Source organism: Talpa europaea, assembly GCF_964194135.1.
Source record: "Talpa europaea genome assembly, chromosome: 11".
NCBI classification, from domain to species: domain Eukaryota; kingdom Metazoa; phylum Chordata; class Mammalia; order Eulipotyphla; family Talpidae; genus Talpa; species Talpa europaea.
The window spans coordinates 65,364,537-66,517,969 of record NC_140078.1 but is presented as its reverse complement, the minus strand read 5'-3'; the positions used below and the strand labels follow the sequence as shown (position 1 = coordinate 66,517,969).

Sequence of the window (1,153,433 nt, the reverse complement as noted above, 5' to 3'; positions counted from 1 at the left end):
TTGAATCCCGCTCCCCTGCCTGGGCGCCTTGTTCCTGCTCACTCAGGGAGGGCCTCAGCCGTCTCCCCGCAAGCCTAGGTCGCAGGCGCGGGGACCTGGGCAGCTGCGATCCGGTCCGGATCCGCGCCACTTTCCGCGCAAGCTTACCAGGCAGCCGGGGCTGTGTGCTGGTGCTGGTCTCCTCCTGGGGGGCGGGGCTCTCTTTAATGGCGCCTGGAGCTCACCTCCGCGGCGGATCCTGCAGGGTTCGCCTCTGCTCCCGTTCACGGGGTGTGGTGGCTGAAATAGTTCCTTTCCACTCACAGTCCCACTTGCTGTGTCCGTTTTTCTTGTTGGCCGTTTTGGTTAGTTGTTTCCCTCCTCTCTGCCAGTCGGAGAGTGCCGACTTTGTGGGAGGGGGAGGGGAGCAGGGTTCTGTGCTTCCCTCCCTTCTAGTCCTCTTTTATGGCAACTTTCTTCTTCGGGCAGTTTGCTGGAGTCGTCCGTTTATCTTCCGTGTCCCAGTTCTCACTGGGACCTGCCGCTTTTCCTCCCTATTAACTTTTTTTAATGGGAGATCTTACTCGCAGCGTCTCCTCGCCGCCATGTTGCTCCGCCCCCGCATAAATAAATCTTTAAAAAAAAAAGATGCAAGCCTGACCTGAGGTGAAAAGGTTAAGAGGTTCTTAAGGTTCATAGTGCTGTGGTTTACACAAGCCTGTGCCCCAGTGAAAATTCTATTGCAAAAGCCAATGTACATTCTAGAAAGCATTCAATAAAGATGCGGCATCAATAAACCTTCTCTAGGTGGAGCAGGGAGATTTACAAGTGTGAACCCTCTGAAAAAGAGCAGGTGTCAAGGCTACTTTAGGAAGTGAGAAATACTAAGAAATCTACAGAATCAGAAGAAAAACAGATTCCAGACACAGGAAGATATGGATTTTCACATTAGAATGATCTAGGACTGAAAGACAGTGATTAAAGTTTCTACTCATTGATAGACTTACTATAATTTGAATAACAACAGAGTGACATTTACTTAGCATTTATTAATTACTTGGTGCTAGGTGCCATGTGAAAGGTTTTAAACACATGAAATTATTCAATGCTCATGTCAATCCTTGAGGGGAAGCAGTACGATCTTCATGATTCTTCTAGAAGAGAACTGACTTCCAGATACTTTGAGTAACTCTCCCAAGATCATACAGCTACTACCTAGCACAGACACATACAAATCCAGGCTACCTGGGTATGGAGTTGCAGTAGAACAGGGATCTGATGATAATTTATATGGCATTATCTATCCAAAGGGATAACTTATCGATCCAAAGGGATAACTTATCCATCCAAAGGGATCTGATGATAACTTATACAGCATTAGTACAGGGCTGAATGGACTGGGGACTCCCAAGACCTGCCAGACATAGAGACTCAAAAATCTGTGTGTGGAGTCTAGAGATTTACATTTCAAAAGCTCCTTGGAGATTTTCTAAACATACTCTAGTCAAAGAATCAGCAATGAGGAGATTGGTTGGTTGAAACACAGGGAGGTTAGTGGCTCCTAAGAATCTAGGAGATTGAAGCAGAACATTAAAAAAAAGAAAGAAGTCAACACTTCTGGAAGATACCCACTGTTGGAGAGTACTTGGAGTAAAGGATTTCATTTATGCAACAATGCTATTGGCTGCTTATCTGGATAGTGAACAAAGATTTTCTCTCCCTACCTCCCATGGAGATCAGGATGGGCCCCTGGAGTCAGGAGGGAGGACTGGAATGGATTGGGTTTGTGTACAGATGAATGCAGAAGACTAGGACTTCTCAGAACAAAGGTCCCAAACTCAACAGTTTAGCTTCAGGGATAAAGAGCTGGAGGAATTAGACCAGGCCAGGGACCTGGAGTAGTGGAGGGAGAACTCCAAAGGCTGCCCCTGGCCCTGTTATATTCCACCACAACTGCTGAGGGTGAAATCCATCATATGATTGAAATAGCAGCTTTATCTGTCAGGGAGAGAGGCCCAAATGTTCTTCCTGGTTTCTGGAAGTTTTTATTTTGTTATTCCCAGGCTCTCATGGCAGAAGGGTCTTGGTCCTGAATCTGCTTCTGTGAGTCCCATACAATGTCCTTTGTGCCACTGGCTTCATCAAAGAACCAAACGTCCACATTCTAGCTGTAGTGTGGAGGCAAGAGGTGCAGTTGGGGTGACAAGGGAGTGTACTTTCATCTTCCCACAGAGAGGCCGCCTTTGCTCTGCCTCCACTTGCCCCTGTGGGGGCTTTGGATGGAATAGTGGGCCATTGTGGGAGAAGGCGCACCAACACCCAGCCCCCAGAGACCTTGGGCCCTTAGACGCCAGACCTTGGACACTTCAGGGTCAGTGAACAAGCCCCCGGGCCACAGCCTTTGAAGCCCCCCTCCCTTGCCCCAGGAGGTAGAGGAACCAGCTGAAGGTGGCCAGCAAGCTGCCTATCTGGAGGAGGAGGAGGAGGAAACAGGACCTGACACTTTGCTCAGTTGCCTGAGAACACTGGGGCTCTTTTCCCTGTCTCACCAAACTGGGAGGGAAATTCTCAGTTTAAAGGAGAGACATTTTGTAGGTGTGATGAAATGTAAACTTTTATACCTGGCTGTGGTAAAACTTACCATATTGCTGAGCTGTTCCTGCCTGACCACTCCCATTCCACAGGGACACATGGACACGTGCACCCCAGGGTGCTCACACACCCTGTGCTCGGGGGTACACCATACAACCCCAACCAGCTGTGCCCAGGACAAGCAGCCTCACCAATGAGACTCAAGACATGTGGGTATGGTGAAGTGTGCCCACGGTCACTCAGCAGGCCCCAAGCCTTGTTGCAGCCATGGGTGGAGCCACAGTTTAAGGAGCAAAAAGACTGTCCCCAAGGAGATACCAGTTCTGGGGCGGCTTCATGCTACCTGCCATGCACCATCTGAGGAGAATCTCAGAGCTCTCCCAGCCACTCTGCCAGAACACCTCAGCCCGTAACTGAGCACAACTGTTTGCCCACTTGGACTCAGTTATAACTATTTTCTAGTACAGCAGAGGGTCCAGCAGACTCTTCAGCTGTGGCCTCTTCATTGTACAGCATGTTTTTCTTATCTCCCCAGGGAGCTGAAAACTGTCTTTAAAAATAGGAGTGTGTGTGTGTGTGCGCGCGCGTGTGTGTGTGTGTGTGTGTGCATGTGCACATGTGACAGGGGCTAGAAGAAGTGGCAGGGATGGAAAGAGAGGCCTGGAGACACACTGAAGGATGGCGCTCACCACCCTCACCTCTTCAGATGCCCAACCCCAACAAACCCAGCACAGCAATCAGAGCAGATGCAGGCGTTGCCAAGGAGAGCGGCACATGTGGTCACCACAGAAACGAGGCTGCACACAGCAGTTAATCCTTGACTGCAACACACCTGCAACTTTTCCACAGCATGTGTTATTTGGCTTTGACTCCCACCCCCAATGAGCATTTGAACTAATATAAACATTTCTTAGCTGGTCCTTATGGCAACAGCAGCAATATGGTGGGAGGGGCCTACTCCGACGAAGATTGGCATAATGCCTTCTTTGTGTCATCTTTCCCAAGGGAAGAGGGACGGCAAGACTATCCAAGAGGGTTCTGGGGTGGTCCACCAGTTCATCAGTGGCCTGGATTTGTATAAGGCTGGGGCAAGGACTGGGGTGTGTTTGATGAGTGTGACTGTAACATGCAAACGAGCCTCCAGTGATGGAATCATGAGGATGGCCAGAGGAGCAGTGTTACTGCCAAAAGTGATGCATTCACAGAAAAGCAGGAAAGGCAGCCAGGAGGGAGGCTGGGGGGCACATGGGTGCTGGGGAGTTGGTGTGGGAGAGCAGAAAAGCAAAAAATCCAGCGGGCAGGAATGGGGAGGTAAACTCATCCTCCAAAAATACAAGCCCAGTGATAACCACCTGACGAGATTTTGCTATGGCTTATAAGGAAAAACAACATCCCTGCAGAGGTGGGAAGCAGGAGAGATAAGACCAAAGAACTGAAATGTGTGTCTGGGATGTTGAAGATGACTGAGTCCACTGTCCAGCTGGAACCCGCCCCTTCTACCCATCTATTACCTGTGGGTCACCGAAGGTGCTAGGGGTACACAATAAATAAAACAGACATGTAATCTATGATGTCCCTTCTTTCTTTTTTCTTTTGATGATAAAAGAGATTATTCATGCATGCTTATATTTCAAAGGGAAAGAAAGCAAAAAAGGCAAGTAACAGCCCAGGAACCCAATTCATGCCTTCCCTTGCTCTACTCAGTCAAGTAAACTTTTACTTGAAAATATTCCTCAATTCAGTTTATAATAGAAAGCACATAGTTTATCCCCATCCAGGGGCTTTATGGGAACGTCCAGGTAGCCAATTAGTGGTGTTAGAGGAAAATTTCTCTTGAGTAGAAACTTCATACACAAATTTGTATGGACACACTTATAAGAATAAAAAGGTCAGGAAAGGGACCACAGTCAAATAGTATGGTGGGCAAGACTTGTAGCAATTTTAGTGAAAGGTACAGCAGAATTGGAACATGGGTAGGGTGCATTTTCACCCGCAAAGGTATTTGAGAGGGTGGTAACCTGTCAAGCCATCCCATAGGCCATGTGATGTAGCATAGTCCTAAAGGATGAGTTAATTCTACCCAGTGAAGAGGCAAGGATGGGGAGGGAGGAAAAGTTTTGACATGGAAAGAAGCTGTTCTAGGTAGAAGGGAATTATATTTTCCCCAACTGCCGCGGACCAGCACAGCAGTAGACGATGAGGCCACCTCAGGGTTGAGAGAAGCGCCCAGGGTGGTCAGGGCTTCAGCGAAAGAAATGACAAACAGACACACTTCAAGAGTGAAAATCTCAGTGTAATTTTCTTTGAGTTTGTGACCAGTATATATATGTTTTCCAAAAGCACAGGAATGAATATCAATGAAATTAGCTTGCCCACGGGCTCAGTCTATCACCATCAGGGAGGTGATCTACATAACAAACAATGACCATTATTGAAGAAAGAAGGAAGTTTAGAAAGACAGATAAGGGATTAAAGTTCATAGTTCTAGAAAGAACTAGATAAGATTTTTAGCATTCTTGTAGTGGTTCTTGGTGGTTGTTATTTTTTGATAAGCTTCTGCCTTTTCAGGGAACTTCTGCTGAACTTCCTCTGCTTCAGGGTGTAATGCTGTTCTCCCCCCCGCGGGCTGGTTGCCCAGCCGGACCTAGGGACCCTGGCAAAAGCCATTCCTAAAGATCACTGCGGGGGGGGGGGGGGGGGGGGGGGGGGGGAGGTGCAGCAGGTAGGGTTTTGCTGTTCTCCCCCTGCGCTGGTTGCCCAGCAGGACCCTAGAGCCGGTTAACCCTAAAGGTCACTGCAGGGGGAGGTGCAGCACCCAACCTCTGATCCTTTATTTGTATATTGATGGAACTAGAAGAAGTTGTACAGAAGGGAGCTTTGCTGTGGTGCTGTCATCCTAAGGTGTTTGAACTAGTATTTTGAGAAGGAAACTGCTTTTCTAACCTTACTGGTTGGACAGAGACTGGGTATGTTTCAACTGAGTTACATAAAGTCAACTGAGTTGACTTTGTAGAGGAAGTTGGAATTATCTAAAATCATAATCTCTTCTACTCTTTCTATACCAAGTATTAGAAACTTCAGATCAAAGAGAAACAGACAATTTTGCCTGAAGGACTGTTAGGCCCCTATTTCATTTTTGGTAGCAACGTGGGAGAAGGAAAAGTTTCATGCTATCAGGAAGAACCATTTACTTATTTTAGAGTTGCCTGGCATTCTACTGAGGAGCACAGATACATTTTGCCTAAATGCAAACCTATGGTTTCAGGCAGGATGAGGTTAGGTCATGCTGCAGTAACAAATAACCTAGTGGTTTATAATAGTTGATAGTAAACACTATAGTAGACAGCCACAAGAGATTGTGACATTTTGCCAGCCTGCTCTCTAAAAATGTTTACCTATTTACAATCCCAAATGGCAATGTAGAAAATCACCTCCCACTCTAATATCCTTGAGGATAGAACAGCATAAGAACAGGTTAATAAAAATCAGGGCCTTGGCAACAGAATCATTTAATGCATGCCACTTCTTCCTTACCCTCAGCTTCGTGTCCTATCTTTTACCCCCTCAAAGAACCCGAGATGTTCTCTAAAGAAAGCCTTTTAGGCAGACAATGATACGCTTGTTCATTGTACTGTGCCACGTTGGTTCCAAACCCTTGGATTCAAGATGAATGATTCCAGAAGGGCTGTCTTCCTGGAGGAATGCAGACTACTCGACTCATCCACCCTGCCACACAAATATGTGTGGCACAAGACTTTTATTCTCATGACTTTGTCATTAGCTCTGTGCAAAACTATGAGTGTGGAGATGAAGAAGAGAAGATGATGACAGAGCGACCATTCTTCAGAAGTTACGTCCTTCTTATTCTGAAGTTTTAACCAATACTTATGTCTTTTATCTTGAAAAAAGCTGCTTTTTTTTTTTTCCAAAAAGAGATGTTTCCAGCTTCATTTGACCCATACAGGGCCAGGAGATAAGACCAAGTGCAGACCCAAAACTACTGAACACTTAGAAGAAAACCACTTCCCTAGCTGATAGCATTTGTCCACGCCAATGCTAGGGAGGTCTCAGCCTCAGTGAGATTTTTCAAGGAAACAGACAGACACAGGCCCCTGTTTTCCAGTGGTTGTGGCAACGGGTGGTTCTCCACAATGTTGCTTCCTACCACTGCCAAAGCTCCCCTTGCTGGACTGGCAGGAAGCCCATTACATATAACCTGCCTCCCTCTACCCTTCCTCAAGATCACTTTCAACAACCCCTTTAGTCACAGAGCATAGATTTATCAAGAACTAAGGAGCAAGGACCCAGAGAAAGCAGAGTTCCAACCTCAGCTGTTCTACTTCCTAGTGGTGAACTCAGAGTTATTCTTTCTGTATCACACGCTGTAAAATACAGATGACAGTATGTCTCCTATTGAGTTGTAATGCAGATTTAATGAGGTTATGATGTAAAAGTCAGCACCTGAGGGCCTCCCCTGGTGGCGCAGCAGTTGAGCGCTGGGCTGCAAGGCTGCCTGCAGCCTCTGCAGCGCGGGTTCGTTCCCCGGCCACCAGCGAGGATCCCCCCTCAAAAAAAAAAAAAAAAAAAGGTCAGCACCTGGTACATAGGAAAGCACTGAATAATTGATCGTAATCACAATGTCTTACTCTTTATATCCACTATTCTAGCCTGACCTTATCTGTTTATCCTCAAACTAGTAAAACAAGTATAATTGACAACTTTTGGTTTCTCCTAATCCATTCTCATCTCTTGACTCCAACAACAAATGTCCAGTGGAAAGATACATCATTCATTCATTCATATATTCAGTTTTGTTCTATGCAAGCCAATCTAAACTACCAGCTAGTTTTGGCATCTGACAGACCTAGTTTGGTATTCTGAACCTGTCGGTTATCCTTGTGTGATCTTAGAGAAGTTACTGAAACTCCCCAGCTTCAGTTTCTTCACTTATAACATAGGAATAATAAGACCTACTCCATCAGGAAGTAGTTCTAAAGTTTGAATTAATTAAAATTGATCTGAGGAGGCTATTTAAATGAAGATTTCTCAGGGAGATCTGAGGTAGGACCTAGATGACCTTATTTATAATCAACCCTTCATGTAATGCACCTATCATGTTTTGATAAGCCTGCTATAAGATGGAATTAGATACTTCCTGTCAAGGTCATAGGCCAGTGCCTAGCACACAGTAGGTACTTTTATTATTAGCTGTTGCATTCAACAGATCTTTGGATTAGTTAAAAAATGTTTTCAGCCCTCCTATTTTTTTTTTTTACTGTCAAAAATGGCAAGATTTTTTAATCTTTTTTTAATAATAAATTTTATTTTTATATTCCGTTATCCAACACATCAACAAAAAGAAATATAAAAACCATATGATAATATCAATAGATGCTGAGAAAGCTTTCGACAAAGTACAACACCCATTCATGAAAAAAGCCCTTGAAATTCTTGGGATACAAGGAACATACCTCAACATCATAAAGGCCATCTATGACAAGCCAACAGCCAGTATCATTCTCAATGGTGAAAAGCTGAAAGCAATTCCATTAAGATCTGGAACAAGACAAGGATGTCCACTCTCACCACTGCTTTTCAATATAATACTGGAAGTCCTAGTCAGAGCAATAAGACAAGAGAAAGACATACAAGGAAACCAAATAGGAAAAGAAGAAGCTCTCCTATATTTTAAGCACTGTAGTAGATATCCGAATACATCAATAATTCCAACAGGGCAAGCAAACATTGAACAAATACTCTAAGCGTTATGAAAAAAAGAAGCACAGGGAACACTAGATCTTTGGAAAATGGTTTCAGACATTTTTCTCTCCATATCAACTCCTACCCCACCATTTTAAGTTTCACTTCCTGAACCATGCAGGGAGTGGTATGTTGGGATCGGCTCATACCAGCCAAAGAGAATTGACTGTTACATTTTGAAGAATTTTGTGAGCCTATGTGAGGCATATTTATATCATGGAAATCCACATTCACCACACATCAGGGCTCTCCTCCCAACACCAAGAATCAACTGTCAAACATTTACCAGCACTCCACTGTACACAGGACAGCTTACCACCCCTCCACCAGTTTTGCCTTCTTCCCACAGTACTTGTACTGGTTTGACCCTACCCCACCTCCAGACCCAGCGGACAGTCTCGGAACCACCCAGATAAAATCTCATGCAATGTTTAGATTGCTGCCCTGGGAGAGTGGTTGAATGCCAGGTCACCAATCCCACTGGCAAGAAAGCTCATCATCATAATGAATTCCACCTGCTGGGCATAACTCATGCTGCTTGGAGAATAAAGGAGGGACACTTCCCCTCAAGTAACAATGACATCTAATGGAATTTTTCTCCTCATTGCTCCAAAACTACACTCCCTCCCCTCCCCGCCTCCACCACTGTGTCGCTCTTTTGGGTCACAGTGGTGGAACTGACTGTTCTAAGAGTCCCTTCCATAGGATGAGGGCATTCAGGTGATATCACCAGTCAGGTATCTCCCTTTTCACTGAGAGGGAAGAGGGGTTAACCCTGGCAGGCCACTGCAGGGGGTCCCCTAATCAGACCATTAGCTCACCCCACTGTGGGAAATTCTTTTCTCTTACACAGAACATTCCCTTCTCCTCAGATTCCCTCTGATAGAAACTCAAAAGGAGAAATGCCAGGGCACAGAATTTAAACAGAAGGGCCTTAGACAATTTATCTCACACTTCAGCAACTTTGCAGTTTATATTTGTAAACCTCACTTATTTACTTGTCCTGTTTTTGTTAAAGTAAACTCATTTGGAGCCACCACATTAAAGGGTTTTGTTTACATGGCCTCTGCTTTCAGTTTAGATTCCTGGTTTCGTCTATTAAAATGAGCCGTATTTTATCCTCCCAAAGAATAAGAAAACTCTAAATAATGTTCTGAGCCTCCCAGACATGGGTAACAGGCCCAAAATTTTGTACAAAAAGCTCAGAGCGTGGCAAGAGAAGGGTGGGGAGGCAGAGAAGGAATTTGTGGGAGGCCCAGGCCTGGAGTCTTCACAAATCAGGCTTGCCGGGTACCAGAGTTTGGGATTTGGGGCTTGCCAAAGCTTTCTGGCCTGGAAACATTGACAGAGTTCCTTCAGGATAGAACGAAGGGCTCATAACTCATGTTGGCTCAGTGGGGCTTCCAGGGGGTTCCCAGGGTTCTATTTCTAGTACCTTCTACCCAAGGCCCTTCAGAATCAGTACCATATCATGAGCTGTGGGTCAACTTTGCAACTACTCATTGCATAGGAGATGTCCTACAAAGAAGGCAACAGAAGGCTGATTCTGCTATTTGCTCGAATGTTCCTTGGGTTGTGTGTGTGTGTGTGTGCATACATGTGTGTGCATGTGTATAGAGAGAAATCACTGCCATGAGATTTACCTACTGACAAGAGTAGGCAAGTAGGCAATTGGAAAGACACTCGTAATTTTTTCCCTCCTCTCTAACTTCATTCATGTTTCTGGGTAGTGGGAAGACAAGTCACCACCCAGCACAGAAGAACTTGTTGATGTGCCTTCCTTAAAGATCTGAGGCTCCCCAGGGGACTCTTTGGGGATAACTCTCCCCAAGAATATTCCTTGTGCTTTTCAGGCCATGTCTAAGCCTAATGCACAGATCAGGGCCTCCGTGTGAAGGAGTTTGGGAAAGATGTCACCTTGAATGTGGGCCCATGAAGGAAGGGGCAAGAGCTCACAGAAACAAGGACTAGGGGAATTATGATGGAATTATCCTGTGGACTATGTCAGGACAGAAAGAGTTAGCTACATCTGAATATCCTGAAAAAATGGGTTTGGGGCACATAGTTCAGTTAAAAATCATACGTGCTATACAGTATCATTTATGTTTTATAAAAAGCCTCAATTTCATGGACATTAGACTAAATTAAAAAACATATCTCAAAGGGTCAAATACTGTATAATTCTATTTACATAACATTCTCAAAATGACAGAATTATACAGATGGAAAAAAGATTAGTGGTTGGCAAGGATTAGAGAACTGTGGGGGATTAAAAAAAGGTATGACAGCGAAGGTGTAGGTGATGGAATAACTAGAATAATTTATTGATGGATCCAGTTATACCTGTGTCTTGATTGTGGTGATAATGATATAATTCTGGACATGCAAAGTGACATTGAATTATATACATGTATTACCAAAGTAATTTCCTGGTTTTGATATTGTAGTATAGTTATACAAGATATAACCACTACAGGAAACTGGGTAAATAGCACGAGGCTCAAAACTACCATATATTTCCACAGATATTATTTGTAAGTAAAGGAAAGCAAGCATGGTGAAAACTAAATGAATATATGCCATGGTGATTGCTGTGGTAACTTTGGCAAATGGGGAGTATTTGGGACTAGGGATTGATCAGAGAATGCTTAGCTTCCTATGTAATGTTAGAATATTTTTCAAGAGATAGGCATTTGTGTATTTTTATGAAATTTTAAAGAGCATTATTAACTTTGTAGAGTTAGCCAAAATCAACAAGTATTCACTGAACATTTACTATGTGCCAGATACTATGGTTGCCACAGTGAAAGATTAGATACAGTTCTGTCCTCATGGGAAGATGATCCAGTCTTAACAGATGGTCACACATATGATTACACATATGGTTAAACATATGTGTTTCAGATCTTCAACTTTAGTACCGACCACCAGGCCAGGAATTAGCCAATACTCAAGAGTTCATTAGGTGAAAAGCGAAAACACAGCTAGGACAGCAGCTATTTCCCTGATTCCTTCTGGTGCCTTCAAACCGTGCCTTGTGTTTCTCTTCCAGGAGATAGTATCCCATTCTTTATTTTTCCTTAGAGGATGGGGGGACATAGATCTCCTCCAAGACCCCAATGTAGATGTTACCCACCTTGGGTTGTTGGCAAAGCACTGCAGGAAGTCTATGCCTGGGGGGAACTCCCACCTGAGCCAGCTGGTGACACAGGATGGGCACCTTAGGGCAGTACACACCTAGCTAACCACTTTATCTTAACTGCCACCAGGCACCTTACTGTTCTAAACCCTGTGCTTGCTATTTGGAATGCAAGACAGACACTCCCTTCTACCCATCAGGCCTGGCACTGCCAATGTCCCTGCCTTTCCGTCATTAAACCCTTTTAGGTTAATATGATTTTAAAATTTTATGTAATTTTTACCTCCCATGTTGGCCTATCCAGTCTTAACAGATGGTCACACATGTGATTACACGTATGATTACACATGTTATCACACATATGATCACACATATGATTACGCAACCTCCCATGCTCGCCCATAAAAGTAATAAGGACTCGAGTTGAAATGGCGTTTGGTCATGTCTGTTAACTGGACTCTAACATGAAGAGTGCCCTTCTGGAGTTACGTGCTTTAATAGTGCTTCACTTAGGCCCTGGATCCCATTGAGTGCTCTCCATCCTGTTTCAGTCCCCCCCACCACTACCCCCTTCCCCACCTCTCGAAGCCCTCTGAGGGATTCCCCAGGGCTCCATGTGGGACTATTCCTTTTTGACTTCTCAGCATCTCCCTCCTCATACCCTAGATTTAGCTCTTTAGCTGTTCTTGGGGAAATCACCACTTCCTTTCAGTTTCACATGACTTAATGTAGACAGACTTCCAATGAAGTCTCTAGCAGTAGGATCAAGACAGCTGTAGAGTCAGCTGGAAAGCTTTTGTGAAGATTGGTAAAAAGAGACATTGTTTCCACAGGAATTTCCTGAAGGGTGATCTAAACCCTAAGAGTTTCCAAGCAGAGCAGAGAGAAAGGAGAAAGTCAGATGTCCTAAAGACATCTTTGAGCACCTAGATCCAGTTATACCTGAAAGTCAGAAGCTATAAATGCCTCTAATTTTCAGTTACATGAGTCAGTAAATTCTCCTTTTGGGCTTATGCCAGTTTGAGTTGGGTCTCTACACAGTTTCAAAACTGCTAGTCATTGGAAAGACCCTCGAATCACAGAACGGTATTACATTGTAGGCATAATTTTTTCATCTGGTCGCTTCACCAATGGACACTTATTTTATACTCTTGCTACCTTGTTTGGTAGATTATGTCTATGAAAACAAAAATTAAGACTTGACATTGTTCATCAGTAAGAGTATCATTTTCCATAGATAACTGCACACGCTTGGTTGAAAAGGATGATCCTCCCCAGAACAGACTGGCCAATCTTGGTTAAAGGTATAAGAGTAAATGTGCTCTCCTACTAGAACCTCCAAACAAGCTCTCAAGGAAATAAAAGCAAGAAAAATCTGTTTCAGAAACTTCCTGAGCCTCAGTTTCATCGTCAGTAAATCGGTGATAAGATATTAGAGCTGGATTCAAGGAAACAATGTTTATAAAGTGGCAAGCAATGCAGGAAGTGTGCAATAAAGTGGTATGTGGGGAGTTTCTCTAATTATTGATCCAAATATGGTCAGGACAGGGGCCTCCCAGGTGGCGCAGCGGTTGAGCTCCGGGCTGCAAAGCTGCCCGCAGCCTTTGCAGCACCGGTTCAATCCCCGGCTGCAGGGCGAGGGTCCCACATGGCGCACAGACCTCTCCTGCCACCCGCTGCTCCCCTCAGCAATATACTTCGTCAGTCTGCCTATTCTGTTCCCCACTCTGGCTCTGGTGAATTCTCTCAGCCTCCTGCACTTCTGACTGTACCCAGTGCTTGTATAAATAATAAACAAACAAACAAATAAATAAATAAAGCTTTAAAAAAAATATATGGTCAAGACATAGCTCCCAGACAGTCTGTTCCCATTTGAGAGGAGTCTAGGACTCCAAATATAATTTAAAACAGGTCCAAAATCTCCACTTTAATGGAATTAGAAGCTAGACTTCCAAAGTTCTCAGAACTACCCTCCCTCAAAAAAATCCAGATCTCTGGTTGGGCCTAAGTGAAGCATCCGGTTGTACAATCCTGCCTCACTCCTCAGATATCTCAGCTGTCATGTCATTTGGGGGCAATTTATGGAGAAAACCTTACTGAGGCTCCGGAGGTGCTGAGGAAACACTACTCACAAATCACGGGTTGAGATGGACAACTAGAGCACAGCCATCAGCACCTCATCCCCCACCACTTCCCCCACACTCATGCCCCATCAGCTTATACAATCCATCCCTTCCTCCAGTGTTTTCAATACATTTGGGCCTAAAATAATGCAGGTACTCCAGATAGCCAGCCCATCTCCCGATTTACCCTGCACACTTTGTTTTGTTATTATTACTTAAACACAGACCTGAACTAACCATTCTCATGTTCAGAACCTTCCAAGACTCCCGATTTCAAAGGCAATAAAATCCCAACTCCCCAAATGAGCAGGTTTGTCCCACTGGATGCCTTCTCACATCCTTCACTCACCCACACTACACTAATCTCCCCTTCATGAAGCACCTCCTGCCCACTCCCACTGCAAACCTTTGCTAGAGTTGTTGTCTCTGCCCAGGGCATTTTCTTCCTCTCCCATAGTCCACCTTTTTGCCCATTTTCCTGTGTGCACCCCCCACTATGCTTTCTTAGAGACCAGATGTCATGCAAGGTACCTATGACTGTCTCTTTCCAAGGAGACCAATGGAGAAGCGTGACCACAATGTATTTACATCTGATTTCCTTGCACACTCAGCAAGGAGGTGAGCATTTAATTCCAATCCCAGAGAAGCATGATAAATCAGTAACATCTGAGTTATGGTGATAAAACCCCATGCTCTTTGGTACCCTTTTCCTTGCCTTCAGGGCTCAGTGTGTTTTTCATTAGTCAAGGCCATGGTGGAGGCATATAGGGTGGGTAATCCCGCTTGCACTTAAAATGTTGTTCCATTTATTTTTTCCCAGTAGAAAAATGAAAGACAACATGTCCCATCAGCTGTCATATGGGGAGTGACAGCTAGCCAGAGAGAGGGCAATTAGAAGACTCAGAAGGCCCTTGAATAGAGATCAGAGAACCCCTTATTCTTTCAGATAAGCAGGAGCTCTGATAATGAACTTTATTAGCCACCACTGAACTTCATCCCCTCTTGCCATGATCACCCTCTTGCTTGCTACTGTAGGACAAGTGGCTGGCAGTTAGCAGCAGTACAAGTGGCAACTTCTCCCTGCTTACACCCATGTAAGCAGTGTGGCTCTCACACTGGATCCTTTTAAAATTTACATACCTCTCTTCACCCCCCATTTCTGCCTTTCAGAATCTCCAAAGTAAAACAAATAGAGACTATTAAGCTGAAACATCATAACTAATCAATACCTGCTTTGTGGGCTTTCTTTTAAAGCTAGCCATTCCTTGGTGTCACTTAGAATATTCCACTTGATGGAATATATAGAAACCAAACAAAGGGTCAAATAAAGATAAGCTATAAAAGAAATCCTTGAAAACTGAGCATAGATCTGAAGCATCCAAGAGGGGAAGGAGAGAGGGAGGGACAAAAAGAGGGGTGAGAACAGGAAGAGGGGAGAGAGGCACAGTGGACTATGGTAGAGGACTAGGGGTGCTTTATGGTGGGAGAGCTACGATGACCACACCTAAGGGGAGAAGTCCCATATTGTCAAAATATTAAGAAAAATGAAAAACAATGGTATTTCACTAAAACGGTAAGCAAAAAAATAGAATAAATTTCTAAACCTTTAAAATTAAAAATAAAGGTAACCATCCTTATTCATGCCTCCTCAGAACAAAATTACCAATAATAATACATGAAAAATGATTACAATTGAATCCTAAAGAAGAGACACCTGGGATACCCACTAGTATAGTGTGTGACTGACTAGTATAGTGTGTGACTGAAGTTTACGAAACACACTGCGAGGAGAAATCTGCAATGCCCCCAGTCTTATCCCTGGCAGGTAACGTGTGTGCACACGTGTCTGTGTCTACAGTCTGGCTTGGCAGTTCAGCTCTTCTAAAGGAAAATAAATCTATTCAAATGTCAGCCTCCAAATGGTTCCCTTCTTTTTTTTGCTCTTTTTTGGATCTTGATGGAGGTCAGGGGGAGGTCTTTGGAGAGTGTGTGTTTTCGTTTTCTGAACGTAAAGTGTTTTGGATGAGGCAGAAGATGACTCCAGTGGAAAGGCACTGCTTTGCTCATGACTTGTTTTTGATCTGGAGTGGAGCAGAGAAGTGGTGTTTACCGCAGGCTGGCCGGGAAGCTGCCTCTAATCACAAACCCCTGCTTGACTCGCAGACGCCCGGGAAGGCTGACATTCCTCCTGTCAGCATGTCCTGATGGGTTCATACCTCCATACTCTCACAGTTTACCTGGGAGACCTTGGATTCGAGGCCGCCCGGGGGGCCTGGGTTCCAGCTCCTTCAAGGCAGAGTGCCATTAATTCCAGGCTCCTCTGCCCTCCCAGGGACATGTCTCTGCTGGGGATGAGTGCAGGGGTCATCCTGCTGTTGGAGAGGGTTGTGGTCATGCAGAAACTATGTGTTCATGGCCTGGAGAGGTCCTGGGCGGCAGAGAAGGGAAACAATTCTCGGTGTGTTTGACAGACATCAAGAATTGCGGCCAACTGGCGAATTCTCCACATTAACATTATCCTAATGAGAAGACCCTGCCAACACCACCACCAAACCAAGTTCAGAGAAGAAGAGAACAAAGAGAGCAAGATGCCTCCCCCAGATGTTGGCAAGATGAGCAGCATGAGGGTCCTGAAGCTTTCAGCCTAATTCACAAGAATGGTCAGGTTTATTTTAAGACTTTAATGTAGACTTGAAGGTTTGCATCAGTGCCTGGCTATGTCCCTCAAGAGGCGCCATCTCCCTGATCTTTGTTACTGTGGCTGCTTTTGCAGTCACAGCTTCCATGGGAAGAGACTATCTCCCAGTCACTTACACATGGCGATGACACCAGAGCTGTGGATCAATGGTCCTTCGTGTCTGTGTGGTCGCCCTTGACACAGTTTCTAACATCTAATGTGTACTAATGGCCTTGTCCTGGGTTGGAAGTGTCAGGGAAGAGCCATACTTGTCCCCTGTTCAAGACATGAACTCTAACCCTATCAAGGCAAAGGAGGGACTACCACTCTGTAGGCAGAGCAGTGGGTCTCAAGCTTTGGCTGAATTAAAATCATCTGAGGGTTGTTCCAACACACCAGCCCTACCTCTGGTGTTCTGATTCAGTAGTGTTAGGGGGTGGGGTGCTGAAAATGTACATCTGTAAGAAATTCCTCAATGATGTCAAAGCCGCTGGACCAAGGCTCATACTAAGAGCCACTATACACACAAAGCAGGTAATGCACACAGGTAAAGAAAGCACTAAGCCCCGCAGGAGCCAATAATGGGTCCAACATCACAGTAATTAATGAGTGAAGCAGTAGTTAATGTAAAGAACATCACAGGTTCAAAGGTGGGATCCATCAAAGCTGTGAGACACCTACTCAAACTATGAGAAGTCAATATTTTTTAGTGCCTTGCCTCAGTTCAGTTAGGGCCTGCTTGGTGCTAATTTGTATATCAGGTTTCACACCTGGCATGAAACATCCCCAAATATGCCCTAATTTAAAAAGTATAAATTAGACAATATATATACTGTGTGCCAAGCATTTTTATGCATTATTTTATTTAGTTTCTCAAGACAATCCTATGTGGTAGTAACAGTAATGTCTAATAATTAAATAGCACTTACTGCTAGAAATTGTGCCAAATGCTTTAGATCAGGGGTCTGCAAGCTACTACCCCTAGACAAAATCTGGTCTGCCACCTGTTTTGATAAAGTTTTATTGGAATAAAGTCATGTGCATCTGTATATGTATTACATATGAGAGCTTTTCTGCCAAAACAGAAAAATTTAATAGTTGTGACAACTTTATGCCCTCTAAAATATTTACTCTTTTCTTTCACAGTAAAAGTTTGCTTTACAATTGTTTTCAATCTATTAATTTAGATATGAAATCAGAGATTAAATATATGTATATATGAAATTATACAACAGATTATATCTAAATTTGGGTAATTTAGACAATTCTCACATTAATGTCACGGGTTAAGTGCTATTTCTTTCATTATGCTGTATATATATATAATTTATCATTTTAGCCACTTTCAAGTGGCATTAAATACATTCACATTGATATCTAATCATCACCATCATTCTCCAGAACTATCTTTATCTCCCCAAACTGAAATTGTCTGCTCAATAAATAAGCACCATTATACCTTTTAACTATGAATTGGACAACTCTTCTTCCTACAAGTGTAATTATACAGTGTTTGTTCTTTTATGTCTGACATTTTACTATGTATGATGACTTCAAGGTTTGTCCACAGTGTGACATGTCACAATTTCATTCCTTTTAAAGGCTTAATAATATTCTACCCTATGTCTATACCACTATTTGATTATTCACTTATCTGATGATGGACAAGGGTTTTTTCCACATTTTGACTTTTGTGAATAATGTTGCTACAAACACGGGGGTGAACATATCTATCAAGTTCCTAATTTTGATTCTTTGGGGTATATAGCAGAGGTGGACTTATTGGCTCATATGGCAATTTTATGTTTAATTCCTTGAAGCACCACATTGCTTTTCCATAGCAGCTACACTATTTTGCATCCCTATCAGCAATGCACCATGGTTTCAATTTTTGCAAATGTTATTTTGTTATTGGATTTTTTTTAAATACTAGCCAACCTGATTTGTGTAAAGTTGTGTAAAGTGTGTATTTCCCTAATGATTTGATTTAATGATTAGTGATGCTAAGTGTCTTTTCAAATGCTTATTAGTCATGCAAATATAGACATATATACATATTTATATATGCATGTATATTTGTATGTATGTATAAAATCTTCTTAGGAGAAATGTCTATTCAGACCCTTTACCTATTTTTTAAATCAGGTTGATATTTTCTTGTTTTGATTTTTAGGAGTTTTTAATGTATTTCAATATCAATTCTTTATCAGTGCACTCTTTTCAAACATCTTCTATTCCATAAAGTGACTTTTCACTCTGTTGATAGTAGTATCCTTTGATGCACAGAAGCTTTTAATTTTGATGAACTCCAATTTATCTACTTTTGGGGTCAAATCCAAGTAATCACTGTTAAATACAATAACATGAAGTTTTTCTTTTGTTTTCTTTGAAGAGTTTTATAGTTTTAGCTTCCATGTTTGAGTCTTTGATCCCCTTGGAGTTAATTTTTCTATGTGGAGTAAGGATCTAATTTAATTCTTTTACATGTGGATATTCAGTTTTCCTCACTGCTTTTGTTGAAAAAATATTTCCATTCCCCATTAAATGATCTTGGTGCTCTTGCTTAAAATCATTTGGATCATTTATGTAAGAGATTTGGGACTCTATCCTGTTCCATTGGTCCCCTTGCATATCTTTACACCACTATGAATTAATTACACACCCTGTAAATTTACTGTAAGTTTTGAAATCAAGAAGCATGAGACTTCCAACTTTCTTCATCATTTTTTGAGATTGTTTTGACTGTACAGAGTTCTTTCAGTTTACATATGAATTTTATGATGAACTTTTTTATCTTTGCAACAAATATCATTGGGATTTTGACACGTTTACATTGGGTCTATAGATAATTTAGGGTAGTTTTGATATCTTAACATCTGGTCTTCCACTCCATGAACACAGTATATCTTTTCATTTCTTTGTGTCTTCCTTGACTTATTTCAACAAATTTTGTAGTTTATAAGGTACAGGTCTTTGTTCTTAAGTTTATTCTTGGTATTGTATTCTTTTTGATGCTTTTATAAATGGAATTGTTTTCTCAGTATCCTTTGCAGATTGTTCATTGTTAATATATAGAAATGCAGCTGATTTTTGTGTGTTGACTTTGTATCCTGCAACTTTGCTGAAGTGCTATTTTTATCTCCATTTTACTGATGGGAAAACTGTAGCATGATGAAGTTAAGCAGTTTACATAAGCCACTGGGGTTCCAACCCAGCTGTTTTGTTTCTAAAGCCCCTGCTTCTCACTATTACTCTCAACTGCCTCTTCTGAAAGAGAAATTAATATATTGACCAAGATCTCATTGACCAAGTGGTAACTCAGAAGTCAGCCTCGGGTCTAACTCTACAACTTTGCTTTTAACTACAATAGCATTCTCATAGCCCTAAGACATCCCAGTCACAAATCCATCAATTAAATACCTTGGCTCTCCAGTGAAGAGGTTATTTAAACTTTTGTTTATTTGTAATAAATTGGGCCATATGAAAGAAGTAAATTAATTCAGCCAAAGGGTAGCCTGACTGGCACAATGGAGCTGGGTGATCCCCTTCCTGATTTTCCCCTAGATAGTCTCACATGATACATATGATAATAAGATGTATTTTATAATAACCCTAAGTATAGACTGAATTGGTTAGGTATCCTGAATTTGTTAGGCTTCTACATTGAATTTAAAAGGCAAGAAGAGAACCTAAAAATCTGATCAAATTTCCCCTGAATTCTCCCAGTGCATTTTACAGCCTCTCTTCTTTAAAGAGCCATGTGGATCTGGCTGTTTAATGAGCAAAGTCCCACTCTGAGCTACAAGTTTCCAAATCCTGAGAGAAGCCCAGGGATGACTTTCAACTTTAAGTAACCAAATGAAATGACACCAAGTGGCTTCATTTGAATCTGTGGAACTTCCAAGGTGCCCAAGAGGCAGTCATTGTACCTTACAAAGGAGTTTCATGGACCCATCCCAAGGGTCTTGGGCACCGATTCCAAAAGGCAATGAACTTGAATTAAACAAGTCTCTTCATTGGCTATCACTGTTGATGTTGTAAAAGATTCTGCCCAATGGCTTTGGGCCTGAGTAAATGTTGGCTTGGCTAACCTAGTAAAATGAAATGAATTGGGCATGACTAAGGGGCATGGATGCCAGCCCTTCCATTAACAGGGAAAGCATGCAAAAGCAGTAGACAGGATGAGCATACCGAGGATGCAAACAAACATTCTTTTCCAGTGCATAAATTATAGAGAGGGGGAGAGGAAAGAGGAGAAGCAGACCTTAATATCATTGGGAGGGATGGGATGATCAACAAATCCATCTTTGTGACTGCAGTGTAGCCCATAGCAAGAACATATGATGCCACTGTGCAATGTGGGCACACGGATATACAAGAGCTGGGTGGGCTCACAATTTTCCCCAAAGGATCCCCCCTCCCCATTTCCACCTTTTAGTTTCTTCAGTATTTCAGTTTTTCAATTCCAATGAAATAGTTAAGGTTTAGAAAACCTGTCCTCACCTACCTATGACATCCATGAGTCTCAGCCTTCTTCTCTGTCAAACAAAGTTCACACTATACTTTTCTCCTAGTAATTACAAAGAATTGCTGTGAAAAGCAAATGACAGGAGATAAGAGTAGAAGAAGAAAAAAACTTTGTGTAGTTAGATACCCTATAGGAGTATAATATATCTTTTCATAGCACAGGTCCAGGTGACAGGGCTTAAGATGGGAGTGAGACTCAATGGGGACTTTCGTTTTAAATATAATGCTTTCAACATGGCTGGATCTGGAAGGGATCATGCTCAGCGAAATAAGCCAAAAAGAAAAAGAAAAATACCGGAAGGTCTCACTCATAGCAGGAATCTAGAAAACTTAATAAGGGACCAGGAAAAAGAATAACTATAAGAAAGAAAAAAATCAAAATCTATAAGCAACTATGAACCAGAGACACACTTTGGGGGGGCCGGGGGGTGGGGAAAGGAGGGATTGGGGTCAAAATCAGGGGGTTGCAATTGTATGGGGAATATAAAAATAAAAAATATATAAAAATAATAAAAAATAAATATCATGCTTTCATTTTGAGGGGTGAAGAATTCATATATAGTTTCTGTAATTTTAAAGGTATGTACATATGTATTAGATGTGCATGCATGTCATATAAGTTGGTATATTCATAAAGAGCTGCAGCTCAATTAGATGTCAAAACACAACTCTATTATTTTTTTTTTCCATTTGCCCACTCAAAACCACTGTGTGGGTCCAATTCCTTCCCACCTGCTGGACAAACTCTAGTGACAATCCCATAAGTGTTCTGTTCTATGTGAGACCACAAATTATCCTCTTGTCACAAAGTCTTAGAAATTGTGTCATTTTGATAAATAATGCACAGTTCCAGATAATAGTCAATATCCATGTGATTATTTTTCAGAAGAGAAGTTAAAATTTCACCCCTCCCAGCTATCTCAGGCAGAGCTCTCTACTACAGAAGAAGCATGAAGTCCTTCCTTCATATCCTGGCTTCCTCATATATTCCCGCCCCCAGTCTCTAGTTTCTGACTGCTCCAGGTCTCTGTGGTAGCAAGAAGAGATAAAACACAAGAAAGGTCCTTCTGGATCAACACAGTGTAACCTGTGCTGACCTCAAACAAAAGCAATCAGTTATTCCAATCTCAAAGGGGTTTGTTCTGAAATAAGACAGAAGAGAGGGCAGATGGAATTTATGGAGAAATCCACATTCACATCCCAGCTAACAACCTGAGAGACCCAAGACACTTGGTCCCTGTAGTTCGCTGATGGACACAACACTTTTCTAGCCTCCGACCTCATTTAAGTAGGGCTCTAATTATTAATGTTCACACCTGACATTGGTTTTCTCAGGCCCTAACAGATGTTTATAGTCCCTTTGGGAGGCTTGGGGGTCTGGTTTGTTTGGTGTTTCTTCTAACACTGAAAAGTTCTCCTCTCTAGATCTTCTTCGAGGCCCCACCCTCAAGGCCAGCTGTTCCACAGTTCTCTTTCAGCCCTTGGTGGGGCTCACCCCACACATTCTCTCTGCTGGAATCCCAACATCCCAGGGTGGGGACTATTCCAGTATGGCCTCTGATCCAAAGGAAACACATTTTGGGAGTGTAGGCTGTGCCTGTGCAGTCACCTCTCTTCTTCTTGTAAGATTACCAGTCTGTCACACCCACTGCTGTCTACACTCCATGTCCCAAGTTCCCAGGGATCTAGGAAAGTTCTTGGGGTGGTCACATTCATTTGCCTTGGGGTTAAGTAAGGGAAGCACCTCCTCCATCCACCATCGATGTGGTGTAAGGACTGGGGTTAAGGTGAGAATCACAGCATGCTCGCAATTTTCCCCAAAGGATTCATCACTCCCCATTTCCACCTTTTAGTTTCTTCAGTGTTTCAGCTTTTCAATTTTCTAACTCTTTTATACCCTCCAATGAAAGGGTTAAGGTTTAGAAAACCTTTCCTCACCCACCTAACTTGCATCCTGCCTAGATGACGTGCAGAATCTGTTCTCAATATTATATGATAATAAAGTACAACGCCTTCTGTCTATGGTGGCAACCAACAACAGGCATTAAGTGCCATCAAAGACTGCTACAGGAAAGAGAAAAGGGTTCTCATAACATTCTATTATAGGAAAAATACCAGAAGCAGATATGCTTCATGTCAATAGCAGTGAATTTCAAAGGCTGAAAGTATATGTAATTTTTTTAAAATTAACTGAAAAGGTATTCTTAGTAAAACATGACAAAATTCTAGAAAATGGAGAAAAAAGTGAAGATCTAAAAGAAGAAAAGAGAGAAGTGAGAGAACAGTAGCCAGAAAGAACAGTATAAAAGATGGAAAGAATAAAATCATGGCTTTAACTACATGACAGAAACAGAGATCATCATTTTCTTTAAAAGTGTGTTTTGAGAAGAGTTGTCAGTCTGAAGCATAAAATCGTGCATCAATTTAAAACTAGAATTACAAATATCTACTTCTTTGTAAAGGATAAGAAATCTTGGTAGAAGACACTCTAGCTGTGTTTGGGTGAACAGACTGATTCTGCACCCAACGACAGGTCAGCTCTATTGATGGAAAGCCACTCAGAATCAGTGTCATCTAGAGGAACTGGCATGACATTTGCATTTTGCACGTGCACAGGCCACAATGGAGGAGATGTGGGGAAGTTAAGAGAAAATACATAAACAAGACGGCAGAGACCACCTACAAGCCCTTTAAATAACATGAATTTAATAGCATCCATTTGAACAATGTGTTAATCTCAGAAAATCTCATAAAAGTAGGTCCCAGCATCAACTCCTTCCTCTTGCTAGGAAAAGTGAGAAAATGAGTCTTTCCTTTTATTCTAACACTTTGACTTCTCACCACTTGAGAGAGGATGGTTGGCATCAGGTCTCTGCAAAATGGGGCCACTGGAAAGGTTTTAAGCGGAGACACTGAGTGGGTGTGTCCTCCAGATCCAATCTCTACCTTCTTCATCCTGCTCCATGCCCAGGACGTGACATCTACAAAGTTTATCCCCTGGGCCTTCCTGCTGTCCTCATTTGAGTTGAGTTGATTCAGAAGGATTTGGAAACAAGAGAAGAGAGAGATTGGGGTATTTACTCATCATTCACATATTCTACTGAAGGCCAAAGTACTATTTAGGTCTCCTTTCTTGATAACTGCCCTGTCTGCTTGACCCTGCCTATGACACTGGCTGCAAAAGCCAGTGTGCTCAGGGAGGCCAAGAGCAGATTGCAGTCCTCTTAAAATTCTTTGAGGACTCATCTGTGTCCAGGAGGGAGCTGGTAATAGTCTGATCTTGAGAGTTAGTAATGGTGTAGATGGAGAGAAAGTAGATAATTCTGAAAATAATAAGGACATAAACTATCCTACCCATGGTGATGGATTGGAAATGAGCGTGAAGAAGACGTGTAGGATGTAGGTCTGAGGAATCTGATGAATGATGGGCATTTGCAGTGATAAGAGCCATTTGGATTCTATAAAATCTCTCATGGAAACTCACTTTGTGAGCTCCTCCACTGGGAGCAGAGGTTGGGGAAGATCCTAATGCTCTTTTCCATTTACTGTAAGATGACAGAGGAAATGGCACCCTTCAGGAGGAGAGCATTTTAGGGGATATGCCTCAATGTGGCTGAAAAGGCCATTTCCTTATCTTGCGTGTGAATAGCACACAAGTTCTTTTCTAAAATTCTAATTTACATCTGCAGAAAAGTCCTATATGTTTTCCTTAAACACCTAATGAAGACAGATTAGGCAAAGCAACTTAAAAACTTTACTTCTAACTCTGTAAGTACCAGAAAAATTGAATGTTACATTTATAATTGCTGTGTGTTTTGTTTGAGAGAGAAAGAAAAAACTTATACGCAAAGAACATTTTCATAAATCACGTCTATGATTTAAAAAATGTGGTTTGAACAGACACAACTGTGCTTTACCCTGCATCTGTTTCACATACACAAATGTGTCAGGTTTACATAAACCACTCTGATACAGATGAAAAATAAGGGAAGAACAAGATAAAAATAGCTCTTACGATATCAGTAACACATCTTTTATTATTATAATATATGACACCATTGCAATCAATCACGCTCTTATAGTGCATGGGCTAGTGACCTCAAACCTGATGAAGGAAGAGCTCGCCAACATCCAGGAATCGATTCTTTCAGCTTTGAAAAAATATTCAGTATCATATGTTTGGATATCTGGTGACAATTTCAATGATAGAGAAAGGCAAGACTCCCTTCCCCCAGTGATGTCCAGGTCCTGATTTCAGATGTGTTCCTTTTACAAGATACTCCCCCAGGGCAAGAGTGGTGAAGGGACTGACAGTCTGCCCCTTTTCTGATGCTGCTATAGACAGATCATCTATAAAGGTAACTGCCCAACCAGTCACTAGTAGCTTCCCAGGCCTGAAAGATAAGACTGCTGATTTGAGCTTTTATCAATCCCCTCTCCTACTGTCCTAGACTGGCTGAGAGGACATGCAGCTGGAAAACTCAAGTCATTTTTTACCCCTCAACATTTAGCCTTTATACTACAATTATAAAGATTGCTAAAGTCTCGAGAGAGGATTTTTTGAATGCATGTAAACTTGATCCTCGTAAGTAAAAATCTGCTTTCTTGTTCATTGACTACAGCACACTCTTTTATATAAACTTGGGTTAAGTTTCTCTTAATGTTTGATTTTTTTTTTTTTTTGGTACCCTCATCAGCACTCATCTGGAAGTCTATTGGTCTATAAGCAGACATCTTACTGCTCTATCAGACAGCTCTATTTCAGGATAGGGAATTGTTCCATGATGCAAATGTTTGCCTCAGATATATTTTACCAATTTGAATTTTCAAACCTTGAGGTTGCCTAAAATTCTACTTTCACCTTGATATTCCCCTTAAAAGGATTCAACATTCTGTACATATGTATCTTAAAATCAGTATTTCCTTTTCTCAATAGTGGCCAAGTGTAAATATGCATAGGTGGTCTTTTGTAATGTCTTTCTGTTTTAGATATTACATTTAGCCTTTGAAGCTTTTATTTGTCAATTACCCATCGCATTCTTCTGTCAGCTTTGTGAAGTCTTCTAAGCAAGAAAGGGTGCATGTTTGAACTCCTTTGCTCCTGAATGGTCCATGCCATTACCTCTGACCTTATCATGTGTACTAGGTAAAGTCCAATAAGAAATGGGAACAATTCCATTGAGAAATGTGTGGGAAGAAAACTAGAAATTTCCTTCTGGTGAATGCTCTTCCCTGCTTCTGTCATTCCATAGCCTCATAGGGGATGCCCTTATCCCCTCTAAGAACTGACTCAAAAGACAGTTACTGCAGGGCCTCCCCGGTGGCGCAGCAGTTGAGCGCTGGGTTGCGAAGCTGCCCGCAGCCTCTGCAGCGCTGATTCAATCCCCGGCTGCTCCCCGGCCACCAGAGGAAGGTCCCGCATGGCGCACAGACCTCTCCTGCCGCCCACTGCTCCCCTCAGCACTGTACTTCAGTCCCTCTGCCTGCTCTGCTCCCTGCTCTGGCTCTGGTGAATTCTCTCACCCTCTTCCACTTCTGACTGTACCCAGTGCTTGTATAAATAAATAAACAAATAAATCTTTAAAAAAAAATAAAAAAAAGACAGTTACTGCAAAGAAAAATTCCTTCTGACCCATCTGCCCTGACCTCCTATCAGTGCTTAAGTACTCCTCCCATTTTGCATTTGTAAATCATAAATGTTAGATGACAAGTTAGATGACAAGTTCCTGGAGCCAGGGGTTCTATCTTCTTCGTTAAAACTCCTGCCTCATGATTGAACAAACATTTGGTGGTTAACTGGCAGAGTTTTTCCCCTTGGTATTTTTCCTTTTTAATACTTGCTCCTCCATGGACAATATGAATAATAAATGCAAATCTCACCTCCCACTGGTGGCTATTAACATAGTGGTATATTTTGTTCCCGTCTTTTTCAATGCTTTTGGTGCTGTATTATTTTAACATAGCTGTGATTATATTCCATGAACTATCTTAACATCTTCAGTTCTCTTATCAAGAGTATTTTCACACAAAAGCATACAACAAAATATTTTTGCCACTGGACCATGCGATATAGGTGGATATTTAGAAGGTAACTAATTCAAATTCAGAGCTATACTTTCTGGTTCAGTGCCAAGGAGAATTCTCTATCCACACTGATTTAAGACAGACCAATAAATAGATAAGGAGTTAAACCAACCTCTCCTACTTGGATTATCTGCCACTGCCCCAATGCTCCCCTGGAAAGACAGAGAAGTCTTCAGTTTCAGAAGATAAAGAATTTCTTTCCATTTTCCCAACATACAATATTCCTAATTCATAGCTTGTAGGATTTTGCACATTCTATTCCTTGGTTAGAAATGTTCTTCTCCTTCTTGGTCTTCCCACCTACATCCCATCCCAAAAGAACCTGGAAATGTCCTGCTCAACAATTAGACCTCAAATGAGTTACCTGTTGCTCCAAGATAGCTAATTTCTTAGCACCATATACTTCCCACATCAGCAGTTTACGGACTGATTATAGCAGCCTATATTCCAGTCTTCCCTGTCAGGTTAAAACGCCTAAGAAAGCAACGACCCTATTTTTCTTACCCACCATTTGATTTGTAGCATGGGGCCTCTACCTGATGGATAGTCAATAAAGTTGCTCAATGATCTAACAAAAGCATATAAGGAAATGCATATTGGAAATGCATATTGGTAAAATGCATTTTACCAATGTAAAAGGGAAATTGAAATATTTTCAAAATCTTCTTGCTTCCCCAACAGGATATAAGGTTTTTCATTGACTTAAACATCATCTACCCATTCTACCTTCTTCCTGACACAGCACCCCAATTTTCCATTTATGAAATCGCTCTTCACCTAATCCAGGACATTGGACTAAATAAGAATGAGTCTATTCCTTACCTCCATGAACAGAAAGAAGACCCGAGAAGGTTACACCCTGCAATTTTTGTAATTTTTTTTTTTTTGCAATTTTTGCTGGGATTTATCTTTCTGTTGTAATTTCTGGTTGGTTGAATGAGACCCAGAGGGTTGATACCTACTTCCTTCAATAAGGGAAGAGTCTACCCCAAAATTAAGATACACACAGAAAGGCAGAGCCAAGTGTTAGAGAAAGATAGATACTTAATGACTCTGTTTGAGCATGTTGATCCAGCTTTGTCCAAAGCAATAATATTACACTTGAACTTTTCAATTACTTTCATAGATTTCAGTCATAAAACTCCAATATTTTTTAAAGATTTATTTATTTATGCATACAAGAACTGGGGTACAGACCAGAGGTGGGGTGGGGGAGGATTCACCAGAGACAGAGTGGGGAACAGAACAGGCAGATTGACTGAAATACACTGCTGAGGGGAGCAGCGGGCAAGACAGGAGAGGTCTGCTACACTATGCAGATAGCTCCCTGGCCAGTCGGAGATCGAACTCGTGCTGCAGAGGCTGCAGATAGCTTCATAGTGTTGTGCTTAACCCCTTGCACCACCAGGGAGGCCCAAAACTCCAATCTTTTTAACTAAGTTTGACTTAGATTTTTATCATTTGGAATTGACTCTCACCTCTCTTTGTTACATTCTATGCAGTATGTGTGTGGGGGTCAGGGACAGGAACCCAATCAAGGGATTTCCTAGTCTCCTTGCCAATCATCCCTCCTCCCCAGGAAATCAGGTGGGAATTTATCATGAAGATCCACTCCCTGACATTTTACCATCCAATGGCCTCTCCCCTCATGACACCAAGGCTTCAGAGATACGGAAAATATGAATTCACCCAAAATAAAAGGGTCATTCTCTCAGAACTCAAGACTACATATCAAGATAATGATCAACTCTGCTATGAAGAAGTGTTTACAGGCGGCCCCTTCAAACTCACAAAATCTACTTTGCCAGACATTCCTGGTAAGGGAGGGAACCGGAGAATCTCTTTCCTACAGGACGTTCACATTCTTTCAGTTCTGAAATACAATGCTTACAAAATTTTAATTTCATCCCCAAATTCCTAAATCTCTGTGATGCAGGCCCATTAGGTTGACACCTCATGACCCATGCTAAGCCCTGCTAAGCACTGCGGCACCTCCAGGTAGGGTTGCTGCCTCCATTAAAACCATGGATGTTGTACTTGGATGTGAAGCTCTGGGAAGAGATTATAAAACTCAGTTAGGAAACTCACGCCACTAATTCCATAGACCCACAATGATCCACTTGGCAGAAGGACACCTACATGAGGAACTAGAGGAAGAAAATGTTTCAATAGTCCACTAACCTAATAAAAACCTAGCTCAATCCACAAGGGTCCCATAAATATGGTGACACACTTTTGTACACACACACACACACATACACACACATGCTGGCTCAAGGAACAGAAAATGGCAAAATGAGTTTCTCTGGTCTCAGAAATTTTACAAAGGTTTTACAAAGGTGCAAAAGCTAAATCTCATTCAGTTACACTCATGAGGACTTCCCTTACTAAGAAGAAAATTATATGAAATTGGAACTTTCCCAGAAACTCTGGAATATGTGGGTGATTATTATTCCTGAGCATCGCATCCGATGTGAAAAGTGAGAAAGGCATAAAAATGAAGCCTAGACACTAGCCACTTAGAGAGAAAATACAAATATCCCCCTTAGGTTGCTACCTTCCTGTCATTCATTAATGCTCACTCACCTATCCCACAAAAACGACTTGACCTTCTCTATGATGAGTGGAAAAGTTAATGTCTACTACTTAACTAACTTTAATCCCAGGAAAAGGATTGACTTTTAATCCCAGGAAAAGGATTGACTGAATATTTGTGTCCCCACCAAAGGTCATATAGAAGCCTAATGCCCAGTAGCTGTAATTGGTAATTGAAACTGTAAGGAAGTAATTAAATTTAAGAGGCCATAAGGGTAGGGCACTGACCTGATAGGATTGGTGTCCTTATAAGAAGAGACACGGAGTGCCCAAGCATTCTTTGTTTCCATGCACACACAGAGGAAAGGCCTTGTGAGGATGTCAGTGGTCTGCCAGGAAATCTGCATCAGAAACTAAGTTTATCAGCATCTTGGTCATGGACTCCTACCATGTAGAACTGTTAGGAAATAAATTACTGTTCTCTTAAACCACCCAGTCTGGTATTTTGTTAAGGCAGCTCAAGCAGATAATACAAGGAAAAACATCACTGAAATTGATGACCCCACATATAACTCCCTCCTCCTCCTTCCATAAAGCCCATATGGTCATGTGTGTAATTAGCCACGCTCCTCCATTCCCAGGAGCTCTTATAATGACAGTATTGCTGACTGCTTAGAAGCCTAGACCCTGGAATAAACAGACTTGAATCCCAACTCTAGCATTTATTTCCTGTGTGATGTTTATGAAGTCACATAACTTCCTCGGGCACCTGTGTATTAGGATTTCTGATAAAGTTAAATGAGATAATGTCTATAGAACACTACAAGTATCACTCAGCTTCTAAATGGTAGCTTTGTTGAGAAGGACCTTCTGGGAATGGATATCCTTGTGGACACTGGGGAGAATAAGTTTGTTTAGCCACCTGATGTTCTTTCCACATTTACAAGCTATAACACTTCCAGGCAGAAGATGTGGTAACATTTTCATCGGGCTGAAGTGTAGTATACCTGAACATGGTTTCTTTGAAGATGACAAACCAGGAACAAAAAGAGACATTGAAAAGAGTTCTAAGCCAGCAAGGCTGTTCTCAATGGGCCATAATCTCTGTGAGGATCAGGGCCAGATCTGATTTGCTCACTACTGTTTATACGGCACCTACCAGAGTGCCCATCACAAATGGGGATTGAGCAAGATTTGTTGAGCAAAGAGGAAAAGAGACCAAGAAAGTGATCACTGACAGTGTGAATTGACAGGTTCTTGACAGGGCTACATCATGGGTCGTCCTGGCGATGCCACCAACAAACAAAGGCAAGTTGAATGTTGCCTTGTCTCAGCACCACAGGTTGACATTGATGACAATGAGTGACATTTTAATTAAAGCCCCAATCTGTCCTGATTGGATTTGTGAATAACAAAGCAGGACGTTAACAGTAAACTCACTCCAAGTGTCAAAACTGACCATGACCTAGCATATTGTCACTCCTTGTGTGTTTTCATTTGTAATCATTCCCACTGATTAATGCCTGAATCAAGGAGAACAAGTATCCAGCACCCAAGTATTTTCTGAGGATATAGCAGATATATCTAATCAATCATGACACTTAGTTTTTCCTTGGCTCAGTCTCAGACTGTTTCTCATCATGATATTCCATAGAGCCACTAACAATCAATAAGAGTCAGCCTTCAAGTTGAAAACATTCTGACATCTCTGCTTTACACAGGTTTCCTTTTACACCATTGCAATAGTTATCAGTTATTTCTTTTTCTCACTTCCCACGATAAAATCCTAATTTTCATCTGAGGACCCACTTCTTTCCTACGCCTAATTTATTGGCAGCCAGTGACAGTGATGGCCTCCCTGGTGGAGCACATGACCAGTTGGCTCATTCCATTCCTCTCGCCATTAGTTCAGATTAGTTCAGGGGTGGTAGAAGTCAAGCCAATCAGAGCCAAAGTCCTTGAACTTTTTTGAGTTGGTGAGAAAGCCAACACTCACTCTGGACTTGTTGTAACCAGGAAAGCTTAGCGTAGCTGGGAAAATATTGAGGAGACTGAGAGTGAACCTAACCTGACAGCAGGCAGAGCAGAGAGACATGAATAAGCTAATTCCTAGTGATAGCATTGAAATCCCTGGATCTAATCATACCTGAAGCCAGAAATTCCTGGACTTAATGGAACAAGTAAAAATTTCTTTTCTTTCTTTCTTTTTTTTTTTTCTTTTTTTTGGATATTGGTTTGAGGTGGATATTCTGCTTCTTGCAACCAAGATAACAAGACTTGAAACAATAGCTAATCTGTGCCTATCTCCAACTCTACAGTGGTATGGCTCTCAAGAAAAGAACCTGCAGTCCCACCACCTTGCCAGCCTTGCCTTGGCTTGTTTGGAGAAACATACAGAGAGACCATCTATTTTCTGGAACTAGGGAAAGCACCAGTTAATGCCAGAGAAGTTCTGGTACCACAGAGGTGGATGGGACCTTAAAATGCCCAGAGAACCACATGGGCATCTAGAGTGTGAACTGTCTCTCCATCCTCCCTGGCATGTGAATATTTCCAATGATGGCCTCTTGCCATATTCAAAAAATATCTTTTCTAAATCTGACAGCTTTGGTTATTCAAAATTCTTCAGTAACTAAAACTTTTGAGGAGAGAATAGATTGTTAAACCTGAATTCTACATTCTGAGCTGTGCCCTTCAGCAAGCATGATCACCCACTCCCTTGTTTGTTCTCACATTCTCCATATGTTCAGTAAAAAAATTTCAGTAGCTTTCATGCAACCAGCACTGGTCTAAATATCTGAGAGACATGAGTAAATAAAATTGGTAAAGTTCCTAACTCATGGAGCTTACACTCTAAAGCCAGAAGACAGGCAATCAGCAACAAACATCACTGTAATTTATTTATGTGTAGCATTAAATGAACACCAGGGGGGAAAATAGAGCAGGTTAAGATTGTAAACAGAGTGGTGAGGGGAGGTGTCTACCTGGTGATGGGACATATGAGGAGTGACCCATGCAGAAAGTTAGGGGTACTGTGACCAGTTTATTAAAACTTGTTTCCCAAGTTCTTGAACTTCTGAACTACTTACTATTTCCATACACCGGTATTTGTTGTTGCAGCTCAAGGCTGTATCTATACACAAACTAGTTCAACTGAATTTCTTTCATTCTTTTTTTTTTTTTTTTTTTTTTATGCTTTTGGTTTACGTGTGTAGGGTGGTGAAGGGTGGGGAGGTGCTCAGCCTTTGGCAGGGAGAACCTGAACAGTGATGGTGGTGGGAAGCATGCCGACCTCACAGTGTGTCTGAACACCGCCCTTCTGGGGCCTGGAGTCCATAAGTGTCTAGGAAACTGAGTCAGCACTAAAGGATTGACAGGTGAGTGAGCTGCGGGAACTCCTGACAGGGATATAATATTTATATTTTTTTAAGGCAACTGGAGATGTCGCCTCTGTCAAAGCCAGACACCAGCTGACTCAGGAGTCCTGGGCCTGGGGAGTGGCCACCGGGAGGCAGCCTCCTTGGCCTTGGGCTGCCCCTGAGTGGGGTTATGTGAATCAGCTGCCCTTCCCCTGTGCATTTGGGCTTTCTCGTTCCTGACCTGTCCTCCCACCCATCCTCCTACTTGACTGAAATTTATGTGCCAGCGTCATGCTCACCCTGGATTCTTTGAGGGAAAACATAAAACAAATCCAGAGGATTTGGTAGGGAGAGGCCAGTCATCAGTTACTGTGAGGAAAGTCAGAGGCAGCTGCACACGGTTCAAGGCTCATCTTGAGACTGGAGTCCAAGTACCTTCCCTGCCAAAGCCGACCGGGCGGCCAGCCTGAGCTCGTCCCAGAGGTGGTTTTGCAAAGCTTCCCAGGAAGGTTAACTGCACCCCTCCCCCAAGCGAGCATTCTGTGTGTCCAGTGTGAGTCCAGACTGCACTGCAGCCGGGGTCAGTCACAGCTGGATCTCTGGCCTCTGAGTTCCCCAAGTTAGAACCATCCTCCGTCCTACTCATGTCACCCTGGACAAGTTTCTAACTCCTGTCTTCTCTGTAAATGGCATAATGGCTGCCCCAAGCTTTACTAGTTATAGAGAGAACTACATGATCTACAGCTTATAAAGTTCTTTGTATAATTTTTGACATATAAATGGCACAAAAAAATGTCAGCTGCCAATACTATAGCTGATATTATTGATATAAACACACACATACAGACACACACACACACAGAGCCCACTTATGCCTGGAACCTGTAAGCACTCTTCAGCTCTGAAAATTTTTCTCTGAGAGCAGTCCCCCTGGAAATATTATGACTAAAATCCTCCATTTTATGACTTTATCCTTATGCTATGATGTCACTGGGGTGATGTGACTGCACAACTAGTGCTGACTGCCACCGGATAGCTAACCTGTCTGTTTATGGAGAATATAAACCATGAACACTGGCACCAGCCCAAAGGCAGCAAGAAATCAGGCCATGAAAACAAAGTCTTTCAAAGGCAATATTCCTCATGTTCCTAAAATTACAACTTGGTCCTCATCAACACTAAAAACACAAAGATTCTTTACCCATGACTATAGGAAGCATCTATCTGTTCCATCAAGAGGTAAATCAGGAAGGGCCATGATTGGTTCCATGTTGATACAACGTACACACACACACATAAATGTACACATACACAGACATACACATGCACACATAGACACACACACACACAAAGACACACCAACCAGGAAATGTCCTTGCCCTAGAGTCCCCCATAAGCTATTGGAACAGGAGATGAAGCAGAGAGGGTGAAATGTCTAGTTTTGATAGCAGGCATACTAACTTCTTAAAATAAATTAAGAAATGTTTTCTCCTCTTCTATTTTCTAAAAGTCTCTGTAAAACTGATACTAACTTTTTAAGAGTTTGGTAGAACTCTCCAGAAAAACCATCTGAACCACAATATTTCTTTGGGAGGACATTTTAATTAAAAGTTGAATTTCTTTGATACTTATGAGCTATTCAGTTTATCTAATTTATCTTGGCTGGCTTTCTAGATATTGATCCAATGAAATTAAACAGCAACACAAGATAACTTAGGTGGGAATAACTAGGATTTGAACTCAGTTCTGCCCTTTTTCAATGCATGACACAGCCTTTTATAAATATTTAGCACAGATCATTCTGGCTTCCTATCACAATCATTATTAGTTGCCAACACAGTCCTGGTATGCAGTCTAGTTTCAGAAGGATAACAAAGGCAGGAGAACAGCATGTGGAGCAGTGATTGTCAACTGGGGTTGATTTTGCCCACTAGGGGAGACTTGGTGATTTCTGGAGTTATCTTAGGTTTATCACAACTAAGGCCAGGGATGCTATTGGCATCTAGTGAATGAAAGCCAGGGATTGCATCTTACAAATGCATCGAACTGAGAATTAATCCATCATTAGCGCTAAGGCTGAAAACTTGAGTTAGCAGAAGACCCATCCTTTTACAGCTTAGATCCATGAGCTCTTCTATGCAACTCCTAACAGGGTTCCACTTACAGTCTGTCTCTTGTTAACAAGCAAATGTCCCCTTTGTTCTCAGTGTGTGGCATTCTCCATCAATTCAAAAATCCATATGATTTTCATATCCTTTGTTAAGAACCATCTTCTAAGTAATTAATAGCTTTCTCTTATTTAAGGTAAAGTTAGAGTCTTAGCTGAAGTGAGTGGATTTATGGGACTATCATGGAGTATGCTTATCCTAAAATGTTTTGACTGTCTACCAGAAAGAGTACTTTAATATTGACCAAGAATAACAGCAGTAGTGGAACATAAACCACCATCTCATCTCTTGCTACTCAAAATGTACCCTTTGTTTTTTGTTTGTTTGAACCATTTCCTCCAACTAATTTACAATAACAGGATACACTCAAAATAGGTCAAGGGACCATCTCCCAACCAGGACAATGTTTGAGTAACCACATTAAGTCTTAGATATCTAAAGCTAATACTATTATTAGAAAAGTTAATCAGGGTTCTCCAAGACCACAGAACCAATCGGATGGATGGACGGAAAGGTGGGTAGGTAGGCAGGTAGGTAGGTAGGTAAGTAGATAGATAGGAATTGACTTACATAATGCTGAAGGGTTCCAAGATCTGTGGCCTGTCAGCAGAATAGGAGAGCTGGTATTGCAATTCAGCCCAAATCCAAAGGTCAGAGAATTAGGAGCTGATCATAAAAGTCCTAGTCTATCTAATGTTTTGAGAAACAGGAGTACAGAAACCCAATGACAGAAAGAAATGGGTGCTCTAGATTAAGTAAAAATTTGTCTTTCCTCTGCCTTTTTGTTCGATTTAGGCCCACAATTTTTTCGATAATGCCCACCTGCATTAGTGAGGGTGATCTTTATTCAGTCTACGGATTCAAATGCTAATCTCCTCTGGAAACAACTACACAGACATATCCAGAAAATAATGTTTTATCAATTTTCTGGGCATCCTTAGCAGGATTAAGTTAACATATAAAATTAACCTTGCATCAATAAATCTCTGAATAAGAACTAAATTCCTAAGTCTCTTGATTACAATCTAGGGATTTCTAAGCCATGGTCTGATTTAGTTGTAATGTTAGAAAGACCCAAAGAGGGATGACTTCAGGCATGGCTGGATCCATGTGCTCAGAAAACATCACCAGAACTGGTTCTCTCTCAATTTATCTGTCCTCCTTCCTCTGTGTTGGCCCCCTTCTCATAAAGACTTAACCATCAAGATAACAAGTTAGCCATTTCAAAACCTTGTAGATTCTAGTCCAGTGGGGAAGAGAATGCATCTTTTTTCTGACATTCCCCACACAGGTCTCAATCAGTGTCCTTCTAATGGAACAATATACCCACTCATTAGCCAGTCACCATGGCCACAGGAAAATGACACTACACTTGCCTAAGTGCATCAGTGCTATTATGTGGGTGATGGGGAAATAAAAGTGAATCATGCCGGTCAGAACCACAGGGATCATTTAAGAGCAAGCTCTAACCTGCCCATTCAATGAAGGCTTAAGCCAGAACAATCAAGCACATAATAGGAGTCCTTACTGGAAATGATAATCCTAGTCCTGTCTTGCTGAGTGACCTTGAGCAAGGCACCTGTCTTCCTTTAAGACCTCCAAAGTCATATCCAATTCAGAATGCTTTCTCCTATGGATGCCTTCAACAGTTGCTTCAGAATGTCTACTCCAAGCCTGCTTCTTAGCTAGAAACCAAATGTTCCATCAAAAACTGCAAATGAAGAAAGATGAGATGAGAGTCAGTAGAACTTTACTGCTATATCTTTTCTGGCAGTTAGAAAACAAACCAGCAAATCACTTAGGATAATCTACTTGGTTTACAAATTTCATGGTAGCACAAACCACTTGTTTGAGTAGGTTTTGATTAATACCCCTTAACACCAAAAGGGTCCTGTGCCAAGGAGAGCAGCCTGAAGAAGTTCTTCAGCAACTGACAAAGATGGACGGAGAGAAGGAATGGAGCCTAGCATGCTTACTGGGTGAGACAGACTTGTCTTTTCCCCATGGGGGAAATCATTTTCTGGTGGTCAAATCGGGTGAAGTGTGGAACTGTTATCAATATTATGATAAAATTATATTCTTTGCTACAAGCATGAAGCCTGTAATTGTTGATTTCATCCTCTGATGTGGCCAATTACCGATACATATATTGGTAGTAACTCAGTTGGGTTCTTGGCAATACCTACCAAAGAGTTGGCTAGAAATACTCTAGTGTCTATTAGGAAAGTAGGAAAAGCATGAAGTGGTATGGCATGTGATCCATCGAGGTCGTAATTGTATTACCAAGCAGAGTCTATATTTCTCTCAGTAAATCTCTTGTCTCTAGATCTAAAAGGGAATCTTTATCTAGAGAATGGCAGGGATTTTGATGACAAGGCCTATGATTTCTTCAATGGAAACATATTATTCAATAATTAGAGGTGGCAACATGTAAACCAGAAGCTCCAAGCTAAAGAGGGAATTCACTGAAAGACAGGAAAGTACTTCAAATGTTGTCCAAAAAATGGAAGATCGACACAAGAGGTTCAGTAGCATAGAAGACAGAGCGAGAAGGCTTAACATAAACCTAATTCAAATTCTGTAAGGTGATAAAAGAAAAAATAGGGAAGAAGTGCTGCCAAAGAGAAAATGATACCAATTTTCAGATACAGGGTTTACCATAGATGTATCATATTGAAATTGTTGAAAGCCAAAGGTAATAAAACAATCTTCAAAGCAGGTGATGATAAAACACAGATTACCAACTGAAAGCACAGCCTTGGGTATTACTGCTGACTTCTCACCCAAAAGGGTTCCCAGAGGAGTGGACTATCTTCAGTGGGCTGAAGTAAATCATGATGGTAAAATAAAGACTCTCAAAAAATGAGAGTATTTAACCACAAAATAGGAACCTAAAAAATATCTTTGAAACTTAAATTCTAAAGTATGAATGTTAGATAGGAGAAAAATTATTCAGATGAAAATCTAATGCAGGTAGGAAATGTAAGCAAAGACACTGGTAAAGATGTGGGTTAATCTAATAATTATATAAAGTGATGATAAAAATAATCCCATACAGGGTGGGGCAAAGCAAAAAGAACAGCCCAAACAAGTACATTGGCTTGAAACAGAAGAACTACAGCTGGAATAAAAAATAATGGATAATAATAGTCAGAAGGTAGGTCATCTGGGACTGAAATTATCCTCAGTTTTGTGGATTGTTTAGGATGGGAAATGTGTTGACTGAATTTAGACTTTGTCAAGCTAAGCATGCTTATTAAAGTTGTTAGTTTAGCTACTGAAAAAAAAAAAAAAGCATGGAACATATATTCACCAAGGAGAAAAATGGAATAGGAAAAACAAATTCAAATGAAGACCTCAAAAGTGTCAGAAGTAGGACAAACCCAAAGCATATAACAAGATAGAAGAAATACATCAATATATCAGCATTCATGATAAATATAAATGGATTCATATCTAAAGATAAAAAACAAAAACTTCCAGGCAGAGCTGTAATCTTAAAAGTTTAGTTATAGGCTGTTATGTAAAAATGAAACTTAAAAGACCTACAAGAACTGGGTAAATCGACCATTATAACAGAACTCATCTTAGCACACCTCTCTCAATAATCAGATCAAGATTAATCAGACCAAAAAGTAATTAAAAATTGAAAACTAGAATTATAATCCTGATTTAAGGGCTTATATGAAACTGAGTCTGGCTATTTGGAAAAAAAAACAAAAACACCCTTTTCAAGTCACAAAAACGGGAACCTACTATTTCATAAACCCAGCCTCAGAAAGTCCAGAAATGCGGTTTCATCTGTACTACATTCTTTGACAATTTTCACTTAAATGAGGAAATGTGGGGAGGGAGGGAGAAGGATGACAAATTCAAAAACTGAATCTATTTGGAAATTAGAAAAAACAAACAAACTCATGTCAATAAAAAGCATCATGAAAATAAAAAACATGCAAGTAAAGATGTGAGAGGCAGCTAAAGTAGTGTTGCAAAGGAAGGATACTTACACTGTTACTCCAGAAAATAAGAACATCTCCAAATTAATGATCCAAGCATCCAACAGACATAATTAAGAGGGGAAACACCAGAATAAAAATAATTTTAAAAAGAAGGCAATTAATAAGAAAGCAAAATAAATAATACAGTTAAAGACAAAAACTAATACAATAGAGAACAAACACACAAAAGTAAAGACAAACCCAAAAGTTGATTCATTGAAAAGGTTAATACATAGAAAATTAGAATCAATATTAATGAATAAAAATACAAATAATATGCAATAAACAATATGAGGAGTGAAAGAGAAAGTGACAACAGGTATTGCAGAGATTAATAGTTCGTAACAGGTCGTTATGGAATTTATACCAAAAAATTATACATTTTGAAAAAAAATGGATAAATTCCTAGAAAAACACAACCTACCAAAATTGATTCTAAAATGAAAAGAAAGTACAAATAATCATATAGTTGTTTAAAAATTGTCAAAAGTTAAAAATGTCGTAAAAAGAAAATGCTGGATCCAGATGGTTTTATAGGTATGTTCTGCCAAACATATTGGAACAAATAATTCCAAATTCATAAAATCTCTTCCAAAAAATTATTTTTATTAGGCCAACCTAAGCTTGATTTCAAAGAAGTCAGGGAGAGTGTAACAGGTCAATTTCACTCATAAGTACATATGAAAAAAATGTAAATAAGTAATATTGGAAAATCAAATTCAGAAATACATAAAAACAATAAAACACCACTACCAATTTGGATTTGGGCAAGAAATGTAAGATTGAGTTCACATAAAAATAATACAATCCATCATATTAGCAAATTAGGGAGGAAGTCCCACATGATTATCCTAGTAAATTAAAAAAATATGAATTATATGTCTGTAAAATTCAACCCAATCAAGTGACCCTATGAAAAAAACACTGCAGGGCCTCCCTGGTGGTGCAGCGGGTTTAACACAGCGCTGTGAAGCTGTCTGCAGCCTCTGCAGCATGGGTTCGATTCCCGGCTGGCCAGGGAGATACCCACATGGAGCAGCAGACCTCTCCTGTTTCGCCCCCTTGTTCCCCTCAGCAGTGTATTTCAGTAGATCAGCCTGTTCTGCTCCCCACTCTGTCTCTGGTGAATCCTCTCACCCTCCTGCACCTCTGGCCTGTACCCCAGCTCTTGCATTTTAAAAAAGAAAAGAAAAAGAAAAAGAAAAAATCACTGCACATAAGATCTTTAGTAACAAAAGTTGAAATTATTCCATCTATTAATAGTTTTAGAAGTAAATACAGAATAACTTTTATTCTTCAATAATTTCCAAAATGACATAGCACAAACCATAGAAGAAAATTTTGATAATTTTAAAATTGTAAACCTTCATGAAAAACAACAAACTAGAAGATTTTTGTAACCAACAACCAATGGAGGATCAATATCAAAGATAAGCGATTGCTATAAATCAGTGATAAAAAGTAGAAAATAATCATAATGATGCATTAATAGGGAGGAAATTAACAGACCACATGCTTCCTAAAAGTTGACTAATCTCAAAAAGTAATTAGATTAATGTGACATAAAATCACTTTGACAGCAGTGCTAGATGAAGGTAAGGATGTTGAGTGAGGGGGATTCTCACTTAATGAAATATGGGCTGGTACATACACTTTGAAAACTATTTTGGCATTCTCAATGAACGTGACCATGGACAAGAATTCTTGTCATTTGGTAATAGCTATTCTGATCAATCTCATTGTGATTTTGATTTACATTTCTCTGATGATTCATGATGCCGAATTTTTTTTTTCATGTACCTGTTGACTATTTGCATGTCTTCTTAGGAAGAAATGTCTATTCAGATCCTCTGCCTATTTTTTAATTGGATTGTTTGCTTGTTGCTGTTCAATTGTATGAGTTTTATATATTTTGGGGGTATTAACTCTCAATCACATATATGACTTCCAAATACTTTTTTCCTTTCATAGACTGCCTTTTCATTCTGTTGGTTCCCTTTGATTTGCAGTTTTTTAGTTTGATTTATTCCCACTTGTTCATTTTTGGTTGTATTGCCTTTACTGTTAAGCTTTATGTCAAAAAAAAAAAAAATCATCACCAAGACAAATGTCCAGGAACTTAATGTTTGCTTTCTTCTAAGAGTTTTATGGTTTCAAGACTAATTTTTAAGTCTTTAATCATTGTGAGTTCATTTTCATATATGGTGTAAGATAGAGGTCTAGTTTATTCTTTCACATGTGACTGTTCAGTATTCTCAACAAAGTTTATTAAAAAAAACTATCCTTTCCTCACTGTATATTCTTGGCTCTTTTGTGATAAATTAATTGGTAATATAAGTGTTAGTTTATTTCTGTGTTCTCTATTCTGTTCCATTATTGTATGTGTCTGTTTTTATGTCAATGCCATATACCTTGAAATTAGGAAGTGATGCCTACAGTTTTATTCTTTCTCAAGATTGCTTTGGTTATTTGAGGTCTTTTGTGGTTCCATACAAATTTTTAGATTGTTTTATTTCTGTGAAAAATGTCATTGGAATTTTATAGGGATTAAATTGAATCTACAGGTTGCTTTAGGTTGTATTAATATTTTAACAATATTAATTCTTTCAGTGTTTAAGAATGGAAGTTTTCCATTTATTTGTGTCTTAGATATCATAAATATCTAAGATGTGTTTTAGATATCATAAATTAACCCACAAAGTGTTCTTTGAAGAAATGCTGCAATTCCCAATGAAATTAAGACAAAAAAGTTATATCACTACTATTATTTAACATTTTTAAATATAATCAAAGAAATTGGATAGTAACATTCCATAAAAATAAAATATTTAGAAAGCAATAGCATAAGTATTAGTTTTTGCAGTTTTTTTAACTTGGATAATGTTGGAATCAGTTTAGAAACAAAAAAAAAATCAATATTGTCAGAAATAGAATTGGATAAGTTATATGGAATCAAAATAAATAAAATTTTTATGCAATATTCTATTTTCAAAAAATGGGAAAATATCAACTACCAAAAAATGCCATTAAAATACAAGATACCTTGTAAAAACAAGACATATTCATGACTTAACTGAATACAACTATAAAATTATACCAGGGTACAAAATTAAAAAAAAATAATTTGTGACACATACCACAGATATGCTTGGATAGGAAGACATATCAATTTTCTTCAAAAATAGCCTATAAAATAAATGCCATCTCAAGACTTGACAAAATTGCCATAAAACTAATCTGTAGAATTATCAATGAAAACTTCTCGAGAACAACAGTTGTCAGAGAAAAATTGAATGATAGACAGAAAAATAGTGAGCAAAGAAAAACTGTAAGCCTAGAAATTTCCCAGCAATTAAATTACCGTTCAAGAGTCAAAGAAAAGGATAAAATAAATACAGTTCCACAAAAAGTCTGCAAGAATTTGCCACATAAAGTCCCTTGCTGAAAGAATTATCAAAGAATGGATCACAGAGAGAAAGAATCTGAACCTCATAGGAAAGTGGGCTGGGAGAAACAGTGGCAAGCAAATTGGGGAAACCTAAAGCAAGAGCTGCATGTATAAATAATAATTACTAATTTGGTAGGATAAAAATGGTGAGACAAAAACACGAGATTACAATAATATATAATTAAAGAGGGGGTAATGAGAGTTAAACATTGCATACACTTCCATTTTAACTTGAGCAACCTTGTTAAAAATGTTGTGTTGATGCTTTAAAAATTATAAAAGAAATGCACAACTTGCAAGGTGTTAAAGGGAAAAAAGAAAAATTGTGAAGGAAAGAAGTCAAACAATGCAACAAGGGAAAGGGGAAATAAACATAAGGAATAAATAAAATATTGCCCCTACATACATAACTTACTTGTATTTAAGCTGTAGAAGGATATGATGGACAATTTCTCTTGTGTTGACACAAGAAAATATGGACAAAGTAAAAAATATACTATTTTAAAGAACTAGTGGAGATCAACTAGAAACCTTACATGACCAAATTTCAGAGAGAAAAGAGGTCTCCATTAAGCGTAGAGTCTCAGCTTCGGAGTGGGCACAGCTGGACAGAGGAGCTGGCTTCCACCATAAACAAAGGTAATTTGTGCAGCTATGAAGAAATTAGCCAAACCTCAAATGAATGCAGGGATGGATAGGACAGAATCCAAATGCAAAAACAAATGATTCATCCTGACAAGTCTCACCCCTCTTCCACACCCTCATATTTTTCCAAGAAAGCATCTATAATAGGAGTGGAAGAAAACATGGTTCAAGGGTTCTGCTAAAGTTGAATTGAGAGATAAAACAAACATATTTGAAACTACAGCCTGACCTCCTCCCAGGCTGAAAACTAACAAAATCAAAAAGGAAATGGTTGCTGTAATGAAAAGGACACATTACCTCTGTGTCTTTTCCTACCCCAAATTCAGATTTAATCATGAGAAAAACAGCAAACAAATCCCAAATGGAGGTTATCATACAACATTCTGGACCAGTATTCCTCCAAATTGTCAGCATCATAAAGTCAAGGAAAGTCTGAGAAGCTGCCAGCAAGAAAAGACCAAGGAGACAGGATGATTAAATGTGATGTGGTATCTTGGATGGGCTCCGGGACTGAAAATGGACATCAGCGGAAAAACTGGTGACATCGGAATAAGGTTGAAAGTTTAGTTAATAGTAACATACCAAGGTTGGTTTCTTAGTTGTGACATGTGTATAAAATGCTATGTAAGATGTTAATAGATGAGAAAATTGGTTAAGGGGTGAATAGGAGATCTTTATATTAGTCTATCTAACTTTTCCATAAATCTAAAATCCTTCTAAACTAAAAGATTATTTTTCAGGAAGAAAAAAGAAATTTACAAAGTATAAAACATCTATGAAAACATTTCACAAAAGATAAGCAAATAGCATCCTGAATATGAGAAAGTACAGCTCAAAAGAAAAATCAGAAAACCTAATTAAATGGAGAGATATGTTATGTCTGTAGATTAAAAGTCTCAACATTGTTAGATATTATTTCTCTCCCAAATAAATCAACTGCTTCAATATAATCCCAATCTAAATCCCAGTATGCATTTTTGTGGAAATTGACAGATTTGTTCTAAAATTTAAAAGACTAGGCCAAACAACTTTGATAAAAAGGGACAAAGTTAGAGGACTTACATCATCTGATTTCAAATAAATGAAAGTCATCACAACTGTGTGATAATGGCATACATATATGGAAATGAACAGAAACAGACACACAGGTATATACAGTCAAATGATTTAGAACAAAAATGTAAAATTAAATAGTAAAGGGTATTCTTTTCTTCAAAAGAAACTGAAATATCTGGATCTGTATTTCAAAACATGAACATCAACCTTTAAATCATAGCAAAAGCAAAAATTAATTTTAGATGACTCAGATCTAAATGAAGGTGCTAGACACTATAAAACAATTTAGGAAACAATTTTTTATAAGTTTGGGGTAGTAAAGTTTTCTTAATTGGATAAAAGAAATCTGAATCATGGGAAAACTAATAAAATGGAGTTCATAAAGATTTTAAAGTCTACACTTTAAAAGTTATCAGTGAGAAAATAAAGTTAGACTACATACTCGGAGAAAGTATTTACAATACATATATATTAATTATTTGTATCCTAAACATAAAGAATACACAAAATTCAATGATAAAATTTATAAGCCAATAAAAATTTAAACATGTAATTCACAAAAGTAGATCTACAAATGGCCAGTTAGGACATAAATCAATATCCTTACTCATTAAAGAGAGTAAAATTAAATCTACTATGAGATACCACTACCTATTCCAGAATGGTAAAAATTTTGAAAATTGACAATACCCCCTATTGGCAATGATATGGAAAAAATGGAATTGCTGATGGCAACACAAGACGATGAAATTACTTTGGAAGACAGTTCGGTAGTTGCTCATGAAGATAAAATATTTACTTATTGAATGACCCCAAAATTCTACTGAATATGTTCACAAAAATGGTTTGTACAAATTCACATGGAGGCTTCATTCATAAAAGTAAAAATCTAGAAGTAACAACAAAAAGAATGAATAACTATTTTACACTCACATAATGAAATACTAAAGAAAGGATTTAACTAGTTCATGTAATGTATATATAGATTTCAAAAATACTTTTTTTTTTGCAGAAGAAGCATACATGAAAGTATACCTAATATAGGATTTGAAACTCAAGAACAGGTTACAGAAAAATTTGTAATAATATAAGGAATAATATAGGGATAATATAAGGAAAGACAATCTCTACTATTTATCTGGCAAATCCCTTAAGACTGGTAGAGAGCTCAAGGGCCAGATGGACTTTCTGATGAGAATGTTGGTTCCTCATGCTGGTGTGGACTTGCTGACAAAGGAACTGACTGCCTGCAGGTGTTACAGCTAATAGCACATTCTTAAAATCCCATTGCCTAACATGCACTATAAAATATAGGCAATCCCACCATCCGATCACCAAACCTGCTTTGCCTGTCTCCTCAGTCACTTGTCTGCCTCATTAAACACTGGTCAAACCTACTGTGATAGAGACCAGATATATTCTGCCCTGGGGAACTCAAAAATCTAGATCTTAGAAAGCAAATAAATATCATTTCTAATCACCAACCCACTGGTTGGGTTACTACACACTGGAGCCATGTGTAGTGTTATCTCAAGATTTTAGGCTCAGTCTGAAAATAAATTTAGGCTTGACAAATAGTGGCTGCCATGGCATGAAATGGAAAATGGTCACGCATACTTAGGAGCTGTTTCCACACTGGATATTTCATCATGAATGACAGCCTTACCAACATCCCCAGGTATTTAAAATAGTAAAGAAGACTAATTATAAAAGTGCACTACAAAAAAAAAAAAAAACTCTTTAAACACTACCAATTGGAGGCATCTATACTGCTAGAAGCAGCTGCCATCTCAAGGAGAGTTGCTCATCTGGAATTCAAGCATATGGGACTTGAAAAAGGAACTCAACATGCTGAGAAATTTTCCTAGTAACAACTTCCTATGAAGGGGAGTTAGTACATCCCCAAATGTGCCAGCCACGTTGCTTCTCTGAGAAACCAGGGAAAGATCTAGTGGCAAAAGCCCTGGCCTTGCTCACAATGCACCCCACTCTGCAGTTGCACTGATAGCACTGTGCACATGCAGGCGCTGGTCTGTATCAGCTCCCAGTGACACCTTCCCCCCAGCTTAAAGGCAGTCCTCCCTTGAGAACAGTTGCAATATTTTACAGGTAAGTGGCAAATAGCATCAGCTTTACTATAATACTGAGGTGTATTCCTAAAAATCACCAGGCAAAACCATACATTAAAACCACAGGGCTCATAGAAAAAGTGTTGGAGCACAACATTCAAAATTTGCATCAGTTATGCATTTTTAAGATAGGAACCTCATAAAAATGGTAGCACATTTTTACATGTGTTAAAAGATTGAAAATGACTTGAATTCTACAATAAATGTGGTAGTTTACTTTGGAAAAGACCTGGCATCTGCTTGCAGAAGTGAGCCTGGAGGAGGCTGCAGCCAGGGAAGCCAGGCTGCGGTGGAAGGAAGCTATCCCAAGTCAGACAGAAAGTGATAATGCCCTATGCGGAGGGTGTGACTGCAATTCTGCAGTGATCTGAGATGAATGGTGATGGGTTTTTTTTGGTAAGATTTATTTATTTATGCAAATAAGAACTGGGGCACAGGCCAGAGGTGGGGGGGGGCGGGGGGGGGTTTGAGAGGATTCACCAGAGACAGAGTGGGGAGCAGAACAGGCAGATCTACTGAAATACATTGCTGAGGGGAGCAGTGGGTAAGACAGGTGAGGTCTGCTGCACCATGTGGGTTAGCTCCCTGGCCAGGGATTGAACTAATCCTACAGTGGCTACTCTTAGCTTCATAGTGCTGAGACTTAACTCTTTGCGCCACCAGGGAGGCCCCTGAATGGTGAGTATTTGAAGGGCATGCACTTCGTATGATTCTACTTGTCTTTGTTGAGCAGGGCACAATTTCCATTCCCCCAAGGATTTCTCCTGTACAGAACTCAGCACATTCAGATGTAATATTTTTGTTAGACTCAAATTGCTCCCTAATATATCAATCTCAGTGGAAGAAATGTGGATTTATAAAACAGGCATCATGGCAGAACTGACCATGCAAAATTCTAACCTGGAGCACTAAGGGGCTAATTAATAGTAGCCATCATTTATTTTTAACTTAGTGAGCTCTTATGCAGTTTTTGTAAGTCTAGCAACACAATGAGCTAATAAAATTTAGTATTTATAAATGAGGAAACCCAAGCTCAGAAATTAAAATATCTGCTGCAAATATCACATGCTATAAATGGTAAAGATAAGATTTGAACCAAGTTGGCTAGAATGCAATGCCCATGTACTTCATCCTGTGCCTACTACCTCCCCAAAAGTTTATTACATGTGAGGGATAATTTGTCCACCCACTGATTCTTTCAGAGATAATGTACATCTCCATTTTATACCTCAACATGTCAACTATCATAAAATTATACTGGAGCTATCCTTCCCAAATGGCAGAGAGACAGATCAAATGCTGTCCAACTAAGAGCTAAGAATTGTGTCAAAGGAAGTTTGTTTAGGTGAGGATGTAACTGATGCCAGTATCTCCTGAGGACACCACAGCACTTGGATCTGGACCAGCAACAGCATAGGAGAATCTTAGACCACACAGGACTCATCTCCAACAGTGGCACCATGTGGTAGCAAAAAATAACTGCAAATGGGACTGTGCAGGACAAAAACTAGCATTTATAGAAAACTCACAGGTCGTCAGCTCTGGGCTGATCTGTTTCATGCTTCCTGCACAATCCTGCATGTCAGGATACTTAGTTGAAATCACACGCTGTGTAATACTGATGTGACTCAAAAAGGTCACCATCAAGTAGAGTTTCAGAGGAACTACAAAGCCCAGGCTTAAGTTATTAAGAGTATTTGGAAGGTATATCTGCATTTGTATCTTGGTTATCTCTCTTTAGAGCTGTGTTGCCTCAGGCAAATTACTTGGCCCTTCCAAGTGCTACTGCCACATCTGTAAAAGAAAGGTAACAGGGTAAGCCACTGGGGTGGTTGAGAGGATTAAAATAAATAATCAATGCCAAACTCAATATATCAAGCACTTATATTCATCATATTCATATTCATCACTGTCATTATCATCTCATCTTTAGCCAAAAATGCTGGATGCAATGAAAGGGGAATCCCAACCCAGCTTGTTTGAGATTATTGTCAGAACTTCCCATGCAATAAAAACCCCAGCAAAGCCTTTTCAAGCAGGAGGAAGAAGAAACTGGATAAGCCTTTCAAGGAAGAGGAAATAAGGAGAATTTCTTTGGTTAAAAATACTGGTTTAAAAATGCAGTCCAATCCTTTTCATGAGGGCTGACCTTCTGAAATCTCTGACTCTACTTCCTCAACTATGAAGAAACTAAGTGCCAACAGAACACAGAAAGCCAATTCCAGAATGACTCAAAGAACCAAGGAAATCAGAGAAAATAAGTTAGCTGCAGTCTTGAAAAACTGTAAAGCATCAATTATGGCCTGTTCAGTCATATCCTGTCCCTTGCATTTAAAAAAATAAAGTGCTTAGGGGACTAAGGGGGCTAGGGTTTGCCCTGAAGTAAATTTCAGTATTACTCATTTTAACCAAGATAACCACTCCCAATTGTACTTTTTTTTTTTTTTTAACATAAAAGGACACAGAATTTAACTTAGTATCTCCAAGGTACTTAACAGATTGCCCCATTTCATGTTGCTGTAAATCAAGGATCGAATTCAAGAAAATGAATTTAGACATAAATTCTGGTGAAGAACATCACCCTCTAGGGGAATCTGGCGCTCTTCTGCTACTGTCAGTGGTGGTTTCCATTTTCATTTGGGAACCTCATTCTCCCCCACCCCCCAATTCTTGTCAAGGGACTGTTACCTGAGACTGTTACCTCTTGTTACCTGGGCCATGGCCAGCCATATCTTACTTCCCAGACCGGAGTTACTGGCTCAGTACAAAATCCAGTCAAAGTCATGAGACCAGTAAGATCCTGGTGGGCATTTTTAGGACAGGGACCCGAAGTTTTTTCCCCTGCAAAGAACAAAGACATGCTTCGCAGCCATTTTGTCATAGAGAGGCAATCTCTTCTATAAACTGACTTTAATCAGAGAGCAGGGGACAAGACAAAGAGAAAACACTGGATCTTGGTGGCATCTTTATAATATGCAAATCTCTCTGTGCCTGAAGCCACTTATTCTCATTTACACTATTAAAGTTACTTCTTGCTGACACATAAACCCTTGACTGGGTGTAACTCCATCTGGTAGAGTTTCTGATCTCAAGTACCTTCATTATTCCTCACCCCCTGTCTAAACTCTAAGCATCCTTGAGAATGAGATCCCTCTTAGCAAAGTCTCTCCTGGCCACTCCCATCTTGACAACTGCTCCCTCCACTGGGCTGTCAAGCACTGGCTATTTAAGCAATTTCCCAAAAGATATGCAGAAGACATACCTTACTCAGGTTTCCCCCAGTATCTGAAAGAAAAGGATTCCTATGCATCCTTTTGTAAATTGAACTGGCATAAAGCAAAGAAGCACTTGTCATTCATTTATGTGGAAAAATGTTTGAGCAACCCCAGATCCAAAGAATAGCCTACCAAATTATACAAGATGACACATAAAACCTAAAATAGCACTAACATATAGTGAAAGCAGGAATGATACGATAAAGGCACAGCCTTGTATAAAAAAGTTCCCAGGGAAGGAGCTTGGCAGGGCCACAGGATAAACACAAGGGCAGGAGCTTGGCTGCCGGGGGTGAACACTGCCTCTCTTACAACTGCAACAAAACAAAGCTAAATGGTATTTTTGCTTTTCATTTTTTGTCCTAAAAGCAAAAAACCTCTTCAGATGTCTCTTGGTTAGTGAAAACATGTATTAATATAAGTCTTTTGTAAAAGCAAAGTGGTGTAGGGCCTCCCCGGTGGCGCAGCGGTTGAGCGCTGGGTTGCGAAGCTGCCCGCAGCCTCTGCAGCACTGGTTGGATCCCCGGCTGCTCCCCGGCCACCGGAGGAGGGCCCCACATGGCGCGCAGACCTCTCCTGCCACCCGCTGCTCCCCTCAGTGGTGTACTTCGGTCCTTCTGCCTGCTCTGCTCCCCGCTCTGGCTCTGGTGAATTCTCTCACCCTCCCGCGCTTCTGACTGTACCCAGTGCTTGTATGTATAAATCAATCAATCAATAAATCTTAAAAAAAAAAAAAAAAAGCAAAGTGATGTAACTGAAACTTTTGAAAATTGGGGGATGCCTGAGCTCATTATCCCCCAACTACATTGGAAACCTGTCTAGCCCCCACAGAGTCCCTTGCTCAGTTCTTTATATATAGGTATTCTCAGGAAGTATTTAAATATCTTGGGAAGGTGGTAAAAAGGAGCTTGCAGAATGCAGAATGTTGTTTAGTAAAAGGAATTTCTTCTTATCACACAAATTGAAAAGATCAGATCAACTAGCCTCTATTATAGATTCCACCCCTTCATAGTTTTGAACAAGCACCATCACAGCAATGCCAACTGCATATACGGGTAATATTTTTGGTGTGCTTTTAGTATGCAAGTCCTTTGCATAATATTTAATTTCATCTTCACCACAAGCTAATGACTTACCCTCATTATTAGCCCCATCTTATAAATGAAAAAACAGAGGCTTAGAGACATGTGTGAGGTCTAGAGGTTAACCCGCAGCAGAGCCAGGATCTGAACCCTGGCGGTCTGGCTCCAAGGAGCTTGCAATCACTGGGCTGCAGCAGTTTGCTAAATCACAGCTCTCCGCTAACGTGTGCTGTGACTGCATCCCTGGAAGTCACGGTCGATGTGCCTCACTAAAGCCTTTTCATGCACATAGTTTATAATTGCTAGTATTGACACCACATCATCTTCATCAGATGAAATTATCTTTTAAAACCCTCCAAATTATAGATTTAGACTTTTTAAAATTCTAGTAAAAGGCTGCATAAATAAATGTAATGATGATTCGGAAGTCAATGGCTATTTTACTAATGTAATATCTATCACTTTCACAAGTATTGCAACAGGAAGTATATAAATCCATGGTATAAATGATAGAGATGAGAAGTCTCCTTTATAACATAGTTGTCTTTTTAAATATAACAAAATAGATGTCTGATGAAATTGGACGTAATACTCTCCATAAAGATGAGACCTGAAAATGTGAGATTGTATACAAGAAACAAGGAGGTATGGGATGGAAATTGGTCCTGGGTAAGAGACAGCCATCAATGAGGCCAGTTTTGCAAGCTAATGCACCCCCACTGGCGTGGCCCACTCAGGCACACTCCCCTTCTTGTGGTTAGAGCCCTTAAGGCTGGAGGCTCTGAGTCTGAGTTTAGATTCAGATTTCCACATCTCCAAGCATAGCCCAGGGGAGCTACACACATAAACACTCAGTTTCAGAGACTCAAAGACAATTGCTCAGCAGAGCATGTTTTGTTTTGTTTTGCTTTCACCATTCCTTTTAAAACTAAAAGAAAAAAAAAGAGCTATTTCATAGTTACTGCCAGCATGCTGGTGTATATATGGCCTGGAGTGAGTGCATTACACTTGAGAGCATATAAAGGAGTAGGGCAGAGGTGGAAAGGGAGGGAATCACTGAAGTATTGAAGTGAGGATGAGTCTAATATTAAATGTCCATTTCATAAGAACTGGTCTCCAGAAGCAAGCCAAATACTCAGCCTGTCATGCAATGTACAACCAAAAAAAATGTCATCAGTTCAACACTGTGGGTAACCTAAAGAGCACCTCCTTTAGGACCTAACTTCTGTGTCAAATGTGACTCCCTTGGATGGAAAACATGTCCAAAATCCAGCAAAGAAGGGGTGGCTCCAGTGACAGCGCACTACCTTCTTGCTGCCAGTGTGCTCAGTACCTCAGCTCTTGACCATTCATCCTTATGCCATCAGAGTTATCCATCTGGTGGGAAGAGTCTTCAAACCAGGACATGGATCACCTTGAGTTCCCCATAACTGGAGATGGCTAACCTGATAACCACTTAGCCCACCAATTGAAGGAGTAGAGCTCTTGGGCAGATGGGACCATCTACCATTGACCCAGGGGACCCACCGAGCTGTACTCATGAGCCTAAGATCCAGTTCCTATGTAAATGTCTACTCTACCATAAGATTCTGGGTTATCCTCAAATTTCCACAAATAACTCCCTATGGTGACCCTAAAGCCTTTCCCACACATTGTTCTCCCTGATCATCTTCAAAGGCTTATGGGTGTTCACAAAAATCCTTTTACAGGAATGTACAAAACAATGCAAACCTCACCTACATGGAAAAGATAAGCACCTCCAAGTTAAGGGGTTGTGGATGATTTTTGTTTCCACTGATGATGACTTTCATTATTTTTCCCCTTAAACTATGGATTATTTTTATATTTTATATTTATATAACTTTTAAATTTAGTTCTTTGTTTCAGACATGTAATAACGATGATAAAACTTATTGTTAGAAATCAATATAGCAATACAATTAATCAGACCTTGAGTAATAATGGCACTGCTTAACTTTAAAGTAAATACATACTTAAATATGTTTATAAGCGGCAGGACATAAGATCTAAGGCAAAGGTGACCAGAAAGACCAGGGGTGGGGCCACTTGGGAATCCAGCAGCAGAAACCTCTTAAGACATCAGCTACTTTGTCTTTCAGCCTTGTGGCATAAGCATCAAATCCCAGGAAGGACAATTTTTTGGCCTATTTTAGCCACCTGCCCACTCCCTTCTCTGTTGATGAAAGAGAAGCAACTTCCCAAAGGAAAATCACGTATTATTAATAAAGTAAATGGTCATGGAGGCAAAGAAGTAAAAGCAACCATCATCTACCACCATGTAGACACTATTTGTTAAATAACTGTTATATGCTATATGTACAGGTATATACATGTTCAACATAGATTGCCCTATTTACTAGTAGGTAAATTCTGTGATTATTCCCATTTTATAGCTGAGAAAACTGACATTGAAAAAAAAAATATGCAGCTTGCTAATGTAACACAGGTGAGTGGGAAGGATAGTATTAACCCAAAGCCATGTGGCTGTAAATCTCACATTCTTGGGCTTATAACCTTCCAAAAGCTCCCCACCATTACCCTCTGATATATACATGTTATACATACATCCTTTAGGTTGGAAAGTCAAATATAATGGGCATGTCAAGTCAAACACCATCACACCATCATGAAAATGACTACCCATTGAAGATAGAGATGAATTCAGTATGGTAAGGGTTAAACAGAGCACTATTCAGAGAAATATATTGTGAAGACACAAAGTAATGGACTCGGCCACAATACCAGATTTCATCGTCTTTCTGTTATCAGGAAGAGAAGTAAGGTTGAGCTCTGTGAGTCTGGAGGCCATGGGGACCCTGAACATTTTTCCCTGAGTACTTCTCCTGGGTCTGGCCTGAGTGAAATTCATGGAAAGATGGTCTATCCATTTCTAATACATTTACATTTAACTTATTAAAATTATTTTAGCTAAGAGTTATTTGACTCCCCAAAGGGTGTTATAGATCTATTTTACAAGACTTTTTTAAAAAAATCTCTTCCACTGAACAGAGAAGTTCTATTTTGCCTCAGATGGTTTGATCAAATCTTCCAAAAAAGGAGTATTGCTTCAAAATTCAGAACCAAAGATGCTTAAACTCCATGAACCATCTTCTCTCAGGCAAACATACCCAGGCTGTCTAATCACAATGGAGGTCTACTGGACCCCTCAAATGTTGACCATCAAACAGAGCAGGCGATAACACAATGTAAAATGTGTGTGTGAAAGTGGTGGATTTAAAGCTAGAAGACACTCATTGTGTGGCCTCCACTGATCCATTTCTCTCTCTGGGTCTCAGATGTGGTTCATTTAAATAGAAATGGTGCTTATATTCTAAATCCACAGGGTGTCCAAAAATCAAGAGAGATCATCTATGTGAAGGCTTGACCAAGTATAAAGGATAATTTCCATTATTATCATCACTACTAATTCTATCATAGGAAAGGAAAAATAATCAAATTGGCATAGCCCACAACTTAACCTAATCAAGAAATATGAGTTTTCCCAGTTTAGCCAAACCAAAAAGATTTTCTCAAAGATCTTAGTTTACAGATGTCAGCAAAACCCAACTCTCTGGGTGCAGCCAATGGGCCCAAAACTATGGCAATGGGTTGAAGCAAAGTATGCATTTGTGTGTCCAAGTGTCTAAAATAGCCATAGCACAAATTGTGAACAAATGATCCAAATAAATCTGACTCCTGCCCCTCAAGCCCAGTAATAAATATCTGTGTTAGGCATGGTTTTCACAAAACCTTTCCTTGAATTTGATCATGATGTAATTTTTATTGCAGGCTCAAATAGGGAAGGTTAATGATAGAGCAAATGTGAAGGGAAAGAAGCTAATTTGGGTGAAACTTAACTTTTTCAACTTTCAGACCTCAGCAGAAAATATGACAGTTAATTTCATGTCTTTGTATGGGGTAATACAGAGAACTGCAATGTTTTCAAAATGAACTCACAAATGAAGAATTAAGTCTTTCAAATACTCAGAAACAATTTGTTCATTTTATTAAAAAATGTATAGCAACATATATTATTCATTGACTCTAGTGACATATTTTCCTGTCGGGAGAACCAAATTGTGAGAATTACATTTGTTTCCCAATGTATTCTATGGGACAATGCCAAAATGTAAGCTTCCAGGCAGGAAACTTCATAGCCATAGTAGATTTTCCACATGTCACTGCTAGTTGAAAGCAGCTCCCCAAAGAGGCACCTTCTGCTCCTGGGGATCACTAAGAGCAATAGTAATGTCAAGAGGATCTTTATTAGGGAGATTCTTCCTCATCAAACACTCTGAAGTTTTATCCTTTTCAGCTGACCTGGAACTGAGACCAGCTGGTGAGGGCAGAGCAGTGAAAGATACTTTATTCTGAAGAGCTGGAATGTGGATAAGCAAGGGTAAGCCCAGAATCCCTTCCTCCAGAAGCCTAAGAAAGCTGACCCAGGGCTCTAAACCAGAGTGAGTGAGCTTTTTCTTTTTCTTTTTTTTTTTTAAGCTTTATTTTTTCATGTATAAGAACTGGGGTAGAAGCCAGAAGTGGGGGGAAGGATTCACCAGAGACAGAGTGGGGAACAGAACAGCAAACTGACTGAAATACACTGCTGAGGGGAGCAGCGGGCAAGACAGGAGAGATCTGTTGCGCCATGTGGGTAGCTGCCTGGGCGGGGATCTGTAGGGTAAAGAAAATGTCAGGCTTTTCTACCCTCCCGACATCAGGATAGATGATGGATCCTTGCGGTCCTGAATGCATGCCTGATGGCAGGCACCTGGAATAGGGTGTGGGCATAGGTAGATGGGATTCAGCTGAGTTAAGACTGTGCTTTTTAAGGGCGGCGTCACGGGGGGATGCCAGCAGCCCCAGCCAGAAGCAGCAGCAGCAGCAGCAGCAGCAGCAGCACCTGAAGGAGAAGCCGAAGCAGAAGCAGAGAACGCCAGAGAGCCCAGATAGAGTGAAGACTTGCTGGGGGCTGGGGGGCCTGCCAGCCTCCCAGTCCCCCAGCCAGCACCCCTGCCTGCCATATGCCTGGTGAACCCCAAATAAAAAACCTGCAAAACCGCTGAGGACTCAGACTCCTCCTTTACCTGGTCTGCATGGGATCAGAAAACCTGCACTGTGCCCAGTTCTGCCCTTTACAATTGGTGTAAGTCGGCAAGATCCATGCAGACGGGTATTGGAGCCCTCCGAAGACCTGGAGGGACTAAGGAGAACAGACTGTTTGCCTGTGATGACGCTGGAGGCACCATGGCGGCACAGAAGGTGGATACGGTCCGGAGCTGTGGGACGAGACCTCACATGGAGGAGACGCCCGAGAGGACCAGGCAACGACACCGGAAAGGACCAGCCAACGACACTGGAAAGGACCAGCCAATCACACCGGAAAGGACCAGCCAATGACCCCTGAGGCAGCAGGCCGTTGCTGAAGCAGGGAGAGGCCAATGGACTTGGACTGATGGACTGACGGTCCCGCCAAAGGCGGAGGACATGCAGGTTGATATGTTTTGGGACCCTGGGGGTGGAACAGTTTTGTTTGTAAACCCCAGGAGATGGGAATCTAGGGGTGGCCAGTGGGCCTAGATGGCCAAAAGCAGCCTGTGCATGCCCAGCAGCCAGGTGGAGGAGAAAAGCCAACTGAGAAGGCAAAAGCTGGTACTGGTGCTAAGTTGAGAAGCCCTAAGCGGCTGTTAGGCAGCCTGAGTATGCTGAAGCCCTGTGAGTCTCGTAATCACCTGTGGGTGATGCCCTGCTCATTCTTGAGTGAGGGTGAGGAGCTGAGGAACCTGTCCTTGGGGGACGGGTGGGGAATGTGGCTTGGGGTGGAGCCCAAGCCAAATGTAGAGTTTTGGTCCCCAACCCACGTGCTTGTGCAGTGGGTTGGCTTGAGTGCAGGGGTCTGCGAGTCGCATGGGTGGCCATGAAGGCCGAGTGTTGGAGCGACTGCAGACAGAAACCCTGAGGATTGGCGATTACCCCCAACAAAATAAAACTGCCAATCCCAGAGCTAGTGCATCCTGGGGGTGGATGCTGTGTGTGCCTTGTAGCCGAGACTACAGCCAGAGAAGGCCAGGAAGCCTGACGGCTCCTGGTGTGATATAGTAGATGTGATTTCCCCTCCCTTGTATGAGCAGTGCCTTCGGCAGCAGATTTGGTGGCTTATCTGCTGGTACCAATAATTGTCTTTTGCACTTGGTTGGTGCCCTGCCTGGACTTATTTGTGTTCTGTTGTATTTTGTTATATTTGATGTATTTGCTTTTGTGGGCCATGGCTGCATTGTTTGTTTGCTTAGAAAATTGTATATATGTATATAGACTGTATGGCAGAAAACCCTGAGGGGGTGGACTGTAGGGTAAAGAAAATGTCAGGCTTTTCTGCCCTTCCGCCATCAGGATAGATGATGGATCCTTGTCCTGAATGCATGCCTGATGGCGGGCACCTGGAATAGGGTGTGGGCATAGGTAGATGGGATTCAGCTGAGTTAAGACTGTGCTTTTTAAGGGCGGCGTCACGGGGGGACGCCAGCAGCCCCAGCCCGAAGCAGCAGCAGCAGCAGCAGCAGAACCTGAAGGAGAAGCCGAAGCAGAAGCAGAGAACGCCAGAGAGCCCAGATAGAGTGAAGACTTGCTGGGGGCTGGGAGGCCTGCCAGCCTCCCAGTCCCCCAGCCAGCACCCCTGCCTGCCATATGCCTGGTGAACCCCAAATAAAAAACCTGCAAAACCGCTGAGGACTCAGACTCTTCCTTTACCTGGTCTGCATGGGATCAGAAAACCTGCACTGTGGCCAGGTCCTGCCCCTACAGGATCGAACTGGTGCTGCAGTGGCTGCGGCTAGCTTCATGGGTTGCATCTTAACCGCTTGAGCCACCAGGGAGGCCCGAGATTTTTCTTAGAAGGTTGGACAATTCAATTTGGAATGTATAGGCTGAGAAGCAAGTGGAAGATAATATGTAGTTACTACAGGACCGTCTTACATGCAACCATCTGAAATAGAAAAACCATTTTTAGTTTGTAGGTCATACAAAAATAGGCTAAATCTGGCTCAGGGGCCATTGTCACTCTTGTACCTGACCTCAACATGAGTCCACAGGCAAGCTGTGAGATCTAGACTTCTGAGGCAATTTGATGTGATAAGAGAATGTAAAATAATGTCTTATTCCTTTTTCTTCCCTCTCACTGCTCCTTTGGTTTTTTCTTCCATTCAAATAAGGTCACCCTGAGGACAAGGTAAGTCATTGGAGGAGAGAGAACAAGAATCTCATCTTGGCTTTTGAGATGTAAAAACCTTTGTATTTAGTTCTCCCTATTGTGGGGAGATGAGAGGGAAGAACTCCTGTTTAACAATAGGTGTGGAGAGAAGTTGATAGATCTGCCCAGACAGATCTAACTGCCTTAGGCAGGAGGTGGATGGCCTGACATGTTTATCAGGAAATTGTTTGCTAGGGACCCAGCACTGTTTCTCCCATCCCATCCCAGGCTTACCACCAGCACAGACCTCAGATTCCCTTCCCAGGCCATAAGGACATAGAATCAGCAGAAGGATCCCACATCCTTGGAGGGCAGCAAGGACACAGGGCCAGTGACTGAAGGAGAGAGCTGAATGTAAAAAGACCTCGCAAATGATGATGAGGGTAACTTGGCAGCAAGCTCTATGGATGCAGAGCAACAATCAGACAAGATGAGGGCAGCATATCTGGGAACCGGCGTGCCCGCAGAAGGGTAGTACTGAAGACCAGAGCAAGGGCAGAACCAGCGGATGTCAGCACAGAGACGTGACCACGGAGGGACCCTACAGGATTACCCAGGCCTTGACTTCCTGCCAGCTCCCAGAATTTGGCACAGATCCAAAGAGAAAAAACTGAGGCAGAATGGCTTGAGCATCATTGATGGTTGTTTACAGTTCTTCATCGCCCAAACCTGAGTTTGAGAAATGAGTTTCCTAATAACTAAAATGGATAGTTTAAAAAAAAAAAAAAAAAAAAGCAATGGTCTGGTACACCATCCGGAGCTGCCAGTAACTGTGTTTCTTTGATAAACCATGACGCTTTGATCCCTGGTTTTCTGATGTGTTAAAGAAGGAATTGTGCAGATAATGAATCGCAAATAAGTTTCTTCTCTGTGAGCCACATTCAATAAATCAGTAGCTGTTAAGTAGAACATTGAGTTGAAGAGGGTTCCGAGTTGCATTGGGATTCTTCAAGAAAGGATGCCATCATTGATTACTGATGCAGCTCCTGGATTTGGAGCGAACCAGAAAGGACAGCAGTAGATGCGATGTGTTTTCCTTCTCCCGGGCAGCTACATGATCTCTGTGGTCCCATTTAATTCGGAAAGTCAGCAGTTTTTCAAAATGCCTGGCACCCAGGGGTTGTTCCAGGAGCTTTTTATTGAGAAAAATTTTTAACATGATTCCATTTAGCAGTTTTGACAAAAATTGAGGTCAGAGAGGTGAATGGACTAGCCCTGATGTGGGGGAGGCCAAGCAGACCTGCACACCTGCCTCCCCATGCTAAAGGCTCCTAGTAAAGTGGGACCCCGCAGCATGGAGTCTACTATGCTGAAGCAGTGAGTCTCCTGGCCTCACTGTGCTTCTCTGACACTTAGTGCCTAAAACACAGCAAATGAAGAATGTACCCAGCATACAGCAGACACTCAATAATTGTCATTTCCCTCTTTCTTGCATCAGGGACAGCATTTGCCAACTCTCTGCAATCTGAAAATCATTTTTCCTTAGAACAACTCTTATTTTAGGCTTTCAAAGTACAAAAATTTCAAACATTTTTTTTTTAAGTTGGTTTTGACCTAACATCAGAATTGCAGAAGGAGCTTTCTAGAAAAACAGATTGCCAGAGTCTGCCTTAGGCCTAATGACTTAGAACCTCCAGAAGTGGAGGCTTGGGAGATTGTATGTTCTGGTGATTCTGACACCCACTAGCATTCAAAGCCACCAGTTTAGCAAGCACTTCTAATCTCTCCCTACAGCCCAAATCACAGGTTCATCTCCTTCACCTCTTTAGGAAGGCCTTTCCTAACCACCCTATTTAACATATCAGTCCTACCATCACCCAACTCTCCTTATCTCCCTCCCTCACTGTATTTTTTTCCATAATCCTTTCCGCTCACTTTGTGATCCTTATACTTAAATTATTTGTCTTTTCTTACCCCACCCAAGCCTTAATGTCAATTCCACAAGGGTAGCCTCATTGTTTTTTTCACAACCCAGTGCCTAGACCAGTGCCTGGTACACAGGGAAAACTTGGTGAACATCAGCATAGCAGTCTATTCTATATCCCATGCTCTCACTTGATCTCAGAAGGCCCCAAAAGGGTTGGATGGAGAAATGAGAAATTTCTTTATCCATGGAGGGCTGTACGGTTGTAAAAAGCACTAATGTAGAAATTTAAAGCACTGAGCCCCAATGAACTTTTAAGATAAGACGAAAGCAAATGATCCCTTCAAATGTCCTCCAATCTTGACAATTTTCTCAACTGAAAGGCTAACCTACAGCTTTGGTTTCAGCTGCTGGGTTGGGCAGGGGAAGTGACACAGCCATATCCCAAGCAGAGGGGAAGTCACCCACAGCATCCTCAGTGCCTCCTCACTCCTCAGCTCTGAGTTCCAGGACCAACTGCATTGCTCTGCCCATGGCCTGACAGTTGCCCTTAACAGCTAAGACCAAACTGGGCACCACCCTCCCTTGCCTCCAAAAAAAATGAGGGTGTGGTTCCAAGCATCTGGAGATGAGGGGGGAGGAGGCTGTTATTTAGCAAAAGAGACACATCATTATTTTCTTGCGCCAGGATCATGTTTCATTTAGCTGACTTGGCTCCACATTTAAACAGCATCCCCCAGGCAAATAATACAATTAAGCAAATGGAGAGGAGATTTAGTAACAATAAATTCCACAGAACTGGTCATTCTTTTGCATGCAATTTAAAAGGAGCTGTGCATTTAGAAGGATCAATCACCCTGAATCTCCTGGGCTCAAAAATTATATAGAAACTGCTAGTAAAGATTGATGGGACTTTGAAACTCTCTCTCTCTCTCTCTCTCTCTCTCTCTCTCTCTCTCTCTCTCTCTTCCTCTCTCTCATGGATTCAGCCTAGCCATACTTTATTTATTGCAATCCAATAAAATAAAGGACAATTACAAAAATAAGTTTATTTGGAATAAGAAATAAAAATAAGGTTATGTGGAAGAATTCAGGCCAAAATGAAAAATATAAGCTACAGAAATAAAAACTCTCTGAGACCCACTTACAGAGGGAGAAGAGCCCTAGACCCAAGCTCTACATTAGAGCATATAAAGGATTGAAAGGGGAATCTAGGGTCTCCCTGATGGCACAGGGTAAAGTCTCAGCACTATCAAGTTATCGCCAGCCACTGCATCATGAGTTCATACCCAGCTGTGGAACTAACCCACATGGCACAGCAGACCTCTCCTGACTCCCCTGCTGCTCCCCTCAGCAGTGTATTTCAGTAGGTCTACCTGTTCTGCTCCCCACTCTGTCTCTGGTGAATCCTCTCACCCCTGCACCTCTGGCCTGGACCCCAGTTCTTGTATGCATCAATATAAATCTTTTTTTTAAAGGGGAGGGGGGAACCAAGAGTTCCTGAATCATTATATCATCATATCAGTTCTACCAGCTATATGCTGTGTAATTTGGGGCAAAACAGTGACTTTTGTGGGTTTCTACTTTACTTAAAATAAGTTGTTTGAAACCCAAGCCCATCACCACCATTTTCACCATCTCCAAACACCTAGTGGTAAGCGATTTACTTACTGCTTTCATTTATTTCAACTCTTCATTATAGAACGTGATTTTACATGGGTAGCGGCGATGAATATTTATTGTACCATGTGTTGCACTTTACTACAATTTGTACATTTCTTATAATAAATACACTTACTTAGAAAGGAAACTATTTCACTAATACAAAAGGAAAGCTAGAATCACTGGTCTTAAAATAGAAGGTAATGACAAAAATAGGTAGGATGGACTCTTGCTTTGAGTCATGACAAATTAGTTTGATCCAGACCAACTCCTTTGCCAAGAAGAATTTAACAATCTGGATAAAATATATATCAAATGTAAACATAAAAAACAAAACTTCTGTTTGAAGACATTGGGAAGACACTAAGGCAGCTAGCATCTGAAATTCTAAGAGCCAAAAGAGAGGAATGCACGTTGTGATAATCCAGCATATAAAGTGCTGTTGCCCGCCAGACATTTGTTGATTTGGGAACTTTATACCACTAGAGGCTTGAAAGCCAACAGTCTCAACCAACACAATTAATAAATGGACAACAGACCTGAATAGACAATTCACCCAAGAGGACAAGACAGAAGGCAGTAGATACATGGGGAAAATGCCCATCATTAACCCCGTAAGAGAGATGCATGTTAAAACCACATTAAGATCATGCAAGAATGACTCCAAGTTATAGTAGACCATTGGAACAAAATAGAAAGCTCAGAAACAAACCTAGAAACATAGAGGCACATGATTCACAACAAAGATAACTCTGAAAAGCAGTAGGGGAAATGATGGTATTTTTTCAATTATTAATGCTGAATCAGCTATACATCCAATGGAGAAATAAACTTCAACCCCTACTTTATATGAAATGCTAGAATTTCAATAGATTATAGACTTGAATCTGAAAAGTAAAACAATAAAGCTTTCACAAAAGAGAAGAATATCTTTATAACATTAGGCTGGGCAATGATTACTTAAATAAGATTAAAACAAAGCACCAAACCCAAAAAAAAAAAAAAATTGAGCTCTGACATCAATAATCAAGCTTCAGAGTGAAATTATGCAATTACTAAAAGATATGTTTATCTCTTCTTACATGTCATTAAAAAAAAAACACACACACAAAACACCAGACTGATACCTCAATAGAAAAGTGGGGGGCCTCCCTGGTGGTGCAAGGGGTTAAGCACACAGTCCTATGAAGCTATCTGCAGCCTCTACAGCACAAGTTCAAGCCCCCGGCCAGCCAGGGAGCTACCAATGTGGAGCAGCAGACCTCTCCTGACTCCCTCGCTGCCCCCCTCAGCAGTGTATTTCAGTCTGTCTGCCTGTTCTGTTCCCCACTCTGTCTCTGGTGTATCTTCTCACCCCGCCCCCTCCCACCTCTGGCCTGTACCCCAGCTCTTGTATGCATAAATAAATAAATCTTAAAAAAAAAAAGACAAGTGTGCCAAAACTTTAACCAGGTATTTCAGAAAAAGCATATCCAAATGACCAATTAAAAAAGGGTAGGGTTCATGCATGAATTGGTGGTGGGAATTTTATGGGGATTACACCTGAGAGGGGAAATCAAACAATGTACAAAAATGAACAACGATGTAAAACACATACAAATAAAATAAAAATGGGTGGGGGGCACTCAATTCATTTAATCACCAGAGAAATAAAATAACACAGATTTTCAAAGGAATCTTCATAGCCATTTATCAACTACCAACTGAAAACTAGAAACAACATCCATCCATCCATAGGAGTAAACTGCGATGTTTTAATACAATAGAATACACATAGCAATTAACAAGAACGAATCAGTGTTACCTAGACAACACAGATGAAACTCTGAGATACAGCATAACCCAAAAGAAGCCAAACACAGAAGAATTCATGCTGAGTAAACTAGTTACCTACACTTCAAAATTGTCAAAGCTTATCTGTGGAGTTAAAAGTTAAGGGTCCTCACTGGTGATGCAGGGGTTAAAGACACAGCGCTATCAAGCTATCCCCAGCTGCCAGTTTAATCCCTGGCTGGCCAGGTTGCTGGCCCACATGATACAGCACACCTCTCCTGTCTTGCCTGCTGCTCCCCTCAGCAGTGTACTTCAGTAGATCCATCTGTTCTGCTTCCCACTTTCTCTGGAGAATCCTGTCACTCCCTGCACCTCTGGCTTACACCTCAGTTCTTGTAAGCATAAATAAATAAATAAATAAATAAATAAATAAATAAATAAATCTTTTTTAAAAAGTTAATTCAGTAGTTTGAGATGTGAACCAATGGTACTTCAATTAAAACAAGTTTAAAAATAGAGAAATTTCTTTTGTTGGGGAGTTGGATAGGACACATTAGTTTCAGAAAAGGGGACTTCTGAGATACTTTCAATTATTTATGCCCTAATCTGAGCTGTGGTACACACATGCATTCACTATGTGAAAAATCACCAATCTGTATAATTATGTGTGATTTTTGTATGAATGTATGACAATAAATACTTTCAAAAAAAATCAACAGCTGCAATCATCCTAATGTTTTCAGAAATTATTTCAATCAAATGTTAGATTCATTTGATGTACTACACTAATGAAGACAAAAGAAAAATAAATGTGAATCCACAAATAAATGTGTTTTTGGAAAAAATAGTGAACTTAAACCATGTTATTAAATTCTAGAGATCAGTTGTCTGATACAGCTCTGAGTCCAAAGCCTGATTTCTCTTTGCTAAAAAAAGGTAAATAAGGAAGTGTTCAAGAAGTGCTTAAGATTTATCACCAAGCTGAGAAAAAAGGATTGTAAAGGGAATTATTTTTTCAAATGTAATATGGTAACATCCATTCTGATATATCATCTGAAATCCCTTGGCTAAGCACCAGGATTTCCCGCACTGTGGGACACACTGGTTTATTTGATCTCTCAAAGTTCCTTCCCTGCTGGCCATCTGTGACTTGCTATTAGAAGGTTTCACACTCCATGAAAGCTACAAATAGTGCTGAACTTGGAAATGTTTTCCAAAAAGGAAAATTGAGTTGCGTCCATTGGTTCTAGGGTTTATTAAAAAGTGTAGGCATCTCTCTGTACCCCTGAAAGTGTCATGACCACCTTCTTTACATAATACAGGACTAACTGATGGAGGGAGCGCTATTCTAAAGGGGTACCCTCTCCTACCCCACATCTAAGCTATCAGCAAAGCTTTCAGATTTACTTTCAAAGAATCTCTGGAATCCATCTGCTTCTCACCACACCATTTTCCAATTCATTATCATCCTCACCTAATTGGGCTCTCTTCACTTTTACCTCTGTCCTTTAATCTGTGTAATTCTGCCAAACTCCACGTCCAGAACTTAGCACACCTCTACTCACACAAAACAAAAGTCCATACCGTCATCACAAGCACCAGGATCTCCATGACCCGACAGCCCAGTACCTCCCCAATGTCATCTCCCATTGCTCTTAACCAGCTCACACTGAGCAAGCCACAAGGGGCTCACCGATGATCTTCAGTGATGCCAAACATGCTCCTGTCACAGGCCAAGCCCAAAGGGGCATGGGATGACCTGGATGTGAGTCCTTACCCTCACACTTAAAAAAAAAAAAAAAAAACAGTTCAGAACAAGACCCAATGGCAAGCACACACAGAAAGTTTACGAAAAGGCTTATTTACAAGGGAAGTAAAAAGAGGGGTTGCACAGAGAGAAAGAGATACAGAGAAATTAATTGATCGGTATGCCTTACCGGTAAAGCTGCCAGAACTGGGACCCCCGTGCTTGCTGTAGGCTGGTAAAACCCAGTTCTCCAGGCCCACGAGTGTTTGGTTTTATACCAAGCATGGCTGCTTAACTCCACCCTTGGTTCCCAGCAATACACCCCACAAGAAGTCAAGAGTCATGGCAGACTCACAGCATGATGGGAGTTGTAGTCCTGGGTGCCTGGAACCTCTTTGGCCTGAAGGTGGGGGTGGAGTCCAGGAAATGTCAGAGGGTGGGGTTCATTCAGGGCATACTGTTCCCCCAAGGCTCTCACCTCTGACTTTTGGCAGTGGCTTCTCCCTCTACCCACAATGCTTTACATTAGATTCTCCTGGCTCACTCCCTCATCCACTTCATATCTTTGTTCAAAATTCACCTTATTACCGAATCCTTTTTCTGACCCTCTTCTGCAAAATTGCACTTGCCCTTGACACACCGAATCCCTGATCCCTGTTTTATTTTTTGCTTAATATTCATCACCATCTAATATTCTATGTATTTGTCTACTTGCCTTATTTAGAGCTTGCTTTCCTAACTCTTTACAGCAGGAGAATTTTCAATAAGGAAAACAGACTTTGGGGCTTGAAATTCAAGAGACAGTTAAGACACAAACTTGAAAAGCCACTAACCCCCTCGAGCTTTAGAGTGGTAGTTGTGCCAGTTAGTAATGGTACACTCAGGAAACAAAGCCCCTTTCTTTCATTCTTACTGGGTTTGATCAAGCCAGGATAGTCAAGCTGCTGACAGGAAGCTGGTGTTGATCCCTCAAAACCTGACATTCTGTCCAACTCCTCCCTTCCAGTCCCAGAGGACTCTGATTTACTGGAGGGAGAAGACCATTCTCTCACTCCCTTGGAGTGGGGAGTACAGTTGTTCACTTGGCAAATATTTATCAATTACTGCTTATGTGCCAATAAGCTACGTGCCAGTAACACAGAAGAATCCAGTACAGGCTTTGCCTGAGTGAAGCGCACAGTTCCGAGAGCAGAAGTGGTTCTCTCAGACCCTGATTGAACCACAGACGCATGACAAGCAACATCCTTCCGCTGCCAATAATGTGTAGGTAAGAAACTATTCAGATTTGCAATCACTTAGTCTTTATAGCTGAGAGTGGTTTGAAGTTTGTGCCTCTGGTATCACTTTTATGCTCTATACATCCCTTAACAGAAAGAGAATGGTGAATGGTATGGGGACTATAACCAAGATGAAAATGCATACATTGTGCAAAAATGAAAAATGATGTAAAAAAAAATATATATATATAAAAACCAGAGAGAGAATGAAGTACAAGAAATTAAAGATGAGCCTGGGAATGCCCATGGAGTGTGTGCTGTTCAGAAGGCCATCAGGGAGCAGCCTAGAAACAGGCTGAGAACCTGTTCTAAGAACTTCTTTCCCTCAGTTTCTACTTGGTTTAAATTCACAGGTGGTAATGATAAGGCAGCTCCTGCTGGGCAGCCGCAGTAACAGGCCCTGGGTTTAAGTTAGCTTACCTTTGCTACCATACAAGGTGTGGATAGATCTCCTTTCTGTTTTACTGAGATATAATTGACATACAGCACTGGACAAGTTCACGGTGTACAGTAAAATGGCTTGACTTACATATATTAAGAAATCATTACTCCAGTCAGTTTAGTTAACACCCATACTGAAAGAAAAAAACTTAGCTTTCATGCAATGAGAAATTTCAGAATCTACTCTCAGCTTTATTTATTTATTTATTATTTTATTTTTAACTGAGGTAACATTGGGACACCCCCATCAGGTACTGCCACCATAGTGCACCCACCCACCAACTCACCCATATTCCACCACCATACACCACTGTGCTTCCCTCCCTCTTTGTTCTTACCCCTCCTTGGGGCTTCACTGCTGTAGTCAGCTATCAAGGGTAAATTTTTCAACTTGCCTTTATCTGACTATTGTTTTACTTACTTTATGTTCCACATGTTAGTGACACCATCTGGTTCATCTTTCTCCTTCTGACTTATTTCACATACCATTATCCTTTCAAGCTCCATCCATGTTGCCTCAGATGACATGAATTTATCTTTTTTGATCACTGAGTAGTATTCTATTGTGGATATTTCCTCATCTTCTTGACCAAGTCATCTGTTCTTGGGCACTTAGATTGTTTCCATTGTTTAGCTATAGTCAATAGTGCTGCAATAAACGTGGGAGTGCAAGTTTCCTTTCCAATTAGTGTTTCTGAATTTGGGGGATAGATGCCTTGAAATGGAATTATTGGTTCATGGGGAGGTATCTCAAAGTATTAAACACGGGGCTTTTTTTTTTTTTTTAATATACGACACATACAGCAGTGTTTACTATCATTATCATGCTGTACATTATATCCCCAGTACTTATTTACCTTATAACTAGAAGTTTGTTCCTTTTCGCTACCTTTGCCTAATTTTCCCAATCCCTACTCGTTGCTACTAATCTGATCTCTTTTTCTGTGGGATTTTTAGTTTCCACAAATAATAAGATCATACAGTATTTGTCTTTTCCTATCTGATTTATCTCATTCAGCATAATGCACTGAGGGTCCATCCATGTTGTAGCAAATGGCAAGATTTCCTTCTTTTTTTTTTTTTTTTTCCAGTTAATATAAATTTTATTTAATTATATCATCAAAAATCTGCTCATATGGGTCGTGTACACACCATTTTTTATAGCTTGTTGCTCTTGTGGCAAGGCCATCTGCTCTCAGATTTTACAAACAGGAAGCAACAATAATTTCAGGTTAGAATTAGGAAAAATATTCTATAAAAGGAAAAGAAATACACAAAATTATAAAATTATTAGAACAAAAATTTCATCTTGAAAGTATATTCCATTTTTTTTTTATTTTATTTTATTTTATTTTTTTTATTTTATTTTTTTTTTTAAATAAATTTTATTGTTATATTCCCCATACAATTGCAGCCCCCCCATTCTGACCCCAATCCCTCCCCTCCCGCCCCCCTAAAAGTGTCTCTGGTTCATAGTTTTTTGTTGATTTTGATTTTCACTATCTTATAGTTATTCATTTTCCTGGTCCCTTATTTAAGTTTTCTAGATTCCTGCTATGAGTGAGACCATCCGGTATTTTTCTTTTTCTTTTTGGCTTATTTCGCTGAGCATGATCCCTTCCAGCGCCATCCATGTTGCTGCAAATTGCATGTGTTTATCTTTTTTGAATGCTGAGTAATATTCCATGGTATATATGTACCACATCTTCTTGATCCAGTCATCTATTTTTGGGCATTTGGGTTGTTTCCAAAGCTTAGCTATTGTAAACAGTGCTGCTATAAACATAGGGGTGCAGGTGTTCTTTGGAATTGATGTTTCTGTGTCCTTTGGGTAAATACCTAGGAGTGGAATTGCTGGATCATATGGAAGCTCTATGTTTAGTAGGTCCAGAAATCTCCACACAGCTTTCCACAGTGGTTGGACCAGTTTGCACTCCCACCAACAGTGCAGAAGAGTTCCTTTTTCTCCACACCCTCGCCAACATTTGTTGTTGCTAGTTTTTTTAATATGTGCCATTCTCACTGGTGTAAGATGGTATCTCATGGTAGTTTTGATTTGCATTTCCCTGATGACAAGTGATGTTGAACATTTTTTCATATGCCTGTTGGCCATTTGCATTTCCTCTTCAGAGAAGTTTCTTTTAAGCTCTTCTGCCCATTTTTTGACTGGATTATTTTCTTTGTTGTTGTTGAGTCTCATCAGCTCTTTGCAGATTTTTGTGATCAGTCCTTTATCATTAGTGTTGGGTGCAAAAATGTTCTCCCAGTTGGTGGGGTTTCTCTTTGTTTTTGTTATTGTCTCTTTTGCTGTGCAAAAGCTCTTTAATTTGATGTAGTCCCAGCTGTTTATCTTTGCCTTCACTATCACTGCTTTGGGTGATGTGTCTGTAAAGATGTCTTTGATGTGCAAATCACGTAGTGTTTCGCCTATATTTCCTTCTATATATTTTATGGTTTCAGGTCTTATGTCTAGTTCTTTAATCCATTTTGAGTTGATTTTTGTGTATGGTGTGAGGTGGTGGTCAAGCTTCATTCTTTTGCATGTAGCGACCCAGTTTTCCCAGCACCATTTATTGAACAAACTTTCTTTGCTCCAATGCATATTCTTTGCTCCTTTGTCAAAGATTAGTTGACCATAAATCTGTGGGTTTATTTCTGGATTTTCTATTCGATTCCATTGGTCTGTATGTCTGTTCTTGTTCCAATACCATGCAGTTTTGATGATTATGGCTTTGTAGTATAGTTTGAAGTCTGGGAGTCTGATGCCTCCATTCCCTTCTTTTTTTTTCAGGAGAGCTTTGGCTATTCGGGGTTTTTTGTGATTCCATATGAATTTCATCAATAATTGTTCTATTTCTTTGAAGAATGACATTGAAATTTTGATTGGAATAGCATTGAATCTGTATATTGCTTTTGGAAGGATGGCCATTTTAATAATGTTTATTCTTCCAATCCATGAGCAGGGGATGTCTCTCCATTTCTTTGTGTCTTCTTCTATTTCTTTTAACAGTGTTTTATAGTTTTCTTTGTATAGGTCCTTTACCTCTTTTGTTAGATTTATTCCCAAATATTTGATTTTTTTTGTTTCAATAACAAAAGGGATGGTCTTTTTGATTTCTTCTTCTTCAGATTTATTGTTTGTGTATAGGAAGGCTACTGACTTTTGCGTGTTGATTTTGTATCCTGCCACTTTACTGAACTGATTGATGAGTTGAATTAGCTTTTCTGTGGAGTTTTTGGGGTTCTCTATATATAATATCATATCGTCTGCAAATAGTGATAGTTTGACTTCTTCTTTTCCTATTTGGATTCCTTGGATGTCTTTCTCTTGTCTTATTGCCCTGGCTAGGACTTCCAGTATTATATTGAAAAGCAATGGTGAGAGTGGACATCCTTGTCTTGTTCCAGATCTTAATGGAATTGCTTTCAGCTTTTCACCATTGAGAATGATACTGGCTGTTGGCTTGTCATAGATGGCCTTTATGATGTTGAGGTATGTTCCTTGTATCCCAAGAACTTCAAGGGCTTTTATCATGAATGGGTGTTGCACTTTGTCGAAAGCTTTCTCAGCATCTATTGATATTATCATATGGTTTTTATATTTCTTTTTGTTGATGTGTTGGATAACGTTGATTGATTTTCGGATGTTAAACCATCCTTGTGCCCCTGGAATGAATCCAACTTGGTCGTGGTGAATTATCTTATGGATACATTGTTGGATTCTGATAGCTAAAATTTTATTGAGGATTTTTGCATCAGTGTTCATTAGGGAGATTGGCCTGTAGTTTTCCTTTTTTGTGTTGTCCTTGTTCGGTTTTGGTATTAGTGTAATGTTGGCTTCATAAAACGTGTTTGGTATTGTCCCTTCCTTCTCAATTTTTTGGAAGAGTTTGTGAAGGATAGGCACTAATTCGTCTCTGAATGTTTGGTAGAATTCATTTGTAAATCCATCAGGTCCTGGGCTTTTGTTTTTGGGGAGGTTTTTTATTACCATTTCAATTTCGCTAATTGTAATTGGTCTGTTTAGGTGTTCTATTTCTTCTTTATCTAGCTTTGGGTGATTGTAGAGTTGTAGGAATTTGTCCATCTCCTCTAGATTGTTGAACTTGTTTCCATATAACTGTTCATAGTAATTACTGATTATTCTTTTGATTTCTGCTGTGTCCGTTGTGATTTCTCCTCTTTCATTGATGATCCTGTTTATTTGTGCTTTCTCCCTTTTTTCCTTTGTGAGCCTGGCTAGGGGTTTGTCTATTTTATTGATTTTTTTCAAAGAACCAGCTCTTGGTTTCATTGATCTTTTGGATTGTTTTTTTAGTTTCAATTTCATTTATTTCTGCTTTGGTTTTTATTATTTCTTTTCTTCTACTGGTTTTGGGGTTTTTTTGTTGTTCTTTTTCTAGATCTTTGAGCTTCGAGATTAGGTTGTTTCTTTGCGTTCTTTCTTGTTTCTTGATGTGAGCTTCTATTGCTATATATTTTCCTCTTATTACTGCTTTTGCTGCATCCCATACATTTAGGATATTGGTGTCCTCCTTGTCGTTCAATTCAAAAAATTTTTTAATTTCTTCTTTGATCTCCTCATTAGTCCAATGGTCTTCCAGTAGTGTGGTTTTTAATCTCCATGAGGTAGGAAAGTTCCTTGCCTTCTTTTTATGGTTTATTTCTAGTTTGATGCCTTCATGGTCAGAAAAGATGGTTGATATGATTTCAATCTTGGTGTATCTGTTGATGTTTGTCTTGTGCCCCAGTATGTGATCGATCCTGGAGAATGATCCGTGTGCGCTTGAGAAAAATGTGTACTCCGTTTTTTTGGGGTTTAGTGTTCTATAGATGTCTGTTAAGCCCAATTGCTCTAGGTCCTTATTTAGAGCTTTAGTTTCTTTACTTATTTTTTGTCTTGTTGATCTATCCATTGTTGATAGTGGTGTGTTGAAGTCTCCCACAACGTATGTGTTTTCTCTGATGTCTGTTTTCAGAGAGGACAACAGTTGTCTGATATATTTTGGTGCTCCTTCGTTTGGTGAGTATATGTTAATGAGTGTTATTTCTTCTTGAAGTATTGTCCCCTTGATCATAATGTAGTGACCCTTGGGGTCTCTTTTTATCTTTTTGAGTTTGAAATCTGTTTTATCTGATATAAGTATAGCTGTTCCTGCTTTCTTTTTTGGTCCATTTGCTTGTAGGATTGTTTTCCATCCTTTAACTTTGAGCCTATTTTTATCTTTTGTAGCTAAATGTGTTTCCTGGAGACAGCAAAAGGTTGGGTTTTGTTTCTTAATCCAGGCTGCAACTCTGTGTCTTTTTATTGAAGAGTTTAGTCCATTTACATTCAGAGTTATTATTGATATGTTAACATCTGTATTTGCCATTGTGTTTGTCTTTCCTTTGATTTTATTTATTTATTCTTTTAATAACTTTTTTTTTTGGCCTTCTTTCATTGTTATTCGTCCCTCTGAGGTTCTGGCTTTAGGACTCCTTGTAGTATTTTTTGGAGTGGGGGTTTAGTTGCAATGAAATTCCGGAGTTTCTGTTTGTCTGGAAAGGTCCATATTCTTTCTTCAAAGAGGAAGGAGAGCTTTGCGGGATAGAGTATTCTTGGTTGGCATCTGTTTTCTTGGAGTCTGTTGACTATGTCCCTCCACTCTCTCCTTGCCCGTAGTGTTTCTTCAGAGAAGTCTGATGTCAGCCTGATTGGTTTTCCTTTGAATGTTATCTGTTTCTTCCCTCTTGCCAGCTTCATTATTTTTTCCTTGTCCTGGATTCTTGGGAGCTTTACTATTATGTGTCTTGCTGTATTTTTCCTTTCGTCGTGGAAGTTTGGTGTTCTTCTTGCTTCTTGTATATCAATTTTCAGCTCCTTCTTCACATTTGGGAAGTTCTCTTCAATTATCTCTTTGAATATTTTCTCTGTTCCTACATCTCTCTCCTCTCCTTCTGGTATTCCTATAACTCTTATATTTCCTTTCCTCATGGAGTCAGATAGTTCCCGAAGTCTTTCTTCGTTCTTTTTCCTTCGTACTTCTCTTTCCTTTTCTGTTTTGGTTCTTTTTATTTCTATGTCTTCAAGATTACTTATTCGTTCTTCCATTTCATCTATTCTGCTTTCATTGCTTTTCCCAGAATTCTTTAGTTCTTCCATTAATTCTTTGATCTCCTGCATTTCTTTTACTTCCCTCTTTAGGGACTCAATTTCTTTCTTCTGACCATTGTTTTCCCTCTCTAGGGACTCAATTGCATTCTTCTGATCGTTGATTATTTTTCCCTTATCATTGTTTTCCTTTATGACTTCTGTTAGTTTTTTAATCACGGCAATTTTAAATTCTCTTTCTGGAAGGCTCAGAAATTCTTCCAAGTTATTGTCTTTGCAATCTGGGGGCTGGCTTTCTTTTTGTGGTGTGCTTTTTCTCTGGAGAGTTGCTAGGTTGCGTGTGGTTCTTCTCTTCCCTACTGTCTGTTTTCCAATTTGCCGTATGCGTTGGGACAGTGTGTTGTTGGGACTGGCCGGCATCTTGGGTGGGCTTCTCTGTTCCCCTCTGGTTCTTCCAGGAGTCATCTGTCAGTTTCAAGCAGTCTTTACTGGAGAAAGGTCCCTGTTCTAAAATGCCGATGTAGGGACACACTCCCCTGTGCGCCTGGTCTGCCCCGGCGGTGGGTTCCTGCTCCCCTCTGGGCTTGGACTGCAGGCCAGAGGGGGTCTGGCGTGGGCGAACTTCCCCCGCTCACCTCTGGCTCCTGAGGAAGCCTTCTGCAGGTAGTCTTTACTGAAGAAATGTCCCTGTTCTAAAATGGTGATGTGGGACACACTCCCTGCGTGTCTGGTCTCAGGCACACTCTTCTGCGCACCTATCTGCCCCGGCTGTGGGTGCTCGCTCTCCCTGTGGGCTCAGTCTACTTGTTCGGAAGGGGCCCGGTGTGGGCAAACTCCCCAGCTGGCCACTAGCTCCTTCAGGAGCCTCTGCTGGCTTCAAGTCGCTAGGTGGTGCCAGAGATCTCTCCTAGAGCCCTTGGGGAGCTGATTTTCCACCCCGTGGGACAGGGAGCAGAGCAGGGATGGTAGGGTACACCTCAACGGCTTTGGGGTGCTCTGTCTGCCTTGTGCCCCACCGTCGTGGGGAACCCACGCCCCTAATTTCGTGCCCCGGGTCTCTGTTCCAAAGCCCTCAGTTCCAGGACGCGGGCTGTAGCCCAGATCAGTGGGGCGGGAATGGCGCCTTTTGAATCCTGCTCCCCTGCCTGGGCGCCTTGTTCCTGCTCACTCAGGATGGGCCTCCGCCGTCTCCCCCTAATTTCGTGCCCGGGTCTCAGTTCCAAAGCCCTCAGTTCCAGGATGCGGGCTGTAGCCCAGATCAGTGGCGTGGGAATGGCGCCTTTTGAGTCCAGCTCCCTTGCCTGGGCGCCTTGTTCCTGCTCACTCAGGGAGGGCCTCCGCAGTCTTCCCCTAATTTCGTGCCCCGGGTCTCAGTTCCAAAGCCCTCAGTTCCAGGACGCAGGCTGTAGCCCAGATCAGTGGCGCGGGAATGGCGCCTTTTGAATCCAGCTCCCTTGCCTGGGCGCCTTGTTCCTGCTCACTTAGGGAGGGCCTCCGCAGTCTCCCCCTAATTTCGTGCCCCGGGTCTCAGTTCCAAGGCCCTCAGTTCCAGGACGCGGGCTGTAGCCCAGATCAGTGGCGCGGGAATGGCGCCTTTTGAATCCCGCTCCCCTGCCTGGGCGCCTTGTTCCTGCTCACTCAGGGAGGGCCTCCGCCGTCTCCCCCTAATTTCGTGCCCCGGGTCTCAGTTCCAAGGCCCTCAGTTCCAGGACGCGGGCTGTAGCCCAGATCAGTGGCGCGGGAATGGCGCCTTTTGAATCCAGCTCCCTTGCCTGGGCGCCTTGTTCCTGCTCACTCAGGGAGGGCCTCCGCAGTCTCCCCCTAATTTCGTGCCCCGGGTCTCAGTTCCAAAGCCCTCAGTTCCAGGACGCAGGCTGTAGCCCAGATCAGTGGCGCGGGAATGGCGCCTTTTGAATCCCGCTCCCCTGCCTGGGCGCCTTGTTCCTGCTCACTCAGGGAGGGCCTCCGCCGTCTCCCCGCAAGCCTAGGTCGCAGGCGCGGGGACCTGGGCAGCTGCGATCCGGTCCAGATCCGCGCCGCTTTCCGCACGCAACCTTACCGGGCGGCCGGGGCTGTGTGCTGGTGCTGGTCTCCTCCTGGGGGGCGTGGCTCTCTTTAATGGCGAAGATTTCCTTCTTTTTATGGCTTAATAGTATTCCAAGGTGTAGGTATTATTTAACCTCACTTTTTTTTTTAAGATTTATTTATGTATTTATACAAGCACTGGGTACAGTCAGAAGTGTGGGAGGGTGAGAGAATTCACCAGAGCCAGAGCGGGGAACAGAACAGGCAGACTGATGAAATACACTGCTGAGGGGAGCAGCGGGCGTGGCAGGAGAGGTCTGTCATGCCATGTGGGACCCTCGCCCGGCGGCCAGGGATTGAACAGGCACCGCAGAGGCTGTGGGCAGCTTTGCAGCCCAGCGCTCCACCACTGCGTCCCCTAGGAGGCCCTAACCTCACTTTTTAGAAACATAAATTATCATTGGACCCAAGGTCATATGGATGGTAAGAGGGGAATTTGAAATTCAAGCCAAGATTTTCCTGATTCTATGCCCTTTGATTAAAATCTTTCTGGCATGCAGCTTAGATCAAGTTGAAGGTCTCTGGAATCAAACTTTCCTTAGAAGAGAGAAGTGACGCATTTAAGAACCAATTTGATGCAACAAAGGACTAAGTATAAAGCGGGTAGCCCTCACAGTAAGTGCCAGATACTGGATTCCTCTCCACAACCATTTGCTAACATTTACCCTTCTTTCCTTCCCTTCTTTTTTCCATCCTCCCTCTTTCCTCTTTTCTTCCTTCTTTCTGCCCCACCCTCCACACACACACATCTTCCTTTCTTCCTTTTCTTTCTTTTTGGTTTAAACCAATCATCTATTCTTGCTCATTAGTCTTCCTGTTCCCTGACCAGTTCCACTAAACTAGACTGGGCTCAGCAATCTGCACTGGCCAGGCTTACTGACATGCCAGCTGATGAGTTGGCTGGGGCCTGGCTGATCTAGGGTGGCCTTAATCACAGGTCTCGAGCTTCTCTGGGGTTTCTTCTGGGGTGACAACCATCAAGTTAACCAGACTTGTTCACATGGTGGCAGTAATGTCCTCAGAGAGTGAATGGAAGAAAGCAAGGACTCTCAAGGCCTAGGTTCAGAAATGGCACTCATCATTTCCAGTCCTATGCAAGTGATAACACAGCCCAGCTTCAAAAAATAGTGAATAGTCTACTATCTCTTCATAATGGGGGACTGCAAAGTCACTTTTCCAAGAATACATCACATTTGCTTTCATTCTGACAGTTCTCCCAGCAGACTAACAAACTCTCACAGACAAAAACACATTCCCTTATTCAACTGACTACTTTTTGTTAATCAATTGAGCAATTCAATTATCCTCTAATTTACACTGATAACTTTTTTTCCCTAAAAACAGGGGCCCAGGGGCTTCCCTGGTGGAGCAGGCAGGTGAGCGCAGCACAGGGAAGCTGTCCGCAGCCTCTGAAGTGCCAGTTCAATCCCTGCTGGCAATGCGCATGGCGGGTAGACCTCTCCTGTCTCGCCCGCTGCTCCCCTCAGCAGTGTATTTCGTCAGTCTGCCTGTTCTGTTCCCCGCTCTGGCTCTGGTGAATCCTCTCACCCTCCCGCACATCTGGACTATACCCCAGCTCTTGTATAAATAAATAGATCTTTAAAAAAAAAAAAAAAAAAAAACAGGTGCCTATTGGCAATCTTTTCCTAGTGGAGTTTTCATTGTTGCCATTTTATTTTTTAAGTTGTCATATTAAATAATTTTGAATATAATAGTTATAATAAGTAAGGCATTCAGAGCTCTTAAACAAATCAAATGTTCCCATTAAAAGAACTTCAGGGCCACGTGTTACCCAAATCTCATGACATGGATCCTCCATAAATCTGGCCAAAATCTACCTTTAGTAACCTTATCTCTTCTTGTTAACCTATCTGTACCTTTCTTTCTGAGCTCCATCTTGCAATACCTCCCTCAACCCACAAAAAAATTATATGTGTTCCTTACTTTTGTACATGCTGTCCCTACTACCTGGAATAAATATCCTACCCAGATTACATCTCATTTTCACGCATGCCATCACTTGACAAATATTTACTGACCTGTCAGGTCTAGGAAGTAATGTGGTTAAAAAAAGACTCAATTCCTTCTCCTCATGGACCTTGCTGTCACCCTTTTATGAAACCATTCAACTTCTAAATTCCTGCCTCTGCTCCATCCCACAGACATCTGTATGAGTGTTTATGCAGCAATGTATATGACTGAACATGTATATATATATATATACATATGCATACATGCATGTGTGCATAGACAAATACATGCATACTATTTGCACTGGATCTGATGATGATGAATTTTGTTCTTCCATTTGATTGTGAGCTCTTAGTACTCAAGAATCACAGTTCATTATTATGACTAGATCATTCAGTATTTTCTTTAGAGTAGAAATTCAAATAAATCTTTGTTGAAAAGACAAATGAATGAATGTCAGAAGGAAAAGGTGCTCTTGGAGAGTATTTAACTCCATTCCTTCGTTTTGCAAATAAGAAAACTAAAATCTGGGTGGATTATGCTGCTTTGACAGAAAGAGCAATATGGTCCCCAAACGTCAGGATCCAAGGGGGTGGGAATGTTTCACATTTTAAACAGTTTCTGGTTTAATGAAACATTACTTAGCATTTTTCTATTTTAGGGAAAAACTCAGTATATCAAAAGTGATTAAGAAATTGGGTTTTCTTGGGCCTCCCTGGTGGCACAAGGGTTAAGACACAACCTATGTAACTGTCAGCAGCTGCTGACAGTTCAATCTCCAGCCAGGCAGCTACCCACACGGCACAGCAGACCTCTGCTGACTTGCCAACTGCTCCCCTCAGCAGTGTATTTCAGTCAGTCTCCTGTTCTGTTCCCCACTCTGTCACTGGTGGGTCCTCTCCCCCTCACACCTCTGGCCTGTACCCTAGCTCTTATATGCATAAATAAATAAATCTTTAAAAAAAAAAAAAAGAAATTGGGTTTTCCAACCAGACAGATTTGGAATGAAATTCTATCACTTTTTGACCTTGGGCAAGTTATTTTCACCTCTAAGTTACATTCTCTTTACCTATAAATAAAGTTTCCCAACAGTACCTGTCCTGAACATGTTGAGAAGATTTAATAAGCTCTGGGCTTAATTCTTAGAAAATATGTAATACATGCAAGCTACTATTTTTATTGTCACTCTGTGGTTACTCTAAATGATATGTGGCAAACAGTATTCATGAAATGTTTAGAGGTTCAAGTCTAACCATATATTCACAGGGTCTCCACAATCGTTGCTCTTAAATTGGTTGCCCAAACCTCTCTAGAGTTAGAGAACTAAAACTCTCTAAAGTAATAAGCTGTGATTGTCTTTCTGTCAAAAATGTCAGCTGTAGGGCCTCCCCGGGTGGCACAGCAGTTGAGCGCTGGGCTGCAAAGCTGCCCACAGCCTCTGCAGCATCGGTTAGATCCCCGGCCACCCGCCAGGGTCCCACATGGCGCTCAGACCTCTCCTGCCGCGCCTGCTGCTCCCCTCAGTCTACCTGTTCTGTTCCCCACTCTGGCTCTGGTGAATTCTCTCACCTTCCCATGCTTCTGACTATACTCAGTGCTTGTATAAATAAATAAATAAATCTTTAAAAAAAATGTTAGCTGTAGTATTACCTTTTGCTACAGGATTTAGCTACAGGAATTAAAGCATTAGCAAGGTCCTGAGCATGAGATGAATGCATTCCAGTGTATGAATGCAAGTCCAGTATCACAGGGAGACAGATGCAGATCCCTTTACTCATCTAGGAGAACCTGCTTTTAATGGCCAGAAGATGTTCATTTCCTGAGCTTGGTTAGTATACTGAACAGTCCTTTTTTAAAGCCTAAAAATGGAAACGTAAAGGTTAGAACACTAATGTTAGGGAATGGTTTTAAACAATATTTTATGGCATCTAAAGTAACCCTTTTATCTTTTACATCTTCACTCTTTATTGTCTGGGCTTTTATGAGCTGTGTGCTTGAACTAGACCCAAATCCTGGGTGCCACACTCAAAATCATATGGTACATCTGTTTCTCTGACTGAGGACGTGGTGGGATTCTGCATATCAGAATCTTCTTCCCAGCCTGAAATCAACACACTCATATACAGCAGAAGAAAAGGAAAATAAGCATCCATGCTCCCTCTAAAAAATGACCTTCTTTCTCCTATTCCATGGAGTTATGGGCATAGCCAGAATCACCAAGAGGGCCCTTGACATCATATTTAGCCTCTAGAGCTTCCTTTATGGACAGGCATCTGCCCCCAAGGAAGCTTCAGTGATGTGAGCACCAGACCCTCAGATTAGCCGATGTCTCCATAGCACCTGTGTAGAATGTGAACTTAGTTGGCATTCTCTAGGCCAAAGGAAATGTCCTGTCATCATTTCAAAAGTCAAGTGAATGCCTTTTAGTCTTTTTCCAATTAAGGGATGGGTTTTTAAATGGTAACATTATTAATTATTTAAAATCAGTAGAAAGTTGAGAGAGACTTGTATGTTAAAGCAAGTACTACAGTACTAGGAAGCCTGCTATTATTTCAGGAATTTTTATAAATACAAAGGGATTTTGTATTTATATAAAAAAAAATGTGAGCCAAAAGTTAATTGAGAACCATCAACTGTGTCTCAAGCCTGCATTTTCAGTGATGTTGTCCAGAATTGACCAAAACCATATCATAATGGCTGAGTGAAATTCGAGAAATGAGAAGAAGTTGGGGAATGCAAATGGAACCACTGAGAACAGCGTAGCTGGCGTATCAGGCAAACTGAAAGATGTGGTTGGAATTATACTGAAAGGTATGTTAGGGTGAAACTATGAAAGGTTTTGAATATCAAGCTTTTAAAAGTCTAGAATTAACACTCTAAACAATAGAGGGCCATTGAATTTTTTGATGGATCAGTTTCTAGGGTTCACAAAGGCTAGCTAGGCTGCCCCGCTCCCTTCTAGCCTTTCTGAGGGCCCTCAGTCACCTGTAATTAGTAAGAGTAAGCATTGCCTCCATTTCATCTACTGTTCCTGGACTGACCTAGCACGTTGCAATGAACTCCTGTTAGATATCTGTGGGTTTCCCTGTTTTCAAGCCCATCAGACACCACGTTTCTACCCTCTGTTTTCAGCTATGTAGATGCTGATACCCTGTGGGTTTTGTGTCTTTTGGTGGTTTTTTCTTATTCCTTCCACTTGGAAGTCTGTAAAAGTATCTTGCTTTGGGGAAAGGGAGTGGGACGTGTGTTTGTTTAGTAACAGTCGATCAGGATCACTTGTTGACAGTCTTGCTGCCCAGCTGTCTGATTTGTATGTAGGAATTTGGAGTCATTTAAAGAGACACATTCACTGCCATTTTCCCAGAACCTAGAAATTGGGTTTGGCTTTATTTTTGGTGGAAATCACAGAAATGGGTCAACTCTCCTCCTCGTTCGATCTTGAACAGATTAGGATAATAAGAAAATTTGGATGGTGAAGCAAAACATTAAAAAATAATTTCACAGAAGGAGCTCAGGACTAGCAGTGACCATGAGAAGGACAGCCCCGAGAAAGAGCAGAGGTGAGCGTGAGGGCTTTCCTGAAAGACACGCTGGGGAGCTGCCGTCTGGTTTAGTCCTCACCAGGAGCTCTTGGCACATCATGGGTGATGAGTGGTGGGCTTGGCTCTTCCTGTCATAATGTCTCCTTGGGATGTCCCAAAACCTCCAGGTGAGAGTTCAGACTCAGCTCTGATGACCACTTCATAGGGAGACAGCCAAGGTGTGAAGACAAATGACATGCGAGTAGAAATGAAAAAATGGGAGCTGAAAAGGATTGGCCTCACTACTTGTGAAATGAATTCCACCAAATGATGATGGCATGTTGGAAGGACTGACGTGGGGATATAGAAAGGTGGCTATTTGCCTGTTGTTGTAGGAGGCAGTGTTCCCCTTCAGGGAAATGCCTGTCCTAATTTATGAGATTTATGTGAAGCGCCCCCATTCCTCCCCTGGTGTGCTGTGCCTGAAATGAAGCCTGGATGCCTCCAACACTTCGTGGCTGTCTGTGACAAAATTCTTTCTAGGACATAAGCTTAGGCCCTCTCTTTCCCTCATCCAGGGGAATTTGCAAAATCCGTGTGAGAGAAATCCTAAACTATGATGCCAGCTGTGCCAAGATGACTCCCTCCCACTTATGACCTTGACCTGTAAGACAATCACAGCTGGTAAAATGGCACCAACCAAGTCAGAACTCTGACTCCCAGGCAAGCCCCCCCGACCCCAAACACACACACCCATGCAGGCACACACACATGCACACACAGTTGCACACACAGGCACAGAGCAAGAGGGGGACACTCAGCACCTGCAGACATGGTCTGACACCTGATGATGAGGCACCCCGAGGTAAAGCAGCCTTGAGCTGGTGGGCTTTTCTCATAGTGAGACTTTTCCCAGGTCCCTTTCAGAGTATAGCCACCTTTGATCTTGGCAAAATCCATGTCCAGTATTTTTGCTGCCAAGTATTTTCACCCAATAGAGGATTGGCCGTAAGGCAATTTTGCTGTCAAAGAGGGAAAAAACTAAAGGGTTAACAGTTTGGTTCACTTCTCCATTGATGAAATAAGAAACCAATTCTGACAATTTGGGGTTTGTTGGTGTGTGTTTTTTTTTTTTTTTTAGTATAGTAGTGTGTGATCTGGCTTCACATTCTGATTTCACACTTCCACTTAGTTGGATCAATGAAAAACAACCAAAATTAGTATAATACTATGAATGAATAGAAGAACCAGAAGACAAAGTCCTAGCACTATCCACAAAAGAAAATTGGCTCTTAAAGCAATAATGTCCTGAATCTACACATACATGAAAAAACACTATTTAATTTTGTTACTAATTTTTCACATTTCCTGATGTTTAGAACTCTCTCTTGTTCTTTCATCTTATGTAGAAAAATTCCTTTCCAGGCTTTTAGTTATGTGGCAAACCTGCTTTTGGCAGTAAAACTACCTAGAAATCATAAGATCATTGGGTCAACAAAGTACCTTTGGGTTGTTTCTTGTTTTGCCCCATTCAAGGCCACACCCCTTGCTCTTTTTTACATCTCTTTCCTGCTGACTTCGTGAGTCCTCTGACCTTATGCCTAAGGGATAAAGAAGCATAGATCTTGCAACTATGGCCATGGCATTCGACATGGGTCTTAACTTCTCTGAGACTTTCTTCATCTCCAAGATGGGGAAGACACTTCATTTATCATAGTGACCAACTAATATCCATAAATAGGGAAACCATGGAAACTTGTTGATGCAATACTCTCCCAGTTCATGCCTTTTGCCCCGGCACCCCGAACAATCATCACCTCCTTTCACATCCCAGTTTGGATGATAAATTCTGTGGTCACCCCTCACATGAAACTCCAAATAGGAAACCTGGCAAAGGATAGGTAGCAGATCATTCTCAACAATTTTCCCACCCAAAAGTACTTCCAGGAACTTCAGGCACATTTGGAGTATAGACATATGATTATATTTATATTTTAGCTCTGCTAGAAATCTTAACCTAAGAAATAAATCTTTTGTGGCGGAATCTCAGGTATCAGTTTGGAGACTGGGAAGACATTGGAGGAAAGGTACTGGGGCCATCACACCTCCCTCCCATGCATAAGACTGACCCCCAGTGGCCATTCTGTGCCTGTGACTATCCTCAAGCCTTAACTGTGGACCCCAGCCCCAATCATCACAGATGGATCAATACCATCAGAAAAGAGGGGTCTGAGCCTAAAGATGAAGTCTCCCAGGCAAATACTTTTCCCTCGAGGCTTCTCTCTGAAAAGGGAGGTTAATGATTTCTCCACCCCGGGGACATTGGGATGACATACTACACCACACCCTGAAATCCACTGGAAGTGAATGTCTGACCTTGGAAACAAGGGGTTATTAGAGGTGAGTCATACTGTTAAAAAAAAAAAAAAACCTCATGATGCAAAAATAACACATTTGAAAGTATTAACAATGTGCTCCACAGCTATTTTAGTTTAATTATTAAACAAACATACAAAATCCTACCATGTGTTAGTCACTTGGGATGTGGTGATCCCTAACTGCTTAGCAAGATGATCAGGGTCATAAGGAGGAGGGGGGCCAAGAGGCTTCTGTGGGGACCGTCATTGTACTATGAGCTGAGAATATAATGTCTCCAATCTTTTGGTGCCTGATTTATTCATTTAAGAGATTATTTAAATGTGCTGGTAATGAAATTTCTTCTACAAACATGATTTGTAATATCAGAGCACACTGGCTGTGGATCTAAAATTATTTCATCCTCTGGGTGGACATGGAGGTTTTGTGTGTATATTTTTTGTTTCTTTACAGTTTGTTTATTTAACAATTCTTTGCAGAACAATGTCAGAGACTCTTCTGGGTTCTGATGATATGAAAAACAGGATAGAAAATGATCTCAGTTCACTTTAAGTGGATTTCTCTATATCCATGTTAGATTGCTTCCTCAGAACTTTGCACAAAGGGTCATACAGGTTTAATGTCTACTCTTTTAAGTGCAGCAGAGAAGTGCCTTTTCCTCTCACAAATAATGACTTTCTAACAGCTTCTGAGTTGGGGAGAAGAGCAATAATTGGTAGGAAGCCTGAACACAAAGCTCTAGGAAGTATGCACTACTTAAAATCTGTCAGGAATTAAGGAAAAAACTCATTACTCTTAAGGGAATAAAATAGATGATAGTACTAAGCACCCAAGGCCAAAGGCAGGTAACTATGTTTTTATTCTGGCTCTGCCACTCCCAAGGGAGTAACTTTCTGTGCCTCAGTTTCCTCATTTGCAAAGTGAGAATAACAGTAATACCCATTTCAAAGGGCTGCTGTGGTTAAAAACACCTGAAGCCCTTTGGTGTTCTAAGTGCCTGGTGTGTATCATGTGCTCATGTGATTTTTCAATACAGACTAAGATCTATAACTTTCTATAGCACAAAAAAAAACTACAAAGGATATCAAAAATGAGATTTGAGCCCTAATGAATTTTTATCTTCCACACATCACTTTCTATATAGCCCAGTTCTTTATGTTGGTCCCATAGCAGCATCACACTCTCCTTAGTCCCTTGACCACCGAACATTCTCCATCTCCTCAGTCAGAATGTGATTGTCTTTGCACTGGCACCAAGAATCGCAAAGATCCCTGGGAGTAATACTCTGTCAGGGCTTTTATTCTGAAGAAATGCTCTAAATTCAGTTCTCTAAAGCTCTCCATTCCGTTGTCTCACAGTAAAGGGCCAAAATCCAGAGAGACTGGGCATGTGAGTTATGCGACAAACTACCCACAGAAGGCAGATTTGGACAGGAACTATATCTGAATATGAATTCTGACGTTCGTTCATTGTGATTAATGACATCAGGGAAAATATGCCAGCAGGCACTGATGTTAAGAGAGAAAACTATTTTAAACATCCCTACTCTAATTAAATATTCCCCCTAATAGCCCTAGTGACCTAAAAATGGGTTCGATCTGTCCATTGGGGGTCACTTCAAGTTGACAGGAGAAATTTAATTAGATTGCCTCAAGCAGGCATGTTATTCTCCAAGGTTTTTAATACAGGCATTAATTCCAGGACTGCAGGCTAACTGACATGTGGACATGGAGCTTATTAAAGTGGAAGATAGCATTTTCTACAAAGTCCTGCTACCAGAGGAACATGGAAGTCCCTAACACACATTTACACTCAGCTTAGTGGGTCCTTAAAAATCCAGCAACTGGTGATATATTTACCCCTTTAACATACAAAGTGTTTCGTATGTTTAGACACCAATTCAATGTAGAAGCAGCGATAATGTATCTGGAGTGAATGCGCGATGGTATAGAAACTCCACCTACACTGCTTCCTCAAGGAGTCACTTTGACTGAATACCAATTTAGTCAGCCAACTAGTAGATAACTCATCAAATTACCAGTCATCAGGCAATCTAGATGCAGATATACCTAAGCAACAGCCACTGTTGAACATGGAGGATGTCTTGGACATGTTCCTACTCAAAACACTCTAACCTCTCTGGTCTGTATCACTTTGTATTCATTCAGTCACCCAGTCATTCAACCAGTTTTTATTAATAACCTGTTAGGAGCACCCAAACGATAACAAAATCAAATAGAAAACTCTCCAGTACTGTGAAAACCTCAATGTCTATAGGTAGGACTGTTTTGGGGGATAGGAAGTAAGTTTGGAGTTTGGGGTGCACGTGCCTCTGCTGACTCACCATGAGGCAACCTCACAGTCACTATCCTTTATGCTACCCGTTTGGCAGACAGAAAACAGTATCTCAGGGCTGTTTTGTGGTTTGTTTTGTTCCTAACAAGATTGAATGTTTTTTCAGACATGTTGTTGGATAGTTGAACTTCATTGTGAATCATCTGTTTATGTCCTTCATTCATTTTTCCATTAAAATCCTTATGTATACAACTCTGCAGAGTCTCTACATATTTTTCAATTGGGTTCCCCTCCACCCTCTCAATGATTAGATCATTTTACCATCACTAAGCATTAGGGAAATGCAAATCAAAACCACAATGAGCTATCACCTTGGGCCTGTTAGAATGGCTATTATCTAAAATACAAGAGATAACAAATGCTGGCAGCGATATGAAGAAAAGGGATATGTGTTTGTAAGCTAGTACAGCCACTATGGAAAATTGTAGAAGGATCCTCAAGAAATTAAAAAAGAACAATACTATGATCCAGCAATCCCACCTTGGGGAATATATCCAAAGGAAATGACTCACTATCTTGAATAGACAGTTGTACTTCCACATTCACTGAAGCAATATTTGCTATACAAAGATATGGAGACAGGCAAATGGATCAAGAAAATGTGGTGCATGTGTGTGCATGTGTGTTGAGAGTGACTTTATATATATGTATACAGCAAGTGATTATACATATATAATTATATGTATATGTGTATTTCATTGTGTATAACATTCCATTATGTGTCATCTTATAAAAGAAGAAATGCTGTCATTTGTGCTATAGATGAAACTTGAGGCCATTATGCTAAGTGAAAGACAAATATGGTGTGGTATCACTATGTGGAATCTAAAAAGCAAAGGTCAAACCCTTAGAAACAGAAAGTGGGAAAATGGGGTTGGAGGGCTGGAGCAGTGGGGAGGCATAAGAGAAAGCAGTAGAAGAGTAGACTCTGCCACTTATAAGATGAATAAGGCCTGAGGAGCAAACTTATAACATATAACTCTGTTTTGTATAATTAAAATGTATTAAGAGAGTAGAATGTTATTAAATTTGATGACAAATAAATGTCATTTAAAAAGGTAAATAAAGAGAACTTTTCAATAATAATCCTTTTGTCAGCAAATAATTATATAAAGTTATACCTCTCTTTAAGAGGTTTTTTTTTTTAGGGGGGTTGGGGGCTGAGTAGGTGAAGCTGTGCTGAAGATTTATTAATTTATGCAGTTGTTTTTATATTTATGTTTCTGTCTTCAGTTATATTTTTAGAGACATTTATATCCTAAAATTATGTTTTTTAAGTGTTCATCCATCTTTTCTCCTTATTTAAATCTTCAACTCATCCAGGATTTTGATATGAGGTGAGCGAGAGTCTAGTATTAATTTTCCCTCTAATATAATCAGTTGCCTGAGTTTTCTTTAAACTTTGCAAATGTTTCTACTGGTGTCTAGAGACACAGTCCAAATGGGGCCTCATTCAGCAGTCCAAAGCATCAAATGACCGCCAATGGAATGACCACAGGCAATAAACAGGTTCCATCAAAAATTATGGAGGAGAGAGCCAAATATTTTCCCTCTGAGAGTATTATTAAGAAAAGCATTTTGTCTCAAACTTATAGCAGGGGGGCGACAAATGCTATTAGAAAAAAATCCAAGAAGGATTTATTCTGAGTGAATGGTGAAGGTGCCAACTAAAAGAAATTATCAATAATACAAATAGCAGGTGGGATCCAAAGGTTGATCTCCTTTTTCAAGATCAATTCAGAATAACTTTCTTCATAAAACTCATAAATATTAATTTATTTGACTAGTAACACCCTGTGCCAGGACAAAAGGTCTATGACCTTCCTGTGGATTAGGGCTCTGATAACATGACTGACATAATTTGGGGGATTGTGCACAGGAAAGTTGTGGTTTCCTGCTGACTTAGAATCATCTCTGGGTCAAGAAATCCAGATTATGAGTGGTCAGTTGCTGTCCTGAAAAGAGACAGAAGGATGAACTTGATGTCCGGAGATTTTTGTTGACAAATCTTCAGATGCCCTTCTCTATGCTTGTCTTCCCTTTGTTTCTTGACCCTCTACTCCTGTTTTCAGAACATGATCATCCCATGTTGGAGACCTGTCCAATTAGCTTCAAACTGATTCCTTTACCTTCTTTCATTCCTCAGATATTGAGTATCTTGTTATACAGCAGAGATACTGCCACAGACGGGGCAGGCAGGCCCCTGGCCTCGTGGAACTTACATTCTACACCAGGGGCTGGGAGACTTCAGCCTGTGGGGCTGTCTGTGATCGTGCTTCATATTTCTGTAAGGCCCGAAAGCTAAGAAAAGTTCTTTGATTTTAAAGATTTAAAAAAAAAAAAAGACTATCTTGTGATGTAAAAATTAATTTCAAAAGTCAGTGGTCACAAAGTATTGGAACACAGCTACATCCATTTGCTCACGTGTTGTCTAGTTGTGTTCTTTCACACTCAAACAGCAGAATTGAATCATTGGGATGGAGACCGTATGGCCACAGAGCTTAAAATATTTCTATCTGGAAAGGTTTGCTGTTCTCTAAGGCAGACTAAACAGGAAAATAAGATGATTACAGACTGAAAAAGACACTCTGGAGGACGTCATCTGGGTGAGAGGCAGGGAGGTGCTGTTGAGGGGGAGGGTCAGGGAAAGGATCATTAGAGAAGTATGATTTGAACTGGGACCCCAAGAAGGACAACATTTAGCTAGTGAATGGCCATGTGGAAAACATTCCAGGCAGTAGAAACATCAAGTCCCTGAGGCCTGAAGATTCAGAAAGCAGCATGTGCTGAGTGGGACTGTGAGGTGGAAGCTAATAAGATGAAAGTTTGGAGCAAGAGTAGAGCCAGAAAGTAGCTGGTACTCTAGTATCCCATATGAGAGAAACGAAGGTTGCTATTACAGGCGTGGTGGTGTGCAAATGCAGATTTGGAGAGTCAAGATCTACCTTGGAGGTAGAATCCACAAAACAGCTCTGGATTAGATGTGGGCAAAGGGAAGGTGGAGGGTGGGGACTGACCATGAGGCTGAAATGAGGCAGCTGGTACCACTGCTGAGATGGGAGGTCTGGGTAGGGACAGTGTGCATGGGAGTCCGGGGCAGACGTCAAGGACCTTTCTTTCAGATTCCAGTTAAAGATGTCCAATAGAGGTTGCGCCTAGGGTTTGGAACTCAAAGGAAAGATCTGAGATGGAACTAGGAAGTGAAACAACCCCGCCCGCTGAGACTCTGAGTTTAAAAAGACTTACCCTAAAGATACTATTCGTGAATCTATTATTACCTCCCAGCACACAGATCATGGGATTCCTATAGCTGGTAGCAACCAGATGCTTTCGGGATGTTCCACCACTTCCAACTGGAGGAGCCCTCCGTGCACATCCATCTGGCCATCTGACAAATGTTTATGAGCATCTTTTTTTTTTTTTTTTTTTTTTTTTTTTTTTTTTAGAACTCTTTTTTTTTTCGTTTGTTTATTTATTTATACAAGCACTGGGTACAGTCAGAAGCGTGGGAGGGTGAGAGGATTCACCAGAGCCAGAGCAGGGAGCAGAGCAGGCAGAAGGACCGAAGTACACTGCTGAGGGGAGCAGCGGGCGGCAGGAGAGGTCTGCGCGCCATGTGGGACCCTCCTCCGGTGGCCGGGGAGCAGCCGGGGAATGAACCGGCGCCGCGGAGGCTGCGGGCAGCTTCGCAACCCAGCACTCAACCGCTGCGCCACCGGGGAGGCCCTATGAGCATCTTTTTAGTCCCATTATCTCTTCAAGTCACACATGCCAGTCACTGCCTCCTGTCCCTAGGCATGAGGGAGGGTTCCTGGAGGGAGGACGAGTTTTCATTACAAGAGGTCACCACGCCTCATTATACAGGGCTCATGAAAAATGTTTCCTGCTCAACTTGAAGCAGCTCTGGGCCTGTGAAAACCTACCTCCTGCTTTCAGCAAGAGAGCTTAGCTTGAAAATGCCAGGGTGCTTAGGTAGACTAGAAGGGCTCTGTAGACTTCTGTGAGCAGTTTGCCTAGTTTGGGTCACTGAAAAACTATTAGCAAGGTCACCTCTCAGGCAACACTGGCACCAACTCCCATCTCCTTGGCAAGCCCATCTTGTAAGTATGCAAGCATAAAATTACCCAATTTGTACCCCTAGAGAAACCCTCAGCATTCTTTCAGACTGTGAGGACCTCCCAAAGTCAGTTTTATAGACATGTTAAGCAACCCCCAAGGTCCAGTGCAGACCCCAAGGCATTAAATCCCCACCCCTACTCCATGGTGCTAAAGAAAGACATTCCATGTTTCAGGAAAACCTCCAGTGACTCTAGGTCTTAACAAACATTCAAGTCTTGAAAAAAATTCAAGGTTTCACATGCTGTCATGGAAACACCACTGGTGCAAAGCTAGAAGCTGGGGTTCCTGTACTGCTTCCTCAACCAGCTGACTGTTTGGGCACAGAGTATCTCCTCTGTGGGTCTCAGCCGCATCATCTATAAATAGAAGGTACGTGTTCCCATTTGATGAACATGGGCAGGTGGCTGTAGTAGGCCCTGGAAACACAGATATTGGTGGACAGGGGCCTGCCCTCCAGGGGACTGGAGTCTAATTTGGCGCTCTGGCCAGCAGTTTGTAAGCTCTACTTGGTATGTTCCATGCTAAGCATTTTTCATAAATGACCTCGTTTTGTTCAGCAATCCTATAAAGGAGGTACTTTTACTACCTCTGATTCAACATATGGGGAAACTGAGATTTAGAAAGACTAAGCAACTTACCCCAAGAGGTCCCATATACAGCAAGTAAAGGGAAATACCAGGACTCAGTCCCAGGCAGGCCGAATGTCAGTCCCCTCACTTGTAGAGCCTGTCGTCAGGTAAATGTTTCTGGAGATGGTTCACCCTGTGATTCCAGTGCCAACTTTCAGCAAGCCTATCCCTAGCGAGCCCTAACTGCCCTAACTGCCTTCAGGCTCTGCCACTTTTTCAGTGTGCCTGGGCCTCAGCTTCCACAGAAGCAGCTCAGCATGCCCAACATAAGAAGAGCCTCCGGAGTCGTCAAGGCAAATGCTCTCGTACTTACAGATGGGGAAACTGAAGCAGGAGCAGTGGAATGGCTGGGCCTAAGTCTCCACAGATGAACAGGGGAGCGTGACAGGACCTCAGTGGGAATCCAAGATCACAGTCTCATTCTTTGGCACTGCACCTCTCAGGCATTGTATCATCTTTTAAAGGAGGAGAAAATTGTGGTTCAGATGAAGGAACCAGCTTAATCAAGGTCGTCCGTTCAGAAAGCAGCAACATGAAGATTGAAAATCATTTGTTGCTGGAGGCCACAAGGAACCCCATTGAGAATAATGCTCTGGAAATAGGGGGAGCTGGGTGTGTGACCTTAGTCAACTGACTTGACAGCACAGATGGGAACAAATATTGTAGTGCCCTCATCAGGCTGTTGTGAAGATAAGTGAGACCCCACACAAAGGGTTGAACACACTACCTGGCTCAGGGCAACCCTGCCTGGCACACGGCAACCCTGGCAAACACGACTGAGCAGCTTTGTGTGCCAGGTGCATTTTCAAGTACTTTTATCTTTCTTAATAGCCTACTATGTAGGTTTTAGCCTATTTTTTCAGATGGCAAGGTGTAGTAAGTCACTTCGCTGCAATGGTCAGCTGAACCTGTGCAGTTGGCTCCAGATGCCCGGCTCTTTCTCACCACGCTCATCTCCTGTCTGCACCAGCTTTCAGTGACATGGTAAATCAGGCCTCAGGAGGACACACTAACATTTGTTCTACCACACAGCAAAGTTGTCCCTTGAATCAAAGCTGTGGGCTGAGCAGGGATAGACACCACAGATTGGGAAGGAGAAGGAGGAGGAGTATCATCCTGTGCAGGAGGGAACGCTCATTCCTGGAGTTGATGGGGCAGTGAATGTGTCCCCACCCAGGGGAAATCCCAACAGCCTGGAAGGTCAGTGAGAACAACCTGGATCTGTGTTCTCACTGTCCACCCTCAGGTGAACCCACTCAGGAAACAGCAAGTGGGTTGGCTTTTGTGCCATGGCCAATGTCTGCTTCTGAAAATCCTGTGGAAGCAAGTTCTACTGCACTGGAAGGGCTGTGACCCGCCCAGCTGTTCTCAGTCCAGCAGTGGGCAGAGTACGGAAGGAGGAGTCTGTCCACTTCAGCATGACAGCTTGTGTGATCCTGAGCTACAGGACCAGCGCTGTTTGTAACAACCACACTTGTCTACCTGCTTTGTAGTATTGCCCTCTTCTCTCTGCGGAGCCGAGTTCACTCCATTCTCATTGCTGAGCTGCTCCAGCTCCTGACTCATCTATGTGCTCCAGAAAGCTGATGGAGTAGAAAACTGGAGGAAGATCTTCTCTTTTTTGTGGAAACACACTTGCATCTTATTTCCATAAGGTGGAAGAAAGGGACACAGACGTTAGATTCACTCTTTTCTGACTTCATTTTTCCCTTCTGGTTTTCTTTGTGAGAGTGAAGAATAATCCACTGGGATAACTGTCCTCTTAACTCCAATTTCACCGTCATGCGGCAGGCCTGAGCACAGCCCAATCACCATTTGTCAGGGATGTGCAGGGAAGGCAGAGGGCAGCTGAATCACACAGAAACCAGATAAACAGGATCAAGGCCGGCCTCTGCTGAGATGTTAATGCTTCCCACAGAATCATCAGAAGTCAACAGGATGGGATGAACATCCCCATTGTGTGTAAGGAATTTGTCAATAAGAATAGTTAATAAGAATAGTTAAGCCCTATGACTTTGAATACACTTTATTGAATCCATATAACCATTGCAGTATTATTCCTATAACAAATATGAGGTCACAGAAAAACTGCTCCAAAGTCATACAGGTAGTTTATAGCAGAGCTGGGGTCTGGGTCCAGATCAACTTCCACAATGTGTGATCTTAAACTAAGCAGTGCAGCCTCTCTCAGGTGATCCAAAAAGATGAAATAACCTTCCCACAAAGTAAAAAGTCATGGCTTAGAATCCACCCTTTGAACTTAACTTCAGACCACAGTGGATTTAGAGTTCAGAGTCAAGTGCACTGGATGGCCAATGCCTTTCCCAGCCTCCCCAATTTTTCATATGTACCTTTCGCATTTCCACCAAAGCCCAAGTAGTTCCTCGCTCTCAGACTGCCTGTCTTTCAGCCTGGCTTGCAGACCATCCGCTGTGTCAAGATCACCACTACTCACTCATCGAGACTGAACTTAAACCCCTATGTCATCTTGATTTCCCAAAGTTGATATCTGTGTCCCTCCACATGCCCACATAGCAAACCCACCTCCCCATCTCTGTACATATCACAGTAATGCTGGATGGGAGAGGCATAAGCTGTCGCCTTCCAGATTGTCAGCTCCCGGGGAGAAGAGATGAGCTCTATATATGGCAAGTCACAGTATCTCAATAATGTTAGTGACCAGAATTTAAGAGGAGTGTGGAATTTGTGGCTTTCCTAGGCAGAGGATTCATAAGATCTTCTTTCTTGAGTTCCTCTAAGGTATCATGCTCTCCTTCACTGGATCTTTGTGCACATTTTGCCAAATCTTGACCACTCCCTAACAGCCTTCTTTTTAATATAGTCTTTTGTTTCCAAAACCTGGATGGGTTGCCTTATTTTAATATCTCATAGTCCCCTGTAACACTGTAGTTCTCAGAGTATGATCCCTGAACCCCTGGGAGATCCCCAAGACCTTTGAGAGAGTCTGCAAGATCAAAGTTACTTTTGTAAGTCACTAATCATTAGGGAAATACAACCCAAATCATAGTAGGTGCTTAATAAATATTCAGAAGGCACATGAACCCAAGACCTCCAGATGGATCTGAGGGTCCATGTACATGACCCAGAAAACCCCAGGTCATCAAGGGCCACACTTGGGGAAGGTATGGAAGGCTCCACTTTGGGGAGAGAAAGGAGAGTGAAGTAGAGGCAACTCCTCCGCTGGGACATGGTGCCCATTGGACAAAATCTCTGGGCCCAACATGGTGCTATAAATGTGCAACTTCCCACTTGGCTCTGAGTTTTTCCAATTTCTTACAAATGCATCTGGAATGCATTAGAAAGGGGTCAGACTGGTTTGGAAATGTTTGGGTAACTCTGGGACATGGGCGGTGGAGCTGGAAACCTGTGGGGAAAGCGCAGCCCCTCGACAGAGTTCATGGTTATGGCCAGAGAGCTGCTGGTGTGCCAGCCCTGACAAGCTCCCTGGGGCTCTCCCAGCCTTGTCCCAGCTGTCTGGAGCCCTCTCGGCCACCTCCACCACTCAGAGATCCCCATTCAGATTTGTGTTGGTAAGGAGACATCCCTCCTCCCCTCTCTCTCTCCATCCTCCTTCTCCTATTGCCTTTCCTGACCCAAACCACAAACGCAAGGCAGACCCTGCTTCACCAATAATAATGGTAATGACAGTAATAAGAACCCAGACCTTACTTACCATTCCATGAGTCCTCAGGTCCAAGTAGGGTTTCATACACGTTCTCTCATTTTTATCCTTTGAATAAACACTCAAATCGTATATATTTATGTCCCACTTCACAGATAAGGAAAGTGAGGAACAGAGAAGTGACCCAACTACCCCATAAAGCTGAAACACAAAGCCTGAATTATCCAGCACTATCATTTGTTTAATAACCTTCACACCATGTCAGTGTGTGAGGAACAGAAAAGAATCAGTTTTGAAGTCAACTCCTGTTCTTCCGAATCAACAAGATCCAAAAACAGCTGAGAGAAGGAGCCTGAAGCAGAAGAACAGTTTCCCCCCATGCACTGGGTTTCCTGGAACACCCAGCTGCTGTCTTTTCAACTCAGACTCCTTTATCTGGGACTCCCAAATCAAATCCATTTTTTAAAGTAAATTTCCAGCTCTATCACCGAAAGTTAAGAGTTAGCTCATAAACCCACCTCCTCACCCTGTCCCCAGGAAGAGAGGTGTCCTTCACAATGGAAGTTAATATTCTAAAAACCACTTTCCTTGGGCTATCCCTAAAAATGCAGAGTTAATGTTTAACTCTGAGCACACAATGGAGACCAGCACAGGCCCCAGGCTCAGCCGAGAACAAAGAGGAGGGCCAGAGAGCATCCTGCTCACAGCTTCTGGTTAGAGAACAGGGCCTCCAGCTCTCCAGCGGCAGCCAGCGAAAAGGGGACAAAATGGAAACAGGGAAAGGACACAACCTCAATCAATTTCACACAGGCTGATCCTAGGTCTGGACCCGCACTGTCCAATCCAGCAGCAGCAAACCCCCTCCGGCCCCCGCGAGTTGGGATGGAGACATCCTGCTTGAGATACACCCCAGATTGTGAAGACTTAGCACAAGAAAAATATGTACTCTATAAAAAATGTTTATGTGGATGACATGTTGAAATAATAACTATTTTTTATATATTGGGTTAAATAAAACACATTAGCAGAATTCCACCTCTTTCTTTTTGCTGTTTTTATGTGCATTCAGACCCTTTTAAATCACATAGGTGGTTGGCATTGTATTTCTACTTGACAGCAGCACCCTGGAAAAAGGGCACAGTTACCCACAAAGTCCAGACCCTAGATACAGTCACATCTGGTGTTTCTTCCTCCTCCCTCAAACTCCTGCAGCTCAGTCACCAGCCACACCTTCCTCCCCTTTTAAGCCTGCTCCTCCCCTGCTCCAGAGCTCACCCAGGCTGCCCACTGCAGGTCACATCCACCCTAATCTGCTCTCTCTAGCTTTCCAGGCCATCTTGGTTGATTCACCAGCCCTGTCCTGACCTTAATAACCCTGGAAGTGTCTCCAGCCTCCTTTCATCCCTTCCACCTTCCTGGCAAGCCAGAGAAGCCTGAGGTAGAGAGCAATCCCTCTATGCCCTACTCTTCATAGTCTTTACCTTCAGAAGTTTGCATGTAATTGCTCCTTCCCCTCCTCTTTAATGAGCTCCTGGATCCCCGGGTGCAGGGAATATGGGCCCAGACCTGCCCTTGTCTGGAGCCAGTTGCTGCCTGGCCACACCTACCTCACCCTAATGCTAAATAAAGCCCAACAGGTGTGGGCTCACCAAGCCCAACCTCACACCCTGAGCTACACACCTGCCGGGACTGCCACCAGGGCACAACGATGGGGACTGGATGTTCTCTTCTCCAGGACCGTCTCCCGGGAGCTCCGATACTATCAATCATCTCTCTGCCTGCCCTTCCTCCAACAATTCAGACTCTGCCTTCCACAGAGGCCCTCTGTTTCCTCAGGCTTCCCATTTGTCAAATCAACCAAGATCACACTTTTACTCTTAGGAACCCCAAAAGCTCTTATCACTATGTCTGCATCTGCTTGATACTAAGTGTGGGCTCCTATGAGCTGGCTACTAGCTGGCCACTCGTGGGCAACTGTGACCTCTTTGCTATCTACAAATCACAGCAGAACATTCCTTGACTACCTACAGGGTATAGCTTATATCACGAGGCAGGCCTGGTGTAAGAATAGAGCATAGCAGCAGCCATTTTAAAGTACAGCCCCCATGTTAGTATAGCAGCTATTTTAAGAGCACAGCTGACAGTGAGGTTGCAATTCCTAGATTCGAAGAACCGGCGTCTGTAACCATTAGATTACCCTAACAGTCAGATTCCGAGAATCCACATCTGAAGCTGTCAGATTACCCTGAGGGACCCATTCTGTGTGCCTATTTAAACCGCCTAATTATGGTGTTCTGGGTCCAACCCTGTCTGGGCGCGGCCGCTGTGTCGGTTCCACTCTGGGGGTTCGGGCCCTAGCTCGAGCTAGCTAATAAAGGCCACCTTTGCTTTTGCATCAAACTTGGGTCTCGGTCGTTCCTGGACTCGGCACCGGAGTGCTTTAACACTGGGAACGCCCAGGCTGTTGCTGACCTGATTATGTGACTATCTCCACGGTGGTCTTGGATAACTCTGCCTTTAATAACATCAAATACTTTGTTGATGCAAATGTCTCTTGATATATGGTCATGTTGTCCCCTTCCCTGTCCCTCGTAAAACTTTGTCCCCCATTCCTATCCCACTCTCCAGTCATTATTCCTCCTACCATTGTCTCATGATCAGCTTTTACTAGACTGTATGCTTTCAATAAATACTCAAGTAGCAGAGTCTTGCCTTGCAAACCTACTCCACGACTGTTGTGTCCCTCATCATGTTCCTGCTGCAAAATGTCAACAAGTTCCTGTCTCAATAACTAAGCACAATCATCTGTAGCATTTAATCCTTACAGCAAATCACACCCCTTTATATAAAGGTGAAGAAACCAAGGCTCAGAGTGACGGGAACTTGCTTAGGACCAGGTGGCGGCGGGTTCTGAAGCCAAGCAGTCAGCCTCTAGACTTCCATGCTATTTAATGTTGCAAAAAAAACACAGATGGACTAAAGTTGATATTCAAGGTCTACGACTTTGTGAAAGTTGCTTAATCTCTCTGTGCCTCAGTTTCTCACCTGTAAAATGGCAGTGATTATCTCAGGTTTGTGAGGATTAAGTGAGTTGGTGCAGGATTTGCATTTAAAAGCATGCCTGTAGGTATAATAAGTGCTCAATAAACAGTGGCCATTGCTATGAATGAGCACCAGATCTATTCCCTGCCAGCCGTAAGCTCCCTGAGTATGAGCCATTGCCATGGGACATTGTCCAGCCTTCTGCTCTCATTCCCAATGCTATGATGCTGTGATGATGACAGTAAGACAGAAGGATCCAGGTGAAGATAGGTGCTGTAGATTAATATTTGTGTAGAGCCCAAATTCTATATTGAATCCCTAACCCCCAATATGATACTATTTGGAAATTGGGCCTTTGGGAAGTAATTAGGGTTAGATAAGTCTGAGAATGTGGGCCCCTCTTGATGGGATTAGTACCCTTACAAGAAGAAATACTAGAGGTCCTCTCCCCTGATGACGTGGGGTGTTTTCCCTGAAGCTTTACATATCACAAAATTCAGACCATGCTTTGAAAAGCATCTAAAATAACAGGAGATAAACAAAAGAAATAAAAAGTAAGGCAAATAGCTCAAAATATATCAATGACTTTAATCAAAATAATGAACTACACTTACCAGTTAAAAGACAAACATTGTCATACTAAAGAAATCCAACTGTAAAAGCTTAAAAGAAGCAATCAAATCCTAACAACACACAGCAGTGAATGAAAGGAATGAAAGAGACAAATATAAACCAAAAGAAGAGGCGAGCAGTCATATCAACGCCAAATCCAATAGACTAAGGTGCCAAGCATTACCTATAAAAATAGACACTATATACACGATTCCATTTGCTAGAAAGATAAGTGAAGACAGTGTGAAGAAATGAGTAAGATGCCATCAACTCATTTGCAACTTCAAGACATTGGGAAACCTTTACTTAGAAAGGGGCAGCTCTGAGGAAACCAAGGACAAATAGAAAGCTCAAAATATATCCAAGATGTTAATCATAAAAAAAATAAAACCTAGATAAGGGACCAGGAAAAATACTAATTAATATAAAGTAAAAATCAAAATCAACAAGCAACTATAAACCAGGGACACATTATGGGGGAGGTGGGGAGGGGAGAGGAAAGATTAGGGTCAAAATAAGGAGGGGTGCAATTTTATGGGGAATATAACCAAAATGAAGTTGCATACATTGTGCAAAAATGAAAAATGATGTAAGAATTATATAAAATAAAGTATTAAAAAATAAACAAATAAATAAAACCCTGTGGAAACCCCTTGGCTGAGCATGCACCACTACCAATAGGGCTGCGGGATCACCCTCTACCACCAGCCTCACACAGAAAGACCTCCCTGAGCTCAGCAGGCGTCAACTCCCTTGACTGCTGGCCAAATAGTCTGACTTCTGCTACTGTTTGGCACAGTTCCTCCAGCACCCCCTTTAATGACACAACAGCCTACCCATATGTCAGGGTCCCGTATTCTTCCAGACTCAGGTAAGAAACCGAGAGGGACCCAAATGCTCTGTATCAAATAACAATCTTCTGACTCTTTCTCTTCTCCCAAGTTTCACAGTGTGAGTCTGTTCCAAATTCTTCCTGCATTCATTCTTTCATTGACTCAATGCTTTTGCACACTTACTAGATGTTGGGCAGTGTCCAAGGTACACAGAAAAAGTTCTAGAGGGCCTGATCCTCAGGAACTACCTGGAAGATTCTGCTCCTGTCACCTCCTGGGGAGGGAGGTATGTGATCCCAATTGCCAAACTGCTGAGCACTCCTCCACCCTTGGAAAACTAAACTTCTCACAGCTTCCGGCATGAAGACAGCCCTCAGGTAACAGAGATCCTTTCTGACATTTTTCATGAGTGGTTATTACAAACATGTCAATCATCATTTCACTTCTCCATTTTTTATTTAAAAATGATTTTCATTGAAAGAATATTGTATTGAACACAGAAAATTTAGAATATGGATATTAATAAAATTAAAAACTGTTTCTACCACCTCAAGAGAATTGCTGTGAATGCCTTGGTACAATGTTGTTCAGACTTTTTTTGATATATACACATGAATATGTTTACCCATTCATTTCCACAGAACAACTTGTCTAAGGACAGAAAGGAGAAGACCCTTAGAAACGATCAAGTCAGATACTTGAACAAACTTTTAAAAATCACACGTTCACAGGACTAACTGTAAGTTTTCCATTGAAAAATTACAAATCAACAGTACATTAATAAGGGAAATTTTTTCTTCAAAAAGGAAAAAAAAATCTAGCTCTTTGTATTAGTTATCTATTACGGCATGACAAAGTGTCTCATCGCCTCCCAGACATAACAAAACAAAGTCTTAAAAACGGCCTTGCCCCTGCAGATGTGTCTGCGCTCTCTGAACACCTCATCAAAATTCTCTTCTCCCTCTTTTTTTAAATTGTGGTAAGAACAGTTATGAGATCTCCTCTCTTAACAAATTTGTGAGTGTACAATGCAGTATTGTTAACAATGGGTGCAGTGTTGTACAGCAGGTCTCTAGAATTTATTCGTCTTGCATGACTGAAACCTTATACCCATTCAACAGCAACTCCCTGTTGCCCCTATTCTCGCCCCCTGGCCTGGCAACCCCCTTTCTACTATCTGTTTCCTTGAGTTGACTACTTTGACTACTTTGGAGACCTCGTGTAAATGGAATTATACAGTATGTCTTTCTGCCACTGCTGATTTCACTTACCATAATATCCTCCTGTTTCCTCTGTGGTTGTAGTGCATGGAAAGATTTTCTTTTTCTTTTTTCTTTTATTTTTTTATTTTGAAGATGGTAGCTTCTACTGCCTCTTCTTTATGCATCCATCTGTTGATGGATAGTTAGGTCATTTCCATCTCTTGACTGTTGTAAAGGATGTGTCTATGAACACGAGGGTGCTGATCCTTTCAGATCCTGATTTCAATCTTTTTGGATATGTACTCAGAAGTGGGATTGCTGGCTCATATGGTAATTCTAAAAATGCATAGGTTATTCTAGAAATTTTGACTCCCAGAGTCAGGTATGAGCCACTAGATTTTGCTACACCCACCTCCTGATTGCACAATGGACAATGGGCAGAGACTTGGGCCGACATGATCTTCTGCCTCTGGAACAGGACACTCAATCTACGGCAACATTACTAGGAACACAGGTCCAGATTGCTGGAAGCAAGTTTCCAGATGGCTATTCAGTCTGTCTGAGGAGCTCAGAAAAATACACATTCCCAGGACGGGTTCCAAGCATACTGACTGCGAATATCCAAGGAAGGACCCTAGAATCTGTATTTTGTGAATCTCTTGGTCAGTTCTGGAACTCTGTCAAATTTGGAAAGAACAGAAAAGGGCAAATGTATGAATTTCTGACTTGAAGTCTCCCATCACCCCAAAGACTCCAGCGGTCCTTGGGTTCCAGGAGACATCTATCTTGACATCTTCTGATGAGTCTGCCTCCTGATGGCTGCAGCTGGTTTAATCCAGCTGGACTCCGATCTTCGGTTTCAGTTAAAAGAACATGAAAGTCTACCGCCCGGAACTGCTAACTTGCGACTGTCCTCCATTGTGCATTCTGCGATCTTGGCTGCTGCTGTGTTGCGGCCGCCTCTCTGCAGAGGATTTCCCATGTTTGGACATTGTACGTAGAAGAAAAGGAGTCCATAAGAACAAGAGAGCTGGCCTGTGAGTTTCCACTTCTAAATGCTGCAGGAATGTGTTCACTGTGAGAGGTATGACCGCAGGTCCTGGCGCCAGGTCAAGGTCTTGCAGGCCATCGGTCTCTCTAGGAGGCTCCCGGGGCAGCTAGTGGCTATGGGCCTATGGTTCCACAGAAGTTTCCACAATGCATGATGAAAAGTCCTACAGCTACTCTGTCATTTCACATATGTGATTTCGGAGCACTTGAAATGGGGCTAATGCAACTGAGGAACTGGATATTTTATTTTGATTAATTTAACTTTCAATAACCATATGTGGAAATGGCTAGAGTATTAGAGCGCCGTTTTGATACTTTACCTATTGCTTATGCAAGGCAGGAAACAGCAGCTTAGTTTTACTGATGAGAAAAATGATACTCAGAGAGGGGAAATGACATCTCTGAGGTCACAGAGTGGACAAGGTGAAAATTCAAACCCAAGTTCAATCCATGATTGAATAACTGCCCCCTTCCTCCCCCCACACACACACACTGTGTGTGAGATGTTGATAGGGAATAAAATTAAACTGAACATCCCATCTCTGAGGCATCAACTCTGTTTTAGTTACAAAGCCAAAACAAAAAGGAAAGCCACAAAGCAGGACACACACTATCAATTCCGCCTGGCCATGTAGACCGTCCAGCCCGCGGGCTTGGCTTTCTCCCCCAGGCGTCCTGGCTCTACACGGCCTTGTGGTGGAGTGTGTTTTATTGCATGCCGAAAACTCCAAGATAGCTTGGCCTCCAAGAACAAAAGCGACTGTGGGGTGAAGAGGGAAGGGGGCCAAGAGGCTGTCCCTCCATCTCCTGAGGTGGACATCCCATCACGCGCAATGCTGCATTCAGGCCTTTAACATAAGGCCAGATGCGCTGGGAAGCCACCCCCGCCGCCCCGCCTGCTCCCAGCGCCCAGAGAAAACTCCATTTCTAACAGTTACGGTCATCCATTTAAATCACATTACCCTGTAAGTGGATATACAAATTGTCAGCCCTAATGAAATTTAGGAGGAAGCAGTGGGAGAGGTGAAAACACTTAGAACTGGTTTCTTGGTTTTTGAGACCCAAATTCAAGCGGTTAAAGCTGCTCCTTGAAGACAGCCTTGGAGTGTGGTTCCCCGCCAGCCCATGGGGGTCCCCTGGGATGTCACAGTTGAGTGTTCAACCTCAGGCACCCTGGGATGGGCCTCGAGGTAGACTTCGGTGCAGACACAGTGCTCCTGGAGGCAGGACAGAGTCCCCCTCGTTTCTGCACCTCGAAAGAATCCTGGCACAGAGAGACATTAGGGAAATGTGGAATGAGAGAATAAAAGCACACGGCCCCCATGCACAGCCTGAATCAAGAAAGTCAGAAGAGGCCCCAGGAAGGGGAATTCACCTCGATGCCAGAAATCCCTCTGTAAAGATTTTTCTGCTGGGGGAGGAGGGAAGACAGTGAGAATTGCCCACTTGCACTCTGTTCTCTCAGAAAAAGCAGACTCCTGAGACAGAGTGCTGGGCAGCAGACTGGATTAACTAATGAATTATCTGCCACTAAATAATTTACTGGACTTCTTTCTCCAGGGCAGGACACGAGGGCTTTCGGATTAAGATAATAATATAATAGCTTCCATTTATGGAGTGGTTACCAGCTGCCTGTCACTGCACACTTTCCCTTGTTATCCTCACAAAACCCCTGCACAGTGGGTATGGTTGGCCCCTTTTACGGATGAGGAAATGAAAGCGCAGAAAGGTCCAGAAGCATACCCTGATTGCGCAGGTGTTTCTGATTCTCAAGCTCATAGTTTTCCTATCCTGGCCCCGCACCCGTGTTGGATGGAGCAGGATGTGGTGGGCATGCAGGAGTATACAATGATGCTGTCTCACATTTGCTATTGTGCGACCAAAGTCACGGGGGCTGGGTTCCCTTTACATGCCTTTTATTCCCAAATGTGAGCAGACCATGTGTAAGGGCAGGCATGGTCACTGAGCAGGTTTTCTGATCCAGCAGACTGGGTAAAGGAGGAATCAGAGTCCTCAGTGGTTTCTTGCAGGTCTTTTATTGGGATTACCAGGTACATGGCAGGCAGAGGCGCTGGGGGGCTGCCAGCCTCCCAGCCCCTAGCAAGTCTTTACTCTTTCTGGGTTCTCCAGCGTTCTCCCTGCTTCTCTGCTCTTGCCTTCTCTTTCAGCTTCTTTCTCTGCTTCTGCTGACGTCCCCGTGATGCCGCCCTTAAAAGCCCAGTCTCAGCCCAGGTGAATCCCATCTACCTATGCCCACACCCTACTCCAGGTGCCCGCCATCAGGCATGCATTCAGGACCGCAAGAATCCATCATCTATCCTGATGGCAGGAGGGCAGAAAAGCCTGATATTTTTCCTTACCCTACACCAAGGCTTACGGTCTTCTTACCACCTCAATATAGCATTGACTTCCTGGGACATAATATTGCTGAAGGAAAACAAATTCAGTCCTGTGAACCCTCCAAAGCATCATGCACTCATTAGGGTATGAGGCCCAGAGAAAGTTAGGGATTTTCCCAAAGTCACACGGCCACTAGGGAGCCAGCGTGAGACCAGAGTCTAGGCAGCGAAAGGTCTGTTGGGCCAGAAGTGCAGCCAGGACCACCATTCATCAAGCCCTGCCCCCAGCGCAGAGGGACCCTTGGTTCGACACTCCCTGGCATTCTCCAACAGCACAAACTTGAGAAGATCAAAGGAGGAACTCAGAAGTGGCCTCATCTCAAAAACTAGGACAAATGACCTCAGTCAGGAATGAAATGGAGGTTTCTAGTATTTCGAGTCTTCCCTTTTTCTTTCCCACAGCCCTGAGGCGTTCTCATCTCCTGGAGAAAAAGCAAGGTCTCTGTGATCAGAAAAACCTGGCTTTGCTTCTCACTAGCTCTGTGTAATTGGGGAAAGATACCCAATCTTCTAGGCCTTCTCTGTCTTCTGTAAAATGGGGAAAGTAGCCCTTTTTGTCAGAGGCTATGAGATCAAATAAAGTAGTATAATTAAAAATACCCCCCACAAACCCAACGAAATACTCATGTGTTTAATAAATGGGAGCAGTTCTAATAAATATGTTGTGAGTTGCATGGGGCTTACTTACTGTTTCAACCTTAGAGGTGAGGGGACTGAGGCCAGAGGGAGCTCAGTGATTTGCCCAAGGAGCACAGCTTGCTGTATCCACGAAAGTGATGTGGGGTATGGTGAAGGGGATGCCTAGGAGTCAGGGTCAGCTCTTTTCAACCCCAAATCATCCTCTGTAAAGAAAAGATAAGCACCCAGCTGGTTAGCCTCATCGGCCTCTCCTAAGCCTTGAAAAAGCATTTCATGGAATTTCCCAAGGACAAGGAGGAAGTGGCATGGTTGAGTCAAGTCCTGAGTCAAGTTCTGACTCCCCACCTCTGCTTGCCCAGCCTGAGCCTGATCAAGAAACTTCAGGAGCCCCCTCCCAGTGCCTCAAAGGCAGCCCCCTGCCTCAAAGGAACCAGGAAGGCCCGCGACTCACTGAAAGCTAGTGATGAGAATGTGGCTGTTTGCTCCCCATGCAGCGATCCCCACCATCACTGTCATTATCCCCACTACCTGCTGAGTGCTTGCTCTGCACACGACAGGCCAACCTCACCATTACCCATAACCTCAGCCTGACATTACATGTCCATACTGTAGCCTCACATTACGTGAGTGTAGTGGCAGGAAGGACCACAGTGCAGGTTTTCTGATCCAGCAGACCGGGTAAAGGAGGAGTCAGAGTCCTCGGTGGTTTTTGCAGGTCTTTTATTGGGATTTACCCGGTACACAGCAGGCAGGGGTGCTGGGGGGCCGGGAGGCTGGCAGGCCTCCCAGCCCCCAGCAAATCCTCACTCTATCTGGGCTCTCCTGCATTTTCTCGGCTTCTGCTTCTCTTGCTTCTCTCTCGGCTTCTCTTTCAGCTTCCGTTCGTTCTTGGCTTCTACTGGCGTCCCCGTGACGCCGCCCTTAAAAGCCCAGTCTCAGCCCAGGTGAATCCCATCTACCTATGCCCACACCCTGCTCCAGGTGTCCGCCATCAGGCATGCATTCAGGACCGCAAGGATCCATCATCTATCCTGATGGCGGGAGGGCAGAAAAGCCTGACATTTTTCCTTACCCTACAGTGACGATAGCGAAGGAGCTCGGAGAAGGTAAATAACTGACCAAAAGACACAGCTAATAAAAGCAAAGCTTCATGCTGGGCTTTCTTGACTACGACTTCTTTGTCAGAGGGTCTCCTTTCAGTATGTCTCACAGTCACACACTGGACCTTGACCCACAGAGAACACTGTTGGCAAAAATGCTGCAGCACTTCTCCCATCCTGTGCAGATCTCCTTTGCAAAGAGGCTTAGCTACTCCTGTTGTGGAGAAGTGGAGTTGTTTCTCCACCTTTTTGAATCTGGGCTGTCCTTGGCTTAACTTTGACGAGTTGAAAGCAGTGCAGTTTCCAACTTCAGGCTTCAAGAGGCCTAGAAGCTTCCATTCTCACCTTCATGGAATGGGGCACCATGATGTGGAAGAAGCTAGGTTGACCTCCCTAGAGATGAAAGATCCCATGGAAAGGAAGACCAGCTGGAATCAGCTGCTGCCTGGTCAGTGAGGCCATGTCAGCTCATCCAGCCCTAGTTAGACTGTCAGGCCCCACATACAAGCCACAGAGAAACCATCCAGTGACCCAGCCCAAACAGTTGACCCATAGCATCATAAGCAAAGATAATAGTTACTGTTTTAAGTCACTAAGCTTTGGTATGAGTATAATCTGTTATTCAGCCGCAGATAACTGCTAAGGTGAGTGCTAAATTCCTCTGAGCCTCGATTTCCTCATCTATAGAATGGGGGTAATATTCACACCTGTACCTGACAAGCTTATGATGGAGATTGAATGAGTTGAAGCCTGGAATGATCGAGCTCTGTGTCTGCCATGGAGTTCACAGCAGCAAGGGGGTTGCCATCAGTGCCAGCAGCTTTGGTTGGAGCTTCCAAGTTAAGTGACAGGAAGTGAGACTTCGGTGGGAAGGGGAAGTGTGTGTAGAGGGCATCCCTGGGCAAGAGTGTGGTAGAACTTATAGCAGATCACACTGGTGGAGCCGAGGTAGGCAAGTGTCTGCCTGCATATGTGTCAGTTACATGGATCTCAGGCCATCATGAGTTGGGCTGGGAGCCCAGGATTGCAGGGATTTGAGCCAAAGCAATGCAATACCAAAAAAAAAAAAAAATGTCCCTGAGATTATGGAGGCCTTGAGGGTCCAGGACCTAAGGAATGAAAGAGGCAAGTGTCTCCACAGGGTCATTAAATGTCAGTTCTGAGCATGTTCCCCCCTCTGTTGAATCTCCCCCCTGGGCTCCCCATCCTCCTAAGACAGGCTTCTGGGTCCTGCCTGACAGCAGCCTGGGCTGTTGTGCACCCTGGCCTCATCCCCCACCATTTTCCTCCACCTTCACATCCCAGCATACCTCTGGACTCATGAATCCTGGGATGGATCACCTCCCACCTCTGGCCCTTTGCACAAGCTGTGCCCTCTTTCTTGAATGACCTTAGGTGCTCTTCCCACACTTACCCTGGGCCATCCCTACTTGCCTTTAAAAACTTTTCTAGGATGTTACTTTTGCTGGAAAGCAGCCTTGATTTCCCAAGTCTGGGTTTGACTCTTTTCTCTGGGGCCCCTGTGGTACCTTAGCCTACCTTGATCCGCTGTCATTGTGCCTACTGGCTACTCTGGTAGAACAGGGTCCAAGTGTGCCTTGCTTACCTCTGCAACCCCATCAGTTAAGTCAGTGCGCAGAACACAGTAGTGTTTATTAAATGTTCCTTCAACCCCATCAGTTAAGTCGGTGCCCAGGACAAGTAGTGTTTATTAAATATCCCTTCCTAACATATAAGGGATAAAAGAATAGGGCCTCCCTGGTGGTGCAGGGGTTAAGTCTCAGCACTATCAAGCTATTGCCAACCATTGCAAGATGAGTTCAAGCCCCAGCCAGGGAGCTGACCCACATGGCACAGCAGACTTCTCCTCTCTCACCGGCTGCTCCCCTCAGCAGTGTATTTCAGTAGATCTACCTATTTTACTCTGCACCCGTCTCTGGTAAATCCTCTTGCCCCCCTGCACACCCTAGTTCTTGTATGTATAAATAAATAAAATAAATCTTTAAAATAAATAAATAAATAAAGGATAAAACGATAAATGAGTTGAATGGGCCCTTAGAGATAAAACAAGGACAAAAAAGGAAATCAGAGGCTCAGAGACTCGCCCCAAATTATACAGGAGTTATGTCAGAAGTGGGATAAAGGGCCTCCCCGGTGGCGCAAGGGGTTAAGACACAACCTATGAAGCTACCCATAGCCACTGCAGCATGAGTTCAATCCCTGGGCAGGGAGCTACCCACATGGCACAGCAGACCTCTCCTGCCTAGTCTTCTGCTCCCCTCAGCAGTGTATTTCAGTCAGTCTGCCTGTTCTGCTCCCCACTCTGTCTCTGGTGAATCCTCTCACCTCCCACACCTCTGGCCTGTACCCCTGCTCTTGTATGCATAAATAAATAAATCTTAAAAAAAATAAGTGGGAAAAAGCCTCACCTTTGCTGAATGAGGCCTACTTTCCTAGATGACTGGGAGCTAATCCAGTTGACGGAGGGAGGAGCCCTCTTCGATAATGAATGTGGATGAGTCAGGACACGTCAAAGCTAGGGATAGAGTTCTCCAGCTGAAACGGCATGCTTCCCTGGTGCCCGTGTCTCCTTGGGGTACAACGTGAAAATGCAAGAGACCTTGTCAGTTAAGGAATCTTCTGCTTAGAGGAACCCCCACTGTGCCCAGGGATCCAGTGTGTCCCTGCTCCTGACCAGGGGAGCATGGCGAGAACCAGGAGGGGCAAAGTGTTAGTGAGAACTAATTACTCTATCAAACTCCAGCACAACAGAGGCTTACTACAACAGAAATGCGTCATTTAGTCATATGACAGTTGAAAGAGTTTCTAGTCAGCTCCTTTCCTCCATTCGGTTTGTCAAGAACCCAGCCATTTCTGCACCATTTCTCCATCAACCCCTATCACACTAGAGTCTTCTGTTACCAGCTGGGAGGGGAAAGATGCAATGAAGAGCTCACTAGCTTCTCAGAAACCTGAGCTCCAAAATTAACACGCATCATTGCATTCACCTTCCACTGATAGAAACTAGCCTTTTGCCCATATCTGGATGCAAGTCTGGAAAACATATATAGTCTTTGATTAGGAAGACTTGTCCAGTGTCAACTCCACATTGCTACAGAGAGAAAAAACATAGGGTTCTGGGGTCATACTTCACCTCTCCAAAATTGCATTTCTTTATCCATGATACAACAGCAACAGTGTTATACTGAAGACTGCTGGAAATCTTACTTAAATGATTTAAGCAGCACTCTACCCCCTGTGCAGCCACAAAACTCTTGACCCCAGTGGACTGCATCTCCACTTGCCAGGGAGAGGGTGCTTAACACCAGTGCTCCCCAACCTACCTGGAGGAGAGGAGCAGGTGTCAGGTGAACAGAGTGCTGCCTTCCAAAGCTCTGGGCTCAGCAGCCAGCTGTTCTCCGCTGCTCTGTGATTGGTGCTGCCAATATGCTAATGGACACGGTCTTCTCTCCGCAGAGCAGAATCCATCATTCATCATTTCTCAAACGTGTTTGCTGTGAACCTTTATGCTGAGCATCTCCTGAGTTTGTGAGTGATGTAATGCTCTTTATACATTTCATCTCAATAACAAAGGTGGGAGAACAGAAAATGTTCATTTAGCTAGAGAGGGGCAGGCTGACTTTGTTTTTAATACTAATTTCCACTCTCACTAAGTGGTTACAAAATGTCAGACTTCGGAGGTGGCTTTTTGCAGGTTCTATCAGTCATTGAAACATCAAACCTAACTGGGTAGTTGCTTCTGTCCCATGTTCCAGCCGAGGTCAGTAAGAACAGAGCGAGAAGAAGAAGAGTAGCAAGGCTGAAATCTGGGATTGGATATGTTTTTCACTCACTCACTAAATATTTATCAATTTCCTATGGTGTTCCAGACATGTCTTTACACCAAGAAAGTCTTCTTTTTTGTTTCACTTCTTTATTTTAACCTCACTGCTAGTTTATAAATATAGATCTTTTCCTTTTAGACCCATGGTTTTTCCACTGTGGTGATTCTGCACCCCGCACCCCCCCACTCCCAAGGGATAATCAGCAATGTCTGGAGCATGTGGAGTGACAAACAGGAGGTGCTATGGGTGCTGAGAGGGCAGAGCCTGGGACACAGCTACCCACCCGACAGAGCACACGGCAGCCCCCCCACAACAAAGAATTATCTAGCTCAAAATGTCAAAATGGTGAGGTTGACAAACTCAGACTTGTGGGGGGAACCCTGTTAAAAGCCACCACAGAGCGTGAGCCTGTAGGGCAGCTAAGTGACATCACAGCAGGTTCCCATGGCCCTGCATGTCTCCTAGAGCAATGGCTGCTCCATGCAGTGAACTGTGCCTCCAGGGCCCTGTGGCACCAAGTGTCCAGGTAAGCAGCTCTTTCCATTTTTAAGCCACAAGTCCAAATTTGAATATAAAAAACACTCATCTTTTAATGTCTGCTGCTAATTTAAGTATTTTTAATGTTTTGCCTGTCAAGCAAAACACATTTGGGAATATAATATAGCTAGTGGGCAGCAGGTTTGCCACCTCCCCCAAACACTAAGGGGGTCTTCCTCACACTAAGCTAGGTGCTGATGAGTATATTAGATGATACCACCCAAGCTTCCAGGGTTTAGTGTTCAGATTTCTCTGTCTTTCCTAGCATGACATATAGTGAACATGACTATGTACTAGAAACTGCTCTCAGTCCAAACATTTTAACTCACTTTTACCTTTACAATAACCCTAAGATGTAGGTTGTAATGCTCTCTCTCATTTTAAAGACCAGGGCTCAGAGGCACAGAGAGGTTATGCAACTTCTCCAAGTTGGCACAGCAAATGGCAGTATCTGGGTTGGAAGATAGGCACTCTAGTTCCAGAGCCTGTATTATTAACTGCTAACCAGTGTTGACTATGGGAAGATGCTGCATCTCCATGCTCTATACCGGGAAATTTGCAAGGCACTTCTCTGACTCATTGGTAAGCTAGGTAAGCTAACAGTGGTTACAAGGCTCTGTCCCTCCATCTGACACAGCATTTCTCAACTGGAGCAGGGGTGGCAACTCTGCTCCCTAGGGAACATTCTGCAATGTCTGCAGACATTTTTTCAGTTGTCACAAATGGGGGAAGAATGCTCCTAAACATTTCACAGGATAAATTCCACAACAAAAAAAATTACCTATCTCCGAAGTCACTAGTACAGAGGCTGAGAACCCTGGAGGTAAACATCTGGCTTAGAGCCACTGCAATATGCAGTCAGTAGGATATTCCAGGAAATTCAATCTGACTACCTAGAACGTTATTTTATTACTCTCCTCCAATCATTCCACCTTCCTTCTCTTTTCCTGTAATTTCATCATGATCCTCTCTCGCTGTGCTAAATGTTTACGTGGAGTAATTATCTCCAAGCACAAATTTATACATCATTAGCAGTAGAACTAGTAAGAATTGTAAAGGTTAATACTAGCGAAAGAAATGAGCATTAAAATACAAAATAAATCCTTGAGATTTGATTATCACCTGCATGCCTGATATGTGAATGCTTATTTTTCTGGATGCCCTAAGCCATAATCATGCTCCATACTCACATCCCATCAATCCTCAGTCGCCATGGACATCTCTGCTAAACACACACGACTCCGCCGATTTCATAAAATGATTTTAATAGAAAAGTACAAGATATGAACAAAAATAAATAATCTTTATCTCATTTCTAGCCCAGCAAATTGTACACTGCATATAAAACTGGTCTAAGATGCGATTTTCCTCATTCCTTTTTTGCTTTTGAAATACCGAGACAGCATTTTACTGTTCTAGATGAGAAGTGACACATTTGTTTCAAAAATCATACCAATCTTTAATCATTCTACATCCATTTTTTAAAGTTGGCTAACAAGATGATGTTTCACTAGAATAAAATATCCAATCATCAGATTTCAGTGTAGTTTATATGAAGAGGTAAATTATAAGACTCCTTTACTAAGTTTTAAATTCCTACATTGCTGATCATTACCTGCATTAAAATCCATTTCATCGTCTTATTTTCAAAATGTGGCATCAGGTTTTCATCATTCCATAGAGCGAGGGGAGACTAAAAAAACACTTCTTTAAAAAAAATAAATATTTTTAAAGTATAGTTTACAGTGATAATGCAGTATTTCAGATCTATGCCTTGGTTCATATTTGCATTATATATATGCTTCAAGTTACAAGTACCCTCTCTGTCGATCTCTCTCCACGGCCGTTATGGACCACTCCGTGTCTGGGGACCGTTTTGGCTAACGATCTCTTGGAATCGGGCAGTACCAGTCTCTTACAGGAGTACTTGTCCTCCTAGACTGTCATATTTGATAACCAAGTGGCTTGAGTAATGTTGTGCAAAAACAAATTGAAAATTGGTATTGGCAAAATCACGAGAAAAGGCTTTGGGTCGGCTACTAAAACCTATACGCTGCCGGTCTCAGGGGGTCAGTAACTCCAAGAACTAAACAGATAAACAGGACTAACAACAGTCTTCCTTTTACTTGAGCCCATAATTACTATTTTGAACACAGCTCTGTTTACTGCTGCCTATATATAAATTTTTTGTTAATTTTCCTGTATTGGGAAGATCTTGAAAGCACTCCAGGATGAGAAGGAAAAAAATATGCTGACACTCCCAAATCAAGTATATGTTTTTGCAATAAAGAACACTGGTCAATATACAACTGAGGAAAAACTGAAACAGATGTGAGTCCTAGAACCACAAGCGTTTGAATTTGCCCAGAAATGCTATTTTAAACACTCTATATGTTGGTCTACTGTTTTTTTGTGGAATAATGCATTCTTGGCATCCTTAAAAGATTTCAATATGTTACAAGGTTATCCGGAAAGAAAAAAAGCAGAAGGTTAACATATCAATCTGCACAGGGTTGGCCAGATTTCGGTGTTCGCTTTCGGAAAGCACAAGAACTAGTATTAATTGCACTTAACACAACGGACCTTTAGTTTCCAAAGAGTTTTCATTCTCTGCAGACTGAGGCTTGCTTTTCATAAAAGTACTTTCAAAGGGGCATAGATACGCTCGATCCTTAGTAACTTCAACTAGAGAAGTGCAATAGTTGCGTGATAAACACAAATACACTTTTTTGGATTACAATTCTGGTCATGGATAAAAGCCTGGGTCTTTTTGGTTCTTCTCTGAGCTGTTACAATAGCAACACGCTCTAAAACAATTAAGTTACATGCATAATGCTAAAAGAATGTGAACAATCCTATAACCAGCTTTAAGCCATCTGCTTGATTTCTGGTTTTGAGGAACATATAGAGGAAAAGAGAATTCCCCTTTTGTTCCGTTACATATAGAAATCTTTTGAAGCTTCCAAATAGTTTGGTTTTGGTAAAGTTCTCCACTCTTCTATTATTCTGACATGTAGTTCCCCTAAACTATCCCTCATGGTTTCTCAAAAAAATCTCCACATGAAGTATCCAAAGGACAATTGAAACCACTTACCAATATACAAGTAATGTTTTATTTTATATTCTATCTTCCATTTGGCCTAAGCCTTTCAATGTTTGATTTTTTTTTAAACCAGTGAAATATACAAATCACAAAAGAACAGAAATATGTACATTAAAAGTACAGAATAAAGGCCATAGAAGATAGACATAATATCTGAATGACAAGTAGAATATTTTACATTAAATAGTTTCTTTTAAAAACTAGGATTGTTAAACTCAACTCTCTTCATAAACACGAATCACTAAAAAGAAACAAAATCTGGTTTAGCAAATAAAAAAATTACTTCATGGTTTTTGTATAATAAAAACCAAAAAAGTGACATTTTAAACGAATTAGTGCTTTTTAATTTCAAGATCTTTGCTTGCAATTCACTGCAACCAAGGGGAAGTGAACATCCTGTGCAATAAATTAAGAGCCACAGCTGCTGAGGTGACACGAAGGCCACCAAGCCGGTGAGGGTTGCAGGGGAGGTGCAGCTTTCCAAATACGAAAGCCATGGTGTCTGAGATAAGGACACACTTGACGGCACTTTTTGGAAAGAGGTGTCCATGTTCGAAAAAATGTTAAACTAGCTCCATCTGTCGTGGGCTGGATTTTCCTCGGGGACTCAACAGGTCTCATAGGCACTGGTTTCCACTCTGCAAAATGAACTGAGAGCCTGCCAATGTTTCTGAGTTGGAATATTTCTTCATCTCCACGTCTGTGTGGAACAAGGAATGCCCTCTCCGCAAAGTGTACAAAGTGAAGGTCAGAGAGAAGGGGGTAGGGGGAGGGAAAGGAAATCTTCAAACCAATACGCATATCAATGGGTGAGACCTTTCAGGCCCTCAGAAACACAGTGCTTCTTGGGGCTTCATGTCAGGACCACCGCCCAAGCTCAAGTAGGACACCTTTTGGAAAAATCCCCATTGGATGGCAGACCACACTGCGCTAGACCAAGAAATAACCCCACAGTAAAGTATAAATCTAAATCACTGGCTGCACTGAGATATAATTATATTTATATTATATATATATATGTATATATATATATATGTTATGTACAAAAAACTTTGAGATATCAGGCACCATTAAACCACATTTCCCCCCTTATAAATGCAACTGTTCAAGTATACTGGGAACAGTTTTAGGGTACACCTGCAGTATAATAGGGAAAGCTTGAGCGGATAGTCCAAACACAGGATCATAACAGTGATATCTGCAACACCTCTGTGAACTCCATTAGCCAAGTAATGTCATTAAAACATAGAAAACTATTGCTCCTCAAAATAACAATTTAGAAAAAATAAAGTCCCTAAGTAGCGAACTGTTTTGCAAGTGGCACTCCTAATGTTTCATTTCCTGTCCTACAATCAACCAAAGGGGACCCAATGGAGCTGCCCTTTTGGCAAAGGGGCCAGCATCCAGAGGGGCCTGGGGTCAAGTGGGAGGTGGATTTTACTTTTTCCCCTCAAAGAGGTGTTCTGCTCTGGTGCAGTGCTGACCTGCACACAATTACCTTGCTGTGTGGGCTGAGGATCTTTGAGCGGAATCCATGTATTATTTTCATTATTATCATTTATTAACCAAGTATCCCTAAGAAAATTACAGTCTATTTCCCTTTATTTTCAAGCCAACCACCCCGTCCCCTGGCCCCTCTCCAAACAAAAAGTCTAGCACCTAGAGTCATCTCGGGATCCTTTTCCAATCTGAAAACTTAATTCTTGTAACAACTTTAAATTGTTGTCTTAATAGAAGCATTTTTAAGTTCTTAAGAAGTTCTGGAGCCTTTTCTCCCTGCTCCCCAAGTATCAGTAGCTATTAGAATAGGATCATCTGCAGATGGAATGTTCCAGAAGAATGAGACACAGGATATACCTTCTACCTTCAGGGATATGAGGTTCCCACCCTTACATTTTTAAATGATATTCTGATATTTCAGGTTGGCAGCCCCTGGGAAAAGGAGTGGGGGGGGGGGAGGGCCTGTTTTTTCTTTTGTCTCTCAAGACCCTTCAACTTTCACCAGAATGTTTAAGATTCATTTCGGTCACAGAAGTTGAACTACATAGATCTGAACCCCCTCTTGCAGCTGGATGCTCCCTGTACCACGTGACGCCATAGTTCAGAAAAAGAAAACAAATCTCCTTTACCTTCTGGATGTGCACACAGCTAAGTTAGGGTATGGGTCAGGCTCCCCTCATCCTACACCATCAGAAGAAGTCTTGCCTTACCTTTTCAAAGATCCACAAAATAAATATTTTTCTTGGTTCCCGCCCCCCATTATTGCCAAATAATAATTATAATATTAATAATAAACCACAGAGTTCTTAGATGGGAACAGAAAAAAAAATTAAAGGTTCCGGTTGCAATTCTTGGGAGAAAATAAAACAATATTAAAAAAAAAAAAAAAAACAGAAGCACTGTACTTTCTATAAATAAGTGGGTCCTGGGAGTTGGGCTGGGGGACAGGCAGGCGGCAGGGCGCCCACTATTTGCACACGAACTGGTCCACGATCTCTGTGCACTTCTTGCACTTGACATAGCAGCACCAGTGGAATTTGCAGTGGCAGCGCTCGGTCTGAACGGTCTTGAACTGGTCGTAGCCACGGCCGCAGCACATGAGCTCGCAGCCATCCATGCCCTCGGACGTCTTGTTGCACAGGCGGCCCTGCGTGCCCAGCGAGCCCGTGCTCTCATTGCGCACACAGTAGTCAGGGCTGGGGTCGATGTAGACCAGGTCCTGTGTGGTGGGCGAGTTGAAGCGGCTGTTAACCTGCACCAGCTTGCCCCGGCTGTTGAGCCGCATGGCGGCAGCGCTGTCATACTTCTCCTTCAGGGCGTCCCCCACCTTGCGAAAGTCAGCCAGCTGCAGCCAGCACGTCTTGAGGCTACAGGAGCCAGACACCCCGTGGCACTTGCAGGCCACGTCGGCCAGGTTGTACACCGTCTGCAGGGAAACACAGCCAGTCAGCACACACGCTCACGGAGAGGCACAGGCAGGAGCTAGGGGAACACAGCTCTTCACTTTCCAGGTGGAGCCGAGGCCACCAGCTAAACGAGGGGCCAAGTTATTTCCTTCTCATCCTCCACGACCAGAAACCTGGTGGTGTCATCTTTAAAAAGTCTACACAAAAGATATATTCTTAGCCCCTCAGTATCATTACATCATCATTTAAAAAAACCAAAAATGGTTTTTGAATGGGAACAGGAACAAAACATCATTCCGGTGCTTCTTCCTTGCAGGAAAACACCAGCACTAGCGGCAACTAATATGGCATAGACTCATGTCAAAGGCTGCACAATTCCTTACCTGTATCACCAGGCCTCATCCCCATAACCGTTTATGAGAAGTGCCAGAACCATCCCCATTTCACAGAGAAGGAAAGTGAGGCCCAGAAAAGTGAGTTAATTCTCTAAAAGCTGGGAAGAAGTTGTGTCTGAATTTGAATGCAGGCAGTTGGGTACAGAGTTCATGTTCAGGAACCATTCCAGGGACACCCAGCCAGTAAGTGACAGGGCTGGAGGCATCTTGCCCAGGTGAGATGAGGGTTCAAATCTTCACTCATTAATTATTGCTATTATTATTGCTTTTAGCAGGCACTGCCATAAGAAACCTTATACTCTATTTAATCTTCCCAGCAATGTTACAATGGGCTAGATTAGGTGAGAGCAATGTCATACACAGAGGAGGGTAAGTGGCCTGCAAGGCCAAACAACTAAAATGCAGGGTAACTCAGGAGTAACTCCTGTACTGCCCCTCTCCCATACCACCAATGAAAGGACCCAGGCAGACATGGGTTCTGTCCTCACTCTGCCCCGACATTCAAGCTACTGACCTCACAGCTCTGAGCTTCCATTTTCCACCAGTGAGGGGGACTGTGATAGTACCAAGCTCATAGCATTGTTAAAGGGCAAAATGAGGGGACGCATGTGCAGAACGTGACAAGTAGGACACACTCAGTAATCTGGTCTTTCTCCAGGGTAATGAGGGCATGGCATATGGGCCTTGTTCCTGGGCCCTTGTCCAGTGACCTTGGCCTCCCGGTAGCAGTGCCCACAGGTCTGGCCCCACAGCACTGTGCCCAGCAGTATGGGAGGTGGCGGCTGCCTATTTATAGCCCTGACTGCCCACAGTTGCCATGCCAGTGACCCTCCAGTGTCGGCGTCATGCTGGTATGCTGTAGAGGGCCTGTCAAGAACCTGGAGGCTAGAGTGAGAAGGCTGCTTCCACCCAGAAGAGCTAGCTTCTTTCTCCAGAAATTACAAGGGGCTTTCTTAATAAGGAGGCCAAAATGTATTCCCTCAAAATAAAGAGTTTCAGGCACTCAGCTAGTTTGAGGAAGGGTTTTGCAAACGTATTTAACCTTTGCTTCTCCTTTGAAGAAAATAAAAAGCAAATGCCCCGAGGAGATTCTAATATAATTTCCTGGCATAGGGTCCAACTTCCCTCCCTACCCCCACTACCCTGGAGAAAAACTGTCATCTTCTATGTAACCTCATTCCTCAGGATCCAAGTTCACTACTCAAGTGGTAACAATGACCCTAAAAATCTCACTATTAAAAAATGCAGATGATCGGGCCTCCCTGGTGGCACAAGGGGTTAAACAACCGCACTGTGAAGCAATCCTCAGCCTCTGCCGACCAGAGAGAAACCCACATGGCGCAGCAGACCTCTCCTGTCTCACCCGCTGCTCCCTTCAGCAGTGTATTTCGTCAGTCTACCTGTTCTGTTCCCCACTCTCTGTCTCTGGTGAATCCTCTCACCCTCCCACACATCTGGACTGTACCCCGGCTCTTGTATAAATTAATAAATAAATCTTTACCAAAAAAAATGCAGATGATAAATGAATGTGTAATATTAAAAGTGGTTTTCCACCTCTCCAATTGGATATCTTTTGACCCTTTGGTCTGGGCTGCTATACCCATGATGATATCTCTATATGAAGGAAGTCCAAGAAATCCCCAAAGATGGATGCACCCAACATGGGTGTGATGGGGCCCAGAAGAGTCAGTCTCATTTCTTTTGTGGAGACTGAGATGCTGGGCACCCTGTGGGCACAAGTCCAATGAGGTGACCCTGATGAGAAAAGGAGGAAGGTTCTGTGGGCTCCAGAGAGAGAGAGGGAGCTGCCAGGGAGTTGACACACTTGTTACATGGCCTCAGTTGACCACAGAGGGGACAGAGCATGGGCCACACTGCAGGCACTGCAGCAATTGGGGGGGGGGGCTGCGAAGGAGAGACCACACTCCCTCTGGAGCAATCATCTGCCCCCTTAGGCAGCACAGGCAATATTCTGCAAAGTTTAGTCTAACCCTCAACACCCCCAAATGTTTCACATCAAATGTGAGAAGAAGCTAGGTTAGATGGAATTATCTAGATAATATTTTACTTCTTTATGTCCTTTGCTTCATAACATTTAGCAATCAAGTTAGCATTTATTAAATACTACTGACACTAAACAGACCTTTGATTGAACCATGTAAAATTATTGGTCAGAAATAGTCAAGCTTTGGTAATTTCCTATGCTACACTCGACTATACGAGCGCAGCCTCAAGTGATAGTTAATGTCATGATCATTTAACATAAGTCGAAACTGAGGCTCAGATCTAGGAAAGCACAGACAGAACTGGATTTTACCCTAGATTTCTATCATTCCAAAACCTACAGCCCTTCACCCTGCAGCTATGATGTAGGCAATTATTTAAGAAGTGCCTGGACTTCTATCTGAATCCATCACTTTTTGCCGGTGGCATGGAGTGAGGTCCTCCAGGCCTCAGTTTTCCAATCTTTAAAATGAGGTTGTGTGACCAGAGGGTTCTGAACCTCCTTCCAGTCCTCTGTATTTTGCTCTGTGATTATCTTTCCTTTTCCTCACCCCAAAATACAGAAGAGTGAAATCTCTGACCAGAAAGTTCCTGGCACCCACCTTGGATTCTGTGAAAAAATAATGGCCCTGGTTTTCAGTGCTGCCAAAGTTAAGAAAAGTTTTCACCCCTTCATTTTAAATCAGCCATAAAGTGCCATGTGTTTAACCACAGAAAAAAAAAAGGGTCTTTTTAACTATTGTGGAAAAGTTTTTCATATCCCCACCAGGAGAAAGAAAGTGTGGAAGAGAGAGGCGCAGGAGGGTTCCCAAAGCTTCTCCTCTCCCTGCACTTCCGAGTGGCTCTCTCTTCCTCCAGAGTTACCACCAATCGTCTGATGGTCATATAAAATTCCACATGACTAAAAGCGCTGGCGTTTTCCTAGAAAAGATCTTTTAAAAAACCCCAGAAACTTCAATCTTATAAGGCCTGCTGTCTAATGACATAAGGAAAGGCAAGGAGAAAGAAAGGCACAGGTAAGTCCTGCCTGAAAGCTGGGTCGCCCCTGGTGTCCTCATCTGAGCACCTGCTGGGATAAATAACTCTCTCCATGTCCTGGGAAGAGGGAGAATGTTATTAAACATTTTTTATTTCTGAGTCTGCCTGGGCAACTGCACTGAGGACAAATCTAAAAAGCGGAGGAAGGTCTTGCTCAGACAACTGCAGAAGCACCACCTGGGCTGCAGGGACTCAAGGGGGGCAGCCCAGAAGCCTCTCTGGACAGGAGAGGGGTGTGGAGAGAAACAGGGAGAGGCAGACACTGACAGAATGGCGGAGAGACAGGAACAGGAATGTACTGAGAGGGTGGCAGAGGGAGACACACAGAGCCCAGAGACCGGTGAGGGGGGTAAGAGGGAGGGGCTGACTGGGGGGTCTGCTGGGGCACTCACCCTGCGGCCGGCCTCGTTGTTGTGCAGGTTCATGAGGATGCGCGCGCTCTCATAGGAGCCCTTGGCGTGGATGCGCTCCCGCTCGCGAGCATCCACGAACTCCTTGGCGAAGCGGTAGCCATAGTCAATGTTGTCGCCGCAGCCGCCCCAGAGCCAGTCCCGCGGCAGGTCCTTGGGGCGCGCGGCGCGGCTGCAGCCACAAGTGGACAGCTCACCCTCGCGGCAGGCCCGGCTCATGGCGTTCACCACCCCAGCCGCGCTCACCGCGTACGTGAAGGCCGTCTCTCGGCTGCCTGCGGGCAAAGACGCGGGGTCACCGGGCTGCCTGCCCCCGCAGGCTTCAGAGAGGGGCAGGGAGATGCCGACACCTGGACCCCCAAGGAAAGCAGCCACCCCATGTGTTGCCCCTGGCAGCCCACTCCCCCAAGGGTATCCAGGAGTCCCCAGCCCCACCAACACCCCAGCCAGGGCCCACCCTGAGGACAAGCCAAGAGAAATGCCCCCAAACACACAAGAAGGAAGGAATGACAAGGGAATAGCAGGTCCTCCACCTCTCCATGCTGACATTTCAGAGCCTAAGGCAGGGGTGGTTAGCAGTGCTGGCTTGATATTTCTCCACCATGCTTTTGAAAATATTCAAAACTTGTTCCCAAAATGCACATGAAAGAGGTCATTGAAGGAAAACTCTGAGTTTAGGTAGATGTCCTTACACATATTTTGATATTTGGCATTATTTTCATTTTGAACTAGAGGTAGGGCAAGAGCATAGAATTTGCTAGGCTTAGAGTCTCTGGAAGTCTTAGGCTGGCAATGGACCCAGACACTACAACAGCCACCCTGGCGGTGGCCACACTAGCTTAAGCCTGGCTTCCCCTCCTCCTCCTTTGGCAGTTGTAGCCTCTCCATCCCATTCCATCATGCAGTATGAAATAGCTGTCTCAGAACAAGGTTCTGGACCTTCCAGGGGCCCTTTCTAAACTAGTTTCTAGAGTTAGAAATAAAACTTGCCTCTTCCTAAATTCTGGGCTGATTGACCTGATACTTCCCATTCAAGAAGATAAGTATCCACTTTTAAAACAGCCTGCTGTTCCTCCACACCACTTCTGCAACTCCCTGACAGCTTTACTTCCAAGTGTTAGAATAACAGCAAGAAGGGGGAAAGCAGACTGTAAGAGGAATAAAGCCTTGTTCTTCTGAACACTTAAAAAGAATATACAAACCTGAAGGTTAGGGGGTTGTGTTTCTCCTTCCCTAAAACTTGTAAAGAACACCTCACTGTAAAACTGTGAAATAGGAGGCCTACTTTTAAGGAGAAAAATTGGAGACAGTTACAGACTACCTTCACCTCCACTCGCCCTTGGAGATATTTCTACAGGTGATAAGAAGCCACTTCATAAAAAAACGTGGTATGTACTATGAAAGAGAAAGGGTTAACAGCAGGCCCAGCTGGGCAGGATGAGGGGATCTCACTTTCCTCAACTACAAAATAAGGGTATTGAAATAGGGATGCCTAGGGGGGAAAAGGCCCCTTCTTGCACTGAAATCCCTGGACTAGAACTGGTTTCTCCTCTACTAGAGGCCTTGCTAACAATCTCTATTTTGGGTGGGGTGAGGGCAGCACCAGAAGAGCTGGCCACAGGACTTGGTCCCAGCCAGAGGCTCATTCTGCAGGGGATGGCGGCGCCAGCTCCAGGGTCCAGCCACAGCCGCTCTTGGACATCTCCCCTCTTCAACGCCAGCCATTTGATTGCCTCTTGTGGCAATGGCAACGCTTGTGATTTATCACAGGCCTTCCCTCTCACGTTTAAAAAATGACTATCTTGAGAAGTGTGCTGGTGGTTGGCAGGAGGATCCAGAAAGTTCCCGTGGGGGTGTTATATCTATGAAGCTTGAATTAGAGACACAGAGAGCATCGGGGGAGTGGCGAGAAATGAGGAGAAGACAGATTCTAGGGAGTTACTAGAGGATTAACACTGATAATACAGAGAATGCCATGGCCCTGGATCCGAGACTTGTAGAATGAAGAGGCTGCAGCTAGAGGAATAGGAGATAAACAATTCTCTGGGGACAGAGGAAAACAAGACACTGTCCTTTGATTATACAAATCGTAAAAGGGCTTTTGTACAAGACACAATAATATTTCCTTTTTTTTAACAAGTATCTTTTGAGGATTTCCTTTTTTTGCTCCAGAATACAAACCTGGTAGAACTTGCTAAGCTAACTGGTCACTGCAGGGAAAACATCAGTTTGCAAAGTGCTCTTTGGCTAATCGCCTATGGATATAGTCATCCTGGATGGAACACTGCTGGTTCAGTTAGGGTTTCCCTCTCTGTGAAATCTGCTTCTATTCGGCTCCTCACACTCCTTAAAAATGGTGCCTTTCTAACATATCTTTTCACAGCGTGGAAACAAAGAAGAGACTAGACAAAAGCTGGAAGGAAAGGGTAGCATGATGAAAAATGAGAACGTTTCCAAAATGAAGAGAGGGCCCTTCATGAGGCGATCGTACACAGTGCTCCTCCAAGGCAATTGGCACCCTAGAAAAATGAGTTGAGGAGGGGTTGGAGGTGGCAGCCTGAGTTTCTCAGACACTAGCCCCATCTCAGGGTCAGATTCTCACGGACAAAAAAATTCTCTCAATATCTCTAGAGTACTAAGGGATTTGGGGTGGGTGTGCACGCACGCATACACCTTTTAGCATCAAAGGTATTTTAATTTTTCCCTTAGCTCATTCTTCTCAAATGAGAAAAAGGAAAGCTAAATAACTTAATGAGAAAAAGGAAAGCTAAATAACTCTCCCACTATTGGGGCAGGGTCCATGTTTTTCCTTCTCTTCAGCTCTTTTTAAAGTAAATAAGGAAGAGAAGAGCCCCTTTGGTGTCCCAGCAAAAGCAACCACAAAGCCACCCAGCAGCAGCTTTCTGCTCACATACCAGGCACCTGGGGAACTCTGGGAAAGGGAGATGCAATAGGTGCTGTCTTCTTCCTTGCACCTCAGATGACTGGCTGATAGTATCTTCAAGGGCTGCTGGTATCTCAGGAAAGCTGTCAAGAGGTTCCACTCCCACCCACTCTCCATCACCCCAGGCTGTGGTACCGCTCAGCAGAGGACCAGAGTATACTTGCAAGGGACAATTAAATATCGGCCTTTGGGCCAAGGGGTCTGTTTGTTTCCTGACAAAGCAGGCTCTTTGGATCCTGGACTCTATTTTAAATAAATCTCCAACAAAATTCAAACTTATCAAATGATGGCTTAGTTAGAATATTTTAGTCCCAAACCAGCTACGTGTGAAGAGAAGAGGAAGATTTTAAATCAAAGCTGTATTCAAGTGCCTATACAGATAAACAGTTCCAACTGCTCTTCCTAATTCGTGGTTCCCATCAGAGATATGTGATTTTGCTAACTCGTATACACATGAAGAACGTGGTCCTACAGTCTGAGGGGAAGGCAGTTAAGGGGAACACATAAGGCAAAGGTGAGGGAGGGAAACTGACAATGTATTATTTGGCCAAAAAAAGTTTGGCGTTTACTCACAAGATCAACATGCAGAATTAAATTTCCAGCACTCCCCCAGTTAACTACATAAGACAGCCATATTCAGGGAAAATGCCTGTATTCCTGAAGCCTGACGCCCTAGATTCAGATCCCAGTATATACATTAGCACATTTTAATCATTAACAGGAAGGACAAAGCCCTATGAAACTTTGCAGGCTGAGGCTGCAGAACTTTTTCCCATTCAATTAGAGGAACGGCTTCCAGTCCTGTATTATTTTAGTTTATGAAGCTGCTTGGCTGAAACATCCACTGACAACTCTTTTTTGTTCTCAATGAATGCACTTTTCAGGAGATTTTAAAAAGCATTTTATCCATCCGTGACGGATATTAAGCCAACTTTTTTATCTGCAGTCAGTATAAACAGTTAATTGCTTTGATAAATCGCTTCTTATTTTAAGAGTCACTGCAGTAATATTAATTATAAAGGCTTGTTTGCATGAAAATCAAGAGACCTAAAATATTCACACTAGAAAGCACACACAGGGCCACATCTGTCAGATAGTGTCCTCTGCTATTAAGTCAAACCAGAGACAAACTGATTTCCCAAATGCTTTGCCTTTAGCCCAGCTTTAATGTTACCTCCTCCCTGAATGGAATACCAAGTTCAACAACATACATGAAATAAAGAATTAAACTGTGAGTGATACATTTTTTTTATAAAGTTGAGATCTAAAGCATGTGCTTTTATACCAATTGCCAAAATCACAAATGTAAATTGGATCACTTCTAATTAAAATTCTTTCTGGGACTAAAAATAAAGCTTTTAACATATATATCTCTACTGCTCAGGAAATATCTACATTAGGAAAATTAAAACCTTATTCGCTTTCAACATATCCAGCATTCTGAAAGATGACAATTTTTAGTTTGATGCATGGTCCATTTGAATTGTGGCTTGAGTTAGGGAATGCCTACCAGTTAAAAGTTTTGAAGTTTAAAAGTATATAAAGGCTTCAACTTCCCTCATCTACCATTGAGAAACCAAAGTCACTGTTCTGCTGTTTTAAACAAAACGCTTTTTCAGAACAAAAAGAAAAGTGCAAGAAGAACAAAGGTGTCTTACATGTGCCTCTCTCGATTTGTTAAAGAAGTCTAAAACTTATAGTCAGGTGTGGGGTTAGGAAGCAACACAAGTAGCACCAATGACAAAATCCCCGAGTCATCACCTTGCTGGAGGTCCCCCCCCTTATCAAGCTTGTAAGTAAGCACTGAAGACTTTCTCTGGGAGAAAAGTTTATACACTTTTAAAGACACGCTAAATAGTTGCCTACCGATCTGCATAACCCTGCCAAAAACGGAGGTGTTATCCACGGTGCTGCAGTTCCATCTTCGATGGCGGAATTGATACTGGCATTCTTTGATGCCTGTCTTCGCACCTTCCCCGATGTACTGCATGTGGTCCTGATACAAGTGGCAGAGTTTCTTCTGTCCTTGAGAAAGTCCTGCCAGTTGGCTGCAGAGAGGCTGAGCTCCTATGATATATACTTCTGACATCTGAACAGGGTTATTCATACCTAGCGACCTAAAAAGGGAGGGGGGGAGATGTGCATTCAAGATTTACGTGAACTCTAGAGGTAGGCCCCATGAAAGCATGTCAGCAATACATAGTTTTAAGCAAACAGATGCTTTTTCTCTCCTGCTTGTCCTCATGACAAAGTATGAGAAGGGCTTCATAAAACTTCTCTGTTTAAACTCCACTCAGAAAACGGAGGTATTGTGTACTCCCCACCCCGCCATCTGGCTCCTCAGTTAGTTTTCACTCCCTTCCTCGCCCCTCTGCCATACATTTGAACCAACATTTCCGAAATCCAGTCAGAATTGGGGGAAATGGCGGTTTCGGGGACGGGCCTCTGACATTAGAGAAAGTGACTCACTTTGCCCCACAAATTGGACTGATCTGCCTTGAAAAAATATGAACGCTGCAAGTAGACACAATTCGACACGGGTAGGAGATAGCAGTTCCTTTTGACTGATGGAAGAACAGAGGGACAAGTATACAGACTGAAGAAAATTCACCATGTTCTGGACATTTTAAAAGGGCTCCTTATGTGATTGTAAAGGACCCAAGACAAGGTATCCAGTGAACAGAAGTCATGTTTGACAGTCAGAAAAACGCCGTTCATTTACAGGGAAAAAAATATCCAGAACCCGTCAAAAATAATCCTCTGGATATATTGCAGTCTATCTACAAGGCCCCTGCTAGAAAGAAACCCTCGTTTAGGGATATTTGACTACTTCAAGTCAACCTTCTTTTGATCAAATTTCAAGCCCATATTCTTCCCCACTGGAAGGTTAGCTGTCTTACTTTAGAACTCTGTCTACTTCAGACCCTGAAGGTAAATAACCTCAAGTGACAGAAAATAAAAGTTGGAACTCTCTTTTACTACCTAAAGGTAGCAAAAAAAAAGTAAATTTTTACTGATTAGGCTTACAATCATCAGACAAGTGAACTGAAGTTCCCTTTTATTACATGATATACTACAAGCATACATCTGAACAAGGACCTCACAGAAAAAAAAGTCTAGATTTATAGGTTCCAATTCCCTTTGGAGCTAAAGATAAGCTTTCCAATATTAGCAAATGAAAATAAAATTCTGATGGAAAGATATATATATATATATATATATATATATATATATAAATAAAATCTGTACTAGAAAAAAGCACCCAAACTCACGACTCGGTTTTAAATCCTGCAGCATCATACAAATTACTTTTTAAAATAAAAAAAAATACAAGAATATGCATAGAGAATGAACTTACCACCAAGAATTGGCTTCTATTACAACCTGGGCGAAGGAAAAAAATATGGCAAAAGCCATCAGGAAGAACTTGGAAGACATTGCACTTCTAGCCGTCCCCAAAGCAACTCCTGGGCTTAATATTCCAATCGACTTCTGGAGAGGGAAGAAAGGAGCAGATGTTTATTGCCTTCAGATAATTTTCAAGCATACAAGTTTAAACAACGGAAGCATCCGGGGTCTCTTAAGTTTACTGTTGATTGACTGCGCTTCTCTTCGGTGAGTTTTTTGATGGCAAGATATAGGCAGTTTCTTTTTCCAAATTAATCCACCCACGCAACCTCACCAGGAAATCTGATTTCGCTGGGATCCTGCGCGCGGGGCACGCCAGCGATTACAAACATGTCTCAATGCTGTTGAGTCAAAGCCCCGGTGCCAGGCGCTGCCTCCTTCCTGCTGGCGCGTCCCGCACCCCCTCGCGCCCCTCTAGTTCGCGCAGAGTCCGTCCCTCCTCGGGAATTCACTCGGGAACCCGCCGCCACCCTCGTCCTCTCCCCGACCTGAGCGGAGCAACAAGTGGAGCCAGAATTAATTCCATGGGCGAGAGGATGGCGAAGGCGACTGAGGCGCGCCGCCGGCGGCTGCCGAGGAGGCGGGGTGGCCCGCGAGGGGGTGGGGGTGGGGGCAGGCCGCGGGAGGGAAGGGCCAGGGGTGGGGGGCGAGGCCCCCGGGAGAGGCGCGCGCGCGAGTGCCCAGCTGGGCAATGCAGCTTCGAATTAACATCTTGTGCTTCACCATCAGTTTACGGGCCGCTTTGGGGGAGGCCACTTCTAGAGAGGGAAGGGCAGCCTGGGTTTCCTGGGTCGGCCCCTTGGCTGGGTTGGAGAGACCAAGGAGACAGCGGACGGACGCGGGGACTAAGGGGGGGGGGGGGAGATTTGCTCCCCCAACCCAGGATGGAGGAAAACAGTGCCCCCCTCTCCTGACCGCGGCCTCCTCCAACTCAGAGTACTTCGGGAAGGGCTGGCATCTTCAAGAAAGAAAGGGATCTGGGGGTCCCGTTGTCTCGAGAGAGGATCCCTTGCTGGTCCTCCCCACAAAACTCCCCTAAATCCTCATTTTTCACTCTCCCTCTGGCCCCCCACTCCTGGCAGCTGCCGCGGCGCGCGCGCGCGCGCAAGCACTCGGGGGACTCCGGTGTGTCCTTCGGTCCTAGTCTGGACGCGTCGGCCACTTGGCGCGCGCGGCATCCGGAGCCCGGCGCCGGGACGCGGCCACTCCACCCTCCAGCCCAAGTCACGCTCGGTTCGCTCCGTCCTGCGGGAGGGCGAGGCCATAGGCGGCGCGCGGGGTCCTGCGGCCGGGCCGAGACGCGCGGGGTCCCGCGCCCGTGCCGAGCTCCTGGGCTGCAGGGCTGAGGGCCCCGGCGGCGACAGTGCGTGCGGTGAAGAATTTCGGGGGGTAGGGGGTGGCCTTGCAAGCTTCCGCCGCCGTTCCTCGCCACTGGGGACTCCTCCACCTGTAGGCGGCGGCGGAGCGAGGCGGCGGAGGGCTCGGGTGGGAGGAGCGGGTTTCCAAATCCCCTTTCACATCTCTGATACGTGGGACTCGGCCGCGCCGCGCCGCCCGCAGTCCCGGAGGGAGCCCCTTCCGTGAGGAAGGAAAGGTGGGCCTCCACCAAACCCGGGGAGGGCCAGCGCCGTAAGGGACCTGAGGGGACCTCGGCTGTGGTGAAAAGGCACCGGGGCTCAGGAGAGTGCCCTGGGTTTCCCCGTCAACCGCCCGGGACTCCTGGGGGCTTCTCGGAGGCAGGGGAAGCGCTGCTGTGGTCCCTAGCGCCGGCCACCAGGGCTCTGCGCGGTGGCCCTGGCGTCCCCAAAACGCTTCCAAGCTGGGGGCGCAACCCGGAGAATGGAAACCTGGGGTTTCCCTGCCTGGGAGCGGAGGCTTGCTCTCCCTCCCCACCCCCGCCCGAAGTGTCAAGTTTCCTGCAGAAGGAGGGGGTGGGCAGCGGGGACTGCTTTCTCGCGGGGCCCTGGCTGCAAAGTGGACTCTCCCCGAGCGCGGAGAAGGCAGCGCGCGCGCACACACGCCTACGCACTCACATTCATGTGTGTTCACACACTCACACTCGTGCACAATACACGCGTCGGCGTGCTTCCGAGAGGGCCGCCGAGATTGCTGCTGGCCGCGCGCACTTTCCGAGCTTCCCGACGGGCGGGGCGCGCGGGGCGGGGCGCGGGCGGCGGAGAAATTGATAACAGATTTGGCGGATTACGGCGGATCTCTTTGTTAGAGGCGAAGCCACACAAACCGAACCTGCTCTCCCCCAGGACGACCATGGCGACAGCCCACCCTTTCCTAAAAGCGAGGCCAACCGGGAGTGGGTCTTTTCGCTCTGCTCCACTCGGGTCACCCGGGTGGCCGTAGGCCCGAGATGTCCCAAAGGGGATGCGGAGGGAGAGCCCCCTAAGTCGCGCCTCCACTTAACCCCGCAAGCTCGCCGGGAAACACCTTGGCCCTCTTCCTGCTGCAGTCCTCGTGCAACCCCGAAAAGGCCTCACAAGTTTGAAGGACTGAAAGAACCCACAGGGAACTCACTAATAAACATATCAAGTCTGTAGGGTACACATGCCGGCCTGTTTAAGAGATTTGGTTGAAAAGGAGAAATAAAAAAAAAGTACGAAGTGAAACTTCTGAGACTGACACCGGGGCGACAACAAAAGCTCCCGGTAAAAGCTGAATTTACCAAAGCGTGGGGTGAATGCTTGGGAACACTTTCGAGCCCCGGAAAGCCGACTTCGTAAAGAATCCTCGAAATCTATTGTAATGTAGTGTTCCCCAACATTCGGGCATTGCAGTGGTTCTGGAGGGGTGTGGTGCGGATTGTGTGTTCGGGCGTCTTTGCCTCCAGCCCCTCGTGCTCAACGTATTGGCTGCTTATTTTGTTTCTCCTCCCAAACCTTCGTATTGATTAAAGGGGTTCCTAGCTTTTTTTTTTTTTTTAATCAAATGGGATGCCGGTCATGGGTGATGAGAGGAGAGAGAGGTGAAAACACGCTGGTTAGAGGACTTTCAGGGGCCTCAGAAAGCACAAATGTGAGCACAAACCCCACAGCTCCCGAAGTCCTTAGCCTGCGGGCCCCTGTAGAGAAACTACACAAAGGCAGGGGGAAGACCCTGGAGCCCCCCATTACTGGTGCTATCTCCTGGGCATCCCCTTGGGTTCTTTGCATTCAGGTCCCCCTCAAGTTTCTGGAAACAGAAATGATAAGGGAGATGAATTCAGAGGAAGCCCATTTCACCTGGGCTTATGATGGTGAAGAGAGGATAGGTAAACGCCAAGAATCCCAGTTTTTGGTGGGAAATAAATTTGTTTTCCTCACTCCTCAACCAAGGAGTTGGAGATATTGGTGGGAGAAAAACTCAGCTGCAGCCAAAGCTGGGTCATCCTGCTCTGAGGGAAAACAGAGAAAAGTGGGAGATACTGAAGGATGAACTGGTGCAGCCGATAGGAGTTCCCCTTTGCAGACATAGACGAGTCTGTGTTCCCCTAGTGCCTCCAGCCTGGACCCAGGGAAACCAGGGCGGGCCCAAACTGCTGGTATGTGTCCACAGTGCTGGGGGGGAGTGCTGGAGATGGAGAAAGGTTGGAATGAGTCTTTGAGCCAAAATCAGTGCAAAGATAAGAGGAGCCGATGCCTGCCTAGGACTCAGAACAGATAGCAGGTCCAGGAGGCTCCTGGGGAAGATTGGACTGTCCTGTTCTGTTCCTCCCCTCATCCAGCCCCTGGGAAGGCGCTCTAGACCTCAAGACAACCCCCCTCCCCAAACACACACGAACATATCACTTACACCTTCTCACATAGGGTATCTAAGTCTCCTCTCTGCATAGGCTCTCAACTTTGTCCAAAGGAAGAGCTGAGTGTCCTTGAAATGAGAAAATAAATTAAAGATCCCCTGGATCGTCTCTTTAGAGGTCGTTTCAACCCCTTTAAAAGACAAAGAATCTGAAGCCCAGAGAGAGAAAGCAACACTTTTCTCAACCCTATCTGGAGAGACAGAAAGAGAAAGAGACAGAGAGACAGAAAGACAGTCACATTTGAGGCCTCCTAGGTTACAATCCAGTTGCTAAGACCTGCCTTAGAAAAGTATCAACCCTAAATGCACTCCTCATAGTCCCATTTGCTGAGTCGGATCCAAAATCCCTTCCGTACTGCGGTAGCCTCACAACACAGCTCGTCCTCCAGGGATGTCCCAGGGCCTCTACTCTGAGAGCAGGACCTGCTGCTGGTAGAGAAGGAAGAACAGATCCAGAGGTAGGAGGGAAAGGCTAGCGCGCCCGCCCCAAGGCTCCAAGGCGTCCTACCTCAAGGCAGCCAACAGGGGGCAGCCGGCACCGCACAGTGGAGAAGAAAAGGCAGCGGAAAGGACTAAGCTCTGAGCGCTCGGTGCTAACCCCTTGTGCACCGAAGCACCCAGACAGGGAATGCCAAGGCAAGGGACCCTTGGGCAGAGCATCCAGGCGAGAGTTCTCATTTGTGGGGCCGGGCAGGAAAAAGGCTAGTATGTCCCAGCTCCGAAAACAACTTAACCTCGGCCCCCTATCCCTCTCGGACCCACACGAGGACACGGGTCCACAATTCGGACACACACACACCAATTCCAGGGCTTCTCCATCGTCTGTGGCTCTCAGCGTTGCCCCCCTTGGAACTCCCCTGGCAGAGGCTCTCTAGAAACTAAACCTAGGCATCTGGCTGGCTGCAGCTGTGAATGTTGGCGGGGGCAGGGGCTGAGGAGGTGCGATCCCGCTGCAGGCTCCAAGTGACTTGCAAACAACGAGTTGTCCATTTAAAGAAAGTGAGCGAAGAGAAGGGGCCCCATGCCAGACTGGGATTGGGAAGTAAAACAAGGCCGCGGGATGCCCAGGTTTTGTTGTTGTTTTTTAACTTTTTTTTGGGGGGGGGGCGAGGGGCCTTGTTTGTGTTTCGAGAACATCTTCCAATTACAACTTTATTTTCTAGAAAACTAAAAATAGAAGAGGAAAATGGAAATAAGGATGGAACCTTGGAATAGAGAGAAAAGTTGTTTAGAAAAAGGCAAGTTAAATTGTAGGGAGAAATGTTAACTTTTCGTAAAAGTGAACTCTCGGTGACCCTCGGAGTGTGTGACTCGGCTTTAACATACAACTGACAATTAAAACAAACAAGAGTTCACAAACTGCCCCCCACCTCCAGCCCGTTCTCCCAACCCAGAGGCCCAAATGTTTCCAAAGGACAAGGCAGATTCCTTGCAGGGGGCCGGGGCGCACTCTTCCAGGGGACAGAATTACAGCCAGCATTCCCCACCCCCACCACCGCTGCAAAGTGCCTGAGCTCACCCAGTGGCGGCTAATAATGCTAATAACGCGACCCAGCTCCCCGCGCCGGGGTGCGCGCTGGCCCCCAGCCAGGCACTCTTAAAGGCACAAGGCCTTTCCCGGTCGACAGGAGTCTGTAACCTGGCCTCGGGCTGCAAAGGGCTGGGGGTGCACTCGTCTGGGGTTGTGGGCCTCTAGTTGCTTCTCCCAACCAATGAGTCCCCTTCCGCTCTCTGAGCCCGGGCCACACACCCTCTCCGTGCCCGTGCAGTGGGCGCTCGGTAAATATTTGTTGAATTGAATCATTATCCTGTTACTGAAATATACATAGTAAATTACACGCGGGGTTCTCGAGGTAAAGGGAAACTCGTCTGTGACCCACATTCAAGTCTTTCTGCCATAATTCTTCCCCATGTTTTCTCCAAAGTCGAAAAAGTTTGCAGAACGTTTGTTAGGACAAGAAGTGGTCTCCCGGGAGACACAAGCAGTGCGCCGTGGGCTGGAGGTCTAAGGGGTCAGGGTCCCTGCCAGCAGCAGGGGAGCTCCAGCCTCTCCAGGCGGCAGAAGAAATGGAGGGATAGGAAGAGGTGTGTGCCGGGGAGCCAGGAAAGGGGGGTGGTGGGGGGTTGCAGTGAACTTCCAAAAGGAAAAAAAAAAAAAAGTATAGAAAAAAAAGTGGCGAGCGTCGCTGGCGCACTGAACACCTACCTTCATGGCGAGGGGGAGGGGGCGCGGGAGGAAGTCGCCACCCGACTGAGGGCAGCCGAGGAATCCGAGCGGAGCGACCAGGTTAAGGCTGGGGGGGCGATTCGGCGCTGAGTTGAGGGCTCCTCTGGGGCGCGTTGGGCAGACGCAGGGAATGCAAGCTAAAGTGGTCACTGGCTCCCGAATCCGGGCACCAGGGCCACACTGGGATGCGCCGGGGACTCCAGGAGGCGCAGAAGCCAGCCCGCCCGCGGCAGCGACTGGGTCGGGCCGGGGCGCTAGGAGGGAGCCGCGGGTCCGGCGAGAGCGCGCAGGCGACTGTTCCGCGGCGAGGCGCTCCCTCTCCAACGTCCATCAGCGACGGCGGTAATTAGGGCTTTCCAACCCCAAATGTGGGCGTGATTGTGCAAAAGACTTTACAACAAATAATAAAAAAAATTCTTCACAAGAGGGTGAAAAAAATGCCCCACTACTCAACTCTGGCCCGGGGCAGGGAGCGGGGGGGGGGGCGATCCTTGCGCCCAGGTGCCCCCAGTTCATTCACACCACGGATTCTGCAAACTCCGGCGGCTCACGCCTCCCGGTCTCCAGCTCCTCCTCTCCAAGTCTGTGGCTGAAACGTCTGCTTCCAGGCGCTGGTCCTGTGGCCGCGAGTGAGTGTGTGGACGTCTGTGTACACACACAGGCAACACCCAAACACACACACACACACACACCCAAACACACACACACGCACGCACACTAGCTGTGGGGCCACAGAACAATCAGGCGTGCACGGCTTTTTCTCCGGGAGATGCCGCTGGAAACGCACAAGTCGCTCTCCGAGTTGCAAGAGGCAGCGCCAACTTTTGTCCTTTCATTTTAGGGTTTGGCAAAAGAGGGGCGCAGGACGGGTCAAAGTCGTTCCCGAGCGTTGTGCTGCGCGGTGGATTTAGGGGGCGAATGGCAGGGGAGCCACTAGCTCCCTTCTCCCGACCCCCTTCTTTCTCTCTTCGGGTTAATCCCCCTTGTCCCCGCCTTTCCAGGGCGCAGAGGCGCGAGGGCACCGCGGGCGAGGGGCCGGGCCGGGCGCGGGGCTTCGCGGAGGTCGTCGGGCTGCGGCGGTCCCCGGCGGGCACGGCTGCCCGGGCTGCCCGGTCCTCGCGGGGCGCCCGGGCCCGAGGGGCGGGAGCGCAAACAGGCGGGCGGCGGGCGGCCGGGGGCACCGTGGCGGCGGCCGGAGGAGCTCGCTCGGCCGCGGCCGCTCGGAACCGGACTCTGCGCGGCGGAGGCGGTGCCTGGGCGCTCCTGCAGCCTTCACGCGTCCTGCGCCCCGCGGACAGACCGCCCGGCCGGGGGACGCGTCCCCCACCCACCCCCGGCCCTCCTGGCCAGCTGCCTCACTGTCGCCCTCCCGCTCTCCGGGCTCCTCTGTCCCCGGGTGTTCTCATCGGGGGGAAAATTTTTTTTTTCAGTTGCAGAACCAAAGGCGACTGGAGAGAGAGAGGGAAGAGGAGGGGGCAGAGCGAAAAAACTCCACTTTGCCTGCGCGCATGCGTGGTGAGGCCGGCCTATGACAAACTCCGCAGGATTTTAAAGCCGTACCACGGGCTGGGGTGCAAGGGAGGCGGGATGCATTCCCTGCTCAAGCCCCCTTCGCTGGGCTCCCACCCCCTCCACCCCCGCAGGCATCTGCTGGAAAAGAGAGGGCCGCTCCGCAGCCGGCCGGCCGCCAGACTGTCTGCACTCCTTCCCAAACCGCTGACCCGCGGGAGGCTGAACCCCAACTTTTTCACCGATGGGCCCTTTGATCTGGCCTCTTCCAGGCCGCTCCCACTGGGGCTGCAAGGGGTGCTGCTGCTCGGGCACTGAGCACGGTCCAGACAGTCCCCCTATTCTTACCCCTGGGTGTGTGTGTGGGGGGAGGGGTCGCTAAGCTGGGATGCTGGAGAAAAGGGAAGGTGTAGGTGCATACACCCTGCAGTGCCCCCAGGGCAGTAGATTAGGGGACTAGGGCGCATGGTGGAGTATCTAGCTACCACCCAGCGTACCCAGGTGTGAGGCGCGGTCCTGTGGGGGCTGGATCTTGGCAGATGCCCTAGGTGAGAGAGAAGCCTGCGAAGTTTGGCAAAAAACGGGTTCCAGAGCACAACACACTTCCAGACACCTGTGGTTGGTGGAATCCTGGCAGGAGGATTTTGGTGCCCCCCACCCCAGGCACACCAGCGGGGCCACCGTCAAACTGTGCCTTACACTAGAGAGCAATTCTTGTTCTTAGTGCACAGCACTCTCCAGGCATAGGAGGTGGAAGGGGCGTGTGCGTGTACAGACACACACACACACACACACAATTCCGAATTCCATTTCCCTTCCATCTGGCATGGACTTGACCTCAAGCAGGAAAATCTATAACTTGGGTACTTCTGTCTCCTGGGCTGCAAGGTGTCCCATCCCAGATTTACTACTCCTAGGAGCTAAGAAGAGGCTCAGGAATGTTGTCCCTCTCTTTGCTGTCCCTTCCTCGTCCTACTTTTATGCTGGCTGACTGGACCCTCCTCAGCCCTAGCCTTCTATTGCCCGGTGCATCAAAATGGTTGTGCGGCATTCTCAAAACCTGCAAGAGATGCCCCTCTGGCCTGAGATCTGCTCTAGGGACAGTAGGGTCTAAACAAGAGGGCTTTCTGCCTGGCCAGATGCTGCCTGGGCAGCTTCCCACTGCCCTTCCTTCTCTCCCACAGTGGCTGCAGCCAGGGATTCCTCTGGGCAGGAACCCCAGTGTTGTCCCTCATGAGGATTCCAAGGGCAGACCTAGTTCTTCTGCAGCGGCACTGAAAAATGACGGGAAATGAGTTGGCTAAGAGTGGAGCTCCCAAAGGGTGCTGAAGCCACTCAGCACCTGAGTATCTGGAGGCAGTACACATAGATTATCTCATTCCTAGGAGAATGGCCTTACACGGTGAATAGACTCCACCCATACAGCCAATCCAGGTATACTTGTTTTTGGTTATCTTTGGCTACCCAGCCACAAACCTTTTTAAAGATGATATATTCGGAATGATCTGGATAATTGCCTGATTTTCTCCCACTTTCCTTTGCTTGTGTAGATATAGGCACGGCCGTTTTATTTGCCCCTTTATTTTCTTTCCTGGAGGGGAAGGTTTTTCGTGGTGGTGAAGATTGCCCACTTCACCTGCTTCTTTCTAGCAGTGAAATCTTGGACAAACCATTAGCTTCGCAGTGCCTCGGAATTCTCTTCAACACATATACTTCACAATATTGGGGAAAAAAGCAGAGAACCATCAAGAACACATGTGGCAGGGGCACAGTGAAAATGAAAGGGGTGACCTTGAAAATCAGAGAAGTGGGAAGAATGCCCAAAGATGGTCATGTGGTACTTGGCTGAGGTCAGGCACTTAATTGGTCCTCAAGAATGCTCTTCTACGAAAAGTACTTCTGAAGAGAGATTTCCAAATACTTTGGTTGGCAAAACTGGACCACACATGACAAGATCATCTATGGTTTTGATTTACCCCAGTTGGATTGACTATTCCTACTTTTCACTGAAGAAATATGAAAGACCTTGGGTTACTGGGTACTTCCCCAGACCTGACTGGCTCTGTTCGAAAATTAAATAATCATATGCTTCATTTTATCTTTCAAAAAAAATTCTAAAATTTCCAGCAAACCTATCAGACCCCAAGGGTTTCAGATAAAGGATGATGGATTTTATCTGATGGTACTGATATGGTGAGCTGAGACTATATCCCATGGGGGTGCAATACACTCCACGATAGTGGAGATGTAAAGCCAGTGCCCAGAATTCAGTAAGTTCTCGGCACTTAGTAGGTGCTCACTAGTATTTGTTGAACTAACACATGAATGAGTGAATGGATGAAAAGTTTCTTTCTAGAAGAAGATGTCAAGTGGAACCAACTGGAAAGCCCCTTTGAGCCTTCAATCACGGGGTGAATGCTGGCAAGTCAGGCTCTGTTCTAACATCCTGTCCCATTCTGAGTGTTGATTTCCTTCAGGTGAGAGACTACCAGGCAGAAAGGGGGAAAGTGGGTGCCTCTCCATCTCCATCTTCCAAGGTTCTCCTAAGACAGGCCTCCAATTTGTGGAAGTCCACTTTTCCCCTTGCAAACCGTCTGTGCAAACGTTTGGGTGTGTACACTCAAATTGAGTCATCTGCAAACACACTGGCAAGGCATCACCCTGCTTCACTCATTAAAAATGCTTTTGAGTCCGTGGAACAAATAAATCAATATTTTTGGCTGCTCTCCCAACAGGGTTATTTCACAAAACAGAGTGCAAGATAAAGAATTTATGAACGATCGCATCCTTGTGCCGCCTTCCCCAGTGGGAGAAAGCAGGGTCTGGGTTGTCATTCTGGGAAAATCTACCCTCCTTTTATGCCCAGCAAATAATATTTTATGGCCCTGAGTTTATGGCGGTGTTTTAATGATCCGCTGTAGAAAGCGGTTTTCTCTCCAGTCCCTAGAATTTGTCAAGAAGGGCTAGAGGCCATAAAAGAGGGATGGGCCCCAGGGACAAACAGGCTCCATCTTCTGAAATAAACTAATAAAGAGCCCCAAGATGTTTACTCCTCTACCTCAGAGTCAAGACCAGCCCCGCTGCCTGGCCTGGAGGGGCTGCGGATGGAGCATTAAACAGGACAAAGAGGCCGGAAGGGGTCGGGCCTGCTTAGCCACCACATGGCCATAGTCAAAGTAAACCCTCACTTAGCACTGCCCCTCCACTGGCCTGGGAGTGCAGAGGCTCCTTGAGGTCACAGGCTACTTTTGGACATGGGGCTCACTCAAGAGGCTCCGAGAGAGGCCCAAGCTTTCCTTGCACTGGTCCTAGTCACCATGCCTGCTCCTAGCTTACAGTCCCCTTCATTTTTAGGGTCAGCAGTGCTTGGCAGGTGGGGGCCTGAGTGGATTCTTTGGTTTTTTGAGTTTTTTGTTTTTAAAGGGACGTCAGGATCAAACAAACCTGAGTCTGAATCCCAGTCCTGCCTCTTGCTGACTGGACTATAGGAGTCACTTCCTCTTCAAATCCCCAGCTTACTCACCTGAAAGTGAAGATAACCAAATATTGTAGCGTCATTTTTTTTTAAGATTTATTTATTTATTTTATACAAGAACTAGGGTACAGGCCAGATGTGTAGGAGGGTGAGTGGATTCACCAGAGACAGAGTGGGGAACAAAACAGGCAGACTGACGAAATACACTGCTGAAGGGAGCAGCGGGTGAGACAGGAGAGGTCTGCTGTGCCATGTGGGACCCTCGCGGGCCCGGCCAGGATCAAACTGGCGCTGCAGAGACTTCGGACAGCGGACAGCTTCACAGCGTGGGGCTCCACCGCCTTCACCACCAGGGGAGATCCTATTGTAGCATCATTTTAACAACTGAGATAATGCACAAATGGCCTTGGTTGGGCCTCTGCCCTGGCAACAACATCTGCGATTATTTCAACACTGGGAATGTCTGTCCCTGGGTCAGCAGTTAAAATCCTGAGACAAATGAGGAGCCCAAGAGAGGGTTCGAGAAGAGGAGAGAAATGTGGGATGTAATTATATAATTGTCTGCCTTGTCTGCATGACAAAATTCAATAAGGATGAGGCTAATAAATGTTGAGATGACAAGTAATGAATAATAATTGCTGGTAACATTTATTGAGTTCTTACTATGTGTTACATGCCAGCTCCTGTCTGAACTCTTCATAGTCCTTGTGTGGTTTCGTCCTTACTACTTCACAAGACAGATGCTGTTATCATCTGCACTACATGGAGAAAAGGAAAGATTCAAAGAGTCACAATTTCTATAAAACCCAAGTCATTTTAGAACTCACGTTTATGAGTTTGAATCCTTGTAATTTGACTCTAAATAAGAGGCTTAACCACTATATTTCATATGCCCATAAATAAATATAAAACTATTTTTAATTAATTATTTTGACATCATTGTTAATTCTTGTACAGTATTTGATTTCCCCTCTCAGATGTAGTCCTTGTAGTTCTACCACCACCATAGCACCCATGATCCATCTCCCCCCAGGGAACACTCTTACGCTGCTGGTAGGAATGCAATGTTCATCGCAATTTTTTTTACATACCTTTGTTTTACATACTTGTTAATATTTTGACAATGTAGGCTTTCTCCCCTCAGTTGTGGTTACCACACATCCTACCACCAAAGCACCCAGAGCCCTCCACCATGGTCTATTGTCCTTCCCGCTCCCGTTCTAGTGCATCCCTCTCTCCTACTCCCTCCCCTCTTGGATACTTCAGATCTCTGTTCAGCTTTCAAGGACTGGTTATAAAGTTTATCTTTGTATGACCCTTTGTTTGGTTTCTCTATAGTCCACATATCTCTAAATTCTCTATATTCTGTTTGGCATTTATCTTTCTTCTTTTGGCTTATTTCACTTAGCATAATCCCTTACAGCTCCATTCATTTTGTTGCAAATGGCATGGATTTATCATTTTTGATTGCTGAGTAGTATTCCTCTGTGTGTGTGGGGTGTGTGTGTGTGTGTGTGTGTGTGTACCACATCTTATTGGTCCACTCATCTGTGACAAAACCATTTTAACAGGTGTACCCTGGTGCCCCAAATATGCCCACTCTTTCCCCTTTGGACTCTCCCACATGAGACTTACCTTCGATGGGAGAGTCCTTCCTGAAAGCATTTGATTCACTCCATTAAGTATCACATATGAATACCACAATGGGAAAGCCTACTTCAAATCCATTTCCGCGATTTGTCCTCATCTCTTTAATTTACTTACCATGGAAGCCATCCTTCCTGCTCTCACTCCACCACCACCAGGAGGAACCATAGCATCCATACTCAGCCATTCACCTTAAATTCTTACCTTGTCTGGACAGTGTCTTTTGAATTCCCTGCCTTCTGAAAAAAGAGTTTGATTTGCTGCTCCTTCCGGGTTACTGCTGAAGTGACGGATGAGAAGATGACGCTTCTTTCTCGTCAGCATAGCTCAGATTATATCACTCCTCTGTTTAAAATCAAGGACTCCCTAGTTTTCCACATAAAGTCTAAGCGAGTTAACCTGCCTGCAAGGCCCATAAGAATCATCCTTGGCATTTTCTGTCATCTCTGCCTGAAATGCTGTTCCTCTGATCCGAAGGTCTTCACCCCACTCAGGTCACAGGCTCAGTGTTCTTAGAACCGATTGGAGCTTCTGCTCCCAATCTCCTCATCCCCATGAATCTCTACCTCTTTACTCTGTATGGTTTTCTTCTTTTGTCCTGATCAAAAATAAACTTATTTCATTTACATTCATGTTTGTTTGTTTATTTTCTGCTCCCCTTCACTAGAACATGAATCCCGGAGTGCTGAGAACTCATCTGTTTGTTTAAAGCTGGAATGTCCAGGTACTGGCACAGTGAAAGTGCTCAGAAATGATGAACGCTAAGCAGGAGTTTGAGCCCTGATAATCTGACCTCAAATATCAGGGTCATACCCCCTCTACTCTACCTACCTATAAATAAAGGCAATACTATATTTAAAAGATGTCTCTGTGGTTCCCCAAATGTGCTTACTTACACTTTTTCCTCTGGCCTCTCCCACATGAGGCTTACTCTAAGTGAAAAGAGTCTGATAAGAAAAATAGTTTTACTTTGAAGAAAGACAGTGTTCCATGATTCTCCTCCTTCTGTCATATTTGTTTCCTCTGAAAAGTTGTTTTCTCTTAACTGGCTTTAAAAAATAATAATAATAATAGGCAGCTGACATGATCAGTCTTGTTCTCTCGTGTTCTTCCATGTTCTGTGTGGGCCAATTGGACATCTAGGTGCTGGTGTAGAACACAGATCAGTCATTTCCAGAGGAACAGGGGTCCCTTTCCTAACATGGAAAAAACTGACTGTCTTATCTGAGAGACAGGAGAAAATGCTGGAATTTTTACTTTGTCTTTATTTATTATTTGGAACTTTCAATATCACATGGCTAATTCTGTGCATTAAGATTTAGAAATATGGGGCCTCCCTGGTGGCACAAGGGGTTGAGACACAGCACTATGAAGCTATCCACAGCCACTGCAGCACTAGTTCGATCCCCGGCTGGCCAGGGAGGTGGCCCGCATGGTGCAGCAGACCTCTCCTATCTCACCTGCTGCTCCCCTCAGCAGTGTATTTCAGTAGATCCTCCTGTTCTGCTCCCTACTCTGTCTCTGGTGAATCCTCTCACCCCCCACACCTCTGGCCTGCACTCCAGATCTTGTATGCATAAATAAATAAATCTTTTTAAAAAATTTAGAAATATGATTTATTTATTCCCAATGACTGCTTTTGTTCCCAGACAACCCATGACACAGTCATGTTCTTGGGTGTGTAATAGCAGACTTTTGAATTCTTTAGTTAAGTTCCTTTTTCTGGAAGGAAAAACTAGAAAAATGTAATATTTTTGAAAGTTTTCAGACTTTGGCATGCTGTGAAATTGGCCGGCAGAAGATCTCACTTATTGCAATTGTATGGGGAATATAAAAATAAAATTTATTAATTAAAAAAAAATTTAAAAAAAGACAAAAAAAATAAATAAAGAGTTAATGAAGGTAAAAAAAAAAAAAACAAGTAGGCAAAGCTCAGAGTTTGTTCTAACTGTACTCTAACACAGATTACCTCCATCCCTTCCAGATAAGAAGTAATGAACAGCCCTCCTTTCTTGACCGCCTGGAAAGCCTGCCTGGCAACAAGTTTGGATGAGTGTTGAAATGGACTTTGCCTGAAGAAGAAAAGTGTATCCTGACACCTCAAGACTACTTAAAAATATAAGCATCTCTCCTGGTCAGTTTTAGTCATGTGACACTTAATTTTTAATGTCAAACCAAACCAATAATGGATAATTTTAAGATGAGACACACAAAATTTTAAAATCTCTGAATGGGAAGGACAGAGTGTAGCCATTTAGTCAGTGATCTGTCTTCCAGACACCAAAATGTGCACAAAACATCCAGGCAGCTGACTGCATTTATTAACTTTTCAAGGATGTTCTGATTTATCATAGGAATTTGACAGAATTTTCACTGGAGCCACTCAAATATGATTTTATTTTTTGTTAAATATTATCAACATTCTTACAAGGGATCTCAAATAATTATAGATAGCAGAATTAAATCTAAGTCTTTCAAAATTTATATATTTAGCCTCTATAATCATCAATGCCCAATAAAGTGATACTGTTATGACTTCCCAAATATGTCTCAATCAATGAACTCTGGATAAAAGTTTCTTTTCTCCACTCAGTTTAATCCTTGATTCAGTGATCTATAAGTGTCCATTGAGGTCAAGTGACAATTCATTGACTTTGAAAAGCATGAGAAACACTCCCAGAGCAAAAGATCCCAATGTCACTGAATGTATTTAAAGTAAGTGGTTTTGACTTAAGCAAAGATTTCTACTTAACCCAGAAGAAAAGCAGTCACTCTCTGGAAATACCACAGAATTCAGGAAAGTGAAATGAATGATGGCAGGGGATTACATTTACCTATTCCAGGCTGTACATATATCTACCGAGTATATACAGGAACACGATGGCTCCACTCACATGTCATTCATGGACAACCCTCTTCTTCTTAACCCAGAAGCATGAGCCTCTCAGTCATGCAGAGATGTCATAACAGAGATTAGCAGTTACATAAGAGCCATCTCTCCCTTGTTCTGCATGCTCAATTCAAGGATGTTTGAACATATCTCCTTGCTATTTGAAAATGAAATTCAATCCATATGATAGCATCATGTATCCCAAAATCCAACAACAACAAATAAAAACAAGTCAGACATTTTGTGTGTCAGCTTGTTGGAATTGAATTTCAGCTACTAAAAATAAACAGCAGTTTAACACATATGGAAAGTAACAGCCATGAATGTGATTGACAGGTCATTCATTCACTCATTCATTCATTCCAGTGTTTGCTCACTCAACAAATATTCATGGATTATCAAGGGTGGCTCATCTACCATTCATTTAACAAGCATTTCTGACACACCCAGTCATACGTGCATGGAGTTAGTGTTGTATATGCCAGATCATGTTGGTTTTCCTATTTTCGTCAACAGTTATTGAGCACTTACTAAGTGCTAGACATGAACAGACTCTAAAAGATAGTCCCAAATATATGGGTGGAATGACATTCCCCAAAAAATGTTTGTAAACATACCCTGGATGTTATTGCATGGGTAAGGTCATTGAGCTTGTGGCTTCTAAATTCAGAAGGTTTGGAATAGTGCTTAAAGGGCTTAAGAACCAAATTCAACATAAGGTATCCCTCCTTTTGCTGGCTGGCCACCCAAGAAGTCCTAAGTGGAGTCCATCAAGAAAGAGGGGCTGACTCCAGTCCAGTGAGTATCCATCAGAAGACAAACAATCTGCAGCCATTTCATCACTTTGGGGCTCCTGAGCACTGTTATCCCACAAAATGTTCTGCAAGCAGATACACACTGGACTCACTTGAGGAGGCTATTTTGAGTCTGGGATAACTTGTAACTGAAACAGTCTCAAACTTTACTACCCCATAGGAAATAAAAATTCTCTTACTTTTCCTAAAATCTCCCACTCTAGTCTGTGTTAAGCATTTTACATATATAATATCATGGACCTTGACTGAATAATACTAAGGGTTATTATTATTCTGACATTATGATTAAGGAAAGTAAAGGTAAGGTGAAATGACTTGCCCAAGGTCACAGAGTCAGGATTTAGATGCAAATCCTGCACATCAAGAGCCTTTATTCCTAAGAGTAAAAGCAGAGGCAGAGGTAGAAAAAGAGGCAGAAGGAGGGAGGAAGGCAGAGGAGAACAATGGAACAGAAGAACCAGCTGGGAAGAGGCAGGTGAGAAGGGTCAAAGAAAAGGATGGAAAAGCAAATTGGGGAGAAAGAAAGGTGGAGTCAATTCTCAAAGAAGAAAGACGAGAAACCAGTTACTCTACTCTTTGTCTATTGCTTGATCTCTTTGTCTTTGAGTAAACTGTAGGATAGCAAACATCTGTACTTATGTCAAAACTGGAATCAGTTGTGTGTTGCCCTATAGCTAATGAAGTGGTGACAAGATTAACATTAGATTTCTCGCTTTTTGTTTTGTTTTTAATCCAACTGTGCAATCTTAGGATGGTACACCCTTCAGAGTTTACTTCCAAACTCTTTGTTGGGGAGTTTTCACTCGACCAGTAAAACAATATCCATACATTTGAACTGTGTTCTCCAAACCTGGGGCTCGATTTTCAAACGGCTCACCTATTTCTTCCTTTCCCCCAATTAGCTATTTTGTACCAGGAACTATGTTAAACATTAAAGATGCAGAAATGAACAAGTCATGACTCCTGCCCTCAAGTACTCACAGTAAAACAAGACATTCAGGCAGGTGTGATGGTGACAAGGAGTGTCACTGATGCTACACAATGGGGAATGTGGGAGACACAGCAAAGGGAAAAGGCAGACGTGTTACTAAAGAAAGAAGAGAAAGGAGTATGTTAATTCTGGAGAGAGAGCACCTCATCTGGAAACAATGAGGTTTGGCCTGTCTCACATCAATCCCTCTACCTCAGGTAAGAGCACTTTGTTCTGAGGCCTCACCTACACTGTGCTTCCAGGCCAGGTTATGTTATGGGGCTGGTCTACTTCCTGACTCAAGATAAGGGCATGCCACTCAGTTTTGGCCCATCATGGGATACACATTAGAACAGCCAGAGCTAGTCTGGGGATTTTGTTTTGGCAATAGTGAGGGGATGGTTGGAGGGGGGCGTACTAATTTTCCTTTGAGGTTACTAAGCTGGTTGACTATGAATGCTGTTTCTGGGGGAGGGGTTTGGAAGCCCCATACTACATGTAAAATGAAGGTAACATAAAAATAAGTAGAGCCCAGAAATGGAGGGGAAAATATCTCCATGGACTTTCTTGAACTTTGTTGCAGTCCTTGTATCCAATTTTGCCTGAGACTATATTATCCGCCTCCCCTTTCTTTCCTGAGATCAGTTTGAGCTGGATTTTATTATTTGCAATTTAAAGAGATCTGACCTGAGGACACAATGTTTGATTGGTTTAGGCAAAAATTCCATTTAAGTTAAAAAGGTAAAGGCAGGTTTAGATTAAGGGCAGATACATAATACAGTCGATGACCCAAAGCTATATCCATTGTCATATGTCAATCCATATCTCAACCCATCCAATGACGTGTTTGAGACTATCAACGGGAAAGTCAGCAACTGTCTTGATTTCTGATTTCTGTGGCCTTTCTGGTGCTGTTCCATTTGGAAAGATAAATTAAATGGTTAAATAAATAACATCCATCAAGTGTTGATTTTGGGTCTTAAAATCAAATTTTCAGTGGAGAGAAAGAAGAATCTTGATCCCTTATGCCCATTAGGAATCACATTTGGGGCCTCCCTGGTGGCACAGGGGTTAAAGACAGTGCTGTTAGGCTGTCACCAGCCACTGCAGCATGAGTTAGATCCCCTGCCAGCCAGTGAGGTGACCTTATTGGCGCAGCAGACCTCTACTGTCTCACCTGCTCTCAAACCTCTATTATTTACTCTATCAAAGTAACTCTTTTATCAGACATATTTCTTGTTATTGTGGCGGCTGCTCCCCTCAGTAGTGTATTTCAGTGGATTTTCTGTTCTGCTCCCCACTCTGTCTCTGGTGAATCCTCTCACCTCCCACACCTCTGCTCTACAAACCCAGTTCTTGTATGTATAAATAAAATAATTCTTAAAAAATAAGGAGTCACATTTGATGTAATTAATTTCTTCATGTGGATTCATCAATTTATGCTGCAGAAATTGTCTCTCAAAAGCCTCCTGTGGGCCTGGCACTTTGGAACAGGCAGGACTACAGAGGTAGGCAAAACTTAGTTCTTGCCTTTTGAAGTTTATACTTTTTCCTGGCTTAAGATCTTCCTTTTCCATGGTAGTGAATATAGTCATTCATCCATCCATCCATTCATGCATCCATCCATCCATGCATGCATTGATTATTCATTTGTTCCAACTTGTAAAATACACATATTATATATTACAAGTTCACATTGCAGAATGTTTCAGGAAAGAGTTATTCCTTGAGGATAAATTAATCGATAAATTGAGAATGTAAAAATTAACATATAAAACTCCTGCTACATTTCCTTGTTAAACACGGAAACTCTATCAGATTCTTCTCCAGTAACCAGCCTGGTACACCTGGTTGGCAGTCTTCAAAGACTCAGGCCTGATGGCACAGAGGTTAGATCTGTACCTTGCACATGTGACCGTGAGCACCTGAGCTGAGATTAATCAAATGAGGATGGGCTAGGTATAAAATATCAACTGAATTTCAAAGCCTCAGTAGGAATAAAGAAAAAGATGATAAGAGGTCTCATTAATAATAATTCCAATATTATGTTAAAATGATATTTTATATATATTGGAATATAGAAAATGTGTGATTGAAATGAATTTTTCCTGCTTTGTTTTACATTTTTAAGAAATGTGACTCCTAGCAATATTAATATTACATATATGACTTGTTTTATGTTCTGCAGGACAGTGCAGGATCAGAACAGCATTCTGAGTCAGTGAGGATTGAAATTTGGCTTTTCTACTTAATAACTCTATAGTACTCAGTGACTTAACCTCACTAAACTTGGCTTCCGCCTCTATAAATACGGCTGCTAATAGTGCTGACTTCATCATGCTGCTGTGACAATCACATCGTATTTAACTTACAGTTGGGATGGTGTGCCTTCTTAGCAAATGTTAGCTCTTCAGAGCCATGCTGTGGGCCTGCACCTGCAAAGTCAGGAGATGGTGCTAGATTTGCAATGACAGAAAAATATGCTATGGGAATTTGCAGAAATCCCTGAAACCAAGTTATTTCCTTTTGATTTGCCATTTTCCTAATACTACAGTTATAAAATGAGAGTAATGCTAATGGATGGCTGTGGCTACCCAGATTCTGGCTAAGCACCAGCTTTGATGAATTAGATTTTGGTTGATTAAGGACTAGCATTCATTATAATCCTTCTTGGCCTGAGAATACATTTAGTTACTGTTACACATGCTATTAATAGAGGAAATATTTCTGAAAACCTACCATGTGTCAGATATTGTGCTAAGCATTTCACCTGAAGGTTGTGTTCCTAATGACCTGACACTTGGCAGGAGCAGGGGAAGTCGGGGTGGGAGGATGAGAGATTGGCCCTGAATCATCCCATAAGGAAAGAGACAGCACTTGAACCAAGTCTGTTGGACCCCAAAAGTCAATCCATGTATTACAGAAGCAGAAATACTCTGAGTAATTTCCTGTGGTGATGAGATCATGGTATCATCCTTGGAGTTCCATGGATTGTCTAGATAAAGTTTGGTTTACCACAGAAGTTCAGATTCTTGCAATTATAAAAGAGAACCAGAGATCTCACAGTCACTAAGTGTTTGCTATCAAAAGAAGTCCATTCCTTCATTACAAGGAAGCCGAGAACACCCACCAGCAAAAATGGCCCCATTCCATGCAGCCCCTCCCAACTATAGCTCTAAGATATTACCAGTCAGAATTGTAAAAGTAGCAGAATTCTCTCTTGAGAATTTATAGACATGACCCCATTAATCCACTCAGTACCTGGATGACATAGGTAGTTGGAAGTTATTATTATTCTTACTTTCAAGATAGAAAATTGGAAACTAAGCAAGATTAAGCAATTACTCTAAGGTCAAATGGTGAGCTAGAGATACACAACATAGAAATGAAACAATTATCTTCTCAAATTCCAATCAAATGCAGGAACTGATAGGCTAATTACCACCATTTGTAATGCTCTACTGGAGACCCTCAGTACAAAATGACTGACTTTTAAAAGAGATTTCTGTAGCTGCAGTTGACTGAATTTGTATGGATTGGCTTAACATCAATGTCCAAACTGACATCAAAATTTTCTGAAATGTTGACTGAAGGAAAATACAGCTCTTTATTCTGAGTGTGGTATCCATTTTACCTAGCTCTGTTACATTTAATGATAACTACAAGCACAGTTGTGCAGGATAAAGGAAGAATTGTTCTACAAAGAAGTTCTCCTTGTGTTCTTTTCTTCAAAGATAGTATGTAGCACATAAAAAAGTTTAGGGGCATCTTGAAGTTGGCTGACAGAAGAGGAGTATAAATTAACTATCTCTGAATCATACAAAATCTGAAAGGCAACTCCTCACCTTTAGGCTAACTAGTATGCTTCCTTTAGCCATCCTTTGCTTTTCAGCTGTATACTTTTGACAGTGAGTGAAGTAGTATGAACCAAAGTGTACGTTGGGAAAAGAGATGATTTCTGGGTGAGTCGGAAAAATCCATGCTTTCACTAATAATTCAAGGGCATATAGGCAGAACATCAGTATATCAGAGTAAGTGTTGTTAATGATCTCTCTTGTCCAACTTTGAAAAATGCCCGGCCCTTCCAAATACTTGGAGCAAATTTTTATTCCTTTCTGCCTACTTGAGTCTTTGGTAATGCAAGATCAACTTTGCTTCTTTTGAACCAGTATGAAATTTCAATGAAACCATTGTTGTCAGAAGGAAAATACGGCCCCATTTCATTAACTTGGGAAGAGGGCATCCATGCTTTTAGAAGTGGCCACGTGCCACGTTCTGAACTTTTCTTTAAGCATACTCTGTGGTGATCACTTTTGGACTTGTTGAATTTGTTCCTTTGACCAGGAAATCAGACTCCTGGAGAAGTTTTTCTCCCATGACTTTATAATTTCTGGAATTTTAGGAGATTTGGAACTGATCAGCTTCAGAAATTCCAACTCTGTTCCTTATCACTCTGCTGCTCAACCTGCTCAACCTTTTCTCAGAACCCCTGATCCTGTGCTGATGTGGACAGCTCCTTCTAGAAACACAAACTCAAACTCAGGCTACTGTGGGAATGCCATTTTGTTATAAGGAGCAGAAATGCAGGGGGGAGGCATGGAATAAAAATTTTCCTCTCCTCTTCCAAAAAACAAACACATTGGGGGAATCCAAAGGCAATGCATTTCCCTCCCTGCAACCGGTTTGAACACACTTTCTCATAAACTGAAAACATGATGTTCAAAAACCAAAGTATCAACTAGAATTTAGATCCCACATTCTAAATCTTGCAAAGGACTCTTTTGAACAACTCCGAATGGAATTATGATGTGTTAACATTTCTAAAATCCTATTATATTGCTGTTTTGAGTTATTTCCAGGAGCTCATTAAGCTACCTTCTTTGAAGGATATTGAACAGCATGGCATCATTTACAAAAAGCATGCCATACAATTGACTAAGAAAAGTTATTGTATTACCAAATGAATGCTAAAAACCAAGGTCATGGATGGATTTTGGCCACAGGTAAAAGCATTGATTCCCAGTCAACCCATGACAAACCCTAAAGTCTGAATTCTTCTTCCAGATGTGTGCAGCCTTTGGTAAGGAAAGGGTCCTATCCAGTGCAAATGCTTCCACTGATGTTCTGCCACATTGGGGTCAGTCCTTTTTTTCTGTTTTTTTTTTTTTTTCACCAGGTATATACTTTTTTTTTTTTTATCATACAAATTGGGCAGATCTTTCCTGCATTTAAAAAATCCAGTGTTTTTTGGTCCAAAAAACTATTGTCTATTTCTTGACTTGAATTAATGTGTTTTGTGGAAGTACAAGCGGTAATTATACAAGATTTCCTTCCCTGTCATTGGCAGCTATCACCAGGGAAATTTACAACCCCCAATATCCAGATCTGGAAACCGGTTATTTTTTAATTTATTTATTTGTTTATGCATACAAGAACTAGGCGGTAAGCCAGAGGTGCGGGGTTGAGAGGATTCACCAGAGACAGAGTGGGGAGCAAAATAGGCAGATGTACTGAAATACACTGCTGAGGGGAGCAACAGGGGAGGCAGGAGAGGTCTGCTGCCCCATGTGGGTCACCTCCCTGGCCAGCCTGGGATTAAACTCTGCTGCAGTGGCTGTGGATAGCTTGATAGCACTGTCTTTAATCCCTGCACCACCAGGGAGGTCCCTGGACACTGGTTATTAAACTTCATTAAGGAAAATCATGACAAGGCAAATGGGATCTGAACAAGGACCATCTCTGAAGCAATTTTTGTGAGAGAGTGGCCAGGAGTCAGCAACTGACCATCACTTTTATTTTGTTAAACATTTTTATTCCTTACGATCATATTACTACTAATTTGAGTTATAGCTCCCATTTATTCAGAATCTATCATATGGTTGGCATTATGTTAAGTGCATATTTGATCCTTAGGGGGAAAAAAGCCCTTCTAGAAATTGTTATAATTTTAGCATGAGAAAACAAACATAGTGAGGCTAAGTAATCAGTCCAAGATCACTTGTTTGGGATAGGGTGGTATCAGGATTTTGATAATTCCAGAGGTTGCAAATTAAAATATTTTCAGGGATCAGGCAGGTAACACACTAAGTAAAGTTAGCAGGTGTAGCATTTCAAATAGAAATGAGGACAATGGAGAAATGGGAAATATTTTCTAAAGTTTTCCAATTTCCCAGACTCCAAGCCTGCTACTACTGCCCTGTGAAAAAAATTCTAAGACATAGTGCTAGGCAGACAAAGAAGTATCCAAAGTCTTAATTCATCCCATGGGCTCTAGTTTTCCAAACTCTGTAATTTGAGCCTGGATTAATGTTTAATGATGTTAACTATTTTAGAATAACTTTTAGAAATGAGATATACAGACAAAAATGCACACAAATCATATCACTTGATGAATTTTCATAACCAACTTTAAGGTCAAGAGTCAGAATATTACCAACCTTGCCAGAAACTCTGCTCTGTGCTTTTATCAGTTACTAACACCAGAAAGGCTCACCACTGTTCTGCCTCCTAATTCCATAGATGGGTTTTGTCACTTCTTGAGCTTTATATAAATGGAATCATAGTGTATGTTCTCCTATGTCCATTGGTTTTCCCTAATATTTTGTGAGAGACATTGATGTTATGCTGTGTAGCAACAGTTCCTTCTTAAGTGCTTTTGTTTTTAAATTGATCACTTAATATATTCACCCAAATATTGTGTATCCAAGTAACTAAGTAAAAATTGAAATAAGTCACAGTAGGACTTTATGAGGTTTATGGAGAGAGTTTTGTTAAAATGTTTTCTTCCTGAATATTTTCTCAATGACTGGCTCATTCTTTCCTCTGTTACTCCATGCCAGGTCGGTAACATATGCATTGCTCCTATTGGTTAGATTCTGAAACAAAGGCACATGGCAGTTACACCATCACATGCTACCCTAAGAACAAGGATCACAAAATAGTCATCAAACTGAGAGTTTAGTTAAGATGTCTTGACGCTAATCTAATGCAGTGTCCCTCTGACTACTGATTTGAACAGGCAGTAGTGAAGATCAAACTTGCAACATGACAGCATGTTGTGTGGGTCCCAGTGGAGATGAACCCAAGTCTCATCTCCCACATTCTATCTAGAGGATCCTCTAAGAGAAGGGGGTTGCTAAGAGTTGGATTCAAAATCACATACCATCTGGGGAACCCTGGCAGAGGTATGTAAGCTTCGTATGTACCTGTCTCATGGGATTACCATCAGGATAACTGAGTTTTTGTCAGCAAAGCATTTAGCACAATGCTGGCATCAAGTCGGTGTTGTGTAAATGCACACTGTTACTCATCATCCCTCACTGTAAAATGTGGATCATGACAGTCTCTACCTCTTGGGACTATTGTCAGAATAAATATTAGTTCTGAGTTCCATGGCTTGGCTCCTAGAAAATGCTAATAATGTTCAATTACTTTTATTCAGGTTTAGTTAGTAATATGACTGTGATAAAGGATCAGCAATTCCAAGAATTAGGGCGTCTCTCCAATCTTTTGTAATAGTTGTTCACACATACTAGAGGCTGTCAGTGTTGATTTTGTTGATTTTTATGGTCAAAACCAGAGGTGGATTCAAATTATGTCTCCATGCATTAATGGAACCAAAGGTATGGACTGGCTTGCAGTTGAATCTAGAGCTGTGTGGGCTAGACCTTTCTTACCTAAACTACTGGTTTATGAGTAAAGAAGCAGAGGCTGCACCCGACCAAGTGGGTTTACATAATCCGACTTGCTGTTTTAGTAAGTCCTAATGAGATAAAGGAATTCTTGTCCAACAAGGATTCTTTTTCTACAAAAAGGCAACAAATGCAAAAGACAAATGACTTTGCAGGTTGTTCCAAATGTGCCTCACTATGAGAGAATCCCATACCTCCTGACTTCCTGTTCAGAAAGCATAGACACTAAATGATATTTTCCTTATGTTGTCAAGGGCCAAGTGGGGTGAGATTTTTGTCCCATTCTCTCCTGAGTCCTTATGGACACATATTCTTGTTTCAGGATCTTTGGGGCATGGTCTTAGATTGTGATGAATTCACCATGTATGTTTGGATCAGTCACTTCTGACTGGATCTGTTTCCTCTTCTGTAAAATGTGTTGGATTACATGATAATCTAACCTATTTTCTAGCTCTGATAATCAATGAACATCTAGATTTCAATAATGGTCAGAATTGGCAGTTTATTTCCTGGAATATAAGAGACACCTTTACAGAAACTAGAAGCTGCTTTGCTACCATGATCCAATTGTGGGCTGTGAAGGTTGGTGCAATTTTGTGTGCGTGTGTTTTTCTGGATGAATTTGCATATGTATCCAGGGCTGTTATCCCTGCCTGTCCAGATTTCTTATCCTTCTCTTCAAGAACAGAGACCATAATTTCCCTCTGGAAACTGCCCCCACCCTCATATCCAGTGAGGCTGTTAATCACTGACCTTACCCACCCAATGCACTTAAAAAAGCTAATCGGACTCAGAGTCCCTTTGGGGACAGTATGGGTGCTAGGAAAGGGAAGGTCTCTCCTCTCAAAGACAAGAATACTGCAAGTTGTTGGGCATTATCTTTGTCACCAAATGGAGAGAACCTACTAGGGACTTCATTCAATTCCAGGGAAACAGTGAAGAAAACAGGGAGAAAGGGAAGGGTGGAGGGAAAGAGAAGGGATTGAGAGAGAGAAAGAGAAAGGCAAAAAGGGAAGGCAAAGAGCAAGGGCAAGAAGACAGGCGACACCAACAGTGACTTAATTTCTTAATACAGACTTCTAGATCCAACTATGGATAAAGGGAAAGTCACACTTTGGCGGCTCTAGGAAAATGAGTCCATGGCTTCCCTTTTCTTTCAAGTCCACAGGCTCTTCAAATCAGGATCCCTGACCCCAAAAAAGATTAGAAACCTCTGGAATTAGAGTATTTATTAGAGATGGAATGAACTTACTTCAGAAAGAAACAAAGTTTATTTGATGAATATAAATAAGGCGATCAGCACAAAGTACTTCTCATACACATGATAACAAATTTATGAACTGTACATACCTGCATGTTGTACTTCTACTAGACACGAGGTTACAATGACTGGCTAATACATGCCCACTGGTAGTTTCTGAGGGTTCCTTAATTTTATTTATTTTTTTTCATATCGAAGTCCATAATCACATGGTCAATATCACAACCCACATGCCACTCACTTAAAGAAATATTACAAGAAGCACTATCAAACTAGGGTCTCAGGGAATTAGATACACTGACCCTTGGCAGCATTCAAACGCCACTCTACACAAAGAACATCTCAGATAGGGCTTATGTCAACACTTCGGAGGTCTCATCATAAACACTGTTTAAAAAGTAAATTGAAACCCATTTTCAAATGAAAGTTGACACGCTGTTAACGTGCATACTGAATACACAAAAGTTAGTAAATACAAAATCGAGACTGTACATCGAAATCAAATGGGGTATAAAGTACAAGCCTGCTTTTGCACAAAGTAAGAAGACCAACTTCTCCTAGACGTCAGCCTCGACTTTTTTTTCAACTTCTTTATGATTAGAGGGGAACCTGCTAAAGTTTGCACAAAGGAAATACCTCTCCAACATCACAGTGTTTGTTGTAAACCCAGAGACTATTTCAATATGTGAAAAAGGATTTTTTTTTGGTAACCTCCCCAACATCAGAGAATATTACATGGAATAGAAAAAGATTCTATGCTAGACAGAATTTAAGTTTTAAGAAGCAAAATGATATGTCCCCAATAAAGGTAAGATCAAGAATACTTTAAACCAACAAAATTGGGGCAAAAAAATTATCCCCTAAACAACAGCCGTGACAAAATTGGCACATACTTAGAAATAACTATCTCGACGTGGTTGTTGCTTTTCCTGTTTTCAGGACCCCCATTTCCCCTGGTGGATTTCTTATTTCAAGTATTCAGTTGCAGAGTTCAGTTCAGGACCTTTTTGTAGGTGACAGCGAGGACCATCTACTCAAGGACTCCCAAACTGTTCACGGGGATGCGTTTGTGGCCTGGGTTTTTCAGTGTGACATTATGTCAAAATGTGCTAAATATGCTTGCAAAGAACTTTGCTCATTTCCTCCAATCAAGACCTTGATTGCTTTGATAGTTAAAGGACAAACTTCTTAAACATGAATGTATTTGGATTGTTTATGCAACACGTAAGCTTCACATAGTTCGCTATACTTACTGACGACAAGAACAAAGCCAAAAGCAAGAAACCTGCTTGAATATGTTATACCCAATGCACCAACCAGGTGCCAATCAGGGACAGTTTCATCTTCCCCGACAAATAAGATGTCTGTCTTTTGAACATCTCTATGGCTCACGAGAGAGGTCCAGAGTTCATTGCACCAACATTTTAAAAATTAATCATAACAAGGAAATTCAATGCAAGACTTCAGGAACATATGTTTAGAATCCTTTCCACAGCAGCAAAGAAAGACAACTATATTTATTAAGGCCACTCATGCTTAAATTCACTGTTTGTCCTTTAAAAATGCAGATTTTTCATCTCCCACTTGCATACATGTGGAAGAGTATCTTCCATTGACAAGAAAATGGATCAATACAAGAGTTGCACATGTTTGCCAGACTTGGTCATGAGTTCTATGAAGTTCTAACAACTTAAAATTTGTTTTAATCTTCAGAGTAAGCAGTAGGAGTTTAATTCTCCTTAGTACCGTGTCACTGTATGTGAAAGACCTCAAAATTTGGTCTCCTTCCCTGGCATGTGCTTTAAATAATGACTCTGTACTCACAAACATGTTGTGTAGAGCTATATACAGGTACACAGCTTTTGTGATTATTCCTCATTCATCAATGTTTTTGAGTTTTATGCTGAAAAGGCTTTGGAATCCATGTTATAGACATTTTTAAAAAATGAGAAATGAACCTTCATTTACAGAAGATCTAAGCTTATACTGTTTGCACAGCATTTGGATCTTGAAATGAGAATGAGTCCCAGCTTCTTCATGGAGACCTGCATGTAAGGGAATGGAAAGAGTCTGAGGCTTGGCCACATCCCAGCTGTGGGGATGCATTCAATACACAGAGAGAAGTAGGCAGGTGCCTCAGGCTTTTGCCACTCTCCAGTACATAAACAGGGTAGATAAAATCATGAATGATTAATTTAGATGTGCCATGCATTGTCAGAGACACACACCATGTTCTCATAAGGCGATTTCTTGGCAAGTATTAGTGGTTTAAAAAATTGATTTCATTTCCAACCTGGCCCAGAGGTAACTACTGGTTACACCATCAAAATATGGTTCTTCAAACAGCAGATTAAAGAAATAGAGGAGGGTAAAGGCTCGCCGTTTTTGGTGTGTTGGTTTCTTTGTCAAACACTCCACGCATCTTGGTATACAAACACTGCCAACACCACTCACTCACAGAGAATTTACACTTTTTGATAATCTAATGCATTAGGAATGACCACTTCGACTGAACCAGCAGAAAAACTGGAGATGAAGCTAGTTGTCCAACAGAAGCTGAATCCACAGTTCAATCCCACGGAGCTCAAGTTTATCTGATGATGTCTAAACAACATAATTAAATGTTATCAGATAATGACATTCAGAAGAGATGATCACATGTTCAATGCCCAAATCCAGACCAAATATGGGGGATCTGTCATTTTTGTCTTCTCCACATTCTTCCTTTCCCATACATCTTAATCCATCAGAAAGGACATAGGATGATGAAGGAAATATCAAGTCAAACAGAAACATGCTCAATAATGAAAGTGAAAACTCCTCTTGAGTCCTGATGAGCCATTCCAGGTGGTGATGGACAGTGATGTGAGTCGCACTGCAATAGATTATCGGAATATTGCTGCAGAGCTGCGTTTTCTCTTTATTCAGCCCTTCTGATAGCTGCAAAAAGAAAGTACATGATTTAGCAGGGAAAGAAACTGGCACTGGTGTCTAAGATAACCCTGATAGCTTCTCTCTCCACCCTGCACCAGCCTCTCTACCATTTTTGGTTGGGGTTGGTTGGGGTTGGGGCTGGGAGTGAGTAGGCAATGGGGAGGACGCATGGAAGAAAGACAAAGTAAACAGAAAGTTAAATTGTTTCCTGCAAACACATCTGAGAAGAGGCCTCTGTCAAAATATGTCACATATAGATTTAGATATCTCTTAATATGCAAAAAGAAATCAAAAGAAAACATGCCAAAATGTCCAGTGGTTATTTCTATGTGGTCAGATTTTTTTTTTTCACACCACACTTTTCTACAATGACTATGCTTTTTCAATTATTTTTTAACTTGACCTTAGAGAGATTAGAGAAAGCCTGTCAAGACACCAGAGAACGTAATGTTCACTTACAAACCATGTAAGAGCAATAATTTAAGAGGCTATTGGATCTAGCAATCGACTTTTAGGTATATACCCAGAAAATGCAAAGCAGGGACTCAGCCAGCAATGTGTTCACAAATGTCCACAGCAGCATTACCCATAATAACCAAAAGGTAGAAACATCTCCCAAGTGTCTGTCGACAGATGATAAACAAAATGTGTTACATACAAAAATGGAATTTTATTATAATAAAATATTTAGTCCTAAAGAAATGACATTTTGATTCATGCTATAACATAGATAAACCCTGAAGAAATCATGTTCAGTTAAATATTCCAGACACAAAAGGACACTTACTGTGATTCCACTTCAACAGACTCTAGAAAATAGATTAGAGGCTACCATAGGCTTGGGGGTGAGGGCTGGGCTTGGGGGAGAAGGAATTGTGGAATTATTCCTTAATGGTTACAGTTTTTGTTTGGGGTAATGAAAATGTCCTAGAAATAGATAGTAGTGTTGGTTAGATACATTTAATGCCACTGATTTATACGCTTAAAATGGTTAAAACAGTAAATTTTGCTATGTATATTTTACCACAATAAAATTGTTTTAAGTATATTGATATGTTTTTAAATACAGCAGAATGAAATAGACCTGGCTTTTATTCCCACATCAAATGGTATGTGCTTCACACCAAACAGAAATACATCAATCTTCCATTTGCATATTTCATGCCTGCACAATAGGTACTCAGAAGTGTCCCAAGTTTTCTCACTGTCCCAGTACCCTGAAGCCTGGGAAGAAACAATAAGATGAGTAAGTCAGGAGAGGTTCACCCCACGTAGACCTTTCAAATCATGACTTTCTCCCCAGCTGATGCTTAATTTGGTATAACTGGGTTGTTATCACCAAGCCTTGGATACTTTGGAAGTTTCTAGGCATATGGCAATAGTCCAGCTGTCTGGGGAATATAGCAGATCAAACACACACACACGCACGCATGTACACATGCATGCACGCACACACTCATGTGAGTGATGTTTCATATATAGCCGGCACTGTCAGATTTGGTGTTTGCTATACAGTATTTCTCAATTTGCACTCACTATTAACTGCATCAAAGATTCAGTGTCTACACAGGTAGGCAGTGACTTCAAGCCATCTCTAAAGAGTGCAAGTGAAATATGTGGCTTGGATGAACTCTGCTAATTCATACTCTGAGGAGCTTGGTGTAACCCTTCTGGTGAAGAAACTTGAATCGGGGTAAAAAAAAATTACTTTTGCAGAGCCAGAAAGCGAGGGAGTTCCTAGAGCAGATCATATTACTCATTCTGGCACATAAAATCTCTGTAAACTTTGTATGAAAATTGTAAGTCAGAGCACGCTTTCTGCTTCATGAGCTGTGCATAGCTCTAATTCTTTTGTGCATTAAGCATTTCTTAATCATCCTTTTAAAGGGCTGACCAATATATTAAAAGGCTACATGATTAAAAGGTAAAGAGAAACCCAAAGTAGTACTGAAATGCACCAGTCATATTTTACAGATGGTGAAACGAGTGAAAAATAATTACAGCGAATGTCCGATGTCCTTGATGTTTTTCCAAGATAAAGTAGCAAAGAACAATCATTTATTCAGTAGAGAGAAAGATTTCCAGCTGGGTAGCAGGTCACAAGGCAGAATACGATGCCTTACCACTGCAGAGTGCTGCTCTTGGGTAAGGTTGATGCTGTAAGGTTATGCTGAGAAGAGAACTCTCAAAAAGCATTGCCTTTCCTTCCACCAGACAATCCATTCACTGGGAAGCCTAAATGGATTCGAGTTAAAAAAAACTCCCACGATATTATCAGCCATTGGAAATGCAAATGATCCCAGTTGAGGGGCAAGTAAGCACATAATTTAAAAAAGGAATTAAATTTAAAAAGGAATCTTGGCTTCCAGCAATGTTGCGACTGGAGAGTCACTCATTATGAGAGAATCTCTGGCCAGTCCACCCTCACCTGGATGGTCACAGCAGGTATGACCCGTCCCTGGGCGTCTGCCATCACAGCATCCCAGCGCTGCAATCTCCCCAGGTGCTGCCAACAGTGCAATTTCAATGAGGACATCTACTTCATGAGCATGCTTTGCAACCCTCCTTTATAATCCCCCTGCCCTCAGGATGGAGCGGGAATTCCTCATGATGCTGGCGAGACCCCATCTGGCCTCCCTCTCTCTTCAGTTCCACTCTTCATGTTCCACTAATGCTGAACTTGCTTTTGCAGTCCTAATGCTTTCTTTACTCCTCTTTGCACAAACTTGTCTGTCTCACATGAATTGATATCACCCCTTGAACAGATTGATTCCTATTTATTCTTCAGTATCAGTTTAGAAGCCATTTCTTCTCTGGAACCCTTTCCTGAACCTCCAGTGTGGGATGTAGCACACACCCTGTATGGTTCCCTTCTGGTAATTTCTAGACTTTTACTGTCCAGTATCATAGCCACTGGCACATGTGGCTACCAAGCATTTGAATATGGCTAGTCTGAGTTGAGATATGCCATGATTATAAAATATACACTGGATTGTGCTGATTTTTTTTATGAAAAAAAAAAAAAGAATGTAAACTAACCAAGTAATCATTTTTATATTGATTTCATGTTAAAATGATATTTTAGATATATTGGATCAAATAAAATGTGTTATTACAATTAATCCCTTCTGTTTCTTATTACTTTTTTAAAAAAGATTTATTTATTTATGCATACAAGAGCTGAGATACAGGCCAGAGATGCAGGGGGTGAGGGGATTTACCAGAGACAGAGTGGGGAACAGAACAGGCAGACTGAAATACACTGCTGAGAGGAGCAGCAGGTGAGACAGGAGAGGTCTACTGCGCCATGTGGGTTGCTCCCTGGCTGGCTGGGATCAAACTTGTGCTGCAGAGGCTGCGGATTGCTTCCTAGTGCGATGCTTAACCCCTTGTGCCACCAGGGAGGCCCCTGTTTCTTATTACTATTTTTTAAGTGACAACCAGGACACTCACGACTGCAGATGTGGCTAGCACTGTTTGTACTGAACAGCCCGGGTCTAGACTAGAAGCCCTCTGAGGGCAGGAGGTGGCGAGTCTTACTCACTTAGCATCCCCTGTGTCTGGCATCATTCATGAAACAAACTGATTCACTCATTCCTTCCACAGGTATTAGTGAGCACCTAGAGAAGGGACAATCTAAAGTCAACCTCACCCCGAAGATTTGCTGCTCTAATGCCTGGCATCAGGACCATGGATGTCTCCTGCCATGATTATGTCACCTTCCAATGTAATTCTCATCACTAATCAGTTGAATTTAAATTAAACAAAAGGGAAATTATCCTAGTAGATCTAATTTAATCACACAAGCCCTTTAGTGGCAGAGATTTTTTTCCTTGCTGGTAGCAGCAAAGAAGGTCAGGGAAATCTGAAATAGGAGATGGGTTTTGCTGTGTTGAGGTAGAGGAGGCCACAGGCAAAACCCTGAAAATGCCTTAGAGGATCAGAGCGTGGACCTGGTCACCAGTCAGCAAATAAACAGGGACTTCAGTCTGATAGCCAGTAGGAATTGAATCCTGCCAACACTTAGAATGAGCTTGGAGCTGGGCTCTACCGCAAAGGCTCCAAATTAAAGTTCAGGATGGCTGACACCTTGACTTAGGCCTATGAGACCCCAAAGAGAGAAGCTGATGGAGCCTGGGTGGCTTCTGTCCAGATGACTGTTTGTGATGCAGCAATCAAAAACCAATATAGCTCCTTTGTGTCAGGTAGTGTGCTTAATGACAGGGATGGAAAGGCAAAGCAGACAAAATCTTTGTTCTCACGGAGTCTATATTTTCAGGAGGAAGACAGACAAATAGATACACAAATGAATAAAGGAGTGAGACTTTTAAAAAATGGGTGCCACAAAGAAACTGAACTGGGGCCTGTGAAAGGGATGCATAAGATTGATTGGTTATATGACATTTTTGATGTTGATTTTTTTAATTGAAAAATGGCCACAATTTGTTAGTGAGACAAGTAGATTATAATGCTATTTGTATAGTTCGATCCCATTGGTGTACCAGCACACACGTAAGCACAAATGCTTGCCAGTGCACATACCAGAATTTATTTAATAAATTTCTCTGCATGGCATTTTAAATTTTTCTCCTTTAGAATTTTTGTTGGTTTTGCACTTTTTGAACTTTTTTTTTATTTAAATTTACTCCTTTATTTTAAAAAATATTCTATAATGTTTGTGCTATATGTGACATAGTATTTGCTCTTTCTCTAAAAAGATTTTTTCAGTTGAGGGTATGGTTTTATATACATTGTTTCTTTTTTAAAATTATTGTATATTCACGTATTTCTTTTTTTTTTAAATATTAAATTTTATTTTTATATTCCCCCATACAATTGCAAACGCCCCATTCTGACCCCAATCCTTCCCCTCCCGCCCCCCACCCCCCCAAAAGTGTCTCTGGTTCATAGTTTTTTGTTGATTTTGATTTTCACTTTCTTATATTCATTTTCCTGGTCCCTTATTTAAGTTTTCTAGATTCCTGCTATGAGTGAGACCATCCGGTATTTTTCTTTTTCTTTTTGGCTTATTTCGCTTTTTGAACTTTTTAAACCAAATAATGTGTAATTAGTATCCCTGTAGGAAAGAAAGCTGTTTCCATTGTGGAAAATCTTGACTTGGTTCTTCAGAAGGAAACTCTGCAGTTGGTGTGCAGGGGTGGGGGTACCGTGGAGTTGGGGGGGTGCGGGTAGGCCAAGCGCTGTAAGATTCCACCTCCGGACAAGGGTCCCCAGGAGAGCAGGCTATAAACGTGTGGTGTCTCACAAATATTCCTTCAGACTGTTTTTCTTTGGAATAAAGACACCTGCCCGATTATGGCTTTCTTCTCTTGCCCTTTCCGTAGTGATGTGCAGAAATGGGCTGGGAGAAGGCGGTCTTTGGTAAACACGGAGGGGTTAAAGGGGAAACTGTTTAATAACAGTAGTAAAACGCAGGCTATTTTTGACATCTGGGTTAATGTCCATTACGCTCCATGTGCTTTCCAAATGTGTGAGTGTGCCCCCAGGTACAAAAACAGACATCCATTCACCGCGGCGTTGGATGCCCCTGACATTGCACACGGTGCCCACATAAAAGCCAGGCCCTGATAGGCTAATTAACAATGGTCTGAAGGGACGAGCTGCTCTTTCTGGGGCCAGGGTGCCTGGAGGACCGCTCTCCTACACGCCTCTGCTCACAGGAAAACCCAACAGAGTCGTTTCTGCTCCCCTCCCCCCCAATTCTATAACTACATCTGTGTTATTACTTAACATCTTTTAAAATGGGGCGGAATGGGTTTCCCGTTTTCCTCATGAAGATTTATTTACATTGTTGTGATCAAAGTGGCAACAAATTATGTTAAATCATTTAATTTTCTTGATAGGAGCAACCACCTTGAAGCCATAATTCAAAAATATGAGTGGAGAGCAACATTCTACCTCGCCAGTGGCCTCCTACAGCTCCACGGGGCCATAAAATGTAACACTTCAGGGCCCAAAGGGCTGGGGGTGGGGCTGGGGCGGGCAAAGCAGCCCTCCGCTCAGAGTGGGAACCACTGGTAGGAGGGGTGTGGGGCAGACCCCAGATTCCATCTTCTGAGAGTTCGCTGGGTATACCTCACTCTGAGTGTTTTTAAATGAAGGTGATTAGAGCGATTCAAATGTGCACGTCCAAGCAGCAGCACACGCTGCTGTACCCTCTTAGGACTGATGCTTGTCGGGGCTGCTCTCAGAATGACCGACAGCCAGTGTTTGGTGCATGTTACCTGGCACCGTCCTCTGTGCTTTCACATGCACGATCTCAAATGAACTGGACAGTATCCTGTTACTCACCCAGCTGCCTACCCCAGAAGCAGATGCAGATATCGAAACTTAAAGGAACTGGAAGCTTTGGGTCCAATTCCCACCTTCCTGGGCCCTGATTTGAAGTGACAGCTTCTCCACTCCAGAGCCAACCATTCTCTTCCCCACCAGGTCAGGCCTTCCTAAACCTCAGTCTGTAGTGTTCTATCTCCCCAAATCTCTTCAGACTACTGTCATATTTAATTAATCATTTCTTTCAAAATATTTGCTGAAAAATAAATATTCTGAAGAAAGATTTTATTTTAATAGCATAGTGGAGCTAGTATTTGTCTATTATACATTATAATATTACGTAACTATTAAAATTAAGCACTTGCTGGCAAACACCTAAATAACTATCTCCTGGTGGACATGCAGTGCAGACTGCCCAGACCCTCCCTCAGAGGCCATTCCCACTGCCAGGTGGTAGCCACTCCCCGGACCTGGCACACATTGGCCACTTACACCCTCAGTCTTGGTGCCGTGTTACAGCATCCTTAGCAATATCCCCAGCCAATTCCTATTAAATGCCAGTAGCATTCCCTTCCCTCCCATGAAGACAATCAAAAATATCGCCAGCTATTGCCAAATATCTACCAGGGGGAAAACTCTCCCCAGTTGAGAACCACTGGCCTTGTTTCTTGTTTCTGTTGCTATGGGCTGACTGTGCTGTTTTAAATATGGCGCTTTGTCGGTAGCAACGTACAGGTAGACGCACACCCTCAAATCCACACAACATATGAACAACCTCGCCGAAATAAAGAACTATTTTCCACTGCCATCAAATTATTTCGGACAGGACTGCATAGATTTAAAAGTCCCGTGGAAATAGGTACAACCTAAGTCATAAAAATAATGAAAATGTACAACTATCTGACATAAAATAGAAATGCCACAATCCTGAGATAGCAGGACACCTAAGACACTTGCTGAGCTAAGTGAAAAGGTAAAATCTAGTTTAAATTTATAGCATTCCTTCAGTGTCCCTCTAGGAGTTTGGCATTTTGCCAGGGTTCCTTGTTAAAAATTTGTTAAACGTGTTTGGCATTAATGCAAACACAAAGTGGTCATTTGTTACAAATTCTATTGGAATGCATTCATTTAAGGCAATGAAGTAGTTACTAGAAAAGAAAAAAAATGTTCATTAAGTACATTTTAAAAATACAATGATGTATGCAGTGTGTAACTGTGGCGCCCTGGTGGCTATATAAATCACTGACAGAATAACCACACATTGTGTTTAGTTTGAAATTGGAATCTTTTAAACATAACTGATAGAACAAAAACTGGTTTTGTTTGTTGTCAAAACTGATGTTAGTCTTTCTTTTCTGAACTAGTTAAAATAACCCAAAGTTTGGCATACAAATTTCTAACATCTCAAATCAGCGAAATGTATAGGTTAAAATAATGCTTTGGGAATCTTTGGAGGCCCTGAGAATGACATTGGAGACGAAGGACTGATTCAACAAACAGAACACTCGCCCTGGGGAGAGGGAAAATGCCCTAGTCACTGCCGGAGAAGCCTGCTGGGGGCCAATGCCTCCCTCGTCATTGTCTGAGGCTATTAGGTTACCTGTGGAGGGAAAACCATCCACTCTTATGGTGGAGACAATGGAATCCAATGAGCAAATATCCTAAGCCTGTGTATAGAACTCACACCTTCCTGTCCCACCCTGAAATAGCCACACAAAAGCATTATCGCTGAGTAATTGTGACTCCTTAACTCTCTGAAGAAAGAGTTGTGGAGCTCAGCATCAGGAGAAAGGGACTGTTAGACAGGCCGTGGCCCTGGGCCTGCCACACAGCTTGCCAGGTGTGGCAGTGTGGGTGCCGGACTCAGGGCCCAGAGGTGCTAGCTCAAAGTCGATCCAACGCTGAATAGAAAACACGTCACCAGACTGTTCAGAAATTGCTCATAGCTTGCCTCCTCCCTCTCTCTGTCTCACTCCTACATACTAATGGCCATGGAAGAGTCCAGGTAATAGAAAGTACCTGGAGCTCAGGAGAGCCACAAGCCCTAATGTCTGGGGCTTTCCCGGAGGTGGGCTTCTTTTGCCATCAGTTTGGTGTTATCTGGGCTGCCCTTGAGGGGGCCGGACCAGAGGCTCTCAGTCCTAAGACCTCGAAACTCTCCTAGCTCATGAGTAAATTTTGACAAAACCTAGCATCCTGCACGTGGCCTGGAAGAGTTTCATCTCACGGGTGCCAACCGGGACCAAGAAGCAAGAAGTCTAAGAATAGGGAGAAAAGACTGCAGAAGCAAGGAGAACCACACACCTGGTTGTTACAGAGCCCACTGTGGTTTGACACCATTGTGTGGGCCTCTCTTAGAAAAAGAATGCACAAATAATTGATGGTTTCCAACTTGATGAAAGTATCTGACCATGGGAACACCTGGTTAGGACCCTCTCAAGGTCCTGAGAAGGTCTGTGAGCTTGAGGGTCTGAGTTAGCTTCAGAAGAACTCCTTTCTGCTGCAATTAAAGTTTATTGTTTGAAATGGCATTTCCAAATATGGAATGGGATTTTCACATTCAAGTGATAATAAAGCAAAACATCTTTTCAAATCCCTTACTGACAAGAGTTCAGTTTTCGGAGGAGCTTGCTGTCTAGTGGCAGGGAGGTATCTCCCTGGCTAGGTGCTGAGAAGCCTGACCCCCTCTTAGAAAAAGGAGCCAACAAGGCTTTTTGGGGAATTTGAAACATGAAGGAACAACTTGATATCTCAAGGTTGCCGACCAGAAGTGGCTTGGATGACAAGTGTTTACAACAGGATCTTCATAGAACCAATAATGGCAATTAGTCCCCAGGATTTGAAGGCGCCCTTCCCGCCTTGCTGAGGTGGAATGCCATTTACTCTTGGGCTGGCGACTAATTAGGGGTCTCTTTTGAAGATCAAGGTTTAGCGATCCCTGCTTCTTAATAACATGGTTTGCCTGTCCGCCACCTGGGTCCAGGCGAGACCTCCCTTCCCCCCTCCCCAAACAGCAGGCACTGCCTTAGGCCAGGAGCAAGTGTGGGCAGGAAAGCACAGATCCAGCTGGTTGAGCAATTTAACCTCTTCACCACCGAGGCCCTGAAACCCAGTGCTTGACTCAGCTGCTCATAAAGGGAGGCAGCCAACCTCTTTCCTCAGGCAGGCCTGAAGGCCTGAAAGGGATGGAGACACACACATCACCACCACCCAGAGTGCAAATGTCACACAGCATGCTTTCGTGTATGGGAAGAGGCAGAAGACTGGATTCTCTGATGAGTGGAAAATCAAGGTTGCCATTTCCAGAATGAATTTTTGCAGTGCCCAGCTAAAGAATGCTGGAGAAAGAGAAACAGTGTAGCCACATGTGCTCTCTTGAGCACTGATCTGACCTGCCAGGTCATGAGACCCAAAAGTTGGAGGTGCCTGCACCTGCAGAGGTCCTGCAGGGGTTTCCTTGCCTTGCTCTATGAGGTTGGCCTGGCTGTGATGCTCTTTATGACACCGTGGGGGAAAGGCCAAAACAGCAGGAAAAGTAAGCTGCAAAGAATTAAACTTGTAACAACTTGGGCAAAGCACAGAGAGGGAGGTTGGTCCTTTGGCTGTTGACACACTTTGGCCTGGGTGGGTTGTGGTCACTAAACCCATTAGTGTGCGATGTGGCAACAGCTAATGCAGCAAGTTCAATGTGTTTTTGTTTAATTTCTAAATGCTGGGTACAAGCGCTGGTTGAAGGAGGCAACTCTGCTGCCATAAACACAGTCAGCATTGTCAGCGATCTGAAATTCATTTTTTAAACTATTTATTTCTGGCAGATAGTAGCTGAATGGACTTTTGCATTAGATTAATTTGTGCTTTAATTTTAAACTTGCTTCAAACTTTTTTTTTTCTTCTAAGCAACCACCAAATCTGAGTTTTACTGCAACAAAAGAAAATAACTTTCTGGAGAGGGGGTTTTCCTTTGATAGGTGGGAATGGAAGAGGGAAATGTAGCAACATAAACCAGTACCTCCTTGAGTGGAGTCAGGCTTTTTAGAGAGTTGGGGTCTCTGAGTCCTCTGTGCCCCAATCAGCACCTCCCTCCGGTCTTTCTTCTCCTCACACTCCTTCCCACAATTTTTAAAGCAGGAACCATGCTAAGTGTCCAGGATATGTGACTAAACACCCACATACTGCCCTGACTTCGTGGACTGCATGTCTGGTGAGTGTGTGAGATATTACAGTCAACAAATAATTAAACTGAACATGGACTTAATTCATTAAAAATCACAAATATACCAAAAATCACAAAAATACCAAAAAGGAGAATGCTCCCCAATATTCACTGAGCACATGCTTGTTTTTTGGCATCTAGTTTTCCCCTCTGAGGGGCTGCTATTATTAATGCATTATACTGCTCCGAGACAGACACAGCAAAGAAAGTCACACACACTCCAGCCACACAGCTCCCGGTATACCAAAACATCACATCCACAGCTTCCAGAACATTGGGGCTCTGACCTGATCTGACAGGAAGGTTGCAATGACTTTCCAAGAAGTCACATCTATGCTGTACATACACATTCTTGAAGGAAATGTCTCCTACCTGCACTAATGAAAAAGTCTGAATTTCTAGGCACTACGAGGGTTTTGCCCAGAGTCTCTGCCCTTGCAAGTGAATTTTTAGTAGTTGTTTTTGTCTTCAGCACAAGATTACCTACGGCCTCCTTCAAAAGTCTCCACCTCAGAGTATCAGGCACGTGTATCCTCCTTCCTCCCCCAAGTTTTCATTATGACCTTCTAGCTTCATGGTATTTGAGATGATTAATCACTTTTAAATATGAAAAAAATTAACGTCTGCAGCATTCTTCTCCGCTGTCAAATGTTTTGCCTTAACGTAGATTCAGAATGTCTTCCTTTCCCAGCGATTCCAAAGCAATACATTTTCTGTTGGAAACTCAACTGCAGAAATCCCATCCAGAAGCCCCAAGCAATATATCTTAACATCTTAATTTCATTTAGGAGGAATGCAATGATTGATCATTTATCATTCTGAGATTGAGTGAACTATCTGGAGGATTCCAATCTATTGCTTCTATGCAACTGATGGAATATTCACATGTCTTCTGGCCACATGAGGGCTTTAGGGTCCAAGTTGTCTTTGAAGGAGTAGGATGCTAAAAAGATTATTGAGGGAGGGTCTGCCTTTACGACAAAGTATAACTCCATGATTTGACTTACTCCATATTAGAACCTCCCCCAGTGATGGCCAGGATGTCTGTTGCTGAGTTACTCCCTCTCCTCCAACACATGGAATCTTGCCTTCTTGCCCTTATCCTTTCATAGGTAACCTTGAAAGGCCTGGGAAAACCTTGACCTGAAATCCATTAGCATTGGTGGGGTCTGACTTCTCGTTCATAAGATTTCTCTTTAACCTCAAGCTGCTTTGCCAAAAAGGAATTTTCACTGTGGTATAAACAAACTGGCACCTCCCTGAGATGTCTGGGCCAGGTCATTGGCACAGTGGCTGCCATTCGGGTTCCTACACAGGACAATATTCTAGTCTCCTTACATAGGCTGGGGCAGCCTGGTCAGTGGGAAAATTGGCCAGAATTCTAGAGAGTGAGATTTTTGAAGTATTGGCAATACTACTGATTGTGTGCTACATGTGTATGTGGGATCATGCAACAAAAACCAGGTTCTCAAGTCCATGTACATGTCCCATTATGAAAGACAGCAACTGAGTACCTACTATGTGCTTTATTTACATGGTGTCAATTTTTTTTTAATATATCCAAAGGGGCAGGTTTATTATAAAGGGCAGAGAAGGGTAAAGAATGCTGGCACAGACACAAGTGGGCAGAGAAAGCTGCCCCAAGAGGCATCGGTTTGTTAAAAGGGAGGTGTGCATGGGCACAGGTGGGCAGAAGGGCTGCTGCCTATACAGAGTCAATTTTAAGGGACACTCACAGATCAAGGTGGCTCAAAATTGTAATCCATCTCCGCAAATATCTATACTCAGCGTGTTTGCTCAAGAAGTCCACTGCACAGTGGACTACCTTAAAGGGAAATAATGACATGCTCTCCAGAATGAGGAATTTGAGAAAAGCAGATTCAAGAGAACCACATTTGCAGTGTGAAAAAGCAGACATGCTCTCTAGTTTGAATTTGCATTTAAACTCCATGCCACAAAGTCTGCTGTTGTAGGTCTGCATGGCGCTCTAGGCTCATGGCTGCAGGCTTTAGCTTCAGCTCCAGCTCCTGCTAGGGCACATATGTGAGCTCAGTAATCCTTATAGGGTCGGATGGTCTCCAAGGATAACTGAGAGGGCATAGCAATGGGCCTGCCTTTCTTCCATGCTATGGGACTTCTATCACAAATGTTTTCAACTTAAATGAGAAGGTGCTCTACGAGGGAATTCCTGGCTGCTTTCGTTGCTGGTCACTTTTAAGATGAGAGGAAAAAGCACATTTTCTATAATACAAAAACTGGCTGGAAGTGTCGCTATTAAGTCGCAAGGTTTTGGCAGGCAGGGTGTGGATTTAACTCTTCCAAGCCAGGCTTGACATTTGGGATGGCGAGCTGGGAAATACCATGAGGCTGAATTGGTTCAGAGGTCAAGGAGCTGGAGCACGACACCAATAGCTTCTGGGGGCAGCCCTGGAGCCACTTCCAAATCTTCCAAATACAGCAGAACCCCAAAGTCCTCTGGCAGTTCCCACATCACTCAGGGACACATGTGATTGGCAGTAGCAAACTCTGCATCTGGATTCCTAGGCAGGAGGAGGCTCATCAATGGTCTTCCCTACTCCCTGCTCCCCAAGGCTTCTGCACTTGCATCTCCCTCTGCCTGGGGCACTTTCCTGTCTCCCTTCCCCCTGACTGCCTCTGTTTATCCTTGGTGTCAGTTTAAATGTCATTTCTTCAGGGGCAACCTTCTCTGCCTATTGTTTCTGGTCCAATCCTCTAGCTACACACCCCTTTAGCACTGTTGTCCACTTATTCCCGCTTCTGAGCAATTTGGCCCCGTGTATTTGTGTAGTATTTGATTAACGTCTGACTGTAGCCTCACTGCCTTCACGAGGACAGGTTGTGTACGTTTGGCTCACTGCAGTATTCTGATGTGCCTGCCACATAGTGGGTGCTCAATAAATATTTAAATGGATTAAGGAGAAAGCTGAACATAAATGATTACAAATGTTTATTGAAGGCTTACTACATGCCAGGAAGAGTCTTAAACACTTTACAGCCGAGGTTTTTAACTTTGGTATTATTGACATTTTATACCGGATGATTCTTTGTTGCGGGGGCTGCCCTGTACTTGGTGACAGATTAAACAGCATTCCTAGCCTGTACCCACTAGATGCCCATAGTACAGCCCTGCTTCCCCAAGTCATGACAACCAAAAATGTCTACAGATATTGCCAAATTCCTCCTGGGAATGCAAGCCCACTCCCTCCACACCCTGTTGAGAACCACTGTTGTATGCAGATTAACCCACCTAGTCTCCATAATCACCCTGTGAACTGGGCACTATTATTTCCCTCCCATTAGAGTTAAGAAAACTGACCAGTGAGATTAAGTTAGTTGCCCCAAGTAAGACCCCAAGGAGGAGACTCAACCAGGTCAGAAGCACTTTCTCCATTTGAAGAGGTGCAAGCATGAGAAAGGCTGGCAGCCGTCACCTAGGTTAGAGGAGGTCAGTGTGGGGCTGGGACCTGGCCTTCTTCACCTTGACCTCGTGAGCTTCTTGGCAATGGCCCTGGGCTGCATTTTCAGACTGTCCCCAAGCAGGATCCTGATGGGAAGGCTGCACATTTTCAAAGTTTGGAGGTAGTGGCACATCTTCTGTCCCCGACTGCTTTCCCTTCCTTGGTCAATGACCGGTGATGCCCAGGCCCTCCAGGAGCAAGGTGGTCAGCAAGATGAAGTCAAGGGCCCCTCACTCTTAGTGTGCAAGACTAGCTGGAACGTGAGAGGGAAGCCCCGGCCTACGGTGTAGTCTGTCTGGGTGGAAGTCCAGGTTTGGCAAACATCTCACCTTCTGCGCCTGCTCCCATGACTCCATTCACTGAAGTCAGTCCTTCATCCAAGCACAGAGGGGATCTGCCTACCTCAGACATCACACGAGCCAGGGCCTAACAGAAGCTCTGCACCTGTGAACTGCCCATATATCATTTCTTCCCCTTTCTGGTTTGAGTAACTTCCGGTAAGTCACTAAACCTCCCCAAGCCTCAGTTTTTTTCATGTACACAGTGAGGATAATAATTCTAACCTTCCCAGGTGGTTAAGAACATAAAATAAAATGAACTTTGCCTAAAAAGCCCCTCAACCAGTGCTTGACATGTAACAGGCATGTAACAGCACTTCTTGCTACTCTGCCCTCCCCACTAGCCCACACAGAGTGGAGATCAGCACCAGCTTGATCCAGGCTGCTTGTGCTTAGGTTACTCATGGGCTGGACCAGGGCCTGGTCGTCTTCATGAAAGGAAGCACGCAGGACAAAGAGGGGACACATTACAGGGGCCTGGAAGCCATGGTGGCAGAAGGAGCCCAAAGCTTCCCCCAAACTGCAAATTCCATGCATCCGACCCGCGGCACCCCTGGCAGCCAGCCACACTGGCGACCTCACTCTTGATCTTTGGGCTCTTCCTGTTGGCACAGCCCACCCGCTCTACAAAGCCTCTGGAGGGTTTTTTCACAGCTCCAGCTATTAGATAAACTTTCAAGGATATTTCTGTGGCAGGTACAAACCTGGACAGGAAGCTTTGGGAAGAAATCCTAAATTAATTATATGTCAACATTTAAGCCACAAGAAGGAGCAGTTGTCATAAATTTTTGGGAGGTTAGAATCCAATTTTAGTTGTAAATGCGAGCAAGCTCACTGACTCACTTGTGAACGGGTGCCAACAAAATGATATATTTTACATTCTTCACAGCTTGTTTTGGCTAAACACAATGAAAAAAAGGGGGGGAATTACAAATTCTATTCTTCAGTGGACTGAAATGTTCAATCATGCAAAAGAGCTATACCACACATATGTCAAAGCAGAAGAAATTAGCTCAGTCAATCCACTTCTTCTTTTGCCTTTAACCTTTACTGAGAAAGGAGTGAAATGGGACTTTACTGAGAATGGGACTGAAACTCCAAAGAAGATCACCAGCACCACTGTCACCTGCAGCACAGCCTCAGCGGGGACATTCCTGACAACAAGTCAAGACTCCCCCAGATTTGCCTTCCAGGTCTATCTTCAGTTCTGTTCAAATCCTGGCATGAGAATATCTCTGAAACATCATTTCTCTAAGCATCTGTACCTGGTTGGATTTGGTGGCATGTAATGATTGGCAGAAAGGCATAAAAATCTCCTTTAGTTTTCATAGAATTAGGAAGGCAACTGGGCTACTGTTGTTATTTTTGCTTTCTGTTTACTTGCTCATTCAATCAATCGATTATTCAAATCAAAAGCACTTATTTTCGTTGGCTGTGAGACTGGTGATTCAAAAGTAAGTAGGACATAGACCTGATCTTCAAGTCTTGAAGTCAAGTCAGGGGCACAGACAAGCGAGGAGACAATAGCAATATACTGTGAGGTGCCAGCTAATGGGGATGGGGAAGCACAGGGTGCCCACGGAACCCAGAAGGCCCCTGATATAGTGTCAGGGAGAGCTGGCAAAGACTCCCCAGAGGAGATGACTTCAGGATTGAGACAGGAGAAATAAAAAGTTGGAGTGAGCCAGACTAGGAAGGAAGAAAGGAGTTTCTGAGCAGAGGGCCAGACATGGGCCAGAGCAAGACCTACTCAGAGAACTGCAAGCGCCAAGGACAGGCAAACACAGAATGTGAAAGGGCAAGTCAAGTGGCAGGGCAGGGGAAAGCGAGGTCAAGTCACCCTGGATTTTGTGGCCACACCGAGGAGACTGCAGACCTCCCTGGGGGCAGCAGGGAAGCAGAGATGGGGAGGGAGGCTGTCAGGCTGTGATTAAGGAGGTTCCTTGTAGGGCAATGTGGGCGCTGGATGGAGGCAGCTGGTGTGGCCGTGGGGAGGGAAACCACCTTTCCTGAAAGGACAAACAACTCTGGTGGGGGGTGGTGTGGGTGAACAGCATCCCCTAAAAGGATATGTTCAAGACCTAAGCCCCAGTACCTGGAACCATATCTGGATATTTGTAGATGCAATCAAATTAAGATAAAATTAGACTAGACTAGGGAGGGTCTTAATCCAGGGATGGGTGTCCCTGGAAGAAAGGGATTTGGACACAGAGATGTAGAAAACATACAGGGAAAACACACGTGACAACGGGGCAGAGGCGGAGTGTTGCCTCCGCAAGTGAAGGCTTACCAGCCACCCCAGCAGCCAGCAAATGATGGGAAGGATCCTCCCCTGAGGCTTCAAAGACAGCTTGGCCCTGCTGACACTTGATTTGGGATGTCACTCCAGAGTGACAGGAGGGAGCAAGTTTCTGTTGTTTTAAGCCCTCTGATGGATGGTACTTTGGTGTCCCTCCACTGATCCCCCAGATACCTTAACTCTAAATTGCCATCAGCCGGCAATGCAGGGGTCCATTTGGATGAGGGTCATCCGCAATCCATGAAGCATCTCCCCCTCACCTCTGGCTCCCTTTGACCCGGTTGAGCAACCAGTGCTCTGTGGCCTGCGAGGAGCCTCTCCCAAGGGTGGCCATCTGTGAGAGAGTTAGCCCCAAAAGTCAATATTTGTCCACAGGCAACAGTTGTGTTTGTACTATGAAAGCCCCGGCAGGTTTTCTCAGAGATTTCAATCCATGTGGTCTTTAGGCCATGGAGCAACCTTGTCCTGAGGAAACCCCTGAAGATGAGCCAGGAGGAACGAAAGTCTCAAACAGTAGGCTCTGGCAGGCAGCGGCTCAGGAAGCATGAAGGGACCCTTTCAAGGGCCAGAGTCTTCAGGGGGGCTCAGCAGACAATTGCTGTGTTTGTGCTGCTGCCAGGCAGGACTTCAGCCTCCTGGGCCTTCCCTCAGCGCTGATCAGCTGTTCCCAGCTGGAAGCAGGAATGTCATCTGCTTCCCTGGGAAGGCAGCTGACACAGCTGATGGGACCACAGGCTTCCAGGAGCACACGCGAGTCCACATCTTTTGCAGGAAGAGATGTCCTGGGCCCTTGTTCTGGGTGGGGTGAGAGTCCTGCCTAGGGCAGAGCCTGGCTCTAGGAAGTGAGTGAGATTTTTATTCCCAATGAATGGAGTTTAATCCTGGCCCAGTCCATGGTCAGCTGTGTGACCCGGAGCAAGGAATTGTACTCTTCTTGGCCTTAACTGCCTCCCCTGTGAGATGGAGACACCAAAACCACCACAGGTGTTTAGAAGATTAAATGAGGTCACTCAGAGAAAGGCTTCATGGAGCGCCTGACAGTAGCAAGGGCTCCATGAACATTAGCCATCCCAATTGTCATTATTTTTCTCCCTGGAGTCAGGTGCCAATAGAATAAGAATATTAATTTTTGTCAGTGCTAGTCCTAGTGGAAGGGAAGACAAGAGAGGGTGGAGAATCCTCACAAGAATTTAATTTGTCTTGATCACAATGGGCTGTCGCGATTATTCTGGGACACATCTCAGAAGTGGTCTTGCCCACTTCTGATGAGAGAAGTTTGTGGCAGTTAAGTAATTCAGGCAAGTGCCTTCTGGTGGTAACAGGTGGTGCAAGACCCAAACCTGAAAGTTTTCCCGTGTCATCATGACAGAGCACAGAAGCATTCATTGACTCCCTCTGATGAATGAATGAATGAATGAATGAATGAATGAATGAGAGATCCATTTACAGGAATAGGTGGGGAACTAAGGGCTGGAAAAGATAAGATGGGAGCATCAGGAGACTGCCCAGGTACCACTTCCTCTGAGGATTTGGGCAGTCACTTCTCCGTCTCTCACCTCTGTCCCTATATCTCCCCCACTTCTCAAATCCAGCGAGTGGGTAACAAGGAGGAGACAGAAGCTATTCCCTAGCAGTCATCTAATTTCCTGGGCCTCAGTTTCCCACCCTGTCCAATGCAAATGAAAGTAACACCGCACAGGCTTGCTCGAACCCAGGAGGCTCGAGGTGTGATACGTACAAGAAAGGGCCTTGCAACTGCACTGACATTACAAGAGGATAAAGCCCAACACGATGGTAGAATGGAAAAGAGAATTGGAAGGAAATGGCCCAAGATAAAAATGCATTAATATTAACCAACAGGTTCCTTCAGAACAACAAAGCAATGAAACAATAATTTTAGAGAAACAAAACCCAGCCTCGGAAAAGTCTGCCAGCGGGAGCGGAAATGAAGGCACAACCAAGTGGCCCTTGGCTTACCTATCTGGAAAACACAAGATGAAAAAGATTCTTTGTAAACCAATATTTGTAAAAGTCCCACTGGGCTTTTTGCCTGCACAGACTGCCTGTTATCTTGGCAAAGGATGAAAACAAGTGAATTCTTATTTAAAATGAGCATGAAGCCAATCAGGTAAACTTATTGGCATCATTGTAAGCTACCATTTACTGAAGACCTACTATGTGCTGGGCACAGCGCCAGGAACTGTGCATAGATATTTTATTTGGTAAAATTTTTTAGTACTCTTACTAGGCAGGGATAATATTCAATCTTTCATATACTTTATTCTCTTCATTTTATTTATTCAACAGAAATTTCTTGAGTGTCCATTACATGACATATGTGGTAACTGCCTGGCACTGATACAGTGATGAGCAGGTCTAGACCCTGTAAGTCAAGGTTTCCTAGCCTCAGTTCTTTTGAGTTTTCGGTAGATAGTTCCTACTTTGACAATGCTTCATTGTGTGTAGGATGTTTGCAGCATCCTTGGCTGCTTCCCATGTGAGTGCTACTTGCACCCCAGTTTGAACAACTAAAAATTACTCCAGACCTTGCCAAATGTTCCCTGGGGCAAGAGCATGGGATTGCTCCCGGTTGGAAAACACTGCTCTAGGTAGAAGGATGAGAAAAGTGGCTCTCAGGCTACATTTGAGGCATACACCTACTAAGGGAATCCTAAGGAGCAGAAGCCAGAGGTGATCTTTGATGCTCATGTGACTTTGTTTCTGCAGGCTGAGATCCTGGACAGGGCTATTCAGATTCTGTGGCTTCCTGGCACTCTCTCTCTCTCTCTCTCTCTCTGTCTTCTCTCTCTCTCTCTCACTGCCAAATTACATCAGGCACACACATTTAATTCTTATAAGTTGGAGGTAACTCTAGGTAACTCATGTTCTCAACCCAAAGCATCTTTGTGCATTGTTACCAGTGGAAGTCGAATCTCCAATGAGCCCCCGGATGGCCCTTTGGAGCACAGCCCAAGTTTCAGCTCCATGAACAGTAACTCAGTGGGAGTTCACAGCAAATTTTAGTGGAAAGAGAATTGGGATTATTATATTCCCAAAATATCTTGGAAATTTTAAACTTCAAAGTTGTATTTCGGTTCCAAGAGTAGTCTAACCTTTGCAAAGGTTACTCTACAAATATATGCAAGATAAAGAATTCCCTGGGAGAATGTCTGCCAGTATCCTAAGCCTACATTCATATCTAATTTATAATCACTCTGAAAAAAAAAAGGGTTCCTTTTTCAAGGAGCTCACATTACCCCTTGGTCTGGCATTGTGCAGAGGAGTGACAGGTGCAATTTATGTGAATAATCACCACAATCAGCTGCATTTAAGAATGAACCAGGGCGTACTCTTCAGAGGAAGAAACTGCTGAGTCACACAGTTAACTATTGCTCCTGAAAATGGTGCCAAGACCACTGGTTGCTCTTGACCAAATTCAGAGGATACAACAGAGGTAATACAGTCATCTGTTGTGATCTGTTTCCCAGCCTGGGAGACCTAAGTTCTAATTCCAGTTTTGACATTAACTATTCATGTGACTAAGAATAAGACTTTCCCTCCACGGACCCTCAGTTTCTGCATCTGTAAAATAAGATTATTGGACCAGATAAGAATACAGGGTTAGTCCTTGCTTTAATAGTCAAGTCAGTGATTCTCTGAAAGCAGCCTCTTCTCCAGCCTGGGAAACCTCAGAGGAAGGGACTATGGAGATGATGTCGATAATAATATCTCGCAACGACTATTTCTTGAATAAACCAATCAGTGACTAAGTGTGGTTTTCCTACAAGCACTAAACTACTTTCAGCATCTTATTTGATTTCAAACTAGGGGTATATACACAGCATCTGAGGTCTCCAGGCTTATATTAGCCACAGTGTGGACCAGAGGATGACAAGATAGTAAAGGGATGGAGAGAAAGTACTTTAGGCTCTGTGGGTCTTGTGGCCTCCATCTGCAATTATGGCATGAAAACATGGACAGCCATAGACAGTATGGACATAAATGAATGGGGCTTTGATCCAATAAAATCAAAAGAGGTGGCAGGCTGGATTTGGCACGGGTTGTAGCTGGCTGGCTCCTGGTGAGGTCAAAGCCCCTGGTGAGGTCAAAGCCTCTGACATGTGTCCTCACCATCTCGATAGCCCCATGCTGCTCTGGGTCTGGACTATCTACATTAACAACAGCCCTACTCTCCCCTAAGCCCATCTTCCTACAGTCACAGTGTACAAAAATGTCCTTGCACGAGTCCAGCTGAGGAGCAAAGATCTTCAAGATGACTGACATCAAAAATCACACTGTGTCCCTGCGTTAAGCTGTGGCCTCAAGAGCAGGGGAATCAGCTGGAAGGGATGGATGTAAATGGAGCACCCATGCCCGGGAACTTGGCTTGTCTTCCCTGGAAAATCAAATCCAAGTGTTAAAAGAGTTACAATGCCCAATTATTGTAGGCAGTGGGTAGAGGTGGGGGTGGGCTTGGCTCCCACCAGAACACCTTTCCAGCTCACACATGAGCACAATTTGGATTCTAACAGGACGACAAAAGAATAGTTTGATCGTGAGGTCATCACATGGGACTCCAGAGCCGAACTGACCTTTTGAAGTCTGTTCAGGGAACCTCATTATGTTGCATTTCTAAGTCGATTCCTTCTCTGATTTTCTCCCAGTCCCTTTGCCCCTGCATTCCTTTGATTAGATTTTCGCCTCGATAGAGAGGCACAGACTGAGGAGAGGGAGGGCCATGAAGGGAAATAGGAGGAAAGACCTGATTATTAAGTGAATAATCCACCCCGGGGGCCTTGGCCTGCTACTCCTTGGGCTGGGCTTGCTGGTGAGGATGTCTTTAAGGAGCAGTAATTCTCCAGAAGGCAAGACTCCCATCGCTTACCAACACAATTTGGAATGAATTGATGCAACCCTCGAGTCACAAGCCGAAACCCTTGCCAAAGCAAGCACAGTTTCCCATCTTGTAAAGCAGTCTTTGGGAGCAGCTTCTAGAGAAAGACAGCTGATTCCTCCCCATGACAAGTCACCCCTCCCTTGCCCTCAGAGCATTAATGTGTTTGCTCAGCTCACTGTCTGCCCCTGATGTGCATTTGCATCCTGGCTGCCATTTTTCATGGTAATGACTCTGGACTTCCTGCGAGCAGAATGTCAGAGCGCAGAGAGGTCCCCAAAGATTCTCATTTCCCTTTAAAAAGATGATAAAGGGTGGCTTGGCGGTATAACCACATGCACAAATCACCCATACTCATGATCTAGTCAGGAAAGGAGTTAATTCTCCCCCTTGATTTCAACCTGCTGATGGGAAATCTCAGCCAGGCCCCGGCTCCCAGCTCAGCCTCAGTCCTTCCTGGCTGCCTTTCTTAGAAAGCTGGGCTTTGCCTGGACCTTCACCAGCAATGATGGGACACAACTCTCTTCTCTCTTTCCAGTTTCAATATATTTGTAGAGTTTCAGGGCATAACGCAAACTGAGGGGGTTCCTCTCACTTGTTTGAATGAAAGATCGGGAAATTTGGCAGTCATTAATCATGGTTGTAAAAAGGTTGGCAAATAAAACCCAGGGAAATGTTCTGGGCTTTAGTCTTTCCATGCCAATACTCCATACTTCAGGCTGCTTCACATCAAGACTCCAGGGCTGTATAAGATGTTTTGCTTCAGCCACTTCTTCTTTCCAGGGGAGTTCCTTTGTGGCTGAAAGCTAATGAGGGTCCTTTCAAAGAAGCTGTGACTAGAAGCCCCCAGTGAATGCAAGGACCACAGGGCTGATTCTGGTCATGCCTGAGCTGTGTCCTTGTCCTAGCTCCAACATGCACACATAGGGTGGCTTGGGTTAAGTTGGTCAACTTTGCAATGCTTCCATCAGGGACCTCCAGACTTACAGGTCTCTCCTTCCAACCGAAGAATCAATACAGTGTTATTACTTTTCCTTTTATCGTTACAAACATCACCAGCAAAGCAGCTCCTATTACATGTCAGGCATGAGTTGTACTAGGGTGCAAAACTCAGCAAGACCCATCCCAGCCCTCAAACAAATATGCAAACAAAATCTCTGTCTTCTATCTCAAGCGTGTAATGATGATGAAATTTACCGAGCACAACGCAGGTGTCAAGTGTAGCTTCTAAGGCTGTTTTTATGTATTAGCTCATTCAATTCTTTCCAAATCTTTTAAAGCAGATACTCTCTTCATTCTCGTTTGAGAGACGAGCACACCAAAGACCTAATGGGACGGGTCACCTAGGTATTAAGTGATGGAACCAGGGTCAAACTCAGCCCTCTCAAGGGCTTCACAAGCTGTACTCACCTCAAGATCAGAGGTGATGCCGCGTTCTCAGTAATCAGTTCCCTTTTTCTTTTATTCTAAAACATTTCAATGAACTCCTTTCAGGGGCTTAACCCAGTGCTTAGGTGCTAGGATGACAGAAGCAGCTAGAAAGATAGGGTCCCTGTGCTCACAGGTCTCACATTGGAGTAGGACAAACCCCTCCCCCGCCCAACTACCTAAAACCCTTCTCCACTGTCCAGGGGCCCTTGTCCCTAGAATTCTGGGGCATGAGTCCAAAAATGTCTCCCCAGCCAGTAAGACTGGGGAATTGCTAAGATGGAGTGGACACTGGGCGCAGCCCAGGGTTAGGCCCTGTTTCACACAAGTACAATTCTTGCCTAAGAGGGAGACTTTGTGCTGAGCAAAAGATGTGTGCATGAGGGATCGCAGATCTGGAAGGGGTGCCGCAATGGGAGTGGCCGGGCCGTGGCAGAGGCCTCCTGGACACAGGGGCTGAGTGTGAGAAGGCTGCAAGTTACTTCAGTAATTCTGCAGAGCCTTTGGCTATGAACCTAACAGATGCACATGGCTCTCCAGAGGTCCCCTCATCTCCAGCTCCACTTTGTGCTATTAATGATAAGGGCAATATTCATATTAATTGCATTATGAACCGTCTCTGTGGAGGGCCCTGTGCCAGCCATCAACAGGGCACGGGATGCGCAACTGGCAGCTAATACACACCACCACCCTGAATGGTGGGTGATAACACTCTCATGTCAGTCCTGATCCTACTGTCTGTCTGTCTTTCCAGGCAAGAGAAGGCCACAGGATAAAGAGTAGAGGATCACAAAGAAGGGAAGAAGAAATGAGAGGTGGTAAGAAAAGAAGTTGCTGGGAATGAGGGGAGTTAGATAGGACACCCACAGGCATTTTGTCCCACTTGGGCTGGCAGGGAGAGGTCAGAGTGACAGTGACAAAACAGCACACATTGTTGTGTGGCGGGCAGCTGCGAGGTTGAGGGTCCTACCCTCTCCCCGCAGCCCCCCCCCACACACACCCGTGCTTTGTCCTGGACAGCTCTGCATTTTCTCTCTTCTATATTTTGAGGTTCCTTGTAAGAAATCTGTGGACTAAAGGTGCCAAATACTGCTGAGGATGCAGAGTAAATGAAGCCGAGAGGGGCAGCTCACCCAGCTGGTGAGTGGCACACGAGCAGGCTAGGATGGCAGTCTCCACGATCCGAGGGTTCGGGTTTGAATGCCAGCTCTGCTGCCAACCAGCTGGGCAAGTGACATCATCTGTCAAAGCTCAGTTCCCCACTCGTGCTGTCAAAGGATGAGATTCATTCCTTGTTGTGTACACGGAAGGGTTTGCTGAGGACAAGTGTATTCAAAAGAACAGGTACCAGCATGGACTCTGACACAAAGTAATAGCTCAATAAATAGTAGCAAGTATTATTTATAATGTCATTCGAATTCTGACCTTAGAGTCAGGCTACAACCTGAAGTCAGCACCAAGCAAGGACATATCTCCCCATTCATTTCAGAACCAGGACCCAGGAAGAACCACAGGGTGCCCGTGGCTTTGGAAACAAATCAGTTTAGCCTCATGGTCAATAGAAGGTGACCGTGGTGGAAAGCACGGTGTGTCCAAAGAATCCAGCAATGGGACTCTAGCCCCTGAACAGTCTGGGGGCACGTGGGGCCTAAGTCACCCCTGGAGCATCCAGAACATACTATTTCATTAGCATTTCATTGCATGGGACTTTAGCATGATCGGGAGTTTTACTTCCTTGCAGGGTTTCCGAGTGGACCAACACGTTTCCTCTTTCTGCCTGACTTGTTATTTCATGAGGTTCCTCTTCTAAATGACAGGGGAAACTGCCTCTGGAATATTGGAAGGCAGAATACTACTTGACAAAAATAAATGGGCACCATAAGCCAACCTGCCAGAATTCCACTACCCCACCGCCTTCCCAGCTCAGCAGTGGCTTAGCGCATGTGTAAGTGCGAGCAGGCCGGGAAAGGGATGATTGGTTTAGAAAGAAAGACTGGGCTGGGGGAGGTTGAAGTGGAAGTGGATCCTAAGCCAAGGTTGAGGAGTCTCACGGGAACAAAAGTTTTACATGCAGGACACAAGAGCTTAGAAAAACCGAGCATCTGGGAACCGGTGTGAGCCAACGGCAGGTGATGGTGAAAAATGAGGGGCTAACATCGATGCACGGTTCACAAACATGAGTGGAACTGCCTGTGCTCTCTCCTTGCCCCATGGCCTGGGATGAGGGTTGGACCATCTCCCCCACCCCACATGAATCCCCTTTTACCACTTAAAATAAAACAAATCAATAAAATAATCACTAAAGCAAAACAATATTTTCAGGCCTCAAATTACAATCTATTGTATTCTGTGAAGTCAAAGTGAACTTTCTTCCCTCCTCCCACCTTTCCCTCCCTCCCTCTCTCTCTCTCTCTCTCTTTCTTTTTTTACTTAATGCATACACCAGAGTGAACTTGGTAAGATGGAAGCAAGAAGCCCCTCCCCTGCATAAGACCCTTTAGTAGATACCTGCAGATCCCAGGAGAAAACAATATGACCAGATATCTTCTTCCAGCATTTTCCATGGTCCTACTCTGACTTGCTTTGTTACCATGACAAACATACTCATCCTTCAGATCTCAGGTCAGGGAGTAGCAACTCTGGGAATGCTTCCCTGAGCCCCAGTACCTATTCGCCCTCAGTCTGGCACTTTCCACATATGGCTGCCTGGTCTTCCCAGTTAGACTGTGAGCACCAAGAAGACAGGAACCCTTTCGTTGCTGTCTCCTAGCACTGCTCCTGACACACAGGAGATGCCCGACAAATATTTGTTGGCCAAGTGTAGGGACTGGAGAAAGGTCTTACAGTATCTCGTTACCAATCTCTGTTGAAGGAGTTGAAGTCATCAATTGATAGTGTACTGTCTCTGGTGAATCCTCTCACCGTCCCCACTCCCCACACCTCTGACCTGTACCCCAGTTGTTGTATGCATAAATAAATCTTTAAAAAAATAAAGGTAAATTGATAGAGTGTAAAAAAATAAAATTGAACCTTATTTAAAATTTGTGCAGTAATGACTCTGAACTCCCCAACTCCCATAAATAAATCTTTAAAAAATAAAGGTAAATTGATAGAGTGTAAAAAAATAAAAATGAACCTTATTTAAAATTTGTGTAGTAATGACTCTGAACTCCCCAACTCCCATGGAAAGGCCACACTCAAGGGGTGTGGCAAGTGACTGAAGGGTGGGAGCCCCCTACTATCCAACTCAGCTATCAAAACATCCAGCTAGAAGTGGAGGCACACCCTCGATTGCTCTGGGTAGCCCACCTATGGCCTCCCAGCCCCCTCTGCCCAATGCTTCAACCCTGCCCTACAGGAAGGGACTGTGAAACCTCAAGCTTTTGCCTTGAAATTAGAGGCATCTAAACCTATAGCTTAAGAACTTTTGCCACATGTAATTATTGACCTGAGACATCAGTCACCTTCAAAATTTCTGCGCTGACAGAGGGCAAAAGAAAAGCGTCTAGAATATCAAAAGGTAAAGTGTCCAGATTAAAAAGGGAGATGCAAGGAGGGCTTTTCCCAAATTGTAGCCTTTAATTGACTCCAGTCTCTCCTGAGTACCTTGGCCCCCTTTGTCAGCACACTGGGAGTCAGGACGGGCTCCGCGGACACCAGTAACTTGCTGCAGACCAGTGGGGCCAAGCGGCCACATTCCCCCGAGGAATCTGGCCTTACTGCCACGCCAAGTGCCACAAGCAATCAGTGTCTAGGAATGACAAGTCTGCTGAAAGAACAGTCTTAGAAGGGTTTGGTGCATGGAGGTGGGAGATTGTACCCCCACTCCACACCCCAAAGTGACAGATTCCAAAAAAGCATATAGAATATCAAAGGGTGAGCTATCAGGCTCAAGACTTGACAAAGTCTGGGTCAGAGGGAGACTGCCCGGCTGGAGTTTTTAATTTGAAGGTCAGTTGAGTCAATTTCATAGCTCATTCCTTTGGGTCTTAAGCTTACCAATCTGTAAAGTGGTTCTAAAACAGTCCCAGCATCTCTATTGTGTCTACTCCCACTGTAAAGCAGAGGTGTATTTTTAACTAGTACGAGACACTTCTTCCCACAAAGGCTGCATGTTGTAAGTTTGGGTCAGCCCAGATTGGGAAGGAAAATAAAAAAAACACCACCACCACCACCAACAAAAAACCCAAACCACAGTAATTCCTAGAGAAAAATCTTAGAAACCTTAGTCCTGCTTCTTCTGCATGGAACACATAGGCAGCAGGGCACTTGTTTCAACATCTTTTTTCCCCTTCATTTCATTAGCATTTCACTTTTCTGCAAAGTCTCAAAAGAACCCAAGAGCTTTTGAACCACAAATGAAGACAAGCCCCACCATCCCAATCTGCTTGCCTGGTATGCATGTGGGAGGCAGCAGGGAGGAGAGGCTGAGCGTGATCAGCAGGTCACATCCTCCCGGTTCATTCAGTATAAAAACTGGCACCAATATGAATGTCAAGCAGAGAAATCCGAATAATTAAAACCGGTTCAGCAGTTATTGACAGACCATCATCTGCTTCTCCTTGGGTTTCTTCCCCTAGCTTTTTTCTTTCTCTCTTTCTCTTTTTCTTTTCCCTATCAACCCGTGGGACTTTATTGGGCAGAACGCAGCCCTCCTCTGGTTGCTGGGCTGCTTATTAAATGTGGATGAATGTCAATGTCACCCAGCTCATTAATAATTGATTTCCAGCCCTGTCTCTATTTGCAGAGCAGAAGCCACTTACAGAGTCTATTATTCCAACTCTGTGTGTGGGTCACAGGGCCAAAGAGATTCCACCAGGGGTAACCTTTGTTGACAGCGATCACCATGGCAACTCCACACATCTTCAGCCTCAACTCAGAGGTCCAAGAAGGTGCTGAGTCCTGCCCTGCACTGGGGGCTGACTGGGTTGGAGTTGGCTGAGCAGAAATGGCTGTATGAGCAACACTGCTGGCAGAAAGGAATTTTTCCGTTTTAATTTTTGGTCTTTGTTGAACGGCATCTTGTTCTTTAACGAACACTTTTGGAAACCATCACGGAAAAGGACCTTTTCAGATTTAAAAAACAAAACCCTGTTTTTCTTTCTATCTCCTCAGGCAAAAAATAAAGACAAAGTAAATCCCTCTCTGGCTGCTCTTAGGTCATTTTAAGTCAATGAAACCTATATAATCCCAGAATAACCAATTGTTTCTTTTCCACCGACCAAAGGCTGCAAGCTTAGACGGGAAGAATTACTGTTTTGCTTTTAACCACCTATTAATATTTTGTCCTACCAGCCACGCTTCCTCTATCCCTCTACCCCTTCTTTGAAGATTTCCCCCCACTAAATTAATGTTTAACAATTAAATGAAGCCAACGGAGAGTTTTGAAAGATCCACACAATTACGGATTGGGTGGGCGTGCAGAGCCTTTAATTTAAGTGGGAAATGTTTCCCAAATTATGGCCTGAGACCTCACAGCTAATTACATAATTTTCTGCATCTGAAAAAACATAAACTAAGAAAACGCAAACAGAATCACACTGATAATGAGAGAGAAAAACCTGGAAGTTGGTCTGGCTATTATTTTAGAAAATAGAGCTACTAGACATTATCAAGGAAGAGTGAGTGCAGAAAGGAAGCACAAGGTTAGAACTCCACGTGGTTAGAGAGATCATCTGTCCCATGTTTGTGAAGCTGAGGCAGGATGTTTGATTAAACAGGACCATTGTGGCCAAAAGTATTTGAGAGAGTGTGTATTTCACCCGTGCTTGGAGGTTTTCTATGGCACATTTTCATACTGCAGTCTCTACTAAATCCTGCAATGAAACAACATATTTAATTTTGTTTTAACTCAGATTTTTCTGAAAAGAATACTTATTTAAGTAATGTTTATTGAAACAAATTAAAGGTATTTAAAAACACCTATTTCAAATAAATAATACTGATTCAATACATCCTGTAGGGAATCTTTTTTCTTTTTTAAAAGTAATCATGATGGGCCTGTGAAACCTGTATTTCTCAGAATACACTTCAGGAAATGCTGATCGAATCCCATCACTTATAAACAAAGATAATGAGTCTCAGAAGAAGGATTAGGACTTGCTCAAGGCCTCAGGGGTGTCTTTGGGGATACTTGGGGGAAAAGCCCTAAGTATCGACTGGAAGGTCTTCAAGTCCATGATGGGGATAAGACAATGTGCTTTCCTGTGACTGTCAGAAGACTTGTGCTTCTGTGAGAAGACAGAATGTACTGGGTATCGGTGATGCGTGTGGGGGAGGCCAGGCACCAGTCTCTTCAGAAGAGGTGCCCCCTGATATCCATGTGATATTTCACACTTTGCTCTTGTACTCTGGCTGATGATAGCTTGGTGTAGTAAGAATGTTCCAGACTGTGAGTTAAAGGGTTAGGCTGGTGCTAGGTCAGGCTGATCCTTGCTATAAAGTATTGATGCTGAGCTGGGGGGCAGGGGTGGAGGGGAATAGGGCTAAGAGCTAGCCTATATTTACCTGGGAGAAGAAAACATAAGATTTAATGAACGCTTGGCCACTGACTTGCTGTTTGAACTCAGGGTTTGCCTTCTTATCTGAAGGCTTAGATTCCTCATTGATAAAATGAGAGAGGTGAACTCAGTGTCTTGAAGGTTCCTCCCAGCTTTAACATTCTTTCCCCTCCTCTCCCAGGAGCCACACTCAAAGCCACATTCACACAATGACTGTACCATGAATGGCTGCTTTTAAAGTCAAAATCCTCTTCTCTGGGAAAGAATCCTCTTTGTTTCTTTAAAGAGCAAGGTCAGTTCAGACCAGCACCCCACAGACCAATTGCTTATGCAAAGCTTATGCTTTTTCTGGGAGTCATCTAGGGCAGTCCTGTGAGGATTTGGCAATTCCCTACCCTCCCAGGGAGACCCTCAGATAACAGCTCCTCTTGTTATAGGCTGACTCTCCCACGATGTTTGAAGAAAGCGAGAGGTGCAGAGACCAACATAAAAATATCAAACATATATGTTAAAGCTTACATATATAAGTTTTCTTTGGAAGAGAATTTCAGAAACTCAAAAAAGTTAGGTCCCAAGTTCAGGTACAGCTGAGATCTTTGTCCCGATCAAAAATCCCTATTCCTGAAATACTGTCTGTGAAAAGCAACTTTATTCAGGACATCAAGCCGTGACGTCATCAAGTCTTGAAAAATATCAACCTCCCTGACCACCATCTGTTATGCAAACTACATGCAATGTACAAGGTTGCTAATTTTTTTTGGCCAGAACTTCAGATTCTATGCTTTTAAAAATTAGGATGACAAACAACCTACTTTTATAAAGACCTCGAGTCAGCCAAAAACAGTCCAGCTCCCACTTAGGTTCCAGCAAACTACAGCTCTGACGAAGTGTCTCAGGTTGTCAAGTCATGCCATTGGTGCTTGCCTTGGGTCCTGCACCCTAGCTGATAAGAGCGGGTGGTAGGGATCCTGGAAGAAAAGGCATTGACTTTCCATTGTCAATAAGCTAAGGATGGGGAATCCCACTCTTGGCTCTTATCTGGCTTGAGCAAGTGATTATCTCTGGTAAGGAAAGTTCATGGGACAGTTTAATGATTCATCCAGAGCAGCTTTCATAATCTTTATGCTGCCTTCTCCAACATAAAAGTTGCCCATTTCTCCACACAAACCATTTACAGACATCAAAAACTGCATGGCTAAGTGTCTACACAAAATGGGTTGTCTTGAAAGCCAGACAAGGGCTATCATTAGATTCCAGACCCAGATAATAATCCAAGCAGAAATGTTTTTGCCCTGGTTAGTTTCACAAATGTTGAAAATAGAAAAGTTAGTCTGCTCACACGCCAAGTCAGTGTTGTTTGATCAACTCAGTCCAAAACATACTAAGTCAAGTACATAGACTTGAAAGACTTTGCAATTTACTCAATTTTTATACCAACTTATGCTTTACTGAGCACCTACTATTTTCCAGGCACTGTGAAAAACAATGATATTTACCATTTTTAATCTTCACAGAAATCCTACACAGTATTTTAAAATCCTCTTGATAGTCGAGGCAATTAGAATTCAGAAAATGTAAGAATTTATCCAAGGCTAGTATATTGATACAGGGCTTGTGTATGATGAAGCCAGGATTTGAATTCAAGTCTGAAAAGTTAGGTTCTTTCCCCGATATTCTGCTGAAGATGTCAGTGCTGGTTCTTCTTAATACAGTAAGAACAATGATTATCACTCCTTTTGCTACTTTACCACCCAGACTCTGAGATCACAGAAGACTATCAAAAAGAGAACACTGCCCAAGATGGCAAATCTGTTTCATGTCCTACCGGGAGAGCTGTACCTGCCTTGCTCAGGGAAGAAAGCTGAGGTCTGGGATACTAGCCATGGCAGTGGGGAGGAATGGTGTCTGTATCATGTATTTTCTGACTCTGAGCTATAGGAAACTATTTAAAAAAATCCCCTCCCCTTATTTTACTCTATTCTTCCTCTCATGTCCTGAAAAAGCAACAGTCAGTGAGTGACTCTGTGACACATGTATCCAAACTTCACTTCCCTACGGACTTACTCTAACTATCTAAGAGCAGGATGTCCCTCTATGGAAGAGTGAAGAGCCCTTTGTGTCCCCCATTGAATGCTCCTTCTCATTGACAGGAGGTTGGGATCAACTATTTCATTTAAACGACCCACAGCTCACCTAATAGCAGACCAGAGAGCTTCGCCTGACACCAAAAGGAATGTTCAAAGGCTTCTCCCAGTCTTCTAAAGTGGTTTCCACTATGGTCCCTCACTGATCTTCCTTTTGCTTTCCTATTTCCACCCAGAAAGGCAACTGGTCTGCCTACATGATCATATGTAGTCAAGCTCAGCTTCCACCCCTTGGGGAAGGGACCCTTCCATAGGGAACCATCTGGGGGGGTCACTGGGGTGGTCGCCTCAATGTCCTTTTTGCTCAAAGCTTCTGTATTGCCAGGATTCCTCTTCTGGACTGAGAGGATTCTTTCTCCTGGCCTGCCTGCCTGACTTCCTGCACCCGCTGTGCTTAATCTGTCCTTCCATCTGTCCCTGAACTCCATCAGACCTCATCTCGGGGAGGAGTGGGGGAGCAAGGCTAAGAAAACAACAGGGGCTGTTGAGGAGTCGTTTGGGAGGGACAGCCGAGGGCTGTCCACGCGTAAGCAGTCAAACATCTGAACTCAGGGGGGCAGCTTCAGGGAGACAGGGTTGATATCAGCCAGTAATATCGAGGGCCAGAGCTCAGACTAATAGGAAGAAATACAAAATGGGAATGTTTCGGCTGGACATCAAGAAAAACATCCTGATGAAAAGGGAAGGTTCCCACATGGGGGATGTTCTCATAAAGATGAGTGGCCAGGTCACCGCTGAGCTCTCCCCCAGCTCGGCTCCAGTGCAGTTATAAACAGGGTATGCTGCCTGGGGCAGCGTGAAGCTGGCCTCCTTCCAACTTTCCTTCCCTTGGAGAAGACCCTGGAGGTGGGGTATGTTTATGATGCAACCTACAGTCAACCTTGATTATAAGAATCAAGGATTCACTGAAGCTAAACCAAGGAAACAGGAGAATTTGGGGGAAGGATTCTGCTATAGGATCTATAGGATCAGGAAGTATCAGGAACCAGGATGCATGGAACTCTTCTCTGCTCATAACTAGCTTGCATGACATGGGTCCCCAGCTTCTCTTGCCTTGTCATCCTCATAGCCTTACCACTCAAGGCTAATCACGTCTAACTCTCTCTACTCCTCAATTCAGACTCCAAGAATAAGAACCTGATGGGCTCATTTCACTGGTTCCTGGAAAGCCACATTCCAGGTGACCATGTAGGTGAAGAGGTCCTGCCAGTGGTTTAGATGTCCAACCCTTATCTGAACAGTCATGCTGAGGCCTGGCTGGGCAGCGGAGCCAACAAGTGGCCACCTGGGCAACAGAACCATGGAAGGGGGAGGTTTCTTTAGAAAGTGATGTGGGCTTTTAGACATCATGAGACCTGCCTGGGATGCTCCCTTCCCTCTTCTCAGCACATAATTCTAAGCCTTTCAAGTTCCATATTTCAATCTCCCCACTAGAGTTAGACCTCCTGAGCCCCAAGGCTCTCCTGCTAGAGTTGGGTGAATGTTCAGCAGATGGAAAACAGCCTACCTTCCCACTCACACATATGGTCTGGTGACTGACTACTGCGTTTATTGGGTCTCAACAACAGCCTTTTATCAGTGACTGATGTGCCATTTGTCCCCCACCTCCCCCAATTCAACCACATCCACCTTTTGCTTCTGGCTATGAAGAAACCAATCTTTCCCCACCTAGGATGCTGCCTACCTCCCCACCCCCATATCAATGGAGGAGAAGGAAGGGGCATCTTCTAAGAATCATTCCCTAGGGGGTTGCTTGCTTTCCTGTCATTTATCAGAGTCATTGAGGGTACATCCAACTTCCAAAATGCCAAATGCTGGTTCCTTGCTTGATACTACTTGGATTCATGAGAGACTTCATCTTAATATGGAACAGCTTAAAATCAAGGAGCCACTTCTGACATCTTGGGGCGGAGGTGAGGCAGAGAGACAAGAGACAATACAATGCTCACCATCATTCAAACGACAACAGACAAATCCTCATGGTGTGCCGAACACTGTGCTACGGCTGTTACCTCACCCGCCCCTCCACAGCCTGGGACTCATTATCATCTCCAATAAACAGATGAAGAAATAGACCTCAGAAAATTAAACCCCAACTTTGCCTGAGGTCTTGTCAGAGTCAACACGAAATGTGACATCCACTGTGGTCTTGACTGAAGGCAGGCACTCTGCGGTGTCATCGTCACACTACTGACACCTCATGAGAACGACTCCTGCTCTTCTCCTGTGTGGCATCGCACCTTCCTTGGTGTTGCTGGTTCTCGCCTTGATGACTCTCCTCTCCCATCTGATCAGTCACCAGGCCTCTGCTTTCATCTTCAGAATGGCTGGGCAGTGTCTCTCATCCTCACTGGCACAGCTGCCAGTCTCTCTCCTACCCCCTCAAACACCCCCACCCCCCCAGTTTCCTAATGGAGCTCCTGCCTCCACTGCCTCCAGTCTCAGCATCCATTTACACTCTAACTCTAAATGTCAGCTGGGGCCCCTTCTAGGAGGCAGATCCAGTTACGTGGCTCCACTAGACTGGGGTGGTGAGAAGCAGGGAGGCCGAAGGATGAGCAGCCACTGAAGTCCTTCTGGAAGTCTGCAGAGCTGCGGAGGCTGAGGCTGCCATAAGGGGGTGGGGAGGGTGGGTCAGAATGTGGGAAGATGGAGCCTGCTCAGAGATTTGCCCTCTCAGTGTGATTCCCAGGGACACGCTGCTCTAGCTGGCAACTTTCTTCCCCAAGGAGCCTGGGTACCAGCGAACTTCTGTCCTCCAGGGAAGAGTTTTCTGAATGTGTCTTATGGAGCAGGAACAGCATGAGGACTAGGACAGGAGGAGTCCAAAGAAGCAACAAGCAGAGGATGGCGGGATGCACTGTGCCTGCTGTGCGGAGCATGGCCCTGGTGTGGCTGCCCCCGTCTGCACTGTCCGAAGCACAGCCTGCAGGGCCCAGAGTGGCTCAGAGCGTGGCTGGGGCTGGGAGTCGCTGGTGCTCCTGGAGGAATCCAAGGGGCTGTGGAGTGAGAGCACCTGAGGAACCCTGAGTCTCTACCTATTTTCAGTGTCTCCTTTAGGTCTCTGAACATGAACTGGCTCACTCCCACAACTACTGCAGAAGACGGACAGAAGTAGAGCAGGGAGGGAGGCCCTAGCGGCCGCCGTCAGGCAGCATCACCATCCTTGCAAGTAAGGAGCAGGCTAGGAGAACCTTCAGATGGATGCTGGGAGTCTGGGCACCTGGCTTCATGGTTAATCTAATAGAAACAAGAATAAGGATGGGAACAACTGCTCTGTGAGCTTCACTATGGCCTCCACCCCAGCCCCTGGCCTCACCGCTGTTCCCTCAGGGACCAAGCTTGCTCCCACCGCAGGGCCTTTGCCCTCCCTGTGCCCCCTGCCAGGAGCACTCTTCCCTCACCTCTGTCAGCTTCTTTGCTCTAGATCACAGTCCCATGAGGCCCTCCTTGTCACCTTATTAAATCTGTTCTTTATCCCTTCCCCGACCCCGGCTTCTGGGCTGGTTCCTCTCCAAGGCACGGACTGCACCATGTCAGACACACCACATCATTCCCTCACTTACATCTATTGTCTGTCTCCTCTACTGGAATCCAGGCCCTAAGAGGGCAGGGAGTTTTAGTCTATTTTGTTTACTGCTCTATCTCCAGGGTCAAAACACAGGACCTGACACAAAGGAGTTTTCAATAAACAATGAGTTGACTGACTCTTACTTCACCATCACAGTGACACTAGTCAACACCAGGCGTGTGGGCCTTCCCATTTCATAGATGACAAAACTGAGGCTCAGGGAGGGTAGGGAGCCATCTCAGCCCAAACAGCCAGTAGGTGGAAGGAAAGGAAGGTGTGTGTGCTCAGGTCTCCCTAACACTTGAGAGCAGCTTCTTTCCCACCCCAACTTTCATTACTTCCAACTTAGGTAGAAAACAAGTTTGGGCTTATTCACCAGCGTTCATCCTCCTGACGTCTAAAAGCTGGGTAAGTTCATAACCATTTCCTCTTAGGAGAAGTTACTGGTGGTTTGCACCCTCTGTTGAGAATGAGTTTGGATCCTGTTTTTCCCACTCAGCACCAGGATCTTGGATACCTCTCAGCATCTCTGAGCCTCTGTTTGCTCTGCTGCAAAATGGGAATGATAACCACGCCTCCCCTGGGGGAGAAGGAGGCAGTGGGGATGCATGCTAAGGGCTCTCTGGGGGCTTGGCACAAAGCGAATACTAGCTTTTGTCACTGTGGCTATTCTGTGGACCCCCAGCACCGTTTCCCCACTCACTCCAGGCCTGCTTCTGTCCAGTTCCCCCAGCACGGAATCTCCAGCCCCGGCTCGCATTATCCCCTAGATCAGTCAGGTCCCGACGGTTCAGCCTTTGAGAGGCGGGGTAGGGCCCAGCGGACCGTGTTTGCAGCCCGGCAAATGTTCCTGGAGCCTTGTTTTTTGTTCTGTTGCTGGGCCATTTGTTTTTATAGCTTATCGTTTCTGCAGGGGGGCTTTGAAAGGCTGCCATTGCTCCAATGGATGTTTCCGGTTCGCCTCCATCAAGCCACATTTAATGAAAACCAGTTTAAGGTCTTCTTTCTCATAAAATGTCTCATTGTTGTTCCAGCAGCTTCTCTTTGGAAATAATGAAGACGAACGCTCCCTCCGTGGGGGTAGCACACAAAACACTCAGCCGCAGGAGAGTTTAGCTCAGTCCCCAAGAAGCTGCAGAGACCTGACCAGGAAAACAAGCCCGCAGCCTCTTCTAGAGAGGAGGAAAAGAGCAGAGGTCTTGGAATCCTGAGTGCTGGAATTGTCCTCCCCATCCAAGGAACTGGCAAACCAAAGAATTCTTGCTGCTGAAGGGGATATTCTTTTTTTTTTTTTTAACTTCACCTCCCTGAACAGGGTATTCTATAAGTCTCTCAATAAACACTTGAAGTTCAGAGAAGTGCAAGACAGCAACATAGCAGTGTTGGGCTGATTGAAGCAGAACTGAGAATGGAAGACAGTTACCCTGAGTCCCCATCCAGAGCACTTTCTGCTCTGGAAGTCTCCATGAGACTGGCCAGAGCACCCTCCCCCGGCTGCCAGGCCTAGGCCAGGGGCAGGGATGCCTGATAAAATTCTGATGGATTTGCAAGCAGCTCCGGATGGGTTGGCAGACAGCAGGAGAACTCTGAGTGCTGAACACAGGATTTTCGATGTGTGTCCTGAATGCCAGGCTGAACCACCTGTGGGCCAGGTGGTCAGTGTTTACCAGCTGACATGAACACCCATGGGTGAGATCTGGTTCTCCCCAATCACACCACACAGGAAAAATTGACAACAATGTTCTCCTGGAGATGCATCTGTCTTCTCCTTTCAGATTATCTCCATGGTAATAAATCATTTCAGAACTACTCCACCAATTGATCTTGTCAATTGTCACAGTAAAGAAAAGGGTTAAATATAGTGGATTGACTTGGGTTCTTTGCAAAAACAATGCAGACTTTCCTCCTCTGTGTCTATCCTTCTATCTTCCATGCTTGCTCTCACTTAAGTCCTTCTCTTCTGGGCTGGAAAATAGGAGCAGGAACAAATGGCCGTGCAGAAGCCTCTCTTGTAGACTTGACACATGCCTGTCAGGAAGGAGGTGATGGGGAGCTGAGATGGGATTGAAGGCCGTGAAATTCCAGGTTCCCACCCTCGGATTCAAAAGCTGTTTAGTTGGTAACTCAGCATTACTGGAGCTCTGTTTTCTCACTTCTAAATGTCGAAGTAGGTTTAAATTAGGGGTCGCAATGTGCAGTGTTTACTTGGGCACCAGGCAGGCACCATCCCCTGGGGGAAATGGAAGGGCCAGTGGTGAACTGAGCATTCCTGCACCAGGTCTTCATCCGGGCAATGTTGTATGTCAGAATTGGAGCTCCTCAGCAGTCAGATGATCCACTTCTCAAGAGAAACCCAAAACCCGGATTTTTATGTCAACCACCAAATTCTTAAATCTTGGCAACAAAATCAGACCCTTGAGATAGAGTGCATGCAGGTAAAAAAAAAATGTATTTATTGATCTCTAAAGGAACCCGCGTTAAGTCTATAACTCACACTTATTTATTACAGAAAATCAGTGTGTGTGTGAACCAGGGAACTAAACTTGGCTGCACAACACAGGAGCTGGTCTCCCCAGGACTCACCACTCACTCAAAGAATCTGTCATCTCCAGGGTTTGATCTGCTTTTCTGTGAAAAGGGACAACCCTACTTGTCCTGCCATTCTACCAAAGTAGAATGAGGATTAAATTTGGTCCCTTTTGCGAAAGGACATGCTGAAGGGTAAAGTGCCATGCCCTGGTTATTCTCATTATCTAGAAATACTTCCCATCACTGGGGACCCTGAGGCCTAAACCTGGAACTAAGTGGTTGTCTCTGAGGCTGCTCTCCCAAAGCAAAATGCCTGAAACAATATGGAAACCAGATGCGGAGCAAACACTGCCTTACCTTTTTTTTTTTCTCCCCAGTGCTTTTCAAAGTTGTTCCACATTCATGAGAGCTGATATCACTAAACTCACAGCTGCCCTGCAAGGCTGTCAGATCAGGTGCTATTTTATTCTAGATGGGGAAACTGAGGCTCAGTGAGAAGATTGACTGTGCCAAGGTCCCAGAGAAAGTAAGTAGGATGAGAGCGAGACCCCGGCCGTGATGGTATGCAAGACTTTCTGGGTGGCCAGGCGCTGGCAAATGATACACCTTTCTAAATACAGGCTTAATGCATAGAGTCCTGCCGTCAGCAAGTGTGAAGGCAGCTGAAGCCTCCTGGTAAATATTGTTTTCCAAGGCAGTAGTAACAGTAGTAAAAGCAGCAGCTACTTGTGGTCATTGGTGCCTCTTGCCTGGAGACCTGCTACAGCTGCCCACTTGGGCGCCTCGGCAGTCGGATCAACCCATTAAAAGCCATGAAGTCCAGAGTCATGTTCCCAAAGGACAATTAGACTTTTTCTGTTTCTCTCAAACACATGCATATAATCTTAATGAAAAAAACCTTTCCATGGCTTCCACTGTCCATCTGGTCTGGACCGTAATCTTCAGCCAGCCTCGCAGCCTGGTTCCTGTGCTCCTCTGTCCTCTGTCATCTTCCTTGACCTCATGCTTCCTTCCTCCCTAGGCCTTCTTGCCTCCTTGCTTTCTCTTTAGGGTCTTGCACTACCAGATTCCCCTCACCTCAAGCAACACTACCGCTAGGGCGCCCTCTCTGAGGCTGCCGCTGTCATATTCCTTTGCTCCAGATCCCTCACAGACTCACAGTCCTTGATTTCAAAGCCCTTCTGCTAGGGAGTAGGATGGTGTCATTTAGTTCCAGCTCCTCTGCTAAAACCTAAGCTGCCAAGGGCAGGGTCTCATTGCTTTGCATTCAACATCAGTATTCCTACAGCAGGGGTTGTGCAAAGTAAATATTCATCGGATCAGTGCATACATAAATCTAATAATCTAATAAATTAGGTTATGCCCACAATCTCATGTCAACCTCTCCAAATCCCATGAAGTAGATACTTTAAATTTTTTTTTAATAGAGGCATGTTTTATTTATTTATTTGTTTGTTTTTTGTTTATACAAGCACTGGGTACAGTCAGAAGCGCGGGAGGGTGAGAGAATTCACCAGAGCCAGAGCGGGGAGCAGAGCAGGCAGAAGGACCGAAGTACACTGCTGAGGGGAGCAGCGGGCGGCAGGAGAGGTCTGCGCGCCATGTGGGACCCTCCTCCGGTGGCCGGGTAGCAGCTGGGGATCGAACTGGCACCACAGAGGCCGCGGGCAGCTTCACAACCCAGCGCTCAACCGCTGCGCCACCGGGGAGGCCCAAGTAGATACTTTACATTGTCCCCTGCTGTAAGTAGACAAAGAGTCTGAGGCAGTGACTTGCCCACTTACACAGCAAGTAAGAGATAGAGAGGAGATGAGTCCTTGGGTTTGTCTGATTTACAATTTTTCAAACATATCTGATTTACAAAAGTAATATAGTGAATTTCTGTATTAGGGTTCTACAAAGAAAAAGAATCAACAGAAATATCTGTGTATGTGTGTGTGTGTGTGTAGAAGTAGGGAGCCGGGTAAATTAAAATCTGAAAATCTTATGGGAGACACATCAGCAGACTGAAGACCCAGGGAAGAGGCACAGTCTGCTGGCAGATTCCTTCTTGCTCAGTGGAGGTTAGTGTTTGTTCTATTACACCCCTCAACTGATTGGGTGAGGCCCACCAACTTTATAGAGGGTAATCTGCGGCATTCAAAGTCCACTGATTTAAATGTTATTCTCATCCAAAAAAAACCACCTTCACAGAAGCATCTAGAATAACATTTGAAAATGCTTGGGCACCATGGCTGAGTCACACTGACATGGAAAAGCACTTCTATGTACCCATCACTCAGATTCAACCTTTATCAAAAGTTTCTACATTTGCTTCAGCAACACTTCTTTTTTTTTTTTTTTCCATCGGTTAGTGAAGTATTTTGAGACACACCCGTGGTCCTGTATCATTATACCCCAACCTATTTTGAACTCAAGCCTACCCAACAACATGTGTGACCACAGTCCCCACCACCAACACAAAGACACCTGGCTTTTCAAAGTGCAGAGAGGAGGTGTCTGGTGCTTGGGGGCAAATCTCCTCTGCTTGGAAGGTGAGGTCTGATGGTAGACCAATTTCCAGGGTCACTATGACCTACCAAGTCTGCACATAATGGGCCTTGGTGGGGCTGGAGCTGGGGTGGGGGCAGGGATGAAGGCTTGCACCTCCCCCTCAGGAAAGTCACACTCGTTTTTTTTCCCCCACAGCCACCTATTGTTCTCATTTTCAAGTCATTCCCCCCTCCCTGCCTGCCTTGCCCGTTTATGACTTTCTCCTCCCTCCTACCCCCACCCCATTCTCCTTCTCTGGCTTTGAGGGGTCTGGACTTTTGAACACTAGAGAAAGAGACCCATTTAATCTACTGTATTTACAAGCTTCATAAACAAGGTACAGTGAGTGAATCATGGAAAAAATGCACTTTATGTGAAAAAGTTCATTATATGACTTTGTTCTATTAAAACTGTCTGGTGTAACTAACTTCACCCAGAAAATTTAAAAAGAGAGAGAGAAAGAAAAAAAAAAAAGGGCCCCTTGAAAATGTCTGTTGGCTCAGCTATCCCATAATTCCACACAGCATGCACATCATTTCTGTTGGTTTAAAAACACTTGAATGGCATTTTCTTCTAATAAGGAGACACAGGGACTTGTTTTATGTTGCTTTCTAGTAATCTTCTACTTAGAGGTTTTTTTTTTTTTTAATTGTCCAAGTGGATTTAGGAACTAGGGTCAAAAACCCAACAAGCAAATGAATTCTTTCCTTAAGTGGTTGAATGATTTGTAATCATTCTTCTATTTCAACGTCATTTTATTTGGCTTTTGTAACTTAATAATTTTGTGCTGTTATGATTGTGATGCTTCCAGATATTTCTTATGATGATGATAATAATGGTGAGTTATTAGAATGCACCAAGCACTGTGCTCAACGCCCTACATTAATAATTTTGTTCAATCCTCACCAGAGCCCCAGGAGGACAAGAGGCTTTGCAGGGTTAAGTAACTGACCCAGTCACAGCTAGGAAATGATAGTGCTGAGAATCAAACCTTTGCTTCATTTACAGTCTAATTTTCTAAGTAAAAAGGCCAACAGGAGACTAAGACTAAGACGGTAATGAAACTGTCTTTAGGAGGGAGGAATATGGGTGACTTAGTTTCTTCTTTGAACTTTATTAAAGTTTTGAATGTTTCTATAATGAATCATGGAGTAGTGCTTGCACAACTGTAGGGGAAATAATATAATCCTGCCTAGGTTTAGCTAGGGAAAACTGGATGTCTTTTACAAAGTGCCTCAATACCTCTGAGAGGAAGTTCCACAAAATTAACATGAATCTTTGTACACTGAGGTGGGACACAGAGGACCTGATGGTGCTAGGGGTGAGATGTCCACTTCCTCACCCCTGATTACGTGTGGGACCCCTCCCCTTCTCTGGGCCTCAGTTGTCTCATCTGTAAAATGAGACTGATCGATTGATGCTTCAAAGGACCGTCTGCCTATAAACGTCCATGACCCCTTTAATGGCTTATGAAATAACCTACAAAGTCTCTTTGAACCAACTATTCAAAGACACTGCTTTATGGGAGTTCATGATATCCTTAACAGGTAGAAAGGACTTGTAGGCATTTTCCATTCTTTTATTAAATCCTTTCATTCCTCACTGAGGAAGCGGGTCTGACAGAGGGCAACCCTTTCAACAATTTTGATATGACTGTGCGCGAGGACTCCAAGGTGTGACTGAGCCGTCTTTTTAACAATTTCAACATAACTGAGCAGACAGGCCCTGAGGGGATTAGTAGCCTGGCTGAAGCTGGCCTCTTAGGGTCTACAGCAGGAGACACAGGCCTATTCTGGGGAGATACCAAATGGATGATACACTTTCCTGGGGTGCGAGGGTCTCAGACAGTTATGATTGTTTCTTTCTTCTCCTGCTCCCACAGGGAAAGCCTTGTAATCTTCATCCGGGGCAAAACAAAGGTACTTGTAACGTGTAAGACTGATTTTTCTCTGCAGCTTCAGGGAGCTGGGTTTCCATGCATGTGCCCCAGGCTGCAGGTTGGCCTTGTTTCAAACCAAGTGTGGGCCCAGGGCTGTAGCCAGCCTCCTCTTGGAGGGCCTGGGTGTTTAGGACTGGGAAACAGCTCTCTGCCCAGGGCCCAAGAGAGGCAGCAGTTGCTTTGCAGGCTAAGCCCTTAGCTCATACTCGCCCCAGGAAAGGAAGGAAGGAGCCCTGGGCTGCATGTGAGGTGGGGCGCAACGCAGGCCCAGAGCCCTGGCTCCCAGACAGAAACTTCACCAGTGACTCTGTGGGTCCCTTTTCCCACCACCACACCCAGTCACCGGAGGGAGGTCAGAACCGGGATGAGGCAGAAAGTCAACATCAGGCACAAATAACAAGAATAATGCTAATAATCTAGGACTTGCCACCCTTGCTAACAGGACCATAAAGGGCATTTGTTTCTAATTAAACACCAAAACCCTAAACCTTTCAACTCTGCATCCACAACTACTGTAAATGTTTATGAAAAATGGGAAATTCTCGTTTAATTCAAACCATGCCAGAAACGCATTTTTGTTGTCTCGGCTGGCGGAGAAATCCTATCAGTCCCAGTTTGAGCTCATCTGCGCTTTAAATTAAGAAAGGCAAGAAGCCTGCAAGAAAAGCTAAGTTCTGGACAAGAACTATGAGGAAGCAGCATTTCCTCTTTACTGCCAGGAGCAAATGAGCCTGGATCAAAAAGCTCTTTCCTGAAAAAGAAATGGTGCCAGAAGTGCTAACATTTTGGGAGGGGGGAGGGCCAAAGACACCTCAGTAGTGGATTAGGTTGCCCTGCAAGATGGTTGCGAGTAGAAGTCCTGGAATCAGACCACTGGGTCAACTTCTTACCACCTGGGTGATCCTGGGCAAAGCAATGAAAAGTTGCCAAGTGTCAGAGTCTTCAAGGGGCATCGTGATCAGTGAGATGGGCCCATGGCATGCTCTCTGCCTTGGGGAAACTCATGGGCCAGGCAGAGAAGCAGCAGGAGTCAGATATTTTTGCCAGCTCTGGGGTACCCCCTTGCAGCAACTCTGTACTCCTGTCGGTAATAAATGCCCTTAGAGTTGCTGGTTGTTCCCTGTTCACTGAGGAAGCAGGTTTAAGACTGGGAAAGGTTTCTGCAGAGAGAGCATCCCTTTCAATAATTCCAATCTGGTCAGTCCCGAGGGCCCCTGAAACCTGCAATGCTTCTTTTTTTTTTTTTTTAAAGATTTATTTATTCATTTATACAAGAACCAGGGTACAGGCCAGATGCGTGGGAGGGTGAGCGGATTCACCAGAGACAGAGCAGGGAACAGAACAGGCAGACTGACGAAATACACTGCTGAGGGGAGCAGCGGGCGAGACAGGAGAGGTCTGCCACGCCATGTGGGACCCTCGCTGGCTCGCCAGGATCGAACTGATGCTGTAGAGGCTGAGGACAGCTTCACAACACGGCGCTCAATCACCTGCGCCCCCAGGGGAGGCCCTGAAACCTCCAGTGCTTCTTCTCCAAATCCCATGCCAGAATTCACAGCTCGTAGAGACTGTGACACCGATAACCACATGGGGCTGAGGAAATTCCCAGGATGGGAGATATTTCTGCCTTCTTAATCAGAGGATGGAAGTTCTCCCTTGGAAATAAACATTTTATTTTGGCTGAGAAAGACAGAGCAAGAAAGATGCCTCAGGGACTCATTTAACTGCATTTCCTAACTCTTCATCTAGCCTTAAAAAGTGGGGGAATTTCCTATGTAGGTCTTTGGGGGACAAGGTTAGGACCTAAAGTCTAGGGCGGAATCACCCTCCGACTTTCTGGATATTCCCACTCTAACAATGCCAACAGTGACCTCTCAAAAGCAGGTCCACCATCCCAGAACTCCAAATGGGGTCATGCCACTGCCCTGTATGTAGAGTAGAGGGGGCATGGGGCTTTCATTCCAAGTCCCTCACCTTTAGGAAGGTAGGTCACACGCCCACCTCCTTCATTTCTGTCTACATGTGCCATCACCAGCTTTCAGTGGAGAGCATATAACTCAGCTTAATCACTGGATCACAGTCCCTGGCTCACAAGGACTCATCTGGATCCAAGGAGATGAACTGAGAATTTTGCTGGATGACTGGAACTTTCACTTTGCCAATGAACCTAAATGCAGAAGGCTGGTGGCTGATAGCCATATTACTACCAAGTGGAGCCTGAGAAGGTTACTAAAACACAGGAAAGCACAAGCACAGGGTAGAGAGAAATCAGGTCCTGACTATAACATCTGAGTTCCTGGATCCCAACATGCCTGAAAGTGGCATCCGTCTTCCAATTTAAAAGGCCCATACATTTTCTCATCTTATATGATTTTGACTTGGCTTTCCTTTAACTCACAACTGAAAGAGTTGAAAAAAAGAAGAGCTGAATATGTGAGAGAGAAGAAGCAAAGTCAACTAGCAACATCCAACAAACATTCACTGAAAGCCTACTATGTGCTGGCACTGTGGTAGTTACACTATAGGACAGCAGGACAAATGCACCCACACACACAGACCTAGGACATACAGTGTTTTAGGAGAGATGAGACATGAGCTTGAATGTGTAATATAAAAAAAAAGCTGGCAAATGTTGCAAAGGAAAGAAAAAAATTCTGCTCTTACAATTCTGCTGACATACAAGGAATAAGAGCTTTATTCTGGCCAAGGCCAGGAGAATTCACTGAGATGGCATCTTAGCATCACCTGAAGATAACTGAAAATTGACACGCAGAATTTGCAGTAGAAAGTGGCAGATGACCTCTCTGGTAGAAGGGACAGGGTGAGCAAAGGTGAAGAGACATGTTCTGGAATGGCAGACATCCATATTGATCAACAAGCACCAGGGGAACTAAAGGGCAGACCATGGAATTCTGTGGGGCCGTGGCCAGGGTTCTGCCTTCCTGTCAGCACCTCTAGTATCTCTCTCTTCATCCTGAAGCCATTCTGGCTGAAATTCAGCCATCCTGAGGTGTTGAGGGCAAAGGTTTCTGTAACAGATCACAATCTGCACAGGATTTTAGCTTTTACTTATTCTGGCCACCTCTGGAGAGAATCCTTATGTATGGAGTAGTTACCATGTGAACTCTGCTAGCTTTGAATATTAAACATTCAAACATTAAAAGGTTTGGTTGGCACTCCCCAGGAAATTCATAAGGGATGAACCTAGGAGGAGCACTCCAGTCAGATCCTTGCATGATCCTCTGCCAACCTCTTCTTATTCCACCATCCCCTGTACTTTCTGTAATTCCGATGGCCTCCAGCCACAGGACCTTTGTACCTGCTGTTCTTTCTGCCTGGAACACTGTCTCTTTTCCCAATAACTCCAACTTATTCTTTTGGTCACGACTCAACTGCCACTTAATCATGCAAACCCTCCTACGACTCCACTCCTCCCAGTGTATGGGTTAAGGGTCAGGATCCCAGGGTAAGAATCCTGGGCTTGAATTCCAGTTTCAGTGCATGCCCTTACTTGGTGCGTGCCCTGTCCATGCCTCTGCCTTCTCACTGATAATATCAACATAATAATGGAGAGGCAATTGTGTTGGCACACCAAAACACTAAATAAACATAAGCCATCATCATATGACTTCAGAGTACCACATCCTTCTGCCATTCTGCCTCTTCACATATATAATCGACTGTATCATATGATCCTTTAATTGACATCTGCTTAGCCAATTAGCTGGAAACCCCAAGAGGCAGAGGTAATCTAGTGCTTAGTACAATGCCTGGTACTAGGTAGGGACATAATAAATATTTCAGGAATGCAGTTATGAGTAAAAGAAGTCAGGGGAGTAAAAAGGGAGACCTCAGCTATTCTTATCATTTGCAGAAAACCCATATCTCTAAGTGTCCCTTCAAGTAGCTCAGGAGCATAATCTTAAAGGTGCAAATATCTGTGGTTTTAAAGATGAAGAGAACAGGTTCCAGAAGAGGCCCCAGCCACTGAATTCCCCTCTAGCGATTCACTTACTCCTTAAAAAAGGATACAAGGCTCAGACTCAGAGCAAATGTGGCCAACCAGATGCAACACTTTGAAGTCAGCAGAAGTCTGTCTGAGGTGCCTCAAATGACTATAATTCCTCTTCTAGCATCTCTAACAATTCCAAGGGAGTTTCTGTGTTTGTGACCTTTGGCTCAGACTTTAAATAACATTGTGCTTTGTTCTGCAATACTATCATCTGAGGGTTTATATGTTTGGGATATGTCTGGAATATGTGCCCTAGAACAAATAATGAGCCAAATTCTCCTTTGACGTCCATGGTGGGTTTCTGAACTATAGAATACATTATAGATTGAGGGGTAAACTTTTGATCTAGGGTTATTCTATGGTCCTCCAGAAAGGGTGGTGTTGATGCCAATAACCAATAGTGGGAACAGCTTGCATTAGGGACATTAACCTTTCTCTCTGCAAAACTCACTGAAACAGTCTTACAGCCAGGCCTGGAGTGAAGGCTGAGCACCAACAGAAATGGAGGCAGGAGAGCCAGACCCTGGAGCTTCATCTTTGGAATGAGCAAGGCATGCAAATCTGCCTGCTCAGAGATTCCCCTGGAGCAGGGTTCCTGACCCACCTCCCTTGCCCGGCAGGCCTGAGCCAGCCCTCAGCTGCCTTTGCTCATTTCTCTGTTGGTCTGAGATGCTTTGTGGCTCAGATGCTTTCCCTCCCGAGCTATTCAGTCTTCTGAAAGTTTCTCTAGATTTTCTTCCTTCCCCAAAAGAAATGGCTAACTCTGAGATTCTGGTCCCAAGAAGCATCCGTGGAATGTAGTATTAAGTCAAGCTGCTCTGCTCACAACGGCTTCTTGGAAAGAAGGACGTACTGGAGGGCAAAGAAGTGCTTGCTTACCCCAACACTGTAAAATCTGCCCCCTCCTCCAAGCTGAACTCCCATCTGCATGCATCTTACCTCTTTACCTCTTTTGAAGCTCAATTAACTATCTGTTTAGCAACTAAGCTGTTGGAAGTTAATACTGAAATTAAATTAGTGACCTAAGAAAATACGTGCCCCTGGGAGACCTCCCTGATAACATGAGACTGGAAGGAAGTCCCCCCATGACGGGGCCTGAGCACCGCGGTGGGCAGAGTTTTCAGGGTGCAACCTAGATCCCTGCCAAAGCACCCAGAGAGGTCTCATAGGACAACATCCTCAGTCTATCCATCAATGTCCTCCTTGTCTTTGGCCTCCCTCCACTGGAGATGGTGAACAAAGAGAGAACAAGCGAGATTAATTTCTTTTTAATCCTTCCCTTCCAGCAAGGGCCTGACCCCAGGCTTTGGCCTGTTTCAGCTCCATCTTGGGCAAGGCCATATTTCATGCCAAATCATCAGTTTCCAGGGGAACAAGGCACCACTCCACAGTATGGATGGCCGCTCTATCTCATAGGAGCCCATGGGGGCTGCTCAGACATGATCTCATCCATCCCCACCCTCTGGAGCAACATGGGGGCAAGAGGCCTTATCTCCACTGAGCTGCTGAGGGAACTTGAGCCCAGGCCTCTCTCTCTGGAGTAGTGCGGTACCAGGAGCATTGCCCACGCCACCCCTCCTGGGCATCAGGCCAACACCCAGCTGCCCAGGAAGACAGTGTGGCAGTGACACCACAAATGCTGCTGTAGAAAAATGAGTGGGTGTGGCTGTGTTCCAATAAAACTTTATTTACAAAATCAGGCAGTGTTTGGCTTACAGGACCAAGTTTACCAATCTGCATCTTAGTGTAAGTTTTGATAGAGATAAAAACTATATTAGAATGTCATGTTGGAGCAAGGTTTTTCAACCTTAGCACTATTTATACTTGAAATCCGATAACCATTTGGGGTGGGGTAGGGGCAGTCCTCTGCATTGTTTAGCAGCATGATTGGCCTCTCACCATTACATGCAAATTGCATGTCCCCTTCAAGTCATGGCAATCAAAAGGGTCTGCAGACACTGCCAAATATCCCTCAGGGGACAAAATCATGAAAAGTTGAGAACACTGGGTAGGAAGGAATTTAGGGAGATCTTGACATTTGAGTGCCCTCAACTGCTGTTCCTGTCCAAAGTTACCCAGCCTCACCAGGCATTCCTGCAGGCACAGGGATACTTGACACCCAGTCTCACTTGGAACAAGCATTCCACCTAGAATCAGATTATAAAGGGGTGCCAGAGCCCCCATTTCTGTGCTGTATGTTTTACGTGTATCACCAAAAAAACCTACAAAGTGGGGTCTGCTTTACTCCCACATTAGAGCAAAGCTAGGTGGGCCTAAGATTATATAGCCAACAAGTGCAGAGGCCAGGATTCAAGTCCCCAGCCCATTCCCCCGAGGACCAGAAGGCTGTGTCCTTAGCCATCCGGTCATTCCAAAGTTGATGTCAGCCCTCTTTCTCTGCCTCCTTCATCCAGACTTTTTCTAACACTGTCTGGGACTAAGGCCAGTTCTTTGCAAGTGAAATCTGGCCTGTCTGCCCAGAATGGAGGCTTGTCCATTGCACAGGGCAATGCAGAGTCAAGGGCTGGACTCCTTCAGGTTCACACTTAGCTGCTTAGCTGTCTGACTCTGAAACAGTGCCCCATCTTCTTGTATGCAAGGCTCCTTGCCAGCCATGAGGGAACCATAATGTCAATGCCCTCAAAAAGCTACTGGAAGCCAGAAAGATAATATAGGTTAAAAACTTTGCAACACTTAAAGCTCTACAGAAACTCACTATCATCGCCGTTGGTCAGATTGATGGTCTCTTGGCCACCCTTTCTGGACTGACTTCCTCTTGGTTTCCTTCTAAGTCTGATTTTTCATTTTGGATCTGGGGACTCCTAAACTTTCATGAGGTTCTCCTAGGACCCTCTGGAGGATGAAAATTAGTCAGAACCCAAATGCCCTTGTGCCACTCCTTGCACTCAAAGCAGCTCTGCTTTCATCTCTTGTACATAGTGAGCCTTCACTTTAGATTCTTTTTGTAAAATAGGCTCAGATGCTAAAATTTACTCAAGTCAGCAATCAGCATCAATCTCACAAGGGAGATCCTCAGACTGTTGGTCCATTAAGCCCCTAATACCCTTTTTCTGTGTATACTGAACCTTGTCTTCCAAAAAGACTCCAGGTGCCAAGTGGGGAAGAACCCTCTAGATCTCCTCCCCATGGCTTAGGATGTGAACATGAAAGATGGGCTTATTAATGTATCAATGACCAAAGATAAGTATGGAGTCATAATTTTAGAGAGAAGATTTAGATGATATTGGCATGTTCCTAGTAGAAAGTTAGTTAAAGCATTGATTATTCTCTTCTTTAAAAAATGAGAGAAGTAAAGTTTTGGGCTAGAAATCAGATGCCCTGGATTTAGAACCAGATCTGTCACCTCAGAGAGTGACAAGTTTGAGAACTTAAGGAAACTCCTTTATATCCCTGGGTTTAAATTTTTCTATCTGTCCATTTGGCATTGTACAAACTCAGATATTTTCATGTATAGTTCTTGGAAATCCACAGAAGCTCCTCAGAGACTGGGTATATTTATGTGCGTTAGGAAGGAGGTAAGAGGGAGGAATCAGTAAGTTGGGGCCTGGGTCCTCCAACTTGACTTCAACCAAAAGAATTTACTGGCATTTGGCAGAATATTCAATTTGAAAATGAAAGCTAAAAACCTGTCTGAACTTAACCTGTCTTCATTTGGATCTCTCTAAAATCCTCATCTCTAAATTCTAGGCTTCTGATGTTGAAGGGGAATATATTGGTGTGCAATCTTTGCACTTAGTCCCCATGTTGACCTTTCAAAAAAGTAGGCATGGTGAGCTACTCTTCTTTCTCCCAGTTTCTATTTCCTCTTTCTTCTAATAATAGCACCCCGATTTTCCTGGAGAAGTCATTATTCTTCCACTATCAGTCTATACTCCATCTAAACGGGAGCACATGACCAGACTTGATCAGTCAAAAGCAGTGTCCTCTTGTCCATGACAAATTGTTCAGCATTGGATGGACAGGGGTCCCAAAACAGTCTAATGAAAGTATGTGAAACTGTTAGAAAACTGGCATATCTTCAGAGAGTGTAGGATGCCAGTCTGGAGTGGCAGCATACACCTTGTCACCTTCATGTGAAAGTTAGCCTAAGAAAGAATTCAACATAAAGGAGAAACAAATCCTAGAGATGAAGGTAGTATCTTGATGGCAACAGATGAGTTTCTGGATCCAGCTGAAGTCAACAGGACCTTGGATCTTCTAATTAGGCTGACATATTTTTCCTTGCTTCCTTCTCTTTAATTAATTCAATTTGATTAGTATAATTGTTACTTGACACCAAGAGTCTCAACTATCAGAACAAGAAAATGCAGATTGAGTCTGAGGATGTCATGAGAAAGACCCCAAGTGTTTTTGCATACTGCCTGTAGAGAAAGCAAGCTCCCTGCTTGGTGATCTGAGAGAGTGTGCAACACCAAAGAACACTAAGCCCACCCAGTCCAGTTGCCCTCCTTTCTTTTTCCCCCACTTCTTTCCAGCTTCACCTTCGCTTAAGGAGCTCATCTTTCTCCAGCCAAGACATCAAAATGACATGCTATTAGAAGACATTTCTGTCTATGTTAATACTTGTATTTAAATTTTTTTGTTGTGTTTTTTAAAAAAAAGATCATGATGTGATAGCAAATGAATGTTGGCAAATCACCAACTGACAGGCGTAAAATTTTATGAACATGCACATTCCAAAGGAATGTGGAAATAAGCCATTCACTGTAGTCCAGTTTGGCAGAAATATTACAAAAATATAAGTTTGGCATATATTGTAATTCATTTAAAGATGCTTAAAAACCCATCCATCAACCTTGTACAGGAGGTCAAAGAAACACATGAATCCCAAATAAACAGTAACTGATGTACAAGGAAAAGACCTGAACATCAGCCCCAGACACCAGAGAGAATACGCACATGTAAAGACGGTAGTGGTAAGGTTTATTTGGAAGACTTACTTTCTAAAACCATTACCAGTGTTTAAAAAGAAAGAATAACCACTTTTTAGCAATAAGTAAGGCTGACTGTTTCCCCCATACTGGTGTCTAAATTCAACTGCTCAGAGAAAATTTTGTTAACAGACTGATGATTATGCATCCTTAGGGTTTTTATATTTTTTATTTCAAGAGCCATGTCTGTAAAAAGAAAATACGAGATTGCTCTTGCATAACCAGAATCTGGACCCTCTCCACCTCGACATGAACTTGGAGGGGCTGACCCATTCCTTTCTAGTCCCACGATGGGCTCCTGACTAGGATTTGGCCAATCAGATTACTCAACCTTTGGCCACAATGACTGGCCACAATGGTTGGGGAAATGCTCCATCTGATGCTTCCATACGATCTGATAAGTGAACACACACACACACACACACACAGAGAGAGAGAGAGAGAGAGAGAGAGAGAGAGAGAGAGAGAGAGAACTACAGAGACCTAGTCTATAATTCTAGGATCCTAAGCAGAAAGGACCATGGGTGAGAGAAACTGCTACCTTTACCCCAGCCTTTTATAGAAGAAGGGAAGAGGCCAATGTACAGACAGAAAGAGAGGAGAGAGATAAATGTGATAGGGATTGAAAAGATGGAGAGATAGAGAAAGATACAGAGGCAGAGAGATCTCAGATCCAGCTGTGCCGGCAAACAGAACCACCCCTGCCTGGACTTCTCAGTAATGTTAGCCAATAAATATTCTTTTCAGCTTCGGCCAGTTTGAGCTGGGCTTCTGCCACTTGGAACTGAACTAATTTTAACTGATACAGTTACCCGCAATATTTGCAGCATGAACAAGACCGTAAAAGAAGTTGGACAAAGGAGAAAGATGACACGGTTCTTATTTCAAAGGAACTCAAAATCTAATTGTGTTCAGCTTGGTAATGGTTTGCTAAGCATCTATTCTATTCCAAGATCTGTGCAAGGTGCTGGGTGGGCGATCCTAAAATGACTAGGACACAGGTCTCATTCTAAGGAATCTCCTTGCCATATCAAGAGATGACTTTCTTCTTGAGGTTTTGATGATGAGGAGATCTGTGGCTATTTGGAACCAGGAAGGCAACAGTCTGCTCTTGAAGCAAAGTCAAGGAAAAGAAGGAAAGCTTAGATGCTATGAACTTGGAAGTCCAGTTACAGTGTTTTAGTATAGTGGAATGTTACTTATTTTTTTAAAAAAGAAAGGTGCTTCTTTGGTGTCTTTCAATCACCCAATTCTAAATGATCTCTTTCACATTTTAACCATTTGTGAAATTGGGGTGTGGCTTGCTTGTATGTTGCCAAAGTGCTTGAGAGAAAGCTTTTCTTATTACAATGTGGCAATAATGAGAACCGTTTTGTAGGATTCTCATGACAGAAATGCTGCTAGTCATTCACCCTACTTTTTGTTCACCATTCTTTTTTTTTTTTTTTTAAGATTTATTTATTTATACAAGCACTGGGTACAGTCAGAAGGGTGGGAGGGTGAGAGAATTCACCAGAGCCAGAGCGGAAAGCAGAACAGGCAGACTGACGAAGTACACTGCTGAGGGGAGCAGTGGGCGGCAGGAGAGGTCTACGCACCATGTAGGACCCTCACCTGGTGGCCGGGATTGAACTGGCGCTGCAGAGGTTGCAGGCAGCTTCGCAGCCCAGTGCTCAACTGCAGCGCCACCGGGGAGGCCCTTGTTCACCATTCTTAGTCATAGGGTCTGATGTGTAGATACACAAAGGGCTGTAGGATAATGACTACAAAGCCTGTAGCCTCCTTTGCAGCTGGGTCTGATTATTTGACAAAATTCTGACTGATAAAATATAAGAAGGGCTATAAGCAATCTCTAGAGAGGGTATACACAGGGAAAAGGAAGGTCCCATTTTATTTCTTCTTTATTTCTGTTGCCTAGAATACAGTTATGAAGGCTGGTGCTCAAGCAGCCATTTTGAAGCAGAAGGCAGAAGCCATGTCCTAGGACAGGGATTAGCAAATGTTTTCCTTTCAGGGTCAGGTAGTAAGCATTTTGAGTTCTGCAGACCATATGTTCTCCGTGGCAGCTACTCAACTCTGCTGTATTGGGAAAGCAGGCACAGATAATATGCAAACGAATGAGAATGTCTGTGATCCAATAACACTTTATTTACAAAAACAGGCAGTAGATTGCAGGCCATAGTGCAGACTGATCCCTACCCTAGGATAGAAGAGCGGAGAGTTTAAGGAGCCAGGGTCCCTGATGACATCACGCCGCTTCTTACTTGGCCGTGCACTGCCTCCTACCAGACTTTATATGAGAAAAAAAAAAAAATCTGACTTTTGCTTTAGAATTTCTGTTATTCTAAACCAAACCCAATTGTAAGTGAAATAGTTGTTTAAGGAATAAGTAAAATGATGCATGTAAAAAACCTGGAATAAACCTTAAAGTAGATTTTGAATTAAATAGGTATTCCATAATAACTAAATATCTGTATTCAAAAAGCTTAAGCCTGCCTCCAAGTTGAAGACTTAGTGGCCAACAGGCTTCCGAAGTCACAGGGTAGAGGGGGATGGAGTCTGGGCCTTGCACAAATCAGCCCTCTAGGGGCCTCCCCAGTGGCGCAGCAGGTTGATTACGGTGAAGTTTTCTGCAGCCTCTGCAGCGTGGGGTTTGATTCCTGGCCTCTGTAGCGTGGGTTCGATTCCAGGTGGGCTGGGGAGATACCACATGGCCCCTCTAGGCCCCTTGCCCTGCGCGCGGCTCTGCTGGGGCCTGGGAATCCACTCGCTGCCTCTGCATGGCCCTCTCTCCAGCCAGTCTGGTACTCCTTCCTGGCTCGCTGAGATGCTGCCATCAGGAGAACAATAAACCACTCAGAAAAGAAAAAGTGCTAAACTTTATTAAACGTAATAAAAAAGACGTGACTGCCTAGCCCAGTGTAAGTGCACTGGGGTTCGAGCGCCCAGGCGTGGCCGTAAGTCACCCTCTGGCAACAGAAACCACATGAAGCACAGTGTTGAAAACTTGCTAAATCATTTGTCACTCAAAGGCTTTTAAAATAAAATACTTTCAGAAATAATCATTTGATTTCAGACTCAGAACCGCTGGCTGCGCCGAGCTAGATGTAAATACTCTGTCTTCACAGGCACATTCAAGAGCAACTGAAATCAGGGCCAGTCAGAAGTCTTTTGCTGTCAAGTTTCAAATCCAAAAATACACTTCTCTCAAATTCAAAATTTCTTTTTACTTATGTCTCAAATGAAATTACTACCTCCGGTGGGGAGGCAGCAGTCTCGAGGCCTGAGGGAAAATGTCCTGGCTACTGTTTTCTGACTCAGGATTTAACTAGACTTGGCCTTCATCCTATGATATCCCATCATTGAATTTCCTATTATGTGTCAGGAACAACTGCTCTGTTCTGAATATGGGGGTTCAAAGTTGACTTCACCACTTACCAACTGTGGATTCTGGGATAACATGCTATTTCTCATTTTCTTTTTTTTTTTTTAAGATTTATTTATTTATACAAGAACTGGGGTACAGGTCAGGTGCACGGGAGGGTGAGAGGATTCACCAGAGATAGATGGGGAACAGAACAGGAAGACTGACGAAATACACTGCTGAGGGGAGCAGCGGGCGAGACAGGAGAGGTCTGCCTCGCCATGTAGGCATCTCCCCGGCTGGCGGGGATTGAACCGGCACTCAGAGGCTGCGGACAGCTTTACAGCGCTGTGCTCAACAACCTGCGTCATCATGGGAGGCCCTATTTCTCATTTTCAATACAGGTTACATGAGGAATTAAATTCATCCTGAAAAGAGTTTTTGAGCACCTACTCTGTTAGGTAAGTAGGAAACAAAGTAGACCAATACTATGCCTGTATTATGCCCATTACAAAGTAACTATGCAATTAATGTTTGTCATTATTATGCTAATCATTCATTCATCAAAAAATTATAAATGTGTGTATATTAGACCACATTCTAGGTGCTGGGAATCTAAAGGGAAACAAGAGAAGTCCTTCTTCTCATAGCACTTGCAACTCAGCACATACAGCCAGGGTCGTATGATGAATAATCTACAATGAGGTGGGCAGGAGTAGACAGGGAAGACTGCTTAAACCACCATGTGCAGATTTGGGAAAGAGCACTACAGGCAGGGGTATGGGTATGTGCAAAGGTCCTGAGGCCAGAAAGGGTTTAAAAAGTGTAAGGAACAGGGCCTCCCCGGTGGCGCAGCGGTTGAGCGCTGGGTTGCGAAGCTGCCCGCGGCGTCTGCGGCGCCGGTTCGATCCCCGGCTGCTCCCCGGCCACCGGAGGAGGGTCCCACATGGCGCGCAGACCTCTCCTGCTGCCCGCTGCTCCCCTCAGCAGTGTACTTCGGTCCTTCTGCCTGCTCTGCTCCCCGCTCTGGCTCTGGTGAATTCTCTCACCCTCCCGCGCTTCTGACTGTACCCAGTGCATGTATAAACCAAACCAAACAAAACAAAACAAAAAAACAAATAATAAATAAATAAATAAATAAGACATGCCTCTAGAAAATTGAAAAAAAAAAAGTGTAAGGAACAGATAGAAGATCAATTAAGAAAAGCCAAGGGTAGGGTGTAGCATAGTTGGAAGATAGGCAAGCCCTCCATTACATGGGACCTGGAAATCCTGATAAATTTTTTGGAATTTTATCCAAATGAAACAAGACTGGAGGGCTTTAAGGGAGAACGTAATCTAATTTTCATGTTAAAACCAGATCCTTATAAATGATTAACAACTAGGGTGGAACCAACATGAATGGCCGGAGGTTGCTGTGTTCTAGTGGGGAAATGATGGTGGCCTGGATTGGGTGGAAAATAAATTCTAGGTGCTGGGAATCTAAAGGGAAACAAGAGAAGTGGACGGTAGAGGGCCGGCATACGGGGTGCAGGGGGTGAGAGAGAGAGGGAAGAGATAACGATGATTCCAGGATTTTCCAGGAAAAGGATTAGATTTGGAATGAGGTTGAGAAGATGCTGAGATTTCCCAGTGGCAGTGGAAACAGGGGTCTGGAGGCCTGTTTCAGGCTTACGAGTCATCACCCATGCATGGAAGATGAGGCCAGGGGGATGAATGAGGTCACTCCGGTGATTAGTGAAGCCACAGACAGCAGCCTGGAAATTTTTCTTCCGGCCTTTCCCCTTACAACTGTTGTAGCGCAATCTGGCAAGTTTCACTCCTGGTGATGGCCTCCCTCTTCGGGCCCTTCTAATCTGTTTCCTTTTAGAAGGTGATTGTTTCCAATGGCTTTTCATTTTTTTCTCGGGACTAATTTTATTGCTCATAGCCTTCTCTTTAGCTGCCTTGGCAGAGAGATGCTGTGTATTAAAATGGTTATTATATTATTTTATAGCTCAGTGGAATCTATAGTCAGGTCATTACAAGTGTATGAGCACCACTAGCCAAGTGCATTTCATAATGGTGAGTTCGTACTGAAAGAGTAATTCATGTTCTCTTGGTATCTCCCAGAAGGCTGCCTGCTGACTGATGAGTCACACGTGGGGCATGAGAGATCTACTGTTTGGGTCAGTGCTAGTTAAACCACCATCCTGGTTCAACTTGGTAATGCTTATAAAGCAGAGTCGGGTAGTCTGAGTATACAGTGGCAAGGAGGTGAGAGAAGAATCACACTGCACCCAAAGGTTAGTAGCCATCTCAGAACTAACATCTCCCCAAACAAAGTCCTGATCATCATCTATTCATCCCTTCTTGGAACCTTCCCTATTCTAGATGGTGACAACTCTCCCCTTCTAGGTGTTCAGGCCAAACCTCAGAGCGCCATTTGACTTCTCTTTCTTTCATACCTCACATCCAACCTGTCAGCAAATTTTGGCCTTCTTCCTTTAAAATCCATCAAGACTCCAACAATTCCCTTCAGTTCCACTGTAACCACGTTGGTCCAAACTCAGTATCTCTTTTCTGGATTATTTTTAACAGGCTTTATATTCTCCTGCCTTACCTCCCCCACTTACCCCTGTCTATTTTCCACTCAGCCAGAGAAATTCCATCAAAATGAAATCAGATCCTGACAAACATCTGTCCCAAACCTTCCAATGACTTCCCTTCTCACAGCAAAAGCCAAAGTTCTAATGGTGGCCTACAAGGGGCCTGCATGGTCTTATTTTGTTCTTGCTTGACTCATCCCCTACTATTCTCCCAAGTCTCATGATACTCGTATCATGGGTTGCAAATATGTGCCAGTCACATCCCCACTGCAGGTTGCATTTACCATTCCCACCATTCCCTCTTTGCTCTCAGCAAGGCTCAATCCCTCACCTCCTCCAGGTCTTCCTTCAATATGACATTCTCAGTAAGACTTTATACCTTTCATAGCCTCTTCTCGTCTGACTCTATTTTTTTTTTTTAATTTTAAGATTTATTTATTTATGCATACAAGAGCTGGGGTACAAGCCAGAGGTGTGGGTGTGTGTGAAAGGATTCACCAGAGACAGAGTGGGAAACAGAATAGGCAGATTGACCGAAGTACACTGCTGAGGGGAGCAGTGGGCAAGACAGGAAAGGTCTGCTGCACCATGTGGGTTGCTCCCTGGCCAGGGATCGAACTTGTGCTGCAGTGGCTACAGATATCTTCATAGGTTGTGTCTTAACCCCTTGTGCCACCAGGGAGGTCCTGGCTCTATTAATGGTACTAAGCAGAAAACATTATAATTGACAAATATATTCGAAATTTATCTTTTTTAAGTCATCTCCCTCTTCAAGTAAGTATAAGCTCACTGAAGGCAAAGATTTCTGTTTGTATTGCTAATTTTTTCATCTTTGGTCCATTATCCAGGGTCTGACACAGAGTAGGTTCTCAACAAACATTTGTTGAATGAATTAATGAACAAATGAATGAAAAGACTCTTTAAAAATTCAAGTTTTGAATTGAATGTCATACCAATCTAAATAGCATTGGTCACATATTAGTTAGGATATGCCAGGTTATGTTGCAATAACAAACTAAAATCTTAGTGATTTTCCATAATCCCTTGGTCATGCTATATGTTGACTGTGGGTCAGCAAAAGGCCTTGCCAATTGTGGCTACCGGGGCCCCACCTCAGCACGTTTCCACAGTCAGAAAGCTGGGGAGGAAAGAGCAAGGTGAACCACACATGACTCTAGAAGTTTCTTTCCAGAGGTGGTACATAGTACCTCTATTTATATTTCATTAGCCAGAACAAGACTCAAGTTCATATCTAACATCAGGAGGGATGGAGGTACCCCAAGTGAGATTGGTGAAGGCACGAAATTACTACCCCTGTTCAGAAAAGCATGCGGTATACTGTGTCCACTTCCTTCATTCCTTGCAGTCTTCTCAGTTGCTCCCACTCCCTTGTCTCCCAAAGCTTCTCCAACATAAATTTCCTTTATTCTCCAAGGAATGCCTCTCTCCAGCCCAAACTCTTCCCCTGACATACATATATCTTTCCCCAGATTCTGCATCACAGAAGTCAAGGGCCTGGGTTCTCAGGGACCCCACTGTGGAGCGTGAGGTTGATGGGGGAAGTCAACTATCAAAGCAGAACCTTTTCAGCAGGCCAGTTGAAGGGAAAGGCAGGAAAAGCTTTGTCCAGTAGCACAGGAACAAGGCATCCTGCTGGCTAGCTGGAGCAAAGCTCTGGCTGATTACCACATTCCTGATATCAAGATCTTTAAGTGATCAGTGGAAGAGTCAGTCTTTTGCCATTCAATGCCTTAAAAAAAATCTCTTTAGGTTTATTTTTTATGGTTGGAATCTATGATGGATAATCATACTGTTTAGTTGACAGAAGTGCCCAATTTTTTTAATAGAGAAGTCTTTATGTCAATTAATTTTGCAAATACTTAAATCTTTATTTTAATGTCAACAAATTTTTGCTGAGTACAATGTGTTGGGCACATAGGGGACAAGACAAAGATCCTCGCCTTCAAGGAGATTGAATTCTATCAGGGTGGGAGACAGACAAGATAAATGAACAAGTGAACAAGATAAACGAACAGTTGTTAGAGTGTTGGACGGTGCAAAATGTTATGGAAAAGTGGAGGTGGAGCAGAGGACGGGGGCGCAGGAACATGGCTGGAGGTGGCTCTGCAGTCCAGACCATGCAAACACAATCACCACGCAGGAAGAGGATGCAAGCTGTCAGGTCACCATGGCCAGGCAAGCAGAATAAAAAGTGGGTGGCTCAGGGACACCGTGGGTGGCTCTCATCACCCATTTTCCCAGGGAGCACAGCTTCTCTTTATCCACTTCCTGTTAGAGTGATGAAAATGGAATAGGTTCTTCATTTTCCTCACCTTTCATTCATCTCTCTCTGGGGCCATTCCAGGAACTTCTGGGTAATGTAATTGAGGGAGAGGGGCTAAAAGTTGCCTCTGGACCCACTTCAAGGAAATGCCACCGAAACCCCAGAATTCATCTCACTTCAGTGAGCAGGTATCCTCGTCTCCAAGGAGCCAAGCAGGCAGCAACTTTCCAACATATCTGATTAAACAAATACACAAGAAGACCACATTTGGCGGCAACAAAGGATTAAAAATCCCTCCATGATTATCTTCAGCCAAATCTGAGAGAAGGAATCTTCCGATAACATGTTAAAGTTCAGTGGCTAAAAAAATTGCCGAGCAAGTTGGGTCCCGGTGCGGAAGGGGCAGGGAAGGAGCGTGAACACTCTGCCAATGGGGAGGGAAAAATTTAATGAGGGTAAGATAAGAGCCAGACGTGTGGAAATATTTCTCTTTGAGGATATTCTTTGTACCAATTACTCTTCAAAGATATCACGTTAGCATTTTTGGCACAACTTGACAATTAAATTAGACGAATGGTTTTCAATGTTTTTGCATCTGATGTGCCTGAAACTCTCCTTATGCTAACATTTTCAACCCGTCACACACATTTTTAAAACCTTGGCAAGTCATATAAACACTGATTTCAATTAAGTCAGGAATTTAAAAACATTTCACTATTCATCTTCTTTTAAAATGACATGACGAGCAATTAATTGGGCTTGATTATCATTTTGTGGTGCCCAAAGTTTGGGGATAGAAAGAAACACAAGTTGTACCTTTAGATGACACCTTCCAAGCTTCCTTGTATGTACTAATTCTCCTTTCCTCCCAAAGATGAATGGTGCTTTGAATCACCCCCCTTGCAAGTTCTTGTTCTAGAATGGTCTGCCCTGGTGCCTTTAGAGGAGAATGCCAGGCTATACACTGGAAAGGAGCAGGCTAACAGCATGGTCAGAATATGAACCTCAGCCAAAAAAGAAGCAAATTCCAAGTCTTATCTCTAGGGTGATAGTTTCCCACTTGCTGATGTGACAATGTAACTTGACGAGATAATGGCTTCCAGGTTGGTTCCAAATGGTCTGGGATTGGAAGGTGAGTGTGGATGGAGGGCCAGGAGCCAAATGACGCATGGATTGGAAGAGGTGGCTATTCTGCAGGACCCTCTCCCTGGAGTTCAAAGGGTTCTGGCAATAATCCTCTAATTCACCGCTAAAATACTGGGAGAATGAACAGATGGTCTATGGTCAGATTGGCCATCAAGACTGGAATGTGATAAAGATATTCAAGGAAAACTCCAAAATTTGCAGCTTCCCTTTTCTTCTTTGCCCTTCCCTCACTTCTGGCCTTCCCCCTTGGAAAATCATTATATTTCTTCTCATTTTTGACATGCTCTTATTCCTAGTCCATTTGTTCAATTTTGACCAACTAATCACTAGAAAAGATGCTTCCTTCTCCACACCCATTTTCCATGCAGAGGGCACTTTCAAGCCATCCGTGATATTTATTTATGATAAATTCCACAGAAGTCTGTTGTTTTCCTCTTTCTTCTCTTGATGCATTTTACAATGATCAATAAGCTGATGCCTTCTTTCTTGCTTGATGGAACAGTCTATGAGGACAGGGATCAGGTCTGCTTTGTGTTCTGTGTATGCCCTTGAGCCTTGTTGTATTACACATATTTATTTCTGTTCTTTTGACATTGGGAGTCTTTTGACCAAAAGGAGAGAGTTCACCCTAGAGCTAGTCAACTCCTAAAGATAATAAATGACTCATATACACAGCAACCAACCAAACCCACAGCCTCAATCACCTCTAATGGGTATCGCAGAATTCTTATACTCCAAGCTAATAGTCCCCTGTACTAATCATCTTAGGGATCAGTTGTCAGATACCTCCCCTATGCCCTAAAGTCTGCTGAAATTATTCATATTCGACAATCTTAAGCCTGTTTTACCTTCCTTGACTTTGGAAACCATAATGAAGGCTCTTGCCCACTGTTTCCCCCTTGCTTTTTCTGCCTCCTAATGGACCCTGATGCATCCCTGTGGGCTTTGTAAGCATGGCGATTTCCCCTTCGTGGACACTGTAATAAACTATCATTTTAATGGCAGTTGTCTCCTGATCTGTTGACCTCGCCATATCTAAATAATACTTAAATCTACATTTTAAAACACTAACAAAGCTCCTGCCACATAGCAAGTGCTCAATGAATTCTTACTGGGAATTGACAGACCAAGTGAATGACTCTTTCAATCCTTCCGATTAACTTAACAGTTCACAAAAATTCTCCATTTATCATATTATCAGACTTCTTCCTTCTTCACAAGATAATGTCAACACAAGGTCACACACATTGGCTAATATTCTGGTGGTTCCTGCCCTCCCAACCCAGGGAGGACTGGTTTTCCCGCCATCTATGAGGTTTATATGACTCAGGGAGGCAAACCTGATGGTGTCACTGAAAGAATATGGTATCTGGGCATTGAAGGGTCTTTTCCTGCCTGTCATTATGAGACATTCCAGCTAGCAAGAGAACAAAGACAGCAGCTAGGGAGCCTCACCTTTTACGGTTTCATCCTGGCAACCCTTCAGAAAAAGCCCAGAGAGTGGACTGGGGGGCAGGCAGGCTTTGTCACCCACTTATGTGCACCTCAGACATCAGTCCTGCAGCTAGAGAAACATTTGCTGCCACAAGAGGCACAGGGAACTGAAAGTGAGAATGTGTTGTTGTGGGGATATCATTCCTGGCAATTAGCTTTCCTTACACCACACGCAATCCCAATCATAGCCCATAAAAACGTGTGTGGCATCAGAAAAATAACTGAGGCAGAAAACCCTTTCCCTTAGCAAAGCAGCAGTGACTGCGCTCCTGCCCACCTGATTATGCAGGTGACTCTCTTTTTCTTTCTCCTTTTCCTAATAAACCTAGCCTTTTAAAAAGTTTAAAAAAAAAGAGAAAAAGAAAGGAAGGAAGGAAGGAAGGAAGGAAGGAAGGAAGGAAGGAAGGAAGGAAGGAAGGAAGGAAGGAAGGAAGGAAGGAAGGAAGGAAGGAAAGAAAGAAAGAAAGAAAGAAAGAAAGAAAGAAAGAAAGAAAGAAAGAAAGAAAGAAAGAAAGAAAAAGAATTGAAGCAATTCCATGCTTAAAGAGTACCAGTGACTTTCTTTTTTTTTTTTTGACTGTGGGGTGGTGTGGATATTTGGAATCTTCTAGAAAATAATAGGTATTATTTGCCTAGAAGTTACTATGTGCCGGGTATCATTCCAAGCACTTTGTATATGTGATAGCCAAAATAATCCTGCAAAGGGGTAGCACTCGCCTCATTTTCAGATGGGAGCATGGGGTTTGATTGGAAAAAGGGGCTTTCCCAAGGTCATATAGTAAGTACTGGGGCTAGGTTTAACCTGTCAATAAACTCAAATCTGGTTTTGAACTGTTTCCACTACTCCATGAGGTTTTTTTTCAAATAAATTCTGTTAACTGTCCAAAAACTTCAGCTGGGTGACCTCTCAGTGCCTCAGCTTCCCTCTCTTTGCTATGAAGCGATTGCCCCAAATGGCCAAACTAAGAATCTCTTTATATGTTTTTCTTTTGACTCAATAATGATCACTAGAGACTGGGCGCACAGGGGAGCGCATCCCCCACGTGGGCATTTTAGAACAGGGACCTTTCTTTAATAAAGACTACTTGAAACAGGCAGAAGGCTCCCAGAGGAGCCAGAGGTGAGCTGGGAGGCTCGCCCACACCAGGCCCCTTCTGGCCTGCAGTCTGAGCCCAGAGGGGAGCAGCACCCACTGCAGGGGCAGACTGGGCGCACAGGGGAGTGTGTCTCTGCATCGGCATTTTAGAACAGGGACCTTTCTTCAATAATGAACACTAAAAACTGTAGATTTTCCTCCGGGTGCTGAACAAACTGCAGGGTGTTGAAGCCGCCTTTATAGGCTGTGTGACCTTAAAGTAACTTTGACTCCCAAGCAGATTTGATTCCCAAGCCCTAAACTCTTTTCAAAATTTTTCAAAATGTTCAAAAACCTGTACCACCTTCTTCCCTCCCAGCATTCCCATCTCAAAGTAAATATTTCTGGAATGTTATGGAATTACAGGATGTGACACATAGAGGCATGGGTAAGATGTGGGCTGTTGATGTTAGACAGACTGAATCTCACCTCCACAATTTACTAGGAAATATTTAACTTTCTCTGTACCTTGACTGTCTCATCTGTAAAATGGCACTGACAATAGTCATCATTCCATAGAGTTACCTGAGAATGGCCTGAGAGGATATATTTTGTGTGCACTCAATAAATGTTAGCCATTAATATGATCATTGAACTTTATGATTTACTCTATTCTTTGCAAGCCTTTTACATCTGGAATGATGACATGAAGAGCAACAGATGTGAGGGAAGTCAGGATGGTGGGGTCCACAGCAGTCATCTGGTAGCAAGCTGGAAGACAGTGCCAAGAAGCAACATGATGGCCAGCTGGAGGCCAGCCATAAAAGGGAAGGTTGGGGTAGCTGGATGTGCCTTGGGCTATAAGCATGTGGTCCTTTGCAACTTAGGACTTCTTCCTCCATTTGCATAGCTAAAGCCTGACTGTCCTCTGTCTTTGCTTGCCAGTCCACTGCTTGGACCCTCCTGAGCCCACGTGCATCTCATCCTCCCCCTGCATGCACTTAGTTCAGGAATCAACACAGCCCACCACAGGCCATCAACCTAAGTGAGAGTGATTCTATCTACAAAGTTTTTTTTTTTTTTTTTTTTTTTTTTGAGGAGGAAGCACACATTTCCAGAGTCCTAAAACAATGACTTCCCTATCTTTAAGCTTTTCTGAAATGACAGTGTAGCTTACATTGATAAGTGCCCTTACACTGAGGCAGTGTTTCTCCTCATTTCCAAAGAACTATTGATTGGGGTATTTTAGAACTAAAAGAATACACACATTTATTCTTGCATGTGTGTTGGGGTTGATATAGTAATAATAATTGCTAATATGAGAACTTTGTGCTGAATTCTTATAAAGGCCCAAGACTTTCCATGTGCTATTTTTGATTCTTAGAAGTGCTCTGATGCATAGGCTCTGTTATTCCCATTTGGCCAAAGTGGAAGCTGAAGTACAGAGAGGAGTGAGCAATGACAGCTTCACAGCACCACAACCAAAGGGCCTGGATTTAAACCCAGATCCAGAGCCATCTGGCTCCCAAGTTCCTCTTGTTTATCTGTACCATTTGGTAGAGATCCGTTTCTCTCTCAAATCCGTGATGAATTCTTTGATAAGACCTTCTTTTGCTGAAGTCTGTCAAGGAAACATTCTAATAAAACAAATGTTTATCCCCCAAGTCATCTGGCCAGTGCTCCTAAATAAAAGGGCCATCCCACAAGTGACAGGCTTGCTTCCAGAGAACGCCTGAGGAGAATGCCCCATGACAGGGGATCCAGAAAAGGCCACCATGGTCTTGGCAAGCACTGGGGGTTCTGGTTGACACTCAAATCAGCTGAAAGGTGTGGGGAGAGCCCCTGTGCCTCTGGGAACCTGCACTGCCTCAGTATCCTGCACATGTACACGGGGGACCAGTGATTCATAGGGCCATCTGAGGATTCAAGATGTCCACAGGTTGACCCTCATTGGACAGCTCAATGGATGGTGGCTTGTTACCAGGACTGCAGAGGCTCAAGTTCACTACCAAGGCTGTCCCTTCCAATTCCAGAGTCCCATAACTTCTCTGCAGTGAGTCAGAGGCCAGATTAACTATCCCTTCCAGACACAGGTCAGAATGGGCCCTCTGCCTCCCTGGGACCAGTTCTCAGGCTCTCGCTAGTCCCAATGACACACAAGTACCCACTAGTCAGGGATAGAGAAATACCCACTAAAGGAATGGAGACTTTTGGGTCCCAATTCTGAACTTCTGACTCACAGAAGGGATCTAGCCCCTGCTCCTCTCTCTCCTGGCTTGGCTGACCCAGGGTGCTTCTGACTGATAGAGAATAGCAGGTAATTTGGGGTCCTGGGTTGCCTGGGTTCAAATCTCCATCATTTCACACTGACTAGCCCATATGATCCCTTGAAAATGATATAACCTCTCAGTTACCTTGGTGTAAAATGGGGATGAGAAAAACAAAATTACTGAGCAGGGTTATTACAAGAATTCTTTACAGAGGATGTACATGGACTAAGCAGCACACAGAAGTCAGTTATTCTGATGTTGTCAACCAGGATGCCAAGCCTGATTCCTGACTACACAGGTGGCCTTCACCAGCCAGCCATGATCCCTGTGGGCTGTTTTAGCTCAAGAGCTTTTGGAGGCCCTGCAGTGACTCAGTGACAGGCAAGAAGGAGAACGGCACCCCACAAAACACACAAGGCCTTCTGGCTGACACAGTATAGCTTTAGAATAAAATCAGAATAGCAAGAACAACCAAACGGTCCTGGAACTGTGTGCTAAACCCTGGGCTGTGCATTAGACATAACTGGATTTAATTCTTACCATGAATGATCATGTAGAAACTTTTACTATCCTCTTACAGAGGAGTAAGCTATGGCTCAGTTGCTGAGTGCTTTGCTTAGAGGTCATACAGGAAGTTCAATAATTAAGCTAAATTCAATCCCAGGTTTGTGGGCCTCCAAAGACCCCTATTCTTCACATCTATCAAATCTTATTCTAAGAGAGAGCCATTTATGAAGTCTCTTGCACCAGCAACAATCACTGGGGATTTATGCAGATCAGTATATGCACTGCTCAAAATAATCCCTCACGGGAGGCTTACATATGTATATATGTCATTTTACAGATGAAGAAACTGAGACTCAGAAAGGTGAAGAGACATGACATGTCCAAGGGCAAAGCCGCAGCATGACCTGGACCCAGCACTTGCTCTTAGCCCGAGGCTTCTCCCAATCTCCTGAGCAGGAGTGGCACCTTCCTTCCTACTTCAATGCTGAGCCAAGACAAGAGAGAGAGAACCAGCTTCAAAGGAAGCCTATTGCCTTCTCTTCCTGCTGCTGGCTAATGGCCGTCTCTCTCTTTATAACTGCAGCCGATGATCTCTTTCTGGTTCTTAGCCCTCAGTTTCCTGCCTGTTGGAAAACTGCAGCTCCAAAGGGTGACAAACACCAGACATTCAGTATCACTAGGTGGCTCAGGGGAAAATCATCTGGGAGAGGAGGTTAGACCCTCAGGGCCCCCCAGTCTTACCTGAGCCTAGTTCAGAGTTCTCGGACCCCGGCCCTGATCTCTCCACCTAGAAGGACTTGCCATGCCTGTCCTGGACAGGTTGGGCGATAAGAGATCAAAAGGCTGGCAAGGCATCTGGCTTGCCAACAGGCCATTGTCTGCCCTGTCCTACAGCAGCCTCCTAGGCCTCAGAGGCCTGCTAGCTGCCCCTCTCTGGCCGCCATCTTCTCTTTCACAACTGATTAAAAAAAAAAAAAACCCTCCTGCTCTTAATTGCATACTGTGTGTTCAGATTTCCTGAAGTTCATGAACTGCTGTGAAATTTAAGACAAGTCTGCATTCCCACTGCATTGCTACTTTTTAATTCTAAATTCCACCTACCTCCCTAGGAAAAGAGGAGAAAAAAAAGCTAAGCTGAGTCAAAGAAAATTTATGCCAGTTGAAAGAAAAAGGCCAGCCCCAAACAATTCTACTAATAAAAGGGCAGTGAGAGACAGGATAAAAATAATAAGGTTATATCCTCATAAAGTTCCTTTATTTGTGATTCCCAAGGCACTTGGGGAGTGTTGCTCATCAGGGCAGGGTCTCAAATGTAGCATCTGTTCCCAAAGTTTGCCTACATTGCTTAGGGTTCTCTGTAAACACTAGATCACAACAGTCATGGGCCTTTGAGGTGGGCTGGTGGGAAGTGAGAACCAGAAGGATTTTATGGCATAAGATAGAGGCGCCGGGAAGCCTGAAGACTCCCCCATGGTCACCTGATGAGTCAGGTTGAGCCCTAAACAGAGCCCAGTCACGCACTGCAGTCCAGGCCTGGGAGAGGAACCCACTGGGGGATGGCCACGAGCCATGAAAATACGCTTTGTAATAACAAAGGCCATGTCCTGGATTGCTTTATGGGGCCTCCACTGACTATGAAAAAGGAAGAGCTCCATCTCAAGCCACCGAGTGAAAGGGAAGGGAGGGGGCTGGGTAGGAGAGCAGAGCATGTATTAGGGATCAAAAATTTAGAGAAGAGTTTCCCTCAGGCAAGTGTTTCCTGAGGTCCTGTTGTGTGTGCGGCACTGGAGATGGAGAGACAAAGGCGACAGGCTCTCACCTCACTCAGGGTGCTCATCCTCTTACCTCACTCTGGGTGCTCACCCTCACCCTCACAGCTGGGGAGAGCAGCAGCCCCAGACAAGGAAGAATGTGGTGAGGGCAGCAGCAGGCCCATCCGAGCCTTCCTCATCTGGGTCACCAGCATCTCACATCTGCCTGGTGTGGTGATCCACTGACTAGCTTCCTGCAGCCACTTTGACCAGCACACCATGGCCAGGTAGTGAAAAAAAAAATACAATGTTGTTGCCCTGTGTCAGTGTCCTCCTTGGCTCCTCCAGTCATGTACCAGAATCCCGATTTCTCACTCAAGCTTCACAGGGCTGCACAGAGTATGGCTCCTGCCCCTCTCTCTCCGTCTCAGACCTTGTTCATTACTCCTCAGCCTTGCCTTGAGGCCATCACACATGCTCTCTCTGCCCCTGGGAAGCTTTTGCCTTAGCTCTTCCACAGTCAACATCAAATTATCATTCAGGTCTCAGCTCACCTGTCTCCTCCTCAGAAAGGCCGCCACTCACTTTCTTACAGGAAATAACCCTGTGCAAGTTCCTCTCCATCATGTGACCATGTTTTACTTCCTTCAAGGTAGTTGCCTTTCATTTGAATTCTCCCTTATGTTTACTTACATATCACCCACGCCCCAGTGTGAGCTGACCACTGCTGTGTAACTAAGCACACCGAAATGCAGTGGCTTAAAACAGCAACTGTGTACTACTGTTCATGAGTCTACAGGTCAACCGGATGATTAATCTGATCTTGGGTGGGCTCACTTGTGTGTCTGCAGTGGGTAATTAGGTGGCTCTGCTGATCTTGGCTGGACATTCTCATATGTAGATGGTTGGCTGTGATCTGGTTTAGGATAACTGTGGCTGGACAGTAGGCTAGAATGGGCAGGCAGAATTCTGACAGAAACAAACACACACACGCACACACACACACACACACACACACACACAGAGAGAGAGAGAGAGAGAGAGAGAGAGAGAGAGAGAGAGAGAGAAGGATTCTACAAGGTCTCCTAAAGCTCAGGCTCAGAACTGGATATTATCACTTCCACTGCATTTTGATGGCTGAAGAAAAGTCTCAAGACTAGTTCAGATTCAAAAGGAGGTGAACCAGAATTCCATCTCTTTAGGGGAGGTGCTGCAAAAGCACATTGCAAAGAATTGGGAATCTTTTTCTAATCTGTCTAATCCATTCTCCTTCTACACTGTAAGTTCCACAGGAGGAAGGACCTCAATGAGCACTTGCCATGCACTGTACACAGTCTTATTACTCTACCCAGTATATGTAATTCATGATCTGTGTCAATTTTTAAAAAATGGCACAAACCCCTCTATAACACAGGATTCTGGGATAATGTTGTTTTCCAGGTTAGACAAGTTGCAACAGGCGTCTGCAGTATGGAGTTGTTCTATGCTAGGAGACATATTTGCCCCATGGGATATCAAAATCCACGTAATAACAGGTCATGTTATAATGAGGTTTTGCTGCACATGCTTGCTCTCAATTTAGACAGCAGGCCCTGCCAGGTCTTCCTCCAGCTGCTGGCTTCAGACCTCTCTTTCCAGAAGGATAAGAACTACCTGTCAAAATGCAAAGCTCTAACAATGAAATATACAGCGCATGCTGTGGGAAAGCCCTCGGTTTACTTCCACAGGCTGCAGCTGGTGTGCATGGCTGAAATGATTCATTCCTCCACCCAGCAAAACAAGTCCGTTTACAGGGTCTCCTAAACAGAACACATCCTCAACCTTTCACATGCTCTGCATTCGGCTCATGATTTAACCTCCTTTGCGTTGAAGAGCAGCAGACATGGTGCTGGAAAAGGAGGCTCCTTCCTGCATTTCTCTCTGCTCCAAGGCAATATACTATTACATTTCTAGGAAATCAGAATGTCTTTTAAATCCTCCTTCAAGTATCTACACATTCCACACTAAGCTGCAATGCTTAATTTAATATCTCTATAGCACTGGTAAAAGTTTGAAACACTAGGACCTACAGATTCAGGGACACATAGGAAGAGAACTTAAAAGGTGATAGAATCTAGAAAACCTAAATAAGGGAGCAGGAAAAAGAATAACTATAGGAAAGAAAAAATCAGAATCAACAAACAAATATGAACCAGGGACACACTATGGGCAGAGGGGAGGAGGGATTAGGGTCAAAATAAGGGGGTTGCAATTGTATGGGGAATATAAAAATAAAATTTTTTTTAAAAGGTGATAGAATAGTTTGGGGATATTTGCACATGTGAGATGAGGCAAAAAGATCAAAAAGTAAGTTGAGTTTTTGTTTGGTTTTTACCAAAATTGCCAAAAGGGGATGTAAATGCCACTGATAGCAATAGCCAGAGCATCTTGATCCTTGGGGAAACTGAGTCATATAAGGTTCCTTGGGTAAGGGGAAGTGCTGCCATGGACAAAAGAATAAAAGCTTTCTCTTGGCTAAAAACCTGAGGGCAGGAATCCTATTTCACCCAAAATAGCAATGGCTTTTAATATCAGGAAAATTTGGAAGAAATAACAGAGGACAGAGACCCAGAAGGTTGATTCATTTCCTTGGACAATCACCGCATACATCAGGGGGTCCTCTCTGCTGAGAGGGTCCTGAGCCCATGAGAGTGTAGAAGTCATTTCTCCAAATCAGAAGTGTAATTGTTTTCATAAGAGTGCTGGCTAGAGAGAAACCCAGGAGCTTGGCAAGTGAGATATTCTCGTTTCTCTAGGCCTGAGTGATGCTTGAGCTTTGGAAGGTAAACCTCTTGATTGACTACATATATATTCTGATCCCTGAGATGGTTGTTTTCCTTAAAGCCATCCAGAAATATTAAATATATTGAATACCCTTAATATTCATGTGTGAATATAGGCACATCCTATACTGTGCACAGTGAACAAAATAGTCTACATGCTTGCCTGAATGAGGCATATAAACAAAATTAATTGTATGTTAGGTGTGAAAGGTACAAGATAAACCCGGGAAGGGGTGATCAAATTAGGCCTCCTTGAGTAGGTGACATCTGAACAAGAGGTGAGTAAGCTATGTGGTTATCCGGGGGAAGAAAATTGTAAGCCGTATAAAGGCCCTGGGGTAGCAGGTGCCTGGCTGCAGAGGTGGAAGGGAGTGATAGGAGTGGTGGAAAGGGGATACATTGGATAGGGGCCTTCTTTAATATCAATTTTAAGGATGTATTGCTTTAATTAGGCGGCAGTACTGGGTGATTCTTACAGGCCCATAAAGAAGTCAACTTTAGAATGAGCAGTGTAGGAGAAAGCCATTAATACTGTAACATCTTGCCATTTGCAAATACTTAAGCTAGTATTTGATGAGAATTTGAAGAGAAGCAGTTCTCCCACTGCTGCTTTCTCCTTTGAGGAAGAAAATAAATGGGAAAGAAAATGCTGTCTAAAAAATAAATAGACATGTGATAATATCATTTATTCCTTCCGTGGGAAGGGTCATCCATCAAGATGGGTTTATTGACTATATAACTTCTTCAAGGCACTGATTACATGAATGACTGATTCACCCAGTGCAGTTCCTTAGCAGTGGGGACTTGAGATGTGTAAGGGGAAGTCTGCACGTGCAGGAAAGAGTGACATGCATTAGACAGAGGGAATTCCGTGCTTGTTTCCAGCACTGTTTCCAAAGGGAAGTCCAAAGGTGAGAACAAAAACAGCTGCTCACCGGTGGCGCTTGCATCCCTTCTTTATGGGTGGGCTCCAGGAGATGCCTGAGAACTTGAAATGACATGCAATATCTGATATTTTCTGTGTGCTGTTTTCATGGGGAAAGGGTCCCTTCTCAAAACATTTTCAAGAACTCCTCCAAAATGAAGAACTATTGATTTGGCATAGAGCAACCTCTGTCCACACTTCTCTCCAGGGAAATGGGTGAGCAGATCTGATCCCTCCAGGAGAACTAAACCATCAGAAGTCTTCATTCAGAATCATTAGAGGGATCGTTTTTAACTGAATATTCCAAGAACTTTGAAATATGCATGCATGCTGCCCTCTCCCCACTTCTGTGGGAAGGCAAGGTGAGACATGCAGAGGGCATCCATCAAGATGAGTTTATTGACTATATAACTTCTTTAAGACACTGATTACATGAATGACCACATATATATCCAGTCCTCTATCTGTACAAAGGCTCTCTCACCTCCTGCCTCCACACATGCTGTTCCCATTGTTCGGAATACTCTTCCCTGCTTTTCATATAGCTCACTTACCAGTCATGTCTCAGCTAAAATGACCTCTTTTGTAGGAGGCAATTCCTGGTGACAAAGTTATGAATCACCCATGTTTCCCATATGATATCTCACCAGCATTTATTGAGCGGGTTCCATAAAAGTATTCCTTGCTAGAACACTTTACCTGTGAGGGTGCAACTGGGGCTTTCTTTCTTGGCACAAGGCCCTGGATTTAGTGGGCATCCAATACGTATTTCTAGACAGATGGATGAGTGGCTGTGCTAATCAATTAGTTTTCTCAGAGAGGCAGATTCTTCTGGACACCCATCTGTTCTCCCCAACCTGAGGCCAGGTTCTCCCATAGCCTAAACATGCCTGCTTTCATGGACTTGGGTTTTGAGCCACAGCACTAACTAGCAATCGTTTGTGGTGGAATATATATTTTTAATTGTTGATCAACTTCAAAAACTAAATTTTTCAGTTGATCAGTTCCCACTTGAAGTGAGCTTTATTTTTTAAAAAAAAGATTTATTTATTTATTTATTTATGCATACAAGAGCTGGGGTACAAGCCAGAGATGGGGGGTGGTGGTGAGAGGATCTACCAGACACAGAGTGGGGAACAGAACAGGCAGATTGACTGAAGTACACTGCTGAGGGGAGCAGTGGGCAAGACAGGAGAGGTCTGCTGCACCATGTGGGTTGCTCTCTGGCTGGCTGGGGATCAAACTTGTGCTGCAGAGGCTGAGGGCTGATTCATAGTACAGTGCTTAACCCCTTGTGCCACCAGCTAGGCCCCTGAAGTGAGCTTTTAAGCAATCCCAAACCAATGACTGCCTTTGTGCCACATCAATCTTCACAACTCCACTTAGAGATCCTCCTGCAGGGCTCTGCACTGACCTTTCTCTTGCCTTCAGGAACAGAGGCTGATCAGGAGTGGGTTTGTTAAGATAGACAGGATGACCTATGAAGCCTGTGTTCAAATTTGGAGTTTATTACAAACCAATTGAGATGCCACTTATCATCTCTGAACCTAGTTTCCTGGCCAGGAATCCAAGCTCTCAAAACCTCCTAGGCTAGAACGTTCAAGAGTTGGCCTTTAGTCTCTTCACATTACTAAATAGGAACCTAGAGAAATTACAGGTGAAGTCAGACATCTGTTAGTTATTGGCTAGTTCCCAGGTAGAAACATTCACTCATTCATCCACTCAGGGAAGAAGGCAAAGATGCGCTGGGTAATATCAGCTTCCCTGATAATTTACTGAGTAAAATTCTTTTATTTTTATTTGTTATTAATTTTTTTAATTCTTTACATCATTTTTCATTTTTAAACAATATTTGCTTCCTATTTCAGCAACTAAACCCAGAAAATATGGTTTGCTAGAAGCTGGGAGATCTGCTTGGCACAGATGATGGGACTAGTTACCTGTACGAGGGACAACTCCAGCTCTTCTAGGTATCCCAGGACTCCCTGAGATTCTCCCATTGTGGCCCCCAAAGGGCAGCACAGGGCCCAGGGGGAGCCCTGGCCATCAATCCAGCAACAGCCCCCATCCCAACATAGGCACAAAGGCCAGGAATCCAAGCTCTCAGGACCTCCTGGGCTAGAACTTTGGCTCCTCCACCAATTAGTTACAATTCGCTGAGCAAGTCACTCAACCTCCCTAAGTCTTAGTTTTCTTATGTGTGAAAGAGAAATAAGCACTGTATCAACCCAGGAGAGTTACTGCAAGGATTAAAGGCAATAACGCAGGGAAGGTGTTTCTTTAATAGTGCCTGGCATCAGGCAAGCACTCACTTGACAACAGTTATTATTATTATTAGCAGTAATGGGAAGCTCAAAAATCCCTCCTACTGGCTGGACTGCAGGTTAAGAGCTCAAGCTGGAGCTTGATGACCTACGTTTGAAGCCAGGGCCTGCCACTTCGGAATTAGGTGCCACTGGGCCAAGGCACTTAGCTTCTCACAGACTCAGCTTCTCCACCTGCAAAATGGGATCCACACCCACATCATGGAGTTGTCATGAGGAATGAATGAGTGAATGGGCATGAATCCCTCAGAGTTGTGCCTGCTTTGTCTCCATGTTCACTGGACAACAGCTGCTATTACTATTAGCTATTTGTGCCAGGAGTTCGGGGCACAGCGACTGGTTCTGCCCATGCTTTGCTAAGACTCAGAGGAAAGGCAATGCCATCTTCTTGTAGATGAGGTTTTAATACTGCACCCTCCTACCTTCCTACTCACTGTCATGCAGAGCCCTCGAGGTACGGGCACCTTCACAGAGATCACAGACCTGTCTGGAGAGTGGAGGCAGCCCTGGCGCACATCTCCCTGCTCAGCCTCCCTTTTTCTGGAGACCTCCAAAGTGGGATGGGGACAGAAGGGCAAGTGCAAGAAGGATAACATAAGACACAGAACAGCAATTCCTTACTGAAGTGGGAAGATTGACAGGGGAACTCTACCAACAGATTGGAATCACCCAAGTAGCACACTGGCATTTCCATCCGGAGAGGGAGGGTGACCAAAACGAATGGCTTGTCTCAAGCTGAGCAGAGGCCCTGATTTTATCTCTGAGTCAGTGGACAACGAGAACCAGACTTGCCTGCAAATGCCCGGGGAATTACAAATCCAAATACGGTCTTGTCTTTGCTGCTTCGGGAGCCTGATGTATGTCAGTCCATTGGGTGGATAGAAGGACAGGCAGAAACATGGCTTTTTGGAGCTGGCTGCTGCTTCTGCTGTGGGCCGAGACTCGGTCCCCCCACCACCACATTCTCCAGTTCAAAGATAAATAGCACCCAGCATGGCCTTCCCAGCTGCCTGTGCTGTCAGCTGGGCAGGAGAGGTTAACAGCTTCAGGGCTCAATTTCTAAAAGGGCTTCTGTCCTGTCTCCTGTTTCTCCTGGTTCAGGGTTCAGGGGTTTTGCACCAGTAACTGTCCTTAGAGTTCAAATGGCCTATTAAGTGGTTAGGCTTACCACCGCTGGGCCGGGGCTCCACTCACGCAAATGCTCCTCAACTAAACAACTCAACAACTGTGTCCTCAGATTGCTGTTGGGCCCTAATAAAGCAACTGAAGTTCCAGTACTTAAGATATGAAGGAAATTCCCAACATATGCTCCTGCCCCTTTGGAAACTGCTGGGGTTCTAGATTTTTAAATGAGATATTTATCACGGGGTATTACTCAGAAATAATAAGCAAGATGGAATTTCCTTGTTAGGCAGAGCCTTTGAGGGACTTCGCCCTAAAGATAACAAAACCTATACTGTATCAGTATGTTTAATTGTTATTCCCACTCATCCGGGCCAAGGGTAAGGCTACCGAGGGGCCTCTGTGGGTTTGAGGTTTTCTGACCCCAGTCCTTCCTCTGTGGCCATGTGAACCACCTTCTTGATTATTAAGAACACAGAGTGACCTAGAAAAATCCGCAGGTTTCATGGAAATGAAAGATCCACAAACAAACACAGCTGGTTTCAGCTTTGATGCTGATAAACAAAGCGAGGCAGAGCAGAACCGCAGAATGAAAATCAAAAACCAGACTGAAAACAAGAAAAGAAAATCCTTTTCCCCCTCAGTCTGTAGACGTGGGAGGGCGAGCTCAAGGAAACATTGGAAATGGCAGTGCTTGAGAGCAGGGTTTCCTGGAGAGGGGTCTGGGAGCCTTGGGCTTTGTCCCAGTTCTGGCCGAGGCCCCTGCTGCAGGACTGATGTCCGGGCACTGGACCAAACCTGAGGGTCCAGGGGCTGGAGACAGAACGTCAATTTAAGGGGGAAGGGCAGGACCGAAATGAAACCGAATGGGGATGGGTTGATGTTTCCAGAGAAAAGAGGACTGGGTGAACGGGACCATATTCCAAAAGATGTGAATGACATGATGTAGGAGGGGAAAGCAGACACCTGCAAGGACTCCTTAGATGCAAGAAGAGGGTCCTGGCATTTCAGTGCTCCAGAGAAGCCCTGGCAATGTAGACCAGTTCTTGGACTGTGGATCTTTCCCCACCTTTTCAAGCTAATTCCAAACCATGCTAGGCTAGCACAAAAAAAGGTACATTCTAGCCACACTTAGAGAGACACTTGCCATAGGTCCCATGTTACTCTGGGAAAGTTTTTTATAATTAAAGTGCAACATCTATCATTGTATTTGATCATTATAGCTAAAATTGCAACTATTACTAGAAGCATTTTCCGAGGAGATTTGCCCATTCTTCATTCACAAACATAGAAACACAACTGAGTTGGTGACCAAGTCAGTGACCTATTTAGCCTATTTTAAAGAAAAGTATGTTTAAAATAACTGCGGTTTCAAACTGTCATTTAGGAGAAAAGATTGTATATATTTTAACCAAATGGTTTTTTAACTCTTTAAAAAAATCTGCTAATGCTCCAAACTTTTTCCTACTTGTGCTGTAACACAAAGTTACTGTCTCTCTTTCTTTTTAATGTAAGAAGAGACACAAAAGCCTTGAAAGGAGTATTTTTATCCATTATTGTTCCTTCTTTTGCATAAGCAACTTACTTTTATTAAGCATTTTTATTGTGAAATATTTCAAACATGCAAAATTAAATTGAATATTAAAAACACATATACCCACTAATAAATAAATCTTAATGTTCTGCCATATTCTCTCAACTATTTTTTTTCAAGGAATGAAAAGTAGGCTATAATTTAAGCTACCTCATCTTAATTTCCTTTCCCTCCCTTCCCCAGTCCTAAAGCAAACACTAAACTAAAGTTGGTATTACTCTTACTCATGTTTGTTACACATTTAATGTTGCTGTCATTTATGTATTCATGAATTATTAAATGTGGTGCCAATATACAAGTTTAAAAATTTTTAACAAATGTTCGCATACTGCATTTATCATGATCGCACTTGCTCCTTTCATTCAACATGGTGATTTTACTACTTACCCACATTAATGCAGTTTGCCAAATGCATTGTAATGCTGTGAAATACCCGAATGCGGAAATATACCAGACCGTCTATTGATGAACATTTGGAGTAGAGTCAACTTTTTGCCATTACAAAGCTACAATGATGTTAGTGTCACATGTCCTCTTGCATATAGATCCCAGCATAGGGTATAAACCTAGAGGTAAAACTCCTTTGTCATAGTGCAGGTCAAATTTAAACTTCACCAGACATTACCAAGCTACACTCCGAAGTGGTTGTAAAATCCACACTAGCAGAGATAGGGCAATACATTTGTGGTGTGGAGTATGACTGACCTTGACTGCTAAGCTAGTGATGATATGATTCAGAGGTTTCTATGTGCTGGTCCGTGGGTTAAGCTATTTACACATAGTATCACATCAATTATCCCATTTAATCCTAGCACCGACCTTATAAAACAGGTCTTATCAATCCCATTTTGCAGATATGAATTAAAGGTCTGGAGAAGGGAAGCCATTTATACAGAGTCAACCTGACAGTAAATGGTGGGTTTGTAATAACAACCAGCTGTGTCTGGCTCCAGCACTCTTAACAAGTAAATATCATTGCCTTCAAAACTGCAGAAACATCCTTTTTCACTGACCAGCTTCATGATTTGAGCCACAGAGACAATAAGCTCACCCACATGACTAAAGTTGGTATACATCTCTAGGCTGAACCCAGCAATCCTGACTCCCTGCTCCCAAGTAGAGGCTGGCACAAACGTCAAGGTTGTTTCTTCCCTGGGTATCCTCAAGGAATGAGCAGAAGGCTCCAAGCTAGGTGGCATCAAGGGCAGACAGTCTTGCTTCAGGAGCCCATCTGTAGGCCCCTGGCTACAGGGATGGCGCATCAACCAGGACCTCCCCACCATCAATCAGGCTGCTGCGGAGTGAGTGCATCAGTCACACAAACCACCCGGAGCATTTTTCCAAGAGAGGGACACCATCATAAAGCCTCAGCAATTGAATCAGAACAAATGGGTCCTAAAGACTTTTTTCAACTTAGGCCCCAGTAAGCCAATGGAATGTTAAAAAGACACATGAACCTCAGAAGTGAAAGCAGAGAGGGAGAGGGAAATCCCCTCAGTCTGATGAATCAATTCCAGAAACACCCTCTCACCCAGTCCCCATCCATCAGCATCAGAGTCAGAAGATGGGAAATGTTGGCTCTCACTTTTAACACCTCCGTGTTACAGTTACCCGTACTCTGAGTGTGGTTAAAGAAAACCAATTCCGGGATAGAGACCAAGAAACCCTCAGCCGGAAGAGTGCACATTAAAAAAGTGGGGCTCCCCCTTCCCAGGAGATCCAGAGATGCTGACCTCCTGATGAGATGGCCGCAGGGGGGAGCTGAGCCCTAGTGTTTGGGGTTTAGGTCTCAGAAAGACACTGTTGGGTCACGAGGATCCCTTGGGTAGTTTCAAGTTCATCCTGGCTGTAACTGTACTGCCCATTGGCCACAGTGGCCCTTCTAGAACGTTGTAGGAAGAGAATGATGGATTGAACCTGGTGCTTGTATGATAATCATAGCTGGGGGGTACTGCAGAGGTCTCTTTGAGAGTAACTGGATCCCAATACGGAGGGAGGATAAGCATTAAACACAGGCCTTGGGATCAGCTGGACCTGAGTTTGAATTCACTTCTGAACTGTGGGACTTGAGCAAGCAACATAACCTCTCAGTTTTCTCAGGCTTGGCAAGGGAAGTAATTTCATCAACCTCAGCAGGTAACTGGAATGATTTAAAAAGCAACGTGTACAGTGTGCCTGGCATAGGGTTAACGCTGCTGCTCGCAATCATGATTCTGTATGAACTAGAGAAAAGGTACTTTCCGCAAGCCACCATCTGGCAGAAAGAACTCTACGAATCTGCAATGACTGTGCAGTGAATGGTGCGCCCTGGAGTTGTGCAGTGGAGAATCTGCACAACCACAAGCATTGGCCTCTCAAGTGGAAAGTGCTCAGTAGCATAACTAGTATTTTTGTTGTAAGAAAAAAAAAGGTAACAAAAAACCTACCATCTCCTAAGGGCTGCATGAGGAGTCTTTCAGCTGGCACTGAATTATGAGAAGAGGTTGTCAATGAGTTCCTGGGGCTCTAAGGAGCTTGCAGAGTTCATGAATATGGGGTTTAAGAGGGGCCACACAGTGAGGGCTGGAGGGCTACAGAATGTGGTGGTGATAACCCCAGCAGGAGGCAGAAGCAGAGGATTCTGAATTCTCAGGTCAAGCCTACGGGCAGTCTCATCAGTCAGGGGGGCAAGTTGAAGTTTCACAGTCTGGAGGCCATTGTGAGCTCAGCCCAATCCCCAGGACTGCACGGAGGAGCACACAGGGGCAATGATAAACATAGCAGAAGATTCCTGCGAGCTGCAGGGCACACTGAAGTTGTTACTGCTCCTTTTCTTACACCCCACTCCACACACCCCACTCCCTTGTCCTCCCAACAGCCTGGGGAAGTTTTGCATTTTCAAAATGCCTTTTCAAAATCACTTTTTGGTTTTTAATTCATTATAAAAGTTGGACCATATATATTTTTAAAAGACAAAATTTCACTCAAGAGTGTGTTAAGGATCAAACATCTTAAGACAAAATTGGCCAAAGAGAATAAGCAAAATCTAAGTAAAATAAAATCAAAGCAGCAAGATGATTTTCCACTTGTCAGAATGAGAAAAAAACAAGAAGACAGGGGATCTCTACCGCCAGTAAGTTTATGGGGAAACTGGCGCCTTCCTATCCTTTTAGTGGGTGCCTAAGGGACTTTCAAACACTGTAGAAACCAATTGAGACATCTTTTCTAAAATTTAAGGGGAGAACACCCTCTGACTCAGAAGTCAAACTCTTAGGAGTTGATTCCACGGCAATAGAGTCACCAGAAAACATAAGGAAATATAAATGTGTTTGCTGAGGCCTTCTTGGTACCAACAAAAAAAACTGCAATCTTTTGCCCACCAACAGGGTGTAGTTGAATAAATATGATTCCCGCCCCCCATAGAATGGAACAACACGCTGCATTAGAGACAAGGGGTAGTTTCAGATACTAGCCTGAAAGGATGAGCTTGATATGGTATCAAATAGACTGCAGTGACCCCAAAATGCAAACTGCAGGGCACAGTTCTGTAAAAATCCCACATATGTGCATGCACGCATATAAATAGGGAAATATGTTATAAGCCCCAGTGGAGAGCATGGGGAAGGAATTACCCCAAACTGTCAGCAGCATCTGGGAACATGATCCCACTGCTGAAAGGAGGGGCTACAGAACACTGGCTTTCTGTTTTATCTCTCTATAAATTTAAGGGGTAGAATTGCAGTTGACTTTCATTTGTGATTTTCAGACAATTTTTAAAAGCATATGCTTATTATTGAGCAGTTGGGAAATTCTGAGAAAAAAATTTTTTTTTCCATTTTGCTTTCAGTCTGTTCTCTTACTTAGCATTGCATTCTATCTCATATGACCTCATGTTTCCACCTGGGGGATCTGGACTGTGATCAGCACTGCGATCTGGAGGTGACCTGGAGGTGATCTGGAGGTGATTTGGAGGCAACATCTTGGAAGCAGAAAGTCTAGTGGAAAGTCCTCAGACATCAGGGCTGGAAGGGAACCCCAAAGCTGGTTCAAATTGAGTTCACACCCTTTGTTTTCCAGGTATTGAGACCAGGGAACTGGCAGGGCCTGGAAGCTATTGTCAGTTGTGCAGGCCAGGAACTATTTACAAAGAGAACCAACACTCAAGACATAAGAGTGTGTGTGGTTCTGATGGAAGAAGCAGCTGATGGAGGCCCAAACCAAACATCTACAGCAAGGATAAACAAGCAAAAGTCTTGAATGGCTCTTGGGTGTGGGGATCTCCAGCCAGGTTCACTGCCAGTCACTGAGCTCCTTCTCTGCCAGACCCTCTGACAAACACCTCATCTCTGTTAACCCCCAGTCTGATCAGACCCTATAAAGAGGGTAGAATTTACATCGTCTTTACCAAAGAGGAAACGGAGATTCAGAAAAGGTGACCAAGTTGCATAAGGTCACACAGCATATTAGTAACTGAGGTAGATTTTAAATCCAGTGATACCTTTCCAATGCTCTGACGCACAACTCCTATAGGAAAAGAAAAAATGACTCTCTTGTCTCAAAGGTCTTTTCTTAAGAAATATTTGTGGAAGAGAGCAGTGCTCAAAAAGATGCCAGCCAGCAGTATGTTCTGTGGGGATTGTCCAGTCACTCCAGGCTGTCTGCCAGTGGGTGGCTGGTGAGGCTTCCTTCCTTGGGCTGCTGTAATATGTGGGCAGAGCAGGAAGGTGAGATTCTAAGGGACCCAGAGGAATGAGCAGAGCAGCCCAGACTGATGCAACCTTCCCGGAACTCACTGAGGAGCCCTGCTTGTCCAAAGGCTGCCTCCAGGCCCGGGAGAACAAAGGCTGCTCTTGCTGACTCAGTTGCTTGGGCCACTGTAGGCATGTCCCCGAGCTTGGGCACAAATTTTGCTCATTCCATCTTTCTCATCTGTTGAAAGTACCTGATCAGTAAGCTTGTGTTTTGAAAATAAACACTCTCTTGGATTCCACACTCTCTAGGCCAATCCATTCAGCTTATATGGATGCTTTCCATCTTAGCCCTCTGCCCTCTCCTTCCGAAGAGAGTTTTATTCTTTTGGGACTTGGCTGACAATTGATTTCACCATGCTGGGGGAGTTATGAGGAAAGGTAGAGAAAGATCTGATTTAAGAGGGGAGAGGAGAGAGCATGTGTGAGAAGGAGGTTCTGCTTCTTTATCTGGAACCCATTTTCATCTCTTTGCATTGTAGGGGTATCATTTTTTTGTCTATAATGACATAGTCAGAAGACTCAACAGGAATGAAAAATGACTGAATCACCTTGGGCCAGATTACTGAAGACACAGAAACTACTCCATCTATAAACCAAACCAATAGCTCCAGATATCTAGTAGTTAAATTTGAGCAATTTTGGAAACCCCCACCAAGCTCTATGGAAAGTATTTCCTTTCACTTGCCCAGCAATGGAAGCTGACATTCTACTATCAGAGACTCATTCCTTCAACTGATATTGTGATATAGTTAAAATGCACATCAGAGTAATAGTCCATTATATTTGCATAGGATGACAGGAAGTTTGAAGATCTTTACTCTCCACTAACCCATTCAAATAAATACAGAGCACCTACTGTGTGCCAGGTGCTAGATAACACCTGGTACTGGTGTTACTGCTGGAACTGCAATGCAAGCAAAAAAGGCAAGACACCCCTGTGCCATAGGAGGGCACAATGCAGGCTAACCGAGTAGACCTTTAGCTGCACTCCGTGCCCATGATTCCTGATCCTATGCACTCTCATTCAACTACCTGCCATTCTAATGCTTGGGTGAGATAAGAAATCAGAGTGCAAACTGGTCCAACCACTATGGAGAGCTGTGTGGAGATTTCTGGACCTACTAAACATAGAGCTTCCATATGATCCAGCAATTCCACTCCTAGGTATTTACCCAAAGGACACAGAAACATCAATTCCAAAGAGCACCTGCACCCCTATGTTTATAGCAGCACTATTTACAATAGCTAAGCTTTGGAAACAACCCAAATGCCCAAAAATAGATGACTGGATCAAGAAGATGTGGTACATATACACCATGGAATATTACTCAGCATTCAAAAAAGATAAACACATGCAGTTTGCAGCAACATGGATGGAGCTGGAAGGGATCATGCTCAGTGAAATAAGCCAGAAAGAAAAAGAAAAATACCGGATGGTCTCACTCATAGCAGGAATCTAGAAAACTTAAATAAGGGACCAGGAAAAAGAATAACTATAAGAAAGAAAATATCAAAATCAACAAACAACTATGAACCAGAGACACTCTATGGGGGGTGGGGGGCAGGGAAAGGAGGGGTTGGGGTCAAAATAAGGGAGTTGTAATTGTATGGGGAACATAAAAATAAAATTTAAATAATAATAAAAAATTAAAAAAAAAAAGAAATCGGTCTTTGAAATCTTCTTCTCTTTGGTACTTATCAGTCCACTGGTTCATTTCTGAAAGCCAGGCAGGAGAGAGAGGGTCCCATGTGGGAAGTGGAAGCTCTGAGGGATTCCAGGGAGCTCATGGTGCACAGAAGATCCCGGAGGTAGAAACCAGCACACAAATAGTATGGGAAGATACAGAAACACACACCTCCTCTGCACAGGGCTCCTTGGCAAGTCTTTCACTGACAGCTGGCTGTCTTCCACTCCCATTTCTGATAGTGGTTCTTGTTAGACTCCCAAACTCCTTATGATTCCAAACATCTCTCCCATCAGAGACCTCACCCTCTTTTAAAAGAAAGTCAAGGTCATTCAGCATGATCCTCAGATTGTGTTTTTCCTTACCTAGTGATATCCCTGTCTGCTCACTTGGAATGTGGCAAGTGGGGACCAACAAATTCCTCTTTCTACCTCTCCCATTTCCTCCACCAAATATCTGAATCCTCTTGCTTTTGTACCTTCATACTTAATTTCCTCTGACTCCCTCCTGTGGGTCTACAATTAAGCACTGTTCTCTCCTATATGAAAAAAAAAAAAAAAGCTTTCTTTAATGTCTGTGGTTTCTACCATTCATCTCTCACGTAATCCTTCATTATTCTTCTTCTACCATCCCAATAATTTTGTGTTAGATGCCAATGCTAAACTTTCAGTGCCAAAATTAAAGATATTGCCCAACCTCCTTTATCCTCACTGTTTCTTTTACATTCACTATCTTTCCTCTTTCCCACAGAACTGTAATTCCACCTGTAGACTCCGTTCCAACCCTGCTGCTGACCCTTTCTTTCTCTTGCCTTCTATGAGTTCAACACTCAGGTATCTAAATGACTGAAGAAGAAGAAGTTGGCAAAGAGTTAAGAGAGAAATAATGAAGGAAATAGAAGAACTCCAAATGTCTAACATCACAGAAATCAAGGAGTGAGAAAATTTTAGAAGATGTGTCCCAACAGGATCAACAGACTCAAAGTAACGCTTGTTGGCTTTTTCTAGGAAAATTCAGGCCTGGGGCTTCCTCAGTGGTACAACGGTTGAGCACTGGGCTGCAAAGATGCCTGTAGCCTCTGCAGTGCTGGTTCGATCCCCGGCTGCTGGTGAGGGTCCCATATGGTGCGCAGACCTCTCCTGCTGCGCCCGCTGCTCCCCTCAGCAGTGTACTTCATCAGTCTGCCTGTTCTGCTCCCCGCTCTGGCTCTGGTGAATATTCTCACCCTCCTGCGCTTCTGACTGTACCCAGTGCTTGCATAAACAAACAAACAAATAAATAAATAAATAAATAAATCTTTAAAAAAATGCAAATTCAGGCCTGAAAACATAGTTGCATGAATAAAGTAGGATTTTTGTTTTGCTGTCTCTAACAGAATTTTTATTAAGAATGGACCTCCTAGTGATTAGGAGTGCCCCAGTAGAAGCTGGGAGACTATAGAACAAGTAGTAATAGAGAATTCTGCCTTTCCTCAGGTCTTTTAATTACATTCTCAATCCTTTTCAAAGAACTTCCTGTCATCCTTACCACCAACATCATCTTCATCACCATTGCCACCACCATTATGAACATCCTCATGATCACCACCATTATTGTCTTTAATTGCCATTATCTCCACCATCACTACTTTCATAAGTATCATCATCATCATCATCAAATGTCATTGGTTTCCTACTATGTACCAGGATTTGGGCTGATCACTTCACATGAATTATCTTTCTCAGTGTTCATTTCAACTCTAAAAAGTCAGTGTATGATTTCAGTTTTATAGATGAGAAAACCAAAGCTCAGAAGGATTTATTAGTCCATCTATGATTATACAGTGAGAATGTTCTAGAAACAGAATTCATATGCTGATCTGCCTTACTTAGAGACTTTGATTTCCTATTCCAGGCTGTCTCTGTTGAAACCTGCCAATGATAGATTCAACAAGTTAAAACAGAAAAGGATGTTCTTTTTAAAAATAAACAAGAAATGTGGCCATAAATTGCAACATGTTGATTCCAAAAAAAGTTAGTATTCTCAGCTCTTGTCATATTAAGACAAGCCTTCTCTTTGAGCTTACACATTTTCTGGCTTTTAAAATTGAGATGACTCTACATTTGTCATGATTTGGCATCTTCTTCAAAAATGGTGAAAATCTAATGCAATGATTGGAAGATAAAAATCTTCTCTCGCCTAATTTTCTTAGAAGGACCCAATAGTTTAGAATGTTTTCTTTACTAATATATACGAGAGAGTTTATTATTCCAAAGTCAAGATATCTGTTTAAATGTAGACCAAAGGATTGAGGTTGGAAAGACATAGATGTGATTTGCTTATCTTTAAAAGGATACATTGAAACTAAATAGTATTTTAATAGCATCTTTCCAATATTTTGTCTCCTAGTGGGTTTTGGAGGATAATTTTATGTTGAACTTTTTCCTGTGCAATACTGAAGTTCTTCACAGACTCTATTTCTATTCCTTACCCATTGGGAGATGGCAGTGAGAGGAGAAACGAGGTAGGAAAAAAACCCTTGCAAATCCTTTTCCAAAAATTTTTGGCTGAGCAACGACTTTCCCATTTAAGAGCAGGTGACAGTAAGAAGTCTCCCATAGGCAGCACATTAAGACTCTCTGCAGAAGTAAACAAATCCATTATGATGAAAGCCGGACATTCCTCAGGGCTGGGATCTAATGAAAATGTCAGTGTTTCATGCAGTTTAAAAACTGACAATTCAACAGTTTTACAGGAGCTATTTAATGTTTATCATCACTTATAAGAGCTCAAATGTAGACAAGGAGAGGGGCAACAGAAGACACCAAGAGGCCTCTTGCTTAAAGGCAGCTATGTTATCCATAACCCATGAGGGTTTTACGACTTGCCAGTTACCAGAACTCTCAGGCAACAGAGCACAGGTCTTGGCAAACACAGGTTGGAAATCCACACTCCAAGATACACTCGTCACAATGACTGTGCTGTGTACTTTCATTTATATCCCACCTTGGGAAAGACACAGCCCCTGGGGAGTCAGGATATTAGATAAAGTCAATGAACCAAAGTCAATGTAGTAAGAGTCTCCATATGTTTACCAAATTCTTCTTTAGATACTTTCCAAACCACCAAGAGAAGAGAAATAGAATATAGAACATATAAAATGGAAAGGGATCTGGAAGAGGGGAATATAAAAAAAAATAGAATAAATGAAGAAAAAACAAACAAGGCAATTAAGGAGCTCAGAGGAAGAAAAAAAACCCATGATAACAGAACATGAGAAATAAGAAGATATACTTAGGTAAATAGCTTAAATTCACCTATCAAAAGACAGAGATACCAGACTTTTATAAATTCAGCTATATGCTGCTTATAAATGGATCAGTGACACACGAAGGCTGAAAATAAAATGATGGAAAAGCATACACTCACACATATTAACCAAATGTATGATGCAGTAGCATTATTATCAGAATAAATTAAATTTATATGTAAAAACATTAATAAGGATAAGGGGGAATATTAATTAACAACAACAAGAACAACACACCAGAAGGCCATAACTTAGACAATAACATTTAATACAGTTAAAATTGGAGCCTCAAAATATTTAAAACAAAAATTGATAAAATTGCTGAAAGAAATGACCAAATCCATAATTATCATGAACATCTGGATGCTTATTTTCTCCAAATCTGAGCAGTTAACTAGCTAAAACATTTATATATATATATAAGATTCCAGTGCATAATTCACAAACTTCATCCAAAAAGAATATTCATTCAGAGTGAATGAATGTTTGCAAAAAGTCAAACATGTGCTTAACCATTAAGAAATCCCAACAGGGGACTCCCCGGTGGCGCAGCGGTTGAGTGCTGGGTTGCGAAGCTGCCTGCAGCCTCTGCAGCGCCGGTTCAATCCTCGGCCACCGGGTGAGGGTCCCACATGGTGTGCAGACCTCCCCTGCTGCCCGCTGCTCCCCTCAGCAGTGTACTTCATCAGTCTGCCTGCTCTGTTCTCCCCTCTGACTCTGGTGAATTCTCTCACCTTCCCGCACTTCTGACTGTACCCAGTGCTTGTATAAATAAATAAATAAATAAATAAATCATAAAAAAAAAAAAGAAATCCCAACAAATCCCAAGAAGTGACATTACCTACTTGACATCTAAACTTCTCTCTTGAAAGAATAATAAAATTTTAGAACCTTATGTATTAATGCTATACCATTCAGGTTCTTTACCTAGAAAATTGTTTTCATTTTTAGCTTTTCTTGCTCTTAGCTCCCCTGAGAAGCCTTCTCTGATTGATGACCTTAAGCAAATTAGCTCCTTCCACCCCCAATCACTATTATATTGTTCTACTGTATGTTCTTCATTCAATTAATCAGACTCTGCAATCATCTTAATTGTTTGCTTACTAGCTTATTGTCTCTCTCCATGCCCCTACTCCCAACTAAAATGGAATATATTTGCAATCTCTAGCTCTTGTTAAGAAGCCAGGAGTATAGTAGGTACTCAATAAATATTTGCTACTGTTGGTTTGTCTCAGCAGCCTCCAGTGCTCATGGCCCCTCACAGAGGTTAGAGACCTACTTCCTAGAAGAGATCAAATTACATTAGGATTATTTGTGTGACAGTCTCAGTAAGAGATTGTGAACTTGTCATCATATCTGCATATATAATGGATGCCAAGTAAATGATTGTTGAATAAACTATGACCTCCTCTTGGTCAGAAGGAACCTGACACCTTGAAAAGTCACATGACCTGCTTAAAACCACATCTTGTTAATGAAAGTGCTGGATTCCTGACTGTGATCCCCTCCAAATGGCCTCTGCATCACATCCCATCATGTGTGGGAGCTACCAGTGAGGAAAGAGGAGAAAACTTGGAAATGGCTTTTTAACTAAATTCAGTGTTTTGGTTATTATTATATAGATAACTACTTTTTGTCAAATCTATTAAAAATGGACTCAACTTGTTGTTTTTTATAATAACTGCATGTCTGCAAGAGAACTGAATTTTCTAGTTAAAGAAATAAGGGTTAGAACTTAAAATAATAGCTTTTGGACTCAAAATCAACAGTGTGATCATGTTATCAACTCAATGGTGAGAGAAGGAGGAATCACTCATTTAATGGCCTCAGTCTGTTTCCATGTCTATGAAATGGTCATAATGTCATGTTCACTCCTCAGGTTGCCACAAAGACAAATTAGGTTACTCCAGCAATGTATTGAATATAGTACGTATTCCAATGAGTTTGGTAAATGCCAGGAAGATTTCAGGCCCTTACATAGTCAAGTACTGTATGTTAGTTGTTTGCAAGTTTTGCTCAAGAAACTGGTTTTTAATAATCTTCTTTCCGGAGCTCTACCGGAGATGTAATACGTTTAAAGAATGAGTCTTAAGTTGCTTTGAATCTGATTAAATTCATTCCTTGCTGTTAGAACTGAACTTGAAAAATCCTGGCCGATGCCAGATGTAATTGTTGAACATCCTTTTTACTGAAAATTTCAGGAAGATGAGGCTGCTGGAGGGGCAGCCAAGATGACAACATTGATTAACAAAGGGGCATATTGTCTGGCACATTCTTCTCTAGCCTAGCCTTCCTCCTGCCTCAGTAGGAACTATTCTAGAATAGAGAGTTTACACCATAAACATCTGTTTGCCAGATCTGCCCAACACTGTAGCCATTAGTGAAAATCAGGCACTAAGAATTTTCCTTAGATTAGAAGCTACTTGACAAAGGGCACAACCCAAGTTCAAGTTTATCATGGAACACGGGGGCATCACAATTCTGAGACTCCTTTTAAAGATCAAAACTTTTTGCACTCCCCCACCTAAGAATTTTATTTTGCTTAACTTTTGATTCAGAAAAATACATGATGAACGAAATTACCAGAGATTCAGCATATTTTTATTTTTTTTTATTTTTTTTTTTTAGAGGCATGCTTTATTTACTTGTTTTACTGGTTTGTTTGTTTTGTTTTTTGTTTATACATGCACTGGGTACAGTCAGAAGTGCGGGAGGGTGAGAGAATTCACCAGAGCCAGAGCGGGGAGCAGAGCAGGCAGAAGGACCGAAGTACACTGCTGAGGGGAGCAGCGGGCTGCAGGAGAGGTCTGCGCGCCATGTGGGACCCTCCTCCGGTGGCCGGGGAGCTGCCGGGGATCGAACCGGCACCGCAGAGGCCGCGCGCAGCTTCGCAACCCAGCGCTCAACCGCTGCGCCACCGGGGAGCAGCATATTTTTAAATGAAGTCTTATTTTATAAGTCATACTAGTGTGTATACACATATCAGATAAATTGTCACAGAATGTATTTAAGATGCAGTCTACTCTGGTTCAGTAGTGTGTATGTGTGTGTATGTGTGTGTGTGTGTATTTGAGACCTCTTGAGAGACTTTAGTCCATAGGTAGAATATAGTTCATTGATGTAAGACATAGAATTTGTTCTCCTTAACTTGAGTTTTTAAATACCAGTACTATGATATTCCAGAATGGGTAATTCTTTGTTGCAGGGCCTCTCCTGCACATGTGGAGGTTTTGGATGGTCCCTGGCATGGTCACCAGATGCCAGTAGGATGCTCCTCACACATACCCTGAGTTGTTATAAGTAAAGTTACCTCTGGACATTGTGAAGTATCCCCTAAGGGGCAAAATTGGCCCCCACTTAAAACCACAGCTTTAAACTTCCTCCATGTTCTAGCCTCTCTTATGAAAGCAGATTACTGAGGCAAGCTAGGCTGAGGTAGAAAAGAGTGACTATGAAACAAGCAATTCCCAGTTGGAATAGTTATATACTAGGTGTGAGATTTTCAATAGGTTGATGACAATGATGACTTTATGTAGTTATTTATTTTGCATCTAATGGTTGATCTTACATGTGAAGTGTGGGGATAAAAAGGACCCTGCACTGAGACATGACCTGAGTTCCACTCCCACCAGGAGCCAACTAGGTGACCTTTGACATATCATACCCTCTCTGGACTCAATTTCACCATTAGTCTAAAAGCTCATATGGGACTTGGATACAGGGGAGTATAACTAGGACGGGAAACAGAAAGGTTTCTGGAAAGAAGTACTTGGATCAAATTACTACTTTGACTGTGGCACTATTTTCAAATAATTACACTTGACTTCAGAGTTATCACTTTAAAGAAAATAAAGTCAAAAGTATAAAAAAATGGAATTTCTATCATCTATTACCCACTGTAAAATGAATAAACAACTCCTAATTGGTATTAAAGGCAGCTAAGAATGCAATCACCATCACAGAAAATAGCATTCATTAATGAAATAAGGCCTAAACTTGCAAGGTTATCGCAGAACCTAGAGATGTAATCTACCAAGAATATGATGATAGAGTTGGATATTAAGTAGTGAAGAACCTGAGGATAACAGATGCTACAGAAGGCCCAATTAAGAAAAGAAGCAATAAAATTTATGTGACTAGAAAACTAGAGGTTTTAAGGGCCTAGTGGACATCAGAATAATTTAAAGGAGAAAGATACTAGATATAGTATGGCAAGATAATGTTTTGTGTACATCAAAAATTTCATAAGCATCTAGTTGGGAAATAACAGGCTGCCTCTCCTATCAGGTCAGCCTCAGAAACCAGCAGCCAGAAAAGAACCTTACTGCTTTCATGCATAAGACAAGGCAAGCGTTTGTATCTATCAAACGCAATTCCCCACCCAATTCTGGGATTTCAAACCAAAACATTTGTGTTTTTGACATTGTCCCTTTCCTTTCAGAGCAACTTTTATTGATGTATATGTCATTCTTGTGTATGGAATCTATGTTTATAAAGGTGGCTTGCAAAGCTCTGATTTAGGACAAGGACGGAGGCCTGGGAGAGTGCAGATAAGAACAGGATGCTTTTACAGAGAAGAGGTGAGCTGGCCTCACCAGAGCAGTGAGTCAGAATTCTTGCGGTCAGTCCTGGGTGAGTGTCCACTTGGTGCTTATGAACAGCTCAGGTGGTGATCCATGGACAGTGAATGTCCCTGCCATGTAGCATCTGGACAAGCTGATGGTGAAACAAATCAAGGCAACATTCATGCCACTTTTGACCACAGAAAACCCACCCCAAGGTTCTCGCTGCATGTCCTAACCAGTTTCATACACTGAGATTCTGGGATCCAGGGAGGTTTCTCAAGTGAGGGTTGCAAACATGGTGCAAGAAGACAGATATTAGTGCCTAGTAAACTGGAGGAGGCAGGCTGGGAGGAAGGGGCTTGCTGGGAATCTATGGGATTTGGCCTGGCCTAGCTGAGTCTTCTGATTCCCTGCGCCCCCAATCCAGAAAGTTAGACTCCACATGATATTTGCTGGTTTAGGGGACCTGTGTGTGTCAAACTGCCATGTGGGTAGAATTTGGGGTTCCTAGGCTCAACTTTTTCTAGAAGTGGTCCCTTTGTTTCAAAGAAATCCTGTCTCCTCAGAACAGGTGAGAAGGCCTTTTTCAGTGGGGACCGACGTGGTCCAAATGACTATCTTCCTTAATTTGTTAACTTTTTAAAAAGCCACTCAGATGGCCCTGAAGTTCAAGCACACCCTGTCATGTTGCATTCGCTCAGGCTTTGTGCAGACAACCATGAGCTGTCCTGACGCACGTTAAAAGGTCAGAGCTCACGCCTCAGCCCCTTCCTCCAGGGGAGTTCTGCCAGTCTGAAGAGAAGCAGGCCCGCTCAGAGCCAGGTGCTAGGACTGTCGCTCCTAAGTGATGGAGAGGGATGAATGGTGAGAGCTTCTGCAAAACTCAGTGGGACAGAAACACAAAGGGATTCAAAAGTCAGGGTTAGCTTCTTAGTCCTCTAATAAGCACTGACTGTGAGCTTAGCACGTGTGGGGCCTGTGCCTTGGCTGCACAGTTAGACACTTAGTCCTCAGCAGCTGCTTTTGGGTGGGTGGATGCAGAAATGAATACATTAGGTATAATTTTTATTTCACATTCCTGAAATCAAGCCTCAGCATCACAAGCACATGTGGATTTACAGATACCCTTCTTTCATTTGTCAACTATTTTGGAGGGTCAGATCTGTGCAAAGTCAGTGTGCAGGCACATGGAACCTGTCTTCAGACTCTCCTGGACAAGCATGGCAATGACTCGTGTCAAGAAGGCAGTGGGTGAAAGCAATTCCTCACTCCCAGGAGCTGCAGCCTGCACTTCAAAAGATTCTCTGTGGATGCTCAAAATACCTCCCTGAAAGCCATGTCAGAATCTTCCAGGGACAATCTTCTAATGTCCCTTTGCAAACAGCTTTGCTGTCTAAGAGGAGACCAGCAGATACTGCCCCCAAAAGGAGGGATCGCAGAGAGACTACCGGAAGAGGTGGAGGTACCAAGAAAAAGGAAGACAAGCTCTGAGCTGTGCACCCCTTGTCAGTGGACACTGAGAGATCTCGGTGGGAGAAGAGCCCTTGCCCTGAGGTTGATGCTGTAGCAAGCATTCAGGTGCTTCACCCATGTGGCTGTTCAGAAGACTCCCTGCTGTGACCTCCTCGGTGTGGAGCCAAAGTGTAGTTAGCACGAGAAGGTGGGAGCTCCCCTGGTGCACGTCCCCAGACTGTCCCAATATGCCACCAACCCAGGCACATGCCCCAATAAACATCTGGTCATCCTCAGGTCTCAGTTCTCATGTTCATAACAAGCCCTCCCCGCTGGCTCCTGAGGGAGCCCGTTTCTCTGTGTGTTTCTTCTCCTGAAGACAGCCTTTTGGAGAGTGAAAATGTGCCTTCATCATGTACTCTATTTCCTTTCTGAGTACTTCTGCAAGCAGGGGTTAGTCCTTTTGTTGTTCTCACAAAATAATAGAGCCTGTTACCGTGAAAATTAGCACTGTGGAAAGTCAAAACAAAAATAAGAGGAAAAAAAAGAAACCTTTGTCTCTGTTCTTGAATCTTTTGTGTTTTGCATTTTGCAGCATGGCGGTTCCTCAAAAGGCAGTTCCTGAAAGATTTAGAACTAGATCCAAGGATAGGGACAAAGGTTTTTCTTTATGACCCAACAATTCCACACCTAGGTATTTACCTAGAGAACATGAAAACACTAATTATAAAGGAAACCTGCACTCCCATGTTCATTGCAGCACTATTTACAAAACTTCAGCTATGGAAACAACCTAAATGCCCCCAAACAGATGAGTGGATCAAGAAGATGTGGAAAACTACACAGCAATCAAGAAGGACAAACTCATGCCATTTGTAGCAACATGGATGGAGCTAGAAGGGAATATGCTAAGTGAAATAAGCCAGAAGGAGAAAGACAAGTAGTGGCTGGTTTCATATATATGTGAAATATAAAGAATCCAAACAACGGATCAGACAAAGACACACTTTAAAACCAATCCTTAAAAGATGACCCCAGATGTGAGGCATCTAGGAGGTGAGGGGTAGAGGGAGGGAAACAGGGAGGTGTGAGAACATCTGAGGGGAGAAATCCTATACTGCCAAAAAATTAACAAGGATATAAAGCAATGGTACTTCATTAAAATTAATTATTAATTAATAAGATTCCCCAAAAGAAAACTTTTGCCTCAGACTCAATCCTCTAAAGCAAATTTTATCAAATTATATTAACTACAATTTAACATAATCATATAATTTAATGTTTTATGAAGATAATCCTGAGAGACAACTTTTTCACATTTAATAAAAATAAAAAATAAAAATCTAAACAGCTGCTTTTACCCCAAATTACATGGTACACTTAAGATCCCAAATATCGAAATTGTCATTCACAGAGAAGTTTTTTACAAAGATCACCATCTTCGCTACAATGAAGTCAAGCATGAATCATTCTTGGGCTCCGTCAGCCTGCTGCCTTACAGCAGGCTTGCCCCCTGACTCCTCAAGTCTCCGGCCTTCTTTCCTGGATTCCCAGTGTGTGGCTGAGCACTGAGCCTGCCAGGCCAGCTCTTAGAGAGAACCAGTTCCAACACATGACACCAAGGTTAACCCAAACCGCAATGAACAATTCCTTAATGAGGTGTCAAGTCCTTTCAGGCTACTATGCTGCAAGGGGCCACATATATTGATCATCACATAAATTAATTGTCATATATGTGACAGATATGATATCTAAATACAATAGAGTCAATGTATGAATCTACAGCCAGTGGGGACACGGCTTTAGAACTACTGCACTGTATGAAAAAAATACTTCAATGACCAAGCCTATTATTTAACCTGTGCAATTCTCTCTCTTCCTCACCCTTCCTCTACATTCCTGCCCACCACTCTCATAAGGCATGTTGGAAGGTCAGGACGAAGGCCAGAGTGGTGAGCCAGCATGCTAATGGAGGGACAGAACAGCACCAGATGAGGCTGGGCAGGTTAGGCAGGGGACAGAGCATGACAGGTCTTGTAAGCCTTAGTCAAGCATTTGTATTTATTCCAAGTTCAAAGGGAACTGCCCAGAGGGACTTAGGAAGTGAGTGCATGATGTAATTTACATTTTCTACAGATCATTCTGCCTGACTGTGTGAGGAATGTATGCATGCATCCTGCCCTTGATTGGATCACAAGCTCCGGAATAGCAGAGCTATAAGGCACTTTCCTCTTAATCACCTCATGCATTCACAGAAGTGTTAAACCAAAATTTCTCAAACTTTGGTCAGCAGCAGAATCACCAGGAGACTCATTCAAGCATTGCCTACTGGAGCCCACTGGCAGGGGTCCCAAGTCAGCAGGCCTGGGTGGGGACCTGGGGGTCAGCATTTCTAATAAGTTTGCAGGTAACATTGGGAAACAGGTTGCTGACCTAGGCACTGTACATAAGAGCTGGTGTTTCAAATTATTTGCTGAATCAATCAGTCAACGAAGGGATATGAAAATGTTTATTCAAACAAAGCAGAAGAAAAAAAAAAAAAAAGCAATGACTTTGAGTTGGACCTAAAATGGCAGTCACTTATTCTAGTTTTTCTTTTTTTAAAAAAATTATTCTCTCCACCATGCTATGTGATAATAAAAAAAGGACTAGGCCATAACAAAAGGAAATAGACCATTGTGATTAGAGAAGAAGAACACTTCAGAGATGGCATCACCACATTTAATATTACAGTAAATGTCATTTGAAGACTTTTTTTCCCCTGCAAAAGAGATTTATTTGTGTAGACAGTTATTACCTGCCTTGATCCAGAAAGACAATGGAGAGGTGAGGCATCTGTTGCTACTATGTCAACACTGACAATTAAAATCAACTTGGAATTCAGAGGCAAAGCTCACCATGGTTTGGTTCCAAGCAAAAAAATTGGTGAACACACCAACAATAAGAAGATTCAAACAGTCTGTCTTTAAGGAAGCCCCAAAGATTTCAATTAAGGTGCTTAGTAAGCCCAAGCAGAAATGCAACTCAAGAATGCAAAGTAAACTGAGATTGAGAGCCAGCAGAGAAAAGGCTTCAGACCTAGAAGAGCGGGGTATGGATCACGATGTAGGGAGCACCAGGGCCGCTGACCATTTACTCTGCCACCACACATAAGGCTGCATTTCCCTGTGCAGACATCCATTCACCCCAACCTGGCATTGCAGCCCAACCAACAATGGACAGCTCAAACGTAGGGGAGACTGGCACTTCAGGATTCCAGTAGAAGGTCCTCTTGCCCGAGGCTTATAAGGTCATAGATTCACTTTCTATATAGGGCAGGAGCTGCTTAGCTGGACCTAAGTGAAATCTTATATATTGGTAGTTACTCCAGTTCTCAAAGTCAAAGAGGTGGAATGGAAGGGGGGATTCATCACACATCAAATGCCAGAGAATCAAAACTGAAAGATCATTGAAAATCATAGGCCTTGCAAGATGATTAATAAATACGTCAGGAAATAGGGCTCAATGAACAGCACTCTCTGTCCATATAACCAGACACAAACAACATGAGGCTGGGGCAGTATTATGTCACATGGATGATGAAGCTGGATTCCTGTCCTTGTGATATGTTGGCGTTGATCACGGAACAGTCTATTTTGAATTAAAAACAAAACAAAAAAAAAAAACAAACTTTGCAACCCCTAAATTCTAGCAACAACAAAGTATATGTGTGCCCCCAAATTCACGGTCATTATGCAGTCAGTCCAAACCCAGCACCCCACAGCACTTGCAGTTACCCACCTCCAAAAGGGTAAAAGTAAACACTGGACCTGCTCTGGTGTTAAACTGCCACCGGATCCTCCCTGCTGTCTCCCTCCTCCTCTTCTTCTTTACAGACAGGTAAAGTTGGATCTCTTGAAGGAACTGGGGGCTCCCACTCTAGGCAAAGGTTGGACAGGTGATCAATGTACAGCATGAGATTTGACTGTGCCTCCGTGCCTCCGACAGAGCTGGATCATCTGGGGCAATGAAAATGATAAGCAACAAGAAAGCGGTATTAACAGCAAGGGCAGGGAATCTCAGGCACACGCAGCACGATTCCCTAGGACACCCGACAGCCATCCCTTTCCTCATTCAGGCATTCTGAACACACTCAGCAAGCATGATGCTAGGCTCCAGGGATACAGCAGCGACAAACAGAGATGCAGCCCTGCCCTCTGCACTCAGGGGCTATTTTAAGACAAGCAGTTACAGGACAATGGGCTAGGGAACCCAGAAGCTCCCCGGAGCACAAAGCAAAGGCAGCTGAGTCCGGAGGTGTGTGGTCAGGAAAGGTTCTCCCGGAGGGAATGACTTTTAACACTGAGTCTGGAAAAGCCCTGGAGTTAACCAGATAAGATTGGGGTGTGTTAGCACCACGTGCAAGATTCTGAGATAAGAGAGCATGCTTGGCCTAAGAGGTTGAAGCCTTTTGTAATCATCCATTCACCAGTTTAAATTCTACACCTAACCAGATCACCAAAATTGGGGTCTATTGTGCTCATCACAAGATGCTCCTTCAATTTCCACAGTCCAGTGGTGATCTAATCTCGTGGGATCTCAGAAAAGGAAAAGGAAAGAAGTTAGAAAACAGAGTTGTTTTTTTTTTTTTTTTCCCTATAAGAAGAAAACAAAACAAGAATGCAGAGCTGAACTACTACAGGATAAGCCCAATTGCAGTCATTTGGATTCTACACTCCAGCATCACAGATGAGATGTCAAGCTCAGTCAAGGTGGTCAGAACAGACAGACACCAGACCGTAGTGTGGCATCACCAGTGTGGGGCCCAGGTCTCTTTCCTTTGGCGCTCTCACTTTGCCCTTTGCTCTCCTCCAAGTCCCTGAGAAATTATAGAGGGGTGCTCTGCTCCTCTTACCCTGGGGATTTCTGGTGTCTAAAAGGTACCACAGGCACGATATCTTCGACTTGCTTTATGCAACTGAGGAAAACCAGATAGTTTATGAAATCAATCTTGTCAGGGGCATCCCTGCCGGAAAAACAAAATGAAACAAAGAAAAAACCTGTGACAGTCCCAGTAGCTTGAGGGTTCCAGCTGCCTTTGCATTATGAAAGAGACCATTGTAGGGCATAGGTTAAGACCAGGCAGTAAGCATGTGGTCATTTGACCAAAATGCACAGTTTAAACTAGTTTTCCTTTATGTTTTAATATTATCATATAATTCAAGTCCTGCAGACAACATCTCTGATTGAACACAGAAGGAAACAAAACCCTCACTTCTAAGAAGCAGAGGAGGCAGCTGTTTCATGGACAAAGAAAGGATGTCTTTTTAACCTATGACAACACAAATTTGTTTAGGTTTTCTCTCCACTAAGTAAGTAAGCAATTAGGTTTTTTCCAATAAAAATATCCCCGTGCATGTGCAAACACCAGAGGCAATCATGTAATTACCCTGCCCAATCAGATTCAATTGCTGACAGTTGAGTTCCCACTGCTCATTAACTTCAGATCACAATGAGGTCTTTACGGAAGCCCTTTCAGTCTCTTTACAAAAGTTCCTATGATGCCTTGAGCAGCCCAGCACTACTTCATGCAGGATAATCATCCCAAAATGGCCAGGGCCAAGGCCAGCCCTCTGAAAAAATAAAAGGGAAAATTTCAAGAAACACTGACTTGAACACTCTTGCTTCAATTGGGGATCTCACTTCTAAATATAATAGTAACCTTTCACCCCCACACTTTAAGTGCCATAATTATATAATTAAAACCAATTATGTCATTTAACAGAGACTTTTTCAAGATCCACGGCAAGCCAATTAACTCAATCATTGACCTCAGCAGATTTCCCACACTGACCTGCAACAATGAGGACTGGGATATATTTAGACACTGGCTTCCGAAGGCTGGCATGACTAGCTGGGTGGGTTGTAGCTGCTCTAGATTCTTCTAGACTCTAGACGTTGAACTGAATCTTTCTTGTATAACACCACCACCATCACTTATTTGCACAGCATTTTCAATATCCCAAGACACTTGCTTGATTTTCATAACCACCTGTGTTATTCCTACCATGTTGTGGATGAGAGTCAGGGGAAGTTAAAGAGTTATCTGAAGCTACACAAATGGCAAAGCCTGGTATTTAAAAGCAAAGATATACAAGTTTTCCACCCTAGAATCCAAAGTCTTAATTGCAAGGAGTGGTGTGTGTGTGTGTGTGTGTGTGTGTGTGTTCTCCTGGATTCTACTCTATTTCGATTATCTTACCCCAGTTTCATTTTGAATCAACACATCTGCCCCCCACCCAACCAACTGGTATCACACAAGTCTCGGCTGCAGCTCAGAATGTACTAGCTCGAGGGCTCAGCCAATCAACTCCTTGTAGTCCCAGAATGACAAAAATTGGTTGAGGGTTGAGCAAGTGACCCATTCAAAGTCAATGAAACACAACAAGACTCTGTTGAGGATCTTGGGAAAGAGTCTCGGTCTTCCTAACTGGACTTGTATGTGAGAGGAGGTAATGCTCAATCTGGTGGCTGAAAGGCCATCTTGCTGCCACAAAAGAATTGCGGGAGAATGGAACCAAGAGCTACATATAGAGTAAACAGTTCTAGGAAACTCTCCCTGAAGCCCTTCATGTTGACATTAGGGTCCTTAAAACATGGGGTAGCTCATCAGCATACTGCTGGGAATATGAAGGGTGCTGCTGCTGGCATACAGTGTGGGTAGGTTTGATTACAATGACAGAATTAATCGACCATGGCTCTGAACAGCAGTCCTGCCTCCTGCTCCCAACACATTTCAATGCCTCCTATTTTCGAGTTATTTAAAGAACCTACCATTTTATGGGCAGGAGGAAACACTTTAATCTGCAGAATGATTTTTATCACAAACTAAACATCCTTGTAACTTTTTGGTCCTTTGCTTTGGTCAACGTTGTCTCTTCTTGGAGTTAAGACAGCTGTTGGAGCTGAGAAGACCTGCCTCGGCCTTGCACTACGTCCTGCTCAGTGGTACCCTTCCTTATGCTCTCCAATTCCTGGGATGTAAAAACTCAGGACACTCGCACTCATCAAAATGGAGCATTTCCTTCCTTATTCCTTTTTCCCAGGCCTTGGGGGGAAAAAGAAAAGAGCAAGAATTCCTTAATACAGCATTTTCAACCTTGGCACTATTAAAGCTTGGAACCAATTAATTCTTTGTTGTTGGGACTGCCTTATGCATGGAAGGCAGAGCAGTCTGCTGGCCTCCACCCACTAAATGCCCGCAGTACCTCTTTCCCCAAGTGGGGCAATCAGAAATGTCTCTACAGATTATCAAATGGCTAGGGGTTGGGGCAAAGATCATTTCTGGTAGAGAATCATTGTTTTGAAAGAACATTTGAGGATTCATTAGATCTTCCTCATAGCATCTTTGAAAATAAGTGTCCTTGTATAGTAGCATCTTTAAAGTGTGAGAGAACCACTGTGCCCTTTAGAATCTGACAAGAGCCAAGAAAACTATCTTTGAGGAGAGCTAAACAAAAAGACCCAAGGATGGTCATACCACCTTCTCTCAGGGCTGTGAAGTCACATAAGACATACCCACCCATTACAGAGCTGAATGGGGAGAAATGTCTCAAAGAGAAACCACTTTACCTAAGACCAGAAGGAGGATGTTTAGGAAAATTAGAAATGAATATTAGGCATCTATAACATAAGTTTCAAAGTGGGTATTTAGCTTCTTATTTCCACAGGAAAGAAAATTAAACTGTAAGATGATGCTAGGTTTCCGGGGCTCAGGTTCAGCCAAAGAGGCTGGGCTCAGATGCAAAAGATCCCTCCGGCAAAGGCCTAAAACTCACTCTGCATAGAAAAAAATAAAAAATGGTAAAGCCTCCTGTATTTGGTAAAATGTGGGCAGACCCATTTGACACAAGCTGAACTCATGGATTTACAGTATATTTTCAAGGAAAACTATTTGTTTTCTTTTTAAAAAAAAATATTTTATATATATTTTACATCATTTTTCATTTTTGCACAATGTATGCATTTTCATCTTGGTTATAGTCCCCATACAATTCCCACCCCCCTTGTTTTGATCCTACTACCGCCTCCCTCCTGTAGTGTGTCTCTGGTTTATAGTTCCTTGTTGATTTTTATTTTTACTTTATTATAATTAGTCTTTTTCCTGGTCCCTTATTTAGATGAGGGACGTGCTCTGGTGAGGGCCTTCCTCCAGGGTTGACTTCCTCACAGACTGACTGGAATATGATATGACAGAGACTGGATTTGCATACACACTATTAAACTTTGGAGGTTGTGAAATGGCTTGTTATTTCCAAGAGCTGATTAGTTATATCTTCACATTGGCAGCGAACTGAGGCCAGCCCAGGAATTCCACAATAATGGTGTTCCAATGAGACTGCATCAAGGCACAGAATTCTGCACACTTCAAAGTAGGGACTTTTAATCCAGTTTGTCAGAAGAAGCAGTTTGGTTTGTGTGTGAAGACTGGGCTTCCTTGAGTAAAAATATTTGGATTCTGCCAGTTTCTCTCACTAGAAATTCTAATGCCTGGGTGCTGAGGCCTGCATAGGGGAGGCAAGATGACTAGACCTGGGACATTACTGTTTCTTTGGTCCCAGGCAGCCTCCCCTCCAGCTACCCCTCTGCTTCAGCAGTCCTCATCCTCCAACTGCCCTCACTTCTCTCCTGCAACCATAAACCTGCCTACTATAATGTGACCTTGTCTCAAATAGAAAAAGAACAAGAATAAAGGAGTTCTGAGGTGGGGCCTCCCTGGTGGTGCAAGGGATGAAGCTACTGCCAGCCTCTGCAGCATGAGTTCTATCCCCGGCTGGGCCAGGGAGCTACCCACATGGCGCAGCAGACCTCTCCTGTCTCACCCGCTGCTCCCCTCAGCAGTGTATTTCAGTGGATCCGCCTGTTCTGCTCCCTATTCTGTCTCTGGTGAATCCTCTCACCCTCCCATACCCCGCCTACACTGCAGCTCTTGTATGCATAAATAAATAATCTTTTTTAAAAAAATATTTATTTGTTTGTACAAGCACTGGGTACAGTCAGAAGTGCGGGAGGGTGAGAGAATTCACTAGAGCCAGAGCGGGGAACAAAACAGGCAGAAGTCTGTTGCGCCATGTGGGACCCTCGCTGGCGGCCAAGGATCAAACCCGCACTACAGAGGCTGCGGGCAGCTTCACAGCCCACCACTCAACCGCTGCGCCACCAGGGGAGGCCCACTTTTTTTTTAAAAAAAGATTTATTTATTTATTTATTTATTTATTTATTTATTTATTTATTTATTTATTTATACAAGCACTGGTACAGTCAGAAGCGCGGGAGGGTGAGAGAATTCACCAGAGCCAGAGAGGGGAATAGAATAGGCAGACTGACTAAATACACTGCTGAGGGGAGCAGAGGGCATGGCAGGAGAGGTCTGTCATGCCATGTGGGACCCTCGCTGGTGGCCAGGGATCAAACCGGTGCTGCAGAGGCTGTGGGCAGCTTCCAGTCCAGTGCTCAACCACTGTGCCACCACGGGAGCCCCCCCCATCGTTTTTTTTTTTTTTTTTAAAGAAAAAGAAGTCCCCAGGGCCCATGGCCCTCCTCCATTGTTCTTTTTCAGGCATTTTAAAATTTCGTTTTGTGAATAACTAATCTTTAGATGAAACAACAGAAGAATAGAAGGACTTGTCCAGAGATTCTATCAGAGATGCACAGTGCGGCATAAGCTGTACAGAGAACAGTCTTTTGTAGAATTCACTAACTGAATCATCATTTGCTAGTCATCATGATACACCCCACTCCACTGAAATCATTCATCCTCGTCTTCCTATGTTTCTTGGGATGTCTAGGCAGGTCAGAGCTAAAAGAGTAGAAAGCTCATTTCCCAAGTCCAGAGGACACAACCACGAGAGGAATGTTTGGATAGAGGTGTCGCTCTTGACTGAGCCTATACTCTCTCAGGTGAATACTTTGTTTGTGTTAAAAAAATCAGCAAGATGGGAACATGGGTCTGCTTGATCAGGTATGTGCTGCTGTTTCCAGAAAAAAAATCCCCAAGGCTCTATGAACACCTAACACAAGCCCGGCCCTCCCGGACCATTGAGCATGATGTGGAGGAGCAGCAGCCGGCTGGGGTGGCTCACAGTCAATGACTGAACAGGACTTTCCAAGAGCAGTGACTTCTTACATTTGCCAGGGGTAAGTCTTATTCTCAAGGTCTAGAAAAAGGAGTTCAAAATAGTGCAGAATCTGGATTAAGGTAGGAGTCAGCATTCAGTGATGAGCTTCAGTAGGACTAGAAATTTTATGCAAAATTTGGTGTAGCACTTTCATGCTTTATTCTGAGGAGTGACCTTATGGTTTTCATCATAGTCTCAAATTAGCCTCAAACACAGATTAAAAAATTAAGCAAGTGTTGTTATAAAGCTATACCTTAATTAAAAAAAATGTTTTCTGAGCTATAATTTACATACCATCAAGTTCATCCATTTTGAGTGTACAGTTCAAAGATTTTGAGTAAATTTATAGAGTAGTGGAACCATCGCCACAAGTCAATTTTAGAACATTTCCATCACCTCAAAGAAAGCCAATGCTTATTTATAGTGAATTTCCCTTAATTTTTGTAAAAAATACTTCTATGGTAGGAAGACATTCTTTGCATATCTGCAGAGCTGATCTACTTTCTTGCCCTTATTAAGAGTTCTACTAAAAAAAATATTTATTGTTTATCCAAAATTCAATCATAACTAGGTGACTTGTGTTTTTGTTTGTGAAATCTGGCAGCCCTCATGCAGGTCCAAAGCAGAATGAAGCAAGTAAATCAATGTCCACATCTAGAAATAAATGCACGTTTCTGGGGCTTGAATTTATCAACTTTCAACCATCTGCATTCAAAGATTGTAATGACCTATTTCTAGTTGGAATTCAGGCTGAGAATTAGAACTGCAGAAGTAACCTGAAGAATTCAGGACCCAACTGCTGTTTTACAAGCCAGTCTGGGGCCCCAGGCACTCCATGGGTTATATGCTACATTTGCCTTGAAAGAATTAAGACGAGATGTAATTGTTAACCTTGCCACTCACGATCAGAACCAGAAATGTGACTTTTAGGGGTACAAATTACAGAATCACTTTAACCCTTTTGAGGGGCACAAGCCCATTTGAGAGAATTTAGTAAGAGTTATGGAGCTTCTCAGTAGAAAAATGTATGTTTACACATTCACAACATTTTGAAGGGAATTAGGGAAGAAGAGTCTGTGGTGATGTTCATGGACCTTTAAAGGGTCTCGGGATGTAAAAAGCAGCGGGACAAAAGCCACCCTAAAGTCTCATGTCCTGCTTTTTTTCCTGTTCCATTTGTGTGGGAGGGGAAGTAGGGGTAATGGCACAGGAACTGGATAAGACAAGAAAACACGGCCTGGTTGCTCTCTGCTATCAGTGGTGACAACTGGAGTAACTTGCCTGATGTCCATGGATTTGAGGGGCTTTGTTTGCAAAATGGAGACCTGCCTGACTCTGTTTTCACATTTTATATCCAGGGCACCTCTGAAAGGTATTTGGGAAGAGCCCTGTTGGATCCTGGAATACTGCACAAGATTTTGTATTGAAAAAAAATTAAATCACTGGACTACATGGTCACTAGTCACAAAGGTTTTAAATAATCTGATGATCTGATCTGATTCTCCTCTCTACAGAGTAGAGGTCAGGAGACAGCTGGGGAATATCTAAGCAGTCTTTTTTTTTCCTTTAAGATGAGAGGAAAAGGTATTGGCTGGGGTGGGAGAGAAAGACATCTGGCCCTTACCACCCAGTTCTGTGATATCTTTCTCTGCCTCCCTCACATGGATAACTCAAAAACTGCCCAGAATATAAAAAAAAAAAACCTGCCCTCTCCCCAAATATTTTTCTTGATAATATGAACTGAATTTAATTAGTTCCTTTTGGATAACAAAGAATAATCTATTATATTATTATAGAATGTCACACTGACTATACCAACTGTAACTGTAGCCCAACGGGTAAAGAACATTAGAGACAGTATATTTTCTGTTCCTTCGAGCACCTTTAAAGTCAGTCCCAGTTTTATCATCCCATTTTCCAGAACAGAAAACTAAAGGAAGAAGTTAAATCACTCATTCAAATTCACCCAGTGAGCCAAAGACAAAAAGAGATTTCTAGTCTTCGTACCAACACTCAGTCACTATATCATGTTGAAGAGATTAATGATACACTCTAGGACCTAAAGATGTATACCAGGTTTTACTTACTTAATTTTTCTCAAGAGTAAATAATCTATCACTTTTAGAAAACTTATTATTGTACCCAGTAATAGAGACCATAAAACTATTTGTATGTTTATTTTATACTTATTGACATCTACTAAGCTGCTCTGCCATGTGCCTATTTATCACTTCAGAGGAAAATGCATTATTTAATTTTAGGACTTTATCTTATCCGTTCTTGGTCCTTGAAACAGTCCAAAAAATGTGTACACTCTGTTCTTACTTGTTGTCATAAGATCCCGGGGCCATGCTGGGAAGCATGCTGGGCAGTGATGTTGGGCACTTTGTGTTAAGACTTCTTTTTTAAACAGAGCTTGTGTAAATCACAGACAAAGTTGACAAATTTCACGGCTTAGTCATGGCTAACATATCAGATTTCATGGTTTGACAGAGATTAACAAGAAAATCATATTAGAGTTACAGCTATTAGTTGATTCTTAGATATTTGGTACAGAAACTCCCAGCTCTCGGAACTCTCTTGTCCACTGCTCACCTCTGGGTCCCAGAGACCCAGGTTCCCAACAGTCCAGGGAGAGCCTCTGGGAATCACAGGCAGCTCCTGGCTATTGCAGGCCTGAGCCAGGGCCTAATGGAATCCAGGGGAGGTTTAGCATCCGAGGACTAAAGCAGGGTTGAGCATTTATAACCCAATTCATAAAAGTGTAGGGGAAACAAACACACACACACCCCACCTTGTTTGCACAAAACACAGGCGTTTTGCCCTAACATTGCATGCATGTTAGGAAGAATGAATTATCACAGTTGTTGAAACTATTCTAGGTAAAAATGAAGTTTTCACATGTTTATGAGGAGGCAATTCAGCAGAGGCCTGGTTAAAAGTAGTGACTTGCAAGCAGAGACTTCAAAAAGCTTGCTGACTGGGGAGCCATTTGGCCTGAGGGGTCTGCATATCCTCTTTCTGGTAAGAGGCTGCCTTGCTTGTCAACTTTGCATAAAAGACAGCCAATTTGTCAGCCATTTGCTTTAATTCTCTTTCAGAGTCTTCCTAACGATAAACTCCTATACCTTCTGGTCTTCAATATCATATATCTGACTGGAGGATAGAAATTCACTTATGTCTCAGGCCGGTTTCCTTCCCAGGCGATCCTCCTGGGTCTTATAGGATGTCCTTAATCAGAACCACATTCCTCGGCTGGAGGAAGTCCTTGTGCAGACGCTGGCAAGACACTATGGCAAATTAGTTTCAGAACACGGAAGGTCAGATTGGGAATAAAAGCTGCAGTTATCTATTGTGTTTTCTTTAGTTGAGAAAATTAAGGCAGGGTGCCTAACTGAAGAAACCAAGATTTGGACAAGTAGCAGTCACTTAGGAAAAAAGTTCCTTTGATTGTGAAGCACAATAGTCAGTTGTGGAAACTGAAAGTCTTTGCATTCCAGGATATGGGACATGTATAAGGACTGTCTCACTTCATCCGGATAAATTTTTATATTTCAGTAGCATCCTGCATTGGTAAAACCAGAGACACACTACGGGGGTGGGGGCGAGGAGGAAGCAGGATCAAAACAAGGTGGGTGGGAATTGTATGGTGACTATAACCAAGATGAAAATGTATACATTGTGCAAAAATGAAAAATGATGCAAAATATATATATATAAAATAAAAGTTCTTATACACATTATAATATATATATATATATATATAATTGCTACTCAACTAAGCGAGTATTCATACATACATTATATGGAGTTAGGTTTGGAGCTACACATATTTTACATATATAAGTGGGTTTTAGATAAAGAAAGCATATTTTGGGCCTCCCCGGTGGCGCAGCGGTTGAGCGCTGGGTTGCGAAGCTGCCCGCAGCCTCTGCAGCGCCGGTTCGATCCCCGGCTGCTCCCCGGCCACCGGAGGAGGGTCCCACATGGCGCGCAGACCTCTCCTGCCGCCCGCTGCTCCCCTCAGCAGTGTACTTCGGTCCTTCTGCCTGCTCTGCTCCCTGCTCTGGCTCTGGTGAATTCTCTCACCCTCCTGTGCTTCTGACTGTACCCAGTGCATGTATAAACAAAACAAACAAACAAACAAATAAATAAATAACATGCCTCTATTAAAAAAAAAAAAAAAAAAAGAAAGCATATTTTAATAATAAAAACAATGCCAGTTCTAATTTATTATACTCTTGGTGACAAGCATGTTAAGGGCTTCCCATGCCTTATTTCATTTACTCTCTCAACAAACTAGCAAGGTAGCACTATCTTTGCTCCTATTTTATAGATGAAAAAGACACTAAGAATAGAACCAAAAGTCAGCCTTGGAGCCAGCAGTCAAAACCCGGGTGTTGGACTCCCGAGTCCGTGTTTTTAATCACTGCATTGTACTAAGTCCTGTTAATGCTCATCAGTTCCACTGAGATGAGTATTCAAGCAGACTCTGAAAAAAATATATAAATTTCTTGGGATGTGGAGGTGGGAGGGCAGATGACTTCACTAACATGTAGGTGTGAGTTTCCCCTGCAAGGCTTTGGACAGATGGAAAGAGGGGTGTGAGAAAAGGGAGAAGTTGTTGCAGAAACTCCAAACCCAACTCCTTTAAAATTTTGCCTGGGACTGGTCTGAGTCAGGAGACTCAGAGAACCAGAAGGAACAAGGGGATTAGTAGAAACCTTTCCCTGTCCGATTTCACACTGACAGCCCTCCCGCTCATGAATGGGCTAGCCTTAGAGATCTGGAGAGAGAAACACCACCAATGCACCTTTACCTCAACTAACACCACGGGGCAGCTCACAATTACAAAAGGAATGAAATTTTTCATCAAACGCCCTTCCATAAAACCATTTCCCAGGAAATGTAACACAGCATGGAGCTAGCCAACTGCAATTTTCCACCAACAATGAGGGTTGTGGGGGCACAGGTACTATATTTAAACGATTTTCCTCCAGTATTTGGCAAGGCTCTCTCTGAAGGAGGCTGAGAGTTGGGCTGAGGTCTCATCCCCCTGGGGCCAGCAGGATCGGAATGTTTAATATGGCCCTGTCTCTTCAACACCCATGTGTAAAACGCCAATAAACAAGCGAGCAAAGACCTGCAGGCCTAATTGCCTTTTAACTCCGTCAAGATGATAAACTCCCAGAGCAAGGAAGGAAAGACTCCCAGGGATTTAACAAGTTTATCTGCCTGCCACTTGAATATTTTCTGTCTGCCTACACTTGAGTGAATTCACCAATAAAAGGATAAAAGGGCCCCCAACCTCAGTCCCCTCAATAGCCAAGAAGCTCCAGATTCAAAATGTATAACTAGGAAAAATCAGCCCATTCACCAAACTTTGTTTCACATGTTTGTAAGGCCTGGAGTGAGGCCGTGGGACCACATCTAGTACCAGCCATTATTGATCAAGGCCTAAAATTCTTCACCTTCAATGAAGAGGACTGTTCCCACAAGGAAACTGGGACAGGCAAGCCATCCCCAAACTTCAAAAACTGAAGTCAGCGGACTGCACCCACGAGAGAGAAGTCACAGGGTCCTGGTGGCTGCAGAGCTGAGGACAGATGATGGTGATGAGCTCTGTTCATTTCTGCAAGGACATTTGTCATGGCTCCCTCCCTAAACTTTCAAGTTTAGCATTTTGATCGCTTTTGTTGCTTTCCTACTACCCAGAAGAAAAATTCGGAGAACTCTGTACCCACTGAAGTTATATTGGAATAACAAAATGAAAAGAAGTAAAACGAAAAGTAAAAATGAAAGACTTGTGGACAGTGTAGCAAGGAGATGGGGCTGAAGACACGAAAGTAGGGTGGACGGGCATAACCTCTCTGGGAAAACACTTCACAACACTCATCAGTGGAAATGTGCAATTTCCCTTTTAGGAATATATTTGAAAGGAATGATTGGACAAGTATATCTAAAACTAAAGCACAGAAACTACAGCATTCGAAGAGGAAATATTTAAAAAGAAGAAATTGTTCATTATTAAAGACTGGTTAAGTAATGCAAAATTCTATACTCTGCAGCTGTAAAAAAATGACGGTGTAGGGGCATATTTATTAGTGTGGAAAGGTGTCCAACATATAATGTTAAGTTGAAAAAGCAGATTATAAAAACTTCAATAATATGATCCCATTCTTTTTTTTTAAAAGAGGCTATATAGAGAAAAAAAGACTAGTAACACACATAGTTCACCAAAATGTTAGTCCTTCTGAACGGTGGAATTCTTCTGTGAAGACTTTTAAATTATGTGAAACTTTTAATATTACGACATTGCCTTTAATATCAGCGAAAGCACTACAGTTAAACCTTAAAACATTCCATCACCATCACTCCCCTGATCAACATCAAGGGAAATACATTTTAAATAATGCTATGGAAAGACCCAGGGAGACGAGACAAAAAGAACATTAAAGGGTTTGGTCTTGTTTTATCAGTACACATAATTGCTATCCGAGTGCCTTCTCCAGTGAGACGAGAATGAACGGTAAAATTACAAGTAGGTTCAAAATCCCAGAGTGTGTATTTCCCAGGTGGCCCAAATTTCTCTCTTCCCTAAAGTCAGTGCACAAATGCAGAGAGCCCTTCTGTTAAACTGACCCATTTTACTTAATAAAACAAGAGCAGCACTAGAGTAGGGTGGTTGCCAAATGAAAAATCTGAGGCTCTATTTTTCTATTAAAATCACGTCCATGTTTTTCTTATTGGAACCTGGAAACTGCACAAATTCTAAAGGAATCCAAAAGAATTCCTTTAGAAAAGAATTCTGTTAACACCAAAAGCTCCCCAAGCACTACACAAAGCAAATGCTAGGTTGCATTATGCTGAAATGTAAAAGCGAATTTCAAACCCAAAATGATGTGTCCTTCACACAGGCTTTGTGTGTATCAGGGCTGATGCATTTGTACACTTATCCCCATACATTTCTGCATCTCCCTGCTTCGTAATTTCATAATCAGTTCCAGATTTCCTATTTCTTCTACAATGTACGGCACAGAATTCTGGATTTGGGAGACGCAAGGATTAAGGGGATGGAAGTACAGCGGAAAGTATGACAAAAATAAAACCAAAGTTGAAGTTTTGCTTCATACTTGCTGAGAAGGAACATTTTGAGAGCACACCTCAGAACCCATGTGACCCCCAGAAATGGTTGGAGCATGGATGCATGTTTGAGAATTTCATGAGCAAAATCAACCTCTGGTTGGCACACTTCCTGACCGGTGAAAGCCAGGGGAAGCTGAAAGGCTTCCTACAAACTCCATCAGTGATAGGCATTCCTTTACTGCCAAGGCGCTATAATGCTACTCTCAAAATCCAGAACTCCATCCCTGGGTTATAAACCAAAGTAAACTGAAAGATCAGGTTAATCTAGGATAAACTTCATCTCTCTAGTTCAAAGACAACTGGCCTCTCTGTGGGTTTCAACTGGAGATTTCTTTGAAGGATTGTTCTCAAATTCATTAAAGAAATTTCAGGGACTTCACAGACTTTGGCATTAAATAAATAACCTGAGTTCTTCATTGCCTGCAAAATGACCGTTCATCTTTGTAGCTCTGCAAATTGGTACTAAGTTTGCTGTTAGCCTTTTACCTCAACGATGGCTCTGCTCCATTGATCACTGAGTCCCAGGGCAATCACCTGGCCGATTATTGATATTAAATTGATCTCAATAAAGCATCTCCTTTAAAACATACTTCCTTTCACTGGTTGGCTGTGCAAGGAATTTTGCTTTAGTTGTCATATTACTGCTTAATATTTATGCCCACCATCAAAAACGAAACCTCAGGAAATATATCAAGTTGAGGAAAATCTAAAATTAATTTCCAATGCACTTCAAAGACATGTGGGGGTTTTAGGTGGACACACTCATTTCTAAATTCTGCTTGAATTTCACCTATTCAGACGCCTGCCATGGAGACAGGCATCTCATCAGACCCTGGTTCTGATGGAGCAGCACCGGGAGCCTTTTGCAATGACTCTGCACATTCCTAAGCAGAGCTCTGGGTAAACACATACCCCAGCCTTCAGCTTTCACCCTCTCACCCCACCATCTGCTTCCTGCACACCCCATAATCTAAAACATCTCCTCTTCACAGGTATATGGTCTTGGATTTGTCACAGTGAACGCGAGACTTTACAAGGCCAATAAAATGACAGCTGCAGAGAGGGGACGGGTGGCTTTTACTGACTCTGAAACACCACTGCCTTTAACTCCCAGGGATCAGCAACTTGAAAGCACTCTGATTCACTTAGCTCTGTGTTTGTCATAAAATTCAAGCTAATCAGATTTCCCCCAACTTGGAGCCCTATCTTAAATCCCCAAGCTTCTCCTATGCAAACTTAACTGATGGAAGATGTGATTATACCTTCTCAGGTCATAAATTCTAGATATTTATAACATAACTGTTGTCATTTAGGTCAATTAAGATGCCTTTACTGGCTTGAAACAACTACCTATGGGGGTTGTCCAATACTCTGACAGCGGTTTATGACCCTTAGGTGACTTTATCTTCCCAGGATATGGAAGATGGTTGTATGTAAAAATGCTCAGGAGACTATTGACGCATTTTCTTCATATTATGGACATCCATACCCACTTCCATTCTGTCCTAGAAGCCCAAACCCCTGTCTTATCCATAAAAACCACTGTTTGACTCTTAAAACTTCCCTGAGAATTGGTCTCTTTGATCACCTTTTCTATTCCAAAGGCCTGAGAGGGGAGATAATACCAAATCCCAAGTGGTGACCTGACTGAACACTCAGCTGAGAAATGCCAGACTTTTCCATGTGCAGAACATGCCCCTAAAGCCAAGTGGGTTTTACCTTTCACATAGGACAAACTGCTCCCTGATGAAAGGCAGAATAGGATGACAATGAAAAGAAATGGAATTTATTTGGAGATTTCATAAGATAGGTTATAGATTTGCTTTTCCCTTGTGGAATATCACTTATCTACCAGTGTCTCCCTCCTGCTGTTTCTTCTTTCAGTAAGGCCCCTGGGTAACCAACAACCAACTATATTCCAGGCTTGGTGCTGGGTGGAGATACTGAGATCCAGGGACTCCCAGATGGGATGGAAACACAGGAACATTAATAACAGTAATGCAAAGTATTAATAGGCAACAAAAGAATCATTCACAGAAAATTCTGGAAGCACCAAAGCGATATTTCCACTTTTGGAGGGAAGGGAGAGTGGTAGGGGAGGGTTCCTTGGGAAGAACTCCTAGAGTTTAGAAAATGCGAGGAGACAGCTAGGCCAGCTGGAGGAGAAGAACATTGCCAGTAGGAAGGAAAAGAGCAAAGACATGCAGTCGCAGAGGGCATGGGATGTGTAGAGGATGCCAAGAGGGTTGGTGTCCAGAGCATCACATACCTGATGGGTGGTGGAGAGAGTTGAAATCGGAAAAGAAAGCCAGCACAAGGTACTGCAAGCTTTGTGTTCATGTGACAAAAACAATTATCTTGCTTGTTCAAAAAGGGTCCTGACATAATAGCACCCTTTCCACAAAACTAACTGGATGTAGTTGAGTAAGAACTATTTTTTCTTCTTCCCCAAATCTATGTATTCAGGTCTCTAGCAACAGCCCAACAGCTGGTATTATAAGCCAACCCCTCCCACTCACCTCAGTCTAACTTGACAAGCACTGTTAGAAACTCCTTTGTAGATAACACTTTGTTTTTGATTAACAAATCAACACTATTTGGAGAAGACAGCAAAACATACAAAATTGTACCTGGTAGACATATGCCAAATACTGAGTCAATTGGGGCACTGTCCTGGGCATGAGTCAGAAATGCAGCGGAGGAGGAGAGACCTCAGCAGGCAGGTTTTAAGGTGCATAGTGACATGTCCTGGATCTTAGAAATTAAAAGCCTTTTATTGGTTTGATTCTTTCGTGTATTTCTGAAGATAAGGGAATGGGGGAGGGGGCAGAACATCTAGTAAGTGAAAGGAGGGTATAAGGTACAAAATATCCTACAGCAACAGCAGCTGAAAGTCTTCAGTTTGGCAAAATGCCAGCTACCAGTAATTTCCCCAAACTAGCTGCTTAAATGTATTATAGAGATCCAGGGTCAGAAAGTGACAGCACTGACCCAGGCAGCCACAAGTTTCTACCACCAGTCAAATTGTAGCTCATTTTCTAGAGTCTTAATGGAAGTTTATGCTGTTGTTAAAAATTTTAAATACCCAACTTTATTTGTTTGTTTATATTCTACCTGGTTCTAAAACAAGGATTAAAGCATCGAGTACCAAATAGAAGAGGCTCATATTACTGAAGAGGGAAGTAGTGAGAGCTCCAGTTACATTTGCCCCGCAAAGATCAAGTTGGTTCCGAGTGGGAACTGGAAGGTGCTGATGAAACCCAGAGAGCTATTCTGAAACAGACTCTCCTAAGTTAGCACACAATTCTCCAGCTGCTGGCAGACAGGAGGTGCTGAGAACCCATTGTACTGGAAGTCTAGAAGCCATGCGCTTCGTCAGCTGCCTAAAAATCCCAGATAGAGATTTTTGCTCTCTCATTTGCTCTTCATGTCTAGATGTATATTTATATGTATTTGACCCCAAGGAAAATGGAAGGCGCTGCCCTGCACAGAAGGCACTGCCTGCTCTGCAGGTTTGTTATCCTTGAGCAAGCCACCTAGACTTTCAGTCCCACATATGCTGCATTTGAAAATGTAGCTTATAGCAGTATTCACCTCAGAGGATTATTGTGTAGATGACAAGAATTAATACATAAAAATGGTGTCTGGCACATATTAAGTGCTCAATAAAAGTTAGCTATGATTATTTTCTGGTCCTCTGTCAAGCACAGAGAGAACAACACAAGAACACTGCTTTGTCACAGGAAGTCATAGTCTACCAGGAGATAAGAATATTATAGAGGGAACCACGGTGACCAAGAGAAGGGAATTCTGGGGAAAACTGAGGTAGGACTTAAAAGTCTCAGCGTAAGTCTTAGGAGTTCAGGAGAGAGGAATATAATGTCATCTTTGTGGCCTCCTGAAAGTGCATATTTAGGCTGAATCCAACAGGTAAGCAGGATTTAGACAGATAGCAGGCATTTCAGGTAATGGTAATAAGGTTCATGAAGACACAAAAAGAAGAATGAACACGATGTACTTTTAAAAGAGGAAAAAATACCTCATAATGGGTGGAAAATTCATTAAACCTGCAAAGAGACCCATGTTGGAGGAATATGAGAACTGGGCTGAGGTAGTTGAATCAACTGTGGTTGGAAACAGGAGGCTCCGGTGAGCTACCCTCAGGGGAGGGACGCAGAGAAAGTGGTGTTTCAGGAAGGTAAGCCTGGCGGAGGCACACAGATTGGCTGGGTTGGGAAAGTTCTGAGTCAGGAAAACCAGCAAGAGGCCTTGGAGGGTGAGGTGATGGGGCCCACAATGAAGCACTAAGACAACAGACGAAAGTGGTGGGTGGGACACGGGCTGGTGACTAGATATTTGGACATGGGTCCGAAATGGGCATGATCTGGAGCCCTATAGGGTGGGTTTGAGGCCCAGCTCTGTGCCTCAGCAGCCTGGGGCACAAGACACTGACTCAGGGTATTCTCAGCTTCCTCCTTTGAAAATGAAACAGGAGTGCCGGCTTCATGTGGATGAAGAGCAATTAGCATGTTGCTGGATTATCCCAAAGTGGTCAAAAAAACGTAACTATTTCTTTGGCATTGGTGTGATAAAGAAGAAACTAAAAACGAGAGGCAAGTAAAGACTCTTCCCCTGGCCCCTAAGTCACTGACCAAGACATAATCCTGACCACTCCTTGGCTCCCACTTCAGGAGACCTCATTAACATTTAATATCAGTCATTTAAAGCCTCCTAGACAAATCAAGGTGTTGATATGAATGGAGACTTATTTATTGTATCCCCTTTATTCCATACCTAATTCATTTCCATCTCATCAAGAAAACCAAGTCTTTCCAAAATATCAGGCCAAAGGAACAAATAACTTTGCTTCATTTGAAAAAAAAAAAGCATAAGATTAAAAAAAAGGTAAGTACTTTGCACATTATTTCATAAGAAGAGGGAGGAAAAAAGATGACACATTGTACCAGTGATTACCTGCCCATTTTAAGCCCTGTCAGCAACACAAAGACTTAAACTAAAGTTAAATCCAGGCTGCATTATCCCTTTAAGCCCCCGTGTTAACTTAAGGGGACTGAAAGGCATGTCTGCATTTCTACAGGAGGTTCGTGGTGGGTTCAAAAAAGTTTTAAAGAAATACCCTATTATCCTAGGTAGGTGTGTACCAATGACTCTAAACTGAATGCACGTTTGTTTTCATTCCTAAAAACTGTTTCTCATCTACGTAAGTTTCCCAAAATCCATCTTGCACAATGGAAATTGCAGAGGTAAATCACACTTGACCTAGTAAATCTGGAATGAAAAACTAAGGAAGTAGGTAAATTCTTCATCAGCAATCCTCTTTGACCCTTCCAGAACTGACTGTCCTTGATGGCCCTGAGTGTGCAGGTCTTTGCCTCCTTGTTAAACTGTGAGGAATTGGGAGACAAGGTTTTGAGCAAAATCACAAAATGAAAGGTGATCAGGCAAAGTGATCTGTTGTTGACCAGTGCCAATACTCAGCCCTGAAAGTGACTGACAGTAGCCTTCAGATTATCAAGAAGCCAACAAGAGAGAAATGATGGAGAACTTCCCTAAGTCAGCTAAAGCACACTCATTAAAGAATGGCCCTCCAGTCAACATAGACTGCGAAATGCCTGAGCAATTACCATTTTTTCCCATCATTTACATATGCAACTAATATTATAACATAAATGAGTTTTTACTAGATAGCACTGCTCCCTTACTGAACACAGCCCAACCCAAAGATTGCTTTGATTACAGAAAGAAATATATGACTTCTCAAAGTCTGCTAGATAAGGTAGCATTGGAAAAGTAACCTCTAACAGATGCATGGTATAGAAGAAGTACTACTGTTCATCAAAGACATAAACCCAAAGAGAAACCCTTTTAGCCACCACTGAATTGCCACAAGCACACATTACTTATCATTGTGCATAAAACCATGGGTTGTAGAGTTTCTCATACCTGGAGCTCTGTTCAACACAAAAGAGGCATCTGACCTTAGGCAACTAATGACATCCCTGAGTCTCAGTGCCTAACTTTTAAAAAAGAGCTAGGGCCTCCCTGGTGGTGCAGGCAGTTAAGTGCCACACTGTGAAGCTGTCCGCAGCCTCTGAAGTGCGGGTTTGATCCTGGCCAGCCGGCCAGCAAGAATCCCACATGGCAAAGCAGACCTCTCCTGTCTCGCCCGCTGCTCCCCTCAGCAGTGTATTTCATCAGTCTGCCTGTTCTGTTCTCAGCTCTGTCTCTGGTGAATCCTCTCACCCTCCTGCACATCTGACCTATACTCCATTTCTTGTATAAATAAATCTTTAAAAAAATTAATAAATAAAATGGAGCTAATGTCTACGCAGCATATAGGACATTGTATAGTCAAAAAGACTAGGGCATATGTGAGACTCAGTCTATAAATATTAGCTATAGTTATTAAGGTAAAATCAAGGAAAATGCAAGCTCTACCCCACTGGACAATGTCTAGCCTGAAATACAGTTAGTTGTTGACAGTGTTGAAGCATCTCTACTTTCTCTTATTCAACCTGGATGAAGTTAGTACAGAAGAGACAGTACTTTCCACAACAATAGAAATCTTCAATTATTTGTATTATACCATATGGATAGACCTACACTGTCCAGTATTGTAGCCCTTGGCCCTTGAAATATTAGTGTGACTGAGGAACTGAATTTAAAATTTAATTTGATTTTATTTAAATATTCACCTGTGGTTGGTAGTTACCATGTTGGATAACACATGCCTCTATCTATCTCTCTTGCTAGATATCTAGCTTTCTATCATATTTTCAAAGATTCAAATTTTATTTTTGTGGATTATCATTTCTTTCTATTATTATGGATTTTTTAAATATATTTGACTCAATAAAATTTCTTCCTTTTCCTTCTTTATATTGACTCTGACTGTTTTTTATGAAGACACGTCATCAGTCAAAAAACAGAGTGGTGTGGGGTGCTATTGAAGCTTCAATCCCTTCTTCCTTGGATTCAAGTCCCAAAGGTTTAGTAGAAAAGGTTCGTTTAAAGGTGACTGAAGAGAGAAGATGAAAAGCTAAAGGCCTCCCAGATGAAAGCCAAGCCATAAACTTGGCTGTTAAGAATATTTTCTCTCCCTCAAAAAATGAATTAGTTGAATCCAGTGTGACACGGAAAGGAAAATCAAAATGCTTGAAGAGCAGGCTGTGGACTTGAACCCCATGTAACAAGATTCCTCCTTGGGACTTAGGGTTCTGACACCTGATACTTTGGAGAGAGGGTCTTGCTAGCTCTGCTGAAATTTGGACACTGTGGGCCTTTTTTATATGGGGAATTTTTTAATATAAATGGAGTTGAGAACCAGGAGTTTAACTATCTAGGGATTTCTGCCATTTGGGACTAAGCAGTAGGGATGGAAGCAAAAGGAAAAAGAAGCAGATGAACTACTGTAAAGGGACAGAAAGAAATCTCCCGCTTGGAGGGAGTCAGTTTCCAGGGTTGAAGACGAGAATCACCCTCCATAAAACAAGAATTCATTACACTTCCAGTCCCCCAAGTCTTGCTGCATTTGAGCCAACATGCAATATATATTGTAAGCTCAATATCAGAAAGGATGCCAGGGCAGTGGGGTGACGGGGAGGCCTCCACTGCAAGAGACTCTCAGAAGCCACTGAGCAATGAACTCTGGAAGGCTTAGGCTGCTTCTACTTTAAAGCCTGGGGTTGGGAGGTAGGGGAGAGGCTTATCCCAAAGGGACTCTAAAATGCCAGAAATAAAGGGAATGAACCTGAAACACATGGAAATTTATAGTGACTTGGAGAGCACTTCAGGTAAAGTCAGCTTATGATTTCAAGTTTTCTTGGTGAGTTTACCAGAGTAATTCAAGGTTTCGTATAATATTCCTTGCCTCTTGCTACTTTTGGATTACACTCCAAATAGCCAAAGAATCCTAAACATTTACATTACGTAGTTATGCCCAGAAATCTGTGGACTCAGGTTGTAGCCTGACAATTTATTTCATTAAACATACGATTTCAATGCCAGGCACTGTGCCAGAGGCTAGGCTTCCGGTGGTAAAAGAGATACATAAGGTACTTCTCGTGCATAAATATTCTACTGAAGGCAGGCAGACATCTTAACAAATAAAAAATCCACATGGTGATAAGTGTTATAAGAGAACAGAACAGCCCAATGCAATAGCAAGGGCCTGGGGGGCAGTGGGGAGACTTCAGAGGGTGTGGGCATGAAGGGTGACTTCCTGCAATCTCAGATATGCCTGAGACAATGAGGAGGAGCTAGTCTTGCAAAGATGGAGGGGCACGAGCTCCACGTGGAGGAGAAAGCAGGTTCAGAGGCCTAAGGTGGGGAAAGCTTAACATGTTGAGGGATGCAGAGAGAAAGGGAGGGTTCCAAGAAACTGGCGAACCAGGACATGGTGGCAGGAGAGGAGGTGGGGCACAGAGGCCAGACCAGGGGACCCTCATGATTCTGAGTGAGGACTTTGGATTAATTAAGAATTATTGAAATATTTGAGGACACATTCTAAAGTATATTGCTAGTGGAGACAGTTTTTATACTTCTTTGCTGATTCCCAACTCATAGTAGACCCTGGTCTGCAAATACATTGGTGATTTTTGCTCAATAAGTTGGGCAAGAAACCAAGTTCTTCGAAGCAGTCCTCCTGTGTCTCTGACCATCAAAGACACTACTAAAGGGGCTTCACAGCACACAGGGGCCTCCCTGGTGGGCGCACAGGCAATTTGGGTAGGCCCAAACCCTTTGGCAATCAGCCCTGCTTCCGCCTTTGGGTTTAACACAAAGATTTTTTTTTTTTTTCCTCTGCCACTGGGAAAAGTACATAAAAATAGGTGTGCCACTTGGAAATTAAACAGAGAGTAAATATCAGGGCAGCTGGGATGTGATCTAGATAACGCTGGAGAATCTAAGAGTGGGAAGTCACGTAACATAAAAATAAGAAAGAAAGAATCATGGCAGTAATGATCGGTTTGGAGGAAAAAAATAGATGGAAAGAATTTGGAAGGTAACAACTTCCAGATGGTCCTGGTGGTGAAGATAGCTATATATAGAGAAAGAGGGGCTAATTAGTTCCTGGGCTGAGGCCCCAGTTTCTGTTAAGTGAGTGATTGTCTCATAGTGGTTTAGTTCAATACTAGGGGACACACACCACATCTCGAGTAAATTAAGTATTTGGGTTTTTTTCCAAGCAATGGGAATTGCCCAACCTTAATACAATTAATTAAGACTCAATGAATGTTTAATTTAGTTCTGGTGCTTGTACCAGGGATACAATGGAATCTTTGTTTTGGCCAAAGCTCCTAAATATTGGAAAAAAGGAGACAAGCTGAGAGAGAGCAAGGGTGAGTAGTCAATAGCTTCCCCCAAATGCTCAGATGCACAAGTTGGTTTCCAAACGTAACAGCCAACCGTGGCCCTTCCAGGAGGAAAGGAAAAATATTGCCTCACACCTTTGGGTTGGCACTCAGAGTTACAAGCTAGTATTCAAACACCCTCTCCAAGATTCTAGCTCTGCCAACTAAATGGACCATCTTTACAAGGCATGCTCAACTAAACTCTCATTTGTTTTTTTCCTATTTTTGAATCAGAAGCTCTCAGCAGTGAAAAGAAGGATTGAGAGATTTAGGCAGTAGGAAGAGTGGCTGGAATGCTCCTTCCAGAATACTGTGATCAAATGGGCCACTTCCGGCCAGCTACTGACCGTCTCCTGGCAGCAGGCTGGACAAACGTGGGGATTTTTATCACAACCAAATCCACATTATTGTCTCCTGAAAGGATACCACAAAGAACAACACAAACAAAAATAAAAAGCACTTCCTTTTGCTGGATATCTACTCTGTGTCAGCCCTGTGTGTGGTGTTTCATATAGACTGTCTCATTCAACTTTCACAACAACATCAAGCCATCAGAACTCTTCTCTAATCACCCCCCAAGGACACATGCTGGAGCTGAAGTTTTATGATATTAAGTCCTTTGCCCAAGGCCTCACAGTCAGTAAATGGAGGAACTGGGATTTCACCAGGATGCTTGACCCCAAAGTCTACACTAATTCTTGCTCATGCCTCACACTATGCTGAGTTATTCTCTAAGTGAACTCCCCTTGGTGGATGAGTTGGAGGGATTGCTAAACAGTTGGCTCTTTATGCACACACCAGCACAGGAAGGCTTGACCTTCTAGCCAAGAGGAAATGTATGCTGTGTGCCCGCTTACATATCAACTTGCAGAGCTGGCAAGTGTTGAGAGCTACTGGTGGAGACACAGAACACTGGTCTCCCATCCCAGTCAGGTTGGACCCGAAAACTAATTGGTTAGAGGAGAGAAACAAGAAGGCCTGGGGAATGGATGACTGTGAGGCTTAAGTCATTTATTTTTGAATCTATTTCTATTTGCTGTTCCTCTACTGTTGGAAGCCTGTCAGGCTGGGGGAGACAGGGTTAGATAGAGGTAAGGAAGCAAGGACTATTGGCCAAAATCCCATCTCTCCATTCTCTTAAGTTTGGTTTCAGTGAAAGGCCCAAAGGCGGCCCAGAGACATCTGGGTTTTGGCCAAGGATTAACCATCCTTCCCCTTCACCTGATCCTATAGCACCACTACTAGCTCAAAGGGATTGCAGTTCTAATCTAGAACTTGAAGATTACTCAGAAGATGTAACTCATCTAAACAATCATTACATTATACAATTTAGAGCATTTAGGATTCTTGGGGTAATTTAGATTAATATTGTCTCCCTCTCAATCACCACCAACTTACAGCAAAGATCCTTGGTACCCTTCTATCCAGGAAAGGAAGAGGAAAAATGAAGTTGGTGGGTTAGTTTAAGTGACTTATAATGGGTCAGCAGAACCAGAACAAAAGTACCCAAAGCCCTCATATGTAGTCTTCCCATTATATCATTCTATGACCAATTTTTTTTTTCTCAGTCCATAGTCTAATAGTCCATCTCTTATTTGTCCCCCTGAATCAAGATGGTCCTTATTGCCTACTATCTGCTAAGCATTAGAAAATGCAAAGATAAGTAACTTCCTTCTTATATGGGTTTTTGCGGCCTCTGAGACAAGTAACCAATATCTAGTACTATTTCTGGCATTTTCTAAAGAGATGTGTGAAAGCACCCAGGTAACAAAACTGGAAACACCCCAACTAGAAAGGTATTTGGTGCAGAGAAGTCATTCCATTGTATTTGTTGAATGAAAGAATAAGTGAATGAAAAAATAGAAGCAAGTCCAAAATCTGTCCTGGGCAGAGGGTCTGTGGAGGGATGACTCCCTCATATAACCTTTTTGAGGGGGTCTTGTCTTAGCTCAACACCTAAGCCATCAGGACTTTGGAATCAGAAAGATCAATGTTAGAGTTCTGCCCTGCCACCTCTGCATCAAATGTCCTTGGGAAGTCAGTTTTTGTCCACTTCTTGCTTTGTAAGAGAGCAAAATGTTAGACTTCCTTTATTAGATTGCTGGGAAGGCTAAAAATTGATAAAGTAAAATGCTCAAGAATATAAGCAATTTCTACCAGGCATTCCTATCAGGATTAAAAAAAAATTCCATCCATCCATCCATCCATCCATCCATCCATCCATCCATCCATTCATCCATCCATCCTCCATCCATCCATCCTCCATCCATGCACTTTCTATTTACTAGGTTTTATCTTAGCACTTCAGCAATATTAACACACCCAATCTTCATAACAACTCTAAGTCAGGTACTACTATCTCCAATTTTTCATACATTGAAAATAAGGAAGGGAAGTGGCTGGGAAGTGGCTGAGCGTGCAGGTGACCTGGCTGTAGAGTCCAGGGGCTTGGTCATTATGCTATTATTGCTTACCCACTGAAGACATGTACATGCTTTTCACCATGATTGCACATGTTTCAAAACTTGGGGAAAATGCATTTCATGATACTAGTGCACGCACTTCACAAAAATGTAATTATCAAAATGGTCAAGTGGGGGGCCTATCCGGTGGCGCAGTGGTTGAGCACTGGGTTGCGAAGCTGCCCGTAGCCTCTGCAGCACCGGTTTGGTCCCCGGCTGCCAGGCAAGGGTCCCACATGGTGCGCAGACCTCTCCTGCCGCCCGCTGCTCCCCTCAGCAGTGTATTTTGTCAGTCTGCCTGTTCTGTTCTTCCCTCTGGCTCTGGTGAATTCTCTCACCCTCCCGTGCTTCTGACTGTACCCAGTGCTTGTATAAACAAATAAATAAATCTTAAAAAAAAATGGTCAAGTGGGTTTGAGGGCCTTGTGGTGCAAGGGGTTAAGCATCAACACTATGAAGCAATCCTCAGCTACTGCAGCACAAGTTTGATCCTCAGCCAGGGAGGTGACCCACCTGGCACAGTAGGCCTCTCCTTACCCACTGTTCCCCTCCGCAGTGTATTTCAGTCAGTCTGCCTGTTCTGCTCCCCACTCTGGTGAATCCTCTCATGCCCACGCACCTCTGGCCTGTACCCCAGTTCTTGTATGCATAAGTAAATAAATCTTTTTAAAATATGGTCAAGTGGGGCAAGGTGTGGTTCTAAACTCACTTGGCAGAGGAATGATGTGGCTGTTTGAAGCTAACAGCCCCAGGGCAGTGTTGACTGGGCCACCCACATCACCAACAGGTTGTGGCAATGTGGCATCTACATCCACAACACAGCTGGACTGGGCTGCAACCTCAACTTGATGCCAGGAAAAGTGCAAGATATAAGGACAACTCTAGTGGGGCTTTTTGCCATGGAAGTTCCAGCCTCATGTGTCACATCCCGCACTCTGCCATAGACTAATTCTTTATCATCATGATCACATTGAAACTAATAATAATAGTTTTTACATGTTATCTCAGTTTATGACAACTTCCTGAGTTAGATGTTGTGGTCCACATTTTGAAAATGTGTGCAGAGTTTTATCAATTTTCTATCTCCATCTGCCCAGCCCTATGTCATGCCAGACCTGTGTCAGGCACTGGGGCTTTGAAGACAAGCAATACCAACTTGCTCCTGCTCTCATGAAACTTAATCATCTAAATTCCGCAAACAATGGTAACTGACAAAGGAGACGAGGGACAGGAAGAAGAATCATGGTGCTTGAGAATAGAATGAGGAGAGCTGCCCTGGCTCTGTCCTGGGAAAATTTCCCTGGGGAAGCAGATTGGGCATGAGTCCAAGTTACATGGGCCAATCAGGTGGGGATAGCATGGCGTGGCATGATCCCAGCAACAGGAGGAGCATGTGTACAAACTTGGCAGTCAAAGGATGAAGAGATCTTCACTGGCTGGCCCTCCCTTGCCCATGGTTAACCCGCCCATGGTTAACCCGCTGGTCTTGCTGAGAGTATAGCACACACCCAGGCCACTCTTTCCACTACCACACTCTGCCTGCCTTTCAGATAGCTCCACGCCCTCGTAACAATTTTACTACTTGAATGTGTGGTAAATTACACAATGACAAAAAAGTACATTATTTTGTATTTTAACACCTATACCATACCAAATCTACATATACTAGGGCCAAAAAGTCAACTATACTACATTATTTATTTGTCAATGCGTTGCACAGACTGCTATCTTTGGGGATTTTATAAAGTAATTCCACATCCCTAGCTCATAAGATTTTGAAAATATGGAAATGGTTGGCTGGCATATGTGTCTCCCTGGACTAGGTGGTGAGCTTAAGAGCTGCTCCTTGATGTCAGTGTCTAGCATGTAACAGGTGTATAAGTGAACACACTTTGATATAACAGATCTATGCATACATTCTCAGTGGCCTTTCATTCATTCAACAAACATTTATGAATGTGTACTATTTCCAGGCACTGGTCTAGAAACTGGGGCTGCAGCAGTGAAGAAGTCTGCCCTTTTGGAAATTATATTCTATTCCAGGAAGAATTGATACATTTCTCACTGAAGCCTGCATGTAAAACCTAAATGAAACCTTAAAGGATTTTGTCCTTGATTGTTTTCAATCAATACAAAGATGATTCAGATGCATAGTCTGCTCACCGCCCCTGCTAGAGGCTCCAACACCAGGGAATTTGTCCTCCAACAGAGCCCTTCAGACATGACGAGTGTGTCTGCACTTATCAAATATAGCTGGGATCTCTGCATTAGGCCAGCACAAAAGGGTCTGGTTGCTTCTTCTTCCCAAATACATGGTTTTTACAGGGATCTGAAGAGGTGGTTAGGAATTCAGCTCATGGGATACCACAGTCATAAAGATGGTTTATAAAATATGCTCATAGGTAACAGACAAAAGTTGAGGTAATCTGTCTTCTTTGAGTATTATATTTTATGTAGCCATGCATTCTCCCAGGATATCCAATCTACAGACAGCCTTGAAGCTACTTGGGATGTATATACACCATCCATGCTCCTACTATTTATTGGGACCAGCTTGCTCCATTTCTACAATCCTGTCTGAATTCTACCTATTAAATATTGTCAGTCCCAGCTGTAACATAATCCTGGCTAAGATTCACATGCAAGATGTAATCTTGACAAGCCATTTGGAATCTCTTCTGAAAAAATGTAAAAGCCAGCATTCTTCCAGAGGAATGAATCAGTCTGATAAAAATGTCTACAGGGGAAGCCTAATCAGCTCATATGAGAACTTGTCAGTAGAACCTCTACTTGGACTGTAAGATTAAACCATCTTCATGAATTGCCTTTAGTAGGAAATGTTGTCCATTCAGCTAACCAGATCTTCTCTTATTTCCAGCTAGAAACTCTGATTTGCATATCCTGGATTGGAGGCAGTGGCAAAATCACATGTAGAATGAGTACCAAAAAGATAATGAAAACTCACTTTTGCTCACATGAACTAATAGTGGTTCATGTTTCACTTATTAAGGCAGAGTAATGGCACTTCATTCTCTCCTAGAAGTTTGGAAAGGTCTGAAAGGGAAAACCTGCCCCACTTTATTATTTCCTTTTTTTAAACATGGTTTTTCCCAACCTCTTATCCAGATAATCACCCACTGATTATTTTAAAGGTATGTTAATATTTAGACAAATCTTCGTAGATCTCACTCAGGTTGGAACAGGAAATGTTTTATGTCATTTTAATGTTTATCAACATTAGTGGTGAAATCACATCGTTGCTAGAGAAAACATTTTCAGATGATTTTTTGATATTGTCTAAAGCAATTAGTGTGTGACTTCAGGACAACTCACAATGAAGAATCATCTCAACAGAAGCTTTGCCAAATAAGTGGCAATTTCACTCAACCATCCATTTAAACAACAAAATTTTTTCATCGGAGATTTTTTAAAAAATTAGTTTCAACATTTTTATCTTTCTCCACTTCTCACAGTAACTCATATTAATGAGGTAGGATAAGGATAAATGTATACATGGGAATAAAATTGGTAGCATGGTATTTGGAGACTAACAGGCCTGATTTCAGTTCTAGTTCTGGGGCTTGCTGGCTGAATGAACTTGGGAAAGTCACTTAGCCTCCTTCATACTCCCTTTCACCACCTGCAAAGTGGGATAAAACTATTAAAGACTCACACGCCATTATAGCACTGAGCAGAGCTCCAGGGACACTCTGTGGGCCTAGCACAGAATATAGAGCACCTTTGATGATTGATAGTTATTGTTCAATGAATGGATTGATGAATGAATTGAGTCCTTCCAAAACTGTGATGTTCTGAATCAGAGATTGGCAAACTTCTGCAAAGGAAGTATTTTAGACTTTTCAGACCATATGGTCTCTGTCATAACTACCCAACTCTGCCTTGTAGCAAAAACCAGCCACAGACAATAAAGGAATGGGTGTGGCTGTGTGCCAATACAACTTTATTTGCAAAGACATGCAGAGGACTGGATTTGGCCTGCAGGCTGTAGTTTGCAGATCCATGTCTAAAGGTCTAGCCTGCTAATGACGAACCAGACCGACTCTCAAAATAAGTGTTCAGTCATAATTTATAAGTCCAGTGTTAGATTAGATCATTCAAAAGAAACCTAATAGGCAATAAGAAGTTAGTTCATCCCAGCTTTATTCCAACCATTTGATGTGCCCTGTCATTCTCATCCCCCACCATTGTCAACACCCATTGTTCTGAATAGGTGGGGCCCCACTGAGAACTCACCCATCCTCTAAACCAGCCTACATCCAATTCCTTCTCATGGTTAAGGCTGTGGTGAGAATTGGGTGGGCCAAAAGCCCTCCTGGAATGCATCCATTCTTGTCATACTCAAAGCAATGACAACTCTCTCTCTGTCCAAACTCCTTAAGAGATGGGGTAGAACTCTTGTCCACATTCAGGCAAAGAAATGGAAATGCAATTCCTTTTCATATTCCTTTTCATCTTGGGGGTTGGAATAATAACACAGAAGATGGAAAGAACTGCTCAAAGGTTTGGGGCTTTACTGAGGAAACATCTCTATGTGCTGAGCCCCTAATGTGTTTCATCCACTGTCAAGACATCCCTTCACCACACCCACACAGAGGAGCTCAAAAAGCCTGGAAGACTTGTCCAAAGAGCACAGCCTAGCACCCAAGCAGCTGGGTCAAGCACTGACTGACTTAAAAACCCAAGCTAAGAAAAACCACTACCTACCCCTGGTACAAACAGGAACTCTAATCCATTGTGTGCTCACTGGGGCCAAGCTTCTCAATTTAGAACAATCTGCACGCATTTTCCTCATCAGTATATTCACTTGTTTTTTGCCCTCACCCTCATTAAACTATACACTCCAAAGAAACTGATCTGTACATTTAGTATACAATGGAGGGATGTATTATGCATTTGTGGAATTAAAGATTAATAATTATGACATTAAGAAACAATAATAATGAGGCTATAATGAGTGGCTCTGGGTCAGGCTCTGGACTACGGATTTGACAGACATTAGCTCAATGATCCCTCTGACTCCATAGGTAAGTTTCTGTTATTTTTCCCATTTTATTGACGATAAAACTAAGGTTCTGAAAGGTTAACCTAAGGTCTGGCCCAAGGTCAGAAAGCTAACAAAATGCAGAAGCAAAATCTGAACCCAATTCTGTTAGATTCTTAACCCAGATTCCCCCTTCTTCTATTCAGGCTCTCCTACACAATGATTTCCCTTGTGCCAGCCTAGACAGCGGGTCCACTGGCCCAGGGCCCTGCTCCTTCCACAACAAAAAGTCATCTTTTCTCTTTCTCCCTGACCATGTTTATTTCCAGTGTCTGGAAATTGCCCTCACCTATAAAATCAGGATAATTTTCCATTGTCAACATATATCTCGACTTCCTCCATGGGGGTTTTGTGAGAATGAACTCCATTTGCAGCCATTAATTAAGTTGTTAAAAGTACAAGTAGCTTTTTCTCCACTTTTACATGGCTTCCCAAATGGTTAATGCTGATTTCTTTCTTGGTGCAAACACAGGAGCTCATAACTTTTCAATGGATTATGAAAGTTATTCCCCCAGGGACTCGGCAAGGCAGTCATCACTAGGCATAGCTTTGACATGACGTCAGTGAATTTGGTCCTTCCCACGCTAATGGTGGTTCTTAATAATATTATTGGAATTATTATTACCTTCAATTAAAAACTTGGTCATGAATGACTTATAACTTCAGAGAGATTCCCCAAAGAACCACGTTAGAGTTCGCCGTCTTTTTGCCAAGGGGCACTATAACAACAGGAACCAGAGTCTTTGCCCATCCCCCAGGTAAATACATTAATTAACAAATACACAGCATTCAAATATTTTATACTTTTGGCTGGTTACCAGATTTTAAATTGACTTCCTTAAAGGTGGATAGGGCTGGCTACTCACTGCCACTTTGTTTTAAAAAACTGAAAGGAAAGCAGGGAAACTTACAAATTTTTTCTGCATTTTTATTCACCATGCTCTCTACATTAGAATAGTATTAACAGCGTTGCTGCAGCCTTCACAAAATGACCCGCCCCTTATCTTGCTGGAGACTAGGTCGCATAGGGTTTAGTGTCAAAGAAAATACGCTGAATGGTCTCTGGTAAAAGCACCACCTATTATATTTCTTTTGACCATACCTGAGGACTGAAATGCTGGAGAAATCCTTCGAAGCCAGACAAACTGGACGCTGGGTTAGGGTTCAAGAACTAGCTGACTTTGCAAATGTGCTTAGAGCTAGAGGTAGTTAGCCAAGAAAAATGAGGAACACCATGTGGGTTGGCTCAAGCACTGTGCTCAGAATATGATGGTCAGACATCATGGAAATATGTCACCCACCTCCAGGGAGACTAGGTTCAGGCACCAGGACAGAAATACTACCTTCATCGTCAGCAGTGGTCCTAGTATGTCCTCTGACCAAATGGATAGAGAGGGGAACTATCTCAAGGGTAAGAGGACAAATTTTGGTACTCAGGTCCCAAGTAGAGGAATCTTTGATTCCAGGAAACAAAGTAAGTTCATATCCAGGAAGCCCACAATAATCACAGAAGGGAAAGAAAGGACAAGATAGGGTCAAAGTGGAAGATGCTGGGTTCTGGCATCATGGTCATAATGGTAAATATTTGTTAGATGAATGAACAAAAGAACGAATGATTGGTAGAGACCTTGCATCCTGCTTGGCCTGACAGCTCTGTCAACTTAAATTTACAATAGCCAAAAAAAATATGATCTGTTTGTAGCACCTGGGATAATTTTAACACATATTTTCAGGAAAACTCTCCCTTGCTTTTAACCCATTTAAACTCAACTCATTCAAATTGCATGAATTTTTAGTAATTTTGTCCCCAGGGTTTGTGTGTATGCTAAATCTTTATTTCTAATAAATATATTTCTTTAACCAACTGGGCTGCTTATGAGTATCAAGGACAGGAAGGTATTTTCACGCTAGGCTGAGAGAGAAGTGGTGAGGAGGCAGACACACAGAGGGTTGAAGCCCCAAAGAAAGCCATGTCAAACCAAGAGGGAACAACTTTAGGAGGACTGTGTGAAAAGTCCTTTGATGCCTGATACTAAAAAATGCCTGGGCCTCCCTGGTGGCGCAGGTGTTAAAAACAGGGCTATCAAGCTGTTGTCAGCCACTGCAGCATGAGTTCGATCCCCGGCCAGGGTGCTAGCCCAGATGGCACAGCAGACCTCTCCTCTCTCACCCGCTGCTCCCCTCAGCAGTGTATTTCAGTAGATCTGCCTGTTCTGTTCACCATTCTCTGGTAAATCCTCTCATCCCCGCCCCCTCACCTCTGGCTTACAACCTAGTTCATGTATGCATAAATAAACAAATCTTTTAAAAAATTGCCAGTATTCTAGGTCCTGGGGCTACATTTTATTTCTTCAAAAGAAGAAATCTGAGACCATTTTGGAGTAGTCAAGCCTTGGCCTTGAATCTCTGCTTCCTTGAAGACTAACTCAGCTTTCCTGCATCTTTGATAGTCCATTCCTTGTCCATCCACCTTTGTTAAGGAATGAAAATTCAGGTTTTTCAACAAAGGTCTGACTCCAGGAATGGACGTGCAGCCTGACTCTGGCCAAGTTTACATTCATTCTTGTCATATATTATTGCTTTCTTTCACAGATCTTTCTAGTGATCCTACTTATCCACAGGCCTCCCTGTGAGAAAACCCCCCACCTCCAGCTTGATGTGTCCTCACTTGCTAAAGTTAACAATATCAAGTGATGACTTCTGCTTGAGGCAAATATGTTTATAAGACTGGTCAGTGATCTACACCTTGTGGTCTAGTTCTAAGGTTGACTGATGAAGTTTTCCCCTATGGGTTGAGAAAGGATTTCAAGAGGCTAAGTCAGTCCATGATAAGATTGTGGGGACATGTAAGCTATGGCAAGAGTATAGTAAAGATAGATGAAGCCAGAGGAGGAGGAGCAAAGGACAGATGAGGAAATAGAAGGTAAATGTCTTGATTTTCGATTGTTTAGATCCAGTCCTCTGCAGCTCAGTTATACGTCTAGCTTTCAACCTTGTGACAACCCTCTATATGTTTTCAACAAATTGCTTAGAGCAGATGCTATTTTTGCCTGCTCATCATTACTACATCATTCACTTCTTTTTGTAGCAGTACTTTGATTTTTTCTTTGGGGAATCATATTCTCCCCCATTTTCAGACCCCTAGTGAAAGAACATGGCACAAGCCTAACTGATTAAAATATCCTACTTCTTAGCTACATGGTGATTGGTTCATGACTGAGAACATAGCAAACATTGCATAGCAAACGTTGATGAAACGAGTTTCATATGGCAACTTTTGCTGGAATTTAAGTTAGGCTTCCATGCTTCTATATTTTTATATATTTATATTATTATACAAAAATGTAGGCTTGCCAGGAATTGTTTTTCTATCATATGATGAATTTTTCAGTGGAATTCAGTTAAAGGATGAAATCTGTTCAATGAAAAGGAAAACCAAGAGATGAGAAACAGAGTCCTAAATGATATTTTTTAGGCTCTTGGACCAACTATACCTGAATTCACTTTACCTTGACTTTTCAGATATAGAAACAATATATTCCTTTTCTTCTTTTATAAAAAAAAATGGTCTGAATTGATGCAAGAGTCCTGACTACCACATATCCCTTTTGGGTTCAGAGAGCCTGGGTAAGTCACTGTTCTTTTCAGCATAGCAACCTTCCTCCCCAATCCCATCCCTCTTTTTCTTCTACTATTTACCTTGTCATGTAAAAGTGTCAAAAGAAGAGCAGAAATTCCCACCCTCAGCTATCTTAGTGCTTTTGTAAACTGCATACTCACCATCTAGCCATCTTTTCCACGTATCTTGCTATCTTGTTTACATTTTTGGTTTGATATAAGTAGATTTAAATTTAAGTTTAAAACTTTAAAGTTTTAATAGAACTTTCAAGTTTCTGCGAACTTAAGAGGATCATGAGGGCTATTTTATGGTGCAGAATAGAATGTGTCCTATCTCTTTTTACCCAAATCCCATTGGTCAGAATCCAGTTGCAAGGAGGAGAAATGAAGTCTTCCCTTATACTCCAGAATGAATAGTACTGAGGGTAGACACTCTGTTGCCCAAAGCAGGCACAATATATTTATTCAATAAATTAACAATGAGCAATATGTGGAGTTGGGGCTTATGGGTGACTCAAAGATTTTGCCTTAGAATATTAGGCAAAGCGAAAAATGCCTGTGACCCAACAAGTCAGGGTCCATTGCTGTCCATGTGAGCGCTTGCTCTTTTCTGAGAGCACCAGCTAAATTCTGTCTGGAAAGAGTCATTCAAAATTTGCTCTTTGCTCTCAGGACTTCTACAAAATTTAATTGATTAATTTTTCTTCCTGTCCTGATGTGTGCTCTTTATGTAATTATATCATACTTATGAATGCATAAGTCATCCTGAATATCCTTGCCAGGTGGGATGAAGCAGTAGGAGAAAAGGTAGCTTGTTAAATTCAAGTTGCATACAGATTTAGAAGTATTTTAATCTCAGGACTCAGTGGCTCAGAATTAGATAAGGATCAATATTTTCCTTGACTGGAAATAAATGACAATTTTACTCTGAAAGTCTCACACACACACACACACACACACACACACACACACACACACGCTCTATTTGTCTAAAGGAGAGCTCATTAGGAAATCTTGTTACTGTTTTTGACCTGGGTTTATATTTTCATGAAAAAATATGGCATTGAATTACTTTTAAAAGTTTTAGACAGAGTGGCTGCTGGCTTTGAGAAATTTTTTGCAGCACCTTTAACCTGTGCTGGTGGGTGAGACCCCATGAGTGTGTCCTCCTGACCCCACTCCAGTGAGTCGGGAAGTGTGCACAGAAAGCAAGGGGCTGCTTTAGTAAATGGTACATTGCACGCTATCCCCTGCCCCCATTCACACATGTCTTTTAGTTACAAATGAGGCCTTTAAGCCTTTTATTGTGATTTAATAATAATGCCTTCTTTGCCTAAGTAAGACTTATTTTAAAGGATTATCTTCAAAACTTCAAAGAGTTGAATTTTTAATTACTCCTTAAATTTTTATTAGCGCTACACAGGGATCAAAATTATACATCCATTTATACAACAAATTGTTTTTCACATAGGATCAAGGCATTTTCTTGAAAAGAGAACTATCAGAGGGACATCAGAAAAAGTATTATTATCAAGCGGCAAAATGTGATTAGCACTCACCAGAGACTTAGAATCCTTTTTTTTTTTTTAACATAAAACATCAGGGTAGCATGGCTCTGAATGATGATTCCTTGATGATTGAAAGGATTTTTTAAAATCTTATTATCTGCTTTGAGGTAATATTATGGTCATTAACTATTGTCATGTGTCTATAGCATTCTGGTAAATACAATGTTAGATAACAGAGAGCCTTTAATGCCTCTCTGGAGCAAGACCCTGTCTTCAGGTGACCTGGTACTACAACACTGAGTTGAATTTTACCAACCTGAAGGAATCTGCATGCACACCAATTCCTTATTAGTGCCACAATCTTGGGCAAGTGACTCAACCTCTATGCTTTAGTTTTTTCATCTGTAAAATGAGGATAATAATTCCTACTTCATAGGGTTGTTGTGAAGATTAAACAAGTTAATACACATAAAATACTTAATAGAGTAGCTGGCATGTACTTAACAGAGTACAGGGTCAACTTTAATGATGAACATTTCCCCATGGCTTTCTACCATATTCCTGGGAAAGTGCACCTTTGTAGAGGTTTGTGCTCCCTGTTTGTAGTAAAATCAGCCGTCATCAGTATCTGATGTTTAAGATAAAATTTTTAGAAAAAATATTAAGTTTTAAATAAAATAGAGACTGAATTATTGATGCAAACCAGTTTTGACTCTAAGTTTTAGGTCTCTAAATTTTAAGATATATGGAAAAAGTAAATGTTAAACTCACTTATGCCCTCTAGATACTGGGATACAAGGGTGGGCTGAGAAATGATCATGTAATGATGAAGGGGCCTCTGTGGACACGATGAAGAGCATCCAAGAGATGCAGAAAGTAGGGGAAGGTGTGAGAAGGTTGCACATCCCCACGTGCAGGTCCCAGGGCCCTGCCAGGCAACCCAAGTTGTAGTGAAAGTGCGCTGCCAACAGGTTGATTGATCTTGGCAAGTCATTGAAGTCCCAGTACCTCTATATTACCCTCTATAAAATGTGAATAATATTAATATCTGTTCTTTCTTCAATAAAATGGGAAAAAAGAGAATGGTAAGCACTTCAAAAGTTGAAATGTGGAAATTATTCTTCAATAAATGTGCATTTCTTGTATATTAAGATTTTCTAAAAGTAACATTTAAGAAAAATGTCTACCTAAAGGTACAGAAAAGGACTTAGGCCTAGGAAAAAAACCCAGTGTTTGAAATGTAAAACTATGCATTGACTAGATCTTGAGTAAGCTATCTAACTTTTCTCAAGATTCATTTTTCCCATCTGTAAAATTAGGACAATAGCACACACATAGAATCATTGTCAGAAAAAAAAATACATACATATCTACATATATATATGTGTGTGTGTGCTCTGATAGTATAAACTGGTGTGTGTGTGCATGTGTGTGTGTGTGTGCGTGTGTGTGGCGTGAGAGAGAGAGAGAGAGAGAGAGAGAGAGAGAGAGAGAGAGAGAGAAAGAGAGAGATAACTTGAGAGTTAGGGGTGTAAGCCAAAGCTTATTTATGTATGTCTATGATCTATGTATGTCTAGTATCTATGATCCATGGGTAGACATCAAGAAAAGGGGTGAATACCTTGACATTTGTGAAATACGTGAATTTACTTTGTGAATGCACATTTTTGATGTTCTCAATCCAAAGGGTCCATGACCTTGAAAAGATTAAGCATCACCAATGTAGACAGAGAGATAGACTGATGGATACTTTGCCTCCATGTGCCCACTGCCCCTAATCCAGAGTGCATAAACAATGGTCATCAAGAGCAAGAACATCCTCAATGAAATATACCCAGTTTCCCTCCTGGAGTAAAATTGACCTAAAAGGGTACATCCTTTTGGTAGGAACCAAATCTTCATAAGTCAATAGTGGGAAAGCTATTTGGGAATTTGTCTTTAAAAATAAGACTAAGACTAAAAGGGCCTCCCCTTGTGGGCAGGCAGTTGAGCGCAGCGCTGTTAAGCTGCCTGCAGCCTCTGCAGCGCTGGTTCAATCCTGGCTGACGAGGGTCCCACATGGCGCAGCAGACCTCTCCTGTCTCGCCCTCTGCTCCCCTCAGCAGTGTATTTCATCAGTCTGCCTGTTCTGTTCCCCACTCTGTCTCTGGTGAATCCTCTCACCCTCCCATGCATCTGGCCTGTACCCTGGATCTTGCATAAAATAAATAAATAAATCTTAAAAAAATGAGACTAAAATGTTTGGAAATGAATATATTTGTCATATTTTTGATAAAACGTAGGTTGCAATTTCAACAACTCACCAGTTCTTTTAAAGAAAAAAAGTGCGTATTAATTTATTTGGCACATTTTCTTCCTTTCGGGTTGTATGAGCATATGTTGTGATATCCTCGTCTTTCATCATTAAGGAGGTGACATTCGCAAAAATAATTGAGACTTTATCATTTTCCCAGGGATCTATAATAACTCTCTAACATCCATTCACTCAATTTAAAGTCCTTGGCTGTCATTGTGTTATCGACTTTTCCCTTTTTAACTAATAACATGTTATCTTCATCAGTTAATGAATTTGCATGTGACATAAATTTGGTTTCCAGCATCATTTTCATCAATTTGATAGAACCTTTCATTTTTGGAAAAATTTGCTACTTCATTTTGCAAGTGATATATGCTCTATTTTTCACTGTATTTCTGCATGTTGGCTAATCCAGAAAAAACAGATGCACAAATTGTTAACTCTCAATATACTGGGAGGCCCAACATTAAAGGGAGAAGATTTCTAAGTCAGGCTAATTTGAAAAGTGGTCAATTAATTCATGAATGTTTCAATGTTATGACTACCCTGGCTTTCCTACCACCTTTGAACAAGTAGCCTCAGATATTGAATTTTTGGATAAGAGCACCCCAAGGGAAACCCTTGCATAGTTAGTACAAACTGGTACCAGGTTGGTACAGAGACAAGACGGACCTTTCAGTGCATTCACCCATAAAAGCCACATTGGGCCTGGTGGTTGGTGAGGGAGAAAGAACAAATTTCAAGCAAGTGTATATTAAATAAGCCCTTGAGGAACAGCCCTACTCTAGGGGGAAATGAGGCCCACATTCCAATTGATTTCACAAGCCCCCCATCCCCTCTTTTCATAGCAACGTATTTTTATGTAGAGGGTTGCCTATTCTGCAACTCTGTAATAATGAATTTTTGCTTATTGTGTATCTGGATAACAAGGTGTGCCTGTGTTTCTTTCTTGCATATCAGTTTGCAGAAAGTAATTGCCCTGCAATTCTTAATCCAACCTCTTCACGCATTCCTTTCTGCATTGTTCCAGTTTGTCATGTCTGAACTGTCACCTGAGAGCTGATCTTCCTTTGCTGAAGTCCATTCAAGAAGCATCTTTATCCTTCAAGGTGTCTGGTACAAAGATGGACTGTTTTGACTGAGCTAGCTAAACATATAGAAAATCTTTTCCCAAAGTACTCCTATGTTACTTCCCACAGAAAAATCAGTTTGTAAAATAAAAGGTGGAATTCAGATTCATAACTTGGCTATTTTTTTTTGGGGGGGGTTGTTAACTTGTAAATATAACCTAAAAAAACTAATATTAATATTTCCTCTTTTAATCCAAATCTTACTAGCTGTCAGTCACATTTTTAATGCATAATCTACTCTAATCCTTATAGCTGCAAATTTTCCCCCAGTAGAATGGAAATTCCCTAAGGGCACGGATTTTTGTCCTTTTGTTTCTTGCTACATCATTGGTCTGGAATAGATAAGCACCCAACCAATATTTGTTGAATAATGAATGAATGCCCATTTTCAGATAGGGAAACTGAGGCAGAGAGCGGCCAATTGTAAGCAATTTGCCTAAGGTCACTTAGTATTAAGTGACAAATGACATTTCAAATGCATCAAATAGTAAGCCTACAGTCTTTACATATATGCTCCCGCTCCCATCCAATATAACACAGATACCTGCACGGTCACACACACCAACATACACTGACGCCCACCCACCTACAGACACAGAGGCTGCCTCGGCTCCTCTGCCTCCTCAGCTCACCACTAGCCAATTGTTGAAGGGCAAAAACCCACCTTCCCCACCCGAGCCTCCTTCTCCAACAAAATTCCTCCATGGGTTCTTCTGTTGGCAGTTTTCACTAGTATTTGTGACCTCCCTTTCCTGTTCTTTCTCATTCCCTGCGCCACACCCCCCACCCCCTGAAACTTGTTAATTATAACCACTGCAAAGTCTACACCCGTCCAGGAGATAGGCTGCTTGGCAGCAGCTGCGAAAGCTGAACTAAGTTATTTGGGGATTAATCCGCTGCTGAATGTAGTCTTACAAGTATGGCTTTGGGGAGAAAAAGATAAAAGGAGCTAATGCTGTTCGTATAAATGTGAACTTATATACAACACAGACGCAGGCACACCCACAAGTACGTTGACTAAAAGTTAAAATATGATTATCAAAGGATAAGAAGGACTTACAACTGTAATGTAAAACATTAAGAAATACGTCCCGGCTTTCTGTGTTCTGTAGGGAGACAGTGTGCTCTGAGCCAAGGACAGGAGGGGGAAAAAAGAGAGATAGCAAATTGAAATATCTTTAGGTAGACTTAAATATAGCTTCAGAGATTATAATTCAGATCAAGGCTAGAGCTCCATTTCAACATTCCTTAACTGCGAGTAATATAACAAAGGGCTGCAAATTGGGAGGTACGTCTGCTGGGGAGGGATGCTTATCTGATCTCAGCCCATCTTTCTTCATGTTTCAATCCCACAACAGCTGCCCTCCTCTTGGTGAGAAACTCAGCAGTGGCAGCATCAAACCCAACAGGCTGGAAGCTGGCTGACTGAGATCCAGCTGGGGCTGCCTCTCCGGGAGGGGTGTGTGCACCCCAGTGAGTAGAGCACATGTGGGCTGCCGGTGGGACATCCTAGGTGGCCTCTGGCAGGCAGCCACCTCCCCCACCCCGCCAACAAAGTGGTGCCCACTTGTACCCTGGCAGGAGAGGGTAGCAGCAGGATAGAGAAGAAACATGGCCTTTAAAGGAAGCTCAAAAGGAGTGTGCTGCTTCCCCCACAGCCACCTGGGGGTGAGGTAGGGGTGATCCTTCCCTCATGTGTTCATACATTCAGTCATTCACTCACCTTCCATTCATTCAAAGACCAATAGTGCAATTTGGTACAGTAATCAACTACACAGACTTGGGAGACAGACTTGAGTGGAAATTCCAGACTCCCTGCCCTACCTGTGAGACTTCTGGGGAGTTACTAAATCTGACTATGCTTCTGTGCCTCACCTGTACAGCAGGAATAACAACAGTGCCCACACCTCATAGGGCATAATGAGGTGGGTTGTGGATGGGCAGAAAAGGCTTACGCATGAGCATCATGACAAAATGTAAAAAGAGAAAACATCACCAAAGAGAGTTCCAGAGAAAGTCTCAAGGAAGAAGAGAGACTATTGAGCCTAGACCTTGTCAACCAAAGGAGGATTCCACTATCCCACTGCCTGGGTGTCAGAGATGGCTGCTGGGTCTGGACATGGGGCAGAGGAGTAGATTTTAAATCACTCACCACTGCTTCTGATTTCATATTTTTTAATAAGACAGTCTGCGGGTCACTGGAGGAAACCAGGAGGTAAAAACAGGGTTGGGTAGAGGGTGCTCAGCACTGAGACACTGGACAACCTGTTGCTCTGAGCTGTGAGCAAAACTGAGCAAGGACAAGAGCGGAGGCTTCCTGTCATCTCCCAGGACTCAGAACTGCAAACTCATCCCACAGTTTCCTAGAATGTCTTGAGGAACTCAAGATCTAGGAGGGATCCTGCCCAAAGCATCTAGGGCCCTATACATACCTACATCTGTGAGGGCAGGCACCTGATGGTATGTCTCCCTTGAAGTCTAGCCGTGCTCCCTAGCATATTCAAAACTCTGAGAAGTTCTGCAACAAATAATCTGTTTAACTTAGTTTGTTCAAAATTATTGAAGTTATTTTTTTATATCTAAATGCCAATTCTTTCATTTCATAGACAAAGGAATACAGGTCCAGAGGGAGGAAGAAAGGACTTACTCAAGGCCACACAGTCAGTTGGGGCAGAGCAGCACCTGGTTTGAGCTCTGGTGAACAGCTTTGCCTTCCTCCTCACTTCCCCATGAAGTCCGGGCACCCCAGCCCTGTGACGCTGTGACACCACTGGAGGAGGTGGTGACAGTGCTGACACTTCTGTCAAGCAGAATTCATTCAAGGTGACTGCCTTTTAACACACCACTAAAAACAAACTGTAAAAGCTGTTTCTCAAATAACTGATGGGGAACAGATTTTAAATTCAAGTCTCCGTAAGTCAAGTAGGTAGCTAAGGAGGCAGAAGAGGTAGGCAGGCGAGAAGCACAGGATCCAGCACTCCAGTCCCAGGACCTGGGGTCAGCCTTCCACGGCCCAAGTTTCCCCATGGTGAAAGGAAAAGACTGTGGCATTTTCCAGTGTGTGTGTCTCCTAAGGAAGAAAGATTTGTCTGGAACTGAGGTTGACTCCCTGGCATTCCGGGGGTATCCCAAATCCTGCAACTCCTAGCTCATCCCTAACATGGTGATTTTTGTTTCTCTGCCTTCTCACACATATATCTTCCCAAGGACCCCGAGTTCTCTAAGGAGAATATTCAGCCTAGTTACTCTAGCTTCAAGGACCTGTGCAAATTGGCTACCACCCAGCCCTCCAACTTCACCTCCCGCTGCCTCCTCCTCCTATCTCTTTAGAAGACCACCTGCCCTGAGTGGGGTAGGGCCCTTCCATTCTCAGCCTAGGCATCACATTCCCATGTCAGCCTTTCAGGTTCTTTTATCTGAGTCAGATTCCTCACCCTTGGATGTTTTCCCTCCTTATTTCCTTCTTGTACTTGTCACTATCTAAAAGCATCCTATTTATTCATTCATTACTTAGTTTCTGACTCTTTCCCAAGAACAGGTAAAATTCATGAGAACAGAATATTGTTTATTGCTTGCTGACCTAGCAAAAAGTAGGTGCTCAGCAAACTTCAATTAAATGAATGCATGCAAGTATGGATTTTCTGACAGGAAAAAGCCTGACTACCCCTTCAAATACTTCAAGTCAAATAAAGCTATTCTTGAATCATCTACACGACACAGAAAAGCCACCTTCACTGTATTCCCATAGTCCTTTGTGCCTGTCTCTGAGAAGGTATTGAATGGAGCTGTCACCATTGCTTTGAGGGCAGGGACCTGTGTGCTGTTCTATAAGTCCTAGACCTTCCCTGCAGGCTGGCCCTCTGCAGGTCCTCCTTGGTGTTTAGAAAATTAATGAATGGCTCTTCTAGAACTCAAACACTTCTGTGTTCACACAATCAGGCCTTTGCTTCCTCTCCAGGAAAGATCAGGCATAGGAGTTTTAAAGCTTACATTTAAATAGTTTACATCTTTGTGTGTTCATGTGCATGCCCAAGAGAAAGAACATCTGGAAATCGTGTGTTCTAGCAAAAGGAGCATTTAATGGAAGCTTCTTATCCTGGGTTCTAGGCAGGCCCACCTGAGGGATCCTGAGTTGGCCCTTGTGCCTCCCAAATCTTCATGGAAGGGGCTGGAGACCTGGACTCTCAGTTCCTTACATACTCTCTTAGCCCTTACTTGTTTTCACTGTGTGCCTCAGATCTCCATATTCTTCTGCCAGCAGCTCATAACAACAGTTTGATAAGGACTATTTCTAACAAATGTAGCCAAGCAAGTATTCTGTCAAAAAAATAAAGTCAAAAACTCATACTCAGAGAAATAGAAGCTCATCCGTGGCACTCTAATTGATGTTTTATCTCAGATTCAATCTGCCACGCGTGAGACTGTACCAAATGAGGGGATTTTCATATCTGTTAAAGGTACAGAATTTGTCACAGATTGCAAAGAAGTCGAAAATCACAAATGCTCCAAACCTGATTCCATTTCATTTTACCTAGCCTCGTAGATTAGCTTCAAAGCCTGCTTGGTCAGCAAACATTTCTACTGGCCTGGAAAAATTTTTCAGTTCTTCCCAATCAATCCCTACCAGGACTATGACATCACAGCTAGGATGAGCAGGATAAGCCATTTTCCATCCCTGCGAATATTTCAGAGCCTGAAGTCTGCCTTCTTTCAGATTCTGTGGGCCTTTGCTAATTTGTATGACAGCTTCAATGTAAATAGGACACATCTGCTTGGGTTAAAAAAATAATGTCTCTTTGTAAAGCGCAGTGTGCTATGTTTATTTACCATCTACAACTGGAAATCAGGTTCTGTCTCTGGGCTAGAATGGCTGATGGTTTTTGACAACCTCCAAGGTGTTTGGCAATAGTTTTAGTTGACTATTGACTAAAAAATTATTTTACATATATATTTTTTTCATGATTCTTTCTCAACTCCCTGGCCGGGAGGCGACAATGAACAGCTATCAAGGTGGGAATTTACAGGGTGTGTGTCTGGCATCTCATCGGGCACACACACCTGACAGATGTCAGCTGCCTGCTGGTAATCACACTCCTTTTTCTACTGATAATCTCTGTTTGCCAAGCAGATAGTTAGTGCCAGGTAAGGGCTCATAGACGGTCTCTTCTATGAGAGGACCTGTGCAAATTGGCTACCACCCAGCCCTCCAACTTCACCTCCCGCTGCCTCCTCCTATCTCTTTAGAAGACCACCTGTCCTGGGCAGGGTAGGGCCATTCCCTTCTCAGCCTAGCCATCACATTCCCACTTCAGCATTTCAGGTTCTTTTATCTGAGGAATCTGAGTCAGATTCCTCACCCTTGGATTTTTTTCCTCCTAGGAAGTGTGTGCTACCATTTTGCTTTGATAAATAAGGAAATTGAGGTACAGAGAGAGTTAAGCATGCTGACTAAGGCAGTGCAATGCAGAACATCAGAACAGGAGTCCAAGACTCTATTGTTAAGTGTCTCTAGCATCTTTCACTAGCCTCACACTCAGTGGCCAAACTGAGCTACCAGTCAAGGAATATACCCCAAGTCTGAGATTAAATCTTGGCAAATGAGTGAAGGAATAGCAACTCATGTACAGAAGTTCTAAGTGACATTGTAGTTTTATGCAGAGAGCCCAATTCTTTCTCTTTAATTTCATTATGTTTCACACACACGTGTGTATACAGATTCAAAATCACTATTCCTGTAGTGATTTCTTTTTTCACACATTTCTGCATTGTTCACCTTAGTTCTACTTAACTCCACAGGTAAGAAAATAAATGATTACTCCTGCCAGCAATAATGTTAATAACACCAGCTGGTAACATTTCTGGTTGCTTACTACATAGGCTGACTACATTTGGGAAGGGATCTGAGAAGCCACCCTGGAAACTGTAACAAATTATCACATTTTATCAAAAGAGCAACCATAGGCCACTGACAAAAATTATACTGATGTGGAAAGTAGTTCAAAATACATAAAATACAGAAGATGGAGTTTTAGAATAACTGATATAGTACAAGTTCCTTTCTTACAAATATGTGTGTGCACATGTGGGTTAAGTCTACAAGTATCCCTGGAAGGACAAAAAGGGGGTGGATCCGGGGATGTTGAAGAGGGAACTTTTACTTTTCATTTAATCTAGTCTATCTAACATGCATTTTAATTTTAAAAGCAATAAAAGATGTCATTTAAAAGTTCTCCCAGTCAGCCTGCACGGGCGACCCAGGTCACCATGAGGTCTATGTGGCGAGTCCCGCCATTGAGGCCATATGTGCTCTCCTGAGTCAAGTACCCACTCACCCCAGCTCTGTCTTGAAATGTCTGTTATGGCTCAGAGTCTCAGGGCTGGTTGACCAGCTCAAACACACTGAACACCTCTCGGAATGGTTTCAGCCACCCAGGGCTCCTTCTCTGCCTCCTCCTCGTGGATAAATACGCCCAAGAACTCACCCTCTACATGCAGTAAGGACAAGCTCCCTGGGAACTGTTTGCACCCCAGACAAGGATGCTAAACTTAACCCTCTTGATGAGGAAGGCTCACTTGCACTCCAAGAGTCAGGAGGAGATCAAAAGGAACACACAGACCTCAGCTTCTCAGATGAGGTGCTCTCTAAGCTCAGCCCCTCTCTGCTGCTGGCCTATTCAGACCACACGAAGCTCATACACTGAGTGGAAAACTCACATGCTCTGTTTCTCAGAAGGTGCCGCCCGACCTATCTGCAGGACACAAACAGCCGCTGGGTGGACACACCTGACAACCATACGGCTTTCCCATGTGAGCCCATTCCCTTGCGCTTGGAGAATTGGTTTCCAATCTGACTTTCATGTTTCACGGCTGAAGTTTCAAGGACGCATCTGGACAAAATATGCTTTCCATATAGGCTAACAATTTATTTATTTATTGCTTATGACATTGTACTTGGCAGCTAAGGAGATATAAAACAATTTGAACCACAGTTGCAGAGTTGCCACTGGAGACCCTGGTGCAAGATAATGGAGGAGAACAGAATCTCACAGATCTTTCTATAATTGACAGGCAGAGCCTTGAGAGGCAAGCACCGCGAACAGGCAGTCCTCTTAGGGGCTCATATCTTTTTCTAGACTCTGCTCCTGCTTTGGCACAAGCAGGAGACCAGAGGCACATCCTGGAAGCCTCATCGGACTGGACAGATGAAGCCAGTGTGAGGGCCTTCACATCCAGCCCTAAATACTGGAGAAGGTGGAACATTTAGAAGGGTCTCTTGAACACTGGCTAATATAGTGACTGGGGATACTCCATCTTTCCTCTTTTTCTGTCCCATCCACATTCAACTGCTTCCCTGACTCCAACTGCTGATCCTAGCGTGCCTTTACCTGAGGATTTCTTTGGCCCCCACAGTCCATCCTGCAAAGGCTTATGACAGGTGAGACATATGAAGGTGTTGATGCCACCTGGGAGCAGCCCGCAGTCATTGACCCACAGGATGGAGAGTACATACACCCCAGCTCCCTCCCCCTTCAGGCAGGCGACTCTGTGGCCAGTGTCCTGCACCAGTCCCCTGTGGTTCCCTACAGGATTAAGCTCCGGTCACATCACTGATAGGGTGGGCGCCTTTATTTGCTTCCTGTCCATCTCCTACTGTCTATGGATGTCTCCTGGGGCCCCTCCCAAATAAGTTGCTTGTACTGAGTCCTTGTTGCAGGATCTGCGCTGGAAGAATCCAAACTCAGATTTGCTACCCAAAATTCTCCCTGGCCCTGAAGGTAGAGAACACAAGTGAAAGCCCCAAGAAGGTTGCTATCACATGGCTGACAGTTTGGTCTGCAGTCATGAAAATAATTCAAATTACTTGCTGGCATGTAAAAATGGGCAATTCTTGGATTTTCTGGGGAAAAAAAGGTACAGAAAAGGCTATTCTGGGCCTCTTTTCCCATGACATAGGGGCTGGACCTGACTTGTATGTCACTTAGCCAAGCCTGACTCTCTAGGACCCATTTCCCTCCTTGACATATCCAGTCTGGGCCTGTGGGCAGCTGGGTTGGTCAGTTTATCTCTAAAGCCAGGTACTTCTCTAAGGCCAGGTGCTTCCTGCTTCCCTGAGAGCCCATGTCAGTGCTTTGGACACTCATGCCTGACCATACACAGAAAAGTATTCAAGTGTAGGCTCTGGTGGCGTAAGGATGTCTGTGAGAGAACGGCTTCTAACAACAGAGGAGGCAACCCTGTCGGGGGCCTGTTAGACCCTCTGCATTCTTTTTGATTTTATTTTAGCCCTTGATGTTGCTCTTATAAGGTAGATCCTGTTACTATCCTCAATGTTTACATGAGAAAACCAAGCCTTAGATAACTGGAAAATTTGTTTAGTTAATAGTGAAGTTGCGATTCAAGTTCTAGTTCATATAACTCCCATGTGCATGCTGTTCTGTCTGCTGAGTTCCTCTTGTCCAGGGCATAGGTGTGCATGGGAGAATGTGCTTTCAATGGCTAAATGCTATCATCCAGGCCTGACTTTGAGTCTGGAAGTTCTGAAACCCAGTACAAAGAAATGCACCTACAAAAGGCAGTTCCTAAAGCTGTCAGCTCTGGAAGTCCTTGCAATTATTTTCCATGTAGAACTCAAATGGACGGAGGAACTCAAAGACTTGCCAGCTTTCGACCAACCCACTCTTCTCAGAGGCAGAATCACCGGGTAGCTGAGAAAGACTCCAGACTCCCGTTGGTTCACTGACAATGACAGTGAGCCTTCACTGCAGAACCCAGCATGTCTGCGTGGCGAGCAGAGCCTGCTACAGAAGTCATTCTCTAGGGAAGCGCTTTTAAAAGGGTTTAAGAAGAGAATGGGTGGGAACATGAAGCAGAGGAGGGACATCCCCAGCACTGGGATGTTGGCTGAAGCAGTATTTAAAAGGGCATCATGCTGAAAGGTCAGTGTGCTAGTGCCCAGAGTGCAGTGAGTCTTCCTGGGAAGGGTGACTGATGCAGTCCTTGGCGGCCACCTCTTCATCTCCCCAGAGGGACAGAGGCGCCCTGGGTGTGGCTCCCATGTCCTGGCTAGAGGTAGGATGGGCATCACCCAGATTTCCCTTTTCACTCTGGTCCTTCTTAGCTTCAGTGACTGGCAGATCTTCTGATCACCCATTCCCTCCTTGCTATCAGGACATTCCGGTGTGACATGTAGTCTGACTAGAGCCATTTCGACTCTTCAGGACAACTTGACAAACCTCTGCTCTGATCCAGTCCATGTTGCTTCCAGGATGTGCAATGATTTCCCTTATTTCCAAGTCCTTGGGGGTGAGAGTGAGTAACTTCACCCCTCTGCAGTACTGAGTATGTTCCCTGTACGTCCCCTTGGCCAGAGTGTGAGCACCCAAAGAAGGAGGCAAGAAAGCAGTGGTGAGAAAGCTGACTTTGAAGTCATAGTAGACCAGAACTCATATCCCAGCCTTGTAACTATTTTCATTATTATTATTATCATCACCATTTTGTATATATTTTTTAACCTCTATGGGTCTAGGTTTCCCCTCTGTCAAATGCATGTAATTATTTCTAATTCAAAAACTCATTTGAATAATCAAATGAACTAATGTGTGTCAACTGTTGAGAAGTGTCTGATAACAGGAGAAATGTCCAATAAATGGAGCAATAATAATAATAATAATTCTGGAAATGCCTATATTGTGTCTCACGTGTTCCCTACGGCTCTGAGGTGTAACTCCCTCCTTAGAGCTCAACAAACACTCGCTAAACTAACATGAACTCAATACTGGATGTGATTTTTATTTATCAGGACTCAAACTGACTTACTGAAAAAGACATTTATTAGCTCTTAAATCATCTAAGATTAGGTTGGCTTTGGACACAGCTGAATTCAAGGACTAACACAATCTCCCTCTTCCTCTCCTTCCCCCTCCCACTCTTCCCCTTTTTTTCCCTCTTCTTTTTCACTTCCTTCTCTGGCAAGCCTCTATTTATGCTGTTACCCTGAAACCCCAAACTTCACCATCCCGGCTTTCAACTCCACAGGAGGAGTACATTTTTCTCCAACCAATGCTAATCCAGAGCCTCAGAACTGAGACTCAATAGGTCACATGCTCATCCCTGAACTAATAATCCCTGTGGCCTGAGGGCTGGCAACCTCTGAGTGAGTGGGTTGAAGACTCTAATTGGCTGGCTTGAGTCACAGCCCATCTTTAACCTAGTGCTGGGCAAAGAGTAACTCCTCAGAACTGCAGAAACTGAAAGAAATTCTCCCAAGAATTCCCGACATCAAAAGAGAGGAAGACAGATTATGGGCACAAGAAAACAGGAGATAACAGCTCTCTACCACTGCGGGGCACTGAATGCATTTCACACATTTGTTTAGGAAAACTCTCCCTCCCTTACTATAGAGTGACAGTAATAGGAAGAGGGCTGAAGGACCATGACAGTGTAAGTGGATCTGAGTAGCTTTGACTTGTCAGCATTTGATGGAGCTTAGCCATGGGGTCAAGGCAGCCACAGGTTTTTAATCAAGCAAGTGCAACCGAGCCCCAGGCCTGCAGGCTCTTCTTGGGCCCAATTCCAGCTGACTAGGAGCCCTGACATGACATACCAAGACCAAGCGTCAGGAAACCTGTCAAGGCATCACAGCACCATAGGACACAGGGGGTGGTCAGGTTAGAGCGGCACTGACCCTTGCCCAGGCCCACAGATCAGCCTCACCCACCACGTTGAACAGGAAAGGCATTCTTCTCCACAGAAAATAGGCACAGGAAAGAAAGCCAATGTTTGAAACTGTCTATCATTTCCTGTTTTGTTAAAGGATTGAGACTTTGTTTTCTTGAAAACGTTTGTTCTTCTGTCACCATACTCAAAACAACCAAGCAGAGTCACCTGCCCAAAGTTCTAAGATGGCCATCCACGCATGGAGGAAGCACCCTAGGATGCCCCATGCTGCAGAAGGAAGATGTGCTTCCTGGCTACTCCCCTTCACTTCAGGTCTGCCACAAATTACAAATTATAATCCCATCTTGTCTTTGCAGACCACAACTCTGGCCTGTCAGCCCAGAATGATATTTGGATGATGATTTAGCCAAGTCAGGACTGGCTGTCATCCTAGACTCCCGTTTCTCCCACCACCTTTCACTCAGATCTTGTTGACTCTCCTTCCCAGTATGTTGAAGTCTAGCTGCTTTTCTCCATCCCTAATCCCTCCTCTTATACATAACACACTTTTCTAGTTTCCCAGCAGTCTCCCTGCCTCCTCTCACTCTCCTCTATTCATTCTTGACTCTTCCACCAGAGGGATCCTTGTAAGGCACCCATCTCTGGCCATGTCACTGCTCAGCTTTTGCTTTCAATAGTTTCCAAGTTCCCCTGTAACACAGTTCAACCTTATAAAAAGTAGAAAACATTTGTGACCTCAACCCTCCTGATATCTTCAGCCTCCTTCTTTGCACCCTATACTCGAGATAAATTTATGGGCTTCTTTATGCCTCGGGGTCAGATCTACATTAGCACATTTCCTCAGTCTGGGACATTTTCCTTGATTACATAATTGCCTGGTTCACTCTGTTGTTCCTTTAGGTTCCAGCGGAGGGGGTCACTATTTCTGGCTCCTGACTCTGGGTGTGTATCTTTTCCTCATGGTATCCAGCACTTCTCTCATCACAGCATTTATTATATCAGCCTAAAATTGTGCATCCATTTTTCTTCCTGAAGTCTGGAAAATTTGTGAACATGGTATTCATCTTATTCATCACTGTATCCTGTATTCCAAAGCAAATTTTGATAGGATAGAAGTTCAGCTCATGCTTGGTGAATGAATGAAATGTAAGAAGGAGCATGTTGCATGCTCCAACTTTCCATTGGCTGAACTGGAGGTCACACTTTATGTACAGACAACTGAGATCAAATCAGCATGCTGGCACCCATCCCCCTCAGATAAGATGTCAGTTATAGACCACATTTGCTCCACTTGATACTCCATTTGGCTCCTGATGTTTATATGCAAGGTATAAAAATGTCTCCATCACAACTTTCACCTCTGGAATTGAGTGCCTGGTGTGGCAAAGAGAGCACAATCTTTGACACAATCTAGATCGAATGGGACCTCCAAGGATTTGAAGGGAAATATAAGAGTGTGCACTGTGCTTTGGCTTGAAGAGCCTGATGGGGGCAAGGAGTCTCCCGTTTCCTTGACTATCTTGCTTTAATTTTTTTTCCTCCTTGTTCAGTGGTGTTCTATTCCAAGGACAGTAAAATAAGGTCAACAGGCTTAATGGGGCGAGGGACAGTCTTGGATATGAATGCTTAGCAAGTTTAAACATCAGTGACTTTGCATATGGTAACACATTAGCCTCATCGCTAATTGGGGGTGGGGTGGTGCACTGAAATAGAGTGTGCCTGTGCCCAGGCTGAGGGGGGCTCGACACTGGGTCTCAGCTCAGTCAGTTATAAACCATGGGACTCCTGCTCAGGTATCTGCTTTCTCTGAGGCTCAGTCTCGCCTATAAAAGGGAAATCATAACAAAAGCACCAATCCTTGGCGTGAAGAATATGGTTGGGAATGCTCAACAGCATTGCACCTATCACAGGTGCACGTGTAGGAAATGTGAGCTCTCTTCTTCAGGCTATCATACTGGATTCAATTCTGTTTCAGATACTAGGCAGTAAGAAATGCACCGGCTGCCCTATGGGTCAGTTTCTGCTATGTCCCACACACAGATGTTGGTTCAACCCCTGTGTGCTAGTTTTCTGCTGCTCTCATGACAAATTACCACACATTGAGCAGCTAAGAAATAACACATTTATTATCTCCCTGCTCTGGTCTCCCAAGACCAAAATCAAGGTTTTGGCAGGCTGCTATCTTTTCTGGAGCTCTGGGGAGGAACACTTCCAAGCTCACTTAAGTCACTGGCAGGATTCAATTCGATGTGGTTGTTTAACTTTCCTCAGTGGATATAAGCTAGGAGTCCTCGGCTTTTAGAGGCTGCCTGAATCCCCTGGCTCACAGCCCCTTCCTCTACTTCAAAACCTCTCCTCTCACCTCTTTTTCTGCCTCGTCTTTTATCCCTCCTTCCTCTTCCATCACATCTCTCTGATACTTCTGCTTTCCTCTAATACTTTTAAGGGCCCATGCCATTGCCTGGGTTTCCCCCGGATAATCTAGGACACTGTCCCTATTTCAAGATGGGTTGATTTGTAAGCTTAATTCCATCTTCAAAATCTCTTCGGGTGGCACTGGATTAGTGTTTGATTGGATAATCAGGGATAGGAGTGTTAGGGACCCATCTTTAGAGATTTGCCTATTATATTCTGTGAGTTGCACTTCCAAATCTGCAACAAAATTCATGTCAACACAGTACACTTATTAAACGATTGGTTTTGGCTGTTATGTGGAGTTGGCTTAGCTCGGAAGAAAAACACGAAAACATTCTTTTCAAAAAGAATGGCCTACCTCCTTTCTGGACAGAGTAGAGCTCTGTTCCATATGGAATTTCTAATACATTTATCAGGGGAACTCCCTTTATTCTTCTTTTTCCCTCTTCTGCCTTAATAAAGCCCACACTTTTTTAAGGTATTTAAAAATTGTAACTCTTAAGATTTTTATCTATGCGGTATGACTCCAGCTTTCAAAATGCCAGCCAGCAATGTCCAAACATGGAAGACTCTCAAGCAATCCTGAACTATTTCAAACAGGACAGCATGGGCTCAGCCAGACACTCAGGTTGGAAAGTATTTGCCAGCTGGCAACCAGTTCTGTTCTCATCAGCTTATCAGGTCCATTTGATGTTGAAAATTAAAATTCTGGGTCTCTAGCCTACAGAAATACTTGTACAAGTCCAATAACATGTACACAAAATCATTTACTACAAATTTGTCATAACAAAAAAGGTTAACAATTAAATGCTCATCAACTGTGAGTGGTTAAATAAACCTCAGCAGGGGAATTCTAGGGAATACTTCTAGAGCTATTAGGACAGAATGAAGTAGATCCGTATGTACAAAATGGAAGACTTACCAAGACACACTACTAGGTGAACACCATAAATCCCAGAAGAATCTGTATAATACTATCCAATAATGCTATGAATAAAATATGTAAATGTACATGTATTTTTGTAATTATATCTGAAGAACACGTTTACTAATAAATCAGAGTATACTGCTTTTGGGGAGAAATGTGGAGCTGAAGAGGAGAGGGAAAAAGACATTCAGGTTTTAAGCAGTTTACTTCAATAGAGCTTAAACTTTCTACAGTGAGGCTCAAATCATGACTTAACTCCGGACTAAAAAATTGGGTGAAATATACCAGGTTGGACATACCACTGAGAGGTAGGAGGCATGCAGGAATTCTACAAATGGGACTTGAGAAGTAATCTTATTTGAAAGTGCTTCAGAAATTAAACTCTGCCAAAGTGCTAAAACAAATAACCTCTGAGTATTTCAGCTGAAAATTCCATGCTTATTCATTGTTGCAGTAGAGCCAAGCATTAAACAGAGTGGACGAGAGAGGACTATTTGTCTTACAATTTCTGGATGACTATGGCCTTTTGTAGACCTGGCACATGATAGGTGCTCAATAAATACTTGAATGAAATAAAAGGCACTATTCAATTTGGGATGCATGGTGCCTGCCTTCAATTAATTAAATCAAAGGTGCTAATAAACATCTTTCAAGAATAAATGAACAGAAGGGAAATGGTTTCCATTACAGAATACATTACAGAAAGAACTGGAATGCAGGCAATCAGCTGTAGTTAAAAATAGGACAAAACAAACCAAAAAATCCCCTGAAAAATTAGATTCTAAAAATCAGATTCTAACCTATGCACCTCTGGGATAAAGCCAGGCATGGTATGCATGCCAGAGTAGCCAGCAGAGAGAAAGGGGCTCAGAGGAGGAGGTGGAAGTTCTTCACAGCTCAAGGGCTGGAAGAAATGGTTGCTAAGCTGCCTTCCTCCACCAACCTTCAGGCATTCTGTTAGTGGCTACTCAGGTGGCCCGCAGCCTCAAAGGAGCTGGAATGGTTCTTAGCTTCAAAGGAATAGGGCCTTGGGTTTGCATGTCAAACATCAGAGTAAACCTAAGCCCAGGATGCCATCCCCTCTGCAGATCACCTGATGGGGCTGAACTGTAAGTCATGGTGGCCCCTTCATTTCCAAGGGCAGGTCGGGAAGCGCATCAGACAGTGCTACCCCACCAGGCCTCTGCATAAAACTCCGCATTGTTTTTAGTTCTTTAAAAGCCTTTCTCACTCTTATAGCCACAATTTCATTTTGGATTTACCAACATTACCAGCAGCAAATAAGTGAGCACCACACTCTCTTGGACTCTGAGCCTGGAAGTGCAGGGAACCTGATTTCTAGAAGATTGTGCCCTCGTTGTTGCTGTTGGTTTCATCTGCCAATAGGGAGCTACATTGTGGGATACGCGACCTTTTCAACCGTGAACTTGTTTCTAAATTGTGCCAGATGCTCTTCCACTAACTCAGCTTCATGTTTTCATAAAATTTTTATGTTTTGATGATGTACACCTTTGCCCATCAAACTGTGGTCCACAAACCAGCAGCGTTAACACAACCTGGGAGTCAGGTTCCCAGAAAAAATATGGAAAATTTAATTTAATTTAATTGCATATCCAGCTTTTTTTCCTCCTTCTAAATTTGACAGCCCTACCTAGGAGCCTGTGGGAAACCCAGAATCTCAGGTCCAGCGTGACCTATATTGAATAAGATTCTGGGATGCTGTAAAATACAAGAGGCACTAGTCTCCTCGGTTCCTGTCTTCTTAACCTTTTACATTTGGGTTTTGCTGGTGATCCCACATCTGCACCACATGCTGATGAAAAAGTCATCTGTCAACAAGGTAGGCTACCGTATCTCCATCATTGGGGAGTTCATAATGTATTCTATTTGCATATACAACCTGGGCACACAGGGCACCCACTTTCAACCACTCATCAGCCAGAGCTGGTCTTGTGTGCAGAATCCCTGTCACTCCCAAGAAGACGCCAGGCTGTGTTAATTGCTCGCTGGGTGGTGGGGAGGAGGGGCAGGGTTACCATCTTGCCTTTGATCAGGAGGGAGAAGTAATGGTTTTACTTACATCCTGCTTTGTCTCTGCATAGGCCCAGAGCCTGAGGATCCATTTCAGACCCGCTCTTTCTTCCTAGTATTCTGTTACTGCCTACATACCACGGCCCAGGGCTTCAGGGGGGGAAACCAAACGTTCTTTGTGGTACACCCACATGACAGGCTTCAAAATGGAAACAATATTTAAGTTAAACCTGGAAGATCAAGTTTGCTCAAATCTCCCAACACGGGGAGCTTTTGAAAACTTCAGCAGCAGGTCTACGTTTGATGGGGAGAGGCGAGCAATGATGGAGAAGAGAGGCCCCATTAACAGACACCAAATCCCATATAGGAACCAACATTCAACTTTATTATTTATAAATAATCAATATAGTAACAATGAAACCACCAGACAGAAACTTGAAAAGTTCAACCTGTTCTTACAGTCAAACTCTTCTTCAATATGCAGATTGACTTTGGGGGAGAGGGAGGGTGGGCGCAGATGAAGGCATTGAGGCAGTCATCTAGTCCCAATTGACATAGACACCACAACCAAGAAAACTAATTTTAAAAGTGAAAAAAAAAAAATCAAGTCACAGACATGTCCCTCAAGTGGAACATTTTCTAACTCCTAAAACCGTGCTCTCTCCACTATTCACTGACATGTATTTATTTGGTTGCTCTAAACTACTCAAAGCTCAAATCCTTTATGGCATTTCAGGAAGACCCCTGAAAAAGATTGATAACTCCTATAATGGGTTGAAAAATCCATATGGTGAAGACCTACCACTACCCAACCCCATACTTCAGGAGGTAACACTGTTCAAAAGAGGTTACTGTAGCTGTAAATAGTGGAAATAGGTTGTACATGAACCCTAATTCAACATGACCGCCATTCTTTAAAAAAAAAAGGGTAAAGAAGGGATCAGGAAAAAGACTAATTATAATAAAGTAAAAATCAAAATCAACAGGCAACTATAAACCAGAGACACACTTTGGGGGTGGAGGTGGGGAAAAGGGAGTAGGATCAAAACAAGGGGGGTGGGTGGGGATTTTATGTGGACCATAACCAAGATGAAAATGCATGCATTGTACAAAAATAAAAAATGATGTAAAATATATATAAAATAACAATTAAAAAAACACTAAAAAAAAGGGTAAATTTGGACAGAGACACCTGCACTCAGGGAGGAAGCCACTGAAGATAAAGACAGAGATCAAAGTGATGCACCTGCAAGCCAATGAGTATGCAGCTTTCCTGCAAGTCGTCAGAAGCTGGGGAGAGGCCTGGAACTGATTCTCTGCACAACCCGCAGAAGAAACCACTCCTACTGTTACCTTGGTTACTAACCCGTGGAACTGTGAGGCCATCAATTTCTGTTGTCCCTAAGCCACCCAGTTTGTGGTACTATGTTATCTCAGCCCTAGCAAATTAATACAAATCCAAAGGTGGGAAGTGCCCTGTTGGTGCTAATGCTGATGCCAGGCATGGAACCGGGGATCCTCACATGATTCTGTGTGGCCAAGGACTAGAGGGAAGGGCGCTGAGGCCCCTAGGCTGAGCTACTCAATAGAGATAACATAGCTTAGCTTGCACATGCCTGAGCTGGGTTGACACCTGAACAGTCTGCATCCAGATCTCTTGATCACGAAACACACAATCTCAGAGAGTGTGCTCAACTGACTATCATCTGTTGAGCCCCTTCTGCAAGTATGCCAAGTGCATATAGGACCTCACAAGACCACCAGGAGGTTGAAATGGACACTCTCTCTATTTTGCAGAGGAAGAACCAGAGGCAGGGAGGTTAAATGGCTGATGTCACACAGCTCATCAATGGTGGAGGGGGCACTTGAATCAATCTCTCAGGAGTCCAGAGAGATCAGATTCGCTGGGTTCTCAGAAGCATATGGATATTTTCAGAAAGTTTGATTCCCTTCCTTCCCTCTACAAGCAAGTTCTGCTTCCTCTAAGACATGCAGAAGGTAGCTTTCTGCCCATAAAGTCTGTGAAGTGCTTCAGTCTGTGGACCTAATTCTGATGATGCTTTAAGTTTTTAAGTCAGTTCCAGGAATGCCCCTGGGCCATTACAGCATATCTGGGCATAGAGCAGTGGTTCTCAACTGAGGGCAATTTTGTCCCCTGGGGGACATTCACAATCTCTGGAATCATTTTCCTTGTCACGAATTTGGGGTATAAGGATCTACTGGAACCTAGAAGGCAGAGGCCAGGGATGCTGCTGAACATCCCACAGTACACAGTTGCACAGCAAAGAAGCATCCAATCCCAAATGTCAGGACTGCTGAGGTTGAGAAATCCCCACATAGCATGCACCTGCAGAGGGGAAGTGCCTGCATACAAATTCCAGCTCCATTGCTCACTAGTCCCACAACCTGGGGCAATTTTCTTAATTTCTCTAGGGCCCAGCATTCTCACTTTCAAAATGAGACTAATATGTGTGTCTCATGAGTCTGCGTGGAGGAGGCGCAAAGAGTTACCACATGGCAAGACATTCAGTAAAATGACCAGCATAATACAGTGCTCAGGACAGTCACTGTATCTCCCATGCTGGAAGAAGGTGCCTGGCAGTAGGGCTTAAGTAACAGCTGTGAGGTTGTACCAATCTTCAATTTCAGCTGAGTGGACAATATCAGATATCTGAATGGTTGATGTAGGTATTTACCATGTTCACAAATGACAAGGTACAGTGCAGAGAGAAATTCTGATTTTGAAGTTAAATCAGGCAGAATAAATAATTTAGGCCATTCCTCCTTAAAGTCTTTAAAAGTACTCAGAAATTCCCTTTGGGATCTTTTCAAAGGTCTCCATTTATCTATGTAACATTTACATCTCTTTTACAACATTCCAGGCACTACATGGTTTAATGGATTTAATCCTCAAAACAACCTCATGAGATGGGAACTGCTTTCTTCCCTGTCTTTTTAAACAAAACCACTTTTCCTGAAGTCCTGAGATCAGTTGGTATCTTATTAAGTTTTCATTCAATATTAGTTTTTCCTACTACATTATGTCTATTATCTTCTACACAGCCCACTCCATACATGTAGGAATTTTAGCAATATGACACAAGCTTTTGCAGGTTATTCTGGGCAATTAACACACTCCTTAATATACACAATATTTATGTTATATATATGTCTATGCCTATGTATATATGTACACATGTACACATCAGCCATAAGTCCACTACCTTCTAACCTTTTGGAACTAATCACACTTGAGGAGAGACTTCAGTATGGGTTTAAGGAGTTGAGTCTGAAGTGACTGGGGGCAGCCACATAATATTGAAGAAAGAGTATAGGATGTGATGGTGAGTGGCAGAACTGGGTTCTAGGCTGGGGTCCCCACCTCTTAGCTATGAGACTTTAGTGGTATTATTTAACTTGTATAAAATGGGAAAACCTAAGACCTAAATGTTGGGTATATGGCTGGTCTCTGCCTCTGAACAGAACCTACTGATCATGACTTGTCCACAAAGCTTACGAGACTCCAGTGGGATCTGTTAACTGACCCCAAACCCAAATTTCAAAGTGGGCATATCACTTTTCTATCTTCCTTTAGTTCCTCTGTGTGTTATCGCTTTCTGCCTCCTCTCCACCTCTGACCCTGATGTTTAGCCCTCTGTGTTGGCCAAGGGAACTGCTCATGCTAATCTGTTACTATACAGAAACAATGGGAGTACAGATGATGCAAAGTTGCTATGTGCAAAACTGCAAAGTCCTTGAAATCTCCTTATACATTACCAGCTAATTAAGAATATACCTCATTTGGTTAAAATGACGTGGGCATAACAGAGACCTTATCTTTCTAGTTTCTGTAGGATTGCACATAGTAGGCACTCAATATTTGTTGAACTGATTGCTGAACAGGCGAGCATTAGCTAAGTGCTACATAATGTGGAATGTGGCGTTTTTCCTCCCAGTGTCTTCTTTCATTTCTTTTCAAATAATCTGAATAATTTGTAGGCAGGAGCACGAGAGCTTAGCTTTTAATCTCATCAACAAAGAACCCTCCAAAGAGGAGACATTCCTTTGGCCTTGGTTGTTGGCATTTCAGATGTAATTACATTTTTCACTCTAAAATTTCCCAATGAGATTAAGAGTTACACACAAAGTCTCCTTAACTCTCTGCTCAGAAGTTTGCACAAGGAGCTTTGCCCACTTTTCATGTGATTTCTGAAAGATGCCAGCTGCTGGCAACCATGAAACATGAAACACAAAGGACCCGTAATCTCCTGGAACATCCCCTGCTTGCACAATTCTTTGCAAGCCTCTCTAAGAATACACCAAAGTCTGCAAGTGTGTACATGCTTTTCTGCAGGCAAAGAAGATGCAGCATTGCCTTTCTCGACAAGCTGATTCCAATATTTCCTTTATCTATTTTGGATCAGCGAAGATAAGAGAATACAAATATCTAGGAAAAAAGGCAGCTTTAGCATTTTCTTTGTAACTTTACTTGCTTTATGGTCTCTGTAGAGTTTTTCCTGACTTCAAATCATGGTGATATTTCTTGTAACAACTGAAAACTTTTAAACTTCCCTGTGTACCTAATTCTAATTGGCTATTGGCTGTGTTACTTACTGGAATTACATATTGAAGGGGTCTGAAATTGCAGACATATTTTTGGCTGCCTCAACCATTTACTCAACCCTAGAAAGACTGTGTCCAGTTCATTCCAGGCGGAGAGGGCTTTTAGTTCAAAGCATAACCCCCCCAGGGAGAATGGCTCCACCTCTTCCTTTGGTGATGAGTGCCCATGCAAAGCACCAGTGGTCAGTGTGGTGCCCAGTGCCCACTTTATTAGGGAGACCTCCATCAATTAAACACTTAGAGCTACATATCACATAGTAACAGCTGATAAATAATTACAGACATACTGATGCTGCATGATGGTAAGAGGTGGGAAGTGAGAAGAGGTCAGAAGGGGTGGTGCTGGGGCAGGAAGTAAAGACAACAAGGACTCCTATTTGTTGAGTGCTTACTATATACCAGCACTGGGCTGGTGTTTATATCACTACCTCACTGGATCTTTGCATGAACTCCACAAGGAGGAGAAATAAAACAGTATTTCCACCATTTTCTGATAAGGTCACTGAGAGATGAAATAATGTGCTCAATGTTACAAGCTATTAAGAGATGGATCCAGTCATGCTCTGCGAAATAAGCCAGAAAGAAAAAGAAAAATACTGGATGGTCTCACTCATAGTAGGAGTTTAGAAAACCTAAATAAGGGACCAGGAAAAAGACTAATTGCAATAAAGTAAAAATCAAAATCAACAAGCAACTATAGACCAGAGACACACTACAGTGGGGGGCGGTGGGAGGAGAAGAGGGATTAGGGTCAGAAAAAGGGGATGGATATTGTATGGGAGTATGGCCAAAATGAAAACACATACATTATGCAAAAATGAAAAATGATGTAGGAATTATATAAAATAAAATAATTCATTTAAAAAAAAGAGATGGATCCAGGATGCAGATCTCCCACCTGATCCAATTCCTGGATATCACTCTGACATTCAGGATGGACATTTTATTCATGAAAAGAGCAAGAGGCAGAGGAGAGAAGAGGTGAAAGGAGGTGTGATGAGAAAGAAAGGGAGAAGTGGTCGATGGAGGAAACCGCAACATGGAAGGAGGAAGATGATGGATCTCCTTTTTTTTAAGATTTATTTATTTATACAAGCACTGGGTACAGTCAGAGGCACGGGAGGCTGAGAGGATTCACCAGAGCCAGAGTGGGGAGCAGAACAGGCAGCCTGACCGAAGACACTGCTGAGGGGAGCAGCAGGTGAGACAGGAGAGGTCTACCCTGCCATGTGGGATTCTCGCTGGCTGGCCAGGATCAAACCCGCGCTGCAGAGGCTGCGGGCAGCTTCAGAGCATGGCGCTCAACCTGCTGCACCAACAGGGAGTCCCTGCTGGATCTCTTATTGGCTATCATCATGATTCTCAGAAAAACAAGCCTCTCTTACCTCCCCAGTGAGAGGGACTGGGAGGGGAGTTGAAGACTGCAGCAGAGATCTGGTGAGATCACCTTGGGGATAGGACTCAATCCAATAGAGACAATCCAGAATCCTGGAGAGAGTCTTTGAAATCAGACAGAGCAGGGTTCGAAATTCAATTCTGCCTTTCCTGAGCTGTGTGACTTTGGACTGGAAAATTACCTTCTCTGTGCCTTAAGTTTTCTCATCTGGGAAACAGGATAATAGTAGTACCTGCTACACAGAGGTGGAGTAGTTGTGGTGAGCCCTGACCGGGACAAGCTGTCAGTGAAAGCACATCGGCGTTCATAGCCCACTGGGTCACCTTCAGGTTTTTGTGTGGCCTGAGAGCTAAAAATGGTTTTCACCTTATAAAACAGTTGAAGAAAGTCAAAAGAATATTTGGTGACACATGAAAATGATAGGGAATTCAATTAAGGTTTATTCTGAAATACAGCAATGCCATTAATTTCGCTGCTTGTGCATCACAGCATGTGGCTCTGCATGGCTTTGCACTGCTTCTCAGCCGACTACACAGGGCAGCAGGGCAGTCAGAACCTGACAGCGCTCTGCGTGTTGAACATTTTCAAAGATGAAAGACAGAAAATACATTACAGATCTATACATTATAGATCAGCATTAACAGATGAACATTTGCAATAGATTTTGATAACCGAGAATATTAACTTTGAACCCCTATTAAGTAAAGTGTTATTTTTCTTGCTTGCTATATAAATACTTATAAAATAATCTTGATATTTACTTTTGGCTCACAAAACCTAAAATATTTACTATCTGGTTTTTACAGAAAAAAACTTGAGCTTTGATTTGGGCAGTGACGGGCATGTATTAGTGGAACAGGAAGGGAAATCCTAGCTCTCATCTTTACTGACATCAGGGATCCTACACTGTTTCCATCATGAAGTCATCTTGGCTAAAGGTCCCATGTTCCTCTTTTATGGCTTATTGGATGCTGGTATCAGTCAAGTTCCAGGTGAAGTACTAAGAAAACAAGGTTGACTGACAGAGAAAGGAAATAAAAGCTTGGGGGTGGTTACCTGTGTTCTCTTTTTCAGGCCTTTCTTCCTTTTTGGCATATGTTCTGTGGGTTCCTAGTTTTAACTACCTCAAACAGTGGTGGTAGCTCCCTCTGCTAGGGCATGTAGACCACCTTGTAGACCAAAGACCAAAGGGAAGGCAGGTTGAGAAAAGTTCTCTCCCAATATATTCCAGGGACGTGAATTCCAGTGAAGGCCCAGGAAGGAAAGGACTCGTGAGCAATAAGCTTAGCAAGCCAGGCCAACCCTTTCTCTCTGAAGATGACAACTTCAGAGAGAAGGTAAAAATGGTAAGAAAAATACTGGATGGTCTCACTCATAGCAGAAATTTAGAAAACCTAAATAAGGGACCAGGAAAAAGTCTAAATATAATAAAGAAAAAATCAAAATCAACAAGCAACTATAAACCAGAGACACACTGGGGCGGGGGACCGGAGGACGATTAGGGTCAAAATAAGGGGGGGTGGGAATCGTATGGGGAATATAACCAAAATGAAAATGCATACATTGTGCAAAAATGAAAAATGATGTAAAAATTATATAAAATAAAATGTATTAAATAAAAAAAATGGTGTCTCTTAATAGCCAGTACTATTAGTGTGTAGAGGAACAGCATTAGGGAATTACTACTACAGGGCAAGGAACATCTGAGCAAAAGTCAACTTTCTTTGTAAAATAGATATGGCTCTCTCTGCTTGCCACACTCATAGAACTGATGAGAATTGGAAATAGACGTGGGATATTTCCTCTAACCTGGCGAGCGAGCTGTGGGGGAAAGCTATAAATGGGAGAGGCACTGTCAGCTTGGAAGACATTTGCAGGGATGGGTGGACGAGGCACAGGGTAGAAGTCTACCCCTTAGCTCATGCTCAGTATTTTTTGGGACAGCAGTGACCTGCCAATGGGGAGATGGTGAGAGCCCACCTTTCCTAGTCCCTGGCCTCTGCTCAAGGTAAGAGAGAGGACCAGGGAGACAACTGGTCCCATAGAGCTCCCTGGAGGCCTCCATGGGCAGGAGACTCCAGGTCCCAACCAGGTGCTCTCACTCACCCACGAAGTGTGGAGACAGCTTAACAGTCTGGCCCTGCAAACATGTTAGTGCATTCATAATTTTAAAAAATAATAACATGGGGAAAATTCATCTGGCGCGTCTCAGCTTGCACCCTCACACACAGTCACCATCTTATCTGACATATCGGATTTCGCCAAGTCCCAAGCCTGTTGTGTAAGGAGGGACAAAGATTGCTCTTTGGCTCTGGAACACTTCCTCATTCTCCTTTTCTCGTTTCCACATTCCTTGAAAGGGAAGGACAATTCTTTTCTGCAGCCAATTGTGCTGAGCAGCCCGGAGGCTGAATGGCGTTTCGGATCAGATTGGCCACAGAGATGCTGTTAGGTGGGCAAGCCTTCCTCTCTCAGAAGAAAACAGGCCGTGCTTTCATTTCCTAGCGTGTCACCTGCTTCACACAAAGAGGAGACAAAGAATTTCCTCCAATGTGATTTCATCATGCTCCTAGTCAGGGAACACAAGTACAGTAAATTAAAAAAAAAAAAAAACAACCAAAAAAACCCCTAAAAACAGTAATGTAGGCAGCAAAATGCCTACATGCAGAATCTAGTTACAAACCAATGCAGTGGGGCAATGGAGAGATTTGCTTTTTAATAATGGGGGGCCTTTTTTTTTTTTTTTTTTTTTTTGCTAGAGGGATTTGTACAGAAACTCCTCTCAAATAATAGTTACATCAGAGATCAAGGTGCGCTGAAGAAGAATGGATGCTAGGGGATGTGAGGGCTGCTAATTCGACCACATGCTGACTCAGGGAGCCACAGATATCCGGGTTCCCTCACTGACACCTGAGTGCAGAACACCAAGGTCTCATGCTGCTGCCAAGAACAAGCCCAGGGATGGTGAGTCCCACCCCTCGCCCGGAAGGCTGTCCAGGCTGCCCTGGCTCCCCCGTGCAATCAGTGTGCCTACATGAAAATACAGTCATGTGCCGGGGGATAAATATCAACAATCACAGCCTGAGCTAGCGCTGCAGGTTGAGGGCAGTGCTGCCCAGTGTGAGCTGGGCCTGTGTGATTCCAGAGTCTAGGTGCTTATTTGGCACCAAAGCCTGTGCAAAGTCATTTACATCCTCACCAAGTATATAGTTACATGACCATCGGAATAAAGTGGCTAAACCATGGTACTTTCTCTGAATGAGGATTTTAAGAAATATTACTCTCCCGATTCTTCATTAAGCTTTCTAAGTCTTCTACAATGAACATAAAAATAATAAATGGGGGAAATGAAGCGGTGGCTGTAAGAAGCTCAGGTTTCCCAGTGAAAATGATCTTTGTGATATTTATTTCAGAGAATATTTACTTCATCCTCTGTTTCCCTATGATAGACAAAGGTACAATGTATACAGAGGGGTTTTTAGCCCCATATGAGCATTTGTCTTTTCATGCTGGGTCTAACAGGTTTCACTGAGAAATAATCTTCTCTCAAAAAGATTATAACAACTTTCTTCCACATCCTCCCAGAAGCTCTGTTTCCACTGCTCTGCATTTACACTGGGACTGAGGCATGGAAGAGATGCCTGGGGATGGGCAGAATTTTAGCCACCCATCCCCATGACCACCAACATGGACAAAACAGGAGGGGCACTTATTATTAGGGTACACAGTGGGATTGGAAACGAGCCAGGCTGGGACAAGCTCCTCAAGACTGAAAGAAACGGCAGGCTCCTCTGTATGTAGACTCAGCATCTCAGGGATATTGTCCCCACGGGAACAGCCTGTGTGATGGAAGGCACAGGTGGCCCAGTGTTTACAGTGGGATCCACACAGGAGAAATGGTGGCAGCTGAGGTGCTGGCTGGTTGAAAATACATTCTCCATCACTGCATGCTGTTATTTGTAGCATCTGCATTCTATTTTATGCAAGAAAAAGTAAGAGGAAATGTACATTTCTATCCCAAAGTCTCTGATGGACACACTCCCATGTGACCACTAAAGTTTCATGAGACCGTCTGGTAGCCAGAGGGGGCAGTATTCTCTAGGGAACTTCCCAGTTACTCTAGGGAAGGCATGCATGGGGGAGATGGGGGGTGGTAAGTTCCTTCTGGGCATTGTCAAGAGCCTCCAGTCAACTGACACCTCAATGGCAGAAAAGAATATAGGAATATAGTCATTCTGGATAGTACACTCGGGGTGACCATAATTAAAAGCCCTTGTTTGGGATGATTTTTTTTTTTCAACTGTTGGGGCTATGGAGAAAGTTGGAAAGAAATGAGGCTAGTTTTTATTCTTAAGCACCATGAAAATTCTAGCCCAGCTTGTTAACGTTGCACACCACTTGGATAGCTCCCCAAAGCAGGCCTCTGAGAAGTGCCTCTTTTGGGCCTCCGAGTCTAGGAATGATACCTCTGAATTTTCTCAAGCTCACATTTACATATTCAAGAAGAATCTCTGATGTTTTTCTGGCTATATGTTTGATTGGTGACTCTTATTGGATGTTTTGGACATTAATGGCTGCCCTGATCTCAGTTAGAAGTTGCTTTCTTTAATAAACCTTTCCATCTTCCTAATAACTTGTGTGATCCTCTGGAAAAGAGTGTATACATCGTGACGTGACGTCCCAAGTGTGAGACACAATTTATGGATAGGAAGTTCACAAGCAGTGATGGCTGGCCCTCTGGCACCTGCTAGCACCCAGTCAGAGCTGACTCCCATTGGCACCTCCTTCTGCTCTCACCCATCATGACTCTCAGGCTGGAACTGCTAATGTCCACCCAGCCTATTATTTTTCTTTTAGTACTCAGTTTTCCATACCCCGCCCACCCATTGATATCGGTCTTCCAGATTAATTTCCAACAGATGTGAGTGTCTGAAGTTCTCCAAGATTTGTTACTTTACTTCCATGTTCCTAACCTTCTTTGGGCTATTTGTGTGATTTCTCTGACCTTGCTAGTGTTTCCAGCACCTCCCAAATTAGTGTCATCTGCGACTTTCCTTCACATGCTCTTTTCTCCCCTTTACAGATCATTAATAAAGAGGTTAAACAAGACCAGACCAGCACCGCACTCTAGAGTAAATGACAAAGGGGTGGGTAGGCGCAGCCCTGGACAGGAGGATGGAATGCAATGCAGCAGCACTCCGCTAGGGGCCTCCAGCCACACCCAGTCATTTATCACCACTGCTTGTTTATGATTTCTCAGCCAGATTTCATGTCCTGAGAGCGTGGTCCCATCCAAGGCAACATGTAGTTCTTTGCCAGGTAGCCCTTACGAGCTCCAGAAAAATCCATAAGAACCTATTTACTGCAACTGATTCTGCTTAAAATATTCTACCCCAAGTGCTAACTCCATCAGACTTGAGAGCAGAAAGAGGTGGACTGAGACATTTTACCCATTTTTCTCTTCCAATTCATCAGCTCACAGTTGTTTGTTAAAATATTTGTTGGCTTTTCACATTAATCAGTGGATTTTTCTTTGAGCTGAAGGAAACCCTCTTCTAGAATTATGGACTAATTCAGTCTCTGGCAATCAAACCTTCCTTTGCTCTACCCAGGTGTCATTAAAATCAAAGGTAACTGAAGAAGGTGTGTTTCTAGGGTAGACATGCTTTAAGACCTGCTAGAAAACGTGTAGCTGGCTTGTGTAGCTATGTTCACAGGAACCTATTTCCCCTTTTGATTTTCCTTTTCCGTTCTTTTCTCTCACCTCCCAAATTCACCAGCCGCACAGTATCAACTACCTTCCTTGGTTGCCAAATAGTGTCCATTCTCTTGAGTCCAGTAGGGACATGAATAATGACCCTATAGCGGGAATTGAGCCCTCACCAAGCACCAGACACAGGCGTCCCATTTCCCTGAATCCCCTTCATCTCCACCACAGCAGCGAGGTGCATGGCCTTCTGTGAATGAGGAAACAGAGGGCCAGAGAGGGAAGAACTTACCCAAGGCCACCCAGCCAAGTAGTGCGTGAGGCAGAGCCCAAACCCAGGCCTATCTGAATCCAAAGCCACACTATGAACCACCCCATTGTACTGTCACGCAGTCTCCTGAGCCACTATGAGTATCTTTTGTGGATTTCAGATCCCCTCTCTCCTTGGGGGATGTGCACATACCCACATCAAAGTCTTAATCACATCAAGGGACCTGCAGATCCCCAGGGGTTCATGGACACCTGTTTAAGAATCTGTGTGCTATTCTAATTTCCTCCAGGGCGCGAAATGACCTTTGCTCACTGCTTAGACCCCAGGACTAAGTTGAAGAAATCTTTTTGGTATGACTTTCTGATTGTAAGGACTTTGGGTAGGACATTCAAGCTGTAGCTGTGAACAATATTATTCCAAGCCCGAAAAATATATATAAATATACAGATATTTTCCAGAGATGCAGAGAAGCAAATAAAGAAGGTGGTAGGGGAACAGATGGAACACAAACATTTCATTTTGCCCACAATCAGTTCTGCAATTGGGAGCAGGCAAATATTTATCATAATAATACTTAAACATCTCATAACATTTCCTTCTGGCTACTTCTCATTGGAAGTCCTGAGAACAGATTATTAAATAGTTCTGTTGCAGAAAATAATAAACTCAGAATTTCAAGATGAGAAGCCAATTATCATGGGCAGCTTAAATATGATGAAGTACCTCTTAATTGACAAAATTCTTGAGGTTAGGGACATTAAGGATGAGAAATGAAATGGGGCTTTGTCCTCTCTATAGCTCCTTTTCAATCTTCAATCTCTGTAGATCCTTTCAATCCTTTTCAGTCTTATAACTTCAGAAACCTGCTTTTTCTGTAGACCATTATTTCACACATCTCTCTATTCTGTGTCTACTGATTTCTCTTTGCAATTTTTGATATTCAAGTTCTCTTCTTTGAGAATTAAGTAGCCACATACTCTAGAAGGTGGAATTTAGCTATACTTTAAATTGGACAACCTGCATGTCACTGCAATGACAGGTCAAAGATCACCCTGCTGAGATCAAGAAAAATTGGAATAGAGGGCAGGTCAAAAGCTTGCCTTCCCCTTGACCAGACCACACATCTGGGGAAAACAGAACACTGGGTTCCTACTTAGTCCCCTGCTCTCCAACAGTGGCCTGCCCCTGCTTTGATACCCAGGGAAGTAACCTGGAGAAATTCTCAATTTAATGCCTTCCTTTACCTCCCCAGTCCTATTGGTCTCACTTCCAAGTTGCATCTCCAGTATACTCACTTTCTCTATCTCCCCCAGTGCTCCCCTGGATCAGCACCACTGATTCTCTCACAAATGAAGGTACAGCCCCTATTTCTGCCCTCCCTGCCATGACACTTCATTGTCTACACTGCCATGAGGACTGTTTGATGATATATATCAAACTGTGTCATGTCTCTGCTTAGGATCTAATTTCCTCTTTATCTTTTTATTTTTCTAAGCTAAAACCCACACTCTTAACCTTGGCTTAAGAGGTTCTATAGATCTGCACCCCCCTTTTTTCATTTTCATCTCACAGTCTTATTCTTTTTTTAATTATAAATTTTATTTTTATATTCCCCTTACAATTGTGACCCCCTTATTTTGACCCCAATCCCTCCCCTCCCCGCCCCTCACCCCCCATAGAGTGTCTCTGGTTCATAGTTGTTTGTTGATTTTGATTTTTACTTTCTTATAGTTATTCTTTTTCCTGCACCCCTATGTTTATAGCCGCACTGTTTACAATAGCTAAGCTTTGGAAACAACCCAAATGCCCAAAAATAGATGACTGGATCAAGAAGATGTGGTACATATACACCATGGAATATTACTCAGCATTCAAAAAAGATAAACACATGCAATTTGCAGCAACATGGATGGCACTAGAAGGGATCATGCTCAGTGAAATAAGCCAGAAAGAAAAAGAAAAATACCGGATGGTCTCACGCATAGCAGGAATCACAGTCTTATTCTTTACCCAGAGTTGTGGTCTTCAAACTCTTTAAGCCCATAAAGCTCCTTCAGACCATTAAACTCTTTCCCACCTTTATATGCCTTCCTGAAATCACTTCCCGAACACATCTCTTCACATGGATATTTCCCAACTCCCCTTTCAATGCTTGGTGTCAAACTCACTTCTTCAGAGAGATGCTCACTGGATATCCTTTATGAAGTAGATTAACAGGTAGAGTCCTCTTGTTAAAGTTGATATCTTCCTGGTTTCCATCAAAGCAATGATCAAAATATATAAGGTTTCTATGCATATGTTTAATTATTTATGGTCTATTTCCTTTAACTAGATTATAAGATCCACAGTGTAGAAACTATGTCTTTCTTACTCATGATTATTTTTTCAGCCTCCAACCAAGATTTTAATTATTTGATGAAAACGTGGAGAGTAACTGAGTGACTAGATAAGCGAATGAATGAAAGAAAAATCTTAATAGGCAATTAACAAGGAATACAAAAGATCCCCAGTCATAAGAGATATGGGTTGAATTAAAAATATAGTTGGTATCCTTGTACAGAAGAAGTAAAAGAAAACCTCCACTTAATAGAGAAATGAGGACATGGGTTGTGGAGACTGAACTCAGGATTCCTTCCATGCTTTCTTTCCCAACCACTGGATTTCTCTTGCTCTGGGATACATGCTGCCCTAGTGTCTAGATTCTATTAAAAGAAAGCAAGAAAGGTCTAAATTAACCAGGCATAATAAAACATCTCCTTCTTCATTCTTCCTGAGCAGAGGCATGCCAGGGAGTTCCACTGGCTTCTGAGCATGGCTTCCATGTGCCAAAACCCCTTCCTCAAGTCTGAGTGCTCGGCAATTCATACTTGCACTCACTGTGACACTGTCCATGTGTGGGTGGCATCCAGCTACAATTTTTCATTTTGAACAGGATGCATCCACTAGCATCACAGCCCCACACCCAAACTTGTTAATGCCCACATCTGTATTTTTATGAATCAGGTCCTAAACATTTGCATATGTTTTCAATCTAAAAAGACTTATTCCTTTCTAGTGGTTCAAGAATAAAAAAGATCTTGTGTTCCTTGCCCGCTCAATTGCCAGAGTTCACAGTAAAAGCTCAAGCATTTGAATGTCAAGACAGATGTGGCACTAGATCTCATAAGATGCCCTGATTTGGTCCTCCCTGCTTCCACCTCATTGAATGTTCACAAACCTTGGACCTCACATTGGGGGCCCAGGGAAAGTACCCCATTCAATGGAAATTAAGAGTTATTCAGTGACATAAACAATTGTCACATCAAGTGGACTTTCCCAAAAGAATAATGGTGAATTTAGCAGTTGCTTTTCCAGTATTTTGTAAAACAAGTTAGAAAATATAATGAGGTATCCTGGGGCAGAGGCGTATTTTCTCAATCAGAAGTAGGGGTTTCAGAGGACTGTGGTTGAATATTCAGGACAGGTGTGCCCCAAGAGGGCACCAACTTCCTGAAAATGTGATGCCAAGCAGTCCTGTGTGAAAATCAGAATAAGGTAGGTCATAGGCCTATGAAAATCGGAGTAGAATGATTCATTTGGAGGGAAACTAGAGAGAAACTGGAGAGAGAATATAGGAATATACGATGGATATAAGCAGCACTGACTACAGAAATTTTTGGGGGGCCAGTACAAAATGAAATTGTGGGTCCACATGCTTAAGAATTTCAAGAGAGTGGCAGCAGAGCATTAAATGAAGAATGCAGCCCTTCTAAGTGCAGGGGTCTGTGGACTAGACACATCACACATAAATAATGCCAGTTTGGGTGAGGCTTCAGGGGGAACAGTAACCGTAGGGGGTGTCAAAGCTCTTTAGAAAAGCAAACTTTCCCCAGTCTGCTTTGCTCTCAGAAAACACCACCCTTGAATGATCACAGTGAGACAAATAAATCATGCCTGGGCTAATAACTAGAAGTGGTAACAAAGGGAGGAGCTGTCAGGGTTGTTAAGTTAATTCCAATTTGTAGCAACTTTTCCCAAATTATGATTCATTTCAGCATCAAAACAGCAGATTTAAGCCAGGCCCTTCTGATGCTATTATGAGCATATTACTGATGCCTAGTAAAATAACTTCTTGTAATGTTTCTTTTATAAGCATCATAAATCCAAATATTCAAACAGTTAATTTTTAATGCACCACTATTATCCATCCTTAGTTATAAATTGAATGTCTCCTTAGGTCCTACAGATTATAATGTGAGTCAAAACAGGCGATGCTATTCAAAATAGAAAGTTCCCCCAATATTTCATTATTTCAATCCTTAAGATATGGCCTTAAGAGCCTGAGGATATTTGAGCAAACTTGTTTAAAGGAGTCATAAAGAAAGATAAGTAGTTTTCCTCTAAAGCCTATAAAATGTATTACAACATATTAAAATAGGATTACATATTGACTAATTTTCAGAAATCACTGGATTTCCAGAGCTACAGGGTTTGAGGAAATTCATGAAGGAAGAAAGGAACTTGGCACCAATTCCACCTTGAGGATGACAAAAAAGTTCCTGTCTTGTGGGATGACTCCGTGGAGATCATGAATCTTATGAAAAAGCAATAAAAATCCTTATTATTCAGGAGAGGACGCACATGCTGCCTGTTGTAAGATGGCAGAGGAAGCAGAGCCCCCCAGGGAGGACCTACATTTCTAAAGACAGCCCCTCCCATTTGTAGAATCTCCTTTGTCTACTGACTATGCACGTTTGCTTTTTAACATTATGAACATTTACTTCTCATTTAATATTATTTTAACTCAGTTTATACTTTTATTAGCTTTTCTGGGCAAGTTCACTGTTTTTCTTCAATTTTTCCCAGGTAAGTTGAGGGTTTCTCAGACAAAACTTTGAGAGTTTCTCTGGCCCCCTTCTCCTCATACTGACACCACTCCGCATTTGGAAGAGTTAATTCCAGTGCTATTTCCCTTCACCCAGGAAAAGGAGAATAGATATTCCGATGTAACAAGAAAGAGATTGTACCAAGTAGATCCAGGATGTGTTATTTCTTTATAGCATGGAAAATGCTATATCTGAAAATGAACAACCCAGTCTTCCCGCCCTGGAGCCAAAGAAAGCCTCTGGCAAGGTGTGCAACAGGGTCAACCAAATAGAGAAACACACCACTGAAAAGGTCACCCCGGGGCAAAACACATAGTTATTATTTTAAATGCACCAGAAGCACCGTTGTCATGGATTATGAAGGTGAGACTTGGAGAAGGACACACTTGCTACACCAAAGGATTGCCTCTGTAGTCACATACCCGATGCCGCTCTAGCACTGTGACATATCATGTTTTCCCAGAAAAAGACTTGCATATTGAGTGCTGTTTGAATATAAAAAATCAACATGACACACAATCTACTGTATTTCATGTTCCGAGCAGAATGTGCTATGCAATGTCCTCGATAGCAACAGGATATTGCAAGTCACCATAGGTATATTCAACTCCAAGGACTTTGAGCCTTGACGCTAAAGGTAAACAGCTGCAAGTATCCCGGAAAAGGGTAATTTCCAGCAGCAAAAGTCACTAGAATTCAATGTTTCATTTATAACCAGATGGCAAATTACATGCACCATGATTTAGTTATAATGCAGACAGCACAGAATTAAAAGGTGGGTTCTTAGTAGCTAAAAATCAACCTTTAAATGAGCAAAATCCTCTGAAAAAATGCAATGTGTGGTATTTATAATACAAACTTCATAGAAGCACAATTGTAAAAAAGCAACAGCTATAATGCCACTGATGAGACCTGCCAATATTAATTTTCTCTTCTAATTCATTTAAAAAGTTGCAGTTACCCATTCACCATTCCTATGCCTTGATCCTTGTGTTTTCTTCAGAGCTGCCATAGAAGAATAGAACAATCCATTAAACGGACTTCTTATAGATGAGAGGTTCAGCTCCATGAAGATATATAGTTTCATTTTCCTTAATCCTTTCCAAACATTTGACACAACCAGAAAGACGTGAGAGTCACACCACACTGGCATATCTGGTAAGAGCAAGCAGTCGGCTGAAAAACCACGACCAGAGAATTGTGACAGTTTCTGAGTCCACAATCATGCCTTTAAAAGTGCGTAGAAATCCTAGCAAGGGCAGAGTTTACATCTTAAATAACTGAAACATTTGAATCTTGCTCAACCCAGCCCCAACAAGGCAGAGCAATGATGTGGTTGCAGGGGTGGGGGAAGCAAGGATGGGGCTCTTGGGGATGATCACAAGACAGAAGCAAACACAGGCACAGTCACAAACATCAGCCAACACAACTGAACACGCACACAACACTAGAATTGAAGTTTTAAAGGAAAAATGATATAAAAGATGGTTTCTCACCCCTCAAAACAAAACTGGAACTTTGGTTTACAGGCCCGGCTATGCCCATATGCCCTCCTCGTCATCCTGTGGTCAGCGCGGGGTAAGGAGGTACACGGAGAGGAGGGGAGCACCGGAATGAAAGAAGAGAAGGTTAGTTACACCGTGATGCCCTGGAAAGGCACAGTGATCATCACTATGTTTTTTAATCTTACAGAACAAGGGAAAAAAAATCCATAGTAACTTAAGTTCCACATCATCAACTTGTCAAATACTTTACTGAGTTTTGTATCTATGGCAACCCCCACATAAAAACATTCCATCCACCCAGCTCTGACTTTATGTCAAGATTGGATTAGAAGATTAAAATTAGTCTACATTAGCAGATGATTATTTTTTTGGAAAGTATGCAATCTGAATTGCATATGTCTAAGGAGTAGATTAGACCTCTTAAGCAAGCAAGCAGAGAAGTAATTATAGTAATCAAACACCCTTAATTTCTCTTAAGCTTAAAGTATCAATAAAGTCTGAAGAAGAAGAACACACACACACACACACACCCCCCAACCTCCAGCCTCTTGGGTGGAATGAACTTTGGTAGCATGCAGCAATTTATATTGATTATTTCACAAAGGCTTGACATAACTGTGATCTTCCCCGTTTGTCAGATTCTACTTTGCTTTCAGGGTAAGAGAGGGTATGCATGCCATGGGACAATCACGCATTTTCAATCAAATAAGTTTCAAAAAGAACTTAGAAAAGAGAGTAAGCTTTCAATTCAACAGAATGTTTGTAGAGCGGAAGCTTTGTTTAACTTAAAATTGCGTTCAAATGCAGATAAACTGAAATTTATTTGGTCTAAAATCTTGTTGTTGAAACTTATCCAGCATGTCCCTGGCCACTTTCCTCACAAGGCAAAGCAGCCCTCAGACATGGAATTTAAATCTTTGAAGACAGACATATATTCACTAGCACATAACCCTGATTTGAACCAGAATTTGACTATTTACTGCTAGGATGGAAACAAAGTTTTGGACTGAGTGGTTGCTATCCTGATCTTACACATCATTTGAAGCTGTGTTCTTTAATAAATCCCCCTACCCCAACCAGGTTTCAGTGTCATGTGCTTCTTTGTTTTGAAAACCAAGGATAGGGAAAAAGAAACTTTGAATATTTTATCATTATTTGGATCCTTTTTGCATAAGTTCAAATATTAGGTTAAATTATATGAATAAGTCAATATTTGACCATTTTCAATCTAGAAAAAATAGCAATTTCAATTAATCTTGTCAATAGGCCAAAGTAGTTTCATCTACTCAAGGATTTAAGTCTGTGGTCTTTGAGTTTTCATATAATTTGTTTCCTTTGTATTTATATTTTATTTTATGCATTTAGAAATATTATTCCAAAGTTCCAAAGCATTTACCAGACTGTCAAAGAGCCAAAATTCCTTGATTGACACCATTCAATCTCTGCAGTCTGAACTGGACAACTCATTGTGACATTGCACCGATAGTTTAGACAGGAACATTCTAGCAAAAACTAAGATACAACTCATTGCATTAGATGAGTCTTCTCATGTAAAATTTACCTGTGTTAATTTATCACACCACAGTCTAATAATTTCTCCTAACAATAACTTTCCCTTTTCCCTACGTAATTTGCGAAATAAGTATTTTTTAATTCATTAAACTTCCTTTCAGATCCTAGAGAAAAACATAATTGATGTCCTTTTATGCTAATGAAGAAGTAAAGTCTACCACATGAGACTCTCAGGCATCCACAAATGGAGTGGGTCAAGGGGTCTAAGAGTCCCTTGAAGCTCAATGCTGAATTTGTGAGTATGTGTATAAGTATATTTCTCTGGATGGAGGCCCTAGCTTTCATTAGAAGGTTCTTGACCCCCAAAGTCACTGTTGTAAAAGAACTCCAGCACAGAGGGACGCTACGAGCTATGATTTGCCAAAGTCACAAACAAACAAAGAAAAAAATAGGAGTCTTTTCCTAAAATGTAGCCCATAGCCCTTGCTGACTGCTTCCTAAATGGCCATAAAATAAAGTTTCTACAAGGAGCAGTTTATTTCATTTTGCATTTAAAACCAACAGCGTGTATACATTCAGTGTGTTTCAAGCCCACTCAAAGAGGGTTTTAAATTTTTAAAAAGGGAAAAGAAAGAAAAGAGAAAAGCCACTGCCACCAAAATCTATCACTATTTTCTTGACAGTGAAATGTGGTCTAATGCAAATCACTTTTAGCAAATTAAATATATTAAAAAGTGGTAATTAATTATGATTGAAACAGACAGGAGTTGTAGCTTGAAAATATACACTGCCAATATCACTACTGTGCCTCGTCCACCATAGGAATAAAAAGGAGCTCCCAGATGTCGAGGGTTATTAAAAACCAGATGTTGAGATGGACGTCTTGTATGCTGGTGAATAAAGTAAAGAAATATGACAGTCCAATATAAACTATGCTAACATTTAACATGGCAGAAATGTGGATGAATTCCTTTAGTGAACTTGGAATATTATGCATTTTTTCCAAGTTTGTAGTTTCTAAAGTTTAAAGTTTTTAAAAGAAAATCAAAAGGGAAGTGGTGGCCCTTCTAGGCTCTCTAATCTTCAAAGCTTAAACATGAATTGACCCTCATCACCAAGTGATCTGGGTCAGACTGAGTGTCCGCTTGGGGAATAAAAAACAAAAATGCAGGAGCTAATCAGAAAGGGAGCTCCCAGTATTTCCAAACGTTCGCAGCTGTTGGACTCGGCACTGCCTGCCTCCCCACAAGCAAATGGGAATTTGCTCAGCAACCTTACCACACAGAAATGTAAATTTGGGGACCAAAAAATAAGAAACAGATAAATATCACTTGATGCCGAACTTCATGCCAAATTATTTAGAAATACTTGGCGCTTTCAAACCCATCTATCAGGCTGGGGAGAGTTTGTTTCCTCCCCTTGTTTTTCTGTTTCCAAATCGACTTTGCAGTGGCTGTTCTGGACACGGACTGGTGTTTGCTCCCTTGTGTGTCCTGCGTGAATGATTGCTGTGCCAGGAGCTGCCAAAATATCTGGATAGGAAGAAAGCCTCCCGTCCATCAGTCATCTGCGAGCTTCAGTCCACAACATCTGCGGAGGGGGGGGGACACCCAAGGTGGGCTGAAGCACAGAGCTCAGGGATCACAGAAGAGCAAGCTGTGAAGAGAAGGGAGGCTTAACGACCATATAACTGTGTCTCTGTGCTCCAGGAATGGTACCAGGCTTAACGCAGAAGCTGTGATCCCTGACACTGGGCCATACTGGGCTTCTCTAAATAATGACATAAACTGAAATTTCTCTCTGGACAGGTCACTCACAGAGCAATGTTAATGATAGAATCTAAGGGCAAAGGGACTGAGTCATTGCTGACAAGACAGGAGCTTTGCTGTGGTGGCGGGCTTTCGTTAGGCCCAGTAGTGAAGCGCTGGGAAGGAACTTAAAATCTGACATGATAAATGACCAGGGGGAAGCTTTATTTGGTCTCATTTTGAAGTAGGTGCAGCCAACAGACAAGCCTCAGCCCATCGCTGGGTAGTCTTTAGAAACACCTGCAACTCTTTGAGTTAATAGCTGGCTTTCTGTTTGAAATTGGAGGACTTGGTTCCTAATGGGGACCTTGCTGTCACACCTGTCCTCGCTGGAACAGAGTGAAATTATGGAAGCTTCACCTTCAAATCAGCTTACCGTCTCGGTGAGAACTCAGCTGGCTGATTCAGCCAGAAAGTTTAACCTGTTTTCCCTGCAGGAGGGAATACGAGGATTTTGATCTGCTTTTAACAGGGTCTAATGTGGACAGTGACCGGATCTGCACCAACCTCAACTTCAGCTCATGGCTTCTCTGACACTTTCTGAAAACCTTAAGCCCCAGGACTCTGCCATCTTTAGCTGCACAAGTCATGAAAGCAGGACCACAGGGTCAGATGTGCTATGTGCCCTGTGCCTGAGCAGTAACTTGACATTCCAACCTTTCTGGAGCTGGGAAAGAGAGGTGCACATCAAGGAAAACAACAGGTGTGAGCCTGGAAAATGGGGAACCCCAAATCTCAACAGGGCACTAATAAGTTTTCACTTAGGGTCAAGCCCAAACCACCTTCCCTCTAAAGTCCTCCCTTTTATGTCTTTCATCTCTCTTGCCTCCTGGGACACTTAGCTTCTGGATAGATATTCAAACAATGTGGTCAGGAACAGCTATATACTCTCACATGATTTGCATTGGGTGTTAGTGAGAATGTCTTTAGGAAAGCCTCCCACCCCCAAATAGGAAAGTCCTATGGAGGTTCAGGTGTCAGCTTCATGCTCTATTTAAATGTTAATGTTAGCTTACTTCTAACAAGGCTGAAAAAAATGAGCCAGTAGGTATTAGCTCCTGCTTTAGAGAGAGTGATAACTTTCGGTGTTTCCTCACTGAGCCTCACCACACCCCATGCCACAGGTGTAGAAAGGAAAGCTCGAGAGAAAGATCAGGTAGCTCGCCAAGGGATACCTGGCCAGAAGCCATGGAAGTAGGGTCAAATTTCAGTCTGTCTGTCCACAGAGATACACTGTGCAGACATGTGAGCTATGGGGCCATAAAAAGAAGAGCTTGTTCTGACCCCACAGGGGTTTGTTGGTTTGGCTCAGCTCAGCTGTGCTGTACTTTGGACTCTGTACTGTGCCTTTCCAAGCTGCTGAAGATCCTGGCTGGAGTCAGATGATACAACTTTGGTTGGGTCCCTCTAGCTCTTGGAAGAAAGGGAACCTCATATGCAACAGCAGCTGTTCCTTACATAGGATATCAGCATTACCCCCAACAAATTTCAAGATAATACTTCACTCCCTTCACACTGCCTTGCCATGGCTCAGATGTGAGGACCTAGCAAATATTTCCAAGTAAGTAAGCACATCTGTTGAGGTCCTTGCTCTTCTGAGGGACTCGACTCCTCTAAGAGAGAAGGCTGCTCAGATTCCAGAGATCCTCAGGGTTGCCAAGATTGTGTTTACTTGTTTCTCCCTAGAATGCCTTCTACCCCTTCTCACTGCACTAGAACATCTTTGGTTTCTCTCTCTAACTCTGGTTGATGACAGGGAATGTCACTACGGTGTCCATATTTTGACAGACGTAATGGGGAGTTTTCCAAGGGAGAGGCAGAGCCCGGGTGTCTGTGAAGCCCAGCGAGGTCCCTCTCTGTGGGTTTAGCTCATGTGGCCACCTGAGGCCAGGCCGCTATCTGAGTTCTCTTTGCCAAGTCATTGAGAACATTATAGAGTCTGGAAGCTTTCTCTGTTACTTCTAACACAGTGTCTTTAGGTGTTTTCTAAATTTGAGTGGTCATTATTGTGGGGCCATTTGAAGAAATTAGTTTTCTATTTCCCTGTAAGCAAAAGTAAATCCAACAAACCAGTCTTTGGGGCATGGTACCAGCACTCTCTACTGAAAGATAAAAGATGCCCAGCTGGAGATGAAAATGCTGGAAGGCTCCACGTTGGCCAAAATATAGTTTCAGAGCCCAAACTCAACATCTGGTAAGAGCTGAGCCATTTCCAGATAGACATAAAAAGGGGTATGGCTGGGGAAAGGCTTTATTTCGTTCCCTCAGCCATCAGTCTTAATGCTTGGCTTTATCAAACAGAGTGAGAGGTTAGGTTTCTAATATGATTCTGGCCCTGCCATTTCCTGACTTGTGGGCAGCACATCTCCTAGGCTCTTGACTCCTCATTTCCTCATTTGCCTAAAAAAGAAAACGGAATCCTATCCTGACCTTAGTACTTCAGAGGGCTGCTGTTTGAATGAAAGTGGAGAATATAAACTATTTGCAAGTATCGCGATATAAACAAATGTAACTGGGCACACCATCCTTATTGGCATTTACAGCATGTTAATATTAAAAAAAATTTGCTATTGCACTAAGGCTAAAGATGTGTATGTTAAATATCTGATATTGTATAAAGCCATCCTTAAATATTTTACTATCTCTGACTACTCAAAGCTCAAGTTTCTTTAACCATGACTATTTATGATGCTGAAACAGGATTTTCAAAAAGTCCTTAAGTATGGTAGTTTTCAGACTTTATGAGTGTGTGCAATGTACACTTAATGGATGTGCCCAATTCACTTTTTGCCACAGTTCAGTTATCTTTAGGGGATGGAAAGTGCCTGGAGTGTGTAAGTCAAACATGAACCTTATTACATCAGTTTCAGGAGTAAAGAGAGGCAACAGTGTTTAGCACTATAAAATGGATTTCCCTGCTTCCAGACATTTCAAGGTTGGCCACCCCCTTTCAATGGAGGAGCTGAAGTGCTGCCTCTTAGACAAATGTGACTGGATTAAAGCAGCAAGTTGAAAAGGAATCAACCTCCAATGTTGCCAAGATGAGTTACATCTACAAGCTGGGGAGTGCAGGCGGCGTCTGAAAACCCCTGTTGACTCAAAAGATACTGCAACAAATCTCTTAATGAAACCCTAATACTGTAAACAAGGTTTAAAACTTAGAGGAATAAGTAAAAGGAGGGGGGAACTTTACCCAAAATAGAATAAGACTGAAACCTCCAATAGGCTCAAATCTCCTTTAATGAAAAAATCCTTTTCTAACAGGACAATCCCAATGCATTAAGCAGCTCTGTCTTTTCCCATAGATGGAGCCCCTCCCTGGCAGGGTTTATTACACCGTGCCCTCACAAGCTTACGTGGAAGGAATTAACATCACATCCAGACTAAAGAGCAGACTAACCTGCTCATCTGCAAAGCCAGCTTCCCAATGGCAGCACCCCCACCCCTGTCTGTGATGGCTGGGTGAGCATGTAACTGCGAGTGGGGGCAGGAGCAGTTAAATATCTCCCACAACCACAGTTCAGACATTTGTTCTCATTTCCTCCTTTACCTGTGGCCTTACAGAGAACCCAGACAGGGTCATTCCAGAGTTTCTGCTCTTAAAAAAAAAGCAAACAAATAAACTGCCACCTTTATTTCTTGATGGTGAGAAATAACACAGGCCTCTGGCTCACGTTTTAGTAGCTTTGATATTTTTAGTCAGCCTTAGAGTGATAAAGAAAAAAGTGACATCTCTGCTATCTTTCTATTTCATGTACTTTTTTTTTATCTGCTGATATTTAAACATAGCATCTTTCAATCTATGTAAAAAAAGAAGTGTCAGAAGAGGCAAGTAATCACAAGGGAAAAAGATTTGCCACTATGTGTGGTGACAGATGTAAACTTATTCTGGTAATCATTTCTTGATATATACATCTATCAAGTCATTATGTTGTTATTCTAAAACTAGCATAAATTTATACATCAATTATATCTCAGTTGAAACAAACAAATAAATAAGAAGTAAGGGGTTCATAGAATTTATTTCAAAGTGTACCCCAGCCTCTCTTTGACTTATTCTGAGAGGACTGGCCCAGGGGTGGAAACAGTTGAAATCTCTGATCCCTTTTCTTACTCAATAAGCATCAGTTCAACAGGAGGTGTCATCCCTACACGAAGCCAAAAGCTACATAAAGCCTCTTCTGAGAAATGGGCAATGAAATCAGATTCATAATGCAAGGAAACAACAACAATCCTATTGCCTGTTATTCGAGAAAGCTTCAGACATACTAGCTTGAATGAGAAATTGGTATTAAAAAGTCTAAAATATATTAACTTTTCTTATCAGGTCACTGTTTGGAGAAAGAAAAAATTCCATGTTTTTTTGTTTTGTTTTGTTTTGTTTTGTTTTGTTTTGTTTTGTTTTGTTTTGTGGTTGTTGTTGTTCTGGAACCATACTTTAGTAGGCTCTGATGCGGGGTAGTTAATTTTTCTTCCACATAGGAAATATAAAAATGTATTCACACACATACACACACATATATGTATATATAATATACATCAAACATGCACTCAGGGGAAGTTAAGGAGAGAAATATCTAGTTAAACATGATCTTGAGAAATTCTTCCATATGTGGAAAAGTCTTCAGTTCTTCTGACATATAGTGATACATACATATATACACACAGGACACTATGTATACATTTATCCCACATTCATTTAACCTCAAAACATAAAATAAATTCTTTTTTTTTTCCTCCCTAAGCAAAAGCTAGGAATAACAACTCTAAATACAGAATCCATCTTCTGGGGGACAGTGGAGCAAGTTAAACCCCTCATCTGTTTGTTAGAATTCAAAGGGCTGCACTTTGGCTAATCTGTTGGTGAAAGTGCACGGAAAGCACGGTATCCATCACGGAACACTGCTCAGCCTTGCACAGAGCGGGACTGAGGGTGAATGCGCCATCCCAGGAGTTTGCATTGACTTTCTGAGAAGTAACAGGACCCAGGAGGGGCATGTGTGGCTGCTTCATTTGCTTAGTGGGCAATGAAACTCCACACCTCCTGTTGACCAAACAGAAAATGCAGACGCCTGAAAGGAGGAGGAGAAAAGAAGAGGGTAAGGGAGGGCTCCCAAGTAGATCTGGGGCCAAGAACCATCTGAAACTTGGAGATTATGTCACTTGCCTCTGGCCACCCCCTTGATGAGGACCTGATTGTAGGGATGGCTGGAAACTCCCTCCTACAGGAATGCTGGGCAGGACACTGCCTAATTGTCCTAGGAGCAGGTGCCCAGGGGTCAGGTGTGTGCAGGCAGCAGGGGAGGGGGCAAGAACTCCGTTTTTATTTTCTGAACTAACTCTCCCTTATGACTCTATTGCCTATAGAGGAGGAAAAAGGAATGGAGACATGTTTTAGAACTAGAAATCTCAAAACCAAGGTAGTGAGTGTTGCAGCCTTTTGAAATCAGAGTATAAGTGCAGTCAGCATGGGTAGGGGCACTGGAATCATTTCATAGTATCTTAAAATACAATCTGAATATCTGTCCCATGACCACTAACTTGATAAGAAGGTTAAATCTAGATCTGCATTCTTTAGCAACCCAGTTATTTGATGTCACATAGAAAAACAGCATGTGTCCCATGTAGAACTCTATGAGAATTTTCAGCAAAAAATGCAATTGGACACTCAGTGTCCTGAATGTGCTCAGTGGTACAAATTCATGTCTCAGTTGAGAGCTAACAAAGCTGGGACCACACAGTAAGCAGGAGCAGCAGAGAAAGAATCAAAGATTACTATTTACATTTGCAGACAGATTCTGGAAACTGCTAAGTGGCATGGGTAATATTTACGACTAAGGCAATTAATTTTCTAGGGCTTGATTAGCAGAGCAGCCATCCTAAAGTTAAGGAAATGGAAAACCATTTTCCATGGAAAATGGAAAGCCCATTTTCTATCCCAGGAAGCTCACTATCTGAAAGCCCTCCAAATGTGCTGGCCCATCTGATGGCAGCCCTGGTAGATGTCAGCTCTGGAGGCCTGGCCTGTCTTAGGCCCTCATGGATGAGTGAACAAGGGAATGTGGGCAATGGTGATGCCCTTCCAAGGGCCCTCCGTATGCTCATGCAATTCCCCTTCCTCTCTGTAGCATGGTCTCTACAGCTTGAGCCTCTCACTCTGATGAGTCCACAGCGGTGGGGAAGTTTCATGAGGCTGCATTTTCATTAGCACAGGGAAAGCAGAAATAGAGAAAAGCAAAAGGGAACAGGTGAAATGGGGGGGGGGTGAGGATGAAAGGAATAAAGTCACAGAACCTAAGAATGGAAAATAAGACAAAGAAAGTTTGGAGAAATGGAAAGAGAACTGATGAGATGATAATATTTCAATTCAACTTTGGAAAATAGTACATTTCCTACAATTCAATGGAAAAGGAAGAAGCAATTTCCACACTAGGAAAAGTTACTACTACAGCCATACGACCATGTCTAACAAATTTGTTAAATATAGTTGCATAAACACTTCCATGATGACATTCCAGGAGGTTTGTAGCTATGTACTAATACACACAGGCCCTCTTCTCAGCCAGTGGATTTTCAGGTGTGTGGCCTGGGAATGAACAACTGCTCTAAGCTCCAGTTTCCTCATCTCTACCTTAGTTTCATTTGACCTTCCTATTTCTCAAAGGTACTACAGGACAACTCATTCAACAGACATTCACCATGTGTCCACTTTGGACTAGACAGGTGTGACTGTGCTTTGCCATATGTAACAGAGAGTAAAATATAACATAAAATTCAACCAAATTTTTCCATAATTATTTCAGTCAGTATATGCGCCACACTTCTAGACTGTAGCCCTCCTCTTAAAGTAGGATTTCTCTAAGTAAAAATGTGAAAAGAAAAAAAAAGGCAACAAAGAAGCAAAACAGAACTAAAACAGAATACAGGTTGGTTGTTACCAGAGGTGCAGGAAATTGTGGGGTGGATGAAGTGGGTAAAGGAGTAAATAGTACGGTGATGGACAGAAATGTGGCTTTTAGTGGGGATCACAATGTAGCATATACATTGCAGAATCACTGTATACAAAGTCAAATTATAATGCTGTACACTTGAAACTTACATTATTAGAAAGCAGTGTTATTTAAAAAAAAAGAAAGCAGTGTTATTTTAACACCATTTTATTTATTAAATAAATTTTAAATGGGGCCTAAGAATCTTCAAGGTCATCAAATTCCTTGAGCTTCCCAACTCCTATGAATGGGCATTCACATTCAAAGAAACGAGAGCAACGAGAGTGAGTGACAGAGAGAGGGCTTGGAAAGTGATGACATTTTCTGTAGGTTTTAGCCTCCCAAAGTTTCAGCTCTTTGCCACTGAGGTCTCTACAAGTTAGAAATGGAGTGGCGGATGCTTTAACATCGCACAAAATATTGCGCAAAATTTAACATTTAACATTGCACAAAAAAGCAGTGAAATCAAGGCTATTAAAGACTCAACACCCAAGCCACGATCCAGGCATGGAAAGGTGAGTTCTGAAAGCCAGAGGACTGCCTGTCCAAGGCCTGATCCTTTGCACTGGCTGGAGAGTGGAACTCACAGATGCTGTGTTCTCCTTATCTGTGGGCTTAGGTCATACCTGAAAATCACTGGAAGGAGATAAATGACATATTTGGGGGCAATAAAAAAAAATCATAGTAGGTCTAGAAAAAGGAAAGCAAAAGATTTGACATCATTGATAAGACAAGGAAAGATGCTAGTTAAAGAAAACAACAGATGATTCTGATCAGGACTGGTACAGAAGGCATTTAGGAGATGCTTGTTTTCCACTTAGCTTTGCAAACCAGTCTTAGTATCACTAAAATAAAATCACCGGTGTGTGTCCAGTTCAGCCTTTTACTATTTCTCAAATGGGAAAAATGTGTCTGCCCTCATGCACACTTCTTGTTTTGAAGGATTTCCTAAGGCACTGCTAGAATTTGTCTGAATGTTAGACAATGACTCTGGCCATCCTGGGACCATGGGCCACCAGTCACGACCTGCTCCTTTCTTGGCAGGGCTCCAGGCTGGGAGACGGGCACACTGCACTGACCTCTCCCCTGTGCTGTTCCAGTGCTTCCTTTCCCTCATCACACTCCTTTTCAGCTCCAGAGGGGCTTTGTATTTCTGGCTACCCTTGCTTTCCTGGATTCTCGTCCTTACGGTGGCTCTCATAGTTTAGAACTATTGGAGTTTTGGTTGGGGAATTCACTCTCAGGTATTACGGTCTTTTAAAAAGTCTAAGAAATGAATGAAATGAACAATTCCATTTTCTGCTATGCCAAACAAGAGGAGATTGCCTCAAAACTCTACCTTCTGATGAAAAACACTGCTGGAAACTGGATCAGTCATGTTTTAAACTGAGTAGTCTCTTTTTTTTTTTCACCTGATAGTCTGAGAACAGTGTTTCTCAGAGCACAGATGTTACTAAAAAAAAAGAGAAAAAAAGGATTCCATGATCAAATAAGTCTGGGAAATGCTGGATTAAATAAAATTGGAGAGTTTTCTTTCTTATGTGATTTTTTCGATCCTTTGATCTGCTAATTGCACCAAGACTCTCCAAGATCACGTTATAATACGCAACACTTTCCGAAAATTCTTTGCCCAAAATGATCTTTGTTTCAAGACTTTCCTCATGAGACTAATGTTCCAAAAGTTACTCTGGGAAATGCTAGTCTAGACTTATAACACTTGGATTCCGTTTCTCCCAAGGAGAAAGCAAAATCACAGTGAAGGAGAGAGGGACAAGGAAAAAACGGAAGAAGAATATAATTCTGCGAGTACCTGGCACTACTTAAATTAAACTTCTAAAGGAAAAATGAGGTTCTATGGAAAAGCAGCAAAGTGACTGATATAGAATATTTTTTCCAAGAGACAAAAAATATTTGGGGGCAATGAAAAAATCATATTCCAATATTTTTTCCTATTCTGCAGCCCCACTTCCAGAAGACATTGTTGTCAATGCTCAGGGTCACAGGAAAGTCATAGCAGGAAGATTCATGACAAGGGAATCAGGAAACCCAGGAAGAGACCTGCTGTCTTTACAACTATTCAGTTAACAGGGGTGCATAATGGACATTTATTTACATATCATCACAATCAATCATTATTCACACTCTGATGCTGGCTGTGATCTAGGCTGGCACTTTCTTCCAAACCATAGCTCTACTCCATACATAATAGTATACAGGCTTATACAATTCTGTATACAGTTTGCAATCAATTGGGAGAGTCTTCCCAGTCTTTTAATGAATGACAGTTATACCGGTGATTTAGATTTAAGATCATATGTTTTATATGAGTTGTTGGTGATTTTAAGCCTCAGGTCTTATACAGGGGAGGGTATCATTATCCTAAACCCATGACACCTCGTCATGGAGGGCCCTAGTCCTGGACTGTAGCCATCTTCATCATAGGGGTCAACTCTTACACACCAGGGCTCTCCTTTCAACCCTTCTTCTACTCTAATTGAGAGAGAACAGCTAAGTATCCTTACACCCTTGCTGACTCCAATTTAAAACCACAAAATTATCCTCTGGTCAAGGGTATTTCACTTTTACAGTGAGCCACACTGCAGAGTAAGCTCCTAAGCCATGAGCCCCTAATTAAATTATAACTACATTTTATCTGCTTGTTCTGATTGACATGATCCAACAAAGAATTGAATGAGACATCAGATGACCTGGGTTTTGTCCTTGGACTAGATTGCAAATTCCTTGAAGGCAGGGGTTCTGTCTTGTCTACCATGCTTTCCCCAAAGCCACTGTAGTGGTTACATGAAATTCAAGTATCTGTTGGTGAACAAATAACCAGCAGCAGGATCCCAGTCAGGCCAAGCCTTTCCTCTTATACCTGGAATTCTCATCTAACAATGAGGATGAGGCTACCTTCCCTATGTCCACAGGTTGGGTAGTCACTGAGATGAAGGTTATGATGAGGAAGCCATCACCAGCTTCCTAGCAGTAGCAATGATAAAGGTGTATCAGGGTTGTGATGAGGTCTGTTAACCTCCTCAAGGAATTCTAGTTCTTCTGGGAGGAGCACTAGGATTTCAGTCCTATGACAACCTCTAGTTTCAGTGGACAGATCTAAGAGGTCAACCGAATAGGCAAGAACTCTCATTTTCTCTGCAAAAGTAGCACAAGACTAGCTTTTGTAAGAACTATAATTCACAAGGCAGATAAATTTGATTTTGGTGTCCTGTCTCTAACAGGCCATATTTCCATACATTTCCATGATGAAATAAGCCAACTTGTTATATCAGCATCATCCTTTATGGGAGAAAATCAGGGAGCAAAGGGCAGGAACAAAGAAAGAAAATATAGCAATTTAGTTAGCAGGATGCCAGGTACGCTAGGGTGGTGAATATGGGATGGTGGTACTGGTGGTGAGGGATGAGAACTGAATAAATCAAATCAAATCAACCCCAAAAGCATACACATAAAATATGTAACAACATAAAACTAATGTTTCCCTTCACTTTGCTAATTTCCAAATTGAGAATCATTTTTCACGAGCTAATAACTTGAACTGGTGTCTATCTGCACTTGACTTTGGAAATTGAGATGTATTCCTGTGTGAACATCTTCTGCAGTGCTGGGGAAAATGGCTCCCTGCACAAGGGTAAGGTCAAGGTGGGACTAGGTACAGGAGGCCTCAGAGATGGAACTACTTCACTGCAAGGCTGGGGGAAGCATTTATATTATGTACTAAATAAATGGCGCCCCCTGGAGTTGTACTCCTGGTAAAACATTGAAGGCTTGGAATCTTAACTTCTCCTTTGGACTACTAGAGATATGAGGAGAAAAGGAAACACGGTCATCTGGAAAAAAATTTTAGGAGCATACTAAGCACACCCTCCTCCAGCAAACAATTAAAACTGTCTTCACACAGATAATAACAGCATGCCGCCCCATCACATATCCAGAAATATATAACAAAGGTATTCACACTTATCAAGATGATTCTATTCTATTACCTAATGCCCCTCCCCTATTGAAATTTATTGTAAGTTATATTAGGATGTCATACACACACATATACACCTACAAGGTCATAGTACAATAAAGGAAGAAATGTTGCTAATATTGACCCTATTAGTCTACTAGTTTGTATTTAGCTTCATAATTTCCATGAAATTTACCTTTAAGAAGTTTAATGCTAAACACTATATATAGCATTTGCATTTGGTGTGAATGCAAATATCATTAGCAACTGCAGGAGGGTTTTCTTTTTGTCAGTCTATCTTTTCACTTGCTCTACTTAGTCAAGGGAAGAGATAGGGTCCAAATCAAATAAACCAGACCCCTTGACTTCACTGGCTAAAACACAAGCAAAACTGATTTTTCTTCATGTTGTTTTATCCCACTGTTAATTTGCATCACTAAGGAATTTTCTAGGAAAGTACTCAGCAAAATCAAGACTCCTCTGGTTGCCAAGCTCATGGAAACAAAGTTCTTTCTCTTAAAACTCTGAAAGAGACATTCCAAAGTAACCCACCATTAGCTACAGAGCCAGCAACAGACTACATATCTATGAAAGAAGAAAGCAGGGGAGGAAAGAAAATGCATAACATAAACAAGAACAGACAAAACCTTAAAGAGGAAGGAGAAAGGAAAACATTTAGATTCCTTGAGTGATGGAAATAAATACCAAAGCTATTAGTTTCAGTTCAAAGAACGTATCACTTTATGCTGTTTATTATTTCTTGAGGATTATTTATTTTATCTTAAAATATCCAAGGGGTAAAAAGGGTCCTGGAGGTAAGCAGCCATGAAACTGACCTGATCAGGAGAGGGCCTGTGATTGGAATGTTGCGACCTCCCAGGAGATCGGTGGTGGTGGTGATGGTGGTGGTGGTGGTAATGGTGGTGGTCCTCATCGTAGTTGTCTGCCATCAGCTTCATTCTGTTCTGGGTCTGCACAGAACAAAAACCAGGGAAGATCCCATCAGGAGCTAGAAGAGCAGCCAAAGAGACTCAGGGCGTAATTATAGCACCTATAGGGCTTTGTTCCTTATCCAGAAGTTTTCATTTTGGGTCAAATTAAAACTTAATGAAGAAAGCAGCCTTCCATTAGCTTTGGTGAGAGGCTTCATCACATCCTTGAAGCTATGGAGATCTTAGATCTACATTTGTAGATATAAATGTACTTCCCTTATATAGCTTGAAAGGGGGAAAAAAATGGACATATCCTCAGGTGCTTATCCCCCCATATCAAGCAATCACAGAATCCAGAGTAAGCGTCAGTCACAAAGTGCCAACAATCACATCAGACCCTCTGGAGCAAGCAAGAGAAGGAAGCCCTGGATGACACATGGGGAAGGGGTGGGTGAAGACACACAACTACAAACAGTGATCTCACAACACAAGGCTGAAAACGACTCAAAAGTTCCTAAATATGAAAACAACAAAGATGACTTGTGGCTGGGATGACTTCGAGGAAAAGGGCTCTCTGTGGGCATTTAAGTTGATATTGCTCTTTGGGAAAATGGAAGAAAAGGAGTGAAGTTGGTAACGAAGAGCTGACCACCTTCATTTGTGCCCCACCATATTTGTCACGTGAGACAATTTGGTGTCACAAGGAACAGAATTGTATGCTTTATTATGCTTATGAAGGGCAAAAACCAGACCAGAGGTGACTTGAGCTAACAGGGTCAAAGAGTCTAAAAAGAGGTCTAAAGACCATGGAAAAAGACATAAAAACATATACAGCCCAGAAGAGCAGGAAATGTAAAGAATACAAGCGTGGGTTTGGAGATAAGGTTGTCAAGTCCTGCTTTATGTCTTCGCTGGGCAGTGGTCTTTTGAGAGTTAACTATTTCTAAGCCATTGTTTCCTCATTTCTAAAATGACCCACTTTAGGGTCGCTGTTAGGAGCAAGTAAAAGGATGGACTTCAAGGAGCAGTGCAGGACGTGGCACTTAAGAGCTCACAATAAAAGCCAAATGATGTCACTACTATTATTGTTGTTATTTACGATAAGAAACCTCTTAATACATGTTGCTTTCTTTGCCTGTGACATCTCTTCTAGCCCCTTCCTTTCCCTTTAACTTCTCTATCTAGCTAACTCACAATTTTTTTCTCCAGGAGACTTTCTCTGAGCCCATTCTTGAGGCCAGGTGATGCGTGCCTCCTGCTAACCACAGCTCTATAACCAAGGGATTATCAGTCTATCTGGCATCTACCTCTCCTGTGAGCCTAGCCCAGGGCAGGGCAGATGCACAGACACTATGCATGTTGCTGCAATGAGTGACTGAAAGAAAGAGGGGGCCATGCTTTTGAGGGTGCTGCCATCCCAGCGGCCAGCTACATGTTTGTTTTCAGCCAGGGAAGGTCACTGAGAGTTGAGGATGTCTCAGGAGTTGCCATAACAATCCCACTGGCGACTGCAGATGACACTGAGCCATCAGCACTTGTAGAGAGCTGGACCTGGGCTGTCAGAGCTTCCAACCATTGGAATTTTATTATGTGACATAAATAAAGCTCTGATTAAATAAGAGAAATTTGGGCTTAAGGTGGTGTATTTTTGCAGTCTTTTTCATATACAATCCATCTTATCTTCAAAACTTTCCTGGGAGGAAGTGTTTCAGCTCTCATTTCCAGTTAGAAAATCAAGACATATGTTTTGGCCCTCAGAGACTCTTTCTTGACATAGAATAAGTTGATTTTGGGGATCTTCTAATTCTCAATCTCTAGACTTTTCTCTATGCCATGTGATAAACAGAGAAGGCAAATAGCTAGCCAGGTAGAAATAGCTTTCCTATAAAGCCTTTGGTTTTGTTAAGTTTTGAAAACACCTTATGTCCAAATTCTGCCTGCTAGAGGATGTTTCCTGATTTACCCCATCCATTTTTAAAAATGTGTCCAATATTTGGAAGGTCCCAGAGTGATTGTTAAAAAAAAAAAAAGTATGTATATAAATAATAGCAATAAAAATAGAGGGAAAGATCCACCTAAAAATTAAATAAAAAATCCCAGGCAACCTTTGGCAGCTGATAGACTTTCCATCTTTCACTTGTCCACTTAAAGTGTCAGAGGCCCAACGGACGAGTCATCTTGTGAGAAAGAGCAGGTTCAGGGAGCTGTTGCCAACCAAGTCCTGAGATTCCCTTTATTAAGCCGCCCCTGTGCACAAGATTCTGAAATTCAGCATTCACACCTAAAATTCCAGTATTGTCAGGAGCCTGTACTTTTGAACTCATGAACTAATAAATCTGGAATTGTTTCTTCTAATAGAATTCTGAGAGCCTGAAGGGAGCTGTAAGATCTGCTGTGGTCAAGAAGGAAGGGACTTGCCCAAGAATGAACGATGGAGCCTAAATGAACAAATAATAACTCTGCTATTGTAAACATCATAATGTCCTTATCCTCTGGGGAAGCTCCCGTGATTTTATGAGATTACTTTCTTACCAGCGACAAGCCTAAAGTTCCCTACCTTTGAACTGTATCCCATAAAAGAATGCACAAGCTAAACAAGATGCTATATGCAGTCCTAAATGTGTCTGCTGAAATGAGGTGTTGGAGAGTAGGCATGTCATGGGATAAAGACTGTAAATGAATGATGTCATCTTTCCAATTTGGTGCTGAAATATAAATAAACCACGTTGTTCATGTGAATACCAGATCTGGGGGAAATGTACACAGAGCAATTGTGAGCGGAAGAGGCTTCTTTTGATTAGTCTGGGCTGGAAGAGAAGAGTGTGAAACGGAGATGAAAAATGAGAGTTTGGCGTGATACTCTAGACCATTTTTATTTATCTTGCTTGTAATGTATCCCCTAAACTGTGACCGATTTCTCACAGGCTGGTTACTAGTTTTTTCCCTTGATGAAAACGTCTGACCAATACAGCTCATTTCATTGTCGAATTTAAATTGTCAAATTAAAAAAAAAGTATTTTTAAATTGACACTACCTAACCTCATCTGACCAGGTTATTCAGTTTCCTAACCCACCAAGAATGATCTGGAAGGATAGGAAGCCATGAATAACACTCCCTGACGGTCCATGGAAAAAAAAAAACTGCAGAAAATTGTAACAAGGATTGGAACAAGGATACTATTTGTTCAAATAACCCCAGACACATTTACCAGTTGATTCCATGTGTAATGGTTCATATCCCCACAGCCATCAGATACACGAGGTACCCACCACAAAGCCTTAAACAGCAAATGTGCACTGTCGTAACTGAAATCTCAGGAAAACTAATATAGAGTTGGACAGGGCTAGCTTTCCACGGCACTGCACTTGGGACCTCGTGGACTCATTTAGCAATTCACTGAAGCCCATTTTATTTCCTTTTCGGTGTCTACCAAACTGCTGACCTGACACTTTTGCCTTTGGCTGTGTTATATTCGTTTTAGTATATTATGTCATGGCTGCTGAGACAAATCTAATCAGATTCCATTTTCTACTTCCACTTTCTTCCAGGCACCACCTTATTTCTCCAGGGCAATAGTCTCCTAACAGCTCTCCCGCTGCATTGTTGCTTCCTATTCAACATAATCCACAGCCAGAGTGACACTAGATTCCGGTTGCTCCCTGACTTCAAGTTCCGCATAGGCTCCCCACCCTCAAGAAAACAGCCCCAGCTCCTCCGAAGCTTGCCAGGCTCTTACAAGGTAACTGCTGTTCACCAGACAGCTTCACCTCTCATCTCCCCTCTTCTGGTTCTGTTTCCATCACGCCCCTTCACCCTCTAAGCCTTAACCTGAGCTATGCCCATTAGTTCTTCTGGTCTTAGCTGCAACGCCAGTCACTTCTAGAAGTGCCTCCCCTAAACCAGGCTCAGAAGGGATTAAATACTCTTCCACTACCCCCTCCAGAATCCTGTACCTTCCCCGAACCCCTCCCATTAACAGCACTTATCTCAATAAGTGCAAATTTTCTTGTACCTTCTTGCCTTTCTCTACCACCATGTTGAAATTCTTCCAAAGAAAGGACTATGTCTGAATGACTCCCATATTCAACACCTGGCCTTGCACCTCTCTTGAGGGACGATAGAGTCTGGTGTATAGGTAGTAAGTAACTGTGTGTCAAATAAATGTGTGAATTCTTAAAGGAATAAATGGAAAGAGTACAGGGCACTTTAAAACAGATGAAAGGAAAAAAATACATAATTAACATCTGTGAGGAGCTAGTTCAGTCTGTAACTCTTTTTGTGATACTTTTTGTCTTGGTAGTTGGGGGCTGGAAAACAGGATTGATGTATAGTTTGAAGCTAATGGAAAAGTGAAACTGGTCTTCTTTAAAAAAAATTCATTCTTTAGTAAAATATACCCAGTGAATTTACTTTCTGCCTCCAGTTACTGACCTCATTAAGAATAAAGGGTATTAGGGTGTTGTGGGGTTCATTTCTTTACTACCCTCTAACCTTTGGAGGAGCAGGGACCTTTATAACACATTGTTAGCATCAAAAGTCAACCGTGGAAAACTGAAACTTTATCCATTAACTAAAATTTCTGATGAACACCATCTGTGAAATGGTGCCATATACTCCATCTCTCTTGACATTTCCGAAGAGTTTATCCAAGGAGCTCTTGAAACAAAATGAAAATCCTTGATTGACTAGTAATAGACTCAATAGCTTAATGGCAATATGTAGCTATAAAAGTGTAATATTAAAACTGCCTTTAAAAATATTTTAGTAAGGTAGCAATAACGAACTATGCTTTGATCAGTCATCTGGATCAAGTTAACAATAAAACTTTCATGAATGTGGTTTAAATAAGAAAAAGTATAATAAGATTTGTTGCTATGGGATATGGAGATAATACTATACAATAGCAATTACACTTTCTTCTATCAGGCTTTCTTTTTCTCCCTCTTTGCTGCCAAGGAAATCTGAAATAGTCCAGCACTCTTCTACTGGTCTTGTTTCTGCCAAATCAGAGCAAGGTCAACAATCCTTGTTTTCAAGTAAAAGATGGAGAAATCAGACCACAACTGAATAGTGAGGAGAGGAGGGATTTCCTGGACATCTACTAGATCCACAAGCATCAAATCATAATTCAGTGCGGTCTGGATTCCCATGTTGGGTTCAATCTTGGAGAAGAAAATGAAACAGGAGATGAAGAAGCTACTAGGGGACTATGCTGCCTTGAGGAACCTTATAGGAATAAGTAAGATTCAGTAATGGAAAGGCTTTGACTGTGGACACTGCACAGAAATTCATCCATCACTCACCAATCTTCTATAACCACAAGGACTGTAACAAGTATGTGCCAAGCTAAGTATTTGACAAGAATGTTCTCATTGAATCCTTGCTGTCGCTATAACAAAAGCTAGTCTTCTAAGCCTTCTTTTTCATATGAGAAAACTAAGCCCCTGATTGCTCAGTTAGGGAGTGGAGGGACAAGACACCTACCCAGATTCTGACTTTAGGGTTGTACAGTAGTGAAAGGAAGGGTAAGGTCCCAGACCAGATACAGAGGACAAGGCAAAGAAAACTAAGGAGTGAGGACTCAGAGTACAGACTATAACACAATATGGGGAGCAAAAGGAGAGAAGAGAAAGAAGGGTTTGGTTTACACAAATGTCTGGAAACAGGAGAAATCCCCTCTAACTGAAGGCAGAAGCACTAAGTAACGTTCAATAGATAAGGTGCCCTTTCCAGTGAGATTTGAAGTTGGCTTGGATTTAGTTATAAGGAAGAGTGAGCTGGAGAGATTCCATGATAAACTTACCCTCTAATCACCTTGAGAGGAAAACAGGTGAATGAGGGAACTGGAACTCAATGTGAGAGTGTGTGAGTATGTGTGAGTGTGTGTGTGTGTGGGGGGGGTTCCTTCATTCCTTTACTGGATGTGGGGAGATCAGGAATCAAATTGGAGAAGTAATTCACTGTCTTATTTCCCAGAACTTATCAACGTGGGGCACTCTGGAAGGAATTTAAGACAAAGTCCAAGTCATATGCTCACATATCAAACTGTGACATCTCTGGGAAAGTGGACTAATTTCTGGACATCTACATATTTGCAAGTATCTACACAGTCCACTGCTACAGCATCAATCTTGCTTTGAAAACTTGCCTGACCTTCCCCAACTCATCAAGCTGATCAATCCTTCCTGTGATCCATCTGCAGCTAAACAGAACATTGATGAGACTCTCTCCCAACTTTGCTGAAGGCACCTCCCTTGGTCCTTATTTATAGACAGAAAATTAGTAGGTCTCCATGGACGGTTTGGCTTCCATTTTTGTACCTACTCATTAAGTACTATAATTTTACTTCATTTTTAATTGTTATAAAGAATGTAAGTGCCCCTCCCTATCCTCTTGTTCCATCCTGGCGGTTGCTTGCAGCTGGAGTGCACAGTCCTGGATGTGTTGCTGTTTTTCCACCTTAAGACCCTACACTTCTCCCTGCTGAGGCCTTCCTCTGGCCACAAGTGCAGGTTTGATCAGGGAACAAGGCAAATCAGGAGTGTCGGAGAGCTCACGTCCTTAGAAGAATCCCAGTATATGAAGGAGGGAGGTGATGGATGACGGGAGTCGTGTACCTTAGTGGGAAAACACTATGGCATGTTCCAGAATCCTTCAGTAAGTTCTCAGCAGGGTGCAGTCCTGATTAACTACTGCAGGAAAATGCCCATTCCTGCACCCTTACTGGCCTTACTCCTTCCTTGTCTCGCTTCTGCATTTTCTCAGCCCGCTTCTTAGGATCACCTCTCAAATAAACTACCTGCACCAAATCCTTGTTCTTAATCTGCTTTTTTGTTAGAGTTCCTGCTCAAACCTTTGTTGAGGAATTAATAGGCCCGTGTCTAACTTGTGTACAGGACTAACATTCTCATGACTACCAGGTCTTTCCCTCATCACCTAGGGAGACAGACATAGCTCTCACCTTCCTGGGCAAGCAACACAGGCCTGGCACAAATTCCATTTCTGCCAAATATTCACTCTGAGACTCAGGCTGAATAACTTTTCCATAAGCCTCCATTTCTCTATCTATAAAATGGGTAAGAGAGGGAAGGATGTCTTTAACATGAACCAGATGCCACATGGATATACAGTGGTTTACTGGTCTTATTCTTATTGCACATTTGTTCTACTTAATTCTTTCTTCTAAAATCAGGGCAGAGAAATGATTCTGGTAAATTACTTCCTGCTGCCCCATTTGGGACCTGAGGAATTCCCAAAGTGTTTGGACAATGGCTGTCTCCAGGAACATCATCACCTCTCTTCTGCTACCAGGCAATGCAGCCCATGGGTGAGAATTATTTCTAGAAAACTACCTCTAGGTATTCTGCTGATAATGTGGCAATTAGGATCCTTAATGGTGGCAGAAAAAGGGCAGGGACTGTGAGATGGAACCACCAGTAAACGTCAAGCATCCAATATTTACCTGGCTCTGCCTGTGACTTTGTGATTGTTATCTCACTTAATCGGTCATACAGAGTCTGTGATATAGGCTGGAGAGGGCTCTGGACTCAAAATCTTTAAAAGCTGCTATGATAGAGGCAGAAAGCATAAGCACCAAGAGCAGTTCAAAGGCATATGGCTCGACTATCAGCCCTGGCAGAGGCTGCTATTCCCACTTTACAGATGAAGAAACTGACACTTAGAAAAACCAAGAAATTTACAAATATGATACCAATGGTACATTTGGGTCTATAATTCCAGATGCTCCTGTAATCTACCCCCCCCCCCATTCCCTAATGCTTGGATCCATAGGGTCTGGCTCCTTCATTAAAAACGAATCATAATAAGATGGATCTGAAAATGGGCTCTGAGTCTCAGACACTGACCCCAATCACAGTTGAGAAGAGACGCAGCTCGTTTGTGATTTGAAAGTTTTCGGTGAAAAGAATGAAACTCAGACATATAAAATCTTGCTCAAGTCCCAAAAGAATCCATACTGCTGACCCACCCTAATATAAATTCAAAAGTCATTATCCACAATTCATGCTAACTAATAATACTTCAACCAATAAGCAGGTTTCAAACCTAAAACATTAACAACTGCAGAGGACCAAGGAATTTCTAACATTCTGAACACTGGTGGGGATGGTGGGGTCTGGGGGATGGGAAAGGCCCCAGAAGTTTCCACCCGGAGTTACTTAGTTAAGCGCAGGTCTGTTTAATTAAGTAGTGGGCAGCACATGCTATACTTAGCTTTTAAACACTTGTAAAGTCCTCTTCATTCATTTATCTTACTTGTCAGTGACAAGCTCTTCAAGGACTGTAACAGTATGCAGAGTATGAAGAGCCTGGGTAAACAATGCATATTTTATGTGGAATCTAAACTGTTTTAACTCAGAGAGTCAATAGAGGGTCTCAAACTCCAGACTCTCCTAATAAACTAAGGACATGGACACATTCTGGCAAGTCCATTATGCGTTTCTTTAGAAAGTGAGCTTCAAAATCAAATTCCAATTTTGTAACTGCAAAGAAAGAAAAGAGGAAAGGAAGAAAAAAAGGGAGGGAGAAAAGTTGGGAGACTGGAAAAGAAGAAAGGGAGAGAGAGATGGAAGAAGAAAAAGAAAATAAGGAATAAAAAAGGATTTTTGCAAGGCACTGAATTTCAGATTCTAAAACTGTGCTGATAAGGGAGGTAAAGATCTTCATTTGATTCATTTATTCGACAAATATTTATTATCACTGGTCTGGGCAGGGCCAGCAAATCATCTCCAACTAAAGAATGAAAATAAATGTTCAGGGTATGCCCAAACAGAAGAAAATACGATAGGCAACAGAGGTGAACCCATTCTAAGGAAGACGAGAGGGCAGAGTGACCCAGCAGCATTTGAGGAAGGGACAGAAAGTCTTACACAATAAGGGATAAGAAGACACGTCCACACACCTGGAGGTATACAAGAAGATTCGCAGGGAGTGAACAAACTTTTCAATAGTTACAGTTTGACTTTAAAATATATTTGAATAAATTTTAACAAGCACATTAAGCAGATAATGCATAGAATGCATAGAAACTATGTCACAGACACACAAAACTAATTAAAGCTAATTCTCTAGGGCCTCCCCGGTGGCGCAGCGGTTGAGCGCTGGGTTGCGAAGCTGCCCGCAGCCTCTGCAGCGCCGGTTCGATCCCCGGCTGCTCCCCGGCCACCAGAGGAGGGTCCCACATGGCGCGCAGACCTCTCCTGCCGCCCGCTGCTCCCCTTAGCAGTGTACTTCGGTCCTTCTGCCTGCTCTGCTCCCCGCTCTGGCTCTGGTGAATTCTCTCACCCTCCCGTGCTTCTGACTGTACCCAGTGCATGTATAAATAAATAAATATTAAAAAAAAAGCTAATTCTCTAAAAACACTGAAGCTTGAGACACCATCAGTAGAAGGAAAGAAACAAGCATTTAAAATAAATCGGGTTGCAGACTCCAAAGACTAGAACTCTGGAGAGCCCCGAGAGAATGAATGCACCCCAAAGAACAGTCAGAGGACAAGAGAATGTTCCCCAACAGGAGCTTTTGCCCTCCCTCCATGCAGAAATGGGAGTGAATGAAACCTGGGCCTGCCCCCAGTTCTGAAGCTCAGTGGAAGGGCATAAACCCAACAGCACCTCACACCTCACTCCCTTCAAAACAAAACAAATGACAACAAAAGGGGGAGAGGAAGAGGGTGTGAGCAATGCAAAACATGTGGTGGGGCTGCTGGCCAGTGCTGAACACAAACAGAACCCCAAGAGAGTGGTGGTGAGACAAGGACAGGCCTGGCAGCGGGAGAGCAAGAGGAGGACAGAGGGAGAGACGGCTCCGGCTTGGCCAGAGAACAAACTCCTCTCCCCAGCTGCTCTCACACTTGGGTAAAACAAGCGGAGAAAATGTAAACACATTTATTAGTAGTTTTCCAATCAGTTGAAAAACAAATGGGAAGAGAAAAATGGCAGTGGAGTGTCCCAAATACCAAAACTATGAAACATTCCCTCCGGCGTTTATCTTCTCATTGAGTTGCTCGCTGAGCTGTCTTCCCTCTGTTTGGATTTCAGACCCTCACTAGCTTTATATGGGATACTCTAAACTTGCCCGAACTAGAACCAAGTTAGTTCTACATGGAAGGAATCTAGTCATATATTCCACTCTTAATAAAAGGTCTCCATGGGCCCCTTTAGACACAAACACGACAGAAATATCATTCCCAGGTCCCTTCACATACTTCTCCAAGCTGATATTCTCCTAGCACATAAAAAGTAAAACCCATCTATAACGCCCACTTCTTCTTTTGGAAAACTTAACACCGAGGAAGCGGCAAAGTAGATTTCTGGGTGGGATGGAATGGAAATCCGATTTCCAGAAGGGATGAAATGGCCAGTGGATCATGCTATTCTGCTCCTTCCCCTCCCCCGCAACTCATCAGATTAGATTTATCAACCAGATACATTTTGAAAATCAATTTCTCTTAATCACCTATCTAAGGTAAAATCCAAAAGCCTGATTTTTCTGTGATCCTTCAGTTGAAAAGGCATAAGGACAAAATATCAAAATGTATTTAAACTTGAACCCAAAGACAGTTATTAAAGCAAATAATGGGTCTTCACAGCATTAGGGCATTAGAAGAGCTGGGTAAATAGGAAGTTAGAGTGATCTTCTCTGAGAGTAGATGGTTTCAGGAGCTATCTCAAATCTCACTCCTACAAATGAGGACTGGCCGGAATATTCCAGATTCATGCGTTGTTAGTACCAACCATAAATCCAAGTTCACTTTACAGAACAAGAATGTGAGACAAGTAAGTTGAAAGTCATTTATAAATCCAGAAGCCCAGAGCACTGTACTGCTGTCCCCAGGCCCATCCTGCTCCTGGGTGCCCTCCCATTTGGTTGGTAAATGTAGACAAGACCATCATAATCATGAATGAGAACACCATGGGCCCACCTCACATCTTTTGTTTTGCATTCCAAAGAACTGTGGTATTAATTTCCATTCTTGTGGTCTGAACAGCATCAAATACCTAATCATTCTAGTCTCAATGCTAATAGATAGTATGACTTTTTCATTTCTTTGAGATATGAGCCTTAGTTTTCTAGGACAACTACTTATTTGACTATAACTTTTTTCATAACATCCATAAGTTTTTAATTATATAAAAATAGACATTTATGAAGATTTTATAAAAAGAAAAGTGATATTCTCCCTACCCCAATATCTACTCCAACCGTTAAAGGTATTCTGCCAATCTTTCCAGAAAAGTGCCATGCATAATGCAAGTTCAGATACATGCATATATTCTTTAAAAAATAAATTTGGCACTTTACTTCTCAGTAAAAGACTTGGGTTTTCCAGAGTCTGAGTCACCCAGAAGCAGTGGACATATAAATGTCACTCATCATGCATGTGTTGATAGAAAAAAGCTGCCACCACCTTTTCCCCAAAAAGGATTTCTCTATATAGCAGTCCTTATGAGATAATCTATTAATTGACTATAACTAGGATGTCCTCATATCCCCCTATATTCCACGCTTTTGGGCTGCAGTTTCAGTCCACCATCCTCATTCTGACTTTTTGGAGGAGCCCAGATCTTTAGACATTTAAATATAGTTATACCTTTTATCTCTAACTTCTTTGTGGTAATCATTTTTTATCCACTCCACTAGACAGTCTGTACTTTTCCTAATTCCCTTTCTGCATCCCATCACACATGGGCTCATTGCATATGTCAGGGCTCCTCATGGAGAGTAATTCCCTGAGCAGAACGTGAATCTGTCTTTACACGTGTCCTTATCTGCATTAAACACTATTAAAATTAATGAATATACTCTGCATTGATATGTTAGCATGTACTGTGCAATGATGACTAGTATTCAAATTTATAATTGATTAAACATACAGTAGTTGCATTTCCTACCATTGCTACACACACACAACCAAAATTTTAATTCTAAGTATAAAGTTCTTTTCCTCTATGAATATTTGCTTATTAAAGCTGGGTCTATTGTTTCACTCTGCTGAGATATTTCTCAATTCTAATTATGTCTTTCATTGTTTCAGCAGACCTTCCCAGTTTTGAGGCATCAGATATTCAAAATGTGTTTTTTCAAATGCTATATGTTATTACATCTATGTATATGGAAAGGCTGGAGTCTCTCCCTTCTGACAATGTTCCTGTTGAGGTGATTCCTAAATCAGTTCATCCAAGATTGAGTTATTCAATGAATTATAAATTCACCCAACTGGACAATCATTTAGTCCTTATTTCTCTGGTAAAAAAAAAAAATGTATGGGGGCCTCCCCAGTGGCCCAGCAGTTGAGCACAGTGCTGTGAAACTGTCCGTAGCCTCTGCAGGGAGGGTTTGATTCCAGGCTAGCCAGAGAGAAACCCACAGGGCACGGCAGACCTCTCCTGCCGTGCCTGCTGCTCCCCTCAGCAGTGTATTTCGTCAGTCTGCCTGTTCTGCTCTCTGCTCTGTCTCTGGTGAATCTTCTTACCCTCCCAAGCTTCTGACCAGTACCCCAGTTCTTGTATAAATAAATAAATCTTAAAAAAATAATAAAATAATTAAAAAAAATGTATGGAACTGTGTCAAATGTCTAGCTGAAATCCCTCTACCTTGTGAATATGCAATTCCCTTGAGCTACCTTTACATTAGCCTTATCAAAAATCAAAGTGAGTTTAGCATTACCTAATCCCCATGAACAAATAAAGAATCTTAGAGATTGTTGATTTTACTTTACAAACCTTCAAGTATATAACTTGTTCTGGAATCTGGGGAGGACTAATATCAAACCTAAAGTACTTTGTAAAAGTATTTGCCTTTTAGGTATTTAGAGGCAAATATCTGGGGTGGGTAAAATTCAGAGAAGCCATAGAAAATGGAACATTGATTTCCTGTCTATATATTATTATTATTATTATTATTATTAGGCACATTTGCCCACTGTTTGCAGGATTGTAAATTGGTATAAAATTTCTCAAGAGCAATTTTTCAAATACTCTAAAAATTCACAATATGCAGATCCTGGTGTCTAAACGTCTCCTCCTGAAAAGGAAGCTGAACAGGAGGGAACACAGGGATGAATATAAAAGAATGGGATGCTGGTCCCAGATGATCCTACTGGGACACTGATCATAGCAACAATGAGAAATAGAAAAAAATGTACATATATCAGAATTTTGTTTTAATAAATCATTGAACATACCTTGGATATCCATTATTCATATAATAGAAATCTGAGAAACCATTTAAGAGTAATGTATAATTATATTAATCTAAAGGGAAAAGTATCACACAAATAGTTGAATGGAAAGCAAAGCTGAGAGTAAAACATGCCCGTATTATATAATGTATAAATATCTCCATGTAAACATATTGGGGGTTTACATATATATATATGTGTGTGTGTGTGTGTGTGTGTGTGTGTGTGTATAGAAATACATGTGTGGAAAGGGTCCAGAAAAATGAGGTAAAACATTGATAGTTATTGCTGAGTGCTTTGATTTCAGGGAGTTAATTTTTCTTTTATTCCTTTCTAAATTATTTGACTAGTCAAGAAATGGGAGAAAATAACACAAGAACAAATAAATGAAACAGCTCCATATACAAAAATGCTGAGATATAAATTGCTTCTCGAATAAGGAGAAAATGGTGTTGAAGTAATTTCAGTTCAGGGGAAGAGACTCCCGAGATTGACCTGGGGATTTTGAACTTCTGTTGTCATATATTCGGTGAACTTCAACATCTTAGGATTAAGTGGAGCCCTGCCTTCTTGGTCTATGCTCTTCTTTCAGCCTGATCCTTTAAAATTCTGATTACCCTTAACAATCAGCATCACCATTCTCTCTCTAGATTAGCAAACTAGTGCAGCAACTTCCTTTAGGAGAAGCAGTTAACAAACCTGTTGCCTTGCAAATACTAAAGAATTCATGAACTTCACAACTGCAAAGAGGCATGACTGGGGTTGTGTAAAACAGCTGGATGGAAAAGGAAAGGTTTGCAAATCCCTGTCAGGCTAGGAATCAAGGCACCAGTGCCAAATTCAAATTCCTCCCCCAAGAGCCCCAGGGCCCTCAGCTGGATCAAGTCACTATCCATCTGAGTTTCACATCAAGGGCCAAAGATTGGGAGTATCTCTTTGCTGGGTCTTTTCAAGTTGAGAGAGTTAATAACATGGCTCCAAGTTCAGGAAATATCTTGGAATAATATGGCATTGCAGTAATGTATAGACTAAAGTCATGCAAAAAATATTTGTCTCATTCCCACACACTGAACTTGGTAATTATATAGGAGCTTGGACATTAAGGACCCAGACATAAAGGAGTGGGTTAAAAAGCATAATTACGGCTCAGAAACAGCATGTGCCTGGGGACATTACAGACCAGGTCATACTCAGAGAAACAAATAACAGCACCCAAAATCAAACGGTAGACACTCTCTTTTTCTCTCTCTCTCTGATTCCCTCGTTCTCTTTCTCTCCAATTTTGGAAAATAACCCATGAAAAAAGGAATAATGCTTCATAATGATAATTTAGAAATATGTGCATTGGAAAGTGGTAGCAGAATAAGTACTTTATTTCTAGGAAATTAAAGGTTAATGATTGGCTCAAGAATCTCTCAGGTGCTGAAGCTTTATAGAACACGATTTGAACTTTGTGATACAAAGTAAAGACTTCAAATTTTCATGTTCCATAGGCTCTATAACTGAAGGAAGCAGCTAATTTTTCTTTGGTATGGTAGGAGTGGGGAATATTAGTGAAAGACCCAAATCATTACTGACTAATCAAAGCAAGTCCTGGAAAAATGTTGTTTCTTTCTTTCAATGTTGTTTCATTATAATGTTGATGAGAAAAGAAAAAAATCAATTCCCTTTTGTGGCCACTATTTTGTGGAGTTTGCACATTCTCCAAAAGTCTGTGTGGGTTTCATCCTGGTCCTCCAGTTTTCTCCCCCAACCCAAAGACATGCATCTTAAGGCACATTGGTGTACCTGAAATGTCTCAGGCTGAGTAAATATGAGTGTGGGTTTGTATGTGTGTGTGTGCACACACGTGATAGGAGGCCGTCCTGTCCAGGGAAGGCTCCTCCTGTCTTGTGCCCTGAACTGTCCTGTATGCTCCAGCCACCCCTAACCTTAAATTGGGATAAACAGGTTGAAAAAATTAATGGATAAATACAAATGATTATTACATATTAGAATTACTGGGGGGGGGGTGTCTTTATTTAGAACTTTAATGATATTTTGTGACCAGGCATACGCAACAGGAACTTAACTCTTCTTTCTATTAATTAGTCTGTGGTGAAGTTGGTTTCTTTTATTTGCCTTAAAATCAACATTTCTAAGAATCTACCAGGGATATTAAGTGAGGAGTGACTGTATTTTTAAGTATGCAAAAAAACAGGAATATGCTCTGGAAGGTGCCCAAACTTCATCAAACTCGGGACAAGCTCTCACAAGCAGAAATGACCCAGCAATTTAAGCTGAGAAGCCATTTATCATTAATCAAAAATACTGGTTCCAAGCTTGCTTCCTATTGAGAGTTCTGATATCACACTCTCTATTAAGAATACACGGTGGCTCCCTATTGTCTTGTACATGAGATAGTTCAGTCACCAGGCCAGGCCAACCTCTCCCTCTCCACTTTCCCATTTCCTCCCAACTTCCTCCACAGAAACTCCCCAAAGTGGACACAGACTCATGTCCACCCTGGTGCTTCCCTTGCCAGGAAGGCCCTCTCCCTCCATAACCAGGTCCGAAGCCTCTACAGCAGCTGTGCTCAAAATGAGCCCAGTTCAAACGATTTTCATAACTGGGAATGTCCTGGAGAGTGAGAACTACAATTGTGGCCAGAAGGCCTGGGTCAAATGGTCAAAGTTAAGCCACTGAATAGCTATTTACATCTGATATCTCTCTGAGTCTGTGCAAATGGCAAGAGCAGGCTGTTGGACAGCAAAGAAGGTCCCCCAGGCACCTGAGCTCGGCCTGTAGCTTCCGATTCCTTTTTATAGCTTTGGAATGTCTGGAACAAGGCTCAGATCCTCTTTGTGCACAATAAACTCTGTTGACCAACTGTCTCTTCTCCATTATCATACTGTGCCCTGTGCTGACAGGTTTATCTCCACTCCCACCCTCACTCCTGTTACACGGTTTCATACCAGCCCCCAGGTACATCTCTTCTGGTCAAAATTGCAGCCTAAAGGCATCCCAAATCTTGGCTTTTATTTTATATTCACAGTGCTGGGATTTGGAAGATAATCTATAGAATGAGGACCCCAGGATTCCCAGTTTTGGGTGTTGCTGATCTTTTTCATTAGGTCAGTATTTCTCATAACAGACTCATCAGTTTTTGGGCTCCTCCCCTGAGATTTTGTGTGCCTGGGCCAGAAGGCTGGCCCTGGAGCTGCTATTTGATGAAGGTAAGGAAGAAATTCACCAGGACACGTCAAAACAGAGCCAGGTTTAGGAAGGGCTGCCGCAGTTAATCTAACTATTTTTAACATTAAGACACATGCAAATTGTTCTTGAGATTTTTCCTTGAGATAGAAAATTATAAAGAACTGGAAGTTAAAATAACCTGTATCATTTTTATAATTATTTCCTTTTATTTTCCTTCCTAATCTGTGACCTTCCTTCTTTATCTATGAGTCTGTGGGGTACAGCAGTAATCTTTTGGAATTTCCAAGCTGGAAATCACTGTGTACTTAGAAAATGCCCAAGGTTTCTCACTCTTTTTTCTCAGAATGCTACTGCTGAAGAAAATCAGGAAACAATTCCTTCATTCTCCTTTTCAAGTTTTCTCACTTTCTCAGGGCTCTCTTCCTCTTAAGGTTGTAGGATAGTTTCATGCCAGTAAAGATCTTGGTTTTGTTAGATGTAAAACCCAGTTTGAGTCTATACCAATTCTGTCTCTGAATAAGTATGTGGTTTTTGTTTGGTTTGTTCTGGAAGCTCTTTCTTTGATTTACATTTCAGTAATGTAAAGGATCTAAGAAACATCCCAATATCCTGGCAAACTATCAGAAGAATATTGCTTTAACTAGAAAACGAGCACTTGCTTTCCTTTTCCAGAACTGCTTTTTTGCATTCTCTGAGTTTGAGAACAAAAATACAATAATAAAAACAAACAAATAAGTGAATCAACAAACATTAGACATTAGATCTAAGGTTTTACCTCAGATGGTTCAAGGTAAGGAGAGTAATCTCCCATATGTCAATCAACAGCTTGAACAGAGGGGAAAAGATGTTGTGTTGTTTCCTTGATCCCTATCTGGATTCTCAGAGTTCCATGGAACATTCCAAAAGTGATTTGGCTTTTGTGCACAGTGCACAGGGACCAACATTTTTCAACAGAATTTCATGAGATGTGGGGGTAATTTGGGTCCTGCATTCAGCAGAAGCTGAAGATTGGGTATGGCCAAAAGGACAGAATCTGGTTTGTTTATGTCACCACTTTTCTAAAAAACCAACCCAGAGATGAAAAATGTCTGTCTGAATCTCATTGAGAATTCCTGTAGATTTGCCCAAGAGGATTCTTGCTCATAAAAATTTACAAAACGTACCTGTTAAAACAAATTTGCACTTAAGAGCACAACCAGAGTCTCACTTAAATAATTTTGCAGTTAATAGCACCGATTCAATAACCCAAAGCCTGATCAGATTCATCAAATTTGACAAGATTTCTATCCCTTAAAGGTGATTATGAGCATTCATGGCCAAATTGTGTGTGATGCTGATAAAAGAATGAAGAATATGACACTAGCTTTCTACCCACCCAACTTAAAATACTCAACAGTGGTTTTCAACATAGAACTTTTTGGCAAAAAAAAAAAAAAGGGAGAACCAAATATCAAATATACATTTTTGGAGTAAATTCCAGAAATGAAAGGAAAATGATAGGATCTGCCCAAGGTCATGATATGGGGGTGATCTGGTAGAGGAATGTGAGATGCCTGACTTCTGGCCCACACCTTGCTCCTTCTACTTTGGAGAGAGCAAGAAGCAAGAGTGGTAGGGATGCTCTGTGAATTCTTGTGGCTGTATCTGCACCCTCATGGACCTTTCCATGTTTAGTGGAGTTATTACTAAACTAAAGGATGACACATCACTCTACTGAAATTTTCCTCAGAAAGAAATCGTAGCTCTTACTTCCTCAATTCTCTTGGTCTTAGTCAGAACATTAATATTTGTTGAACAGCATGTTTTCTAAGTAGGCAGATATTTCAAAAATCAAATATTCTGGTTTGTTTCAAAGAATATGTTCTCAGCTAAAGTCCGAGGCTTTCTTCCTGTGGGGGTGAGCCACAGTTGGCCACGATTCACCAATGTTTCCACCAGCTAACAATAAAAAATTATGTCCTATTTTAAAGAAACAAAAGAAAAATTATAGTAAAGTTGTGCATTTCCTTTCCAGTCCCCAAAGACAATCTGAAGAACTGGCTCAACATGCCAAATTAAGCCATGAGAATTTATCCATATCTAATAAGGATTAGCAAATGTTACAACACTGAACAGGACTTGACATAATTTATATTCCAACTTCTAAGGCACTTGGGTTCAGCGTGGTCTCATTCCAGCCCTGACACAGGAGGATGTGTGGAGCAGTCCTGCAGGGTCCTCTGAGAATCCCAATCATGTGTAGAAGCAGAAAGCTCTTCACATGACAAAAGGTTTATTTATTCAGAAACAGTACCCTCAGAAGCAGAATGTGATAACAAAAAAGAATTATTTAGGGGAGATGCAGGCATCTGTTCAGTCCAGGATAATTGTCCTGAAAGCAGAAAACTTGGTGATGGAATCTACTCTGCCTGTTGCTCAAGCTGGGTGTCCACCTGCAACTTGGAAAACTTTGGAAACAATTCTAAGTTACATATTTGGAGTAAAGAAGATTAAGAGTCCTGAACTTTGGGGTAGCCAACTCTGATTTGGTCTACTCCATCCTATTTCTAGTCCATGATTGCCAAAAGCACAAAGAGGCAACTGGGAGATTTGCTCATAGTATCTGATATGAAGATAAATCAGCAACACTTAAGTGTCTTTAGTTCATAAAAAATAATCCCAAGACAATGCTCCCCCTTCAAAATATCAGCTTTTTTATTTCCTGCTTCACTAACAACTGCATTAGAAAGCTCACTAACACAGAGGCTCTCCCTGGAAGCCCAACCTCAGCTCACGAAGCCTCAGAAGACCCTGGTCTTGGCAGACCCCCCAGGAGCCTGGACAAGCAAGACCGGGGCTGGGAGGTCTGGACACTCCTTTCCTGGAAGGAAGGAAGATGTCTGAACCCACACTGAACTGGGTTCTTTCAAGGCAATGTTTGCACCTTCTGTACTATTTATTTTTCTTTAAGGATAAATCAGGGCCAGGTTCCCAGAGAAGCAGAAGAGGGGGACCTATTTATAAACATTGCCATTCAAGTTCTTTCTTCTTTGGTCAAAGGAACATATCATATGGAGCAGGTTTGTGTCGATGGATTGTCACCAGAGACAGTGGGAGACCGTCATTCCTAGAAGCACAGTGCTGCATTGTGGGGAAGAGTAATATAGCACCTCAGAACTGAAACCCACATCCTGCACACTGTGTGTAGCCCTGAGGGTTTTTAAAGAGCTTGTCCCAGAAAAGATATTTCATGATAGTGTTTTTCTGGAAACTAGGTTGGAAACATCATCACCGTTTAACCTGCTTGGCATTGCGCAACTGACAACTGGAGAGAAGAAGTCACGGATCAAATAAGTAAACTTAAGAGCCTTCCTTCCTCCCTGTCCTTGAAATCTAGAATTCACAATGTCTCCTGGTGGGAAAGATGGCAACTGCATTGAAACGTGAAACACAGGGGCTACACAAAGGGCGACCCCAACAAGCAGACTCACGCACATCCTGGCTCCACCACTCACTAGCTCTGCAAATTGTTTTACTCATTCACGAAGTAAGGAAAATGATGAGTTCTGGAGTTTTTGTGAAGATATTCATGAAACCCCCAAAGTACAACTCTGTGCCTGAAATATCATTTTCAAGACCTGTCAGTGTGTTAATATCCTACTGAACAATGCATCCTCTTCTATTCAAGTGTAGACTATTGAGAGCAAATACTGCCATTTGCCTGTGCACCCTCAAAGTCTTTGATGTAAATCAAATATTCAAGGGACCATACTTGTAAATGTGTTGGAAATAGTCTCAGACTACCAAAACTGCAAGGAGAAGTTAGTTCACGCCTTGTACCTTCAATGACCTTCCAGGGCTGCTCTGGTAAGTGGGTTGCTTGGTTTTGCTTCAACATTTAAGGTAACTTCAAGATAGCTGCTTGCTTCAGCCATCTTAGAAGCACTGGGGACTTAAAGCCATGAAAACAGAGAACGGAAACTCTGCCACATACTGTTTCCTGCCCTAGCATCCAAAAGGGCTTTGTCATACCCTAAAGCAGTGGGTAGCCTAAAGCAGTGGGTGTCTTGATTTCTGAGCCATCTTTGTAATTCAAGGAGTGCTGGGTCAGCCTTTAGAAAATCAGTCATGGAAGGTTTCTGGCACCTGATTACCACCCTAGATTGATACCTTCTAAATTGCCATTCTTGTTCAATTTTCATTGTTTTCTGAAATGAAAACCTCTCTGTCCAATCTTAACTTATTACCTCTTTACACAATTCCCTCCCCAGACTATTAAAGATTATCTGCATAAAGATATGTTGGCTGTGTCCAATGGCATTTCCCAATGGCCCTATCAGGACAGGGTTGTGCAAACTCAGTTTGCACAACAATTCTGATGGATGACAAAATCAGGGGGTTTGGTTGTTGTGTACATATTTTAAAAAAATAATCTCATCTAAACACCAGTGCTGTGGGGTTCTGGCTCCCCCACCTTGTCAACTCAGCAACTGCACTTGGGACAAGGACAGAAAACAGATTCCAATCGTCCCAGCTATAGTTGGCCCCCGCCAGGGCTCCCTCCATACACAGTGTTCTCTAAGGTTCAATCCCCACCCCCTGGAAACCTAGGCTCTCCACTCCCTTTTTCAGGGAGGCATCGGAGAACACCTTATTCAAAATTGTTCCTCAGATAGCCCCACAGAGCATGATCTTTATTTTTCCCCATGGCATTTATTGTCATTTACCACGCCATATATTTAATGTCTTAATTTTGTTTCTTGTTTGTCTCTTCCACTTGAATATAAGCTCTGTCAGAACGAGGATTTTGTGTTTTGTTCATTGTTGTACACACAGTGAACAGTATCCCGTACATAATATACACCCAATAAATATTTGCTAAATGAACTGCCGTTTCTCCCCATGCCTATTCCCCTAAGAAATTCTGAAAATCCCTCTACCTTTGTTCTCTCAGCTTACTGATCACTTGAACTATGTCTAGTGGTATTTTGTTCCAAATCTATGAGTGGCATATTATCAGGGTATAGTCTGACAAACTCAAGATGAACAGTTGATATTTGCATTAAAACTTACAAATGCCAAGTACTCTGTAGAAAAGGACTATTTCATAATTCTCTAAAACCTTTAAAACATCATGAACTCCAATCTTTCAACCCTGGGGCATTAATCCCCAGGAAAGTAATGATAATGGGAAAAAAAAAAGATCTATGATGAAGATGTTCATCAGGTATAAATATAAAAGTGAAAAACTAAAAAATAAATTGAAATCCCCTCAATAAGAGAATGACAAAATAAATTATGGCAATGATGGAAATCATACAACCACGATATATGTTTTTGAAGCCTTTTAAAGATGGGGGAAATGCACATAACATTAAACATTTATAAGACTAAAAAAACTTTATTATGTGGTATGTCATATCTTTGTTCAAATATTATGTAGAGAATGGAATGTTGGAAACTATAAATCTTAATGACAGTTATTTCTGAGTGGTGGTATTATGGGTAATTTTATCTTTTTATTTACAGTTTTCTAAGTTTTCATAATGAACAAATATTAATTTTACAATAAAATATTTATATACTTTCTATGGAAAAGTATTATTTACATAATAAGGATGGTTATAAAATTAAATTCTTATTACTTTTTAACATAATGCATCATTATAGGTCAATTTAAAAAAAAAACTGTAAACATAGGAGATTCTGGAACTTTTAAGTCTACCTTTAGCGTGTTGTAGAGAATAAAAAAAGAAAGTGGCATCTTCCCCTAAGGATTATGGAGTAACGCAAGAGTAAAGATAGATACTAGAAATGTTCAATTCCAGTGATACTCTTGCAATCACGAGAGAAGGGTGAAGAATTCTTTTCCTATTAAATTATAACTTGAAAAAGAAGAAATTTTGAAATCAGAAAAGGGCAAACCCGGTCTGCACAAGAATGCCGAGCAATGACAAAATCAGTATGATTTTAACATAATTGTTGAAGGGGCAGCATGAAGCTAAAAGGGGGAGGGAAGGGTTTTTCTTTCATTTTGGAATTCAGCATCAGGAAGACTGAGGGCAGGAAGTCGGGTCCTTTTTCAATTCATTTGAAATGATAAGGTGAAGACAGCTTGAAAGGACTTTTAATTATATGATGAGAGGAAGGAAAGGAGAGAGAGAAAGGGACCAGGAGAAACCTGTTTTTATATGTTAAATGATGAAGAAGAAAATAGAAAACTAAAGGGGAAAAGGCTTAAGAGCAGATAATCTTGAGAATGAAACAAGGACTTAAGAGGCAAGTGCCAACATTTTCTGCTGGAAAACAGAAAATGCAGCGCACTTGATGGAGCCTGCAGTCCCTTCCCTCTCCTGGCAGTGGGTGACGCCTGGTGATGCAGGAAGAGATAAGTGGCCCTCCCCAGCCTGCACATGTGACCTCAGGTCACGGCAGGAGCCAGTTGGGACCAGCGGGAGGGTTTGGAGCTGGGAGTGGTGGTCAGGGTCACAGAATAAAGCCTTCTTTTTATGTTCCTTTTTAGCCCCAGTTCATGGGGGTTACGACCTAATTGAAGGATGGCATCCACTGTGGACATCTGCTGGGAAGAGCACGGAGGAGGTTTGGCGCAAGACCCTTCACCAGCTACAGCATCTTTGCCCAGTTCCTGAACTGTAGTTTCCTCATCTCCAAAATGGGATTAAGAACATCTGGTTTTCAGAGTTGTTGTGAGGACTACATGGTATGCAATATTTTAAATCGCTAGCTGCACAGTGCGAGTTTAAAAATTGTTCCTTCCATTCTAGAATACGAGTTAAAAAGCTATCATGAGGAGCAAGGAAGTTATACACATTATTGCCACGAGGCAGTCCTTTGAAAGCAATGTCTGTCTACGATCCCCCAAATCTATCCAGAGCAACAGCTGGACCCCTCCCTTCCCAAAGGACAATGGCTCCTTGGTGGCCTGCATCTTGGGAACTACCCTGCATCTCCATGTTGTTTTGGTGATGGAGCCAAATGTTCTCAGAGGCAGTCGTGAATAGGTTAAAGTCTTGGGGGTTTCAAACATGTCTAATCCAATTAAGATTTGGAAAAAGAAGCGTTATCACTTATAGAATAAATGTTTAAAAATAGAGTAAAGATGTGAAAGTTGAATTAAAAAAAGAGAAAGAGATGGGACATGAGAGAGCTTCTGGGCATTTGAACACTATTCTCTGTTTTGGTCACCTTCAGTGACCAAAGTCTGTCCTTCTGATATGCTCTGACAACTGCTAGACGCTGGAGGAGTGCTTCAAATTACTGAAGCAAAGCTGGCAAATCATTCTGAAACTTAAAAGTCAGACCCAGTCCCCCCTTTTGAAATTTCTAAAAGTGGAACAATGCAATGGTGAAGTTAGTCTTTCCAAGCTTCATTATTTAAAAAGTCAAAGAGCGATGAGTAAGTTCTGAAACTGACAATATACTAGGAGTCTTGCAAACTGAGAAGAAAGTATCATGGTTGGATAGGCGTTTGTCACAAAGATAGACTGTGGATTGCCAATCTAAAATTCTAGGAATTTCTACTTCTGCAGGAAGCATTTCTTGTCTTCTCCAGCAAGCAAATATTGTTCAGTTTTGACTCCCTCTGCACCAAAACATAGCAATTTGCCCGGTTATGTTTCATGAGCTAATATCTCTTATCTTACTGATGGTAAAAATGATTAAAAACAACAACAACAACAACCAAGGTTAAAGAATCAAGTCAACATCTCCTTGGAGAGGCTAAGAGTTTTCAGCACACTCCCACTGAAAGTGCTTGATGCATGTTTAGAAAATGGTTTCTGAAACATGGCTTCACTCAAATAAGAGTCAGAAAGTGGTTCATCAGAGTCAACCTGATGCTCGAGGAAGATGTATTTTTAATAGAGATTTGAAAGACATAAGGATTCACAAAGAAAATATTTTACCACCACAATCTACTATTTCATGTTGCCACTGGCAACTAAGCGGAGTCCCTGAGTGTTGGGATTAAGGCAAGTCACCTAGAGTAAAGGATGCTGCTGGCTGAGAACAGACTAGTGTCCTGAACAATTACTGGGAAAATAAGAGGAAACTGTCTTTCAGAACACCAAGCACTTCAGGTTTCACTTCCATGAGAATGCCCTGCCCTTGGCCTGCTGTGGAGGGATCTGAGTGTGTCTTTTTTACAAAGAGATTCTCTAGAACATATTGTAAAGACAGTTTTCATCGAAGGCAATGATGAATAAGAGATGTGGCTAGATTCTACCAGTGGGACATGAACAGCTTAACCCAAAGTGAGTCTGCAGTGAAAACCAATGCATTTGCATTTCAGCAATTTGATCTGGGGCAAGTCTGTGATGCATTACAATGCTGGGATCAAATCAAGCTTTTCTGGAGCTCATCCAACCACAACAAGAGACTATGGGAACCCTACTGCAAGGAGTTCCTCCACTGCTGTTTAATTGTGCTCATCTCCTAAACCATAAGGGTAATTAAAAGTCATCTGCATACAATGCAATGGAAGTGTGGATGGAAAGCACAAACGTGTGTGGCCTCAAGTAAGTGGAGAAAAAATGTCTAGTCAACTTTCCTACTCTGGGGCTTCCCACTTTGCTTAACAGGAAGGTTCTATCTGTTGAGATGCAGTTTTGATTAGGATCCCATCCTTAAAACTGGCTCTTCTTAACACTCTCCAGGACAGACTCCACCTCCCCCATACTTGCCCACACCTGTTTGGTTAATTCTTAGAGACAGTCCCATGACCTTTTGGACCACATAGGGGAGGATGATTCTTTACCCAAATAATTTGCACTGTGGGAACCTGGCACAGCCTCCAGAAGGTTGGCCTGGATTTAGGACTTTAACTTCTCTGCAAACTCTGGGGGCAAATACAAAGAACCAGGAGACTAGTGTGCCAGTCTTAACACGGTCCTGCTCCCAACTGACCAGTGTGTTTCCTGGTAGCCAAATGCAATGCCTAGAACTAGCGGGAAAGGAAAAAGAAAATAAGCATAATTTATCTCTGATCACAAAAGTATCCTTACTAGTTCTGAGAAATAGCTGGTTCTAATTTTGACGAAACAATAGTGTCTGGCCTTCATTTTCAAAAGGCATTTTCATCAAGGATGTGCATATCACTACTTCAGCACACAGGGGAGCATTTGGGAATAAGGCTTAGGGAGGAAGATTTAGTTTTAAGCTTTCTTCAAAAGCCCTTTAGCAGCAGGAAAATCCAATGATTTCAGAATTAATTATTTTGATGTCAGTCCTTTCTTCAAGAGTGGAGGAAAAGAGTTGGCGGGATTGGATCCAGGGCAAAAGTAGGAAAAAGATGGTAATTTTTAGTAATATTTTTTAGAACTAACTTCCTAAGAGAAAGCAAAAAAAAAAAAAAAAAAAAAAAAAAAAAAAACTCGCTCCCAGCTGGAAGCAAAATTTTAAAAAAAGTAAAGTAAAAGTGTCAGGTGTATGCTTGTGGAGAAAGAGAATTGGAAAGAATACTAAGGTTGGATATATGCAGATGTCTACTATGAAAATCAACCCTTCATCTTTATGCAACAAGCAGCAGAAAGTTCATTTGTACTAATCTCTTTTCTTTACACCACACTTTGTCTAGAACCAACTCAAATGTCAATACCTGAAGAGCATCATAAAGATTTTTTTGTTGTTAAGCATAGTTGGAATTTCTGAACTCATTTCATATCAGCTTCTCTGGCTCATTTGAGAGGTAATTAACAGGAGTTTAGGTATTTCTAGGTAAACTGATTTATGAGACTCTCAGAAGTTTGCATGGATGAAATGAAGGAGTTCCCTTTGTAACAATGAGTAACTTCCGCGGCAACTGGAAATTTGGTGGCATTTTTTTCAAGAAGAATCCCCTAAATTGGAGATGATTTGAAACAGAATATGGTGACTAGAATTGGAGGAAAGGTACAAAATAGCCTCCATTTCAGAAATCAAGTATGAAGAAAGGCATCTTTTTAAAATTCTTGCAACAGGCAAGAAAGGACATGGCATTACACTACATTATGTGATCACCTTGTGGCAAAGAGTCTCCTCTCTTATACCAACTCCTATAGGCTAGTGGCTGCCTGAAACAGAGGGGTGAGAATTATGAGGGTAAGTCTTATCTAAAGTCATGATTGATCAATGATGTTTCTTATTTCAATAAGCTCCCCTGGTGATTCAGTGACTCATTCATTTATACACTCAACAAATATTTGCTAAATGCTCACTCTGGGCTAGCAACTATACTAAACTTGGAGATAAATGGTCAGCAAAAAGAGTCATGAGACCACATACTCAATCTTCATGGAGCTCATTAATTAGCAGGGCAGATAGTCATTATTCAAATTATCATGAAACAAATGCAGATTTGCATCAGAGCCATAAGTGATGCACACAAGCTACAGGAGTGCCAAGCAGGGGATTTGACACAAAGGAGAAAGTCCCAGAAGGTTTGATTGAAAAAGTGCTGTTGGACTGAGTCTGAATGGATGAATAGGCATTAACTAGGTGAGAAGAAGGGGGAAATATGGTCCAGGCAGAATGAATCACAAGGTAGCAAGAAAGTTGCTTTGAATGTCTTTATCTCACCAAACAAGGGAATCCAGCAGGGAGAGCTCAAAGGTAATGAGTATATCAAGAGATTTATCTTAGAAAAGATGATAAATCTGCCCACTGAGGTTAAAATCTTTGGCCTGGCTTGGAGGCCAGCTGCACTTCTCCAAGGCACAGCCATCAATCACCTTGAACAGTTCAACAGCTGGTGGTGGGCACTATTATCCTGCTGCCTACCTCCTTTCAACAAGGAAGGATTAAGACTCCACTGGTATGTTGTGGTGACTGCCAGGGAGGGCATTTTGTCCACAGGTCCTGTTCCTACTCTACTTGGAAATCTCATCAGTTATGCCAAGCAAATTCTGGTACTAGTTATTCTTTGTGGCTCCAGTGGAAGTGGCAATGCTTTTTAAAAATGCAAGCTCAGCACTGGGACTCCTCAGAGGTCACAACCAGATTTGGAGAGTGGATTCACAGAGCAGCCTTAACCAGAGCCCTTTGAGTGCTACCTGAGGGAACCTTCCCTGTTGTATGGCTGCCTAGTTGGTATCTTCTGCTTCCCAACTGCAGAGAATTTCTGCTCAAGAATAGACTACCCTTATTAGGTCCTTTACAATTGTCATACACAGACAACTCCAGTCATTACTCTTTCCACATCCTTCTTCATTCTACGTCAGCCACACTGGCCTCTGTGCTATTCCCAGACATATCATAAGCACACCAGCATGCTCCTGCCCTAGGGCTTTTGCACTGACAGGTCCCTCTTCCAGAATACTCTTACCCTAGATATCTACAGGACAACTCATCTCCTTCCAGTTTTTGCTCAAATGTCACCATCCCAATGAGGCCCATCCTATTGACCTTATTTTACATTCTCACCAGTCCCTTATTCCTACCCTGGCATTCCTGTTCTCCCTTATACTGGCTTATAGTTTTATTTTTCTACTATATAATTTACTAATTTATTAGGTTTATGGTTTATTGCCTTTCTCCCCCTACCTTCATTAAAAAAGTAAGCTCCATAAACTGCATGTGTTTATCTTTTTTGATTGCTGAGTGATATTCCATTGTGTATATGTACCACATCTTCTTGATCCAGTCATCTATTTTTGGGCATTTGGGTTGGAGCTAGAAGGGATCATGCTCAGTGAAATAAGTCAGAAAGAAAAAGAAAAACAACGGATGGTCTCACTCATAGCAGGAATTTAAAAAACCTAAATAAGAGACCAGGAAAAAGACTAATCAATGCAAAGAAATAATCAAAATCAACAAGCAACTCTAAACCAGAGACACACTATGGGGGGGTGGATTAGGGAGGGGTGGGGAGAGGAAGAACTAGGGTCAAAATAAGGGGGGGTGCAATTATATGGGGAATATAACCAAAATGAAAATGCATACATTGTACAATGATGAAAAATGATGTAAGAATTATATAAAATAAAATATTAAAAAATAAAATAAAAGAAGAAGAAGAAGAAAAAAAGTAAGCTCCATGAGGAAGCTCTACTTTGTTTAATGATCTATTCCAAAAATGCCTAGTGTTGTAACACAGAAAAGGCGCTCAATGAATAGGTGTTGAGTTGAATTTCAACATAGCACTTTCTCTCAGTAAGCTACCCCTCTCACCTTCATGCCCCTCGGCAGCTTAGGAGCTTCTAACTGAAGCATTAGAAATGGGGATCTCTTAGAACATCTTGAGGTATGGGGACTAATCAATTGTTCATGATATTGCTTTAGGGAGACAGTATTCAGCCTAGTTAAGAGCAAAGTATTAGCACTTCTACACACAGTGGCCAAGCCCTGCAGTGCCTAGTATGAGTATATGATGGTAATAGTGTTATCTGGTCACCTGGAGCCTTGTTTTAATCAACTCAAATATGGGGATGATGTTCTTCTCATTGAGGAAGGTAAAATATCCGCTGTGGATGAATCCTGACACACAGTAGGTATGCAGTAGTTGGTTGGTGATGAGGGAAAAGTGAGATGTTTTTAAACTTATGTATACATAAAGTACTTGGCACAGAGACTGGCATATGGGAATTGTGCACTCATTCACGTAAGTATTCAGTAATTCCTACAATATATTTTGGCAAATAGTAATAACTAGGGGAGTTGTTAAATGAGTGACAATTGAAATTTGTGAGTCACCTTCCCAGGGTGACTTTTCTTTTCTGATCGATATCTACGTGGGGAGCATGCATAAAACAAGTAAATTTCATAACTGCTATGGGTCTCTTCTGGGCAGGCTGCGAGCTTGGATATAGGATTCCTGGCATGTCTATCCACTGCTCCCCAGTTCTTGGGCTTGGCTTTAGGAAAGGGCAGACCAGAAAGGCTTAGGTGCCAAAATTTGTCTGTTTTTCTTCTACAGTTCAAGTGTTCTCAATGAGCTGTGACTTCCAGGTATGTGAAAAGAAGCAATGATGAAATCAAAATAAAACTATCTCTGATAATAGTAGCTATGGTGTGCCAAACACCACAAAATACTTTATGTACATTACACTTCATCACAACTTTGAATTAGGTTATTAGTTCAATTTACAGATGGGGAAATTGAGGCTCAGGGAACTTCTGTCTCTTGTCTTTGATAACTTAGTTGATAGGTGCGAAATAAGATTTGCTCTAAGTGGTCAAACTACAGGTGGCATCTCCAAGTTCGGCTTATGGTTCTGTGGCAAAGGGTCTTCTCAGGCATCTTGGTGTTGTCTACCAATGAAACCTGAGCAAGACACCCAACCTCTGTAGATATCTAGTTCCTTCTCCACAAGAGCATCTGCCTTTCAGCTTTGCTGAGAATGGATGAGTTAATGTATGCAAAGCTGATAGACTCATGTGGGCACATCAAGAGCTCAAAAATATTTGTAATTATTCATGAGATCAATAATCTAAGCTTAAGGGCTATGGCAGAACCTACTTATTATGAATGGTTGAAGATCGTTCTTGAGTGGACATTCTGATATCTTTCAGGTTTACAAAAATAAGAAGCTTTGCGGTGTCTGGAACACCTTTCTGTTGGTTACTCTGAATCCCCTCATGAATATGGTGGCATGAGTGTGGACTCAGCTGAACTACCCAAACCCAAGCCCTGGAGCTTACAATCTGTGGGTCTTGGGTTAGTTATTCCACATTTGAGTCTCAGTTATGGCCCCTGGAAAAGAAGGGTAATCTTGCACCCAGCCACAGCACGAATGTGACTAGGACAAAATCCCCAAAGGACACTAGATACACTTCTCGCACAGAGTAAACACTCAATAAATAAAAATGAATCAATCCTGGATTCATTATCATTTGCTATGAGGATACATAGATCCACACACACTTCCTTACAGGTAAAGTGTGTGGAAAGATTTTAAACCTAAATCACCAAGGAGCCCAAACTCCTCCTTTGCTGCCTCTCCACAACAGCCCTTCAGACTTTGCCTTAGCCAGGCAGAAGCCTAACTTTGCATGGCTGGGGTTTCCCCAATGTGCCCCATGATACCCAAAACCAAGCATGTCGTGAATAATGAAGGCTTTGTGCAGTTTCCCAGGAGCAAATTGAAGGGCTACACTCAATCCTTCCTGGAATCCAGGAGTGCATTTTCATGATGCTGAGAAAGAAAAAAGCAGCCTTAAAAATTCCTTGCTGAGAAAAGTAAAGGGAGATATGGAGAGCAAAGTATCTGAGAGACAGAAAGAAAAATTCCTCTGCTGTGCTTGACAGTAAGGCCTCTGGAAGTCTTGAGTTTGCAATGATGCCAAGTTATTTCAGAAGAACTGACCCTGTAGGTAAGGTGGACACCAAGACTGGAACCATTGCAAAGGCATGATAAATTAAATTGTATTACAAGTCAAGATATAAAGCTGTCATTTATGGTCCCAGACTTTATGGCTACCCAGTGCTGGAAATCATCAAAAGAGGTGGAGATCAAGATAGGAAGCAGCTCTTATGCACCCCCACCCCCTGTGCTGGGGTGAGTGTCTCCTTAGCAGCTGACTGACCTGAGACCTTTGGATCATGTAAGCATCGTAGCTTGACCCGTGGTACGTGGCCGTAATATCTGGGCTGTAGCCAGCATCACAAGTGCATGGTATATTCGAGCTCAAGGGCTGTTTCCTAGGTCTATAAACCTGTGGGAGAAAGCTACAATGGTTAGGTGCAGGAGGGGAGGATGCAGGGCAAACAGGGAAGGAATTAGGAGAAAGCAAAGAAGGAGGTTTGTCTTGACTTTCTTTGGCCAAGTGGGTGGAAAACCCAGTGTAGAAGATGCACAGCCCCAAACAAAGAGGCAGATGAAGCTAACCCCAACCCCCGGGACCAGCGTTAGCAAGGCATGCCGCTCTGTGGAATGACCCCAATGTCTGGCAGTGAGTAGGAGACTTTCCCTTCACGGGAGAAGGCACCCAGATGTGGTGGTCTCTCCCCCTCTCATTTTCTCTCTCTCTCAGCAAGGCAGTCCCATGAGAAATGGATACTGGTCCGGGGCCTCAGGATGACTTTTCCTTCCTGAGGAGGGAAAGGGTTGGCCCAATTGTGAGGGGAGGATGCTTATCCCTCTCCTTGTGCTCACTCTAGAAGACAGAGATGAGTCCTAGGGGCTAAAATTGATGTAGAAATACTCTACATGGTACCATGTGGCATTTAGAGAGCCTCAGAGCCACATGTGGCCCTTGCTAAGATGTGACAGCCACCTTGTGAGACCACAGACCACTGAGCCATAACATCTGCTGAGAAGGGTTCATAATGCTAGAATCTGAATGAATACCTCCCAAAAGTCCCCGGGTTATATATGGAGAAATAATACCTGATAATTTCAGGGATGATTTGCATATTCTTCTGGTGAAATTATATCCACTGAAATCACTTCCTGAAAACACATCAGAAAGCAAAGAACTTTCTGCACAAATTAGAACTTTGCACTTCCTTCCTTTACCCTCAGAAGAATATAGTGGCTTAGAGAGGAGGAAAAAAAGATAATAGGATAAACGAGATTTTTATAAATCCAACTAATAATGGCTAGCAATGCAAAGGACTGGAAAATGTTCCTGCATTGAAAAATGCTGGAAGAAATAGTTGAAGAACCAAAGTTGGATGTATGGAGAGAAAGAAATCTAAAGAACTAAATGAGGGAAGTTTTTTTTTAAACAGGGCCTAGAAAGTGAGCAAGACAGAAAGTAACAGGTCCAATGGGAAAGAAGTTGCCAGAATTTAATTCATAGTTTCTAGGATTTAGTTTCTGAAGTCATATAAAGTCCACTGGAAGGAAAAGAGCTGAGAGGTATTTCTGGTGAGATGATGCTAACAAAAAAGGAAAGGAAAACAGCACTGATGGCAAACCACAGACGCCCAGGCACATGCACAGAAAAGCAGTTGAATGATGTTCCAACAAAAACTCGGGCCGTTTCATTCCTATCTGATTTCAGCTGCTTGAGCCCGCAGGATGGACATGGAAAAATGAAGAGCTGCTAAACCCAGAGAAAGCACCCAAGGCCCCAAATCCAGCAAAAGACACTTTTCATGCAGTAGGTCCTACCTGCTGTTTTAACTGATGTACTAATCGATCTTTTTCCCGCTTAAGGGCCATGACTTCTTCCTGCGTCTTTTTCTTCTTGGAGGCAGACAATTCCAGCAAGGCAATGTTAGCATCTTTCTCGCTGATTGCTGCGAGCAGTGCTTCCTGTCTGGGAAATAAAGATTATTGTGATAATTTTTATAAAGTGAAAAATAAACCACTCTGCTGTGACAGTTGAAATGAGTGACCAAGTATTAGCTCAATGGGAAGGAATTATGGGTAATATTTCAGACAAACTACTCTTTCACTCTCAGAGCAAATAAAGTAGTTTGGGTCAAAATCCCTGAGATCACTGTGTGCTCTAAAAAAGGCATCTTTCAATGACTTCATTGACACAGCTACATATTAGATATGGAAGGAGTCAATTTGAACATTTACTTCTAAGACACTTTCATCCATCTGTTTATCCATCCAGTCACTGATAACACCCATCCATCCGTCCATCCGTCTGTCCAACCATCCATCCATCCAACCATTCATCCAATCATCCATCCCGACAACCATCCTACATACATTCATACTCCATCTACCAAGTAAAGCTGTAGATACTCCAATACAATCCAACAAAATTGGGCAGCAATTTCAATACTAAGTATTATTTCCTTCATGCAAGATTTTCTTTTGCAGTCAGGCAGAGATATTTTCAACACACTTAATGATGCATTGAAAATATCTCTATTATTGTTAATATGAGTGATGCATTTCCACTTTCAATGTGATTAGTGATGTTTCCCTGCTATTCCATGGAAAACCATTCATTTCTTAGTCTTCCTTATCTCAGTAATTATAGTGCCATTAAGTACCCCAAGTCCCAAATCTGTAATAAAAGTCATCCCTGATTCCTCTCCTCCCTTCTCCTTTAACAGGTTTTGCTCCAAAACACATCCCTTATCTAAACTGATACATTATTACCAAACCTCTCTAATCGCTAGCATCTACTCACCGACCTCACTCACTGGACTTCCTGGTACAGAGACCAAAGTCATTTTTAAAAAGATTATAAATCTGTATTTCACCATTCTGTTGCATGAGAAAAAAAACATTACATCACCCATTAGATTTGAAATCCAGACCTTTTACTGATACCCAAGACTCTTTACAGCAACTGGCCCTGAGGTCATCTTACTTCCTTCATTCCCAGTCATTAGGTTCCAGCATATTTGTTCCAAAACTATTTAATGTCCTCGAAACTGTTACACACATGTTCTTTTTTTTCTCTCACTCTTTTTTTAAAGATTTATTTATTTATCCATATAAGAGCTGGGGCACAGGCCAGAGATGTGGAGGGTAAGAGGATTCACCAGAGAGAGTGGGGAGCAGAACAGGCAGACTGAATGAAACACACTGCTAAGGGGAGCAGCGGGCGAGTCAGGAAAGGTCTGCTGCGCCATGTGGGTTGCTCCCTGGCTGGCCAGGGATCGAACTTGTGCTTCAGAGGCTGTGGATTGCTTCATAGTGCGGTGCTTAAGCCCTTGCACTACCAGGGAGGCCCCTGTTACACATGTTCTTGCCTCATAAGCTTTCCCTTTGCCATTCCCTTTGAGCAGAATGCCTTCACCAACGCCTTCACCTCACTCAGCATCTCATCCGTTAGGTTTTAGTTCAAATGCTTCTCAGAAAAACCCTCTCTAGCCACTTCCCCTAGCAGTGTCTCCCCACCTTCCACCTCATGTTCACCACACTGGCTTGTCACACTACACTGTTTGATTCCTTTTTGTTCCCCATAGGACTCTTCACTATTTGAAAGAGTCTTAGGTGTTTAATACTTGCTTGCTTTCTAGACTTGATGCCCCATGAAAATGGAACATCACCTGTTTTGGGTACACCAATTATCCAATTTCTAGAAGAGCATTAAATATACTGGGTGCCAAAAATGTTTGCTCCAGGAATAAGTGAGTTTGTTTTGTACTTCTTAAAGACTATGGAAGACAGCGCTGTATACCTTCTACTATTATTTAAAAAAAATTACAATGTTTTGACTCTTGCTTAATCTCTAATCACTCATTTCTCTGAAAGTTATTGAATTTGCCTCATCCCATATTTACAGTCCAATTTTATGGCCTCATCTACTGCAAATTTTAATCTGGAATTTTCTGGGATAATTTTTGACTAGGAAATGACTCTTCTAGTGTCTTCAGTCTTCCTTTCCACTAGGGAAGTCTTGTCCAAATATTGGTGCCACTTCTCCAACATTTTAGATAACTTAGAAAACCTGACAACTCAGGAAAGTTTCCATACTGGGTACTTTCTTTAAAACAAGCTTTAGGAGTACAACCTGGTTATGATCCCGTTTGGTCTTTTTTTAATTCCTATCAGCAGAACAGGCCCCCTCCAGATGTCTGGACAAGATGCTCATTATTTGGATCTCAGATTTTTCCCCTTTTTACTACAAGGATTTGTATGGACTTTTCTGGGCCCTGTTAATGCCAGGCAGTAGGAGCTTCTGTGTGAGTCTCAGTCAGACATGTGAGCAGCAGAAATGTCAGGAAATATCTTCAGTTTCAGAGGAAAACCAGTGCAGTCTGGACTACCAACAGCAGCATTAATTTCTAGCTTCACAGGGCCTGCCTCCTTCTGGATAACATCTTGAAACAATAGACATGCTTGCTGTTTGCAGCCAGTGCATATATACGCATAAGGCCAAGCTGAAGAGGCTGTACAGACTTCAAGTTGGGAGAGCCCATGTGCTATCTACTCCAAAACAGCCACAACACATTCAAGGTGATATAATATTTCACCCCATTCTACCCTAAACTGAAATGTCTAAGTGGAGGTTTTTTTAATGAAAACTACCTAAAAGATCAATATTAGGAAAATTGGGGATTGATGGTAAATCGTGATGTATCCCTACAATTCATTCTTTATAGCTATATGCAGCCATTTAACATGCTGATAAAAAATTAATGATATGTGAAAATATTTATGTGTGTTGAATGACAATTCTCCATGATTCTCCCATGCCTCTACACATTTTACTAGAAAAGTCACTATCTTCTTCTCATAGTCTTTCAAGGATGTCTGTATAGTGAATAGTCTTGGAAGACGAGGTTGTGTCTCCCTTAGGAGCAAAGATAAACATGCTTATGGCCTTGTACAATGGTATCTCCTTACATAGCAAAGGGCTTGTCCACTACCGCCTATTATAAAACATTCAGGCTTCCTTACATCAGAGTTGCTCTTAAGTAATGCAACCCACTGCACCTATAGCTGTTCATCTAGCAAATCTGCGTTGCCTCATTGGGATCTGGACACAAAGGAACAGATATAAATATGCTGATGTTGCACTCTGCACCTTAAGCAATTAAATCCTTTGTCTCTGACCCAAAAGTCTTTTGTCATCTGCTGGCATCCATGCAATTGAAGCAGACAAAACTGTTAGCATGACAATAGGGAAAAACCTCTGACCCTTCATAGTTCTTGACATGCAAGTAAATATGTAGTAAATAAACATAATAAATAAACATTTATAAACAAAATAAATAAACATAAACTATATTATAGGAAGAAGATCAGGAGGAAATACTAAATTTGCCCATTTCTCCATGTTTATATAAAGTTCATTCTGTCCTCTCTTTATGCATTGTTAAGTGCACACACACACATACACACACACACACTCTTCTGGTAGTACATCATCTTCTATTTGGATGGTTGCAGTAATTTCCTAACTGGGATCCTTATGTCTACTTTTTAACTCCCCCTTCCACTTAGAGGTCAAAATTCAGAATTACATAGCTTCAATAGTCATTATAGTTATTTAATAGTTATTATTAAAGCTATGCCAAAAATCACCATCAACCCAAAGAAGGCCCATTTAAACTTCTTTTTCCTTTAAATTTTAAACTTTCAGAATTTAAACATAATTCTCCTCTTACAATAATGTCAAAAGTCTCCGTAAATTAATATTTAGTTGTCAGTTTTCTGTCACTCAGAGAAAAACGTATCAATTTCTTAGTTTTCTACAGATGTTATCACTTAAGTCTAGCATCAAATCTAATTAGTGCTAATTATTAAACTTCAAACTATGTTTAAATAATTTTTATAAAAGTACATTTAAAACCACTCATCAACATTAATATTCACACAACATAATCCACCTTGCTCTTTGTAACCTTTTCCTTATTGTATTTTTTTTTTTTGTTTTTGATTACCAAATAGGTTTTGTAAATACCAGTAAAATTAGTGTAACAGGGATTATATGTATAATATGAAACTCATTTAAATATTGATTATAAACTCACGGTATTTTTTTCCTAAAATACCTTGATTTAAATCTTTACACTTTAGGATATTTGGAAGGATATTTTTCATAAATCAGATTCTACCTAGCCACTTTCTATTTGTACAGGGATGGCGAGCAACGCAAACTCTTAATTTCAGTCCAACAGAGACTTTACGTTTGTGGATTAGTTTTAAAGCAATAAACTTTACAAAATTAGTTTAAAATACCTCTTTAGTAAGCTTATACATTTTAGTGAATTATTTAAATCACTGCAAGCTTACTTTGCATGACTACAAATTTTCATTTTCCTTGCTTTTAAAAGTTGAGTGGTTTTTGAGAAATATGGCAACATATTTCTCCAAAGATTAATTTTGGAGCCATCTCTATATCAGATTCAACACTTTCAAAATTTCCATAAGCCAATGTATTCATATATTGATTTAACGCACCTAATTAAAAAGAAACACTTTACTGGAAATACATGGATACTGCTTTGAGAAAATGGCAAACACTGAAATAAATTAAGAAGCTCAATTTAAATGTTCCTGCTTTTTTTTTCCTCAGAAGGAAATTTTGATCCAACCTCAGTGGAAAACTGATATATTTGCAGGTCTGCTGTCTCATTTTTTTTTTTTTAAGGCTGATGTGTGAAGACTATGCCAGTGATAACACACTTGGATATAAATTAGAAACCCAAAGAAAAATCCTATTATTTTCCCCACTAAGTGTGTCACCTTCTAGATACAAGAGCATATTTACATTGCTTCAGAAATGGTTACTGTCCCATCAACCTGAAGCAAGTTTCTATAAGCCCGAGATTGTTAAAAATCACTTGCAGTACTTATTCTGTCCTTCCTGCTTATTCACAGGCAATGTGGAAAAAAAAAAAATCAAAAACCCATGTATACTCATCTTTAGACAGTCAGTGGGGTTAAGTATATGCCAAAGGCTTGCAAAATTATCTTTGAAACACTGCAATGCCCCAGTATACAATTACCAAGGTGATCTGTCTATGCCCCAAAATGTAGTTTAAAATATGAAAAGGAAGCCCAAATATGCTTGAAAGAAAGATAAGATAATGCAAAGAGAAATAAATCTAGAAGAGTCTGCTGAATGCCAAGCTAAGAAAGTGGGCCATAGACAGCATTTTATCAAAGTGCAGCCTAAACAAACGTCAAGGGGAATAATTTCTTTAACAAATATGGGCAACAATGGAGTAAAAAACGGGAGAATTCTGTGCCCTCACATGCATTTAGTCAGGGCAACAATGGATAAAAATATGCGTAAGAACACATTTAATAACCCTAAACTGTCATTCAGTTTGTAAGAGGTAGTCAAGATACAGCTAATAAAACAGCAAAAAAAATGGTTTTAGTCACCCTGAAAAAAAATCCTCAATGGAATAAAACAAAAGAGGACTGAAGGGCGTCTCCCACCAAGATAAATGCCTTCTTTTGAGTGTTTCTGTGGCTAACCTTCCTGAAGAGCGCTCCGGGATCCTCTGCTGGTAATACATCCCTAAGTCACTTATCACCGTCAATGTAAAAGGGAGCTTTATAAACATTTCTATTTTACTCCCTGTTGCTGTCGTTCTATTAATGATGACTTAAGCTCTGAGAGAGGGTCTAAAATTAATTTTCGAAGTTGTAAATGAGGCAGGCCAATTAGAAATTGTTATGAATTGCATGGGGAGGGGGGAGAAGCATGAACACATTTTTTTCTTGTGGGCTCTTGTTTTAGTTAGCTGACCTATCTTTAAGAACACATTCAATTACAAAAGCAGATGCTTAAAAAATGCATTCCATTAAGAAATGTTTGGATAATGACATACAAAGGAGAACCTACATTATGTATGGTGCTCAGCCCGCAGTCAAGTTCTAATCATACTGTGGGGGAAAAAAAAATTACGCTCATTCAACTTTTCCCAGTTAATTACTGTTTTCTTTCCCTCATGACCCTGAATCTTCAACTGTAAGTTCAGTAGGAGGTGACTGAAGACAGAGGGTGAAGAAAGATCCTGTTCAAAAGAGCCTCTCTCACCCCTGGGGTGAGAGTGAGTGGAGGTTAGCTATGATCCCCCCTGGATAGATGCTCATTTGCCTAAATTTAAAAAAGTTGTATTTTCAAAGGGCATCTCAAGAAAGAAACACTTTTGATATCAATTAATCTCAACACTAGCCACAAGCAGAATGATGTATTGTGTATGCAGAAGGACTGCTCACATGAGGTGGGGCCCACAGGGTGAGATATATTTGAACAACCACAAGTTTCAGCAAGGACAAAGAACAGACCAGATTTGTAAAGGCCAGGCTTTGGCAGCCCAGACTCCTTAATGCAGTTTTCTCTCTGTCGCCCACCTAAAACTGACCTCAAGAAATAGTTTACTCCAATTACAGAGAATTTTGTCTTTGAAACCTTATAGCGCAAGAATGGAATTTCCTAACACAGGGCCATGGAACCTTGTGGAAGTTCTCTGCTCCTTGCACCAGTTTCTACCCCACCCAAGGAATCAACTGACCCATCTTTGAGTTCCTCCCAGTGGGCCAGGAAGCTCCAAATTACCAACATTGTGTGCTTTGGGACAATAAGATGGCAAATGTGGGTACCACTTGGCACTCTGATATAAAAGGGTGTTGGTGAGCCTGAGGCCAACTGATTTTCTCATGCAGAAAAAGTCCAAAAGCAGAGGAGGAAGAGACACTTCCCCCATCCTAAGTCACTCTCTTTATTCCCATTCCTTTGGAAAATTGATAAAAATGCAAGAAGGGATGGGAGGGACCATTATTCAAGTCCTGGAGAAGGCGTGATGAGATATTACTGAATGCAATGGGCCTAAAACACAAAAAGTTTATTACTCAGTTGATTAATATAAATAATAAAAATAACCAATATGAAAATGCATACATTGTGCAAAAATGAAAAATGATGTAATATATATATATAAAAGAAAAATAATAAAACACTTCTTTTAATTATCTTAATCAATTATGTTTTTTTTTTAGAGGCATGTTTTTATTTGTTTGTTTGTTTGTTTTGTTTATACATGCACTGGGTACAGTCAGAAGCGCAGGAGGGTGAGAGAATTCACCAGAGCCAGAGCGGGGAGCAGAGCAGGCAGGACCGAAGTACACTGCTGAGGGGAGCAGCGGGCGGCAGGAGAGGTCTGCGTGCCATGTGGGACCCTCCTCTGGTGGCCGGGGAGCAGCTGGGGATCGAACCGGTGCCGCAGAGGCCGCAGGCAGCTTCGCAACCCAGCGCTCAACCGCTGCGCCATCGGGGAGGCCCTCAATTATGATTTTTAAAAATTTACAAAAATAAAGTATCACTCAAGTCCTTAGGAGGAGAAGGTACTGATCTAGTGTCTGAGTTTTGGAATTGAATAGACCTGACTGAGCTTGAATCCTGGGCAAGTTATTTAATGACCCTGAAACTTAGATTCCTATTGAATGAACTAAGAAGGATAAAAGTAAGTCTCTTATGGATTGTTGTGATATATAAATGTGATAATGTCTGTAAATGCATGCCTGATATAACCATGGAAATATTAGTAATCATTATTTCATAACATAGAATAAACCAAATGCACAGACTCTAAAGTTTTTCATTCTTTTCTACAGGGTTTCCCTTTGTAGTAGACACTTTTAATGAGTAGATGGGTCTCTCATTTTCAAGACAGACTCGAGGAAAACCCTCTGAAATTGGTTTCTGTTAAGCTACACATTTGAATTTCACAAACTGATGATGGCTTTGAAAACATATTTCAAGGCAAAAACAGAGACAGAATGTGAAAAGAAGCCATTCATAACAGAAAAGTTACACAACAGACCAGTCAGATCTCACTTGGTCAATAATTGTTTAATATCATTCCGTTCAATGCTGTTCCTACCAACAGGGAAGGTCACACCAAAGTGAGCAAGACATAATTTCATGCAGCATGAGTAATGGAAATGTGTTCTGAAAGGTGACCTTTTAAAAGTCAAGGTCAAGTGGAAAATTTAACCAAAGTTAGGGAATCTCAAAACAAAAATTCTTCCATTAGAAAACGACAAATTTAGACAGCAAGGAAGACAAATGAAATGAAGGGACTCCGTGACCCACTAGCACATCCACTATTAGTGTATAATGTTCAAAGGTGATCATTATTCATTTGTTATTCATTCTTGTTATTCCCATTCAATAATGAGAAGGCTTCTCTGTCGACCATTTAAATCTGCCAAAGCAGCTTTCTATGAAAAATATACCCAACCAGACACCATGCAGGGCTTATTGATGATTGTTAATAAGAAAACCAAATATATCTTGGCTTAACTGTGGTCCAGAACTTTGCTCACCGTTCACCTAAACTAAACCTATTGTCCATGGATGATTTGTCACTGTCAAGAAACTTGTCTCATCACATTAACTTTTGCTTAGAAATGAACAACTGTCAGAATGTAGGTCACTGACACAAGACCTCAGGGCATCGGATCAATTATTTTTCCTTATTGGTAACTGAGATGTGTGTGTATGTGCACACATGTGTGTGTGTATGCAAGTTTCACCAAATGTATATTTTAATTTTCCCTCTACCATATATTTAAATCTACTAAGATTTGTTGTAACTCTTCCCACAGAGCAGCAAATTGCCCTCCTGTATCTGGAACTAAATATTTCCCTTCTTAATTTGAATTTTTGGTGTTAAATTAAACCTCCCTTTGTTTATGTTTACATGGTATAGAGTATTCCCATGGGGTAAATTAAAATGAAAACCAAAACAGATTGTCATGTCACTGCTTTAAGAAGGATATGTGCAAAAGAAGGCCTGTTGCAGAATTTTGTTAGCACAACATTTGAAGAAAATCAAATTAAGATTCCAAGGAGCAGATATTTGTAGAGAAATATAAAAAAAAAAAGTCTATTGAAGCAGCTCCTTTGAGAGGGTTCCTACTGGAGGGAAGGTGAAAGGCAATTGTGCTTCTGCACCAGGAGAATGGAACAAAGTTAGTGGAGCTGTGTGTGCTTTGGTTGAATCTTATGGCTGGGGAAAGTAAGTTTCCAGGAGGGGAGGAAGTGATGGGCTAAACATTTTTCCATTAACCTGAAACTCTTCTCCCTCGGTATGCCTGCGACAGAATTGAACAATTCTCAATAATATGTAGGAGTCTTCTTTTGCGAAGCTGATGACTTAGAGAGCATCCTCAAAGATGCAATTCCTTACATAAATGTCTCAGCTACTTTGAGACATCTGGACTTTAGGTCTGCCATCTCGTGGCCATTTAAATAAATACTGTCCTTTTCCATTTCTTTCCAAAGTAGTCACACCTCTATAATCTATGTTCTAAAAAGATTCAGCAAAAATATATTTATAAAAAAAGAAAAGGGATGTTAGCCACAGGAGAGCTCCATGAAGTAGAGTGAGCTATAGCATTTAATATTCTAAGCCCTTTTCTGCTCACATTTTTCATCCCTGATGAAAGTATAGATTCAAAGTGTCATTTATCAAATTATCAAATAATCACTCAACATAGGGTCGGGCATGCTGAGGAGTTGATTAAGAAATAATAGGCATATTTAATGTGCCTATTTTTAAAACATTATCTCAGTGTTCATGTAGATGCTTCCAAATGAATGAAAGTGTCCACATTTCTGTATGTGCCATATATTTGCTAAGAAAACATGTAGAATAAAAAAGAATGGCAATCCAAATGGGCTTCAGACCTAAAAACCAGGATATGTTTCTCTGGAAATAACTTTAAGTCCAAATGACAGAGATTATAAATACACATTTCAACATTGTGAGGGAAAGACATGAGATTAAATTTGCCACAGTTCTATGCTGGGGAAAAAATTGCTAAAATGCAACCATAAAAACACATGGAGCTTGTCTAACGTACACTCACTAACCACTTGTTGACTGTGTCACTGGTAGGGAAAGCAAATGACATGGCCATTTTTTAAATCAATGTTTCACAAATGTATTATAGCCTCTAAACTAAAAGGAGGTGTAAGGTCATATTCAATGACCATAAATTATCCTCAGAGTCCAAGTTCAGAAGTACAGAAGTATTCATGTATGCACCTATACTTAAAGTTTCGTAGTGCTAACCAACAGATTCGAAAGACTTGCAGAACAAAGAGCTGCAAAAATTAGCTTGTGAATCCAAACATAATGAGAAATTATAGCTGGTAGTTACCTGAAGTTTCTGGATTCATGAGTACAATATGTGGAACACTACTAGAGTGCTCCTTCTCAGAGGGTGAGGGAACGTGAAACCAGACAGCGGATGCAGAATGAAAGAGTCTGGTAAACTACCTGAAAGCAATCCACATCTGGAAAGAATCGTAGGGGAACCAGCCCAAGACACAATGGTATAGAAGGCAGTCTCAGATTTGCAGTATGGGTGGCCTTGTGGCTCATGGAAGTGAAATTTCCACTCTGGGAGGAGCGATCACTAGAAGTGGGAACATTTCTGATGTGAAATTATGAAGTCCAAATGGAAGCAACTGAAATGAACATGTTCTGGGGTGGTTGTTTACTAGCTAAATAAGCGAGAGTAAGCCACCCAAACGATCAACGCCCAATTCTTCAATCCCTTTACCACATATTTCCTGAGCGCTCAGTGGCCCAGGTGCCAGGGAGGAGAGAACAAACAGGACAGGCACAACCCTGGCTTCTGAGGGGTTTACAGCACAGCAGACCCCAGAGGGACTCTATGTAGTCAGGATCAGGTTGACGCTGCAAATTAGCTGCTCAACACACACAAAAATACCCTTCTGTTTCCCTCAAAAAAAAAAAAAAATTACCAGATTATCAGCAATACCATGCAAAGAAGATGTCTCTGAATCTGTTTACCCATCCAAAGGTTGGACATAAAACTTATATGACATTTTCACTCACATGTATCAAATGCTGGGAAAAAAACAACTCAAAAGTTCCTTCCCACCCATTCTCTTCATTCTGAATGTATAATTCAAATGCAATCTGGTAGCTCAAAAACAAACAGAAACACAAACCACATTCACAGCAATTTAGCTGAATGATAGGAAGTGTATTTTCAACAGTCAAATATCAGTGTACTTTTCTGTGGGACAGAAATAGTCAAATATCAGCGATTTCATATAGTTTGACATAATAGCTTTCTTCCATAATAAAAAAGCTTTATTGTCTTCTTTGTTTGCTTATTTATAAGGAATGCCCATAAATAACTTCAATTCTTTCTCACTTTCTGCCCTCAAAGGTTTCAAAGGTTGAGGTAATTCTTTCTCCACAATATCTAACTATTATCCACTTGCACTGAAAACCAACAGAGAGACAATTTACCCAGTCCTTAGGACAACCTATACAAGTTGGATGGGGAGGTGGGGGACTAGAAGCACAGAGGTGAGAGAGCACAGTCCCTTAATGAGGGTCCCCAGACCTGGAAAATCACTTAGTGAGAAACTTCCTGGTGAGCAGACCCCAACTGACACTGATTACCACTCCCCAAAATACCGACCTGTTGACTGATTGCTCTGAGGTCAAACCATCTATCTCCTCCGACAGCGTTGAAGCTCACCAGCCCCACTGAGCAACTAAAGAGCCCCTCCCTTTAGATTTGAACTTCAAGTCACAGGACATAAGGCAAGAGTCAAGAAGAAGGGAGCTGCAATACTCTTAAAAAGATTTTCTAAAGCCTCATTGATGAGAGCCCCAGCCCCACCACCCCCAAAGCATCCTTGGGAATGGTGACGTACTCATGGGTGGCAGCAAAAAGAACAGTCTAATGTCAACCATTGCCTTAATCGTCACCATATCTGATGGGAATTTACTATGGAAAATTAATGTGCTAGGTGTTATGAGCATTCAGCAATGGATAAGTCTTACAGATTCTTTTGGTAAAGGAAACAAATGCACATGATCAATGATTCCATTGTTAGGATGGAGGATAAGTACTTTTCAAAAGGAAAGACAAACCCCCATCCATGCAGATGAAAGAAGACCAGAGGGAATTCCCCAAATGTTCCTCAAATACACCCTAATTATAATAATATTCAGCAATTAAATGAGTACTTTCTAGGCTTGAATGTCTTGGGCCAATAAAACGAAAAAATATTTTTGAAAACAACAAAAAGCCTGATAATCTAATTAAACTATTAAGTTAAATAAGGCTTTATTTAATTTGTTTGCTGTATGCATATGCAAGGTATAAGTAAAGCATATTGTTTCATTTAGTCCTCTCCAATTACACTCCAAGGGGAAAGTTATTATTATTCCTATTGTGAAGTTGAATAAAGTGAGTCTGTGAGACCTAAGTAGATTGCCCAGAGTCACATTGCTCTTAAATGGTTGAACTGGAAATTGAATCAAAGTCTGTGTGACTTGGACATTTCACTAATATGCTTGGTTGCAGGAAGAAAGGAGTGTCCCTTTGGTGTAGGGTGATAGGGTAGGCTTCTCAGAGAGTAGGGATAACAGCTAGACGTGAAGAAGGGATGCACAGCAAAGGCCCTGGAAGGAAGAGGGGTTTCCAGATGGGGATAAAACTCTGAGGAAAAGCTAAGAGGATTCAGTCATTTAAAATTAATTCTCTCTTGCTTATGCCTATTTCCAGCTGTGTAACTTCCAAGAATGTTAATGTACAACCAAGGAAAAAGTATGGCCAAGTTAAATAATTCCTAAGTGCCAAGTCGAAGACTAGTCCTGGCTCGTGCTGAGGTTTTCACACATGTACACACTTATATGTGCACAAGTGCATATACACTCATGTGCACACACATGAGGAAACAAATATTGTGGGAATAAAAGATTGCCAATGCCCTTCCCAGGTACTAGCCTTTTATTCTGAAATTAAGTAATGTCTTTCCTACTTCTTGCTATTAAAATGCCCTTTCATCAAATGATGGTAATAATAGCTAACATACTGATGTTACAGGACAAGGAGAGGGACACCCCAGAACCCCAAACCTGCCTGCTCTAAATAGGTTCTGCCATCCGCCGCATCAAGACATAACATATAAGACCTTTAATGGAAAGGAAATTTAATATATTTAATGTGCAACAAAGAGGAAGAATAAAGTTTCCAAATCTAGCACCCGAAGTTACTCATCCCCTCATAGGTAAATGCCCAGCCAAACAGGGTTGGCCCAAGGCAGGGCCACTGAGGCCTGAAAGCCTGCCACAAGTCTGAAGCACCTTTTGGTGGGGATCCATAGAAAAGGGTCAGAAACAGCCAGGCAAGTTTGGGAGGAAAAGGGCAAAATCAAAATCAAGATAAACACTTCCATTGTTTACCTCCCCACGGGGCTCTCACCCACATCTGTTTCAACCAGTCCAGGAACAAAAAGCAAGTATAGCTTCTTCACATGTCTCTCTGCTCCATGTGCCCCCTCCAGTTCTCCTTCTTGCTCTCCATCCTGCGTCCTTCCTTCTTCAGTCTCCTCTCCAGCTTCTTCTCTTCCCTGATCAGCTTCCCCCTACCTTGGGTGGAGCCAGGAACCTGAGCTTCCCCCTTTTCTTGGGGACCACCCTGTTACACAAATAGCCTAATTTAATTCAATAATTATCAAGCTTTCTATTGTTTTCAAAAATATTTTTTCATATGATAGATCCAGGACATTCAAGTCTAGAAAGTACTCCTTTGCGGAATATAATTATAATTAGGGCGTTCTCTTTGGTCTTCTTTCTCTGCATAATCGGGTGCTTGTCTTTTCTTCTGAAGAGCTCTTTGATGTTTCTCTAATATTGCTGAGGCTTCCAAGCAGGCTCCCTTTTAAACACCATGTTGTGGGCCTCCCCGGTGGTGCAGCGGGTTGAGCACTGCACTGTGAAGCTGTCCGCAGCCTCTGCAGTGCAGATTCAATTCCCAGCCCGCCAGGGAGATTCTCACATGGCGCGGCATACCTCTCTTGTCTCGCCCACTGCTCTCCTCAGCAATGTCTTCGGTCTGTCTGCCTGTTCTGCTCCCCGCTTGGTCTCTGGTGAATCCTCTCACCCTCCGGTGCCTCTGACTGTACCCCAGTTCTTGTATAAATAAATAAATCTTTAAAAAAAAGAACAAGTTGAACCAAGATTATTCTTACTAGGTGACTGGTTTTTTGGTTTTTTTCTTTGACAAAAGAGAAGGCTGTTTCAGATATTGTACTTTTAATACATTGGTGGAGAATAATCTTTTATTTCACAAACAGGACCTGTCAGGCATAAGGTCCAGGTCCTTTTGCCTCAGTTACCAGAGAAGGAAAAAAAGCTGAGTTGGCCAAAATCAACCCTTAGGAAAACGACAGGTAAATCTGGGAACAGGGTCCAGACTAAAATAAGACATACTCTGCCTCTCCTTTCATTGTTCATTTTGTTGGGTTTTTGACGCAATATTTATATGAGGAAAACCTATGAATATACGAATAATCTTGTGTTTGAGCAGACTTGGGCACACGGTAGTTCTTCTAATTAGTTGAATATTACAACTAGAGTTAGTTGTAACTGTTAGCATGAATAAAAATGAAATTTTGCTCTTGGGTGACCCTAAGTTTTGAACTAATATTTTAAGTAAATAAAGATAATGCTGATTTAATAATAGGGAGAACTCTATGAGTGAGAACATCTGGTATTTTTCTTTTTCTTTCTGGCTTATTTTGCTGAGCATGATCCCTTCCAGCGCCATCCATGTTGCTGCAAATTGCATGAGTTTATCTTTTTTGATTGCTGAGTATTATTCCATTGTGTATATATACCACATCTTCTTGATCCAGCCATCTATTTTTGGGCATTTGGGTTGTTTCCAAAGCTTAGCTATTGTAAATAATGCTACTATAAACATAGGGGTGCAGGTGCCCTCTTGAATTAATCTAAATAAGAGACCAGGAAAAAGAATAACTATAATAAAGAAAAAATCAAAATCAATAAGCAACTATAAACCAGAGACACACTACAGGAGGGAGGGGGGAGAAGAGGGATTGGGGTTAAAATAAGGGGGGTGCAATTGTATGGGGAACATAACCAAGATGAAAATGCATACATTGTGCAAAAATGAAAAATGATGTAAGAAATATATAAAAAATTTTAAAAACCTGATTAATCAAAAAATAATAATATTAGGAACAACTCTGACCAAGTCACAGCTTTAAGACAATAGCAGAGGTTGCCTTATTCCTATCTCTGAAGGTACCAGGACAAAAAACAGACTACATCAAGCAATTCCAAAAGAAAGAATTTTAACAAAGGATAATTGACATGGCGAAACACAAGGTTTGCTGAGGTTTCTAGGAATTATAAGCAACAGAAACTTATTTTGGCTAACTTAGTAAAGAAAGGAAATATTAGATCAAGGTAAAAATAAAAGAGTAAGTGGGCTTTAGGAGGTCAATGAGAAAGTTGCTCTTGGACACTAATAGCAGGAAATCCCAAATCTTTCTTGGGAAGATCTATCATTTATATAGCAACTCTGTTACAACTTTCAGCCTTAATGGGAAAAGAGTGATGTTTGACCTTCCTGGATAGAAAATGGATTGGTGTAATCCCAGTCAATCAGCTATGCCTGGGGTCCCCATCTGTGAGGACTGACTCTAAATTCCAGGCCACATTGAAAAGATGATAACTATTATTTGAGGAGCACCCTAATTGACAATTACTCTAATGATTATACAGCATAAAGGTCTGATTCAGGACTGTGCTGGAACCAACTGCTACTAGCTAGTGAAAGTCAATGATGAGCATCTCTTCCCACTCCATGGCTATCTGTCTGTACCTCACTGATGCTAACAGTGTTTACACCATGGAAATTGGTAAACACTACTTTTCAGGGCTCTTTTTGTTTTTGTTTTCCCCCATTGACCTGGTTTATGAGCAAACCATTGGCCTAGTTCAAGATTATTAATAACTTTGCCAAGACTACTATACTCCCCCAGACACTAGAGTATATGACCATAGTTCCCATAATAGGAAATATTCAGCTAACATTCACCAGCACTTTTCCTATACCAAACATATAATTCTATACTGTACACTATACTATTCCAACCCCTTTATGTGTGTTGACTCATTCAATCTGTACATCTAAAGAAGCAGATGCTATTATTTCCCCAATTGACAGATAAGAAAATAGAAGGAGAGAGGGATGAACGAACGAACCTGCTTAATTCACTGGGCTAATAAATTGCAAAGCCGAGATTCGATCTCAGGCAGTCTATAATTTAATAAGTTCTTAAAATAAAATGGACAATGTATAGCTGTTTTTCTGAATTTTGATACCCTTAGCACAGAAAAAATAGACAACCCAACTGCTTTGAACCCAGGGAGAATTAGGCTGAATTCTAACAGGTGGATCACCTTTTAAGCACAACGTTACTGTCAGTGGAGCAGCCTAGGACAGCTCTGAATACCTAGTGCTTGGATATTCATTCTTTCATTATCTGGAATGCCCATGGACTAAGGTCAAATCAAACAACTGCTACAAACCCTCAGAGAATAGAGCAATTTACAAGGAACGGTGCCAAAAATCCCCAAGTGAGTGCCAGCAGCATTTTAGCACCCACTAGGCTGTGGCTTTTACATAGATGTTCCTGAATGGCACTGCAGGATGAGTCTGTAACCCTAACGTAATAGTGCATAGTCTGAACCTTCAACCTGAAACAGTGTTTAAACAGTGCAAAGTATTCTAGGGGACAATGCCTGAGGTAGAGGACAGGTCACTGCTGATGGGTTCTCATCTGCACATGAAATTGCAACACCACTCAGGCTCAGGGTCCAATACAGAATTATTTAACACACAAGAGATGGGAAAAGGAGTTTTTGAGGCCATAAGCTGCCGGCTATCTCACCTTAAATAATGTTTGCAGTCCCAGAACCCCAAACAAAGGCTGCTCATGGAAGATGAGGTGATCCTGCCCACAGCAGCGGTCTTAAGGCTGGGCCAGACACTGGACCAGATAGCAATGGACTCAACAGCACCAGCATGTAGTGCTGGAGAACCAGAGGCTGTGGTCAGCTCTTTGAGAGGCTGGGCCAATCTGACGGTGCTCCTTGCAGAAGATGTCAGAGGCAGGGTTGGAGGCAGGTGCAGTGGCCAAGTGTCTGTGAACATCTACAGAAGTGTTGAAGTCTAGAAGTCACCAAGTCTATGAAGTCTATGATGGTCTGGTGAATTCCATGGGGATCAACTGTTCTGTGATGCTCTCTTCAGAGACTAGGAGCAGAATCCTTCTTTGAAGGTGGTCTGATGAATGTTTCCTCTTCGAAAGCCAGCTGCTGACTTCTTCAAAGGTGGTCCAACAAAACCTTCTTCTCCAAAGGCAGGCAGCAGAATAATCAAGCTGGCTATTGCTCTACCTTATGTCTCCTTCAGGGTAACCCACCCCACAAGCCTAATTATCTGACTGTACCATGTAGTACCAAATCAGCTCATTTTCCCTTTTTCAATCCAAAAAATTAATGAAGTGGGCTTGAACCTGATTGTTCCATCTAGCTCACACCTGATTGGTTCATTTTTGAATCTTAGAGCCAGATATAAAAGGAAAAAAAGCCCAGCCCAGGTGGGATTCAGGTCAGAGTAGGCTGGTGGCCCTGTTGGTTCCAAGACGCCATGGCCAGCGTCAGCATGGATGGGGCTGGGGAGGGGGAACATCCATAGGCAATGGCGTTTCATGCATCTTAGCTGTGAGGCTTGTAAAATGAAAATGATGTCACCTACCCTCCCAAGCTCACTAAGAGGTTCAAGTGAGATGACCCAGAGGAAACCATCCAGTAAACCACAAAATCTCACAAAGAGGGAGCGCTTTGCTTTTAATAGTACTGCTATCACATAGCCATGGCTTCTAACACCTAAACAGCAAAACTGCAGATTGATTCATCTCCAACAACATCTGGTATGGACCCACTAGGCAGTAGCCAGTGCTTCTCTCAGTTAAACCAAGTTTGTCAAGTCAGTGTAAAACTAACAGTTCAAATGATTGATGGAAGTTTCAACTTAGACAAAAGTAAGTCTTTGAAGGGGAGTAAGTATCTGGAGGAAATAAATGACTTTTTATTTTCCAATGATTTCTTGAGAGAAGAAATTGGTAAGAAAGACAATAGCCATTTCTAAAAAGACTTTAAAAATTATCAATTTTTCTAATTAACTGAAGAGTGAGGGAATGTTTGTCGAATGAATAAATGGGATTTCACATATCTGGATTCAAACCCAATTCTACAGCAATGTCATCTGCGTAGTTTGGCGGGGGAGGTTAAATCTCTGATCCTCAATTTTGTTCATCCCTTAGATGAGAATAATACTCTCAGAGTATTATATGAGATAAAATTTGCAAACCATTTAGTATATTTAGTCAGGTCCAAGCAGTATTGCTATTATAAATGCATGTTATGGTTATCATTACTATTGTTATTAGCTTAGTTCATTAACTATCATTATCAGCTATAAGATAAATATGTTCAAGTCACCCATTGCTGAAGGATTAATGCAAATATCCCCAGCTCATAGAGATAAACATCTAAAAAAAAAAAACCACTGTTTAAAAAATATTCTTTTTAAAAGTAAAGTTGAATAACAATATCCTCAGTTTTCTGTATTTGTATCCAGAGGTTTAATATATTCCTAGTGTTTACTATGGTATCACAGTTACACAGCCACTGCTTACACAAATGTAATTAAAGAATGAAAATAAAATTATCTAAGTACAAAAAGGAAAACTGTATTATAAAATTGAGTGTCCATGACAACATGTCCACTATAGACTTTGGTTTCTTTTTTTTTAGTCACTTAGCAAGACTCTTTTGAATATTCAAATCCAATATTTCAATGACTCTTCAGAGCCACAAAGATTTCTGTAAAGGATTAAAGTAGCAAAGCGTCATTAAGGATGCAAATTTAATTCACTCTGAAAGAAAAAAAATCTGTATGTCTGTGACAGCCGCTTGTTCTTACATAAATAATTTAAAAATTTTCACAAAATTATAAGAGGAAAGATACTACTGATGATTAGGGCAAATGAAAGTTCTATCAATTTATTTGTAGTTTCTCTTTGAGGCACAAATAGACATAGGTACTAAATGTCTTTCTTTGTCTTGTTAAAGAAGTTCAGAATTCTTTAGGGTTTTCTTCCCTAACCAACTCAATAGCAGCCTGACAATTCTTCAATTTTTTGCTCAAATTGAATTATTTTCCTTTCTAGCTTTATATATATTCTATTATATATAATATATTCTAACTTCATATAGAGAGAGAGACAAGTATCTTTCTCTCACTCTCTCTCTATATATAATATAATATAACAAAATAACCATACTGTATTCTTAAGTGATATCTGCATTCTTTACGTTATTCCTTAGTTTAAAAAAAGAAAGCATGGAGAAGACATAACAATTACCCTGACATGAAAATAAAAATCTGTCTCTTTTTAAATACTTTTTAAAAACTATGAATAAAATGTTCATAATTTTAATGATTGGCTATTAATCTTTTTTTTTCCTACTTAACCATTTCCTCAAAGATCCATCTGCACCTTCACTTATTTATTTTCACATAAAGACAGCTTATAATTTGCTTATCCCAAATTTGAAATACTAGTTTGTCTGTAAATATGGAAGCCTAAAAGTCTGGGTAATTGGTGCTTTTAGCCGCCCACTTAATCTTGCTTAAATTACCAGCATTCACAATGAGGAATGACCACCAGGATGGCAAATGCAGGGGACGAGGTTAATAAAGATTATTGTCAGGAATCTGAGCATTATTCCAAATCACGGGAACCAAGGAGTCACAAATTAAGAGCACTTGTTAACTAGAAGCGAGGTGACGGCCAGCTGCAGTAGTTAAGACATTATTGCTTCTGTAAACGCTAAATTCAAGTATAAAGTAGACATGTAATCTTCAACTCCCCGAACACCCCAATTTGGCCACTAAAGATGCTGTTTTACATTTCCAAACATTTTCCCCTGTCACTACTTTTTATACTTCAGTTCTCAGGTTGTAAGTATTTGTTACTTGCAAAGCAGCCCCCTTTGAACACTGAATCACGGGAGGCATTTGTAACTAACTGCCAATGCCGCCTGCCAAACAAAAACTCCCTGCTGGTGACATGACCACCTAGTGACCTCTAAAAATGTTGTAACAATGTGAAAAATAGCTCCCTCTTGTAGGAAACAGCAATTTTTTAAATTAAATGTACATCGAACGTTCCCTTATATACAGATAAATGGTGTTCAGAGTCACCTTCTCTGTTTCCAATTTCAATCTTTTGAAACCCAGCCCAAACCTAAATAAATAAACGTTGATACTAAGAAGAAACTAAGAGCTCAAGAGCCTTGTGATTTTGCAAACAGCTTTTTTCCATTTTCGAAAATCTAAACTCTGGGCCAGACACAGAACAGGTAATGAAAAGGAACAGGCTTGGCAGTCCCTCTGTGGTTCTAAGCTGAAAAATACGTCAGGCAGAAATAAGTGGCTATAATTTGGCAGGCTTAATGTCTTTAAAAGTTTGCAGCTTGCTAGAGGAAAAAAAAAATTTAAACAGTTATAGCATTTACAAATTGAAACACAATCACTAAGCTAAAAAGCTACCTTGAAATAATTTCATTATCCTCAGACTTTTAAACATATTTTTATCATCTTCAAGTATTTTTGCATTTGCCTAATAGGGGACATTGACAGTTATAGAAACTGGGGGCATCATGTTAGCATTTTTAATGCTAACATGATCTTAGGTGCCTGTAATTTTGGTGAATTTGGTTTATGCCATTTGACAGCAAAATATTCAAGGCTAGTCTCACTTTAAAAGGTGCAATGGAGCTTCCCATACATGCCCAATGGGACACAAAAATGGGAAATTGAACTCGACAGTAAGTATTTTTGAGGCTGTGGATCACTGTTTTTCCGGTTAGCTTATCTTTCTAAAATTTCAAAATTAAAAGTCTCCAAGCACCAGAGGTAAGACATGTCAAAGGCTGTTGGAATTTAATCTATCTGCTGTTCTTCCTGACATCTCCTTCCAATGAATGGTTTCCAAACACCGGCCCAAGCCACACTGAATCAGCTTGAAAACAAAGTAGCACCAGCAACTGTTTGTTTCCAAGCCATTAACATGCCTGTAAAATCATTTGTTTTAGAAATAGTCAGTCCTTTTTGTCTCTTTGGAAAGTTCTGATGTATCACACTATACCCTCCCACCCCCACCAAGGCAAAGGAACCCACCTCAGGGTCCTTCTCTCGGAGAATGAAACTTACAGTTGGGCCTCCCTGGTGGCGCAAGGGGTTAAGACAACTTATGAAGCTACCCACAGCCACTGCAGCATGAGTTCAATCCCTGGCCATGAGCTATCCACATGGCACAGCAGACCTCTCCTGTCTCATCCACTGCTCCCCTCATCAGTGTACCTTGGTCAATCTGCCTGTTCTGTTCCCCACTCTGTCTCTGGTGAATCCTCTCACCCCACCCCCTGCACCTCTGGCATGTACCCCAGTTCTTGTATGCATAAATAAATAAATCTTTAAAAAAATGAAACTTACAGTTAACTCTGATTTTTTAAAAAATAAGATACATGGGAGAAAAAAATGTCACCCAAATTCATGTTAAAGTGTACTTTCACCTTTTCAAATTTTAGCTTAAAGCCTACTTTGTTAATACACGAACATACCAAACACAAATCTCTTTTGGTGAAAGTGTTGCACACTGAACTCAAAAGAATTTCTCTTGCAACTAAAATAAATCTTGGCAATCAGTAAAGAACATCAAATGCTATTAGTGTATAACATAGTGACTTATTGCTATTTCCAGTTAAAGAGTTTCTTCTTATTTTCCTTAGCTTTAATTAGCAATTCTATAATATGTAAGTTGTTCTGGAAGACTTATCTCCTACAAAAGAGCACTATGGTATTACTGAGCACAAAGTGAATTTGAATTTTTAAAGAAATTTAAGGAAGCAAAGGCCCTCTTTCCATAGTGACCTTTCTATATCAGGCTTTTCTACCTGCCACTGTTAATCTAAACTCAAGGGATAATTATAATTATGCATTTATAGTCAGTATAATAACATTTCTTTGGTGTATCCACATTAAAGTTCTAGTACTCAACCGACAAAAAATGATAATATCATAATATTCAGTCTAATAATAAAGTGCCCTACTTTCTGTATCTGTGAAAGGAATCTAATAATAATTATCTCAGGTTGATGTGAAAAATCAATGACTGTGTATAAGGGACTTAACACAGTGCCTGGCCCATGGTAGCAAGCAATAGCAACTGCAGTAGGAAAAGGAGAGATTCTATACCTGTAAGTATTATGCATTTGCACAAATAGACTATTGCCATTTAGGTAAACATGAGTTATTTATCAAACAGTTTACGATTTAAGAAATGTAAGCTTACATTTTTACAATGAAAGTACATTATTTACAATATAAGAAATTAAATCAGTTCTTAATGTTTTTTTTTTTTTTATTTTAGGCTCAGGTAGTATTTCTCTTTTGTAAAGACAAGTCTAAAAAGATATTTATGATACACATGCATACATTTATGCCTTTGAGTTCTTATTTTCTGTACCCATGTAACAACAGGACCATTTTCTCACTTGGAAAGAATTACACTTGGTAACTATTATAGTGACTAAAATACTCTTTTCCAGTTTTCTTGGCTATCCATTATTTCCTAGCAATTCTTTGAGTTAGCTGACTCTAGTAATCTGTTCTCCTCAAAACTTACAGTTCCATATTTTAAATTCAATCTAAAACTCTTCCATGCAAAAACCTATAACATACTAAATTATACACTTCTGAAAAATTAAGGGACTAGAATTTATAGCTGAGATAACCTAGGACTTTGAAATGTGTTAAACTGAATCTCATCATTGGTTCCCCAACTCCAAACTACACACACCAGTTAGACCATTCACATCCAGAAAGATGACAGAAACCTCTGCCTCTCTTCATTTTTTGTCTTTTCCTAGAAATCCATTATTCTCAGAACCACTTCTTTGATTAATATTGTGAAAGTCAAGGAACCAATTAATGAGGAGTTTCCAGAAAACCTTCCCAGTCCCCAGTGGCCCTGTATATCCTTAGGAATCTTTGGATGTTTAAAATCTCTTGTCCTCATTTTACAACTTTCTGAGTTAGATTTTTTTGTGTCCTAGGACATCACTAGCCTGCACACTGAGGGCTGGTATTAGATAAGGTGGGTCATGTCTGTAGCCAAAGGAAATTCAGCCATTTAATCTAAGCAACTGTGGATATTGGACCTTTCTACTCTTCTTACTACACATTAAAAGTCAAACCAACTCTCTTGCAAAAGCTCAAACTATATAACATTTTCCATGAGGTTACAGTAAGTTTATGTCAATGAAGGTGAATGGATCTCTATGAACAAATAAAACTTAAGTATATTGAAAGACTCCATTTTGGAAATTCAAAACACTTAGGCTTGCCAAGGTGAGGGCTAACCACTAAATTCCACCAGATAAGATGGGTTTTCCTTTTTCTTTTTGTATTATAGACTCTGACTAATTCATGTTATTTTTAGTTTCTTGCAGTGGAATTTCTAATTGGAATAAAATTTTACTCTCTAACAATTAAGCCAAACCTCTTTAAAAGCAATTCAGCTTTACAACTTTTAAGGCTCCCCAGTTTGCCTATCAGTGGAATTCCTCCTTTTGTACCAGTTCAACGGAGCGTAAATTAAAGCAAATTGTGAGCCATAATCTAAAGGAATTAAGAGAGCCCCCGAATTGGTATATTGCTGTGCATTTTCGTTTTGAAAACTGCAATCATATTACAATTTTAAGAAGTGCTTTTTAAATTTTTTTATGAATATGAGATGACCACTTTCACAGTTGACTTAAATCACTCAAGTCTTACTCCATCTTTTTGACATTTGCACAAGAAGTGTTCACTATTGTCTTCTCCCCCCTCACTAGGAGTCAGACCAGCTGGGACATTTTAAGTCTCTTTCATTAAAAAAAAAAAGGTTAAGGTCAAAATAAGTAGATAAACATGGTAGTTTCTTTTCTCAATACTTAAGGATGAAAGACAAAACAACAACAAAAATGTAACATTAAAATTCACTAAATGTAAGATGAAGATTGTTTTTTTTCCCCCTTACAACATAATCATGCAGGAAAAAAAGGTTTTGGAAAACAGCAGATTTTACCTTTAGTAAATCTAGTTTTTTAAATGAAACCAGTAGTTAATTTTACAGCTGCACATTCCTTAAATTTATGTTTCCAATTATCTGAATGACTGACACTTTCAAGTTTTATAGTTGATCTTGAAGAGTAGTGCACTTAAACTAACATGAAGAATATTTTTACACACAAGAAAAATAGTAATTAAATTGTGCTTCAATGAGTTCATCGTTGTACTTTTAAATTTTAGCATTTCGGTAGAAGGCTCTTTAAAAATTAGTAAATTCCATCAATGTGACTTTTCATAACACAAACTTTGTTATTGGGCTTAACCTTTTTACCTACAAAAGTCAGCCTCCCTCCCTGATGCTGAGGCCCTACCAAACAGTAGTCCAGTGTCAAGGTTATCACATGAAAACAGACTGGAGGTTTCAGCCTCATCCTTTTCCAATGACTGAAAAAGGCACCCATGAAGTCGACATCTGAGAGCCTGAGACATCACAGGTAAATAAGTGTGTCTCCCACCTCCAATGTCAACAAGCAGACCGGATTCTTCAGAAAAACATTCTGAAGCTGTTTTATTTTCCTATCGCCTTCTTTCTTAAAGACAATAGTCTATTGTCTGTAATTAAGCAAATGCCTTAGTTAGATTTTAAAAATAGATTAAAAATAATCAAAAAATTGACCAGAGGCACTTTAAAAACCCCAGCCTAATATTTTTAATAATAGTTATATGGATCAGAAGGTTGATAATGTTGATAGTTACTGCCTGTAGGGTAAAAATTATTCTTTCACTTTGGCTCAAAAACACTTGAAATAGACTAAATAACAAAAGTTAGCTATCTAATCCAGTTGCCATTCAATATATTCATTTCACATATACAATGGGGAGAAAAGTGAGAGAACTCTGATACACAATTACTACACTGTGGTGGATCACAGCAGTAGATCAAGTCAAGAAGATTGCCCGAATGACATCCCTATTAAATGCTCTTTCATATCAAATGTGGTTTCCTACTGGGTGTCTGTTGGTTTGCATGGAGGTGGTTCAGTGCATGAGAATGTGCTGTGTAAAGACAACTCTCAGATAAAATAACCCAGAAATAACTCTACAATTATTTGACACATATAATAAGCATATGGAGTCTGTTAACCAGGAATGAAATACAGCAAACGGTAGTGGTACAGGGGATGCCTTGACTTGTTTCTGGAAAAGAAGAGATATAAACCTGTGGGGAAAGAATAACGATAAACCACAAACGCTCCTCCAAAAACAGTAGGTAGGCCCAGGGTGGATCAGGACTGGCCAAAAGCGACAAGGGATGTAGCCGTAAGCATCACCATGTGCTCACTATAGGACACAGGGTCTTTGCCAGCATTAAATATTATCAGGATCAAATGAGATAACACAGTAACACCAATAAATCAAATGAAAGGTTGTTGATGCTATTTTTACCGTTGCTCTTACTTCTGCTACTCCTTATCATCATCATCATTGTATTGTTACTATAGCTTAAATGTTGGCAAACTTTTTCAACAGAGGCCAAATAGTAAAAGTTTTAGACTTTATAGGTAGGGTTGCCAGAATGACAATATAAAAATACACAAATCTAGTTAAATTTGAACTTCAGATAAACAGTGAATACTTTTTTAAAGTATGTACAGGGCCTCCCCGGTGGCACAGCGGTTGAACCCTGGGTTGTGAAGCTGCCTGCAGCCTCTGCAGGTGCCGGTTCGATCCCTGGCTGCCGGGCAAGGGTCCCACATGGTGCGCAGACCTCTCCTGCCGCCTGCTGCTCCCCTCAGCAGTGTACTTCGTCAGTCTGCCTGCTCTTCTCTCCCCTCCGGCTCTGGTGAATTCTCTCACCCTCCCACGCTTCTGACTGTATCCAGTGCTTGTATAAATAAATAAATAAATCTTTAAAAAAAAATAAAGTATGTATATGTTCCATATAATGTTTATTTTATTGTTTTTCTATGTTTTTAAATTTAATTTCAGGTTCCTGAATTTTATCTGACAATCCTACTTTTTAGGCCATGGGTTCTCTGCACAACTTCTTGACACTTCTTTTGTAGTATGACAGCAGTCATGACAATAAAAACCAAATGGGTATAGCTGTGCTCTCATAAATTTTTATTGATTAAAAGCAGATCATAAATGATGATAGGAGTTGGACCATGGGCCATAATTGCCACCTATGCCATAGGTCAGAACTGATCTTACACTGAGTGAATAAACATAATAAAAAATGGGCTATTCTAAATATGCCGAGCCAAACTTTTTTTTTTTTATTTGTATAAATAGTATAAGCCTTCACACCACTGTCTGAACACGATCCCCAGGTTTTTCAACCTGCTAGTTCTCCCAAAATGCTTTTTACATCACAATTTACCAGAGAATACAGTCACTGAAAACCAGCATTTGTTATAAACATAGGTTCCAACTTCACACCAGCTACAAAAGATACAAAAGATACACAAGTGAATGAGACCCAGTCACTCATTGTAGGGTCTCCCTCACAGGTCACGAGAATCCACTTTTATAAAAGTACTTTTAGAGGTTATGAATGCTGTAAGCTAGTTGGGTCAAACAATCCTTAGTCAAGGTCAGTAGAAGAAACTGTCTAAGGGATCACAGCTGGCTGGACCTGAAAGGCAGTGTGTCTCAGTCACAGGAGACAGAAAACATGCACTCTGCTAGTTAACCTATCAATAAATGACAAATGAGGCAAAAACAAAACAATCAAAAAAACTCCCATAAAACTGGGGATATATAGTCAAAAAAGAAAAAGCTGTAAAAGAAGGAAGAGTAGCTGCATATTTAAAGAGTTATTTTGTAAGGGAGAGGCCCAATGTATTCCATATAGTTTCAAAGTGAACTAAATTACTTCATGTAGCTTGAGACAGAAAAACCAGACTGCGATTCAGTTCAATGTAATGATTGTCCACTAGGTCAGCTAGAGTCAGGCCACAGGTAGGTTATAGTCTAGCTAAGAAGACACAGGTAAATAGTTGAACAGAACACAGAGAAAGCATTCTTGAGGAAATGGCAATCGTCAGACTTCAGGAATGACCAGTATTTTGTCAGAAGAAAGGGGAGGCAGGCAACCTGCAGGCAGGTGGGAAAGCATTGGCAACTCTCAAAGTGCAGAGAGAACTTGGCATGTAGAAGGAATAATAAGTTCGATGTGGTCAGAAAGTTGGGGAGGGGGTCAGAGAAATAACTGTCTCTCAGGGATACTGATGAGACATTCCAGGTTTAAACTCGGTATTGATTTTACACAAATGGAATGTAGCTCAACTTAAGGAAAAGGTACCTAACAATGATGGAAAGTTGCCCATCTGTCAAATTCTCTGAGAGAGAGAATAGCCATCTTGAAAGAGACTGTGGAGAGAATTCTGACTCTGGGCAGGAGATTGCACTGATGATGAAGATACAGGGGATGTGTTTGGTATGGACACACCCACATTCAGAAACGGACTCTGCCTGCTATCCAGTGGGTGACCCTGGGTTTCAGTTCCACTACCTTTAAAGGAGAGTGTCTTTTTGTTCTTGCAGGATTGCTGTGAAATTTAGAAATGATGGCTATCTGGTAACAAGCATGACTATCTGGCACATACATATGGCAGGTATACAGTGAATAGTAATTTTTAAATTATGGCTATTTTCAAACATACAGAAAAAGAGAGGAGAATCATATAACTAACACCTATAAGTCCATTACCAAGACAACAGATGTGCTATGATTTTTCATCTTTTACTGAAATATTTGAAAGTTGGACATCAAGTCATTTTATCCCTAAATATGTAAGCATGTGTTTCTAAAAATATAAGAACTTTCCCAAAAATAACAGCACCTAATAAAATAAAGGATGATATTATAGGTATTTTAAAATTGTTTTATTTTTATGATAGTTTTGTGAACATGATTTTAATGAATTCACTAACTCACATATTCAACCTTACACCTTTCACACCTCTGAAGTCTCCAAGACAAGTTTTCAAACACTAAAATTGTCAGAAATATTTTCTCTGTTTCCCTTACCATATTTTAGTTCATAATAAAATTTTGCAATTCTTAGTTTTGAGCCCTAAATTCTACAAATTTAGAAAAGTGTTTTCGTCTCTGAAGATAGTTTAACTGAAATCATGTCTCTGCAACAACTGTAACAGAGTATGGAGAATATTTGTAATTATTGTTTCCATTATAAGCAATTTATTTTCCTTTTTAGACAATTTCCATTTCCAGAAGCACACAGACCACTCCCTCCTTCTTGCCTTCATTAACCCTGTAAGAGACTGATGGTTGCATATGCGGTGCCACTTGCATTGCATTTATTTGTTAAAAGACTCTTTTCCCCTCAACTGCTCACACAGGGTCTGTGCACGTCACAGCTTCTGATACCTTTTCCAGAGCCTGGCGGATGCTAAGCCTACAGTAAGGTTGGTTAATGAGTGCATGAAGAGAAAGATGCCTTACAGCTCTGCTAATGCAGTTATTTGGCTCATCAAGTCTTTCTTTCCTAGACAGAGCAAAAAGTAAAGTTCTGCTCGGGTCAGATGATACAGTTTTATGAACAGTCTGACCTCATGGATTCTGAATTAATAACATTTTCTGATAGCTTCTTAGGCACCCTAAGACAGTTTGGCAATCACTGAATGAATCTCTACTCGCTTATATATGTTTGTCTCCTGGGGATTCATCTGCCAGCCAACCAACACCCAATAAAAATCTAGAGACCTAAGGATAGAGATGTGGGGCCTTCATTCCCCTATCTTCTAATGAGGGGGTTACCTCACTGTACATAGTGGTATGTCGCCACGAACAAAGAAGCACAGTCAGGCAGGCCTGTTTTTGGTGGGTCCTTTTTCTCTGTTTGGCAACATAGAGAGTCAGAATTCAGCTGCCAAATTCTAGAGCCCTTCATCTCTGTGCCAAACTGTCAATTTCAAGAGTGACCTATTAGAACAATTTCTAGGAGAAGGATTTTAATCCAACTCAAGATAGCTTCTTAGAAGTTGTCAATGTTCTACTGGTTCTTCTAATGCACATAAAAAAAGCCTTAATCAGGTCTCCCTACAAGTCCACAGGATTTATTTCTCCCTCCCCACCATATAATACACACACACACACACACACACGTATACATATATACATGTGTGTGTATGTATGTATCATTATATAGAGAGATTGAATGAAGCTAAATTTTCTAAAATAGAGAATTTAGACCAGGACACATAATGTAACCATAATATCCTCATAAATCAAATTATGCAAAACACATGCAATTACCCACATTACCTGCTTGAATAAAAAGAGACTTTTCTCTCAAAACATGAGAACAATCTGAAATCTACTTTTCTTAGCAGATTAAGTTGCCCATCCATCTCCAGCCATTGGTACTTGTTCAAACTAGTGTAATGGTTTTGTAAAAGCTGATCCTAAAAGGTCCCCAAATTCATATTTAATCTACAGATAAATGCAGCAATCAATCTTTCCCAGCATATAAGAGAGCTATTGTATTTCACTCAATGACATAGCATATACAGCTATTGTTATGGCTTTCTGCCCTAATGACTCAAAATGAACCTTCTTAGACAATCTAAACTGAAAAAGGCATCCTCAAGGTGGTAATGAACATCAGAGAGTGGTCATTACTTGGTTTAGGGAGCATTGTCACTGGAATGATTGCATCATTCCACAAAGCACGGCAAAGGCTGCTTTAAAGAGGGGTGCAGAGTAGATGTGAAGCCTGAGGAAATCTGTGCACCTGCCCATAGCTGCAGAGCTGCTATTTCTTGCTGCTCAGGTGAATAAGACTTTATTCTGTTGAATAAAATGATCAAGTGAATACACTGTCCCTGTTTTACTTTTCATTAATCTTAGAGAAAAAAAAACTTAATAGAGCTAGTGTGACAAGTCAGTAGAAACACATAAGGGTTTTTTTTAGTGAGCTGACTCCAGGTTAGCTTCCCAACTGGAGGAGGGCTCAAGCTCAGAAACCCACACAGGTGTGCCCACGTTTTGCATTCTAGAACACTGCTGGGGTCTGCCAGGAAGGGAGGCTGATTTCAGGAACCTGGCACACACAGCAGCATTAACACCAAGAGCTTTGAAGGCTGGGTCAGGAGGTGGTGGTGCATCTGCTCCATTTAAAGATTAGAACATGCCTCTGGGTGCCCCCACCAGGAAAGGGAACAAAACCCAAACAAAGAGTTTTTGGGTGGATGGTTTTAATTGAGAGCTCTCCTGATTTCAGACTTGGAAATGACTCAAAAGGTCAGGTGGGGTTGGCATTTCAAGTGCATTTGGAGGGATCCAGATGGGAGGTCCCCCCAGGTATAAGCACTGAGGACAGGGGGGTGAGCACTGAGCAGAGCTTGGGGGTTGAGAACCCACACAGCAAGGTGTCTTAGGAGGCAGTGCTTACCCTTGGCCCCACCTCTTATGTCTGGCACAGATTGGGAGAGGTAGATGAGACCCCCAGGCACACTGGATTTGATTACCTACAGAACTCTGGGGCTACAGTCCAGAACTCATTTTCTCTGACGGTCTAACAATTTTGGAAGTCCAACATCTTGGGAGAAAATTGTCAAAAACATGCTATATTCCTCCTTTGCCTTCCCACTTCCATGGCCTAGAACAGAATTCCTGAAGGTGGGTCTCCTGCCTGATTCCCCATTTTGTAACCTAGTTTACCTCCCTCTCCAATCGTGTTCTTCCTGTAATCTATTACCACGTCATATTAACTTAGAGTTTAGAAAGGCTTCATTTATCCCCTCATTCATTCAGATAGCAAATATTTACTGAGTCACTACTGGGTGGCCCTAGGTTGGATCGCAGGAATTAAATGGGGAGCAAAACCGAGCAAGGTTCCTGCTGCATTCATGGACTTAATCGACGGAAGGGGCAGTAACAAGTGTGGAGGTGCTAATTAAATAGTCATACAGATAAATATAAACTTTGGAGTTCCAGTGGTATATTCAATTAGCACCCAGCACTTATGAACTGTAAATTGTTCAGAGGGCTTTGGTTTTTTGCCAACGGTGCCAGCTTCCAAGTCACTAGCACCTTCTTCCATTGCTAACATAGCTGCCAGCTCCAAAGTGGCTGGTTATAGGGACTGTCAAAGACCGCAGAGACTTCAGCGAGACAGCCTATTCAGTTTTTACTGGCTGTTCTAACTGCGGGCTCCTTGCCTTCAGGCAGGAGTGCAAGGGAAGTAAAACAGAAAATCCCCACATGACAGATGCTCAGCTCCATTCAAAGTCAGTATACTTCTCCCAGTCATCTTTTTTCATGATGCTTTGATTCCCAGGATATAAGATAGTGCTTCACATGTTAGATTTCTAAGGAACCTCTTTAATCAAACATGCCCCAATTATGTGAAGACTAAGCTTAAATCAGAAATGGCAAATAGACCTGCTCTGATTGATAGGTGATGCCCACCAGGAATACTGGATTGAAAAGGGTTTTGAGGCTGAGCAAAAATGATTGCTTTCACTGATAAGGAAGAAAATTAAGTGTTCTATGTTTAACTCAAGCTATGAACACCCTTAATATTCATTCAACAAATATTGGTAGTGTTCCTACTGTGTGCTAAATGTGGAAGGATGGGAAGAAGATTGCTTTATGTATCAGAATATCAATCTTGGACCAAAGCGCTGATGACTTATAAGTCGGTCTTTCCCAGCATTCATTCATTTGTTCATTCATTCATTGAACAACTAGTTAAGAATCCTAGCTCTGTCATAGTCTCTAGGCTTGGTGCTGGGAACATAGTGGTGAACTTGAAGGACTAGGTTCTGCCTTTCTGAAATTCAAAGTCTATGTGATAATATATATATATATATAATTTTAGAGAAAGATAACCTAAAATAATAAAAAGTTACATAGGATAAGGGAGTTTCTACAAGCTCTCCATTGTGAAGAAGATGTTTGAGTCTTGAGAGATGAAGGAGAGGGCTCACCCATCGGAAGATCACAGGGAAGAGCAGACCTAGCAGAGGAAAGAGTAAGTATGTAAACTGTGAGGCAAGAATGAGATTAGGGCCTCCCTGGTGGCACAGGGGGTTGGGCACAGGGCTGTGAGGTGGTCTGCAGTCTCTACAGCGCAGGTTCGATCCCCGGCTGGCCAGGGAGTGGCCAGCGTGGTGCAGCAGGCCTCTCCTGTCTCGCCCACAGTGTATTTCAGTCATTCTGCCTGTTCTGTTCCCGCTCTGTCTCTGGTGGGTCCTCTCGCCCCACGCATCTCTGGGCTGTGCCCCAGCTCTTGTGTGCATAAATAAATAAATCTTAAAAAAAAATGAGATTAGAAAAAGCAAATCAATGGCTGGAGCTTAGAAGGGAAAGGAACAGGGATACCGCATGAGTTTGGAGAGATGAAGACAGGCAATGGACAGAGACAGGCTGCATGTCGCAGAAAGGGTTTGGACTTTACTTATACTTTTATGTTTTCAATTTATTTAATTATGTAAATAGGGAGATTATACATCTGAATATGTAATGCAGGAAAGAGATATTACCTATTAAGCACTAAGACCATCCATGTGGCCTGTGGTTGCTGTATGGATGGACTATGGGCTGGGGTAAAAACAGGACCACGGTTTCCTCATCTGTCAAAATGGGAGTGTTGAGTCCATGCACCATGAATTCTAAGTCCCTCTAGCTTGAGGGCCACAGCGAACCTGTCTGCCTTATTCAATGTCATCCTCCTTGGAGGTCTGCCCAGAGTCAGGCACACAGAGCAAGTCAGAAAATATATACCAAGCAAATGTCTGCCTTTCACATACATAAGACCTGTTGTTTTCCATTTAAGAAGCCTGTTATTCTGGACCTAGGAGGTTACCATCACTCTGATATTGTGAAATCAATGAACATGAACATTTTCTCAGAAGCGGGTAGGGACTGAGAACTTGATAGGGACTTTATTAGACTACCCTTCAGTAGTTTAATACCCCTAGGGATGACCTCCTTCCCCTCTTGGCTGATCTTATTCCTGGGCATATTTTATGGCCTAAATCACAGGTCTTCTGCCTGGAATTGGCAGAAGACCTGAAAAGGTAAAACAGGAACTGCAGGAGGAAATTCCAGGATATTATTAGACAATTTTGTCTAGTCCAGCCTTGAGCTGTCAGAAGATAAAAAATACAAATATTTTTGGTTGAGTAATATGAAATTCCGTCTTTCAGCTGGTCCCACTGTCTCTACCCTGCAGCCTGTGCTCAACACAGTAGCCACACATGATGCTGAATGTTACATTCCTTTGTTTATAAACTTCCCAGAGGGCACCCTATTTTACTCAGAGACCAGCCAATGTCATCTTAATGGCACCAGCAGTAATGGGACCAGGTCCTAATCACTTTCTAATCATTTCTACTCAGCCATCACTCACTTACACTGCCACAATGACCTGCCAGCTGGTCCCACCTTAGGGCCTTTGCATTCATTGTTCCCTCTGCCTAGAATGTTCTGCCCAGATATGCATCTGGCTCTTCCCTTACTTCCCTTCAACCTTTGTTCAAATCTCACCTTCTCTGCAAGGACTTTACTTAACTAAAAAAAAAAAAAAAATCCCTAACCTCAACATTTCTGACGTTAGCCTTAGCACTTATCCCTACCAAATACCATATGCTAAGTGGAATCTTACAAAATTGCCTATTTTTAAACTTTCTGTCCTTTAAACATGGCAATTTCATATGGGCCAATCTAATCTGTATCTTACTTATCTTGTTGATTATTTTCCTAGCCCTGTAGACCATCAACTCCATGAAGGCAAGGATGCTGATTTTTTCCTGTCTTCTTAGCACCTAGAATAGTGTTTGGCACAAGTAGGGCCAGTGTCAATGGTTAGTCAATGAATGAAGAATGTGGCCAGGTGATTCGGTTTCAGCTATAAATGAAAAAAAAAAAAAATCAAACTGTTGACAGGTGTTCCTGGAAAGTGCAAATTTTGTTAAAAGTATCCTGTGCTTCTCGAAAGTACACAGGGAAAAGCTGTATGTATATTTTTTGGTTCACTAAACAGCCGGAATACACTGAAAGGAACAGAGATTACAGAGGGGAAGGAGGCAGCCTTTGTATATATACTTATCCAATTTGAGATTCTTGTCATTTCATTCTCCTCTCCCCCAACTATGGGCTGCTACCCCTGCCTGATGCCCAAAGGATTCTAACCAGAAGCCCCATAATCATAATCTTTTTAAAAAACATCCTTTTGGTCGCCCTGCTTAAGTTCAAAGCAGTAATTTACCCCACAGTCTCTTGAGACATGGTGCACCCTCAATTAACACACACGTTTAATATGATATTCAGTCTTGAAACAGGCTGGGTGAGACATGGTCCTTACTTTAGGGAAAGAGGAGACAATGAGACATGACCACAAAGTCTCCAGTAGCCCAGGAACCACCTAGCTGGGCTGGAATGAAAGCCAGTGGGAACTCACGCAGGGCGGCATTATGTCAACATTGGTTCTTCAAGCAAGTTAAGATGAATTCCACAGCCCAAGCTCAGGGCTGAGCCTGCAGCAAGACACTGGGGAAGTGAAATTCTCCAAGCTGAGGCCTGGAGCAGGATGACAAAGTGCTCAGGGACTCCCCCACTCCCTGGTCTTTCATCAATTTTATTCTGTAGCAGTATCCCTTTCCTTAGCTCTCCTATTGAGGTTTGAGTCTCCCAGTCCTGCTCCCCACTTGCTCCAGTGGAATCCCATAGACTTGGTTCACAGATGGTGACCTTGGTGCTCACTCTGCAGGTCCGGCTTTGCACAGCCAGGCTTTTGGAGGCGCTTGGCTCCTCCAGAATGTCCGCCTCTGCCTGGGTGGCTGCCACCAGGTAAACAGCACAGTCTGCCCAGCCGGGGGGAACATAATGTGCTTTTCCAATCAACTTGTTTTATTTTCTACTTTAAAAGAAAGTCCTTCATCAAAGTGGCAAGCCATTAATATTAACTAATTACTAATATTTATTTTTCTATGGTTAAGAGAATGGCACATTTTACAAGTTTTGGAGACATAAGGCACAAGCCAAACTTGGTTCTTGCCTCATTAACTCTTAAATTGTTATAGATCACTGCTTACACCAGCACTGATCTAACTCCCAGGTCTAACTGGAGAACAAGTTTTAATTCAGTGGACATTTTAGAGGAGTCAGCAGTCTGTTGAGGCCTTTACAGAACTCAGGAGAAGTCTGGCTTGCCTCAAAAGTCCTCACGTAAGTCCTGCCTTTAATTTCATTACTCAGCTTTCGAACTACTGAACTTCAAGGGAAAGGTGCTCTCTGTATTAAGTTTATTTATTTATTTACTTTTTTAAGAACTGTGCGCATTTTTTTTTAAAGATTTATTTATTTATTTATACAAGCACTGGGTACAGTCAGAAGCGCAGGAGGGTGAGAGAATTCACCAGAGCCAGAGCAGGGAACAGAACAGGCAGACTGATGAAATACACTGCTGAGGGGAGCAGCGGGCAGCAGGAGATGTCTGCGTGCCATGTGGGACCCTCGCCAGCAGCCGGAGATCTAATCGGCGCTGCAGAGGCTGTGGGCAGCTTTGTAGCCCAGCGCTCAACTGCTGCGCCACCAGAGAGGCTCTCTGTATTAAGTTTATTCCTTCCTCCCATGCCCTCCTTTGTTCTCCCGGCCCCTCCTCCCTACTTTCCTTCTCTCCCCTTCTCCTCCCTTCTGCTCATTGATGATAAAGTGATACAGGAGAAAGAGAGGTGATGATACGAATTGGGAGAGAGGATAAGACAGAGAGAGAAAAGATAATGCAAAATGTCTTCTCCAGGCATGACCACAAAAATACCTTCTGATAGTCAGAGTAGAAGACAATGAGCTACCAGCCCAAACTGACACTTTTCTCCAATTCTGCCAGTGTCCAAGTAACCCGCTTTGTTCTGTGTGGCAGGGGCAGCCCCGATGGCTCCCCTGGGGAAGTCTGTGTAGCAGTGTAATGTGCTTAATCCATTGCCTTTCAGTCTTACAGGACTCACACATGAGCCTGTGCACCTGAGGGGAGAAATAATTAGGAAGGCATCTTGGTGGTCCCCCAGCCCCATCTCATGAAGCTGGGGCTCAGCCTCCTCCTACTCTGAGACTGGACAGAGGCTCTCCTGGCCCACGTTCCTGCTCAGCGGACCTGTGTGACAAAATATGGACATACAATGCTTTGTTTTGTTTTTCTTTTCTGTGGTTGAAAGTTTAGTAACTGACTGATTGAACTGGAAAATGGATACAGGCACCCAGTCCCTGGGAGGATGCAAGACGAAAATGAGAAAACATGTATAGAATGGTAACAGTATAGTATCTGACGTGTAGCAAATACACAGGCATAATAGTTGTTAACATAATGCTTAACGTTAGCATGAGCATTAGCTTTAGTATAATAACTGTTTTTTTGTTTAGTGTGATTCTGTTTGGCTGGTGGGCACTGAAGTAACACTGTGGGCATCTATAGCTTCTCAGCCCTATCTTTTCTATCTTTTCTGGAATACTCTTGCAAAGATTTATTTTCCCTCTTTCCCTCTCTTACGTTAAAGATAGCTTAAATCACATTTTAAAAATACACAGCAGGGATATCTCTAAAAGGAACATATGATTTCTCCCCAGTGACAAAGAAGCCCTGCCAGGCATAAGCACGTGGCACCTATGGGTCACACCTGACGCCATCATCAGGGCATAGGTGGCATCTGAAAACCCTTCAGGATGGCATCTGAAAACCCTTGCAGGACCAGGTCCTAGGGCAACACCCTGCTGGAAGGCAGAACTGTGCCCATCTAGATCAGAAAATAGCTGTAGCTGTGTTACCTTGAAAATGAAATTTCCTGTCGCAGGCAGGACTCATGACCGGTGGGCTTGACCCACATCCAAGGACATACCTTCCAGGCCATCCCCCGGATGAAAGGCCAGCCAAAAAAAAAAAAAAAAAAAAAAAAAGGCAGGGACCCAGATACCCTCTCAAGGCAGTAGAAAGAAAAGGAAAAAGGCTTTGTATCTCATCTGCACTTATTTATGATAGGTTTCCAGCTCTACTGGAAACACTGCTCATTACCCAGGAAGCCAATCTTTGTATGAGTTAATTTACAACTCGAAGACGTAGTGTTATGGAGTAATCTAGACTTTGATTTATAGTAAATTTCCTACTGGCATGAATTTTTATACACTGGGCTTTAGCTGTTCCCCTTAACCAACAAATAATGCTTAGCAATTATACACTATCAGGCAAACATGTTGTAACATACATTTTTTACCCTTAATCCTGTATATAAATTTTACTTTTTACACTTGTGTGGTTCTTTTCCACATGTGAATTTCAGAATACTGTGCCCATTTAGTGCACTGTTTATCATGGTGAAATGAGACATAATTGACTATTTCCTATATGAGGCAATTTTTTAAAAATCAGCGTTGTGGGGTTTTCTTTATTTATATTTTTGGAAGGAAACAAAACTTTCTGGGCAAAGGAAATATCCTTGATGATGTTTCACATCCGATTAGGTAAGATTATTAATGCCCACTCATAGTCACTATGACTCTTTTTTGAATGGAATATATCCAAATACCAGTGGGGGAAAATATTTTCTAAAAGGGATATTGTTACACTAGAATATGTGTGTGTATATTTATATGCTTATGCATAACTAAACGAATGCATGTGTGTGTGAATGTGTGTATAGGGTTGGACAAGTGCAGGTATTCCTTAAATCCTTGGAGAGCTACTGGCAGCGATAATTGTAGAGAAATCAGGTCTTCTGGAAATACAGTTTGGGTCACTGTTTCTAAGACTCTATGTTTGGCACTTCTTCCTCCCCATTCAGAGTGGTGTGGTGAGGAGGAGGAGGAAAAAAAGGAGATTAAAGAGGAGGCTGAGGAGGAATAGTTGTTGTGTGCCCCCTGCTTCAGATGCCTTCCTAGCTAGAATAAAGCCTAGTTATTGTATTTTCAAAATCTTGGTATTGGGAGGATTTTTCAAGACATGAAATCCAGATACTGGAAAGCAAAAGCCTAAGATTCTTATAAAAGTTCTCTGGAGCAATAATAAACACGGTAACAACCCCAAACAAACATCAGCAAAAGAACTCACATAGCAGAGTTAAGATAAATGACAAATAGCTAAGCACATTTCAGATAAAGAATCTGCATTCATAACATGACACATTAATAAGAAAAAGATCCAATAGGCAGCAGAAATATGGATAAAGGATATGAACAGGCAAATCACTGAAGAGAGACATTCGGTGAGTAATCAAAGAAAGGATATTCACACACCAAAAATCAGGAGAACAGAAAGTAAAATAATCAAAGTCTTCCTTCTTGGGAAGTCTAATCCAGAAAAAAAAAATGTTGAGAGAATTCAAACAAATCATCACAAAATGATTAAAAGAAAAGAGAACATAACAGATAAAGAACAGAATGGAATAAGGACAATGTATATACATGTGAATGAAATGGACAATATGCTCAGAAAATAAAAGAAAAAGAAAAAGAAAATAAAATAAAAAGAAAAAGAAAATAAAAATAAAAATAACAAAATTAATTGAGAAAAAGGAAGATAATCTAAATGCACAAACACCCACCAAATTATGAAATAGAAAATACTGCCAAATAATTATTTCCAACATTACTTGGATCAACAGGCCATATTTAGGGGCTACTTAAAGAAGTCTAGAAATACAGTCTGCTTCATGATTCACATTTCAAAGTTGTGATGCATAAAAGAAGAAACTACAGGCCAAACTGCAGTTGTGACTAAAATATAAAAATTATGTCATGATACTTGCAGACAAACTCAGCAGTACAGTAAAAAAAATAATATAAACAGGGCCAAGGAGACTACGGATGGTTTAATATTAGGAGTTCTAAAAAGAATTCAACACATTTTTAAACATCCAGACAAACACAGATGTGATGATGCAGATCAATGCTCTTCATCAGTGTGCATGTCAGGGCCTGTGCTATTTCTGAGTCCTAGCACGGAAATTATCCTGCGTGCACTGGAAGAAGCCCTCGCTTATTTTTTAAAATGCCCTTTGGAAACTCTTACGTGTACATTTGAGAACCACTTATTTAGAAAAGTCTTTAAGAGGTATGGTATAATTAACATATATCAATATATTATGTATATATTAAATAATCTTTGTCCTTGGTTCCTGGCACAGAGTCAGGAGGATGCAAAAAGAAAAAAAAAAAGAGGCATTTGATAAAAGTTGGACAATTCCTGACATAAAATCATAGAAAACTAAGAATAAGAGTCTATCTCTTTAATAGATGATCTCACCTGAATAGTTAATATAATGATGTTTGTTACTAGCTACTCCCACATTCCTACTGAAACCAGGTGATTATAACTCCTATAGTCACTACTATGTAGTATTATTCAGATATTCCAACTAAGCCACAAGACAAGATACTAAATCACAGGTATAAGTAAAAGGGAAACTTAATTGTGATGTTTTACGGATCATATGATTACCTATTCAGAAAGTACAAGAGTAAACTAAAACACTACTTCAACTAATAGCATAATTCAGGAAGCTTTACAAGTTAAAAAAAATTAGCTCTTGTAACTTGTATGGCCAGTTCAAAATGACAATGGAAAAAGTTTCCATTCATAATAGACAATATGTACATAAAGCACCAATGAATAAGCATAACAAAAGACAATTATGAATTACAATTTAAAAAATATCAAAATGGAAAAAATGTGCACCTGAGAATTAAAGCCATACAATAAGTAGACACAAATGACAATAGTTGTATTTACAAATACAAATAAATTGTATTTACAAATACAAATAATAATATAAAAAAGGATATTGTAATCATAATAACTATCATTTGCTGAATGTGTAATATGTGCCAGTTATTACATGGGGATAAGTGTTTTACACGTTGTATTTCATTTGTTGCTCACAACAATTCACTTCTTTGCAGGACATCAAAATATTACACATCTATTTTACAAATGCACCTTTTGCTCAGGGTCACAAAGCTAGTAGGGGTTGGATTCAAATACAGCCAGGTCTGTCGTGTGGCTGACCACAAGCTCTAAGGTAAATATCTCCCCCCACTGGATTGGAAGCATCTTGTTCTGGAGGGCTGTGTCGTGCGTCAGAAAATGATAGGACAGAAGAGCTCAGCTACTCCAGTCAAAAGCTTTCCATATCACTATTTACTAAAACCTAAGTGGGGAACAGCAACAAAGTGCTTTGAAGGAAGCCACTGGTGAAGCCCAGGGTTACAGCTTGTGGTGTGTCACCCAAATACATTTGGACACTCTGTTGTAGCTGTTGTTTTGGGCTTTTGCCCAAGACTTTGTGTAAGACCTTGGATAAGAAAGTTTGCCTTTGCTGAGCTGAGTATTCTGTCAACACTCAAAATAATGCTGATGCAGCCACAACACAGTCCAGGAAGGGATGTCCCGGGCTGTAACATTTTGCAGAGGACACCCACATTCATCATCGGTTTCAAGTTCAGACCTGCCCTTGAGACCTCTTTCAGAGTCCTTCATGTGACACTAAAAGCAACACTTGAACTGTTGGCAGGAGCTGCACTGGGAAGGGAATGAGACCCTCTTTTAGCCTTAAAACCGCAGGCCCTCCCAACCAGCCCTGCTCTCTAGGGTAGACACTCAGAAAAGATTCCTGGATTGCTCTTGATGAGCCTAATGGAGCCCTAGGAGAAGAACCATTTGCTGTCTGTGACTTTTCAAGTTAATATAACACATTCATTTAGGTATTTTTACAAACTTTTTCTCATGTCTTAGTTCCTTGTTCCCCTTTCTTCTCTCAGGAAGTCTGAGGAGATGAAATCGTTTACACTATTTTATATATATATATATATGGTGAGGCATACAAGAATGAAGCACCATTCTGGAAAAGCAGCCAGGTGGTACTTTCCTTCCATGTTGTCTGCTTATGAATGGAAATGGCAGGGTACCTCATGGGTAGGGTACCTGGATCTTCAGGAAGGGGCCTTTCATATTGATTCCTACTGTATCCTTGGAGACAGACTTTCATAACTAGGAGACTTTCTCACATCTCAACTAGAATTCCTTCCCTGTCCACCTATCTGGTACAGATAGCTCCCTGAGGAAGGGTGGCGTGTATCTGTCAGACAGTCTTGCTGCTATCAAAGGCCAAAGGGGATACCTGTGCAATAATGCCAGCATTTTTCTGGGTGCCTGGGGTTGCTCTGTTCCACTGACTTCTCTGGGTATCACTAACTCCCCACACCCCTACTTCTTCCTCCTGTATCTCTTATATTTCAGCGAAAGGTACCGTCTAGCCATTTAATGAGGTTGGAAGTCCTTGACTTTTATATCCTTCCCACCCACTGCATTCACTCACCCTGAATCAGAATCTGACTCTCCACTGCTGTAGGGGACGCTGCCACCATTGCAATGCCACTGTACCAATGAGCTCCCACTGAGCTGCACTTTTATCTAAGTCCTCAACAAATACTGAATCCCTGCTGCATTCCAGGAACTTCTCTAGGTGGTGGGAACACAGCAGCAAAAAAACCCCCCAAAAACAAAAAACAAAACAAAACAAAAAACCCAAAGCAAATAAGGAAACAAACAACAAAATATCAGGGGAAATGGAATGGGGAGTGATGGAGTTCTGAGTTACTGTTATCATTGGGGTGCACTTCTCTATCAGGAGGCACTCCAGATAAGAAGACCCCCCCACTCCACCCTCTGCAAGCTCCTTCTGCACCTCTGCACAGCAGTAAGAACCATCCTTTCAAGATGTGAATCAGATCAAGCCTTTTAACTTGAAACCATCTACTCATATTTTGCATACTATTCATCAACCCCATCATTTTTTGTCACTCAAACTAACAAACACCAAATGAATATTTGACAAACAAATGAATAGTTTTAACATTACAGTGAGCATTCCTTCTGTGCCTGCTCCCTATGTGGTACTCTGCCTGGCACTATGATTGCCAATATGAATGGAACCCATAAAGCATGCCCATAAATCCAATCATTGAAGGAACTGTTTTCTAAGCAACTCCCTTGTCTCAAAAGTTGAAAGGCAAAATTGAAAAACTCCATTTTTCTGTTGAATTCTATCCCGCCAGAGTCAACAAGCTCTCATCTAGTCTTCTAATCTGTCCACAGATATTTTTATGCTGTTTTGTATACAGTAGGTACTCAACAAATGCAATGAAGACACTAACAATATGCATGTGGACAAAATGCTTGCTGCCAAAATAGGTAAAATATCACCTATTTATGGCATTATGATGACAACATCGACAATGAATACTACCATACTGAGCGCTAGATTAACTGCATTCTTCATGCTTCTCATTTAATCAGCACCCCATACCTATGAGATAGGGGCTGTTATTATCGCAGTTTTACAAAAGAGGAAATTCAGGTTCAGTTGACAGTAAATGGCAAGCCAGAATAATTCACAACCCAGACTCTAAAGCCAGACAAATGGGATGGCCAGCCACAGCAGAGGCCACAAAACATGGCCCTTTCATCCACTTATACCCTCAGGTTCACACACAGAGGACCACACTTTTCACATCATCTGATAATTATCACCCAATAGTGCCTAGAGAGTTGTACTCACCAAAGCATGAAATGAAGACTCAGGTTTTTATAAAGATCTGAGCTTCTGGGAGGAGACAAGTGTGTACTGGGCTCTGTGGGCAACTGTAGGGCTCTAATGCCAGCTCGCCAACTTCTGGCCAAGTACCCAGAATGGTCCTCAGCTTCCCCACAGTGAAAAGGAGCAAATATGACCAATAAGCACCTTAGTGTGGTGCCTAGATTGTTATTTTTATATTATTTTATAAACAAATGTCATTTTCCTTGATCAGACAGTCCACCTATCACTGTTAGATTTACTGGTGCTGAACTGATATAATCTCAAGTAATGAGAAATGTGGAATTTACTTTCAGAAACATTTTGTTCTGGGCCTCCCTGGTGGTGCTGGGTTCAGCACTGAGTTGCGAAGCTGCCCGCAGCCTCTGCAGCGCTGGTTCTTTCCCCGGCCGCCGGGAGAGGGTCCCACAGGGCTCGAAGACCTCTCCTGCCACCCGCTGCTCCCCTCAGCAGTGTACTTCAGTCCTTCTGCCTGCTCTGTTCCCCGCTCTGGCTCTGGTGAATTCTCTCACCCTCCCGTGCTTCTGACTGTACCCAGTGCTTGTATAAACAAATAAATAAATCTTTAAAAAAAAAAAAAAGAAACATTTTGTTTTTTCCCCTGGAGTGACAGCCTTAAAGGAATACCTTTCTTCTCATGCCACATGAAAATATTATTATGATCAGCAAGTTAAGTTTAGAGGTGAATTCACGGTTTGCTCTCGCTGTGCCCATCGCTTGGGCTACTGAATTGCAGGAGGCCTGTCCTTGAGACTACAGGAATAACATAAACCTGCTAGGGTGACAAACACCCTGGCTTTCTCCTACATGTGATAATATAAAGATCACCAAACGCACATTCCCAAGGCAGGGTCCCAACATTGAAAGACTCCAATAGCCACTAAAATGACAGGGCAATAACTAAGAAACGAGAGTTAGCAATCAAACATCCAAAATGGTATCGGTTTCCATGTTATCTTTATATCTTTCACAGTTCATGTTCTTAAATAAATGCAAAGATTAACAAAATAATCATTTGATGTGATTAAGATATTATCTTAAACTACAATATTTTCATTCTAGAGGGGAGAAGTACTTGTTATAGCAGATGAAATTCATTTTGGACAGAAACGGACCATGGGAATGTAGGAGTAATATCTCTTAGGTTATATCAAAGAGGCAAATCTCTTGTCTTGTAGGCATGAATGTTTTCAGTTTTTACAGAAGTCTGATTTGTCTCCCCAGTATTTGTGATTTTTCCTTCTATTTCTACAGTGGAATGGAATGAAGGTTCAGAGGAAACTGTGACTTGTTCTGTAAGAGATTTAAAATTTACAGATATACCTTAGAAATTCATCATGTTCCATCTTTTCTGAAAAAACAGAGTTTCAAGAAAGTTTCTATAAAGCTTGCTGAGTTTCTTCATTTTAGTTACCAATTTATGGAACTGTGTAAAAAAGGCTGCCTGGTGAGGTCATAGGTCCCAAACCAGTCATATCAACAAAGGACTCTGGGAGACTTTGAAATACTTCATAGGAACTCATAAATTATGCCTGTATGTAAAAAAGTCTCCCAGGGTCTGTTTATTGTTTCAAGATCCTCTCCCAACATGGACAACTTGTAGGACTTTGTTGACCCTTTATGTTTTACAATATACCATTCCATTTTCCTCCCACCTCTTTCAAGTTTTTGTTGATTCTACTCAAGTAAAGTAAATCTATGCAAACCACAGTAACATAGGTAAAATGTTCTGGATTTTCAAACTGTGTTTCAATCACCATCTACATGAAATCCACTGGGAAACATCTGTCTCTCTGGATTTGCCAGGAGTTAGTTCTTTCCATGTGGCTAGGAGAGATTGTTGCCCAAATGAGAGTTTCTGTAAGTGCCAAAAAAGGAAAGAGTTTCTCATTTTGACTTTTATTATATATTAATAATTAATGTATGTGAGTAATTCTGAATAAGAAGGATATTTAAAGAAATAATAATGTTATAAAAAGTATAACAACAATACTTGGGCAGTTCAAAAGGGTAAATGTTACTGGCAATTTCAAGAAAGACTTCTTGGAACAGTGGTCATTTGAGCTAAATCTTGAAGGGGAGGATACGGTAAGGTGATTATACAGGGATAGAAAAAGAACATTTGATCAAATAGAAGCACCGAAAGAATTATCTAGCAATAGGATCATTCAGGGTACAAGAAGAACCTTAAATTAAGTCCTGATGAGAAGATTTTCTTAATATTCTTGCTTGGTCTTTGAGTGTTTAGATGACAGAAAGTGGTTTCACAAATTAACCAGCACCTTCTCACCAAATCCCTTTGCCTTCTTAACAAATCCAGTTTCAAATTATTCTAAAATGGAGATGCTATTGAAGAAGTGAAGTTCCAAGTTTCTGCCACCAGCTTTTCTCGTTTTTTTTTTTTTTTTTTTCCTTTTAGTTGACCACAATTCTCTTGCTGGAATTTTGAGCTTATTTCTTTGTTGTGTCTATGGGCAATGGTTGTTTTCTATGGCCTCTATATGGACTATCTCTTCTTCTTTCCCAAACCCCTAATGCCCTTCATTCCTCAATCTCATCTCTCTCCTATGCTGTGGACATCACATAACAATGGTGTGTGTTCTTCCTCATGGAAATGCAAAGGCAGTGCAGATGCATCCAGAGGTGCATACAGTCCACCTCACATTGATGCTGCCTGCAATTGCCTTTGATTTCTCTGCCAACTTGAGGGTGGTTCTCCTGACTAGATCTACCCAAAGCCAGCTCTGTACCACCTTCTACTCAACAGGGTTTATTTTTCTCCTGCCCCACTAAGTACAGACTGATTGCTTCTGATCAACTCTTTAACATATCAAGGACACAAGGAATACTAATCTGTTCCTCTAAGGTGCCAGCTACTTCTGAATGGGTTACATTCCAACTCACTGGCTACAGAGACTTTGAAATCAGCCATATGTTTAAAATATTGAACAAAGACTTAGATCTTGAAATGTGCATTTATCCTTTCACTTACTTTCTTAATTCATGAATTGACTACCACTTAGGATCCTGCTTGTACATCTGTTTTAGATGTGGATTTTTTTTTTAATTCCTTCATCAGTTGAGTTAAACTCTCCATAGGATGTCATACTTAACTTGCAATATGCCAACAAACAGCAGAACAATTATCTTTTCTTTTGCAAATCTGATCGAAAATGAGCCAAGCCCTGTTCTTTTGTGTGTGAATGGTGGTTAGGGTAGGAAGTAGAGGGTTCTTTAGAGAAAGCCTGAGCCTGCTTTAGTCATATATTTTGTGAGATATTACAGAGCCCTATACACACTGAATCTAAATCCATGGAAATTATTCAAATGATCTCTTGGTGCCAAGGTCCATGACACTGAGTTCGACAAGAGAGTCTGGTCTCCAGCTCTTTGTGTTAGAATCAGGCCTGACAATTAATTCCATGTGTGTGACTGAGTGTGGGTGTAGCTAAGGCTCTTCTGTGGCTGCTGATGATTATATATAACTATATCTAAAATTTTGTGACACTTTCTATGAGCCAGGCACTATGCCAAATATTTTAATAAATGTCTCATTTATTCTTCCAAAAAAGCCTGTCATATTGGGTAAGTACTATTATTATCCCAATTTAATGGATGAATAAACTGAGACGTGTAAAGGTAAAAGTCATATGAACTAAAACCTGTCCACTCCTAAGTTTGGGTACTTGACCAGCAGCTGCCTTGCCACTCTGAATGTATATAACTGAGCCAGAGTCCTAGAAAATGTGGGTTATGGTTTTGGCTATGTCTGGAAAGAAGGAGGAGTTGAATGAGCTCTATCTAAATACAATGGAGCATCTTCCTCAAACTGCTGAATAACAAAAAATGCCCCTGTTCTTTATCCAAAAGGAAAGATTTAAGCAGTTAATGTCCAAGCTTTTAGAAAGGTCGCTCTCAGGAGAAAATACAATGCTTTGAGTTCCTGTCCCAGAATACATATGGAGGCAACATGAACTGTGAGGTCAGACAGAACCTAGTTTTAATACTATCTATACGACCTTAGGCAAGGTACTTAATGTTTTTATGCATAATTTTTCTCTAGTGTAAAAATGGAGATAAAGATAGTATTATTCCTAGTTTATTAATAGCCAATATGGTTATTTTGAGAAATATATTAGATGAAGTCCAGAGTCTCACTGCTAACAAGTGACTATTTTTCTTGTTAGTCACACTCAAGCCATCTGAGTTGGCATCTTAAATATTCTTATAGCAGAATATTTGGCAGAATATATGGCAGTAAGAGTTGGCATCTTAAATATTCTTATATGGCAGAATATTTCGCTGTTAACATTTTACACACTTTGCTTCATATATTTCAGTTACTAATATTTCATTTTACTTTAAATGGGAAATAGGCATAAAGGAGATAAAAATCATTTTTCTTTGCAGAAAATCTACAAAGTCCCAAAACATATCGCCACAGGCTCAAAAAGAGTATCAAGGTTAAAACATCAAAAACTGACCACATCTTAAGCCTAGAGAAGACTCACAGTAGTTTCTGAACCATTAAGGCTTTCTGATTGCTAGGACCTTCTAGTACTTACTGAGAAGAAATCCCTGTCTGGAAGACCCTTCTTCAACCTTGAGAGATTTTTGATGTGGCTGCAGCCCCCAGTCACCAGTATTATTGACAAGGACCCTAGTGCACATCATTCCTCGCAGTCCTTGCAATCCCTTCATTTTGAGCCACATAAAATAAACCAGGGCTACCAAGACTTTTCAAATTGGACTTACTAGAAGAAGAGAAAGGAAAGGGTTCTTAACTGACCCCTCATATACTCAACTAAATTATTTCTCTTATCTGAAAACCAAGGAGAATATGGCAGTGATTAACAGTTTCCAATTGGGATGAAAATCTGCGTGTCTGCCTTAAAAGAGAGTCCAGAATTCCCCACTGTCAATCTCAAGAGTTCCTTTAAGGAACTAGGCAACAAGGCTATGCTTCAAAGAGCTTCCAGAGTCCTGGCCAGGTGATGGGGTAGGACTCATGAGCTCTCCTCTGTCTCTCCACCATGACCACCAGCTGCAGTGGGAGGACAGGAGGCAACTCAACACAAAAAACAAGTAAAGGTATAAAATTAAAAAAATAAAAATAAAAAAATACAGTTAAAATAAATAAATAACACAAGTAAAGGTATAAATTAAAAAAATAAAAATTAAAAAATACAGTTAAAATAAATAAATAAATAAATAAATAAATAAACAAACAAACAAATAAAGGGCCTCCCCGTGGTGCAACGGGTTGAGTGCAGTGCTGTGAAACTGTCCATGGCCTCTGCAGTGCAGGTCTGATTCCTGGCCAGCCAGGGAGATTCCCACATGGCACGTCAGATCTCTCCTGCCACACCCACTGCTCCCCTAGCAGTGTTTTCAGTCCTTCTGCCTGTTTTCTGTTCCCCACTCTGTCTCTGGTGAATCCTCTCACCCTCCCACACCTCTGGCCTGTACCCCAGTTCTTGTATAAAAAGAAATAAATCTTTAAAAAAAAAAAGCAATTCAAAGGTATTTTGGTCCTTTTGTCCTATGGGTCTTTTAGAGGTTATTTTCCTTAAACTTGGGTCTCCTTTCTCAATTTTCATCTGGATTCACTGAATCTGGTATGCAATTAGAATGATTTAGAGAGAAGAATACTTACCTAGGACAAGTGTTTAGATTAACAATTTCATAGCTGATTGGTTATTGAGAGGCCCTGAGTGCACCTTACTTTTCTCTGGGCCTACGTTTTCTTATAGCCTAGGACCAATGGCCATTAGGGATAGATCTGTTCAGCTCTGAGTTCTGAAGTTTCCATTTTTGTTTTTGTTTCATTTTTAAATAAGTGTACTTACTGAACAAGCATACAGAAAACTTCACACGCTTGTGAAAGTAGAGTTTCATGCATTTCATGAAGCAACCACATGTGTATAACCAGGGCTCATCTCAAGAAAAAGAACATACTTGACACCCAAAGCTTTCTTGAGCACTCTCTCAGTCAACTTCCAACAGGGGAAACCACTGTCATGAGTTCTAACACTATAGCTTAGTTTTGTTCATTTGAACTTCAATGAATCATCTGTTCTTTCCTCATTTGTGCCTGGCTCCTTTTCCTCAGCATGTTTGTGAGATTCATCTTTGTTGTAGAGGAATATTATAACAGTTTCTTGTCATTTCTTTCAGATCATTCTATGGCATGTATCTACTCCTAGCCTAAGGTTTAGTACTTGTGGCTACTCCTAGATAGCCCCAATTTTGTCCAATAACTGTGATTGTCCTGCAGAATGGCAGAAGAATCCTAATGAAACAGCCTAAGAGAAATTTTATTTATTGCATTTTAAGGCCATGAGTGCTGTATTGTATAACTCCTCCAGGGCCTCATGCTCAGAAAATCTGAGAGCAGAGTGTCAACAACAGTAGACTTATTTAAGCAGCACCTTTTCATACTTGCTACTATTCTACGATATTTATACAGATAAAATCCCAGGTCCCTTAGGAGTTCTTAAGCTAAAAAGACAACACTGATGCAGAAAGAGATTCCAAACACAGACAAGAAACCCAATATTCAACCTAGTTTAAAGAAAATACATTTAGTATAAATAAAAAACAGTTTATGAGCAAGAGGAAGGATAAAGGCATTTTGTGGGATTGTGTCAGGTAAAATTGCTATCATTTTCCTAAACAATTAGTCTGAGAACTCACAAGGAACAAAGGCACAGGGTTATTGCAATCTAACCTGGATAGAGTTTTAAACTGGATAGAGGTTTTTTTTTGAAAGTCATGTTTTTTTAAAAAGGAAATAAAAATCTTCCTATTTAAGCAAATGATCAAAACATAGAAGATAATGAGTTCACTGATGACGTACAAAGGCAAGACAAGTTCCTATGTCATCACTCACATCCTTTGGCAAGACCAGGAGAACTTCTGGCATTAATATGATATGATCTGGCAGTCAATGTCTATACCATTGGGACAAATCGGCTTTAAGAGAGACTATACTTTCCACTAGATTTAAGGCAATGACTTAGCCTTATAAGCCTGGACTATTGCAACATATTAAAAGAACTTCTAGTCTCCAGCTGTGACTCCTTCCCTCCAGTCTCTGAATGGAAACCCGAAGGATCTTCCTCAAATGCCAACCTGATGATTATCATGTATGCCTCAATTTAAAATCCTTCCATGCTTTCTTACTGCCTATAGGAGAAAGTCCAAATTCTCGATGTGTTTTTCAGGGCTCCTGGGATCTGACATCTGCTGCCTTGCCTTGCTCATCTCTCATCACACTCCAGCCCTATAGAACTTCCTCTACCTTTCATCTTAACCTTCATTGAGCTAATTCTGCTCATCTCATGGCTCAGAGGACCACTGGTTTCTTTGCAACAGCTTCTGTATGGATCCCTCAATGTTTTGGAGCCTCCCACAGCACACTGATCACAGATGTATACCTGGGAGCCTGCTGCAACCGCCCTGGTCAATGCCTTTCATCTCTCAGCACTCATGAGTACAGAATTGGCCAAGAGTCCTACTGTGGACTGCTGAAACTCTACTTGAGGGTTTCTTCTTGTCCTGACCTGCACATACAGGGCAGGACATGAGTAGATGGTGCTCCTGAGAGCATTCCTCAGTTAATAGCGGAAGGAATATGGATGGTGAATACATCAGCCGTGTCCCCCTCCAGACAAACTACTTGCACTCAAATTCTGCCCCCCCACACACAAAAATTTTGTCTGAAGGTCTGCTTCTGGGGAAATTCAACCTGAGTCACTATCTCCTCTCCCAACTGGACTGTGAGGTCTGTGAAGATAGGGACTGAGGTCTCTCATTTATCATTAGTCATCACCGTGCCTTCCACATGCCTGACACAGAGTAGATAAATGTCTGTTGAAAAAATGGGGTGTGGCACTCAATGAACACTTATTTCATTGCTGGGTTTTCTATTCAAAGACAGTATGGAGCCAAACAGAGAAGTCAAAAGACTCAGGCTCAATTTAAAATATGGATTTTTCTACTTCCAGTTGGTGTGGTGTCAGACAGGGGCTCTGGGGAAAGACTCCTGAGCCTCAGTGTCCTTGTATTCATCCTCTTCTATCCAACAGGGGTCTTTATGAGATGCCAGAACATCTGTTTGAAACTGTGGGAAGTTACACAGACATAACTAGTCCCTATTTTCAGCTTCCATGTAATTCTTTGTGACCAAATGGGAAAAAGAAATTTCATCTGAGATGCCACAGTGCTTGTGGTGGGAAGAGGAAGTTGATGAAAACAGGGGTTGGGTAAACAGTTAATTCCATCTGGAGTGTCTTAGAGACTAACATCTCTGTTTTGATAAAGATCATCTAAATTAAAAAAAAAAAAACTAGGTTGAAAATAAGAACAGAAACTAGACATTTAAAAGTGCAGAAATAGGGCCTCCCTGGTGGCGCAGCGGTTGAGCACTGGGTTGCGAAGCTGCCCGCGGCCTCTGCGGCCCCGGTTCGATCCCCGGCTGCTCCCCGGCCACCGGAGGAGGGTCCCACATGGCGTGCAGACCTCTCCTGCCGCCCGCTGCTCCCCTCAGCAGTGTACTTCAGTCCTTCTGCCTGCTCTGGCTCTGGTGAATTCTCTCACCCTCCCGTACTTCTGACTGTACCCAGTGCATGTATAAACAAAAACAAACAAACAAATAAATGAATAAATAAATAAAACATGCCTCTATTAAAAAAAAATTTAAAAAAAAAAAATAAAAAAATAAAAGTGCAGAAATAATTGCTAAACATAAGTAGACACAAAGATATATCTTTATCTCTCTCATATATATGAATGACAGTACTTGTAATAACCATTTGAAAAATGAACAATGACAGTGTGATTTTTTACTTTTTTTTCTTTAACAACTTCAAAATTACAAAACAAAAACATCCACATGCTCAGAAATGTCTTGAGACTTTTTCAGATGAAGCTAAAATTAAATGTCACTTTAATATCTTCATAAGACCACTTTTATTTTCTAAGGCATGCCAAACCTTATATTAACCCATCAGACCACAATTTTGAATTGAGGACTTAATAAAAGAATAAGAATGAAAAATTAGAATATGGTCTTAAACAGCCTAATTCGTAGTTGTGGCCAATACCATACATCAATATAGAATTAGCTGAAAAATTTTTGATACCTTTTTAATTTAAGAAGCAGCTTTTTCAAATTTGAAAAGTCATAGAAATATAAACTCATTTTCCTTCCCTTTGTTTAACTGATTTGTGTTCTGGGGGGAGGAGGCTTAAGTAAAATTCTGACCCATCATCATATTGATCATCCTTAAGAGTGAAAAGTATGTGAAAATTTTCACTCCAGAGTTCTCAAAGTTAGTGTTTCCAGGGCTGGGCTTTCTCTCCAGACCCTCACCCACGACTGTGTATTTTATGTATCCATGCACATGGAGGACATAAAATCCATGTCAAACAAAATAAAGCAAGTTATTAAGTACAACAAAACTCTAAATCTTGGTGGAAGTCAACAGATAAACAGACTATAACAGTAGAATAGTCTAAATACACAATGCATAATTCATGGCTCACCCAAGGCTGGCCTCATGCAGTATTTCACCAGCCTCCCCTTGCAGTCTTTGAGCTGAAGCCTGGGTAAACTGCACTGCCTTTGCAAACTCAGCAAAACTCTGCACAATCAAAAAGAACCCACATATTTTCCAATAAGGGCAGCAGGTAAGAAAACAGAGGGTAAAAAAGGTGTTGTTTATCTCTTGAAACTAGACATTAAAAAAGTCTCTGTGTCCCAGTCTACTCTCCATCTTTTTAATAGATAATATTATTGCTGACAAATGTTTAGTTCTTCTTTAGGCTATTGTGCTACTAAAGTGAAGAGCTGACCAATCGCTTCCCTACACTACTGCCTGACTGATTTCATCTCACAGTCAATGTCCAAAAAACATTTGTTGAAGGAAAGTCTTTTTGATTTCCATTTGTTACCACTATGAGACAACATATGGACATACAATGCCCAGTAACAAGAGCAATGTGAATCCGAGTAAAAATTCAACACCTTCATGCAAGTTGAAATCTTAGCTAACATCTCACACTTATCATTCCCTAAAATGTAGGATAAGGTAACAAATGGGTGTACATGACTCTGAAAGATGACAACGTAAAACCAACTCATTGGCAGTTCTCCAGGGGCCACAAATGAGACTCTGTGATGCTAAGTGCTACCTTGTCTTCCAGAGACTAGATGACTGAATGGGTTATGGGGTATAGAACAGAGTGTTATGTCATTTGGAGTAACTAGGAAATAAGAGAGGGAAGATAAATATCAAGTTGTCCATTGCAGAAGATCGTGTGTCTCCTGATACATGGGAGAGCCTTGCCTGGTGGTGCTACAGGCAGAGCTTCTGGCAGTAAATGAATCTGTCCAAACAGCAGCACTGATGCTGAGATAACTGTGGATGTAATTGAATTTTTCAACATACTTCACAAATATTTATAACAATAGAATTTACAATAATGTTGTGAACACAAAAAGGTGAGAACCACTAGCTTAGCTTTTCTAAGCTAGTGGAGTCAACTAATCATTAGTCATCTTTTGAATATGTTGCAGTTGATTGCTGCTGATTTCCAACACAGAATGCCAGCGACTTAAGAGTGTTTGCAGGACTGTTTTATTTCTAGGAGAGAACTGAAAAGACACTGGCTCTAAAAGTTTTCATCCAGTGTTATAATGAAGATTTCCTCCATGGTTTAAAGTTTAGAGGGGGTGTTAGGAGAGAAAAAAATGTGTTTTGATTATTAAACCAGTCATGTTAATTGGACATATTAAAGATAAATAAAATGACAAAATAATATTATAATAGAAAAATTAAAAATAAGGAGGAAAAGTCTATATGAAGTAGAAATAATTTATACTCAATCTGTTGAAAGGTATAACACTATCCTTCCTCTGAATAACCAAATAATTCAGAGATTCGTCTACATATAACCAAATTATTAAAAACCTTACTAGATCATTAATGACTTGGAGAGTGATAGATCAATAGAAAAACTTGATTTTAACTTAGAACTTTTAAAACATTTAGAAGATGGTGGTAAGTGGAAATTTTTTTTAATGTGGGGTAGATTCGAGTGAAATCTCTAAGGAAATGTAAAAATGGTGCCAGATCTCTGCAACTTAAGCACAGAAATTATAATTTTTCTCTGGGCCTTTAAAATATGTATTGAAAGCAAAACCAAGCACCTTTCACAGTATGGAAATAAAAATGAGTATTTTCACAATATGTGCCTTCTTTAAGTTGTACTTAATGTAAAGGCACCAGTTTTTATTGGGGGTTGTAGGAGACAGCTCTACAAAAACCACATCACATTTGCTGGAAAGGGCTGCTGAGGGCACCATCCATTATGTGGTTCTATATTCCAGGGCAAATCACACACAAGAAACTTCTTTTAATATCTGATGCCAGGAAAATCTCTATCTCCAGGAACTACTCTGTTTCCTTTTTTCTAATAACAAAAATGGTACTATTTATCCTGTTTCCCTTTTTGCCCTGGCTGCCAGGGAGTTCAGGGCCAAACTTGATGATCAGTCAAAGTAATCAGAATGGACTCTGTGGTTAGCAGAGTTACTTCCTCCAGGATTTTCAGGATTTTTATTTAAAATTTTTATTTTATTAATCATGTGTCTATGTGTACTACACACACATGTGTATGCATGCCCTTGCACACATGGGCTTTTTTGTAATTTTCTTCAATTTCTTTTTTGTAAAATTTTATTGCCTAAAAGTAAAAGCTACAGGAAGATGCTTTTTCTTAGTACAAATAGCTTTCATGTATATGAGCATATTTATGTTGTCTTTCTCTTTTACACAAATTAAGTGATAGTCAATGTTCTTCCCAGACAAGTTTCACTCTACTTGTGAATTATTTCTTTGACAAAATAATACATATCCTATTATAGTTGATATATATACTTTATATGTATACATACATATACACGCACATATATACTTTCTAGAACATTAAAGTCATAATTCTGTGAAACTTTATTAAGCTTAAGTTATCATGAAGTCCTTAAATTTGGTTCTAATGGTTGGGCTGAACTCACAGAAACATTGTAGAGAATTCATTTACTTTACATTTACCAAATGCTTGAAATGGGCCATCATGTCATTTTCACTTTGCTTCAATGTTTTCTTTTTTCTTAAATAATACGTTAGAAAATTAATGGCTGATTTGCTTCAAATCATCTATTTTCCTGCTTTGAGACTGTTCTATTAACCAGCTTACATTTAAACATATTTTAGTTATATAGATTTTCCAGTGACGAATAAGCAAAACACACTTTTCCAAAATCTTAAGAAAAGCACTTTAACTTTCTTTCAAATTATTGTTAAAAAAATGTTCCACATTGAATCCCCAAACTTGGGACAAACCGGAAAGATCCCATGAGTTTTTAAACCATATTCATTTCCCTAAGCGTGGGGCTGTGCCTCCTGGATGGCACAATGCATTCAGTCACCCTGTCAGTTAGAATTTAGGAAGTCATTTCTCTTTAATGGTTGCCAGACCTCCTGGATAAGCTGGGGCACTTTGCTCTGCCCCGGATCTCCATTGAGAATGGAACCTTCCTACTTACTTTCCCCTTCACCGCCACAAGAACACTGGGATCCTGCTGGCATAAAACTGTTTTGACCCCTGAATCATAAGCTGTACCTTAACAGTGGGATTGTTTGCAATTAAGTAACTGATCCTTTTCCTATTTAACTTGAGTCAGTTCATTTGATACCAGTGCCATGCTTCTGTAACCTCACTCTCTAACCCCCACCCTCACTCTCTTGACAGGTCTCCAAGAATAGCTGGGTGGCTTTGTTCTTCAACTCTGCACATTACCGAGAAACCAAGAGGCCACAGAGGGACTGGAGATCAGCACAGGGCCTTGAATCGGACAAATCCACTTCAGAGTGAATCGGGGGTTGGCTATTCACTAGCTATATGACTTTGGGTAAGTTACTTAATACTGTGGCATCTAATTCTCTTCATCTGTAATAACATACCTGCCTCATGGGGTAGTTTAATTCACTCAACAGATGATTTCCCAGAGTACTATTTGCCAGAAACAGTTCCAGATACTATGATACTACCTACATATGTGGTCAAAATATACACATGGATCCTGCCTTCACAGAGCTTTCATTCTAGTATGGGAATGAGTTACCAAACAAACAAATGAAAAAATGCATCGTTAAAAAATTTGGCAAATGTTTTAAACAAAATAATAGAACTCTGATTCATGTAATGGTTAGAGAGATGTGAAGGAAGACCTCATATCAAGGAAGCACTTAGGTTATGATTTGAAGGCTAGAGTGGAGGAAGAAGAACCAGGGCACATTGTATGTACAATGACCTAAGTTGGCAAAGCCTGGCTTTTTGAGAAAGTGGCCCGCTGTGTCATGAATGGACTGTGTGGGAAAAGAGAACCTCCAAAATAAGGTTGGTGAGTATAAATGGAGATTTAACATGCCAAAAAAAATGTGATCCAGACTTTAGAATTGAACAAAATCATCAAACTACAGCTGAAGGGCCCACTGCCTGTTTCTGTAATAAAAGTTTTACAGGAACGCTGGCACATCCATTGTTATGGCCTATCTGTGGCTGCTTTCACACTGCAACAGCAGACTTGAGTAGCTGCCATAGAGCTGTAAGTCTAAAATATTTACTGCCTGGTCCTTTAAGAAAAGCTTCCCAACTCTGAAACTTTCAATAAATGTTTAAATAAAGCAACTGATACTATGTAATAACTACATGGCATTCTGTAAAATGCAAAACAATGGAGAGAGTAAAAAGATCAGAAGGAGCCAGGGTTTAGGGAGAGTTAGGAATGGAATAGGCACATAGGAGTATTAGGGCAGTGAAACTATTCTGTACGATACTACAATGAAAGATAAATGCAATCATGGATTTGTCCATACCCCTAAGAGTGTACATTTCTAAGAATGGACCCTAATGTAAACATTGAACTCTGAGTGATAATGACATGCCAACATAGGTTCATCAGCTGTAACAAAAGAACAACTCCAGTTTAGAATGCTGATAACGTGGGAGGTTATGTATGTGTAAAGTTGGGGTGGTGGTGGTGTATATGGGAAATCTCTGTCCCTTCACTCAATTTTGCTGTAAACTTAAACGGCTCTAAAAATTGCCTTAAAATTAATATGAATTTCAGCGGCAGAGTTTAATTGCCCCCAAATAGGGTTGATAGGGAGTGATAATTTTCTTAAAACATGGCTTTTCCTGGATTCCACATAAAATACAGCAACTGAGACTGGTGTCCTTTTTGAATGTCATGATACCTATACTCTTGCAACAATTTGCAACAAGTACAAAATGTAATTGTTGGGCCTCCCCTGTGGCTCAGCGGTTGAGTTGAGGCAGCTTTCTGCAGCCTCTGCAGCACTGGTTCAACTCCCTGCCAGCCAGGGAGAACCCCACATGGCGCAGCAGACCTCTCCTGCCTCGCCCGCTGCTCCCTCAGCAGTGTCTTCGGTCCATCTGCCTGTTCTGCTCCCCGCTCTGGCTCTGGTGAATTCTCTCACTCTTCCACACTTCTGACCTGTACCCTAGTTCTTGTATAAAATAAATAAATAGGGCCTCCCTGGTGGCGCAGTGGTTGAGCACTGGGTTGCGAAGCTGCCTGCAGCCTCTGCACCACCGGTTCAATCCCCGGCTGCTCCCCAGCTGCTCCCCGCCACCGGAGGAGGGTCCCACATGGCACGCAGACCTCTCCTGTCTTGCCCGCTGCTCCCCTCAGCAGTGTATTTCAGTCAGTCTGCCTGTTCTGCTCCCTGCTCTGGCTCTGGTGAATTCTCTCACCCTTCTGTGCTTCTGACTGTACCCGGTGCTTGTATAAATAAATAAAAAATAAATCTTTTTAATAAATAAATAAATAAATCTTAAAAAAAAAAACAAAATGTAATTGTTTTCTTTAAGACCTATTTTTATTTATTTATGCACACAAGAACTGTAGTGTAGGCCAGAAGTGCAGGGGTGTGAGGATTCACCAGAGACAGAGTGGGGAACAGAACAGGCAGACTGACTGAAATACACTGCTGAGGGGAGCAGCGGGCAAGACAGGAGAGGTCTGCTGTGCCATGTGGGTCAGCTCCCTGGCCAGGATCAACTTGTACTGCAGCGCCTGCTGATAGCTTGATAATACTAAGACTTAACCTCTTGTGCCACCAGGGAGGCCCCAAAAGTGGGGTCTTTTCTGAGATCAAATGCCAATGTGTTCTGGGCCTCCCTGGTGGTGCAAGGGGTTAAGCACCGCACTATGAAGCAATCAGAAGCCTCTGCAGCACAAGTTCAATCCCCGGCAGGCCCGGGAGTAACCCACATGGCACAGCAGACCTCTCCTGCCTTGCCCGCTGCTCCCCTCAGCAGCATATTTCAGTCAATCTGCCTGTTCTGTTCCCCACTCTGTCTCTGGTGAATCTTTTCACCCCCCACATCTCTGGCCTGTAGCCCAGCTCTTGTATGCATAAATAAATAAATCTTAAAAAAAATACCAATGTGTTCGGTATAAGGATGAAAGTAATCTAGTGGTAAATTAGAGGAGTTAAATCTGGAATTTCTGATTAAGCCAGGACTTTTAAAAGAATTAATTGGTTCTAGGTTGGTAGCTGCAAACCTGCTCCCAGAAGAAGCTTTTCTCTTTGGAGAAAAACATCTCTAGTTTAGTCATTTGGGGTTCCCAGTAAGGTTTATCAAATATAAACCTCCAAAGATTGCAAACTACATAAGAAGACCAATCCCCAATGAGGAGAAAGTAGTGGAAGAAACAAAACTAAGTGCAAGTTTAGATACATATTCCCTGTGGCTATATGTACTACAATTATTAACTACAGAATGTAACTATGAAATTCTTGAAGAAATAACAGAAGACTTAAATTTGAGCACACAACAAGAAGTTTAAATAAAACTAGAAAGATTTGGAAAGTCCAAATTAAACATCAGAGAATTTGCATTCCTAACAAGTTCCTAGGTAAGGCTGATGCCGTTCCAAGGATCACACTCTGGGAACCCTATGAAAGAGGAAAAATATCTCAGTAGCAAAGGATATGTTTGGGGCCAATCTGACTGTTTGAATAGTGATTGTATTGGATATTGAAGCATATATCACTAATTAATAAAAAGAACATTTTCTCATTATAAAATTACAGGTACAAATTAATATCTGAATAATCTTAACTGCGTATACCACATTTAAATATTCCTTTTCTCAAATGCTTATTAAATGTGTATTATGTGCCATGGTACTAGGCTTTCTTATGCATTATCTCTGAATAGGTCATAAATAAATGGCAATAGTACTGTGAATAGTGATCTCAAGAGTGAGGGAGGGAGATGTCAGAGTTGGGATTAATAAGAGTCCTTAGGCAAGGAAACCAGAGTATGGGAAAGTCGTATCATTTTAGTAAGCACATGTCTGTGAAATTCTTATTGAGGAAATACAGCTTAATAAAACCATTTGGTTTTGATACAATTGATACATGATATAGAAAAACCATATTAGCAGAGTGATTTGTAAAAGGTTGCAAACTACCCCATTTCAAATAAGGATGAGATATTGAGTTTTCATGGTGACTAATAACAGTTTGTTAAGGGTTATAAACTTCCAATCCATGCAGAAATAACCAGTCTATCAGCACGCGCGCGCACGCACACACACACACACACACACACAGTCCACACTTCAGGTTTCAAATGCACCACTTGAGATAACCAAATTATTACTTTGGAAAATCATACACCTAGGGTGTATTTTTTTCTAAAGGATTAACAAAAAGTCAGATTTTGTTACTTACAAAATCCAACAGTTACTGACAACTTATTTTCACACCACAGCCTTTAAGAATCTACACCTTCAGGCTTCTGGTTCCCCCTCCTGGATACACAATGTGGTAGACTGTTGACTATTCATCATTATGATTTCAAAGGATGAAAAGTTTGCTCATGTGGAATGTAGGTGTTTTTGACCTCTGAACTCCATTTTTCTGAAGTGAGGGGAAAAATATGAGAGTCTGAAGATACTAAAACAAATCTGATAAGGTCATGTCTGGTTTCAAAGAAAGATCAGCAACTAACTACACAAAAGCCTACAACTTCCATTGGATTCTACCTGCTATGCCTTCCTTGTTGGCAATTAATTGCCTGCTATTCTGAGTTAAATTTACTGTCTTTTCTATTGTAATTTTAGTAAAATTAAATAATTATTTTTAATGTTTCTAGAGACATTGAGAAAAAAAGCATGTTTTTTTTTTTTTTTAACCACAGTCTTTCTATTCTCCACTTAAACATGTATCACATTCTTCCCAGGACTTACTGAGAAGAATATTAATGAACAATGCTAAGAAAACTTTATGCTCAACTTCCAAAACATAACAATCAATAAGAGAAACTCCAGTTTCCAATGAAAGTCTCAAATAGAAATATTTTCAACAGATTAATCTTTCCTATAAGATTCTTATAATTTTTTTTGCAAGGGCATCATAATTTTTTTCAGGCAAAGATCAAAGAATATTTTGTATCTGGTCCCTTGATGATTTATATACGTTTAACTGCCAATAGATTTTTAATTCACAATGAAATTGGACAGAACTTAATTTATAAATATTTATCTATAAAGCTAACAACTGCGAACTGTAGTGCTATGTCAAACTGTAAACATAGCCATGGGATATTGGTTCATTTTAAGAACAGATGTTGGGCCATCTCCCTGGTGGGGTTCATTGCAGGAGATAGAGTAATGATTTAGTCTCTTTCCTTCTAGTAACTTTTAAAGAACTTAAATCTACAGAGAGCAAAACCTGACACTTCCTGCTACAGTGGTAGACATCACTAAGTGATCCCAGAGCAGCTTTACCAGTAAGAGCACCAGCATTTTTCTTGGTATAGTGCTTGGTATACAGCTCAGCAGAGCAATCTGGCAGACACTATCAATTGATTGAAAGCAGTGTAAGAGCAAACTGTTTTCTCTAGATTTAATTCTAGCATCCTTCAGAGGCTCTCAAATTTTTTTATATCTAGCATATTTTCAAATATTAGAAAGTTTGGTAGCACACTTAAAGGAATTAAAATACTTAACACAAATGTAAATAAGCTTCAACAACAACAATAATCTTACCACTTTCACCACCTAGTCTAGTAAAGCAGGCACAATTACACAGCTATTCATTCTGTATCCAGATCACCCTTTGAGGCTAACTGTTTACAGCTTTAGTTCTACTCTTTTATATCTTCAGTCTTAAGGTCTCATGGACCTATTAAAAGTGTCATGTTCCTTTAGACCCACTATTACTATGCTTTTGAGAGTAGACTCTACTATCAAGACAGAGTGTGATGTTATCAGTTTGCCTTTAGAAAAAAACAGTTTGGCCAATGACTGGTCACCCAATTCCAGAGGCATAAAGGGAATGAACAGAGGTCTACTGGACTTGGCAAGTAAACAAAATTAGGTCTACTTGCCTTATTTGCCTTATTACCTTACCCCACAACATTCTGTCAAGATATAACAGAGACAAATCTCCAAGCAGGACATGTGGCCAACTTCAAAGCCAGGGTCTTTTACCTGTCCGCCATTCTGCCCTCTGGTGACTAGCAGAATGCAGTTACATTCTGCAGCAGGAGTGGCTCTTCAGAATCAACAATAACTGGCAAAATAAAGCAGCCACCATTGTTACTTCTCCTATTTCAGCCAGAGTTTGTTTTACTGAAGCCAGACAATCCACACCCTGCTTGGACCAGGTGTCTGAAGGAGTTGGTTTCTTCTGCTTCCTTCAGAATCTATTTCAGAATCATGAGTCTTCCACTTGAAATATAGTAAGTAGATTAAAAGACATCCTACTGAATGGGAGCAAATATATAAGGTTTCTTTTATATCCAAGATACATAAAAAATTTTATAATGCAACAATAAAGAATAAACAACCCAATTAATAAATGGACAATAAATAACCAAAGAGGAAATGCAGAAGGCCAAGACATACATGGAAAAATTTTCATCATTGCTTTTAATAAAAGAAATGCAAAACTACAATGAGATAACATCATACCCATGTGAGAATGGCACATATTTAAAAAAATGTGGAGAAAGTGGAACCCTACTTATCATTGTTGGTGGGAATGTAAATTGGTGCATCCATTGTGGAAGCCAATCTGGATTTACTTTTATAAAATGAAAAACAGAAATAACATAGCACCCCATAGCAATCCCATTCCTGGGCATTTATTCAAAAAATGTGAAATCATCATCTCCAAATTCAGTATGTTCTACAATGTTTATTGCAGCAGTATATACAATAACAGGACACAGAAGCAATCTAAATGCCCATCTATAGGAGACTGGATCAAGATGTGGTATATCCACACAATGAAATATTATTAGGTCACTAAAAAAAATGAAATGGTGCCATTTACAGCAAAATGGAAGGAGTTTGAGGGAATCGTGTGTAGTAAAATAAGTCAGAGTGACAAAAACAAATATTGGCCATTTACATAGGAGGCAATTTGAAAAAGTAAAATGCTTATAAAAACTAGCAGTGCAAAAACCTTATACAAACCTCAGAAAGTGAGGTTTGTGAGGTTAAGGGGGAAGGGAGAAAGAGTCAAAAGGGATATAAGAAACAATGGTGGGGAGAAATTATGAGAAATAAATAAAAAAGAAAAATAGTGCCTTCTGAGCCAAAATTGATGGATCATGAGGTGATTATGCTAAATGAAATACGTCAGAATTGAAAAACAGTTATTAGATGTCTTCACTCATTTTCAGAGTATAAATAGTCAAAAAAAACAAACTGGAAATACAGCAAAAATAATTTTTGAACTCTGTGAAAAAATACTGATTACCAGAGGCAATGAGGGAGAGAGGGGCAGAGGAGAGAAGGTGACATAGGTGGGCACTGGAGCTTCAGTGGCAGGTGATTGAAGCATGTGCACATATGGAGGTGTGAAGGATACCCCTTCACATTATACAGCTCTGTAAACAATTGGCAAGTCAATTAAACTTGAGGAAAAAATAGCAGTTCCCCATTTTAAATAATCCTCAGACCACTACAGAACAGTTACACTAGGCTATGGCATGGAAGAGGGGTTGGGGTAACATGGCCAAGAGGTCTGAACAGGAAGGAATTTTAAAGGTACCTCGTTTAGTCTGAGTTTCCCACTTTACAGATTAAAAAACTGATGTCCATAGAGGTTAAATTTTCAAGGTCACAAACTAAATTAGAAAGATGTACTAGTGTGGTTTTCGGTGGGCAGGGATGACTAAGAATTTTGATATTTGCTTGTTTGGAAACTGCCGGAAAATATTCTCTTTTGTTTTCTGTATTGAGAAGTATATGTGTATTGGTAAATAAATGTGGATGTCAATTTTTAAATCAATTATTATGGCCAAATCACAAAGTCTTATGAAACTTAGAGTTCATAAAACCTCCAGAATTTTTACTGATTTCTTAACTTCAGTTTTCTAGAGAAAAATGTTATGAGTAAGTAAAATATTTACACATCTTCCTGTCAGATAATGGCAGCTGTGTCCCTCAATGCAGCCTTTTTTCTACTGAATTCTGTGGCTTTTAGAAATAAGATGGGGAAAGAGAAACTGCTAGTTATTTCTGAATTGAGATGCTAAAGCAGCCTCATGAGCAAAATTCACTTTGCTGTCCTCAATTTCCCTCTACCTTTGCAAAGTTTCTCTCTGTTTTCCAAAGCATCTTATGCTACACTCTACAGGTAGAGAAAAAGAAACTTTCCAGCACAGCTCCGCTGGTCATGGAGCTTTAAGCCTTTGAAACAGTCATTCCCTGACATCCTCAGAGGGTCGCAGTCACTCAAGGAGTCAGGATCACCCTGGCTCCCCAGTTCAATAAGCCTCTCTTCTTTTACAACTCAGAACCAGGGCAGGAAAATATTTAGAACATGGGTGCCACGATGTTGACTGCCTCCTAAGTCATATATTTTGCAGAACTTGATCAGCACAAATATACAGGAAAGTTAAATTCCCCAAGCTGGTATTTAAAAAAAAAATGGAGTGGGGCCTCCCTGGTGACCTATACTTTAAGTCTCAGAGCTATCACACTATCACTATCACCACTGCAGCATGAGTTCAATCCCCAGTTAGGGAGCTGACCCGCATGGGGCAGAACCTCTTCTATCTCGTCTGCTGCTCCCCTCAGCAGTGTATTTCAGTAGATCTGTCTGTTCTGCTTCCCACTCTGTCTCTGGCGAATCCTCTCACCCACCACACCTCTGGCCTACACCCCAGTTCCTGTATGCATAAATAAATAAATAAATCTTAAAAAAAAAATGGGTTGGTTGTGAAGCTGAGAGATTACCATACAATATCTGGGAACTCACATCAGGACCAGTTTGCTATTGCAGTAACCATAGTATGAAAGTCCCCATTGGACTTTGCTTCAAGTCAATTGGAATCCAGGCCTCAAATCACAGAGAGTTTGTGATAAGGAAGGGGCTTAAACAACTGCTGGCCACAGTTATGACCCTCCAACACACTGCATTGCAAATACATACACAAACCTTTTCAACACATTTTCACAACACCAAATAAGTTACACTCAAGTGCATCTCAAGTATAGGAGTACAGTTATTCTAGTTCTCTAGGTTCGTGTCAAAGAGGTTGGGGAAGGTTTCCACAGAAAGAGCAAAGATGTATTTCACACTGAGTAAGCCATGATGACAAAATTTTAAGGAGATAAATCCTACTCAAAAAAATACGTGTTTCTCACATGCCAAGTCCGCAAATCATCAGGCAACTGCTGTACATTTTAAAAACCTATCTTAATAATTTTTTGTTCATGCATGCATTTTATATGTTGACATGTGCAAGCATCTTCACTCCTTTTTCTTTCTTGTTTGCTTACATGCACAACTCACATTACATGCACTCAGAAGATATAGATTAGGAAAAATAAAAGCAACAAACTTCTATCTCATCAACTCAAAATAAACAATATTCAGAGACTGCTAAATATCCCTCTGAATATCTCTCTGTGTTCCACTCTCATGAATTTTGTTATTTATTAAGCAGGATATATTTAAAGTCTATTCCCATTGCTATATATGTGTCTCGTCTATAGCGTCTCATGACAGTGCAGATCATATATGTGCCCATCTTTACAAAGTGATGGAAGCCTGTATTGCCTCTCATTGCAATGAGCATCCTCACATGGCTTTCGGTGGTTCTGTGCCAGAATTTGTCTTGACTTTGTACACAAATGAGGTTGCTGCTCACAGGCAAATGGCCACATAATTCCTTGTTGCCACATGCTGGGCCATGCATTGTGGGATGTTTAGTGGCCTTCTCTATCCACTAGGTGTGAGTGGAATCACTCATCCCCTAGCTGTGACCACCAAAAATATCTCAAGACATTGCCAATGGGCAAAATCCCTCAGCTGAGAACCACTGAAACAGATACACAGGTAATTTAACTCAACGTTGTCACGCATTGTTCTCCAGACAGGACTACAGTCATTCAAACTGCAAACAGCAGTCCAGGATTTCATACATTGCTGCCAACAATTCCCTTACCAATCTGATGAGGATAAAGTGATAATCACCATTGCTTTAATGTGTGTTTCTCTAAATACTTTCAAGCTCAAGCTCCTGTAAATAGAAGTGGTCACTTCTATTTCTTCTTCTAAGAAATGCCTGTTCATAACCTGTATCTTTTTTCCTGTTGATTATATGTTTATTGTTTGGTGAGTCACAGATCTCCCCTATATATCCCTATATTAGTTCCTGGTTTGTTTTTGACACTGAAAATCTTTCGATCCATCATCTATTTGCAAATGCTGCCTGTGGCATTTTTCCCTGAATAAAAATCAAATTTATGTTATTTTTTTCTATGACATGATTTGTGCATTTCAAATTTTGATTAAGAAGATATTCTATATCCTTAGGTCTCAAAAAGATTATTATAAATTGTCTTCTATTAGCTTTAATGTTTTGCCTCTCTCATTTGCATTTTTAATTCAACTAAGATACTGGGGCAAAGTAAGGACCAGCTTTGTTTCCTCCATGGAATGATCCTATTTGCTCAATGAATACAGAACAACCATTTTCTCCCCACCACTATGTGGTGGCATGTCATCCTATATCAAGTTGCCAAATACCCATAAGTTCCTTCACATCTCTGAACTTTGTTTTCTTCATTCATAAGATGGGAATGAAAGTTGTTGTTGTGAGGATGCAAAACACACAAAAAATATGGCATCCACAAGCCCAGCACAAAGGACACACTCCAGTAAACACAATGCTCACTATGATCTCTAGTGGGCATCCTTGCCTCAGGGCATCACTCTTTATTTGGCTTCTTGAAATTAACACAGTAAACAAAGACAAGAGTGGGATGTTACACAGTCCCTCCATGTGCAGACAGACACCAGGAGAGAATCCTGAGGCTGCAGTAATGGAGTAGGAGGGGCATTGTGAGCACAGGGTAAGATGAGAGAGAGAGCGCTAACTTCCTATCATGGCCAACATCATTTCTTCTTCTCCTCTCCTCTGCTCTCCAGCCACTCACCTCCTTTCTGTCTCAGTATCCCGCCTTCATTCTCTTTCCTTCATCCTATTCCTCAGTCTCCCATGAATATTTTCAGTTTGACACAGGATGTTCCTGGCCAGACGCTCAATGCAGTCTTTCCTGCACATTTCCTGTCCGCACTCCCACCTCAAATCCCCAATGAACTGGGCTATACCCTTTGATATTCACTATTCACTTTATCAGCATCCTCATATATTCTTTTCGAGTGGTCAAAACCCTGTCTTCCTCTTCACATGAAGATGCTACTTAACCATTTCTGAGCAATATTAGCCTCAGTTCCCACACGTCACCTCAACTGTGGGCACAGAAAATGACTCTTCACCACCCAGTCTTCAGACCCAGGTGTAAAGCAATTCGTATGACACATTTAAAAAAAAAATACTCTTTAATATAAATGCTAAAGGATGTCTTTATTACCATGGGCTGCTGCTTTAGTCCTTAGTGTTAAGTCTCACCCTCCCAAATGTGTGCTACAGGCAAATACTGTTCAATTATAGAATCCTACAATTTTCACCTTGGCTGCCTCCTCTAAGCTTTTGATATTGGTTAGGAAGATCCAGAGAGGCCAGAACAAACAAACAAACAAGCCCCAAACAGTTCTAAAGCTAGTATAAATGAGAATAAGAAAATGGATGAGGAGAAGGTAAGAAAGAATTGGAGGACGAGGTGGACAAAGAAGAGAATTGTCAATATTTAGGACCCTGTAAACATATCAGACACAAAGAAAACATTTATAAAATTATTGAAGTATAGAAGATGTATCATTTGCAACATGGTTATCTGATAAAGTATTAGAACAAAAATCTATATACCAACAAAGAACAAACAGAGAAGAATGAATAAAAATATGAGTAGGCATTTTATGGAAAGAGTCTAAAGGAGAATGGCTAATAAACAGAGGAAGAGATGGTCAAATCAGGAAAATGAAGTTCAAGGCCACAAGAAGGTGTAATTTCACTTATTCAAAGTAGCAAAGTTAGGAGGTTATATATATCAAATGCTGGCAATGATGTGGCTCCCCACAGGATCTCATATATTTCTGGAGGGACTAGAAAGCACTGTGGTGACTTTTGGAAACAACCAGGCATTTGTCACAAGTGCTATGATCCAGTGATCACACACTTAACCATCCAACCAAGAAAAATTCATACATGGGAAAAATACATACAAGGAAGTAAAAAAATAAGAGAATGTTTCTTCAATCTGTGTTTCTAGGAGGAAAAAACTGGAAGTAGCCTTAAAGCTATTGACAGCTATTGACAAATTGCACTCTATTCACACAATGGAACATTATACAGCAGTAAAATTAATAAACCAAGCTACACTCAGTAATACGGATGAGTAATACCATATTGGATGGGGAAAAACCCAGAAGACTGCATACTCTATGCTATCCTTTCCATAATGTTAAACAAATAAACCCAAAGTACACACAGTTTAAGTATTTATAGATATGTGAATGACTAGTATATAAAAAGCACAGTAATAGTAAACACAAAATCCAGTGTCATGGGTATATATTAGGGCAAGGCCACAAGTACGGAGGATGGAAAATTCATAAAAGACCAAGTTTACAATTCATGATCTGATTCTTGGTATAACTGAAATGCGTGTGTGTGTGTGTTTCCTGCATGCTGCAGGCACCTATGATGACAGCCCAAAATGAATGAAGAATTATGGTTAAATCACTTCTGAAACCTGTAGTCCATTAAATAAAAATGAACAAATCCTTGGCATCCTTTTCGGGTTACCTGTATTGTCTAATACAGTTCTTAATAGCATATTTGGCTATTTAACCTAAAATTAAATACCATATAAAATTAAGTTTCCCGCTTGTACTAGCCACATTTCAAGTACTCAATAGTTACAGTGCTAGTGGCTCTGGTATAGGAGATTGGAGGTGGAGAGCTCATGATCCAAGAACATTCTATTGGACAGTCCTAGCATAGTAGGTAGTGGAACAAGAACATAGTTCAATTTCACTCTCTCCCTGGTTCTGTCCTCTTTCTACTGCTCCACACTCCTTTCCAGACAAAGATCTCTGATGCTGACTTCTTTAGCAGAATCCCAACAGCTCAAGAAGGTCTTTTCATATCTGCTCTGCACTGAGCAGATAGGACATCAAGGGACCTGGGACTGTCTGACTGGGTGACCAGTTTTTAGTGTTAACCTTTTGCTCTGCACTGACCATTTTTCTTAACAGATGAGAAACTAAAACTTATGAAACACAAAGAGGTTCAGCATGTGTAAATAGTTACATAAGAGAAAATAAAAACTTGCTACAATACCTTCAAAGAGCTAGCTCTATTATAGACATTAAATTTTTATCATTCTTTCAAAATTATTTCTCCTATTAAATGTGAGTCCCTCCATAAAAGCCACATTTGCTCATTTAGTCAACCACTCTCCTAGCCTTGAGCAACACACGCTTTTCCACTTCTTCTCATGTAACCCTCTTGGCTACTGTGAATACTACAAAAGCCACTTCAAAGTGTGTGAGAGGCTGGAACAGCATCTACAAGGCCAAGAAGGAAAGATTCCAGGGATAGAATAAGATATGAAATTTGGAGAGGAAAATGAAAGCACTTACGGACATCTCTGCAAATGTATCAGTTTGCACAAACAGCAGAAGATATGGATTGAAAAACAAAATAAAAGTTTATCTCTGGCATCTCAATCAAGTGCCTTTTCCAGGGACCTGCTTATTCAAGTGTCCTAAAATTCAGGAAGATGTAAATTAGAAAAATGCCCATTGGTTGTTAGACTTGCATAATCAGGCCTTCAAGATTATTTTCCATACATTCCCTCCACTGGTCCTCTGGATAATCTTGCAAATTATAACTGACTAATAATAGTATGTTCATCTTGCAGTAAGAAAACCACAACAATTCAGTTTTGCAAGCTGCCAGATAGAGGATCCAACAAATTTACTGTTACCAACTTTGAAGAGTTTTTGCCATATTATGCTGCATTTTAATTGATCTTTGTGTTAGAAAGCATGAATCAGATTCTCTACTTTTCCCTCTTCATTTTAACCTACCGTGGCCAAGTTATGTAAAGCAAGCCTTTGCAATCCATGGCAGTGGGGCCTGTGGGAAAACCATACAACTGTTTATACTTAGAGTAGAAAGACAGACGGATCCCCACACTCTCACCTGGCAGTGATGGGGCCTGCCCCAAAGACATGAGCCCTCCAGCAACTCTGGCCTTTCTGCATTTCCTTCTCCTGGGCAGTCTTACCTCTAGAAGGCAGTGTGATACATTCATTCCTTGGAAGCAACAGGCATGGACATGTTACCTGTTAGGGTTGCTATGTGCTTTAAAGGAGACTCACAGAGAATGGGCTTAACCTCCTCGACAACAATCCTTACATGAAGGAATTTTAGGACTGCACAGGTAAGAGAGGTTTTCGTAATTTCTCTACACATCTTCCTATTACATGGTCTCCCACCCCACTCCCTGCTACATCTGTTGACAATGTTTGCCTGGCCTACACCCTTTGCAAGTGAGCATTTACCAAAGATGAACCTTTGTGAAAACAGGTGTGAGCCTATTGAATCTGCTCTTTCTCTGCGGCCTCTGTCCATACAACTGTATACATCTTTAACCGCTTTGGGTTCCTCACATGAAAGCCATGAAATAAAAAGCATTGTTCCTATTCACAAGTAGTGAGGCAATAAATACAAATCACAGGAGTGAAACCTAGTGCTTGAGCACCTTCTGAGAATGTGGGAGACATAAGGAGAAACTGGTTTCTTAATAGAGGCATAAATGCACTTCTGTCAGATGCCATCTCTCTCCCATTATTCATATTGTATTGAGACAATTCAAATCTTCCCCTTCCTCGGATGAAAAGCAGTGATTGCAAAACAAGTTTGTTTGTTTTTTTTTAATACCAAGAATAAACTGGATTGTTCTACAGAACATGTTGTGTGTATCTGAGAACAGTACCCTGAGCATGCAGGGAAGGCTAGGGGGTGGCCTACAAATTGTATGAGTAAGCCAACCTGTCCAGGTGGAAATTCCTCATACCAGGCATGAAAGGGACTTGAAGACTTTTTCAGGTGACTAGTGTGTATGATAGTGCAGAGAAAGTCTGCAATGAGAAACCTGCTTCCAGAGATGGCACAATTCTTCAGAATATTTATATTGAGGCTAAAGTCTCATGTACCACTTAGCATCAAGGGTCTCAAGTTCCAAACAAAGATGAGGTTTGTAGGACATGAGGTGTTTCTACCCCTTATCAATCCACATGTGTTGTTTTCTATTTTCTTCAACCCCAGGCCAGACCTAATAATATACTTATGACCATCTTCAGCTCTTATTTATCCCCACTTTGCACAAGAGGAGGTGAGGTTTCTAGTGATGAGATAACTTGCCTAACTAAGGCCACAAAAGCCTAATCTGCTTCAAACATTTCACAGATTTTAGTAATTCATACTCAACCACTCTGTGTCAGGTACCAGACTTTTCAGCCTTCAATGCAGGGGGTGAAGAGTCTTCATCCTCCACCTCCTGCCACCACATGTATGACTGGACGGTTGGGGCGCTCACCCAAGGAATGGGAGCCCTCAGTTTATCAAGTCCAACTCCATCCCTTTCTTCCGAGAAAGCACTTCAGTTTGCAAATAAGTGAGACCTATGTTATAGAAATAACTTATCTCCACTTCCAAGAGAGTTAGAAAAAAGTCAACCATCCCTAACTATGGTTGAGCCATATTCTGGGCTCTGAGGTCAAAAGAACTTTTGTGTCACCACCTATTTGACACCACCAATTACTAACCAAGTGGCTTATGGAGCAAAGCAATGAAGTTTCCCTGTCAAGCAGACCCTTGTGTCATATCTGCTCTGAGGGCTATTAGGAGGGTCAAATGAAAGCATGCGCCTAAAGAGGTACATCTAAAGAGGTACAGCTTGGACCATAACAAGCCCTTAATAAATGTTACTCTCATCATCATTGCTATCATCTTATTATCTTTCAGTTTTTTTGTTCTTAATGGCCAGTTTCTAGCTGATGAGAACACAGACACTCCAGTCCAGTTATAAGAACTGCATTCCAGGACTCTAGCTGTATAAAGCCCCAGACGTGGCCTCTGCTTCCTGACCCTTTGAGCCAGTCATCTGATGGCCTGTCACCGCCTCTTTTGCGGGGCACCACACTTCTGGGAGATCATAAGCAAGATTTAAGATCCGCATGATGGGACTGTCGAGTGGAATTCCTCTTTTCTTTTGGCAAAACTGCCAAGGCCTTCCAGAGCTGCCCTGGAAGGAGACCATACCCTGAATGTTTTAAATCATTACAATGACATTCATGAAACACATACTCTGTGCACCAAGCTCCACACTCAGAGCTGGGCCTCACAGCCGAATCAACCTGGTCCCTGCCCTGGAGGTAAGCACGGTGAAGTGCCTTTCATCTTATCAAAATAGAACAGGGCCCTGAAAAGGCAAATAAACTCTAAAAATTAGTACTAAAAAACAGTGCTATCAAGTTTTATGCTTAGATGAATGCTGTCAACATAAGTTTCTTTTTGGATCAAATACTGACCAATTGTCAAATGTTATTACCCTGACAAAAGCTGTATAAGACACACAGTATAACTGTACAAAAATCTCCCTTTTTCCAAATAAAAAGACAGGAACACAAAAGCTGATCTTTGGCTCAGAAGGACCTAGGTTCACACTCTGACAGCTTACTTGCTCACTAGGTTGCTCAGCAGGTGATCTAACCCTCCAGGCCTTGTTCTCTTCATCTAAACGCTGGGGAAATCAAGACCACCTACCTCAGAGGGTTGTTCTGCATGTTAATGTATAACATTAATGAAACCACTTAGCACAGCATCTGGTTTATTTCTAATAAAAAATTATTAGAAATGCTTCTTATTAAAGTATCTCAAAACTCACTAAGTAGATTCACTGGCAAAAACTGAACAAAGACACTCCTAATGGATTTAGAAAAGGAAAAATAAGTTTATATTTGCTAATTGAAAGGCTTTTAGAGTTAATGCATATAGCGTGTCACCATAAGTCCATAAGTATCCTTGTGTCCACCCAAGCACTTGGGAAGGGACTGGTTTCTGCAGAGACCAGAGCACACTTCAAGGATGGCATTAGTGCCAGCTAATGTGGGTCACCCCATGGAAATTCAGTTTTCTGCATTATTTTTTAATGGTCCTCCTCTGCTGGGCATTTGGGGCTATGGTTTGAAGTAAATGAATTCAAATAAACATCTTTTGGTGCCAGAACTGCCATGGGCACATATTTTGCTTTCGATGGTCCTGGGAAGTGGTTTGTTAAACTATTGTTCTCGATTAAAAACTCATGTGTTTGTTCAGTTCAATATGGGTCGCCGCTTTGAGTGAAAGATCCCCTTGACATGGCAAAACCTCGACTTGTGACAAGCCATTGCCAAGTATGTCTTAACCAGATGCAGGCCCGGGTTTGATTAGCAGCCACTGAATTCCATGTACAATCAGATAATGATGGTTTTTCTCCTCTCTGCTGAGCAAATATCCTCAGCTTTTAATCAAGTCTATATATGAAAAACCTCTATATAAATAACTGCACACAGTACAATGGTTTTAAACCTATGGTTCATCTCAACTTTCCTGACCTCTGACTATTTAATCTGAGAAGGACCTGTGCAATACCAACTAAAAATAAAGGACTACAATATTTATTTTGGCAGATACCATATAGATATAATAGAGGGACATGTGGTGAGTAGAAATTCTCTGCCACACACGGAGAAAAGAGAAAGGAAAGGCTGTGGAGCCCATTTTTGTTTTCCCACTTGCGGGATAGCATCTATTGGATAATGATGATATTAGGACTGCAAAGACACGTGCCACTTTGGAACACTGCACCAGCCTCTGACTGTGCACAGAAACCTCCTTTCCTGCCCCTTTGGATGTTTAAAGGGTCGAACTGCAAACCTGGGAAACACGAGCCTGTTCAGAGGGGCTGGAGCCTCAACTTGGGCTTCCTTTCCTTTCTTGTGGGCACAATTTGGGCGTCTGCAGTTAATTATTTGCAGGTGCATTTCTGTTGCATGCCATGGAGAGAGTTCCCAATTAGCCCCTTGCAGGTGTAATTAGCAATTTCCACCTCACTTTGAGGGGGCAAGTGGATAATTGTGCCCACAAGGTGGTAACGGTTCCTAACCAGGCTGAGCAGAATACTCCAGTGCAGACTGCTTTCTGGGGATCTGGCTCCATGAAATGCAATGCTGGGTACTCAGGAGTAAGAGTCAGGCGTGCATCTGGGACTTAGAAGTGGAACACTGCAAGGGAGGTGGGGTTAGGAGTTCTCTGGCTCTTCACATCCTTTAAAGAGTCCGGAGCTACCAAGTAACATCAGGGACAAGGACCACATGTGGTTTCTCTGAGGCCTAAGGGAGTAAAAGCTGGGGTTGGTAACATTTTTCAAGGAAAACTAACTCCAAGAGAGGAGTAGACCAGAACTACAGAATTAACCTTAGTAGGTCAAAAAATAAGTCTCTAATGACTTTGCAATATGTTTTGCACTTAAAGCATTTTTACACAAATCATCTCATGTGAGCTCATAAGTTTAAAGTTAGAATATTCAATATTTCTTTTTTTTATTTTTGTACTTATTTTTTTAAATTAATTTATTTATTTATACAAGCACTGGGTACAGTCAGAAGCACGGGAGGGTGAGAGAATTCACCAGAGCCAGAGCAGGGAGCAGAACAAGCAGACTGATGAAATACACTGCTGAGGGGAGCAGCGGACACAGCAGGAGAGGTCTGTCACAGCATGTGGGACCCTTGCTGGTGGCCGGGGATGGAACCGGCGCTGCAGGAGCTGCTGGCAGCTTTGCAGCCCAGCTCTCAACCGCTGCGCCACCAGGGGTTTCAGTCCAATATGGGCTTGTCACAAGTCGAGGTTTTGCCATGTCAAGGGGATCTTTCACTCAAAGCGACCCATATTGGACTGAACAATTTCAATAATAACAGATATTGAGTGTTACTGTGTCAAGTGTCATTCTAAGAGTATATAAGTGTGTGAACGTATAGTCAATTAACAGACCACTTAAAAAATTTAATATACCCATTTTTAAAAACAATAAGTTGAGGTACAGGGAGATAATATTCCCTGTGCCTATGGTCACAGGACTTGTAAATAGTGGAACCAGATCTCAAAGTCAGGCAGGCTGGCTCCAGGGCATCAGTTAGCTTTCAGTTTAAGATGAAAAAACTTTTTTAAAAAAAGATAGAATCAGTCACTGAAGGATTTGCTCTGCAGCACACAAGGCCATTCATTTGTTCATTCCTTGATCTGTTCATTCACCCATTTAACAATTCGAAAAACAAGAACACGTGATGTGGTGCAGACACTCTGCTAGGTCCCAAGAGCAAGGAGAGGGAAGCAGCCTTGTTGGCATAAAAGTCAGGTAAATGTTTGTAAATCTAGCAGTTTACCTGCTGCTTGTTTAGTATGGGGAAGAAAAAGAGGAAGACAACAAGAAAGAAGGAAGGAAACAGAGTGAGCAAAGGAGAGAGTTAGAGTGGGAATGAGAGAGAGGAGGGCAAGAGCTAGAGAGAGGAAAGAGGAAAAAGAAATCCTTGGAAAAGTAGCTTTTGAAAACAAATCCTTTTATAGCATTGGGGCAAATGTCACCTCAACCAGTCAGTAGGATCATACTGAGGAAGTTGACAAAAACACTGTTGCGCCTCCAGATGCTTATTTCTTGCTTGCTTTAATGCACGAGTTTTCTGTAGGTCTGCCAAAAATTATTACCCACATTGAAGTCTAAAAACCAAAATGGACCCTGACTCTCTGGCCACTGTGGCTTACAAAGGGGTTAAGACTGAGTGCTCGAGTTCTGGGAATTGCATCCAAGGCATGCAACAGGCTCCTGGGAATCTCTAGATGTGCAGGTTAGATGCTGCTGAGTCAGACTCCACTGACCCCTTCCCTTATTGACCAACTATCTGTTTTTTATCCTATTTATCGAAGCTTATGTTAACAGCATAATTATATACTAACCAATTGTTGGGATGAGTGCTGCAGACAGAAACAGATTAGCACTGATGTTTCCTAGAGGATGAACAAAACTTGAGAGAGCTCCAAGATAAAAGGAAGCAAATTATTGTTTCCTGACAAGGCCAGTGATCATCTCAGTGAGACCTGACCCAGTGTGCATGCTAATTTTTCCAGGGACCATCGTTTATTCCTCTTGATGAACCTAATAGTGGCTAATACATACTGAAAGATTCCATATGTGCCATGCTGTGCAAAGCTCTTTATGGGGATTACCTGATGATGGAGAGTATCACACAATATGATAGGATCACAGTGATCCTTTAAAGAAGATACCCTTGTTTGGGACTTGGAGAAAAACAGCACCTTGACCAAGATCAGACAGTTGGCAAGTGGCAGAACAGAGAGGGAATATGTGTACTTGGATATTTTCACTCTGTGCCACTGGTGTGCACATGGAGGTGATTTGAAAATGATCTTTCCTTTGATGTTTTTCAGGACCTCACTTCAAACTTCAAACATATTTCTTTTTCTTGAGAGGGTGTTAAGGACATTTCCATTATAAAAGTCCACTCGGTTTTACTGGTTTCATTAAGTAGCTGGGCACTTATTCTATTGGCTCGCTATAAAGTCATGTACAATTACATTGAAGCCATCCTTGCTAAAATGCTCTCAGATTTGAAATAGGCATAGTGCAATCGTATAGGAGATTTTGAACTTGGTATGGTGAGAGTCAACCAAAATAATTTCCTTTTAAGATGCTCACTGAATCTACAAAGACTGTAACATCAAGGCCTGGTCCTGAAATTTATTCTGTTACAATATAATCTTCATGTCACTTCATGAGGGCCAATGTCTGTTAAATCTCTGAAGTTAAAGTACCCTGCTTTTCTGTGAATTGTATGACAAAGAAAGCAGGTTTTGAGTGCCCTTCTTGGTGAGCCTGTTCCAATGTTTTTCTCATCACCATCACTGGTCTCTTATCACCAGCTGGACTTAACTTGCAGGAAATCCTAATAGCCACCATATTGCCCAGACTTGCTGTGGCAAAACCCTTCTTCTTGCCCTTCATTCACAACCAGCCATGGCTTTGCTAGTATCATCTTGACTAAACTGATGATATCAGTGCAGTTCATTTCCATTTTAAAAGACATGAAGAAGTCATTTTATTCTCTTTGTCCTCAATTAGTGGACCAAATCTGGGTCCATTTTAATGAGATGTTTTATGCCCACTGTAATCAAGCTAGACTCATGAGAAAGCTAGTCACTGGCAGTCATCTGAGTGATTTGAAGTGATCTTAGGGAGTTCACTTGCCCAGGGCCTTAAATTCCCATCATTCAAGTTGAACCATATGTGATACTCTTTGAAAATAGCAATATCCTCCTAGAGGAAGCACAGACTGCCTTTGTAGTGAACAGCTCTTGCCTTTGCTGGCTCAGTACCCTTCACCGTTCCGAAAGTGACCTCCCTGTCATGTCCTTTTCTCCTGGTGAAATCTCAAGTGTGGGTCCTACTACTCCCTGCCTGTGGATGGGCATTTTATGAGGCCTGGACCGTACATAGTGCATGACCTTCCTTTTCCTTACCCTATCCTGAAACAAATGATTACTTCAAGTTAAGTCTAACACCCAAGTTGTATCCAGAAAGAGGTGAAGGGAATTTGAGATTATTGTTATCAACTGCAAATGAATTGATTTCATTAAAATTTTAAAGGATCAAAGTGAATGAGAAAAATTATAGACAAATACTGACAAGGGGGGTAGGTACATGACAGGTATAAATGAGGTCTCCCATGGGTGAGTCTGGCAGCTTGAATGTCATTAGGATCATAGGTTTATAGAAGGAAGGCTATTCTAAGAGTAGGACAGAAAGAGAGAGGTAATGGAATAAAAGATTAACTCCATACAACCTCCTGGGAAATGTGTTTTACAATATTTACTAAAGCTGAAAATATACATACTGGTGATTAAATAATACCTAAGAGAATATACAGATATGCTCATAAAGGAAAATTAAAAGCACTATTTGTAATTGCCTTAAGCTGGAAACAACCTATATGTTCATCAAAAGAATAAAGGATAAATGAATTATGTTATAGTCATGTAAAGAAATACATACAATAAGAATGAATCAACTAATAAACCAAATATACAAAACATGGATGAATCTCACAAGCATAACATTGAGTCACAGAAACAGACAGAAAACAATGCATAGTGTATGATCCCATTTACATAAAGTTTAACAGGCAAAACTAACATATGGGGTTCAAAATCTACACAGGGGTTGCCCTTGTTATTGTAGTGATCAGAAGTGTGTAAAAGGGAGCTGCTGCCATGCTAACCTTGTTCTAGTTCATGAACTGAGTGCTGGTTTCATGGGTAAGTTAAGTTTGTATAAAATTTCTCAAGCTGTACATTTATGATTTGTCTTTTGTTTGTTTACTGAGGTAACATTGATTTTCAACACTGTATATGACCCAGAAGTACAGGATGTTATTAATATAAGTTAGTCTTTAAAAAATTAGAAAATGCTCTGTTTTATAAGTAACAAATGGACTTGCTACTGAAACAATCCTTCTACTTTGGGTCTTGAACAATGTCAATGGTTACTATTCTTTCTTCAGTTCCATTTGCTTATTTTTTTTTTTTGCCCTCTATCACTTCTAACAACTATATATTAAGTGCTTTGGACATGTTAGGCTCAAGATATAGGAGCCAGAAGCTATCCCTCATTCTGCAGGTACTTCTTCCCTTTGCCTTTGCTGGTGTCCACTCACTCACTATCCACCAATGGATGAGATTTGATAGAGTTGGAAAAGAGAAGTGATGATAAGATTACTGGAATTGTAAAGCTTTCTCTAGACCTATTGGCGAATAGTTCAAATGCAAGAGAAAAGGCAAAGTGGTGGCAGATATCATGTTGTTTACCAAATTCATTTGATCTTCCTAGCATGTAGCTAGATTACATCTCCCAGACCCCACTTTACTTAGAGCAATGTAACTGACTTTTAGTTAATGGAGTAGGAACGAAAACAATGCACATGACTTCCAGTACAGCCCTTAAGCTCCCATGTGTATTAGTTTGCTAATACTAAAATATTATAAAATTATAAAATATCACACACTGGGTGGCTTAAACAACAGAAGTTTATTTGCTCACAGTTCTTGAGTCTAATAGTCTAAGATCAAGATCTAGATGTCGAAGATCAAGTCCAAGACATGGGTAGATTTGGTATTTCCTAAGCCCCCTCTCTTCTTGCCACATTCTTACTGTGTCTTCATGGGGTCTTTGCACTGTGCACACACATCCCTGGTATTTCTCCGTGTGTCCGAATGTCCTCTTTTTATAAGGACACGAGACATACTGAATCAGTGCCTATTCTAAGTGTTTCATTTTAATGTAGTTACTTATTCAAAGGCCCTAATACCAAATACAGTCACAATCTGAGGCTCCAGGGGTTAGGACTTCCATATATGAATGGGGTGGGGAGAACCACAGTTCAACCCCTGATACTATGCATGATTCTCTTTGATTCTTCAGGCTCTCTCACTTTCAACCAGCTGACTGTCAATATCCCAGTAACACTGGAAGCCATGCATTGAAGACAGTCAAATCTCCATCATCCTAGGAATGATTATGTGGAGTAGAAATCCTGTTAACTCAGACCACCCTTAGGACTGTTTACATGAACAGAGAACAAACTCCCATATGAGCAAGAAACAAACTCCTGTATGTTTGAGCATTTATACATTTTGGGGTCAATAGGTTAAAGCAGTTGGTTAACACAACCTAAGATAAAGGGCAATGCATTTTTTGACACTTTGCCAAAAATCAGTCTGGGTGAAAAGATTATTTATGCTGAGGATTCTGGGTGCTCCCACAACACTATATCATTTGTAGTTTTATCAAAGGTTTACATCAATGCTTCTAAAAGTATAGTAAAAATATGAGGTCCTAGGCCTCAACCCACACTTGTTAATCAAAATCTCAGTGTATCTGGGAGTCTTACATTTTTAATCAGCCTACACTTCACACAGATGCACACTACAATTTAATAGCACTGGTTTATTTGAGCCTCCTTCTAATTTTTAATGAACACTGAATGGGTACAGCAAGTTTTCTCTTGCCTAATCCAGTTAGCTATTAAGATAACTTTTTTATATTTTCTCCATAGAACTACAGAACCTGTTGACTCATGTTGATTTCCTCTCTAGTCTAGGTAAATCAAATAACTCCTTCTTTCCTATAATCATCACTGTTTAATGGTAATTTATTTAAAGATGGAGGTCAAGGCTGGAACTACCAATTATTTATTAATATGACCTTATCTAGTAACTTTCAGTTGAAATTACATCCACATTTGACAAAGATTTCCACTCAAAGAGTTCTCTTTTTGTCCTCAGATTAATCTGTGGGCAGAGATACTTAGTTCTCAAAGTCATAATTTCAGGTCCAGGTAGAGTCAGAGAAGTGAGCCACCCTGAGGAATAGTCCCACTCTCTTTAATGTATGTGAGTTTGGGGCTGGTCATTTCCCAAATTGTGATAATGGTTCCTTACATTTTAATAATTGTTAACAATTAAAATGTTTCCATTATCAATGTTACTGGGAAAAACAATGCAATGTAAAGTGAACAGATTTTTCCAATTAATGATTATATTCCAAAAGTAGGATATAATCTACTTATTTTCTCAGGTGTAACTAGCCATAAGGAATATGTGTGTTGTGTGTGTGCATTTGTGTAACAACTTATAATATCACTATTCTTTAGAATATGAACATCCAACTTAAAAATCCCTAAAAGTTATTTTTTAAGGTCATATCATGCTGGTCTTTTTTTGAAACTAAGATACCTACTTATGAATTTTTTAAATATTAGGAACATCATTTATATATTATGCTTCTTTCTGTCCTGTGATAATTTAGGCCATTATTTAAAAGATATTTTTAAAAAGAAGACCTCTCCTCTGAAAAACTAGTTTTGTCTGTGGCAATATTACTAAGGTCTAAAATGAAAATGTAATGATGGAAACTGAAAAACTGCTATATTTTCTATTAGTATCATCGATTATTGTATTTGGTGTTTTGTTGGAAGGCCCTCAGTAACCACCAGGTGTAAACAGTAAATAATGGACATATGTGCCTTTGTTTTGCCTTCCTGTGCTTAGACAGACATCAATAATCAATCAGGCACTGTTTTAGTACACTTAGCTAGCATGATCCTCAAAATAATTATTAACACAGTGCTCCAAGAAGCCCCTAGAACAATCATCATTAGGCCTTCAGTTGACCTCTGTTACTGAGTACTTACATTTTTCAAGAGTCTGCCAGAATCTAGAGTCTGAGTACACTAATTTGAAGCCTAATAATGTTTTTGGCAAATCAGATAATTTTCCTATGCCTCAATTTTCTCACCTGGAAAATGGGAATGTTGATAGTGTACAGAGTATAGTTTTGTATGAGTTTAACTGTGATAATCAAAAGAATACACAAAGCACCAAGTCTGACAAAGATCATTGTGTAGTAATTTGCTCTATTAGCTATCTCCCTTCTCCCACTGTATAAAAGACTGAAACTGAAAGCTGGAGAATGTCTTATTAAACCAAATCAATTTAACCAGTCCAAGATTTTTGATTTCTGTTTGGTTTTCTCTCTCCTATTTCATTATGTAGAAAGTCTTTATTAAACTTAATTATCTATTAGTGATGTATTTATTTTCTTATATATCTATAACTACTTACATAATTTAAAAAATATTTAAAATAGCTTTCAAATGGAAAGGCTAGTAAGGCATATTCTGGACTGGGAAGTGTTCCAATCTTCTGCCCAATTTTCCTTGGCGCCAATGAATATCATGGAAGAGCTAGTTGTAGTGAAAGGTCATAGAGCAAGGCATTGCCTGTTTCATTTTAACAACAGCCTTACTTTACTTGTTACTGACAATGCCCTCCTTTACATTAGCCATGACCCTAGATGACTGCCTAATAACATGAAGTAACACAATCTAATTGTTCTGGATTTCTCTGCAGGAGTATACCTGGTCTTATTCCAGTATGTTTACGATTCCCTCCGTGTGTAAATAAAAGAGAAAAAAAAAAAAAGAGAAAGAAGGCAGTCAGGAAGGAAGGAAGAATAGTCACATGGTCATAAAAAATACCCAGCCTGCTTCTACAAATGCTAGATCTGATTTTTTTTTTAAAAAAGATTTATTTATTTGTTTACACACGCACTGGGTACAGTCAGAAGCACGGGAGGGTGAGAGAATTCACCAGAGCCAGAGCGGGGAACAGAACAGACAGACCGACAAAATACACTGCTGAGGGGAGCAGTGGGCGTGGCAGGAGAGGTCTGTGCGGTGGTCGCCAGGATTGAACCAGCACTGCAGAGGCTGCTGGCAGCTTTGTAGCCCAGTGCTCATCACTGCGCCACCAGGGGAGGCCCTAGGTCTGATTATTCATAACAGTCACCACACACGTGGGTAAGGACAATAACTGAAAAAATTAGTCTACACACATTTAATTAGTACAGCTTGTCATGGAAAAAATCTCCAGAATAATGTAAATCAACTTGTTTTAATATGTACATTCCAGTGTAATAAGCAGAAACCCTCTCTGAAAACATTGTACATCTCCTACGGTGGATGGGCCCCTATGAATTTTAAATATCTTCATTCCCCATATTGACAAAGCAAAAAAGAAAAATTACATCACCATTTAAACCCAAACACAAAGTCCAAGTAGAGCGTATAGATCAAAGTTCATAAATAGATCATAAACAGGACAAAGATGTCTGCGCATACCAGTTCTATTAAACATTGTATTTAGAGTGGGTTTAATATTATGAAGATGTCATTTCTCCACAAATCGATCTATAGGTTCAACATATTCTAAATCAACATTCTAGAGGACTATTTGTAGGAATTGACAGGTTGGTTCTAAAATTCATATAATAATGCAAAACAATCCCCACAAAAATATGTAAACAACTTTGAAATACAAGAAAGATGAATGACTTTCATGAGCTGAAAACAATACTTATTATAAAGTTACAACTGAGACACAACAATGGCTAGGGGTTAAAAATAGATCTAGGGACTCCCTGGGGGCACAGGGGTTAAGATCTCATCTCTATCAAGCTATCTCCAGTCACTGCAGCATGCATTTGATCCCCATCCAGAGAGCTAACCCACATGGCTCAGCAGACCTCTCCTGTCTCACCTGTTGCTCCCCTCAGCAGTGTATTTTAGTAAATTCGCCTGTTCTGCTCCTCACTCTGTCTCTGGTGAATCCTCTCACCCCTCGTACCTCTGGCCTACACCCCAGTTCTTATATGCATAAATAAATAAAAATAAATCTTCTTAAAAAATAGATCTATATACTAATGGCCAATTGACAGTCTACAAGATGCAAAGGCAATTCAATGTGGAAAGGATAATGTTTTCAAGAAATTGTCCTGAAACATATATATATGTATGCAAACAAACTAAAGAAAAAGAAACTTTGATCTATATACCTCACATCATTTTCAAGATTAACCCAAAATGGATAACAGACCTAAACAGAACCTCTAAAGTATTAAAAGATCTGGGGGGAAAAATCTGTGTGTCCTTAAGATAGGCCAAGATTTCTTAGCCCATAGCACAATTCATAAAAGAATTTTTTTGATAAGTTAGCCTTACTAAAATTTAAGAACTTTTGCTGCACTGTTGGTGGGAGTGCAAACTGGTCCAACCACTGTGGAAAGCTGTGTGGAGATTTCTGGACCTACTAAACATAGAGCTTCCATATGATCCAGCAATTCCACTCCTAGGTATTTACCCAAAGGACACAGAAACATCAATTCCAAAGAACACCTGCACCCCTATGTTTATAGCAGCACTGTTTACAATAGCTAAGCTTTGGAAACAACCCAAATGCCCAAAAATAGATGACTGGATCAAGAAGATGTGGTACATATATACCATGGAATATTACTCAGCATTCAAAAAAGATAAACACATGCAATTTGCAGCAACATGGATGGCGCTGGAAGGGATCATGCTCAGCGAAATAAGCCAAAAAGAAAAAGAAAAATACCGGATGGTCTCACTCATAGCAGGAATCTAGAAAACTTAAATAAGGGACCAGGAAAATGAATAACTATAAGAAAGTGAAAATCAAAATCAACAAAAAACTATGAACCAGAGACACTTTTAGGGGGGCGGGAGGGGAGGGATTGGGGTCAGAATGGGGGGGCTGCAATTGTATGGGGAATATAACAATAAAATTTATTAAAAAAAAAGACATTACACAATGTCTTGCTTTGAATGGTAGTTTACTTTGAAAAATTACTTTAAAAAGAACAGAAAAGCACAATCTCTATACCAGAAGAAAATAATTGCAAATCACATGTGTAGTAAAGAAATTAAATACAGAATATATAAAGATTTTTCAAGCCTCAAAAATAGAAAAAAAATCCAATATAAATTGAACACAATGTCTCAACAACCACTTCACCTAAGAATCTACACAGGTGGCAGTTAAGCATATAGAAATGCGCTAATTATATTAATCATTAGGGTAAGACATATTAAAATCACAATGAGATATTATATACCAAGCAGAACAGCTAAATTAAAAAGAATCAACATACCAAGTGTTGATGAGGATTTGTAGGAACGGGAATTCGTCTATGTTAATGGTGGGTAAGTAAAATGATAACAACCACTTTTTAGAAATATTGGTACATTCACTGTTAAAAATATATCCTACCATAGGACACAGTCATTCCACTCTTGGGTATTTACCCAAGAGAAAATGAAATATTTGTGCATAAAAAGACTTGTAAGGAACACAGTAACTTTATTTATAATACTGTCAATCTAGAAACCACCCATATGTCCAACAATAGGTAATCAAGAAATCAATATGCAAGATTACTGGCATAGACATTGGAAATAAAGAAGGATGATTCAAAATAAGCAAGTGAAAAAAGCATACATACTGTATGGTTTCTTTTATAAAAAAAATTCTAGAAATTATAAACTAATCTATAGTAACATAGACCATCTCAGTACTTGCCTGGAGAGGGAGCTGAAGGAGTTGTGGAGAATAAAAAGGGATAAATTATAAAGAGGCATGAGAGGCAAGTAATGGAAATATTATCTTGATCCTTGTCAAAATTTCTCAAGTTTTAAACATTAAATAAGTATGTCAATCATACCTAAAGAAAGCTGTTAACTAATACACTCAAATTAAAAAATAAATTCTGGCAGCAAGTAAAATAATACAGCAGCCACATTTACTGGACATTTACTAAGTTCTAGGTGCTACATTCAATGCTTTCTGTGTTATATTGTCTCATTATTTTGAAAAAAAAATTGAAGGCAGGTATTATTATGGATTCTATACTTAAAGGGGAGAGACTAAAATATGAAGATCTTCTGTAATTTTCCTAAGGTCACATAATTAAAAAGAGTAGAAGCTGAGATCACTGATTTTAGCAATAATATCACAAGAAATCTGCGACTCAGAGAAAGTAATACCGAGCTGGGGATCCATCCAAGGTCCATCTGGTTTCACAGGCCAACTTCTAAATTGCTTCAATGTATGGCATCCCTTGCTGGAAACATTTTGTCAGAAACATAAGTCACCCTAGACTGACCAAACCTGTGTGTTCTTTCTGGCCTCTAGAGTCAGCATAGGTGGGACCCATACTCATCCTCTATCAGTATAAACAACAAAAGTTGCATGAATGGAGTGAATTAACTCAAGGTTACTAACAAAATACCTTGTGCTAAAAAATGGAGGAAATTGAAATTCAGATGATTAAGAATCTCACCTAAACCCATACCACAAGTGGGTGGTGGTAAAATTGGAAGTCAAACTCAGGTTGGCTAAGTCAAGAGCAGGCTGACTTCTAACTCTCCGAAAGAAATGCTGAAAAGCTGCCTGCCAGAAAATTACACCCTCTAAGACAACTAGAGTGGTTCAGAGGTGTTGAAGGGCTGCAGATGAGCTGAGACAAGCTTACAAAGGAATGTGGGTGTCCTGTTCCAGGGACACACAATGAATGCTCAGCTCTTCTTGTCTCTGAAGACAATGCATTCCAAGCTCCAGCCCTCTTAAAGAGTGGAGGGGCTCTGCTATTCAGCTGTCCAGCACCCCTGCTATCTTAAGGTTACCTAATTATTTTCTTTTATAATTCACTGGAGACTGATAACTATTATTTCCTTGTCTAACACATACTTACAAGTGCTCTGGTTAAATATAGGCTGCTATGAATTAGGATGAATATTTTTGAGCTCAATTTTACCACGGGTATTTGGACTCAGAATTCCCCAATTACCTCAGAAAAATCCACATGTAGGCTGAGTGGAAAAGAGAAAAAAGAGATTAAAATCTGGGGAAAGACAGGTAGGGATTGCAGAACCTGCTGCCCTATTGTTTTCTGGCTAACAAGGGACTTCCAGAAATAAAAAGTGAGTTGAGGAGGTTTAAAATATTAGTTACATGCAAGAAGGAAAACAAGTAAGGATGACATGGAGAGATCAAAGCCCATGGATAAAAAATATCTGACACATTTATAAAGGCTCCAAACCTACATAGGACTCTTTTTGTGCAATAAACATTCTCCCCTTCCCCAGTTAAGATACTTTAGCTGGTCTGTGGCACTTGGCTAAGGATTACATTTGCCAGACCCCTACAACTGGATGTAGCTATGTGACTAAGTTTTGGTCAAGGGGATGAGTCCAGTAGTGATGAACATAGAATCCAGACTCTAAATCTTAAAGAGAATGTTCTTTCTATGTCTCTCTTCTTCTGGTGGTTAAGACCACCTATTGGACAGAGAGAATTGGAGAAGACAACTTGAACTATGAGATGGAAACTATCATGTGCTGAGAATGGCAGAGCAATAAGATAGAAGGAGCCTGGATTCCTGTCATTGTCAAACACGAAGACAGTCCTAGGTAGTGATCCACAGAGACTGAGGTCAGGAAAAAATAAACTATCTTGTGTAAGCCACTGGATTTGGGATCTCTTCATTATAATAGATTAACTGTATCTTAACAAATATATCAGATTAAATGAGATTGATAATTAGGTAATAATATCAAATTGTATTAATGAAAAGGATTTTTTTCATTGAAACGAACTTCAAGAACAGCCTTCTCCAATACCAGATGACAAAAAGTTCAAAAAGTGATCAAAACTGTGATTGATTGGCATAGACTTGGAATCTAGAAAAAATATTCAAGTGGAACCTCCCTGGCAGCCTAGGGCTTAAGTCTCAGGGCCATCACCTCTACAGCCTGAGTTCGATCCCTGGCCACAGAGCATGGTGAAGCAGACCCACGTGGTGCTGCAGAACTTTGCTGTTTTACCCACTGCTCCCCTTAACAGTGTATTTCAGTCAATCCACCTGTTCTGCTCCCCACTCTGTCTCTAGTGAATCCTCTCACTTCTCGCACCTCTGGCCTGTACCCAAGTTCTGTGCAAAATAATTTTCTTTTAAAAAGTGGTTAAGGTATTCAGCCAAAGCAATTTTCCCTTGCAGTTTCTTCCTAAAGTCTTCAAATATTACACTTTATTATTTATTTATGTATATATGTTATACTTTAAATGTGGAATGGTTAGGGAAGGACTTTCTGATGCTGAGGAACATAAGTTGTTCCATTCGTTAAATCCTACTGTAAAAATGAGTAGCCCCAGTGCTTCATGTCAGGCCTCTTGGCTCTTTTCTTTGCAAAGTCTCCAGTTTTTGTCACACTGGATCGTTTTAGTCCTCTCTTCCCAATTTCCTTTTCATAAAGTTTGAAGCCTCATCATATCACAATGAAGTACTGCAAAACATACAGTATAACAAATGTTTTCCTCTGGGTTGGTAAATTGGAATGGAACTAGGATTATATATTTACACACAATTTACTTCAGACTATATTGCCTATAGAATAGTGAGTTCTGGGCCTCCCTGGTGGCGCAGGGATTAAGACACAACCTATGAGGCAAGCCGCAGTCACTGCAGCATGAGTCCGATTCCCGGCCACAGAGAAACCCACATGGCGGGACAGACCTCTCCTGTCCCCTCAGCAGCGTACTTTGGTCTGTCTGCCTGTTCTGTTCCCTGCTCTGTCTCTGGTGAATCCTCTCGCCCCCCCACATCTCTGGCCTGTACCCCAATTCTACAAAAATAAATAAATCTTAAAAAAAAGAGTAGTTCTCAGATAAAAGCAAATAATGAACATGATGGCAAAGTAAATGAACATTTTAAAATTCCTTTCAAATAATTCTTTGTTGGAGGGCTGTCCTTGTCATTACAGGTTATTTAGTGCCATCCCAGGTCTCTACCCTGTGGATAGCACAATGCCCCCTACTCCCAGCCCTCCTTAATTGGTACAAACAATAACATGTCTCCAACTATTGTCAAATGTTCCCTGTGGGCCACAATTGCTCCCAACTGAAAACAGCTGATCTATAGTGACAGCACCCCACCCCTATGGCATTCATGGGACACTAACGCTTGATGAATCAACCAGCTATGCATTTAGAGATACATATAGAAAGACTCCAGCAATAAAAACTGAATGTCTAAATTTTAATCTGCTGTAATCAAACATCATCACTCCAAACCTTATTATACTGAGTGAAACAAGCCCTTCACAAAAGGACAAATACTGTATGATTGCACTGATATGAGAGTCCTAGGGTTATCAAATTCACAGAGACAGAAGGGAGGCTGGTGGTCTCCAGGGCTGGTGGGAGGGAGAAGGGAAGAGACACTGTTTAATGGTCACAGATTTCTAGCTTGGAAGCTGAAAAGGTTGTGGAGGTGGGTGGAGAGGACCATTGCACAATAATGTGAATGTACTTGGTGTCACTGAACTATATGCTTAAAAATGGTTCAAATGTTAAACTTTATGTTATATATATTTTACTTTTTTATATATTTTAATTTTTAATGGTTAACGTAGAAATTAAGTCATTACCAGGCCTGAATCCACAAAGCCAAAGCCCCTACATAGGCTGTGAAACTTTCATGCTCTTGTAACCTGGGGTTTTGTTGTTTTGGTTTGGTGTCTTTGTTTTGAGGTATTTAGGGTTTTTGTTGTTGTTGTTGGTTGGTTGGTTGGTTTTGAAAATAAACTCCATAGCACAGGAATCCAAAGGCTACAAAAATCTTCTTCTCAATTCATGGCCAAAAGCAGAAGCAGCGAGCACTGTTCTAATGCTGGCTTCAAAGCAGTGCGCACACATACACCAGGGGCTCAGTCCCTGAGGGGGCCCCCTGATTTAAGAGCCTTCTCTGTGTGAAACACAGCAAGTCCAGATCCCCTAAGGACCTGGCCTGTGGGCCATGTCAGCCCAGAGCCCTTCCAATTGCCAGGATGCTCTTGACAAAAGACGGTCTGGCACCGAGCGGCAAGGCCATTATTTTCATTTAAACCATACATGTCATGTCCTGTTTGTGAGAAACACGTTAAACAACTCAGAAACACATTCACAGTGGGCTCCAGAGTGGGATTCACATTCCTATGGGCTGGCGAACTGTAAACTGCACGGGGAGGCGGGTGAAGGGGTGGGCTGGCTCCCCCACCCTTGTTTTAACAGTGGGCCCTCCCCAGAACTCAGCTGACAATGATGGCCTTCTTGTCCTTGTTTGATTTGGGTCCTATAGTTTTCTTCAACTGCCCAAAGCAAAATGAGTCCACATTATCCATGGAGACCAGAACCTTCAGTCTCTTTAAGGTTCATACCAATTTTTATTTTCATTTAGAAAAATGAATATAAATTCAGTCACTGAAATACCCAGGAGGAAGATGATTTCCCCATTTCCACTTGGACTACAACACCAGGTGATTTACCTACCATAATTGAAAGGCATCTTGGAAACACAAATCATCCCCAATAAAACCAAAATTCGTTGTCCTGAGCCACCCCACCACAATTGTCTTAAGTGGAAATGCATCTATCAGACATAAGATGAGAAATTCCTCACTTCTGGATAAAAGAAATAATGAACAAACATAAAGAAAATTATTTAGTCCAGTGTAATTTCAATTTACCATGCTTCTCACTTCCTTACCAAACTGATAGTATTTATATGCAAACCTCCAACCAAAGCACATTCTAATATATTAAAATAGAACCTAAATCTAGGCCTTTGGCCAAGTCAAATAATAAACAGTATGATAACTACGTCTGCTTTTGTACTATGACATTTCTTTTTGAGGAGGGGAGGGAGATTTATCATTTAAACTTTGAATGTCAAATCCTGTGGAAGTTTTTTAAAAATTGAACTTTTTCTTTTTAATGCTTAAAGGCACTACCTATAAAGAAAAACTGAATTAAACAGAATCAAAGTCCATGGAATCTATGAAGAATATTTAAAAAGGAACCATGTAGTCAATCAAAGCAAAACTGAAGCTAGCCTTTTTCCTAAGAGTCAAAATAATACCCTTCAGGAATCACTGGAAATGTGCAGGCAAGTACAAGAATGTCCTATTCCCCTTCCTCTGGGACTGGCACTTCCTTGCTGGAGTATATGAAAGTTCTGCAGTAATTTACATTGGCTTTATATAAAAAGATATCCCTGACCTCTTAAATTCAACTAGTCATTAATAATATACATTTGGCCATCACCCCCGAGGTTGAAGCAACCCACTTTCTTTACTGGCAGGTTTGTCCAAGGAGAACTAGAGATCACATCTCTGGGAAAGATAAAGATCATGCTCTTCTTGGCATTAATAAAGAGAACTTTATCTTTACCTTTATTACAAATGCAATTTGAGAACCAATTCTCCCAATATCAGTAATCAGTCTCTGAACTAAACTTGGTCTGTGACTGGTAAGAAACCCCAGTTTTGTTTCTTTAGATGCTGGCCTGGCAGGAAACATCCCTGTGACACTGAGTAGCTGTTCTCTTTTTGAGGGCTCCCTCCTGCATATTCCACCCAAACAATGGCTTAGAACACATAAGGACCAAAGGAAAAATTATGCTATTTTGGAAAAGGATTGTGTGGCTCATCCAGGACAGAACACCATTCATTCTTCTTCACCTAATTCATTCAACTTACACTGTTCTAGGCTCTTAGAGAAATAGCAAAGATCAAGATAAAGTCTACAGTCTCCCAGGGCTTACCCTCTTTAGTGCAGACTATGGATGACTGACAAAAACTACATATAAGCAAACTTATATTTTTATATTCATATTAAAATCCACCATTGTGCCTCCCCGGTGGTGCAGCGGTTGAGCGCTGGGCTGCGAAGCTGCCCGCAGCCTCTGCAGCACAGGTTCAATCCCCAGCCACCGGCAAGGGTCCCACATGGCGCGCAGACCTCTCCTGCCGCCCACTGCTCCCCTCAGGAGTGTATTGTCAGTCTGCGTGTTCTGCTCCCCGCTCTGGCTCTGGTGAATTCTCTCACCCCCCCACGCTTCTGACTGTACCCAGTGCTTGTATAAATAAATAAATAAATAAAATCATAAAAAATAAAAATCCACCACTGTATCACCCATGAACCATCACTATATCCCCTTGTGTTCTTCCTTCCCCTGTTTCGACCCCCTTCCCGCCCCCTCCTTTGCTATATGCCTCAGTTCTATGGTCAGCTTCCTAGTTTTGATTTTTTCTTGCTATTTTTTTGGTTTCTCTATATTCCACACATAAATGAGAACATCCAGTATTTTTCTTTTTCCTTCTGACTAATTTCTGCTAGCATAATCCCTTCCAGCTTCACCCATGTTGCCTGCAAATGGTATGAGTTTGTCTGTTTTTGATCACTGAGTAGTATTCCATTGTATAAATACACCACAATTTAAAATGATGCATTTTTTTATGTGAATTTTATTTAAATTTTAAAAGTGGGCCTCCCTGGTGGTGCAGCGGGTTGAGCGCTGAGCTGTGAAGCTGTCTGCAGCCTCTGCAGTGCATGTTCAATTCCCAGCCAGCCAGGGAGATACCCACATGGCATGGCAGACCTCTCCGGCCTCGCCTGCTGCTCCCCTCAGCAGTGTCTTCAGTCCACCTGCCTGTTCTGCTCCCCGCTCTCTCTGGTGAATTCTCTCATCCTCCCCCGCCACTGACCTGTACCCCAGTTCTTGTATAAATAAAATAAAAAAAATAAAAATAAATACATTTTAAAAGTACTTTAAAATAAGAATGATAGGGGAGGTTTAGAAGACAGAGAGTAACAGAGAAAGTACTCAGAAATGTCCTCTCAGATAAACTGATACCGAAACAGAAACCTGAAAAGTGAGGTTACAAACCAAACAGGTATCTGGGGCCTGTTCTCTATTTCTTCCTCCACCTCCTGCCCATTCTCCCTCTCTTCCTCTCACCCACAGCAGAAAATTATTATTACTCTTTCAATGCTACAGCTTGGTCATACATATAGAAGACAAAACAAGAAAAGCTAACAAATAATTTACAAGATAATATATTTCACTCTTTTGTTTCTCTTCTGTTCAATAAACACTTAATGATGACAATAGTGGTAATTGTGTTAGGCAGATACTTAGCCTCTGTGTTGAGAAAAGCAGTGTGGGGATAAGAAAGCTCTATCTGGCAAGATTAGCCTTTTGGTTGCAAAGTCCTTCCCTCATCACATAACATCTGATTTTCCTGTATCTGCCGACTCAGCGAGAGATATGGGTGCTCACCTCTGAAACAACCAGGCAGCCCATGCATCTATGTGCTCTGTAGATGGACAGCCATCCAGCCAAAGGCGGGTCTGAAAAAATTCAAGCTTCTGCTCTTTCAGCAGTAAATAACTTCAAAAAATAGAACCATTCTTCCCTATCTTGGCATCCAACCTGTGCCTCAGAAAGAGCAGTGCTTTCCCCCCTTAAACTAACTTGCAATATATGTAGGTACACATACAAATACACATACACGATAACTAAACATCTACTTTACAAAGGAAACAAACACTACTTAAAGAGAAAGAAATGTGAAGATGGCTAAAAATTTATCAGTTGGAACTAATCAGAGTTGGTTGCTAAAAACACAGTATTCTCAGCTTTATTTTCTCATAATGTCATTCCTATTCTGGACTTTATCCAGGTTTATACATTACGTATCTTTGGTACATGTAAGAAGGAATTTAAATTTACAATGTTGGCAAGAGAAATGGATTTATATAGTCTAAACTATAAGCTCTTATTCAATATGCTTAAACATATTAAAAACACTACTGACACTAGGATGCCACAAGGCAAATAAGTGATGTAAACAACTCTGAGTACACTGAAGCAGGTTCCAATGCCCATGGAGGAAGCACACTGGTGCTCACAAGGAAACTGACCTGCTAAAAAGCATCCTAGCTCCAGCAGTAGGTGTGTCCTCCCTTAAAAGAGTGATTCCAAAAGTGAAAAGAAACTTTTTGATGCAAAACAAAAAACAAGTCTCTATATTATGCAGCAAAACAAAAATACTCTGTAATACCACTAGGCTGAAATTCACCACTAGGCTGCAATTCCTGGGTGTGCTCCTTTAAGACAGTTGCTTCAAAGAGCATACAGGGCAGGCGGAGTTTAGGCCAGTCTCAGCAACACTCTAGGCATCAGCCAGGGATCTGGATCCTGTCTGTCTGGCACGCAGGACCTACATTCCCTGTCTGTCCATCTGCTGAAGTCCCAAAGTGCCAGCCTCCCCACTGCCCTGCCATTCCCTCTGTCCAGCCCCAGTTCCTCACCTGTCCAGCACCCCATGTCTGCTTGGTAAAGAACTGGTCTTCCCCTATCGTGCCCCAGCACACCCTCAGTGCCTTACCTTGTTGTACCTAGTAACTACTAACTGGACATGGCTCTGCATTCGCCCATCAAGCCCTCAAACATTGACCACCCTCCACCTGCTCTGGGCTCCACACATGCCTTCTTTTCTGACTGTCACTATTTTAGGTGGAGAGGCTTGCAGCTCTTTGGGGATGACTTTCCTGGGCTGCAGGAGGGAGGCTGCAGAATACCTTGACTATGGGTTCACTATGTTTAGCTCCTTGGAGACACTTTGCCCCACAAATCCTCTCCTTTTATTTTTTACCCCATCTTCTTCCCTCCCACCTTCTCGGAGTAACTACTGTTTAAGAGCACCTTCACTCCTGCAGGGCTTCAAACAACAGTGCAGCAAAATCTGGAAGTGTAGGGGCTGCTAAAGCTGTCTTCGCTGTTGTCCATGCGGTTGGGGCAGGGGTGCAGAATGACCTTAAGTCTCCAGGCTCCCTACCACGCCAGCCCAGCCAGGCTGCTTCTAATGAATAACAAATGGGCTTTCCCGATGCATTTGCTCAGGACAAGCTGCCATTACAAGCCGTTTTGTTATTTTAGCATCGTGGTAATGTATCATCTTGCATGGCTGGATGTCATCTTTGAGAAGGTCAACAAAGGTATGTGCGCCTTCTCCTCGACTCCCCTCCTACCAGCCCGCACCTCCTCCCTGCCCCCACCCCCCAGTACCACTCCTGTAAAGGAAGGCATGGCAAACTTGGACAAAATGCTCAATAGCTCTGTTTGGATCTTCAGAACCAGAAAATCTACAGCTCTGCTCATGGGCCTGCGTTTCAGTTCCGAATGTGCCCTGCTTTGTTAAAGAAGCTCCTGAGAAGATGGCACATCTTTAGCAAGGGAGAGACAAGCCATGAGAGATACAGGGTACGGCACTGTGCTTTCAAAATGGATTGGGGGATGGCGAAGGGGATGCCCTTTCTCCCATTACTAAAAAATCAGATCTCAACTCAGAGTAGAAAAGAATTTTTTTCCCCCAAGTCTCCTACTATTCATCTTCATTTCACAGATATTTAAAGCATGTATTATGTTGCTATGGACAATTAGCCTTTTATCCAATTTTACTTGAGAGTTTAACTCTCCCACCCGAAGGTTTTAATTATACCCTCAGCCCCATACTTAGGCCTCGGTTCCTGCAGCTGGAAATCTGCCCCAGTGATGTTATAACCTTGTTAATGTAACAAAAGAGGAGTTTACTTAAAACTGGACTGACTATGGACTTAAGCCAAATTTACTTGAAAGAGGAAAGAGTCTGTCAAAAATCCTATAGTAAACACGGCAAAGCAGTTCTTTCATAGCCTTCCCTTAATTCATAGCGACAAGCAATTTACATGTAAGTGGATTCATATGCTCCACCGAGAGGCTCGGCTCTCTAAGCTGGGGCTGTGTGCTCCCCCCCACCCCAACCAGCCTCCCTTTTTCTTTTCTTTCCTCCCTTCTAGTTTTTTTTTTTTCTTTTTCTTTCTTGGTATGTGGAGTAAGCCATTCTCCTCAGTGAAATAGCATAAATCCACAATGTTTTAATCGCCCCAAAGCATAATTAGGGACCTCTAAACATTTACCAAGCCAGTCGCTCTGAATAAAGGCAGCTGAAATATTGGAAAGCCTCTCTTAGACCTGACTGTTGTCCTGTCAAATACACACTTTATAGTCTTTTGAAGCCTGCTTATAAAGAGAAAATACTCCCCAGCTAACGAGTTAAGAGTTGTGAGTTTAAGTGGGAGTTGTTGATCAAATACCAGAGCCCACGTTTTTCCCTGTTGCCAAAATCCTGCAGGGCTTCTTACCTTCTACTGTTAATTAGATTACCTTTTTTTAGTCCACATACTAACAAAAAACATGTATTAGACTAAACAAGAATGACAACAAGGAAGGGTGGAAGAGAGAACCTTCTGAGAAAACATTAAAGAGAAATATCACACTTAATATCACTGCATAAGGAGAAAAAAGAGACTGCAGGTAATTTCAGTCTCTAATGGGGAATGTGTGTGTGGGGGAGTGCAGGGGAGGAAATCCCTAACATTTTGGAAGTAAAGACCAAAAAGTTAATTTCCCCCAAGTAGAAAGTCAGGCAGGGGTTTGCTTTAGTTGCATTATTTTCAACTATGCTCTTTGACAAAATCCATCCATAGCAAACAACTGGCCAGCACTCAAGTTTCTTTCATGCACATTGAAAGTTTAATTAGTTCTAACTAGATCAAAAGTTGTTTTTCCCCCTTTTGGCATGTATCTGTATCATTTCTGTGCGATTTGGAAGCTGCTAGACATCAAAGGCAGATCCATCATTCTTGGGGAACCTCCTTTCCTTAGAGGCAAATCTGATCTACCTCTCCTTCCACGCTACCGGATCTCATGGCAGCCAGGGGCCACTCGGCTGGGGCTGGTTGCACCCTAAAACATGTATATAGCTCCTCCTGAATAGCACCCAAAACCAAAGAGCCTACCTTTTCCTAAGCAACCCCAAGCCAATCATTGCCACGTGGAAAAAAGACAAATCCCTCAAAATAGAGACCAGTGAAAAATATTCTAAGATTGAAAGAGTACAGGACTTGGTATTATTTAGACTTTTAACAGTCCATGATATGGGGGCCTACACCATTAAACTCCAGTGATCCTAACTTGTATTTCCTTTTGGGAGGGGTTCCTTTTTGCTACTCACTCTAAGGTCTTTAGTCTAGACTTTGAACTGGGTTAGTAACTTATCAGGCAAATCAACTATCTCCCAAGAGCCTTCTACTTGAAGGAGAGCAACCCCAAGGAGGTTATAAAGACCCAGACAGAAAGCAAGAATTGGCATCCAAGATCCTTCATATATCACTTAGGCAAGTTTATTTAGCTCTTCTGTTTCTTTCTCTTTTGCCTTTATCAGGTAATATCACCTTCATCAGCATTGAGTCCTGTGTCTATCTTCTACAAGCTGACTGCCTAATGAACATGCTGTGTTAGACACTAATCTACTCAAAGTAACAACCTCCACTTCCAGAAGATATATGGTCGTGTTGCCTGGCATGGTCTTTTAACTACAAAGGTCAGAGTGTTTTAAGATCTGTGTGTTTTTATTATTATTATTATTATAAACTATATTTCAAAAGCTGAGCTAAGAACTATTTATGTAGAGCATATCCTCCTTTGTAAGAGTTGTAAGTTTTATAAGCATTGCAAGCAATATAGGGTCTATATTCTTGCTGCCACTTTATCTACTCAGAGGCCCTGGCAACTGGGAGAAGCCATGTGACTCACTTGGGGTGATAATAAAGGGAAGATTTCTTTTCCCAAATAAAATGAGAGACTTTCTTTTCAAAAATGAATCATTTTGCACTTACCCTTCCTTCTGCTGGAACACAAATGTGATGGCTAGAGCTGCAGCAGCAATTTTGCAACATGAAGACAAAAGTGCCATGACAGAGGATAAAACAGCACAGCAATAGTAAAATATACCTATTCTGTAAAATATGCCTACTTCCTGACTGTGGTTATATGAGAAAACACATTATTCTATTTGTTGGGACAGTCAAATACATTCCTAAGGGGATAACTGCCCTGATTCTCTTTGGCCTAGAAAATATAGCTACAAAGAAAAGAGAGTTTCGGGGCCTTCCAGGTGGATCAGCGGTTGAGCACTGGGTTGCAAAGCTGCCCGCCGCGTCTGCAGTGCCAGTTTGATCCCTGGCCGCCTGGCGAGGGGCCCACATGGTGCACAGACCTCTCCGCCCCTCCCCCCCACTGCTCCCCTCAGCAGTGTATTTCATCAGTATGCCTGTTCTGTTCCCCGCTCTGCTGAGTTCTCTCACCCTCCTGCGCTTCTGACTGTACCCAGTGCTTGTATAAATAAATAAATAAATAAATAAATAAATAAATAAATAAATCTTTTTAAAAAAAAGAAAAGAAAAGAGAGTTTCTGGGTATCCTATAGATTTGTGTGGGTCTATTTAAGGAAGGATTAGATGGCAACTTAAGATGCAGAAGATCTGCTGGTCCAAATCATTGACTTCCCCTTCTAGCAGCCCTACCACATGATGCAGAATCACACAACACAATTACTAAATTGTGGTTTTATCATTGTCTGTGATATTTTGGTTTTCCTTGGTTTCCAAAATATTATGTTTAAAATCTCCATACTTGCCCTTGGTTTTAACCCAAAAAGAAAAGACGTTACTAGTGAGTATGCACCTTTCTAAGAAGTACTGACAAGAGAGTACATCTTGAAGTTAGCACATTAATGGGAGTCCTTTAAACCTCCACTTGCCATTTTCCCATTACAGCATCCTTAATTTAGTACCCCAGCATTCTACTTAAATTACCTTCTTAGTTGGGATTAGGGGAGCAAAAGGAGACCACAGGGCCCTGACCCTGACAGTTCAAATTGTCAGTGCCAGGAGACTGACACACTTTCTCCCCAGTAATCCTGCACTGTGTGACGTGGTCTCAGTTTTGGAGAAATCCGAATGTTTATACACTTAGCCAATCCCCAAGTGACTCAGATAAACTCAGTACTGAATAAGTGAGCCATTTATGTATCTTGAATATCTCTGTTTGTTCGATGCCAGGGCCTCAATATTTTGATAAAGTGATGACAGGAAGAACACAGAGAGCAAAAAAGTAAAAGCAAAGAAAACACTGTAAGTACATGGAAAAGCTATGGGCCACTAGCATTTATTTTGTATATTAAATATAAGTCCATAATGTAATTTTCAAAAATGTAGATTTTAAGGTTAGATTGGTTTTCCTTCCTTTTTTAAGGAAACTAAAGCATGTTTGGGCTCTGAACACTCAAGGACCAATTTTAAAAGTCACTTTGAGTTGTCTTCCTCATGAATCTGCCAAAAAAAGTATACTGAAAAGGACCAGTGTGAAAAACCATTTTGGTCTGTAGTGTACTGTCCCATAGAAATATGACACGAGTCAAATTTTCTATTAGTCATAATAAAAATTTAAAAAGCTATAAGTGAAGTTAATAATATTTTTATTTAACCCAAATATAATATATTGTTTGAATAGATATATCAAAAATATTGTTTGAATAGATAATCAATATAAATATTACTTCACATTGATATTTAGTATCTTTACATTGATATTTTATTATCTTTTTATACTAAAATGTATAATGTGTATTTTATACTGAAATGTGTGTTTTAGTATACTTTTTATACTAAATATGTGAAATTAGGTGTATTTTAATTTCACAGTACACCTCAATTTGCACTAGCTACATTTTAAATGCTCAACAGCTAAATATGAGGTTCATGACTACTGTACTGGACAGCAGTGACCTGTAGGAACTAACTTGGGTTACACACACACACAGACACACACAGACACACACAGTCAAAGGCACAAAGACTGTCATTATAGCAGGTTAATGTGCATTGTTTTTTTTTTTTTAACCTGCTTTCATAATTTTTTCTTTTTCAAGATGTATTTATTTATGCATACAAGAACTGGGGTACAGGCCAGAAGTGAAGTGGGGCGGGGGGCGATGAGAGGATTCACCAGAGACAGAGCAGGGAATAGAACAGGCAGACTGACTGAAATACACTGCTGAGGGGAGCAGCGGGTGAGACAAGAGAGGTCTGCTGCGCCATGTGGGTCACCTCCCTGGCTGGCAGGGGATCGAACTCATGCTGCAATGGCTGTGGATAACGCCATAGTGCTGGGACTTAACCATTGCACCACCAGGGAGGCCCCTATGCATCATTTTTTAACCCCTCCTATTCATCCCACATGCTAGAGAAGAGGGAATAGGATATAAATCAGCATCAGGCATTGCAAATAACTATGAACATGGCCTTACTTGCATATGTTTGCAGATTATGCAACATGGGGCAGAGTCCCATTTCTAGTAGTTTTCTTCAGATACAATTCATTTTTTATACAATTCACCCACTGACAGTATACAATTAAATTGAATTTTATATTCATTTGTGAAACCATCACCACAATCAAATTTTAGAAAAATTTCATGCCCCTAACAGAACTCCATACCTTAACCAGGTACTCTCTACTCTCTCCCCTAATCTTAAGTAACCATTAATCTGCCTTGGATACTTGTCTACTTATAAAAAAAATTGGTCATACAGTTTTTGGTCTGTATGTGACTAGCTTCTTTCATTTCACATGTGTTCAAGGTTCTTCCTTCTTGTAGCACCTCTCAGTGCTTCATTTATTTTCATTGTTGAATAACTTTCCAATGATCTATTACATTCTAAGTATCCATATATCATCAATCCATCTACATATTTTTTGTTTCCACCTTTGGGCTACAGCTGTGAACATTCATGTACAAGGGTTTTTTTTTTTTTTTTGTAGATATGTTTTTATCTATTTTAGGATGTACCTCAGCCTGAAATTGCTGTTTTATATGGGAACTCCATGTTCAACACTTTGAGAAACTACCAAGCTGTTTTTCAAAGTGGATGAAACACTTTCCTATCCCATCAGCAATGTTTGAGAGTTCCAGTTTCTCCACATCCTCAACAACACTTGTTATTGCCTTTTCTTAGTATAACCATTATAGTGTATTTGAAGTGGTATCTCATTAGAGTTTTGGTATATTTCCTTAGGAATATAAAGACATCAAGTGCTTATTGGTAATTTCATATCTTCTTTGAAGAAATGTCTATTCAAATTCTTTGCCCTTTTTTAATTGGGTTACTTGAATTTTTATTATTGAGTTATAGGAGTGTTTTTTAAATAAAAAAGTGATATATCTATCACTTATCAGATGTGACTGCAAATATTTTCTCTTTTTGTGGATTATATTTTTCTTGATGGTGTCCCTTGAAGTACAGAAGCTTTTAAATTTTGATGAAGTCCAACTTAAGTGTTTTTTTCCTCTGGTTTCTTATGCTTTTGGTGTCATATCTAAGAAGGTTTGTTTAACCCACAGTCACAAAGATTTAAAACTATGTTTTACTGTATAAACGCTATAGTATTAACTCTTATATTTAGTTCTATATTCCATTTTGAGTTAACTTATGTGCACAGTATGAGAAAGTCCTTTACATTGCTTAGAGTTTTCAGAACTTAGTAATCCATACATTTTTTTAAATACCATGTCCACACTACCAATAGTCTTTTTTTCATACAATACTCAAGTATGCCTTTTTTTTTTTTTTGAGCCTTTTAGAGAGACACGTGGCATTCATATTGTCCTGAGAGTTAATACAGGAGAATCTGATAGCTAATAAGATTTCTCAATATCAAAACAGTGCTGATGTTGGTAAAAGTTGTCAAAATTTGATTTTATATTGCCTTGTAGTATATCTTTACATTGTCTTAAATGATTTCTATATTCTGAATTTTGAAAATTCAATAGATGTTTTATGGTTTCTTGATTTTAGGGTGTTATTTATTCTTCCTTTCTCCTTTCTTTTCTTGCTCCTTTCCAATCTCCCTCTATTCCTTTCTTGGTCCTTTCCTTCCTTCTTTCTTTTTTTTTTACTTTCTTCCTTCTTTCCTCCCTCCCTGTTCTTGCCTTTGCTTCTTTCCTAAATTCTTTCCACCTAACTAGCTTTCCACCTTATTTGTATCTTCATTTCCTTTCTTAATTCTCCTAGTAAAAAATATAAATACACTGAGGCATCTTTTACAGGTCTTGGTCATCATATCAGCCTTTACTCCCCATCACCTACTGCCAATGCAGTGGCTAGAATAGGGACTAGCTTGTGCTCTGTGGTCAATAGGTGTTAGAGTTGAATTTGATTAGTTAAATCCTATCCATTAGTTCCAAAACAACAGATTATACATGCACTATTCCATTCATTTTCAATTTGAGGGGGGAAATTTCTTTACAATAGTTGAAAAGTAAGAAGCATTAGTCCATGTAAATGCATTTATCGAGAGAAAAAAATAGTAAAGTGTACTTATTCATGACTGTGTGAAATATGTCAAATTACAAAAGGATTTGAAAATATGTTAAAAGGTCAAGTTTTTTCTTAGGCAAATGCTTTCTTGTTTCTATTCATCAATAGTTGCCACAGTATGTACATTTAATTTTTATTATTTAAAAAGTGTCTTTCTTTTTTATTACCCACCCTCCCTCGAAAAAATAAGTGTCTTTCAAAATAAATGTTATTTGTTCTTGATTTTTCAGACATAGAAATGATGTAGCATCACTTGAAAATGTTACACAAGAGAAAGCACTTTTAAAATTACAAGCCTTAAGCAAATATGACATGTTACTTTTATATTGAATATCACCCCATCTATTTTCTGGTTAAAATATCTAGTTCTCACAGAATTTCTGACCATCTAGCACAATTTTCTAAATTCTCTTCCCCCTGCCATGATACTATACCTCTTCTTCTCCTCTTACTGACAATGTGTACTTTGGTACATATTAAAACATGCATTTACTGGTTCCTGATTCTTAAATGAAATGACCTCTGGCATTCATCCGGAAGCCTATTGAGGGAGGGGGCAGTACAGAAACACACAGGCACCATAAAACCCTGCATCTTCAAGAAGCAAGTTTTACTCCTGCAAGGGGGTGAGCTGTTTAGAAAATAACCTGTGCCTAAGAATCAGAAATCTCTGGTGGATCTCTATAATTGGTCTGATCAGTTCTATTCTGGGTGGGTGCCAATGAGCAGGGGAATGATACTAAGTGAGTTTCAAGAAACAAGGGTGTAATTCAGAAAGTTTTAAAAAGGTGGGGGGAAGCAATTGCTGGTAACAGAAGCTCTCCTCCCCTCACAGCTGATTTTGGGCAGCCCTTGTTCTATGGAATTTGACATGGGAGGCCAAGACTCTGCTGGTGCTGCACTGGCTGTTGCTCAATAAAAACACCATCCCATTCCATCATTTTTATCATTATTATTTCCTCAGTTAATAAAACTTAAAGAAAGTATGTTTTCAGAGATATTAAGGGACAGAGGCCCATTTTGACTGAAGTCAGCTTTGGCAGGAGTCAACTCTTCTTTTCCTAAGGCTTTATATTCTTTTGGTAAGGCTGTTTGACTATTTCAAAAATTAAAATAATAAAAAATTAGATTATGCAATGGAAAACGGTTCAAATGTGCTGCCACAGATTTTCATGTATACACTTAAAAAGCTAAACTCCAAGCTGGAATTGTAAGTATTTTCCAACCTCAATATCACTCTGAAAAATCCTAGACAAGTTCTGGGAATCTCTTTTACTATCGATCTTTTTTTTTGTTAAGTCCTTTCTTAGAGAAAATATATAAATTATTACTAATACCATTATGAAGAAAAGGTAGTACTAAAAATTTCTTTTTAAAAAATTTCATATGCAATTATAGTTGACCAATGTGAAAATAAACAATGTTACTATACATTGTACAGACAACATCTCTGTAATGGCACCTTGGTTTAGTAGGCAACTTTCAATGGTCACCTGTGAAGAAGAATGTGAGAATGGGGGGAAACAAGGACTCTAGCTTTTCTTGGAGGGAAACTATTTGTTTTGAGGTAAAAAAAAAGATAGGCATGAAGGATCTTGTGGTAGAAGCTTAGCTACTTTTGCACCCTTATAAGGATGACATTTATAAATCCTTCCCCCCAAATAAATGACCACTTTCAGCAGAATCTTCCAGAGCTATTTTCACTTTTTAGCAGTACCCAATTTGTACAATCATTGAATTCTTGTTATTGGCCATTTAAATATTGTATTTGATTATGAGATCCATATGTAACACTTCTACTGACCTCTATACCTGGCCCCTGGTTCTCACCACTCAGGTCTCATATGAGTGGTCGCTCCCTCCTGGAAGTTATCCTCAACACCTATGCTTCCTTCCTATTTGGATCAGATGCCCCCATACTCCAGGACCTTTCTTATCAGAACACTTACTCCATCTTCCTCATTCCTAGGTTGTGTGAACTCTACTAGGCAGGGAACATATCACCAAAGCCACACTCAGTGCCCTGTGCATAGACAGTGCCCAGTGACGAGTTGTGGAATGAAAATATATAGAATATAGAAAGGATGAATTAGAATAGCGAGGGTCCTCTAAATCTGTTACAAGAAAAAGAAAAGGAAAAACCAGATACTTTCAAATGGAGATGAGAAGATTTTGCAGTGTGGAAGGTGCTAAGGAGAAGACAACACAGGAGAACATTCTTACTTACTCAAAGGTAATAAAGAAAGATTAAATGCTTAAGAGGTCTCAAAAAAAAAAAACAAAATAAAAAGAACACAAGGCAGAAACAATTATTGTAGTACAACAAAAGGCATTCTAAAAGGGAGTTCTCTAAACAAAGAATGAATTCCCTTACAACATTGATGAGTAGGTTCACTAAGACTTACTGAGTGGCAGAGCTGGACTATGTATTTTATTTGTACTAACTCACTTAAACATCAGAGTAACCCAATAGGGAAGATAATGTCATTTACACATTTGGTCAAGATCACAGTGCAAGCATAGCAAGTGGTAGGGCTGAGATTCGAACCAAGTCATCTGACCTCTTAAAGTTCATGTGCTAGATCCCTTCACTAATGCATTCCTCATTACCCTCGGCACCAGTGGGAATCTAAAGGACCCTTTTTTCCAAGAGATGTTGTCAAGGACCTAAGCAGCACCACCAGATGAGTAGACAAGTTAGATGATATGAAACACTAGTTCCAGGATGACATCTATGTCACCACTCAGCCTTGGTTGGCTCAAGGCCAAGTGTCAAGAAAAATGTGACGAAAATAGTCTGTTTCGGTGTGGAACCCCAGTTTACACATTTCCCCACCCTTTTGGGACACCTTCTGTCCACACTTTCTATTGCAGCCAGGGCTGGAACACAGCCCAAGTTCCTTGTCCATTTGTTATGCCTTCTTAAGTCATTAATTTCTAGAGAAACCAGATCTGAATGCCAAGTCCAAGACAAAAACTCTGGCTCAACCCAATCATTTCCTGTTTCCTATTTGAGGAAAGAAAGGGCACAGAGGATTTGGATATAGAAGCCATCCCACTGCTTCTTCAAATCATCAAGGCCGAATAAGCAATGGACATGCAAATAATCAAGACATCAAAGCTAGAATAAGTGGGGAATATGTTTAAGTCATGAGTAGATCAACATGTAATACATAGGAGAAGGTCCCTACTTATTGCCCATTAAATGACAGTTGAATTCATGAATGAAGAAATGCTCCAGAGCAACCCTACAGAATTTTTTTTTTCTAATGAAATGAAAGCTTTGGGGTCAAACAGATTCAAGAGTTTAATCTTATTGTAAGAAGTTAAGCTTACTTTCATTTTCTGTGGAGAAGTTATCATTAGTAAAGACCCAAGAACCCTTAGGTATAGAAGTAGTAGTCAATAACCAGTTCATGTTCACATTTTTAAAGTTGCTTGTTTTATCTCATTTCTTTGAAATCCCATGGTGTTACCAGTCAGGAAAGAAGTTGAAAAATACAAGATCAATAAAAGGACTCACCTCCCAGTTATGTGTAGAATGCTAATAATCACCAAGAGATAACAAAAACTATACTTCAGGTATAATTACATCGATGTGGAGAACATTGAGATAAGCTTAAGTCAGGGAGAACAGAACTGAAAGAAAATCAATTTAGGAATATTTCAAGTGGTATAAATCCTTCTGATTTCCCTGTATAAAACCACTAAATGTTCCATTTTGCTGTTTTATAGCAGCATTGAAAAAGAATTAAAATCTAAGCCTCTCATATTTAGGTTCCAAGGGGGCTAAACTTTATGGGGAAAGGTCTTCATTAGAATTCCCCACCTTACAGTGTTTGTAATTTGGTGTCAAAAATGTTTATCTGAAAAAAGAATGTTTATATTGAAATATTTATGAATGAAATGATATAATGTCTGGGATTTGCTTCAACGTTACTCGGGAATGAGTGTGGGATTAAAGGAAACAGAATTGGCAATGAGTTGAATAATTGCCAAAGTTAGGTGAAGGGTATTGGGGGTTCATTTTACTTTTTATATGACTGATTTTTTTTAAATAATTTCAGTAATTTATCCAAGTCCTTTTGAGTCACCTACTAGGAAAGAGATGATTCTCATAGGAATAACACTTCTTGTTCTATGAAGGCACCGTCTGCTTTTGGAGGAAGAAACCAACCACTCATTAAAACTAGACTTATAGTCATTATTTCATTTGGAAGCTTGTGTGTTTCTCTCTAGATAGCTGCATGAGTTCCACACTTAAATACAGGTTTCTCAAGGTACTATTTAAAAAAATATGCATGACTTAGTAGGGAATTTTTAGCTGATCAAAATGTATCTTCTTCTCTAAGATTCAACAAATTCAGTTTTCTAAATGAGAAGCTGATCCAACTTTGGTAAATTCTTCCTTGAAGGACTTTTAAACAAATGAAAGTCTGCACAGGAAAACTTTAGAAAAAATGATTTAAAAAGTTACTCCCGAAACATAAAATGCAGGCAATGCCCAATTATAAGAGTAGATTATAGAAAGTTCATGTTGAAATCAACTGCACAGAACTAAGAATCAATGTCCCCAAAGAAAAGAAAATGGCTCTCAGTGATGGCCAAGAGTTTAGGCTGCCCTAGTAAGGACTATAGCTTGATGATAACGTTGAATAGTAGAAAAGGCTCCTTTCTAAGCTTTCTAATCTATCTGGTCTGGGGCCACTTGCCTCCAGATAGGAAAAAGCATATGTGATGGAAATGGGTCAGTTTAAAGCTGTGTCCCTCCTACATGGTTTTCTAGTAAGGAGATGAGCTGATAATCTAAAGTAGGAACATATATTATACACAGACTAAGACTGAGCAGCTCTTCTCAGAAGATTTGGCTTTCTAGGAGACTTATGGCAAGATCTGGAGAAAGTTTTCATTGTTACAGAGAAGGGAGATTACTACTCTCGTGTAATAGGTAAAGGCAAGTGATGCCACAAAATACAGGACAGCCTCCTCATCGAAGACTTATCCTGACCAATGCCCATAGCATTGCTGTTGAAAAAACTCAGAACAATAGTTGCTACAATCCTCTCATATCCTCCAGGCATCCTCTTCAAAGTACTTGGAAGAGCAGCAGAACACAGAGCTGGCAGGTAGAAGGGAAAGTGTGGGCATCCATTTCCACCACTCGAACAGCTAATTTAACCACAGTTCTCTTCCTTCAGATCTCCTGAAGTCTTCCTCTCCTCATTTTAGAAGACAGCAGCCACTTCCTAACTATATGTCTGCATCCAAATCTACCCTATGCACAAAAGTTACAGGCAGCATGGTGTGGTATAAACATGTAGCTGATATATGACAGTCCTGAGAGATTCTGTTTCCACCTTTGCTATGTGACCTTGTTCTAATTACTTACCCTCTCTGTGCCTCTATTTTCCTAGAAGGTTGTTATATAAATTACATAAGTTGATATTTTTAATAACTAGCCCATAAATGTGCTAGAATTATATTATTTTCATATCATAATCCAATCATATCACTCCCTGCAAATGGACTCATGTTAACCTTGGAGAATTACCAATAACATGACCATAGCTCCCAAGATGCTAGGTAACTTGATCTCTGTTATCCCTCCAGCTACAACCAAACATGCTTTTCCTCCCTTGATCTCTATGTTCCAATCACACAGGTCTCCTGTGAGGTAAAAGAAGGTATATTGGTCCATTCTGCCATAGGGCCTTTGCACAGGCAGTCTTCTCCTCTTGGAATGTGTTTTCCTGCCTGACCTCACTTACCTGCCCTGCATCTTCACCTAATGAGATCCCATTTGTCCAGCACCTCATAGCTTATAGTCACAACCTCAGGGAGCCCTTCTATTACCTTCAGATCCTCTTATAGGTTCACAGACCTGTCCTTTTTTGTTTACTTACTCCAGCTGGAATTCTGCCTTCAGATTTCCAATCCTTTGTTTGGATGACAGAGTGTTCATTCATTCTTTGATTCTCCTGAATTATTTGCTTTATAAAACAGTAAGTCAATGACTGAACAGATGATGTAGTCACATGGAGGGCTCAGCGTGGAGCTCTGAGTGCTGCACAGAGTTCTTCCTGCCCAAAACTGCAATGCCTTAAGCTCACACAAACCCCCAGATGCTCTGAGCTTGCTGACAGATGCTGCCCAGAGCTTGGAAGTGGCTCACATGTGCTTTGTTGAAGGGCCCCTGGAATGTTCTCTCTCCTTCCATCTCAAGAACCTCTTCCTTGTTAGTCAAACAACTTCTCCATGAAAGCCTGAAGAAAAGGGGGGGCACTGTTTTTCCTGGCATGTGCTGCGAGCAGGCAGCTGCTTTCACTGGTCTGAAGATTGAGGCTGACCTTGGGAACACCAAACTCATGTCCCTCTGGGGTCAGGGCAGTGGCAGTCCTTCATGTCAAAGAGTCATTGGAAAGCCAATGGTTTTTCAAAAAACCACAGAATGGCAGTTTTGTTTTAGTGTTTTGACTTTAGCATCAAGAGATCTGCTTCTTTGTCCAAAATTAATTAATACAGGAAATGTAAACATTTTATAACACTTTCTTCAATCATCCTCACAAGCCTCACACATCTGACCATAGCACCACAGCCTTGCTCACTGTACTGATCTGATTCTGGCAGGAAACAGAATTCACCATAGATGGTCCAGTGGGGAGATTTCAATGTGTGGCTACAGAAAGACAGATGGGCAGGATGAATGAAACAAACATGGATATATGAAACAATTGGTAAAACTACTATTGCACTTTAGGCTGACAGGGCAAAAAGAAAAATGAATTAATCCCTATGACACTGGGGATCAGGGATGGATCACTACTGAGAGGGAGCTGGCGTCCTGGAGACAAGTAGCTCCTTTCAGAGAAGTGGCCCCAAAGCTGCAAGGGAACTAGACATTCTCTAGCCTTTTTCTCCTCCCCCCCACCCCCATCTCCTCCAGTGTGTCCTATTAGCCCTGGACCCAACCAGGAGGTACAGAGTAAGGAATCCCCAGCCACCCAGGGCAAGGCTCCTCTCCCCAGGAACAGCCAAGGATAGTAAAGCACAGAGCATAACCACTGGGCTACCCAGTCTCCTGCTGCCTTAGACTAGAGCCTTAAATGACACAAGTCTTAGAAATGCACCAAAAGGAAAGTTTTCCAAGAAAACTTCCAGAGATAGAGCCAGAGTTCTGAGCTCAGGGAAGTGAACACACAAACACCAATTTCATAACAGAACAGAAAGACACCAATTTAACTTTGCCCATAACTGCTGGCATGGCCACGGTGCTCTCTGCAAATCTCTTCAACTAAGCAAAGCATCAGGTGTGAGTAATAACAGATTCTCAAAGTGGGCCATAGCCTCCTGCGGGTTCAAATTAAGGATACTGGCTTAACCTAACGATTAAGTCAAACACTGCATTTCACTTTTTACATTCCGTTGGTTCCCAAATTCCGTGACTGGAAAACAATAGACTTTGGCTGTTCTTGACTGGCAGCTTGGCTTCAGCTATAGTTCTCAATCACTTTGCTCCTGGGGAACTAAATAGTCTCCCTTCAACACCTCATTCTTCAGGCAAGACTTCCACAGCCAGCCCTTGCTTTGCCCCCAAACATTCATGTTTAGGGGCACCCCTCCCACACACAAATACATAGTACTTCCCAGGTGCTGGGTTTACATCCTGTCCAATAGTAAAAATGACAATCTGGCAAGAGAGCCATTCTATCCAACTTCCTGAGCCTGAAGACAAGTGAAAGAATTGTTTTTCCTGATACACAGTTGAACAGAGGTAGAAAAGCAAGGGGCAAGAAAAAAGAGGACAGAAGAAGAAAACTACAAGAAAGAAGAAAGAAGAAGAAAGAGCTGTGATGCAAGAGCAAAGGGGGAGTGGATAAGACAGGGGGAAGGAGAACAAGGCAGCTAGCAGGGGGCAGAATTCACCAGTATTCATTCCTTCAGCAACTTATATGAAATGCTTCCCAGGGCCCAGGAACATTCAAAGCCTCCCGAGATCCAAGCTATGTCTCACCCTAAAACTCTGTCTTCACACACTTGGAGTTTTGGGTGATGTCCATTTTCATGAGGTTGCTGATCTTGAAGTTCATCCTCTGTAGTCGACGGGTTGAGGCCCCCCAGATAGCATCTGGGCTATATTTTACCTACACAGAGCAGGTACTAGAGGAAGGCAGACAAACCTTACAAGTTAAGATTTGCCCCAAGTCCTGTCCTTCCTAATCTTGGCAGGCAGCTGGCAACTGGGTAAGTCTGTTTCCCATTAATGCCGTAGGATCAGGCTTACAGACTTCCATCTCCATGGTGTCCTCAGTTTTCTTTGCTCAATTTTGCTCTACACAACCATTGCAAGAAGTAGTTCCTTAGGAAAATACCTAGTTACCCAGAGGGATGAGGGGAAAGAAGAAAAAGTAGAAGGGACAAAGAGGGAGTTAAAGGGACATCAACTTTAGGGCTAGCTAGAGGACCATGCAATTTTGTACCCTTAACCGATTAATATCTGGGCAAACTGCAGATCAGAGTGAGCCACAGATTAAAGGATGGAGCACATGATCTGATAAACAGTGGATGGATCAGGTCTCTGTATCTTACCCAGAATTTATAACTCATAGGGACACAGTTTCCTATGTCAGTTCCACTGGGGTACTACATAGTGAGTATGTAGTCCCCCCAAAGAAAACCAGAGTCAAAATCATCTACACAAAATAGGAGGTCTGTAGGCCACCACTGCCTGTAAGCCAAGATCATGATCCTAAATGCGGAAACCTCATCCTATGTGAGCAAGCTTTCAAAAGAAGTTAAGTTAAATTAAGATGAGTCCCAACAAAATGTTTATCTCTTTCCCAGCTTAATAAACACCAGTCTAGAGAAGAGGACACTAGTGTGGGCTTCTTAATGCTAGCACTATTGGTATTTAGGGCTGTATAATTCTTTATTGTTGGGACAATTGACCTGTGCACCACAGGATTTTTAGCAGCATCCCAGCCTCTGTCCACCAGCAGAGATGCATTACCCTCCAGTTGTGACAACCCAATATGTTACCAGGTTTTGCCAAATGCCTCTTTAATGGGGCAAATTGTCCCCAGTCTGAGAACTACTGCTTGAGATAATTGTAGACTATTACCATGGTGATCAGAATCAGGGCCCTGTTTGTTGACAGTTGCGGCGCTCAGGGTCAGGCTGGCCTGAACTCACTCAGTTCTAACTGGCAGATTCATGCTGTGAACTCGAGTCCCGAGAGCCCTCCTCACTGTAACAGAGAATTCTTGTTTCAGGACTTGATGTATGACCTTGGCCGTACTGTCTGCCCCTTGCTTTCTCTTTGTGTGATGTAGCTGCCCAGTCCCTTGCCTCCTGGGGTTCAACCTGGCAGCACCCCCCAGAGCATAAGATCAAGTACTTAACAAAATTCCTCCAACAGGATGTTGCTCTTGGATTGGAAGAAAGGACCACAAATGCCCCCTTTGACTCACCATGCGTTGAGGTTGGGAGACCCATGCCTTCTTCTCTTTCTCTCATTTAACAGTTGGCCTTCCCTATCCCCCGCGGAGCTTCTGTGAGCATGGAGATGACATGAAGTATGGCGCTTGGAATCATTTAAGCTTTACTATTCACAAGCATTTCGATTATTTAACTGCTGATTATGATTATTTAAGCTGAAAGATTATACTGCTCTAGCTCAGAAAATGTTTGTATTTCTATTAAAAACCACCAGACCAAGGGGCCTCTTGACTGACATTTTTCACTATTAAAACTATATATACAGTGCATGTTTTTGGCCAAAAGACAGAGTGTCCCTTATTTTATGTTAAGATAAGGAGTCTGACTTCAAAAGCTTTCTCCAACTCACTCTCTTCCTGCACCCTTCTCCCGCCATCACCCCAGCCTTTTGTCCTGCTCCCCGAGGCAAGTTGGAAGTGGCACCTGTACTCCCACTGCCATCTACTATTAAATCAAGATGGATCCCCATTCCCACACTTAAAATTATTACAGTAAAATCCTGAGTTCTTCACTAAAGGCAGTGTACTCAATGGTCAAGTTCATAAACTACAGTGCCAAATAGTTTTGCATTTGAGTTCCTGGGTTCTGAGCCTCAATTTCTGCATCTACACATGGAATCACTACTCCCCACCCCACAGGAGGTGTCAGCAAAATGTGAGTGAAGCACTTAGCCCCTGCCTGCTATTAATGAGAACTTAATAAATTCTCATTGATAATGTTAATCCTAACGTGTACGTGCATTGAATGTTATAGATGCCTAGAGAAGTTTAATTCTCTAAAGGTATTTTAACCAGAAATAGTACCTTCTGAAAGGCAGGAAGAGTGAAAGGGTCTTGATTCTACCTGACATGAAATTTAACCACTGATCTTTCTCTATGTAACTTGTGAAACACATCTCTGCTTGGTTCATATAATTCATGTCCAAAGAGTTTTATGAAAAATACATGCAATGCAGGAAATTCTATTGAGGACTTATTAGAGAGAGGTGTCCTGAAAGAAGCAGTCATTTTTGGCTTTTGGAAATGTTTATATATCCAAGTAGAGTTCTTCAAATGAAGGAACGAAGATGATTCTAGTAGCTCCAGGTCACTTATTTAATAGAATGATAGATAGAATTTTACATCAGAAGGAATTATGGGGATCACTTGATGCCCCCTAGCTGGGGTGGGTGGGAATTCCCTCCATATTTCCAGAACAGGTGATGATTTTCCTCCACAGGATTTGTTGACATCTCAGGAGCTACCTTGAAAGGCCGCAGCATTTCTACTGCTACAAAGTTCTACAAAGTACTGAAGGAAGATTTGTACCCCAACTCTAGCACAATCTCCTGAGGATGCATAAATCAAGTATACTTCTTTTCTCATGTTTAAAGGTGGCAACATTTAAACAGTTGAAGGAAAAATCTGCCTATTGATCTTCTCTGCACCTAACGTCCCTCACCCATCAGCAATGCCAAGCACGATAAGATTTTTAGGTATCCTTCACGTGTTATTCACCACAGGACTCCCCCATGGTGCCCAGAAATCAACTCAGATACATCATGGACACACATGCATACCAGTAAATCTCTGTTCAGAGAACTAGCTTTACAGGTATCATTGCAAAGTTGTTCTTAAATCCTCAATGAGATAAATATCAGTTGATATATTTTTTTCATGTTTTATTTTGGAAAAAACTATTAATTGTCCCCATATCCATTTCCCCCTCTTTAGTACTATATTCCTGTGATGTTAGCTGGGCATTGAGTCATCCAGAAAAAATCTCCATTCCCCTGCTTGCCTTGCAGTTAAGTGTTACCAAGTGACTTAAACACTAGTCAAAGGCCCCCTACTATACTTTAGTTCTTGCACCTACTTAGAATGTAAGTTCCATGAATGGAGGGACTTTGGCCTCTCTGTTCACTTTGAACAGTGCTTAAGATTACAACAAGGTGTACTTACGTGGAATGGATGCTCAACAAATATTTATTGCATGAACTGTTAAATGACTCAGATATCCACGGGTGTTGTATATGAGTTAATGAGCTGGGAGGGCTCCTTTCCTTTGTGCTGGCCAAAATGTGGAGAGAATGGTTGAAACTGAGGCAAAAATCTGGCATCATGAAGGGGAAGCCATAAGCTGTGAGCAGCAAAGCAACAAGACAGATGGAGTGTGTGACCCTGGTGAGGACAGAGCTACATGTATGAGGTTCTGTAATGTGGGATTTCTGTCCTTGCATATGAAGATGACTACATCATTCCGCTATCCTAAAGCTATTGTTTAGTATTTAAGTTTTACAAACACATGATAAGATCTGCATACAGCCTGTCCCACTAACGATTCTAATCCACCAACTTTAGGGTTAAAAGAGGGAAACAGAAATCATGCATGGCAAGGAAAGGGATGTCTTTATGTGACCTCTGAAACTCAAATGAAAACCGATATTTAATGAGCAGTAATTCATGACACTTAGACCACCTCTCTCTGCCACCAGTCCTCAGAGGTAACTTAGGTAACTTAGAAAATTGCAGCTGGCCTCATCACTGTGCTAGGTGACTGAATGACTGTTTAAAACTGAGCAGATGGTAAAAAGTAATAGAGCATGATATTCTAAGACACATCAACATACTATGGACATGCAGAAGGTTCTCTAAGCAAATCATTGGTTAGAGAAAGTATTGCATTGTAGTGAAAGAAAATTGTTCTTTGAATTTGAAGATAGATCACTATGTGCTAACTGCAATAGGTTTCACTCATTTATACTAATATTTAACATAACATTATACATATGTGGCCTTTTTATAGCTTAAGAATCTCTTTCTCATAAGTGCCTAATCTCATTCAGTTCACATAACATCCCTGGAAGATGGTGCAGCCCTCTTGCAACTGAGTTTATCAATTTTAAGTAATGATTGCCTTCAAAACTCCTCTCCCAGGCTCCATTTATCCTGTCCAAATTGCCAGGCACTTAGGATTCCTCCCCAAAGAAATGTGATTTGTCTTTTCTCATGTTGGCATGAAGTAAAGAATAAATTGATTTTATCATTTTCTGCACCCTCTCTCTCCTTTGATGGGTACTTACCTAATGAGAGGCTCTCTCAAAGAGAATCCTAGATCAAAGAGGCCAAAGGGATAATGCTTTGGAATAAGCTGCTGCCTTACCTCACTGTAAACTTCCTAAAATAACTCAGTATATACAAAGGCTTGGGGGCTATCTGGAGAAGATGTCTAAAATGCAACAATGCCCAATAAATTAAGCTGGAACTCACAACATCATGAGAGGACTATAAAATGTAGAGGTCCCCTTAAAATCTTTACATAAGCACAAGAAACCACCACAAAAAGTCAAAAATGTACACTTCAAATTATGTAACTATTAGCCAGTTCTCAAAACCCTTATTCATTCAGTATTTAATACTAAATGGAAAATACCAGTTAGCCTGCCTGTCTGCCTATTAAATTACTATGCTAGTTTAAATTGTCCAAGCAAATGCACACAGATAGATTTTAAGTACTGTATCTCAGGGCCTTCAATTCCTTTTAGCCACAGATATCAAATTCACCTGCCACAAATTAAATAATTGAGCTTTGGTTACTGGAATGTAAGCTTATTAACCGGTATTAATAAAACCAAACATATAGAATGATGTTCTTAATATTATTTTAATAAAATCTCTTTTAAATAGGAGCAAATGTTACAAAGATGAACCATTATAAAATGTTTTAGCAGGAGGTTTAAGATTTTTTTTAAGTAAAAGAACAATCTTATACACAAGGGGAAGTGAATATTATGTTCCTTTGCAAAAAATACATCATTGGGAACTGTTAGTTCTTCTAGTACGGGCATGAGGACTGATAGTAAGAAAACCAAGCAACAAAGATCAAACTCAAAAAAGGAGAGTGTTGGGCAAGGATCGTACATGAATTACACTTCAAGACTCCTTTGGCCTTGACTCCTAAGAGGGTTCTCAGGCCATTATAAAAAGGTACATCATATTTTCCATGTCCTGTTTTACCCCAACCAACCACAACCATCCTCACCTATGGAAACAGCTTTGTAAGTAGGATTCACACAAGAAACTACTTCAGTCATCTATCCATTTATGTGCCTACTTATTTATTTCCTTCTTCACTCTTTTAATTCAAATGTAAGCTTTATAAAGTCAGGAATTTTTCTGTCTGTTCCCCTAAAAAAGTACCTGCCACATTGTCAGTGCTCAGTTAGTACTTATGAATTTTTTTAAGCAATTCATTCTTTGCCCAGTCTTCCCAGAAGGCTGACCACATGACACATTCTAGATGTGTAATATTAAAAGGAAATCCCAGCACAAGTGGAATAAAACCAATTCATGAGAAATCTTTAAATTCAATGAATTAGCAACCTCCTCATATTAAAATCAGTCTACATTTAAAACAAGGATATTCCACCCCCTCCTCTTGCCCAAGTAGAAAGCCAGGGGAAAATGTAGGCCAGTGTAGATCACAATGATCAACACAAAACAAAATTCTGGTTAAAAATGAAACAGCTGGACTGTTAGGTGTGACTCTTTAGAGGTACCAGGAAGGATCCTTGAGATAATAGAACAGTGCCATACCTTGATGGTGATGGTGGTTACACAAATCTGTTACACAAATACATGTGATATAATTATGCAAGATGTTACTACTGAGGGAGTCAAGAGTACAAGACACCTCTCTATATAGATTTCTCACAACTGCATATCCCCTACAATAATTGGAAAAATAAGTTAACAAAATAAAGCAGCAGGATGTTTGCAAAACTTTATATCAACAGAACACTGGTCAGATAATGTTTACCCAGATAAATGTCCAGTAAAGGAATGAATCTATATGATGGTACAGTCAGCAATAAAAATACTACAATTTTTGTTTCTGATATAGAAGGGTGTTCGCCATTCTGTAAGCTGAAGAAGCAGGACTTACAAGATATCTACAATCTAATTTTGTTAAAAAAATAAAGAGCATTTGTAAAGATACAAATCAAAATATCATCTGTGTCTATCAGTATGGTAGGTCTATGGATGGTTCTGCTTTAAATTTTGTTTCTCTACACTTCTTCATTTTTTTTTTCTAAAATAAACACTAATACCTGAACAAATATGTAAAAGTCTGTAGGGCTTAGGGGAAATCTGTGTTCCTCTGGAATAAAAACAAGACAAACGGGAAGATTACAGAGAAAGCCATTTCAGCTCCATCTAAGGATGGATGATCTCCCTGCAAGAGCTGTGGAACAAGAGCCATCATCTCCTGAGCCCATGACTTCCTACGGGATGGTGTGCAACAGAGGCTGGTAAATTCCTTATTAATAATTACGTGGTGAGAGTCTGGCTTCAGGCAAGGAGGTTGGACCCAGCTGCTTTGCAATTCTCAAACTCTGAGCCATTTGATTTAGCAACGAATTTAACAGACATCACCTCTCATTTCAAAAGGCCCTTTTTATGTTTCAAAGCACTTTCACATATGCTGGCATATATTCATTTCATTTCAGTACTTTTTTTTTAATCCCTGTGTCTATAACAATCATGTACAGTAAGAAGGGCAGGTATTACCACCTCCATGCCACTGAAGAAAAAACTGAGACAGCCAGACTCATCTCCTTTTATGTTGTAGGTGAGTTGAGAGGTCACATCTCCTTTCTCTTGACTCACAGCCCCATGCATCTTTCCTCTAACGCCACAGAGCTTTTCCCTTCTCACCAGGGTTTGGAAACTAAGCAACTTGACCTAAAGTTGCTTCATGATGCCTGCCAGTTGAAAGGATTTGATTTAGTTTTCTTTCAACTTTAAGTTGAAAGGAAGCTAACAATGCTTGGCACTTACTGAAAAGGACATCCCCACATGACTATGCCTACAAACTTATGTTGACTGGGTTAATGTCAAGTAGCAATGTCAGCTGGGCTTAAAAAAATCACCATCAACCAAACTTGAACAGTCCAAGAGGCTGATAAACTTAGCTGGGATGCTCAGTCAATATAATTATCCTGTACCTGTGTTCTCCGGAAGGAGGCCTTAAGTGCAGCTTCTGGGCCAGTTAAATAGTGAATAGGGTCTATATTGGGTTTAATGAAGCAGGGTTTTGTTACTCTTACCAAAGGAATTAACAGAGGAATTTTGTATTTATTTTGCAGTGGCAGCAGATTAAGCACTTTAGCAATAACGTGGCAATTCACCAAAAGAAGTCTTAGTTAGGTGCTATCTGAAATCATGAAATTAAGTGGGAAAACATACACATAGAAAAGGTTTATATGTTTTAGAAAAATAATCCAAACTTTAGATAAATGATACTTTTCACAAAGTATACTAAACAAATGACATATTTTCCTTGGCTGATCATGTCATTTTCAGATATGTATCATTTTCTGTGTGCCAAGCCCTCCTCTGAGTGTCTCTCCTCACAACCACCCCACAAAAGTCATCACAGGAGGAAACTGGAGGGCGAGCACCATTAAGGTCACTTCCCTTAAGTCACCCAGCCACCAAGTGGAAGCAGCACGATTCCAACTCAGGTCTGACAACTCCAAAACCAACAGGCTTCACATTACTTGTTCTCTCAAAATGTTGAAAGTATATGCTCTTTTTATAAACAGGAAGTAATGAAAGTTTCCTTATAATGGCATAATAAATCATTCCTGGAGGTGTAGAGTTAAGTTGGGAACAGCTGGAGAACAATGAGAGAAACTAGGCTGAACTTGGCACACTGCATGCAAGGAGGCAGACGTGGAATAGGTGAATGGAAAAGAATCAAGACTGACAGAGTCTATGTCTGGTATTGTGACTAAGTCATTGACCAAGGCAAAAGTGTCATGGGACCCTGAAATACTTTTCTTTTTAGCTACATAAAATCCAGTCTCCATTATTCATCTAGTCACTCATTCAACAATTATTGAGCGCCTACCATATCCAGGCCTTGTTCTAAGTAGGGTGGTTACTGCAGGGACTCAGACAGGGAGACGTTTCAGACAAGGTGAAGTTCACACCAACTTCATGAGAAAATGAGGTAGTAGAAAGGGAGCCTGAGGTAGGAGATTTGGGTTTTAATTCTGGCCAGATGGCTGTAAGCAAATTACTTGAAGTCTCTATGAGTCTCAGTTCCCTCCCTCTAAACTGAGGATAATAATATCTGTTTTTAATATATCATCTTTTATTAGGAAAAATGAGAATTTATATGTTAAAAAAACTACTTATCCTTTGGTCTTGAAGAAACTGAAGTAGTTGACATGGAATAAAAGTTTTGTCCTCATTATTAAATCCTTCCAAATATTTCATTCCATATTTTCCATGATCTAAGCTTTCTGAGCTTAATGTTAACCATGTGTAAGGCTTATGGGGTCAGGATAAGGTCATTCTTCCATACCTAGCCACCAATTTCAAAGTCTATGTTACAAGCTTAAGATGCCATAATTATGTATGCCTCCCCTTATTGTGGAAGGAAGTTGGATTTAAATTATATCTTAGTGACTATTTCATTTTAAACTTATAAAGAGATGCTGCTTCTTGCCTACTTCTTCAGAAATAGATCCATACCAATTGATTATTTCTAAAACCTTTGAGTAATTTTCTTTCCTATGTTCTTCCATGATGATATTATTTCATTGTGAAAATGAAATAAGATCTAGGTGGAGATGGGTGTGTCACAGGCCCACAGGAACCATTTCCCACCCAGCATGCAGCTGCACTATGTTGATTAAATCAAAGGAGGAGATTGGTTCCAGTCCCCTTCATTACCTACCATGGCCCAGATGGGGGTGTGAGGGATTTCAAGTCTGCTTTTATCAGTCCAACAAATCAGAGTCCTGCTTTCTAAACAAAGAAGTACCAACCTTGAGTCTATGAAAGTCAACACAAGCCAGGCATTGTACACAAGTGAAAAGAATATAATTAGCAAAGTTATAGTCACAATTAGGAAATACCTCCTCAGAAAACTTTCCACTTAACTCTGAGCAGTGCTCGAATTACCTTTGAATTTAATAAGGCCTTGGTTTCTTGGCCAGCTCAGACCTTTGCCACATGTCCAAGAACACCATTCATACATATCATCCACAAAACACAGATGAACATAATCTAGGGCTGGAGACATCTTTCTATCCATCCATCTACCTACCTATCTATCTATCTAGCCATCTAGCTACCTACCTACCTACCTACCTACCTACCTAACAGATGTGAAAATGTGCAAATTGAAACATACAGCTCTTATTTTTAAAATAAAAAGTGTAGCCCAGGAAATGACGAGTCAAGTGTTAAGCTAAATTATTCTTTCTTCAAACTCTTTTTTATCTTCTCTAGCCTTCCCTCTTTCCCATCCCTAAAGAGAGGTTAAAATGAGATACTGGGAAAGCAAATATGGGTACTCACTTCATCTCCAGGATCTCCTCAAGCTGTTTTCTCCTTTCCATGCGGAGGTTGGCCAAGTGAGCTTCCTTTTCAGCTAGGGACTGCTGGGTGGATGCGAGGCGTGCTTTGGTGGCATCCAGCTCCTGTCTGGTCTTCTCCAATGCATTCATGAGTTCCTCTATCTAAAAGACACATGGAACAAGGTAAGTCATTTCTTCTTGTTCAATCACAGGGCACTCTTTACTAGCCTGGGTTCGGACAACACACTAAAAGTAATCATAGCTGGCCTTGAACTGGGCACTTCATCTTGCAATTCATTCTTTCTTTGTCACCGGTTAGAAATAAATGTTTCAAGCACAAGAAATGTTCAAATTTCTCCAAAGTTCTCATTCAAATGGTTTGTCAAATAACTGCTAAAGAAACTATTTAATATATTTATTAGAAATGGATTCTTTGAGAGTGAGTTGACCCAATTACAAACTGTGTTTGGCAAAAATCTCAGATATTGCCTCACTGTCAGCAGAAGGCTACTCAAAGTGCATTTTGGCTGGCACAATACACTTTTGTGTGTAGGCTTCAGAGCACTCTGACAGGAAGCTAATCTATGTGTTTCAGATCCATTAATGTTTTAAACTATCAAAGTCTTATTTGGCAAAAGTGATTTGATGTCCAAAGGCCTCAGGAGACCCCTCCACCTCACCTCCCTGCCTTGAATTCAGGAAGCAAGATTTGGCCAAAAGTAAACAGAGTTCCAGCCACAAAAGGTTCAAGTTTGGTTTGCCCCTGAAGTTTGAGAGGGTTCTAAACTTGAAATAAATGACATGTAACTTTTATAGGGTGCTAATACACCATAGAAATAAGTCAGACTATCAAATATCCAGGGTTTTCAGGCAGGTTCCAAAAAAATTGGACTGGGCTGGGGGGTGAGTCGCCATGGATTTATCCTCCCCAAACCTTTGGGGGATTATAAAAGCCAACACACAACAAAGAGGACTGGTGTTTATGGTTCTGTTCTAGAGACTTCCATGGAGCAAGCTGGTGAAATGCCATCCCTCACACAGATGTAGCTGCATGTACTCTGCTGACTTAAAACCATGGTTCCAGGAAGTTTCTAGATTCCAGAGTCGATGTTTGGGTTTCTAAGCCACCCCTTTCAGCTGAACTTGGCAGAATAGGATCATCCATCACCAAAGTCAACAGAACAACCTTCAAAATGTGTCAATGACATGTTAAGTTCCAATTCATAAAGACTTTCTACACAATTTCTACATTTTAACATGGAATTTACTCAGAATAAGCATTATAGATCACAGCCAAGGTAAATTACAGGATTTCAAGATTGAGAAAACCTTCATTTTGCCCTGATAAAAAAGGAATTTGATGATCATGTAATGTAAATCAATGCTAAAACTAAAATCAATTTTAAAAGGAACAACCTATGAAAGTCATAGACTAACACCTGTTTAATTGTAAAACTATTGGCATTATTCATCACCTTTGGAAACACAATCTAAAAAGCAATCACAAACTTTTAATTTCTCACATAAGCACAGAGAATATCATAATGATGACTTGAAGCCTCTACAAAACAGTACTTGGTAAGAATGAAACAAAGATTTTACTTCTACCTCTCCCCTCTTATTTTTTTAAAGATTTGTTTAATTTTAAACAAGAGCTGGGGTACAGACCAGAGGTGTGGGAGGGTGAAATTCACCAAAGACAAAGTGGGGAGCAGAACAGGCAGATGACCGAAATACACTGCTGAGGGGAGCAGCAGGCATGACAGGAGAGGTCTGCCACGCCATGTGGGAATCTCCCTGGTTGACCAGGAATCGAACCCACGCTGCAGAGGCTGCGGACAGCTTCACAGTGTTGCGCGCAACCTGCTGTGCCATCAGGGAGGCCTGTCCCCCCTCTTATATTTTTAAGGGTAAAAAAAATCAGAATTTTGGGGATTCCAAGGTCCTAGTCAGATACTGTGGTCCTAGCCCTCCATGCAGGGTATCCTGTGTCCTCACAATCCGTTTCCTTTCATAATTATTCTTTGTTTCAAATGTACTATTTGTTTCAAATGTACTATCCCAGAGAGGAGTATTCAGGATTCTCACCTGCTGAAGCTCTTGCTAGTTGAAGCTGACCTGTCTGCAATCGATACACAGAGCTACTTACATCGGTCTCCAGGTTCTAAGTTCATCTGCCACCTGACTTCTCAGCAAGCAGCAACTAGTTTTATATTAACCCTACTTTAACAATTACACTACAAAGTAATGACTTGCAGATTGCTCCAGTATTTTCAGCAATAACCACATGGAGAAACCTGTAATCCAGACTTTTTACTTATGGAGATGGCCGTTGGCTTGCAACATCAAAAATTCCTAATATGAAGTGAGACTGCTATTATCATCACCTTGGAAACAGTCTCAAAATACCTTCCCAGGCCAAAGCCTCTCACTCCTCCTAATTCATGTATCCTGACCAGGATGCTCCTGACTTTGAGGCCACCTGGGGAACTGGCCTGAGCTACAAGATTCTAATCTTAGCAAAACCATGCTGTCTATAACTCTGTGAAAATAATCACTTGATTCTCATAATCTTAGTTTCCTAGATGATGCCCATGATACTTTCTACAGTAACATTCTAGAGTCTTTCAAACAGTTTCCTTTGCTGCCAAAGCAAAGGAAGCAATAAAACCAAGAAATGCTTCCCCTGGTCTGTTGATCATTAAGGGTGGATCATAATATTCCTGTGAAACCCCACTACCTAGAGATAAGTATTATAAACATGTAGTTTAGTTTCTCTCTCTCTCTCTCTCTCTCTCTCTCTCTCACATTATTAAGATGCTATATAAAATTGTGTCTAAAGTCTCTTAGAAACATAGTTTTAATGGGCAAATAGGGCTGTATCTGCCCTCATTTTCCTAAAAATCAGCCTTTCCCTTAGGTCCTCTGAAGTTCTCCTTAATTTAGAACCTATTTCCCCTGTTTATTTTGTAAGGTCCTCATCCCTTGGCAGTCATGACTGGGTCCTTCCTCTGTGACATTTTCCTCATTCACATAGATCATCAAAATAAAGATTGAGAACTTTCCCCATAGCTTTCCCTCTATGACAATGTTTCTGCAACCTTTGTCTCCTTTTACTTGACCTCTTTCACATATACCTACCTGCTGACCACTTCCTTGTATATGTCTTAATATCACTTTAAAACCAAGAAACCAAAAACCAACTCATGATCCATGCCTCAACCAAATCCCAACCCATCCTCACCCTCCCAACCTGCCACACTATTACACACCTACCATTTTGGTCCATTACTCTGACCCTTTCTTAGTCACTCATGTTTAAGACCTTGGAGCCAAAAGTGTCTTTTCCCTCTCCTTCCTTTTTTTATTTTCCATTCACCCCCAAGTCCTATAGTTCTATTCTGAAAACATTTCTTGGGTCCATCATTTGCTTCTATCATTACTTTTGCTGCTACCAGCTCAGGCTCCTTTCTTCCCCTCCCACATTTATGATTAGGCTGAAAATAATTGCATGTGTATGTGTTTATGTGCATCTATTTGTGTTCCTTGCCTTCATCTCTACTCCTGCCCAAAAAGAGGACATGACTTGTCTAATCAGCTTCTTCCCCAACAGAGGGTATGACTTCATCAGATCTGTTCCTAGATTTTAGGAAATGGATTAGCAAATGGGTAGCAAAATGGACCTGCGAAGGTCTATGCAAAGTTCTAGGGCAGGCTATGATGAGCTACATAGTAAAAGTAAGAGAAAGAAGTGAGAGAGGAAAGAGAAAGAATGGGCCTTGAGATTGGTAATGGAGAGAGGTGTTATCATGTCTTAAGAGCAGAATAAGACAATTAGGAGGAAGAGAAAGAAGCGAGAGGCAAGTGAGGTTATTCTTGGAGTTGTTTCAGTGTTTTCCAGAGACTCAAAATGAAAGTTAAACTTTGCTCTGTTTTGGTTTTTCTCAGCTGTTAGTGTGTCCTTGAATGAATCTTCAAACTGGATGTGATGGGTCTGGAATTCAAGGTGTCTCATAGGACTTATTATCACAACTTTTCTCACTACTGCCAGCAAAATATGCCTAAGTCGTCAACATTTTGTCAAAATATCACTGGCCTGGATCTCACATCTCTAGAGATTGCTGATGATTTACAAATCAGAGCACCAGGGATCCCACAAAGGCCTGGGGGCACTGATGAACAGGCCGGTGGATGAGAGGAGAAATATGAATCAGCAGAGATCGGAGATCCTGCATTCAGAGGGAGTTGTTCTACTTTTATTTGTCTTCTATACAATATCAAATTTGAGATTTGAAAAAAAATTGAATATTTTAAAGTGCTGTGAATAAAGCATGGATTATGAAATCAGGATGTACTAATGATTCCTGGTTGACCTTGGGATACCAGTTTTCTCATCTGTAACAATAGTAGTTCTCATAAGAGTTATTGCAAGTATTAAATGGAGCAATGTATGTAAAGCTCTTAGTGCAAGTACTGGCAAATATAAAGCACTTAGTATACTCTTAACAGAAGAGGTAGCACAGCACAGAAAGTTACAAACTGAATTTAGTAGCTAGCCAGCACTTACTGTGTCACTCTGAGTGAGTTATACAAGTTTTCTGAGCCTTAGGCTCCTCACTTGTAAAGTGTGTGTGTGTGTGTGTGTGTGTGTGTGTGTGTGTGTGTATGTTTGGGCTGCGGGGGGTGGGTGGACTTAATAACAGAACTTAGCTCAAAGGGCTATTGTGAAGATTCAATTGGTTAACATGTGTGATACCCTAAGAGGAAGGTCTAGCTTTTGGTGCTATAAAAGTGTCAGCTCTTATTAATACAGTGCCTGGTAAATAACCAACCCATTTTATAGTTGTTTATTTCTGAATTCAAGATTTTGTGCTTGCTGTCACCTACCCTCAACGAACCATACTTAAACACAAGCAGACACATCCCTGAATTGCCCTATGCTGACCCCTCCAATTACTGAAATTGCCTATCCCTCAAGCTCTGTCATGGAGCTCTGGCCTTCTTCACAGGGCACGGTGGTTAAAAAGCCGGAGTTCTGAAAGCGGGCAGACCTGGCTCAGGAAGCCTGGTATCTGCAACTTTAGGTTAATCCTAACCCAGTGCTTCCTGAACTTTGCTGCATATTAGAATACTTAGGAAAGTTTTTCAAGTCCTGATGCTATGGTCACACCATTTAATAAAATGTTTGAAGGTAGAAGTCCGATACTTTATTTAAGATGTGGATGACTTCGAAGTGATTCCAAAGTACAGTTAAGTCTGGGAGCCATACCCATCATTGACCTCTCTCTAACCCTGCAGGTTCTCGCCTATAAAATGGAAAGAAGACAGAAGCTACTGCACAAGATTGGCATGAGCTTAAAGGGAGCTAATACTTAAAGTATTCAGCCTTCCCTGCTGGATACTCTGGAGCATCTGGTGCAAGGCAGCTACCATTGTCCTACCAGGGGTTCCTAGCCATGCTACCTCCACCAACCCAAGTGTCTTCAGTTCTAACTGTGCACCTGACTTTCTGCCACCTAACTGAATACCACTTCCCTTTTCTGCACAACTATCTCAAGTGTATGTTTAGTTACTACAATCAGATTGCAATTCCCTGAGGGCAGGAACCACATCTCCATCCTTTTTGCAAGCCCTTTCAGCACCTGGTAAGGCACTTAGTGTCTACACTCAATAAATACCTGTAGAATGGGAGAAAGGAGAATGCAAAGAGTGGATTCTGAAACACCCTCCTTTGACCCACTGAGGGCAATAATGGATGAAGTACAAGTTTGAAGTTGATATTTTCCTACCTCATCAATCATTGCCATGATCACTAAACACCCTTCAAAGTCTTGCTTTCTGTTTGCTCCGCCCACCACCTTCTCATTGCTGTGGACATAAAGGGACTCAGTTACTCAACTCCCAACTGGATGAGACCTTACACTCACTGCTACCTCAGCAGCTTCCAGGAGCACCCAGGTGCCCATGAGTTTCAGAAAGATACACCAGACTTGCTGTCACCTACCCTCAACTAACCACACTTACCCACAAGCAGACACATCCCTGAATTGTACTAAAGCAGGCAAGTGGGCGCAGCCTGCTGAAGAGGAGGAAGAGGTGGCACAGGCTGGCAGCCCAGGCTGGGTGCAGAGGAGAGGACCAGTACTCTGAGCACTAGGAAATTACTATTTGGAGAATCACAATTTGGAGCCAATAAGTGCTTTTGAGAAGTTTCAGCAGGAAAGCAACCCACTTGTTTTGATAAAGCATAGCACTGCTTCTTTTAGAAGAACATCTATTGATAATTCACCAGGCAATAATATTTCCTGAAAAAATAGTTTTAGAAAGTCTTTAATTCTTAAAATGCCACCCATGACGAAAAATAGTTTCCAAAAGATCACCAGGATGGCAAGATTGAAATTATGACCCTATATCTAAAAGCTAAGGTTACATTGTAAAGTATACTGGCTTAGTGTTACATATGTGATACATAATTATAACTTTTTTCCAAACAAGATGTTTGTTTGGCCTCAGCCACTAAAAAACAAATTCCTGGAAAATTGTGGGTCATGTCTGATTTTATTAGTCATTTTATGTGGCAGATCATAAAACTCTCTTAGAAATGGTAAAGTTACCAGGACTGATCAATTTTGAATAATTCTTAGCTGCACACTCAAAGAATAATGAAGCCATTTGGCTGCATCTGAAGAGGCTGATGCATACAAGGTTCTGGAGAAAAATGTCAGAACTTTTAAAGTGAAGAGTGGAGCCTTATAACAGTAAAATAAAAACCTGTTTAAGACCACAGCTGATTAACAAGTGTCGACTTAAACTTACACATATATTTGTGTTCTTTAACTAAATATTTGAAAACCAGTTATCTGCCAAGAGCCCTGCTCTCCGTTCCCTGTGCGTCTTCCCACACATGGCCACAGTCTGTACTTTTCAAGAGGTGAGGTTGGCAAGAGCTGATCTTCAAATATTTTGATAAAACAAATTTTTTTCTTAAATGATAGGTCAGTATTGAGCTCATGTCTATTTTATGTTAATGACTGAGAATTCTTAAATAGCTTTGAAAACAATATTTAAGAAATACATAAACTCTTCTGCCTTCGTCTTCACTATCCATTCTGGCTTTCTGTCTTCTCTCCGTCCTGAGTGCGAGAGGATAGTAGCTTTTAGTTTGTACCTAAACACAGAGCCAATGAAATCCTTGTATCCCAGGTTACAGCAAAATTGGAATGTGAATTGGTCCTGTGGGAATAACTGGAACTTGGCCCAGCTCTGCTCGGAGCACAGAGAAGGTCACCCTGCGACCAGAAGGTGATGATAAACGCTGAACCCCTCCCTCCTAACAGCAGCCACTTTTCAGGCAGTGATACTGTCGGCCGACTGATCTGTTAAAACAGGGGCTACTAATCTTATTTTTCCAATTACTTTTATCTGACATTTTATCTCGACCTCCTTCCTTCCCACCTCCCCACTGCTGCCTTAGAGTGACACCTTTTGGAAAAGGTTGAAACTGAAAATCCCCAGGCTGCTTTCTGCCAGGACCTGGCTACCTCAAGATTATATTGGGGATTTGTTTACTCTTTACTCCTTGCTGATGTTTGCACATCTAGGAGCTTTATTTAAATGTGCTGTCTCTGATTCTTCAGCTGCCAGCAAATACCCATATCAAGTGACTGTTTTAGGTTTAAGATCTTTGATTTTGACTCCATTTTAAATTCTCTTTGACCCTCTTCTCTTCCCAGGATGAACAAAACTTCATGCCATAGTAAAACACAGATGGAGAAGAAGTACATGAAATATATACATCTGACGTAACAGATTCCATTAAATCAAAATAGTCTCGGTGCAGTTTCTCTCCAAAATGCCCTTGAGCACTTTTCATTCCAGATCAGACTGGGCTCAGTGGAATATCCTTGAGAAAAAGGCCCTTAGTTATGCTTCTGTGTGTGTTTGATGGGGCACACCTTGAGCAGATGAGAAATAGTCTTTCTTTGTGTGTGCAGTTGTGCAGCATGGCAAAGCGCTGGTCTTTCCCTTAACAGAGTTTCAAAGAATTTTGAGAAGCAGCATGGGGGTGGTTATAAGTGTAGACTCTGAAGCCAGAAGGCTTAGGGCCCAATCAGGATCTGGTCACATTCTGGCTGTGTGACCCTGGAATAGTTACTTGAACTCTGTGCACATCAGTTTCCTTCCCTGTAAAATGTGGATACTGAACGCACCTCCCTGCATCCTTGTGAAAATACCCAAGTTACTAGTCATATTCTCGGCACAAATGACGGATGCAATAACCAGCAATCATTACCAATAGTGATACTAGTCTAAACCCAGGCATTTAGTTTTCAGCCTATTAGGGAATGTAGAAGCAAGAGAAAGTACTGAATTTCCTATTTTGTTGCATTTTCAGAAAAACAATATTTTTCATCTTTAATTGAATGGTAACATTTTTATTGTAAAATCTACAACAAACCAAATCAATCATATGTAAAGCATGTATGTGTAATTCCAGATATAATCACAAAGGAACCCCTGAAGAAATTGGGGCACTTTCCAGTGGAACTTGCTACAGTGATAGACTCGGCACCATGCAATCCACATGCCACCAATGACATGTGGCTGGAGAGGCTGGCAATGTGTCCAGGGCCACTGAGGAACTAAATGTTAACATAACTTAATCGTAATTAGTAAAAATGTTCATTTAAATAGCCATATGTGTAGCAGCTACTATACTGGAAAGGACTAGAACAGGTAAGTTTTACAATTTTGCCGTCCAATGGTAATGTTTAGAAACTATTTCAATGCTTGTAGAAAGTTTACGTTTTTGAACATATGGAAAAAACTTTTAAATTTCTTTAAATTCATTATAAATCATGAATTAACATTTGACTCAGTGATTCCTTCTAAGGATAAAATAAGGGATATTCCCAGATAAATTTATTTTAAGGATATAATAAACATGTCATCATAGAGTTGTTTATAAATATTAGATAAAAATTATGTATGAGTGTATATACATATATGTGTATACACATGTATAGATACAAATACATACATATATGTGTACATATACACACACGTATATGTTCACTCACCTACCAAATAACTGAGTTTAATAAATTACGACATGTATGTTGCAAGGAAATTGGAAATAAATTCAGGGCATCCAATTGAGTTCTTGGTCAGACATCAAACACTAAGTAGAAAGGTTTAATTTAAAGGAAAGATGTTCATGAAATCTTAATTGAACAAAGACTAAATAGTAAATGAATCCTAGACCCCAACTATGTGTGGGTTTTTGAATGTAAATTCATAGATAAAAAGACTGGAAGGAAATGAATCAAAATATCTGCAACAAGTTTGTCCTTGGGTTAGAGATTTCAAGTACTCTTATATTCTTTGTACCTATTGCTGGCAAATACAAATTCTTGATGTCAAAAAAGGATATATTTTAAAAATTGCAACTGAGTGAGGTCTGCATAGAAAGCACTTCTGCCTCAGAGAAAACATTAGTTGTCATTAGATCATCCCCTCCAAAGGAGAGTAATAGGGAAACTCCAAAGCAGGGTGGCAGCTACCCATAGCCAAAATGACCTCTAGACAGGCCGCACTTCTAGGCGTGGTTGCTTTGCCCCTGACAGTCACTTAGATTTATGTTGATTGTAATCTGAGTTCACTAGGGAGTGCTTGAGTGTTAGTGACTCCAGAGCTGTCAGCAGGCATTCTTGCCACCTTCACCCTGCCCCACAATGTACTTGTACGTCGCTCATTTCACCTTTTGGTTAATAAAGTTCCTATGAGCTTTAGAAGTCCAGGATGGTTGCTTGCTTGTTTGTTTGGTTTTTTTGCTCTTTGGCATTTTTTAAAGTTTGTGTTGTTGTTATCATTTTGCTTCTGCAGCACTCAAAATATGTTGTCAGGCCCTAGAATATCAAAATAATTTGTCCATACCACATGGCCACCTCTTTTTTTTTTTAAGATAGATTTATTTATTTATACAAGCACTGGGTACAGTCAGAAGCACGGGAGGGTGAGAGAATTCACCAGAGCCAGAGCGGGGAACAGAACAGGCAGACCGATGAAATACACTGCTGAGGGGAGCAGTGGGTGCGGCAGGAGAGGTCTGTCATGTCATGTGGGACCCTCGCTGGCAGCCGGGGATCAAACGGGCACTGCAGAGGCTGCTGGCAGCTTCACAGCCCAGCGCTCAACTGCTGCACCACCAGGGATTGCCCTGGCCACCTCTTTTAACAAAGTCTATATACATTCCCATTAAACAAATCAGAGCAGTGTTCTCAAATAGACATGCTTTCTTATGAAACAAGGATCAGTTTGGAGGTAATTTCAAGGAGGAGTGAAAGAAGGAAGCCTCTTTTATTCTGAATTCTCTTGCTGGCTTGGTTCTGCAGGAGCTATCTGTTGATGATGACAGATTTCAAATAAAGCCTCACTCCAAGCCCTCTCCTGATTCTCTCAGGACACTTGTATCATAATTCCATTTACCTTGAGCAATAGCTAGTCACCTTGGTCCTTTGAAGATCTAGAGTCTAGTGTATCCTTGTGCCCTCCCACAAGGTCCAGCATTTTCTCAAACACAGTAGATCAACAGAGAATTTTGAGGGGAAGTTGTGGGGGAGAAGAGAAGGAGCTATACTATAGAAGATGATTTTTAATTCTGATTTCAATAATATGATTTCTTATATAGCATGTTATCTTCCAATATTGCCAAAGAAGCAGATAACTTAATGGATGGATAGCTCAAACTCAGAAAGGTTAAGAGATTAATCCAAGAATTGCATATGGCTAACTCTTTGCAAGGATATGAGTCTGACTATTGAGTACAAATGTAATGGCATTGTTAGAGGGTTCTAGATTGAGAGGATCTAGGAGGAAACACTGGGCCATGAGCCAGTCAACAGCAAGCAAAGACCTTGGGTTGGGTTATAAATGGACAGAGCAATGATTCTTGAAGGAACTGTTCTGTATCTTGTATCTGTATCATGTGAATACCCTGGTTGTGATACTGTATCATGGTTTTGCAAGATGTTACCATAGTGGAAAACTAGGTAAAGGGTACACAAATCTCTATTATTTCTTAAAACTGCATACAAGTCTACAAATATCTAAAAGAGAAGTTTAATTTTTTTTAAGTATGCATCACATAAATCAAGCAAACACTTCTACACGGAGCAGGACCCTCAGTGTAAATGCTGGGGCAGGCAGAAGGGAGATGCTCATACAAACTCAACAAGCCTATGCCCATCCTCTTGAGGGAGAATCCTTCCCCAAAAATCACAAGGATATCAGCAGAGAATTTTCACAATGAAAGTGCTTTCCATTTCCAAGGATAACTGCATAACCAGGTAAAACTATCCACATTTTAATCAATGGCTTGAATCCTATTGAATCAGGATGTGAAATCAACTTTCTGAAGAGTGAAGGGATAAAAGTATCTCAATCATGGTCCCCTTTATAAAACAAACAAATCATCACACACACACACACACACACTCACACACACACACACACACACACACACGCTCACCATTTTTAAGTACTATGTGCAACAATAGCTACCAATGAATAATGCATGAAGGCTACTGGCAGGTACTGGTTTCCTTATAATGATAATCCAGGTTACTAAAATATCACAGTAAAGCTTCATTATCCTCAAACTAAATACATCCTCCAGACTGCTGGCTTGGTTAGCTGCTCAGTGGGAGGAAAGTGAAAACCAGACATGAGTGCCAGAATGAAATCTTCCGCTTTAATTTCTCCTTTACTTAAAACATTTTATAGGGGCTTTATGTTGACCCTGTGGCTTCAGGAGAAGGAAATCCTCCCAAATGTGTCCCTGGAGCACAGCATCCCCCACAGTGACTTGGATCCCTCCTCTCAGAGTGATTACTACATGGAAAAAAAAACAAAACAGTTCTTAATGGGTTAACTTTGGGAAAAATTGCTTCATAAAGAGAGGACTCCGAACAAAGACACCCAACCAGTCAGTCCTCTCCAAGTACAAAGCAACTGGTGATGAGCATGAGAGATGCCACATCAGACTTACGGACCAAGCTTAGCTCAGCTCTCAAGCTGAATGGAGGATTTATCCACTTTCCCTCCACTCCAAATGGAATAAGAATCTACCCCATCACAACAGTGGACCCGCTAAATTCGGCCTGTCTTTCAGTCTTAACATCCATCAGTGTTCTCAACATCTCCTTGCACTCCAGGAAACAAGACTGTCCTTGCGAGCTGTCTGGCTGAACTAATAAGAATGGGTTGTGGCACTGGGACCAGTTACACTGCTTCTCACCAGACTCTGATAGGAGACTGTCACCCTCGCCCCACTAACACCTGTGTATTGGTCCCAAGGCAGATGGCAGAGAGTGGGTGGATGGCAAGGGTCAAATCTAATCCACTCCTATAAAAATAGTCAAAGTACACAATCCCAGAATAATGTTCATGCTTAGGAGTGGCAACTTTCATTTTTTCTGGTTACTCTGACACATGGGAACACTAACTGTTCATCTGAACAGAAACAAAAACTGCTCAAATTCTAATGTGTGACACTTCGATCTTCAAAGTATTCTTCATCTCCGCCATTGTGATGAAAAGTCCTCTACCAGATGGTCCAATTTTTTTTTCCATATTAAATGCCAGCGTTTACTAGATACTTCTATTATGCATCGGAAGTTGATGTCTGTGTTTTTTCCAAGGGACATTTTCTACAATTTATGCCTTAGAACTCTATTTTCGATAGAAGTCATGTTTTTCGTAGTAGCTTTGTTCAGATGAAAAATAATTCACTGTTCTCATTACAAATATTAAATGATAGCCTAGTCCCAAATAAATTGATTAAATATAACCCTGAAGCAAACATAACTCATACAAGTCTCAAGACAAATGTAAGTGAAAACATTGAATTCTACATATTCACTTAAGGACCTGATTCTTCAATGGAACTTTACTCCCTTTTATGATAATCAAACATTTAAATTACTTTGTTTGTTTCTTCTAGTTCTCTTCTCTTTCGTCAAGAATTAATGCTGTTCTAACTCACTATAAAGAAGTCACGGTATCTGGGCTTCAAGAGGAGAAGCAGCAATGGTATTTAAAACAACTATCAGCTAGACATATATGGAAATAAAACCCCATTTTGATGGGTCACATTCAGTAACCTTAGAGGCGCCTCTATCTGGGCAATAGTTTCTTTTGAACAAAAAACAATTAGGCCATGTAACGTTGTGCTGAATCCCTTCAGATAAACGGTGCGCACAGGGCCGGGCCACTCCTGCGCTGGCTTTAAGGCTGGGGCTGTCAGGCCCACTTCTCTGGTTAATGTCAGTGGCACTATGTATAAAAGGTGACTCCAGTGTGTACAAATGTTGATCTTCACAGAAGTCATGTCTACACTCACACACACATTCACTCTTATGTCTACTAGGTCAACGGCAGGAACAGAGGGCGAGCAGCAAGGGGCTTGCCAAGAGCAGAGTCTTATTCATCAGGCTACACTGCCCCCGGGGACTTCTCTGCCAGCGATTAATCCATAATCCTGTTTTGTGTTTTAAAAAGTTGGGTTCTAAAAGCCTTGCCTATGCAACAGTTTCAGAGGTGACGGGGAAATGTTCCAATGGATGGTCACAAATTAAGTGCCCGTGCAAGGAAGCACTGAAAAGGGAGGAGCTGTGTGGACTAGGTGGCACAGAATGTTTGCCCTTGTCCAAAATAATTTCTTAAAGTTTCGAAAAAAGGCACCAAAAAAACCTATTTTCATGGCTGGGGTACCTGTAAGTTAAGAAAAAAAAAAAGTGGAAACCATCTACGGCTTTTCTGTTTGCCGCGCAAGTTAGGTAAAATAAAGATGCCCCCTGATCGAAAACACAGCTGAGGTTCTGAAGAAATATAATATTCACTGATGTGACTTCCAAACTAAATTTCATCTGAATACCAAACAGTAAGAAAACTCTCATTTCAGCTCTGAACAATCCTATTTTTATTACATCAAAATTGTTTCTTCCATTGCCAACCACTTTCCAACCCTTTTTACTACAAAGTTAATGTCCAGAAAACTTCCTTTTACAGCTCTACCAGGCCTGGACAACAACCCCCCAAAAGCAGGAATTCCCAATGCTGTAGAAACCATCATGAACATGTTCTCATCTGGATGATTCTAAAAAAGTATAACTCACTTCACTCAACAGTGAAGGAAGCCAACCCCTGGGAGACACGTCTTGGGAAGGAGGGGCAGGGGAACGCCTCGACATTCATGACCACCAAGTGTGGACAGAAACAGCAGGACTTGTGGCAACTTCCGCTTTGATTTAGAGAGATATAAAGCATTATTATAAAGAACACAAGGGCCTCCCCGGTGGTGCAGTGGTTGAGCGCTGGTTGCGAAGCAGCTCGCAGCCTCTGCAGCGCTGGTTCGATCCCTGGCCGCCGGGTGAGGGTCCCACATGGCGCGCAGACCTCTCCTGCCGCCCGCGGCTCCCCTCAGCAGTGTACCTTGTCAGTCTGCCTGCTCTGCTCTCAGATCTGACTCTGGTCTACTAGGTGAATTCTCTCACCCTCCCGCGCTTCTGACTGTACCCAGTGCTTGTATAAATAAATAAATAAATCTTTAAAAAAAAATAAAGAACATAAGTTGCACTTCAATGCGTCAACCAGTCTGTGCTTACAGTCATTCCTGCTACCATTTGACTTATATTAGCCAACATGGCTGACCTCTGTAGTAGGCAAAGGTAAGCATATAAAGAAAATTTTCTACCTCCTAGTCTAACAAAAGCAGCTTCCTTTCCAATGTGAATAAAAGAAGAAAAATCACCAACTTATTGCTCATGGTTTGGATTTGCTGGGGGGAGTGTGTGTGTGTGTATACATACAACACCCCTCCAGCCCCCACCCAGCACATGCACAGGCTCTTACCCTCAGTGATAACTGAGGGTGAATTATCATTTCTAACTTTTTTACTGTCTTTTGAGCCAATGAAAGAACTTTCACACTAACTTCCAATATCAAAATACAGTTTCAAAAGAGGAAATATTCTTTCAATTGCCTTGCAAATAAAACTCCAACTCCTTCCCAGGGTCAAATAGAGCCTGTGTTATCCAGCTCTGCCTGCCTCCTCCCTATATCCTACTCCACCCTGGCCCTTCCCTGAGCCTGGTAGACTCTGTTTTTACTACTTTCCCATGCCTTGTTTCTTATCCACCTCTTCCAAACTCTTCAAACCCCAGACCAACCTCCCACCAGTCTGTAACATTCCTCATCTCATCTCCAAGTTTGTTTGTTTCATAGTATATATCACAGTTTTCATGAGTTAAGTATTTCTTTATATGTATTTTCCCACTTCCTTCACTAGGCTCTTTGTCTCATGTCCAACATTCTCATCCTGGTCTCTATAATTCTTAGCTGGGGCTGACACGTCAGTGGCAGTTAATGAGTATTTACCTAAGTCATAACTAAAATTAGCAAAAACAATTATGTCCGATGCTCATACCAGTGGTTCTCAAGGAGACATGGGGATTCAGGGGAGGGGGTGGGTAATACCCCAACCAACAGCAGCAGTGTAACCTGGGCATTTGTTAGAATCACATTCTTGGCATCTGTTTCCCTGCCCTTTTTTTTATGCCTCCAGCGATCTACGTTTTAACAACCTTTCAGACTGCTTCACGTTATATTGCATGTTCAAGTTTGAGAACCACCAGTTCACAAGATATCGCCCACTCACAAAGAGCACACAAGCACACATGCCATAGACCTGCTACTATTTGGGAAAGGAAAAGGAACATGTTCTCATAGGGGATTTATAGTTGCAAGCAAGGGGATTGTGGTCATCCTGTCCAGAAAAGACCCTAAGTACTACTGTGTTTGGGGGAAGGTCAGTAAAAGGAAACTGAGGTATAAGAAGAATTTTTCTGTTCAGGCATCCTCAGCAGTGATCAGATGAATGTGAGGAAGTTGCAGTCAAGCCATTAGCATAAGACACCTAGTCTATGGACAGGAATAGTTCAGAAAAGACCCACCTGTGGACACAGACCTTGCCTTATCATCCTTGTATCCTGGTCTTAGCCCAATACCCAGTATAGAGCGTCACACAGAAAGTGCCTAGAGAAGACACTGACTGAAATGTCATGTAACTGCATTGATGGGGAGAAACATACCAGAGGGCTTTGCTTGCTTTGTTTATTATTGAGCTAGAAGGTTTTATGTGTGAGACTTGGTTCAAAAACACGAGAGAGCAACTGATGGGTATACAAAAAGTATAAGATTCAAAGTCAAGAAAGACCCCAGTCAAAGCCTCAACACTGTGCTGTGTCTTTGGTCAAGGTTTTCCACCACACTGAGCTTGGTGTCCTCAACTGAATATGGAGAAAGCATGTCCTTCTACACGAGGTGGTTGTGGCGATTGCATGACATTGCAGGGTAAATGTGTAGCACAGCATCTGGCAGATCATGAGTAATAAAGACACTGTGATGTCACAGATCACCATCATTGATTAATTGTTTAGCTGAGGAAAATGAAACAGCTTCCTGTGCTTCTAATGTAGTGAAGCAATAAATATAAGGGAGTTAGATTTATATTACTGCCCCTCCCATATCTTTCAATGTGATAGAGGATATGCTTCATTATAGAAAACAGGAGGGTGAGGGTGAATTCTCTCACCCTCCCGCAATTCTGACTGTACCCAGTACTTGTATAAATAAATAAATAAATCTTTAAAAAACAAAAACATAAAGGCATAAACAGAATGTTAGAAGCATAAACAAGGAGATGATACATTTGGAAAAGCAAGGCAAGGAAAGGAAAAACTCAGAAGCAATAGCATTTAAACAACCTCTTAAAACAAGGGTCATATACTCAAACACTGGCAGAGCAAAGCAGTTATCAAGAAGTGAGGATGGCCAGGAAAAAAAGCTCCTGTCACTAATTTTGCCAGGCAAAAATCGCCAGCCCTGTTCCACCCAGACTTTTCTGAAAAGAAGAAAAGCTATCAAAAGTTCTTTGTAATTAAGATTTTTTTTTTAAGATGGTACCTACCTACCTTAATTCACAAAATACATTTGTGGACCACACATGGATCATGGGTTATGTATTTTGATATCTTGTTTTAAAGGATGGGTTGAATTTTTTTAAGTAGGGATGGTGGAGAGAGCATCCTAGGAAAGAATCAGTCAGTCTGGGCTGGGGCAGGGGGGCAAGAAAGGCCAAATGTTTGGAAAGCAAAATATTGTTCCAAGGGACTGAGATGGGGGTGGGGAGAGCAGGTCAGGAGATAATGAGCAGTAGAAGGCTTTCTCAGAGAGACATGGGTTAGATGGACTGGGTAAGTTTGGGAATGCTGACATGGAAAAGCACCTGTTTAAGGACTGAAGACAAGAACATTTAACATGGTTCAAATTCTCTATAAATTCATTCATTAATTCAATAAAAAATTATTGTGGCCCTGTGCCAGGTGGGAGAGATGCAGTCCTTGTATGCAAGGAATTTACAATCTAGCATGAAACTTACTCTTAATTCCCTGCGTCCTTTCGTCCCTTCCTCCTCACTCTCTCTGCCCCAGTGAAATTGCACATGGAAACAGACATCATTTCACAATTTCTTTCAAAAACTCTTATGCACATGCACCAGTGACAGAGCTGAGTTTAACACACAGCATAACAGATTGAAAAAGAGAACTAAATTTACAGATTTAAAAAAGCAATCACAAATACTGATCTCACAAACCAAAGATAGCAGGACATGGTCCAATCAGAAACACTCAGATTGCTGAGATATAAGTATGGAAATCTGGAAGGCTTGAAAGATAATGTATGACAGTATTAAGAGATTTCTTTTGCATTCATAGTTCACGAGTTGAGTGTGGTTCATAAACATCTTGTGTTAGAGGCCTGTCTAAAGGCAATATTCTTGTGAGGGAAAGAACATTCACTTCATGGCAAGCCAGGCCCTGCTGATGGCAGACTAACACTGGAATGTGCAGATAATTATCTTTAAGGCCAGTCAACGGCTATATGTCTCCTATAATATCACCTTTAAGATCAAGCCAAGACATTCCAGTCTGAATCAAGGTTTATTTATGAAAGGATTTAACACTTTTAGATCCCATATTGCTTGGAGGACCACCAATTTCCATCCCCAAATATCCAATTTCTTCAATTTCACAGAGCATGAATGAGATTTCAAGTTCCCATATGTGGAGGGAAAAATTTAAGACACTAAAATTCCTTTTCTTCAATGAGGTGAATTTCTTTGCTAATGCCTCACAAAATAAAATTACCTCTAGGGACAGAAAGCAGAAAAACCACATTCATATAGATACAACCAAATGTTCAGGTAATTCTAGCTGAATAGTCTCCCTTGTTCCCCTCAAACTTAAAAGGTCATAGGAGCCATTTGTTTGTGGGTGCTCTATATAAGCCATAGACAGGAGACAGAATGGCTCTTCTATCAGCAGGGATACAGGATTAAAGGGACTCAAAGATACCCAAAGAAAGTTCCAGAATCAACTGGACACTCCTCTGTTGAAGTGATCTACATGAGGAACACAGTGATCTACATGAGGAACCTGGAAGGTTGTATAATGCTCCTCATCGATTGTGTCAGGGCTAATCAGAAATCCATCTGAAGATGTAAACTGGTTTAAACTAGATGAGGGTTGGCACAGCATGTGCTATCTAATGAAAATTGATAGTACCCACTAGAGAAGAGAGATAGGCAATCTCAGGGGAGAAATCCCAAGCCCTAAATTTCTGTCCTGCAAAGTTATTGGATGATTACTCATGTAGTAAGAAAGATAATGATGATACAAAAGTTATCAATGGGTATTAAATTAATGTTTTTATTAGAAAAGTTAATATTAGTTATATGATGACATTAACACACTGAAAATAATTTAGGAATTAAGCAAAAAAGTAATGAAAAAGCATTTACGTTGAAGAGTAGTCACATGTCTTATTTTTATTGTGAACTATTAATAGATACTTATAATTATTAAGTAATTAACAATTACCTATTAATAAATCCTTACTCATAGATATTAATGTGTATAAATAGGTGAGTGCATATTTATTTTTATATGAGAACTCAACCCCCTTGATGGTTATTAATAAAGAAACACTGGCTTTCTGAACCAAAATTATATATACAGATATACATTTTCTATACACAGAAGAGTAGGCTTTGAGAAGAAAGAACTAGAAGTGGTTTTCTTGGTGATCATGTTCTATTACTCATTTCCCAAACCTAAAATAATTTTATTGATAATTTGATCTGAATGTTTGAATAATACATGCTTACATAGCTATCATTCTTAAAATATGAGAGAAAGAAAAACAAACAAAAACACAATTCCAAGACTCAGATTCACTGATGACCATTTTTACAGCCTTCCAAACTTCCTTCCATCGATGTTTTAATGTCAATCATACTACACATATTGCTTTGTGGCCTTCATTTTAATTTAACAAAATGCCATCAATGTTTTCTCCATGAATAAATATTGATCTACTTCATTCTTTAATGGCCACAGTACAATCTGTAATAATCCCCTCCTAATGGGCCTTGGGGCGTTTCCAAGATTTCAAATTATATAAATAACCGTACAAAAATTATTTCTGAACACTTTCTCTGCTCATGAGCCAGTTATTATTTAAGGTAAGTTCCAAGAAAGGTGCTTGCTTGGTCAAAAGACACACATCTTTAATGCTTACTGTACACAACTACAAACTGGCCTCCTGAACGACTAAACAAATCCAGAATGAGGGATTTAGTCTGTTTTCTTCTTTTCATTTCTCTGTATTTTCTAGGACTTGCATTTTTGCTTAAAAATTGCTTGTGCAAAAAGGAAAAATTAAAAATGTTATGGGGGGAAAGAAAAAGGGACAAATGGAAGGTAACTTTTTCTAACAGAGAATTATGATCTAGGGACAGGTCTTGCTAAGACTTTCTCATTTAATGCCACTGCTCATTAAACTCCCCTAATTCACTCCCCTAATTCACCCTGCCCAAGCCCATTGTAGTTCTTTCCCATATACATTCATCTATAAGTGGACAATGCAATTATCAGCAAACTTAAGTATCCAGTCCTTTTAGTGGTCCCAGTCATACTCTATTGATAAAAAGTTGCTATGGATTTTCAAATACAAAGCAATGGCTCCCTCCTTTTTATAAGAATATCTCCCTTCAAGGAAGAGATTCAAAAGAATCCTCCTTAGGATAATTCAGAACTTTGCAAGCCTCCCTCCCCACCTTAGAATGAAATCAATAAAATTTGCTTGCCTATTCCTGTTATCACAAAGAATTGATTGTTGCTTTTTCCTTAAAGATGGCACAGGTCACTGAGTATGGAGGTGGGAAGCAAGGAGATTGCATGCTTACCTAGAGCAAAGTTTCCAAAAATGATATATTAAAAAAAAAATTCCATTATTATTTTGCCATAAAGTTTGTTAACTCTAGTCATGAAGATGTATCATGAGAAGCTATCTTGAGATACGTACATAGGGAAGTAAGTCAAGAACAAATCCTTTTTATGGGCTGGCTTCACACCAACCAGAGCCTTGATTTCTAAACCCTCTCACTCTAAGCTTCAATCCCTCGAATATAAAACATCATTAGTAGGAGATGGTAGGAGATGGTAGAAAGACAGGCATTGGGTATAGTTTTTTAAAATACACATTCTTCTTATCACTATTTATTGACTAAGAGAGAATAGACTATCTGAGACCCCAGAGGCTATGAATCTGCTTCATAGGTAATCTTTAATATTTGAGAATACTACTACCAGTTTCTCACTTCAGGGTGGATCCCACCTTTACCCCAATCCTCCTTCTGCTTATAAATACATAAATCTCCTTAGAAGTAAAGCATGTGGTCATAAATTCCCCTAATGCAAGTGATTTGCTGGCTAAGGTTTTCCTGAGGTAGGAGAAATTATTTTTCCATTCATAGCAGCATTTGCCAACCAGCAAATATACAAACATGCCATTACTTGGTGAGTTGATTTTGAGAACTCTCTCGAAACTTATCTGACAAAACTATATACCCACTAATGGAAGGAGGAAGGAGAGGAACCCGATTAGCGCTTCCTTCCTGGACAGGACTCTTCCTAAGCACTGGCGCTACCTGCTGACTTCTATTTGGGGTATATGATTCGCTTCTGGAAATGAAAATGAAAATCAAGCAACTAAGATAAAACCAAATACTTTAAAAATACCTAATTACATCTTATTTTTCAGATCCAGTCTTTTATGAAATATATACAGTCAGCCATTATTTCATGTCTGCTCTTTAATTTAATCAAACCCATGATTATGGATCGACTCACATCCAAAGTGTCCCTGATTAAGTCTCAGGGTGGGTATTTGTCAGGACATTAGTAATTTCCATACATATTTTTAACTACAGTAAGTATATAACCCTATGATCTTTGCCATTATTTTTAGCAGTTTTTGTAATAAAAATAAAATGGAATTAAAAAGCTCATATATTTACACAATAATTTCTATACAAATAAAGATTGTAATGCTGTTGTCAGCTTATAGAAGACATTCCCATGAAATAAAAAGGCTCTTTTTAACTCAATTAAAATGAACAGTCTGAATGTAGTATTCAAGAATATTGTGGAAAAACACAGAGTATATCAGCAACCATTTATGTTAATTTATAATATAACTTGGTTATACATTTCTGTGTTTTTAGTATTTTAGGACTTTTGATTTAAAAAAGTCTTCACACTTTACAACAGTTTTGATTATGCGAAAGTAAGGTGAATTGGTTTAAAGTAATGAGAGACACAATATTTGAGCTAATAGAAATACAATAAAATCCCATTTATCCTTATGAATGTCAATATACCTACTTTACAAGTCTTTCCTGCTTTCTGAGAAGCCGTGGGGTGGGTTGCAAGATAACCATCCTCATTAGAAATAGGTATATCCTGAAAGATAATAGGCCCTCATAAAGTTATAAGAAAGAACTGATTTTTAATTTACTGGACTTGTCCAATGGCTTAATCTTCACTTATTTATGTATTGTAGATAGTGAGAACGTGATATGTTACTAAAAAATTAGGAACTATAATTTCAAAAATGATTTAAAAAATAAAATGCCACGGAAATTCTCCCTTGTAGCTGATGTCTCCTGAATAGGATACACATATCCATAATATTTCTATAAGGACATCCCAACCCACACACACAGCTACGACCCAGCACATGACCTCCACCTTGGGGTCAAGCCAGCAGATTCTGAAAGGAGTGCTAAATCCTCCAACCACTGCAGACCCATTCCACTCACTGTGGCAACAGCGTGGTGCATATTTTGGTCTCAGTGGCCTGGAAGAATGAGTGTACTTCACAACGCACCCAATTTATTCCCATAAAATGCTTGGCATGCCTCTTGACTTTGAGCTCATTTTACACCAAAAAATGCAGGTTTTTGGAAAGATTTACTCTAGGGTTTCCAAACGTTTATTGCCTCGCTGACAGTTTTTAGACTCGTACTTGTAACAGGTGATTTTTCACACCACCAGGAATCCAGAATGTAATTCCAAATTATTGAGCAGAAAACTGTCTCTCAGACTCCAGTTGATGTCAAATTACTGATTCTAGAATCTATGCAAACAAAGAAGTAAAATACTTCTTACATGAATAATCATATGTGAGATAGTATAGTAACATCAAAAGTTACACCTACTACACATTGTACTCTCATTTTCTAAAGTCTATAACAACTGGTATTTTCTCTGTCCTCAAACATACTGAGTTTGTTCCCACCTCAACAACCTTGCACTAGCTGTTTCTGACATCTGAAGTCCTCTCATCCTAGGGTTTTGCAAGATTGGCTCTTGTTCATCATTCAGCTTCAAAAAAATCCCTCCTGCCTCTCCAACTCACACTGTATATAATATATCCTGGGATTTCCTTCACAGCACATATTAAAGTCTCCAATTGTCTTGTGCATTTGTAAAATGTATTTAATGATAATGAGGCAGGACCTCATTTTCCTTGTTCACAGTCATCCCTACTACCTGAAATATTAATTAGGACAGAGTAGGCAATAAATCCTTACTAAACAGATTAGTAAAAAGTTTAATCCAAATTACTAGCATTTCACATTAAACTATAGGACAAAGTAATATGGTAAGATTTGTATTGTATGCTAAGTAGTCCATTATTACAAAACAAGATACATTATAGATGAGCCTTATTAAGATCAGATGCATGATTTACAGAATCAAGGGGATTATATTAATTAACAAGTTCCCAAGATTTCATTATATAGTTAAACTGCTGTACTTTATCTTCCATAATGGCAAAGTTTTTAAATAGTTTACTTTTCAAATAAATCTTCTTTTATTAAATTGATATCATACCCTTATATATGATCTATAGGATTTTTGAAAGATCAAAATATGGCATGTCAGAAAATAGTGTACACTGATGTTCATAGCAACACTACTCACAAGAGTGAAAAAGTGGAAACAATTCAGATATTATCAACTAATGAATGGACAAATAAAATGTGGTATATCCAAATATCAGCACAATAGAAGCGTATTCATTCATAAAGATGAATGATGTTTCAGAAACATACTATAAAATGAATGAGCCTTGAAAATATTATTGTAAGCAGAAGAAGTCAGACATAAAATGTCACATATGGTATCATTCCATTTATATGGAATATCCAGAATAGGCAAATATATGGAAACATGAAGCAGATGAGTGGTTACCATGGGCTAGGAAATTCAAGAACAGAAATGGGAAGTAAAAGATTAATGGGAATAGGATTTCCTTTTGAGGTGATAAAATGTCCTAAGATTGATTGCAGTGATCATTATATAACTATAAATATACTAAAAAGTATTGAAGGACGCACATTGGATATGTGAGTAGTATGGTATATGAATTATATCTCAATAAATCTCATAGATATGCATGTGTATGGGGAGGTTTGTGATAACAGGAATATGGCACATAGATACCAATTAAGTTATTAGGAGATTAAGCTGAATGATTCATTCTCAGCTAGACACAACTGCTCATCTAGAGTTTGCACTGGCTCATATGTGCTTCAACTAACTGATGGTTTCCAAGTCAGTGTGATCCTTGACTGGCTACCAAGACAAAGGTGAAACTTGCTGACTTGTAAATAAAGATAAATAAAATTGCACACAAAATAGTTAACGTCTTTAAACTCCTATAAACTCTATTATCCTTAAAATAGTGCTGGTGTTTAGAGAAGAATGGGAGGGAGAAGAAAACAGGGTCCAACTTAGCTCTGAGAAATCACTCCTGATTCTCATTGAAAACCAAATTTAAAATTCTCAAAATGCTATCTCCCATACATAGCAGTCCTACAGAGTCATACATGGCAAAGTTGTGGATTGCTTCTCAACAGGGAATTCTCAACATGGCTGGCCAAAATTCTGCATCATTGCAAGCCCAATGAACAAAGTTGAACATGATTTTTTTTTAAAAAATAAAGGTGCTACAATCAAATAATATGAAGGCATACACAATCACTAAAGCCAAATCTGAACATTTTAAATAACTAATTTATCTTCGGTCACAAAAATGAAAAACAATTTCTACTAGTTTTTGTTTAATAGTTTCTTTTCCTGAATTTAAGCAAAACTTTGTTTTAAAAGGTCAGACACACCTCTCTCTCTTTCTCTTCAATAAATTCTGGCAATAGTATATTATCAAACAGAAGTACTGTCTCACCCTTCACATTAGCTCTTACAAAACAACATTTATTCAGAAGCCTTCCCTGAATACCTCTGCAGTCAGTTAGTCTTCAAATTAAATTAATGGACTGGGATTTTCTGTCAACTATCCAAAAATGTTTCTGATCCATATAGTTCAAATCAGTGACTTTAAGTACATTAAAGCTTAATTTAAATTATTTCTTTTACTGGAGGCAAAGTAAATTCAATGCTCCTAGAGTGATGTTTCTAATAAAACCAGCTCAAACTTTGCTTCACTAAAATATAGCCAATAGGGGGTGGTGGGAGACACCATAAACATAGTAATTATGGTGAGATAATCAAAGACCTCTAGGCTGAAAAAAAATTTTGACCTAAAAATGTCACTTGTGGGCTTTGAGGTTTAGATCTTTGAAAGGGATCTATTTTACACAGAAGTCCAGAGGAAGCAACACGTTTTGTGTCTCTCTATCTCCACTCCCTTTTCTCTCACTCTTGGGAAGAAGAGAAAATAGAAGTTGAAGAAAATCAAGCAGTTCTTCAGCCGCCTTCCCAACTCTTTTTTGTTCTAATTTACACCATGACTTTAAAACATTCCCATTTTGCTTAGACTTCTCTGTCCCCTCAGAATTTTCTAACTTGTAATTATAATCACAGGGAGCTCCTACAGGGCTGTTTTTGAGAATTTTCAGGGCCCTCACAGGGAAATTCCCAGCTGAAATTGACTCTGTGTCTTGCTCTTTAAAGAAACCAGCAATAGAAACCAACTATAATAGCTGATTTACCTTGAGTAGACATTTCTCAAAAAAAGATATAGATGGTAACACAGGAAAATATATTCAACATCAGCAACCATCAGAGAAATGCAAGTCAAAACCACAATGAGATGCGACTTCCCACTGACTAGTATGGCTACTATCAAAAGTTCTGGCAAGAATGTGTAGAAACAGGCGCTCCAAGCCATTGCTGATGGAAATGTGTGATGGTACGCCACTGAGGAAAACTAAAAATTGATCATAGAATTACCATATGACACAAAAATTCTGCTTTGGGTGTATGTCCAAAAGACCTGACAACATTCATGGGAGCATTACTCACAATTTCCAAAATATACAACAGCCTAAATGTTCACTGACACTTAGTGGATAAGCAAAATGTGGAATGTGCATACAATAGAACCCTATAAGAGGAAGGCAATTCTAACACATACAACATGGACGAACCTAAAGACAGATGCTATGTGAAATAAGCCAGACACAAAGAAACAAATATTGTATGATCCCACTCATGTGAGGTACTTAGAATAGTCAAAATCATAGAAACAAAGTAGAATGGTGATTTCCAGGGTCTGGGGAGGAAGGTGAAATGAGTTACTGATTAATGGATGTAGAGCTTCAGTTCAAAGAAAAAATTTTGGACAGGGACAATGAAAATGTTTTGCACATCAATGTGAATGGTACATACCAAAGAACTGTACACATAAAATGGTTAAAATGGTAAATTTTATATTATGTACCTTTTTATGCTAAAAAAAAGTTGGCTCAGGATATAATTAGAAATACTCAATGGTTTTTAATCAACTATTGCTTTGAAAAATCAACAATAGGCCATTTTGTAACTCCATGTTGGGTGATAAATTTGAAAATTCTGGGTTACAGAGGCTCTCCTTTTACTGACTATAAAAATCAGAATAGGTCTTGCTGGATTGAGCCTTAGTCATTCATTCATAATTTAAAACTTTCTACTGCTTTAGGGAGAAAGTGCTAGTTAAGATAAATGGGTCACCTTTCCCATATGTACAATACTTGACAGGTATCACTAACCAATGATGTTTTGTATTAAGGCACATGGGCCTTCAAAATCCTTTCCAGCATAGGATTTAGTGTCACAAATTAATCATAGCTGCCTGTCAAAATGAAATCAACTTGCATACTAGCCTAGATGGAATTTAGCTATTTTTAACCTAATGATGTTTATTTTTAATGGTGTTTATTCTTCCTGTCTATAAGCATGGGATAACTTTTCATTTCTTTATGTTTCTTTGCTTTCCTTTAAGAGAGTCTTATAATTTTCGATGTAGGACCTCCCTGGTGGCACAGCGGGTTGAGCACAGCACTGTGAAGCTGTCTGCAGCCTCTGCACATGGGTTCGATTCCCGACTGGCCAGGGAGATTCCCACTTGGTGCAGCAGACCTCTCCTGACTCGCCCACTGCTCCCCTCAGCAGTGCTTTCGGTCTGTCTGCCTGTTCTGCTCACCACTCTGTCTTTGGTGAATCCTCTCACTCTCCCGCGCCTCAGGTCTGTACTCCAACTATTGTATAAATAAAAAATAAATCTTAAACAAAAATAATTTTTTTTAACAAAAATTTTTTTTTAAAGATTTATTTATTTATTTACACAAGCACTGGGTACAGTCAGAAGCGCGGGAGGGTGAGAGAATTCACCAGAGCCAGAGCGGGGAGCAGAGCAGGCAGAAGGACCGAAGTACACTGCTGAGGGGAGCAGTGGGCGGCAGGAGAGGTCTGCGCGCCATGTGGGACCCTCCTCCGGTGGCCGGGGAGCAGCCGGGGATCGAACCGGCGCCGCAGAGGCCGCGGGCAGCTTCGCAACCCAGCGCTCAACCGCTGCGCCACCGGGGAGGCCCAACAAAAATAATTTTTGATGTACAGACCTTTCACCTCCTTCATTGAGTTTAGTCCCAGGTATTTCATTCTTTTTGATGTGATTGTAAATGGGATTTTTAAAAATTTCTTTTACTTCTAATTTATTGTTGGCATATGGAAATGCAACTGATTTTTGTGTATTGATTTTGTATCTTGCCTCTTTTATAGTATCCGCTTATTGTTTTTAGTAGTTTTTTGCACCCAGGAAGCTGGTGCAAAGTAGGTTTAAAATACAAGCTATTTCATTTATTGCCCCTTCTAAATTTTTCTCGGCAATAATTAAATGCAACAAGGTAGTTATGGAACAGATCAGACCTAGGGTAGTTCAGTACTGGGCCTGCTACTGTAGCTTTATCTATAGTTGGAATCCAAATGCTGGGTCCATGCAAGGATAAGCAATGATACATAGTCCAGGTAATCTACCTGCAGACCAAAAGATAACATCTAATAATGGGGAGAAAAATCCCTCTTCCCATGAAGTATTTGATGGTCTGCCTTCACTAAGCAGTATGAAAGAGATATAAGTACTTGGTATAGATAGACAGAAATACAGAAGAGATGGAGAGAAAAACTGTGATTTGAAAATGGAATTATAGAAACACAAAGATCAGCAACTTAGCCAATGCTCAAGGACAACATACTAACATACTTTTGGAGGAACTGACATATAAGCTGAGGGATGTGAGAATAAGCAGGAGTGAGTTGGGGATGACAAATGTGTGTAGGACATTCTAAACATAAAGAAACATGGGGACCAAGGTCCAAGGGAGAGAAAGAACAGAGCTAAGTGTGTGTAGGGAGTGGATCTGTTCACTATTAACAGGCCCTTATGCTAGAGGCCAGTTCTGGTGCAAATTGAGAGTGAAGGTTAGACCAAGGCAGACAATGGAGGGTTTTAAGTGCCCCTTCTGAAGAGCACAGAGTTTATCTTCCATGATGGAAGAGATGTTGAAGATATTAGATAGGAAAATGATGAAGAAATGTAGAGTGAATCAGAATAAAAATAGTCTGGAAGCAGAGGGGACAATAAGGAAGTTATGTACAACCTAAGCAAGAGAAGAGAAAACAAAGGTTGGGGATGGAAGGGCTGGGGTGTCGGGGGTGCACGTTCAAGAACTGTTCAGGTAAAATCTGTAAGATCTGCTAAGCAATTAGATTTGAGGGTAGGGAGAGGAAGAGAAAGGGAGGAAATAAGGGTGATTCTTGGATTTCTGGCCAGTTAGGAAGATGGCTGGGCAGTATCCTTGTGAGTCTAGACCATGTCACTCCCCCCTATGATGTTTCCAACTACAGAGACTATTGTTCTCTCAGAAAACAAGCAACCTGGAAATAGAGTCCAAGAAGGAAAGATATGAAGACAAAACCAAATTTGGAAATATCTCAGTAACAAGTACTGGAAATCACATGTATAAAAAAAGGCCAGCAGAGATGAATGGCTATAATATGCTATTATGAAAGAGGGTTACACTGTACACAGTAGTATTTCTACCATCTTTCAATTTTTTGCCTATAAAATACACAAAGCTATAAAATGCATATCACATGTGTGTCTAGCTGTTTTACAACCACACCATGCCTCAGATGAACACTTCCTGTCTGTATTATTTCATTAGACAGCATTTTTAAACAATGGAAGAAATTTCAGCAAGTATGTACTTTTTATTATTAACCTAGAAAAAAACAGCAAGGTTGGGCACCCATTTACTACTTAGATTTATAAATTATTGTTATTTTTACAACTTTAGCTGTATCTTTTTTAAAATTAAGGTCACAATGGGCTTCCCCTGGTCGCGCAGGTGGTTGAGCGCAGCACTGTGAAGCTGTCTGCAGCCTCTGCAGTGCCGGTTTGATCCGGCCGGCCGGCGAGGGTCCCACATGGCACAGCAGACCTCTCCTGTCACGCCCGCCACTCCCCTCAGTAGTGTATTTCGTCAGTCTGCCTGTTCTGTTCCCCGCTCTGTCTTTGGTGAATCCTCTCATCCTCCCGTAAATCTGGCCTGTACCCCGGATCTTGTGTAAATAAATAAATAAAAATCTTAAAAAAAATAAAATAAAATTAAGGTCACATTGATTTACAGGACCATATATAATTTAAGAGTGTATGAATGTGCGTTACCACACCATACCCACTACCAAAACACCCATTCTCCTTTGTCTTAGTCCATGAGTCCCCCCTTACCCCTTTACTCTTCACCCCTTTCACTCCCATTCTGTTAGTCTCAATTCTTCAGTCAAATTTCTAGGGTTTCTTGTGATTTAGTTTTATCTGTTTCTTTGTTTAGTTTAATTCTATTACACATATGATTGGAATCATTCAGTATTCATTGTTCTTCTTTTGACTTATTTTGTTTAACATATTCTTAAAACTTTTTAAATATTTTCAAGTCATCTTAAATAGTGCATAAATCATTATACAGATAACAAATTATCATGGGAAAATGGAATTTTTGGACATTTAAAGTACCACAAGTGTTGGGCAACTAAATTCAAAATGGCATATAGGGTAAGAAAAAACAGTAAGTGGCAATGAAAGGGCCAGCAGCTTAGCAAAATCTGTCCCTTAGGAGTCATGCAAGGAAACAAACTGTTAAACTCACACAAGAACCAGAATGCAGCCTTCCATATTCCAACTGCGGCCCAATGGAAGATTTTATACAAATGGGAAAAGCTAAAAAGGTCTACAAACTGAAGGCACACAATGATTTTTATAGATTTTATAAAGGATTGAAATAAATTATTCTCAAAAACAGACTCCTGATCTTCCATTTTCACATAGTGAAATGTGTCTATTTTCTATTGCCTAGAAAACAGTTCAACACAAGTTAAGATTCAGATTTGAATCCTGCTACTTGCTAACCACATTACTTGCTAACCACATTGCCATGAATAAGCATCCTTCTCCTTTACTCTCTCTATACCTCCATCTCTACATCTGAACAATGAGGTGGCCTTTCCAGCCAGCTTCCCCAGCTTGGGGACCAGTGATGAGTTCTCCCACACTTGTCTCCATAGCATTCAACAAGCTTATTCATTTCCCACTGGATGCTTGGCTTTACACTTTGAAGGCAGCTCTATGAAGAAAGGGATCATGTAATCTCGTTGATTTCTGTATGCTCAATGCTTACTACAGTGCTTGGCATTCAGAAGTAGTTAAACAAATATTTTCAAGTAATTAATTGCCTCCAGGAAACCACCTAAATCTAACTATCTCTAGAGTTAATAGCAATGTCAGAGGTAACATTTAGATCTTCCAAAACACAATTCCCCTGGGTAGCAAATCAGTTCCACCTGCATCCCTGTCTATCTTTTCTTTGCTGGCAGATCATTTGAGGATTCTACTGATTTTACTCTCACAAGGTCCTTAAGTGTCATGTTCTTAAACTTTTCCCTAGAGTTTCCAGTTTCTTCTAAAAGAAAATAAAATTCCCTTTAGGTTTGTCTCAGATGTTATATTAGTAATTATTAAAAATTGGGCATTTTTTAAAATAGTACACAATAGGGAAGGTTAAAAAGGTAAGCATAATCTCAAAATAAGTTCTCAGAACTTATTTTGTATCTTGTCCCACCAATTCCTTTCTCTTCGTAAATTTTTTTTAAAGATTCATTTATTTATGCATATAAAAACTGGGGTAGGGCCAGAGGTGTGGGGGGCTGAGAGGATTCATCAGAGACAGAGTAGGGAACAGAACAGGCAGATCGACAGAAATACAGTGCTAAGGGGAGCAGCAGGCAAGTCAAGAGAGGTCTGCTGCTCCCTATGGGTTGCTCCCTGTCTGGGAATCGAACTCGTGTTGCAATGGCTGCAGATAGCTTCACAGGTTGCGTCTTAACCCCTTGCACCATCAAGGAGTCCCTCTCTTTGTAAAAATTATAAATTAAATTAATTATAAATATAAATTAATTATAAATTGTAAAAAATAACCTACCCCAGGGAGTTCCACCAACCTTTTGTTTCTGCGGTACAATCCACATCTGGTTCCCTCCCCATCTTCTTGTCCATGATCCTTTTTCCTCAGTCAGCAGAGGGAGACTCTTAAGATTCTCTCATTTCAATCCACTGATTGTTGATTTCCCTCCCCTAAGCCTCAGGCTTGGGGAAATGTCATGGTTCCTTGAAAGGGTGAACTCCAGAGAAGTGTAAATACACACCTCATCCTAAAGCTCCCTACTCAGAGCTGCCATTCTGCTGTGCACAGTCTCCAAGCCTCAAGACAGACTTGGAGAGACTTTCCTAAGGAGGGGTCTTCAGTCAGCCACATCCCTTCCAGGCAGCTCCCCACACTCCTCAATTTTTCCTGGCATCGTCCTCTAGTTACTGGTTGAGGACATGTTGTGCCTATTTGTTGGTTTTTCATCTTCCTTTCACGCCCACTTTTATTTCATTCCAACCCCTCCTCTTTTGTGAAAGTTGATAAACTTTGACTTCAAGTCAACAAAAAGGTAAATAAAACTAATATATAATATGTACGGGTACATAAATGGATACAAAAAAATATACAGGAAAGAAGAGCACTCACTACCAGTGAACTCAAGAGAATGGCTATTAGGGGAATGAAGAAATGAGTTGGTGTCCACAGGATCTCTTGTAGGGCTTCCGAGGTCACTGGGGTGCTAGGTCCTAGCTCACCTGAATTTCTATATATAGAGATCAACTGGATTTCCATATAGAAAGAAACTTGCAAGTCTCTTTCCATATTGCCATAAAGTTTTATCACTGCAATAAATAATTCAAATCTAGATTTTATTTGCTTGTCTCTATTCATCAATCAAAGTAGATCTTTGAGAATATATCTAAGAAAATCTAGACATGAAAAAAAATTTGAATGATGAGCAACCTGATGGGGGATTGAGGGGGAACTTCTCACATGTACTAAAAATACAATGTCTCTTTCCTATTATGTCTGTAAAAGCATTTTTAAGAATTACTTAGTACAGAGAACTGAATAGTAGATGAAGACAAAAATGTTGGTATTATTATGACATCTATTGTTACTGTGTCTCTGAGATAAAGTATTTAATGTACATCATTAAATTTAATCTTTACAACAACAATGGAAAATAAATATTATTTTTCCTAATAATTGTACATAGTGTATATTATTCTGAAAAGTCATGCTTATTTTCACTTCTGGACCTTTGCACTCATTGTTCTCTCTGCCTACAATGCTCTTCCCCCCAACTCTGCTTAAATGATTCCTGCTCCCCCTTCAGGTCTTAGCTTAAATGTCGTATACTCATTTCAGAATCTTCTTCTCCATTCTAGTACCCCTATAAAATATATTCCCAACACATTCAGCAACCAGAAAAGCAACTATCCAATTCCCCATTTCCTGATTACAGCTATGCCAAAATATTCTAAAATTACCAATCATCCTGATCAGAGTCATCCTGGTCTTCCTTTCAACAAATAACCAGCTGGTATGAGGCACTGTATCTTGAGATACATACACATTTTCATGAGATACCATGAAACAGCAAGCAATTAATATATGAATTTGTCTAGTAAAAGTGGTCTTGTTGATAACCATGGAGAATAAAGAAGATACAGGTGCCCAATCACAAGCATCAATCTTCAGTCTGGGAAGGGAGAAAACCTGTCTTCTACAAAAAGATCAAACCTAGGAGAAAAAATCTTAACTTCTCAGCAAAACAACTGTACCTGAGTTTTGTGAGATCAAATTTTAATTGCAAACTTAAAACAACAATAAAAATAGCCAACAGAATCCTTCAGACATTAGAAGAAAGAGAACTAATAGTTGCACATTCTTCATCCGATGAGAAAGTACACAGAGCATTTCTAAAATTTATTTCATAGCTAGAATTTGTGTTTAGCTTGGTTTTGTGGCTGTCTCTGCAGCCTGTAAGTGCAGGGCATTATAAATACTCTTCAGGGGTCCCGCCTCCTTCCCACACCCCATAGCATCAATCAAATTAACCAAGTAGCCGTCAAAGCCCTTTTGGAGGGTGCTCTGTGTCCCAACCCAACTGCAGGGAAACCTCTAGGCCACAGGAGCCATGCCATTTCCTCCTCCGTCTCCTCACTCCTGCGGCCTCCAGCTTAGTGATGGTATCCAGTCTCTCGATTTATGGGACCTCCTCGCCCACCTCCCGTGAGTGGGTATGCAAGGCCATATTTAGCTCAACCTACTCATAGTTCACTTTAACCGACCAGGTGAAGCCAGGACCAAATGAACACAAAGAAGAAAGGATTTTCTGTCTCAAATACCTGTCTGTGTGAAGTCAGTAGCTTTTTCAAGTCTACCACTTTGGTGCCTACAGGTCAAATTCTTTGGGTGTTTAATTTAGAGGTGGAAAATAGAGTCTTCTAATGCCAGCGAGCAGAATTAAGGAGCCGATGATGTTTCAAGGCAGGAAAATAAAACTATCTGGGAGTGGATATACATACATGTATCTATCTGCATGCATATATACCATATGTGCCTGTGCACTCAGACAATAAGGGGATGGCATTCTGCCAAACAATAAGAAAAGTTTTAGAATTTACGATGCTGGGAAAAAGTATACAAAGACATAAATCTTAGATTTTTCTCCCAGTCAATGCTAAACTACCAGAACAGGCATGCAAATCTTTAATACAGTAAACCCGAGGAACTAAAAGTTTAACAGAAAACTTAAAATTGACATTGGCCTCAACAAATCGTATCAGAAAATAACTAATTATTTGGTGAATGTCAATTACAGAAATGATGATGATGTAACAGTAATTGTGACTGTCACTTCCTGAGCACATCCCATGCACAAAGAACTGTGGTAGTGACTTTACAATGAGATGTCATTGATTCATAGGAGGCACCTCGTCTTCTTAACCCCATTTTAAAAGTAAGGAAACTGTGACAGCCTGTGTAACGCTAGATTCAAGACTGGAAAGTGATGGTCGCTGATTAGCAGCCTTCGCTATTAAATGGGAAATAGAAAAGGAACAAAACCCAACAAATTGGGAAAAATCAAGAAATTTTCCGGACAATTTAGGCCTCCAAGGATTCCATCTCACCCATGATGTCAACATTATTTTGGCAACATAGAATAGCTTTTGTATGGTCATAAATTACTTTGAATCTTCCGCAACATAGAAGAGGTCTTGAAAATTTGGAAACCCAATCAATGTGTTCTTTATATGATACCTAAAAAATAGCTTTCTTCACTTAAAAAAAAATTACGTCATCTGAAAGAAACAAGGTAAGGTTATGAAATATACCAGAGTATTCCCAACTCACACGCACCATTCCCATTCTCAGTAGTCACTTTGGAAGCTGCCACTTACTCCAGAGAGAAAGCCTGTTCTCCAAGACATTTTGGGAAAAACCTACCTTTGGAACCATGTCCTGAGTCTGGCACATTTTTGGACAAAAATATCATACCAAAAGCATAGCTTTATAGCTACATGTCTTTTAGAACCATATCTGGGAAATAAGACTGCTGATCAAAATAGGGAACTCCAATTTTATGAGAGAACAGGTTAGATTACATGAGTAGTATCTCCTGTGGGGCTTTAAGGCAGCCACAGGAGTTCCACAGTAACAGCTGTCCTGCTGGCAAATGCACAAGAGTTCAACTGGTGGTGGCTGAGGATAGAAACATTCATTTGGAAGCGAGAATGTCAGCTACACTGCTGAAGATAGTGGCAGTGGCTGAAGATAGTGGCAGTGGTGTAATATGCTCAGATAGGTTTGGTCCCGCCTGCACCCTGCCCAGCACACAGGTGCACAATTGTGAATGACTCAATACTCCACTCATCTGTCAATTAAATGATGAACAAACCCTTTGCTAATGAGGAAATTCTTTGTTCATACAAGTTAATGGTCAAAGACCTAAACACTCGCAAAAGTATGGCTTCACTGCAGAATTAAAATACGAAGAAAAACCTGTTGTAAAGTGCTGCTGCTCATCTTACCATCTTTCTCCAGATGTTTCCCATCTGCAGTCTGTGTTTCGCAGATGTGAGCAGACAGGGTGCCTGCCACCCGAGGCAGTTGCTCTGAAAGCAGGGTGAGAATTAGGTTTCCACTGGCCCCCTCTTTAACTAGCAGTTCTCCTGACAGTGCTCTAAGCAGTTCCCAATAAGGATGGTGCCCCCTGCAGCTTAAACCAGGAATGAAAAAACACTAGGGCAGATCCCTAAAATTGCATGTCTACAAGTGCAACAAGAAAGTCTCTTCCAGGAAAACTCTGTTCAAACAACCCTCAAGAAACCAATTAGACAGCGCATCCTCAGTGTATGGTTAGTATATCTGATTATTCAACTATTCATTCACTTCCACATTTATTAATGGTTAATAAATTATGATCATAATACCCTGAAAACAAGCATCGAATAAGACATGGGTCCTCACTCCCAAGAAGGTCAGCCATCAAGTCTCAGACAAAAGAAAACTCAAGATCCTTTTATCCTCCCAAAAGAAATGGTTAGGCGATTCCTGATGAGTATAATATTTTTTAAAATAGCGTCTGTCTCCCTTGTCTGTCTCCCCAGCCCCCAACAGGAGCTGTCTGCCAGCTGTGGCATGCCCCTGTTTCCATGTCCAGCAGATTCACCTTGAATTTTTTGCTGCAATAATTTTCACCATGTAACTAGTTAGCCATAAAGCAATTTTGCCATAAAAAATTGACAGTTTGGTATTGAGTTTGGTCTATGCAGTGACAAATAGATGTGGAGGCCTTGAAAGAGTGGATGATAGCTATCCATAATCAGTTTGCAAATCCTTTGGTGAGCATAATCATAACTCCAGAAGTTATGGCAACTATGAAAGAGAAAATAGTAATGTACAATAGTCTTCTAGAACATTCATTATCAAGACTTCAGTTAATTTAAATACAACTTTTTCTCTGAAGCTAAATTTATCACATAATGTTAAAAATTTTAGACAAAAGAAAACTCAAGATTCTTTTATCCTTCCAACAGAAATGGTTAGGTGATTCCTGATGAGTACAGTATTTTTGAAAATAGTGAAAGTTATTTTTGCTATTTGGTCCTGGAGAGCATGATGTAGACAGAATTTGGGTTTTTGGTACAAAATCTGCCTTAGATAATTTGCTGAAAATACTGAGCATGTTATAGAACATTTAAATATAATCTAGATACACACTTATTACTGGTTATATATACCCTATATGTAATAAGAAATGATAGCTTCCAAAAGTAGCATGTGCCAAACAACAGAATAGAAGGTTTTTACAATGAAATATAAAGTTCAGTTACAAATAAGCATTCCAGTATTTTGGAACTGATACATCTTTTAATGAAGGAAGAAATTTTAGCAAAATAGGAAGTGTTTCATTATGTCAATTTTAATTAATGACCTTCTTTTATTTTTTAAAGATTTATTTATTTATGCATACAAGAACTGGGGTGTAGGCCAGAGATGCAGGGGAGTAAGAGGATTTATCCAAGACAGAGTGCTGAGGGGAGCAGCGGGCAAGGTAGAAGAGTCTGCTGTGCCATGTGGGTAGCTCCCTGGCTGGCCGGGGATCGAACTTGTGCTGCAGTGGCTGGAGATAGCTCGATAGTGCTGTCTTTAAACCCTGTGCCCCCAGGGAGGCCCCCTCGTTTATTTTTTCTGTGATTTTATCTTCTTTGACAGCAAAATTGACTTACAGACCATTCATCATGAAGTTATAAAAGCTTGTAGCAAAGAACTAAAAGGAAATCTACTAGAATCTTCCCTTTCCTCTGAGACATAGTCCCCTAGTCTTTCTCACTCTGTGCCAGTAAACCACTCCCAATCCACAGAAATGTGAAGGCCCTTTTCTTTTCCGTTCTGCTTATTTAGAACTGTTCACTTGGTGAGTCAAAAATACTTATTGAATGACTATGATGGGTCAACCCTGTTTTGGATACATAAGTGAGTTCTGTATTCTAGGGGTGGAGATGGACAAAGTCGCATGTGCTGATGAGAAAGACACCTAAGGAAAAAGTACACAAATAACTTTATGTTATTACATTTCAATTGTAATATGCACGATGAAGTCAGATAAAGATATAAAGAATGACAAAAACAATTAGAAAGGACATTCAGAGATAGCATCTTAGAGAGGATAACATCTGACAGAGACCTGCAGAAAGTGAAAGAGTAAGTCACACACAGAGTGAAGAAATAACACTCCAGTCAAGGGAGTAACATGCCTGGAGACAGGTGTGCTGGGGCAGTCAGTGAAGGGAACACTGGGAGGAGAAGGGTCCCCTAGAAACCCAGGGCATTCGCACAGAGCAATGCAATCGAGGCTGAAGTTTCTGCAGAGTCCTCACAAGGGTAAATGTTGAACTACATCACATAGCCCTCAGCATCCTCATTACCACCACTATGGCAGCAGGGACTCCTGCTCTGTGCTGGGTGCTGTTTTCCAACTGGCTGTAGCACTAGGAACTGAGCACTACCAACGCCTGAGATTCAGAAATCTAATGATCTGCCGCATGTCACACGACTAACAAGTGGTAACATTAGCAGTCAATTCAGGAGCCCACGATCTTAACCAATACAGTAAAAAGGCACCATAGAGAGAGCAATGACAACTGCATGGTAGAGATGAAAATATTTATACCAAACTCAAAACTGTAAAACAAATCCTGGTAATGTTATGTGAATGGATGTCTGTGGCTTCCTATAAGATTCCAGTGGGTGACTCATCATGGATTCCCAACGTTCTAGGTTTGAATCTTTCAGAGGTGACTGCTGGGAAGACTCTACTGAATGAAAAGTCCTCTGGGGGAGTGATGACTCTCAAGGTGGAGGGTACTTGTGGAGAGTTCGAGATTGTGCCATGAATACAGAGTGGCAAAAAAGCACTTTCATATGTTGTATAATAAGTGATTTTAGATGTAACTAAAGCAGCAAAGTAAACATCGTAAGTAGACCTCTTGACTGTTATCTCTATGCCTATAAGCTTATATAATCAAACTTGAGAACAGTTTTTGAAATTTCTCTATACATACAAGTAGATGGCTTTATAGTCAAAGTGGCTACATGGGGTATATACAATGATACTTCCTGAGTCATAAATGATGGAAGAAAGAGCACATCAGAACCAGAGATGGGGCCCAGACCTCAGTCTAGAAACATTCATAGGAAACCCCAACAAAGCTACAGGGTCTGTCTTGAATGGAAAAACTGAACTGCCTTTACTTACCATGTTTATCTTCTGAACTTACACTGCTTACTTCAACCTACAACAAAAAATATCTTTGGGTTTTATTCCTTCACCTTTTAGTATATTTTATACCTTCACCTTTTAGTATATCTTCATGATTCTTTCTATCCATTAGACAGAGTAAGGGGGGAGCAAAAATTGACCTCAGAAACCCAAGAGGTTAGTACAGAGCCTGACACAAGTGGCTGTGGAATGAATGACTATATGAATGAGACTTTCATTTCATAAGCCTTTAAAGTATATACATATAGCCATATTTTTTACAAGCGGGTGGGGAACAAGCGTAGAGGGTGAAAAACATTACAGAATCTGTTATAACTGCTGAGGGTCTTCCCATCACCTGTGAGCTATCTCCCACACTTCATAAGCCATAAAGATGCAATACTAACTGCTACCCTGATCTCAAACACTGACTTTAATGTACATGTGATAATTCCTGTGAAGTGAAATTTTATCCAAGTGACCCAAGTTGTCGACTAATATGGCCTTAATCCCCCATTTAGAGTAAGAGGGGAAATAAGCTGGAAAGATGAGGAAAAGGTAAAGCCAACATTAAACCAAGCAAAGAGACATCCATTTCATTCAGAAATTATAGGTCCATTTATGATCAGACTCAGGCATCCAGGACACATACATTCAAGGTTATTGTTTAACTGTTCACATTTTCAGATTTGTGGTTTTCTAATTCCTCATAAGGATCCTTTCACAGCCGAAAAAGTACAACCCAAATAAAAGCAAGTCTGCTGCAATGACACAGGGACACTCTGTGCTTCATTTTCAACCCATATAATTGATTTTGACAGCTTACCAGGAATCTAGAGCACTACATTTCACACTGCCAATGAATGCTTCAGCAGGAAGGGGGCGAAGCTGCGTTCAAGTGAAAATTAACAATGGATACCTTAAAATTTTTTATTTTATATTTTAAGACTGGAATAATTTCTCCATCTTCCTCCAAAACATTCTTCATCAAATTTGGATCTGGGACAAAATGTAACAAGAGCTTATAATCACAAGCCAGTGCAGATCCCAAAGTCAACCACAATAGAAGGAAACGTTACGATGCTTGTCATTACATATTTTTCAAGGTGGCTTCACATCAGCTTTTTTAATGATATACAATTTTTAGAAGTATATCAAAGTCAAAATTTCCTTTGTCAATCACACTAACAGAACTCTTTTTATCAAGTGGCACTACTGCAAGGTAACCAGATAAATTCTGATTTGGGAAAGATAAGATCCTGCCACTGCAGAGACTGTTCAGTTGCAAACTATGATCAAAGAACTGATTGCATGTCTTAGCTCTCAGCACTATGAATTGCCTGCATCAGCATTCACCCAAGTTCCCCCCAAATACCAATTATTTGTAATATTAATAGACTGGCAGAGGAGGACTTTTTTGTCAAATGATTTTGAGCAATTTGGAATTAAAGAACATTCAATAGTTCTCTTGACTTCTCAGAGTCTTTACTAAACTAGTACTGTGCAAGGTGATTCTCCAACTGAGGGACAGAGTATGTAGTGTTTTCCAAAAGCATTTGACAAATGGACCCCTTTTGTGTAATATTATCTCACAGAACTTTACTTTGATAAACATACTTTGGGAAATGTGAACTTAGATAGTATCAACCTGGTTTCTTTCAAATTAGTCTCCTTTATGTTTTCCCACAGCTCATTATGACCCATACTGTTGAGGGGGAAAAATAGCCTCCATTGACAAAGTGGCTTATTAAAATAATAATTTACTTCACAAATAAATTCAAAAGCCACATCATCCTTCCCTGGAGAAAGCCTTCTATAACTCAGGTGGCTAAGTTCTGAGGAGTTCCTGAATGATGTATCTTGTATCCAGCCTGTCACAGTTCTAATACTTAACTTTTACTCAAAAAAGAAACAATTGGTTGGATGTATTAATATAGCAACTACTCTTTAAAAAAGAAAATATAATGCTTTAGTTCCTGCTACAAAACTTTTCTCAAAATGGCAGACCTTGGACTTCAGATGGAAAATAGAAGGAATTCTCAGAATAAGCTATATTTAAAGCCAGATAATACATTGCTGGGCTTGCACTAAAAGAGCCCAATTCCCTGCTTTTCCTAATTTCCCAAGTAGAAGACAGTCTTGCCACTGACACAAATGGTCTGTTTGGGGGTAGCATTCCCAGCTGGCCCCTGAGCACCCTAGACACCAGTCTCAGCACCTCAGGATTTCAGAGTTGTAAGGCGCTTTACCTTAACACAAGTCTCTCATGTTGTAGATGAAAAAACATCCAGAACAGAAACATCATTTGCTCAAAGCCACACAGCTTATTAGATACAGAATAAAACCTAGATCCTCAAATCTCATGATACTTTCTCATCTCTCAACCACTCAGACACTTGCAGTCTACTGCCAACCTGTGGTTCAGAAGCTTCTTCTGGAAGCTTCTATCCGGACACACCAGAGTCAGGCTTCAGCTACAAACACATTCTCATTGTTACCTCTTTCAAATGATCTTCCATTCCTGAGCCAGCAGCTCAGGAGCATATGTTCTGGTTACTAACAGAAGCTGCTGCAAATCAGATGTTTGTGAATAACACTTTGAGGCAGGAGGAAAGATTTTGAGTTATTAGAGAGTAAAATCTCTTATCTTACTGATTGCTAAATTCAGGCAGGCAGTACAGTGCCTGGCACACAGAGTTCCTTCAAAATATCAGTGGGGCTTTCTGCTAAACTGAAGGCAGAGTCTGACATGCTTTTAAGAAGCATTTAAGTCCATCCTGCTATTTAAAAGAAGCGTATTTCACTACTCCCATAAAATTCATGCAAATCTCCCTTGCCAAATTCATGCCACCTGACTCCTGTTGCTGCAGTAGCCTGACCATTATTGTCACTGTGGCTATAGTAACTGTAGCTGCTTAGCTAGTCCACAGAAAAGAGGGGTACTCCACTGAAAAATGAGATCTGAGAAAGAATACCAGCTCTTTCTCTGGTTTAAGGTCACCAAGCCTCAATATTGTCATCTGTAAAATGGTTTCAAAGATGGTAGCAACCTCTTTAATTTGTTGGAGAGATTAAACAAATCAATGTGTATACAGAGCAACTTGGCTAAGTAGGATTAGTCTTTATCAGTTGCTTGTACTGAAAAGAAATATAAAGTTGGGTAGGCAAGAGTCTTGAGCTGTATGTGTTTGGTGTGGGTATCAAAGGGGAAAGTGCAACATACCTATGTGATATTTTCTATAGATACAGGTATGTAGCTTGGGTCCCACTTTTAAGACTAAGGTACTCATTTCCTTCATGCCCTGGCTGCTGAGTATTTGCCTTCTTTGGAAACTGCCTTGCCCCCAAATTACACTCTCCTTAGGGGCTGCCCATATCCACTGACTTATTCATGAGGGACAAAGGCTCAGTCCTCTCATCTCAATTGGGATCAATTTCCAAATTGCCACTCCAACTCCAGATCAATTAATGGGAACTATTGGGCTTTTGAGGCATTACATTACAGTCCAACTTCTCCCTGAGACCAACCCTACTTCCCTCCCTTGCAAAAAACACCCCCAGTAAATCTCATGTTAATCTCCGACTCTCAATTTCCCAGGCAGCTCAACCGAAGTCATTATCATTGGCTAGTTCATCACTCAATAAACAAGCAGCAGTGATCATTCTTATTGCTGAATTTTCCAAGCAATCCATATGTGTTTTCCATGACAAGAGACTTCCTGAATCTCTTTATGGGTGACTTCCCTTTATGGATGGAGAAAAGAGGCACAGATATAAATAACTTAAGAAAACTAAGCTCCATAGTTTATTCTCACAGTTATTTTCTCTACCACTGATCTACCACTTCTTTAGTTACTCTAATTGTAAGACAGAAGAAAAACAGGGGATGATAGAATATCTTGTTTATAAAATATGCATCAAGCTAAGTTTATAGTGAGGGGTGATTTTATGTGATCTTAGATGGCCAATCTAACATCTGAGGGAGCATAACCATAACCTCGGGACTAAAGGATAAACTATTCAAATCCTATTGAAGGCAGAGGTCTTCTGGAACCAGCAGGCTGCACAAACAGCAGTGGACAAGGAGGCAAAGGCCTGGGATCTGGTCTCCCCTCTACAGATAACTCCTGGGATCTTGGGCAGGTCATTTTGCTGGGCTCCATTTCCTTCATTAGCAAAACAAGGGACTTGTATTAAAGTCAAAGGTACTTTCTAGTAAGAAAAACATGATTGCTTAACCTTGCAGGTTTTTTCTTGGCAACATAAGTAAGATATGGAGGGAAAGTGCAATAGTAGAGAAAAATTAAAAGTGTCATAAATTCAAATTACCAACTTCACAAAAACATATTATGGAGAGACTACTAAGTGAATAGAAACAGATCTTACAGTTGTGTTTTCTTTTTGCAAGATTTCTGTCTAAATCATTGCCCATATTATTGATTGTCATTTCCGTAATCTGGAGTGTTTGGATATACAATTTAGCAATGCTTGGGCTAACCATAAGTCAAAGTTAACATGCAAAAATATTAACCATGCCCAGGTCTCTGCCTTGGGCAGTGATGTGCTGTAATACCAGCATCTATTAGAAAGAAGTTATTGATGTCTGGCTAACATGTACTATGATTTCCAGGTGGCCTTCTGTCTAACCTCTGGTGGCCCTATCTCAGGAAAAAACCCATTTTAATTGCCCTGTCCAGGAAGAGTTAGTTTAAGGACTGGATCATTTGATGTATGGTCAGCATGATGACCACCTTAGGGGTTTCCAAGACCCATGAGTATGAGTTATTAAAGAAATTAGCAAAATCCACCCTTGAAAAAAATCATGACTGTAAGAATTTTTTTTCACTTTTCAATCCCCTTGTCTTCAAAGTGTGGGTCCTTCAGTAATGTCTTCATTGTTCCTATCTTGAAGATTATACTGTGCATGCTATGGCTTCAAGCCGAATAAAAACCATGGAGATGCTCTCAAGTGCCCACCTTAAAGGTCTCACTTCTCAGTGGCTTTTAAAGAATGACTTGAGGTTCAGAAACTTCTGGCTGGGTAAATATTTCTTTCAGTGTCCAAAAGGTAAACTTTAGTCTGACCTTCACAGAAAGAACTCTGACGCAGTGGTACCTCATAAAAGTTTTGCCCTTCAGGAAGCCCATGATTATGGATACATCACTGAATAACTGAGACTCCTCTATAAAATGAAGATGTATAAACTCACTTCACCCAGTCCTTAAGGTCAATGGGACATCCAGCATGAAGATGGCACAGAGAAATCACTGGGAGGCGCACACGGGGCTCTCACTGAGATCCACTGTCGTTGTTGACTAACCTGGTCATTAGCAGTGATTGTAATAAACATCTAAAAATGATAGCTTCAGTTTATAGCCTGTATGGGGAGCAAAATGCTGCCATTCCAGGGCCTCCCCAGTGGCACAGCGGTTGAGCGCTGGGCTGCGAAGCTGCCCACAGCCTCTGTAGCGCCGGTTCGATCCCTGGCCAAGAGCGAGGGTCCCACATGGTGCACAGACCTCTCCTGCAGTGCTCACTGCTTCCCTCAAGCAGTGTATTTCATCGGTCTACCTGTTCTGTTCCCCGTTCTGGCTCTGGTGAATTCTCTCACCCTCCCGCACGTCTGACTGTACCCAGTGCTTGTATGAATAAATAAATCTTTAAAAAAAAATGCTGCCACTCCAAAATATGTCTCTGGCAAAGGTTGGTTTCGTGGGTACTCTGATGGCTGAATAGAGGTTGCTTTTAAAAAAGACATTTACATACTAACTCTTTATAAGGGTGTCTCCTTCATTATACTAAGAAGACCCAATCTCCTTATCTTTTTCCAACGGAGAAGACAGAACTAAATGTTCCTACCTTGCTTACTATGTTTTCCTTGGTAAATTCCTTCCCCTTTCTTCCTTCCAACCTTCCCTGTCCTAGCTAAATAAATTCAAGATGGCAGCTGAAGCCATATGGTGAATTACACAGCTTTGCTTAGTCTCTTCCATATATACAGGAGGTACACATATTACTACTAAACTTCTTTTTTGAATTGTTCTCTCATCAATCTGTCTGATGCTTGTTTGATTATTTGCCAGCCTAGAGGAGCCCAGAAAAGATATGTGATGATTTCCTCTTTGCCCCTTTAAGCCCAGATATCACCTCAAAATAAGCCCAAATGTCAGAGCTAAAGGTAAACAAAGGAAAGAGAGTCTCTCCAAAACAAGTCACCTTGTCTCATTGGGTTCGAAGCATGTCTCTCCCACTAGTATATCCATGCCTGCTTCAAATTTTCACTGGAGCTCACAGTAGGATACATTCTACCTTTCTATTATCAATTTGTATTTCAGGGACCAAAAATCACAAAAGGGGCTAGCTTTTTAAAATAGTCGACTATTCCTTTGTGACCTCCACTGAAATGAATGAGATATTTCCATATCACATATCCCAATCAAGCAAGATTCCTCTTTCCAGTCCACAGCCTCTCAAGCGTTGGCATCCTAACATTCAAAACTCTATTCCCATAATAACAATGATTTCGTTTGACAAACATTTTGCATTTCATTCTGCAAGATCTTCAACCTTTGACAAACATTCACTTTGCTGAGGACTGCTGAAGCACCACTAATGGAGTGAAACCTGAAAATCCTTCAGAAAAGAATAATGAACGCCACTCTGTCTCTAGGGAGTAATTTAGCAGGTAGATTAGGCAACACTTGATTAAGGGTAAACCTCTCTTTTCCACAGAAATATATTGTGTTTGTGTAGAGGGACTGTATAAAGTAAAGGATTAGGTCACAAATCCTCAGGAAAAAGCAGAAGACGTTTCTCAGAAGAAATATGCAAGTTACTGCACATTTGGAAAAACAAGTAATACTTTATTCCGAGGAAGGAAGAAAAACTCCATAACCAACAGTTTTATTTACATGATTTCACTTGACTTCTTGGAACCTTTCTAACAAATGATTAGTGCCCAAATACACTGCACAGGATGATGCCTTGTCACCTCTGACAGTCTATGAGTTACTACAAAGAGTAACGACCTCAGCTCAAGGCTACTAGAAACTGATATTAAATAAGATTTTCGGAGACTGCCTATAGGGACCTGCTACAACAAAAGTCATTTTTGGTTTGTGGGGGATTATAGTGTGAAAGAAAAACAAATGTCAAAATAAATCCCCCAAGGAAAGAAAGCACTTCTGTACTAACCCTCATTCCCACTCACCAACCTTCTGTGTCCTTCATAGACTCACAAATACTTGAATCTCTCTGGTTTTCTGAAACCATAAACAGAGTCTGTAACAAGGCAATGAAATTTATCTACCATTCAATGAAATTTCCCCATCTCTACCCATCAAGGTAGAAAATCAGAAACAAAATATTTCTCAGTGTTAAAACACACACACACACACACACACACACAATTATAATAAAAATTTGAACAAATATGGATTCTTCTTTTAAATCTGTAAAATGATGACTTTCTTCATTTTGTCCATGTGATGAATAAGATGGCCGAGATGGAGCCTCCCTAAATCACTTTACACTACGCCTACCAAACAGCCATGAAAAACTAGGAACTAAATAAACGCATTTTGACAATGATGAATTCCTTAACTCTGCTGGTCAGATTTCTTTTAATGGCAGTACTTAGAAGTGTACCATAACACATGATCATAGATCACAGTTAGAGTAACAATTTTAAGCTTAGGGAATTGAAAGAGAAATGAACTTAACTCGGTGACTTGGAGAGATTAACATGTAGATACGAGGTTTAAAAATTGCTGCTTAAAGCATACATGTCCCTCTGTGAAGAAACAACAGCAAAGCTTGGGAACTTCATAATGAACTATATGTTTTGCTGAAAGCTATGCATTTTTGAGGTTTATGTTGTTTGTTATACTTCCTCTGTTAGCAGATTCCAACTCTAATTGGAGGAGCAAAGTAAAAGGAAGTCCCCTTGGAAAAAAGATATGAATGTACAGAGTTGCACAAATTGAAAAATAAAATTGTCTTTTTAGCTTTTATTATCTTTTAGAACTCCACTAAAAGGACAAAAATAAATGGGAACATACATTTGCTTTTTAAACTGATCACACTTGGGTTTAACCACTGGCAGAGAAGAAACTTTACAGTTCCCTGGGAACCTATAATTTGAAAACGGAAGCACACAAGAACAGACTTTAGTTTTCAGGCAATAAATTGAAGAGAATTCTGCAGACACACAACAGAAAAGGAACATAAAATATTGGCTTGTACATTTCTTAGAATGTTAGTTCATTAACTCGATAAGCTGCACAAGGAAAAATGTAGCCAAAATCTACAAAGATGCCCACTGGGACTTCAAATTGGCATATTTACTCAGCAAGAAATAGCTAGAGGTTGGAGGGGGAAAATGCACCCCATTCTAAAAATGACGATTGAGTGTGAATCTCCAGAAAGACACCTTGCTGAAAAATCTCCATGTGGACTCTAAGAGGACACACAGAAGCTCAAAGCTCCAAGGCCAGACATAAATATCATGCTCCAAATTGTGTCCAGGGGAACAGTTCTACAGAATCATGCAAGAAAATCACAATCTTTCATATCTACTTTTCACACACAATTCAACATAAACTTGAAAAATGTTTTAATTTTCCCTCCTTCTTGCCCTACATATTTTTAATGTTTTACTGGAGACTTTTACCTACTGGTATGTGCTCTATAGCTGCATTACTCATCAGTAAAAAGTAGTTGCAAAGCATTTGTTGGGCGATACTCCCAATGGTCACTGTCTTCCACTGTTAAAAGTGCATTATCAGTCTCTCTGGGAGAAAGCTCTAGTAACTGAAACCCACATAGATCAGAAACTGTGCGAGGCTCCAACATAAACCTCATCATATTTAACCCACCCAGGGAGGTAGAAACTGTAATGTCCACTTACACATAAAAAAGGGTCATAGAGATTCTCTGCCTAATAATAATAATAAGGACCTGTATTTGAACACTATGCAGTTCAATTCCATGGTCCTTTGTTTGTCTTTCCCTTTCTGCTGTCTTTGCCAATTCACACACAAAAAAAATTAAGACATTTAATTAACAGCACTCTATAGTCCTATAGGTTCTGGGTACTTCCTCTGAAAAATAATAATTCAAGGCATTTTCACACAAAAAAAAATAAAGGGACTCAGGGAAAATAGACTAAAGTGCCCCCTCTTGTCAATGGGTCAATATGAGCAAGCTGGGGTGCATTCTTTGCCCAAGCCCTGCAAACCCAGGGGACTCGAGTATGAAGCTACACCACAGAGGCTGCAAACCAATGGTCAATTCACCTGCACATATGCTCCATTGAACATGCAGAGTGTTTTAAAAACTGAAGTAGCTTTCTAAAATCCATAAACTTCACATAAAAACTTACATTTTATGACAATCACAAGGTCCCTCAGTCCCAGACCCACCTTTATAGCAATAATTAGCCAAAGCTTACTGGTCCCAACTCCTGTCAATGAGGCGTGGGCTCTAGTTTCCCAAGAGGTTATATCTATACATCAAGGCCACTGCAGTGGTAATTTTTCATCATATTTATGAGTTTATTATAACATCACTTATTTATAATGTAAGAATTCTTTTGATAGGTTGGATGATTTGTCTCAATGCTTTACCTCTCCTTGTATTGCCCTTTTACTATGTCTTCTTCTTGGATAGAGTACATTTCCCTATTCCTCGACTAACAGCTGAGCTTTGTGCCTTGTTTTGACCAATGAAGTAGCACTAAAATCACAGTGTTAATTCAAAACCAAACCATATATGATGTCTCATGTTTTTGGCTTACTCTCATGTGCTCTGCTAGAGTCACCAGAAGACTTTCTCCTGAGTGTTGATGGCCCTTTTGAGTCTCAACACAGAAACATATAGAAGGGAGTTGCTCCATCCACCCACAGATATGAGGGAGAAGCACAGGTGCCCACTCAAAAAAATCTGAAAGTATTAGAGACACTCAGTCAACCTGAAATCTGTGAGGATAATGATCAATGTTTTGAAGTCTGCATTTGGGGATGACTTCCCACAAGGATTATGGCAATTGCCAACTGATACATCTCTACTAAAATAAAAAAAAAAAGATAAAAGACAAACTGAAAGAATAAGACATCATAATTTTTCTTACATGCAAACCTGTTTCTTATTTATGTTAATGTCCTAGACCCTGAAGGTATTTGAGTTTGCAATCTTTCCATAAAACTATAAACTTAAGAACTAAAGAAGGTTGGGTTTATGAATATTTCTCAGTCTGACAATATATCTATAAACCTGAAATGGGCCACTTTTTGCTTATTGGTATGTTCTGGCTTGATAATATCCAAAGAGCAAGGCCACTCCACCTACATTTGAATGTGTCTTCAATTTTCATACCAATCTCTTTTTGGAGTCTGAGCCAATAGTCATAATCGTTGCACACAATACTCAATCTGATATTTATAATATCTTTTTGGTTGGATGTCAGGACATCCAATTATTAGAAAATATTAGCATAGGCTAAATCAGTTTTAATAGATGCCAATCCCACAATCATCAACCAACCAACCAAACAACCAGCTCCTAATTGACTGACACTTAAAGGACTTACCAGGCTAAGTCATAAGCAGGAGTTATTTAAAACAACAGCAATATTAAAAAAAAAAAATCAAGTGCCCCCAGAAAGGAAAGTTTTGTCTTCAGAGGCAATAATTACTGCATCTGAGTACATCTGCTTAACAATCCAGGAAAGTGGGAGTTTTACTCTCCATTAACCTTAACCAGAGACATTTTCATCAAAATTAATCATGATTAATTTTTATTACATTTCAAATCCTATCCTTTATTTGGGGTGGTCAGGAATGCAACTAAGCAATTCCAGACCATGTTATCTTTTATGAACAGGTCTATGAGGTAGTTATCATGGTTCCCCATGAAAATATTGCTAGACAAAAGTTCATGGGCCAAAACAAAGCATTAATTTCCATAACTAGATGTGTTCTTAAAAAAGAAAAAAATTATTATTACAGAAATGACAGAAACATTGATCCTCAGTGTATTATCAGAGTAGGACTATAAAATACTCATACATATAACTAAAAACACTTTCTAAAAATATTTCTTTCTCCCATTTCCTTATTATTGTAACATTCAATCATTAACATTTATTTTGAGTACAGCTGGTGTCAAGTACAACTCTAAATTCTTTGTATGTATTGGCTCCTCAGTCCTCACAACCCTGGGCTGCAGGCAATTATAATTCCCATTTTACTGATGAGAAAACTAAGACTTAAGGAGGGTAAGTAACCCCCAAAACATTCAGCTAGTAAGTTTTGAAGCTTGGAATGAATCCTAGGAATTCTAATTCCAGATATAACAACAGTTAGGTCACTGCCACCAGGGTCAATTGGCATGTCTGTTTTGTGCCCTGACTGTATCTTGCTCTATGCAAACACTGTGCCTTTGCTGACAGTTCTATTGCCTGAAGGGTCTTCCCCACTGTTCAACCCCTCCCATGTCAAACTCATTCAGCTCCAAATCCTACCTATATTCCATGAAGATTCTCTGCTATATCACATTTTCTTGCCTTCCTCTCTTAATTCTCCAGAACTCTCACCATTTCAAAATAGTCAGAATCAGGTTTGAGTATGGGTGCTCCCACTTACTAGCTAAATAATTTTTCAAATTATTTAATCTCTTGAACTCTTCTCATATATCAAATGACATAATAGTTAAACTACCACATATGGTGACTGCAGCACGTACTCCTGTGGTTTTACCTGCCTGTTACCTCTTCTGATAATAGAACTTCTCTTTCTAGTGAAAGGTTACCTGTCCCTACTCTCACACCATAGGAATTGGGTAAAGCTATGCCCACCCTTCTAGGTGCCAGGTGATTGCATGACTTGCTCCTGTTCTGGCTAATTTATACACGCTATCATTCTTTGAACTCTTAAGAGAACCACTAAAAAAATCTTTCTCTTCCCCCTGGAGAAACTGTGCTCATTGAATACTAGCAGCCATTGTTGGCATCATTCTGGCAGCCTTCCTAGGAACAAAGTCCACAAAAGCAAATCACACCTGTGAGTAGATGGAAATAGATTCCGATATGTTGTTAAATATCTGAATATAGTCAGGTGTCAAGTCCACTGCCAGTCTTCTCAGTTAATTGAGTTTACAGATTCCTATTTTATTTGTTTCAGTTTGAGTTGTGTTCCTGTCATTTGCAACTAAGATTCCTGACTAGTCCAACTGACATAAGAATTAAATAGCTGCATGGGGTATACAGCACAATTTCCAGTATATTGAAAAGTTCAATAAAGAGTACCATACTACAGTTATTGTTCCTCTACATTCGGTTCTTGAAGGCAGGGAGACCTGCCTTCACATCTATCTCCACCTCATCCTAGGAGTCACTTACAACTTTTTCTGAGACTCCAGTATTACCATATGTAAAATCACCAACATTGATGTGAAGAATGTGAGGAATAAATGACAATGATGCCTGGCGAGGCAATAAAAGGTTCTGCAAATTTTACTTGCTGTTATCTAAGTCTCCAATCTAACATTGAATATGACTGATAGAGAAACTAGGACCCAAGACTCTGAAAAATGATTTAACCAAGAACATTGAGGAAACTATAGATTTAAATAAGGTACTGACTTGTGCTACAGTGGTCCCAGGACTAAACAAACAACAACAAAAAAATGATGCTACCATTATGCTATCTGAACCAGGCATCAATGCAAAGAGGATTAAGTGACACCATTAAAGTCTCTCCAGGACACAGGAAAAAAAACTAATATTGACTAAGTCACCCCTATGTAACCATGCTTTGTGCAAGGTATTTCCTTATATTTTCTACTTTGGAATAATTATTTATTTTTGGTCAATTAAAAAGATGAACTGTGAGTACATATTGAAATTATCTAGCTTCTTCTATCTCCAAGGAGGGAACTTAATATATAACAGGAGAAAGACACTAATTAATAAGCAAAATTTAATATGAAGCCCAGCCAAGTTGAACTTCAAGTGTTCTGTTTAAAGGCACACTGGAATAAATAAAGGAACTTCAAAGTGAACACCCTGTTTTAGCTTGAATGTTTTATTGAGCACATGGGGAGAGCTCCTTTGCCAAAAATAGGGATCGTTAATGAGGAAAAATTGGTGTTTTCAGTCAGTTGGTTGGTTTCCGAGATAGGGCTATCCATTCAGAGATAACTATATTCAACAGAGAAGACAGAATAATGACCTGTCTATGTCTTGGAGTTTTGAACAAACAAAAACCAGTTTTGTAAACTGTCTGAGATCAACTTAATGCATCCTTTTCCAAGTGCCTTCTGTGATGATACACACACATTTCCCTTCTACTAACACCAAAATGACTTAAATATAATTCTAAAAGGAAGATATTTCTAGGTTTTAAGTTTCTTGCCAAGCACATAAACGCAGTCCTTACCTTTTAAGGTAAGATACAGGAACCAAGAGACTCTGCAGCATTAGCAGACTCCTCCATAATCAGTTTTTCTTGGGTACCATTTTGAAAATGATGCCATTGAGCTCCCTGGGAAAACAGGGCTGGACTCGAGCAAAAACACACTCACTGTTTCTGCACATTTTCCCACAGCAATGGGTACATTTCAGAGAGAGTCAATCTCCACTTATTTAGGGTTTCATAGGAGAAGCATGGACTTACCTGCAAGTGCTGTGAGTTGTCAGCCATGCTATCTTCTCGCCTGCGAACTTCTTCCAGTAACTGAGCATTCTTTTTCTTTTCTAACTGTTGGTTGTGCTTGAGGTTGGCCACCTTCTTATTCTGATCTTTCATATGCCTGAGAAAAGTCAGCATAGCTTGGTTAAATTCAACCACTGGAAGAGCAAATGTCACAATAGAAGTACTAAGTTTAGAATATCATGATACAAGTTTAGGAAAATTTGGAACCTTGGAATATTCTTTTCATTTAACCACAAGTATATACTGAGCATCCACTTAATGCCAGGTGCCAGGATGGCATTGGTGTTGCAGTGGTGAAAGAGACGGGTATAGTCTTCTCTCTACTCATGGAGCTTGGTGTCCAGCAGGAAAGACAGACAAGTACCAAGGAGACATAACATAGGTTTCCTAATGTTGAAGGACATAGCATTCTCTGAGAGACAATGATGTACATTATCTGTGTGATCAGGCAGGGGTGGGGAGATGACTTTTTTCACTGAGGCCAGGGAAGGCCTTCCTAAACAGTTGAGACTATGGTGGAGTCTTGAAGGAGCCTGTCCAAAAAATGCCAGTGGAGGAACTTCCCAGGTAGAGAGAACAGCAAGTGTAATTCCTAAGGCAGGAAAGTACCAAGTTACTTGGAGGAACTAAAAGGCTGCAGTGAAGATGGCCTAAGGCAGCAGGGAAGGAGATGGGGAAGGCAAGTGGACAAAGAAATGGGACAGCAAAGGGAACCAGGAAATCTGAGCAGAACAGGATCCTATGGTCTGTGAAGGGGAACTTATTTTCCTCTAAGTGGTTGCTGTTTTAAGTATTACTATTTTCTTGGACCATGTTCTTATGAGATCATAATCCATTACTTAGATTTTAAAATAACAGGTACAAGGCACGAATCAAATACATTGTCATCACTCAGCTCAAACAAAAAAATGCTTTGTCTACTCATCATGGTAAATACAGCTCTGGTGCTTGGAATAAAAGTTCTCAATGAATCTATAGGATGTCAAAGTAAAATCATAAAGTGATCAAGTGGGTAAAAGACTAGGGATAAAGGGTAGGTTAAAAAGAGGGGGAGGGTTTACAGGCTTAATGCGGATTATTTCACTAGCAACATTTAGCAAAACATTCCACAGATTTAGGCAACCATGTCCATGGCAGCTGTTATAAATCTAACCCAACATAAGAGAAGGCAGAAGAGCAGCGCAAAGAGCTTGGAAGCAGTGAGCCTCAGAGGAGGGCATTGGAGCTGAATCACTTAGGGTCCTTTCTAATCCCTCACCCCATCTCCCAAGCATTGCTAAGTCAGCCACTGTTACTGAGCCCTGACTCCCAAAACAAACATATTGAGAACCACTGCTCTTGTGGAACTATGAAAGAAATGACACTAGATGGTAAACAACAAACATATTAAATTAAAATAATGTATAATCAAATGGAGGCTGCTCTCAACAAGAGACTCTATTTCCAGTCCTCATAAAATTATATACCCCCCACTCCCTCCCACTCCAAGAAAATGAAGTTCAAAAGAATTGTTTATAAAGCTGAATAATGTGCTATTAGGAATCCTGTTAATAAATATTTTCTGAACACTTTGGCTCCTTATGAATAATTACAGAACCAACTAAACAGTGATTTAAATATTCCTGGTGACAGTTATTAAGACAAAATAAAGAGAGACAGAATAACCATCTCCTTAGTTATTATTTGGATTGCATAATTTTAGCCTTATATATTCCTGTTATTACTGGATATATACTAATATACACATGTCAAACTACCAATTAAGACTACCTGCTAATCTTCTTTTAGGAAATTATCTTTTGGCTACTATAATGATGTTAATAATGACCTTTTACTTCCTAAGTGAACAAGGATATAGTATTTTCAAGGCTCATACTAACCTGGAGCAAACACATTTTCCACTTCCTTAGGAAATAAGGTCAGTGCTCACTATCAGGATGTAACTATTAGAATCCTCTCCCCTCCCCTCCCCTCCCTACCCTTTGAATGGAATTGTTTAATAAGAAAACATTTTTATAAAGTACTTATTCATTATGTTGTGGCACATAAATAAAACTGCTAAACATTCTCCTACCACCACCAAGTACCAGTTATAAAATAGATTATGTTGCAAACATCATTTGCATAGTTAAAGATTTCTTACAAAGTTCTTGGAAAAGTCTTAATATATATAGACCCTACTTTCAGGGATATTGCTGTATGTTTTTCTATTCAAAGGAAAAACCCAACTCCACGCATCCCTTAAATCTTTCCTGTGCTGAGAATGAATGGCTGAGAAAAATGAGAAATGGAAATTCAGATACCATGATATCAAAAGCATCCTCCAGCCATCCCTTCAAATACTGCCTTACCTAGGATACCAGGAAATAAAAAAGAAAAGGTGGGTTTAAATGGTGCTGCTTAGGATTTGGGTCAATTAGATTGACACAGAGCAAGCTGATGAAAATGATCATCTAGTCTTTGCACTCTTTTACATCAATAGAGAGAGAGAGAGATAAAGCCTGTCCCTTCTCCTGCAGGAACACTACAGTTTTCAAATCTTGCAATAGAACTCTTTCTCTAATTAAAGCATTCTTAAAGGTCAAAAAGGAAAAGAAGACTTGCTCTGGCAGAGATAGGAAAGAGGCAAAACATAGGGTGGGAAAATGTGAGCAGAGTCTCACTTTGTAGACAACCCTGCTCTCAGGTGCCTCCTAGGGAGGGCGGAGGGCTCCTGCAGCCTGGATGAAATGGCAAGTGATGGGGGAGGGGGGCAGGTGGAGAACTCATGAAATTTGAAAGTATCGAATCCCTCAGAACAGAGAAAATGCCCCCACAGAAGCTCACTAGATACTTGTTGAAGGGATGATTTTTGCTAGTAATAGCTTCAGCATTTACAAGAATAAAATCTTTAAGTGACCTATCAGTCCCCTAATCATTCCCCACAAGCAGAAGTCAACCCACACTGAATAAATCATTCTCCACTCAGCATAGCTCTCAATTGTCTCTAAACTCAGGAAGATTGAGCCCCTGGCGGTGCAGACTGCGAAGCCCTCTGGCAATATTGTCTCAGAAGAAAGTGTCATTGATACCCACTTTACAAATTCCCACCTACTAGGCAACTCAGATTCCAAGGTTCTGCCAGAGACTGACCGCTTTGTGTTTAGAAAAATAAAAGATTCTTTGGAGTGACTTTTTTTCTCCATGGAATACCATTAAAAATATATCCGATATGCAAATTTTCTTTTTTTTTTTAATTTTTTCTCAGGTGTAGTCCCCATAGAATTTCCACCACCAATTCACCCATGCACCATCACCACAGTCCCTTGTGTTCTTCCTGTCCTCACCCTGGTCTCTTTCCCTCCCCCTCCCTTGCAGAATGTCTCTGATTTGTAGTTGTCTTTTTATTGTTGTTTGGTTTTTGTGTGTTTTTTATTGTTGTTATTATTTTTTCCCTTGGTCCCTCATTTGGTTCCCCTATATTCCTCCTATAAGTGAAGCCATCCAATATTTTTCTTTTTCCTTCTGACTTATTTCACTGAGCATAATCCCTGCTAGCGCCATCCCTGTTGCTGCAAATGGCATTAGTTTATCTTTTTTGATTGCTGCATAGTATTCCATTATATATATATATATCAGATCTTGTTGATCCAGTCATCTATTTGGGGCATTTAGGCTCTTTCCATGTTTTGCCTATTATAAATAATGCTGCAATAAACATGGGGTGCAAGTATTCTTTTGAATTAATGTTTTTTTGTCCTTTGGGTAGGTCCCTAGGAGTGGAATTGCCCAGTCATATGGTAGCTCCATTTTTAGTAGTTTGAGGAGCCTCCAGACAGCTTTCCATAGTGATTGGACCAGTTTGCACTCCCACCAGCAGTGTAGGAAAGTTCTTTTTCACCACATCCTCGCCAACATTTGTTGTTGCTAGTTATTTTAATACGTGCCATTCTTACTGGTTTAAGGTGATATGCAAATTTACTAAAAAGCAATTATGGGATGGGGGATGGATGGAGGTCAGTTGTAGAGGTAAGGTTGGTTTTCAACATTCAATTTAATTTAACCAGTTTAATAAAGCAAGTCCAGTTACTTGTCAAAATTCAGCCATCATTGAGGAATTTGGATTAAATGAAAAAATTCCAATAGGCATCAAGATCAACAATGGTTATCATATTAAGAGTGAATGGTAAAGAGGGCAAAATTCTGCTATTTCATTAGAACAGTTTGTCAAGTTGAAATGAGAAAGTGTTCTCTAACTTGCTTAGAGAGCACATCTGGCTGTGAAGGCTTCTAGAATTACATAGTTCAGAGTACAGGATAGGGGACGCACATGTTTCTCCAAAGGCATGTGTATATTTGTATACAAAGGAGAAAATCAAATCTTTTAAAATATCCGCAGAAGCAAGATGACATTTTTTACCCATCTGGTCTCAAGAGCTTTGCAAGATTGATAGTATCTACTGTTTCAGAAGATGCACTAGCTCTTTCATATGTGATCAAGGAGTATAGCTGAAAAAAGCATTTTTGTAGCCAATTTTTACAGCATCCATCAAAGTGAACATGTCTTTTACCCAAGCAAAGTTATTTCTAGAGAAAAGTAGTCTACAGAAGTGCTTGCACACCTGCACAAATATATGTATTCTCATCACAACATTATAAAAGTGAAAATTTGAAAACTACCTGATCATCCATCAGAAGGAAACTGACAGAGGAAATCGATTCTACTCATACTATGGGAACCTAAGCTAGCTAAAAAGGTTGAGGCAAAACTGAAAAAACTTCAAAACATGTTAATCAAAAAAGAAAGCAGGTAGCAGAATAATATATATAGTCTGATTTATTTATGTTGAACTATAAAAGCCTATTTGGATGTGTATATACAAACATGCATAAAAATGGAAACTCCTGGAAACCCCACACCAGTTTGTAAACAGTGGTTACTGCTAGGAAAGAAATGGGATTGGGGAGAAGGGGAAGCTTTAACATGTTAGAGTGTGTGTGTGTGTGTGTGTGTAAGTGAGGAAGGAGATAAGCACACAAGAACATGCACAGATAACAAGTGCATGTGGCAATGATTTCTGACCAACCAAAACAGAATATTGCGACCACCAAACATTGTGTCTTCCCCCTACCAAGAAGTAATCATCATTTCAACTTTTATTCACATGTATTCATTTTGTCTGTTCTTAAACATTGCATATATGGAATTATACAGCACATACTATTTAGCATCTAACGTCTTTGACTCAGCATAAGGTTTTTGAGTTTTATCCATATCATTGCCTATAAAGTTCCATCTTAATGATGAAATCAAGCAGTGAATTGATTAAATGAATTAATTGAATGAATTGTATTGAATGAATATACTGTACTTTGATTAGCAATTCCCTTGTTAAATGGGTATTGGGGCAGTTTCCAATTTTTCATCATTTAAAAAGGTTACAATGAACATTGTTGTACCTCTTCTCAGGGGGGTGGACATACGTTTTCACTTCTCTTGGAGAAATAACTATAGTTTTAGCTGAGCGTATAAAATGGTACAGTGCCCATGGAAGACAATTTCTGAGTTCTATGGCTCTTCCAGGATCAGCTAGAGTGCAGGGGTTAGAAGCCTAACTCTGGAGCCAGGCTGCCTGGACTCCCCATTAGAAGTCCAGCTCTATCTACCTGGGTGACCATGGGCAAGTTTCTTAACCTCTCTGTACCCCAGCTTCTTCACATATAAAATGGAGATAACTGTATGTATGTCATAGGGTTGCTGTTAATGAGTCAATGAGGAAGTACAATCAAAATGCTTAGAACAGACCCCAGTATGTTCCTCCTCTCTTTCACTCTCAGCTCACAAAATTAATGCATTCATGTCTTATGTAATATTGGGAATACATATTTACTGCTTTGCTTCCCAAACTGGAACAGGCGGAATTCCAAATACCTCAAACAATGGACTTTGGAATGCATTATTAAGCCCTTTTTATCATACATTTACCTTCCACTTATGCTTTCTTAATAAGAAGATGAGTTATGTTCCTGGAAGAGAATCTTAATGGAAGCATTACAGGAAGGTTGTGACAGGCACTGGATAAGTGAGCTGGGAGCCTGAAGTGACTGCACAAGTAGATGGGCCACACACACACAATGGAAGCTGACAATGAGTATTGCGTGCAGAATTTCCCATAATAAAAGCTTTTACATTTAACCACTGAGATGATTCCATTTTTTTAAAGCTTGTAAATACCATTCAGTACTTCGGCATAGCAATAAATTCTAGAAAGCTATCATAAATATTCGAAAGGTATTTTTATAGCACATACAAATGTGCTAAATATCATAAGCATGATATTCCTTCCTGGAAATGGAAGTATCTGGCCAGCTGTGGCTACTTGAATCCAGTTTTCCTCCTAGCAAAGAGCAACAAGCAGGACCCAAATCATAGATAAGAGTTCCATGATGAGCTAGAGCTCTTGGATTCTGTGTTTTACAGTAGCCTCTCACAGTCTATCTGGCCACTGACTTTGATTAAGTGCTTAGTTCTTTGTCAAACACTTCACCAGAATGCATACTCATTGACAATGCTTTCCCTTTGCCTAAATATCAATGGAATGTCACTCCAAATCCCAAATATGAATGGAACCCAGTGATTGAGAATCCAAGCTAAAGAGCATACATGCTGACAGCCTGTTAGAGAAGACCCCAGGACAGAGAGCAGAGAGCCAGTACCTCTCCATTGCTGTCTTGCCCTCCTCCAAATGTATTTGGTAGGACTAGCAAGCTCCCACAAGAAACACCAAGGGCAAAGGCCAGGCCTATTTCACACCCTCCTCAGGTTTCAATCCCTGAGCATCTAATAAGAAGCTGTTCTTCCAGGTGAGTAGATCCTCATGGTTGTATGGGTCACATGACTAACAAGCCTAGCTTCCATTCACTATTTACGAAATAAATTGCTTATTGCTCAGGCTTCCACTCAGGCCTGGCGACCCAGAAAGCACAAGCTGGTTACATAGGTCTGAAAACAGTAGTTAGCCTTGGGATGCTTATTTTCCTCATGATCAACAAATGTTTACTCCCTCCCCACCCCCACACCCGGTAGTGTGTCTCTGGTTTATAGTTACTTGTTGATTTCACTACATCATGGCTCCATATTTACCATGGTGCCTTGAAGCCACGCTGAGGGTCAGCCATGCAGGAGTACAGACAGGGAAAGAGGACAAGTGCTCACCCCGTTCTCCGTCACCTCTGCTGTCACAATAGCTCAAGCCACAGTCATTGCCTGCCTGGACCATAATGTTCTCCTCATGTCCCTGCTGCTACTCTTGCTCCCTTTTTAACCCATTCTCCACCTAACAGCAAGAGCAAGTATTTTGAAACAAGTTGGATCAAGCACAACATGCATATAATCCTCCAGCAATGGTTTTCCATTTCCCAGTGAATAAAATCATAGACTTGTAGACCTCACCAGTATCCTCACCAGATTTCATTTTACCCACAGAATCCAGGATCCAGTCTCCTTTCAATTCTTAGATCATACCAGCTCCTTCCTGCCCGAGGACATGGGCCCTTGCTCTTCTCTCCATCTGGGACTCCCTCTCTGCCTTTCCCCAGCCACCACTCCTCCCTCAAGAATGAATTTTATCCTTCAGGTCTCAGCTAAATAGTACCTTTTAGGAATGACCTTTTTAAGGGCACCAAATCCAAGAATCCCCCTTCCTCTCACTCAAAGTATCTATGAAAGTACTCTGCACTTCCTTCAATGCATTCAGCACAATTTCCACTTGAACATTTATTTATATACCCAGTCCAGCTAGATTATTGACTATTCCATCACCAGTCAGGCACTACTGCCAGAACAGAGCCCATTCCTAGGATACGGACCAGACTGAAGGAGAAACTTCTAAGCACATCTCTCTGGTTCAAGCTGTCATCATCTCCAAGTAGGGCAAGGATGCCGGCTCCAAGTGAGTCATCTATTCATTATTCACAGGGCAGGGGAGTTTGTCTGGTGTACACACATGATATAGCTCTCCGCTGCTTTAAACTTCCCACCAAATATCTGTTATCCATGGAAACATCCATTCTTCTGTCCATGACTCAGACCAGACCAAACTCTTGTCTCACATGTCATATCTCACCCTACTCTGTCCAGTCACCCAGGCATCCTCAACACACCAAATCCTCCCATCCTCAGGGTCTCTGCACAATAATTTCCTCTTCTAAACTCCTCTTTAGGGCCTCGCCGGTGGGGCAGCGGTTGAGCACTGGGCTGCGAAGCTTCTGCAGCTTCTGCAGTGCCAGTTCGATCGCCGGCCGCTGGCAAGGATCCCACAGGGTGCACAGACCTCTCCTGCCGCACCCACTGTTCCCCTCAGCAGTATATTTCATCACTCTGCCTGTTTGGCTCCCCACTCTGGCTCTGGTGGATTCTCTCACCCTCCCGCACTTCTGACTGTACCCAGTGCTTGTATAAAATAAATAAATAAATCTTAAAAATAAAATAAACTCCTCTTTACCTCACTCTCATCCCAGTCATTCATCACAGCTAAATCATATCTATCCCTCTTCCTCAGTACAAATGTTATATCCTCTGGGAAGCCTTCTTGGTTCATGTAGAAAACTGGGTCCTCCCTGTTAAATAAACTTCCCAGCCATGCTGTGCTTGCCCTACTCAGAATCCACCACATATTTGACATTCTAAAGCATCCTTGTTCTGCTTTGAGAACCCACTGTACAGTGAGCACACCTGTTTTGTTCTCATCTCTACTCTAGAACCTACGCCGCAGAGGCTGCTGACAGCTTCACAGCACTGCGCTCAACCACCTGCACCACCAGGGGAGGCCTCTCCTGCCTCACCCGCTGCTCCCCTCAGCAGTGTATTTCAGTCAGTCTGCTTGTTCTGTTCCCTGTTCTGTCTCTGGTGAATCCTTTTACCCCCCTGCACATCTGGCCTATACCCCAGTTTTTGTATGCATGAATAAATAAATCTTTAAAAAAAAAAAACTAGATTACAGCAGACTTATGGCTTGTTTACATTTATGCTACTGACAAAAAGCTGTCCAAAGGCTAAAAACAGAGTGCAGCAAACCTGTTCTATAAAGGGCTGAATCCTAGGCTTTGTGAGCCATCCAGCCTCTACAAAAAGTGCTCTTGGTCATTGTAGAGTGAAAAATGCCCCAGAATATATATACACAAATGAGCATGACTGTGCACAAATAAAACTTTATAATAACAGGTGGCAGGTCTGGATTTGGTCCACAGGCCAGATTTTCTGAATCCTTGTCTGGACATGTTCTAACATTGCCATATAGTTATGACAATCAATAGCAACAAATACATCACTTGGTGTGCTAGAAGCACCTTACATATATTATATTAAATCATTTATTCTTCAAAACAAACCCACTGAGCAGGTACTGTGATTATTCCTCTTACAGGTGAGGAAACTGACCAAAGTTATAGAGCTGGAAAGTGGCAGAGGCAGGTTCTCAGTCAGACTGACTCCAGAGGCCAGAACTATTCCCTTAGCTTCTGTGCTGCAGAGTTTCTTCACACCCCTGCCCTGCTTTCATTTCCCCCAAGCAGCCTAGAAAGTTCTAGGGAATAGAAGCAGAAATTCTCAGATATAATCTCTATTCTGCAGTCCAGTCACTTTGAAGCATGCCTCTCCATACTTCACAGGATGCCCTAAGCAGCAACTTGGTTAAATATTCTAGATACATATGAGGTAATTACCTGAGAATAATTAGCTTTATACTAAGGGAGCTTGGGAATGGAAAGCAGGAGCTTTATAGCTTCATACTACATGGTGGCAGTAAATGTTTGTTACTGAAATGAAGACCCAGCTATGAATAGAACACAAAACCAACCAGGGTGCCATGTAATTTCCCTATTAATTTCCGTTCCCTGAACCTGTTAACTTCAGCATGACCACCCTTTGAAGGAATTATTAGATTTCATGGATGAATCGGCCCCCACAAGCAAAATACTTAGTGTATTTCAGATTCTGGAATTTCATTGCATCATAACAAATTTGGTTGTTCTTCCTGTACAGATTAAACATACATAAGGAGTCTAAAAATGACAACATAAGTAAAAATAAAAGGAGCAACTCGACAAAAAAGTAGGAGAAAATCAAAGGGGCAACAACAATAATAGATATCCAGGTATCAGGTAACAGATCTTAGGATAGAACTTTTAGAACCAGAGGGACAAATCCAGGACAGGGTGAAGACATCAGATTAAAACTCGTCCACTCGTCGCCGCCAGCCATGCAGGAGTACAGACAGGGAAACAGGCCATGTGCTCACCCCTTCTCTCCATCACCCCTGCTGCCACAACAGCTCAAGCCACCATCAAATCTTCTCCTTGCACATCATTTACTTCTTTTCAAATCAAAAAATGGAATCCAAATACTTTAAACATTCATATAATTGCCACAATTCCATGGAGAACTGTATTCTTCGAAAAGCCTAAGACTTCACTGTTAGACATAAGCACATTAGGGCCAATTTGGTAGAGTGTCAGTTGTATTTACAGTTTGGGGTAATATAAAAACATATGGAAACTGTGAAAATTGACCCCCGGGGGGCTAATGTTGGAGGAAACTAACATTCCTCAGTCTGGCCAGAGGTTGGGGGCTATTTGCCCAGACAATATACAGCCAAACCAACCTATGAGCACAGGGGCACTGGTGTGTGCAAAACCTATTTTTATTGCATCCAATCTGGAACTGGGCCGCAGCAGCCCAGACATAAAATAAAGCAGAGGTGTAAGAAGATAAAAATCTTACATGCTGATTTTCCAACTTAGGGCATAGAAAAATCATATCAGAGTGCATATTAGAATTAGGTCCTGTCAAAAATCAATGCAAAAATATTGCTAAATAATAAAAATGTCTTCTGCTTTGGGATGTCATGTTACATGACCTGTGCAAAGCATGTGGTATGATCTCAGTTAAATGAAGAAAACATCCTTACGTGGAAAGTATTTTTATCTGCTGTGTCTTACAAATGAAGAAACTGAGATTGGGACTTAAAGAGCTTAAGTAAAAGATAAAACTTGCAAGCTGACCACAGATCGGAAGGACACAGCAGGGGAAGGAGGTAGAGGGGGTCAAAATGGGAGGGCAGAACACAAGGGACTACGGTGATGGATCATGGGCACTATGGTTGTGGGATAACTATGGGGATTACACTTCAGGGATAAATTAAATACTGTCCAAAAATTAACAACGAGGTAAGGGAAAAAATAATAAAATTTTTTAAAAATAAAGTAAAATGTGGATTGATATAGAGGGAATTAGTGGATTTAGAGTTTCAGTTTCACAAGATGAAAAAGTTGTAGAGATTTATTGCACAACAACAAGAATATATTTAACATGAGTGAACCATGCACTTAACCGCTAGAAATGGTTAAGATGGTAAATTTAGTGTTATGCAATTTTTACCACCAAAAAAAGCAGAGAAATAACATTTTCCAGACAACAAAAGTAAAAAGACGATAGAGGTTAAGTAATTTGCGCAGCATTACACAGTTTATAAGTAGGGAATTCAGAATATGCTATATAAAAGTAATAAAATATTATTGCATATTACTATGAGATACCAGCCACAAAAGAGAATGGAGCATTCTAACCAGATTTAGCCATTCCTTTTTGAGAGTTACAATCTTTTTCTCTAAGAAGAAGGCAAAGCAGTATCTTCAATAAAGCAAGTTATACTCTCTTTAGGATCTAGTTCATTTGAGCTGTAGCTTATCAGTCCATCCCAAAGATAATTTGGACAAGTGCTGAATCAGTTTTCCGTGACTGTATGACAAATTACCACAAATTTAGCAGCCTAGAACAACACTCATTTATTATCTCACAGCTTCTGTGGATCAGAAGTCCAGTCATTGGGAGGCTGGTCTCTGTGTAACTAGTCTCACCAGGCTGAACTCAAGATGTTAGCCAGACTGCATTTCTCATCTAGGGAAGTATTTGCTCCCAGACTCATTCAGGTTGTTGGAAGAATGTGTTTCCTTTTGCTGCTATATGAATGAGGTTCCCAGCCTTTTACTGACTGTTGGCCAGATCTGGTGGCTTCCCACAGGTCTTAGAGGCCACTCCTTATTCCTGACCATGTGACTCCATAGGTGGCTCACAACATAAGTGATTATTCTAGGCCAATAGGAGACTCTCTCTGCAGTCTCCTAAAACAAGAGTCTTAGATAATGTAAAGTAGTCATGGGAATGACATTCCATCACCTTTGCCATATAATATATCCTATTCAAAGGAGTGGTATCCATCACCTTTGCCCTATTCTATAAGCTAGATGCAAGTCACAGGTCTTGTTCACACCCAAATGGAAAGGATTATACAAAGGTGTAAAGATCAGGATGGGAGAGCATGGGGGCCATGTTAGAATTCTATCTACCATAGGTGCTATACAATAGAAGTTTCTGCAATTACGAAAATATTCTACTTCTCTGTTGTCCACCACTGGAGACTCTTGTCCCTTGTGAAAATGAACAGCTTGAATGGATCTAAGTGCAATTGCGAAATGATTTTTTCTATGTTTATCTTAATAAATTTAGTCATGCGTGGCCAGTGGTGACCTTAGTAGATATTCATTAATGTCAAATGACATACTAATTATTCTGAAAAACTTATAAAATCTGCTTTATTTTGTTTGTGCTATCTTTTCAGAATACTTCATAATTTTTTTACTATCAGTTTCAAATACTTCTTGGGGACTGTTTACTTCTGTGTTTACCTAACAGACTTTGTTTTTGTATTCCCCAAATTTTTCCCAAACCATTTTCACCAGGGCAACATAAGGCATCTGGAAGGCCTAATTTATGGCCGGTGAGAGGTTATGGAAATATGTGCTTCCTTACACTTCCCCAGGTATCTGTCCCAATGAGGACACACTGCAGAAATAAATACCTGTTATTTTCAACCTTCTTCTCATAACTCAAACCTTATTAATGCTTAGTTTGATGTGACTGAGTGAAAAAGAATCAGTGGTGGGTAGCAAATTAAGGATAACAAAGTGGCAGAATTATTGGAAAAGAGGGTATAAGCCACTCCTCCTAGTTTTGAGAGAAGACAGAGCAAACTACCTCCCCACACAATTACCTCAACTTAACTACTAACCAGTTCCAAACCCATCACCGGAATGCCACCTGTTTCAGCTTCACTTGATGATTTTTTTTTTTTCTTAACTCAGTGGATTACAATGTTCTGATGGTACCCAGCTCTGAGGGATATTAATAATTGTTATCATAACAATAAAAAAGCTTAGGATGAATTAGATCTTGAGAACAGAGCAAAGAAATATGAACAGACTTCTAACACTGCAGGACTTTTCAGAGCTATTTTGATTACAAACTGCACTGAAAAAGGGACATAGAAGTGTAAAAAGGGACAAAGAAGTGTAAGTTTATTGGACTTATTTGATCCAAACCCTTTTACCCCAATGAAATGTTCTAGGCTATCTCAGCTCCATGGTTAAAAGCTCAGACCTCAGAAGGCAGGAGAACAGACCACCTGAGGGTTTCTGGAGGTGGTATGTGAGCCACATGTCTGCCTCTGCCCTTACTGGTTGTGTGGTCTCATCTGCATTGTTGTAAAAACAACACAGACATGAAGGTGTGGTAATTCTTGTCCCCCTGAGTCTGGGGGAAAGAACTGCTTTAAGAGTGATAATACTTCCAGCCACTTCCCAATCATGAGATATATCTAGGCAGCTCATATTCTATCTGTCCTTCTTGTGAATCAATGCACTCTGGTCCCCTCAAGTGCCCCTATGGAAAGATCTACTTGATAAATGTTACTTATATCAAAACAATTAGACTATACCAAAAGCTATCCTAGACCTCTGTTCATTTCTTGAGGATTCTTAAAGTGCACAGTGAACTCTCAGACTTCTTCCAGAGCATGCCTGCAGATTCCTAACCCAGGAACATCCACCCATACTTCCCTTTTGCCAGCCCCATTAATTTGCTTATGGGACAAAATCCTCATTACTAGAGTAGTGGTAGGGTTTTACAGGGAGGGATGCAGGAGAATCCTGAACTTTTCCAGATTCTACCTGGAAGACACTTGGCATACAGGCACAGGGTGGCCCAAATTTGAAGATTATCTCATCTAAAATGCATAGATGCATAAAGCAGCCACCAGCACTCAGGTTCCTAAGCACACATGCCACAAAAGATAGAGTATCAGAATCTCTTTGGACTAAGCAAGGTATATATTTAATCCTCAGGACCACTTTATAATGCAGGTATTGTAATTTCCATTACAGATCAGAAAAAAATGAGGGCAAGTAGGTAAGAATCTTCCCTAGAGAACACTTCCAGCTACAAGGAAGCAGAGCTTGGCTCCATCCCAATCTGTTAGATGCCAAAATACATGTCATTTACCTAACTTATCAAGGCTGTTCTTGGATTTAACCCACTTGCTAATTTCTTATCAGAGCTAACAAGGATAATCCTCCCAATTAAAAAGCTAACACCATTTCCTGGTTGTAAGATTTTTTTCCCAAAGCTGTATCACCCCAAAAATAATTTTCATAAAATGTTCTACAATAGTGAACTTAAGTCGTATGTTGCTTATTTTTTTAATTAATTGTTTTTCTTTCTTTGTTCATTCTCTTTTACTATTATATTTTAATTAGAATTTTCCTAGAAACCAAGAAATATGTTTATATCTTAATTATAGAAATGAGATAATAAGAAACTAGATTCTCTGTCTGTTGACTTTTGGTTTCCATATTGTAAATTGTATTTGGCAGAAACTGATTAAAGGAAAAGTCGTGGTGATATCTGAACACATAATGGCTACACACACACACACACACACACACACACACACACACCTTTCTCACTGACTCAACTGCTGGGAATGGAATATTTTATGATACAGATTTACAAATCTCTATGAACTAGAAGTATTTCCTGGGCAATTAATCAAGGGGAATTTTTTGTAAAACATATCTCGATTGAGTTATTCACAAACGATCCCACAAGCTGCAATGACTAATTATAAGTCTCAGACCTGGGAAGTTTACTGAAATACTTTTCTTCAGGTCATTAAAAATACATGACAACATACAAATGCAGCACAAAGAATAAACTATGGGAAGTTACAATTACAGAAAGGAATTGTAGAAAGTATGCGACCTTTGCACCAAAATGATGCACGTTTTGATACAACAGACTCTCTATCCCCTTTGATAGGTCTGTATAATTCCCCCCTAACATTAATGAGAGATATGTGCTAAAAATGAATAACTGCTAACTCCAACCATCTGTGCATACCTGGTACAAATAAAATTGAATGTCATCACTACCCTATTGGATTTCTCAGTAATGCTCTTTGCTGATAAGAACTTTGAAAAAATACCAATGGCTTTTTTTCTTTTTCTTACTCTTACAAAGCATGCCCATTCCCCTTGCTACATAAAGGAGTCTATTCTATTCCAAATCTAGGCAGCCACTGGGGAGAAGGTGGGTGGGGGGGAGGTTTGAGATAAATCCCTGCTTATCAAGATAACTGTTTCCCCACTCAGTATAAATGGAAACAAAGTATACCCAGACTCCAATGATTATTATGGCCAAATTCTTAGCAGGTTAACTCATTACTTTTCACTTTTCTCTTGCCAGCCCTGAAAGCTAAGTAGCTGTCTTAACAGCCTGCAGCAATCACTTCCAAACAACTCTCTTGCCCTACAGCTACGCTAAAATGGAGTTAATTCATTTTTCCTTTATGAATTACTGGCTGTCAAGAATTTGAGAAAGGCCCCAGGTTTTAATGGAGACCTTTGAAAAGAGAGACCATGTGCTGGAGAGCATGAAAAGCTGGAAGATTGGAAAGCTGCTGGTCAGAATTTGGGAGAAATATAGATACATACAGACACATATGTACACAAATATAGTATATATATTTACTATATATGCATACATATATACATATGCATGGATATGTATGTATGTAAGTGTGTGTGTGTTTGTGTGTATATATATGCAATCTTAGCCAGTGTTTCCTCAGTGAGAACTGGGAAAACACAGTCCCTCAGGGCCATGCAGTTATAACTTAACTTGCCATTAGCAGCCAGCCAGTGGATCCTCCACAAGCCAAAGGTTTTCAAAGGCCTCTTCATCTTAATCCACCCTGGGGGAGGGGTGGGGAAAAGCACTTGCTTCTAAAATCCCCAGGGTCTAATTATCAGGTAGATCACTTCTTCCTCTCCTTGCATAGAAGATTGTGATGATTGGGATCCTCTCTTAGAGGTGATCATTAGATCTAGTTTTATATGACATATGATGACAGAACTGCTAAGAATATTTATTAGCTTGGCTAACAACTAAAGAAAAAAAATGGTAATCATAGCTCTCTGGAGAGGCATTTTAAATTTCATTTTATGGCACTATAAAATGAGGCCATACCCTGAGCATTTAAATGGGCAAATTATTTGGCTGGAAGTGACTCAAATTTTGAATTTCAGTCTATCAATAGGCAAAAGCTTAGTGAATATTCAAGGTAAGATCCATTTCAAAGGTAGCTAACACATCACCAAAAAAGGAGAAGCATCTATTTGATATGTGACCACATGTACAGTCACATATACCTACACAACACACACACACAGACACTTATATATGGAGGTCAATATTATACTTTGAAAAAGTCCTGAATTTTTGCTAAACTATTCCTAATCCTACATCATAGCAATACTAATGTCAAACTGTCAACAGGTAATTTCCTTGTAAGAAACATATGTAATTATAATAGCACAAATTCACTTCTTTTCCCCAAGAGAATATATATTTTTCAGCTATCACCCCTCCATCTTATTGAAAAATGTGAACTATTATGCATGATATGGGATATTTTTAAATAGAAAATAACAAATATAGGTGAAAAATTTCTAGCACACAGAGACTAGAAAACATATTTAATAAGGATCTAGTAATCTAAATACATAACTCAATGATAAAAAGGCAACAAAAATAAAAATGGACACAGTATCTGAATAGATATTTCTCCAAAGAAGATATACAAATGGCAATGCGCACATGACATTACTGGCTTGACATTACTGGTTATTAGGAAAATGCAATGAGACAGCACTTCACACTACTGGGATGATTAGGATCCAACAGCAGAAATAACAAGTGTTGGTAAGAATGTGAAGAAATTGAAATAATTACACTGTGCTGATGGGAATGCAAAATAGAAGATCCATTGTGGAAAACAATTTGGCAGTTCTTCAAGAAGTTAAACAAAGAGTTACCATATGACATAGCAACCCCACTTCTAGGTATGTTCCCAAGAGAAATTAAAATGTTCAAACAACAACTTGCACATGAACATTCATAGCAGCATTATTCATAATAGCTAAAAAGTAGAAACAACCCAAACATCCATCAACTGATGAACAAGTAAACCAAAGGTGGTATACATGTACAATGGAATATTATTTGACATTAAAAAGGAATGAAGCAGTGATACATGCTATAACATGAATGGACTGCCAACACATTATGATAAGTAAGAGAAACTAGTCACTAAACATGACAAATTATGACCCCATTTCTAAATCTTTTTTTTAAATAAATCTTTATTTTTTTTTCCCAAACATTTATTTATTTATTTATACATGCACTGGGTACAGTCAGAAACGCAGGATGGCGAGAGAATTCACCAGAGCCAGAGCGGGGAGCAGAGCAGGCAGAGGGACCGAATACACTGCTGAGGGGAGCAGCGGGCGGCAGGAGAGGTCTGCACGCCATGTGGCCAGGAACCAGCCTCCTCCAGTGGCCGGGAACCAGCCTCCTCCAGTGGCCAGGAACCAGCCGGGGATCGAACTGGTGCTGCAGAGGCTGCGGGCAGCTTTGCAACCCAGCGCTCAACCACTGCGCCACCGGGGAGGCCCGTGACCCCATTTCTAAGAAATGTACTGAATGCACAAATCCATTGAGACAGAAAGTAAATCAGGGATTGCCAGGGACTGGGGGGAGAGAGAGAATAATTGGGAAAATGAGTCTGATTGCTAATGGGTATGGGGTTTTATTTTATAGTAATGAAAATTTAATTCTGGAGCTAGTGATGAAGGTCATTGAATTATACACTTTAAGGGGGTGGATTTGATGGTATGAGAATCATATTAATAAAATAACTACATGTGCTATAATAAAAGGAATTAAATACTACATAAGCATTTATAAAAAAAGTTTAATATCCGTTTCCCCCTCTCCAATAAACACTCCCACTTTTAATAGGTTTTATGGTTGCTTTTATCAATCTTTCTATAGACACACATCCCCCTTTAAAAATGCACTGGGTGATATTATTCATTTTATAACCAGTCTTGGATATCTTGTCCAGATAGACAGGAGTGTGGATAAAGGGAATGAAGAGAAATGAAGCTAAGGACAGAGTGCCAGGCAGCAATCTGAGACCCCACTTTCTGGAAGTACAAGGATCTGTAGGTTTCTCATATTTTCCAATGTCAAATTGAACAACTCTCCCTGGATATTTAAAACTAAATTCCCAATTGTCCCCCTTTATTGAATCAAAAGTCACCCAACAACTTTTGCAGTTTCTTCTCCATCAAAGTAATCTAATATTGGGAGTCAGGAGGACTAAGTCCTTCCACATACATCACTGACAAAGGATCACCACAATCTTCCATTTTAATTTAAAATGTCTATCAAAACTGTTAACTCCTCTCTACTTTTATAACTTCCATCTTAATTTGTGTCTTTGTTTTCTTTGTCTAGACACTGAAACAGATCCTATTTGGCTTCTCCACTGCCAACCTGTCCATCTGTCCTTCAGTTCATCTTTCCAGCCATTCATCCATCAAATACTTCCAGCAGGGCTTCCCAGGGGACGCAGCAGGTTGAGCGCAGCGCTGGTGGAGCTAGCTGCAGCCTCCACGGTGCCAGTCAATTCCCGCCCGGCCTGGGGAGATTTCCACATGGCGTGACAGACATCTCCTGTCTCACCCGCTGCTCCCCTCAGCAGTGTATTTTGGTCCTTCTGCCTGTTCTGCTCCCTGCTCTGTCTTTGGTGGATTCTCTCGCCCTCCAGCACCTCTGACCTGTACCCCAGTGCTTACATAAATAAATCAATCTTTAAAAAACAAAAACAAAAAAAATAAATATTTCCAGCAAACATATATGGAGCATTAACAATATGCCAGAAACTGAAGACATAAAGGTGAACAGGAGACTGTCTTGATCATTACGCAGTTCAAAGTCTAGTAGAAGGGCATATCACATTGCTGGAAAATTACAAAATGCCCTTTACAACAACTTTAAGTACTATCAGAACCCAGGCAGAACTACTATCCTTTGAGAAGAATCAGAAGGTAACATGTAAGTTGGGACTTCAAGGATGAGTAGGAGTTTTTCAGGAAAATAGGAAGAAAGGGCTGAACTAACAGGAAGTGTATTCTCCAATGTAGTGAGGCGGAAACAGTCTAGCAAGTGTGGGGAGTGAGAAAACACACTAGAAAAGGGGACGAAGATGGACAGGTGTATGTACTGGGGTTTAAGAAAAGAATGGTAAGCACCCCAGAGTCAGAGTGCAAAGGACTCATAAACCAGCCATAGAGTTTGCTGTTTTGTACAAGACAAGGAGGCAACAGAGCTTTTAGGCATAAGTTGTTGCCTCTCAGATTTTATCTAAGTAGAGGATAATAGCGGGCTGTGACTCTTGGAAGGTGACTGCAATAATCCAAATGACCAATGGAGATACCACAATACCTAGAATGGGGAAAGGAAGTAATAGGTAGACCACATGGTGAGTTAGACAGTGAGGGATGAGCCCAGAGGCACTTGGAAGCTTCGACGACTAAATGCCAAGTGTAGTGGGAGGACACATGAAAGAACAGGCGATGAGTCCAATTTGGTTGATTGGAACTATGAAGTAGATGTCGCTAAGACACAAACCTGCTTCCAACTGCCCCTGGAAAATGCTGTCTTTAATTGTTTGGTTTTTTTAATCATGGTATACAAAGGAGCATCCATCTGTGCTTATAGCCACATGTCCCTTGCTCTTGAGATAACCTGAGTTTAGATTCAGAATGACCTTGAGAGGGTAACTTCACTAAATCTTCAGTTTATTCATCTGCCCACTGCAAATTAATAAAGCCTTTTTACACAGCTCTAGTGGAAATTAGAACTCTGTGATTTCTGCAGAATCTGGCCCATGGAAAGGGCTTAATGAAAGGCAGCAGTTTTCCAAGAAAGGTATTTTGAATTATCTTTCCCCAAAATTATATTGAAAATATAGGGTCCTTAGAAAGATCCTATGTGCTTTTTAATTTGACAAAATTATTCTATCATATAATTAAAAAACAACCTTCAAAAAACACTTCAAATGTAGAGAAGTTGGAGAAAGCTGGGTTATTCTATTCAAAACATCTTCATTTTTAGAGGACTGGTCCACATGCTAATATCTATGAGACGAAAAGGGAAGCCAAACTAACAAAACAACAAATAGAGGAAGTCCGCTCTGCCCAGCAGCTATGAAAACTGAGAAGCCAACACAGACACTTTCTATCAGGCCTACAGATGAAGTCATTAAAGCTTAAAAGTTAAAAGTTTAAAAAAATACATAAAAAAACTCAAGCTCTGTAGGAGGCAGACCCTGCATCTGGTGGTATGCTACCTACCCCCTGACCTAACATAATGATGAAGAAGAAATGATTCCACAGTATGATGGCTGCTTGGACAAGGGCACTGGAACATGGGTTTGAATTCACAGCCTCTGTTATGTGCTGCCAACCCTCCCACTTGTCTCAGACAAGATCAAGGGCAAGCAGATATCACGCTGCAGAGAAGACCCTCTCGGCTTCAGAGAGTTGTTTTATTTTGCAGGGTTTTTTTTTCCATAAGGAAAGTCATCATATATCACAACAAAGGCCTTTATTTCTTTTTGGCTTTAATGTTGCTGGGATTCTCTGATCACACTGTGTGGGGCCATGAAGAACTGTCCCAAGAATGATTCCTGGAAGAAGCAGAAAACCCCTCCTGGAAATACATCTTTTCTCTTGGCTGCTTCCCCAGAATTCCCCACTGGGAACTGTCTTAAGCAGGCAGAAGGATGAATGGCCTGAGGTCTTCCCCCATCTCTGCCGTCCTCATTTCTTGAAGCCCGTCCAGAGCTGATGACTGCCTCCTGTCTACAAAGCCGCTGCTGCCTCCATGGAGGCTCACTTACCAGGCCCACTCAAACTCACTTCAAAAAGACGAATTCCATATTCCTGCTCAGGAGAGGGTGAAGACTCAGACCAGCAGCTCAAAAAAAGCTGGAACTGCCAACACAAACAGCTTCTCAACTTCCATTATAAGAGGTTTTCATCAACGCTTGGAATCTTTTGTATTAGAGAAATAGCTTTCCACCCCAAAAGAAGCACATTAAAGAGTGGTCCCTATGGAACCAGGAGTTCTTGGGCCAAACCAATTTATCCTAACATAAAAAGTCTCACTGTTGAATAGGACACAGTGGTTGAGTCTGGGTTCTGGAGCAGCAGCAGTTGAGTTTGAATTCTGGTACCACTATTTAATAGCTGGGTAATAGTGGGCAAGTTACTTAACTTCTCTGAGGCTTTGTTTTCTCATCGCAAAAAAATGGAAATAATAATAGCACCTACTAGATTTGAGTTGCTATAAAGAAAATATGAAAAGAACCTTGAAGAAAGTATAGCACCACATCTTGCACCAAAGCAGCACCCAACTGAGTCAGTGCTCATTTCTGCGCCATTACAGCAATGACAGTAACAACAGATTGTTTGAGAACAAAACTGCTACTCACCTTTATTCTCTTCCTGCTATTAGAGCAACTGGGGTTTGTTTGCTTGTTTTTCCTGTCTCTTTGATCCTATTCTTCTGGAAACAGGATAGAGATACAAGCTGCTGATTTTTGTATTTTTCCTGTTTGTCTGTTTTGTTAATTATCCTTGCATCTCTTCATTATCCTTGCATCCACATAACATCTAGAGCCATCATCTTATTTTAGTAGCACTGTAACTTCCTGCCTTAACTGCCTTTATTCATGCTCCCTACCTAGTTCTACATTTGTTAAAATCTGTTCCATTTTTAGGGTTAACCGAAAATACCATAAAATTTCCCCCAATCGCCCCCCCTCTTCTGAATACCCAAATATTTATATAATATTTGACATTCTCCTCCATGATTGATGCCTCTTTGCCCAATTCTAGATTTTATTTCCAATCTTCCCCCTTGACAGGGCTACCAACTATCCCAAAGTACCTGAAACACAGCCTGGTCAAAACCTCTCTGTTCTTATGACTACATAAGAACTACTACTACTACTACTACTACTACTACTACTACTACTACTACGAGAACTACTACTTGCCAACAGGCGAGTCAGAAGAGGTCTGCCTGGGTATCTCCCTGGCTGGCCGGGAACCGAACCCGCGCTGCAGAGGTTGTGGACAGCTTCACAGCGCTGCGCTCAACCTGCTGCACCACCGGGAGGCCCATTCTATCAATAATTATTAAGTCTACTATTTAACAGGCACTGGGTGAATAAGACATGTCTTTTTCCAGATGAATGTTCCACTCAAGACTGAAAGACAAACACTGAACTAGCAATTAAGAGTGTGTTTCATGTTCAGTGGGAGCTACTTGAATTTATAAGACAGAAACCTAACCTGGGCTAGGCTAGCTCCAGTTAAAGGCAAATGATGGAAATGACACTGAAACTTCACTTGACCTTGAAAAAAATTTAGTTATATCCATACTTCCTATTTTACCCTAAGATAAATTTCATATGGTTCAAAAACTTAAGTGCAGAAAAGCAAAGCATAAAAATACCAAAGAAATCACAGGACAGTGTTTTCATACTTTTACAATGTGAAAAAGGTTTCTAACCATGACACAAAATTCAAAAGATATGAAAGTCTGAATGTTTGACTACATAAATTTTTTAATTGTCTTTATAGCAAAAAACGCAATTAGCAAAATGAAAATGAAAGGCATTAGCAAATTAAAAATAAAAAGACAAACTAACTGGAGAGAGTATCCAAAATACAAATAAAAACAATTTACTAGCCTACTAGTAAGTCACTCATAATTTTCCTAATATATAAAGAACTTCTACAAATCAATAAGAAGACAGATATGACAAATTATAAGCATATTTAAAAATGCTGATATTCATTTTCAGTAAGATCAAAGCAAATGAAAACTACTCTTAAATGCCATTTTTCACATTCCATTTGGTCAAAGATAAAAAAATTTGAAAAATATTCTGTATGGACAGTTAATGAGGAAAAAAGCATTTTTAGATTTTGTCAGTGGCAGTATAAATGGCTTAATATCTATAAAAGGCAATTAGCAAAATCTAGCAAAATTAGAAACATATTGTCCAAGGAATGTATCATATAAATATATTCATATTCCTATAAAATTAAATCTATTCAAAATTATTAATTATCATAGTCTATAGGAGAGGGAAAAATGGGAAATAACCTAAAATTTTTTCAAGGAGAGACTGTAATAAAAAAAAAAGTTAAAAAAAAGAATGGAGGGCCTCCCCTGGTAACGCAGGCAGTTGAGTGCAGCACAGTGAAGCTGTCCATCCCGGCCAGGAGGCGAGAATCCCATATAGCATGGCAGATCTCTCCTGTCTCGCCCGCTGCTCCCCTCAGCAGTGTATTTCAGTGGATCTGCCTGTTCTGTTCCCCACTCGGTCTCTGGTGATGCCTCTCACCCTCCCGTGCATCTGGCTTGTACCCCGGTTTTTGTATGCATGAATAAATAAATCTTTTTTTTTTAAAAAAGAATGGAAAACTTTTTATGTATGGATATAGAAAAGACTGAAAAATATTTTTATAAAAAGAAAATCAAAGTGCAGATTGTTATGTATTACATCATTTGCATAAATATTATACTATAAATCTTTTTATTGATCTGCTTCCATCTCTCTTGATGATGTTTCTGGGATATAGTCCTAGTTATGCCACAGTGCCTGGTATACATAATTACTATTTAATGAAAAAATATAAATTAATGAATAAAAGAAATGACTGGATGAAGGAACACACTTGGAATACGGGCTTGTCCTCTAAACTCATACCAGGTCCTTTTATGCGTGAATATGGAAAGACAGCAGTTGAATTCTGGCAATCAAATTCCAGAAAAAATCTAAAGTATGACCTAAATGTATGAAAAACGTATTAAATGAATTAATTTACAGATATATAATTATATATAATCTTCATATAGAAAATCTTTATATATAAAAAGATTGCTAAATAGAGTAACAGAGCCCATATATATGCATATATTATCTATCTACATATATATGTACATGCACAGAGAGATGTATGTATAGAAATTACTTTTCAATAAGCACAGGTAAATTTTCTAGGTTCATTTATTTAAATCTCTCAGGAAATGGGCCTCCCCGGTGGTGCAGCAGTTGAGTGCTGGGTTGCAAAGCTGCCCGCAGCCTCTGCAGCGCCATTTCGATCCCTGGCCACTGAGCGAGGGTCCCACATGGCGCACAGACCTCTCCTGCCACCCACTACACCCCTCAGCAGTATACTTCTGTCCTTCTGCCTGTTCTGCTCCCTACTCTGGCTCTGTGAATTCTCTCACCCTCCTGCGCCTCTGACTGTATCCAGTGCATGAATAAATAAATAAATAAATCTTAATAAATAAATAAATAAATAAATAAATAAATAAATAAATCTCTCGGGACAAACTCACTGAGATGGGCAATGTTGAAGTTTTCAACCTCTCCCTCAAAATCTTTCAATAACTTAGGGAGACAATGGTGTAAGTTCTACAACTAAGTGTTCTAAAGCTAGAGAAACAAAGGAGGCTGCTTTGACAAGATCAACTCCTACTTCTCTTTTGAATGGACCCTCTACTCTCACTTGTAGAATAAGGTGAAAACCTTCATCAAAACCATATCCATTGCTGAGTAATATTCAATGGTGTATATGGACCACATCTTCTTGATCAGTCATCTATTTTTGGGCATTTGGGTTGTTTCCAAAGCTTAGCTATTGTAAATAGTGCTGCTATAAACATAGGGATGCAGGTGCCCTTTTGAATTAATGTTTCTGTGTCCTTTGGGTAAACACCTAGGAGTGGAATTGCTGGATTATATGGAAGCTCCATCTTTAACAGGTTGATGAATCTCCACACAGCTTTCCATAGTATGGAATATTACTCAGAAATCAAACAAAATAAACTCATGCAATTTGCAGCAACATGGATGGAGCTAGAAGGGATCATGCTCAGTGAAATAAGCCAGAAAGAAAAAGAAAAATACCAAATGGTCTCACTCACAGCAGGAATTTAGAAAACCTAAATAAGGGACCAGGAAAAAACCTAATTATAATAAAGTAAAAATCAAAATCAACAAGCAACTATAAACCAGAGACACACTACAGAAGGTGGAGGTGAGGAGGGAGATCAAAACAAGGGGGGTGGGAATTGTATGGGGACTATAATCAAGATGGAAATGCATACATTGTGCAAAAATGAAAAATGATGTAAAAATGTATAAGATAAATTGAATTAACTATATAAAAAAAAAACCATATCCACATTCATCACAACCATCACACTACTGGTGATGAACATTGCTCAGGATACACCCCACATGCATCCTCACAGTAAGCCCCTGAGGGATGGATGAGCTGTGATAGGACTGTTTCCATCTTACAGACACAGGGATGGGCTTACAGATGCCTGTATGTGTGTTCAACTTGCCACAGCAATGATGATGTTGTTTCTTAGGATGAAGTTTACTTCACTTTCTACATGTAATGTTCCGCCAATATGCAACAGTTTGCTGGATTATGAGTGAAGTGCTAAATAAAGTAGCAACAGGTCTGGGATAAATGACACACATGACATCCAAGAGCAGTGTTTCTTTATCAGCTCAGGAGTCCCTAAAAAGCCCGTGCTTTGCATGATTAGGTGGCGGGACAGCACCCACACTCAGCAGAGCGATAGGACACCTATGTGCCAATTGTCCAGTGAGTGTTTCTCACCAAGGCCCACTCATCACAGGTTATCAGAATACTCTCTGGCTATTCATTATTATAACCAACTTATTCTCTCCACGGTAATTATCTGTAAGCAACATATCATGCTGTCCTTGGAACCATCAAACTGACATATGATTAAATAGCAGAGGGCTCTGAAGTTAAATTTAAAACCACTCTCTTACACTTCAGTTCACACATCATACTGAGATCTGCCCAGCCGCAGGAATAGTATATTTGACCAACAAAGGCCAATGAGACATGGCTCTGTTGCTTCACAAGCCCATCTGGAAAAGGTGGTGCTCACATTCTCAGAAGGTTCTAAAAAGATTTTCCCAGTACCTGAAGCAAAACTGCAAAAAAAAAAAAAATTCTCAGTATGAAGTTCTGCCCCAACCCCACTTTAAAATGTCTCCAGGTTTGTTTATGCCCACTGCTATGTCTTCACAGTTACGTATGGAGTCTCAAAAGAAAAGGAAACTTTCTTCAACACACTGTGAGAATCACACACCTTTCAGCTTTCATTGAAAAAAATTATTGCACAGCATAAATTATTGTACTCAGTTCTCTCTATACATCAGTAAAAATAGTGCTTCTATTAACAGTTAACAGTTGGAAAAAAAAACAATTGAAGGAGTTCAATCGACAAGCTGGATTAAAGAATTAAAATATGAGTCTCACTATTCTTGGACTGAAAAGGGAGTCACAGATGTCCTTTAGGGGAAATTTGTTTCATTTACCAATCCACTCTATAGTTTCTAAAATTAAAGTTTTGCTATAAAAATAATTCTACACAACCCACTTTATTTTTGCAGAAACTGTAAATTAGGGAAATAACACTTTTTCATATCCCTACTAAAATGGTTGCACCCAAACAAAATCATTCAAGTCCTGCCTTCCTAGTCTATTCTAGTTTTCATATTTATTTAGTTTAATATAAACATTTTTCACCTATATACTCATGAATTTGGGGCAGAATAAAAGCAGCAAATATTAAAACCATTAGAATTTCTGACAAAGAAAATTTTTTAGTCTTTGGAAGGCAAGCCAACGATAATGTATTTCCTTCATAGGAATACACACACACACACTGTAGTACCCACTCATTTTTAAACATGACCCCCTAACATGCAGGCTTCGTGAAAATGTGGCATTGCACAGTGTGAAAACTCCAAGCACCTTTCCGGAAGAAAGTCCCAGTCACTAGTTGGATAGGTTTCCCTACAACCTGAGCTGGTATTGTGGGTAATGAAGTGATAGAATTCACATTTCATAAGAAAAGCCATATAAAGGAAATAAGATATTATTTTTCTAGAAAGTGATTTATAATAATACTGAGAAACTATTTTTTAAATTCCTTCCCTTTCCAACATTTACAGAAAAGGCCAACCTATCTTGGGAGATTTACTATTTGCTGATATTCAACCATATGGTAGTACCAACCAAAGCCAGGGGTGGAAAATAAAAAAGGAAGAGAAAAGGTATTGGAAAAATACAAATGAATGGTTAACTCTCCTAACTTGCTATCTCATATTCAGGGGTCAGGACCCATCAGGCCTCCTTGGAGCTGTCTTGATTTTGAGCTTTTGTTCTTACTTTCATTGTCTTAACTAGTTTTCAAGCTGAGAATAGTTTTACTAGTATCCGAGGAGCCTCGGAAACATACTGAACTACAAAACATTTCAACTACAATGCAAACTGTGTTCCTTCTCTCTTCCTCACTGTTCTAATGCCTACAGGTAGACCAGCAAAGGAGCAAATCAAGAAAAATTAAAAAGTAAAAATAATACAGAACATAAAGCCTGAGTTCTACAAATTGGAGCTGGCTCAGCAAAATATTACCATGGCAAGTTCCACCAAGGCCAGGTTGGAAAGGTGCAAGAACCCACCCCTGGACGTACCTCAAAGGTTCAAAACCGTTTCTAAATATAGAACCCACTTTATGTTTGCAGGAGCTGTAAATCAGGGAAAACAACTTTTTTCCATCCCCAATAAAATATTTGCACCCAAAGCAAAATCAAATGATTTCTGGCTTTCTACCAGATATGCTTGGGCATAAAATTTTCTGACACTTCACCAGAAATGTCAGCATTAGTAGAAGGCAACTTTAAAGAAGGAAATGATTTTCTGACCCGTGGATAACCCCTTCAACCCCAATAGGAAAAGGAATTTTAAAATACATCTGAAACCCAGTTTTTCCAGTTATTAGTATAAATGGGACAAACTATTTTTCTTAGTGGCCAAATCCTTCCTTATAGGAAGTGCTGGTCTTTGAATTCAATGAGGGGAGGGGTCATGTCTGTTTTACTAGTATATTCTCAACACTCAGCACTGAACCTAGCATGGAGAAGGGTTTTGAGGAATAGTCAAGAAAGGAAGGGAAGCAAAGAAGATAAGAAAGGAAAGAGGGAGGGATGGAGGGAAAGAGAAAAATATTCAACTTTTACGAATACTACATAAATACTATGTGAACAATGATTAATTCAGCACTAGCTCTGAGTTAATGCTCAGAGCATTACTCTACTTCTGTTATTTCTATTATTAGGAGTACCAAGGTGCACTGTGAATATAAAAGAGAAAATTAATTTTTTTAATGGCTTGCTTCGTTAATCATCAGCTATTTGTGGGGGAATGCTAGAGCTGCATGTAGTGTCCAGCCTAGTACACAGTAGGCACTCACCTATGTAATCATGGAGGGGATAGGGCCAGAAACTGAGTCTAGCAAAGAGCAAATTGCGGAGCAAAGAGATGCTCCAGACAAGGTGTTTTTCATTATTTCTTTGGGCAACGGGCCTCTGAGGTCTGGGAGCAGTGACTTCATCCTTTGCTAGAAGAATGAGGGATTGAGAATGCAGTGCTCAGCTTTGGGGAAACATCACAGTTTATTTTGGTAAAAGTGTTTGAAGAGACTCCGTAACAATGAGCTCATGGGCGGCCAGGCGCCAGCCATCAGCTCCAGCCTGCTGGCTGGGGAGATACACAGGGCCCATCACTACCAGCTGCTCCCTCAGACTGGCACAGGGAGGATCCTGGAGAGCTTGCTCCAGCCCCTTCCTCTCGAACGGGGATACCGAGGCACAAGGAAGGAGTCCACCCACTATCCAAAGCATGTTGGAGGTTGGGAGAACCTTGGGGAGCCTTGGGGAGGCCTAAGCATTCTGGTTTTACTTGGTTGATTGATTCTCTGGCAGGATTTTGAAGTGAATCCCAAAGGGTGTACTTTATTTTTTTTTTTTTTTTGGTCCACTGCTACATACATTTACCTAGATAAACTCATCTTCAAAAGTCATATGTTAATCTCACAAGCAGTTCCTAGAAGTGAGTAAATTACATATAAACCTTCCCACGGGTACAATACATGGGTCCGAGCACACCTCTCCAGCTCCCTACTGGTTTGTGTGTAAAGAAATTCTTGACAGAAGAGGAGATTTTCGAGTGTGAACCTAAACAGGTTTAGAATATGATATTTGCATTTTACCAAACCCAATACATAAAATCTGTCCACCTGAATTTAAGTATATGAGTCTACATAGAGTTTGAAAATGAAATGAGCCATTTAAAAAGGTACTTGGTGGGGGAGGGGCGGGAGACCTTCCCGTATTGTCCAGAGCACATAGGAAAAAACCCAAGAATTAGTAAAGCTTTCAAACATCATTTTGGAGGTGTGAAAGTAAAGGTAGACTACAAACTTCTATGCTAAGAAAGACCAGATGGTATTTTTTAATAATATATGATACATGCATACACACAAATACATCTATGTGCACATATATACACATATGTATGTATACACATTATATATTTTTATATATGTCTCTCAACTGTGAGCCACATAAATAAAGCACTTGGGCAGAGATCCTGTATTCAATTCTACAATTACATTTAATATTATTTTAACCGGTAAACCTGAAAGTGGTTGGGAAAAAAGCATAGTTAAATCTGGATATTTGTCAAAACTCAAGAAAGCTTCCAAGATTCTACAACTTTTTTGCTTCTAAGAAAGCAGGGCTGCCCAATTCCTTCTATACTAAAAATATAACTAGAGGCTATTTATAAGGATTGCACATTTTCTCAATTATTTTCATGTGGGGTAATAGATTAAACGGTACTAAAATAATCTGAATCCTGATTCAACACTATAGTTCACCCAACCAGGCAGCCTGCACATTTCACCAAACCTAATCAGTATGCCTGGCCCCTTGTCCAGAGAAGGCATCGATAGCCACACCTCGCCCAGCCCTCACTCTATATCTTGTTTTCTGCGAGTCTGAGTTCGTGCTCATTCACCATAAAACAGGAAAAAACTAAATACTGCCCAATACGACTCCTGTGGACAATACCTGAAGGCCTGGCAGGAAACCTGAGGTGTGAGAGCGAAAGGAGTACCTGGTCTCGAGGGTTTTAATATTGACAGGTGCAGATCAGGGGCAGCAAAAGAGGCAAAAGAAAACAAAAAAGGCAGACAAGGAGAAAAGCTTAAGCTTCATTCAATGAGCAGATAAAAAACCTAGAAGAAAGGTATGGATGCTACGTGGCTAAGACCCACACTCCCCATTTATGTCTGTTTCTGCACATCCCAGCACTGCCAAGGGAATGAACAATCATTAGGATTTTGGAACAGTCATTAGGATTTTGGTGAGAGCAGTTCTGTAGGGCCATACTTCTCATCTCTGTTTAGATCTCTGATTGGGGAAATATTGAGAATGGGGCTTCCTTCAGTGGAGTGAAGTTCAAGGCAGTTGCTATGGGACTCCCAGTGTGGTATGTGGGAATAGCAGAGAAATGGTTTCATTTTCAAGGACTGTGAGCCACAGGGGTGGGCCTGGCAATGGAACAAAACCAGTGTATGGGCAGAGGCCATGTTTTGAAATCATTTGCTGCTGGTATTAGTGCATGGGTCTGATAGCCTAGGTGATGAGCAGTGGACAGAATAAAGAGGTAAAGACCATTCACAAAGAGAAGAAAATATTATAGCTTGCTTCTCAAAAGAGCAACCATTGCTAGATCGGCTGCCAATTTAACTAAAGCCATTTTTTAAAGTCTAGGTAGTCCAAGTCACACAAAGAGCATCCTTTAGTAAATTCATTGATTGAATGAGAAACCACTAGATATTACAATGTATTAGCAGAAAGAGGTCTTGCTTGACTTAAAGGAGAACCAGTTATTGACTTGGACTCACACTTGCGGTATGTTTTCAAACATAAGTGCATTTTTTTTCTTAATATAAGGATTCACTTAATCAATGCTGAATCTCACTTTACATTTTGTTCCATATGCTATGCTCTAGGTAATTAAAGTATGTCTTTTGGCTAATAAAAATGAAGTTAAAAAGCTAAAAGTCAAAACAATGATATGAAATAACATGTGTGTACAATATGTTACTCACACACTGATAATTTTCAAAAGTGACTTTGAAAAAAAGTATTATAAATCTTTCAAAACAGTGATTTAGTAAGCGAAAAGTCTGAATGGTTTGCACTATTAAATTCAGCTTTTAAGTTGCTGTGTCACGGACAGATCTTTTATTCTCCCAGGTAAAATTTTGCATCCTGCGTTTGCTTCTTCCACAGCTCCATGTTTTATCATCATGAAGTCAATTTTCTGAGCTGCTCAGGAGAAATACCCTAGGGAATTTTTGCCATAATGTCTCTTAATGATTTTATAATCCAGGAATAGAATATATCAATAGCCAACAGTGATTTATTCCCATCTTTTTCTTCGCATGTCCCTACCTATAGAGGCTTCTCATAAAATAAACCTTCCCAAGGCATGGGATGCAATGGGAAAAAAATGTGGTGGCCAGAAGAAAACCATTTCAGAAATGTGTTTGTTAAACAAGTGCAAGCAATAAATTGAGCTTAGGAGGGAAAGGCAGTTAGAAGAAAAACTGAAGGTACTGACCTGAAAGTCAAGCTGATTGGAGCAAGGGTGAGAGCAGCAATTTGGAGGATAAGCAGAAAGGAAAAGGGATAGCAAAAGAGAATAAAAGGAAGGAAACACATTAGTTTTAAACATACAGCAACAGATGTTATATTAGCAGGTTTCATAACCAAATGAAGGGCAAATAAAGCGATTTTTATCTGACTTTACCCCCAAATCCCTAGGCACACACTGTAACCTGTTGTTTTAAACATTACTCTTAAGAAACCAGCATCTGCTCTCATATGCATAATCACAACACACTGAGTGAGTCATTGGGTGTGCTCTAGCCACCCAATGGCAAAATTTGCCTTTTTCTGGAGGAAAATTTGTAGAGAAGGTTGCTATCTGTGTGCATGCAAAAGTTTATTATTAAATAAAGTGAAATGAAAATTACTACAGTGTTAGAGCTGGCAGTAAGCCCTGATATCAGAAAGTTGGATGCTTACATTCTATGAGTTATTTTCCTTTCATCCCTGAAAATCAAAAGTTGCTGAGCACTTTGGCTTCCTGTTCAAAGATTTCCATTTTAGATGCTCACAGAGCACTGTGCCCAGAATGATCAAAGATACTGTGAGGAAGACTTCAGGTGAGTGCTGCCTACTTATCAGCCTCCCAAGAAAGGACAGTGTAGCTTCCAGAACTGAGAGTAATTTTTTTAGTGGCAAGAATGAGGATCATACTTCATGACTGAAAATATCCAGATGTTTGATAACTTATTGTACAAAAATATTTAACACACTCTTCAAATCGGCCAAAACAAAAATGTCAAACAATATTGGAAAGGACAAGAGCCACCACGATCTTCTTCAGACTAGCCCAGGAGCACATAGGAGATATTCACATTGTTAACCTATAAACAGTTCTTTGCCGAAAAAACTGACACTTTACCACCTACATGCTCAGTGGAAGTGCACCAGTTATTAAGAAATATTTTTTAAGCATTTCAGATAGGAAAAACAAACAAATCCCCTGGGGAAGGCTTAAACAGGAACATTTCAGCTGAAAACAACAATAACTATAGTGATAAAAATCAAAGATAAAATACATGATTAAATATATGGTAAAAGCACTGACCCAATCATGAAAGCATAATTGATAAAATATAAGTGAGGCCAGGCCATGATCTCTGTGGGCACTCTGGTACCTCTGGGTCCAGCTACCATCTCAAAACCTGCATCAGAGGTAAATCAAACTGACAGCAAGAGCCAGCAAATGCTTAAGATTCCATTGCCTTTTCCACTGGCTCCTAGATTTCATCACATTTTCAAAGGTGCCACAATGTCCATGTGCCTCAACAAAAGGTAGTTAGGGATGGCAGAAAACCATCCACCACATGTTTTGAAAATATTCCTTCAATTAAGTTAGCAAACATAAATAGAAATTACTTAGGAATAAATTACTACATAAAACCAATAAGGCTGGTGTGAAGGTTCTTCTGTGTACTGTGTGACCTCCAGAAGATGTTATCCTTTTTTTTTTAGCTATGGATAAGTTCATGGTTTGAAAAGAGTTCTGAAAGGCATCAAAGAAATTGTCAGTATGTTATTAACAAATTCAGAAGGAAAAATAATGGTCTGTTTCTCAGCTTTAGAGAAAATGCTTTTTCAGGCATCTAAAATGCTTCTTATAGTCCAAATGTCTGGTGGCATTAGTTCCTGGTCCAGATAATTAAGTACTACCTTGTTTTCTATTCTGATGCTATGTCTTAGGGGTAGAAGAGTCTCAAGGGACCCAACCCCCTCTTCACAGTATGGAGGCACATTACTGAGGCTCTATTTGAACACTCTCTGCCTCTAGACAAACCCCCTAATATAATTAAAATAATTACATGAGCAGTGGGCAATGGAGGGGAAGGAATCCATGAGAACCCTCCATTTCCTTTTGTACCTTCTAGTGAGTCTAGAATTCTTTCAAAAGTTTTAAGAAATATTTGTTGAAAAAATAAAAATACAATTAAAATAATTACATGAAAGATCACCTAACTGATTTCTTTCCATGGTGAGGTATCACAGGTTCAGTGACAGCAGGTCCCTGGCTGAAATACTGTTAACCTCTCTCTTTCCCCTAAGGCACCAAAGAATGAATTCTGGAAATTCTAAATAAAGCTCAGAGATCTAGATGAGCACTGATACCAAAAGACCACATATTTCACTACCTCTCATGTTTAATGAGCTACTTCATTGTGTAGCATACATGTTACCTAGCACTGTCAACTGAATGAAGATTTCTGCCTCATTTGGACCAACTCTCTGGTCAAGGTCCTCCACCTACCTGTGTCCAAGTCCACCAGAGCAGCCTGCAATTCAAGGCAGAGGCTCCCAGCTGGACCAACAGCACCTAGTACAAGAGTTGACCTAGTGTAAGAGTTGCCCAACTGCATCTGGGGACCATGCTGAAGCAATAGGCGCTTTGAAAAGCAAAATATTTAATGGCTGGTGAAAAACATCATTCACATGGAATTTAAGAGGTAAATGCATGTATGGAAGTGCCAGGCATGTGCTCTTGGCAAAGATACATTGTGGGAGAAGTAAAAAAAATGGGAAGATTAACAGAATAGAAAGCCAACACATATTGCCCTCTGAGGAAGGAGCAGACCAGTGTCAGCGTCATTTGAGTTTTTTTTAACCCCATACCTTTTGTCACACATAACTGAAGTTCTGGAATATTTTAAAACACTAGCTGCTTTTGAAAAGAGGTCTTTTTTACTCTGGTAGGTCACATTACAGACCAGAGACCACAAATTTATTTCAAGTTCAATTTTTTTGGTTTTCAAAATCACAAACTTCATTGCAAACATTCCTCCATGACTCCAAAATGGAGATATATGTCATATTGCTAAGAAATTTTTAGTTCCCAACATTATGAAGTATGAATTTTTCAGTTTAAGCCAACAAATGGCAATACTGCCCAATTTGAAAAAGGCTGCCTGACAGCTCAAGGAAGATGTTTTAGTCGGAATACACATGTAACCCAGCAGATAATGCTTCAGAAAAGCAGGCCAAGGCTGAGCATTCCTTTTCCCAAGAAACTTCCCCTCTTGATCTCCACCCCCATCTCCTTAGAGGCCTGGGCTGGGGCTGGGGCTCAGACATTTCCCAGACTATGTTCTGCTGCTGGACCCAAGACACAGGCAGGCAGAGAACTGGGACAGAGTCAAGTCCCACCACACATTTTATGAATTACAGTGCCTGGGAGGCATCAGCTTTAAGGAGAGGCAAAGGCAGAGATAAAGAAAATGTGCAGAAAGTACATAAAGATAAATGTCTGTAAAAATCACTGTTGTTTTAATGCATTCCATATTGAGGAAATAAAAATGTGAATATTCTTGATGTTTTAATGGCAACAGTGTCCAGCTAAAACCTATTGTGCAACTAGACAATTATGCTGTTTTCATGCAAATGTTTAGAGTAGCTGATCCTGATATTCAATTACAATTTTAGGAAGCTGGGTTAGTGCAGAAAAACACCTTCTAAATACATAGCACATCACTTTTCCTCATGAAAGCTAATAAAGATGAGGCAGATCTCCCATGGCCCAGCAGCAGTGCTTCTCTGCTCGCTGCAGGATTGTTCAGTGCTACTGAACTAGCTTCGGCCTTTGACCCATTGCTGGATGGAGTGATTCTCAGTTGTTCATTTGTCAGACTTGTGTTCAAATTCTGACTCTGATTCTTATGTAACCTTGATGAAGCTACTAAACCTATATAAGTCATAGTTTTCTTATCTATAAAATGGGGATATGATATTTTCTGTGTTGTGGGTAAGATTAACTGGTATACAATACTGCAGATCAAGAGTTTAGAAGAGTATCTGGTACACTGTAAACATAAAATGTGAATAACCTATTATTATTACTAGTATAATTATTAATATTATCAGTATTATTATCTAGGGCTTCTCTTTATGACCTATTGCTTCTCAAAGCCATAGACTAGAAGGCAGGAGAACTACATTAGGGTTCACCTCTTTCTGACAAGTCCAATCTCCAGAAGATAATGTTTGGTCCTGAAATACAGTTCCAAAATAGTCATGTAGATAAGTCTAAAATTAATTGTATTTTTAGGAACAAGTAGATTAACACAAATTTCCCACATTTTTAAATAAAAATTAAAATGAAGCCCATAAAGATTTTAGTATGTATACTTATCTCAAGGAAAAAATAATTCTCATAGTGGTCACACCAAATGAAAGTCAGATGATCATCAAATTAATGCTAAGATTTTAAAATGAAATATTGATTTCGTATTTGAATATATTAAATATATTTATATTTGAAAATGTTGATTTTTTTAAATTATTCTATCCAATTAATGCATAGTTACTTAACATTGAGAATATATTTGTTTGAGCATTCACCTGTTCATAATGATGTACCTATCCCACCTTGCAGAGGAACTTGGCACTTGCAAAGAGTAATATATTTTACTAGGTTGCTAGAGAGTCATTTCTAACAAGATCCAAAGTCTTACATCTGGCAGGAAGCAGAGGCAACATTTGAACCCAGGTGTTTCGGCTGCTAAAGCCGCCAGCTTTCCATGTCTTCTGCGTGTCTTGAAGTCTGTGAGGGCCTCAATAGTGCCTTGACTAGAGCTGGCAAACCTTGACTGATTTACTAAAAATTTGCTGATCTCTGTCATATGGACTGAATATAGGAAAAACAAATTCTGCCTAATGCTGAACCAATAAGAAATCCTCAGAGGTTATGGAGTTTTGTAAGATTACTCAGAAATTCTTTTCTTATATGAAATACAGGAAAAAGCACTGATAGCAAATTTCTTTTCAGAGTCCATACCCCACATAAATATAGTATGGATATGATTTAACCTGAAAACCTAAACACTCTGGAACTAATATAACCTCCATTGTTTTTAGACAGAATTTGCTATCAGGTAGACTCTATGCAAACACATTTCTTTACCAACTGTCATAAGATCCTCTTACAAGATGAATTTGTTGTGGTTTGCGTGCCCAAAGACATCCAAAAGATATGAATACCTTTCCCTTTCTCCTGTGTTGAATGAATTCGCAACCACATTTTTCCTTTTTCTTTGTTCGATACAAACCTAAACCACAAATACTTGTCTTTGATGGGAAAAATCTGAAGTTTCAGGTAGTCAAAGCCTCAATCTCTTACATACTCCACTGCCAGAAATGTTAGGTCATGACCATCCCTCCAGAGAGTTGACATTTTCTTAGACACTAAAGGAACACATATACATTCAAAAGAAAACTCAATTTTGCCTTTTGAGAGTCCTGCAGAAACACATCATCCCTAACAGGCCATCTTCCTCATACATAACTTGTTTCCAAGCTGAAATATGGAACGTACATTCCCTGAGACGGGCCATGAGGCAATCAGTGTGCACTCACTGTCGACAATTCACAACATGACTGCAAACTTTACCTCTCGAGTTCTGCAATCTTCTTGTCCTTGTCATTCTTTTCATTCTCCACCTCCTTGAGGATCTCCAGCAACCGGTCGACTTCCGCCTGGGCCTTTCCACACTCATCACGGTAGTAAGACGCCTCTTTATCAAGCTGTTTTATTCGGTCAGCAAATTCAGGGTTCATCCTGGAGTCATCTTCAATATTATGAGCCTTCAACATTATATTTTTAAAGAAGGTAGTTAAGACAACAATTTAGAACAATATCTAGTGCAGCCACCAATGGCCCAGAAATTGACTTTGGAGAAAAACAATAATAACAACCAAGAATTATGGGTATACTGTCAGTTAAAAGCAAAATGAAAAAAAAAAAAAACATTTCAGCTACCTTAGAGCAATGTTGATTTTAAATTATATCACACTTTTGCAGGGAAGTTTCTTTAATGGGTGATATTTTGTTTCACTAGATAGTGTTCTTTTTAATTTTTTGCCACCAAAAAGTGGGGGCTAGGTGCAGGTAGAGACTGTGATGTCTTTATTCCTGGTTATTTGGCAAGCAGAATTAAAATAATTCAACTCCTCACAGTTAGGGAGGTAATTCATACCAACTGCTTTCATTTATGATGTTAAGAAGCTGAGATAAAATAATATTAAATTATTTTTCCAAGAACTGTTAAGGGCATATATAAGCCAGGTAACACAGGAGACTAGCTGGCTACTCATTGAATACTTCATCCCGAGAAATTTCAGCAGAAGATGTAGTTTGAAAGAAAGACTTACAAGGGAGTAAGAGCTTTCCAGCTAACAGTCATACCCATAAATTCTTGTTCTCTTGATTAATTTTAACCTGAACCAGGAGGAGGATGAGCTAATTCGTGAACAAGCACACAGACGAGAATGCAAACATGCATGAATGGATGGCAGCTTTACACACAAGAATAGACACAAGCAACAACACAGCAACAACCCTGCAGAATAATTTGCAGCCAAAGTATTTGTGGGGTGTGTGTGTCTGTGTGTGTGTGAGTGTACTATGGCTTTTTTTTTTTTTCCCAAAATAAACTTTTGGCTGAAATATTCCCAGACAGATGGAAATAACACTGCACCGCAATGTTTTGCCTACCCCTTGTTTCCCATTATTCCTAATTGACTTCTTCAAAGAGCAGGCAGGGAAAAAACAAGTAGTTTAACAACAGTGCACATTCAACAGAAAGTTCAGAGAAGTCATATATGTATGTATCTCCCAAAATCCATTTGTGAATTAATAAAATGTCAACAATTTATTATGACTTAAGTTGTGCTGCTGTCTTACTATACAGAGCGGATATTCATTGTGATTTTATACACTTTTTTTTTTAATTTCAGGGAAAAAACAAGGCAAGCAAGCTACAGCTACTAGGGTCAAATGAATCATGCATGGTTAGAAAAATTAATACTATTACTACTGTTAGGTTGACAGTCTTTGCAATGATTTAGTAGAAAAAAATTCAAAAATTAGTATAAATAAAAATAAATTTCTTATTTATGACAAAATAATCATTTTTATAATAATACTTTTGCATGTAACATATTATTTAAGCATGAGGATAAAAGGTGAATAATTTGTTTTCATGTTCTTTAATCTAAGATTGCCTTCTTCAAGAAATAACTGTAAAGGAACATGGAAAAATGTAGCAATACAATATACTATCAGGTATTGGTTCACACTCCTTTATTAACATTTACAGAAAATAATTATTTTCATTTATTTAATAGCATTTTATTGGGTTTTATTATAATAAATTATTGAGCTTTGATGGTTTAATTAAAATAATCTGAAAGGAAATCTGAGCTAATATGCCCTTAAGAGTTTATCCACCTAGCAATTTTATTTTTGAATGAAGTAATGAGTATTTAAGTTTGTTTATATTCAATTAAAAAACACATGTATAGACATTATATTTCCAAAAAAATTACTCCATATACTTAACATCTATTTGTGATAAGAATCAGCTAATTACTGTCATATAAACAGAAAAGTAAAATGTATAGTTTCTAAATTGTTAAGAAAAAATAAAAATTTTGTAATAATTCCCTCCCATTTTTTAACTTTTTTACCACTATTTTATTGCAAATAAAACTTTCAAGGTGTTCTTTTCAAACTATCCAACAAATGACATTAAGATCTTTAAAAAAAGAATTAACTGAGTAATGAGTAGCTAGAAAAACTCATAAATTGATAAATATTCTTTTGATTACCTATTCCTGACTTGGGTTAAAATTCTTTTCTTGACTGATTTAAAGATTTACAAGAGCTAGCAGTTAGTCACTGTGGTTGTTTTAATTCTTATATGATTATCACCATTATTTTTAATAAGTGGATACAGGATAACTAATTGTTGAGACCCAGATTCTAAATCTACCCTGTGTCTTATGACTATGGACAAATAAATTAGTTTCTCTAAGGACCAAAAATAACTACAAAATGACAAACATGAGAAAGATATTATTTCTATTATTAATGACTATTACTGTATTTTTTTGGTCCCATAAGTGGGGTTAATGCACAGTTAATAGATCTAATTAATTTTCATCAATAAGTTACTGCATATGCTTTAGAGAAGCCTCCCTAATAAGTTTACAGAGAAAACAGTCTGGGAAGGGAGGTATGTGATCACTTCCCTTACGATAGATCTTTAAATAAAAGAAGATAATGTAAGACCGTATTTAAACATGGGGCAAAGTCAGATTGATTGGTTGTCTTTTTACCCCACTGAGTATGAATAAAGGATCTGTAAGATGTTTAGAAGTCTAGAAAGCCTAGGGAAAAAACATGACTCAATCTAGTCTATATCACTCTTGACTCCCTGAGACAATGATGTTAGATGTTATTAAAATAAATACCACTGCCAAGTTTACAGCTGGCCTAAGTTTTGTTAGATGGTACTTATGGGTGATAATAATTTTTCTTTTTAAAAATAACAGACTACCTCAAGAATATATTTGAGTTAAATATCTCTTTCTATACATATGTCAACATGTACTGGTTTCTGAGCAAAACAATTCATGTGAAACCACCTTCAATATTGGTGCCAGAATTCTTGGAAGGGCTATTAAGCTTGTAAATAGATAGTATTTAAAAAGTTTTTAAGTCAACAGAAAGCTTCAAGAAAGGGTCATGTAGACAAGGAAGAGTAACAGCATTTTCTGGATCATTTATATGAAGATTCAAGGGAAGAGAGAGTTTCATATAATGGAAGGCTGGTGACTCCCAGATTTGTCCTGAGTAGTACACCAGAAGATACAACAGATAACCAGTTCTGTACATCCTTCTCAGAGGATGGTCTGAAATTGTTAACCAGTATAGCATGAGCATGTTACTCTGTGATCTACAGACATGGGAATGATCCTATACTGAAGAAATAGAAAAAAAATGAGCTTATAAAATCAGTGCTTCCTTCAAAGTTAGAAGGGCAGAGCCTCCTCTAAAACTGGAGTAAGTACTTAATTTCTAGTTAGACAACAACATTTTCTTTCTTTAATTTTGCATCACTGTTTATTTTTTCACATTATATTGATAAGATTGCTCTTGCCTTTTTAAATTAAAACATGGGTTATTTACTCAGGACTAGTAGTTCCTGGTGGGGATCAAAAGTAGATAATAGATTTGGAGCGGGGCCTCCCCGGTGGCGCAGCGGTTGAGCGCTGGGTTGCGAAGCTGCCCGCGACCTCTGTGGCGCCGGTTCGATCCCCGGCTTCTCCCCTGCCACTGGAGGAGGGTCCCACATGGCGCGCAGACCTCTCCTGCCACCCGCTGCTCCCCTCAGCAGTGTACTTCAGTCCTTCTGCCTGCTCTGCTCCTCGCTCTGGCTCTGGTGAATTCTCTCACCCTCCCGCTCTTCTGACTGTACCCAGTGCATGTATAAACAAAACAAACAAACAAACAAACAAATAAATAAATAAAACATGCCTCTGTTTAAAAAAAAAAAAAACTTAAAAAAAAATAGATTTGGAGCTAATGTACTATGGACAAAATAATAGATATATTTGAATAACTCACAATTTGGACAAATTCCTACCAATTCGAACCATTTAAGACTTAAACCGAAAATAAAAGTATTGAATAGTTATTTCACTTTGTGGAAACTGATTTGAAACTTAGTTCTCCCAAAAGTTCAGGAAGAGATAGCCCATTCCATTCTTCCAAGGTGTATCAACTTTCTTCCTATCTTCATTAGATGAGACTCTAGTTCTTGAAAATGCAGACTGGTGGGTTTAAAAGCTTAAAATATAGCCAAGAACACTGTCACTTTCAAAGACATCCATCAGTTATTAAAACCAAAGGACTGTCAATGAGCATTCTTTTCTTAATATAATTTTGCTGATTAAATAGTTCAGCTTAAAAGTACATCCAGTTTCTTGTTCTGTCTCAAGATATTTCTAGTAACTTAGAGAAACTCTCGAGCATCTCAGAGAATCACAGAAAACTGGGAAAAGAACATTTCTGAAATGTCTGTATTACATACTAGATCAGTACATTTTGAGGGCCCCCCCAATTATGTTTCTTGTATTTCCATATGTAAGGAAATTTCCCCACAAATGGGAATAATCAAAACAAAGTTTGGAGCCTAACTGATGTGGGCAAGCCTTGGCATTTTGATGTGAACTGATTCTGAAAGCCTAAATATCAAGCACAAAAGAGAAATCTAGTCATGACTTGGGACAAGCAGTATATAACAGCATCTAGTGGTTATTTTAATGACAGAATTTAGAACTATTCAGGAAGTACAGCAAAAGTTCAGATTAATACTATATTCAAATACTATATAGTTAATATTAATTTAAAGTTAAGAGTAAACATGGCAAAGGCCAAACCAGGGATTGATAGTATCAATAGGACAAATCGCAAATATTTATACTCCTTTTATAAAGTTGGTCATTGATTATTTCCAATAAAATGCTAGTTCATCTTTCCAAGCACCTAGAAATGAAAGAATTAACCAGAAATCTACTGTGAAACTAGGCACGGAATATTCAATTATAACATTTATATAACATTCTGTCTTTGAAATGGACCCTAACAATTTCAATAAAAAAATCTTTACTCTCAAAATAAACACATGATTAGTCATGATCATAAAGTACAAGCAGAACACTAACAAATGAATCTGATGATTTTCTTCCATGCTGCTTATGGGTTTTAACAATAATTTAATAGATTTATATACTGTAAAAATATGATTCTCATTTGCAGCACTCTGTGAGTTCAGGGTCTGTTAATAGAGCTTTGACATTCCTTACGTATCTTAATGGCAGAACAGGGTATATAAACTACTTCAAACATTATATTTGATTTTAATCTTCTAAAAGACATTCCAATATTCACATAATTCTGTGTTAAGAATGAAATATTACTTTAAAAACAAGGTGAACTACAGTTAAGGGTGACATAGGACAGTAACGTAAAATTTAAATTGTATTTTAAACTCAGTTAATAACAAATATAATAGCTGAGATTTAATAAAATATTTGGAAAATAACAATGTTGTATCTTTTAATCTTACACTATGTAGTTCTATAAGAAATTATTCTTTTATGATTGTAGCTAAGTATATCCAGAATATTCACACTATACGTATTATAGCAACTATTCTAAAAATAAATTTATTCTCATAGTTGAAGCAAATAGGGTGTTTGTAAATAAAAAAGGTTGAAAGTACTTTTCCTATGTCATACATACACATAATAAAAAGAGTCAACTATAGGTTTAACACTGCTTAAGCCCTTGCAAGACAAAACTATAATTACTAATGTATGCCCTTTTAACTATGGAATTTCCTAAAATCACTAATATAGAGAATGGAGGAAATTATCAGGATTTTTAAAACAAACTATGGAACTTCAAATATTAAAGGTTATTTAAGCTATTAACTGGGTTCTTTAGATCTTAGAAGCTTGCATCAGAGTGAGTCATGTGTGTTCGTGTGTGTGCAAGAATTTACACCTGCTATGTGTATGCCCTGAAGTTTTTTTTAATTAATTGTAATTTTTCATTTTGTTAGAGGGACTAGCCTATGAATGAAACAAATAATTTTCAGAAATAGGCTTTAAAAAGTCACTAAGAGAGGCCACTGAACCTAGAATGACTGTGAAAGCATTTGTAACCGAGCCCACCATGTGCTTGGGATTGCACAGTTACAATCACATCTAAATCAGGAGGACCTCACTGAACATTAACAAGATGTTTTTCTATCCAGACTGGAAAAATGCTTGGTCTTTTTCTTATGAACCTTACCTAAAATGTGATCCCTGTAAAGGAGGCGTTTGCAAAAGAGATGGGATTTCAATGGATAATGACCAGGTGGGGGTACTTGCACATGTGGAGGAATATCAGAGGGGTCTCAAGTGAGCTCTGACCAGTAGCAAGGCTGCCCCTAGAGCCTCCAAATAAGCCATTTGCCTTATAGCAATGAAAGTATTATATAGAGCACCAAATTCAGGACCCAAAGGGTCTAAAGATTTATAAAAAGTTTATGAGACCTCTGGATATCAACTCTGGGCATAATAACCATTCAGGCTACAGCAAAGTAGGCATTTGAGACTGATGAAAAAAGCATACTATTTGTCTGGAATTAAAAACTAAGGAAAGAAAAAAATATCACAAGTGAAGATAACCTGCACAGTATTTATGACAAGACAAAACTCCTCTGGGAATAGGCTGGCAGTTAAGCAGCAGAAAGGTTATTATTATAGAAATAATAAGGATACAAAGGCAAAATTATAGATTCCTAAAAAATGCATTAGAGTATCACTTAGTACAATGGTGTGGTTAAAGTAAAAATAAAGTTTTTTTTAAAAGTAGAATGTTTATTCAAGAAAAAACTGTACTCACAGGAGGACTTCAAAACTTAATTCTTATTTTCTCTGATTTACTTTATTTTGATGGACATAGAACTGGCTGTCAAATTATATTATTTAATAAAAACAACTAAGCTATAATTCACCAAATTTTGTAGGGTGGCCCATATTTAAAACAAAAATGCAAAAACTGAAATTAATTTCCAAGTTACTGTTAAGTGCTTTGAAAATAAATGGAGAAATATTATAATCACAACAGCAACCTAAAGCTCATTTATAGAGATATACTTAGGGATATCCTAAAAAAAAATATCATGGGCCTATAATAAGAAAATGTCAAAACTTTACTGTAAAGGACCACTGAAATAAATACAAGTTGTATCAAGCTCATAAATGAGAAGTAATATTGGAAAGATATCCATAACACTAAATGGATTGAATATAATTCAAAGTTAAAACACCAACAACTGTGCTTTTTATTGACAAAGTGATCTGTAAGTTTAGTTGGAAATATATATAATTAAATAATAAGAATATTAAAACAAAAGAAGTAAAATGAAAAGCAGCAAGAATTAAGATAGAACTTGTTCACTGGATGTTTAAAAATGTTATAAACCACAATAACTAAAATTCTGACCCAAGAAACAATGGATATTGATTGCTGTTTATTAGTAAATAATAAAATAGTATCCAAATCAGTGAATAAAGAAAGAATTATTTGGAATAATTAGTTGACCATTTAGAAAAATATAAAGTTAGAACATAACCGCTTAACAAGAATCAAAAAAACTACAGACAAGGTGGCTAAAGGGATATAAAAAGAAACATTATAAAAATTAAATATAGGTCAATGTCTATTGTCAGAACTAGAAAATGACTTCTAAGCATAAAGGCAATGAGGAAATTCTAAAAGAAAACTCAGGTCAAGAACCTAAAAATAATTGTCTCTATTACAAAAATTTAAGATTAATAAAACATTGCCACAAATCTAGCAAAGATTTTGTATCAATCATAAAGTAACTCATACAAACCAATGAACAAAACAGTAAACTCAAAAGTCAGTACTTAAAATGACTTTAAAAAAGCCATTCACAAAAGAAAAACAGAAACAGCTAATAAATGTATTCAAAACTACAACCACACTAGTAATTAAAGAAAGGAAATTTAAAATGAGAACAAAACCCTCCACTTATACATTTTTGAAGTCACAGAAAGTGACAGCTGTCAGTGTTGGCTGCTTGGTGGCAGAAAGGCCACGGTAACTTGCGTGCTTGAAGAAACGTATCTTGGTAAAACTGCTCTAAAACGCAACATAGCAGGAACGATTAGGAACTTTTAAAAAATCAATGGCCCAGGGGCCTCCCAGGTGGTGCAGTGGTTGAGCGCTGGGCTGTGAAGCTGCCCGCAGCCTCTGCAGCGCCGGTTCAATCCCCCGCCACCAGAGAGGGTCCCACATGGCACACAGACCTCTCCTGCCGCCCGCTGCTCCCCTCAGCAGTGTACTTCGGTCCTTCTGCCTGCTCTGCTCCCCGCTCTGGCTCTGGTGAATTCTCTCACCCTCCCGCGCTTCTGACTGTACCCAGTGCATGTATAAACAAAACAAACAAACAAATAAATAAAACATGCCTCTATTAAAAAAAAAAAATCAATGGCCCAGGAATAAATTCTATAAAAATAGTAAATGTGAGAAAATTAATATGGAAAGATGTTCTTCAGAGCATTATTGATACTGGTAAAAAAAAAAAATAGAAGTGTGGGAAAAATTGCCACATTAGAGCAATGAGTAAATAGAATGGAATATCATACAACCAATCAAACAGTATCTCAGAAGAATAGTTTATTACTATTCTTAATTATTATTAAGTAATAGTTAATTACTATTCTGGTGGCCAATCACCAAAAAAAAAAAAAAAGGTATAAAACTGAAAAAAAAAAAAATCAACAGTTTGCCACAATTTGTTGATAAGAAACAGAATGTTCTATGTGAAATAAAGAAAGAAGAAAAACAAAGTAAAGACAGACGGAGGAGGGAAAACAGCAGTAACAAAGTACAACCAAAAGATGTCTGGATTGGGAACAACCCAATTATTCCTAGTAATTATCTCTGTGCAGTGATATGTTCCACTAATTTTATTTCCTCTTATGTCCTTGCGCACTTTCGCAGTTTCTCCACTTTGACCATATATTATTTTTATAACCCCCCAAAAAAAGACTATTAAGGATAGAAAATCCATCATGCTGCATTCATATCAGTCCAAATAAGAAGTGGACCACAGAATATCAGCAGACAAGGGAATTAAAATAATGAAGATTTAAAAAATAAATAAATAATAAATAAATAAATGAATAAATAAATAAATAATTAAAATAATGAAGATTTGGCTATATTTCCAGGACGCCTAAGCAATGTGGTAGTTCAGTTAACCTAGGGAGAAGTCAGTCACCTAGAGGAATTATGCCTTGATGGTGGATGTGTTGTGGTAACATACACTTGAACAGTGTGATCTCTGTACCTCTAAATCATATACGATGTTGTAAACCAATGGTATTTAACTAAAAATAAATTAAAATTTAAAAAAATTAAACAACTGAAAAGTTTGCTTATGTATCTTCAAGCCCTATCACTGGAATGAAATGAAGGCAAAGTTCAATTCCCCTGTCACTGACATTTCTGGAAATTGACTAAAAGTTAACAGAGCGACCTATTCTGACAAGGATGTTAAGCTCCTGGTAAGGATGTTATGGGTCCTGGTAAATCTTTGCTGCTGCAGAGACAAAGCCCTCTCCATTTGTCCTATACACTTCCAAAATGTAACATATTTAGGTTTTCTTTTGGTGCTTACCTAACCAATGTGGGATTAATTTGTACCTTTTTAAAACTATCTAAAGAAAACACTTATTTTTCCCAGGATCAATTTTCAAGTTTAATGATATTCCAGTTTTGTCCATCTTTCTTGACCTCTTCACTGTCGTGAGCCTGTGTATTAATGCTTCCATCCAAATGTTAGGAGAATGAAAATCTGGATAATTTTTAATGCTCTGCTAAAAGTCATATTTGGAAAAAGAGGTTACTAAAGATTCCCCAACAGGGCTTGAGGAATTCTGTTTGTAAGAATAAAATCTGCCAGGCCTCCATGTAGCGCAAGGGGTTAAGCACAACACTTGGGAAGCAATCTACAGCCTCTGTAGCATGAGTTTGATCCCCAGCCAGGGAGCAACCCACATGGCGCAGCAGACCTCTCCTGACTCGCCCACTGCTTCCCTCAGCAGTGTATTTCAGCCAGTCTGTCTGTTCTGTTCCCCACTCTCTCTGCTGAATCCTCTCACCCTGTGTACAGGCCAGCATACAAGAGCTGGCCTGTACCCCAGCTCTTGTATGCATAAATAAATAAATAAATCCTTAAGAAAAAAAAAGAGAATAAAATCTGCCTTAAAAAATGGCAATGAAGACAAAATCTAATTCAATGTACCCAAGTATCTTGTGTATCTTGCTTCAGTATGTCCTGAATTGATTTCTTTATCCATGCTATTCCTTTTTTCCCATGAAGGGAATTAACAAATAGGAGGTAATTTTGAATTTATGATAACATTTCTGCCAAATGACAAATTTTGATCACCTTTATATAATGTTCTCAAAGTAATCCACTTGAATTGGAATAAAACAAAACAAAAACCCCTCATTCTTTAATAAATTAAAGAAACTACTTCATATAATACACTACTGCACATAGATTAAAAAAATGAAAGGGGCATCTGTACCATTTTCACCTATTTTTACTAGTTACCTATTTTTTTGTACTATTATCCTATAATCATAATTTCTACTATCTGCTATTAGGAGGCTATATTTTAGTTTGTCTTCAGCCAAATGACAAGTTTTTAATTCTCACAAAACACACCATACTGTTAGGCACTTATTGCTCTTAAAGAATATGCTCCTAATTTTAAAGACTAAACCTACTTTAATTTGTCACTTGAATGTACCATCCATGAGGTGTTTTCCTCTTTACAAATGCTATCCCTATGGGCATGGATAATTCTGCGTTTGAGGATCTAAGAAAAATTCCATGATTCTAGACCTGCAGTTGACATTTGCTTTTCTATAGCCTTAGAATTGAAGGAGGAAGTAATATCAGAGTGGTGATATTTCCTTGAGTTCTCAATTTTTTTCATTTCACATTCAAAAGAAATGGCAGTGGCCTCTGCACAGGTCATTTCCTTTGACAGAACAGAAATGGGAAGAGATTCATAAATATTTTTGAAACCTCCCCAAATGGCACCCTGTGACTTGTGTTCAAATGGATCCTCATGCTTTGATATGTTACAGCGGGAACTTTCAGAAATGACTTACTGGATTGTACATCTGATTGAACAACTGCTCAGCTTGCTACATTGCAAAGTTGGGGAGGCATTGAAGCACAGACAGGGAAAGAGGAAAGATCCAGAAAAACAGCATTAGCTCAACAAATCCAGTGCATTTGCACAGACGAACTGGTTATTAAAAAAGAAGAAATTTCAGTTTCTAAACATTCCACAGTGAAAGTGAGAGACTCTAGGGAAATAGAAATGTTGACTTTGGCTCCTAAAAAAGAATAGCTGGAATAAGAAATTTAAGGTTTGTGTTACTTTCCCTTTCTCAAGTTAAATAACCCATGAAATAAAGAAAGCTGTCCACTTTTGATGATACATGAAGTGCTGGCCTCTAGCAATGAATCAGAAGAAGTACTTTTGGCCAAGTCTGCAATTTATTACCTGAACTTCAAAGACGGTAATAATAAAAGATTAATTAAATCTTATCATTGAATTTATAGCTTGTCTGAATTTTTTATTCAGTCTAACTTTAGAAAAATATAGATCAGCAAACAGCAGGTTAGCAATAGCAAAATATCAGTAAACAAGACATTATTGTATTAACAGTAAATGAAAGAAGAAAAAGTTTTAGTCAGCAGGAAGAATAAAAGGAACCGAAATATAGTGGTTATCTATTGCTGTTACCAGTTTCTATTCTTAGTTCATAATTATTAAAAAATATAAAATTTAATGACTATCCTACTATCCTTCTACTATCCTACTATCCTTCAAGTAAACTTTAGAATCTGTAATAGTGTCATGTCTAATATGTGTAGAATTAAATATTTGTGGATTTAAATGCACTAAATATTTTAAGTAGTATTCTCAAGCCATAATATCTTAAATACTTGTATCATTAATTTGGGACTTAATACTAAGGTATAGAAGTTAAAATATTATAGGAGCTTTTAAGTTACTTTAAGTTAAGACATAGACGTCTCAAGAGTGAATTTGCTGTTTCCTCAGCCTTGATAAAGGAAATGACAGTTTTACTATGGTTAAAAAAATAAAACCCTTCTTCAAAGATGATATCAACTGGAAAATTACCAAATAGCACAAATCATAACATTTGGATTTCTCCTGTTCCTCAAGTGATTTCTAATCATATAAGATGAATTTACTTCTATAGATTGAATACCAAATATGCTTTTGAAAGGTAAAATGACCCACACATGACTAATCAGATCCTTCTCAACTCCTAGATGTCTAGTTAAGATTAATGTGCATTTATAAAACACACTCATAACTAGTAGTTATGCATTATTTGGATAGTGTCATTTGTCAGCCTCACTAGTATCAGTAAAGATTTCATCTCACATGACTACTTGATTGCATTGTTTTTAAAAGATGGAATAGAATGTGTAAAGCATAGTTCCTTTTCTGCCAGTAACCTTTTAAAAAAAAAAATCACAAAGTATTTGGTAATGTCTTCAATTAGCAGAGGAAAGTGTTAAAAAGAACTATGTGTATGAATGTGCTCCATAAACTTTTATGTAGAAATTCACCTTGCCAATTTCAAGCATTGTTTATAAGACAAAGCAAATTTAAATCACCATTTGGATTCCATTGTCACAGACAGACAAGATTTCTGTTCAGTTAAACACATCTACAGTGTTGTGTATTTTATGGCAAAAATACCTGGACTCTTGCAAATCTTGAGCAAAACTCCATTGGGAATTCATGGTTTATTTATGACATAATAAAACTATTATGTTTTCAGCTTTCATTTAGTAACCCTTTATATTTTATTCACAAGTCACATACCCTTTTATTTAAAAGGCGGCCCAGACACTCCTTAAGCTTTAATAGCTGCTTATTTTTCCATGAGTAAATGATGTGTTTATATGTATATTCATATACTGTTGGCTTATATTTTCAAATATTTCATGTAGATCTCAATTCTTTTTAAGGTGATGGGTACTTGGGGTTTTTACGGAACTATTTATTAAAAGAAATTAAAGACTACTGGAAAAAAGTATTTTAAATGCTTGAATTTAGTTGATGTTACATGGCCAAAAATAACAAAATAGCATCTGCAGGTTAGGTATAAAAATATTTAAATTATAATTACCTTATTTAATCACACTGTACTATGCATTTAGGAGATAGTATAAGCAAAAATTATTTACATACTTTGAAATAAATTATCTTTTTATAAACTAAATAGGCCCTTTACAGCAAGACGACCAGACTTGTTACTTCAATCCTGGAGATGTGGCAGAATGTTAGAATGTTAGAAAGAATGCTAAAATGTTTATGGGGATTGGTCTGTGAATTTTAGTACATGATGTCTACCTGAGAGTCTAAGAAAACCACATGCTCTAAGTGGTTTCTTGGGTGAACCATAGCTATGTTGAAAGAAACTAAATTGAACTGCATAGATGTTGATTTATTAAACTAATCTAGACATGTACCTGGAAATGATAAGCAGAAATCCATGAGCCTCTTCTTTTTAATTACTAGAGGATTTCAAATTCTATAGATCATTCTTATGAAAAGGTAGAAATAATATATAGGGTGCCCTCATCTCCATAATGGCACCTCAGAGTTGATGAAGGGCAATTTTCATGCCCAGGTCTATTTGAGATCCTCCCTCTTCAGGACTCAGCACAATGCAACTCAAGTTAGAAAATATGAAAGATGACCATAAGGGAGATAGTGAGATTTTCTTGTTCATAGAGCTATCTTAGAGACTGCCTCATAATTACAAAACTACTCATTAAATAAAAAAGAACCCTTCATAGGTTATTTCTTACTATGTCTATGCATGTAGAACATACTACAGAACACATTCATAAATATATATATATATGTCAAGAACACATATCACACACGCAGTGCATAAATAGCCAAGTCAATCTCCACTTAAACATTCTCACATGGGCAATTTAAGTTCTTTTACCCAATATTCAAGATTTCTTCTTAACTAGATATTGTTAAGTGAGATGATGAGTGAATTTACAATTAGATTTTGCAATACAGAAATTTTCTGGCTGTTTTGTTGTAAAGGAATTTGATCTATTTCTCTTTTTCTGTATTAGTATGGAAACTTCGTCAGTGTGAAATTTCTCAGGATAATTTCCTATAGTATAGTGGACACAGAATAATCACATTTCTGTTCTATATTGCATCATACAAAACAGTATATTAAATTTTAAAATATCCAGAAAAATTGCTTCACAGATATTATATGCTTTTACATCTCTATCATTTATGTCATATATTTTCATAACTTTAGCAAATAAATCCCCATTCCAGTGCGCTATGAGTTACACATTGTCAAAATTTATTATGCTTTATTTAATTGTTTAGATTCTTACCACTTTTGAATAAGTTTATAAATTGTCAAGGGGAAACAAAATGCTTAAACTCATAATGTTATGAGTTTTATGTGAACAATGAGTGCAGACATACCAAACAACACAGGGAAAAAGTCAAAGGAACAATGCATGACTGGAAATGTACTCCACAAAAATGTCCAGTTCAGAGAAAACATGTTAATGTTGCAATTTTATGATTCTGCTTTCTTTTCTAATGCCTTCCACATACAACATGTTTTCTTATCAACTAATGCCATTTTGGTCAAGTTTAAATAGTCATCCCACTGATATTCTAGGGAGTTGGCTATGTTGGTAAACTTATAAAAATATAATGTTATTAGGTAAAGTTTTGCAAAATCCCAATACAACATTTAACCTAAGCTACTTCTGAAAGAAATAAAGGTTTATCAAGATATAAGAGGGCCCCTAGAGTCTTTAATCTTCTGTAAACATTTCCACTGATCTTTTTTGATGACTGAGATTTGCCCAGAGAAATGGTTAGTTTTTATGATATTTTTCACTTCCACTACTATTTTCATCTATTTGTCAAGTTTTTTTTCAGGCAGGAAACTTAAGATAATTTTTCAGGTTCACAGACGGATTTGATGCATACTTCTTAGGAATAAAGTTAAGAGTGTTTAATTAATTCTTTTACCAGGAGACAGCAAAAGATAAGGGCTTTGTTTCTTTTGAAAAATGTCTCCTCCTTTCCTATTTTATAAATTCATTGTAAAATAAGCATATTTTTCTTAGACTTCACTTACCTTTTTTAACTGTGCTTCCAATTTGCTACATTCTTCTTTCTTTTGTTCAATGGCTATTTCTAGAGATTTTAATTTGGAATCCCTTTTCAGTCCTGCTGAAGCTAATGAAGATGCATGTTCCTTGAGGTCAATTAAACTAGACTGAAAGGAAAAGAACACTGGTAAGTTAAACACTTGGAATTGCTACTAGCTATGTCTTAAATTTGAATACATTGATTCCACACATAGCAATAAAGTACGCATTAGACAGGAAGGGTAAATATAGTCTTACTAAGGTAACAATAGTCTGTTCTGGCCAGGAAATTAAAGTTGGCTAACTTACAGAACCAAGCAGTGTCTAATTGCAGTAGAATCAAATGTGACCAAATGGTGTGGTCAGTAAATGCGTTTCACGTCTCTAAGTCATGCTAATGATGTAAGTCCCAAGGTGGTCTTTACATGTCATAGCAAAACAGACACCCTGAACCTTCCATTTACATTTATTGCTGTCAGGACCTGCAGACGCTAAGGCAAATATAAAATAAAATACCAACTTTAATACTCAAGCCTCAGCCTCACAAATTGGCCAATCAAATATAAAAGAAGAATCTTATTAAAGTTTATCAAATTCCATTTTTTTGAACAGAAAAATGAACAATGGTTTTTCAAACATCTATAGAATCAATAACATTATTTAAAATTTTAGACCAAACTTTATGTTCCAATCTTCTGTAAATCCAAATTCATCAGTTATAATGTACCTTCCAAATTCAGACACGGGATTATGTAAATTATTACATCATGCCCAGAAACCAAGAGGGGGTTCCCTGCATAATCTAAATTCAAAAACATAAAGAAAAATACTTGCTTCTATCATGGAATGTGGTATCGCTAGCTAGAAGGGCAGTGTTCAATGCTGAATATGAAATTGTTAGTAACATCTAACCGCGGCTAAAATGTTCAGATTTTACCCAAACTCAGTCATTGTATGTTTCCTTTATATCCATTTCAGCACCACTGAGCACACAGTGGTAGTTTAGTAAGTGATAATACCTAATACCTTACATCCCAGCTACTTTACAGGCACTGGAATAACCGTGTCAAAGAAAACTAGCAGCGAGAGAAATGTTTCTAAGAACCCTGTGAGGGACACATTAGTTATTCTCATTTTTCAGGTGAGGAAACTGACATATGAGCTCTTCTCCAAGGTTCTGGGCCACTAAAGCAGTTCTATGGATCCCATTTTAACATCACTTTCACAAAAAACAGTAAAGAGCTTTATAATAAAGTCATTTTGTCATGATGAAGATTATTAACACACCAACTAAATTATAAGATCCTTGTTGCGAGCAATTATATGGTATTCTACTTTATAAATTTTCAATTGCCAGATGGAAATAGTCAGCTTTTTTTTTTCATTTTTATTTTATTTTATTTTATTTTTTAAATAATAAATTTTATTTTTATATTCCCCCATACAATTGCAAACGCCCCATTCTGACCCCAATCTTTCCCCTCCCACCCCCCCACCCCCCAAAAAGTGTCTCTGGTTCATAGTTTTTTGTTGATTTTGATTTTCACTTTCTTATAGTTATTCATTTTCCTGGTCCCTTATTTAAGTTTTCTAGATTCCTGCTATGAGTGAGACCATCCGGTATTTTTCTTTTTCTTTTTGGCTTATTTCGCTGAGCATGATCCCTTCCAGCGCCATCCATGTTGCTGCAAATTGCATGTGTTTATCTTTTTTGAATGCTGAGTAAAATTCCATGGTATATATGTACCACATCTTCTTGATCCAGTCATCTATTTTTGGGCATTTGGGTTGTTTCCAAAGCTTAGCTATTGTAAACAGTGCTGCTATAAACATAGGGGTGCAGGTATTCTTTGGAATTGATGTTTCTGTGTCCTCTGGGTAAATACCTAGGAGTGGAATTGCTGGATCATATGGAAGCTCTATGTTTAGTAGGTCCAGAAATCTCCACACAGCTCTCCATAGTGGTTGGACCAGTTTGCATTCCCACCAACAGTACAGGAGAGTTCCTTTTTCTCCACACCCTCGCCAACATTTGTTGTTGCTAGTTTTTTTAATATGTGCCATTCTCACTGGTGTGAGATGGTATCTCATGGTAGTTTTGATTTGCATTTCCCTGATTACAAGTGATGTTGAACATTTTTTCATATGTCTGTTGGCCATTTGCATTTCCTCTTCAGAGAAGTTTCTTTTTAGCTCTTCTGCCCATTTTTTGACTGGATTATTTTCTTTGTTGTTGCTGAGTCTCATCAGCTCTTTGCAGATTTTTGTGATCAGTCCTTTATCATTAGTGTTGGGTGCAAAAATGTTCTCCCAGTTGGTGGGGTTTCTCTTTGTTTTTGTTATTGTCTCTTTTGCTGTGCAGAAGCTCTTTAATTTGATGTAGTCCCAGCTGTTTATCTTTGTCTTCACTATCACTGCTTTGGGTGATGTGTCTGTAAAGATGTCTTTGATGTGCAAATCCCGTAGTGTTTCGCCTATATTTCCTTCTATGTATTTTATGGTTTCAGGTCTTATGTCAAGTTCTTTAATCCATTTTGAGTTGATTTTTGTGTATGGTGTGAGGTAGTGGTCAAGCTTCATTCTTTTGCATGTAGCGACCCAGTTTTCCCAGCACCATTTATTGAACAAACTTTCTTTGCTCCAATGCATAGTCTTTGCTCCTTTGTCAAAGATTAGTTGACCATAAATCTGTGGGTTTATTTCTGGATTTTCTTTTCGATTCCATTGGTCTGTATGTCTGTTCTTGTTCCAATACCATGCAGTTTTGATGATTATGGCTTTGTAGTATAGTTTGAAGTCTGGGCGTGTGATGCCTCCATTTCCTTCTTTTTTTTTTTCAGTAGAGCTTTGGCTATTTGGGGTTTTTGGTGATTCCATATGAATTTCATCAATAATTGTTCTATTTCTTTGAAGAATGCCATTGAGATTTTGATTGGAATAGCATTGAATCTGTATATTGCTTTTGGTAGGATGGCCATTTTAATAATGTTTATTCTTCCAATCCATGAGCAGGAGATGTCTTTCCATTTCTTTGTACCTTCTTCTATTTCTTTTAACAGTGCTTTATAGTTTTCTTTGTATAGGTCCTTTACCTCTTTTGTTAGATTTATTCCCAAATATTTGATTTTTTTTGTTTCGATAATAAAAGGGATAGTTTTTTTGATTTCTTCTTCTTCAGATTTATTGTTTGTGTATAGGAAGGCTACTGACTTTTGCGTGTTGATTTTGTATCCTGCCACTTTACTGAACTGATTGATGAGTTGAATTAGTTTTTCTGTGGAGTTTTTGGGGTTCTCTATGTATATTATCATATCATCTGCAAATAGTGATAGTTTGACTTCTTCTTTTCCTATTTGGATTCCTTGGATGTCTTTCTCTTGTCTTATTGCTCTGGCTAGGACTTCCAGTATTATATTGAAAAGCAGTGGTGAGAGTGGACATCCTTGTCTTGTTCCAGATCTTAATGGAATTGCTTTCAGCTTTTCACCATTGAGAATGATACTGGCTGTTGGCTTGTCATAGATGGCCTTTATGATGTTGAGGTATGTTCCTTGTATCCCAAGAATTTCAAGGGCTTTTATCATGAATGGGTGTTGCACTTTGTCGAAAGCTTTTCTCAGCATCTATTGATATTATCATATGGTTTTTATATTTCTTTTTGTTGATGTGTTGGATAACATTGATTGATTTTCGGATGTTAAACCATCCTTGTGCCCCTGGAATGAATCCAACTTGGTCATGGTGAATTATCTTATGGATACATTGTTGGATTCTGATAGCTAAAATTTTATTGAGGATTTTTGCATCAGTGTTCATTAGGGAGATTGGCCTATAGTTTTCCTTTTTTGTGTTGTCCTTATTCGGTTTTGGTATTAGTGTAATATTGGCTTCATAGAACGTGTTTGGTATTGTCCCTTCCTTCTCAATTTTTTGGAAGAGTTTGTGAAGGATAGGCACTAATTCGTCTCTGTTTGGTAGAATTCATTTGTAAATCCATCAGGTCCTGGGCTTTTGTTTTTGGGGAGGTTTTTGATTACCATTTCAATTTCGCTGCTTGTAATTGGTCTGTTTAGGTGTTCTATTTCTTCTTTATCTAGCTTTGGGTGATTGTAGAGTTGTAGGAATTTGTCCATCTCCTCTAGATTGTTGAACTTGTTTCCATATAACTGTTCATAGTAGTTACTGATTATTCTTTTGATTTCTGCTGTGTCCGTTGTGATTTCTCCTCTTTCATTTATGATCCTGTGTATTTGTGCTTTCTCCCTTTTTTCCTTTGTGAGCCTGGCTAGGGGTTTGTCTATTTTATTTATTTTTTCAAAGAACCAGCTCTTGGTTTCATTGATCTTTTGGATTGTTTTTTTAGTTTCAATTTCATTTATTTCTGCTTTGGTTTTTATTATTTCTTTTCTTCTACTGGTTTTGGGGTTTTTTTGTTGTTCTTTTTCTAGATCTTTGAGCTTCGAGATTAGGTTGTTTCTTTGAGTTCTTTCTTGTTTTTTGATGTGAGCTTCTATTGCTATATATTTTCCTCTTATTACTGCTTTTGCTGCATCCCATACATTTAGGATATTGGTGTCCTCCTTGTCATTCAATTCAAAGAATTTTTTAATTTCTTCTTTGATCTCCTCGTTAGTCCAGTGGTCTTCCAGTAGTGTGGCTTTTAATCTCCATGAGGTAGGATAGTTCCTTGCCTTCTTTTTATGATTTATTTCTAGTTTGATGCCTTCGTGGTCAGAAAAGATGGTTGGTATGATTTCAATCTTGGTGTATCTGTTGATGTTTGTCTTGTGCCCCAGTATGTGATCGATCCTGGAGAATGATCCGTGTGAGCTTGAGAAAAATGTGTACTCCGTTTTTTTGGGGTTTAGTGTTCTATAGATGTCTGTTAAGCCCAAATGCTCTAGGTCCTTATTTAGAGCTTTACTTTCTTTACTTATTTTTTGTCTTGTTGATCTATCCATTGTTGATAGTGGTGTGTTGAAGTCTCCCACTACGTATGTGTTTTCTCTGATGTCTGTTTTCAGAGAGGACAACAGTTGTCTGATATATTTTGGTGCTCTTTCGTTTGGTGAGTATATGTTAATGAGTGTTATTTCTTCTTGAAGTATTGTCCCCTTAATCATAATGTAGTGACCATTGGGGTCTCTTTTTATTTTTTTGAGTTTGAAGTCTGTTTTATCTGATATAAGTATAGCTGTTCCTGCTTTCTTTTTTGGCCCATTTGCTTGTAGGGTTGTTTTCCATCCTTTGACTTTGAGCCTATTTTTATCTTTTGTAGCTAAATGTGTTTCCTGGAGACAGCAAAAGGTTGGGTTTTGTTTCTTAATCCAGGCTGCAACTCTGTGTCTTTTTATTGAAGAGTTTAGTCCATTTACATTTAGAGTTAATATTGATATGTTAGCATCTGTATTTGCCATTATGTTTGTCTTTCCTTTGATTTTATTTATTTATTCTTTTAATAACTTTTTTTTTTTTTGGTCTTCTTTCGTTGTTATTCGTCCCTCTGAGGTTCTGGCTTTAGGATTCCTTGTAGTATTTTTTGGAGTGGGGGTTTAGTCGTAATGAAATTCCGGAGTTTCTCTTTGTCTGGGAAGGTCCATATTCTTTCTTCATGGAGGAAAGAGAGCTTTGCGGGATAGAGTATTCTTGGTTGGCATCTGTTTTCTTGGAGTCTGTTGACTATGTCCCTCCACTCTCTCCTTGCCCGTAGTGTTTCTTCAGAGAAGTCTGATGTCAGCCTGATTGGTTTTCCTTTGAATGTTATCTGTTTCTTCCTTCTTGTCAGCTTCATTATTTTTTCCTTGTCCTGGATTCTTGGGAGCTTTACTATTATGTGTCTTGCTGTGTTTTTCCTTTCGTCGTGGAAGTTTGGTGTTCTTCTTGCTTCTTGTATATCAATTTTCAGCTCCTTCTTCGCATTTGGGAAGTTCTCTTCAATTATATCCATGAATATTTTCTCTGTTCCTACATCTCTCTCCTCTCCTTCTGGAATTCCTATAACTCTTATATTTCCTTTCCTCATGGAGTCAGATAGTTCCCGAAGTCTTTCTTCATTCTTTTTCCTTCGTACTTCTCTTTCCTTTTCTGTTTTGGTTCTTTTTATTTCTGTGTCTTCAAGAGTACTTATTCGCTCTTCCATTTCACCTATTCTGCTTTCATTGCTTTTCCCAGAGTTCTTTAGTTCATCCATTAATTCTTTGATCTCCTGCATTTCTTTTACTTCCCTCTTTAGGGACTCAATTTCCTTCTTCTGATCTATCACTTTTTTAATCATGGCAATTTTAAATTCTCTTTCTGGAAGGCTCAGAAGTTCTTCCAAGTTGCTGTCGTTGCAATCTGGGGAGTGGTTTTCTTTTTGTGGTGTGCTTCTTTCCTGAGGAGTTGTTAGGTTGCGTGTGGTTCTTCTACTCCCTACTGTCTGTTTTCTAATTTGTCATATGCGTTGGGACACTGTGTTGCTCGGACTGACTGGCATCTTGGGTGAACTTCTCCACTCCCCTCTGGCTCTTCCAGGAGCCATCTCTGTCTTCTGGGGGAGCTTTCTGCTGGTTTTAGGCAGTTTTTACTGAAGAAATGTCCCTGTTCTAAAATGGCGAAGCGGGATGCAGTCCCTGCGCCTCCGGTTTCAGGCACACTCTTCTGCGCACTCGGTCTGCCCCGGACGTGGGTGCCTGCTCCCTCTGTGGGCTCAGACTGCTGGTCAGAAGGGGCCTGGCATGGGCTAACTTCCCGGCTGGCCACTGGGTCCTCCAGAAGCCTTCTGCCCTTTTCAAGCAGTCTTAAGAAATTTCCTGTTCTATGGGGTGTTAGTGACTTTTTTTTCCTGGTCGCTAGGTGGCGCCAGAGATCTCTCCTATTGTCCTTGGGGGGCTGTTTTTCGCCTCCCCCCACCCCGTGGGACAGGGAACAGAGCGGGAATGGTAGGGTACACCTCAACAGCTTTGGGGTGCTGTGTCTGCCTTGTGCCCCACCGTCGTGGAGAACCCACGCCCCGAATTTTCGTGCCCCGGGTCTCAGTTCAAAGCCCTCAGTTCCAGGACGCGGGCTGTAGCCCAGTTCAGTGGCGCGGGAATGCGCCTTTTGCACCGCTCCCGTGCCTGGGTGCCTGGTTCCTGCTTACTCAGGGAGGGACCTTCACCTCAGTGAGGACCTCCGCGCGTCTCCCCGCGAGCCTAGGTCGCACGCAGGTGCGGGTACCTGGGCAGCCGCGATCCAGGTCTGCATTTGCTTTTCAAGCTCGCCAAGCGCGCCGCTTTTCCGCGCAAGCTTACCGGCAGCCCGGGCTGTGTGCGCATCTCCCGGGGTCTTTGTTCTTCTCTAATGGCACCCAGAGCCGTTCGCTCACCGCCCGAATCCTGCAGGGTTCGCCTCAGCTCCCGTTCACGGGGTGTGGTGGCTGCAATAGTTCCTTTCCACTCACAGTCCCGCTTGCTGCGTCGTTTGTTCTTGTTGGCCGTTTTGGTTTGTTGTTTTCCTCCTCTCTGCCGGTCGGAGAGTGCCGCCTCTGTGGGCGGGGGAGGGGAGCAGGGTTCTGCGCTTCCCTCCCTTCTAGTCCTCTTTTATGGCCACTTTCTTCTTCGGGTAGTTTGCTGGAGTCACCCGTTTATCTTCCGTGTCCCAGTTCTCACTGGGACCTGCCGCTTTTCCTCCCTATTAACTTTTTTTAATGGGAGATCTTACTCGCAGCGTCTCCTCGCCGCCATGTTGCTCCGCCCCCTTCGGAAATAGTCAGCTTTATGTGTCCATTTGGCTGGGCTATATAATCCTCACTTATTCAATCAAACCCAAATCTAGATGATGCTGTGAAGATACTGTGTAGATGTGACTAACATCAACAATTAATTGACTTTAAGTGTCAGCTGGTGGGCCTGATTTCACCAGCTGAAAGATCTCAAGAGCAGAACTGATGTTTCACTGAAGAAGAAGAACTTCTACCTATGAACTACAACATCAACTCGGTCAAAGAATTTCCAGTCTATCCTTTCTGATGGCCTGCCCTGTTTCGAATTTGCCTGGCCAGCCCTCATAACAATTCTTTGCAATAAACTTCTTAATATGGTTAAATTTCCTAATATAGTTTTGTTTTTCTGGTGGAAGCTTGACCGACACACCCAGTCCAGTGGCAGGCACATTATTATACAGGAACAATAAATGCTTGCTGAAATGTCTGTCTGAAATTCACACAATGCAGGCATTGTGGGCAAAATTATTTTCATATAAAGCTTATGGACCACAATGTCATCAAGATCTCTTTCCAATTATATGTATCTACATCGATTTTAAAGCACAAACCCACAAACAGCACAAGCAGTCAGTGATGAATACAGCAGATGAGGTCAAGTTTTCTGTGCCTTCTGTCACATACCAACTACAGTAATCGCAGACCCCCCAGGTTGGATTTGGCAGTGAAATAGTAGGAAGCATTTTCATATCAGAGTAATGATCTCTGTTCTAAAAAAAAACTATGAAATTAAATTTTAGGAATATGAATTTTGTTTCTGGGTTTCCTCAAAACTTCTATTACTCATCAATGCTTCCCTTTTGGGGGAAGAATTTAATTTACAGAGACTTCTCAAAATCCAAGGGCAGGAATAATACTGTGGGGCTGAGAAATGGACAACTGAGTCGTGACAGAGACTAGCAGGGAGGAAGGGTCTGCAATATGCCTGAAGAAGAGGGACATTTACTCTGGACAAAATGCATGTAAAGGAACCAAATGTGGATAACAGCACATATTCCTGCATTGAGGAGAGTGAATAAAATAGCATGCATTACTACATCTCAAACTTTTCTACCAAACTATCCCTCTATGAACTAAAGAGTAAGGGAGAATAGTCCCAAGCATCCTCTCCACAACCCCCAAGCAATAAATTATATTATTTTACTTTAAAAATCTAGATAAAATATGTACTTTGTGTTTTTTTTTTGTTTTTTTAAAAATTTATTTATTTATTTGCTTGTTTGTTTGTTTGTTTGTTTGTTTATACAAGCACTGGGTACAGTCAGAAGCACGGGATGGCGAGAGAATTCACCTGAGCCAGAGCGGGGAGCAGAGCAGGCAGAAGGACCGAAGGCAACTGCTGAGGGGAGCAGCGGGCAGCAGGAGAGGTCTGCGCACCATGTGGGACCCTCCTCTGGTGGCTGGGGAGCAGCCGGGGATGGAACCAGCACTGCAGAGGCTGCGGGCAGCTTTGCAACCCAGCGCTCAACCGCTGCGCCACTGGGAAGGCCCCAAAATATGTACTTTGTATCATTTGCTATAGGTTGAAAATATTGTTTTCCTTATTTAGCATAATGTAAAAATGGTATTTCATAAGAGCAGTCACACTTAGCCTAAGCCTTTGTTTCCAGCCTGACCCACCTAACGTGCTGATATTAAGTGATCTCTTTGAGAAGCATGGACAAGAACAGAAGCACTCAACAGAAAAATAGGATCTCAGTAGAGTAGAATGATTATTATCATTGTCACTGCTGCTGTCATTGTTATCTCAAGCAATGAATCATGAGACATTAATAAACATCAGATCCTCTAAGTCATACAAATGTGCTAAGACATCAAGAAAAGTTTCAAGGAGTTGCACTATATGCAGTTAGTAGAGTAGAAAAGATAAGCATCATCAATGAAGAGGGTTACATACTATTTTGCTTTGCTTCAGACAACTTTGCAAAGAAAAGGGAACCATTTCCCCAAGCCTTCCTACAGTCCCTCAAACTGAGTCTTCAGCTTCATGAGGCCATGGTGAATGCAGATTTAACGGGACTGTGAAGGTCATTCACTTGTTTTTCGTGACTCACCTCTTTTTCAGTGAGTTCAGCTTGTAAAGCATTGACCTTCTCTTTTAGGTCTTTGTTCTCTTTTCGGAAGGATTCTATCTCTTCTAGTCTTTCCCGGTCATCTCTCTCCCGCTGCTCTTTCAAACGCTCAATTATTCTCTCCTGTGAGACACAATTGCCAAAAAAGAACTGTCAGGAAACTGCCCAGCAGTATACATACCAACGCACCCCACAAAAGGAAATCAGAGGTAATAAAAGCAAGGAACGATCTACAAAAACCAATACACACAAGATATGCAAAATTGTAAAGAGAAGTAGTATATAACAACAATGGACAAAGACAATGAATATAGCTTTAGCTTATTAGTAAAAGTTAGGGCAGCAAGGCAGCTTAATGTTCATTCTCTGAGGCCTTTCAAGGTAGTACCTGGTAGATTTAAAGAGCAGTTCCAGTACAGGGAGGCTTAACATCAAGAAGGTAGGCTTGCCAAAGCCTTGGCAAGGGAAAGAAGCAGAACCAAGCTCTTGTATGGCTCTTTGCTGGGCTTTCCCATTCAACACCAAAGAACCTCTCTTGGTTTCTGAAGACTCTTCTCTGGCTAGAAAATGTGGATCAAAATGTGGTATGACCTAGCCCTCCAGGACTTAGGGTTGAATTCGCAATTATAATTTGAGACAAAATAAAGAATAAGCTCATTGTATAATGGTTTTCCAATGTGTCTGGAAATGTTTATTCACTTCCATATTTTTTCAATGGCTTCTTGGCAAACAGTGAAGACCCTGAAATATTGCTTGAATCTGAGCAAAGATAAAGCAGCAGCTTTCCTTTATTGGGAGCTTACTTCATTCTAGATACTACATAATGCAGCCTTCTTGTCTAGTCCTCATCACAGCTGCAAGGTCTGAACAATTGCTACTGGTAACATTGTAGAAATCAGAATCCAGTTCAAGGAAGCCAGCTTGCTCATTCAACCAAACCCAGCTCATCAACAGAAGGTCTACATTGGGACTTAGGGCTCTCTTGAGTCCTAGCTGCACACCTGAGACCACACTGCCACATTCATATCCCTGGGCCATTCAAAGAGGTCTAAGGTCTGATCTGTCCTTGACTTTCATATTGAAATGGAAACACTACTCTGGTATAACTCTTTTAACCTGGGGTTGGATAAACCATCTGACATATAACAGGCAATTAAAAAGGCAGATGGAAGGAACAAGAACTCAAATTAGGAATAATCATGGCTTCAAAGTAAGGGCAATAAAATTAAGTATGTGTGTTAACATCTAGAAGGTGTCAGAGTCATTTGCAAAGCAGGTTGATTTGCTCTAAGCCCTTGTACTATTGACTGGGCATTGATGACAAAAAAAATCAGCAAGCACTATAATGTTTTTAAGTGTTATTGATGATTCAATACTACAAAATATTTCTCCGTCAATCACAAAACTAATTTAACTGTCAGCTGCACAGGGCCAGATGTCAAAAACATGTGCTAAAAGGCCCTAATATGCCATGATCTACTTGATTAACAACTAACTTGCAGAAATTCCAACAATGTGTTCTTGTTTTAGTCTTATTTGCATTGGCAAGTGTTCCTTGTACACCCATCTGGCTCTGCACAGGTCTAATCTATTTGTGCTTTATCACTAAATGGGAACTGAATTGCAGTGGCCTATCTGGCTTTCTCAACTGCTTATCTGCTATGTGGCTACCACAAGACTTGGCGGGACTAGCTTTATAAATACTGTGGGACCTGTCTCTTGAGTTTCTGTGTCAATCCTAGAACTAAGTCATACTCAGTTTTAAGTCACTAAGCAGCATTATTTTTTGCATGCTTGGAACATTTGAATAAGTTCCTGGAAATGACAAAGAATAACACACTTCCTGGGGTGTCCTAATGCAAGTGGAATGGTGAACAGTGCCTAATGGGTTCTTTTCATCAGTCAAAAGATAGCAAATCATTAAATGTTCTCATGAGTCCACAATTTTTAAATGTATTTTTGCACCATATCTTGTTCCAACGGATCTGCACAATTAAGTGTGGATAAAAATGTAACTTGTGAGGGAGAGCCCATTAAAGGCGATCTGATGTTGTCAAAAGCACAAAAATCAAACAGTTAAAGTTACAGTCCCATTCCATCATCCCTGAGCTGTGAGGCCTTGGGATAGTTCAAATGAGGAAACCAATTCCCAAGCAAGGACCAACTTAGAATAGAAGTGGCTTCCTGGAGTGCTGGGTAAGAAGCTAGCACCTCAATGATTGCTGTTATCTGCTTGGGGGATGGTGCCACACATGTCCAGAATTCTCATTTCTGGACAAGTCTTTTTATCTCACTGGACCCATTTCCCAGCTTTTTTTTTAAAAACTAAAATCAACAAACTTTATTCCTAAAAATAGAATTGGTCTAAAAGAGATGAGTCCCTTTCTCCAAAGAGGAAACACAAATGGCCAACAGGCATATGAAAAAATATTCAACATCCCTTATCATCAGGGAAACGCAAATCAAAACCACATTGAGATACCACCTTACACCAATAAGAACTGCACATATCCAAAAAACAAGCAACAACAAATGTTGGTAAGGATGCGGTGAAAAAGGAACTCTCTTACATTGCTGGTGGGAGTGCAAACTGGTCCAACCACTATGGAAAGCTGTCTGGAGGTTCCTCAGTCTACTAAGAATGGAACTACCATATGACCCGGCAATTCCACTCCTAGGGATCTACCCAAAGGACACAAAAACACTGATTCAAAAGCACACCTGTACACCTATGTTTATTGCAGCACTATTCACAATAGGCAAAATCTGGAAACAATCCAAATACCCAAAAATAGATGACTGGATCAAGATGTGGCATATATACACAATGGAATATTATTCAGCAATCAAAAAAGATAAACTCATGCCATTCGCAGCTACGTGGATGGAACTAGAAGGAATTATGCTCAGTGAAATAGGCCAGAAGGAAAAAGAAAAATATTGGATGGTTTCACTTATAACAGGAATATAGGGGAACCCAATAAGACATCAGTGTAAGAAAATAATAACAGTACAAAACACAACAAAGCAAAAACGGACAATTATAAATCAGAGACATCCTGCAGGGGAGGAGGAGGAAGAGGGAGGGATCAGAGGGAGGGAGGGAAGAGCACAGGGGACTGAGGTGATGGTGCATGGGTGCATTGGTGAAGGACACTATGGAGACTACACCTGAGAGGGTGGGGGGAAGCAAATATTGTTTAAAAATGAACAATGATGTAAGACTTGATTTTAAAACTGTTAAGCCCTTCTATCTTTTAGTAAAATGTCCTTTTAAAGAAAAATAAAAAATAAAAGAGTCTTGAGAAATAACACAATTTATAAAATTTATAAAAATTTATGATTTTTATAAATTAAATATTTGATTATTAAGTTAATCATACATTTATATGAGGTTGTAAGAAATATATAGAGGGACCCCTGTATACTTCCCATTTCCTCCAATGGTAACATCTTATAGGACAAATATATTATAGCAAATATCACACCTGGGATATTGACACTGACACCATCAATACCTAGAACATTTCCATCCCTACTGGGGTCCCTTCTGCTGCTCCTCTCTGCTTTACTTGCCCCTCCTTAACTGCTGGCAGAAATCAATCTGGTCTTATTTTTATACTTTTGCCATTTCAAGAATGTTACATAGATTCATAAAATATTAAACCTTTGGGGGCTGGCTGTTTTCACACAGTTGATATTTTTAAATATTTTATTTATTTTTCAGTAAAAGAACTGGGGTGTAGGCGAGAAATGGGAAGGGGTGATAGGATTCCCCATAGACAGAATGCGGAGCAGAACAGGCAGATCTACTGACATACACTGCTGAGGGGAGCAGCAGACAAGATAGGAAGGGTCTGCTGTGCCATATGTGGGTCAGCTCCCTGGCCAGGAACAAAGTCTGGCCAACAAAGTGCTAACGCTGAAACTTAACCCCTCCACCATCAGGGAGGCCCTGTTTTCCCGCAGTTCAATTCACTGAAAGTTCCTCCAGGTTGTTACAAGTATCAAGAGCTCATACCTTCCCTTGCTGAGAAGTGTTCCAGGTTATGTAGAGACCACATTCTGTTTACTCTCACTGGAAGAAGGATACCTAAAGAGCTTCCAGTTTTTAGCTATTAAGCTGCTATAAATATTTCAGAGACTTTTGTGCGAATATAAGTCTTTACACTCGAGCCACTATAGAACCATATATACTATACTGCATCCCTATTTTTCAGAAGGGTGAACACACTCCAGGGATGTTTAAGTATCCAGTAATTAGCCAGGACTGGGCCATGAGTTGTAGAAATCCAACAGAAGTAAGGAACATGGTTCCCCCTACCAAGGACATACAATCTATATGGGAAGCAATATTAAGACTGAAATACTGAAATCACAACTCTGCATGTCATCAAATACGAGAATGAGAAATGACTCTTAAGAGAAATCCAGAAATGGAGAGAGCACTGAGGGCTCAATGTTTAGAGGAAGGTGTTCTGGATAAGAGAGCTATGAGCTATAGCTTGAGTGATGGAGAGTAATAATGATATTTAATGTTTAATATCGGGGTATTGTGTGCCAAGCGCTATCCTAAATCTTACCTCTATTCTAATCCTCATCATGACCCTCCAGGGTAGATAACCATTATTATCTAATTTTACAAATAAGGGATGAGAGAGGGTAATAACATCTATCACATGACAGATCTAGGGTGCAAACCTAGGTGCTCTGGGCCCAGTCAATTCTCTTAATCCGTATACATTCTATCTGCCTGGTAACAAAAGTGGAGGCCCATTTTCTGGTCATAATTAAATACCAATCTTTTTCTTAGGTTTTATTTTTACTCAGAGTCATTTTGAGACCAAAGTATTAAGCCTGGTTTCATTAATGTGATGAGCTCCCTATGGGTCAAAGCTATTGATTAAATTAAAACACCTGAGCTTTAGTAACAGGTGAGAAGTCTGTGTGTAGAAAGGAAAGCACCAGCCTGGAAAGCTGTCATGGGTATGGGGGGGGGGGGGTGGGGGGGTGGTAGGGTGTGTGTGTGGGTGTGGTGTGTGTGTGTGTGTGTGTGTGTGTGTGTGTGTGTATATACACACACAGCTGAAATATCTGAACTTAACCCTACAGTTATGTTCCCTTTTCCATCTTTACAATGTAAGAGTATGGACTTAGTGTTTCTCGAAGTATAGGCTTTTGATCATCTGCATCAGAATCACAGAGCATGATTGCTAAAAATCACAGGCCCCACAGCAGAGCAACTGAACCAGAATCACCAGGAAAAGGTATTTTAAGACACTCCCCAGATAATAAGATTATTTGGATACACCAGAAGCTTGATACCCACTGCAATAAATACAGTAAATCTACTATCTTCTGTCCCATGATACTATCTTTTGCCCATTCCCAGCCAACATTTTTGTCTGTGCTATCCAAGTACACTAGCATTCTGGTTTTGACACTTCTGAAAATTCCCTCCTGTTTGCTTTTATTACTGTGAAAGACTAAATATCAGGTGCAAATGAAGTTTGGAAATTATTCAAAGCCAAAGCTGGCCCACAGAGTTATTCTGTTTGGCTTGAACATCGTAATTTTTTTTCCATGATAGATATTTTTTGTTACTCATTTAAAAATTTATTTTTTTTAATTTATTTTTTTATTATTTTTAAATTTTATATATTTTTACATCATTTTTCATTTTTGCATAATGTATGCATTTTCACCTTGGTTATAGTCCCCATAAAATTCCCACCACCCCCTTGCTTTGATCCCACTTCCTCCTCCCCCCACTGCAGTGCATCTTTGGTTTATAATTGCTTGTTGATTTTGATTTCTAATTTATTATAGTTATTCTTTTTCCTGGTCCCTTATTTAGGTTTTCTAGATTCCTGCTATGAGTGAGACCATCCAGTATTTTTCTTTTTCTTTCTGGCTTATTTCGCTGAGCATAATCCCTTCCAGCTCCATCCATGTTGCTGCAAATTGCATGAGTTTATCTTCTTTGATTGCTGAATAATATTCCATTGGGTATTGTACCACATCTTCTTGATGTGGTATAATACACATAAGGTATTATATGTGGTACAATACAACATAATTTTTTTAAACAAATTTAGTCCTGAAGTTGTAAGTTTATAATTTTAATAGGTACATGAAAACTCTCTAGCTATAGAAATATGGTTAGTTTTGTTTTAGTTTCTATATTTTCAGAATAGAACAATGGTTGTGAAATTATACTATATATCCCTATAATCTGGGAGGGTTGCTAAATTGCAGACTCCCAAGCCCTACTCAAGTTTCTGATACAGTAGGTGTAGAGGGACTAATAATTTAGATTTTCAACAGGCACAACCTGGTGATTCTGAAGTAGAAATCAAAAAAGGCTTCTTTAAGATACACTGCCTGGGGAACCCATGGGTCATTTAATCTAATGATAATTCCTCCATTTCCTTTTACAAATGAAGAGACTAAGGAAATGAGAGGTTAAGTAACTTGTCCAAAGAAGTAAGCATCAGACCTAAGATTTGGAACCAGGCAGTCTAATCCTAAAGTTCACATTCTTGACATTTGTGCAATATAGCTTCTCAGGAAGCTGAGCTATCAGAAGAGGAATTACATTTGCACAGAGTAGAGAACATTCTGGGCTGGGTAATAGTATGTGCAAAGGGTCTGAGCCAAGAGGTAATATCGTACACTTGAAAATCAAAGCTAGAGTAAAAAGAGATGGGGTATGAGGTTGGAGGGAGGGAGAGAAGAAGAAAGAGAGGGAGGGTGGAAGGGAGGGCTAAGAGGTGGTAACAGAGAGGTGACTTTGCAGACAATTGCTAGACAGATGAAGGGATGAACCCTTTGAGCCAGGTTAAGGCTATCAACTTGTATCATCCTAAGAATAATGACAAGCCAGTAAAGATACTTAAGTAAGGCCAAGATGATGTGAGCAGGTTTGCATTTCAAAGCCCACCCTGGCTTCTTCACAGTACCATCTAATTAAGAGGGTTAAGCTGGGGAGGTCCAGCTGGGACTGAGGTGGTGTCAGTTGCATGGAGAAAAGCAGGCATGTTTAAATGCATCCTCTTCTCCCAAGCGTATTTCCCTAAATCCTGATGCCCTGGCTTTTTAGTTCAAGCTCACCTTCTCTGACAAAGCCTCCTCAAGCGTCGCCAGTGCTGTATCCGTATTACTGGAGTCGGTCTGCAAGGACTTCACTCTGTCTTTCAGATTGGTCAGTTGTTTGTCTTTATCCCTAAGTTGTTCTTGCAAATTTTCAATCTGAAAATAAAAATCACTATATTTAATGCAAATTTTATTACATATCCAGGTCTGAAGTAGACCTGTTTAAAAAAAAATAAAAAACATCTGAACAAATGTGATCCCATACCTCTGAGTCACACACAGTGTTGTAGACCAGTGGAATCCAATTTAAAATGGGAAAAAAAAGCCCCACTGTACAAATTGTCAGTATTATGAGGTTGCACTTTGACTTCGATCCTGGACCATCTTGATGAGAGCTTCATTCTTCCATGCAATTCAAACTTTGTACGTAAAGAACAATGTAGATGAGCGTATATGTCCTTTCATATAAATTCAAGTGCTTCGGACACATAAGCCCTATTACTTCTATTTCTATCACTTTCACCAGCCCTTTAAGTCTTAAGTCCACAGACCTAACTTACACAGTGAATCAAAGAAACACATCTGTAGCATTTATTTATTCAATGAACAGACATCTATTGGGTACAAACACCCTATCAGCACACGGCAGAACCTGTGTTGGCATTCACTCAGGCCTTTATTCGGTATTAAACTTTGTGATATGTCAAATGTTGTCAAGTGGCTGTTTCAAAGGAACATGAAAAGCCAAGTAGGTTATCACCAGTAGACTGTTAATGGGAAGAACTTATGATATAAATCAAATGTAACAAGTACTAAACACTCCATTTGGCAACTAAGTCATGTGCTGGCAACCAACCAGTCACTTTTATCCACTATCTGCAGCCTGAAATAAACACACCGAATAGCCGATTATAACGCCTGCTCCACAGCGGCAGCAGCTAGGACCTTCTCCCAGGCATTGCATACATTATCATTCATGCTTTTATTCTTTGCTTTCAAACCATGTATTTCTTATCTAAGGATTTTTAAAAAGCCTCACTGTACAAACAATTTATTCATATTAAGCGTTTTAAAATGACAAGGAAAAAAAGCAGTACAACTCTAAGATAAGTCCATTCAAAATATTTGTATTCTGCACCCAGGCTTTCTCAGGAAATTATTCCAAATGCATTTTTCCAACGTGTGACTCAAACAAATTTCTGGATTACCTGCTTCATTTAGATTGAATCAGGAATGGTGGTACACAAAATGATAACTGTAATAATGAGGAGGAGGGTAAAACAGGAGGTGGCAGTAGTAGCAGCAGCAAAATAGTTCTGAATGCAAAGACTGACACTGCTGCTCCTCAGTATGAGTGATGTGTGTCTTTGCTACTTTTCCCAATGGTTACAATGATATGGGCTACAAAGATGACCTACTTCTCCTTCCATTCTACCTTCCTGCCTTCATGCGTTGCTTCCTTTTTTTTTTTTTTTTTTTTGCCAATGTATCTTCTTAATAAGATATGTCTTCTGTCTTGAGACACCCTGAAAGTCCAGTTACTGGACAAGTAATTAACCTTCTCCATCAAAATGCAGTGTTTTCCATCCAGCTACCACTGTGAGAATGTACTGTTCCTGCATGGAAAACACAGGAGCTGAAAAGGCATAGTATTCTGCAGTCAAAACAAATGCTCCCTCCATTCCAGCTGAGTATTCATGTAGCTATATCACAGCATAAACGAATACATGAGTGAGCAAGAATATGGATGGCTACATATCAGAACAATAGTCAGTGCAGAGAAGAAACTAGCAACTGAGATGATTGTCAGTGTATTATTTTTTTGAGCACGCCCATACCCTCAGGTATATTTGTGTACACGTATATGTGCAAACCCATGGTGGTTCCAAGCAAACTGATTTAGCAACTCCTGACCACCCTGGGAGACAGTGTCCTGGACAGGGGAGAAGGGCCTCCCCAAATAACCAGAACCACTAAGGAGGTTGCAGGGCAGAGGATACATCAGCCTGCAGGCAGGAGCAAAGGACTGGAAAGATTTGGACTGATGGGACCTGGGAATATATGTGTGACATATATCTTTCTCTCACATCTAAGAGTCAATGATACTGCAGGCAAGAAATCTGGAATTGGACACAATTCTAGAGCTGGGGATAAAACACTTTAAAAATTATTGTGCAAAGATCTCCAAGAACAATTCTCAATAGGAAACTTTCACAAGGTGCAGAACAGTGTGGTGAATATAGTCCCCAAAAAAGGGTAAATAAATATACATCTAGAAACACACTCACACACACACACACACACACACTTTGGCTATTGAAATAAAAGATTTTCTGTAGAAAAAATCGTAAGTAATGTTTACAGTGCATGAGACTATGGAAAACAGTCTAGAGTACAGAAAGTACAAGGAAGCGTATTTTAGACTTTTTGTACATTTCTGTAGTTTTCTGCTTTAATTTCCCAAGCAGGTCAGTTTTATTAATTTTTAATGTCTGCTGGGATTATCTAGTCAGTGAGATTACAGTCCATTTTTAGTTTATATTTCTAGATAAAAATAATTAATATAGATGGGTAAAAAATAATAACATAAAGCAAAGCTAAATTGTTCAACTCGGGCCTCTCCGGTGGCGCAGCAGTTGAGTGCTGGGTTGCGAAGCTGCCTGCGGCCTCTGCAGCACCGGTTCAATCCCCGGCTGCTCCCCGGCCACCAGAGGAGGTTCCCACATGGCGCGCAGACCTCTCCCGCCGCCCGCTGCTCCCCTCAGCAGTGTACTTCTGTCCTTCTGCCTGCTCTGCTCCCCGCTCTGGCTCTGGTGAATTCTTTTACCCTCCCGCTCTTCTGACTGTACCCAGTGCTTGTATAAATAAATAAATAAATCTTAAAAAAAAAAAAAAAGATTTCAGAACCTGGGTTTTTAAATAAATAAATAAATAAATAAATTGTTCCACTTACTGGTAATTACAGGCTGCTGGTGCATTTAAAACATTATGCAAGTCTGCAAACTCACACTTGTATATAATTGCTAACTAAGTGCCTTACTCCTGATAGTAAGGAAACGTTTTCAGCCTTTTACCTTTGGGTATGATGGATCTTTCATATCTGGCTTTTATTATGTCAAGGTAGTGTCCTTCTATTTCTAGTTTTTTGAGTATGTTTAACATGAAAAGATGTCAAATTTGTCAAATGTATTTTCTACTTCAATTGAGATGATCCCTTGATTCTCCCTTGATTCTGTTAATGTGATATACTGCTTGATCAATTTTTGTTGAATCATTTTTATGTTGATTAATCCTTGGATTCTTGGAATAAATTTTACTTGATCAAGGTATATTATTCTTTCTATGATTTTTTGAATTTGCTTTTTTAATATTCTGTTGAGAATTTCTAATATTCTGTTTGAGAATATCTAAGTTCATAAAAAATAATGGACTACAGTTTTGGTTTGGGATTGTTTTGTATGCTGTTTGTCTTTTTTGTTGTCTTTTTCTGTCAAGATAATACTAATCTCATGAATTGGTTGTGAAATAGTCCCTCTATCCTTTTTCAGAAAGTAATTGAGTAAAACTAATGTTAGTTCTTTAAATGTTCGGTCTATTTGGGCCTGGAAATTTCCTGTTTAGAAGCTCTGAAATTACAAGTTCACTGTATTTAGCTGTTATAAGACTACACTGATTATCAATTTTACCTTGGTTGAATTTTGATAGTTTGTGGATTTTGAGCATTTTGATCCATTTCTATAAGTTATCAAATTCATGACTATGAAGTTAAAATATTCCTCCACATTTTGATTGCTACAGAATCTGAAATGATATCTCCTGTTTCATTTCTGACATTGGTGATTTATATCTTCTCTATTTTAACTTGTCAGTGTTGCTGGAGGTTTATCAATTTTACTGATACTTTTTCAAAGAAGCAGCTCTGAATTTCATCGATATCTTTATTGTTTCTATGCTCTCAATTTTATTAACTTCTGCTTTAATTTTATTAATTCCTTCCTTTATTTGCTTTGGTATCTTTGGTTCTTCTTTTTCTAGTTTATATTGATAAGAATTTGATTATTCACTTGCAATCTTTCCTCTTTTTTTAATGTAAGCATTTAAAGCTATAAATTTCCCTCTCAGGTTGTTATAATTGTTCTCCACAAATTTTGAAGTGTGTTCAAGTTTCAAGATAAAAGTGTTGTGACAACATTTTCACTTTTTTCTTTTTTCTTCATTCTTTCATCATTTTATTATCAGAAGTTATCACTGAACCATGGATTATTTATTTAGCATCTTTGAACCATGGATTATTTGTAGGTTCTCCTGTCTATTGATGATTTCCAATTTGATGTCATTATGGTCACACCACATACTCTATGAGGTCAGAGTTTCTTTTCAATATATTTTACAACAGTGTACGGTCTGTCTTAGTAAATGCTACATGAACACTTAAAAAGAATGTGTAATCTGATATTGTTCAGTGGAGTGTTCTGTAAATGAAAATTAGCTCTTGATCTATAGAGTTGTTCACTTCTTTTATGTCTTTGCTAATTTTCTGTATTTTGTTACCTCAATTGCTGATAGTGTGGTGTTGAAGTACTAACTTTAACTGTGTCTATTTCTCCTTTTATTTACATCAAATTTTACTTCATCTATTTTGAAGTTACTTTGTTTGGTACATGCACATTTATTATTGGCATATCTATTTGGTGAATAAATGATTTTAATATGACATCACCCATTGTCCTAGTAATGTTCTTTGCTCAGATCTACTGTATATATCAATACATCATTCCTCCCTTTTTAAGTTTGATTTAACATGATAAATATTTTCCATATTATATTTTCAATATACCTATATCATTGTTTTTTAAATTAACATCTTATAGATAGCATATAGCTGTGTTGCTTTTTTAAAAAAAAACATTCTGACAATTTTTGTATTTTAACTGGCATATTATGACCATTTACATATAGTTTTGTTTTTTCTGCACCTGAATAATGTGCCAAATCTTTCCAGCCTCCATGGTTTCAGATGAGAAAGCCAATGCCATTTAAATTGGTATCCACTTCCCTTTAAATATTGAATAGTTTTTCTCTGGTTGATTTAAGGATTTTTTTAAATAAATGTAAAAATATGTTGTGTCTTGGCATAGATGTCTTTGGGTTTATTCTATTGGGGTTCACTCCTCATTTTGAATCTATAGATTTATATCTTTTATCAAATTTTGAAAGTTTATTGCTACTGTTTCAAATGTTTTTTCAATCCCATACTTTTTCTCTTCTCCTTCTGGAACTGATGATATTTTATATCACCTTTTGTTATTGTATCACTGGTCCCTGAGCTCTGTTCCTTTCTTTTCCAGTCTACTTTCCATCTGTGTTAAGACTGCATCAGACCTATTGCTCTGTCCAAGCTCATAGATTCTCTTTTGTCATTTCCATTCTATAACTGAATCCCTCCAGTGATGTTTTCTGTTCTTTTCAAGGGAATTTGTAATTACTTAATCAACTTTATCATAATTACGCTAAAACTTTTTTAAGATTTATTTATTTATAGAAGAACAGGGGTACAGGCCAGATGCATGGGAGGGTGAGAAGATTCATCAGAGACAGAGTGGGGAGCAGAACAGGCAGATTTACTGAAATACACTGCTGAGGGGAGTAGCGGGAGAGGCAGGAGAGGTCTGCCACTATATGTGGGTTTCTCCTGCCTGGACTGGAATTGAACCAGTGCTGCGGAGGCTGTGGAGAGTTCCATAGCGCTGCGTTCAACCCGCTGCACCACCAGGGAGGCCCTATGCTAAAACTTTTGTCAGCTAATTCCAATATCTGATTCATCTCAGTGTTGACATTCATTGTCTTTTCTTATTCAAATAGTTATTTTTTTCTAGTTCTTGGCATGACAATTGATTTTTTATTATATCAAGCACATTTTAAACCTACCTTAGAAGGTTTTCTTTGTTTACTTTTTCTATTTATATCATCAATTTTAGCAGGCAGATTTGTGCTTCAGTTTATATGTGAGTTCTGGCTGACCTCCCTGGTTTGCTAATACTGCTGCTGGGGCAAAATGGCTTGCTAATAATACCATGGGTTTGGGGACTGGGGGTAAGTTGTCCTGCCCTGGCTCTGCTAATGAAGCTGCTGTGAGATGCTTGGGCTTGCCATTGCTGGAAAGTGTGAAACGGTGGATAAGTTGGCTCGATGGGACTCTACAGCAATGTTTTCATAGGCAGACTTAGCCACTGCTAAGTCCCAGCTGAAGACTTAGTCCTTTGGTCCAATCCTTTGGCCAGAGAAAACAGGCATTCCCTTCTCTTCCTCCCACACTGCCTCCCTCACTTCTTTCTGTCTTTCCTCCACCCCTTCCTTCCTTCTCTTCATCTATTTTAGTTGGCAGTTCAGGGCTGTGGGGCTCTCCTGCTCCCATACAGCGATATATGAGGAATAAGAAGAAAATCCATGGATTTCATCCTGGTGTCCTTCTTCAATTCCTGAGATGCCTAGCCAGTCTTCCTTCTTCTTTCCCAACTTTCAGAGTCCTTCTATAACTGTTGAATTGTTCCAGACAATCCAGAGTTTTATTAGAGAGAAGAAGCAGGTACAAGAGAGGTTATGACATCTTGTTCCAGAACGGGAAGTCACTAAATCTTTTTTTAAAAGAAACACATTGTTTAATTTGCTCTTGAAAATCCCATCACATATTTAAAATGAAAAAAAAAAAAAGGCACAATAACTTGGTAAAGATTATCCAGACAAGTAGTAACAAAGGGAGTATGCACATTCCGACTATCTGATTCCAGAGACAGAAGAGGTCTGCCACGCCATGTGGGTTTCTCCCTGGGCAGCCTGGAATCGAACCAGCGATTGTTTCAGCCTCCCCACTACTGCCCCAGCAGACTTCTAGAGCAGGTACTCTCAGCCTCCTTCCTGCACTGACACAGCTTGAGAATGATTCCCAGCAGATGATGGGTTGAGTAGTTCTAACTGAGGGTTAAGTAGTTCCCAAACTTGCCTCCTTCATTTATGATTCACTCCCAAGTGGCATCACGCTACATGACAAACAAATGCAAACAAACTCAAGCTAACTCACTGTTTTGGTAAATATTCTCTTGGCAAAAGTGACAAACACAAAGTAAAGGGGAGAAAAACTTGCATGATTCCACTAAGATTTACATTTCTTAGCCTGGGGTTGACACATAGTAGGTCTTCAGTAAAAATCCTTTGGACTATAACCAAAATGAACCAGATCTTTTAAATACTTGATGAGCCTTGGCTCAAATTACCTCCCACCAGTGTTGCTAAGAACAAACAACCATATCATGACACCCTGTGGAATATTTGAGATACTACACTCAGCAAATTCTACAAAAGCCCAAATTCAAATGGACAGGGGGAAAGCAAGAAACGAAACAATGCGTGGAAATGTCTAACTGACACTGACATGTCTAGAATGCTGCCTTTACCATGAGCAGTATGATCCCAAAAGATAAGCACTCTGAAATAAAAGTGCCTATTTCCTAAGCTTGGTGCTTACCTGAATTCTAAAATATTTTCATGATTTCATTTCTTTTAAAACTAATTTTAAAATGTGATCCAAACTCTAACCAAGACAACACGCTTCCAAACAGTATGGAATTTTGCATAATTTTTCCTTTCGACATAAAATGAATAAGCAGAATTGAAAACATCCCCAGTTATTCTAAAATGGAACATCCTGAAAACGTCCAATGATAAAATCACAGGCAAGGTCCTAAGAGTGTTATAAATATTCAGATGTGGAAATAAAGTGATTGTTATATAGAAGATATTCGTGGTTTGTTAATCATGGTTAAAACATATTGAAAGGATAGCAGGGAAGCTTAGATGTCTGGAATCAACTAAACAGGAAATACTCCTAATATCATGAAAACTCATTTCCTCTGAATGTCATGATAGAATATTTTTCTTTTCCACAGAAAAATGAAAGTCCACCAAATCTAGACTGCAAGTATTCCATTTTTTATATATTTATAGTCCCCAAAATAGATAGAAAAAAATATATTTGGAAGGCAATCATAGAACCCAGCAAAAGTACATTTGCTCTCACATTGAAAAGGAAATAATTAAGAATATTTTATGACACTAATTTTATCTGAAGTCATAGCTATGCATATTACATAACTTTCATAGCAAGTTTCAACCATGCATACATTTTTTATTATTATGAAATTCTTTATTCAAATAGTATCTGGTATCAGAAAATTTGTTTCTCTTAGAAAAACATGCCTAGAAAAGAAGCATTTAAAGAAAATAATGGGACAAATAAAAAAAAAACTTTTAAAATCTCATGAAAATCATACAGAGATGATAGATGATTCTAATCCTGAGAAAGATACAGTGATCTACAAATTTTCATTTAGGGATTTTCTTTTAATACATTTGCATTCATTTTCCACTCTATATCTCTTCTAAACTTGAAATTTAGTTAGCAAGATACTACTTGTTTTTCATGCTTGCTTTGTTGCTATCTAATATGTAGGCTATAAGTCAATTATGACTAACGTTAAATGTTAAATGCTTCATATAACTTTTGACTAAATAATGTGTATTTTAGTAATTAAAAATTGTCATTAAGATCACTAAAAGAAAAATCATTAAACTCTTTAGGGATAAAAGTCTTTTCTTATCCACACACTGACAATAAACAAAGTGCTAATCTTGTCACTTTTTTTTTTTTGGCCACTGTCTCAGGAATGCTTCTTAAATACTCAAAGGATTAAATTAAATCTCACCTGCAGACAGGCTTTACAATTTAGCCAAAATCGTTGTTCTCAAAGGAAAATTACTTTCATTATCTTAAGTTAAAAACCAAAGATTCTGTCCTCTGGTATTTGCAGGAAAATAGCAGCATCAAAGACAACAACTCACTTCAAGAGAGTTTGCTCTTCAATTCCCTGTCTAAAAGAATTATTTAAGACAGAATTCGTTTTGGGAGATATTTTCTTAAGGTCATTTTAAGACAGTAATAAAACTGTGTCATTTAAATTACTTCAACTTGATGTCTTTTCACAATTTTGACTGTCTTTTCGGGGGTTTTAGGAGGCTTTTTAAAACAAGAATTATTTTATTTATAGTGCTTGTTTTGAATTCTAAATTTGGCTTATGGTCTTTTGCTTTTTTAAGAGATTATATAATTTTATGAGCTAACCATTTGAAACCCATGGAGGGAATAAAAGTAAAAGATTTATTTCTTTTGAGTTCAAAAATTCAATAATAGAAAAAAAACTAAATTTGAGATTAAAAGTATGTATGCATTTGGGAAAAAATGACAGCACTCTGTCTAGTATTCAAGAAACTATTTCCAACTTAAAGTATCCTATCTGTGCTCTTTAATTTAATTTAAGAAATACTTAATAGGATAAAATACTCACATTGCAGAAAATTTCCTCCTAAGAAGAGATAGCATTTCAAAAAGTTCCCCACCATGTTGTTATAAGAGCCACTGGGGGGAGGATTAGGACGTGGTTCATTTTTGGACTCTTGCATCTACTTCCTAAATAAACAAATCTCAGCTCTTGCCCCCCAAATCAAATACAAACCTAGAGGAAGGACAGGGAGATGAACTACTAGACTGAAAAATAGAAACATTATGTCAAAGCACCCTACATCATTATTTGCAGACAATTTATTTTGTTATTGGTTAGTATCCTTCATGGTAAATGTTCTGTCCCCTACAGCAAATGTTCCATTTCAAAAACATAGTAACATGTGCTGGAAATAGAAACCACCGAAGCAACAGTTCTGGTGGCTATAAAATGTATTTGTAGCAGATTATAAAAATGTATATTATTACTGAAGCTCCATATGTATAAATTTCACTATCAATATAATTTGTAAAGTAACCCAAAGTATCAGAATTCTTTTTCTGTTGGAATAAATGTTTTGTGAAATAGAAGTTAAATTATCTTTTACCATCAGGCCATCTCTAAAAGAAGGTTCTGTTACATGCAAATCTTAAAGGTAAGATTTGCAAATTAATTTTTTTATTTTTATCTTAGAAACAAAAAGTGTAAATAAACAATAACATTTCTTTAACTAGATATATGAGCATGACCCACTGGAAGATAATTCTGTAACTTAGTATTTTTTTTCCTTTGATTTTTAAATTGCATTGTTAAATTAAACACCGTATTTTATCTATACTTGGCAAGGCTTGCCCCAATCGAAAGTTTCTAGAGCCCAGTCTTAAATGGCCCAGGCAGGACCTCAAAGAAAGATCCTACCTATGTCCCATCACCCATTCACTTCAGATAGATTTCTTTAGGGACATGTAATATCACGTGTCATTTTGACTGAAGCCACAGAGTCATGTCTGAGCTACATAAACACTACACAGTTTCTGAGCATCTTAATATTTATCTCAAATATTATGAAAACTAAGCATGAAAAGGGTCTCTAGACATGAAGAGTTTTCAATAAATCCTTTCTCAAGTATTTTTGTGACACATGAGTTATACTTTTCATTGAAATAAAGGGATACGTGGATAAAAAGGCCACAAAAATGTAATTCAGCAACTTCTGAGAGACATCAGTATCCAAATGATTTATACAATATAACTCAAGGATCCCAAACAGATCATCTAGTCCTCTCACTCATCTACCAAAAAATACACTCAATTATTAAAATATAAAATTTACCCAAAAATGGGTGGCTTCCAAATTGACCACATAAAAGAATCAGTAGGGCACCTGATAATGCAGATTCCTGGGCCTTGAGGTTACTCATTCATTTAAAGTATCCTATCTGTGCTCTTTAATTTAATTTAGGAAATACTTAATAGGATAAAATACTCACATGGGGGTTGTTAATTCATGATTTTGTGTGTGTGTGTGTGTGTTGTACATCATTTATTCTATTTTTGTGTATTATATTTTCACCTGATTTACACTTACACTTTGATTGAAGATTAGAATTAACTAGCTGTATTTAAAAGGAAACAAAGTTTTAATACAAATTCTACCAGTATGTGGAACATTTTTAGAAATACAGGAACTGCAAAATTTCTACATCAAACTGAATCTGGATCTGGACAGAGACTGGGAGAGAAACACCTTTCTTCTCAAGAACAACACACACATCAGTGGCTTCTGCGTTTGGTAGGAACATCATCCGTGAGAAAGAAAGGGCTTGCAAAGATCCAATCTCCCTAAAAGCTCTTTACAAGGGAAGAGGCCAAGATGAAACAAAGAGGCTGAAGATATCACACCACCATAAAAACAGTAGGACTTGGTCAAACCTATTAAACATATTTTAATCCTAAGAGAAATTCTGTATATTCTCTCTCTCTCAGGTTCCTGGTAAAAGACTTCATGGGATCTTAACAGTATTATAAGAAAAAAAGGAACAAAATGATCACAAACAGCAAACCTGGAGGCCTGTGATTTAAATGCCAGGGCTTAACAGATGAGCTGAAATGGTCAAGCACGCCCTTCCTTTTCTTCCATTCAAAGATGAACATCATTCCCTCCAGCAGTAACTATCTGCCTCAGAGGACTGATTACAGCACAGGCAGAATTTACAAAATAAAATAATGACTTAGGCCCCAGATTCATTTGGCTAAAGGAAAGGAGCCTGTCTCTGCAAAGTCAAAAATTCAGTCTCATCTGCTAGCCTAACACTAGAGAAAACATAAACCATCATTTCCCTATTAGACTCAGGGTTCCTTAAACTTTCCTGGAAGGCTAGTATTGTTCTGCAATCAGATATTTAAAGCAGCAGTCTGCTTTTGTTTATGTACTTTTGTTTCCTATTAAGATCTAGAATGTGTTTTGTTCTTTTATTGTCCAAGGCAGCTTCCCATGTGTAATTTCTGAATCTCACAGATTGATATTTCAAGATGGCCATCAGTAAATTCTATCCTTTGTTAAAACCCCTTCAGTCCCCTAATACACTGCAGGCTGTCCTTAATCAAAAGACACACTTGCTTTAAGTGATGAAAATCCAGATGGATCCGAAGGTGCCACACTGCCAATGACTATAAAAGTCCCCACAAAAGTATACTGAAATGCAAGAGGCCATGGCAAGGCAACATGGCATCTTTCCAGAGGAAAATGGATCAGAGTTAATAAGTCAGATAGTTTACCTAATGTAAATTACCTAATGTGTAGTATGAACCAACTGTGAAACCAAATGCAGCTCTTCGAAGAGTATTTAAAGAAGTCTTCAGAATGAAATTAAGGAGGGGGTGGGGAATGGGAAATATTTGAAGTGTTACACCTAGGAAAGGTCAGGAAGTTGCTGGTAGGTCTGTTCCAAGGTGGATTACAATTTTTCTAGTGCTTTCTTAATAGAAAAAGATAGCTGTAACTAAAAAATGTAAAAGCAATCCATCCCCATGCTTACATTTCCACAGGCTCTCCTGTAAGGCTTCCTCTGTTCATCACTCGGTAATTGATGGCAAGAGGGGCCACTTGCACCTCAAAATAAAGGGCAAGTGGATAATTATTTCCCTAAAGACCCATCTGCAGATGCAATCAGTTGCAGATATAGAATTGCACTCACAAAAAAAGTAGCAGCTTCTACAGCACAGAGCACTAGATATAAGGAACTCAGTGAGGGGGCATGCCTACTTAGGCCCTCATAAAAGCTGCTTTGGTGACTTTCTTTAAAATGAATGAGCAAGAATAGCCCCAAAACAAGATCGTATTCAGATGAGAAAATCAAATCAGCACTTTAGATTTATTTGTTATAAATGTTAATTCTTAAGCTCCTTCACTGTTTGCCAGCCTAACACTAATTATTCAGAGTGATAACACACAAAGTTTATGGGAAAATCAGGCCAGGGAACATAGACTGATGGGGGTTGGAATAGTTTATAACAACAGAAGAACTCAGGAAGACTTCCTGGAGGTGACATCTGAGCAAAGATGTGAAGAACCATCTGGGAAAAATGTAATGCAAAGTCTCTGTGGCAAAAAAGAAACAAGGGTGTTCAGAAACAGCAAGAGGGCTTCACAGACACAGGCCAATAGATAGTATATCACTTGGTAACAAATCTTTAAATCTCCAAAGAGATATGACTGAAATCTCTGTAAAAACTGAGCAGTCATCCATTCATTTTTTAAATTTATTTATTTTTATGTATTTTACATCATTGTTCATTTTTAAACAATGTTTGCTTTTTTTATTTATTTAGTCAATAATTTATCAGGTAATTGTTGGATTTTACTAGATGAGGGTCATGTAGTTAAAAGATTTACAAAGATAAGTTCCCTAACATAGGCATGGGACTCCTAATTAATTCACCAATACATCAAAAGAGCCACCATAGACAAAGAAGAGACTCAAAACCTGATGCCTGCAGTTCCAAACAGAACCTTGTCCTCAAATCCAGAGATGAATGAACTTGGTTTTATACTGGTCATGATTCCAAATTCAAGCTGGTCAAGTGGTATTGGTGTCAAAAACTGAATGGAATACAGAAACATGTGCTTGAGCTTCAAAGAAGCTAGGTTTCTAGGGCATCTATAATGTTTCAATCAAGGTTAAGTCGGGAAGGAAAGCATGTGTAGCAACAAGACATTTTATGCTGCAGAAAACTGGAGTGGTTTCCCAGAGTCTGGAACTATGTCATATACAAACTCCAGTGTTGTAACCTTTATAACTAAAGTGATGATAATATTGTTTCTCCAGCCATCCTCATTTATGTGACATTAGTGGAGTGTTGGATATCCACTGGGTATCGGACATGGCAGTGAACAACATAATGCCTGTTTTCAAGAAATTTCAAGATCCCTTCTGGGTCTAAGGGGACCCAGAAACAAAGAGGAAATTTCCATACAGTATGATCTTATGAATACTTATTCAGAGCCATTATGGCATTTAGAAAATAGTACTTACTTCATTCTGTGGGGTCATGGAGGTCCTAAAGAAAGAGACCCAAAGAATAAGCAGGAGTTAGCAAGGTAGGAAATGAGATGGCAGAAAAGGAAAAAGGTCCAGTCTGAGGGACAAAAGCGTGATGTCAGAGGCAAGAGAGCAATTATTTGTTCTGGGGCTGGAAGTAGTTCCAAATGGCTGGGAGAGAGGATGAAAAGAGGCAGTGGAACAGATAAGGCCCAGACTATAAAAGGTGTTGTGAGAATACTAAGATTTTTTTTTATCCTGAAGGCAACGGAAACCTTTAAAATTGAAGCACAGAAACATGATTCAACTGTGTTTGAAAGGGGTGATCCTTGCTGCAGTAGGGGAATGTATGGGAGAGGAAGGGTAAAAGCAGGAAGAGCAAATAGCTTCCATGAGCATGCAGGCAAGATTACCGTGAAACAGTCCTCCACGCAGCAGTGACTAAACAACTCAACAGATGAATGGACAAACAACTGCAATTCACCCACACCAAGGAATCCTCCTGCCAATAAAAAGGAGCAGACTACTGATAGCCACAACTGTATGGAAGAAACTCCAATATATGATGATGCCAGGTGAGAGAAGCCAGACCCAAAAGGCTTTGTATGTATGAATCCATTTACAGGACATTCTGCAAAAATAGGATAAAACAACAGGTCAGCAGTTGCCAGGGACTAACTACAAAGGGCACCTGCACCCCTATGTTTATAGCAGCACTATTTACAATAGCTAAGCTATGGAAACAACCCAAATGCCCAAAAATAGGTGACTGAATCAAGAAGATGTGGTATATATACAGAATGGAATATTACTCAGCAATCAAAAAGATAAACTCATGCAATTTACAGTAACGTGGATGGAGCTGGAAGGGATCATGCTCAGTGAAATAAGCCAGAAAGAAAAAGAAAAATACCGGCTGGTCTCACTCACAGCAGGAATTTAGAAAACGTAAACAAGGGACCAGGAAAATGACAAATTATATTAATAAACAAGCAACTATAAACCAGAGACACACTACAGGGGTGGGAGGAGGAGGAGAGGAAGGATTAGGGGCAAAATAAGGGGGGTGGGAATTGAATGGGGAATATAACCAAAATGAAAATGCATACATTGTGCAAAAATGAAAAATGATGTAAGAATTATATAAAATAAAATAAAAAACAAAGGGACTTAGAATTTTGCAGGGTGATGAAACTACTGCATCTCTTGATTACAGAGGTGGTCGCATGTCTATGCATTTTGAAGATTTTATATTTTTAGAGGTTTCCATTCAGAGCAAAAATGAGGGGACAATAGAGATTTGCCATAAAACATATCCCTGCCCTACACTTGCACAGCCTCCCCAATGATCAATATCCCTCACCAGAACTGTACATTTGTTACTACTGGTAAACCAGCACAGACACATCATAATCGCCCTAAGTCCATACTTTACAATTCAGTCTTGGTGGTGTTCATTCTTTGGATTTAGACACATATGCAGTGACATACACATACAATTATGGTGTAATAAGAATATTTTCCCTGTCCCAAAATTCCTCTACACTTCACCTATTCCTCCCTCTCCCTACCACCAAACTTTGGCAACCACTGATCTTGTTACTATCTTCACATTTTTGCTGTATGCAGTCTTTAATGCATAGTTTGTACCGAAGAGAGTGAATTTTCCTGTACATAAATCATAACTCCTATTTTTCTAGTAACTGGATGGATAAAAAGTACTTAAATGTCTAAATGTCGTACCACTGAGACTCAAGGGAGAGGTAGCGCTGATGGTCCCAGGAGCTGTTTCTACACAATTTCCTGGCACTCTCTCTCTCCAGTTGGGTTTGAGGTCTGAAAGGGACTAGAATAGAAGCCAAATGGTAGATTATTGAGGTGTCATTCCTCCACCTTCACATGCAAAACATGGATGGGAAATGTTGGGGTCAAGTGTGAAATCCAAGCATGCCTACAAGGCACCCCTCCCCAAACTGGCCCTGCCTGACTCTCAGTCACCTTTCAGTTCCACCTCTTTGCTCCAGTCACACTGAAGTCCGAGAACTAAGCTTCCCCAGCTCCACAATCTCTGATTTGGCAAGTACCTGTCTTCTCTCCCCTCCCCCTGAAATGCCACTGGTCTCCCTGAGTCGTTCCCATACCTGACATGGGAGTGAGCCCACCTCCTTCACCCCAAATCCTGCTCTTCATGCTCTCAGCACCTACACTTTGCAACACTCCCTGCAGCTTCAGTCAGGTCATTAACTCTATAATCATAATTGTAGCTTAGCATAGTTTATTGACTGTCATTTTCTGCTGAGGCTCCCTGGGGGAAGGAACTCCTCTCTCATCTCTGCTATATTTCCAGGCTCCAGCACATAGAAGGCTTTCAATACCTAGCTGTTAAATAAATCTCAATAAGTTGTTCATTAGAAATATTAAGTCTGCAGAAGGCGCTCCGGAATATCTTCTTAATACTTATAAATTAGTAGTTGGGGCCTCCCCTGGTGACGCAGGCAGTTGAGCACAGTGCTGTGAAGCTGTCCGCAGCCTTTGCAGTGAGGATTTGATCCCGGTCAGCGAGGATCCCACATGGCGTGGCAGACCTCTCCTGTCTTACCAGCTGCTCCCCTCAGCAGTGTATTTCAGTCAATCTGCCTGCTCTGTTCCCCGCTCTGTCTCTGGTGAATCCTCTCGCCCTCCCACATATCTGGCCTGTACCCTGGTTCTTGTACGCATGAATAAATAAATCTTTAAAAAAGAAAATAAATAAATTAGTAGTTGTCAAAAAGCAGGTAAGAAACTCATAAGGTTTTCACAGGGGGGAGGAAGCTGCTTGCTCACCCATCTCTCTGATAAAAGCAGCTAAAGTACTCTAGTGCTTCCCAGCCCAAGGTAAGACACATGCAGGCAGGACATACTCACAGTCCCACACATGCAGGTGGGACATACTCACAGTTCAGAAGGACACACCTCTCTGTGCTACTGGCTTAGTGGGAACTTTGCTTTTATTCCAGAATGAATGCAACTTGTGATTTTTAGATTCAGTAAGATGCCCAGAAATAATTTTCCAAGGCACTCTTGAAACTCAGATAAGTGTTAGAATGAAAACATTTACCAACAGATTAAGGTGGTTTCAACATCTCCATTATATACCCCTCTTTTCAGGCACTTAAATGATAAGCCAGCAGTAAAACTTAATTCTAAACTGGAACTTGGCAAATAATGATGGACTGTCTTCACGGATATTTTTAAGAAAAAAAGAGAGGGATCAAGAGAAAAGCCCAACCTTTGGCCACTTGTGAGTTACTGAATTGCCAAAAAGGCAAACCTGAAAAGCAGTTTTCAGCGTTTCTTGAAATTATCCCTGTAGAGAGGGAATATCTTTGTTTTGAACATTAATCTTGAGACTCAGTGATCAGAGATGAGACTATTGCACAAACATGGGAAATGTTTTCATGGGAGGCTGACTCACACAAACCAGGGTGTTGACTTCCATCCACACGATACACTGGGCAGTCATTTAAAAAGCACAAATTTAACCTGGTCGAATTTATATGTCAGAGTTATTGTCCCACGATGCTGAACACAACGCCTGCTGTTCTTTAGACACGATAAATTGAGCATAAACTATGGTCTCTTAGGTCCCTTAGAGCCCCAAAGAGAAAATCAGACTTTGAGAAATGTGGGCTGTGCATGCACTGTCCATTTTGCTTGAAAGAAAGTACAAACAACAGTCACACAGGTCAAGCAATATGTTCTTGGCCAGGACTGTCAAAGCCCAGCATGTTTCCAGCCCCATTCAGTGGCAGCAACATCACAGCCCTTGGAACAGTTTAGCAACCATCACTACAAATGTGTGTCCTGTCAGTGAGAAAGAGAAAAGGCGCTTGAAATGATGAGGACACAAAGATGCTGTTTCAAATTCTGTTCTCAGTCTACTTTAGATTTTAAATTAGATATTAAATAGGGAGCGAGTGTCATGGGAATAGGTAAAATGCAGGGCCAGCAAACTCTGGCCCCAGATCAGTTTCCAGCTGGCCACTTGTTTTCGTGATGCACAGTCATGTCCATCCCTGTATGAAATGCTTACACCTGCTTTACTACTGCAAGTGACAGAATTGAGGTGTTGCAAATTGAGGCCACTTGGCCCTCTCCGAAAATATTTGACAACCCCCATTGCAGTAGATATGAAGAGACTAGTTCTCTCTGTGACTTTGGGCAGTTAATCTTTTTGAGTCTCAGGTTCATCAGCTATAAAATTGGATAGTTACAATACCTAGCCTACAAGGTAATGACAGCAGCTATGGGAGTTCATGCATCTGTAGGAAAGTCCATATAAATGGAATTTTATGAGCAGGCACCTGAAGTTCATTTGGGATAAAAATCGCTCTTGATTATGGAAAAAGGAAATATTACATAGATTTTTTTCATGTGGAAAGATGAGGAGCTAGAGGTGTAGCATAGGTAGCAAAGAGCACACACAGAGACCTAAACTCCACAATGCTCAGGCACTGGGCTCGGGTAGGGGTAAGGTGTGAAAAGAGGTAGTAAGGTGCGTGTAGGGAAGAAGAGGGCAAGAGCAGGCTGAGCAGCAACTTAGCAAGATGCTGAAATGACCAGGTAAAGGTGACCAGTGAGAAACCTCACCTGATGAGGTAGTGTAAGACTTATGAAGAATCAGGAAAGTCTGATGAGTCATAGTCTCATGTTTGCCCCTCATGTTTACACTCTCATCTCAAACTTTCAGGAAAGGCTACCCTCCAACCCCTTCACATGCCTATGTGAGTAGTCAGTGTGGAAATTAAAGGAAGGGGTCTGTGTCCATGACTGGGCAAATACAACAACCGGATCCACTGAAGGAAGGGGGTTTAGGCAAGTTCAATAGTCAACAGGGGATGGAAATTCACAACTGAATGAAATTCTAAGAACAGAACAAATTCACTCTCAAGGATGAGAGGGAATCCTTCTTATTGGACCCGCCATAGGAGGGGCTGTGACAGTGACCTCAGCTAGCACCTGAATTACAGCACATTAAGAACTCAGCGTAGAAGCTGACACAGAAAACACTTTCCTGATCTTTCACATGTTTTTGCCATTTTGATTATTGTTAATCTTTACTGGGAGTCAGAAAACTCAATTCCTATGCCTTTTCTGTCTTGGAATCTCAATCAAACCATTTAACTACTTCTAGATCTCAGTTTCCTCACCTGTTAAAATAGGCATGAATAATAGCTGCCCCCAATGATACCATGGGCCAATAGAGGGGATCAAAAGCAACAATATGCACCCTATGAAAATTGTAAAGCCCCATTCCAGTGTAATGTGGCATCATTAAAAAATAGTTGACTTTTCTGTAGAATATTAACCCATCTAACCTGTTAAAACTAAATCTCCAATGATCTTGAAGAAGTTTACATTTTACATCCCCTCTTAATTCCAGGCAATAAAACTGGTAACCTCTTCGACATTGTAGCAGACAGGCCAATTGCAACTCATGGTCCCCTCTTCGATAGACTAAGACCATTTATTTGAAAGTGCACCTTTGAACTATCTATGACCTCTTCCTTCAAGTTTATACTAAGTTAAACGTTGCTAACAGCTATCAACTGTATGACAATTATTATACTCACTTATTTTTTAGAGCTAAGGTCATGCTCTTTTTCAGAAAACAGATGAAATAATAAGAAATCATCATTTTAATAAAGTTTTGTACAGTACCTGCATCCTAACATAGGGCTATAGAGTTATTTCTTTAGGGGATGTCAGAAAGTTGTTAAATAGATCCAAAGTGATGAATCAGTTTTGAATTGGCATAAGGAAAAGCATTGGAATAAGGAAAAACATTACTGAACAGGGTAAAACAAGTTCAAGTTGCAACATAAAAATTCTAGAAAAATTCCATTTCAAACCACTACAGCCAATTTCATTTTGAGATAATATATGAATGAAGCCTAGGCCTAGAACATGGTGGGTGCCCAATATTGGTGAATAAATGCCATTTGTGTATATAAACATGGTTGGCTATTGTGTATTAAATGTTCATTAGGTATGTACTCTGCTGGTCACACTGAACTTCCATCATCTCATTTCACTCTCATGACAATCCCAGGAAAAGATGCACTGTGTGCAGAAACCAAAGCATAAAGGAATAAAAGAACTTGACTAGATACACAGAGTTAGGTCACTGGCTCAAGATACTCAAGATACTCTCTGTCAATAAAACACAGGCCATCTTGAGAACAACGGTTTAAAAAGTCAAGTGGTTTTACCAATACTCAAGCAAACAAGTTGGAAAATTCAATGCAGTAACATAATCAAAAGCCTGTTTTCAACATGCTTCCATTTTTATTAAGTCATTCAAAATTGCCCTCATGCTGAATGTCTGTACTTTCATATCAAAAAAGCAATTGATATCTAGTGTGGGCAAAATGGGCATCTTCAGAGTTTCACAGAGATTCAGTATTCCAAAACCAGGACTCTAAAAGATGGCATTAGTGTTTGGTCGACTCTAGTGAGACACAGGCCCTATGTGTATAAAACTGTCAAAGCCTTACTAAACTTCAGCTGAAATGCAGGACATGACAATCTGGGCCCCCTATAATCAACATCTGCTTAACAGTTTGCCTCTTTCCACCAACCAGCAAAGGGATATGAAACAACCTTCCTGCTATAAAGCATGAGTAGACAAGAGGACCACCTGCACTGGTGCATTCTAGATGGGATGGCAGGTTCTGTTGGGGAGGGCAGAGTTAGAAAGAAAAGACAGACATTGGTCTCCACTGTGTTTCAGAGACTTTTTTTCTCCCAGCAGTACAGCAAACGAAGTAAGTCATTTTCGTCCCTTCCAAGGAGTGATACCACTTATTTCAGACAGTAAAATTCATGTAAAGTAAAATGGTTTGATTATCTTCAGTAAATTTTATTTTAATCTATGGCCAAATGTATTTATGTCTGCTTCTAATATACAACCTCAGACTCTACTGTTCAGAGGAAATTTGAATTAAAAGATATTAGTCACCAAGTCTGTCCTGAAAATCTCAAGCAGTACATTTTCTACTAGAATATTCTATATAACAGTGGACCCAGACTGACTGCAGAAGTAATGGAGGCTGGTCTCCAAATTTGCTGTTCTCTGGAGGCCCAGCAGATCCATCATTAACACAACCCAGCATCAAAGACTCTTCTTACTTTTAGAGAATTCAGTCCATTTCTACCTCCCTCCATTTTTATTAAGGTAGGAGGTGGCACCTTAATAAAGGTCCTCCTCCAGGTCACTCCTCCTTCTATCTGTACTTGTTTCCCTCTGTTGAGCATTGCCAAGCTGTGGTTGATTCCCTCTGCCCACATCTGAATGACAATATCAACAGTAATATATCCAGACTTTGTGGGGCTTGAATTGGTTGAGAGTAGGGGATGGGCTTTAAAAAGATACAGTAATATCTTAATTTTGCAAGTTTTCTGAAAACATATAAACATGAGAACATACTGCCAGGTCTTTGGAAGAGAGCTGTACAGGGGGAAAGTTAAGGTGAGCATCATTAGTGTCCCAGTAAATTAGTCTCTGATACATAACAAATGCTCATGGAGCAATGGCCAAAAAATCCTCAGACCATCCTGCCTCTCTGAGCCAAGACCGTAACTATTTGCCATGTGACAAATACTTTCACCTGAAGACAAATACTTTTAAAAACCTCTCCTGAGCCTCCCCTGGTGGTACAGGCAGTTGAGCACAGCGCTGTGAAGCTGTCCACAGCCTCTGCAGTGCTGGTTCAATCCTAGCCGGCCGGCGAAGGTCCCACATGGCACAGCAGACCTCTCCTGTCGTGCCCGCTGCTCCCCTCAGCAATGTATTTTGGTCAGTCTGCCTGTTCTGTTCCCCGCTCTGTCTCTGGTAAATTCTCTCACCCTCCCGTGAATCTGGCCTGTACCCTGGTTCTTCTGTAAATAAATAAAACAAAAATCTTTAAAAAAAACAAAAACAAAAAACCTCTCCCAAGGTTATGTCTGCTCCACTCCTTGCAGAAAATTTACTTCCGTTCCCATTTAAGGGAAGGAAGGAATACATGAAACATCATTGGGTCTTTGTTTCCCAATGTTATATGAATGTTTTCATGCTTGCTGTGACTTTGTGACACCTCTCTTAAGAGGAGAAAACTACTTCTCAAAGCCTCAAAGAGACAAAGAGTTACAATTCAGTGGCCCTAATGTCAACTACCAGAAGAGAAAGATGCAAATCAACACACCAACCAGGTCATGTCTTTGAAGCTGACCTGGAGTAAAGATGCAGCTGAGAGACTAAATTGAAGCTGAGAGACTAAATAACTGATCCAAGCCACAGAGTCACTAAAAAAGGCAAAATTAACCCAATAAATATTTTTATTTCTTTCTGTCCACTCCTTCCTCTATGGATATACACACATCATAAGCAATGACTAATAAGTCTTAATATTGTTGTGGTAAAACATACATAAAATTTACCATCCTGTTTTTAATGCCATTTCAGTGGCAATAATTACTCAGTGGCAATATGGCATCATTGTGCAATCATCATCAACATCTGCCTCCAGAATTTTGGTCATTTGCAAAAACAAAACTCTATACCTATTAACTCCCCATCTTAACACTTTGTTGACTACATTTTCTTTCTTTTAATTTTTCAATATCAGATCCTATCTGGGTTAAGCATTTTTTAGCTTTCTTTTTATGTCTACGGCATCTTCAGGACTGCTGGAATGTTCTCAAAGACAAAGTCCATGGAAAGATCCCAAATGACTGGGCAGGGCTCTGATTTAGCAATGTGATTCCTCAGCCTCACTTAATGCTCCTTCAATGCACACCAAAGTAACTTCCCAAAATCTTGCTTACTTTTGCTAAACAAGCCTACCATGCTAAACAAGGGTTACCATAGCACCCTCCAGATACCGGGGATAAGTACCGAATGTACCTGTCATGACGGTGTCATGAGAACTAAGTGAAATACTCATTCAGTATATTCTGTAATTACTGACATGGCAGATGCTGACCTGGGCCCTTGGGTTTCCTCAGTCTACACACAGACAACAATCTTCACTATTGTGTGATTTAGCTACCAGGAAAGGGATGAAAGCAATTGAGATAATTGATGAGTAAATTATAAGAGTGTATTAAAGGTAAAATATTATGAATGGAAAAGAATGAGTAAGGTAAGAAGGGTAGACTACTGGGGTGGGGGCAAGCAGGCAGCACTATTGCATATGGCAGTCAGGGCAGGCTTCACAGAGAAGGTGACCATAGAGGAAAGACTTGGTGTCCGGGCAGAAGTTACCCTTATAACATACAAAATAACACCCAGCACAGATGTACTGCTCAATAAATATTAGCTCTACTATAAATTAGACAGTAATTACAATGATTATAACAATCATGAATGGCATCATGGTCTTGCACAAAGGAAGTCTGATAAAGCTATAGAAGCTACTGATAAAGCTATATTTCAGTAAATAATTGTTTGATTTGTTATGTTCATACTAAATTTTTCTCTAAATAAATTATTTCCAATTATCCTCACAGTGATTTACACAATAAAATATTCAGAGACACTCTTATAAAACAGATCACTAATTCAGATTACAAATTTTTGATTTTAGATATCCTTGACTTGATAATCAGTTGTCCTTCAGTTATAACTCCCAATATGCAGACATACTGTCAGCAATGACTCTCCAGAAACCCATCCCCTTCACCTGACAAGGTAGGTAACCTATGCCTCCCCTTCACCCGACAAGGTAGAGAACCTATGACTGCTCTTTATAGTTGTTGTGACCCAAGCACTTACTTCAAGGGCTGGGTCTTGGGGAAAGTTGTGAAGTTGGAAAAGTTTCACCTTCAGATGATGGCCTTTCTATTGGTTACTAGAGCATTTCCCAGATACCTGCTATCCAGCATCTTCCCCATCACTCTGTCACCACCCCTAACTGCCTTAGACAGTCCCTTAACCCTCTGACTTCGTCAATTTTATATGACAACATACTGGGCCACAATGCCCAGGAATTTGGTAGACATTATTCTAGATGTTTCCTTGAGGGTTTTTGGATAAAATTTACCTTTAGAGCAATGGTTTTTGAAAAAGCAGGTTACCCTCCATACTATAGATAGAAATCATCCAATCAGCTAAAGGCCTGAATAGGACAAACGGCTGACCTCCTCCAAGCAAAAGAGAACTCTTCAGCAGACAGCCTTGCATTTCATCTGCAATAATGGCACTCCCTGTTCATCAGCAGACTGGTTTGGACTCAAACTACAAGTCTCTGCTGAGTATCTCATCCAGATTTCGGTCTATCAAGCCTACACAATCACATTAGGTTATTTCTCAAAATAAATCTCTTCCTATGTATATATACATATCTTATTGGCTCTGTTTCCCTGGAGATGCCAGGCCCTTCCTTCCTTCCTCTGGCCAAGGGCCAGTGAAGTTATCATGAAAAACAGGAAGCTATCAGGCTCCTCAAGTCAAGGAGCTTAGGTGACCTTGGGCAACTACCTTCAGCTCTCTAGGCCTCAGATTCTCCATCTGAAAAATGAGAAGCCTTGAGGCTCAGAGATTCTCATTTTAATTCCCATTTTGTTCAGATGAACCTGCCCAGAAGTTCTTTCTGATCAACTTAATAGAGCTGGAGCTATTCTCTGTATTTGTCTTTTATCCCAAATCATGCTCTACTATGCTAGGTCACAATTTTCTCTCTTTAGTTTTGTAGAGAAAAAAGAACCAAACATCAATAGAAAACTGTTGTTTAGATCACACCCATTCAGATAATCTGACTCTCACCTTTCATTGTCTTTGAGCCATTCATTTATAATTTGGTGAACTGTAGGTAACTCACAGCAAAAGAAAATAATTCTTGTCTATAAACATACAAATTCTGACCCGTTGAGGTTATATTGACTTGCCCCACACTTGAAGATAAAACAGCTTTGCCCCAATTTGCACATTAATTTCAATATTTCTGAGATATAAATGTTTTTATTCACTGGGCTCTCTCTCCAGTTCTAACATTAGCCTTGTTCCTTCATCTAATGTGATAAGCAAAATCTTTAATGCAAGTTTAACTTTTACCTGTACCAGAGTAATGGTTTTACCATTTTTTAAAAATCATCTTTGAAAAGTTCTGTCTTCCCTGCTATATCACGAACATTTTAGGCACAATTGGTATGTCTGCTGAATGAAGCAACTACCAAATGAACATACCCTTTTCTCCGTAAGAGCAAAGGAATAACACATGTATAGATAGTAGTCTTAAGAGGAAAGGTCTATCTCAGTTCATAACCTATTGCTGCTATGTACAAGCCACATTACCTTAGAAATTCTCTATATCTCACTTTCCTTGTCTGAAAATGGAGAGAAAACCCCCTGTCAAGTGTTACTAAAAGAAATAACACATGGAAAAACCTTATTACTATGCATGGCAACCTTGTTATTATTTAATAAATTGAACCCACTGTCATCATTTTTAAACAGGTTGACCATTTGGGCAATTGTACACATTCTTTCTTCTAGCAGCCCTGGAGTGCCCTGTACCCAACAGGTGCTTCATAAAGGCTAAGAACAGGCCTAGGAACCACAGCAGTACCGAAACCTCCTGCTCTGCCAAGCTTAATAAAGTGTATGATCCATTCTTCCAGACCACTGCTGGAGATGTTACAGCCTGACCTTCTATTGATCCCAACATCATCCCAATGGACCTTGTTCTATTGTAATTTATTACAACAGCCAAATTGAATCCACATGACAGTGCTCAGAGCCAATTCTCATTGAGGTTCTCCCCATTCTCTACCCCCACCCTTACTGCCCCCAAAGATTTGTAGAGACACTGAATTAGATGATTTACTCAATTCCAGATATTACAGCTATTGAATTCCTTTCTTTAATCTTGCACGTCCACCTAGAAAACGATAAAGATGGCCTGGCATGATTTGCTCTATACACTCGTAAATTTATTATTAATGTGGAGTCAGTAACCTTCACTTGCCTGCTCAATTCTTCCCAGCCATGGTCTTTATCTTGAGGAATTCAAGTTGCTTGTTGCTACTGACATCTCCTATATTCCTCAAGTCTTTATTCTCAGTTAGAGAGAGGCAAGTCTAGAAAGATAACTCTCTGGCTCCAGGCATTACTACACATAAATAACAAGAGGACTAAGCAGATTCCACATGTAAGTGTGCCAAAGGATGTCTGAGCAAATTAGCACCTCCCATGCACTGTAAAGCAATTTCAATAGAGAAAACTGATGCTGTTAATTTTTCTTTCAATTCAACACAAGGATGGTGTCTTAGGCCTTTTCCCTGTCACAGCTCAATGCTCTTGTAAGCATTTTGGACATTATTTTCTACCTTCATCTCCTCTCCATTGGCTACACTAATCCACGCTGACACTGCAATTGGGAGACTTATCTAAGTGAACTAGTTTGTCAACTACCATAACACTTAACATAGACAGTCTTTGCTTAGTTCCCATTTCCTTGATTGTAGAGACTCTACAAGAGAACAGAATTTAAAGGATGGATTATTCAAAGAAAAAACATTTAGTTTAAAGTTCCAAGTAAAGGTCTTGTGGCAGTGACATGAAAAAATATATAAACCACACAGAAATGTACAACAAATGTTTGAACTATAAACGGAAATGAAATACCAAACCAAAGACACAATTATAATTCCTCAAGAACTGTTTCTGAGAGTTTAGATGAACATAGCAAATCACATATATTTCCATAGGAGAACTGCCATGTTTACCAGAAATTTAAGTTATTGTAAACAGAGCAAATATATAAATTACCTTGGATGCTTAACTAATTTCTGTATCTACAACTTTCAGTCAACTGTTATAGAACAATTTTAAAAGGGAAACTTAAAGTAACGCAGAAGAAAAGGAGCTGATACGGTGACCAACATAAATCAACAAACACATATTTTATGTTATTTATAGAAAGATTTCTGCTTTTAATACTAAAAGCCATAGTCTGAATTTTCCTTATATTTATTTTTTTCATTGTATTATGCAATAAAAATGGATTCACATTCAATATGGATTCATATTCAAGATCATTTATTTAATATTATTTTGTGTTTTACAAAACAGGCATAATACGGTACTTACACATAAACTGATTATTTTAAATGAAGTACTAGTTAGAAATAAAAATTAATAGAATTATTCATAAGTGATAAAAGCACTTTTCTAATTCAGGTTGTAATAAAAACTACATACCTCTTTTCTCAAAATATTAAAAATGGAACTACCATGTAACCCAGCAATTACACTCCTAGGTATCTACCCAAAGAATACAAAAATGCTAATTTGAATGGATACATGCACTTCTATGTTCATGGCAGCACTATTTCAAATGCCCAAGCTAAGGGAACAACCTAAGTGCCCAAATACAGATGAGTAGATGAGAAAGATGTGGTTTATATACACAATGGAATATTGCTCAGTTATAAATAAAAGATGTGACAACATAGATGGAACTGGAGGGGATTATGCTAAGCAAAACAAGTCAGAAGGAGGAAGACAAATACTGGTGTCATATATAGAGGAACAAAGGGTACATTAGCATCTGTGACACCTCCTGGCCACTCTCCAAACCAGTGTTTACTATGAATGCCAGAAAATGGAGGTGGATTTACACAAACTCACCTCTGTTACATCATCATCACTCTCATCATTGAAGGACCTTGCCTCTCATTCTAAACACAGAAAGTGCTGGTTTTCTTCTTCTAAAAATAATTTTATGCTATCATTTCAACACATCAAACACACACACACACACACACACACACACACACCCCTCCATGACTTTCAGGAACTTTCCTACCAATCCATTATCAGAAGAGTTCACCCTCTCTAAACCACAAAAGACCTTTGTTAGTGTGGCACCAGGGCTCTGGATTATGGCCTCAATTCTGGCTTGAGTTCACCTGGGAGAATACTGGATTCCTGGCTCTCAAACTCCTCACTTTCTCAACAATCTCAGAGTAGGCTGTTTCCCAAGTCTTCTTCAGCGCTAACATTCTATACTGTTAGAGTTCTGGCTTCAGGACAACTTCAGGGATAAAAGACTGACCCATATGCTTATGATATGGAATGTTTCATAAATAATAGGAGTTATCTTTAAAAGTATTATCTTTAGAATGAATTATTGATAAAGGCTAGAGCATGGATGAATTTCAAATGTATTATGTTCAATGAAAGAAACCAGACACAAAAGGCTATACACTTCATGATTCCATTTCTATGACATTCTAGAAATGGCAAAACTATAGGGAAGAGGAACAAGCCAATTGTTTCAGGGCACTGGGAGCTAGGAAGAAGATTTCACTACAGAGGGGTCAGCACAAATGAGATTTTCAAGGCAACAGAACTGTCCTGGAGACAGTTCCATGACTCTGTGCTTTCACAAAAACCCACAGCCCTATATAGCACAGGGTGAATTTTACTGAATGTATACTTAATAAAAATACATTATAAAGGCATTCCATTTTCTTTCCAAGTTCTTTGAGTTGATGAATTTAGTATTTAAATTCTAATTGTAATATAAAATGATTTGCTGTGCACCAACAGTAATGGGAATTTTGTTCATTCAGCAAATAGCTCTTATGTTGAGAACAACTGAGTCTGGAAGTGAGATGTGAGCTTATCTTCATTCTAAAGATAGGGGAAATGAGGCAGAGAAAATATAAGTAGTTTGCCTAAGGTTAAAACACATCCTAAAAACCAGGCTGGTCACAATCCCTGATTTTAACGAACTAATTATACTCATGAACGTGTATATCTAAGTGTGTATGTGTGTGTGAGAAATCTGAACAAACTGGCTCATGTCATGGTGGTGAAAACAAACATCCTCTAATAATTGTCTGCACAAATATATTGTAATTAGTTAATTGTAACTAATAAGATAATGTGAATATCTTTCTGTATCATTAAATAATCTTCTGTAACATCATTTCTATTGACTGAATCTCCAAACAGGTATATACCATCATTTATTTAGTCACACCTTCACTTTACAATATTTCCACAGCCCCCAAAAAATCTGTCTTAAAGAATCCTGCCATGAACAAAACTGAGGCTGATCTATACTTAAACTTCTTACTGTTTTCTTAGGAAGAATTCCTAAGCAAATAACCCAAAGGTGAAACAGGTTAGATCAACTGCCCAGCATTTGTTCCCCGCACCGTCCCCCCCCCCCACCCGGCCCAAGCTCTACAACATTTTCTATCCATACTTTATCTCTTTTTTTCTAAGATTTATTTTTTATTTATACAAAAGCTGGGGTACAGACCAGAGGCACAGGCGGGTAAAAGAATTCACCAGAGACAGAGCGGGGAGCAGAACAGGCAGACAAACCAAAAGCACTGCTGAGAGGAGCAGCAGGCGAGGTAGGAGAAATCTGCTGTGCCCTGTGGGTAGCTCCCTGGCTGGCCGGGAATTGAACCCGTGCTGTAGAGGCTGCGGACAGCTTCACGGTGCTCTGCTCAACCCGCTGCGCCACTGGGGAGGCCCCCATACTTTATCTCTTTCAAAGTATACTCCCCTGCAAGCTCTAATAAAAAGTACTGGAAACACAGGAAAAGATCCTCATTTCTAGTCCTACCTTCCCACCTGGACACCCTTGCCTATGCCTCCAGCTGTTCACAAGTTCACGAGCATTCATAATTTGGAGAGCGACTTGGAGTATGTGTGGTATCCTTCATACACTTTTGTAAGTCAGAGTATCATATGAAACCTAAAGAATTTAACTCAATATTTCATTACTAAGGAAAGAATTATCTCTACCCCAAGTTAAATGGTTTTATCCATTCAAACACATTCTGTTTGCTTAGCTTTGTTTCATTCAATCCTTACTCACAAAAAACCTACAGAATGCAACAGAAACTTGGGAAGACAGCCCCCTTAAGAGCAAATGCCTTACTTCCACAGCAATAGGAGAAACATACCAGCAAGCAGTATAAATAGCCCTAAAAAGAAGTACATATTTTTCAATTCTATCAAATAGGATTATATATCTACATAATATATATGAGCAAATATATCTCTACATACATATATATTATATTTGCTACACTAGATGTTATCAAACTACAACCCATGGACCAAATCTGGCCCACTGATTGTTTTTTGGAACATGGTCATTCCTATTTTTTCACTTACCCTGAATGTCACCAGAATTTTGGACATATTTGCTTGTTCATTGTATTGCATTTCAATTTTCAGATAAGGCTTATTGAGCACCTACAGAATGCCAAACACTGTGTTTGGTAAAAGAGATAAAAAGATGAGTAAGAAAAAAAAAAAAAAAAAGATGAGTAAGACCCAGTCTCTTCCCTTCTGAACTAAGGGCTTAAGGGGGAAACACATACAAATATATAACATCACGTTTTAAGAAATCTCAGTTACATGATCTGAAATAGTACAATCCCAAACTGTGTTAATAAAGGTTCACTCTTACCCATACATTTTGAAATAACACAAACCCCCTTAAAATAATAAAAATTCATCAAAACTCCCATTATTTCTAAGATAAGCAAACACTGAAAATTACTTCATTAAAGTGACAAGGATACCAAATTCCTGGACCAACACCCCTTGTCCTTGTCATTATTCTGTGAACCCAGTCTCTGTTTACTTGTTTGGATTTCTGTGAGAAATTTGTTACTCAGTAGTTGTCTTGGTATAAACTTGTATCAGTCTTCTCTTGCTATGTAACCAACTACCACCAATTTTCTGGCTTAAAACAACCTTCATTTATCAGATCACAGTTCTATAAGTCAGAAGTCTGCATGGAGTGGCTGGGGTCTCTGTTCAGGGAATCACAAAGATGAAATGTGGCCCAGCTACATTTAATTAAAAGCCAGAATGAAGACTTGTCTGAAGACTCTAGGGAAATATTCACTTCCAGGTTTATTTTTGTTATTGGCAAAATCCAGTTTGTCATGGTCTTCGGACTGATGTCCTTGTTTCCTTGCTGGCTGTCAGTGGGAAACACTCTTAGCCACAGGGGTCACCCACATTCTTGTTACATGGTCCCTTCATCTTCAAGTCAACTGTGGAGAACTCATTGCAATGAATCCCCCTCATATTTCAATTCCCTGACTTTCCTGTTTCTGACCTTATGGCCCAGCTTTAAAGGACTCACATGATTAGGTAAAACCCATCCAAATAATCTTCCTTGCTCAAAACCAACCATGTCATATGATGTAATCTAATCACAGGTGTGAAATTCATCCTGTCCACCATAACTGGCATTAGATGGCCCAAAAATATATCACCTCTAATTCACATTTGCCCCTATGGGAATATATATATATATATATATATATATATATAAGTTTATATATATATAAACATATATATGTAAAAGTTTTGAATTATGAACTTCTGTGTACAATATAACATGATAAATGCTAATATTATATGTGTGTGCATAAACTCTTCACAGCAAAGCAAAATCTATTGCCAAATGCAGGATAAGTAAAAAAGACAGACAGAAAATTCCCCTTCCTACATAAATAAGGTTGATTTAAATCAAATGGCCTGGGGAGTATGTGGGAAGGAAAACAGAATCATCCCTGACTGAAATATGTAAAGGCTTAACCACCTCTAATCCCATATCACAAAACAACAACAACTGGCGGCTGAGATTGACAGATGTGTCACGATGCCTATACCCATTAGGGTAGCAATCACAGGGCAGTCTGGACATTTTTATTTTAAATCTTCAAAGGATTTTACAAGTAATTATAAACAAACTTTTAAAAATCCATCATTCTGAAATTGAGTACAGAATATAAGATCTTAACCCAGAAGCAAATATTTATTTAAAAGAGAATTTGCCTCCCCTGGCTCCAGATCAGCTCTCTCATTGAATGAGAATCAGTTCTCAGTATGATTTGGCCCTGAACAGCCTCAGAAAAAATATAATCTCTATCGCCACTTGCGAGTCACACGGGATAGTAGAGAACATGTATAAAGTGGAAGTCAAAGTGACTCTAAAACCTTAATTGTAAAATGTTTAATTGCTAAAAGACATAAAGAATAGGCAGTTTCCAAATGTAAAACTTGCTTCGTAAGTGGGGCAGGAGAGTGTAGTCCAGCTACATTAAATTACTTCTTTTTCTTCCATATGCATCACATTGCCTTTTCCAGCCAAATCTCTGCAACGCTACTCTTGCTGCTTTAATTGGACAACGCATCCTAGCTCCTCAGCTCCTGTCTCAGGTTAGTCCTCAACTTTCCCATAAAGTCCTTCTTGAGTCCCCTGCCCACAAGAGTTGAGGGGCTTCTCCTACCATACCAGGTCCCTGGCGGGCACAGCACACATCACATCACACACTGTTCTTTAGTTTCCTATTCAGTGGTTTTCTCCATGACTGTGAACCCCCAAAGGTCAGAAACTATAACTTCTTCAATAGTCTCTGTACCCCCAATGCCTGCAGCATGTCCACCCATGTCATTCCAGATGCTGAACAGCTGTTGTCGAATGGCTGAATGGAATCAAGTTGGGAAAACTGGCCAGAATAGGCCCAGAATGCCTAAGGCTTCAGATGTCATGAGAACAGGGAGAGAGAGGGAGAAAGAAAAATATAATCAGATTATCATATCTAGACTTGGGTACAGCCTGGACTCTTTCTCTAATTAGCTCTGTGACCCAGACATTTCATCTCCCAGGAACTCTGCATACTGAGTGGAAAAACACAAAGGTTGGATTAGGAAGGACCGTAAAGTCCCTTCTAAGCTTATTGTTCTCTCACATCTTTCTATCTCATGATTGTGATTAATCAGCAGCATATGCATTCTTAGATGCCTTTTAAAGTCAAATAACATTGAGTGGTGTTCAAGAAAGACAGGGAGTAGTAATATGTGGGCCTGTAGCACAATGCCCACAGATGCTGAATAGAAACATGAGCACCCAACAAGACCTCCCTAAGTCTCTTACATTGCTCCATCAGAAAGTGAATATTTTAGAATCAGTACATTTGATAATGAAAAGTGGATTCTTCAATGTCATCTCAATAAAGAGGGCAATTTCAGAAAAATACATATACACAAAGAAGGAGGTCGCTTGATGAGAAGCTTAGATTTACAGAAGAAGCAACACCTCTGTTCAGGAGACAAAGTGACCTTCAAGATATTACTGCATTGGACAAAACAGACTTGTGATCAACTGGTTAAAATCACCAAGGTAGTTTTTTCCCTGTGCCACGGTTATCATTGGGCAATGTTATTCCAGCCAAGAGTTGCAGCCACACATGCTTGATGATTATTTGTCTTGTGAAATTTAATTAGCACTAGAAGCTTTGGCATCAATGTCATGGCATGATAAAGACAAAGTGTACTGTGATGCCAGAACAAAAACGCTTCCACTGCAACCCAATAACTTATTGCTGCCCTCCAAACACAGGGTATAAAGACAGAACTTATATGATGTAATGTCATAGCTTAGCTTCTTTTCTTTTCTAGACTGTGGAATGCACTGTTCAAAAGAAAACGAGAAAATCCCAAATGCTAATTTACACAATACTTCCTTAGCTGCAAATATTTAAGCTACATATTAGTTTAACCTATATTTAGTTCACATCAGACAAATAATTGTACCATATCCTAAACGATTAAACTACATGAGGAAATTTATAAAATGTGAATCTAGAAATCATATTCTCAGCCCCAAAGGCGCTAGAGTGTATTTTCATGAGGAAAAAAAATTAGTCTTAAAGGTCATTTTTCCAAAAGACTGGAATGTTGACATTTAGCCAAAGAAATTTTAACTGGGTGATACCTGCTGAGTGACCGATCTCTGTTCCGTCTAAATCAGATGCTTACTTCTAATATATGCTCCTTCTGCTACAACTCCCTGAACAACTCCCTCTCCAAATTAGTCAAGATGATCAGTGTGGTCAGCTCAGTTTCAATAATTTTAACAGGTAAAATAGCCTATATATGTATTATATGTATGAATTATTATATGTAAAAACTATAAAAGAGAAATTAACATTAATAGGCCAAACATCATGCACACATGTGTATGAGCATACATGCGCGCGCACACACACACACACACACAAGACATCCACCTCTGCCAACAGCCTATAATGACGTCAGAGATAAAGTGAAGTCAAAATCGTTAATCACGTCAGCTAAAACAATATTCAGAGGGGAGGGAACTACCTGTTATCTTAAGTAAAAACTATTTTGAAGAATACTAACTTCAAGAAGGGAGCAGAAAGAGCCAAGATGGGCAGGGGTATTACTTGGGAAGGAAAGGACCCCAGTTAAATAGGGTATATTACGGGCATGGGATGGGGTAGAGGACTGTCTCCTGTGATTTATGGGCTGCTAACAGTACTGACACCGAACTCTACCACCCAGACACTTACAGCAAGCTCCCAGCTGTGGCAACCAAAATTGTCTCCAGGTATCGCCAGGGTATATCACCAGTGTTCCTGGGGAGGAAGGACACTTGTGCATTGTGCCCCAGTTGAGAACCACTGCCTTAGAGGCACAGCCACCCTAGCTGCAGCTCTAGATGCCAGCCCACCTCCAGGCTTCAGAGGCAGAGACATTTGCACTGAGAGGTCAGACCGATTCAGTACACCACTCCGGAATGGTGAGTTCACCCTCTATCCAGAAAAACTGCTTAAAGGTCCTGGATAGACTTTCAAGGTCTCAATCCCTTAAGCCAACAATCAAAATAAAGCAAAAGTACCGCGAGAGGAAAAAAAATTGCAATCGATTGAAAACGAAGCAGCACAACCACCATTGGCTTAAATGGAGCATGAAGAATTTCATGGGGGGATATCTAGAAACTAAAGGTTATCACAGTCTTTCTATGTTCTAAATATAGCTTAATGTATATTTTTTTAAATCCAGACCTGGTGTCATATTTTATTAATTTAGTTGGTTTCCTATTTCTCATCATTTTATAATAACTGCATCTCTGCACTTTTGATGGTTTGGTATAGAAACAGGCATCCCATGCATCAATCTCAGGTAAGCTGCTCAAATGACAGCTTATCCCTAAAAGTTAATGACCCCAATCTCATGAGGGAGGCAGGATCATAAAGTAGAAAAACACCAAAGAGTGTGGTGGTTAAGAATAACTCCATCACTTTCCTGCTTTGTGACTCTGGGTAATCTACCCTCTATACCACAACCTCCTGTATTACAAATGAAGATTATGATTGTACCGTGTGCCATTAGGTTCGTTATAAGAATTCACAACGTATGGGTACAAAGGCCTTACTTAGAGCAGGGTCCAGTAGATAGCAAAGGCTCACTCAATAGTACATAAGCCTTTTATAATAAAAAAATCATCATTTGCAAGGCCATTATTGGAAATGATCACAGACAATCAGCAATTTGATTGTAACACTCTCGTAAAATACCACACCTCTAACAATCCAGGAAGTTAGAAGTAAGAGCTGGAAAAAGAAATATTCTCCTTGCAGTACATGGAAGTATTTGCTATAAATGCCACAGTTTCTTTAAATTAAAGGGGAAAATGAAGAATGGCTAAGGTCCCTTAGTAAACTCTTCATCCCTTTTTTACCTTCCCAGGGTGATGGAACTGAGGTTGGAGGTGTTAGGTGTGGGTAGAGCAACAGTCATATCTTCATTTATGTTTTATTATTCATGGGATGGTTTCATCTTGCATCCTACACAGAACATACTGTCCTGAGAACAATGAGTGGGTTTGACATTTCACTGGGGCAAATCATTCTTCTTAGTACATTCTTGGACCAGGAGTAGATCTCAAACTGATTTCTATTCTTCCAAGCTCATTCACTCAGAATTAGCTGGTATAATTTGTTTACCAATGCATATTGATTGAGAACCCTATTTGCCAAAAATTTTGCAAGGAACAAGCGCTTTCTCCATGATCACAATAGGGATACTCAAGACGCTTAGCCCTGGGAGAAAATCTGACACTCACTAAAGGGATGCACAATTTCAAACTAAGTCAACCTATATAGTTGAAAAAACCTCTCTTACCCTGCAGTGTCGGAAAAGACTTCTTTGATTAACACAAGAATTAAAGCTTGGAGCAACATTTTCCAGATTCCTTTAGGGAGCATCTTATTAGATTCTACCAATATGAGGCACTTGAGTTAAATCTGGAGCTCTGCCCCATGATTTTTAAACTCAACCTACTGCATGATATAAGGGTAGAGGGAGGAGTAGGAGGACAGCCATCAGAAGACAAGACACCTTACCAGACACTCCTGGGTATGAGATCATGGTGCTGTCTACCTTCTCTTAGTCTCCTCGAGTTCTTCTCTTTCTTGATCAGCTCCAATCCGGTTTTACTAGCCAGATACTGGGGTTCTGGATTTTCTTGTAATAAATTACCTTTTGCTTAAGGTAGCCAGAATAGCTTCTGCTCTCATATCCTTCTGTTTCTGTTACCATGCCACATTGCTCTCCATTGCACTTATATTTATGAGTAAGCATGTCTATCCCCCCAATGAGACCATCAACTTCTTGAAGACTGGAGAATGTTTTCTTTTTCTTTCAACCTCCAGGACCTAGAGTACTGACTAACTGACATATAGGAAACACTTAGCAAATGCAAAATGAATATGATTTTGTACGTTTAAAAAATTAGAAGGCTCGCCAATAACATAAAAGTTCAACTGTATGTTTAAACCTGAAAAAAAGCTCGATTCACTCAAAAAGTCGATAGTTTACATCAATTTTAGACTAACATGGAAATCTCTACATTCTGTAGTCATCCTCTCAAATGTTACTATTTTGGGGGTAAACTTCATGAAGAAAGCCAGAATGCTGATAAGCAAGCTCCATAGCATCCTTACTGCTGAGTTTAACCATTACTCAAAATTCTCACCACCACAGTTTCAAATGAGTAGGATAAAGAAGCTAAAGTAGGAAAGTCTGTATATAACACTCCCAGGAGCCAACTCCACTTACCCATCCCTGCCCTTTCCAATCTGTAGGGCAATCCATGAAGCCCAGTAGGCAGCTAGTGAACTTGGCTTCCAGAAAAATCACCATCTGTTTTTCTACCCTAATAAAGTGCCTCTGCTCTATAAATTTACATCACTCCTGGGACTGAGACCTAGAATGAAAATGGAGATAGAATTTTTGTCCAATTTTAATGGCTTTAAAAAAAATTTCTTGGGTAGTAAGTTCATGCTGTAAGAATCTATGAGCTGCATAACAGTCTGAATTTGATCTGGTTCAAATAATGCTACCATGTCCTGAAATCCAGGGCATTATACACTTTCCAAATGTACAATGTCATCAAGGTTTTATGACATTTCCTACAAAAACTCAATAGTCAGGTAGCACTTCATCAGTTGAAGTCTAAATTCAGGTATGGGAACAGAATGCTAGGTCTGCTATAAAACTGTGCTGCTCCTCTGACATTGTGGCAATGAGAGGATATTCCACTAAAAATCTCCATACATGCACATTTCTGTCACTTGCTAAGGCAACTCCTATCTTGAAATTATAGCAGTAGGACCAAAAATCCCTCCTCAGTGATTTCTGGCTTCCTACAAAAGCTTGATCAGAGATATTCTGCCACCTGGGGTTCTCTGTTTATTCAACCTCACTTCCTTCCTCAAGTAACAAAATGCTCAGAGCATCATGTCCATGCCTGCTGCCCAGACATGTGATCTGTCCAAGTGGCTTATGGAGTACACAAGCCTTCTGAGACCAGGGCCTCTGAAGGCAGAGCTGACAGATATGAGGTGCAAGCCTAACCTCGCCAGGTTAAACATGGCTATGAAAGGAGCGTACCCAGCTCCACTGGCATCAAAACACAGTGCAGGTTGCCAAAAGGTCTAAGAGAAAGAAATATTAAGTAATACTGCACCTCTGACATTGACATGAGTTTATTATTCTTCCATGCCAACACCCCCTAATCCAAAGCTTATGCTGCTCCAATCTAGGCCTACCCTAAAAGAGCCAATTTTACTGACTGTGGTCAAATGCCAAAGAGTCTCCAGACTCAAAGACATTGTTTCATGAGCCTTTTTATTATCATTTGAGTAGGTTTCTGAATTGTGCACATCACTTCCATTGAGATTATCTCTCCTAATATCTCTTTTAGAATCTGCAGGAATAATAAACTTCTGTTCCTTCCCTATGTTGCCAGTGCTTTTATTTTTTCCTCAAATGTATTGGTAAACAGTGAAAAATCCATTATCTGCATGACCTAAATAAGTGGGAATGTGATCATTTGCCCAAAGAAATCATAAATATACAACCAGCTTTGTTCTAGAACTTCCAAACTGGTTCCCAAACTTTTAAGTCTGGTTGTGCAGGAAAGTTTAACATTTTGCAAAATATACACATCAGCAAAAGTGATCATTTATCATTTCCAATTGAATGCCCCATCTTAAAATCTTTACTGAGAAAATTGTTGCCATTTATTCCTCAAGAATGAGAGCATTTAGTCTCCACTCCTGGTAAAATATTCAATTGTGATGTTCTTCCTTGATTCACTCTCACACCTGGTGTTTTTATCATAAAACTTGTGGCTCAATGGAAAATGAGGCTTATTTGAAATAAATAAAATCATTTTATGTTCTTTTCCCAAAGACAAAAAACTTACATCTAGACTGTATAACCTTGGACATGCCTACCATAAACCTCAGAATCCCTAAGTTTCCTAGGTTTAATAAGTGTACCTGCTTCATAGGGTTATGCTCAAAAGTAAGAAAACAGGACGTTACTAGCACAGCAGAGTATCAAGCAAACAGTGGTCAATCTAAGTTCACTAAATGTCAGCTTTTATCATTTGCTGCTGGGAGTTTAAATGAAAAGTCTTCGTTTGAATCCTTAAAACATGCCCAAGAACTGTCATTGTAACAAATTCCCTTAGTACTGCCCTACAAAGCCACTTAGACTCAAAGGTCCTTGGCCATCTCTTCCCACCTGTCTTCTAAACATCTGATTCTTAGCTGAGGTTGCAAAGGGAAGTGGAGTGGAATTTAATGACCAGACCCTTTTCTGTAAAACTCTTGACAGAAATAAATTAATAATATGATCCATCAGATCACCCATATCCTGAAGCTTTCAAATAAATGCTGTGTCTCTACTTTAACTCTTTGGTAACATTTCCATTAGTTAATTTAAATATAACTTTAATTAATTTTTAAATGAGAATCATGTTATTCTGTATGTGAATTTAGGATTTCTAGCTGATTTTTTTTTAATAATAAATTTTATTTTTATATACCCCATACAATTGCAGCCCCCCCATTCTGACCCCAATCCCTCCCCTCCCACCCCCGCCCCCCTAAAAGTGTCTCTGATTCGTAGTTTTTTGTTGATTTTGATTTTCACTTTCTTATAGTTATTCATTTTCCTGGTCCCTTATTTAAGTTTTCTAGATTCCTGCTATGAGTGAGACCATCCGGTATTTTTCTTTTTCTTTCTGGCTTATTCTAGCTGATTTTAAGACTTTAGCCTTTTTTAAACTCAGTTTCCTTCCTGTGCATTCTCTAGCTGATTTTAAGAGCAAAAGAATGCACAGGAAGGAAACTGAGTTTAAAAAAGGCTAAAGAACTGTCTTGTGAAGAGGCTAGACCATGGATAGGTGGGGTTCCAGGTTTTGGAGCTTCTCTGATAACATCATCACTGACTTTCCATGAAAACAAATGAATGCCCATTATTATTCTCACCTCTGCACAGCTATGCCCTTGAATCAAAGCCACAGGTTAGAGTAGGGCTTGAGTATGTCACCTAAGCTTGTCCATCTGAATGCTCCACCCAAGACTTTAACTCTGGAGCAAGTTCACTCATTCATTCATCTATTCAATAAATATTTATGGAGCAGTAGACCTTCTGGTTGGTAAAAACACAGTACTTGGGGAAAGTAAAGCCTCTGCCCTCAAGCATTTCATATTGTAGTTGTGTAAATGAACAAATTAAAAAATTTGCATTGTCAGATTTCTACTTAGGAAATAACTTCTCCTTAGAAAGAACAACTGAATCAGAGGGACTACAGAGGGTGGGAATGTGGGCGGTCATCTTCTCTTGTATAGGAAGGGAAAAGAAGATGTATACCAAAGTACTGTTCAAGCAGTGCCCAGAACGAAGTAAAAGTGTGACCCATGAGGACATTTAGAACAGCTCTGTCTAATAGAAACAATTGGAGTCACACAGGTAATTGTAAACTTTCTGGTCGTCAAACTTGAAACATTTAAAGAAACAGGTGAAATCAATTTCAATAATATTTTCTTTTACCCTATTTGTCCAATATTTTATTTCAACATATAATCAATATAAAAATATTTATGAGATATCTCACACACCTCTTTTTATGCTGACTTCAAAATCTATTATGTACTTTACACTTACAACATATCTCATTTCAAGAACTTAATAGCCACCTGTGGCTCATGACTACCATCTTGAGCAGCACAAGTATTGGATGAGACTGTCCCCACAGAGACTATGGCAATTGTCAAAGCCCTGGGAGCACGCCTGAGGTGTCAATGGAAAAGCACTAGGTCATAAAGGTGAAAGTAGAGAAGGCAATGGGAAGAGCAGCAGGACAGGAGGTGAAAACAGGAGTTGAATCATGCAGAGCACTACAGACCATGATGAGGACTTCTACTGTTACTCTGAGTGAGATTAGAAGCCACTGAAGATGGGGACAGCTTCATGAGCCCATGACTTGCATTGTTGCACAGGGCACAAACTCAGGAAGGGCCCGTACTTGGCTGAATGCTCAGCCATCACCATTCTGAAATTCTCAATAATTTTTGATCAAGGGGCCCCACATTTGCATTTCACACTGGGTTCCATCAAATTTGTGGTTGGATGTACCTGGAGAGTTTTGATCAGAGGGTGATATGAATTGTTAAATGTTTCAAAAGGATTACTCCAGTTTCTGTTAAGAATAGCTTGTAGGAAAGGTAAGAGTAGAAGCAGGAGAAATGTTAGGATGCTGTTGGTATAAACAAGTCGAGAGATGATGGTGGTAATGATGATGGACAAGTTAGATTCCATTTGCCTACACCTACAGCAGGGATGCCCAGCAATGTCCTGGCCAGACCAACTCCCTGTCAACCAGTGATTCCTGCCCAGCATCCATGCTGGCTGCCTGCTTAATTGGAGAACTTATTATTTTTTCCAATAGAATTTCTTTCTGTACAAAGAGGAGGTGTTGGTTTCACTCTTGCCTACCTTTTTCTAGGGAAAATCGGGACACAATATGTTCCAACCAAAACTATACACAGTAGGCAAATGTGAATTCTACAAAAGAAAATCAGGGTGCTATCACAAAATCAGAATCCCCTACAATGGAGAAAATGAGTTGCTGAAAGAAGGAAGAAAAGAAGGGCCCTAGCCAGACCCAGCAACTTCTGTGTTAGGTCACTGTGAGAATTATGTATTCTCTCAATGATACCGATTAAGTAACAAATGCAAACATTACCCCCTACATCCCTAAAAGCTATTTGGGTTTGGCAGAATAGGATCTATTAAAGTTTATGTAAATATAAAATGCAGCTAAAATACATTTAAGACCCAAAATGCATTTTAAGTCCAAAATGCATTAAAATACAGAAGATATATTATTCAACACTCAGGAAAAATTTGGAGTTTTTAAAATTTTAGACTTATATCTAAATTTGTGCAATTACCACCATGTTTAAGCATTCAAATGAAAAGACCTTCACTGTTTAGCTAATGGGTAAATGGAAAATTCATCAGGCCATGCTAAAAATGACATGATACAACCTCCAGTAAGTCAAATGCCAGTAATTCAAAAATTTATACTTTTTACTCTAAAATTCTTAAAAAATAATTTATTCTTTTCCAGATATTCAAAAACTCTATCTGAAGTGAAAGAACATGGAAGATGCCACTTCCCAACCTGAAGAGCATGTGTCAGCCACTCACCTTTTTCTGCAGAACATTGATTTTTCTCTCCTTTACTTCTAACATATCTTTCATGTCGCGAATCTCTCCAGCCAGTGTCCCCTTCTCTTCCGTGAGGTCCTGCAGCTGTTTTGTTTTTTTATTGAGAAAAGATTCTTTCTCTTCCAGTCGTAACCTCAATGCATCTACCTGAAATCAGGAAAAAGAAAGGAGGTTGCGGTTTCATAGAGTAACCATCACAGTGCCCAGGGAGGCGGGCTGAGCTCTAAGCCTTCTGAACCCAGCACATCAAACCGGAGCTCACAACACCGCAGTGCCACGGCCTCTCACTGCCTGCACAACCCCCTTAAAGCCTGTTGTGTGCGTGTCTGAGCAGTGATGTGTTTACTATGAGCTTTGAATGAGATAAGGCATGAAGTAGAGGCATGTCTCCATGGGACAAAGCCATTAACTGGCAAACGAAGCACAGTGATCACTATTACTCCGTGCCTGATGGTGCAGGGAGGGTGCGGTGCTGCTCACACACTCCTAGCTTCCTCCAGGCATGTGGAGAACACAACTGGCCACGCCACAGACATCTGCAAGAACAAGATTGACACATAGGGAAACATTCCTAAATTAGAAAAATGCTTGCTGCCAAGAGGAAGCAAATGCTGCTGGAGGATGAAAGCACTGTGGAAGTGGGCCCTCTTCTCCATCTTTATGAAAGACTACTTCCGAAATACCAAAAAAAGGACAAAGGATATCCAAAAATTCCTATTTCTACATTAACTCCAAAATCAGGTTACAATTTCTGCTTTTCAAATGCCAGTAATAAAAAGAAGCATAAGTTTATTTTTTTTAATTTAACATTGTAGACAATGTGCAAAATATGTTTATGTGGGTGCTGGAAGAATTTAAATGTTCACTCCCCATACCAGGAATAAATGTTCACTCCCCATACCAAGAATTTAAGAAGTAGTAGCCACATCGACAAATAGGAAGGAGCAGTGCAAGCATGTTATTTAGAGATACTGAAACAGCCTGACAAAAAATTTTAAAAGGGAAGAAGAAATGGAACAGAAGTATGTAGGGGGTTGCTATTTCTCATAGGAAATCTTGTTGAGTGTTTTGCTTATTATACTACCATCAAGTAAAATTTGAGTGAGAAGAAAAGGACAACATTTTTTTAAATGCAAGAACTCCATAATAACCAAAATAAATAACTCACGGAGTCAAAAGACAACTTGGAAAAATGGAAAGAGGACACTCATATTAGTGATCCACCTCTGTCTATCTGGGAGTATCAGGACAAATAACCTCCACCTTCCTCCCCACCCCCCAGCCAATCAGCCTTGACTTCTCCATCTGTAAATCAGAGCTTGGAACGGAGTCTCCAAGTATCTGAAATGATGGTTTCAAAACCAAGAACTTAAAGACAGTCTTGGGTAGAATACATCAGGGAAGGATGATGATATTGGAAACAAACAAAAAAGTTACTGGAGTAGATTTCGTTTTTACTTTTTTTTTTTTTTAAGATTTATTTATTTACTTATACAAGCACTGGGTACAGTCAGAAGCGCGGGAGGATGAGAGAATTCACCAGAGCCAGAGTGGAGAGCAGAACAGGCAGAAGGACCGAAGTACACTGCTGAGGGGAGCAGCGGGCGGCAGGAGAGGTCTGCACGCCACGTGGGACCCTCGCCCGGCGACCAAGGATCGAACCCGCACTGCAGAGGTTGCGGGCAGCTTCGCAACTGAGCGCTCAACTGCTGTGCCACCAGGGAGGCCCATCGTTTTTACTCTTTTACAAGAAAAGTGTGCCAAAGTAAAGTTTCTAGAGGTCAATGGTGAAGGGAAGGTGGGTGAGTAGAGGGTTTTTCCAGCTCTTGACCCAAAAAGGAATATGAAGTCAGGAGGTCCCACCAAGGGAAAGGGTGTCCACACATTCCTGAAGGCAGTTGGCAGAGTGGCCCTAACAATTTTAGGAAGGTGGGTGTACATCCTGTGCCTGCGGAGGAGGAGAAATGCAGAACCCTACAAACATCTGAGAGCTGTGCTCCTCCCAGTATAGTGACAGTAGGTGAAGGGAATACTTATCTTCCCTTTGCTAAATGAAAATGGCTATTTGGGGGTTTTGGTGGCTCCATATGAATTTCATCAATATTTGTTCTATTTCTTGGAAGAATGTCATTGTAATTTTTATTGTAAATTGCTTTTGGTAGGATGGCCATTTTGATAATGTTAATTCTTCCAACCCAGGAGCAGGGGATGTCTTTCCATTTCTTTGTGTCTTCTTCTATTTCTTTTAACAGTGTTTTATAGTTTTCTTTGCATAGGTCCTTTACCTCTTTTGTTAGGTTTATTCCCAAGTATTTGATTTTTTTTTTGTTTCAGTAATAGAAGGAATGGTTTTCTTGATTTCTTCTTCTTCAGATTTATTATTTGTGTATAGGAAGGCTACTGATTTTTGTGTGTTGATCTTGTATCCTGCTACTTTACTAAACTGATTGATTGGTTTGATTAGTTTTTCTGTAGAGTTTTTGGGGTTCTCTATGTATATTATCATATCATCATCTGCAAATAGTGATAGTTTAACTTCTTCCTTCCCTATGCCAGTTGCTCTGAAGCTTAAGCATTCTTCATTCTCCAAGTAGCCCATCTTCATTTAAAGCCATCGTCATCGACCACCCTGGAACATCAACACTTCTCCTTAGGTTTTGATCCTATCTGGTAAAAATGTTATTTTTAGTTTATATGTAAAGAAAAATATCTGGAAGATTCCTTGGAAATTGCTAAGATATGCCCAATACTCAAGTCTAGCAGTGGTTATATAAGGAGTTAAATTCAACTGTAGAGATTACACACAGACTGAGCAGGACTCAGTGTGAATCTGAGAAGAAACCCATGATTGTGGTACTGTCAGCTCAGCATTCTAGCTATCAAAGCCAGATGATCTATGTCTGAACTAAACAAAATGCCCAATAGCCAAAATGGTGATATAAATCAATTACAACATGGAAAGCAGTAGTGTGCTGGAGTTTAGAAAAAGAGACTCTGCATTGATGAAGAAATCATCTAACATTTGTAGTACCTTCCTACCATGTGTGATGTACAGAACCCCGCTGCATCTTCCTAGGCCTAGAAGACATGAAAAGCAATCAGACCTGTGAGAATATTGCTCCAGGAATAAAAGAGAGCAAGGATGGTCATGATCAACACACTATTCACAGCACCCAAACTCTACATGGCAGGAGGGAGTCTGTGCCAAATGAGTCTTCTTTTTGACAGTTTACTTCCCATCTCCCAAAAGCAAGTAATTTGAATCATGCCTTTCAGTCATATTCACGCTATCTTTAGAGCTTTGTACACGCTCCTAAAATCAGGAAATGAAGCATAAGGGTCTTTATTCTTTTTAAGACAAAACTTTGACCTGAATTGCATCCAATTCTCAACCAGCATTAGCCCAGTTTGCAGTAAGCAAGTATGACATCATTTCTAAAGTCAAATTTGAACTTCCAGATGGTGCAAAACCACAAGCAGGCTCAGGGGCCTTCTGATACACGTAAGCTTAAATACAGGGACGATCAGGCAAGAAAGAATATAGCCTACTGAAAATCAAAATATGTGGTTCTAAAGTGGATGTCAATGAGAAGGATTAAAGTTCCTCCTCACTAATACTCGGACTCACACAATAGTGTGCAGCATTTAAAAAAGAATCAGAAAAGCCTCGAAATCTAAATGATATTCCAACATCAGGTAGAGACATAAAAGTTAAAATGTATGGAGAACATGAAATACCTTTCTCTGCCTCTTCATTCAACACCAAATAATTTTAAGCACCATTGACTCTCTTTCTTAAACTTTGGTGGTTGATTCAATAATAAAACTTGGCAAAAGAACTCATTTGTTGCTCATTTCCCAGAAAAACAAAAGAAAATTAGAACTGTATGATACAGTCAGTACACAAAGACCCACGGGTTAAGTTTCCAATTTGTACATGTGACTCAACTGCATGGGAACCGATCACCTAATGTCAAGACTTGAACAATCTTTCCACTTTAAGAAAATTTCTCATTTCCTTCATACTCAGTTGTGTGTGTGTGTGTGTGTGTGTGTGAAGGCCATGTAACATATGAAAATTTATCCTTTTTATCTGGCTACATGAAACATGAAACATTTGTTATCACTTCAGTTCCAGGTAATAACTTGAAAGGAAAGGACCATGCAATGAAATTGGCAAAAATTGCCAAAATCAGAGTTAAACATTATTAATCTTCATGTCAGCACCCAGGAATTATAACCAGTTCCAATGCTGAGGTATGTTTCTAGAAGTTCTATACATAAGCCTCCCGACCTTTCTACCATAGTTTACATGGGCCTTCAGAAACAGTTTCAATATTGTGACTGAACACTAAGTGCCACTTGATGTGCCATAAATAATTTTAAAAAATCAAACAGTTCATTTCAATCTTAAAATGACTACAACAACACTTGAAGAGGAAAAAAAAAACACTTGAGAGAAAAAAGGGCCACTTGAAAATTTTCACAGATTAAATACCACTTACTTGACAACGCTTCAGGAATTGAATAAACATGCTATCACAAAGAACAACTTGAAAAGAAAGTGAAACTGGAACGTTCACAAAAGCTTCCAATATAGTTTTATTTCACATTCAGAGTTTCATGTGTTTGTTTTTCCTAACAGTAGACTTGGGTTAAGGGTATATTTGAATTTGATTCAACTTGCAATCATTCAAATGGGGAGACAGTTTCCATGTTGGGAGTATGTATAATGTACACAGACTCCAAAGACACAAACACTAAAAATAACCTAAAATCTAAAACTTGCTGTGGTAGTAACCACTAGTTTTCACTCATATCCAATTCTCCTTTCCTTCCTAAATGCAGGGAAGATCTCCCTGCTCAGTCTACTTGCAGGAAATTAGGGTCACAAGTTTCCCTATGAATATAATGGAAATGAAGCACGTAACATATTGTCCATGCCCCCCACACACCTATCCCTTCCTCAGAAATCACTGTGCTACATTTTCTCAATGACAGAGCTACAAGATGGCAGAACCTTCATAAATCTGGATCCTTAAGTGATGAAGAATTGTCCTCCAATGTCCCCACCACCACCAATTTTACAACCCCCAACATGGGTTGTACTTACAGTATGATGCCTTAAAGTACCCAGAAATTATTCCAATAATCTTTCCTGGCTTTGCTAAGAAGAGGGAACCTTAAAACTAGAAAGGTGTATTTGTCTTAAAAATTACCAAGAACCTAAGAGAAAAAAAGGATCAGTGGATATCCTTTTACTTATTCTGAAGGTGAACTCTCAAAACATACTTCCCTCTCTTTTTACCCCAAATTCAAAGAAGGAGGAAAAATGGCACAGAGTCAAGGACAGAGTTATAAGGAAGAAGTGGTAGACTCCTCGGGAGCAAACACAGAATGTAAAGATCAAGACCTTGGAGACCAAAGAAAAATCTGAAGAGATAGAGTCACACTGGCCTTAAGCACACTGGATTGAACTTCCATTTGGATAGACAAATGACTCAATTGAACAACTGTTTGCAAAACTGTATGCATTGTAAATGCACATGTTCAAGTAAGTTCTGGCAATGGCCAGAGATTCCCAATTTCTAGAACATAACTAAGAAAACATTCTAAGCAAAATGAAAATAATAACAGTACCTCCTTCATCAAGTTATTTTGAGGATTAAATTAAATATTCCATGTAATACACTTAGCACAGTGCCTGGCACCTAGAAACACTCAATAAATTTTTGCTATTGTTATTATATTTTACTATTATGCTTTCCACAACCTCTACCCCAGTGATTTATATACTGTAGGAATGCAATAAAGGTTACTAATCAACAGCCCTCAGGAAAAGTGGAGAACCAGCAAATAAGGTTTTGTGCTCTAACATGTACCAAGATGTTATGCTGTCTATCATTTACTTTAAAATATTTCAGCGTACACTCTATATGTGGATCTGTATGGAGGGGTGTCTAGGTGGGTAGGTGGGTGGGTGGATGGGCGTGTATTTCCCAACTAAGAATAAATTCTCCAGGCATAGTTAATGAGCCTATGAAAGATTTTAATTAAAACCTGACATACCAGAGTCAGCTACCAAAATGCCTCGATATTTTTTATATTTGATATATACTTGAAACTTGGTCAATTAACATAATTGACATGAGGAGTGATTTCTTCTTGGTAAAGGGGGTGGTGCTAGAGATAGTGGATTAGGTAGCAATGTTGCACAGGCACTCTCACTACCCAGGAGCAAGATTTAAGACAGTGTGTCCAATGGAAATATGATGCAAGCCACACATGTAATTTTCAATGTTCTAGGAGCCATATATAAAAAGTGAGAAGAAATAGGAGAAATGAACTTTAATGATGCATTTAACTTAACCCATCATATTCAAAATATGATTAACATGCATTTCACACGAAAAAGAGTAATGAAATAGTTTACAGCATCTTTTGTATTATCCTCAAAATCCAACATATATTTCACATTTTCAGTGTAACTTATTGGAACTAGCCACACTTCAGCAGCCTATAACCATGGTGGCTCATAACTACTTTATTGGACAGTGTAAGGTTATAATTCTAACTAACCCAAAAGTTTCAGCCCTTGGTAGAAGTTCTAGGCATAGAATTTCAATCTTCCCTACATATAGATGATTCATGGAAGATTTTTGCCCAACAACAAATACTTGGGGGCCTAAGGCCTGTCACAGGAACTATCATCACACTGGCCTACTATGAACAATTTTTATGGCCTCAAAAAGACAGAGAACTGTAACTTCAAGGAGTACTCAGAAAGGTGGCATGACTATAATGTATTATTAGGAGGCAAGGCCAAGTGGCATGAGTCCTCAGCTTTCCCTTCTCCAACCATGGGAGGCTCCTGGCCTTTGCTAAGGACTGATCTGATTGACCTGGTGATTCAGTTACCAGAATCTTTGCAGCATCTCACTAAAATGAAGATTTCAGAATAATCATTGCTCTTAAAAAAATTGGTTCACATTAGAGATGTGTTGTGTTTAAACTGCTGCACCATCAAAACCGATGTGGATAGGAGTGTGTCCATCCCTTACCCTATCCTTGGGCTATGTCCTGAACTATCTGATCGGCCACCATTTTGATTTCCGATTTCTCTTCTCTGTAGATGATCTTTTTATCTCCAGTATCTAGAATCACTTGACATTCATTTGATTGACATGAAGAATTGATTTTGTGCCAGGCATTGTTCAAGGTTAAGAATACAGCCTTTTAACAAGACCATCAGTTCCAAGACTTATTCAACCATGTATTTGCGAAGTTGGGGGTAGAGTCAAGCAAGTAAGTATTTCATTAACAGCAGCAGGAAACACATTTTTTTAAATACGAGGGATATAATACAAACATAAAACCTAAGAACCTGTGCAAAATCCTTGTAAAAAATTGGAATGGGTAAAGGTCATTTGTCTTATCTGTGTTTATTGATGAAAATGCATATGTGTGTGTACGAAATAATGATTTAGTGGATAACTATCAGCTATTATAAATCAATCTGGGCAAAACACTTTGGTATTCAGTAAAATGGTTTATGTAATTTATGGCTACTCTTTACTATGTGATCTGGGAATATGAAATCGTCGTTTCTAATAATTAAATAAATTAATTTCTACCTGCTCCACTGTTTTCAAGATAAGTTTGGATTTCAATAAATTTGAGTCTTTCCAAAAAGTCTCTTAATACTAATAAGTATAAACACATGATGAATCTCCTCTTTTAAAGAATTACTTTTAGATGTGTCTACTAAAAGATCTTAAGAAAGAAGTGACCATATCATTAGTGATGAACACACACCCTAAACACCCCAAAAATGACTCATTTTCCGTCAATGGCAAGAGACAAACAGGTATAGAAAACTTGGTGAACCAGAATGCAAGGAAATTATTAAAGTCCAATCGAGTCTTTATTCCCCAAGGATGGGAGGATGGGACAATTTGATGCTGTTCTATGAAAATAGGGGACAGGAATGGCAGCTTGGGACAGGCAGGGAACAATTGCAACAGAACAGAGGGGAGACAGTAGCTGCCACAACTAGGTTGGAGAAGCTGAAGAGGAAGGAAATAGTTGAATTTGTGACACATCTTGAGATCCAATCAGGAGGCAGCTGGCAGAACTGAGGGTTTTGATGCATGGGGTTGGAGGAAAGAAAGGAATCACAGAAAATGCCTGGGTTACTGGCTGCAGCAGCTCCATAGATAATGAATTCTTGCCCATGAGGGGAAGAGCCAGGAGAATCACACTGGACAGTAGGAAATCAAGAGTTCAGGATTAGCTATCTGTAATTTGAGATGCTGATGGATAAATGGATATAACACTCTGAAGATACAGAAACATAACAACCCCAACAGGGGTCTAATCCACATATGGGTGAGCAGTCCTATAATTAGACCAAAATTCCTCCAGAAAACTACTTGGAAGATCTTCTGCACATTTACAGATTTACTCCCAGATACATGTAATTATCTGACATCAGGTTAACAAAAACTTGAAAAGATAGGATATCCAAGCCATTTAAAATTGAAAGAAATTCCTTTCCTTTAAGGACCCCTGTTCTCTCTGTCCCTCACAAACAGGATTACAAGGGATTTGATTATTTCAATTAAGCCCTTCAGCTCTTCAAGGCTACTAGTTAGTGTCAATGATGTATTTACCTTCCTGTGGATCACTGCAGCAAGTAGACTGAGACTCACTGAAAGAAAGAGAACTACATAATTCCACTGCTGGGAGCTGGCTTTCTTCTAGCCACCAGATCCTTATACATTTAATGAGGGGAAAAACCTCATTTGAAGATATTTAGATAGCACAAAGAGAAATAATGGCTGTAGTATCAATTGCTTCCTAATGTGTAATACACATTTCTCTTACATTATAAATCTATTCTCTTAGATAATTTCTATTCAAAAAGTAAGATTCAGGAATATTTAGTATTGTATACCCACATGTTGTGCTTATAAAAGTTAACAATCACCAGCTTGTTAATAACACAGTTGAGATTTTCAGATTGTAAAGATGCATTTTGCCCTACCCACCTGTCAAAAACTTATATCCCAGCCCCACATGTCACCAACCTGAAGAAAACAATGCTGTGTTAAGAGTACTTTCTATCACCTACATGGAAGAATTCATATCATATGTGGGTTAATAATCCAGCCAACTTTATAAAGCCTGTTTTCATACTTAAGTTTTTGGCTACTTCTTACACTAAAATTAGGTGGTTTTAAGTGACTAGTCCAAAGTTCAAAATTTAACGTTCAGTTCAGTTCCAGCAAATTTCTGGAAACACATGGGAATTGTAACTCATGTGTTAATACTTAAAGTTTTTGTTAATAAAACTTCCAACACTAACCTTACCTCACTGAACTTACCTCACTGGTTTTTATGCTCACCATAAAACTATAGCTGTCATAATATTTTTGAATTACTACAAAAGGAAGTAAGCCATTCCAAAGTCAATGTTATTTTGCAACATGATGATAGTTATAAATTCAAAATACTTAAAACCAATTTGCAAAGCTATCAATCTTAGTTCCTCCCAACTTTTGAAAAGCCCATCTCCAAAACATTTAGGATTATCAAAACAAGTTTAAGAAAACAATATGTATCTTTCATATTTTACTTTCCCTTCAAGTTAGCATCTTAAATTTAAACATGAAAACAAATTTAAACCTAAAATTTAAAAATATTGGTATTACTTAGATATTTTATGAAATTTCTAACCTATTATTGAAGCCCAAAGAACTTAAATCACTGATAATTTAGTGCCAAGTTTAAGTAATATGTGATCTCAGTGTCAGTGTTTTCCAATAACTCCAAAAAAGTAAGCTCCAGGTATAACTCCAAAAAAGTAAGCTCCAGGTCTGACATGTTTGTAAATGACTAACAAATTAGGAACTGCAGTCATTTTATTTAAAAAAAGAATGAAGTACATATTTTAATGTAATGTCTCTCAAATGAGGGCCCAAATTCCCGGCAGATAAAGACCTGTATTTAAGGACCCATGAGTTTGCTACAAGAATTGCTTTATGTTGTCTTCTTCTTTTTATTATTACCTCAAAAGTTAAAATGAACTTATTCTGGATCAGGGAAATAACTCCTTATAATGAAGGATTGCTAAAAAAATTTCAGTATTTGCCATTTTATTTGCACTTAAGATTCCCTTGAAATAAAATGGTAAAAGCACCGAAGAACTTTTGATATCACTGATACATGCCCGACAAATTTTGGCTACCTCATGGTGCAGGGCTTGGGACATCAAGGGGCTTAGCTGTGCTCCAGAAGGAGCAATCAGTAAGGAAAGTGGGGGACCACATAGCACACCATTATGAGGACATCCTGAACTAGCATCTGGGCCATAGAAGTAAACCTTATCCATGACAAGTATAAATTTACATACAGCCAACACAATCCTTTTGTATATTATGTTAATATCACTGATTTGGATTTTATTAACATTATATTCATTTAGTACATAATTTTGATTTAGTTTCATAGTTCTGGAAGGCCTTTGATGATGCCTAGTCATATTTTTGTATCTAATGAAGTAACAAAAATAATAATTATTACATTAAGCAATACTCAGAATCTACAATGTTCTTTATTTTTCTTTTAAAAGGAATTTACTCCTAAGTGTGATACATATACCTCTAAAGTAAGCAGTATTTGTTCTTTGAAATCTCGTGGATGTTGTGCAAAATTTATATGGTTATGTTCCAAGAACAAGCCCACTTGGGAAATGTAGCTAGCTCTCATGATTTATGGTAGACATTAGCATACTAAAGGTTCGGATACTAAAGGTTCCCATAGCAAAGATCTTACTTAACATGATTTAACTCACCTTTCCCCACATCTATTTGACCACAGAATCTGTGTTTTTCTAAGAACATATAGTGATATCCTTCAGGAAATTTTAGAAAGATTGTTCCAAGGTATCTTTTAGCCATCAGATTTTTAAGGCATGGTATAGATATGAAATGTTCGAGTGTGATGAAAGGGGGACATCCAATTGGATTAGATTCAGAAGGCCTTGGCTCAGGGTCAACTAAATACATTCAAGATGTTCTCTGGAGCTAGGGGTTTTAGGTACTATGCCAGGGTACCCTGGGGCCACTTAGAAGATAGGTATTTTTTATAGGTTAAAAACACTGACACTCCTAGAACTCTCTCAGAGCTAATGTGGTAGAGCTATGCTATGGTAAAGCCTCATCTTCTGGGCTCAAGATCCATTCTGTCAGCCTATATCCCCAGTTCATTACTGACTCTGCTGGCACCAGGGGGTAGGTCCTTTGGGGAAGTCACTTGTTTCCCAGGGACTCAGCTACCTCCTTTGCAAACCAAGAAAATTAAGTTTAGCTGCCTCAAGGATCATTACTTACTCCAAACTTCCATGATGTCATGAGGTAAGTGATTTGCACTCTAAAGCATTTTAAAGATTTGGTAATTAAAACATTTTTTTATTGATGCAAGAAGTAAAAAGATGGAGAAAGAACAAAATAAATTCAGTATTATTCAAGGTGGTATTTAGCTTCAGTAGAGAAAATATGGATTATTCGATCAATATGGGCTGTAAACTGACTATCCATTTAGAAAAATGATGATATGTGTAAGAATGTTACCTAACTCCTTATGGCAAAAATAAGGTTCTAGTGAATAATTAAATAAATAAACCATAAAAAAGCTAGAAGGTAATAGGAGGACCTTTATATTTCTAAGGTAGGGAATTCCTTTCTAAGCAAAAGAAAAGGTTAGATACCATAAAGAAAAAGAGAGAAATAAGATTAAATGTAAATTAAAATATTTTCATGAAAAAAGACAAAAATCAAATTACAGGAAATTGAAAGAGCCAAATGTAAAATGTAATATGTGTTTCAGGCTGTATGTTTCCAATAGGGAGTAAGAAAAAAAGAACACTTGCTTAAGAGTGCATAGAATATTTCTGGAAATTCATCCAAGCAAATAAAAAGAGTTTATTAAATGCTTACTACATGCTCAGTTATGTAAGTGATAAAAACAGGGAGTAAATTAACACATTAATCAATTCCACTTGCAAGCTAAAGAACTAAGGCATCACACAAACTGCAATGGGAGCTCAAAGTAAGGTAAATCCACTCAGGTCCAGAGCTCCCAGAATATCAATAGATCCCCCAGCATTTCCAGCTGACCCTTCCTCAGGGAAAAATGCTGCAGAGAGAGGGGCAGGTAAGGACAGTCTGTTCTGGAAGAATTGTGTGTGGTGGTAGGAATTAAGTGTAAGTAATCCTTATATAATATATTAATACAGGAAAGAGTAATGACTATAAGTAGGATTTAGGAGTGAGACTCCTCAAATTCAAATCTTAATCTTCCACTTTCCTACTAAGATATAGAGAAAGACACAAACTCTCAAAACTTTGGTTTCCCCACTACGTGATATGCACATCAAAGACATCTTTACAGACACATCACCCAAAGCAGTGATAGTGAAGGCAAAGATAAACAGCTGGGACTACATCAAATTAAAGAGCTTCTGCACAGCAAAAGAGACAATAACAAAAACAAAGAGAAACCCCACCAACTGGGAGAACATTTTTGCACACAACACTAATGATAAAGGACTGATCACAAAAATCTGCAAAGAGCTGATGAGACTCAACAACAACAAAGAAAATTATCCAGTGAAAAAATAGACAGAAGAGGTAAAAAGAAACTTCTCTGAAGAGGAAATGCAAATGGCCAACAGGCATATGAAAAAATGTTCAACATCACTTGTAATCAGGGAAATGCAAATCAAAACTACCATGAGATTCCATCTTACACCAGTGAGAATGGCACATATTAAAAAAACTAGCAACAACAAATGTTGGCGAGGGTGTGGAGAAAAAGGAACTCTTCTGCACTGTTGGTGGGAGTGCAAACTGGTCCAACCATTATGGAGAGCTGTCTGGAGATTTCTGGACCTACTAAACATAGAGCTTCCATATGATCCAGCAATTCCATTCCTAGGTATTTACCCAAAGGACACAGAAACATCCATTCCAAAGAACACCTGCACCCCTATGTTTATAGCAGCACTATTTACAATAGCTAAGCTTTGGAAACAGCCCAAATGCCCAAAAATAGATGACTGGATCAAGAAGATGTGGTACATATATACCATGGAATATTACTCAGCATTCAAAAAAGATAAACACATGCAATTTGCAGCAACATGGATGGCACTAGAAGGGATCATGCTCAGTGAAATAAGCCAGAAAGAAAAAGAAAAATACCGGATGGTCTCACTGATAGCAGGAATCTAGAAAACTTAAATAAGGGACCAGGAAAATGAATAACTATAAGAAAGTGAAAATCAAAATCAACAAGAAACTATGAACCAGATACTTTTTGGGGGGTGGGGGCTCGGGAGGGGAGGGATTGGGGTCAGAATGGGGGGGTTGCAGTTGTATGGGGAATATAAAAATAAAATTTATTATTTAAAAAAAAAAAAAACAAACTTTGGTTTCCCTGTCCATAAAATGAGGACAACCATAATATTGGTATACAAAGATTGACTGAATCAGGACTTGAATGGTACTTATTTAAATACACTAAGATATAAAGTAGAAACAGTCAATGAAGAGTAGCTAATGATTAATAATGAATTGTAATATAATTTATGGATTACCATGATAAATTATTATTTCTTTTTTTTTTTTCAAAGATTTATTTATTTATTTATACATGCACTGGGTACAGTCAGAAGCACGGGAGGGTGAGAGAATTCACCAGAGCCAGAGCGGGAAGCAGAGCAGGCAGAAGGACGGAAATACACTGCTGAGGGGAGCAGCGGGTGGCAGGAGAGGTCTGTGCGCCATGTGGGACCCTCCTCCGGTGGCCGGGGAGTGGCCGGGGATCGAACCGGCGCTGCAGAGGCTGCGGGTAGCTTCACAACCCAGCGCTCAACCGCTGCGCCACCTGGGAGGCCTGATAAATTATTATTTCAACATCTGATTGTGATTAGCAAAATTAGGGTACTCTCTGTTAATATTCTAGCAGCTACCTTTAAAAGTTAATCATACTGGGCCTCCCTGGTGCCCAGCGAGTTGAGCACAGTGTTGTGAAGCTGTCCACAGCCTCTGCAGTGCAGGTTCGATTCCCAAACAGCCAGGGTGATACCCACATGGTGTGGCAGACCTCTCCTGTCTCCCCCGCTGCTCCCCTCAGCAATGTTTTCAGTCTGTCTCCCTGTTCTGCTCCCCACTCTGTGTCTGGTGAATTCTATCACTCTCCTGCACCTCTGGCCTGTACCCCAGTTCTTGTATAAATAAATAATAAACCTTTTTTAAAAAAAGTTAATCATACTGACAACAGTGCTGGTAAAATTAACACCTATGGAGCAATTTCATGTGGACCATCAGCACTTTGAGACAGGTATAATTATTGCTCCCCATTTTTACAAAGCCCAGAGACATACAGCTTCTAGGTTACAAAACCAAGACTTAAACATATTGTCTATCAGACTCCAAAGAGCCCACTCTGAACATCACACTGAGGAAAGCTGGAAATATTTGAACAGCATGAATAACAGTAGGAGTGGAAAGTAATATGACATGAAGCAAAAAAAAAGATAAAAGTGCTAAAATTCTGACATATATTTTACTCTTTCTCATAAATTGACATTGGTAGGTATTACTTACAGGTAAAAACATTTAGGTACTGAGGATTTTCCAGGTAAATGTCACAGAACTATGATTTTATACACTTATTACATATTTATGTTTATGTCTTCTGTATTAAATTATATACAACATATAATCAAGTATTATTTATGCATATAATGTAGTTATATAAAATTTTCATTATAATAAAATTATATATTGCTTGCTCCCTATAGTATATGGCAGCAAGCAATAATAGCTCTAGTCTCCATCCATGTCTATCTAAACTGCTTGGAGCAAAATGTTATTACCAAGAAACTCTTACAAATGCCACCTAAATGTATACAGCATTCCCTCTCTATAGTCTTATGTGGTGATGCTTCAACTTCAGCTAAATATTTAATACTGAAAACATTTCTCCTATTTTAAGATCTTCAGAATCATCAAATCAATCTTTTACACACACAAACAGGAAAGGAAGGCCCACTCAGAAGTTCCACTGTAACATCCCCTTCCCTATCCAGGTGGTGTGTCGAATTTAGGAACACACTTTCACTTTTAAGTCAGGTTGAGATTTCACATCATTGAATTTTAGAAAAAGCATTATTGATTCTGATATGGGTGGCAACACCAAACCCTGTGCAAATTTATCTTGGAAAATGCAAGCAATTACTTCTCTGTTGAAACTTGTTAGAGATTCGTGCAACTTGGAAGTGTTTTTGTTACTAAGGAACAGGGAGCTGGAAATAAACTGAGCTCCGTGAATGAAGAAGATCAATGGTTATAAAAATACATTAAGCCAGAAGCAAGAACTGCCATGGAGTTTTAAAAGCTAAAGTCATGCTATTATATTCTTTGGTCACCTTTTTTTTTTAAGAGAAATAAACATCCACTGCCTTCTGGGTATACTATCACTGCTCATGAAAATATTTACCATGGTCACAGCACTACGGTGGCAGGAAATATTTTGGTATAGAAAATCTGTTTCATCCTGCAAATTTTTGCAGGATGTGTGTGTGTGTGTGTGTGTGTGTGAACAACTTACCATCTGAGAATTGAGTCAATAATATTCTATTGTTTCTTGTATTCCTACAGCAGTGCCATTTGTTTGAAAATGGCACAATTTTATGAGAGAATCATAAGTGAGCTGCTCAATGAATAACAATTGGTAATAGGGAGATCCCACCATTTTCATATCTGTAAAATGAGGAGGTTGAACTCACTGATCCAGTTCAAACTCTGATATCCTGTGATTTTATGATTCCATTTTGTTAGTTCATATTCTACATTTCTGAAACCCATCAAACCACCCACAAACTGAGAGACTTTGCCCCCTCAGAAGCCTGCCATCCTATAAGCAAAGTCGGTCACTAGACATTTACCCATTTAGACAGTAAACATCATCAGTACAACCTAAGGAGGCTACAGACAGCACATTGCACCACCTTTAGTCTTGCAAACAGAATGCCTTGAATAGAAAATAATGAAAAAGCATGGCACTACTTTTCACGATTACTAATTTCATAGAGAGAGTGAAAAAGGTGCCGACAGTATCCTATCTAGCTGAAACACAAGAAATACCCAAAAATGAGAGCAGTAATGGAGGTACTGTCTGAGCCAGAGGAAAAAAACATGTCTAGAAACTACAACCTACTGATGATGGATAAACCAAATGCACTAAGCTGAGATTGCCATTCCACTGCATTTCAAACACAAGTTTACACACACACAAAAAAAAAAAAAAACACAAGATAAGTAAGAATGTTGCCAGTGCAAACACATTGCCAGACTCCTTTATGTGTATGTGAAAAGCAGAATTTGAATCTTTTAGAAGCTGTCACCATTAACCAGAGTGGTCCCAGTTTCTTCGGTAGATTTAGAAGTGGAACAAGGAAGGAGGAACAAATTTCTTTCCTCCCGAGTTTCTTTTCACCAGGTACTTTGGGTCCCTGGCAGGAAACATACAGGACCTGAAACATGTACAACAACCTCTAATCTATCCTCAAAGCATTCCTTGGGAGGAATAAATGTTTTACTGGATAAAATAATATGGCTTATCTGTTTGCATTAGCTTAAATTCCTTGGTCTCCTATGGAACTCTTTCGATGAGACTGTATGTGCCACTCAGGAAATCTGCTTTATCATCTCAAAATTCTATTTGTTTGCCTCATGTGCCCACTTTAGGTTGATTTGAAGTAGGTTCCTGGAGTACAATATTAAAAAGTTCCCAAGGTCACATACAGACTTGGTAAGAGGGTTGGTAGGATAAAAGAGGTGATGTCTGGTAGGCACATAAGTTTGGGGAACAATGGTATGCCTGTATAGGTTCTCTGGATCTAGAACACTCAACACAATCTTCACCTTATGTGAACAGCTGGTGCCCTGTTCTTGTACTGGATTTCCTTAAGCTTCCCCCAGTCTTGAGAAGTCTACTTAGTATCTGTAGTGATTTGAATGGTGACTAGCAAAAGATACGCCCAAGTTCCAGAACCTGTGAATATGATTTTATCCAAATAGTCTTTTCAAATGTAATTAGGATCTTGAGATGAGATCACCCTGGATTATCTGGATGACCCTGAGTCCAAATAATACGTAAAAGTCCTTAAAAGAGATGCAGAGGGCAGACACAGAGGAGAAAGCCATGCGAAGGTGGAAAGAGAAATCGGAGTTATGCAGTCCATGTCAAGGAATGCCTGTAGCCCCCACGAGCTGAAAACATGAGGGCGGATTCTCCCCAAGAGCCTCGGGATGGAGTGCAGCCTTGTCAGCACTTTGATTTCAGCAGTGAGGCTCTAGAATTGTCAGACAATAAATTTTAATTGTTTTAAGCCAACAAGTCTATGGTAATTTATTACAGCATCCCTAGAAACCTAACACAGTATCCTCTTTCATTCATCTAACTCATCTACTTGTTACCAACAACTAAAGATCATTATTTTTTATGGGGATTCCAGGATAAATTAAATATCATCCCTGCCCTCCAAAGACCCATATTCTAAAGGGAGAGACATATAAACCAACAACTGTGTGACAGAAGCACCAAACTCTCCCCCAAAGTGCTAAAAGTGCCTTCAGAGGATGTAACATTTGACCTCAGTCTGGGAGGATGAGTTCACAGGGCATGGCAGTGGGCAAGTTGGACACAGGCAAAGGTACCAGAGAATGGCACAATAAAGTGAAATGCCTGATCCCAAAAGCTATGTATACCACATTAATGAGCTTGGCATCCTTTCCTGTAGGAAAGACAAGGAATTTATAGAAAATAACTTTCATATGATAAAGATATATCAAGGTTTCTTTCCCTAACTTAGTTACACTCAAGAACTCAAAGCTCTAAACTCCTTCTTTACAAACACAGCCTTTCTGTTCCTAGTCCTGGGTCTTTTATCCACCTTACTAGCAACATTTGCAAAAGTTTCCCCCACCACCAAAAACAAACAAACAAACAAACAAACAAAAAACACAAAAAACTCTCTGCTATGTGTAATCCCATCAAACCCAAAAGTCTTTCCATAGAAAACCAGTTCTACAAGTACTCCTGTTGGGGGAAAAAGGACTAAGGGTACAGTAGGGGGACATTCCACAGTAAAATTAATTTGAAAAATGCTCTTTCAGGAATGTGCAAAACACTCTGAGAAGCCCACACTAATTTGTTTAACCATCATTTCCCATGTTTATTCGATTCCAATTCTCTCTTTTTTATGACATCCTATTAATGTTCTAAAAAACATGGTATGGAAAATGCTGCACTAGGAAAAAAAATAATTTTCAAATGTAAGCCTAACATTTAGCAGTCTGTTGATATATATCAGTAACTAAGCTCATAGTATGAATGTTTTCCCCCATTCCTGTCCCAAACCCACCACCTCTATCAGAGAGTGTGGATCTGGACAAATGCCCTACATTCCTGTAAGAGCATGGATGAAGCTCCCCCATCCAGGCACAGTAGTTGGCCAAGGAAACATAATAAATTAGGCAGTGGAGTCCTTGTCCTTACAAGCTTAAATGACCACGCAATACAAAGTATGATTTTACTTTACGGTTGTCAAAATGGCCACGTACGAAAAGTTATGCCACTAAAAGGAGATTATTTTCATTTTGAGTGCTAACAGTTCTAAGTACTGTTTATATAAAGGGGGAAATATCCTATAAAACTTACTCCTTTTTAAATGCCAAATTTTGTCTCTTAAGAATCCCCATGAATTTGAGAAATAGGCATTTTCTGAAATATCTTTTGTTAGAAGATAGGACACACTTCCATGCCATTCCTTTTTATCTGTTGCCTGTCATTATTGGATACTTTCATTAACATTCTTAAGTTGCAATATAGTAACATTTGTACCAGGGTACAGTAAAAGCTGTAAAAATAATCTCTCAGTTATTTTGTGGCTACACATGTTATAAAAATTATAAGGAATGCTGAGTAATATTCCATGGTATATATGTACCACATCTTCTTGATCCAGTCATCTATTTTTGGGCATTTGGGTTGTTTCCAAAGCTTAGCTATTGTAAACAGTGCTGCTATAAACATAGGGGTGCAGGTGTTCTTTGGAATGGATGTTTCTGTGTCCTTTGGGTAAATACCTAGGAGTGCAATTGCTGGATCATATGGAAGCTCTATGTGTAGTAGGTCCAGAAATCTCCACACAGATTTCTATAGTGGTTGGACCAGTTTGCACTCCCACCAACAGTGCAGGAGAGTTCCTTTTTCTCCACAACCTCGCCAACATTTGTTGTTGCTAGTTTTTTTTAATATGTGCCATTCTCACTGGTGTAAGATGGTATCTCATTGTAGTTTTGATTTGCATTCAAAAAAGACAAACACATGCAGTTTGCAGCAACGTGGATGGCGCTGGAAGGGATCATGCTCAGCGAAATAAGCCAGAAAGAAAAAGAAAAATACCAGATGGTCTCACTCATAGCAGGAATCTAGAAAACTTAAATAAGAGACCAGGAAGAAGAATAACTATAAGAAAGTAAAAATCAAAATCAACAAACAACTATGAACCAGAGACACTCTATGGGGCGTGGGGGGCGGGTAAAGGAGGGATTGGGGTCAAAATAAGGGGGTTGCAATTGTATAGGGAATATAAAAATAAAATTTAAATTAAAAAAATATATAAGGAAGATGGAATTACAGGGAAAGGAGTCTAAACTCCTTCTCTTATCTTGACAATTGTCTTCAACACAGAAAATTTTGGGTAAGTCAAATTAAGGGGAAAAAAATCACTCCTCTGTTTTTCTCTTGTTGGTACAGTTCTGAATGCAAAGCTATTTTCCAGTCAAAGATGAATGAGACTGTGCTTTTTATAATCTCCGTAAAGATTATGAAAATAAAGATCCATTTCCCCAGAGAGGAGGATGGCTGCTCTGAAAAGCAGTCATATTCTGAGGTGACTGGAGGTGCATGGGCAGGACCTGCGTTCCCCAAGCTGTGGGCCTGTTGGCCACCTGCCTTCATCATCACAGTTCTCATTGCACCTCAGGGAAACAGGTACCCCAGAGTGCTCTCTCTTCCTGGTAGAGATGAGAATGCTTACTGTTGGACAATAACAACAATATTGTAATATTAAAAAGAGAGAGAGTATTCCTTCAAAACATTTACATTTTTCACATACACACCTTCACAGTTCCTATACCAGTTTTTTTGAGGGACTTCATTCTAGTTGTTCTGTCAAATAGCATCATTCTGATCATAACAAAACCTACAGCTACTGAGTATATGCTTTCAGTATTTCATGCCAGTTTAAGGGTGTGACCATAAAGTAGAGAGTACCATTTGCCCGTTTCCAGGCAAGGGAAGTTGGCCTCAGGACAAGGAAGGACTTAGCCCACATCCACTACAAATCAGAACGGACCTCAGCTGCCCATCAGAATAGTCTGCAGTAGGAGACCCAGAGGGTGAAAGTGACAGACAAATGGGACCCAACAACTCAGCTTTTCTGCCTCCCAAATGAAAGGCCAAAGAAGCCATTATAGCTCTAGTGTCCCAGTAATGTAGGGAGGAAGTCATTCATTAAAGAAGAAAATGCACTAGGTTGGAAATACTCCACTCAGCAAGAGGAGGCTCCTCTGAGCCTCAGAGGAAAGGACCTAGATATCTGTGCACAGAGCTGCTGAGCTGAGCAAAGCAGGGGCACACATCTTAGTCAAGAAGCATCCTCACAGCTCCCCACATCCTTGCAAACTATGTTGGTGTGGGGAACCAAAATGGATTTTGTTTGGGCTTCCTTTCAGAATTAAACTTTAAATCCAATAAAACAATGCTTTCACATAACAACTGTTACCATATCCTTGTCACCTGGATGTTCTTACACTCATATTTTATTCAAATGCTCACCGGCTAACCTTTCCCTCCCTTAACTTCATTTACAACACAGACTAAACACTGGAGTTGCAAATTAAATGCCACAGTGGTCAGGCCAGTGACACTAAAGACACACTGTGGGTGAAGACTGGGCATACTGGGGAACACAAACTTCATCCAAGGGGCAGCCACTGCCTGGGCTCCCCACAAGCTTGCCAAGAGGAAACTATGGCAGGGCTTCAGAGCTTCACTTTATCCAAGAGTAAGTAGAAATCAACATTATTATGTGACATGATTTTTTCATTTCTAGCAACTTTTGAAAGTGTCTTTAAGTAAAACATACATTATTATGTGACATCATGATTTTTTCATTTCTAGCAACTTTTGAAAGTGTCTTTAAGTAAAACATACAACCAAAAATAAAGAATGCTGGGTGTGGCCAGAAAAATAAGTGTGGACTAGATTCACCTTATGGGTTTCCAGCTTGTAAAACTTCTGCTTAAACATAACAGCTAAAAGAATGAGGAGTAAGTTGAGAGCATTTCATGTAAAAGAACAGCAGAGACAGCTTTTTAACAGTTTTATATCTTCCTAAGAATAGGTTTGAATTTACAAGAAGAGGAAGAAGAAATATACACTTTGGTGTCCTTTCCACTGATGTTTTGATAGTCTAAACTTCTAAAAAGTTGAGGGAAGTTTAATTTCTTCCAATGAACTCCTTTTTACTGTGGACTTTAACTGAAAACCTGTCCAAAAAGATGGACATATTCACTACCTGGTACATAAACACTATTTCCAAAAACTTATTTTACAACTTCTTTTGTCAATATTAACCAATTTCCAGGCTCATGCTGACTTCTGAGGAAACAAACAACGATCAATGAGATATTACTATGTTTTTCACTGGACTTATAACCTAACAAGAAACACAGATAATTAAATAAACAGTCCTAATAAAGCCTGGCTACCTGTTCCAATAGGGAGGGGAGAGAGTGCTATAAGAGCATCTGAGTAAGCCTAGGGTGAATGAAAGAGAGCTGCCTGGAGCAGTAGATACTGCAGCTGAGACCAAGGGGAGAGAGGTCAGTGAGGGAGAGAATTACTTGAGATAGAAAAGACCTCACATCTGAGGTCACAAAACTAACCTAAGTGCCCTTCAAAAGATGAATGGAGAAAGAAATCATGGAGCACATACTCTGTGCAATAATATGCAGCTGAGAAAAAGATGAAATTGTGGCTTTTGGGACAAAATGGGTGGACCTCAAGGTGATTATGTCAAGTGAAATCAATAAGAAAGTGAAAGATCATATGATTTCACTCATATGTGGAATATAAATAACCAAAAAAAATACACAGACAACAGTCAGCAGAATAAATATTGGATGTATTAAAATAATTTAGTAGTTACCAAAGGGGAGGGAGGCAGAGGGGGTATGAGCACAGGAGGTTTGATGGAAGGTAAGTAGAGCACATGCACATATGGTAGAGTAAAAATATAACCCCAAAATGAAAATTTAAAAAAAATATGAATGCAGGAAATTGGTTAGAGAACCTAAAAAGAGGGTGATGTACTGGCAAAAGCAAGTGAGTCAACAGAGTTTGGTAGGAGGCAGTAGAATGGTGAGAAAGACAAACTGGGCCATGGTATGAGTGCTGGGTTCTATCCTGATGGCAGTGGAAAGAGGTGTGATTAGATATGCCTTTGAGAAGGAGCAGTCCACAGGGTTGTACCAAAAGTGCCACTCTGTGCAGAGACACAACCTTCCCTCCTCTTCCTAAGAGGGATAAATTTGCACTGGCTGAGGCAGCTCTCATTCCCCTTGGCTGTGCATGACCCAAGCAATGACCTAAACTGGTAGTTTTCAAGCAGGAGCAGCCCTGCTTCCAGGGGACATTTGGCAATAACAATTTTAATGGTCAAATCTGGGGCACAAGGGAATGAGACTGGCATCTAATGGGTAGATTCCAGGTAAGCTACTCACAAATGTTTCACATAGATGAAATGATAAATGTGTTTTTTCTTCCTCTCCCTTGTGCTAGCATTTTAGGGGACGGAGCTTTTAGCATGGCTTGTCTCCGAGGCCTTCTTGGACTCCAGGAATAATACAGAATGGAAGGAACATGAAAACAGATCCCAGACATGAGATACATGCTTTTTTTAAAAAAATGCTAAAAGAGTAGAGATTGAGCAGGAGTGAGGAAAGCTACTGAGATCAAGGAGTACAGAAAAGAGTAGCAGTAGTGCTGTGTATTCTTTGGAAATGGGAGGCATGTTACTGTTATAAATTGGAGCACTTGTAATATTCCTTTGGTTACACAAGAAAAGATTACTTTTAAATACTTTGGTTTCTGGAGATATTTCACTGACTGTAACCTAATAAACACAGTGAATGGATCAGAGATAATCTAGTGATTAAGCCCAAGCAATTACATACAATTCTTCTTAAAACCACCAATGCACTAATAGAGAACTTCTTTTATTCTGTTGAGTTAACAAAGATGGGAGCCTGTAATTCTAGGTCAACAGATGTGGCCAACATCTTACAGAAGTTAACCCAAAAAAGAAGAAAAAGCAAAGAAATTGAAGGGGAAAAAGAAGCGCACTAGCAAGAATATTTGAGTCCCTGTACCCAACAATACCTGAAGTCAATGCAATCCAAAATTCTCAATTGTACTAAATCCCTTTTACTTTTGCTTAAACCAAATTAAAATGGGGTCCAATTACTTGCTACACAAGAATGCTGATTAATATTAATTATAGTCCATTAAGTGTCTTTAAAATAAAACACAAATCCTCAAGCTTAACACAATAATCTCTGGCTCAGAGACTAAACCCTTAAGGTCAACGAGGTATTCCAGGTTCAGCTTCCCTATACTTTGGTAGCCTTTATATACAATTCTGTGTCTTCTTAGTTCAGGAAAGACAAGAGTTTTGTACAATTGAAAGAAGCCTATATATGGGGTACAAGAGCTTTGGGTTGAGCCCCAGTTGTCCCTGGATATGCACCTGATGATTTGTTCTGATCAAGCCACATAACCAACCTATCTACACGTCAGTTTCCCCACCTGAAACACTGAGGGCACCTCAAGGATCCACATGATCAGTCTACCTCGAACACTCTGCTTATATCCTTAAAATGTATAAGACAATCACATCGGTAAATTACTGGATGGTACAGCCACCATTCTGCTTTTTAATACACTAAAAATTTTACCTAAATAAAATAGAGAAAATTAAAGATTTCCTTTAACAATAATTGTCTGAATCCCAGTCAAAGTGGAAAACCTAAAAATAGAAATTCATTCCTTCTAAAATGGCAACTGGTGATTTTTTTTACAAACTTTCAAAGAATAAATAATTTTCATATTAAGTAAACTACTAGACAACATAGGAACACATGTTAATTTATATACTCAGAAATATAATTCTGATCTTAGTGATCAAGCTCAACACACTTTAGCTTTGTGTGTATATAAACTCTTCCTTAATAGTATAGATACCAGAGTGTTAAATAACACTAGCATAGGGAATTTAAAGTACTTAAAAAAAAATCACATCACAACAAATATATTTTCACTCGGGATCCTTCAGTATAAGAACCTTTGCTAATAGAAACATCATATCAATAAGCAAAGTAGGATAAAGTAAAAAAAAAAAATAAGCAAAGTAGGAAAGTCAATAAACAGGTTGATATTAAAACATAATTAAATGAGGACCTCCTCTGGTGGCGCAGTGGTTGAGCGGCTGGGCTGCCAAGCTGCCTGCAGCCTCTGCAGCGCCTGTTCCATCCCCGGCAACTGGGAGGGTCCCACACGGTGCTCAGATCTCTCCTGCCGTGCCCGCTGCTCCCCTCAGCAGTGTATTTCGTCAGTCTGCCTGTTCTGTTCCCCACTCTGGCTCTGATGAATTCTCTCACCCTCCCGTGCTTCTGACTGTACCCAGTGCTTGTATAAATAAATAAATAAATCTTAAAAAAAAAAAAGAAAATGCAAATTTCATTCCTATAGACTTTTTTTAAGGGGTAAGGATACTCTCTCAACATGAGGAAAAGTATCTCTATAGCAAAGAACCATAGTGTCGTTTCTGGAGAAACTTTTTTTTTTCTAAATTTATTTATTTTCTTACATTGTTGCTCATTTTTGTACAATATTTGATTTCTCTCCTCAGGTGTAGTCCCCATAGTTCTCTCACCACCATATCATCCATGAATCATCACCACAGTCTCTTGTGCTCTTCCCTACCCTGTTTTGACCCCTTCCCTTGCTGTAGGCATCAGATCAATGGTCAGCTTGCAAATTCTATCTTTTTTCTTAACCTTTTATTCAGTTTCTCTATATTCCACATGTATGTGAAACCATCCAATATTTATCTTTTCCTTTTAACTTATTTCACTAAGCATATTCCCCCACACACACAGATTATTATTTTTAGAAATAAAGAAAATGGTACTAGAATTCACTGGAGGAAAATCAGGTAAACATATCAAATATCACTCCAAAAATCATTTTTGGATTGAGGAAAACAATCTCCCTTCCTCTCTAGAACACAAAGCTGTATAAATGAGCTGACATAAGATCAGCAGTGTAAATGATCGGGCTGACAGAGAGCTTCAAAATAGAGCCAATTATATTGAGGAAATAAGGCGAAAACAGAACCAAAAACAATGAAGAAAGGCCTTTAAATAAAATGCTTCAGTATAAATTAGCCAAATGGAAAGAAATAAACTTTTATTTATACTTTGCAACATATGCTAAAATAGACTTTGGGTAGATTCTAATATGCAAGCTTACTTAAATAAAGTCAAGATGGCTACATAAATTATACTACATGCACCAAATGGAATGTGAGGCAGTAGTGAAAAAATCAGGTCAGCCTCCTAGTTTGGATGGAATGAGTTTGTGGGCATATTGCTAAGTAATAAACATGAAAACACACAAGCGCAAACAAGGGATACTTCCAACCTTGATTTTTAAATCCCTTTGAACTTGTACAGGTATCATGCTTTTAACCTCAGCATACAACTCAACAAAAAGAAAATAAACAATCCAATCAAAAAATGGGCAGATGAGCTAAATAGGCACTTTTCCAAAGAGGGTATGGAGAAAAGGGACCCTTCCTATACTGTTGGTGGGAATGTAGACTCGTCCAGCCCCTATGGAATCTCCACACTGAAAGATCTGCCATATGACCCAGAAATTCCACTCCTAGGTATCTATCCAAAGGACACAAAAACACTAATCTGAAAGGAAACTTGCATTCCTGTGTTTACTGCAGCACTTTCTATGAGAGCCAACATATGGAAATAATCTAAATGTCCGAAAAAGAAATGAGTAGATCAAGAAGATGTGGTATACATACACCATGGAATACTATTCAGTAACCAAAAAAGTTAAGCTCATGCCATTTGTAGCAACATGGATGGAAAAGAAAGGAGTTATCTAAATGAAGTGAGCCAGAAGGAGAAAGAGAAATACCAGTGGTTTCACTTCTATGTAGAACACAGAGAAACCAAACAAAGGTCAAAGATAAACTTTAAAAGCAATCCTTGAAAACTGACCATAGATCAAAAGCATCCAAAAGGGGAGGGGAAAGGGAGGTGGAAGGCAGGGAAAGTAAGGGGAGCACAATGGACTGTGGTGGAGGACTCTGGGTGCTTTGGTGGTGGGAGAGATAGAGTGACCACACGTGAGAGAAGAAATCCTAGACGAATATTAACAAAGACATAAAACAATGGTACTTCATTAATTAAAAATAATAATAATAAGGGGGGTGGGAATTGTATGGGGAATACAACCAAGATGAAAATGCATTCATTGTGCAAAACTGAAGAATTATGTAAAAATACATAAAATAAAATAAATTTAAAAAAACAAACAGTGGGTCAATGTTGGATAAGAGGGAAATGGACCCATTTGCATAGAAACTCTTCATATTTCTTTTTTGCCTTTAAAAATTTCTCAATTGCAAAGCCACTCTTCAAAGAAAACTTTAGGAGTCAATTGCACAAGTGTTTATGTACTTTTTACATGTTTCTTAATGACAATATCAACTGAATTCTTGGCCCCCTAACATTCGTTGTTAAAAATATATGTACATTATGGTTGTAAACTATCACTTCGATGATGTATGAATACAATGGTAAGGATTATCTAGGTTAGCCTCAAAACAAACTTAATAGGTTGTTTTTTTTTAATAAATTTTATTTTTATATTCCCCATGCAATTGCAACCCCCTTATTTTGACCCCAATCCCTCCCCTCCTGCCCTCTACCCCCCATAGAGTGTCTCTGGTTCATAGTTTTTTGTTGATTTTGATTTTCACTTTCTTATAGTTATTCATTTTCCTGGTCCCTTATTTAAGTTTTCTAGATTCCTGCTATGAGTGAGACCATCCGGTATTTTTCTTTTTCTTTCTGGCTTATTTCGCTGAGCATGATCCCTTCCAGCGCCATCCATGTTGCTGCAAATTGCATGTGTTTGATATTAGATTCTAATTAGTCTATAGAATCCTCTTAGGAAAACAAAATAACATTCAAGTATTTTACAAAAATTAAAAAAATAATAATAAAAGACCCAGTGCTAGCAAGTCTCTGAGGAATTTGGCATTGACATTTTACTGCAGCATTATACTTGGTACATGGGCACATTTTAAAAAGCAACTTAGAAATACACACAAAATGACATTTAAAATGGCTATGTTCTGTGTTTCAGCCATACAAATGTCCAAAGACAATCACACTACAATATTATCTGTCAGTGAGTAGTTTTAGAAACAGCTGCAATGACCCAAAATATAAGTGTGCCTACGGAAAACACAGTCCTCGGTAGAATTAAGAATAAACTAAGCAGGCATATAATCACCTGGGCACATTTCTAATGACATTACATTAAATTTTAAAACTGAAAGCCTTAATTTTAGGTATATTATAAAAGCAACTATGTCAAAAGTAATGTGTATACAGAAGAACAACGATCAGAAGAGAACAAGGAAACAATTTAACTGTGGTAATGCTAAAATTGTGATTGATTTACATATCACCACCATTGAAGTATACTAATAATAAATTAAAAGTGGGAGGAAGAAGGAATTTTGGAGTTAGCCTGTAAGCAGTATTGAAACAGATACGCATTTTTCAAAAATTTCTGCAGAAGGAATGATAAGATACTTGAAATACAGGCTTATTTGATTCTACAAATCTAAATAGGTAATCAGACTTAGCCAGCATGAAAAGCTGTAGAAAAAAGCCTTAAAATTCATTAATCTCATATCTGCCAAGGTCAGCTCCAGAGTCCAGAACACACATCTGTTCTCACTCCTGCCTCTCTTGATTTCTACCCACCAGATGCTTTCATAGGGGCAGGGAAGAGCCCAGAGGCTGACAATGACTCAAAGACTCTGATCCTCTCAGACCAAGGGCATACGGCCTCTTTGTCTCCTTATGGTCCCAGGAGCACAACTCTTCACACTCTTTAGAGTAAGAGAAAAATCAGCAGAGTAAAGGTAGGTATGTACTGTTCTCACACACAACCCTTATAAAATGTCCAACAAAGAAATGTTGGCACTCCCTTTAAAAACCATGTTTACAGAGAAAATTTGTTTTTCAGGCCTAAAGTGCAAGCCAGAGCTCACTCTGAAGCAACATGCCCCAGGTCCAGTCCATGAAGCTCTATCCTTTGAACTTGCATCCCACACTTCAGTCCTAGTGTTTGCAAGAGATTCACTTTCTAGCAACCAAAATCAGGAGGTGGCTTAGACAAAAACAAGACAGTGCCCTCATGTTTTGGATGTTTTTGAGTTCTCTCTCTCTCTCTCCCACTCCTCTGTCTCATCACCTTCCAAGAGTATGTCTTCTTCTTACTTTGAAATTGATAATGTCCAAAATCACCACCAACGACCAAAAAAATCTGTCAAATAAGGGAGAAACAAGAAAGCCGACAGCTGGTTCAGAAGGAGAGCTGGAACACACTGCAGAGCAGACTGCTCTCTGCAGCACCCACACTGGAAGACATTAAATAAGTCAGTCGTACTCATCTGAAACCAGGCAAGCCAGGGAGAAAACGAAGATGATGGTCTGAAATTCATTCATAGGATTTCAAGACCAAGCTGGTTTTACCTAACTTCACAACAGCCAGCATCCACTGACCCATGTCACAGCTTCACAAGAAAGGCCAAATGGCTCATTATGTGAAAAGTTCCAACGACTGTTTTTTAATGTTTAGCAGCAGTTGCTTGGCTCGGCCACTGCAACAAATATTGCTGAGCTGTTTAACTTACGAGAGACATTTAAAAGCTAAAAAGCCCAAATTCTAAATATGTAATTCATAAAACAGCATATTTTCTTTAATTCATTTTCTCAAAGTTTACAATATCTGTACTAATTCTCTGTAACTAGATATGTTCTGGATACATTCTCAGAGAATCTGTGCAGAATAAAAATTTGAAACATCTTAAAACTAACTAAAAACATCTTTCTAGTATGCTGCGAGGCAAATGCTTTTTACATGTTTTGCATTTTTATGCTAAACAGTGCAGCTGCGATTGATAAAAAGCAATCAAGCTAATTTAAGTCAATCAACTCCAGGAGGTTCTCATCACTTGGATAAAAATGCTCTCTCACTCCTTAGAAAATAAATAAAGATTTAACAGAGTGAATATATTTTCTTGGCTCTGCTTTCTTGCTATTCCAAAGGCAGCATATAACTAAGAAATCATGTTAAGCAATTTCTGTCACTAGTTTAAAGCGTAATGCAAACTTTTAAGTCATGTTTAATTAAGTAATCCTCGGCAAGAGCATATTAGCAGAGAGTAATAAGCCTCAAGTGAGAGAATCGCACACATACACACACGTATGATAGGTACACAATTGTTATTAGAGAGACTATAATTCCTCTTTAATCTCTAAGAAGCCTATCAAGTTAAATGATTTCGTTCTGGCTGATTGTCATTATTAAAAGATGATGCTGGAGTTTCAAAAATCACAATTTAAGATCTGTAAGTTCAAGAATAAGCTAGAAAGCAGAATTGGTGCATTTAGCTAACTTCGGACATTATGAGAAAACCAGCAGGGACAGTCACAAAGTACTTTACCAGGATAAAGACAGTCCATGTTCAAGATCTGGGCCAGGGAGAGGAAGAATTTAGCATTCTCATTTCTACTGCCAGGTCAACACCCCACTCCTATGAATGCAAAATTCCAAGATGCCTACAAGCATGACCTAACAAATAAACCCAAGCAGGAGTTCATAAAGATCTATCATCAGTGATATTAGCTACCTGTGCAGGAAAAATAGAGCCAAACCATTTGATTTTTTAGGGAAGTGACCCTCAAAAAGTATGTGCAAATCAAGAAAAGCTTCTCTGCTTCTCATTGCATTAAAAACTCTGGACCAGTCACTGAGCAATTCCATTCAAAAGATGGTAGTGTTAAAATCCATGGGGAGAATTAAAGGAGTTCACAGAAGCTAACAAGAAGCTCCAGTTCACAGGAGACATCAGCTGCTTGACTAGTGCTTGTGCAAACAAAAATTCTTTTCATTTCTTGAATAGAGGAAGAAGGCATGCATTAAGGAAAAGGATGATAATAATGAAGTTGAAAACAGTATTCTGAAATCTTCAATGAAATTAGTCAGAGATAAACTGGGGCATTTTTAGGATGTTTCCGCTTATCAGCCCCCTCTGACCATAAGGATGCCTCATTCCTGATGTGGAACAAGCAGGTAAGAAGACGCTGTCATGGAGAAGCCAGCTGTGATGTGACACCCACATACTAAATGAACTCCATGCACCTTGCAGTGATGTTTGTGTGTTAGAAAACTAGTTTCTTTGAATTCTTGAAGAATACAATTTGATTACACACAATTTAGTGGCTAGGACATGTCTATTAATTATACCTTTTTATTTACTGCATTATAATACTGTGTCATGTGCAGTCAGGCTGACTCTGAAGACACCCTCCCAGAGCTAGCCAATTGCTAGAGAGAATAACAGACTTACCTAGCAAGTGACCTTTACATACAAACCAACCAGAGCCCAGAACCCCACTACCTCCTCCATCAGGCTCTCATACTCAATCTAGGTCACTATTCCCCTGCCCTAATTACCTTCGGACCAGGTACCAAACTAGTAGGGTCAGTCACCATTCTCCTGTTTGCTGCAATTATTCAAGCTAGCCAATCCTAAACCTGTTTACCCTGCCTCATCTGTCCCTTCCCACAGAAGCCACAACAACAGCTCTTACCCAATTTTCCCCCTCACCCCCTCTGCCTCCTGACTGACCCTGCTGCTCCCTGTGTGCCCCCCCCCCATCCTCTAGGGAACTGTGAGTAACTATCTCATCAGTGGCAATCATCGTCTGATCTACTGACCTCACTAGCCACAAGCAAAAATAAAATCTACACTTCAAAAAAATAAGAAAATGCATGCTTCATTCTATTGTACCCTCACCTAAGCAACTATGGCTGAGGTGTCTGGCTTCAAGAACAGTTGTGATCAGGAACCTGTTTACTGCATTGGAATTACAAGTTGTAAGGGCAAATGTATCTCTGGATTCAACTTGCAAGGGATAAACTTGTCCTGATCAGGAAGCTGTTTTCTGCATTGGAATTACAAGTTGTAAAGGCAAATGTATCTCTGGGTTCAACTTGCAAGGGATAAACTTGCCCTGTTAGTGATGTGGAGTTTCGAGGTCTTAATGTCTTGAGAGCCAAATAGCCAGTCTTTCTATCTTCCTGCAGGAGAAGGGGATCACTTTGCAGCCTCCAGCAACGGCAGGCTTCCATAGAAGGAACAGTTTCACATTCATTGAAACAACACCACATACCTACAGTCGTGTGTTCCAAAAATATTTTATTCAATACTGTAGTCAGATTCTCCACATCTTTCTACTTGTGCTCCCCCTTCCAGCCAAAAGACACCATGAAAAATTCCCTGAACATACCCTTTTGTCTCTGTATCTTTGCTCATACTATTCCCTCAGCCTGAAATGCCATTCCCTCTTATAACCATTGTTGCCCACCTAGATTCTATTATCCTTCAGCTACATTTGCCTCCATAGTGGAGTCTTCCTACCTCCTCCCCAGTCTAAAGGAATCGATTCTTCCCCTCCTCTTCAACAACTCTTTCATATTCCCTTGTTTGGTCCTTTTTGGGGGACCATGTTCATTGTGCTATGGATAACATCTATTAATAGTTAATACCTAACTGATTGTTCTGTACGTGACAGGCACTGCAGTAGATATTGCATCCCATCACTGAATGCTTACGCTAACATGTTGAGGAAGGTATTCCCATCATCCTGATCTACAACTGAGAAAACTAAGGTCCTGAAAAAGTAAGTGAATTGCCCAAGACCACAATATTAGTCTAGTGATTACAGTCTAGATTAAAACCCAGGTCCTTGGATATAAGTCTGTGCTTTTAATAGGTGGTATTGACTCTACCTGGGTTACATAACTGCCTACAAAGATCACCTCTGACAATTGCAAATGGCATGTTATGGTTGGCTCAGTGTTCACACGCAGTGAATAGCGGGTGTTTAATGTCTGGATAATTCTAGTTATATTTGAAAATTACAAATTTCAGTTATTCATCCATTGTATTTGTCACTTATTTGGTAATGGGCTGTTGCCTGGATTCTCCACATCCAGGTGAATTTGATTTTATCCTCAGAAAGGATACATTGGGCCTCCACTCCATATAACTAGCTACTGAGACAAAGACAACTGGTCCAATGGACAGCTTCCTCCGTACTGGGGATCCTCACCTATCATGAGGTGCCCTAGAGTACACTCCAGCTCTTCACACCTACTCCCTAGGCAAGGGATCTTGGACCAGCCTCAATTTCTGCATCTATACATCAGGATGATAAGTGGACCCTCAGAGGAATGCTATGAAAATGGTATGTAGGGGGTGGCAGCAAAGAGTGGAGGGGACGCAATGGACTGTGGTGGAGGGTTCTTGGTACTTTAATGGTAGGCATGATACTGTAACATACATTGAAAAGGTATGAACCTATATTCCTAAAACATATACAGTGTTGTAAACCATACTTTTTTATTGCTACTATCATAAAGACAAATTAATGAAAAACCAAAAAAATAGCATGCAGGTAGAGTGTGTGCCATGAACCCTGGCATATATTGAAGTGCTCAGTAAGCTCTTCAAAAGAAAGGAAAAGAAAAAGACATGGTAGTTTCAACTCACTAAATACATGGGAAAAATCACACCAAATGAAGGCCATCTCTGGGCAAAACACTATCCTCATCCAGGCTGTACTGTCCTTCCAGTATCCAATGACCATTCCAAATGGTCAACACAGACCAGAGGATGTAGAGATCACTATGGCAATGAGAACCAGCTTCTCAAAGACTCTGGGGTGTAGACAGTGAGAAGAAAAAGGCAAGACTACTCTTAGAAGAGGAATGTTGTAGAGAAGCTATCCCAAGGATATGAAATAGGCCAGCTTGGCGATAGGGGTTACTGAAGTAGTCCTTATAAACACTCTACCTTGATTACCCCTGAGATATGGAACAGCAGAGTGATGGAGGGAAAGTTTAAGTACTTTGGGGTTAGATTTAGAATCCTAACTCTACAATTTCAGAGTGTGGGGCCTGACGCAAGTTACTTACCTCTCAGGTCTCAGCCTCCTCACCTGTACAATGGGATGGTATTTAGGGACCTGTTACGTGTAAGAGCATCATGCCTGGCCATTGAGCAAATGCTCAGTCAATGGTAGTATTTGTTACTAAGATGAGAAGGGTCTATACAATGGGAATATTTCTACTTCACAGGATCATTGCAAGGGTTCAAAACACTTAACCACTACAGGTGAGCAATGAATACAAGGTATTATTGTTAGTGGTGGTAGTGATAATAGTGATAGAACATGCACAAGGCTCAGCAATTTATGCAGGGACTTCTAAGAAGAAAACCAAAAAAGGTAGGTAATACTAAGAATAATAACAGATACAGTAGCAGCAGCATATTACATATCAGGCACCAAGCTTAGTGTTTTCCATGCACTAATGTGTTCCTTTATATAGCCTGATGCATAGGTACTATAATTTCCAGTTTTCCATGGAGGAAGCTTTTACCAAAACTCATAAGCAGGAATTAACAAACTTTTTGGTAAAGGGCCAGGCAGTGAATATTTTTGGCCTCAAAAGCTGAATAGTCTCTTTCCCAACTAATCAATTCTGTCATTGTAGAGTGAAAGCAGCCACAGACAATATGAAAATGAATAGGCAAAGCTGTGCTCCAATAAAAAAATTATTTACAAAGGCAGGAGCAGTGGGATTTGGCCTCTGGGTCACATTTTGTTGACTGCCATAACTTAGACCATGCTACCTGATAGAACTACACTTACACTTGACAGGGGAATCTTGTTAAGGAGCTGCAAAGAAGAAATGGCACTTTTGTGTTTCCCTATGAGAATATTTGTTAAAATGGAACCATGTCAAATTGACATGGATTCAAAGCATAATTTAATGTGGTTGGGTAATCTCACTTCCTTGGGAAGGAAGCACACCCTGAACCTTTGACCAGAAATAGTCGTCCATCCTCTTCTCACCTGGTTTACACCAATCATGTTTCAGATCTGGGATCCAGCAACTCTTTCTCCAGGAAGTCCAGCTTAGAGCCACCTTCCACTTGGGCAGAACACTGAATGTCCTCTTCTCATCATAATGGTATTATTGAGATTATGGATTTAATTTTTTTTCACTGGACAGTGAGTTCCAGGAACACCAGTCATGCATAGTTTTATACATGTAGCATCCCCAAAACCTAACCCAGGGTCTGGTACATAATGATTGATGAGACAGGACTTTAGTGTCACCTGTTACTGATGACGGAGGGAGTCACAATGATCCATCCAAGGTAACAAAACTATTATGCCACAGGACTATAATTCAAGCCAGATTTGGTTGACATTCAAACCTAGATCTTAAACAAAACACCCTGCTTCCTCTTGGGAATCTGGGGGATAGCATTTGTGGGAAACAAAAGCACCACAGAAAAGATTCCAGAGCCAAAAGGTAGGAAAGTGTTGAGGGAGTTGAGTGATTTCCTTCAAAAGGACAATTCAAAATTTGTCCTTCAGTTTACTAAAAGATTCTAAGTGATATCTAACAGATGGTTTTTGTTTGGCTACAAACTTTTGTAAAATATTTTTTTAATTGGTTGCTGGCATCATAAAAAGATTCTACCCCAAAGTCTAGTTTTCCTGCTTCTCTGAAAATCAGAGAATCTGGTCACACTGGACTCCTAGTTCCAGAGGACAAGGTCAGCTTTAGACTGAGTGTCTGCTCTCCAGTTACAACAGTCTCACTCAGTCAGCTTCTCTGGGTACCAATACTGCCTGGACCCTGCCACGTTGATACAGGAGCCCCTGGGTGAAATGGAGACTCACAGAGGCAAATTAGGGGCTAGAGGACTACAAACTGAGTAGACAGGAGAGAGTAAGCTTTCAGTTTCCTCTGGAAAAGGATATCAACAGGAAAGAAGGAAGGAATACAGAAAGGGGCAGAGTGGGACAGTGAGGGATAAAAGAGGGAAATTGTAGTATTGAGATGAGTCCAAATAGATCTATTGAGGAGAAGGGAGGTTTTTAAACTTGGTTGTAATTTTTCTAAATGTCTAGATCATGGACAGAGCAGGAATACAAGAGCAGGATTCCAGAAAATGGTTCCCGAAGCACATGGGAGTGGTGGAGGATGTGTGGCAATGCTCCCTGTTAGAATGACCCGAGTCCACATCATATGATGCAAGGATACTGCACACCTGAGGGGTCATCTGAGCAACAATCTTAGCATCATTTGGTGAAAACCCCCAGTATCTGGGGCTTAGGTTTATTTATCAGGAACTTAGGTTTATTTTCAAGTCAAGGTTGTCCAGTAAATGTCATAGTTGTTTCATTTCCTGGTAGTAAAAGCAGTGATAAATCCAAAAAAGGAAAACAAACATAAATGACCGAAGTCTCATACAACTGAGAGCAACTAAGATAAGTCAATCCTAAATCAGAACCTGACACTACCACATTTTTTTTTTTTTTACAGTTTTTTTTTTTTTTTAAGATTTATTTATTTATTTATACAAGCACTGGGTACAGTCAGAAGCACGGGAGGGTGAGAGAATTCACCAGAGCCAGAGCAGAGAGCAGAGCAGGTAGACTGACGAAGAACACTACCTAGGGGAACAGCGGGCGGCAGGAGAGGTCTACGCACCATGTGGGACCCTCACCTGGCAGCCGGGGATCGAACTGGCACTGCAGAGGCTGCGCAGCTTCGCAACCCAGCGCTCAACCACTGCTCCACCGGGGAGGCCCTACCACGTTTTTAGATGCATGCCTTTCAGGTATTTGCTCACTTCTTTGGGCCTTAGTTTTCTCACCTGTGGATTGAGAACAGCACCATCTATTTTGCAGGATTACTATAAAATTTGCTGAGGCCTGGTTTGTCCAGTCTGCAGAGCACACGTTGCCCTTTCCAGCCTTCCTACCTACCTGAAGCAGATAGAGAAAGCCTAAACCATTTACACTGTAGCCTTTATTTTGAGAGTATTTACAAAATATATATGATAAGACAATTAGAATATTCACTGATATTCACCAAATATAATATTTTTCTGTAAAACAAAGATATTTATGGCTTCCATGATCCTATCTACAGAAAGCATAAAAATCATGACAGCCCTTATAACTTAAGTTACTTTGGGTTTTTACATTAATTTTCAAAAACACAAATGCTCCAACTTTCAAAGCTCAAACAACCAAACATTTAGTGCAGTTAAATATTTTTCCTTCTCAAAAACAAGCTATTACTTCTTAGGACTAAACTTTGAAGATACTGTTGATCCTTCTGCATGTTTAATTCAAACTCTAAGTTTAATTCAGAAATTCTTATTAAACCTGTCTCTTTAGAAGGTGATTTTTGCAAAGTTAATATTTGCTTATATTAGGTGTTAATATAAACTGTGTAGTTTACTTGGAGTTTTTTCTCGCGGAGACCGCAACATTCAAGGCTCACATGCTCAGCAGTTCTAATTCCTCCCTGCAGCAACAGAAAACAAGGAAAATTGCTGCCACGTGTGTTTGACTTGCACTCCCCATAAGCACTGAGGACCCACCCCCTTCAGCTCAACCCCATCCCAGGCCCAGAGGCACAACACAACCACCAAATGGCAAAGGACGTCACCGAGACTACTTTGGATTTGTCCAAATAGGTGAACGATTGCAGAGCAAAACGAACCAGTCATTAAAAAATAAGTCTGTGACAGCAGAACCACTGGAAAAAACTAACCGTTCACTTTCAGGGGAGTGATGAACTAAAGCATGTGGTGCATGGCCGTGACGCCGAGGCAGGTCTATGTGCCCTAATACAGAAGGCCCGCCAGACACAGCACAACTTCATATCCAATATGATTTCATTTATGTTTGGAAAATCCCCTCATTAATATGCGTGTATATGACAAATAGGTAAGTACTTAAAAAATAATGTGGACAAACACAGCCCAAATGATAAGGATGATTACTACTGGGGAGGGGACACAGTACTGCAGTGTGTTCAGAAAGACAGAAGAAGAATTTTCTCTATATTTTGAATTTTTTAATTTATGTTTTTTTAATTATAATACAAGGGTATTTTTACATTAATTTATGATTTTAACATAAAATTATGTTATACTAAGAAAGTTGTGTTCTCCAAAATAAAGAAAGAAGTCTGGGTATCTTATTTGGGCTCATTCAGGCTGGAGTGAGTAGACAACTTTGAATTTGTCCAGTGACAGAGGTGGAAAGGCTTATGGTCTGGGAAGGGTGGGGGTGGGGCTTTCAGGAGCAAAAGGAAGACCAGAAACTGGGCAACAGTAGAGCCAGGTCTTGCAGGAAATGGAAACTTTCCTGATAATCAGGAGATCAGGTGGCTCAGGAGTGATGTCAGAATTCCCATCCAATTCCTCCTTTGTACTACCCTCCTTCCTCTCTACTTCCTGGCTTCAGCTTGGTATTAGGTGCTCATGGCTTCTGCTAAGAGCCTTTGTACAGCCTGTTCTCAACTTCTCACAACTATATGTCTTCATACCTTGAGTGCAAACACCCAGGAGATCACAGGGCATATATAATGAACTCATCTACCATGCATTTACCTCTCCTTTCCCATTTAATCCTTGCAACAGCACTCTGGAATTCAAGGACATAAGCACTTGTTCATCCAGTTATTCAAACCTAAAATCTCAGAATTTGTCTTTGATTCTACTCTTTCCTCATCTTCTGCTCCCAAGTCCAATTCCATCCTGACAGCTATCCCTCCAAAATGGATGCAAAGTCATCCTCCATCTGTGTATCTTCTCACCATCACTGGGCTCAGGCATTCAACACCTCTGAGGTGTCTGAAGGGGCCTCAGCCCCCACTCCTCTATCCCTATAGAAGCCATTCTCCATACAACACTCAGAGTGGCCTTTTAGGATGCAAATCAGACCACCTACAGCCTTGCTTAAATCCCTCTAGTGGCTTTACACCATGCTGTGAACACAATCTTACTTCCTTGCTGTGACCAAGAGACAGCTCAGTCTTCCTACTTGTCCAAGTTCACCTTCTCCCATTATCCTCTCACTCACTCTACTTGGACCTCACTGGTTTTCTCTTTGCTTTGTTTGTTCTGTGCACCCAAAACTCACTCCTGCCTAAGGCCTGGGCACTCTGGCTCTCTCCATCGGAATCATTATCTAATCTAGCAGACGGGCCATTAAATGGCCTTTTGCATATTTGTTTTCCTCCAACCCCACTAGAATGTAAGCTCCAAGAGAACTAAGGGTTTTGCCTGCCTTATTCACTGCTCTATCCCTAGAATTTAGGGTAATAACAAGTTGATAGAAGGCATCAATTATATTTGTTGAATGAATGAATGAATAAGTGAATGAGAAAATTTTTAGTTGACACAGAGATCTGTGACTCTAAACTAGAGTTGGTTGAGATCTCAAAACCAACAAACTCAACCAATACACCATACAGCCTCTTCTGCCCATCCAGTCCCCATCTCTTTCTTACACACACACACACACACACACATACACTGAATTACTGTTCCTTGAACAGACCACACTTTAATCATCTGTACTGTTTCTTTCTTTGGCTTCAAATACTCTCCCCCACACACACACACATTTTTCATCATAGTAAACACTTTCCATTTTCAGGATTCATCTAAAATACCCCTCCTCTGTAACACCTGTCTTGAGTCTCTCCTCCACAGGCTTGTTAATCCCTAGTACTTCATGATTCTTTGTATTTACCTTTGTTATTGATCTTATATCATGATGTTATTTTTGGATCTGGGCCTATACATAGGGAGATCCTAAGGACAAGGGTATGTAATCTAACTTACCCCAGGGTTTTTCAGTCATTTTGTATTACAGATGATTATTAAAATTCATTCTATCCATGACCACTTTGCACATGTAAAAGTTTTGTAAAATAAAGTTCATCAGAATCAGGTACTACTAACGTCATAGGATTTCTATGAGGATTATTTGACATCATAAATGGGGTTGGCACCTGGTAAATGTTTAATAAATGTGATATGCTATTATTGTTTCAGTTAATGATATATGACTTCCTGTTGGCAAAATGTGTCAAATTGCATTAATATCTTAAGTAACTTCATTCTACTGATTTTTCCAATTGCAAGCACCAAAGGGAAAAGCACTTCAATTATGTTAATCATCAGTGTAAAGCATTAGTTTGCCAATGAAAATAAGAACTATGTACTTTAGAAATGTTCCTAACTTGAATTACAAATTTCAGCTTGTAGGTTGTAGGATAGGGCTCTGTACAATGATTTATCATTAAAAAGCTGGCATTGTAGCACACTATTATAATAAACAAAATAAATGCAAGCTATATTCACTTTTCCAAAATGGTCAGTGAGACATCTTCCTAGACTCTGAAACATTCCCAAGGCTTAGAAAGATAATTTTATATAAACCCATATCTACAGTAGCTAAAAAGAGGGCATTGAATAAAACTAGGAATTGAAGAAGGAGAAAAAATATATAAGGCAAGAGGCCTCCATTAAGTACTTTGCTGAGAGCAAAGTAACAGAGGCCTGTCATCCTAGGATAATGACCATGAAAATCTCTGCTAAGACCCAAAGATATGTGGAGAAATGGAGATGAGAACTATATCTGTCCAAAAGCAAAGAACTAGAAATGAACTTGCCAAGAACTTTTCTGTGTAAGTTCTATAACTGAAGAAATATTTTCAGATCATCCATATCTTAATTCTCTCTCAAATCTTACATAAATTAATGAGCATCTCTTTATTATGTTTGCAAATATACTCTATGGTACATTAAAATATTTTGATAATGATCTTAGCTCTATTGTATTTCATCCAACATGTGGAATTAGTTTGAAATTCACTTTCTTGGGAAAGACTAGAGAAAACTGGTTTACTTCTTCCGGACTGGGATTTAGATAAACTCAATATACAAAACACACACTGGCATACTCTAACAAGCCTGTATTGAACGTGCTTTTCCTTGTGTAGTATTTAAGAAACTTCAAAAAATTCTGTAGGAAGAAGGAAATTATCATGGTCTTGCCACCTGTATTTCATCTTTTGTTTAAGATGCCTTCAGTCACACTTGTTTTACTAATCAGCAAACACCCAGATTGTAAGAGTAATAAAAGGATCCACGCAGGCAAGTAAAATCTTCTAAACTTCCACATGAGAGCAAAATAGGAATTAGTCCCTCAGAGGCCTGATATCCACCTATGTGGGTAAAATAAATGACAAATGACGTCAAGCAAAAATCATGTGGCCATGGTCTGTGCCTGGCAGCCCAAGCTATTTCCAGGGAAGTTATCGAGGATCGACCTGCCTAAATGGAGTGAGTCATCAGCAGGTCCCTGACATCAGCCAGCTGCACAGTCTTACAACAACTGGTTAGATTGAAAAAAGATTTCCAAAAGCATCAACATTAAAAGCCCAACTGATTCAGTTTCCCTATCAGATTTCCCAATGCTTTCTTTTAGGTCTTTTACATCCAAACTACCCCCTCACAAAAAAAAAGACTAAGAAAAACGACAAAAAGAAGACATTTTCCTTCTGAAAATCATACTGTAGTTGAAATGATAAAAGGTCTGAAGTCATCTTGTGGGTCACCATCAAGTTTAGAATAATTTAGCAGGGACAGCATTTGTACAAATGAAGACATAAACCCTAAGTTAGATGAGAGAAAGCTCTTGGTTATCCATGTCACTAAGAATGAAATTAATTCAAAGAACCTATGCATGCTGCTAATTCATTTTTTAAATTTTGTTTTCAGATTTAAATATCAAATGTACAAAAGTGGAGAAAAATAATATAGTGAATCACTATGTACACACTTCAACAAGCATCCACTTATGACCTCATGGCTACGATCTCAACCACTCCCTCTTCCCAGCCAACTCATTATATTAAATCAAATTCCATGTTACATCATTTCATCTGTAAATATCTTTTATGAATCTTAAAAGATAAGGGTTCTATATTAAGGGGGCAAATTCCACCATCACACCTTAGAAAATTTACAAAGGATTGCTTACCATCCTCAATTGAAACTTCAGATTTCTCCAGCTGACTCACAGTTTTACCATTTCACTTATTTGAATCAGGATCCAAATTAGGTTCACATATTATGATTGCTTGATATGTCTCAAGTCTTTTAATCTAGTTTCTCTCTCTCTCTCTGTGTGTGTGTGTATGTGTGTGCATGTGTGTGCGTGTTTCCTGAAAACATTTGTTGTTCTTTAAAAAAAAAAACAACACTGAAAACACAGTCATCTCCCCCACTAGAGTTTCCCATGGAGGGAACTTGCTCACTGTATCCCTTGGGGTTGTTTGCCAAGTTCCTCTCTTTTCTCCCTAATTCCAGTATTATTCAGGTTTGATTTTCCTGGCAAGAAAGCTTCATTGGCAATAGAGTATACTTCTATCAGGAAGCATGTAATATTTGATGTGACATCCATTAAAGCTCAATGCCTAAATTGGTTAAGACATTAGAGGCTGCAAAATTGTGAGAGTCTAGCATTCTTTCTTCATTTTTTAGCTCAAATACTTCTACTCAAATAATCTTTTCCTTATCAATTCTTTGATTTAAGCTGAGCTACAAATTACATCAAAGAGATACTATGAATGCTCATTTATTTCCCTGTATTTATCAATTTCAAAAATAACATGTTGGTTTTTTAGCATCTATAAAAGAGTATTTTTATTAATGGTTACCATTCTGAACTTACAGATTTAAACATGTTTACTGATGTTGATCACATTATTCTTATTTGCTCTTCAGTCCCTGTCCTTTGACATGCCCATCAGTCCAAAAGCATACCTGCTTTCTGGCATGACAAGATGTACAAGGCATCATTTCCTGCCCCAGACTTGGACCATCTCCACAAATGTCTATAGTGGTAAAACAATAAATTTTACACAAGGAATGTACCTTGCTGCCAGATTGGTCCTTGTTTCTAGGACTTGGCAGGGGCACATCTAGTTGAGATATGTGTGTCTATATTTTTAAACAGGAAATATATCCTAGGACTAAAATATTTTTACTTAACTTCATCAATCTTGTATCTGTATTTCCTTTCTATCAAGCTCTTACTGACAGAACAGACATACTCATTTGCTCCAACCCACTCTTTACACACCTGTCTTGGAATAGTAATACTCACATTAAAACCAATAATATAATCACTGGGGGAAGTTAAAGATTTTCATATCATTGCAGAATTTTTTATTTTGCACTCTATCCCACTTAAGATGTATACTCAAAGTTCCATGGCTTAAAGTAACTTGGGGTAATTATGCCATGTCTAAGACATACAGATAAATTCATTTGCTTCATTTTTCCTCAGTGTTTTATGGATTGCCTCCTTGCATTTAATTTAGTTTTATAATTGTGTGAAATAAATGTTTACATGATTCCAAAGTCAAATCATACCAAAAAAAAAAAATTCATAGAAATCTACCTTCTCTCCCTGTCCATTGATCTTACTCACACTAGTAACTTTTTTTAAAATACAGTCATGTGTTGTTGATGGGAATACTTTCTGTGAAATGTATCATAGGCAATTTCATCATTGTTCAAATGTAGAGAGCGTAATTATGCAAACCTAAAGGATACAGACTACTTATAATGTAAGCTATGATATAGCCAGCCTACTGAGACCACCACCATGTATGTGATCCATTGTTAATGAACAATATTAAATGATGCATGACTGTATTATAGTGTGTTCATCAAATTTTTAAAACTATAAGCCAATATACACATTCATACATATATATATTTATTTACAATCCCTCCTCTAAGACACACAGATAGACTCATTTGCTTCATTTTTCCTCTTAACGTTTTAGTAAACAGTAACATACCCTATATGCCCTTCAGTAACTTTTTTTCTTTTACACAGGTGCATCGTAATCCATTTTGTTCATCATAGTGATTTTTTTCAATTAGTCCCCTTTTAGTAGACATCTTGCTTGTTTCCAAGTCTTTCACTATTAAAAATAATGTTGCAATGAATTTTCTTGGATATTTTGTATTTTTGCCAGTGTATCTTTAGGATCTATTATTAGATCCCAAAATATTGGGAGTGAGTCAAAGGAAACCTCTAAAAAAGGATATATATATATACTATTTTGCATTTCTACCAACAATATTATTTGAGGACTAGTTTTACCCTCACAATCTTGCCCATAGAGTATATTTCAAATCTTTGGATTTTTGCCAAACTAATAAGTAAAAAATTATTCTTCGATGCAGTTTTATTTTATTAACTTATTTTAATTATTTTTTTATTTTTTACATCGTTGTTCATTTTTAAACAATATTTGCTTCCCCCCACCCCCTCAGGTGTAGTCCCCATAGAGTCATAGAGTTTCCTTCACCAATGCACCGGTGCACCATCAACATCCGGTTTTAGTATGCATTCGTTTTATCATTTGTCAAGTTAAGCACCATTTACGTTTCTTTTTCTGTATACTGTCTCTATATCAGACACATTATTCTACAGGGTTATTGATGCTTTCTGTTTTTACAATTTTTATTTATTAGAGATATGAACCCTTTACTGCAGTATAACTTGCAAGTGCGTTTCCTAAATTTTGTCTTTTATGCTATGATAATTTTTACCATAATAATTTTAATTCTTATATTATCAAATTAATCAATCTTAAACATTATTGCTACCAAATCTTGAAACATAGTTAGGAATGTTTTTCCTATACTTATAGATAAGTTAATTCATCTCTTCTCCTACTACTAACATTAAAGCATTACCTAAGACTGGATATTTCCATTGCTACCACGACATGATGTCTCATCTAATTCTCTCACAAAGACTCCAGTGATACAGGAGAGCAACAATAGATCCGACAAATATTTTTGTAGTTCCCATATTGTGACAGACACTGTTCTCACTATCCCATAAAAAAGTCAAAAGGTGGGCCTCCCCGGTGGCGCAGCGGTTGAGTGCTGGCTTGTGAAGCTGCGCGTGGCCTCTGCAGCGCCGGTTCGATCCCCGGCTGCTCCCCGGCCACCAGAGGAGGGTCCCACATGGCGCGCAGACCTCTCCTGCCGCCCGCTGCTCCCCTCAGCAGTGTACTTCGGTCCTTCTGCCTGCTCTGCTCCCTGCTCTGGCTCTGGTGAATTCTCTCACCCTCCCGCGCTTCTGACTATACCCAGTGCTTGTATAAATAAATAAATAAATAAATCTTTAAAAAAAAAAAATTTAAAAAAAAAAAAGTCAAAAGGTGCTTTGCTTCAAAAACTTTATACTGCAATGAGGTTTTCCATTCTATATAAACATCAGGTCAATAAAGAGTTAAAATACTCAAATGTAGCACAGTAAAGAAAATTCCAGTTAGGCCATAATGTCCCTGAGAAATGAGATTATATTTTTATCTCCTACACAACCTATAACAGACTTCATCTCAGAAAGTGACCCTTAAAAATTTAAGGGTTTATAAGTGAAAAGGGCTCCATGCATCAAAACAAGTCCTCCTTTTGCTTAGGTAATTTCGTGGGCTTAACTCAGAGGTCCTGATAGATACCCTCTGGCCTTTACGCAGCTGCTCTACCAGCAACTAATATCCTCTCAATGAAATCTTCTGAGTCAATATAAGTGAACAAAAAGAATGACAATTCTTAAACTTTTCTTCATCATTTTCAATGATGTTGGCATCATTTATCTCTTATTTACATCTATATTCCTGTCACCTAGCACCAAACCTGATACACTGTGGGTACCTTATAAAAATCTAGTAGAGAGCCAACCAGGAAGGATACAAAAATTATGCTGCACACCTAGTTTCCTATCTTTATGTTCTGGCTCTTTTTCCTTTATTTATTTATGCATACAAGAACTGGGGTGTACAGTAAGAATGGCACATATCAAAAAAACAAGCAACAACAAATGTTGGTGAGGATGTGGTGAAAAAGGAACTCTCCTACATTGCTGGTGGGAGTGCAAACTGGTCCAACCACTATAGAAAGCTGTCTGGAGGTTCCTCTGTCTACAAAAAATGGAGCTACCATACGATCCGGCAATTCCACTCCTAGGGATCTACCCAGAGTACACAAAATGAGTGAGTCAAAAGAGCACCTGTACACCTAAGTTTACTGCAGCACTATTTACAATAGGTAAAACCTAGAAACAACCCAAATGCCCAAAAATAGATGACTGGATCAAGAAGATGTGGTATATATACACAACGGAATATTATTCAGCAATCAAAAAAGATAAACTCATGCCATTTGCAGCAACGTGGATGGAGCTAGAAGGAATTATGCTCAGTGAAATAAGCCAGAAGGAATAAATATCAGATAGTTTCACTTATAGCAGGAATATAGAGGAACCGAATAAGACATTAGTGTAAAAAAATAATAATAATAACAGTACAAACACAACAAAGCAAAAACAGACAATTATAAACCAGAGACATACTGCAGGGAATGAGGCGGGAGAGGGGTGAGAGAAAGAGAGGGAGGAGCACAGGGGACTGTGGCGACGGTACACGGGTGCCTTGGAGAAGGAAATTCTATTGGGACTCAATCTGAGGGGGTAGAGGGAAGCAAATATTGTCTAAAAAATGTAAAAAAAAATAAAATTAGAAAGAAAAATGAAAAAAAAAGAACTGGGATGTAGGCCAGAGGTGCGGGGTTTAAAAGGATTCACCACAGACAGAGTGGGGGAACAGAACAGGTGGATCTGCTGAAATACACTGCTGAGAGGAGCAGCGGGAGAGACAGGAGAGGTCTGCTGTGCGGGTTAGCTCCCTGGCAGGGATCGAACTCAGGCCATGGTGGTGATAGCACTGAGACTTAACTCCTATACTACCAGGGAGGCCCTATGTTCTGGCTCTTTCTCTTAAACACATCTGTATGCTCAGTAAAGTAAAAACATGATTAAATTTTTCCAGATGATATCTTCAAAATGAGTACACTTCTTTCCTAACATGTGCATTTGGACTTTGAAGGAGAGTGAGGTTGAATTGCAGCTAAGCCTTAAGGTCCAGATCTCTGGCAGTTCTGAGAAGTTCTACTCTGCCTTTCTCTTCTTCCTTCTCTCAGAGGAGTTGTCAAAGGTGGTCATCATGTCAGAGATGGTTGACCCTCTGACACCTAGCTTTGCTGGTACTGGGCTATGGAGTCACACTACCAAAATGAGGATTTCAGTCTTTTCTTTCACATTTGGCCAGTTCTTAATGACAGAACTTATAATGCGTCCAGTTTCAAATTAACAACTCCAGTCAAGTAATATGTTAGGGGCCAAAGATCATTCTTTTATAATCATAAAGAAGTATGAAATCACACACATTTGAAAATTTGAAAATTAAAAAAAAAAAAAAAAACACACACCAAGAAAGAAATTTCACCACTTCAAGACAGAAATGCTTGAAATGAAAACAAACTCCTCGGTTAAGAGAATTTTCATATGCACAACTATTACCTATTTCCAGTTGTAGTCTCTCTATCTCTTTTGTTCTCTCTCTCTCCCTATTTATTGTTCAATAAAACAAGGAGGGGGGAATGTATGTTTATATGAACTATCTGCTTTTAATTTTTGAAAAGAAAAAAGTTGCTATGAAAATGGGTAAAAATTCTTGCAGAAGCCCTGCAATTTAACTTCACTCTTTACATTATGGTTTGATGTGTAAATATACACATAAAGAAACCCAATGGCCACAGCTAATGTCAGCCTTTTTCCAGAGCAGTGGAGGCAAGTGGTACAAATCTGGGTCCAGTGTCAGGAGCACATAATCACAATGTAAACTGGTTATTTCTAAATGGTGTCCCCCAAAAGGAAAAAATGAATGGAAGTACTTAATAAATTATGTTTTCCATAAAAATTCATACAAAAAGAAAAGAAAGCAAGTATGTGAGCTCGGGGGTCAGTGAGAATTTTGTTGGATTTACCTCCTCCTAAATTCTGTCATCTCCTTTTTAAAGTGGCAAGTCAGCTCCCCACAGACATGACAAAAATACATTCCTTTTCTTCTGCAAACCATTGACCAGTAAGTAATACTTACCAGTGGTTGTGCACTTTCTCATAGATGATTGACTAATTGGATATTGTCACTTCCAGTTGCAGCTTAATATAGCATAGACAATGCCTTTTTCAAATGAAGTCTAACCAGACAAAAATACTAACAACCTATTTCTTTGCTTTTAGAGAATAGAAGAGACTCTAACTCAATAACCCCATACCCCAAAACAATGGATGCAGATTATGAAGGGATTTAAAGTAGAAATTAAAATGATTCTGTTATCTTAATTATATGCTTAGTCACACAGGTCAAATAACATCCTGAGGAGCTCAAAAGGAGGGCCAAATTCTTTTGTTCCACTAGAAAAATAAGTTGCTCAAAATAAGTTGACAATGGGCTAAGGCTTGGAAAGTTTTTGATTAAAAAGGGATTTTTGTTGGAACACTTATAATGAGATTTGAGCTATAGTAACAATATAAAATTGAAAGCAGAATTACATACAAAATGAGTACTATAAAATATCATTATTTTAGTACAATGGAAAATAAGGTGTTTGTGGTTTTACTCTATAAATTCTGTGTTGTCTGCTCATATGTACTCCTTCTTGGCCGTCCTCTGAGCAGCAGCCACTCTGATTTCTAAGCCCTTCCGCACCAGCGTTCATTTGTGGTGGGGGAACCCACACCATCCACATCTCCTAGACTCTACTTTTTCCTTCCATTTTATTGGCTTTTCAGGACTAATTCATGTCCACGCATCACACTGGTGTTCAGTTACAGGATAGACAATGAATTTTCCTAATCCATTTAGTGTGCTGACAGAGCCATGTTCACAATTTATAGAATTTCCTTTTAGACATCTACCTATTTCACAGTTCATTAAGATTCTAACTGAACACCTGTGTTTATGAAGTCAAAAGCAATTTTATTCTAACAAGGTATTAAACAAGGCTTCTCTGAAAGCCTGGACAACAATCACAACAAAGGTACTAGACTCTTGACCTATGGAACAAAACAATGCCTGTAGCTCCCTGCCTCATCCTTGCATAGGCCAGAAATTGCCATGAACTGTGGCAGGTTTTTATTCCTCCCCACAAGTTTTTTGTTTTACCTTAAGAATGTAAGAGCATGAGGCTGCTTGGCAAAGTTCACCCAGATATCTAAAATCGGTCAAACAGCTAAAAATCTCACAAAGTAACATATGACCCCCTTAAGGAATGTCTCCACTAGCTAGATACAAGGACATTTTCAGCATCCGGGGACCCACAAAGTCTGCCCCTGGCTTATTTTTATGTGACCCCAAAGTTTTCACATCATTAATAAAGAGAGAATCAAAACAAAGACCACAGACATTAGGTGAAGGGAAAGTGTATAGTTTGGCACTACCATCATACATACCCTCAAAATGGAAAAGGAAAAGAATAAAATCCATGTAGCAGAGGTGGTGACCCCTATAACGACTGTGGTTCCCAACATTTTTTTCTAGGTAATAAACCATTTTGCAGACCTCCCAATTGTGGCCACCAAGATAGTTATGGCTTTGCAGGTTTATGTCTTTTTCTTGCAGTTAAGAGTGTTATCAATAAAAATTTCAAATGATGCCTTTTCCAGTCAAATAAAAACATTTTAAAATGTGGAGCCAATGACAATATTACAGTAAAAAAATATAAGTGATACCAACATTGTGTTTTGTGTATTTTTTCACAAAATCCCTCAATTTATTAATTTTAAAAACATTCCTTGCAACTTGAAAGTGAGATAATGTGCCATGATAAGGCACAAGGGTAATTTGACAATTTTTAAAATTGGTTTTGTCTGAGGCTACTTAAAAAAAAAAAAAAAACCTCACTTTTAATTGCAATGATTAAAGAAGCACATTAAACAAAAACCTAGCTCAAAGAGGATATTCAAATATTATTCTTTGAAGGTTGCACTGAAGTGATTAAAAACAACTTTAGTGCTTGCCAGTCAACCACGGCAGGAGGTAGAAAGGAAAACTGAATCTACTGTTTACAAAAGTATAGGAGCACTTCTTGTAAATCCCACCTTCTATATAGTGGCAAATATTATTCGCCTTCTATATAGTGGCAAACATTATTTCCATCCATTTTTTAAAAACTCCTTTACTCCAAATGTGTGGGTTCAGAAAAAAGAGTTGTTCCTTAAGTATCTGGAATAGTTTGCAAAACCCCATGTGAAGGCATCTAGTCCCGCAGGGCCTGGAGGCCAGAAATCATTCAACTCTTGAATGGCGACCTTTATGCCCAAGAGTTGTATCCTCGCCAAAAAAGTAGGACAGAGAGCCCAACTCCATGCAAATAAACCAAGAAACAAGCTCTCGTAAAAGTAGTTCTTTTCTCCCTATAACAACATTTTCATTGTCAAAGTTTGGTTTTTATAATTCATCTTGAAAATTGACAGCCTAAGACCACTTTCTGGTTGTGTTATCACACTGAGTCATCCATGACTCAGAGCAAAAAATGCTGCCGGGGTTCACAAAACACCTCCTCCTCCACTAGCACCTTACACAACCTCCCTGAAGAAATGATCATCACCACTGCTAATAAAAATGCACTGAATTTTTTACATTAAAATGTACCAGGGGGCGGGGGGAGGGAGAAGAAAGGGAGGGGCACAATGGACTAAGGTGGAGGACTATGGGTGTTTGGTGGTGGCTGTGCTGTGGTCACCTACATCTGAAGAGGTGAGGTGGGAGCCTATATTTCTCAGTCATATGCAGTGTTTGTAAATCAGTGTTATCTTAATCAAAAAATTATAAAAAACAAAAAATTATAAAAAAACAAGTAAAAAAATAAATAATGTGCAGGGTGTACCATAGAAAATTTAAAAATCACCAGTCTCGGGCCTCCCTGGTGGCGTAAGGGGTTAAGCACTGCACTGTGGGGCAATCCACAGCCACTGCAGCATGAGTTTGATCCCCAGCCAGCCAGGGAGAAACCCACATGGCACAGCAGACCTCTCCTGTCTCGCCTACTGCTCCCCTTAGCAGTGTATTTCAGTCAGTCTGCCTGTTCTGTTCCCCACTCAGTCTCTGGTGAATCCTTTCACCGCCCCCCCACCCGCATCTCTGGCCTGTACCCCAGCTCTTGTATGCATAAATAAATAAATATTTTAAAAAATCACCAGTTTCTAGCAGAGAAAACATAGTAAGAAACTAATGTCCATTCCTTTATTTTTTATAAAGTATGAATGCATGTATTAACACATGCATAGACATATAAAGTACATCTGTGACACCCATAGTGATGGATTCCTCCAATTTTGAATGTTCTCCCTCCACCTTGCCTGCTCTTTGCCTCAGATCTATGGTCATCTTTCAAGTTTATCTTTTGCAGGACAGAGATCTTTAACAAGTCTTGTATGTGCTTTACAGCATCTGCACACAGATCCCCTGCTGAAATTATACACATTGTTATGTGTAAATATGAGAATATATGTGCTGACCTGAATTGGGGGGCAGGAGTGGCAGTAAGTCTATAGATTGGATGAGATTATCTTCTGTATGGGCTACATCTAAAAAACAAAAGCAAAATATTGTGGACAGTTACTCAGGAGCTGTCACTAACTAAATCTGCATGGTTGCCCTTCCTGCAAAATTGCCATATGCTTTGTTAATTAACAGATTATCAAATGTTTACTCTTAGAGAAGTAGAACTCTTTCCTGGTCTGTTTGTAACAGAAATGAGTAGTAAAGCAAGCATTTAGAATACTGTCATGTAATACATCTTCCAGAAAACATGCAAAAGAATTGTCATAACTGGCAACTTGGAAATCATGCTGGGCTAGCAAAAGTGTGCTGGCCAGAAATCAGGAAGAAATCTCTTCATTTAGATATAGAACAAAATAGGGGGCACTTTCATAGCACCCTCATTTCTCTGTCATTCTGAGACATAAAAAAAAAGACTGACTCAATTGAAATATTAATATAAAAGCCTGAGATTGGTAAACATAGAGACCAAGTATTCAAAGGAGGCTCAAAGTATTAGAACAGAGAATGATGATGAGATGTGAAGCGAGTTAGAGATTCTCCAAATATTCCTGACATGCAACGGTAATGATAATAACAACAATGATGAAAATCAACACAATTTATATTTTAAACCCTTTATAGAGTCAAAGCACTTTGCACATAGATACGACAGACTGGCACAATGGCCGCCATTTATATAGAGCCAGACATGGTGACCCAGTGAAGTGCAAGTCTTGTTCAATCAGTTATTTAATGGGGAGGCAGAGGCATGTCCTCACATCTATTTCTGAGTGCTCTGTTCTTCACACAACATTTTATTTTAATGCACAAAATCACAGACTTTTCTTTTTCCTAATTTCCAGATATGTTAGTAATTGTTCATTTAAATCCAGAAAAACCAAGTTCCTATATAAAAGGTAGACTCTATTATCTCTACTGCCATGGAATTAATGTGACAGTGGATGGGGGTAGGTTGGTACATAGGCAGCATCAAGGAAAGAAGCAAAATAAGAAACTTGGCCTTGGGGTCCTTTGAAGCTATTTTAAAAAGTAAAATGTTATGTTAAGAGCTATGTGGTGTTTCTCTGTATATGTGTAATTATTATTACATTGATTTATTGCACACATGTCAAAGAGCTCTGGGCATTTGTACAAGTTAAAACAAACTAACCTAGGAGCCAAGCCACAGAGCCACAAACCCAGACAATTTGCCTCCCACCCCTCGTCCCACCCTTTATCCTGCCACCTCCCAAACACAAATTCCCTGGTAGCAAAAGTCTTCCTTCTTGAGATGGACCATTAAGTCAGTGGCATGTGCCCTTTATACTATATTCTAAAAAGTAACAAAAAGCAGGTTGATGGCATAGATTTTCCAGAGAAACCAGCAGGACTCTTCCCATTCTAGAGCATTCTGTTTTAGCAAGAGCTTTCAGGAATGGTTCAGAAATTAAATTGGGAGGAGTTATCACATGCAACCTTCTCCGAGGAAAAGGACCATAGCTTTCATATGAATTTAAATCCAGGTCTTTCATCGTAGGATATAATGAAACATAACATATCTCATCTACTGAATACTTGCCCCCTAGCCCAGTGCAAGTTAGGTGGGGAGATTATTTCCCTCTGTTTTTCCAAGAAGCAGGAAAATAACTTTAATGTATTTTATACTGCTGCCAAAAATCATTTGCCTATGATCCAACAATTGGAGCTAATTTCAACCAGAAATGTTCGCTCTAAGAGATAAACATCATTTGGTAACTTTCTCCATTTCCATTTACAAAGACTCTAAAAGAAGAAAAAAGGCAAAAGAAAATTCCTTGGATGGTTCCAGCTGATAAAATCATTAATCTCACACTCCCAACTTCAAAGCAAAAAACTGAAAAATCATCTCACTTTCTCAGCATATGGAGAATCCCCCTATAGTAAGTTTATCTACTTCAAAGCACCATCTCTTTTAGTGGGTCGCTTTAATTATTAAAGGTGGGACGGAAATTATCCACATGATGTCACCACTGTCTTTTTCATGAAATATGTATAGGTCTGATTTGGACTACATTAACTCAACAGAGGTAAAATACAGGAGAGTGATTAAAAAGAGAAAAAGAGGCCAAAGAATACAGCACTCATCAGTGAAATATAGTGAGAAAATAGACTAAGCCTTTCTGAGTTGAGTTTTCCTATTCTTTCCTCCTGGAGAGGAATCAACAAGAAGTCCCACTACCTGTTTGGATAATACCTCAGCATACTACCTTGCTTCCAAAATTTCCTCCTATCCAATATACACCAATACGATTACATTATCTTTATTAGTAATGCTGCTATTAACTAGGGGTTAATCAGCTGCTTTGTGAATGAACCACTACAAAGAAAAAAATGGTACTCTAGAACAGGAGTCAGCAAACTATCTAGCTGACTTCAGATATGTAAGACTGCCAGGAAGAGGCCCAAAACCGGCATTCCAATTCCCACTCAACCCTCTTCCCACAAAATCACAATGTCGTGGGTTGGCAGACATTTTATAAAGGCCCAGAGCATAAATATTTTCAGCTTTGTAGATCATATGGTCTCTGTCACGATTAAATTCTGCTGTTGTAGCATGAAAGCAGCCAAAGAGAACATATAGATGGATGGGTATGGCTACATCCTACCTAATAAAGCTTTATTTACAAAATAGGCAGAAGGCAGGGCTTATCCCAGAAATCACAGTTTTCAATTCCTATTCTAGACAAGTGCTCAATGGTAGAAATATTTGATAGCTATGCTGGCCATATGTGACTAAAAAATACTTGAAACAGAGCTAGTGTGACTAAAAAGCCCTATTTTAAATTTTACTGAATTTTAATGAAATGAAATTTGAATAGCCACCTGTGATTAGGGACTACAGTATTAGGCAGCACAGTCTTACATCTATTCCTGTTGCCTCCTCAAAAGAGATACAAGCCACCTTTACACAGAGGCCATAGTATACATTTTTGCCTCAAAAAAATCCATGCTCTTGTGTGAAGATTTCTGGACCTACTAAACATAGAGCTTCCATATGATCCAGCAATTCCACTCCTAGGTATTTACCCAAAGGACACAGAAACATCCATTCCAAAGAACACCTGCACCCCTATGTTTATAGCAGCACTGTTTACAATAGCTAAGCTTTGGAAACAGCCCAAATGCCCAAAAATAGATGACTGGATCAAGAAGATGTGGTACATATATACCATGGACTATTACTCAGCATTCAAAAAAGATAAACACATGCAATTTGCAGTAACATGGATGGCGCTGGAAGGGATCATGCTCAGCGAAATAAGCCAGAAAGAAAAAGAAAAATACCGGATGGTCTCACTGATAGCAGGAATCTAGAAAACTTAAATAAGGGACCAGGAAAATGAATAACTATAAGAAAGTGAAAATCAAAATCAACAAAAAACTATGAACCAGAGACACTTTTGGGGGGGGTGGGTGGAGGGAGGGGAGGAATTGGGGTCAAAATGGGGGGTTGAAATTGTATGGGGAATATAAAAATAAAATTTATTATAAAAAAAATTTAAAAAAAGCAAAAATAAATAAATAAATAAATAAAATCCATGCTCTACACTCACAATGGTACTATACAATTGAGAATAAGCTTTCCTTAATGTGAAATATCTACATCACTAAGACCAAAATTATCATTTTGGAATGAAGTAACCAAATAACTGCTTGTTGGCCAATGTCGAGTGCCAAGGGGTTGAGTCAGGCCCATGCCACCCACCTATCTAACCTCAAAATTGTTTCTTTTCTCCTTTAGACACTGTCCTGCCCCCTGACTGAGGATGCAGATCTACTCAACAGCTCTATAAATGCCTAAGGAATATCAAACTTCCTCACAGATCCCAACTATACACACGCAATTACATTGCTGAAATTGCACAAAGAGAACATGTATCTTGATTAGATAGCTTTCCCCTAAAATAATCCACAACATACACTGCCTCAACACAAAAATAGGGAGACTCACCTCACTTTTTGCTATTATCTCCATGCAATAATTTATTTTCTGGGAATGTTCATTTACATAACTAGCCTGTGCTTTGCATTTCTTAGAGATCACAAAGATATAATCCAATAAGGAAAAGCTAGGGAATAGAACCATTAATTATTTTTTTCCTTTTAAGTATGAATAAGAAATAACAAACCAATATTTTCATTAAGAAATTCACATAATACCAACTTTCTTCAATGAGTAACAGAATCTTGAAAATTGGGCTACTCTGAAGGAAGTAACACCTTAGAACCACGGGTACTAGGAGAACACAGTAGATACAGTTACATAGTAAAGTCACAAAAAGGACATTCTGACTTTTTAAATGATTTTTGATTAAGTAAAATCACCCCAGATTCAATTATTTATTTATGGTTCCTGAACCCAAAAAGCTCTGCAAAATGAAAAATATTTATATAAAGCAAACTCCTTTGGCAGCACGATCTAACATCATCTGACAAGAGGCTACTTACATAGTCTTTCTTTCTCCTGCTTTAGTTTGAGGGGTTTTTTTCCTCTGCAGAAATACCCATGTGTTTGCTTATGGGGTGATGTTTTAGCCCCACTGGGATTATACAATCTATAATACATGTAATGGGTCTTTGTAAAGCTCCCTAAACATGTGATATACAAAACACATCTGGTCCCAAGGGTTTGAATAAGGAATCTTCTAAAAAAAAAACTGTCCAGGTATGACATTTTCTATCAGTTCAGTGTTTGCTGCCCAGAATACTTAAACAGTGCCTTACCTCAGTCTGAAGGATGGCAGCCCTCTGTTCTTTGGCTGTAAGTGACTCTTTAAGCACTTCAATGTGTTGCTTGCAATCTGAATTTTGATTGCTAAGAGTTTCAAGCTTCGTTTGTAAGGCAAGAAGTTCTGACTCCTTCTTTGAAAGTTCCTGCTTCAGCTGATCAATCTGTAAAATAACAAAATTGCAAAAAAACAGATATCACAACTCCTCATTTCTCTTCATTTTCAATAGCCATTGATCATTAATCCTACAAGGTATGCTATGGGTTTGCTTTAAAAGAAGGCCTTGGAAGTCACACAGTTTTAGGGTCTTGGTGATTGAGAGCACAAAGGTGACTGAGAGCACAAAAGACAGGAAAGGTAAGGTAACAGACTGTCTTCTACGTTTTACCCTACCAAGGGTCACAGTGTTATGAAGGCTTCCTGGCCAAACCTACTACTCTCTGTGAAACCACAGAGTCTAACCACCAAGGTCTTCAGGATAATCAAGAGGAAGCTAATAAAGATCATTAACCCAAGCCTACTTTCTATCTCGATGGTTTGACTAATTATGGGCATTTTCATACAAATGGAATCATCTACTATATATCTTGACTTCCTTCATATAGCACAATGTTTTGAGGTCCATCCATATCATAGGATGCATCAGTACTTCAGCCCTTTTCATATCTGACTAATATTCCACTGTACGAATACAGTCACGTGTCACTTAATGATAATGATATATCCTGAGAAATGAGTCTTTAGGTGATTTTGTAGATGTGTGAACACGTCAGTGAGTACTTATACAAACCTAGATGGTATAGCCTACTACACACCTATACAGGGACGATCATTGTATACGTGGCCCTTCATTGGCTGGAACATCATTATGTTATACATGATTATACATCTGTCCATTTTCCAGTTGAAGGACATTTAGATTATTACCATGTTTTGGCCATTACGATTAATGTTGCTAAAAACATTCATGTGCAAGTCTATGTGGACATGTTTTCATGCCACATATACATATATACATAGGTGTATATATACATAGGTGTATAATCATTAGACCACATGGTAACTGTATGCTTAGCATTTTGAGGAACTTCTAAGCTGTTTTCCAAATAACTGCACTATTCAGTACATCAGTAATATGAAAGTTCTAATTTCTTTATATTCTCACCAACACTTGTAATTATGACTTCTTAATTTTAGCCATTCCAATGAATATAAAAGTGGTATATCATTGTAGTTTTGATTTGGGGTTCTCTAATTCCTAATGATATTAAGCATCTTTTCATATACTATTAACCATTCAAATATCTTCTTTAAACAATGTTCTTTTTTAAAGACTGTGTCTTTCCTTCTGAGATTTTTTGGCTTTATTTTTATGCAAATGGACAGATCTCTTTTTATTTATCCTATTTGGTAGACTGAGTTTCCAGAAATTTTGGACTGGTACTTGTCATAAAGTTTGGAAAAATCTCACCTTTCAAAATCTTTTCAAATGGCTTCTGAATAGTAAATATCCCTAGTCCATCTCGCCTTCTGGAGCTCTAATTATACTTATATTAGATCTTCTTATTCTTCATTTTATATACATATTAAGTTGTCTTTCATGCATTCCATCCTTTCATCTTTTATTTAATTTCTTCTGCTCTGTTTTCTAATTTATTAAATCTCTCTTCTGCTATGACTACCCTGTAATTAAAACTAGTCATCGAGCTTACAAATTTTCCATTTTTGTATTTTCCAAGATCCAGACATTTTATTTAGTTCTCTTTAAATATGTTTGGTAATTGCATAGTTTCTTGTCCTTTATGTGTGTTTTCAATGCCTACTTTTATTTATAAAAATATATTTTAAACAATTACTTCATAGTGTTGTATTAAAATTCCAACTTCTGGGCCTCCCCTGGTGGCACAGATGTTGAGCACTGGGCTGCAAAGCTGCTCACAGCCTCTGCAGCACCGGTTTGATCCCCAGCCGCCAGTGAGGGTCCCACATGGTGCGCAGACCTCTCCTGCCTCGCCCGCTGCTCCCCTCAGCAGTGTATTTCGTCAGTCTGCCTGTTCTGTTCCCCACTCTGGTGAATTCTCTCACTCTCCCGCGCCTCTGACTGTACCCAGTGCTTGCATAAATAAATAAATTAATTAAAAAAATTCCAACTTCTGATGTCCTTGCCTTCTGGTTCTACTATTTGTTCTTTCCAAATCCATCTCCTTAAATGATTTGTTTCCTTGCAGACTGTGATTTAAAAAAAAAAAAAAATTACATGCTCATGTTTTTCTTGAACTTTATCTGTAGAAATACTTTGAGTCCTAAATTGAACATGTAGTCCTTCAGAGCATTTGCCTCTCCCAAAACCTGGGGCAGTACCAACCAAGGACTGCTCTAAACTTCATCTGTACTTGAAGTTTTTGGATCATATTATACTGCACATCCATGTACTAGCCAGCTATGGTTATGAATTCTGAAAGCTAGTTTTTTCACCTGTCACTTGACTTAAGGGGTTAAAATAGATCACTTTCCCTGAGCTCTCCAGTCTAAGTGGGAGGAAAGAAGAATAGGAAGGTTATTTTTAGTTCAGCATTGCACTAAAACTGTAGCTGTCTGAGACCCTAGCTTTATGTGATAGTGGTAGTAAGCTTCCTATTTTACTTTTCATCATAAACAGATCCAGGCTTCTGTCTCTTTTCTCCAATGCCCTTTTGACTGTGAAAATCAAAGCTCAAGTTCACCTGTCTAGCAAATGCAAACAATAAGATACAACCAGTGCACTACTTGTAATCCCAGCTTCCTGCTGGCTTAGTTTTGACTCTTGAGATTCTAACTTGATAGTTCATAAATACATTTCAAGATGTGTTTTAAAAATATTTTTCATTCAGCATTATCTATTGTTTTCAGCCACTAAAATAGGCATAAACAAGAACTGTGCTACTGACAATAACTGCTGAGCAGAGTGGGAAAAGCTCATGAACAGAGTGGGGTACTTACAGAGATATGATACTTCTATATCCAGAGTGTTCAGGGTGCACAATTTACTAAAAAGGTTTGATATGGAGGAAATCCCATTTTCAGGGAGACGTCTGAATGAATCAGGGGATTAATAGGTCTCATCTTACTTGCCAAATCTAATGTTTTGGTAGTGGCTGGACAGAAGGTAGTCTTGGAGAGAAGTATGCTTAGAGGTTCACTGAGAAAAAAATTGTGAGTGATTGTCAACATGTTCTGGGTCTGTGTGAGCAAGTGGTGGCACTGCTCAGGATATGTAATCCATGAAATATGTCTTTATAATTTAATGATGTGAGGCAAGACCATTTTTACCTGCAACAAAAGATGTCACCCATCCACCCCCAAAATTAAAGTATAAATTAAAAAAGGGGGAAATCTGAATTAGGATCACCAAAAATATAAAAAGAAATTTAAATCTGTTGTGATCAACAAGATCAGCACTCTTCTCAGGGGGTAAGATCCAAAAGTGTATGCAGTTATAGCTGACAGTCCAGGATATAGGAGATTCCACATATGAAACTGATTCTTCTGAAAATAAAGCTGAAAAAAAAGCACAACTCCACATGCCTAAGCAAACATGATGATTACAGTAAAAAACTGATTTGAACTAACTTCTAAAAATGCCAGGGTAGAAATCTAGTGTATTGAAAGAGGAATTTGAATGAAATTAACTTGATCAATGGAATGGTATTTAACAGGAAAGGACACATAGGTTCTACATACACCCACTTCATTCAATAAAAATAGACTGATAATGATAAAATAATTTCAGTCTATAAATATTAAATAGGCAGTTGCTTTAAATAGCTTTTAGACTATCACTACCATGAGATAAATTTCACATAAATATTTTATACAGACAATAACAGACGAAAGTTTTTCTAAGGGGAATATTATTACAGGGTAAAAATCATATTAATCCATAAAAATATGTCTTTTGCTTCTTTTATAACCATAAACTCAATAAAAATGGAAAGTGATGCAATCGGCTATACATGAGCACTGAGTCCAGGGAAGGTCTGTCTCCGCGATGGCAAGGAGAAAAGCCAATCGGAATTACATCACATGCTTTATATGAAGTCCATGTGGCCATCAGGCACACTTCATCTCGTCTGAAAGTTCTTCCATCACTTACGTCTGTGACACAACCAACACCCCAAAAAAACTATTCTGCCAAGGAAAACAGCTTCTTTTTCACTGCAGATACAGCCTTCATGTCTAGAAAGTGATTGGCTTATTATCATGCAGTTTAGGTTATGGGGCTTGTAATCCGTCAGAGGTTAATAAGAAAATATGTTACAAACTCAGAATAAAGGGCTAGATCTAAGAAAGTAGAGTGGTGTCTTTGGCAGACTCTGAAAACAGAGGGAGTAACTGATAATAGAAGTACCGGGCTCTGTAGGTGAAAAATATCTCTGACTAGGAACAAAGTCCTATACATAACAGGGACGGCCATCATCCTTTACCTACCAGAAAAACAACTATTTATAAGGAAAATTCCATTTTTAAAGGTTTAACAGAACTGTTGAAGGTAAAACAAACTTTGTAAGTGCCTCTTAGATTCTGTTTTCACAGTCTGATTCCTCTAAGCCTCCAGAGTGGGAGTTACAAACAGGAGAGTTGCAGGGCTCAGGAAGTTTCCCAGAGCCTTAGTTTTTAGGTACAGCATGCATGTGCCAAAGGGCTTGCAAGATGCAGGCATTTCTACCCTAGCCAACCACTGAATGGAATCCCTGCCTTCACACAAGCTGAGATTCTGAACTATGCTTTTACATTTTTTGCAATTCACCTTCCACCTTTCCAAAAATGTTATGTCATGGTTTTTCTATGACATCATATTTATAAAAAGCAATTTAGATGTTCACTGCTACTTAATTTAATCACAATGCTTTCAAGAGGCCCTACCAGTTGCAGCCATCTGCTCAGCATCAGAATGGACATTCATGTCCTTTCACATGGCTATTTAAAAAACTTCCTTTCCTTCCAACCTTCATGTTTTATTCTTGTAGATAATTAATACAAACAGTACTCCCTTTTCATACCACAACATTGCTACATGGTTTCTATGTCAAATTTTTACTGAAACACTTAGAATTATCTATTTCAAGATACTTCTTATCTAAAGATAAGAGTATATAAAAATTATTATTTGCCTTTATAAGCTATTTGGAGTAAATCATTACATATTGAGATTGAGACTGATTTGAGATCATGGAGAAGAATCAAAAGATGAGTCAATTTTATCACAAACGGGTCTTAAAAGTAATTCTCAGCTAAACTATTTCAAAATTACAATGAGAACAAGAGTATATGAAAAATTGGGGGACAGTTTTTCATGATTATGTTGAATTTTTTAATCCTATTTTTTATTTAAAAATAGTAAACATTCAAGTAATCACACCGAACACATTTTAGATATCTGTTAAAGAAATACTCAGATCAAGAACACCTCAAAGCTAGACCCTTTGTAAGGAGTCACCATTTGGATGGTGCTCTGGTAAAAGAGAAGGATTCTGGGGCATTTAAAAAAGTCTCCAAATATTCATTAAAGACAATAAGAAGAAACAATATTTAGTTGCACTTTTAGATCTGGTTTCCAAAAAGTATGACTCCCCTTCTTATGCAGCATTTCGTAAGAATTTATAAAATGTCCTCCTATCATGACTCTTTGAGTCTTTATCAAGTGTTAAAACAATAGTTTTGAAAGTCACCTGCACCAATCTCAAGTCTAGCATTTTCTGCTAGTTGAGATCCAAAGTCACCCTGACTTCCATTTCTGTCCCTGTCTCAGTAAACCCATTGAGTTTAACAGTTATTTTTCCATTTCTCAAGTAAATTTCAGGGCCTCTAAGGTTTTTACAATTTATATCTAACTTTTCTTTTTTCAGAAAACATAATTTTGTATAAATTTCAGTTTTTCCTACTTCCTTATCTGTGTATTGAAGGTTGGATGATATTTTTACTCATCCTTGTAGGTTTGCTCAGACATCAGGTTAAGTTTGCATTCTCCACTCAACTTGTTAGTGCTGTTTTGCCAACCTGATTATTTCAATAAAAAACAGTAATTGTAAACCTAAACAATTTGCATTACTCCAGCAGAAGCGATCTCTCCTCCAACCAAATCTTCAGAGAAGTTTTTTTGAGTAGATTTATTACTTTGCCAACTAAGTGTCCAGTCTGGTGGAGTGGGAAATACATGGAACATACACACTTTTAATGTCCTCTAATAGCTAGCTTAGTGCCATGTACTAAAAACAAAGCTTAATAAGCTTGGGGAGACAGCTCAAAACAATGACAAGATTATTTATACAACTCTGCATACATCTATACAACTCTGCATAAATGGAGTTCAAGAGACTTCAATGAACAATTGTTCTTTCAATGTGTGTAATCAAAGATTGCAAAAATTAACTCTCCAGATATATGTGAGGATTCCGACAAGTAACACACTCACATAAACTTTATAAAAAAGTTATGCAAATGGGCCAAAGTGAACTATGCTAGTGATCCAATTTTAGAAGATACAAATTCAGGTCTCTAAAATTTAACAAGTTCCATGATAAATGATTGACCAAACTGGAATCAGTTCACACGGTCTAAGGGATCCCACAGAGCTCACAACACAAGCGCTCAGTACTAGATTCTTAGCAATAGCTGTCTTACTAGACCTGCTCAAATAGTCCTGGACTAAAATAAGGAATCAAGTTCCCCCATCAAAGAAGAAGAAAGAAAAATAAGTAATTAAAGTAATTTCATGAAACTTGGGCAATAAATGCTATGATTCAATCCAATAAGAACATTCTTTCAATGGAGAAAACATCAAAATATTAATTATTAGTAGCACTTTATAGTTAATATTTATCACTCTATAAGGAATATCTGAATTCCATTCTAGGAATTCATTTTTATTTTGACTGCTTAGAAATACATTTTTCTCCATTGGTCACATTAAATATAACATTAGACATAATAGTACCATAGTTGGTTATACTTCTTCAATAGTAATGTTTATAATCATTAGCTACTTTCTTGAGATGGTACTTTAACTACATTATTTTATTTAACCCATTGAGTCACACTCTAAAGTTGGTGGTAGTGCCCCATTTTATGGAAGAAGAAAGTGTGGTTGAGTGGCTGAAGTCATACCCCAGGCTAGCGGTTAGCAGACACAAGCTTGAGAATCACCAGTCTTCTTTAGTCTTAAGCTTGTGTTCTTTACACCTTACTCCATTATCTCTTCAAATACACTTCTTATCTGACCAGTTTTGAAACACATAATTAAAAGGAGCCAGTTGTTAAAATATGGCAAACATTACTAAATTTTGTATGAACCCTTAAAGATTCCAAATAGTCAAACTACACCTGAAAAAAAAAAAAAAAGCAGAATAGTATTCCACTCCCAGATTCAAACTAGACTATAAGGCTATAGCAATCACAGTGTATGGTATTAGAAAAATAAACACACACATCAATGGAACAGAATTCAGGGCCTAGAAGAAGGAAAATAAAACATTTATATGGACAGTTAATTTACAACAGAAATGTCAAGAGGACACAATGGAAAGGAAAGTGCCTTCAACAAATGCTGTTGCCAAAACTAGACAGATACATGCAAAATAATGAAACTAGACCATGACCCTACACCAAAAAAAAAAAATGAAATTGAAATATATTAAACACTTGGATATTAGACCTCAAACCATAAAATACATAGAAGAAAACATAGGTATAATACCCATAATGTTGGCTTCAGTAATGTGTTTGGCAAGGGAAATAAAAGTAAAAATAAAGAAATGGGACTACCTCACACTAAAAGGCTCCTTTTAAAGCAAAGAAACTATCATTAAAACAAAAATACACCTTACTGAATGGGAGAAATATTCTCAATCATACATCTGAATAGAAGGCTAATCTCTAAGATCCTCAAAGGACTCAAACAACTCAACACGTAAATAACCCCTTCAAAAAATGGGCAGAAGATCTGGACAGACACTTCCCCAAAGAAGACATACAGATGGCCAACAGGCACATGAAAAAAAATGCTCATCATCACTTCTTATCAGAGAAATGTAATTCAAAACTACAATGCGATACCATTCCATCCCTGTGAGAATGGCCTATATCAAAGAGAACAGAAATGACAAGTGCTGGCAAGGTTGTAGAGAAAAAGGAAGCCTCTTACACTGTTTGGTAGAAATGTAAATTAGTGTAGCTTCTATGGAAAACAGTATGGAAGTTTCTCAAAATATGGATAATAGACCTATCAGATGATCTATCAATTCAACTCCTAGGTATCTACCCAAAGAATGCAAAAACATTAATTTGAAAGGATATATGTACTCCTAGTCTCATTATAGCACATTTAAAATAACCAACTTATGGAAACAACCCAAGTGCCAAATGACAGAAGAGTGGATAAAGAAGAGGTAAACACACAAAAGAGGGCCTCCCTGGTGGCTCAGGCGGTTGAGCGCAGCACTGTGAAGCTGTCCGCGGCCTCTAGAGTGTCAGTTCCATCCCCGCTGGCCTCGGAGCAACCCACATGTCCAGCCAGACCTCTCCTGTCTCGCCTGCTGCTCCCCTCAGCAGTGTATTTCGTCAGTCTGCCTGTTCTGCTCCCCTCTCTGTCTCTAGCGAATCCTCTCACCCTCCCACACATCTGGCCTATACCCCTGCTCTTGTATAAATAAAAAAAATAAATCTTTAATTAAAAAAAAAAGAAGTGGTAAACACACAAAAGAATAGTACTCAACTATAAAAAATGAAAAGAAAACTGAAAACTTGCTGTCTGTCACAACATGGGTGGAACTGGAGGGATTATACTAAGTGAAATAAGTCAGATGGTCTCACTCATATATGAAATATTGAGAAACAAAACAAAGGGTCATACACAAATCAAAATAAATCCTAACAATCTGACTATAGAATTGAGGCTACCAGAGGAGGATGGGGAAGTTGGGAAACAAAACAGTGGAGAGGCCCAAAAGACTACAGTGGGGAAACATTGGTGCTTCAGTGGGGAGCATGATGGGGTCATATATTTGAAAAGGTATCAGCCTATACCTCTAAAACATACATAGTGTTGTAAAACAATGTTACCTCAATAAAAAAAATAATTAAAAAAAAGAAAGAAAGCAACCAGGCTACAAAAGTTAAAACTCAAGGACTGATGTTCTTTCAGACAACCATAAGCTAATAAAGGTCCTAACTTGCTTGCTGAAGACCATATAAATGTTTTATTGACCTGGACAGAGTCCATGTGAGGAGCAATTCACAAAGTCACTGCAGTTTCAATTGTACAAGTGGCTTAAACTATCTCCCCCACTGTTGAATGACAGGGTGAGGAGGAAAAGTTTAGGCCAAAATAATCATTTTCCCCCAACTTCATGAGTTCATTCATATCTGTGTCTCTGGCCTTTATTCCCAGGGTGATTTGGTCATGGTCTGCAGGCCACCCTACCCCTGTGCCTCCTGCACCTCAGCTCAGCTCTCTGAAAGAGACAAACTACAAAACAGACACCAGAAGGGAGGACTTAGCAAGGGAATCTTTTCCTCATTTTGTAGCAGTCCCTGAGAGCAAGAGGTTACAAATTCAGTGGACATTCTCCTTCTTGTATCTCCACTCCTTGATCCAAAATTTTAGTCATAATCCCAATGTCTACTTACAGATGGAAAGTTGGCAGAAGTAAGCACAGTTTCTGTTTTTTTTCCCCAGAGAAACACACATATGCACACACACACATACATACGTGGCAAAACAGATGCTAGATATTATTATTTCCTCACTATAATTTGCAAATTCTCTTCAGTGAGTATGCATGTATTTCACAACTGATAAAAATCATAACCATCATCTAAACATTTGTTTCTCTTCTCTCCCACTGCTTTCTCACAGAAGTCTGCAATACTTTTAACTCAGCTGCATCTTATAAAGCAACAAACAAGAACAAAACCTAGAACAGGGAAGTTTAAGAGCAAGTAGCAGGAAAAAAATTTTTAATTGGTATAGTTATTGTTTTTAGAAGAGAAATGATTTAATAGAGGAACAAATAAAACCATCTTAGTCTCAAAAACCTATTTTGGGGTTACTATGAATCCAATAAGCACACAGAGACAAAATAAGAGACATTTAGGTGCTTGATCCACTTACAGCCCCAAAGTTTGATTTTGAAAAATACAAGCCAAGCTCTTTAAAACTGGCAACAGTTACGCAAATTAATGGTACGGATTACTATAATTACACTTTATAGATGTTCCATAGTAGCAAATCACAATAATAACAATAGTACCATCAACAAGTGTGTCATTTATTGTATGCTTTCTAGGGATCAGACAAGGGATTAAGTGCTTTTAATGTATGCATTAAAATTTAATCTCTTAGACTCGTCAAAGCAACCCAGTAATGGAGTATTTTCTTTTTTTTTTATCCCCATTTCATGATGAAGAAACTAATTGTTTTTAATGCATAATCTCTTATAATCATCAAAGGCATACCCAATGGTGAGTACTTTTTTTAATCCCTATTTCATGAATGAATATACTGAGATTGACTAATTTGAGCAAAGAACAGCATTGAGACTCAAAATCAGTGCTATCTTAAATATGTTAAACCCGAAAGGTCTTAACATTATTGAAAGCAGTTAAACTGGTTTCTATAATCAACTTTTTGAGATAATCACCTTCTAGGGATGGACCAAAAATTTGGTAATAACAGAAACTTACAAAAGAAAGCTTCAGAAATCTTATAATATTTGGAAAAGAACTACTGACTATATAACATCAATTACAAGACAGAATGACACCGAAGGAACTCACTGGAAAATCCTGATTCCCCACAGTAAGTAGAAATTCCATGATAGATTCTATTTGGAATCTATGTTTCTGAATTAAAAATCCACATTCTTTATTGCCCATGTATTTCATGATATCACATAAAGCAGATTATGTATTTGGGGAAAGTATGTATGTAAACTATAACTTTGTAGTCACACTAAGCATAAAAGTTTACAACTCTGAGCCATACCTTGGTCTTCATGAACTTGGAGTGACTTTTGTAAACCTCTATTTGTTTGATTTCTTCTTCGCGGTCCTCAGTGTTCAGCACACCATTGGCTTTTAACATCTGGATCTCATCCTCAAGATCCCTTATGTTTCGCTCCAATGAAGCGATTTTTGTGTCCTGGTGGTAAAAAAAAAAAAAAAGAAAAAGAAAAAGAAAGAAAGAAAAGAATGAAAATTGCTTTTAATTATCATCAACACAGAATTTCAAAAAGCAGTTTTGGTAGAAATACTTTATAGTGAGATGTAGACCTGAATGCAGAACAATTTATTTTTTTCGGTTCTGAGGATAACTTGTGAGGTTAATTTTTAAGCTCACATTGCTTCTCGGCCTTTTGGCTAAGATCAAGTGTAATTTTTAAGCTCACAATAAGACCACATATCATTTCAATACAGAGAGTTACCTGGATGTTTATCTAATATCTGGGAATCAAACTACCAAAGCAACAGTGATAACAGGGACCAAAAAATGTAATTTAAAAAATCAAATTTAAGATTAAAAAAATCATTTAAGTAGAAAAATTCATCATTTCAGATACAGTTTACCAGGATATACTTTTGAGTCTACTGTAAACACAAAAGCGGTTTGTTCATGTGTATATTCTGTGACTGGTTTTATAAGGCATGCTTGGAATTTGACTCGGGGAGAGAAGGAAATTAAAATCTACTAATGGGGGTAAGGATTCTCATGTAAAATACAGGCATAAGTAAAACTAAATACTGAATCTTGACTTAGTATGACTGACATACTAAATGTTGAAAATTTATAGCAACTGGAAATAATATATCATCTTGTCATGATTTATTTGGCAAGCAGTCAACTCCCTGTGTGATAAAAAACATTACTAACTTGCAGGGCATTTCTAATCTATTGATTTACAGAGTCAAAAAAAAATAGAAATATTACACTCAAATATGGGACAAAATGAGAAAAAAAACAGAGAGAATATTAAAAAGAAAAACAAAATGACAAATTCAACACACAAGATTCATTAACTTTGTGATTATTATTAAAAGGAGGAAAATGAGGAGGTTCAACAACTGTGACTTGTGCTCTTACTATATTCCAATATCTGGGTATTCCACGTGTGAAGACACTTGTTCTCAGAAAGAAAATAAAGCAAAAAGAATAAATTTTTAAAAATCTGAAATTTGCAGGATTATTAAGGAATATGGCATTCTGTAGTATTTCATTTTCCTTTAAAAATAATGCTTACTGAATTTTCTCCAGTTATACAAGTAATACCCTTTAAAATCATAGAAAAATGGAGAAAATGCCCTCTAGCCTTACCACCAAGAGATAGCAATCATCAGTATTTTCATGCAGAGCCTGCAAGCCTTTTTCTATTTTAAATGAAATATCCATGCATCTTGTATACTGCCAGCTTAAGCGAGGGGAGTATTATCGACTGATGTTTTTTTTTGCCACCGAAATTTATATGCTGAATTAATAACCCCCCCCAATGTGATGATATTTGGAGATGAGGCCTCTGGGTGGTAATCAGAATAAGATGGAGTCATGAGGATGGGGCTTTCATGGTGGGATTAGTGCCCTCATATAGAAACAAAATTGTTTCTTTAACTTGGCTATTAAAAATATCCTGGCAATGAACATAGGAACATATATCCCTTTGGATTAGTGTTTTTACATTCTTTAGGTAGATACTTAAAAGTCAATTTGCTAGATCCAATGGTAGATCTATTTTTAATGTATTGGAAAACCTCCACACTGTTTTCATAGGGCCTGGATCAGTCTACACTCCCACCAAAAGTATACAAAGGTTCCTTTCTCTCAACACCCTTGCCAACACTTGTTGTTTTTGGTCTTTTAGTTATGGGCCATTCTCACAGGTATGAGATGATATCTCATTGTGGTTTTTGATTTGCATTTCCCTGATGATAAGTGATGATGACCATTTTTTCCTGTGTCTGTTGCCATCTGTATGTCTTATTTGGACAAATGTCTATTTAGCCCTTCTATCCATTTTCTGATCAGGTTAGGATAGACAAAACAATGAAACAGTCAAAACCAACAATAAATCCTAGAAATATAACTTCAGAATTGAGGCTACCAGAGGAGAATGAGGGGGTCAAGAAGCAAAATGGGGAGGAGGTCCCAATGGACTACGGTGAAGGATTATGGGTGCTTTGCTGTGGGTGTGGTGTGGTAACATCTCATCTCTTAAGAGATGAGAATCTATACCCCTAAATCATATACCATGCTACAATGTTGCCTCAATAAAAAAAAGAAAGAAAAAACACCAGAGAGTTTGTTTTCTCTCTCTGTCTGCCATGGGAGAACACAGAAAGAACCAATTATTAGTCAGCCAGGAGGAAAGCTTTCAATAGAATCATACCATGCTGGCACACTGATCTCAGACTTCCAGTTCCCAAAACTCCAAAAAAATAAAACCTTGCTATTTAAGTCACCCAATACATGGTATTTTATTATAGCAACCTAAGTTGATCAATGTAGAGTGTTATCCTTAGTAACTTATTTGACTCTCAAACTATTAGAACTCTACAGATAAAAAGAACAGCAATAACAAAAAGGCTATAGAAAATGAACTTCTAAAAGTTTATAAGAGCCTTCCTAAATAAATTATTCATTTTAAATCAACATTTTTTCTGACCATAAAATTTAAACATGCTCATTATAGAAACTTGAAAAGCTCTATAAGTAATAATGATTGTCCACATCACATCACCCAGATTTACCCACCAGTAACATTTTCATTTACCTCATGAAAGCCTTAAGGTGACATAATTACTTAGAAACATATAAAAAGACATATATCAATTAAAACTCCAATCAATAGGACGCAGATTTCCCCCCAATATTTAGATACAAGTTGGTCATTGTGCTTTACAATTATCTAAGTACAACTTTTACCAGAATTTAGCTGTAAATTAAATGTGACAGGAGGACAACATCCCTGCTTTTCTGTTGTAAAACCTTCTGGTATATCAGACCCAAGACGAAAATGACCATATTTGAATTTATATGTATATATGTATGTGTGTATACACATATATACATACATGTACATATGTAATACATGTGTTTATATATGGGTGTGTGTATGCCACAGTATACTTTACAAATCTCACATCTTACACCTTAATTTTCTGACAACACCTGGTAGAATTTCAGATCTCCATCATGTAGATAAATGGAGAAAAAAACCCTCAGCTTTCTCTCAATCAGCTCCTGAGGGTTTAGCAATGACCATATCTGTCACATTCTAAATGGGTTAGGAGTTTTTCACTGGACTTTAAAAAAAAATCACATGATTTCTTTAGCACATATTGCTAAAGAAAGAGCAAAAGTAAGGTGAGATAGCTTCTGAAAGCAAGAAAATCCTCTTTACCCATGTACATCTGAATTGAAATTTCACAACATGATGACACAATTTTCTCATATTAACAAACACATTTCTTTTTTTTCTAAATGTCTCTTTTTCTTTATCTAGAGTTATGCCAAATAAATAAATGAAAAAAAAAAAGAAAAGAAAAGGTTTATGCACTGTGGAAGTCATTTTAATAGAGTCTTTTTTCTCACTATTCATACATCTGTTCGTATATAAGAAGTCAGTTTTAAGGGCAACATTGTCTATGCTCATACCTGAAATCATGAGCATGGGGGAAAAAAAGTAGATGGGAATATATTAGGATCTGGAGAGAACAGATTCAAAATAGACACAGGTAAGTTATGTGGTCTACTGATCGTGCCCAGGAAGGTTGCTGAATGAAAGAAAGGAATGAAGAAATATAAGCATGACAATTAAAGGCAGATGAAATAGTTGTCATGTTCATAGCCTCTCCGCTGCCTCAGTCTGAAGATTTCAGGAAGAAGAAATTTTATCTTTTTCTCTTTAAAAGATCTCTAAATCAAAGACAATGACTAAAACCATTTCAGGAGGACTGTGGAAGGAGACTACCTCTGAACCTTAAAGTGGCTGAATGAGGTGTAGAGATGTGGCCTTTCACAGTCACAGAGTGTACATGCTCTGTCACTTGTAGCACTGACCCACCACAGAAAAACTCAAGTTGTGATATCCTGAAAAGCAAAGTTTTAGAAGGTAGAGCATTCTCCAAAGAATTTTCTTTCTCATCATCTTTACATGCTATTTGTAACTGATATTTTAAAATAATTTATGTACTAATTTTCAAATATTCATCTTGATTATGTTTCATAAATAGCAAGCTCTCAATGCAGACAATCATGAGCCTTTCTTAGAGAAATGAGGAACATAGGATAGCTTCCCAAAATCCACAGAACCAAAATGCTATGCAAAAAGGAGATGGTGGGGTCAAATGAGTTTAATAAAAGCTTATTGGGGATTCCCAGTTCACATCTGCATTAAAATCTCTGAAAAGTCCTAGATAAAGTATTTATTTAATTTTATTTTCCTGGGTGATATTCATCTAGAAGTCAATTCTTGAAAAGAATGGACCCTAATGCTTATGTTAAGCTCAGAGTTATATACTAAAGTGGAGTTAAAACAATGATTTGGATTCTTCAAATTGGATTATCCCAATTTTAAAAATCTGGGGCTTAAATATACAGATTACCTTGTCACTTTCTGTCATTCAAAAATGGTTTACTGGAAGCTGCTCTGAGCCAAGAGCAGTGAAAGAATAGATGTGAACTCCCCATGCTTCTGGAACACACCACCTCATCTGTAAAGTGACATTTTTCAAATGGTCTTGAGATAGGACAAACATGAAACTCTTCTGTTTTCATATTCTATTTTTCCTATGGACTTTAAAATATGGGGTGGTTGACTTTCCATGGGGGAAAGCAGATGAAATGTGTTTGCTTCATTCCCCAAATCTGAATTCCCTCTTTCAATTATTTCTTTCCACATGATCATAAAATAATGCTTAAAATTTTTATACACAAATTACAGATTATAACTATTACCTAAAGATTTATTTCTAAGACTATTTTACACCAATCATCCAAAAGATGCAAAATAGGTATTTGATGGGAAACTAATTAATAAACCACTTAAATTGAACCCTAGTGACCATTTACCCAATGGGTCAATCCTACCTATTCTAAAAACAGTCACAAATAAGCACTCATGCATGAGGGCAGCAGTTAGGATGAAAGTCAGGTGAGAAAACTGAAATATAAGTTTACTTTATTTCTATGCTATTTTCATTTTCTTAAAATAGTTTCCATAATTTTTTAGACTATGTCTGCTATAGTTGATAGTAAACTTAGATACAACTGTTTCATTCATTCAGTCATTCATTTATTCAACAAATATATTGGTATGTTGAGCACCTTTTTGGAATGTCACTTAGCCAGGTGTGTGAGACAACAGGTAGGTCTCAACAAGATTCATAGGCATTCATCCCTCTCTACTTGGAAGTATAGTCTAGATCCTTGTTATTTAATATGTGGTCTGCAGGCAAGTAGCAGCAACAGCATCTGAGAGTTCTTCACAAATACAGAATTTCAGATCCCAGCCCAGAATTACTAAATCTGAATTTGCATTTTCACAAGGTCCTCAGCTGACTTGGGTGTTCTAAGTGACTGCAAGTGTCAGTGTATAAAAAAGGACAAGAATGGCCAATGCAGAAGAGAGCAGAACTACTGGTCAAGTGCATTTAGAAAAACATGGACCTACTCTCAAAAGCTGTCCAACTTGCCTTAAGTTTAAGCAAACCTGGGAGTAAACTTTCTGGAACATCTTTGCCAGTCAGAATGTCATCATTACCCTTTTTGTGTTTGTCAAACATTATGTTCCCCTTAAACAGCAAGAAACAGATTTCAATTCCTCTCTAGGAACTGTGAACATTGAAATGGTGAGTGGGAGGAACATCAAAAAAGCAATATCATTTAGTCACAAAAAGTAATAATTATGTTATTGCCGAGTGTCACAATGTGCTTTCCTTTTGAATTACTGGTTTCATTTTAATATCAGGCCAAGAAAGAAAATACAAGCAGTTTTTACAGAGCATGGAATGCATTGTGAGCACATATCGGTCTATGGACATTGATCAACAAACTTAGGGCCAATTTGGTTTAAAGAAGACGTGATTTAATGTTCAGGAAACATCCCTACATAATTATATTACACTTTATTTAGAATAAAATTCTAGACTATTATTACTGGATACCACAGAGGTTCCTGAAGGCTTAACTTTTAAAAATCAACTAGTTGTCATTGCAAACATAACTGAGCAGCCCTTGGTCTTAGGCTGAGTAACGCCCTCCCTTTGGAAGGATTTACTGTGTGGGATTAACCACGGTTATGTGAGCCCAAGTAAAACACTCCAGAAAGAAGTCAACTTGGGACTAGTACGTGTTAGGAGCAAAAATAAAAACTCATCTTCTTGGGTCTCATCAAACTATAGAACCATGATGACCTAGAATGGAAAATGACAAGGGACATGCTGTTTCTTGGTGGTGGTGGTGTTTTTTTGTGTTTGTTCAGATGGCATCTAATTATTTATAGCAAAATGTACAAGCACAGAATCAGGTTGGACTAGGCCCAATTAAAAGCAATTAGGGTGTTTTGATGTTTGTTTTCATGATGTAATTTGCCTACCTTTGACTCATTCTGCATGAAGCCCATATCCTGGAAATGTGCATCCTTCCTGTCATCCTGTCCTTGAGCACATTACTAATGACCCACGGATAGAACATGTGTTTCTAGTGTTTTTTTTTTTAAGATTTATTTATTTATGCATACAAAAGCTGGGGTACAGGCCAGAGGTGTGGGGGGTGAGAGGATTCACCAGAGACAGAGTGGGGAACAGAACAGGCAAATCGAGCGAAGTACACTGATAAGGGGAACAGTGGGTGAGTCAGGAGAGGTCTGCTGCGCCATGTGGGCTGCTCCCTGGCTGGGAATCGAACTCATGCTGCAGTGGCTGCAGATAGCTTCACAGGGTGCATCTTAACCCTTACATCACCAGGCAGGTCCTGTTTCTAGTGGTTTTGTTGGACAATGTCACCTTTGAAGTTTTGGTCTTTGTGTACAAACCTGTTGTTGCTAATGGAATCAAGTCTAACAAAAAAAAAAAAAACTGAAAATATAACAATCCATCTGAACCTTAGAGTCACAAACCTGGATGCAAATCCTGGTTTAAGGTTATTACACTGTTGGGCAAGATATTGAATCTCTCTGAAGTAAGACTATGCTAAAACACATTCATAAAATTACCGTGCAGTTTTTACAGTTTTTAATTTAAAAATTAATGTAAATATATAATGTATGCAAAGAACACATCATGGCACCTTTCCCAGGAAAGGAAAGCATTGTCATCATTATCATAGGTCAACAACAGTGTAGTAAGTCCTGCCGCGTTCCCTAGTTTTCTTAAGTACAAAAGTAGGAGACAGTACTTCTATTTTTAATCTACCCTAAAAAGATGACCTTCCTTCCCAGTCGTAGCTGTAGCATACATCTATTAGTTTTATCTGCCTGCTCAGCTTCTTTCACTTTGGGGAACTATCTCCAAAGTGGTCTTCATGTGTGACCCTGCCCTGTACCAAGTATCATGGGTCCTCGAATGCACTGATAGATCTAAGGGTAAACTCATGACCCCATCAAGGCCAGTCACAGTGCTTTTAGGGGATCGATATAAATATAGAGCCACTTCTGTTCAGAGTTTTTGTCTCTCCTTTTCTGAGACTGCAGATGACAACGAAGATACAAGTTTATGGCTGTTCATGACCTGTTCATGTTTTAAGAATCCATCTGAATGATCGGACCCTCATAATGTTATCCGAACAGCTAGATACAGCTACCTCTTGAATCATGCACTTACCAGAATACCAAAATATAATAGCTGGATTTTGGCAACTTGTTACCAGAAGAGTGAACAAATGATACTGTGAAAGACAGCACCAAAATATAGTTAGATATAATATTCTATAAGTTTACAGATAGAGAAGTCAACCATGCATAAGACGACCAAAGAAAGTCAAGAAATCTCCAGAGGCAGGAGCCTAGTGTTGGGTTTGGAAATGGATCAGAATGGTTGTCATAAAGATGAAGTTCTTTCCAGTCAAAAGTAATGATACAAACAATGTCAGCAGTACTCTGCATAGTGTCTAGCACATAATATTTACTAAAAGTAAGTTGAAAGAATAAGAACAGTATGGAGTATGTATCAAAGAGGAGTAAGTATACAGGATTAATTAGGAGGTATAGTTCACTTTTAATTGGCGAAGAATTGGAATTAAAAGGGGGAAGGGGTTGAATGATAAATGGTCTGAGAATCAAGTTAATAGTTTGTCCTTGGGTCTGACTGGGAGTCATTCATAAACTGGTAAAAAAAAAAAAAAAGAAGCAATCAGAAGGTCTTTGGGCAGTTAATAATAAAAGCCAAAATGAAAGTTGAGAGAGCAGAGGTGATTGATCATCAGCCTAGTAGTGGTGGAAGAATTCTCAGACATGACTGAGAAATCAAGGAGAGAAAAAATAGTGAGATAATCACCAAAAGAAAGAGGGGTAAAATTTGGTGAAAATTATGAAAAAGTCACATGAAATAAGAAAGTGAAGTTTTAAGAAGGAAGGGGAGTCAAAGAAATGATTTGAAGAAACTAAAGACTAAAGAAAAAAAAGGACATCATTAATGATATAGGCCAGTATCAATGGAGTGTTATCACAGCTGGAGAGTCAACCTCCATGTTTTAAATCCTATAAAGTTAGGGATATTTGCTGAGTCATTCAACAACCAGCGCAGCACAGAGCAAGTACCACCCAAAGCAGACATCACCTGGAACACCGGAAACAGGTGTGGGAAGCTTCTGCAGGGCCAGGGATTATCTCTTTATTTGCTGGATTTGGGGGACCCCAGGCTAAGGACTGGGGTTTTGGGATAACTGTAGAAGTATTTCAATATTTTAACAACACAGCCTCAGCTTAGTATCAGTACTAAACAAAAAGCTGCTTCAATTAATAATCAGAGTTTTCTATATCCCCAGTACATGGAAAGGAGCAAAGACTAATCCAAAATCATTTCCATGTGTCTGTAACACAAACTGTTGCCAATTTGTGGACTAGGCAAATCAGAATTATCCAGGAAGTGAATTAAAACTACCCATGGCTTGGTCGATTCAAAGATGTTCCCTTTCATACTTAATTGTATGTTCCTCAGGTTGGGGCTAAAAAAAAAAAATACATCAAAATATTTTTTTTTTGCATACCTATGTTTTCTTCTCTGGTTATGTTGAAAATATAAATATATTCATATGGTCTAAATCTGTACAACAGAATAGTACAGGACAGATGCAACCAATGTTTTTCTACTCCAGAATTTAACATGTTATTAATAACAACTAATATATATATATATAATATTACTAATGCAAGACTTGTGCTAGAAAAATTAATTTTATTTTTCCCTACAGCTCTATGAATTAAGTACTTATTTTACCAATTTTACAGGTCAGGAGACCTATAGGAGGTAAATAACGTCCCTAAGATTCTTCCTTTGATGAAATAACTTTCTAAGACCAAGGTGGAGCTACTGCTACCCAGGGTGCCACACAGCAAACCAAAACACAGATAACATTCATGTCCCTATAAAAGCTCTGCTTGACCCAAACACAGTGTATAGTCAGCCAACTCCCACAAGCCAGCTATGGGCGCTAGACTTATTTCTTTGTTCTTTCTTGTCCCAAACAAAGTTGACTATATGGCCCTAGTTAATCAGATATTTTCTTTTCTTCCCAACCCCCCCCCCTCCGCCACTTCTTTGTTCTTCATTCTTTATCCTATAAAAGCTTCCTGGCCTCTGACCCATTTTGTAGTTCTCCAAATGAGATTGTATACTTCATGAAGAATTAGATAAAATTTGTATCACCTAAGTTGTCTTTGTAATTTTTTTTTTTCTTTTAACACTTCTGTATAATCTTCCCTTGAATGGAACAGAGGACGCAATATGCACTTCAGGTAAAAGTGGCTTCAGAGAAAGTAAGACAGCTAGAAACTGGACTATTTTTGTCCTTTCTATCCCACAGTACTTTTAGCCTTTAAAGAAAAGGTTGGAGAGCAAGAAAAGTAGGTAGAAATTTTAGAAAACTGATTCCTGGTGACAGGGTAAGCTCTCCTGATGGATACAACCCCACCCTCCCAAAGGCTGGATTGGAAGTCATCTTTCACATATATTTGGACACAAAGAGGGTTTGCATTCCCAGAGATTCACAAAATACTACTGTGCAAAATAGTGAGTGCATTTCAGGGAGTCATAAAAAGATGAACATATGAGCCGTCTATTCTCTTCCAAAGCTCCACAGGAAAAGAATGAGTGAAGAAGCTCCCCTACTGGCCCTCCAGCAACCTGAACTTGATCTTTCCATTTCTTTTAACCCATGCCCATTACGCCCCCAACAGCCCTGGTTTGGGACCTAATTCATAGGATCTCTAAAACATACCACAAATCCTTCTAAGCTCAACCAGTTTGTCTCATGGAAAAAGCAACAGGCTGCAGAGGAATTCAGGCTACCCCAAGTTACCAGTGTGGCCTGATGGATGTGGAAACTGGACCATGCCTCAGGGATGAGGCATGTGATGGCTGGTACACTGTCATTATTGAAACTTGAAAGGGGAAGTTCACGAGGCCTGTGGTTGACTTCTCAACCCTGTTGGCCAGAGCATACGCCAATAAGGAAATTGCAATCCCTAAATAAACAATAGGCTGGGAACCTGAGCACCAGAAAGGGATAGGGCAAAGGCTGCTGGCTGAGGCAGGGCTGGCCAAGATGAAGCAAACAAAGCAAAAATTTAAACTTTGCAAGAATGTCATGTCACCTCAGACTCCCCAGGCAGGCCCTCCAAAAGTCCAATGGCCAGTCACCATGCTTCCAAACTTGATAGACTCTTCGAAGCTGGACAGTTAGTCCAAACCCATCATTTGCCAAATGAGACTAGTGAGAGACAGAGAGGCATGTAACTTGCCAAAGATCCACAAATCATGAAGCTAAGTTCCTAGGTCATTTATCACTCCACAGGCCAACTGGGACTTACAATTTTTTTTTCTCCACTGGTTTCTCCTTTCAAAGATGCTTTTAAAGTCTTTCCACATGTGAACTGTGTGTGTATTCAGAGCTAACACTCTCCTGAAGTAAACTTGTTAAATTACTTCTTTCTGGTGGCCCTTGCTCAAATATACCACCACCTTTTTACAGGTGAAAGGCAATTTCCAGACTGAAAGGCAAGGATTAAGAAAGCAAAGGAGGGGCCTCCCTGGTGGCGCAAGGGGTTGTCTCGGCACCATGAAGCTATCACCAGCCGTGCAGCAGAAATTCTATCCATGGCCAGGGAGGCAACCCACATGGCGCAGCAGACCTCTCCCAACTCACCCGCTGCTCCCCTCAGCAGTGCATTTCAGTTGATCTGCCTGTTCTGTTCCCCACTCTGTCTCTGGTGGATACTCTCACCACCCCCACCTCTGAACTATACCCCGGTTCTTGGATACATAAATAAAATAAATCTTAAGAGAGAGAGAGAGAGAGAGAGAGAGAGAGAGAAAGCAAAGGATACCTTATGAATCTATTGTGTGCCAGAATTTCTCAGACCTTTCCCAAGTCTTAACATATTTCATTCCCACCACAACCCATCCACACTGGTATCATGGTCCCATCTCCCAGACAGAAAAGCCGGAGCTCAAGGAACAATGAGTGCAGAGCCAAATTCTCAATTTCCATAAATAATCTAATTTTTTCCCCTGTGAAGCCTCTTCAGTTTAGCAAAAAAAAGAAAAGAAAAGAAAAGAAAAAATGTACATCTTTAAATATTTTTCATAGATGATTTTTCTTCATAAACGTATTATTTTTCCTAAATAATAATTCCTACTCATTCCTCTGTCATGAAAGTGCATTACTAAAAACATAAAAATTTGGGGGCAGGGGAGAAGAGGTAAAAAATCCTTTACAATTTTCCCATCCTGAATTAGTGTCAATATTTTGGCACTGTTTTCTCCAAGCTTTTATTTCATATTGATTAATATAAACTCTTTATGTATTAAATATATTAAGTCTCTAGTTACTATAAACCTTAGAAATATATCAAATGGTTGTTTTATAGTTCTGTTTTAATTTTAAATAATCATTTATTAATCCTTTCCTTTGTCATATCTTTATTTTTGGTTTCACTTTTATTGCTATATAATATACATATCATAATATTCACCCTTTTAAAGCGTGCAACTCAATGGTTTGTACAACCATCAGCACTAAAATAACCCTGCAACCATTATCAGTCACTCCTTTTTCTCCTCTTCCCCTAGCTCCTAACCACTAATCTGCTTTCTGTCATTATCAATGTGCCTGTGTTGGACATTGCATTTTTTTTTTTAATTTTTTTTTTATTAATTTTTTTTCTTTTTTATAGAGGCATGTTTTATTTATTTATTTGTTTGTTCGTTTGTTTCGTTTATACATGCACTGGGTACAGTCAGAAGTGCGGGAGGGTGAGAGAATTCACCAGAGCCAGAGCGGGGAGCAGAGCAGGCAGAAGGACCGAAGTACACTGCTGAGGGGAGCAGCGGGCGGCAGGAGAGGTCTGCGCGCCATGTGGGACCCTCCTCTGGTGGCCGGGGAGCAGCCAGGGATCGAACCAGCGCTGCAGAGGCTGCGGGCAGCTTCGCAACCCAGCGCTCAACCGCTGCGCCACTGGGGAGGCCCTGGACATTGCATATTAATGGAATCAAATAATATGTGGTTTTTTGCAAATGAGTTCTTTTACTTAGCATAAGACCTATGAAGGTCATCCATGTTATAGAGTGTGTCAGTACTTCATTTTTTTATTGCAAAATAATATTAGACTATAATGACATAATATATCTTCTTTATTCACACAAGATAATGGTCATTTGGGTTGTTTTAGCTTTGGGGCCATTATTAATAACAGTGATATGAACATTTGGGTACAGGTTTTTGTGTGTACATATGTTTCCAATTTGATGGGTATACACCTACGAGTAGAATGGCTGGGTCATACAGTCACCCTCTATTTAATATTTTGAGGATTTGTCAAATGGTTTTCCAAAAAGAACTGAAATATTTTATAGTCCCACCATCAACATAAGAGGATTTCAGTTTTTCCACATCTTCCGTAACACTTGCTATTATTTGTCTTCTTTATTTTAGTCATCCCAACTGGGGATAAGTTAAATCTAATTGTGGTTTTGATTTGCATTTCCTTAATGACAAAACATGTTGGACATCTTTTAATGTCCTTACTGGCCATGTGTATGTCTTCTTTGGAGAAAAGCTTATTCCAATCCTTTACCCAACTTTAATAGGATTATTTGTCTTTCTGTTGTTGAATTGTTCTTATTTTTAAATGAGTTTTTAAATTAGAGTACATTATACATAAGAAAGCAGTCAAATCATAGGTTTTCAGCAGATGAATTAGGGTAAAGTGAACACATCTGGGCACATGTTAATGTACTCATGAAATAGAATATCACTTGTACTCCAGAAGCTTCATTCATTGGCCTTCCCAAGCTCCGCACCCTCTCTCCTACTCCCTATTAACCACCAGACAGATATCTAACAACACTGATTACTTCTGCCCATTTTGGGAATACATAAAAAGAATCATATTTTATGTTCTTTAGTGTCTGGCTTCTTTCCACATTGTTTTGGTGATATTCAATTTTGTTGTTAGATGATGCAATGGATTAGTTCTTCTCATTACTACATAGCATTTGGTTGTATAAATATCCCACTATTTATTGATCTATTCCACAGTTGACAGCTTTTCATTGTTTTGAATTATTGACTATTCCACATGTAGTTATGTTTTATGTCTCCTATTTAAATTAGGTGTTTTACAACAATTGTTAGATTTGCTCCCAGGTAAATTGGGTATTTTAATACCACTGTAAGTGGAATGGTTTTCTAAATTTCATTTTATAATTGCTTTTTACTGATATATAAGAATATGATTCATTTTTAAGTACTGATCAGATAGCTGATCACTCACCACCCAAGTACACAAAATCCTCAAACAGTCCATAGGGCCCCCTTTCTTTAATATATGACTATTCAGATATTCTTTTTCTTTTCATGCAGTTTTAACAAGTTGTATTTTTTAAAAAAATATGTAAAATTTCAACTTTTTATCATACTGTTATTAATAAAATTTTCTCTTATTTTTAATATCAATAATTGATGCTCCACCTTCATCCTGACATTGGTTATTTGTGTGCTGTCTCTATTTTTCTCAGTGATTCCAACCACAATTTGTCATTTTTGTTAATCTCTCCAAAGAATCAGCTTTGGCTCTATATGTTTTCTGTCTCATTAATCTCAGTTTTTATCTATATTATGTCTTACCTCCTACTTCCTTATAGTTTAATTTGATCTTCCATTGCTTTAACTTTAAAAGTCTTCTCTCAACCAAACTGAATGATTTGCTCTTCCCCAAACATGCCTCAAACTTTCCAGCCTCCTTGCCTTTCCTCATACAGTTGCCCTTTTTTATCAATCATCCCTCTCCCTTTATCAAAACCATGCCAATTTCCAAGACCCCCCTCAAATACTACCTCCTCCAAGGGGCATTCCCTGCCCTTCTCTGATTTGACATCCTCTGAACCCCTATCGCCTCTTCTGCCATGCTTAGTCACTAGTTAGATCTTAGCTTAAGTATTTCCTTCCATTCGCCCATTAAAGACTTAGTGCTCAATTTTTCTGGTACTATGCACAAAATAGTTGGTTAATAAATATTGGTAATTGTGATTCAGCTTCAGGATTACAACAAGATTTGTCATCTAGTAACTCAAACATTTAATGTCATATACATCATAAGAAGAGTTTGGTCAGGGCCTCCCTGGTGGTGCAGTGGGCTGAGCACAGAGCTGTGAAGCTGTCCACAGCCTCTCCAGCACGAATTCAATCCCCGGCCAGGAAGCAACCCACATGGCCCAGCAGACCTCTCCTGACTTGCCAGCTTCTCTCCTCAGCAGTGTACTTAGGTTGATCTGCCTATTCTGTTCCCCACTCTGTCTCTGGTGAATCCTCTTCCCCCACCCCCATCTCTGGCTTGTACCCCAGCTCTTGTATGCATAATAAATAAATCTTTAAAAAAAAAAAGAAGAAAAGCTTGGTCAAAAAAGGAAAGAAGCTTCATCTTTCCTTTTTTTTAAAATTCTTTCTTGCTTCTAAATGACAACCATATATCATCCAGAACTAACATTTAACTTGACATTTTGCTTTTCTGGCTATCATATAAAACCCACATTTCCCCCCTTACTTAAAGAAAATAGTTAAATGGGAAAAAGTTTTTTTTTAAGTTGAAATATGAGAAGATGAAGAAATTTCTCAAGAAAAAAATTAGCAAAAGGATCATTTCTGGCATCCTAAATGGACAGTGCTCATCAAAAACACAGGGTTTTGCAAGTTTGAATGAGTTGGATCCTTCTGGAGTATAAAGACTTCAACAGAAGGCTTAAAACTTTGGGGAGGGATGGAAACAGGGTAGATGTTGACAGTAGGGGTATATATTTGGAGCTGTATTAGAGGATTAATTAAATATACACATAAAAAGGATAAATCTTGCCTTATAACACAAAAACACCAAGTAGACCTCTCAGCTCTCATGAGTTGCCTCAATCTGTTCTATGCATAATTTCCAAAATGAGCATAGAAAAGAAAACAAATTGAATCTATAGGCTTTCTTCAGTAAAAGTGAAATTGAAAGGTAGAGACTCAAATTTGGAGGAAAAACCTGTTTTAGATCTCATCTGCCCACCAACAAACTTAAGAACACTAGGAAGGTTGTTTTTCCTCTCTAAGCCATCGCTTTCTCATCTATGAAATGGGACTAATTATGCTTATTCACAGATCAGGTGCCTGCAACTGGCTCCCCATGGGTGGTAGTGGTGTTAGGCTGTAGGTTGTCACTAGTGGTGGGGGGGGGTGGTGTTTTTTATCTTATTGTTATTCTTTTCAATAGCCATAAAAGAACCAGGGACATTCTCCATCATAAAGGTGTGACTAGAAAAACTAGACTTGACACAAGTTTCCTATGAGCTCATCATCCTTGGAAAAGAAATAATTGTAAGTAGCATGCTGTGTTCAGTCCCAAACAAGAAATAGTCTAAAGATGAATGAAATAAATGTAGGTAGAACCTAGAGCCAAAGAAAACATTGCAGCCACTTCATGGGGTTCTGAACTAGATCCCAGGACTCGAATGAAGTTCTCACTGGGAATTGGGATGCATTCAATGGTCTAGATTTTAGATTTGAAATCTTTCCCTTCCTAACTGTGTTTCCTTAGGAAAAGTTGCCAAGTAGTAAGTAGCTCTGGCTTCTCAAAGTTCCAGTGCATTTCTTTCATTCCTGTTAGAACTGAACTGGCTGAATTTGATCAAACATCAAGATAGCTTTTAAAGGAAACTTAAGCCAACTGAAGAGCAGGTCAACCATCCAGAAGAACAGTAGTCATTTGCTTGAGCACAAAGACAAGGTTGGATCTTTTGTTTTAATAACAAATGATCATCTTCATAACTGGAGTTTAGTACCTGAATGCAAAGCCATATTCTTTCATCAACAGTACAACTACTAGCTAGCGATTTAACTAAGCTCTGTCTTGAACTGCTTACTAATAAGTTCCCATTGAAAATCCTGGTTGCAGGGGAGACCTCTCTGGTGGCACAAGGGTTAAGCACAACACTATGAAGCTACCTGTAGCCACTGCAGCACGAGTTCGATCCCAGGCTGGCCAGGGAGACACCCACATGGCGCAGCAGACTTCTCCTGGCTCGCCCACTGCTCCCCTCAGCAGTGTATTTCAGTCAGTCTGCCAGTTCCCCATTCTGTCTCTGATGAATCCTCTCAACCCCCTGCACCTCTGGCCTGTACCCCAGTTCTTGTATGCATAAATAAATAATCTTTTAAAAAAAGGAAAATCCTATCGGGAAAAAATGTTACTCAAGAAGAACCACTCACGACACACAAGTGTCCTGAAATGGTCATGTGATTGGAAACCTAAACACTCACAATCCTCACTTCAGAGGTCATGGAAATACTGTCACATGGAGACATTATGTACCTAGCTTCTCAATCTACTTTAAAGAACAAATTCGCCAGATAAAGTACCTTTCTTTAACCTTTACTAAATCCCCTGGGGCCTCCCCTGGTGGCACAGGCGATTGAGCACAGTGCTGTGAAGCTGTCCGCAGCCTCTGCAGCCCCAGTTCAATCCCGGCCAGCCTGAGAGCGTCCCAAATGGTGAAGCAGACCTCTCCTGTTTCACCCGCTGCTCCCCTCAGCAGTGTATTTCATCAGTCTGCCTGTTCTGTTCCCCACTCTGTCTCTGGTGAATCCTTTCACCCTCCCACACATCTGGTCTGTACCCCAGTTCTTGTATAAATAAATAAATCTTTAAAAATAAATAAATAAATCCCCTATGTAACCTATGTACATTCCATCTGCTGAATTCAGTGCTAACTGAGTTTGTTTTCTTGATGGCGTATTGTTTAATCTATTTAGAAAATGAGAAATTGGAACTCATGCATTTTCTTTTCAGCCGGGGCTCCCAAGATGCTCCATCTCAGTAACTGCCACTATATTTAGAATTGGTTGGGATTTTCATTGTTTTAAGATGCAACTTCCTCCCTGTTCCATCCTTTTGTGATTATTAGAGCTGCTGCAGTTATCTTGCTCAGACAGGCAGAAAGAAATTATCTGAAAATGGAGCTCAGATGAAGGAAGCCAATGTAAGAGAGGGAATAGGAGAAAATGGGATCTGTTAACATCTTTTGAGCCCCTAGATCAAGCTGTACCTGAAGCAACACTCCAATGTTTTTCAGTTAAGTTAACCAATACATTTTCTTTTAGCTTTGGTGACTTCAAATTATACTTTAATTAATTTAAAGGTTTTAACTAGCAAAAAGAACAATTTTTGAGATCAATTGACAAATACTTTCATTACAATTTAGTGGGCACAGCTATATGAACGAGCTAAAGAAAGTGAAACTTTCAAATACCATATTTATGGCATGTCTAGTTTATAACAAAAGCAGATTAAAAACATATCCTTTCAGAGGAGTTAACATTAAAGAATAAAAGGAGGGCAAGCCTTTCAACTGCCATTTTTATTGACAGTTTTCCATAAAAGTAGAAAAGGAGTTTAGTGAAGAATCTTTACACACAAAAGCAAGAAAAGGAGGAGCATCACACCATCTATGAGAAAACTAAATTTTCTGAGAAACACACATACACTAAACACAACCCTAGAACATATCTACCAGACCAAATCAGAATCAAAATTAAAACCTGGAGCTTCCTGCAAGAAGATAAATCACAAATAGCTTCACTCACTTGGTTTCCTTTTATTATCATGCAGATGTCTCTATCTCTAGTTCCCCAGCTCAATAGGTTGACAGTAGATGTGAAGGCTACTACAGAATTGCCTGCCACTGTGATATGGGCAAATGGCCCTCCCTAACACTTGCCCTACAGAAACAAATTTTCACAACTCCACAAGTCCAGAGCAGCACACAGAGGTCTACTAGAACTATCAGACTGTGATTATAAAAGCACTTGAATTGGGGCAGGATTTCACAGACTTTTCACAGCAAATGCTTTCTCAAGTAAATGCAAAGTATATTTGTGGAGAAGATAAGGGGTCAGAAGTTCACCCTTCGTTTTACTAAGTAAAAGGCAAAGAACAAATAGAGATGATTTCCAAACCCTTAACTCATGTCACTTCCCTGAAATTATAGGTCCAATTTACTCTGGGAAAGCTCCTTTTAACTTTAGATTTTGCCAACGCACAAGATGACACAGACGTTTACCCAAAGTTGTTTAAGTTAAAACACAATGGTGTTTCAAGTTCCACCCACAAGGGGTTTAAGGGTCAGTTCTACTTGATAGTCAATCTCTATGACTTGTAAAATCTAGGTTTCCAATATTCCCTCCTAATTCACAGGGATGTAATGAACAAGCTCACAGGAGATCACAGTCACTATCACAAGCTACATATATGGCTGAGAAGATGACCCTCTACCAGCTGCCTCTATAACTCAATTTATGCCTATTGAATAGAGATGGTAATGGGACTCAGACTTTGCCCTGACAAACAGAAGGCAATGCTTTGTAAATTACCAAGCATCCAAGAGACAACAGAAAAATTCCAGACTTGATTCCCTAGCAAATGTCATTGATGATTGATGACTGATCATCATTTGCCCTAAAAACATGTTCTCGTATAAATCAGCATCATTGGATCCATTCTAGACTCAATTTACTCATACTATATACAAGTGAATTATCTCTAAAAATCCTGTTTTTATGCCTTCCTGTGTAGATAGCTTAAAGCAAGTGCTTTTATTTATGATTTTGTTGTCTAATAAAACAGATGATGCTAGTAGTAGGCAGCTAGAGTCAAACATGGTATCTACTGACAAAAGTCACAGAAAAGTATTAATTGTCTTTGTATAGAGGCCTGTACCAGGAATATGCTCACTGCACTGTAAGAGATACCATTTTTGATTTCTTTGAAGACTTAGATACTCAGTCTTTTTCAAATAATGATAGTTTGGAGCTAGATATATATACATCTTATTTTCCGTTACTAATTATACTAGGAACAGGGGAGATAGGTGTAGAGCCAGATGGAAGGGGGACTGAATGACTATCTCCAAAATAAAATAAAATAAAATAAAATAAAACTGTTCATCATGTTTGTCCCTTTTTATTTTAAAGCTTTAATCAACTTTCAAGTTTGGTGCAAATATGAATTTCTGAATCACTCCCCACCAAGTGTAGAATGATAAGTTTGTTTTCAAAAGAAAATAAAATTACATAAATTCAAGACCATTCATAAGCCAGGATTAACATTTATTTTTTAATCCAATTGGTATCTGGTCCTTTGATGATATTTTTACACCAATTTGCTGCAAATGCATGACTCATGTAACCTCATTGTGGAACATAAAATCTTAAAGCAAAAGTTATATGTTGTTTCCACAAAAATCCACTTGGATAAAGACATTGTCATTGACTACAAAAAAATATCCAAGTCAGATTTGTACATGCCAAGAATTCAATAGCTCATATTAGTTTTTTTTTTTCCCCCAAATGTAGGAATTGTTTTTGGCAGACAATTCAAAATCATGTGGTGGAAGAAAGGGAAAAAAATCATCTATCAGCATGCTTCAGAGTTCTCAGATGCTGATGGTCACCAGCAAACTCTTAAGTATTAACTCAAGCACAGAATTACAGACAGCAAACACTGTTATTATAATTTTTTAATGGGACAATTTAAATCAAGAATTATTTATTCTTACAGTAAATACTATTTGCTTCCTTCTGGCAAAATATGGGAGTAAAAAGACTTCAAATTTCTAAATACTGACCATGCAACTGGGTTTCATTTAGATCTGTTTCCTAACCATAGGTCATGACTTAGTCATCATCATTTACTTCATTATTCTTTAAATACCCAAATCCAGCCAGGAGGATCTTTGAATACTTTCTATAGCATATCTCTATGTTTCCACAGCAAAATGGGATAGCCTGTGAATATTGAGGAAATTATTATCACCTCCAAATTTAACTAAGAAAAAAATTGGAGTTGTGAGAAAGCATTAGCATTATTATTCTTTGAAAAGTGAATTTTGCTGACAGCATAATTTTAATTATTTAACAACTCCATTGCACATAAAATAACTTCTCTGCCAAATCTTAGTTTCTCAAAGATGTCTTTTCTTTGTAGTATGAATGGGAAGAAAAAAAGAATTATTCCAGCTTTAGAAATTTACTTTTAAAGCACATACAAAACCTCCCTTATGGTTGAAAGCATTGGCCATGCTCTGAAAATGAACCCAGCTTCTTTCAGCCAAAGGACACTTGAGCCCTTTATTGTTTTGCCCGGAAAAGGCATCCTAATTAAAGGGCCAATAAATTAAAAGTACCCAGGCAGGCTAAAAGATTCAGAAGAAAAGCACCCACTAGGGTGCCTAGAGAAAAACACAAGGTTCATTTTCCATGTTTATGTTAGTCACCATCAAGTTAGAACAAACTCCAGAGGCACAGCTGTTTCTGACAAATGTGACCAGCTCCTACCTTCATTTCAATGACAGTCTGGAGAGCCTTCGTCTTGGCTGGCTCCGGCTGAAGTTGGCTTCTTCGGTGCAATTCCTGGGGAGGAACACGATAGAAATAAGCCTGACGGTTCATCTTCTGTTACACCATGACCTTCATACAAGCACCACACAGCCCACTGGCTCCAGGTTCACCGTGCACAGACATAAACAAGCCACAGGTGCCTCTTCCCCCGCTCTCTTTAGCATCCCTCCTGCCTGGAGCCTGCGTTCCCGTGAAAAGCTCCTGGCACATGCGCTATTTCTGAAACTTCCATCAATAATTAATGTCAACTGTGACAAAGCCAGCTAGTAATCATAGTCCAAATACTGTTCAACACTGGGGCTGCTGCCCAGCCATCAAATCATAATTTACTAAATTACATTACTCTGTGCCCCCAATACAAACACAGCAAAGAAACGGAGGAAAGAAAATGACTAAGGTGGTTGGAAATTCGCTGCACGCATGGCATTTTGCTACTGAAGAAGGTTTGAAATGAGCAATTTCAAACCTTTTCAGTACAACTGTGTCACTTTGGGGAGTGAAATGATCTGATGAAACCCTGTGAATCTCTTGCTTCCTAATTTATAGTTTCGGTCCCCGTTCAAAGTCACATCTGTGGGTGATATATTTATGCACTCATGATTCCAAGAAATTAAAATTGGCACTAATATCAACAGTGTTACAGGGGAGACAAAAAAGGCTCAAGCCAGATGTAGATCCAGCACTTCTGGAAAATGATGAACATTTCCTTAGGTCAAAAGCAAACAACATAATTACAATTTTAAGCTTGACGATTTGCTTTTTGCTTGGCTTCTCTCAAAAGAACAGTTCTGTCAAGACTTTGAAGATTGTTGTGGCAGAAAAGAAGAGATGCAGTTAAAGTATATTCAGTTCAAGCTTTGCTTTTTCGCAGTAATTATCAGCACTTTTATGAAAGTAACTAATGATAGGAGTAAACAAAATTATTGACACACGTCCATGGTATGATACAATCACCTATGGAATAATGTCATCACAGCGTGTTTCAACTTCCAAAACAATCATTTAAAGTCAAATGGATTAGTTCTAGACCTTTACAATTCACAGGGTCACAAACATTTAGTTTTTTAAAACATGACATTGAAGAAGAGGCTCACCATGGTTTCTAGTTTTTTCCATGTAATGGCATTAAAAATCAACTCCAAAAATCAAATTCAACAGGCAACTATAAACCAGAGACATTCTGCAGGGGGCGAGGAGGGAGCTGGATCAAAACAGGGGTGGGATGAGCACAAGGGACCATGGTGATGGTACATGGGTGAATTGGTGGTGGGAATTTCACGGAGGCTATACCCAAGATGATAAAGCATACATTGCATGAAAATGAAGAATGACATAAAAAAATATATAAAATTAAACAATTTAAATCCAAATAAAAAAAAAAGAAAAGTGACTCCTCCACCTTACCATCTATTCTCATCATCACCATTTCCTATAAGATAGAACATAGTAATGTGAAAATTATCCGAAAGGAATCCACAATGAAAAATAGTACTTCCCAAGACAAGAGAACTGATGACCTTTGCCCACATCCTATCATTTTGTTCTTATTCACCAGCATCTCAAGAAGACTAGGTCATGTTCCAGACACCATGGTGCATCTCTCCAGGAACCAACACTGGGGAATCACCCTACTTTCTGAACTATAATAGAGGTTTGAAGAAGCATGTTGTCTTCTCAGTCATCACAGAGAACAGATCAGCAAACCTATGCAAAACTACTTTTCAACTTCCAATGTGAGAAAAATTAGAATTCCTCTAAAAATTTGAGAAAAATTAAATTAGTGCATCCTAATTATTGAAAGTGGTCTCACATGGGCTAGAATATTTTTTTACTCTAATATATATCTGGAAGGGATGGAGTCAAGTATTGCTGAACCTATTTAATAATAGAGGAACAGGAAGAGATCCTGTGTGCTTTTGGAGGGCTTGGACTACAATGAGCTGGCAACACTAATCATTTTTAGGCTCCATGGAGATGGGAGATGACCTCAAAAGCAACTGTCTTTGCTAAGAATCTAAAATGTCCTTTGCAGTAGTTGGTTCTTTCAAGCCTCACCACTACTCTGTAAGGAGCGGGACCTGCATGGTGATTACAGGGGCTGCTGTCAAACATTGAACAACCAGTGACCACCAGGACAAGATTAAGCAACTTAGGTGGCAGCATTGAATGTGTTGTTTGAAGAGACATGTAATTCTATGGCATTTCTACCATATGGACAAGATAGATACAATAGCCCCCAGAATATAGACAATAGTAAAGTGTAACGAAAACTTAGGAAATTGTAATTCTTAATATAATTTCTTTAATTGTGAGTTTGTATATCTACTTGATATACAATATTCGACTTTCTTGGGCCAGTACAATTTTGTTTCAGCACACCATTGGGTGAGTCACATAAAGACTCTGACTTAAAAAAAAAAAAACAAAACTACTTAGTCCTTTACATTACTGCCAAGATTGAGGGAGTTCAGTGAACCAATAAAATCTAAAAAAAACAGAGTTGCTCCAGTAAGTGATAGAAGAAATATATTTCACAGGTCACCAATTCTAATACCATGTGACATCAAAAGCATCTTAATGTGAAAAGCTGGAATGAAATTCATCATAATGCCATACCATAGCCAATCCCCATTCGCGAATAAAAATCATAAGATAATTTGAGAAGTTGAGCTTGTATAAAACAAATAAAAATAATCAAGAAGCAACTAAGCAACACAACGAAAATAAAAACCATAGGGTAAGGGCATATGTTGTTATAATTTCTGCCAAGCATGAAAACATTTTTAAGGGCAAACATGTAATAACAAAGCTAAACTTGCAGCAATACTTTTGCAAAACTGAAAACAGAGTTCTCTTTGCTATAATTATACAAGCACTATTATAATATAAACCAACTCAAATTCCAGATTGGACCCTCTGTATCACTCCTTAAAGAAATAAAATATCCTATTACCCAGGAATTGTAATTTTCCCATCATTACACTATTTTTCAATCAACCTATAGTTTCTGAGGATCCATTTAATTCCTAAGATGTCCACTAAGTCAGGATGAAACCCCCGCGCAGACTTTACAGGCTATCTGAAACTCCCATCTCAAAAACTTCATCCTCTTTGAGATTTAGGATCCGAAATATGCTCACTGCCCATGGCAGAGGAGGTGCCCAAAAGAGATTTGTACTTCTGTTCATTAGTTTAGAATTGTTGCTAGGAAGGCCCACCACCACTACCACCATTGTATAGAGATGGACAATGTGACTTATTTCTTATCATTGGAATGTGGGTGGTGGCACTCCACCTTCTTAATAATCTCGGTCCCCAAACCTGTCCCCAACTCTCCCTTTCCACTGGCTACACAGAAAGGACTCCTAGACTTAAGAAGATGGCAAGACCCCAATGTAAAGAATCTGGGTTCCTAAAATACCATGTGAAAAGGCTGCTGTATACCCACAATGGAGACTGCTCTACTTGAAAAAGCTTTCGGGCTTTTTCTGTAGAGATTCCAGATCTCCCTGTCTTAGCTGAAGGGCTAGGAAGAAAAATAATGCCTAATTAGCCCATTATTGCTTGCTGCTTTTGAATCACAAAAGTGATTTTAAAATGTGAGTACTTGACAAATTTTTTGAAACAGGCAGTAAGATGAGTTGGTTGCTAAGTGCTCCTACTTTCCCTAACCTTCTGAAAGAAGCGCCCATGATGCACTGATCTTAAACAACAAGGCAGTGTCCCCAGGAGGATTTGATACAGGTATGGGGAACTATAAGACTGAACTTACTCTGCTAGTTTTTAAATGACTGGATATCCAAGTGCAGTGGGTCACCAATCTCTGTAAGAATCAACACAAGGCATAGATTCTCTCCAGAAATGGGCACAAAAGTGCATACAAAGTGGTGTGAACAATTTTAGCTGGTTCATGTGACCTGCCTCAGCACCCAAAATATCATTTGGAGGCAGGCTAAAAAACACTTAGTATGAGGAAAGAGCATCATACTGGGATTTGGAGTCAGAAGCCTGTGGTTCCAGTGGGAGAGCTTGGCATACCCCTCCCCCTGTCTCATCTGCAGGATAAGGAGCTTCCTGAGTGAGTTTCTAAGGGCCCTTTCAGCTCTAAGAACACTCAGATCTTTAATAGGCAGATAACTCTCAAATGCTGATCTCTGCCTGGTATTTTTAATCACAACAATTCTCAGTCTTAAAAGCAAAAAAAAAAAAAAAAAAAGAAAGAAAGAAAGAAAAAAGTTGACCCACATCACAAAATTTAGTATCTCGTTGTGACACTGATCCCCAGATGATATATTTCCCTATAATTTCACAGCTACATTGGCTGTTCTAAAACTGCCAGCTTCTTCTGCATTTAGGTGACCAACATGGAAATATACCAAGAACACAGAATGTTGAGCACAAAATCTCAAGTGGTTTGTCAGGATAACATTTCTTGGCAGTAAGTAAGAATCTGCAGTCTAGTAAATTAATCTGGAAGGGCATTCGCTTCCAAGATGAACCTAACTGAATAACATTCATATACACCACATATTTTTTCAGTAAATTGACTAAAGGACAGACAAACAAACAAACAAAGCAAAACTTAAACTGCCAATCCACAGGTAATTGACTTACTGTACTGGCAATCTTCTGCTATGTTACAAATAACACCAGATTTAGTGGTTTTAAATCACAACATTTTATTATGCTCCAGAATTCATAAAGATAGAGAAGGAAAGATTTGTTTCTAAACACTGATACCATGATGCAAATCTGGAATTTGCAGCTGGTGAATCTACTTCCAAGATGGCTTCATTGGCTTCATCATTTACATGTCTGGTGGCTTATGGGACTGGGATTAGCTTGACTTGTCAACTTGACCACCTATACCTGGCATCTCTATGTGGCTTGCATTTCCCTACAGCATGGCAGCCTGAGGATAATCCAACCTTTTTCATTTAGGTGTAAAGATTCCTAGATTTTATATTCTAGCAAATAAACCAGAGACTGCATGACCTTTTATTTCCTGACCTCAGAAATGTCATAGCATCATTTCTTCTCTGCTCTGTTGGTTGTTACCAAAAGAGAAGTGTGCCAAAGATTTGAAACCATATTTTTAAGTTGCCAGTCTTAAGGAATAAAACCAACTGGAGAAACTAACAGCAAAGTAACACTAAAATCTCAAATATCAACTCACGTCAGTCTTAAGATATGGCATTCACATATTTAAATATAAGTAAATTCAAGGAAATATAGCGGGGAATGAAACACAAATATCCTGTCCCTCATAGGTATTCTATTTCAGATTCCGATAGGACAGACACAATAATTTAAAAAGATCAAACCAGTTTGTCACAAGTGCTATAAAGGAAAGTCAGTGAGGTAAAACAGGGCATATTAGAGAATGGGGTATCAATTGCAACTTTAAATAGAATGGTTAGGAAAAGTTTCATGGAAAGGGGACACTTGAACAACAATCTAAAGAGAATGAGAGAATCAGCTGTGAATTAAACCCAGGCAGTCAGAATGGAAAATGTCTAAGTGCCTTAAGCTGTACAGGAATGAGAAAAGAGTAGTCAGAGAAATTTAAGGGGGAGTGTAGGAGGGGAAGGTGATTGTAAAATAGGTCCTATATTAGGAGTCCACTGTAGGTACAGTGGCTTTACTCTGATAAATAAGGGAAACCACTGGAAGGTTCTGAACATGGCATATAATAGGCTACGTGTTCCTTAAAACCTACTCCAGCTGCTGTACTGAAGTATGGGTTGAGTTTGGGGTGGTGGTGATGTAAAAGTAAAGACAGTACCATAAGGAGTAATAAAAGGCAACTCAAATAACACCAACAAAAGATAATAAGGCCTTAGACCCATGTGGCACAGTGGAGACAATGAGAAAGAGTTGAGTTCGGGTATGTTTTGAAGGTAAGGCTAGCATAACTGCCTGATAGATTAGGGACTAAGGAAAAGAAGAAATAATGGATAGTTCCAAGGCTTTCAGTATAAACAAGAGGAAGAATGGAGTTGGGAAGCTTGGGAAGCTTAGCGAGAAGAGGTGGGAGTTATAGGAACCAAGAGCTTGGTCTTACAAGTGTTAAGTTTGATATGCTCTCAGACATTCAAGTGGAGATGCTGAGTAGGTTGTTGAATAGATCAAGTGTGAATTTGAGAGGAGAAGAGCTACAATTACAAATGTGGATGAGTAGATAGCACTTAAAGCACAAAGCCTAGATTACATCAAGTTGGGAATAAGCATAGAGAGGCAAGGAGTGGTCAGGGCACTGAGTACAGGGAAAATTAACATTAAGGGACCTGAAAAGCGAGGAGGAAGCTGCTAATGAGGAAATAGCCAGTGAAGTAGAATGATAATCCAGAGTGTGACATCTTGAAAACCAGAAGAAAATGAATCTAGGATTAAGGAATGAATCTATCAATGCTGTTGAGAGGTTAACAGGATGAGGTCAGAAGATTAACCACTAGACTTATCAGCACATAGGTCATAAGTAACATCAACTAGATATGTTTGAGTGGATATCGTGAGTGAATGGGGTGATTTGAATATGCTATGGGAGAATGAAAGAGAGAAGTATCTCAAGCTGCTGTATTTGCAGTGTGCTATTTAACTGATCACACTGTTTATCAAAACAATTTTGAATTTTTAACCCAGGACCATGGCAGCATTATCACAATAGCCAAATAATGGAAGCAACTGAAATGTTCATTAACATGTAGGTGGATAAACAAAATGTGATCCACAAATGGATGGAATATTATTAGGCCCTGAAAAGGAAGAAAATTCTAACACCTACTACATGGATGAGTCCTTTATGATCTCGCTCTGCTATATGAGCTATTGCCAGGAGTCAAACTCCTAGAAACACAAAGTAGTATGGTGATTGCCAGGAACTTAAAATAGGGGGAGACTGGATGTTATTGCTTAATTGTACAAAAGTTTGATTTTTCAAGATGAAAAAGTTCTAGAGCTTAGTTACACAAAAATATATTCGACCAACTGAACTGTGCATTTTAAAATCTTAAAAGTGGTTAAGATGGTAAATTTTACATTTTAAAATCTTAAAAGTGGTTAAGATGGTAAATTTTACATTGTGTGCAATTAAAAAAAATGTTAACCATAAACATAACAGTGTTGAAGTCCCACAACCTTTTCCCATCTCCATTCTTCTGAGAGAAACGACCTTCTTTCTCATGTATGTTTTTGTGCTTGTGTTACACACACGTCCCTTCACAAGTAGAATAAAGCCAACAATAGAGTACATTTTTTTTTAATTTTCATAAATTCCAATTGCCCATATTGCACAAAGCTTTTATATTTTGGTTTTCACTTCAACAATATGTTTCTAGAGATTATCTATGTTAAGTAAGTGTTTCCTACTCTTTTATTTTCACTACAAACAATGTGAGAACAATTCCACTACATGAAAAACAATTTTAAATATCTTTATACTCCTAAATACACAAAAATTCTGTTCTTCCTAAAAAATTCTGTTCCTTCTGCTTGGACTAATTAATCCTCCACTCTTTTATTTTCTTTTGCCTACAGAGGTCAGCAAACTTCAGTCTACAAGCCAAATCCAGCCTATCTCCTGTTTTGGTAACATACATCCAGAAGAGCTGTGATCCTATTCTCTCAAGTCATATACAGTGTTGTAAATGAACTGAATCTCAATTTTTTAAAAAAGGTTATAGAAAAAAATAATTTTTTATTGAAACACTGCTATGCCCATTTATTTAAATATCATCTGGTTACTCTCATACTACAAAGTTATAACTGAGTAATGGTAACAAGACCATAAAGACTTGCAAAGTCAGAAATTCTATCTTGTCTTTTTTTTTTAAGATTTATTTATTTATACAAGAACCGGGGTCCAGGACAGATGTGCAGGAAGGTAAGAGGATTCACCAGAGACAGAGTGGGGAACAGAACAAGCAGACTGACTGAAACACACTGCCGAGGGGAACAGCGGGTGAAACAGGAGAGGTCTGCTGTGCCATGTGGGTATCTGCAGCCAGCCAGGATCGAACCCGCACTGCAGAGGCTGTGGACAACTTCACAGCACTGTGTTCAACCGCCTGTGCCACCAGGGAGGCCCTATCTTGTCTTTTATAGAAAAATTTATCAACTCCTAATCTAAAATATCTTCAATCTTCATCCTAGTCATGTCAGAAAAAAATACCAATCTTCATGTGATACTTAAAACAACCCACAAATTCTTTGACACACCTTTTATAAGGTGAAGCCTACGTGTCTTCCCCTGGACTGTGGCCTGTGCTTGGTAACCCATTTCTAACAATGACTTTTGTTGACTTTTAAATCTTGCTCATACAAGACATTATCATGCTCAGATCCTTGGATCACTTGTGGGGGTGGCCTAGTGACCACATCAGGAGGCTCCTGCCACAGCCACAGGGATGAGCAATCACAGAAGAATCTTTCAGCCCCAGTCAAACCTTAACCCTTTGCACTCCGAACCATTTTACGATATTTTGATTTAATTTCTTGTGCCATTTCAAGATAAAACTTCAGGGAAACATGCATGTCTCAAAAAGTTGCGTTGAAATAACCTCAATTCCCCGTAATCACTAATAAATTGCAGTGTCCCCTGAGAGGGGACATCCGAGTGATATGCTAGAATTCTGATGTCCCCTGAGAGGGGACAGCGGAGTGCAAAGGGTTAAGATACCTGCAGCTCTGCCCAATAGCTTGATGGCAACCTCATGAGGGACTCTGGGCCAGTACCACCTCTAAGCAATTTCATGAGATGTGTTTGTTGTTTTCAGATACTAAGTGGAGTAATTTGTTATGAAGTCGTAGGTTACAAACATGCACAGAAAGGCCATTAGCTGTCCTCCAGATAGGCTACATCCTGAACCCTCATATACACTCTTATAACATAGTATAGTCATATATAGTCACGCCATTGGATATTCCTGCAGTTTTACACTATCACATTAATAGATTCAGCCTGTTCACCATGGAGTGGTAAACTCTAGGAGCCAAGGACTCTGTCTATTTTTTTCCCAGTAACTAACATAGTGACTCCCAAAAGTAAATGTTCAATAAATATAGGTTGACTGATTAAATGTACTTACAAACCCAGGTATTCTATACTATCTTTTGACTAAAAGGAGCCTGTAGTGAAGGATGATAATAGATCAATACTCTTCTAAGTACTTTATAAATGCTGATTTGTTTAATCCTCACAGTAACTTCCTTAGATAGGTGCTATTATTATCACCACTCTTCACTCAAAGAAATGGACTTAGCAAAATTAGTAACTTGCCCAATCTGTGGAACTGAACCACTGGAATTTATTCCAGGCAGTCTGGCTGCAGGGTCTCTGCTTCTAACCAGCACACTACACTGATCATATTTCACCACTTGGCTTTGATCTGATATTTGAAGTTGACACCTACATCTCCACTGTCTGGTCTCCTGCTTCTCCTTGGATTGAGTCACCTCCTGCTTTTCCTTGGATTGAGTCTTCCATTTTCACTCTTGAACAGTTGAATTTTTTTTTTCAAAACTCATCCCAATAACAGTTGTCTAGTAATAATATCCATGTTAGTTATTAAATTAAAGGGAAAACTTGATTCAACATACAAAAGCAGAGGGAAAAACCTATACTTTTAAATATCAACATCTTTCTCAGTCATTGACAAAAAATAACCTAAAATATTTGAATGATTTAATGAGTAAGGCTGAATTAATAGATGATTACACTGAACTTTGCATCCTACAGAAGCCCTTTTCAAGATTCTATGGAATATTTTAGGAGACTGATTCCATACCAAGTCAAGAAAAAAATCACAAATCGATTTCAAAAGACATAGTAATACAGGCCCACGTAAGTAGTACAGACCCACATAAGATAATACAAATAAATTTTAAAAGTTAAAAATGAAACTTCACTATTTGACAGATAAAGCTCATAAAGTCTTAAAATTCAACCTTTATAGTTGGGCTGATTCTGTCTTTTCCACCATTAAATGTGTGGTCTTGGACAAGTTCTGGAATTTTCCCTCATCCTCAGGATGGCGATTTGAAATGAGATAAGAACATGAAGTCCTTGACTGGATAGCATCCACCCAGTATACTGCCAAAAACTGAAACTTATCCTCACTATCAGTTTTGCTCCTGGATGGTTATTAGTGTTCCTGAAAGCATACTAGAGAGCATAGCCAGGCAGATGCCTCCCCTGCCCACTCGTTCTGTGCTATGATCCTGCCTACCAGTCAGGCATGGCTACAGTTCAATTCAATACATACTAACTGAAGGCCCTTTAGATGACAGGTAGACATATACACACAGAATCCCTGCCTTCATGGAGCTAACATTCTAGTGTACTAGTCCTCAATGGAGATGCATGCCTCAATTGTTAGAGACAGAGACAACTGCTTATTGTAACTGGAGTAGAAGGAGCGATAAGGAGAGTGCCGGGAGGTGACAGAGGGGACAGATTGTTTAAGGTCGCATGCAATGTATATGTAGGAACTCATAAAGAGGATGTTACACAGAAGGCTTTGAATTCTAGAGAAAAAGGAAAACAGATTTTGTGGAAATAAGTAAAATGATATGAACCAATTGTTAATTTTTTTTTTAGTCTTCACCAAAAAATGGATATTTGGGAGCCTAAGACCATAACAACTGAATCTCAACACATACTGAATCTCATTTCCCCTTAGTTTTAATGCATAATTTACTCCTTTGACAAAAAAAAATGACTAAATCTGCACTAAAGATTGTTTGACAGACTTGTCTTGGTCCTTTGGAAGCTATGACCATGGGGATTATAGAAATTAATAAAATGAGATGCCAGATTCTAAATATTTAGCCATTCATGTTAGCAATGTCCTAGAAGAAAAAATGACTAAGTTTAGTCATTTGATTCAATAATTACTGAGCTCCTAATGCCTATTAGACAATAGAAAAATAACAAGATAAATAAAGCACCATGCCAGGTCTCAAGGACCTTGATTATCTAGTGGAAGACAAGAGTAAAACCAGAATACAAGACAATAACAAGAGCAGCTACCATACACAGAATGCTTAGCCTATGCCAAGTCCCATGCTTCACTGAATGGCATCCCTGCAGGTAGCAGTTTCCACCCCCATGGGAAAGAGGCAGACATTTAGACTCAGAGAATTAAATAACATGCCCAAAATCATAGCGCTAGAAAGACATGAAAGTGTGACCAAGGTGCCTGACACCCAAGCTCACAGCCTTAATTACTAGCATAACACTTGGCTTATATTGCTATTTGTGATTCCCTCATGCTTTGCAAACATTTGGGATTTTAACAGGTAATTAAATCTGACTTCTTGTTTGCTTCTCAGTTCCCTTATAGAAACCCACAAGTTGAATAACATGCTATGGGAGAGAACAAGAAGCAAGTATCCAGGCCTGACTAGGAAGGAGAGCTATGGGAAACCTCAGAGAACACTGTATGTGGGTGGTTCATCTTTGTTCTGTAGCTATCATGCTCTCTTGGACTCTATTGGACTCTTCCTTTTCTGAGCTGAAATACTTCTTGAACCATATATGCACTCCCTTTGTTCCACTTATTTGGGAATATAAAGAACAAATAGGACCCATCTTTTCCATGATGATAGTTTCTCATCCAGTCTTTCCTACTAAGGAGTCATTATTCCATCCACTGTGCTTTATATGGCACAGTGCTGGCTGTCCTCAGCAATATCCCTAATAACCTACACGTATCAGATTGTGTCTAATATTGAAAGATAGGCAAGATTGGGCCTGGTTAATACTTATAAAGTACCTGAGAAAATTTGATGTTACAGACATTTAGTGTAGGGACAAGAACCACAAAGGATTATCCCCAGGTCTTGAAATCTAGTGGGGTTGCCCAGCAGGACTTCAAAGCTGCATTGAAGTGATGACTTCATTTTCCTTCCATGTCTTTCTGTTGGAATGGGAATGTCTCTATAACTGTTATCCTAGGTTCTTCCTGTCTCATTGTCTGTTGGGAGTAGATCTTTAGTTTCATAGATCCTCTGATGGAGAGGAATTGTGCCTCAGGAGTTATACTTAATAGATTATACCCAGATCCTCATCTATACAAAATTTACATGGTTTAGATGATGGTACTTTTGAAGTGATGAGATTTGGGATTTTGAGTTAATGCTGCAATGGGATAAAACCTTTGGTTAAGATGAGGGTATTTTCTATTTAGGAGAGATGTGACCCTTTGTAGGCCAAAGGGTAGGCTATAGAAAGAATAATGGTCTCTGGCAAAAATGTCCATTCCTACTCCTAAAACCTGTGAATCTGATACATTACCTGGCAAAAAGTATTTTGCATACGTAATTAAGGTTAAATATGCTGAGCTAGGGAGATTGCCCTGGATAACCTGGATGGGTCCAATCTAATCCCATAATCTCTTTAAGAGACTAGAACTTTCTCCAGCTGGAGGCAGAAGTAAAATGCAGCAAAAAAAAAATCAGAGCGATCCTACATGTGAGAAGGATTCAAGGTGCCATTGCTGCTTCTGAGACATAGGCAACTTGTGCAAGGACCAAAGGGGAATAAGGACAGTCACCAGCTAATACTCAACAAGGAAATGAGGATCTCAGTCCTACAAATATAGGACTAGATGTAACCAATAATCTAAATGAGCTTGGAAGCATATTGACCTCCAGGCCCTCAGAAAGCCTTCTGAGACTCGAAGTCAAGGGTCAACTGAGTCATGTATTAGCAGGACTTCTTGTGAGATAATAAATTTGTGTTTCCTTTAAGTTGCTAATGTATGGTGATTTGTTATGAAAGCAATGGAAAAATAAAATCAGGTGGTTAATCTTTAACATTTGGACTCCCCTATTAGATAATTCTTTCTGTACTGAGGTAAAATACATGCCCTGAAGCGTCTAGGCTTGTATCTTTATTCTACTCATTCAGGAAGAAAAGAACAAAGGAGATTCCTCTCCATGATGATAACTTCCTGGTCTGAAAACCCTTCTTACTAGAGTCCTCATCTGTCCCTGTGATGTGGTGGCAGGCGTCTCGGCAGCACCCAGCTCACTTCCCTTGGTCCACTTCCACCTCCTAACTCAGATTCCTGAGAGGCAGAAGCAGAGACAGAGACCTTAACTCAAGTGGTTTCTTTTTTTTTTTTTTTTTTTTTTTTTAATAGAGGCATGCTTTATTTACTTGTTTTACTGGTTTGTTTGTTTTGTTTTTTGTTTATACATGCACTGGGTACAGTCAGAAGTGCGGGAGGGTGAGAGAATTCACCAGAGCCAGAGCGGGGAGCAGAGCAGGCAGAAGGACCGAAGTACACTGCTGAGGGGAGCAGCGGGCGGCAGGAGAGGTCTGCGCGCCATGTGGGACCCTCCTCCGGTGGCCGGGGAGCTGCCGGGGATCGAACCGGCACCGCAGAGGCCGCGCGCAGCTTCGCAACCCAGCGCTCAACCGCTGCGCCACCGGGGAGGCCCCTCAAGTGGTTTCTTAAGAGAGGGCCCATAGGGGGACCCATACAGGAGGGAAGGAAGCCATATAAGGAAGTTAAGCAAAGATGTTTTATAAGGAATCTGGACATAGCTTGAGCTACATGGAGCTCTAGGAAGTAAACTAAGCTGCAGAATCTGTCTCCCTTGAGGCAGGGTTCCATCATCTAGCCTAATGGCAGGAGGGCAGAAAAGCCTGATACTTTTTACCTTACCCTACAGGGGCTGTCTGAATGAAATAAAGTCAGTCAGCTGAACTGTGGTCAAATTTCTAATTCTCCAGCTCTAAACTGTAATATTAATTAAGGCACCTTACTTTTCCCTGCTATCACCTCCCTTAACTTTAACATTGTGGTTAAGGAAGGTTTCTCAGAGTGGGTGACATTCAAACCCAAACCTAAAGGTTAAGCAGAAGCTAACCATGCAAATACACACAGAAGGAACCAAGAAGCAGTAAAAAACAGATGTACTATAACTGATAGGGTGGGAGGGACTGAAAGACCTCCAACCTACCTACTCAGTTTCTGAGATCCCTGAGGTAACTTCTAGAACCCCAAAGCTCTTCAGAACACCATTATAACCTTTGTTCTAGGGATCATACATCGAGGCTCAGATTGTAAAACTGGAGTGAAGAAAGTCACTGGCTTTCTCTCCAGCTTCCCTCAGACCACGCACCATCATTGCCTCTTTCTGGATCTTTACACACTTTCCTCATGTTCCTTTCTCTCTCGAGTACTTGGAGAATGTGTGGGAGCAGGAAGGCCTGGTTGTTTCACAGCCCCAGCCAGAGCGCCCATTTTAGAGATGCCAGCAGGGGATGGCATATGAATCAACAGCGTGTTCCATGCACACCCCCATGGTCCAGATGGCCGCACATCACAGGAGCAGAGGGCGGCTCCTACGCAGATGGCTTCCCTGGCTAGAGACATGTACCACGCTTTAGACCATGAAGGAACTGTGGTTGCTCGTGGTGACACATCTACAGAAAAGGCCGTGACTTCTTTTGCCGCAGGTTTTCATTTCAAAACCCCATCTATAATAAAATCTTGTAGTGTTAAATACTGAGGGCTCATAGATTGGAAGGCACCACAGGAATTAGCTGGTGCCACTCTGACTCACAACATGAATCGCTTCATCTGAATCCCTGATGTGGGTCACTGAGTTGAAGCTTGAACAATGTCAGCTCCAGACATCACAAGTCCACAAAGCACATCTGATATCTGAAAAGTTCTCTCTTATACATGTTAAGCAAAATATGCCCCTTCTAACTTTCTTCCATCTTGATACTTCATCACACAGAACTTAATAATAACACACTGGTCATTCATTGAGGCTTTGCCCTGTCCCACTGTGCTAAGTAACTTAAGATAGATAAATTATCTCATCTAACTCTCACAGCAAACTTGACAGGCAAGCACAAAACTTACCCCATCTTCAGTATGAAATCTAAGTTTCAGAGAGGAAAATGGAGCAGTACAAGACCAGACCACCGAGAAATGAAGCTGAGATTTGGACCCACCCCTGTTCTCCAAAAATTCAGCCAATCTCTTGTTGGTCAGCCTCCATGGAATAAAACTTTTTCAAAAGATGGTATTCCTAGGCAGGGAAGCCAGCTACCTCTCTCTCCTAAGAACTTTTTTTTTTCTACTTGAACTATTTCCAGGTTCTTCCTGACAAACACAGAAGTCCAAATAAGAACCATTCCATTGATTTTTCTCTGGACAAGCTCCAGCTTCTGATCTCCTTTTTAAAATCTGGGGCCAAGAATGGGCCATTCCACGTGAAGTCTGAGAGTGCATTGTCCATCTTCACTCATCTTCTCAAGCAGTCAAACACTGGTTCAGCTATTTCAGCAGCTGTGGATTTATTGCATCAAGTAAAGACACCCCTGAATAAGAAACGATGTAACCATGACAGGTGGGACAAGATAGGAGTCTCATGTGACTGAACCCAGAACCAAGCCCCCCAGAGAAGTATCCTACCCAGAGGCGGTCCTTGGCTTTCCCTGTGGGATTTGCAAACATTTGTGTTCTGGGCACCAAAGATGGGGCCATCATCTATGCACTGAATCAAAGTGTTAGGATTTCAGGTGGTTAAAAAAACCTCTTGATGCTGTTTATATGCCAAGGTTTAGGAATCATCTCAAAACCCTCACCACCTAGATTTCCAGCAGAATCTGTGCAAATCTGGAATGTTTTATTGCATTTTACCTTGTTACCTTATTTAAATCAGTGGAAATCTGAAGCAAAAGGACTGACCTACATGACAGCAACTACAAGTCAAAGCACAGAGACAGGTGGCATTAGTGCACTAGGCAACAAAATGACTCATCTTCTGCATGAATGTGACATGTTAGCCAGGCAACTCCCTTTCAAATAAGAAGCTGAGTAATAAAATTATTAATGCTGTCAGAAGAGATCCCTAAAGATCATGTCTGAAAACTGAAACCTATTTTAAGATTGTAGAATTTTTGTTCACATCTCTGGAAACAGTGGTCCCTTTCCTGTATCAAACATGTAGCTATAATAACTGACATTTGGACAACTGATCTACAGATGGCTCTGCCACCAACCAGCTGCGAAACCTCAGAGGATGCTAACCCTCTTTTTGCCTCACAGCTTCATCTATAAACAAGGACAATAACTGCATCTACTCCATTTAGTGTGTGGATGAAATGAGTTAACAGTTATACAGCCAGTATGCAAAGGTACCTCAAAGAGTACTGGAACACAGTTCAATAGATGTTGGCCACTTAACTTTTACTTACGAGCAGGACCCAATTGAAAAGTTAACATCCTCTTCAGCCTCTGGAGTTGAGAGGGCACTAAGACAAGGCAATACAGGAAAGGCAGCAACTGGAAAGAGGACATGTATCCTGGGAGGATGCATGGCACAGCAGACAGGAGAGACAGGAGAGAGAGAGCTGAGGCCGAGATGGTGGGTGAAGAAAGAGTGCTCTGTGTCAGAGGCTATTCAGAGGTCCAAACTGGTAGGTTCTGATAACAGATTTGGAAATAAGAAAAATCCCCTAAGGATAATATACAGGTTTCTGTCTTGGACAGCTGAGTAAAATGTCAGTTGTCAAGATGAGGAACACAGAAGGAGAAACAGGGAATTTGAAAAATTCAGTTTGGTCTAACTTGTGTTTGATGTACCTGAGCCTTCATCAAAAGATGCACCGTAGGCATTGGAAACATAGCCTAAAGGTAAAAATAGACCCAGGTATGGGAATTAGCTGCAAATGAATGATACTTAAAGTCAGGGGGTAATCCTGGGACTGAGTCTATACTATAACGATACCATAGGCCAGCTCTCTACCCCTGGTGCCATCATCCTATCCACAATAGTGGGTGGGGTGAAGATGAAAAGGAGCTTGGGAGCTTACTAGACAGAAGGGGCAACAGCATAAAAGCCCAGTGAGCTTGGATCATCACTCCATTTCTTTATTGATTCACACGGTATTGTTGCGCATCTGCTAGATGACATGCACTGTGCATGGGACTCAAGAAACCATAACAAACAAGAGAGACATTGTACCCACCCATGGTCTAATGGGCAAAGCACCTAAAAACAGGGAAACAAATTTTAAAAATCAAATAAGGAATACTATGAAGGAAACAGCAGGCTGAGACAGAGCATGTCACAAAAGGGGAAAGGCCAGCTTAGATTATAAGGGCAGAGAAGTCTTCTCTTAATAGATGGTATTTGAAATGGAGACTTCAAGGATGATAAAAACCCAATGAGGGGGCAGGAGGCAGAAAAAATTGGGTTTTAGACAAAGGCAAAGGAAAAATACTGGGTGTTTGAAAAACTGGCCAGTGCTCTGGATCTTGAAAACAAGAGGGCATGGTAAATAAGGGTTAGATCATGAAAGGAGCTTGGATTTCACCCTAAAGGTAACAGAGCGCCATCGAAGGTGGCTTGAATCACATATAACATATACTTTCAAGAACATCACTCTGGCTGCCATGTGGAGAATGGATAAAGGAAGAACTGTGGACTAAAGCGCCAGTGGACTAGATGGACCAGTGGTCCCCAGAATGGGCCTGTTGACTCAGTAGACCAGATAAGAAGTGGATGATGATGATGATGATGATGATGATGATGATGATGATGATAGTGATCAAGACCAGCAGTTAGTTAGGGACATGGAGAGGAATCTAATGTCTTTGTAATATATTGGAGATACGATCATGAGGACTTTGATATAAATAGGATGTAGTGGGTGACAGGAAAAATCCAGAATAATTCCTAAGTTTCCAGCTTGAGGAACTGAGTGGATTTTGAGTATTTAACTCTCAAGGTTATTGTGAGGATCAAGACTACAAGGCATATACTTCACTCAGTACCAAGGCCAGAACACTGGGTGAGCAGCTGTAAATTGGGGCTTCCTCACCATCATTGCTCTTCCCCCAGCTCCATGACATCCCACCAAGGACAGGTTTAAGGACTGTTCTGTCCTCATTTTCTATGCTCCTCCACCACACAGAATCCTGGACTATTCTCTTAACTGCTTTCCCACACATTTTGCCTACTCAAAACCTCACCAGAAAGAAAAAAAAAATAATAACCTTAAAAGTTCTTAGTTTTTTTTTTTTTTTTTTTTTTTTTTTGCTAACAAAAATATCTTTCCTCCCGGTTCTAACTCTCCTTCCAGCTCTAACAAGTAACTCATATTAGTCAGCTCCTCCCACCAGGGCCACCCTCACCCTGCAGTGAATCAAAATGTGTTCCCATCTGCATGTTTAATACTCCAAGTGGCTCTTAGCCAAAGATGTATGTCTAGAAATTACCCCAAGCCAAATGCACATCCCAGAGCCTAGCAATTATTTTCAATATTCCAATTCAACAGACTTCACATTAACAACACTCGTCTTTTAGAAACTGAGTTAACTTTCTGTTGCTTTGGCCAGGTGACTTGAGGTGAAAACCCTGCAGATATAAAAGAGGGACTGCAAGGACCTCAGGTATTACAAGACAGCAGCAGTTAGTGGCTTGGGAGTCGACTGGCTTGGGAGAGCGGATCTCCATCTATCCTCAATTCTGAGTTCAAAGACATCACTTGCATTGCCTGAAATCAGCCACTGTGGGAACTATTATGATGCCACAGAAAGCCACCAACTCTACAAATCACGGGTTTTCCTCATTCTGAGAACAGGTTTTTAAACATTTACTAACACCTCTAGAAGCAGCTTTGTACTTTTCTACCTTGATTTTGTTTAAGGGCTACTTTTTCCCCCACAACAATCCCTTCACCCTTCTTTCCTGCTCCCCTTAACTTCAGATCCCCTGCATTATTTATTAATGTCCTCTCATTTTTATAAGTATTTTACTTTGCCATATCATCATCTATGTAAATGTGTTATATTTGTTTTCTCTTTCATTCTGACTTGCTTTACTACACATAATTCCCTTGAGCCCTTCCATTTTTGCTATCAATGACAGCATTTCCTCCTTCCTTCTGGCTGAATAATTCCACTGTGTGGATATGCCACATCTTAGTGATCCAGTTCTCGAGCAGTGGCCACTTTGGCTGTTCCATGTCCTGGCAGTTGTAAACAGTGCTGCTACAGCAGCTTTTCTTTTTAAGGAACCATTTAATGAGCACAAACTCCAGCAGACACTGTGCCGAGTGCCACACTTAGGTTACCTCGCTCTGCCTGCAACCCTCAGAACACTGAACTTGTCAGAGCTCCATCCTTCCTCTTGCTGCCTCATCCTCCTAGCCAGAACTCGCCTCAGTCCTTCTGTCTAGTTTTCTCTTCTGTCCTCATCCCACCTTCACTCCTGCCTCCCTAACATCAGGCACTGCTCTCCTTATGAAACCTTTGTTGGATCCCTCAAGAATTAAATCCAGAGAACCTTCTTCTGTGTACCAAGCAAATAGTATACCACTCCCTTCTGTGGCCCTTCTGTGCCAGGCACAGATTTCTTTCAGTTTCCTTTTTGGGAGTAAATGAATTATATGAAAATTCTCTCAGGGCCTCCCCTGGTGGTGCAGCGGTTGAGCGCTGGGCTGCGAAGCTGCCTGCAGCCTCTGCAGCACTGGTTTGATCCCCGGCTGCCCTGCGAGTGTTCCACATGGTGCGCGGACCTCTCCTGCCACGCCCACTGCTCCCCTCAGCAGTGTATTTCATCAGTCTGCCTGTTCTGCTCCCTGCTCTGGCTCTGGTGAATTCTCCCACCCTCCCACGCTTCTGACTGTACCCAGTGCTTATATAAATAAAATAAATAAAATCTTAAAAATAAATAAAATGTTTTTTAAAAAAAGAAAAGAAAATTCTCCCATTCATTTTTTTTTAATTTAAAAAACATGGGGTGGAGTCATTTGGGGGCCAGTCTACTCATTTTGGAGCCAGTCTACTCATCTTGAGAGTAATATATGTAAACCAAAAATTATTCCAGGAATCTGAGAAATCAACATGGCCCAAGATTTTTCCCTTAATTTTCTTTTCCTTTTTCAGAAACTAAGAGTCAAATCAGTATAAGAGAACTTTAAGCAACTCTAGACGTCTCCTAAACACAACCCTAGCCAAGCATCCACCCACAACACACCATGATTGTCTGTCTATACACAGGCAGCCCAGCCAGCAGGGAAGGGTAGATCAAAGCCATTTGCTTCAGTGTCTCTAAAAGTCTGCACCATCAAAATTAAGTGACTTCTTTAAAAAACACAAAGATGCATACTTTTTGCTATCAGCTGAGAAAATTTAAGAATACGCTCTTATTCACAATAAATTAGTTTTCATGAAATAACGTCTTTATAACACAAAGAGCATAAATTCCTAATTATGTTTCTAGAAAATTCCTCCTTGCTCTTGGAAGTCTGTTCTATGGACCATTTTCAGAAAGGATGCTTTATTAACATGCTCGGTTACACAAGAAGTAAATGTTGCCATTAATTCAGAATCAAATTGCAAAAACATAACTTCTTCCAATGCCTAGATCCAAGTAGTCATCAAAACGCTGGTTTTACCATCTCTGTATCCCAGTATTAGACAGAATAGCCTAGGCCATCGGAGTAGAGCAGAGAGCTACTGGCAACATTGGACTATGGTGGCAGACTTTGAAGTGCTTTGTTGGTGAGTGAGCTATGGTGACTATACCTGAGAAGGGAAATCCTATACAGTCAAAACACCGGCAAGGATGTAAAACAATAGTAATTCAATAACAATTTTTTGAAAAGCACATGAATATTATTTATCAAAAGCACATGAACATAATTTATCAAAAGACAGAAGGAAGGGAGGGAAGGGAAAGGAAGCTAGCTCGCTGATGGCAGTACCCAAAGTTGGCAGTCACTTCCTCCACATGTAACTATGAATGTCCTTCGGTGAAAACTCCTTTGGGGACTTGAAAACTTCAAGTTACTTTATCCATGAATTGCAGTGCATGTTAGTGGGACATAAAAATGACTCATACAGAAGATGAAAATCATTTTCTTTTAATTATCCAAAACATGTAATAGACACTTACAAATAGTCATAAAGGTAAACTGAAATTACCAAATCTGATTATGATGACTTCAAGTCTATATAAAGACTCCAGAAAAGTCCCAATTCAAGAAACTCACATGCAATTGCAATGCCCGGTGCCATCTAGAACAAAGGACAGCTGGAAACTATGACAGAGAATTCTGAGCATCTCAAAACCCAAGCTCTGAAGGGGCAACAAAGCCCTTGCTGTCAATTGCTTTAAAACAGTCAAGTCAGCATCCATGACCATTGACATTGAAATCATAAATGTCTTGGGTCCAAAGAATCTTGGGCCTTCCAGCTAAGACAGCACTTAGACAAAAGACAAGTGGATATTGCACTTGGGCTCCTATTTCCTGAAAGACAGTGTAGAGGATTCTTTGTGCAGTTGAAACCTAAAACCTCTTTGGGAAAATATTTCTGCCCATTACCATCTTATCAGAGCCCATCAAGAATGGGATCACCCAGCCTCTCCGTCTTGACTTGATTAAACCATCATTAAGTACCTCAGAGGAGGACAGTGGTCTGACAGCCTCTGACCTTAAAGTAACTCTAAGAGCAATCTGCGGAGGCTGGGGGAGGCCAAATTTTTCTGACCACCTTTGTAGTTCTTGACCTCTGGCTTAACAGGCATGCAATTAAGTCCTACTCATCTTAATTAGGACAGAAGTAAGAATTATTTCTTACTTAAAAGAACCCAATTATCAAGTTGGTATATTACCTAATTATACATAGCTTTACAACAATTTCTTTAAAGTCTGCATTAAGTCATTTTCTAAATGACTTACTCAATAAAGCACCAACTGAAAATTTTCTAGATATGATAAAAGGCACATTCCCCTATATATAATGTGTTTATCACAGAAAAGGAGTTGAGCATTCCATGAATCATCCCAATTATTTCGTGACTATTCTCCAAAAATGAAGCATATTAAAACAAAAAATAAAAGGGCAAATCGAAACCTTGGGAATGGGAATTATAATATTTATAATGGGATAGATAAGCACTAAGTGAATGTCATCATGTACTAAGCTCATAAACTGACCCCCAAAACCACCTTGTGTGCAGGACCTAATGGGAGATATTTTTCATTGCCTTAGGGAAACACAACACAACCTTGACAGTATCAATCAGGCAGCTCTAAGTTCTAAGAGGGCAGAGGTTGTTTGCCTTGCTCACACTGGTGGACCCCAACATGGGAGGCCTGGCACAGTGTACACATTCAAAACATATTTGTGAACTGGATGCATGATTTAATTTTCCTTTTGCTCTGCTAACTCTATTTAAAGTCTCATTTTTATGAAGAGACGTGCAAACACTCATAATTAGTAGCTCTGGAGTTTTTTATGTGACATATTCCATTAATTAGGTGAATATTTAGAAAGCATTAAAAAAAGATTCATAGCTACATCGATAAGGCATAACACTGCCCCCAACAGAGCCACTTATACTCAGCAAGAAAGGTTTTCTGATGACATGTGTGTGTTTGTGTGTGTGTCTGTGTCTTAATTTGAAGCCACAAAGTTGGATTCACATTGTTTTTAAATCCTGTTTCTTCAAAAGCATTTTCATGTAAACTCTTTTAACATTATAAACCCTGCCTTCTCCTAACACAGCTGCTTGCCTGTGTAGAGTTCCCATTTCTTTGAACAACAACAAAAATGTCCAGCCCCAATCCTTGCTACCTCCCACAGGGCATCAACATCTCCTTTGTTAAAGAAATTAGCAGGGGATATGGTTAACTGATTTCTTCTGCCCTCAGATTTTATTTTTCAAGCCAGGACAACTAAATACTTTATCAGAGTATGAAGATGCCAATGTTCCATGATTGTGTATGATTGTGTATGACACAATTGCTATGGCAATTTTCTCATTAAGCCCATCCCCAAATTATTACTCCCAAGTCCAGGGCACTCTCTTAAAAAAGGGAAATATCATTTTACAATTTGTCACTGAAGTACAGTGCATTCTGAGCAGGACCCCAAATACTCCAGCATCTCATTAATGTTTGTCCAAACTCTTGCCCAGTAACAAGGCCCTCTGTAACTCAGCTAACCACCTAACAACCCACATCATTAGGGCCCATTATCTTTTATAATGTTGATTCTTGGTATCCAAGAGCTGTGGTTCAGACTATTTAAAGGCACTAAAATAACAACAGTCTTGCCAGCTGTGGGCACAGCCACCAAAATTACCATCAGGTCACAAGGCCAGATGCAACAGATGCCAGGAACAAGACTAAAAAGCAAAGGAAACACCCACTTATAAAAACAATCCACTTGTGTTCCCAAAGTAGAGCACTGAGCAGCAAATACCATGGGTCTGGAGAATCAATAGTTGGTACTATAGACAATGGTACCCTAAGTTCTCTGCCTAAGTCTCTTTAATTGAGCTCTTAAATTTCATCTCCTTTCTTCTAATCAAATTCTACCTTGGACAAAGTTTAAAATATTTCAAATCTTGGACAAATTTTATCTCCTTTTTTTCTAGGTGTAAAGACTCAACTTGAGAATTTTGCCTGAGTTATTTAACCTTAATCTTGTAACAACAATTTCTGTTTTACAAATGGAGAAGCAAGAGAGTCAGGGAAAGCTAAATAATTTTCTCAAAGTCACACAGCCAAAAAAAAAAAAAAAAAAAAAAAACCTTTGACCCCATGATACATGCTCTTAACCATGACACTCCAACTGCCTCCTATACTTTTGATTTTCCACGGATGAAAACACCAATTCCTATGACCAAAGAAAATTTCATAAGTTAACATATAATGATGATGTTAACATACAGCCTGACATTACCAAATGCCAAAAAATCTTAGATGTGTTATCCTCAGTAGCATTGTTATAAAGGATGCTGGGAGAGCCACAGTATTTTGTGAAGTGAATTGATGATGCCAATGAATGAGTCAACTTTTTCTCTGTTACAATAACATCTACATTCATTTCAGAGGGAAAGTACTGTGTATGTGTAAAAGATATGATTTGTTGAGCACGAAAAATACTTGTAATATATGTACACTACCTGTATACACACCACATATATATATATATATATATATATATAGTATATTGTATGTTATAACACACCACCACACCAGATGCAGAACCCCTGTTGAGGTTCCATCTTTTTATTGAGTGGTATTCCAGAATCCTCTACCAGTCTTCCTCCTCCTCCAGGGAAAACAGTGTCTCAATAGTATCCTATATTTCCAAAGACACTCCAAAAGCATGTTTACAGCACACATATTCATTTCACCACTTTTAACATATTTAAGTTCTGGCTTAGGCTGAGATTTAAGTAGATGTGATATACATAGGTAAGTCAACTTATACCTGAAATACAGTAATTTTTCCCATATGCCAGTAATTGTTCGATTAAATAATTAGAAGAACAGAGTAGAAATAAGCAAAAGGAAGGGTGACTTCAAGAAGGAAAGTAAACCACTTAGAATATGAGTAACAGAAGACAGGAGAATTATCTGCTGCTCTTTTCCGCATTACAAAACAACCCTCAAGATGTTTTGTGAGAGTATCTCTGGCAATAAAATATCTGTTTCAAGGGGATTTGAGTCTAGGGATTATTTTAATGAGCTTTCCAACTAATATAAAAGCACTACATGTATTTTTGAAAATAGGAAAAATACTGAGTATGTTAGAGGGGAAAGTAATCACTATGCCCCTATTCACACATTATAACTATAAACATTTTTCCATACTTCCACCCAGATTCATATTATATATGTATTTATTTTTCAATCTATTTATATATCTGTTTATATTTTATAGTTACATATAAAGTAAAATGAAATCAAATGATGTTAAATTTGTATATAGCATTTCTCATTAAAAGAATGTCCTGAGCTATTTCCCGTTAACTATTCTTTAAAAACATTGTATATAATAGCATTAGAATATTCCATCTTAAAGGCTTAAAATAGCTAAAAGATCACAATTACTTTTTATATGCATTTATAAACCTGAACATTGGGTTGGGAGAAAGCAAATTTGGTCAATTAAGAAAAAACTTTTCAAAAATTATCTTTATGGTATTGTTGGTAAACAGCAAACAAGTACATCCCTACCTAACTAAGCACCACAAGATTAGGGATCAGATCTGTCTTGCCCACACCATAATAGTCTTATGGCCTAGAAAAGCCTCTGGACAGTAAGTATTTACTTAAAGAAAAGAACAAATGGGTGGTTAGGCATTAGTGTTGAGGTTATACTCTAGAAAACTCAAGTCCGAATCACTATGAGCTGCTGCTAGATTAAATGCAAGTCATAAAAGGAAGGGCTTGTGCAGATAATTATGTTTTACTAGTTCATAGATGGCATTTTTATTATGTGCAAACTGCTTCCATTTTGCAGCGTGCAAACTAGCTGGCACCACAGCAAAGTCAATGGTGTTCATTTGATCCCAACAACGCATAAGGGTTTATCAGATCCAGACAATGTGGGAGTAAACTGATGTATCGGCAAGCAAATTTTCCTATCCATCTCTTCTGGAACATCATCTTGAGTGGGGTAGAATTTCCATGATGCAACCTACAAAATCATAAAGATGTGCGAGAACTTACCACAAATGGATTGATAATTGTTGCCAGGATTACTACATTTGTTCTTTCTGACTAAAAAGATGATTCCAAAATTCACAGAAAAATTCTTAACAATTATTTGAAAATAAGATTTTCAATTAAAAATAGAAATTCCATTTAATCTAGTTATCCCCTGTCTGGGTATTTACCCAAAAAAACACAAAAACAGGGCCTCTCCCGGTGGCGCAGGCGGTTGAGCACAGCACGGTGAAGCTGTTCGCAGCCTCTGCAGCTTCAATTCAATCCCAGCCAGGCGGTGTGGGTCCCACATGGTACAGACCTCTCCTGTCTCACCTGCTGCTCCCCTCAGCAGTGTATTTCATCAGTCTGCTTGTTCTGTCCCCAGCTCTGTCTCTAGTGAATCCTCTCACCCTCCCATGCATCTGGCCTGTACCCCGGTTCTTGTATAAATAAACAAATCTTAAAAAAAAAAACCTGATTCAAAGAGATGTGCACTCCCATGTTTATGGCAGTGCTAGTCACAATAGCCAAAAACTGAAAACAACCTAAGTGCCCATCAACTGATGAATGACTTAGAAGATTCCATTATATACATAATGGAATACTATTCAGCTATAAAAAAAAAATTATGAAATCCTGCCATTTGCAACAACATGGAAGGACCTGGAAGGGATTTTCTTAGTGAAATAAGCCAGACAAATACAAACACCATATGATCTCATTCATACCTGGTATATAGAGAAAACAAACGACTGAATTAAATCAAACAAAAATAAACTTTTGGACAGTTAGTGGTTACCCGAAGGGAAGGGAGTAGGGGAAGAAAAGGAAGGAAGAAGAAGGCAGTGAGGGAGGGGTGGGAGGGAAGCAAGGAGAAAAGGAAGGGGGAAGGAAGAGCTTTTGCCCACAATTTAAAGTTATTTCCAGCAAGTTCTATCTACTCAATAGGTGAGGAATTCAGGACAACAGCTCATTTTAAAACTTCAGTTTTAAAACATTGATTTGCTATATTTTTGTTATTTTTGCAGATGTAATGGCAAACACAGTGCTAAAATGTTATAAATTTCCAATGTACAGAGCAGCTAACAAGAAAGAGTAACATGCGAGGAATGGGGAAATATGTGCTGTCTTCACAAAGCACCTTTTTGTTCTTAAGGTGTGGCCAGAAGCTGACAACTTCTCAGAAGTCAACTCAGTGGCAAAGGATACCTTAGAGGTTCACTAGAAACAGGCAAAGAGTAGATTCTAAGCTTTCCACATGAAAGAATTTTGTGGGGTATAATGAAGTAGAGCCTGGTTAAAGGTATCAGGTGAAAGTGGGGGCTGCTCTATAGTTAAGGTATGGGGTGGGGAGCTCCACTATAGTTAAGGTGTACATCCATTACATAAAGCATAGAACTTAGGTGCTAAAAAGAGCATTCAGGTCACCCAGAAAAAAACTGAAGTTACAAGATGGAGGAAAACAGGGGCTAGAATAGGAGTAATAGGAGATGAATAGCCACAGTCAACAGTTCCCTTAGAAAATGTGGTGCCTGGTGATGGAGTGGATTCCAGAGTCCACTCTCATCCCCCATCTAGTTTCTTCAAATCAGTCAAGGGGTCAAAATTTGAAAACTCCTCTCTCTTGCTGAGACCCTTCAAAGGCTCCCCACTGCCTAATGGATCAAATCCAAGCATCTTAAGGCAGCACCCAACCATTTTTGTCATTCTACCCAATCTCCCTTCATATACTCCACATCCTTCCTCACGAACTTCCAAACTCAGCTGATTTAAGTTCTTGGATTTAAGCTCCTGAAGTGCATCATTTATTATTTTTCCCATCTCAAATCTTCAAGCCTGCTCTGCCTCCCTCCTATGTGCTCCTCTGCCTTGCCTACTTCCAATCTCTATTCAGGTCTCTAAGATGCTTGACCACCCATATGGTATCTTAATACACAGTGTACACTCCTTATTCTGTAAATTTCCTTTTAGGTTGTTTTAGACTCTAAGTTCCGTAAAGCCATAGACCATAACTATCAATTCATTGCTGTAGTTCCAATTCCTAGCAGAGTGTGCAATACATAAATAGGTAAACAATCATTAAATATGTGGACAAATAAACTATGTTGGTCTTTCTTGAAGGGACTCAGGAGGAAGACAATTGAGTGTTTACCAGTGAAGGCAGCACCAAAGTCAGGTAGAGACAAAACAAGTGTCTGTCTGGGGGCCCAGGTCCACTCTGGCTACTAACTCTTACCACAGTGAATTTATCATTCTCCTCATTTTAAACCTATAGTCCATCACCAGGTCCAGACATCAGAGAATTCTCAAACAAGTTGACCATGAGGAAATACAATTGAAATTTCCTTAAGTCATGGCATTCAGCCCCTTCAGACAGAGGAGTACTGCTCTGTGTAGTTAGGGGGAGCATATTTCCCTTCTTATTTCACTCTTGACAACATCCTACAATATAAAAACATATACTTCAGACACAGACAAATCCTAAGCACAAACTTTAAGAGTACTTCTATGATCAACAGGCATTTTTCCAATATCACCAGTGGGACACAGGTAAACAAACACTATAGGAAATTAAATTGCAAATAAAGCTCCTGATCTTATTTCTTTCCCCTAATCAACTGAGAATAGTTTTTCTTTTGTACACGAGTGAACTACCTGGAGTTAATAAATCAGACATAGAAAAAGAAAACTTGGCAAGGAATTCTAGTCAGTTGCCATAGAAACATGCATTTGTGGTGTTTCCTTTAATGAAAGTTATTATTCACAGCAAAAATAACTTGTTGAGCCTATCTAATTGAAAAGAAGGGAACATGCCAAAAAATGACACATTTTAATATTTATGGCTCAAAATCTGTTTTTAAGCCTGAAGAATGCATATATAATAGGGCTAAACTGTTTTTACATAATTTAATTACTGCCTGATGGTATATTCTTGAGGGAATCTATATAGGTGTGTTTTGTACTAAATACTACATTTTATGCTCTAAAATGAATAATGCATCCACACTGTAGGTGTGGGCTTTTACTTTGTGCTTAAGTTACACTATCAAGCATTCCTTAGGAAATTCCACAACTGAATCCTCAAAATCGAATTAAGCAAAGTAAACTGTTAAGTCCAGAAATCTCCATTAAGTAAAGAAATCTTGGATAAACCTGTGTGCCTTTTCAGTAAATGCTATTTTGTTTATGTCTCATCTTTCAGAGTCACATGATATAAAAACAGTAACATCCACAAGAAAAAAATTATTTGCCCAATTGAAGTCATCCTTGATATTCAATTAACATTTAGTTGAGGACACCTTGTACCCATACTGAGCATACAATACAACAAGAACTTTACATACTAAAGCTTTAATCTTCACAGCAACTCTATAAATTAGATGTTCCTAGCTCCATTTCACAGATGTTAAAACTGAGAAACCAAAAACCTAACCCATGCATTCTCAACAAGGGTGATATTGCCACCAAAGGGGCAAAAACTGGTTCTCTCAACAAGGGTGATATTGCCACCAAAGGGACAAAAACTGGTTCTTAGTTGGTGAGAAAAACCTTAGATATCATAAGGGTGGTAGCCCTCTAAAGCCCAACCCTACCCATAAATCTTATTACCTAGTATTTAATTTCTCTCATTAGGGGGAATTTAAATTTAATTTTTTTTTCTTAGGTGGGGCAGTAATGGGATGGGAGGGGCCTGGTTAAGTCTGTGTAGGCACAGTGGAGAATAAAATAGATGTGGACCCTGAGGTTCTCATAGCTCAGGAGCCTGAGGTGATACAAATGTAACCAAATAAAGATACCATTTCAAACCACAAAGAGATTTCTGATAGAAGAGGCCAGTGCTGCTAATGTCCCTGAGAGGTCAGAGACTACCTCTAAATGACTCTCAGCTGAGACCTAACAGGCAAGAAAGATCAAGTGAGGCAAAATTCAAAGTACAGGAGAAAGTTTTGGGCATAGAAAACCATTTGGGAAGACCATGATGCCTTAAAACAAGGCAAGTTAGAGAGTTTACTCTCCCTGTTTAAGAGATACTTCACGCACCAGTGTGTGTTCCACGTTCAAATCACAGAATTACTCCTGGTAATTCAGACAATTTATCTCATCTTCTTGTGCTTCCATTTTGACAACTGAAAAATAACAGGAATATCGCCCACACATGGCTATCATCAGGATTAAAACAGAAATAATGGAGAGTTCCTGACCTATGATAAGTGCATAAAAATTGGTTGCCTATTATGATAGCTTACTGTTATTTTAAATAATTATAACAAACAAAAGAAGACTCCCCTGGACAGCGCAAAGAACAAAAGTGGGTCTGATTCCACTTGAAAGTACCTATTTGTCCCCTACAATATCTTTGGCTACCTATTTGTCCCCTACAATATCTTCAACTGTCATTATGCAACTTTCTGCAGATAGGACTAGTTGCAGACACATTTAGGGACTTTCTAATCAGGCTCATTGCGGTATGTTGTAACTTGATACTATGCCCAGGTTTTACTATGTCACACTTTACTATGTCACACTTCCACCATGTTTTCCAAAATGTGGATCTCATGATATGCCCTACAAAAACACAGGCTGCATGGACAGACGGTTTTGGAAACATTGCCTGCAACTTAGACCAGCTGGGTTTGGGTTGCAAGTCAGAAATTTGCTGACTGAAAGCAAAATGTACTGAAAGGTTACAGGGCAGCTCACAGGATCACTGGAAAGGATGGAGAAGCAGGCTGAGATGCCAAGGTAACAACCCAAGACATTGGATAGCAAACCACTGCAGCTGGCCCAACCATCACCAGATACTCAACACTGCAAAGTGCCAGAGGCTCCATAGGAACCACCCCTAGAGACAGGAAGCTTCAGACTTCCTCCTGCCACAGAAACTGTCACTAGCTCCCGTTCAAATTCCAGGACTAATGCATCTGCCTGGTCAAGTCACGGTTACCTGCTTGCAGAATGGTGGCACAGGAATATGGAAAGTAAGCATTTGCTACTTCCCACTTCTTGGGAGCAAGGGGCAGTCAAGTTCTATTTCTTACCAAGACACCTAAAATAGAGAGTTCCCTTGACCAAATGTAGAAAGGAGGTTATGATACTGAGAACACAGGAAAAAAAGATGAAAACCTACTGTATCAGTAACTCTAAACACTTTGATCAGGTACTCATCTATAAAGGTAATTGAACATGAGCCTTCAATATATGTGCACACATTTATAAATTAAGTACTTGTAGTATTCTAATACTGTGTAGATGAAACAACTTGTTGGAGGTCACGTCCTTAACAAATATCTGGATTAAGGGGTTTTAAATTCCATAATTTAATTTGGTGCTTTGGCAGCTGTTACTGCGACAATCTCTTTTTTTCCTGCTTTTTGTCAGGTTGACATTAGGTACTGACTAAGCATTATGAACAAGTGTCAATAACAGAAATTACCCACTTCCACAAAACTGGAAAGTAAGTTCAACCAATGTTAATCTGCTGGCTTTGGTTATAGAAGCCAATGTATGTCATTCATTTCAGAGCCTAATCAAAGTTATCAGCTCATCCACAAAAACAGTGATGACTCTTGTTTACTAAGGCCCTACCACGCAGCAAGCACTTTAGAACAGTAGTGCTTTGTATGGAAAACTGTAGAGCTGCTTTGCAACCTCCTACAGAAAAGAAAACCAAGGATCATATAGCTATGGACTTGCCAAAGTCACACTCAATTCCAAAGAATGGGAACCTCCATGGAAACACCCTGTCATTTCTGCACAAAATCTAAGATGCATTTCAAAGTTCCTAAAATAATCTGCACAACAGTACAATGAGAGGTTCTGGCACCTTCTGATTAAAAATAAAAACTGAGGACACAAAAAGTTGTAGTGAATCATGGAGAAAACTTATATAATTGACTCAGTGGTGTAAGGAGAGATGTCATCTTAGTGTTATTCACTATCAAAAGCAAAGGTGAGGTTACTAACAACTAGAGATGCTTAAAGTTCTCCCAAATAAAAATTTTCTGAACTGAAAATGGCAGATTATACAAAAGGTATCCTTCTTTATTGGACAGGCCTGACAGTTATGGTTATAGAGTATATCCTGATTTTTCATATTTGTTAGAAATGTGCACATTGTATAATTTGAACCCAGGCACCTGAGTTCTCATAGCTCCAGTCATACTACATCCTTCTTAGTCGCCTATATTATTTGTTATTTATCTCTCTTTCTATGAATTTTTGCATATGATGCCCCTTTGCATGGAACACCCTGGGCACAAACACATCAGCACCACCACCACTGCTTCCTCCACCATCAACTGGCCAACTGTGATTCTTCTCTCAGTCCTCAACGACAACACCCCTTGCTTGGGAAGGCCTTGTCTGACCACTTAAAATAAGCTTATATTCCTTTGCACAATGCTCCTCATACGCTCTGTACTTCCTATTTCTGAACCAACACTACACTATTTACTACTTCTCCATCTTTGGGCTCCCCCTAAAATATACCAAGGACAGACACCATTTTGATTTCCTTCAGCAATGAACTCTCTACCTCGTGCATAGTAAATGCTCAACAAATAATGACTAGATAAACAAATGGGCGAATGGCTGCCATAGCTAGATGCAAAATACATCAGAGTCATATTGCCTCTACAGTCCAAATAAGCATATAAAAGCCCCCTGGTCATGACTTGTCAAAAGGGGACCTTCAAGCCTGGCCAGGCTTCAGGAAATGCTCATACCTTCCCTCCATCTTGGGAACAACCAGTTCCCAGAACAAAGAGGCTTCAGATTGAGGCCATCATATTTCTCCTCTCCCCCATATCTTCTCAATAAGCAGCTATCTCTCAGCTGGGTGCCTTTTGCCACACTAAGAAGGAAGACACAAACTGCACCACCACAGACTGAGCTAAGAAAGAGAAATTTAACTGGTTCTCTCCCAAACATAAGGCACCCTTCCATGACTGTCGACAAATGAAGCTCTGTGGAATCTGGACTGTCCTCACCTCTTCGCATTTCATTTTTCAAAGGAATCTTTGTGCCTAAAATGCACATTTTAGAAACCAAAAATAGAGCATCCAAGTAGGTCAGTATGAATGATCCCATTTGAGGAGATGCCTCTGCTGGGAAGGCAAGATTTGTCAGCGTTATGGTGAGACCTCTGTTAACTACTGTCCCCATTCCACAACATCTGACTGGCTTATTGTGTCCCTTAGATGGAAAAACACGTTCCCCCAAATCAAGATGGCACCCAAATTGAAGGCAATATCTGCTAGGAAATGACAACCCAAATTGGGGAATAGAGAGAAGACTAGCTAATAGAGGGGAAGCAAAGTCAAAGGGGGAAACCAAAATAAAAAAGGCCAACTATAACAAGCAGGAGCAGACAGTCAGAATCTTTCTGCTGACCCATTAGCCCTCAAATTTATGTATGTCTCTCCTTTTATTTTCAAACCACTGCTTCTTGCACCTGCACCCAAGCAACTGAAACTCTCTTTGGCATCTTTCTGAAGTAACTAATCATGTTCCAGCTTCTGGTGGCCAATCAGGGGGAACACTTTACCAAAGGGTCTTCACTCCTTGACTGACCATTTCTGTGTTAAAATTTATTTGCAGGGTTTCCCCTCTCCACAAAATACCTTTCTTTTAAATATTCCATAAAATGTCATCTTTGAATGTCAAAAGCTGCCAAATACACATGTTATTTCATCCACATATTTTCACATCCATTTTAGATAAATTTACATCAATAATAAGTAAAGAGATATTTATAGCAACTTAGAATATGAAGAACAGAAAGTGATACAAAGATTTTAAGTTCTGTGTGTCTGTTAAACAGCAATTCAATTTACTAATTTATATATATATGCACACAAAGAGTTGCACGCACTCATATTTTTATGAAATCAAATTTTTATGATTTTTCAAATCAGCAAAAACATTCAAATTTAGGATAGCCAAAGCTGACCAGAGTGTGGAAAATCAAGCCCTCTCAACCCTGTCAGCGAGTGTCTAAACAGGCACAACTCCCATTCATAAGGTGATGTGGCAAAATGTTAATTGACTGCTGAGCCAATCCCACTGCTAAGAATTTACCCAATGAGTTTATTTACACAAGGACCTTAGTGTTTACATAAAAGCATGTCTATAGCAGCACTATTTACAAAAACTAAAAACCACCCAAATGTCCAAATCTAGAATGAAGAGGAAACAGGAAAAATAAAAAGAACCAAAAGTTCTTAGAGGTACACTTTGGATGGGGAAAAAGGGATTTTCTTGATAGAAGTAAGGATGGTAAGAGAAATACAGAGCAGGTGAGGAGTGTGTTTTATAGCTATAAGGAAGCTTGCCACAGTCTATTTCTCCTTCTGCATCATATTTGAGCACTTTGACTATAGAACTGGGGGCTATTTTGAAATTGTTGTGCTTGCTAGATAGAGACCCCATGCAAAGACTGGACCATGTAGGTACAGACTCTCAAAACAAGACAGAGAGAGGTTTTAATATGCAAGTATGCCCAAGATGGCAGACCTTTTCTTACTCCACCAATACATATATATTCCACATATAAACAATTTGGAAAACCTCACATATAATTCTCTTCTATCTTTTACCCCCTGGGACATCCAGAAATACTAACAAAACTAAGAATGAGTTTGTATACCCACCATGACCCAAACACATGCTAAGGGCTTCACATGGCCACCAGCGCAAAGGCCACCAAAGAATTAGCCTGCCTGCTCAGCACCATCTCCTACCATCACCTCTTCTCTTGGCCTCAGGTGGGAAGGGATCTCTTTGCACTTTTCTCTTGTTGCCCCTTGTTTATCCTCTACTTTCCCCTTGGGCAACCCCTTTCTCATGACCACCAGCTCTTTTCACATTCTTCTACCCATTCCACTCTATTTTGCTTCTCTCTTAAAACCTCTGTTTTGAGATTTGGCCCCTCTTTTTGCATGTTCCCTCTTTTTCCTTCCATTTGTTAACTACTCCAAGAGGAATTCTGAATTGGCAGCGTAACAGTGAAAGTGGGAGCCAGGGTTTGGGGAGGGTATTGTCTGACATTCAGAAGCTGACCTAACACAGTGAGACCATGTAACCTCCTGAAGGACATAAATGAGCACACAGAACACCAAGTTCACACACGGTTACTCTGGGACTGGGATAAAGTAAGATAAAACAAGATCACATCACAATTTGTCTAAGTACAGACAATAATATAGTCACTGTGCCACCAACAAAATATCAATACCTCTTCCTCTTGGCTAAAATCTGTGACTGCTACTTATTTACCAATGAAAAACTTTATCCTCACTCTAATCTGCTCTCCTCCTAGATAAGATTTATCGAGCTAATCAATCAATTGCAACCATTTTCTGATAGAATCCAATCTAGAGCAAAAGCCCACTTCATTAGACCTTTCCCAGAATCACCACAACCAAGCCCAAATCCTGTAACAGACTTTTTCTAATATTCTCTTACTGAGATACCGCAAGTCCCTGCAAAGGGTATGTATGTACTTCCTCGCTACCAGGAGAAATAAATTCAACATCTTCAAAAAGTATGTTTCTGGTAGTCACTAGCTGAACGGCATTGACACTGACATCAAGGGAAATGATGAAGCTCTATGTTCTGAAGGAAAGTAGGATGTCACCTTACTGATGCTCCCAATCCACCAGGCAGGCAGCCACCCAGCCCCAACTCACAGGGCTCCGGCCCGAACTTTACTTCCTCGGGTCAGGAAATCTGCCTCCCCGAGCACAAGCATTTATGAAAAAAGAAAACTGTGCCTCGTGCAATTGCATCATCTTTCTGCTTATTGAGCTACTTTAGCAACTAAGATGCTTTCTAACAGTTTTCAAGAAAAATATGTGACAGTGTGAGCTTTGATGATAATTAGCAGTAAAAGGGCCTAGAACCCTAATCAAGAGATATTATTTGTAATTTGCTCCTCGATACAAATCACCAACCTACAAAAGATTTCATGACCTGTATCTCACTATGAGCAATTAAACCTCACTTGATGTGTTAAAGAAAATATCTCCAGCCTACATGCAAGAAAACTACTTGTGTTTTGTTTAGTTTTAAATTAATTATCTGCAAGCTGGATCGGAAATCGTGTTTTATTTACATCATCTCCCCAGCATATAGCACCATGCTTAAAACATACCAGAGGCTCAAAATAATTGCTAGGGCCCCCCTGGTGGTGCAAGGGGTTAAATCTCAGCACTATGAAGCTATCGCCAGCCACTGCAGCACAGCTTCAATCTCTAGCAAGGGAGCTAAATCACATGGTGCAGCAGACCTCTCCTGTCTTGCCTGCTGCTCCCCTCAGCAGTGGACTTCAGTGAATCCACCTCTTCTGCTCCCACTCTATCTCTGATGAATCCTCTCTCACACACACACACAACCCCTGCACCTCTGACCTATACTCCAGTTCTTGTATTGGTACATAAATAAAATAAATCTTTAAAAAAAGAACAAATTACAAAAAAATCATTAAAAAAGATATTTGCTAACATTTAGTAATTGTATATTAAATTAAAATTATATGAAAGGTAGTTGTTTTTAAAAGACAGGGAAAAGGTGTGAAGGGGTGAAAGTATACAGAGGTGAGTATACTGCTTGCCCATGTCAGCACCAAAAACTCACCTGTTTAAAATTTTTATGTGAACAATCTGCCCTTTAACCTCACCTTCCATCCTCCATTTTCCTTACTCAAACACTTCCACATCATCCTGACCTCTAGTCCATGAATCCCACCACTTCCTTATCAGCCCTTCCTGGTCATTTCCCTGCTGCCTGCCTTATTTATATTCCAAGTTATTCATCACATATGCCTACTCCTTTGCAAATACCCTCACATCCCTTGTTCCTTTGTTCCACAGCATTCTCTCATACTCTGAATCTTCTATACCTACATAATGTGTTCTATACGTACATTATATGATTTCACAACACCAGTTAGGTCAGATATTACTGGTGAATAGGGAAATTAACTCAGTATAATGTGAAGTTGTGTTGGTTCATAAGTAGTGTTCTGAGGCCATGGGAAGTAAAAATTCAGGAGTAGATTTATAGTCTCCAACAGAAAGATAAGAAATAACTCTCAGCTTGACTGAGCTTTCCTAACTCTATTTTTTTTTTAATTTTTGAAACCTTCCTGCATCTGGCACTCCTTTCACAGAGTCATATCCCAGCCTTACCTGGCTCTAAGGTTGTAGCTCTACCTATGACCTCCTTAACAAAATCCCCACCAACTCAGATATACTTCCACCTGCACTACCTCAGCACTCTAAATCTAGCCTTTCTATGCTACTTTTTAATGCATTTTTATTATTTCCTGAGACATTGACAAAAACTCCAAGAGTTGATACAAAGGTGATTCAACTGGACACTCAAACAAGTCTAAGTTGGTACAAGAACTTTGGAAAATTATTTGACAGGATAATTTGTGTCACAACCATTTTGGGATCTAACAAATCCACCTGAGAGAAATGAGCAAAGATGTTCATCAAAAGATATATGCCATGGGCCTCCCTGGTGGCACAGGCAGTTGAGCGCCACACTGTGAAGCTGTCCTCAGCCTCTGCAATGCAGGTTCGATCCCAGCCGGCCAGCGAGAATCCCACACGGCGAAGCAAACCTCTCCTGTCTCACCCACTGCTCCCCTCAGCAGTGTGTTTCATCAGTCTGCTTGTTCTGTTCCCCACTCTGTGTTCAGTGAATCCTCTCACCCCTCCGTACATCTGGCCTGAACCCCGGTTCTTGTATGAAAATAAATAAATCTTTAAAAAAAAAAAAAAGATATATGCCAGAAGGTCCATAGCAGCTTTACATACAATAAACAAAACATCATCTTATGTTTAAACAACATGAAAACAACCCAAATGTGGTTAGCAGCAGACTGGCTAGACAAGTATATTCAGATAATGGAATATTACACAATAACAAAACATAACTACTAATACACATAACAACATGGAAGAAATCCATAGATATGAGGATGAGAAAAGAAATCAAACACAAGAGCACTTGCAGTATAAATCCATGTACATGAACTTCAAGGGCCGGCAGAGTAGTGGTCACCTGAAGGGGCATAACTGACAGGAAGGGCACAGGGCTCAGCTGAGCAAAGCAGCATGCAGTGCTTGCAGACCTGACTATGGTGCCAGCCTCGAGTTTCAAACCTGATTTACCAGCTGTGTAGCCCGAGGAAACGTACATACTCTCCTTGACCTTCAATTTCCTCATGTGAAAAATAAATATATTACCTCTGCCAGGGATCTGGGAATTGAGAGAACACAGACAGCTCAGTGCCTGTCACATGGACAGTGCCAATAAATTATAGTTGCTCCTATTGTCATTTGATTTTTATTATCTAAAGGCATGAAAACAAAGATCTGTCTGTTTTCAAACTTAAAGACATTCACTATCTGCACTATCCATGTGATATTATATGCCACGTGTGCTTACTGAGCACTTAAAAGGAGGCCACCTGAGAGAGGAATTGAATTTTTAATTTTACCTAACTTTAATTAATGTAAATTTAAACAGCCACAAGTGGCTAGTGGTTACTATACTGGGTAACAGGGGTTTAGAATAACCAAAGCACCACTTTCCTCTGAAAGGAGAACATCGTAGCCCAATGCTCCAAAATCCCTGCTGTGCCAATCACTTATCAAGTTTTCATTCATTCCCAGTAAAACAAATGAAAAAAGTTTGTTTTTAAATTGCTCATAAAGCTAAATTCACATCATTTAATGGACTGTCAATCTGAGATTGGATGTCACTGCAAATTGTTATGAAATTTAGCATTTAACAAACATCTGTATAAGTCCTCTCTATATGACAGCCATTATTCTTGGGATAGAGTAAATAAAATACAACCCTACTTCATTCTAGTGGAAGAAGAACCATAAACAGATGCAAACACACACATCTACAAAGAGAAGTAAGTAGGATACGATAATAAGGAGCAGTGCAGGGGAAGGAAAGCAGGAAACCTTTTCCTATACTGTGCATTTGAGCAAGTATCTACAGGTGGGGGAGGAGCTAGCCATGCACTGAAGAAAGTACACTAACCAGGTATATTACAGATTCTCCTTCAAAATGGCTTCTCTGGTATTTTCATCATGTTCATCCTGGGGTTATGGGATTAAAAAAGAAGACCACAGAGGTGAAATGCCTATCAACACATCCTATCAGGTGATAATATGATGTCCACATAACTTATTACCAGTGAAGGACTCTGGCTTTTATTCTGGATTAGATAGGATCCATGGAAGAGTTTGAACAGAGGAGAGACATCATCTCATGTTTAAAGGATCACTAAGAGCTCTATGGGAGACAGGCTGCAGGCAGCATTGTGAGTAGCCATATGATCATTGAATGATTCAGGTGAAAAATAATGGTGGTGGTTTAGGCTAGGAGAATGACAGCAGAGGTAGTAAGAAGAGGTTGAATCTCAGATATAAGTTGAAAGTAGAACCAATAAAATTTGCCTGTGAATGAGGTATGAGAGATGAGAGAGGCCAATGGATGATGGTTATATCTTTGTCCTAAGCATCAGATGGGCAACACTGAAAGAAGACCAAGAGAATGGAGGGAATACAGCATCCAGCTTACACTTGTTGCATCTGCAATGCCTATCAGACATGCAAGCAGAAAAGAGGAATAGCAATTAAACAGACAATTTAAGAATTCAAAGGTGAGGTTAAGGTCAAAGATATAAATGGTATCTAAAGCCATAATCTGGATGAGATCACTCAGAGCCTAAGCGTCGAAAAAACAGAAAAAAAAAAATATCTGAGATTGAAAATGATGAGGTTGTTCATGATAGCGGTGATTTTTTTTCAATTTCCTAAGTTGGAAATAATAAAAATTGGCCACTCTATAACCATCTTCAAAAGTTTGGTGGCATACATGTAAATAAATATACATATACACATTTATTTTGTTAAATCTTGATTTTTTGATCCTATGTCTTGAGTACCATAGGCCCAAATAGAATTTCCTTTCCTTTGCAACCTTTAGTCATTTATCAAAGGTTTTCCTGGGAGGCATTCTTTTCTTGAACTGGAAGTTTATATTTTCAAGAGGTGAGAAGGAAGAATTTAAAGGCTTCAGAAATATGAATCCTCTGATGGAGAGGTCTAGAAAGCAGCAATTATTTGGTGCTGTGTCGTGTCCCAGTGACACTGTGAGGCAGTGTGTGTAGCGTGTAAAAGAAGAGACTTTAGGGGGATAGACAGGAACAAAAAGAACAGATTTTGGAAGGGAGTGTGGGTGTTCCCCAGCTCAGTCACTTGGAGCTACAGGACCATAAAAGAATCCCCCACCTGTCCACCAGCCTCTGCTTGTTTCCCAGCACAACAGTGTTCTTCTAATACACTGAGGCCCTAAGCACAGTTCCATATCCTAGATTTTTGACCAGCTGTAATTTTAGTGCAGTGCTATCCAAGACAGACCAAAAATAAATCTTGCTATGAGCAAACCTCTTTCAGTTAGGGAAGGAAGCATGATAGAACTAATTAATGTCATAAGCAACCATTTATAGCAATTTGTTCAAATGCCTGTATCCCTACCAGCTGCCTTCCTAATAAATAAAAATTGTCCCTTCGGATAGAGCATTGAGGTTTGCAAGCCTCAGATTCTAAATAAATAAATAACAAAATTTCAGGTTGGTGATCTTAGAACAAACTCAAGTAAAGGAGTTAAAGAGAAAAACAAGGTTTATTCCAGATCTCACATATCAATTACATGCAGAAGACAGAAGAATTTCAAAGATATTTTCCCCTACGTTCTTAAGCAGAAGTTGTAAAACTTTAGTGTAATCAGAATCACCTGGAGGACATATCAAAATGTAGAATTCTGGACCCAAACTTAGAATCTCTGATTCAGTATGCCCAGGGTAAGCCCTAAAGTTTTGTTGTCAAGTGATGCTGATGCTGCTTGATTGAGCATCACAGTTAGATATCCACTGCTATAAAGAATGACAATTATGGCAAAGTCACAGCTGAGAAGATCTGTATGAATATTAATCTCTTTTATTCACTTCCAGCAGGGTAATAATGATTGATGGCCAATGATGCTGGCAAGATTTTACCATATGATTTGTAAATCCAGTGCTAGATTTTTACAGTGTGAATCATTTTCAAACCATCCAGAACTTCCAGGAATTCATGGACACCAAACCACACACTCCTGAAAGCCTTCCCTGAAAGGAAAGCTTAAGAGAAGCTCAGAGAATATGCAGTGAAGACACTCAAAATAAATTCACAATTACTTCATAGCAACATTGTCAAACTTTGACATAAACAATGGTCATAGAAACATACTAAAAATTGACTACACAGCAAAACTTAGGTAACTCAATTAAAAAGGTAAGACGGGGTCTCCCTGGTGGCGCAAGGGGTTAACACGCAAACTATGAAGCTGTCTGGAGCCTCTGCAGCACGAGTTCAATCCCCCGGCCTGCCAGGGAACAACTTACATGGCGCAGCAGACTTCTCCTGTCTCACCCACTGCTCTCCTCAGCAGTGTACTTCTGTCATTCTGCCTGTTCTGTTCCCCACTGTCTCTGGTGAATCCTCTCACTCCCCCACACACACCGCTGGCCTGTACCCCAGCTCTTGTATGCATAAATAAATAAATCTTTTTAAAAAAAAAAAAAAGGTAAGATGAACCAGCCAAATTACAAAAACAATCATTTTTAAAATAAATTTTAGTATTTCTTTTAAAAACTATACCATAATTTAGAACTAATAAGAAAAGTAAGGAAAGATCAGTAAAAATTGCTCTTCATTAAAATACACAAATTCAGAATTATGCCACCTAATCAAGAATTGCATCCATGGTTCAAGTAAATATAAACAAGTGGAGAGCATGTCCTGGGCAAGGCCCTGTCAGGTTGAAATAAACCCTTCCCTTCATCCTCTGTCTTAAGGATATCAAAGTCAGCTAAAGGGTGACTTTGATAGTGAAAATGATAGTGAAAATACCACTGTATGGAGGTTCCTCAGACTACTGGAACAAAGAACAGGTGAGGTAGAAACCATCGAGCCTGCTTACAGAGGTCAGTGTACAAAGCAACTGGCTCTGTTTGAAATTATCTGAAAACTTCAATCTAGTATCAAAATAAGTATAAGGGGCCAAGAAAAAAGACGGTATACTATTCTAATGAGGTTTTCAAAGGGCCGTCTTCACCGTCACCACAGGGCCCAGGCCACTACTATTGCTGTTCACCTCACTCCTCGTGTCTGACATCCTTGGGACAGTCCTAGTGATGGTCCGGTGAGTAGCAACAGCTCTCCCTCCCACTCTCAGTAATGACCCATTTGCAATATGTATGATCAGCCTACTTCTCATTTATTCTCACCCACCTCAATCCTTTCTCCCCATCATAGGCAAAATGATCCCATATTACTACAGTCCTTAATTCCTTCTCATCTTAAAACCTTTCATGTCTATCACTATATTGGCACCCAAGCCTACTTGCCTAGACTCACTCCTGCACCTTTCCTTTTATCCACATCTGCCTCAGGGTTTCACATAAGCTGCTCTTGCTACCAGGAATGCTTTTTGCCATCATCTCCCCTTCCCTGCTAATTACCACTCGGTGTTCAGAGCTTACGCCGAAAATCACATCCTCAGGAAAACCCTCCCTGACCGCCCCTTCTGACAACACATTTGCATTTCTGCTTTTAAGAGCACATGCCCAACAAAACACTTGTGTCTACAGCTGCTTATTGCTTGTCTCCATGGAAGACAGCTCTCTGAGGATACGGACTATGATGGGGTTTACTCACCAGCGAATCCCCTGGGCCTAGAATCATGCCCTGCACACAGCAGGTGCCACTAATGAATGAATGAATTCACTTATTAGACCACATGTCAAAAATTGTGGAAAACAAAGTCATCATTTGTAAACAGATTTTGTTCATCAGTCATTAATATATTAACAAATTACCACAGATGTAATGGCTTAAAACAACACAAATTTTCTGGCAGTTCTAGAGGCAGATCTGAAAGGATCCAAAATGGATCTCACAGGTTAAGAAGCATGATGTCAGCAGAACCACATTCCTTCTGCAAGCTCTAGGGGAGAATCCCTTCCTTTTTGCCTTTTCCAGCTTATAGAGGCTGCCGGAATTCCTGAGCTGTTAGGCACATTCCATCTTCAAAGCCAGCAATCACATTACTCTGACATCTGCTTCCATCATCACCTCTCTTTCTCTGGTTCTGACTCTCTTGCCCTCCATTCTCACTTAGAAGGATCCTTGGGAATATGTTGGGCTCATCCTAACCCAGGTTAATCACCCCATCTGAAGATCCTTAATTTAATCACATTGGCGTGATCCTTTGCCATGTAAGGTAACATAATCACAATCCCCCAATCAAACTTGGGGGATTAGGTTGTCCACATCCTTGGGGAGGCTATGATTCTGCCTAAAAATTGGTTTTTAAAATACCTCTTTCCTGCAAATGGCCAACAGGCATATGAAAAAATGTTCAACATCACTTGTCATCAGGGAAATGCAAATCAAAACTACCATGAGATACCATCTTACACCAGTGAGAATGGCACATATTAAAAAAACTAGCAACAACAAATGTTGGCGAGGGTGTGGAGAAAAAGGAACTCTTCTGCACTGTTGGTGGGAGTGCAAACTGGTCCAACCACTGTGGAAAGCTGTGTGGAGATTTCTGGACCTACTAAACATAGAGCTTCCATATGATCCAGCAATTCCACTCCTAGGTATTTACCCAAAGGACACAGAAACATCAATTCCAAACAACACCTGCACCCCTATGTTTATAGCAGCACTGTTTACAATAGCTAAGCTTTGGAAACAACCCAAATGCCCAAAAATAGATGAATGGATCAAGAAGATGTGGTACATATATACCATGGAATATTACTCAGCATTCCAAAAAGATAAACACATGCAATTTGCAGCAACATGGATGGCGCTGGAAGGGATCATGCTCAGCGAAATAAGCCAAAAAGAAAAAGAAAAATACCGGATGGTCTCACTCATAGCAGGAATCTAGAAAACTTAAATAAGGGACCAGGAAAATGAATAACTATAAGAAAGTAAAAATCAAAATCAACAAAAAACTATGAACCAGAGACACTTTTAGGGGGGCGGGAGGGGAGGGATTGGGGTCAGAATGGGGGGGGGCTGCAATTGTATGGGGAATATAACAATAAAATTTATAAAAAAAAAAATTTCAAAAAAAAAATAAAATACCTCTTTCCTTATATGAGTACTAATAACAATAAAAGGAAAGAGATTCCATTGTAGCTCTGTATCTTAAAGAATCAGTATGAAAATTCAACTATAGAAAAGGCAAAGAAGTCAAATAAACACAACTCCCTCTTTTGAAATAATTTCCTATGCATTGGACATCTCATAATTTGCTCATTTCAAAGCAACTGCCTTAATAGCCAACTGTGGAATGTAGTAAAATGGTATATACAACTACACAGGATATCATTTCCTTTGAACGGGCTCTTTTATAAACTCAACTGGAAAACTGGAGGGCAGAGAATTAAATTCAGTTAAACTTCATTTGTTTTATACCAATACCCACAAAATGCAGTTCCATGAGATAGACTATTACCAACATCAAAGGTCTTTATGATCTTAACAATTTTTGGACCACGAACTCTGAAATGCCTAGGCTATCCAGGTGGTTTGGAGCATTAAGACAGTATGGTTTCAGTTGGGATATAGACATCATGATAAGTAGCAATAGCAGCAGTTTTCACTATAGTCTTGAAACAACTGATTCTTCCTGATATTCCTTGGGGCTTATAGCAGAATAACTGCTTTCATAAAAAGTTCCCTCTGCCCATAATCCTTTGGTATATGCCACCTCTCCTCCTTCTCAGGGAGCCAGACATACTCGAGGCCACATAATACATTTGTATAAAATCTGGTCTCTTTACTTAAATCCACCATCATGTACTCAGTTATATCCAAAAGGGTTTCTCCCTTCCAGACAACTGCTTATCCATGCAGAAAAGGATGTTGGGTTTCATCCAAAGTTTAAATTCTGTCTCTTATGTCTTAGATTTGGCCCTTCTCCCCCTTTTTTGATTTATTTCTATCTTAAGCATTTAACAATCATTCAGCAAATATCACTAAGAGACTATTCAATACTAATCTGAGTATTGAGTCATAATAGTGGACAAGACACGTATGGTCCTGTTCACATGGATACTACACTGTACTGGAGAGACAAAATTAAACAAATAATTACATGGAGAAATCACAATAGAAGTCACCAAATGACTATACCTGAGAAAAATCTGGCCAAGAATTTTAGATAGTTTCTACATTTTTAATAAGGAAATTTCACAGTAAGAATTTTCTGCTACTATTTTTTTTAATGGCTAGACTTGAGTAACATTTGTCCCCTTTTTGAAAGGACTTCTGGTTTTCCACAGTCCACAGTACTCCCTTCTGTCTCTCTGACACTGAGCCCAAGTTCTAGTCAACATTTGTCATCACACTTATACTGCTGTTTCTCTTATAGACATGAACTGTCCAACATAGTAGCTACTAGCCACATGTTACCAATTTAAATGTTTTTAATTAATTAAAAGTCAAATAACTGAAAGTTCAAGTCCTTAGTTGCACTAGTCACACTGAGTGCTCAATAACCACATGTGGACAGTTGCTACCAAAGTAAAGCAGGCAAATACAGAGCACTCTATCATCACAAAAGGGTCTGCTATCAACATCCCATATCATCCTTTACATCACATATTTGGCTCCCATAGGCATACAGTTTGTAAGCTCCACTATAAAATAAGAAATTGTTTAAAGAGGAAAACGAAATTGGGTCTGGGAATTCAAGGAAGGCTTCCCCATGGAAGTAACCATGAAGCTGGGATCCGAAAGATGTAACAATCTTGATTGAAAAAAAATTTTTTTGGAGAAAAAGAAATCAAGGCATAGACAACAATGTATAAAGGAATGTAAGAATTCTCATCTATATTCCCAGAAATCTTTCCTCACCATCTTAGCTCACTTCATGTTTCCTTACTTAAAAAATCCTTGGTTAGTACCTATCCAGGCAGCAAAAGGCCTGGATATAAATTCATATAAATTCAGAGCTACAGATAATATTGCCATATTTTTTTTCAAGTATCACTTGAAAAACTATCTCCATTTGCAGAGCACATACCCAGAACATCAGCTTTCCTCCCTCTCCATTTCAGGCTGATAGTTTCCAATCCTGAGACTATCAGGGCCCTAAATGTGAAGGCCATCTGCTGAGCAGACTGTTTCCTTGGGAACAACAAATGCTCTTCTTGAGTAGATTCCACTATAATATTTTTCCTTTTGAAAGGACAGTGACTTCTCAGTGGAGAAAGGCATTCTAATTTTTTTTTTTAATTTGCATCTTATGTTTGTTTTTTTAGAACTTGCATTGTAAAAATGATGTGCTTTGGGAGTTGTTTCAAATCTTATGCTGCTGAAAGCCAAGTTTTTGCTAACAGCTTCTCAAGTGCTGGGGTCTATTTATTTTTTGAGGCATTTTTGGACCCTCAGTGGTAGAATATGTAGACAGGTCTGATCTTTCCACTAAAGGAGACCTTGATGTTCCAGTTCCATGCAGTCAACCTCTGCCAAGTGACAATTATTTCCAAAGCTTCTTTATTTTCTGTTGGGAATAGGGAGAAAAATAAATCACTAAGTACTGCCCTGCAAAACTCACAGCCCAGGGGTAAAGTCAGACATGTAAATAAGCTTAATCCCTCCGATCAATGTAAAAATAGACATATGTTACAGGTGTTAAGTGAACAACCAATATACACATTGGTAAAAAAAAAACACCAAGGCAAGTCAACACACAAAATCTATGAGGGAGCCAGTTCCCATATGCTTTCCTAATCTCTCAGAGGATGTCCAGGTACAGTTTTCGAGGCAAAAGCAAACCTAACTCATCACTTCCAAACCTAAGTCCTTCTGCCCACTCTCCCAGATCCTTGAGACCAAGATTTAAGATTTCATTCCTACCAACAGACTCCCAAACCCAAAATACTGCCTGTACCTAATGCTATATTTTATACTTCATTAACCTGGTATTTTTCCAGCATCCCTGGGAATCTCCATCACTCCACCAGATGACGGCATCACCCTTCCTGTGCTCCACATGTGTTTATTGCAAGAAGAAATATAAAATCCTCACTCCAGCCCTTCCAGTTGGCCTGTCTAATACTTGCTTGTACTTTCATCTTGACTGTGAAGCAACCTTGTTAAGAAATTTATTTTTCAGGTGCCACCATGGATAAATCAGCCTTTTGATCAGGAAGAAAGCATACGTGAAATTGAGAAAGGACGCGTTTTCCTTTTTCTGGGAAGGTTTTGGGGATGTCAGTCACTGTAAAAGTCTTTTCTTGGGAATGCAGTCAACATCTGCAAACTGTTCCAGTAAGATCTATGCAGAAATCTATTTAAGAATATAGCTGTTCTCCATGATAAGTAATCTTCCCTGAAGCCGCCAATCCTGGCCCCCTCAGCTCAACTAACAAGTCACGTCACTTTCTTTTTTTCTGTGACAGGACAGAAGGAAGTGATTCACACACCTGAATTCCCTAAGAAACAGAAAATTTCTTACAGGAGAATGTTTTGAAAGCTTTTCTTTCTTTCAAAGTCACGATGTACATGTGAGTTTTAAGGATTCCCTATCCAGCAGAGAAAGAAAATTGAAGATGTGATAATGATGATGTGAGTAATACACTATTTAAATAATTTCTGCCCTTTCATTCCCCTCCCCATTTTTGCATTTCATCAGAAGCAAGCACGTTTATAAATTATAAGGTAGATGAAACGGATTTGTTGTTTCTAAAGAAAATATCACCTAGCCTATACCACTAGTTAACTGCATAATGTTGTTCAAGTCCATCACCCTCTCCTAGACCTAAGCCAGAAGGACCCTTGTCTTAGGTCAGACACTATAGAGGACCAAGAACATGACAAACTCTGAAATATATATTCTTTTCCAATCATATAAGTATGTTTTATTTGTTTGTTTAATTTAGTGACTACCTGAGCCAATGGGAGGGATTTGTCAGCTGAACTTGGTCCTCAGGCCAAAGGATGCTAAGCTGAGAAGTCATAAGAGAATGAGCCATAGTCTCTGCCCTTGGAAACCAAGGACAAAATGGGAGCCTAGGTAGACAGAATTCTCCAGAAAACTCTGCTCCCTCCCTTTACCTTGCTCAAGGAGTATGGTCTGATGGGCCTAAGTCAGTAAGTGGGATCTGGGGGTTAAAGACCTGCCCAACCCACCTACCTCCGGGCCTGGGCAGGTCAAACGCACTTAGGGCTCAGTGGTCCAGGAGTCTTGGTTCTTGGTTCAGCATCCACCGCACCCTACTCCAACATATCCACACTCCCACACAGGGTCACAGGCCACAAGATAGGCTAGCTGCTGTGGCCTCCATGCACTGGCTGCAGTGTCCAGAAGAACAGGCAGGTACAACTCGATTAGGCCTTTACCATATTTAGATTTTGGGTCTTTGGGTCTCTATATTAGCACTTGCCCTGGTCCCACAAATGGCAGGGGCAGCCTGTCTCTACTTCTTCATATAAAAACAAGAGAACTCAAGTTACTTTACAGTTTGGACCTTCTCTAAAAAATCATTATATTTTCACCTAAGTATCTTAAGGCAAAGCAAGGCAAAAAAATTGCAATTCAAGATGTCAGAAAAATAAAATAAAATAAATTTTATTTCCCAGAGTTATTCCAAGAAGAAATCTTTGAATGAATTGCAGCTTCTGGTTTGCCCTTTCCTACCTCTCAGATTGCATGCCCATAAAAAGAATGTCATTAAGTAAAACTATGGTTTGAAATGCTTAGGGACACACACACACACACAAAATACCACAAATACCACACTCTAAAATTCCCCATGTGATATAAGAATCACAGTTTATCCCTCTCTAATGATCAATTGGCAATTAATATTTAACCACCTTCTTGCACTGAAGACCTTTTCTGAAATACACAAGAGGAAAAAACTATGTTGAGATTTATTTCAAGACTCAGCATTCAAACAATAACTTTAAAGTCCTACCAAAAGGAGCCAAAGACTGCAAGCACTGAGGAGTACTTACTGTTATTACTAAGGAACATTAACTTAAAAATATTTATAGATGTCAATTGTGAAACTAATCTGAGTTTTAATTTTTCTGATATTTTTAGACAGATTACAAAGACAGATGTGCTTACTATGCAAGCTGCTTAAACCATAAGCATAGCATAAGAAACAGCTTTCCCTTTCTGATCAGAGGCATAAATAATGTTTTTATATTATGTCGTATTCCTATACATCATGGAACTGGCTGAAATATATCTCTGGCTACTGTAAATCATAAGTACAGTTAAATGGAAACTCCTCCTTGAATGTAGAAAACAAACACATAGCAATGGAATCTAGAGTTATACCTAATTTCAGTGTGAGTTTCTTCATAGTCCATTTTAACTGATTTATACAGACAGGAAAGAGAGGGAATATAAACATTTTACAAACTTTCCCAAATGCTCCTAATTGGGTCGGTCCTACATAAAGAACTTCATAGTTTCAGAAAATCTGAGCGCAATAAAATTAAAATGAGATAAATTGGGGAGAAGCATGTATATTCCAACACCTGTTCTCAAATTCTACACTTCTAACAAGAACAAAGTCAGAAGTAATAGGCACAAGGACTATGACTAGGTTCCTCACTATGTCACAGAAAGATTTCTGAAATCTTTCTGATTTCTGAAATCATAAAGGTAAAATATGAACCATTTTACCTTTATGAAAGAAATCTGTGAAATAAGCCAAAGTCATCAAAGAGCACAAGAAAAGCCATGTTTGACATGAGAAGTTTATTTAACAGAACATTAACTGAGACATGTAAAGTAACCAATCTCTGTCAGGACTTAACAGTATTATTTTAAGGAAAAAAAAACCATTTCCAATCTTTATTTAAAATGTTTTCAAAAATCTTTGTGTCTAGAAAGTTGCTGAGTAAATGTCATTGTAAAACTAGAATATCTAAAGTAAATGACCCTGTACTAGAAATACTTGAAGCAGTGCTAAAATAGCTACATATTTCTTCTGATTCTAAGCCACAATTAAGGCACATCTTAATTTGTATCCACAAAGAAAGGAAAGTCTTATAATAACACCATCAACTGTGAGATGCATCCCAATTTCAAAGATGCTAAAATGTATAAAATAAGTTATTAAAATATGGAAAACACATCCAACTATGAAATTTGAAAAAGCTAACGTGAACATCGTGTGTAATGACCACTTAGCAAGTACTCACAGAATAAATGAAAAATCAATACCTTCACAAGCAACTTACTAATGTAAAGAATTTCCAAACATGTGATCATAAGACAAGTAGGTAGTCCCCATTATCAAACCTCTCCCCCACTACTCTTGTCCAAACTTCTCTCCTCCCCTAGAGCTCCTACACTGTTGGCAATAAAAGGCACACCCCCAACATCTGTTTTATAAACATAGACATATCCACGTGTAGACAGGCTCATCCACGCTATAGCAGAGCCAACAGGCTGAATAGGCCACCATTTCTGTGAGTAAAGTTTTATTGAACACTTGTTCATGGCTGTTGCCCCCATGCTACAGTAACAGAAGTGAATAACTGTAAGAGTCTGGACTATTTATTATCTGGCCCTTCAAGAAAGAGTTTCCTGAGCACACACTAGAACACAGGGTGCTAGAAGGCCAGGGCCATAGAGGCCTCCCTCTCCCAGTAGCTCTGGCAGTGAGGAAAATGAAATGAATGTAGGTGTTTATAGGTAGATTTTCATAATCTAGGGCTGTTATACCTCTAAATTAAGCTAAAAAGTCTTCTCACATATGTTCTTACTCAGGCTAACTTTCATTTCTAGAAGAAGTTCCTTGCCTACACTTTACTTACATTTCTAGATTTAGTATATATATAAATTAGTCCCATGCTAGCTGTATGACCTATACAGAGAATAACTCCATCTATCTCCTTGATTAAGTTCATGGAGCAGATGCTTTAAGGACCATCGATTATCTTTCATCTAACAGCAGTATATTATAAAGAAGCATAGGGCCCCTAATAGTAATTCAAAACATCAATCACTTCCCAGACATCTGTTGGGCATGTTTTCTGTGCTATTCCAGATAAGGAACCACCAAATAGAATTAGACACAGTCCCCTTACTTAAGCAGCTAAGAATCTACTTAGAACTAATCTCCTTAGTTTTATTTCTAAGTAAACACATAACCAAACAGCAGTCCCAAAGCAAACAGAACCTCCAGTTGATAACAAAGGGAAGACCCACTAAGTTATTCAATCAGGGCTTGGTACTTACTGTGTGCAAAGGCTCTGGGGCAGAGAGATGGACCTCATGGATCCTTAAGTTGAGTTATATACAACACAGGGATCAGGGTATTATTGTGATCAGTTTTAACAAAAAGGCAAGCCAAAGAACACAGTCCTTTGGGCTCCTTAACAGAGAAGGACTAATTTTGATAGGACAGGGGATTGAAGAAGAAAAATGAAGGTCTTGTGAAAAGGAGGTTTTCAGGTAGATTTTTAGAAGAATGATTGAATTTTAGTAAGAAAACCTTTTGGGGCACAAAGAAAGAGAGTTACAGTGCCTGGCATATCTGTACCTGATCTACAACGGGAGCTATTATTATACATTCAGAGAATGTTTACTGAGTACCTATCCTGTGCCAGATGACATATCTGGGGGCAAGACACATTCTTTTTAGAGGCAGAAAAACTACTTCTAAAGTTGACTTCCCCTTATCATCCCTTTGGTATAAGGAGTGTACAGTGAGGGTAAGAAACATGATAGGAGGCAAACCTCAACAGGTAGGTTGAGACCCAACTGTGAAATGCCTGGGATCCTGGGTCAAAGAGATTGGCTTCTATTCTAAATAATATTTATAATATTCTAATATTTATATGACAAATTAAATATATACATTTAATACATTCTAATAAAAGTTCTGCTCATATTTTAGAGCACTAGAAATCATTCTAATACTAGTTCTCAAAGTCAATTTACTTATAACAAAACACAAAACAAAATGTAAACTCAACTCACTATGGAAAGTACCACTCTTCATTCTCAATTGTTTAAACTTGATCATGTTGAGCAATACAGAAGAGACACTGTATATATTAGTACAGTCACCAGTGTATTGCTGGCTATGCATTAAACCCTAATGTAATCCCATACAACTTGCCAGACCTATATTTGTGTGTAACATGTTATGAACAACACCCTTCATCTTATCTGAAAAGCAACAAAAGTTCCCCTACCATCTGAATGCTTCTTTATAAAACAGCTTCGGAAGTGGCTGGAGGAATATGGCTTTTAGCAGCTTAACCAACAAACAGCAGCCCTGTGGCTTCCTCAAGTGGATTACACCAGCTCATGTCCTAGGTGGGTTTTTACTAAAAGCAAATTTCCTTTGCCTTTCCTGTCATCACAATAAGTCTATTCCTCAGATTCTTAAATGAAATCAGTATTTTCATGAATTTCCTTCCCATGATATACCAGAGCAATGTAGTATCTCAACTTTTCTTAGTTATCTTCACTTATATTTATTAAGCCCTAAACCAGAGTTTCTCAACCTTGACATCGCTACATTAGAAATCAAATAATTCTTTGTTTTGGGAGGCTGTTCTGTGCAATATCAGATATTTAACAGCATCCCTGGCGCCTATCCCATAAATGACAGTAGCACCAACACACACACCCCACACTGTGGCAACCAAAATCATTTCCAGTCATTTCCAACTGACCCTAGAAGGGGAGAGGGCAGAATCATAGTCATTGCTCTAAACATATTAGCTCCATTTTACATGAATCGTAAAAGGTAACATTGACATTTATAAGTGACCATCCGCAGTCCAATCATACCTATAGTCAAACTCATCTAATCCAAGTGTCTTGTCTGAGGTCGCATTGCTAAGTGATTGAGCCTGAGTCCACTGAGCCTAAGTTTTTAACTACTGTACCTCTTTGCTTTTCTGGAAATGTGTAAGATTGACAGCAATAGTCCCAGTATAGCCTCTTTCGGAGTCTTCCCTACTTTGTTACATGGAGCCATCCAAGACCCAAAACACATTTAAGGGCACATCACTTGCACAGGAACTCTAGCAGGAACTCTTGCATCTTCCCAAGAGTAAAATTCAACTATTTAACAACTGACGTGACTTCAGCATGGACCAATCACATGGAAGTGGTCATTAACAATGCACATGAGTGTGACCAGCCACCTCATGCCTACAGGCTGAATGTGAGCCCAGGTTTTTCTCAAGTGAAGTTTTGTTTTGCCAAAGCAGGCACTGCCATGGTCAAAAGCATGCATTCATAGAGCACCTGCAAGGCACAAAGCACCAGAAACTGCCATGAATACTAAAAACATAAGAGATGGGATCCTTGCTTTTTAAGAAATTTGAAATCTCCTGGATGAAGCAAATCCCCCAGCTACAAAATCTAATTAAGGAGACTTAGGGCAAATCACATAGCAATAGCAAATTTCAACTATGGGTGAGGAGAACCCACATTCCTACACCAAAAATTATAATTATAGACTATCTTTCTTAGAAACAATTATTTTTAAAAGCAAGTAATCAATTGGGCTAATAAAATGTTGTGGATTAACAGAACTTAAGTTTATTTAATGGGTGTTGAACTTATTTAATGGGTGTTAAAATTCACCTATCAATTTGCTTATAGGAATTTAGTTTTCTATCATACTAGAAAGATATGTGTTCTTTAATAGGATAAATGTTTACCTTATACTCCAGTGTAATCTATTCATTTACTTATCAAATCTTTTGCAAAGGCAAACTTTTGCCTGGCCCATATAAACTGGTGCAAATTTTAAATAAGTGGATTGTGAATTAACTGAGTTTTTACTCAAGAAATAACTGACTTCCCAAATGTTGAAGTTGACCAGGAATCAAGTAGGGAGTTCTCAGTTTGCCTTCTCTGCATCTAGAATCACCTAGGTCTCATTGCCAATGATTCTGATTTAATTGATCTGGGTTAGAATTTGCATGTCTGTGTTTTTAAGTTCAATGGATCCTTCTTATGAGCCACAGGGTTAAAAACAACTGGACTAGAGGAATGTCTGTACAGGGGGCATCAGCAAACACTGAGCACATACTGTGCAGAAAATAGGCTCCTGCAGCCCAGAGCCCTTCAGCCAGCTCCTGCTCTGTGACCTCAAGCAGGTTCTTCCTCTCTCTGCTCTCCAGCTTCTTCATCTGTAAAATGAAGATGTTCAGTGAAATAAAAGAGTCAGCTCATGTAAGGAGCTTAGCACACTGCCTGAACGCACTTATGATATTTTAGTAATTATTACAGGCTTTCCGGAAGAAATGACCTGGGTTGAATTTTGGTCTTAATGGTAAAAATAAACCTATGTGCCTCTGTTTAAAATTTTTTATTCCCCCTATTTTTTTTTTTTTGCAAAAAGGATTCGCAGAATTCAATGACACACTGTGCAGACTTCCTGTTTATAATTAACGTGCAAGTTGAAGATTAAACTTTACATGTGCCTCTCAGGATTTAGAATCCAACTCAAGTGTTACTCTGCCACTTGAATCATTGAGGTCCTTAATCTACTTCCAATAACGCTCCCATCCTTTCCAACAATTACATGAACGTTTGCACCACCCCCAACTGCTAAGGCAAAGATATGTTCTCATCGACATACTTTCTTGCAATAACTAACCCTGCAAACACAATAAAGTAAGTTCCAGGCGGACTGAATTTTTTTACAGTTTTAGTTATAAACCCCTAAAATAATTTATAATGGAAATTCTGAGATGTCCTTCACTATGGAGGATATTGGTCCTAGGCCCAGTGACAGAACATGTGTTCACGGGTGCACACAACTGTATGTATGCAATACGCATACACAGAAAAGGGTTCTGTTCACTTAACTCAAATTTATTCAGAACAGTTTTATGTTATTTATTTTCATGAGTTTTAGACAAGATCTTTTTTAGCACATTACAGAGGCCTGGAGGGGCTTTCTGAATAAAAAACAAAGCCAAGCACTGTTAATGCAAAGTATAGTACCTCAGTGTTTGGGAAACACGGCCAAACATTTTTGAATATGAAGCCATCAGGCCAAGAAATCTTGGTATCTAGAGCTGAGAGCAAAATTGGCAGTGGGGCTCTCATTATCCTAAAATTTCTTGCTACCTTATGGCCACTTGGCCTTGCCTGCCTCAACCTTACAAGGATTCGTATGCATATTCCACAAAACATTTCACTCATGCAATAGCGAAAGCATAAGGTATGAGAGACAGGATCTAGTCTTTGCTCAGCCACTTACAAAGTGCATGACATTATTTAAGTTACTTAACCTTTCTAACCCTCATCTGAAAATGCCATAGAAATAGCATCTATCTCTTCAGGTTGCTGTTAACATGAAATGAGCTAATACCTAAAAAATGCTTAGCACAGTACTTGGGACAATGAGCTTTCAATACACATTGACCATGATTACTAGTCTATGTTTTATCTGTTATTTCCATTAAAAGGCATTCACAAATCTGCATCAAATTTCTCAACAGATTAATATAACAAAATAAGAGGACAACACAAAAATCGTTTTACACTCTACCAACCATGCTAAAAATCTAGGGCCCATTTCACAATGAACATCAGGGAGGGAAAAGCTATGAGGAAATGTACAAAGAGATGACTGCAGGCCTAACAGTCATGCTAAGCAAATCACAACTTAGACAACTTACCTTTAGGAAGTATGAAAATTGTAATGTGCTTGGAATGCTATTTGGGGTTCAGAAAGAAATCATGTTGGAGTAAAAGCTAAGAGGCCTTACAAAGTTTATAGCATCAAAAGGTAGTACAGCAAGAGCAAGATGAGACTCCAGTAAGTCTGGCTTCTCACACCTTGACCACACACACACACACACACACACACTCTCTCTCTCTCTCTCTCTCTCTCTCTCTCTCTCTCTCTCTCTCTCTCACTCTCTCTCTCTTCTCTTTAATTCAGGAAGCTGTACAGGAAGTCTCCTCATTATATTTTTTAAAGTTCCCTTTCCATCATTAAAAAGGCACACATTTCTAATAGGTAAACATCCTTCAGTTGAACAAACTTAAAGCATGACTATTTCTAAGTAAAGTTGCCTTCATTTCCAAAACTCCTGGGCACACTTAAACCAGCGTGTGAAATTCCAGGAACTGCAGGCAGGGGGTCCAGCAGGGGTGGGAATGCTGAAAAGCTCCAGCCTACAACAGTGAGACCCAGTGGAAGACAGACTAACTAAACCACATACCAGCAAAATCTTACTGTCCAATAACAAATTATTTTTAATAAGGAGCCAATCAAAAATTAACTGGAACATGAAGGAACTTTAAGAGATTACTTAACATAGCCTGCCTTAAAAGTAAGAGTTTCTGAAGGTGAACCACCATCTAAATGGGGTACTATTTCAATGATCCCTAACAAAATCACACACATTTAATAGCTGAAGATGCTTCTAACCCATCACAGAAACTAAAAAAGTTTCCACTGCCCCCAGATTCCCTCAACATTTCAAGTTGATCAACAGAAGGAAAACCCATATGTCCAACTCAACTTTGACTATAAAGTCTGATTCAAAACATGGAAACATAAGGCATACTGGTATTGTCCTAATAATGTTTTCCTTTTTAAAAGAGTCAGATCTCATGAGAAAAAAATTACATATTATTTCAATTTGGGCTGATATTTATCCCTACAAACAGGTGACTCAACTGTTTTCCTTAAAATTGTCAAGTGTTACCAGAATGGCCTTGAAATAAATTTAATAACTGATCTGTCTTCTCCTGATGTATGGGGAAAGCAATGTCCAAAAGTGCCCAAGGAGAAAGGAGTCAAATTTAAAAGTAAATCTCATTCAAGGGCTCCATCTAGTGGGGAAATGAGTGGCTGTCATGTTGCTAAGCAACCTTTGGATGGCATATTTTAAACCCCAGAATCTCCAAGCTCGGAAAAAACTTAGTTCAGTGTTTCCCAAAATATGTTCCTTGCTAACAGGATTCTGTCATCAGATAAATTTGAGACATGCCGGGTGAAACACTAGAAAATCCATCTTTGGGACAGAATACCTCACAGCCTTGAGCATACTCACACACTGGGAATCTCCAAAGTGGGAGGCGGCATTTTTCACAAGCAACCAATGAGGCAAACTCTTTACTTGTGGATGCCGCTGAATGCCTCAAGAATGACTCAAGTTTTAAGATTCTGTTTTTTCCCCCATCTTCTCACCTAACTTACTAATATTGGGGAAGCAGCCTCCGGGCATTTCTGTCCTCTCTGGGTAGTGACAGATTAGCTGGTGCCTCCCCAATTTGGGTGTTGACCTTTGGCATTAATGACTGCACCCCTACCACAGACTCTAACTAGGTCATAGCTCTGAGTTTTTCTTGGCCCTGACCACGCCCCCACCTCCTAGTCTTGCATCCCTGTCACCATTACCAGTGAGGACTCAGGACCCCTCAGCTGCTTTCCCTGCACCACAAGGATCTGGGTTCCCTACAGTTGTCCTCAGCTACAGCCCTTTCTCCATAAGAAAGACTATTGAACATGCATCATCTAGTCTCCCTGAACTGTCCTTGAAAGCAAGCTCAGCTCCCTACTACTCCAGATTCCTTCTGAATTATTTTTGGGAGATTTCTGGACCTGGTAAACCACATCTAATTTTCTTTCCATATGAAAATAGGGCAGGGTGCAAGGGATCTCTTCCCAGACACACACCTGTTCTCCAACTAACAACAAAGACATCCCTTTAATTCACCTCCTTTCTGCCTTTGGATTGAAATCTTTCTTCCTTTGGCATTAGGCATTCTCTTACATTAGGCATTCTCTAATCTGTGGCACTTGATACTCATTGTTTGTCAGGGTGGTTTGCAAACAAGCAGCATCAGTATCACCTAGGACCTTATTAGAAATGCAAAATCTCTGGCCCCAACCCAGCCCAGTGAATCAGAAACTGCATGTCCAGGTAAGTAGTAAATAAACTCAGTGTCATTTGAGATACCATGACTTAAAGATAAACTCCAAGACAGTCCTCCTTGTATCTTTAACTACAGGCCATGAAAACGCTCTTTTCCACAAAGCTGGCCACAGTAAGTCAAACACACCTCGGTGTTCAGACTGTTGCAATTATTAAAACTCCACTTAAAGCTCCTCTTCCATAGAAAAAAGGATGCCTTTCAGCTCCATCCTTTTTGCTGTGAATAGCATGAGTTTATCTTTTTTGATTGCTGAGTAATATTTCATTGTGCATATATACCACATCTTCTTGATCCAGTCATCTATCTGGGAGCATTTGGGTTGTTTCCATAGCTTAACTGAGATGAGAAAGCATACATTATTTAAAAAAAATGAAGAACAATGTAAAAAATATATTAAAAAATAAAATTATTTTTTAAATAAATAATCTTTAAAAAAAGGAAAAAGGATATCTTTGAATTGCCAGGAGACCTGCAGAGCAACGAGGAGCCATTAGCCCTTCCCACGAATAATAATCATAGTGGTTAATATTTGAAAAGCAGGGCCTCCCTGGTGGTGCAAGGGGTTAAGCACCATACTATGAAGCACTCCGCAGCCCCTGCAGCATGAGTTTGATCCCTGGCTGCCCAGGGAGCAACCCACATGGCGAAGCTGACTTCTCCTGTCTCACCCGATGCTACCCTCAGTAGCGTACTTCGGTCAGTCTGCCTGTTCTGTTCCCCAATCTGTCTCTGGCGACTCCTCTCACCCCCTGCATCTCTGGGCTGTACCCCAGCTCTTATATGCACAAATAAATAAATCTCAAAAATATATATTTGAAAAGCATAATCCGGTAACATGCTCATTCCCAACAGGTGATTAAAATCAACTTGAAATAAAGCCAGTATTCAATAATAAAGATCTAGCCACAAAATTAAATTAATATGGACTATGACTTTGAGGTTAATAATTCCTGATGGAATTATCCCAACATCCAGATAATGGAGATATAATATTTTCACTTAATGTGTAGAGATAGTTTGTCCCTATTTTCCAGGAAAACTTCACATAAAAAAAGACTTTTATTGCATCCAGTGACTCAATTTCTCAGAAATTAATTTCTAACAGGAGGCACCCTACTATAAAAGAAAAAACTGGGGCAATATGGTTAAGTATTTACTGGCTTGTGACCTTGAGAAGAGCTTCATTACCCAGCTTCCATGTTTGTTAAACAGTGCTAGTAAGATCCATCTCACAGGACACTATGAGAATTAAATGAGATAAAATACATAAAACCTTCAGAATAAAATACACGTTACTCAACCTCCAACCCTTCTAGATGATCTTCTGGTCACTGAATTCAAATGTATAAATTGTACTTGTTCCAACAATAAATTCCATCCTCCCTGACCTAACACATTGCAAATTAATTTGCAAATACAATACCTGATTTTCTGCCCACATGAACTACAGATAAATCTTGTAACTCTCTTGGCATATAATATATATAAATGCATCATGGTTCAAAATCTTCATCACATATGGCAAGCTTGATAACCACCCACAGTTTAGATATTAATCTAAACTAAACCATGTAGCGCCTCCCCTGTGGCGCAGAGGGTTGAGCACTGCGCTGTGAAGCTGTCCGCAGTCTCTGCAGCGCAGGTTCGATTCCCGGCCAGCCAGGGAGATTCCCATATGGCGCGGCAGACCTCTCCTGTCTTGCCCACTGCTCCCCTCAGTGGTGTCTTTGGTCCATCTGCCTGTTCTGTTCCCCGCTCTCTCTGATGAATTCTCTCACCATCCCCCGCCTCTGACCTGTACCCTAGTTCTTGTATAAATAAATAAATCTTTAAAAATAAAATAAAATAAACCATGTAGTCCTGTCCTTATTTCCTGAAACCAAAGACTCCTTTTCCCACCCTGAATAATTCTTACAACTCACATTTATATTTCCACTTAAGTTACAAAAATAAAAATACTTGAGGAAATCAGCTGAGAGGCCATTTTCCATGGTGCCAGGTTCACGGCCGAATTACTGTGTTGATGCTTTAAAGTAAGAAACAAAATAGAGGATTTGGTACACTTTACTTTTCAGTCAGTCCCTTGGACTAAATATGAACTTCACCCTTCACCAAGTCATATCTTCTTTGTTCAATCTGATTGCACCACAAAAAAAAAAAGCTTAGCATCTTTTCCTACCAAAAGGAAAAATGGGCTGCAGAAACTTAAATGTAATTTCTGCCCAGTCAGTAAAGACAGAGGTCTAGCTCAGCTTCCATATTCCTGTCTAGGGGTTATTTTAGTTTTGTTTTTTTCTTTTTAAGAGACAACATGTCAAGGTAATAACTACTCCAGCTCACAATAAGGATTAATTAGACAACCTCAGAGAGACCATCTTTCTGTTCTGGGTGCTTTCCTGGGCTTTCAGATCAGTAACCTTGACAGTATTTTTTCAATGTGGACAATGCTTTCTTCATATAGAGTAATCCACAGAAGTCTAACAGAGCAAATAGGGCAGCCCAGCTACTTTGGTTGAAACAGGATGGGTAGGGGGCGGGAGGAGAGGTGGTCCAGATGCCTTGCCCTGCCACTTCTCACCCCAGGGCTCAAAGAGTTCTGTCTCACAGAACTCAGTACCACTTTAAAACCCACTGCTCAGATGATGAAAACCAGGGTTGAGGAAGTTTTTTTCTGTAAAGAGAAAGATAATACGGATTTTCAGATCCGCAGGCCATACAGTTTCTATTGCAACTACTCAATTCTGCCAATATAGCAGGAAAGCATCCGGCGACGAAATGTAAATGAGCTAGTGTGCAGTCTTCCAGGAAATCGTTATTTATTTAAAACAAGCTAGATTTGGTCCATAGGTATAGTTTGTTGACCCTGAACTAAGCAGACATATCTTTTCATTGTCTCGCGATTCACATGATGTTCAATAAGAAGCAGAAAGTGCCAGAAACGCTACTTTATACAACTTGAACTTTGATTTATTTTCATTTTGCCCATAGCATTTATCAAAGTCATTAAAACATGAAAATTACCTCTCCCTCATTCACCAGGTAGGTGTTTAGGTGTTAAACTATGTTTCAGTCTACAAACCAAGACCATCTCAATGTAATCTTCACACACAGTGAGTTTTAATTCCTGGAAGAGGTATGTGCACTGCAATACTACAGATCACTTTCCTCCCAGAAAACTGAGTCTGCTAAGTATGCTAAAAAATTAAGTTTTTCCCTTGGTCTCTCTGTAAATTATGATAAATCAGGTGGAGTCAAGAGTTTCCTAATAATAAGCATTATACCAGAGTGGCTGAGGATGCAACAGAGAAAAGGGGAAAAACTTGGGTTTTAGACTAATTTTTGTAATAATACCCTAGACACTACTTTGGATACTATATTATACTTATATGTATGTGTATATATATTATAGATCTGATATGGTATTTGATATGGTACCAATGGTACCACACTGAACACCACGCTGACAGCAAGCAGGCAAGAGAATCCACCCTGCCCTAAGGGGTCATGGAAAAGTGAGCCCAGAAATTCCATATGGTCACTCCCAAAGCATCAGGCCTGCCTGAAGCAAGGATGAAAAGACCCAAGCTGGGTCTCTTCCAGCAAGGTTCCAGCTGGAACTATAAAAGGTAAATTCAAGAACTTTCTGTTGGCTGAAAGGCACGCACAGGTGAAATTTGTGCACAGAGAAGCCGGAGCTTCCTGGCAGCCCTGAGACTCCCACCTCCAGCCCTTCCTCAGGGCCATCTGGAACATGGATGCTGCCCTTTTAGTAAAGACTCCTTTTCTGACTGCACTAGCTAGTGCTGAGTATAATCAGAGGTCTTAACTTCTACACACAATGCCCAGCTCCAATGATCATTACATCTCATCCATCTCCCTGGCCATACCTCTCAGTCTTCTCCAGAGAGAAAGCAAATTTGTTCCACTAGTCTGTTTGGTCTGCAACTGGGAAAAGCATGCTTCATGAAAATGTTGTTGAGGGACCCTTTGGAAACCACTCCTTTTCATAAGTCCTGGGACTCTCTACCACTGCCAAACACTTTCTTATGGAAAGCAGATGAGAATAACAGACTTTCCATAAAAGTTTAGTGAAAAGCTTACCAAATAAGGTAAAAGAAAATTGAATGTCACCAAGTGCCCTTAATTTCTGCATGAAGTGAAACAATGAAAAAACAGAAGAACATCTCCCCGGTGCCTCACCCTTGGAATGGCAACTCACAGGGACTCCCAGAGGCTTGGCTGCAAGCTCAGGCAGCCCCTTCAGTCAGTGATCTGCTACATCCTGTAGCTGTGTGAGCCAGGTCAGTTCTTGGACCAAATGCTACTCACAAGGGCTGAAGCATCCTTACTCTAGACAAACTGAAGATGGCAGGCTCAGAATTGGGCTCTGGCAATAGACTCCAGAGCCCATAGCATTAACTACTAAGTTCTATTGTTTCCCCTCTCATCTCTCTTCTTCCCTCCATTTCCTCACTAGTCCACCCCACTCCCCCATTTCAGATCTACCTTTTTTAGGGACAGTTTTGATACTGTTACTTCCTTGCTCAAATATAGCAGTTGCATGTTCCGAGGTCAACGGCAAAATACAATTTGATTATGTCCCACCCTTGCACAAAATGCTTTAGTAGTTTCCTGAAGCTCAAGAATAAAGTCTTAACTGTTCACCATGGTCTACTTGCTTTACAAAATCTCCTCCTAATCCTACCCTTTGGCTCCATGAAACCTCTCTCCCTCTTACCTACTCTGTTATAGGTTTTCTAGACCTGTGCTACCTACTGGGCATGTGTGGCTAATTAATTCAGTCCTTTGTTTCATTAGCCATATTTCAATGCTCAAAGTCCAAGTGAGCATGGTTCCATACTGGGCAACACAGTTCTAGACATTCCTTGGTTCCTATTCTGGTTCCAGCTCTCTGCTGTCTCCAGCCTTTATAAAGCTAAACCCTTTATCTCCAGTGTATCAGTGTATCTTCACCTTCCCCTTCCCTATCCTCTCCCTGAATTCCTTTGATCCCTCAAGTCTCAGCTTACACACCATAGATCCAGAGAAATCTTCTTTGTCCCCTACTGGTTAAATAACTGTTAAAGACTCCCAGGCAGGGCCTCCCTGGTGGTGCAGGGGTTAAAGACAGCACCTATCAAGCTATCGCCAGCCACTGAAGCATGAGTTCGATCCCTGGCCAGCCAGGGAGCAACCCACATGGCACAGCAGACCTCTCCTGCCTCACCCACTGCTCCCCTCAGCAGTGTATTTCAGTAGATCTGCCTTTTCTGCTCGCCACTCTCTCTGGTGAATCCTCTCACCCCCCACACTCTGGCCTATACCCCAATTCTTACATGCATAAATAAATAAATCTTTAAAAAAAAAAAAAAAAGACTCCAAGGCAGATTGAATAATTGAAATTATTTAACTACATCCAATCTGTTGTTTCCCAAAAGGTCCCCCGTTATCTTATAAAAAGCTCTATCTGTAGTGCATGCTGAGATGTCAATAAAGATTTTTCTGAGTACTAACTTCATCCTAACATATAAAGATTTGAAAGAAGAGGTAACCTCACCTATCTTTCATCCTGAACTTCCTCTGATCATCCCTGTCTCTCCTGTAACACAGCCAAACTAAACAACCCACCATCCTCTAGACCTCCTAACCTTGAACTTTTGCTTGACTGTGCCCTGTCATGCCATTCCATCTCCTTTCATTTCTGAGGCCATTTAAAAGGAGGGAGGCAATAACCCTATATTCCCAAAACCATCTGAAAGACTGCTAATCTTAGCCCTGAGCTTGAAGAAAAGGTTCCACTCTGCTCAGGACATAATCTGTATAAGAAAGCCAGGAAGTATTCAAATAGCTGTAATTTATAAAGATTTCCCTCAAAGCGGTTAATCATTTTTGAAAGTGTTGACACGTCCAGGGTGAGGCTCTGGTCACTCGGGGAGCTGTCTTATAAAGAAAGCTCCTTTCTCCCACATCATCAGTTAATGAAGCAGTGCATATGGCCGCTCCACGTGGGACACTGTTCCCAGGACGGCATTCCAGAGTCAGCTATAACAACAAACAGCAGATGTCCTGCAGAGTCACAGATATCGCCCCCCACACCCAAACTGTTTAAGGAGAGGAAAAAATAGACAGAAAACAAGTGTGACCAGATAGGCAATAGGCAATTTATCCGTGTGTTGAAAAAAATTTCCACGTTTCCAATAGGGGACAAGAGCATCAAAAAAAGAAAAAACAAATCATTCCCTCTTTAATGAGAAATGGACAACTGCCAGACTCACAGGCAGATCTTCCAATGTGAGATGATCAAATCTGAAAAATTTCCCCAAAGGAATAGACACTTCCAAGTACCAAATCTCCATTTTAAAATCAGCATATTTATTGTTATTTTCTCCAGTACAAGAGTGTGAGTATTGTTAAACATTAAATTCTAGTTTGTAAGCTCCTGTAATGGAGGAAAAAATAGCCCACATTCGGGGTATGAGGGTATGAACCCCAACCCGCCCTGGCCCCACACCAAATTACTGAAATACATCAATTCAGCGCAGAACAGGACTGAGACATCTGGCTGAAAAGCAACCATCGTGGCCAAATCTGAAGTAAAGTAAGGGTGATTCCCACCATCACAGGAGGCTACTTATTTACATATTTATTTACTACTTCTTCACCTACTTCTAGAAAGACCAGGAGTAGCTGGAATGAAGAGCTACCTGAAAGGGCAATCACGTGTTTTCTTCACACATTTAGCCCACATCCTGAAAAAGTGCAGTGGGAAAACCACAGTCTTCCAAATTGTCCAGAATACACACAATAACACCAAGAAGGCTGAAGCAATTTAATGATTCTCTCCTTATTCTTACCTTGTCCCTACTGAGGCATCCCTGAGCAGAATGACTAACCCCTCCAGTTCCTGCCCTTTTCCAGTTTTTAAACTGAAAGTCCCACATTCTCCCTGCCCCCCACTCCCAGGCAACAGGGATGGCAGGTAATCTTACACAGGAACAAAGATATTCACCATCGTCATGGGCATGGACCAGGTTATGCACGACCCCCTGTCTTTCTAGCTCAGGGAAACTCAACTGTGAGCAGAAGGCTGTTGATCAGACTAGGCTTCCAATCCCCTTCCTTCTACTTTCCAGCAGTGTGAACTTAGCCTCTCTGAGCTTCAGTTTCTATATCTATATAATTCAGTTCCTGTATTCCACATGTAAGATAAGGAAACTTCCTCAGGGATTTATATGAGATCATGGACACAAACTAAGCTTTTTATTACATCAGCTATCTAATAGCTCTCCCATTATTATGACATTATTACACTAGAATCATATAATTTAGTTTTAATACAATATTTGCAAGTTTCATGACCTTAACTACCATTAAAAACTGGCTCCCCACACCTTACAACTCATGACCATAGCTGAAAAGCCTAGCAGTCACAGCCATGAAAGTGACATCACCACAGAAAAACCCAGGTGAGATCCCTCTTTGTAATCCAGTCAAAATAACCAATCTTGGCACAGGCAGACACAAGAAAAATTAACCCAGAAGTTTACCACTTGAACAAAAAAGTAGAATTTCCTCTTCCTGACTCCCAGTCACTCATGGTTTTCTCCTTCCTGCTTGGCCCCCGTCATCTGCATCACCAATGCTGTTGTGTCTACAAAGGCCAAGCTTAAACAGATAGTATCCCCTCCTCAGTGACTATGCAGATGCAATTCCATAAAAAAAACTATAGACTCTAGAAAAAAATGAAATAGCTTCAAAAACAGGTGTAAAATGGGTCAACCCAAGGCACAACATAGACAAACTAAAAATGCTCGCATGATCTGTGCTGTTATATGAACAGTTCTCTGTTCCAAGAAAGCAAGTCCTCAGGAAGGACCCTGGGTATTAATTCATGTACAAAAGGAATGTCACCATCTGTATCTCTCCAACACAACCCCCATGCAACTCCTCTCCTGCACGATGTCAGCTGACCCTTAACCAGTCTGAGTCAATGAGAGTCCCTTCTTCCGTTGGCAAACCTCTTCTACGCCTTGAAACATTTCTCCTTCAGGATGGTAGCATACATTTAGGCCCTAGGGACAGCTTTGAGATGAAAGTTATATTTAAGGACTCCTTTTATGGAGGTTTCTTTTTTCATATTCATGAAATTAAACAGAATTTCTCTTATGACTCTCATCCCCATCCTGACTTCTGTGATAGTGATATGTATCGCTTTGCAAACAACAAGAGGCTTACAAAGAAGGATGAGAAGGCAGGGCTGCCACAGCTCAAATGGCACCTTTGCAAAACAGAAGAGGAAGCCCCTTCCACAAGACACTTTACTTCCATTCACCAGGAACCTATTACAATATACAGGCTTTGTCAGAACGAGGGACTGTGATGCCACCTCTGACAAACTGTCTATATATATATATATATATATATATATATATATATATATATGCAAACTCATGACACCCATGGTACACGTAGCACCCCCAGAGTTGTGCAGTGCCCAATCCACACAACTTCACTTTGGTTCTACACAATGTCCTTTCATCTTCATAGCACCCCCACAGCATTTCGAAGAACTACTTGTGACTTGTCTAAAAATAGTCACATTGATAGACTGTTTATGTGGATGTGAAATTACATGTGTGCATGTATGTACCTATGGCATATATTATGTTCAAATGAATTTGCAAAAAAAAAAAAAAAGAGAATTGTCAATTTCAAGTTGGAATATTAGTCCAAAATAATGAAAACAGCTTTTCTTGCCCTGTCTAGATGAAAAATTTAAAAATACATGCTTTTACACTAAGATAAAGTCACAGTGGGAAACAGAAGAAATTTGGAATCCTGAAGCAATCATTTTATTCCCAAAGCAAAAATATTTATCCTTATCTTTCATAAATAAAAATTTTACTAATGGCCATAAAAAGAATTGCTCCATTTCAAAACCCACTTGCAATATAGCTAAAGAATAAAGTTTACCATGTCAGCTTCTTTAAATAGTTTTACATTTAGCTGCCATCAGCTTCACCACCTTTACATTCTGGTACCTAAATGAGACCATTAAGAGTTCACAAGGCCCAAGATAATGGGTTTTCCAGAAATGGGATCCCAGTTTCTCAAGCAATAGGAAGGCCAGACCACAAAAGCGACAGCTTAAAGAAAGTAGATAATTCAAAAATAAAAGTCTGTAAACAAGCAGAGTTTTTATGACTCGCTTTGCTTGCAGCACTGCAGACATATTGCTTTTTTTCATCCTCTTATATCATCACAAGTAACAGTGAGTGCAGCAGAGCCAAGAAAAACAGCTTTACAAAGAAAGGGAAGGAAATCAGCCCAGTTGAGACTCTAATAAGGGCCAGGAGCCCTTTTTGCTGCTTCAGCTACATTCCCCTTTTTATACTCAAAACACAGAGGTTTTCCTAGTCCCATTTTATAGTGAAAGAAGCTGAGTCTCAGAGAAGTTGAACAACTTGCTCACAGTCACACAGCTGTTAATGATAAGCCTTGTCCTGCCCCAAAGTTTTGCCCTTCTGCTAACCGCCACTGCCCTTGGCAGAGCTATTTAGTTCAATGCTTCTCAAAACTTTATGTGCCCACAGGTCTCCAGCAGATCTTGTTACAAGACAGATTCTGATTCCAAAGCCTGAAGCAAAGTTTGAGATGCTGCCTTTTCAACATGCTTCCAGAAGATGCCTGTTTTACTTGTTCTTGGACCACACTTTGAGCAGCGAGGCTTTTGAACAATGGTTCTGAATGAGGGACAAATTTGTCACACACACACACACACACACACACACACACCTGGAGACATTTTTTATTGTCATAAGTCAGGGTGGAGCGGGGGTCAAAGATGTAGGTGGAGGTTAGGGATGTAGGTAAACATCCTGCAAAGCATAGGACAGACCCCTACCCTCAACAAAGAATTATCCAGCCAAAATGTCAACAGAGACATAGTTGAGGAACCCTGCCTAGAGGTCCCAGATTCATTTCAACTTTTTCCAAAGCTGTTGTAATTTTTCAAACTTACACTGGGGTCAAAGGTAGCTCCAGTATTTCAAACATATGCCTTAAAACTTGATAGAAAAGTTGACGCCATGCAACCAGTGGCTGCAGTATGATGAAGTTTAATTTCCTCACAAATATTCTGCCATTATACTGAAGAAAATCAAATCAATCGGTGACAAAGAAGGGTTTCAAAAACTGCCTAGAGTTTCTATAAGGTCCTTGTTTCTTAGCACTGGAGGTCACAATTGAAAAGGCAAAGGATAAGATTATTTTTAGATGCAAATTTTATAATTTCCTGTTCTGGCAGCTCAAACATTTACTCTGTTGACAAGGATCACATGAAACCATCTTTTATTATGCGGCATTAGTTATTGCTACCTACCATCAATATCATGCTGGGATATTGCTCTGCTATGCCTCCACTCAATTCCCAAAATTCAGTAAAGAAAGCCATCATTCATCTGGATCTTTAATGTTCAAAAACTAGCTCAATCTTAATATATCTTTAACTGCAGTAACCATGTTTTATTATGGTGTTAAGAGAATCTTGATTGCCATATATGTTTGGGGAGCACTGTACATTTGAATAATTGGGGGGATTAAGATTTGGCTAAAACCATGTGGGTTTGGAGGGGCTTGGGGAGGGAGCACGTAAAACAGAATGTGTGTGCTCAGGTATCAGGCCCCGGTGCTATATACATCCATCTTCTCTGCTTTATGTATCAGTGACTTCTCATCTCTAGGGACCCAGTCCAAAGGTGCCATAGTCACAGCCCCCATGACAGGACCTGTCATCATAGTGTCCCTCCCAAAGCAGTTCCAAGCTGAAGCCTCCATAAAATGGCTCGCTAAATAAATGAATAAACTCTCTGTCCATAAACATTCAACTTGCTGGTTTCTCCTCCTTGGAATATTGTCTTCTGTTTTTCACTGTCTCCTTTCTTCCTTCTTTTTCCTAAGCATAGACATGCCCCATTCTGTCTTTGGGTTCCTTCCATTGGTGGGGACTCAAAACCCTACTTCTCACAAATGGTTCCCAAACCTACATCTTTAAGCCAGTCTTCTGCACTGAAATGCAATCCTACCTTTTCAAATGTCAAATGCACCTTCCCTCCCAAGGCCCTGCCTCCCTCATGTCTGGCACAGGCGTTATCGCTAACCCTGTCACCCACACTGAAAACTCCAGTACCTCTCTGATACCTCCACCCTCTTTATCCTTTACATTCTCAAGATGGTTCCTATTTCAAGGCATCTTCTGTTCCTTTCCCAGTCTGTTCCCACTGGGAACCACAATTTCATCTCAAAACTGATCTCCTAGACTTTCAAAACTGGCTCTTAATTAGTGTGTGTAGGATTAAGGTGACCAGCATGGGGGCTGGTTGTGCTAGCATATGGGTTATAACTGCCCCATGGGAAGCCCTCATGACCCTGAATGCTGCATTTACCCCAGCTCTGGCTCCCCCCCACACACAAAAGAAGGCTGTGCAAGCTGGTTGTTAGGAAAAAAGGCCCAATATTGTGATCTCTGTAAGACTGAGCAGGATAATCCACTTCCTTGTGGCTCTGTTTCTCCATTTGTAACATGAGACTAACAGGTTCTACTCCTGTTGGAGTGGTTATGAAAATTAAATGAGTTACTGCATATAAAGTTTTTAGGCAGAGGCTAGCACACCACAGATTTTTTTAATGTTATTATTTGTCTTCAAGGTAATGATGGATACTGAATGGATAACAAGCATTTTTCAAAAATTATCCTGGTGTCAGAAAAAAGACAAACTTGCAGGCAAATTGTAGATCTGAGACATAGAGCAGAGGAGAGGGAAGGAGAGGGGCCAAAACAGGGGAGGGAAGAGCACAGGGGACTATGGTGATGGTTCACAGGTGTGTGATGGTGGAAGATTTATGAGGACTACACCTGAGGGGAGAACTCAAATACCATAATGAACAACAATGTAAGAAAATTTAAAAGTTTAAAAAAAAATTTTAAATGATCCTGATGGTAAAATGAAGAAGGATCTAGAAGAGTTGGAAAGTTAGGAGGCTAGATAATAGAACCAGGTCAAAGATAGGAGCAGAAAATAAAAATAAAATAAATATCTGGACAGAAAATAAAAATAAAAATAAAAATCTGGACAGATCCAAAAGTGTATTGAGAGAATAAGAAAGATTTAGAGATGTTAGGATGTGTTAGGATGGAGGGAGTGTGGTAGGCAGACTAATGTCCTCCCCAAAGATAGCTACATCCTGATCCCGAAACCCATGCATATATTACCTTAGATGGCAGGAGAGACTTTGCAACTCTGATTAAGTTAAGGATCTTGAGATGAGATTACCCTGGATTATCTAGGCAAATCCAGTGTAGTCACAAGGATTTCTCCAGGAGGGAGATGCAAGGGTCAGAGTCAGAGGGAAGAAAATGTGATGATAGAAGCAGAGATTAGAGACAGAGATTTGAAAGTAAATGAGAAGCCCTTGAAGGTAGAGGAAGGGTTCACAAGCCAAAGATTACAGCCAGCCTCCAAAAGCTGGGAAGGCAAGGAAAAGAATTCTCCCCTGGCGCACACATCTTGATTTTAAAGCCCAGTAAAACTGATTTAAACTACTGAACCCCAGAAGTGTCTGAGAATAATTTAAGTTGTAAACTACTACATTTATGACTAAGTCATTACAGCAGCAATAGAAAACTAATACAAGAGTGATAGACAAAAAGAAACTGATGCCTCCCAGTATCAGGCATGTATTGGGAGTATGCAGCGATGGCTAGTGAGACAGAGACACAGGAGGAAGAATTGTTGGGAGACAGACAAGATGTTTCATTCCAGAGAGGCTGAGATTAAAATGTCTCTGCAATCCCCAAGATGCTGTCTAAACAGTTACATATATGGTGCTGATGTTCAGGAGAGAGGTTGTCTAGTAACTGAGTACCCAGTACAAAGTGCTCAATACACAGTGGACTTTGGTGGAGGACTGTGGTTGCTTTGGTGGTGAGAGAGCTACAGTGACTGCACCTGAGCGGGGGAAGCCTATACTGTCAAATAGTGGCAAGGATGCAGAATAATGGGACTTTAACAACAATAAATAAATAAAATGCTCAATAAAGGTAGCTAGTGTTGCTTATACACAGATCATTCAAAAATACTTTGATGAACCACAATTTTTATGTCATTCCAAAAGTTGCAACAATTTCTTTTTTTTTTAAATAATAAATTTTATTTTTATATTCCCCCATACAATTGCAAACGTCCCATTCTGACCCCAATCCCTCCCCTCCCGGCCCCCACCCCCCAAAAAGTGTCTCTGGTTCATAGTTTTTTGTTGATTTTGATTTTCACTTTCTTATAGTTATTCATTTTCCTGGTCCCTTATTTAAGTTTTCTAGATTCCTGCTATGAGTGAGACCATCCGGTATTTTTCTTTTTCTTTTTGGCTTATTTCGCTGAGCATGATCCCTTCCAGCGCCATCCATGTTGCTGCAAATTGAATGTGTTTATCTTTTTTGAATGCTGAGTAATATTCCATGGTATATATGTACCACATCTTCTTGATCCAGTCATCTATTTTTGGGCATTTGGGTTGTTTCCAAAGCTTAGCTATTGTAAACAGTGCTGCTATAAACATAGGGGTGCAGGTGTTCTTTGGAATTGATGTTTCTGTGTCCTTTGGGTAAATACCTAGGAGTGGAATTGCTGGATCATATGGAAGCTCTATGTTTAGTAGGTCCAGAAATCTCCACACAGCTCTCCATAGTGGTTGGACCAGTTTGCACTCCCAAGGTTGCAACAATTTCTAATTGTTTCATGTTTTCCATCCCAAGTCATTTCCTGCATGTATCAAACACTTTGGTCATCAACTCTATTATATTAAAGAAGTGTAGACATGCTCTCCACTCACAAGGAGTGCTCAACCTGGGCAGGAGACAGATGTGTATCAACAACGATAAGCCAAAAGTGAGCACCCACTGTGTGCCAGGTGCTAGTGATATTAAAAATGAGTAAACTATGATTCCTGCTCTCAGGGAGCTCAGTCTTGAGAGGAGACAGTTACAGCTACATAAAGAATAGTAAACTAATGTTTATTGAGCACATACTAGGTACCAGCCTTTACAAATATTCATGAATTATGTGTAATTACATATTACATTTCAGATAATTCATTCAAACCCTGTGAACCAGATATTTACCACACAATCTACTCTATAACATTCTGAAGCAATTATAACATGAAGCTGGGATGATGAGGAGAAGGTCACTCTTCAGTTGGCACAGCTCACTACAAGTACCTGCACTCCAAGTGACCTGTAAAATGCCACCAGGCAAGGTTTGACTCTGAAGAAAGAAAGAAATGGGTTGTATAGGGAGCAGGGACTTGCTTTACAAGGAAACCAGCTGAGGTGAAAGTAACTCTTACTTATACCCTCCTCACCTTTCCTCAAGGAAACATCATTGGCATTTTGTTGAGCCATGTTGTGTGCAAAGCATTTTGCATAGGTCACTTCTTTGGAGACCAAAGAGAAGGCTGGTAAAGGAGGATAAGAAAGTTTTATAGAAGGCAAAGAAAACTTCTGATCAAAATTGTATTAGGCTGGCATTTCATTAGCATTCTTAGAGCTCTTACAAAAGCCCAGAATTGCTATGTGAACCCCCTAAAACAATGCAAATGAAAACACAAATGGAAAAAAAGTGATTGAGGTTAAAACAAAAGAAAAAGAAATCAACATATTAGGAGAAAGAATACAATTTTAGATGAGGTCATAATAGAAACCAGATGAGAAACCTAAATAGAACAGGAAAATTTCAAAGAAAACAAATCAGAACGAAAAAGAGCAACTGGGTGGGAAGAAATGTCTAGAAGCTATTTTGACTTTCTACAGAACAGTAGATGATACAGTGGTTCTCATTTCTGAGGTCAAGTCCCCTAGGAGGTCGTAGGCATGTTACTTAGCTGCCGTGAGTCAGTAATGAGACAAGGTCAGCACCTAAACTTCACAGAGATGCTCTGAGCAGTAGCTGAGGACAGCACTGAGCCTCAGGCCTACACCTAGAGACCTTCCATTCTAACACTGGTGGCGATGATGGTGGCGGTGATGATAATGATGATGATTTATTCTATCAACAGCACCTTGCCAGGACCTCCCAAGACAAGAGTACATAAACCTTTCTCTATCCATGTGATAATCCTCAGACAGAAAATGCCACACAGATTTCTTAGAAGACTGCTGTGATTTCAGGAAATGTGGTCATTTGGACCACTCTCCTAGAATTCTCTATGTAAGAAGTAGCACATTTGTGACTGTAAGGCAACAAAGCAAGGAGTCAGCATGAGAACTAATCCCAGCCTAGAAGGAGGCAAGAGAATGAGTTGTATAAAGGTTTCATGTCCTCTGGAGAATCCTGTGTCATCACAAGCACCTCCAAGCCTCCTCTAGTTCCCTGCACAAGCACCTCCAAGCCTCCTCTAAATCCCTGTGATCACTCTACCTATAATAACTGCTCAAGAGGCATCTGAAGGACATGCATTGAGATTAGAACTTTACAGGGTTTTAAGATGTCTCGGTTTCTAATATGGAACTGGCAAGGACTCAGTCCGTGTGCAACATTCTGTCTTCTAAAGCAACTAAAGCTTGAGTCCTGAAAATCATCTAAATCTTGACATGCATCATAAAAGTATTGCAGCAGTGACCACTGGTAGGAACACCACTGAGTAACATGAAGATATTGCGGGAGATCTAGAGGAAGAGTCACTTCTGCTGCCTCAGGCACAATCAGGCTTTGTCTCTTCCTTGCTGGATGGACTCTGCCAGAACAACAGATTCCCTCCACCCTTTGAAAGAAAATTACCCTGCAATGCATTCCTATTTGAATGTGTATAGAAAAGGCAATGGTGTAAAGATCCTTTTTCTAAATCAGAATTAATTTCCAGCACAGTAAAAAGTGCACATAGGTGGCAAGGGAGCTCTTGATTCTGGAGTCAATGATTAAGCCAAAAGAGCTTTCCTTTTTAGCGACTATTTAGAGAAATATGTTTAAGCCTGGCCAAGAAATATAAAAAGAAAGTGGTAGTAATAAGTCCACAAGAAGTTAAGGTTAGAGAAGTAGCTAATTTCCATAAATAGGTTTCTGAATGGGGGATGTGTTGAGTGCTGGTAAAGCATTTTCCTGGGTAAATGACCACTGGCCCAATGAGGGTCACCTGGAGAATGCAGAAACTCAGCCCTGCAAATGTGGGATTCTCTTTGAGAAGAGAACTTTTCTCCATTAATAACTTTTAAAAACATGAACTAATTCATGCTGGCAGTCCAAATCCTCCCATCAAACTTCATTAAGTGATCAGAGTGAGATCAAAGATATCTATAGGACGATGAGAAAAACTCAAGTTTAGAGAAAATTTGGGGGAGCAGGAAGGATAGTGAACAAAATCCTATTGTCTGAACTGGAAGTTTTAGTGTCCGTTAAAGAAGGTGAAATTACAAGACTTGGTTAAATGGGTCAAATAATAAAGGTTTCAGTGGCATAAAAAGCCAAATACAAATTCAGATTTTTAAGTGTGGTATGCATAAATGCTTGGTGCTATTTTAATATTTGCTTTTACTTGAGATTTAGTAGGACTATGCCTGAGGCAAGATTTTTTTAATAATAATAATAAAAATACTTAATAGTACTTAGAGCAAAGCATGTGTGGTCAAACTTTTTTACAGGGGGGAGAAAGGTAATTCGGAACATCTGTACTACATTCCCACATGATAAAATCAACACACTCCAAAATTATTCTTGAGTTTGTTGGTGCTGAGTGGGGAGCAGGGGCAGGTGTAGCAGTTCCTGCAGAGAAATGTTTATTTAAAAAACAGAAAGGGAGACTCAAAGGTCATTTGGGGGAAAGCAGGAGTGGGAATGACAACCTTTATCATAAAATAAAACTGCTGATTAATGGCGAGACTTCAGTAGTCCAAAAGTGAAGTGCACGTGTTGTTTCGGATCCTGATTATTACCTCCACGAATACTCCTGAGAATCAAATGTCATTTATTTTCACAAAGTCCCAACCTTCCAAGGTCAAAACACCCCCACCCACCCCATCCCACCATCCTTTCTTTATATTTCTTCTCCAGGACTTGCCTCATTCCCAGACCTACATTTTGTAAGAGAGAAGGAGTAAGGGCAGTCAGAGGCAACTTCTCACTCTATATCTCTCTCCTCTCTTCCTCTCTCTCTCTCTCTCTCTCTCTCTCTCTCTCACACACACTTCATTTTCTTTCCAGGCTCAAGGCCCCAATTCCCCCACTCTACACACTGGTTTCCTAGTTTGATGCCCTGCAGTCAGTACCTTTCCCCTTTGGGTCAAAAAGCATCATGACCTAGGCTCCCTCCTCTCAATGAAGCAGTGTTTCAAGCAGGTAGGACTGGGAACTACTGTATTTACCACAGCCACAGGCCAACCATGGGAAGGATGTGTCAATCACTCTACACCAGCAATTCACAATCTGGGCAATTTTGCCCTCTCACGCCCACCCCACGGGATATTTTATAATGTCCAGAGACATTTTTGATTGCCCCAAACTGGAGAAGGGGAAAGGAACCACCTGATCTAGTGGGTAGAGACCCAGGATACTGCTCAACATCCTACAATGCACAGGCCAGCCCGACAGCAAAAATTTGCTAGGGCATTTTGCACTTTTCCCTTTTTTATACTTACAGAGAAAATACCTCTGCGTGAGAGATCAGGATACCAGAATTCAGGCTGAAATCCCTGGCAGTGTCAAGAAGTGGCTAGGAACAGGTGCCTGGGAGCAGTAGCTCAAATTTGAATCCCAGATGCACGACAACTTACTCACCGAACCTGGACCAGACAAATACAGGTCTCAGTCTTCTCATTCAACAGGCAGGAAACCACTGCCCACCCAGGAGTATTGTTGGGTAGATTAAAATGCACGCCCTGGAAAATGATTAGCACCGACAGAAACTCATGAGTGCCCAGAAAACATTACATGTCATCACTCCTTAATTTCTCTGAGCCTCAGTTTCCTCACACAGTTACCAGGAGCCTCAGAGGAAATCCTTAAAATAGAATGTGTTCCATAAAGCACAAAGTCTCCTCCACTTACAAGGTGCTAGTTAATGCTCCTACTCAAGACAGGGAGGATCTTGGCATAACTGAGTCTGTCTCAACTTCCCATTGCTGCAGCTGCAGAAATTCACCGAAGCGTCCATAGCACCAGTGCTTTGAGTTCTTTTCAGCCAACTTTACTTGTAGTGCACAGTTTTACCAAATGATGACGATGATAAATTATGTCAGCTACCAAAAGAATATTTTTCAAAAGAACAGTCACACCCAGTAAAGCAGAAGGCAGAGGGCAATGAGGACAGTAATCAGTGTATCCCAGTATAGCAGGGGGACGTTCACCCCCTCCCTGGCGCCTCCCCACTCCTCTCCCTTTACCCCCCTCCACTTTCTTCTCTCAGCAGGTTCCAAAATGTCTTGTGCCTAATGGCTCCCTGGGGCTCCACCAGTCTCTGTTACTGTAAAAAGCAACCAATTACACTCATTAAAATCAATACGGGGTAAAACCTGAACCATTTCAAATTAGTGCGCTGTGCTCAAGCTTTAAAGAATGTATTCGAATTGAAAGATAAGGTACATGATGTTAAACAGGAATGAACACATTCTTTTTATGTCATCGGAAATGCGGCTATGAAAGTTATGAAAATGCTGCTTTTCAATGTGTTGTTAATCAGAGTCCAGGGAGCGCTTCTCCATGAAGATACTTCACTGGCATCCATTCTACAGGGAATGCTGGGAGAAGATTTGCACAAAGAGAGCCTGTATCAATTGGCATCAGTCAATGAAAACTGCAAGTAATAGAAATGATGTATTCAAAATTAAATGCTTAGGAAAAAAAGTGTGAAGGAGAATAAAGTTTCTAGGGTCTTCTATTTAAGTAACAGCAGGAGTAAGTGACAAGGCAACTTTTAGAATGTCAGACAAATCAGGAACTTGGTGGGCACAAATGTGTAAATAACATGTAAACAACAACCAAAAAATATGACCAATAGTCAGAAATGCCCTAGGCACTACAGCAGACCTCTTCTGTCTCTCCCGCTGCTCCCCTCAGCAGTGACTTTCGTCAGTCTGCTTGTTCTGTTCCCCGCTGTCTCTGGTAAATCCTCTCACCCTCCCGCTCATCTGGCCTGTACCCCAGTTCTTGTATGCATGAATTAATAAATCTTTTTTAAAAATTAAAAAAAAAGAAATGCCTTAGGCACTTAGGCAAAACTTCTCAATTATTTCCTCAGTCATATTCTCAACCTCAGTTACACAGCTCCATCAGGATTTCCTCAAATTCGGCATATCCAAAATCTTTCCTCAACCCCACTCCCTCCTGCCTCTGTCCTGCCATCTGCCCATACCTGGGCCCACAGGAGCCATCTGCTCTGGGACGCTCTCAGCACTTGGTTCCAACTAAGTTGTCAAGGTCTTACCTGCAGGTAGAAATGAGCTTTCCTTTCAACTTCTGTGGCCACCATCCAAGATTCTAGTGTCTTCCTACCTAATCCATTATCAATAACAAGCTTATCTGATCATGCCTTCTCCAGGGCAAATTCCTGCAAAGGCTGCCCAGAATCGAAGCAAAGACCAATCTTCTGTGCTGGATGATGCAAGTCCTCAGTGATCTCATCTCAACCTACCTATTTATTTTCTTTCCAAACAGGTGGCATAATGGCTGCTCCAAATCCAGTGCCTCCCAAACCCATCACAATTCCCCCCTCTAAAGAATGGTTTGGACATCTCTTTTTAATCATGCTTTACTAACACCCCCATATGTTGAAATTCTTCCTGCCTTCGAAGACCAGCTTTGCCATGAGTAAAGCCACTCTAACCTCCAAGTTTCCCAGTGCTTACATACCATTTGAGGTCCTCCCTGGATATCACCCTGGAAGCAGTATCATCCTGTAGCAACAGCTGTTGACTCTGGAGCCAGACTTCCTGGTTTCTGATCTGGCTCCCACAATTGATGTGTGTAATTGCTAACAATTACTTACCCCACAGAGCCCCTGTTTTCTTAGGTGAGTATTGGGGATGCTGACAACAGCATTTACTTAGTATGACAACTGACACAGTATAAGCCTAGAAAAATGTGAGATGTTGCTCTTATCACCCGTTTGAATCCCTGAACAAACCACAAACTTGCCCAGAGTGCACCCACAGCACCTTGCATAGGGATGTTCAACTTGTGGCCAAAGATGCCTGACAGCAAACAAAACAGCAAAAGAAAACTTCCAAGGTTACCCCCGAAGCTCCTGCTCCATTCCAAACACATAGAAAAGATGGAGAAAACATTGAAGAAGCCATGTTCTCGTGCAATCTATTTTTGTACAATCAATATGAACTTTTCCAAATGTTGGCAAAATAACCCATAGAGCAATTCTCAAAGTATTTAAATATTTTTTACACTCTTTCAAACATTAAGGGAGCACTGAGGGTAATATTTAAGGACCAGAAATATTGATGAAATGGACTGATGAGTTAAGAAGTTTTATTAAAATAGGTAACAATTGTTAGGTTCTGTGATATATGCAGGCAAAAACTCTTAGACAAGATTGTGTATATAAAATGTCATATTTATGTGGTCACTTGTGTTTGGGAATATTTTCTGTGATAAGCTTTGTGGGAAGAGCTAGGACATATTGCAGCTGTAGAGTCAGAATTAGAAATGCCTGCATCAGCAAAATCATGGCTCAGTCTGGAGAACTGAAGACAAGAGCATGTTAAAGAAGAAGCTATATGGTTTGGGGGGAAGGAGGAGGACTAGGGCAGAGTTTAGAAGTTTGGGCAAAGATTCTAAGGGGGTGGGGAGAGATTTGAGCCATAAATAAAAGGTTTATGAGCTCAAGAAGTTCCAGATCACAGATTTTGCCTTCATGGATCTTCCAATGGCCTCAGAATAACCTCAACAAATAAATGAAGGGACCAAGAACTCAAGTGGTCTTGTCCTCCTTCCCACTACCCCCCAGCACAGAGGGAAGCTATGTTTAGTGTCCTGAACCTTTACTTGTGGGTTAGTAGCAATTGTGCCCCTCAATAATTTGAGCATTCTTCTGCCCCTGCTACCAAAGGAAGACAAGTTGCCCAAGGGTATAAGCATAGGAGAGCAACAACATACATCCCTTCCCTTCGAACATTTTATGTTACAGAACCCCTGAAACCCAGTCCTTGTTTATTACCTTACCTTCCTGTTATTGAGTTAACCTGGTCCTTCTTTGTTTTGAAAACCACAAAACCATGATCAGCCAATATCCTGCTTCCTCTCTACCCTATCTTGGTGACCAACCCCATAAAACCAGGACCCCCACCAACTCAGGCTGAGCATATGTGACTCAGGGCAACTGCAGCCTCTCTCCTTCACAATAAATATTCCTTGCTTGAACTTTTTTTTTTTTAATAGAGGCATGTTTTTATTTATTTATTTGTTTGTTTGTTTGTTTTTGTTTATACATGCACTGGGTACAGTCAGAAGCGCGGGAGGGTGAGAGAATTCACCAGAGCCAGAGCGGGGAGCAGAACAGGCAGAAGGACCGAAGTACACTGCTGAGGGGAGCAGCGGGCGGCAGGAGAGGTCTGCGCGCTATGTAGGACCCTCCTCCGGTGGCCGGGGAGCAGCCAGGGATCGAACTGGCGCTGCAGAGGCTGCGGGCAGCTTCACAATCCAGCGCTCAACAGCTGCGCCACCGGGGAGGCCCATCCTTGCTTGAACTTTTTTTTTTTTAATAGAGGCATGTTTTTTATTTATTTATTTGTTTGTTTGTTTGTTTTTGTTTATACATGCACTGGGTACAGTCAGAAGCGCGGGAGGGTGAGAGAATTCACCAGAGCCAGAGCGGGGAGCAGAACAGGCAGAAGGACCGAAGTACACTGCTGAGGGGAGCAGCAGGCGGCAGGAGAGGTCTGCGCGCTATGTAGGACCCTCCTCAGGTGACCGGGGAGAAGCCGGGGATCGAACAGGCGCTGCAGAGGCTGCGGGCAGCTTCACAATCCAGCGCTCAACAGCTGCGCCACCGGGGAGGCCCATCCTTGCTTGAACTTTTGATCAGGTTGCTCTCTAAATTCCTTTTGTCACATTAATAATTAAGCCAGACAAGAATTCTAATACTTACAGTGCTATGAATCCTAAGACTCCTGTTTTTCTTTTAAGGACCAGCCAAGAAAATATTAAAGAGAATGAATAATGAGAATCCTAGTATAGAAACCCATTTTTTCTTTAATGATATCAGTAGTACTTTGGATACTTGATTACTAAAACCTGTATGTGGAACAAGACGATCTCTGCAGAAAAAGCTAGAGAACAAGGTAAACTATTACCACATCAGACAATGTCTTATCGAATCAACTGGTATCCAAAAGCATCAGAGGACACTAGTGAGTAATGCTGAGTTTCAGCCAAGTTTTTAGCTCACATTAGCACATCAATTGCAGCTCTTGGGTAATGGTTTTGGTCTTCCAAATAAATTGAGATCACAATCTTTTGTTGTTGTTTCCTGCCTGGCAAAAAAAGAGTGGTTTCGCCCTTAGTCTTTTCTAGACCACATAAAGACAACAGACACTGAAGCAGCCTGACTTCCCTGTGTGCAACTCCTGCCAAGTTGCAATGTCCTGAAACAATAGGCTAACCAGGGCCAGTATTTCAGGAGATGGAATAGGCGATCTGACACCTCTACCTGAGAATGACTCATAAAACCACTAGCACTCCATCCCTCAGCATTATACCCTCTAGCCCCAACCTGGTCAAATGAGGTTGCAAAATGAAAAATGGAATAAAATGAAAATCAGGTCTATTCTAAAAGTAAAGCCTCAAATATATTTTAAATACTGTTTTCAATTCATTTACATTAACAGAGATCAGGCAACTTCCTTATTCAAGTTGGGTTATTCTTACTGATTTACAATGAAAGCAGTGGGCCACATTTTTCCACTAACATTAAAAAAATAAAAAGACAGAAGAATATTCTAAAATGCAGTGGAGACTGGAGGCAGCTTACAACAAACTTGGCCTCCTAGAATAAGTAATGAAGGAAATTAACCAGTTATTTGAACATGGAAAACAACCATTTCTATACTATTACATATTTTGTAAGTCCCAAATTAAAATTATTTTATCTACCATAATATTTTTCCTAAGTGTTTCACAAAGAACACTAGTACAACAAGAGAAAAGCAAGTCCCCCCTAGTTCTCTTCTTGAAAATGTTCTTCTTTAAATACTTGCATAGTAAAGATTCTGAGAATCCCTTCCCCAGGTAATAAGTAATAGCACCTACCTCCTAGACCTGGGTCTTGCCATCTGACTAGAAGGGTCTTCTGAGAGACTCTCATAGCTGATTCTTTTTGTTAAGTTCTCAGTTCACAATGTAACCCCTCCAAGAGGCCTTCCCTGACCACCTAACATGAATCTGGGCCCACCCAAGTCCCACTAGTATTTAATTCTCTTCGTGACACTTCTCTATGTAATTATTATTATTGTTGTCTGTCTCACCCCAATGGTGGCAAGCGCCATGAAATCAAACCACATTAGTTACCTCTGACCTATCCCAAAACAAATCCTTAACTATTGACAAAATGAATGAATGAATGAAAAAGGTGGCAGTGAAAATTAAATGTGTATCTATGGAAAGCACTCTTTACAGTGCCTAGCAAGTAAGCATCTATCCCAATGCTGTTTTGAAGTTTTCTGATAAATAATGAGCAGTTATGCACTCATAATTTTGCACTATTTATCTTTCTGATTCCTCACTGCATCTTGTTGTGGATAAACATTTAATGGCATTTATTGAGAGGTGTGATGACAGGCTTTCAGGGATGGAGGGAGAAAGGAAGACTAGTATTTGCTGATTTCCAAGGTTTATACCCACAACCAATTTCAAGCTATAAATAGTTTGAAAGCAGGATCACAAAATTCCTAAAAAATGTAATAAATGGCTCTCACAAGTCAACACAATCCTTCTCCTGGGAAGGGTTCTTGCAGGCTTCTATACCTTCATTGCTGAGTTCTGGTTTTAAAGGGGGTTATCTTACATAGAGATGCCTTTTCTATATTCTCCCTTTTAACTGAGGCAAGATAAGGGCTGCCCACCAACACTGATCTGATGTTGAGAGAAACTGGTTGGATGTGTTGAACTGCATTTTCTGTACCAAGTCTGTGAGCAATTAGACTGATGTTTAAAGTTCTAAATATAATCTATATCCAAGCCAGACCATTGTGAGGACCAACCAGTCTCATGAAACAATAAGTGAATTACGTTTCAATCCACTTAAATGGAGGTGACCACACAATAGAATCAAGGCACCATCTACTAAGTGCAACCAGTGAGAAGAGTCTAATAGTAGAAGAATGATTCCAAATGGACCACAAGACCTCAACAAAGGGAGAAAGTAAATGCTGCAGATGGAGGTTCCTCTGGCACCACAGCCTTGCTGAACATGCAACATAATCCCTGGCACCCAAAATAAAACAGGAGCTTTTTTCAGCTATAGAAATCTACTAATCACAGTTTTAAGATACAAATTTTTAGTCACTATACATCCAAGTGATACCATGTCAGTAATTATTACTTCTCTTTTGCAAAGCAGATGGAAAGTCCATGGACTAAGGGAGGAAGAAATTAGTTTCCACCCCACTGTATTAGCTATCAATTGCTATGTAACAAATTGCCCTAAAATTTAGCAGCTTAAATAACACACATTTATTATCTCATCATTTCTTTGGAGCTGGAATTCAGGCACAGGTTAGTTGAGTCCTCCATTTCAAAGCCCCTCAAAAAGCTCCAATTGAGGTGGTGCCAGTCCAGAGCTTGTCATCCCCTCTGAAGGTCTGACTAGGAAAGGATCCACTTCTAAGATCGCTAAGTGGTTGTTGGCAGTTTTCTGTTGTATGTGTCTGTTTGAGTGAGGGTCTCATTCCTTACTGAGTGTTGGCTGGAGGCTGTCCTCGGGCCTCTACGCATGAGCCTCTCCACATGGCAGTTTGCTTCATCAAAGCATGCAAGTTGAAAAAGCAATAGAGTCTGCTAACAAGATGGAAGTAACAGTCTTATGTAACCATATCATGGAAGTGACATTGGTAGCCCATTACCTGGGGAAGCAAGTCACTAAGGTTCAGCTTCTACTCAAGGGGAGGGCATAACAAAACGGTATAAATTTCATGAGTAGGGATCATTGGAGGCCATCTTAGAAGTCTCCCCACCACATTTAATTGACTGGAATATGGATTAAAAGACCGGGCCCAACAAAACATTGCTTTGGCATCTCAATATGAAACCAAGCCATATGGTTCCCAAGCTTGTTGCTGAGGTCTCATGGAAATAAAACAAGGGAGAATAAGCAGGGAGGACATTCAGTCTGAAGACACACAAAAATCTTTTCAAGAGTTCTAAGCAAAAAGCAATCCACATCAGAGAAAACTCTTGGGAGCATCTACATTAGTGAGCCCTGACATGGAAGTCATGTTTTCTGAACAACCAAACAAGTGACTCACAGGAAGTGCTGTGCATCAAAACAGGTATTTAATGCCAAGAAATATAGTTTGGTCTGGAAGCAAGTATCTTTCAGAATTGTTATTTATAGCTATAGAATATTATAACTATAGAATATTAATGCCATTTTATTGCTTCCTATTTTCTGTGAGATCTATGTCTCCCACAATATTTTGCCTACACGGTATTTTTGAGATCCATATCCGCTGTAGTAGCAAGGAACCTTGGCTATCATCCACATTTTTTCAAAGTTCTATCCAAGCACATATTTTCAGATACCTGAGCATCCAACATTCAATGGTGGTGGCAGACAGAGACCACCTCTAAGAACTTCAAATGGTTTCCACTCATTAAGTACAAAATGCACCCTCATAAAATCCAGAATACTCTGTCCTAGACCAGTGTAGATGCACACAAAGATTATCTTAAACTGAAAATAAATGTTGAAACTGTTGACTATTTGACATTTAACTATTCTTTCCAGAAATGTCCATATGCTTTACTTTCTGCAAATTCCTCCCCTAATTCAGTTAACAAAATATTTAAGCTCATTATTTTGCTAGTCACCTAGTCAATTTGTTTTATTGACAAACAACTAAAACTTAAAAGACCATGACACCATGGCCATCTATGGGCGAGTAATTATAAACCACCTCAGAGCTGACGTGTGCTACGCAAGCTTGGGTCCTGAAAACATGTACAATGTGAATGGAACATGTGTGGTGACAGAGAAAAAAACTAATGCAAAATTCCAGTTCAAAGAAGACAGAAAGACTATAAAGCAGATGACAAAGGGAATTTTGTTGTAACCGTAGATCACTTCCAAGCTGTGAAAGTAACTTGATAACATATCTTAACTTTTAAAATACAGTTTGGTAGACTAGAGTGAATGTCCTTACCTCTCTGAGATGTATGTTTTCCTTCTCTTTCTGGTCTAAGATCACTTCCAAGTGGCTGACCTGAGATTCAGCCTCTGCCATCCGCCGCGTCCGTTCATTGTCATCCTCAAGGCTTTTGGACGGCAAACCTTTACTTTGCAACATCTCAAGAAGCTTTTTAATGGACTCATCTCGGGCATTGAGGGTCTGTTTCTGTGTTTCGATTCTCAGCTCCATTTCTTCCAAGGTCTTCCTCAAAAGGAACAGCTCCTTAGCCTGTCTGTCGTGCTCGGCCTGGAGCCTCCGGAAGTTCTCCTCGGTCAGTTCAATGGTGAAGTGCTCAGCTCCCCGGTTGCCACTTTCTTGCTGCAGGAGGTGGTTGAGGTCTCTCTGGGTTCGCAGCTCATCCTGAAGGGCCTGGATGGTCAGCTGCAGGTGCTGTGATGTAACAGACAGAACAGGAGAGGAAAAAGAAGGGGGAAAAGTAAATGTAAATGCCAACAATATTTGCTTCTACCACACTATGAAGATGGAATGTTAATAATGAGGTCCAGAGGGCCCGCCGTGAAGTCCTCCAAAGTGACTTCAGAAACACGGGACAGAACATGGAGTGGGAGAATTAATTCAATGATGCTTTCTGAATGTCTTAGGAGAAGAGAAATGTACACATACACAAACAGTAGATTAGTGTCAGTCACAAGGGAAATCATACATCTACAGAGTTTTAATTTGGAAAGTGGGGAGGGTTAGAGGGAAACTTTCACAAACACATCTTCTGTAAGCCTACAATGCTCCAGACTCAGTATTCCGTTTCCTAAGGTGTTCTTTATTCTACTATCCATTTTTTCCATGATCAATGCATTTCCATTTAAAAATGAAAATAATAGCATCCACTACAAGTAGACACAAACGAGGACTTTCGTTTTTACAAATAAAGCTGTGAACAGGTTTAGTAAACAGGATTACTGCATCTGCAAGCAACAGGGAACAAACACAGACAGAGAGACACATTCAAACACAGGAGGAGGTGAGGCTGTGCAGAGCAAAACAAACGAGCTGCAAGAGTGGACAAACCTTGGTTCTTCTGGCATCCAGTAACTGAAGAGCATGGGAAATGAAAAAAAATGAAGCAAAAAATCAACACAAAGAAAAGTCCAGTGCAGTGCAAGCAAAGGATATTTAACAGAAAGAACTTAATCAACATAAAGTACCTTCACAGAGAAAAGAAAAGAAAAAAGAAAAACAATTTCTTATTACAGCAAAGACCCATAAGCTACACAGACTCTACAGCGTTGAGGCTTGATAAATGCGATTTAAGAAAAAAAAAAAAAAATGTGAGGTTTATTCCACTCTTTTTCCCTCCTAATTCTCAGTGACCCAGGAACCCTATGTCATGGGTGTGTTACCAGAGAGGAAGGCACAACATTCAGAAGTACTGTAAAGGGCAGGACTGGACACAGTGCAGGTTTTCTGATCCCAGGCAGACCAGGTAAAGGAGGAGTCAGAGTCCTCAGTGGGTTTTTGCAGGTTTTTATTGGGGTTCACCAGGCATATGGCAGGCAGGGGTGCTGGAGGGCCTCCCAGCCCCCAGCAAATCCTCACTCTATCTGGGCTCTCCGGCCTTCTCTGCTTCTCTCTCGGCTTCTGCTACTTCTTTCTCGGCTTCTCTTTCATCTTCTGCTGGCGTCCCCGTGACGACGCCCTTAAAAAGCACAGTCTTAGCCCAGGTGAATCCCATCTACCTATGCCCACACCCTATTCCAGGTGCCCGCCATCAGGCATGCATTCAGGACCTCAAGGATCCATCATCTATCCTGATGGCAGAAGGGCAGAAAAGCCTGACATTTTTCCTTACCCTACAAGTACCCACTTATATAATCCAGGTCACCATTTAACCAAAATCAGGGGAAAGTCCTGGGAAACAAAACAGTTATTAGCTGTGAGAAAAGAAACCCTTGCTTGAAGACTGTTGGTGAATTCAGCAACACCTTCCCCATAGAGCCAATCCCCAGGCTGTTCAGGGCAGGCAAACACAAGCCTGAAGGCATGTTTACCCCCCTAGACAAACCAGGAGGCTTCCAAAACACCAGTTACTCATTCACTCACCAAACATATCCTGCTACCTGTTAACCAGACACATTGCTAAGCACGGGGATCAAGATGGACAGAGGCATAGCTTCTGCCTGCCGGGAGGTCACAGGATAGTAAGGCATGGATAACATCATGTCTTAATTATATAAACATAGTAGTCCACGTTTTGAAATCTTTCTGAATTCCCACAGCTGATGCCCACAGGTCTCGAGATCTTTCCCAGTGTGGCCTACCCCCAGAAGCTAGTAATAAGTGATGTCCTATCTTGATTACACTCTGCGGGTTTCCACTTCATCTTCCCATTTAGAACACCCACTGAGAAATTCCTAGAGGACAAGGAACAAGCACTCTTTTTCTTATCTGTGTGCCACAGTGCCTCATAGAATACCAAATGCAGAGTAAGTAACTGGCATGCATTTAATGAGGGATTCTGAATCTTTTTTTTTTTAAATGAAAGTGACCTCTGCAAAGTGAAAAATGCAGTGGTTTTCAGTATGTCTGTGAGGTTGTATAACCAATTGGCAATATATTTTAGAACACTTATATTATCTCAAGAAGAAACCTGATACCCTTTAGAGTCAGTCCCCACTCCCCTTCCTATCAAATCCAACCAATAATTTACTTCCTCTCTCTATGGATTTACCTGTTCTGGACATTTTATATCACTGGAATCACACATTCAGTGGTTTCTTTTTAGCATGTTTTCAAGGTGCATCCATGTTGTAGCATATATGGGTATTTCATTCATTTTATAACTGAATATTATTCCATTACAAAGACATATATAGTGTATTTATCCATCCATCAGGTGACAAATACACAAATATTCATAGTAACCAAAAAGTAGAAACAACCCATATATCAATCAGCCAATGAATGTATAAATAATATGTGGTCTATCTAACAGGTATGAATAATGAAATATCACTTTGCCATACACAGCAATGAAACACTGGTAGACACCGAAACGTGGATGAATATTATGCCATGTGAAATAAGCCAGTCGCAAAAGACCAGGTCTGATATGAGTCCATTGATATGAAATGCCCTGAGTAAGAAAACCCATAGATTAAAAAATAAATTAGTGATTCCCAGGAGGATTGGGGAATGGGGACTACAGCGTGACTACTAAAGATTACTGGGTTTCTTTTTGGGGTGATAAAAAAGATCTGGAATTAGATAGTGATGCTGACTGAACAACTTTGTGAATATACTAAAAACCAATGAATTTTACAGACTAGATGGGTGAATTGTATGGCACATAAATTATATTTCAATATATTATATTTCAATAAAGCTGTCATAATAAAAACAAGGTGGGATTATAAAGTACTATGACACCTTCCACCAGCTCACCCCCACAAGTTTAAAGCACATCAAAACCAAGCATCAATCCATCAGTCCACCCCTGTGACTCCTGCCAAGCCTCTTAGGAATAGAGGATGTAACTGTGTTCAAGTCATTTAAATATCCATGATGATGACAAATATATGCTCTTTGAAGGTGATTTGGGTTTCTGAGAAGATCCAAGCTTATTTGTAGACAAATATGATGAATCAAGATATTCAGACTGGAAATCATCTATTCTGAGAATGAATAAAAATAAGATTGTGTTTCCTAGACTGGCCAGAAGGGAAATCCAAAGAAAAATAGCCAAAATGATTTGAGCAGAAACAGCGACATAGGAAGACAACTCTGTAAGGACACTCCTGGATGGAGTGTTGTCTATCACTCTGCAAAAATGAACATAACCATGATGCCCACCTCAAGGGACTGTGAAGAAAAACGAGGACAATGCATCTAGTGCCAGTTATGAGAGTGAAGGGAGGGGACAAGGCTTGGTAGAAAGAAATGAAAACAAGAAAGAAAGTAGAAAAGAATGAGTCGGAGCAAGAAAAGGAGGGAGAATAGAATGGAAGGAAATTGGTCCTTTTATCCATTCAATATGTTTACCCAAAACCTCCCTCATACTTATGAGATATCGAAAAGGAAATGAAAGGAAAGTAAAAGAAATGGCCCATGCTCATAGTCCATGTGGACAAGTAAACTGACAGCAGCAATACAAAGTTATGAGAGAACCCACAGCCAGGTGGCAGAAGTGCAGGACAAATGCACCCCAGACTAAAGACGTGGGAGAACACCTCAGACCAAGAACCACCATGTGTGATGTCATGAAGATCAAATGAGAGTCAGCCCTGTGAAGAAAGATGGAAAGAAAAGAAGTATAAAAGGCAAAGACACACAAGACCTATTAAAGAACAATAGCGAAAAATTATATAGGGCTTACCACACATGACACACAATTCTAAGCTTTTTTATCCTCACAACCACCTTGCAAGGTGGCCACTGCTATAATCTCCTTTTAACAGATAAGAAAATGAGGACACAGGAAGCTAAGTGGTACATCCAGGTGTTCATCCAGGTGTTTATCCATGTATCAGAGCCCAAGACCCCCTACTTACTTGAACCATTACACCATCCGGTGTCTGAATGACAAAAAACTTCAGGAAAGCTGGAAAAAAGAATGGGAGGCAGGAACGGTAAAAGCAGACAATCAATTATGACAATTATAGCAGCTCTTAAAATTAAAAAGAGAGCCAGCCCATCCAACTGGTCCTTGCTCACTGGTTGTTGTGATGGAAACTTCCAGTTGTACATTTAGTAAGAAGCAAAATCTGTTTTCCAGGCATTGTATTAGTCACTAAATTACTCCAGCATGATCAAGCACAATCTGACTCTCAACCTAAAATTTATTGATCAAAAATTTCTCAAATCCATGTGTCATTTTCTTTTCATTCTCTCAATTTTAAGATATTTACAATTAAGCAAACGTCTCCTTGTTCCTACAAAAGGCTTCTTGAGTAAAATGCATGTACCTTATAGAACCTTAATCATCTTTCCGCTTCATATACTTGAGGATAAGGAGAGGATGTAAAGCAATTATATCTCCTCCTCACTGCAGGAGATTCAACTCAATCAGGTTTCAAAAATAATTTACCAGATGTCTATCTCTAATTATATATTTAATGTAGATAATTTCAATTTTAAAATATACTGTATTGTAATAAATAATCTACTGAAAATAGTATACTCTCTGTTTCAGTTTTCTTATTTGTAAAAAGGCTAGAGTAAAAATTCCTATTACGTAGACTTGGTGTAAGACTTAAATGAACTAATATATAAAAAGGACTGGAAAGTACCAGGTACAGAATAATTACTTACATCAGTTAGGACAAGCAAGTATATACTACTGTGACAACATCAAAAATAAAAACCATTTTCCATGGGTTTGACACAAATCAAGGCTCTTAGAATTCCAAAAAGCCTTACAAATTAGCTCATTCACTTCATTTTACAAATGAGAATATCAGAACCACATAGGTTAAATGACAGGCCCAAGAGAATACACACACTAACAAAGCTAGGACCTTGTCTTCAGGGATCCTGGACTCTGTCTTGGTATATTTTCCAATAATCCTAAGAGCAAACCAAAAGGGAATGGCTTTCCACTTCAACAACTTAAGAAATGACAGTGGTATTTCTTATCATGAGGATGAGAGATAACCTAAATCATTTCACTTCCACATCACTAGGGGCACTTCAAGGGCAATTTACTGAGACCTTCTTTCTAAGTCCTTGGAATTCAACTATCAGCTAACAGGAGACAAGCTCAACAAAAACTAGCCATAAAAGATAAGGATACAATAGCAGTGAAATCCCTGGCAAAGCCAAAACACCTTTCCCAAGGGTCCAAAGGAAATAAAAACGATGTACAGTTTTCAATTCCCTTCTTCCCAGATCATTCAATTCCTTCCATACAAATAATCTCCCCCTCTCTTAACCATGAAGGACATTTCTTTTAAGACAGTCATCCACGCGCCTCTGGATCAATTATCAAGAGCATTCATTGCAGCTTGTTACCTACAGCAGGTACCTACAAACCAGCAACCTGGAAAGCTATACTCTAGGGTCCTCTAGAATCTTCCAACCATCTCTGTGGTCTCAACTTCCCAAGGTTCCACCTTCTCTTCAGTCCCACAGCACATGAAGAAGAGAAACCTCCTGCCACCCACCTGCATCAGGCTAGGACAGCAACCACCATCTGCCTTCATGCCTGGGTCCCAGTCAAATTGAGCTCAACTCAGCACCTTAAGGCACAAGTGGACAGGTGGCAATACAGCTAATTTTCTACAAGTACAAAAGGGGGTCTTTTTTTGGATGAGTATTCAGAAAACTTTCAATCCCCACCCTAAATCTTGAATCATTTTCCAGTTGTCCTTAAAGAATCAAAACTCAAAAGGCAAACTCCCTACCCATCAGCTGCCACTGAAGACACCTGGAGGAAAGCAAAGCATCTGTGAATATACGCAGGCACTCTCTGCTGTCCTCCTCCAGGAGTGCAAATCAGTGCTTTCCATTGATCATGATACCTGGCCTTTAACCCTGTTCTTTTTTTTGTAATATATTTTCTTTTTTTTTAATAGATTTATTTATTTATTTATTTATTTATTTATTTATTTATTTATTTATTTATTTATTTATTTATTTATACAAGCACTGGGTACAGTCAGAAACGCGGGAGGGTGAGAGAATTCACCAGAGCCAGAGCAGGGAGCAGAGCAGGCAGAGGGACTGAAGTACAGTGCTGAGGGGAGCAGTGGGCGGCAGGAGAGGTCTGCGTGCCATGCGGGACCCTCCTCCAGTGGCCGGGGAGCAGCCGGGGATTGAACCGGTGCCGCAGAGGCTGCGGGCAGCTTTGCAACCCAGCGTTCAACCGCTGCGCCACCGGGAAGGCCCTAACCCAGTTCTTTTTAACCTTCCCTCCCCCCGCTCCCCGGCCGTACCCCACACACACATACACATTCAGCTGCATACTTTGAACTCTGTCCTAAATTGTAAAGACTAGCCTCATGTCCAATCCACAAAAGGAAAAAATTTAAAACCATTGGTCTGTCCTTTAAACACAGGTAAACAGGACCTCCCTGGTGGCTCAAGGGGTTCAGACACAATCTATGAGGCAATCTGCAGTCACTGCAGCATGAGCAGCCGAGTTCTATCCCCAGCCAGGGAGCTACCCACATGGCACAGCAGCCCTCTCCTGACTCGTCCGCTGCTCCCCTCAGCAGTGTGTTTCAGTCAGTTTGCCTGTTCTGTTCCCGACTCTGTCTCTGTTGAATCCTTTTACCCCCCCCATACCTCTGACATGTACCCCAGTTCTTGTATGCATAAATAAATAAACCTTTAAAAAAATAAATAAACATAGGTAAACAGAATGGAAGCTAAAGAGATTAGCGTATCCAATTAATTCCAAGTCACAGACAATAAAGGAGATTATACCTTCGGTTTCTGGCCTTAACTAGGCTACATTTTCTCATAGGCCTGCCCAGCATACATCCAGATAAAAGTAAATATGTATCTTTTAAAGCACTGCGATGCTTACAAGATAGCAAAGGAGAACCAGAGAGCCAGAAAGAGAGAGAGGATAAGATTCTAAAAGATAAGTTCTGGGCCAAATTTGCATTAAACCCCAAATCTAGCACATAGTAGCTCAATTAACAGTGAGTGAAATATGCAAGGAAAAATGAGAAGACCAGAAGGGAAATTGTCTCACCAGAAAGTCACAGGGAAACAGAGTGAGGGAGAACAGATTTCCATTCCTCTTTGGTTTGCTATAGTTAGGTTAGGGGGAGAGAGAAAGTGTCCTTGACCTGTCTCTCCCCTCAACTCCAAATGCCTCACACCCACCAGCTCATTCATCTGACGAGATTGCCCCAAAGCTGCCAGCACCACGTCCAGTTCACAAGAGGATAGACTGGGTTGGCCTATGGGATTTGACTGCAATCACATTGTTAGTAGACACGGGCCAGTGTCTAAAATTGAGGTCCCCTTCAGCCAATTCTAAAGTCTCCCCTGTTCTAAAAATACTACAGAACTTCATCCTGAACAACTCTTACAAACTCCCAAAAATCACTTAATTTTGAAAAAAGGAGAACAATGACAATATAAGAAACTAAGCCATACTTGAGCTTCTATGGAAAAGGGGAGGAGGGAGTAATATACTTTGCTTTGGCCAACATGTAGGAGAGTGACTTCCAAGAGCTACTGGAGTCAGAATGGAATCCAGATTTCAGAATGTCTAAAACACAAAAAGGTAAATAGAATGAAAATATAATTATATATGTATGATGTGCATGGAACACACAATTATTTAAATAGGGACTAGCCAGATGTTTAGAATCTACTGTGTCTTATCCCCAAACATGGAAAATATGAGTTCCTGGCAGATTTGAAAAAATTTGTGACCTTAAGCTCTTTTCCACACTATAGGGAAAAAACAAAAATGATAAAGTTTTGTACTATAAAGCAGTTTAGGGTTTCATTGCTATGAAAGCTGTCTCTGAGCTATATAAAAATATGAATTGGCTTATACTCAAAAGTAAGTCTTGAACTTTTTTTTAATAAATCCATACTCTTTCTCAAGGAAGGGCTTAACATAACTCTTTCAAAGAAAACAGAATCTCTTTGCAGACAACTTGGCCTGCTCTGCTTCTCCTGCGACTTTATTTTCCTATTTATCATTTTCCAGTTTGTCTCTAATCAAATTTTAAGGGCAGGTTCTCTGATCCCTTTTTTCCGCAGTCCCGCATGCAGGATATACAGCACTCTTCAGGACTCCAAGCCTTCTGCGGGCCGTGTCATGTGTGTGAAAAGACAAACAGCAGACGCTGACTAAAGACATGTGGCCCCAGTGTGCTGTGAAAGAGCTGCTCTGCTGAGAAGGGTATAAAAAATTTCACATTATATATATATATATATGTCCCAGGCTTTCTCCTTTAGGGTGGGAGAAGCACATAGCACTGATTAGAGGATATTGATGGGCGATTTCCAAAAGCACCAATGCACTGGGACCATGAGCTGTTCACACAGGTGCACTGTCAGTGGTTAACTACGGAACCCACTTTGGTTGATAATATGAGAGTTTTTGCCAAGATTCATAACACTAAAAACAGCATACATGGGAAAGCCCTCTTGGCAGTTGCTTTTGTAAGCAAAGCAGAGTTCTGGTTTCCATTACTGACCAATACTAAAAGGTGGCACAGTACTGGAATATTGGACTGAGCTGAGAGTTAAGGACTTAAGTTCTAAATCCAGTTTTGCTACTAACCTGTTATAAGATCTGGGGAAAAATCACTCCACTTGTCTGGGTTTCCAAGAACAATGGTGAAGAGCTGAATTTTGAATCCTCCATCTGCCTGTGATACCCTTATAAAAATCACTGAAGCACTCTGAGCATCAAGCAGTCCATCCATAAATAGATTATAATAATCACAGTTAATTTACAGGGTTTGCACAGACTACATGAGATGCTCACCAAGTAAGTGAACAAGTTCCCACAAGAGGAGTGCAGGACCTGGCTTACTGAGCTTCAATAAGCACTTGCTGTTATCCTTACTATGGAGACAGAGGTGGTGGTTAGAGGCCCAGAATTAACATTTCTCTCCTCCCTCCTCCCATTTGGGCAGGGAAAAGAAATGAACATAAATTTTGAACATCAAATAATGCAACAGTGGGAAAGAAAATGCTAAGCACTTTGGCATTTTTCTAAGTAAGAGAAAACAGGAAACAGTTGTTTTAAGACCAACTCAAAGATGGATAAAATTGATTTCCCATTAAGTGGCCTATAAATAGCCTTACATGGGGCTCTCGGGAATACCAACCATTTCTGTCTTGAAGGTCAGAGTGCTTTCCCTACTATAAGGCCCCGGGCACGTAAGCAAACAAAGGGCAGTGGCACCCCTGCTGTCAACACAGCTCAACCTGGTGCAGTAAGCAAAAAAATACAAAAAATATTTACGTTTTAAATGTACTTAGAGAAGCAACCAAAAACATGTAATCATAAAGGCTATGGTTAAAACTGGAAATTTTCCATTACTAATAGTCACAAGCACATGCAGTTGTGAAGGGACATTTCATCTTAATTGCTTAGCAAAGCTTCAGTGTAAATGACATTTTGAAGTCTTTCATGTCGTTTCTTTCCCTTTCACCCCCTCTTCACCCCTCAACATGTTCATTTAACAAAATTACTAACCATCAAAGTATTTTTAAAACAGGTAAGAAGTTTTACCTAAGTTGATATCATTTCAAGTAGCTAAGTGGGAGGCATTTTGAACTACTAATCTTTCCATACTCTGAGCTACTTGGTTCCTTTAGTCACACTCTAGTCCTAGCTATGCAAAGCTTTTATAGGAGGAATGTGGGGAACCAAATAAGGGACCAGGAAAAAAATTATAATAAATTTAAAAACAAAATTAACAGGCAACAATTAATCAAAGACACTCTGCAGGGGAGGAGGAGGGAGAAGGAGCAAAACGAGGGAAGGAATATGTTCTTACACAAGGGACTATGGTGATGGTGCATGGGTGAATTGGTGATGGAAATTCTATGGGGACTACACCTGAGAAAAGTAAGCGAACATTGTACAAAAATGAACAATGATGTAAAATATATATAAATAAATAAATTATTTTTTTTTAAAAAAAGCTTTCTCAAGGAGAGCTTTTTCCTAAGTACTCCCCTGCTTCTTGAGTAACTTCACCCCAGGGAAGGGAGATAACGGACCTCCACGCTATGTGGGGTGTGGTGTGGTGCTTGGGTTAGTAGCATCAGCATGACCTGAGATCTTGTAAGAAAGCTGGAATCTCACTTCTGCAGAATCAAAATCTGCATTTTAACAAAACCCCCCATGATTTGTAAGCACATGACAGTCTGAGAAGCAATTTTCTGGACATTAAAAAAAAAGTTTTGGGCCTCCCTGGTGGCACAAGGGGTTAAGCACCACACTATGAAGCAATTCACAGCCTCTGCAGCACGAGTTCGATCCCTGGCCAGCCAGAGAGAAACCTACATGGCGAGGCAGACCTCTCCTGTTTCACCCGCCACTCCCCTTGGCAGTGTATTTCAGTCAGTCTGCCTGTTCTGTTCCCTGCTCTGTCTCTAGTGAATCCTCTCACCCCCCGCATTTCCTGTCTGTACCCCAGCTCTTCTATGCATAAATAAATAAATCTTTAAAAAAAGTTTCAGCCTTAATACTCTTCAAAAGTTGATTATTTGGTCGTTGAAATGTGGAGAAGGAAAATATTATGAAAATAGTGGTGTAGAACATTCCTAAGCAGCACACCAAAAAGTCAGTTTGTGTGATTAATAAAATCTGAGCAAACCATAAGTAGTGTTCCTTAATACAAGATAGTACTAGACAAACAAATATTATTCATTCACTCATTCATTTAAATATAATTCAGCTATATGCTATTTGACAGACATAGGTATGCTAAGTTTCCTTTCCAACTCAAAAATAAATCCTGCCAGGTTAAATATAAATAAATTTTATGTATTTAGACATAATTACATCCGCAAAATATATTATTGTAACATATAATAAAAGTATATATCATATGTAATTATATATGCTATTTATTTTGAAGGGATATAGAATATCTGAATTTTAATTTTGTACTTTTATTTATTGTTGTCATTATTTAACAATCAATCCAAGGAAACCTTTAAGAAGTCATCTGAAATGTCAGTACCAATCTTTACATTCAACAGTTGAATTTTAAGTGACTAAGAAAACTATGAGTCTAAGATGACTCTTCTTTCACAAATCACTATTAAACAATATATAGGGAAAAGGTGACTATAGTAGTTTCTAAGTAGCCTAATCATTCAAAATCTTTTTTTCCTTTCTGTTAATGAACTAAAATCAAAGGCCTATCCATTCCTTTCTTTCTCTGGTGTGAAGGTTAGATACCCACTGTACTATATATACCATACCTATGGTCTTTAATATTACATCTATTTGTACACTTAGAGAGAGATAATATGAATAAATATTCTGTCCCCTACAAACAAAAATATGACCAACAAACCATAGGAAAGTAACTTGAATAGACAAGATAAAAAGCTAGAAGAAAATATATTAAAATAATAATTGCTGGGGCAGGGAAATAATAATTGCTGGGGCAGAGTATGGGGCTTGCAGGGGAAGCGATGAAAATGTTATAAAATTAAATAGTTGAGATAGTTGTACAACTCTGTGACTATATTAAAAAATCACTGAACTGTATACTTTTAAAGGGTGATTTTTATGATGCATGAATTATATTTCAAAAAGGCTATTAAAAATAATGAAAGGCAGGAGCATTGTGGAAGCCTTCCTTTTTATTTCCAATTTTCATTCAGCAACTATTTTTCCAAGAATAATTTTTTTAAAGATTTATTTATGCATACAAGAGCTAGGGTACAGGCCAGAGATGCGGGGGTAGGGGGGGTGAGAGGATCCACCAGAGACAGAGAGGGGAACAGAACAGGCAGACTGACCAAAACACACTGCTGAGGGGAGCAGCGGGCGAGAAAGGAGAGGTTTGCTTCGCCATGTGTGTTGTTCTCTGGCCGGCCAGGGATTGAACTCATGCTGCAGAGGCTGCGGATTGCTTCATAGTGTGGTTCTTAACCCCTTGGGCCACCAGGGAAGCCCTCCAAGAATAATTTTTAATGCCTACTGCTGTAGACTGAATGTTTATGCTCCCCTAATATTCATATATTGAAACCTTATCCTCAGTGTGATGCTATTTGGAGGTGGCACCTTGAGAAGGCGATTGTGTCATGGGACTACAGCCCTCATGAGTAGGGTTAATGCCCTTATGAAAGAGTCCCCAGAGAGCTCCCTGGCCCTTTCCACCATGAAAGGACACAGTGAGAAAAAAGTCCTTTATGAACTAGAAAGTACCCCTCACCAGGCACTGAATTTGCTAGCATCTTGATCTTGAACTTCCCAGACAACAGAATAGTGAGAAATGTTTGTTGATTACAAGTTATTCAGATGATGGTACCACTAGGTTAGTTAATAGGCTTGTCATGCAAATAACAGACAGTGACATTTTTGGATAGGGTTTGTCTAATACTTTGAGGGGAGCTAGTACCACTGTCTTCTCCTCAACTGCATTAAATGTGGCGAATTAAACTCCTCTGTAGGAGAATCCAGCAAAAAAGAAAGAAACCAACTTGACCTGTCAAGATAAAGAAGGGAATGTGTGGGAAAGATATCAGAGTATCTCCCTGGAAGCAGCAATTGTAAAAATAGAACATGAAAAAGGATACAGGGTGCAGCAGGAATTGTGATAAGGCTGTGCCTTGGTTATAATGACTCCTTGCTCCAAATTGTAAATACCCAGGACAGAAACTACAACTGTCCTGGCATAAACTAGGTGCTCACTGTGAACCAGTAGTTGTGGCAGCTGACCCTGTCCTTCAGGAGCTACTCCAAGAGATCCATTTAAAAATGCACAGAGGGCCTCCCCGGTGGCGCAGCGGTTGAGTGCTGGGTTGCGAAGCTGCACGCAGCCTCTGCGGCGCCGGTTCGATCCCCGGCTGCTCCCCGGCCACCAGAGGAGGATCCCACATGGCGCGCAGACCTCTCCTGCCGCCCGCTGCTCCCCTCAGCAGTGTACTTCGGTCCTTCTGCCTGCTCTGCTCCCCGCTCTGGCTCTGGTGAATTCTCTCACCCTCCCGCGCTTCTGACTGTACCCAGTGCATGTATAAACAAAAAACAAACAAACAAACAAATAAATAAATAAAAACATGCCTCTAAAAAAAAAATAAAAAAAAAATAAAAATGCACAGAGACCCCAAAAAGAACATACTACAGTGTTATTATGATTAAAGATAAAAAGCAGCAAGATATGAACAATAATGCTCTGGTTCTGTTTATTCAGGTGAAGAATTTCTAAAGAGCAAAATATTTAAGACTCAAGTGGGTGATTCACATAGTTAGGATATAATCGTGCCATTTCAAGCTTCTGACATCCAGGAACAGACATTTCTTAAAAGACTAGAAAACTTAAAAGAGAATTACAGGCTTTCAGGAGAAAATAAAGGAATAATTGATTTGACAGTAAAATTCCTACAGATTTGATTGGGAATCACCTCCAGTGGGTCTTTGTGGTCAGACAGCCTTGGGCTGAGCTCCAACTTCAAGGTTAACAACTTTTTTTTTTTTTTGGTGGGGGGGCACTGTGTGACCCAGCAAGTTACCTCTGTTCTCTGATCTCAGTTTCTAGCACTCTTTTTTTTTTTAAAGATTTATTTATTTATTTATTTATTTATTTATTTATTTATTTATGCAAGCCCTGGGTACAGAGAGAACCACAGGAGGGTGAGAGAATTCACCAGAGCCAGAGTGGGGAACAGAACAGGCAGAATGACGAAACACACAGCTGAGGGGAGCAGCGGCGCGACAGGAGAGGTCTGCGCGCCATGTGGGACCCTCGCGGACAGCTGGGGATCAAACCGGCACTGTAGAGGCTGCGGGCAGCTTCGCAGCCCAGCTCTCAACCGCTGCACCACCAGGGGAGGCTCTCCAGCACTCTTAAAAAGATTATCTAATTATTGCTAATCATACAAATATCTCACAAAATGGTGATAAAGTAAAATAGATAACATATCAGATACTTAGCATGTCCCACTCCAACCTACAGAAGCCATCATTTAAAAGGCACTGTTACTAGTATGCAAAGCTTCCCAAATGTAACAGAAAGAAATGAAAGAGGGAAAGTATGTTGGCTGTGTCATATACAAATAAAGCATTTAACCGACAGGAAATTTTCCTGTCACTTCAGATGTTAACCTTTCAACAGCAAATAAAGTACTTCGAAAGAATAATCCTTGATTTTGCCACAAGCTGGTATATCCATTTTAAAGAGATAACAAATATTGAGAATAGAATGACTGAAAATTAATGATAAAAGGGATCAGAAGGATAATCATCTTTGCTTCTTTTTTATAGGATGATAAACTGAGCCCAAAGAGGTACCCATTTCTCACCCAAAGTCACAGCAGAGATGGCAGCTCTGCTAATTATAAAGTACAAGCCCCAAATTCACAGCACACTGCTCTGTCCCAATCTTTTCCTTCTAGCTTCATGCACCAGTCTTATTTGTCCGTGAACTGCAGAAGAATCCGTTACCACATAATTAGCATCAGAGCATGTGCAACAGCTGCCATGAGGCAGATTTCCACACTAGAGACAAACATCTTTGGCCCAGATGTAGCCCTTGCACCACATACCACTGAGGGTGCAGCTGCCATAACCACACACTATACCCCAGGCTCAAGAGTTGGAATCAAGAGTTGGAACAGATGATTAATTCCAAGTAGGATGAAGTAGCTCTTCTCTCTGAAAGGACTTCTGAAAGAACACCTTTAACAATGTTTTGAAAGATACAAAGAGACACCCCAATGACTGGGAGAAAATTTTTGCACACAACACTAATTGATAAAGGACTGATCACAGAAATCTACAAAGAGCTGAAGAGACTCAACAAAAACAAAGTAAATAATCCAGTCAAAAAATGGGCAGAAGAGCTAAAAAGGAACTTTTCCAAAGAGGAAATGCAAATGACCAACAGGCATATGAAAAAATGTTCAGCATCACTTGTAATCAGGGAAATGCAAATTAAAACTACAATGAGAGAGGGCCTCCCCTGGTGGCGCAGCGGTTGAGAGCTGGGCTGCGGAGCTGCCCGCAGCCTCTGCAGCGCCGGTTCGATCCCCAGCCCAGCAAGGTTCCACATGGCGCGACAGACCTCTCCTGCCATGCCCACTGCTCCCCTCAGCAGTGTGTTTCGTCACTCTGCCTGTTCTGTTCCCCGCTCTGGCTCTGGTGAATTTTCTCACCCTCCCGCGCTTCTGACTGTACTCAGTGCTTGGATAAATAAATAAATAAATCTTAAAAAAAAAAAAAACTACAATGAGAGAATGGCACATATTAAAAAAACTAGCTACAACAAATGTTGGCGAGGATGCAGAGAAAAAGGAACTCTCGTAAAGGACCTATACAAAGAAAACTATAAAACACTGTTAAAAGAAATAGAAGAAGACACAAAGAAATGGAGAGACATCCCCTGCTCATGGATTGGAAGAATAAACATTATTAAAATGGCCATCCTTCCAAAAGCAATATACAGATTCAATGCTATTCCAATCAAAATTTCAATGTCATTCTTCAAAGAAATAGAACAATTATTGATGAAATTCATATGGAATCACAAAAAACCCCGAATAGCCAAAGCTCTCCTGAAAAAAAAAGAAGGGAATGGAGGCATCAGACTCCCAGACTTCAAACTATACTACAAAGCCATAATCATCAAAACTGCATGGTATTGGAACAAGAACAGACATACAGACCAATGGAATCGAATAGAAAATCCAGAAATAAACCCACAGATTTATGGTCAACTAATCTTTGACAAAGGAGCAAAGAATATGCATTGGAGCAAAGAAAGTTTGTTCAATAAATGGTGCTGGGAAAACTGGGTCGCTACATGCAAAAGAATGAAGCTTGACCACCACCTCACACCATACACAAAAATCAACTCAAAATGGATTAAAGAACTAGACATAAGACCTGAAACCATAAAATATATAGAAGGAAATATAGGCGAAACACTACGTGATTTGCACATCAAAGACATCTTTACAGACACATCACCCAAAGCAGTGATAGTGAAGGCAAAGATAAACAGCTGGGACTACATCAAATTAAAGAGCTTTTGCACAGCAAAAGAGACAATAACAAAAACAAAGAGAAACCCCACCAACTGGGAGAACATTTTTGCACCCAACACTAATGATAAAGGACTGATCACAAAAATCTGCAAAGAGCTGATGAGACTCAACAACAACAAAGAAAATAATCCAGTCAAAAAATGGGCAGAAGAGCTTAAAAGAAACTTCTCTGAAGAGGAAATGCAAATGGCCAACAGGCATATGAAAAAATGTTCAACATCACTTGTCATCAGGGAAATGCAAATCAAAACTACCATGAGATACCATCTTACACCAGTGAGAATGGCACATATTAAAAAAACTAGCAACAACAAATGTTGGCGAGGGTGTGGAGAAAAAGGAACTCTTCTGCACTGTTGGTGGGAGTGCAAACTGGTCCAACCACTGTGGAAAGCTGTATGGAGATTTCTGGACCTACTAAACATAGAGCTTCCATATGATCCAGCAATTCCACTCCTAGGTATTTACCCAAAGGACACAGAAACATCAATTCCAAAGAACACCTGCACCCCTATGTTTATAGCAGCACTGTTTACAATAGCTAAGCTTTGGAAACAACCCAAATGCCCAAAAATAGATGACTAGATCAAGAAGATGTGGTACATATATACCATGGAATATTACTCAGCATTCAAAAAAGATAAACACATGCAGTTTGCTCCAACATGGATGGCGCTGGAAGGGATCATGCTCAGCGAAATAAGCCAAAAAGAAAAAGAAAAATACCGGCTGGTCTCACTCATAGCAGGAATTTAGAAGACCTAAATAAGGACCAGGAAATAGACTAGTTATAATGAAGTAAAAATCAAAATCAACAAGCAACTATAAAACAGAGATACACTACAGGGGTGGAGGGAAGGAGGGATTAGGGTCAAAATAAGAGGAGGGGAAATTGTATGGGGACTATAACCAAGATGAAAATGCATACATTGTGCAAAAATGAAAAATGATGTAAAAAAAATATATAAAAGAGGGCCTCCCCAGTGGCGCAGCAGTTGAGCACTGGGCTGTGAAGCTGCCCGCAGCCTCTGCAGCGCCGATTTGATCCCCAGCCAACGGCGAGGGTCCCACATGGTGCGCAGACCTCTCCTGCCGCGCCCGCTGCTCCCCTCAGCAGTGTACTTTGTCAGTCTGCCTGCTCTACTCCCCGCTCTGGCTCTGGTGAATTCTCTCACCCTCCTGCGCATCTGACCCAGTGCTTGGATAAATAAATAAATAAATCTTAAAAGAAAAAATACATATATATATAAAAGAAAAAAAATGTTTTGAAAGATACTGCATTCTTCTACCTAAGGGCTTAAGGACTAAGGTTTTAGAGGAATTTTTTTCCCCCAAAAAAATTGTGGAATACATGTCAAGAATGAAAGGACCACTTAAGAACCTGGAAATGATAATGATAAGTTACAAGAGATTCTTATTATCATTTGCTAAGAAAAAACAGAAACTAGAAAAAAGTAAACGGTCCTTTGACAGATCCTGTCACTAGAAAAATACATTATGTCGCTGAGAAATAAGACCCCTTGATACCAATCTTGAATAAGATCAATGTGAGGTTATTTTTATTTTATCTGGATCATTGTGTACATATTCTTTAAAAATAAAAACGTTCCTTAGATTCAAAGCCCATGTACTCATGAGCATATAGAAATATTTCATATGCTTTATGGTTCTTTTTCAAATATTTAAACCAGTGAAAGAGAACAGAATTTTCTCCAAAAAGGACAGTAAAAAGTATTTTTAAACAAGGACTTGCAAAGTGCTTTTTTCATCCCTGGATATTTATTTTGTTTTATAATTCATTTGAGACTTTTAAAGTCGGGAAGGGAGAAAAAATGGCTTTCAAATTTGAGTCTGGAACAGAGCTAACCTATCAAGTCCAACAGGGATATAAATAAAGTATCTAACAGTGCAGACACTGCCGGTGCCCAGAACAAAACCATTATTGAATAGAAGAAGAATTTAAATTGAAGCAAGCCCTAATGTGATACCTTACTAACTCCAGGTCCTACTGCCATTTTTCCTAATAAGATAAACTATTATACCTGGGTTACATTAGTCCTGGGTTACAGACCCCTCAGCAAGTTACAGGGAAGCAATGGTCCTCTCGAATCATACATCTGTATACTAGCTAAAATGTGTAATTGTCCCTTTTACCATTATTTGAGTCCTCAGCTGTGATCTAGGAGAAAGTTGCTATACAAAACTAGTAGAGGGGCCTCCCCAGTGGCACAGCGGTTGAGCGCTGGGTTGCGAAGCTGCCCACAGCCTCTATAGCACTGGTTAGATCCCTGGCCGCTGGAAGAGGGTCCCACATGGCGCACAGACCTCTCCTGCCGCCCGCTGCTTCCCTCAGCAGTGTACTTCGTCACTCTGCCTGTTCTGCTCTCCACTCTGGCTCTGGTGAATTCTCTCACCCTCCCGTGCTTCTGACTGTGCCCAGTGCTTGTATAAATAAATAAATAAATCTTAAAAAAAAAGAACAATGATGTAAAAAAATATATTAAAAAAAAAAACAAAACAAAACTAGTAGAAACAAGGGTCTGTGAAATGAGAAGAATTTTTAGTCTATGTTTGAAGGTTTTATTTCTTTAGTTTAAAAATCCAAAAGGAAATAGAGTAGAAAAAGTTGCAGACTTTATGGTTTTAAAAAGGAGGAAAAACTAAACATAGGATGAGTTTACAGTGTCTGCAAAAATATTCCAACTTATTCCTTTAAATAAATGTTTAAATCACTTTTAAAGGGGCAAAGAAAACTGTTAATATTGGAGTCACTGAAATCCAGCATGGGAAACCAATTAAGAGTCTGAATCCTGGACCCAAGGAAGAACTGGTTCTACTATAATTTATTTCTATACTATTTAATCTCTGGGAAGTTATTTGCCCTCAGTGTCTTCCACTGTCAAATGAGGATGATACAGTTGTAATGATGAGGAAATTTAAATCTATTTGTATATGTAAATATACATGTATACAAATATATATATACCTAAATATAGTCTATAAATTCAATAAACAACTTCTCTTAATGTTGTAATTAGTGATAATAGTGAAAACCAAGCGTTATGTTAAAAAATATCTTTAAAGGTTATTCAACAACTAAGTCAATGAGCTCCAGGGAAACTCTTAATCAAGAGAAAGTGCAAAATGTGCAGAGCAATGATTACAACCGATAGGGATGTGAGCCTAAAGTGGCATCTACAAAGTGCTCAGGCAGCACAGAGAAGGAAGCCATCAGACTGGTCTGAGAGCCTCCCTGGTGGCACAGGAGTTAAGTCTCACCACTATCAAGCTACCATCAGCCACTGCAGTATGAGTTCAATCCCCAAGCAGGGAGGTGACCCACATGGCTCAGCAGACTTCTCCTGACTTGCCCGCTGCTCCCCTTAGCAGTGTATTTCAGTAAATCCACCTGTTCTGCTCCCCACTCTGTCTCCGGTGAATCCTCTCATATATACCCCACCTCTGGCTTACACCCCAGTATTTATATGCATAACTGAATAAAAATAAATCTTAAAAAAAAAACTGGTCTGAGCCCGGGGAACAATTACAAGGAGGATCCGGAGTATGAGTGGGGCTGAGAACAAAGACTATCTCAGAGGTAAAAGGGAAAGAATTCTAGGCAGAGTAAAGGTGATGAAAGCTGTGAAAAAATCATGGCATATTGAGTGTAAAAGGAATAGAAAACTTGGTAGCCAAATAGAAGCATCATGAGTGGCAAGAGGCAGCTACTTAGGTGGGAATGTTCACCAGTAAAGGATCCAAATGCCATTGCAAGAATGAGAATTTCATAAACAGAGAGTGATGCAAGTGAAGTGTTTAGAACTGCATGCTGCAAACTGTACATATGAAAGTATTCTCAAAAAGCTGTGAATTTTATAAAAATTTGAAGTTTATTTTTGTTTTAATGATTATCAAAAATTATCTGGGAATTAAGATATATCTTTCTATATATTTCATTCATTCAAAAAATACCTTCTATCTACAATGTGCCAGGCACAGTACTATGCATTGGGGATATAAATATGAGCAAAAAAAGGAACCGACCCCATAAAACTTAAGTCTAAGAAAGCAAGAACATCAATAAAGAAAATTATCAATATATCAGGAAACAGCACTACCCAGATAAATAAAACATGAACATGGAAAGAGTGTTGATTTTATGCAGACTTAGAATTTTCATACTTTCTCATTTATGTAATGTTTGACCAAAGACCTGATGGGAAAAAGACACTGGAAAGATATCTTCAGAGAATAACCCATAGATGTCACAAACACTTAAGTCAACAAGAATGTTTTCTTACTTTAAATTAAAGTTTGGGGAAAAGGAGGGAGTATTTAAGAACTGGAAGAGAACCTGAAAGATTGGGAGATTAAAGGCACAGAATCCAGTGAGGAAGTTATTAGAATAATCCAAGGGGAAAAAAGATGTCAAGGACCTAGTAGATAGGCTGCCCTTCAGTTTTCAGCATATGGCAGAACAAACAACAAACACCTGGAAAAGCTATAGAAAATTCAAAGTACCACTTTGTACAGAGAGGAACATGAATGAAAGTAAAAGGAAATCCTAAAGGGTCAAAAATAAGGAATAGAACTAAAAATTAAGTTGGTGAGAGGAGTTGAGGGCTTGCTTATCCCCAGGAGAGGTGAGATAGAGGCAGATAGCTTAGGTTAACAGTCTTCAGGGTGAGGCGGGAGAAAAGGTTCTGAGCAAATTAGAACTGAGAGCCCTCCATAAAACTGGATCATTGAAATGGCAGGTACCTGCCAGAAGGATGGTAGCCAGAACTCTATGCTCAGGGCAAGCAAAACTAGTTTCTCCAAGAATATACTTTCATGTGAATTTGGGGTTCATTTTATAATTGACCCTACCAGCTCATGTACAGTGAGATCAAGTATTTGCAAAACAGAGCTTTAATCATTCCTCCCATCCCAATCTACGCGCCCCTTTGCTCTCATCAAGAAGTCCAGTCTCCCATTTTGCCACTGTTCCCATTAAGAAGTCCAGTCTATTTCTCCACCCGTTGATTCTGGGCTAGCCTTGAGGTTGCCTGGACTAACAGAGTTCAGAAGTAATGCCTATGCATTCTAAGCCTAGGCCTCAAAACACCTTGCCATTTCTATTTTCATCATCTTAAGGCTTCTATATTCAGCCAAGATAGAGTTACAGAGACAGAATAGAGTTACAGAGACCTGAAACAACTAAAAAACTGGACAATATATATGGAGCAATGCTTTAAAGAACAGTGATCCCAAAGAGATGGGAGTCAAATCAGGTGAGTGCTACAACTGCCCCAGCCGATAGCCTGGACAGTGTCCAGGCTGCAGCACAAGAATCCAGGCAAAAATCTATGGTCTACTCGATTTGAAGAGATGAAGCTTCTAGGCTGTAAAGATCAAGTCAACTAGAATTCACCAGGTAGAGAGCTACAGAGGGTCCCCTTAAGCATTCTGCCATTAATCATCACATGTGTGTAAAGAAACTGTCTTGGCTACAGAAAGAACCATGCAGAAGGATGGAGGAAACCATAAGAGGTCATATTTTTCTCTTGATGTGAAAAAGCTTAAGCTTTGAGAAAGAGACCAGGAAAAGAGAAACAGAGTCAAAAGCCTACATCAATGACCGCAGCCCATGAATGACCCTAGCAATATCAGCAGAAGAACCATGTAGCCAAGCCCAGTCAAAATTAATGACACTCAGAATGATTAGCAGATAAAAAAGCTGTTTCGAGTCACCAAATTTTGGGTTGATTTATTACACTATGATAGAGAACTGATGCATAAGAAGTCTTAAGCAATGTTGTATACCTAGAAAATGAGCAATAAATGTCCAGTAAATGGCCCATCTCTCCTGCCCATCAGCATAAATCAATACCTAAAGGTAGTCACATCCAACTGAGTCACAGTGTTCTCACTTACTGAAAGCTAAAACCACTGTAGAAACATGTGTTTTGAATCAGAGAATTTTGCAATATCAGAGCTCAATTGTCACACCTCCTAGGAAGCACCCACAAGATTCTGCTGATGAACCCAATTCTTCCTTTTGTTTCCTCCATGGAACATGGAGAATACCCTGCTCTGGCACCTGTCAGTGTAGCCTGTGAACCTCCTTCAACTTCAGCCCCACTGAGCAGTTCACTTACTCATTGGTGAGTCATTCAGCACAGTTCCTGTCCCTAAACAATAACTACACTGGATGCAGCATACTGGGCTATTTTAATCCTGGAGAAAGAGGTCAGAGCACAGACATAAGATTAAAGGATGACTAAGGAAGCAGCTCTGTGGTAGTGATGATAGAGGAAGACAGTTTTAAACTTATCAGAACTCCCCCTTCCCATGACTCAGCCAAACCTATTGGGGAGAAATACCAAGCACAGTCAATAGTCCACAATATAGTTTAAAGCTCCAGTGAGGCTTTGTGCATCTCCAAAAGTCAGGCTTCTTCAAAATGGGTGTGTATCTGCTGCCCTCGGTCACAGAGGAAACTTTCTGACAAGCCAGGAGTTCAGGCTGATATGAAAAGCCCAGAAAAGTCACAGATATAAGATGTAACTAAACCTGTTAGAAAGATAAAATGTAATATTACCCCCAGCCCCTGGCTACCTCTGAGAACACATTTCCCATGCTTCTCGCCTTCACTCTCTAGGCTCCAGACACCCCAAACTCCGTGTTGTTCCTTGATCATTGGAAACACACTCCTGCCTCATGTGTTGCCTTTGCTCTTCCTTCTGACTCTCATGCCAGATGTTTGAATGCCCCACTCTCACTTTATTTAGTTCTCTGTCCAAATGTCAATTCCTTAAGGAGGTCCTTGACCATTCCATGTAAAGTAGGTACCCCACATATGCCCTTGCATTCCTTTACCCTGCCTTTTTCCCCCATAGCACAAACCATCACCAGACATAGTATGTCTATCTAGCTAGCTAGCCAACTATCTTCAATTACAATGTGTTTGTCTTCTAACTATAATGTTAACCCCATGCTGACAGGGATTGGACTACTTGTTAAAAACTATATACCCAGTGCTGCTGACAGTGCCACACATCTTGTAGATGGCCAACAAATGTTTTTTCAGTGAATTAATTTGCTAATTATAAGATATATGTGTATATGTGTGTTGTAAATGTATTACCAACCATGCTCATGTGAGTGGCTCATGAAAATTATTTCCTTGTTAGACTGCCAGCTCTATGAAGACAGGTGCTATATTTGTCTTACACATGAATGGACCATATGTAAAAATAATAACATTTATAAAATACTTGCTCTGCACTGAGTCCTATGCTAAGATCTTTATATGTATTTCCTCATGTCTTCTTCAAAACAACTTTATGCAATTTCCATACCCTTTTTACAGAAGAAGAAAACAAAGCTCAGAGAGAGGAAGTCCACCTGTTCAACATCACAGCCTGCTTGATCTGAGTTTGACTCTAGAACCTGAGCTCTTAACCCAAGAGCTACATACCAGGTAGATAACAGAAGGAATAAATAACTGGATTATGAACTAGAAATGCCCATAATCACTTGCTCAGTTAGGTCAGCTTACCAAGAATCCCCCTATGCTAGAGTCTACCCATAGTAATTTTCCATCTACTCCCCCCTCACTATGCTGATAGGCATTATCAGAACATTATCAGCTATCCTTGCATCATTCAGAACTGAGCCAAATCTCTCTCCTTTATTACAATACCCTTATTGCAATATTCTTGAATAACATCTTTCTTATCATCTTAACAATTGTCAGATAATTTTTTCTTAAGTACAGGAATAGTACTGGAAAAAATAATTTCTGGGTTCCAGATCTTCTGAAATCAGGTTTCTACTACCCAGAAGACTCTGAGGCTTATACATCTTAAAATGTTCAAATAAATTTTAAATCTGTATTTTAATCTATTGACAGGAAGAGGTATAAGAGAACACAAGATTAACAACCTCCCAAACATGGGAAGTGGCAGTTGGTAGATGCCTGTGGAACTGAAACCGGATCCCCATGGCACAAGCCTGCACAAGCTGCAGGCATGACTGACTTTCCTGCTGCCTGAACTGCAGGCATGCAGGCTATGCTGGCGCCACTGGCCGCAATGTATACATCCTGAGGGCAGGCCAGAGCAGGCTCTCTATAAGCAGCAGCTACAGAGGGCTTTTCCATTGCCTCAGGTCCCCAATGGTCACCCCCAGTGTGAGCAGGAGCCCTGGGGCTGCAGCCGTAAGGTCACCCCCCACCAGAGCAACAGAGGCAAACCTCAAGCCCTGCAGCTCCTGGTTTTGTTCCAGGGCCACTTGGAGGAGCTTTGAGCCCTACTGGGTCAGCTCCAAGGTCACAGAGGCCCTTGGCATGCCAACCAACATGGCAGGCTCCAGCAAAACCCAGCCTGCCCCCATGTTCCCAAACTGGGACCTATGTCCCAGTGCTGCTGCAGGCTCCGCCCAACCCCGCCCTACCCCACCCGACCCCGCACCCCCTGCACTCTTTTTAGCACTGTTTTAGAGACAACCACATTCTTTTTTTCCTTTTTCAAGACAGTTGGGTCATTTATTCATTTCTATTCATTTCATTTAGGGAAAGAGACTCTTTACTCCTAACTTATTTTTTCCATCCTCCTTCCAGGATTGGATGTTTTCATGTCCCATTCATTGAAGTCAGTTATTCCTTTGAGTAAACTTCAGATTTATCTTTCTCAAGAGTGTTGAGTTCCTCATGAGTTGCCATTTGGTCGCCAACCACATTCTTAATAGCTACCCCACTCTCTTCTCCAACCCAGTCAGCATTTAATGGACATGGTTTTTGAGACATATCACCTCATCACTCTCTCCCATCACTAAGGCTTACCTTCTGGACCCCAAAGGCTATGAGGATGCAGAGGAATAACTCTCACACCTAGATTTTGGGGGCCAGCCACCCTTCTCCCAGTCACAATATCCCAGAGCTCAAATAATGCAAGGTCTTATCCAAGCTGAAGTTTCACTGGGGAGCTTGCTCCTTCCTATGTGTCTCCACAGAGAGACCTCAAAGGGAGAATGGGGACCTAACAGCCTCCTACAAGAATCCTTGTGGTATAGATTCTGGGGATCCACGCCAGGGGAAAGACTTCCTACATTACTCGTGCACGCACATAAACCCACACCACACACACAAGTTTGCATGCACACGCATAAACACACGGAATTGCTTTTGCTCTATGAAGAAAAGTGCTTAGGGAGGCATGAGGAGCTACTGTCAAAGCAGTCAAGCCATATAACCTCTGAGTCATCACCTTACTGATGATAATCGTAACAAAAAGGCAGCTACCAGTTAGCGGATACCTACCGGTGCCATTAACATACTAGTGATTTAAATCACTGCACACACTCCTGATAGCCCTAAGTTGACTAGATTTCCCAATTAGGAAACAGACTCAGAGGTGAAGTAACATGTCCAACAGCACCGGGAGAGACAGGATTTCTAGCCAGATCTGATTCCAAGACCTGTGATCTTTCCACCTCATTCATAATTTCACATCAGAAATCATTTCCATTGTACGTGAGCGGGACACAATACTCAGTGTCTCAGAGGCAAATCTTTTCAAGGGTCAGTTATTTTCACATGGTAACACACTATAGCTAGATTAGATTATAATATTTGCTAAATGAAACAATCTGTTTCCGTTTTTAAAACGTATTTCCAGGTTACTAAAGGCTATAACTTTTCACTTTAAAGTTCTTCTAATCAGACTTTCCTGTTTTTGTTTTTGTTTTTTTAAGATTTATTTTTTTTATTTATACAAGAACCGGGGTACAGGCCAGATGCACAGGAGAGTGAGAGGATTCACCAGAGACAGAGCGGGAAACAGAAAGGCAGATTGACCAAAGTACACTGCTGAGGGGAGCAGCGGGCGAGCCAGGAGAGGTCTGCTCACCATGTGGGTTGCTCCAAGGCCGGCAGGGACTGAACCGGCACTGCAGAGGCTGCAGACAGCTTCACAGTGCTGCGTTCAACCGCCTGCGCCACCAGGGAGGCCCAGATTTTCCTGTTCTTACTGGTAAAAATAGAAACTGTTGTGTACCTTTATTGTGAAGGTTTGTGTCTCCCCAGAATTCATATTTTGACACCTAACCCTAAATATGATGATATTTGGAACAGGGGCCTTTGTGAAGTACTAAGTCATATGGATAGAGCTCTCATTGCCCTTACGTGGGAGACCTCAGAGAGTTCTCTTGTCCTCTCTCTGCTTTGTGAGGCTGCAACAAGAAAACAACCTGGAAGTAGGTTCCCACTAGAACCTGATCACGCTGGCACCCTAATCTCAAATTTCATCCTCCAGATCTGTGAGAAAAATTTCTTTTGTTTATAAGCCTATGGCATTGATTATAGCAGCCTGAAATGACTAAGGCAGCCTTTGATGCAATAATTGCACTTCTAGGAATCAGGCCCAAGGAAATCATCAGAGAGCCTCTTTTTTTGAGAGAAAGGGAGGGAACTTGAGAGGAAGGAAGAAGAAAAAGGAGACGGGGGAAAACAAAGTGGATACTGCATTTTCCATTTATTTGGCCTTTGCAGTGAGAACACAGTACTTTTGAACCTACAACAGCCAAATCATCCCAGAGAAATGTCAATTCATGAAAACAAAACAAAACAGGGCCTCCCTGGTGGCCTAGGGGTTGTCTTGGTGCTGCCACTGTGAAGGCCCCCTACAAAGGTCTGAGTTCTAGCCTGGCCAGGGAGGTGACCCACATTATGCAACAGACCTCTCCTGTCTCGCCCGCTGCTCCCCTCAGCAGTATATTTCAGTATATCTGCCTGCTGTACTCCCCACTCTGTCTCTGGTGAATCCTCTCAACCCCCATACCTCTGGCCTGCACCCCAGTTCTTCTATGCAAAAATAAATAAATAAAATCTTTAAAATAAAGAAAACACAACAAAGCAGAAAATTCTAAAGAATAAGATGAAACACAATGTAAAGTATAACGCCAATCACTCTCAGGAAGAATTTCCTTACAGTTAACATTACACCCTTACAGTTCCCTCCCACTATAATTTATGCTGATTTAACTTGCTCTATGATCTTTGAATCCCTAGATTGCAGCATAGTACCTGACACTATCACTCAGTAGATGTTTATTTAATCTCAAGAGCAACCATCCAGTGGATTACAGAAGTGATGGTCTCATTATTCCCCCAAGTGTTCTTATCCTCCTCCTTCTAGCAACTTGGGCTAGTGGCTCAGGTGGGGCTAAGGGTCATTCACAGCCCCTCTTCCCCACCTTCACCCACTCCCCTGTCCAGACATAGGGAAGGGAAGGCTCCCAGGGAGGGGATATGTGTCAATGGGGGTCAAAGTCTTGCCCTAACGATCAATACAGAGATACTAGAGAAGGGAATGTTAATGTTTAAGAAGGCATCTGGATCTTCCCCAGCCACATAGAGGAAGCCACACCTACAGAACAAAGGGAGGCTGACAGGCAAAGGGAACAGAAGGCTATGCGATAAAGAGACAAGACAAGGGCTGGAGAATGATGCCACAAGCCAAGGGGAGTGGAGACCAAGGTAAACAGAGAAATTCTAGAAAGCTAAAGGTCATATATATATGTGTGTGTGTGTATACATATATATATGGCATTCATAATAGCACATTAGGATAAAGTGTGTTAGGTTAAGAGGCTGATGGATTCTCTATTCAATTAGACAATGTAAGAGAATTAATTAACATGCTCATAATTAAATAATCAACTGAAATTGTATTTCATCTCAGGGTTCCACTATCTCTCCATTTAGCACATTTAGCTCATAAAGATGGATGTCAGCTGCAATTTGTCCATGATTTCACCTAAAAGAGGTCATGATTTTCACGGTTACCTAACTCAAAATATTGCTTTGAGTCAACTGAGAAAACTGTAATTTAAAAAAAAAAGTGTGTGTGTGGGGGGTGATTCTGATAAGCAGCAGTTGCAGTGTTTACTGTATATAGATTAGAACGTTTTACATAAGTGTTATTAATGACCCATAAACTGTAAGATAAATATACTTCCATGGGAAGAATACCTTGAGCTAATGGAGCTTTATAAATTAGAAAGCAGTACCTGAAGAAAAGTAAATTGAGAATTAAAAATACATATTTAAAATCCCGATCAATCAGGCAGTAGACCAAAGAAGGCATATAAACAGTAATAAAAAGCTTAATTATACTTTAACTTGGGACTAACTTAAAAAATATATGGCATAGAGAAAAACTGTCTCTGTACTCCACTATGAGCCTTCCTTTTATTCATTAACTCACTCACTTGCTGAATGAACAAACATACAAAATATGCAAACGTGCACCAAGCATGGGGGACTTGGGGATCAATGGGGTGTAGAAGGGGGATGACTCAGTCCTCATAGAGCTTATAGACACAAGGGGAACCAAAACAATTCACATATAATTATAATGACATCCAGTATTAAAGAAATAATAATAACTAATAGAAGTGTCTACCTTAGTTCCTAGGCAGCTCAAACCTGTCCACATAAATTCTGAAGAGGAAGAGATACTAATTAGGTGAAGAAAGATGAGAGAAGACCCTCTCAGACAACAGAAACGGGCAGAACAAAAATCCAGAGAAGTGGAGTAGGTTATATGAAAGGTACTTGGAGAAGGCTAGGAAGGAGAGACAGCATAGTCAGTGGATAAGAGCATGGGCTCTCTGGGCCTCCCCAGTGGTGCAAGGGGTTGAGATGCAGCACTATGAAGCTATCAGCAGTCACCACAGCACAAGTTCAATCCCCTGCCAGGGAGATGACCCCCCCACCCATGGCGCAGCAGACCTCTCCTGACTGCCCGCTGATCCCCTCAGCAGTGTATTCCAGTCAATCTGCCTGTTCTGTTCACCTCTGTCTCTGGTGAATCCTCTCACCCCCCACACCTCTGGCCTGTACCCCAATTCTTCTATGCATAAATAAATAAATTTTTACAAAAAAAAAAAAAGAGCATGGACTCTGGAGCCAGTGGACCTGAGTTTCAATCCTGTTCTGCCCATCATTCACTGACTGTGTAAACAGCTGGCCAAGAAGAAATTTTCTGTAAGCAATCAAATGGCAATAAAATGTAATCAATAAAATGTAAGCAATAAAATGGTACAGTAAAATGGAAGGTTACAAAATCAATATACAAAAATCAGTTGAATTCTTATACACAAACAGCAACCTAGAAGAGAAAGAAATTAAGAAAAAACAATTCCAACTTCCACCTACTATCATATCAAAAAGCATTAACTACCTAGATATTAATAAACTTAATAAAGCAGGTAAAAGTCCTATATACAATGAGCACAATGAGGCATTATTAAAACATACTTTCACATAATTTTTGGTGAAACTGTAGACTAGTCCATCTCTATGAGAAACATTAAAAAGAAATCTACCAGATGATACAGTAATTCCTCTCCTAGGAATCTACCCAAAAAATGCAAAAACTAATATGAATAAATGTTTACACTCCTATATGTTCACTGGAGGCCTATTTGCAACAGCCAAGTTATAGAACAACCTAAGTGCCAAATAACAGATCTGAGTGAATAAAGAGGTGGTATTTACACAATGGAATACTACTGAGCTATAAAAAAAAAGTGAAATCTTGCCATTTGCAACAACATGGATGGAAGTAGAAGAGATTATGCTAAGGGAAATAAGTCAAGAGAAAGACAAATACCCAATGATTTCACTCACATGTGGAATGCAGAGAAACAAAAGAACATTCAAAACTAAACCAAAACAAACTCTAAAATCTAACTGTAAAACTGATGCTAATAACTAATAGAAGTTAGGGAGGAAGTGGTCCAATAGGTTATAGTGGAGGATTATTAGGGCTTTAGTGATGGGTGTGGTAGCATACATTTGAAAAGGTATGAAACTTATACCTCTAAATCATATACAATGTTGTAAACCAATGTAATTTCAATTAAAAAAATAGGTAGAACTAAAAAAATAAAGTTTCTGTAGTCCAGAGTTGGAAAGGAAGAAAGGGTAATATAAATAGAGGGCTTCAACAATGTTTCTTTTTGAATTATTACTCTACATGTTTAATATTTCCATGTTATCATTAATTAAAAAAATAGAAAAGCCAAACAAATACCAACCCATTTATTATACTAACTCCTATTATAAAAGCACACGGATATTTTATAACCTCAGAATTTTAATAGGGGCATTGGAGGTATGGTAACGTACAGTCTTCACCATACACAGCCCATAAACCAAAGTGCCTCAAGATCCCAAATACCACATTTTCTTACATGACTTTTCCTTTTGAAAATAGGATCCTTCTTTATAGGAACAAATGTCAACAGGCTTGACCCACATCTGTAAGCAGGAAGGCATGTGTCCACTGTGCCAAACCAGAGTTCCCACCCTACTGCTACCAGGTAAGCCAGTGTTCCAGAATAGAGGCGAAGAGTTCAAGTATTGGATTCAAGAAGCTCAGCCCCAGTTTTAGGTTCTGGCTCTCTCACACACTGGTTATCTGACCCTAAATTACTTAACCTCTAAACCACAAGATCCTCATCTGCAAAATGTGGAAAGCAACTTCACTTGTCTCCAAGGGCGATTGAGAGGATGAATTGATAGACTACTTATAAAGCACTTAGCACAGCTTTCTCTATGGAGTAAGCACTTAATACATGGAAGTTATGATTTTTATCCATTTATGGTTCCTGTGATGCCACCAAAATTAAGCATCAGAAAAAGGAAAGAAAGAAAACTGAAAATTGGCCACCTATTTTCAAATATTGACGTATCAACTAATGATGAAGAAATACCTACTCCATGCCCCAGTACTTCCCCTCCTAAGCATTCACCCAATTGAAGTGCACCAAAAGACAAGAAGGAGAATACTCCCAAGAGCCTCATTCATAATAGTCAAAAACTGGAAAAGCCCAAATGTCTCTCAGCAGTAGATGAAGAAATAAATGAAGGCATATTTATATAATAAAAATGAAATCCTGGCTACTCTCAAAAAAGGGTTGAATCTCTCAAACTCAAACATGAATGAAAGATGACAAACACATTAATAAAATTAAATGATTCCCTTTGCATAAAGTTCAAAAGCAGGAAAATTTACTCTAGAGGTTAAGAATGCACCTCTTAGCTTGTGAGAGAGTGTGTGTGTCAGGGTAATGGTTGGCCTTGGGGGAAAGTGCAGTGTTGGATGTAGAACATGGAGCTTCTGGGGATATTTCTGGACCAGATGATGGTTATGTGTGTTATATTGGTTCATTAAGCTCTGCGTGTCAGTTTTGAACACTTCCTGTATGTTGTGATGTTTCATAGTTGAAAAACAAATTGTTCTGCCTGCCCTCTTTCCAGGAGTGTCAGAGAATTGTGGGACTCATCTAGTTCTACCTTTTGAACCCCCTGTCTGCTTGAGTCAAAATCACAGTGGGGGCTGACCAGCAGAAGCAATACAGAAGAGGTGAGGAGATGGACCTATCGCCTATGACTGTGTTGACAGAGCTACGTGAACTTTCCATCACATTCTCAAGGGCTGCTCTAGGGGTGAGCCCCTGCCTTGTATCATGTCACTTTTCAGACAAGAATGAAAGGGGGATGAAGAAAGGGGAATAAAGGGACTTAAAATTATCCCAGAAAAGAAACGAGGGACACAAGGAGAAATGTCACAGGGACTATTCATTCAACATATGCCAGCTCATAGAGATTATTCTAGAAATGGCATATGACCCAGCAGGGATAAAGTCCATCCCTAAATCCATAAAGGGCTGAGGGGAAGGGATCAGAGGCAACGCACTTTTCTCCCTGAGGTAACCAAGCTACAAGAAAGAGCCTAGAGCATCTGGAGGTCATGTTGCCAGCCATATTGAAGAGAAGCCATGCTGCAAGTAGACAAAATAAGGCTGACAGAAGAGGGAAGGAAGGTGAAGAATTGGAGAGACAAAGACTAGGACCTGAAAAAGTGCCTCATGCCAAGGGGAGTAGAGGCAGCTAAAGCAGCTTAGGAGCCTTGAGTCTCCACTTTTACCCCATGCCTGATTTCTGCAACTTAGTCTCAATTCTGCTCTTGGCAGCTAGAGTGAGACAATATGGGTCAGATCTTGTGCTCTATGCTAATCACATAAAAGTAAATAACATGCTGGATTCCTCTTAAGGATGTCCTAGTTTAAGTAGGAAAACAGCCACACAGCACTGTGTGAGTATAAGGAAGTGGAGCTCCGGACCCGGGCCAGAGGAGAGAAAGAAAGGCTCAGGGAAGGATTTTGGAGCAAGTGCTGTATGGACTGAGTCTTATAGAATGTTTCAGACTCTTCAAGAAAAAGAGAGGAGAAAGGTGGGTAAGGCAAAGGGGACAGGATATAGGAGGGTGCAGCTCAAACAAAGGTGGGGACTTAAAAAAAGAAATTGGGGGGGCCACTAGCATCACTTTGATATTGCCTGAGTGATGTGCAGTTACCCAGAGAAACCAGACTGTTGAGGAGTCACTTAAAGGAGTCTGGACTTGGTGATGTAAGAGAAGGGAGCCACTGGAAAAGTTTAAACAGAAAATAACTGGGTCAAATTTCTCTAAGAAGATCAAGGAGATATTGTCTACCTCCATTCCTAGAAGCAAGATAAGATCTCTCTCAATCTCTCTCTTTCTTTCTCTCTCTCTCTCTTTCTTTCTCTCTCTCTCTCTCCCTCTCTCTCCATCCCCTTCTCTCCATGCCCCCCATTCACATCCCCATGGTAGTCTTATTTTCTTCCATTCAACCTTCCCTAATACAATCCTTTCTTGCATTTGTCACCCTATAATTAAGCAATATATACGATGTCAATTACTGACAAAAGCAGTAGACCAGACCAGCTGTCCTGAAAGCTGGTTTCTGACCCTGCCCAAGTACTACCAGTCCTGTGACCTTCAGCAAAGTCATCCAAGCCTAGGACCCCATCTTCTCCACAGACCAAACAGGACTGACAAGATCAGTTCTGCATACTACATAGCTTAGAGGGCTGTTCTGAGAAGTCTGATAGAGTGGGTCACAAAAATCACATGCCAGCATCTTTGAACCTGCCAAAGGACAGGTAAAAGTAGCATTTTGATGCAAAATGGCATATTACCACATACTGTATCTTTGTTCTTAATGATTGAAAGTATACAAATCTTATAATTTGGCAAACATCTACAAATATAGCATATACATTTTATTCAAAATTAATTATCAAGGATTTCCCATACCTCTACCTGTCTGATATTATATTTGGGGGTGAATCTCTTTGACTTTATTACTTTCTCCTTAATAAGGACTGCATTAAATAGATACCTAATATTTAGTTAAAAATAGATACCTAATTTTTTTTAAGATTTATTTATTTTATACAAGAACTGGGGTACAGTCAGAGGCACAGAAGGGTGAGAGAATCCACCAGAGACAGAGTGGGGAGCAGAACAGGCAGACAGACTGAAGACACTGCTCAGACTGAAGACACTGCTGAGGGGACCAGTGGGCGAGGCAGGAGCAATCTGCCGCCATGTGGGTCTTTCCCTGGCTGGCCAGGAATCGAACCCGTGCTACAGAGGCTACAGACAGCTTCACAGAGCGGCACTCAACCCGCTGCGCCACCAGGGAGGCCCAAGATACCTAACATTTAGTTCAAAATAAAGTAATGAAAGAAAGCAATGTTAAAATATAACATATATTTAAACAATATTTAAACAAAAAAAAATAATAGTTACCTGACGTTTTCCACAGGTAATAAAGCACTGGTACCTCAGCAGGGTATCCCTTAGGAAAAATAAAGTTTCCTGAAATTAGGTAGCAATGCTGCACAAACCTAATGCGAGAATTACTATGGAATTTTTTTTCTTTTAAATCAAACTAATTTACAGAGCATAGTTTGTGAGCATCACTTACTGCCTTGGGGCAAGTTTCCTTTCCTGGCATGTGTAATAATCTGTCGACTGTCCACAAGATGGCACCAAACTCATGCCCTGAAGATACCAGGAGAATTCATTGGGTATTGTTTTTTGTTTGTTTGTTTTTTAATCATAAAGCAGATATTACAAATATTCAGCAGTTTCCTTTATAACTTACCCTCACAATAAGCCAGGTTAATAAATACTAGTTTCTCCTTCTCCCTGCAAGATACAACAGTTAAAATGTATTGCCACCTGCAAGAAAACTTTAAAAAGTAGACAGATCTCCTCTCAAGAAAGACCTGATCTACTTCTGTGCAGAGTTCTCAGCAGGAAAAAAAAAAAAAAGTATGTAAGTCCTAAAAATAAATGTCCCACTTCTTGGGGGGAAAAATCCTGAAACTAATTTAACACAGAATAGCACTCAGAAGTTGATCATTCTTTCCTTTGTTTTAAATTTTATTTGATTGAGCTTAGATGAGTTGGTATAAATCTTTAAAGAACCTAATGTTATTTAAAAATTGAAAGAGATTTGCAATTAATACTTAATGTAACAGGTCATGGTTATTTTAAAAGGATGAGATCTATTGTTGGAGACCTCCTTCCTACACCCCTAACCCCCACTCTTTTCTATCTTACAAAGGCTGTTCTAAAGTGAACAGCTCCAGGCTGGCATAGAGCTCTGGGAACCTATAATGAAAGTCATTCTGGGATCAGACACAATGCACCGCTGTTGGGTTAAGGGATATTTCTACCAATTAAAAAGAGCACTCTGGACCCAAACCCCTGAGAGCCAAGCTTTCCATTTTGAAAAATCTGAGGTTATACAGAGCAATGGATTATCCTCAAAGGTACCACTCCCAGTTAACATGAGAAGAGCAAGATACCCATTAGAAAAGACATTTATTTGTTCCCATTTGCAATACCTACCACAGTTAAAAGTGACTATCTGTAAAGGTCTTGTGTCATGAACTCATCAACCTTTCAGAGAAAAAAAGTTAGAAAAGAACACCATAGATGAATTCCATCCTGCCAGCAAGCACCATCCCACTGGGCCTGGCTAGAATGTTCTCGAATCCTGTTAGCAATCCTGAGTCATTTGTTCAACCTTCAGAATACTGCTGTTCCACAAAGGTAACACCCTCAATTGCAACCACTTGGCTTTTAAATATTTGCCATTCCCAAAAACACAAGGTAAACTTCCAGCTTAATTACTTGTTTCCTTGGTTAAAACATCACACACCCCTAGACAATATGCAAGTGGTCTGAGGTCTCAAAGACAAGGCATTCTGGGAGGTTTGTAAAAGGCTTTCTGTAGCCTGTGCTGCCCACCAGGCAGACACTCCCGCAGGCTGGCTGGAGAGGCACAGAGGCAAAAGGAAGGAAGGATGTGGTCACATTAACAGTGCTCACAGGGCCTGCTCATTTGTCACTCTGCATTCTGCAAACCTGCAGTGCTGACCCTGCCACCCGCCTCTCCCTCCACAGGAGGAACAGACAAACCCAGCTTCTCAGAGATGACTCTCTTCTGAGCATTCTGAGCTCAGAGCAAGCTTGCCGACATTTTAGCTCAAGCATCCCAAACCATTTTAAAATGCTGCAAAAGTCCTTCCTTACCCTGACTTTCAAATGAACAATACTACTCACTGACATCAGAGCATTTAGAACAAAATCTCACAAGAACTTAATTCATTAAGCAACGCAAGAGCTCTTAGACTTTGACAAGGGGGATGGGGTGACAAGCTGGACTTCCAATGTTGGAATCAGTAATAATAATAAATATCCCTCATGATGCAGTTTTTGATTTGTGGGATCAGTCTCCCGAGAGGGGGTCTAATAGGATTTTCTAAAATATCTAGAGCAGATGTTTTCCAATACATCTCACTTTGGTATGTGGAGCAAGGGTTAATGTGGGCCTTGGTAGAAACTTACCATTACTTCGATTATTATTATTTTGAGTTGATTCTGAGTTGATTTGAGTTTAAATTATTTTATGTTAAGTGCAATGAAGGCCCTAGAGGCTGCCCTTACCCTAAAGAATAAAAGAGACCCTCACTCCCTAAACTTTGGCCCTACCCCTAGTAAAAATGATCACAGCTCCCTCTTATGATCTAGAATGTAGTTTGGGGGAAAGCAGGGGCAATATCATTCAAGGGCAGGTTTACCAGTGAACATGTCCTATCTGTGTGAGAAACTCAACTTTTCACCCCTAAAGTATAAGTCATCCCTTCCATGTCATGTGTAAAACCCTCCTTTTTTTCTTGATGTCCCAGGTCCTTGACATGAGATATAAATCTCTGGTTCACCCAGCATTTTACTTTAGAGTCACATAAATGACATGTATCATTAAATTTCGGTTGTTTCTCCTACTAATCTGTCTGATGTTAATTTGTTCAACCAGACTCAGAAGAACCCAGAGGAGTAAGGGAATTTTCCCCTGTTCCCCAACAATAAAATAAGTAGAAAACTAACATTCATTAGTCATCTTCCAAGTCCCAGCTACTGTGATAGGCACACGTCAATTTCCGCTTAAAAACTGGTTTGTTAACTGTTGTCAAAGTGCAAAGAAAATTATCCTGTACCCCTCTGGGTTCTTCTATGCTGACAAATAAACAAGCATGACACCGATCAACACAAGAAAAAAAAGCCTCATAATAACATGTGTACCTCCTGAATACATGGGTGTAACCCAGTAAGACTGAGTAAGTCACCAGCGTGGCTTCAGACACCATTTTAAATAACTTCAGCTAAGACAAAGGATGCTGGGGAGAGAAAGGGAAAGGTGAGTAATGGGGTAACCAGGGAAGGTACAGTAAATAAAGTTAAAACCTGGTATATAGATTTAAGTTCTGCCTTCTCTATGGAAGAGTTAAGGAAATGAGGGAGCTGCCCTTACAGAAACAGGTTTTCCTTTGCACACATAAATGTCACTTTCAAAAGGCCCCTTCTGTGAAATAATCCTTCAGCAAAAAAAAAAAAAAAAAAAAAAAAAGACTTATCTTTTAGGGTGGCTGACTTTTGCTCCCCTACACATCAAAATTCCAAAAGATTCTTGGCAAATTTTGAAGTGTACCCTTCTTAGCCCTCAACACACACTGACCACCAGCTGGTCAAGCACCCCGAACTTTAATGCAGCTAAGCACTTGCCAGGTCAAGCCTTAGCAAGCATCCCTGAAAATAAAAAGAGAATGCCCCAGCTTGTGAGCCCTTACCCAGGACAAGAACTCAGGACAAGACCCAAGAGCAGCCAGACAGAGAGAAATATTTAAAAGGGCTATCTACAAGGGTATTGAGAAAAGGGAGAAGAAAGAAAAAGAGAAGATTGATTGGCCAGCAAGGGGCCATATGCTGTCTGTCCTACCAGCCACACCAGGATGCAAGTTGAAGCCCAAAGAGCAAGAACACACCTGCCTATCTTCCATCTTTTAAAGGTCAACATAGTCATTCAGCTCCACTGGTATGTTCCTGAAGCCCCTACTCAGGAAGTCTGTTTCATGGCATGCTGCCAATTGTAATGAGATGTCAGAGAGTGGGAGGTGGTGGGGTCAGAGTCCACAGCATCTCTCCAAGCAGCCTGCCTTCAGGATCTAACCCCAGCCACACCAGGCTACCCCTTATTTTCACATCATGAACTCATTCACACCACCAGGCTTATTCTGATTTGTCCTTAAAGAACTACCTCCTTTGGGCAGCTTTTCAAAAATACATACACACACACACACACACACACCCCAAGTTGTTTTGGTTGGAAGCTCCATATGTTAGGGGAAAAAGGATGCAACCCGTTCAATATCGGGGCTGCCCTATAACACATAGACAGCACTTTCCACTAGATCATAAACTCTACAAATGTAGGAGGTGAAGACTCTGTCCTGATAATCCATGTGCAATGCCTGCAACCTAATAAACATTTATCAAATAAGTAATTTTCAAATTATAGAATTTTAATTTTAGGTAACATGACATTTTCCCCCCAAAAGCTATAAATTTATAGAGGACTGAAGGTATCTGACTTCCAGAAAGTGCACCAGAAATGTCCCCTGAATAAATAGCAAACATTAGGCCACAAAACAGAGCTATCCAAATCAAATAATTGTTCCATATTGCAAACTTGGTTTTTTAATAATAAATTTCCTTCCTTCACAAAGTCTTGTCCTCATTAGCTTTGCAAATTCTGTTGTTTACATTCTAAAGCCACATATGAAGTCAGACTGAAGAATTCAATAACAACAAAGAAAGGATTACTTGTTTCAATAGTCCTATCTGTTAAAATTTAACATTCTTTTCCCCCAGAGAATACACTCCATGATCCCTGACTCCTAACCCAACTCTGCCTGTGTTATTAGGACTTATCAGAGTAAACAGGCAGAGGGAGGCAGATGGGTATTTCAAATATCACGTAAAATAAAATATCCTTTTACATTTGTAAAATAAATATGATCTCATTGCTCATATCTACTGGATAAAGAGGCCAGCAGAAATCAAACATATGAAAAGAACCAAAGGCCTCTCAGAGAATGTCTAATAACTCAGGTTAAGATGGCCACCTTAGCCTTGGTGCCCTGGACCACAATCAAGCCTCCACTTTCTGGGCAAGAATGCTTCCCAACACCCCCTCTTCCACCTCTCCCCTCTTCTCCCTTCTCTACTTCTCCACTGTCCTCAATCAGTAAAATTATTGTGAGGGGGCCTGACAGCAATTTGTCTTCATAAGGTTTGTTGAGCACAAAACTCACAATTATAGTGACCATGTGCTATTGCCTGCCTTCAAAAAATGCCCGCACCATAACCAAGGATGAAGAGTCCTCATCCATACCCCATCTCACACTCTTCACACCAAAACCTCAAGAAATTATGAGGAAAAGATGCCATTCTGTAATAAAAGGTGAGCCCTCACATCAATATGTGATGAATTCACAATGAAAATGGATTTCAGTTATTCCCTCAATAGCCTTTTTTCTGTGATCAAGTCAACCCATCACACCATTAACCCCAAGCAAATAAGAATTCAGAATTAGAGCATTTTGACTAAGGAAACATCAGTTGATTAGTGCCCTGGTGATAGTGGGTCATTCACTCAACAATGACTAAGAGCCTACTATATGCCAATGGCCATTAAGCTTTACCCTATCACCTATCAGGTATTACAAGGACAGGGTCATATGTATTCCCAATTTTAAACACAGCGCCTGTTATATAAGAATTAAAGAGATGTACAACAAATCTTTGTAGGCTGTGTGGAAAGGCTTGTGGAACGCATTGATAAGCAAACACACCAGTTCCCAATATGGTTCATTCTAACCTCACTTAGAGCACCAAGCAACACTTTGAGAATCCCGTGTACATTCTCTGAAAACAATGAAGCCTAAGAACAGGTTTGCCTTTCATGTGTTTTGTTCAATCATTCATTTAACATTGAACATTAACTCTATGCTAGTCCCTGAAGATACAACACTAAAAAGCAGGGGCACAGCCCATCCATCATGGAACATCTGTCTAGCTGGAAGGACAACCATTCACCCAAACATCACCCCGAGGTGCTGCAGGGGCTATGAAAGTAAAACAAAAGTGCTAAGGCTCAATGGAGACCAGCAACTTGGTCAGTTAATGGAAACCATCACTAGTATAGGAAAAGAGAAAATGGCACTGGGGTTCTGCAAAGGTGAGGCGAAGTTGTCTGGTTCAAAAACAAGAAGACATTTATGCAGAGAAGACTATGGGGAGTGAAAGAGAACAATGATAACAGTAAAGAAAATTGTTTGGTAACTGACAGAAAGACTCAGCTGGATGGCCAGCTCTGTCTTGACTTTATGCGTGAGAGTGGTACAAAGGACATGAGAACAGCACTAAGATTTCCACTATCTCAGAAAACCTGTTTGCAACACGTATGCCCACACTTGGGAATATTTTCAGATAGTTGAGCAAACACAGGAGTGTAATCTGTAATATATATCATGAAGTGTGAAGGCTTTATTAGGTGTGTGAGGCCCCAAGTGGCTTCTGGGAAGCTAAGAACCCTGCATCACATCCCATACAGCCTGATGCCTGTGCTAGGCCAAGAGGGGAAAGTGACCTCACAGGACTTTCTATGTTTCCTTCTCTTTATTATTTGGAAAATCACCCCTCACCTCATACAGGCAATCACAACCACCAGGGACATCATCCCAGAGGAAGAATCGCTGGATCATGGGCTATGAAAGTTTTTGAGCCTTTTGATACATTTTTTTATTTCATTTTGACTTATGTTACTAAAAATCTCTATGGAACAGAATTCACTTTAAATAAAAAAGATACATGGTATATATTGAAAAATAAATTGTGATCTCCATGGCTGTCATATTTTTTAAACTTCTATTTGCTAACTGGAACATTTTAAAAACAGATGTGTGCCAATTTAATGTGATTATTAAAATAACATCCCTCATTCTCTCATAAGACCATGACAATAAAAAAAAAAACAATTAACTTTTCACTGATAATGATTGAGGAGAATTTTAGTTACCTAAGCCTTTGTTGAAACACATTAATCTTTTGATTCTTAAAATGCATGCCATCCTCACCTTAAAAATAATAGCAATGGTAATTTCAGTAATTCTTGTTATTGAACTTAAATTGATTTTGTCATCTTTATTTTTTAAAAAAATTTTCCTTATTTAAAAGCAATCGTAAATAATTCATTTAAAAACTACAATTAGGGCCTTCCCGGTGGCACAGCGGTTGAGCACTGGGTTGCGAAGCTGCCCACAGCCTCTGCAGTGCCGGTTTGATCCCAGGCCACTGGGCGAGGGTCCCACATGGCGCGCAGACCTCTCCTGCCGCCCGCTGCTCCCCTCAGCAGTGTACTTCAGTCCTTCTGCCTGTTCTGCTCTCCGCTCTGGCTCTGGTGAATTCTCTCACCCTTCCGTGCTTCTGACTGTACCCAGTGCTTGTATTAAATAAATAAATAAATAAATAAATAAATAAATAAATAAATAAATAAATAAATAAATAAATAAATCTTAGAAAAATAAAAACTACAATTACCTATATGCTAGAAATTCTGCTAATTACTTGGCTCAAAAAGGAAAAAAGGGGCCTCCCTGGTCATGCAGGCAGTTGAGTGCAGCACTGTGAAGCTGTCCGCAGCCTCTACAGCGTGGGTTCGATCCTGGCCAACGAGCGAGAATTCCACATGGTGCAGCAGACCTCTCCTGTCTCGCCCGCTGCTCCCCGCAGCAGTGTATTTCAGTCTGCCTGTTCTGTTCCCCACTCTGTCTCTGGTGAATCCTCTCACCCTCCCATACATGTAGCCTATACCCTGGTTCTTGTATAAATAAATAAATCTTAAAAAAAAAAAAGGAAAAAAATTGAGCACCCTGCCCTCAAGAAGACAACTCTAGTGAGAGAAATGACACATAGGCACTCAGATGTAATATTTTCACATATGTAAGGAAGTTTTTACAAATAACAAAGAGAATGTTGAGAAAGGAACCATCTACATGCATCTGGTAAATTCGGAAAAGACTTCATAGAGGAGGTGACTCAAGCTAAAACTTGAAGGCATATGGAAATTAACAGAGAGACTGAAAGATCCTTTCTAAGTATAGGATCATAAAGGTAGTTGAGTAAGGGCAACACACAGAGAGGGTGGACGGGGAGAAGAGGCAGGTCCTGGAAAACCTTGCCCACCATGGGGAGGAGTATGACCTTGTCTCAGGGACAGGACAGAATCTAGGAAGATTTTTTAGGACCAAAGGGAAATCATCCAATTTAGGTTTCCTATAAGGAAATGGGGTAGATTGGGATAAGAATATATAAAGAGTGAACAGTTAGAAAATAATAGTCCAAGTGAGAGGTTAGACATCTTGAAATAAGACAGCAGTGATGGGGACCAGTATAGAAATATATATACACAAATGGCATTAAGGAAACAGAAGGTAAATGATCTGATTATTGATTGGATAAGATATAAAAGAAAAAGCAATTCCCAGTTTACTGGCTAGTAAATTTATCATATTGTCATTCTAGGATCTTAGGGGAAAAGAGGCAGACAGTGAGGAAGATAAGTTCTAACTACACACTCAGTGGGTCAGACTAGAATAAGATAAACTATGGTAATAATTTTATAAATGATTTTGGTAGCACACCAAAGCTTTATGATTTAAACAACAAAGACTAAATTTTCACACATGCTATTGTGTTTCAGCAGGACTCCCTCTGGGCCCTGCCATCTGGAATACTTGCTAACTACAAAAGCAGAACAAAGGAGTGCTAAAGATTTGCACACTGACAATTAACTACTTTGGCCCAGAAGTGGCACACATCAATTCTACCCACAATCGGTTGACCAGAAAAAGACATATGATTGTTTCTTTCTTCAAAGGAGCAGAGAACTTGCAATCCTCCTAGAAGTAGCCCCAAAATAACCCTGAAGTAGAAGAGAACTAGGTGTGAGTGGTCAAAGGTTGGAGTGTTCATCGCAGACATGTTAGGTCTGGAATATCTGTAGGCCAACCAAAGTATGCCATCTAGACGTCAGTAGGTATATAAATGAGAGATCCAGAAAGGTGTTAGGGCAGAAGATACAGATTGAGGAGCTACAAGGATAAATGTAAAAATTATAGTCATCAGCCCATGTTTGGGAAAATGCAGCTCGGAAGTTAACTGACCTGCCCGTAGTCACAGAGCAGCATGAATGTGGTGGGATCAGGCCTCCAGGAGTTTGAATCCAAATTCAACGTTTTTTCTTTTCCACTGCAGATACCACTAGTGAAATACGCTATTTGAACAGACTCTATTCAAACACTATGATTTGTTCAAGAAAGATGCATTATTTTGATGTTACTAGCAAGTTCTCAGGCTAGAGGAGGGACGTAGGGCCTATTCCTTCCTGTCGCTCCCTTGCTGCCCCTGTGCCATGGTCCAGCATGCTGCTTTACTCCAGGAGCTGGGGCTCTCTTCCAATGCAGCTGGTGAGTCCAGTGTTTAGTCTTTCTAGACCAGTCTCATTGTGCCCACTCAGAGACCACAGACATAGCCTGCCTCCCCTTCAAGTACAGGTCCTAGTCCCCCGCCACTCACTTGAGCTGAGACTCCAACACAGACCAGACAGTACCACGTCTGGGTACCAGACTGAACTATATTCAGCCTCCAACTCAGGGAGAAATAGGAAGTTGTGGGATCAGTGGAGAATATAAAGTGTATGCCCTGTGTAGATGTCAGAAATTTGATTTATCAAGGAAGGCTGATAAAACAAGATTTTTACATGAAGTCTCCAGGTTATTAAACATTGACTAAAATTTCTTTAACACTCTGTACAGGTTCAATGAAACCTGAGCAGTCCTGCCTGTATTCCCTGTTTGCTACCATTTCCCATGCTAAATCCAAATACATTCAACATATTCCATTTTCTTGGCTAAGATTTAATGAGATTAAAACTATTTACTTTTTAATAGTTACCTACAAAGCTCTGAACTATATCAGTAAACCAAAAATAGGCTTCTTTTCCCTGCCACGTTTCTTTACCACCAAAATGAAAGAAAAAGTTGAATAACCGAAGATACTATGTGATTTAAACCCTCAGAAAATCTGGAATCCAACTTTAGAAAAATTAACAGAATAAAATAGCTCTCTAAAGCAAAGCTTTTAAAGTTTATTTTAGAAGTTGGTAGTGCAACATTATTTTTTAAGAAATATTTACAGAACAGTTTGTTCTAGAGTTCTAAATGACACAAAGAGAGTAGGCCTGGTATACACAAGTCAAAATGGTGACAATGAAATTGGGGCTTGATCCTGTGGTAAATTACACTCTGCTCATCTCACCAACACCTAAGGCTCCAAAATGGAGAAGGCATCATTTGAATATGTCGACCATTTGGTATGCATAAGGGCACACACCCACTTACCTCCCAAGCCCCCTATGTACAATTACCCTATCTGCAAGAGAAAGGCACACTGACTCTATAATTAACAAGTGCAAACTGAAAAATCATGCCCTTTTAAAGGCTTAGTCGCATTTACCAGCTATACTTTATCAGCCTCAAAGCATACTCCAAAGCAGTATGATGCCTGCCACCTGGAATGTCTAACAGCACAGAAAAATGTGAAATCCACCTGCTAGGCAACAAAGGAATATCAGTAATATGAGAGTGAGGCATAGAGATGAAAGGAAGGGGTTAATTTCTTATTCCTTATTCCAACATGTTCCTTTGTGTTATTATTACAGAAAGGAAAAAAATGCCATTTCCGAAGTCAACTTATTTTGCTTCACCTCCACAAGCTCTTATTGTCAACTACAATAACAGTCAGCCTATCTATAACCCACAGCCCCACTCTTGAAGAGTCAGAATAAAAGGCATAAAAGGCCTCGGCAGAGTTCATGTGGTTGGTACAAAGGCCATGGCCATAAGGACTGCTTAGAGAACTATTATATCTTCAGTCCATTGACTCATAGTTGACACAAAATTCTAACCAGCCTATTTGGTTTTAAGGTTCACAGATGAGATTCAGGAAGTTTCAAAATGAAGACAAATGAAAAACTCTTAGAAAAGAAGACATACATTTTGTGATGTGCAGAACACATGCTGGAGACACCAAAAACTGAAGGGAAGGGGACATGTGGTAATGAAATGAAGAGAAGTACATCAGCCCGTGGCCCACAGTGAAGCCTGAAGACACTGCTACTTGTTGAAAGGCCAGAAGAGACTGCAGCCAAGCAAAAGAGGGGAGGACAGAAACAGGCAGTGCTCTTGGATCAGTAGGAAAGGAACCAATCTGAAATAACCACGAGGGACAAAAATATGATTCTCATAGTTGTCAGAATAGCACTGAACGTTTATTGTGGATTTAGGAGTGCAGTCTCTATGTCAAGGGTTTCACCAGCTTTCTTTTTTTCTTTTAATATTTTATTTTATATAATTCTTACATCATTTTTCATTTTTGCACAATGTATGCATTTTCATCTTGGTTATATTCCCCATACAATTGCACCCCCCTTATTATGACCCTAATCCTTCCTCTCCTCACCTCCCCCCACTTCCCCCTACACAAACCCCATAGTGTGTCTCCGGTTTATAGTTGCTTGTTGATTATGATTTTTTTCTTTATTATAGTTAGTCTTTTTCCTGGCCCCTTATTTAAGTTTTCTAAATTTCAGCTATGAGTGAGATCATTGATATTTTTCTTTTTCTTTCTGGCTTATTTTGCTGAGCATGATCCCTTCCAGCTCCATCCATGTTGCTGCAAATTGCATGAGTTTATCTTTTTTGATTGCTGAGTAATATTCCATTGTGTATATATACCACATCTTCTTGATCCAGTCATCTATTTTTGGGCATTTGGGTTGTTTTCATAGCTTAGCTATTGTAAATAGTGCTGCTATAAACATAGGGGTGCAGGTGCCCTTTTGAATTAATGTTTCTGTGTCCTTTGGGTAAATACCTAGGAGTGGAATTGCTGGATCATATGGCAGCTGTATCTTTAGTAGGTTGAGGAATCTCCACACTCACCAGCTTTCTTTTAATCAATCCTTTAATCAACAATCTTGAGAGGTGGGAAGTTTGGAGAATTCACCTGGCTAAGAAAGGGCATAGCCAGATTGAAGGCCCATTTCCAAAGCCTGCCCTGGGATCAATGAAACCAAAAACTAGTTCTTGGAAAGTTATATAGAATAGAGAAACCCACGGGGAACTGAGGTGATAGTGCATACACTATGACCAAGTGGCACTTTAATAAAAAAATAAATAAATAAATAAAATAGAGAAACCACTAATTAGACTCACTAAGAAAAGAGAGAAAACTCTAATAAAGGGAATCAGAAATCAAAGAGTAGTTACTACAAACATTACAGAAGCACAGAGAATCACAAAAGGTTATTGTGAACATCTTTATGTCCACAAATTGAATACTCTAGAAGAAATGGACAAATTCTTAGAAGCCTGCAACTTTCCAATAATGAATAAGGAAGAAATAGAAAGACTGAACAAACCAAGCACAAGCAAAGAATCTGAAACAATAATCAAAAGTCTCTCCCCACGTACCCCCCACCAAAATGCCAGGGCCAGATAGTTTTACTAGAGACTTCTAACAACCCTGCAAGAGGAATTAGTACCTGTTCTTCTCAAATTCTTCTCAAAAACTGAAGAAAATGGAATGCTTCCAAAAACATTTTATGAAGCCAACATTACTCTGATACCAAAAGCAGACAAGGACATCACCAAGAAAGAAAACAAGAGAGGAAGATCCCTCATAAAAATAAATGCAAAATCCTCAACAAAATCTCAGCAAATCAAATTAAATAATACATTAAGAGGATCATACACTATGACCAAGTGGCACTTATTCCATGGATGCAAGTTCCTAAATCAACTTATTTTTCTTCAATCAGTGTTATTCACTGAATCAACAAAACCATACGACCACAGATGCAGAGAAAACATTCACAAAATCCAATGTCCATATATGATAAAAAACCTCAATAAAAGGGAATAAAAGGAAGGTATTGCAACATAATAAAGGTCGTATATGACAAACTCATAGATAATATTATACTCTATGGTGGAAAATGGAACATTTTCCTCTAAGATCAGGTAGAAGACAAGGATGCCAACTCTCGCCACTACTATTCAACATAGTATTGTAAATCCGATCTACAGCAACTAGGCAAGAGAAGGAAATAAAAAGTCTAAATTGAAAAGTGAGAAGTAAAAGCATGATAATATACATAGAAAACCCTAAGACTCCACTAAAAAGCTACTAGAAATAATAAATCAGTGCAGCAAAATAGCAGAATGCAAAACCAATTTAGAAAATTCTGTTGTGTTCCTATGTGCAAACAACAAACTAGAAAAGAAAGAAATCGTGTACACATATACACAATATGGGAATACTACTAACGTGTAAAAAGATGAAATCTTTTCATTTGCAACAACATGAATGGAAATGGAAGGGGTTATGCTAAGCAAAATAAATCAGAAGGAGGACAAATAGATTATTTCACTCATGGAATATAAAGAAACAAAGCAGGAGCAGACAAAATGAAAACAAAACAAACTAGAAATCTGACTATAAAATGGGGGGAATATGGATAGCCACAAAAAAAAACCTAGATCCAGACTTAACTCCAGACACAAAATTTAATAATTTAATTCAAAATTAAAGATTTGACTATAAAACCTAGAACCATGAAACACATAAAGAAAACAAGGAATATACATTGTATACATCCAGTTCTGAGAAGGCAGGGTCCAGGTCTCGCTATCACTGCATTTGGCACATGCTCTTGCAATCTGTATCTAATGAATGATGCTTTTCTATCAATGGGGCAATCTTATTGTTTCTCCCATTTAACAGCTGAAGAAACAGAGCAATTTTCTACAGCATTAATTCTAAAAGAAAAGAAGAGAAAAGAAAAAACTTTCCTGGTGAAAGATAAAACAAGGGGTTATTTTGACAAACCAAATGACTGCCCTTGCCAAAATTGACAGAATACTGGGAAGGAAAATAAAACAGAACTACTACAGATTTTAAGACAATAGACATTTTGTACTATCTTTTTTTCTTTCCTTTAATATTTGAGATAATATAATTCGGAGTAAGATTAGCAAAAGAAATAGCCCTTCTTGCAACAGTATTTTATTTACCGACCATAACCTTGAAAAGTTTGCCCTTGACAGTGATTCAAGGCATCATTACCTGAAAGAAAAGAAAAAAGAGAGAGGTGGGGAGAAGAATGCTAACAACTCAGACAACGAGGCAGCTCATTATGTGTTCGTTTCCAAAGACTGCAGAATCACACTTAAAGTGACAGATGTGAAGAGGAAGGAGGTTCACACCCAGAAAACCAGAACTATTTTGAGGGAGTTTGTTAAAGGAGGTGGCAGAGTGCCTAGAGAACTAGTGCACAGATGTGGTTCTGGCATATGGATTCATTCATTCACGCATGTATACATGCAACACACATTTACCATGCCCCACTATGAAACTGGCTCATCCAGAGAAGCTAGATGTACAGTGGAAACCAGACATAGTCCCCACTCTTAAGAAGATCACAATTTGCTTGACTTTCAAGCAAGTAGTAAGCCAATTAATATTGCCCAGAGTGGAATATATCCCACGAATTCTAGGGATTCAGCCTGGAAAAGGAAGGATTGAGGAAGGCGACTTAGAGGTGACATGTGATTCTTGAAGTAGGGGAAAACCAAGATGTAGAAGAGTTGGAGAGGACTTTACATGTCATGGCAAGATCTTTGTATTTTACCCTGAAGGGGATGGAAAGTCATTCATTATCAAGGGCATCAGATATCCAGATTGACATTAAAAAACAAAAATCTGAAGAAAGGTGGATATCAGATTGAGAAGAGATTTATAATAGAGAAAAGGAGGTAAGTCAAAAGACTACTAATATTATTCAGGCTAAAAAGACAGAAACCTACACTGAGGAAGCAATGAGGAAAATGAAAAGGCGAAAACTGAAACAGGAGGCACTTGGGGAAGAGAATCACAGGAATTTGCGACCAATTTTGACAGGATGTTCTCAAAGTGCATGGCTTGATTGTGGTGGGGTTAGGATGCTGGAAACATCCTTAAGAAAGAGATACAGGATAAGATTGGGGGAAGGTGGCAAGTGCAGACTTCAGAGCCCATATTCCAAGACAGAACAGGCACTTAAACATCATCAGTTACATTTTTAGGATCTTTTGTGTAAGAAAATACAAAATGGCAAAGGCTACTTGGAGTTCAGTAACGACTTTAAATGTATTTCTAGTTTTCTCCAACAGTATAATCTATAAATATCTGCATAACTCAGTACACAGGCCATACAGGTACAAACATTTATTCTCTCTACAAACAATGTGGATTAACAACCATTTGCAGGGCCTCCCTGGTGGCGCTTGGGGTTAAGCACTGCACTATGAAGCAATCCGCAGTCTCTGCAGCACGAGTTCAATCCCTGACCGGCCAGGGTGCAACCCTGTCTCGCCCGCAGCTCCTGTCTCGCCCGCAGCTCCCCTCAGCAGTGTATTTCAGTCAGTCCGCCTGTTCTGTTCCCCAGTCTGTCTCTGGCGAATCCTCTCACAGCCCCCCCATCACCCCACTCCCACCCCAGCCACACCTCTGGCCTGTATCCCAGTTCTTGTATGCATAAATAAATAAATCTTTAAAAAAAAAATTTGCAAAGTCTCCCAGCCCCCCCCCCCTCCCCTAAATGGCTTCTCAGCGGAGCACCAGTGGCCCTGCCTCTTTCTTTTGGTGCTTGGATCATAATCTACACCACTGGTTCTCATCCAAGGTTGATTTTGCTCTTTGGGAGACATCTGGCAATGTTTTGTGATATTTTTGCTTGTTAAGATGAGAGAGAGGGTGCTACTGGCATCTAGTGGGTAGAAACCAGGAAAGCTGTTTAGCCTCTTACAATGCACAGGAAGCCACATAACAAGGAATCACCCAGCCCAAAGTGTCAATAGCGTCAAGTCAGAGAAGCCCTAATGGAGAGCCATGTAAATCCTCCAACTGTTATATGTGCTTATCCTAACTCTTTTTTTGTTTGTTTGTTTGTTTTTTTGTTTTTTTGTGGGACCCTCACCTGCGGCTGGGAATGAACCTGCGCTGCAGAGGCAGCGGGCAGCCCGGCAGCCCAGCGCTCAACCGCTGTGCCACCAGGGGAGGCCCTTATCCTAACTTTTGAGATAAACCTGCATGCCCTCAGGGTAGGCCTACATGAATTCCTTTTTCACCCTATGCCTACTTTCCAAACATGGTGAGGATCCAAGGGATACTTTCTGAATTAAAATTTGTTTCAAAAATATAGTAGGCTTAATATCCACTAGAGTTATTTATTCAGGTTAATATATTTTCTCCAAATTAAGAGCTTTTACTCTGAATTTACTAAAGGCTAATGTACTTCTGAAATTAATATAACCCTACTCAGAGGAACCTCTGGCACCTGGTTACTGGAGTTATAGACAAATCCTTGGCTTAGAAAAAGTCAGAGAAAACCAACACTATGTGGGATTGTGACAAAAAGAGACACCCAAAAGCATCACCAAATGCCAAGGACTAGAAAGTGTTTATTCCTTATGCACCCACTCACCCCTTAAATGTAGGAAGCCAAACACATGCAAATGAACCAGATTTCAAAAAATATTCTCTTTTTTTTTCATCGCATATCATTGTGAGGCACGAGAACAGTGTTCTAAATCATGTCAGATGTATTTGCTGAATGAGAAAAAGATCCCCCATCACTTGTTAACAGAAGTAGGAATTGTGTGTATATTAAGAGGAGAACCCATAAAGCTAGGAAGGAGAAGCAGCTATTATTCCCTTTTCCATCATACAGAAATCTAAGCCTGTTCCCCAGACAATGCGTCAAATGACAATCACACTGAATTTTCTACCAAGTAAAGAAATTCCATCTTGTGTATCTCCGTGCCTCTGTACCCCACATCAGAGTATAATCTGGCTCCTTTTTCCCTCTTTGATAAACAAAAAACAAGTCCATTGAATCCCAAAATAACCTAAAACCTTGGGACCACGCCCACACTGCCAAGAAGGCTCCAAAATTGTTCTGTCTGCTCCAGCACTATACTTTCCACAGGGAGCTGATGAATCACTGGACAGGACCACACTGTCTCCGAAATTCCTCAGGAGCATCTTACAATTAGTGAGGCTGTACACAGAAGCCCGGTGAATCACACAGCCTCACAACCAGTACAAGTCAGCAGGGCTAAAACACCACAGCCATTAGCTCCTGCTGTTTCCTACCTCTCAAAGACTCAAATCCCAAGCCGGTTGTGAAAGACAATGGCTGCTTTGTACAATCAGGCAGGCACAAATTATTTTTAAAGGGGGCATGAGAGAGTCAGCACAGTGAGGGACCCCAAAATTACTAATGGTCTCATTTGGAATTCTCTGAAGGTTTTTTTTTTTTTAAACAACAGATCTAACTTCCCAAATATAATTTTCCTAGACTAATATGATTACCCACCCCCAGCTCCCTGAGGACATGCAAAACAGGATCAGGAAACAGCAATACAGGTAGGTACCAAGGCTTGAGGGTGAATGGCCTGGGGATAAAGTTCATCTGAACCTGTTTCTACAGGGGTAGGTGAATGCTGATGGTTGGATGAATCCCTGGCTAACATCTCATCTGGAATGTGAGTAGACTACTACTTGGCATCTGTCTAGCCCCTTCATTCACTCTTTCACATCTAACTCCTCAGCCCAGACCTCCGGACACAACAGGATCTAGCCTTCTCTTATTCTCTCCACCCACACTGGCAGAGTACATCCTTTCATGGAGCCTGTATTCTGACTTTCTCTTCCTCCTTTTATGTCTGCTTACCCAGATTCTATACATTCTCCATTCAGCAGTCTAAATCAAGTTCCACATTCTCTAAGTAACCAACCCCCTGACCAACTCCAACCAACATAGCTTCACATTATTCTCTGAAGAGCAGGCATCAGAGCAACTCTTTCTTGAGCTCTTATGTTCCAAGCAACATCCGAACTCTCTATACAACAGACCGCATTTATTTTCCTTTGCCAGGTTTATATCATTGCACCTGCTTTACTGATGAGAAACTGAGGCTAAGGATCAAAAAGTAACGTGCCCAGATCACACAGCTCATAAACAGTGGAGCTGGAACTCAAGCCCATATATGTTTGACAGCAAAGCTTGGGCACCAAATGGGACCAGCAAGCTCTCCTGAAAATGGTCAGAGGGCAAACATTTTAGGCATTTGCAGGCCATATATTCTCTGTCATCTCAACTGCCTGTCATCGTAGTACGAAAGCAGTCATAGACTAAGCATTTAAAAATGAAGGAACCATTCTCAACTCACCAGCAATCCTGTATGAAACATTCCCTTACCTGAATCAATGGGCAACAAGCCCCTTTGCAATACTGGCCCCCAGCCCTCCACCACCAGACCCCCGCCCTCTTAGTGCACACAGGTCTCGACTTACCCAGAGCAACAGAAATCTGTACTGGGGGCTCTTTAGAAGCCAGACTCTATCTGTGTTTGCCATGGACTTCACAACAGCTCTCTCACAAAGCATTTGAGTGGATGTTTTTTGTTTTTTTTTTTTAATTTTTATTTATTTATACAAGCACTGGGTACAGTCAGAAGCGCAGGAGGGTGAGAGAATTCACCAGAGCCAGAGCGGGGAGCAGAACAGGCAGAAGGACCGAAGTACACTGCTGAGGGCAGCAGCGGGCGGCAGGAGAGGTCTGTGGGACCCTCCTCCGGTGGCCGGGGAGCAGCCGGGGATCGAACCGGAGCTGCAGAGGCTGCGGGCAGCTTCGCAACCCAGCGCTCAACCGCTGCGCCACCAGGGAGGCCCTGGGTGGATGTGTTTTAAGAAGTGAAGGAAATTCACAAGGTTACCCCACTGCTAGGTGTGGCCTGGGATTATAACTCAGGAAATCTGACTCCAGAGCTCTACTTCCCACCTTGCCAGGCTATCTATGCCCAGGTTGACTGAAGTTGGAACTGACATCTCTGCAGTGTGAGCCTCCAGAATGGAGCCTGCCCTCCAGCTGCTCTGTTACCAGGTGTGCTCACAGGAGAGAGTCATGGGTTTCACTGTAGCCCCTGGGCTCCCGATGCAGGTCTCACGTTGAGTGCCGCCTCTCACTGCTTTGAACATCAGCTAACAAAAAATCAAGGATCATTTCAGAAAGTCTGATTTCATAGTTCATTGTTAAACTTTAATGAGCCATTACATCCTGTAGAATGAATGATCTAAAAGATTAAGTACATCATGTCCCATAATGTAATTTCTTAAGTATAAATAAATATTGCAAGCACCAAGGAAATCACTTCTCAGAATTCCTTTCATTTATAGTCCCCACTCCAGGTGTGCAGATTCTATTCTGAGGCACCAACCTGCCATATTAAACCATATTGTTCATTTAACATTTGCTCCTCCATAAGACTTCTTCTGCCCTAATTCTGCAAATCATGGATAAAGACAAGCCACACATTGACTGAGCAAAGAGAAAGGGAAAAATGGGTCCTGGTTACAAAGGATTATATGCTTGTTCTCCTTGTAGTCTGATGTGTCATCCACTGGAAAGAATATGAGTTTTAGAGCCAGAAAACTAGTTTAGTATTGAACTGACCTTAAACCTCACTGGTCCTCAAGTTCCTCAGGTAGGACATAAGAACAAAAATGACTATAATTCTATACTGATTGAAACAGTATTTCTAAAGTGACTGATCCAAACACTAGTCCCCATCCTCCTCTCTAGAGAATTTTATTTTTACACCTCATGAAAAAGAATAACTATCATAACATGTTGTTTTACTTTTCATACACACATTCTTTAAAACTTCCAAATATTTATCATGGTAAAAGAGGCACAGTGGCATATTTCAATAGCTAATAACATGGTGGCCTTTCTAGATTTTTTTAAATGCCTAGTTGGGCCTCCCCGGTGGCGCAGCGGTTGAGTGCTGGGTTGCGAAGCTGCCTGCAGCCTCTGCAGCGCCGGTTCGATCCCCGGCTGCTCCCCGGCCACCGGAGGAGGGTCCCGCATGGCGCGCAGACCTCTCCTGCCGCCCACTGCTGCCCTCAGCAGTGTACTTCGGTCCTTCTGCCTGCTCTGCTCCCCGATCTGGCTCTGGTGAATTCTCTCACCCTCCGCGCTTCTGACTGTACCCAGTGCTTGTATAAATAAACAAACAAATCTTAAAAAAAAAAAGAAAAATCTTAAAATACATAAATAAATAAATGCCTAGTCAAGAGTATGAAATAGTTAATAGATCAAAAGCATATTTTAATCTAGCTTATATATTCAATGTGGGCATACAACTATCACCTAATTGGCCAGATATACCCTGGTTTCAAAATCCAAAAGGCAACTACATCTGAAAATATGCCCCTAGATGCCCCTCAGGCTGATGGTGAGGCCATAGGAACTAAAGCCAGGCTTTTAAATTCACATCTCAATGCTGCTACTTACTAACTGTGGATGTGGGCAAGTCTGGTCCTGGACACTTTTTGTCCTCAACTGTAACATGGGATGGTGGTGCCTGCCCCTGAGCTTGTTATGAGGGTGAAATGAGATAATCCATGTAAATGCACAGTAAAATGACATAAGTCCATAGCAAATTTAAAATATTTAATGTGCTGCCTAAGTCCTTCTAGAATTCAATACCTGTAGGTTATGATTATTAGTATTTTATTAATGTTGGCTTAATTATCATAAGGAGAGTCTAAATAATATGCAGTTCTGAAAAAAAGAGTCAAAGAGAATGCTAAGCAAAAAAATTACTGGGAATGGTAATGGCCTAAAGTGACATCTTGACAAGAGGCTAACTCAGCGGGTAGACATTTATTTCAACATGTGTGCACGTGTGCATGAATTCGCAAAGATGTGTATAGATGCAAATTCTGGCATATTTGCTAAAAACACCACTGCATTATCATCGTGCCTCGTGTTCTAACCAGACTGGGGAGTCTATCACGAAACAACTGTCAAGTTAAAATTGGATCATCACTGTCCAAATGAAGGCAGTTTCTCAATTTCCTTTTTTTCTTCTCTACTTCTCGTCACCCTCCCACAAATGAATCTGCTTACCCATGACAAGAATATACAGCTCAGAAATGAGATCAGGAAAAAAAGTGAAGTGAAAAAGAAAAACCTAGGAGAATAAGGATATCAGAGAAAGTAACCAAAGAGGAGCATCATTTGATCATTCACACATTAAACACTGAGCTGCCTTGCACAGGACACTCTATTATAAACTGCCGGGTAGTTGTCTCTAATCTTTACAATCACCAGGAAAAGCACTATCCTAATTCCCATTTCACAAGTCTGGAAATCAAGGCTTTTACAGACAAAGTGACTTACTCAAGGCCAAAGAGATGGTAAGTTAGGAAACTGAACTCTGCCTTCTCTGACAACAGAACTTCCTAATAGCCTCTGCCTCTTCTCCAGGCTCTGTGACAAATGTGAGGACTTGTTTAAAGAAACAAGGGTCAGTTCTTGACCACAAGGGACATATAGATTAATGGGAAGGAAAGACAGAAGAAAGTAATGGAGACGCAATATAAAAAGATGCTCTCCTGTGTTAAAGTCAATGTGTAATGGGAGTTCCAAAGAGGAAGAGACCCAAGCCAGGAGTAAAGAGAAAATTTGTAAGAGTTGGGTATTGAAGGATGAATAAGAGTTTGCCAGTCAGAAAGAAATGGGCATCCAGGCTTAGAGTAATCATGCAAATAAAAGCATGACGAGGGACTCCCTGGTGGCACAAGGGGTTAAGTATCAGCACTATAAAGCTATCCACAGCCACTGCAGCACAAGTTCAATCCCTGGCCAGGGAGCTAACCCACATAGCCCAGCAGACCTCTCCTGTCTTGCCAACTGGTCCCTTCAGCAGTGTATTTCAGTCAATCTGCCTTTTCTGCTCCCCATTCTACCTCTGGTGAATTCTCTCATCTCTCACTTCCCCACAACCGCACCTTTAGCCTATACCCCAGCTCTTGTATGCATAAATAAAATAAATCTTAAAAAAAAAAAAAAGCATGAGGGCAGGAAAGCTCCTTGCATGTAGTAGGATGACTGAGCTGTGAAGATCAAGGACTCAGGTTGGAGAGGAAGATGAGGGGCTAATAGTTAGATATCTTATCAGACATGCTATAGAGTGTGAAGTGTATTCTGCAGTTAAATTACAGACAGAAAGAGACCCGCAAGCAGCTGCTACACCAGGACAAACTAGAGAAGATGAAGAAGGGCAAGGGGGCGAGTTGAAGACACACTTATGGGGAGGAGATGTCGTGGAAGGTAAGGACATCAAAGACAGGTTCACATGGAACATAGATGGAAACCTGGAAAATGATGCCTGCTCAAAGAAGATCCAACAGGCAATAAACAGCAATATAGGATCCTTGATATAGAGGACACAGAATTGAAAAAAAAAGAACAAGCCAATAGCAAGTTTGATTTAACCCAGTAAGCAAAGGGGAGAGGGCGTTTCAAAAGTGAGGGGGATGAAGATTAGTACAAGATCTCCAACAGAGCTCAAGAGGTAAGATTCAATGTTCCATATAGCTATGGCAACTTACTGAAGGGGAATAAGTAAGTTAAAGCAAGTAAAAATTAAAACAAATACAGTAAATATGATTTGGAAGTGATACCACTGGGCGATGGGATACCCACAAAGACATGAAGCGAACCAGCACAATCTATTAGAACAGGCAATGGTCAGGGTCTCCCCTGGTGGCGCAGGTGGTTGAGCACAGCACTGTGAAGCTGTCTGCAGCCTCTGCAGCGCTGGTTCAATCCTGGTCGGCCAGCAAGGGTCCCACATGGTGCGGCAGACCTCTCCTGTCACGCCGCTGCTCCCCTCAGCAGTGTATTTCCTCAGTCTGCCTGTTCTGTTCCCCGCTTTGTCTCTGGTGAATCCTCTCACCCTCCTGCGCATCTGGCCTGTACACTGGTTCTTGTATAAATAACTAAATAAATAAATCAATCTTTAAAAAAAAAAAAGAACAGGCAATGGTCAGCCAAGCCACCCCAAGTTAGTAGAAATGGTACATAAAATTACAGGGACGGGGTCATGGCCACAGGCTCAGTTGTCTGTATTTTCCTTGAACGAATGCATCATAAATCACATACAAATGAGGGGCACAGGTGAGAGGGTAAAACCCAGCAGACACTGAGACCTGAAATGACAGCAAGGCTTCCTTGTTATCCTCACTATTCCTCCTGTGATGCTGGCTCGAAGTCATGACTCACACTCGGGAATTAAAGTTGCTCCTAAAAACTCACTTCAATCACATACACAATGCTTCTACAAAAAGGAAGGTGAGATATTTCCTTTGATGCAGACAACATTTTAAAGCCCAGCCAATGCTGTTTGGAGGATTTAGGAGAGCTCTCCAAAACACAAGATAAAGACTGAACACTATGTCCTGCCAAATGGAAGGAAGGAAGCTGATCCACCAAACCAGGATAAACACAGGAAGGAAGATCCCTAGACCAGACTACCAGGAAATCAAGGGGGAATTTTAAGTGTTACAGCTGCAAGGTTCCTTGGGCACTATCTTCTCCAACTTTCTGCTTTATAGATTAAGAAAATAAAGGCCCCAAATAAGGAAAATATCTCAACGCCATAAGCGCACTGGAAAGAAAGAGACCAGGGCTGCTTCCATCTTTCATCTGAGATGCTGCTTTTCCCAGGGTCCAGAAACCATGTCCTCAGGTACACTGGCACAGACTCTACCAGTAGGCTTCAAATCCTTCCTGTGGAATGAAAGAGACGGGGGGGAACCAGCCACACCCTGGCTTTGGAACACTTTGGATTACTAATTTTGGCAGTAGGTGAACAGTTCCTTTCAGTTCCACTCTTAGCTCCTGGTTTAAGTATATCTCCAGTGTGCCTGAAACTACTTTTTCTACTATGAAAATGCAGAAACAATTCTATACAGGCCTATTTACACAGGATAATTAGCCATTTAGTGCAAAGAGGTGATGGTGGGCTCCTCCTGTGGAGAACAACAGTTCCACTGGAGCAGAGGGACCCTGCTCAGGAGCTCTGTCCACAGCAGGGAGGAGGCTCTGCCATACTTATAGTGCAGCCTTTCTTGGGTCTTTGAAGCCTGTTCTTTCTAGATGACTCATATATGCCCAGCAATTGGCAGATCCATCCAATGGAGGGTGTTGGCTAATTGGGCCTAGTCTCCTTTTAGTGAGGTAAACAGAATGGTTGCAATTGGTGGTAGGAAAGCCATGTATAGAAACAAACAACAACAGTTCATTAAACTACATAGCAGTTTAATGAACATCAATTCTTCATGACATATTTGTGATACAAAGGGAAATGAAGAATTTAATCTGAAGATGACAATACACTGAAGAACCGAGTAACCAGAAAGTTTTCCTTCCATCTCTTTTTCAATTTTCCTTAGAGTTTGGCTTTCTTCCAGAAAGAACATTCTCCCTCTGATTTCCCTGCTTGGGGGCACAAATTATCAGTATGTGCCAAAGGCAGTCAACTGTCAGGGTGAAGGTCTAAGGCAGTAAGTGCACAAGCATCACTTTGAACAAGCGTTACCAGCTCTCATAGGATCATCTAAGTCCTATTTGTCTCCTGCTCCCAGAAAAAATCCTTCTTACATGTACTCATTACAATCCTAATTCTTGCACCTATCTTGCCTAATTTCAGTAAGGTCGTGTTTAATGGAAAATCTAGGGAGCATGTGACTTAAAGAAAATTGTAAAGTGTTTTCTTGAGAGGTGATTTAGAAAAAAAAAAGGAGGGGCCACCCCGGTGGCACAGCGGGTTGAGCACAGCACTGTGAAGCTATCCGCAGCCTCTGCAACGCAGGTTCGATTCCCACCGGCCAGGGAGATATCCACATGGCACGGCAGACCTCTCCTGTCTCGCGCATTGCTTTCCTCCATCTGCCTGTTTTGCTCCCTGCTGTCTCTGGTGAATCCTCTCACCTTCCCATTGCCTCTGGCCTATATCCCAGCTCTTGCATAAATAAAATAAATCTTTTGAAAAAAAAAGAAAGAAAAAGGAGGAAAGATGGTTTTTCACATTCAATTGGCAGTAAGGCAGTATTTTTTTTAATGGCAGGAAGAGGTCTTTAAGCAAATTCTGATTCAAAAATTGCTTCACTGAGATTCTTTGGCCAAAGCTAATGAACATTTAAATAATCTTAAGCAAAACCAAACTAAATTCATTTCCCTACTAAGCACTCTCCTATCTAATCCTCCAGCTCCTTCCCTCTATCCAGCTCTCTCTCTTCCCTTTCATCCTTGTGATTTCTTGACTTCTGTACCTTTGTCAACTCCTCTTGCCCTTATTCAGACCCCTACCTTTTCCCAATGGTTTTCCAAAGACACCAAGATGCTAGTCCATGAACCTCATAGTTGAGCAAATATAGAATTTAAACCTTGGACCTGAGATGACTGAAGAGCTATAATTAAGGGTTTCCTTAAATCCAGACAAAACCAGCAATTATTCATAGAAGAATTTAGAATTTTCTGAGTGCATACAACCAGGGTTATCAGATTTCATCACTTGCACTCATGTGTATTGGAATCTAAATCCAAGATGGCAAAAGTTAATTGAACTACTCCTGAAAATGACCCATGGGACCTCACTTTTCACAAAAAACCTGAGGGTCAAAAAAGGGGAGAGAAAAGGCCTGAAAAAGAGGGCAAAATCTTCTAAAAAGTCATACACAAAACATTTCCCATAAAAATAGATCAGACCATAATTCAATCAAGCTGAGAAAAGGTGAAGCTATGGGAGACTTTCAGGATAACCTAAAAAATAACCTTCAGCCACATTCAGGAGTTAAAGAGGCGCTGATCTAAGAGCAGCCCTTTCATCTTGGCCAAAGGGACTTCCACTACGCCTTGTGGTCACATGGTCCTCACCCTCAGGGACACATTAGTCATTCTATGAATGAAAAACTAGACAGTCCATATATTTTTAGAATTTCACTTGAAATACTAGATTCTGTACCGCTGGACACAGAGATGGCAAAATATTGCCAAAAAAACTCATATATTAAACTCAGTCCAATTGCCACCAGGTTAAGACTGTTTTCCTAATAACATCTTCCTAAATAGTGTCTTCATTATCTCCAACAAGATTACTTATCAATTAAAAAGATACATGAGAAAAAAACTGTTTTGAACCTTGTTGGAAGAGACATTCTCAGGTACTGTTAACAACAAATGCAGCAGTAAAAGAAAAAAAATCAGTCTCTTCTTTCCAGTTGCACAACTGAAGAAACTGAATTCCACAGAACTGTAGTTATTCCATTTTGGAGCCCTCAAGTTGAGGATTCTCAGAGGTCTTCTAGAAGTAGCCAATTTTCAGAAGTAGACAGTTCACCCAAGACCTTTGGAACAAACTCATGACCCCTGATATGGGACAATTTCCACTGAAAGCACTGGGCAGAGACCCCCTATCTAATTCCTGTTTTATTTTTCATCTGCTTCTCACTTTCTACAGATGCCTGATTATTTCCATCCATATAAACCCCTTTTCTCTTTTCTCTCATCTTCATTAAAATTGTTAGGTCACAAAATATTCATTCTTAGATTATCCTAAACAGTAGCACTTCAGAAATATTTTAAAACCTATTCATGCACAGAGACTCTAATTCTATAAATCATCAAGGCTGGATGTGAGTTCCAAAATGAGGCCACCCTTGATTATTCAGGCATTCTACCTGGAGAAATGACTGATTCACTATTTATGCAAACAATCATAGCAATATTCCCTATGATGGGGATCTTACAAATAGAAGCATTTATAATAAAGTAATGACTAACTCTGGGAGAACTTAATAATACCACTTCTACCCTCGATGAACACAGATCAGTCTCAACTCATTGGCACAAGTAGTGATTGGTAACTGCACTGCTCTAGATTTCCTGTTGGCTAGTTATAGTGGTGTCTAATACTGTATATTCAATCTTGCTATACTTGCATCAATTAAACAAGTATAGTAAATACTGCCATTAAGAAACAGCTACTTGGCTTTCTCTATTTTTTTTTAATTGAAGTGCCATTGGTTTATATTCTTGTTAGCATTTTGGAAGTATAGGCTCTCTCCCTTCAGGTGTACTCACCATATATTTGGTTTTTGATGTTGATCTTATGCTCTATGGGATTTGTTCTATTAGCCTGAGTTGACAAATTGGTGTTCCTGGTACTGAAGCAACTTCCAGGGTTTACTAATTGTTCTCATTTTTTGTTGTAGTAGTGAATGACAGTCATACTAATAAAACAACAAAAAGGTCAAGAAGATTTTCCAATGCAGTTCACTAAGAACATAACTAGATGCTCTCTGAAAAGTGAAGGTCCAGATCTAACTTATCTTAAATTGGTCACCCTCATGCCAGCATAAGAACGATGAAAAGAGAAGATTGAGAGGCTGAATATATGACTGGACATGGCCATGACATTAGATCCCTGACCCAAATCTCTATTGCAGTCTCACTATAAAAGTCAGAATTGGTCAACGACTGCCAGCTTCTTATTTTTTTTAAAGATTTATTTATTTATGCATACAAGAGCTGGGGTTTAGGCCAGAGATGCGAGGGGTGAGAGGATCCACCAGAGACAGAGTGGGGAACAGAACAGGAAGATTGACTGAAATACACTGCTGAGGGGAGCAGCAGGCGAGAGGTCTGTTGCACCATGTGGGTTTCTCCCTGGCTGGCCGGGGATCGAACTCATGCTTCAGAGGCTGCAGATTGCTTCATAGTGCGGTGCTCAAGCCCTTGCACCACCAGGGAGGCCCCAGCTTCTTATATTTTGTACCTGCTTCCAATTCACAATCAACCAGAGAATGCCAAATCGTCTTCCCACACCAGTTACAGAATGCCTTGCTTCTATTTAACCCTCTTGCAGCACTTTTTTCTTGCACTTTTGAGCTTTTCCAATCCACCAACTACCTCCAAGAGTTTCCCTTTTCCTTTTTTAAGATTTTATTTTATATTCCCCATACAATTGCACCCTCCTTACTTTGACCCCAATCCTTCCTCTCCCCGTACCCCCCCCAGTGTGTCTCTGGTTTATAGTTGCTTGTTGATTTTTATTTTTTCTTTATTATAGTTATTCTTAATATTCCTGGACGCTTATTTAGGTTTTCTAGATTCCTGCTATGAGTGAGACCAGCCAGTATTTTTCTTTTTCTTTCTGGCTTATTTCGCTGAGCATGATCCCTTCTGGCTCCATCCATGTTGCTGCAAATTGCATGAGTTTATCTTTTTTGATTGCTGAGTAATATTCCATTATATATATATATATATATATATATATATATATATATATATATACACACACACACCACATCTTCTTGATCCAGTCATCTATTTTTGGGCATTTGGGTTGTTTCCATAGCTTACCTATCGTAAATAGTGCTGCTATAAACATAGGCATGCAGGTGCCCTTTTGAATTAATGTTTCTGTGTCATTTGGGTAAACACCTAGGAGTGGAATTGCTGGATCATATGGAAGCTCCATCTTTAGCAGGTTGAGGAATCTCCACACAGCTTTCTATAGTGGTTGGACCAGTTTGCACTGGTACCAGCAGTTCAGGAGAGTTCCTTTTTTCTTCACATCCTTGCCAACATTTGTTGTTGCTAGTTTTTTTAATAACTGCTATTCTCACTTGTGTGAGATGGTGTCTCATTGTAGTTTTGATTTGCATTTCCCTGATTACAAGTGATGTTGAACATTTTTTTCATATGCCTGTTGGCCATTTGCATTTCCTGTTTGGAGAAGGTTTTTTTAGCTCTTCTGCCCATTTTTTGACTGTATTATTTTCTTTGTTTTTGTTGAGTCTTTGTAGATTTTTGTGATCAGTCCTTTATCATTAGTGTTGTGTGCAAAAATGTTCTCCCAGTGGGTGGGGTTTTGGTTATTGTCTCTTTCGCTGCAAGTGATGGTGGCTACCTTCCTGTTATAGCAAACTTTGTATAAATAGCCTGTTTGTGCTAATTTGGGTAATCTTCATTTATTTCCAAACCTACATATAACTTAGGCATGTGCTCACACATGTGTGTGTGCACACACACACACAGAGAGAGACATGTGCAAGACACTAGAAACCCTAGCAGCTGTATAAGGAAAATAATTGTTTAGTGAGGTGACTTACTTCTCTACCTCACCTACCAAGGACTCAGTAATAATAGTAGCTAAGACCTACAAATATTCCATTCCCAAATAGGTAAAGTTGGCTTCCTTGGCTTGTCTGACGTCCTGCCACTGCACCCTGGCTCTGCCCAGAGATGGCTCTTCCTTACTATATGCAGAGTATAGCCACAAATGGTTTACTGTGGTGCTGAGAAGTCACTGATGCCCACACCATCAACTAACTCCAGCCATGAGAAACATCATCACTCACTGTAGAGTGACAGAAACATTACTGTTTTCTGTGGATGCCATGACTTGGGCAAACCAGGAAGGCACTAAGGAGTTTCCATGTTCATGCTGTGTGCCAGCTTTGCCCCTGGGGAGGAATGTGTATGAGTCTGTAGAGCTTTTGAAAAATGCCTAAAATGAGAGGCCCATGAATACAATGTTTTTGATGGGTAAGACAGTTACCCCAAGGAAATTAGCCAAAGAGATCTGTGACTAGGGAGTGTTCTAGGATTTCAAATTCTGAACACTGTACAAGCTATCAGCTACAGCATGACTCCAAAAAGGCAGGGTCCAAAATATTCTCACACTCCCATTGATGGCAGGATATCTAAATTTTTAAAGATTTATTTATTTTTATACAAGAACTGGGGTATAGGCCAGCGTCGCAGGACGGTGAGAGGATTCACCAGAGACAGAGTGGGGAGCAGAACAGGTAGATGGAACAAAACACTGCTGAGGGGAGCAATGGGCGACAGGCAAGATAGGAGAGGTCTGTCACGCCATGTGGCTGTCTCCCTGGCCAGCCTGGAATTGAACCCGTGCTGCAGAGGCTGCAGACAGCCTCACAGCACTGTGCTCAACCCGCTGTGCCACCTGGGAGGCCCAATTTTGACTACAATTAGCAACATTAGATACTGCTGAGGCTAATTATATCATAGCACTACATCAAACATTCAATACCTTTCACTATATTCTAGGCACTATTATCAAGGACTTCACATGTTTTTTCTCACTTAAACCTCATGACAGCTTGATAATACAGATCATATTACTGAACCCATTGTACAGATGACAAACTGAAACTAAGAAAATTGGAGCAAGATCACACAGCAGACTTCACAGCCTGAGCTACTAACCTTGAATATGCTAGGTTTCATAGAGCCCAATTGTGACTGACCACACGTTCACAATTCAGGTCTGATAGCTAAACATGAAATAAAACAAATGTATATGAAGAAGAGAAAATTCATCATTACTCAGCAACTGAAAATTAATTTATTTATATCAAGTCAATACTCAATATTATGTCAATTATAATTAGATACCTGCGCTGCACTTGAACAAATATGAAATATAAATTCTTTTTAGTGCTTCAAAATTTACTGTGGTTTGAAAACTGACTTTGCATCAGCAATTGTCTTCCAAATTATTTCAGATGATAATAACTAAAGCATTTTTATTTATTATAATAGTCTATTTTATGTGTCAGACCAGCAGTCCATCAATATTTGCAGATTAATGTTAATGGAAATTTTAACTAATACATTTTAACCATAATATCCCATAAAATTACATGGAAACTAGGTGGAGATTAACAAAAACATCTATATATTATACTAATATTTGTGTGTGATTTCAGAAGTAGATTCAATAGTTTGCTGTTTTCACGCAGTCAATTTTGATAAACTAAAATGAAGAGAGAATCTAAAAGTCATTTCGTCCAGTCAATCTCAGGATGTGTCACTTCCTAAATTTGAATATAGGATACAAATAATTGGGGATATGACCAGGTAATGAAAGTATTCCCAAGAATCAACAGTCCTTTTGGCTCCCCCAACACACCATCTCCACCCCCTCCCAACTTCATGCTTGAAAGTGACAGCAGCATATTGACCTAAGCAAGGGTCAGCACACTGCTTCTATAAAGGGCCAGAGAGCAAAGTTTCAGTATTTGCTGACCAGAGTGTCTCTGTCACAACCACCTAATTCTGCCACTGTAGCATGAAAGCAGCCAGAGAAGAAGCTTAAATGAGTGTGACTTTTGTATAAACTTTGTTTTTAATTATTTTTTATTTTGAAATTTTGTTTTTAATTTATTTTATAAACTTTATAGACATTTGAGTTTGGTGTAACTTTTATGTGCTCTGAGCTACCATTCTTTGGATTTTTCAGTTACTAGAAATTGAAAAATCTATTCTTGCCTTGCGGGCTATACAAAACCAGGAGGTGGGACTACCTTGACCCTCAGGTCCTAGTTTGCTGATTCCTCATCTAATACAGAATTGCCAGCTGCTATTTTTTTTATAAATAACTACATTCTTATCAAGTTCACACCTTGCATCCCACCTCCCTGCAGTGATATCACCCAGCATTTATTCTGGAAACAATAAATTCAACTAACTCACTATATCATTTTGTTTCTTCCTCCTTTTAACTACAGAGGACAGGTTCCATCATCATCTCCATTGTGTGGAAAAAACTAAGAAAGAGTTAAGTAACTTATTCAAGATTATAAAACTGGTAAGTGATAGAGCTATGCAGTCCAATCCCTGGTCCCTGTTACTAGTTCTTCATAGTTATATGCCTTGCAAAAAAAAAAAAAAAAAAGTCTTCTGTGGGGCAGAAGACAGGGGTGAGAAAATAAAATAAAATAGAGCAAGTGTCACAACTACCAACATAATAAGGAAACTTCCTATTTCTCCATTGGTTTTGAAAATGACTGGTCAAGGTTATTTATTTTAATAATGGCACAATGCAGGGCCTCCCTGGTGGCACAGGGGATTAACCACAGCACTGTAAAGCTATTGCCAGCCACTGCAGCACAAGTTCGATCCCCGGTTGGCCAGGGAGCTGACCTACCTGGCACAGCAGATCTCTTCTGTCTCGCCCACTGCTCCCCTCAGCAGTGTATTTTAGTCAGGCTGCCTGTTCTGCTCCCCACTCTGTCTCTGGTGAATCCTCTTACCCCCCCACACCTCTGGCTCCAGTGGCTGAGGCTTCATAGTGCTAGGTCTTAACAACTTGCGCCACCTGAGAGGCTCGAACTTAAAGTTCTTAAGTGTGATGTAGAAACTTTCAAATACAAATTAAAAGATCAATACCTGCAGAGCAATGTTATGCATAGTAACCATTGATATTTTTTCTTTAAGTAGAATTAATCACTTCACACATTAGGTCCCCCCAAAGGTATCAAATGAAAGAACATATTGTATTAAAAAGAACCAAAGGAGAATATTTGCATTGTGCAGTACATTAGCTCTAACCAGCCTTTAAAATGCACTGGCACATTTAATCTACAAAACAAGATTACCCCAAATGAAGTCAATTAAGTGGAAAGAGATTTTGCATGCGTGTATACAAACCTCTCATTTTTATCATGAGTCACTAGACTGGATCACAACTGCAGCAGAGAGCAGCAACCCTCTCAAAAGCTCAGCGCCTTCTGTTTTGGAAACAAAGGCAGATACTTGAAAGAATTCCCCAGATGTACTGTAGATATACACAGATAGACAACATTTCTTCTCTATAATTTCAATTTCAAAGGACAGTTCAATATCATCTGTGTGTCCTCAGTTTAGAACTTCAACTTAAATTAGTTAGATGAATTGGACTCAGAGGTACCCGTTCCTACCCAGTCATGACAATACCCACAGAGTGCTGGAGTCAGTTATGGGACACCCCACTGTAATTCTGGTTCTGGTAGATGCATTACAATTCAAGAAGCCTTGCCTCTTAGGTCAGCCTTGGACAGGCCAATGGAACCATACAGATGAGAAAACTGTGGGTCTGGTTGGACAGCTGACTTGAGATTCCACTATTAATAAATAAAGGAGCTGGCACTAGAATTGAGCTCTGTCTGATAGTTTTACTGGTTATCGGTATAAGCTCCCCTCTTGTCTCCACTTTATGCACAGATTTGCACACTTTCCCATGCTCTTGGCTGATGCCAGAGAGGATTATAAACAAAACAAAAATACATTTACAGGGCTCATCACTGAGTTCTCTTCCTGCCACAACTTTAACCTTTGTGGAAGTTAAAGTCTTGTGCTCTGTTAGCTCTTTACCATGTTTTCATGGTTAAATACCTTTCAGGAAATCAGCATTATATGAATAAACAAATAAATGTTTAAAGCCTAAACGCATACTTATGGAGAATCCATCCTCAAGTTCTCAATACAAATGTCTAACCAACTGCAATTAAAAGCCACAAATATATTTTTGCTGGGAAATTAAGCTAACAGCATATCACCTTTGATACAAGTGAGATATGACTAAAAATGTAAACTTTACAAATGGAGCTAAAGTTCAAATTGCTACAAATTATAAATTTGTTCTTGACATATTAAACACATGGGAAACAGAAGCTAATTATTTTGTCCTATTTCAATACGTGAAAATTACTTATAATCTGCCTGATAAACAATTTTATATTATTTTAAAAATAACTATCAAACTAGGCCAATTTACACCCACAATTCCTCTGAAACCATCAAGAAACTGGGACAACAGCAAAAGAAAAGCACTTCCATGTGTATCAATTTCTTTCTGTTCCTTAACCATCAGTCCCCAAAGGCGAAAAGAGAGAGAAAATTGGAAAAGTTTAACTAAACATGACTGATTAATACGAAAGCACTTTTAAAGCATTGAAAATTTTGTACTATTCGATTTGACTAAGCCAAGGAAAATCCTGACTCATGGGGAATTTTACATTTTTTAAAGAAAAAAGTGGGAATTTCTTCTAGCCACTTTATCATCAACATTTTTAAAGAACTGTATGATTTCTTTAATGTCTTTATGCCATCCCAGTGAAAGAAAGACCATTATTTCATGGTATGTTGGCAGCATGTTCATTGTATATTCATGATGTGTTGGAGGTATGTTCATAATATGGACAGAACATTCTAGATGAAATTAATATTAATGGTAACAGCTAAATCGAAGTGAAACACCTCATTATCCAAGATTTCTTTAACTCTGATTCTTAATATGATGCTTTTAGAAATCAGCTCTCATTACACTTTTCTCCAGTTTATTTTGTTAGAAAAAATTGGGCCATGGAATAATCCCCAGATAATTAAGAAATTATCCCCTGGCATATTTCCAAACCTTCTGGAAAGCTTTTTAAATACAGGACGCACCCTAAACACTCTAAATTTTTGTTGGGTTTTGTTATCTGTTAAGTTCTTCCAGATGATTCTGATAAGTGGGGTTTGTAACCCACTGGACCACCCATACCTCTAGTGGTTCCCCATGTAGGAAAGACACAATAGTAACTGACTCTGCCAGTGAATAGGACACCACTGTCGTTGAGAGACAGGTACCTATATTAAAGATAATGAATTGCTAAGCCACATTGAAACATTGAAAAGTGCACACAATAAAAAGCGTATTAGAAAGCGAACATCAAATACAACCCTCCATGTAATTTAGGATTTCAGTCAGGTAAAGTAGATACAACAGAATCGCCTTCATCCAATATTAATATCATATAAATAGAGATCACATGGGACTGGAGCCTTTCTTGATAGCAAGGAGTTGACTGGAACACCTGAGATTTTCAGATGGTTCTCGATTGTTCTCCAGTCATAGGCACTCCTTATGTAAAGAAACGATCTGCCACATACATCGTTCCCTCACTGTATCATTTCCACTTCAGTTCAATAGCAACAGAAATCCTACTAGGCAGTCACACCAAGAGGGTTTTGTAGTTCTTCACAAAATAAGAAGTGTGCACTCAGGTGGTGGATGGCGTTAATTGTACCATTTAATGATTCCATCTAAGATCCAGATTCTTTCCATTTTTCTTTATTCTTATCTCCATACTTGTATAACCACAGCAAAATGGCTAGTTCATCGCCAGACAACAAACCTATGCTCAACACAAAAAGAAGAGGGAAAGGGGGAGGCCCCACTTTCCCAGAAGCCCCCCTTAAGCCAGTTTCCTCTTATGCCTCAGTTGTCTGTGGGTTACATGACCACCCCTAACTACAAAGAATGCTAGGAAATTAAGAGTTTATCAAAGAAAGTAGTGTTGCCTTGACCAATTTATACTAATCATGGCTTATCTTCTGGCCTGGATATATTTCTAAGCCAAATAAAATCAGATAAGAAAGAAAGTGGGCATCAATTGTTGGGTAGAAAATAGTATCTATCACAACATTCCTGCCTCAATTATAAATATCAGATCAACAAAAAAATGAAAGGTTTTAATTTAATCTTATAATTCTCGAAGAATTATGATTAGTCAACCATATGTTGTCATATGAGGGCCTAGAGCTGGATCAGAAAATGACTCTGGCGGGCCTCCCTGGTGGTGCAAGGGGTTAAGATGCAACCTATGAATCTGTCTAGAGCCTCTGCAGCACAAGTTCAATCCCCCTGCCAGCCAGGGAGCAACCCACATGGCACAGCAGACTTCTCCTAGCTCGCCACTGCTCCTCTCAGCAGTGTACTTTGATCAATCTGTCTGTTCTGTTCCCCACTCTGTCTGTTGTGAATCCTCTCACCACCCCCACACACACCTCTGGCCTGTACCCCAGATCTTGTATGCATAAATAAATAAATCTTTAAAAAAATAAAAGAAAATGACTGACTAGAACTTACCCATCGAGGACTTAGTTAAGTCAAAGAGAAAAGGCCTAATCATGGGCAACCAGATAAATTAGGAGGTATGAATATATACTATTAAAAAGGTACCCAAAGTATGCTGAAGTCAAAAGGACATAGAGAAGAGTCACTAATCTATAAGAATTAAATATGCATATTAAAATTAAAGTACATTCAAATTTTAGTGACATTATAAATAGAATATAGCTACTGCAGAATGTCAAATCAACCTTCAAAATGCAAAAATGCTATGAATGGAAATCTTTTACATTACTGTTAGTTTTTCACAATTGTTATTACTATTATTATTATTATTATATTATTATTATTGTTCTCAAACCCCATATTACACACATAAAGCCTCTGTTATAAAATTCAACAGCTTGGCCTTCATCTAATTTTGCCTAAGCCTCAAGGATTCTCATCACGTTTAGTGTTCCTGGTTTCTCTTTAACCTGTGCAATGCACAGTGATTTTTAAAATCCTCTAAAATGCAATGCCAATAAGATGGGCAGTGGACCATACTAAAGATTACCTCCCTGCTGCGCCTCCCTTGTTATTTGTCTATTCAGAGTCCTGCCATTTTGTGTCTTTGAAACCTGAGATTAGGTCAGGCAGGTGCAGGATAATATTCTTTCACCATGACAACACCATCCTCTCTTCCAAACCTTCGAAAACGATGAGATTTTATAACCTCTCTCGTTGGGCTCTTCTCACCACCTGAACAGAGGAGAGAGTAATCAAATTCCATTTCAAAAAACAATATCATTGCCCTCTGACACCGCTTTCTTTTCCAAGAGTACCCGCAAAAAGTGTATGACCTAGCCAATCAATGTTAAAAAAGACATGATTGGAGGGCCTCCCCTGGTGGCGCAGCGGTTGAGCGCTGGGCTGCAAGGCTGCCGGCAGCCTCTGCAGAGCCAGTTTGTTCCCCGGCCACCACCAAGGGTCCCACAAAAAAAAAAAAAAAAAAAGACATGATTGGATAAGGGAAGAGGGCAAGTCCCAGGCTCCTGTCTGTAACTCTCATTTTCAACATAGGCTCTCTGCCTGTGACTAGAATAATTTGGTGTGTCACAAAAAGCTGGAATTAACAGATGGATATTTCCTTAGTATACATTTTTAGACATATGATGCTCACAGATGATTCTCGTTTTCATCTTTCATTCTACTCCTCCCCACAATCTCTCCTTTCCGTTGAGTAAAATTGTTCCAATGTCATATTTACATATCCAAATCCCAACTCAGTATCTTCATAATGAATATTTATGGTGCACCTACTGTGAGTTAACTATGCTCAGTACTGAACACACAAGGGTATTCAAGAGAACCCACAGATCCTCCCTCAGAGAGCTGAAAGTCTAGACTTCCCAAGGCTAGTTCAAATGCTAAGTCCTCCAAGATGATTCTGTTCCTTATTCTACATGCTCGCAACATTCCATCCACACTGTACTTTTGGACTGAACCATTTTCTACCTTCTATGGTGGTCATATATATCTCAGTTACCCTGTCTACCCACAAGAAACATAAGCCCTCATTCATTTTCAAAACCCACCAACACCCCACCTAATGCCTTGGTTAGAGGTGCTATTCAGTTCAGAAAATTATGAACTGAATAAAAAACGCAAGGGAGGAGGGAAAAGAAATATGTTGACCTTTAAAATCAGCACTGATTGTATTTCCAGAAACTAGAAAAGAAAATAGACAGGAAGAGAAATCTATGAAAATTATTGGATGGTAAAACTTTCACAGCATTATAAGATAAAAAGTACAACAAATTAAATCTATTAACATAACCTCTTCTTGTGAGGATGAACAAGGACTAGCTCACTTTCTAGTTTGACCACACTCTAAGTAAATATGCAAAAGCAAAAAAATATAAGCCAGTGAAGAGATAACTGTTAGGTGGAAACCATCAATCACATGGAAGGAGAGAAAGATATCAAGCAATTCAGTTAACAGACAGGAGAGAAACTGTGCCAGACCTTGAGGAGAGAGCCACACTTCATAGAGAAAGAGCAAAATGGAAACAAAAAGCAGGTCACTGTGGAATGCTCGGTATTCTTTCAACCACAAAAATAAGGTACACAAGGAACTTGACTAAGGAGTGCTCATGATCTCCAGAGCTCCATACATAACATTTAGTAGCCTTGGATGCTAGAAGTACTAGAGGACCTGTGTGCATGACAATAGCATGAGAATAAGAAAATTCACCTCCAAATGAAATGAAACCATCCCACCTACGATGGCAGGTAAAGGCCACACATGGTCTTATTAGTGCCACCTCAGGGGTTGTGCCACAGAAAAAAAAGATGCCCCAGGAAAGATGAACAGACATCAAGAGAGCTGGCTTGTTGCTTCTCCAGATGACCTTTGCTGGAGTCAGTGAGGTAATAAATCATGTCATTGTCTGGTTCCATCATCTCATCCATTTACCCTTTGATTCTGTTACTTGGACAGAAATCAGGAAGCACAAACTGAGAATCCATAGAATCCAAGAAAGGTTCAGATCATTCAAGAAACCTGCAGGATTTTGCTGTGTCTTGATCTGCAAAAGGCTAGACCCAAATGGAGAACCAAGAACAGGAAATTAACAACAATTAACAACAGTTCTATAAAAACGACTTCACAGAAGGTTGTTATATTCTGGTGATTAGTCTTTAGCTGACTCTGAAAGGAAGCCTAAAATACAGCAGAAAACTTAATAAAGAAAAAAATCATCTCAGTTAATAACTTCTGTCATTCTAAACAGTAACAGTCTACAAAATATATGACCATGTTGAACTCAGTAATGTAATAACGTGTTTTTACAATGAAAAAAATAATCCTTTTCTCAAAATCTCTCAACAGGATAAAATGCTCTTCTTAGTAACTATTTGTTAATTAGCTTCTCCATCAGCTTTTCCATCAAGCGTGTTTTACCCTCTACAAAAGATCCATCGCTCAACTTCTTGGAAATCCTCCCACTAAGTTTCAAGGGAAAAAATTACAACCAACTCAACACTGAGTCTCTAATAATGTTCTTATTCCTACACCAAAAATAGAATTTCATGACTTTCTTCTCATAGCTTGCTTTTCAAACTAAACTTACTCTAGGTCATTTTCCCCTGCCTCTATCTAAGTGATTAAGTAATATGAATACTAAAAGCTTCATTAATTGTGAAAAGCAACAAAGGACAGCAAATGGTAGTGACTGGCTGCCTGGTACATTGGGTTTAGAAGAATTCTAAAACCAAAACTAGGTTTAGAGGAAAAGTTTCATGATTCGTGATTACTGTCATTGGAACCAAAATGGAGAGAGGTAGTATGATAATTGTCATTGAAGCAATCTACATACACACGAGTTAAGAAATAAGAGGAGGGTCTTCCCTTGTGGCGCAGTGGTTGAGCGCTGGGCTGCGAGGCTGCCCGCAGCCTCTGCAGCGCCGGTTCGATCCATGGCCACCAGCGAGGGTCCCACATGGTGCCACAGACCTCTCCTGCTGCACCTGCTGCTCCCCTCAGCAATGTGTTTCATCAATCTGCCTGTTCTGTTCCCCGCTCTGGCTCTGGTGAATTTTCTCACCCTCCTGCGCTTCTGACTGCACCCAGTGCTTGTGTAAATGAATAAATAAACCTTTAAAAAAAAAAAAGAAAGAAAGAAGAGGAAAGAATTCAGAAACATTTTCAATAGCAAGAAAATTCTGAAATCATTTTGTTTTTAAGTTTCAGCAATAATTGTTTTGTATTCAGTTTCAGCATAATGAAGAGTTCACTGACCTAGCCTGATACAGGGGAGGAATTATCATGCCACACACAGGATGTTATCTAATGCTTTGAGCCTAGGTCACATCAGAATTAGCAGGAAGTTCTACTCATCAGGGCCCCCCACACAAGTTGAAGGAGACCACCCACTTAAGGTTGGGCTCTCACATCCTTAATAGAGCTATGGGCAAATGCTGTGGGAAAAAAACGCCTGAACTTAGTACACCTGTTTCAGTTTCCAGATGTGACTCAGACTATGTCAGACTGACCTCTGAGTTTTAGTTTTCATCATCAGTTAATGAGGATAATGACCCTTGCACTTATCTCAAAGGATGCTGTGGGATTAAAATGAAAATCTAAGTGAAGCATTTGGACCACAACTGGCTTGAATACCTTTCAAGCTCACACACAGGAGACATTCCAAAAACAGATAAGTTAGGTTCTCAGATACCAACATTACCAATTACTCTCCACTGAAAGGTTGCCATAAGGAACAGGAGGCTGAGTTCCTCCACTGAGTCCTGAATTAAGACCACAGTGTCACTCCAGCTAAGTTGCATGGTCACAGACTTCAATGTACATCATTGATTATACTCCCCTTACCAATAAGGAAAAAAAGAACAAAATAATGTCAGTAATTTACTTCTGTCTAGAAAATCAGTTATCAATCATTAATTGTAAGAAGATCTTCTCATCAAGTAGGGGTAGAACCATTATTACCATTTTAGAAATAAGAAAACAAACAAGGAACAAGATTAAAGCAACAGGAAGGGTAGTGAGGAGGAGAAGGCTACAGCTTTGATTTTAGAAAAGGCCATGTCCACTGTTTAAGGCATTATCAACTCAAATAAATAGGCAAATTTTGACAGCCAATCAATAAACCTGTTTTTTCTATTATCACTTAGGAAGGGATCCAAAAAAATGAGCTTCAATTATGGAGATAGAAAGTAAGGTTACATATAAGGGAGAGTGTACTGATAAGGCAACCATGTATAGGAATGCATTACAAATGATATTGTGAAGAGTATCTCTCCAGGGGAGGGGAAAATGTGCCGGCAGTCAGATACTTTTTTTAATTTGCCAAATCAAAATGTGCCTATGGGCTTTAGGAAAGATTTTAAAAATAACTTTCTCTGCCCCCTGGGTATCATAAAATCCCAAATCTACGGAAGGTTGAATTTTCCATTCCATGAATGCTATTCAATTTTAAATCAAATCAAATACTTAGTATATGCCTTAGTATATGTGTACAAAGTAGAGTTAGCAGATGATATACTGTACAATGTATTCAAGGGAACCTATTAGAACATAATGAAAATAATAGGCACTTCAAAGACACTAGTTATTTTTTTAATTTTTTTTAATGTTTCAAATGTCAAAAGATCAAGAAGCAAGTGGGTTCATCCAAGCAAAGGTATGTATGCATATATATATATATACACACACACAAATAGCCAATATATATGAGTGTGTGTGTATATATATATATATATATATATATGAATTGCCAAGTAACTTTCAATGCCGCAACAGTTTTAATTTCCTTTATATCTTGTTCAGGCACTTAGCTATGGAAAGTGCTCACATTTTTGGCTATCCTTCTGAACCAAGTTAACTTCATAGAAAGTTTATTTCATCATGGTATGTGCTACCAACAGAAGCCTCCTCGATCTATCTTCTTAACACTTATTTAAAAAAGCAGTGATAGTGAAGGCAAAGATAAACTCTGGGACTACATCAAATTAAAGAGCTTCTGCACAGAAAAAGAGACAATAACAAAACAAAGAGAAACCCCACCAACTGGGAGAACATTTTTGTACACAACACTAATGACAAAGGACTGATCACAAAAATCTACAAAGAGCTGATGAGACTCAACAACAACAAAGAAAATAATTCAGTCAAAAAATGGGCAGAAGTGCTAAAAAGAAATTTCTCTGAAGAGAAAATGCAAGTGGCCAACAGGCATATGAAAAAATGTTCAACATCACTTGTAACCAGGGAAATGCAAATCAAAACTACAATGAGATACCATCTTACACCAGTGAGAATGGCATATATTTAAAAAACTAGCAACAACAAATTTTGGCGAAGTTGTGGAGAAAAAGGAACTCTCCTGCACTGCTGGTGGGGGTGCAAACTGGTCCAACCACTATGGAGAGCTATATGGAGATTTCTTGACCTACTAAACACAGAGCTTCCATATGATCCAGCAATTCCACTCCTAGGTATTTACCCAGAAGACACAGAAACAGTAATTCCAAAGGGCACCTGCACACCTATGTTTATAACAGCACTATTTACAATGGGTAAGCTATGGAAACAACCCAAATGCCCAAAAATAGATGACTGGATCAAGAAGATGTGGTACCTATACACCATGGAATATTACTCAGCAATCAAAATGATAAACACATGCAGTTTGCAGCAACATGGATAGAGCTGGAAGGGATCATGCTCAGTGAAATAAGTCAGAAAGAAAAAAAAAAAAAACCAGATGGTCTCACTCATAGCAGGAATTTAGAAAACCTAAATAAAAGACCAGGAAAAAGACTAATCAATGCAAAGTAATAATCAAAATCAACAAGCAACTATAAATCAGAGACACACTACAGGGTGGGGGGTTAAGGGAGGGATGGGGAGAGGAAGAACTAGAGTCAAAATAAGGGGGGTGGGTACAATTGTATGGGGAATATAACCAAAATGAAAATGCATACATTGTACAAAGATGAAAAATGATGTAAGAATTATATAAAATATTTTTAAAAAATCACTTAAAAGGGAAAAGTGGGCATGTGCACTGTGATTCAAAAAGTCTTGCTTCCGTAGGGAGATTGAAAGGATTCACATCAACTCCCCTACTGAGATGCACTTTGCCCAAATGTATGGGTACTCATTAACTTCTGTCTACCCCCACCCTCCTTTGAGCATTATATGAGAATTCGCCACAGTAGAAAGTGCTCTATAAGTATGGGGGAAAGTTTGATAAGCTTTCCATGGGGGTAAAGGAGAAAAAAACTCCTTGAATAGTTGTGTTAAAATGGCACTATTATATAGTATTCAAGAGAAAATGGTTTTAGTAAAGAAATGGTGGTTATAATCACAGGGCCACAGTGAATAGTGGCCTCATCTATCTAACTCTCTCCAGTCTCCTCACTGGCCACTTGTGACTTGTGACAGGCAAAATCCAAACTAGTAACTAGTTGTCATGGCCTGGAAATCTTACCTGATGTGACAATCGCCAACGAGCATAATCTTACCTTTAACTGTCTGTCCTTCAATTTTTTCTTGTTCACAAATCCCTTCCACTTCCTCACATTCTCCACATCCTCCCTCATGATCTTAATACCCATTATCCCTTTGCCTAGAATGATCTGTACTTCCACCCTCTCTGGTCATTCTTTATATCATAGCTAAAATGCCATTCCGCCAGGAAAGCTTTCCTGTGTCCTCCAGTTATGGCTCCCAGTTATGTGTGTGCTCTTTTTTTCTTTCTTTCTTTCTTTCTTTTCTTCTTTTCTTTTTTTTCTCTTTTCTTTTTTACATTTTTTACATTTTTTATACATTTTTTACATCATTTTTTATTTTTGCACAATGCAAATGGCCAACAGGCATATGAAAAAATGTTCAACATCACTTGTAATCAGGGAAATGCAAATCAAAACTACAATGAGATACCATCTTACACCAGTGAGAATGGCACATATTAAAAAAACTATCAACAACAAATGTTGGCGAGGTTGTGGAGAAAAAGGAACTCTCCTGAACTGCTGGTGGGAGTGCAAACTGGTCCAACCACTATGGGCAGCTGTGTGGCGATTCCTCAACCTCCTAAAAATATGTGCTCTTTCCAAGGCATTTAACACAATTTTAATTTTTTGTCTGTATAACTGCCTATTCAGGAATATCATACTAGACTTTTAAAAGCAAAGATTCAGTCCTAGTCTTTTTTCATTCCCATATCCCTAGTAGTTAATAGTTTCTGGCACATAGTGAGAGCTTTCAAAATTTATGGAATAAGTGAATGGATTAACTGAATTAACTAGCAAATTCTCTAACCAAAACCCTTTCTTTCTTAAATTACTTTCCCAAACCAAACCTAGTAAATTGACTGAAAGTGAGATTAGCAAAGCATCAGCTACACCATCACAAACCTCAGTGAAGACCAGAAAAGCATCACAGCAGTTTAGTGAACCATCAACAGGAGCTACTTTTTTGGGTGATAAAATGCTCTCAAATTGATTGTGGTGATAGTTGCTCAACTCTCCAAATAGACCAAAAAATCAGTGAAAAATCACACATTAAATGGATGTATTATTGCTCATTAAATTTGCCATCAAAAAAATTCAGACCCCATAAAAACCAAAGTATGAGAGTCAGAATACTTTATTTTAAACTTTTAGTTCTTTAAGCTGTCTTTGAATTCAATCTTTCAATTGTTAAGGGGAAATGGAGTTCTTTTGGGGCTTAATAAACCATCCAGTGGGGGACTGCTATGTTTCAAATGTGATGTTCAAGAAAAAATGTTTTTTGTCAGTGGGATAGGATGTCTCCCTTCACATGGGTGGACTGTTCACCAAGAAGGAACTCCAAATGGATACTAAATTAAGATGCTTACAAAGAATAAAATAAAAGCAAATTAAAAATGTGTAGTTAAAGAAAATTTCATACTCATAATTGGAGGGAGCAGAAATTTGCAGAACCATTGGAGGGCAATTTGCCAATAGCTCTTACATTTTCACATTTTCATATCACTTTACTTAGATATTTTCTTCTTCAGAAACACTTGCTCAAATGAGTTACTAAAAAGCTAGGAACAAACCAGACATTCCTGGTAAGGATTGACTGAATAAAATAGTTTTTCCACTGAAGCAGAAGGATGTGGTTTCACATGTACTCACATGGAAAAGTGTCCAAGCTACACTGATAAACAATAAAAGCAAGTTGAAATATAATAACCATTCATAATGTTAATACATGCACTGGAAAAAAAATATGAAGGAACGCACTCCAAATTTAATGGTAGTTATATTAAAATGATGAGATTTCCATTTCCTCTGTTAAACATTTCTTTCAAGTTTGAATTTTTTTATATGTCAGGTTTGAATTGCTTTACTTTTGCAAGCAGAAAAAGGAAAGGTTTTTTATAAGTAAGAATATTCTTCTTCCTTTGTTTGGCTCATTGGAGAATGGAAGAGAGAACACCACAGTGAAGAGGCAAAAACCGCACTTGTCTCCAAATAGAAACTTACTATCTTCCATTGTGAAAAGTCACTTCTCTCCCCTTATCTCCCACAGCTCTTTCTTAGTTCTCAAACTTAACCACTTTCTCCCTCAAACAACACGATTCTCATGTTTTTCACCCTCCTGTTGAAATACAAGTTCCTAGAAGACAAAAGACTCAATTCAACGGATCTCTAGGTTTTCCCTCAATGCCTGTGCACAGTAATCTGGAGAGCTTCAGCAAGACTATCAGAATTCAGAAAAAGAAAACAAAGTGTGGTGTATTTATACAATGGAATGTTACTGAGTGATCAAAAAAGACATGGCAACATGGATGGAGCTGGAAGGGATTACGCTAGCATAAGTTAGTCAGAAGGAAAAAGATAAATACCGGATGGTCTCACTTATATGTAAAATATAGAGGAAATCAAACAAAAGGTCAAGAAAAAGTCAAAACTAGCAAGCTGACCATGGAACTGAGACACACAGCAAAGGGAGGGGTTGAGGGGGGACAGGGAAGGGATAAACACAAGGGAATATGGTGATGGTTCCCAGGTGATACAGTGTCGTGGGCTACAACAATGCAAGAAAAAAATTAATTTTTAATTTAATTAATTTAATTAAATTAATAAATTTAATTAATAAAAAGAAGAAAAACAAAAGTTTTCACCATTAAAATTTTTTTAATGGTCTTAGTTTTTCAATTCAAACAGTACAAAAAGACAGTTAAAAATGTCTTCCTCGTCTCACTCTGAATTCTCAACACTTGGCAACAATCACTACCAGTGTCTTGTGTATTCTTTCAAACAGTCCACAGAGAGACATGCAATCTTATAGTCCCTCTCCCTCACACAAAGGCTAAAGTAGTTTGCTTTTTTCACTTACATAATTATGCAAATGTTTCATACTGGTACATATAGATCTAAGTAGCAATACCTTATTAATAATGTTGCTACGATTTTAAAAAAATGTTGCTAAGAGCTTTCCACTATTGAATTTTATGGGTATACCATAAGTACTTTAGCCAGTCTCTCTCTGACAAATATTCAATTTGTGTTACTTAGCATGTGCTTGAGATAACAGTGTCTTGCGCAAGATGAAATTGTCTTTATTACAAAAAGGTGTGTAAATAGGGAGTGCAGGCTGCTCTGGTCCTCTGCAATGTTAGACACCCATATCCCTGAGCTCTTGTGATTCCAGACCAAGCTCATCCCAAGTTCATCTAGTGGACTAAGATGACTGCTCCAACTCCAGCTACAATGTCCACATTCCCCCGCAACAAGGAAGAAAAACCAAAGGAGAAAGCCAGGCCACTTTAACTATAATTCCCAGAAGCTGTACATAGTGGCACTTACACTTACAACTTAATGTCTTAGTCATACTTTGTTACAAAGATGGCTGGGAAATGTATAGTAGACTCCAGGCAGCCATGTTGAAAATTCTTTTACTTAGTAAATGGAAAGTAACAGTGTTGAAAACAACACAGTTTCTAACACAGGTTTCTTCTAATCTCATTGCCAGTCAAACAAGCAGCAAAGAATAAGCTTATATATTTGCCTTTTTATACTTATGTTAGAGTATTTTTAGACAAGTAATTATAAGACAAATATAAGAGGTTTTCGAGATCATATTCCAATTCATAATTTTACAGAGGACTGAGATCCAAAGAGGTGAAGCAACTTGCCAAAAATCACATAACCAACTCCCAGCAAACTAGGGTTGCCAGATAAAATATTGAACACCCAATAAAATTTGAATTTCAGGCAAACAATTTTTAAAGCATTTAAGACAATTTCAAACAATAAAAAATAAATAAAAATAATGACTGACACAAAAAACAATTTTTTAGTATATCACATATAATGGGCATGTTCTTTTAATGGTAATTTGGGACATACTTAAACGAAATAATTTTTCCCTGTTTGTCTGAAATTAAAACTGAGTGTGTGTGTGTGTGTGTGTGTATACACGTGTGTGTGTGTGAAATGAAGTACTATTGTTTTACATCCTTGTTAATACTTTGACAACATAGGATTTATCCCTCGGGTATGTTCACTATATCTCTCCCACCATCAAAGTGCCCCTAATCCTCCACCACAGTCCATTGTGCTCTCCAGCCCCACTGTTTTCAATCTTTCCCCTCTTTCTTGGCATCCTGTATTTTTATTTGCTAATTCTGGCAACTATAGCAGAAGTAGGTTAAGAATTCAAATTCTCTTTTTTATAAAGGTTATCACTATTTTTTTTTTAAGATTTATTTATTCACAAGAACTGGCGTACAGGCCAGATGCGCAGGAGGGTGAGAGGATTCACCAGAGACAGAGCGGGGAACAGAACAGGCAGACTGACTGAAATACACTGCTGAGGGGAGCAGCGGGGGAGATAGGAGAGGTCTGCCGCACCATGTGGGTATCTCCCTGGCCAGCCAGGCTCGAACCCACGCTGCAGAGACTGCAGACAGCTTCACAGCGCTGTGTGCAACCACCTGCACCACCAGGGGAGGCCCAAGGATTTAAATTCTTAACTTTTTAAATTTTAAGAATTTAAATGCTTAACTTATATTCACAACTTTCTATCCCACAATTTTTCCTATGTACAACATGGTCATGCCAAGTGGACACTCAAATTAATCAATGAGGTAGTACCAATAGAGCATACCAATAATCCACAAAGAAAATATCTCCCTATCACAGGTTAACTTTTACAAGGGCTCAAACATCATGCTCTCCATGCCGTATGCTCACATTAATTGAATTTTTCTGTGTCACAGACACAGGAGACAAACCATCCGCTTCACAGAGTTGCAAGTAAAAGCTCCAGTCCAAAAGCCATGAGAGCCTACGTGCACCTATTCAAAATAAAATTAGCCTTAAGTCAATGCAGACTCACAGAGGCTGAGAGCAGGCAAATCTTGCCAGAGTTCTGATTTATTACACACACGAAGCAGGACACAAGGATGGAATATAGATATACTTTAGCATTTAGAACTCCTTTGAGATTCAATCACTTTCATAGTAGGGATAATGTCTGGGAATGGGAAGCCAAGTTGAAAATCTCAATTATACCATTAATATATTTCATTACATTCTCTATCTATGGCTTAAAAATTAATATCCAACACATTAGAACTTGTTCATCTCCCCTCTGATTACAAACAAAAAAACCTCAGAATTTTTTCATATGATCAGATTTTACACATACACATATTTTATAATTAAAAAAATCAAGAATCTTAGATCTAAGTACATTTTTACTTTAAGTAATATATTATTTCCCTAAAAGACAACCACTAAAAACCTTCTGAAATTTAGCATACTGAGAAAAATTTAAGGGAGCATGATTATTGTCCTGTCTTTAGATTCAATTACCAATTTCCAGGAAACACAAAGAACAGATAAACACTTTAAACTCTGCAGGGGTGCAATCAACAAAATCTCAGCTGTGAGAAACTACAGGACAAACAACCTGGTCTCTCCAATAACAAATGGGCGGAAAAATAAGTAAGACTTTAAAAACATCAACCAACCATAATATATGATCCGCATTTGAATTCTGTTCAAATAAGGTGTATTTAAAAAAAAAAAAAAACTATGGCATTTATGAGATAATTGGAAATTTACATACTTGGTGGTATTAAAAAAGTATTGCTAAATTTTCAGCATATGTGATAATAGCATTATACAAGATAAAGACTGAAGTATTTATGGATGAACTGATAGGATCTCTGAATTCTGCCGCAAAATAACCAGAAGGAAAAGGGTGGGTGTGGATGGGGTAGGACCAGCCACGATTTGATGGCTATGGGGAAGGTGTGGGGCACACAGAAAGTCACTCACTATACTATTTTCTGTTTATATTTCTGCATGTTTTAATTTCTCCATAATTTTGTAAATATTTCTACTACATGCTAAAAAAAAAAAAAAAAACCTAAAACTGAGTAGTATAGTGTAGACATCCAAAACCTGGTAATATTCCATCAGAACAAAATATTTAAACAACCCATTTTTTCACATCATATTGTCAATAATGCATAAATTCAGGAAAACCCTTTTGTAGTGAATCGTTTTCAGAAGGATTTGACTTACCTGTTACAAATTAAAATGAAGAAAAATACCGCACAGTAAGGTTATTTCAAAGTTAAGTTCCACTAGTCAGCAGTATCAACACCTCTCTCCTAAAAACTAATTATTATTTCCACTAACAAATTGTAAGCAAAGTCCTAATGAATGATTTTGCTAACCCCTGCTTTTACTATGTTCATTACTCTGCAGTCCAGTTTTAGTTTGATATATAATTGGAATATCAATCAAATATTAGAAGGGTAATTTAGTCTGATTTTAATAGAAGGTAAAAAACCTATGTTCCCAACTTTAAAAAAAAGTTGTGGGCCACACCTGGTGATGCAGTGGTTGAGCGCTGGGCTGCGAAGCTGCCTGCAGCCTCTGCAGTGCCAGTTTGATCCCCAGCCACAGGCGAGGGTCACACATGGCACTCAGACCTCTCCTGTTGCGCCCGCTGCTCCCCTCAGCAGTGTGTTTTGTCAGTCTGCCTGTTCTATTCCCCGCTCTGGCTCTGGTGAATCCTCTCACCCTCCCACATTTCTGACTGTACCCAGTGCTTAGATAAATAAATAAATAAATCTTTAAAAAAAAAAAAAAAGTTGCTAGTGAGAAACCTCACAGCCAAACTGTGAAAGAATTTTTATCAGCTTTATTAACCATAAGCTCACCCTACAAAGCAGCATTCCTCTTGCATCCTCTTTCAGCTTATTTTCTCCCTCAGAAGAGGGAAGCTGGGCCTCCTTGGTGGCTCAAGGGGTTAAGCACTGTGAAGCGATCCACAGCTTCTGCAGCACAAGTTTGATCCCCAGCTGGCCAGGGAGCTACCCACATGGTGCAGCAGACCTCTCCTGTCTCGCCCGCTGCTCCCCTCAGCAGTGTACTTCAGTAAATCTGACTGTTCTGTTCCCCACTCTGTGTCTGGTGAATCTTATCTTCTCACCCCTGCACCTCTGGCCTGTGCCCTAGTTCTTGTATGCATAAATAAATATATCTTAAAAAAAGAGGGAAGCAGGCAAGTCCCAACATTGTACAACCTGAACAATGCCTATGAAACAGCCTGTAAACTTTTCTAGCTCTACTTGAACCTTTATATAAACATTTTGTGAGATGAGCAAATTGTTTAGGAGTTACTCTCACTTTATGAAATAAAGAAGTTGAGACACTTAATTAACAAATTTGTCAAGTTGAGACTCTTAATTAACAAATTTGTCAAATAAGATAGAGTCAAGGAATAGTAGACTTGAACTCAAATCCAAAAAACCTAGTCACATTTGCCCACAACCTGCCCCCCCATATAAGTACATCCTGATATACACAAAATTTTTTCAATATAAATTATTATTTTATAGCCAGATCAATATTTATCTCTTTTATCAACATTCTTCCATACATCAAGGTTACCCTTATTATGGTAGATGGCTACAGAATATTCCATGGCAGAAATGTACCATATTTGTCTAGCCATTCTTTTAAATGGGGTAGTTAGGTCCTCTGCAGCCTTTGCCATAACAAACCAATAGAGGATCACACATTTAAAATATGGATTATAAAAACAAACTGTCCCCTAGGAGGACAGAGGCAACTTACAATCATTTTGTGATGAGTGTTCATTATGCCAATCTGTGCTCTCTTGTACATTAGCTTTCTTTTTTTTGTAAAGATTTATTTATTTATACATAGAAAAACTGGAGTACAGGCCAGAGGTGTGGGAGAAGAAGGTGTGAGAGGATTCACAAAAGACAGTGGGGAACAGACCAAGTAGATTGACTGAAATACATTGCTGAGGGGAGCAGCAGGCCAGACAGGAGAGGTCTGCTGCACCCTACATTAGCTTTCTGTTTAAACCTTGGCAATATGATGGCTGAAAATAATCATGACTTTAACCTGCACATATTTTATTAGAACTAAGGTTGAATATCTTTGCCTAAGGTCTTTTTTGGCACCTCTGAGAATTGCCTGTCACGTTTTTTACAAATTTTTCTACTCCATTATTTTTATTATTATTATTGATTTATGAAAACTCTATATATGTTAAAGCAGAGTTCCTCTACCTCAGCACTATTCATACTTTCTTTTTTTTTTAAAAGAATTATTTATTTATAAAAGAGCTGGGGTATAGGCCAGAGGCAAGGAGGGTGAGAGGATTCACCAGAGACAGAGTGGGGAACAGAACAGGCAGACTGACTGAAATACACTGCTAAGGGGAGCAGCAGGAGAGACAGAGAGATCTGCCATGCCATGTGGGTATCTACTTAAGACAGCTGGGAGTCGAACCCACACTGCAGAGGCTGCAGACAGCTTCATAGTGCTGCACCCAATCTGCTGCCCCACCGGGGAGGCCCTACTATTCATATTTTCAACTGGATAATTCTTTGTTATGGAGAACTGTGCTAAGCATTGTAGGATATCTGACAGCATCTCTGGCCTCTCCCTACGCACAGCAAGTAATACTCTCTCCAGTTCCAACCACCAAAAATGACTCCAGGCATCTCATATGTCCTCTGGAGAGCAAAATAACCCCTGGTTGAAAACCACTGTGTTAAGTAGGTTAACCTTTTGCTCTAATTACTGTATGTTGCCCAGAGAAATGTTAAGAGGAGACAAGGTATAGTTGAATTTGCCCTCTTGGATAACTGTGACTCCTCAAACCCAAAACCTGACACCCAAGCTGGCTTCACGGTTGTGACCTATGGAGCCTCATAAGGCCTCAGGTTTACAAGAGTCCTTTGCATGGTTTAATGTCTATTGTCCAATAATGTTTGAATAGGGGCCCTGCATTTTCATTTTGCACTGAGCTCCCAAAATTATGTAGCCAGCCTTGCCCCTTCCCATGGTGCCGAGGACAGTGCAATGCACAGGAAAAAACCTTCAAAACTTGCCCTAATTAAAACAATATTATTGTGATTATAGGAAAAGGGAAGGAGAAAAATCAAATTAAATCCACATAATGCATTTTTCGTGAGTATGCATTTTTCAAAAAAGCCATTATCAAATTACCTCTTAATTTTATTACATAGATCAAAGGAACAATTAAGTTAAATAGAAGTCACAGAGATGCAAAGGACATGTGAAAAGAAAAAAATTAAACAAAGTTTTTTAAAACAGAGAGAGAGAATAATTCAGAAAAACGCTAAGTTCAAAGTCAATGAGAATTTGGCTTTTTCTACAACTATATCATCTTCCCAGTGGGTTCCTGAACTGAATAAATGTGATTTCTGCTTGGAAATTTTCCTGGAGGCCATCTGGAAAATTAAGACAGACAGGATAAGTGTCTCTTTATTATTCTGAGCCACATAAAACAATTGGTCTCAGGAGCCGATAAAAACTATTCCAGAGGAACCCAGACCACTAATCTTGTTACCCTCAACAACTTTCACCAACCCCCAAATGTAATAGACTATTAGTATTCCTAGTGTGAACACTACTCTTTTTCCAAGTCTTATTTAAAGCTTAGAAGATCAAAAAGTATTAAAATTCTGCAGATGGATTCACAGGAGGGAAGCCCCAGATTTCATCAGACCAGAAGCATTTTCAGATTTAAGTCAAGTTCATATCCCTCTCAAGTCCTCCCTGACTTCCATCCTGACATTTTCAAGAATATGTTCTTAAGTTTGGTATCTAAGCAATTACTTCAGAACTGCACGGGGTCTTTCTTTGGAATGCTGATTTCTGGGTCTCACAGAGGACCTTCTGATGAGGACCAGGCACCACCAGGAATATGACTGTGGGTAGATGCACCATGAATTTGTTTCCCTCTTTATAAAATGAGAACAATACAGCACTCATCATTAGTCATCTCCCCAACGTTTTGTACTCCCATCACGTTGCCTTTGCATAAATATTCTTCCACCACCCCTTCACCCCTGTGGCTGTTAAGTCCTACTTTAAGTCTTTACATTGCACCTCAAGTGTCACCTCCGCAGGGAAGACTTTCTGACCAGCCACCAGAGCAAATACAAACACAGTCCCTGCATTTATAGTGTTCACAGTACCCTTAACGTCCTTCAGAGATTCACATATTTTATAACAACTTAGATTCATGCACATAAAGGAAAAGTGTCTGCTGCATCCCCCTAGCCTTGGAAGGCCACAGACACCTGCAGTCAGAGGCAGTTACTGGCTCACCAAGTAACCCCAACTCCCTAGTGCTTCTACTAACAAATGCTAACATGTGTTGAGCTACCTCACTCTGCCAGGTTCTGCTCTGAGCACTATATGATGTTATATTAATCCTCACACAATCCTATGAGATCAGTGCAATTATTATCCCTATTTTATGGGTGAGAAACTAAGGCACTGACAGATTACTTGTCCAAGAACTTACATCTGTAAGTAACCAGTGGAGGATGCAAAATTTGAACCCAAGCAACCAAGGTTAAGAAAATAGGCAGAGGGCCTCCCCTGGTGGCGAAGTGGTTGAGCGCTGGGTTGCGAGGCTGCCCACAACCTCTGCAGCGCCAGTTCGATCCCCGGCCAACCACGAGGGTCCCACCAAAAAAAAAAAAGAAAGAAAATAGGCAGAGGGGCCTCCCTGGTGGCACAAGAGGTTAAGCCTCAGCAGTATGAAGCTATCCACAGCCACTGTAGCATGAGTTCGATCCCAGGCCAGGGAGCTGACCCACACAGTGCAGCAGACCTCTCCTGTCTCACCTGCTGCTCCCCTCAGTAGTGTATTTCAGTGGATTTGCCTGTTCTGCTCCCCACTTTGTCTCTGGTGAATCCTCTCATGCCCCCTGCACCTCTGGCCTACACCACAGTTCTTATAAATCTTTAAAAAAAAATAGGCAGAGAAGCTCCCTGGGGACTCACCCCATCTCTCTCTCTCTCTCTCTCTCTCTCTCTCTCTCTCTCTCTCTCTCTCTCTCTCTCTCTCTCTCATACACACACACAAACACACACACAAACATACAGTGCATCACTCTGGTAGGTTTAGTGAATTTCTGTTCCCTATAGGTGGAACAGAAGATGTTTTCAGTATTTAAGTATTTGGATACATGCAAAGCTGTATCCAAATTGTCAAATTTCAGAATAGACATATAAAGCAAACTAATTTTATGTCTATGAGACACAGAACCTGTAAGATATAGAATATAAATTTAGTAAATGAACTTTGGCGAAAAATTTAAAGACAGGTGGTAAAGTGTGGACTCATTAAAGGTAACATGTAATAGGAAAAATGAATATCAAGTCATATAAATAAATTAATAAAGTATTTTTTCGATATTCATTCAATTTGCATGGCAGGCCTCTTAATTCATGCTCATTTGTTCAAAACAAATACATAGAACAGTCCTGTTCTAACAGGGACATTCTAGGAGTAATAAATACTTATCTATTACCAGACAGATAATAAAGGAATACACAAACAAGAACACTGTGCTAGTGCACCGCAGGAACATAACAGGAGTGGGAAGGTAGGGGGACATCACGTCAGGAGGGGAAGCCTCTCTGAGTAGGTGACAGCTGACTGAAACCTGAAAGGACTGGAAGCCAGTTATTCCACCAGAAGTGGGGCGAGGAGGGTCAAAGCACACAGGGTCATGGCGTGCAAAGCGCCAAACCACAGCTTTGCAAGCCCTTCTGAGAAACAGGAGCCGTGTGGCGGTGATTGAGGGAGTCAGGGAAAGGGAACAACATAAAGGGAGCGAGCTGAGTGGGGGGACAAACACACGTTCATACCCGAAACTTTTCCAGTCCAGTAACCAACTGTCTACCCGTGGCTTCACATACTCTTTCCTTGTCCCTGAGCACCATGTTTGCAAAGTTGGAGTTTGGAGCCTTCCGGTGGCCGCGAGGCCCCACCCCTTTTTATTCATTGGCCCAGGAGCTGGCACGTGACCCCAGAGCGGTCCACGCCTGACCGCCCAGCAACCTAAGACACAGCCTTGCACAGTGCAGAAACTCACCCACAGAATGATGTTGGTATTTGCCAATCAGATGCTCTCGGAAATTTAACAGGAAATATGAAAAAAATAAACTAGTCGGAGGTAGGAAGAAAAGTGGACAGGGAGAGAAGTAATTCATGATAGGATATGTTAAAAACACGTTCTTGAATAAAGATTTAAAATGACTCATCCCTGGACCTCCCTGGTGGCCAAGGGGTTAAGCAGTGCACTATGAAACAATCCTCCGGCTCTGCAGCAGGAGTTCGATCCCCAGCTGGCCAAGGAGCTAACTCTACAGCCCCTGCAGCGCGAGTTGGATCCCTGACCGGCCAGAGAGAAACCCACATGGCGCAGCAGACCTCTCCTGTCTCACCTACTGCTCCCCTCAGCAGTGAGTTTCAGTCAGTCTGCCTGTTCTGCTCCCCACTCTGTCTCTGGTGAGTCCTCTCACCCCCTACATCTCTGGCCTGTACCCCAGCTCTTGTATGCATAAATAAATAAATCTTAAAATAAACAAATAAATAAAATAAAGTTACTCATCCCTCCAGTGACACCTTGTATCGTTGCGCGCCAAAATGATGTTGGCACCAGATGACGTGAAGAGTCCATTCGTGGTTGCCAAAATGATGACGTTTTTGGAGTGAGTGCGGGGTCCTTTGGTTCACTCTGGGAAATGTTTCACCAGAGCTCCCGTTTCAGCAGCACTCGGCGAGTTCCCCAGGCGCGTTTCTCCACGAGACAGAGACATTTGTTGTATTTAAAGAGCAGGTTTATTAGGGAAAGGAAAAAGGGACAGGTTTTGCTAAGAGAGGCCTGCATGCTGCAGGCAGGCTGTCTTGACAGGTCACGGGCAGGCAGGAAGCTGCTGCCCTGCAGAGGAGAAAGAGTTGGTGAAAAGAGGCACCTGCATAGTCACAGGTGGGCAGCGGGAGTGCTGCCCCCAGCCTGTGCAGGGACTGCACTGATATAGTCCTTTTCTCTTTGGGAGGGGTCACTCCTCCAGGGAGTGGCCTGCTTGTTGCCGATGTTGGGTGACAGACAAAACTAGAAAGGGACCAGAGATTCCAGGGTGGGCCCAATCTCCATATCTTTACCCTCAGCTCTGTGCTCCACTCCCTATAGCAGTCTGATCCTTCTTGGGTCTCATGCCTTGTGATAAGGCACTGGTGCCTAATGGTCTGACCTCTACAGCTGGGTTAATGGTCATGTTATTCCCCTCGACCCCCAACTCCTTGTGTGAGTCAGGTTTTAGTCTTGTGAGGCCTCCTTCCAGTTTTTCTATTCTTGTCCTCCATTATATCCACCATCCAAAACCCTAACTATACCTTGGTTTTTACCAGATTTCTGGAAGATTTCAGTTCTTTTAATACCGTCAAGTAGTTATAACATTTACTGAACGTTTACTCTTACTCATGCTAAGGGCTTTTCACATTTTTATGCAGAGTGCACTAGTAAAAAAAGCACCTCCAGAAGTTGAGTTATTTACCCAAAGTGATCAAAGTGTAATGGGCAAACCTGAGACCCCCAAAGATCTGCGCTATTAACCATTAGGATGAACCCTTTCTTATTTTCTCAAAACATTGTCTCATTTACTCACGTTGGTCTCAGTGAAGCTGTTCCTTAAAAGGCAGAACAGAAGATGTTTTCAGTATCTAAGTAGCAGTGCCTGTAATTATGGTGTGACTTTTTAAAAAATTATATGCACACAGCTGTATCCAAAATGTCAGATTTCAGAATTTATATACATCCACATATAGAGCAAACTGATTTTAATTTGTATCCATGAGAAAAAAAATATTAAGTTAGTAAATGAACCTTGGCAAAAGATTTAAAGACAGGTAATAAAGCATGCATTCATTAAATGTACCATGTAATATGAAACATGAACATCAACTCATAAATAAATTAATGGAAATATTCTATATACAGCTCTTCCTGTGGCATTTCATTCCTAGAGTAATAATGACTGACATTTACAGAGTACTTACTATGTGCCAGGCATCACACTAAGCACTCTGCATGTATTATCTCATTTAAACCTCTCTCTGAGGGATATTGTAAAATCATCCCAGCTTACGGATGTGGAAATGGAAACTCAGAGAACACCAAGTAGTGGTTTAATTTTTAGAGGCAAGTTTTAAATGCAGGTATATCTGCCTTCAAAGGCCTTTTTCTTAAGTATTTTCAGTATTTCAATTGGAGCAGTTATCATACTAAGTTGTGATAGTTTATTTCAAGGTCTGTTCTCCACTATGAATTCATCTTTGGTGAGATGATGAATTCTCATACACACCTGTATCCTCCCTGCTTTAGATAGCATAGGAATAGGATGTTAATACAAGTCAATCAGCTGGTCTATTTCTAACAAAAGACCAAAGCCAATAATTATTCCTCCTGTGCCTAGGCTGATGGGTGAATTTTGCAAGACAATGAGCTATCACTGGAAAAAATCAGGATCCAGAAAACTAAACTTCATTTTAGTTGCAAAACTGAAACTGCCTTCAATCCCCAAACAGGAAACTGCTAATTCTTTAGCTTATTAACAGATTGATTTGTGACAACTCTGTGCCATTCAGTGGAAAGGGGAAAAACTGAGCATCTCCAAAAATCTTTCATAAAAATTAACTGTAAATAATGAGAAAGATGTTGAAATATTAACGCCTCCTGCATGAGCATATCAAAACGCTCCCTCAGCAACCTTCCATCTGCTTGCCCGCCTCTTCCAACGTGAGCACAGACGCGCCCTGCTTTAGCTTATTTGAGGTCTAAAAAGACTGAGCCAAAAATTGTTTCAGCACACTATAAAGCATAATCCTTATATTTCAGACACATTTGGACTTCCAGATTTAAAATGATGGAAAAATAGCTTACTTGTGGGCTGCTTCTTGTCATATTTTAAATGCAAACCTCACAAAATTCATTTCTCTGTCAAAATCATAGGCATGAACTTAACTTCTAAATGGAAGTAAGAAATAGCAGCTAATACTAACAGCATTGTTCTAAGTATTTCACATATAGTCGTTCATTTAATAATCCCTTAATGTTACATTTATTGCTCCATTTTACAGAGTGGAAAACTGAAACTCGGGGGGTTAAGTGACTTTTTCAAAGTCATAGAGATAGGATAGCAGAGCCAATGCTGGAAACCAGGGCTCTGGACTCCAGATGCTACATTATTACCCACTGTGGCACACCTAGCTTTAACACTTTCTTTTCCAATATTTGTGGTCCTTGTCACAGAGCAGTGGTGGGGGCGGGGGGGAGCTAGAAGATGAATGTAGTGTATTTAAAAGTGCCCTCAAAAGATATATTTAATCCCCTGAACCTGTGAATGTGACTTTATTTAGAAAAAGAACAGATGTAATTAAAAGTTGAAGATCTTTAGATAACATCTTCCTAGATTTAGAAAGCCCTAAATTCAATGACAAGGGCCCTCATAAGAGAAAAGCAGAGATTTGAGACACCAGGACACAGAGATAAGGTGATGTGAAACAGAAGCAGAGATCAGTGATGCATCTACAGAACAAAGAACTATAGGGTTGCTGGCAGCCAGAAAGAGCTGGGAGCAAGACATAGAATGTATTCTCCCTCAAAGCCACCAGAAGGAGCCAACACTGTAAACACCTTGATTTCAGATCAAGGTGAAAGAATAAATTTCTGGGGCTTTGGTTGTTGTTATTTTGCTGCTGTTATTTTGCCAACAAGTTAGTGGTCATTTGCTCTAACAGCCCCCAGGATACTAACACAGAGGCCCAAAAACCTTAACCAGAAATCACACCCTCAGTTTTCAGTTGAGGAAACTGAGGTTCTGAGTGAGGTATTCCTTAGCAAGCTATCAGTCACACAATGGGTTTGTGGCAGATCCAAGCCAGGCTCTAAACTACATGCTGGTCTCCCAGTCGCTGGGCTGGCCCCATCACTAATCTCTTACCCACCTCTTGAGACAGAAACACGTACTTTCGAACCTGGCCATCTACTTTGCATTCTGCTGTCACCATTTTTTTTTCATCTGTAAAATGGAAACTGAAACAATACCTAACTCACAGTGTTATTTTTGGGGGGCAAATGAGTAAATATATGCCTGGTATTCAATAAGTTCTCGATAAAAATTAGCTATTACTATAAATTATATTCCAATATCTAGTTAGCTATTGATAAAGTACAAATTATAAAATCAGGAATATGGCAATGACTAGAAAGAAAAATAAAACAGTAACAAGACTTAGCTTTATGTATAGAAATTTATGATAAATCTGGGGGCCTCCCTGGTGGTGCAAGGGGTTGGGACACACCCTATGAAGCTATCAGCAGGGCGAGTGAGATCCCCAGCCAGGTTGCTTCCCACATGGTGCAGGAGACCTCTCCTGACTTGCCCACTGCTCCCCTGAGCAGTGTACTTCCATCGATCTGCCTGTTCTGTTTCCTGCTCTGTCTCTGGTGAATCCTCTCACCCCACAAACACACACCTCTGGCCTGCACCCCAGTTCTTGCATGCATAAAAAAATCTTTAAAAAAAAAAAAGAAATTTATGATAAATCTTATTTCCCAACTTCTTATAAGGGTTTGGACATCAAGAGGTGTCACCCTCCACTTCTCTCTGATAATCTTTACTGGCTCCACTCTGAAAATGGGGTGCCTGATATGATTAGCCAGTGACCAAGAATTGGCTAAAACATGTTGCATTCATGGATGGGGCCACAAAAGGGCAAAAGGAACGTAGCCACACCCCACATATTGAGCCCATCCTCATGGATTAACTAATAAAACCATACTGTTTCCCTTCTGACTGCTAGTCTTTAGGTATATAGTTGCTTTTTCAGATCCTGGGGAGAGACAGAAAGAACAGTAACCTTGAGATATCAAAATCCTACCCAAACCCCTGACAAATTCACATTTCTTTCTAATGGAAAATGTATACAATAAGCTATGTTTTTTCAAAGAATAATGCTCACTATAAAGTGCCCTCTGATGTACTGAACACATACACACACACGCATACACATCACACCCTTTGTCATACCTATCATAACATAAAATCTGTCCCAAAATAAAAGCCACCAACTAGAATTCAGCTAAACAGTATTAGAATTAAGTGTCCTTAGGAAATACAGGACTGGTGTGCTGATTTCATCACAATTCTATCTGCTGTACTTTTCCTAGGAAGTTTAAGAACCATGAGCAGCTGTAGAAATCCAACTCACCAGAAAAGCAAACAAAGGCAGTGCCTCTCCTACAAAGCAAATTCCCTAGAAGATGCCACAGCATCTTCCTTCTTAGCATAAGGGGGGGGGTGCATCTTAATTGAAAGTGAACTTTTACTAGTTCTCTTTTACTTTTCCTTCCATATGTCTGGGAAACATGATCCCTTTTACTCCAGGTCAGGCATCAGACTTCCCCCATCACCCAAAATCATGTCAATTAGCTTGGACTTTCAACAATTAACCAACCCTGATACACCTTATCATTGCTCCTTCCCCAAATATTCAAAAGGAGGTTTTTCTCCATTTTCCAACCATGTGTGTGGCTCTTAAAATCCTTGAAGACCACAAGAATTATTAAGATGATGCAACCACCCTCTCCCACAGGTAGAGGGAGGCTTTATTTTACTTATAATAAAGTAAAAGAGACTATATTTTACTTATTCCTTAGGTTTGAAAATATTCTTCAATTCACTTTTAAACTAAGAATGTATATATGCCGGGCCTCCCCTGGTTTCGTAGCGGTTGAGCGCTGGGCTGCAAAGCTGCCCACAGCCTCTGCAGCACGTTTGATCCCTGGGCCGCTGGCAAGGGTCCCACGTGGCACGACAGACCTCTCCTGCCATGCCGGCTGCTCCCCTTAGCAGTGTGTTTTGTCAGTCTGCCTGTTCTGTTCCCCGCTCTGGCTCTGGTGAATTCTCTCACCCTCCCACACTTCTGACTGTACCCAGTGCTTGCATAAATAAATAAATAAATCTTTAAAAAAAAAAAAAAAAGAATGTATATTATGCCAACTAAAGGGTACACTATAGCAATCTAGAATAGTTGTCCCACCTAAGCCTACCAGATTTGTTTGATATTCGTGAAAATTCAGAAATCCATATTTTCCCTGGAAGTCTCCCAATTTTTCAATGTTGGCAACCAATCCCCAAGGTCACACAGTCAATTTGTGGCAGAGTCAGAGTTGGATCTAGGCCTCCTGGCCTCAAAAAGCCCACGAGGCACTGGGTCTCTATATATTTGTACATTTTATTTGGTAACTATTTACTAAACTGCAATAGTCAAGAATATTATTTTAACAACTGGATGGATGGCTGACTGGGTAGACAGATGGGTACTTCGATACTTATTGAGGAATTGAGGAAGAATGCAAAACATAATTCCCAATTTGCAAAATACCTTTTAAAAACACTGAGCTACAACATTCAATCCCAAACTATCATTTTCCTTCCTAAAATAATTTTATTTAAAATTACAATTGAATAGGAAATGGATCACAAGGTCTGAAAGCCAAAAGTAAAGCAAACACAGAAATTCTTTTTAAGTCAGAGCATGTTCCACTTAAAAATGTCATGACTAAAAAAGTAGTGTAACTTTGTAATCCACAGGTAAAACCTTTTCTTGGATTATTTAAGAATAACCTCTTTCCCCCTTTACACTCTTGGGAGTGTGGGGTATATTTCTGCTGAGTTTCTGTCAGGATGATAATTAGTATAGCTGAGAAATGCCATCAACAGCAAAAGTAAAATTAGATTTTACTTGTAAAATTTCTCCTGGGAAATACTGGTGGTTTCTGCCTCCACTAAGCAGAGTAATGGGCTTGCAGTGTCATCTCACAGCCAGCAAATTACCTGATCAGCAGCACCTGAATAGCACCACCAGCACACCACACAGGACCATCAACATGCACATGTTCACCAGCTTCAAGTATACGTATCTCATCCTAGCCACGTGCCCCCATCAAATCACACTCATGAGGTCACAGTATAACAACACTAGGCCTCCCTGGTGGCACAAGGGGTTAAGCACAATACTATGAAGGTGTCCACAACCTCTGCAGCACGAGTAGCAAGCCAGGGAGCTACCCACATGGCACAGCAGACCTCTCCTGTCTTGCCCACTGCTCCCCTCAGCAGTGTATTTCAGTAGATCTGCCTGTTCTGTTCCCCATCCGTCTCTGGTGAATCCTCTTGCCCCCCCCACCCCCACACTTCTGGCCTGTACTCCAGTTCTTATATGCATAAATAAATAAATCTTTAAAAAAAAAAAAAAACACGGACTTTCTTTAGCCAATAGGGCATTCAATTTCCCTGAAAATGTTTGAGTAGCTTAGAGCTGTGGCATGTTTCAACCAATAGGGAAGGCTGAAATAATTTTATTCATTACAGTGATGCAGTCAGGGAAAATTGAGGCCCAGAACAGGTGATATAGCCAACATCATAGCCTCACTGGTACCAAAGTCAAATCTAAATTAATGCCCAGTCTGGGATTTTCTCTTTTTGTTAAGCCAGTGTCCTTAGGTAGTGAGAAGTTACTTCCTTTACTTCACACCTACTACTGTTGCTTTTTGGACATTTTCATTTCCTTGACAACCTCCTCTCTGGGCTCGAGGAGGGAAAGTTCTCCCCCCACTCAAGGTTGATCTCATCTCTTCCATCCTCTTGCAAGCTTTGTCCAACCAACAAACCCTCTCTACTGACCCATTTCTCACAAGCTAGTGAATATGGTCAAGTATATCACACATTGGTCAGGGAAGAGTCCCCAAGCTCTACAAGCCCCTCCCCACCCAGTTCCCATCTTCAAAGCCAAACTCCTTGCAGAAAGAGTATGAAAATCAACATTACCACTTCCAACCTACTACACCCCAACATCCACTTTTCCCATGTCCGCGATCATGTTCTGTCACAGGTTGAAAGTTGATGTCAGAAACCTACAACCTGACTCAGCATCACCACTTGGACAAGTGACGTTTTGCAATAAAACATGATTTAAAAAAAAAAAAAAGTAATGCTTTTTGTTTTCCCCATCAGAATGGAAGTTCCACACAGGCAGCCATTTTTGTCCATTACTAACTCTCAGCACCTACTCCAGCACAGGGCAGACTTCTTCCATTTTGTTGACTTGATCCATTTGTCATTCAGTCATCACCTTGTGTAACCCCACGGGGGAACCTAGTGGTGTCTCCACTGGAAAGGGGGAAGATACGTCTAAGACTAGTGGAGAAATTTGGGTTAGAAAAGTTTATTTGCAGGACCATTCTTTTGATACAAACTGTTACAATGACATTATAAGAGTTGTAGTTGTCCAGAGTAAGCTGCAAAAGGAATGAGTAAATTAGCAAAATAGGTTAATGTTTACAAAAGTCTATCAGACACCTCATCTGAACTTCAGGATTTTACCTGGTTGGATTATGTGTGGTTCCACTAGACCTGGGAGCCATGTGATATTCATAGGGCAACTTGAAAGCTTGCTGTTCCTGAGGGTTTAGACAACAGCATTTACTGGGAAGTCATATTCTTTTTTTTCTCTATTACCCCTCTATAGTGATACAATATTTTACAGTTTCCATCTCAGACTGCAGAAACTTTCTATACAACCTATCAGAAAAATGTAACATAATTTTCTTTTTTTTTTTTTAAATTTAGTGTGAGAATGGTATGGTTATGGCCCAACCTTTTCCAGAGCAGTCATCTGAAAAATATGAACTGACTTGGATTTATTTAAGGAGATCAATACCCTGGTCAAAATCTCCCCTAACCACCCTTAGGAAGTTCATACGCACCTGATTTCAAGAGCAGAATATTCTAATTCCATTCACTCTGTTAATGAAAAAAAAACAGGGTAATAAAAAGTTCTCTGAAGATAGTAATGTGGCATCTCCTTGGCATATAACAATACTTAGGCATCAAGTTTTGGAGGTGGCAGTTTTCCCTCTCTCATGTATGTGTGTGTGTGTATACACACACACTAATGATAGAAAAGGCATGTCAAGGAATTTAGCCACGGAAAACTCAGTTGCTGTCAATTCAGCAGACCCAGAATTTCTTCTGGATCCACAAGAATCTTTCCCTATTGGTCATCAGCACTGACAAAGAAACACTTCTATTCATCCTTCTGCTGTACCATGGAAACACTAGAGGAGTTCCCAGAGCCAGGGACACAAAGGGAAAATCACAGAAGCTAAATACAGGTTGTCCCAACATGTGTTTCCATATACTAAGCCCCACACTACTCTTGATTCAGAAAAATAAAAGGTGACCTCCATTACCCAATTCCTCTTTCTCTTCTTTAAACATGAGTGCAATAGTTGGACCACTTTTTACCCATGTTCAATTTTATGCTTTATGAAATAAATTTCTGGTCATCTAGTTTCTCTTGATCATGTCCTCTACTGAGAATCTGGACTCTGTCACCTACCTTACTTCCATCTTACACACTTTTTTAACATTAAATGTCCATCTTCAGGGACTGCCTCCAATACCACCTTCCCTATAAAAAGTCTTCCCTCATCTCTTCCTTCTCTGGGCTCCTAAAGCATTTTAATTGTATCTTTAAATGACAAGTACAACTTTCTTCCTTTTCTTACTGGGTTTTTCTTGAATGCGTTTTTATGAGTATAGTATTTTCTCTGCTAGACTAGATTCTTGCAGGAGGAATTTGGACCTACTCATTTTTATAACCCACAAAGCTTTCAAACAAAGATCCCTGTCTATTTATGGTCCTATCAATCAAAATATATTGGCTATTGCCATTAATAACAAAACCTCAAGTCAGAATGACTTACACAAATGCAAGAAATCCAGAAGTAAGGTGATCTTTAGGTATGGCTGTTTCCATTTCCCTGACATTCTCCCAGTTCTTTACTTCCCCATGTATTGCCTTTGTCCTCAGATTGATTTCCTTCATGTTTATTGTCATCAATTATTTAGATATTTACTTGTATTATTATGGTACTAAGTACTTTCATACAACTCCTTCATTTAATACAATTTAATTTCTCAGTAATTTCCCCTAGTAAACATACCTAACATAGGTAATATTATTATGCCTACTTTGCAGGTGAGGAAACAGGCTCAAAGAAATAAAGTAAGTTGGGCCTCCCTGGTGGCATAGGGGTTAAAGTCTCAGTGCTATCAAGCTATGGCCAGCCACTGGGGCATGAGTTCAATCCCCGGGCAGGTATCTGACCCATGTGGCATAGCAGGCCTCTCCTGTCTCACCCACTGTTGCCCTCAGCACTGTATTTCAGTAGATCCACCTGTTCTGCTCCCCACTCTGTCTCTGGTGAATCCTCTCACCACTCCCCAACCCCACCACAGCACCTGGCCTGGACCCCAGTTCTTATATGCATAAATAAGTAAAATAAATCTTGAAAAAAAAAAAAAGAAGAACGTAAGTTGTCCACAGTACTGCAGCTGGAAATGGAAGATAGGCAATCCATGTCCACAGCTGGGGTTCATCACCACTGTCAAAGACAGCCAAGCAAGAATTGAGAAGGCAGGTCCCACTGATGCACATTACTAGTCAGCTCACAAACACTGAATGAGCAGCAAATCAGATGCAAAGGGTAAAACTGACAATTACAAATCATGCGGGAATGTCAACATACACCCAGTACTAAGAGTAAGAAGCACCAAATAGGTATTAAGAAGGTATTCCAGACTGACACCAAATTGAGATTTTTCTCATTGAAGTTAATCAAAAGTATTGGAAGAAATTTGGAAGGGCAATGACTTTCTGAACATGGGCTTTCAAAGTATTTAATGCAAGTGTTTCAAGGTATCCAAGCCTGTCCTTTAATCACCTAGGGTACACACAGTTGTTCATGTCACACTTCAGCCAATGTGAACTTTGGAGACCGACTTTGAAGTCAGTCTGCCTGGGTTCAAACGCCACACTAACTGCAACCTCGGACAAGTGATCTCCCCTCTGAGGCTTGTTTTGTATGCAATCAGCGAAAAAGAAAAGTACCGGATGGTCTCACTCATAGCAGGAATTTAGAAAACCTAAATAAGGGACCAGGAAAAAGATTAATTAATACAAAGTAAAAATCAAAATCAACAAGCAACTATAAACCAGAGACACACTACGGGGGCGGAGAGGAAGGACTAAGGTCAAAACAAAGGGGGGGGGTTTCAATTGTATGGGGAATATAACCAAAATGAAAATGCATACATTGTGCAAAAATGAAAAATGATGTAAGAATTAAATAAAATAAAATATTTTTTAAAAATAAATAAAATAAAATGTGAGAATACTAATAGATCTAAAAAGGTTCTTACCTAGATCTCCCCAATTCTCCCTCCCCAACACTTTCCAGGAACCCTATACTGACTGGGTGTTTGGAGAATGCTGTGTCTACTCTCCTAGACTTTGGCAGGCTTCTATAAAAGAGAGCAAAGCTCATGCAAAGAACTTTTCAGAAAATTTAATTAATTGGACAAGGAGCTTCCTTCCAAGTTCAAACTTAATGTCAAGTAAAGTTCCAAAGTAGAATCAACTGTCCATCAAAAATGAGGTATTTTGGGCCTCCCCAGTGGCATAGGGGGTTAAGACACAACCTATGAGGCCTCCCCGGTGGCGCAGTGGGTTGAGCGCAGCGCTGTGAAGCTGTCCGAAACCTCTGCAGCACGGGTACAATTCCCAGACGGCCAGGGAGATTCCCACATGGCACAGAAGACATCTCCTGTCGCGCCCGCTGCTCCCCTCAGCAGTGCTTTCAGTCTGTCTGCCTGTTCTGCTCCCCATTCTGTCTCTGGTGTATCCTCTCACTCTCCCGCGCCTCTGGTCTGTACCCCAGCTATTGTATAAATAAAAAATAAATCTTTAAAAAAAAAAAAGATGCAAGCTATGAAGGTGTCCACAGCCACTGCAGCATGAGTTCGATCCCTGGCCAGGGAGATACCCACATGACTCACCCACTGCTCCCCTCAGCAGTGTGCTTCGGTCAATCTGCCTGTTCTGTTCCCCACTCTGTCTCTGGTGAATCCTCTCACCCTCCACACCTCTGGTCTGTACCCCAGTTCTTGTATGCATAAATAAATAAATCTTTTTTAAAAAAAATAGGGTATCTCACCCCTGTGTCCCTTAGTCATGTTCTACACAAGATAAAGAAGTGGGTCTCTCATGATTTTCACAAGCTGGTAAGGGCACAGAAAGGGTCCCTTAGTCCTTAGTTTATGACTGGGAACATGGTAGGTCCCCAGTTAACCTTCCTTGATAACTTGACAGAATCTTTTGTTCCTTGCTCTATCACAAATGCCTACAATGTAATCTAATTTGCAGTATTATGTTTTATTTGCAATTACAAAGAAGGAAAATGAAATAATCTGAAGTAAACTAGGAAGTTTGGCATCTCAAGACAAACATAATGAACTTAACGTTCTTAATGGAAATATTTAAACTTGTGCTTTACTCTGCCACCTAACACTATGCACACTGTCTCAGGGTAATCTATTCCTGAGGGTGGATTAAAATATACCACATCTAGTACTGCACCTGGATACATTCAGTGAACCTGGCACAATCCATCTACAAATTTCCACCCTACCAACTTACTTACTACTCTTCAACTATCACCAAAATCCTGTCACATGTTCCCTACTTAGTACAAACTGGAGAGCAGTGAAGCCAAGATGTCTCACATTACCAAGCGCACATTCATTTCATTATACCAGGAACTACTTCCTCCTAATAGATGTGCAACACTTAATATTAAATGGCAATATCTAGAGAGAGGATTTACCGAAATATCCTTAGATGTCCTCGGAGTTTAGGGCAGAGTTGAAGAAGTGAAATGCACATTATTCTAGGGTAAATTACAAAGTTTTCATTGGCTTCTCAAACAGTGAATGGCTCCCCAAAATTAAAAACTATAGAAAGTTTAAAATTTTTGAGAAGGCAATTATTGTTTATTATTTACTACATTTCTAAATTTGAGCATTTCTAAATTTGGCCATCACATATACACTGGTACAACTTTCCTTCCCATATATTTACTGATTTTTACTGATTTCAGGATGTCTTGAGAATTTTTACATTATTTTACATGGATATTTCAGAAAGCTCTTCCAAGGAAAGAACAACGAATTTCGACTTTTTTCAATTGCTTTTTAGATCATGTGTCGAATAACATTTAACTACTATATTTTTTTAGAATGTTATTATAGCTCAAGATAGAAGACATCAGTTTATAACACATCTAGTTTTAAAAGTTTGGAGATCCTATGTAACCCTGTAATTCCATCCACTCTGGAGACCCAAAAGGGGAGTTTAAGAAAAGCAGAGAATTTTTTAAAGTTCCATAGAAGATGCAACCTGACATTATACAAAGGAATCACATGGGTCCACAAAAATTAAGACAACATGAATTAATCTGGTGACACTCAATACCAACTCTGGGCACGAAGTACAAACTGACCAAGTGGAAGTGAAGGTCAAGAGATTCCAGAAGGCTACAGAAGCCAATGTTTTTGAAATAGCTGACTACAGAAAGATCACTGTAGTTAGTTAACTTCCTTTCATTGGTCTTGGTCTTCCTAGTAACTGAAATACAGAGAGTTCCCCATTACAAGTTGCATAAACTTATAATGTTCCCAGCAATAGCTGTCCTTTCTTCTTACCCACAAGCACCCTTGTGAGAGAATCTAGCCATCATGTCCCTTTTTCTTTTCATAGTTTTGCTGAGGGGGTGTGGATATCATTCCTTTGTTCATAACTGATTGGACCTAAACCAGGCTCCAGATTTGAGCTGGGCCAGATTCTTGGTTCTCTGAATTTGAAATTGAAACAGCAATTCCAGGCAATTTCTATTGAACATTTACATGGAGAAGACATGTACGCTTTTCTTGAGTGGCCTCTTTTTCACAGACTTTGTATAAAAACATATCAAAAGAGAAAATGAGAGAGTGAGAAACTTTATTTTTATTCCTGATCATTTTCCAACTAACATGATTCTGGGAAAGGAATCTGGGACCCACGAAGGGAAGATCCAACTTTGAGACACAAAACTTGTAACAGTCCAAAATGACAGCTCCTGAATAGGTGTGACCAGTGCCAGTGAGATGAAAAACCCACCCAGACAGGAAGCTGAGACATGACAGCGACTCTCAGGCCTAGAGGCTATCTGTGTCCCCTCAAGTTCCTGTAGAGGGAGGCAGGATGATAAAGAATTCTAATTGGATTAGTAAGCACATCTCACTGGAGTCCAATAATCCATAATAAAGCATTTCCCCATTCTTGAATGTCTGCTCTTTGGGATCCAGGGAGTTTGTCAAAGGAATATGCCATTATTAAGCATCCTAAGAGATAATCTCTCTCATTCCTCTGCCACCCATGCTTTAAATTTTCTGGCCAGCCCTAAAGTTACTTTCTCTCATCTTTCTGGGTGAGTTTCCAAGATAGGAATGTTCCTTTGGTATTTTCCTCTGATGAGACATCAGGTGGTCTTTCTTTCTCATCTATAAAATGTGGATGCCATGGGTTTTACAGGGCTATTGAGCTCACACACATAGAAAGCAACTAGCAAATTTCTGGCATACAGTAAGTGGCTGGAAAATGCTTAAAATGCTTGAAATGGTATTTCAAGATCAAATACCAGTAATGGACAAAACTACCATTAAAAAATGAGTAAAAATATAAAGAGGTAATAGTTTAAAATCTGACTTCATTTCCTTAAAGAGTTACCCATTTCCTTATAAGAGATCTCAAGGTACTTAAAAATCCCTGATTACTGTCTAGGTCAAGATTAAAAAAAAAAGTAAAAGACATTCACAGTTAATTATTTCCCATACAATGATGAATCAGATCATTCCTTTTATAGAAATATACATTTTGATCATCACAAAGTAAAAGAATTGAGTGCAGAGAATCAAGAAAAATTAAGATATAGTAATAATCCAATTAACTCAGGGTTTCTCTTATATCTGTTGGCATTCTTGGCCAGATAATGTGAGAGGATATCCTACATACCGGATTATGTGTAAAAGCAGCCTGGTTGTCTACCCACCAGATCCTAGTAGCATGCCCCACCCAGTTACACAATTAAAAATGTCTCCAGATATTGTCAAAGTCCTTGAAAGATGGAATTGCTTCCAGTTGAGAACCACTCAGTTAACATGATCAATGTATCTAGCCGAATAAGACAGTATAAACCCAGCCATGGGTTTATATGATGAGAAATAGTTGCCTCAGTCTTTACTTCTCTCCATTACTTTCCTACCAAAATACAAAATGGCTGCACATCCCTTCCAAGATAAAATCAAATGTTGGCTTCACAGAGCAACAGAGCAGAAACTGAGCATGCCAGAATTCTGTTTGTCAGACAGCCCCAAATCTTGGCTGTATGCCCACACTCTGCCTAAAACCTACTTCCCAAACTTTTGAAAATGCTTTCCACAGCTTTCAGAACCTGACCTTTGGAGCAGCTTTATCTATATATGTGTGTGAAATAGATTTACAATTTTCTATATTCCTGCAAAGCCAAACCACTTATTGAATCCAAATGCCAACTGGGGGTGGTGGGAATTTGCACACAGATGTCAGTGGACTCCAAAACAACAACACAAGAGCTCCACCTGCAACTAATTATAGAAGCTGAAATTGCACTCTGGCCAGAAGAGGCCAGGTTCAGCACCGACCCCGTCTGCTTTGGCTGATAAAATCACTGTTACTTTTTTCCTGTCAACATAGACTTGCTTCTTAAAATCCTCTGAGGATGCTGTCTATGGGGAATTTTATTAGGCAGAGAATGTTTTAGGGGTGACCACTCCCTCTGCCTTCTCTTTCCAGAACTTGGTTTCAATAAGTACCTTTGGCATAAGTAAGATTAAAATAATATCCTCATTGAAATATTCCAATATGTTTTTTGGGGGGTGATTGTGTGTTGTTGCTATTCTATAGCCAAAATAATGTGATTCAGGGAGAAAATGGAAGATGGAAGACATTTAGCTCTCCCAAGGTCCAGCATACAAGAATGTTTATTTTCCTACAACTGGCCAAGTCTTTCATAAGAAAACCTGGGAATAAAAAAATCTGTAAGGCTACTAATGCAGTGCACATGGCTGATTCTCAGGCTGACTGCAAGAGATTACAGAGGCAAAAAAAACAGCTGACATCTGTGACAAAGATGTATAGTTCACTTCAAATCTTTCTCCTATATTCTAGCAAACAAAGAAATCAACTGTTGGCTCCATGCCATCTCATCTATCTTCAGAACCAAAGGAAGTTTTCACCTACCCATGAAAGGCATTTAAAATTGTGGTTTCAGTCTAAGTAGGTCATTGCCTAAGTCTGGACCAAAGTTTTTCCACATTTCTGGAAAGGTAGACAAAAGCTATAGTTCTCTGAAGAGCTAAGGCTCCAAGACTTTTTCAAGAGGAGGAAGATGGACATTTTTTTGGCTCAAGATTCAGTATTTCTAGTTATGTTGTGCTGCTAAACTAGTTTATGTTACCTAGTTCTAAATCCAACTGCCAATGTAACTTTGGGAAAGCACAGACACTCACACTTCAACTCAGAGTAAAAAATGAAAAAATTTGTTACAGTTTTTTCATAGACATGACAGATGATTGGTTTCTTAAGTTCTCAGATCTCTTGACATGACTTATAAACCGTTAACATTCAGAGGAAGAGGGTGCCTAAAAGCAACTCACATCAGTGCAGGAGATATCTGGTTTTGTCCTTGGGCATCTCTGCCCTTCTTCTCAGTTCCTTTAGACACTTGCTCCTCTCACAATTCCTGCAGTTCTAATAGGGTCACCAGTCACATGACCCTATTAATAATCCCTCTACACGTACCTGTCCCTACCTGCCACAAGTAGTCACCAAGTCCTGATGGCAGGACATGACCAAGATAGGACCAAAGTCTTTCCATAAGTTTTCCAAATGGGAAGTGAAGACATAGGGATCCCTTAACCCTTCAGTCTGGGGCAAGACTGCTCACCACATGAAGAAGAAAATGAGGCTTCTTCTAGAGACAAAGGCAGACACTGAGAATCAAAGATGAAGGAATGAGGAGAGAAAAAGTCCTATTATAGTTTGAGACCCTTGATCCAGTCAACCCCAAACTCCATCCCTGAGTCGTTTTGTAATTCCATTACATTACAGGAATTAATGAATTTGCTTTTTTTTCACTAGTTTTCATGTCATAACTTTGGATTATTGCCCAATACAAATAGCAAGTCAATTTTTTTATTCTAATATATAAGGTCCTTCAAGATCTCATTTCACCTCATTAAAATGTACCTTTTCTTTTGGCACTCAAGGCAGGAAGAAGAAGAAGGAACATTGCTGGTGACATTTATCCCTTTTATCAGAAAAACAAAAGTTCTTGCAGTAACTTCCAGGCTTCTACTTGGATTTCATTAGAGATATTGAAGAAAAGACAGCACAGCCTGAACTGAGCCATTCATCAGGCACCATGAGGACCCTTTGCCCAAACTGACTGTGATCATCTGTCTCCACAGTTCTTAAACTTCCACGTCTCACCTCCAGAGGTTCTCCTGAAGCAGCCTTTCCCAAGGATGGCTTCAGTACCTTTAGTTCTAAGAATATTCAATCTGTGACAGATGGAATTAGTGTGTGTGTTTGTGTGTTTTGTTTGTTTGTTTCACTTCCTTTCTGTTTTGGCAAGGAATGGAGATCCCTGACCTCACCCTCTAGACCACATAGCATGATTTAGGCAATTGATTGTTAGTGGATATGATACAAGCAGAGATTTTAAATATATTTGTGTGGTTTCATGGGATATGTGAAATACTCAGCAATAAAAGAGAGAGAGAGAGAGAGAGAGATGAACTCCTGCTATTTGCAACAACATAGGTGGAACTGGAGAGAACTGTGCTAAGCAAAATAAGTCAGAGAAAGACAAATACCAGATGGTGTCACTTATATGTGGAATATAGAGAAATATAACAAATGGCAAGTCAAAACCAAACCAATAATAAACTCTTAACATCTGCCTATAAATCTGAGGCAACCAGAAGGGGAGGTTGGTAGAGTGAGAGAAGGGGAGGGAAGGGCCCCTCTGGAATGTGCGAGAGGGCTGTTGGGGCACTAGTGGTAGACAGGGTATGAAAGTATACATTTGTAGAGGTTTGAACCTATAATCCCTGGGGCAGATACAAAGATGTAAATCTACTTTACCTCAATAAATATAATTTGGGAAAAAATAAAAAATAAATAAAAATCAGGATGCTTTGTATTACAATTGTCAAAGAAATAAATAAAAGAATGTTTCTGAAAGAGTTGAATGACCACTGTTGAAATGGCTCTGCAGGAATTCAAATAAAAGAAATAATAATGATGAAGAAAACGTGAAATTGTAATCTATCTCAGCCTTTTCAAGTTCCAGGCTCAAAATAAGAATCAATAAATCATATGATGAAAGTAGTCAAAAACTCCTATTATATTGATTTAGATTATTTCCTCTTGTGTTATGCCAGAAATAGAAATTATCATATAACCATTGCTTAAAAGCTGTAATAATCCCCAGACAGGTTTACTTACACTTCTTAGGTTATGTTTCCCAATGACCTTGTCCCACTTCTGCACACACAAGATGGGTAAATATTACATCTAGTACAATCTCCCAGTGTGTGATGCTATTTATATTCTTGCAGATCCTTGGCTAGCCAAGCACAACCTAGGAAAATGTCTAAAAATTGCTTTGTGTACATCTAATTTGGGAAAAAATCCATTAAAAAAGCAGTCAATAATTGCACAAAATACCCAGGCACATGAGAAGTCAATAACTATGCACCAAGCTGCAAGATTTAAACCTTAGACTTTTTTTAAAAAATGTACTACCATGTTCTCTCTCTCTATTCTTCATCACACAGGTAAGTAGAATGGAATAGTGAAGAAATCAAAACCATACAGTCTTTTAGAGAAAATTGGGTCAATTTATTTCCCTATAGTTACATTCTCTCCCCTCCAACATTCACCCCAAGCCCACCAGCCATTGAATATAATAAGGGGGCAACCTCAGGTGACACCTGAACACCCATTCCCAATCTTTTCTCATTACCTCTCCCCAAATCAGTCTATAGGTGTGACACTGAGAGCATGGACTATGAGTTCACGCAGTTTCAAAGAATTAGCTGTCTACAGTGCTTTGCCCCACTTTTTTTTCTATTCAAGAAAGTACAGAATGAAGCAGAAAGTTCTTCATCCATGCACTCTGGTTTATACAAACAAGTCAATGATTCCAAATGTCAGTACTGTCACCCTTAGCAATCTCAAGTGGATTGCTATTCAGATTGATCTGCATGACTGAGAAGTAGGGCCTTGGGGAGAACCTGGGGGTTGGCAGTTGAGAGAGGATCTAGGGTGGACTCTCCATCCAGCAACCTGAGTTGCACATAAAGAATTTGACCACAGCCACTTAGCAACTAGCTCCAAATTCCCAAATATTGCTGGACTTCCTATAAAACAGGGAGAGTATTCACCCACCCTTCGATCTGGAGTTGGGTTCAGCTCCCTCATACACAACCTCTAGGACTTCAAAGTCTACTGCAAGGATTTGATGAGTGGAAGACCTCTACAACACTGCACATAAAAGGGAAAAGTATGTGCTAGTGAACAATGAATTCACGAAACTGTGATTTCATATATGAGTGTTCTAGCTTCCTCACCTCCACCCTATAATGAAACTACTTCCCATTTTGTATACATATAGTACAATTCAGATTGTTTTTAGATCATCTGAATTTAGTTAGTGAAATTCTAATTACCCAAATACCCTCTGATAGAACTACATTTGTAAATGCTATCTCTGGTTGATAAGAAATCACAATCAAGTATCCCTTATCGGGCCTCCCCAGTGGCACAGCGGTTGAGCGCTGGGTTGTGAAGCTTCCCGCAGCCTCTGCAACGCTGGTTTGATCCCCGGCTGCTCCCCGGCCACCGGGCGAGGGTCCCACATGGCGCACAGACCTCTCCTGCCACCTGCTGCTCCCCTCAGCAGTGTACTTCGTCATTCTGTCTGCTCTGTTCTCCCCTCTGACTCTGGTGAATTCTCTCACCTTCCCGTGCTTCTGACTGTACCCAGTGCTTGTATAAATAAATAAATAAAATCTTTAAAAAAAAATTATTTAAAAAAAAAAAAACACAAAAAGTATCCCTTATCTCTTTTACATTCTTTTCCTCCATAGAACAAAAAGTTTCCAAGATTTCTCCTCTAAATGGAAACTGTAGCAAGTAATTGGTAGAGACACTAAATAGCATAAAAGAACATTTCTAGGAAAAATAAATTCCTAATTAAAAATAAAAATCCTTCTTAAACCATATTCTTAACCATTATCTTAAAACTAGTCATTTTAAAATCTAACATACAGAAGTAGCAATTTTTTGTTGCTATGCATATCTCAGTGTTCTATGTATATCTCAGTGTTCAATGATCAGATGAGACAATAGTGAACACAAAGTTAAGAGGATGCTAAGGATCTGAGCGTCTGAGAATGCTGACATGAAATAGATGAGACTTAAAGTACAGGGCCTCCCTGGTGGCGCAAGGAATTAAGTCACAGCACTATGAAGCTATCCACAGCCACTGCAGCATGAGTTTGATCCCCAGCCAGCCAAGGAGCTACCCACATGGCCCAGCAGACCTCTCCTGTCTCACCTGCTGCTCCCCTCAGCAGTGTATTTCAGTCAATCTGCCTGTTCTGTTCCCCACTCTGGTGAGTCCTCTCACCTCTCCCCACTCTGGCCTGTACCCTAGTTCTTGTATGCATAAATAAATAAATCTTTTTTAAAAATAAAAAAGACTTAAAGTCCAAAGCTGTCACTAACCGGTTATGTGAACTTGGGCAAGCTTCTTTTTCTCTCTACACTTATTTTGCATCTGTAAAATGAGAAAAAGTCTAGCACCTACTGAAGCTAATTTATGCAAACACTAAATAAGACAATGAACACAGTTCTAAGAACAATGCCTAGCTCTGTGCAAGCCCCCAAAAGATGGCTACTGGTTGAGTAAGAATAGAAATAGCAGCAACACCAGAATTCTGAATTGTTCCCAGTTTATTTCATCTAGACCCACTTTTTGACAAATATTAACTCCCTCTTCCCAGGTAGAAATGTGTAGTGCTCCCTTATACTTTACTCTCCTCTTTCCTGGAAAGAGGAGAAGACTACACGTCCCAACCCCTTGCCATTGTGTCACCTCTGGTCCGAGGCATTGAGGAACCAATGTGCCATCTCCAGGCAATCTCTTCCACTGCTGCTGCAACTCTTGAAGACATGCATCAAGATTCCAAAGCCTGGACCCTGAGTCACATTCTGGAGGAGAGCTGCCCTGAAGAGTCACTTAACCTGCTTCTGACTTCTGGTGAACAAGAACTATATCTCTGTTATGTTAAACCTCTGAGATTTGAAGTTTGTTGATAACTACAGCAGTATCTACTCTATCCTGACCAATAGGTGTCAATATATACCCCTAAAAAAGATTCTGGCATACTTCCAAAGGGGGAAGGAGAGATACTTCGATTTTTTTTAATGATTTGCTTTTTGTCATTCTTCATATTCTATACTTTGAAATACCACTTCATATTGCAAGTAAACTGACTTTTCAAACTCTCCATACTTCTTCTTCCTCTTATATTTTTTAACCTAAAAAAAGCAAATAATTAAATTATACTTATATTTAATATACAGATTAATACTGGATCTTTCAATGGGTCATATGTCACATAGTCGTATGCACACACAGTACCCAAAGTTGCCTGTGATCACAGTAGGCTCCAGAACAAAGAAGGGGCCATGGGAACACCCTCAAATCTTCCATTTTTCTGACCTAAGGCAATATGGGGCAGTTTAGTAGAATTGGATTAGCTACTTTATTTTGAAGTAACCATCATAAATTGGACAAGGAATTTAAAATATTATTATTAAGAATCAAAAGGTTTTGTGTGTAATTCAAATTTACCTCAATATATTATATATATTTGCTCAATATATTAATTCTTTATGAATTACACAGCATGCAATTTATAAACAAATATATAAGTATAAAGTAGGATTCTGTGCTCAAAAAAATAATGATAGAAGGTGAGACAGAAATAATTTTGGAGCTGACAGTTTAAAGAACAGCTTTCAAACTTTTTGTCTCTGCTTGCATAGTTCCTAAACTGATTTTACTATTTTCCAAAAACAACTAAAAAAGGAAGAAAACCAGTACAGAACTGGGAAATGCACATAGAAATAGCAGGTTCACAGGACTTCATGAACTAGCAAAGTCAGAAAAAAAGCAGAAACGATAGTGAAGATCATTAATTTGATTTAGGAGTGGAGAACAAAGCTTTCTGTTCCAACTAAAAATCATATTTCCATATCTGAAAACCAGCAAAGTCTCTGTCATCTAATCAAAGGGATAAGGTGATTGCTTTCTACACATACAAGGAGAGTGAAGAGCAGATTCTCAGGCAGATCACAAATGCTTCCACAGGCCCTTGGACTCCAAATGGGATGGTAGTCAGGGAAACAGATGGGAGGTCAACAGATGACCCCAAGAAAGGCAGAGAGCTTCATTAGGCCAACAGCAAGACCAATTACTGGAGAATCACTAGTTCAGCCAAGTTAGAATTATCTCAAATTTATACAGAGAGTTAAGTGATAGCTGTGAACTTTTTCAGCCAAATGGCACTGCATTCTCTTTGCCCCATATTGTAGCACTTATTTCACTACCAATAAGAAGTGAAGTTGGGATTTAAAGCCAGGCCTGTCTGACTCCAAATCCCTTCTGAAATAAAAGCAACATAAAACTAAGCCTCACAGAAGAGATAGAACTTGAAAATGGAGACTGGCTAGGACTGGAAGGGAAAAAGCAGGAAGAAGAGGTGCTAAGTAGGCCACCAGTGGAAAACAGAGAGGAAAGGCATGGGGCTGGATACCCTGAATGTGTGCAGGAATTACCAAATGGTAGCACAGATAGCATAGGAGATAGACAGGAAGATGGCACAAAATATGACTGGACAGGCTGGATCAGGCCTTCCAGTAGAAGTGCTGTAAACTCAAATCATTCTGGAGGCAATGAGTAATTACTAAAGACTTTAAAGCAAAATAGCATAACTGTAAATAGACACTGGAAAAACTAATCTTGCTAGGGTATGAAAGATGGATCAAAGAAGTAAAAAGGCACTTTGCTCACAGTAGATGCACATAGATTAATAAAGAAGGAAGAAAGGCCCAGTTAAAATTTATTGTGTTTATCCAAAATAATTACAAACCCATTTTACACAGTCCCACTTAATACTGTTCACTTTGCTATTTTGAGAACAAACTTGACTCATTCTGAAAGGAAATAAAGTTACTGGTGCTTTAAAAAAAAATCAATTTAACAGTCAAATATGGCCTTCTAAATGTTGCTGTTAAAGTGTCTACTCTTACAAAAAAAAAAAAAAAAACACCTTCTTCTATTCAGAGGAAAGCACATCTGAGCCACTATTGTGACTGCTGAAAAAAAAGAAAACAAAATTAATCAAGTATAAAAGTTAGGCAATGAGGATTGAATCCCCCTCCCTGAACAATGTGAAAGGTTGTTGGAAAGTAAGGAGATCTTGAGTTTAACCTCCTATTTCCTATGCCCTCTCACAGTCTCCCAGTGAAATATACACTAAGCCATAGATTCCTTGATGATGCCAAACTTCCTTCTGCACAGGTCATTGTACCATCTGCAAAGCATCAAGAATTCAATAAGAACCCAAGGTTGAAAAACAATGAGATGAATCATAATCTACCTGATTTTCTTCATGGGAAACCCTCATCTGCTCCTTGAGGACAGACATCCGGGCTGCTTCTTCTTTCCTCAAGACTCTCTCCTTCTTGAGTTCAGGACTCCAGAAGGTCTTGATACTGTTCATGGAAGACCCCAACTTGCTATCCTTGATGTCTAGCTCTTTCCGGAGGAGGTCATTCTCTCTCTGAAGTTCCTTGAGCTGGGCTTGAAGGTCTAACATTGTGCTATCCCTTACCTGCCTCAACATGGAGGGTACCTGGTGGTGGTGATGATGGGATGAGCTGGTCAGACCACCATGTTGATCCGTGTATGAAAGGACATCTGTGTGAGAAAGTCCAGCTGAAGCAATATTGGGACTACTTCCCATGGCTGTGACGCGGCCTCCATATACTGCTCGATTCGTGGCCCTTCCCAGAGTCATGGTGCCCTTTGGATAAGTTGTTGAAGCCACCCCTTCATGATCACTCAGATACATAGGTCCAGAAGTAGCATAGGCTGCATTAAGGGACTGAATATTTTCCATGGACAGAGTTTTGCCTGTTCCTCCACCTCCCCCACTACTTGTTCGTCTGTGACCCAAACGAGGAGACCTTGGCAAACGAGGAGATCTAGAAGGGCTCCCCTCCAGATTGGTGATTGTTCTTGCACTTCCATACATTTTTCTTCTATTATGAAGTGCTACTGAAGAGAAGGAATGTTATATTCAGTTGGGGATTAAGCCAATATTTCCACTGTTGGCCAGAATTTTCACTGCATTCCTTTCAGTCTATACCAGAAAGCGACTAGTCAGAGATCTGAAAAATAAGAAAAAGGATAATTAGAAAAGAAGCTTCTTTAGAACTTTGACTAAAACTACATTGTATTTTTTAAGACAGATTATAGACTGATGATGATGGATGGATGGATAGATAAAGACAGACAGATGCATGTTCAGTTAAAGGCTGACCCCAAAACTTTATATACTACATGATTCTACATGCAACATTTTATAAATTCTGCTCACCCTACTCCCAAGCAGGTCAAAATTTCTTAGAGAAAATTTCTTAGAGCTCTTTTTTCCTTTGTAAATCAAAGTTCTGCATTTTTTAGTTGTACTAGGTGACAGTCAGAACCTCCAAAATATTCACCACAGAACTTCTCACCAAAGGGACTTTGGAGAGACCTGGTGGTGGTGAAGGTGACTAATCCATCACAGTCCTGTTTAAGTTCATAACTTTTCTCAAAACTCTAGACAGTTTACCACCAATCAACTAGGATTGATGTGTACATCAGAACCTACTGGCCGTCTTGCAGCTAGAAGAAAAAGAGGTGGTTCGACCAAAAAGATTCCTAAATGCAATCATCAGAGAAAAATGGCAGCCCAAGGCCTCCTTGGTGGCTCAGTGGGGTGGGACGCAACCTATGGGGCTGTCTGCAGCCACTACAGCACGAATTCCATCCCTGGCTGGCCAGGGAGCTACCCACATGGTGCAGCAGACCTCTCCTGACTCGCCCACTGCTCTCCTCAGCAGTATATTCAGTCTGTCTGCCTGTTCTGTTCCCTACTTTGTCTCTGGTGAATCTGCTCACTCTCCACACCTCTGGCCTGTATCCCAGTTCTTGTATACATAAACAAATAAATCTTTAAAAAATATGACAGACCAGTCTTTTCCTCCTTTCACATGAATGTTCCTGATAGCCATTCTATACCTGTTCAACCAGCAGTTGGCCCCAAATGCATGAGCAAGTTCAGCTGAGATCCACTAAGCCCCACGCACTCCCAACACATTTTAGTGTGTCAGTGATGTTTTGTGGTTGGTTGTTCTGCAATATTACTAGGCCGACATATTCACTCATGCATTTCCTTTTTTGTAGACTCAATTCTAGTTAGGTTATCTGTCACTTACATCCTGAAGAGTCCTCAGAGATAATACGAAGAACTATGTTCCATAAAGGCTTCTCTTTCCCTAACTAAACAGAGAAAGCCTTCACTTTCCCTGTTTCTAACTAAAGAAATTAACTTCAAATGTTTACATTGCCACAGCTTAATTTTGATTCACTTGGAAATATACAAAAATCATTATTTATCTAATTTTTTGCATGAATAATCTTATCTGTAAAAGAAAAGGTGAATCAACAGTTCCAACAATAGGAATTCAGTTACATAAATGACAGAGACAGACAGACAATGGAATAATCGACCATTACATGAATATTTAATGATATAGAAAGATGTTTGTGACAAACTAGTGGGAGCAGAATAAAAAACATTTATGGTTTACTCACATGGTAAAACATACATATATACACACATATTTGCAGAAAATATTGGAACAACACACATCAAAATGTTAACAGTGGCGGGATTCCAAGGGGTTTTCATTTGCATGCTTACTTGTATGTTCTAATTCTATAAAGAACTATTGTCTTTTTAGTTTCTATGTCATTTATTTCTGGTCTGTTCTTCATCTTTTTCTTCCTTTACTACTAACTTTGGTCTTAGTTTATTCTTCCTTTTCCAGTTCCTTGAGGTGTAAGGCTGGGCTATTTGAGATCTCTCTTTTTTCCTAATGTACGGATTTATTACTTTAGCTTAAGGAATCTCTTTCCTCCTATAATTCCAGTAGCTAAATGAATTTGTTCTCACCTGTGTTTAGAATCCAGAAATCTAGGACCTAGCTGATTCACCACTACAGAGCTGTGTCCATAGAAAAAGAGATGAAATCTAACTTGTCCTTTTCTGTTCCTCCTTTTGTGTCTAGAGGCAGACACTTTGGAGGCATCTAGCTACGTCTGAGGTTCCATTCCAAATGTTACAAAATTTATGTCCACACAGTTTGAAATTTCAGTGATTTAGCCAACCCAGTCAGCCTAGGTTTTAGAGAACTGCAACAACCAAATGAAAAGTGTTTTTGTTCCTTTTGAAAATACATATACACACAAACACACATAACATGATTAAAAGATGTGCTAACTTGTTTGAAATAATGTTCATTTATTGAAAGAGCAATACATGTTCACAATACAATGGCCCACAGTTGCATTGGGTTCTTCTTTTCTAGATTTAATATCCGGTTTATATTAGTGCCATAGAACAAATTGAGAAGCTTTCTATATTCATATGTTCTGGAACATATGAAACTTGCATAATATGAGACATCTCTATTTCAGAAATGTTTAGTAGGACACACACATAAAACTGAGTGGCTTGGTTGTTGATTCTCTTTTCATTTTTTACTATGTTTACTGATGTATTCAGGTTTGCTCCCAATTTTGTATTAGTAACTATTAAACTGTTTCTCCAGAAACACTCTATTTCATCTAGAACTTTTCATCCTATTGGTAGCTTTTTTAAAAATTGCCTCCAGTTATATCTCTCATTCCAAATGTCTGTATTTTTCTGTTTCTCTTGATGGCAATATAACAAAAGTTGTCTCAATTTTTAGTGTTTTGCAGATGCAGTTTTTGGTTTTATTGATACATTTACTACATTTTGTCTTCCACTTCATCAGCATTTCTTTAGCCTTAATAATAATTTCTACTTCTTTTGTGTTTAGGTATTTCTGTCTTTTTTTGCATTAAATGTTCACTTATCTTCAATCATATTTTCTGATGAATGCATGTAAGATTATGCACATTGGCTGCAAAGTCTAGTATTGAGTGTACTAAATATTTTTTTGTAAATAACTTCTTATTTTCTCTTGAAATTTATATCTATCCCAGAAATTATTATTTTTTTAAAGACTTATTTATTTTTATACAAGAACCAGGGTACAGGCCAGATGCGCGGGAGGTGAGAGGATTCACCAGAAACAGTGTGGAACAGAACAGGCAGACTGACGAAATACACTGCTGAGGGGAGCAGTGGGAGAGACAGGGGAGGTCTGCTGTGCCATGTGGGATTCTTGATGGCCCGCCTGGGATCGAACCCGTGCTGCAGAGGCTGCGGAGAGCTTCACAGTGTGGGCGCTCAACCGCCTGCGCCACCAGGGAGGCCCTATCCCAGAAATTATTCAGGATATGTTTAAATGTCAAAATAGGTGAAAATTTTTGGATGAAACTTTGTAGCTCTAACTTCATAGCATTGGCATTGTGGAATATAATACATATGTTTTCTTTTTTTTTTTTTTATAGAGGCATGTTTTTATTTATTTATTTATTTGTTTGTTTGTTTGTTTTGTTTATACATGCACTGGGTACAGTCAGAAGCGCGGGAGGGTGAGAGAATTCACCAGAGCCAGAGCGGGGAGCAGAGCAGGCAGAAGGACCGAAGTACACTGCTGAGGGGAGCAGCGGGCGGCAGGAGAGGTCTGCGCGCCATGTGGGACCCTCCTCCGCTGGCCGGGGAGCAGCCGGGGATCGAACCGGCGCCGCAGAGGTCGCCGGCAGCCTCGCAACCCAGCGCTCAACCGCTGCACCACCGGGGAGGCCCTAATACATATGTTTTCTAATCTCAGAATTTTATAAACACTTTCTAATTGTCCAAATAAATAATCACTTTTCTTGAATAGCAAAACATCTAATTAATGGCTATAAAAAAATTTTAAACAGATATCTGTAAAGAATGAAAATAAAGTAGTCTCAATCCTATCACTCATAAGACAACCTTTATTTTTTTTTTAAAGATTTCTTTTATTTATACAAGGACCAGAGTACAGGCCAGATATGCGGGCGGGTGAGAGGATTCACCAGAGACAGAGCTGGGAACGGAACAGGCAGACAACCTTTATTAACAACTTTCTGGTGTTGCTTAAAATTCCTTTTACGTGTATGTTATGTGTGCATATATATATATATCCACATATATATGCTCTCTCTCTCTCTATATATATATATACATATATATAAAACATTAGACAAAATTAGTGCTATATTCTATATAGTCTTATGTTCTTCTTTTCCCTCAATGTTTTATTATTAAGATCTTCTGCTTTTTCCACTTCACATTAATGCCACAAAATATTTTTATAAAAAATATTTTTTAATAACCACCACGAGTCTCCAAAGATGACCTCACAATTCCTCACAATTGTCTCTCCTTGTATCAAGAAATGGATTCTAGGGCTTCCCTGGTGGTGCAAGGGATTGGGTCTCAGCGCTATGAAGCTACTGGTAGCCACTGCAGCATGAGTTCAATCCCCAGCCAGGGAGCTGACTCACATGGCATGGCAGACCTCTCCTGCCTGGTCCGCTACTCCCCTCAGCAGTGTATTTCAGCATATCCACGTTTTCTGCTCCCCACTCTGTCTCTGGTGAATTCTCTTGCCTCCCCCTCCGCACCTCTGGCCTGCATCCCAGCTCTTGTATGCAAAATAAATAAATCTTTTTTTAAAAAAAGAAAGAAATGGATTCTATTTCCCTTCTCGTTGAATTTTGGCTGCCCTTGATTAACAGATGCTGTAGAAGTGACATGTTTCTAGCTGGGTCTGGCCCTATAGAGACTGGCAGCTGCTCATTTCTGTTCTCTTAAAATCCAGTTGCCATGACAAATAGAAGTTTAAGCCACTAGGGAAAAAGAAGCCACAAAAAGGGCCTCCCCGGTGGGCAGTGGTTGAGCGCTGGGCTGTGAAGCTGCCCGCAGCCTCTGCAGCGCTGGTTCGATTCCCGGCCGCAGGCGAGGGGCCCACATGGCACGCAGACCTCTCCTGCCATGCCCGCTGCTCCCCTCAGCAGTGTACTTCATCATTCTGCCTGTTCTGCTCCCCGCTCTGGCTCTGGTGAATCCTCTCACCCTCCCTCGCTTCTGACTGTACCCAGTGCTTGTATAAATAAATAAATAAATCTTAAAAAAAAAAAAAGCCACAAAGAAAGACCCTAACAGATGAGCCATCACCTGAAGAGAGAGACCCCAAGGAGGAAAACCAAAGTATCTAAGTCAACAGCCAACATCAAGACATGAGTGTGGTGAGATATGTCATCTTGCACCTTCCAGTCCAGGCCAACCATCTGGAACCAGTCCCCATAAGTGACAGCCAACATTGTGTGTAACAGAAGAACACCCAAGCAACCCAAAGAGTGGTGAAGAAAAATCACTTATTGTTTAAAGCCTTCTGAGTTTGACAGCATTTTGGTTATTATTATTATTTGCAGTAAAAGAACTGAAACAATCACTTAATATATCACAGAATGGTTATATAATTATTTATTCAACCAATCACCTAATCTGTGATACTTAGGTTATTTCTTTTTGAGATGGAAATATCATTGATATTCTGATAAATCTTTGTATACAATTCTTACTACTTCCTTAAGAGATAGTTGTAGAGGGCCTCCCCAGTGGCACAGCGGTTGAGCGCTGGGTTGCGAAGCTGCCCACAGCCTCTACAGAGCCAGTTCGATCCCCAGCCACTGGGCGAGGATCCCACATGGTGCACAGGCCTCTCCTGCTGCCCACTGCTCCCCTCAGCAGTGTACTTCATCAGTCTGCCTGCTCTGCTCTCCGCTCTGACTCTGGTGAATTTTCTCACCCTCCCGCGCTTCTGACTGTACCCAGTGTTTGTATAAATAAATAAATAAATCTTTAAAAAAATAGATAGTTATAAAAATAGATTTATATGGTCAAAATATAGAGGTTCTTGATGCCCACTCTCAACCCCCCCAGAAATGTGGAAATAATTTAAATACACACCCTTTCCCTTTGTTATTTCCCCCCCCACAACCCCAACTCATTTCTCCTAACACATTCTAGAAGCTACCATCTCCTCCTGAGGTTACTAAAAATCCTTGAATTACACAACTCAGGAACACAGCTCTGCATATTAAGTAAACACATTTTAAGAAGTATTTATTAGGGCTTCCCTGGTGGTGCAAGGGGTTAAGACGCAACCTATGAAACAGTCCACAGACACTGCAGCACAAGTTCAATACCCGGCCAGGGAGCTACCGACATGGCACAGCAGACCTCTCCTGGCTCACCTGCTGCTCCCCTCAGCAGTGTATTTCAATCAGTCTGCCTGTTCTGCTCCCCACTCTGTCTCTGGTGAATGCTCTCACCTCTCCCCACACACACACACACCTCTGGCCTGTACCTCAGTTCCTGTATGCATAAATAAATAAATCTTTTTTAAAAATGAAGCATTTATTAAATGTGAATATTGTGCTTACACCAGTTCTGCTTTAGGCCAATGCTTCCTCAGCAGTTTGACCAATGTTCAGATAAATAAGGCCAAAGGCTTTTGATTCTGTCCCAAGACATCTCAGAGACTTTAGGATACTAATGTGTATTGTGACTATTCCAATGTTAAGTATGTAATGTAGTTTTTCCCAAATGTATTGCATAAAAAAGCCCTTTTCCTTTCAGAATACCAGAAAACATTTCACTGAGCATTCAAATTTATTTGTGTAATATATTTTTTTAAGCATCAGTTTAATTCTCAGTGCTGAGTGCTAAGGATAAGCAGTGATTGAGACAGACACTGACTGTGTGTACGGGAGGTTTGCCCACTAGAATACACTTTTCAGGCACAGCTTTCTTCATCTTCATACCACAGGGTTTAAGGGGAAGATGGTTACAGGAATGAGGCATAGCTTTAAGGGAAGGAACATGAATTAACCCAAAAGAATCAGAATTGACCACTAACAGGAAGGTAGAGAAGATCAAAATAATTACAGCTTGGAGTTTTCACCCTACTAGGACAGCAAAAAAATGTTATTCTATATTTATTTTTTCAACACTCAATAAAGAAGTCAGAATGCCACAAGGAACACAGGTCAGTTGTGGCTAGTCTGTCTAAGAAACTGAGCAGAGGTTAGTGTTGCTTACTCCAGGATCACACCAAACAAGGGGCATTAAGAACAATTCCAACAAAAGCAAATTAAATAGGAACTTCAGAGAACCTCAAAGTGGTGACAGAATAATTTTGTCACCACTATTCATGATATACTGTAATTCTTAACAGTAAATTTTAATTAGCAAATTTAATTTAGTAAATTTTAATTAGGTACTTCGTTTGGGAAGTAGTCTCTTCCACCAAATTTACAAAGAGCAGGGCTGGTTTCCTGGGACAATTTCACCCTGTAAGTTGCCAGACATGGGGTGGCATCGAAGTCACAGAGGGCAGAGGCCCCGTGGACAAGGTAAGCCAAAGGCGATTTCCCATGGCTGTCACGTCCTCCTCAGTCTCATGATTCCTGAGTTTTACTGAGTCACTCACCCCCACCCCCAGCTGTGTTTAAGTTTCCTGAAATATTTTTAGGTACTTGTTTTGACACTCAGGCTTTTTTTGGTTGTCGGTCTCCTAATTCTCATCTATCCTGATTTCTTTTCTTTTTTTTTTTTTAGTTCTGTAAATTGAATCACTAAGAAAGAGCAAGAAATTCAACATAATTCAACTATCAATAATGTAATAATGTCTTCTATTTCTCATTGCTGAATGCCAGAAAACCATTTCTAAACTCTTTCACCCACCTATAAATGCATTATAGGAAATAAGTTAGCCGTCAAGCTCTTATTGTTTTAAATACTATTACAAAGTCAAGATCAGCTCAATCATTGAGCTTTCTGGTAAACTCATAAAAACTCCAGCCATGCTTACATATTTGTAATGAACAACCCTAAGAAGGATAAATTATTAAATAGATCAAACTGTGCACAGAAGCAGACAAATGTTCCTGAATACGACGCCAAGGAAATTAATCGTGCAATACCTTCAAAGTCCAAGGGTAGTTCCATTTAAGATGCAAACACAATATAAAATCAAATGGTTTTATGAACCTATAAGAATGCCTTCTCAAATTGCAGGTAGATTCATAAATAAAACATATACTCATCCACTCACTCTCTTAAAAGGTTTAAGGACTCCTGAACTATAACCTGGGGTTTAGGGGGAAGGTGGAATCTCGATTCCTGACTACCTCAAGTATCTCAGACTGTCATAGTCTAGAATGGTCTATTTTAAGACAAAAGCACTTCCTGCTATGTGCTCTAAATTAGGTTAAGTTTATTTCCACAGATCTCAGCCTCAGCCCATCACCTGAGTCTGCTGACAGACCGTGTGAGCTGAGATCATCTGTATCTCCCAAGATTTAGTCCAACTTAAAATATCCTTTTCTTTTCTTATCTGCATCCCTAACTTTGTGGAAAATGTTGTGTCACAGTCTACAGTTAATTCTAAAACCTTTCTAGGGGAAGAGATGCTGGAGAGCAGTTCTCAAGCAAAAAATGACTATCCAGGACCCGGATGCAGCCCACAGATGTGCTGCATATGACTCGCAGGGTGTTCTTTAGAGTTCTGATCCAGTTGCCAACATAGAGAGAAACAGATACTTCACATTAAAATCTAGATTCTGGCTTCTTCTGAAAACTATGAAGACCTGACTACATAAGACCTACTTTTCCCTACAAGGCACTGACTAATTAGAGCTGACCAGGAGCTGCCCCCTTAAGAGAACACATGCCCCCCAATCTGCCAGTCTTCTCCACTTCCTATTGCCTTATACTCAATCTGAAGCCCACTTGCCATGCTTATCCCTACAAATGATTCTGCTACTTCTATCCAGAAAAAAAATCTTCATTAACCATCCATCTCAAGTTCATTATCAAATTCTATCATCTCTATCTCCAAAATTTCTCAATCTGTTTCCATTTCAACTGTTACCACCTATTGCACCAACATTACTTGCTTAAGCTATCCCATAGTCCCTAAAACATCTCCCCTTTTCTATTCTTGCACCACTCTATTCCTCACACATCATTCAAACTATTTTAAGGAATAGTTATGATCACAAAATATCTCTCCTTACTCACTTAAAGCCTTCAAAGTTTCCCAAACCTCTTTGGACAAAGACCAAAATCCTACCCAGGGTCTGATACCCTACAGGATCTGGCCACTTCTAACAGCTCCAGCCTCTGGCTGTGCCCTCTCCTTCACTGCCTCCGCCCAGGTCTGCTCTCTCTTTCTCAAATGCTTCCAGTTCCTTCTTGCTTCAGAGCCTTCCATGTGCTGTTTTCTTTACAGAGCTAATTCATTGTTTAGATTATAGCAGCCAATAGCGTGTGTCTATTTGGCCTACCCATCCAAGTTAAATCTCATGGCTATGTTGTCTCAAGACAAAATACTTTATTTATGTTATTTTTTAAATAAGAAAAGCTGGCTTTATCTGCCCGATAAGAGTCAGCTGAGTGGTTCTTTTGATGAGGCTACATGGAGGTGATTAGATAGCCTGGTAAAGGTATGAGAAAACCTTTGGTAATCCAATCAGGATTGCCTCTCCTCATATCCCTGGTTTGCAAAGATAAACTATGAAGTACAGTAATCTATTTGCACAGAGGATTGCAGAGTCGTAGAGAAGGAAAGTCACTGAGTCCAGTCACGATACCCTGATTTAAGTGAGAGCTGTGGGAGGAGATGAACATGGCTGCCAATAAGACTACAGTTACTAGAAATAAAGTAGTTATTTTAACTTAAGAGGGAGTTCAGGCTAGTGATTGGGATCCAAGAGAAGTAACCAGTTGTGGAGAAGTCTGTCAAGACAAAGCATGTGAGTGAGGTGGGGAGCTCCAGGGGACCCCACCGTGCTGCATGGAGCCTCTGCAGTGTAGCATACCTCATGTGGAGGTCCTTATATCCTAGGCAGAGTTCCCCACAAGCAGACACTGAGACAGTAAGACGCAGGTGTTCCACTTAGAAGGTAATCCCAGGAAGCACTAAGGGCAAAACTTGGCACTAAGACAAGAAGTAAAAGAAGTCAACATGGCGGGTATTTTCAAGTGTTTCTGACATGAGCAGCTGTGAGTGCTGTGGAAGCTCTGAAAGACAGTGTAGATCTGCCTTGTAATTACCCCGCCAAGATGGCAAGGCACCAATTCATCAATGGCAGAGGGGGCTATTCCCTTGGTACTTCCAGCGTTTACCATATGGAGGCAACCAAGGAAAAAGTCTCATGTTCGAATACAGGCCATGAGTGCTAAAGAGATGTGGCTGGGGCACCAGCAGCATCTGCTACACCACACACGGCACAATCATGGCCAAGCTTGATCATGGGAAGAACTGGATTGGTCATGCCTTACAGGAACACACAGTGGGGACTATAGAGGACACCCACAGCTTCACTCAGTCTGAGACAAGCCAGCCTCAACAGCAACATCTTGTGGCAGGAAGATGCAATCATGTGGTGCAATGTTTAGCCAGAACCATCTCTGGGCTTGGAAGTAGAATTTATATCCAGATGCACCTCACCTTGAGACAGTGCAATTTTGGGGTAAGGATTCAAGAGGGGAGACAAGGAGAGGTGATCAGAGGTGGTAGAAGGGCCCTAGTGGATAAACTGAGAACTTCCAGCTAAGCTGACACGTGAGTTTCAGCATTTTTGTTTCATTTGGACAAATGAACCTTGGAGCAAGGCTTTTAAATAATACATGTGTGACCCAAAAGTACTTCCACACTTTATATAACTCCATAGTAATTTGTGTGGTTACATGTTGGGGTCTCTCTCCTCTCCTGCTTTAACCCCTTACACTACATTCCAGGATTTAGCATTCATTCTCACATTTATGGGTGCAGGGGAAGAGTATAATGGAGGCCCAAGTACCACACATCATACACTCAACAGTCATAAATGGAGCTAACAAACTGGCAAATAAGAAATATTTCATCCTATCTAAACAAATAAAGATGTGGAAGACGAAGTTCGAATGCTACACTTAGAATTCCTGGACTCTTTTAGAATTCTAGCCAAAACCCGGTGACAAGAGGCAGGCACGCCCCAAGCCTATATGCTTCTGTCTCCACCCCATCTCGGCCAAACCCAGGCACCTCACACGTGTAGACTCTGCAGCCTGCACCCTGGGCTAGCTCCACACATACCAGGGGCCAGCAAGCTTGTGCTATAAATGACCAGATAGGAAATATTTTAGGCTTTGTGGAGCATTCTGCCTCTATCACCATTACTCAACTCTGCCATTTCAGCACAAAATCAGCCATAGACAATTTGTAGCTAAGTGAGTATAATCATGTTCCAACAAAACTTTATTTATAAACATGGGGGTTGAAGGATTTGACCTACAGGCAGTGGTTTGCTGACACCAGGTCTGTGCTCCCACACACAGGTGCCCCCAGCAAATCCAGGTCGAGGGTGTGCACACTGCTGGCTGGCGTGTTTTGTCCTCAGGAGGACAACATTATGACATTTCATTAAATCACTGAAGTCAATCCCATGGAGGTTTATGCAACAATTTTGTGGTTGTAGCCAGAGAGGAACTAAGCAGTGCTTTTGAAAAAGGAAAGGGGAGCCTCAAAATCAGATCTGGTTGGAGTCATGTTTCTGATTTCTTGATGTGTAGTCTTGAGTAAATTACTTCACTTCTCCAATCCTCACTTTTCTCATCTGTAAAATGGAGATAAATAGCAGTTCTTTTAATCACAATTGGGGAGGTTACATAAGAAGCACCAAGAAAAGTACTTAACACAAAGCCCAGCACACAGCAGAGTTGGTTCAAGTTCACTTTGATAACTGCAGGGCTTCCAGAACAAGGTGGTTTTGAATCTCAAAGTTGTCTTAGAATTTTCTCAGTCCACTAACTTTGCCTTGTCAGACACTCCTTGAGTCAAGCTTAGCCTGCTATTCAAAAATGCACACGATACCAACCTTTTTTTTTAAATAGAAAAAAAATGGATGTTTTGCCCTCATCTACAGGCCACAATATTATGCACCTATTGGTAATGAAAATCCCAATAGTAAGCCATTTATCTTTAAATGCCATAGTGATAAGAATTAGCAAAAGAAGTCCAGCTTGACACAGTGGAGATTTTAAAAAATGCTTTCCAAGGAACTCTCAGCAGCTTAAACACACTCATCCACACATCACTACTCTCTCCTTTAGTTACCCTAAACTCATTTTATAATTACTGTTTTTCATGTACAGATTTAGCATGATTACATGTTCAGTGGCATTGGCTCATATTTTATGGTAAGGTGTTTGAGTGAAGAGGCTGATTATATTCTGTGCTACCAGGTAAGAACTCCATGTACCCCAGAATGGGCTAATTGTACTACCAATACTTTCACGCCAAATTCTATTAATTTATTCTAAAGGATTAAATAAAAAAATCTACAACACCTTAGAACTTTGTTAAAAGGACAGACCACTACCACTGTTTTAGTAAACACCTAAAAACACAAGTTAAAAATTTAGCAAAACCCCAAACAATAAGTAGTAAAAATAAAACATAAGATAATAGAATTTAAAAAGCAATTATAGTTAATATAATATACTGATTATAATGATATTATTCATTGCCTAATAAAGTTTCATAAGTTGAATAAATTAAGCTGCTGGTGCTAAAGAGATAAATAAGGTTTTTGGTTTGTTTTTAAAACATTTGTACATTTCCTCTTAATCTGCAAACATAAAATGTCAATTGGCAAAGTTTTACCTACAGTTTTCTTACCAAAAGAATTTTCATGAATTATCGGGTCTTACACTAAAAAACCCTCGATTTGTCAACAACAACTATTTTAGGAAAAAATGAAAGGCCTTTCCCCTAAAAATCCAATCACACATTTTTCTACATTTAAAATCAACATGTAAGGATTATGCCTAATACCTTTTTATTTGAAAGAAATAAACACATAATCACATACACAAGTAAAAGCTTTAATAAATATTACAAGCTCTTGGGTGGGGGGGAAAGCAAGTATATGGATGGCTTAAATGTGCAAACTTCAGAGATAAACATTTACCTATAGATGCTATTTGGAAAGAGAAAGATTAACCTTTATATTCTTATGCTGAGGTCTCCCAAAAATATAAATGATCTCCATGGAGGAGTGACAAAGTCCAAAACACATCTAAAAATCAAAATAGTGAATAAGAGTCAGTAACTGCATTGGCTCATCAAGACTGAGTTAAATCTCTCAGTCAGACAATGGATAAGGGTAAGGCTTATCTAATATAAAAAATAGATTAAAAAGAAATGATGGAGGGCCTCCCCGGTGGCGCAGAGGGTTGAGTGCCACTCTGTGAAGCTGTCCACAGCCTCTGCAGTGTGGGTTCGATCCCTGCCAGCCGGCAAGAATCCCACATGGCGTGGCAGACCTTTCCTGTCTTGCCCGCTGCTCCCCTCAGCAGTGTATTTCTGTCATCTGCCTGTTCTGTTCCCCACTCTGTCTCTGGTGAATCCTCTCACCCTACCAAGTCTCTGGCCTGTACCCCAGCTCTTGTACAAAAATAAATAAATCTTAAAAAATAAAGAAAAAAAGAAATGATGGACATGGGTCAAATCTATTCAACAAAGGTTTCTAGAGAACAAATCTACAACATGGTTCCAGGCCGCCCAAGAACCCAAATCCCTCTATTTCAAAAGGGACCATAACTCCCTTATACATAAACAACTCAAATTATTATACAAGGCTGCTAGGTGCTGTGAACAGTGGAAATGGATGTGAGCCCTTCTTGGGGTAAGAGGGTGTGGTCTCAAATGGAGAGAGTCCTATGGAAAAAAGTCAGAATGGGAAAAATCCAGTTTTCTAATCTGAGCAAACATCGAGGATCAGGGAAACAGAGCCATAGATACATGGGTTGAGGAACTTACAGTTCTTGTGAAAATAAGGTAGTTTTTATGTCAATCAGCTGGGGGGGGGAAGTAAGGATATTCTTGATCATTCTAGCATCTATGCCTACTGAGTTTGAGCAAACCATACATAAGGAGTCCCTGTGGTCAATGAGAAAGGATAAAAAGATGATCTGAGAAATCTAAATGATGTAGTCTTTACAGGAGAAAGGTAAGGAATGTCAAGTTGCTCAGCATGAATCAAAGTTTCACAGAAGTTGAATACTGTGAATATGTGAATATGGTAGGAGAATTGAGTCATCACCCAGCGCACAGCAGGGTCTACCAGTTGACTGCCAAGGAACCCACTAAGACGAGTCAGTATCATACTCCAGTTACAAACAGTAATTTAGTTAATGTGGTTAAATTGTGTTAATTTGAATTAGTAATATGAAGTATACTTAATTTCTAAATTGATTTAAGTTTTATAAAGGTGTAGAAGCTAAAAAAAAAAACTCATCAGCTTTATGTTTATACAATAAAAGTGTCGTTACACTAACAATAATTTAAGTCAACATTGAGGTTCTATGAGAAATTATTATCTTGAAGGGGATCTTAGCCAAATTTGAGAAGCCTTGGTTAACTGATTAAGCGTGAGAGTCCTAATCTCACATTTATAATCTGTTTAATCTTGAGCAAGTCAACAATCCTCTCAGAGACTCAGTAAGTACATCTGCAAGCAACAATGGCCTCAGGAATAACAATGACTACTTTGCAAAAATAAGGCTAGTGGTAATTATATCAAAGAAAGCATTAATGCTTAGCACGTGACTGAGAATTAGTAAATAGCACAATAACCTTCATCTTCATCAATGTGAAGTACAGGCATATTGTGTTGTTTTCTTAAAGGTGGATCATCCTGTTATTAGTAATTAGTTATTTGTTTTGTATTAATTTCTCATTTGACTATGAAAGGCATTCAAATGCTGAGCCTTATCACTCCCTTTATCACTATGAACAGTTCTTAGAACTCATTATTGAATATAATTGGTTGAATTATTAGGAATAATAATACTATGTGTGGGTGGTTTCACATGGATCCTAGGAGAGAAGTAGACCTTTAAATACAATGTTTCTTCCCTTTGAATAAAAGAGGAAAATAATATTAACCAGTTGCAATGGCTCTAAAAAGATTACTTGGTTAAAAAGGTTGCAAGCCATCTGCCATCGAGCTTGGTCATACAGCTTGTTTTGTCCAATGCAATGTGAGCTGAAGTGACACAGGCCATATCCAAACAGAAGCCATTAGAGTCATCTTATGAGTGGCCATTGTTTTTTTTTCCTCTTCTACCATGAGTATGGTCTGTCCAAAAAGGATCCACTCCTTCAGCTTGAGTCCCAGAATAAAGACAACCTGGAGCAGAACCATAGGGAATGCATGAGAGAGAAATAAACCACTAAGATTTGAAGGTGGTTCTATCAGCACTAGCAATTTCTGACTAATATATCCAGCTACCATGGATGCCTGTACTTAACAAAATGTTTAACATTAAGCTTAACGGGCAGTATTTTCAAGGCAGCATTTTCTCACTGATTTCTCTCTCATTTATTTTCTCTTTATGCCACATTTGCTAATCCAGGTAATGTCATCTTTTCAGGGACAAAATATTTCATGTCAGGTCTCTAGATAAATGAAAATCACTTGTAAAAGATGTATTTTCAGATACAGATTCACATAACCAACCATTGGACTGCCTCCAAATGTCTTTATCATTCCTGGGCCCTGATTTCTTTCTAACAAATAGATGCTTCTGATGGTTGGATATCAAAATGAAGTCTCAAAGGAAGACAAATCCTGCTGAGATGATAAAGTTGTACAAATGTCCTAAATGAACACCAGCAAGCATCAGTGGGTGTGGGCTGAAACTCATGACTCGCATGTGTAAGGACCCAGCTGGACAATGACCCCCGTGAAAAATCCAGCCAAAAAAATGCCTGGCCCAAGCATGCCTTCCCACTGGATGTTAAGAGAAAGGGGACTTATATACCTGCTCTCTGGGATGGCATCACACAATGGCCAGGTGAGTGATGTCACTATCTTCCTGTGAGCCTTCTGCAATACAAATGATCCAACCTAGTAGGTCCTTAAAGGTAAGAACCATGTTTTCATTCATCTTCCTATCTCCGTACTATTACGCTTCTAATTAATGGCAGCTCAGTGTAGAGCAGTTAAAAGTTGGGACTTGGGTCTCCCTGGTGGTGCCAGGGGTTAATGTCTCAGCGCTATCAAGCTATCAGCAGGCACTACAGCACAAGTTTCAATCCCTGGCCAGGGAGGTGACCCACATGGCTCAGCAGACCTCCCCTGTCTCCCCTCAGCAGTGTATTTCAGGAGATCCATCTGTTCTGCTCCCCGCTCTGTCTCTGGTGAATCCTCTCACCCCTACCCCCACATCTCAGGCCTATGCCCCAGTTCTTGTATGCATAAATAAGTAAAAATAAATGCTTAAAAAAAAAAAAAAAGCATGGGCTTTGAGTCAAGAGTCCCAGATTCAAATTTCAATTTCTCTACTTACTTGGATAGAGACCTTATGAGCAAATGTTGTCCTGCTAATATCCCTCTGACTTGAACACTTTAGAGTGCCCCAAAGGACTTCCCACTGCCAACATCAGCATCTATGCTGAGGGCTTCTTTTAAACCTTGGAAAACTATTCAGCTCTGGGGACTGTGGGGGCAGAATGGAAGTGCCAAGGATTAACCACCGACAAAGATATTTATACACCAGTGTTCACAGAAGCATTATTTACAATAGACAAAAGGTAGAAACAAACAAAACATCTACAGACAAATGAAGGGGTAAACAAAATGTAGTCTATAAGGTGAAATACTACTCATCTTTAAGAAGAATGAAATTCCTATTCATGTCGTAAAATAAATAAATCTTGAAAATAGTATGCTAACCGAAATAACCAGACACAAAAGGCCAAAGATTGTGTGATTCCATCATAGGAGACACTTACAAGAGTCAAATGCACAGAGACAGAAACTAGAATAGTGGTGGCCAAGGCTTGGGGCAGCACAGAAAGTAGCATCATTGTTTAATGGGGACAGAACTTCAATTTGGATGATGCAAAAGTACTGAAGATGGGTAGCAGAATGGTCATACCACACTATAAAAGTATTTAATACCACAGATCTGTACACTTAAAAATGGCTAAAGTGGTAAATTTTATGTAATGTATATTTACTACAATTAAAATAATTAAAGTTGTAAAAAGAAAAAATGTGCTTTAGGTGAAATCATCCTAAGGCAGGTGTTTTACACTATTTCCAGTTTCCTTGTGAGATTAAACTCAGTTACCTCTGTAATGAAGTGCTGAATAATGTCCCATGTGTCGGCTGCCTTCTCTTTCCTGTCTCATATCCTTGTTCACCTACTGGTTTTCCCTATATCTGCAAAGTAATTAATTGCACTAGAATACTTGCCTCGGAGTCCATTTCTGGGAAAGGCTAAACTCAAACACCTCAAGAAGTTTTTTAGTTTCTATGATGTCAATTTCTTCATCATTAAAAGTAATACTTTGGGCCTCCCCAGGTGGCACAGTGGTTGAGCGCTGGGCTGTGAGGGTGCCCGTAGCCTCTGCAGCGCCAGTTCGTTCCCCGGCCGCTGGCGAGGGTCCCACCAAAAATAAATAAATAAAATAAAATAAAAGTAACACTTTGATCATGGAGTTACTGTAAGGACAAAATGAAATGATTCTTGGGGACTCCCTGGTGGCCTGGGGTTTAAATATCAACACTACCACCTCAATGGCCCTCCACAGAGGCCTAGGTTCAATCCCCGGCAGAGAGCTAACCCACATGGCGCAGCAGACCTCTCCTGTCTAGCCCGCTGCTCCCCTCAGCAGTGTATTTCAGTCAGTCTGCCTGTTCTGCTCCCCACTCTGTCTCTGGTGAATCCTCTCACCCCTTCCCCCGCCCCCGTACTTCTGGACTGCACCCCAGTTCTTATACCTAAAAATAAATAAATAAAAATCTTTAAAATGGAATAATTCTTGATCATGTTTAGCAGAGTGCCCACCACATAGTAGGTACCAGATATGAGTTTCTTGATTTCTGGTAAAATAAGTTATCTGTCTTTTTGATAGAAGATAAACAGTATCTCTGAGTTTCAGAAGATTAGAAATTCAAGAGCTATTCTTTTCCATCTTCTGCCTAACACTTCCCATGATTTAAATTCACTAAGAGACATCATAAAGAACTGGAATTTTTGCATCCAAGTCAATTCTTTGCTTAGTAGTGGGTTGAGCCCACAAAAGAAGTTAAACCAACTCCCACCAGCCTCTCAAAGGCAGACAGAGCATCCCACGCCCTCCTGCCCTAGAGAATTAGAAGGCTGTGGGGTTAACAATATGCAAACCTTAATTCTTCTCCTCTCTTTCTTAGGCTTCAGTTTACACCTTGGCATCACTAAGGTTTATATACTGAGGAGCAAGGTTCATTTAGCCTTTCTGATCCACAGTACACCAGAAGAAACTATGAAATCACAAAATTTCACTGAGTTGTGTCCTTTGCTAAGGACTGGAATCCCTGGCTTTTTGAAAGTTCACATTAAGCTACTTTGCTTTTATGAAAGACCTCCATTAGTACCCTTTTTGCTAGCTGAAAAAATCCAGAGGATTTTCACTCTTATGACAGAAGTCAATAAGTTAAAATAGCGCACCCCATTTGTTTTGCAGCAACCCTTCTTATAGGGGTGACACCAGCCCTGCACAGTGAGAGTGGCCCTGCCAAGCTTCTTCCCCAGAAAATGCTTATACAGGCTGTGCATTTATCATATTATTCCTACTTTTCACTATATGTTAGTGTTATTTTAGGTTTGATGTGTTATTTGGTATGATTTAGTAAGTTATTTGGGGGGTCTGGAAATTGTTTTATATGAAAACAATTTTTCATATAAAGTAATGATAATTGCTTCTTCTCTTTAAACCATTTTGGTTTACAAAAGCTTTCATAGAAACACTCTACTTTTGGTTGGGGGTGCAGGAGGAGAAACCTGCACCACTTTATATGCTTTGTTTTTCTTTATATACGATTTACCAAAACACACGGAGAATTTTATTGGTGCAATGACCACCTATGCCAATTAGCAAACCAAAGGGATACATTACTGAGTCTACTGGACCCTCCTAAATATGACTGAGAAGAAATCAAATTTCTACCATCTACTTTATAGAAAAATGCCTTTCTGAATGTGTTCTTTTAAAAGGCTGAGCAAATAAAAATGGACTAGATTTACATGTTAAAAAGTGAAGCTCTGTTCCCAAAATAAATGATAAAACCCCAAATTACATCCTGCCCTTTATCATTCATAATCCCCACAGCTTTTTTCCAACATTTCACATATGCATAGCCTTTAACTTTGTTCTTATCCCTCACAACTATATATAGTTGGCCAATTTAAGTCTCAACCATCTGACCGAGGGTAAATACCAGTGATAGGGGGCATATTTAATGGTTTCCATCTTTGCCTCAGTTATGTTACATTTATGAAGCTCATACTTCTCCCTATCTTACTGCTTGCTTTTCCCATTTTCCACTTACTTTTTACACAATAAAAACAAGATTCAAGAAATATTCCAATGATTAAACAAAGTGTGCTGCACAAATATGATGATTATGCTGAAATAAAACCACTTGATATAAGACCTCAGAACGTTGGTTCCTAAGCTGAAGCACAGAAGTCAAGATTAACATATGAAAGGCAGTTTAGCAATGTCACCGTTCAATGTACAAAAGTTGTAAAAGTTGTACAAAAGTAAAGTCGCGGGCAGCCAGCATGCACCAAGCATTCCAGCACTCGCAGTGTTGTACTTTTGGGAAATGATTAAACAATTTCAAGTGGTAAAGCCAAAAATAGAACACAGGTCTCCTGACTTGCAGGTCAGTGTTCACATCTCTAAATCCAAAAGACTCTGCTCTGAAGTTATTATAAGCAACAATTCATGTTGTTGAATTCAAGGTGGCCTGCCACCTTGTATTCGAAGTCTGTGTATGAAGTCTGTGTATGTTCTCAGCCTTAACAAAAAAGTAAAGAATTTCCCTTGCACACCCCTGCTAACTGCATCGTGCCTACAAGCATGATGAACAGCAGTCACTGAGACTCAGCTGCCTTTGTATCCACCCAACATCAAACAGGACCTACTTTCAATAAGTCCCTAAGGATGACAAGCTATTATCCCATCCACTACCCAACCTGCTTCCCTCCCATCCCCTGAAGTTTCAGAAATAATAAGGTTAAATAGCCAAAATGGGAAACAAAGAAGGAATAGGAGGGAACTTTACCTGGAGGGAAAGGAAAAACACACATCCCTAGCAGGAAAGAAAACCTCAGAGGTGAGCATGAAAAAGAATGAGCAAACTGCTCCACAAAGTCCTGTCCTCTGAACCAGTCTTGTTCCTCCCAGTGTTAAGTTAGGATGGAACTGATTGGCACAAGAAAGTCATCTTGGTAAGAGTTTGGTGCCCACCAATGCCACTGAGAAAAAAAAAACAGGGCTCATGATACCAGCCCAACCTCACATCTTACAGACCTGTTTAGTATTCCATGTTGACAGCAGATTTCTCCACCCCCAGAGCAGCTCCCAGACTCCAAACCCACCTTTGAAGCACCTCAGGTCTAGAGGATGAACTTCCCACACTAACCACCCCCACCTTGTTTTAGAGAAATTCACTACATGAGAACAAGTAACTACAGTGCACAACTATGTTTAATTTCTCACATGAAACTCTGCCCTTTCTTGCTATAATTAGCCATACTGTTTTAGTGGAAAGTCTCTCACAGCTTGCGTAAGAATCTGAGAGCATTCCTAAAGAACAGTCACATTGCTCAATTCCCATTCAAGCTCTTATCTTTGAGCCACCGAGAAGTTGCTTTGAATTAATAGTTTGCTCTTAATACATTTATGGGGAATGCATTTTGCTGCCTACAACTCATTCATACCCTGAAATCACAGAATGACAATTACTTTTAGGGGTGGAAAGCTGTAAGGCAGGAAAAGAGAAGTTACACTCTCAGACCACACACATACACGCACAAACACTGCACATACACAAGAGAATTAAATGAGCAAAATACAGTCTCTGGAGAATAAACTATGGCAAACTAAAGCTGCCAGAAGGCATCTATAAACATTGCCACTGGTCTTCCATCTACAGGTGTGTCCCAGAGGTGCTCTCCCACCCATAATCCTCATTACCAGAGCTACACTCTCACCATTGGCCGGGGCCTCCCTGCTGGCGCAAGGGGTTAAGCACAACACTAAGAAGCTGGTGGTGCAAGGGGTTAAGACGCAACCTATGAAGCTCACCACATCCACTATAGCACAAGCTCGATCCCTTGCCAGGGAGGTGACCCACATGGCTCAGCAGACCTCTCCTGACTCACCCACTGCTCCCCTCAGCAGTGTATTTCAGTTAATCTGCCTGTTCTGCTCCCCACTCTGTCTCTGGTGAATCCTCTCACTCCCTGTACCTCTGGCCTGTACCCTAGTTCTTGCGTGCAAAAAATATATAAATCTTTAAAAAAAAAAAATCTCTCTATTGGCTTCTAGGAAAAAGTAATCACTTAAGTTCCTTTCTTTGAAAGTGCTGACTGCCTCTCTCTCTCTCTCTCTCTCTCTCTCTCTCTCTCTCTCTCTCTCTAATTTTGCCGAGTGCCCATTTGGTGCCAATAACTAGAGATTTCCTGGAACTTCAAAGCAACAAATCTGGAAGATGGAAGTGAAGAAGGAATACCCAAAAGGTTAAGAGCAAAATTCAAAGCACCTCCTGGGAAATAGGGACAGCCAAATGCTAAGGAAATTTGACTAGGGCAGAAGGTGAAATGACCTGAGGGGGGTGAATAATTATATCAGCAATTAAATTAAGTGAGGTACTGGCCTTGGGCTTCCCCTGCACTGAGATCAAGTGAGTAACAAATCATGCAGAAGCTATGAAAGAAATTCGGTTTGGCTCCTCCTGGTACTTATAGCATTTGCACTGGTGGGTGGTCTGGGGGGAGTTCAGTTGTTTCTGTGGTATTGGAGCCACACACTGTTCCTACTATGTTGGTAGCTTTGAGAGTTGGGCAGATATGGGTTCAGATTCTGCCTCTGCCACGGCATTGACTTTGAGCAAGTCCTCCTAGTCATTCATTCATCCATGAAATATTTATTGAGCATCTACTATGTGTCAAACATTCTCCCAAGTATACTGGGGATATAGCAAAAGGCAGAAGTGCTTATCTTTATGAAGAGCTTATCAAATTCATTGAGCTTCAGCTTCTTCTCAGTAAATATGGGGATATTATACTTTAGAGGTAGTATGAAATGAAGGATATAAATTACCTGGTACCTGGTTAGTGCTCGATAAATGGTACCTTTCATAGAGCAAACTTTTCCATGACCACCAACTAGAGTATAAACTCTAAATGAGGAACTATCTATATAGTTCTCTATACCACAAAACCCTATATATAGTAGGTGCTCAATAAATATTTCTCAAATCAATGAATGAGTACTCAATTAACAGTAACCATTATTATGGTAACTGATAATCATTATTCTTCCCCACACCACTGTGATTCTATTGCCTAAAAGGCACACAGCACACAGCATTAAAGACTTTCTGTAAGGGAAGTAAGGTGCGTTACATAGTACATCTTCAGACATTTTCATATGAAAATAAATATTATTGAGCATAAGCAATCCAGTTCAAAGAATCTATTGGTACAGAGACCTACATGGACAGCTGATATAGATGCCTGCCTACTGCTTTTCCAAGCACAAAGTAAGGACAGGTTGGCCAGGCTTCCTTCATGTTATTCAGAAAACACAGTAAAAGTAAGTTAAGTTAAATAAAGCTTAGTAGCTCTGCTAAAAGATGATGTATCAGTAAGAATAAGTCTCTTGTTTAAAGTGCTGCACAAATCAACAATCACAAAATCTCAATGGCTTAAATCAGAGGTTTATTGCTCAATCACAAAATATGCCAGTTGACCAGAAATGTTGCTCACTTAGCGACTCAGGAACCCAGGTATGGAAGCTCCATCTCGACATGTGCTTCTGTGATCATCACAGTAGAAGAGAGCCCTGTTTGGTACCACACTGGAAATTCAATATTCTAGCACAGAAGTGACACAAATCACTTTAGACCTACACCTAGAAAGAGAAAGAGCATGGCTAATTCTGCCATGAACAATTTCTACCATAGATACTAAGATATTCTGTGGAATAACAAAGGGATTTGTGAAAGAGGATGCTCCAGTACAATATCTGGACAGCTCTAAGGTTTATAAGATCCTAACCTGGGAAGATGTGTAGAGATAATATTAGAGCAATGGCCTCAACATAAAGACATCTCAGACAACACAAACCTGTACTCTGAACTTTCAGAAAACTCTGCTGTTTTCTCAAAATACGTTAAGCGTTCCAGATAAGCTTTTATTTAGGAAACAAAAAAAAGCTCCTACAGCTGAAAAAAAAATTGAAAATCACCAATGTAAACCAAATTCTTTACTTTACAGACTAAAAAAGTAGAGAAGGGAAAAAAAGGGGCAGCTCAGAAAGTTAGTGACCCCACCCAACCCCAAGAAAGCTCTGGAATGTTGAGCAGATGGAGAAATAAGTTCATGACAGTATTTGTTGTACAGTTGCACCACCCTCTGGCTTTACCCTTCATCTATGCTCCCTGTAACTGGCACAAAGGAGCCAGATCTAGAACAAAATCATGTCATATAAGTCACCCAGGGCTCAATAAATACTATGGACCATAAGTAGAAGTTCCTACCCTTTTGCACTAAACAAGGATTCACATCCCATTACAGTTCTCTACATTACTCATTCCTTACATCCTAGCAAATGTGAAACGATTAGTAGAAGTTAATACTAATCTTCAGGAGACTTTCATTTTATTCTTAGAAGATTACAGGTTAACAGTCAACTATGATTTGGGTTCACTCAACTCCATTCTCTTCTCATGCTCCAGCTCTGCTATATGCCTAGTTTTCCCTCCACCTTCATTAACACTAAAACAGTGGGTGTCTCATCCTTAAGCCTCAAAGGCCTCCCAACCTCCAGTCTCTTTTTCTAATTATCTTATACTCACACAGCCCCTGAAATAAAAATTCAAATTTTTCAAACTGGAATCCATTTGCCTCCTCAATCTTACCCCAAGCTACTTTTCCAGCATTCTCTCTACTATAGTACAGCCCGATCAAAAGCAGGACAATGGACTGGAAAGTCAAAATGACATAGTCCTTAATCTGAGTTTCTATGTGTTTACCTATAAAGTATGATAGCATCTACTTAGAGAAGCTCTTAAAAAGTTATTTATCAGTAAAGATTATGTTTGACTACAGAGAACAAATAGTGGCTTAAGAGTGAGAAGGTTATTTGTTATATGTAATAACAAGTACAGGGGAAGGCAGTCTAGGCTGGTACTATGGCTCAACAATGTCATCAAGACCAAGATCCTTCCAGACTCCAGCTTTGCCATTTTTAATACAGGGGTTTTTTTCATTTATTTATTTTATATATGTGTGTGTATTTATACATATATATTTTAACATCAGTCTTCCTTTTTGTACAATGCATGCTTTCCCCTCTCAGGTACTGCCCATAAAATTCCCACCACCAATTTACCGGTGCACCATCACCATAGCGCCTAATACAAGGTTTTATTTTTAGTGTTATAGTTGATTGCTGCCTCTCCAGACATTGTACTCAAGTTTCCAGCAGCAAGAAGCAGAAAGGGGCCACACAGTATTGCAGTATACTAGTCATGTGTGTTCTCCTCAAGCTTTCAGGAAATCCCCATTCAACAAAATCCACACATATCATTAGATGTAAGTCCTGAGTCTCATTGCCATCCAGGTTGCAAGAGAGTCTGGGAAAGTGAGAACAATATATTTCCATCCCAAACAAAACTGAGGTTCCTTTAGTTGGAGAGCTGAATATGCATAGGCAATCAGCAATGTCTATCATAATATTAAAATAGATATTTTATGTAAGTAAAAGAAAATAAATAAAAATAGATAAAAGCACATAGTTGCCTGCTCAATAAAAATTAAGCTGTAAATATTACTGCTATTATCACAGTTTTAATTTTGTAATGACAAAATGATATTCACCTACCTTACCCTCTGGCCAAATGGAATAACTCATATCTATATGTGCTCCTCACATTTCTACTCTATCCCACTGCTCTATCTGTATCTTTCAAACTATCCAGGAAAATGCCATCCAAGAAGTCTCTCCTGAGACCCACTCTTAATAAGTTTTACGGTGGCAGGACCCACATCAAACAACAACACAAAAATCTCTGATGTGCAATCTACTGAGCATAGTACCTTGGTCTGGTAAATAGGGCCTTCATAATTTGAGTAATTCATGCACATTTTCATACCTGATACTTTAGAATCAAACATGGTATAGTTCTGAAATGCTAAAGTTAAATACTAGACTTTTGTATTTAAATAGTTAAATGCTGGCCTCCCAGGTGGCACAAGGGGTTGTGTCTCTGCATTCTGAAGCTATCAGCAGCCACTGCAGCACAAGTTCAATCCCTGGCCAGGGAGCTGACACACATGGCACAGCAGACCTCTCCTGTTTTGCCTGCTGCTCCCCTCAGCAGTGTATTTCAGTAGAGCTGCCTGTTCTGCTCCCCACTTTGTCTCTGGTGATTCTCTCACACCCCAACCCCCGCACCTCTGGCCTACACCCCAGCTCTTACATGCATAAATAAATAAATTTTTAAATAAATAAATAGTTAAATACTATGACATTTCATATCATAAAGACGGGGAGGGAGTGAAGGAATAAGGACTGCATTCTCCAAGAATGAGAAAAAATATATTAAATTATTTAGGCTCACCACACTAGTTACACACTGCAAGAGTTCAGATTACAGCTCTTCAAATAGTCCCTCCCCTACTTTGGGCCAGTCTACTACTACCCATGGGTGGGCTTCTCCGTGTGACTTATTATGTCCAAAAAGACTGTTAACAGAAGTAACATCTGCCTGGGTAATTCGGCTTGGCTCTTGGCTCCAATGATCTTCCATGAGAAGAACATGCCCAGTCAGGATGGGCCCCAGAAAACAAGTGGAACAGACCAGAAGACAACCCACAGCCTAAAAGAGTCAGTCCATGAAGCCCAGCCCATGTCATCCAAATCACATTCAACCTGGAGACCTGTGAGTGGACGAAGAAACACCTTCCTGTTTCTGGAAACAACAAATATTGGTGAGGATGTGGAGAAAAAGGAGCTCTCCTCCACAGCTAGTGGGAATGCAAACTGGTCCAACCACTGTGTGGAGAGCTGTGTGGAGTTCCCTCAAACTGCTAAAAATGGGGCTTCCATATGACCCAGCAATTTCATACCTAGGAATCTACCCAAAGGACACAAAAGCATTAATTCAAAAAGATACCTGCACCCCTATGTTTACTGCAGCACTATTTATAATAGGTAAGCTATGGAAACAACCCAAATGCCCAAAAGTTGATGACTGGATCAAGAAGATGTTGTATATATAGTCAATGGGATATTACACAGCAATCAAAAAAGATAAACTCATGCCATTCACAGCAACATGGATGGAGCTGGAAGTGATTATGCTCAGTGAAATAAACCAAAGAGAAAAAGGAAAATATTGGATGGTTTCACTCATAGGAGGAATAGAGGGGAAACAAATAAGGGATCAGGAAAAAAAATAATTAAAATAAATTAAAAAACAAAATTAAGAGGCAACTATAAATCAGAGAACTTCTAATGGGGAGGAGGAGGAAGAGGGGTCAAAACAGGAAGGGGAAGAGCACAGGGACTATGGTGATGGAGCAAGGGTGAATTGGTGGTGGGAATTTTATGGCAATTCCACCTGAGAGGAGAAAGCATATAGTGTACAAAAATGAATAATGATGTAAAATATATATATAAGAAAGAAAAGAAAAGAAATACCTTACTGTTTTGGTAAACTATGACCATTGAGATTTTAATTTTGTGACTTTTCCAATTTAATATAACAATAGGGCCATAATATTTTAGTAGGAGAATTTTAAATTTGATTTGCTTAATCACTGTTGGAAAAGAGTCACATTGTAAGGGAAAGAGAAAGTAAAATCCAAATGCCGTAGCAAAAACAAACAAAAAGATCCAATGGAATGATGTTACCAACCTGTATTCAACTAAGACCTATACGAAAATTTAACTGGACATTTTAGGTATGAGGAAACAAGAAAGAGTGTGGATTTTGTTTTGTTTTACCTTCTTTTAAGTCATCATCATTAAGTTTAGATCAAATTTCCATTGGGCCAAAACTAATCTACTGAAAATATATAATATAGTCACAAGATTTGCCTATTGGTAGAAGCAAAAGTCTTCAAAAGGCAAGACAACTGTACATTGCAAAGACCACCAACATCATAGTGGATTCTAAACAGAATAGGCCCTATATATGCCGGGAGAGCCCAAACTTTAGCCCACACACATGAAGACCATACAACCAGTTTGAATTCAAGGCCATGGCCAAGGTCACGGGCTCTGGGTCAGATCAACCTGGACTCAAATTGTTACTCTCACACTAAGCTGTAGCAAAATACTTAATTCCTTTTAACTTTCTCATCTATAATTTGGGGATAATAATATTCTCATCCATAACCTACTGCATAAGGACTCTGCAAGGCTTAAAAAAGACAATAAAAAGTGTAAGCATATGCAATAATAACAATATTAATAATAATAATAATAATAAAAGTAACAGCAATAGTAATAATACTACCTTGACAAACCTGGCTTCTAAATTAAGGCCATCTAATCATTGCACTCTGGCTTACAATCTATTCATGAAATGCTGAATTCACTGCTTTATATTCACATCCAGGTACGGGATCATAAGGTAACAACTCTCTGGACCAATTAGTAAATTTCTAATGAATTCAGGGAAAAAGGGCATTGAAAAATACACCTTTCACCAGTATAGAATCGAGAAGGACTTAGTCCTTCTTCCCACAATCCACCTACCCATGAAAGTCTTTCTGGTGAAAGCCACGCTCTGTCACCATCCAGGCACCACCCTCCTCAAACTGTACAAGGCTTTTATTAAAACACAGAAGCAGACTGACAAGATGGCTCAGCTTCCAAGCAAACTCACCTTAAAAGCAAACTGTTTTACCCTTCAAAAAGGCTCTCCCTTGACCTCACTGCCACCTCCAAATTGGTATGCCACATAAGAGAAAAAGACAGCCCCTCACTTCCAGAAGTTAGTTATATTATCAAAACTAAAAGAATCCACTCATGCTTTAAAAAAAAAAAAAAAGTTTGTCTGCTTCAAAAATATCTTATAAATCCATCCAACAGAGCCAAGCAAGAAGTAGTGCATACTGAGAACCAATGTGACTTTACAAAACCTAAAGTGACTATAGGAGACAGTGCCACACCCATTTCCAAATAGCTCACAGCAAATGGTGTCTCTTAGAGGAGCTTGAAATTCTAGAGGAATAGATGGACAATTCTAAAACACAGCACCCTTCTAAACCCTGCCATTTCATTCTTCACACCGATTCATTTCATTTTCAAGTATACAGTCTCAGCATCCCCAAATACTACAACTAATAAGAGGAGGCGGGGAACACAGATCATGCATACTTGCTTCTAGGACCATTTTGAAGAGTTTTCTTTCCACTTGTCTGTCTCTCACAGCTGGAGCCTCATACCTGGTGGAACCCAATGGTTAAGGAAAACCACTGATTTAAAAAGCCAACCAGGAAACTAACCATGGCAAGTGGGAACTGCCCTCCTCTCGCGTGCATTGATTGGCTCTTGGGGTTCCACCGGTCTCCGTTCTGCCCACATAAGTGGCAGGTATGGCTGTCAATCACAGAGGGAACTGACAATTCACCGCTCCGGGAGTAAATTGCTTTTCATCCAGCAAAGGCAGGTAGCCGCCTAAAATCGATCCGCTCGTAACCGAGCGGACCCTCCCTCTTTGACAAGGAGAACAGAGACCCTTAAGTACAAAATAAATAAGGCAGGGCCTACCCGAGAGTTTACGAGCGCTGTTTCATTATCCCGCACCAAAGGCGCCCTTAATCTTCACTGTCCTAAGATGATCTTGCAAAGGCTCGGACAGTAATTAAAAAAAAAAAAAAAAAAAGAAAGAAAGAAAGAAAGAAAAATTAGGTACCACCCTCTCAGTATCCGTTTTCTTGTATAATTCAGAGATAAGGAGAGGGAGGGAAGCATTGTCGTTCAGTTTAATGTCACATCGTATTCATTTCATTTTCAGACACCACCACCCACCACCCCTCCCCAATAAATCCGGCTTCGTTTTTCCTGACACGGATTTTTTAAAAAACACTCCCCCTCGGAGCCCACCGAGGCGGCCAGGCATCCCACCCCCTGGGCTCGGGCTCCACCTTTCTCCACTTTGTTCTTGCTGGGGTTCCCCAGACCCCGGCCCCCACGAACACCCCACCCCTCGAGGGAAGAGAGGGCAAGCCAGGCGAAAGAGGGGGCGCTGGGGGGGATGAGACGCGAGGGCAGTGAGGGTGGCTGCCGGGCAGGGACTGCGGGAGGTGGCCGGGCCGCCGGAGAGAGCCGTGCACTTGTTCAAATCCGGGGGTTTCTACATCCAGGCAAATCCGCCCTTAGGCCGCCCCATCCTATACCCCGCCCCAGAGAGCCCCCGCGGAGGCGGATGGTGCACCCCTCGGCTCCCCCCGATAACGCATTGCAGCTCCCCACGAGCTAGGGGGACCCGGCACGAGGGGTGCCGAGGCGCAGCACCCCGAGGGAGCCGGCGGCGCGTCTCACCTTTCCGATGCTCGCCCGGGGCCGTCCCACATGGATTTTTACAACCTCACGTCGCCTTGGCCCCGGGCAGCCGGGAAGAGCCGGAGCGGGAGCCCGAACGAGCAGAAGCGGGAGGAGGAGGAGCGGGCTGGGGAGGAGGGCGAGGAGGAGGGAGGGCAGCGCTCGCAGGGCCGGGGCCGGGCGCCGGGCCGGGCGGGGCTGGCGGCCGAGGGGGCGGCACCCGCCGCAGTCCCGAGACGCGCGCTCGCGAGGCGCCGCCAGAGCTGCGCTCCCCGGGCCCCCCGCCCCGCCACCCGGCGGGCGCGCTCTCTCCACGGCCCTGACTCACATTCCCAGCATTCCCGAGGAGCCGCTGGGGGGGTCTGGGCCGGGGCCCCCCCACAGGCGCCTCCGCGGGGGGCAGCAGAGAGCGCCCAGCCCCGGCAGGGTGAGGAAGGCGGGGGTCTCCAAAGCGCCTCCTCCCTGGAGGCCGCCGGGTTAAGTGCCCCGTTGTCATCTCCCGTAGCCGACGCCCCTACCCGGGTACCCCGCCTGCAGAAGCTGCCAGGCACTCCCGGGACCAGTCAGGTGGCTTCCGGGACAGTGGAGGGCATGCAACTATCTGTCAAGTTGAGCCCTGGAGTTGGGGTCAAGGTTCCCCGTACCTTGACACCTTCCAGTAGCTTAATCTTCTTCAGGAGGATGAAGGGATGTCTTAAGGTTTTTGCTTTCTTGTTCATCCAAGGAAAGGAGAGAAGGGAGGTAGAGAAAACAATCATCATCATCATCATCATCATCATCATCACCATTATCACCATCATTCATTGACTGCCCCTCCTCTGTGCCCTTGCATGCCTCACCCCATTCAAGGTAGAAAGACGGTTTCTGAGTTCATAGATACACCTCAGGGTGATGTGCAAAGGAATTTAGGCAAGTTCTTCTTTGGAAAACGCTTCTACCCAGCAAGTCTTGAAACCCCAGTTGCTCCTTTTTTATATTAGGGAGGGTACCTGGAAATGTCATGGGCATCTCCACATTTGGTGGCTCACTGAGTAGTCAGTTTGCAGGATAGAGTGGTGATTTTTTTTTTTTTTCCTGGCCTGATGAGTTGGCTTCCAGACTCCTCCTGCTGGGAAGCTCAGACAAAAAAAAAAAAAAAAGCAAATCCAGCATGGTATGTCTGGGTGAGCAAAGTATGGAATCAGCACAGAGGCTAGATGACTCCTCCTTCCCTCCTTCCCTCCCTTGATGGGAATTCAATTATACGAAGGTGTGGACTCTGAAAGGGAAGGATGTCTTACTGTTCCAGTCCAAACACTGTTCTTAAGCCTTTCTTTTACACCTCTGTCTTGTATTTAAGGATTTTCAGACACGTGACGCCAGAGGCCTCTTTGCCCTCATCCTTTTCTTTCTCTCACTGACCAAGAAATCAGACTCATTCTGTTAACATGGATATTCTAGGTACTGAAGCAAGCAACACTTGTGTGGTTTCCTATGCACACCCTTGACAGCATCCACTGAAAAGCCCTGTTTTCTATAAGAAACCCTTGTTGAGAGTCTTTTGAGAATTCTAAAATCCCATATCTTTTGAAATGTGACCAACATGTACTAAGTGCCACCTATGTGCAGCACTTACTGTTTCTCAACTACTCTCACAAAGACTCTTTAAGATGTTTACTATCTTCCAGCCAACTCAAGTAACATGCCCAGCTAACAAAGTGTTTAAATCTATGTCTACATTTCTCTATTCTTGGCCACCCATCTTCTTTTCCTTTGACCCATGAGTTTTTAGCAGAAATCCTTGGACTTCATGGGGACAATTTCTTGTTTCAATGCCTATGTACATTTACCTCCAGAGATAGAGTTTCAGCAGACTTCTTTCACATTGGATCCTTGACCCAGAAAAAGTTAAGAATAATCACTTTAAATAGAAAGCAACTTATAAGACCAAGTTGTAAGAAAGTTTTAGGGATCTTAAGAAAGTCATCTTTGCCTCCTCTGGGACTTAATCTTTCTAATCTGAGAAATTAAAAAGCAGAGCTAAAGGATCTAAGGATTTCCTCCAGAGCTAAAATTCTCTAACTTTATGTTTAAATATACATTATAGGATGGGGGGTGGAATGTGGATACAGAACCCAAAGTTCTTAGATGTACACTACGGGATCGCACCCCGAGGACAGAAAATATAAAACATGGAATAGTTTATAAAACATGTTATGTGACTCCAGGTTTTTTTGTTTTGTTTTGTTTTGCTTTGCTTTGTTACCTTTTCACATCTTTTTCCATTGTGGTTACCTCTTTTTCAGCATGTCAGAGCACACTTTCATGGCAGATATTTTTCCTCATACATTCACTCATTTATTCATTCAGCAAATACTGAGCACCTACTCTTTACTAGTTCTTCTGGATTCAGAGCCCCTACCCTCAAGGACTATACAGTGTCTAAGGGAGACAGATAAGATAACAGGCAATTGCAATACAGCTTATAAAAGCATAAAGCTTTATGAAAGCAGCCACACGAGACTGGATCTTTAGTGAACAGCTGCCCTTGGGTGGGGCCTCATAGGCTGTCTCCCCAGTATTTTATTTTATTATTTTTTAAAAGATATATTTTATTTATTTGTGCATACAGGAACTGGAGTAGAGGCCTTAGGTACAAGGGTGGGGGGGTGAGAGGATTCACCAGAGACAGAGTGGGGAGCAGAACAGGCAGATCCACTGAAATACACTGCTGAGGGGAGCAGCGGGTAAGACAGGAGAGGTCTGCTACATCGTATGGGTTAGCTCCCTGGCCTGGGAGCGAACTCATGCCACATTGGCCAGTGATAGCGATGAGACATTAACCCCTGTGCCACCAGGGAGGCCCATCTCCCCAGGATTTTAAATTGAGCCATGAGAATGAGTCAGCTAGCTGTACTGAATAATGAGCTTCTGGACCATGGCAGCCCAAGTCAGATCTACAGCACCCAAAACCATAAAGCAAAAGTCATCAGGAAATGAGGTGTAAGACCTACCAAGGGTCCTAGTCTGCATAGAGGACAATAGACAGTCTTGTAGACAAACTAGGATTCCTGAAGGCCTGAAAGACTTAATATTTATTTATTTTATATCTCCAGTGTTGGCAACCCAAACTTGATTTGTCCCAGTCACAACTGTGGATTTCATGTACCTAACATCTTCTGTCCCAAAGTTTCCTATAAAATTAATTACATCACCATTTATTCCAGTTGCTCCAGTCTAAAATTACAACGATCTCTGATCCCTCTCTTTTCTTTATACCACACATGTACCCCAATCAGCTAGTTCTATCAGCTTTACCCAGTGCCATATCAGAGCCCAGAGCAATAGGAAAACTATTCATACATACATGCATGTGTGTCAAATAGAAAGATTCATAAAAGAAAAATCTACAATGAAAAAATAACTATATGTAAAGCCCCAAGGTGCCAAATCAGTTCTCTCACCATTAATGACCACATAAACCTGCTCAGTAAGTAGATATCAGGGCCAAGTGGTCCTGGAACTGAAAACTGGCTGGAAATGACTGTTCTTGTTTCACAATGATACAAAGGTATAAAATTCTCTCTCTCTCATATACTCTCTCACACACATACACACACACACTTTTTTCATTATGATTTCTTGCATTCATTTCAAATCCAATGATAACAAAGAACAAATACTCATATAGTCCATGCTATGTGCCAGACTCTGTTCCAAGCAGTTTAAGTGCATTGCCTCACTTATTCCTGACTGTCGCCCTTTAGATACCATTATTGTGTCTATTTTACAGACTAAGACACTAAGGCACAAAGCAGTAAAGTAACTTAACAAGATCACACAGAAAGTGTCAGGCCTGAGAGTCAAACCCAGACAGTCTGGCTCCAGAATTAACAAGGTAAAATCAACTGGCCTTAGTGAATGGTTGGATATAATACATGGGAGGAGAGACAAGAATACTCCCACGAGTCTGGTTTGAGCAGCTGGATGGATAACATGCCATCCACTAAGACTGGAAATGAAGTTAGAAGTGGGAAGTAGAGGAGTGTGGAAATTTTAGGAATAATTTATGGGCCTTGTTTGGGGGAGTTTGAATTTAGCCATCCAGAAGGTATCACAGTGTGCTTTGTGGTCAGAGCAGAGATACATGATGAAGAGTGAGAGCATACAGGGAACATCGCCTTTGGTGATTCACCTTGAGTATGACTGAGTAGCTCAATAACAGTCAAAAGCCACAGAAGAATCTAGCTAGATGAGAAATCCCTAAACAACTAACAACTACCTGTCCTTTTTAGGCATGAGGTTATTTGTATACATCTCCTAGGAGGGTAGATTTTTAGTTTAAGAGAAATATCATTGCACTGTCATTAAAGAAAAAAGGCCCATGGATGGACACTAGACTTTTGATAGGGAACATAATTAGTATATACATGTGAGACTATAAATATATATACCTGAAACTAAAAAAAAAAAAAAAAGAAAAAAAGAAACAAAACAAATGAACAAAACAAACTTACAGATTATGAGAACAAAATTGTGATCACCAGAGGGGGCAAGGGGTGGAAGGGAGGTAAAAAGGGTAAAGGGGGTCAACTGTACAGTGGTGGGTAGAAACTAGACTTTTGGTGGGGATAATAAACAGGATAAACAGACCTCAAATTATAATACTGTGCCTGAAACCTATATAATGTTATAAATTAATGTTACCTCAATGAAACAAAATTTTCTTACCGGCATGATTACCTACTAACAATTGACTTCAAATGGAATAAGATGTTTGTAAATATGAAAAACCTTTATTAATTCACCATTGACTGTTAATCTGTAACCTTGAGGAATGCAAGTCTTTCAGAACTTGCAAAAATGTTTATTAAATGTTCATAAAAGGTAAAATTACTTTAACTTCTTTATCGCCCTGGTTTCCATTAACTTTTCATTTCCATGATTCTGGACACTCATCAAGTCTGGTCTCCTTGCTGTCATTGGGTTTCATGAGGGGGCCCTGAGTCCTTCTGATAGAGACATACCTTTTCCCCAACCTCAGCTAGCTTGAGTGAGTTTATCTCCCTGGCAGCCTCAAGTACTTTATGAATTGGAAAATCAGATTCATTACTCTTAGACAAAGTCCTTCACTCCAGTCCACTAGAAGCCAATGACTGGATCTGGCCCAGTGACCAGATTCACCAAAGAAAACAAACCCAGGAAAACATCCTAAGTAGTTATTATTACAGTCATTGGGGATCCCTCACCCATGCTTCTAGAAGGATGTGGCAGATGGCCATGCTGAGTCCTGAGTCTGGGCTATGTCTATTTCTTTATGATTATTTCCATGAACTGCTGCCCATCCCATAGGTTTCCTCTTCATACCACATTGCCTGACTTGGCTATTTAAAGATAGTTCATTAGCACATTTTAAATTATGCTAAAAGCTGTAAAATTGAAAAGACTTTTTAACATGCTCATTTTTCAAGAACAACTTCAAGGTGGAAAAGCACCTTGGAAGTCCCCAAGGATAGATATAACCAAAGACATAGATTTTTAAACCTTCAAAATATTGGTTCATTTCCATGGAAAATGATACGGCAATTCCTTAAAAAACTAAAAATGGAAATGCCATATGATCCAGCAATACCACGCCTCTATATTTATCTGAAGAATATGAACACACTCATTCCAATAGATACAGGCACACCTATGTTCACACAGCATTATTCACAATAGCCAAGACATGGAGTCAAGCTAAATGCCCACAGACAGATGACTAGATAAGGAATTTGTGGCACACTGGGACCTCCCTGCTGGCGTAGAGGTTAAATTCTCCTCGCTATCAAATTGAAATGGTAATCAAAAACCTCCCCAAAAACAAAAGCCCAGGACCTGATGGATTTACAAATGAATTCTACCAAACATTCAGAGACGAATTAGTGCCTATCCTTCACAAACTCTTCCAAAAAATTGAGAAGGAAGGGACAATACCAAACACGTTCTATGAAGCCAATATTACACTAATACCAAAACCGAACAAGGACAACACAAAAAAGGAAAACTACAGGCCAATCTCCCTAATGAACACTGATGTAAAAATCCTCAATAAAATTTTAGCTATCAGAATCCAACAATGTATCCATAAGATAATTCACCACGACCAAGTAGGATTCATTCCAGGGACACAAGGATGGTTTAACATCCGAAAATCAATCAACGTTATCCAACACATCAACAAAAAGAAATATAAAAACCATATGATAATATCAATAGATGCTGAGAAAGCTTTCGACAAAGTGCAACACCCATTCATGATAAAAGCCCTTGAAATTCTTGGGATACAAGGAACATACCTCAACATCATAAAGGCCATCTATGACAAGCCAACAGCCAGTATCATTCTCAATGGTGAAAAGCTGAAAGCAATTCCATTAAGATCTGGAACAAGACAAGGATGTCCACTCTCACCACTGCTTTTCAATATAATACTGGAAGTCCTAGCCAGGGCAATAAGACAAGAGAAAGACATCCAAGGAATCCAAATAGGAAAAGAAGAAGTCAAACTATCACTATTTGCAGACGATATGATATTATACATAGAGAACCCCAAAAACTCCACAGAAAAGCTAATTCAACTCATCAATCAGTTCAGTAAAGTGGCAGGATACAAAATCAACACGCAAAAGTCAGTAGCCTTCCTATACACAAACAATAAATCTGAAGAAGAAGAAATCAAAAAAACCATCCCTTTTGTTATTGAAACAAAAAAAATCAAATATTTGGGAATAAATCTAACAAAAGAGGTAAAGGACCTATACAAAGAAAACTATAAAACACTGTTAAAAGAAATAGAAGAAGACACAAAGAAATGGAGAGACATCCCCTGCTCATGGATTGGAAGAATAAACATTATTAAAATGGCCATCCTTCCAAAAGCAATATACAGATTCAATGCTATTCCAATCAAAATTTCAATGTCATTCTTCAAAGAAATAGAACAATTATTGATGAAATTCATATGGAATCACAAAAAAACCCGAATAGCCAAAGCTCTCCTGAAAAAAAGAGAAGGGAATGGAGGCATCACACTCCCAGACTTCAAACTTACTACAAAGCCATAATCATCAAAACTGCATGGTATTGGAACAAGAACAGACATACAGACCAATGGAATCAAATAGAAAATCCAGAAATAAACCCACAGATTTATGGTCAACTAATCTTTGACAAAGGAGCAAAGAATATGCATTGGAGCAAAGAAAGTTTGTTCAATAAATGGTGCTGGGAAAACTGGGTCGCTACATGCAAAAGAATGAAGCTTGACCACTACCTCACACCATACACAAAAATCAACTCAAAATGGATTAAAGAACTAGACATAAGACCTGAAACCATAAAATACATAGAAGGAAATATAGGCGAAACACTACGTGATTTGCACATCAAAGACATCTTTACAAACACATCACCCAAAGCAGTGATAGTGAAGGCAAAGATAAACAGCTGGGACTACATCAAATTAAAGAGCTTCTGCACAGCAAAAGAGACAATAACAAAAACAAAGAGAAACCCCACCAACTGGGAGAACATTTTTGCACCCAACACTAATGATAAAGGACTGATCACAAAAATCTGTAAAGAGCTGATGAGACTCAACAACAACAAAGAAAATAATCCAGTCAAAAAATGGGCAGAAGAGCTAAAAAGAAACTTCTCTGAAGAGGAAATGCAAATGGCCAAGAGGCATATGAAAAAATGTTCAACATCACTTGTCATCAGGGAAATGCAAATCAAAACTACCATGAGATACCATCTCACACCAGTGAGAATGGCACATATTAAAAAAACTAGCAACAACAAATGTTGGCGAGAGTGTGGAGAAAAAGGAACTCTTCTGCACTGTTGGTGGGAGTGCAAACTGGTCCAACCACTGTGGAAAGCTGTGTGGAGATTTCTGGACCTACTAAACATAGAGCTTCCATATGATCCAGCAATTCCACTCCTAGGTATTTACCCAAAGGACACGGAAACATCAATTCCAAAGAACACCTGCACCCTATGTTTATAGCAGCACTGTTTACAATAGCTAAGCTTTGGAAACAACCCAAATGCCCAAAAATAGATGACTGGATCAAGAAGATGTGGTACATATATACCATGGAATATTACTCAGCATTCAAAAAAGATAAACACATGCAATTTGCAGCAACATGGATGGCGCTGGAAGGGATCATGCTCAGCGAAATAAGCCAAAAAGAAAAAGAAAAATACCGGATGGTCTCACTCATAGCAGGAATCTAGAAAACTTAAATAAGGGACCAGGAAAATGAATAACTATAAGAAAGTGAAAATCAAAATCAACAAAAAACTATGAACCAGAGACACTTTTAAGGGGGCGGGGGCGGGAGGGGAGGGATTGGGGTCAGAATGGGGGGGCTGCAATTGTATGGGGAATATAACAATAAAATTTATAAAAAAAAATAAAAATAAATTCTCCTCGCTATCAAAGTTATCACCAGCTACTGTGGCTTGAGTTCAATCCCAGCCAGGGAGCTGATCCATGTGGCACAACAGACATCTCCTGACTCACCCGCTGCTCCCCTCAGCAGTGTATTTCAGTCAGTCTGCCTGTTCTGCTCCCCACTCTATCTCTGGGGAGTCCTCTCACCCTCCACACCTCTGGCCTACACCCCAGTTCTTGCACACATAAATAAATAAAATCTTTTTTAAAAAATGATTTTGTGGTACATATACTCAATGGAGCACAACTATTATTTTAAAAGATGAGCTCTTACCTTTTGGGACAACATGGATGAAACTGGAGGTAATTATACTAAACAAAATAAGGCAGAAAGAGAAAGACAATGATTAGATGGTCTCACTCACATGAGGATTATAAATAACCAAAGCAAACACACTGACAAATCACAGCAAAAATAACCCTCAGTCTCAGTGAAAAATATCATAGTTACAGAAGGGGAAGCGGAGGCAATGGAGGTGGGAGGAATGGGTAAAGAGGATCAGTCCAGTCTGGCACTGGAACTTTGATGGTAGGCAAGTAAAGCACATACACATACCAAGGTTTGAAGCTGTAACCCTGAAATTATATAGTTTTGTAAATGAATGGTAAACCGATAACTTGATTTTTAAAATGCTGCAGGCTCACATATTCTTATTAAACTCATACAAACCCTAGTTCCTATAGACTTGTGTTTTTTTTGTTTTTTTTTTTTTTTGCTACAAAAGCAGTTATATATTCAACTATGACTGTTTTCCATAGAAAAAGCTAAAGGCCTTATGGAGAGCTAAGCTATTCTAGAAACCCATGAAATGTTCTTACCTTGAATCCTATCCGTATTTCAACTCAGGCAGATGCTGAAAGGAACCAGCAAAAAAATTAAGCAAGTTAATAATGGAACCTATTACATGAGAGAAAGATGCTAAAATTAGGAGGGTGTTGAAATATGAAAGAAGCTTTAAGTATCAATAACACAGCAGAGCCAAAGTTTTCCTCTATAGGGGCAAAATTTCAGTTTTTAATGGTTGTGTGTGTCTTCAGAGAAGTTATTCAGAGACTCAGATTTTTTTTTTTCCATTTTATTTTTTTTTTATTTTTTTTTTTATAAATTTTATTGTTATATTCCCCATACAATTGCAGCCCCCGATTCTGACCCCAATCCCTCCCCTCCCGCCCCCGCCCCCCTAAAAGTGTCTCTGGTTCATAGTTTTTTGTTGATTTTGATTTTCACTTTCTTATAGTTATTCATTTTCCTGGTCCCTTATTTAAGTTTTCTAGATTCCTGCTATGAGTGAGACCATCCGGTATTTTTCTTTTTCTTTTTGGCTTATTTCGCTGAGCATGATCCCTTCCAGCGCCATCCATGTTGCAGCAAATTGCATGTGTTTATCTTTTTTGAATGCTGAGTAATATTCCATGGTATATATGTACCACATCTTCTTGATCCAGTCATCTATTTTTGGGCATTTGGGTTGTTTCCAAAGCTTAGCTATTGTAAACAGTGCTGCTATAAACATAGGGGTGCAGGTGTTCTTTGGAATTGATGTTTCTGTGTCCTTTGGGTAAATACCTAGGAGTGGAATTGCTGGGTCATATGGAAGCTCTATGTTTAGTAGGTCCAGAAATCTCCACACAGCTTTCCACAGTGGTTGGACCAGTTTGCACTCCCACCAACAGTGCAGAAGAGTTCCTTTTTCTCCACACCCTCGCCAACATTTGTTGTTGCTAGTTTTTTTAATATGTGCCATTCTCACTGGTGTAAGATGGTATCTCATGGTAGTTTTGATTTGCATTTCCCTGATGACAAGTGATGTTGAACATTTTTTCATATGCCTGTTGGCCATTTGCATTTCCTCTTCAGAGAAGTTTCTTTTAAGCTCTTCTGCCCACAGAGACTCAGATTTTTTAATTCATAAAGTGGGAGTGGTTTATAGTTCCTTCTTAACATGGTTGTCATCATGATAAAAAGAAAATCATGCAGGTAGAGTCCTTAAATTACTAAAAATGCCACCATAATGCTGATTGAGTTAAGGAAAGGAATAAAATTTACATATAACATTATCGAGAGTTTTAAATAAATCTGTGAAATTCCATGCTAAATGCCCAGGACTCAGATGAGACACTAGTCAAATTTAAGGAGACACCAAAATCTCAGTAACCCAGTAAATATAATATCTTTGAGAAAACAAATCAACAAACAATTTTGCATGGGCTGGGCACTTATTTTTGTAAATAAAGTTTTATTGGAACTTCTGAGGAACAAAGAATTAAAGAAGAGCTGGAGCTTCAATGACAGGGATTTTACACCCTGGGTTTCCAAATAAGAGTTTCTTAGACTAGGATTGTTAACTATATTTCACCTATTTAACTATCTTTAGCCTATTTCCTGAGGCAGGCATTCCTGTTGAGAATGCCTTCCTTCATCTATTATCTTTACAGCTGGGAGTTTCTCTGAGCAGGGGAAAAATACCCGTTCAAATGGTGGGTTCTTGTGAGAGAAAGGGTACCAAGTCAAATATTTATTGGGACCAAAATGAACTAACTTATCCAACTTAACCAGGAACCCAAGCACTACAAAATACTTGCTTTAGGCTACATTTTTGAAAAGTCACCAAGATAAATGTCTAATAAACACTCAGAGAATGCAACAAATATGAACCATTTTTAAAGTAATAGGAGAATTGTTGATGTAATTTAAGAGTGGAATCTGCAGTTGCACTGCGAAGACAGAAGTCATGGGCTTATTAATAAGACTGCCTTGGCACAGGGGTGAATGTTAGAAAGAGGTAGAAAGGGGAATAAACCCAGAAAACAGAAGAGGTGCTGGTGTTCCTCCTAAGCATTAAATAGATACCCCACACCTACAAAAGTAGCTCAAATTACTGAATGTTCTAGCACCAACTAATTCTTATAGACAGTACAAAGCATCATAACTTATGTTGCCAAAAATTCATCCATTTCTTGAAACAGGCTTTGGATCAGCTTTTGAGAAACAGACTTTTTCCCAAACAAAAGGCTTAACCATACAATTAAATGAAAGGGAACTAATTTGCTTGCAGGAGAATAATGAAGGAAAACAAGTTATTTTAAATGATAAAAATAAGTACCGAGTTGGCAATGGCTTTGGAATGATTGCTCCCGGGTTTGATTAATGAGATACATTATCAACTGAACAAATTGCTTACTGGTTTAGGACTTTTTTTTTTAAACTTAACCTTTTAATAACAAATCTTTTTAAAAGTTTTAACTTACAAAAGTAAGAGGAGATGGTGGCACAAGAAAACCCAGATTCTGCCCACCCCCCACAAGAGTGAAAATGTAACCTGAGAGGCTACCAACTACTTTTAACACCGCTGTGTTTGTTGGATGTATATTTTAACAAAAATTAGTCAGGACTTTCGTCTTTCAGTATCCCTTATCTCCTCTTTCTAGATTCAAACTGTACTTCTGGTTTTAAAAGTTGTCACTCTCATAACAGGAATCTAGAAAACCTAAATAAGGGACCAGGAAAAATAATAACTATAAGAAAGAAAAAAATCAAAATCAACAAACGATGAACCAAAGACACACTTGGGGGGGGCAGGGGGGAGGAGGGATTGTGGTCAAAATCAGGGGGTTGCAATTGTATGGGGAATATAAAAATAAAAAAATAAATTAAAATTAAAAAAAAAAAAACAGATTAGAAGTGGGAAAGACCAAAAAAAAAAAAAAAAAAAAAAGTTGTCACATCCCAGGCCACAGTGATTGCTCCAAGGGCTAGACACGTAACCACAGCCAGTCCAATCAGAATCCTTGCCTATGATTTTCCGCCAGGTGCTCTGCTCTCCAAAGGACTCTAAGGATATAATATCAGAGTTGGTGATCCATAGGTCAATTCTCATGGCAAAAAAAAATATAAATATCGGGCCTCCCTGGTGGTGCAAGGAGTTCAGTCTCAGCACTAACAAGCTCTCGCCAGCCACTGCAGCACAATTTCCATCCCCAGGCGGCCAGGGAGCTAATCCACATGGTGCAGCAGACCTCTCCTGTCTTGTCCGCTGCTCCCCTCAGCAATGTATTTCAGTCAGTCTGCCTGTTCTGTTCCCTGTTCTACCTCTGGTGAATCCTTTCACCACCCCGCTGCACCTCTGGCCTACCCCCAGCTCTTGTATGCATAAATAAATAAAATAAATCTTAAAAAAAAAAAACCTACAAATACCAAGAAGCAGAGACAAGAGGCATGGAGAGAACATTCAGATCCTTGATTTCACTGCTGAGAACCCTGAAGTTCACATCATTCCCAATGCTTTTGGGCAACATTGTCTTCAATTCTCTGAGATACCACATCCTTCTACTTTTTATGACAGCCAGATCCAGATCCATAGTATATTATGTTTACTATGGATATTCCCTGTGGTTGTCTGCCATTTGCAATCAACAGAGTCCTAATATATATATATATATATATACTCTTTGGAAATTTGATTTTGTCCAGCTAAAATTGTGTATATCATGGATAATTTCCACATCTGTGCACATTTCTCTCTTCTTATTCAATAACTGAATAATGGTCCATTGTATGAATGAATATTTCTGACCTTTCTCTAGAGCCAGGAACCCAAGAAGCTTTTAAAAGTGATAAACACAGAAAATTATATCCAGATTAAACGCTGCAGTCACCTCCAGAGTAATGATGATTTCTATGTAAATGAGAGATCAGCAATGATAAAGTTTAAGTAGCACTTATTCCCCAACCACCCCTCTAGTACTCATCAGTGTTCCCTTATGGAGAGTGATTTACAGCTTTTATTATCATCTCTGTCAGATGACTAAAAACTATGCCTTGTATATCCCAATTTCTCCACCACAACTAGAAGTAAACTTCAGCTCATCCTTCCACTCCAAGGGTCCTCAAACCTCTGTTAGAGGAATGTTTCGAATGAAATTGAAAAGAGGCTACATTTGCATTGGTTGTTGAGACCAACCTGGAGCCATAACTACAATTACTATCAAATTTGACTCTTTCTGAAGATCCAATGCCTACTGCTCCCACCATAGTAATTTCTAAGACACATAGCTACTATCCTCAGCAGCTAAATGTGGGCTTTGTGGGCATACATTTCCAGGTGTGTGGTCTTGGGCAACTTACCTAGGTCTCCTGTACCTGTTTCCTCAACAACAAAAAAAAAGGAGGAGTGTGATTAATAATACTATCTTCATAGATGATTTGACAGACTGAAGTAATAAAGTACATAGAAAGTTCCCATGATTGTTCTAGGCCCATAATACATGCTCAATTAATGGCAGCTGGCAACCTCTTCATGATATACAGTAAATTAAGTTGTCAGGCTGGATGCTGTGTCTACTTTCCAAGTTTCTCAACTGCCAGTGTGACTTTCAAAAACTCTTCTTTCTAAGGTTTCAGAATACACATAAAATGTTGGGTGTTCGCCAAGAAACATTTGGAAGCAAAACAGGCCTAAAAATAAGAAAGAGATGCATGACTTTTTAAATGTTGAGTTTCTCTTTAAGAGAAAAATTATACTGTGAGTAAAGATCAAAATTCATTCTTTCTCTGACCTTGTTCAAAAATGAAGCTTACTGGAGCATGATGCATGTCAGATGTTAGTTAGAATGGCATATGCCCTTCTCAGGACATTAGAACATACGCTGTGTGTCTCGGTTTTTTTCCTAGCAGGTGTTTCAGGGATAGAAAGAGGGAAAGGGTTTTATATTTGACTACAATAACCAAAGCTCTCAATCTCTTCCTGGATTATACAAACAGATACAAAGAGGAAAATTTCTAGAGTCTTACGGCAAATAAATTGCATAATGGATTCAAGGCTTCAGGAATTCAGACTAATATTCATAGAAAATACACAGTGGGAATACTACAACCTGATTTGAGGTCCAATTTAATACCTTCCAAAAGAGGTTCCTTCTTGACCTTTCCACTGCTGAACATCCAACCATCCTCTCCCATTCTACCTAGTTAACTTCTACTTAGCCTTCAGCCTCAACTCAGATGGCATTTCCTCCAGAAACTCCCCTGGGTCCTCTACGACATCCTCATACTTTTGAGTCTCATTGCCCCCTACACTTCTTCGTTCTTATCATGATGATAATGGAATGGTTGTTTAGATCATGAATTCCATGGTGTCCACTACACCATCAGGTGTAGTCCACTTCCATTATGTTGACCCCAGTGTCAGGTCCAGTGTAGTGATCTAATAAATGTTTGCTGAATATTTGGAAAAGAAAATTCTGTTTTTCAGTTTATGAATTTTGACTGCAAGCTTTAGAAATTCAAAGAGTAGCTAATTTGCTAAGAAGCTTTCCTTATAAAGGTCAGGAAAATGCCTTCATTTCATGTAACTAAAAAAAGACTTCACTATTTGATGTCATATCATCTATGTTCTAAAAAAAATTAATTGGTTATCAGTTTCAGTAAAGAAAGTGATAATTATAACAATTTGCACTAATTGAATGTGTAAATGGCATGAACCAAAAGGAACTGAAAGAGACTAAGATAAGAGGGGCTTGGAAGCCATGTCTTACCTCCCAGCATAGGTGTAGTTGAAAGTGAGGCTTCCAGGAAAAACCTGTCAAAGTGCCAGAGGATCTCTGATGCTGCTGCTCACCTTCTGGAATCACCTGCAGTATTGGGTGTTAGCACAATATCTGAACTAGCACAAATCTGAATTAGCACAAATTCTGAAACAGCTTCCCTATCCCAGGGTCAACGCTGCATGGAGCCTGTCTGTGAGGGAGTTCTCATTATACTACTAGGGAATCCATTCCACCACTAGGGAATCCATTCCACCAGCAAATGGTCCAAAAAGGTTAAGCAGTTTCTTTCTCTATTAAGACCAAAGTATGTCTGGTTCTAATTCTAAATGATCAAAACCAGAATTAATGAATGTATGAATAATTATTATTTCCCAATTCTGAAACCAACATGCAGGTTACTGCTCTATTTTAAAATATAATAAACCTCTACAATGTATCCTTCTGTGTGTGAGTTGTGAGCAAACGTGTAGGTGCGAGAGTGTGTGTATATGTGTAAATGTAATGATATTTGTGTAATATAATGTAAATGTAATGTAATGTGTGTAAATGTAATGATATTTTGCCATTTCAATGTAAATGGTAAGGATTTTTTAAGATTCTTGAGGGTTATTCCAATTTAGTTACTTTTATTTTACTATTTGTTAATTCTAAAAGCCATTAAAAATCAAAACAAACTTAATTACAGACTAAACCCATAGATCTACCTTATTTCTAACATAAGAGAAGATGAAGAGTCAAATGTTTTGTCTACTTTGCCAAAGCCCAAAACCTTTCTTCTTTGGGCAAGGAAATACTCACACCATAAGGAGTAATTTTTTAATTGCTTCTAATTAAAACAAATGCCCAATGTGTCTTAGGTCTCCAAGAACATGACTAACACTTGCCTCACCTTGCAATGACTACAGATGAAGTGTGGGTGAGGGTGTGAAAATGGTGTGTATCGCCTCAACACCACCTCCTTGTCTAACCTTACATTTGGAATTAGGCATCCACTAATATCTGTGGGTCCAAAGGCTCTTTCCAACAAGTGTGTGAGAATAGTAGAGAAGCTAAGTATTGAGTAATTCTTGAAACAGGTTTTGAGGTAAAGTAGCTTAGTAATAATTAGGAGACTATGACTCTGGAGACCAAAAGATCCCTGAGTTCCACCCAGGCTCCACCTCTGAGTCAGCCAGGTGACCCTGGGCAGCTTACTTAACTACTCAGCAGAATGGCAAGAACACCTGGTATGACTACTATAAGGATTCCACGAACTAATTTATAGAAAGCTCTTGGTACAGTGCCAGGCATAAAGTAAATACTCAAAAGTGTTAGCTACACAGATATCCAGGATCACCTCCAAAGACAGATTTAGTCATCAACAGGGAAGCAACGAGAACCCCTAGTTCAGTTCTGATCTAAACACTGACCAAGAATAAGAGAGGGACATCTGCTATTAGTGATTGCACTCCAGTGACAAGTCAAATATGTATTCAGAAGGAAGAATGAGTTTTACCTGAGGAACTTCAGGATTTGCATGATGGTTTAGGCATTTGACGGGACGAACTGAGAAGGAGAGAATGCGGGTACCAGTCTTGGGCAAAAACTGAGATGGGTGAGGACAGCTGGGTGTCTGTCTCAGAACCAGTGCTGGTCTCCACATAGTGCCCTGGAAATCAGGTCTGAGTTCTATGCAGAGGGAGCCTCTTAGCTAGAAGTGATGGAGCCACTTCCATTCTGGAAGGGTCTGTGACACCAGGCAGCAGGAGGAGAGCTGATTAGAGGAGAAGGGAAAACACAATTATAATGATAACAGCAGCTACCCTTAATATATATTTCTTGCATGAAGCACTTTATATACATATATACAAAAATAATAATATCTCTTGAGTGTTTACTACCTATCAGGCACTAGTTTAGGAGTTTTTACAGGCTCAATTTCATTTATCCTCAAAGCCAATTTTAGAGACAGCTATCATTCCAGCCATACCAAAAGAGAAAAAGAGAAACTGACAAAGGTGAGGTGACTTCCCCACATTCCTGCAGACAGTGAGGTCAGCTTCTAACTGGGTCCTGTGCCTCACAAGTCCAAGTTCATGACTAACCACTAGACCACCGAGTCTCCCACCATCTGATACATCTAGGAGAGTTTCAGAATGCCCATCCCAGGCTTCAAATATGCAACTGCCTTTTCAGAAGGTGCTGCCCATATAGCCGCAGGAAATAAATTTGTAGCAACCTCCTTGGAGTGGACTGTGGTTGGGTGTTCCAATTTTAATTTCAACAGCGATACCCAAGTGTTCTGGCCATTCAATCCACTTTGTCTGAGGAAAGATACCTGGCAGTATGTCAAAGCAAATGCTGCAACACACTTCAAGGCAGGGGGTGGGGAGCAGATGTAGTCTCGGTTGGGAATGAAGGTGAAAGAACACATTTCTTCCATGAAAGGAAGGGCTTCTACAACAAAATGACAAATGAACCTCAGCTTTAGGCAGTGGATATTTTCCCCAGGTTATCAACAATAATTGTGATATATTTTATATGCTGTTGAGTATCTATATGAATCTTCCTAGTCGTGATTGATTTGATTTAAGAAAGTACATAATTAAAAGTAGCCATATGCACAGCACCTTTGCTTCAAGGGGCTGAAGCACTGTCAGGTCATAAGAAAACCAGAGGGCAACACTGTTTCTGGCTTTGCCTCTGCCTTTAAGACTTGCCTTTTGACTATAGGTGCTTGGATGGTGGGTGTGATGACATACATCTGACCAGGTGTGAATCTATTCCCCCTAAATCATATACAGTGTTGTAAATCAATGATATTTCAACAAAGGGGGAAAATATGAAGGAAAAAAAACTAAGAAAAAAATTTACCTTTTAACCATAGGTTAAAATTTACCTTTTAATCATAGTTAAGTAATAGTACCATAGGGAGTTCATTAAAGGAAGCCAAAGCAGGATGACTGACCCTTTCACATTGCTGTCCATAGGGAAAGACCCAAGCGTAAACAAAGAGGCTTTCTTTCTTCTGTCAAAAGGTTTCATCTCCCTCCGAGGCTGCACCCTCTTGCATTACAAATCCTTTGTGGCATTTATAAACCCACTGGAAGTTGCCATTAATGACTGCTGGTAGCACATTTTACCTTTCCATTTGTCTGATTCATCATTCTCCTAACAACCTTTTGAAGAACAGAGTGTTGATTTTATCTCTACTTGCAAAATAAGGAAACTGAGGCATACAGCATGCCTAGATTTATTCAGACAGGACGAGAATTATGACCTTTGACCTGTCTAATAAATCCATGCAACCATGCTTGTACAGAGGTTGAGTTACAACTCCTATCTTGAACGCTCTTTGAAAGCAGGTGTGATAGGGCCTTAAACACGTGAGTGTATATGAAAGCAGCAGAGCAGGGGGCAGAGAAAGCTAAACATGGGAGGACTCATGAGCTGAACTTGAAGGACTCCTCTAATAACAGAAGGACCAGCCACCACTCATTGAACACTTGCTGTGCACCAGGCACTGGGCCAAAAGCTTGACATATATCATTTCCTCTTTTAGCACTCACCACAGTCCTGGGAGGTGGGATGTGGTATTTCCCATTTGCAAGATCCCACAAAGTAACTGTTCCCAAATCTGGGCATTTCTCAAATCTGAGCCATTACTGCTCATCAAAACACCATGCTGCCTCCTATAATTAATAGATTGGGGGAAGGAAAGATATTTCTTTAAAGCAATTCAATGATTTGAAACATAACTGCATTACCTTAACATTTTGTGTGCCAAAAAGAAAGACAAAGGTTTTTAAGAGACATTTAAATTGTTTCTAAACTTCCCATTGCTGCATATAATTTGGCTATATATACCTGTGATTAAGTGAAGTGATCAAGCTGTCTGGCTGGCTAGAAGCAGGAGAGGCTTCCTATGGCTGGGTAGCCTCATCTGTCAAAAGGAGATGACATTACACCACCTTATAGTGTTGTTGTGAGAAGTCACGATGTAATGTGGAAAGTATTTAGCAGAGCTCTGGTTATATAGTGAGTACTCAATAAAAGATGGCTGCTATTATGATCACATCATAATGTAATGATATTACTAACAATAGAAGAGATCTAAGTGTAATATGCTTATTCTGGGGCCTCCCCGGTGGCGCAGCGGTTGAACGCTGGGTTGCGAAGCTGCCCGCTGCCTCTGCAGCACCGGTTCGATCCCCGGCTGCTCCCCGGCCACCGGAGGAGGGTCCCACATGGCTCGCAGACCTCTCCTGCCGCCCGCTGCTCCCCTCAGCAGTGTACTTCGGTCCTTCTGCCTGCTCTGCTCCCCGCTCTGGCTCTGGTGAATTCTTTCACCCTCCCACGCTTCTGACTGTACCCAGTGCTTGTATAAATAAATAAAATAAATCTTAAAAAATAAATAAATAAATAAATGAAAACCTTGTCTCCCACTTTAAAAAAAAATGCTTATTCTGATTTCAGATTATAAATTTTAATTTTCTTCTTTGCTAATAACCATTCCTCATTGATGGCTGTTCTGATGGTATTTTTTTTTTGGAAGCTAAAATTTATGACTTTCTTTGATGGGGAGAATAGAATGCCAGAACTGTACCAAGAATGAGGTAAAAAGATGTGATTTATTGGCTCTTTTTAATTGCAAAACCAGCACTGCAGATGCAACAGATCAGAGTCATTGCAGGAGACTCCAGGTTTCCTTCATTTAAGATAATTACATTATAACATCCACCAACTGGCATCCAAGTGTGTATGGGGAGGACTTTTCTTGTTGAGGTGAGGAATAGCAGAATTAGCAGGACCAAGAGCAGCCCCAGTATCTGAGCACCCTCTGCTAAGAAACAGCAGTCGCTCCCATTGACTACCTCCCTGTCAAAACTTTTGGAAATGTCCCGAATCTCCAGGACTTAACAGGTACTCTTCAAGAAGCCAAACAAAAAACTCCACTTGCCCAGAACATCAGTGTTTGGTCAAAGTTAAGTTGTCTGTAGCCACATCTCTTGTACAAATTTGAAACGTTATTTTCACACCCATTATCTTCAAGATCATTTTGTTACATTAGTGTTTCAATGAATATACTTTGGGAAAATCATTCTCAAACATTTGCATTGATCAAGATCACCTGCAGAGCTTGATAAGGCTCAGATTTCTCAGCCAGGCTCCCAGAGTTTTTATCTAATAGACCGAGGGTGGAGTCTAAGAATCTGTATTTCTAACAAGTTTCTAGGAGATGCAGATGCTGCTGATCCAGGCACCTTCTTTTGAGAACCAATACTTTTTTGATATGTTCAATTAGAGTCTCTTTGCTGGTTTTGCTTGTTTTGTTTTGCTAACTTCCAGATTGTTTCAGTAGTAACCCTGGGCTATCAAAATGCCTAACAAAGAACAGTAGATCTGAGACAAACAATGCAGGCATTTGTTCAACCAGTATTTACTGAGCACAACTGGGGAGACACTAAGCTAAGTAGATGAAATAAGTGGAAAAATACTGGCCTATCCATCATCTTCTCACAATATAGTGGGGAACAAGTAAACCTGATTACTAATTGTGTGATGAAGAACTATGAAGGAAAAGCAGAGCAAGAATGGAGATTAGCATGGATACTTAGTTTAGATTGATGGAATATGGCCACAAAATCATTGTAGCTCTTCCCAAAATGGGGTACAGTCTATTTCCTGCCCTTCGAATCTGGGCTGCCCCTGTGACCCACTTTTAGCAATAGATTGAGACAGAAGTGGTATTATGCATGTTCCAGAACCAAGGCATCAAGTGACCTTCCACTTCCATTTTCACCCTTTTGGGACCCTGAAACCACCACGATATGAAAAAGCCACAATGAAAAACCATGTAAAGAAAGGGAGATTTGCCCTCTCAACTGAACACAGCCCTGAGTCAGCCTGCCAGCTGACTATGAGTAAGGCCAGGTAAGACCAGTAGAATCATTCAGCAAATCCACACAATCATGAGAAATGATAAATACTGGTTGTTTTAAGCCACTGTCTAACAGTGCTTTATATGAAGCAACAGAAGTTTCTGAGGATCATGTAAGAGCTCTGTGAGAAAGTTCATTTTGGGGCCTCCCCGGTGGCGCAGCGGTTGAGCGCTGGGTTGTGAAGCTGCCCGCAGCCTCTGCAGTGCCGGTTCGATCCCCGGCTGCTCCCCGGCCACTGGAGAAGGGTCCCACATGGCACGCAGACCTCTCCTGCTGCCCGCTGCTCCCCTCAGCAGTGTACTTCGGTCCTTCTGCCTGCTCTGCTCCCCGCTCTGGCTCTGGTGAATTCTCTCACCCTCCCGTGCTTCTGACTGTACCCAGTGCTTGTATGCATGTATGTATAAATCAATCAAGCAATAAATAAATAAATCTTTAAAAAAAAAAAAAAAAGAAAGTTCATTTTGGCTAAAGAATGGGTAGGAGTTGGAAGGCAAAGTCATCTGCACTCACCTTTATACCAGTGGGAGAGAGAATTCCAGTTTAAGAAATGGTCAAGTCCTAGGCTCAAGTGCGCAGCTTTCAGGTTCTCAAATAGCCAAAGGGAGGTCCCTGAAGGAGGGTAGTTTGAAGCAGGTAGTAGATGCTAAGATAAGCCATCCTGATAATCCCTGCCCCAAGCCCAGCATCCCTTCAAGACTGAAGCACTAGATCTCCTTGGTTTTTGCTTGCTAGGGTGATTGACAGTGCTCAGCAGTTTCCTTTCTGGAAATTCATTTTTAAAAGAGTCCTGCCTAGCCTAAGGTCATGGCCATCTGCGGAGGGTGGGAGGAGGGTGAGGCAGCTTGTATCACATCTACTTGTGAATATGGAAGGGGACAGGTGCTGGTATAAAGGCCAGGTCTCTGGCCCCATCAATTCAGATCAACTTCAGAATTTCCCATGGGATTGGTCAAGGCCGTTGTTGTGACTATATCACAGTTCAACTTCTCCATTTGCCCAGTCCTGGTTTCGCCACTCCTTCTCTGTATTAATCCATGCATTCCCCAGTAAACTCCTATCTGCAAATCTCTACCTCAGTCTGTATCCTGGGGAACCCAGAGCAGGTGGGAAGGACATGTTGGGGGACTATTTTGGTAGTACAAATGAAAGAAGCTAGGTGGGATCTGCATAGTGATTTGGGAACAGATATAACAGATAAATTTGGAGACTAGGAAGAAGAGCCTGGAGAATATGTGGTTATTTGAAATATTAGAAAACTAAAAGTAAGACAGGATCGCTAATAATGTTGTGGCAAGTCAAATTGGAGCCTGAGGCAAAAGGAAAAATTCTGATCCTGTCTTACTTAAAATGTTGGTATTTTGTTCATCATGTTTTTTTGTTTTTTTTGTGGTACCCTCGCCGGCAGCCGGGGAACAAACCGGCGCTGCAGAGGCTGCGGGCAGCCTCGCAGCCCAGCACTCAACCGCTGCGCCACCAGGGGAGGCCCTGTTCATCATGTATTTTTTTGTATTAAATTTTATTTTTAAAAATATTATTTATCGTTGTTGCTGAGTGTTTTTGGTACCCCATCCCCTTAACTTCTAACCAAAAGCCCATACCTTACTCACCTCCCATTAGTCTCAGCCCTAAAAAGTTTACTGTTTTAGACACTGAGGTTTGGAATGATTTGTTACTTAGAAACAGTTGCCAAACATACTAGTTATTGGTTCTTAGAAATTTACTTAATCCAAGTCGTAGTTTCTTAATCTGTGGGGATTTAGTAGGGTGATGTCATATTTTACAGTTATTTTGAAAGTTAAATATTTCCAGCCAAGCCATTAGCATAGTGGCTGTCACATACTATTTCAACGTATGCACAATTATCATCAACAGAATGCTGAGAGTTAGATATCGATTTTGAGACCCCGAATATTGTTCATTTTTTTCAGATTACTAATAAGAACTTCGTGTTGTTTCCTAAATAAGTTTTCCACTTTTCTCTATCCACTTTTTTTAATAGGCATACATCTAGAAGTTAAATATAAAGGGGAATGTCTAGTTGCATAAGAACAGTTGGTGATGCTTGCTAATCCAATGGGAAGATACCAGGAGGTATGATCTTAATTATGATTAGCATTTATGGAGGACTCATTAAGTGTTAGGGTGCTGGGACAAGAATGTCACATATAATATGTCATTGAATCCTCCAGGCCACCTATAGAGCATGTCCCATACCTCCAATTTGTTTCCCATTTTACAGATAAGGAAACTGATAGAGGCAAAGAGAAGGTAAGTTTTTTCCCCAACAGGACAGCTAGAAGGCACTTGTCTCTAGCATGTGTGCTCAAAGGCGCCACAGCTTGTCTACAATTTGCAAGCGTAGGTATTTACCTCAATTCCAGATGCTCCCTTAATTGGGCAAATCACCTTTCCATTGCTCTCAGCAAAATCACACCAGTGCTCACCCAAAAATAATATAGGTGTTTGTCACTTAGGAGTTAATCCTTTCCAAAATGCCTCTATTCATAATGTGAATTGTGGGCTGGTGGTGAGTCAGCATATTGAGTCTTACTGGTATCCCCACTTCGGCATGAATAACAGTATGTGCTGAGTAAGAGGTCTGGAGTTGCTTTCATTGCCTCCCTGTGGCTTTTGACTGGAGAATTGGCTCACTCCACTGCTGTGGCCTGATATGCCAGCACAGACAGAAGCCTTCTAGAGTTGCAGGACTCTAATCTTTCAATACCTTAAGGTCTCTTTTGTCCTTGAACTACAAATATTGACTTTTCACTTTAATGCATGTTACCTCAAGAAATTCAAGGCCAAAGAAAAAATTTCACAAGTCTACCTCTGTAAGAATTAGAAGTGAGAGGGAACTGGAAGAGATTGTGAGGGCCATATTTGTTCCCAGGAGTCCACACTGCCTGGGCCCCACTGAGCGACTCCTGAGCACAGCTGGAAGATGTTAGATCATCTTATCAACTTATCTCGGAGGGCCTCAACATATTTAGAAACATCTGGATTTTTTACTTAAAAAAAAAATCAGGGCCTCCCTGGTGGTGCAGGGATTAAAGACAGTGCATTCAAGCTATCACCAGCTACTGCAACACGAGTTTGATCCCCTGAAGCCAGGGTGCTCGATCCCCATCCCCAAAGGCCAGGGAGCAACACACATGGCACAACAGACCTCTCCTGCCTCGCCCACTGCTCCCCTCAGCAGTGTATTACAGTCAGTCTGCCTGTTCTGTTCCCCACTCTGTCTCTGGTGAATCCTCTCACACCCCCTGGCATACACCCAAGTTCTTGTATGCATAAATAAATGAATCTTGAAAAAAAATAATAAATAAAAAAGTTTGAAAAATTGATGTTTGATATTCAGAAGGTATATTACACATTTTTATTTTTCATATTTACTAAAATCAGGAACATTTTGGGAAAAGTGATCATTGTTTTGGTGGAGGTTATTAAGTATTTGCTAAGCCTGTATTAGATTGCTAAGCACCTACAATTTAATTGTGTTCTAAGTTTCAAGAAGTTTAAAATCAGATCCAACTGAAAATGGATGCACCTCTAAAGAAAGTATAAATATCCTAAGTCAAAAGAACAAAACCCTTGACCTTCTGGCTTGCAGAAATCCTAGAAAGTGATAGAAGCTTATGTACTACAGCCTCTGTATAAAAGAAGAAAAAGGAATTACTTATTAATGCACACTGAGGATCAATTTAGCTTCATCAGTTCATTCCACATTGCCAAGAGTGTTTATCTAGCACTCTTCCTGAAAGGTCTCTGCCAGCTGGAGAATTCTCTGACCTAATATTCACAAAATCTTATACTTGGATGGGCTTTTTGAGGTCACTTCATCAAACACTTCCCTTGTGCAGAACTTCCTCCCTGACATTCCTGACAGATGGTTCACAAATGCAAGCACTACTGTAGCACTATTTCCTTTAGCAAGTTTCTCTGACCTCAGTCTGAATCCACTGCCACCCCCACCAAGACTCTGTAGTAATTATGCATCACAAATGCTATCATTATTAAGATCATAATAATCATTACACCTTACCAAGCACCTTCTGAACACCAGACACTACAGTATCCAAAATTACTTAATACAATAACCCTACATTATAGGTGTGATCATCCCCACATTTCAGATAGAAAGAGGGATAAATTCGCTCTTCAGTAATTGATCTAACATCGCAAAGTAACAAGCAGACATGTCAAGTTGCCCTCACACTCCTACTTCCCTCTCCATACACAACACTGTCTCTTATGCAACAGTTCACATGTCACGTTAGAATTACTCTCTTGGGGCCTCCCTGGTGGCACAAGGGGTTAAGCACTGCACTATGAAGCAATCCGCAGCCTCTGCAGCACAAGTTCGATCCCTGGCTGGCCAGAGAGCAACACACTTGGCGAAGCAGACCTCTCTGTCTCGCCCGCTGCTCCCCTCAGCAGTGTATTTCAGTCAGTCTGCCTGTTTCGTTCCCCACTCTGTCTCTGGTGAATCCTCTCACCCCCCGCATCTCTGGCCTGTACCCCAGCTCTTGTATGCATAAATAAATAAAATCTTTAAAAGAAATTACTCTCTGGTACCTTGGATTTACAAAGTGAGATGTTTTCTCTCCTTTTGAAGTAAATTTCTTGAAGATCAATATGGTGTCACTTTGTTTTCAACTCTAGTCCCAACCACTGTGCCCAGCACACAGTAGGGTCTCAATAAGAATTACTTGTTGGGTAGCCACTTTCCTGTACCTCTGTTTCCCCTAAACCCTCAAATCCTGATTATTGATCTCTTCTTTTGTCCCTCTTGAATCACACGAATGGGCAATAATAATCAGGAAGCAAAATGCATAGTATTGATAAGGTTTAAATTCGTCATCAAGTGATACTGATGAGAACTCAGATTTTTAAAAAGCTCTGCAGAAAGGTGTCATTAAGTGGCTATGTGTATTTAGAACTCTTTTTGCTTTTTACATTTGTTGGTAGAATTCATTCAGTCAGAACTGTGAAATAATAGATTTCTGTTGTTAGAATTATCCAGTCTTTGGTGCTTTTTGTAACAACCTTTAGCCTTCTACTTAGCCTGCCTCTTACTTAGGCAGTTTACACTGTCCTATTCTCTGTCTTTTTTTTTTTTTAATAGAGGCATGTTTTTATTTATTTATTTATTTATTTTATTTGTTTGTTTTGTTTATACATGCACTGGGTACAGTCAGAAGCGCGGGAGGGTGAGAGGATTCACCAGAGCCAGAGCGGGGAGCAGAGCAGGCAGAAGGACCGAAGTACACTGCTGAGGGGAGCAGCGGGCGGCAGGAGAGGTCTGCGCGCCATGTGGGACCCTCCTCCAGTGGCTGGGAGCAGCCGGGGATCGAACCGGCGCTGCAGAGGCTGCGGGCAGCTTCACAACCCAGCGCTCAACCGCTGCGCCACCGGGGAGGCCCTCTGTCTTTTTTTTTTTTAATATTTATTTATTTTTGCATACAAGATCCAGGGTCTAGGCCAGAGGTACAGGGGGGTGAGAGGATTCACCAGAGACAGAGTGGGGAGCAGAACGGAGCAGCAGACAAGACAGGAGAGATCTGCTGCGCCATGTGGGTCACCTCCCTGGCCAGGGATGGAACTCATGCTGCAGTAGCTGCAGATTGCTTCATAGTGCTGACGCTTAACCCCTTGGGCCACCAGAGAGGCCCCTTTTATGTCTTTATATCAATTCTATTTAATTTTCTCTTGTTCACATATTGTTTCATCAATACATGCCTTATCCTCAAATACACATTATTAACACATAGGGGGAAAAATCAGGTTATGCAAGCCTCTTTTATTCTAAAATGCCCCGAAGGAAGGTGTAGACCCCTGGCATTCAATAAATCCAAATTCCTTAAATTGAGCTACCCCACTCTTGGAATCTTGGATAAATTAATCCTCAGTTTTTACATCTGTAAAAGAGAAACAAATTCTAGCTAGTAAATAGAATTTATTTGATATTGCAATAAGGATTAAGATAAACCTGATGCATAGCAAAGGCTTCATTAAAAAATATCATTTTTATTTTGTTCTAAAAATATGTCTGAGAAAAAGAAAATTATCTCACCCAGAAGGCACAGATTCACTGCAGATTCAGTTCTCCAGTGAGTGAGGAAGTATATGACATGAGCCAGGCAGAATTTTACTAATTGGAAGAGATAAACAAAATAGAACCCAGGTTCTCTTTCTCTCCACTGACACTCCAGAATGAAGTGCTTTTAGCCTAAAAAATGTTGTGTAGTTCCACTCGTTGTTATGTTTCAATTTAAATAACAATGTGGTGTGATGAAATCATCAACTACAACGTTTTATTTATTGAACAAATAAATGTTAGAATGAAGAAATGTTAAAAGGTAGACTTACCAGTCCATGAATGTGAAGCTACTAGTTTTTTGCTTTAACTTCTCAAAAAAATCCTCATGTCCAAAATATGATTTTGAACAGATTGTACAGAAAGGCTATTTAACTATATTAATAACTTATTAAAAAACACCTAATTACCCAAGTGTGGATGGGAGTGTAATATGCTACATGATGTCAATCTCTGGTGATTCATTCCCTCCATCTCATTGACACAACTCAGAGGGATTATCTGTGATCATACAATTTGCAAACAATGAAAAATCTGGTGCCTTAGGTCATTTTTATGAAGAATCTGTTACAATGTTCATCTCTAATATAGCATCTTTACAAAGAATCCTTTCTATGGCTGTTTCATAAATCTTCCTATGCTAAGCAGACTTCCAATTCCCCAAGATTTCACTGCCTCTTCCAAGATCAAAAATTTAATTAATATTGAACTGGGCATAAAGAAATTTTAAAATGACTAAGGAGTTAGCACAGACCCAAGCCATGTTGCCTCAGATGCCTTGATTCAGTAAAGCAGGACCTGAAACCTCATAGCCTAGGCCTTGGTAAGTAGTTTCATATACCCTTACTTGTCTGTTACCAAAACTCTTGTGGAATGGATATATTAATTGATCTATTGAGCTGCCAAGAGAATTTTGTGAACTTCTTAGTGTCTGCATTGTCACTTTTGCACCAAAATTTAACTTATTTCCTACCAATAACATTTAGGTTGTTTTCAACTTTTCACCATAACAAGCAATGGTATAATGTCTGCATGAATACAACGTAAAGATACTACATGCTTATTAACATTTCTCTAGATAAATTTCTGATAAATTTATAAATTTCTAGATAAATTTCTAGCCAAAAGGAATACTCATTGAAATTTTGAAATTTTTGATATCATTGAAATTTTGTTAGGTTCTGTAAAACTATTCCCTTCCTCTGAAGGGATACAATAATTTTGACTCTCAGAGACAGTATTCATCCATGCTTATTTCCTCAGTCCTTCATCAACTTTGAACACTGTGGACAGTTTTCATTTTTACAAAGTTCTTATTTCTACACTTGCATTTACAATCACTTATAAAACAGTAAAATTAAGGACATGACTATTCTTCACAAAATATGATAAAGGAAGTTAATGTTTGGGTTCTTAAGTTAATTCAAATCAATAGATCTTTAATAAAAAAACTTATCTTCTTTTGTTAGTCCATATTCTCTTTCAATTATTTGAGAACTTGGTAGGAATTCCTGGTCACTGTTGCTAGATGAAGCTTCCATCTCAAGTTTCTGGACTGCCAATCACATCAGGATTCCTGATGAAAAAGTGCCATCTCTTTTCTTGTATGAGGGGCATATTGAAATACTTACCTACCTTCATCTGACAAGATAAAGTTGATTCATTCTGGGTGTAAATTTCTGAACAAAAAATGGGTTCTTCACTAGGACCTTGGTCTTTAGCCAAAGGAAAGCTATTATACTGGTGCAGTTTATTAGATGTAGGAGTCCTGCTTTTAGGTATAGGCCTTAAGGCATCCAAGGCTTTATAGAACCTTTTTTTCTCTAATGTTTCTTGTTCTGGGTTTCGGTTGTGCCAATTAGGATATGTTTCGCTGCAAGTAAGAGGGAACCAAACTTCAACCAGCTTAAAAATAAAAAAAATAAAATAAAAAAAAACTGCACACGCTCATTAAACAAGCCTGGAGGTGCCTACACCAGGGTGATTTATTTGGGAGGAGGTAGTTAAAAGACATTATCAATTATCCAGTTTCTATCTTTGTGCTTTTCTATCCTCAGCAAGGCAGGGTGTCCCCTCAAGTTAGCTTCTCTCACAATCTCAAGCAGCCATGGTTCTAGGCATCATTACAGATTTGACACTATCTTGCAAAAATATAAACCAAGCAGGGCCTCCCTGGTGGCACAAAGGGTTAAGACACAACCTATGAAGCTGTCTGCAGCCACTGTGACATGAGTTCGATCCCCGCTAGGTAGCTGCCCACATGGCACAGCAGACCTCTCCTGTCTGGCCCACTACTCCCCTCAGCAGTGTGTTTCAGTCAGTCTGCCTGTTCTGTTCCCCACCCTGTCTCTGGTGAATCCTCTCACCCCTTACACCTCTGGCCTGTACCCCAGATCTTGTATGCATAGATGAAAATAAATCTTAAAATATATATATATAAATCAAGTAGGGGACTTTGCCTTAAGGTGTGACTCACCATCTAAGAAAACCTTGAAACTCTCTAGAAACTTTTCACTTCTGATTGGCAAGAATTCAGTCAGATGTGCGTGTCTAAGTCCATAATTAACAAGACAATGGGCTTCTTACCAATGGCATAGGGATGGATAGAGCCCTTCCCCACAGGGAAGGTGGACACTTGAGCCAGGCTGGGATTCTGTGAGAGAGGAGAAAGTGGGTGAAGATCATGGGAAGTTAAGTACAATATTAGTTAGAACTGCCATAATGAAATACCACAGACAGGTGTTTAAATAACAGGAATTAATTTTCTCACAGTTCAGCTGTATCTGTTTCTTCTGAGGTCTCTCTCTTTTGCCATCTGTAGATAGTCATCTGCCTCCCATGCCTTCATGAAGTCTTCCTCTGTATATGTCTGTGTCCAAATATTCTCTTCCTGTAGGGAAGCCAGTGACACTGGATTAGCACCCACTCTAATGGTCTCATTTATAGCTTTAATTATAGCTTTAAAGACTTTATCTTCAAAAACAATCATATTCTGAAATATTGGGAATTAGGACTTCACCAAATGAATTTTGGCTGGGGCACAATTCAGCCTATAACAGTACCATCAGTGATTGCTATCGGTTATTTGTAGAGTTTACAGAAAACCAAAAGGACATCTACATTTCTGTATATCCTGGCAATCCTTTTTATGCTTATACATCAAACACAAAGATATTTTATGGACTTAACAAAGATGTTTTCCCTTCCCAAAAAGACATTTTATTGTGCCTACTATTTTGCAGTCTGTTGTTTGGCCTTTTTTTTTTTTTTTTTGGTCTTATCATATCTTGACTATCTTTCCCTGTCTATTCAATTTTATTTTTTTTTAGAGGCACGTATTTTATTTATTTATTTTGTTTATTTATTTGTTTGTTTGTTTATACATGCACTGGGTACAGTCAGAAGCGCGGGAGGGTGAGAGAATTCACCAGAGCCAGAGCGGGGAGCAGAGCAGGCAGAAGGACCGAAGTACACTGCTGAGGGGAGCAGCGGGCGGCAGGAGAGGTCTGCGCCCCATGTGGGGCCCTCCGCTGGTGGCCGGGGAGCAGCCAGGGATCGAACCGGTGCTGCAGAGGCTGCGGGCAGCTTCGCAACCCAGCGCTCAACCGCTGAGCCACCAGGGAGGCCCTCTATTCAATTTTAACAAATGTCTTATACCATATGGATTAACTATGCTTTGCTTATCTAATCTTGAGTTTTGGGGGTATGTAACAATTTCCAGTTTTTATTCTTTTTTTTTTATTCTAAACAATGCTGCAATAAATCTTTTTAACTAGGTCATCTGACATCACTACTATTTTTCTTTAAGATGAATTCCTAGAAGTGGAATTTCTCAGTTAATAGCCCCTAAGATGCTGAATCAGGAAACCCTGACCTTACCTTTTCATGTCATCACAGGTTAATTTCAACATGGAATGATGAGAGCCAACCCAGAGAAAGCAAAACAGCCTCCAGCAAGCCACACCTCTGCTTTTCTGGATTCTTTTAGCACCCAAAGGATGAATTAACTGTCCCATCAATTATTTCACTCCATGTTTTGCTTTATAATCAACTTGAAGAGGGCCTCCCTGGTATCCTAAGGGTTAAGTCCCAGCTCCACCACCGAGAGGGCCCACCCACCAAATATCCTGCTTTCCATCCCCAGCCAGGGAACTGACCCACATGGCGCAGCAGACCTCTCCTATCTCGTCCACTACTCCCTTCAGCAGTGTATTTCAGTAGATCCGCCTGTACTATTCCCCCTTCTGTCTCTGGTGAATCCTCTCACCCCAGCACCTCTGGCCACACCCAGTTCTTGTATACATAAATAAAGAATAATCTTTTAAAAAATGTATAAAGGTCTTAAGAATCTCCACCTACTGCACTGAAGTATAACTGAACAGTTGCAGAGAACATGCCTTTTTATCAGACCACTTTATCATCATGCCTTTGCAAATTTGTTTCTAAGTCTAAAAAGAAAATTAAATACACACACTGCCTATGAAAAGCTCTCCAGGCCCAGGATATAATGTGAGCAGCAGAGCATCACAAAGTACATAGAGCAGAGCAAGGGGTAATATAAGTCCCTGCCTCTGTCTCTGGGGTTCTCTGTACAAGTTTTCTCATGTGTCTCTGTCAACCCCATCAAAAGTACTCATCTGAGACAACAACAAAAAATGATTCTTGATGAAGAGACTCTTTGGTAGGTTCATTCTGCATTCCCACCAGGCTTATTTCCAAGCATTAGAAATGACCATGGGCCTCCCTGGTAGCACAAGATGCAGTCTGTGAAGCTGTCTGCAGCCTCTGTAGCATGAGTTGATCCCTGGCTGGCCAGGGAGCAACCCACATGGTGCAGCAGACCTCTTCTGTCTCGCCCGCTGCTCCCCTCAGCAGTGTATTTCTGTTCCCCACTCTGTCTCTAGTTAATCCTCTCACCTTCTTAGAGTAATTTTTCTAATGGTACTTTTATCTCCAGAATCAATCCTTCATTTCAGCCCTACCAACAGCGCAACAACTGATAGCATACATTTATTTTGAAAATAATGAAATTTATAGCCTAATGCTTCTGAAACTTGTTTGAAAGAAATGTAAGGTAGAAGAAGCACATAATGTGATAAAGGTGGTAAGTGTATGGTAGCAATGTAGTAATACTTATTCACAGTAGATAGTAGAATTCTACTATCAGACATTTATTTACAAAGGATCAATCACTGATAAGGCAGATAAGTTTAACACATCATCCCCTTTTCTAAAGAAGGTTATTTTCTGTCTGGATGGCTAAGACAACCACATAGAAAACATTTCAAAAGTCAATAGTGTTACAGGGCAACCCCGATATAAAACGGGTTCCCTTACTGTGGGAAATGAAGAAATGAGTAACTCAGGGAGAAAGAGAGGGAGATAAATTCGTGAATGTGTCCTACCAGTTCTGCTAAGCTGGAACCCCAATAGCACGCTTAGAGCCAGCGAAAAACCAAGAGACTCCCAAGACCCACATGTCTGGTTGTATACAAAACCTGGCTGCTTAATGCCACTCTCAGTTCCCAGTGATCCTCTCTTCGGTGGTGATGACATTATGAGATTTTTAGTTCTTGGTGTCTTGGATGTCTTTGGTCTGGAGTGGGGGTGGAGTCCATAAAACCTATTTGTGTAGTTTGTTCAGGACATCCTTTCCCCCTAACAATAATAGTCTGTATATTCAGGTACCAAATGGGTTATACAAAATGTAATTTAATCTTTTCTCTTTTTTTTTAAGATTTATTTATGCATACAAGAGCTGGGGTGTAGGGCAGAGGTGCGGGGGATGAGAGGATTCACCAGAGACAGAGTGGGGAACAGAACAGGCAGACTGACTGAAATACACTGCTGAGGGGAGCAGTGGGCAAAATGGGAAAGGTCTGTTGCACCATGTGGGTCAGCTCCCTGGCTGGGGATCGAACTCATGCTGCAGTGGCTGCTGATAGCTTCATAGTGCTGACTTAACCCCTTATGCCACAAGGGAGGCCTCACAAAATGTAATTGAATCTTTTCAACTACCTTGTAAGGTAGGGATTGTTATCTGTTATACTAATGAAGAGATAAGGCAAAGAGACACTAAACTATTCACCCAAGTTATCCAATTTGTTTGTGGAACCACCAGGGATACCCATATTCACCTAATTCTGAATCCCATGCACTGAGCAATCAGACCTCAATGCCTCCAAAGAAGAACACAGGTAGAGGCCAAAGTAACAAGGAAATGTTAATGAAGAAAAAAGACTTGATTCTGACCTTCAAGGGCAAACAGGAGTTGGATGGGCTGAAAGTAACAGATAAGACCCTTTAGATGCAGGAAAGCTCAAGCAAAAGGTCAAGTGAGAGGCCAGGGTAACAGGGACGTAGGTCTGACTGCTGCAAAGTGAAAAGCAAGTCGGAAGTGAGGGGAGATTATGACAGATCTTGAAATAAGGTGTGGGCTGTGGGAGCGGGGAGGGAACGGAATGTTTAAATGTGTTGTGTCTGCTTGAGGAAAGCTATCTGAGCTTGGGCACGATATTAAACACTAAGTTAGGACAGAAACACTAAGTTCTCAACCAGAATATTTTTCCCTCCAGGGGACATGGGACAATATCTGGAGACTTTTTTCTTATCACTGCTGGGCATGGTGCTCCTGGCATCTAGTGGGTAAACCTCATACAATGCAAAGGACAGTCCTCATAACAAAGATTTATCCAGGGCCTCCCTGGTGGCACAGGGATTAAAGACAACGCTATCAAGCTACTGCCAGCCACTGCAGCATGAGTTTGATCCCCTGGCCCGCCAGGGCGCAACCCACATGTTGCAGCAGACTTCTCCTCACTTGCCCACTGCTCCCCTCAGCAGTGTATTTCAGTAGATCTGCCTGTTCTGTTCCCCGCTCTCTCTGGTGAATCCTCTCACTTCATGCACCTCTAGCTTAAAATAAATAAAGCTTTAAAAAAATATTGATCCAACCCAAAACAGCAGAAGTGGCAAAACTGAGAAATCTTGGTTTAGGAAGATAGTCTAGCAGTGATGTCAAGATGAAACAGAAGAGGATGGAAGCAAAGAGTCCAGGGAAGATGTTCATTCAGGGACAGGGAGTCTAGACTAGTCTCAGGGAATGAGACTAGAGACTGGGGGGGATACATGGTAAATGACAAACCTTGCAAATAATTTTTTTAAAAAAGAAAGGAAGAAAGATACAATTTGCAATTCCTCTTGTAGGAAGTGTTCTACAAAATGTGGGAAAAGTAAGCTTGATTTTTTAAAATTTTTTCTTTTAGATCATCTAAGGGCACTTTATTTTATGATCCAAGAAGTTACAAATGATCACAACTTCAAGAAAATCACCACCTTGAGGGTGTGGGACACAGAGCTATAACTATAACAGCAACATTTTCTTTCTTTTTTGAAGAAAAATCTGAAGCAAATTGGGCAAAATGTTAACATCTGTTAAATTTGGATGGTGGGTGTTTGAGTGTCTGTTATATTATTTTCTGTACTTTATGTATAGTTGAAAATTTTCATGAGTAACAAAAACCAGGGTGGAAGAAGAAAGAAAAAAAGGAAATCTGAGTGTTAGTTGATAGCTTTCATCAGAATTTTTATTAATGTTTACAATATTTGTAATTACAGAAGGTATATGTAAATATGTGGCTCATTATTTTTAAAAAATTGCCCAATAATATCCAAAACATTTAAATTCTTTTATTCTTCTTTAATCTTTTTTTTCCTTTTCCTTAGTTAACAACTGCTAAATGTTAATGGATATAAATGCAGATCTTTTCTATGTATTTTTAGAAAGAAAAGGAGGGAGGAACAGAAAGGAAGGAAGAGGGATCTGTGGAATCTAGATCCAATTCTCTAAATCTATCCTCTCAATTTATATCATGTGGGTCCACTCATCTAACATACTTTTTTTATAAACACATCTTAGAGCTGCCTTTCCACATCAATACATAAATATCTGCTTTTTTCTTTTTACCTGTCTACAATATTTCACAGTATGAATTTATTATAATTTGTTTACTGAGATTGCTGTATATTTAGACTGATTCCATTTCTTTGCCATTTCAAATAATACTAAAATGCATAACTTTAGTTCTGTCTTTTAGATCTTTATGTATCCAAATGCATTTTTTTTCAAGACTGCTTTTATTTTTTGAGCTTGGCTGGGATTTTTTTTTAATGGGAAAATAATAAACGTTTTGCCTGCTGTCCAACTTTCTCCCCCTGTAGATCACAGGCCAATATTTAGAATACTTTCCTACAGTCAAGTAAATATGAATAAGCACCTCTTTATAGACATACCAATTTGGTAATGATCATTTTCTATCTGAATTTTCATTTTCAAAATTCTAAAGGGAGCTAAAACACAGCTACATCCAATAAACTATGTTTGCAGAGTTTCCTCGTTAAGACTCCTCTGGAGATAAGTCAAAGACTAAGGTGGATTTAAAAAGCATCTTCCACCTAAAGAGATCTGTTTTTAGGAGGAGCAAAATCACAGGAGTCATGTGAAAGAGTGCCAAAATCACCATCTTTCCCTGAACCCAGTTTGTCTATTTTCTGAGTTATGCATCTGTTCTGAATATTTTCTTCTGATCTGTGAACTCTACGATGGCAGTCAGGGAGGTGGTAAAATTGATTTGAAATAGGCAGTTCAAGCATCAGTGGCAGCTTGAATAAAATGAGTGGCTTCAGTTTCACCCCTAATCTAACTCCAGATTACCCACTTAATAGGGTTGTGGGATAAAAAGCACATCAATGATTGCATGTGAGATGCGCTGCTTTGTTTAAATATTTGTTAAGTCATCATTAGCTGACACATTCATTGATCTTTTAGAATAGACATTCCCAAAAGCATGCTTGAAACAAATCTGCTAACACACTAGTTTAAAGGATCATAATCAAGGAATCTATCACATGTGATAGCCTTCCCTAAAGGGTTCAAGGTTGGCCTCAGAATCCTTCTCAACGTGACACCCCACTCAAATTAAAAGTGATAATAAAATTCTTTTGCCACCACTGACACAGGAAAACTTCTTTAAGCTTACTAGATGCAGAAAACCTTCTTAATTGATAGAATGTTTGAAATGCCAAAAATTATCTAAAAATAATAACTTCCCAGCACACACATTTGTAATTTAAATCATTTTGGGTAAATCAAACTATAACTCACAATCAAGAAGAATTTGCAATTAAATCAGAGTACTGGTTAATTAGGCATTGATGTTTACTTTCAATGTAATCTTAGAACCACCTAATATTAAGGTCCCTAGACACCCCAATTCCTTGTCTTTTATTAGGTCTTAGGTCTTTCGTTCATCAATTGCAATTCCAAATCAACCAATCAAAAGAACTAAAAAATCATCTGATTAGGCATTCAGAAGGATTAAATTTTCTCTTGCTCATGGAACCTTTTATTTATATTCATTCAAGTAACAAGTAAGTGTGCCAATTCTACCAGGCAGGGCTGAGTGGTGGGGATGCAAGACCAGGGCAGAGGGCATCTCTATCCTCCTGAAACTCTGCTCCCCTGGACAGCAGCCCCACCTGCTGGGCAGTTCCGACAGGGACAAAGAGAAAAGGAGGCCCACAAACCTCCAGCCTTACTTATTGTAGATGCTCCTCTAAATAGCTCCAAAAGCCTCCTGATACCTCTATTTGGACCAAGGGAGCCAACCGGTTATGACTCAACAACAAAAAAATACATTTAACAGTCAACCTTACATGTCACAAGAAAAAAATTCTAAGCATAAATGTAGTCTTTAAATTACTGAGATTTTCTACTAAGTCAAAATAACACAAGAATGTGATTTCCACTAGAGTGCAAGCTCTACCCAGCCAATGATTGACCCCAGCCCCAACATCCCACACAGCGCCTGGCACAGGTAAATAATTAAGGAATGAATAAATGGATGAACAGACAACTGATTGGGAGACCAGGAAATTATAATCACTAGATTCTACTTTCTATATTTATCACTTCCGGTTTATCTTTGCATCTGATTTAAAATTGTAATACTCCAGTGCTTTCTCTAACACACTATGTGCATAACCAGTTCTCTGGTCAAAACTGGGCTTAGGTGAGTTCCTTCCTAACATAGTCTAGGGCTCTAACCTGGAAAACAAAACAAAAACAAAACCTCGCTATAGCTTTGAAGTGTGCCATAACCCTCAGAATTAGTGTTAACATATTCATTTTACATTTCAGTATCTTTATTTTTTAAATTTACTTTTGTTTATTTATGAATACAAGAGCTGGGGTGTAGGTCAGAGGTGTCAGGGGTGAGAGGATTCACCAGAGACAGAGTGGGGAGCAGAACAGGTGGAGCTACTGAAATACATCACCACTCAGAATTGGCACACTTACTTGTTACTAGAATGAATATACATGAAAGGTTCCATGAGCAAGAAAAATCAGATGATTTTTTTAGATCTTTTGATAGGTTAATTTGGAATTGCAATTGATATACCAAAGACCTAACGGGAGCAGAGGGTGAGACAGGAGAGGTCTGCTGGGTCTTGTGGCTTAGCTCCCTGGCCGGGGCTTGAACTCAGGCTGCAGTGACTGGAAATAGCTTGATAACTCTGAGACTTAAACCCCTGCACCACTAGGAATGCCCCCTAGTTTTACATTTCAGGCCTACGATAGTAAGAGATTAAGTTTATAACATGTACTCTAATCTACAAGAATACAACAGAACAGGATATCTTTTTTTTCCCAAAGATTATTTATACATACAAGAGATGGGGTATAGGCCAGAGGTGCAGGGGGTGAGAGGATTCACCAGAGGCAGAGTGGGTAGCAGAATAGGAAGATTGACTGAAATACACTGCTGAGGGGAGTGACAGAGGGCGAGACAGGAGAGGTCTGCTGTGCCATGTGGGTAGCTCCCTGGCCAGCTGGGGAATTCTTGCTGCAGTGGCTGGTGACAGCTTGACTGTGTCTTTAACACCTGTGCCACCAGGGAGGCCCCAAAACAGGATATCTTGACCAAACCCTGAGATCTAAGCTAAGAGGCAGGTGGATTCCAGCCTTCCTTTTCCCATCACAGTGGTCTTCAGATTAAAAGGTTACTGAAACAGAGATTGCATTTGAACACAAGAAAGTCTCTGGCGATCTCACTGAGAGCAATTTCAAAGAAACAGTTGAGGATAGACACCAGGCTAGTTGAATGTCCATCCAACAGAAAAATAGTAAAAGCAATTCAAGAGTTAAAAGGGTATTTTGTGGAGTCAGGTGACACTTCTAAGTTTCCTTCCAACATTGAGATTGTGTGATTCCGGGTGAACTCCAAAAGATCTCTGAGATTCCCTCAAGCCTTAATCTGCTGTTGGCTGACCACTTTGTTTATATTTAAAACCAACCATGTCTGTGTTTGCCCTACTCAAGTCACATGAAATCAAAATCCAAGAAATTACCAATTGCTATGTGGTCTGGACCCAATGCATGATGAAAACTAAAATATGGTTTTCTTATGTCATCGTATAACCAACAGTTAGGCTATAAAATTCACCAGACTGTAAAAACTGTTGTGGTTAAGAGAGCGGCTGAATTCATAAGTGAATCTGAAGGTGTCAGGTGTAAGGTTGGTCTGAGGAGAAAGGAGTGGTATTGAAGTCCTGCTGAAGCATTTGTGATTCATCCACCAAAATGGTCAACAAGCACATGAAAAAATGTTCATCACCATTTATTATCAGTGAGATGCAAATCAAAACCACAACAAGGGGCATCCCCTGGTGGCGCAAGCAGTTGAGCACAGCACTGTGAAGCTCTCTGCAGCCTCTGCAGCGCCAGTTCGATCCCGGCCAACTGGCGAGGGTCCCACATGGCACAGTAGACCTCTCTCGTCACGCCCGCAGCTCCCTTCAGCAGTGTATTTCGTCAGTCTGCCTGCTCTGTCTCTGGTGAATCCTCTCACCCTCCCACGATTCTGGCCTGTACCCGGGTTCTTGTATAAGTAAATAAATAAAGCTTAAAAAAAAAAAACCAACACAACAAAGATACCACCTCACATCCATGATAATGACCCATATCCAAAAAGACCAGAAACAACAAGTGTTAGTGAAAGTACGGAGAGAATGGAAACCTCTTACACTGTTGGTAGGAATTTCAGCAGGTCTGGTCACTGTGGAAAACAGTACAGTGGTATTACAAATTGTTAAGAATCTGGGCGTCCCTGGTGGAGCAGTGGGTTGAGTGACGCACTGTGAGGCTGTCTGTAGCCTCTGCAATGAGGGTTCGATCCCGGACAGCTGGCAAGAATCCCACATGGCGCGGCAGACCTCTCCTGTCTCGTCCACTGCTCCCCTCAGCAGTGTCTTTGGTGTGTCTGCTGTTCTGCTCCCCGCTCTGACTCTGGTGAATTCTGTCACCCTCCCACATCTCTGACTATACCCCAGTTCTTGTATAAATAAATAAATCTTTTAAAAAATGCTAAGAATCCAAAAACACAAATTTGAAAATATATATATACACCCATATGTTCATTCCAGCAGTATTTACAATAGCCAAGTCATGTGCTAAATGCCCAACAATAGATGAGTGGATCAAGATGCAGTACATGCAATGGAATGCTACTCAGCCATGAAAAAAGATGAAATCTTGATATTGTGACAACATGGATGGAACAAAAGGAAATTATGCTAAGCAAAATAAATCAGAAGAAACAAATACCAAAAGATTTCACTTACATGTAGAATATAAAGAATACAAAGGAACAAACAAAACTAAACCAAAACATATCCTAGAGGGCCTCCCTGGTGGTGAAAGGGGTTAAGACGCAATTATGAAGATATCCACAGCCACTGCAGCACAAGTTCGATCCCCAGCCAGGGAGCTATCCACATGGCGCAGCGGACCTCTCCTGACTTGTCCACCCGCTGCTCCCATCAGCAGTGTATTTCAGCCTGTTCTGCTCCCCACTCTGTCTCTGGTGAATCCTCTCACCCCCCACACCTCTGACCTGTACCCCTGTTCTTGTATACATAAATAAATAAATCTAAAAAAAAAACCCATATCTTAGAAATCTGACTACAAAATTGAGGGGTGGGGGTGGTGGCAGGATGCATAGGTAGGATATCAGGAACAAAGAGGGAGGGGAGCCCAGCGGACTATAGTGGAGGACTGTGGGTGCCATAGTGGTAGATGTGGTGAGATGTGGTAACATACACCTGAAGAGGTATTAATCTATAGCCCTAAATCATATGCATTGTTGTAAACCAACATTATCTCAATTGAAAAATCAACTTAAAAAGCAGTGATGTAAATTGAAATAAAAAATTAGTAAGCCAAGGGTCTCCCTAATGGCACAGGAGTTAAAGTCTCAGCGCTATCAAGCTATCACCTGCCCCTGCAACATGTTTTCAATCTCTGGCTAGGGAGCTAACCCACATGGCACACAGCAGACCTCTCATGTCTTGTTCACCTCTCCCCTCAGTATATTTCAGTAGATCCACCTGTTCTGCTCCCCATTCCATCACTGGTGAAATCTCTCACCCCCACCCCGACCTCTGGCCTACACCCCAGTTCTAGTGTGCATAAATAAATAAAAATAAATCTTAAAAAAATGAGTAGACCAAGATCAGTACCTCCCACCTTATTTTGTTTCTATAAATTTTGCAAAAGCCCAATGAAGGTATTTAAAGATTTTATTTTTAAGAATTGGAGTGTGGGCCAGAGGTGCAGGGGTGAGAGGACCCACTGGAGACAGACAGAGTGGGGAGCAGAGAAAATGTATCTATTGAAATACAATGCTGAGGGGAGCAGTGGGCAAGACAGGAGAGGTGTGCTGTTCCAGGTGTGCTGTTCTCAGGTGATAGCACTGAGACTTAACCATAGGCCACCAGGGAGGACCCCAATTATGGTATTTAATAAGTGGCAACATTCTAAATAACTTACCTCACCTCTGACATGGTTACACTACCATCTGTCTTATGACTTTCAGATAAACCCAAATTAAAAACTGCATCTCAGGCCAGCTATTTAAAAATAAAAATATCTAACACTACTAACCCTGTTTTTATAAGTTTCTTGCCTACCCCAAGGAGGTTAATTTGCCTTAGACAGGATGAACTCAGGAGTTCAGAAGAACAAAACATAAAATATCTTGAGTTAAAATATTTTGTTTGTGAATTTCTCTATAGATGGGTCACTAGAACTAAGAGCTCTAGATACTGGAATCTCCATGAGTTCCCAGGGTTACTCCCTCCCCCAAGGATTGCTTCTTAGCAGCCTCTAACAAATTTGCCCTAGTCTGATTTAGTAGCAAGAATAATCTCTAGAAGGTGGTAAACAGGAAAGACAGGAAGGGACTAGAGGAAAAAAAAATCAAAGCCAATCAAATGTCAGTATTTATTAAAGAACCAAAAAAACAATGAATGCTCCACCTGATCCACATCCTCTCCCAAATCTGTCCCTTCGCTTGGCCTGGAAACAAGGATGGTAGAAACGAAATTGTAGAATGTTTAGATGGGAGAAATACTACACAGGGAGAATTAACAAGATGTGAGAAAACACATATTAGAGATGCCTGAGGGAGACTAACTTTAATTAAAGGCTACAGATGTTGGCTGAAAATCCCAGGTTGCCACTCACTGGCTCCTGACAAGCTACACAATAGCGCTGAGCCTCAGTTTACTTACCTACAGAACAGAGGTCATAACAAGTGACCTTATGGTAGAATTGTTAAGAAGATACATAGAATGAACTAAGCCCAGTGCCTGGTGGACAGCCAATGTCCAAATAAAGTTTCTTGATATTACTTTTATGATTCCAAAATCAAATCAAGCAATTATGAGATCCTACTGACAGACTCCGTGATAAAGGGAGAACTGTAGGAGTGTAACTAAGGTAAATAGTGAAATTCGTCTCAGACCCTGAAGAGCACAAAAGAAAAACAACTTACCTAAACTTTTCTCTCTGAGGTTGGTACCTAGAGACCAAGTAAAAGCAAACAATCTTGAGCTGAACCCCAAGGTCAGTTGGGAAGTGAGAATGCAAAGAATGGAAGGGGCTACCTAGTGGAAGAGGAGTGCATCAACAGAAACTCATAATTCCAGTCATTCTTCATGCATAAAGCGCACCATGACTAGCCAATAAACTTCAGTCATATTTTGTGTCCATATGTCTTTGCCCCTTACCCACTGTTCAACTTCTTTTGATCTTTGGCACCTGTCTCCAAAATGCTGGAGACATTAAAATTCCAAATAATGTAACTCGAGAATATAAACAATTAGGGTTACAATCCTGTGCCAACAACTACTTTGTCATACTAAGGAAGCTCCCTTCTATTCCTAGTTTTCATCATGAAAGAGTGTTGGTTCCTGACAAGGGTGCCAAGTCCATTTTGTGGGGAAAGAAATGTCTCTTTAAATAATGATGCCAGGCCTCCCTGGTGGTACAAGGGCTTAAGACACAACCTAAGAAGCTATCCACAGCCGTTGTAGCATGAGTTCAATCCCCAGCCAGGAAGCTACCCACGTGGCACAGCAGACCTCTCCTGTCTCACCTGCTGCTCCCCTCAGCAGTATATTTCAGTCAATCTGCCTGTTCTACTGCCCATTTGTCTCTGGTGAATCCTCTCACCCCACACACCTCTGGCCTGTACCCCACTTCTTTTTTTTTAAAGATTTATTTATTTGTTTGTTTGTTTGTTTATTTATTTATACAAGCACTAGGTACAGTCAGAAGTGCAGGAGGGTGAGAGGATTCACCAGAGCCAGAGTGGGGAACAGAACAGGCAGACTGACGAAATACACTGCTGAGGGGAGCAGTGGGCACAGCAGTAGAGGTCTTTTGCACCATGTGGGACCCTCGCTGGTGGCTGTGGATCAAACCAGTGCTTCAGAGGCTGTGGGCAGCTTCACAACCCAGCGCTCAACCACTGCACTATCAGGGGAGGCCCTGTACCCCAGTTCTTGTATGCATAAATAATTAAATCTTTGGAAAAAAGAAAAGAATGAGTCATACTGACATATAGAAACAATAAATAAATAATGGTGCCAGGACAACTGTCTTTCCACATGCAAAACAATGCAATTGGAGCTCTACATTACTCCATATACAAAACTAACTCAAGTTGGATCAGTCACTTAAATGTGAGGGCTACACCCACAAATTTCTTAGAAGAAACATGGGAATAAAGCATCACAACCTTGAATTTAGCAATGGATTCTTTGGTATGACAATGAAAGCACAAAGAAGAAAAAAGAAAAATAGATAACTTGAATGTCATCAAAATTAAAAACTTTCGTTCATGAAAGGACAATATTTAAAAAGTGAAAAGACAATTATAGAAAAAATATTGGCAAATCGTATATCTCACAAGGGTTTAATATCCAGACTAAAAGGTAATCTTGCAAGCTCAAAAACAGTGGGACAACCAATTTTAAATTGGACAAAGGATTTGAATAAACATTTTTCCTAAGAAGACATCCAAGTGACCACTGAGCATATGAAAAGATATTCAACATCATCAGTCATTAGAGAAATGCAAATTAAAACCACAATGAGATGCATCTTCATACCCACTAGGATGCTATAACTTCTTTTAAAAGGAAAGTAGCAAGCCTTGGTTGAAGAGGAAATGGAGAAACTGGAATATTAATATATTACTGGTGGAAATGTAAAAGGGTACTGCTGTTGTGAAAACAATGTGGCGGTTCCTCAAAAAGTTAAATATGGAATTACTATATGATACAGCTATTCCACTCCCAGATATATAAACAAAAGAATTAAAAACAGGGGCCTCCCCAGTGGCACAGCGGGTTGAGCGTAGTGCTGTGAAGCTGTCCGCAGCCTCTGCAGCATCGGTTCAATTCCTGGTCGGCCAGGGAGAACCCCACATGGCAAGGCAGACCTCTCCTGTCTCACCCACTGCTCCCCTCAGCAGTGCTTTCGGTCCATCTGCCTGTTCTGCTCCCCACTCTGTCTCTGGTGAATCCTCTCACCCTCCTGCGACTCTGGCCTGTAACCCAGCTCTTGTATAAATAAAAAAATAAATCTTTAAAAAAAAATTAAAAACAATTCTTCAACATTGTACAAATACATGTAAACATATGTTCATACAAACAAAGTTTGTGGGCCTCCCTGGTGATGCAAGGGGTTAAGACACAACCTATGAAGCTATCTGCAGCCACTGCAGCATAAGTTTGATCCCCAGCCAGGGAGCTACACACATGGTGCAGCAGACCTCTCCTGACTCACCCACTGCTCCCCTCAGTAGTGTATTTAAGTCAATCTGCCTGTTCTGCTCCCCACTCTGTCTCTGGTGAATCCTCTCACCCCTTATAACTCTGGCCTGAATCCCAGACCTTATATGCATAAATAAATAAATCTTAAAAAAAAACAATATTTGCAATAGTCAATAAGTGAAACAGTGCCTTGATAGCAAGTTATACTAAGTTTGTAAAGTGATGTAAAACTCATTCTCCCTTCTTTTTGTTCTCTGTAAGAGTTTGTATACAAACCTATCAATAAATGAATGAATAAACCAAAAGTGGTATTTACTTACAATGGAATATTACTCAGTCATAAAAAGGGAATAAAGTACTGAAACAGGCTAAAACAAGGATGAACCTTCAAAAGGTTATGCTAGGGCCTCCCTGGTGGCTCAAGGGGTTAAGCACAGCACTGTGAAGCTATCCACAGCCGTTGCAGCATGAGTTCAATCCCCAGCTGGCCAGGGAGCTACCCACATGGTGCAGCAGACCTCTCCTCTTTTGCCCGATGCATCCCTCAGCAGTGTATTTCTGTTCCCCACTCTGTGTCTGGTTAATCCTCTCACCTCCCCCCATCCCATACCCCTGGCCTGTACTCCAGTTCTTGTATGCATAAACAAATAATTTTTTTAAAAAGTTATACTAGGTGAAAGAAGCAGACATAAAAGGACAAATGTTTGATTCCATTTATATGAAATATCCAGAATTGATCAATGCTTAGAGACAGAACACATCTGACTTTGGCAAAGAACTTGAGGACAATGGCAATGTGGAGAAATTCCTTAATGTTTAAAGGGTTTCACTAAGGAATGATAGAAATGTCTTGTAATAAGGTAGAGGTGGTGGTTGCACAACATTGTGAATGTAATTAGTGCTGCTGAATTGTTTGCTTCAAACTGGTTAATTTTATTTTATGTGGATTTCACCTCAATAAATTTTATGTTTTAAAAGATAGCACCTAAGGGCCTCCCCTGGTGATGCAGGTGGTTATGCGCAGCACTGTGAAGCTGTCCGCAGCCTCTGCAGCGCTGGTTTGATTGTGGCCAGCCGGCCGGCAGGCGAGGGTCCCACATAGCACGGCAGACCTCTCCTGTCACACCCACTGCTCCCCTCAGCAGTGTATTTTGTCAGTCTGCCTGTTCTGTTCCCCACTCTGTCTCTGGTGAATCCTCTCACCCTCCCGCACATCTGGCCTATACCCTGGTTCTTGTATAAATAAATAAATGAATCTTTTTTTAAAAAAAAAAAAAAACCTAAAATAAATTTTCCTGTGAACTTGTTGTGTTTTTTTTTTTAAAGCCACTTTATTAAACATTTATTTGACTACAAAAATTAATTCCAAATTAAATAATTCTTTCTGGAGAAAAGCCCAGAAAAATAATATAGAGCTGTTTATAACTCATTGTTAACTTGCAAATGCTGCTGAATCCTTGCCATGCTTTTGCATAATGCAGTTCAGTGAAGTGTTTGGTAATGAGCAGTTCATTTGGAGCCATTTTTCCAAAATAGAGAATATTATTCAGGAAATGATTCTTTGAGTATTTATAGTTATATGCCAATCTTTGTTTTTTAGCTTATGAGAAGAGTCCTTTTTGAAAGTCCCAATTTGTGACTTGAGAAACCAAAGGTGCCTAAGGACACTTCTCAATGAAGACTGATCCTGCTCCCTCCTCAGATTCACTATATTTAGGTCAATGTACTAGTTTGCTGGTGTTGCCATAACAGAATACCATATACTGGGGGACTTAAACTATAGACATTCCTTTTCTCACAGTTCTGGAAGCTAGAAGACAAAAATCAAGGTGTCAGAGGTTTAATTTCCCCTGAAGCCTCCCTCCTTGGCTGTCAATGGTGTCTTCTCATTGTGTCCTCACATGGCCTTCTTCCTGTGCATGCACACCCCCTGGTGACTCAGTGTGTGTCCAAATTCCATCTTCTTAGAAGGACTCCAGTCACTTTGGATTAGGGCACACCCTAGCAGCCATATTCTAACTTATTCATCTCTGTAAAGAACTCATCTCTAAATAAAGGCACATTCTGAGTACAGGAGGCTAGGTCTTCAACACAGGAATATGGGAGAAACACAGCTCACCCATAACAGCTGAAGTTTAAACCGACCTGAAAGATTACAAAAGTTTCAATTAGTCATGTAATATTAAATATTAAACTCAGTCTCACTATTGATAAAAGTTTCAAATAGTCATGTAATAATAAATATTAAACCCAATCTCACCATTGACAAAGACAGGCAGTTTCATAATGTTGTTCTCATTTAGCTTCTATAGCCAAGAGAAAAAAATAATTTCAAATAGCATAAAGATATATTTGCTTTCCAAAGGTCTAATTTTTCTTTTCCTAGGCAAGGCTTAGTTATCAATGAAGTAATCCTAATCAGGTTCTCAGTAATTTTAATGTCCTCTTTAAGTACAATGATGCATTGCAGAATTAACTAGATCGAATATTAGAAAACCCAGAGATTTATTTCCAATGTGAAATAAGTGACTGCTCTGAACCTGCTTCCAACATTTATAAATGGGAATGAGATTCATCTTGTCTGTACGCTGGACAGTATTGGAAAGGTTTAGAATCATAATATAATAGCTTTCCATGAAATGCAACATTAATACAAAGAAAAGTTATTAATAATGCCATCCAGCACAAAAATGGAGTGTGATGCATTAGGTAAGAAAAATGTGGTAGATAACTTGCCAGTAATGGTGTCCTTTCCTTTTCCAGCTTATATTTCAAGAATTTTTGAATGTACTTAGAGAAAGTAATGTGCATGAGTTTATGAGTTTATGCATGAGTTATGTATATATATACACACACACATATATATGCCATTAAGAATGGTGCTCTTTCTAATAACATCCCAAAAAGAATCTGGAGGTGGCTTAAGATGGGAAGAAACTCAGATTCTAATTTTGTTTCTCCTGTGTATGCATTTTGGGGTGCATAAATTTGTTTGGACTCAATCAGCACTCCTTTTGTGAAGGAAATGTGTGAAATGAACAGGATTTGAGAAGTGGGCCAGTGTCTATGGCAACACAACATTCTAAGGAAAGGCAGTGCGCACCCATCGGTGCTATAGGATGGTAATAGAGAACAGCTAGATCTGTATCCGGAGAAAGGTAGCAATCAGCCTCAATTTGTCTTCAGTAAATAAGGCTTCTCTTTCTTCAATGGAAGTTCAAAGCTTTTCATTTTTGCCTTTCCTATCTACATAAACGCTCACCAAGGAAACATTAGACTTAGAGAAGATTCTTAAAATTCGTAATTGCTTTCTCTTTTCTCTCACGTTAGTTGCATGTTTGTTGAATGCTGTAGGAAGGCTGAGTTGTTAACTTTAATTGTTGCAATCCTGACTTATTTTTCATCTTTTCAAATGTCAGTACCCATATGTCTCTATTTCAACACCTAACTTTGAAAGTAACAGGTAAGATAAAAATACATATATCAAAATTGTTAGTGAATAAATAATACCAATTATATACAAACTCTTACAGAGAACAAAAAGAAAGGAGAATGAGTCCTACATCACTTTATAAACTTAATATAACTTGCTATCAAGGCAAAATAAGGACTGTATCAGAAAAGTCCAGGCCAATTACATTCATGCACAGCTAAGCAAGAATCCTAAACAAAATATTGGTAAACTACATAGATCTGAGGCACAGAGCAAGGGAGTAGGGAGAGAGGGGTTAGAACAGGGGAGAGAAGAGCACAAGAGACTATAGAGATGGATCACAGGTGCTGTGGTAGTGGGAGAATTACAAGGACTTCACCTGATGAGAGAAATCAAATACTGTCCAAAAATGAGCAACGATGTAAGAAAATAAATTAATTAATTTAATTTTTAAAATATTGGTAAACTAAATTATATAGTATACAATATAACTGATTTGGGTTTATCAAAAAAATGTCAGATTGGTCTAACACTTAAAAAATGTGTTAGTGAATTTAATGATATTTATATGTTAGATAGGAAAATATATTTTCAATCCAACAAGTTCAGAAAAGTATTTTATATAATTTAACATGAACAACAAAAATTCTCATCAACCTCAGATTGTAAGTGAGCTTACTGTACTTGCAAAAGGATAACTGCAAAATATCTAGAGCAAACATCCTTCATAATGATGGAATCTTGAATATTCTTATTAAAAACAGGAACAAGATAGCCTACCCACTATCACCACTTCTATCTATCATTATGCCAGAAATCCTAGAATAAGGATTTCTTATTCTAATGGTTGGATAAGAAAAAACAAGGTATTTTACATGAAAATGATATAATTATTTATGTAGATAAGCCAAAAGAATCTACAAATTACTGAAATTTAGTTATTAGATGACTTAAAAAATTGATATACATATCTGAGTAACAAATATTTATGTTTATTTTTAAAAGCATTATTTACAGAAACAAAAAGATTCCATTTGCAAAGTCCAAAGCTATGAGCTATGTTAAAATATATCTAGCAATATATCTAGCAAAAGTATTTAAGACTTCCATAAAGAAGATTGCTGAATTTTTTAAATGCATATTTAAAAAAATCAAAGAGTTACATCCTGTTCACAGATAGAAAGTCTCTGTATCATAACTGTAGATTCAATACAATTGCAATCATGAAATTTTATAAGCCAATTTTACAATATTTATAGATGAGAAAATACTTTCTCAGATGAAAATCAAAGTGGGAAGACATAGTGAAAATCAAGATTGATTTTAAAGTTTATATCATTAAAACAAATATGGGATAAACAAGTATACTTTTGGAGAGGGAGGGGAATACCAAATAGACCTATATACATGGAAACTTTATGTGCAACAAAAATGGGACTACAGGGCCTCTAGGGGTTAAGCTCAGTACTACCACTGTGAAGATCCACCCCTGTTAAACAAGGCACATATTTACATATATTACTACATTATGATTACTACATTTCTGTTAACAAATATACCATAAAGAAAATGGAAAAGTAGAGGTGATAAACTGCAAGCAGATGCATGCAATGTATGTACAAAACAGACAATTAGTATTCAGAAGATATACAAGAATATGTCAGCAGGCAGATCTCCTGGCCACCTGTGACAATGCAGGCATCTCTTTTAGCAAACCTGTCACTTTCAGAGGCAGCTTGTATCTGTGCAAGTATCCTTTAATATTCTTTCCCTTTTTATAATAAAACTATCCTTTTGGATATAAAAAAGAAAAGAACATGTCAGTAAAAGACAACCCACTATAAAGATGAACAAACAGGGAAAAATACACTATCTAATATAAAAAGGAGCAAAATATAAATGACTATTTATACATAGCATAAACTATCCAAATAATTAATATTTTAAAAGATGAAAAATCTCATTCATAACCCAGAAAATGCCAATTAAAGTCAATATGACATCATTACATGGTTTCTAGATTGGCAAAAATTGACACTTCTGAAATACCAAATGTTGGTGAGGATTTGGAAGAGCAGAAAGCTTGCACAATGCTGGTGGGGATTATAAACAGTTTGGGCCTCTCTTGGAGCAAAAATATATTATTGAGCAAATGAATATAATAAAGATTCAAGCAGAACTTCCAGCCCAAGTGCAATGAACACTCCAACGCAGGCATAATCAACGAGTTTGCTTGCTTACAGCTCCTTCCCTTTCAAGATTCATGGCCAGGGCCTCAGCAATCTTATCTATGAGGTCGGGCAGCTGGCCAAGCTGGTCTTTCTCTCCAAGGCCATCCCCGAATGCCTGCATCTTTCCCCCCTTGCCTTGCCCCACTTGTCTGGGAACTTTCTATCAAATGGTTGTGCCCACTGAAAAACGATGTTATCAATGTAACAGATATGGACACAGTTGTGTATAAAAGGAACTCTCAGTCTTTAAATAGGTGCTCAGACCTTATGGAGCTACCCAGGTCTGGGACTTCATGCATGAGTAGTAAAGCTTTTCCTGACCTCACCATTCCTGAAGCACCGCTAGTTCTTCCTCTGCCTGGGTAAAAAGTAGAATTTATTTCTACAGCACTCTGAAATAGAGGGTGAATTTACCCTGACCAGAAACAGGCCTGAAATTACACATAGCAGCATTTTTTATGAGAGAAAAAACAAAAACTAGCACAGAAAAAACAAAAACTAGAAAATCAGGAAATCAGTCGAATTGCACATTAATAAGTAGATTTTTTTTGGATGTGACATATTCAAATAAGTACTAGAGAACAGTGAAAGAGCAGGTGGACTAAATGTCATTTGTTTTTAAAATCAACAAGTTTGACAGATTTGTCTTATCAACAGCAAACATTTTATAGTCTAGTCATTTATACTTAATTACTCTTTCAGTTTATGGTTTTGCAAAAGAAAACCACATATAATTTTTGATGGGAATGTATAAGGGTGGCAGTGTGTTCTAAAACCGGATGGTTTTCAAATGATTTTCCCCCAATACTCTGAATTTAAAAAAAGACACAATATGATGTTGAAACTTTGTTCTAATATTCAAGATATTTATGTATACCACCTATTATGTGAAATAGATATTTGAACAAGAGAAACACTTCTAACGAACAATTACAAAATTCAATCTAGGGCCTCCCTGGTGGCGCAAGGGTAAGACACAACCAATTATGAGCTAGGCACAGCAACTGCAGCATGAGTTCAATCCCCAGCCAGGGAGCAACCCACATGACACAGCAGACCTCTCCTGTCTCGCCTGCTGCTCTCCTCAGCAGTGTGTTTCAGTCAATCCGTCTGTTCTGTTCCCCACTCTATCTCTGGTGAATCCTGTCACCCCCACCATATCTCTGGCCTGTACCCCAGTTCCTGTATGTATTAAATAAATAAATCTTTAAAAAAAATTCAATCTAGGTTTTTATGACTATTTTACTTTACAGCTAATAATATATTACTAGAATTTTTAAAGCTCAAGCAAAATAATTATGTCTGTGATAAACATTTAATGCTATTTAGTAGACTAGTTTTAAGGTGTCATATTTAATTAATGATTACACACAGATATGAAAACATCTATCGTTGCTCTTGCAGTTTATGCAAATTTCATATAATTATTCTCTCCAGATAATGCTCCCTTGAAAATAAACTTACTTAACTTACTTTAAATTATGTTTTTCCTTATTGTGATTATCTAACATGATCCTCATTATCATACCATGAAAAGCTACAATTTGATCGAATTTAACTTCATTTTTACTGCAAAATTTATATTCAACCTTCAGATATTGTGGTTCAGTCTCTCCAGAGGGTGAGATAGATGACCTTTTCTCAGTTGGTCCAGAGTAAACCTCTTGTACCTTAGAATGGGAACTAGTGGTCAATCAAGGCCCTGTGAGTCTACTGCCATTGCTTAAAGAAGGTAGAGAGTTTTGTCAGCCGGCAGACTGAGCAGCACCCCAGAGCCCCTAAACCTGCTCTGGGTTTTTCCATCTGCCACATAAAGATAAAACCTGTTCTTGGTGCATAAGACCTTCAATAGAAAATAACTTTAATACAATTAGTGTGCAATCGAGAGAAGAAAAAGAATATCTTTAAAATAGTTTGTCCATGAAATACCCAAAGTTACCCATCCCCTCATGGGTAAATGCCCAGCCAAACAGGGTTGGCCCAAAACAGGACTAATGGGGCCCAAAACCTTGCCACAAGCCTAAGTCACCTTCTATGGGCAGAAAAGGCCAGGCATTCTGGAAGGAAAAGAACAAAGTCAAAATATAAATCAAGATAAAAGATGCCATTGTTAGCGTCCCCACAGGTCTCTCACCTATGTGTCTTTCAGGTGTTTCTTTCCATGTCCCCCAAGTCCCTGGTACAAGTCCAAAGCCAAGAATCAAATGTGGCATCTGCTTCACACATCTCTCCTCCAAGTCTTCTCTTACTCTTCTTTTTCCCAGCTTTCTCTCACAAGTCCTTCCTAGCATCCTCTAGCCACTCAGCTCCACCCTTCCTTCAGTGGGGCTTGGAACCTGAAACCTCCCCTTTCTATGAGGATTATACTGTTACAGCTTGGGGTTCAGATAAGTGAGGGTCCTGGAGTAGAGGACAAGCTTCTGTTCTGCCTAAACCCTTGGTCCTTCTCTAATTCTAATTGAAGAAACAATCATTGCTCCTCCTTTTATGACCTAGGATAATGTAGCTTGGGGGCCTCACCCAGTTTTAGGTTTACAAGAAAACATGTTCTAAGAATCTTATTTTTTCTTTTAGAGAAACATGTGGTCACCCCCTCATTGTCATGTGAAATGTCCCCCCTTCTATCCTTGATGCCCTAGATCCCAAAACGCAGGATAAATATTTCTGGCCCACTCCATTATTCTTTAGAGATTACAGCCATGTAAATTATCCACAGTTATGTAATTGATTGTTTTTCCTTTGTTTCTCGTCTTATGCTGTTTTGATTACCTATCAGCAGAAATTCAAAAAGAATAAAATTGTAATCTTTTGTATCCTCAGAAAAATAGGCAACTTTCTTAGCCCATTTTTATATTTTTCTTTCATTAATTGAAGTATATTGATTATCACAAATAGGATATCACATTTGCCAGATGCAGGTTAGTTCACATTTGCCAGATGCAGCTAGAAAAATTTCATTTTAAGGATGAACCTCTATTAAGCTATAACCTAGGCCCCACAGAATCTTTCTGACTCTACAACTGCAGAATCTTTGCACATTCTGTTTGCACTCTTTACCAAGCTCTTCATTCATGCCTCAAATCTCAGCTCTGGCATCTCTTCCTGTAGGAAATCTTTCCCCAAGCCCCCAGTCAGATCAGACTCCATTGTCATACAATCTCCTGGAGGCATACAGTTCCTTCAGAGCATTTCTATTGCTTGGGGTCAAATTGAAGGTTAAACTAATAGAGGGAGTGGGAGGGGAGCAGTGTCAGTATCTACTTTTGCTTTGTATTGACTTTTCTTCATTCACATAAAGTATTCATTAAAGAAGAAGAAAAACCAACACACTGGAGTATTTTCCTGGAGCCATCCCTCCTCAGGAGGAATGAATGAAAAGGCCCAAGGCAAATGCTTGTCCAACTGCTCCTCTGGTGCATCTTTAGCATAGCTTCTCCAAATCCTCTTTCTTTTCCACAGCCAGACTGTGATGTGTGGTTCCTTCTACATCCCAAGAATCTTAAAATTCAAACAGCTTTTTAAGCCCCATATCCTTAATATCTAAACCTCCAGCCCCCAAAATTCCCTCATTTTTAATTACCCCTACCCCTATCTCCCCTCCAGTTCCTCAGATAGAAAGCTCCTTTGCTAACCAGGTAATAATCCCCAGGGAAAGGGGAGATTCCAGGTTCCCTGCTCTACCCTAAGGAAGGGTAGAGCTGAGCAGGGAGGGAAAGCTAGAGAAGACCAGGATAAGGAAGGCGATCTAGAAGACCTGGAGGAGGCACATGAAACAGAGACATGTAAGAGAAGCAGCTCTTGATTCTTGGCCTTGGACTTGTACCAGGGACTTGGGAGACATTTGAAATAGATGTGGGTGAGAGACTGTTGGGGAGGCTGACTATGGCAGCCTTTATCTTGATTTTGATTTTACCCTTTTCCTTCAAGACTTGCCTGACTCTTTCTGCCCCTTTGTTATGGGTCCCCACCAGAAGTTTCCTTAGACATGTGGCAAGCTTTTGGGCCTTAGCAGTCTTGCTCTGGGCCAACCTGTTTAGCTGGGCATTTACCCACAGGGGATAGATAACTTTAGGTGCTTGATTTGCTAACTATATTCTCTCTTTCAAATTTTTATTGCATACTAATTGTATTATTTTCTCTTGAAGGTCTTATATACTAGAGTATGTTTTGTCTTTTTGCAGCAAATGGCAGAACCCATTTAGATCAGGCAGGTTTAGGGGTCCTGAGATCCCCTCACTCTCCCCTCTAACAGATCCTCATCAAAGCAACCTGGCAACCACACCCCCCGTCTGTCTCTCATGGTCACATCCTCTGGGTAGTCATGGCTAGCACCCATGGAGCCAGACACTGGTCATAACAACCTTTCCCTCTTTGAAATCTATGATGGTGTCTTAGCTTCCACAAAGCTTTCTACACCTGTCCTCCCTCCCTCCCCACTCCTGTAACCATACTTTCACAATAAATTCCTCTTAGTATCAACCCTTTAAATGTTGGATTTCTCAGAGTTCTATTATTGAGCACCACATAATCAATTAGCTCAAAATTCCATTTTCCCACCTTCCATAAACATCTTTCCATCTTCATGTCTTGCTCTTGTTAATGGCAGCATATTGTTACAGGGCAACCCCAATGTGTTTTGGGTTAGCTTGACTGTGGGTCCTCACCCATGCGTTTAAAAGGGACTTATAATGAGACTCAACCACAGTATACACAAAAAGGGTAATAAAGGGTTTATTTACAAAAAGGGGAAAGGAAGAAATTAGCTCAGGGAGAAAGGGAGATAAATTGGTGAATGTGTCTTACCAGTTCTGTTCATCTGAATCTGTTACAGGGCAGGGAGAGGGACAGCCCAGACCCCACAAACCTGCCTGCTCTAAATGGGTTCTGCCATCCGCCGCATCAACACAAAACAAATGAGACTTTAATGGGAAGGAACTTTAATACAATTAGGAAACAATATAGGAAAGGCAAAGAATATAGTTTCTAAATCAAGCACCCAAAGTTACCCGTCCCCTTGTGGGTAAAAGTCCACCCAAACGGGATTGGCCCAGAACAAGACCCCAAAGCCTGTCACAAGTCTAAAGCATCTTCCAGTGGGGACCTACAGAAAAGGATCACAAACCACCAGACAAGTCTGGAGGGAAAAGAGCAAAATGAAAATCAAGACAAAAACCACCATTGTCACCTCCCCACAGGTCTCTCTCCCACATCTGTGTCAACCAGTCCATGACCAAAAGGCAAGCGCAGTTTTCTTCACATGTCTTTGGCCCCATGTGCCTCCTCCAGGTCTCCTTCTGGCTCCATTATGCTTCCTTCTTCAGTCTCCTCTGCAGCTTCTTCTCTCCCTGCTCAGCTCCACTCCCTTGGGTGGGGCAGAAAACCTGGAACCTCCCCCTTTCCTGGGGACCACCCTGTTACAGAACCCCAATAGCATGTTGAAAGCCAGAGAAAAACCAAGGGCCCCCAAGACCCACGTGTCTGGTTATATACCAAACCTGGCTGCTTAACTCTACCCCCAGTTCCCAGCAATCCTCCCTTTGGAGGTGATGACATTATGGGGTTTGTTGTCCTTGGTGTCTTGGATCTCTTTGGTCTAGATTGGGGGTTGGGTCCATAAAACACATTTGTGAAGTTTGTTCAGGACATCCTTACCCCCAACAATGTGACCAATCTCCCTCTCCTTTTTGCCCCGTCCTCTCATCGAGCAGTCATAAAATCCTCATAGTGTTTTTTATCTTTATAAGTTCACTTTGGGTCTGTTTTATATCTTCCATGTCTCTACTTAGCTTTTTAAATGTATGCAATACAGTTATAATAACTGTTTTCATGTCCTGCTTTGTTAATTCCAACATCTGTGTGAGTTCCCAGCCAGCCTCGATTTTATTCTTATTAATGTGGACCATGTTTTCCTGCTTCTTTGTATTCATGAGACCCTTTTACTGGATGCCAGACATTGTAAACTTTACCTTATTGAGTACTGAGTATTTTTGTATTCCTATAAATTTTTGTGAATTTTGTTTTGGGATGCAGTTAAGTAACTTGGAAACAATTTGATCCCTTCAGATGTAGCTTTTATGATTTTTGGGGCAGGCCTGGAACAGTGTTCAATGTATGAATAATTACTCCCCAAAACTGAGGCTAAAATATTCGTGATTAATATGTACAATACCAGGCATTATTGGTTTTCCATTCTGGTGAGAATAGGTATTGCTCCCAACCCTTCATGAGTGTCAGATACTGTTCTCTATCTTTAGAATGGTTCTTCCCCTCGCTGCACTTACCTGCTGCCCAGCATTCTGCTGAATCCTGGAGGGGGAGTCTTTGCCAGTCTCCAGGCTCTCCCACTATTTGGTCTCTCCTCTCTGGTGCTCTGTTCTCTGAAAATAGCTGATTCCACTGATTTACACTCACACTTCTTCCATCAGGGATACCACTGGTCCTGGACAGGAATTCACTCCCACCCCCACACCCCTGCATTGCACTTTGGAAACTCTCCAAGGGCTCCTGTAGGCTAGGGCCATTGATCAATTTTAAGTTTCAGTGATTAGTATTTTGAAAATCAGTGTTCCACATAAATATCTCACTTATTGTTGCTTTTGTTGCTTCAGATAAGTGGGTAATCCAGGTCTGTTCCTTCAGTTGACCACAAGAAGTAGTTTTGAAATAGAATCTTAAGAGATCATCCTGTTTTAAGCTTTTGTTATCCATTCTTTCACCAGAGTATTATTTTTTTCTAAAATATTTTCTCCTTCAAAAATTTTTATGACATCCCCATTATTTATAGAAAACAGTTTGAGTTGCTTAGCATGGCATATTCTGTGCTGTCATTGATCAAGCCTTCCCCACCCCTCTGCCTTCATGCCCTGACACCCCTACATGTATTTTAGGCTCTAGCCATTTCAAGACATTTATCATCATCACCCTTTCAAATCCACTAATCAGCACATAACATAGGCTATTTCTTTGACTTTGCACACACTGTTTCTTCTGCCTGGAATATTCTTTTTTTTTTTTTAAAGATTTATTCATTCATAGAAGAACTGGGGTACAGGTCAGATGCGCGGGAGGGTGAAAGGATTCACCAGAGACAGCAGGGAACAGAACAGGCAGACTGATGACATACATTGCTGAGGGGAGCAGCAGGCAAGACAGGAGAGGTCTGCTTGCCATGTTGCTCCAAGGCCGGCGGGGATCGAACAGGCACTGCAGAGGCTGCAGACAGCTTCACAGTGCTGCGCTCAACCACCTGCGCCACCAGGGAGGCCCATGGAACTTGCTTATGTGTGTGCTTCCACTAATAGACAGTAGCCCCCATGAGAGTAAAGAATGTATTTTCTTCATTTTTAAATGTCCAGTCCTAAATTCATCCAACCAATAAATATTTCCTGAGCATTTTGCTATGCCGCAGGCTCTGTTCTAAGTACTAAAGAAACAATATTGAACAAGGCAGAGTCATTGACCTTATAAGCTTAGTAGGGGGTTGAAGAGGTGATTAATACACATACAAGTACAACATACTTACAAAACAGAAGAGACCACAGTTTGAAGGCTGTTACAGTGGTTTAGGGAGTAGGGGTGATATTAACTTGGAATAGGGTGAGGAATGAGAAAGGGGAGAGAACAGGATCCACTTGAGACAATTTTGAGGTAAACAGAGTTTGTATATGGATTTCTTTTCTTTTTTTTTTTTAAGATTTATTTATTTATTTATACAAGCACTGGGTACAGTCAGAAGAGCGGGAGGGTGAGAGAATTCACCAGAGCCAGAGCAGGGAGCAGAACAGGATGACTGATGAAGTACACTGCTGAGGGGAGCAGCGGGTAGCAGAAGTCTGCGCGCCATGTGGGACCCTCGCCTGGCGGCCAGGGATCAAACCCACACTGCAGAGGCTGCGGGCAGCTTCGTAACTCAGCGCTCAACCGCTGCACCACTGGGGAGGCCCTGTATATGGATTTCTTGAGGGTGGGAAACGAAAAGGGGAAATTAATTATGACTTTTACATGATAGGTGCCTAATAAATTCATGTATGGATAAACTCTTTGACAACTGAAAACTAGTTTTGAAAAGATGAATCTGTGGGTTTGATTGGCATGTAAGTGGTCAATTTCACCGCAAACATTTGCTTAGTACTGTACTGACTAGTACCATTGAATATTACCATAGAATAATAATATTAAGCTAAATGGGTAAAGAAGGCCAAAAGGTACAAACTGCCAGCTATAAATTGAACCAGTCCTAGGGGTGACTGAAAGTACACCATGGTGACTATTATCAATAATACTATATTGTACATTTGAAAGTTGCTAAAGAAAGTAAAATTTATTTTACTTTTTAAAAATTTATTTTTAATTCAGGTGATATTTGGATATCCCCATCAGATATCCCCATTAGGATACCCCCATCAGTCACTAGAACACCCATCACAATCACCCATAGTCCATTACATAAACAGAGTAGATCTTAAAAGTTCTCATCACAACAAAATATATCATAGCTGTGTGTGGTGATGGATGTTAACTGATTATTTCATGATGCATACAAATAATGAATCATTCATTGTGCTATGCACTTGAAACTAATATAATGTCATGTAAACTATATCTCAATAAAAATATTGTTAGAAGAATAACACTTGAGGTTGACACCAGAGTCAGAATAATTTAGGTTTACCCATATTCACTGTCCAATGTTACTCAAATTATGTAATTACTCTATGCCTCAGTTTTAGTATCTCTAATATGGAGATAATACTAGTAACAACAGTTCAGCTCTTTTAACAATAAATTGAGATAATGCTCTAAAATTACTTAGTAGTAGGCTTAATATATATTAAGACATCAGATATGGGAGCTTATTGGACCTCCCTGGTGGCTGGGAGCTAACCCACATGGTGCAGCAGACCTCTCCTGTCTTGCCAGCTGCTCCCCTCAGCAGTGTGCTCCCCTCAGCAGCAGTCAATCTACCTGTTCTGCTCCCCACTCTGTCTCTGGTGAATCCTCTCTCACACACACACACCTTTCACACCTCTGGCCTATACCCCAGCTCTTGTACTTATAAATAAATAAAAATAAAATCTTTAAAAAAAAACTGAGTTAAAAAATGGGAGTTTATTTCAATATACCTCTAGGAAATAATCAATCAATTGGTTGTTTTGTGTTTGAGAAGAGTATCATGATTAAAATATTTGTTCATCAATCACAGCAGGAATTTAGAAAACCTAAATAAGGGACCAGGAAAAAGACTAATTATAATAAAGTAAAAATCAAAATCAACAAAGCTATAAACCAGAGACACACTACAGGGGGGGCAGAGTGAGAGAAGAAGGGAGTAGGATCAAAATAAGGGGGGGGTGCAATTGTATGGGGAATATAACCAAGATGAAAATGCATACATTGTGCAAAAATGAAAAATGATGTAAAAGCTATATATAATAAAATTAAATATAAAATATAAATATTAAATATAAATATATAAAATATATAAAATAAAATTTTAAAAATACATTAAATGAAATAAATATACTAAATGAAAAGCAAAAAAAATTTGTTCATATCTGGTGAATCCCTGTAGAAATAAAGTTTGATAATTCTTCCTGTGACATATTGTGTGATCCAGAAAAATTAATAGAGTGTTCAAAAATATATATGTTCAAAGAGTATAAAATAAATATAATATCAAATTATCACAAAAATCTCAACAGAGATTGTACAAATATCAACAGAAAAATGTACAGTGATTTAATACTTTCTAATATGGCCTATTTTCAAATATTTCTAACATTGTGGGGGGACAGCCCATCTGGCAAATCTTCTCCCAGAAGCAAGAAGTTCTCAGTTCTCTTGAGCCTTTCCCAGGGAAAGGTGGGTGGACCAGAAAAGAAGATGGCTATGTCCCCAGCAGGGAAGGAGTAAACAAGGTCTGTCATTAATTTCTTGGAAATTAGAGTGGATGAACACTGGTGAGCAATGGGAGAGAAAATGAGAAGAAAAATAACCCAAAGTCTAATGAAGAGCTGCATATTGAAAACATCACTGAAAGACTGGAAAGGAAAAATGGCAGGTGTTTCTGCACATTCTGTCGAAATGGAGACACTAGGGAGCTGGCGGGAGAGAGAAAGAGAACATATACCAGTGATGTCATTTAGAGTGGAATCTGGCAATGCTCAAGAACAGGCATCTGTTTATCACTGGGTCATATTGTGAACATATTATCACAACAACCTTAGATGCCAAGTTTCTGTTACCATCTATTTTATGGGAAAAAAAAAAAACTGAGACTCAGGGGCCTCCCTGGTGGTGCAAGGGCTTAAGATGCAGCGCTATGAAGCTATCTGCAGCCACTGTAGCATGAGTTCGATCCCCAGCCAGGGAGGTGACCCACATGGTGCAGCAGACTTCTCCTGTCTTGCCCGCTGCTCCCCTCGGCAGTGTATTTCAGTCAATCTGCCTGTTCTGCTCCTCACTCTGTCTCTGGTGAATCATCTCACCGCCTGCACCTCTGGCCTGTACCCCAATTCTTATATGCATAAATAAATAAATCTTAAAAAAAAAAAACAGACTCAGAGAGGCTGAGTAACTTCCCATAATCACACAATTAGCTAAGCAGCAAAGTAGGGATTCGAATCCAGGTTTAATCAGCACTTGTGCTCACCTCCACCTTGCTGTCCAGCCCCTTGAGCTAAGGGTAAAAAGTAGTAGATTCCAAAGAATCTGGGAAACTGGGGTAAAAAAGCAAAGAAAATGTACTGACAAAGTCTCATATCTTCAGTTCTTACATTAAACCAATTTAAGTCTCTTCACGTATGATTCTTTTGCTAAGTCACAAAAATTGTAATCTACCACACTAACGGATGAAATTATTAAGTAATTTTATATGAAGAGGTTAATTACCAAAGCCAAATTTGAAGTACCAGTTCAGACAAGCATTCAAATCTTTTTTTTTTAAATATTTATTTATTTATACAAGTACTGGGTACAGTCAGAAGCACAGGAGGGTGAGAGAATTCACCAGAGCCAGAGTGGGGAACAGAACAGGCAGACTGACAAAATGCACTGCTGAGGGGACCAGCGGGCATGTCAGGAGAGGTCTGTCACACCATATGGGACTCTCGCGGTGGCCAGGGATCGAACCGCCACTTCAGAGGCTGCGGGCAGCTTCGCAGCCCAGCGCTCAACCGCTGTGCCACCAGGGGAGGCCCATGCATTCAAATCTTATGAGTATGAGGGTTTTCAGTATCTCTTTGGAGGTGATGATTCCTATTTCTGCTGAAGAATTACTTTTTACTTTATTAACAAAGTATTTTTATAATGAGTTTAATAGAATTAGAAAAATGTCTCTAAATCCCCAGGAAGAACTTTCCACAAGTTTTCTTTTCTTAGGTTAACCATTTAAAGCAACAATTTTCAGCTAAAATAAGTTTCATCTGTGAACATGTCCCTACCTTATTTGTGTATAGGAAATGGACCTACACTGCCATCTGCTGTGTCAGGATTAGGTGAAAAATCACCCACATCACCACTTCACCCTTGAAGAACAAAAACTACACACAGACTTTGAAAAGACTTTGCTTTGTGGGAAATGAATACAAGAGAAAATATATACTTGCACTTATAATTTTTTAATAATTTTTTATTTTTATTTATGCATACTAGAACTGGGGTATAGGCCAGAGGTGCAGGGGTGGGAGGGTGAAAGGATTCACCAGAGACTGAGAGGGGAACAGAATAGGCAAATCTATTGAAATACACTGCTGAGGGGAGCAGCAGGCCAGGCAGGAGAGGTCTGCTGCACCATGTGGATTATCTCCGGGCGGGGAATTGAACTCATGCTGCAGTGGCTGGGGATAGCTTGATAGCGCTTACTTAACCCCTGCACCATCAGGCTGTCCCAGAATTATGTTTTAAATTGTGTTGGAAGCAAGTGAGAGGAGGAAGTAGTGAGTGAGTGTGTGTGTGTGTGTGTGTGTGTGTGTGTGTGTGTGGTGTATTTGATGTGACATAAAAAAAATAATAATATAGCAAAACCTGCATGACTACCACCTGCATCATAAACATTACCAATGACAGTGACACTCCCTTTTTGCCTCCCTGGTCCCATTTTCTACCACTCCTACACCCACCCCAAGGAAATCACTCTCCAATGCCATGTTTGTCACTGGAAAAGCTTTTAAAAGGCAAGTGCATAACACATGATTGGTAAATGTGTTTCCCTTTAACTTCCATGTGCTCCATCAAGGTTTACCCCTGAAGCTATCCACAGCCACTGCAGCAAGAGTTCAATCCTGGCCAGGGAGGTGACCCACATGGCGCAGCAGACCTCTCCTGCCTCACCCACTGCTCCCCTCAGCTGGTATTTCAGTCAGTCTGCCTGTTCTGTTCCCCACTCTCTCTGGTGAATCCTCTCACCCCCATACCTCTGGCCTGCACTCCAGTCCTGTTTGCATAAATAAATAAATCTTTAAAAAAAAAAAGAAAGGTGATAGATAGAAGCAAGTGTGCCTACCTTGAGGGAAAGATCAGTTTAGGGGGCTTGGAGTTTACTTAAGAATAGTGGTGACAGGTGACATAAGATCAGGTTGGGCTTCTGAGCCTGTTTAGTCCTTTGAACTTAGTAGCTGGGGTAACAGAGTTTTTATGTTACTGAGAGACTTTAAGAAGCCTCTCCTGGTGGCGCAGGGGGTTGAGCACAGCACTGTGAAGTTGTCTGCAGCCTCTGCAGTGCCTGTTTGATCTCCGCCAGCTGACCGGCGAGGGTCCCACATGGCGCACAGACCTCTCCTGACGTGCCCGCTTCTCCCCTCAGCAGTGTACTTGGTCAGTCTGCCTGATCTGTTCCCCGCTCTGGCTCTGGTGAATTTTCTCACCCTCTCGTGCTTCTGACTGTACCCAGTGCTTGAATAAATAAATAAATAAATCTTAAAAAAAAAAAAGAAAGAAAGAAAGAAAAAGAAGCACAGAGACTTAAGCAGACTCGCATTTTAGAAACTATTCTGGCTATAAATAGAGGCAGGTTAGGAAGCTGCTGGAACATCTAGGGAGAGATGAGAGTGGCCCTTACTAGAGTAGAGGCAATGGGCATGAAGAGAAATTGAAGGTAATTTAGAATTATCTACTTACCAGCTGAGAGGGAGCTCATACAACTCATCTAATATTTTGTACAGAGTCTGAGGTTACAGAGGGTTAATTGACTTACTCCCTTTCTGCTCTACTTTGCCTTCTTCCTTTGTTCTTTTGTAGTATCTTAAGACATTTTTCAGAATAGCCCAATTAAGACCTTTATCCCTTCACACCTGAACAATTTATTTAATTGAATTTTGCCTTTCTGCAATATATTAGTCCTTTGGTTTGTATCATCTGCTTCTGAAGACAGAGAAGGCTGCTAATTAACTTGCTCTGTAGTGTGCACCACGAATTACACAGCTGGCAGTCATGTGTATAAGGAAAAAAAGTGAGACCTAATGAATGGAGGATGTAAAAAGGCTTTTATGCAGTTACGCGTTTCTGAAAATCTTTTTGAATAGTTTTGAGCAAAGTTGCAGAAGTCAGCAAACTGCAGGACTAAAATGCAACATTCCAAGGCAGGATTTTTAATATTTTTGTATAATCTAAAAGTGAATCTGCTGAAGTCCTCCTAGAAAGAAAAAGCACTCCTAGACATCAACGATCAGAGTTCTTAGGCAATGACTGTGTAAAGGGGCTCTAGATAGTTCTGATAGCAGGCATCACAGTTTCACAGTTCTGAAGCCACTGGTTTGCACTGTTAATCAGTTGCCCTGGGCAACTGCAGATGTTTTAGATACATAATTTTTTTTTATTTTTTAAAGATTTATTTATTTATGCATACAGGAACTGGGATACAGGCCAGAGCTGTGGAGGGTGAAAGGACCCACCAGAGACAGAATGAGGAAATAGAAAAGGCAGACTGACCAAAACACACTGCTGAGGGGAGCAGCAATCGAGTCAGGAGAGGTCGGCTGCACCATGTGGGTAGCTCCCTGGCCAGGGATTGAACTCGTGCTGCAGTGGCTGTGGCTAGCTTCCTAAGTTGCATCTTAACCCCTTGCCCCATAAAAATATTTTAATATAAACTCAGTATTGGGCCTCCCTGGTGGTGCAGGAGTTTAAGTCTCACCCTACTCAGCACTATGAAGCTATCGCCAGCCACTGCAGCATGAGTTTAATTCCCAGCTGGCCAGGGAGCAACCGACATGGCCCAGCAGACCTCTCCTATCTTACCTGATGCTCCCCTCAGCAGTGTAATTCAGTAGATCTGCCTGTTCTGCTTCCCTCTCTATGTCTCATGAATCCTCTCACCACCACCACCACCCCACCTCTGGCTTAATACCCCAGTTTTTGTATGCATATATAAAAATAAATCTTTGAAAATATATGTATAAATTAAATCCTAAATGGTGCACTGCCACACCTGTCCTAAATGCCCCCAAACAGATGAATGGATCAAGAAGATGTGGTATATATACACAATGGAACACAGCAGCAAAATGGATAAACTCATGTCATTTGCAGCAACATGGATGGAGCTGGAAGTGACATATTTTGCTAGTAAAATATGTCAGAAGGAAAAAGAAAAATATTGGATGGTGTAGGGGTAGAAAGGCATAGAGCAGGTTCTCCATGAACCTATGCAGATGGTAAAGGAGCCCTCGGTGGCTTTTTCAGGCTTTTAAATTGAGTTTACCAGGTACACAGCAGGCAGGGATGCTGGGGGGTCAGGAGGCTGGCAGGCCTCCTAGCTCCCTGCAAGTCTTCACTGTTTCTGGGCTCACTGGCGTTCTTGCGTGATTCATGTTCCACTCTTCTGTTTGTTCTCCTTCTGGGGTTCCCATGACAACAACCTTATAGGCCCAGTTCCATCCAGCCCAGGTGAACCTACCTATGTATATCCACACCCTACTCCAGGTGCCCACCATCAGGTATGCGTTCAGGACCGCAGGGATCCATCATCAACGCTAACGGTGGGAGGGTGGGAGGGCAGAAAAGCCTGACAATCATTTACTCATTTAAGTGGAATATAAGGAAACCAAACAAAAGGTCAAAAAAAGGACAAAATTTGAAGACAAACCATAGATCTAAAGCATATCACAGTGGAGGGGGAGGGTGAAAACAGGGGAGGGAAAAGCCAAATGGACTAAGGTGATGATTCAAGAATGCTGTGGTAGTAGGAAAATTATGGGGACTCCCCCTGAGGGGAGAAATCAAGTATTGTACAAATACGCACAACGATGTAAGAAAAAGGCTGAGGAAAAATCCAGATATACCCGAGTTCTACTCAGCCTGGAAACTCTCTTGTCAATTAATCTCTTTAAAATCAAAATACGGGCCTCCCTGGTGGCGCAAGGGGTTAAGTACCGCCCTATGAAGCAATCCACAGCCTCTGCAGCAGGAGTTCGATCCCCGGCCTGCCAGGGAGCAACCCACATGGAGCAGCAGACCTCTCCTGTCTCGCCCCCCCTCAGCAGTGTATTTCAGTCAGTCTGCCTGTTCTGTTCCCCGCTCTGTCTCTGGTGAGTCCTCTCACCCCCTGCATCTCTGGCATGTACCCCAGCTCTTATATGCATAAATAAATAAATCTTTAAAAAAAAATACAATTCATGAAGCACCAAATTTAACAACAAAGCATCTTTCCACAGTAACTGCCCCAGCCCAACTTCTTCTGTACTGAAAGTTCCATTCCAAACAAAAAATAGACAAAATGTTAATTTTCCAAAACGTTTATGCTCTTTTCTTCCTTTTTTTGCCACACCACTTGCACTGAGGCACTGCGCTGAGGGATCCCTACGAACTCGGGAACTTCCCTTAATACACAGACGGTCTTGGTCGCCCAGAGGTCAGATTAAAACCCTGAGCCAGCCGCGGCCGTAGCCCCGCCCCCACGGGGGGGCGCACCCGCCGTCACGCCGAGCCGGGATTGGTCTACGCTTCCAGCTCGCCCGGATCACTCTGTCCAATCAGCGTAGCGCTTGTTGAGTGGCGCAGGCAACCGACGTACACAAGGGGCTTGCGGGGCTTGAGCCGGCTGTGGAGGGAGTGAGAGGTCGGGCCATGAACTTGGGGTGAGTTGGGGCGAGAAAGGTGGGCGTCAGTATTGAGGGAGTGGCTGGGTTAGCTCTTGGTGGAGAACTTTCCCTGCCTGGTCCGCCTGGAGCGGCCATGGCCGACTCCCTGAGGTGGAGAAGGGCACGGGGCCTGGGTCGGCCTTTGCTGCCCCTCAGCCCCGGCTGTTCCAGTCAGTGCCGCGCATTGCGGCTGCCGGCGGCTTGCTCTGCGCCGCCCCTTTTATCTCTCTGTGGGAGCGAAGGAGAGGAGAGAAGCTGTGAGGACGGATGGAGGGAGCAAGCTTAGAGACTTCACGGGGAGAAATTGTGGCCCAGACCTTGGTTCTCTGCCACCCTGCCTTTGGCGTCTCTGCAAGACGCGAGGAAACCGGTTTCTCAGGGAATCCAGCGTTTAATTGGGCCTCCGTGGTTGAGTGAAAAGGACTGGTGCACGTTCATCCCCGGGAAGTTTAATGTTTTAAGATGAAAAGTCACCGGGGAACTCAGCCCATTGCACATCGTTTAGCAAATAAATTTGGTGTTCTAGAGGTTAGGGATAGAAAAATGAGACTTCGTAGTGCTGAGCACATACTTGGCGGTTTTATGGCATGTCTTGTTGTAGTTCAGTTTCACCAACGTGAACATGAAGTGTTCTTATTAATGCTGTAGCCTTGAGGCCGTGTTTCTACCGTTTTATCTTCAATAAGTAAGTCGAGGTAGTTGATTTTCCCTACTTGAGCAACACCGCAGATTTCGTGTCCTAATCAGACCCTTCCCAATCTCGCTGCCTCAACTGGCCAGCTGCATTTAATTTTGTCTCTTGGACTTCACTTTTTTCCCCTGTTGATATGTATTGATCTACACCGTCTCCTGCCCCCACCCCTCCCCCTCGTAAAAGAATGGGTTTCAGCGTTGACTGCTGTTTTTATTTTAAGTGGGTTTTTTTTTTTTTAGGACCATAATATATGTACATGTTTCATTCACTGAGTTCTGTTACTTTGCTTTTGCATTTGTCATTCACAAAGTAGAGCAGCCCTGTGTTTGTTACTGATTTATTGTTTTGATAGTAACAAGTTTCACAAAATGTGACTGTGTTATTCACAATATTCAATATAGAGTGGAACTCAGTGCTCAAGTAGATAATAGCCCTGGTGGCAAAGTTGAGCTCATTTTAAGGTGAACTTTCCCTAGAATATTAGTTTGGAGATCATTATGAAACTAGTAAATGTGTTTTGCACCGTTAACTTAGCTGAGGAGTTTTGGTAACAGCATTTATTTTTTTTAAATCTGGAGTTTAGTAAGAATTAAATGATGGTATGATAACTGAATTAGTTTATTGCTAACTGATAATAAAAAGAAGTTTCTCTTTAAAAATAGCAAATTCTTGTATTAATGAAAAGTTTCAGGAACTTCATCCTAGTGGTTTTTAGTTTTATATTGAAAAATATTTTTAATTAAAACAATGCTTTAATATTTTTAAGATTACTGTGTAAATTCAAAAGAACAGATTTACTTTCAAGGTATATTCGCACATTTCTAGCTATTTAAAATGTTGCTCTTTCTTAAAAAATGACAGAAACTTTCTTTTATTTTGCAGTGATGGTTTAAAGCTTGAGACTGAATTGTTGGATGGAAAAACCAAGCTAATATTATCTCCATCTGGTATGCTCTGTTACTGGGAATCTAAAATGTTAACTTTTAAATTTCTACATAAAATTTGTGATAGTTCAACCAAAGACTTTTTGCTTGTGGTAGAGTGATATTTAAATAATATTTTGAAAAAAATCTGTTTTCCTTAACTTCCTCAAATTTATTTTTAGCCAGATTGCATCGCTGTTTACCACTACCACTGTCAGTATTTATAAATCTTCATAAAATTATTCATAAAATGTAATGTTTAGCATATTTCATGTATAATATAGTAGTCATCATATTTGCATATGGCAAGTATATGTATTTGCATAATCTAGGTGAAATTTAATTTGTTGCATGTAAAGAATGTATTGTTAGAGAAAATTAAATTTATAGTAAGATCACAGTTGGTGAAATCATGTAAAAATCAGTACATTTTGGTAATTTTTCATTTTTTTTATTTGTTCTTATAATTTTACCTTGAAACTAAAACAAAAATGAAATAAGAACACTTGAACCACATTGTAAAAGTTAAAACACGTAGGCAGCACCTCAAGTCAATGCTTTGAGGATTGTATTTCTACTTAACATCTTAAAACAATGCTAATTAACTTTTTGTGAGTACCTTAGCATGTTTTTGGTTGATAGTTTAGTAATTTTTTCTTTCTCTTGTAGAACGTAAATCAAAAATTTCTGTGAAGGTAAGCCAAATGCCTTTGATGTGACCTATTTTCAAATGTGAAATGGAATTTTTTTTACAGTTATTTGAAAAATAATTTCTGTCAAAATGTAATAAGGGGCCTCCCTGGTGTCGCAAGGGGTTAAGCACTGCATTATGAAGCAACCCACAGCCTCTGAAGCATGAGTTCGATCCCCCAGCCAGTCAGGGAGAAACCCACATGGTGAGGCAGACCCCTCCTGTCTGGCCTGCTGCTCTCCTCAGCAGTGTATTTCAATCAGTCTGCCTGTTCTGTTCCCCACTCTGTCTCTGGTGGATCCTCTCACGCCCCACATCTCTGGCCTGTACTCCAGCTCTTGTATGCATGAATAAATCTGTAAAAGAAAACATGTAATAAGGAGTTTGGAATAATGGTGAGCAGTTACTATTCCTTTTTAGGCTGATCCTTTCACAGAAATGAAACCCTAATTTTCCAGTTTAAAAAACCTCCTAGAAGCTTTTCTCTAAATTAGTACTATCCAGAAAGCTTTCTGTTATGGTAGTAAATGTTCTAAAATTTGTAGCCAGTTACTAACCATGTGTGGTGCTAGTGTGACAAAGGAAGTGCACTTAAAATTTTTAGAATTTTTTAATTTAATAGCTACTGTACTGGATAGTGCAACTCCTGATATCTTTAAAAAAAGATGTTCAGGGGGCATCCCTGGTGTCCTGGGGGTTACATCTCAGCGCTGTCATGGCTTGGGCCTGATTTCAATCCCAGACAGGTAGCTAACCCACATAGTGCGCAACAGACCTCTCTTGTCTTGCCTGTTGCTCCCCTTAGCAGTGTATTTCAGTAAATCCACCTGTTCTGCTCCCCACTCTGTTTCTGGTGAATGATCTCATCACCCCCCTATCCCCACCCCACCTATACCCCAATTCTTTGCAAAAAAAAAATATATATATATATCAGACTTTAAAACTTTTTTCTTCCTCAAATTCCATTTTCCCACATCAATATTAATTTTATTTGATTCATATATTCTTACATGCATTTAGCTTTCTCCTTTAAGATATCAAACTTGATGGTTTTCCTTTTAAATTATTTTTCTTTATCAGGAACCCATAGTGTCTTTCTCTGCAAAATACATTACCACTTCAAATGTTTATTTATTGATACCACTGCTTTTCTGATTTCCATTTTATGACATCAACAGAAATTTCTCTACCCTCGTCCATAACTTACAGTAGCCTCTTTTATCCCTTTATCTTTACAGCATCTTCCAGTCTTTTTTTACATGTCTGTAAATAGAGCCCACTTTGGATGATGTGACGCTTTCCCTTCAACTCTCAGACCTTGATGGCTTTGCTGTTTGTTCCAGGTTTTATGAAGGTGGACAACTTGCTTGAGTACCCAGCATATCAACCTCTTAATAAATAATGATGAGAATAATTGTGTAAGCGTCCTAGTAAAATTATGTTCCTCTATATATAAATATACATTTATATACCTATATGTTCCCTTAATCACAGAATACAGATTTTATTTTCTGGCCCTATTAAAATACTACTGTTTCTGAGTCACACAAATACAGTGACCATTTCAGCTTCTAGATGACTACTTGTAATTGATGTCTCTGTTCTTTCATGTGTTCTTTCTTCCATTAATGACCTTAATGGATTTGTGGTCTCCACACTTGTGAAAACATTTGTCTTTTTAACCAACTTAGCAGATCTGGAGAGCCCCATTCATCCCCAAAATGGTAGTCATTTTGGACTTTTTTTAAGAATCATTATAAAAGTCTATCAGGGGGTTAGGAATATGTTATTCTAGGATTCTTTTTTTCCCAGAGTAATAGTGACTTTATTTACTGTCTTAGCGCAGATTGTTGGATTTATCCCTCTTGCTTTTGGGACTCCAAAATGCTGATACATAGTAACCAAGTGAGGTAATGGATTAATTTAGTTGTGATTATTTCATAATTTATGCCTGTACCTGATTATCGCCGTATACACCATGCACACTTTTTTTTTCTTCTATATAGTGTATTACAAATCAGTAAAACTGGGGAAAAATACTAATGCAACCTTCTACATTGATTTTATTTCAAGGTGTTTTTCTCTGCCCTTAGGAAGTTGCTGAAATCTTCCTCATTCTATTCTTTGCTCTTCACAAAAGACAAAAACTAAAATCAGTGGCATTTGTCTTTTTTCTTTTAATCTATGTTTCAGTCTTTCAAATCTCATAATTTCATAGTAATTTTCTTTAAGTTAATCCTGAATTCTCTTCATAGTGTTTTTCTTCTTTCCTTCTATTGGGTTAAGCACCGGAAAACTACAACACTTACCTCAGATTCTTCCTTACAGGTTAAATTACTCTTATTTCCATAGTTTGTACTTTAAAACACAGGTGAACTCTATCTCATCATCAGCGAGTTTAACACCTATGTGGTCAGAGAACTTAATTCTCTCAATCTCTTCTGCATTTCTCTGTAATCTGTAGTAGTAAATATGAAGTAAAAATGGGTACCAACCTAATTTCTTAAGCTTATGGGAAGAGAAATGAAATATTAGATTGTTCAGTGTCATGGGTAATTTATACATTCTAAACTCTTGTATTTAAAATTGGCTTGCAATTAATTGAAATATAAAAAACATTTATTTTGTTTACAAGTATTAGAGTCAATAGGACACACCTAAGGATGTAGTTGCTAGGTAGTTGCTAAGTAGCACATTTTATTATTTTTAAATGTTAATTTTCCCTGATTCTTTCTGGTCTTGGGTTCCTAGCCCTATATTACAATGTGAAGTCAACCAGTATTAAGCATTTGCATCGAAAACTATCTTTATATCATGAAAATATCAGCAGAATTAAAACTAGGTAAAGGAGCGGTGTGTTACATAAAAATGTGACATAACCATGTTGGTCTGTTAACACTCATCATTTATAAATGATTGGAAATGGAAATCACTTGGGAAATTATTTGGGCTAGGTTGCTCTAATTTAAGTAACCTGAATATAATTGAATCTTTATTTGGTAATTCATGATATTTTGCTGCCTCCATTGATTGTTTTTCCCTGGGGTTAAGGCTACAAAAGGTATTCAGCATTGAGCTGATGTGTATTTTCAAGTCATTGTGCCCCCCCTTTTTATTAAATATTTTAGGAGATTTTTCTTGTATATTATTTCTGATGTAAGTAGAATGTGACCCAAAGATTATAAAGCTCCAGTTAGTTGGTTTCTGTTAACAAGAATTTACTGCAGCTATAAAAATATGTATGTAGAGCTCCATTCTGGCTTTATTTGTTCTGTAGCTGAGGGGAAAATATAAGTAAAACCTAGTCCCTGTTTCCTGGAAATGGGGTATTAGGTAAATAATGACAGCTATACAAGTAGAATAAAATGAAAGTGATAGTAGGGTTAGAAAAAAGGAGAAATCATTGAAAAGACCAGCTTTGTGGTTTGAAGACACCAGGAGATGCTTCACAAATGAGGTGACATTTTAATTAGAACTCAAGAGATGGGGGAGATATTTATAGTCAAAGAATTAGGGATGTGTATTATAAGCTTAGTGAAAATAATGGGCAAAATACTGAGATAACATAATTTGTGTTTGCAGAATAGTGTGTACCTCTGGGAGAAGTATAGAACATAAAGCTTAAGGAGGGTTACATGAGAAGTTTAAATGTTTAGTCAGAGGGTTTCCCCAGTGGCACAGTGGGTTAAGACGCAACCTATGAGACTGACCACAGCCACTGCAGCACAAGTTTGATCCCCTGGCTGTCCAGGGAGCAACCCACACGGTGCAGCAGACCTCTTTTGACTCGCCCGCTGCTCCCCTCAGCAGTGTATTTCAGTCATTCTGCCTGTTCTGTTCCCTACTCTGTCTCTGGTGAATCCTCTCACTACCATCCCCCACCCCCGCACCTCAGACCTGTACTCCAGCTCTTGTAAGCATAAAAATAAATCTTAAAAAAAATTTAAAAAAAAATAAATGTTTAGTCAGAGTGTAGATGTTTCATGTAGAGACCTTTAAGGAATTTTTGAAAAATGGAGTAGATCTAATTCATGTTGTAGGAAAGGACTTTGGGCAGATCTGTGAAGAACAGATTATTATAACTGGGAGACCAGTTAAGGTACAATTATAATAGTCTAGGGATTATCTTAAGAGTTCCTGAACTTGAATGGTGGCTGACAGAGTGGAAAAGAAAAGAAATGAGAGACTTTCAAAATAGTTAAGGGAATGCAATACACTTAGCAGTTTGAGTGAGATAAACTGATTAGAGAATCTGAATGTTCAACTGTTACAGACCCAAGTAAAGGCCAGTATGACTGAGGGTGAGATTAGCAGGAACTGTAGTACTTGGAGACTCACTGGGGTGGGGCAATCTCAGATGTGTAAAGTACGTGCAGTCTGCTGATGATTTGCTTAATACACAATGGTTTTCAAAAGTAGAATGACTTGCCTTTGTCAAAAAAGTTTGCTGTAATTACTAGCATTTTTGGTTCTCTTGAAATACCAGATTATTTGGCAACTAGACTCAGATTCTTGGTTGGCAATGCATACTGGCTCTGATTGGTGCCTCTCCTTTACTTTTTAAATTTTTTTTGAAATTTATGCATATAAGAACTGAGGTGTAGGCCAGAGGTGTGGGTGGGGGATGGGATGGTGGTGAGAGGATTCACCAGAGACAGAGTGGGAAACAGAGCTGGCAGATTTCCTGAAATACATTGCTGAGGGGAACAGTGGGCAAGACAGGAGAGGTCTGGGGTGCCATGTGGGTCAGCTCCCTGGCCGGAGCTAGCAACAGCTTTAGAGCGCTGTCTTTAGCCCCTGTGCCACCAGGAAGACACCCTTATAGCTATTTTAATATAAATAATTCTTTAAATGTGGGGGTTGAAATACCTACTGTAAATTAGGCTCGGGGATGGGAGTGGGGGGAACTAAGATGTACTGCAAAGCACCTTTTCCATCTAAAAGACGCAGCCACCGGGGCCTCCCTGGTGGTGAAGAGGTTAAGCTATTGCCAGCCACTGCAGCATGAGTTCAATGCTGTCGCCCAATGCTCCCTTCAGCAGTGTATTTCAGTCAATCTGCCTGTTCTGTACCCCACTCTCTCGGGTGAATCCTTTCACACCCCTGCACCTCTGGCCTACACCCCAGTTCTTGTATGCATAAAAAAAAATCTTTAAAATAAAATAGCTATACAGTTTGGAGGGTAATAAGATATTTTAGATTTTGGTAATGATATTACCAAAGCCTAAAGCCAGGATCAAAGAGGGGATAGCTCTGGTGAAGAGGATAATAAAATCTTGTGGCTGATCAATCCTTCAGGTACATTTTGGGTTTTTTGTTTTGTTTTTTATAAATTTGTTTTCTCACAGTTGTTAATTCTTGTACAGTATTTTATTTCTTCCCACCATAGCAGCCGTGATCCTTCACCATAGTCCCTTGTGCCCCTGTTTTCACCCCTCTCGCTCCTCCTCCCCTACATTATGCCTCAGACATATGGTCGGCCTGTAAGGTTGTCTTTTTCCCGACTCTTGCTCAGTTTCTCTATATTCCATATATAAGTGAAACTGTCTGATAGGCTTAATACGTTTCTTTTTCTTTCTGACTTCACTTAGCAGTATTGCTTCCTGCTCCACCCATAGTGCTGCAGATAGTATGTTTATCTGTTTTCACTGCTAAATAGTAGTCTATACACAGTACATCTTGATCCAGTAGTCTGTTTTGGGGCTTTTAGGTTGTTTCTATATCTTAGCTATTGTAAATAGTCTTGCAGTAAACATAGGAGTGCAAGTTTCCTTTCGAATCAGTGTTTTTGTGTCCTCTGGGTAGATTCCTAGGAGTAGAATCACTGAATTATATGGTAGCTCCATTTTCAGTGATTTGAGGAACTTCCATACAGTTTTCTATAGTGGCTGGATCAGTTTACTTTCTCACCACCAGGGTAAGAGGGTTCCTTTTTTACCATATCCTTGCCAGCATTTGCTGTTTCTAGTTTTGTTTTTTTCCTTCAATATGGTCTGTTCTCATAGACATAGTGGTATTGCATTGTGGTTTCCTAACTATTAGTGATATTGAACATTTTTTGTATGTATGTTGGCCATTTGCATTTCTTTAGGAGAAGTGTCTGTTGCTCTTCCATCCAGTTTTTCGTTGGGTTGTTTGCTTTGTTTTTGTTGAGTTGTGGAATCTTTGTAGATCTTTATATCAGTCCTTTATAAGTTGTATGGTATGCAACTATGTTCTTCCACTAGTAGGGTGTGTCATCACTTTGCTGACTATCTCTTTTGCTGTACAGAATCTTTGTAGTTTAATGTAGTCCCAACTGTTTATATTCTTCTGTTTTCTTTGCTTGTGGAGATGAGTTCTCAATGGCGCCTCTGAAATTTGTCATGGAGTGTTTTGCCCGTGCTTTCGTCTACATATTTTATGGTTTCAGATCTTACATTCAGATCTGTCCATTTTGAGTTGATTTTTGTGTTTGGTGTGAGATAGTAGTCTAGCTTCTTTCTTCATTCAGTTTTCCTAGCACCATTTATTGAAGAGTCTTTCCTTGTTCCATTGCATAGTCTTTGCTTCTTTGTCATAGAATAGTTGACCATATATGTGTGCTTTTACTTCTGTTTTTTTTTTTTATTTTTTCAAGATTTATTTATTTATGCATACAAGTACTGGGTATAAACTAGTGGTGCAGGGGGGGTGAGAGGAGTCACCAGAGATAGAGTGGGGAGCAGAACAGGCAGATCTACTGAAATACACTGTGGAGGGGAGACAGGAGATATCTACTGTGCCATGTGGATTAGCTCCCTGGCTGGTGATCGCTTGATGGTGCTATGTCTTTAACCCCTGTGCCACCAGGGAGGCCCTCTTTCTGGGTTTTCAATCCAGTTCCATTGGTCTGTGTGTGTGTTTTATTCCAGAACCATGCTGTTTCAATTATCATGGCTTTGTAGTATAAAGTCTGAGAGTGTTATGACTCTGTTCTCCCCCCTTTTAATCAGGAGAGCTTTGGGTTTTTGGGATTTTTGTAATTTTATATGAGTTTCAGCAATGCTTGTTCCATTTCTTTGAAGAATGCCATTATGATTTTTATTGGAATTGCATTGACTCTAAATTGCTTTTGGTAGGATGGCCCTTCTGATGATGTTAATTCTTCTGATCCATGAGCAGGGAATCTCTTTCTGTTTTTTTTTGTGTCGTCTTCTGTTTAATTGTTCTGTAATTTCCCTTCTATAGGTCTTTCACCTCCTTTGTTAGGTTTATTCCCATGTATTTAATTTTTTGGGGGGGTACAATTGTAAATGGGATGGTTTCTTTCTTTCTCATCAGACTGATTTTATGTAGGAAGGCTACTGATTTTTGTGTGCTGATTTTGTAGCCTGCTACTTTGTTCAACTGGCTTATTGTTTCAATTAGTTTTCCATGGAGTTTTTAGGGTTCTCTGTATTATCATATTATCTGCAAATAATAGTTTTACTTCTTTCCCTATTTGGATTCCTTGTATGTCTGTCTTTTGCCTAATTGCTCTAGCTGGGACTTCTAGCATAATCTAATGATATAATCTTATGGGTTTTTTGTTGTTAATGTGGTGAATTATGTTAATTGATTTTCAGATACTGAATTATCCTGTGTCCTTTGGTCCTGGTGTATAATCTTTTTGATGCATCGTTGGATTCAGTTTGCTAAGATTTTATTGAGGATTTTAGCATCCGTTTTCATTAGGGAGATTGGTCTGTAGTTTTCTTTTTGTGTGTTGTCTCTTTTTGGTTTTGATATTGTAATATTGGCTCTGTAAAATGTATTTGGTAGTATCACATCTTCAATTTTTTTTGAAAGTGGTTCGAGGGATAGGAATTAGTTCATCTTTGAACATTTTGTCGAACTCACTTATGAAACTATCTGGTCCTTGGCTTTTGTTTTTTGAGAGGGTTTTGATTACTGTTTCAATTTTGGTGCTTGTGATTGGTTTTGAGTTTTCTGTTTCTTCTTTGTTCAGCTTTGGGTGATTGTATAAGTCTAAGAATTTTTCCATCTCATCGAGATGAACTTATTTGCATATAAATGTTCTTGTAATTTCTTTTTTTTTTTAAAGATTTATTTATTTATTCAAGATTGATTGATTTATACAAGCACTGGGTACAGTCAGAAGCGCGGGAGGGTGAGAGAATTCACCAGAGCCAGAGCGGGGAGCAGAGCAGGCAGAAGGACCGAAGTACACTGCTGAGGGGAGCAGCGGGCGGCAGGAGAGGTCTGCGCGCCATGTGGGACCCTCCTCTGGTGGCCGGGAAGCAGCCGGGGATCGAACCGGCACTGCAGAGGCCGCGGGCAGCTTCGCAACCCAGCGCTCAACCGCTGCGCCATCAGGGAGGCCCTCTTTTTTTTTTTTTAATATTTATTTATGCATACCAGAGCTGGGGTCTAGGCCAGAGGTGTGGAGAGTTGAGAGGATTCACCAGAGACAAAGTGGGGAGCAGAACAGGCGGATTGCGCCGTGTGGGTCAGCTCCCTGGCCAGGGATGGAACTCATGGCCCAATTGCTGTGGGTAGCTTCATAGTGCTGAGACTTATCCCTTGCACCACCTGGAAGGCCCATCTGTTGTAATTTCTCTTTCACTTGTGATCCTATTTGAGTCTTCTCTCTCTTTGTGAGACTAGCTAGAGGTTTGTCTATTTTGTTTATTTTTTAGAAGTATTGTTAGGGGGAAAAGGATGTCCTAAAGCTAATTCCATACCGGCTTTGTGGACTCCACCCCCACCCCAGGCCAAAGCCAGAGACACTGGGAACTCCAAATCCCATCACCACCAAAGGGAAGGTGGCTGGGACCTGAGGGTGGAGTTAAGCAGCCAAGTGAGTATAAAGACAGACACGTGGGCTTTGAGGGAGTCCCCCATTTTTGGCTCTCCACCAGCGAGCAGCGTCCGGCCAGCTCTGAGAGTGACTTTGGGTTTCCAGGTCGGCGGATCGGGTAGGACGCATTAAAGACTTTATTTCCTTATTTTCTCCCTGAGTTGTACATTTTCCTTATTTCCTTCTCCCTTGTAAATAAACCTTTTATTAACCTTTTGTGTGTGCCTGTAGTGGAGTATTAATAAGTCCCTTGTAAGCGCACGGGTGAGGACCCACAGCCAGGCAACCTGTTCAATATTGGGGCTGCTCTATAACAGCATCAGCTTTGGTTTCATTGATCTTTTGGACTGTGTTTTTTGTTTCATTTATTTTTGCTTTAATTTTTATTTCCTTCTACTGGCTTTTGGGCTTTTTTCGTTGTCCTTTTTTGTAATTCCTCAATATTGGAGAATAGGTGATTTCTTTGGGTTATTTCTTTCTTGATGTGGGCCTATATTGCCATATACTTTCCTCTTAATACTGCTTTTGCAGTGTTCTATAAGTTCAGGAAGATTGTGTACTCATTGTTATTTGTCTCAGGTATTTTTGAATTTTTTCTTTGATTTCCTCATTGATCCCAGTCTCCATGTAATGGGGGAGCTCCTTGCTTTGTTTTAGTAGTTGATTTCTGGTTTCATGCCTTTTTGGTCAGAAAAAATACTTGGTATGATTTCAGTCTTCATGTACTTGTTGATGTTTGCCCTGTGACCTAATATGTTGTGTATCCTGGAGTATGATCTGTGTGCATTTGAAAAAAAAAGTGTATATGGTTTTAGTGGGGTGCAGTAAATCTGTTAAGCCCATGTGGTCTAGGTCTTCTGTACATATACATATCTGTTAAGCCCATACATATCTATACATTTTATACATACATATCTGTTAAACCCATGTGGTCTTGGTCTTTTTTTTTTTTTTTTTTTAAAGAGATTTATTTATTTATGCATGGAGGAACTGGGGTCAGGAGTGGGGGGGGGCAGTGAGAGGATTTACCAGAGACAAAGTGGAGAGCAGAACCGGCAAATCTACTGAAATACACTGCTGAGGGAAGCAATGGGCAAGATAGCGGAGGTCTGCTGTGCCATGTGGGTTAGCTCCCCGGACCGGGATAGAACTCAAGCCATATTGGCTGGGATATCTTGATATCACTGAGACTTAAACCCCTGCACCAAAAGGGAGGCCCCTGGGTCTAGATCTTTATTTAGGGCTATCATGTTCTTGTTTATTTTCTGCTTCATTGATCTGTCTATTGGTGAGACTAGACGAGGGACATTTTCTCAAATGCCTGGTTTCAGAGATGATAGTGATTGTCTAATGTATTTTGATGCTTCCTCATTTGGTGAGTATGTTTTGATAATTGTTGTGTCTTCCTGGTGTATTTTCCTCTTGGTTGCTATATAGTGGCCATCTATGTCTCTATCTTTTTTGCTTAAAGTCTATTTTATCTGATGTAAGTATGGCTGCCCCAGTTCACTTTTGGGGGCTATTTGCTTGTAGAATTGTTTTCCAACCCTTTCAATCTGAGTTTATTTTTGGAACTAAATTGTGTTTCCTGTAGGCAGCAGAATGTTGGATTGTATTCTAATCCCGCATGCTACTCTGTTTCTTTTTATTAGTGAGTTTAGACCATTAAATTTTAGGGTGATTATTGTTGTTCACCATTGTATGGTTCTATTCAGTAGCTTGTTCAGGTCTTACTGTTCATTCCTCTGTTGGTTTAGATTTTTTTTTTTTTAAGATTATTTATGCATACAAGAGCTGGGGTACAGGCCAGACATGTGGGGGGTGAGAGGATTCACCAGAGACAGAGTGGAGAACAAAACAGGCAGGCAGACCGACCAAAGTACACTGCTGAGGAGAGCAGCAGGCGAGTCAGGAAAGGTCTACTGTGCCATGTGGGCTGCTCCCTGGCCGGCCGGGGGCCCAAACTCGCACTGCAGAGGCAGTGGACAGCTTCCTAGGTTGCGTCTTAACCCCTTGTGCCACCAGGGAGACCCTGTTGGTTTAAATTTTTTTGTTGTTGTTTTGTTTTTTTTTTAAGATTTATTTATTTATACAAGCACTGGGTACAGGCAGAAACGCGGGAGGGTGAGAGAATTTGCCAGAGCGGGGAGCAGAACAGGCAGACAGACGGAGGACACTGCTGAGGGGAGCAGTGGGCGCGGCAGGAGAGGTCTGTGCACCATGTGGGACCCTTGCCGGTGGATCGAACTGGCGCTGCAGAGGTTGCGGGCAGCTTCGCAGCCCAGCGCTCAACCGCTGCGCCACCGGGGAGGCCCTGTTGGTTTAGATTTTAAGGCTTCTTGTAGTCGTTCTTGGAGTGGGGGTTAGTAAAACCAAATTTCTGAAGATTTTGTTTGTCTGACAAGGTCCTTATTTTTTCCTCATATAGAAAGGATAACTTTGCTGAATTAAAGTATTCTTGACTGGCATTTTTTGTCTTGGAGTTTTTTTTAATACATCATTCCATTCTCTTCTTGTCTGTAGTGTTTCCTTAGAGAAGTCTGATGTTAGCCTCATCGTTTTCCTTTATCAGCTGTCTATTTCTTCCCCCATGTCAGCATCATTATTTTTTCATTGTCCTGGGCTCTTGAAAACTTTACTATGTGTCTGGATGTAATTTTCCTTTCATTATGATTGTTTGATGTCCTTCTAGCTTCCTGTATGTCTATTTTCATTTTGTTCAAGTTTGGGACATTTTCTTTAATCATTTCCTTGAATATTTTTTTAGCGCTCTTGTCTCTCTCCTGGGATTCCTTTAACTCTTATATTTCCTTTCCTGCTGGTGTCAGCTAATTCTCACTGTTTCTTCATTATTTTTCCTTTGTATCTCTTTTTCTTTCTTTATTCTTTTCATATCTGTTTCTGATATCATTCTTGCATATTGTCTGTCTTCATGGATTTTTTCCCAGAATTTTTTAGTTCAGTTGATTTTTTACATCTTGCATTCTTTTTTTTTTTTTTTAAGATTTATTTCTTTATGCATACAAGAACGGGGGTGTAAGCCGGAGGTGTAGGGGGGTGAGAGGATTCACCAGAGAGAATGAGGAGCAGAACAGGCAGATCTATTGAAACACACTGCTGAGGGGAGCAGAGGGCGAGACAGGAGAGGTCTGCTGTGCTGTGTGGGTTGCTCCCTGGCCCACTGGGAGCAAACTGGTACTTCAGTGGCTGGCAATACCTTGATAGCGCTGTCTTTAACCCCTGCACCACCAGGGAGGCCCCATTCCTTTATTTTCTTATTTAAAGTTTCAGTTTATTTTCTTTTAAAGATTTATTTATGTGTGTATCGAGGAGCTGGGGTGCAGGCCAGAGGTGCAGGGGGTAAGAGGATTCACCAGAGATAGTGTGGGGAGCAGAATAGGCAGATTTTCTGAAATACACTGCTGAGGGGAGCAGCAGTCGAGACAGGAGAGGTCTGCTGTGCCATGTGGGTTAGATCCCTGGCCGGGGATCAAACTTGTGCTGCAGTGGCTGCTGATAGCTTCATAGTGCTGAGATTTAACTCCTTGCACCACCAGGGAGACCCCTAAAGTTTCAGTTCTGTTTGTTGATTGTTTCGCGTAGCATTTGTTTTCTGCATCTTCTCATACATCTCTGATTTGATTTTCAGAGTTTTAAGTTCTTAGACTTTCTTAATTATGCAATTTTGAATTCTTCATTTGACAGGGTATGGAATTATTATGTGTCAGTGTTGTTGGGTCCTGGAATTTGATTTTTATTTCTGATATATTTGTCCCCCTGAGGTTGTCCTTGGCCATTTGTAGTTTTCCTTCTCCCTGTTGTTTGCTTTGGGTATGGTATGTTGTAGTTGGGGCTTTTGTTGTGTATGGGTCTTCCCCCCCCCCCCCGCCCCGCCACTGTTATAGGTGTTTATTTGATGCTGCATACAGCAACTGGGGTCTTGAAGGGTCTAGAATGGTGCTAGAACTTCCACCAGTGCTCTTCAGGCCTTGTTCTGGTGGCTAGGGAGAGCGAGTGCTGAGTCTAGAGACTGAGTTGTTAGGACCTCTCCTCTCTGAGGAGCGGTGACTAGGGGCCCTACAAGTGCATTTTGAAAGGTTTGGTGAAATGCAGTTGGCTGACTGGTTCAAGTATGGTTGGATACGATAAGCCAGATGAAAACCATATGGTGTGTATTCTACTTCTTACTGGCAAGAATCTTGTCTTACTCATCTTTCTATCTCCAACACTTTTTCTTCATGTTGACCACATACAAAGCTACATTTTATATGGATTAAATGAATTGAAACTCTTAGTTGAGTTTACAGAAATGTACTCTGGGTTAAGTGGAGGATAGTTTTGAGATAGACTGCAATCTTACAGTGTGGTAATAACAGGAATTAGGCTTCTTATTAGGTATATGATGAGAAAAAGATATTTGAAAGGGAAACATGACCTAGTTGTTGATAAGGAAGCTAAGAAGACCAAGAAGAAAGGGGCAGAAGAGGCCAAGCAAGTCTGGTGGGAAAAGAGCAAAATCAAAATACAAGTCAAGGTAAAGGCTGTCATGTCAGCCTCCTCCCATGTCTCTCACTCACCTCTCTTATCTCTTTCGAGTATCTCCTTCCATGTCCCTGGTATAAGCCCATGGCCAAGGAGCAGTCATGGCTTCTTCACATGTGTCTCTGCTCCAAGTGCCTCCCAGCCCTTCTGGGCTTCTCAGTCTTTACTTCTTCCTTCCTCTCCCAAGTCCTTCTCCCAGTCTGTTCTAGCTTCTCCTCAATGTTCGGCTTCATCTTTCACAAGTGGGGCAGGGAACCTGGAACACTGTTACAAGATTATAAGAGGTAAAATGAGAAAGTAGAATCAATAATTTTCTTTGCTACCTGAAGCCTTCAGCAATAATTTTTTAAGATGGTAAAATGATGGTAAGATCCAACAGAAAAGGGCCTCCCTGGTGGCGCTGGGGGTTAAGATGCAACCTATGAGGCAATCCGCAGCTACTGCAGCACAAGTTCCATCCCCGGCCAGGGAGCAATTCACATAGCACAGCAGACCTCTCCTGACTCGCCCGCTGGCAGTGTGTTTTGGTTGATCTGCCTGTTCTATTCTCCACTCTGTCTCTGGTGGATCCTCCCACCCCACCCCTGTGCCTGTGGCCTGTACCACAATTCTTGTATGCATAAATAAATCTGGGGCCTCCCTGGTGGCTCAAGGGGTTAAGACTCAATCTATGAAGCTATCCATAGCCACTGCGGCACAAGTTCAATCCCTGGCCAGGAAGCTACCCACATAGCGCAGCAGACCTCTCTTGCCTTGCCCGTTGCTCCCCTCAGTAGTGTTTTCAGTCAATCCCCACTTTTCTCTGGTGAATCCTCTCACCCTCCACACCTCTGGCCTCTATCCCAGTTCTTGTATGCATAAATAAATCTTTAAAAAAAAAAGGGAAAAAAATCTTTTTAAAAAATCCAACAGAAAAGAAAAGTAATGATGCAGCAGAAAGCAGAGAATTGTCAGTGATAATCCTTTATGGGAATGTGTATAGAATAAGAGGAGGGCAAGAGTTTGTATGAGTACAGTTGCTGGTACAGATTTGGTGGTAGAAATTTGAAGTTTTTTTCTGAAGGTTTTAAAACCTCTAAGATTTTCAATGAAATATTAAGGTCTTCAGCTGAGAATAAGTTTGAGAAAGTGTTTGTGTTTTGGAAAAGAGGAAAAAACTGAAATTTTGTTGCTAAAAGAAATTATTTACTAATAGAGGGAGTAAATAAATGGACTTGGGAAATGTGTGACTGCCAGGTAGCATAAAGAGCCCATTTATTGCTAACTATGAATTTAAGATGAAACCAAATAGTGTGGGCTGTGTATTTTTCTTGTTGAGTGCAGCAAGCCAAGAATGGTGAAGATTTAGGTTTTTTTCAAGTTTGAAATTTTCTAAGCATACTTGACAAAGAGTGAGGAGTTGAGAATGGAAGACAGTGACCGTTTGGTTGATTGTGGAATTGAAAATTGGTAATGAGGGAAGTAAGGACAAGAGGAATCTGTGGTCAACAAATTGTAGATCTCAACAGAATTAACTGTTGGAATTGGATATGAGAGGAAGTGAACTGTAAAAAAAAAATAGGTAGTGGTCATTGTGAAGGGACTGAAATTGAGATTTTGAAGGGATTACAATTTTGTGTAATTACAAAGACAATGTATAAGATAACATGGGAGACTATAGGAGTAGAATAATTTCAAGGAAATAGCCTGTGGTGGTGAAAAAATTATGTGAATATGAAAGCATCAATAATTAAGACAGAAGTTAGGTTAGAATGGTGATGGTCCATGACTTAAATTGTGCAAGGAATAATGACTAATAATTGTGCGAATCTGTATAGATAAATACAAAGATATAGTGTAGGTAGTATATATATGACATGAAATTCAAAACAGGAGTAAAATAAAGATGTCCTGTCCTATAACAACTAGAATAAAAGTTCTGTATTTTTTTTAACTTTTTTTTTTTTTTTAAGATTTATTTATTTTTATACAAGCACTGGGTACAGTCAGAAGCGCAGGAGGGTGAGAGAATTCACCAGAGACAGAGCGGGGAGCAGAGCAGGCAGAAGGACTGAAGTACACCGCTAAGGGGAGCAGTGGGTGGCAGGAGAGGTCTGCACGCCATGTGGGACCCTCGCCTGGTGGCCGGGGAGCAGCCAGGGATTGAACCGGCGCTGCAGAGGCTGCGGGCAGCTTTGCAACCCAGTGCTCAACCGCTGCGCCACTGGGGAGGCCCAAAAGTTCTGTATTCATTATCCTGAAGTAAAATAATAGTTTTTAGTTGTTGATGAAGATTTCAGGTGAAGATTTGCAAAGTCTAATAAATACTAGCTTTTTATGGATACACCTAAAAAGAAATCTAGCAAAATGGAAAAATGTTTAGAAACTTATCACTCGATATGTAACTAAAGATAATTATTGTTTTTTCATGATCTGTTATAAAGAATAAATTTCTGATGTTTTAACAGATGGGAAATAAGACCAAGATTGCAAAATGTCCTTTGAGAACTAAACAAAATGGACACATTCTAAAGCCAACACAAAATACTTGTATCAAGAGTGAAAAACTTTTGCAAAAGAAGAGAATTGGTTCAGAAACATCACTGGCAAAAGGTGAAAAAGATAGTATGACTTTTTCACCCACTAAGGATTTATGCAAGCAGTATGCAGATAAAAACTGTCTTCATATCCATATTCAGAAAGAGACTTCACTTGCAGCCCCTAATATAAAGAATTCTAGAAACGCCATAAATACAACAGTAGTAACTACACAGAAGCCTTGCAAAAAACATATAGCTGAAAATATGAAGAGCAATTTGGTGTGTCTAACACAAGACCAACTACAACAGATTTTGATGACTGTAAACCAAGAAAATAGATCAAGTTCCCTGACTGAGAATGGAAAGAAGGAAGAAACAAGTAAGATTTTCTAAAGCTTTAGTCAATATTAATTTTACCAGTATGTTTTAGAATTATAGTTTCATTGAATTTTTATGTAGCTGTGCCTTTTCTAGCATACAACAATCTTTGAAAATATTCTATTAAAGATTATTTTTTCATATTCAGAATTACTTCTGTAATTATACCATATTTCAAACTTAATGCTCAGACTATTTCATGTAACATAGGCTTAAAAAATGTAGCTTAAGTGGATTCTAGAAAAGATGTTAATACTATAAGCTGTTATACCCATTTTAAAATGTAGAAGACTTTCATTTACAGTAATTATATAAAATGTTCTAAAAATCACTGTAGTATTTCTAGTGAAAATTGAAGGAACCTTACTATGACAAATTGACTTGAGGTGCTGAAATAGTTGTTTTCCTTTCCCCCAATTTTTGCTCTTTCTGACACTGAGTTCATGTGAAAGATTAACACCACTGTCTTTTTTTTAAAAGATTTATTTATGCATACAAGAGCTGGGTACAAGCCAGAGGTGTGGGGGGATGAGAGGATTCACCAGAGACAGAGTGGGGAACAAAACAGGCAGACTGAATGAAATACACTGCTGAGGGGAGTAGCAGGCGAGTCAGGAGAGGTCTGCTGCGCCATGTGGGTTGCTCCCTGGCAGGCAGGGAATCGAACTTGTAATGCAGTGGCTGGCGATAACTTGGTAGCACTGTGTTTAACTCCTGTGCCACCAGGGAGGCCCAACAGCACTATCTTTTTAACAGCCAGGAAGAGGCCCCTCAACTGATTTGAGTACCAGCTTATGCCTGTGTACTCTCAGAGAGGGAGCTCAAGATGGAGTCATTTACCTTTGCATAGTATAGATTATTCTTTGTAAAGTGAGTGAGTTAGATTTCATATTTAAAACTAGAATTATAGTACAAAGAAAAGCAACAAAAAACGTTAGGCGTAATAACAAGGAAAGTTAATTAATCATGTACCAACATGCATATTAAATATGCTTTCTTTTCATTGGGAGATCTGGCACATAAAGGAGGATTCAAAACAATCTGGGAATGAGTCCTGTATAAAATGTCAAATACATATGGCTGTGACATGGTAAAGTTTTCCACTGGTGTCATAGCTAAATGAGAAAAATAAGAACAAGATAATGAATTTTTCATGAAGCTATTTGCATCTACTTTTTTTAAAGTTGTGTTTTGTGTTATTTATACTATTTGTAACAATATTGTTGGCATAGTACACAGAAGTTTATTTTTTACTTATTTTCTTATTTATAGAAGTTAGGTGACTATGACGATAGCTCCGAGTCATTTAACCTGAGGTTAAGTTTCTTTTTTTCATGAAAGGGGAATCATAATACCCACCTCAAAGATTTTTGTGAGAGGTAATTAGTTAGGTAACATGTAAGACAGTGTTTAATCTGTAACAATATGTTGAGACAAGGTATTATAATATGTGTAATTTAGTGTTAATTTAAAAACATTAATTCTTACCTCCTAGGTCAATACAGTCTACATTTGAACAATATTCCTGATCAATCAAAGGATGAAAATATCTTGGGACTACTCCAAAAAATTGAAGCTATTTCATCTGACCAGAGTGAAAATAAAGCTGTTTTAAATAAAAATGAAGAGATATGTAAGCACTATGAGCAGAAAATTGCCACGTATGTAACTTATGTATGTTATTGTGGGGTCATCTTGGGAGTATGGTTTACCTTGACTTGCATGTGAAGTACTTATATTGAAGATTAAGCTATTTAAAAGTTTATTAGTTGTTTATGAAATAAGTTGTGTAGACATGTATGATAAGCTTTCTGTTACATTTTGTGTTTTGTCTTAGAGAGAATGTATGGAAACCAGCGGACATATTCAGTACTCTTGGGGAAAGAGAACGTGATAGAAGTTTGTTGGAAGCCAAAAAAGCCCAGTGGAAGAAAGAGCTTGGTGGGTAATTATTTAATTTTAATTCTAATTTTGCTGACTTAAGAAAAATATATTGAGAATGAAGTATTTATTTCAATATATTATTAGTAATCTTGTTTTATAACATTTCCCTTCTAGTTCTCTGCAAATCCTTAAGAAGCTCTGTTATTTCACATTGCCTTAGGTTGTGTTGTTTTGTTTGAATACTCCTGTGCACCAAAAGGGTGGTTTTTAATCTCCATGAGGTAGGAGAGTTCCTTGCCTTCTTTTTATGGTTTATTTCTAGTTTGATGCCTTCATGGTCCGAAAAGATGGTTGGTATGATTTCAATCTTAGTGTATCTGTTGATGTTTGTCTTGTGCCCCAGTATGTGATTGATCCTGGATAATGATCCGTGTGCCCTTGAGAAAAATGTGTACTCCGTTTTTTGGGGGTTTAGTGTTCTATAGATGTCTGTTAAGCCCAAATGCTCTAGGTACTTATTTAGAGCTTTAGTTTCTTTACTTATTTTTGTCTTGTTGATCTATCCATTGTTGATAGTGGTGTGTTGAAGTCTCCCACTACATATGTGTTTTCTCTGATGTCTGTTTTCAGAGAGGACAACAGTTGTCTGATATATTTTGGTGCTCCTTCATTTGGTGAGTATATGTTAATGAGTGTTATTTCTTCTTGAAGTATTGTCCCCTTGATCATAACGTAGTGACCATTGGGGTCTCTTTTTATCTTTTTGAGTTTGAAATCTGTTTTATCTGATATAAGTATAGCTGTTCCTGCTTTCTTTTTTGGTCCATTTGCTTGTAGGATTGTTTTCCATCCTTTAACTTTGAGTCTATTTTTATCTTTTGTAGCTAAATGTGTTTCCTGGAGACAGCAAAAGGTTGGGTTTTGTTTCTTAATCCAGGCTGCAACTCTGTGTCTTTTTATTGAAGAGTTTAGTCCATTTACATTTAGAGTTAATATTGATATGTTAGCATCTGTGTTTGCCATTGTGTTTGTCTTTCCTTTGATTTTATTTATTTATTCTTTTAATAACTTTTTTTGTTTGTTTGTTTGTTTGTTTTCGGCCTTCTTTCGTTGTTATTCGTCCCTCTGAGGTTTTGGCTTTAGGATTCCTTGTAGTATTTTTTTGGAGTGGGGGTTTAGTTGTAATGAAATTCTGGAGTTTTCTGTTTGTCTGGGAAGGTCCTTATTCTTTCTTCATAGAGGAAGGAGAGCTTTGCGGGATAGAGTATTCTTGGTTGGCATCTGTTTTCTTGGAGTCTGTTGACTATGTCCCTCCACTCTCCTTGCCCATAGTGTTTCTTCAGAGAAGTCTGATGTCAGCCGATTGGCTTTCCTTTGAATGTTATCTGTTTCTTCCCTCTTGTCAGCTTCATTATTTTTTCCTTGTCCTGGATTCTTGGGAGCTTTACTATTATGTGTCTTGCTGTGTTTTTCCTTTCGTCGTGGAAGTTTGGTGTTCTTCTTGCTTCTTGTATATCAATTTTCAGCTCCTTCTTCACATTTGGGAAGTTCTCTTCAATTATCTCTTTGAATATTTTCTCTGTTCCTACGTCTCTCTCCTCTCCTTCTGGTATTCCTATAACTCTTATATTTCCTTTGCTCATGGAGTCAGATAGTTCCCGAAGTCTTTCTTCGTTCCTTTTCCTTCGTACTTATCTTTCCTTTTCTGTTTTGGTTCTTTTTATTTCTGTGTCTTCAAGAGTACTTATTCGTTCTTCCATTTCATCTATTCTGCTTTCATTGCTTTTCCCAGAATTCTTTAGTGCCTCCATTAATTCTTTGATCTCCTGCATTTCTTTTACTTCCCTCTTTAGGGACTCAATTTCATTCTTCTGATCGTTGATTATTTTTCCCTTATCATTGTTTTCCTTTATGACTTCTGTCAATTTTTTAATCATGGCAATTTTAAATTCTCTTTCTGGAAGGCTCAGAAGTTCTTCCAAGTTACTGTTGTTGCAATCTGGGGGCTGGTTTTCTTTTTGTGGTGTGCTTTTTTCCTGAGGAGTTGCTAGGTTGCGTGTGGTTCTTCTGCTCCCTACTGTCTGTTTTCTAATTTGCTATATGCATTGGGACACTGTGTTGCTGGGACTGGCCGGCATCTTGGGTGAGCTTCTCTGCTCCCCTCTGGCTCCTCCGGGAGCCATCTGTCAGTTTCAAGCAGTCTTTACTGAAGAAAGGTCCCTGTTCTAAAATGCCGATGTGGGGACACACTCCCCTGTGTGCCTGGTCTGCCCCGGCAGTGGGTTCCCGCTCCCCCTCTGGGCTTGGACTGCAGGCCAGAAGGATCTGGCATGGGTGAACTTCCCCCGCTCACCTCTGGCTCCTGAGGGAGCCTTCTGCAGGCAGTTTTTACTGAAGAAATGTCCCTGTTCTAAAATGGCGATGCGGGCACACTCCCTGCGCATCCGGTCTCAGGCACACTCTTCTGCGTGCCTGGTCTGCCCCGGCCGTGGGTGCCCGCTGCCCCTATGGGCTCGGACTACTGGTCAGAAGGGGCCTGGCATGGGCTAACTTCCCAGCTGGCCACTGGCTCCTCCAGGAGCCTTCTGCTGGGGTCAAGTCGCTATGTGGCGCCAGAGATCTCTTCTAGAGCCCTTGGGTAGCTTTTTTTTTTTTTGTTTTTGTTTTTCACCCTGTGGGACAGGGAACAGAGCGGGAATGGTAGGGTAAACCTCAACAGTTTTGGGTTGCTATGTCTGCCTTCTGCCCCACTGTCGTGGAGAACCCACACCCCGAAATTCGTGGCCCGGGTCTCAGTTCCAAAGCCCTTAGGTCCAGGACGGGGGCTGTAGCCCAGTTCATTGTCCGCAAAATGGCATCTTTTGCACCCCGCTCCCGTGCCTGGGTGCCTGGTTCCTGATTACTCAGTGAGGGACTTTCACCTCAGTGAGGGTCCCCGCGCGTCTCCCCGCACGTCTCCCCGCACGCCTAGGTCGCAGGCGCTGGGACCTGGGCAGCCGTGATCCCGATCCGCGTTTGCTTTTCAAGAGCACCGCTTTTCTGCACAAGCTTACCGGCCGGCCCGGGGCTGTGTGCAGGTCTCCTCCAGGGGTCTCTTTTGTTCTCTAATGGCGCCTGGAGCTCACCGCCTTGGTGAATCCTGCAGGGTTCTCCACAGCTCCCGTTCACGGGGTGTAGTGGCTGAAATAGTTCCTTTCCACTCCTAAATATATTTTTTAAGATTATTATAGAAGAACTGGGGTGCAGGCCAGAAGTACAGGGAGTGAGAGGATTCACCAGGGACAGAGTGGGAAGCAGAACAGGCGATCTACTGAAATACACTACTGAGGGGAGCAGATTGACTGAAATACACTGCTAAGGGGAGCAGCAGGCAAGACAGGAGAGGTCTGCTGCACTATATGTGGATTAGCTCCCTGGTCGAGGATCGAGGCAGTGATAGTGCTGAGACTTAACCCCTACACCACCAGGGAGGCTCTGAATATTTTTCAATACAGATTTAGTTTACCAAAATACACAACACCAAACTTCTGAAGTAATCTGGATTACTTGGAAATGACTGAAGCATTTTTTTGTGTGTTTTTTTTTTTTTTTTTTTAAGATTTTATTTATTTATACAAGCACTGGGTACAGTCAGAAGCACGGGAGGGTGAGAGAATTCACCAGAGCCAGAGCTGGGAACAGTACAGGCAAACTGATAAAATGCATTGCTGAGGGGACCAGCGGGCGCAACAGGAGAGGTCTGCGTGCCATGTAGGACCCTCGCCTGTGGCCAGGGATCGAACCAGCGCTGCAGAGGCTGTGGGTAACTTCACAGCCCAGCGCCAGGGGAGGCCCTGATTGAAGTGTTTTAATTACTATATTGAAAAGCAATTTCTTTTACCTGATTGTGTTAGAAAAGCACATCTCTTTTTGTTGAAGTTATGCTTTCATTAATCTTCTTGGAATTTAAATTCATATATATCTGAATTTTTAAGTTCTAGTGATGATTTAGGGCCTAGTTGCCTTTAAAAAAAAAAAGATTTATTTATGCACACAAGAGCTGGAGTGTAGGCCAGAGATGCAGAGAGGTGGGAGGATTCACCAGAGACAAAGTGGGGAGAGAACAGGCAGACTGAATGAAATACACTGCCGAGGGGAGCAGTGGGCAACACAGGAAAGGTCTGCTGTGCCATGTGGGTCAGCTCCCTGTCTGGGGATGGAACTCGTGCTTCAGTGGCTGCAGATTGCTTCATAGTGCTGAGACTTAACCCCTTGTGCCACCAGGGAGGCCCTAGGACCTAGTTGTTTTTTTATCAATCTATTAGACACACAAAGTACTGGTTTTTACTGTTCACCAGTTGTAAACAATAATGGTTGATAATTATTTGCTTTGTGGTGGGTCCTATACTGAAATAGGCACTATTATTATGTTATTTTACACAAGAAAAAACTGAGGTATATAGAGGTGAATAGCAGTTTGCCCACAGTCACGTAGCTAGTAAGTGATGAACTTGGATTTGACCTCAGGGTTCTCTGATTCCATAGTTGTAGCTTTTTAAATCTCTTCTGGATAGCTGAGTGAACATTAGTGGAAAGTAGCACCTCAGAATAAACAGCATAACATAAAATAGATTATTTTGATAAAATTGCTTCTTATGGAATATTGAGGCAATAAAACAAACATTTTTATATCTTTTTATGCCATACCTAAGTCTGATTCTAGTAAATCTTTTATTATACATTAAAATTCTTCCCTGTCCTATGACTCAATCTCCTTTCTAAAAAAAATAATTTTGAGTAGATCTGTGTTGGAATCTGCGCTCCTTAAGGTCATTATTTGTTTACGTGATTTTTTTTTACAGTTTTTGTGCATTTTTTTAAAAAGGACATTATTTGCAGATGAACAGGTTGCTTTAAAGAAGAAAGAAAAAGAAGCTTCTGAAAAATGGAATAATGCCTGGAAAAAACCTGAAAGTGATAAAATGGTATGGGAAAAGCTACACATTTTTGACCAATCTAAGGTAAGAGTATCAAAATCAAACATTTATGGAGTGTTAGACCTCTTAATTGTACTTTTGTAATGTATTGTAATGTTAAGTCATGTTCAAATCATAGAGTATTTTAAAAACTGAATTACTTTAAAAAAAACCTTTTCATGTTATTTCAAAACAGTGTTATTTTGAATTTAAGTATTACTTCAACTAGTCTCTGTTTGCATTCTTTAAATTGTCTAACTCTGTTAATAGGTGAGTGCAGAAATCCCCTGACACTTTCTTTAGGCTTCTATAAAGTGTTCTGCAGTTTTTTGAATGAGCACAAAGCTCTACCACTAACCATGTCTACTACAAGGTTATCAAATCAAATATAAGTAACTGCTTGTCAAACATAAGTATGTACTAGGTATCTCTCAAGTAATGCTTCAGTGATCTTTAAATTTGCCTTGGTTTAATCTTAGACAAAGTGCCATTGTTTTTCTGTTTTCAGACTTCTGCTAGCTCCTCCAGCATTCTGTCACAGTCTCCCCTTCAGGTAACACTGATCCAGGCTGATGGGCATTCGTTGCCTAGTGTTGGTCATATTTTAGAGGTAAGTCCATTTTAATTAAAAATAATTCAGTACTTTGTAAGCCCTTTAGTACTTGATTGCAATATAATCTTTTGTTTGAAGGCATATATTCTTATTTTTAATCACCAGTTAACTTTTATTGAGTACATTGTGTTCCCTTAAACTTAATGTTATTAACAATTTCTCTTTTATATGTCTAGTTCTTTTTCCTAGTAAACATTTATGTCTTAACAAATGTATTCTGAAACCAGTGCAGTAATCTAAAAGGTATGATCCTGGTGGTAGAATTTTTCAATACTGTAGAGTTCTAATAGAACTCAAGAGTGTTTACATGGCTGCTTGTTCTGATGCATAAAAGGGTGACTTGCATACATTATTACTACGTTAGTTTTGTAGTCTGTTGATAAGTTTACATTAACAAAAAGAATAATATCCAGATTGTATTTTTCTATAGTCTCAAAAGCGCTTTTTCTTTTCTTTTTTTTTTTTTTAGAGATTTATTTATGCATATAAAGACTGGGGCACAGGCCAGAGGTGGGGGGTGGCGAGTGGGTGAGAAGTTTCACCAGAGACAGAGTGGGAAACAAAACAGGCAGACATTGAAATACACTGCTGAGGGGGCCTCCCCGGTGGCTCAGTGGTTTGAGCACAGTGCTGTGAATTTGTCCGCAGACTCTGCAGTGCGGGTTCAATTCCCAGCCGGCCAGGGAGATTCCCACATGGCGTGTCAGACCTCTCCTGCGGTGCCTGCTGCTCCCCTCAGCAGTGTATTTCAGTCGTCTGCCTGTTCTGCTTCCGGCTCTGTCTCTGGTGAATCCTCTTACCCTCCCGCGCCTCTAGCCTGTACCCCGGGTCTTGTATAAAAAAATCTTTTAAAAAAAAAAAGACTGCTGAGGGGTGCAGCGGGCAAGACAGGAGAGGTCTGGTTTGCCATATGGGTAGCTCCCTGGCTGGCTGGGGATTGAACTTATGCTGCAGAGGCTGTGGATAGCCTCATAGCGCTGCTCTTAACCCTTTGCGCCACCAGGGAGGCCCAAAAGCACTTTTTAAAAAAAGATTTATTGTGTATATAAGAACTGGGGTCTAAGGCAGAAGTACAGGGGGTGAAGAGGATTCACCAGAGACAGAATGGAAGCAGTAGAACAGGTGAAATATATTGAAATATTGCTGAGGGGAGCAGTGGGCAAAGCAGGAGAGGTCTGCTGTGCCTGGCCAGGGATCAAACTCATACCGTAGTGGCTGGTGATAGCTTGACAGTGCAGAAACATAACCTTTGTGCCACCAGGGAGGCCCTAGTCTCTCCAAAGCACTTTTAACTGACTGAAAGGCAATATGAGGGCCTCTCCTGTGGCGCAGTAGCTGAGTGCTGGGCTGCGACGCTGCTCGCAGCCTCTGCAGCACTGGTTCGATCCCCGCTGCTGGCGAGGGTCCCACATGGCACAGAGACCTCTCCTGCTGCGCCTGCTGCTCCCCTCGGCAGTGTACTTCGTCAGTCTGCCTGTTCTGTTCCCCGCTCTGGCTCTGGTAAATTCTCTCACCCTCCCACACTTCTGACTGTACCCAGTGCTTGTATAAATAAATAAATCTTAAAAAAAAAAAAAAATTTTAAAAAAAGCAATACGACCTTGATACAGGTCGTATAAATCTATAGTTATTAGATGATAATCTTAAGTGTGCAAAGTTTATAAATTGGTGCATACAGATACTACTAAAAATTACAACTAATAATGAAGTGGCTGAGAATCCATTTTTCACTTTTCAAAATTAGGATTAAAGAGTCTTTAATGCTAAAGATAGTATTTTCAGTTAGCAAAATTTAGGTTGACAGTATATCATAATTTGCCTGGGCCTTATGTCTTTTACTATTAGAGAGTATAATCTATACTATGATTTTTATTTTTTGCATAGAACTGTGGTGTAGGCCAGAGATGTGGGGCTTATGAGAGGATTCACTGGAGACAACAGTAGGGAGCAGAACAGGCAGATTTACTGATAAACACTGCTAAGGGGAGCGGGCAAGATAGATGTCTGCAGTGCCATATGTATGAATATGGTCAAATACTGGAGAGATGCTATGGAGGGAAAATAAACTGTAACAAAAAAAATCCCTTTGTTATATGTGTGAAACATAGTTGGTTTTAAAAGTCTCAGCCATCGCCACAAATGTTTTATTGTTTTTAAATGTTAAACTCACATCATCAGGTATTAGGAGGGGAAATTTAGTTGAAACAGTGCCTCCAAGGCCAGTTTTGTTAAAGCATGAGGTAATGTATAGGAAGTGCTTAGAAAAGTAGCCAACATGTAGCAAGTACTTATTTGAGAGTTTATTCTTCTTACACAATAGATCCCCCCTATTTGAGATTTTGCTTTCTATGGTTTCACTTACCAGTGGTCAGCCATGGTTCAGAAACATGTACAGTAAGATATTTTGAGACAGACCATATTTACATAATTTTCATGACATCATATTGGAATAGTTGTTTTATTATTACTTATTGTTCATCTCTTACTGTGCTTAATATATATGAAATTCAGGCATCAGCTGGCAGACTTGTTGTGTATCCCCTGAGGATAAGGGGAGATGCCACTATAATTACATAACTGGTCCATTTCAATCCCTGCAGCTGTTTTAGGCCAGTCCTCTTCACCAGCATCCTTTTCTCCTCTTCTTGATTCTCAGTCTTACTCCCCCTTTTCACTTAAATACTCCTGACGTTCATCTCTGTATTGCATACTCCAAACATTCTTGTCCATTGTGCAGAGATTTATGTATGCCTCGGTCTTATTGAGAATGACTCAAAACCTTCACCTTAGTAAACATTTGGATTTCCTTAATAAGTACCCCTTCCTGAATGCAAACTGGTCCAACCACTATGGAGAGCTGTGTGGAGATTTCTGGACCTACTAAACATAGCGCTTCCATATGATCCAGCAATTCCACTCCTAGGTATTTACCCAAAGGACACAGAAACATCAATTTCAAAGAGCACCTGCACCCCTATGTTTATAGCAGCACTGTTTACAATAGCTAAGCTTTGGAAACAACCCAAATGCCCAAAAATAGATGACTGGATCAAGAAGATGTGGTACATATACACCATGGAATATTACTCAGCATTCAAAAAAGATAAACACATGCAATTTGCAGCAACATGGATGGCGCTGGAAGGGATCATGCTCAGCGAAATAAGCCAAAAAGAAAAAGAAAAATACTGGATGGTCTCACTCATAGCAGGAATCTAGAAAACTTAAACAAGGGACCAGGAAAATGAATAACTATAAGAAAGTGAAAATCAGAATCAACAAAAAACTATGAAACAGACACTTTTGGGGGGGTTGGGGGGCGGGAGGGGAGGGATTGGGATCAGAATGGGGGGGTTGCAATTGTATGGGGAATATAAAAATAAAATTTATTATTAAAAAAAAAAAAGTACCCCTTCCTGGGAAGCCTCTTAAGTGAAGAGGGATATACTCTAATGTGCGGTAGAGAGTGATGTCATTCTGCTAGCTTCTTTTGGGAGTGGGGGGTATTGTTTTAATCAGTTATTTTTTGGTGACCCTTTTTTTTTTTTTCTGTGGTAGCATTGATCATTGGTTTACAATGTATGATTTAGGGGAGATACGAGGTTCACACCTCTTCAGGTATATGTTAACACCACCACCACCCAAGCTCTCATAATCCTCTACCATAGACTATTGGGCCTCCTCCCCTTTGCGTCTCATTTTTCACCCTCCAGGTCTAAGAGTCTCAGTTTTGTAGTAATATTTCTAGGGTTTGCTTGGGTTTCATTTTTTCCTCTTCATTTTTTTTCTCTTTATATTTCACATATAATTGCAATCATCCACTGTTTGTCTTCTTTCCTCTGACTTATTTCACATAGGATAACCCCTTCCAGTTCCATCCATGTTGCCATAAATAGCAAATTTTTATTACTTTTTATAGCTCAGTAGTGGTTTTTTATATATAGCACATCTTTATTCACTCATCTGTTGCTAGGCACTTAGGTTGTTTCTATAAACTGGCTATTTTAAATAGTGCTATAATGAATATGAGTACATGTATCCCTTTGAATCAGTGTGCTTTCATTCTTTGGATTAAAAACCTGGGAGTGTATTTGCTGGATCATATGCTAGATCTACTTTTAATATTTGAGAAAGCTCCATATTGTTATCCCTAGGGACTGGACCAGTCTACATTTCCGTCAACAGTATACAAGGGTTTCTTTTTCTCCACTTCTTTCCAATATTCGTTGTTTTGGTCTTTTTCATATGAGCTGTTCTCACAGGTCTGAGGTGGTATCTCACTGTAGTTTTGATTTCACTTTCCTGATGATATGTGATGAACATCTTTTCAAATACCTGTTGGCCATCTGTATGTCTTCTTTGGAAAAGTGTCTATTTAACCTTCTGCCCATTTTTTGATTTTTTTTTTGTTGTGTGAGTTCTTTGTAGATCATGAATATTAGTCCTACTGTCAGATGTATGATGTGCACATACCTTCTCTGATTTGGCAGGGGTTTTTTGGTTTGTTTTTAGTTTGGCTCTGCAGAAGCTTTTTAGTGTGATGTAGTCCCATTTGTTTATTTTTGCTTCTGTTTCCTTTGCTGCTGGAGTTGAATCCCCAAAGACATCATTAAAATCACTGCTGTGGAATCTTTGGCTTATGTTTTCTTCAGTGTATTTTTATTGTATCAGGTCTCATGTCCAAGTCTTTTATCTATTTTTGTGTATAGTATAGGAGAGTAATCTAGTTTCATTTTTTTCCATATGACTGTTCAGTTTTCCCAATACCATTTTTTGAAGAGACTTTTTTTTCTCCATTGTATACTTTTAACTCCTTTGTCATAGATTAACTGTCCGTATAAGTGTGTGTTTATTCTGGGCTCTCAATTCTATATGTCTATATGTCTGTTTGTCAGAATTTTGAGTACTATAGCCTCGTAAAGTTTGAAGTTGGGGAATGTGATACTTATATTTCTCTTCTGTCTAAATTACTTTGGTGATTCAGCCTCCATTGTGGTTCGTATAAATTTCAGTGATATTTGCTCTATTTCTTTGAAGAATTCATTGAAATTTTGATAGGGATTGCATTGGGTAAGATGGCCATTATAGCAATGTTAAAACTCTTCCAATCCATAAGCAGGGATATTTTTCCATTTTTGTCTTTTTATTTTATTTTAAATAATGTCTTAACAGTTTTCACCAAATAGGCCTTTCACTTCCTTTGTTAGGTTTATTTCTAGGTACTTAATTCTTTTTTATGCTACTGTAAATGGGTTGTTTTCTTGATATCATTCTCATTTAGTTTGTTGTTTGCATATAGAAATGCAAGAGATTATATGTTGGTTTTGTGGCCTGCCACTTTTCTGTGGGGATTTCTTTCTTTTTTTTTAAACTGAAAGTTTTCAGTTTCTCACCATTGAATTTGATGCTTACTGTGGTTTTGGCATACACTGCCTTTATTATGTTGAGGTATGTTCCTTCTATCCCCATCTTTATCATAAATGGATGATGAATTTTATCAAATGCCTTTTCTGCATCTATTGGTATGATTATAAGATTTTTTTTTTTAATTTTAGCAGAGAACTAGGGTGTAGGCTGGAGGTATGGAGTGGGGGTGGTGAGTGGATTCACCAGAGACATTGGGGAACAGAATAGGCAGATTTACTGAAATACATTGCTAAGGGGAGCAGTGGGTGAGACAGGTGAGGTCTGCTGTGCCATGTGGATTAGCTCCTTGGCTGAGGATTGAACTCAGGTAGTAGTGATAGTGCTGAGATTTAACTTCTAGGCCACCAGGGAGGCCCTGATCATATGATTTTTGTCTTTCATTTGTTGATACAGTGTATTACATTGGTTGATTTGGGTATGTTGGTAAATCCCACTTGGTTGTGATGTATGATCCTTTTACTGTATTGTTGAATTCAATTTGCTTAGATTTTATTGAGGATTTTTACATGTATGTTTATTAGGGCCATTGGTCTATAGTTTTCTTTTTTTGTGTGATATCCTCATCTGCTTTTGCTATCACTGGTAAAACCATCAGGTTCTGGGCTTTGTTTTTTGGGTGACTTTTGTTTATGGTTTGTTTCCTTGCTTCTTGTCGGTCTGTTCAGGTTTCCTATTTCTTCATGATGTCGTCTTGGGAAGTATATGCTTTTAAGAATTTGTCCATTTCTTTTTTTTTTTTTTTTTAATATTTGAAAGAGCAGATTTAAAAAAAAAAAAAACGATTATTTAAACAAGCACTGGGTATAGTCAGAAGCGCAGGAGGGTGAGAGAATTCGCCAGAGCCAGAGGGGAGAGCAGAGCAGGCTGACTGATGAAACACACTGTTGAGGGGAGCCGCGGGTGGCAGGAGAGGTCTGCGTGCCATGTGGGACCCTTACCCAGTGGCCGGGGATCGAACCGGCGCTGCAGAGGCTGAGGGCAGCTTCGCAGCCCAGAGCTCAACCGCTGTGCCACCAGCGGAGGCCCTGAAAGAGCAGATTTATTAAGGAAAGGGACAGAAGAGTAAAAGACACTTGCATAGACACAAGCAGACAGAAAGAGCTGCCCCCAAAGGGGTAGCTTTGCTGAGAGGCCTGCGTCGTTGCAGGCAGGCAGCCTTGAGGAGAGCTGCTTCCACTGAGGGAGGTCAGTGAAGAGCTTGTACAGGTCACGGCTGCTGCCCTGTGGAGGGAGAAAGTTGGTGAAAGGAAGCACCTGCATAGTCACAGGTGGGCAAAAGGATTGCTGTCCATTCTGTATTTTCCAATTTGATGGCATAAAGATGATCATAGTGGTCTCTTTCAATTTTCTATAGTTCTGAGATGTCTATTGTAACTCATTTCTGAATCTGTTTTGTGTTTTCTCCCTTTTTTCCTTGGTGAGTCTAGGTAGAGATTTATCTATTTTGTAATTTTTCAAAGAACCTGCTTTAGGTTTCATTGATCTTTTGTATTTCATTTTGTTTCATTGATTTCTACTCATGTATATTATTTCTCTCCTATGGTCTTAAGGTTTCATCTGTTCTTTTTTTGTAGTTCTTTAAGGTATAATGTTAGATTATTTGAACTCTTTCTGGTTTCTTCATGTGTGTATTTATTGCTGTGTCCCATAATTTCTGGTAGCTTAACTTTTCATTTTTGTTTATCTCCAGGTTGTTTTTTGAAATTTCTCTCATTAATCCATTTCTCTCATTAATCCATTCTTTCATTTCTCCTCATTAATCCAATAGCATTCAGTAGTATGTTGTTCAGTCATATTAGAGGTTTTTCCTGCTTTTATTTTATGATTGATTTCTAGTTTGGTACCATTGTGATAATAGAAGACACTTGATATGATTTCAGTCTTCATGAATTTATAGACACTAGCTTTGTGACTCACATATGGTCTGTCCTGGAGAATGTTCCGTGTGCCCTTGAGAAGAATATATATTCAGCTTTTTGGGAGGGTCTAGTGCTCTACAAATATTTAGTAGGCCCATCTGGTCTGTTTTCCTTATTTAAGGCTATTGTTTCTTTGTTGATATTCTGTCTGATTTATCTGTTCATTGATGTAAGGGGGTGTTGGAATCTCCCACTACTCTTGTGTTGCGGCTAATGTCTTTTTATGGGTTTGTTAATGGTTGTCTTAAATATTTTGGTGCTTTCATTTAGTGCATATATATTGATGAGAATTATGTCTTCCTTTATCTTTTTTATTTTTTCAAAAGATTTATTTATGCATACAAGAACTGGGGTACAGGCCGGAGGTGCAGGGGGTGAGAGGATTTACCAGAGAGAGTAGGGAGCAGTAGAACAGGTGGGTCTACTGAAATATATTGCTGAGGGGAGCAGCGGATGAGAAAGAAGAGGTCTGCTGCACCATGTGGGTATCTCTCTGGCTGGCTGGGGATCAACGTTGTGCTATAGTTCCTGTCAATAGCTTGATAGTGCTGTGTCTTTAACCCTTGTGCCACCAGGGAGGCCCCTGAAATGGTTATTTTAGGCTAAAATAAACATAATGAATTTTATCTGTTTAAAAGATACAGAAGCACTTGATGGAGACATTAAAATTTTTCCTTTTTGTATAATACTCCTTTGATCAAAGCATACGTTTACAAACTGAGCTTTCCCATTCATTGTTTCTGATAACACCAGAAAATAACATTGAGAGGTACTATATTTATTATGCATACAAGAACTGGGGTACAGGTCAGGGCTGTGGGGAGGCAGTGAGAGGATTCACCAGAGACACAGTGGGGAGCAGAACAGGCAGACTGACTGAAATACACTGAGGGGAGCAGCAGGCGAGTCAGGAGAGGTCTGCTGCGCCACGTGGGCAGCTCCCTGGTCGAAGACAGAACTTGTGCTGCAGTGGCTGCAGATAGCTTCTTAGGTTGCAACTTAACACCTTGCACAACCAGGGAGAACCCTGTCAAACTATTTTCTTAATTATGTTCTGCAGTTACTTCACACAACAAAATGTTACTTATTTTGTGTTTCAGAATATATTCTTTCATTGTTTTTAGTGGATACTAAACAATCAAAATAAAGCAACAGAATTTTAATGTTACTCCTTTATTTTTCCCTCCCTAAAGATTCATAGAATTAATCTGAACACACAGTATACTTTTCTTATTGAAATGTCAGAGATTATGATAGAGCCATAGCTGTAGAAACAGAAAAGGATGTCCTAGAGGCAGACGTTGTGGTTCAATAAGGAAAGTTTGGCACTCATATCCTCCCAGTTCTTGGTCCAGCTGCAATATTTGTTGTATTCTGAAGCCAAATGTAATACAGTACTCAATCTATTTTAAATTATCAATAATACCTTTGAAAGAGTAAATGAGAGTATGTTAGAATAATATTTTGAAAGTCTTACTGTCTTGAAGAAAGAACTTTCTAATTTTCTTTAGAAAATTTCCTTATGTTCAGTAGTTATTTAAGAGGAATGTGTATTACAAATTATTCTGAAGATCAGGATGTTGACTTTTATATATGAATTATTCATGTTCTAGAGAGAAATTTCTAACTACATTAAATCTGTTTAAGTTGTTTGGCAAGGTTTGTAAATACAAAGTGGTTAGGAAAAGAGACTGAATTTTAGATGATGTTGCTGCCTGTTGTATAGGAAGCAGCACCACTGGAGCACCCTTTCAGTGCTGTGAAACAAGAGCAGCAGAGAAAATGGATTGAAGAGTTAAACAAGCAAATAGAAGATGACCGGCAAAGAAAAGTAGAGGAAAAAATTATATTGTCTAAGGTAACTTAAAAAATTTTAAGGTCATAAAGGAAAAAATGAGTTTCACAGTGTTTAATTGTAAACTTGAAACTATCTTGAAACTATTAGACTAAAACAGTAGAGTATTCATATAAGCAAATGTGGAATAATTTGAACCTTTCATTGCATGCCATAAGTGATTTTGCATAGCTTCTTGTAAGTAACTTTTTAGAAATTTCATATTTTTTTGAATTTTTCATTCTTCAGTTGGTTTTCTAAATTTATATGAAATCAGGATAGAATAGTTTTATTAATTTTTATGATGCTTATTTTACTGCTGTATAGTAACTTTTAGAAATCATATCTGTCATTGGATTTTATATGAGAACAGTTGGAAAAATTCTTAGTAATTCTTTTTTTGTCATGATTAGGGTGAGGAACATGACAGATGGGCAATGCATTTTGATTCATTAAAGAACTATCCTGATTCTCAGTCTCAAATGTCCTCTCGGTCAACACACAAACAACCAGAGTACTTCTGTGTCTCTCCAGACACTCAGGAGCTGGCTGATATTAGCAGTGTTTATACTCCTACAACGGCAAGCCAAGTTGAACCTTCAGAGGAGGAGCATATAGAAAAACCTGTTAGGGATGTGGTTATGACAAACAGTCAAAAAACAAGGTAAGTTCATTCTTCACTATTTATTGATGTTAAAGAAAATCTGTGTTTGGTTAGGATTGTTGTTATATATACACATCTTAATAAGACTTCAGGTTTATATATATATATATTATTTTTTTATAGAAATCAGTATACCCCAAACAAAAATTATTTAATACCTAGTTATATTCATCTTTTGGGGGTTTTAAATAGCCATGTATCTATCTTGTCAGCTTTCTCCGTTCTATGACTGCTCTCTTGGACCCGGCTCAGCTTGAGGAGAGAGACAGACGGCGGCAAAAACAGTTAGAACATCAGGTACTGCATTGTAAAAAATTGTTCTCTGCCTTAGTAATTCAATATTCATAGCTAACAGATAACCTAATAAATGGAGATTAAAATTCCAGTATAAAATTACTGGGATTTTGCTGTGATGAATCTAATCCTGACTCTAGCTGACATTATATTAAAAGTATGCTTATGCTGAGTACCAGATAGAATCACAAAGGACAGCCACCTGCCTTCCAAGAGAGGTGTTTATTTAATACATAGGTTGTGTATCTAAAATTGCACAAAATCTCAAGTTTTGGTATTGGAAATTTTATTCAGTTTAGTTCTCCTAAATTCTGTTTAAGATGACAATTAGTTCTTTGAAAAAGAACTATATAGGGGTTTCAAGTAAAATTATGATTAAGAAATCTAGTAGAGATAAAAAGAAGAAATAGAACATCTAAACAGACCAATTACAAGCAGTGAAATTGAAACAGTAATCAAAGACCTCCCCCAGAATAAAAGCCCAGGACCAGGTGGATTTACAAATGAATTCTACCAAATGTTCAGAAACACATTCAAAAAATTGAGAAGGAAGGGATAATACCAAACATGTTTTATGAAGCCAGCATTACACTAATACCAAAACTGAACAAGGACATCACAAAAAAAGAAAACTACAGGCCAATCCCTAATGAACACTGATGCAAAAATCCTCTGTAAAATCCTAGACAACAGACATGCATCAATAAGATAATTCACCACAACCAAGTAGGATTTATTCCAGTAGGATTTCAACATCTGAAATCAACTGATGTAATCCAATACACGTCAACAAAAAGAAAAATAGCCATATGATCATATCAGTTGATGCTAAGGAAGCATTTGACAAAGTTCAACATCCATTTATGATAAAGGCCCTTGAAATTCTCGGGCAGAAGGAACATACCTTAACATTATAAAGGCCATATATGACAAGCCCATAGCCAATATTATAGCCATAGCCAGGTGAAAAACTGAAGTCCTTTTCCTTAAGATGTGAACAAGACAAGGATGTCCGCTCTCTCCACTGCTTTTTAATATAATACTGGAAGTCCTAGTCAGGCAATAAGATGAGAAAGACAGGCAAAGAATCCAAATAGGGAAAGAAGTAAAACTATCACTATTCACAGATGATATGATACTATACATAGAGAACCCCAAAAACTCCACAGAAAAACTAATCAAAATAACCACTTTATAGTAAAGTAATAGTATACAAAATCAGCACACAAAAATCAGTAGCTTTCCTATATGCAAACAATAAATCTGAAGAAGAAATAATCAAGAAAACCATCCCTTTTATAATTGAAACAACAACCAAATACTTGGGAATAGACCTAACCAAAGAGGTAAAGGATCTATACTAAGAAAAGTATAAAACATTGTTAAAAGAAAGAAAATAAGACTGAAAGAATTAAAAGTCATCCCCTGCTCATGAATTGGAAGAATTAACATTATCAAAATGGCCATCCTACCAAGGGTAATTTACAGAATCAGTGCTATTCTAATAAAAATTTCAATGACATTCTTCAAAGAAATAGAACAAATATTTATGAAATTCATATGGAACCACAAAAAGCCCCTAATAACCATAGTTCTCCTGACTAAAAAGGAAGGGAATGGAGGTATCACAATCCTGGACTTCAAACTATACTACAAAGCCATTATAATCACAACTGCATGGTACTGGAACAAGAACAGGCACACAGATCAATGGAATTGAATAGAAAAGCCAGAAATCCACGGATTTACGGACAACTAATTTTCAACAATGGAGCAAAAAATATGCAATGGAACAAAGAAAGTTGGTTCAATAAATGGTGCTGAGAAAACTGGGCTGCTACATGCAAAAAAAAATGAAGCCTGTCAACTACCTCACACCATGCACAAAAATCAACTCAAAATGGATTAAAGAACTAGACATAAAACCTGAAACCATAAAATACATAGAGAAAAATATAGGGGAAACACTACATGGCATACACCTTGGTAACATCTTTAAAGACACATCACCCAAAGCAAAGATAGTGAAAGATATTAACCAAAACAAAGAGACACCCCACTGATTGGGAGAAAATTTTTGCACACAATGCTAAAGGACTAATCAATCACAAAGATCTACAGAGAGCTGACCAAACCTAATAAAAACAAAGTAAACAACCCAGTCAAAAAATGGGCAGAAGAGCTAAAAAGACATTTCTCCAAAGAGGAAATGCAGTTGGCCCACAGGCATATGAAAAATTGTTCAACATCATTTGTAATCAGGGAAATGCAAATCAAAACCATAGTGAGATACCATCTCACACCAGTAAGAATGGCACATATTTAAAAAACTAGCAACAACAATTGTTGGTGAGGATGTGAAGAAATAGGAACTCTCCTATGCTGCTGGTGGGAGTGCAAATAGGTTCAAGTGGTATGGAAAGCTGTTTGGAGGTTCCTCAAACTGCTAAAAATGGAGCTTCCATATGATCCAGCAGTTCCACCTTTAGGTATTTACCCAAAGGACACAAAAACATTAATTCAAAAGGGCACCTGCACCCCTAATTTTATTGCAGCACTCTTTACAATAGGAAAGCTTTGGAAACAACCCAAATGCCTGAAAATAGATGACTGGATCAAGAAGATGTATATAGGGCCTCCCCGGTGGCGCAGCGGTTGAGCGCTGGGTTGCGAAGCTGCCCGCGGCCTTGGAGGCGCCGGTTCGATCCCCGGCTGCTCCCCGGCTGCTCCCCGGCCACCAGAGGAGGGTCCCACATGGCGCGCAGACCTCTCCTGCCGCCCGCTGCTCCCCTCAGCAGTGTACTTCGGTCCTTCTGCCTGCTCTGCTCCCCGCTCTGGCTCTGGTGAATTCTCCCACCCTCCCGTGCTTCTGACTGTACCCAGTGCATGTATAAACAAAACAAACAAACAAATAAATAAATAAAAGCATGCCTCTATTAAAAAAAAAAAATTAAAAAAAAAAAAAGAAGATGTATATATAGACAATGGGATATTACTCCGCAATCAAAAAAGATAAACTCATACAATTCGCAGCAACGTGGATGGAGCTGGAAGGGATTATGCTCAGTGAAATAGCCAGAAAGAAAAAGGAAAATATTGGGTGGTTTCACTTTTAGGAGGAATGTAGAGGATCCAAATAAGGGATCAGGAAAAATAGTAATTATAAATAAAGTAAATACCAAAATCAACAGGCAGCTATAAACCAGAAATATTCTACATAGGGGTAGAGGGAACTAGGATCAAAACAGGAATGGGAAGAGCACTATTGTGTTGGTATATGGGTAAATTGGTGGTGGGAATTTCACAGGGACTGTAACTGAGATGAGAACGCATACATTGTACAAAAATGAAAAATGGTGTAAAAATATATAAAATAAGGACCTCCCTGGTGGCGCAAGGGATTAATACACAAGCTATGAAGTTATCTGCAGCCACTGCAGCACAAATTCAATCCCCCTGCCAGCCAGGGAGCTACCCACATGGCGCAGCAGACCTCTCCTGACTCACCCGCTACTCCCCTCAGCAGTGTATTTCAGTCAATCTGCCTGTTCTGTTCTCCACTCTCTCTGGTGAATCATCTCACCCTCCACACCTCTGGCCTATACCCCAGTTCTTGTATGCATAAAATAAATGTTGGACCTCCCTAGTGGCGCAGGCGGTTGAGCGCAGCACTGTGAAGCTGTCCAGAGCCTCTGCAGTGCCAGTTCGATCCCTGCCAGCCACAGAGCAGCTCACATGGCGAACATACCTCTCCTGTCTTGCCCGCTGCTCCCCTCAGCAGTGTATTTCGACAGTCTGCCTGTTTTCTTCCCTACTCTGTCTCTGGTGAATCCTCTCACCCTCCCACGCATCTGGCCTGTACCCTGGCTCTTGTATAAATAAAATAAATGTTTAAAAAAATAAATGTTTTAAAAAAAGATGATTTAAAAAAATATATATATATAAAATTAAAAAATCTAGCAGTTTATATGAAGAGACTTATGGATAGGTTTTCCTTTTAATCTAATATTTAAGGGTTATAATTGCTGCAATAATTCTTTTTTTTAAAAAAGATATATTTATTTTTGCATACAAGAACTGGGGTAGAGGCCAGAGATGTGGGGGGTGAGAGGATTCACCAGAGACAGAGTGGAAAGTAGAACAGGTGGATTGACCGAAGTACATGGCTGTGGGGTGCAGCAGGCAAGACAGGAGAGGTCTGCTGTGTCATGTGGGTCACCTCCCTGGCCAGGGATCAAATTTGTGCTGCACTGGCTGCAGATAGTTTCATAGTGTTGTGTCTTAACCCCTTGCACCACTAGGGATGCCCCCTGAATAATTCTTTAAAACTTTTAATATGTGAAAAATTTGACTATCCTGATTCTCAGTCTCATATAAACTGAATCTAAGATTGTCTCTTAAGTCTCTTATTATAACTAACCCTTTGCACTCCGCTGTCCCCTCTCAGGGGACATCGGAATTCTAGCATATCACTCGGATGTCCCCTCTCAGGGGACATTGCAATTTATTAGTGATTACGGGGAATTGAGGTTATTTCAACGCAGCTTTTTGAGACATGCATGTTTCCCTGAAGTTTTATCTTGAAATGGCACAAGAAATTAAATCAAAATATCGTAAAATGGTTCGGAGTGCAAAGGGCTAATATTACCCTTAATCAGTTCAGTGAGCATTTAGTTGTTTTTAACTACTTCTAATTTTAAGCCTTGAGGGCTTAAAGCAAAAGCATGTAAAATAATAGTGGAAGGTGGAATAAATACATTGGAAATTTGACATTTTAGCTTTACTCATACATGTGATACTTTTGTTTACAGATTAACTTATTTTAGAAAACACCATATAATTGCTTCGTGAATTTCTCTATTTGTGACAATGATTTATGTGATTATGACTAGAAAGCCATCACTGCTCAGGTAGAAGAGAAGCGCAGGAAGAAGCAGCTGGAAGAAGAGCAAAGAAAGAAAGATGAGCAAGAAGAGGAACATCGCTTAGCACGGGAACGAGAAGAGATGCAGAAACAGTATGAAGAAGATATACTTAAGCAAAAACAAAAGGAAGTGGGTATTTATAACTATATCATTTAAGAGTAGAAAATACGTTTTAAAGGAAAAATTATTTCTTGGACCTTTTCTCTCTAAAGAGGAGATTAAGATTAGCTAATACACAAAGCAAAATATGCTTGATTTGAAATGATTATTAATAAATATTGTAGATATGTTAAAAGATTGGTCTTTCTATCCTTCTCTACTGGTGAGTAGGAGCATATATTTGCTGAGTGATTGACTGGAATACAGTTGGTTGCTGTGTTAGAGGTTTGCTCTGCACTAAATAAGGATCTTTTTAAAAAGAGTAGCTATCTGGTTGGCTAGGAGAACCCCCATGTTAAGTGATATGGATAATGTTTGGTGGTATCAAGACCCATGTTTGAGCTAACGTGATAGCAAATCATACAATGACCTTTGATTGCCATAGATTCATGAAGTTTGCAGAGTAGAGCATAGAGCATTTCCCCTGGTGTGGTGAGATTGGGCTGAGAGCCTGCATTTTTCTTGACCTTTCCCACTTGTAACTTCACTCCAAAATTAGTTGATAAAAGGACACATGATCCTGGGTTCCAATTTTATTATGTTTACTAGATCAAGCCAATTGTGTATGTGAAATAATCAGGTACATGGGGAAAAAAGCAAAATATCCTTTACTAAATTGCAAGAAATGACCATAAACCTTATGTTTTACCTCTTAATAATCTTTTTAATGTGATAGAATTCTAATAGAATTGACCATAGTTTTAGAAACTTTGAAAATTTATTAGTGTAAACTTGGATGGATAAGAGTTCTTGTATTTGTGGTCTAATATGCCAGTGGAAAAAGATACTAAAATGTAAGGTTGAAAAGGGAAGGAGCTTTGCCCTATTGACTACTTGGGAGTATTTTGAATAGTTGCCTGGCATATAATTGGAGCTTAGAAAATACTGAAAGAGTAGTTCTGTATGTATTTAATAATTACATTTACACATTCTGTGCTGTATAATATTGGTAGGAAATTATGACTCTCAAAACAAATGAGCTGTTCCAGACAATGCAGAAAGCGCAGGAGCTGGCACAGAGACTGAAACAGGAACAGAGAATTCGAGAACTCTCTCAAAAGGGACATGACACATCTAGATTGATGAAAAATCTTGGCGGTAAGCACTTGACTAGAATTTTACTTTCAATATTTTTTAAAGATGGGTTTAATTGTCACACGCAAGTGAAATCATACAGTATTTGTCTTTTGGACTTACTTCACTTAGTATAATGTCCTCAAGGTCCAATCATGTTGTTGCAGATGGCAAAATTTTCTTTTTTATGAAACAAATATATTCCATTATGTATATACACACATCCACTAATACACACACACACACACAACATTTCCTTTATCCATTCATCCACAGTGGACATTTAGTTTACTTCCATATCTTGGCTATTATGAATAAACGCTGAAGTGAACCCATAGAGGTGCATATATTTTAAAGTTAGTGTTTGTTTTATTTTTTAAAGATTTATTTTTATCCATACATACAAAAACTTGGGTGTAGACTAAAGGTATGGGGGGAGGGTGGTGAGCAGATTCACCAGACAGTGGGGAGCAGAACAGGCAGATTGAAATATAATGCTGAGGGGAGCAGCGGGCGAGACAGGAGAGGTCTGTGCCATGTGGGTAGCTCCCTGGCCCGTGATGAAACTTGTGCTGCAGTGGTTTCTGATAGCTTCATAGTACTGAGACTTAACCCCTTGTGCCACCAGGGAGGCACTGTTTTTGTTTTCTCAAGATAAATACCCACAGGTGGACTTGCTGGATCACGTAGTTTCTTAGGAACCTCCATATTTTCCATAGTGGCTGTACCAAGTTATATTCCCAGTAGTGCACAAGGGTTCCTTTTTCTCCCTATCTTGTCAACAGTTGTTATCTCTTCTTTATAATAGCCAGTGTTAGGGGTTAGGGTGATGGCTTGTTGTGGTTTTGATTTACATTTCCCCAGTGATTAATGTTGTTGAGTACCTTTTTCATGTGGCTGTTGGCCATCTAGTTATCTTTGGAAAACAGGGAAACATGTCTGTCCAAATCCTCTGCCCATTTTTAACTCAATTATTTTTTTCCTATTAAGTTGTATATAAGCTCTTCATATTTTGGGGTTATTAACCCCTTACCAGATTTACAAATACTATCTATTAGTCCATGAGTTGACTTTTCATTTTGTTGGTTTCCTTTGCTGTGCAGAAACTTTTTAGTTTGATATGGTCCCACTTGTTGATTTTTGCTTGTATTTCCTTTGCTATTGTTGACAAATCCAAAAATTCCAGTACCAATATCTAAGAGCTTCCTGTTTTAGTTTTATGGTTTAAAGTCCTAATTGTTCAAGTCTGATCCATTTTGAGTTAATTTTTTGTGGATGGTGTGTGGTAGTGGTCTTGTTTCACTCTTTTGCATATGGCTGTTCTTGTGATTGTTCTTAGCAGCACAAACACATGTATACATATACTGTCCTCGTTGTATATTTCGGGGCTCTATTTTGTTCCATTGATCTATGTGTCTGATTTTATGCTAATACTGTATTGATTAGTGTAACTGTAATTTAGTTTGAAATCAGGATACATTATTGTTCTTTCTCAAGATTGCTTTGGCTATTTGGGATCTTTTGTAGTGCAATTTACCTTTTAGGATTGTTTGTTCTATTTTTGTGAAAATGGCAGTGGGATTTTGATAGGGGTTGCACTGAATCTGTAGATTGTTTTGGGTAGTAAGGGCATTTTAACAATATTCATCCAACCCGTGATCACAGACTATCTTTCCTTTTATTTATGTCCTCTTTGATTCTTTTAAAATAACTTCCTTTGGGGGCCTCCCTGATGGTACAAGGGGTTAAAGTCTCAGCATTATCAAGTATCAGGCTATTGCAAGCCAATGAGACAAGAGTTCGGTCCCCGGCCAGGGAGCTGACCTAAGGCATGGCAGACTTCTCCTGTCTTGCCCACTGCTCCCCTCAGCAGTATATTTCAGTGCAACTGCCTGTTGTGTTCCCCACTCACTCTGGTGAATCTGCTCACCCCCCACATCTCTAGCCTGCACCCCAGTTCTTGTATGCATAAATAAATCCTTTAAAAATTAATTTCCTGTTTTTAAATACCTTCAGCACATCTGTTAACTTTTTTTTTTATAGACAGATCTGTACTAATGCATAAAGATACTTTATTTGGGAAATTGCTTTAAAACTAATGTTAAGGGCCTCCCCTGGTGGCGTAGCGGTTAAGTGCTGGGTTGCAAAGCTGCCCCGCAGCCTCTGCAGCGCCAGTTCAATCCCCGGCCGCTGGGCGAGGGTCCCACATGGCGCGCAGACCTTACCTGCCGCGCCCGCTGCTCCCCTCAGCAGTATATTTCGCCGGTCTGTCTGTTCTGCTCCCTGCTCTGGCTCTGGTGAATTCTCTCACCCTTCCGCACTTCTGACTGTACCCAGTGCTTGTGTAAATAAATAAATCTTTAAAAAAATTAAAAAATAAAACTAATGTTAAACTTTTCAGTATCCTCACGTAAATTTTCTTGCATTTTGCTCACAATTGGCAAAATTTGTACTTTTATAACCATTTCTACAGAGAAATCTTAAGTGATCTCCTAAATTCAGTGAAATAATTGTGCAGATAACTTTTTGCAAAATGATTTAATTAGCCCTTGTAAACCTTCATTGCAATGTTCATAATGTTTGACTCAGAAGTCTTTACGTGTTTTTTTTGCGCTATACATAATTTCTATTAATGTTCCTGAACTGTCATTTTATCAGATATTTTACTAGTTGATACAAGTGGAGTATAATGCATCCATTAACAACATTTCAAATTCAAAACAGGCTTGGATGAAATCAGTGGTAAAATCAATTCTACGACCTCGCCCAAGAAGGATACTGGTGTGCAAACAGGTATTCATTTAGAAATTGCGATTTGATTTAAAATTTACTTAGTTACTGTTTAGTTCAATTTAAAATTAAAGTAATTATTGGCTTGGTAAGAGTTAGAAAATAAAGGTATTTCTTGGTTTTGGTAAGGGGTTCCTCCCATTATAACTTTATCGAGAAATAATTCATACAGCAAAATTAAAATCCTTTTGAAGGATGCAATTCATTTTTTTTATACAATTCAGTTTTTATTTCTCTGTATTTGTGTATTAGGGATAGTTCATATAATTTGAATACCGTATGTTCTCTTTCATGTCTTGAGTTTTTTTTTTAAGATTTGTGCATAATAAGAACTGGGGTGCAGGCCAGAGATGCGGGGGGGGGCAGTGAGAGGGTTCAGCAGAGACAGTGGGGAACAGAACAGGCAGATCGACCGAAATCCACTGCTGAGGGGAGCAGCGGGTGAGTCAGGAGAGGTCTGCCATGCCATGTAGGTAGCTCCCTGGCTAGGGATCAAACTCGTGTTGCAGAGGCTGCGGATTGCTTCATAGTGCGTTGCTTAACCCATTGTGCCACCAGGGAGGCCCTTGAATCTTGTGTTTTAAGGTTCTTTCATGTTATAGCATGTCAATACTTCATTCCTTTGTATCATGGATTATTTTATGGGTATATCCATATTTTGTGTATTCATCAGTAGACATTTGCGTTACTTCTGCTTTTGGCTATTATCATTATGCTGTCTGATCATTCAGGTACGTACAGGTTTTTGTGTGGACATGTTTTTCACGTCTCTAGGGAGAGAAGGGTAGCTTTGTTGAGTCATGCAGTAACTCTATGTTTCGCATCTTCACAACTACAAAACTCTCTTCAAAACAACCACACCATTTGGCATTCCCACCAGCAAGGTATGAGGGTTCTTTTCTCTACATCCTCACCCATACTACTACTCATGGTGGTGTAGTATTGTGGTTTTGATTTGCATTTCCCCAGTGACTAATGATATTGAGCATCTTTTCATATACTCAAGTTTTACATAGATAGTATCCATGCTGAGTAACTTTAACATAGGTCTGCTTGCAATTAGTCCTTTCAGTCCTCCAGACCAGGCCAGAGGTGCAGGGTGGTGGTGAGAGGATTTACCAGAGACAGAGTGGGGAACAGAACAGGCGGATTGACTGAGGTACACTGCTGAGGGAAGCAGCAGGCAAATGAGAGGTCTGCTGTGCCATGTGGGTTAGCTCCCTGGCCGGGAACGAACTCATGCTACTATGGCTAGTGATTGCTTGATAGCACTGAGACTTTAACCCCTGAGCCACCAGGGAGGTGTTTTGGTTGCCTTTTTACTTTTAAAACTAATGGGACCCTCCGGTTGGTAATTTTTGGTCATTGGGAATCCTCTGGTAACTTTAAGAGGCAAAAAGCAATTGAGTTAATAAGGAGTTAATACTCCTCTGAGTATTAGAGAAGCCATTGAATTTGGATAGTATAGATCTTCAACCCAAAATGTCTTAAATTAAGGCATCCATTCCTTAACATGTAGTCTGTTTTCTGCCAATTAATCTTAGACTGTCAGTGAAACACCAGATTACTCATATTAGAAAGAGACCTTGAAAAGGGAAGTGTGGGGTAAAGTAGCTTGCCAGCGCAACTGCTTACCTGAAATTACTCTTAAGCTTTAATAGTCTGGTTTAGTCCTTTTCCTATGTCTAGAAAATTAATCCTACACATCAGTTAAAGGGAAGTGAAATTAAATCTTTAAGATAGTCAAATTATGGTTATTACCATTGAATCACTAATTATGGAAATTTAATTAGACTCTCAAAGGGGACTTTTTTTTTTTTTTTTAATTTATACAAGAACCAGGGTACAGGCCAGATGCTTGGGAGGGTGAGAGGATTCACCAGAGACAGTGGGGAGCAGAACAGGCAGACTAATGAAATACACTGCTGGAGGGGCATAGCGAGCCAGACAGGAGAGGTCTGCGGCGGCATGTGGGACCCTCGCGGGCCAGCCATGAATGAAGCAGTGCTTGCAGAGGCTGCAGACAGCTTCACGATGCTGCGCTCAACAACCTGCGCCACCAGGGAGGGAGGCCCTCAAACGGGACTCTAGTTTCTAAAGGAGTGGCTGTGAAAAAATCCCATAGCATGTGCATTTGCTTTGGTGGTAGCAGCAGTTGAACTGTTTGGTACTGAGACTAGAAGAATACGCTTTGTGTAAAGGAAACCTTGAAAAGAACCCTTGTTAAAGGGACGGTCAGGGAATCAACCAGTAGAATGGAATATACATCCTGACTTAACTGTTATCCCTCCCTTTTAATCTGTGAATCCTGTTGACAGAAACAGAAATCAGAGAATCCAGAAACCCCTTAACATGGTTCTTGTCAGGGCTGAGCGCTGGGTAGAGAAAGGTGTGAAATGGGTCTGAGTGGCCAAGGAAGAGATAGCCAGTATGACAATGACACAGGTTGGGCAGCCTTATTAATGTTTAGTGCAGCAGCAGCTTTAGCCTGAATAACACATCCAATTTATAATTTGACTGTTAAAATATGCAACCTAGATCACCTTCTTTCATTAGGTAATGAATTTCAAATTGTAATATGTTAGTCTTTCCAAGGCTTTTTCACAACTGACAGCCAAGTGCATCAATGAACATTGAAAATCACATAAACCCTTTCATTGTTTTCTTTTTTTTTTTTTTTTTTTATGCCCTACATTTAGCTATTTCTTTGCATATGGAAACATACATTTTATTTTTTTTTTTAATAAATTTTATTGTTATATTCCCCATACAATTGCAGCCCCCCATTCTGACCCCAATCCCTCCCCTCCCGCCCCCGCCCCCCTAAAAGTGTCTCTGGTTCATAGTTTTTTGTTGATTTTGATTTTCACTTTCTTATAGTTATTCATTTTCCTGGTCCCTTATTTAAGTTTTCTAGATTCCTGCTATGAGTGAGACCATCCGGTATTTTTCTTTTTCTTTTTGGCTTATTTCGCTGAGCATGATCCCTTCCAGCGCCATCCATGTTGCAGCAAATTGCATGTGTTTATCTTTTTTGAATGCTGAGTAATATTCCATGGTATATATGTACCACATCTTCTTGATCCAGTCATCTATTTTTGGGCATTTGGGTTGTTTCCAAAGCTTAGCTATTGTAAACAGTGCTGCTATAAACATAGGGGTGCAGGTGTTGTTTGGAATTGATGTTTCTGTGTCCTTTGGGTAAATACCTAGGAGTGGAATTGCTGGATCATATGGAAGCTCTATGTTTAGTAGGTCCAGAAATCTCCACACAGCTTTCCACAGTGGTTGGACCAGTTTGCACTCCCACCAACAGTGCAGAAGAGTTCCTTTTTCTCCACACCCTCGCCAACATTTGTTGTTGCTAGTTTTTTTAATATGTGCCATTCTCACTGGTGTAAGATGGTATCTCATGGTAGTTTTGATTTGCATTTCCCTGATGACAAGTGATGTTGAACATTTTTTCATATGCCTGTTGGCCATTTGCATTTCCTCTTCAGAGAAGTTTCTTTTAAGCTCTTCTGCCCATTTTTTGACTGGATTATTTTCTTTGTTGTTGTTGAGACTCATCAGCTCTTTGCAGATTTTTGTGATCAGTCCTTTATCATTAGTGTTGGGTGCAAAAATGTTCTCCCAGTTGGTGGGGTTTCTCTTTGTTTTTGTTATTGTCTCTTTTGCTGTGCAAAAGCTCTTTAATTTGATATAGTCCCAGCTGTTTATCTTTGCCTTCACTATCACTGCTTTGGGTGATGTGTCTGTAAAGATGTCTTTGATGTGCAAATCACGTAGTGTTTCGCCTATATTTCCTTCTATATATTTTATGGTTTCAGGTCTTATGTCTAGTTCTTTAATCCATTTTGAGTTGATTTTTGTGTATGGTGTGAGGTGGTGGTCAAGCTTCATTCTTTTGCATGTAGCGACCCAGTTTTCCCAGCACCATTTATTGAACAAACTTTCTTTGCTCCAATGCATAGTCTTTGCTCCTTTGTCAAAGATTAGTTGACCATAAACCTGTGGGTTTATTTCTGGATTTTCTATTCGATTCCATTGGTCTGTATGTCTATTCTTGTTCCAATACCATGCGGTTTTGATGATTATGGCTTTGTAGTATAGTTTGAAGTCTGGGAGTCTGATGCCTCCATTCCCTTCTTTTTTTTTCAGGAGAGCTTTGGCTATTCGGGGTTTTTTGTGATTCCATATGAATTTCATCAATAATTGTTCTATTTCTTTGAAGAATGACATTGAAATTTTGATTGGAATAGCATTGAATCTGTATATTGCTTTTGGAAGGATGGCCATTTTAATAATGTTTATTCTTCCAATCCACGAGCAGGGGATGTCTCTCCATTTCTTTGTGTCTTCTTCTATTTCTTTTAACAGTGTTTTATAGTTTTCTTTGTATAGGTCCTTTACCTCTTTTGTTAGATTTATTCCCAAATATTTGATTTTTTTTGTTTCAATAACAAAAGGGATGGTCTTTTTGATTTCTTCTTCTTCAGATTTATTGTTTGTGTATAGGAAGGCTACTGACTTTTGCGTGTTGATTTTGTATCCTGCCACTTTACTGAACTGATTGATGAGTTGAATTAGCTTTTCTGTGGAGTTTTTGGGGTTCTCTATGTATAATATCATATCGTCTGCAAATAGTGATAGTTTGACTTCTTCTTTTCCTATTTGGATTCCTTGGATGTCTTTCTCTTGTCTTATTGCCCTGGCTAGGACTTCCAGTATTATATTGAAAAGCAATGGTGAGAGTGGACATCCTTGTCTTGTTCCAGATCTTAATGGAATTGCTTTCAGCTTTTCACCATTGAGAATGATACTGGCTGTTGGCTTGTCATAGATGGCCTTTATGATGTTGAGGTATGTTCCTTGTATCCCAAGAATTTCAAGGGCTTTTATCATGAATGGGTGTTGCACTTTGTCGAAAGCTTTCTCAGCATCTATTGATATTATCATATGGTTTTTATATTTCTTTTTGTTGATGTGTTGGATAACGTTGATTGATTTTCGGATGTTAAACCATCCTTGTGCCCCTGGAATGAATCCAACTTGGTCGTGGTGAATTATCTTATGGATACATTGTTGGATTCTGATAGCTAAAATTTTATTGAGGATTTTTGCATCAGTGTTCATTAGGGAGATTGGCCTGTAGTTTTCCTTTTTTGTGTTGTCCTTGTTCGGTTTTGGTATTAGTGTAATGTTGGCTTCATAGAACGTGTTTGGTATTGTCCCTTCCTTCTCAATTTTTTGGAAGAGTTTGTGAAGGATAGGCACTAATTCGTCTCTGAATGTTTGGTAGAATTCATTTGTAAATCCATCAGGTCCTGGGCTTTTGTTTTTGGGGAGGTTTTTGATTACCATTTCAATTTCGCTAATTGTAATTGGTCTGTTTAGGTGTTCTATTTCTTCTTTATCTAGCTTTGGGTGATTGTAGAGTTGTAGGAATTTGTCCATCTCCTCTAGATTGTTAAACTTGTTTCCATATAACTGTTCATAGTAGTTACTGATTATTCTTTTGATTTCTGCTGTGTCCGTTGTGATTTCTCCTCTTTCATTGATGATCCTGTTTATTTGTGCTTTCTCCCTTTTTTCCTTTGTGAGCCTGGCTAGGGGTTTGTCTATTTTATTGATTTTTTCAAAGAACCAGCTCTTAGTTTCATTGATCTTTTGGATTGTTTTTTTAGTTTCAATTTCATTTATTTCTGCTTTGGTTTTTATTATTTCTTTTCTTCTACTGGTTTTGGGGTTTTCTTGTTGTTCTTTTTCTAGATCTTTGAGCTTCGAGATTAGGTTGTTTCTTTGCGTTCTTTCTTGTTTCTTGATGTGAGCTTCTATTGCTATATATTTGCCTCTTATTACTGCTTTTGCTGCATCCCATACATTTAGGATATTGGTGTCCTCCTTGTCGTTCAATTCAAAAAATTTTTTAATTTCTTCTTTGATCTCCTCATTAGTCCAATTGTCTTCCAGTAGTGTGGTTTTTAATCTCCATGAGGTAGGAAAGTTCCTTGCCTTCTTTTTATGGTTTATTTCTAGTTTGATGCCTTCATGGTCAGAAAAGATGGTTGATATGATTTCAATCTTGGTATATCTGTTGATGTTTGTCTTGTGCCCCAGTATGTGATCGATCCTGGAGAATGATCCGTGTGCGCTTGAGAAAAATGTGTACTCCATTTTTTTGGGGTTTAGTGTTCTATAGATGTCTGTTAAGCCCAATTGCTCTAGGTCTTTATTTAGAGCTTTGGTTTCTTTACTTATTTTTTGTCTTGTTGATCTATCCATTGTTGATAGTGGTGTGTTGAAGTCTCCCACTACGTATGTGTTTTCTCTGATGTCTGTTTTCAGAGAGGACAACAGTTGTCTGATATATTTTGGTGCTCCTTCGTTTGGTGAGTATATGTTAATGAGTGTTATTTCTTCTTGAAGTATTGTCCCCTTGATCATAATGTAGTGACCATTGGGGTCTCTTTTTATCTTTTTGAGTTTGAAATCTGTTTTATCTGATATAAGTATAGCTGTTCCTGCTTTCTTTTTTGGTCCATTTGCTTGTAGGATTGTTTTCCATCCTTTAACTTTGAGCTTATTTTTATCTTTTGTAGCTAAATGTGTTTCCTGGAGACAGCAAAAGGTTGGGTTTTGTTTCTTAATCCAGGCTGCAACTCTGTGTCTTTTTATTGAAGAGTTTAGTCCATTTACATTTAGAGTTAATATTGATATGTTAACATCTGTATTTGCCATTGTGTTTGTCTTTCCTTTGATTTTATTTATTTATTCTTTTAATAACTTTTTTTTTTTTTTTTGGCCTTCTTTCATTGTTATTCGTCGCTCTGAGGTTCTGGCTTTAGGACTCCTTGTAGTATTTTTTGGAGTGGGGGTTTAGTTGCAATGAAATTCCGGAGTTTCTGTTTGTCTGGGAAGGTCCATATTCTTTCTTCAAAGAGGAAGGAGAGCTTTGCGGGATAGAGTATTCTTGGTTGGCATCTGTTTTCTTGGAGTCTGTTGACTATGTCCCTCCACTCTCTCCTTGCCCGTAGTGTTTCTTCGGAGAAGTCTGATGTCAGCCTGATTGGTTTTCCTTTGAATGTTATCTGTTTCTTCCCTCTTGCCAGCTTCATTATTTTTTCCTTGTCCTGGATTCTTGGGAGCTTTACTATTATGTGTCTTGCTGTATTTTTCCTTTCGTCGTGGAAGTTTGGTGTTCTTCTTGCTTCTTGTATATCAATTTTCAGCTCCTTCTCCACATTTGGGAAGTTCTCTTCAATTATCTCTTTGAATATTTTCTCTGTTCCTACATCTCTCTCCTCTCCTTCTGGTATTCCTATAACTCTTATATTTCCTTTCCTCATGGAGTCAGATAGTTCCCGAAGTCTTTCTTCGTTCTTTTTCCTTCGTACTTCTCTTTCCTTTTCTGTTTTGGTTCTTTTTATTTCTGTGTCTTCAAGATTACTTATTCGTTCTTCCATTTCATCTATTCTGCTTTCATTGCTTTTCCCAGAATTCTTTAGTTCTTCCATTAATTCTTTGATCTCCTGCATTTCTTTTACTTCCCTCTTTAGGGACTCAATTTCTTTCTTCTGACCATTGTTTTCCCTCTCTAGGGACTCAATTGCATTCTTCTGATCGTTGATTATTTTTCCCTTATCATTGTTTTCCTTTATGACTTCTGTCAGTTTTTTAATCACGGCAATTTTAAATTCTCTTTCTGGAAGGCTCAGAAATTCTTCCAAGTTATTGTCGTTGCAATCTGGGGGCTGGCTTTCTTTTTGTGGTGTGCTTTTTCTCTGGAGAGTTGCTAGGTTGCGTGTGGTTCTTCTCCTCCCTACTGTCTGTTTTCTAATTTGCCGTATGCGTTGGGACACTGTGTTGTTGGGACTTGCCGGCATCTTGGGTGGGCTTCTCTGTTCCCCTCTGGTTCTTCCAGGAGTCATCTGTCAGTTTCAAGCAGCCTTTACTGGAGAAAGGTCCCTGTTCTAAAATGCCGATGTGGGGACACACTCCCCTGTGCGCCTGGTCTGCCCCGGCGGTGGGTTCCTGCTCCCCTCTGGGCTTGGACTGCAGGCCAGAGGGGGTCTGGCGTGGGCGAACTTCCCCCGCTCACCTCTGGCTCCTGAGGAAGCCTTCTGCAGGTAGTCTTTACTGAAGAAATGTCCCTGTTCTAAAATGGTGATGTGGGACACACTCCCTGCGCTTCTGGTCTCAGGCACACTCTTCTGCGCGCCTGGTCTGCCCCGGCTGTGGGTGCTCGCTCTCCCTGTGGGCTCAGACTACTTGTTCAGAAGGGGCCCGGTGTGGGCTAACTCCCCAGCTGGCCACTAGCTCCTTCAGTAGCCTGTGCTGGGGTCAAGTCGCTAGGTGGCACCAGAGATCTCTCCTAGAGCCCTTGGGGAGCTGATTTTCCACCCCGTGGGACAGGGAGCAGAGCGGGGATGGTAGGGTACACCTCAACGGCTTTGGGGTGCTGTGTCTGCCTTGTGCCCCACCGTCGTGGGGAACCCACGCCCCTAATTTCGTGCCCCGGGTCTCAGTTCCAAAGCCCTCAGTTCCAGGACGCGGGCTGTAGCCCAGATCAGTGGCGCGGGAATGGCGCCTTTTGAGTCCCGCTCCCCTGCCTGGGCGCCTTGTTCCTGCTCACTCAGGGAGGGCCTCCGCCCGGGTCTCAGTTCCAAAGCCCTCAGTTCCAGGACGCGGGCTGTAGCCCAGATCAGTGGCGCGGGAATGGCGCCTTTTGAATCCCGCTCCCCTGCCTGGGCGCCTTGTTCCTGCTCACTCAGGGAGGGCCTCCGCCGTCTCCCCGCAAGCCTAGGTCGCAGGCGCGGGGACCTGGGCAGCTGCAATCCGAGCGCCGCTTTCGCGCAAGCTTACCGGGCGGCCGGGGCTGTGTGCTGGTGCTGGTCTCCTTTCATTGTTTTCTTAAAGATGGTCTGCAGGCACAGCATAATGGTATATGACATGACCTTAAAAGTATGTAATGCGGTATGATTTTACCACATTAGTAATGCTTCCCTAAAAATTTGGTTCTACTCAGAGGGGAATTAGAGGCATTTTCCAGATCCTCTTGTTTATGTACTTTTGGTAATTTCAAAGAGCCAGAAAGCATCACGTGATTGTTTCAGTTGCTTGTGATGAAATTTTGTATCACTGTTGAGAAACTGAAACTTTCTCAGAAGAATTCTTACATATATTAAGCTGACATTACATATGGGCTTTACATTTTCAGTGATAGCTAAGAGTCCTATGGCAAGCTTTGTTTTTTACAGGGGGTTATATTATGTGATGCTCAGAATGAACTATGGATGATCCTTGATGACATTATGCTGAGTTAAGTAAACTGAACATAGGAAGAGAGGGTTTGTGCAAGGAGACACAAAAATTGTTTAGTTCCTCTTGTGAGAAAATTCAGCTGTGGTTGGCAAATTCTTAGAGATGAAAAGTAGAGTGGAGCTTGACAGAGAAGGTGAAATAAGGAGTGGGCACAGGATTTCTGTAAGCTAAATGGAGGCTTAGAAAAAATTGGAACCCTTTTGGATTGCTGATGGGAACATAAATGGTGCTATCACTGTAGAAAACTGACAGATACTCAAAAAATTAAAAGTAAGATTTTGACCCAGCAATCCCATCTCAGGGTAAATAGAACTAAAGTAAGGTCTTGAAAAGCTATTTGGATACCAGTGTTGACAGCAGCATGATTCACAGTAGCCAAAAGGTGGAAGCAACCCCAGTGTCCTTCTATAGTTACATAAAATGTAGCATACACACAGACACGGGGGTAATCAATAGTTCAACCTTAAAAAGGAATTTGTGGCAATAAGATGAATGAACTTTGAGGAAAGCAAAATAAGGAAGTCATAAATGGTAAATACTATATGACTCAACTTACAGAAAGTAAAATGGTAGTTTCCAGGGACTGGAGGAAGGAGAAAAGGAGTTGTTCGGTGGGTAGCAATGTCAAAATAAAACTAATGGCCCTGAAAAAATGGCTTCAATGGCTAAGTTGTTATATTTTACCACAATTTTTAAAAAATCATCTAAACTTTTTTTTTTCAAGATGATTTAAATATAGGAATATTCACCAATGCAGAATCACACTGTGGATCATTACTACAGAAGGACATTATATATTGTTCATCTCCAGAAATACCTGCAGATTTTAATGAGCAGCTTAATGCAAAAAAAAACAAGCAAGAGCTAATAAGTCAAGATAAAGGAGCCAACTTAGAAAAAGAGAATAGTTGGTATAATGACCAGTATTATGATCCGTTCACAAGAACAGAGAAACAAATGAAACATATGAAGAAATGTTCTAAACGACCTGAATGGAATATAAACAAACCACTCAAAAGGTATATTCCAGCATCAGAAAAGTACCCCAAACAGCTGCAAAAGGAGAGAGAAGAAAAAAAAGTAAGGCGGCAAATGGAACTGCTTCATTTGTTAGAAAGAAACAATCCCGGACACCTTTCTCAAAATAGAGGCACTTCACCAGAAGTTCTTCACTTACCTCAAGACAGTGAGTCAAAGTTCAGGTGGCAACTAGTAAAAAAGGTAACATTCTGTCTTTAAAAATGTATTTTAAATCATTTGTCTCTAGATTAAAAACACAATTCCCTCTATGCATGCTTTTAATAAGACACATCCTCATATACTATCTACTGCTGGCTTTGCAGTACAATAGCAGAGTTGTTCATAGTAGTTGGGTTAAAAACTGTATGGCCGGCCCACAAAGCGAAAACCATTCACCATCAGGTCCTTTGCAGAAAAAGTAATGCTTAAATCCTGTAATGATGACTGCTGCTTCCCAAATTCCCAGTCAAAACTCATTTATTATCTATATGGAGAATAACTTACAAGATTAGGAATTAGAGGGGTTCTCTCTGTGAAAATGTCTTTGTCCCATTACTCACTATACTCAAATATCCTTAGATATTTCAGTGTTGCCACTACAAATGTGGGGACATATGGAAATCATTATTCCTTTCCATATTTATCAATCAATCTTTCAGGAAGAAGAGGCTGTGAATACCAATTCGTTCAGCAAGGAAAGGTACGTGGTACAAAGTATTTGTTCAAACACTAGGTGAGACCAAGCATATATGTATATGAAGACGGTAACAATAACTTGCAGGTTTAAAGGCCCAAGTTGGACTGGACTTAAGCACCCTAGGCAGAAATGTGGTGTTTTGTTATATCCAGATGTAGCTCAACCGTTTTGATTTTTCCAGCTCCTTCAACGGTGGACTAGACATTTTACTTAGGCTGAAGGAGAAGAAATAGCTGGTAGGGGTTTGAGAGCCCTATCTCCTATGGGAGAATCGAATGTTTCAACTGTCTGCTTGAACAAGCTGGTATAGAGTTGTCTAGTTCAGTATTTTCTTTTTATATATAAAAAGAAACATTGGGATCCAGTATTTTGTTAGGAAAAGGAATTGTTACAGATGCATTTTAGCATAAGTTCAAATGTGATTAAAAACTAAATATGCTTAAAACCCTGTATTGAAGCTAATCCCTGATTGTTTTTTGGGAAAACTACAGGCCCCAGTCACCACCACTTCCAGCAGTGAAAAACAGAATACAACAAACTCAGAAAAACTGTTGTGAAGGAGAGAATCTAATTTCAGGAGATAGTCAAACAGAATTATCTGGGCTTTCCGAATCATCCCATTTTATTCCCTATGTCCGAACCAATGAGATCTATTACCTTGATCCAGATGCACCATTGTCTAGGCCTTCATCCCAGGATCTTCAGTACCAAAATCCACATGGTAAGTCAATATAAGTACCCCTCCATCCTGAATTCAGATTATTAGTATTCCTGTCCCCAATTCTAGAAAGCATCACAACAAGGGTAAGTACAAAGTTTACTCTCCCCAGGGAGGAAGTTTAATGAATTGTAGCACATAGGCTAGATAGGGGCCTCCCTGGTGGCACAAGGGGTTAAGACACAACCTATGCAGCTATTATCCATAGCGAGCACGAGTTTGATCCCTGGCCAGGGAGTAGCAGACCTCTCCTGCCTTGCCCGCTCTGTCTCTGATGAATCCTCTTAGCCTCCCCCCACACACACCCACCTCTGGTCTATACCCCAGTTCTTGTGTGCATAAATAAATAAGTCTTTAAAAAAAATCACATTAGACTTTTGTCATTTTCATTTCAGACTGTGACCACGAAAGACAGCTATTTGACCGTGTCAGAGACCCGCTGCTTAATCCCAACTTGGTGAAAAACAGAGATCGACAGCAAGCAATCCTTAGAGGGCTATCAGAATTGAGACAGGTATGAGATTTTCCACAAGTGTGGATGTGCTTATTCATATATGGCTAGTAGAGGCTGAGTTAGTGCCTTAAGTTCTTTACATGATTTATGTGATGCTTAAAAACTTGTATCTATTCAATAGAAATAAAACGACTTTTCCAGTGTGAAAAGCATGACACAGATCAAATATTTAGACAATTTTATTGAACGAAAATCACATACATGATCAATAACGCCCTAAAAATGGGCAGAAAAATACACAATTATGCTTTAATAAGTTCTCACTAAAAGCAGTTCATGGTTTAAAAAAAAAAATGGCAGTGTGTGAAACAAAACATTGACGCAAGTCCCAGAGAATAATTCACTGTAAATTTATAACCTTCCCAGACCAATTATTGTGATTTGCTGAGGTAAACATTTCCTATTTTAAGGCTCTAACTTTTTTTTGCCAATTGCCTGGCTTGAGGAAAAAAAAAATGGCTTGAAAATTGATCCTACAGGTATTTTTCTTTCACTGTGCTCTTATTTGCCAACTCCACTTTAGTTTTGAAAAAATATAACTCCCCGTGTTTGTCACAGCATTTAGGGTGCAGGGAAAAGGGGGTTCTCAACCCCACATAGGGAGTTGGCTTTAAGAAAAGTCATCCCAATTGGTGAATATGCAAAGTTGTGCGTGATTAAATTCAACAACATACATTTTAAGCTGTGAGCAAGTATATCTTTAAAAAACAAGACAGGAATGTGAAAGGGGAATAATTTGCAAGTTTGTTGAAGATTACTAAACATATCAATATGATTTCAGGGCCTTCTCCAGAAGCAGAGAGAGTTGGAAACTAACCTCATGCCTTTAGCTGCAAATCAAGAGGAGAATTTTAGTCCTTCATTTTCAATGTAGAAAATCAAATCGTTCACATTTGTCTTCCAAATTATAAAGTGTGCTTGTTGCTTAACTTTATATTTCAGACAGGCTAGATTTCTTATTCAAAACTTGTACATTATGTGGTAAAACTTTTTTTTTGTATATTTATAATAAATCAGTTTTGTAAAGGCTTAGTTGAAAAAACACATTCTACTTACCTTTCAGTCTGGACTTTTTGCCCTGTTAACAGACAACATTCTTTCACTTTTTATGAAGCTTATAAATTAAAATACATAATGTTTTTTTGTTCCATAAAAACATTTGAAAGGGTAGAACTCTTCCAGGTCCCTTTTAAGCGCCACAAGTCTAACTTTATTTACACATCCCAACTTGTAACCCATAGGCTTATGTGAAAATTCCTATTCTCTAACTTTAGCGCAGTTTTCGTTTACAAGTCAGTTATCTGAATGTTCTGTGAATTTTGTTTTAGTACATAACACATTGACATTTAAGTGCTTACGACCGTCACAAATACTCACTTTGTCCCAAGTTGTCAGAAATCATAATTATCAAACGCTTTCAAATAAAAGGTTGACCAAAATTTCAGCAACAGGTAATTTTTACATGGTTAATGCTAAGAGGATAAAAAATAATGCTGGTTGGCATTACGGTCTATATACATTTATCATCTAAATGAAATAGCACTGTTAGGTAACTCTTGAGGTACCAAACATTGCTGTCTTATACCTGTATAAAAACACTACAAAAGTGTAAATCAAAAATACAATAGTTGATAGTCATTTCAGCAAAAGTAGTTACTACCCAACATAGGAAGGAAAAAAGCCATTGCTATGTATTACCCTTTTGCAAATATCTAGACCTATATCTAAAAAACAGGCTTCCGTCTGCAGCCTAAGTGCAGGTGGCATATAAATGTAGAACTTCAAAGTGCCAACATGAGATAATTCAAGTACAATATATGTTAAAAATATATATATATTTATTTCAATTTTCAGATGCTTCAACTGTTACAGGCTATCATGATTTAAATAAAGAGGAAAAAAACAAGGACAAGAAACCTTTTTGTTTAAAGAATGAAATATAAATTGTTAATTCACGTTTAAGAAACAGAAAAAAGTCCATAACCTATTTCAAAAAAAAGTTATTTCTCTTTTGAATATGGCCTGGAAGAACCACTTTTCCCCCAACTTAAGGGAGATGGAGATTTCTCTCTATCCAAGCTTTGAGTATAAGCAGATACAAAGTAATTTTCACTTTCTTGACACTGACTTGATGAAAGGGCATATGGTGTCCTCAGAAATGTCTGATGAGTGAGAACATTAAAATGACTAAACTGGTGGGACATATTTAACTGACTGTGATAAACCTGAAAGTTGCTATATGAATCTTGTTCAGATGAACTGCTGTTCTCTCCTCCAGAGCATACTTTATCGATAGAAGCTCTCTCTTCAAAATCAATTTGATAAGTCTTATCTTCTAATAAACTTTTTTGCACGTCAAGAGACGATTGCAATTCAATTTGAATATTCTTTTTTTGATCTGTTCCACGTGATCCTTTGGTCTCTTTCGCCAATATTTCTGAATGAAAATTGCTGCATACTTCTATATGTGAGATTTCATCCCCTGAATCCAGAGACATATCCTCTTCATCCTTTCCATCGTTTTCTAAAAGAGCTACATTTAAAAAACAAAAAGTCCTCCTCTATTGAAATACACAATTTGTTTAAGTTTTAAAATTATACACTACTCACACAATATAATGCGTCAGGGTCTGCAAGTCCACAATCCCTTAAAGCTTGGTCTTCTGCCACAAGTTCACTTAGTCACAACACTCACACTAGGTGTGAATGTCCAGATAATCCGATGCTAAAAGCTTCTGCGAAATGTGTTCACGTTTAATGTTGGGAAATCCCAACTCCCAGCTCCAAAGGGGTTAATGTCAATACAGCATCTAAAGTTATACGGTAATTCAGTATTTGACAAGACAAATATAAAATAAAAATTTTGACATCTGGCTTCACTGGATTACTACTTAACTATCAAATGTTTGGTCAGCTCTGCTTTACAAGAGAAACAAAAGTACATCCTTCACTTAGGCAAAACATGGAACCAAAGCAGAGGCCATCTTATACATGGATGACTGAAGTTACGGCTCTCCCTGCTACTGTGTAATTAAAGTGCTTTATATTCCTGGGGAGATCTAGTAACCCAAAGTTATATCCCCATATCAGGTGTCATTCTTTTGAAAAACACAGTAACCCCTTTGCTAACAATAGAGTAATACACTTTTCATACTGAGGGAGAAGATGCCTACTCTATAATATGCAATATATTGTAACTTGTATTGATTATACAGTATAAAAATGAGTAATTTTGTGCAAGCTATGAACAATAAACACCATGACATACTTGCCCCTGAAGCTATTTTACACTGAGGTGAGTAGTTTCAAAATGACATTTATCTGGTAACAGATTAAAACCATTTCTTTTTCTCTCTGCCTTAAAGAAAGTAAGAACTACTGAAAAGTTACCTGACTGTGACTCAAGATTCTCATTAGCACCAAGCAGTGGAGGGTTTTCCTCTGTGAGTGAGTTGTGATAGCCCACAAGATTTTTAAAGTCTTGCATAAAGTCTTCTGCAGTTGCAACGACAATTCCATTATCTGTATAACTTGAAAGCGTCTTGATATTCTTTTCTAAATTATAAAAGTTGAGTATAAAATATTAAAAAAAAAATATATGATGCCTTGCCTGGCCCTAACAAAAATACATTCCTCCATATTATCAGAATCAGGGCCTAACAGCCACACCACAGCCCCATAAAATCCCTTCATCCACATTCCTATAGTCAGAGTAGAAAGGTTAACAGTTCACTCTTTACCTGTTAAAAAGACTATGTGTCTCTGCTGTATGTTCTGAGCCTGCAGTCTGATAAGGCAGTCCAATTCTGGAGCATTTCTAGTTTGTGAGTCACAGTTGTGGTAGGACAGAATTTCAACTAGATGTTTCTTTTGATAGACATTCAAAAGCGTCAGCAGACTTAGTGCTTTAGCATTCAATCTGTGAAAATAAGTAGGTTGGTATGTAGATGTGCATTTCTGAAATTTAGTATGGAGGTTTTTGCTTCAAATTAAAACCCTAATTTGTCAACTGGGACAAGTGATGACAACTGCACTGCTTAGCTCACAGCCTGATGATGCAGGATTGCTTCTTGAGAGGGAGTATGGGGATTGTGCAGCTTACATATAAATGGCAGGGTTTATATTTTCTGGATGCAACCCCTGATGATGGCCACCTACTATTCAGTTTAGTCTAACACCTCAACTACCCATTTTATTTAGTAAATAACAAAACCAGTTCTCTTTAGGCTATACTAACTCATGACTTTAGCGAAATGCATGAAAAGGGACCAAAAAAAAAATACATGGCTATAAGCTATTTCTATACCTCAGGGCACAACAAAATTCAATAAATTACTGGCTACTGTAAGGAAGAAAAAAAGTGTCAAGATCTAACTTTGAAGAAATGCTGGTTGCTAGTGGGAAAGTAGACTGGTCCAAACCCTATGGAAAACAGTGTAGAGGTCTCGTAAAAGACTAATGATAGATCTACCATATGAGCCAGCAATTCCATTCCTAAGTATCTACCTAAAAAACACAAAAACACTAATTTGAAAGGAAAATTGCACCCCTATGAGCTTGTGGTACTATATATATATACACACACACACATATATATACACACAGAGACACAATGGCCAAGATATGAAAACAACCTAAAAGTCCCCAAACAGAAGAGTAGATAAATGTGTTGTGTGTGTACATATATATATATACACATATATGCAATGAAATATTAATTTGCAGCAACATGGATTGAGTCAGAAGAGACAATGCTGAAGTAAAATAAGTCAGAAAGAGAAATACTGGATGGTATTCTATATGTGGAATAAAGAGAAACCAATCTAAGAACCAGAGAAAGAAAACCTTAAAAACTAACTCTTGAAAACTGAATATAAAACTAAAGGATCCAAAAGGATTACGAGTAGGAAAAGAGGGAAGGAAAGCACAAAGGACTCAGTGATGGACTATGGTGATCTGGTGGCTGTACCCTGCAGTGGTAATAACATCAGGTTATCATAATGAGAAGAATTAAGCAATAAAAAACACTGGTTCACACAATTTAAAAAAAAAAAAAAAAAACAATTCCTAAACAGTTTCTGAGAGCCTTAAATACAGTATCTCAAACTCATCCAATTACGTTCTGTATATGGAGAATCAAGTGCCTAGTGTTCCAAGTATCACATCTTCGGAAGTGACTTCTGGACACAACAGAAAAATCACCTAATGATATAAACGAATACCTTAGTCACAAACCCCCTCACCATGTCGAGGTTAATCCTTGTCTTGGTAATGTTGTGTTAGTGGAGGAAACAGATTTTACCTAAATACATACAGAGAACTTCAAGTTTCTATCTGAACAAAAATACCACTTTTAAACAGGCTACAATAATTTACAATATACATTTCCTTCCAGATAGCTAAGGATACCTGTGAAAACTGGGCAGCATCCATAATCTATCAATAAAAAAATAGAAATTTTGGGAACATGTTAAAATCAACAAACATTGTATAATTATTTTTCCAATCTTACCTGCCCAGTTCCTTTAGTTTTTTTTGAAATTTACAATGGACTTTCCATTGCCATTTTCCTTCTGGAGTACTAAGTTCTTCAAGGAATGTCAAAAAATTTTTAAGGCTCTCTGTTATAAAAACAATAAATGTCATAAAATTTAATAAATGCCACTCCACAACTGAATTATGGAACAAGTGTTTGTTGATATTTAGATCTAAGAACATAACATCCACACAAACAAATGAACATGTTGACAAAAACCAGATGTTGATCCAATCCAAACACAGGAAATAGAGCCTTGCTTTATATCAGACTAAAGAGTATGGATGACAGAATGAGATAATAAAAGCTCAAGAAACTGATGGAACTATACTAGTTATTTTTGAGTGGCAGAATAGACAAAACAAGTATGAGTGAATCATTAGTGAGGAGACTTGTCCAAGAGTACAAAAATCTTACCAATTGTATAAACATCTGGATTTAGAATGGATTCATCAGACACAATAAAACCTCCAGATACAAACAATTCATTGTATGTATGATTTTTAACATCATCCAGGCTATCCACACCAGCAAAACTAACACAGGGGAGCTTCTTTAAAGTCACCAAGCCAGGTACCTATTTAAAAACCAAATAAAAACAGAAGGACATATGAAAGATTAAGCCGACAGACCCAAGTGTAAAGTAACTTAGATTAGAAATCTGACAACATACACTATGGTTCTACTGGCGTGTAGCTGCTGGAAAGCCAAACACAAAATATTCCCAACATTATTTACAAATATATAAACCACTGTTAATTCACCAGCACCTGTCATGAACAGAATACTATGGAAAAGATCTGGAAACACAGAACGGAGAAATCAGTCTGATCCTAAGTACAGTCAAATTCAGACAAGGGGAACAGCCTATGTATTGAAACAGTCAAGAAAGTCTTCAAAAGGTAGGAGAGCTTGAGATAGACTCCGTAAGATTGGATGGGCACTTCCAAATCCAGGGGAAAAGGACAGCCTTCACATAGGGGTACACAAAGAGGTTGTGCCTATTTGGGACATACAAATGAAGATGAGAACAAAATAAATATTCAGCCAGACACACTGGCATTCAAGGAATCATTCTTGACTATTTGAGTGATATAATGTACTGCGATTTAAAAAAAAAAAAAAAGACTTGGATGGGTCACATAAGACTTAAAACTCCCAACTTCAAAGTTTATTTCCTTTAAAATGAGGATATTTAAAATATCCCAAAGACAGTAAGATTTCAAAATAAGGGAGTGGGTTTGACTTAGTAGTCTACCTTGTGGATGAAACCTGCAATGTCTTCGTTTTGAATAATAATCAATAGTTTATCTAAGTTTGATCTTCTTTCCAAAAACTGTTCTGGATGACATTCTGTATTGCCTAATTTGATAAGATACTCCTGTGAAAGGGGAAAAAAACATAAATCAACATTAAAAAGATTTTTTTGCAAACATCCATTTAACACTGGAAATGTAAGATAAGCTGACAGCTAACTACTAGAATACTAAGACCTCAGAGATCATCCAATCTTTGTATAGAACAATCTAAATAAAGTTAGGTGCTTAAATGGCCATGATATTACAATGCTATGTAATCCAAGTCAAGTAAACGTCACCATGGGCTAACAAAGAATTTTAAGAATAAATTAGCCCGGGTTCTAAACACAGCTCCACTTCTTATTATGTACAACTCAGAATCCAATTATTAACTACGACCTCACTCCCATTTACTTTCCACTGAGCTTGCCCAGGATTATCTGCAGCAATGTTACTTGCATACTACTTCCTCTACAGACCCCAAATCATTCATAGGGATCTTCAGTGTGTACAGATACACTCATGTTTGTCAAGTGTATACCTTCAGACAAAATACTCTTCCATCTAACACGTCCCATACGGGTGACTTAGCATTACCTTTGAACGGACACGAGGAGTTCCCTTACTCTTTGCCTTCTGGTGGAACCCCCACTGAAGCAAACTACAGTATCCTAGAAATCACATTCCTCATTACAGGAGATTAATTTTCCAGATTGACACTGCTAATGACAGCCATAAATCTAAACCCCGTTTGCTTAACCACCAGTCTCCTGCTTTCAACAGCTGAATACAAGTGTCACACCCAAAAAAGTGTTTTTCCACATAGCCCTGAACTAAAGCAGCATCTTCTACATTCTTTGGTTTTGCTCTAACTTCTGATGTTTCTGGGTAAATTTCAGGGCTGCTTGTAATTTCTCCTATGTCTTTTACATTAAGGAGCTTAACTAACTCATTCAAGAACAAATTAAATTGCAAAAATATTCAGGAAGCTTAAAATTTTTAGTTGTAGCATTTTATTCTACTGTAATAATTTTGCTGGAAATTTCCCAATGCATATTGATACAGTTCCAATCTGATTTCCCATCAGATTTCTTATCCTATGTAATTAACAAATAATTTTATGCCAAAATGAACTGAAGCATCATTTTTTCTGTTAACAAATGCATTTCCCGTGTGTTACAATCAGTGAATAAAAGGGGGAGGGGGACAGTGGAGTAATGCCCAACCTATTTTCTCACCTAGCTCCACACCAACCTGCATCTATAACCCAAGAGTGCTATGCTTGGAAAAATAATGTTGGGGGTAGAAAAAATCTGAGCAGCTCTACAATTTAATCATAAAGGGCAAAAAATGCAACCAAAGATACCCAGTAAGTCTTGTTTCATTCTTCCAAGGAACCACAGAGAATTTAGTGGAGAAGACACACTGAGGACTCTTTCGCTCCCTCCATTCTACTTTCTCATGGGAACATAACATGAAACATGCTGTCATCCGTAGTGCCCAAACTGACAAAAGGCTCAGGGTATGTCAGCAACATTTGAGTTTCTGGGCCACACTGGTGTTAAGTCACTTATATAATAGTCCCTTCTACTTCTAACGAAAGAAGTAGACTCTAGGCATGGTCAGTAAAGTCCATCAATGGGAGCGGCCAATTATTTTAAAACCTAAGGCCATTATAAAACCTATTCCATTATAGAATTAAAATTTCATAGTTTAAGGAACACTAATTGGTAATATTAAACTTTTAATTGCTCCAAATATAATTTTATCTCTTGTCCAAATGTTACCTATGTCTATACCTGTACACACACATAAAATATATTTGTTTTATAAAATCAAATACCTATACAGGGCTTTTCTGGTGGCACAAGGGGTTAAGCACCGCACTATGAAGCAATCCACAGCCTCTGCAGCACGAGTTCGATCTCTGGCCAGCCAGAGAGAAACCCACATGGCGAGGCAAACTTTGCCTGTCTCGCCTGCTGCTCCCCTCGGCAGTGTATTTCAGTCAATTCGCCTGTTCTGTTCCCCACTCTGTCTCTGGTGAATCCTCTCACCCCCTGCATGTCTGGCCTGTACCCCAGCTCTTGTATGCATACATAAATCTTTTAAAACAATAAAAAATTTTTAAAAGACAGTGTAAAGTAGATTCTAAATTCTAAAATATTTAGACCCTAGGTTCTGAACTTTGTTGAGTTTACTGATCTTTTAATTCTGCATTAAATTATTAAAAATATCTGATCATTTAAATACAAAACCTTCAGTGTTACAGACAGCGTACTCAAGATAATTTTATGTAGCATTACCTTTTCATTTTAGTTACCTTTATTTCTTTACAGAGCTCACTCTCCTCTTCTTCATGAATGTAAAATTTCACAGTATTTTTCTGGACATCTTTCATGATTTTAACCAAGCTGTTAAATACTTCAGGTTCTAGCTGGCTTATAAAATTTGAAAGAGCTGGTTGGGCAGAAATATTTACATCACTGGGCGATTTTGTTGTTTCCTTTTCTACTGGTTCCCGTGCATTATCACCAGGTACAGTGTGATCGGAAGTCACCATCAGCTCTGTGACATGCTGTGGCTGGTTCAATTCTTCTTCAGTTAAACCCAAAGTCGAAGAGGAATGTTGCTCATTAGAGATGGTGTCTTTCAAAGTATCGCTACAAAGTGGCTCAAGGAAGTGTTTATGGTTGAAGTCACTTGAAGAAACCGGTAGGACATGCCTCGCCAGAGGAGTCAATGCTATCTTAGTGCCAGAATCATTAGGACTGACTGGTGGCAGATTCCCACCCTTAGTTGATGCTTTGATAATAATAGTATTTAGTTTCTCATGCAAGCCATCTACAAACTCCTGTACACCAGCTTTGGAAGTCTTAGAATATATGAACTCAGAGAGCCGTTTCATCTTCTCTTGTGTTGAAAATACAGGTGTAGAAATCTTACTGACATATGAAACATTCTTTTGCTTCAAAATCTCTTCTATCTTCCTAGAAAAGAGATTATACTCTCCTAAAACTGTCCTCTCTGTGGTTTCGCTCACTGCAGGCGGTTCTGCTGCTGGCACACACTGCTCCTCCACTGCCACCACCTGACCTGTCAACACATCATCCTCAGTGGTGCCCTTTAGTGTGTCTGTAAATGGAGAGGATGGAAACTGGTAATCAGAACTTCTCTGTCTACTTATTACCCGGGGGTCGTTAGGAAAGGCCTCCTGTGGTGGCAGACACACCAGTTGTTCTTCTGGTGATTTCATACCTATATAGAAAGAGTGCATCATTATAAAGGCAATTGAAAAAGATAACATCTAAAAACACAAAACTTATTAAGAAAGCGTCAAATAATGCTGTGAACTTTATTTCCTATGTGCCCGACTTTTATGGCTGGTCACTGGATTTTAGTAGCCGGAGTAACAAGTTCGTTATTTCTTTTGAAATATTCAAAGCACCAATTTGGCATAAGTAGAGAGCAAATCAATTTATTTCTGCGTATCTACCTCTTTATAGCTGACTTTAACAGAAATGTTTTAATCAGGATGGTCAGTTGCAACACCTTGCTCCACTCATATTCTTTGCCAAGTCATGTCTACTATAAGACCCTCTAATTATGAAAACCTTCAGTGTAAGTCAACTGAAGGAACACCGACCTGAAATGCTAGAAGAATGATGCCAACTTAATATTTGTATTCAGGATCTAGCATAATGAACTTTATCTAATATCAGATTTTCATATGCTCTCCTATATGGGGGGAGGGGGGATTGCTCAGTGGATTTTTTTCTACAATGCTAGGGACTTTATCAAGGTTTTTGAAAAAAGCTCACTAATACAGGAAAAAGACATTTCATAGCTGCATTAACAGTAAGTTTTGCTAGTGCTTTCCTATGTATTTTTGTTTTATTTAGAAATAATTCCAAGCGGAATCATGACAGCTATTACCCTACCCCCATCTGAGATGAAAAGGTCATTCAGCTAGATGATGCTAATGTAAGTGTTTAACTCTTGACAACTAGCTCAATCCATAAGATCATGCTTTATCCCCTCCCCACACAAATCCTAAATTCAATTCAAACACAATGTTTTTTTTTAATGGAATGGTTTACATTTTTTCAGTTTTTATTATTTTAAGTTTTTATTTTGTTAAGTTTTATTATTTTTTGTGTAGAACTGAGATAAGGGCCAGAGGTGTGGGGGTTGAAAGAATTCACCAGAGACAGAGTAGGGTGCAGAACAGGAGGTTGACTGATATACACTGCAAGCTCCAGGATGTACACAGTATAGCAACATTTCCTCTCTATTCAAAATTAAGTTTTGATTTTTCCTTTCTAAAGGAAAAATACTCACACCTTTCTAAGGGTTTAAACAACCTCAGCAGAGTCAGCTTGTGATATGTCTCTACCAACCCCAGTGGTTACCATAAATCACTGCCCTTTTAACTACTGCATAGGCACCTGTCAGCAGGGTAAAACCATAGCAGGTCTGATAGTAGGAGAGAGAAGAAAGGCACAAAATAGACAATGTGCCAAGGTAAGAGTTACAACTGCATGAAACTGATAAACCAGAAAATTCATGCTCCAAAATGTTACTCAGAAATACTGAATGCCCTCCTTAAATCTACAACATGGGGTTTTTAGTACACACATTAAATGTCTGGAAATGTACGTAAGAACTTTGTAACACAGGCTGATCACAGGAGAAAACTAAATGTCAGGATTAGGGGTGGAAAACACCTTTTCAAGTTATTTATGTACTTAATTGTGTACATTAATGTCTGATTTTAGTAAAAAATTTTAATTGTATCTTATAAAACAAATGATTGAGGAGGATACCCTATAATTTTGAAAGTTCTGAATTACGTATTTAAAAAAAAAAATACTTGCTCTCAAAACAATAACTATGGTTCAGACCAATAAGCTCATTTCTTAAGTGTTATGGATAACAGGAATTTTTGTAAGCTGAAATACAATTTGAACTATCCATAAGGGAAATTTGCTGTATGAAAAAACTCTAAACCAAATCTGTTTTAAAATATAAATGATCACCACCTAATCTTATATTGTACAAATTTCCGCTATATGACTTTAGGACTGACAACTTTGTTAGTTAAAAAATGTACTTTACAACAAGTATATTAAAATAATGTACTTTAAAACATACAAGTACTTTTAAAATATATACATCAACGTCCATAATAGTGCCTGTTTTCAACTGATTCCACTTGAGCATAGCAGTACTTTGACTTCTAAGTGAAAAAAGGAATGGTGAGTTCCCTAAAACTAGCATCATTCAGACATCTATACTTTCAGTCACAAGCTACATAGATGGTATCCTAAGTAAGAACTTTAGGTGCAAACGGGACATTTAGAAGCATAAAAAAGATACCTACTACTCCTAAGAATGAATTACTGACAGCAAAATATGATGAAACCTAGTGTTGCGTGAAAGCCCAAAACATGTATAGGTTTCATTTAGGTTAAATTCAAGGACAGGTGAACTAATCTTCGGTGAAAGAAGTCAGCTTATTGGGTTACTTACTGGAGGCAGGCAGAATACTGACCGGGAGGATATGGGATACTGGAAATAGTTTACATTTTTATTTCAGTGGTGATCATTTAAGTTGGATACATATATAAAAATTCACACAGACTTAAAGATTTCCTATGCCATGTATCTGCTGTTCCTGTGTGTGTGTGTGTGTGTGTGTGTGTTTTAAACAGCTTATCCCAGGAGGCACGAATATTTTCTTGAAGAAAATTATTATAACTCACATTCTCTTATTCTCTAAAGAAGGGAATAACTGTAAAGGTTTATTAGTGTCATTTAGCTTCCTTCCAAATTACAAAAAAAAAAAAAAACCTTCAAGATTTGTGAAAAAGATACAACAAAACTGAAATGAAAGACCCAGCATGCACCAAACTCTAACCAAGAAAATAATGCCTATGCCCATCTACAGAGATGTTGAATTCACTGTGGCTCAGACAAAAGAAATCGTCTCCACTGTAACTAACCAATCAGTAAGATCTATAAATATTTCTGGAATCTGAAATTATCTTAATCTTTTTATTCTCTGGAGGTCTGCTGGAAATGGGACTAGTAAAATATGGCTGGGTGAAGGCTGTGGTCCATGACCATTTTTGCTGGCTATAAGCCAGGTCTCTAAAACCAGAGGGAGTACACAACTTTTCTTAAAATTGAAGGTACTTATGCTTGAGATGAAAATGAATCCTGTCTATGCAAGAGATGTGCTCAAGTATACAAAGCGAAGTACAGTGACTTCTGGTGACAAACCAAATAAAATGAGTATTCTGGGGAAAGTAATGTGTGCCCATGGAAACTGGCAATTTGCACCAAATTCTGAAGCAACCTTCCTGCTAAGACCATAGGACACAGACTCTACGTGATACTACACCCCTCAAGGATTTAAACTTACTGAAAAGCCAACGAATAAAAGTAGATTTCTTAAAAATGAAGTATCTGCTGAATTTTGCTTTACAGTTAGAAGAACTGGGTCAAAAAATTCAAAATTAGCTCCCCGGTGGCGCAGCGGTTGAGCGCTGGGTTGCGAGACTGCGCGCGGCCTCTGCAGTGCCGGTTCGATCCCCGGCTGCTCCCCGGCCAGCGGAGGAGGGTCCCACATGGCGTGCAGACCTCTCCTGCCGCCCGCTGCTCCCCTCAGCAGTGTACTTCGGTCCTTCTGCCTGCTCTGCTCCCCGCTCTGGCTGTGGTGAATTCTCTCACCCTCCCGCACTTCTGACTGTACCCAGTGCATGTATAAACAAACAAACAAACCAGCAAACAAATAAATAAAGCATGCCTCTAAAAAAAAAAAAAAAAAAAAAAATTCAAAATTAGGAATATTATACCTAAAAGATAAATGGCCTCTCCCCTCACACCTTTTTAAATTTTTTTTACACCTTTCAAAATTTTTTTAAAGATTTATTTATGCATACAAGAACTGGGGTGTAAGCCAGAGGTGTGGGGGGTGAGAGGATTCACCAGAGACAGAGCAGGGAGCCGAACAGGCGTACTGAAATACACTGCTGAGGGGAGCAGTGGGCAAGTCAGGAGAGGTCTGCTGCGCCATGTGGGCTAGCTCCCAGGCCGGGGATCGAACTTGTGCTGTAGTGGCTGGCAACAGCTTGACAGCGCAGTCTTTAACCCCTACCCCTGTGCCACTGGGGAGCCCTACATCTTTTTAATTTTAAAAGAAATCTGGAAGACTATTTCTGATGAGATAAATCTGCAGAAATAGATTATGAAAAATATTCTGGTATTCCAGGTGAAGAAAACAATCTATATGAATATTCAGTGACTTTTATGAATAAGAATAATTGATAAAAATCAATAATTTAAATACAATATATTGTCCAAATGCCCTGTAATTAACAGAGCTTAAAATGATGCCCTATTGACAAGGTCCAGAAATACAAAGTAGCAATTCTGAAGAAGGACACATTGGGAAGGAAAAGCAAAGCAAACCTTCTCACCTGGTGCTTGTTTCTCACCATGTTTCCCCAGCTGGTCTTCCGGGCTTCTTCCATTTCCTCCTGAGGGAAAGTATCTGTTAGACTCGTAGACTCTTCAGATATTGGTGATACCTATTAACCCCCTTTCCAATAACCCCAAATGTTAATGAATGCAAGCATATTCTTTCTGTTGCCTAAAATAATCCCAAAGTGTCATTTAGAAACGGGAGGTTGCTTTCAAGTGATGCTGGAATGCCGACACCTAGATGTGCCTCCACATGGCTCTGAACATTAACAATGAAGGTGTTTAAATGAGACAGGTTAAGATAACCACCTGCTACTTCCTTATTCTCTTGCTCTCACTCAACCCCATGTCTCCAGATCATAGGTAACAGCTGCCTCTGTACCATCACCTCCAGAGCTCTTGCCCTCTCTGGTAAGATACGAAGCAAAGAATGGTGCTGAAGCCCATGGGAACTCATCTTCTGAGATTCACTCAGTAGCTCTAAGTCATAAGCCAGTCTATCTTTTTTTTTTTTTTTTTTTTTAGCAAAAATTTGTTTGTTCTTTGTCTAACAAATGTAAAGATGTTTTCTGGAAATATTTTTAAAAATGCTTAGCCAACACAATAAAGATGACTAAGAACTTGGGGTCTTAAGATGTATGTGTGTAGACATGTTTTCATAGAAAAATCACAATACTATAAAATGACCTTTCAACATTTGCTCAACTATCCTTGTCCTATGGTTCAGTAAGCACTCTGAAGATATTTGATCATTTTAAGTCATTCTCCACAATGATTTAATTTCTCTAAGAAAATCCAGTATTAGAAAAATGAACCTCAACATGACAACCTCAGATGACCACTGGTTTAGTCAAGTTTACTCTATTAATTTGAGATGACAGCATTTAATTGGCTGCCCGAGAGACCATTTCATCTGTATAGCTACCTTACCTTGTTAGAAAGTCAATTTCTGCGAGCCAACAATTTTCATTTGAAATCTGCATCCTATACTCCATAAGGAGAGTATGTACACTTTAAATTCCTGTTTCTATTAGACTCTTTTTCAAATATTTACTCATGCTGATCAAGAACAGCAAAACCACTGAAGAACAGTTACATTGCTCAAAATAAGAGTTCAGATGTCAGAACCAAGTGAGATAAGCGTTCTTCAGGAAACTGACTGTTAGTAAACAAAGCAAACCTAACTTGCTCTTACCTGTAATTGGAATCAGTTTCCAGTGTATCTCAGTCTCTTCAACATCTGACTTAGGTTGTCTATGGAATCCATAGTCAATGGGATTAATGGGACATAAACTGCAATCTTCAAGATTATTCATACTAATTAAATTTGGGTCCTAAAAATTAAAAGTTAATATTCAATAAATTGTGACTAATTTTAATGTCAAAAATAAACAACTATTTTTCCACAGCAAATTTACAAATTTCAATTTAAACATTGAAAGTACATAAAACCAGAGTGGTAAAGTATGATAGTTACATCTCAAAATAAAACAATTTTCTTCCTCAAAACATAATTTGATTCTGATTTAGACTAAAGGTTGGTAAACAATTTTGGTGAAGAAGCAAATATTATTTCTAGGCTTCCAGGCCAGGTACCAAGTTCTGCCACTGTAGCACCAAAGCAGCCAATAAGCAATACTTAAACTCACGGACATCATTGTGTTTCAGTAACACTTTAGTTACAACAGGCAGTGGGCTGGCTTGGCCCATGTTCCACTGATGTGATTTAAAACATTAATCACATAGGATGTATGAACAGTTGTTAACTTCTTAGTGCCTCCATTACAAATCTCCCCCTAAGTGAGCTTCCTACCATCATCTTCACCATAAATACATATCTAAAAATTACTTGGAGAATGGCTGGGAATATGCATGACATTACTTTATTCAAATACAGGGAAGGGGGGCCTCCATGGTGGCGCAAGGGGTTAAGATGCAACCTATGAAGCTATCCACAGCCACTGCAGCACGAGTTCAATCCCCGGCCAGGGAGGTACCCACATGGCGCAGCAGACCTCTCCTGACTCGCCCACTCCTCCCCTCAGCAGTGTATTTCAGTCGATCTGCCTGTTCTGTTCCCCGCTCTGTCTCTGGTGAATTCAGCCCCCACACCTCTGGCCTGTACCCCAGTTTTTATATGCATAAATAATCTTTAAAAAAAAAAAGACAGGGAAGGAGGCCTCCCTGGTGGCGCAAGAGGTTAAGTCTCAGCATCGTGAAGCTATCCACAGCCACTGCAGCATGAGTTCGATCCCTGGCCAGGTAGCTAACCACCCCTACTACACCACTTAGCAGTGTATTTCAGTCAATCTGCCTGTTCTGCTCCCCACTCTATCTCTGGTGAATTTTCTCTATGCCCCAGACCCCCCACCTCTGGTCCACACCCCAGCTCTTATATGCATAAATAAATAAATCTTCAGAAAAAAGAGAAGATAGGAGAGGAAAAAATGGAGAAAAGAATAAGTAAGAAATACACTTTTACAAATATGGTACCACCCTGGTATTATTCCCCAGTTATATACACCACTTCCTGGGGGAGATAAAGATACTTCTCAGCTAGATATCAGTGCTCTAAACACATATCACAAATAAAGTGAATGTCCCTGTCAATCAAGGCTAACAATCTCAGATTTCCTCAGAGGAAATCTTAAAGATCATCCATTTCCATTCCTATTTGCATAAGAATAAAAAGTAGTTTAAACAATGGTAGAGTGACCTCAGTTACTGCATTTGCCTCATTTTTGGGTTCTTGTACTACCATCAGAAAGCCAATGTTTTGAGGATTCCATTTTATTATGAAATGATACACAGTCAACTCCAGAAAAGGACAATTCTGAACTTAAAAGCATGTCTACTTTTATCTTTATTTTTTGCCCGCAGAATAGCTGGGGTGTAAGCCAGAGGTGCGGGTTGAGGTGAGAGGACTCCCCCAAAACAGAGAGAGTGTGGAGCAGGAGTCTGACTGACATACACTGCTAAGGGGAGCACTGGGAAAGACAGGAGGGTCTGCTCTGCCATATGTGGGTCAGCTCCCTGGACGGGGATCAAACTCAGGCCACAGCAGTGATAGCACCTAGACTTAATCTCTAGGCCACCAGGGAGGCCCTCTACCTCTGTAACAAGAAATCATTTAAAAATACTATACTAGACAGATATATTTACTGTATTTTATTTTTTCTTAAAAAAGGAAAAAGCTCACATAAGTACAACCACACCTCCCTTCCACACATTCACAAAAAAATAATCAGACTTGCTTACTTCTTTCAAATGTAGTTTGTGGTCACTGCCTACTTCACTGATAGAAACAGCAACAGGATACTTTAAAGATGATATAGCAACATCTAACAATGGGCTCTGAGTACCCTTAAAATGTGTGTTTTCAATTTTTGCACAAGTAGACTGTTCATACTCTTTTTTGTCCAGGGTGGAGTTCAACTCAAAGTCATGCTTTTGTCTCAGTTCTTCGTAGGCCTCATCAGAGGTCAATCCTAAGGCTTTGTTCACTGTGTCTGTCAGGGACGCATCAGAATGACGTGCATTTGCTAGTGTTTCTGACAGCCAATTAAACAGCCTGTGGATGTCAGTAGTGCCGGAATTAGAGGTATCCTGCTGCTGCTGTCTCAAATCAGCATCATGCCCAAGTGAGCCAACATGCTGCGGAGACTCTAAAGAAAAAAGAAAGAAAAGTCATCTCTAAGTTTTGGGTAAATATACCTAAAAATTAATTATCCTAAGACATATTTAGGTACAGAAACTAAAAGTACTGGCTTATCTTTTACTAGTACATCCATCTTTACTTTACAAATATAGCTGGACCTAAAATTTTGCAAAAATTCCCCTTACATAAGTTTACTTTCCTAATGTGAAACTGCTGTTAATGGAAAAATGAGCTCACATATGTTGGTAATACGGATGTATATTAATAATCATATTATTAAATTCTACTACTAAAATCCTTATTAACCAGGATCTTGACAACAAACATCTGCAATTGCTCTTTTGCAAAATGATAGGAGGAAATGCAGAATACACTAAAATGTACTAGAGTTACCCACATGGCTCAGCCGACCTCTCCCGACTTGCCTGATGCTCCCCTTAGCAGTGTATTTCAGTCGATCTGCCTGTTCTGTTCCCCACCATCTCTGGTGAATCCTCTCACCACCCACACCTCTGGCCTGTATCCCAGTTCTTCTATGCATAAATAAATAAATCTTTAAAAAAAAAGTTTAAAGAACTATTTAGTAAGGACAATGATCTGGCTAATCTAGTCAATTCTGAGACTTATTGAATTTGAAAACATACAAAATTGCTTACTATAAAAGAGGAATAGAAGATCTGTGATAAATAAGGAGCACAAAATGAAGACTGTTACAGCTAAAATCCCTGAATGCAGGGCCTCCTTGGTGGCGCAGGGGTTAAGATGTGACCTATGAAGCAATCTGCAGCCACTGAAGCATGAGTTCGATTCCTGGCCGGCCAGGGAGAAACCCACATGGCGGGATAGACCTCTCCTGTCTCGCCCACTGCTCCCCTCAACAGTGGACTTCGGTCCGTCCATCTGCCTCTTCTGTTCCCTGCTCTGTCTCTGGTGAATCCTCTCATCCTCCCGCAAATCTGGCCTGTACCCCAATTCTTGTATAAAAATAAATAAATCTTAAAAAAATGAAATAAAATAAAATCCCTGAATGCAATGGAACACATGTTTAGAGAATAGTGTAAAAATCTTTAAAATCTCGATGAAAAAAATTACTTAAATTACTTCTGATAGTGAAACATACATGCAAGACAATAGTCTCCCATTTATGTCAACTAAAACAAAACAAATAAAAAGAGAAATATATTACTGGAGCCTTAGGGTGGAAAAAATTTTGTTGCAGGCTCTTAATGATCAGCAGATTCCTTTCACTGAGCAAAATCCTAAAATTCAACATTTTATGTTGTATTTTTCCAATTATAAAATTAAAGGACTAGAAAGGGACAGTAACTCTGATTAGTAGCATAACTTAAGTCACACAATTCAGAAATTTGATGTGCAGTAGTTGGTCATTATTTTCTGTAAAAGATCAGGTAGTCAATTACTTTATCTTTGTGGGCTATACAGTCAATCTGTCCCAACTGTGCTTTTGTAGCATGAAATCAGCCATGTACGCAAAAGTAAATAGGCACAGCAATACTCCAATAAAACTTTCTTTACAAAAACAGGGCAGACAGAATTGGCTCTCAGGCTGTAATTTGCAGCATGAAGGGAAAAGGACAGAAGTACTTTACTAAGTTTTTGGTTGTTATTTTAATAATATGTGAGGAGCAATCTGATATTTTACCTTCATAGAGATGGCAATTTTCAGAAAAACTACTGGTTTTCGCAAGTTTCCTCATATTTTCAGGTAGATCCTCAAGCTTCCTCTTCAAGACAGTTTTGCTTCTCATATCTTCGATGTCTGAGTCCCCACCCACATTTTTTTTCCTACACTGAATTAAATTAATCAATTCTTTGACTCTATCCTTATCATAATCCAAAGAGTGAGATGACTTCTGTTTTCCAGGTATAACAGTTTTAATCCTTGAGTTATTTCGTTTTCCAAATTTCCCTTTTGTGCCATTCATTTCTTCTTCTTGACCTTCATAATCTGAAAGTGGACTAAACTGCTGAAGTTTCCTATTTTCCTCAAATAGTTCTTTTAATTTACAAATAGGTAACTGATACATTTCAGGCCGAAAAATATAGGCATGCAAACAATTATCAATATGGGATTTATTTTTGGGAGCTGAGTATACAAATTTTCTGTCATCTAATCGTGAGTCATATGAAAACATGGTAAACTCTCGTTTACCTGAACCAAAACCTCGTTTAAAAAATTCACTTACATACTTCTCAACAACAGAATGAAAATTTATAGTATTTATATTTTTAAATTCCTTTCGACACTGAATCAAAGCATACTGTAAAAACTGAGTTATTTTTAATACATCTGGCATGTTCTCATGTCTTTCCTGTGGTGCTGCATTGGTTGAACCTCTTTGTGCTATAAACAAAAAAAGCAAATCATGTTAGCAATCAAGAAACTGAATACACATCTACATATTGTTAAGAAATATAACAACATTCATACAGTATGAACCAAATTAATATGTACCCTAATACATGTATAATATAGAAATATATGAAAAGCAAGCTTCTAAGTCCAGGAGCCTAAAACAGGCCGATAAGAAACTAAAACAAATGCAACTGCTAGAATGTATTTTTCAAGGGAGAAATATCTACCCATTACAAATCTTCATTTCTTACTGCCACTAGGCAATTCAAGCATACTGTAAGAAATAAAGAGGTAGGGCAAGATCTGAGGCTTATAGCAAGATAGTTCTGCAGAAGACAACAATGTTATTCTTTCCTATTATAACAACTTTTAACTTCACTAAGTAGATATGAAGGTGCCAAGTAGCCACAACTGAGACGCTCATTCTTAAATAACAATGAAACCAATTTGTATATTGAAAAATGAACTAAAAAATATAATAATCAAATAAAAATTGAAAAATAAGCCTTAAGTATTGTACCAATTGCAATCAATAATTATTTCTTAAAAGTACAATCCAAAAACATTTTCAGGACTTAAAAAAACATCATGAGTTTTATACTAATACCTCCTAATACTCCCAGTATTTCTCAAAACATGATGTAAGAAAGATAAAATGCTTAGTGAGTCATCTGAAAAATTTCAATAAAATGTAGGTATCCATAAGTAAGTGGATTTAGTTATTCAAAGAACTTACGAGTAACTATGCCTCTAGATTCTTGAAATAGAAACAAAGCATGTAGGACTCGAGGCCTGGCAGTTTGATGGTCTAAAAAAAAAAGAAAAAAAAAAAAGAAGCCACGTTCATTAGCAATGTGTTTTAAACTAAAAAGAAAAAATTACAGTAATTAAGGTATCACCTACCATATGGAGAAACCATTTGACAAAGAGGGAGAAGAAAAAGGTATCCTCGGTCTCCCAAAGGTTTAACAAGAACCTGCATTTTTGGAAGAGAGAGAAGTTGAATCTGCTTTATTATTTCTCACCATATGGCAGACACACAGCACAGACAAAGATAAAAACCGACAACCTTTTTATGATAAATACTGCTAATGAATTAGTTTAAAACTCTTTCTACCAGACCTCCCTGGTGATGCAAGGGGTTAAGACATAGCACTATGAAGCTATTCGCAGCCACTGCAGCACGAGTTCAATCCCAGGCCAGGGAGGAGACCCACATGGCACAGCAGACCTCTCCTGACTCCCCCGCTGCTCCCCTCAGCAGTGTATTTCACTCAATCCGCCTATTCTGTTCCCCCCTCTGTCTCTGGAGAATCCTCTCACCCTCCCCAATACCTCTGGTCTATACCCCCGTTCTTGTATGCATAAATAAAATCTTTTAAAAAAAAAAAAAAAAACCTCTACCAACTCTACCAAGGCACGGGATCCCAATCACATACATCCTTTAGTTTTTTTTTTTTTTTAAATTAAGGATTTATTTATTTATTTATTTATACAAGCACTGGGTACAGTCAGAAGTGTGGGAGGGTGAAAGAATTCACCAGAGCCAGAGCGGGGAACAGAACAGGCAGACTGATGAAATACACTGCTGAGGGGAGCAGCAGGTGCAGCAGGAGAGGTCTGTCGCGCCATGTGGGACCCTCGCCGGCAGCCAGGGATCGAACCAGCACTGCAGAGGCTGTGGGCAGCTTCGCAGACCAGCGCTCAACAGCTGCGCCACCGGGGAGGCCCCATCCTTTAGTTTTCATGAGAGAATATTATTGAAAACCAACTTGCTGATTTTTCCATGAAGCTAAAATAAAAGGACCAAACTAAAGACTTGAGATAATTTCCTCAACAATTCAAAAGGCATGTTATTAATTGCCAAGGCAGATGGCTGGATACTGAATATATAAAACTAGCATGACACAAACACTGCTCTGAACTAGAGTTCAGGTTAATCAGGCAAATGAAATGTGCTTCTATAATCTAATTCTGAACATACTTAGTGTGACCTCTTTCACATGTAAGGCAATTTGCCTTGCCAGAGACAACTTCAGAGACAAGCAACACAAGATCCCTAATCAGAAGTCTGAAAGTGGGTGGAGTGAAAAACAAAAGAAATATCACTTATTATATAAGACAGAAAGCTTGTCAAATAGATTTGCAAGGCAATAGGGGAAAAATACATTTGTTTATGGTTGGAAAATATACTGAGAGTATACTAAAGATGGATTTTGAAAGATGGAAACATCAAGAGCCCGAGATTATGAAGACATTTCAACAGAGGTGAGCTCATTAGCAAATCAGAATTATAATGATGGGCAGTTTGCAGACATCACAAACTTATGCTAGCAGGAGGGTGATGACAGATGACTGACAACATTTCAGAAATGTCAATATAAATCTACAAATATGAAAGTCAGATATCAAGCTGGACAAAAAGAAATCTATACCTAAATATATTTAATATAACTGCAAAACACCTAAAACAAAGATTAAAAAAGCAACCAGAAAAAGCAAGATCACCTACAAAGGAATAATAGATTAAAACAGACCTCTCAGACAAAAATGCAAGCCTGAAGATACTGAGTGTAATCAAAGGACTAAGAGAAAATAATTGTCAACTCAGATATGGGCATGCAGGATCCGATAATCAATGAACATACATTTTTCTCAAATATAGTGGGGACATGTAATGACAAGAAAGTGGGTTTTAAACCAAGCCTCAATAAGTTTCAAATAATCACCCCCCCCCTTTTTTTTTTTTGGTGGGACCCTCGCTGGTGGCCGGGGATCAAACTGGCGCTGCAGAGGCTGCGGGCAGCCTCGCAACCCAGCGCTCAACTGCTGCGCCACCAGGGGAGGCCCCATAATCACCACTTATTTTGATGGTGATTTTATTACAATGGAATTTCATTAGAAAAAAGGAACAAAGTATTCTCATATAGTTAGAAATTAAAAACTCTAACTCTAGGGCCTCCCCGGTGGCGCAGCGGTTGAGTGCTGGGTTGCGAGGATGCCCGCAGCCTCTGCAGCGCCGGTTCGATCCCCGGCTGCTCCCTGGCCACCAGAGGAGGGTCCCACATGGCGCGCAGACCTCTTCCTGCCGCCCGCTGCTCCCCTCAGCAGTGTACTTCGGTCCTTCTGCCTGCTCTGCTCCCCGCTCTGGCTCTGGTGAATTCTCTCACCCTCCCACGCTTTTGACTGTACCCAGTGCTTGTATAAATAAATAAATCTTTAAAAAAAAAAAAAAAAAACTCTAACTCTACATCATGTCTCAAAATGGAAATCATAATGGAAACTAAAAAATAGGGGTGCAAGGGGTTAAGCACAGCACTGTGAAGCTATCCACAGCCACTGCAGCATCAGTTCAATCCCAAATGTTGCAGCAGACCTCTCCTGCTGCGCCAGCTGCTCCCCTCAGCAGTATATTTCGTCATTCTGCCTGTTCTGTTCCCAACTCTGGCTCTGGTGAATTCTCTCACCCTCCGCACTTCTGACTGTGCCCAGTGCTTGTATAAATAAATAAATCTTAAAAAATAAAAAAAATTAAAAATGTAAAGCTAACAATAATGAAGAAAAAAAAAAAGACTATCCTAAAGAAGCAAAGACAGGCAGCTCTCCTGCCCTCCTGTGACTATGCAGGTGCCTTCTTTTTATCTTTTTCCTAATAAACCTGTCCTTTTAAAATGTATGAAAAAGACCACTAATACTCCCATTCAGAACACCTGGTGTATTCAGGATTAGATTATTAAGAAGCAACAGTAATCAATGCACCTGCCATTATCATGGGAACTATGAGGAAAAGTTTCAGTGTGGGTAACTCCTACTGTTTTTTTTTTTTTTGTGGGACCCTCGCCGGTGGCCAGGGAACGAACTGGCACTGTAGAGGCTACGGGCAGCCTTGCAGCCCAGCGCTCAACCGCTGCGCCACCAGGGAAGGCCCCTCCTACTCAGTTTTGCAGGAAAGGGGGAACCTAAACAAAATTCCTAAAAAAAGAATGAAAGAAAAAAAATACCTAAGTTCATTAGATTCAAACAGTCTAGGATCATCTCTTACCTCTTAATTCTCCATTAATCTAGTATTAGTTCAGTGAAGAACAAAATGCCATTATCCTTCCTATCTTGATTCTCACCATTAGGAAGTGAACAGTGTAATTTCCTCACGAACACTTCACTGTCAAGACTCTCAATACTCACTGTCTCGGAAACACAAGAACCAGATTTGGATAACTCTGTAACTCTCCATATCCAAACTCCTAAATTTCACTTTCTCAACTTAGGAAATGAACAATTTTGATTATGAGAATACTAGTCTCACAGATAGGACTTCAGATGAAAACAAGAAATGTAAATGTGTTTAAAATATTAATAAATGTTCATATGAACTGAGATATGAAACTATTACATCAATTTGATCACTTCATTTAATTACCTTGAAACTAAGGTTCAACAAAATGAGGAAGAAAAATATCAACTACTAAAAACTTGTATTAAACAGTGTGCCTGTGGGGAAAAAAACCCCCTCTACTAGAACATCTCAGCAACATTTAAACTAGACTTCATGTTAATAAAACCCTTGGAATGGCCACTCTCCTTCTCTAAAACCATCCCCTCCCCCCTCCTCCTTCAACTAAACTGTACGTATCAGCATCAAAAATTCATTTTCCGAATGGATTAAAGAACTAGACATAACACCTGAAACCATAAAATACGTAGAAGGAAATAGAGGCGAAACACTACGTGATATGCACATCAAAGACATCTTACAGACACATCACCCAAAGCAGTGATAGTGAAGGCAAAGATGAACAGCTGGGACTACATCAAATTAAAGAGCTTCTGCAAAGCAAAAGAGACAATAACAAAAACAAAGAGAAACCCCACCAACTGGGAGAACATTTTTGCACCCAACACTAATGATAAAGGACTGATCACAAAAATCTGCAATGAGCTGATGAGACTCAACAACAAAGAAAATAATCCTGTCAAAAAATGGGCAGAAGAGCTAAAAAGAAACTTCTCCGAAGAGGAAATGCAAATGGCCAACAGGCATATGAAAAAATGTTCAACATCACTTGTCATCAGGGAAATGCAAATCAAAACTACCATGAGATACCATCTCACACCAGTGAGAATGGCACATATTAAAAAAACTAGCAACAACAAATGTTGGCGAGGATGTGGAGAAAAAGGAACTCTCCTGCACTGTTGGTGGGAGTGCAAACTGGTCCAACCACTATGGAGAGCTGTGTGGAGATTTCTGGACCTACTAAACATAGAGCTTCCATATGATCCAGCAATTCCACTCCTAGGTATTTACCCAAAGGACACAGAAACATCAATTTCAAAGAGCACCTGCACCCCTATGTTTATAGCAGCATTGTTTACAATAGCTAAGCTTTGGAAACAACCCAAATGCCCAAAAATAGATGACTGGATCAAGAAGATGTGGTACATATATACCATGGAATATTACTCAGCATTCAAAAAAGATAAACACATGCAATTTGCAGCAACATGGATGGCGCTAGAAGGAATGATGCTCAGCGAAATAAGCCAAAAAGAAAAAGAAAAATACCGGATGGTCTCACTCATAGCAGGAATCTAGAAAACTTAAATAAGGGACCAGGAAAATGAATAACTATAAGTGAAAATCAAAATCAACAAAAAACTATGAACCAGAGACTCTATGGGGGGTGAGGAGGGGAGGGATTGGAGTCAAAATAAGGGGGTTGCAATTGTATGGGGAATATAAAAATAAAATTTATTTAAATAAATAAATAAAATGTTATGTGAACTTTATGTTCATGTTATTATAGCTTATTCCTATGCAATTGCTGATAGTTATAATTTTACCACATTGACATATTTTATTTAAACCATTCCTATTATTATCAAATCACTGTTTGTTCAAAAAAAAAAAATTCATTTTCCGTTCAGTCCTGAACCCCTCATACAACCTGATGCATAACCTAATCTTTCCACCCAAATTGATACATTCAATATCTATTTAACTGAATACTGCCTAGTAAATTCTTGTAAATTTATCTCTTCTTCTATTATCGTTGTTAATTTCTGATCTAATCTACCACCTCCTCAAACATAACTTCTTACCACATCTACAGTCTTCAATTCATCCTCTGCAGAGTAGCCAAGACAAACTTTCAAAACACAAGACTGATCATGCTGCATACACATTCAAAATCTCATACTATTCCCTCTCATGCCCACTGCTCTTGACATCAAGTTCAAACTTCCAAACATTTGAACACTGCCTGTGTTCAATTACAATGCCTGAATTACAATGCAGGACATTGCTCCCTACATACTTTTCCAGCACTTCTTTTATCTCTTTCGCCTCAGAGGGCCTTATTCTTATTGAATATTCAAATATTCCACTATGCCCACTGCAATATTATCTAAGTAACACCATTTATTGCTCTACATAATCCAGGAGAACAGTCTCTGTCTCAATCTTCACTGAACCACACAAATTGTACAAGAAAAGAATAAGTATTTTGTTGAATATCTGCCTCAGTCACAATTACAAACCACACTAAAGATACTTTATGGGGAAAACAGGGCTATTAAAAGTGTCCTGTCATTGCTAAGAAAAACAGAGTAGCAGGAATCAGTTGTTAAATAAATGGTAGAAACAAAACAGAGACCATGTGGTAGTTTCAGAAGCAAAAATGAAACAATGTGAAATATGACCTATTAATATGCATATTTCTAAGGAAGGATGAGAAACATTTTAAAACCTTTCACTCACAAGTTTTTCTTTTTCTAGTTTTTGCAGTAAATTCTCCATGTTACTTCCAATTCTTGTCTTCTCTACGACTTCATAGAGACTGCAATACATTCCATTCTTCAAAACTGACCAAAAAAAAAAAAAATATAGTAAATATTCAAATTAGACCTGCTTCTTATAAATTTTAGTAAAACTAAATTACTTTACCTTCATATGGACCAAAGTAGGTTTCCTTATAAAACAGCGCCGGAGGGATTTTCTGTTTCAGATGATCAATACTCATAACTGTTTCAACATCTAACTTCTCGGGTCTGAAAGAAAATTAAAAAATCCTTTTTTCTTACCTGTAGCTTTAACTCTAGCAGTGTTTTCACACACCCCTCCACACACACACACACATATCTTGGTGAAAACCAGAAGGGCATATTTATAATTTTCATTTTATTGTAAAGAGGACTTGATACAGGAAGTCCAGATATATATGCAAGTAGAAAGTCTGGCAATACTATCAATCTGCAAACTTTACGTCATAAATATCCTACATGCCAGTTTTACTAATCAAAAATGACAAAAGGTTTTCATTTTATTAAAAACAACTCAAGTATGAACTGTTAAAATAATCTCTAGGGCCTCCCAGGTGGCGCAGCGGTTGAGCGCTGGGTTGCGAAGCTGCCCGCGGCCTCTGCGAAGCCGGTTCGATCCCCGGCTGCTCCCCGGCCACCGGAGGAGGGTCCCACATGGTGCGCAGACCTCTCCTGCCGCCCGCTGCTCCCCTCAGCAGTGTACTTCGGTCCTTCTGCCTGCTCTGCTACCCGCTCTGGCTCTGGTGAATTCTCTCACCCTCCCGGCTTCTGACTGTACCCAGTGCATGTATAAACCAAACAAACAAACAAATAAATAAATAAGACATGCCTCTAGAAAATTAAAAAAAAAATAATCTCTAGACATTTCTGAAGGCCCATGTTACTATACTCTATATTCCAATATATGTTACACAGCACTGAAAAAGCCTATAAACTAACTTAACACACTACCTCAAAGTTCTTTTCAATAAAGAACTGATGATTTTTAAGTCTATCATTTCCAAATTGCTAAAGAATGTATCTAATTAGGATAAAATTTTGAAGAATCTTTTCTAACATTTAAAATCACTGAGAAAAAGTTTTATGCCACAAATGTGTATGACTATTTAGCTCATACTCAAAGCAAGAGCAAAAAGCAGGAGGCATATTTTGCCAATTAATTACAAAGTTATCAAAATAATTAAAAAAAAATTTTTTTTTGCATCAATCTGCAACCTTTACACCAGAAACATCTTACATGCCAGTTTTACTAACCACAAAGGACAAAAGGTTATCATTTTATTAAAGACAACTCAAGTATGAACTTAAAATAATCTGTTATAATAAAATAATAAAACAATTAGCAAGCACTTATTTTCATTTCTTTGTAATACAACATACTTACAGTTTGATAGGCAAAAAAGCACGAGTGGCTGACCTCAGAGAGATATAACACAAAAGCTTTCCTTTATTTAAAAGCTGTCCTTTCCACAAGGTATAGTTAAATTTATCTATATATAAAGAAGAATGACATAATTCAGCCTCTCGGAAGCCCAGAAGCAAACACATTTTCACTAGAAATAATGGGGAAAACATCTAGAATCAAGGTTTAACTAGAACGACAAAAAACAAAGAGACTTGGTATTGCTGTTTATAGAGTTTATAAGAACTTTTGTTTTAGTCCTCTTTTCCCTTATATATTCCAGTTGCAAAGACTAAAAATTTACTTGTCTAGGGGGCCTCACTGGTGGCCCAGGGGTTAAAGTCTCAGTGCTATCAAGCTATCACCAGCCACTGCGGAACGAGTTCAATCCCTGGTAAGGGAGCTAACCCATATGGCGCAGCAGACCTCGCCTATCTTGCCCACTGCTCCCCTGAACAGTATATTTCAGAAGATCCTCTCTCTCTACTCCCCACTTTGTCTCTGATGAATACTCTCACTCTCCACACCTCTGGCCCACACCCCAGTTTGTCTACACAAAAATAAATAAAAAAATAAATCTTTTTTAAAAATGTACTTGTCTAAATGCCCTCATACAAGAAAGTTGTGGTACAAAGAAAACACATTTACTGCTTTCTTACTTCCCCCAAAGGAGACAATATTGCACTGTGTTACAAGAATTCCCACAAAGTCTCCTACTTTCTACTCACTCTCTTTGCATGAAGAAACTAAAAGAATACATTGATACTGCTTTTTATCATCTCTCTCTCTTATAAAACTTTTTTTAACTAAGTACTAATAACACCTTAGGACTATAAACAATAGCAGCTTCCTAAAGGAAACTTTATGCTTGGACAACTAAATGATGATGTACATAACATGGTCTCCCCTTTTTCATACTTTGTATATTCTCATAAAGAGACCCAAGCACTTATCCTATTCTTTTCTATATATACTTATTCTTTTGATGTAGAATACTAAAGGAAATAAACAAAAAAAAACTTACCTGTGTTTCTATCTGCATTAAAGCTATTAGATCTACAAATGAATTTTTCAAAAGAAAAGACAGACATTACTGATAAGAAACAACAAAAAGAAAAATATTACTAATTGATAACTTGGATATAGTGCCATTTTTAATAGCATTCTGTACAAGAGAATTAAATTCTTCCTCCATGTAGGGAAAACAAATGCATTACTTACTAAAACTTTATAAATCAAGTCTACTTAACAGGACACAATTACTCGACTCAATTTACCATCATTTACCCAAATTTAAGGGATCCGTTTTTCCCAGAAATAGCCATCAGGAGAGAATATATTACAATCTCTGTCAATTATATATTACAATCTCTGTCAATAATCTCTGTGATGAGATTTGAAGAAACAGCCTCAATCTCTATTTCAATATAGTCATTCACTACTCAAATACTTACTAAACTCCTATTACATGTCAAGCAGTTATAAGTAAGAGGATTACAAAGATAAACAAAGTCCCTGCCTCCATTGCTCATAATCCCAGGAGGAAGCCAGGTAACAATCAAAAAGAAAACATACCGTTTATACCAGGAAATGATGGTTTTTATGTTTTATGCAAAAAGAGAGGTTTTACGGATACAGGGGTTTAAAAAAATCATGAAAGACCTCATAATAAGGTCATCTTTAAGGAGACACTTAATGGAAATGCAGTTGTAAACCATGCAGCTAGCTAGGGAAAGAAGAACCGCAAATACAAGGAGAAGTGTGCAAGGTGACATTCAAGACATAGGAAAGATGTTCATCATTCAGTGCTTACTTTAAGTGATATGGAGATCAACAGAATCAAAGAGGAGGCAAATAAAATTAACAGTGTCATTATTCCTGGCGGTATGACCTTATAATTAAGAGATGAAATGTCTTTTAAAGAACACCAGTGAAAGGGTCCTACAGTAAATGCACCATGGGGATTCATATATACAGTGCCACACTAACAAGAAAAATACATCTGTTTGAATGCTATGTGATCAGTATTTATGGCTGTGAATGGTTTCCAGGGCTGTTCACTGACATGAATAAAGTGCTGAATCTCACTCAGACAACCTGGGTACTCAAAAATAAATAATCACATGACCATTTCACCTACATCCCTATAAATTTACTTATTCAAATTTGCCCAAGTATTTTCTGGAATCGCCACTTGGAGGGGGAAAAAAGAGACACTGCTTATATTTGCCAGTTTATAAGAAATCACCAATAATACTCAACTGACTGAAAATTAAACAATTTAAGTTTTTTAAAACCATCAATGCCTTAATAAATATTTTATTTAACTGGTTTAGATAGGGCTGGGAGATCTTTTATAGAAGCTCCTCATTTTCAGAAGAGCTAATACACAAATTTTGCTTTTAAAAGCTACATTTACTGGGCCTCCCCAGTGGCGCAGCGGGTGAGCGCTGGGTTGCAAGGCTGCCCGCGGCCTCGCCCGTTTGATCCCCGGCTGCTCCCCAGCCACCGGAGGAGGGTCCCACATGGTGCGGGTCCCACATGGTGCGCAGACCTCTCCTGCGCCTGCTGCTCCCCTCAGCAGTGTACTTCGGTCCTTCTGCCTGCTCTGCTCCCAGCTCTGGCTCTGGTGAATTCTCTCACCCTCCCTCGCTTCTGACTGTACCCAGTGCATGTATAAACAAAACAAACAAACAAACAAATAAATAAAACATGCCTCTTGAAAAAAAAAATAAATAAAAACTACATTTACTCAGCTATGCAAATCCACAATATCAAGGGGAAAAAAGCTTCCTAGTGAAGTTTAAATAAACTTTCGGTTTGTATTTCCACAAACTTTTAAGTATCTGTCCTTCACAATGACCTTTTAAAAGTCATTAACACTCATGTACCTAATTTCAAGGGAAGAAAAAAGGGAAAAAACAAAGTACCTCATCTAACTCAGCAATGCAGGAAATTTAATATATATAATACCATTTTAGATAATGTCTAAAACTCGTAAGTCTTACCTTGATGAAGATGCAAACTTGGGAGTTTGTATATTATCTTTGTAAGTAAAAGACACAACTGCATATGGACACACATGTCTTGGTCTTCGCCTTAGCTCATCAAAGCCATACTCATAAAAATAATACTAAAAATAAGAAAACACAAAATTAACCTCTTTAAGAATGCAGAAAGTACTGAGTGGAACCTTCCATTTATCTGCCTGATTTCTGAGAAGTACAGTAACATTTAAGTGCCTGTAACAAAAGTATCCTTAAAAGCACTGCTTGTCAATCAAAAGTAAGAGACATTGCTAGGTATTTATTTTTTCTTTAAAAAAAAAAAATACAAATTTCTAGACCTTACATTTTGCGATATAAAATATTCTTTGTGTGTATGTGTGTATATATAAAATCAGAATAGGTATTCTAAAAGCTTATTTTGGAAGAGTTGGTCAGTGACAATATTTGGCAAATTTCCTCATAAAAATGTTATAAATGGTGACTAAGCTCCCAGGTTAGTCCAGATAAGCCAATTTGATACTAAAAGTAAAACACTAAGGATACAGTATCAACCAGATTCACCATTTTGGTTATTATTTCAAAGGAAAAACACATTCTTGGCCTCAACTGCAGACAAAGTAACAAAAGACAGAGATTATAAACATGAAGACATTACAAATATGGGTGACACATCTGTCTCTCCCCCTCAGCTATTCACAACCATCCATTAGATTAGGCTTTTGTGACTTGCAGACCAGCAATTTTCATTTTAAAAAATACAGAGTTAGCAAAACACTATCTTTCAAAGCCCATTCTCTTGAGAAACCACTGACTTCAATGAACTTGTTGTTCCTCTAAAAATGCCTGTAAATTATTTGGAAGCATTGAGCCAGTTTACAAGTCCTGCTAGAAAAACCAATTATTACTATTTACCAAAACTACTAGTGTCCAGAAGATAATCAAGAGAATAATCTTCCATCCAGCATTCTTTACAATAGCTAAGATATGGAAGCAACCTAAGTATATACCGATAGTTTATATAATAATGTGGTATTTATAAACATGGAATACTGTTCAGCTATTAGGAAAGTGAAATTTTTCCCATTTGTAGCAAAATGGAAAAAATTTAAAGTGACTATGCAAAATAAGCCAGAAAGACAAATACTGGATGATTTTCACAGCACATTACATATATAAGTAATATAACAAAACAAAGGTGGTGAACTTACAAAAGCAAAAAAAAAAAAAAAAAATAATAAACTCAACCAAAATGAGGCCAAAGAGGTTGATAGGTGAAGAGGGTGGAAAGTAAGAGAGAGGTTGAAGGGGCTGTAAGGGACACTGGTAGGTATTTTTGTTTTCTTTAAAAAAAAAAAAAAATTAACCTTACAAATTTCTAGCAAGATAGTAGAATAGTAAAGACACCAGGATTAACCGCTCTCCGGAGTTAAAATAAAAAGAGCAACTGTCCTTGAAAAACACCAAAAGGAGACTGGAGGATTAGCGTTTCCAGAAAAAGTATCAGAGACAGCAGGAAATTTAGACCACAACCCTGACTATAATACCCTCATTACCAGGGAACTGCAACTTAGAGGAAGAGAAATGACAGCAATAGTTCTGGGGATTGAAGAGTTCACTCCAACATCAGGGACCCTAGCTTCTGGGAACTGCATTAGAGAGGTATGGGAAATGGAGACTAGGGCTCTGGGGGAGCAGAGACTGAGACAGAACATTGGGGAGCAGACACATGAACCATGATTGAGGGATTACATTTGGTGAATCTGAAACTCCAGGAGGAGTAAGAAAGAGAAATAGTGTCCCAGTGAACAGATGCTACTGGGCACCTTCTTCAGACTCTTTTTTGGTTGAGAGGGAAGGGTAGACATCCTACGAGTAGAAATCAACCAGGGGGCCAGGGTTTAAAGGCCAAGAATAAATTTTATGTAAATAAAAAATAAAAGAACATTTCTAGAGGGAGGTTAGCAGTACTACTTTTCACATACAATCTAACTGACCCTTGACCAACAAGGGTTTATACTGAGCATTCACCCATAAGGCAGATCATACAGAACTGGCCAATACCAAAGAACTTAAGCATCCTTAAGACTGTTAGTACTGCGGAGCACCCTGAAATCAAGACAACCCACCAAGGGACTTTTTGGGGGAGTCAACAGGTCTACCCGGGTTTCCCATTGGGGAAGGTAGATGTCAGTGCCCCTAAACACCCACCACTCCCATACTGCTCAACTACATTTTTTATATTTGTTAAAAAGAATATTACTTTAGAGTCAAACATCATATTAAAACCTATTAAAATCATCAAATACAGTATGTATAGTTTACTGTTTATTAATTATATCTGAATAAAGCATGAAAATTTAATTCTAAGTTTGCATCTTAGAAAAATGTTAAAATAGAAAATATCAGGTCTGGGCCTCCCTGGTGGCACAAAGGGTTATGAGCAGCACTATGAAGCTATCTGCAACCTCTGCAGCACGAGTTTGATCCCCTGGCCAGCCAGGAAGCTACCCACATGGTGCAGCAGACCTCTCCTGATTCACCCACTGCTCCCCTCAGCAGTGTATTTCAGTCAGCCTGCCTGTCCTGTTCCCCACTCTGTCTCTGGTGAATCCTCTCACTCCCCACCCACACCTCTGGCCTGTACCCCAGTTCTTGTATGCATAAATCAATCTCCTCAGTGGCACAGGGGTTAAAAACAGCGCTATTAAGCTATTGCCAGCCACTGCAGCATGAGTTCAATCCCCAGCTGGCCAGGGAGCAACACACATGGCACAGCAGACCTCTCCTGTCTCGCCCACTGCTCCCCTCAGCAGTGTATTTCAGTAGATCCACCTGTTCTGCTCCCCACTCTCTCTGGTGAATCCTTTCACCCCTCACACCTCTGGCTCACATCCCAGTTCTTGTATGCATAAATAAATAAATCTTTTTAAAAAATAGCAAATCGTTACGACAAAGTGAAGTGAATTAAAGTATTTAAGGGTTTAAACTTTACACAGAAGAAATGAATAGCATTAGGCAGATCTTCCAATGCCAGAGGTCAAGGTTTCAAAATGATATATGTTGAACACAGTGATCAAACAAAAAACCAGGCTGGAGGTCACAGTCTACAGACAGGAAGTTAGGGTATGGAATTTGAATATTATTCTCTCTGAGGAGCCACGTGTATTTCTGAGATGTGCTGGAAACAAGAGAGTGAGAGTCATGGCTGTCCAGCAGTCATATACAGGAATCAGAGTGTAGACTGGTATGGTGGCAGAGAGAACTGAAAAAAAAAACATTTTAAAGGGATTGGTGATCAACAGACACAAGGGCATAACAACACTAAAATGGATTCAGGCACATACCTGAGTAAGCTCATAAGCTCTATAAGCCAAAAGTGATGTAATCCTATTGGCATTCTTCGACATGTGGCATTCATGCTTTGGTGTTGGATCCAAAGCACTTTTACTTAATGTAGGTTCCAAACTTTTTGCACCCATGGAGTCATAAATGCTCTTTATTTTACCCTAAAAAAGAAAACTTTTTAAGTTCACCTAAACCTAATTTTGACTACATCAGATTTAATATTAGGGAATACTGCTTTGAATATAAATCACCTATAGATTTCCTTACCTTTAATTCCTGGTAATAAAGTAACCTAACATTTCTTATAATAAAGTAGTAAGAGGGGCCTCCCTGGTGGTGCAGGTAGTTAGGATGCAACCTATGAAGCTGTCCGCAGCCACTGCAGCACAAGTTCAATCCCCGGCCAGGGAGCTACCCACCTGGCGCAGCAGACCTCTCCTGACTCGCCCGCTGCTCCCCTCAGCAGTGTATTTCAGTGGATCTGCCTGTTCTGTTCCCCACTCTGTCTCTGGTGAATCCTCTCAGCCCTCCCACGCCCACCTCTGGCCTATACCCAAGTTCTTGTATGCATAAATAAATCTTAAAAAAATAAAGCAGAAGGGCCTCCCTGGTGGCGCAGCGGTTAAGCGCTGGGCTGCGAAGCTGCCTGCAGTCTCTGCAGCGCCGGCTCGATCCCTGGCCTCTGGCAAGGCCCACATGGCGCGCAGACCCCCACCCCCAGCCCCCACTGCTCCCCTCAGCAGTGTACTTCATCGGTCTGCCTGTCTGCTCCCCGGTCTGTGTCTGGTGAATTCTCTCACCCTCCCATGCTTCTGACTGTACCCAGTACTTGTATAAATAAATAAATAAACCTTAAAAAAAAAAAGGCAGTAAGAAAAAAAGTTAACCATGAAAAAAATGTCTAAAATACAAATTTTATGTATAAGCCTTTAATTGTGCCATAAATCAGTCACAAAAGCATCCCCATATATCAAATATAAGAAATGATTTTTAATTTAATCAAACTCCCAAAGTCAAAGTTGGTACCAATTAAAATCCCAACCAAAGGTTGTCTCTGAAATAGAAAATGTAGGGGCCTCCCTGGTGGCGCAGGAGTTAAAATCTCAGAGCTATCAAGCTATCACCAGTCATTGCAGCATGAATTTGATCCCCAGGCAGGGAGCTAACCCACATGCCATAGCAGACCTCTCCTTTCTCACCTGCTATTCCCCTGAGCATTGTATTTCAGTAGATCTGCCTGTTTTGCTCCCCACTCTGTCTCTGGTGAATCCTCCCAACTCCTCACACCTCTGGCCTACACTTTTCTTATATGCATAAATAATAAATGCTAAAAAAAATATGAAATTTAAAAGTTTGAAATTACCTTCATTATTTTAAAAATAACAACATCGCCCATGGCCCCAGCTTCCAAAGGATTGGCCTGTAATAAATCAGCATATCTAGAAAGATAGATACCTACATATAGAGGAAAAATTAAGGAATTAGAATAAGAACATGAATATCCCCCAAAAAATCCAAAAATTTAACCTAATGATAAGAAAAAAAAAGGAATGACATCTTTTTAAAAAAAATTAAGGACAGTAAAATAGCTAATATTTAACCAAGGCAAAAAATGAAACCAGAAGAAACATGTAACTAATCATTTTTTAAATCTCTAGGAATAAACCTAACATTTACAAAGGATACTTTGATCAATTTAAAGAAGGCAAAATCAGAAAGAAAGGATGGAAATGGTTTAACACTGCAGACCCTGAAACTAGTCTCCTTTTCTAGCCACATGACAAAGCATACATGAAATGAATGACAAGGACTGCAGCAAAATCAGATAATACACTTTTAAATGGCAACTTAATTTTAAGAAAATGAAAAAAGAAAAAGATTACCCAAGGAAGGACTGCCAAGAATTGTTATTTTGGACTGGCCCACCTGTAATCCTTTTTCACATAAGCTTTGAACCTAAAAAAAAAAAAATTTCATCCTGCATTAATACATTAAAAACACAAGATAGGGGCCTCCCTGGTGGTGCAAAGGGTTAAGTCTCAGCACTATGAAGCTTGCACCAGTCACTGCAGCATCAATTTGCTCCCTGGTCAGGAAGCTAATCCACATGGCGCAGCAGACCTCTCCTGTCTTGCCTGTTGCTCCCCTCAGCAGTGTATTTCAGTCAGCCCGCCTGTTCTGCTCCCCAACCTGCCTGTGGTGAATCCTCTTACCTCTCTGCATCTCTGGTCTACACCCCAGTTCTTGTATACATAAATAAATATTTTAAAAAAAAATCACAAGATAACCGGTAATCTGTTAATTCTAAGTTTCTAAACTACTTTATCTACATTACAGAAAGTCATTTTGTAACTAAATGTTAATATGAAACGGACTTATCCTTCCAATATAACCATAGCTAGAAATACATTTGTTCTTTATTCTACATGTAACAGATCTTTACAATCCATGCCACTCACATATATGAATATTCCTTTTTAGAACTAGACAGAGAAAAACATTTAAAAACATGGGAATTCCACCTAGACATCTGTTAAAGGAAAAAAAAAAGTTCCCAATATATGTCAGTAACAGAAGAAAATTATTTTACCAAAGGAAAGATTATTATCTTTATCAAGCACATTCAATATCAAGCACATTCTAAAGGAACAAAACTGAGGAAAAGATATACACACTAAAAATATTTACAAAATAAAATAACTTACACTACCCTAAATCATTTCTCCACTTATACGTCAAGGAAATGTTAGTTTATAATTATCAAATATATTGCTGAATAGTTGCAAAATTAGGAACTAATGGAAACATAAATTTTTTTTTGTAAAATGGGTTTTATATAAGTTTAACTCACTTGGTATCGATCAACCATCAGAAATGCATAGGATTCTGAAAGTTCTTTGTCTAAACGACCGTCAGACTTCAGTTCTCTTCGCTTTTCTGTAAACTAAACGAAATTAAATCTGTAACAACTTCTCAGTGCGATTATATTTTTCAAGCTAAAAGTTCAAAGAATTTTATTTTCAAGAAGTCCTAAACCTACCAAAGTAGAAATTATTTTTCTCCCTATAGTCTCAGCACTTTGATTTTTTCCCCCGTTACAAATGGTTCTTAGCCCTTACCACATAATCAAATCAGCATCTGGTCTTTATGAATTTTAAATAAATTTCTACTAAAATTTTACCACTCAAACACGCCCACAGATTATAAATTCATGTTTTAGTTAACTTTGTCTCATTTTACTTAACATGGTATACTGTATAAAGTAGGCAATTTAATAAATCTCTGTTGCATAACCAACTTTAGACTATAAAATCAATTAGGACATGGAAAAATTTAACCTCTTTGTAAGTGTACTGTCAGCACCAAATAGACAGACTGCTCCACAAATATTTCTAGGATAAGAGTTGGTCTAACTAAACTATGTCAACTTAAGTTACTGCTTTCACTTTTAGTCACAAGTATGTGTGTGTTCAAAATGTGGGGTCTATATCTAACACATTATATACATTATTCAGACTATTACTAATCTTCAGTAATTAATGAATCTTTAAATATTCATATTAAATTAACAAATCCTTATCACACCATGAAATCATATCAAACTATCATAGCTTTAATTTTTCTCTGGGAGGCAATAACATCCCTTTCCCATTCTGGGAGCCTCCCTGGTGGCGTAGGGATTAAAGCCTCAGCCCTATGAAGTTATCAGCCACTGGGGCATGAGTTTGATCCTCGGTCAGGGAGCTAACCCACATAGCACAGTAGACTCTTCTGTCTTGCCCATTGCTCCCCTCAACAGTGTATCTCAGTAGAGCTGCATGTTCTGCTCCCCACTCTGTCTCTGGTGAATCCTCTCACACCCCACACCTCTGGCCTGAATCCCAGTTCTTGTATGCATATATAAAAAATAAATCTTAAAAAAACCCACAAAGTTAAATTCTGGTAGCACTGGGCAGACCAACTGATAAAAATACAAAATAGTATTTTATGTTCATTAGAAAGCAAGAGCACACCAATTTCTAAGCATTTCAAGTGCATTAATTCATAATTACACACACTGGCTTTTCCTAAATCAAAACTCAAAGAATATACTAATGTGTACATGAAACTTAAATTCACTAACACAATCAACCATTCCCCTTTTCTTGGTGCCTTTTCACTAAGAATTTCTAATGATATTAAAATAATTCAGTCACCAGGCAATAAATGAGTGGGAAAGAGAATTATGGATATCCTAAAGAAAAACACATTTGATCTCATTATCTTCCAATTTAGACATTAACAAACCCATTTAATTAGATACACATGTACTCGAAAGCAAAAAGCTTTATTATTTTGCAAGTAACTCATAAAATAAGCTATACTCATGCTAAAGAATCATTTTTAGTAAAAGTTTTATAATCACACAGTAATAGAGCAGTTAAATGTAGTGCTATACCAATGTTTAGGGAGAAAATGTCACTTAAAACTTGTTTTCCCTTCCAAAATTTCGCTTTCCTACAAACTTTAGCACTTTTAGAGGAAAGGAAGTAAAATAAATTACAAACTATTGATTCTGAAGAATCTTATAGCCACAAATTAAAACATACCTCCTTTTCCAAAAGTTCATTATGTATCAAGCAAGCTCGTTTGTAGTTAAAATTTCCTACTGAGGTTGGTTCAAGGTAAGATGAATGGAGAATATTCAAAACATCTTCAAATTCTCGAGAGCCTGGAGTTAATGGCTGGAAAAGTGCTAAAATAAAAAAAACATCATTAATTTTAAGATTCCACTTCCTTTTTGTTTGCTAGCTTTTTTTTTTTTTTTTTAAGTTATATATTTATACAAGCACTGGGTACAGTCAGAAGCGCGGGAGGGTGAGAGAATTCACCAGAGCTAGAACGGGGAGCAGAGCAGGCAGAAGGACCGAAGTACAATGCTGAGGGGAGCAGCGGGCAGCAGGAGAGGTCTGCGTGCCATGTGGGACCCTCCTACAGTGGCCGGGGAGCAGCCGGGGATCGAACAGGCACTGCAGAGGCTGCGGGCAGCTTCACAACCCAGCGCTCAACCGCTACGCCACCGGGAAGGCCCCTGTTTGCTAACTTTTAAATAAAGTTTTTTAAAACAGCCTCAAGGCTATCTTATTTTATGATGTGCACAGAGATACTTAGTAACTGGCAGCAGAAAAATTAAAACCAGTTGCCTACAATGACCAGTTCCTTCAGCAGTGAGCATCTGGTAAATCACATGCAGTAAAGAGGTTACAATTTTGCAAATCTTAGGCTGCTACAGTAGGCATCCTAAACTGTTTATTAAAGATTCTGAGGGCCTCCCTGGTGGCACAAGGGGTTGTTAAGATGCAGCCTGTGAAGCTGTCCACAGCCTCTGCAGCAAGAGTTCGATCCCCGGCCAGGGAGCTACCCACATTGCGCAGCAGAGCTCTCCTGACTCGCCCGCCCGCTGCTCTCCTCAGCAGTGTACTTCAGTCCATCTGCCTGTTCTGTTCCCCTCTCTGTCTCTGGTAAATCCTCTCACCCCCCACACCTCTGGCCTATACCCCAGCTCTTGTGTGCACAAATAAATAAATCTTAAAAAAAATAAAGACTGATATCAAAGAACTTGTGCATATACTCAGCTTGTCTCAATTATGTTACACTGAAGTATTGCATCTAGTATTGAGATGCATAACTGCATCTCAGTTATGTTACACTGAAGTATTGCATTCTAGATGCAATACTAAATGCTAACCGTAAGAAAAAACAAAAATATTTAAGACACTTAGAACAATACAGTAATTCTCTCTGGTTTTCAGTATGAAAAATAGAATAAAATATACTGCACTACCTTTACCAATATAAAGCACAGGACGCTTATGAAGTGAAGTGGAAAGTTGTGGGGCTTTGGAGTCTAACTTGGAAGAAATTACCACATCTAACATTACTGGCTTTGTGAGAGACCCTAAATGACTTAACAAGCTCAGTTCTCTCATCTGTAAGAACTTTAGCTATCCTAATAGCCTTATACCACATGCCACACATGAGACACCACCTGGAAAAAGCTCTATATATACCACATGAGGCAAAGAAAATACAAATTTTTATTTCCCAGTCCTCCAACTATTCCAATTTGGTCATGGAGTCATGGACGAGTAGAATACCGGCCTAATAACCTCAAATTTCCACTTTACATGAAACAGTTTAACTAATAAATTTCAAACATCAACTCTCTATATATATCCATTTTCCCAAACCCAAAAAGGAACCACTTATTTTTCACTGCAGATAGCATTCATAGAACTTAAATTCTAGGGCCTCCCTGGTGGCTCAAGGAGTTAAGACACAGATGCTGCAGCATGAGTTCAAGTTCAATCCTGGCTGACCCATATGGCGCAGCAGACCTCTCCTGCCTCGCCAGCTGCTCCCCTCAGCAGTGTATTTCAGTAGATCTGCCTGTTCTGTTCCCCGCTGTCTCCAGTGAATTCTCTCACCCCCACCACCTCTGGCCTGTACCCCAGTTCTTGTATGCATAAATAAATCTTTTTAAAAAAACCTAATACAGGCCTCCCCTGGTGGCACAGCGGTTGAGCGCTGGGCTGCCAAGCTGCCTACAGCCTCTGCAGCACCACTTCGATCCCCGGCAGAAGGCAAGGGTCCCACACGGCGTGACAGACCTCTCCTGCTGCGCCCACTGCTCCCCTCAGCAGTGTATTTCGTCAGTCTGCCTGTTCTGTTCCCCGCTCTGGTGAATTCTCTCACCCTCCCGTGCGTCTGACTGTACCCAGTGCTTGTATAAAAAAATAAATAAAATCTTTAAAAAAAAAATCCTAATACCTTAACTTCTTTCAACATACTACTTAGTAGTCAGTAAGTAGCAGTCAAAATACTTGTAGGCCATTATTGAATATTCATATTATTGGATATTCCTATTTCCTAAATGTTCCACTTGCCCTTAGTCTTAAAGCTACTAGATAAGTGCCAATAAAATATTCTCTATTTTGATAGTGATTAAGTTTTAAAGGATATGATACCAAATGACAGATCTATTCAGTTGCCAGACCATGTCTGTATTACAAAAGTATCTGTAAAAATGTAGTTTTTCAATGACAATGTATATAGAAAAAGTGGTTGGGATCACACTATAAAAAACCAAAAAGGAAAAAGATCAAGTCAACATCTTCATAATGCAATAAAGACACTACTAGAGGTAAGATAACAAGTACTCAAGTATAAATTACTAAACACAAAGTGCCCTATAATCAAATTTGCAACAGATGAATACACTCAATTGATTGTAAGCTCCACGAGAGGACGAACAATATATGCCCTGTTCACTACTTTATCTTTACCATATGCCAGTAGCTAGAAAAGTGTAAGCATTAATTTGAATCACAGGGTGAGCGAAAATGAGTATAAAGTGTCTTAATATTTTTTATATTGAATACAAATTCTACCACCAAATTACTGTAATTTAAATTAGGTCTCATACTGCTACATGCAAAAGAATGAAACTAGACTTCTACCTCACACCATACACAAAGACCAACTCAAAATGGATATAAGACCTGAATGTAAGACCTGAAATGATACAATACATAGAAGAAAACATAGGCAAAACAGTCCATGACATACAACTCAGAAACATTAAAGATCTTTAAAGACATCCCCTGAAGCAAAGAAAATGAAGGAAAGGTAAACAGCTGGGACTACATCAAACTGAAAAGCTTCAGTACAGCAAAAGAGACAATAACCAAGACGAAAACACACCCTACAGATTGGAAGAAAATATTTGCACTCCACACAACTGGTAAGAGACTGATATCAAAGATCTACAAAGGGCTTACCCAGCTCAACAAAAATGAAGAATCCAGTCAAAAAGTGGGCAGAAGAGCTAAAAGACACTTTTCCAAAGAAGAAATGCAGATGGCCAACTGACACATGGAAAAATTCTCAACATCCCTCATAATCAGGGAAATGAAAATCAAAACCACAATTAAGTATCACCTCACTCCATTAAGAATGGACCACATTAAAAGAACTAACAAAAGGCGAGGCTGTGGAGAAAAAGGAACCCTTTTTCATTGCTGATGAGAATGCAAACTGGTCCAACCACTATGGAAAACTGTGTGGAGAACCTTCAAATTACTAAAAATGGAGCTACCACATGACCCAGCAATTCCACTCGTAGGAATCTACCCAAAGGACACAGAAACATTAATTCTAAAGGAGACCTGCACCCCTATGTTTACTGCAGCACTATTTACAATAGCTAAGATATGAAACCATCTAAATACCCCAAAACAAATGACTGGATCAAGAAAATGCACATATACCCAATGTAGTACTACTCAGCAATCAAAAGATAAACTCATGCCATTCACAGAAACAAGGATGGAGCTGGGAGTATGCTAAGTGAAGAAAGTCAGAAGGAGAGAAAAATATCACATACTATCACTTATAGGAGGAATACATGGAAACCAAACACGGGTTAAAAAAAGAATAGACAACTCATAGGCAAATATAGATGTGAGGCTTAAAGCAGTGGAGGGAGAGGAAAAAGGATCAAAACAGGGTGGGGGAAGAGCACAAGGGACTATGGTGATGGTTCATAGGTAATGTGGTGGTAGGATATTTACAGGGACTAAACTGAGGATAGAAATCAAATACTGTAAAAATATGAACAATGTCAAAAAATTTTAAAAAGGCAAAAAAAAATTAGGTCTCATAAATTCAACAATTCAGTAATAAAAGCTAAAAAAAAAGTGAGAAAAATATACCCTCTAAATTCAAATCTATTTTATAGATACAGAAGGATAAAAACATTTTATCTTTGTGACTTGTACTCAACCCAACTGAGAAAAACTTGGTAAGAAAAACAGCACATGGAATAGTCTTCACAGGCTTTCACATCTAATATGGACAAAACATGAGTTTGAAAGTTTTCTCTGTATGACTGGTTTTTATGCTTCTAAACTAAGTGACTTCAGTTATCTAAAATGTACCAAAAAGAAGTATCACATGGCTTCAAATCTCTATTAAATTTTACAAGTCTAACAAACTATTTTCCTTGGTTAAGTTGCAAACTAATCGTAATTGGAAAAAGTTAAATCATATAAATTTTAAAATTATTCTCCAAAAAGTATTGAATGTACACTCCCTGGTAGTCCACTGTCCTTGATTCTTTTAACATTGGGAATATCCTGATCAACATATCCTTTCACTACTTTTATAGAAAACATACATCATAATCTTAATTATGGGTCCTTATGAGGCAGTAATAATAAACGTCACTATCCAATTGGGGAATAGAACCGTTTTATATGTTAAATCACCCATTTAACCTAGGAAGTCATTATCCAATATATTGTTCTCCAGATTCTGACAATTATTTAGTCTAACAACCACTAATGGGTCATTACTACTTTTCAGATACTATGCTAAGACATGTATGTGCACTCTCATCTAAACATCAAAACCACTCTGAGCCTCATTCCTATTTCGCAAATGAAACCAAGAAAGCTAACAGTTGACTTGACTCTAGATTAATGAATGAATGAATGGGGCAGCTGAGATTCAAATCCCTGTCTTGTGGGTTTGGACCACAAATCTTGTATCCTGTAGTATAAATACATGTTTATAAAAGCTGGAAAAATTATTGTTTCCTTATTATGTATCAGGAAATCAAAGAACATCTATGATTATTTCTACTTTTATATCTTTTCTTCTTAAATATTTTTCTTATTGCAAAGGAGTTAACAAGGTCCAAAAGTTATAACACCCTTGTTTTATAACATTTAACTTTAATAGCAATAGAAGTTCTTCACACATTAAGAAACATAATTTTGCTTATTTACAAAATTTCCATCAAATGCTTGGTAGAATGAGGGCTCTTAAGTTCATTTCAAAGACTTCATAAGATTTCCTTACTGATAAAAACTAATTATAGACACTTTATGGACCTTAACAGATTTTAAAAGGTACTTGAAAATTGTTAATTCAGAAAACTAATTACTTCACAGAACCAGAACTAGAATTCAGGTTTCCTGACTCCCTGGTTTCTATTGTCATTAAATATTTTTTTATTACTGGAAGCATACAGGCTATATTTCAGAAATTCATGTTATATTTTAGCAGTTAAAAAATCAACATAAAGGGGCCTCCTTGGTGGCGCAAGGGGTTAAGCACCGCACTATGAAGCAATCCCCAGCCAGGGAGCAACCCACATGGCGCAGCAGACCTCTCCTGTCTCCCCACTGCTCCCCTCAGCAGTGAATTTTAGTCAGTCTGCCTGTTCTGCTTCCCATTCTGTCTCTGGTGAATCCTCTCACCCCCCACATCCATCGCTGGCCTGTACCACAGCTCCTGTATGCATAAATAAATAAATCTTAATCAAAAAAATCAACATAAAATTTAGGTCATCAGTGCCAATTTTTGTTTGTATTCTGATTATGAAGACAAAGAAAAAATATACACATATGTAAAATCAAGCTAAGCTTTTAAAAGATGGACCACTGTTATCAAAACATACAAATGGATAATATGAAATATGCATTCCAATTTAAATTAACTAATTCATGGAAGAAAAGGATATAGAGTAGATTGGGGACCACATATGACCTGCAATTCTCTCTGATCCATCTCTGATTACTGCTGGTATGAAAAATTATAATACAAGGAAAATCCATTTGTTCCTCAGAGCAATTTACTTAAGACATCTTAAACATCACTTCAACCTAATAAAATCATTACAGATGTAATACTTCAGGAATGTGTGTTCCATCTCTAAACCAAGGTTGATCATAGTACAGAACAAGTAATGAAGATACTGGCAGATTTCTAGAAAGACAAGTACAAATACAAACCTTGACTATTTTTGGACTGGGGAGTGAGTCAAAGAAAATTTTATTTCCAGAATTTATGTGCACCTATCAAATGTTTTATATGGATGCCTGGGTTCCATGTACACATTCCTGACCAAATTTACTTCTATGTAGTAAATTTACTTCTATGTAGGTAAATCTATGGTACTTAGAACCCAGTCATTCATATACCACTTCTGAAACACCATCCAAATGAGGAGATTGCTCCAAAGGCTTCTAAACAACTGTAAAATTTGTGGCAAAACCGCAAAAGTCAGGAAGAATTGGCCATTCGTTCTCTTGGACTAGATGAGTATGGAATTTGTAATGAGATTTCCTTATGTATTAACCATTAAACATTTTCCAGAAAGTGAATCATAACTATTTCATTCCCCATTAAGTTTGGAAGGAAAAAATTTATCAAATAGTTATCAATTTTAATTTATGTTTGATGACTTATGAGTAAAATAAGGCAATAATGAAATATTGCTGACAAAATACTATTCTACAGTTTGAGTAAATGTTAAGAACAGTGCCTTTTTTACACTATAGAAAATAGCCCGGCCAATGAATAACACAACATAGATAAAAGAGTAAAATTTTACTCTTCCAGTCAATAAAATGAGTTAACCTGTCAATAGTAACTGAATGTACTGATTTTTTATAATGAACTTAATTTCTGAATCAAAAAATTCTCCAGGGACAAAGACATGTTAAATATTTCTGAATTTTAACGGAGGTAAAAAGTCAAAAGCTAACTGACACCTTATTACAAAACAGAAAAGCCTTGCTATAGTTAGAGTAACAATAAGAAGTACTCTATAAACTTAGGTTCAAATTCCAACTCTATCATTTACTAGCTGTGTGACCTTGGGCAAGTTATTAAACCTCTCAGTTCTTCAGTTTCCTTATCTGTAAAATGGGAATAGCATCTGCTATGTAAGAATTTTGACATTTAGTTAATACATGTAAACTGTTTAGAAACAATGCCTACAGTTTATTAAATACTATGAAGTGTTTACTAACATCGTTAGAACAACAGTATTTTGAAAGTCATGGTATTAAGACCAAAAGAATGAATCATCATAGTCACATATTTAAAGTAAAACAAAAAAAGTCCTAATCTGAAATTTCACTGGAAAAGAATAGTCAAAAGTAAAGGTCTGCCCTATAATATGAATGCAACAGAACCTTTGAAACTAAAATGTTGACACATCTACTGAAAATGATGTAATTAATATTCATGACAAAAAACTCAATCAACCACAATATTCAGTCAAATCCTCTAATAGTGATTTTTTCAATTCTTCCAAGAGATATTGGGATGAAGTGTAAAACTAACATTACCTAATGCAATGTTTCTGAGATAGCATCCACTAAACTCTCACCAAGTACTACCTACTCTCAGCTTGGACAGTTAAGTTCATGGTGGTAAAATAGTAGCTTTTCTAATTTTTAAAAGCCCTTTTTAAATTACTGCCCTACTTAACAGCTACTGCTCAATGTAGATTTAGACAATTTAAAAATTACCCATTTTCAGTAAACAATAGTCAATTTTATTTTCTTATGACCTCCCTACTGGAGAAAGGCAACAACCTTTTTGCCTAGTAAGTAAAATTGGAAAACAAATTTTCCCCAAGGAGCATCAGACTCAGGGGAAAAAAAACTAGGTTTTGTATTTCCTAATTCCTCAATTATATTCACTTTTAGTATGTTCAACTTAAGTCTACTTTACAGCATCCCCTACTTAATCTAATTAAAAGGAAAAAAAAAACAAAAAACAAAACATGCAACAGTCTCTTTCAACATTTTCTAGTGCCTTCCCTTTCAGACCTGAAGCTTTTGAGGTCAATCTTCTGGTCTCATCAAGAGTTAAAAGTCGGTACATTGTGACTTATGATGCACATAAACCACGTTATTGCGTTTGTTTTTTTTTAAATGGACTTCAAAATTTTATGCTTAAAAAACTGTTATCTCCTGTGTCAAACCAATGCCCATCTGAATGCACTTCAATCTTATTGGCACAAAACTAGCGCCACAGGTTGGGCATCTAACTTCCCTATTAGATTATACCATATATCTCACTTAAATAAAGCCCAAGAATTGACAACCTTGTCCAAGTATCCTCTTGAACGCTAAAATACACTTTACACTAACTCAAAACGATTTTTCTAGAAACACTCTCATGCTTTTGGGCAAAAAGGTAACTTCATTTTCATCAACACAGTTTCTCACATCCAGCATTTCCATGGCTTTTGTCATCCAAATAGAAATTAAGTTTGATTTTATTTGTATCTTACTGATTAAAAAGCTCTAACAATGTCACTTGTGCTAAAGGAGTCGATTATTCACATGAAGAGGAAGACCATGCTTCACTCAAGATTGTCTTTACTACAGATTCAAATCACAAGCAATAAAAAAGCTTTCGGCAAGTAAAACTTGCTATTATTTTCCAAAGTAAATCATGAGAACTTGGAATTATGCCAAAAATGAAAAGGCTTTAGGTTGACTGACTCTAGAGTATGCCAAAATTTGACTGGATAATCAAAAATAGTATAAAATGGCAGTTCTAATCTTGAGCTCCCTTAGTAATGTGTCACAATATAACATCCAATTTTAAAGAAGTTTCCATTAACTGTTCCAAATATTGGTTCCCAAAACTAGTCTAGATTCGACTTCTAAAATCTGAAATTGCCTCATCTCCAAGATCAACTTGTTGAGTCTCGGGCACAAGCTAACCTCTCGCTATTTTCCTCATAGGGAAATTACTGCACCAAGAACCTACCTTCCCATTCTTGCCAAATACGAGAGGAAAAAAAAAAAAAAATACTAAGCTTGGATTGGAAGAGATAGACCTATTTACTCTAACGCTTCAAAAACAAGGAAAAAAAAAAATCTAACATGGAAATGAAGTGTGATGGCAAAAAAGGCAGTGTGCAATGGATCACATCTAACGGAGATTTCTAAACAAGGGAAGACGCTGACATCAAGCCCATTTCAGGTAGAGACATAGAGCTGAAGAATTTCCACAGGGAGAAGCACTCGTGGTCCTCTGAACGCAAAGGCCTTGGAGAAAGCCCCAGAATTCATGGCCCAGGGCTATTTCCACAGTGAGACTTCTCAGAAGCATCCTCAGGAGGACACACCAGCTTCTCTGCCTTCAGGGGCTGGAGGGGAGGGGCGCCGAGCACCATCTTTCCTCTCTGGGAGCTGCAGCCTTACGGACAAGCTTCCAACCTGAGCTACTTGCCACTTCCAACTTGCACGGGGAGAGGGGAGCGTGTGGTTCCACCGCCTTCCTCTCGCCCCGAGCGCAGCAGCTGGGCGGCCGTGGCCGCGCGGGGAGAGGCGGCCGGCGCTGGCTGCGTGTTTACGTGTCTCGGATGGGTGTGGGGCGCGGAGACAGAGAGGCTCTAATGAAAAGATGGAGGGGGGGAGAGAGAGAGGGGTTGGGGGGAGAGGGGAAGCACCACCTTTCTTTTCTCTGCTCTTCCTGGGGATCTGAAAACTCCTCCTAACGGGTCTTTCGGGCTCTTCCGGGCCTCGGGGCAGCGTGGCCGCGCCCGCCTCAGAGAGGTCCTGAGGCTGCTCGTGGCTGAGGCTTGGGGCGGCCTCGGCCGCTGCGGTCTCCTCAGGTCCGGGGCCGACGCCCGGCTCCGCGATGCTGAGGCGGCCGCCGCCGCCGCCGCCATTTTGTGGGGAGGACTCAAGCTCCGGAAGCGACTGCTTCATCTCGTCGTCGCCGCCGCCGCCACCGTCCCAGCTCGCGTCCGTCGGCTGAGAGGCCTCGGGCTCCGCGGCAGCCGCCATCGCGCCGGCGTGGGGAGCTCCGGGAAGCTTCTACAAGGTCGACGGGGGTGGGGGGAAGGGGCGGCGGGCCGGCCACGCCACCGAGCTGTTCTCAGCCCACCCACCCCCTTCCCCCCCCGGGCCGCGGGCCGCGCTCCCGACCCAGCAGCCTTTCGAGGGCCCCGAAGCGGGCGCCCCAACCCCGTGCCTAGCCCCAGGAGCCGCTCCTCGCTCGGGCAGTTCTTCGGCCGGCCCCCAGCCTCTCAACGTGCTCGCGTCGGGGCCGAGAAGGGGCGGGGCTATCTCGGGCCGCCGGGCCAATCGGAGCGCGGTTTCCGCCTTCGCGGATGCGGAGAGACTGCGCTTGTGGGCGGAGCCTCGGGGCGCCCGAGCCCGCCAAAAGGGGCGACCGCGGCGCCGGGCGAGTACCTCGACGCCACGAGCGGCTGCCAGGTGAAGGCACCTCCAGGCCGGGCGAGGTCCAGATCAGCGCTGCAGGAGAGCGGAGGCACGCTTGACCAAGGCCCGGAGCGCAGGTGTCGCCCGTTCAGGGCAAGATTCCTCCTCTCTGCTCACAAGTTCAAGAGGCCAAAACTGGATTCCAGCTGTAGAGGGTGTGAGCCCTGTTTTCTGAAATAATTTGCATACGAAGACCCGGAGATTAGAGAACAGCTGCTGCGTGGTGAGCCTGAAAGCCTGGGGCAGGCTTCTGAGGCCTACCATTCCCACCGGATTTGCATCTTTAGATTACACCCCCCCCCACCCCATGGACTTTTATCTTAAAGGCTTGGATTCAGTAACATGCCCCCAGCGAGCTGCCTGTATTGGATTCCCTTGATAAGGATTCATAGCCCAGTGTTAACAAGATTTGGTTCTGGCGAGTTCAAAGGGAGGCCGGCTGCTGACAACACATTTTTCCATGGTGTTTTCAACTTTCCTATAAAACGTTTGCAGCCACATTTGAAAAATACACGGCAAGTGGTCGTTCTCGCTTAAAAACCTTTAAGGTCAAATGGAAGGCCATTCAAAGAGTTTTCAACCTATACTATCTTAGGTTATCGAGAGTACAAGAAATAATTATTGAAGATGGGGGGGCCTCCATGGTGGTGCAGGAGTTAAAGTCTCAGTGTTACCAAGCTATCACCAGACACTGCTGCATGAGTTAGAGCCCCAGTCAGGGACCTAACCCACATGGGGCAGCAGGCCTCTCCTGTCTCCCCAGCTGCTCCCCTCCCACCCCCAGCAGTAAATTTTTATACATATGCCTCTTCTGCTCCCCACTCTGTCTCTGGTGAATAGTACCCCCACACCACCACCTCTGGCCTACATCCCAGTTCTTATATGCATAAATAAAAATAAATCTTTAAAAAAAAAAAAAAAAACGATATTTACTGGGTGCTGCCTGTGCTCCCAGCAGTGGAGGAGGTGATTTACATACATTATCTCCATTTATTCCTCACAACAGATATCAAGGAAATACTGTTAATGCACAATTTAAAATAGGCATTGGAAGATAATTAAATCCAGTTAACAGTCAGAATTTGAAGCCAAGCCTATTTAACTCTGACATAAAATACTTGCACCTGACCGCTCTTAAGACCTAATCTTCCAGCAATCCTGCACGATTACATATTTTATCAATTAAAAAATGAGGATTCAGGGCCTCCCCTGGTGGCGCAGTGGTTGAGTGCTGGGCTGCAAAGCTGCCTGCAGCCTCTGCAGCACCGGTTCAATCCCCGGCTACCGGCGAGGGTCCCACATGGCGTGCAGGCCTCTCCTGCCATGCCCGCTGCTCCCCTCAGCAGTGTATTTCGTCAGTCTGCCTGTTCTGTTCCCTGCTCTGGCTCTGGTGAATTCTCTTGCCTTCCCGCGCTTCTGACTGTACCCAGTGCTTGTACAAATAAAAAAATAAATCTTAAAAAAAAAAAAAAAATGAGGATTCACATTTTGCTCAGTCTCCAAGAAACAGGATCAGCCATGCGACCGAGACCACTCTTTTCAAACTAAACTCCAGCTGTTTCCCAAAAAGTTGACTGGTGAAATCTATTCTTATAACTATATAGACCTTACCACATGACTGCTACTTAAAGAGCATTAAGGACATCAAGAAATTTGGACTCCTATGTCCTGTGATAAACATGCGTTGATAGCTCAGCCTATTTGAATCAGCTCAGTAAATTTGTAAGAAAGTGAGTATAAAACAATTACTCTTTTTAGTAAATAAGGTAAAAGTAAATATTAAGGTACTGATGAAAAACTGCAGGCTATCTTAGGACAAATGCTGTATATTTTTTAAGTTATAAGTAATTTTAAATTGGGGGGATGAGGGCTTTACGTGACGTAAAAGCGACTATGGAAGATCAGAAACTCAGATGATATCACTATTTTGTTGGTTTACTAAAGCAGCCCTATAAGCTCATTTTTTATCCGTTTAAAAGAAATAGGTACTAATTGCATACTAAGCCTTTCCTCATTTGCTCATCAAAAGCCAATTGGGATGATAGAAGATTCAGGCTACGAATAAGGCAAACACACCAATTGGTCATGGAGTATCTAAAATTAAGGCTAGAGACAACCATTAGTCCTCTGCAGACTGAATCTTAACTTTTGTGAGAAAAAACACTTTTTTCAATTCCAAGTCAACATTTATTTAATTTTAATAAATTCAGTGTACTTTATAAGATATTAAAAACCAGAAAGTGATAAGATCATTTTATATATACAATTAGCGTAAGGGCAAAAAATTTAGATTCAGCTGGATAGCATTACTAACATACAATGTCAGAAATAACTTTTCATTATTTATTGGGAACTAATCACTACAATGAGTTGAAGCTATAAATCTGAAGCAAACAGACATTATTACTTCAGGCTTACAGTTCTGTAGGGAATATATCTAAAACAAGGATCTATGCTGATGGTTAAGCAGAGACAAAGTTTAAGAAACAAGTCAGCTATATGAGGGGGCATTAATTTTCTAAATCTCACCTATTTCAGGAAAACTAACAATCTAAAATCAAATACAGAGAACATCCATGAGTGTCTATTTATGTATATGCACATAGCTATATGAAAAAATATATATAAATGTGTGTATTATATGGGGGGAAGCATGGGGAAATGCTACCATATATGCACATAGTTCTGAACTTAGGACTACCAAAAGTTAAAAGCTTAAAATCTATGTTGCACCCCACTATTGGTAATGCACCAAATAGCAACATAAGGAACATTAGAGGATAGTATGAAATGGCATATAATTATTTTTTTTATATTTTTTTTTAATTTTTTTTTCTTTTATAGAGGCATGTTTTATTTATTTATTTGTTTGTTTGTTCGTTTATACATGCACTGGGTACAGTCAGAAGCGCGGGAGGGTGAGAGAATTCACCAGAGCCAGAGCAGGGAGCAGAGCAGGCAGAAGGACCGAGGTACACTGCTGAGGGGAGCAGTGGGCGGCAGGAGAGGTCTGCGCTCCATGTGGGACCCTCCTCCGGTGTCCGGGGAGCAGCCGGGGATCGAACCGGCGCCGTAGTGGCTGCGGGCAGCTTCGCAACCCAGCGCTCAACCGCTGCGCCACCGGGGAGGCCCGAAATGGCATATAATTAAGTATCCAGGGACCACAATCACCTTTTCAAACTTGGAAATATAAAAATAATCCAGTCAAACTTCTCATTTTTAAAATAGGAAAATACAGTGGCCCAAGATCGCTTAGCAAGCTAACAAGAAGAGTTAACATTTATTGCGCATCTTCTGTATATCAGGCACTGGTATAAAAGTGTTATACATACTGTCTCATTAACTCCCACAAAACATACTGTTATCCCTATTTTACAGGTAAGGAAACTGACACAAAATGATTAACTTTCTTAAAATCATTTAGATAAAGTGGCAGAACTAAGAATCTAACCCAGATAGTTTGCCTCCAAAGCCCATGTTCTTATTAACCACTATGTGCTAACCTCTCTTATTAGGGCAAAACAAATTCCAGAACTCAGCATTTTCCACAATGCCATTTCATCTCCCTTCTTTCAAACAGTACTTTGAAATACAGGATTTAAATGGTATAACTTGGCAATAATTATCAATATTACCGTTGCATAAACCTTTGACCTATCAATTTTACTTCTAAAAATTTATAGTATACTCATTCACATTCAAAATGTTTATTCGAGGATAGTGACTGTAAAAAAAGACAAGGATATTGATTGTTATTTATAATGGGATATTAGTGGTGTTTGTAATAGTGAAGGGTTGGAAACACCTCAATATCAGTGGAGTATATCCATACAATGGAAGACTATGAAGCCATATAAAAAAATGAAGTACAGTCATGTGTCACTTAATGATGGGGATACTACTGAAAAATGCATACTTAGGCAATTTTGTCATTGTACAAACATCATAGAATATAACTACACGAACCTAGAGGGAATGGCTTGCTGTATACCTAAACTACAGGACATAGTGTATTGGGATCACGATTGTATATTCAGTCCATTGTTGACCGAAATGTCATTAAGTGATACATGACTATACCGTGACATGCTACAATATGGATGCACCCTGAAAACATTATACTAAGTCAAAGTAGCCAGTCACAAAAGGTCAGATATTGTGTTATTCCATTTATATGAAAGTTCAAAATAGGTAAATCAATAAATGCGGAAAGAATTTTTGGGGCTGGGGAGAGGAAAGACTGAAGACAGACTACTAATAAGTAAGAAATTTCTGGGGGGGGGGTGATAAGAACATTCTCAAATATGATAGTTGCACAGCTTTGTAAATATACTGAAAGCACTGAATTATATACTTTAAAAGGATGACTTTTATGGTTTATGGATATCTTAATTTAGAAAGAAAAAAAGGACCTACACATGTTCTGAGCACAGACTTCAACAGCAGAAACTGTCTTTCACCACTGCCTTTGAGGAAGCAAGCTGTCATGAATTCTGTAGCTGCCAACAACTTCAAAGCACTTAAAAGCCAGTTCTTTCCCTAGGGATTCTCCAGGTTAAGAATGTAGCTCAGCTGACATCATGAGTCCAGCCTTGTGAAATCTACACACAGAAGCATGGTAATCCATGCCCAGACTCTGACCTACAGAAACTGTGAGATAATACATGGATATTATTTTAAGCCACTAAGTTTATGGTATTTGTTGTGCAGGAGCAGAAAACTAATGTAAAGATTCCAATATGCCTGGCATTTTCTAAATGCTTTACATATGTTGAACTTTTTAAATTTTCACAACAACCCTATCAGGTAGGTACTCATATTATTCCCTTTTTTCCAATGAAGAAGCTGATTATGTGTTAAATTCTTTTAAAAAGCAAGGTACAGGGACCTCCATGGTGGCGCAAGGTGTTAAGCACTGCACTAGGAAGCATTCCGTCAGCCTCTGCAGCACGAATTCCATCCCCTGGCCTGGCAGGGAGCAAGCCACATGGCGAAGCAGACCTCTCCTGTCTCACCCACTGCTCCCCTCAGCAGTGTATTTTAGTCAGTCTGCCTGTTCTGTTCCCCACTCTGTCTCTGGTGAATCCTCTTACACACACCCCGCCCTGCCCCCCACCACAAGAATGTTAACATTTATGCAGAAAAAAGGTGGGGAGGGGCACAGACTTAAGTATCTATTTGCATCAAACTTTTGTGGAGGACTACATAATATCAGTTCACAGAGGAAATCTCCCCTTAGCAACTGGAATCTTCTAAGGCTGGATGGACAACAAATTAACATCAGAGAACAAATTAAGATCAGATTAGTAGGAGAAAAGGTCAAATTTAATAGCATGTATAAAGAATTTACATAACTGGGCCTCCCTTGTGGCCTAGGGGTAAGGTGTGTGTCAGCACTACCACCAAGACACGGCCTGAGTTTGATCCTGGCCAGGGAGATAACCCATAGGGCACAGACCTCTCCTGTCCCCTTACCAGTGTGTTTCAGTAGATCTGCCTGTTCTGCTCCCCACTCTGTCTCTGGTGAATGCTCTCTTGCGCACACATGCACACAAAATAAATTTTAAAACCTTAGGGAAAAAGAACTTACATAATTGTAAATTCTAAAGACTATTTGGAGCAGACCAGGGATATTTATCCTGTATTTGAAGACCTAAGGCATCAAAGAGGAGTAGTACTTCAAATGACAGTCAAGGAGGTAATTATCTTAAGCTTACTCTGAGAGTAAAGAGATTCTTAAAGAGGACGTGTTCGCTGATAATCCTATGGCTGGAGAATAACCCCCAAAGTATGTTTGTTCTTCTAGGTCATTCAAAAAGGAAATGGTGATTGCCTCTCTGATTAAGAAAAAGGCAGAAATACACAAGCTAAAACAGTGCTTCTGGGCCTACCCTGGTGGCGCAGGTGGTTGAGCACAGTGCTGCGAAGCTGTCTGCAGCCTCTGCAGCGTCAGTTCCATCCTTGCCAGCCAGCGAGGGCCCCACATGGCGCAGCAGACCTCTCCTGTCACACCCGCTGCTCCCCTCAGCAAGTGTATTTCGCTGCTCCCCTCAGCAAGTGTATTTCGTCAGTCTGCCTATTCTGTTCCCTGCTCTACTCTGGTGAATCCTCTCACCCTCCCGCACATCTGGCCCATACCTGGGTTCTTGTATTAAATAAATAAATAAACAAACAAATAAATAAATAGATAGATAGATCTTTAAAAAAAAATTTACTCCTATTAAAATCTGAAATTTGACTTTGAAATCACTACCTAAGTAAAATCTTTAAAAACAAAACAAAACAAAACAAAACAAAAAAACAGTGCTTCTCCTCACTCTCAAGGAATTTTATTGCTCTTAGCTCAAAATACTCCACATGCTACAGTGGGGCATCTTGAGTAGACTAGTTCGGAAAATTTTGGGGTGGTCTGATTGCGGTATCTTCAATAGTAACTAGCCACGCTGGTTGCCTGTATAAAGAGAACACAAGGACTGGAAGACAGAAGTGGGAGAGCCTTTTTTACTCTATATCCTTTTATGCTTAAAAGCTTTTGAATGCATCACTTACATTAAAAATTACATTTTAAGGGCCTCCCCTGGTGGCGCAGTGGTTGAGTGCTGGGGAAACTGCCCACAGCCTCTGCAGCGCCAGTTCCACCCCAGCCGCTGGCAAGGGTCCTACATGGCGTGACAGACCTCTCTTGCCTCACCTGCTGCCCCCCTCAGCAATGTACTTCATCAGTCTGCCTGTTCTGCTCCCCTCTCTGGCTCTGGTGAATTCTCTTACCCTCCTGTGCTTCTGACTGTACCCAGTGCTTGTATAAATAAATAAATCTTTTTTAAAAAAATCACATTTTAAAAAGAAAGGGAAAGAAGATAGAGAAAAACATGAAAAAGTATCATTGTCATACAAGAGTAGTATCTTTAAAATCACCCAAAAAGTCAATACAGAGATTTTAGAAGAACCCCTATGTTTCAAAACAAGAGGAATTATAGACTTCCACATGTTTATCAAAGTAATTAGGTAAGTATATAGTTAGAATTACAGTAAAACACAAGCATTCATAATAGTTTCCTTTAAAGTGAATGAACTCACTAGTAAGATTTGATAGTAACAATGATGGGGTTTTTGGAGTCTGTGGGTTTGGAGTTGCAGGGGTCCTTGGGTTCACTCTGGGAAAACTGTTTCACCAAAGCTCCCTTTTCAGGGGCACACAGTGAGTTTCCCAGGCGAGTTTCTCCATGAGGCAGAGACACTAGTTATATTTAAAGAGCAGGTTTATTAGAGAAAGGGATAAGAGAGCAAAAGACAGTTGCATAAACACAAGCAGGCAGGAAGAGCTGCCTGGAAAGGGACAGGTTTGCTAAGAGAGACCTGCAGCGTTGCAAGTGGGCAGCCTTGAGGAGAGAGGCCTCTACTGAGGGAGGTAAATGAGAAGTCCTGGCATGGCACAGGTCACGGGCAGGCTGGAAGGCTTCTGCCGGGCAGAGGGAGAAAGTTGGTGAAAAGAAGCACTTGCATTAGGCAAAGGTGGGCAGACAGAGTGCTTCCCCATTTGTGGGGGCAGCATTAGGTTTTTATCATCGTCAGGGAGGGGCTCATCTTTGTGGGTGGATGGTTTGTGCTCCTGACACTCCCTATGCAGTTTGATAGTTTCTGGGTGTTGTACCTCCTGATTCGGGCATTGATGCCTAAGGGTCTTGTTTTCTATAACTGGGTTAATGGCTTACACTAATCCCCTCAACTCCTACCTCCTTGTGTGAGTTAGGTTCTTGACCTTGTATCACCTTTCCAGTTTTTTATTCTTATCCTCCATCAACAACATTCCTTAACATCTGCAAATCAATTTCATAGGTCTTTTTCAGGTAAAAGATATTAATTGAACAAGATGCTCATATATACTTTGAAGCACAGAGCTAGAAGGGTTTTTTGCTTGTTTTGGTTTATTTTCCATTTTACCATTTCCACTGAAAAGCAGCAGGAGGGAAAGATAACAAAGGCCAGTTCACAAAACTACTACTAAAAGATCCAATTGCTAGAACTTTAAGGATATTAGAGATTAACTAGTCTAATCCATTCACATGAACATCACATAACCAGCATTACAAAACTACAACTCCATTGTCTATTCAGATGCATATGAAGTGTCAAAAACAAAACAAAACAGGCCATTCTTTCCATTTTGCTTGAGCTAAAACACTAATTTCACTTTCAAAGAGTCATCTTCCACCAGGGAGAACTGTTACTCACTGAAGAGATATTTCTTGGGTGTGTCCCAAGGAAGTATAAGACAGACCAGTTTGGCAGCAAACTGTTGAAGTTCACTATGGTTGATGTGCAGAAGGAGAAATTTTAAACAACATAAGGAATCCTAAGTTGAAAGAAAGAATATAGTTAGGAATGAGTAAATCTGCTAGTATTGTTACAAAGCAGCCCCAATATAAAACGGGTTGCCTGACTGTGGGTCCTCACCGGTACTCTTAAAAAGGGACTTATTAATGCTAAACTGCAGACATGCACAAATAGTTGATAAAAGGTTTATTTACAAGGGAAGGTGAAATGAGGAAATGTACAACTCAGGGAGAAAAGAGGGAGATAAATTCTTAAATGTGTCCTACCCGTTCCGCTGACCTGGAATCCCAACTGGTACACTGAAAGCTGGCGAAGAGCCATGAGGCCAAGGGAGCGCCCCAAGGACCACGTCTCATTTTATACCGAACCTGGCAGCTTAACTCCACCCTCAGGTCCCAGTAACCCTCCCTTTGGTGATAATGGGATTTGTAATTTCCAGTGTCTTGATAGCTTTGGTCTGGAGTGTGGGTGGAGTCCACAAAACCTGTATGGAGTTTGCTCAGGACATCCCTTCCCCCTAACCACAAATCCCAACTAACCCCAGGATAGAAAAGTTATTACTAAGGTTTCAGTTCTTATTTCATTTCTCAGTCAAGCCCTTCTAAGACTCCTTAAATAATAGGGATAAAGCTCACTGAGACAATGTTAAGTGTAATAAGTCAGACACAGAAGTGTATATACTGTATGATACTATTTATATGAAGTTTGAGGACATGCCAAAAAATCTGTGGCAATAAAAATGAGATGTATATGGGGGTATGGTAATAAGAATCAGATGTGTAGGGGGGGATATTTACTCAAAGGGACCTGAAGGAACCTTCTCGAATGGTGGAAATATTCTGTATCTTGATCTAGGTGACAAATATATCTTGCCTGAAAAAAACTGAATTTTTTTTTAAGATTTATTTTCAGGGCCTTGCTGGTGGCATTTATTTTCAGGGCCTCGCTCAGCACTATGAAGCTATCACCGGCCATAGAGGTATGAGTTCTATCCCTGGCCAGGGAACTAACCCACATGGCTCAGCAGACCTCTCCTGTCTCTCCCGCTGTCTCTTCAGCAGTGTATTTCAGTAGATTTGCCTATTCTGCTCCCCACTCTGTCTCTGGTGAATCTTCTCACCCTCCCCCCACTCCTCTGGCCTACACCCCAGATCTTGTATGCATAAATAAATAAATCTTTGATAGTGCTGAGACTTTAACCCCTGTGCCACCAGGGAGGCCCCACACTGAATCTTTTATATAGAAAACTGGATTTTCCCCAAATATAATAATGCCCTTTATTAAAATATGCTATTCAAGTGCACTTTAAGTGATTCATACAAATTCAAAGTGCCTTTTACTGCATTTGCAAAGAATGATGAACTTCATTGCCAAATCCAAGAATTATGGAAGTCAAAATGATTTAACAATTGGGAGTGATGGTTATGTTATTTCAGCTGTCTGACATGTACAGACCAAATTGTACGGTCCTTTACACCACTGGCATTTTCACCTAAAGGACAACTTAGGTTTATACTAATTTCACAATGTGTGTGAAGGAAGATGTTGCCCAGGGCATGAGATACTCAAAGAGGAAAAGAAAAAAAAACAAAACTCAAGGGAAGAGGAAGTGTTAAACTGTGAAAGTGCAGACAGTGGTAAAATGAGTGAATGCAATTCAAATTAAATGTGTCTAAAATTGATTTTAGACTTTTATAATAAAGTAGGGCAAAAAAATTGTATAAAAATTCATATTTTCAGAACATATCTCACCACTCAATTTGGAAGACAGAATACATTGGAGGAAAAGAAGCAGTAATACAGAAGAACATTTGAACAACTCTTTACTAAATACTACAAAAATTAATTCAGAATGGATTAAAGACTTGAATCTAAGACCTAAAGCCATGAAATTTATAGAAGAAAACATAGGCAATAAACTTATTGACATTGACCTTAGCGATATCTTTGGAGATTTGACCCCAGCGATATCTTTGGAGATTTGACCCCAATGGCAGGGGAAACAAGAGCAAAAATAAACAAATGGAACTACACCAAAGTAGACAGGTTTTGTATAGTGAAAGAAATCATCACAGCAACAAAAAAAAAAAAGTCTAGTCAATGGGCAAAGATATTTGTAACTCACACATCTGACAAGGGATTAATATCCAATGTGCAACATGGAGAAAAGGGAATCCTCATACACTATTGGTGGGGATGGAAACTGGTGCAGCCATTATGTAAAACCTTATGGGGAGTCATGAAAAAATTAAGAATAGAAATACCATATGATCCAGCTGTTCTACTTCTGAGTATTTACATGAAGAATAGGAAAACACTAATTTGAAGAGATACATGCACACCTACATTCATGGCAGCATTTTCAACAATCAAGTTACAGAAACAACCAAAGCATCCATCAATAGATGAAAGGATAAAAGAAGATGTGGTTCTGCCTTGCTGAATGATAGGATATGTTCTGTGCAATGCATTAATAGAAGATTTCAGTACTGTGCATCACAATCACAGAGTGTTCTTACACAAACCTAGATGGTTCAGCCTACTACAGACACCTATGTTATAAATAGGGAACACAAGCACATACATGGCTTATCATTGATGAAATCATCATTGGGCAACACAAGACTATACAGTGACTTCACAATGGAATACTTCTGAGTTATAAAAAGAAGGTAACATTTTACTATTTGTTACTACATGGGTGAACCTGGAGAGAATTAAGCTAAGTGAATTAAGTCAGACAGAAAAGATACATATTGAATGATTTCACTTATATGTGGGAGATGAACCAAAAAAAAAACAAAAACAAACTCTTAGGTTGTAATAACAAAATGGATGCTACCTGGTGGTGCAAGGAGTTAAGTCTCAGGACTATCAAGCTAGCAGCAGCCACTGCAGCACGAGTTCAATCCCCGGCCAGGTTGCTGGCCCACATGGCGCAGCAGACCTCTCTTGTCTTGCCTAATGCTCCCCTCAGCAGTGTATTTCAGTTAATCTGCCTGTTCTGTTCCCCACTCTGTCTCTGGTGAATCCTCTCATTTCCTGCCCCTCGCATCATTGGGCTGCACCCTAGCTCTTGTATGCATAAATAAAAAAGATAAATCTTTTTAAAAATATAAATAAAAATAAAAACAAAATGGTGGTTACTAACGGAAAAAAGAACAGGAAAATGAGAAAATTGCTAAAGGGTATCAACTATATGGTGGTGCATGGAAAGTAGACTTTCTTTTTTTAAAAAGATTTATTTATTTATGCATACAAGAACGGGGGTACAGGCCAGAGGTGTGAGGGGTGAGAGGATTCACCGGAGACAGTGGGGAACAGAACAGGCAGATTGACTGAAATACACCGCTGAGGGGAGCAGCGGGGGAGTCAGGAGATCTGCTGTGCCATGTGGGTTGCTCCCTGGCTGGGGATCAAACTCGTGCTGCAGTGGCCGCAGTAAGCTTCATAGGTTGCGCCACCAGGGAGGCCCGAAACTAGACTTTTTGATGTCAATCATAATTTAGTATATATAAATGTTGATTACAATGCTATGCACCTGAAACCTGTTGATTACAATGCTATGCACCTGAAACCTGTATGTTAAGCCAATTTTAATTCAGTATTTTTTAAGTTAATATGTCTTAACTCCCTTAAAAAAACACATTAAACAGACAGTCTAGTGAATTATCAATACAAA

At 40.2% G+C, this 1,153,433-nt stretch overlaps 4 protein-coding genes across 13 annotated transcripts; 1 reads left to right on the top strand and 3 right to left on the bottom strand.

The window, feature by feature from the left end:
- Positions 1-114,188: 114,188 nt before the first annotated feature.
- Positions 114,189-125,572, bottom strand: WNT5A (Wnt family member 5A; the record flags this gene model as incomplete). The annotated part of the gene is given in 6 exon segments (XM_084246732.1): positions 114,189-114,682; positions 118,492-118,784; positions 123,320-123,570; positions 124,812-124,945; positions 125,350-125,485; positions 125,487-125,572. Coding segments are annotated over 6 exon segments (1,359 nt in total). The 3' UTR covers positions 114,189-114,223.
- A 124,549-nt stretch (positions 125,573-250,121) lies between these two features.
- On the bottom strand, positions 250,122-938,395 carry ERC2 (ELKS/RAB6-interacting/CAST family member 2; the record flags this gene model as incomplete). The annotated part of the gene is made up of 18 exons (XM_084248450.1): positions 250,122-250,178; positions 338,470-338,604; positions 369,459-369,587; positions 370,991-371,138; positions 489,997-490,157; positions 542,177-542,312; positions 579,539-579,732; positions 590,708-590,743; positions 594,791-594,931; positions 604,599-604,739; positions 611,730-611,867; positions 653,474-653,641; positions 709,223-709,390; positions 720,248-720,403; positions 741,332-741,406; positions 825,358-825,774; positions 826,411-826,434; positions 937,739-938,395. The coding sequence occupies 18 exons, from the start codon at positions 938,393-938,395 to the stop codon at positions 250,122-250,124; spliced, it is 3,081 nt and encodes a 1,026-aa protein (XP_084104576.1).
- Positions 938,396-1,052,142: 113,747 nt separating this feature from the next.
- On the top strand, positions 1,052,143-1,092,277 carry CCDC66 (coiled-coil domain containing 66; the record flags this gene model as incomplete). Its single annotated transcript, XM_084247750.1, is given in 18 exon segments — positions 1,052,143-1,052,593; positions 1,054,088-1,054,253; positions 1,054,430-1,054,533; positions 1,059,355-1,059,476; positions 1,059,940-1,060,041; positions 1,069,117-1,069,248; positions 1,069,638-1,069,888; positions 1,070,101-1,070,185; positions 1,075,075-1,075,236; positions 1,076,220-1,076,364; positions 1,079,011-1,079,017; positions 1,079,019-1,079,059; positions 1,079,062-1,079,133; positions 1,089,179-1,089,675; positions 1,090,134-1,090,174; positions 1,090,663-1,090,892; positions 1,091,285-1,091,403; positions 1,092,185-1,092,277. Coding segments are annotated over 18 exon segments (2,820 nt in total).
- Positions 1,092,278-1,093,403: 1,126 nt separating this feature from the next.
- TASOR (transcription activation suppressor) lies at positions 1,093,404-1,141,000 on the bottom strand (the record flags this gene model as incomplete). Of its 10 annotated transcripts, none has more annotated exons than XM_084247385.1 (24): positions 1,093,404-1,093,936; positions 1,094,794-1,094,958; positions 1,095,144-1,095,322; positions 1,096,916-1,097,024; positions 1,097,357-1,097,516; positions 1,098,198-1,098,320; positions 1,100,561-1,101,495; positions 1,105,722-1,105,781; positions 1,106,921-1,107,059; positions 1,108,984-1,109,390; positions 1,111,047-1,111,748; positions 1,112,497-1,112,568; positions 1,112,664-1,112,736; positions 1,118,518-1,118,621; positions 1,118,704-1,118,807; positions 1,119,964-1,120,069; positions 1,121,006-1,121,037; positions 1,122,990-1,123,114; positions 1,126,334-1,126,495; positions 1,127,698-1,127,789; positions 1,128,218-1,128,290; positions 1,129,186-1,129,278; positions 1,130,924-1,131,069; positions 1,140,643-1,141,000. In XM_084247385.1, the coding sequence occupies 24 exons, from the start codon at positions 1,140,977-1,140,979 to the stop codon at positions 1,093,404-1,093,406; spliced, it is 5,031 nt and encodes a 1,676-aa protein (XP_084103511.1). The 10 variants fall into 10 exon arrangements, with proteins under 10 accessions (XP_084103511.1, XP_084103506.1, XP_084103504.1 ...); XM_084247380.1 differs by having other exon boundaries at positions 1,100,561-1,101,372; positions 1,140,643-1,140,979; XM_084247378.1 differs by having other exon boundaries at positions 1,109,017-1,109,390; positions 1,140,643-1,140,979.
- Positions 1,141,001-1,153,433: the final 12,433 nt, after the last annotated feature.